This window comes from Talpa europaea, assembly GCF_964194135.1.
Source record: "Talpa europaea genome assembly, chromosome: 6".
In the NCBI taxonomy this organism is placed as follows: domain Eukaryota; kingdom Metazoa; phylum Chordata; class Mammalia; order Eulipotyphla; family Talpidae; genus Talpa; species Talpa europaea.
The window spans coordinates 86,356,025-87,509,457 of record NC_140072.1 but is presented as its reverse complement, the minus strand read 5'-3'; the positions used below and the strand labels follow the sequence as shown (position 1 = coordinate 87,509,457).

The 1,153,433-nt window shown below is 36.6% G+C and overlaps 2 protein-coding genes and 1 pseudogene across 5 annotated transcripts; 1 reads left to right on the top strand and 2 right to left on the bottom strand.

Annotated features, from left to right (window-relative positions):
• Positions 1 to 331,826: 331,826 nt before the first annotated feature.
• On the bottom strand, positions 331,827 to 340,980 carry LOC311171834 (ribose-5-phosphate isomerase-like; annotated as a pseudogene). Its single transcript has 3 exons — positions 340,919 to 340,980; positions 338,416 to 338,501; positions 331,827 to 332,468 (listed from the first exon to the last, which is right to left on the bottom strand). The product of its transcript is annotated as a ribose-5-phosphate isomerase-like (transcript).
• Positions 340,981 to 477,009: 136,029 nt separating this feature from the next.
• Positions 477,010 to 1,070,671, top strand: NBEA (neurobeachin; the record flags this gene model as incomplete). 3 transcript variants are annotated; one of them, XM_084235094.1, is made up of 59 exons in its annotated part: positions 477,010 to 477,288; positions 557,100 to 557,331; positions 560,151 to 560,251; positions 560,495 to 560,590; positions 570,799 to 570,920; positions 572,755 to 572,881; positions 576,352 to 576,471; positions 578,887 to 579,033; positions 596,099 to 596,296; positions 596,881 to 597,014; positions 612,558 to 612,666; positions 617,163 to 617,315; positions 618,446 to 618,614; positions 619,599 to 619,678; positions 620,355 to 620,417; positions 620,514 to 620,611; positions 623,418 to 623,510; positions 630,359 to 630,467; positions 638,729 to 638,810; positions 639,032 to 639,155; positions 639,990 to 640,182; positions 641,917 to 642,933; positions 645,266 to 645,483; positions 648,041 to 648,194; positions 653,035 to 653,058; positions 655,293 to 655,473; positions 657,471 to 657,601; positions 661,291 to 661,398; positions 667,037 to 667,205; positions 668,836 to 668,931; positions 675,877 to 676,315; positions 685,164 to 685,318; positions 687,518 to 687,644; positions 699,453 to 699,580; positions 728,158 to 728,219; positions 742,574 to 742,638; positions 765,511 to 765,619; positions 773,078 to 773,244; positions 822,707 to 822,831; positions 845,596 to 845,739; positions 867,414 to 867,550; positions 939,698 to 939,815; positions 940,142 to 940,244; positions 952,127 to 952,242; positions 961,793 to 961,905; positions 993,384 to 993,524; positions 1,001,387 to 1,001,506; positions 1,018,422 to 1,018,574; positions 1,032,462 to 1,032,629; positions 1,049,818 to 1,049,880; positions 1,050,203 to 1,050,292; positions 1,052,739 to 1,052,931; positions 1,054,412 to 1,054,483; positions 1,056,387 to 1,056,542; positions 1,057,046 to 1,057,216; positions 1,065,166 to 1,065,267; positions 1,067,185 to 1,067,381; positions 1,068,168 to 1,068,319; positions 1,070,581 to 1,070,671. In XM_084235094.1, the coding sequence occupies 59 exons, from the start codon at positions 477,010 to 477,012 to the stop codon at positions 1,070,669 to 1,070,671; spliced, it is 8,904 nt and encodes a 2,967-aa protein (XP_084091220.1). The 3 variants fall into 3 exon arrangements, with proteins under 3 accessions (XP_084091220.1, XP_084091221.1, XP_084091222.1); XM_084235095.1 differs by lacking the exon at positions 653,035 to 653,058; XM_084235096.1 differs by lacking the exons at positions 653,035 to 653,058; positions 1,049,818 to 1,049,880.
• MAB21L1 (mab-21 like 1) lies at positions 870,104 to 871,183 on the bottom strand (the record flags this gene model as incomplete). Its single annotated transcript, XM_084234565.1, has 1 exon — positions 870,104 to 871,183. One exon carries the CDS (start codon positions 871,181 to 871,183, stop codon positions 870,104 to 870,106), a length of 1,080 nt encoding a protein of 359 aa, XP_084090691.1.
• Positions 1,070,672 to 1,153,433: the final 82,762 nt, after the last annotated feature.

Below are 1,153,433 nucleotides of genomic sequence, written 5' to 3'. Positions count from 1 at the left end.
CCAATTTTTTTAAGACAATTGGACAGTGTCTTCCCCCTAATAGGCTGTACTAAAGTCTTTCAGTGCCTCTTTTTTTTTCTCTCTCCTTTTACAGCTTGTAGGCCTTGCCACAGCCCTATATTAATGGTCCTTCAGAGGGGAATTCATCTCTAGTGACAAGCTCTGACTCTCACACACAATGCTGGATTGTACTTCCTGCATATGCTAATAAACAGGACATTTCTTTCTAATAGAATTTGTCAGAGACACTTAAACCCTTAAGAGTAAATAGGAAGATAAAGATATTTATCAAGCTCTTAAAAAAAAAAAAAGTAAATAAGAAGCTGGCTTTGCAAGCTGAGATTGTAGATGTCCAGGTTTCTGATTCTTTTATAGTGATTCTTACTTCAAAGGGTCAGGGCTTACCCTGATCATTGGACTAACTGAGGAACAATTCACTAGCTCCAGTCTTAGGTGGCCCATCTCAGAGCTTCAAAGAGTTCTATAAAGAACAGTTAAGAATTTCTTCTACAGGGCCTCCCCGGTGGCGCAGCGGTTGAGCGCTGGGTTGTGAAGCTGCCCACGGCCTCTGCGGCGCCGGTTTGATCCCTAGCCTCTCCCCAGCTACCGGAGGAGGGTCCCACACAGCGCGCAGACCTCTCCTGCCGCCCGCTGCTCCCCTCAGCAGTGTACTTTGCTCCTTCTGCCTGCTCTGCTCCCCGCTCTGGTGAATTCTCTCACCCTCCCGCGCTTCTGACTGTACCCAGTGCTTGTATGTATGTATGTATCAATCAATCAATAAATAAAAAATCTTAAAAAAAAATAGATTTAAAAAAAAAAAGAATTTCTTCTACATTTTGGGGAGAAAATACCCAGGACTTATTTTGTCTAGAAAATATGCAAAATTAATGATTTCTCAGTCTTCTGAGTTAAATTTGACAAAGGTTTTATAACATTTTAAATGTAGAACTTGAAAATATTAATAATTATCATTGATAAAGACACAACCTTTATTTTCCAATCTTAGTGCATTATTTTATTATTATATACACTGGCAGCTGATTAATATTACTTCATTAATGTGATCATACACAAGTTGGCAACTGATTATGCTGTTAATTCCTGGAGTACAGAAGAGAGGAAATTTAGCATTCAAACTCCTTGTAATTTGTATCCCCACCCTTGACCCCGCTCATTCCTTTGCATTGCCTTTATCTGTCACCATTTACTCTGACCTGTCTGCAAGACAACCTCCATCTCACATAAGGTTGCAGGCCTGAGCACATACAGAAGCAATCCTCACTAGTATCCTCCTAGAGATTAAGAAAAATGATCTGGAATGCCCCACCCTCAGTCATTTCTCTCAAGACATTGGTCTTGGTAATGATATTTTGGATTTGACACCAGAAACAAAGGCACCTAAGTTAAAAAAAAAAAAAGTAGGACTATTAAAAAACAACAACAACAAACAACTCTGCACAGCAGTATCATATACAAAATGAGAAGTCAAGTTAGTAAATGGGAGAAAATAATTGCAAGTCACATATCTGATAAGGCCTTAGTATACAAAATATACATACACACACACAATACACACATGTATGTGTATATGCATGTTTATATACATACACATACATATATACATGTATATATACACATATATGTGCATACATCTGTATACCCATATGCATACATCCATACATCTGCATCCCCATATGCATACATATATGTGTTTATGCACATGCACACATATATGCATATACACATATATGTACACATGCAATTTAATAGCAAAATGAATTAGATTTTAATAAATGGACAGAGGGTCTGACTAGACATTTTTCTAACTAAGACATACTAATGATCAACAGGTGCATGAAAACGTGTTCAACATGACTAACCATCAGGGAAATGCAAATCAAAACCACAATGAGATATCAGTTTATAGAAAGGCAGGTATCAAAAAGACAAGAAAAAATTGGTGTTAGTGAGGATATAGAGTAAAGGAAAGCCTTGTGCACTGTTGGTGGAATATAAATTGATACAGCCACTGTGGAAAATAGTTTGAAGGATCATCCAAAAATTTAAAAATAACACTAGCATATGATTCAGCATTTCTACTTCTGAGAATTTATTCAAAGAAAATGACAACACTATCTCAAAATGATCTATGCACCCCCATGCTCACTGTAGCATTATTTATAACAGTCACACACAGAAACAACTTAAGTGAATATTATTCAGCCACAAAAATAAAAGAGGAAATCTTGCCATTTGCAACAACATAGATGGTCTTTGAGGCATTACATTTAGTATATAAGTCAGACAAAGAAAATGTCATATTATCTCACTTACATAAGAAATCTTTAAGAAACAAAGGAGGATTTCATAAATATAGAGAAAAGGTAAGTTGTTCCCAGAGGTAAGGGTGGGTGGGGAGTGAGAAAAATGGGTGAAGGGGTCAAAAGGTATAAACATCCAGTTATAAAATAAATAGAACCAGAAGATGTAGCCTCAAGTCACAAAGAATTATTTCCAGGCCTTGAAATCTATTGGAATTTGCTCTGCTAAATTTTAAAATTGCTTGGGATCAGTAACCACTGCACAATGAAGCTTATGTAGCATTTCAGAACCAGTTTACAACAGGCATATTATTTTCTTAAGACATTAGATCAGCTACCAATAACTACTGTTCCCTTCTATACAGCAACACAAACAAAGAAAATAATCCTGTCAAAAAATGGGCAGCTAAAAAGAAACTACTCTGAAGAGGAAATGCAATGGCCAACAGGCATATGAAAAAATGTTCAACATCACTTGTAATCAGGGAAATGCAAATCAAAACTACCATGAGATACCATCTTACTCCAGTGAGAATGGTGCATATTAAAAAAACTAGCAGCAACAAATGTTGGCGAGGATGTGGAGAAAAAGGAACTCTCCTGCACTGTTGGTGGGAGTGCAAACTGGTCCAACCACTATGGAGAGCTGTGTGGAGATTTCTGGACCTACTAAACATAGAGCTTCCATATGATCCAGCAATTGCACTCCTAGGTATTTACCCAAAGGACACAGAAACATCAATTCCAAAGAGCACCTGCACCCCTATGTTTATAGCAGCACTGTTTACAATAGCTAAGCTTTGGAAACAACCCAAATACCCAAAAATAGATGACTGGATCAAGAAGATGTGGTGCATATATACCATGGAATATTACTCAGCATTCAAAAAAGATAAACACATGCAATTTGCAGCAACATGGATGGTGCTGGAAGGGATCATGCTCAACGAAATAAGCCAGAAAGAAAAAGAAAAATACCGGATGGTCTCACTCATAGCAGGAATCTAGAAAACTTAAATAAGGGACCAGGAAAATGAATAACTATAAGAAAGTGAAAATCAAAATCAACAAAAAACTATGAACCAGAGACACTCTATGGGGGGGGGTGGAGGGCGGGGAGGGGAGGGATTGGGGTCAAAATAAGGGGGTTGCAATTGTATGGGGAATATAAAAATAAAATTTATTTTAAAATAAACAAATAAATAAATAAATAAATAAATAAATAAATAAATAGCATCAGTCACTAAAATCCTATTTTACTTCTCCATGGCACCATAAACTATTGCCTGTTACTTTTTCAAAATGTTTTCTTTGCATAAATTCTATTTGCTCCTTTGCTACGTTACCTTTGGGACATCTCTTCTAAGTTCTAGTTGTTGGAGTTTGCAGAACACACTCACCTTAGATGAAGTAGATAATCACGTTTTACTCCTGAGACTTGAATTACCTTCACATATTTTAAAGTTTTATTTCTTTTTTAAAAAAGACACATTTATTTATGCATACAAGAACTAGGGTACAGGCCAGAGGTGCCGGGGGGTGAGAGGACTCACTAAAGACAGACTGGGGAGCAGAAAAGGAGGATCTACTGGAATACACTGTTAAGGGGAGCAGCAAATGAGACAGGAGAGGTCTGCTGTGCCATGTGGGTAGCTCCCTGACGGGGATCAAACTAGTGCTGCAGAAACTGCAGATAGCTTCACAGTGCTGTACTTAACCCCTTGCACCACCAGGGAGGTCCCTAAGTTTTATTTCTTGTTAGACCTTTCTTTCAGACATGTGAATGCAACTTCTAATTCTGTATTTCCTTATTAATAGCATATCCTAATTTATATATACTGTAATTCAACATGTCCCAATGGAAATATTTGAGTCTTATCCCCAAATATGCCTTAGTTTCACAGTGTTTTGTGTCCATTAATGGCATCTTCACCAGCTGCTTCTGACAGCAATCCTGACATCACACCCCCTCCACTCAGTCCCTGTCTGATCAAGCACTGAGTTCCCAATACACAAAGACTTAGAAAACATTTATGGATGATTTTTCTCACTTAAATATCTAGAGGTAGGCATGGTTGATATTGGATCAATGATTTGATAGCATTAGGATAAGCATCTTTCATTCTTGTCACTTCATCGTTGTAAGACAGTTATCCCCACTTTGGACATTGTGTACCTATTAAAAACAAGAAAAATAGGGCCTCCCCGGTGGCGCAGCGGTTGAGCGCTGGGTTGCGAAGCTGCCTGCAGCCTCTGCAGCACTGGTTCTATCCCTGGCTGCTCCTGGCTACCGGAGGAGGGTCCCCCATGGCGCGCAGACCTCTCCTGCCGCCCGCTGCTCCCCTCAGCAGTGTACTTCATCACTCTGCCTGCTCTGCTCCCCGCTCTGGCTCTGGTGAATTCTCTCACCCTCCTGTGCTTCTGACTGTCCCCTGTGCTTGTATAAATAAATAAATAAATAAATAAATAAATAAATAAATAAATAAATAAATAAATAAATAAATCTAAAAAAAAAAAAACAAGAAAAATAGAGAAAATCATCACTACTTTCTTGGTAATTTTTCTCAGAACATTCACTTTAGTCCCGTGCTGGTGTTCCCCAACTAGCATTTATTTATTTTTTTAAATATGCATATTTATGCATACAAGAATTGGGGTACAGGCCAGAGGTGGGGCGGGTGAGAGGATTCACCAGACAGAGTGGGGAACAGAACAGGCAGACTGACTGAAATACATTACTGAGGGGAGCAGCAGGTGAGTCAGGAGAGCTCTGCTGCGCCATGTGGGTAGCTCCTTGGCTGGGGATCGAACTCATGCTGCAGAGGCTGCAGATAGCTTCATAGGTTGGGTCTTAACCCCTTGTGCCACCAGGGAGGTCCCCAGCCAGCATTTATTGCATCCTTTTCTCCCTAGCAGCTGCATGAGATTTACAAATAAGCATCAAAGGGGAATAGACACTGTGATGGAACAGATGTCAGGTTTGCACTGAAAATATTTCCATTTCATTTTCTTTGAAAAGGTCTTATTTTACTATCTTTCAGCTGGGCAGGACAATTTCCATTTGCCTTCTAGATTCATTCTCTGCCCTTCTCACCATGCTCTCTGCCCTGGGCCTTGGGCATCTGACTACTGGATTTAGGAGTGGAAGGCAAAGAGAACCAGCAGAATTCCTGAGGTCAACATGAGAGAACAAAAATCTCCCTGGGTGCCCTCCATGCCCACCTGGACTAATCCCACTGCTTTCCTCTGCTCCAGTTTCTGTCAGGCAGTCCTCGCCTATGACTGAACACTTTTTGGGTTTTGATAACTGTCTTTCTTGTAGGTCCTTCGGTCAAGGGGTGGTGATGACTCCCCTGATTCTGGCCCTAATACAAGTAGCATCCCTGACCCTTGCCCACACCTTTGTAAACAGCCCCTCCACTTAACCCTCTTCAATTACCCCTTTTCAGTGTGCCATCTGCTTCCTGACGCCACACCCCATCGAGAATGAGATGAAAATGCTGACTGAATGTGGGCGTGGAAGAGGGGGCAGCCTACCCTCCCTCCCCCCACTGTTCACACATGGGGTGCTAGCAAGGCTTTGAACTGCCAGAAAAGCCTTTGAAGTTCCTTCCCTCCCACAAATTCTTCACAATCACTGAATGGGCAGAACATGCATCCTCTCAGTATTTTTTCTTTAATTTAAAACATTAACTCCCAATTATTCTTATTTATCAACTTGTCACCTTATCACAATGACATATGCTAGAAAAAGAAAAACAAGAGATTTAGCATGATGCCACAGACAAGCTGGAAACTGGCTGAAGGACATCGCTCCCGAAACCCTTGGTCCCTTTCTTTTCTTTTCCTCTTTTTAAATTCTATCTTTTTTTTTTTTTTTTTAATTCAGGTACAGGTAACATTGAGCAGAACTGTTTACAGCACTGTACATGTTTTAGGGGTATAGGATCAAGCATTTTAGATGTATGTTATGATGCCATACCCACCACCATGGCACCCACAATCCTCCATCATAGTCCAGTGGGGTCCCCATCCCCTTTTTTACCCAACCCCCACCAGTTCTTTGGCAACCTCAATCAAATTTCTGGGACTTGCTTTGCTGATGGAGCAAATAAACTTCTTGAATGTGTGTGCATATAGCAAAGGACTTTCCATCCAGCTCCTTTGGAATTAAACAGCTTTCCATTTCGTTACAAGCACATGATTTTCAAATTTCTCTGAGTCTTAATGTTCCTTTCTGTTCCTTCACTCCCTGTTTCTAATAGGGTGTTTGTCTCAAAATTTTGGTTTCCTTCTTCACATACTTTTTGTTTCCTCTTGGGTAAGGGAGGGTTGTGCCCTTTGTTCCAGATCTGGAAGTGTTAGAAATAGGGGAGGGCCTCCTGGTGGCACAAAGGGTTAAGGAGCAACCCATGAAGCTGTCTGCAGCCACTGCAGCACAAGTTCAATCCCCGGCCAGGGAGATACCCATATGGTACAGCAGACCTCTCCAGCCTTGCCCTCTGCTTCCCTCAGAGGGATCTGCCTGTTCTGTTGCCCACTCTGTCTCTGGTGAATCCTCTCACCACCCACACCTCTGGCTTGTACTCCAATTCTTATATACATAAATAAATCTTTAAAAAAGAAAGAAAAGAAATACGGTTAGTGATATATTTGCATGCTATTGATATTTTTTTCTACACAGACTATCACTGTCATCTATTAATTAGATCTACATTTTCTGTTTTCCTTAACCCCCAACACACATTTTCGTAAAGTATTGTTAAAGCCTACACTTAATAGGAAAATATGACAAGTACTTTTCTGGAGCTTCAAGCCTCATGCCCTGCCTACTATACCAAGCCCTGTTTCTCATGTATTTCCCTTCCCACAGACAAAGTTTTGAACTATCCTAGTATAGCAGTATCTTGGACATTTTAAGGGAATGACGGGAATAAAATAATTCTTTGGGAATAATGCAAATGCTATAGTGAGAATTTTTAAACCATAATTACTATTAATTTTTTTTCAGAGGTTTCTCTGCCGAAGAATAAATAAATTATATTTCCTTAAGGCATTTTTTGGTATGTTGATGAAATTTTCAGGTTACAGTCCTGACCGTGACAATAATTTTATACATGAGATCAATTATACTGTTAGACTCTTATAGTATCTTAGATTAATTTAAATGAATCAAAGTAAAAAATGCAATGCACTTCCATGATAAAATACAGTTTTTAAAAGGGGAAATGATTTGGTTAAAGATTTGTAATTTATGAACCAAGCAGTGATTTTTCAATAACTGTACCCCATGATCAGGAAGGATAACTTTTTATCTTATAACTTTTCCCATGATTTATTTTTCCATTTGGTATGACAGACTAAACAATATTAGCACATTGTAGAGCTGGAAGAGTGGTCAAATATACCTAATCAACCTCTTATTTTATGATAAAGAACGGAGGACAGGGGGCCAAGAGCATGCATTTTGTTGTGACTAAAACATGGCACTGTTGTGCAAAATCTGTAGTGGGTAAAGCTCCTAGATGGAATTTGCATCAGTAGCCTGGGAAATCGACCAAGGTACATTCCAGTCCTATTGATATAGTCACATTATCCTCCTGTTCTGACAGTCCCAATCATAGGCTGGTTCAAAAAAAAAAAAAAAAACTGTAATATAAATGGAAACATAAATAGTATAGTGTGAATTCAGTACAGTCAGAAAGCAGTTACTATATTTGGAAGTATGCTTCTTTAGTTTTGCCAGTTTGGCATTAGGATCTCTGCTTTAGGTTTCAAAAGACACTATTGTACTGGTCATGGCCTGCTCTCCAAAAGCAAGATCAAGACATATCCATAGAAGTGAGACTATTTCCCCTTGCAAAAAAAAAAAGAGGAAGTAAGAGAACTTTTGGAATTTTCCATCTCTGAACTCTATGTGAATGATTTAGAAAAAGAAAATATAGAGAACCTAAGTAGAAATATCTTTTTTAGCACTATTGAACATTCTGTCATCCTCTTTTTTTAAAATTTCACCAATGGCTCTTAATTAATGCCCATTTCATTAATAAAAAGTTAAAAGTTAAAAAAGAATTAAATGAGTTCTGTCCATCTTGAAAAATAACCCCCAATTCCCATAAAATGAAATTATAAGAAGTACTCTTCTAAAGTGTTTTGCTAGAACTATTTTTCAAAAGATAATTAAAAAGTTTAACTAACTCAATAGTTATGACAAATTAAACACAAAAATTTTAAAGGATATTTTTTGTCTTTCTAACAAAGCACATTGTTTAAGATTAATGTGACAAGAAAATGTGCTCTATTTCTGTCCTGCCTCTGTCAGAGTGAAGTTTTCAAACTGACTGCAGCATGTTTCAGGACTTATGTCAGACACGTGTTTTTCGGCATTTGTTAAGTAAAGCTGCACATTGTGATATGACCCCAGTGAAAAGAGATGTAAGGGACCTTTCTTTATGTGACAAGGGAAGAAAATTTTGGAAGAAAATTTGTAATATTCTGAAAGAAATTTCATAGGTCATTGAAGACAAAGGACAGACATTAAATGTAAGTAGATTATGGTTGAAGCTCCTTTTTGATCATGCCAAACCAAAGAGTCCCAGTCAGGGTTTGAACACACCACAGATGAGGACAGATTTACCACTTGACTTCACTGAATAACAGTCTTAAAACTTAGAGAAATCTTTGTAAAAGGGAAGTAGTGACGTTTAACGCATTCTAATTTTTTTGCAGACAGGAGGTTGTTTAAACACAAATTCTCAGAATATAAAATGTCAAGGTAAAGAAGACTATCATGAATATACAATGAATTTGGAAACCTGAAAAATGTCCCCAGAAAAGCCATAGACCTTTTCTAGAATAAAAATATTGAACGAAAGAAAAGCATAGGTCTTTGGCCTGGAGCTATGTCTATATAACCAGACATTCAAGTGTTCTGTGTCTCTTTCCTTTTTTTTTTTTGTTTAAAACAATGTATTATCTGCAAAATCAATCTGAAACCTTCATGGTTTGTGTGTTTTCATGACAGGGGATAAAAGTGATAACCAAACCAAATTTGCTGATAAATAAACCATTTCAATAATCAAAATTTCTATAATCAAAGTTAGTGGGAAATAATTATTTTTGTTCAATTTAGACTCTTTTCCTATCAAATCTACGTAGAGTGCATGCAAACCAAGTAGTAAACAAATGACATCCATTTCTGTTTTAAGGAGCTGTTCTAGAAAAGCTGTTAGCTTAGACAAGAGTATGAAGTTAACTAATACCTGGAATTTTTCCTTTATTTTCCATGAATATTTGTAGTATAATCTGCATGTAAGTAGGTTGAAATAATTAAATTGTAACTTCTTCTTTCAAATGAGCAAATAACTTTCATGCAACCTGGGGGTGTGGAAGAGAAGAAAGGGGTATTTGTAGAACACAGAACTAAATATAGAATAATAAGCCTTCTGAAAAATAGACTAGGTATTTTCAGTCAATATATAACCTGTCTGGTTATCTTTTCTCAGTAAAAGTAGAGAATTTAGGAGAATATTCTCTCTTTTTTTTCAAATGAACCATAATATATATATATATATATATATATATATATATATATCTCACATCATTGTTCATTTTTGTACAGTGTTTCCTTTCTCCTCTCCGATGTAGTTCCCATAAAATTCCCACCACCAATTCACCTGTGAATCACCACCATAGTCCTTTGTGCTCTTCTTTGCCCAGTTTTGATCACTCTCCCTCCCCCTCCCCCACAGAATATCTCTGATTTATAGTTGCCTGCTAATTTTGGTTTTTTTTTTTTTAATAATAAATTTTATTTTTATATTCCCCATACAATTGCAACCCCCCATTCTGACCCCAATCCCTCTCCTCCCGCCCCTCACCCCCCAAAAAGTGTCTCTGGTTCATAGTTTTTTGTTGATTTTGATTTTCGCTTTCTTATTCATTTTTCTGGTCCCTTATTTAAGTTTTCTAGATTCCTGCTATGAGTGAGACCATCCTGTATTTTTCTTTTTCTTTTTGGCTTATTTCGCTGAGCATGATCCCTTCCAGCGCCATCCATGTTGCTGCAAATTGCATGTGTTTATCTTTTTTGAATGCTGAGTAATATTCCATGGTATATATGTACCACATCTTCTTAATCCAGTCATCTATTTTTGGGCATTTGGGTTGTTTCCAAAGCTTAGCTATTGTAAACAGTGCTGCTATAAACATAGGGGTGCAGGTGTTCTTTGGAATTGATGTTTCTGTGTCCTTTGGGTAAATACCTAGGAGTGGAATTGCTGGATCATATGGAAGCTCTATGTTTAGTAGGTCCAGAAATCTCCACACAGCTCTCCATAGTGGTTGGACCAGTTTGCACCCCCACCAACCGTGCAGAAGAGTTCCTTTTTCTCCACAACCTCGCCAACACTTGATGTTGCTAGTTTTTTTAATATGTGCCATTCTCACTGGTGTGAGATGGTATATCATGGTAGTTTTGATTTGCATTTCCCTGATGACAAGTGATGTTGAACATTTTTTCATATGCCTGTTGGCCATTTGCATTTCTTCTTCAGAGAAGTTTCTTTTTAGCTCTTCTGCCCATTTTTTGACGGGATTATTTTCTTTGTTGTTGTTGAGTCTCATCAGCTCTTTGCAGATTTTTGTGATCAGTCCTTTATCATTAGTGTTGTGTGCAAAAATGTTCTCCCAGTTGGTGGGGTTTCTCTTTGTTTTTGTTATTGTCTCTTTTGCTGTGCAGAAGCTCTTTAATTTGATGTAGTCCCAGCTGTTTATCTTTGCCTTCACTATAACTGCTTTGGGTGATGTGTCTGTAAAGATATCTTTGATGTGCAAATCACGTAGTGTTTCGCCTATATTTCCTTCTATATATTTTATGGTTTCAGGTCTTATGTCTAGTTCTTTAATCCATTTTGAGTTGATTTTTGTGTATGGTGTGAGGTAGTGGTCAAGCTTCATTCTTTTGCATGTAGCAACCCAGTTTTCCCAGCACTATTTATTGAACAAACTTTCTTTGCTCCAATGCATAGTCTTTGCTCCTTTGTCAAAGATTAGTTGACCATAAATCTGTGGGTTTATTTCTGGATTTTCTATTTGATTCCATTGGTCTGTATGTCTGTTCTTGTTCCAATACCATGCAGTTTTGATGATTATGGCTTTGTAGTAGAGTTTGAAGTCTGGGAGTGTGATGCCTCCATTCCCTTCATTTTTTTTTCAGGAGAGCTTTGGCTATTTGGGGTTTTTGGTGATTTCATATGAATTTCATCAATAATTGTTCTATTTCTTTGAAGAATGACATTGAAATTTTGATTGGAATAGCATTGAATCTGTATATTGCTTTTGGTAGGATGACAATTTTAATAATGTTTATTCTTCCAATCCATGAGCAGGGGATGTCTCTCCATTTCTTTGTGTCTTCTTCTATTTCTTTTAACAGTGTTTTATAGTTTTCTTTGTATAGGTCCTTTGCCTCTTTTGTTAAATTTATTCCCAAATATTTTATTTTTTTTGTTTCAATAATAAAAGGGATGTTTTTTTTTTATTTCTTCTTCTTCAGATTTATTGTTTGTGTATAGGAAAGCTACTGACTTTTGAGTGTTGATTTTGTATCCTGCCACTTTACTGAACTGATTGATGAGTTGAATTAGTTTTTCTGTGGAGTTTTTGGGGTTCTCTATGTATATTATCATATCATCTGCAAAGAGTGATAGTTTGACTTCTTCTTTTCCTATTTGGATTCCTTGGATGTCTTTCTCTTGTTTTATTGCTCTGGCTAGGACTTCCAGTATTATATTGAAGAGCAGTGGTGAGAGTGGACATCCTTGTCTTGTTCCAGATCTTAATGGAATTGCTTTCATCTTTTCACCATTGAGAATGATACTGGCTGTTGGCTTGTCATAAATGGCCTTTATGATGTTGAGGTATATTCCTTGTATCCCAAGAATTTCAAGGGCTTTTATCATGAATGCGTGTTGCACCTTGTCTAAAGATTTCTCAGCATCTATTGATATTATCATATGGTTTTTATATTTCTTTTTGTTGATGTGTTAGAAAACGTTGATTGATTTTCGGATGTTGAACCATCCTTGTGTCCCTGGAATGAATCCTACTTGGTCATGGTGAATTATCTTATGGACACATTGTTGGATTCTGATAGCTAAAATTTTATTGAGGATTTTTGCATCAGTGTTCATTAGGGAGATTGGCCTGTAGTTTTCCTTTTTTGTGTTGTCCTTGTTTGGTTTTGGTATTAGTGTAATGTTGGCTTCATAGAACGTGTTTGGTATTGTCCCTTCCTTCTCAATTTTTTGGAAGAGTTTGTGAAGGATAGGCACTAATTCGTCTCTGAATGTTTGGTAGAATTCATTTGTAAATCCATCACGTCCTGGGCTTTTGCTTTTTGGGGAGGTTTTTGATTACCATTTCAATTTCGCTAATTGTAATTGGTCTGTTTAGGTGTTCTACTTCTTCTTTATCTAGCTTTGGGTGATTGTAGAGTTGTAGGAATTTGTCCATCTCCTCTAGATTGTTGAACTTGTTTCCATATAACTTTTCATAGTAGTTACTGATTATTCTTTTGATTTCTGCTGTGTCCGTTGTGATTTCTCCTCTTTCATTGATGATCCTGTTTATTTGTGCTTTCTCCCTTTTTTCCTTTGTGAGCCTGGCTAGGGGTTTGTCTATTTTATTGATTTTTTTCAAAGAACCAGCTCTTGGTTTCATTGATCTTTTGGATTGTTTTTTTAGTTTCAATTTCATTTATTTCTGCTTTGGTTTTTATTATTTCTTTTCTTCTACTGGTTTTGGGGTTTTTTTGTTGTTCTTTTTCTAGATCTTTGAGCTTCGAGATTAGGTTGTTTCTTTGAGTTCTTTCTTGTTTCTTGATGTGAGCTTCTATTGCTATATATTTTCCTGTTATTACTGCTTTTGCTGCATCCCATACATTTAGGATATTGGTGTCCTCCTTGTCATTCAATTCAAAGAATTTTTTAATTTCTTCTTTGATCGCCTCATTAGTCCAGTGGTCTTCCAGTAGTGTGGTTTTTAATCTCCATGAGGTAGGAAAGTTCCTTGCCTTCTTTTTATGGTTTATTTCTAGTTTGATGCCTTCATGGTCAGAAAAGATGGTTGATATGATTTCAATCTTGGTGTATCTGTTGATGTTTGTCTTGTGCCCCAGTATGTGATCGATCCTGGAGAATGATCCATGTGCGCTTGAGAAAAATGTGTACTCCGTTTTTTTTGGGGTTTAGTGTTCTATAGATGTCTGTTAAGCCCAAATGCTCTAGGTCCTTATTTAGAGCTTTAGTTTCTTTACTTATTTTTTGTCTTGTTGATCTATCCATTGTTGATAGTGGTGTGTTGAAGTCTCCCACTACATATGTGTTTTCTCTGATGTCTGTTTTCAGAGAGGACTACAGTTGTCTGATATATTTTGGTGCTCCTTCGTTTGGTGAGTATATGTTAATGGGTGTTATTTCTTCTTGAAGTATTGTCTCCTTGATCATGATGTAGTGACCATTGGGGTCTTTTTTTATTTTTTTGAGTTTGAAGTCTGTTTTATCTGATATAAGTATAGCTGTTCCTGCTTTCTTTTTTGGTCCATTTGCTTGTAGGAATGTTTTCCATCCTTTAACTTTGAGCCTATTTTTATCTTTTGTAGCTAAATGTGTTTCCTGGAGACAGCAAAATGTTGGGTTTTGTTTCTTAATCCAGGCTGCAACTCTGTGTCTTTTTATTGAAGAGTTTAGTCCATTTACATTTAGAGTTAATATTGATATGTTAGCATTTGTATTTGCCATTGTGTTTGTCTTTCCTTTGATTTTATTTATTCTTTTAATAACTTTTTTTTTTTGGCCTTCTTTTGTTGTTATTCGTCCTTCTGATGTTCTGGCTTTAGGATTCCTTGTAGTATTTTTTGGAGTGGGGGTTTAGTCGTAATGAATTTCCAGAGTTTCTCTTTGTCTGGGAAGGTCCTTATTCTTTCTTCATAGAGGAAGGAGAGCTTTGCGGGATAGAGTATTCTTGGTTGGCATCTGTTTTCTTGGAGTGTGTTGACTATGTCCCTCCACTCTCTCCTTGCCCGTAGTGTTTCTTCAGAGAACTCTGATGTCAGCCTGATTGGTTTTCCTTTGAATGTTATCTGTTTCTTCCCTCTTGTCAGCTTCATTATTTTTTCCTTATCCTGGATTCTTGGGAGCTTTACTATTATGTGTCTTGCTGTATTTTTCCTTTCGTCGTGGAAGTTTGGTGTTCTTCTTGCTTCCTGTATATCAATTTTCAGCTCCTTCTTCGCGTTTGGGAAGTTCTCTTCAATTATCTCCTGGAATATTTTCTCTGTTCCTACATCTCTCTCCTCTCCTTCTGGAATTCCTATAACTCTTATATTTCCTTTCCTCATGGAGTCAGATAGTTCCCGAAGTCTTTCTTCGTTCTTTTTCCTTCGTACTTCTCTTTCCTTTTCTGTTTTGGTTCTTTTTATTTCTGTGTTTTCAAGAGTACTTATTCGTTCTTCCATTTCATCTATTCTGCTTTCATTGCTTTTCCCAGAGTTCTTTAGTCCCTCCATTAATTATTTGATCTCCTGCGTTTCTTTTGCTTCCCTCTTTAGGGACTCAATTTCCTTCTTCTGATCATTGTTTTCCTTTATGAGTTCTGTCATTTTTTTAATCACGGCAATTTTAAATTCTCTTTCTGGAAGGCTCAGAAGTTCTTCCAAGTTACTGTCGTTGCAATCTGGTGGGTGGTTTTCTTTTTGTGGTGTGCTTTTTTCCTGAGGAGTTGCTAGGTTGCGTGTGGTTCTTTTACTCCCTACTGTCTGTTTTCTAATTTGTCATATGCATTGGGACACTGTGTTGCTCGGACTGGCCGGCATCTTGAGTGAACTTCTCCGCTCCCCTCTGGCTCCTCCAGGAGCCATCTCTGGCTTCTGAGGGAGCTTTCTGCTGGTTTCAGGAAGACTTTACTGAAGAAATGTCCCTGTTCTAAAATGGCGACATAGGACTCAGTCCCTGAGCATCTGGTCTCAGGCACACTCTTCTGCTCGCCCGGTCTGCCCCAGCCATGGGTGCCTGTTCCTTCTGTGGGCTCAGATGCTGGTCTAAGGGGCCTGGCGTGGGCTAACTTCCCAGCTAGCTACTGTCTCCTCCGGGAGCCTTCTGCCCTTTTCAAACAGTCTTAAGAAATTTCCCTGTTCTCTGGGGTGTTAGTCACTTTTTTTTCGGTCGCTACGTGGCGCCAGAGATCTCTCCTCTTGTCCTTGGGGGGCTGTTTTTCGCCCCCCCTCACCCCGTGGGACAGGGAACAGAGCGGGAATGGTAGGGTAAACCTCAACGGCTTTGGGGTGCTGTGTCTGCCTTGTGCCCCACCATCGTGGAGAACCCACGCCCCAAACTTCATGCCCCGGGTCTCAGTTCAAAGCCCTCAGGTCCAGGAAGCGGGCTGTAGCCCAGTTCAGTGGCGCGGGAATGGCGCCTTTTGCACCCGCTCCCGTGCCTGGGCGCCTGGTTCCTGCTTACTCAGGGAGGGACTTTCACCCCAGTGAGGGCCTCTGCACGTCTCCCTGCAAGCCTAGGTCGCAGGCGCGGGGACCTGGGCAGCCGCGATCCCGATCCGCGTTTGCTTTTCAAGAGCGCCAAGCGCGCCGCTTTTCCGAGCAAGCTTACTGGCCGGCCCGGGGCTGAGTGCAGGTCTCCTCCAGAGTCTCTTTGTTCTCCAATGGCGCCGGGAGCCGTTCGCTCACCGCCACGGCGAATCCTGCAGGGTTCTCCCTGGCTCCCGTTCACGGGGTGTGTTGACTGCAATAGTTCCTTTCCACTCACAGTCCCATTTGCTGCGTAGTTTGTTCTTGTTGGTCATTTTAGTTTGTTGTTTTCCTCCTCTCTGCTGGTCGGAGAGGGCTGACTCTGTGGGTGGGGGAGGGGAGCAGGGTTCTGCACTTTCCTCCCTTCTAGTCCTTTTTTATGGTCACTTTCTTCTTCGGGTAGTTTGCTGGAGTCATCCGTTTATCTTCTGTGTCCCAGTTCTCACTGGGACCTGCCGCTTTCCCTCCCTATTAACTTTTTTTAATGGGAGATCTTACTCGCAGCGTCTCCTCGCCGCCATGTTCAATTTTGGGTTTTTTAAATTATTATTTTATTTCCTGATCCTTTGGTTCCCCTATATTTCTCCTATATGTGAAACCATCCTATATTTTTATTTTTTCTTCTGGCTTATTTCACTGAGCATATTCCCTTCCAGCTCCATCCATGCTGCTGCAAATGACAAGAGTTTATCCTTTTTGATTGCTTTATAGTATTCCTTCGTGTAAATATACCACATCTTCTTGATCCAGTCATCTATTTTTGGGAATTTGGGTTGTTTTCATATCTTACCTATTATAAATACTACTGCAATAAACATAGGGATGCAGTTATCCTTTTGAATTTATATTTTTGTGTTCTTTGGGTAGATTCCTATGAGTGGAATTGATGGGTCAAATGGTAGCTCCATTTTTAGTAGTTTGAGGAATCTCCACACAGCTTTCCATAGTGGTTGGACTAGTGTGCATTCCCACCAGCAGTATAGGAGAGTCCCTTTTTCTCCACATCCTCACCAACATTTGTGGTTGCCAGATTTTTTAATATGTGCCATTCTCACTGGTGTGAGGTGCTATCTCATTGTGGTTTGATTTGCATTCCCCTGATTATAAGTGATGTTGAACTTTTTTTCATATACCTCTTGTCCATTTGCATTTCCTCTTTACTTATCAAATGAAGGAGCACCAAAATATATCAGATCATTATTATCATCTCTGAAAACAGTCATTAGAGAAAATACATATGTAGTAGGAGACTTCAACACCCCATTCTCACCAATGGACAAATCAACAAGACAAAAAATAAACAAGGACAGTAGAACCCTAAATAAGGACCTAGACCTCATGGGCTTAACAGACATCTATAGGACACTGCACCCAAAAACATCTGAGTACACATTTTTCTCAAGTGCACACATATCAGTCTCCAGGATTGATTATATATTGGGACACAAGACAAACATCAACAGACACATTAAGATCAAAATCATACTAACTATCTTCTCTGATCATAAGGGCATCAAACTAGAAATAAACTATGAAATGAAAGCAAGGAACACTCCTACTTCATGGAGATAGGAGAACATTCTCTTAATAACCATTAAGAGTACTCATAGACATTTTACTTGAAAACACCAGTCCATCTGTTCTAGAGAAGAACAATTCCCTAGTCTTTTCACCATATATTTAATCTTCAAGATTAGTGATAAAACAGGAGTTATGCAAATGTAATATAATTTAAGAGATTTGCATATGCATGTTACATGTTACATCACAGAGAGCATTATTTGTATTAGCTCATATGCTAATATGAGCTTCACCCCTTGAAGTTGGTCAACAAGTCATGTAGATTAACATGGAAGCAAAAAGAAAAAATGCAAGCAGAACTCGGGGATTCAAAGTAACAGAGAAATTAGGCAAGAAATACCAGTCAAACCTTGGGAACATAGGATTGTATCAGTACTAAACTGAAGAAGCTACTATCATTGCAGTTAAAAATCCACACCAGTATTTATTATTGCTGTGTAAATGTGTAAACTTAGATATCTGTAGCTGCTTTAGTTCACTGTCCAAATTATAGCCTCAGCAACAATTGTACTAAAATTTAGCCTACTCCAAAGATCCCATCAACATAATTATGTTATCAGTATCTAGTAAAATGCCCTTTGTTGCCTTTAATAATTTCCAAACAAACTCACTGTCTCACTTTCTGGCCTCAGCATTTAAGCTGCTGTCCATTGGTTTGGGAGGTAGTCACTTCCCACCATCACTGCTACTATAGTCTTTTGAAATGAACCCTGTATTCACAACTAGACCCTTCACCTCTGAAGACCTTCCAGAGCCTTGAAGATGCAGTCATTGTATCACACACAAAAACGGAAAAATTCTTGAGCAAGCTTCCCTCCTGAACCTTGTGCAAGATTGTGTTAACTGGGCTTTACTGTAGTCCTGCAAGTGTCATGAGTCATTCCAGCCTCTGTTCAAAGAGTCCCTGTTGCATCTCAAGAATAGATCTCATCTCTTGGGCCAACTAAGGAATAGAAAGAGCCTTGCCCTCGTCTCCTCATTCACTATCTCTTTCTGTTCTCTCAACTCTTAATCCTCCAAACACCATTTTCTGTCAAAAGGAGCAACCTGAAAAAACTGTTACTCATGGAAATGGCAGTCCATGAGAAGAAATTTAGGGCCACTGGCCTGGCCATCCGATCTTGATAACATTGTTTATGATGTGATATGGTATGAATAAAAAAAAATAATTATTCCTTTGTCTCAGAGACAAAGTACCCAACTTTGAAAGCACAGAACAAATGTTTACTTGTAGACAATTCTTTGACGTTCATATATTCAAAAAGCCAGAAAATGTTGCTCATTTTCAAGGAGATGAGTAAGCTTGAGAAAGCCTATAATGGGTTTACCTACAATTGCCTGGTTCTGGAGCTCCTGGAAGATAGTCAATTGGAGCCCTCCCTGCCTCAGAAGATGGTGTTCTCCCTTATTTTAAATACAACTTGTACCTGTAAGTACTTTGAGATTTCAACTGAACTAAGCAGACCAGGGAAGATCAGGAGCTCTGGAGACAAACAGTGCTGGATGTGAACACTGGCATGGCCACTCAGCAACTATGTGATCTTGGGTCATTTTCTTCACTATCTTATCTAAGGCTCAGTTTTCTCATCTATAAATGGAAATAAAATAATAGCTTTAGTTTTCAGTGAAAGCTAAACATATACTGCTTGTAAGGGGGTTTTCTAGGGTATAGTGAGTCAGTAACTGCTGACTCCCATTATGGATCCATAGACTTAAACGCAGTAGGCCTGGAGCTAATGCAAATATTCACTTTGCTTTTAAAGATTTGTCCCCTAAAAGTCACCTTTAAATGAAAGTAAGAGCAGACACAAAATAATATCATCTACAAAGAGGGCAAGATAGACGCTACAGGCTTGGCACCAGTTTGCCCAAAGGCTGAGGATTCTAAAGGAAGAAGTATGTAGCAGCCAGACCAGGATTCAGCTAGAATAGCTGATAGGTAGAAATTAGTGTATGAGAAAGGGTTTCTTCCAAGGGTATTTTATAAAGTTTGAGTTAATGTGAAAGCGATAGAAAGAAATCTTATTACATCTGGAAGGCATGAGCATGTCTTATTTTAAATCAAAAAATATAATAGAGTTATGTGGGAGCACAAGGACTATTAAGTGGCTGGTGGTTCTGTGCTAGTGTGGCTAAAGCAGGGGGCAGTTCACTGACACTACAAGGAGTCTCAGATATAACTTATTCACCCGCTTTCTCTCCTAATGACAGTTATGAAGGTATGAACAGAAATGTGGAAGAAACACAGACATAAGATCTGTGTGTCTCATTGAGTGTCCCAAGGTGCTCCCTGACATAACACCATCCTGTACTTCTAAGGGCACTCATCCGTTGTGTCACAATAGCCAAAGAACACCTAGCTAGCTTGCTCATCAGCTCCACTGAACTTTACAAACAGACACCCTAGTACCTATATGGAATTTGGTTCACTGTGTGGGTAGAACAGATGGAGGAGGACACAGGTGTAGAGACACAAAGACTTTTGCAAGGCAGAACACAAATGGAATATAATTTATTTAAAATCACAGTCACTGCTTCCTTTTCAAAGATTATAATCTATGAATGGACAACCAGTAATGAAAAATAATAATAGTTTAGGTGGGTAATATATTGAAATTATGAATGTGAATTTGTCTTTTGCGTGAATTCATAGTCTTCACCCAACTTGGTCCAACCTAGTCATTTGCATGGTAAGTTAAATTAATTCTAGAAAGAATGGAAAGGAAATGATTGATGTTGTACTTGGCTTCCTATACCCAAAATAAGGCCTTCAGCAACATAGAGACTTACTAATAATCTAGATCTCTTTATTCTCTACATTGAAGGATTCCACTCATTTTCTCCATCCATTGTAAAAATAAAATAATCCTACATACATTCTGACTTGGGGGAGTTGCAAAATAGTAAGACTGCAGTTCTATGGCAGATTAAAGACATTACATAGGAGAAGAGGTATAGGAACCAGGGGGAGGAGACCAGAAAGAAAGGAAGTGGGGAGGGGAATGCCATTACATTTTGGGATCACTGCATTGTGTGACAGACATTATCTCTCCTCAGTGGGCTAGAGTAGGTTAATTTACAGTCACACTGAGGGCAGGTGGGGTCCCTGAGACAACAGAAGAATGTTGTCTTATTCCAACCTTGTTCACTGCCACGTGAACATCGACTTGGTTGTTTGACAAAGCAAGGCAGAAATAGGCCTGAGTTTTAGCTTGTCTGGGTCACCCTTCATTTCAAGCAGCATAGACGGGACCTAGGTAAACCTGAGAATCTGGCTGAGAGTCACAGGAGAGAGCAACACCTCACTGAATTGAGCTGGTTCTGCCATGTGGGTTGCAGAGAATGTGGCCAAGGCAGGAGTCAAATGGGAGCTTCCTTTGAACTCATCAGGCTTCACAGCGCCCATGGGAAAGGATTTGGGAACTAGTTCTCCTTCAAAATCCAACAAGCTCTAATCAAACAAGGGAAAAGAAACAGCAGCCAGAATGCAGGCACAGAGGTACACACAGGCAAGGGACGTAATTCTAGATGCCAGGGACCCAAAAGATGCAATGTCCTTAGGTTTGATTTTGCCTTAAAGATGACATCTGTGAGGGCCTCCCTGGTGGCGCAGCGGTTGAGCGCTGGGTTTGCGAAGCTGCCCACAGCGCCAGTTCGATCCCTGGCTGTTCCCCGGCCACCGTAGGAGGGTCCCACTTGGCGCACAGACCTCTCTTGTGGCCCGCTGCTTCCCTCAGCAGTGTGCTTCGGTCCTTCTGCCTGCTCTGCTCCCTGCTCTGGCTCTGGTGAATTCTCTCACCCTTCCATGCTTCTGACTGTACCCAGTGCTTGCATAAATAAATAAATAAATCTTTAAAAAAAAGATGACATCTGTGAGTCTCACCATTCCCCCCACATGCCCAAATAATTTTTTGAAATGAAGCTAGGTGCTAAGCAGACAACTGACACTCTGAAACATAAGGAATATTGCTTTTGTTCCCCTAAAGAACTGAGCTGAAAGTGCTTTTAAGTTTGCATATCACATTATGTTTTAACCAAAGTATTAAAATCACTTGTTTGATTTTTGTCTGTTTGCTTTTTGTTTGTTGTTGTTTCAGTTTGTTTGTTTGTTCACAAGTAATCAGTAGCAGGAAAACCAGAGCAGTTATAAAAAAAAAAAAAATGAGAGCAACGTATCCTCTGCACATTCCAGCTAAAATGTGAGTGAAATGTGCAGTCTTAGTCTGACTTAGATCGTGTGAGCACTGGGAAAGGATAGACAAGCAAGTAGAGTGCTGGACATTTGTGTATCACCAAAAGAACCCTTGGATGGAGTGATTCCTGGCAATATGGACAAATGATAATGTCAAGTGCTGAATCTGTTCCAGTATGCATCTTTAGAATGAATATATGAAAACAGAGTGACTGTCACTAATTAGCTCACACTAAGAGGCAAGGTCAATAGTATTGAAAAAAAATGCTCATGTTGAAGTCCTGGTCAGTGGCTAAGAAGTAAGTACACCTGCTACCTGACTCATGGGTTCCATTCAGGAAGTAACATTTGATAGTGTTTCTCGGCTATTACTTCCGTGTAGGCCACCGCATCAAATGCCAGTTGCTTCATGACTACGCCAATGCAGTTTTCAAGGGTTAGGAATTCCAAAGCAGCTTAATTGTGTAGTTAGGTGGCTCTGCCTCAGACCCATGATGTGGCATTAAGATTTTTGTTACAGGGCAGGGTGAGGGGCAACCGGGGAATCCCTTAACCTGCCTGCTCTAAATAGGTTCTGCCATCGATTGCATAGACAAAACATACTCTAGTGCAGAAGACCTTCAATGGAAAGAATTTTAATACAATTAGTGTGTGATGGAAAGAAGAGAAGAGAAAGAATAGATAAAATGGATTCCACACAAAATCCCAACGTTAACCATCCCTTTGTGGGTAAATGCCCAGCTAAACAGGGTTTGGCGGGACTGCTGAGACCCAATAGCCTGCCACAAGTCTAAGACACCACCTGGTGGGACCCACAGGAAAGGGGACGAAAGGAGCAAAATCGAAATCAAGATAAATGTTGCCATTGTTGCCAAAAAATATGAAGGTTGAGCAGGAGAAGCTAAGAGGCCTAAGTGAGCACCATGAGGAAAGGCACCAGCCCAGGGTCTGACCCAATTGTCAGAGCCCCAGGCGCTGGAAACCCCTTCTCCCAGGCATCTGGAACTCGAGCTGCTCCCACATCAGGGCAAGTTCCAGTGGAGGCGTGGGAAGAGTTGTGTCCCTATAGCTCTTGGGCAAGGCGGAGGATGAGAAGGAAGAGACAGTGGTGGCACTAGGAGTAGGGGTGGGGGGTGGGAGGGAGTGCTAAGTGTCAGCCCCTGCAGCCCGAGGGCACTGTCCTGATTCCTGCATCTGCATTTTGTCTTTGCTGATGTTTATGTGAGATCACGATCATCATCGCAATTTAAGCCGTTTTCCTCCCAACGCAGAAAATATACATAACACTAAGAAAAAAAAATGTTGCCCCCTTTCCTAGGGGGCCACCCTGTTTCATGTTGACTGCTATTGCAATCTTGTAAAGGCTGTGGTTGGAGGGTCTGAGATGGCGCCCCCTCTGGACTGCTGGCAGCAATCCTTGGTTCTTAATCATGTAAGCACAGCCAGGGAGAGGGTCTTTGTGAGATGGCAGTGGCTTCATCAGAGCAAGGGATGAGATAAAGCGGGGAGGGGGATTGTATGTGGAGGGGGATTGTATGTGTAGCGGTCACACTGTATATTATCACTCAACCCCTTAAATGACGCACCATCACTTCTCATTTTTGTAGTATCCTGTTATCCGTACAGGTCAACAGTAATATAATGTGAGAAGTGGTTACATTGTTGCCATTGTTGCCCAAAAATATGAAGGCTGAGCTGAATACAAGGAACTAGAATGAATACAAGGAACTAGAATTATCTGGATCATCTTGGAGGCTACCTACCATAACACCTTTGAAAGGAAAAATAAATGCAACAGACCCCCGCTATTGTTGAAATTATTTTGTGCTTCTTGAACTTGTAAAAACAGGAAACTAAGTACAAACCTCCTTGGCAAAAATAAGTTGTATAAAAATATACTCTAACTTTTTAAAGCTTTCTTCACAAGTTCAGAATAAGCATCCTTATAAAATCCAAAACTTTTCAATCCTGGGACACAAATTTTAAAAAGGTGTCCCTTGATAACTTCACAACTGTCTTGTTTGTTCACTTGAAGATAAGTTTCACATTGCAGTGTTATTGAAACCTGCATTAAATAGATATCTAATTCACTTACTGCTAGAATCAACAAAATTTTACATTGCTTTTTTACTGCTACATTTTTTTGCTGATGAATGGCTGCAAGTTTGCCTGTGCAAAAATGGAATCTGCATAATACATCTGCTACTGACATAAATATGGTACTGGCTGCCACAGCACAAATTCTCTGGGTTTCGGCATGCCTACATTCTGCAAGCTCTGAAATGATTAATTTCTTCCATCCTCTTTCTGATGTGAACCACTGTCTACCCTTCCTTTTCATAATGCCATGATATCATTTGCCTTCATCTGGCATAAAAAAGATCATAAATGAAAGGGCAAAGCAGTCACTGATATTTCTAGATAACACACGACCTGCTTATTAAATTACTGAGAATGGCAGAAATTAGCAAGTGATCACAAGTTGTAACATTCTAATATAAATGTTTGCCAATATGTAACTTTATCCCCCAGTCTTAGTTTGTGTTGAGATGCTAAATCACATTAAAAAAGCATCAGTGTTCATAGACAGATATATCAGGCATGTTACCCAAGAGAGAAGAGGAAAAATGTATCACTAGAGAATGTGTCTGTGTCCCCACCACCAAGTGCCTCCATTAGTCCTGCAGATGGAAGGATTGTGCCAAGACCCAGAGCTCCTCTTTTCTGTCTTTCATGTTCTTTCTAGTACTATCTTGATCATGAGATTCCCCAGTTCCAGCCAAATGGAGAGTCACCATTTCAAAGACATAACCAAAGGCATAGAACGACAGTATTAGAAGTCTGTTGCCACCATAAAGCTGAATTGGCATTGGAAAATAGTACCCATATGTTTGAGGAGATTTTTGAACCACTTGGCACTTCTCACTCCTTCTAACATCCAGAAAATACTCTCTGGGCCTGAGAACTTCCTAACAAAAGAGTCCATGGCTTTGACACAGAGTATAGCTTTCAAGTATAATATGGAGCCTCTGACCCCAGACATCTGGATTGTCAATGCCAATCTGTTATGTTCTAACAGAGTATCAGGACTCATTGCTCATTTTAGCAGATGAAAGAATCCTCACAAAATGGCCTCCCCCAGTGCAGAGGGGTGTTGGCTATCACCCCATATAAACCCTGGAGAAGGCACTCTGGCATTTTTTCTTACTTCTGTCTGCTGGGTTTGTTGCAGTAGACATTAGTGCCAGTACTGAGCATAGCACACAGGGTCTTCCTGCTCATCCTTTCTCTTGACTGCTTTTGGAGACCAACTGGCCACTTACTCACTGAAAGAGACAAGCAAATAAAAGTCACATACAAAGCTAAGTGTGTTCCTAGTTAGGCCTCTGTCACCGCAGCGTATCTGCAGAGGGAGAGATTCCCCCCCAACCCCACACCCACCCCCTGTTCTGCATTCTAGCTAATCAGGATGTAGCCTGGGGTTCTTTTCACAATGAGGAGAGAGAAAGCACTGTAAAGCAGTCCAGGCAATGTGCTTCACTCCAGTGCCTTTGCTTTTTAAAAACATACATTCAAAACCCTAGAGGTTTTTAGGGAAACAAATGACTGAAAACAAAGAGAAACTAGTTTGTTAATAAATCCCTCATACACAGGGTTACATGCAGGGTTCAGCTTGGTGGGGAAGTTCCCAGAAATCCATTTTACTGAGGGTCGTGTTCATTCTTTACTGCTGAACTGTGGCAAGGAATCTGAACTAAAGCATAACAAGGAGAATGAGTAACGCCTCACAGCAGCTGAGCCAGACTGGGGTTGCCCACAGCAAAAGCTGATATGCCAGCAGTAATCTTGGGTTCCCTGGGCAAAAATTCTATGCAGTTCAGTGACAGTCAGACTCCTCTTTCATTGCTAATGCAAATGCATCTTATAGATATTGCAAGGGATCATTGAAAATGAGCTTCACTGCCCTGGCTCTAGCTGCATGACACCCAAGCTGGGAGGAGCCAGCAGTGTCTAGAATTTCATTAGACCTGCAGGCAGAAAGTAATATAAAACATTACATCATAAGGTTGTCAAGGTAACTGACCAGGCTGCCTCTTTAGAATCTGGCTGTCTGTGATGACAGGTTCTGTAGGCCAGGACTAAGTCACACTGATGAGTAAAAGAGCTACCTGGAACTTGAAGCATGACAATTAACTAGCAGCCCACACTCAGAAAGGTGACATTCAGGCGGAGACACTATTGCTGGGCTGGATCATGGGGTGGGAACCTGCAGTCCAATAATCCTTATTGTTCATGGTACCATGGGAGAGACTATGCCCAGTATTATTGCCAGTGGCCATGAGTATTAGAAAAGTGCTACCTCTTCAGTTGTCATCCAACATCGAAAGAAATTATGGAACTCGTGAAAGGCATCTTTCACTCTCTGAGAGCTCAGGACCCAGTTTCCTGCCCCTTCTGGAAAGGGGTTCCATATTTTTTTCCCTATGGCTGTGTAACAAAATACCATAGATTGGTGACTTTCTACAAAAGAAATGTGTACTCCTATATTGCTAGAAGCTAGAAGTCAAATATGAATATAATAGTATGGTCATATTCCTCTGAAACCTCAAGGCAACTATCCTTGTCTCTTCTATCTCCTCACAGCCAAAATTTTTTTTTAGTTTGCTATAAACTTGATCTGTGCATGGCCACTTTCCCTTTGTTTGTGGTCTTTGTTTTTACATATGCAGATTATGCTGGGTATTTTACAAGTCATTTCACATGCCCCTAAGGAGCTGCTACATCATAATGCCAAATAATCCAGGCACAAAAGCAAGATTCTTAGACTTTCACATTCCCAATTTTTACTTCCCTATATGACCCTAGGCAAGTTGTTGAGTCTCATGCTGTGAAATGGGAGATCCAAATTCCAACTTCATTGAGTGGTTGTGAAAATTATAAGAGATAACCTATACAAATGCTCAATAAATGTTAGCTTGTGTTACTAGGTACTGTGATTATATAAGTATGTATAGAAAGAATCTGATTTTCAGAAAGGCTAAACAATATGCTCTGTTACACAATTAACCAAGGATGACTGGATTCAACCCAATATTTGGTCAGCTGAAAGATACCCCCAACCCCATAGCATTGACTATTCTGCAGGACCATCTTCCTGATTATTTAGGCCAAAATTGTCTTTGAGGCTCTGTGACTTCCATTTTCAGTTCAACTTCCCATCTTTCAGTTTCCTCCTGGAAGTACCTCCTTGCTTTGTCATCTCCCCAGAATCAGGGGTCCCTTTGGGAATTCCCCAGAGAATACCTCATATTTCTGTAAAAACCTCTCTCCTCATCAAGATGCTTTCCTTGGGATCCTTCTGTCAGCACTGTCCTTGGTTTTCTAATGGTCCAGTGATCAAGGGTGTCTGCTGAATTATTAACAGCCCATCGTGGCTTAATTTCTTTCCTTCACTCAACACACCTGGGGTGGGGTGTGAAAATTCACATTTACAATTCTAATATTCCCAGGTGACACTAAGTCTGCTCCTCCTAGAATCACACATTGAAAATTACTGCTGCAGACAGTGGATTAATGGAAAGCTATCTGGAAATATTTGCATTTTAAATTGTGATACTGTGGTTTTTCCTAGGGAAAGCTATTTGAGAACCAGTGAATATGCTTATTCACAGTCTAATGCCCAGGGCTGGACCACCACAGATATCGGGTGATGCTCCAGATTGGGGTACAGGTTTAGCACCCCACTTCACATGGCAATAATCCTCTGAAAAAGTGAGAGTTATTTCCAGTTTTTGTGTTTCCTGAAAAATGATATTCCAATCCATCCCAGAATTCATGAAAATGACCAGCTCAGTCAAGGATTTTTGTTTGTTTGTTATTTTTTATTGAGGAAAAATTGGTTTATAACACTGTATGTGATTTGGAGGTAAGAATCACATCCTTCAAGTGTATGTAGCCACGTACCTTTCACAACAAGGACACCCATAGACTTCCACCACAGTCCATCATCCCTTCTCCACCTAGCTCCCTGCCTCCTTTTCCCCCCTCACCCACTGGTAGCTTCAATTCTACAGTCAGAGTTCAAGAGTTTGTAATTGGTTTGATTTTATCTGACCCCTTTTTTTGTTTCTTTGTATTCCACATATAAGTGACACCACCCAGTGTTTCTCTTTCTCCTTTTACTTATTTTGATTAGCATAATTCCTTCTAGTTCCCTTCACACTGTCACAGAAGCCAAGATTTATCTTTCTTTAATATCTAAATAGTATCTGAATACTATCTGAATAGTAACTCTGCCCACCATGAATATAGATGCAAAAATATTCAACAAAATCTTAGCAAACAGAATTCAATAATTCATTTAAAGGATCATATACCATGACCAAGTGGGATTTATTCAGATGTGCAAGGATGGTTCAACATCCCCAAATTGATAAACATTGTTGACCTCATCAACAAAAGGAAAGATAAAAATCATGTGATTATGTCAATAGGTGTTGAAAAAGCATCTGATAAAATTCAACATCCATGTATGATAAAAACCCTCAAAAAACTGGATAGATGGGGCATACTTCAACACAGTAAAGTTCATCTATGACAAATTGACAGCTAACATTATTCTTAGTGGTACAAAGCTGAACTTTCCCTCTAAGATCTGGTATAAGACAAGGATGTCAACTATTCAACATAGTACTAGAAGTCCTGGTGAGAGCAATTAGGCAAGAGAAAGATATAAAAGAAATTGAAAACTGGGAAAGAAAACTCACTATCTATAGATGGCATGATGAGAGAAAACCCTAGACTCCACCAAAAAACTGATTGAAACAATCAATGCGCAAAGTGGCAGGTCACAAAATCAATATCCAAACATGAGCTGTGTGCCTACATGCAATGAGCCATAAGACAGAGAAATGAAGACAACAATCACCCCTCCACCAACACATACAAACACACATCCTACACACATACACACATCAACAATCCTAATCCTGCTTTCATTTTTTTCATAGTACATACCACCACCTGTCACACTACATGTTTTACTCATCTACTTATTCATAATCTGTGTCTTACTCACTAGAATGTAAATTTCACAAAGGCAAGAATTCTAGTTTATTCACCATGGAATAATAAAAAATACTCAATGTTTCTTAAAAGAAATATCAGACTGGTTCTCTCATGCCTTTGTTTTAAGACCTGGTGTTGTTCAGTAACTTTCTTGTCAAAGATATCCAAGTTACTCTGTGTTTCTTATTAATAAAATGAGAATTATAACATCTGGGTCACCTAGATTCCAGAGGTTGGGGAGGATAAACTAACATATAAATTATGAAAAGGCTATAAAATATTAATGTAATTTCACTCTGTTATTGTTTAATGATCTTACAATGCCCCTAAAGTATATAACACACACACACACACACACACACACAATGAAGTCATTACTATGACCAGTATTTGTTTTCAGGCATACTTGAATATGCAGCTTTGTTTCATTGCTTATTCATAAATAACTATTTTCATGCTAGAGAAATAGAAAGAAATGTGATAGCTGCTAACTATGAGAAAAATAAATAGAAATAAGCCAAGTGTAAGATTATTCTGTTGAATGTGTCTGGTTAATGGATAAACAGTAATGAATGACATTAAGTTACAACACATTTCACTCAGATGATATTGTTCACTCAATATCATCTGAGTAAAATAATGGCAAAAAGTAAATGTGTATATATGTATGTGTGTGTGTGTATACATATATATATCACTTAGGATGTTTCTAGGCTTTCTCAGACTGGATTCCACTGAGATCACATTGACATGAATTCATTGATCCTGCTGACCTACATAATTCCAGACTTCTGCGGTCATCTGCAAAAACTTCAATTATTTCGAGAATCTTGAGGACATTTCACATTTTCTCACCATTATTTATCTCAGTGTTTTCTGCTGTGCCCTACTTCTTGATGTCATTACCCACCTAAACAAGGTGCTGCTTTGAGGGCATTGCTTTAGAGTCCACAGAACCATTCCTGGGAGCCCCAAATTTGTATAACCTCCAAAAAGCCTCTGTCCATTCTAAACTGGAATCATGTGGTATCAGATTCCAGAATGGAGAGAGTGCTCCTTCTTCTTATTTTTGCACCTTGGGATGGTCTAGCAAATAACAAATAAAAAGGCAGCAGTCTTTCCCTTACTTCACACCATTCAGTTTAAGGCAATTCTTATAAAATGGTCATTATCGGAAAGTATGCCTCCCTATTACCACAGAACTTAGAGTTTTATAACCATAAATAGAACTGGTATCAGATTTCTTGAAAACTTTATTGTACTTCTACTGGTGACTCTGGTGAACAACTCACCAAAGAAAGTAGACACAATGTTGAAAAACAGGAAACAGATAAAATATATTTCTCCAGCTTCAAAAAAATGAGGCACAATTACACTTGGATTATGAATAGTGATGCAGCATATTCAAATGCTATAAAACCTCTCACTTGAAGAGACAACTTCCTTTAATTTCACTTTTCTGATTTTCATAGAACAAGCACGTAAGTTTATTAGTTAGTGACGGTCTGCGCGACGTTCATGAACTATCTAATGGTGAAAAAGGTTATCAGTCCAGACAGAAGGTCAGTTTGAAATCCACTCACACACTGCAGCGATATGAACTGGTAGAGTTAGGACAGTCACTGTGAGCTCCAGGAGTTCTTTTTCTACTCTGCATTTAAGGAGAAGGCACTATGCCACAAGTATTATTTAACTCCACACTTAAATTCAAGATCTCATTGTTCCCTGTAAATTATTTAACAACTTTACATCTTGTAATTTGTTTTTTAATGCTAAAACAAGAAAGGGAAAAGAGAAAATTGAATCAAAGACATCATCTTTGATTTATATTTTGTCTGGCATTGTAAAGCAAATTGGGCTTAAGGGAGATGCTGGATTTGCAATCAAAAATATCAACAAAATATAGGGTTGTGGATAACTTGGAACATTTTGCAAATGCAATCTTGGCATATTTTCTTTTAAATCTTTAAAACTCATTAATGAGCAGCTCTCTGCCTGCTTCTGTCTATGCAGGCGTCTCTTTTAACAAACCTGTCCCTTTCTGAGGCAACTCTCTCTGCCTGCTTGTGTCTGTGCAGGCATCCTCCACTTTCCTTTCCTTTTTCATATGATAAAGCTGTCCTTTTGGGAAAAAAAAAACTCATTAATCAATGTTTAATCCATTATAATTTTGGGGTTTCACCCAGGATCTTTCAGGGTCTGTTATTTCACAAACCTCTGTGTTTATATCTCTTCAGATGGTTGAGGTGCTGGTGCCAACAAAAAGTAAAATATATGATATAAAGGCACTGGGACAGTAGGCTCTTGGGACCCTCCAGCAAGCATTAAGGATTCAAACTTCCTTCAGTTCTGGGGGTACCTGATTTGTGTGGGAGGATCCCCATGATTCCTCCTCTAGGGCAACTCCTTAGCCAAAATTTCTCCATGTAAGTCTCAGCTTCTGTGGTTCAGCATGAGATGTATTACTGGGAGGATTTTATAGTTGAGCCAGGGCCACAAGTTGGGATTTGTTCTCTTTGCCTTATTCTGGGGTGCTTGCTCGTGTTATGAAGAGCCAAGTGCCTAAGTTCTGGTTACTGAGAGCATTTAGTGTTCTATCAGTATTGGTCTGGATGGGGAGAAGGTGTTTCAAATATCACATTAGGCTACAAATATTAGCCTCTTCTGTGAGCAGACAGGTGATCTGATCCAGCTCTCCTGGCTGGTAGGGACTTCAGGGGTTTAAGGTTGTGAGTCTCTGGCTAAAGCTGGTGATCATTACATTGAACCCTTAATACTATTGTTTTTATTTTTTATTTTTGAGATTTATTTATTTATGTGTACAAGAACTGGGGTACAGGCCAGAGGTGCGGGGAAGGGGTGGTGGTGGTGAGAGGATTCACCAGAGACAGAGTGGGGAATGGAACAGGCAGACTGACTGAAATACACTGCTGAGGGGAGCAGTGGGCGAGACAGGAGAGGTCTGCTTCGCCGTGTGGGTATCTCCCTGGCCGACCAGAGGCTGTGGAGGTTGTGGATAGCGTCATAGTGCTGTGTTTAACCCCTTGAGCCACCAGGGAGGCCCAATACTATAGTTGTATATAGTTGTTCAGCCCTCTGTCCAGCAGACCAACTCTGATCACCCAGTTTCCCAGTACATGCTAGATGTCTAAGGTTTCTGGTATGGGCATATGTCCCTGAGTTGTCAGCAGCAGAGTGCCTCCATATACAGCTGCCCCCACTCATGGGTTGCTCTGCCCGAGTATCTATGTAAACACAGTTTAATAGTGGTTTTGACTTTGACTTTCTGTTGCACCGTGGCTCCTGATGTATGCGCTAGTTGTCCATTTACCTTGCAGGGGTGGTTCATTGTTTTGTTGTAATCTGCTTGTGAATATGTGGATGAGGTGAACCCATTGTCTCCACTTTGCTACTATATTGCTGGGCACTTTATGCTGCATTTTTAAAGATTTATTTTATTTCTTTATGCATACAAGAACTGAGGTGTAGGCCAAAGGTGTGGGGAGAGGCGGGAGTAAGAGGATTCACCAGAGACAGAGTGGGGAGGAGAACAGGAGGATCTACTGAAATACACTGCTGAAGAAAGCAGCAGATGAGACAGTAGAGGTCTGCTGTACCATGTGGGTAGCTCCCTGACGGGGATCAAAGTCGTGTTGTAGTGTCTTCAGATAGCTTCATAGTGCTAAGACTTAACACCTTGCACCATCAGGGAGGCCCTCTATGCTGCATTTTTAAAACAAAATTCTGGAAACCTTAATCTTTGTTCTTAAAGCCCTCAACTGATTGGAATAGGTCCACTCATATTATGAAGGGTAATCTGGATTATGTAAAACATACTGATTATAAATGTCCATCATGATGACAAAATACCTTCATAACAACATTTACAATAGTCTTGTGTTTGACCAATAACTGGGCACCATAACCTAGCTATGTTGACACTCAAAATTAACTACCACAGTTCTAAAAGACTATCCATTATTAATTCAACACTCATAAAGAGATTTCTGTCTTCAAGAATAAGAGAGTGTCTCTCTCTCTCTGTGTGTGTGTGTGTCAGTCTGTCAAAGGGAAGTTTGCAAAATAAAAGAAGTGATTAATAGTGACTAATTTATAATGTCTATTTGATTACAAACATTAAAATAACTTATTCACTTGCATATTTTAGCTGAGGGAATTGACATATAAACAAATGTTTATTACTGTTAAAACTGTAAAAATGTATTGTTAAAAATAATCTGCTTTTAAACCAATGACAGTCTGATAATAGTGGTTTATCTTACAATGAGCTGAACTCTACACAGGTAATTATTACAAATCCAGTTTTAAAAAAAAAACAAAACATTTCAAGTCACTGCAAATACCTAAAACAGGTAAAGATTTGGGGTGTGGGGCACAGGAGATGGGATGTGAAGGAAGGGATTGCATGAGGTGAGATGTGCCGTTACTTAACTCGTCTCCTAAGGACCTTCCCTTGTCTGTGCAGCACAGGATGGGTAATTAAAGCTCAAGCAGAAAGCAACATTCTATGGCTTGAAATGTCTTATTATAATGGTGTTTGAGGCAATCAGAGTAGCTGGCAATTAAGCGGGAAAAATCCTGGAAAGGAGATAGCCACAGACAGAGGAGAGGCAATCCAAATCCACATATAAACTATTGTCAAATCCTTGACTGATTCTTAATTGTGTGTACCCCAGAGGAGACTGCAGAGTCCAGTAGAAAATAACAGTTGGAAGGCTAAAAGAACTGGGCAGATATTCCAGCTGCTATGTGGTATAGAAGAGAAAGAATCTGGAGTTAGAGTGCTATTAATTACCTTGTAGACTCAAAGGAGAAAGCTGTAATATTAAGAAGATAACAGGAGTATATAACCAATACGTCATGGCTGTAAACTTTTTCTTTTTCTTCTTCTTTTTTTTTTTTTGTCCCAGGAGATACCAGATCAGTAATAACATGGAAAAATGTGGTCTAGACCACATGAGTAAAGGATTGATGCATCGTTATTTGGTGAGCCATGATGAAGAATAATTATCAGTAGAGTCCCAGCCATGATTGATCTGTATCATCTCTGTTTGCTATCTGGCAAAACAAGGAGCAGCTCTTCTCACTTGTAGACAGATTCAAATAGAACATGTATAAATAGTAAATCTTTAATCATAAAGATCCACATCCAAATGATAAGTTGAAGAAGTGATTAGCATTAATAGAATGTAATTCAGACAAATGCTTAAGAAAGAGGACTAGAAAGCATAAATAAATCAGATTATAGACTGAGTGGTTATTAAACTTTGGTCTTATTTCCTTAAAAACTATTGTGAATTTCAAAGAATTTTATTTACATGGCTTACATATAACTTATAAATTAAAATTGACAAATTTTGAAATAATAGTCATAAAAACAAAATTCTAATTCCATGTTATATGAACATAATATTTTTTAAAAAATATTTATTTATTTATTTATACAAGCACTGGGTACAGTCAGAAGTGCGGGAGGGTGAGAATTCACTGGAGACAGAGCGGGGAACAGAACAGGCGGACCAACGAAATACACTGCTGAGGGGAGTAGTGGGCGTAGCAGGAGCCATGTGGGACCCTCGCTGGAGGCTGAGGATTGAACTGGCACTGAAGAGGCTGTGAGCAGCTTCACAGCCCAGTGCTCAAATGCCTGTGCCACCAGGAGAGGCCCAACATAATATTTTTATGAAATATTTGTTTTACATTAGACATATTGGAAAAGAACTGGAATCTCATATCTGATTTTATAGTCAGTATTTGGAAATATCATTGATTATGTAGCCTTGAAAAACTGCTCACAAAATGTGAATGAAAGCTACAATAACAAACATCTAATGATGTTAAGAATATAGTTTTGAATTTGTGGATCATCTGAACCGGTCTCAAGGACCTCAACTATTCCTTTGCAGAGAATTTACATGGAACAAGGTTATTCTCATATTCTCAGACACTTTGGAGACTTACTTTTACATACTTCTTTTCTTGGTCTCATCACATTTTTTTGATCTTCATCCTTATAAATTTTGGGCCATCTCACAGAATTACTAACAGCTCCCCATGAATCTACAGAGTTTTCACCTCTGGCCATCTCTTTCTAAACAAAATAAACAACCAGGTCTGTCCCTTGAAATGCTGACCATTAGAAGAATTCCCCTTCCTGTTGCTCTTGAAAGAATATCCCTCAAATAAAGTATAAGACTTGCAGCATCTCACTTCAGACCACTTCTAGCATATTTCACAGAAGTATCTCTAAATCAAGCTCGAATATTGTTCACAGTGTTAATGAGGTTAGAGTGAGGGAGAGTTAGGCAATGTAGAAAAAAATAGATGAATGAAACCATGAGCCACAAGATCATGCAGCATATTAGTTCCTTCAATACCTGCTCAAACCTATATTTTTAAATGATGATCAAGTGCCAAAATATATGGTTCTTTGAGCCATATAAACTCAATGTATGGAGAGCCTTCCTGGTGGTGCAAGGGATTAAGACGGAACCTATGAAGCTGGCCACAGCCATTGCAGCATGAGTTTGATCCCCGGCCAGGAAGCCACCCACATGGCATAGCAGACCTCTCATGACTCGCCTACTGCACCCCTCAGCAGTGTATTTCAATTGTTCTGTTCCCCAGTCTGTCTCTGGTGGATCCTCTCACTCCCCACAACTCTGGTCTGTACCCCAGTTCTTGTATGTATAAATAAATAAATCTTTAAAAATAAATAAATAAATAAACTCAATATATGATAGAACTCAAATTACATGCCACTTACTGTCTCCAGGACTCAACAGCAAAACAAGGGTTATTTCTTTAAAATAGAATAAATATTTTCCAAAAAAAGATACAGTTCTGCTCCAAAGCCCAACGGACTTGCACTGTTATTCTCCTAATGGAACTTTCCATGAGCTCACTAGAGCACCCCAATGTATCATTGTGAATTTTGAACCATGTTAGACTCACTATCACATAAAGTTCAAGTAGTAGAGTTGCTTACAATGCAGCCTAATTTAGTTGCTCCCAAATGTGATAAATCATTGCCTTCAGAATCCCCAAATCTCCTTTCTTAAGTGATGGGAGTTTTACAAAATACAGAAACTTTGTCTTTCACTTTGCATATAATACCCTGACATGCCTGGACTGCAAGAGTAACAGAAGTTTCTCTGAGATGACAGACACATAAATTTTCATTGCATTTATATTCCACTCTGGACAGGCAAATATCTTACCAGGGGTTTAGGGTCTATTGCTGTGTAACAAATCACCCTAAAATTTAATGACTTAAATCAACAGTCATTCTTACTATCTATCTCCCTAGGTTTCTCTAAGTAAGTAGAAGGACTGTTCTGGTTCAGGATCTCTTGTGTAGTGTCAGATTGTAGTTGCAATGGTTATAGGGGAGGTGATGAAGCAGCTGGAGGAAGACAGGCATCTTTCCATGTTGTCTCTGATCTCTGTGTGTGCTTTATGTTTCATTACAGCACAGTCTTTCTGACTATATAGCAGGTAAATATTACACTAAATAAAGTGGAAATCATTTCCTCATTTATCACTTAGTCTAATAGGGCACAGAACCACTTCTGATGGGCTACTCTGCTTGAAGCAAGTAGAAACACCCACACTCTTGAGGGATACCCCATCTCTAGGTGGGAAGAGTATCAGCCCATTGTAAGAAAAGTAGGTATTACTAGAGATTGTGATGTACATTTAGGGAAAATACAATCTGACAAACCACGGACAAAGAGCATCTACAAATTCTCACTGGAAAAGTGCTGCAATGTGATCTTATTAATATAGAGTACCAGAGTGATATGGCGGGCTGAGACAATCATGCTTAAATCATGGAAGTAGAAGAGTTGGTGTTATCCAGGGTTAAAACAGCAAAAGTGTATTGCTGTGTCTTTCAGATGAAGGTACATTGATTATGTTTATGAAGATAGTTTCAAAAGCATTTTCCAGGAAAAAAAAAAAGAGTAGGCTACTGGGCATAGCAGGTACAGGGAAGTGATAATTTGTTTTAGAAAAAAGACTACATATAGAACAATAGGTGTAATTTGAATCAAAATCTGATTCATTTATAATAGTCCCCTGTCATTCTTTGAGACTTTTTAATCTTATGCACTGAGAAACATATACCTTTTTGCAGAAAAAGTAGACATCTCTGAATGTTTCCTGTCTTTGGATGTGGTACTAATGTCTGCTGCAATTCATTTTGTAGTGTAGTATTGCTTATATTTAAATATTTTAATTAGAACTGCAGTTCCAGATTTGATTTGTTTGGTTTGGATTATATAAATTTACCAAGACTTTACAAGTCTGCCCATTTGCTAGCATCTATGAAGACGATGATCAATTAACCACCAACAAGGAACGCTATAGGTCAAACTATTGTGATTATCACACTAACCTATTATTTACTTTAATAACAGAAAACCTGTTTTTGGTGGTTAACTACTACCACAGGGACTCTGCCAGCTGGAGATTCATTTATTCTAAATCAGAGAATTTGTTTCAAAACCAGGATCATTCAAAGATTTAATAATGGGCCTACCAGATACATTTATTCTCAGTATTTAAAAAATAGTTATTGTTATATAATTAATAAATATTTCAGTTTTTGGTTAAGACCCCCTCCTTGAGGTCCTTTCTGGGTACATGGTAAAGGTGAAAGCTTCTCACCATAAAACTCAATAATTTTCATCTCCCCTCCCTAAATTTTGGGATTCTCCCTCTACATTAATGAAGGAATTTCTGGTATCTCATCTTCATCTGCATAGTCATGATTGAAACAAACAGGAAACAGAAAAAGGTAGCATACGGGCCATGACTCTCTCACAGAGGGTTCCCAGTGTCCACAGGTCTATCTTATGGTCATTGGTCAAGTGTATGTTACTGTAGTGCTACAACTGGCAAACTATGAAGTATATTTCCCATATCCCTTTGAAGTTAAGGTTTAGAATAATAGATAGATTTGTGCTGTCTAGAAGCAACAATACTAAATTTGAAGGAAGGAAGAATGAAAGAATTTCAGCTATATGCCACATAAAAGCCATTAACAAATCAAAATAAAATGAGCTGAGACCCAGACATTTAAAACACTCTATTACAAAGTATAAAACCAGCCAAGATTTTCCAACTTTTCAAATTACAAAGAGCAAAGTCTAAGCTTTTTTGCAATGTTTTTTTTTTTTTTTTTTTTGGTGGGACCCTCGCAGGTGGCCGGGATCGAACTGGAGCTGCAGGAGGCTGTGGGCAGCCTTGCAACCCAGCACTCAACCTCTGAGCCACCAGGGGTGGCAATGTTAACGAAATAAAATATCCTTTGCAACTTTCTGTTTTTCTGTATATTTGATAATGTATTTGCATAATAGTACAAAGAACTTCTAGTAGAAATGTGAAGAGAAAGAATGTGTTTTTTTTTTTTACAGAGGCATGTTTTATTTATTTATTTTATTTGTTTGTTTGTTTTGTTTATACATGCACTGAGTACAGTCAGAAGCGCGGGAGGGTGAGAGAATTCACCAGAGCCAGAGCGGGGAGCAGAGCAGGCAGAAGGACCGAAGTACACTGCTGAGGGGAGCAGCGGGCGGCAGGAGAGGTCTGCGCGCCATGTGGGATCCTCCTCCAGTGGCCGGGGAGCAGCCGGGGATCGAACTGGCGCCGCAGAGGCTGCGGGCAGCTTTGCAACCCAGCGCTCAACCGCTGCGCCACCGGGGAAGCCCCAAGAGAAAGAATGTTTTGAAAAATTTGCTAATGGGGTGTACATTAAATAAATTAAATACCAGGAGACAGTAATAAGCCAAAAAATGTTGTGTATAGTTCTATAGCTTAAAAAGCAAGGATATTCATTTATGCATATCTAAATAAACTTATGAGTACTAAATACTATATTTACATATTTGCACATATATGTAAGTATACATCCATATTTATGTGTGTAATAGAAAATATACACACATAGACACACACAAATATACATGCAGATACATATTTCTGTGTTGTCATTGTTACACTATTGAGTGAAAGTCGTCAACAGATCTGAATATATAGCTGCTTACTTAAATACTTTGAAAATCATTTCTTTCCATTCACTTCATCTATTATTTTGGCAACCATAGTCATGACAAAAATATAAGCTAAGAAAATAATTACCAGTGGTTTCCTTCAAAAGAGATTTGAATGCTGCATGTAATGGGTAAGATGAACAGTGCACCAGGAAAAAACAGGTGAAGTTCACTGGACACACTTCAAATTTCACATTAGGGTATAGCCAGATTACTAAATATGCAAGACCCTTCTCATTAAAACAAGGAATTCCATCTCAAAGATGAATGCTTCCCTCATTCTACCTTATGTGATCTTGTGATGGATGTAACAACAGCAATTCTAAAGATCACTTTCATAAAAATAATTCTGGAATGCACTTAAGGAAAGGATGCAGATATTTTAATTCAATTGCATCAGGAGCATTAAGCAAAGCCAGATAGTTTCCCTAAGGAAAATACATCAACTAATAGTAATGTATTAAGACAGGGCATGCAATACCAAAAAAAAGTAATATCGTGCATAGTATTTTTCAATAGTCTTTCTTATTTTCTTTAAAGTGAAATTGGAATTACTGAATAGCAAGAGCAGATCTATTTTTGTTTGAGTCATATTTTGAGAGTCACAGTTTAACAGATACCTACCCTAGATCCCTCTATTCTTCAACTTATATATTTTTTTTCCTAGACATTTCCATCTCCCTATCAGAGTAGAGATGATGAATCTTAGAGTATAAAATCATTACCTAAAAATGACCTCATGTAGAGGTATTCAAGTAAGAATAGGCTGAGTATATAGAATGATTAGGAATTATGAATATCTAAAAAAACCTTAATAGACTCTTCTCAATTTTTCCCAACTAGATTGATTCTTAAAGATTTAATAAAAAACTAAAATTAACACTGTGTCTGGTAATCTATAATAAATCAGATACATTGCAAACATAGAGGAGAGAAGATCACATCAGGTAAAGTGTCTCCTTAGAGATAATTCACTATATAGAAATTTATGGAAAAAGTTTTTCAAGGCATTTATTGTTCAGAAGCCAGTATCTTCTGTTCATTCTGAGATATACTACTTTAAAGCACATGGAAAATGTATACATTTTATATTTCCATCAGGTCAGCTAGCTTCTAGACTAGTCTCATTTTTATTGTTTAAATACTGTCACTTTTGCTGTACAATTTTCATTAAATAACAGCACATATTTGAGTATCAAAGGCCTTTACTAGGAGAAAAGTACCTTGATAGCACCTTATTTTGAGTACCATGATTCATAATAAATACTGAGCTGCCCTTTGCCAGTGATGCTTCTAAACCTAGAAGTTTAAAGAATCTATTTTTGCCCATGTTTTTCTATAGGTTCCTCTACATTTTCCCCTAGATGATAATGATGACAAAGCAACACACCTGACATTCTTATGCACTTATTACTAGGTGGTGCCAGTTATTCTGAGTGATTTCATGTATTATCTCATTAACTCTCAGAACAACTGTAGGAGGTAGGTATTATTTCAGAACTCTATTACAGACGAGGAAATGAAGGTTAAAGAAAGGTTAAGCAAATTACCCAAAGTCAAACAGTTGTAAGTGTCAGATGTGCAATTTGAACTATCTGATGCCAAAGTCCATACTCTTAATCCCTATGTAATATTGCATTTCCTTGAAATAAAATGTCATTGTGACACCAAGGGAAAAATAGCTTTATTGAGTCTGATGTTCCACTCTGACTCATTCTTTTTTTCTGCACAATTCTAATAAGGTCATGAAAGGTTCTGGGGTGAATCTTTCCCAGACTCTCATGCTGCTCTTGAGGAGTGCTTCCAGACTTACCTTTCTTCTGTCACCTTGCAAATGGAGTATATCACATAGTAATACCAGGAGTCCAGACCATCTCCCTCCTCCAAGGGAGGCTGAAGAATTTCTGGGGATGGTTAGGAGGAGGGATTGAGCAAATAAAGAATATTTATAGAGCACTATTTCCTCTGAGATTGAAGTAGACAGAAGTATAGCTTTTCCTAAATTGTCATTTACTATGTACTTGTGAAATTTTGATCAAAAAAAAGGTTAAATTATCAAAAATCATGTTTACAAAGAAATTCCATTTGAAATCACCTTTTAATATCTAAATAATATTTCCTTATAAATTATCAAAAATATATTTCTAGTATCTTTAAAAGATAGCATATTATTTGTTTATCAATGTTAGAACACATTTACTTCATAAATAAGAGTATCTCATATTTACTAAATCAATCCATATAGATTTATTGTCAGTTTATAGTACATTTAACCAAGTAAAAGTGATGAAAGAATGATTTAAGTCACATTTTTCTTATTGATATGCAGAGAATTCAGATAGGGATGTCTACGGAAAATATGAATTCTTTTCCCTAATCTTCAGTTCATTAGATATACAAATAAAACTGAAGTAATTAATTAGATTTGACACAAAATAAAAGTAGCTAAATTTAAAAGAAATATGAAAGCCATTTTGAATTAGAATAATGCCATTTTGCAGAAAGATGATGTTGATTTAAAATGAATATTTTGCTTTATACATTTCTTAAATATAGTTGAAATATCAATGGCATGTACAATATATAAAGACATCTTTTCACACAAATTATTTTGTATAATGTTACATTTTCATTTTCAAACTTTGTATAAGAAGCAAAATAATATGATTTTATATTATATTTTATAATATATGCTAGAGTATATAATAATTTACTATAGTATAGTAATTTTCCCTCTGATCTATTCAAAATAGGACTACTTTGGGCTTTTCCTTTGTTGAAACCATCACTGTGGTGTAGAAAAATCCACACATTTGAGTTTTCCAGTACAATATAATCCTGGAAGCATTTCCAGATGACAAGGATATCCAAGATCTTGGCATAATACATGTATGATTGGGAACATGTCATATAGCCACATAAAGCATTGGTTTTGTTAAACTTTCATAGTTCCAAGTATATATGTTCATCAGGAAAGGTGATAATAGATCTTAGGAAATTGTCTCATTGAATAAGATTTTAAAAGGCACATAATAAAATTTATAGATATGTAATTATTATGCAGAATGAACAGAAGCAAAATAGTCCAAATGAGCAGACAATTTCTAGGCTGTAAGAATACAGTATTATTGGGGCCTCCCTGGTGGTGCAAAGGGTTAAGACACAATGAAGCCATCAGCAGCAACTGCAGCACTAGTTCAATCCCCAGCCAGGGAGGAGATCCACATGGCACAGCAGACCTCTCCTGACTCGCCCGCTGCTCCCCTCAGCAGTGTATTTTAGTCAGTCTGCCTGTTCTGTTCCCTGCTCTGTCTCTGGTGAATTCTCTCATCCTCCACACATCTGGCCTGTACCCCAGTTCTTGTATGCATAAATAGTAAATCTTAAAAAAAAAAGAATACAGTATTTTTGAGTCCCAACAAATAAAATATTGCTTGATCCTCCTCTCATTGAAATTATCAGTCATCTGTATTTTTATTGTATCAGTTTAAGTTATGTCGATGTTATTTTGTTATTTTCCTGTTTATTGGTCCAGTCATCACTAAGAAAGACAATAATTAATAGCAAAGATGCTAGTGCAAATATTAGCATAAGAACATTATTTTGAACAGAGTATTTTACAAATTATACATATGAAAGCATTTTCAATCTACACAATATTCAAATGTAAAATCAATTTTTTGAAGTGGATAATTTTCTAAGGTACAGTAAAATATTTCAAAATCATACCTAAGGAGTCCAGAAGGTTTCTGTCCAATGAGTGGCTGTAGCTGTCAATGGGTTGATATGTGCACATTTCTCACACTGGAAATCATTTATTAAAATAAGGGCTGAGCCAACATTTCTTCCCACCAGTCTCCTGTCTTCCATTTCTTTTAATCTAAAAAAGCAACTCGTCTACATTATCAAGACTGTCATGAAAAATAAGACATCTTTTAAGTCTCATCCATCACTGTTAAAGTGATTGTCTCATTTTGTTGCCCTGCCAAAAAAATTTGAGCAGATTACTTTCCATTTTCTACAAAAACAAAACAAAATAAAACAAAACAATGTTGTACCTGACGACACACTTTGAGACAGTTGTCCTGGTTAGTCCATGAGCAGTATTCTCTTCTCTATATGCAAATCTAAGAGGACAGGTCTTGAGATTGAAAAACAAAACATCTCTATATTAACCACAGCACATGATACATACCATAAATGTGGCAATAAGTTTAAAATGACATTCAAGGGCCTCCCTGGTGGTGCAAGGGGTTTAAGATGCAACCTATGAAGCTAACCGCAGCCACTGCAGCACGAGTTCGATCCCCGGCCAGGGAGTAACCGACATGGCATAGCAATCTCTCCTGACTCACCCACTGCTCCCCTCAGCAATGTATTTCAGTCAATATGCCTGTTCTGTTCCCCACTTTGTCTCTGGTGAATCCTCTCACCACCCACACCTCTGGCCTGTTCCCCCGTTCTTGTATGCATTAATAAATAAATCTTTTAAAAAATAAATAAAATGACATTTACAATATTTATCATGTTCTTAGTTTTATTGAATTACTGTATTGGACAGGGCCTTGAATTTGGGTTCTATGACTTTAAATATCTACATTCTCCCAAAGCTTGATTTCCACACATAGATGGTGGTAGGTAATACTAGAATACAAGAAAAATCCATGACTATTTAGTTAAGCAAAGAATACACATAAAATTATAGTAAATTATAAAATTATTCAAATTATCATGAAGTTCTATTATTGCTATTGATGATTTTGTAACTAACCCCACACTGCAGCAAAAACAAATGTGTATCTAACTCTGCTTGTGGATTGCTAAGAGTGTAGGTGGCACACATTTTGAACACAAATATTTCAGAACTGAGTTTGAAAGAGGAAAATTATCCCAAGGTAAAAAGAGAGAGAGCGGAAGAGAGAGAGAGAATCATTGCAAACCACGTAGGGAAAGACATTCATGTTGTTTTATGAGTACAGAAACATCCTACTGATTAAATTCAATTCATTGTAGGTTTTTACCATCTTATATCCTACATGAAAGGCAGAGTGCTGGATGCTGAAGTCTGTTCCTCCCCTGCCTACATTCCATCCAAAGAGCACCATCCAATTCTTTACTTCTTCCTTTAAATACAGTGTCAGTGAAGTTATGAAAGCAAAAATATTTAAAGGGAAAAAAATAAGCATTACTCTGGCAGAAAATATTTAAAAAGGGGCATTATTAATACAAAGCAAAAACTTATGTTTTAATCAATTTAAGCAGTTTATCAAGTCCCTCTTTATGAAGTTTTGAAAAAAAAAAAAAAACTGAGTTGCTGAAATCTAGTAACTGTATATAACTTGGAAGAGCTCCTGACTAGTAAAAGCTCCTTCAACACTGTGTCTGTTGTCTAGGACTCCACACAGATTACCATCAATTGGGTGCTTCAAAATAAAAATGCAATGTCAGGATATTAAAGACTTAAAACAATGTTACTTCATTAACAATGAATATATAAAATAATAAAATAACAAAAATATATTCTTTCAGAGTTCTGGAGGTAGAAGGCAAAATCGAGTTGTTTACAGGATTATGCATTCACTAAAGACTTTAGGGAAGAATTTGTCCTTGCCTCCTCCTAGTTTCCAGTGGTTCTGGCAACTCTTTTTTTTTTAAGATTTATTTTTGCATACAAGAACCGGGGTATAATCCAGATATGTGGAGGGTGAGAGGATTCACCAGAGAGAGTGAGGAGCAGAACAGGCAGATCCACTGAAATACACTGCTGAGGGGAGCAGCAGGCAAGACAGGAGAGATCTCATGTGCCATACGTGGGTCAGCTCCCTGGCTGGAGATTGAACTCATGCCACAGTGGCTGGTGATAGCTTGATAGTGCTGTATTTAACCCCTGCACCACTAGGGAAGTCTGGTTCTGGCAATTCTTGTCCTTTTTTGACCTACAGATGCATCACTCCAATCTCTGCTTCTATCTTCACATAATCTTTCCTTGTGTCTCTGTATCCAAATGTCTCCTTACTCTTACAAAGAGATTGGTCATTTGTTTTAAACTTACTATACTGTAATAGGACCTTAACTTGATCATATTTGTGAAGATATTATTTCCAACCATGACCACAGTTACAGGTACTGAGGACTAAGACATAGCTGTATCTTTGAGCGGGTAAGGGGAAAGTGTTTAATTCAACCTATTTCACATAGTAAAATAAACATGCTACTTAAGGCTGAAATATCAGAGAAGTAATAAAATAAACAAATGATTAAGAATGAGTGATTAAATTACTAAGTTGAAACCTGGCTTTACTTTAAGAATATAATTCTTTAGAAAAGAATTATGTATCACTCACTTTATACCCACAGGCAATATTATTTAAAGTTTGAGAGAAAACATCAACTGTGAATAAAATAGTTGAGATAAAGAATACAAGATATGTTAAGTAATAAGATAAATTCTATGGAAAAGGAGTTTTATGAACTAGAAAGATAATAGCATCCCAAACATCTTCAGGAAAAGGTAGAGATATAACATGCAGTATAAAGGCTGAGATATAGACACTAGAAAGAACAGTGTCATCATCCAGAAGATAGAAGTCCTTAAAGGAAAATAAAAATGACCATTGAGAAAAGGAAATATTTGCGGAAATAATGACAAAAAAAATCTCTTAGAATGAATTGAACATGAAAAATGTTAGAGAATCAGTAAGAAAAAAAACACCTGGTCATTTTATGGTGAATCAAAGACAAAGAGAAAAGTTTACAGTCTTCCAGAGAGAAATAAAAGGCCAACAAGGAAATAACAATTTGACAGGTATCAAACTTCCATCCTGAATTCCCTCTATTTTAAATACTTTGATGTTAACTTATAAAAGAGACACAAATACTGAAGTGTCTGGTAGATGCAGAGCAAACTCTGTTAATGGAAGATTTTTTTTTTCTTTTTTAGTTTTAATGTATTTATTTTCTTACAACTTTGTTAAAACTTTTGGGTAGTAATTGATTTCTCCCCTCTGGTGTAGCCCCGTAGTCGGTAGTTCTCCCACCACCACAGCACCCATGACCCATGCCCTGCAAGAAGCCTCAGATCTGTGGCCAATTTGCAATTTCTATCTTTTTTACTGACACTTAGTTTGGTTTCTTTATATTCCACATAAAAGTGAAATCACCCTGTATTTTTTCTTCTGAATCATTTCACTTAGCATAATCCCTGGACTATATTCTTAATTTTTTAATCTTTGCATATATAAATACTTTAGCCCAAGTATTTTTGCATTCTCTCTTCTTGCTCCATTCAAAGTACTGTTCTATGACAAATATTTCAAAAAGAAAATTTGATTCTTTTGAATGTTTTGTGAGATGTAAATGCTGAAAAATCATATTCATCTTTAATTTCATTCCATTGTAGTTAAAATATCTTGTAAAATTAAAAGCAGAAATACCAACCAAAAAATTCTTCCCATTAGTCAAGAAGTTATAAATAGCAATTTTTGATTTTGAAAATTAAAACTTCAACTTTTTGATCTTTCATTTTTTTAATTAGTTTTCCCTGATTCTACATTAATACATTTTATGATCATTTTTTATGATGTGCTTTAATTTTTTAAGATTTATTTATTTATGCATACAAGAATGGGGGTATAGGTCAGAGGTGTGGGGTGGGGGAGGGTGAGAAGATTCGCCATAGACAGACTGGGGAACAGAACAGGCAGACTAAAATATACTGCTGAGGGGAGCAGCAGGCGAGACAGGAGAGGTTTGCAGTGCCATGTGGGTAGCTCCCTGGCTGGCCAGGGATCAAACTTATGCTTCAGAGGCTGCGGACAGCTTCATAGCTTAACCTCTTGTGCCACCAGGGAAGCCCTGATCTGTGTTTTAAACAAGTAAAATTAAAGTTTAAAATAATACATTTTTTATGTTCAGTACATTGAATATTTTGATTAGTGGTTTCCAAACCATTCAAACTGTTTGATTAGTTTCCAAGCCAAACAAAATGCAGTAAAAAATTAATAGATTCATTTATTTTAAAAAAGTCATATTTCTCCTATTTTAAACATCCATGTTTATTTTTTCATTATATAGGATTTCTCTCCTGATTATATAGGTATAATCACCATAATTTCCCCACCATCAAAGCACCCTTGGTCCTCCACCACACTCCATCAGGCACTCCCTACTCTTTACTATTCTCACCCCCTCTCTTCTCCACCCTCTACCCAAATTTATGTATGTCTCAAATTTATGATCTGCTTTCAAGGATCAGTCTTAGAGTTTGTCTTTGTCTGACTCTTTGTTTTGTTTCTATATATTCCACATATAAGTGAAACCATCTGGTATTTACCTTTCTTTTTCTGGCTCACTTCATTTAGAATAATCCCTTCCAGTACTATCCATGTCACCACAAATAGCACGTTTACCTTTCTTGATCTCTGAGAAATATTTCTCCGTATGTGTGTGTGTGTGTGTGTGTGTGTGTGTGTGCGCGCGCGCGCGTGTGTGTATACCACATCTTAATCCACTCATCTGCTCAGGGGCATTTAGTTTGTTTCCATATCTTGGCTATTGTAAATAGTGCTGCAATAAACACAAGAGTACAGGTTTTCTTTTCCATTTGTGTTTTTGTGTTCTTTGGGTAGATTCCTAGGAGTGGAATAGCTGGTTGTTGCAGCACATCCATTTTTGGTCTCTTAAGTAAACTGCACATGTCTTTTCATAGTGAGTGGACCAGTTTACATTTCCACCAGCAGTGTAAGAGAGTTCCTTTTTCACCATATCCTTTGTTTTTTATTAGTTGTCCATAAACGGGTGGTTTTATTTCTGGCCTCTCAATTCTATTCCATTGGTCTGTGTCTATTTTTGTTCTGGAACTATGCTGTTTAATTATTATGACTTTATAGTATGGTTTAAAGTCTGGAACTGTGATACCCTCATTTACCCTTTGAAAAGATTTATTTTTATTTATTTATGCATATAAGAACTGGGGTATAGGCCAGATGTGCAGGGAGTAAAAGGATTCACCAGAGACAGAGTTGGGGGCAGAAAAGGCAGATCTACTGAAATACACCACTGAGGAAGGCAGTGGGTAGACAGAGAATTCGGTTACACCATTGGCTGGGGATCAAACTCAGGTTGCAGTGGCTGGTGATAGCTTGATAGCTTTGAGACTTAACCCCTGCACCACCAGGGAGGTTCCCATTTTTTCCTTTTTTTCTCAGAAGAAATTCAGCTATTCAGTTTTGTTTATTTGTTTTTGTGGCCCTATATGAATTTCAGCAATTTTTTTTCCATTTCTAAAAAAAGCTATATTTCTTATGGGACACAGATTATAGGAATTTTAAAAAGTATTAGTATATCTTCAAGTTCAGCATTTCAGAGAGAAATGGATCATAAAGAGAAAAATAAAGCTTACACTATAATGCCAAAGTCTTTCTCTTAAATTAAACATTAACTTTTTAAAAAAATATGTTATAGTTTATTTGCTCTACCCACGTGGATGTAAATATTTGTAAACGTTGATAACTTTTGATTTTCACTTTCTTTGGTGAAGTATCAAAGACTGAAATGGAATTTGTTATGTGTGGATCACAACCAATTCCAAATATGATTCAGCTTGATAGATTTCTGACTTTAGTCACAACTGTCCTTTTTACCATGACAGTGTACTTCACAAAAAAATTGTTTAAAAATTTTCATATTCAATGTTGATATATTTAACTAAGTTTACAATGAAATTTATAGCAATGATGTGGAATATATCTTCTATTTAGTGAGCAATGAAAGCTTTACTTTGATTACATAAATTGGTTGAATATATGGGGCACTTATTGTGAATTAATCCAATCCATACAAATGGTTATATCATTTGGTGATACTGATAAAAAACAAATTCATAGCCATCAATTTTTTGCCAATTTTTTCTTCTACTAGTAGAACCAACTTATTAAAGTTTTCTTTCACTTTTTTTTTGCATTACCCAGGAAACCATATAATCTAAAATGAGTAAAAAATTTTAGAATAATCATTTGATAGAAATGAAAAATCATGTAATAAAAACTAAACACGCTTCTTGCTACTATTCATGCTAAATTGTAATCCTTGGGCAATTTTAATAACTACCAATTTCTGAAGAATGTGTTATTGCTTTTTTAGCAAATTTATATCTTTGGCTTTCATGTAGTAAGTGATATCACTATGACACTCATAATGGATGGTAAGTGTTCATAAATATTTTTTTACAAGTCATACAGTTATCATTTTCTTGGGAAATAGAAAATCAGTACTTAATTTTAACTAAGCATGCACTTTCATTTTTCTTTCAGCTTTTTGCTGTCAAAAAGGTTTACTGGGGGACGAATGGATGATCAAATCATAAGAAGCAGTTACAGAATGGTATCTTCAAAATATTGACAAAAATCAATGAAGCAATGATTAGATGCTGTTGATGCCCTCTCTTGCTGTTCTGCTAATCTCCACTTTCCCCACAGCAATTACCATTTCCCACACTTGCAATAACAATTTTCCATGTTTCTAACTACCAACTAGCATCTGGGGTTTTCCTGCACCTCACATGGCATTGCACAAGCCACAGCACAACTTTTTTTTATCACTACCATACAATATCTAAATATATTTCTTTTTACCACGAAGTACTCTGCTTGTGGTCCATAAATTGAAGAAGCTAGTTTTATGCATCAAGAAAGGACTGGGAAAGAATAGAGAGCATCATGATCATGTTTTGACTGAGTCATTAAATTGATGTTGAAGTTAAGAATTCTGTTTATATATACATATATATCTCACAAATGACAAGATAAGAGCAGCTAGAAAGACAAAGAAATAGTCTATCAAATCGACCCAGGTTGATTCTAATATAAAGAATAATACTGCATTTAATAAGTCCAGAATAAATTCTAAGCAGGATGCCAGGCAACAAAGTTAAAACTGTGATCATGAGATGGTCACTTACTCCATGTTTCATGACATAATAATTTTGTATTAAAGAGACTTTATTACAAATACCTAAAAGAAAATAGGCAGTCACATAGACTACAAACTCAAAAACAAATCTTACAGCTCCAAGGACTAATTTTAAAATAATCTTTTGAAAGAAAATTACCCCCATTTTAAGACAGCAAGTTGAGAACAGAAGTACTAACCACCTAGTAATTTTAAGTCATCTAAAATTAAACTTGTTTCCATTTAGCTTTGTGTTCTGTAAAAATGAGACTGGAGTTGTATAACTTGGATTTCACACAGGCACGTTGAAGTAAAAGATCTATTTTTCCAGTTCTTCCCAAAGATCTTAGAACAGTGGTTACCTGCAAGATTTCATAATCCTGGGCCTCCCTTATGGAACAAGGGGTTAAATCTCAGCACTGTGAAGCTAGCCACAGCCACTGCAGCACGAGTTCAATCCCAGGCCAGAGAGATGACCCACATGGTGTAGCAGACCTCTCCTGTCTCGCCTGCTGCTCTCTTCAGCAGTGTATTTCAGGAGTTCTGCCTGTTCTACTCCTCACTCTGTCTCTGGTGAACCCTCTCACCTCCTGTCTCTCTGGACTGCACCTCACTTCTTTTTTTTTAATAATAAATTTTATTTTTATATTCCCCATACAATTTCAAAGCCTCCATTCTGACCCCAATCCCTCCCCTCCCTCCCCCCAACCCACAAAAAGTGTCTCTGGTTCATAATTTTTGTTGATTTTCACTTTCTTATAGTTATTCAATTTCCTGGTCCCTTATTTAAGTTTTCTAGATTCCTGCTATGAGTGAGACCATCCGGTATTTTTCTTTTTCTTTCTGGCTTATTTCGCTGAGCATGATCCCTTCCAGCGCCATCCATGTTGCTGCAAATTGCATGTGTTTATCTTTTTTGAATGCTGAGTAATATTCCATGGTATATATGTACCACATCTTCTTGATCCAGTCATCTATTTTTGGGCATCTGGGCTGTTTCCAAAGCTTAGCTATTTTAAACAGTGCTGCTATAAACATAGGGGTGCAGGTGTTCTTTGGAATTGATGTTTCTGTGTCCTTTGGGTAAACACCTAGGAGTGCAATTGCTGGATCATACGGAAGCTCTATGTTTAGTAGGTCCAGAAATCTCCACACAGCTCTCCATAGTGGTTGGACCAGTTTGCACTCCCACCGACAGTGCAGAAGAGTTCCTTTTTCTCCACACCCTCGCCAACATTTGTTGTTGCTAGTTTTTTTTAATATTGCACCCCACTTCTTGTATGCATAAATAAATAAAATAAATCTTTAAAAAAATTTCAAAGCATCATAACTCTGTACTTCACATTTCTAATTCAACAGAATAGACATGCAGGATACAGCATGTACCATTATCACAATTAAATCTGTTTACTAACTAATAGTAAAAATGAACAAAGGTGAACCTAAAGAGATAAACAGTTGACTAAATTTTAAACTTAGACCATTCTGAGAACACCGGATTTGTTCCCATGTCTCTCATTACATGGGCTTTGTATATACTCATGTGTCCTTAGGTGCTTAGGAGAAAAGTAACCTTTTATAAGGACAAGTCAAAAGACAAGAAAATTAGTCTATGTAAAGACTAACAACGTAGTTCTAATCTTTTCCAGATGCTTACATTTCTTATTTCATTCTGATAAATCACTGATTACTTACTTGGTTTTAGTCATCATGTAAAAAAGTTAATAATTAAACTGACTTAAGGTGAGAGAGAACTCCCAAAAACTATTTAGTATCATCAAAAATCAAAAACAAAAACAAAAAACAAAACAAAACAAAAATAACAACTTGGACCAAAAATTACTGGGTTTCTCGCACTGAAGTTAAGGACTATTTAAAAGGTTCTGTTTTCTTATGCAGAGTCATATTCTTCATAAATATATCAGTTTCTTTTGCCATATGTTTAAAATTCCACAAACTTTGCAAAATGTTTACTTCCATTCTGTGACCCATCTGTGAACTTCAATTTGTGAGCAGAGTCAATAATGTTCAGAGGAGCAGTGGGCTTGAAAGTGTGGCCTTGTCCTCCAGGTTATAGAGCTTAACCCCAGGGAGATACATGAAAATGGAGGTTAGAAATGAAGATTGTCCTTTGTTTTAGATGACCTATTTCTTTCTTTCTTTTTCTTTCTTTAAAGATTTATTTATTCATGCATACAAGAGCTGGGGTACAGGCCAGAGATGTGGGGGTGGGGGGATAAGGGGATTCACCAGAGACAGAGCGGGGAACAGAACAGGCAGACTGACCGAAGTACACTGCTGAGGGGAGCAGCAGGTGAGTCAGGAGAGGTCTGCTGTGCCATGTGGGTATCTCCCTGGCTGGCTGGGGATCAAATTTGTGCTGCAGAGGCTGGGATTGCTTCATAGCGCGGTGCTTAACCAGGGAGGCCCTAGATGACTTATTTCTTTTTCTTCACTATCTGCCCAGAGGGCGGGCAGCAATTTTTATTATTATTCTTTCATTATCATGTCACCTGGCATTTTTGTCCTTCTCTGAACCAACACAGAGACTTGTAGGCTTCTTGTAGACTGTAGATGAGAGTGTTGGACATTCAGCCAAGTATCTAAGAAGCATCAGTACTGAGGACTTCCTGTGTTCCACCTGAGTCTGAGGTCCTGGAATCTGCCCTTCTGCCCATCTACCCAGGTTGACGTCTTTGTGCAGATCTCCTTACCTTTTCTTGGGCATCCATTGGTTCATTTTCTATAGGCTCACCCTGACTGTCCTTCAAATATGGCCTGGCATCCTGGCTTTAAATCCTGACTTCTCTTGGAGGGCCTTATAGACACCTATCATTTCATCTCATCTAGATGGTTCCTTGTGATTATTTGGTCTTTTTTCATGTAGGTTACCTTTCCCGATAGTTTGATGAAAAACCAAAGTAGAATTTTTCTTTTATTTCAAAGGTATGCTTTTAATTAGATCCTTCAGATTATTGCCCACATCTCTAAATATTTCTTAGCCTTCATATTAATTTTCCTTATTACTGGTTCCTTGGGAAAACTTCTGCACCCCATGGGCAGAGTGATTAGCTGTTATCCCAATAATTCTTCCCTCTTTTTTTTAACTTCTTTAACATTGTCCCTTTCCACTTGGGTTCAGGCTAAACACCCTGAGATTCCTGAACAGTGAGCCGATGGTCACAGTGCTTGAATGCCTGTCACACGATAAAGCACAGCTAGATTAAAAAAGAGGTTGTTCTTTGGCCCCCAGTTTCCTGACTACGGGGAAAAAGAGGATTTATGTTCTTAAGAACCATTACTTACATCCATAAAGTACATACTTACATTTATTGAACTTACACCATGTCCAGTTCCCATACAAAATCTTTTACATATACTATCTTATTTATTTCTTAAAATGGTCTTAAGAGGCTATCTCATTATTCCCATTTTTAAAGATAATGATAGTAAATCACAGATAAGTTAGGTAATCTATTTTAGGTTGTACAATTAGGAAGTCAGGTATCTGGGATTTATAGGAGGTTTCTGTAGTCATAGATATCCTGGGCATAATAATTCCTGCTTCCACTTGAGACAGTCTATAATTATTCTATGATAAGATTTAGCATATGGAAGACCATAGGGTATTTCTTGGAGCATTTTACAGAAGGAAACATAATGCACTCACTTCCAGTTCCCCAAGCCATGGTGTTTACCAATGGGTAAAAATTGACTGACTGGAAGGATATCATAGGGCCCTGGGGTTAATATTAAGAGGGTGCTCTAGTGGCCTTCCTGGTGGCCCAAAGGTTAAGCACAGCACTGTGAAGCTATCCACAGCCTCTGAAACACCAGTTTGAGCCCCAGATGGCCACGGAGCTACCCACATGGCACAGCAGACCTTCCTATCTTGCCCGCTGCTCCCCTCAGCAGTGTATTTCAGTCAGTCTGCCTGTTCTCTTCCCCACTCTGTCTATGGTGAATTCTCTCACCCCTACATCTCTGGCCTGTACCCCAGTTCTTGTATGAATAAATAAATCTTTAAAAAAAGAGGGTCGGCCTCTGCGGCGCCGGTTCGATCCCCAGCTGCTCCCCGGCCACCGGAGGAGGGTCCCACATGGCGCGCAGACCTCTCCTGTCGCCCGCTGCTCCCCTCAGCAGTGTACTTCGGTCCTTCTGCCTGCTCTGCTCCCCGCTCTGGCTCTGGTGAATTCTCTCACCCTCCTGTGCTTCTGACTGTACCCAGTGCATGTATAAACAAAACAAACAAACAGACCAGCAAACAAATAAATAAAGCATGCCTCTATAAAAAAAAAAAAAAGATTTAAAAAAAAATAAAAAAAGAGGGTGCTCTAGTCATTTCACAAACAGGACCCTGTCGGCATGAAGATGGGTACTGGCTTTGCTTTTTGCAGCAGGCTCTGTCTCAGCACCTGTCTCAGAGGAAAAGTAAAGCAGAGCAACTTGCACTTATTAGTCAGTGATGTTTAAATAGACCCTAACTGTAACTTGTGAAAAAAAGGAAATTCTATGAACTTTGCAAGTGGTTGATGCTTTTCTTAACTTGCACTGGTATTGTGAATTTTGTGTTTTCATTTGAACTATAAACATTTTCTTGGAAAACAGAGGCAAATTTTGGATTTTATCAATTACTTTTTATTGTATAATAAGTCAAATCACAACTTTGTAACTGAGAAGTGGTTTCTCATGACTCAATGGATTAGCTGGACTATTCTGATTTGGACCAGTCTGACTGGCACTAGATGCTTTAGGACATCTTTCAACTGATGGTGATGTGCTCAATGGCAATTGGAGCTCAGTAATGACAAAGTTCCTCATTACCTGGCATCACGCTGTTGGTCGCTATGGCAGGCAGGTTGGAGGAGTCATTCTAAAGTGCAGGTTCAAGGTAGGCATGGCATGGCCTGTGTAGACAAGGCAATCCTTTTAATAGCCTGTGTCACATGACCTATAAGACAGAAAGCAAAAATAAAGAATTCTGCCCAATATATTCTACCTTCTAGCCAGTATCACCAAGTGCGCCCTTGAAAGGAACTCAGAGCCTTCATGATTCATAAACTCCCTGGATTTTTCAATTTATCAGGATAATGTCCAATTTTTGTTCATATATCCTAGGATGGCCCTATTGGTTACAAGTGCTCCCTATGCATCTATGTTCTACTAAGAGCTATAGTGGTGGAATTTTTAGGTTCTATGTTAAAACATATGAATGATTTAGGGGACAGTTAGGATCTTCCAAACAATTAACCACATATTATTCAAGGTATAAATACATATCTTCTGAAAATATAGCTAATAGTAAGTGATTCCTCCTTGGTGTTTCATCTTTTTAATTTATTTGTTATTTTCTTTCCCATTGGCTTAATTTTTATTAATTATCTTCTCTGGCTGCCCCAAATTACCAGCCTAGTTTCTAATAATGATAATATTAATAAATAATAAACTCTATTGGGTACTTGACATACTCTGGGATTTGTGTGAGCATATGTACAGAATAATTTTATTTAATCCTCAAAGTAACCCTGAGGTGGGCAAGATTATCCCATTTCTCTGAGAATAAACTACATTTCAAGGTATGCTCAAGGTCACACAGGCAGTCGTTCCTAGGAAATGAGAGAACATTCTGAATAGTTGCACAGTAGTCAATAAAAAACAGCCTCATTCCCATGGTATTACCCCAAATTCAAGAACACAAAGGGCCTTCTAGAACTTGAATTGCACAGATCAGTCTTTGATGTCAAACACAACTGCATCTAATCTCCCTATCCTCACTGCCCCTGAATCAGGGCAATCTCAAAACCTAAATGTTGACTGACCTTGGAAAATTTACCTAGTGTTGGCCTCCCTGGTGGCACAGGGGTTAAAGTCTCAGTGCTATCAAGCTATCACCAGCCACTGCAAAACAAGTTCGATCCCTGTCCAGGGAGCTAACCCACATGGCACAGCAGACCTCTCCTGTCTCCCCTGCTGCTTCCCTCAGCAGTGTATTTCAGTGGATCTGCCTGTTCTGCTTCCCACTCTGTTTCTGGTGAATCCTCTCACCCCCTACACCTTTAGCTACACCCCAGTTCTTGTCTACATAAATAAATAAATCTTTTAAAAAAGAAAATTTACCTAGTGACCTTTATTTTGGGCTTTTTAATTAATGCAAATTCACAGCAAAGATGATTGTGCTCTAGGACTCTACATGTACCACCCTCAACTCACTTTCACCATTTCAACATTCTTAAGGATAAATAATAGTAATTGAGCAAATACGAGCAGTACTTTCAGTTTAACAGAGAAAAACTTTGAGTATGATATCAAACAGGGCAACATAAGTGGTTTTTTCATCTGGTTTTGAAGGGAACATTAATAAACATCTAAAAGAGGACTTCATTGTGGGTAGTCCAGCTTAATCCTAATAATTCACTAACTGCATGTTGTCATGACACAACTATACACTGTGAAATCATCAGAAATAATGAGTTGTCTGAAAATATTACAGGCTGAACTCCCAATAGCTGTTTAGGTCAAAAAGCTTAAGCCGTTCTACTCCTATAGAGGTAGCTTATACAAATGAATTTATAGGTATGAATATAATTTTTATTTATTTATTTATTTTTTAAGATTTATTTACTTTTATACAAGAAAAGGGGTATAGGCCAGATGCGCAGGAAGGTGAGAGGGTTCACCAGAGATAGAGCAGGGAACAGAACAGGCAGACTGATGAAATACACTGCTGAGGGGAGCAGTGGGTGAGACAGGAGAGGTCTGCTTTGCCCTGTGGGATTCTCGCCAGCCGGCCAGGATCGAACCCACACTGCAGAGGCTGCGGACAGCTTCACAGTGCAGCACTCAATAGCCTGCGCCACCAGGGAGGCCCCTGAATATAATTTTTAAAAGCAGAAATATAGTAACAGGAATGTGAAGTAAAACTTTCTCTTCCATTCATAATCCTGACTTGTCATATCCCGTAACAAAGAAATATATTCCACCCATTGCCAGGAGCATTTGCTTTTACTGATGCCATCTGAATATCAAGTGACCTCTAGATTCTCATGAAATTCTGGAAGGCAGTAAATATTTTCATTTGGGATGCATCCAGGCTTGTATGAGAAAAAAATAATGACTCTTGTATTGAGTGGTATATTATATTTTGAGCCTATTTTCCACCACAATTTAGACTAATCTACCAACATGTATGGTAAGAATACGGTTTCTGATGGGAGGGGATGGCATGGTGAGCAGTTGCAATAGCTGAGGCAGCTGTTTCTCCATTGGATACTATCCCATCACATGACAGTGCTCCTCTAGGAATATTCATGTCTTACTCTCTTCCGAGTAGACCCTAGATTAGGGAATTATCTTAGGCCAAAGGAGCCACAAATTACTCTAGCCCTTGGTGAACTGTCAGATGATTATAATCCTAAAGGCATTCCCAAAAATTGGGGTTTAAGTCAAATAATAACCTAAACTGGCCTGGATTGTGCTGGAATTTTCCATGCCTCAAAGTTATCATAAAAGCTAGCAATGTCATAACTAATCTACTCGCCTGTGGCTAGTGCAGCACTAGAGCTACCAGATTCTTAGAGCGAGGAATATACAAATATAGGAACCTCATTATAGGCTGCCAGGATTAACCTGTGCAGTGAGCACTTTGCTTTAAAGAAAAAAGGGCTCAGGTGTATAAGTTCAAGTAAGATGAGTTCAGGTGTGTGATTTTTTTTTTTTTAAAGATTTATTTTTTATTTATACTATAGCTGGGGTACAGGCCAGAGGTGCAGGAGGGTGAGAGGATTCACCAGAGACAGAGCGGGAAGCAGAACAGGCAGACAGACGGAAAGCACTGCTGAGGGGAGCAGCGGGCGTCAGGTGTGTGATTTTTAAGTGTGAGGATAAACACCTCCATTGCAAATGAGAATACATGGATCCTAACCACAAAGTTGGAGTTAGCAAAGGGAAGGCTAAAGATTTCAGGTAAATATTGAATGTTAAATAAAACAATAAAATAATCAAATATTATTCAGCCTTAAAAAGGAAAGAAATTCTGACACATTCGACAGTATGGATGAACCTTGAAGACATTGTGCTAAGTAAAATAACCCATAATAAATCGAGTATTATCCCACTCATATGAGGTTCCAAGAATAGTAAAATACATAGATACAGAATGTAGAGTGGTGATAACCAGGGACTCTAGGGAGACAGAAATGGGGAGTTAATGTTTTCTGGATACAGAGTTCCATTTTGGGATGATGAAAAAGTTCTGAACACAGAGGAGGTGATGGAAGCATAAAAATGCATATGCACCCAATGCATCTGAACTGAACCATTAAACTGGACACTTAAAAGTGATTAAAATAGTCTATTTTTGTTATACATAGTTATCACAATTTAAAAAATAAAAAATATTAAAAAGGATAATGACACATACTATCAATTCTTAGAAGAGCATGTTAGCCTTAATTACATACATACTTTAGAATTAAGGTCTCCAAGGATCTGAATTATGAGAAAATTCATATGCATAGAACCAGATTTTGGGAAGTGAATAATCTGCTTGGAAAGTTCATTCCCACTAAGACAGAAGTATTGAGTAAGCTTGTTGTGGTCACTTATTGGAGTGTTCTACTCATCTATGTTCTTTTTTTTTTTTTTTTATAGAGGCATGCTTTTTTTTTATTTATTTGTTTGCTGGTTTGTTTTGTTTTTTGTTTTGTTTATACATGCACTGGGTACAGTCAGAAGCGCGGGAGGGTGAGAGAATTCACCAGAGCCAGAGCGGGGAGCAGAGCAGGCAGAAGGACCGAAGTACACTGCTGAGGGGAGCAGCGGGCTGCAGGAGAGGTCTGCGCGCCATGTGGGATCCTCCTCCAGTGGCCGGGGAGCAGCCGGGGATCGAACTGGTGCCGCAGAGGCTGCGGGCAGCTTCGCAACCCAGCGCTCAACCGCTGCGCCACCGGGGAGGCCCATCATCTATGTTCTTTAATCACCTTCTTCAAACATGACAGTTCCCTCTGCCTTGCATGCTACTACCATGTCCACCTACAGCTAATTGGAACAATAGGCACCTGACCCAAGTTAGTAAATAAGAGGACTCTCCAAATGGATTTTGGAATTGTTAAATGACAGAGGGAGAGAGACAAAGATGGAGATGAGGCGATGGGCAATCTCTGAAATGTCTTCCAGTGATCTCTATCCACTGGAATTTATGACTTTTTCCCTTGAGTGTGGACAAGATCTGGTATCTCACTTCTACATGGAACAGGCAAAAGCCATGGTCTATCACTTCTGAGATTAAGCTACAAAAAGACAGCAACTTCCATCTTGTTCTCCCCCTCCTGCCCAGTCTGTGAGAAACCAGCTGCCATATGTGAGCACGCCTCTTGCCCATGTCAAGGAATTGTGGGAGCTCATTAGCCAATGAGCCCAACACCCTACAAAAAATTGTGCCTTGTCACAGCCACATGAGCGAACTTAGGGCCAGATTCTCCCTTTGGTGCAGACTGAAGTTCTAATCTACATCTTCATTGCAGCTTTGTGGGCGCTCTTGAGGAAAAGCCAACCAAATAAGCCACATCTGAATTCTTGCTTCTTGCAGAATTTGTGAGATAATACATGTTTGTTGCTTTAGGCCACTAAGTTTTAGGATAATTTGTTATGTGAAAAACAGACAACTATACACAAGAACAGAAGCAGTGATCTTTTGGGAGGCAAAAATTAAAGAACTGACATGACAGGTGAGGATGACCACATTATGACATGTAAATGAGGGAACAGAGAAAAGGTCTTCGAGAAAGAAAATAATTAAGGATAGATATAAAGAGAAGTAGAGATAAGAATGTCAGTGAGGCTATGTCTGGGTTCCAGCGGTTTGCCAATTCCCTATTTCTTCCTGAGACCTGGCTTCATTCCTATCTTTGTGTTCTATGAGGTCCTGGTTCTGTAACATAAATCACCTTTGATTGTTTATCTCATTTGATTTTTATGACTTGCAATCAGAATCCTAAAATCCTAGGATGTATCAAGTTGCACAGCTGTGATTTTTGAAGGCAGTCATATCCTTGACAATGAGTTTAGCAGTTTAAAGAGGCTCTTGGCCTGAGAAGCACCCAGATGTTCAGAGCCACTTGACTTTGGGTCTTAAGAAATTGAGCCAACTTCAAGAGTATCTAGCTCTCAACCTAGTGCTCTAATCAATAACTATGGCAACATCTATTTGGTGTTAGGGGGTTTGGATAATATTTGTACAGAACTTAGAGATCCTAGCTGAAAGCTGTTTGAAATACACAATATTGCTGCTGATACAGAACAAAGTGTTACCGTTTCTGCTAAAGAACACAGTGATATTTTTGGAGTGCTTTTATTATGTTACATGGTAGAAATACATATCCAGAGGAGGCATATTTTAATTTGTAGAAACAGTCTAACTACATAAAATATACTATTCTTCTCTTTTAATCCAGTTAAATCTCTTTGCTGTTTTCTGTTTAAAGTCATGTCACAGCCTAATCACTCACAATCTTAACAAAATTCAAAGCAGTTTACATATTATAAGCTTGGCAATAAAACAGAGACTTCAAAGCAATAAACATCTTTGAAGCCATTCATCAGGCCCTAAAAAGGTGCCAGAATGAGTTTTGGAATGATAAGTTTGAATTTAAAAATCAAAATTTGCTCTCAGGCTGAGGCTTTAAAATGTCACAAATACATTTTTATAGCCAAGTTATAAACCTTAAAAAATAGCCTAGACCTCCAAGCAAATACAGATGCAGTGGTTTCTTCCACACTGGGTCCAGGGGTTTGCCAATACCCTAGGTTGGTTCTACCCATGTGTGTATCCCTGTGTGTTTACACTAGCTGGATTTTTACCTTATTACATATTTCCACATACTTAATATTCATTCTTACATTGAAGGATGCAGGTTTGCCATGAAGCAAAAATGGCTGTTGATCACTAGTGTACTCCTTCACTCTTTATTTTTTTATTTTTTTTTTTTTGTCTTAACAACATTTATTACCTCATGGTTTCTGAGGGTCAGGAGTCTGAGTTGGCTTGGCCGGGTCCTTTGCTTCACAGGCAGCAAGTAAGGTGTCCACTGGGGTTGTGGTCATCTAAAAACTCAACTTGGAAAGGCTATTCCTTCACTCCTTTTATGCCCAGCGTCCTCAGCCACAGGGACTGCCCATCTCTTCCTTACCTTCCTGATCACCACACCTCACAAACCTCCAAGTCCCAGACAACAGAAATGAGCAAATCAATCATGTGTTAAAGCAAAAGTATCTGTTAAGAGACACGGAATAAACTTTTATGGTCCTATTTTAAAGTGTTTTACTCAGATCCATGTGAAACTCTTGAACCATCTCTTTGGTCCAGGATGCTGCCCTTTGTCTTGCCTACTTTGTCTGCCCCTAACAGACTGGTCTACAAGGAGTCTGCAGGCCTGCCACAGCAGGCTGCAGCCTCAATATACCACGGTCTGAGGGCATGATCTAAATCAATTTTTTTAAAACATTTTATAGATTACCAATTGCTCTTTACCTTAGGACAAACCAAGCATCTTCAAAATAAATCTTCAGGCACACGGTTATCTACTGCTGGTGTGATTTTTCTTTCCTCTCTACTCAAACTAGAGCTCTCTGAGGGGCCTTCTGGTGGCACAAGGCGTTAAGCACAGCACTCTGAAGCTGTTTGCAGCCTCTGAAGCATGAGCTCAATCCCCGGACAGCCAGGAAGCTACCCACATGGTGCAGCAGACCTTTCTTGTCTCGCCCGCTGCTCCCCTCAGCCAAGTATTTCAGTCAGTCTGCCTGTTTGGTCCCCACTCTGTTTCTGGTGAATCCTCTCACCCCCTCACCTCTGGTCTGTACCCCAGTTCTTATATGCATAAATGAATCTTTAAAAAAACAAACAAAACAGAGCTGTCTGGTGCCCTGCCCCTCCAGGACCCACATGTGTCATTCCCATCCAAGAGCAACTCCTACCACCTGTGCAGATGATCACATTTATGTTGTTGCCATCACTAGGCCACAGATGCCAGGAACTTGACTACCATAGCCAGTGGATTCTGCATTTTCAGGTATTTTTTTTGCAAAATAGCATAAAAAGAGTCTTCAGTTCTCACAGTTATGATGACAGCAAAATTGAGACGATCTGGATGAAAATATTAAATAAACTATATGCCCTTTACCATTTGTTTTCTTGCCTGTTCATGTATATGCCTGTTCATGTGTTCCTCAGACAAATGTACATCCCCAGCACCTGCCAGTCTCATCTTAGTCTCATGTACTCTCTGTCCCCTCCATTGAAATGGCTCTTCCTCCAGATACACGGCCTGTGTCTTGCTGTTTCATAAACCTCTGGAAAGACGCTACCTCATCATAGAAACTTCCTTCAACTATCCTAGATCAAATAGCAACACCAACACCTCCCCCTGCACATTCTTTCTCTCTTGTCCTGATTCAACTTTCTTGATGGCACTTAATACCCTTTAACATGCCACTGTCTGTCTTCCTCAATTATTGATAGAATCTAAGTAGCAAGAGGCAGAAAACTTATGGCAGGAACCTAGAACAGAACCAGAACCTGTCTTCAGTAGGCATTTAATCTGCTTTTTTATTGCATGAATTAATACGTATATGATAGGCACCAAAAAAGTCAAAATATAGACATTTCAGTAAGTTGCTGTTCTAAGACATAAAGTTTAACAGGCACTAGAATTCTTATTTGTCTTCAGGATCTTTCTGCACCATCAGCTTATCTTCTCTCCTGCATTCTTGTCCCTGTCACACTGGTTTATATCAAGTTGCTCCCTTGTATCATTTATCTGAAGTAATGCTTTGCAGAAAATACTTTCTCTGATGAAACTACCAAAAGCGAAATAGGTCATTTGATCAACTCTGTATCTCCATCTCCTTTATTGTTGGCTTCTATGCAGCTCTCTGCAGTGCAGGAACTGAAAGTGTCCTCCCTTCTTAAAAGTGCATTCTGCAACAGTTGCTACAGAAATGATCTAAGGTGACTCCCTTCTATGCTGTTTTATAGTATCTGCTTTATGCCTCACCCCAGAATTACACATTGTGCTGCTGTCGCTTAGTCAAGGAGTTTGGTTGTTGCTGCTGCTACTTCTACTACAGAGCCAGGCCCCTGAGCAGAATCCTTTTTGTGTTTGTTTGCTGACCCAGACCTTTTTGTCATTTGACACCTACGGATGCATAACTGAGATGTAAAAGATATGAGCATACTACAGGGTAATGAAATAAATATCCTCTTCTCCCTTTGGATAGATTGTAGGGACATGCAGTAGCATCATGGATCCTTCCCAAAGCTCTCCATAAAAGCAGCAATCAGTTAACCATGAAGCCCTGGCATGTCAGGAACTCACCCACCTCTATTTGCTCATGCTCCTTCCTTGCATCACTCCACTTCTTTCTCACTCCTGTTCTCCTGGGATTCACTCCTCAGTAAAGTATTGACACATAGCTTTATTTTCCAGGGAAGTCAGGCTAAGGTAGCCTTCCTTCCTCCCTCCTTCCTGAAATTCCTTCCTCTCTGTCTTACACACACACACAAGTACACACACACACACGTTTGTGGACATACACACACACATAATTATAGAAAGAGGAAGAAGGCACTAACCCCTACTAAAGGACAGAAAGCAACTTTCAGATAAAAAAAATTTTGCAAAGACAAACCAGAATAAAAACAAAGTAATAATAGAAATTGTTCCATTGCCTGATATTATTATCACTGTCATTTCCTATGTTATATCATAAGACATTTCCCCTAAGTAAAATAGCTTGATTTTTGCTGTGTAATTATTTGCTATGTGCATTTTTAAAATAGCTTATACATGGTGTGTTCATATCATCATCACATTCCATCCTGAGTCAGGAGAACAGCACTATTGGCCAGGTTTTATTACAGAATAAACTCAGTTCTTCCTCCCACACCACCTAAGAATGCTTTGGCAATAAAACACCCCTAACCTAAGAAGGAAAGAATAATGATGGTAATTTCTGGAGTACACTGAGGGAAGGCAGGAGAGATCCATGGTCCACTGAAGTATTGTGGGCTTCTCAAATCAGACCATATTCACAAAAAGTATTTTAGTTTCAGTGTATTTTTAGTTATTAAATCTTTAGCCACATTACTTAGATTTGTTTTTTCAAAACTGGGGTAAAATAAAGAGTTTTCATTAAAAGTCAATTGAGAAATATCCCTATTGACATTATATTCAGAGTTTACCATCATAAAGCCAGAAAGGGTCAAAATTTTGCTTAATGAAGTAAAAAATCTAGGAATAATTGCAATCACAAACTTTCACAATTTGAAGGCTTAATATTTAGTTACATGTTTGATTATTTTTTTAAGTCAGTACAGGGCAAACAACTCACTAATTTTAAGACTGACCTAAGTCAGTCATTTGGAAATTGAAACATATTTCCCATGGGAACAATATTCACATGGTGGTGAAGTGTCTAGCCCATGTCCACAATATCTATTTAAACCACGAGTAGTTGGGGGGTATTTAAGTGAGAGGAAGAAAAATGAAAGAAGATGAAATTCCTCTGGCTTTTCTGGTTTGGAGCCAAATTGCAACAGCTTCTGAAAAAAGACAAACTTGATTGGGGCCCCATGTAACTTTCTTTCTTCAGCCCTTCCCTACCTCTCAGTGTTCCTTTTAGAAGACCTTATCAGCAGGGAACTCACATTGTACCATCTGCAGCTCCATCGTGATCTTTGTCCCCCAGATCTCTCTCTGACCCCCAGATCTACCCTGCTCAGAGTTGCTTTTCCCTGACACTGGGATGAACACGACCTGCCCAGCTCTCTGTGGGATGTTCCTATAACACCCCAACACCCTCCCACAAGCTCAGACCTGTTTAAGTAGGTTGGTTTCAAATAAATGACTGGTAGTGTGAGAGTCTGTTAATATCTCAGACAACGGTGATCCTCTAGACCAGACCTTATTATGATTCCTCTCACTGCAATGACAGAGGCATTTCAGAGCGCCAAGAGACCGAGATCAATCAAAGGGCTTCTCCATCTCCTTCTTCCATTTCAAGTGGTGCAGTCTCAAATGAGCTGGCGATTCAGGACCCTGCCCTCCATATCAACTCCCCTGAGAGACCCTTATTCTTCATGGCTTCTTGTATTTTATGATTTTATAGCTCTTAGAGCAGTTCTAGGTTTACAACAGAGTTGACAAGAAGGTAAAGAGACTACCTACATTAGCTCCCTGATAACATAAGGCATTTTACATTGCTTGTCAGAATAGTGCATGATTTATCAAGGATAGGCCTGCAGTGATACATCATCATTACCCTTACTTCTTAGTTTACATTAGCGTTCACTCTTGAACATTCTGTGGATTTGGACAAAAGCCTAATGACATCTATCTATCATTATAATATCACATAAAGTATTTTCACTGCCTTAAAAATTCTCTTTTATATCTTCCCATCCCCACTCCCCTGGCAACCACTGAGTTTTTTTATTGTCTCTATAGTTTTGCCTTTTTCAGAATGTCAGATGGCAGAAATCGTAGTAAGTAGTTTTTCAGATTGACTTCTTTCTCTAATTAAACACATTTAAGATTCCTCATCACTTGATAACTCATCTTTTCAGCACTAAATACTATGTCATCATCTGAGGTACACAGTTTATTTGTCAGTTCACCCACTGGAGGACATCTTGGTTACTTCCAAGTTTTAGAAATTATGAATAAAGCTGCTGCAAGCTTAAGCATTTATTTGAAGCTCATTTATTAACTTAAATGTCTATGTGCAAGTGTTTGTTAAGACATAACTTTTCAGTACCTTCGGGTAAATATCAAAGAGTGTGATTACTAGATTCGATGGTGGGAATATATTTAGTTTTGAAAGAAACTGACAAACTGTCTTCCAGAGCAGCTGAGCCATTTTGTATTGCCACAAGCAATCTGAGAGTTTCTGTTGCTCCACATCCTCACTTAGCATTTGGTGTTATCAGTGTTCCAAACTTTGGCCAATCTAACAGCTGTCAGTGGTATCTCATTATTGTTTTAATTTGTAATTCCCTGACAACATATGACATAGAATAGAATCTTTACATATGTTGATTTACCTTATTCCTGAAATTACAGATGTCTTAAGAAAAGAGTTGATGTGCTTTTCCTGTTTCTTATGGTAGTATCAGGGAATCTACCAAGTCAGATCAGGCTTGGATAGTGTTTATCATCTGGATATGAAGGTGGTTAGGCGGTTAGGTGGATTGGCAGCTCTCCTGCCCACCTGTGACTATGCAGGTGATTCTCTTCACCAACCTCCTCCCTTTGCAAAGCAGCAGAAGAAGCTCTCCTCTCAAGCCTGCCCCCCCACCCCCACCAATGACTTTGCAGGTCTCTCTTTTATCAGACCTATCCTTTTCAGGGGCAGCTCTTTTAGGGATTGATTATTAAGTATGCAATAAAAAATCTAGACATCTGTGCCTAATTTCTATTATAGACAAAAATATGAACTTCTTTATATTTCAAAATATTTAAATCATAAAAAAATGCCTGGGTTTTTTCTATTAAATTTAAGCCTCAATATCCAGTCCTTCTCTAAGTCAGTATAGTGAACTTAGCATTCAGTCACTAACCCCCCTTGGGTCTTTAACCCTACTTCCCCAGAACATTGCTTTGAGAATAAACGATGTTCAATAAATAAGTTTTATTAAAATTCAATTTGTTAAAACTTCCTCCTCTAAAAATCATTGAGTATTTCTAAGGGTAGGAAAAAGCAAATAGCCATAAATAAGTCTTTTTTTGCTCAGTCTAGTAAAGGGAAGGGAAAGAAACAGAACCAAGCCTCAACCCCTCAGCTGTCCAACTTGGCAGTCCTTGGACCAAAAACAAGTTTTTTAACTCCCACCATGTGATGAGGTAGAGAATGTCAGCTGGGAGTGGGGGTGGGTAGGAAGAAGCCTGGCATCTCCATGAAAGCCCAGTTATATGACTGCCATTTGGCATCTGGGAAGCTGAGAGGTCCTATGAAATGTGAGGAACAAAAAAAGAATCAAAGGAACCAGATGGAACCAAAAGTTTGCCTCCCTCCACCCCATCAAGAGCGAGGAGTGGATGGGAGAACACGCAGGGTGCCTAGCAGTCAAGAAGAGCCCAGAGAGAATTAAGCTGCGGAGGCACAATACCATCCAGGAGACAGTATGCAGGGTGCAGATGAGGCATCATCACTTACAGGGAGTCCTCCCTTTTGAATCGGCAACTAGGTTTCCTTAGTGTGCACCAAGGACTGCTTTCTCTCAGGAGTTACCACCCACCCACATCCACAACCACCCTGTGTCTCCAGGCTCTGGTCTTTGTGTGGTGAGATGTTTTGTATAAAATACAAACACTGTGCACTCTTACTCTGTTTGTCTTTGTTCTCCTTTCATTGTTTTAAAGTCTAGAGGAAAGTTCTAATTATCACACTGAGAGAAGGATGGTCAGGGACAAAAGCCTGGTCCGGGACAGAAAGAGCAGCAGGGAAATGCTCAAGGGAAAAGCAAAACTCAGGCCTGAGACCCAGGGAAACATGTCACACACCTCCCCACCTCCTGTTCTGCCAGCCCCAGCCTTGGAGATGCTGGGTTGTTGGACAAAAGAGGCATCTAACCTCACAGCCTGTTTTGTTGGTCTGTGGTAGACTCTTGCCTTTATGTGCCTTTGAGACATGATCAAAGGACTGGGAGGAGTAGTGCTTGTATCTCCTTTGTATCAATGGGAAAATTCATACAGAAAGAAAATAAGTCTTACAAAGTCAAGCTGGGAAAAGAACTGATTATGCCATTTGCTCCTAAAATGGCTTAATATAGTAACTTTACATAAAACCTGGCTTCATTTAAGAACACATGTTGGAAAGACTAAGTGTTGCTCATCCCAAGTACTTCAATTAAGTCAATGTTACTGAGTATATGTTAGGTGAAGTGCCCTGGATTAGGCACAGAGGAACAATGAGCAAAACCAGGCACAAACTCTGCGTCTTCACTCTAAGGACAACATCTTCTGCTGGTAGGAACTTGGGCACTAAATATCTCTCAGTCCCTATAAAGAAACATTTTATTATTAAGTAAAGACTTTGTTTTTACTTTGAGATGCTGCATGACTGACTTCAGAGAAGAGTTCTCTTTTACACAAGAAAAGAAACTGTGAGCCTCCAGTGAATGTGGTAAAAATGCCAATCTATTGACAAATCAAAATCCATTAAAAAGTCACCAAACAGAAAATTCTGGCGCCAACCAACATCTATCTCTCAATCACTCCACTCAAGGCACTGTTATGCCAAAGTCTGTTATGTTGGTTGCCTTCTTCTGCTGGTACTACTTCAGGCTCAGGAATCCAAGGACCCATCTTAAAAATCTAGTAAGCTGCCCATCTGAGCTAGTCATTTCTATGACCTCATTGAGCAGTACAGATTGATGTAAGCCAAGCTGTCAGAAACAATTACCCTGTTTGGCCCTTCTGTTTCCTGGTTTATTCACTCACTGTTTAGACTCCAATTTCTGGAGCCATTAGTGATTCATTTTTCAACAAAATGCAAGTAATTTCACTTTGCTTTGCCTTAAGCTCTAAATAATATTTAACATGCACTGAGTAAATGCTATGTGCACCCATCAAAAAGCAGTCTGCAGATATTCCAGAATATTGTATCACAGTAACTCTGATCATTAATTGCATCTAAACCCTATTGTTGAAATGGAGTGTTGTGAAATGTGCATCCTGAAACCCTAACAAACTAGAATATCTTCTATAATGCCTTATGTATTTCATATTGGTGTGCAGTTGCTTAAAATGTCTTAGCTTCACTTTAGGTTGATTTCAAGTTGTTTAACTGATGTTCATTCTTCTAAATCCTAACACATTGTCTTGAGACTAGAACAATCAAAGTATAAAAGCAAACTTAAATAATAGTCAGAGCAGAGAGCCAGTCACAAAATCATGGGGATTTTTCCAAATCAACCAAGTGTAATTGTACAAACATATCATAATAAGAACTATGTCTTGCTTTCAAACAAGCATACATATGTATAGGGCTAAAAATCTTATTTGAGATTCTACATCTCTGGGGCTTTTGGAAAGACAATCTATTCTTTCCCTGCATATAGATTGCCATAGCACTGGAGTCAGAAGCAGGAAGCAATATGGCACAGTCATTTTGTTGGCCAAGTACAGCATTGCTTTGTAATATATCCCTAAATTTTTACTATTCTTTGCAAGTAGCTCCCAGCTTCATCATGGGGCACTCATAGACTAACCAGATATAATATTAGAAACCTGAGATCCACAGTAATTTTACTTTCCTTTGAGACTGCCATCTCTGCTAATTCTTTTTTGTTTAAGATTTATTTATTTATGCATACAAGAACTGGGGTGTAAGCCAGAGGTGCGGGGGTGAGAGGATTTACCAGAGAGAGTGGGGAGCAGAACAGGCAGATCTACTGATATACACTGCTGAGGGGAGCAGCGGGTGAGTCAGGAGAGGTCTGCTGTACCATGTGGGTCAGCTCCCTGGCCCCGGGGATGGAACTTGTGTTGCAGCGCCTGGCAATAACTTGATAGCACTCTTTAACCCCTGCACCACCAGGGAGGCCCACATTTCTGCTAATTCTTTCCAATCACTTGAGATATGTCTACCCTGCCCTGGAGTATACCTTTTCACATACATGTTTCCTGTTACCTAACCAGTTTTAATTTTCTCTCATAAGCCCAACTCTTTGACACACTGTTTTCTTTCAAGTTCTTCAATTATATTTACTTGTCACTTTCTTTTTAAAATTTGTTCTTCCAGTAAATGTTTGTTGAGGATTCACTATGAGCCAGAAACCATTCTTGGGTCAAAGACAGGACTATGAATATGACAGACAAGATCCCTGTTCTCATGGAAATTGTGGGCTAGGAGCTAATAATAGCTGCAATTATCCAACCCTAAAAACTTTACACCCATCACATCCTTTAATGCTCACATAAGTCTTATACAGCATGAGTACCCTTATTTTATAGATGATAAAAAGCTCTGAGAAGAATGCTCAAGCTGTTCAGAGAAAGGACTGAATCCTGGTGTGATCCCACCACTGCAAGTTAGCAACATCCAACCAAGGATCCCTCTTTTCCTCCACTATCCAAAATTCCTGCATATACATGGGCCTTTTCCTTTTTCCTTTGGCATAACAATCGCATGTCTCAATTGCTTTTCTTTATTGCCTCCACGTCTCCTCAGGAGTTCCCATTTATATAAAACAACTGGTATATCTATATTCATGATTACTTTCACCACATGATTACCAAATGGGAAAACATCTGTAACATTGTGGGTTTCCTTCCTCTCTTAATTATGGGCTTAGCAATCAGAGGAACTTTAATATTTAATATGTACGCAAAACACTTAATGATTACAAAGTAATGTTCCACTTTTGATGTAAATCAGAGTTAAAGTGAACTGCAGGCAAATCTATTTGCCTGACACACAGACAGGCCAGAGGCTGGAACAAAGAATGCATTTAAATTCATTAGAGATAACCTGCATAACCAACTGGCGCCTCAGCTCTGGTCCCTACTTTGCGTTTTGCTCATGAATTATACAGACAATTTAAATCATGAAGATAAACGAGACCTCTCATTGTCAATACCCCTCCACACCCCCATAATGCAGATAAGTTGATAAACAGGCTGCTAATTATATTAACATTTGCAATGTATGATTCAGTGTTGTTCACTGTAAAAGCCAACCTTCCTTACTTTGAATATTTACCTTCTTGCACGACTGTGCTTTGCCTCTGCTGAGTGTTGGAGGATTGCCAAAATTATTCTCCTGTGATAGGTGACAGATTTCAGGAATTATCAGAGTATATCACTAAGTGATCTTTTATACATTAAAATGAAATACCAGACTACCTAACAGATGACAACTTGAAATTAAGGGGGAACAATTTCTATTCATAATAAATTACCATAAGATTCCTGCCTATGAATATTTATAGAGGGTCACTGAGAGTAGCTTGACTTCACCAAACCTCTTTTAAAATGAGCCACCCTTGGGCCTCCCCGGTGGCGCAGCGGTTGAGCGCTGGGTTGCGAAGCTGCCCGCAGCCTCTGCAGCACCAGTTCCATCCATTGCTGCTCCCCGGCCACGGGAGGAGGGTCCCACATGGTGCTCAGACTTCTCCTGCTGCCCGCTGCTCCCTTCAGCAGTGTACTTCGGTCCTTCTGCCTGCTCTGCTCCCTGCTCTGGCTCTGGTGAATTCTCTCACCCTCCCGCACTTCTGACTGCACCCAGTGCTTGTTTAAATAAATAAATCTTAAAAAAAAACAAAAACAAAAACATGGTTTTAAAAAAAATAAAAAATAAAATGAGCCATACAAGGGTTTGATTGGGTTCAATTTTTGCCTGTGCCATTATCATGGATAAGATGGAGATTATGAGACTTGTGTTTAGGCCTTGGAGGGTGATGCAGAGCAACAGAAGATAATAGAACCAGGAAAAAAAGATCTCTCCACAAGGTGCTGTCAATAAACACGGTGTTGAACTCCAAGCTTCATGTGAAGGAAGTTAAGAGATCAGAAGATGGAAAGTCTTAGACTGTCAAAATTGCTTCAGAGGATAAGTTGAAACCAAAACTTAATGTAACTCAGAGCTTAGTGAGCACATTTGCACTTGTTGCTGATAAAAATATGCATTGCCCTGATGGCTTGACCTCAGCATAATAAGGGAATTTATTTACTTCTTACTGGGTGCAGATGTGGTTTACAATATTTGTTTTCCCTTTAACTAGCTGTGTTGCTTTAACCTAATAAACAAACCTCTCTGAGTATGTTTCCTACCAATTACCTGGCAGAGCTGTCTGTCTAAGAATAAAATATAATGTGACTTAGTGTCTGGCCCATAAATGTACCCACTTGTAACTTTACTATTCACTTATAATTTATTATTATCATTATTATTATTGCCACTAATACTTATATTCTTGGGTGAGGTACTTTATACTATTCTTCTCAATTATTCTTGTTCCTTTCCCTAGGAGGATAATAATATTTTCCCCTGTTTCACATTAGGTTTGTCCATGTGAATTTTTCAAACCAACTAAGTAAAAGAGAAAATGAGGCATACATACCCTTTTAGAACAGAAGCTTATGAAGACATCATATTGTGCTTCCATTACTCCTTTTCTACTGCCTATCCCAGGCAGGCTGAGTTTTTCAGCCTGGATGCCAAAATGAAGAGAATACAGAGATCAGAATCATGATTGGATTGCACCTGACAGTATAATCACCCCAGTTCACCCCACACCAAATCGCCATCCATTCTATGTTTGCAGAAAACATCTGACTGGAACAACTTTGAGTGCAGAAATATAAGAATTCTTTAGACAAATTGTTGAGAATACATTTCCTAGGATACAGAAAGAATCCTTTAAAAAAAAATCTCCAGAGATGTTTAAAAGCAGAAAGAAGGCATTGTCCTTCAGTGAGAAATCTACAGATGCTCAAAGATCTCCCATTGTTCTATTTGTAGAGAATGTGATTAAGACAGATGCTGTTGTCAGGGAACTCGGGTAAAGGAAGACACAATACTACACTGATAACCACTTTTTAAAGTGAATGTGAGAAAGCTCAGAGAGGGACAAACTGCTACAACATGCCATATGATATTACAGGGGAGCAAAATATGCCTCTGGTTGAGGTCAGAGAAAACACATTGATGAAGTAGATTGTTAACTTGCACTGTGCAAGCTAGAGAGCATTTCGAGTGGGTAATGAGGTGGAAAGCACGGTGGAGGAGGAGGTGGAGGTGGGAAGAACAGCAGAATGAAAGTATAAACATAGGAAACTGAAGTTATTTTCAGGAAATGATGAGCAACTCCATCTAATTGGAACAAAGGTTTGATGAGGGAATGGTGGGAAGTATGACGATAGCTCAAGAGTTCTGGCACTGAGTCAGGGAGAGCTGAAAACCTGGGAAGGAGGGATGAAATCTTGGGAAGACTGCCTAATCTTTGAATAGGTAATGACTTATCAGAATTACATTAATTTTGGGCCTCCCCAGTGGCACAGCGGGTTGAGCTCAGTGCTGTGAAGCTGTGCGCAGCCTCTGCAGCACAGGTTCGATTCCTGGCCAGCCAGGGAGATACCCACATTGTGCAGCAGACCTTTCCTGTTTCACCCGCTGCTCCCCTCAGAAGTGTTTTTCGGCCCTTCTTCCTGTTCTGCTCCCTGCTCTGTCTCTGGTGAATCCTCTCACCCTCCCACGCCTCTGGCCTGTACCCCAGTACTTGTAAAAATAATAATAAAAAAAATCTTTAAAAAAATTACATTGATTCTGATTTCTTCATAAAAAAAAAAGATAGTTGAAAAATTTGCCTAAAGAGTGAGGATTAGAATGAAAGATGATAACTTTATGTTATAAAAAATAAAATTTAAAGGAAATGCATCATTTTTATTTCATCAACTATACATCTATTATAAACAGGGTATATATCTGCATGTTTTAATCTTAGCCCATTAAAATTATAATGTTTTAAAAACCATTATGGAAGAGTCATTACTTTATCTTCTAAAATCAGAGGTCAGTTTTCCTTTATATTATATTTATTTTCTGTTGAAGTCTATATAACATAAAACATTACATTAGTTTCAGGCCTACAACATAATGACTCAATATTTGTCGGTATGGTGAAATGAATGTCACGTTAAGTCTAGTTAACATTCAGCAGCACACATAGTTATAATTTTTTTTTTTGTAATTGGATATAATTTTTTTTGTAATTGGAACTCTTAAGACTTACTCTCTTAACAACTTTCCAATATATAATAAAGTATTATTAAATAAAGTTACCATGCTACATTATATCACCATAACTGATCTACTTTATAACTGGAAGTTTGTACCCTAATACTCATTTTTCCATATGTTCTTACATGCTTTATCTGGATAATTTGTTCATCATATTTCCATTTTCATTAAAACTTCTTTTTAACTAAAAAAAAAAAAAAAAAGGCTTTTCAAGATGGTGGCCAAGCACACCGAGAATGAAGAAGTCTATCAACTAGCAAGCGAGTTTGATAAATTATCCAAAGACAGAAATTTAATGAGCTCACATTAATGGATAGAAAGAATGCCAAAAATCAAAAAAAAAAAAAAAAAAACCACTCAGCATCAGAAGTCGTTGACTCTCACTGTGGTAAGCTCAGGAGAACCTCAAAGCCCAAGTTGGCCAGTGAAGAAAAGGTGAATAGAGAGTGAGCCCCAAATCGAGTGGCAATGATCATTCTATGAATAAACCTCCCTGTAAGTCCTCCAAATCTAGTTGCAGTCTTGTTTTCTCAAGTCCCCACCAACAGTGTAATTTCCCTCCTGGCTAAAAATAGGAAACTTCTCTTTAAAAGCAAAGATTAGAGAGCAAGAAACTGCCATCTTAAAAAGTAATAAACCAAGGGAAAGCTGGAGTAGTAGCCTGTGGGTTGTTTAGTCCTTATTTGAGTGGAATGGAATATAAATACCAGAAATTCTGACAATGTAAAAGTAACAGAACTCATCTCTGGAGGAATGCGTGAAGTCCTATTTTCTCTCCTAATGGGTGTCTGGAGATACTGGCTAAAGTTAATGGATAAAGAGAGGTGTGTGCACATTATTTTGAGATTTAGAAGTAACCAAGATCCAAAGTTTATAATATAACAAAATGTGGGACGTTGCAGGACTAGTGCAGAGAAGCTGAGATATGTTGAATTCCTCATTTTTTATAATGAGAAGTTACTAGGTATACTTAATATTTTTTAAGTACAGCAAGAAATGTTGCTGTATTACATGTCAGACATATGAAGGTACCCAACAGAATCACTGAAACAGACAAGACTAAAAATCATATCTTCTGAGAAATGAAACTTGGGTGGGTTAGGGAACTGTAAGGGATGAGGGACACATTTTTATTCCATTTTACAGCCTTCTATTCTGTCTGAATGCTTTTACCTATGGATAAAGGCTACTGTTGAGATTTTAAACTTGCAAAAGAGATCATTTGAATTTTACTTAAGGCTCAGATGACAGCATTACTAGCAAATTCCTTATAATTCTGAGGAAAACTACAAGGAGTATAAGTCCACACTGAATCTCTTCTTTCTCATGTTTATGACATGGCACAAAGAGATACTATTTTATTTCCCTGCTTATATGGTTTTCTTCTCTTAGAAATATAAAAACGTTTCCTTTATTCTGTGAGCTCTACACTTGGATTTAATGTGTCGATTTAATTAGCAATGTCTAGTGTTACAGTTTTGGGAACAAGCAAATCTAATACAGCCTCATATGAATTTTAGGTATTATTGGGCCAGACTTTAGGAATCTAAAGAAGAAAATGACAGATATACTGTTTAAATATGTATTTTCATATAAAAATTACTATAGACTATACCTACAAATAACAGAGTTTAATTTAGATATACCTAATTGTTTTAATTTTCCTGAGCCTGCTTGACTATATACTGAAATCTGCATGAGAGGGTTATGAGGGAAAATTTAAATGAAGTTATTTTCTTAATAAGATTTCAAGTAGGCAGATGTTTGCCCCAAGGAGCTGTTCAAACAACAGAACTTACAGAAGAAAATCATGAGAGCCAGGAAAAGAGTGTTTCTTCAGCTATCAAATTTTTGCATAATTTTTAAGACACATCATGATCTGTTTGAATTTCCAATGTATCACTTTTGAACTAGTGAAATTAACCTTTGGCCAGTGATAAGTTTTCCACTGAGGAGACCCAAAAAACTCTGAATATTTACCCTAAAAATTCTCCTGAGGATATCATAGCTGTAAAAAATGTTAATTTATACAGATATAAGCTACTCAATTAGGCTCATGCTCAGAACAGCCTTCTCTAACAAGAGCTGCCTACCATCTGTTAAGTCAACTATTTCCATTTCCAGTGATCCCAAGTTTATCATTTTAGCTGCTAAGATTGAAATTCTCCATCAGTCTTAAATATCATCTGTTCTATGCCCAGTCCTCCTCCTGTGTTCACTTCGGTCATGATTTTTTCCCTTTTTTAATCAACAAATTTGAAAGTGACACTACAGAAAGGATGTGTAAACAATTCACTTTCATGGCTGCTGGCTTTGAAATAACCACTAGCTCAGACTGATGGTCCAGAAGGCTGCTCATTTTCTTATTCTCTAGAAAGACATCAGTGGTAGGTAAAATAAAAAATCCACAGTTTAGGGAGAATTGCAAGAGGACCTCATTTTCTTTTTTTCTAATTGCATAATTTTTAATGAAAATAACATTAATTTACAACACTACATTTGAATTAGGTTTATCATTTCACATCTCTTCAGATGTATGTCACCACACCATCACCAAAGCACCCATAATCCTCCACTGTAGTCCATTTGGTCCTCTCCTCTCCCCCTCTCTACCTTGCCTCTCTGGTATATTCAATTCTATAGTTAGATAGATTTGTAGGAGCATTTTTTTTTTTTGCTCAGCAAAATAATCCCTTCCAATTCCATTTATGCTGTCACAGATGGCAAGATTTATCTTTTTTATAGCTGAGTAATATTCATGTGTGTGTGTGTGTGTATGTGTGTGTAACATTTTCCAAATCTGATAATCTATTGTTGGGCACTTAAATTGATTCCATAATTTTGATAATGTAAATAATGCTGCAATGAACATAGGAGTGCATATACTCCTTCTAATTAGTGTTTTGCATTCTTCAGGTAGATATTTAAGAGAAGAATTGCTGAATCATATGGCAGATCCCTGTTTAATATTTGTGGAGAAACGCCCATACTGTTTTCCCTAGGGCCTGGCCAGTCTACATTCTCACCAACAGGGTATGCAGATTTCTATTCTCCACACCTCCATCAACACAGTTGTTTCTCTTCCTTTTGATATGATCATTCCCATAGACCTTTTTTTCTATACCCTTCTCCAGATCAAGTCACTTCAGAAGTCCACTCCTCAATTCTGGGAGCTCTGCCAATGTCAGAGATTCAAGTACAATCTAGCAATTACTTACTAGAGCAATTAATTACTTAACAATTTTATGGGCACTGCCTAATCTAGGACTTTACAATCCAGAAAATTTTTAACAAACCCCTGATGAGTTGGTCACCCTACCTAAATCCTCTAATGGCTTTCAAAGTGCTTTTCTTCTTTAATCTTTGGGAGGAAATCCTAGCAGTTGAGTTGAAGGGAGTCCTTCGTTTCATATGAGTGGTTCATCATGCTCAACACCACAGAACTCTAGAAGGACTAAAGAGGCCATTTGGTCCCATCCTTAATGTCAAAGAAATGTGGTAAAGATTCACTTTGAAAAAAGATACTTTTCAGGAATTCTTCCCTGAACTGCACAAAATTGAACCAGATGCCTTTCTTGTGTACCACAAGGACAGTGTTTACCTTTGTCATAACATTTATGTCACAACCATAATATCTGCTTTCTTAATTGACTCTCCAACTGTATTTCTTTGAAATCAGAAATTTCAGAGTCTTCTTTGTGCCCAAGTTGTAATTGCCATTACATGTGATTTACAATAAATATGTTGGTCTTATAAGAGCAGAAGCTATAGGGGTGCCACCTCTATGGGTGCCTATATACCCACACTGCAAGCCCAGAACACCCAAGCCCTGTCACGCCATTTGATATACAGATAAGTGGATCCTTTCCTTCTTTTCCTTTTGTAAATTTTCTCTTGTCCAATAAACCTGTTTCATAAAATCTATCCTCTGTGATTAGGGGGAATTCATCAGGTCCCCAGAAGAGGACAAATGGTTAACCAGAGATGACCCACCTTCTACACAAAGTTATACATTTGATATTGCTAATCCTACAAGTACTTATTAACAAGTAAACTTTTAGACCAACTCTTCCTTTAATTACTGTTTTTAATACATCCTGGTAAGTAGATATAGCATGTATGATCTTATATTAATGCATATGCTAATTACACTATCCAAATGACAAAAATATGGTAATTAAGCACAATGACTCTGGACTAGACAGGCCTGAATTTTGGTCCTTGCTCTACCACTCTCTAGTCATGTGAACCTCTCTGGATAAATACTTTCTTCCATAAAATATATGTAATAAGATTGACTAGATCATAGGTTATATGAAAACGAGATCAGCTCAGCCATAGTAGTCAACACAGTATCTGCCATGGGATGAGCCCTCATTAAATTGGTACTTAACCATCATTAGTATACTTATTCATTCCATATCTTGACCCTACACATTTTTCTTTCTTATTATTGCGGTGATGCACTGTATGTGATTTAAGAAAATAGGTTCAAACCTATTCACCCTCCACCAAAGCTCCTATAATTCTTCACCTTAGACCATTGCACACCTTAGACCAGTGGGCCCTCTTTATTCCCAACCTTCCACTTATCCCCTTTAATAATCTCAGCTCTGAAGTCCTAATTCTAGGGATTATTTTGCCTTGGTTTTTCTTTTCCTTGATTGTATTTCTCCATATTTCATATAAATGAAATCATGGCATTTGTTGTGCTCCTTCTCACTTATTTCACTTAGAAAAATCTGCTCCAGTTCCATTCATGTTGCAAATGGCAATATTTCTTCTCTCTTTATAGCTAAGTAATATTCTGTTGTGTGTATACACCACTTCTTCTTTATCTATCCATCTCTCATTGGGCACTTAGTTTGTTTCCATTGCTTGGCTGTTGTATACAATGATGCAATGAACATAGGAGAGTCTATATTCTACACTCGGGTGTTTTCCTTTTTTAGGATACTTCCCAATGTAGTTGCCTCTCAAACATCTGATTACTTGCTATTAATGATTATGGAAGTTCTCTGTTGTAATGTTGTCTTATACCCCATTTCATCATTTGTTCTTTTTAAGCACAACTTGAATTTAGCGGTTTATTCAGTGAAAATTCCAAACATCTCATTTCTTTTTTTTTTCTTTTTTTTTAATGTTTATTTTTGTGTAAAAAACTGGGGTGTAGGCCAGAGGTGGGGGGAGTGAGAGGATTTACCAGTACCAGAGACAGAGTGGGGAGCAGAACAGGTGGATCTACTGAAATGCACTGCTGAGGGGAGCAGCAGGGAGACAGGAGAGGCCTGCTGCGCCAAGTGGGTAGCTCCCTGGCCTAACTCAGGCTGCTGTGGTGGGCCGTTTCAGTGGAAGCACCAAGACTTAACCCCTAGGCCATCAGGGAGTTCCTCTCATTCCTTTTGAATGACCATGTAATACTCCATCGATAAATATACTATAATTTATTGAGCCTGTCTCCTCTTGATGGACAATTCATCTGTGTTTCATGCAGGTGAACACACATTTTCTACTAGCAGATGAGGAAGTCAATGAAAAGTTTTGTCTCCCCTCTAAGGACTCTCTGGACTTGAGTAAAATTAAAGAATGCTTTCTCGCTGCCTCCTGCCTCCTCTAGACCCAGCGGGGAGGCTTGCTAGCCAGAGGCGGGGGTGGGGTAGTCATCCCCACAGCCTGAGAGGCCCAGGGTGTGCATCAGGCCATCTGGTCTGCGCTCCCAGCAGAGGACAGAATGACTAGAATGAGTGTCCTGGTGCCCCGGCGCTGCTGCCACAAGCCACTACCACTGGGTGATTCAAGAACGCAAGTTCATTCTCTTCTAGTTCCAGAGGCCAGAAGTCTCAAGTCAGGGTGCTGTTAGGTTGTAGCCTCTCCAGTGTCTCTAGGGAGACTCTAGCCCTCTGGCCTCTCCCAGCTTCTGGAGGCTGCTGGCAGTCCGTCACTCCCGCCTCTGCCCCCAGTCACCCAGCCTCCTCCCACGTTACAAGCGAGGGCACGAGGACAGGCCGCGAGCCACGGCCCAGCTGCCCCGCACCTCGACGAGGAGGCTGCCAGGCGCCCACCAAGCCTCTCCGCGTCACCGCCTCCGCCCAGACCAGGGCGTGTGTTCAGGACCGTCTCGTTGCCAGGCAGCATTTGTGGGGCTCCCGTTCCAAGAGGAAGACTTTGTGGAGAAACCCTGTTCAACCAGTAGTTTAGTGTTTTTTCCCCTGAGATGAGGACGGACAGCGCCGGAACCAAATCTCTGCCCCTAAAGGTTTGTCTGTGTATTGGTGGCTTTGGTTTCTGGACGAGGATGGCTCTTTGAACAGCCCGTGCGTTCTCGCTGGGAGCCATCTCCAGGCTGAAGACCCCCTCATCTCATTTCTTAACATTTCTTTTGTCTCAGTTTGTTTGCTTCCTGAGAAGAGGGGCCACATTTTACCTAGATCTATGTCAATGAATAGCAAATCAAAAATATTTTATTAGTATCATCCATCTTCATAATAAAATCATCACTACATTTAATGAGAAAAAATATTTTTAGCTATATTTCTAAACCTATTAGACAAGAGATAACAAATACTGTCAAGATATGGAGAAAGGAGGTTTCTTGTGTATTATTGGTATTAATGCAAATGATGCAGTCATTTTGGAAAACAGCATGGGGTTTCCACAAAAAATTAAAATTAGGACTACAATATGATCTAGTAATCCCATGTGTAAGTATATATTTTAAGAAAATGAAAACAGGATCTTAAAGAGATATCTGCACATCAATGTTCATTATAGTATTATTCACAATTGCCAAGATATGGAGACAATCCAGTGTCCACCAACATAGTAAAGAATATATGTGTGTATACATATATACATACATGTGTGTTTATATATGTATATACACATACATATAAGTATATTATATATATATACATGCATACTTCATATACAAACATACAATGGAATATTACTGAGGTATTACAAAGAAGAAAATTCTATCATCAAGTTGTGATAACTTAGATAAATAGGATAAAACTTCAAGGTATTACATTAGATGCAATAAATCAAAGACAATGCTAAATGATATCATTTATATGTGGACTCTAAAACAAAGCTGGCTGACAGAAACAGAGTACATGAGTGGTTACCTGGAAATGAGAAGATATAAGTCAAATGATACATATTTCCATTTATAAGATTAAAAATTTCTGGTAATCTAATGTACAGCATGGTGATTACAATGGATAATACTGTACTATGTTATTGAAAGCTGCCAAGAGAGTACATCTTAAATATTCTCACCATGGAAAAAAAAAGATAGTCATGTGATGGGATAGTTGTGTTAACAAATGCTATTTTGCAATCTATATATGTATCAACTCAACATGTTTCACACCTTAAACCTATATAATGTTATATGTCAATTATATCTCAATGATGATGGGGGAATATACGTCAAATTATTTAAGAATGTATAGAGAAAAAATTTCTATTCATTCCCCCTATTCATTCTTACTCTCACTCCTGACATAAGGTACCTGGTGTTAATAGGACATATATTTCCAAATGCTTGCATTGCTCATCCAAGCAAACACACACACACACACACAAACACACCATGTGTGTGTAAATATACTCACAGATGGACAGATCTTTTATTTTTGCTCTTGTATACCCCCTTGCTTTGGTCAATATTGGATTATAGTTTACACATTATTTTCCTTTCTTTTCTTACAAAATATAGCATAGGTTTTTTTTAATAGCTGAATTATAATCCATAGGATGGATGTACTATATTTATTCAATGTTGTTATTATTGATAGGCACTAAATTATCACCAGTTTCTATTCCATTATAAAACAATGCTGCAGTTAATAGCCTTGTACATGTATCTTTTATGCACTGTAACTCGCATTCTTATAGCATTTGTTTCCAGAAGTGGGATTGCAGATCAAAGGGCATGTATAATGGAGGAGGATTTGCCAGAAAGCTAATGAAATTTTGCTGCAAAGCCCTGGTTGTGGAAGACCTTTAAATAGTCCTAAAATTACTTTGTACATGTAATTTTGTACTATTTTTCTTAAAGAACAATGAATGAAATGTTAAAAAGTACAAAATTAATGAATAAACTTGGGCTCCGGAGAACTCAGGATGTTCCACATATGTGTATATTTAACTTAACAAATACTGACAGATTATTTTCCCAAAATGCAGTGGTATTCATCCACCAGTAAGGTAAGAGAGATTCCCATTTTTGACAACCTTGGATGCCACCACATTTCAATATTTTTGCCAATTTGATTGGTAAGCATATGGTATCTTATTCCTTTACTGCATATCTTTAATTTCTGTAAGTTTTAGCATTTTCCATATGTTTATTAGTGATTTATATTTATTTTGTGAATTTTATAGCCATTTATCCATTGGCTTTTTGTCTTTTTCTCATCAGTTTATGGAAGTTCTCGTATATCACAATTTATCCATTCAATGAAGACTGAACATCTACTATATTTAGGGCACTTTTGTAGACTAAGGATTGAGCTGTGAACAAAATTTCTGACTTCACAAAATTTACTTCCTAAAGCAGAGACAGAGTAAAATCAAATTAACAAGAGTAAGAGGAATATGTCAAAGGACTATAGAGAAAATAATGCAGTGAAATGGAACACGCAGAAGGAAGGGGCTGCTGTTTAGTGTAGGTTTTGCAGGGATGGCCTCACGGATAATAAGACAGATGAGCAAGTATCTTCAAGAGATGCTAATCAAGGACATGACAGTGGAGCATCCCACGAGATGGAGTTGGATTGGGGACAGGGTTCTGAGATGCCAGGAGGCTTGGTGTGTCCCTGGAACCTTAAGGAGGGCAGTATGACCAGGGCCAAGTGAACTAGGGCAGGGCAATGAAACAGGTAAAAAGGTGATAAGTAACTCGCCAGATTGCTGTGCCTTCTTACTCAGAATAAGTGAGCATGCTGTTTGTTACAAAGTGAAATGTGAGCCAGTGAGGATTTTTCAAGTTCTTGGCATGATTTAGATTATATAGATCTCTCTGCTGCTGCTGGAGAGCAAATATAATGGATGCAAACATCTATGTCCCTTGCAAATATTTCCACCAGTCTATTCTTTGCCTTTGAATATAGGCTGGTTTCTACTGAGCATTAAAAAATAAAATTGAGGGGCCTCCCTGGTAGCGCAAGGGATTGAGTTTTAGCACTATGCAGCACTCCCCAGCTACTGCAGCATAGGTTTGATCCCCAGCCAGGGAGGTGGCCCACATGGTGCAACAGACCTCTCCTGTCTTGCCCACTGCTCCCCTCAGCAGTGTGTTTCAGTCAATCAGCCATTTCTGCTCCCCACTCTGTATAAAGTGAACCTTTCACTCCCCCACTTCTGGCCTGTGCCCCAGTTCTTATATGCATAAATAAATAAATCTTTAAAAAATAATAATAAAATAAAAATGATATGTGATTAAATATGTTTTTTTTTTCATGCTTAGGAAAATCTCTCCAAAGGGAAAGTTGTAGAAAATTCTAGATTTTCTTTAACATTTTTTAAATATCTTTCCCTTTCCATAATTTAAATGACAGATAACAAATGTTAGAGAGTCAGAATCTAATCTGACACCATAAAATATTACCCCTTTTTCCATCTCAGATGGCTTGGAATCAGATTTAAGTACATTTTTAATTTGTCTATTGTTTGTTTAATTGTTTTCAACTTCTAGGTTATAAATGTTTGTGTTTTTTCAAGAAAGGGAGAAAGAGAATAAGAAATCACTGAGTCAGCACTCTTTATTTACTCTACTTCTCACATACTAAATGACAAGGGGTAATCACAATGAAATCTTGCACATAGGAATAAGGATATATTTTCTTTCAGGACTGAACAAAATATATCAGGATAAATATTTCAAAACTCCTGTTTTTTAGAGATTAAATTGTGTATATGTGTAATGAGTTAAAGATAACACTAGAATTTGAAGAAATAAGCACAAAAAGAGCATTTATCACATGAATAGTCACAGTAAAATATTCCTTTTTTTTAAAGATTTATTGATCGATTGATTGATTGATACATACATACAAGCACTGGGTACAGTCAGAAGCGCGGGAGGGTGAGAGAATTCACCAGAGCCAGAGCGGGGAGCAGAGCAGGCAGAAGGACCAAAGTACACTGCTGAGGGGAGCAGCGGGCAGCAGGAGAGGTCTGCGCGCCATGTGGGACCCTCCTCTGGTGGCCGGGGAGCAGCCGGGAATCGAACTGGCGCTACAGAGGCTGCGGGCAGCTTTGCAACCCAGCGCTCAACCGCTGCGCCACCGGGGAGACCCCACAGTAAAAAATTCTTAACGATAGATTCTATAGTTACTCTTTCAATTATGTATGTAAGTTTGACTTTATATGACAGTATTAAAATTAATGCTTCAATATGAATCTAAAATACATGAATTTATATGAAAATTTTCGTGTAAATACTGAATATAGGTATAGCTATAGTCATAATAAATATGATTATAGAATTTATTCTGATTTATTTATTCAAATAATGTTTGAATACCAGAAAATTAGACAATTTCTATTATTTCGCATTTTACTATCCTATCTTTATCTTTAACATACATGGAACTGTGCAAAAAGATTGGTGGTAGAAAAAAAAAAAGATTGGTGGTAGGACTTACTAAATTTCAGTCTGACCTAATTCAATTTTGTTCATGTAGGGAGAGCCTAATTCATAGTAGAAATAGCACCAAAGGTAACTGTGGTCAGTGTCCTTACTATACAGGGGATACAGATAATAAAGTCTGGAATGCCCTGCTCTGTCAATTATCTCAGTGAATGGAGATAACAGCTACCAGAGTGAAATAGGTCGATGGGCATGTTGTGTGCTGGCCCTGTGGCCTCTGCCCTGGACTGAACATGCTCCTTCTGAATAGTTCCTGGACACATCCAAATCCTAAGTCCTCTGCTGTTATTCTCTTTTATTTCATTTTTTTTTAAACTCCATCATCCCCTGCAGAAGAGAGAGCACCTTACTGTTTCTCCTAATAACCTTTACTGCCTGCTAAAGGGACCTCAAAGATGTACTATCACCCAAGGGTGTCCTGTTAGTGGACCAGAAGACAGAACTGGCCTTAGCCGCCATAAAAAGTGTGAATGGGGGCCTCCCTCGTGGTGCAAGGGGTTAAGACGCAACCTATGAAGCTATGCAGCCACTGCAGCACGAGTTTGATCCCTGGCCAGCCAGGGAGCTGCCCACATGGCATAGCAGACCTCTCCTGACTTGCCTACTGCTCCCCTCAGCAGTGCATTTCAGTCAATCCGCCTGTTCTATTCCCCACTCTGTCGCTGGTGAGTCTTCTCACCCCCCACACCTCTGGCTTGTATCCTAGTTCTTGTATGCATAAATAAATAAATCTTTTTTTAAAAAAAAGTGTGAATGGAAAATTAAGGAGAAAGGTGATCACAGTTGCTTCCATCAGAGCTTCGGGGAAATCTATGAAAGATGCTTAGCACAAGAAGTTTTAAGATGCTTACAGGTGCCTTCTTACAGAGCTGTGTGGTCTGTACTAGGGTCAATGGCCTGTGAGTGTTCACCAGGAACCATGCAGGCATGTCCTTCTATAACTAGCCCTGAGGCCACTTGAATTCCCTTTCTTCCACATTGTTATGGCTGCAGGACTCAATCTGATTTTCTGTTCACTGGACACCCCTACATGCACTCTGACACACAAAGGCACACACACACAACAGGCAATGCAAAGGACTAATGTCTCTGCCTTTCATTCCTCTTTGCAACAGCAAAGTCAAGCTTACAGTTCCTTTCTAGCATCAGAATACTATCTAACAATTGTTGAGAAATCAATAGTGCCACAAAATCTTAACAAAAGGTTTACCTTCTTGGTCCCACACTGTGATCCTACTGCCATAGACAACTCAATATCTCTCTCTTAGTTTTGTGCTCCCTAAATTATCCTCTGCATCCTTTCAGGTAGTTATTCTTTCTTCCAACTTCTTCCAAGATCTTCCTTTATTTTCTTTAGGCTAAAATAAACATCCTTTTATTCACATAAGAAATATACTTTTTGATATCTCATCATCCTGTCCATGAGATCTAACTGGGTCAGGAAAAAAGGCCACTAGATTAAATCATCATGTAATTTTATTTCAGATGCTCTCTAATATGCATCTCTTTGATAAATATCTTAGTTACATATTTTGGAGAACTGAGAAAAATTAACTTGGCAAATTCGAGAGTGACCTGGCAGTGAATACAATCCTAAGTGTATGCTTTGTTTATAATCAGACTCAAGAAACTTCCCTAATGGGAACTTCCCAAATGGGAGACTCAAGACACTTCCTAAATGGAAACTCCAGCAGCTCAGTACTGCTAAGTACAATAGTAGTTGGACCAAGGGAGAGGAACAGTTCAGGGACCTAGGATGCCTGGGAACAACTAGAATTAAGTAGGAAGGATAACTTGCATCTAAGATCCTCCTCCTAAGGCAGGTCCCCACTCCACCCAAGGGAGGAGACATCTCTCAGAGGCTGGGCTCACATGCTGTGGGGGCGGGGGAGGGTGATGGTTTTATCCAGTCATATGAGAAAAGAATGTTTTAAAATAGGAGCCACCAATTACCACCCATCTGCTCACACCAAGCAAGCACTCCCCTCACCAATTTTGAAGACAAATGAAATGACAGGGGAGACTGGGAATCCAGGGTGGGGGTCCATGTCATATCTAGCATCCCCTGCCATTTTCACCCCATCCTTCTCTTTGGCAATCCTTTTTTTTTTTTAAGGAAATATGAAAATCTTATATTTAGTTTCATATGCCACTTAATACTAAAAGGGAACAATAACATCTAAGAGTTTAAGTACTTGCCATATATCAAGTGTTGTTCTAAGTTAATATTTGTTCACAGATATTATTAATGTCACATTAGCCTCTCAAAACCCAGTGAGGTAGTTGCTATTATTCTCAATATTTTCTGAATAGTTTGAACAGTTACAATTGTGAAAGTTCTCTTTCCTCAACAATTAGCTTTATTCCTTTGATCACATATGAGGCATGGTCTAAGCAATGGAGCAAGAGAACACTAATTTTAATTTTTTTAATTCAGTGTGAGAGACAGAGGTCACTATGATAAAAAAGAGGAAGCTTGCCCAACCAAGATGAAGGCATAAGACCTATTATTGGGGGCTTTGGGCCAGGGTAAGTCAGGGAAGATTTCTCAGAGAAGGTGATCAAAGCTGAGCTTAATCTTACAAGGACAAAGAAGCACCGCAGGCATTAGGGTTTGGGCCAAATAACAAATGACAAGCTGGAGAGATGAGCTGGGGACTATAACTTGAAAGACCTATATATCACACTAGTAAGCTGGGATTTTATTCTAAAATTAATGGAAAGCCAAAAGTGATTTTTATTTCAAAATATATATAACAAAGTTTGCCATTCTAACTACTTTTAGGTTCAGTGGCAGTTTAGTTTAGTGGCATTAAGCACATTTACATTATTGTACATCTGTCATTACCTTCCTTTTCCAAAATCCTTTTCATATTCTAGAATTGAAACTCTGAATCCATTGAACACTAGCTCTCTATTCCCCACCTCCTAGACCCTGGCAGTCACCATTCTACTTTCTGTTTCTATAAGTTTGATTATCCTTATTTGGAATTGAATAATGCACTATTTGTCCTTTTGTAACTGACTTGGTTCTCCTTGCATGTTTTGAAGGTTCACCCATGTTGCAACATCTGTCAAAATTTCTTTCCCATTTGTGTTTAAATAATACTCTATTGTGTGGATATTCTATTTGTGGTTTGTTTAACCATTCATCCATTGAGTGATATTTGGATTATTTCAACATTTGGCTTTTGTGAAAATTCTGTTATGGGCATGGATGTCATATATCTTTTTCAGTCCCTGTTCTCAAATTTTTTTTGTGTGTATACCCAGAAATGGAATTGTTGGGTCATATGGCAATTGTATGCTTAACTTTTAAGGAATAGGCCCACAGTTTTTCATAGAGGCTGAGGCATATTACATTCCTATCAACAATTCACAAGAGTTCCAATTTCTTCACAGCCACAGCAAAAGTTGATATTTGCTGGGGTGTTTTTTTTTTTTTTTAAATAGGCATCTAAATGAGTGTGAAGTGATATAATGTGTTTGGTTTGTATTTCCCTAGAAATTAGTAACAGTGAGATCTTTTCATATTGCCACATAGACATCTTTTTTGGCCACATAGACATATTTTTTGGAGAATTTCTACCCAAGTTCTTTGACTATCCCATAAGGTTTTAAATAGGAGATGGCAGGATGTGATTTGTGTTTCAGAAAGTAGTCTCTAGTGTAGAAATAACTGTGATTCAGAAGATAAGAGACTGAAGGTCATCCAAGAGCAACACAGTGAGACCAGAACCAAACTGGTGGTCAGGATGGCAATGAGTGGGTGGGCCTAGGAAGAGTTAAGAGGGTAAGGTGGCAATAGAACTTAGCAATGTGCTAATTAGGAGACGGAAGAACTACGGCCGTATCCTGCTAGAAATGGGCTTGGGGCAGAAGGAATCAGAACTCTGGACAGGCTCCACCCCTCTGTGCCACCTAGGCAGAGAATCTCAAGTCTTCCCATTCTCTGAATTCTCTAAGATTCTTCTTTCTATATTTCCTAACATAGCTCTCTACCCATTTTCCCTCTGTCTCTTTATCTGGTCATGAATCCATGCCCTCCTCTGTCCACAGTTCTGCTGCTTTCAGATATCTTTAGTCCATCAACATCCCATTTCCCTTTCAAACTATTGTCTCTTTTCTGGTTGTTTAGGGAAAATTAGACCCTCATATGCTGTGGATGGGGAAGTGAAGGAGGCAGAAACCAACACCCCTCAGGCTCTAGCAGGAGAAAACAAGGACAGGAGCATTGTCCCTTCTGACTTCATAAAGCCCAATTCCCCCCTTCTTTAATGAGTGAAGAGCATTTTTTCAAACTGTGTTGTAATTGTTATTTTACTAATCACTCTTCTCAAGAAATTTTAGAGATATCAAATCTAATCTAAGCTGATTAGGACCAGAATATATACTGAAACCATAAAATAAAAAAGATTTTATACTTCTTCCAAATGCAAACTTTTCAAATTTCCAAAAAGGAAATTTTATCACACACTATAATAAATATAACGAAGATATCAAAGATGTAAAATAAATGGTGAGAAGAGTATAATTTGGAGCACTCAGATTTTGTGGTAATTAACACTAAGAAACAGTGTGATAACCCCATAATTGCACCTCAATATGGGGAACTGTTACTAAATATTATGCTAAGATAAATCTATGTCACTTTTTAAATGCCTTTGGAGTATTAATTATTAGGTGGGGTCAAGAAAGTAGTAAAAATATATTTTAATACACAATTATACCTCACTTATGATATGGGTGATCATTGTAAAATTAGCAAGTTCTAATTGGGCAATTAGAATTTCATTGTTGGAAAGAAAGTAGAGCTGAGATTTTTTTTGGCTCTTGATAAAGATTTTAGCTGAGGAAGTTTTCCCTTTCCTCTTTTTTCCTCCTTAGATTGAGATTTCTTTACTACACAGCAATAAAACCCACTGCCAAGTTTACTCACTCCACCAATAAAAGCAGGTTTTGAAAGTAGAGATTTGGTAGACTTGAATTTAGAAATTGTTTCCCTATCTCTCATCCTTGGGAAATGATCTAACATCAAAATATGAGAAAACAACCTTTTGAGTAAGAATTGACAAGGTGTTATGTTGTGTTCCTGGAAAAAATCAACACTACCCTCAGAAAATAGAATGTGTTCTTTCTAGTAAATAAAGTTGCAGGCTGGTAGATGACAGTTTATGGGAAGAAAGAGTTGTTTTAAACCCTCCAGCAGGATTTCATACTGAATAAATGTCTTAAATAAAAATCACATCTGTGAGATACAACACCATGTAATGAACATGAGTTCTTTGTACACGAGTTTTCTTTGTGTAGTTAAATCAATAATAATAGGCAATGCAGAGCTGTATGTTTTAGCTGTACCTGTCAGACTGACTGTCTCACCCCCAGTTTTTACAAAAGAGCTGATTTGAGTTTTTGGTTTTCAAAAGTCAATTCAGTATTCACTTTTAAGACAGAATAATCTGTTGCATTGTTAATTTGAATTTAGGAGTCGATAGTCTCAGTGTTCTATTTGTGATGCACCTGTTAGTGTTAAAACAGTTACCCGTGCAGCACTACCTATTGCTCTTACTGATTTTGAAAAATAAAAAGCTAATCCAACAAGAAAAACTAACTAAAATGCCTATAGGAAAGTAGAAAAAGGACATGAATAACAATTCACAGGAGAAATGTATTTACATTGCATACAAATGTATTGATCATTTAATCAATAATGTGAAAAAAATTCTACACCCCAGTAGTAATCATTTTGAAATTCTAATATGAAATATGGAAGCATTTTTTGCCTTCTAAATCACATATATAGTAAGAAATGATGATGCCTGAGTTTAAGTTCTTGAGAAAATAAAATAATATAAACTTTTTGAAAACCAACATAAATATTCACGCACATGCACGCATGCATACACACACACACACAATGAGAACTTAAAAATGCATTCACTTTAGTTCCAACATGCCCTTATTAGGAAACCAACCTAAAGAAATAAACGAATGGACAAATTTTCATAACATAAACAAACAGATTTAAAAAATGGAGAAGCTAAATTAATTATGGCTTACCCATGCTATGGAAAACTCATTCCACTAAATAATATTATATTAATGAAATGACAAAAAAGTTCATCCTACAATGCTAGCTAGAAAAAGGTTATATAATTATCAATATCATTTAATTCTATTATATATGTATATAAATAATCCTGAAATTATGAAAATTAAAATTCCTATATATTGAAGATATAAGTAGAAAATACATCAAAATTGTAGCTAAAGTTCTGTTTATGTCAAGAAATGAAAAAGGAAAAAATAAACACATGAAGATTGAATCAAAGGTGAATGTAATTGTTTTGTACCTATTTGTGTTTTCTAATTTTCCCATAGTGAGCAATATATACACTATGGTTTATTTGGCTACAGTTCAACCCAATTATATTAAGAAATAAAGGAAAGTTATCAACTTTCATACAATAACAATTCTGGGCTAGGCATTGCCTCGGGGTGACTAAATACAGGAGCTCAGTAAAGTTTTACCAGGGTTCTATTTCCCTTCTCCTAAATTAAACTTTCTCTGTTGGCTTTCTTTCAGAAAAGCTCCCTCATTTCTACAAAGAAACCTTACAGATTATCAAAAGGCACATAAAAATGTGTTCACCATCACTTATCATTGGGGAAATCCAAATCAAAACCACAATGAGGTACCACCTCATACCTGTGAGAATAAGTCATTTCAAAAAGACCAGAAAAACAAGTGCTGGTGAGATTTCAGAGAAAAAGAAACCTTCTTATACTGTTACTGGGAATGTGGATCAGTCTAAACTTTCAGAAAACGGTATGGATGTTTATCAAAAGAATAAAAATGGATCTGGCTGATGACACTGCAAATCCGCTCCTCAATATCTACCCAAACATCATTACGACCTTTACCCTGTCTGGGGAATTTACCAAACTTGAACAGAAGTGACTTCAGCAGCTGCCAATAGCATTGATGCCCTGACATCCACCTTCCCTGCAACCACAATAGGGGAAACTTTCCCTCATCTGTACCTTCCAGTCCTTTTCTTCAGAACTACAAATGAGGTGTCGGTCCTCTCCCTGGCTTCACCACTAAGGACACTAATCTGAGAAAACACAGCCCAAGAACAGAGCAATACGACAAATTGCAATATGACAAACTACACTTAAATAGCTTATCCCTTTTAAAAAACTCATGCAAGCCAGGAAGTGGGCTTTAACCGCTGCTTTGTTTTGAGAGAGATTTAATGAAGAGCTGAAAATGAAGTATCCTTGAGATTTTAGAGGTAATGAAGAAATGGGAGTAAGGGTGTCCTCCAACAATATAGAAGTAGCTTCAGTCATACTGATAATATTTTGAAGAAATGGACCATAATAGCATGAGTGCTCTGTGTTTTGTTCAACCCATCTAGAGTGCATCACTAGGCTTTTCCTAAAAGTGTGTGAATAAAATGCTTTCAGCTGAAATCTGTAGCCTTACGCTTATGAAGATGATATCTACAGGTTGTCATGGTAACGCACAGGGCGCCATCTTTAAAAACATTAAACTCTAAAGAAAAATACACACAGAAATTTCATCTCTGAAAGCTATTCCCTCAGACAAATTGTCCATTAGGCTGTATAGCTCTCTGCTTCTAAAGCTATGCTTTGGTTTTTATTTTCATTTCACCATTCAGTGATTACAGAAGTCTGAAACAAGTGGGGAAAAAAGTTTGATATCTTTTATTATAGATTTTTCATGAGAAATTCTAAACCAGTTTTAAAGTGAATGAGCACTACTCTCCCATCCCATATTTTTTTTTCAATTAAATTTTCACATGAATTTCCCTTTTATCAAGGCACAATTGCTCGGTTTTTTTTTTCTTTCTAATATTAAAGTAAGGGACTTCTCACTTATTTTGATACTGTAAGGCCTAAATGTCAATCCATTTGTCAATAGTTGGGAGAAATACCGACTTTCCATTTTCTCCTATAACACTTATTTTGTGTGTGTCATTCATATAGAATATATCAAGTTTGACCTCCAGTCTTTATTTATTTGATATCTAATCTTCTTATTAGCATCTCTCTTATCCTTTCAGTTGGATTTAAGCCATAGAAGACAGGAAGGATATGTTGTAATTCTTTGTTACAAGTACTGTACACAAGGGAGGGTACAGTAAGAATTTTATGACTTTTTTTTTAAGATTTATTTATTTATTTATTTATATAAGCACTGGGTACAGTCAGAAGCGCGGGAGGGTGAGAGAATTCACCAGAGCCAGAGCGGGGAGCAGAGCAGGCAGAAGGACCAAAGTACACTGCTGAGGGGAGCAGCGGGCGGCAGGAGAGGTCTGTGGTGCCATGTGGGACCCTCCTCCGGTGGCCGGGGAGCAGCCGGGGATCAAACCGGTGCTGCAGAGGCTGCGGGCAGCTTTGCAACCCAGTGCTCAACCGCTGCGCCATCGGGGAGGCCCAGAATTTTATGACTTAAAACAAAACTTTAAAGATAATTTCAATAAAAGAACTTTGGATATCACCAAATCTACTCACTTATTTTCATTAATTGGGAAAGTAAAATAAGGAGAGCTAAAGTGTCTTGACCTGATGTTATATCCATCTAAATTATTTTGAGGGCAGCAAAGAAGATTACAATACCTATTCTTCCAGTAACTGGCAAAGAAGCAAAACTGATATTCTTAATCACAAAAACATATTAGCAATAGCCATTTCTGGTTTATATAACTCATAGGTTATTTGTTGGATGTTCCAATTTAGTGACACTCCACACTAAAGAAATGTGCTAAGCTTTGCCCAAATAAGAGGCATTATTGAGAGAACGGTTGCACATAAAGCCTATCTGGAAAGACAAGTGCAAAAAACAATTATTTTAAAGAAAAAATCTGGTAATATTGAGCATTGTCTTTTTCTTAATACAGAGCAATGTCTTAACAGAAAAGTGACTACATTTAGGAGACCAATACCAGGAAATAATCTAACCCATAGGTTCAAGACCACAAGAAATTAGCATGAAAATAACCAGAATGAAATAATGGACTAATCAGAAACCAACAATGTACACATAGGGTATTATAGTGCATATTATCCTCCTTTTCTGAATTTGTTTGTACTTAAACTTTGTTCTAGAGACACGCTCATGTTTGTATGTGCCACGAAGATCCTTGTTTTCTATTAACTCACTAATATCTGCAATGGAAGGAAATTATACAAGTACTTAGGAAAGGACCAGTAAAATAGCATAGAGATTATAATGATTATTGTGTAGATTTATTTTTTTATTTTTTTAAAGATTTATTTATTTATGCATACAAGAACTAAGGTACAGGCCAGAGGTGCAGGGGATGAGAGGATTCACCAGAGACAGAGTGGGGAACAGAACAGGCAGATCGACTGAAATACACTGCTGAGGGGAGCAGCGGGTGAGTCAGGAGAGGTCTATTGCACCATGTGGGTCACCTCCCTGGCCAGGGATCGAACTCGCGCTGCAGTGGCTGCAGATAGCTTCATAGGTTGCATCTTAACCCCTTGCACCACCAGGGAGGCCCTGTTGTGTGGATTTAGATTTCTGATATAATGATTAATTAAAAATTCAACTAATAACTTACAGTTTTTGTATAAGGCCCTTGCAGTTTATAAAGTATACTTTTCTCAGTGAATACTCTCCCATGTCTCAGAGGCTGGAAGAACAAACAGGTGTTCTCATTCCTATTTATTGATGAGGCATGGAGTGATTAAGTCATCTATACAAGTCATACACTAGAAACTTCCAACACCAAATCCAGGGCCTAAATATTTCACAGAAAAGCTCTGCTTTGCTTCTCTATTGCTTTTGTGGATCTCCCTGCAAGTAGCAGTCACTACCTGAAGATTGCTTCATGAAGAATGGGGATATATGAGAAAAGGAAATATAGCGGCTATTTCATAACCAATCAATAAGTGTTGGAAAGGTCTTTCGGGTCTATAATGAAATTTGAATCAATGGAACGCTTCCTATGTGTTTACTGCTACCAAAGCTCATATCTGATTAGCCAGAACTTCAGAAAAGAAGACTAGATTTGGGGAGAAATGACTGTATGTCATTAAGAAATAATTTAAATCAGACTGTTGCAGGAACTATTTTATCCTAATTTCATAGGAGCAATGGTAGCAGTGATTGTTGATAAATTATCAGAGAAGTTAAGAATAATTACCTTTGTAAAGCACATTATCAATTATTAGTGGTGATTAGGGAATAATGATTTAACAACTGTACCTATGCTAATAATTATGGAAGACTGTGAAAAAAATTAATGAATGTTTTTTGAGTCTGCCTAAAATCATGACTTAGCAAATGGATTCTTGTGATCAAAATCTGACTAGGTACAAATGGATGTCAAACAATGGGACCACCTTGTACAAGACTCAGGAGACTCCCAAAGATCAATCATATCTCAGGACTGGTTGATAAGAGTCAAGTAAGATTGAACAGATTTTAAGATTTTTAGGAGTATAAAATTATCATCTATAAAATGATAAACAAGTTAAATGGAAAGAACAGACAGAGTTTCTTGCATTGCATAAATGAGATATCAAAAGAATACAAGGCTCGGAGATGTTACAATCCAACTCACATTGAGGTCCTCCCAACAAAATTGGGCCTTGGATGGACTATGTAACCATGAACTTCCCATGCAAGAAGGTGCATGCATGTATACACATAGATTATATGCATATGAGCCTGTGAATAAAACTGAGATGAATAAATATGCTGCAAATAAAATTTAAGATTTTCATTCACACCATGCTAAAGCACTTTATACTAAAGGGATCCAGAATATGTCACCCCCAAATATGCCATGTTGGCATGTGGGTTGTAGAGTAAATGAAATAGTCAGGCTTTTAGGCCACTAGCCTCTGTGGCCTTGAAGGGCAAAGGTGATTGGGAGAATGGGTTTGGGGCATGTATGCTTGATGGTGGACACCTGGAGGATGGTGTGGGTCTGCGTAAGTGGGCATACCTGAATCTGGAGTCTGAAGCTATAAGGCAGGCATTACTCAGCAAGGAGGATGGCTATGGGAGCAGAGAATGGCTGTGAGTTGAAGAGACCACAAGAAAATGCCAGAGAAAGCTCAAAGGAAAGAACATATAGAGATTCCCCCAAGTTGCTGTCTCCCTGTTGTTGTGTTTCTCCTGCATACTATTAAAAAACCTGTGTGGATGATGCCAAGGGCTTCCAGATTCTCTTTTAAGCTGCCCAAACCAACAGTGAACCTACCCAGTCTGGGATTGTTGCAAAACAGGGTTATTTTGAACTAAAGGCAATTAAGACCCAACAGATGCAGGCAAAGTTCTTTACCTCCCCATTTTACTGCCTAAAAGAAAATATAAATATTTTCTGGGGCACTATGTAGAGAAAAACCTACATTTATAAAAGGACCTTTCATTTAGAAAGGGTATTATTCCAGGAAGAAAACTACTACCAGAGGTAACTCTTTTTCACGTGACAGACTATACATTCCATATATTTCTTTTTCTCACTACCTTCCCTCATCAAATTGCCTACCTAGAAACTCCAAACTTCTCTCCCTTTTCTTACTTCAAGGTAGTATACTAAATCTCAATTTTCTGGCTGCATTTTGAGTTTCATATGTTAGTGTAGTGAAAATCCTGTGTATAAAGACGTAATTTAATTTGTTTCTCCTCCCCCACCCCCCCCACCCCCCCACCCCCCCCACCCCCATTTGTCTCATGTGGATTTAATTCTTAGACCAGTCACAAAAGGCTGGAAATGTAGAAGGAAAATTTCTCATCTCCTACAACTGGTGTTATCCTCCTTAATCCACACAACAATCCTAACAGGTGCATTTAATCTCATTAATGAGAAAATTAAGGCTTGACATATTTAAATTAACTTGGAATTTGAATAAGGTATTGTCTTCCTACAAAGCCTGTTTGTTTTAATGTCCAATCTCTAAGCCCTCAGTAGGAAGTAGACAGACAATGAGTATCCAATGGAATAAGAAGCTGAAATGTACAAGGGCCACATTATTACCTCAGAAGTGAATACAAGACTCTCCCCATTCTTTTCATCTGGAAATGACCCATAGATGAAAGAAAAGAGAGTTCACTCTAGGCCACGGACTTTGTCTCTATTTCCCTTAGTAGAGGGAGGTCATTTAAAGACCTTACTTATTAGTAATGGGTTATTTCAGCCAGTGGAAAAAATGTGTAGAATCCAGTGGGACTTCCTGAGTGGGGTGTCAGGCTCAGAGTTTCAATCTAGAAAAAGTGTTTTAATCAGGTCTAAAGAGATTAATCAGAGGACAGAAGCTCTTCATCTGGCCTTGTTTTCTCATGATGACTGTGAAGATTGCAGTGTGAAGGACACTGTAAAGCAACCAACCCATTCTGAGCAGGTTTATGAACGGCTCTAGCAGCCACATGCTCTTCGCCGTGGTTTGTAGTCGCTCCAACACTCCTCCGTACACTCCACTCCTCCACCCTTAACACCGCACTACCACCACACCGCACTCTGCTGCACCACCCTTATATTATCAGTCTTTTAGCGCAGGTGTACCCACTTCAGGTGCCCGCCATCAGGCATGCACCCAGGATCACAGGGCTCTCTCATCTATCCTGATGGCGGAAGGGCAGAAAAGCCTGATACCTTTTACCTTACCCTACAGACACTGAGTGCTTGTTTCTTTTGGTTTTCTTTTGTTTTTTTAATTTTTTTTAAAGATTCGTTTTATTTATACAAGAGCTGGGGTACAGGCCAGAGGCGCGGAAGGGTAAGAGGATTCACCAGAGACAGAGCAGGGAACAGAACAGGCAGACTGACGAAATACACTGCTGAGAAGAGAAGCAGGCGTGACAGGAGAGGTCTGCGGCGCCATGTGGGACTGGCCAGCTGGCCAGCTGGGATCGAACAGGTGCTGCAGAGGCTGAGGACAGCTTCACAGCGCTGTGCTCAACCACCTGCACCACCAGGGAGGCCCACTTGTTTCTTTTGTAAGATCATCCTTCTGTACTCAGGTAAGGTGTTATGTGCTCCAGTCTTCAGCGTTTCTTCTAATTCTCTCTGTAGAAGATCAGGTCCATATAACCAACTGCATATTTGACCTCTGCGCATAAATATCTCAAGGGAATTTCGAACACGTTATGTCCAAAATCAATTCCCTGGTCTCTTCCCATAAGACCTATTCCTCTTTCCTGTCTTGGTGAAGGGCCCCACCTTCTCAGTGAAGTCTTCCACATTCACCTTCCACGTGCACAAACTAGAAGTCACCATCAATGCTTCATTTTTCCTTACTCCTACCTCCATTCCATCACCAAGACCATTCCATACCAGACCAGAGCTATTATCATCCGAGTTATGATCTCTCACATGGACTCGACTTCTCACTGTTGTACTTCCATCCATTTTCAAAATCATCAGGTCACATGATAACCCATTTTAAAATTCTTTCTTTACTATGTATTGCTGTCTAGAAAAAAGCATAATTGCTTAATATAGGCTAAAGAATCTGAATGATCTCCAGCTTCCCCCCATACACACACACACACACATACCTTCAGCCTCTTCTATCGTGTCGCTTACTATGCTCTCTCTCAAATGTCTTCCATATTAGGGATTTTGCATGTGATATTCCCTGTATCAGAATAGCCTTCCCTCCCTTATAGCCTAGCAAATTATCTTTCATATCTCAATTAAACCTTCTGTGACTTCCCAAACTAGACCTGACATGCTTATTACAGGATCTCTTAAAACTCTAAGTTGCAATTAAATTTGTGTGTGCATTCAGTCATGATATATCTCCCCAAATTAGATAATAAGCGATGCCAGAGTCTGTCTTTTTAGTTTAGCACTCTATCCTTGATATCTATTTGGTACCTGTGTCAAGTAGTTGCTTAATACATATTTTATATCTAAATGACTGATTGACCAAATGAATGAATGAGATGTTATTATTGTGTTAACTTCCTACAACTTATCAAAAGAAATATTCAAATCTCTATGTGGAGGAAAGTCTTGGTTGAAATCTTACCTGAAATTTCAGCTCCTCATTGAGGCCTGCCTAGATCATACTATTTAACACTGCAATCTGTTTATGTGTCACCCACCTCCACCCCTTAAGTCCCATGCCCAGCTCTATTTTTTGCTTTCTTCTATAGCACTTTATAAAATACCACTGTAGGGTGAATGAATGTAAGGACAGGACAGGACACAGTACAGGTTTTCTGATCCAGCAGACCAAGTAAAGGAGGAGTCACAGTCCTCAGTGGTTTTTTGCAGGTCTTTTATTAGATTTACCAGGCATATGGCAGGCAGGGGTGCTGGAGGGCCGGGAGGCTGGCAGGCCTCCCAGCCCCCAGCAAGCCTTCACTCTATCTGGGCTCTCTGGCCTTCTCTGCTTCTCTCTCGGATTCTGCTGCTGCTGGCATCCCCGTGATGCCGCCCATGAAAGGCCAGTCTCTCAGCCCAGGTGTACCCACTTCAGGTGCCCGCCATCAGGTATGCATTCAGGACCACAGGGTTCCCTCGTCTATCCTGATGGCAGGAGGGCAGAAAAGCCTGATAACTTTTACCTACCCTACAATGAAATTGTCAGGATTTTCTGCCCTCCTGCCATTAGCATTAATTATAGATCCCTGCAGTCCTACATGCATGCCTGATGGCGGACACCTGTAGGGTGTGGGCATGCATAGGTGGGCACACTTGGCTTATAAGGGCAGCATCATGGGGATGCCAGCAGAACAAGAAATAGTAGAGAAAAAGCAGAATGATAGCAGAACCAGCGGACCAGCAGCAGTAGCAGAAAAACAGAGACCACGAGAGAATGCAAAGAGCCCAGAAAGAGTGAAGATTCACTGGGGCTGGGAGGCCTGCCAGCCTCCTGGCAGCCCTGCTACCCACCACTCTCCCCCCACCCCCATCCTCTGTTGGCTGTGTACCTGGTTGCCACACTACAAATGGAGTAAAAAGCTCAATAAAGGCCTGAAAACTCACCAAAGACTCCAAGACTTTCCTTTACCCATCTTCTCAGATCATAGAGGATCTGCTCTGTGCCTTCTTGGCACTACAAACACATAATTTTTCTTACTTATCATTGTTCTGTGGTATTTACATTCTATATTTGGCATCCAATCACCATTCACCATCACATATAGTTTCTTATTTTCTGTAGTCTTAATACTCTGGCGTTTGTGATCTCACCGACTGAAGAGGGACAGTCCTTCCCAAGTTTAGCTAGTTCTTAAAAATAGCAAAGTGCACATTGAGGAGCATGTTTCTCATGTGCAAAGTAACAAATCCAGAGCCCACATCCCCAATGATTTCTTTTATCTAACTCTCACACAAAAGGTCAACATTTCCCTGACTTAAATCAAGCAGAGTTAGAATCCAGACAACTAGGGAAAGTCCCTATAACCCAGCTCCTGCTGGAATACTCAAATTAGCCAGTACTAAGCAGTTCACTTGGCCTTATTGTGCTGTTCCCCCGAAAACACAATAAAAACTCTGAACTGGGCCTAGCCCTCACTCTTTTTTGCCTCAGAACTGATACTGATGCTTTCCATGCGGCCCTGTGTGGTATGGCTTGCCCCTATCTTTCAGGAAATACAGGTCATACAAATCTTCTTTCAATGCACTAACCTCTCTATTGTCATCACTCAGTTACTTCTGCAAAGTAAAATCCCACAAGTAGCAATTAAGATAACACTACTGGGCCTCCCTGCTGGCACAGCGGTTGAGCGCTGTGTTGTGAAGCTGCCCGCAGCCTCTGCAGCACCGGTTCGATCCCCGGCCACCTGAGGAGGATCCCACATGGTGCGCAGACCTCTCCTGCCGCCCACTGCTCCCCTCAGCAGTGTACTTTGGTCCTTCTGCCTGCTCTGCTCCCCACTCTGGCTCTGGTGAATTCTCTCACCCTCCCGCGCTTCTGACTGTACCCAGTGCTTATATAAAAAAAAAAAAAATCTTTACACTACTATTTATCACCTGGTTTGTATCTCTTCCTAATATAAAGCAAACTTAATGAAGTCAGGGGCCTATGTCTGTTTTGTTCCTGATTCTGGTTCCTAGCACAATAGCTAGCATACAGTAGGACTTCAACAGATATGTTGAATGAACAAATGAGTGAAGGAATGAATGTGTCTGGTCCCACTTATGGCACAGTGTTATTATCCCACTCTTTGAGCTCCTTTAAGACATTTTATCCTATTACTCCTCTTCACATGACCAGGCTCTCTGTCAATGTCTGACAGTTAAAAGTGCAATTAATGTTTGGTCCAAATCATTTAAACTAGTCAACTGCATTCTGCTTAAGTTTTGTTGATCCTCAGAAACCTCAGAATGCCCCTTCAAGTTCTGGGGCTACCAATGACTCTTGATCTCAATGACAAGGAACCCTCTTTCTTGCATCTTTTAGGGGGCTTCTCAACCACGGTGTGTATGAGCCATGACAAACAGAGAAATGGGTCTCAGATCCAGAATCATGCTCTGTCCTAACCCCGAATGCCTTGAATAAGTAAACTCATCTTTAGAAAAGTTGTCTCTAACTTCCTGAGTGTACAAGTATGGATAAGAAAAATATAAAACAGTCAATGCTCATTATACATTATATAATGTATACATTCATTATACATTCAATATAAATCTCATTAGTATTCAATTAGATGATTTGTCAAGATCTTTATGAGCTTTATGAGTTCATGGTTTATCTTATGGTTCCCCAACACCATTGCAATTTTTTAGTCTGGTTGTTTCCCAGGTCTCTTGAACTATACGGCGAAAATCAATACTTAGGGCCATCCTGGTGGCACAGGGGTTAAAGGGTTAAAGGGGTTAAAGTCTCAGCCCTATCAAGCTAGCCAGCCACTGTGGCATGAGTTCAATCCCCATCCAGGGAGCTAACCCACATGGCGCAACAGACCTCTCCTGTCTCACCCGCTGCTCCCCTCTGCAGTGTATTTCAGTAGATCTACCTCTTCTGCTTCCCACTGTCTCTGGTGAGTCCTTTCAGCCCCCATACCTCTGGCCTATACCCCAGTTCTTGTATGCATAAATAAATAAAAATAAATCTTAAAAAAGTCAGTACTTAATCTTTTAACTTCAAGGTATATACACATATGCCAGACTATGGAACACTCATTGTTTAGATTATATTGATTCATTTTCTATTCATAGATACTATATTCCTAAAATATATTTTAAGCCCAACTCTTGGAGATTCATTTTCTTCTCAGTTGCACATGTGCAGTCTTGAAATTCCAGCATACTCTCTTTGAGCATGGGAAATTTTGCTCTGATAATAACGACTGATATTACTGAGCACTACGTGTCCTATCTTATTTCATCTATATAAAAGATAGGTCTAATTTTACAAATGAAGGTTAAAACACCAGCCAAGGGCTTCAAACCAAGGTCGTTGTCTCCAAAGACTATGCACTTAGCCACTGATCCACATTGCCTCTGCAGATTGACTAAACTCAATAACTCAGCTTTACTAAGTTCAATCCATTCTCTTTCCTTGGGGTATATTTTACTTCACAAGCACATTATATTTATGACACTTGCTAAACTCTCTTGAGCCACATTGTTGGCAGTAAGTATAACCATCTTTATTAAAGATCAAAACTAGATGTGCCTAGAGGTTATAGTGATGTTGAGGAAGTCACTGGCCAGACTAGGTACAACTCATTGCCTTGGTATCCTGGTATTTTTATAAACCATTTAAGACTTCATATATTCGACATTATTTTTTAATTTTATGAGCTGTTCGGGGGGCTAAAGGCACAATCAGTATCTTGGATAAAGGCAGTAGCTTAGAGGGCAAATTACTTTCTAGACATTTTAGTACAGATAGCAGCAGGCATATTTGAGGATTCCAAGGTCTGTCCATTAGTATTCGGAAATACCATCGGCTGCCTAAATCATTTTCTAATAAACTAGGTCTTCATTATATCCCAATTGCCCAAAGTGTGTTTGCCTTGTCAGACACAGGTTTTTAAAAGCAGTTCAGTCTTGAGGCACTTTAGCTAACATGGATTTCTCTCTCCCTATTCATTCCCAGTCCTACTTTCTAGCACACTATCTCTTTTTTTCAATATATTTGAAAAAGCTTTTATTTCCTTCAATCCCTTCAGTTCTTTTTTAATACAGTCAGCAATTTCACTGACCTTATCTCCTTCCTCCTGGCTCCAATGGTCTGTTGTTTGCACTTCCACAGTTTATTGGCAGGATGTTTTCTGACAAACCATTTTGAAATCTAATTGAATATTTCTTGTTTTAAAATTTCTTTCTCAGAGGAACACTAGATGGCTGGATCTCTACAATTGCCCTTTTATTAACGTTCCACCTTCATTCCCATTATAATATAAAAAAGCCAAGCATTCAAGCTGTGTAAATCAATATGTTTGTATAAATCAATGTGTTTGGATTAAATTAATTAAAAGAAAATATTTTGAGCATATAGTAACATGGACAGAAAAATGTTCTGCCACTAAAGGCAATTCCCTCAGCTTGTGGTTCAGGGAGGTTATCATATCCATTCACTAACAACCTTCTTGGTGTACATGTTTTTTTTGCTTTTAGCACCAATGAATTTCTAAAGTGTATAAGAATAGAAAAATTGGGCCTCCCTGGTGGTGCAAGGGGTTAAGCACAGAACTGTGATGCTGTCCACTGCAGCACGCTTTCGATCCTCTGCTTGCCAGGGATCTACCCACATGGCACAGCAGATCTCTCCTGACTTGCCGCTGTTCCCCTCAGCAGTGTATTTCAGTAGATCTACCTGTTCTGTTCCCTACTCTGTCTCTGGTGAATCCTCTCACCCCCTGGTGGCACAGGGGTTAATGTCTCAGTGCTATCAAGCTATCACCAGCCACTGCAACATAGGTTTGATCCCTGGCCAGGGAGTTAACCCACATGGCACAGCAGACCTCTTCTGACTTGCCCCGCTGCTCCCCTCAGCAGTGTATTTCAGTCAGTCTGTCCTGTTCCCCACTCTGTCTCTGGTGAATCTGCTCACCCCCACACCTCTGGCCTATACCCCAGGTCTTGTATGCATAAATAAATAAATCTTTTTAAAAAATAGAAAATTTATCAAAGAGCCTAAAAGAGAAGAGAGAAAATGGTTTGGTATTCTGATACACCCTCCTAACTCAAGCAAAACTAGAAACCATTTTTTATTCTCACTTAAAATTGAGTGTAACTATGAACAATCAGTATTTCCAAAACTGGTGGTCACTGACATTAAGATTATATGGTTTCTATGTGCCTTGGAGCTCTTTTATTCTTTGTTTTAATCATAATACATTCCATTTTTAACAATTTCCTTTTGAAATAACTGAACACAAGCCCTCATCATTTGATGCCATATATTTTACCAGTTCAGATATATTTTATTATCTCTTAGAACAGTTTCGCTGCATTATTTAAGAAAAAAAAAAGAATAATAGACTAAAACAAGTTAAAATCACACTCCATTATCTTCCTTTTGTTGTTCTTATTTAATGTCAATACTAAGTATCTGCTGCCTTTTTAAATATCAGTGTATATGTTACCAGAAAATCCAGAACAAGGATTGATCACAGAAATGATCTTGGAAAAAAATCAGAATTTTCCTTTAATTTAATGTATTTAATAAGCCTATACATGGAAATATGATGCTTCATCCAGTGGAAGATATAAACATTGTTTAGTTATTGCCAAAGAAATCTCTTATCACTAAGGCAGGCCTTGTCACTCCTCTGGTCAAATATCCCAAAGACTTTGCTTCTCGTCAGGCAAACAAAGATGAGGAAATGAAGTGTTAGAAATTGATCTTAAAGTCAATGTCAAAGTTAAAAATGTAATCGCCAAAACAATTCCCTGATACCATGTGCTCGTCTACCCATGTTCAACATGACTCCCCACCCTTGGAACTCCACTTCTGAACTTCAATCCCCCATTTGCTCCCAGTCATACCAGTCTCCCTATCCTTCCTCAAAATTTCCAGGCAGTCTTCTGCCTCGGGACCTTGGTAATTTTTTTTTTTGACATTGCTGTTAATTTTTGTACAGTATTTGATTTCTCCCTTGTAGTTCACCCACCGCCAGAGCAGACCTTGATAATTCTCTTTATCTGTGACAATATTCTTTCCATGGATTCCACATAGCTCAATGTCTCCTCCCTGCCCTTCTTTCTGCCAATTGCCAGGAAGACCTTCCCTGAATAGCCAACATAAAGTAGCACTCTCCATATCAGCACCCCCTACCCACTTTACCTTAATTTTCCATCGTAGCATGTGTCACCACCTCTTACAGTATATTTTTGCATGTTTTCTTATTTCCTGTCTGTAACTTAAGCTGATTAAGAAGCTGGCTACTAGGTTTTCCATTGCATCCTCAGAACCTTAGACGAGTGCCAGGCATGTAATAAGCATCCAAGACATACTTACTATATTAGTGAATGATGTTTCCATCCCTTATCTAACAAGTCAAGGAAATTATTAAGACAATACATGTAAGTGAAATAAGCATTGGACCAAAGTGACAGAGACAAGTGTTGAGATTGGGCTTAGTACAAAACTAGACAGCCTTTAAGTTAGTAATGGAAATCCTTAGAGAGCGCCCAAGTGTCAGGAGTATGGCTCCTATTAGATTTCTGCTTGAAAAATAGGGTCAGAGGAGGAGGCCAGAGGTACAAGCCATTTAAAAAAACCCTCTCCTGTGGAAGGATTGATGGTAAAGATGCTTTCAGCAGCACTCATTGCTGTCTGAAGCAACCATAATTTCAAACGTGTTAGACACTTGCACTGGGAAATCCAGAAAAACCTGAATGGATTTATGCCAATCAGAAGACTTCTATTTTTAAGACATTACACCAAAGCATATCTTTCAATGTGTTCTGCTGAGACAAATCTTCAAAACAACCTGTATAGCTCCCTGAAAAGTCTACATGTGGGAAAGAGTAGGATTTCGATACAGCCTTGATCTGGGATTCCTATGGCTAAAAAAAAAAGCCAAAAACTTCATGGTCTCTTTCAGCCTCTTTGGTGAGATGAGAAAAAGGCATCTCTTCCTCCCAAGGAAGATGAAACCTTGTGCCTGGTAATTGGGCCCTCCTCCAGCTACCCTCACCCAAGAGGCACTTTTTTTGTGGTAGCCTTAGGAACAGCAGTATCATTCAGAACAAAATAAGTATTCAGTTGGCTTTCAGTGTTTCCATATCAGGAAATATTTAGGGTTGCTAGGCCTCAGCTTTGAATTCCCCATTGAACTAAAGGGACCTAAAGTGACTAAGTCCTTCTTGCTCAGGGCCTTCCTCATTTCTGGCATTATTTATAGGTGGACATTTATGCATGTTTATCCTCACTTCCACCTGCCGCCCTCACTTGTCTCCAAGATTATTCATAGATCTGGGCCTCCCTCGTGGCACAAGGGGTCAAGTCTCAGTACTGTGAAGCTATCCACAGCCACTGCAGCACGAGTTCGATCGCTGGCCAGGGAGCTGATCCGCATGACTGTCTCAAAAGCTGTTCCCCTCAGCAGTGTACTTCAGTCAATCTGCCTGTTCTGTTCCCCACTCTATCTCTGGTGAATCCTCTCATCCCCCACACCTCTGGCCTATACCCCAGCTCTTGTATGCATAAATAAATATTTTTTTAAAAAAAGATCATTTGCAGATCTACCAAGAAGTTTCTACATAAATCCAGGTCACAAGGCATCCTGGTTAAAAGTACTGTTCTGGAGTCAGACAGGCTTGGATTTGCGATCTCGTGTCATTGAGAAAAATCTCTACATTTCTAAAAGTCTCAGTTTCTTCATTTGTAAAATGGGAATTAATAATAAAGATTAAATTATAAATGCACGTAGGTAGTGAATGACAGATAATACATTATTATCATCGTTGCCTATTAGCTAAAGCCCAAGATCTGAAAATAATAATCCTTAGTGTTAAAAAATATACTTTTGTTCCAAATGTAACTTACATATTTGACCTCATAATATTCTACGTGTATTTAAGCCTCTGTTTTTAAGGCAGTGATTTGTGATATTAATACAGGTATATAAACTTCCTTTTCATTTACTATTCATTTGGTGTATCATTTTCCACCTGTTCCTAACTTTCTGTGTCCCTTGATTATAAGGATCTGTTTTTAAATAGCATATCTTAGATTTCTTAAATCAATCTGAAAATCTCTATTACTAATTGTAAAGTGAAGCCATCTGCACTTATTCAAAAATTGTAATTAGGATTAATTTTTACCACTTTATTTAGTGCTTTCAATTTACCAGATTTGTTTTATTTTTATCTTTTTTCTTGTTCTCTATAAGTTATTAAGTTGTCTTCATCCTTTTTTAAAAACTCATAACTAGCTTGGAAGCTAATCTATCACTATATCTTAAAATGTTTAGTTTTTGCACTTGATCTCAACTAAGTCTAAATGTGATGATCTCTCTCTTCCTCCAATACACTTTTCTCTCCATTTTATATGCCATCTGTGCCAATAAATAATTAATAAATTAATTCATCTTGCTTCTCTGTTCCCAGATTAATCTTGTAGATATGTTAAACAATGAACGCTGGGCCTCCTTGGTGGTACAGAGGTTGAGCGCTGGGTTGCGAGGCTGCCATCAGCCTCTGCAGCGCTGGTTCGATCCCCGGGCACCGGGCGAGGGTCCCACATGGCATGCAGACCTCTTCTGCCGCCCGCTGCTCCCCTCAGCAGTGTATTTTGTCAGTCTGCCTGCTCTGCTCTCCCCTCTGGCTCTGGTGAATTCTCTCACCCTCCCGTGCTTCTGACTGTACCCAGTGCTTGTATAAATAAATAATAAAATAAAAAAATCTTAAAAAAAATGAATGCATATTTATATTTGTCCATTTTTAGCAACCTCTTGGCTCATTATTGGTTTTTCTTGCTAGCATGCATTCCTTTGGATTCAATTTTCTTCTTTCTGAACTCTATTCTTTCATAGTTCATGTATGTCTGTGCCTCTTGGCAATAAAATCCAAGACTTTTCTTGCAGCAACATTGCTCGGGGTAGGTGCAATATCAACTCATGAGCTTACAAGTCTGCCATCCCAATCCACTTCAATCTTGGCAATCAGAGAATTTCATTTTTATCTTGCAAGCTCAGCTATGCATTTAACATAATGTTTGTTACATCACATTCTTCATTTCAAGGTATTTATAGCCAGTATCCATTTTTATGTGATCATAGTCATCATTCACATAGTGAGTTTATATTAGGTGACAAGCTATGTTTTAGGCATCGGAGATGTAAAGATGGAAACAAAAGCATTTGACCCTCAAAAAGTTTACCACCTAGTAGAGATAGTAATGAATCAAAAAAGTACAATAAAATCATTGAGATCTTATAAATATTCTTTCAGATTTCACAGAGTGAGTTTCTTAAGAATAAATAGGTTGTCTTAATTATCTTTCCAACCTCAGCATTTAGGGTAGTAGAAGCACGTGCTTAATAAACATTTGGTACCTGGATATATGAATTTTAGAAATCAGTTATTTTCATTGTTGTTCATTCTCACTTTTTAATTTATGAAAAGTAAGAGGTTTACCATTTCATAATTACAAATAAAATTTTTATAAAGGTTTTATTTGAACAATACTTCATTTTTATTCTACTACTAAAAATAATAGCTAACAATAATTGAACTTTCACTTTGTATCAGGCATTGTTCTAAGAACTAAGTATTAATTTATTTAGATTTTGTAATAACCCAATAAAATAGGCTTTTGTACCACATTAGAAGTGATCTTAGGAATTAATTTACTATAGTATGACTATTGCTCCTATTCTTTGGTATGATACATATATGCATTCATCAGACTATGATCTCAACAGCAAATCCCAACTAGAGTTTATCCTGTTTTCACAGCTATAATCTGTGCTTGTAAAACTTAGCTCATGTGCCACCTGATTACTATCATACTATTGATCAATTACCATTGGACATGACTATACATCATGCTCATTTTGCTATTGCTGTACTGTTGCTAAAATCTAAAGCTAGAACATGCATATTTGGGACCTATTTCTCCTCTAGTGCTTACTTCCACAGCCACCTTTCCCCTAGGAGTAGAAGGAAACTACCATGATTAGCACCTTTGGAGCTTACAAATAAACTTAATAATAATCTGGAATTTTATATTTAGAAAATAACCAAATTTAATACATTGCTTGGTAGAATTTGTTCTTAAGAATTGGGCCAATATTAGCCAATATATGTTCCTGTCCCCTTCCCTGTTCTTGATGAGTTTTCCCAAAATATTGATAAAAATTCTGAAATTATTTTAGTACCCTAATGAATCATTTTTTCAGTAGTCCTAAATAATGAAATTATTCTTAGAATAATTTTAAGAATTATTCTTATTCTTAGAATTATTCTTATTCTTCGAATAAGAAGCAGGATGTCATTTTACTGGGTTGGGTTTAAATTCCTTTTATTGGTAACTGTTCTACCTTTTCCAGTTTGAATTCTATCTCTTTGCCAGAGCCAGTCACAGAATAATTATATTTCATATTTGCACATCAAATATTTATGAAGTAACATTATGTTCTAGGCACTCTTCTATGGCACAGGGATGAAAAAGTCAAAAACTTGAACAAAACCTCCAAATTTCAAGGTGTTTACAATATGGTATTATGGTATATGAATGATCTTTTCCTATTCTGAACTCTCTGGTGGCTGCATTAGGGTCCACAGCAAACTTTTCCAGCCTGTTCCCATCTGTTCTTTCTACCTACCACCACCACTGGCAAAGACACCTACATATACAGACCCTTAAGACACATGATCATGTTCAATGGTCTGGACCCAACCCTGCATTTCTTACCCTTATGCCTTTGCATTACCTCTTCCTAGAAAGGCATTCAAACTCCAAGTCCTACCAGTCATGCAAAATACTCATATTCTTATCTCCAGGCATCTTTATTCATCCTAATACAAATACATGCCTTCCTTTCATTCAGTCACTATATATTGGATTATAATGATAGCACCTTAAAAAATTTGCTTGAGATTGTGGTTACCTGTACATGTATATACCCTTGTTAAGGTTGTAAGAAATAGTCAAAATGTGATGTTAACAAACTCTTTTCCTTTTACATCTTTGAATTCTACACAGCACTATATACAGAATTGGTTCTAAATACTTGAATGATTAGGTCACCTTCTGTGTTTGTATAACTTAATTTTATTTATTGATAGTTATTTATTCATTCATTTAGTCGAATGACATTTAGTGAATTCTTACTAGATATCAGCCAGCCTCTCAAGAAATTGAGGGTATTTGGGTGAATGAAACAGACAATAATATTTTTACCTAATTTTGGAATCATTTAAGCTAGAGTTCATGAAAAATCACCTGTCTGTAAGAATTGATGAGATACTGGGGCATATTATTAAAAGAGCAGCAACATTTCTCATGGAGATGGTTAAGTGCATTTGACTTTATGTCTTGAGGTATCTGAATGAATTCTTCCCTGGAGGGACGGGGGTGGCAGTTTTTATCTCTTAATGTTCCCTTCAGGTCTACAGTTTTATGAATTAATATGCATGAGGGCAAACAACCAAGTGAATCCATTCTCCCTCCACATTAGATATTCATTCAAACAATGAAGACAGTGAAAGACTACTATAAAAATCATTAGTTGTGACAATTGTAGTAGGCTTAAGATTTCTATCAGTTTTTGACCTCATCTAAAGTAATCTATTTTTCAGGAGCTGAAAGTGTTTAACAACCTCTGAAAAGGGTCTCAACAATGTCTGTGGACATTATTTTGTAATAAGGGGTGATACAAGGTAATTTTCTAGGAAAAATAATCCCTGAATAGCAAAAACTCAAATTAACCTTATATCTTCCACAATATAGTACCTTGAGGATGTGAGAGAGCTTGACCAAAATGTAAATGTATGAAACAGATGTCAGAAAACCTGAAATCATAAAATGGCCAGCCACTCCTAAAAATATGGTTAGGTTTTCTCTAATTCATACTAAACAGAATCCTTTATCCACATAGTTCATTTTCTGTATGAGATATCATAAATATGGAGAGAAGCTGAATCACCAATTAAGTGACTCAGTGTTTAACATATTCTCCATATATCAGCAACCAAGTTCACAAGCCCTCTGTTGTCCTCTCTATCTCTCCCTCAACCCACTCTAATCCCTTACCAAAAACAGCCTCTATGCAGGGTGCCTAGGACAAAGGTCCCCCCAGAGAGACCCTGGCTCAAAGACATCTGAGCCCTTACAGGAATCACAGGCCCAGAGTTTTACCACTCCTTCTTACAGAATTTCTCTAGAGCTCTAATTTTTTTTTTTTTTCCCTGACTAGATGATTTGAAATGGCCTTTATTTCAGCTTCACTGAAGTCTGAGGGAGTAGTTACTTTTGACCAGTATTTTATGCCCATGAGAAGCTTAAGTGAAAGGTTGAAGAGAATTATTTTTGTCATCATTATTAGAAAATCCTGGAAGTCAATACTGACTGGTAAAATACATTCAAGAATGAGTAATAAAACTGTATCATGGAGTAGTTGAAAAGTGAATGAACCAACTAGAGACAATTTAGCATTCCCAGAATTCCAGGAAGAGAGGTTCCTCCCCAGACTACTGAAAGCATGTTCCTGCCCCATCTCAGGCACATGATTAGATGTGGAAATACCTTTCCTCCTCCACACATCAAGCACAGGCCATCATTCTGGAAGATCAAGCAGCCAGAAGGTTAAAGTTATCCCAGAACAAAATATTCCACTCAAGTTTCTGCCTTTATCTGGGCCATTGGCAGTCAGCCCAGCCATGAAAGTGATGTTGCTGGACTGGGCTGAGGCAAGGAACTCCATCAAAAAGGATTAGAGAAGGAATCAGCTAAGGGGGAGAGATTGTATGTAGGGCTTTTGGCTGAAGGAGGAATCGGCCTATTCTGAAATGAAAGCAGCTGCCACCCACAGAAGCCCTCGGGCCTTCATTTATTTTAATAGGATTTTAGTGCAAGCTTGCCCTAGTCTGAGGTTGGCTGATCACTTATGATAACCCATTCTTCATCATAAATGCAAGCATTCCCCTTCAGAATCATTGACATTTGAAGAATGTGATTTTATTCTCCCTCATTTAACAAACACTTATTGGAGACTTACAGTGTAACAGTCATAACAGTCACTAAACTATTTCAGACTCTGAGCTTCCGCCTCAACACGAGAACTACAAGGACCCGCTTTGCATGGATCTTTGTCTCCAAGTGTGTGGACATGTAGGGAAAGGGACATCCAGAATAAACAATGAAACAGAAATATTTTGGGGTCATTTTTTAATATTTTTCTCTCATAAAGAATGATAGAGGTACTGGAATAAGGATGAGATTTGGGGAGGGGGGTGAGAGGATAAGACTGTTCTTGCTGAGGAGAGGAAATTTGAACTTGAATATCAGCAAACAGAGTGAATCAGCAAAAATATGTGGGCAGCAAAAATATGAGACTGTAATGGATGATACAAGAATATCTAAAATGGAACTAAAGCTTGGAATTGGAATATGTATCAAAAATATAGACTTAGGAAAATGTCTAGAAAAGATAATCTTGACATTGCATAAAAGTATCCTATCAAAGAAGGTAAGATACTTGGAAAATTAGATATTATAGTTCCAAAATTTTAGTTATTAATTTCATGTTTATATATACATATATAATATGCATATATATCATAATAAAATATTTTACCAAAATTATATGTATAATTTTAAAAAATACAACAAATTCTCTTTCCTGGTTCTCTTCATATTTTCAGGCTAAAGATGTCATAAAAAAGGAAGAGGTACTAATTACCAGGTTAAAACACCTGAGATAATCTTGTCTATACCAGGCTACTGCCTCCAAGTCTAAGGGCCCCCAAGTCAGCATGTATTTACAGAGGCACAAGAACACAGATTAACTGTACAAACTGCCTCTGATTTAAACTTCACAGTGAAAACATCAAATGGATTTGAATTCTGCATTAGTCTGTCCGCTTGGGCTGCCATAACAAAGCATTACATACTGCGTAGTCTAACCAGCAAAAACATGTCTCACATTTCTGGAAGCTGGAAGCTGCAGAGGCAAATCTAGCAAAGTTTAGGTTCTGTTGAGAACTCTTTCCCTGGTCACCTTTTCACTGTAAGGTTTCCTCTGAGTGTAGCCAAGAGAAGGAAGGTACAGAGACTGTGAAGTCTGAACTCGGAGAGAGTGGAGACCTGAGATCAAAGCAGCCTGGATTACTAAATCACCACTTAGAGGCTAAGCACCCTATCTGCAGAAAACTTGGCAAGAGTGAGAAGTAAATTTTGTGGGCTAAGCCACTAAAATGAGAAGCGAAGTATATTTGTTCTGAGACAAAAAATTTGCTGTTATTGCAAGTATAGTTTAATCTGTTCTGACTAATACAGGGACTACAAAACACAGTAGCAAATGCATTTCTGAGAATAATTTACAAAGGAAAGGAAACCAGTTTCTCATTTGGGTTTTATACTTCATATACTTAGAACAAAAATATCAGACTCCATGAAAAGGGAACAGAAAACTATGAGTGAAAAAAAAGTAATAGTGATAACAGAATGAGGGAATCAAAAACAGGGTGAGATAACTAAGAATTCTAGTAAGTTTCTGTTAATATATGTATAATTTTAAAAAATACAACAAATTCTCTTTCTAGGTAATATCTGTTAAACTAGATATTAGATACTAGAGAATCAAAATGGTCCTCCTTCATGTAGGATTGAGGGAAGACAAATAATCAAAATGAGAGAGAAAATGGTAAATGTGAAAGTGAATAATCAATGTCAAAAGTGAAGAAAAAGTTTCTCAATTAAAACAAAAATATTAGGTTGGCAGACTGAAAGAATTTGCCAATTGATAACACACTTTGATGTATCTTACAACATTCTCAACAAAAGCATCAATGGAAAAATGCCGTAGGACATTGCCATATCTCCAAATTATGTTTTCATTATCACTAAGGAGTCATAAACTTCACTGCTAACAGGTCTCTAAATCTACCAGAAAGAATAATTCCTGAAGAACCTATAGATGGTCTTCCCTCTTTTCCAATAACTAATCTCACAGCAGAACAGTTGCCACCGAAGAGCTCTTGCCTCTTAATGAGCTGGCAGAAACCTGACCGTGAAGTGTAAAGTCTGGTGGAAATACCATCAGAAATAGAGTGCCTTATTTCTCCTGCCCTTTTTCCACCTCAAACTTCATCCCTAGAACTTTTTCCCCTTTCTTCCTAAATATCTTTCTCTTCTTTGTTGTAGAATATCTGGATTCAATTTTGTAATTATTGTATTTTGTATCACAGTTTCTCATTGTGTGTCATCATCTCCTTATAGTCAATAGAAACATCCAGATGTTCTGGGTGCTCAGGTTTCTTCTTGGGACACTTGGCTATTCAATGTCAGGCCTCCTTAGCCCTGAGTAATATGTGTGATCATCATTTCCCATCAATCCTTCCTTTTCAGAACATAGTTTTTATATTTTGAATCTTTAATTTAGTCTTAGTACCTTATACCTATGTTTTGTTACTTATATGAGAAAATATTTATCCCTACTATATAGTAAAGTTGATTTAAGAGAAAACAGAATCAATATGCATGTCAACAAAAATAGGCAAATAGAAATTTAGATGGGCCTCAGAGTGCTCATTGCCTTGTGAAATGCAACACATGACACATGTGAAACCATTGAAAGGGAAATAGTCAGCACCCACCGCTGGGGCAGACCGGGCGTGCAGGGGAGCGCGTTCCCGCATCGCCATTTTGCAGCAGGGACCTTTCTTGCTGGAGACTGTGTGAACCCAGCAGAAGGCTCACCGAGGAGACAGAGGTAAGCTGGGAGGCTTGTCCACGCCGGGCACCTTCTAGCCTGCAGTTCTAGCCCAGAGGGGAGCAGCACCCACCGCTGGGGCAGACCGGGCGTGCAGGGGAGCTCGTTCCCGCATCGCCATTTTGCAGCAGGGACCTTTCTTGCTGGAGACTGTGTGAACCAGCAGAAGGCTCACCGAGGAGACAGAGGTTAAGCTGGGAGGCTTGCCCACACTGGGCACCTTCTAGCCTGCAGTTCCAGCCCAGAGGGGAGCAGCACCCACCGCTGGGGCAGACCGGGGGTGCAGGGGAGTGCGTCCCCGGCTCTGGCATTTTGCAGCAGGGACCCTTCTTGCTGGAGACTGTGTGAACCCAGCAGAAGGCTCACCGAGGAGACAGAGCAGGGACCTGTCTTTGCTGGAGACTTGTGAACCCAGCAGAAGTTCCCCAGAGGAGCCAGTGGTGAGCTGGGAAGGTCGCCCAAGATGCCGGCCAGTACCAGCAACACAGTGTCACAAGGAATACGGCAAATTAGAAAACAGGCAGTAGGAAGTAGAAAAACAACATGTAACCCAGCAACTCCTAAGCAAATTAGCACACCACAAAAAGAAAACCATCTACCAGAGTGCAACGACAGTAACTTGGAAGAACTTCTGAGCCTTCCAGATAGAGAATTTAAAATTGCTGTGATTAAAAAACTGACAGAAGTCATAAAGGAAAACAATGATAAGGGGAAAATAATTAATGACCAGAAGAATGAAATTGAGTCCCTAAAGAGGGAAGTAAAAGAAATGCAGGAGATCAAAGAATTAATGGAGACGCGAAAGAACTCTGGGAAAAGCAGTGAAAGCAGAATAGATGAAATGGAAGAACGAATAAGTACTCTTGAAGACACAGAAATAAAAAGAACTAAAACAGAAAAGGAAGGAGAAGTACGAAGGAAAAAGACCGAAGAAAGACTTCGGGAACTATCTGACTCCATGAGGAAAGGAAATATAAGAGTTATAGGAATCCCAGAAGGAGAGGAGAGAGATGTAGGAACAGAGAAAATATTCATGGATATAATTGAAGAGAACTTCCCAAACGCTAAGAAGGATCTGAAAATTGACATACAAGAAGCAAGAAGAACACCAAACTTCCATGACGAAAGGAAAAATACAGCAAGACACATAATAGTAAAGCTCCCAAGAATCCAAGACAAAGAAAAAATAATGAAACTAACAAGAGGGAAGAAACAGATAACATTCAAAGGGAAACCAATCAGACTGACATCAGACTTCTCTGAAGAAACACTACGGGCAAGGAGAGAGTGGAGGGACATAGTCAACACACTCCAAGAAAACAGATGCCAACCAAGAATACTCTATCCCGCAAAGCTCTCCTTCCTCTTTGAAGAAAGAATATGGACCTTCCCAGACAAACAGAAACTCCGGAATTTCATTGCGACTAAACCCCCACTCCAAAAAATACTACAAGGAGTCCTAAAGCCAGAACCTCAGAGGGACGAATAACAACAAAAGAAGGCCAAAGAAAGTTATTAAAAGAATAAATAAAAAAATCAAAGGAAAGACAAACACAATGGCAAATACAGATGCTAACATATCAATACTAACTCTAAATGTAAATGGACTAAACTCTCCAATAAAAAGACACAGAGTTGCAGGCTGGATTAAGAAACAAAACCCAACCTTTTGCTGTCTCCAGGAAACACATTTAGCTGCAAAAGATAAAAATAGGCTCAAAGTTAAAGGATGGAAAACAATTCTACAAGCAAATGGACCAAAAAAGAAGGCAGGAACAGCTATACTCATATCAGATAAAACAGATTTCAAACTTAAAAAGATAAAAAGAGACCCCAGTGGTAATTACATTATGATCAAGGGGATAATACTTCAAGAAGAAATAACACTCATTAACATATATTCACCAAACGAAGGTGCACCAAAATATATCAGACAACTATTGGCATCTCTGAAAACAGACATCAGAGAAAACACATACATAGTGGGAGACTTCAACACACCACTATCAACAATGGATAGATCAACAAGACAAAAAATAAGTAAAGACACTAAAGCTCTAAATAAGGATCTAGAGTGCTTAGGCTTAACAGACATATATAGAACACTAAACCCAAAAAAATCTGAGTATACATTTTTCTCAAGCGCACACGGATCATTCTCTAGGATCGATCATATACTGGGGCACAAGACAAACATCAACAGATACAGCAAGATTGAAATCATACCAACCATCTTTTCTGACCATGAAGGCATCAAACTAGAAATAAACCATAAAGAGAAGGCAAGGTATTCTCCTACCTCGTGGAGATTGAAACCCACACTACTGGAAGTCCACTGGACTAACGAGGAGATAAAAGAAGAAATTAAAAAATTCTTTGAATTGAATGACAAGGAGGACACCAATTTCCTAAATGTATGGGATGCAGCAAAAGCAGTAATAAGAGGAAAATATATAGCAATAGATGCTCACATCAAGAAACAAAAAAGAGGGGCCTCCCCGGTGGCGCAGCGGTTGAGCACTGGGTTGCGAAGTTGCCCGCGGCCTCTGCGGCGCCGGTTCGATCCCCGGCTGCTCCCCGGCCACTGGAGGAGGGTCCCACATGGCGCGCAGACCTCTCCTGCCGCCCGCTGCTCCCCTCAGCAGTGTACTTCGGTCCTTCTGCCTGCTCTGCTCCCTGCTCTGGCTCTGGTGAATTCTCTCACCCTCCTGCGCTTCTGACTATACCCAGTGCATGTATAAACAAAACAAACAAACAAATAAATAAAAACAAATAAAAACATGCCTCTATTAAAAAAAAAAAAAGAAACAAGAAAGAACTCAAAGAAACAACCTAATCTCGAAACTCAAAGATCTAGAAAAAGAACAACAAAAAAGCCCCAAAACCAGTAGAAGAAAAGAAATAATAAAAACCAAAGCAGAAATAAATGAAATCGAAACTAAAAAAACAATCCAAAATATCAATGAAACCAAGAGCTGGTTCTTCGAAAAAATAAATAAAATAGATAAACCCCTTGCCAGGCTCACAAGGGCAAAAAGGGAGAAAGCACAAATAAATAGGATAATAAATGAAAGAGAAGAAATCACAACGGACACAGCAGAAATCAAAAGAATTATTAATAACTACTATGAACAGTTATATGGAAACAAGTTTAACAATGTAGAGGAGATGGACAAATTCCTACAACTCTACAATCACCCAAAGCTAGATAAAGAAGAAATAGAACACCTAAACAGACCAATTACAAGCAGCGAAATTGAAATGGTAATCAAAAACCTCCCCAAAAACAAAAGCCCAGGACCTGATGGATTTACAAATGAATTCTACCAAACATTCAGAGACGAATTGGTACCTATCCTTCACAAACTCTTCCAAAAAATTGAGAAGGAAGGTATAATACCTAACACGTTCTATGAAGCCAACATTACACTAATACCAAAACCGAACAAGGACAACACAAAAAAAGAAAACTATAGGCCATTCTCCCTCATGAACAATGATGCAAAAATCCTCAATAAAATTTAAGCTATCAGAATCCAACAGTGTATCCATAAGGTAATTCACCACGACCAAGTAGGATTCATTCCAGGGACACAAGGATGGTTTAACTTCCGAAAATCAATCAACGTTATCCAACACATCAACAAAAAGAAATATAAAAACCATATGATAATATCAATAGATGCTGAGAAAGCTTTCGACAAAGTGCAACACCCATTCATGATAAAAGCCCTTGAAATTCTTGGGATACAAGGAACGTACCTCAACATCATAAAGGCCATATATGACAAGCCAACAGCCAGTATCATTCTCAATGGTGAAAAGCTGAAAGCAATTCCATTAAGATCTGGAACAAGACAAGGATGTCCACTTTCACCACTGCTTTTCAATATAATACTGGAAGTCCTAGCCAGAGCAATAAGACAAGAGAAAGACATCCAAGGAATCCAAATAGGAAAAGAAGAAGTCAAACTATCACTCTTTGCAGATGATATGATAATATACATAGAGAACCCGAAAAACTCCACAGAAAAACTAATTCAACTCATCAATCAGTTCAGTAAAGTGGCAGGATACAAAATCAACACGCAAAAGTCAGTAGCCTTCCTATATACAAACAATAAATCTGAAGAAGAAGAAATCAAAAAAAACATCCCTTTTATTATTGAAACAAAAAAAATCAAATATTTGGGAACAAAAGAGGTAAAGGACCTATACAAAGAAAACTATAAAACACTGTTAAAAGAAATAGAAGAAGACACAAAGAAATGGAAAGACATCCCCTGCTCATGGATTGGGAGAATAAACATTATTAAAATGGCCATCCTTCCAAAAGCAATATGCAGATTCAACGCTATTCCAATCAAAATTTCAATGTCATTCTTCAAAGAAATAGAACAATTATTGATGAAATTCATATGGAATCACAAAAAACCCCGAATAGCCAAAGCTCTCCTGAAAAAAAAAGAAGGGAATGGAGGCATCACACTCCCAGACTTCAAACTATACTACAAAGCCATAATCATCAAAACTGCATGGTATTGGAACAAGAACAGACATACAGACCAATGGAATCGAATAGAAAATCCAGAAATAAACCCACAGATTTATGGTCAACTAATCTTTGACAAAGGAGCAAAGAATATGCATTGGAGCAAAGAAAGTTTGTTCAATAAATGATGCTGGGAAAACTGGGTCGCTACATGCAAAAGAATGAAGCTTGACCACTACCTCACACCATATACAAAAATCAACTCAAAATGGATTAAAGAACTAGACATAAGACCTGAAACCATAAAATACATAGAAGGAAATATAGGCGAAACACTACGTGATTTGCATATCAAAGACATCTTTACAGACACATCACCCAAAGCAGTGATAGTGAAGGCAAAGATCAACAGCTGGGACTACATCAAATTAAAGAGCTTCTGCACAGCAAAAGAGACAATAACAAAAACAAAGAGAAACCCCACCAACTGGGAGAACATTTTTGCACACAACACTAATGATAAAGGACTGATCACAAAAATCTGCAAAGAGCTGATGAGACTCAACAACAACAAAGAAAATAATCCAGTCAAAAAATGGACAGAGGAACTAAAAAGAAACTTCTCTGAAGAGGAAATGCGAATGGCCAACAGGCATATGAAAAAATGTTCAACATCACTTGCAATCAGGGAAATGCAAATCTAAACTACCATGAGATACCATCTTACACCAGTGAGAATGGCACATATTAAAAAAACTAGCAACAACAAATGTTGGTGAGGGTGTGGAGAAAAAGGAACTCTTCTGCACTGTTGGTGGGAGTGCAAACTGGTCCAACCACTATGGAGAGCTGTGTGGAGATTTCTTGACCTACTAAACATAGAGCTTCCACAGGATCCAGCAATTCCACTCCTAGGTATTTACCCAAAGAACACAGAAACATCAATTCCAAAGAACACCTGCACCCCTATGTTTATAGCAGCACTGTTTACAATAGCTAAGCTTTGGAAACAGCCCAAATGCCCAAAAATAGATGACTGGATCAAGAAGATGTGGTACATATATACCATGGAATATTACTCAGCATTCAAAAAAGATAAACACATGCAATTTGCAGCAACATGGATGACGCTGGAAGGGATCATGCTCAGTGAAATAAGCCAAAAAGAAAAAGAAAAATACCGGATGGTCTCACTCATAGCAGGGATCTAGAAAACTTAATTAAGGTACCAGGAAAATGAATAACTATAAGAAAGTGAAAATCAAAATCAACAAAAACTATGAACCAGAGACACTTTTTGGGGGGTGGGGGCGGGAGGGGAGGGATTGGGTTCAGAATGGGGGGATTGCAATTGTATGGGGAATATAAAAATAAAATTTATTAATTAAAAATAAAAAAAATAAAAAAAAAGAAAGGGAAATAGTCTAAGTCAAGACTCATGCTCAGCCAGAATTTTGTTCATGTGGAAAGCCAATCTAGTGGCTGTCATATAACTCTAAGCAAAACTTTTGAATGTAATTCTTTTGACCAAAAAAAAAAAAATGAACTAAAATCAGGAATCTTTAAATGGTGAACATCATGTAAATGATGAACTACTTAAACAGTTAAATCTCAATATTTGTAAATATAGTGATGACATAAAGCAAAATATAAATATGAAAATCTCTTCCTGAGTAGGACACATGGTGTTAAATGTGATCTTTGAGCCCATACCCCAGAATAGGTTAAGAATGGGGTGAAAAGGGCCTCCCCAGTGGCACAGCGGTTGAGCGCTGGGTTGCAAAGCTGCCCGCAGCCTCTGCAGCACAGGTTTGATCCCCTGCCACCAGCGAGGGTCCCACATGGCACTCAGACCTCTCCTGCCGCCTGCTGCTCCCCTCAGCAGTGTACTTCGGTCCTTCTGCCGGCTCTGCTCCCCACTCTGGCTCTGGTGAATTCTCTCACCCTCCTGCACTTCTGACTGTACCCAGTGCTTGTATAAATAAATAAATAAATAAATCTTTAAAAAAAAAAAGAATGGGGTGAAAACAGAAATATGGCATAAATTCCTCATTTTACACATGGGGACACTAGGCATCATTTTATCTGTCCTTTTCATAATGAGAAAAATGTAAGAAGCTATTGCTGGATTTTGCTTATTCTTTTTGCTCATTATTAATAAGATTTGACATATTGCCTTGTTGAGTAATAATATGTGCAAAGACAAGGGACTATGGTGATAGGACACGGGTGAATTGGTGGGGGGAATTCCATGGGTTCTACTCCTTTAAATATATATATATATATTTATATTTACATATTCATATATATATGAATTTGCAAGTTAAAACATTTAAAAAGTAAAATGTGCTAATAGAAAATATGTAAAGGAATTTTGATTCAAAATCACTCACTTCTAGGTATTTTTTTCAACTCTTTGGATACTCTTATCAATTCCTGATAACTATCCCTGCCTTACAACTAATTCTGCTTCTAGAGTCCTTTAGCTTCAAGTATGGACCCACAGAATTAGCCTCATTCTGTGCTTTTTTCTTCAACCACCTGAGAAAGTAACTTTTCTGCCTACAAAGCCCCACTTCTGCCTTAAGCATCTGGGTTGACAATCTTCTTCATATTGTTTGCATTAACAAGTTATCTACCAGTCCTTCTAGAATACAAGGCACATACCGATGATCAAAATTGCCCTTTTCTCCCAGGCACTTAATCCCTCCAGTAAGAAGCAATATTCTACTCACCTGTTTCTGCAGCTGTTCCCTATTTCTCCCAAGTTGCTTTGATGTCTAATTCCTGATATAATGCATCCTTAAAAGGATCCTTCCAACTGTTAATGCTCCCTACCCGCTCGCTTCACACCAATAAAAGCAAAAAACAGAATAATGTTAACAGTGAACTTCAGCAGCCAAAAGAAACCCAAGGCAGCACCTTGGCCATATCTTCAATGTGGATTCTAGTGTCTATTTGCCAAGACCATTATTTCTTGCAGGCCTAATGCTTAGAGGTATGTGCTAATTTGCCAAGCTGCTTTAATATTTAGTAAGAAACCACAGCCGACCAATAATTTTTAATAGTATGTCCTCTATTGATTTCAACCCACACATTAAAGTACCTAATAAAATTTTTAAAAGGGTAGGTGAAGGGACATAAGGACAACAGAAAGTTAATAGCTTTGTCCACCTCCATTTGAAGAGAACGGGAAGATTATTTCAACTTATATGCAGAGTTTGTATAACAAGACAATGCAGATTGCGCCATCTTGAAGCAATGTTTTTGTAGATTAATTTACAAAATATAGATATTCTTTAACAGACAGAGTTGTATTCCTCAGCAAGCTTCTGAAATCCGTAATTTCTGGGGAGGGGTACATAGATTTGTTTATGAATCTGATGCCATTATGGATATGTCCTTGAAATTTAAAAAGAAAAACAATTTCTGACAAGTAAATGGCACTTCTGGGTATACCCATGCCCCCTTCACCCCAAGATTATCTTATTAAATGAAGGTCTATAAAGGTGGAGCAAAAGATGGGTATTCAAAAATGAAGAACTAGACTAAAGATGTTCCCTGAAACCCAGGCCAATGACTTCAGGAAGGAGGGGACGGGTCTTGCCCCTGGATTTGAGTAAAGAGAGAAAGGAAATAAAATTAAGTGGGGTGATACACAATTAAGGGTGTTCACCAACATCCTTCAAATTTAGCATAGGATACAAGCTCCATCAAAGGATTTCTTTTGGATTATGGATCCAAAAAATAGATGTAAATTAACTCATATTTCAAGCCAAATGTTCCATCAATTCTCCAACTTAAGCCTATGCAGTAATTCACTCTCGAAGTTTCCATATCTGTTTAAATTAGAATGATTTCTCTCTGTGTGACTATCAGGAGCCAGAGGGGAACAGAATTCTATGGACATTTAAGTCAAGAGTATATAGGATACAGGCAATATTCAGAGATAGACATTTGTCCTTGTTATCTATGCCAGGGAGCAGTACCCTACTTGTGTTGAAAGACGTTTTAGGAAAGCTTAAAAGTGGTACGGCAAAAGGGTTTTTTATAACACAGAAGCAAGATTTAACAGACTGCCATGAAACCCCATATGCTCAGAAAAGTAGTCCATCGAGCGCTTCTGCTCAGAAACTAGGTGTAGGGGCAGGAGTGGACCACAGTGCAGGTTTTCTGCGATCCAGCAGACTGGGTAAAGGAGAAATCAGAGTCCTCAGCAGCTTTTGCAGGTTTTTTATTTAGATTACCAGGCATATGGAAGGCAGGGGTGCTGGGTGCTGGGGGCTGGGAGGCCTGCCAGCCTCCCAGCCCCTAGCAGGTCTTCACTCTGGGCTCTCCAGCCTTCTCTCAACTTCTGCTTCTCTCAGCTTCTACTGGCATCCCCGGGATGCCGCCCTTAAAAGCACAGTCTTAGCCCAGGTGAATTCCATCTACCGATTCCCACACCCTACTACAGGTGCCCGCCATCAGGCATGCATTCAGGACCTCAAGGATCCATCATCTCTCCTGATGGCAGGAGGGCAGAAAAACCTGACATTTTTTCCTTACCCTGCACTAGGCATTTGTTTATCACCTACCTACAGGTCAAGCACAGTACTAGGCAGCATGGGAGACATAAAGCTAAAGTGCATCATTTCTTCCTCAAAGAAAATTACAATTTAGCTGTACAAACCAGACATATTCATGAAAAATGTGGGGGAGAAGCTGTGTAACATTCAGTAGGACACTGTGCTACACCTGAACGATAAAATGGAGGCAAGACGTAAGCTCTGACATCAAGGGCATAGTTGTAATTCAGCTGAGGTGTCACGATAGGAAAGACTATTGTGAATTCAGGGAGACTCAGGCCTTTATGCTATAGTGGTCTCCCCCATTTGCTGGGACTGAGGGGTTTCCTGGCATGTGGGATTTTCAGTCCCCAAACTGGGAGAGTCCCAGATAAAGCAGGATGTGCTAGCAGCCCCATGTAGTAGATCAAGCACAAACTGTCCAGACAGATGGCTTTAAATTTAAACCAAAGTTCTTCTACTTCTGTTTCTGACACCATAGGCAAGCTTTTAAATCTGTTCTTTGTTTTTTCTTTTCTGAAAAATACACATTATAGATTAAAGATAGTTTATTAAGGCACCTAACCCATCATAATCACATTTTTTTATAGCATATAATCTCTGTTGAAGCAGTTCTATAGACAGAAAAGTGTCAATGGATTTCAGAGGAGAAAAAAATAATTATTTTTGCAATAGAAATGAGAAGAATCACACATAGAATGACCACATCATTTCTCTTCTAAATTGGACCACTTTGGAATGACAGAAAGGATACACTAAGTATGCTAAGACAGAGGGTTGTTCCAGACCAACCAGAAAGATGGTCAGCAACACTTGATTTAAACTTTGAAGGAAGAAGAGAACTCAAGTGGCAGGAATGTCATGAGATGCAAAACAGGGATACCTGTTCCAGGTAACCCAGGGTGTTCTTATGAACTAGGATATAGTCCACCAGTAGTCCTTGTCAAAGAATTCTTTCCAAAGCATAGTATATGAAAAAGATTGAAAAAGGAAAGTTTCAGGTTGTAAGCTGTCTTAAATACCAAATTACAAATTAACAAATTAATTTCATTTGTTTTTATCATAAGGAGCCATAGGAAGTATGTGGGTAAAATAGCAAAACACAAAAGTAGTATATTAAGATCAATCTGGCAGATCGGAAATGGGAGAGGTAAAGAACCTAAAGGGTCAATATTGAAAGCAACATTCAGATATGTGGTGAGTTAGGTACCGTGGAAGGAATCGGGAAAATGTCTAAAATAAATATTTGGAATACAGTTTTAGGGGATTTGGGCGTAACTACTTACAGGTAATTAGGAAAAAACGGAACATTATTTCATGTCTTCAAAGTGCTTTGATTAGAAAGAAAAAAACAATACTGTTGAAAAAAACAGGGAATATATCATATGCCTCACAATTTTCAAAAGTATCTCAAATGGAAATTAAAATACATTAGAGATTTATTTTTTGTTAATTTGTTTTCATTGAGAAGTTCCCAGTAGGTGATAATATCATATATGACAATGCTCTAACAAAATCCATCTCTGAGCCCTTAACTTTGTAATCTACATTTAATGGAAGTCAAAGCATTAGGCTGGCACCAGGACCAGTGGTCTGAGAACTTATGGAAAGTCCAGTGTCAAATTTGTTTTGTGAATACAAGTAGATAAGCAGGGTAGGATTCAGTATCTGGGAAATCCGATAATAGAAATGAAGTTCCCAAGCAAGACATTGGAAAAAAAGTTATCTGGGCCAGAACAAAAAGATATTCTACTCTGTGAGTGGAATGGAGAAAATGAAAGTAAAAGAAAGAGCTTGACATTTATTGAAGAGTCACCTATAGCGTCTTCATGAAAGGAATGAGAATACGCCACCCCAAAACATGCCACTTTGGCATAAGGGTTGTTTTGATCTGAAGGCAACTGAGAGTCAACAGATGCAGGAAGTGTTCTCTGTCTTAAAAAAACAGATGTAAATATCCTTTAAGGAAGATGCCTCCCTTTCCACTTCTTATCATCAAAGAGGGGAAGTTGAAACCAAGATGAGTTTGCAGAAACATACCTTACTAAAATAATCCTTATTTTCCATAAATTCCCACATATATTTTCTAGTCACTTTCCTGCTATTTATCAAGCCTTGAAGCCCAAACTCCCTTTTTCTTGTTCAGAGTGTGTGTGTACATACACACACACCACACACACACACACACACACACACACACACACACACACACACACATATATATATATATCCCTGAATCAACCTTTTAATCTAAACTTTTGAGTTTCACGTTTCTGTGAAGTCATAGGGATATATATAAAAAAGTGTGTATTTTATTAGTCTGCTTTTATTAATTTAATTTTCAGTCCCCAGGTACTGAACTAAGACAGTAGAGGAAATATCTTAACATTTTTAACCATGAGAAAATTGAGGAATTTCCGACTTATCTAACATTAAATCTCTTCTTTTGAATATAATACACTGGAGCTCTCTCAATACCATACTTCCTAGAAAAGCCAGGAATGGCTTTTTAGAATGGAAACCCCTGGGGTCAAAGGGGACATGCTGCTCATCAGGCTGGGTGGGCGGGAAACAGGTTAAGAAGGTCATTTCTCTGTCTACCAGATTATTCTATTACTTGCTACATGATTTCTCCAAAGGTGAAATCCCTCAGGATCAACAAATTGGCTAAGAAGATGTATGAATTTGCTAATTCTTTTTTTTCCTTTTAATTAGCTTAATTGTGTAATTTCCCTGAGCTAGTGCATTGATATGATACCCAAAGGATATACCCAAAACACCATAAATGTCTCATTTTCAGTTCTTTGGACAGCTGGTATAAATTAATATTGAAGTATTTATGATAAAATGTTAAAATGCTATACTGTCCTACTCATCTCCCCTTGCAAAAAAGAATTTTTTTTAAGTTAAACTCTAAAAGAATTGATGGCCAGTGACAGTCTCTACAGAACATGGTAAGAATCAATTAAACAGAAGCTGAAAAAATGCCTCAGGGTATAATTGATAATTTGATGAGACAAGAAAAAAATTATAAGTATGGTGTTAAAGCCAAAACTTCTTACTTAGAGAAAATGCAGTCTTCTTATATCTCACAGGTCCAATCTGGAGAACTATTAGTGTTTGGGGAAGTGAGAATCAGAGAATAATTGTTGTTGTTTGTTTTTCTTGACAGTTTTAAAGGACAATTTCCCTTGGGGGAAAATTTCTGTTTCCTACTTAGATGTTCCTTGTAAACCCAAAACCATTCCAGGAAAGTTTTTTGACTTTCTTTAATTTTGGAAATGGATTTTGTGTAAATTTGCATAATCTGCTTACTTAATTGCTTCAGTAGATTATCGTTCTTCAAATTCAGAGACTTAAAAACATCACTGGATAAACAACATGTTGAGGAAAAGGGTGTTGTAACACACCATTGGTGTTACAAAGACGAGATGCAATCCATTGAGTGAAAGGTCAGGATTATGTCCACTGTGGTCCCTGAATTCGACAACTGTTATTTTCAGATTTGAAGCTGAGTTATTGTTGATGTGATTTTTCATAAAATGGTAAAGTAGTACAAATGCTTTCTTGAGTCACAGCCGAGTCAATTTAGGCACTTAAATCTGGTGAAGCACTGGCTGTCAGGTTTTCATAATGCATTTTTTACTAAAGCCACTCAAACTGCTAAAAAAATTTTCCTTCTACTAACTTTTAAAAGTAGATAAAAATAATTTAGTACTTCAGGGGAGGAGGAGGGAGAGGGATCAGAGGGTGGGAGGGAGGAGCACAGGGGACTGTGGTGATGGTGCACGGGTGCATTGGTGAAGGAAATTCTACACCTGAGGGGATGGGGGGAAGCAAATATTGTTTAAAAATGAACAATGATGCAAAAAATTAAAAAAAAATTAGTTTTGCAAAAGAATACAACTAGCTGCTATTTTACTTGCAATATAAAGACCTGATAATCTCTAAACATGAGAATTAAAATACAAATTCCTTTGGTACCATTCCACTATACTATTTCAGTTCTTAAAGAACTTTTCTCAATCATGAGGCTATTTCAGGAAAAACAGATCTCTGTAATATATTGTTCTAAAAGTTAGGTAAAGTTATCGTGTACCGTTAAGATTTGCAATCTCTTGTTAATGAAGTTAAGACAGCACATTTATCTCAGGGGAGCTAGAGGAAAGCAGGTAGTAATTATCAGAATATATGCACCAAATCATTATTCCACTTCATTCCTTATGCATTTAAACTGTCTCTCTCCGCTACACAAGTCCTTTGCAATAAAGGCAAAAGATTTTGATAGCCTACTTAACATAAATTTAGATGCAATCCACAACTAGTTTTAAAAGAAGAAAAATCTTAAATTTTATTACCATAGTTCCCAGATTAATTAATGGCAGAAGGGTTAAAATTCCAACTACATGTTGTTCTTGTTAGCACATAATTGATTCCAACTCCTCAAAGACAGAGCCTCCTTTTTATGCTAGACACCTAGGTTGTAAAATAAGGTAACATTCTCTAGAAATACAGCATAGCAACAAGGGTCTATGCGAACTTTGTTCATTAATGTTCTGAAATTTTTAATCATAATAACAGCAGTAGACATTTGATTACCTATTATATATCCCTTTAGGAGTTTTCTTATTTATACCTGGCTGCAGTCCTCTATGGTATGAATTAATATTTTCCTCATTACACAAATGGAAATTTTGTGATCCAGAACTTGTTCTAGGTAATTCAACTGGTAAATGCCATACCTTGGATTTGAATCCAGGTTCAGTTGATGGTGAAGTCTGTGATTTATTGTAGAGTAAAACCTCAGCCATCAAATCATCTGATAAATTTCTCCTGCAAAATCAGAAAACTTTTCAAGTAAGACAAGATATTTCACTACCATTTTATTTCATTGCTGCCCATAAATAATGAACCTGCCAGCAAAACAAGGCAAAGCTTATCATTGTTCCACTTTTACAGAATGAAGTTCTCCAAACATGTCTATGTATTTCAAGTCCTGGATCATATTTACCATGCTTATCACCATTTTACAATACATATGAGAAAAATATGTCCAATCTTTTTCCTCTGACTGTCTGGTGAGTCCATAGCACCCGTCCCCTATAATACTCCCAACTGCAAAAGCACGAAGATCAACAGACATTTCAAATATCACTTCTGTGAAGACTTCCTTCCTTCCCTCCTTCCTTCTCCTCTCTGGCAAAATGAAGCCTTTCTGCCTCTATGATATCATGGCACACAGTTCTTACCTCTACCCAAGAAGACCACAGAGCATTCTAAGTAATCAGCAGATGAAGCATCTTCTATACCAGACCATGTTCCAGGACTGTTTCTTAATTATCAATGAATCTTTTGATGGGAACAATAAATCTACTTCTCAATCTTTAATTGTTCTAAAGCTTGTTGAAAGAGATGATTATTGTTGAAGTGTTCTACTCAAATTATTACTTTTAAATTACTTTTAAATGTAATTTAAAATAATATTTATTATCTTAAATATTAAATATTTAAAGCTGCCCAAATTATTATTTTTTTAAAAGATGCTCTTAATTTTGTGAATGGAAAAACCCCAAACAATTTGTTACAAAGTACCAGAAGCCTCTATTTGAGGAAGACACTTGAATAATAGAGAATGCATAGTGTATGAGCTTCCATTTACACTTTAGCTTTATGTCTCCCATAAACATTTCAGGGAACTCAGTATTGAGAAAACGCAAAATTAATATTTGTTCTTTGAAAGATTTGTGTCAATAATTTCATTTCCACAGCTTGAAATTATGCTTCTGAATGAGGAACAACTTTAGAAATTAATAGTTTGGTTGTTGAAACAAAAAAATGAGTAACTCTGTATCATCAATTATAACATATGGTACCACTATACCATATGGAGAATGAATAATAAATATCTTAAAAATTATAAGTTATATAAATCCTGTGGAACCCAAAATAAAATGAGAGACTACTTAGCAAAAGCAAACTTCGATTTCTCTTAAGGGAAAACATAAAGATATTTTAGATTAAAGATTTATATTGGTGCTCCTGACAAGTCTGTGAATCATTCAGTCTTATAAAATGCACAATTACTACTTACATAAATTAGAACATTCTCATAATATGTATGCTTATTGATTTTTATTTTTTGTGGCATCAATTTTACTGGGGCTTTGCTATATTAAAAATAAATTATTTGAGACCTTCACCTGCTCCTGTTGTGCATAGAGTTGTGAAATAGGAGGTGAAGGCAGACAAGATTTAGATAGTCCAGGAATGGAATGTTCACAGTATACAATATAGTCAGAAAATTCTAGAAACTAGAACTTGATCTTGATACAGGGCAGTGAGTGGCACAAAACTGGCTAAGGAACTGCCCGAATAGTTTACTGGTCACTGTCTGAGTTCTTCACCCGCGCAAACAATTGCAAAAGCACTCAGACTCAGGGAACAATAATTATGGGATCTATTTAACAAACCAGGGAAAAACAAAGAGTCATTGAGGCCAAAAATGGCTGTTTACCTCACCGAAAGCAGTGTCAGTCCTAAACAAAAGGAGCTAAGATGGCATCTCACCACCACTGAGGAAGCAGAGCTCCTCTCCCAAAGAATAGGCCACATGTCCAAGATGGCATCTTCCTGCCTCTGCTGACCTGGAGCACATGGCAGCCAGACTCTAGGCCAGGTTCCAACTCATGAGGACAACAGAAGACACAATGGGAGATGCTCCCAGAGCTGCCGGGATGCCCCAGCACAGCACCAGACAAGCAACACTCAAAACAGCAGGTGTAGCAGCTGAACAATCCAAAAACCGGCCACAATCACGCAACTCAAGAAAGTCACCTGGCTTCAGCTTTGGGTCTTTGCCTTCTCTGCTAGGTTGCGACAGCAGCAAAATTGGGAATAGAGAGATTGACCTGTAGTTTTCCTTTTTTGTGTTGTCCTTGTTCGGTTTTGGCATTAGTGTAATGTTGGCTTCATACAACGTGTTTGGTATTATCCCTTCCTTCTCAATTTTTTGGAAGAGTTTGTGAAGGATAGGCACTAATTCATCTCTGACTGTTTGGTAGAATTCATTTATAAATCCATCAGGTCCTGGGCTTTTGTTTTTGGGGAGGTTTTTGATTACCATTTCAATTTCGCTGCATGTAATTGGTCTGTTTAGGTGTTCTATTTCTTCTTTATCGAGCTTTGGGTGATTGTAGAGTTGTAGGAATTTGTCCATCTCTTCTAGATTGTTCAACTTGTTTCCATATAACTGTTCATGGTAGTCTCTGATTATTCTTTTGATTTCTGCTGTGTCCGTTGTGATTTCTCCTCTTTCATTTGTGATCCTGTTTATTTGTGCTTTCTCCCTTTTTTCCTTTGTGAGCCTGGCTAGGGGTATGTCTATTTTATTTATTTTTTTGAAGAATCAGCTTTTGGTTTCATTGATTTTTTCGGATTGTTTATTTTAGTTTCAATGTCATCTATTTCTGCTTTGGTTTTTATTATTTCTTTTCTTTTACTGGTTTTAGAGTTTTTTGTTGTTCTTTTTCTAGCTCTTTGAGCTTTGAGATTAGGTTGTTTCTTTGAGTTCTTTCTTGTTTCTTGATGTGAGCCTCTATTGCTATATATTTTCCTCTTATTACTGCTTTTGCTGCATCCCATACATTTAGGAAATTGGTGTCCTCCTTGGATCAAGAAGATGTAGTACATATACACAATGGAATATTATTCAGCAATCAAAAAAGATAAACACATGCAGTTTGCTGCAACATGGATAGAGCTAGAAGGGATCATGCTCAGTGAAATAAGTCAGAAAGAAAAAGAAAAATACCGGATGGTCTCACTCATAGCAGGAATTTAGAAAACCTAAATAAGAGACCAAGAAAAAGACTAATCAGTACAGGGTAAAAATCAAAATCAACAAGCAACTGTGAGCCAGAGACATACTACGGGGGGAGGGGGAGGGGGGAGGGAAGGGTGGGGAAAGGAAGGACTAGAGTCAAAATTCAAAATAAGAGGGGAGGGTGCAATTGTATGGGGAATATAACCAAAATGAAAATGCATACATTGTGCAAAGATGAAAAAAGATGTAAAATTATACAAAATAAAATACTTAAATAAATAAATAAACCAAAAAAAAACCAACAAATAAATAAATAAATAAATAGAATAAAAAGTGGGAATAGTTTCAGTCTCTTGGCTAACTGCAAGGCTCCGAACTTTTCCTCTCTGAAGTTGGCTGCTGGAGGCCTCTACCTTCAGAGGCCCACAACAGCCTTCTGGAAGATCAGCATTGTGGGGACAAAAATCCGCTGACCCCAAACGTTGAAGATCCGAAAACAATGGATCCCAAAGAATGAATGAATCTGTGCCCCCTTCTGCAGCCCCTTATGTTTCTTATCAGTTGCTCCACCCCAAAATGCCATCTTTTTTTTTTTTTTTTTTTGTGGGACCCCTGCCGGAGTCCGGGGAAGGTACCGGGTGCACCGCAGAGGCTGCGGGCACCCTCACAGCCCAGCGCTCAACTGTTTTGCCACCAGAGGAGACCCCAAAATGCCATACCTTTTAGCATTTTTCCCTGAGGCTATTATTTATCCTTATCAGCAACCCCCTCCAGGGGACATTCACCTGTAACAGTCTTTTGGCTTCAGCCCCAGGTTACAATCTGATAATATTTTCAGGGAGATCCTGTGGATGGAAGGCCACTATTTCCTACCTGAATGATTTCCTAGACTGGAAAAATCCCAAGCTGGTCACTCAGCTGCTATAAAGGCTACCAGTGTAGTGCTTCAGAAAGGAGCTCACTTTGGGGGCCTCTCTGGTGGCGCAAGGGGTTGAGCACAGGACTATGAAGCTATCCGCAGCTTCCACAGCATGAGTTCAATCCCCTGGTCAGCAAGGGAGCTAACCACATGGCGCAGCAGACCTCTCCTGTCTCACCCGCTACTCCCCTCAGCAGCACATTTCAGTCAGTCTGCTTATTCTGTTCCCCACTCTGTCTCTGGTGAATCCTCTAACCCCCAACACCTCTGGCCTGTACCTCTATTCTTGTATATGTAAATAAATAAATCTTTAAAAAAAAAAAAAGGAGCTCATTTTACCCCTGTAAAAATGTTTTAGTAGGATTTCTGTGTTCATGTATACATATATAAGTACCTAATTATCATCCACAGCTAAGAAATAAGGATAAGGAAGAAAGTATATGAATATGATATTAATGTTACAGTCAGTAGCTGAAGTGGATGCAAAACAAATGATAAGCAATAGATGCAGTGACAAAGTGGTTTCTGTCTTTTGAGAATACATACGGTCATATCTCTTAGCCATTTAAAATATTTTAACACCAAAAGCAGTATTTGTGGCAGACAGAAATATGACCTCTTAACAACATCCATGTCCTATAAATATGTCTTCAAGTATGGTGAAAGGAACTTTGCAGATGTAATTAAATTAAAAATCTTTAGATAAGAAGGCTATTTTGGAATATCTGGGTAAGCCCAATGTAATCACAAGAGAAACAGGGAGGGTAGAGTCAGAAAAGATGTGATAATGAAAATACATGTCAGAGTGATGAAACTGTTATAAGACAGGGAGAGGGGCAGCCCAAAACCCCGCAAACCTGCCTGTTCTAAATGGGTTCTGCATCCGCCGCATCAACACAAAACATATGACACTTTAATGGGAAGGAACTTTAATAAAACTAGGAAACAATACAGGTAAGGCAAAGAGTCTAGTTTCTAAATGAAGCACCCAAAGTTACCCATCCCCTCGTGGGTAAAAGTCCATCCATATGGGATTGGCCCAGAGCAAGGCCCCAAAGCCTGCCACAAGTCTAAAGCATCCTCCAGTGGGGACCCACAGAAAAGGGTCAGAAACTACCAGACAAGGCCAGAAGGAAAAGAGCAAAATCAACATCAAAATAAAAGCTGCCATTGTCACATCCCCATGGGTCTCACCCACATCTGTGTTACCCAGTCCACGACCAAAAGACAAGCGCAGTTTCTTCATGTGTCTCTCGGCTCCATGCGCCTCTTCCAGGTCTCCTGGCTCCATCCTGCTTCTCCCTTCCTCAGTCTCTTCTGCGGCTTCTCCTCTCCCTGCTCAGCTCCACCCTCCCTTGGGTGGGGCAGGGAACCTCCCCCTTTCCTCGGGACCACCCTGTTACAATCCCCCCTTTCAATTTTTATTCCACCATATCTATGGTGGCACAGATCTCATGGTGTGATCTTGGGAGACAGTCTTTTTTTTAGGGTTACAATGTGTGTAAGAGAAGCAACAATTAGTCAGCAGCATTGTCCATGAATGTCCAGTATGACAGTTTCATTACTTAAAAATAGTCCATTATCCAAGCCAAAAGAAAAAAATTTGGAGCATTGGCTAAAACAAGATAGCAAATATATCAAAATCACAGGAAAAAAAGTTAAAATGGTTCAACTGATGTAAAACACAAATTTTCTCAACCTTGATCCCAAACTTTTAACAGCATAGCAAAAGTTTGCAAACTAAATCTACTTTTAAACCATTTTTCCTATTTTTGCATAAAATCACAGGGCAGAAATAACTAACAGCAATTTTTAGCTGGCTTTGTTGAAATACCCCATATAGGATCAGAGCGAACCATTGGCATCCGGTCGACGTAGGCTTCAGGTACAAAGTTGGTCTCATCAGACTCCACCTGGGCTTTCCTCTTCTCGAGGGTACCAGGGAATTTTCGTTGGCCGGGTTGTCCAGTCCTGCCAATGGAGGCAAGCTTCCTCACCTTCTTTGGAGGTCTCTGGAACACTACGAACAAAGCAAACAGGTTTTCCTCTTCTTGGTTCAGCTCTTTTTTAACTTTCTGGAAGAACTCCACACAAAGCCACACAATCAAACACGTCCAATTTTTTGTTAAAACAGACAAAATCCCTATGGAAGTTATGCAAAAACAGACTCTAAGATAAGTAGCAAAAATTACTACCACTATTTGTATGCCGTGTTGGTATCAAGGGGAGAGAAAATGTGACAAGTTAGCTTTGCTGGAAAAAAAATTGCAACCTTGCTGCAGATCCTGGTTACTCAAAACAAAACAAAACAAAACAAAAACTTTGTGGATTCAGGACAGAATGCATAAAAAAATTACCAGTATTATGTCAAAGAAATCTTAGTAAATGTCAGGTTTATTTCCAGGTCTATTCAGTCCTTTGTAGGAACGTTTTTTTACTCTCAACAGTTCCATCAATAGGAATCTGTTGAGACCTTTTCTCCCTATATTTCCAGAAACAATTTCTGTAGATATGAAACAATTGAATTATACAATATTACAAGGTGACAATCACCATTGACAATTTACATACATTCAGCTCCACCCTCCCTTGAGTGGGGCAGGGAACCTCCCCCTTTCCTCAGGACCACCCTGTTACAAAACCACGAGTCAAAGAATGTGGTCTGCCTTTTGAAGTTAGGAAAGAAGGAATGGATGTTCCTCTAGAGTCTCTGGAAGCAACAAAGCTCTGTCAATACCTTGATTTTAATTCAGTAAAACCTATTTCAGAATTCTGACCTCCAGAACTGCAAGATTATATGTTTCTATTGTTTCAGTCACTTGACGATAAGTTGACCATTCCCATCCAGTTGGGTTCACAGAGGCTTTGAAGGAATTCTTTGTGTCATCAGGAACCATGATAAGAGTAATTAGGTTTGGGGATCCTTGAGGTCACCAACAGTTTGGATAACAGTTTGATGCTTGGAATTCTCATCTTGGACTTAGTTTCATTGATTTATGTACTCATTAGCAGATGAGAAGTCCTGACATCAAAGTCTATGCTATACAATTAATGTTAATACCATTTTTAAGCTTTCCCAGGAGCATGTCAAAGATTATACATAGCATGGTGGTCTTTGATGATAATTCTCATGGAGATAGCAGTCAAAATAAAAGGTAAATGAATGATGTAAAAGGCTAAGTGGGATTTAGGTATTCATTTTTTTTTCCCTGTTCTCTTCTTCCAAAGGAGGTCTCACCACTGAGATTTCTAACTGTAGGAAAAAAGAAGAGAGTCTATTAAGGTTTGAAAGGGCATTTTCCTGGCAATCAAAGATAGCCCTGTCTTCAAGAGTTAGAACAATAAGGTACAGAGAATATTGCTTGTCTGTGTGAGATACATCTTCAGTTAGATGAGCAATCTTGTGTAGTTTACAACCAATTATATGTCTTAAGTGTCTGAGTCTGCTACAGGGGCCTCTCAACTGAAAACTACCATGGTTTTATTAAGTGTCCAGTGCTCTGTTCACCATAGAAGATACAGACATCATTAGGAAATATCTTTCACAAACAGTGATGAAATCCAGGTATGTGGAAGCACAGGAGACCTAGCTGAAAGGGACCTTGATAAATAATTGGCAGTAGTTGGCAGAATGGCCTGCAATCCTGATGGCACTTTTATAAGATTTAGGAACTAAGGCTCCTCTGTGCTCACTCAGTCCAACACATCCTAATAGAGATCCTATCTCTTCAGCCTAAAGCTAGTTTGACCTTCCATGTTGCTCTTTCTGGCTTGAGGGTGAGGGTAATATACACTTACTCATTTATTCTTTATATAGCTATTATCTGGATAGGGAAAATAACAAGCATTAGTTAGGGGTGAAGATTTTACTTAAATTCCCAGCCCCCTTGTTCTCCATATATTGTCTTGGCACCCAGAGTTCCTATGTAGAGTCAGGCAGGGGGATTCTCACCAGGACACAAGTCTTGGTGTGAGGAATATACTGGAAACCAGTATCTGCTGAAAACAGCAGGCAGACTTTATGATCAGAGCAGCATAACCAGTTCGACTACCTTAACAGAAAGTTAAGTGAGAACAGGAACTAGAGACAGGATGTTTTGATGAGCAGGAACAATGGAGTCCCCCAGACAACCACCCCTATTCACTACCCCCTAGCTGGTGCCAGAAAATCATGTATCCCCAATACACATCCCCCCCCATGTACATTCTTCCACATACTTGCCCATCCTCTCTGAACCTGATCCTCAATAAATATGAGACTGACCTTGACAAGGGGCTGCACTCCTGAGGTGTGAGCCCCTCTAGGTCTCTTTCTCTCTACTTGGACTTTGAGTTGTCTTTCCTTCATCCCACCTACATTGCTCCACTGCCACTGCTGCCCTGTGAGGTGACAAAATGCTAAATCTCAGACATTCAGCTACTCCTTACTCTTCTGGCATTGGTTAAACGTGATTGAATCATTTAGCATAGATTCCTTTCTCCACCTGAACCTGCAGGTATAGAGTCAGTTAATCAAAATAGACTTCAAACAATGAAATTCCACCAACTTAAATTAAGTAGGAGAACTAAGAACTCATTCCTGTAATTATAATAAAAATGGAATCTATTTAAGAAATTTAAATTACATTGGAATTCCCTAACTGGATGCCCTTTGTTGGCCAATTTATTAGACAACCTAATTCAATCGTAGTAGTAGGCTTACATATATTAAATGAGAAGATTATCAGTTTATAATGCATTTATGGAACAGCAGTCCTTACTAAACTGTCTTGGTATTTGGTACAATTTGAGTTATATTTCAGGACATATAAGTTATTGGAATATAGTAATTTTTCATAATCCTGTCTTTATATGCATGTAGCAATTGCATTGCAGATTAGCTTCTCTCCACTACCCAAGCCTACCTTTCACATCTTCTTGGAGTATATCTCCCAGGAGCTTTCCTCAGTATACATTTTGCAAGCAATCTTACATCTTCAAGTCTGTTTCCAAAGAACTCAAACTAACAGGGTAGTCAGTGAAAATAACCCTGTAAGGGCAGGACTGGGCATTGAGTATGTTTTCTAGGATCCAGCAGACCGGGTAAAGGAGGAGTCAGAGTCCTCAGTGGTTTTTTGCAGGCTTTTATTGGGATTTACCCAGTACACTGCAGGTAAGGGTGCTGGGGGTGCCGGGAGGCTGGCAGGCCTCCCAGCCCCCAGCAAGTCTTCACTCTATCTGGGCTCTCCAGCCCTCACTGCTTCTCTCTCGCCTTCTGCTTCTTCTTTCTCAGCTTTTCTTTCGGCTTCTGCTTGGCTTCTGCTGGTGTCCCCATGACACCGCCCTTAAAAAGCATAGTCTCAGCCCAGGTGAATCCCATCCACATCCTACACCCTACTCCAGGTGTCCGCCATCAGGCATGCACTCAGGACCTCAAGGATCCATCATCTATCCTGATGGCGGGAGGGCAGAAAAAGACTGACATTTTTCCTTACCCTACAAATCCCCTTAGGAAGCGTTACAAATTTTGATCATTTTGCCCTTTCTTGGAACCTACCAAGAAATCCTTCTACAATCCGTTTTTCAAACCAGAAGCAGATCTGGGAAAGATCTCCAGAGTGCCCGATCTTTACCATCTGAGGGGTATGTATTTATTTTTTGGAAACAACCAAAAGTTGTTCTAAGCTGAGCCTGAGTAGTAAGTTTATGATTAAACTAGATTCTACTATTTAAGATACTACAAAATGAGTTGCAGCTTAAATGTGTTGGGCATAATTTGCCTAAATGGCAATCAAATTGGTTTGAAAACAGTATCTTAAAATGATGCTAAACAGTATTTTGAGCCAGAGTAGTGAAATAAAGACAGTCTCCCAAGAAAATTACATGTCCATGGATAACTTCCATCATCTTATTAAAATATCAATTTCAACATTTTATAGTTACGCTGAAGTTGCAAATACAAGGCCCTAGGTAGAACCAATTATTTGTCCTCTGATTAAACTTTCAGGTCCAGGAAACTCCATGGAAAAATGATACTCAGACAGAAGTTGAAGCTTTTGAAGAAATGAGGTCCCCTAAAGAGAATTTGGTAATTTTTTCCTATACAAGAACTTGAGCATATTTATAGCTGAGCGGCAGAAATTGTTCTCATTCATTGGTCCATTCCAGTGCCTGGCTCACAGTAAACAAATGTGTAAGTCAATAAGCCATACAACTTCAAGAGAAATGAGAGAGACAAAAAGAATTTCTAGATCCCAGCCAGCAAAATAAAATAAAATAAATAAATGAATAAATAAAACCAGAAATTATAAATAAGATATTAAAAGCATAATTATTATAGTCTCTTATATTTATATAGCTTGTTTCTTATGTCTGTGTGTCTTCCCTTTGTATTTTCCCCAAATTTCATGTTCCCTTTAGATATTAGGGGATTGTAGGGGCAGGAATGGCCACAGTGCAGGTTTTCTATGATCCAGCAGACTGGGTAAAGGAGGAGTCAAAGTCCTCAGTGGCTTTTTGCAAGCTTTTATTGGGGTTTACCAGGCATATGGCAGGCAAGGGTGCTGGGGGGCCGGGAGGCTGGCAGGCCTCCCAGGCCCCGGCAAGTCTTCACTCTATCTGGGCTCTCTGGCCTTCTCTCTCTCGGCTTCTGCTGCTTCTGCTTCTCTCGGCTTCTGCTGGCGTCCCCGTGATGCCGCCCTTAAAAGCCCAGTCTCAGCCCAGGTGAATCCCACCTACCTATGCCCACACCCTATTCCAAGTGCCCGCCATCAGGCATGCATTCAGGACTGCAAAGATCCATCATCTATCCTGATGGCGGGAGGGCAGAAAACCTGACTTTTTTCCTTACCCTACAGGGATCCTAAAAATATAAAGGGCCTGTATGCTTGTTTGTAGTGATACCAGAGACTGATTTCCCAGCAAGTCTTAGTAGAAAAACCCAAGAAATAAAGTGGGTAGAAATTTTTGCAAAGAGTAAAGAAAGGTTAAGGAACCCTACAAATCTGTGAAATAAGGGAGTCACCAGAGTAGAAAGCATGCCCCAGGACTCTCAAAGAAGGAAATTATCACAGTTCACCTAACTTGAAGTACAAAAGTAGCAAAACCAATGATATATGGCTGAAAGGGTTGAGTTTACAATTTGTACCATGTGAAATTGGGAGGACAATGATTAAGAGACTTGGAAAAATTTCATTAGAGAAAAAAAGAGAGCTATGGTTTAAATAAAAGTTTATCAGATCATCAAAGATGAAAGAAAGAAAGAAAGAAAGAAGGAAGAAAAAATTACCAGAAGCAAAGTATAAACAAAGCCTCAGAGGCAGAAAGTATCCTGGTTTCCAAGGTCACCCTATTGCAATCACATCCCATTCACAAGTGATGGGTATAGGCAGCATGGGCCTTATTGGACCAAACCTGACCGAGGCTCTGAGAAGGCTCATGTATATGGATGAGCACTTGCCTCAGGATCTTTACAATGGGGCAACAGAAAGAAAACTAACATATAAAAAAATCATTCACCTCAAAACTTCTACCAATTATCTGGGAACATAAATTCAGAACTATGAACTATGAATATGAGTAAGAATTGTGGGAGCCTTTCAATACCAGCTAAGTTTTGAAAGGCAGTAAGAAAAATATCCAGGGGCCTCCCCTGGTGACACAGGTGGTTGAGAGCAGCGCTGTGAAGCTGTCCGCAGCCTCCGCAGCGCTGATTTGATCCCCACCGGCAAGCAAGGGTCCCACGTGGTGCAGCAGACCTCTCCTGTCGTGCCCGCTGCTCCCCTCAGCAGTGCATTTCATCAGTCTGCATGTTCTGTTCCCCGCTCTGTCTCTGGTGAATCCTCTCACTCTCCCATGCATCTGGCCTGTACCCCAGTTCTTGTATAAATAAGTAAATAAATCTTAAAAAAAAAAAGAAAGAAAGAAAGGAAAGAAAAATATCCAGGGCATCAAAAAAAGTGTAACTTGTATTCCACAGAACAGAGAGGTCATGTCAGACAGTATGAGGAATCCAGTTGAATCCATATGAGTATTGGAACCAAATTATAGAGGGCTTTGAAAAAACAAGAGAACTTGGATTTGAGTGGTAAATGATGAGAAATCACTTCATGGACTCAGCTGAAGTTGGGAAGAGACCAAAGACAAAACCACACACTGGTAGGAACCTACATTTACCAAGATCAGAACAGATGAGGGCTTAGACCAGGGAACAGAAATGGGAACAGAACAGTAAGATGCTCATATACATTTCAAAAAATCCACAGGATGGTAAATTAACTAAAAGAATATAAAAAGAGATAAGTAGAAACTGATGCTATACACAAAAACTAGATAATTGGGAAGGGAATTCAGTCTAGAAAATATATAATAAATGTGGTTGAAAATAGATTAAATCTCTCAAGGGCCCAGGTGTTGGGGTTGGAAGATCCTTTATGATTGTTTCTGTCTCTAAGGCTCCATTGCTTCACTTCCCAGGGGAGATTAGTCTCCTTTTCCATTGTAACTAAACTATTTCCTTCTGCTTCCACTGCTTCTCATGATTTTCCCAGATTTGTGTGTAGAGCCAGAAACAAATCTGGCATGACAGACTCTCCCTTAGTGTGGATGAAGTAGAATGTTGCCCAAGTTTACACATTATTTTACTGTCCAGATCATGTATAGTAGATAATAGGAAATGGTATCAATTGTAGGGTTCATCACACCACATCCACTCTGTTCAAAAAATGACATAAGCAACTTTTCTGCATATCCCACTGAAGTATAAACCCAATGTCAAGGATATTGTTAACCTAATTTTACAGAAAACAAAACTTATGTTCACAGGGGTTAAATTCCAAACTCACAAAAAAAGCAAAAGTGGAACAAGAATTCTAACTATATTTTTTATAATCCAAACTTTAGATGTCCACTAAGATGCACACAGAGAAAGTCCTGATCAAAACAACAGGAATAACTACATACAGTGTGTTTTAAAGTATACTCTAAAAATATAGATGAAGGGGAAGCAATTAAATGGTTAAAAGTTCTACCTTAATTCTGATGACCTACAAAGTTCTAAGGATTATTTATATCTAATTTTTTATATTTAGAATATCTATGCTATTCACCACTAGCTATTTTTATCACTAATCTTTGTTGCAAAAGATAATTTAGTAAAATCAAAATATATACCCAAATACAAATGGGCAAAGAATAATTTATTAAGGAATAAATATCAATAGTTAAATAAATAAGTGACTAAATTTCCAACATATTAATAACAAAAATATTTGAAATTTTAAAAAACGATACCACTTTCACCTAACAAAAATATAGAGTGTAATTTATGAGTGAGTGAATATCACTCTCATATCTTAAAAATTAAATTGATATTAGTTTTTAAGAAAACTAGTTGGCAGTGTAAGTCAAAATATACTATCACTTTGACCCAGCAATTTCTTATATATATATATCACAATGTTATTTAAAGTAGTGAAAAAACTTCAACATCCTTATGCCCAACATTAATTAATGATTAAACAAAGTTGGAAGTAGCATACAATAGAATGCCATGATGTTATTAAAAATCATATTATGGAAGAGTATAAAGTGACTTACAGAAATGATCATAGCACATCATTAAATAAAGAACAGCATACATATCTGAAAACAATATTATATTACAATTTTATTTTGTTGAGTCTGAGCTGGAGTTACATCCTTAATCTTAACAAATATTCTTTCTTGGTGATGGTTTTATTTCCTATCCTGTGCTTTTCTGTGATTTCCAAATTTTCCACAATGAGCATATATGATTTTTATCATCACGAAATAAGTCATTATAATACTGTGTCCTGTTCAACAGCCTATTATAAATTAGTAGTGAATCCAGGTACCAATCAGCAACTCTTGTAGTACATCCGCTTGCTCTCTGCTTTCAACATAGCATCTTAAGCTCTGGATTCCCTCCCCTTACATCGAAGCCCTTATCCCCTTTCTTAGAGGAACACAACTTATGCAGCCATTGTCCTGATCACAAACTTTTCTACAAGCCATGTCTTTTCCTCTTGGGCCAGTTTTTTATCTTCTCCAATCCAACCTACTCATTCATTTGAATGAGCAAAATCAGCAAACCGTTACTAAACATTTGCCTTATGTCAGGCAATATACTAGATGCTCATGACATAAAACCAAATAGAATAATGTTCGGACCAGTACAGAGTCAGAGATGAACACATAGAACATACTATGCTTGAATTTAATAGGTACACTGAGGAGGAAGTTCATAACCAGACCTAGAAGAGAACAGAAAATGATGTGCACAGGCAGTGATATTTGCCCTGGAAAAAAAAAAAAGTTATTTAAATCAATAACTCAGGGAAGGATACCCAAGAGAGAGGGTGGTTATGTTCAAAGCACACAAGTAAGGAAGAGCATTTCGCACTTTAGGAACCTTGAGGATCTCCATTTGGCAAGGGTAGAGTGCACAAAGACAAGGTTCGGGAAATAAGGATAGAAGAAGATGTTTCAGATTGTATTACATGGGCTGTCAAAACTCTGAAATTATTCCTGGAAAAAGAGATCCCTTTTCCAAGTAATGTTGGGAAACACTGGATGTTAAATCCACTTTTGTTGAAACTGATAATGCACATTAACATATTACAAGACCTACAGTAGGAAAACAGAAGTTTTCTCTCTCCTTCCCCCAGTATTCCTAGAAACACAGTTTAGAAGACATTGAACAGAGAATTGAGAAGAGTCTAGAACATAAAGGTCTTGGATATCAAACCAAGGAGTTGATTATTCACCCTAAACATTCTGGGGAATGTTGAAAGCTTTCAAACAAAGAAGTCACTGAAAGCCGGTTTGTGGTTTAGAAAATACTGCTATGGAAGTGATTAAGAGTTTTGCAACAAAGGGGTTAGTAGAGAAAACAGAAATCAGTTCCCAGGAGACTGTTATCATGATCAAAAGAAGTAATGAGAACATGAAACTGAAGCTTAGCAAGTGGCAATGATGGTGATGAAAGAAAGAGAGAGAGTAATTTTGACCTAAGAAAGGTTATTAGGCTTCATAATAGATAAAAACTCAGGTGCAAATTAGAGCCAAATTTGTGAGAGGAAAATGTCTAACATGTTTTAATCTGTTTGTTTCTTCCTGGGGTCATTGGGGAAAGCAAAAGTAGAATTGAACCAAAACATAAAAAATGAGGTATTGGATATGCTTCATGCATTACAGGAAATACTGAGCATGAGGTCAGCAGAGATCTAAATGGGTAATATAGATTTAGTCACTAGAATATCAGTTATAGACGAAACCATAGACTTAGATGGGAAGTACCTACCATGAGGAGAGTACAAGTTCAAGGAAATAACCATGGGTCACATCTCTGTGTGACCAACAACAGTATATCTATAAAAATGGTAAGGAGAGGTCAGTAAGGAAAGATTAAAATCTTAAGCAAGAAATGCCAAACACATAGGAGAGTTTTTATTTTTTTATTTTTTTTAAATAATAAATTTTATTTTTATATTCCCTATACAATTACAACCCCCTCATTCTGACCCCAATCCCTCCCCTACCCCCCACCCCCCAAAAAGTGTCTCTGGGTTCATAGTTTTTTGTTGATTTTGATTTTCACTTTCTTATAGTTATTCATTTTCCTGGTCCCTTATTTAAGTTTTCTAGATTCCTGCTATGAGTGAGACCATCCAGTATTTTTCTTTTTCTTTCTGGCTTATTTCACTGAGCATGATCCCTTCCAGCGCCATCCATGTTGCTGCAAATTGCATGTGTTTATCTTTTTTGAATGCTGAGTAATATTCCATGGTGTATATGTACCACATCTTCTTGATCCAGTCATCTATTTTTGGGCATTTGGGCTGTTTCCAAAGCTTAGCTATTGTAAACAGTGCTGCTATAAACATAGGGGTGCAGGTATTCTTTGGAATTGATGTTTCTGTGTCCTTTGGGTAAAGACCTAGGAGTGGAATTGCTGGATCATGTGGGAGCTCTATCTTTAGTAGTTGAGGAATGTCCACACAGCTTTCCATAGTGGTTGGACCAGTGCAGTAGAGTGCAGAAGAGTTCCTTTTTCTCCACACCCTCGCCAACATTTGTTGTTGCTAGTTTTTTTTAATATGTGCCAATCTCACTGGTGTGAGATGGTATCTCGTGGTAGTTTTGATTTGCATTTCCCTGATTACAAGTGATGTTGAACATTTTTTCATATGCCTGTTGGCCATTTGCATTTCCTCTTCAGAGAAGTTTCTTTTTAGCTCTTCTGCCCATTTTTTGACTGGATTATTTTCTTTGTTGTTGTTGAGTCTCATCAGCTCTTTGCAGATTTTTGTGATCAGTCCTTTATCATTAGTGTTGTGTGCAAAAATGTTCTCCCAGTTGGTGGGGTTTCTCTTTGTTTTTGTTATTGTCTCTTTTGCTGTGCAGCTCTTTAATTTGATGTAGTCCCAGCTGTTGATCTTTGCCTTCACTATCACTGCTTTGGGTGATGTGTCTGTAAAGATATCTTTGATGTGAATATCACATAGTGTTTCACCTATATTTCATAGGAGAGTTTTTAGGATGGAAGGTGTGACCACTGGAACCAAATGCCAATGAGATCTACAGAGGTATGAACAGAGTGGGGTCTACTGGCTGTGGGGCAATATGGATAATCAGGAATCTGTGTTAGACTTTCTGCAGAACACAGATGTCCATGACATAAAGCCAAGTAGAATAAGATTCTGACTACTAAAAATGTCGGATATGAATAGATATAGTCAGATATGAATAGATGGTACAAACTATGACTGAATGTAACAGGCAGCTGGGACTGGGAGACCAATCATCAGATAAGAACAAAACAAATAACAAAAAGAGCAAGGATAGACTTGTCCTTCACAGAGCTAACAGAGAGGGTGATAAGAATCCAATAAAATGTTAGTGTTTTGGGTTTGGTTATTCAGCTGTCACATGGGCACTTTCTACACTGACTGGGCAGTGGCCACCAGAGGGGAGACCTCCATATATAAAGGATATTAAAGGAAAAAAAGGGAGTGCTGACAGTGGTGTGTCAAGCAAATGGAAGGTATGGAATTCACAGTGCAGATGCTGATGCTGTAGAGTAGGAGGGCCTCTGGCTTCTGAATTTGGTAGGAGGAGGGAGATGACTTTATAGGTAGCAGAGGAAGAAGATAGGGGTGGGAGGCAGATGGGGTAGTGGCACAGGTGGTTTGGTGAAGCGTGAATGGGACATGAACACAAGCAAAATTAAAATTAATATATATATATATATATATATATCTCAGTCCTAAAAAAAAAAAAAGGAGAATAAGCTCACCCAATGGCTTCAACTTACCCAAACTGAAGTTTAGTAAAATGTACTTGGAAGGCCTGAGAGGGTTTGACAGAAGAAGGTTGGGTTTCAGAGAAGAATCAGTGCATCTCCCAGAATCACAAGAAAAGGAAGACTCTGATAATGTCAAATCTGCCTTTAAAGCATCTTTTACATGATAAATATATGCATGTTTATAAACAGAATATATAAATACTTTTAAAAATAATAAAGCTTCTCAAATTAGACTCTACTCAATATTAAAATTGCTGACATTATTAAAACATTAGAGAACAATTATCAAACTAAAATTTGTCAGCTATAAATACATGTCTATGTCATGTATATGCAATTTCTGTGCACATTTTTTAATAGCAATTTTTCTTAGGCATGTAGATTTAGAGAAATGTAAATGTCAAATCTAAGTGAATATCTCTTTTACTTTTTCCTCCCCCAACTCTAGGATCATTTAATGTTTAAGAAAAACATAAGTGAGGCCTCCCTGGTGGTATAGGGGTTGAAGTTTCAGTGCTATCAAGCCACTGTGCTATCAGGCCAGCCACTATGGCATGAATTCAATCCCTGGCCAGAGAGCTAATCCACATGGTGCAACAGACCGCTCCTGTCTTTCCTGCTGCTCCCCTCAGCAGTGTATTTCAGTGCATCTGCCTGTTCTGCCCCCCACTCTGTCTCTGGTGAATCCTCTTACCCCCTACACCTCTGGCCTACACCCCAGTTCTTGTATGTATAAATAAGTAAAAATAAATCTTTTTTTAAAGAGAAAACCACAAATCTCATAAAACAGATTATACTTTTCATTTACTACTATTACCAATACTACTTAAAAATCTCCATGTAATAGGGCCTCCCCGGCGGCGCAGCAGTTGAGCGCTGGGTTGCAAAGCGGCCCACAACCTCTGCAGCGCTGGTTCGATCCCCGGCTGCTCCCTGGCCAAGACCTCCCCTGCTGCCTGCTGCTCCCCTCAGCAGTGTACTTCTGCCTGTTCTGCTCCCCACTTTGTCTCTGGTAAATTCTCTCACCCTCCCGTGCTTCTGACTGTACCCAGTGCTTGTATAAATAAATAAATAAATCTTTAAAAAAAAATAATCTCCATGTAATAAAATGAAATGTTATCAGTTATTAGAGTAAGAATGTTTCTTCATTTTTGCTATTAATTTCCTTTTAAAACTTCTCTTCATGGTAGTTTTAAAATTAAGATATGGACTAGGTGGGTACAGGGAAGGGCTGGGTACCATGTAGCATAGCAGAAATCTCATAAACCAGGTGCATGCTTATATCAGGTCCTGAAGACGGAAACACACAAACACACACACACACACAAACACACACCGGAGTAAAAATGCTAAGCCATTTAAGAGCTATTTTTGGTTCCTTGATTACAGTGAAATATCATAAATATATGTTTTCCAAAGAGAGACAAAATATGCACAGTATGAAGGCAAATCAAGAAAGGTGGTGTTTCCAAAATTGGCCATAAACTCCATAATCATCACTTCTACGCTACCTTAGAAAATGCAATGCTTCATCTAAAGTCAAAGTGACATTATCAGTTGAATTGGAGAGGTTCAAAGCCTAGCAACTGAAACAGAGGCAGGAAGACCTAAAAAGCAGTTGGTCTGTAAAGACCAGGGCCTCAAAACAAGCTTCAGGGCACCAAGATTAAGATCTGGTCATCTTCCCTACAAACTTAGATTTGGGCACAACACATAAAAGATAAAATAGCCATTAAAATCCCGCATATTTATTTTTTAATATGTCCTATCATGGGTTACTTTGACAGCAATAGTTACTTATTGTCTCTCCCTTACTTTCTTTAGAATTCAGAGGCAATATAACAATTTATGGAAAACCTTTAGGATGAAAGAAGTAGTCACTATTTAATCAATGAACACCTTCATATTACATATACATGTACATATTTATTAGGGTTGCTTCAAGAGAGGCTTGCCTGTAACTATAAGTACAAGAGAGCCATGTACCATACTTTTATGCTTTGCTTTGAATAATGTCAGTTGATCTACTCTAAAACTGTATCAATGAAAAGCCTGTAGAATCAGGTTTGAAAGTAGCAGGAGGGCCTCCCCGGTGGCGCAGCGGTTGAGTGCTGGGTGGCAAAGCTGCCCTCAGCCTCTGCAGTGCCGGTTCAATCCCCGGCCGCCGGGCAAGGGTCCCACATGGCGCAGCAGACCTGTCCTGCCGCCCGCTGCTCCCCTCGTCAGTGTATTTCATCAGTCTGCCTGTTCTGTTCTCCGCTCTGGCTCTGGTGAACTCTCTCACCCTCCCACACTTCTGACTGTACCCAGTACTTGTATAAATTAAAAAAAAAAAAAAAAAAGTGGCAGGAACCAACAAAGTCCAAGCAGCCAGAAACTGGTCAGGCTGGTGCTGGCAGGACTGCTGGTCATTGCACATGATCACAACATGGGATACCATGAGCGATGGTCAACAAGAAATGCTACCACCAGGGAAGCCTGGGTACTAGGCCATCAACACAGCAAGACTCCTCAGCCACTCACCTATTTCCATCACAGACACTGCATCCGGTACCCTGCTGGGGACATTGGATGGAACAGGCATATTTACTAATTTACCTTCTAGCAGTCAAAGGCATGGGACAGGGAATTCTGTCTCCTTCCCACTAAGAGTCTCTACAAGTAAGAAAAATAGATGGTTACTGGGCAGCTTATGCGCAACAAAAGTTCACCGCAAGGTATTACTTTACAACCAATCAGTGTGTCTAAAAACTGATTTGGGGGATGATGTGAAAATGTCTTCTTACATTTAAAACAATGTTTAAGGGTATTGTTGCAGAAAATGAGCTTTAAAAAATGCTAAGTCTTTTCACTTTTCATGCCTCAAAAGTATTTCTAAGTAACACTGAAAAGAGATGTTGATTGTATGGAAACATTTTGGAGGAGAAAAAGCGGCCACTTTTTACATTTTGTGCAGTCTTCATAATGCACACATTAAGTAAAAAGGAAAGACACAGTAACTGCATTAGAATAAAGGTTTTGTGAGCTAATGTATAATAAATTAGCTTTTGCAGAGAGGATAGAGGAGCTGTGACATACTTTGTTCTATCCCTACTCTTATAAAACTTTAAGGCCAAAGGCAAACTTTTACCAGTGGATGCCAAAGAGATGTTCTCAATTGACCAACCTTTGTAGATATTAGAAAAGGAGGAACCATGTTCTCACACTCAGTGGAAAAGAAGTCACATCTCCTCTATGGTCCCTGGATTCATTAGTTCATTCACTCACTCATTTATTCAATGACACACATTAAATGTGTTCTTCATATTGTATATCCTGCAATGCACACAGTGAGTAAGGTGGACAGAGTCCTTCTTTTCCATCTGGCTGACTTCTTTTCAGAGATGCCCTGTCCTTTCCTATAGACTTTCACGTGTGTTTCTTTGAATAGTACACAATACTCCCTTATGCAATGAGAAGGGATAAAGCAGAAGCTTCATACATTGGTAACTTTGGATCAGGAGAATGCTCAGTTTAACACTGAAGAGCTGGCTTAGTCTTAATAGGCATTCTTTTTCCAAGTCATGTGATGAATTCATATGTAAGATCATGATGATGGATACCACTTTTGGAATTAAGGTTGGTTTTATGAGCTATCCTTTTACCAGTGAGATTCTGAGTAGGTTAAGAGGCTAAGCAGTCTGATCTGATTGGGACAGAACAATTTTGGTTCCATTTACTAATAGAAACCCTCCTGATAAATTGTTCCTTCTGTATTCTCTGTACACTGAAGATCATGGATTAAGATGAAATTAAAACATGTGATGACGGTGGCATAAAGCATCAACAATTCCTTTCTTTAGAATGTGTCTTACTAAAGGGCCTCCCTGGTGGCACAAGGGGTTAAGGACCACATATGACGCAAACCGCAGCCTCTGCAGCATGAGTTTGATCCCCGGCGGGCCAGAGAAACCCACAAGACGAAGCAGAACTCTCCTGCCATGCCTGCTGTTCCCCTCAGCAGTGTACTTCAGTCAGTCTGCCTGTTCTGTTTCCCACTCTGTCCCTGGTGAATCCTCTCACCCCTCACATCTCTGGCCTGTACCCCAGCTCTTGTATGCATAAGTAAATAAATCTTTAAAAAAAAAAGAATGTGTCTTACTAAAGAATTATTATATTTGAATGATATTTCACATATTAAAATAGTTTTGTCCTATGCCAGACACTATCTGAAATATTAATCATTGGATTATAGAATTTAGATTCAAGAGTAAACACTGACACAAAAGATAAGAAAAGACAATTAGACAAAGTAGAAAGAACTGATCTAAAAATAATGCAAAACATGGAGATTAAAAACCACACTACTGGAAGACCATTGGACTAATGAGGAGATCAAAGAAGAAATTAAAAAATTTTTTGAATTGAACGACAAGGAGGACACCAATATCCTAAATGTATGGGATGCAGCAAAAGCAGTAATAAGAGGAAAATATATAGCAATAGAAGCTCACATCAAGAAACAAGAAAGAACGCAAAGAAACAACCTAATCTCGAAGCTCAAAGATCTAGAAAAAGAACAACAAAAAAAACCCAAAACCAGTAGAAGAAAAGAAATAATAAAAACCAAAGCAGAAATAAATGAAATTGAAACTAAAAAAACAATCCAAAAGATCAATGAAACCAAGAGCTGGTTCTTTGAAAAAATCAATAAAATAGACAAACCCCTAGCCAGGCTCACAAAGGAAAAAAGGGAGAAAGCACAAATAAACAGGATCATCAATGAAAGAGGAGAAATCACAACGGACACAGCAGAAATCAAAAGAATAATCAGTAACTACTATGAACAGTTATATGGAAACAAGTTTAACAATCTAGAGGAGATGGACAAATTCCTACAACTCTACAATCACCCAAAGCTAGATAAAGAAGAAATAGAACACCTAAACAGACCAATTACAATTAGCGAAATTGAAATGGTAATCAAAAACCTCCCCAAAAACAAAAGCCCAGGACCTGATGGATTTACAAATGAATTCTACCAAACATTCAGAGACAAATTAGTGCCTATCCTTCACAAACTCTTCCAAAAAATTGAGAAGGAAGGGACAATACCAAACATGTTTTATGAAGCCAACATTACACTAATACCAAAACCGAACAAGGACAACACAAAAAAGGAAAACTACAGGCCAATCTCCTTAATGAACACTGATGCAAAAATCCTCAATAAAATTTTAGCCATCAGAATCCAACAATGTATCCATAAGATAATTCACCACGACCAAGTAGGATTCATTCCAGGGGCACAAGGATGGTTTAACATCCGAAAATCAATCAACGTTATCCAACACATCAACAAAAAGAAATATAAAAACCATATGATAATATCAATAGATGCTGAGAAAGCTTTCGACAAAGTGCAACACCCATTCATGATAAAGGCCCTTGAAATTCTTGGGATACAAGGAACATACCTCAACATCATAAAGGCCATCTATGACAAGCCAACAGCCAGTATCATTCTCAATGGTGAAAAGCTGAAAGCAATTCCATTAAGATCTGGAACAAGACAAGGATGTCCACTCTCACCACTGCTTTTCAATATAATACTAGAAGTCCTAGCCAGGGCAATAAGACAAGAGAAAGACATCCAAGGAATCCAAATAGGAAAAGAAGAAGTCAAACTATCACTATTTGCAGACGATATGATATTATACATAGAGAACCCCAAAAACTCCACAGAAAAGCTAATTCAACTCATCAATCAGTTCAGTAAAGTGGCAGGATACAAAATCAACACGCAAAAGTCAGTAGCCTTCCTATACACAAACAATAAATCTGAAGAAGAAGAAATCAAAAAAAAATCCCTTTTGTTATTGAAACAAAAAAAATCAAATATTTGGGAATAAATCTAACAAAAGAGGTAAAGGACCTATACAAAGAAAACTATAAAACACTGTTAAAAGAAATAGAAGAAGACACAAAGAAATGGAGAGACATCCCCTGCTCATGGATTGGAAGAATAAACATTATTAAAATGGCCATCCTTCCAAAAGCAATATGCAGATTCAATGCTATTCCAATCAAAATTTCAATGTCATTCTTCAAAGAAATAGAACAATTATTGATGAAATTCATATGGAATCACAAAAAACCCTGAATAGCCAAAGCTCTCCTGAAAAAAAAAAAGAAGGGAATGGAGGCATCACACTCCCAGACTTCAAACTATACTACAAAGCCATAATCATCAAAACTGCATGGTATTGGAACAAGAACAGACATACAGACCAATGGAATCGAATAGAAAATCCAGAAATAAACCCACAGATTTATGGTCAACTAATCTTTGACAAAGGAGCAAAGAATATGCATTGGAGCAAAGAAAGTTTGTTCAATAAATGGTGCTGGGAAAACTGGGTCGCTACATGCAAAAGAATGAAGCTTGACCACTACCTCACACCATACACAAAAATCAACTCAAAATGGATTAAAGAACTAGACATAAGACCTGAAACCATAAAATATATAGAAGGAAATATAGGCAAAACACTACGTGATTTGCACATCAAAGACATCTTTACAGACACATCACCCAAAGCAGTGATAGTGAAGGCAAAGATAAACAGCTGGGACAACATCAAATTAAAGAGCTATTGCACAGCAAAAGAGACAATAACAAAAACAAAGAGAAACCCCACCAACTGGGAGAACATTTTTGCACACAACACTAATGATAAAGGACTGATCACAAAAATCTGCAAAGAGCTGATGAGACTCAACAACAACAAAGAAAATAACCCAGTCAAAAAATGGGCAGAAGAGCTAAAGAGAAACTTCTCTGAAGAGGAAATGCAAATGGCCAACAGGCATATGAAAAAATGTTCAACATCACTTGTCATCAGGGAAATGCAAATCAAAACTACCATGAGATACCATCTTACACCAGTGAGAATGGCACATATTAAAAAAACTAGCAACAACAAATGTTGGCGAGGGTGTGGAGAAAAAGGAACTCTTCTGCACGGTTGGTGGGAGTGCAAACTGGTCCAACCACTGTGGAAAGCTGTGTGGAGATTTCTGGACCTACTAAACATAGAGCTTCCATATGATCCAGCAATTCCACAACTAGGTATTTACCCAAAGGACACAGAAACATCAATTCCAAAGAACACCTGCACCCCTATGTTTATAGCAGCACTGTTTACAATAGCTAAGCTTTGGAAACAACCCAAATGCCCAAAAATAGATGACTGGATCAAGAAGATGTGGTACATATATACCATGGAATATTACTGAGCATTCAAAAAAGATAAACACATGCAATTTGCAGCAACATGGATGGCGCTGGAAGGGATCATGCTCAGTGAAATAAGCCAAAAAGAAAAAGAAAAATACCGGATGGTCTCACTCATAGCAGGAATCTAGAAAACTTAAATAAGGGACCAGGAAAATGAATATAAGAAAGTGAAAATCAAAATCAACAAAAAACTATGAACCAGAGACACTTTTAGGGGGGCGGGGGCGGGAGGGGAGGGATTGGGGTCAGAATGGGGGGGCTGCAATTGTATGGGGAATATAACAATAAAATTTATAAAAAAAAAATAAAAAAATAAAAATAAAAATAATGCAAAACAAAGCTAAAATAAACTATTATTAGTAATGACTAATGACTGCTAATATTATTAGTAATTACTGCTAATATTTATTGACTGCTTCATACATTCCAACATTATTCTAAGATCTTGGGTCATATCATTACATCTTCACTGGTACCCATCTGAAAATATTTAAACAGAAAGGGAAAGTATTCAGTGTTCTGTATTGCATTTGTTGAGGTTAGAAAGTTGGATCACATTGACTCTCCATTTATTATCACAATTGGTAGAGAAAGTGGTATTTTAGACACTGTTGGTAGACTTAGAGGATGATGTGCCTGGCATAAAGTTGTGGAAGTCAGGGAGCCAGTACATTGAACCCATGAATTACAATGACTAAAAAAAAAAAGAGAAGTATTGTAAAATAAGAAAAACTTAGCAATATGGAGAGTACAATAATTTTTTGAGGTAAAGTTAAGAAAGAAGTTCCCATGAAGAAAATGTAGGGATCCCTCACTATTCTGAACCAAAAGAGAGACCAGCAAGATATTAAGTGAAGAGAGAAATGTGGTCACCATGCTTGTTTGGGAAGCTTGAGTGTTAAAGTTGAGGAGTTGAGATTTCCATGGGGCAGATGGAGGGAATCAGAGCCATAGATGGAACTGTGATCAGATGGAAATAGAATAGATACAGGGATACAGACAGAACCAACAGATGAATATGGCAGATTAGATGTGGGTGTGGAAAAACAACAACAACAAAAGATGTCTCCAAGGCAGAAATGGAAAGTGTCTACAAAAATATGTTCATTGTCTATAGAGCTTCTCTGTCTCTGTCCACTGATCTTGTTAATCTGGTCCTTTACCAACAGCAACCAGTGAATTTCCAAAATATCCCTTGTGGTGCAGGGGCTAAGTCTCAGCACTATCAAGCTATCACCAGCCACTATGGCATGAGTTCAATCCCTAGTCAGGGAGATAACCCACATAGCATAGCAGACCTCTCCTGTTTCTCCTGCTGCTCCCCTCAGCAGTGTATTTCAGTAGCTCTGCCTGTTCTGCTCCCCACTCTGTCTCTGGAGAATCCTCTTACCCCCTGCAACTCTGGCCTGCACCCCAGTTCTTACATGCATAAAATAAATTAAAAAAATAAATTCTAAAAAAAAATCCAAAAATATCCTAGCATCCTCTTCTTTTTTTGCCAGTCCTTTCATCTCTGGCATTTCTCCACTGTTAGCTATATAAGCAGCTGTTATTCCCTGTCCAATGCTATTTACTTCAAATCCCATCATTCAAAGGTCATTCAGCCAAATTATCCCTCTGCAGAAGGATTGCATACTCAGAGGCCGAGAGTGACTCAGCTGGTTGAAAGTTTCGCTCTAAGAAAAATTTGTAGCCCAATTGGCCAAACACATCACATCTCATCAGTGACTGAATAATCAAGAAGTCCACCTGGGAAGAATGGGGAGGCCAAGAGGTTTACAGTAAGCTGAGTAATAGTCCCCAAAGATATCCATAACCTGATCTCTAAAATCTGTGACTATCACCCTATCTGGCAAAAAAAGATATTGCAAATGCAATTAAGTGACAAATCTGGAGATGAGAGATTATCCTGATGAGACATAAGTGCAATCAAAAATGTCCTTTAAGAGAGAAAGGGAAAGCTGAGTACAGAAGAGAAGACAATATTATGACAGGGCAGACATTGGAATGATGCCACTACAAACCAAGGATTGCCAGCAGCCATCAGAGATTGAGAGGCAAGGAAGGGAAGGAACTCCTCCCCAGAGCTTCCAGAGTGTACCAGTTCTCCTGGCACCTTGATCTTAACCCCTTAAGAGTCATTTTGGATTTCTGGCCTTCAGTACTGTAAAAGGCAATAAATTTCTGTTGTTTTAGCAATTTATTACTGTAGACATAAGAAACCAACCCTAGATTCTTCTTTCAATTGGCTGAAATGGTTATGCCCAACTATTACAGGGAAAAATTATTCCTTTAGCCATGTGAGCGCTCAAGTATTTATCCAAAGGAAAGGCAATGTTCATGTTTTATTCTAGAGCCCAAAGTAATACCCATATGTGTCTATTTCCAACAGGGCTCTGAACATTTACAATCATACAAGCTCTTTTCCATCCATTTTTATTCCCCAAAGCCAACTATTCAACCATCTATCTACACCCCCCATTTTGCTTTGCTGTGTGTGCCAAATGCAGCATCCTGCCTCTGTACTCACACAGGAACTCCTGCCAGAGCTGCCCTGTTCCCTTGTTCTCCATTCCTAAAATGCCCATGCATCATTTGAGACAGCAGAAAACTTACATCCTTATGTCTATCAAATAAGTTCCTCTTTCTTTTGCATTCTGCTGGCTTGAGAACACTAAGCACCTATGCGTAGAACAGTAAATCGGTCTGAGGACAGAGTATTTGTATCCTCTTTGCCAGCTAAACATTTACTATATATTGGGTATTGAAGAGGAAGTTATAATTGATACATGGGTGAATGAAAGTGTGAGCCCATAGTCTAATCTCTGCTTTTGTTGCTTATCCTCCCCCATTTTCAAATTCATATACTCCATGGATATTTTCACATAAAATAAAAATGATTTCCTTATATTTGTTTACAAAATTCACACTACATAAAAAATGAGTAACTGCAGTGACAGCATATTAGGTTATACACAAAGTGCTAACAACTCTGTCCTTTTGAAAACCTTTTCTAAGCTTAATTTTTGCTCTAAATGAAATTTGATGCTCTGATGACAGCAATCCCAACATGCTGTCTCTCTTTTCTAATAGCTCTATTTTAGTCTGACATTCTATATGTACACACACACACACACACACACAAGTATAAGTAAGTAATGTACAAATATGAAGCTATAGATGGTATATGTTATCTCTCTGGACTGTTGCTAATACACAAAGGCATCAATGTTGTATATAGGTAAATGTCTTTGTATAACAAGATTAAATTATAAAATGTGGGTTTAATTTAATGTTCTGTCATTTATTCACTACATATCCTTACATAAATTCTCCAAAATGAGGTACAGTTTCCACAACTATAAGGTGGGGAGGGAGTCAATAGATATGTTTTAAGACTATTGAGGGAACTATCTGGCACATATAATGAAACCCTAGCATATAGTGAGTACTCACTAAATCATATTGATTAGTAATATCCCTTTTTAAATGTCTATTTTCTTCAGAATTATGTTTTTATAACAATACTACTTTATCCATATCCTCAATACAATTGTGATACTTGGAAAAGATCATTAGAAAGAAATTGAGTAAATATGCCAGTGTCTTCAATCCCTTCTAGCACACTTGACTCAACTGGACACATACCCAATGAGATTCAATTCCTTATTTAAACTTTTCTCTAAGTCATTTCAGATCTAAATCTTCTCTACCATCATTCAGATTACTAATAGCTTATTTACAACACACTCTAAGTGATTCAAAAACATCTAATATTTTAGAACTTAGCCACTAGAAAATTAAACTCGGGAAGGTAACAGATGGGACAGACTATTTTACAAGGTCAGAAAATTAGAACTCACCAAAATCTAGAGAATCAGTGTGGGTGGACATAAAAGAAGACTTATTAATGAGTCACTGTTGCCTTCCTTCCCTGACTGCTAACAAGACTATGCTGATCCAGGCCCTAGATCTTTCCAAAGTGGCATCTGGAGAATGGGCTGAGGGACAATAGAAGATGTAGAAAGAACCGGTATGAGTGAGGAGAGATTCACAACATACTTAACAGGGGCTTTGCCTGGCAGGAAAGAAGGAAGAAATCCTTTTAGGCTAAATAGTGAGGGAAGGTTTAAAAGGATGCAGAAACAGAGAATTGAAACCTGGGGCCCTTGTGGAATCGGATTCCCTTGAAAATTCCTTATCAGATGCAGGTGAAAAATGGATTTCTATTTTATTTGTATTTTCATACTAATTGGACTTCATCAACTTGACCTCCTTAGGAAAACAAAAGCCCCTGATTTTATTAGGGTTACATAATAGCCCAGAAAATATGCTAATTAGTACTTTGTGCAAACAGAACTGTTCAGAGCTCCAACATTCTCATTCTACAACACAATTCCAGCTAGGGTAGGCCCCACACATCTCTCTCAAGGTCAGTATTCTGACCTGGTCTTCTTGCCCAACATAAAACCCAGGTTCCTAATTTGACCTGGCAGTTCCTAATTCTTGGTTCCAGTCTTTTAAATTGCATTCAAGTTTGACTCTATGCCTCTTTTTAAAACTGACCTATAACTTCCTTTCCTCTTCCACTGATTCTCACCCTTGTGCTTTCAGCTGTCCACAAGTATATAGGAGAGGCCCATGTTTCTTTCTCAGAGAGAGCTTAATCTGGCCCCCTGGGAGATTTAATATCAAGATGCAGTTTAGATAATGTGGATGATTTCATTAGTCAAGAAAGGCCTCAAGGAGGAGTGAGAATCTCATAAACTATTTGAATGAAGCCTCGGAAATTTTAAAAAGAGATTGAATGCAACCTTAACACAATTTCATTAATCAAGGTTTGAGTTTTCTTGGGTATTTAGAGATTAGAACAGACTGGAAATTGGGCTCTGTGCAAACTTGTTTAAAATAAAAGTGAAAGCTAGTGAGAAGGAAACACTAAAAAAGAATTCATATACTAACTTCTTTGTGGTTCTTTTCCCTAACTGATAATGCATTCAACTCCTCTTTGGGAACTTTGCTCCTCGGCTAAGAGAAACAGGTGAGCTTTATTGTCCTCCACTATCAAAAACAGCGAGTGATGAGTAAGCCAAAAGCTGGATTCTCTTTGGGTCTGGTTGAAAGAGATAGCAGGCTAGACAAAATGCAGCAGCTGTCTCCATTTTTCTGTGAATTCTTTCTGGAACATTTTTCCCCTGTCTTTATTTTAATTTTTGCCAAAACACTGCTGCTCTCCCTGCCTGTCCTTTAGCCAGGCCTTCTGTGTGAGAGTGATTGAAGTTGGCAATTAGATTCTCCACTTAGCTCTTCTTCATTTTTCTTTGGTAGACCTTTACTTCTGTGTGGTGGAATAAAAAGGATTTTTGAACAGGGGGGAGAGTCCATTTCATTTTGTCTGATTTGTGTTCAGGATACGTTATGGAGATGTGTGTTTCCCCACACACTTATGATTTTTGAGAGAAAGATACAAAAAAAGCATTTTGATTAGTTGGCATAAGGTAGAAAAATACAAACAGTCCCTTAATTCTTGATCTGCCTTCTGGGGGTGCACACAGACAATGATTCTGATCCATATATTTTTTTAAAGATGTATTTATTTATGCACACAAGAGTTGGGATACAGACTAGAGATGTGGGGAGTGAGAGCATTCACCAGAGACAGAGTGAGGAATAGAACATGCAGACTGAGTGAAATACACTGCTGAGGGGAGCAGTGGGCGAGTCAGGAGAGGTCTGCTGCACCATGTGGGTTGCTCCCTGGCCGGCTTGGGATTGAACTCGTGCTGCAGAGGCTTCGATTGCTTCATAGTGTGGTGCTTAACCCCTGGCACCACCAAGGAGGCCCCTGACCCATATTTTTTATAAGTAAAAAGAAAATGTTCAAAACCATGTGTTTCTCAATATTCTAATTTCAGGCTTTCTACATTGAACTCTTAGCTGAATATAAAGACCACATCAAAGTATTGATTCCTTCCCTCCCTAATTTTGTCAATAATTATGTCAAAATGTAAATTAACTGTCTACCCCAACCACAAAGACAGCACTGCTAAGCTGCTGTGCTCTCTCCCAGCTCCATATTTTATTGCTCTTCTAACTCTGTCCATTAATAACTCACTCCTCTTAATTGCTAGAATATTTAATGAGAATGGCATGTTCTGGAGTAGATGCTTCCAACTGCTTCCAGATTTATGAAGGATAGAATGGGAAATTGCTCATCCTGACCACAAAGTATTCTGACATCTGAAATCCCACCTCACAAATATCCAAACCTTTTTTATTGAGACTAAAAGGTACTTCATGAGATTAAGGGCTTTGTTGTCCTTCACTTCCCAAATCTCCTTGGGTTATTAATAAATAAGACCTAATATTAAATGCATTCAACTGATATTTCCATCTGATGTTATTAGGGCCAACTTCTTTACTCTTCTCCTCTCATAGAGAACATGAATGATTGCTTGTCAGTTGGTGTTGCCTTTGCATAAGTGGCTGGTCACACCTTCCTCCATTTCAGAGAAGAATCACACAATGAAGGTGGTCTGACTAAGTTAGACTTCATGGTGTCATTCCAGTGCTCACATGTGGAAAGGTCTATATCACTGTGCTCAGTTTTCGCTCTATAACCTGGTCAAGATCATCCTGGCAGCCTACAAGCGCATATTCTTCATGTTCTCCAAGTACTGCTTGTGGAATATTAAAAATACATATATATATATATATATATATATATATGAAACTATAAATTCTTCCTGGGAAGTCATCATTTTACAAATTAAATTACACAGACTATCAAAGAAGTGAATTTATTTTTTTTAAAGATTTATTTATTTATACATACAAGAACTTGGGTACAGGCCAGAGGTGCTGAGGGGTGAGAGGATTCACCAGAGACAGAGTGGGAAGCAGAACAAGCAGACTGACTGAAATGCACTGCTGAGGGGAGCAGCGGGTGAAACAGGAGAGGGTCTGCTGTGCCATGTGGGTAGCTCCCTGGTTGCCCAGTGATTGAAACTCGTGCTGCAGAGGCTGCGAATAGTTTCACAGTTTTGTGCTTAACCACTTGTGCCCCCAGGGAAGCCCAGAAAAAGTGAATTTCTAATCTCATTCTGGCTCTCTTGTTACCACCCTTCCCAGGATGCCCCATGTTCTAACATCTGTCACTCCATGTTCAGGGAAGATAAACCAACTACAATAGAAGTCTGACTAAATAGTTACTAAGATGAATGTGATGCTGAAATTATTCTGAAACAAATACCACCTAACAATAGTTTGCTTGAGGCTTGGTAAACATATATGGCATTAGCAAGTCTTTTAAAATGAATGTTAATGATGTTGGCAGCTATCCTATTAGATAATTCTCACCATTTCTCCCTTCTGTTGGTTAGGTGATTGAAACTTGCTATAGCCTGAGTTGCCTCAGAACACACAAAATGCAACTTAGAATATCAAAAAGGGAAACTGGATTATCTTTTTTCACAAAATGGGTTATCTTTTAGGGTTCTCTGTTTTATGTTCACATGTGAGGTTAGATAACCCTAGAGGTTAATTGATAGTAATATTTGGAATACCTTATACTTTGTAGTGGGTCTAATAAAAGAAGAAGGAAGGAAGGAAGGACGGAAGGAAGGAAGGAAGGAAGGAAGGAAGGAAGGAAGGAAGGAAGGAAGGAAGGAAGGAAGGAAGGAAGGAAGGAAGGAAGGAAGGAAGGAAATAGCACTAATTAAATACTTACAATGTGCCTTTGTACTCACATACAGATTAACTTATTAATACTCAACCCAACCCAGGGAAGTATAATGTATAATACTATATCCCTTTCTTTAAAAAATGAACCGAGGGCCTCCCCGGTGGCATAGCAGTTGAGCGCTGGGTTGCGAAGCTGCCCGCAGCCTCTGCAGCGCCGGTTCCCTCCCCGGCCACCGGGCGAGGGTCCCACATGGCGCGCTGACCTCTCCTGCCATCCCTGCTACTCCCCTCAGCAGTGTGTTTCGTCAGTCTGCCTGTTCTGCTCCCTGCTCTGGCTCTGGTGAATTCTCTCACCCTCCCGCGCTTCTGACTGTACCCAGTGCTTGTATGAATAAATAAATCTTTAAAAAATAATAAAATAAAATAAAAAATGAACCGAAACTCAAAAAAATTAAGTAAGGAACCATTCCAAAAAGAACCTAACATAGGGCAAAGCAGGCTATCTTCATGTTTGTAGAAACGTCACGCACACGGATACTCCCTCTCGCCGAGTTCTTAATATGCTTTAGTGAGGGCTAGTGTGGGCAGGCTCTATTCATTCTCAGGGCTTAATATGGATGACCTCATGAGGTAGGCATTGTACTGTCCTCTGTTTCACATGGGAGGAAATACAGGGACAGAGAGATTTAAAAATTACGTGCCTTTTCAGCTAATTGCAGCTGGTAAGAAGTAAATCCAGGTTTTAAATGGAAGCAGTTTAGCTCCAGAGCATGTGTTACAAGGTTTACCTAGACTTATTGGCTCTGTTCTGGTAATCATTCAATATCTTTGGGGTTGCACCCTTTTCCTCTTTTCTCTCATCCCCAGTCTGTTCCTGCTCAGTAGAACTTTCTGCACTGCTGGCAATGTTCTATATCTGCTGCAAAGTGCAGTAGGGCTGACAATGACCTCAGTGGCTACTAATCACTGAAAATGTTGCACCTGTAACTGAGGAGCTGAATTTTTAATATTTAATTTTAATTAATTTAAATTTAAATAGTCAAATGTGAGCTAGCATCTGTTTTGATTGCAGATTATAAATATAGAGACTACTGTAATAATAATGGCTATGGCAAAGCTCACACTAACTCAATATTTATTAGTTTTTTCAAGCCTGAAAACAGGTCTGTGTGGGCCAATCTTCCTAATGAACACCGATGCAAAAATCCTCAATAAAATCCTTGCCAACAGAATCCAACAATGCATCAAAAGGATAATACACCACGACCAAGTGGGATTCATCCCAGGGGCACAACGATGGTTCAACATACGAAAATCCATCAGGGTAATCCAACACATCAACAAAAAGAAAAATAAAAACCATATGATCATATCAATAGATGCTGAGAAAGCATTCAACAAAGTCCGATATCCATTTATGATGGACGTCCCTTGAAATTCTCAGGATAGAATGAACAAACCTTAACATGATAAAAGCCATATACGACAAACCCAATACCAATATTATTTTCAATGGTGAAAAGCTGAAGGCCTTTCCTTTAAGATCAGGAGCAAGACAAGGATGTCCTCTCTCACCACTGCTCTTCAATGTAATACTGGAGGTCCTAGCCAGGGCAATAAGACAAGAGAAAGACATATAAGAAATCCAAATAGGGAAAGTAGAAGTAAAACTATCACTATTTGCAGATGATATGATAATATATGTAGAGAACCCTAAAAGCTCCACAGAAAAACTACTTAAAATTATCAACCAGTTCAATAAAGTAGCAGGATACAAAATCAACACACAAAAATCAGTAGCTTCCCTATATATAATCAGTCTGAAGAAGAAGAAATCAAGAAAACCATCCCTTATTATAATTGAAACAAAAAAAATCAAATACTTGGGAATAAACCTAGCAAAATAGGTGAAAAACCTATACAAAGAAAATTATAAACCTGTTGAAAGAAATAGAAGAAGACACAAAGAAATGGAAAGACATGCCCTGCTCATGAATTGGAAGAATTAACATTATTAAAATGTCCACCATACCAAAAGCAATATAGAAATTCAACGCTACTCCAATAAAGATCTCAATGAGATTCTTCAAAGAAATACTGCAAATATTGATGAAATTCATACGGAACCATGAAAAACCATGAATAGCCAAAGCCCTACTGATGAAAACAAAGGATAAAGGAGGTATCACACTTCTAACCTTCAAGCTATACCACAAAGCCATAATAATTAAAACAGTTTGGTTTTGGTATTGGAACAAAACAGACACACAGAACAATGGAACCGAATGGAGAGCCCAGAAATAAAACCACACTTACATGAACAACTGATCTTTGACAAGGGAGCAAAGAACATGCAATGGAATATGGACAGTTTATTCAATAAATGGTGCTGGGAAAACTGGACCACCACATGCAAAAAACTGTAACTAGACCACTACCTCTCATCATGCACAAAAATCAATTCAAAATAGATAAGAGAACTAGACATAAGACCTGAAACCATAAAATATATAAAAGAAAATATAGGTAAAAGACAAACATTGCAGTAACATCTTTTAAGACTCATCACCCAAAGCAAAGATAGTCCAGGAAAAGATAAACACCTGGGATTACATCAAACTGAAAAGCTTCTGTACAGCAAAAGAGACATTAGCCAAAACAGAGAGATACCCCACTGATTGGGAAAAAATCCTTGCACTCCATTAAACTGATAAGGTACTGATCACAAAGATATGCAAAGAACTCACAGGACTCAGTGAAAACAAAATAAACAATCCAGTCAAGAAACGGGCAGAAGAACTTAAAATACATTTCTCCAAAGAGGAAATGCAAATGGCCAACAGGCATATGAAAAAAAAATGTTCAACATTCCTTATAATCAGGGAAATGCAAATCAAAAGAACACTGAGATAACCTTACACCAGTAAGAATGGCACATATCAAAAAAACAAGGAACAACAAATATTGGTGAGGATGTGGTGAAAAGGAACTCTCCTACATTTCTGATGGGAGTGCAAACTGGTCCAACCACCATGGAAAGCTGTCTGGAGGTTCCTCAGTCTGCTAAAAATGGAGCTACCTTATGACCCGGCAATTCCACTCCTAGAGCTCCACCCAAAGGACACAAAAACATTGATTCAAAAAAGCACCTGTACCCCTATGTTTATTGCAGCACTGTTTACAATAGGTAAACCTGGAAACAACCCAAATGCCCAAAAATAGATGACTGGATCAAGAAGATGTGGCACACGTACACAATGGAATATTATTCAGCAGTCAAAAAAAGATAAAATCATGCCATTTGAAGCAACGTGGATGGACCTAAAAGGAATTATGCTGAGTGAAATAAGCCAGAAGGAAAAAGAAAAAATATCGGATGGTTTTACTTATAGCAGGAATATAGGGGAACCAAATAAGACATCAGTGTAAAATAATAATAACAGTTCAAAACACAATAAAGCAAAAGCAGACAATTATAAATCAGAGTCATACTGCAGGGAAGGAGGCAGGAGAGGGATCAGAGAGAGGGAGGGAGGGAGGAGCACAGGGGACTGAAGTGGTGGTGCAGGGTGCATTGGTGACAGAAACTCTATGGGGACTACACCTGAGGGGGTGAGGGGAAGCAAATATTGTTTAAAAATAAACAATGATGTAAAAAAAATTAAAAATTAGTAAATAAAAAATAGCAAAAAAAAAACCCTTATCATTATAATCATCCCCATTTACAGATTCAGAAGTCTTGTTTGACAGAGTGTTACTGATGAGCCCAATACCATGAAGCACTTTAGTGGGATATGTAGGTACAGAGATTTAGAGTTGGAAAAAACTGATCTAAGAATAACATTGAGAAACAAAATCCTTTTGGTAAAGAAAGTAAATTTTGGAGGTCTGGTTTTTTCTTACAATTTTATCCCAACAGCATTGATCTAAGTAGCAGACACTCGATAAAAACTTGTTGAATGAAAGAGTGTGTATAGAGTCAGACTTTTAGTCTATTATGCAGAGAATTGTAGCCAATTGTCCTCCATTTTTGCTGAGAACAGCCTGAAAGATTCAGATAAGATGAAAAAACTTCCTGACACTGAAATGTGTTCCTGGAGAATATTAAAATTTATATTCTGAATATGAGAAAATAAGATTTTGCTGGTCAAAATGCAATGAATTTGATATAGTCCCACCTACAGAAAAAGGGATTGATTAAGTTCATCCCTCATCCCTTTGAGATAATTATTCATTCTTAAATGATAAAAGGAAAAAAAAAAAAAACCTGTCCTAGGATATATAGAAATGGCAAGCATTTCATGAACAAAAACAATTTCTGAAAAAAAAAAAAAAATACCGAACATTTTCCACTCAGAGGGTATATTTGTTCCCTAATTACAGGTGTGTTGATTAAGAAGGTTACAGAAAATCTTTCTGGGGTTATTCAAAATTGTATCAGTGTAATGATACTTTTCATTTCATTTCTAAAGTTATCTGACTAAAAACATCCATGGTCTACATCTAGTATTAATGAGAACTTTTCACATGTTTTGTGATCCTTGTGCAATTACATGGGCATTTACTAATACTGATTTAGAAAATATAATTGGTGTTTAAAGGAAATGTGAATATTAATGGCACCGTCATCAAAGCTACCACCTTCTAAGTGAACGTCCTGTGGGCATCTTTCCTCCTGCTGCTTTGTGATGCAGAGTCCTCAACTTTATATCTCTTGATCATGGTTGTATCCTCAGGCCTGGCATGTCCTTCCAGAGTCTCATCAAAAGTTGTTGGATGAGTGAATGAGTGCAATTCTAAGATGGCCAGATACATTACATTTTTCTGATATGTTTAGGTAAGAAATCTTTGTATGGAGTAAATTTAATTCTGTCTAAAGCCACAGGACAATAATGAAACACCAAGTATAATAAAGAATGAAATTTCTAGAATGAAATTTCTAGAAAAAGCCCCCATTTAAGATCTGATATAATGTGGCATTTTTGGGAAATGTCTGAATCAGTTTGAGTCAGAAAACAGAAAGGCCCTGAGGTGTTGCAATGACTTTACTATTGGGTATGCTGTCCAGGTGACAGAGAATTCAAAGGTCTATTAGAGGACAGCCAACAGACTAGACAAGGCAAAAAGGCATACAGAAGACAGTACTTATAGAGTCAAAAAGCTAAGTCACCTGGAGGAAGCTGGAAGTGGACCTGCCCAGCAGAGTAATCAGGGAATAGAGAAATCACTTGTTACTGTAGCTCCAGGAAACTAACGCATGGACCTTTGGGCATATCAGTTGTATTTCTTATCACTTCTTATTTCAGTAAAATATTATATACCCATCTCCATTGGGATTGTGAAAGCTTTGGCATCAAATATTATTTCTCATTCTTCTTCATATCTTGATATTTTCTGCACGAGCACGCTATTAACTGGAATTAACTATGCTCTTGATTTATCCTCGTATATGCCAGTTCATATCAAATCTATGTCCTTAGAACAGTGTATAGTCTTCCATTATTTTGGTTCACTGAAATTTAGTGGCACATCTGAGACAATTTCTGCTTTATTGTATTATTTCCAGCTAATTTTGCTTGACTTTCTCATTACTCTGCACTTAACATGTATACAAATTCAGCCACAAGTTATTGCTTCTTGATCAGGTTCCTCAATAATTCTCAAGAATAACTGGAGGGCCTCCCTGGTGGTGCAGGTGGTTGAGCGCAGCACTGTGAAGCTGTCCACAGCCTCCGCAGTGCCAGTTTAATCCCCGCCAGCCTCAGAGCAACCCACATGGTGAACAGATCACTCCTGTCTCGCCAGCTGCTCCTCTCAGCAGTGTATTTCGTCGATCTGCCTGTTCTGTTCCCCGCTCTGTCTCTGGTGAATCCTCTTACCCTCCCTCGCATATGGCCTTTACCCCAGTTCTTGTATAAATAAAATAAATCTTTAAAAAAAAAAGAATTCACTAAGAATAACTGGACACTCCTTATACTTAGTTTGTTATTGATTTTATGGTGTCTTTTTTGTTGTTCATAACTACCATCGCGTATAGAATTGTGATTTATGGCTTTTTTGCCTTATATATTCTGCTCTCTACCTCTTAAATAAAGCCTTTAAATTTTAATTCCCTGTTATATATAAAAAACTGCTACTACATGCTGAAGATGCAGACATGAATAAGCTATGGGTCTTGCTCTAGGAGATTCAGTCAACTACTTTCCTGAATAATTTTTCCTTCCCTGTATTCATGGAATGTTATCGGTTCCTTATCACTTTGTTATTATAAACCAAACATCAGAGGGCCAAATTCTTTTATTTTCCTGTTTATAACCTGCCATTCAATTACTTTCTATATCTTCCTATCTTTCTTCCAAAGTTATGACTCTGGAAGAAGAAATAAGATAGTCTAGGCCTATACATTCATCACCATCCTATTCAGATCTTCCAAATATTTAGAAAGATTCTAAGATTATTTTTGCAGAAACATACATTCCCAAGTGAGTACACAGAAAGCAAATGCACTGGATCATAGAAAATGGGAGGGGCATTGGGTTCTGTCAAGATCCCTTTCAGCTTTATGACCTACATATTCCTTCATATGTAATCATCCATCATCATCCACTGCTGTGTACATGTGTGAAGGAGAGGGATAAGGGTCTGTTCTTGCTTGGAATTCTGCTCACATACTAATACTTAGGAATCCTTTTTAATGGTCCCAGAAAAACACCACATAATTTCTTCTTCAAGCAGAATTTTATGTCATGTTTTGTGGGTGATAATTTTTTCCTTGTCTTTTTTCCCCCAATGTCACATTCATTCACTCCTCTGCCTCTTAACTCTGATATTGATTTTCCCACTACGCCCTCTTACTTCTTTAGAATATATCTTTATTTTTAGCATGCTTCCTGAATTATTTTCTTTTTATCTTCTCTTGGGATTTTTCATTCTCCTTAATAAGCTGGAGCACAGAGGTACATTCTTGACATCCTTTAACCTTCTTCCAAAAGAAAGATTAGTATGCATTTAGAGCGCACATAATTGATGACAATCTCAGCAGGGGAGACAAACATAGCACATATTCTACAGATCACTGGAACAGGACTCTTAGTTCCCACACTTCTTGGATTCACATAATCAGAGAAGGCCAACTTTCAACTTTACCACATAAAGAGATCTCAGAATGCCCGTGTTGGAACATAAATACTTCTGCTCAGCCAGTATACATGAAGGAGAATTTCCAAGTAGACACTCTCATGCTCCATCATGCACAGTGACCCTACCTGAGATAAGTATATTAAACTAATGACATTTTATTTATATTTTAAAGATTTATTTATTTATGCATACAAGACCTAGGGTACAGGCCAGAGACGTGGGGTTGGGGTGAGAGAACTCACCAGAGACAGAGTGGGGAGCAGAACAGGCAGAGGTACTGAAATACATTACTGAGGGGAGCAGCGGGCAAGCCAGGAGAGGTCTGCTACGCCATGTGGATCACCTCCCTGGCTGACCAAGGAATCGAACTCATGCTATGGTGGCTGAGGACAGCTCCATAGTGCTGTGTCTTAACCCCTTGCGCCACCAGGGAGGCCCCAAACTAATGGCATTTTAAAAATCAGGATTTCATTAGATAGATGGATTTATAACCCCAAAAGTTTACCAGTATAACTATAGCATTTTCACTGCTATCACATTATTTTCTTGGAGAAAGACGATATTTGGTAGATATTTATAACACCCTTTGCACTAAAGATAATGTCCAAATCCTTTCCTCTATACTCCAAACACTTCTTCAGTGTTCTGGGTTATTTATCTTTTGGCCACAAACTAACTCTCCCTCAATATTTAGCCAGCTTCCCAGTTCCCATTTCCTCACTTTTCCCAACTCAGCCATCGGCCACTCCTATCTTCCCAAACCAACCTCTTGGCAAGCCAACTCTCCAGGCTCCACTCGTGCACAGTACTGTTAGTGTCAGTCAGCAGACACACAGGACAGTTGTACTTTCTGAACTGACTAATTAGTCACGATTGGACTCCAAGTTATCTATTCTTCACTCTTACTGGCTTTATCATAGTGAAGCCCATTATGTTAGAGCTTCTCCCATTGCTGTGTCTTTGCTCACTTTGTGTTCTTTGATGTTTAAAATGAGAAGTAGACACTATATTGTAAGTTCTTAGAGACTAAGCATAATAACAACCTCCTAAATCCTCTCTACTAATATCTGACACAAACCACACCACATAAATTGTTTGAAATAATGATGCTTCCTGTGTATATGAATAAAAGCATTTATACCTGGTCACAGTCCTTCCCAAATGAACAGCCATCGTTTCAAGACCTCTTTTAAAAAATTGCATGGTATTCTCTGAACTTTCATTTTACATGATCACGCACAGGTGTTCTTTCAGCTAAATCTAATCAATCAACAAATTGCCTGTCATTTATTTAATGTGCACATTGTCCCCAATACATTTGGAAAATTTTATACACATCTATACATGTAAATAATTATACAAGGAGTTTACTTTAAAAGACATTTCCTTGATCTTCAGTCCCACTGGTTATGTACCCTTTCTGCTCCCCAAATACCTTAAATAGAGCATGGTCATAATGTCTTGTCAGTGTGACTTCCTCTGTCTGGTAAGTATACCTTTCTCTGTTTCTTTGAGGCCTGCTGGGGAGCTCTTACTAGTTTCTTATGATGCTGTTGAAATACTATCTTCTCTGTGAACCTATTCTTGACATTTTCTGTCCTTTCTGAACACATGAGAAACAGTCCATATGTGCTTCATACCTTTTTATGAATGCTTCTCTAAGTTCTGAGACGAGTGGATTATAACTATTTATATATTAGCTTCTCTGTTCCACATTTTCCTCTGCTGTTTTTGAATGCAGGAACTATGTCTAAGCAGCCCAAACATTATATCCATTCAATTAATATCTCTTTAGTACTTAACAATGTTTCAGACACTGTGCCTACAAGAAAGATTCAATAGTGAGCAAGAAGTCATACAACTTCCCTTGTGGGAACGGCAAACAAGAAATTATATCAAAGTGTATTATATCCTTAAAACCTGGCAAATATAGGTTTGCAAAAATTGATGATAAAATATGTTACTTTTTCTAAAATCAATAAGCACTCATAAACATAGTAAGGAAGATAATACATAATGTCGACAGTCACATAAAGAAACTATTTTATTACAGACCCCAATTTGTATGAAGTTATGAGGAAATGATAATAGTTTCTTGGCACCAGATGAGAGAAAGTAGATCATCAATTGTCAAATGCTTCATTCCTACTTTTTGGTGTTCAACCAATGGTCTTTTCCACACCAAAATTTAGAAATGGGAATATGCTGCATTGGCGGCAACTAAAGAAGATGGAATGGCAGCCAGAGAAAAAGAAAGACTTGAAGCCAATGACGAAACACTTTAATTAGTTGTTTCATTTCAAGATGTTGAAACAGCTCCAGCCCAAGGAAACCAAGGCCTTCAGAGTCAGAACAGCTTAAAGAAGAGGAAAAAGATGTTTCATATATTTAGGAGTTTGATCTAAATCCAATTTGGAAAGGAAAACATAAAGTCTTTTAGAATAATAAACCTGGTGATAATAGGGTGTTGTTTTCCCTCATCTCATAAGACCTATGTTACACATGAAGTTTATTTGAAAATTTTAAACATTTTATAGTCAGAACAGAAGTTTAAATAGTTGTAGCAAATAGGTTAGTTAATACTCATTGCTTTCTGTAAAATATTCTCTTTAAGAGTTTGAACAGTCTATTCAAAGCTTAATTTTAGAAATTATTTGAACATATAGCTTTCTACTGGTAGTTATGAAATGAAGACTATATTTGAGAGAAAGAATCACTTCTATTTTTTCGGGAAAAAAAAAAAGAAATGGAGATTTTGTGAATAAAGTAGAAAAATGAATCATTGGTCCAATTAAGGTTGTAAGAATGCATTAGTGGATGCTGCAGGAGCAGCCTCTCCACTGACTACAGCAGAAGTTGTAGTTACAGACATTCTTAAAGAGAAGTTCTCTAGAAGGGGTTGGATGGATGGAATGGAAAGTGGTATTAGAGGTGGCATATTCTAATTCCTAGATTGGTGATCTGCCATTATTAATGAACTGTGAGAGTCATCTCAAGGCAGTGCTCCTCATCAACAACTTCAGAAGTCGAGAAGGAAATGGCTGAAGAAAAACTGGCTGATGTTTAAGAAAATCACTATAATCATCATTAAGAGTTGATAACAAATAATGGTCTACTGCTGTCATTGTCCTTGCCTATAGATAACTGATTTTGTATTTTTGAATACAAAGACATTCATACATGACTGATGACTGAGTGCAAGGACTGTGTAACAATGCACTGCTTTCAAATCACTGAGTCAATTTTACTACTGTCCAGTTAAAATTGGTGTTTCAGTGAATGTCATTATCAGATGACAGGTGAAGAAGTTGCCTTTCCGTAGAGAGTAAGAATAATTGTGAGAAAAGTAGAGAAATATCCAATTGTGTGTCAACATTTGTGCAATAAAAATTTGTCTAGCTTAGAAAAAGGAAATATAATTGAGGGAGGAACTTTTAATTCTTAGATTATAAGAATAAATTGAGAATAATCTGAGAGGATCTGTAAAACTCAACAGTCTTATCTTCAAAACTAAAATATGATGGTAAATATTAATCTTTATTATGCTTGAGCTTAGAGAAGAAAGCAAGTAAAGAAAAGAAGAAAGGCCTCCCCAGTGGACTGGGGGTTAATCTCACCACTGTTACCACTAAGGCCAGATTTGATCCCCAGCCAGGGAGCTGGGGATAGCACAGCAGACCTCTCCAGTCTCGCCCCGCTGCTCCCCTTAGCACTGTATTTCAGTAAATCTGCCTATTCTGCTCCCCACTCTGTCTCTGATGAATCTTCTAACCCCCAAACTTCTGACCTACACCCCACTTCTTCTATGCAAAAAAAGGAAGGTGATAGAAGAGAATGGACCTAGTTACAGAAGATATTTAAGGTTACTCAAAATCCTGAAAGTAATTTATCAAGACACTCAGGCCCTTCTAATTATTTCATCTATATCCCAGCAGGTATAAGATTTTAAAATTAATTATAAAAAGTCTAAATGCATATTGTCTACACTATTCATTAACTGATTAATTAACACATCATTCTTACTGTCTCTCTTTGTATAGTCAATATGATTTTCTGTGCTAAAATGTGAACTCTGGAGAATGAAAGTGTCTTTTTAGATGAGATTTTCATTTTTCTCACTCATTCATAACCATCTTCCACATTCTTGAAGGTCTCCAAATATGCTGTGTTATAGTATCTGCCAATTTTGGAACATGTTGTTACATCTGACTGGACAATCTCAACTCTTCCTTCCAGCCCTTTACTCTGGAAATCCTTCCTGATATATCTTCTTCGTCTGTGCTCTCATGGTAACTTTTGGGAACTTTCCTCCTTAATTGACCATGTTTGAATAGTTTGCATGTCTGTCTCCTCCAGTAGACTCCAAGGAGCAAAGACTGTGTTCCATCCATGTTTGTATTTCTAGAAGTTTATGGAGTTCTGGAAATGAATTAAGTGTTTAATAAATTGCCAAAAGAAATAAGGGTGAAGTTGGAAACTTCAGATTTTGAACAATATTTCATTTTGTGAGCTTATCTATGTAACTGCTCTACCCAAAACTCTTTCTATAAAGGTCTCTGTCTAGATGTTTTACATAATGAAAGAAAGAATCATATTTGGACAGAATCAAATTCATTTCTTATGTACCCATTCAATGTACAGAACAGATGGGAAAGCAAAACAATATCCAAAAATTGCCAGTTTTTCTGAGGTAGAAATTAACTCAAGTGAATGTAGATCCATTAATCTTAAGATTTTAAAAAATGAATTATTTTCATCCTTTCATCTAAGAATTTGGAAAGTGCTTTTTAAAACATTAAATGTAGGGGCCCCCCTCATGGCACAAGGGGGTAAGTCTCCATACTATGAAGCTATCTGCAGCCACTGCAGCACAAGTTCGATTGATGGCCAGGGAGATAACCCACATGGCTCAGCAGGCCTCACTTGTCTTGCCCACTGCTCCCCTCAGCAGTGTATTTCAGTCAATCCTCCTGTTCTGCTCCCTACTGTCTCTGGTGAATCTTCTCAACCCCCACAACTCTGGCCTGCACCCCAGCTCTTGTATGCATAAATAAATCTTTAAAAAAGAACATTAAATTCTTTTGAAAATTTTTATTAGTGTAAAGGATAATTGTCAGGAAATAGAACAGCCTAACTTATACCTTACGAACACATCAGAGAGTAATATAAGATGTGCAATGACATGAAATAAGATATAAATATCAGTATCATCATTTTCAATCACAAAATAATTCATAGTGGTGGCATTCTGCTATCTGTGCTTGTAATGTTTTCTGGATTTTTTTAAATATATTAGCACAGCCCTGTATGTTTTTTCAGAGCACGTTCTCAAAAGCAGTAAAACCACTTTGCTCAATAAAAGCAATTCTAGAGAATTACATGCAAATGTGGAAAGAGAGCTTTGTAAGCCCTACATCTTATTTTTATTCTCATGCCCCACAAGTGTCTCTATATCAGTGCACACATCAATGCAAGCATCATACCTTATCATGCTGTTATGCCAGCTCACATATATCAATAGCAAAGCATCTGATAGGTTAGGTCATAGTTAGTCTCCTTCCCCTGCTACGATTCAGTATCAGTCAGCATGCTGTAAGTAACAGTGATATTACCTTCACCATGATTCACAACAGTCCTCCTTCTCTATCTTTCCCACCAATCCACCCCATGTCACCATTGACTGCTGCATGGATTTCTATAAGAACAAACTTCCTGGACACCTCCTCTCCCCTAATTCCTGCTTTCCTCTACAGCAAGAGCAATTATTTTAAACCACAGATCTGATTGTATCTTTGCTTAAAATATTTTAATAGGGTGCAAATATTTTAATGATAGCACAAGGGGTTAGACACAGTGCTATGAAGCTGTCCATAGCTTCTGCAACGCAGGTCTGATAACTGGCAGGCCAGGGAGCTACCCACAGGGCACAACAGACCTTTCCTGTCTCACCCGCTGCTCCCCTCAGCAGTGTATTTCAGTCAGTCTTCCCATTCTGTTCCTCACTCTGTCTCTAGTGAATCCTCTCACCCCCTGCACCTCTGGCCTGTACCCCAGTTCTTATATGCATAAATAAATAAAAATCTTTTAAAAAATATTTTAATGACTTACCTAGGATGTTTAGACAGAAACTAGCCTTCTGTGATCTTGCAAGTTCCATAGTATTGTTCCCTGCCTACCTCTGAAGCCATATCATACTTCTGACCCTCCTGTTCACCACACCTCAGCCACTCTTGTGCTTATTGTTCTCTGAAGGTGTTGTAGACATTTCTGCAACAAAGTCTATGAGTGTATTGGCTCCTCTCTCTGGAAATCCCACCCAAACCTCTTCACCAGTCTAGTCAATTGGTTTTTCTCCATCAGTCCTCTGCTGAACTTCATTGACATTGATGGTGCCCTAACACCACCTGATTATGGCCGTTTTCTGTGATACGTGTAGTTCTTTCCTGATGCCCTATGTTTTGCCTTTATAGCATTGTCACATATTTGTTACTTATCTATGTGTTTACAACTTGTCTTTCTTTCTAGCCTACCAGAAAGCGACTGTAGCTCCCCATTTTATCACCAATACCTAATAAAATCCAGCATATAGCAAGCCCCTAGTAAAAATGTGTTGAATGAATAACTGAACTTACCGAAGTAAATACATCAAATCTAGTAAACAAAAAGGTATAAGATATGCAAGCAAATAAATGAAGGCCAGCTACAGTTGATTCTTATTAACTACAGTAGTTATGATCTCTAAGGTCACCATAAATAGAGCTGCAAATAATGAACAACTGCTCCTAAAAGAAATACGGTTAAGTTCCCAGAAGCTTCTAGCCACACATTTTCATCAACCAAAAAAGCACACCATTCTGTTTTATGTGTATTTAAAGCCCTTCACTATATTATATATAAAATAATATTTTATATACATGTATAGTATATGGTTGATTTCATTAATATTGAACTCACAGACACCACCACCAAAACAAAGTCTATTTAACACATAACTTTTGTCCAGAAGGCATGTTGCAGCCTTATCATCCTTAGGACCACAAGATAATAGTTCAGTACTACAATTGGGGGTCTTCTAAACTTCAAAATCACCAATAAAGTCACATAAGTGTGAAAATCAGGGCACTGACCAGTCTGCAGGGAAGGAAATTTATCTATATTGAAGAGCCAAAATAACAAAGCGGGCGAAATCTAGTATGACCTTAGCAAAGATTGTGACCCTCTGGTGAATCAAATTTTTCACTGATCAGCCCATGTTCACAAATAACTGCAAAAAGATTGAGAATAGTGATTTTGAAGGTCAAATAAATTTTAGTGAGTAGGCAAATTCATAAATACAGAATGCATGATACTGGGGAGTGACATTTGTTCAAAGACTTACTGCCTACATGGAACATGTATGTGTGGGCACAGATATGTATGGAGCATGGACAGCAGACAGTGACTCAGTTACTCTACGCAGTTCACAGCCCTCTACAGGGATGTAACAAATATTAAATTACCACATCTAGTTGGAGAGGATTAAGCTTTCTAAGGCTTATTCAACTGAGTTAACCACTTAGCAAGATTCTAGTGCATCAGTGAGGGAAGAACACTGTAATATTTGATTCTTACAAAAAACATGTAAGATGTGAAAGTATGTCTACAGATCATTAATTATATACATTTTCTTTGTAAGAATGTCAATGCTATTTGATCAAAGACAGTCTTAGAAATAAATGAAGGTGTGATTCCTAGATAGTTTCATAATAACACAACCAAATCAGAATTCATGTGGTAGGGAAACAATCATGCCAATGCATCAGATGTAAAGAAACCTTAAACCCAAAGGACATTTTAATACCCCGGTTACTCATTAAGTAAACCCACCCACGTGAGAAATTTAGTATCTTAAGTGAAAATGGCAAATTCTGGGCTTCTTGCCAATTTCATTTTGGGTGTGAAATTTCAGACTTGCAAGCCGAATTTCTTGGAATCTTGTGTTTTTTTTTTTTTTTTTTTTCAGCCGAGAATGCTTTTTCCCACTCACAAAATTACCTACTTCCCTTTCCTAAGCCATTATGGAGGAGCACAATATACAGATAAGAGGAGGGCCTTCTGAAGGTCAAGACCTCAGGCCATTTCCAGTCCCATGCTCCTCTCTGGCTGCTTTTCTGATGCACAAGCACACCATGGCCTATGGAATGTCACACACAGTAAGTCCAGAAAGCAGTATCACCAAATTCCTATCCCAGGTCACTTGAGGTAAAGGGAGGAGTGTCTATGAGAGGAAGTATCAGCCTGCTCCCTTGCTCCCTCCCCAGCAAATCTTCTTCCTTTAGGGATAGCATTGCAGTCCTTCCTCCAGAAGCCTCACAAGCTCCCTCAAAGTAGCTGCCTAAGCAATCTCCTAGTGTCACTTATATTTCTCACTTCAGGATATTTTTACCCAAGTATGTGAGGAACAGAGAAGAAACATGTAGTAGATGAAGGGTTATTTCCTATAATTTATCAAGGAATGATTTTCCTCCTCAACAGGTGAAGAGGAAGAGTATTTCCCCAGGAACCACAGTATCCCCCTCCCCTTAGAGAGCATGGCCTGCATCCCCTGAAGTTACAGAGTACTATTTTCACTTGAGAAAGGTGAAGAGAACTGTAGAGGGGCCCCAACTCCAGCACAAGTGATCTACCAAGTTGGGTTGGTGCAGTGTCCTTGTAACAAAATACCATGGCCTCATTCCTATGCCAGCCACAGATGGGCCATGGAGGACAGCAGGAAAATTCATGTAAGTATCTGGGTCCTGCCCATGCTCCAAGGAGCTTGTTGAGAAGGAAATGTGCCCCCATTCAAAGTCCCCTCCCTTTAAGTTTCCATATTCAGATTCTTGCAATAATTCTTTTATTCTTACTTTCATTAAGAAGTGTGAAAGTACATAAAGAGTTCTTAGCTGGAGAAAAAAGATAGTTAGAAATACAAGCCCATCAAGGGAAAGAAGGAGGAAAGGAAGGAACCAAGGAAGGGGGAAAAGGAAGAAAAGTGGGAGGGAGGGAGAGAGAGACGGAGGGTAGGGTAAATAGAGAAAGGGAGGAAGGGAGGGAAGAACTGAAGAGGTGGGGAGGTCCATACCCCATCACACATTGTGGTGGGCACCAGACATGCTCATGCTTGTTGCCAAAGACCCACATGCCAAGTACACATGAGGGCACAGGGTTTAGGCACAGCAGCTCACTCTAAGAGTAGGCACATCAGCATTGCAGGTAGATCTTGTCTTGTTGCATTGGCGACACCACACTGATTAAACGGGAGTCGTGGAGCAGGCTGCACAATGCAGGATGCTGCTGAACAAGCAAGATCCTGGCCTTTTTATTGATAGATAATCATACAGCATCAGTTACGTGGGGCAGAAGAACAAGGAGAAAAAGATGGGTGAAACTAAAGAATGTATTTTTGTCATCTAGGGCTTCAGGGGGACATGAGTCTGCTGACCAGATAATTCTTACCTGTTTGACAACCAAGTGTTGTAATGGAAACCATACCCCAGACCTCCACTCATGGTTCTAATCTTATCAACAAAGCTTTCCACTGATCAGTTTCTGGGGTCCCTTCTCATACATCAGCCCTTGGCCCTCCCAGGCTTTCCCGGTCATATCTCTTGATGCATACCTTTCCCAAGGGGATCAAGCTTTCTGCTTTTGATTGAATTGAAAGGCACCTTGTAAGGTTTGCCTATGACTGATTTACCAGGCAGTTCCGACCTTGTGTAGGAGCTCAGAACTGCATGTAACAAAGAATGGAGGCTGAACAGGCCACTTGAGTCTAGTAGACCCACATGACACAATCTTTAGTTTCACCCATCTTTTTCTCCTTGTTCTCCTACCCCATGTATCTGATGCTGTATGATTATTCTATCAATAAAAAGGCCAGGATCTTGCTTGTTCAGCAGCATCCTGCATTGTGCAGCCTGCTCCACAACTCCCATTTATCAGTGTGGTGTTGCCAATGCAACATTGTCTTCACTATACAAAGCAGACACCTGTGACAAGTAGGTAGCAGATGGGCTATGTGGTTAAGGAAGGCATATTGGCAGAACATGATGGCAGAAGACCTGACTGAGACTCATATTATCAATCATAATCTTGAGAATCTGAGTAAGCTATTTAATTTTTAATTTCCTTACACTTCAGCTTTCTTATCTGTAGTGGGAATAACGATCATAACTCAGGTTATCTCACTGGAAGGTGTGAAAATACATGCAAGGGATGATGGGTACAGATGCCCCTTGGAGGATTAAGGATCTTCTACTTATTCTCCCTTATTCTGTCCTTGACCCCTAACAGCCTGAACTATTCCTTTAAAGCATGCCTTCATTCATATCCTGCCGCGGACCAGCCCAGCAGCGGCAGGTAAATCGAGGCACTCTCAGGGAATGAACGAGAACAAGCACGAGGTGGTCGAAGGAATTAGGGCGAGGGACGAAAAGAAATGACACACAGACACACTCTAAGGGAGTGAAAATCTGAGTGTAATTTGCTGGAATTAACTTTCTCTTTTTATACATTATTTTGACCATTGCATAAGATTATTTTTTACAGTTTGTGGTTAATTATACATTAGATTATTACATGCAGTGAAACATAACAAAAAACAATATGCACCATTTCTAGATTCCATTCATGTACAATCATCAATAAATCAAGTTCATACCGAGACCACAGCAAGAGGTCTCCTTCATCCTAAACCATTTTTGACCCTCAGGTCTTTGCTATTAACCTTAGTTTAAACATTGATTCAACTATTAATTTTCCATCTACATTTGTTATAGGACAGGGAGAGGGGCAGCCCAAACCCCGCAAACCTGCCTATTCTAAATGGGTTCTGCCATCCGCCGCATCAACACAAAACATATGACACTTTAATGGGAAGGAACTTTAATAAAAACTAGGAAACAATACAGGTAAGGCAAAGAGTCTAGTTTCTAAATGAAGCACCCAAAGTTACCCGTCCCCTCGTGGGTAAAACTCCATCCATATGGGATCGGCCCAGAGCAAGGCCCCAAAGCCTGCCACAAGTCTAAAGCATCTTCCAGTGGGGACCCACAGAAAAGAGTCAGAAACAACCAGACAAGCCCAGAAGGAAAAGAGTAAAATCAACATCAAGATAAAAGCTGCCATTGTCACCTCCCCATGGGTCTCACCCACATCTGTGTCACCCCGTCCACGACCAAAAGACAAGCGCAGCTTCTTCACGTGTCTCTAGGCTCCATGTGCCTCCTCCAGGTCTCCTGGCTCCATCCTGCTTCCTTCCTCAGTCTCTTCTTCAGCTTCTCCTCTTCCTGCTCAGCTCCACCCTCCCTTGGGTGGGGCAGGGAACCTCCGCCTTTCCTGGGGACCACCCTGTTACACATTGTGTATTATTTATATACTATAATATGGATATTTCTTTACTATTCCTTATAACTATTTCTGTTGATTAAATTTACTATTATAAAATCACAACAGTTATTTCTCACATTTAGATTCTTAAGCATTTTCTGTAAGTAGTCAAACCAGTTTAAGGTAGCAACTGGGCAGTGAAGCACAAAGCTATTGAATTGTAAGTTAAAGATTAGCGGTGTGGTCTCAGCAAACTGGGCAGTGTTAGCTGGAATACAATGGTATTGCTTTATAGCAGCCATCTTCTTATAAGGCCAAAGAAGGGGTTTTTATGAATCCCCTCAGGGACTGCGCCTATCTTAGGTTGTCAGGAGTTGCAGACACTTGTGCAGGCAGTGCCTTCTGTAGTCTGCCCCCGATCTTACCCGTCATTGGCTGTCCAGTCCAACGCACAGGGGAAGGGGGTCTTATGTACTCTGACTTTCTGTGTCTGAGTAACTGCCACCCTTTGTTCAGCATGCTCACTGACGTTCAGCAGCAGAGGCTGCCGCAGGGACAGAAGCTGCCACAATGTCCTCCATTACTTCTCATTCCTTTACATAAAAGGTAAGTTCTTATGAATGACTACACAGCCCTACACAATGCTCTACCACTGGCTCATCCTGCCCAGGAAAACTTGTGATCTCATCTGGATATGCAGCTATCTGCATAGGCCTGGATGTCTTTGTCACATCTCTCTAGCCATACTGTCCTCCTTGTCCGAATGTGCCAGGCTTGCTCCAGGCTTACTATCTTTGCACTTATGATCCCCTCTGCCTGGAATGCTCTTCCCTGACTTGTCTTACTCCTTCCCTTCCCTCGAACTTTGTGCCAATGACTCCCGACCAATGAGGGTTTCTCTGACCACCCTTTAGTACTTCAAAACCCTCTTCCTATTTTCTCCTTTATTTTTCTCCTTAACACTTATTACCATCAACACACAATGTATTTACTTAAATATGTACTTGTTTATTATCTGTCTCTTCACATTAGAATATAAGTACTGAAGTACTATGATAGTGGGAAGTTTTGTTTTGTTCTGTTCACTGCTATATTTTCAGCACCTAATAAAAAGCTGGACTCATAGTAAGTGCTCAATAAATATGTACTGATAAAATGAATGAGTTAATAAGGGGTGGGGAATTTCCTAAAAACAGTGATTGAAATTTTTTTATATGTCAGTGAGTCAGGGTATATGGGACCAGGCCCAGAGTCTGAAGACCCCAGGTAGACTCTTTCTCAGTTCTTGCCTTTGAAGAGGAAAGAATTCAACATTGAGACCTAAGTTATAGGGAAGCAAGAGATTTATTGATAGATAAGAGGAAGAACAGGAAAGCTCTTGGGTGGGTAGCCACTGGGGTGGTGAGAATTAGGCTCTTTTATGAGTATAATGGGTAAGGAGTGGGGATTTGTTTGTTGGGTGTTTCCGCATTATATCTCTTGATTGGTTGGACCATGGAGGTCTCCGAGGCTACCGATGTCCACTGAGTTTACAGGGATCTCCTAGGCTACCCAGGCCCTGTGACTGCCCACATTACCTGGCCTATCTTCCCAAATTAGCCCTGGTCCATTGCTCTAGCATTTTGTTACTGTGTTGGTGTTCTGAACTCTCCAATCAGACTGGTAAATATACCTAGGTCTTGGAGGGGGAGGGCGGAAGGAAGCACATCCTCCTGGTTCCAATAGAGTATTTTCAATCAGGTTGATGAGTGGACTTAAGGGTTTGGGGCCTCCTGTTCCTAACTGACTGCCTATTCCCATTTCCTAGCTTCCTCCTTCATTAGTATCCAACAGAATTCAGACATAGCTGATTTAAATATATGTGAATACTTATACACAAATGTAACAATTTGAACACAGTATGTGATGCTCCATCCCAACACACACACAAAAATATCTGCAGAGTCAGTCAGTGACAGCAGTACATTCTGAGAAGTGACATTACCAACATCTAGCTCCCACTCACTCCTGTGAGGTAGAGCCAAGGAATGACACACTTAAATTATTGCAACATCTTTTCTTCTTTGTCACAAAAACTGGTGAGAAAAGTGTGTGAAATTCTAAGGGTCGATGCCATACAGAATCTACCACTTCTCAAAACACTAGTGTTTCCAAGGATCCAATCATCATTGTTTTCTATAATGGATACTAAGCATGGGTGTCCTTTCCAAAAGACAAACAGCTCTTAATGATAGAAACAAATCCTCTCTCTCTGCAATTTCCTTGAATTCTCCATTCCACTCCAGGTCCAGATTCTCAGGATTTAGATTAGAATCCCCAATTGACAAAAAGCCTTTGCTGGATCTATTAAAAGCGTCATCTCCAGCTTTCACCATTAGCCCGCAATTTGTTGTGCTATATTTGCCAATAATTTCTTTGCCCTACCAAATTGCTGGAGTCGCATAGTTGGCAGTGGTTTGAAGGGAAAGGATCTCCCAGCAACACCTGACAGGAAAACAAATATGAACCAGGAACACCTTGGTCTCCATGGCACTCAGTCCCTCCAGCTTTGCCAAATTGCCCTGTTTTCTAGCCAGTCAAAATTTGAAAAGAGAGAGGAAAAGACACAGAAAAAATCACACTCATGACCTCCCAGGCATTATAAAAAAATGTGACTGGACCATCACACCCTGATTGAAGCTTTTGCAGAAACTGCTGGATCAATCTCCCTTTTGGCAGCAGAGACAGCTCTGAATCAGACACTGTAAAGCAAAGTACCCACTGACTGTCCTCAGGGATCAGCTCCCAGACTCCAAGAATTTTCATTGCTGAAGATCACTAGAGAAAGGGACCCAATAATTTGAATATTGAGAAAACCTCTCAGGCTAAGGTATAGGTATTGGGGGAAAAAAAAAAAACTAAGATAAGAATAGGCAATGGAAAAGCAAATTTAATTGCCCCCAAAGCAGATACAAAACTGTGGTCTAGTAATTTTGCAGTCTTTAGGGACCCCTTATCAAAATAGTAAAAGGCTGTATATAAAAATGTTCTCATGCTGGGTCCTTCTCCATAATTGCACAGGCTCACAAAGACTCTAATCACTCCTGACTTGGCAGGTCTTCAGTGGGAAAACAGCCCTGTCTTTCCTCCACCTCTGGATATGCAGGGTACTTGGATGCTATTTATGATTTGATTGACAAGTATACAATCTGCCTGGAGTGTAGAGAAGCATCTCTACCAATGATGCTTCAAAGGGGCAGCTGTCTGAAAAGAGGAATCAATGCCAGAGCAGTTGGAGAGTCAATCCAAAAAACCAGTATATGAGGTATAAACAGTGACAGATGAGGCAAACACTTGAAAGTGGAAACTTATTCTAGAATTCCAAAGTGCACTGAAGATGAACAATATGATACCTATTTCTAATTTATTTTGCGTTGATATAATTTAATCAAGAATTACCATCTTTAAGGAATTATCTTGGCTTATGATAGTTGTACCTGCAATATTGTCTTCAAAACTGGGAAGAGAAATATAGTACTTTACTTTCCAATTCTCTCAGATTCTTTTGCTAGGCATTCAGTACCCACAATGCTCCTGAGCAACATGCCTTCACACTTCACCTACAGTTACTGCCCACCAACCATATATTCCATCTTGTGAAATCTGAGTGTGCATCATTCCTTAAATGTGCACAAACCTTTGCTTATTCCCTTCATTCTGCCTGCAATTGGCTTCCCTGCCATCTCACTGGATTAAACTCAAATTCTTCTACAAATCAACCCAATTTCTATTTATTTTGTAAGTCCTCTACCATATAGCTTCCCAAAAATAATTTAATCTTGCAAAGGTGACTCTCTAGCATATTTTAATACCCCTACTACAGCATTTGCCATACTCTGTTCTTCGGCAATTATTCACGGGCCTCTCCCTTCCACTCTATTATGAAGTTTTGGGTGGGGCCCCTTTGCATCTTACTCACATACCCCCTGTACCTTCATGAAGTGTTTGATGAAAGAATATGTGAAAGAAGAAAGTGAGACTCTTTCTATTCGCTCTCTCATTTTTTCATACCTGGTTTTTTTTTTTTTTTTTTTTTTTTTTTTTTTACTGAAGAGAAAACTACCATCCAAAGAGATTCAGAATTTTAACCCGGTTAATGTTATCTAAGCAGATAACACAGTTATATCAAGAAATCCTTGCTAGATCCGTAAACAGTTACAGTTGTGTTTTTTTTTTTTTTTTACATCACACAGAACCAAGTAGACAATGAAGAAGAACCACAGGTGGTATAAAAAATAAAGACACAATTATTTATTAAAATTCTGAAATTTGTTAAAATGGCAGTGAAAGAATATGCACACCACACAATATGTATCAGTCTTTAGCAAAAAAAAGAGCATTCCTTCTGGATCTGACCTCTTTATCCAAAATACCAACATTCATTCAACCTCACAGATAATATCAGACTCAAGTGTCAACCATGATTTAGTACTGATACATCAGAGAGAGGAGAAAGAGTCCACTTTTTGATGTTGGGAGCATCATCTCAGTGGTGGTTCTTAGAGGTAGGAAGTGGGGGGAGGAATTTGACTCTCCTTTCCTTTATTTTTGTGTTATACTGCTTGAAGTCCATGTGAGTGATAAATATATAATCTTTAGCAAGTGGGTGCCTTCATATGAGAGAAAAGGGATTTGCTAATGTTAATGATTTATATAAATTCAGTGGGTAGGGAGACTACCAATAATACTGTACTTATGGTTCTTATTGAATTCGCAGAATCAATGATCAAGGCAAAGACTGTCATCTTACACTCCCAAACCTTCCAGCTCCAGGGCCTCATACATTGCAAGGACTAGTAGACAAGTAATTTTACCTTCAATCAGGAAGCATCCCCTTGTGTGTGACTTTCTCGAAGCCACTGAAAGTGAGAAAGTGCAATTTCATTATTATCATATCAACATGTCCACTGATGTGTTTATAATGTACAGGAGCATTCCTAAGGCATTTGGCTATAATTGCTGGGTCAATTCACAGGGCAGTCAAGATTCTCCAAGAGTGCTATGGGATAAGATGTTAATCGTATATAGCAGTGATAGAATGTCAAAGTGATGATAGCTTAAGATACATGAGATATCATCAAGGGTGACGGACAAAAGGAGATGTGGAACTTTGCCTCTGAAGGAAGAGAGAAAAATTTAATTTAACTAAAAATGGCACTTTATCCCACAATCATCACTATCATTCTATCACTAAATAATCATTATCAGGAGTGATGGGGTCAGGGCTACTTTATACACACACACATACACACACACATGCATGCATACAATTGGATACAAACAATTTCAGAATCAGCAGCTCTTCTCATTTCTATTTGGCTTTTGTAGGTGAAATCAGAAATAACTGGAGATACATAGATGAGAGAGAGAGAGAGAGAGAGAGAGATAGTGTGTCTTGCTCATGGAATTATGGGTTACATGGAGGGTGATAGGGTACACAAAAGTAAAATAATTTGTGTCTGCCAGAGAAAAAGGAATCTTGGAAAAATGAGTATTCTTCATCACATTTAAGTCTTAGGACCTTCAGCTCATTTTGACCTGAGCTATGTTTATTCTGGTTTCCACAATCTTCTAATTTTACATCATTTATCTGATTGTCAAAGTAATTTCTATAACTTATATATTGGTGATATATTTACCTCTGATGTCTAAACACATAATCCTAGTTGTTTATTGGTTTTCCTTGCTCCAGACACCTCAAATTCAACAACAGCAGATGACTAGAGAAAGTCAAAGATTGGGTAGTTTTGATTCTTAGCAATTAAAGTATGCTATTATATCAAGTGACAAAAAATTTAAGGCAGTGTTTCTCAAACTTCCAGTGTCCAGGTCCAATGGACCAATGACTTTTAAGTTTTTAGGGATTTGTCATAATTTTAAACAATTAAAGCAAAATATTTCCAATAAATATTAACTATCTTTGCATCTGGAAGGATACTATTTCAATTGTAACAGATTTTTAAGGAACCCTTTGTGTTTTCCCATTGAGGGTTCAAGACATTAGGTGACAGTCCAACCCCACTCTAAAATGAGATGCTGAGCTATTAGTAAAGGTGTTTATTAATGGCAATATGTAGATTTGAGGTTACGAATAGAATGTCATTGGAAAGTGTTTTGGGAGTGTTGTCACATTTTCCTTGTCTACCCAAAAGGGAAAAGAAGAAATGTTCCTCCTACCTTACCTCAAAACTAAAGGAAAAGTCTCAAGGTGGTAACTCATGGAGCTCAACATGTAACCTTGACATGTAACCTTTGTGGGATAAAGTAAACTTGTGCCTAACTGACAAAGGAAAAATATAAATAAAGTTATTTGAGGTTGAGAGGAAATGTAAATACACACTTAAACTTCCATCTATGAGAGATCAAATGCATGTTTTCAGTAGACAAGAACTTCATTTATTTAAAATCCCCAACTATGCAAAAGAACCAAACACCAAAAGCAAAGAAGAAAGAAACAAGAAAAATATCCAAATATGCAAGATCAAATGACTAAATATCAAAAGAAAATTAAAAACTGATGTTCAGTTTGTCTTTTATGGACAAAGATATCTAGAATGGATTCACCAAAAGAGATCTAATTCATCTAAATGAAATGCACTTATTATTTGACTCTCAGTCAAAATTAAAAGTTCTCTTTAAACACACATATTGGCCAGTTATCTAGTTCTCCAGTAATCTAGTTATGGAAACATTCTGGCAAGATTGGAAGAGAGACAGAAGTTCTATATCTCTAAAGAAGTGATATGTATCTATGAACAGTTTATCCAGGAAACTTGGCTTACTAATGATAACAATAAAGTGGAGAGCAAATATATTTATCAAGAATTTCTGCAAAACCATACAAACTGTAGGAGGTACATTGTCAATTACAAGGTTCATCAGTAATAGAAGTTTATAAATATAGAAATAATGAATATTTAAATTGTAACATGTAAAGAAGTGGAGATTTTTTTTTTTACTCCATTTAGTCTATAGTGCACCCCATAGTATTTTGGAAATATGTTTTAATGCATAGATACATTATCAAACCTTGGCATGATTTCTAAATGTCCCATTATTTTTATATTGCTGAATAATGTTTCTCAAATACAAGCTTTCTCCTCACTATACTTTTGTTCAACATCACTGGATGAAAAGACTACAAAGAAGGGGCAATATTCACACCTCCTCTTTGTCCTACCTCTAAGTACTATTATTTCACCTAACATATCCTTATTATTAAGCTTCTTAGTCATCATGAGCATGTTTCTCTATCAGGTAGAAATCTCATGATAATTGTAAAAACATTTAAATGAGATAATTTGTATTAAGTGAGATCATACATTAGTATATAAATATGCCTGGTTTAAAATAAATAAATAGATAAATAAATAAATAAATATGCCTGGTTTAAATAAGTACTGAAAATTTGCCAGCCATAATTATTATTATTCTCACCTTCTAATAATTCTGTGCTAAGCATTTGTTTTTCTCTTCATAACATCTTTTTCAGATTGGTTGTAAGTAGTAGGTAAACATTTGTATATGTACTATAGAACTATGGTCCATAATCTATGATTTGATATATCTAAATAGATTCTGATTAAGGAGTAAAAATATATAATCCAGTACTAAATTTAGATATGTAGAGACACATATCACATATTTATAAATACACATATGCCCCCTACACACATATACTCTATACACACATACAAATCAGACAAAATGTACAAGGGTTCACCCTACAATTTTATTGTGATAGTGCCCAAAGGCTAGCTCAGCATTACTGCAACAGCTAGTTTCTCAGAAGATGGAAAGAAAAGCACTGCATTTGAAAACGACCTTTGGATATCTGCATTTTTCAATATCAATCACTAAAATTAGAATCCTTTTATATATTCCTCCCTTATCCCTACTTTATTATAGTCTTAAAGACAGTTGTCTTCAGCTTCCATTTGCAATATTTGAGTTGTTAACAAAGCAGTAAGGGTCAGAGCTATGTAGCAATAGATGAGTCAGCCAGCTCACCATTTGTGGGGGTGGGGGAGATGTGGACTGCATGTGTAAGCAGGAATAATCTTACTGTGATAATTTTAGTAAAAGTGTCCCTCTTTCTTCTATACTTTAGGGAAAAATAGTTTTTCTGTCCTGATTATGCTTTATTTACATACCCTCAAATTACTAACAGTATTTATTAAATATTGCACTTTTAAAACACTTGTCAAATCACATATTTTCACACAGAAAAGGTCTTGTAATTTTAAATATGAAAAGGTAAAATTAAGTGGGCTCCTGAATGATGTTGGTCCAGTAAACAAAAAGTGCCAGGAAGTTAAATAATAGGAAGTAAAACAATCTTTAAGCAGCATTTACTGAAGTCAAAAATACCAACAGCACACAGCAATGGTGCTAAGGTGGCCAATGCTATTCCTGAACATTCTACCAGAGAAAGAGAATATGTCCCGTGATACTTATCACTTCTTCAAACACTTCTTTCACAGATTCATCTTGCATTGCCTTCTCTCCTTTATTTCCTTTTTTGAGGTTATATAAAAATGAATATTAATTTTGAATGCAGTGATTTTGAATAACACAGACACGTTGTTTCTCCAGTTTTTTTCCTCTCCCATTTCCTTCGTGACTCTCATATTTTTGTGTATCTCCTCTATTGTAATGAGATGAATACCTAATTGTTCTCCCATAAGAGAAATGACATGTTAATGAGGGTATGCTAAATATAAAAGTATGTGTGAAAAAGATGTTCTTTATATGGAATTTGGGGTGTCAGGAGGGTAGTCCCTGTTGGGAACAGGGGAGCAATTCTGGTTTTCATTTCAGAAAAAAAGAAACTTGAATTTCTGCCCTTTTAAAATCTATCAGAGGCCATTTTTGCACGGTCATGGGAAGGCTGCCTGATAAGCTCGCTGTTGAAAATGTCCTAGTTGGGCAGCATTTCTGCTACAATGTGACAATGGAACAGTCTTCACCTTTAATAGCATGAAATTGAGGGACAAAATGGTAATCAAACGTATATCTTAAGAAAGCCCATCCTAATTTGAGGACAGGTTTTGTTAAGAAACCAGGATATAAAGGTTTATCTTCCCCTTCCAAAATAAAAATAACTGCAATGGCCATAAAATGCCTTTGGTTAGGCTCTGCTTGCACTAAAGTATTGCCCACAGCGCCATATCTTTTATGCTGGGAGACAGCTATGCTTCAACTCCTCAAGATCTTAAGCAACATACATTTAACAGCATGACACCTTAAAGGAAGAACAAATTTCTTTTCTTCACACCAGATGGGAATAAGAAACGTGAGTGTTGTGCACAATGAAACAGTATCTATAAATCTAGTATTTTATCATCCCATTTCAGACTACAAAATTAGAAGATTCATCAGTTACACCTCCACTCATGAAATATACCTGCTGAGGGATGGGGTCCCAGAGGGAAGACGGATGCAGATAACACATTCCGAGTGGGAAAGTCATACATCAGTGAACATAACGGGACTTGCAGGAGCTGTAACCTGTATCCGGCTGCATTTGCATTATGCGGTAGGATGTCAGGAGGGTGCCAGCTAACAGAATTACTAGGAATCTGCTTATGATCAACTCTCTATAACTCACAGTTCTTATGGCGATCTGATTTCATAGTTTCTCTACATACAAGTGTATCCCCGAACTGTCAAAAATGACTGAAAAGTATTTTCCTAGGATTAAGATGCTATTTTTCTTAGGAGGAAAAAAATAGCACTTTTTCACCCTGTTCTACTCTCATCTTTTCCCAGTTTCTAATTCTAACCCACGCCCACACTCTTTGTCCTGATGGTTGTAACTGTGACATGTGATATTTGTAAGGTGTTGGAAATGCTTCCAGCACTTCCACCCTCATTATATCATGTGATGCTGCAGCAAATCAGAGACGTTGGTACAGAAATGATTTAAAGACTTGACCAGGAGCTGGGATGAAGACACAGATGTTCTGAATACTTTTCCAGGGTTCTCAGTTGTTTCTCTCAATTTGCACTGCTACATTTCCTTTTCCAGTGTTTCGCTCATATTAACAAATACAGTAAAATACGTGTCAGACAATCTTTGTTTCTGTAGTCACTTTTTCTTTTAGCTTTTTGACAGAACCTTATAAAACCAAGGGAAATAACATTTTTTTTTTAGATTTATTTATTTATGCATTCACGAGCTGGGGTGCAGGCCAGAAGTGCAGGGGGTGAGAGGATTCACCAGAGACAGAGTAAGGGCAGAACAGGTAGACCTATTGAAATACACTGCTGAAGGGAGCAGCAGGCAAGGCAGGAGAGGTCTGCTCTGCCAAGTGGGTCACCTCCCTGGCAGGAGATCGAACTCATGCTGCAATGGCTACAGACAGTTTCATAGTGCTGCGTCTTCACCCCTTGCGCCACCAGGGAGGCATGAGAAATAACATTTCTCTGGTCATTTCCTTTCTCAGTCATATTAAGTGGCTATTAGAGCTAATTCAGGCTTGGAAGTTTACCCTGACTTCACTAGTTTGGGAATACACAAGTCAGGTAGTTGCACATAATTAAAAAAAAAAAAAACTCAAAACCTAGTAGCTTCAAAAGATACAAAAGATATAAGCATTAATTACCTTTGACAGTTTCTCTCATTCAGGAATTTGTGAGCAAATTGGCTGGGTAGTTTGATCTGGAGGGAGGGAATGATCGATAAATGATGGTCATGTATATACCACAGCTGAAATTTTCAGACCATGAGAGGATCAGCTTCTGGCATTTCCAGCATGGTCTATTCAGATGGCAGACACATTGATGCAGCCCCTTGGTAGGAGGTCTCAGTTCCTCTCCACGTGAGCCTCTGCTAGGGCTCCTCCATATCCTCACAATCACAGCAATTAACCCATGAAGCCACACTACCATTTATGATCCAGTGTCTCCCCAGCCGCATGCTGTCCACTCTACTGTGTTCCATTTATTACAAGGGTCAGCCTATGTTCATATGTGGGAATCATTGAGGAATCATTGTGGCCTACTTGGAGGCTAATATGATTACTCTGGACTTCCCTGAGTGAGCTACTGAATATTTCATTGCTCCCAGGAAACTAGAATGTCCTGGGGAGTGCATGTCCTGGTAGAGAATTAAAGTCACCTTGCTGTAGAGTTGGCACATTATTTTAACATCACCCTCACTCTTCCTTGCTTCTGAAAACTGTCCTCCAATATGCAGTTAACATGGGATCAACCAAGGACTTATATGTCCCTGACTCCCTAAGTTGGCTGGTTCAACAGTAGACAACTGACCCAGGATGAAGAGGGCAAAGAAAACGGTATCCTCCAGGATTGGACAGCTGACTTAAACTTGGTTAATATAATCAATAATTCCTTGGATTTTGAAGTTCACACCAAAATCACCAAACTTACAAACTGGAGGGAAGTTCCCTTCCTCTAATGGTGGAAGAATAGAATGTAAATCTTCTGTATACAAGTTAGCTGGTCAGAAGTGAGGAAGGTCAGCAGTGAGCCAGGCAGAGATTAGTACATAGAAAGCTAAACTCCTGCCTCCAGGTGAGCCTGTGTCCTTCTCACAGCTTAGTTTGTCTCCTCTAGAACTCTTAGGATTCTGTGAGCCAATATATTCCCTGTTATGCATAAATGAATCTAACAGCTGCCAAATCGTTCACACTGAAACTCAGATTCAGAGAAAATATGAATTTGCCTATGAGAAAATGTATTTGGCTTTCTCTAATTTGGAATAATTGCTCAATTGTTCCTATATTTGCAAGCTTCTCTCCTTATGGCATGGGGCTAACTAGAGGAAAGAGTGTCCACATGGCCTATGGTTCCAGAGCACAGAGGCTCTTGGGCTCCATAGTCCCTCCCCCACCTTATCACTTCCAACCTTAACAACATCCACAGCTGCGTCTCCTGGAGTGTGTAACTTATTCTCTGGCCTCTGTCTGCTGTACTCTTTAGCTTCTCCCCACCTCCGCCTTTAACCCTTGCTGACTCCAGAAAACACTGAATCCTTCCAAATTCTCCCTGACACCTCTAGACCACAGGGTTTCCCTGCAGGCCCTGCAGACTCCTGGGGCTTTCAAACAGAACCCTGTCCATCTCACTATTTCCCTCCGTCATCTACTTACATACTCCTCCTGGACATATGCCCAACTCAGCCCCATATTTCCATTTCACTATCAACCTACAGTAGGAAAGACTGATTGTTCCATCTGTCCTCAATTTGAGGCTCCTCTTACATAAAACTCTAAGATCTCTTTCCCAAGCCTAACTTTCAAGTTGGTTATGCCACTAAAGTAGTAATAAGTCATCTTTTTGTCTTGGGACAATTAGATTTTAAGAGAAACAAGGATTTGTGAGAAAAATTTAAATAGAACTTAATAATTTTTAAAATCCTGTTTAAGGATGTTTGAGATCTAGAACCTAAACCCAGAATCTTAATTAATGCTATCAGCTTATAGTCAACACTCCTGTGACATCCATCTCGTTTCTTAGTCAATGTGTTAACAATCTCTTGAACATTTGCTGAGTTCAAGAACTCTGAGTACAACTCATCTCCCATCATGAAGCTCCTTACTACCTAGAAAAAGAAACAGATACTTAATCAAGAAGAAAGATAATTTACTCATTATCTTCCCTAAGAGAAACATGATCAAAAGACCTCCCACAGATAAGCAAATGACTAGTTGTCAGGGAGGCATGAGGTCCCCTCCAGTGTTCAGAAAAGATGGCTGGGTTCTGTAACCTGCACAACTATTTCCTCCCAGGTAGCTGATATAACTCATTAAAAATTTGGGAGTCCTCTCTGGTGGCTCAGGGGTTAGAGTCTCAGTGCTATCAAGCTATTGCCAGCCACTGTGACATGAGTTCGATCCCTGGCCAGAGAGCTAACCCACATGGCGCAGCAGACCTCTCCTGTCTCGCCCATCACTTCCCCTCAACAGTGTATTTCAGTAGATCCTCCTATTCTGTTCTCCGCTTGGTCTCTAGTGAATCCTCTCACTCCCTGCCCCTCTGGCCTACACCCCAGTTCTTGTATGCATAAATAAATAAATATTTTTTAAAAGTGAAAAAAAAAAACATTTTTGAATAAGGTGCTTTATAACACTGGATCCTAAGTGGGCCAGGCATCATAAAAGATAATAATCATGACTTATGTTTGAACTATACAGATATACGATTGCATAGAACAATTCTACTATGATTTTGGTGTTTTTGTCTTACTTCAATATAAAATGCAAGTGAGATAATATTTGAGTGTATTGGCAAGAATTCAGTGACAAAAGCATGTCCAAGTACTGCCTGGGAACTAGGGTGTGATTCCATCCTGGAAGCTCTGGAAGTTCCTAAACTTCCCCTTGAATAATATTCCACTACTGTTTATGTATGTGATAGCTGTCTCTATCACAGTATTGCTTGTGTCCTCTTATTCATTGCTTATAACCCCATTTCATAGCCCAGTCCTGGCCACAGAGTGAGTGCTGAGTTAGTAAATGTGCACTGAACATATGATGAATGAGCACATTTTAGGAGGGCAATTTGTCTCAATGTATCACAGGTTCATAATTCTCCTTAGGGATTTATCCCAAGGAAATATGAATGCACATAATTATCTCAGAAATGTTGAGGAAGGAACAACTGGAATGTCCAGCGACAGTCCTGTTTCAATAAATGTGGTACCATGTTAGAAAAGGCCACTATGTAACCATTAACTCTGATGGTAATTATAATAAAGAGATCACATTTTGGTAAATCTGTTTGCTGTTATGTGCAAATGTATATGCAAAGAAAAGGGATTAGAAAGATGAGCACTTACATTTTAATTAGTGTTATCTTGAGGTGAGAAGTTTCCAGTTCATTCTGATTATTCTTATTTCCTCAATGTTCTAAAATGACATGTATATCTTCTGTTGTAAGGGTAAAGTAACAATGGCAATAAATGGATTAACAATTTCTCAGCATGTACTCCAAAAAGCTGGTCACTGATTGAACTCACAAATATATTCCCATTTTCAGCAAGGGCTCCCCTTCTCTCCCATGGGAAGGTTCTATCCACATGTTCATAGAGGGTATTTAAGAATTGTTAAACCTACTCCCCTCCCATCCTTCTTACCAGCAGTGTACTAGGCAAGGGACAAGTCTTCTATAAAGCATTCCTTTCTCAATGCCAATACTGGTCTGGGCTAAACCCTCCCTAGAATCCTCGGTGCACACAACCACTAAAATGTGAAGGGCCTCACTGCTAAGAGGAATTCAAAAGGACTAAAAGCATCAATAGTGGCCCATCACACCTCATTAAAACTATTAGTCACTGTTGTTCCCACTGTTTCCCAGGGGACTGTTGGCCCACACCTATACCCCACTCTTCTTAGGCCATTTCAAGGTGGGTAAGCACCCACAGCCTCTTTGAAGAGGCTTCCTGAAGATCTAGAAGATTTCCAGGAATTTGCTACCTGGCTATGAACACAGTGTCTTTTAAAGCTACAAACATCAATGACTAGATTGCATGTGGAGAGATGAAGGAGGACCGGAAGGAGAAGGTGATAAGGATATTTCCTGAGCAGAAGGAGTAATTGCTTCAGGTAGAACCACAGATAAGGGATGCCATATCTGCCTCTTCAAAGTCCAGCTTGAAACTCTCCTAAGCCTCCACCACTGTTGCTCTCCCTGCAGTCTAAGATATCCGTGTTTCACTTTGCCCCGACCTAAGAGCTCTAACTCGATAACTCATTCCTTTTGAGCCTGAGCCTTCTTCTATTAAAAACACTTTTAACTCACCTTTTTCTATAGGAGTCATTTTTAGAAAATGAAATGAGTGCTAAAATTTCTAATGAAATAATTGCTTCTGTAAATGATAGAAATGAAATGCCCCGATGAATCCCACAGGATAATTGTTCCTTTGATAATATTTACCACCATTACCTATCCTGAATTTGAGATGTTACAGCTTCCACCTCCCAAACAGAACAACACAATTAATCTGATTAAAAAGGAACTGTTTATAGTTACAAATTGTCTTCATCTGAGTTTGATCAAAGCACTCCAGTGATAACTTGTTCTGATTCACTCTCATTTTAGGGTTGCTCATTACTATCAAACTAAGTGCTTTAATGCTTATAGTTTTGTTTTTTAAAACCATGAATTGCAAATTGGATGTCTCGCAAAAGTTACTTAAGGATTTTCTTTTTTTCCCTCCACACTCAGTTTCTAAGTTGATATTCTTATTTGACTTGGTCCTCAACAGTTTTCTTGATGGGGCAAGAGTTCATGAAAACTTTTAAATAGAAAATAGAGCAAAGTTTAGGAAAGGGTGGGGGGAAAGAAGAAAAGGAAGAGGGTATTTCTAAATTGAAATCTGCTTTGAAAGCCTTAGTTAATGGATTCCAAGTCTTTTTAATAGAACATGATGGACTTCTCTGAACGCAGACTCTCAGAAGATGCTTTCTGAGAGAAAATGACCCAAGTACAAAAAGTTTCTTCCATCTTTTCTAGCAAACTCACTTGATGCATGATCGCCCAGCTGCTGTCAGCCTGTCTCACAAGACTGCATTGTTTCATCTGCAAAGAAAGGGCTCCTGACTCTCTGTGTGTTCACGCTACCCCATCACTGTCCCAGAGCAGAGCCCAGTCCTCCAGGCAATCAACATGGAATTGAAAAGAATAGACTAGAAACAATGTTTTTATCCAATGCAAGTAAAAATAAGCATCTAGAATTATGTGCATTTATTCTACTCCTTATAAAAACTAAGGTGATTCCTGTTACATAAATAATAACCATACTTTTATTTCACTGCCCAAATTCCTGCTTAGAAAGTAATTAGCTGCCAAATCATCTATATATGGGAATTTTGAATGATAAGGATGGAACTGATTCTCTTGACCTGAAAGAGCACAGAGAAACAAAGACTACTTTTTCTTCTGCCTGGGTTTTCTGACACAGTATGGCCAGACTTAGCTCTCTTTAATTCACATCTTGTCTATCACATCTTGTTATTAAATAAGCCCAATTCAAGAAATTCCCTTCTTCACACAATGATTACTAGAAACCTAGAGAAATCTCCATCGCTGGCTACTTTTTGAATCTATGCAATTTCCCAAGTCTCAGTTCCTTCAATCTCAAAATGCTTTGGGGTAGTAGCTAGTAGGGCTGACTTATTATAATTTTGTATTTATCTAATGATTTAAATCCAAGAAATGCTGGCCTTGTATTAGTTTACTAGGGTTGCTGTAGTGGCAGGAAGGCATGGTGTAGGATTTCTATGATCCTAGCAGACAGGTAAAGGAGAGTCCTGGAGCCCTCAGTGGCTTTTCAGGCTTTTATTGTCATTTTACCAGGTTCATGGCAGGCAGGGGTGCCGGGATGCTGGAGGCTGGCAGGCCTTCTAGCCTCCAGCGAATCTTCACTCTTTCTGGGCTCTCCAGCATTCCCTCATGGTCTGATTCTCTCCTATTGTCTGCTGGCATCCCTGGGACACCGCCCTTATAAGCTCAGGCTCAGCCCAGGTGTACCCACCAACGTTTGCCCACACCCTACTCCAGGTGCCTGCCATCAGGCATGCATTCAGGACCACAGGGATCCATCATTAATCCTAATGGCAGGAGGGCAGAAAAGCCTAACAATCATTTACCCTACAGTTGTCATTACAAAGTATCACAGACTTGTTGATCTGAACAACAAAAAATTGTTTTCTCACAATTCTGGGTGCTAGAGTCCAAGATCATGGGGTTGATAAAGTTGATTTTTCTAGGACCTCACCTGACTTTGTAGGCAGCTATTTTCCTCAGCTATCTTTACAAGGTCTCCCTTTCATATGTGTCTGTGTACTGATCTCCTCCACTTATAAGAACAGTAGTCATGTTAGGTTAGGTCTCACCCATATAATTTCAGTTTACCTGTAGGGTAAATGGAAGTGATCAGGCTTTTTTCCCCTGCCCTTCTACCTTTAGCATCAATGATTGACACCTGTGGTCTTACACGCATGCCTAATGGTGGCACCTGGCGTGTGGTGTGGGCGTGCAAAATGGGAACACCTGAGCCAAGAGGCTGAGCCAATAAGGGCAGCAGCAGAGGACATGAGGAGGCAGAGGGCCGTGTGGCAGAGACCAAGAGAGAATGCTTGAGAGCCCAGAAAGTGGAAAGAGTTGCCTGGGGCTAGGGGGCTTGCCAGCCTCCTGATCCTCCAGCCCCTCTGCCTGCCCTGCACCTGGTTGTCTCACTACAAATGGTATAGAAAGATCATTAAAAGCCTGAAAAATCCATTGAGGGCTCCAGGACTCTCTTTTACCCATCCGCCTGACTTCAATAGAGAACCTGCCCTGCACTTTGCTGCCACTACATTACCTTAAACATCTCAGTAAAGATCCAATTTCCGAACACAGTGACATTCTGAGCTGCTGGAGTTTAGAACTTCAATACATGAATTTGGGAGAAAGAGACACTATTCAGCCTATTACAGACATGATTTCATCTTCTAGGTAAGGAACTAAAATTCAGAAAAGAAACCTATCACCAAGCTCACCCAACTATCAGGTGGTGTAGCTGAAACTGGATTTGGGAGGCTGATTCCACCCATTGCAATCTGCAGCCACTCCATTAATGAACTTGTGTTAAACTGTTTAGCACTTATTTATAATACATATCTTACTGCATATACTAAGGAAAGCAAATTAGATATTACCCAAGGAACCATTTCGCCATCTTCCAAACATCTCTTCTTTGAAAAGCATAGGGGAAAAAAAATGAGATTTCCCTGGAACTCTTTAGCAATTTTCTTTTACATACAACCTTTCCCCACTAGCCAGAACTTGACATTGGGGATGCAGTAAAGGGTGTTTTGACCAAGTACACCAAACCCAAGAGCAAATTTGTTAAAAGAAACAGGAAAAAGATTCATCACCAATGCTGATCAAAACTCATCCATGTCAAAACTCAACTATTAGTTAAATTTGTGAGCAAATGAACTGATCAAAAGAAAAGAAATTGGAAAATGTATATGTGTTCCTGAGTCCCTTCTAGAGTCAGCCCAAGATCAAAGAATCAGTTCCCAACATTCCCAAGTAGTTAATTGGCATTTGTTTTGGTTTCCTCGGAAAGTTAAAAAATGTTAACAAAAGTATTCAAAAAATATTTGAATTCTTATTGACAGTTTCTTTTGAAAACAAACAAAGCAAAGATGAAAGTGTGTTGCTAGTAATTCTGTGTTTGGTGCATGCAAATTGTAAAACTTTCTCTATGGGGCTGTAGGGTAAGGTAAAAGTATCAGGCTTTTCTGCCCTCCCGCCATTAGGATAGATGAGGGAACCCTGTGGTCCTGAATGCATGCCTGATGGTGGGCACCTGAAGTGGGTACACCTGGGCTGAGAGACTGAGTTTATAAGGGCGGCATCACAGGGACACCAGCAGAAGCCAAGAATGAATGGAAACCGAGAGAAGAAGAAGAGAAGCAGAGAGAACGCCAGAGAGCCCAAATAGAGTGAGGGTTTGCTGGGGGCTGGGAGGCCTGCCAGCACCCCTGCCTGCCATATGCCTGGTAAATCTAAATAAAAGACCTGCAAAAGCCACTGAGGACTCTGACTCCTCCTTTACCTGGTCTGCTGGATCAGAGAATCTCCCTAGTGCCCTGTTCCTGTCCCTACAGGTGCTTACACTGAAGTCAGGAGACCTCATTCCAAGTGCCTACTACATTCCAAGTGTTACTGAGGAAATGAGTAGATCTCTCTGGATCTCAATTCTCTCACCTGTAAAATAAAGGCTACACGAGATGATCTTTAAGGTTCTGATACCTAACCCTTACTGCTTATGTCAGGATGAACTCAACTTTTGTCTTTTTTTCTTTTTCTTTACCAACTCTTCAAAGATGCATCTAGTGCAAACTACAAAAGCCAAAATGCTTTATTCCCTAGTACTGATTAAGTTGATATTGTCTTTCCACCTGACCCGAATCTCCACTAGGGCAACAGGGACTGAATAGCAATGCAGGAGAAGGGATGGGATCCTTTGGGAGTGAGGGCCAAAACAGCAAGTGCTCACACAAAACATTCAGAGAAAAGGTGCTGAACCAGTAAGCATACAGGGAGCTGATACTCAGTTTAGGAAGAGCACAAATCCAAGAGGCACCAGGAGCAGCAAATTCCAGATTTGGACCTATAAACTCATAACTTGGAAAATGCCAATAATTAGCCAGCGCATGTGGGATTGAAAGGAAGAGGTGAAGTGAGGGTGTGGGGCACACAAAGGACAAGCCACTGCTTTCTTTTCTTTCACCTTTCTTTGCTTTTTCTTTGTCTTCGCCAACTCTTCAAAGATGCAGTTAGTGCAAACTATCCACAAGAATATCTCCTGCACCTAAGATATTTTTAGGTGCATCTCTTGTTTTCAAAGATGACTACTACTCTTTCCTTTAATTTGGGCAGGTAACCAGCAGAATGTGGTAGAAATGACACTGAGTAATTTCAGAAATTCAGTCATAACACAACACACCGCGTTCAACCAAGCACTGTCATTAGAGCCCTGAGTCCCCATGCAAACTGCCAACTGCCTGGACACAGACATGAATAGGGAAGCCCAAACTAACCCATTAGAAAAGTTCACGTGGAGAAGCGCTGGAACTGCACAGGGAGAGGCCCAGCTATTGCTTGGCTGCTCCAGCCCCATCGTTGTTACAACTCCAACCTGTCTGGCTTCAATCACATGCGAGACTGCTAATCGGTATCAGTCAGCTGAGTTCCCTGAATTGCCAGGTCACAAAAGTTTTGAGATGATGAAATGATTGTAGTTTCAGGAACCATTTTGAGGAGACTTAATATGCAGCAACAGGTAGCCCATAACTTCATTCTTTATTCCCCACCTCTACTCTCCAATTCTGCTTCCAGAGCTCTTAAATATAGGTCCAGAAATTCAGTCTTTTCAATGCAAACACTATATGATAAACTGAGGCATCATCAGCAGACACTGATCACAAGATTTTAGTCTGCATTTTCTGCTCTCTGAATCAAGAATAAATAACCCTAGTAAGATCATTTTTTTCCTCCTGTTTATATGCAAACATTTTTACAAAATGAACAATCCTGGTTGCATACAATTGCATCCATATTATCCCAAAACAATTCCAAATTAAAAATATAAATATTTTAAAATATATAAATTCAAATTAATAAAATCAATGATTTTGGTCTCAAGATTTTCTCCTCCCTGAATCCATAGACACAACACTATTTTATTGAGTTTCTCATTTGGAGGAAAGAATGATTTGTCCTATTTTTATCTTTTCTTTGTTCTTATCTTGGCAATTAAACAAGATTATTTGCCAATTTGATAACTAACATCTGAAAGTACTTCACTTATTAAGAAAAGAAAATAAAAATGGAAAGGCACAGAGTAGAAAAGATCAAATTTTATAAGATTATGGTCGATGCAGGTAGTTGAGCTCTAGATGTGTTTATCAAATTTCTGAATGTAGGGTAAGGTAAAATGTCAGGCTTTTCTGCCCTCCCGCCATCAGGAGAGATGATGGATCCTTGCGGTCCTGAATGCAGGCCTGATGGCGGGCACCTGGAGTAGGGTGTGGGCATAGGTAGATGGGATTCACCTAGGCTAAGACTGGGCTTTTAAGGGCAGCATCACGGGGATGACAGCAGAAGACAAAGAGAAGCTGAGAAGAGCAGAAGAAGCTGAGAGAGAAGCAGAGAATGCAGGAGAGCCCAGATAAGAGTGAAGACTTGCTGGGGGCTGGGAGGCCTGCGAGCCTCCCGGCCCCCCAGCACCCCTGCCTGCCGTGTACCTGGTAATCCCAATAAAAGACCTGCAAAAAAACCACTGAGGACTCTGCCTCCTCCTTTACCCGGTCTGCTGGATCAGAAAACCTGTACCGTGCCCAGTCCTGACCTTACACTGAATATAGGTGGATACTCTCAAAAACTACTTTTCAGGTGGGGAAATAGTTGTTCATCCTAACAGCTCTTAGGAAAGTGATCACTTTTTGGTTTTTTGGCTGAGATCAAATGAAGAAAGCCACCCCATGTGTTCACTGAGATGGGTGGTAATGGGAGTGGCTTTGCATTGTGACTCCTTCCTTTGACTCCCAGTCCTATTCTTAGTAGTCAATGGATAAACACAGGAAGAAAACAGCATGTCATTTAAACTTGTCCATGTTAGGGCCTGCCTGATGGTGCAAGTATTAAAGTCAGTGCTACCAAGCTATCACCAGCCACTGTGGCATGAGTTCGATCCCCAGCCAGGAAGTTAACACAGATAGCACAACAGATCTCTCCTATCTTGCCTGTTGCTCCCCTCAGCAGTGTATTTCAGGAGATCCACCTATTCTGTTTCCCACTCTGGTGAATCCTCTCATCCCCGCACCTCTGGCCTACACCCGAGTTCTTATATGTTTCTTTCTTTAAAAAATAAAAAAAAAGAAAAACTTGTCCATGTGTCCATGTTAGCGCTTTATAACTCAGAGGCACAATCATTTAGTGTAGTTATTTGTAGTATTTAAAAATCCCCACCCTCAAAACCTGTTCATTTAATCTTGGAATTTTTTTTTTTTTGTTATTTCTACATGATAAATTCCAAAGAAAGACTTGAATATTGCTGCATCGGTGTTGAATTAAACAGAGCCACCATATCTGAGTTGTTGATAGAACTGAGAGAAGCTGGAAGGTAATGACCAAAATTTCCCAAAAAGAACTAATCCTCCTTCTGCTTAAATTGCCCTGATGTAGAAAAAAGCTCTCCATCCTCCACAAAATGTGAAGTAATTTGGTCTACAATGACACATAAAAGGTAAGGTATTGCTAAGGGAACATTTTCTAATTTTTGGATTTCTTTTTATTTCTATCAAAAGCATCTTTCTACCAAAAAAAAGAAGTGTGTGCTGGGGGGTTGGAGGTAGTTATCCTTTACACTGCTAGGATCTCTCTCTCTCCCTTGGCCTCATCATTTGGGGCTGGAGATACTATTTGTGGAATGAGGCTGAGGAAATGAGCCAAAATGAATTTCAGGCTTGCCAGAGCTTACAATCTTAATGCAAATTCAACAATTAGCAATGCCTCAGCTGTGAAAGTTGGAAAAAATTCCACACATCAGATGGTGAGAAAGGCTGGTTCCGAAAATTATTTCCATTTTACTGTTGTTATCTTGTCATCTTCTAATTCAAAGCATAGCTTTGAAAGAAGACCTGGACCCTACGGGTTGTAAACTCAACCAAGATGGCTCCAGAAAGGTAACTTCCCCATTCATCCAAACTACAACGATAAAATTATAAAAAGTCTCAGTAGGAAAAGTTTTATCATATGACATAAGAAATAGGGCCTCCCTGGTGGCTCAAGGGGTTAAGATGCAACCTATGGGGGCCTCTCCGGTGGCGCAGCGGGTTGAGCGCTGCACTGTGAAGCTGTCTGCAGCCTCTGCAGTGCAGGTTTGATTCCCACATGGCGCAGCAGACCTCTCCTGTCGCGCCTGCTGCTCCCCTCAGCAGTGTTTTCAGTCTGTCTGCCTGTTCTGCTCTCCACTCTGTCTCTGTGAATCCTCTCACCCTCCAGCTTGCCTGGCCTGTACCCCAGCTATTGTATAAATAAAAAATAAAAAAAAAAAAGACGCAACCTATGAAGCTATCCACAGCCACTGCAGCACAAGTTCGATCCCCGGCCAGGGAAATACCCACATGGTGCAGCAGACCTCTCCTGCCTCGCCTGCTGCTCCCCTCAGCAGTGTATTTCAGTCAATCTGCCTGTTCTGCTCCCCACTCTGTCTCTGGGGAATCCTCTCACCACCACGTCCCCCCGTCCCAGCACCCCTGGCCTGTACCTCAGTTCTTGTATGCATAAATCCAGTTCTTATATGCATAAATCTTTACAAATAAAAAAAAAGAAACAGATTGTATCATCTCTTTGAAAAACTGCCTAGGTGAATGGGTGCCAGTAAATGTCAAGAGGATAAAATTAAATTAAGATACTTAATTGTAAGTATAAATAGCTCTAATGTGTCCTTGTCAACTTGAACAACTGTTATTTTGTAATAAGACATTTTGGTTATTTGATTTTGGAGATATTTGAACACAGGCAGAAAGCACACATACATTACACACTCTGGGCTCTTTAGTCTCCAAAGAACATTGGGATCCTTTCACCTTCGTTTCCCCACCTGGCTCTTTTTTCTTAACAGAAGTAAAAATTGTAACTGTATATGTGCATGTGACTATTCTCACCAATCCTACTAGAAATAATAAAACAATCTGCAAATTGAAGGAAAAACATTAAAATTTCAAGGATTTCAAATACTAAATAAAATTGATTCCTTGGAGGATTTTTTTTTCTCAAACAAAATTTTCTTCCTATTTCCATTGTCAATCATTATAGATGGTGCAAATTGTGCAACCATCCACAAAGCGAAGAACCACATTCTAGGGCAATCTCTTAACCAATTCAAATCACAGCCAGTCTGGGAATAAATTTTACTATTTCCCTTAACATTCCTCTTCAGGATTTTTCCTTACATCTATCAAAACACCCTCAGTTCCTACTAAAACCCATTCTTCTGCATGCAAATCAAATATCAATATTTTTAAATAAAAATATTTCCCAATTTTTCTCTGTCCAATATCTATTTTTCATGTTTTACTTTCGAGTCACCCCAAAGCAGGATGTGAGAAAAAGTTCAAGTACAAGAATTTTATTTGGAAAGTGATTCCAGGAAGCCGAGTGTAGCTCCACAGAGCAAGACAAGAGAGAAAAGCAAACGAAGGGTGGACTGGTTATTGGTTACCAAACAGAACTACTGTGCCTCAATCCAGTGGGGAGCCCTCTGAAACATTCCATTTCACACCCCAGAATTGTCCCACTATGGGACATTTATCCAACATCTCTGATCCTTTGTTGTTTGGGAATTACTTCTGAGACTCACGGAACTCTCCAGACTTCTCACCTGTATGATGAACCGGCTGTGTACACTCCTGTGGCCAGAAAACAATCTCTGGCAGAAAGATCCTTACACATAAGCAAGAAAATATGGCTGACAGCTGCCCACAAAGGCTGCAGATGACCTTCAGAGAGGGCTTAGGGGCCAGGCAAGACTCTCTAACAATGGAGCCTACTGCAGAACATGCCTGTATTCCAGAAACGCTGTTTGTACCAACTAGGTAGTTTTTTTTTTTTTCCAAATGAATATGCAGATATTTCTCTCCCCTCATATATACTAACTGAATTATGATCCCTACTGGTATCTTTTCCAGAATACAACCTTTTAACCCAATTACTCATTTACACATATTCTAATCTGTACCAAAAGCTTCCTATCTCCATTCTGCAAACACTTGTTTTGAACCCAATTATCGCAGTGCTCTTCTCTCTCTCATGCACTGTCAAGGCAATTTACTTCAAATGAGCAAATAGCTCCAGCTCCTGGCCCTTGCTTTTGAATTCAGAAAAAGAAATGAGGATATTTTTCTCAAACATAGAGTTATACCAATGGAGTTTTTTCAGAAGTTTAAAAAATGGTTAATTATTTCAGATTCATATTATTATATTCGACATCTTCCACTTCATAAGTAAAAATGAAATGAGTTCCTTTATAAATTAGCCTCCTATTCAATCAGCAAATGTGAGGGCAGGAAATTTCATCACAGCAATTTCTGTTGGTTTTATATTTAAAACACAATTGCCACTTAGTGAAATAAATTGTACCCAAAAAAATGTGAGCTGTCATCCAGAAATTCATTTTATCTTTCATATTAGATATTACCTGTTGACTTTTCTTTTTTCTATCAGTGTTCTCTTATAACTCAGGATAGTTTATTAAGCCCAGTTTGAGAGACTACTACTACATGAGTCCTCAAAAGATTTTTCAATGTAACTATATGTCTCAGAATTAGAGGGGGTCTAAGCATATGTGTTAGTGATTCAGAGATTAGGGTTTTATCATCCTCCGGCATGGACAAGGATCTCCATTTTCTTGAAGATTAGGGAAATAGCCTTAAAGCTATTGATGGGAATAAACTATCATGTCTTCTGTGAGATTCATATTTATAATGAACCTGCTTTGGATAGCTAGCAATAAAAAGAACATAATTTTTAAGTAGGTCTCAAAGAAGCTTCACTAATTTATGTGGAAGGATTCAATCTCATGTGAAGAAGATTTAATGAGAATCTCACATAGTGTAAAATGTGCCTGGCATCTGTTATTGAAGAGAGTTCAGAAAAAGCAGAGGTTTGCCTTATGTGAAGGACATATATCTAGACTTTTTTAACTGACAAGGCTGACCCTAATAGAGAATGAGGGAAAAGAGGAACAACAACAACAAAATCAGTACAGCCAATATCGATCCATTATATATTTTCTGGTTATCTTAATAGCCTCAAATGTTCCCCAAAAGGAAAGCACAACATGGATAATTTATGTGCCTACTGAAAGTAATCTTCCAAGCATGAATGGCTGAAGGATTATAATTTCCTTCCCCTGATCATCATAGGTCTCCCAGAGGTCATACAATAACCAGCATCCTTTCAACCTAGACACTACTAAGCCAAAGTTGAGATACGAGCCTATTAAAATGCTGTTTAAAAAAGAATTTTATTTTGCCAATGATCTCATTTATTAATTGCTGACTGCCTTATAAAACTTTCATTGGAAGACAAAGAGACCTTCAAATCCTTTCTTTGAGAATAAAGCTTTCATTTAAGGATTCCAGATGGGCTGTATTTTAAGTATTAAAGTTCAAATACTTTAAACACTAACAGATGAAAGGAATTTTACCCATATTTGTTTCACAATTGCCACCCAGTAGTTCTTCAATCCTGGCCAAATTGAGCATCAATTCAAATTAGATTTACTCATGGGACATTCAACAATCACAATCAACACAAGATATTAGAGAGTTTAGGAAATGGGTCTATTAAATGACAATTAAAGCTGTCAGCCTTCCAGAGCTTATTTTTAAGTTAATTTGATCCCTAGTAGACAGTCCTATTTGATTGCTGTAAACAAAGAGGTCTGCTTGAACACAGGAACTAGGTCTGTAGTTGGTTGTTAGAGTCCTGATTATACTGGATGTTTCACTTTCACCATAAGGCTGTTTCTCTGAATAAGTGACTTCAAAATTGCTTTCTATTCAATGATTTAAGATTTCCTGAAAGCTATCCTCTACCAAAGAAGAAAGTGGCTGGGCCCTTTCAGAAAAGTTAATGATGAGGCCCTGGGTAGTGACTGGCTTTACCTTTCTGTAAGAGATCTCATTAGGTGCTTTCAATCTGGCGCATGGAAGTCTTTACACTGACATTGGCTATCAAAGTTTTACATTATCCACACTCTTTGATACAGCATTTTTACTACCTGGGATTTACCCAGAGGACACAAGTGGTTATTTGTGCAAATATTTATGATCAAGGATATTCAGTGCCACTGTCTTCCCAGACATTTACCTCGAGAATTATGTACTCCATGGGCCTTCCTCCGAGCCACTTAGAGTTCCCCATATCCTTAGGTTAATGCCGTCTGCTGTCTATTAGGCTAGAAAATCAGATATATTTTTCATACTGAGGTGTTAATTGATCAATGTTAAACCAAAGTTTCATTGGTTTACATCCTTGTTAGTATTTTAGAAGTACACCAGACATGGCACACCCATGATCAAAGCACCCAGAGTTCTCTGCTACAGTCCATTGTGTTCTATACCCACTCTGTTCTCACCCATTCCCCTCCCCCGTCCCCACTGGATGCCTCAGTTTTGTGGCATCATTTAAAACCAACATTTTAAGGGTTGGTTTTAAAGTCTGTCTTTTTCTGACCATCTGTTTGGTTTCTTTACATTCCACAGATAAGTGACACTACCTGGTAGTCATCTTTCTTCTTCTGGTTTATATCACTGTAGGGTAAAGAAAATGTCAGGCTTTTCTGCCCTCCTGCCATCAGGATAGATGATGGATCCTTGAGGTCCTGAATGCATGCCTGATGGTGGGCACCTGGAGTAGGGTATGGGCATAGGTAGATGGGGTTCACCTGGGCTAAGACTGGGCTTTTAAGGGCTGCATCACGGGGACGCCAGCAGCAGCAGAAGCCAAAAGAGAAGCCGAAGCTGAGAGAAGGCTGGAGAGCCCAGAGTGAAGACCTGCTGGGGGCTGGGAGGCCTGCCAGCCTCCCAGGCCCCCAGTACCCCTGCCTGCCATATGCCTGGTGAACCCCAATGAAAGACCTGCAAAACCCCTGAGGGCTCCAGAACGCCTACTTTACCCGGTCTGCATGGGATCCTAGAAAACCTGCTCAGTGGCCATTCCTGGACTTTACAATCACTGAGCATAATCCCTTGCAGCTCCTTCCATGTTGCTACAAATGGCATGAGTTTATTTTTTTGATCACCAAGTAATATTCCATTGTGTATATATATACCACATCTTCTTAATCAATTTACCTGTTTGTGAACATTTAGTTTCCATATGTAGGGGCAGGACAGGACACAGTGCAGGTTTTCTGATCCCATGCAGACCGGGTAAAGGAGGAGTCAGAGTCCTCAGTGGTTTTGCAGGTCTTTTATTGGGGTTCAGCGGGTACGTGCAAGGCAGGGGTGCTGGCTGGGGGGCTGGCAGGCCTGCCAGCCTCCCAACCCCCAGCAAGTCTTCACTCTATCTGAGCTCTCTGGAGTTCGTTCTGCTGCTTCTCGGCTTCTCTTTCAGCTTCGGCTTCGGCTTCTCCTGCTGCTGCTGGCGTCCCCGTGACGCCGCCCTTAAAAGCACAGTCTTAGCTCAGCTGAATCCCATCTACCTATGCCCACACCCTATCCAAGTGCCCGCCATCAGGCATACATTCAGGACAAGGATCCATCATCTATCCTGATGGCGGAAGGGCAGAAAAGCCTGATGTTTTCTTTACCCTACACCATAGTATAGGGTAGGTAAAAGGTATCAGGCTTTTCTGTCCTCCTGCCATTAGCATAGATGACAGAACCCTGTGGTCCTGAATGCATGCCTGATGGCAGGCACCTGGAGTAGGGTGTGGGCATGCGTAGGTGGGTACACCTGAGCTAAGAGACTGGTTTATAAGGGCGGCGCAGCAGAGCGTGGTGTGGTGGTGCAGTGTGGAGGGTGGAGGAATGCAGTGGAGTGTACGGAGTACAGCAACTACAAACAACAGCAAAGAGCATGTGGCTGCTAGAACCATTAATAAAGCTACCCGGAATGGGTTGGTTGCGTTACACATAGCTTGGCTATTGTATGTAGTGCTACAATAAAAATAGCACTTCAAGTTTCCTTTCGAAATAATGATTTTGTGTTCTTCAGACAGAGAAATAGAGTTGCTGGATTATATGGCAAATTAATTTTTAATCTTTTGAGAAATCGCCATACTGCTTTGCATAGGGGCTGAACCAGTCTACATTCCTCACCAGCACTTCTTGTTTCTGATCTTTTTTTTCTTTTCTTTTTTTTTTATTTATTCTATTTATGGATCTAAGAACTGGGGTACAGGCAAGAGGTGGGAGGGAGTAAAGAGGATTCACCAGAGACAGAGTGGGGAGCAGAACAGGTGGATTGACTGAAATACACTGCTGAGGGGAGCAGTGAGCGAGACTGGAATGGATCTCAATCTTGTGCTGCAGTGGCTGTGGATAGCTTCACTGTGCTGAGACTTAACCCCTTGTGCCACCAGGGAGGCCCCGATCTTTTTGATATGGGACATTTGCACTGGTAGAGACAGTATGTCATTGTGTCTTTGATTTACATTTCCCCAATGATGAGTGATGATGAGCACTTTATTGTGCCTGTTGGTTCTGATTATCTTCTTTGGAAACTATTTAGCTCTTCTGCCCACTTCTTCATTAGGTTAATCATTTTCTTTTTGTTGAATTGTATGAGCTCTTTGTAGAGCTTTGATATCAGTCCCTTGTCATATCTTATATTTTAAAATTGTATCTTCCAGAATACTTTCAGTTTAAAACAGGATTATAATAGGAATGTCAGTATTTAGGCCCAGTAGTTAGGGCCTTTATGGTTTAAAATAATTTTTTAATGTATTTTCAGCAAGAGTGCATGTATGTCTATGTGTCTTAGTTTATTCGTTGTTTCATTATGAAGATGTATTCATGCTTATTTTAGAAAATGTGGGAAATAAGAAAAAGTGAGAGGGACGCAAAATTCATCCATATTCCCAAGATACAGAAATGACTTTTTTAAGATTCTATTGTGTTTTTCCAATCATAGTAATACGCACAAATTAACTTATTTTTTGAGTAAGTTATACATAGTATGTGTCTAATTTGCATTCTTTTTCTAGATTGCATGTTTATTGAAAAATGTCAGAATAGTTCTATGCCAAAGGCCTTCTACTCCTTCAAAAGAGCCATACTTTGCAGTGGTATTTTTTCCTACAAGAGTACTTTATGACTTAGCCTTGTCTTTCTTGATTCCTTATGCACTACAATCTTTAGATTAAATTGGAGGTCTTCACCAAATCTAGCTGGAAAGTAAATTTCAAAGAAAAAGGCACTCAAATCCAGTTCAAGAATGGGGAAAGGACTGGTATGTGTTAAGACAAAGTTGATGGACATTAGCAGGAGGTCAAAGTCAGAGTCTGTAAGAGAGTAAGAATCTCCACTACAAAAGCTCTCCTCCTGTGGCTGTTTAGGGGAGTGGGCTATTGCCCTCACAATACCAAGCCTCTATCCCTCTTTTCACTCAAAGGCTTTACTCTGCTTTGCCACACCTATTTCCTAGGTTCCCAGACAGAGATATACGGTTGGGAGTGGGAAGGGAGCAGTAATGACTGTTTATGATTTGGTGAGCACATTCATATTTTGATTTGGGCTATTTTTTTGGCCTAGTGTTGCCAGTGGCCATGTGGCAAATAGTAGTATTTACCTCCTATAATCCTACTTGGTAACTGACAATCATTTTTATTGTGGCTCAGATTAAATGAAAACAGAACAGCCAAATGTTTCTTAAGAAAATAGGCATGGAAATTTAACATGTATAGATTCAGACCAATTAGTCATGTTTGTGAATAATGTTCAAAGAAAACATTAAAAATAAAGAGGCTTAAGGAGGGATGGGAAAAATTAAATGGATCGCAGTCAAATTAATATATTTTTTTGTAACAGCATTTCATTTTACTACGACTGGAGTTAGTAAAATTTAGCCTTTCCACAAATGTTGGTTTATGTTAAATTTAAACAGGGTTTTTTGCTCTTTTGGGAAAAGCAAGGTTGCCCTCTGTCTTAATATACCTTATGAAGAATATCAGATTTTCAATAACTAACAATATGATTATTGTAGGGTAAGGTAAAAAATCAGGCTTTTCTGCCCTCCCACCATCAGGATAGATGAGGGAACCCTGTGATCCTGAATGCATGCCTGATGGCGGGCACCTGGAGTGGGTACACCTGCGCTAAGACTGTGCTTTTAAAGGCGGTGTCACCGGGACGACAGAAGCAGCAGTAGAAGCCAAAAGAGAAGAAGCCCGAAGCAGAAGCAGAGAACGCCAGAGAGCCCAGATAGAGTGAAGATTTGCTGGGGGCTGGGAGGACTGCCAGCCTCCCAGCCCCCCAGCACCCCTGCCTGCCACATACCTGCTGAACCCCAATAAAAACCTGCAAAACCACTGAGGACTCTGACTCCTCCTTTACCCGGTCTGCATGGGATCAGAAAACCTGCCCCGTGTCCAGCCCTGCTCTTACAATTATCTACCCAGAAACCTGGAAGGAAACAAGGAAATTCAAAAAATCTGATGATTGGCATGTTTGCTGTCTTTTGCATGGGTTTTATGCATATAGCATGGTAAAACACTAGGGGGAAAATGATCCATTTTACCCACCCAGCAACTAAAAACCCTCTTCGTTGTAAGTGCTGTGCCCTGGGCTGCCTTGTGAAACAGAATTTGCTTTGCAATGGACAGAGAGGGAGATGGAAATGGGATTCACAGGAAGTCAGAACTTTTCTCTGAAGCCTTGCCAGTGTCAGCTCTGTGAGTCATGGAACTGGTCAGCATTATTCTCATTGATCTCCAAGCAGGCCCATTCAGCCTGCTAACAAAAACAGATGAAGAGGGTGACCAGAGCAAAATTAAAAGGCAGACGTGCTGAATTAGCTCAGATTATTATCCTCATAAATGACCTGACAGACATATAGCAGTAGAGTAAAATGAATGATATATTTCTTTTTTTTTTTCCTTTTTCTTATGTGGTCTGTAAGTATTCTGGAAGTGGTATAAGTTCTTTATTCTAAAAAACAAATAATTACTACTCCCCTACATTTTTGCAGGTGTCATGGATTGTCTTCCGTTTCTGTTCTCCCCTCACCCCCACCCCCACAATGGAGAATTTCCCACTAGAAATGCGGTGCACATCTTGCTGATAAAAGTTTTGTCTGATAAAAATTGCTTTCCTTATTCATCATTTTATAGGAAGAACTGACCTCTTCAAGTTGTAAAAACTATATGCTTATATATTTTGCCACAATAAGAAAATTATTACAAAATGGTTCACTGAAAATCATGAAGCGTTGCCTGAATTTTTTTTTTTTTTTTTTTTAGAAATTCTGGGAAATGAGAGATTTGGAGGTATTATTTGAATCACAAAGGATGAAAAGACTTAGCTGGTGAAAAGTTGGCATATTTGATAAGTAACAAGGATTACAGGTTCTGAGACCATTCCGCAGAAGTTTTTAAAGGCACAGAGTACCTTCAGGTTGCCTATTCCCACACAACTGAGGGTTAAGTAGAGAAAAGCAAGCCTCTCATCCCAATGGAAGGACTTCAAAGTGGGTCATCTCCTGGCTTTTTCTCTGCTTGGTCCCAGCAAGCAGTCGTGCTGTGGATTTTGCAGTCTCTTGAGAAAGGATTTTGCAATCACAATTGTCCTCGGCACCTTCTATTTTCTTTTTCTTTTTCTTTACAGGAACATTTAGCCCTTACTCTGAAACACACAGCAACGAAAGCCAAAAAGGCAAACGGATGAATTTGAACCTCTTTTACTAAGCTTCGCTCCTGGCAGGTTTCAATTTTCATCCTGATTTCTCCTCAATCTTTCATAATATTCTGCTTTGTGGTTTCAGAATAATTGGGTTGTAGGGGAGAAAAAACTTTTTTCTCTATCCTTCTAGGTTCTTGGCAGATAACATCCTGCTTATGCTGGGCAAAATAATAGGAGAATAATAGGATACAGTAATAGGCAAATTTCATGAGCTTGGAGTCTCTATGAACATGAGACCAGCAAAATGAACAAAGTAGTCAGTACATATATATCTTTTAAACAATGAAACAATAAATTTGTGAAGAAATTACAAGGGGAAAAATTAGGCGCCTCTACAAATTAAAAAAAACTTAGCAATTTATTTACACTTTTCTTGGCCCTTAATTCCCTATCTCTGATGATAAGGAAGTCTCTCTAACTCCAGGTGTAGAAGAGATAACTTTCACTGAGAATATTGATCAATTCCTGCTTTCAGAATAAAGAGAAGGGTCAGACTCTTCCTCCTGCATACTTGGGAGTGACCGACCCTGAACCCCAGCAAAATCATAGGTCAATCAACATTCCAGCACCCACCACACTTTTCCTATGACATTGCATTTCTTGAGATTAGAACTATGTTTTATTCACATTTTTATATCTGTACCTGACTTACAGAACGGCTCATGCACTATGAGGAGAAAAAGGAGAATATATCTAAACATATAAAATAAGTACACATGTACTTCATTCAATGAATTTTTGAAACAACACCCTTGTTCAGTATCATATACTAGATTCTTTTTTTACCCAAGAAAATCATCTAACAAAATTCCAAAGCTAGTATAGCTTTATATTAGTTCATAAAGTTGGATACTGTGAGTACTCTGAATTTGTTCTTCCTTTTCTGTTCATACACTATGTTGGTTATTCTTCATCTTTTGTCTCTCCAGATGAACATTAGAATAAGTTTGTTGCGGGCCTCCCCGGTGGAGCAGCGGTTGAGCGCTGGGTTGCGAGGCTGCCCGCGGCCACTGCAATGCCGGTTCAATCCCCGGCTGCTCCCCGGCCACCTGAGGAGGGTCCCACATGGCGCGCAGACCTCTCCTGCCGCCCGCTGCTCCCCTCAGCAGTGTACTTCGGTCCTTCTGCCTGCTCTGCTCCCCGCTCCGGCTCTGGTGAATTCTCTCACCCTCCCACGCTACTGACTGTACCCAGTGCATGTATAAACCAAACAAACAAACAAACAAATAAATAAATAAGACATGCCTCTAGAAAATTAAAAAAAAAAAAGAATAAGTTTGTTGCTATGCATAAAATAACCAATTCCGATTGGTATAACACTGAAGCTATAGTTCCAGCTGGGAAGAATTGACACTCTACCATTATTTTGTTTCCTTTACATGAATATGGAATAGTTTTCTTTAGTTTGTCTTTGATTTCATCCATACATTAACAATTTTGTTTGCAAAAATCCAAACACAGGGCCTCCCTGGTGGTGCAAGGGGTTAAGTCACAGCACTGTGAAGCAATCTGTAGCCACTGCAGCACAACTTCAATCCCCAGTTGGGGAGGTGACCCACATGGTGTGGCAGACCTCTCCTGTCTCACCCCCTGCTCCCCTCAGCAGTGTATTTCAGTTGGTCTGCTCCCCACTCTCTCTCTGGTGAATGCTCTCACCCCCTGTACCTCTGGCCTATACCCCAGATCTTATGTATATAAATAAATATATCTTTAAAAAAAGATCCAAACACATAAGAACATATGATATTTATATAATTTTGATGTATCTCTTCACAACTTACTCTTTAATTTCAAAGGGGGAAAATAGTAGCCTTTATAGTGGCAGACACAACCTTAACAAAGTGATCAAAATTAACATCACCATATCAACATCATGTACATCCTGCTATAATGCACTGAGAAAGACACAATATCATCATTGTGAAATTCTTGCCAAAAATTCATAATCTGAATTTGACCACAAGAAAAATGCAAACAACTTTAAATTGAGGGACATTATATGCAATTACTAACAGGTGTTCTTCAAAAGTATCAAGATGATAAAAGACAAAGAAAAACTGAGTAATTGACCTAGATTGAAAGAGACTAAGAAGATAGAAAAAAGGTATTAGTGGAACAACTAGAATATTGTTAATGGTCTGTAGATTAATATCCTATACTAATTTCCTGGTTTTTTTTTTTAAGATTTTTTTATTTATACAAGAGCTGGGGTACAGGCCAGAAGCATGGGAGGGTGAGAGGATTCACCAGAGACAAAGCAGGGAGCAGAACAGACACACTGACTTAAGTACACTGCTGAGAGGAGCCGCAGGCTAGACAGGAGAGGTCTGCTGTGCCATGTGGGTATCTCCCTGGCCGACAGGAATCAAACCCTTGCTGCAGAGGTTGCGGACAACTTCACAGCGCTGCGCTCAACCTGCTGCGCCACCAGGGAGACCCTAATTTCCTGGTTTTAAACATTATACTAAGATTATGCAAGATGTCAACATATGGGAAGCTAGATGAAGAATAATTGGAATTTTTGTACTATTTTCCAATTCTTTTGGTTAGACTATATTTCCAAAGAATAGTTAAAATTTTTACATTAAAAAAAGGCTAAAGATCAAGGACATTGGTTTTTGGTGCATCTCTGAGAGCATGCAATGCACTTCTGAAGAGGAAAAAATAAAGACTGCAAGGTTTACTTTAGATTGCTGGCTAACTTGAGCATTTTGACATTTTAATTAAAGACAGAATGATATATAGAGCAATAGAAAGACAATCCTGGTGAAAGACATGCTAACATGGTATGCCTGCTCCAACAAAGCATCTCAGAGAACCAGGGCTTCTTCTTAAAGCCCCACCAAAGTGGCCGTCAGCATTCCTGTCACAGTCATATTTGTGCTAAAAGAATCAAAGGAGGCTTTTCTCTGGTCAGGTCAGGATGCTAATGAGCAAAGGTCATGGGTTGGATCTGTTCTGAGAGCCTGTGAGTATCACTCTACTGCTGGGTTTCACTGATCACAAGGGAGCCAGGCGAGAAATCTTGACTAGCCCAGCACAAGACCAGCGCTACCGTGAGGAAATAATTAAAAAGCACACCTCCCTAAGGTCACCTCTAAACATAATGAACATATATGAACAGAATATCTGTCACCTAAATATGTTTCTAAAAATAACTGTGCCAGGAAAGGAACCACTTTTTGATTCACCATCCCCTGTTGAATCTATAATTAGGAAGCCTGGAAAGGGGACACTGATTGGCCTCCAACACAACTCACAGAAATACAGACATTTTTTTGAGCTGTGTTACCTCTTTAGCAAAAGGATGAAGTTATGCAGTCTGATTTAATATCACCTAGGCAGACACCAAAGTATATAAAGAATGAAGCTACTCATCCTACTCCAGACAATTAGACACCCTTTGTATTTCATATTCCAAAAAGTATTGAGAAGGGCCTCCTTTCAACATAATTTTTAATCTGAGTGCCATGTGTTTACTAGGAGATGTAAGATTCCAAAATGGGAGGTGAGCAAGAGACAGAAAATTCTGAACTCCAAATATCAGTATGTTTTAGAGCCAAAATCAGCGAAGGAATTAAGTTTAAACATAAAATTTATTTTGGAATCATAAACAAACACAGCAATTGGTAAGTAAATTTACTTATGTAGTCAGGTTTTTTTTTTTTTTAAAGCAGCCTTCACTCACTTCCATCTACAGTTAGAATAATTAAGTGAAATGTTGTACCACTGACTTCCTCTAAATGTGAAGATTTATAAATATAAATAGTAGGGAAGTGCCTTTCAGTGACAGTGCTACCTCGCCCTTGCTTTCTTCCCTAAGCTGTGGATTTTCACCTCCTCCTCTTGCTGGACAAGAAAACATTAGGAAACAAGCAAACAAACCAAAAAGAAAAAAATCATTTTTAATACTTCTTGCTTCTCCTGATATGAGTGTACTCAGTAGATCTCAGCAAAATGAACTGTTTCATTAAGTTGAGACTTGCTGGAAATGCCTCATGATAGCAGAAATAAAATAAAAACTGGAATTGTATTCTCCTTCTAAAATGCATGAAACCACAGACCACTTGGCTGTGCAAAGCCAAGGACATGTAGAGAAATCAATGCTAGAAAAACCAGCAGCTGTAGAATAGAAGGGAAGTAAAACTGCTCAAGACTGCAGATCTACTGGGTTGTAAATATTCTTAAATGCAGGCTTCAAAGACAAAGATGCCAACCCGAATTATACTAAAATGATTGTGTCATTTTTAGATGAAGCAATTCACATTCGACCACTCCATCTTGATCTATGTTTTCCCAGGGGCAGACTTGAAGAGATATCTCTGTTACTTCTTACAGACTTTCACTGTCCAAAGAAGGACTAATTTTATATTTCTATCACCTAGTTCCTTGAACAGCTATACCAAACATAAAAAAAAACCAGTCTAAATTATGTTTTTCTCTGGTAATAGTTACACATGTTTATCTCACTGCATATATACACTTCACAAGGAAAGGTGGGGGGGGGAATTATCTATAATAAACTGGTCCATTAAATAAAATACAATGCTGCCTCTGAGGAAAGCAGAATGGGAAAGCAAACAGGGTTTGCAATAGGAGGAGGATCAGAGATTAAATTAAAATACAACAAGGAAAAGTAGGGATTTTATATATAGCTGGGAGAGGAGGCAAAATTACTAAAGATAATTTTTTTTGTTTGTTTTGCCTTCTATTCCATTCCCCTTAACAATATGCTAAGGGCCTCCCTGATGGCGCAAGGGGTTAAACACAGCACTGTCAAATTATCAGCAGCCTCTGCAGCATGAGTTTGATCCTCAGCTGGCCAGGGAGCTACCCACTGCTCAGACCCACTGCTCTGGCCCAGCAGACCTCTCCTGTCTCACCCACTGCTCCCCTCAGCATTGTTTGTCAGTCAGTCTGCCTGTTCTGCTCCCTGCTCTGTCTCTGGTGAATCCTCTCACCCCCCGGACCTCTGGCCTGTATCCCAATTCTTGTATGCATAAATAAGTAATTAAAAAAAAATTTTCCCCCACCAACATCATTTATCCCTTTCTCTCCCCACTCCCTTTTAATTTCAGAGCCCTAGGATATTAGCTGATGTCCAATAGTTTTTGCAAGTGTTTACACATTATCAAATTATCTGTTATATAAATGTCCAATATTTGTTTTTATTGTTCTGACTTAATTTGCTGCATTTATTTTCAAACTCCCTCCATTTTATTGAAAATGGCTGTATTTCATCCTTTTTTGGCTATATAATATTCCATAGTATGTGTGTAGCACATCTTTTTGATCCATTCAACCATTGAAGGAGATTGATGCTGCTTCCTTATCCTAGTTATCATAAATAATGCAGCTGTGAATATTGTACAACATGTATTTTTTTTGTTAATGGTTTCATATTCTGCAGATACACAACCAAGAGCAGGATTTGCAGGTCATACAGTATTTCTGAAAAATTACTAAGATTATAAAATAATTCTTGCTTGCTAAACTGCCCTAACTGGATTCTTACTAAAAGTGATCAGGTATTACCTGTGGATGGTGGCGATAAGGCATTGTTCAGATATCAAGGGTGAACGCATGTCAACAATGGAAAATTCTGGCCTTACAAATCTAGCAGGTTTCTGGTTTAAACTGGACAATGCAAAGCCAAACAAGGAAGTCTAGTTGGGAAGTGGAGTCACAGGCGCCTGACTAAAGTTTGCTTAAGGAGAGACTAGCAGATCTAAGAGGAAGTTACCTCCTACTGGCTACCCACTCTCCCTGAACCAGGGACCAGGTCTTATTTGAAAGAGAAAAGTAGTGAGGACCCTGTTCAGACATCTTCCAGTTACTCATTTGACCCTTTTCAGTCTTTCCTTGTATTTGGAATCAGTTTATTCAGCACATTTGCTCACATTATATCATGTAAGACGGATTATTTTACAGATGAGAAATTTGAGACTCAGAGGCTGAGGTGACCAGGGAAACAGCTAATTCTGCAGAACTGTACACATTATCAGGCAGGAGGAGAGGCAATCCAGGAACCCCCAAAGCTGTCTGCTTTTAAATAGGTTCTGCTGTTCCCTGCATAAAGACAAAATATGCTCTAAAGCATAAGTCCTTTAGTAGAGAGGAACTTTAATGCAATTAGTGTGCAATAAAGAAAAGAGAAGGGAAAGATAATGGTTTTCATACAAAACACCCAGTTACTCAGCCCCTCCTGGGTAAAGATCCAGCCTAATGGGATTGGCCCAAAGCAGAGCCACAGAAACCCAGAAGCTTGCAACAAGTCTAAGGCACCCCCAGAAATGGGTAGAAGGGGACAGACAAGTCTAGGACAAAATGAACAAAATCAAAATCAAGATAAAGACTGCCAATGTTAACCTCCCCGTGGGTCTCTCATCCACGTCTGTTTTAAGTGTCTTCTTCCATGTTCCCCATATCCTGGTACAAGTCCAAGACCAAGAGAAAAACACAAGTTTTCACATCTCTCTGTTCCACGTGCCTCCTCCAGGTCTCCTTCCTTCCTTTGCGTCTCTAGCTCCTTCTCCCTGCTCAGCTCCACCCTTCCTTGGGTGGGGCAGGGAACCTGGAGCCTCCCCTTTCTCTGGGAACCACCCATTTCCACATCCACTTTCCATCTCCCAGCACAGAGCTGCTCCCAGTCAACGTTTTCAGAATCACAAGCACCCTTTGACTTCCTAATAGCTTCACTGTCTGTGTGTTCTGGCAACTTAGATCACCTCGCTTTTCCTCGCAAAATATGCATTTTCCCAAAGAGCCCCTATCGATCATATTAAAATGTCACCTCAAATCAGACGTGAAGTATCCTTTTCTTCCTAAATTATCATGTTAATAATATAATGTCCTTGTTGGCACTAGAAGTGATTTACGACCTTATTTTTCACCATGGGGCCCAACCAAGTAAGCGCTCACACACAGAAACAAGTACGTCCATTATATGCAAGCACGAAAAAAGTGGCAGAGCATTAGCATCACAGGTTCAATTCTTAGTCTGAGTTGACAACCTCCATAATGTTCGAATACTCAGGGAACCACCACAATATAAATAGTATCAAGCCTCTCTGTGCAAAGATGATCAAAGAGTCAGGGCTTCTTCCTTCCTGAAGTGGCTTCCAGACCTGGCAGATATTTTTATTATCCTGAATCCTAACACACATACACAGTCCTCAGAATCAGGTTTCCAGGACAATCAACTGTAGCAGCAGAGAGGAAATGTCCCTGTACCCATCTGGGTTCTTCTTGACTAGTGCAAAAATCAAATTAACATCAAAGAGATTAGTAGGAGAAAAAGAACAAATTTAATTACACAAATGCAGAATCTATATGGCTGTAAATCCTACATGAAATAGGACAAGCCAAGGGTTGTTATTATGAATTAAGGAATGGGATGGAGGAGGGGGTGTGACTCATGTGACTTCTGTAACTAGCTGTTTGCCCTGCCGTGTAGATAGGTTTCTCCAAAGAAAGGGTTATTTCTAGAGATAACCCTAAATCTGGGTCACAAACCTCATTAAATTGTACCCTGGCAATGCTCTCAATGCTCAACAGTCCTTATCAGGAGACACAAAAACGCTGAAAAGAACAACAAACCCCTCTACAATGGTATCAAGATGAGCTTAAAATGAAAACACCTGGAAAAACAGCAGCCGAGAGAAAGCTTCTCTAAACTTCCCTTTTATTAACAGAGCTCTGGGCATTCGAGCCCCCAGTAAGAGAGAAGACAAACTCTCAGTACCCAGAAAACTTATGAATTCTGTGCCAGAAATCCCCTCCAAAGGTGCTTCCAGCCAGGAAGACAGACCATTAGCACCAGCACCTGGATGAGAAAATGCATAGTGAGCAAACTTCTCAGAGCCCCGACTTCCCCATTGGCTCTTTGGAATGCCACTCCTCACAGAGTTTTCCTGCATACCTGCACAATATACGCTTCTCTTCATCTGTCTTCTTCATGAATTCACTACCACTATAACAGAAAACAAATTCCAGCCAGATCTCTAATGTCACCAAGCCACTGAACAGGCCCTGCTACCACTCCCTTCCATGACTCCTATTATAAGAGAAAAATAACCCCCAATTCGTTTCAGCCACAATTAGTCAGATGTCCTGCAACCGAGAGCAGAAAGGAAATCTAATGAATTCACTCTGCTTATTCTTTTGAGTTAGGACACAAGATGTCTGGAACCCCTTCTTCCCCAGGAGGTCTGATTGGGAAGCTTTTCAGAGAAGGAGCAACAAGCAAGACAGCCTGATCTGGCTGGTAGGAGCTACTGCAGGACTCCAAATATAATATGAAAAATCATAGTTCTGACTTGATCCCAGAAGGATCACAAAAGCAACATCAGATCAAATCTGTTTCCACTCTTATGTATGATTGGCCCTCCAAGGCTGATGCAGTTCAGCTCCTTCCGTAACAGTTCCAGGTTCCCTGCCCCACCCGCGGGAGGGTGGAACTGAGCAGGGAGGAAGAAGCTGGAGAGGAGGCTGGAGGATGAAGAGCCAAAACAGGAGCTGGAGGAGGTGCATGGAGCAGAGAAACATGTGAAGAAGCTGCACTTGCTTGTTGGCTTGGACGGGTTGAAACAAACGTAGGTGAGAGACCCCGGGGAGGTTATAAAGGGCAGTATTTTGCTGAACATGATCCCTTCCAGCTCCAAACATGTTGCTGCAAACTGCATGTGGTTATGTTTTGATTGCTGAGTAATATTCCATTGTGTATATGTACCACATCTTCTTGATCCAGTCATCTATTTTTGGGCATTTGGGTTGTTTCCATAGCTTAGCTATTGTAGATAGTGCTGCTAAAAACATACCGTTGCAGGTGCCCTTTTGAATTAATGTTTCTGTTTCCTTTGGGTAAATACCTAGGTGTGGACTATAACCAAGATGAAAATGCATACACTGTGCAAAAATGAAAAATGATGTAACAAATATACAAAATTTAAAAAAGGCAGTATTTATCTTGATTTTGATTTTGCTCCTTCTGTCCCAGATGTGCTGGGTGCATTCTGCCCCTTTCCTATGGGTCCTCATCAGGAGGTGCCTTACACTTTTGACAGGCTTTCTGGCTCAGTGGCCCTGCTTTGGGCCAACCCTATTTGGCTGGGCATTTAGCCAGAATGGGATGGCTAACTTTGGGTGCTTGATTCGAAAAGTTTATTCTTTTCCTTTTCTTTGTTGCACATGGATTGTATTAAAATTCCTTTCCATTGAAGGTCTTATTCACCACCACCCCAACCCCCCCTCCCCATACCTCTGGCCAGTACCCAGTTCTTGTATGCATAATTTTTTAAAAAAATTAAAGAATAAAGATCTTATGAAATACATTATGTTTTGTCTTGATACAGCAAATGGCAGAAACTGTTTAGAGCAGGCAGGTTTGGGAGTTCTAGGGTGCCCCACATCCTGCCCTATAACACTTCCAGTCTTTCCTTGAACTACCCCTAGCAACTTTAAATTCATCTGGTAAAGTGAACAGGGGATTTTTTTTTTTTAAACACTGTCACGATTTTCAAAAACTCCTTCATGTAAGTGTTCCTGTGATGGAAGAAAATGCTCAGATGTGGAAAAAAATCACCTATGTGTTTTTATAATTAAATGGCACTCTCTTCCTCCAAAGTCCTCAGTATTTGGGTTGGAAGCTTGGAACTAAGGCATGTCCAAGGGTAGATGGAGAAATGAGAAGAAGTTCTCTGGCCGAAATCTATTTCTTCCAGAATCAGCAGGAAAGGAGGAAGCCAAGTGGGAGGGAGCTGACTTCTCCGTAAGTGGGCAAAGCAGAAGGAAAAAAAGGGAAACTGAGCACCACTGCCAGCACTGGAGCAGAGTGGAAGGGTATGTGAACTTTAAGAATTTAAATGGGAACTTGAACGACAAAGCCCGAAACTTTAAATTAACCTGGCTGTTGACAAAATTCTAAAAGAATGTATTCACATTTTTCAAGCTGTGTGGAAATTATTTCAATCCCAATATCTTCATCTAAAAATAAGGGGTGCTATGAGTGAGACCATCCAGTATTTTTCTTTTTCTTTCTGGCTTATTTCGCTGAGCGTGATCCCTTCTAGCTCCATCCATGTTGCTGCAAACTGCATGTGTTTATCTTTTTTGATTGCTGACACTAATTATAGTAAAGTAAAAATCAAAATCAACAAGCAACTATAAACCAGAGACATACTGCAGGGGGTAGGGAGAGGGATTAGGGTCAAAATAAGGGAAGGTGGGAACTGTATGGGGCCCTATAACAAAAAGGAAAATGCATACATTGTGCAAATATGAAAAATAAAGTAAAAAATAAATAAAATAAAAAATATTAAATAAATGTATAAATAAATAAAAATAAGGGGTGCATATAAGTGGATTCCAAGATTCTCTCAGCTCTGAGGTCTTGTAATTCTATACTTTGTCCTCACTAGGGGATTCTGACCATAGCTTTTCAAATTAAATCCCTATCTCTTCCTGCAGCCTAAAAAAATAAAGCACAGCAGTTTGAAAAAGAAATTCTCATATTATCCCCCAATATAATATGGAGTGGATTTACTTCTAGCCAAATAATTGAATGTCATAAGTCAACAGGTTCACTGTAGCTCCTTTAAAGAACCCACCACATATCAGGCACTGAAGTTTTATTCAAGATACAATGACAAATCAGCATCTGCTTTCAAATTACTGAATTTAGCCCAAGCCAACAATTTTCCCAAAATCTACTTCAAATATTAGTTAAGTAAATGAGTGAATACAGTGGTGGTAATAGTTATTCTAAAGGGAAAATTCCCCCCTTTTGTCTTCACCCTCAATTTTGATAATAACTTAAAGGAGAGTGATCATACCATATCTCCGAGTGTCATGTCCTGGCACCTAAAAACCCACAGCGATGATAAGGATCAATGTTTGATAAACATCAGAGTAGCGCATCCCTACCCATCATAAGTGCTTTGTTGTCCAAATACCACTAAACAATAGTGAAGGTTTAAATAGTTATTTGTTGAAGGGTTCAGAACATTTCTCCCAAACCTGAAAGAGTAGGGGGAGCAGTAGTAGCAATGGATAGAGTCAGTTACTATACCTATGGTTACCTCAATTTCTTGAACTCAAAAGGAAGAGGCCCCTCTGACTAGTTCTTTTGAAAGTGCTTTAAATGGATAGTTCATTTTCTTCTCTGACTTGTTTTCTTCCTGCTGTACCCCACCCCACCTTAAGTTCCATCATCCCCACCTAGTAATTCAGCATCACAGTTTCACCCCATATGGCAGGATATCCCAAACCTTTCACAAATAAGTCCCTGGTTTTATTTTTGCAAATGTCATAATATCAGACACCTATTAAATAGCAAATACTTTTACCAGACACAATTTATGTTGGTGTACAAATGTGAGTTTACTTTCTCTACTTTAGGAAATGTAAAGTTCTTGATCCTTAGATTGAGATAAGTGGTAAAGAGAAAAAAAAGTAGGGTTTTCTGAGATGTAGCAAATTTGATCTTAAATTATCCAACTGTAATAGCAGCAATAGTGCCCCTAAATGAAATATAATTGATTTATTTCCTTCCACTGGCAGTGTGCATTCTTACTAATAACTTTACTTCAAGAGTTAATGTTTATATTAACGATCCAAATAATTGGACCTCAAGATCAATAGGTTCAATAATTTACCCATCATCCTGGATGGATAGTGATATATAAGAAGATATTGATAAACAACCAAAGAAAGAACTGAGTCTGTTTGTTGAGACTGAGAAAGAATTCATAGACAACGTGATATTTAACTTGATAGTTGAAAAAAGTTCACCAGACACAGAAGTGATATAAGAGAGGAAATAAAACTTGGGGTTATATTTCAGGTAAGAGGAAAATATGAGCAAGGCACAGAGGCATGAATCTGCCTGGTGTGTTGAAGACATTATTAAAGGTTAGCCATTCTAAAGGTAGTTTGGGAATATTTAGCCTGTAGCTTCCTCCCCAGTTGCTGCTCTATGAAAAGCCTTCTGCACACCCACATGACTTTAGAGAAGCAGCAATAGAAGACTGATATGGTCCCCAATAACTTTATAAACATCCTCCTAGTATTAAATGAAGCTGTCTGGAGGATAACAGATGTAGAGTCAGGAAGAAGAGAACAAAGCCATGTTCAGCATTATTTGTACATTCTAAATCCAAAATGAAAAACATAAAATCCAAATCCATCTGTCATCTCATGGCTTCTTGAAGTGAGTAAGCCAATCTGATCCTTATTATCCCAAACCACATTAAGGTAAATGTATATGTATATATATACACTTACATTTATGAGTACATGTGCATATATGTGTGTGTATGTGTATACATGTATATTTGTGTGTGTATCAGTATTAAGAGGCTACTTTATATAGGAAGCAGAATATCCTATAGGAAAGATCTTGTAGGAGTAATTAAGTCCTGTTCCTAAGATGAGTCTACAATATAACAAGATGGGAGAGATCATGGAACTAGAAGATAGACTGCTATGTGCCATAAGAAAGCCTTCATCTAAGTAATGAGAGATGATGTCCAAACAGAGGCATCAGAAAGGATTCCTGAAGGAAGGCGTAAGCAAGATCAAGAATGCTGGATAAGAGTTTGGCAGATGAAAATGTGGCTAGAGCTGAATTCAAGCAGAAAGAGTAGCACATGGTATGAATTCCCTAGGTATTATACGACTGCGTGATAAAATGTTCTAAGATGATAGAAATGTGCCATGTCCATGCTGTCCAATATGACAACCACCAGGTACATGAGGCTACTGAGCACTTGAAATTTAACTAGTGCAACTAAAGAGCTGAACTTTTAGTTTTATATAACAATTAATTCAAATTTCTATAACCACTATAAAGATAAAGACAGACCAACCAAATGAAAAGCAAATAAGGCTATTTATCCAGTTTGCCTTAACAAAGGAAATCAGCCCTGTGAATTCCATTTTGGCAGACACAAAGGCAGGGGAGGAGGAAAGTTTGAAAGTTGAAAGAAAACTCCAGGTGTGCCCTGATTGTTGGCATGGTGAAGCTGGAGGAGGGCTAATTAGAATAGGGGCATCCTATGTGATTAATTAAGGATCTACATTTGACTTTTTCCTATTGGTTCTAAGTTGGAAATAGGGACAAAATTTCAAGAGCTGTCAGTTATGAGTCAAGTGTTAGCTGTTTGGGGATGGCAGTTACAAAGGTTATTGTTTAGCTTCCTGGAGAATTGCTAGAGGGAGCAGTCTGACTTCCTACAAGTCTGACATAGCTAGCAGACCCACAGCCTAGGAGGTTACTGTATAGATTATCTGTTGTTTTGTGGGTTGATTGCTGCTTGTGAGAGAGAGTTCTAGTTTTATATGTCATTTCCCCAATCTTTTATATTCACTCTCACCACTAATGGCTAGTGGCTACAGTCTTAGATGGTGCAGTTTTATAGTAACAAGAGATCCGGTATGATGGAATATATACTGTTACAGGAAACAGTAGGAAATAAGGCTGGAAATAGATGTTTTGCACCATCCAGAGCAGGTAGGTTCATTGTTGGTTCTCACAGACAAAAAGTTAGCTTTGGAGCCTTCGGTAGACTTTTATAGGCCATTAATGTTGAGTCAGGGGATAGACCAACCCATTCCCGGTAGGTTTATGAACGGTTCTAGCAGCCACATGCTCTTTACTGTTGTTTGTAGTCACCGTACTCCTCCGTATATTCCACTCCTCCACCCTCGACACCGCACCACCACACTGCACTCTGCTGCGCCACCCTTATAAACCAGTCTCTTAGCTCAGGTGTACCCACCTACGCATGCCCACCCCCTACTCCAGGTGCCTGCCATCAGTCATGCATTCAGGACCGCAGGGTTCAGTCATCTATGCTAATGGCAGGAGGACAGAAAAGCCTGATACCTTTTACCTACCCTACAACCAGCGTTCACTCTCGGTATTTCCAAGGCAGTCTCCTCCCATCTAGCAGTCTCAGAGTGACCCCAGCCCTTATAGCTCCTCATCCCTAGGCACAGGTGTCCACATTTACAATATGTGCATGCCCAGTGCTTTCTGGGCCAAGGTGTCCACAACCATAGTAGGTGCCCTCAGGTGCTAGCCCTAGAGATTAATGGCAGAAGGACAGGAAAAAGCCTGATTTTTAACTCATTTATTCTACAGTAGAGATAAGACCAGAATGTAGAAGCCAGGTTGCTAAATTAGAGTACATTTGTTTTGATAGGCATTACGTATCATGGAAAATTTGAGGATCACAGTTTTGCTTTATAAAGATTAATCCAATTTTAATATGCAAAATGGAACTGATAAGGAAGCTACTGGACACAAGGAGACCAGATCAGCATATTGTAATATGCTGACAATAGGCAAGAGGAAATGAGGCTGCAGGATGATGGGAAAGTGGGTGGATAGAAGTGAGCAGGGGCAAAAATAATTTGGATGTACAGTAAGGAGGAGTGCTTGAAATGTGACTGAATATAAGAAATTTTTTTTTTTAAAGAAGAGGGTTCCAAATTACTTTTGAACCCAGGTTGGTGGAAGATTATAGATTTGTTTTACAGAACATTTGTTCTTTGGACAATTCATGTGATCTGCAATCTTGGATTGAGGATTTACAAATGCAAATTAATAAAAAGTGTAACCTTACAAAATTAACTATTTTTCCATTCTAAAACTTAGACCCTATAATAATTGAATTTCTTTTTTCTATGTTTTAAGTATTTTTAATTTTTTTATTATTATTGAGGTAACATTGGTTTACAATACTGTTTATTATTTAGGGATTTAGGTTACACCACTTCAAAAATGTTACTGTTACAGGGCAGGGAGAGGGGCACCCCAGAAACCCCAAACATGCCTGCTCTAAATAGGCTCTGCCATCCAGCTGAATCAAGACAAAATATACTCTAGTGCATAAGAACTTTAGTGGAAAGGAACTTTAGTGGGCAACAAAGAAAAGGGGAAGAATAAAGTTTCAAAATCAAGCACCCAAGTTACCCATCCCATCGTGGGTAAAGGTCCAGCCAGAGTTTGCCCAAACTGGGGTCACTGAGGCCTGAAAGCCTGCCACAAGTCTAAGGTACCCCCTGGTAGGGACGCATAGTTCAGGGGCAGAAACAGCCAGACAACTCTGAGAGGAAAGGAGCAAAATCAAAATCAAGATAAAAGCTGTCATTGTTCACCTCCCCACAGGTCTCTCAACCACATCTGTTTCAACCAGTCCAAGGCCTAGAAGCAAAAGCAGCTTCTTCACATGTCTAATCCATGTGCCTCCTCCAGGTCTCCTCCTGCTCACCATCCTTCCTTCTTAAGTCTCCTCTCCAGCTTCTTCTCCCTGCTCAGTTCCACCCTCCCTTGGGTGGGGCTGAGAACCTGGAATCTCCCCTCTTCCTGGGGTCCACTCTCTTACATTACCATACCACACCCACCACCAAAACACCCCTGGTCTACTGGGTCCCCTCTCCTTTTGCTCACCACCCTCCACCCTCCCCACTTGATAGTCTCAAGTCCACAGATTTCTAACATTTGTTTTGGTTTAGTTTTGTCTGTTGTTTTATTTATTTATATTCCATATGAGTGAAATCACCCAGCATGTGTCTTTGTCCTTCTGACTTATTTTGATCTTTAAGGACTAGAGATGTAAAGAAATAGCAAGGATAGAGGATGGGACAAAGAGAGGGAAGTGATGAGCGTGGGCTTCAGACTCATAAGCCTGAACAGAAATCAGAGGAAAAACAAATCAGAAGAAATTAATAGAAATTATGACTTCAGGTAAGAGAAAGGACCCATGAAAGAATCTGCTACAATAAGTAAATTACATTTTTATTCAGTAAACAATTGTATAGTCTGCTTCAAATCAACTGGCTATGCTTGAGAGACAGGATTCAGGTCATAGTTAAATAAAAGTTCTGTTCAACATAAGCTGTAAAACCAGGTGTCATTTTTTTTCTTTTTTTTTTAAGAAAAAAAAAGACCCAAGTTTGCATTCTGCTCTCTGCTCTGCCTGAGCTTTATTAGTTAATTAAAATAAACAAATCTAAACAAGGGTCCTTAGTAACATGCCCTATTATTAATTAACAAATCTTTATAAGAAGAGGACACACACTCTTGTCGAGAGGTTGCAATCAAAGAAATATGCCTTGGCTTCACAGATGGAGAGACTGAGTGCTCATTAAGGATTCAGGGTCACCTGGAATCTCCTCTTTCTGGTTAATTAGTCTAATGTGGTTCACAGCAACCTTTTCTCATTTCATTGCATTCCTTGTCTTGATTCTTCTGTTTTCGAAGGTATTCAAGTTCAAAAACATCAGCTCCTTGATTAGGTAATATCCAAACAACTAGAACCCTTCCCATTTTCTCCCTCTACCCTACACTGGCCCCTACTCTATACCTCTCCCCACCCCATCATCCTTTCAACATCTCAGATGGAAGCCAATCTGTTAGAACAAGATTATTCAAAGACAGTTGACAAAGATGTCCCTGAACAAGTGCCCACTGGGTGTGAGATCCAAAAACCTTGAATTGAATAATCTTGAGTTGAATCTTGATATACTCAATGAGGGACAAAGGGTCCCTCAATCTGCTGTTGCTAAATAAGCTACTAAAAGAAAAAAAAAAAAGACTGCAAACAAGGTGAAAACCCCGATATATACCACAAATGGTCAAGGATCATTGCATATTCATTTAGCCAAATATTTGCTGGGTGGTAAGTACAGGTCAGAGAGCACACTAGCCAGGTGCCTGAAATAAAGAGATAAATACCATATAGGTTATGGCATCTAAGACACATTAAATTGAAATCTTTATTATTCATGATTCTGTGTAAAGTTGTCAACTATCATGTTTAATTCCTATGCTGTCTGATGCATAGCATTGTACCTACACTCAAAATCTATATTAGGGGGGAAAAAACAATGCTGAAGGACACCACTGTCATTTTCCAAGGATACCTGGTTCTTCTCAGTTTCTAATTCTTTCCCTTCAATGATTTTATTAAGATTTGATTGAAAGAAATAAAAATACAACTCAGCCATTTTTATACTCAGAAAGTAAAGCTCCAGTTTAAAGAATATGCCTTCTAACCATCTCAAACAAGCTAAAATTCAAAATGAATTTCCTCATCTCATAAATTCTTCCTTAAAAGTGAATAAATGAATCTTTGGAGACCAGACTATACATTTCACTAACATCAAATTTCCCAGCATGATTTTCCCTGAATTTAACTTGCTGTGAATCAAGATTTTCTGCAAAAACAAACAAAACCGAGTATTTAATTAATTGATATCAAAAATACATAATCAAGAAATGTGGTTAAGGGCCTCCCCGGTGGCTCAAGGAGTTGAGCACAGCACTGTGAAGCTGTCCACAGCCTCTACAGCACAAATTTGACCCCCGGCCAGTCAGGGAGCTACCCCACATGGCACAGCAGACCTCTCCTGACTTGCCTGCTGCTCCCCTCAGCAGTGTATTTCAATGGATCCACCTGTTCTGCTCCCCACTCTGTCTCTGGTGAATCCTCTCACTCTTCCACACCTCTGGCCTACACCCCACATATTGTATGCATAAATAAGTCTTTTAAAAAAAAAGAAATGTAGTTAATAAATGCAAAATAATAAAGTTGGGATCATTTTGATGGAGGATAAGGATAGAAAAACTGGAAAGGAGACACCACAAGATCAGAAACCTGGATCACACAATGCCAAGAGCTGGAGGTGGGGGTAGAAGGGATTAACACAGCCATTAACCCAGCTGTAGGAACTAAAATCCGTAGGTACCAATGCCTAGACCACAAAACACAAGACCCAAGCAGGTATCTGACAGCTGTAGGGAGTGTCAGCAGCACCGACCTGAAGGTCAAGATATGGAGATTTAGGGCCATTGTAGAATCTCTGGATCCTTTCAAATGCTACATAAGTAGGGTAAATAAAATGTATCAGGCTTTTCTGCCCTCCTGCCATTAGGATTGATGATGGATCCCTGTGGTCCTGAATGCATGCCTGATGGCAGGCACCTGAAGTAGGGTGTGGGCATTCATAGGTGAATACACCTGGGCTGAGAGACCCGACTCCAGAAACAGCAGAACAACCAGCAGGGAACAGCAGAGCGAAAGGAAACAGCAAAACAGACCACTAGAGAACGCTGGAGAGCCCAGGGAGTGAAGACTTGCCAGGGGCTGGATGCATGCCAGCCTCCTGGAGGGCCCCCCACACCCACCCCCTCTCCGCACCCCCGCCTGCTATATACCTGGTAAATCCCAATAAAAGCCTGCAAAGCCACTGAGGGCTCCAGGACTACTCCTTTGCCCATCTGCTCAGTCATAGAAATCCTGCTTTGGCCCTTCTTGTCACTACAACATAGTTATTCAAAATCAACAAAAATCAACAAACCACTCCAAGAAGGAATGAGCCCCTCCCAAAGAGGAGACTATATCAGTGCAATCTCTGCAGTGGCAGTGGGATGCCCTTCTGCCCTCCTGTGACTATGCAGGTGCTTCTTTTTCCCCAACTCTCCCTCTGCAGGGCAGTAGCTTTCTGCCTGCCCCTAACCTGTACCTGCCAGGGCTTCTCTTCATTGACCTCCCTCAGCAGAGGCAACTCCCCTCAAGGCTGCCCACCTGAGGGGGCAATTTCAGCTATCACTGGATATTTGTATGCTAATCTGTATACTCAGATGTGCAGGCCTCTCTCAGCAAACCTATGGTCTCATCTCGGGACAGCTCCTCCTGCCCACTTGCGTCTATGCAAGTATCTTTTTACTCTCCTTTCCCTTTTTATTAATAAACCCATCTTTTTAAATATAACATCTCTGAGTTGTGGAGAAACTTTTCTGGGAAATTCGCCCCATGCCACTTAAAGGGGAGCTCCGGTGAAAACTTTCCCAGAGGGAACCCAAGGACTCCACTCTCCGAACCCAACAACTACAAAAATGACTTCAGGTTAACTCGGTTTCTATACTCTTAATATTCCAAATAGCAAAGCAGTTATAAACCAGATTTGTTTGGAATCAGTCACATATTTTGAGAGCAATTTCACTATCACTGGATATATTATATGCTAATCTGTAGCCTCAGGTGTTGTAACTTTCTTGTTTTCAGCCTGAAGGAAAGACATCAATTAACTGCAATCTGATTCTCAGAGCCAAAGCAGAGTATCTCAGTGCTGTAGTGATCCAGAGACCACTAGCTTTTTTCAGAATTCCAAAGGATTGTGTAAAAAGAATATCACTATGAAGGCAATGACCCAACAGCCATCCTCAGTGGTAAATTCCCTCCCCGGGATTTTTGCCAGCCTGGCAAGAAAATCAATACAACATTCAGATAGATTTATTTCCAATAGACAAATAACTCATATATGGGAAAGTCAATGCAATACTGGGTTCTCAGATTCCTCCACATCATCCTGCTCCCACCCATGCATTTCTTGGAAACAGGACAGGCCTTAAGGGAAGTCTCTGAAGCCCTTGGATGCCCCTTCTGTGCACTGATCTACACTTCATAGTGCTCTGCTTTCACCCTCCCTGAAATCCCATCATATGAATAAATGCTGTTCTAGCCACCCTCTCCCCAAGGAATGAGGTCAGCACTTTCAGGAAGCAGCATGCCTCCGACACCAAAAGAAGTATATGTCAGCTTCCTTCACGTTTCAAAGAGACTATCAGGAGGTTGTTGGCAAGCAAAGTAAACCAACCCAGGCTAATACAAGCAGAAAAGAGATTTAATCAAAGCACACCACATAGCATCAGGTCAGGATGCAAGGATGGAAAAAAATGCCCACTAAGCTTGCATAGACAACCATCACAAAAATCGCTGGTTTGGAAACAACTGGATTGGAAAAATAGCCCACCACACTCACCTCCCTTAGATTGAGACTGGTCAAAGAACATGGGTCCTGATTCATCTTGGCTGGAGTCACTTATGATCCCAAGTCAGGGTGGTTCTGACATCCATAACCTGTCCCAGAAGAGAAGCACAGCCATGTATATGTGCCCAAGGGGATGCACAGGCGGTCTGGTCCATGGGGGAGATGTAACACAAAGCTAAAATGAAAGCAGACAGACACAGACACACAATTGAAGTTCTCAAGGCCTAATGGTGTTTGAGACAAATTTAAGAAAGGTTGTTTATTCATACACTTGCAGCAGGAGAACCTAGCTCTGCCTTTTAGATTCAGCAGGGGTTCAAGGGTGTTAGAAATTAACTGTATTGAATAAAAAGAGCAAACACTGAGAGCATGTGTAATTGGCAAGTGTTCTATTAAGGTGAGGATTTTAGAAGTGTGGAGGTATTTTTAATTGGCTTTTAGGTACATGCAATAGTCGTTCACGGACTGCAAGTGGGCAAATGTTCAGTTTGGGGACATCTTAAAAGAGAAAGTGTTACAGAACAGCCTTGATATAAAACAGGTTGCCTGGCTGTGGGTCCTTACCCACGCGCTTAAAAGGGACTTATTAATACTCCACTACAGGCACACACAAAAGGTTAATGAAAGGTTTATTTACAAGGGAAAAGGAAATAAGGAAATGCACAACTCAGGGAGAAAATAGGGAAATAAAGTCTTTAATGCGTCCTACCCGATACGCCGACCTGGAAATCCAATGGCACTCTGAGAGCTGGCCGGACTCTGTGAGCCAAAAAAGCCACCCCACCCCCGCCCCCGCCCAAAAGCCCATGTGTCTGGTTTTATACCAAACCTGGCTGCTTAACCCCACCCTCAGGTCCCAGCAGCCTTCCCTTTGGTGGTGATGGGATTTTTCTTTCCCAATGTCCTGATAGCTTTGGTCTGGAGTGGGGGTGGGGTCCACAAAGCCTGTATGGATTTAGCTTTAGGACATCCTTTTCCCCCTAACAAAAGAATTGATCAATATCAGGGGTGCAAGTGTTACAGGGCAGGGAGAGGGGCACCCCAGAGTCCCCAAACTTGCTTGCTGTAAATAGGTCCTGCCACCCACCACATCAAGACAAACATATAAGACCTTTAATGGAAAGGAAGTTGAATATAGTTAATAAACAATACAGAAAAGATAAAGAATATACTTTTTAAATCGAGCACCCAAAGTTATCCTTTCCCTCGTGGGTCAAAGTCCACCCAAACAGGATTGGCCCAGAGCAAGGCCCAAAAGCCTGCCACAAGTCTAAAGCAACTTCCAGCAGGGACCCATAGAAAAGGGTCAGAAACAGCCAGACAATTTTGGGAGGAAAAGAGCAAAATCAAAATTAAGATAAAAGCTGCCATTGTTAACCTCCCCACGGGTCTCTCACCTGCATCTGTTTCAACCAGTCCATGACAAAAAGGCAAGAGCTGTTTCTTCACGTGACTCTGCTCCATGTGCCTCCTCCAGGTCTCCTTCTTATTCTCTATCATGCTCCCTTCCTTCTTCAGTTCCTTCCCCAGCTTCTTCTCCCTGCTCAGCTCCACCCTCCCTTGGGTGGGGCAGGGAACCTGGAACTTCCCCCTTTTCTGGGGACCACCCTGTTACAGAGGGTTCTGTGCTGATCATTTTGTGGAAGCAGAGGGAATGAAGGCATTGAGGAGGTGCATTTTAGGGCAATGGTCCTTATGATAAGCTGACTGCCAGGATCCAGAGTTTCTCAAGTCTAGAAGAGAAATTGGATCAGGAACCAAGGGGGTCTTAGGTGGTGGTTTATAGCTACAAACTAGAGGAGACAGGCTCAGGATGGTGCTGAAGATTGTTTTCCAGCAGCTTCCTGTCTTTACAGTTGGATTTTCCTAGTCTGGCCATGGAAGCAGCAGCTATCCTCAGGGGACTCTCTAAGTCCTCATGCCCTGCCTGTGTTTCCAGATGTCAATAAAGCAGTACTGACACAGGGCAGTAAGGGGCACTAACACTGGCGAAGGGCAGTTTACAGGCCACTGTCTGAGTTCTTCACCTGTTGTTCAGAGAAATAATGGGATTTATTTAACAAACTAAGAAAAACAAAGAGTCCCTGAGGCCACAAATGGCTATTTACCTCACCCAAAACAGTCTATTGTTTTATAGTCCCAAGATGGTGACTCCCACCACTGAGGGCCTGGAACACATGGGATCTGACTCATAAAGATAGCAGAAAACACAACAGGAGATGCTCACCGGCACTGCTCAGATGCCCCAGCCAGGTACCGGATAACTGACACTGAAAACAGCCACTACAGCAGCCAAAGAACAAAAAAAAATGGCCCACACTCACGCAGCTCAGTGAGGCGCCCTGCGCCCATCTTTTCAGGCTGTAACAGAAGCAAAGCTAGGAACAGTTTCAGTCACTCAGCCACCTGCAAAGCCTCCAGGCTTTTCTTCTCTGAGGTGTGTCTCCACATCCTTCAGAGACCACAGCATCATTCTGGAAGATTGGCATGGTGGGGGCAGAAATGGCTGACCCTGGAATTGATGAAGATCCAAAAACACTGAAATCTAGAATGTTCAATCCCAGGGGATGCTTCTGCAGTCCCTTTATTTCTTATCAGAGTTTCCACCCCCACTGATTCTTTGTTCAAATTTTGCCTGGAGCTATTCATCCTCACCTACAACCCCCTCCAGGGGACATCACTTGTAGTAGGCTTTGGCTTCAGCCCCCTTTACAATATTCCCACTGAAGTCATTTTGGAGATGCTGTGTTTGGAGAGTGGGGTCCTTGAATTAACTCTGAAAAAAAGTTTCACCAGAGCACCCCTTTCTGCAGCATGCAGTGAGATCCCCAGGTGAGTTTCTCCACAAAGTGGAGGTGCTAGTTATATCCAAAAGGGTAGGTTTCTTTTAAAAAGGGGAGAGAAGAATAAAGGAAACTTGCATAGACCCAAGGGGCAGAAAGAGCTGCCCTGAAAGAGACAGGTTTGCTAAAAGAGAGACCTGCATAGACACAGGTGGGCAGCCTTGGGAGAGCTGCCTCTGCTGCTTCGCAAAGGGAGGTCAGTGAAGAGAAGCACCCACATAGTCAGAGGCAGGCAGGAGAGCTGCTGCCAGGAAGAAGGATGGCAAAGAAGAGCGCTTAGAGGCACAGGTGGGCAGAAGGGCTGCTGCCGCTTGCCGCTGCAGAAATTGCACTGATAGAGTCTTCTTTTCTTTGGGAGGGGCTCATTCTGTTACAGGGCAAACCCTGATATAAAATGGGGTTGCCTGAGTGTGGGTCCTCACCCACGCTCTTAAGGGGACTTATTAATGCTAAACTGCAGACATACACAAAAGATTGGTAAAAGGTTTATTTACAAGGGAAGGGGAATGGGAGATGAATAACTCAGGGAGAAAAAGAGGAAGATAAGTTCATGTATGCGTCCTACCCCTTCCGCTGACCTGGAATCCCAATGACCCGCTGAGCTGGCAAAAACCTAGCACACCTCGTGGCCAAGAGAGCGACCCCCGGCCACATGGCCAGTTAAATACCCAGACCAAGAGCCTAGTTGCTTAACTCTGCCCTCAGATTCTCGCAACCTACCCTTTGGTGATGGTGGGATTTGTAGTTCCCAGTGTCGTGGGGGTGGAGTCCACAAAGCCTGTTTGGAGTTTGCTCAGGACATCCTTTCCCCCTATCAATTCCTTTGTGGAGCTACTAACTTTTGTTACTAATTACTTCTAGTGGGTGACTAGATTGTTTTGTAAGCATCAGTGATTCTACAATGGCCCTCAGTCTCCATATCCCACCTCTGTTCTGTGCCTCCTGATACTTGCTATAGCAGTTGGCACCTAAGGATTCTTTTCGTATCTATAGCTGGTTTAATGAATATGTTAATCCCTTGTACCCCCACCTCCAGCTTTTGGCCTTGTGTGAACCAGGTTTCTGGTCTTGTTGTGCCTTCCAACTTCCAAACTTCGTACTTTAAATCTTCATCACCATCCGGGATTGTGAGCTTCTGAACTGCAGATTGCCTTGACATTCATTGTGTTGTCCTCTGTGCAATCAGATGCTAAGAACTCTTTGACATGAAAGTAAGGAAGCTACACAGAACATGTTATGGGCTGCATGTGCCCCCCAAAAAAAATTCATATGTGGAAACCTCAAACCCCTAGGTTTGAGGTATTACTTCCTAATACCCCTAATAACAATGAGATGGTATTAGGAAGTAAAGATTTGGGGGAAGTAATGTGGATTAGATGAAATCATGATGACAAAGTCCTCGTGGGTGGGATTAGTGCCTTTAAAAGAGTTAATGAGTTTTCCACCTTTCTCTGCTCTCTGCCAGGTGAGGCATCAACAAGGTAGAGTCAAACATAAGCAGTCTGCAGGAGCTGTCACAGAACTCAGCCCTCCTGGCACACTAACCATGGATTTCCATTCTCCAGAACTGTGAGAAATAAATTTCTATTATTTACAAATAATTTAGTATGGGATATTTCTGTTATAGCAACCTTACAGCAAAAAGACATGTTTGGACTAACACATCAGCGAGGGTACCATTAAAAGTGGTAAAGACTTTGGGAAGCTCTGAGTCAATATTGGACCCAATGACCTAATAATACAAAATTATAGGGCTGTTCTTCAAACTGACTGGAGGACACTAAAAGTTTTTCAAAACAATAATTTACTCACTGTCACCTTTTCCTGCACTACCGTATGTGTGTAAATGTGTGCTTGAGTATGGCTGGAATTAAAAATTGAGGTTAGGATGGATAGAAGAAAATGAGAAAAAAAAATTAGAACACTAGCAACAGCTGGAAAAAAAAATGTGCTCTCTACATAGCCTGATATAAATTTTGTTTAACTACATTTAGTACATTCTATTTAGTACATTCAATAACAATCAGGTGATAGCCATTACCCTTTAACATGACGCTAGCTTTTTACCACATGCCTTAACCAATACTGCATATTCAACATTCTTCTGCAACATTTATCTTAAATGTTTAGTACCAACCTCTTTGATTGTCTACTAAAAATACAAAAAGAAAAATAAATAAAAGTTGTTCAGTCTCTCTACTTGTTTAAATTAAATCAAACTTCTAAAGAAGTATGTTAATAAAATACTCATCACACTGAGAGCTTGAAATAACTATTAAATATCACTGTATTTGAAACACTCAAATCTATGAGAGGAAGGACCAACAAAACTCTATTTCAGCAGGATTTAATGCATAGTTTGAATGCCATATTCATATTTTCCAAAAAGTGTAGAAGAGAATGCAAATTTTTCTAAAAATACTTCTGCTTATCGACAAAAGTTGGTTTGAACAAATCTGCTTTTCATTATCTTCATTATTAAATTCATATCTGTACACAAATTGTTCTTCTCTTTTGGAGTACTGGTGTTCCAATTATTGTTGCTTTTCCCTTGTTTTGCAATTCCATAATGTGATGGTTGCCTTGGTAATAGGAAAGTGGGTTCAAACCTTTTCAAATGATAACCATCTCTATTCTACATTGTTGAATTTTATTCCATTATTTTCTCCTTTCTATTTCCCCCCTCTATGAATTTAAAGTTATCCCTACCTTTGTCATGCTGATTTCCATTTTCTAAATACTTCTCAAACTGTCAGTATTTCTTACTTATTTTATTCAAATGGAAAATCAAGTCCATGATTTTATATACAATTGAAAAATAGACATTTTCTCTCCATTTCAACCACTATTGTGAGAGTAATGTATTTCACCTGTACACTTCACCCTTCACAGCTGCAGTGTCTGTGAGCTCACCTGCTATGAGATTTTCCAGAGGACTGGGGTACAGAGCAATAGGGAAGACAGGGGTTGGGACGCCCTAGCCAGTTCCACTCCTTAAATAGACAAGTAATTGCTAGGAGCAACTGGACGTTGCTCTCAGCTATTGAATGACTTGAAATAGGCTACTACCATAACTTGCAAGCTCTGCCTTTTCATGGGTAGCGCTGGTAAGGAGGCTGTACCTTAAGTGTAAAGAAACCCCAGGTACTGATTTGTAACCCAAGTCGAGAATTTTAAAGTGTGAATTGTTCAGAATCAACAATGTCATGCTTGATTGAAAATTTTAATGAAGAAACTTGGGGTAATTTAGCCCAGGAGTTTGTTCTAAAGCTAATAAAGAAGATCCCTAAATTCTCATAGATAAACTAAAGTAGGCTCATGGACTATTCAAAATGTAGGTGAAATTTAAGGTGGATTTTCTCTAAAGAGAAATCTAGGGCTAGTTTCATATTTTTGAGGCTTATGACAAGCATATCCTATGTCACAGTCCACATAGGTCAGTCCCATTCATGCTCATTGTAAGAGTAGGACCTGGGCACAGTGCAGGTTTTCTGATCCCATGCAGTCCGGGTAAAGGAGGAGTCAGAGTCCTCAGTAGTTTTGCAGGTTTTTTATTGGGGGTTCACCAGGCATATGGCAGGCAGGGGTGCTGGCTGGGGGGCTGGGAGGCTGGCAGGCCTCCCAGCCCCCAGCAAGTCTTCACTCTATTTGGGCTCTCTGGCGTTGGTTCTGCTGCTTCTCGGCTTTTCTTTCAGCTTCGGCTTTGGCTTTTACTGCTGCTACTGGTGCTGCTACTGCTGCTGCTGGCGTCCCCGTGACGCCGCCCTTAAAAGCACAGTCTTAACTCAGCTGAATCCCATCTACCTATGCCCACACCCTATTCCAGGTGCCCGCCATCAGGCATGCATTCAGGACAAGGATCCATCATCTATCCTGATGGCGGAAGGGCAGAAAAGCCTGATATTTTCTTTACCCTACACTCATGTTCTGGCATAACTATTAATAATGGCCCAACTCACTCTCAAAAGTTTAGGGTTCTTGATAATGTAATTATCAATTAATGTAGTCTCCCTACCTTGGATCCATGAAAGGATAAAAACCACTGATTTGCTCTAATCCTCCTCTTACACACAAAAAAGTATTGTACTGTTATTTTACACAGGAAATTATTGAGGTTAAAAATTCATAGGAGAATTTGCCCTTTATCCCCAGTTTTCATAAGTCTGGATGACTGCTCCAGCTTGAAGTCATCACAACTATATTAATGTCAAAAGGAGGGAATGAGGGAAGAGAGGGAGAGAGGGAGGGAAGAAGGGAGAGAGGGAGAGCATCAGCCTACTGCCTTAAGGATTATCCTCAGAAACTACAAGTCACCTTCCTTTATATCTTACTGAGTAAAGCTAGCTCACATGGCAACACCTGTCTACAAGGAAACCAGGAATGTAGTCTTTAATCATGACATGCAAACACACCTTTCACCTCCACTCTTTGCCCTGATGAAAGTATTTTACGTTACAAAGTCAAACAATATTTTACCAGATATTCTTAGAGTACCATAAGAAAAGAGAGATATTCATGACTTCTTCTTTGCAGCATTCCCACCATCCAGCGATTGTTTCAAACATTCTCCAGGCCAGATATTCTTTCAGCTGTATAAATCAATGTGGAAATCCATGCAATCATTCAGAAGAGTATTCAATAAATTACATGGGGTAGTTAACACTTTTGTTAGAAAATGGGCTATGTGGTAGATGAAAGGCCTGTTTGAAGATCTGATGAAATTATCTGATGATAAGGTCCTCAATATGAGGTTCTGAATTTGAGATGAAACCTTAGAAACAGAAAGGACTGGACAAACTCAATGTCCATTTGGGGGGCCTCCCTGGTGAAGCAAGGGGTGATGCACAGCACTATGAAGATATCAGTAGTCTCTGCGCTTGAATTTGATCCCTGCAGGCGAAGGGAGCTACCCACATGGCGCAGCAGACTTCTTCTGTCTCACCCACTGCTCCCTCAGCAGTGTATTTCAGTAGATCTGCCTGTTTAGTTGCCCACTCTGGTGAATGGTCTCACCACCTGCACCTCTGGTCTTCACCCTAGCTCTTGTATGCATAAATAAATAAATCTTTAAAAAAAAAAAAAAAAGACAAAGTCCATTGGAAAATAGAACAAGAAGTTTGAAGTTTGATAGTCAGGTTTTTTTTTTTTGGAAACATGAGGTTTGAGTGAAATATTAAACATTTAACAAATCTAAAATACCTACTCCTACCTATTGGCAGGTATACTTATATCCAGTTTCCTCTAGCCCTCTGTCTTTCCTTCTTCTGTTTGAAAGAGAGGACTGAATGATTTTTTTCTGTTACCTGATCAGTCTTCTGAGGACATTTCAAGATAGTATTTAATTCTATGGTCTACTAAGAAATTCATGTAGTTAACACATTAAGGCCTAATACCCTATTGGTTTTGAACTGGATATTCCTGTAAACTTCTTAAAGAGATGAGTGATAAAGATAACCCTTATCTGTAAGTTTTGAATTCATAATGTTCTTTCCCATAAAAAACATTTTTTTTCTACAAATTGATAGGATTTTTTTATTTGTTCTGCATTGAGGGTTATAAAACAAAGTAGAATGTTTTATGATTTTTGCTTCAGTAATTTTGGGATGAGTTAAAAGTCCTAAATTCTGGTGCCAGAAAAAAAAAAAGGAAAAAATTAATTTAGAATAGAAGTAAAATATAGGCTGTGGATTATTTGATAATCCCATTAATAGCATGGAGTGAATCAGGAGACTATTGGAAAGGAATTAAAGCTTTTACTGATTTGGGGCAAAATACAAATGATAACATAAATCTCATCAATCTTTTACTGCAATGAGGACATTGATGACAAATGGTTAATGAGTGTTGTCATTTTAGAGTAATTATGATGAATCACTGCACAAGAAAACTTGAAGTATCCTCTTTTATGGCATAAATATGAGAGAAACTTGATAGAAATTAGACAAGTTGACCATCCTAAAAATTTATAAAGCATTAGCAATAAAAATGCTGAAGAAAAGTTACTAAACTAAGCATAATATAAGGAAATTTCTGTTCCACCAGAAGAAATATTGAATTTCTCATCCTAGTCACCATATAAAAAAGTTTTTACCATTCTTGTCATATAACAAAGTGAACAAAAATATGCAGCATACAAGAACTGGGATGTAGGCCAAAGGTATTGGGGTGGGGGGGAGAGGATTCACCAGAGACAGAGTGGGGAGCAGAATAGGCAGATCTATTGAAATACACTGCTGAGGGGAACAACAGGCAAGATAGGAGAGGTCGGCTGTGCCATGTGTGTAGCTCCCTGGCTGGGGATGGAACTCATGCTGTAGTGACTGGTGATACCTTGATAGCACTGAGACTTAACCCCTTGTACCACCAGGGAGGCCTGATATAGTTAATTGATTTTTAAAAACATATTATGCCATTGTTTTGATTTCATGATATTTGTGGTATTTATAAACATTTTTAAAATTTGGAATAGTTTCTTTCCTGTGTCTGAATAAATATTGATCTTGGTACTTAATTTTGTATAATTTTTGGGTCTTTTTATTTAAAGGATGCAACACTGGAAAGTGTAGGCCCCAAAACCTGCAGCATGAGTTCAATCCCCACAAGCTTAATCCCTGGCCAGCCAGGGAGCTAACCCACATGGTGTGGCAGACCTCTCCTGTCTCACTTGCTGTTCATCTTAGCAGTGTATTTCAGTCAATCCACCTGCTCGGCTCCCACTCTGTCTCTGGTGAATCCTCTTACCCATCCACCCCCTGCACCTCTGGCCTACACCCCAGTTCTTGTATGCATAAATAAATAAAATGAATCTTTAAAAAATGAATAATGGGAAATTCAGGGAGGGAAGAAGGTAATAAAAAAGCTAAGAAAAAAGGCATAGACGTATGAAGATATGAGAAGAAAGTGTTGAGAATATCGTAGGAAAGACAAAATATAAGATAGCCCATTTTCACTTAAGTAACACTTCACAATTATAAGTATGCATATTTAAAGTGATTTTTAGAATTAAATCAAGATTATACTTCAATAGCAAAAAGAAGTATTTTTTATTACAACTGTGATTTTGAAAAAGCTTTTTTCATGCATTTTTTAAATGCATGAAATTTTTATCCCTGTATATATTCTTTAAAATAAGATGAAAAGCCATCTTGTTTAATAGTTTGAGTTGACATTTGCCTGGAAGAAAAATGGAAATATGGTCTCACATCATTTTAGAGGTGCAAATATGAGCCAATACAGCTAACTGAGTCAGGGTAGCACAGAGATAAAGCACCCAGACATGGAGTCTAAGAGAATAATTGTCATCCTGGTTTTTTATTTTATACTTGCTTTTTTTTTTACTAGCTATGTGTTTTTTGTTTTTTTTTTGTTTTTTTTTGTTTTTTTTTTTTTTTAACTATCATCAACCCTATTGTTTCACATATAAGGAAACTATGGTCCAAAGACATGCAGTGACATATCCAGGGTCATAAGCATGTGGCGTTAGGACTGGAATGGGGTATTCAGATAAGCATCCCCCTATTATTTTCATGATCAAGAGACTAAGAATTGAATGAAACAAATGCTTCTTTTTATACAGTGAGGTACACAGAAAGAAACACTGCATTAGAAATTCAAAACTGTATTCCTATAGCCTGTACTAATAAAAGGATTGAAGCTCCAAGTTTGTTAGCCTTAACGTTAATTACGAAAAACAAAACACTTCTCTTGTGGCAGGTTATATGAAGCCCTAATTTCGAAGCCCAAAGCTTTAGTATTGCTTTATTATTTAAAGCTGGAGTTTTTCAAGGCAATTGAAATTTAGATTGACATTATGACCTCCAAATTGTCTAGCCTTCCAAAGTTTATTGCCTGCAATAAGCTTCATATTTGTTATTTAGAAAATAGCTGAGTGATGAAGTTTTTCCGCTGCCACCTGGATGTTTGATGTCAAGCAGAGCCAAGGAAAGTCATGTGACTACAATTCAGACACTACTTAAAAGACGTGTGTGTTTGTTAGACACCTGGAGGTAGTGAGTTAGATTTAATGTTTAATACTTTTCCTTTGCTGAATACATTTAGTGTTTGGGCTTTCACCGTTTTTCTAAATATCATTATTTTCTTTTCTTCCAGAATAAAACATAGCTAGAATTTAGCTACAAAATGAAAATTCAAAAGATTACAAATAAAAGTGACAAAGGTTTGTGAAATCATCATTTCATTCATATTTATAGAGTTGATATCTCTCTACTATGTTTAAGATGATTATTTCACAGCAAGCATGACAATTTCCTTTTAGTAATCTCTGCCTTCTTAGATTCATTCACGGTAATCTTTTCCTTCCTACATTACATGGATTAAGCCTTCCTTCTCCTTCAGTGTGATGGATTTTTTTAAAAACCTAATGACTAGGTGATTGCCAATCTTTTTTGCTGCTATTATAAATAACAATGCCTCATTTCTGGCTGAATATTAAGAATTTGCACTGTGCCAGTTGCTTAAAATATCTTAAATGTCCACAATTGAATTAAAGCCTTATGTACAACCATGAACCATGAAATTGGTTGGTAATACCAATGTTCTGCAACTCAGGCCCTGAAAAAAATAAAATTAAATTAAAAGATTGCAATTCAAAATTAATAAAAAGTGTCTTAACTAAAACCAGACCTTCATACTTTGTAAAGGTCTTGATTGCATCACTAACTCTGCCAAAGGATGAACAAAAGAATACCATGATTAATACATGATTAATTTATAAAAACAAACTAAAAATTTATTTTAAGTGACAGAGAATGTCACAAACTTAAGTCTCTTTGTTTCAATTTGTTTAATGATTTAAGATTTTAATTGCACATAAATACCTACCTATTTTAGATGAATTTATAATCCCTTCAGTCAAGTACTCATCCAAACCACAGAATGTTATACAGCAATCAAGCAGATTATGACCTGAAAGTCAGCACATTCGTTCAGCTTGGGGTTCTTAGCAATGACATTCTCACTCTGTGATAAAAGCAGTTTACCATGACTTGACTCCTGCCTATACAAAAGAGGTCTGTGAAAAAGAGTCCACATCTGCTTGGAATGTGTTAGCCATGCAGAATTCCCGACTCTACCCCAGGCCTCCTGAGACACAATCTACGTTTTTATAAGATCCCAGGTAAATCAAAAGTGTGTCAAGAAGTGAGAAGCACTGATTTAGTTGATTAGCCCAGTAGTGTAAATTTCTTCTCTAATTGTCTAAAGTAATGCCTAGGAAGAAAACTGAGCAAGGGTTTTAAGAGAAAAATTTATGGAACCTACCATGTGCTACTTGAGATGTTACCTCATTGAATCTTCATAAAACAAAACATGAAAAGTAGGTTTATTCCCATTTTTCAGTGGAAGAACTAAGTATCTTGTCAAAAAATAAACAGGTAGTAAATAATGGAGCTGAGATCCAAAAAAAGGAGGTCCCAATGCTTTTCATTTCCATTCTTTTATAAAGTAGACTACCCTATATCTTGCTTTTTGTACTCAGAACCATTAAATATCTACAATATGGGCCTATATTGAACTTTATCATGAAAGTCCATTTATGAAACTCACCTGGTTTTTCATTGATGTTATTATATTTTGTGTACAAGTCTTCCCTGTTAGTTAAACCTTCAGGATAGCAATCAGAGTTGTTTGTCATACTGCCTAAGGTGCACTGATGCCAGTCCATTCCACTGACTGCAGAATTTCTCTTTTCAGTAATTTATAAATGTAAATGTTTTCAAGGTTTATTGCAGATAAAATGATCTCAGAATTTTATTGTCAAGCCTGGTGGTTAAAAATTAAATAGGAGGGGCCTCCCCGGTGGTGCAGTGGTTGAGTGCTGGCTGGGTTGCGGAGCTGCCCGCAGCCTCTGTAACGCCGGTTTGATCCCCGGCCGCCGGGTGAGGGTCCCACATGGCCCACAGACCTCTCCTGCTGCCCATTGCTCCCCTCAGCAGTATACTTCGTCATTCTGCCTGTTCTGCTCTCCGCTCTGGCTCTGGTGAATTCCCTTGCCCTCCCGTGTTTCTGACTGTACCCAGTGCTTGTATAAATAAATAAATCTTTTTAAAAAAATTTAAAAAAATAAAATAGGAATCCTATAAATATCTTGTTAGATATTTATTATACTTATCCTTTATTTCTTTGCTGGAGAATTTATGCCATAGTATAAGGTCCTTTTTAGTCACTATCATGCCAATACCGCATATCATCTACAGATAAATTGTCACATATCATCTACAGATAAATTGTCATAAAAAAATCAACTAATTAGACTCTAGATCTGGTTCCCAGAAATCTGTGAATACATAAGATGAGGATTTCTTTTAGGCAAATCACAGCTTTCTGGTGACTAGTCTGCCTCTTGAATTCAAATTGTTATAGGACAAGGAGAGGGGCAGCCCAAACCCCGCAAACCTGCCTATTCTAAATGGGTTCTGCCATCCGCCACATCAACACAAAACATATGAGACTTTAATGGGAAGGAACTTTAATACAATTAGGAAACAATACAGGAAAGGCAAAGAATCCAGTTTCTAAATCAAGCACCCACAGTTACCCATCTCCTCGTGGGTAAAAGTCCATCCATATGGGATCGGCCCAGAACAAGGCCCCAAAGCCTGCCACAAGTCTAAAGCATCTTCCAGTGGGGACCCACAGAAAAGGGTCAGAAACAACCAGACAAGCCCAGAAGGAAAAGAGCAAAATAACATCAAGATAAAAGCTGCCATTGTCACCTCCCCACGGGTCTCACCCACATCTGTGTCACCCAGTCCACGACCAAAAGACAAGCGCAGTTTCTTCACATGTCTCTAGGCTCCATGCGCTTCCTCCAGGTCTCCTGGCTCCATCCTGCTTCCTTCCTGTCTCTTCTGCTGCTTCTCCTCTCCCTGCTCAGCTACACCTTCCCTCGGGTGGGGCAGGGAACCTCCCCCTTTCCTGGGAACCACCTTGTTGCAAAATCTCTGAGGTCATTTTCTTTCTCAAAACATATCGGGTTCACGAGTGAGTAAATGTAGAAGCAACTAGTCAAATCTATTATATCCTTTATTGAGAATAAAATCATCTTTGGCAATAAAAACATGGTCAGCCAAATATTTGCCTTCTTTCTGTAAGTATTTGATTATAAAAAGGAGTAATTTAAGTCATTGTTCTTGCCCTGAATGCCATGAACTACTACGTTTCCCTCCTCTTACCAGTAGGGAAAGGTCATTAATGCCTGTAAACCTAATCAATATCGGATAACACAAAACCATTTCAGATTTCTAAAATGTGGGAGCTAAAGTAGATAATATTTCTTGATATAATTACTTTTATTTTTAAATATTAAAAACTTATAAAGTTCAAAATGGCAGCCTACAATCTTCAAATTATCAAAATGTGCTTTGACAGGAACATGGATGGAAATTTTGCAGTTAGTTTAAGGATATCTTACTTGAGTGTTTGCTTCGGCAGCACATATACTAAAAAAAAAGGATATCTTACTTGATATTCTTCTCAAAAATGCTCCTGACACCTACCTAGATCTTCTTCTATGGAAATTTCTACTCATTTCCCAGCTGTGCATGTGCTGTGCTAACAGTTCACACTTTATCCTGTTTCAGAGACTATCCTTAAGTGGAGAAAGCCAATTCACTTAGTGATTCCTGAGAGGTGATACCCTCCCTATAGAGGAGGACCTGAGCCGATAAAAACTGACTTGTGGTATAATAGCCCAGCACCCTTACCTCTGAACAAAATAATCTCTGTGCTACAATTCTTGTTATGGAGTTTCCAGTCAAATTAGACTGAGGCTAGATCCCTCCTGAAGTCACATTGTTAGCTAGCTCTACTTCCACCCAACCTTTTTCCTCTCAGCTTCTTATAGGCTACTCCTGAGGGTACACCTTAAATAAATCATTTATGTAATTATCCCCTCAAACTTCCCTTCTAAGGAAGCCTATTAAGAAGCCATCTCAGGGCATCCCTGGTGACGCAAGAGGTTAAGACGCAACCTATGAAGCTGTCCGCAACCTCTGTGGTGCGAGTTTGATCCCTCCCGCCCAGGAAACAACCCTCATGCATAAATAAATAAAAAATATCTTCAAATAAAAGAAACCATCTTAACTCAAAATTTCATTGCTATTATTTTTTTTAAATGGACATGAAACATAATGTGGTACAAATAGATCAATGGAACAGAGTAGAGGGACTAGAATTAGATCCATACTCTTAAGACAAATGCATTATTTATTTATTTTAAGATTTATTTATTTATACAAGAACTGAGGTACAGGCCAGATGCGCGGGAGGGTGAGAGGATCCACCAGAGACAGAGTGGGGAACAGAACAGGCAGACTGACTGAAATACACTGCTGAAGGGGAGCAGCAGGCTAGACAGGAGAGGTCTGCCTCACCATGTGGGATTCTCGCAGCTGGCCAAGATCGAACCAGTGCTGCAGAGGCTACAGACAGCTTCATAGTGCGGCGCTCAACCACCTGCGCCACCAGGGAGGCCCCTCTTAAGACAAATTTAATTTTAACAGCAGCATCAAAGCAATTCAATAAGAAAAGAAAATCTTTTTGAAAAAGTGCTGAAACTGTATAGTCATATGGAAAAAACTGGAACTTAACCCTGATCTCACACCATATACAAAATTAATCTTAGATGCATAATAGAATTAAACATTAAAGTTAAAGCTAAAAAAAAAAAAAAAAACTTACACTGTATGCATGGAGATTTTATCTATTGAAAAACTATCAAAAATAACCGGTAATGGGGAAAGAAGGAAACACAGATGAAACTAAAATGACCATGTGCTGATAGATATTGACATGGGTGAAAGTTAGGTAGGGGTTCTTAATACTATTCTGTTTACGTACATGCCTAAATATGTATAAGCCATATGTGGTGCATCAATTTTCAACAAAGGTGCCAAAGGGTATAAGTAAACTTTTCAATAGCTAGATATCTACATAAAAAAATGGAATATAACTCTTGTTCATATAATTCATTTCTAAATTGGTTATAGACATAAGCATATATAAATCCTATAACTAAAAAACACCTAGAAAAAAAAAGAAGATTCAGGTTATGTTAGTATATAAAACTTCTTCAGACATATACAAATAAAATATGTACCATAAGACATTTTATAAGTTGCATCTTATCAAAATTCAAAACCTTGGTTCTTCAAAAGACACTGTTAACAAAATGACTAGGAAGGTCAAAAGCCAGGAGAAAATATTATCAGTACATATTTCCAAAACAGAATGTGTATCCAAAAAATATAACTTCATGTTATAAAGCCCAAAAACCCAATGAAATAATAGATGTGAACAAATTGCTTTACCAGAAGAAGATATACAAATAGCCAACAGGAGCATGAAAATATATTCAGCAACTCCGTCATGAGAGCAATGAAAATTAATCGATGAAATATCAATACATCCATCAGAAAGGTCAATTTTGAAAATGTCTAACAATTCCAAGAATTAATGAGGATACAGAGCAATTAGAACTCTTAGATATTGCTAGTAAGAACAGAAATTATCCAACATTTTGGAATGGATTTTACAGCTTTTTGTAAATCTAAACATATTTACCATACAACTCAAACCTAGATATTTACCCCAGAAAAATGGAAATCTTGTTGTCAAAAAAAGAAATCTTTACATGAATGATTATATCAGTTTTACTTATAACAAACAAACTGGAAGTAGTTCAAATTTCTATCAATAGATGACTAAATAATCAAAATTGATGAGCACTCATACAATGGGGAGTATGATGAGGTATAGATAAAACATGAATGGCAGGAATTTGATAGCTGTTGAAGCTGGATTGTAGAGGGATATGGAGATTCATCATACTGTTATGTTTACTTTGTGCATCTTTGAAAATTTCCATTTTAAATACTTTTAAATGGCAACCTATTTCAAATATTATAAAAATATTCTGTTCTTTAATCTAGTGATTCCACTTCTGAAAACCTTATCCTGGAAAACAATCGAAAAGAGGAAATAAGTTATCTGCATGAAAATATTTACCTAATCTGATTTGTCATGCTTGAAAAGTTGAAAGAGTCAAAATTTATAAAATCAAGCCATGATCCAAAAAATAGACAGAGGACCTGAATAGCCATTTCTCTAAACAGGACATACAGATGGCTAATAGGCATATGAAAAGATGTTCAGTGTCTCTTATTATTAGGAAAATGCAAATCAAAACAGCAATGAGATATCCCCTCACACCTGTGAGAATGCCTATTATCCCAAAGACAAGAAACAAATGTTTGAGAGGATGTGAGGTGAAGGAAATCCTTGTATACTCTTGATGGGAATATAAAGTGGTACAGTCAGTGAAAACATCAAGATTCCTTAAAAAATGAAAAGTAGAAGTTCCATGTGATTCATTTATCTCACTTCTGTGTACTTATCCCCAAAATACAAAACCACTAACTCAGAAAGATATATGCTTTGATCTGTTTATTGCAGCATTATTTACAATACCTGAGAGCTGCAAAAATGGAAATTAACAAATTTGTCCATTAACAAATGATTGGATAAAGAAGTTTATTATATATACAATATATATGCCATATATATTGCCATAAAAATAAAATCTTTTCATTTACAACAGCATGGACAAATCTAGACAGTAGTATTTTAATTTATTGAGTGAAATAAATTAGAAGGAGAAAGAAATACACCATATGATTTCACTCATATGTATATAGAGAAACCAAACAAATGAACCAAATAGAGCAAATAAACTTTTAAACTTTAAGACTAGGTAGTGTTTACTGGAAGGAATGGGAATAGGGGAGTGATTAAATCAGGAAAAAAGGGTCGAATGTATTGTGAGGAAGAAAATCGAACTTTACTGGGAAACTTAATGTTGTATATAAACATGGCAATTTTTAATGATGTGCACTTGGCATTTTATATCATGTTATAATGTAATGTTACTTCAATAAAATTAAATTATTTAAAAAGGAAATCACATTTTATAGAATACATGCAGATATTTCAATTCAATTCACATGAATGAATAATAGCTAACATTATAACGTATTTTTGATATACTAGGCCCTATTCTGAGCACCTTAGTTGACCTAACTTATTTAAGAAAGATAAATATGTAGAAACATTAGTTTATTTAACAAAAATTACTTACTACTAGGGTTCATAAAATACCATATTATCTTTACTCTCATGGAGCTTTGAAAAGTTAATTGGTGGCTATACAAAAGAGTAAAAGTCAAAAAATAATTACAATATAGTGCAATGAATGCCCTGATAGACAAAGAGAAATGCTTATCTTTTTGATTTACATAGCAAAGGGATTGCATAGTATAGTTATTAAATGAGAACAACTATGGAAGGGGAACACTTCTAAAGCAAAAGATTTGACTGTTTCAGGTGATATAATTGCAAAAATATTTCATTTTCATTTTGAATTCCATTAATTATGGAATTTATTATATTTTTAGCATAATCAAGTCAAATCACCCAGACACCAGTAAATTAATTTAGTAGGGAATAGGGTTTATTACATAGTAATTCTATTGTAATTTTTAAATTTGATTAGTTTGGCAAATCTGTCTCCGTCTTCTCCTACTAATCAGTATAATGGAAAAATGTATTTATTGGCCCTAACTTTCTATATACTGAATGTCTGATCCAGTTACTCTCCTGAAGTGGTTCTCAACCTGACTGCATAGTCAAATCATTAGGGAACTTCAAAGATGTAATGATGTCTGGGCTCCACCCCAAACCTTTAAATTGTCTCTGAGGGAGGACTCTCATCTACTGGAAGGACCATGGGTCACTTTTTCAATTTTTACTTAGGTCTTCATTGAATTCTTTCCATTTAGGAAGTTAGATATCCATAATTACTCTGTGTCTGACTGGGAGGATAGAGGGTAAGGTAAAAGGATCAGGCTTTTCTGCCCTCCCGCCATTAGGACAGATGACAGAACCCTGCAGTCTTGAATGCATGCCTGATGGCGGGCACCTGGAGTAGGGTGTGGGCATAGGTAGATGGGATTCACCTGGGCTAAGATGGGGGCTTTTAAGGGCAGCATACAGGGACACCAGCATGAGGGGTGGGGGGTGGGGGTTTGAGGAGAGAGGAAGAGAGAGACAGAGTGAAGACTTGCTTGGGGCTGGGAAGCCTGCCAGCCTCCCAGCCCCCCAGCATCCCTGCCTGCTGTGTACCTGGTAAATCCCAATAATAGCCTGCAAAAGCCACTGAAGGCTCCAGGACTCTTTCCTCCTTTACCCCGTCTGCATAGGATCATAGAAAACCTGCTCCGTATCATTCCTGTCCCTACAGAGGACAATAAAACTTATTGATGCAGATAGTTCAAAATGTGATTACATAAGTACAGGCTTTCTGTTTCTTTTTCCTTATTCTAAATTTGGCTTCCCTTTGGAGTGTGCACTTACCACATGTGAGGCAAAGAAGGTGTCAAGCACAATTAAGAAAGCAAAGTTAGTAATTCTTTCCAACTTGTATTTTCATTGTTCCTCAACACAAAGAAAAATCACCATATACCAAGAGAATAGAGGATGCCCTCACCTAAAATAAACATCCAGAGCTTAGACAAGAATTAGAAACACAGTCTAAAGTGTGGGAAGTCTTGTTGCAAATGAAATGACAAAAATGACAGTTCTCCCCGCTCCACCTTCCTCTTCTATCCTTCCAAAATCCAGGGTACCAGCTCACACTTTCCCATCAAGAATTGAGATCACACAAAAGAATGAATGTCAGTATTTCCTCATTCTTATAAGCACCTTTTTCTCCACACCTTGATTTTTCTCGACAGTCTTCATGAGGTGGCTTATGCAACTGTTTTCCTCTCTTCCACTAAATTTTGGGGGAAAGATTGTGTGGCAGGCAGTGATAATAGCTATTTAACTTGCTTGATACAGTACTTAGCACAGTAACGCATGCATGTGGATGCCTAATAAGCCATGGAGGAAAATTAGCCTAATTCTACTCAGATTCCTTGTTTCATAAGCCTTTGGGGAGACAATGATAATTAGTCGAAACAGCTAGAGAATAACACTTAATCATAGAAAACCAATGCAGAAAAAAATACTGAAAATGAATTGTCTTCGCCTAAGGTATATCCGTATCTGAGAAAAAGAGCAAAATTTACAACCTCAAAGTACTCCAAGCCTTACGTGCCAAAATGTTGGGATGTATTTCCCTTCTTTTTAATATAATCACTCTGAGCAGACATTTGACTCAAATTTTCAGAGGGGTCAGTCTCTCCACAAACTTATCAAATAATTAATGTGGAATTTTTATAGAAAGCGTCACAGTTTATTTTACACATTGATATGAAACATAATTAAATGCATAGCAATGACTCTCAGTTACTCAATTCTTTCACGTTTAGAGATAAACAATTTTTCTACCATACACCTATTGTTTTTGATACAGATTTGCAAAATGTTCAACAAGGTAATTAAAATGAAAGGTAACAATGTTTTATCTAAATTAATGAAACTGAATTTCAGCTGCCTGAGTTCAAATTAAGCACCTTTCCAAAAATGAAAAGTATGATTAAGCAAGAGTGAGGTTATTAAATGCCAGTAGTTAGATCATCAGAATTGCAGAACAGTTATAAGCTGTGCTTTGCCCATCCTGGAGACCACCTTTTAGGGACTGGTGAACACAATTAAGGTGCCAATTAACAGAAAATTAACTTCGTAGCAAAACTTCTAGTCAAGGTAGGGAAGCTTCTCCCTATATGTTAGTATAACAATTCAAAACCACAAACCCAAAGAATATTAGCTGCAACACAATTAAAATAATTTTTTCTCTTGAATTTCCATGCTGTCATTTTGTAACAATGATTAACTCCCAAGGACTGCAGCACAGGAGCCCACACAGTGTAGGTGTCAGACATCAGGGCTGCTTCTGCGTGCAGGCACCCTCTACCCTCAGGGCTACAGTTTGCCTCCTCAAGAGAAGGAGGCCTGGGGGACTTGAATTATTTTCCTATTTCCTTTTATATTTGAAAATATTTAGGTAAGATTAATGACTTCTTTAGTCTAATGGCTATGTAAGCTGGTGGCTTTGGTTCTGCCTCCCCATAGCCTTTTTCTATGACCTTTCATAAACTCACATTGCAAAGAATGAGCTGGGAAGAAAACCAGACTTTGTGAAGCACCTGTTACTGCACACCTCTAGGGTGAGAAAAGCAGGAGTAGGAGGCACACCCACAGGATTGCTAATGCTAGTGAGCCAGAGATACAGAAAAATGAAATATATTCCAGGAAGCCATCTGCCTTTGACAGAGAACTTGCAACCTTGTCAGCAGTGAAAACCATTTCAGAGGCATAGGCTGAAAATCAGTTCTGACCTCTCAAGAGCAAAGAGCAACATCACTTCTGCTACAGCTGGTTTAACGTAACCCCCCAGGTAATGTTTTCAGAGTTAGGTCCTCTTTTTATTTGGCTTCACACATGCTTTTGCCTTTGAGATATGAAATACACTGGACCACCTAAAGCTTGGCTTTAAAGGGAGTAGATCTGAAGCTTGCATGTTCTCTCTACTATGTCTTGGAGTTTTAAGGTGTATAGCTTGGCTGTTGGGGGGATTGCTATAGGGCGTAGTGTTTAGTATTTAAGGTATTGATTGTATGAATGGGAAATACCTTCCAACTAGACTTTACAGTTGTTAGCCAAGGTGGAGCTACAACTTAAAGGCTAAAATAGAGGCTTTGTTTCTGCAGAGCTTGCCCAATATTTGAAATAAAGTAGCAGTTCAAAAAAATATTTGTTGAAAATGAATAAATGAATGAATATATAAGTGATGTGGTGAGTGAACAAATGAATCTACTTGGCCTAAGTGGGATAATCACCCACCACTTACCATTTCTGGGTAACTGGGGCACAGCTCCTACACACACATTTCTACCCAGTCTACTTTCCCCTGTATATCTTTGTAGTAGTCTTGCAGACTCTCAAGACTGTGTGGTTGCTCCCCAACTTTTCCTGAAATTCTCTCACACAACCACTCCTCTCCCTTCTTCTCCAAGGCCTTGTGGCTCCTCCCGAGGCTGCCCCAGTCTAGTTAATATAATGTCTGCAGAGACTGTACAAAGAGTTGGTAACCCCTGGCTATCTGACTTCAAATCAACCTAAAATAGAGCCTCCCTGGTATGACCACAGTTTAGAGGATCCCATAGTGCAGATGTGAAGGACTCCACACAGAGTTAAGAAAACATAATCACCAGCATATTCAGTGGTGTAGACATACACATGACAATTTCGAAAAGCTGTACCTGAGCTGGCTTATAAGGAATGCATTGAACGGTATTCTTTACCTTTATTGAACAACTATGCTTTGTGAAAAAGATTATTTTTAATGTCAAACATCAAACTCTAAAAGCAATTCAGACTTCCTTGATTCTAATCCTATCTAGAAATCAAACATAAGAGTCCCTTCCAAGGCAATACACCTTGTATCAAACAAATATGATCAAAAGATATGATCCAACTGTGGTGTCATTTACATTTTGGAGTTGACTGATTCTGTTACAGGGAAACCCCTGAGAAACAGGATGGCCTGGGTCTGAGTCACCTGTGCTCTTGAAAAAACTCAGAACAAGACCCAAGGACAGGCACACATAGAAGATTTATAAAAGGTTTATTTACAAGAGAAATGAAAAGAGGGGGAAGAGGGCAAGAGATAGCAACAGAGGGAGAGGGAAAAGGAGAGAGAGAAAGAGAGAGAGGCAGAGAGACAGAGAGACAGAGAAACAGAGAGAGAGAGAGAGATTAATTAGTCAATACATCCTACCAGTAATGCTGTCTGAGATGACACCAGGGGTATATACTGAAAGCAGGCAAAACCAAAACCCCCTGCAGGCTCACAAGTGTTTGGTTTTACACCAACCAGGGCTGCTTAACTTCACCCTTAGTTCCCAGCAATCCCCTCTTCAAGATGCCCATAGTCATGGCAGATTAATGGCATGGTGGGAGTTGTAGTCCTTGGCATCTGACTGTAGTCCTTAGGCATGGAGATGAGGGTGGAGTCCATAAAATTTCAGTGGGTGGAGTTCATTCAGGACATATTGTTCCTCCAACAATTTCTCAAGGATGAACTATAGATGTTTGGGAAAAAAGGAACAAGCCTTCTGGTTGAGACAAACATAGTTTGTTCCACTAATTAATTAAGAGTTTTATATCCTAAGCTCAGCTTTCACCTTGACCCTCATATTTCAGTGCTTTTAGTGCTGGCAGCAGGAAATGCCTCAGTTCAAGCACAAAGATGATGCAGACATGTACCAGCAAGCCTGGGGTTAGAACAGAGTCTCCAGGGACTACTAGCTTCAAAACTTGAAGAGAAGCAGAGTGACAATTAACATCTAAGGTAAATGGAGAGGAGGCGGAGGGTCAGAAGTTTGATTCAAAGATAAGAGACCAGTCACTGGACTGGAGAAAATCACAGCATCTATCACTCTGATTGGCCTTAACCCCAATTCCTCAGGGACTCAATGACAAAAAATTAGTAAAAAACCAGGGGCCTAGATTTTTTTTACTACAATTTCAACAGGCATAGGCAAGGCAAGATTGTCTTCCATATTTGTGCCACACAGAGGCTGCTAATTGCATTTCTGAGCTACAAATTGATTCAGAATCTTCTACACAATAAAATGAAAAAATATATTTTAATCTTCCTGTGCTTATTTGGTTCTAGTCAGTGTACTAAAGAGTTTATGTAAGAGATATAAACAATCTCAACTTCAGGTCTTCTCAGTATCAGACCAGGCAGCAAACACAGCACCTGCATACAGGTCCAGTCTATTTGGGAAGCCCCAGTAGCTAGACAACTTCATGGAACATCTATGGCATAAATGCCAAGTTTGGGAACTAGGATACCCTCCAGTGATCCCTGCCTCCTTTCATGGCCCCATATAATCCCCTTCCATACTGAATAAGGTTGACCTATGAAATCAGTAGAGTACGGTAGAAATAGCAGTGTTTGATTTCTCAGTGTAGGTAACAAAAGGCTTTGCAGATGAATTGCTTTTGTTAGGGGGAAAAGGATGTCCTAAAGCTAATTCCATACAGGCTTTGTGGACTCCACCCCCACCCCAGGTCAAAGCCAAAGACACTGGGAACTTCAAATCCCATCACCACCAAAGGGAAGGTGGCTGGGACCTGAGGGTGGGGTTAAGCAGCCAGGTTTAGTATAGAACCAGACACGTGGGCCTTGGGAAGTTCCCTTTTTGGCTGTCTGCCAGCTCGCAGCACTAGCTCGGCCAGCTCTGAGAGTGCCATTGTGTTTCCAGGTCTGGAGATCGGGTAGGACACATTAAAGACTTTATTTCCCTATTTTCTCCCTGAGTTGTACATTTCCTCATTTCCACTTCCTTTGTAAATAAACCTTTTATTAACCTTTGTGTGTGCCTGTAGTGGAGTATTACTAAGTCCCTTTTAAGCGCGTGGGTGAGGACCCACAGCCAGGCAACCCATTTTATATCAGGGCTCTCTGTAACATTTTCTTCTCTCTTAGACCACTTGTTCTGTAAGAAGTCAGCCACCATGGACACTGAAGCAACCCGACAGATAGGCTACATGGTGAGGAACTGAGAGTTCCTGCCAAACCACCAGTGACAAATTGAGGCTTTCTGCCAACAAACATAAAGAGAGACATCTTGGAAGCAGATCCACCCCAGTTCAGCCTTCATTCAGAGTCAAAAATCTTTCAGTTTCAGTAATAATCTCAAGCCAGAACTACCCACCTCACTGCTCTGCATCCGTGACCCACAGAAGGAGTGAAATGATATATTTATTAATCTCAATGAGTCATAGGGCAAGTGGAGAGCTGCTAGGGTCAGAATGGAATAAGAAAAACCTGTAGGAATAAAGCAAGCTCCACAGATAAGGGTAAGAAACTTCACAGGGAACTAATCAAATACCCCAGGACTAGGGGCAACAGGATATTCCAGAACAAGGATGATAAAGAAAAAGGACTCTAAGATAAGGGCTGGGACACAGAGACTTAATTCTAGTCACAGAGTCATCAAGGCAAAGTGACTGAGACCACCAAGAACTAACCAATCACAAAGAGACTGATGAGGCTTTAGAATAATAGGGAAAGAAGATATATATTCCCTGAGGCACAACGCCTTGGCCTGGTTGGAGTCCCACTTTATTTCTGTTCCTATTCTCCTTAAAAAACTTTCTTTCTCTAAACAAATTTGCCTCTTATAGCTTGCTTACCTGAGCATCAGCGAAGTTCCTGCTGCGGCTTCGTGAGACACCAACCCATGGTGGTCTAGCCGCTGGGGCTCAGCGCTGCTACTGCAGCCTGGGGTCCGTTCCTGGCTGGGAGACTGTTGGGGGGAATGGATGTCCTGAACGAACTCCACAAACACAGGTTTTATGGACTCCACCCCCACTCCAGACCAATGAGATCCAAGACACCAAGAGCTACAAATCCCATAAGCCATCATCACCTAAGGGAGGACTGCTGTGAAATAAGGGTGGAATTAAGCAGCCACATTTGGTATATAACCAGACAAGTGGACCTTGGGGGCTCTCTTGGCTTTTTGCCAGCTTTCAGCATGCTGTTGGGATTCCAGCTCAGTGGAACTGGTGGGACACATTCACTAATTTATCTCCTTCTTTTTCTCCCTGAGTTATTCTTCTTTTTCCTTTCTTTTGTAAATAAGCCCTTTTTTAACTTTTTTGTGTGTGCCTGCATTTGAGTCTTATTATAAGTCCCTTTGCAGTGTGCAGGTGAGGACCCCCAGTCGGGCAACCCATTTCATATCAGGGTTGCCCTGTACAAGACTAGACCTTAAAACCTGAAATTATGGTATGATTATCTGCTAAGTTTTTGAGATTTGGAATTTGTTACACAGCAATAGATAAAGAATGGAGATTTTAGAACTCTGGTGCTTGAAATGGGATGTCAAGGTAACAAATAAGCAAAAATATGGAAGTGGCTTTAGAAAAGGCAGGAGGCAGAAGCAAAGACTTTGGGAAGAGTGTTAGTGAAAGCTTCAAGTGTGCTGAGCAGACTGTTGGGGACAGCCAGTTGCCTTTCAGGGAGGTGTAAGTAGGAGCTTAAGGGAATGTGAAAACTACTTCTTGTAAAATGGAGGGAAAGGAATGCTTGTTATGTGGTGTTGGAATGTTTAGTGACCCTCTCTCCTGCAGATATATGAAAAATAGAAAATGTACCACATGAATGAGATGACCCAGTCAAGGAGATTTCAGGAAGTGTTTAAGGTTCTGCTTGGGTACTTCTTGCTTCTTATAGTAATACACAAGCAGATAGAGAAATGTCAAAGGAAAGACTTAAACAAAGAAGGAACAAGGACTTTCTGGTTTTGAGAATTTTCAGGCTCTCCAGATATACTAAAATTAAGAAATGGCTTCCAGTAAAGTTGAAGATCAAAAACATTACCAGCAAAATGTGGTCTTATGATAAAATCAAGGGTGTGACTGCACAACATTGTGTCAAATCTCTATATAAATGGCTCAGTTCTTTGTTCAGTCAAACAATAGGGCATCTACAAAGCTTAATGATTAATTTCCTCAGCAACCTCAGCAGTAGCCCAAGTTAGAGAAAGGCTTCACTCAAAAAGTAAATGCCCAAAAATAGATGACTGGGTCAAGAAGATATGGTACATATACACAATGGAATATTACTCAGCAATCAAAAAAGATAAACACATGCAGTTTGCAGCAACATGGATGGAGCTAGAAGGGATCATGCTCAGCGAAATAAGCCAGAAAGAAAAAGAAAAATACCAGATGGTCTCACTCATAGCAGGAATTTAGAAAACCTAAATAAGAGACCAGGAAAAAGACTAATCAATGCAAAGTAAAAATCAAAATCAACAAGCAACTATAAACCAGAGACACATGGGGAAGGGGGGGGAAGAGGGGGGGAAAGGAAGGACTAGAGTCAAAATGGGGGGGGATGCAATTGTATGGGGAATATAACCAAAATGAAAATGCATACATTGTGCAAAGATGAAAAAAGATGTAAGAATTATATAAAATAAAATATTTAAATAAAAAAAGTTTTGAAAACATGGCTTTTATCAATAAGAGAAAAATAATGTTTGCAAGAAAATTAAGTGGGAGTAACACTACCAGATTGTACTGAAACAGAAAGAACCAGCACAAAAGCAAGATAAAAGGACTTTGTACTCCCAAAATTCAACTTGCAAGGGGCAGGTTTGCAAGCCTGGGTTGCCCTTCATGGAAAAGAATGAGTAACTCAGAACAGAACCCAAAACCTAAAAGGCAGATTCAAAAACCGTGGAGAAGAAACAGGAGTGATACTGTAATGTCAGGTTTTCAGGCCTAGTCTCCCAGCCAGGAACGGATCCCAGGCTGCAGGGCAGTGCTGAGTCCCAGCCACTAGACCACCACTGGCTGGTGTTTGACGATGCCGCAGCAGGATCTTCGCAGACGCTCAGGCAAGCAAGCCAGGAGAGGCAGGTTTGTTTAGAGAAAGAAAAAGTTTATTGAGGAGAAAAGGAACAAAAATAATGTGGGACTCCCAGGCCATGGGACCAGGCCAGGGAGGGGCAAGGAAGCCCAAGTGGAGTTGTGCCTCAGGGAATATACCCCTTCTTTGTGTTATCCTAAAGCCCCACCAGTCTCTGTGATTGGTTACTTCTCGGTGGTCTCAGTCACTCTGCCTTAATGTCTCTGTGCCCAGAATAAAGTCTCTGTGTCCCAGCCCTTATCTTAGAGTCCTTTTTCTTTATTGTCCTTGTTCAGGAACATCTGTGATTCCTGGTCCTGGGGTGAGTGATTAACCCCCTATAGAAATTGCTGCTCTCTGGAGCTTCCCTTATTCCTTCTTTTGCCCTTATCCCAGAAGTCTCTTTAACTCTCCAGAAGTCCCTGTCTGCACTGTCCCTGAAGCTGCCTAATTAATCCTAACTTGCCCTAGGACTCAGGAACACATCCTAATCAAGGAACCTCCAAAATATGCACAGTTCTATTTCAGACCTCTGACTTTAGTATGCCTCCTATTTTTCATAATTTGAAACAGAAGCAGTAATCTTATGCCTATTCCACCACTGGCTGTTGGGTGTGTTAGAGGGAGATCATTTGTATTTCTCTGTTCACTAATATTCACTAATATTCCAAAAGAGGAGCTTGAGATACACAAGGAGCTATACTTAAGAAACTATACCTGAGGAGTTGCATTTTGCCCTGATTTGGATGATGGATTTCTGAGCTTCAAACTGAAATCATTAAGAGAGAGAGAGAGAGAGAGAGAGAGAGAGAGAGAGAGAGAGAGAGAGAGAGAGAGAGACTGTGAGGGGGTCTGGAGGGTAGGGTGTGAATATTTTGCATGTGGGAGAGATATGAATCATTGTGGGGGGGCAGTGTGCTCTCTGATAGCTATTTAACATCTAGTTTGTCAATAAATCTGTGAGTGTAATTTTACCATCATAATGGATGTATAGGATACAATTTATACTTCCAAAGGCTAATCAATAAAACCATCTTGCATTTTTGCTGATATGTAGAATAAATACACCATGCTGATTTCAAGCTACCAACATAAAGTCACTGATTGCAGACATAGGATGAGATTGAGATGTGCAACAGGACACAACTATACAGTATTTCCTCTAAAGAGACATAATAGACATACACAACTACAAGAGTATCAATAAAAGAAACATGTAGAAGAACAATTGGGAAGCAATGCATTTTAAGTATTTATTACTTTGGCTCTTAATATAGCTCTTATTATAATTTATTTAAATTAAATTTAAGTAATTTAATTTTAATGGTGGCTGTATTAAACAATTGAATTGTAAAATTCCTAAAAATTAATTATTAAGTCTGAAAGCAGGTATGAGCCAATTTCAATGCATGTTTGAACCTAAACCTCCTGCCAAAAGCCATGTAAGTGAATCATCTCAGGAGGAGGCCCTCTATTCCCAGTCCAAACTTCAGATGACCACAGCCCCAATGTAGTGGCAGGAGGGGACAGAGCAGGATCTCTATGAACTGAGCAGATGGATAAAGGAGAGTCCTGGAGCCCTCATTGGCTTTTCAGGCTTTTATTGAGTTTACCAGGTACATGGCAAGCAGAGGTGCCAGGGGCTGGGAGACTGGCAGGCCTCCCAACCCCCCCGGGGAATCTGACTCTTTCTGGGCTCTCTGGTATTTCGTTAGTTTCTCATTCTCTCTTCTCGTCTTTTCCACCACTGATACTCTTGCTCTCTTCTGGTGGCTCTTTTCTCTATTCTCTTTCTGCTGGTGGTTCCATTTCACTCTGACTCTGCTCTTATGAGCCCAGGTGTGCCCACCTACATATGACCACACCTCACTGCAGGTGCCCACCATCAGGACCGCAGGGATCCATCATCAATGCTAATGGCAGGAGGGCAGAAAAGCCAGATAATCACTTATCCTACACCCAGCTAACATCTTTTTATTTTTAAAAAAAATTTATTTATTCATGAATACAAGAGCTGGGGTGTAGACCAGAGGTGGGGGGGGAGGTGTGTGTGTGAGAGGATTTACCAGAGACAGAGTGGGGAGCAGAACAGGCAGATTGACTGAAATACACTGCTGAGGGGAGCAGCAGGCGAGACAGGAGAAGTCTGCTGTGCCAGGTGGGTATCTCCCTGGCTGGGGATAGAACTTGTGCTGTAGTAGCTGCAGATTGCCTCATAGTGCTGATGCTTAACCCCTTGCACCGCCAGGCAGGCCCCCCAGCTAACATCTATATTGTACCTTCATGAATGACCCTAAGCCAGAAGCACCTGCCAAGCTACCTCTGAATTCCTGACCCACAGACTCTGAGATAATAAATATTTATTACTTAACACACAAAGTGTTGAGGTCATTTGTTTCTCAGCAACAGATAATAAAACAGCAGCTGCTGCAGCCACAGGCAACATTGCCTCATTGAGACAACACAAAAGGGAAAGGAGAGAGCTCTAGATAGGTCAGAAGGACATCTCAGGAAGTACCCTTAGTTATTCCATAAGCACCCCTAGAACAGTTTGGGAGAAATTAAAAAAGAAATTGGAGCTTTTTTCAGGATTTTTAAATTCTCACTTTACCAGTGAATTAACTAAGGCTCAGAGAGTTTAAATAGCATACCTAAAATCACACAGCCAATAATCCAGAGTAAAATCATGGTTTAAACCCAAATTTAAATTTCTGCTTTCTCAGGAAAACCTTAACAAGATCTTTAATTTTTATAATATGTTACTGTTTATTAATAATCTATGCCCACACCAATGTGATGAGAGAAAGGAGATTGTTATTCCTTTTTATTTTATAAATTAAGAGTTGTATTACTAACAACTGAACTGCAACTAGGAAACCTGCAAGCCTCTTTTCCAGTTTTTGGAAAAGAATGAAAAATGTCAAATTGAGTATAAATTGTGATCACATGTAATTAAGTGTTAAATTTATAGTATTGGATATAAAAACCATAAAATTTCAGAATTCAATGGGCTTATATTTTACTAGTCTTTCTAATTTACAGTTAGAGGCAAGGAAACATCTAACAAAATTAAGCCGCTCTGGGTAATAAATCTAGATAATATTCTTAAGATTTATTAAAATTGTTATTTTTTCAAAATTGACTTTCTTTTGAGCCTTATCCAATTTGACCCAGGACCTATGAGTCTGTGTTAATTTGCATGATTGCCTTATACAATATTAATATATTTCCAAGCTCTTTAAATTATTCACTTTAACAGTTTTTCACAAACACTTCAAATGAATAGTAACACGGTTTTGTTTTCCAGATGTCATTTCATGTGTCTGAATAATTCCACCAGACTTTTATGATTACATCAATTCAGAATTGCAAAGAACAAACACTAAATTTAACTTGGAACAATTTTAACAAATTCCATATTTGCTTTTCCTCTTAAACTTACACTATTTATATATATGGTATAGTAAGTGCAGTGAATTTGAAAGATTGGAATGCTTTCTGGAAATAAGATTGAGAAATATGTACCAAAACCCCACCCTGAGAGGTGGATTAAAAAATGTGATGATTTAAAAAAAAGGAAATATTTAAAGTCCTATCAAAAAAAAAAAAAACAGAATTTGGCTGCAAACTGACTAGAGTAGAATCTCAGGAAGATATAGAACTGATTGTGGGCAAAGGAAACTACAACTAAACAATTGTACTGTAATTTGAGGAAGAATTTATCAACAGAACTGAGATGACCTTCAGTCTCCTCACAAGAGTCTGGAAAAAGGAAGCAAAGATTCAGAGAAGCAGGAGTGTACTCCAGGCAGTTCTAGCTTCATGTCCTCCAGACAGAAGCTGGAGAATGGCCCCATCCCAGAAGTAAAATAGTTCCATTCCTCAGGATTACCAATCTTCAAACACAAAAGGATCTTTAGGACCCCCTTTATGCCTTTAAGAATTATTGAGGACCCACCAGAGAGAATTTCTAGGGAGTCCTGTGTTAGGTCATTTTTGTTTGTTTCCATAAGGCCTTTTTAAAACACCCAATGTTCTAGAATATTACAAGCAATAATTTACTTATTATACAATAATGTGATATAGGATAACTAGAATCAATGTGCATTTCTCTTTGTTCCATAAGTAAAAAGTCTTCTCATTTTGGGAAAAAAAAAAAGAATTATTGAGGAACCCAAAGAGCTGTTCTATATTTGAATTATACTATTGATATTTTCCATTATAGATAGTAAAGCTGAGAAAATTTTTAATATACAAATATACATAATCATACATTTCATTAACTGTCAGAATGATGATATAATCACATCATGTCAATTCTGGAAATTCTACTGAGAAACTCATAATTGAGAGTGAAAAAGGCAAATAACTTCTTCTTTTTCTTTCTTTCTTTGTTTATACAAGCACTGGGTATAGTCAGAAGAATGGGAGGGTGAGAGAATTCACCAAAGTCAGAGCAGAGAGCAGAGCAGGCAGACTGACAAAGTACACTGCTGAGGGGAGCATCGGGCAGTAGGAGAGGTCTGCGCACCATGTGGGACCCTCCTCCGGTGGCCGGGGAGCAGCCGGGGATCCAACCGCTGCTGCAGAGGCCGCGGACAGCTTCGCAGCCCAGCACTCAACTGCTGCACCACTGGGGAGGCCCACCTCCTCCTTCTTTTTCTTCTTCTTCTTCTTCTTATAAAAATATTTTTGACTTAGCAGACTCCTGAAATGTTCTCAAGGACTATGAGCAAATCCCCCAGAATACTCCTCAGGATGATCACCAGTTAGGCAGCTGTCTAAGGGCATGTTGATTTCCTATGTGACATTCCCTGTGGGAGAGCAAGGAATTTATCTTCTCAGCAGTCTACTCGTCGGTCATTTTTCTTACCAGCATTCTCATTTGTTTGCTAGACTGGGGTGAATTGGCTGAGGGGAAGAGCTTTTCCCTGAGTTCTCAACTCTAGTAAAACCTCATCTTGGTTTCTCCAAGTTGATGTATCAGAACATTCCATTGTAAGGATTGAATTCAATCTCGTTCTCCAACCTTATTGGCCAGAAATCCAGGATAAATATATTAAGTCACATGATCCACATTCTGAATTCTTTTTTCTGTGCTGCTCATAATACGCTATTAATTCCCATTAGCATCGTGTAAGATAAGTTTTATTATCTTCACTTTAGAGATTGGCAAATTGAAGATTTGAGTACACTATATCATAGGGGTATGATAAACTTGGACTTTGGAGTTTTTAACAATAGTAACATTAATAAATGACAATTGATTATATTTATAAATATCCAGACATTATTCTAAATACCTTGTGTGGTTTATTTCTCATAGTAATTCTATAAAATAGATACTATAGTTAATTTTCCATTTATATTTGACAAAACTGGGACACAGATTAGGTGAAATGTACAAGTTCACACAACACATAATCAGTGAGATTTTAATTTGATAGATCAAGTCTAACTCTAGAGCTCATGTACTTAATTCCAGCCTTCTAGTATTTCTACCATTGCTTATTCCAAATGACTTTATCCTTTCATTTATTGCTCTTGACATCTCTAAGAAGAGACTTTTTTTTTTTAAAGTTAAGGTTCTTTTTTTTTAAGGAATTATTTATTTATTTATTTTTATAATGAATTTTATTTTTATATTCCCCATACAGTTGCAACCCTCTTATTTTGACCCCAATCCCTCCCCTCCCGCCCTCTACCCCCCATAGAGTGTCTCTGGTTCATAGTTTTTTGTTGATTTTGATTTTCACTTTCTTATAGTTATTCATTTTCCTGGTCCCTTATTTAAGTTTTCTAGATTCCTGCTATGAGTGAGACCATCCGGTATTTTTCTTTTTCTTTCTGGCCTATTTCGCTGAGCATGATCCCTTCCAGCGCCATCCATGTTGCTGCAAATTGCATGTGTTTATCTTTTTTGAATGCTGAGTAATATTCCATGGTGTATATGTACCACATCTTCTTGATCCAGTCATCTATTTTTGGGCATTTGGGCTGTTTCCAAAGCTTAGCTATTGTAAATAGTGCTGCTATAACCATAGGGGTGCAGGTGTTCTTTGGAATTGATGTTTCTGTGTCCTTTGGGTAAATACCTAGGAGTGGAATTGCTGGGCACTGGGTGCAGTCAGAAGCACGGGAGGGTGAGAGAATTCACCCTGATCCAGAGCAGGGAGCAGAGCAGGCAGAAGGACCGAAGTACACTGCTGAGGGGAGCAGCGGGCGGCAGGAGAGGTCTGCGCGCCATGTGGGACCCTCCTCCGGTGGCCGGGGAGCAGCCGGGGATAGAACCGGCACTGCAGAGGCTGCGGACAGCTTCGCAACCCAGCGCTCAACAGCTGTGCCACCGGGAAGGCCCCAAGAAGAGACTTCTTAGACATGATTTCTTGGCCACGTGGTATGTACTAAGGCTAATTAAATACAATAAAATCATCTTCACAACACAAATATATGTATATAGTACAAAAGTATATATATTTAGGAAGAAATACATTAAATGTCTATGTGTTCCAAGGAATAAACTTAGTAGAAAAACCATGTACTAAATTAATTTTATACATGTACTAAAGAATAAAAAATAATTATAGAATAGAGAATGCCAGAATTTTAGAATTATAAACAGTCATAGTTATGATATAAGTAGAAAGGGCAGGTAAACCATGAATAGAGAGAATGTCTGACTCTATGTTGAGTTTCAGTTACACATAATTAGTAGCATTCTCATTACTAAGAATGAATAATCTCAGGAGTTAGACCCAATAGGAGTAATGCCAGGGCACTTTTTCACACTGCTTGTCTCAGAAGTACAGGTGAAGTCATTGGCTGGTTGTCAACTATCAGTTCCCTATGTACTTTAAATAGGACCATCTATAATGCTGCTTAACTTCTGATTAAAAAAAAAACTACAACACTATGAAGAGAATTAAGAACGGGCCTCCCTAGTGGTGCAGGCAGTTGAGCACAGCTCTGTGAAGCTGTCCATAACCTCTGCATTGCGGGTTTGATCCCAGCCGGCGGGCGAGAATCCCACATGGTGCAGCAGACCTCTCCTGTCTCACCCACTTCTCCCCTCAGCAGTATGTTTCAGTCAGTCTGCCTTTTCTGTTCCCAGCTCTCTCTCTGGTGAATCCTCTCACACACACACCAAATACCCCCCACACCCCGCACATCTGGCCTGTACTCTGGTTCTTGTATAAATAAATAAATCTTAAAAAATGAGAGAAAGAGAGAATTCAGAACAACTCAGCAATGAATTTTACAGATGTACAATTTTTTAAGGCTATGACTGAAATTATTTTAAGATCTACTTACTTTATTACACAGTTTTGCCAGTAATGAATTATGAATTATTTTAATATCTAGTGGCATTAGTAATAGTACAATAATGATAGCTATTATTATTAACATTATTATTCAAGAGTATAATTGAATAACTAAAGATATACTTAACTGATTAGCACATATTATGTTTTCTTTTCACCTATGTGATTATTTATTAATCCACTTGCTAAATTTGATGATTTAGTGCTCTGGACTCTTGCTGAATAAAACTCCATTTTGAGTGGTGATGGTTTCACTTACATTCTTTCACAGACATTTGGATATAAAAATGAACTGAGATGTAATTCCTTTAATATTCTTTGATAATTTCAGAAAGGAAAAGAATTTTAAATCTAATGCATTTCTGTTGGAAAAAAAAAAAGTGACAGTCAAAACTGGTTAAACATTTCCTGACCTTATGACATTAGATGTACTTCCAGCATAACTTACTTTGTCCTAAGCAAAAAGACTTGACTTCAGAGCTGAAGAGGGGAGTTCATGGTCTGTTGATTGTAATATTATTCAAATGTCACAAAAAAAAGCACTCCCTCTTTCCTCTCTTTCTCCCTCCCTCCCTTGATAGTCTGATGGAATGATCAACTTGCTTATCATTTTATAAAGATCTAGTCCTATTATTTTATTTTATTTTTTATTTTTTATAATAAATTTTATTTTAATATTCCCCATACAATTGCAACCCCCTTATTTTGACCCCAATCCCTCCCCTCCCGCCCCCTACCCCCCATAGAGTGTCTCTGGTTCATAGTTTTTTGTTGATTTTGATTTTCACTTTCTTATAGTTATTCATTTTCCTGGTCCCTTATTTAAGTTTTCTAGATTCCTGCTATGAGTGAGACCATCCGGTATTATTCTTTTTATAAAGATCTATTCCTATTATTTTAAAGATTTATATTTATATATTTATGCATATAAGAGCTAGGGTGCAGGGGGTGAGAGGATTCACCTGAGAAGAGCAGGGAGCACAACAGACAGATCTACAGAAAAACACTGCTAGGGGAGCAATGGAGGACGAGACAGGCGAGGTCTGCTGCTCCATGTGGGTCAGCTCCCTGGTGGGGGATTGAACTCATGCTGCAGTGGCTGGCTGGCAATAGCTTGATAGCACTGAGACTTTAACCCCTGCACCACCAGGGAGACCCTCTGTGCCCAGTTGGAGAGAAACTAAGAATACAAAACCAGCTTGGATTTAACCAAGCCTAATTGACTCAACAGTTTTCTTCTTATGGGCAATGTTATCAAAAATATTAAATGATTTTAAGCAATTTATTCTAACATTTAAAAATGGTGTATAATAATACAACCCACATTTTTGACTGGTTCTTTTTTCAACTAAAACAGATATGACTAGGAGATAGCTGCATATCTCTTTTTAAAAAGAAAGACTACAGCAAAAGAAAACTTACATGAGGCTTTGAAATTGAGATAGCATACACAAATCTTTGCCTGTTTTAGAAAAAAAGTAGCAAATAAAATATTTCACGGCATTAAGAAGATAATTCAATATGCAGATCATATATAGGGAATGTACATTTCAAAATTATGCTGTTTGATTGAGCAATTAATTACCCAAATGGCAGCAGCTGATAGACCCAGAATAGAGAAGAGTTCAAAAGAACCAGGATAAACATGTAAGAGTTTATAAATAGCATCCATCTGTTATTAGTTATATCTCATAGATAGAGCAAATGAACACATGTTCTTCATATCAGTTACTGTTTACCCTAAAATATCTCTCTGGTAAAGCACCTTGTTGCACAGTGATTGAAAATAAAGTAAAAGAGGGTACTCTTCAATTCAATTTTTAGTTTGTAATATTTCTATATGGAGGTATGTTTTTTTTTTTCTATTTCTCCTTTTGTAATAGCATTGATATGTTCAGTTTATCTGAAGCTGTAGTGTGAGTGCCAAAAAATGAAAAGATGTATGTAATAGGTCATAGTCAAGCATTGTTCAATCTGCAGGGTAATGCTGCTGAAGATAATAGGGCTGTGGAGCCTAGAATTCCAAAGTGCAGGTCAATGGAACCACTGCCTGCAAAAGAACTAAAGAGGGGCCTCCCCTGGTGGCGCAGCGGTTGAGTGCTGGCCTGCGAAGCTGCCTGCAGCCTCTGCAGCGCTGGTTCGATCCCCGGCCACCAGCAAGGATCCCATATGGTGCAGCAGACCTCTCCTGCCATGCCCGCTGCTCTCCTTAGCAGTGTATTTCGTCAGTCTGCCTGTTCTGTTCCCCGCTCTGGCTCTGGTGAATTCTTTCACCCTCCCGCGCTTCTGATTGTACCCAGTGCTTGTATAAAATAAATAAATAAATCTTTAAAAAAAAAAAAAACTAAAGAATTTGGTGGCAGAAGAGGCTGTCATAGGACTAGAGAACTCTTGGAATGAAAAGATTGTTTTTTTAAAAGATTTATTTATTTATGCATACAAGAACTGGGGTACAGGCCAGAGATGGGGGGTTGAGAGGATTCACCAGAGACAGAGTGGGGAACAGAACAGGCAAACTGATTGAAACACACTACTTAGGGGAGCAGTGGGCGAGACAGAGAGGTCTGCTTCACCATGTGGGTTTCTCTCTGGCTGGCCGGGGATAGAACTCATGCTGCAGAGGCTGCGGATTGCTTCATAGTTCTGTGCTTAACCCCTGTGCCACCAGGGAGCACCTGGACTGAAAAGGTTTTTAAAACATTTAGTTGATCCTATTCTAAGTTAAGGTCTTACCAACAGCTTCTTTTTTTTTTTAAGATTTATTCATTTATGCATGCAAGAACTGGGGTAGAGGTGTGTGGGGGGTAGTGAGAAGATTTACCAGAGACAGAGTGGGGAACAGAACAGGCAGAACGACTGAAATACACTGCTGAGCTGAGCAGTGGGTGAGTCAGGAAAGGTCTGCTGCACCATGTGGGCAGCTCCCTGGCTGGGGATCGTACTCGCTCTGCAGTGGCTGCCCATAGCTTCATAGGTTGTGCCTTAACCTCTTGCAGCACCAGGGAGGCCCTTGCCTTTAGCTTCTATTAAACTTTAGAGCCATCTTCAGATTATCATTTTCCATTTGTCCTATATTTTAATATAGGATTAGTAGTGTCGGTTTTCTGGGTCCTACCTCATGAAACAATGTCCTGAGTACTTAATTCCTATGAAAAAGTTAAAGCAGGTAGGTAAAGAATATGTACTACTACTCTTTCTATCTTGAATTCAGTAGACATGTGTGGATATCAAAAAGAATCTAGAAATCTAGAAAGTGGGCCTCCCTGTGGCGCCGCACTGTGAAGCTGTCCGCAGCCTCGGCAGTGCAGGTTTGATCCCAGCCAGTCTACAAGAATCCCACATGGCCCGGCAGACCTCTCCTGTGGCACCCACTGCTCCCCTCAGCATTGTATTTCTGTCATCTGCCTGTTCTGCTCCCTGCTCTGCCTCTGGTAAATCCTCTCACCCTCCTGCACCCCTGGCCTGTACCCCAGCTCTTGCATAAAAATAAATAAATCTTAAAAAAAAAAAAAAGAAAAAGAATCTAGAAAGCCAGTAATTTTTCTTCAAGGATTTTATTGTATAATCAGACAGGTTAACTATTGCATTAGTTTTCTAATGTTACATAACAGTGTACCCCCAAAAGAGAAGAAACTTACTATTATATCTACCATACACCATGGGTCACACACCAACAATGACAAAATGTGCAAGGGAGCTACACAATATGTACAAATCAGAAGGTGGGGACCTTGGAAGTAGGGTCCACAGATACATCCTTATAAAAAGAAAATGTGCAAGTTCAGTGAATGAAAATTTTGAATGAGTGAATCTGAAGAGACAAGTTATGCAAGAACATCAGAGGAGAGCTGGGCTAACAAGGAAGGGGTCATGGTGCTGACAAGGCTTCCAACAAACCTGGAGGGATGGCTAGAATTTAAACAGGCAAACAAAAATAGGGGAAACATTCCAGTCATGGAAAAGTAGCAGAACCAAGAACAAGACATGCTGGGTAAGCCAGGGAGACCAGTTAAGTTTTATTGTTACAGTCTTCCACTTTGGAGACAAATAAATTTTTCAAGAGAGAAAAATACTGAATTTTCCTGCCTAGACTTTTGATTTGTAATTCTTTAACACCAGAAGCTGAGACACTGAATCTCTTGAAAAATCACATTACAGATAGACTTGTAGAATGTATCCCTAGCATCGTGCAAATCAACACCTACGGCATCTGTAATACTAAGCAGGGAAAACTCTAATTGATGGGCTTAAATGTGCCCCATGTGATCTATGTAGCATAGAAGTATGTTACCAGGTGGCAAAGGAGAACATTATTTTTCAGATAAAAAAAAAAAAACTTACCAAAATTTGGGGTTAATAAAATGATGATTTTAATGAAGTGGTATATGGCATGAATTATCTATTGATTAACACTCTATTAAGGAAATATTTCTCATCTCATTTAGCCTTCTAATTTATTTAGATATGAAATATACAAAGGGAAAATGATTGATCTATGTTGAAACTTCTCCCCTCTTGAGTGGGATATCCAGTGATGAGATGAGTGCTTAAAGCTCTCCACTGACCTTTCTCTTTAAGGTATTGGGACACTACAGAAATTGACACCTGGATTCAGTAGATGTGAAGCAATACTCCCTATGATGTCAAAGCATGGACCTTGGTAATACAGGGGAAAGGACTTTATCCAGCTCCAGGGCATTCAACTGATTTCAAAGTTAGTTAGCCATGATTCATTTTCTTTTTGTTTGCAGGTAAAATATACATAACATTAAATTTACCATTTCAACCACTGTACACTTTTAAGTGTACCGTACAATGGCATTAAGTGCATTCACACTGTTGTATAACCATTACCACATAACAATTCTAGAATGTTTCATCATCCCAAAGTGATAATCTATACTATTAAATAGTAGCTCTGTATTCCCCATCCCAAGCACAGGTAGCCACTATTCTACTCTCTGTCTGTATAAAGTTGACTATGTGAGATACTTCCTATAAGTAGAATAATCCAATAGTTATCTCTAGGGTCTGATTTACTTCATAGAGCATAGTGTCTTCAAGTTCATCAATTGCCTTTAACTATCTGAAATAGACTTGGACCATGAAAAAAGTCAAGTTCTTAAGCAGTTTTTAAGCATGTAGATTATTTTATATCTTATGTGAGAATCTGTATAGTTTCTTCTCTTGTCAAGGACCTGCTAGTAGAGGTAAAGTTTATATACTTTCACCACTGAAGTAGGACAGAGAAAGAGAATTGGTCAGTTGACTTGGCCTGCAAGATGTGGGAAGAAGCTACTAATGAATTTCAAAGATAATAAGCAGGCGTTGGGCATGAGAGGATATATGGGTGTTTCTCCTCACCCATTGGTTTGCACCTTCTTTAGATCCTTATGAATGAAGAAGAAAACGTAAACTCCATTTTCCTCTACAGTGTCTCTATTATTACAAACACATGATATGAACCTAATCTGGTCTTAAGACGTTTTCCTCCATTGATATACAATGAAATGAATGATTGACACAGTGTTTACCCTTCAATACACTTCACTGTTTGTGAAGATATATGGATAGTTTTGCTATTTATTAGAAACAGAAGTTGTTTTATATATGTGTGTGCCAAGAAGTCCAGCAAGGTGGCAGCAGAGTGAAAATGTTGGACTTACTTCCTCCATATACTCCAAATAGATTACAGCAGAACAAAGCCAAACACCCATGAAGAGAAAAATGGGCAACTAAGGCACATGCTGGAAGTAATGATCTGGTAGAAAGATTAGGAAGAACTTTGAGCGAGCTGTTTTTATTATGATAGCAGGGCTATACAGCCCACGAGAGAGGGTGGCTGCTGTGCAAAACCCCTACAGTTGTTGACTCAGGGTCACAAGCCAATACCTGGGACTGTTTTTTTTTTTTTAAAGATTTATTTATTTATGTATACAGGAGCTGGGGTGCTGGCCAAAGATGTGGGGGTGAGAGGATTCATCAGAGACAGAGAGTGGGGAGCAGGACAGGCAGACTGACTGAAATACACTGCTGAGGGGAGAAGCAGGCAAGACAGGAGAGGTCTGCTGCACCATGTGGGTAGCTCCCTGGCTGGGGATCGAACTCATGCTACAGTGGCTGCAGACAGCTTCATAGTGCTGAGACTTAATCCCTTGCACAACTAGGGAGGACCCTACCTCGGACTCTTGAGACCTAGAACTACATTGGCTAAAATGGTATCCAGAGACGGCACCCAGGACAGAAGGTGCTCCACTGGGTGGGGATGCAGAGCAAGAATAACAGGCTTGAGCACAAGTTTCTCAGTGTATAACAACTGGAAGCTGGACCAGCAAGGAGAAACAAATCAGATCATCTATGTCTCCTCAGAGATGATGCTACTACACTAAGCTGAAGCTAGAATACTCAAAATACCTGCCATCCCCTGACCTCAAGGTCAAAACCAAAACAACAAATAAACGCTTGTATACAGAGTTTAAGCAGTTGTTAATAAAAGGAACACCTGCCCAGAAAACATCCCAGAATAAAGTTCTGTGCTGGAAAAGAAAAGAACAACTCCTGGCCTATGACCCCATATCAACTACAATCCATGTGCTCTAAATGTAGTCTAGAGGTGGTAGTTGACACAAGACTATAAGAGTCACTATTGTTTTACCATATAATGGGGAACACATTCTCTTTAATAAATGGTGCTGGGAAAATTGGAAAGCCACACATAAAAGGGTGAAATTGGATCACTTGCTAACTGCATACACAAAAACAAACTCCAAATGGATTAAATATTTAGGTATAAGATCACAAACAAAAAAAAATCACAAACAATGGAAGAAAGCATTGGCAATGCATCAAAACATCAATGATAAAGTTGTTTTGGTCAACTGTCCCCTATGGCAAAGGAAATTTAAAGAAAAAATAGAAATTGTCATTAGCTCAAGTAGAAAAGCTTTTATACAGTGAAAGATTTTTTAACAAAACCTTATTATATGTGAGAAAACATTCACACAAAACTTAATTGATAAGTGTTTAATATACAAAATATTTTAAAACTCAAAAAATTGACGATAAAAATGAACCCAGTTAATAAATTGGCAGCCAATTCATCAAAGAGGATATCCTGGAGACCAATAGATGAGAAGAATATTCATCGTTATTTCCAATAAGAAAGATGCAGGTTAAAGCCACAATGAGATACTGCCTATGCCCATGAGAATGGCAAAAATTCCCACAAGAAGTGAAAGAGAGAAAGAGGCATTTTATTACACTGTTAGTGGTATAAACTAGTGCAACGAGTATGGAAAACAATTTGAATTTATCTTAAAAATCTAAAAATGGGGTCTCCCTGGTGGCGCAAGCAATTGAGCACTGTGCTGTGAAGCTGTCTGCAGGCTCTGCAGCGCCAGTTCGATCCCCACCGGCCTTGGAGCAACCCACATGGCCAGCAGACTTCTCCTGTCTTGCCTGCTGCTCCCCTCAGCAGTGTATTTTGGTCCTCTGCCTGTTCTGTTCCCCTGTCTGTCTCTGGTGAATCCTCTCACCCTCCTGTGCATCTGGCCTATAGCCCGGTTCTTGTATAAATAAAATAAATCTTAAAAAAAAATCTAGAAATGGGACTACCATATGACCCAGAAATCTCACTCTTAAATATCCATGCATAGGACATAAAACTGTCAACACAAAAAAACACATATTCCAAAATGTTCATAGCAGCCTTATCTTCAAGAGCTAGGACATGGAAGCAGCTTAAATGTCTATCAATAGATGACTGGATCAAGAAAATATAACCTTACACAATATGGAATACCACAATACCACAATAAGAAAAGATGAAATGCACCCATTTTCAACAAAATAGAGGGAATTGAGAAAATTATGTGCAGTAAAGCAAGTCGGAATGATAGAAACAGATACTGGACATATACATAGGAGATGATTCCTTAATGTAAAACATTTTCAAAAACCAATGGACATAAGTAAATGCCATGAGGGCTCTCAGGTTAAGAAGGAAGTAGGAGCCAAAGGGACTTGAGTATATAAGAGGCGGTGGTAGGGGGACAAGTTTGTTCTAGGTAGCAATGTAACTGAATCATGTCATCACCTGAGTATGACATATTTCATAATACCAAAGGCATACACACACACACACACACACACACATACACACATACACGCTTAACGATCAAACCAACATCTTTAAATAATTTATGTATGTCTGTGTGAGTATGCATGCATGTGTACAATCAGTAACATAAACAAGGAGAATGGGTTTTCTTGATGACTATGGAGGACAATGAGGGAAGTAAATGTTTAGGTAAGTGTCTAATGAGTTATGATGGGGTAAATGACCAATCTGGCACTATTCCCTATCTTTGACAGCAAAAAGGCAGTGAGAGTTATGATCTTTATAGTGGATGTCACCTTGTGATCCACTACTCTGCCGTATATAAGAATTTAGGAGAAAAAGAAAAGAACTTATGAGAACTGTTTGAAGATATAACTGGACTCTCTTTAATGCTATTAAAGAGATATAAATAATATATAAAAACTACTTTTAAAATCACTTTAGGGCCTCCTTGGTGGTGCAGGAGTTAAAGACAGCACTGTCAAGCTAGCACCAGTCACTGTAGCATGAGTTTGATCCCTGGTCGACCAGGAAGCAACCTACATGGTGCAGCAGACCTCTCCTGTCTCACCCACTGCTCCCCTCAGCAGTGTATTTTGGTGGATCTGCCTATTCTGCTCCCCAACTCTGTCTCTGGTGAATCCTCTCATCCCCCACACCTCTGGCCTGTACCTCAGTTCTTGTATGCATAAATAAATAAACCTTAAATAAATAAAATCACTTTAATGGATGGGTTATAGTTAATTTGCAATACTAAAAAGAGCTAAGACCACAAACATTCCTACCTTTTATTAGTGTTAAGTTACAGTTTAACTATTTTTCTTGCCATCATCATTAAAATAATTGCTAAATGGCCTTAACTGAGCCCAATTTCAGTGGATCATTATTCTGTTTATTCTGAGTAACTGATAACAAGTGCTACAAAAACAATCTCAAAACTTTAGCAACAATATAAATGTTTCTCACATACAGGAAATTCTACGTGAATTTGTGAGATTCTCCATTTACTGCTCCAGGGAATTAATTCCCTTCATCTATGGCACTTCCATCTCAAGTCATGTCTTCAGAAGTTGGCACAAAAGAAGGGAATGATGGAGGAGGCATATATTTCTTAACTGTCTTGGCCAAGAAGTAATTTTTATCATTTCTTATTATAGTACACTGTTACAAGATAAATACAAATGAGGTTGGGAAATGCAGGGATACCTGGCCTTCAGTTTTCCCCCACACCCTAGCTCTGACTTGGATCACAAGCAATCCCAGCACTTTAAGAACCTCACCCACATAAACCATCACTCCATTTTCAGTTCCCTATGAGTATTCTGGAGGACAAGGGTAGCAAGAGTGAATCCTTGCAGACAGGAAGTGAGCATGTACATAAGTCATATCTGCAGTATGGTAGGAAGCTCACAGAGTTAATCATACAACTCCATTTTAGTGAAAGTAAATAACATGCTGTCAGTTCCCAGCCTGATTTTGCAGGATCAGAGGAGGTATGCAATCCTAAGAATTACCCTCTAAGAAGGGAAAAAAGTATGGAGTAGTATCAATTGCAGAGGTCCAAGAAACGCTCAGAAACCCTAACAGGGCTGACAGAGGTATTTCTCTCTTGAAGTCATTCAGTAAAGACTAGAGGAGGTTGTTGATTCTACAAATGCAAAGACAACAAGGCAGGGCTTCAAGGAGCATGGAAAATCAAGAAAATGTGACGATATCAAAGGAATAGAATAATTTTCCAGCAACCAACTGCAAAGAAATGCGGATATGCAATTTGCTTGATAAAGAACTCAAAATAATTGTTCAAAGGAAATGCAATGAAATATAAAAAAAAATTACAAAAATCAGGAAAATAATACATGGACAAAATGAAAAGTTAAACAAAGTGACAGAAATCATAAAAGGGAAACAAACATAAATTCACCTAAAAAAAATGAGGTGAAAAATGCAATAGAGAACATGAGTGGCAGACTACAACAGGCAAAAATAAAGCACATGTAAATTACAAGATATGGTTAAATGAAATTATCTAGTCAGAGGAGAAGAAAAAAAAAACAGTGCAGAGAAATACAGAATGTCCTCATGAACTATGAGATTCTGTTAAGAAATACGGGTCTCCCTCTCACCCCCCTGCACCTCTGGCCTATATCCCAGTTCCTGTATGTATAAATAAATAAATCTTTAAAAAATTATATAAAATTTCAAAAATAATAATAATCAAAGCATCATTGGAATCCCAGAACAAGAGAGGGTAAAGATTGCCGAAGTTTATTTAAAGAAATAATGGCTATATACTTCCCAAACGTAAGGAGAGATTGGACATCCAGTTTCATGACGTTCATAGATCCCTCCAAAATTTCAGCCTTAAACCATCATACTTGAGATATATTTTAATAAAACTGCCTAAAATCAAACATGAAGTGAAAATGTCAGCAAGAGGTAAAGACAAGGGAATGTCAATGGGTTTCTCAGCAGAAACTTTGCAGGTCAAGAGACAGTGGGGTGATATATTCAAAGGAGGGGAAAACATAGAAGGGAAGAACACAAGGGAGCATAGTGATGGTACATAGGTGATAAGGTGGCAGGAGAGCTGTGGGGACTACAATGATGTAAGAAAAAATTAGTTAATAAAAAAATTTAAAAAATAGAATAGAATAATTTAAAAAAACAGTGTTAAATGAAAAACTTTCTAATCACAAGTACTTTACCAAAAAAAAACTGTCTTTCAAAACTGAAGGAGAGATAAAGACTCCAAAACAAACAAAAACTGAGGGAGTTATCATCATTAAATCTTCCCTACAAGAGATGTTGATAGGAGTTAACCAAGTTCAAAAGAAAGAGCACTAACTAGTCATTTAAAAACATAAGAAACAAATCATATTGTATTCTTCACATATATTACAATTTTATTTGTGAATTATACCCCTATTAAACCAGAAGAAAAAGGACTTCCCTGATGCACCATGGGACCCTTCACTTTGCTCATCATATCTCCTAATAGTCATCATTTTTTAAATGTCTCTAAAGCACCATTGATGTCTGTTAATATTGAAAGTGTGGGGACAGAGCATTAAACAAAATCGACTAAGTTGTTAAGAATGCTTCATATTTTTCTGTGATTTTCAATGGGACATAAAATTCCAGAAAGGCAGAAATATAAGCTTTCTTATTCACATCTCAATCTCCAATACCTAACATTGGATTTGAAAAATAATATATTTATTTTTTATATATTAATTCATATATACAATAAATATGTTCTATGAATATTGCTGGATGACAAAAGGACATCACTTTTGTATATAACAGCATCTAATCAAATGCTCCCTTTCTCAATTGAAAATATGTTTTAGTTAAATTCTTTTATCACAAATAAATGAATGAATGCTTAAAATACCTCTGTGATCTTTTTTAAGAAAAATTCAAACACCTTTGGTGTCATATCAACTTGTATTCTAGATCAAAATAATAAAAAAAAAAAGATGAGGAATATAGTGAGAGAAAATTCATTTTGTATCTTCCGTTCTTCCCCTCCTTTGAGAAATATATGTTTTGCAACTGCTAGCACATTATTACAAAATACCAAAGAAACAGATGAAAAACAACTTTTTTTGCATACAAATTTCATGACAGCACATAGCAATACTTTCCTATACTCAACTCCACAAGACACAAAGGCAAGTGTTAACATCAAATATGCATTGGGACCTGGAAAATTCATCCATCTGTTGAATTTAAGAGCCCAATATTCCCTGGCTGTGTCTCTCAGGTAAGAAGATAGAAACTCAACAGGACTCACCCAGTGAAAGCCTATAATGGAGAGAGACAAAAAAGCACCCTTTTTTTGGTAACCATCATTTTACTTAATACTCATCATTTAAGGTCTTTCCCTCTGGAAACCTATTTCCATACACAATGTGACAAAGATAACCCAAATCATATTGCATACATAACATCTGGGCACCCAAAAAGGATTACCAATACTTTCTTCATTTTTCATTTTAATTCTGGCTTTCATTTTCTGTTTCTTTTCTGTTTTTCTTCTATCATCTTGGTTTAATGTACCCCCTGTGAGCTATTCATGGAGATTCTTGAGTCTAGGAGGAAAAGTGATTGCTAAGATTTATGAGGTTGTGATGATTTATTCACCCCTCAAGGAAAAAGCAATCCATCAAATTTTCAAAGACTGAACAATCAAACTCTGCCTGTATTTATATGATATCATAAAACTGTTTTCTTGAAGAACTACTAAGCCACCAACTTAAAGATAAGGCTGCCTTTTTCTGGGCAGACATTTTGAGTAAGCACATTTTACAAGCCATTGTATTTATTTGCGACTGAGGATGTTTTCAGCAGAAAATAAACTCAATATTATAATTACTTTGATTCAGTATTACATACTTTTTTTATAAATTCATTTGGAATAAAAAGTTTTACTAAACATATACTCTGGAGAAAGTACTATGCTAGATATAACATATTTGCTACCAAAGAGGCTCACAGAAACTCACAGTATAGTAGGTTAACATATAAATAAATACAACAAAATATTAGTTGCTTAGGGCCTCCCCTGGTGGCACAGCCAGTTGAGCACAGCACTGTTGAAGCTGTCTGCAGCCTCTGCAGCGCCGGTTCCAACCCGGCCGGCCAGCGAGGGTCCCACATGGTGCTGTAGACCTCTCCTGTCTCGCCCGCTGCTCCCCTCAGCAGTGTATTTCGTCAGTCTGCCTGTTCTGTTCCCTGCTCTGTCTCTGGTGGATCCTCTCACCCTCCCACACATCTGGCCTGTACCCTGGTTCTTGTATAAATAAATAAATAAACCTTAAAAAAAATTAGTTGCTTAAAGTTAAAGGCTACCCAAGCCAGAAGTTCAAAATCTGGCTACATGCGATCAAAAACATGAATCAAGTCCATCTACGAATGTTGGCATTAAAGGGTTTCAATCTTTTACAGAAGAAATGGGGTGTTAGAAACCACAAATATAAATAAAAGATTGGTTTTCAGTACATAGAAAGAAATAAGAGGGTAAAGATAAGTATAAAACATGAGACTGCTGGTCAGCCTTTACCCTTATGCTATTTCAAAACTTACCTTTTGTGTGTACTATTATATCTTAGTCAATAATTTCATCAGAGAACAATCTGAAGCATGAATCCCTACTAAAATGTTAATGGTTTATAGTTTAAGACATCATCATATAGGAGAATTTGTACATTAATAGGCCACTAAGAATAAATGACAACTTATTATTATGGACCACTAATTTTAGAGTATCAAGCATTACATGAGCTTTGTCTCCATTCTGAATATTCTGTCATGATTTGTCCATATCAAACTACTTAGGCATTTGTCACTTCTACCCAGAGGAAACACTGGTCCAAGGCACATGAATTTAAAATCTAACCATTCATACACTGCAGTTTTAATTCAAACTATTTTTGAAATAGAATTCAAATAACAGGCCTCCCTGGTGGCACAAAGTGTTAATACGCAGCACCATGAAGCAATCCACAGCTACTGCAGCATGAGTTCGATCCTCATCAAGAGATGTGACCCACATGGCACCGCAGACCTCTCCTGAACCACCCTCTGCTCCCCTCAGCAGTGTATTTTAGCCAATCTGCCTGTTCTGTTCCCTACTCTGTCTCTGGTGAATCCTCTCACCGCCACCCCCATACCTCTGTCCTGTACCCCAGTTCTTATATGCATGAATAAATAAATCTTTTTTTAAAGTCAAATAACAGTAACAAATGTCATCATCATTTTATGTGAAGCCATTACCATCAGAAATTATGATAATAACTCTAGTTGAATATTTTTAATAACCTGGGCCATATCAATGCTTTCTATTCTTTTTCACAATAGAACTCAGAAGTTTGCTAGGTAAATTTTTTTCACAAAATACTTTTATATATTCATATTCCTAATGAATTATATATTCACATGCCTCAAATAAGTATAACCCTTGCATGTGATAAGATTTTAAGTTTTGAACAGCAAAATCCCAGACAAGTAGTAAGCAAATAGTCTTTAATTCATGCTGCCGCTACTAAGAAAAAATGTAATAAACTCAAGAAGAACTAACGGAGTGAAAACATCACTTGATTTATAGAGCCAAGTCTTCGAAGTACATTCAGATTATAAATTGTACTAACAGAGCATTTACAGATCATCCAAGGCCAAGGGTTATCTGGAAACCCCTTTTTATATAAAGTATAGATAACCTATCTAATTTTACTCCTGGAATGTAACTGGGTTGGGATTCTGGATGCTGAGCACAAGGGTGAAATGGGTGGTCAGAATCCTTAAAACAGAAACATGGAGAAAACCAAAGAGGGCTTCCTAACAAAGTCAGAATTTAATTTGTCTGAATGTAGCATCAAGAGTAAAGACAGGGCCTCCCTGGTGGCGCAAGGGATTAAGACACAACCTATGAAGCTGTCTGCAGCTACTGCAGCACTAGTTCAATCCCTAGCCGTCCAGAGAGATAACCACATGGTGCAGCAAACCTCTCCTGACTCTCCTGCTGCTCCTCTCAGCAGTGTATTTCAGTCAGTCTGCCTGTTCTGTTCCCCACCCTATCTCTGGTGAACCACTCACCCCCACACCTCTGGCCTGTACCCCAGTTCTTTCATGCATAAATAAATATCTCTTTAAAAAAAAGAGAGAGAGAGAGTAAAGACAGCTACAGAAGTTGACAACCTCATAGAAGAAGTTGGTATGACCCTCAAAACCAAGATAGGACTAGGGAGGACACATTAAAGGAAAAACTGAAATTCCCTGATTTCTCTCTTACTAGTATCCCGAACTTCACTGTAAGGTTCAAAGAAAGCAAAAACAGCAGATCTATAGAGAAGAAGCCCTGCGAAAGAGAAGTTGCTCAGCGTGCATTTAAAGAAAAAAAAGTTCCCAAATTTAGATATGGGGTAAGCACTAGAGGGTGACGATTAGGAGGCCGACGGATATAGAGTGAATATTAAATTCTTCTCAACTTTGTTCAACAGATTTCATTTCCCAAAGTGCCAAATTATTTTGGTTTCACTAAACTAAATCCCAAATGTAAAGTTTCAGTTCATTAAAATAGCAACACCTAATGCTCTCTGAGGCTAATTCAGCCTGTCTCAAACCTTAGGCAAATCACTTTTAATAGTTTCAAGCAAATTACATATCAAAATTGCTATTGGGGCTGCCTAGCAACAAAGCTAATTACATAACATAAACTCACAGCAAATCCTTAGTAAAGCAGCTCTTTATTCAAATTATAAATGTTTTCCCCACAAAAAGTATATTTTGAAAACATGATGTGGAAATATCACACAGGATATCCTATTAGACGATCTTGTTTAAGACATATCTGTGAAATATCAACTTACCTCTGGAATTGTATATTCATCACAAGGAATGCATTAATGAAGATGTTTAACTCCCCCATCTCTTGCATATTGTAACACGTTTTCTGTTTATGAACTGGAGTTGATTTCTTTTGAAACCACAAGGATCTCTATGTACTGTCCATGTATCTGCCCTGCTGGTTAGCACTACTCTACTAGCCATGCAGAGTTTAGTGGAAGAGCTCGTATGTTGCCTATCAGAATACACTATGTAAACTTCTTATAAGGATGAAGACCATAGTCTTACCTATTCTGGAAAAGTACTTATTTACATCCCAACAAATCTACAATAAACCAGGAAGAATATCCAAAACCATTGTCTCTGGATTATTTTTTACTCAAGAATTAGAAAAATCCTAAAATTTCAATAATTTGTCACTAATATTTTTCTAGACACAATTAAAGGATAATTTTATTAATTTATTTCAACTCTATATTATTGGTGTTTCTGTCCTCCCCCACACACCATCCCTCATTTTACAATGTCCCTTTCTCCCTCCCCTTTTCCTCTTATCCTCAGCTCCCTCAGAATGTTTGTAATGTCCACTACTTAGATTTTAAGTATTTTATTTTGTCTAATCATCTTATATGTAAATGTAAGTATTTGTCTTCATGATTTTGACTTGCTTTACTAAACATAATTCCTTTGAACTCCCTCCATTTTGCTGTAAATGACTTCATTTCATCTAATTACGGTTAAATTGTAATCTGTATTACGGATATGCCACATCTTTTTGATCCAATCTTCTATTGATGGACATTTAGGCTGCCATATCCTAACTATTTCACATCAGGCTCCCATATCCTAACTATTGTAAATAGTCCTGCAATAAACATTGTAGACAATATAGCTTTTTGTATTGATGGTTTAATGTTCTTTGAGCTGATGCCCAAGAATGAATTGCTAGGTCGTATGGTATTTTCATTTTCAGTTTTTTTTTTTTAATCTAAACCCAGAGTCATTTTCCATAATGGCCCAACCAGTTTACATTTCCACCAACAGTGTAATAAAATAGGGTCCCTCTTCCTGAATCCTCTCCAGCATTTATTGTTAGGGTCTATGCCTAATATTAGTTGACTAATCTACAATAATAACTGGGGCTTCAAAAATATCAAATATATTTTAATGGCATGCTCTCCACTAGGAAAACACTAAAGTAAAAAATAAATTTAATTGTAGCTTTATAGAGATATTTCCACTGTGACTAATTCTTGAATAGAAATTTTGAGAATTAGGCAATTTTCTCTCCAATCTTTAAATTTCCCTCTAACCTACGTCTTTGAGATGTGATAATAATGATTAATGCTCTATTAAGTTATTGTGCTGAGCATTCACTAATATCCAATAAATACTAATTGATAATAGTTTTTTTCTCAGTGTGTGTTAGCATGCAATAATTTTCATTTATTCCTAGATATTAACTTGAAAAGTTATTATAAATAAGTTTGTTTCTCACAGCTTCAAATACATAAAAACTATTTCAGTGGAAAATTTTCTGCTTCCTTTTTTCATTTTTATTTGTTTATTTTAAATCTTTTTTTTTCTTTTTTAAAGATTTATTCATTCATTTATTTATTTATTTATTTATTTATACAAGCACTGGGTACAGTCAGAAGCGCGGGAGGGTGAGAGAATTCACCAGAGCCAGAGCAGGGAGCAGAGCAGGCAGAAGGACTGAAGTACACTGCTGAGAGGAGCAGCGGGAGGCAGGAGAGGTCTGCGCGCCATGTGGGACCCTCCTCCGGTGCCCAGGGAGCAGCAGGGGATGGAACCGGCGCTGCAGAGGCTGCAGGCAGCTTCCAACCCAGCGCTCAACTGCTGCGCCACCAGGGAGGCCCTACTTCCTTTTTTTTTAAAGCAAGCTTTAGAATTTAATGTATTAGTTTTTCTGCAACCTGCATGTAGACTTGAAGAATTGTTCACTCTTTCTACAATCATTTAATTATTTGATCAACAGAACAAAAACTTAACACTATGTTGTTTGAATTTATTGTCTTAATCTGTATTAAAGATTTATAAGATAATCTCACACCTCCCCATTTGGTCATGGCTGATAAAAACTTCAAACAATCTGTTAGGGAAAATTAACATATAATGTAATGCTCCACGTTTTAGACACAATTTTGATCAGCAGAATTCAGAAAATTAGATGCTAATTGCCCCTAGACATTTCAAAAATTCCCAGTAAATTATAACATCTACTACATGGTAAGCTGAACAAGGCAATTACAGGAGTCACCAAAATTCTGCCAAATTGTGAAGGACCAATTTGACTACAAACAGAGCAATTCTGGTAAAACTCAAGGGAAATGTTTTCAACCATAAAGTAAGGAAAATAATTGTGTTCAGAAAGCAATTTGGATTTGGCACAATGTATTTCAGAGCCATCCCACTCAGTGGTGCTTATATGAACACAGTCAAAGCATTAGAAAGCTATAGAATTTAGTACTGAAAAGTCAATATAATAATCTCTACCATTATCTAAGGTTGCAATTAAACAAAGTCAGAAACACTTTCAAAGCCAAAATAAATATAAGCTATTTTTCACTGGCAGAAGAGTGGTGCCATTTGTTGACATCATCTCAACCTGGCACTTTCTGGCACAATTAAAGACTGAGCCACCTCAAGCCTTTTTGTCACAATTACTGTCCTATTTTATAAACTTCAGGGTCAGCTATGCATTCTAAAATGCCTATGTCTCTTCCATAGTGCAAATTCCTTTAAATAATCACCTTTTCAATATATCAGAACAAGAGTGAAATATCAGAAGAAAATTGTGCAGTGGTTGTGAAAATCAGCAGCATAAACTGAACAAACAATTGACTTTGTTAACCCCTTGAAAAACAGTGAGAAATTATTGATTCTTAAACTTAGTAAAGAATTATTTTTCTAAGCTTTGGCCATGGTTGTGCTTTTACTTGCAATATCCCTGAATGCACATGATTTAAAAATGAGAAGTCAGTGGAAATAGGTAGTATAACATTTAACAGAGAGAGGTCTAGAGTAAGACAACTTAGACTTATATTCTAATTTCCACTATTTCTGTAAGATTTTGGGCTAGTGTGTGTGAAAAATCCTCTTTTGTAGGGTCTTTCCTACAAAAATTTGTAAGGATATATATCAGCACTATTTCATAAGTTTGTCATAAAAATTGATTGAAAGCACATAAGATGCTTGGAACAGAGGCAGGCATACAGTGCTCAAAAATGGAAGTTATTATTTATACTAGTATCACCTCACATAGGCTAACAGATGTTGATTGTATAGGTGAGTGCATTGTTGAAATAAAATAAAATTGATGCCAATAGGAAAATAGCTGAACTCATGTGCACATAAGTCTCATATTGAATTTGTTCACCATTATTTTATCTGTCTAGGAAATCCATGAACATCAGAATTTTGTATCAGAAAATACCCAGAAATGGCCAATCCCAGAGGATAATATAAGAGAATTAGATAATGAATCAGGTCAATCCTTTTATTTCTGGGTCAGGTTTGCTAAAATTTTCAATTCACATTATGTTTTGGAAAATCATCGCACAGAAATCCCTCCACTCTTAGGAGTTTGCTTTTAGTCTTTTAGTGTTAACCATTTAAAACCATCTAAAAATCTGTCAGACTGTTGAGAGTGATGGTTCTTATTTTTATCACAAAGTACTGGCAGGCAGGTATTATAATCTCCATTTTATAGATTAAGAAACTGAGAGTCATAAAGTTGTTGTAACTTGTCTAGCAAGTGCTAGAGCCAGAACTCAGCTGAGTTTTTAGATTGCATTTTTAGTTTGATTTAACCATTACTTCAATAACAAGACTTTCCATAGCTAAAATGTGTTCAGATGTTGCCCAAGCAGTATGGATACAAATGCAAATAAGACAGTGTGATTCCTTCCAAAAAGCTTATGATTTAATGCAAAAGACAGAAAAGTATGGTAAAAATACCTCTCCCATATTCTAAGTAGCTTATGAAAAATGTGTATTCCTCAGTTCTTCCTTCACCCCTCCCTAAACTCTGATTCACTAAGTCTGGTTTATCACCCAGAAACTTACACTTTCAACAAGTCTAATGGGGTAATTCTCTCAGACCACACCTGAAGAAAGGTTATAATAGAAGTAGTAACAGAATGGGCCTCCCTGGTGGCACAAGGGGTTAAGAACTATGAAGCTGTCCACAGCCATGTTCTGCAGCATGAGTTTGATTCCTGCCCAGGGAGCTACCCACATGGCTCAGCAGACCTCTCCTGTCTTTCCCATTGCTCCTGTCTGTGTGTGTTTCAGTCAAACTTCCTGTTCTGTTACCCACTCTGTCTATGGTGAATCCTCTCATCCCCCCACACCTCTGGCCTGTACCCCAGCGCTTGCATGCATAAATAAATAAATCTTTTTTTTTTTTAAAGATTGATTTATTTACACAAGCACTGGGTGCTTGTATTTTTATTTATACAGTCAGAAGCGCATGAGGGTGAGAGAATTCACCAGAGCCAGAGCAGGGAGCAGAACAGGCAGACTGATGAAATACACTGCTGAAGGGAGCAGCAGGCATGGCAGGAGAGGTCTGTCACGCCATGTGGGACCCTTGCCTGCAGCTGGGGATCGAACCGGCACTGCAGAAGCTGTGGGCAGATTTGCAGCCCAGAGATCAACCGCTGTGCCACTGGGGAGGACCAATAATAAATCTTAAAAAAAGAAGAAGTAACAGAACTAGTAACATAAAGGAGGGCTTCCTGGGGAGATGATTTGTAAGCTAGGTAGTAAAGATTAGTGGGAGTTACCTAAGCAGAAAAACTGTGAATAAGGGAGAACCTTTTAGATAGAAAAAGCAGAATTTGGGCCTCCCCTGGTGGCGCAGCGGTTGAGTGCTGGGCTGTGAAGCTGCCCGCACCCTCTGCAGCGCCAGTTCGATCCCCCGTCGCCTGCGAGGGTCCCACATGGCAGGACAGACCTCTCCTGCCGTGCCCGCTGCTCCCCTCAGCAGTGTATTTCATCGTCTGCCTGTTCTGCTCCCCACTCTGGTGAATTCTCTCACTCTCCTGTGCTTCTGACTGTACCCAGTGCTTGTATAAATAAATAAATAAAATTTTAAAAAAGAAAAACCAGAATTGACCAAACTTTTGACAGATAAAACCCATTTGGAAAAATATGGCAAAGTGTAACTAAACTAAAAAGGGGTGGAGGAGAATGGACTGAGAAGGAAGAACATTAGGTGGTTAGACAGGACCTAGATCCTAAAGGCTTTATGAGCTAGGTTTAGAGTTAGAAAATATGTAGAGAGTCAGGCAGACCCAGGTGGGCTTTAAGGAAAGTAGCAAAGTTAATAACTAGGGGGCTGCCTTCAACTCCACAATCTCCAATAATGCTATACAGAGAATTGTGGAAGTTTATTCTTAAATAATTAGATTTTCCTTGGAATGGCCTGTTTCAGTTAAAGTGTGTCTCTGAGAAGGATTTGAACCAGCCCATTAGCGCACTTCGTTATACAAAACATATATTTTAAGATGAAATGGTGAATCTTCAAGTTAAATTAAAGTTAATAAATTTTACAAAGCTAATGAAAGTGCAGTGGAAGTAAGACTCAATTAGTAGTTCTTAACCTTCTGTGCTTTGCTTACCAAGCCTGAAGCTCTTTTCCTTCAGGTATGCTGAGCAAATATGAAATCATTGTACGGACACACCTTGTTCTGCTTAAAGACCACCTTAATCTAAACTACCATCAATATTCTGGATGTCCAAGTATTAAGAATATACCTCTTAAACCAAGTCTTCTCCATTTCAGTCATGGGGAATGACATCTATAATTCTAACATTGGAATGAACAGAGAGAGAACATTTCCATCATTGCAGAAAAGTTCTATTGGGTAGCACTGCTCTACGTGTATGGTACTTATGACTGGGATTGGGTTTTGAAAAGGAATGGTCATTAGCTATGGTGACAAAAGCAGTTATGGATTAGGGAATCCTGTTCCTGAATGATCAGTCTTCAGCAAACTGAGCAGCCCACAAACCTGGATATTCACCTTGGAGTCTTATGTGAAATACATATCTGTTTCTTGAACCACTGAATTTTGCAATTTCTTTGTTACAGCAAGTTTAAAAATAAGTATTATCTCAGTCATCATCAGCTCTTTTATTCATATGTCCTTCCATTTATCTGAGTTTATCTTACCTTAAGTAAGACAATCCATGCCCTCACATCCAACCTTCTCTCCCGCCCTAAAAACAGACATCTGTGAAAATAAGTCACAGTATGATGTTAATTACTAAATTCCAATGGTTACAATGTATTGTGTTAACCTTTCTCAGAATCACTTGATATTAAAAAGGATTCCAGAAACAGTTTTGGGAAGGAAACTCTGTTGGAGACATTTTAAGCATTAACAACACACCGGTGGAAGAGACATGTGAAGTTTGAAACTTCCATGTCATTTTTCCATACACTCAAAAATGATTCCTCTACAAATAAGAGCAACATACAAATTGAAATTTAATTTTAAAATCTGTGAGGAGAAAATAAAGGAAAAGGAACACCCATTGCCATAGTATCTCTTTTTAACTTCTCAGAGTTAATACTGTAAGGAGTAATCCAACTCTTTTCAAGCATCACCATTCTATGACTGTAGAGGATACTTACAGTCTTGTTAGATCTGTGGAGGAATTTCAGTAGTTTATGAAGCATAATAATACCTTGCTTACAATAATGGCTCAGTAAATATTTTGGGGACATCCCCAAGAGGTGCCTAATATCCAGACTGCAGTAACCTGTTTTGTCCTGGTCAAGATGCTCTCACTAACAAGCACTTTTCTCTACAAACATCTGCTCACCCAGATCACAGCTGCTTTCCATTTTTACCATAATATCAGTTAATGCAAAATGAGGAGGACCCTCCCTCCTCTGTGTTATTCCTTGATAGAAAGGCCCACAATGTAGGGTTAGTGGGTCCTCTCTACTGATCCATATGCTTTGCTGTTGAATCCGAAGTCTGGCTATACCAGCCTGAACAAAAAGGGAGTTCTCCCACAAGGATTTTGCCATCCTTTTCTGAAATCTGATTTCTACTGCCCATTTCCATCCTCCTCCCTTAGCTCTCATTCTTGTACTCACCCAATCAGTCTTCATCAATGTGATTCAAACTTTATTTTTCCCTAGAAGGCTTCTCAATCCCAACGTAAGTCTTCAATTGATGATGGCTTGTAATAGCTGTTGGGCAATTGTGATGTAGCTGTGCCTTTCAAACTCAGGCAGAACTGTTCATATTGTTGTCACTTCAGTGAAGTGACATGCATTGCTCTATAAGTATATTGAGTTGAATTGCCATTTAAAATGCTTCAGGAAGATTATGTTATGGTTCAGCATTGATATGAAAAGCTATTGTGCATAAAGAAAGCAACAGAAACAGCAATGGAATATGTATTTGGTCTTTGCAAAGAAAAAATCTGTAATTTGAGGAATAGATTCAGTTCCATATTTTCTTGCAAAACCTCTTTGTTACTGCAATATGTGGAAAAGAATTGACAGTCACACCTAAACATCACACGTGAAGGCAGGAGAAAATGCCAAAACCATCAGGATAAATGAAAGAAAGTTCAAAGCCAAGAGAGACTGCCATGAGTGATTCCTGCAACCAGCAAGGCTAGCATTAAGTTTTTGAACACTATTTTGTCAGACAGTCCTTTTTGACTTTGAACAGAAACAACTTAATTTTCAATACAAGTGACTTGATTAAGAAAAACATGAACTTAGATTTAGCCAAGTAGAAAACTCTAGAAATCTTTGACATGTTTTGAAATTAATGCTCCGTAATAAAAAAAAATCAAAATCATAAATTTGGATAACAAAAAGTGACATACACTGTGATACATTGCAAAAGTGTCAAAGTTTGGCTCCCTGTTTAATTTTAAACCACAAAATTCTAAGAATCGGATACAGTTGGCCCTTTCATAATATGGGTTTTAACTATGCAGGTCCACTTACATGCAGATTTTGTCAATAAAATAAAATATTGCCATCATATTGCCTCTTCCTCATTATCAACACATGAATTATTCTACCTGCAAATAAATATGCATTTCTTTTTTACATTATCTTTTCACTTTGATGCTAATATTTTAACATCCTAGTGTTCATGATGATGTCTAGTGATACATATCATATATAAAGTGTTTTGTATCATATAAGAATACTGATGCACATACTGACTCCTCTAATAAACAGCTAATGTAAACTTACAGTATTAAAAACAGTACAAAACTATAAAATGTGCTTTATCTTCCTTTGATCTTCTTTATAATAGTCTTTTCTGTAACTTATTTTCTTTTTTTTAAGATTGATTTATTTATACAAGAACCGGAGTACAGGCCAGAGGTGTGGGAGAGTGAGAGAATTCACCAGAGAGAGTGGGGAGCAGAACAGGCAAACAGGCTGAAAACACTGCTGAGGGGAGCAGCAGTCCAAACAGGAGAGGTCTGCAGGGTCAGGTGAGTATCTCCTTGGCTGGCTGGGGATCGAAACTGTGCTGCGGACAGCTTTACAGCACTGTGCTCAACACGTTGCATCGCTGGGGAGACCCTTGCAACTTACTGTCTTGTAAGAATATAGTATGTAACACTTATAGCATATAAAAAGTGTGTTAATCGATTGTTTATGTTATCATTAAAGGCTTCCCATCAGCAGAAGGCTATTAGTAGTTAAGCTTTTGGGAAGTCAAACGCTATATAGGAATGTTCAAGAGTACAATGGAATGGGCACTCCTATCTCCAGCATTATTCAAGAATCAACTGTACTTCCCTCCAAAAAACTATCACCTCACCTCAAAAAAGATGCATGACAGCTAAGCAGAGGGAGAATGGAGAGACCACTAAAGAGACGTAGGAGTACGAAGTAATACTTCAAGTGTGTTAGTTGTTCATGTTTTTTGAGATGTGTATAAAGAGTTCGAGCAAGGACAACAAAATGGAGTGGGAGAAAATAGAGCATTCTTTTAAGAAATAGTGCGTCAAGGCTTTTGAGGGCATGAAGAATGATATTGTAAAGAAAAACAAAGACATTGTTTTAGGATCTGAGTCAAAAGTCACTTAGAAGAATCAGATCATAAATGGGAAGAATTTTTGGAATATTTTAATCAATTCCTTCTATTTATATTTTCCTACTTAAAGGAAAGAATGACTTATTTTAAGTTATGTTAGATAAGTTTAAAAAGAGCTCTTAAATATCTTTAAGTATAAAATAAATTTTTAAAAATCAGACACAAGCATTGGGCCATGTGTTAATTTGAAGTGTTTTATCTTTCTTAGTAGTATATAAGATAATGGTGCATCTTATAATCTGCAGTATCTTCAGTTTGATGAAATTCAATGCACTTTTTGGCTCATTGCTTTTCTAGTTAGCTGTAACAGTTTAGACAGCTATAAGTATGTATAATAAGGATGGCCATTTTTAGTGGTGAAATTAAGCTTCAAACTCTCAATCCTAAATTTGCTGAAACTACCCAGCTTTTCCAGAATTTGGAATGCATACTGTGAAAAGGAATCATTCTCCTTCTGCACCAAGCTGTGATTTTTCTATGGAGTTCTTAAGGAATCAAGAACGGAAATATTTGATGAAATAACGAGATAGCCCTTTACATTTGCTACAAATACACCCAAATAATTAATGTTTTCCCTGCATACAATGAACATTTTGGAGAATATTTTCCATATTCTGGATACTACATAAGCCAGATCTCATTTGAAGGAAACTGATTTTGGTTATGGTCTTGTTGTTTTTGCCCTAATTAGCCATTAGTTAAAATATTAAACTTTAAGATGCTTAATTAGAGAGTCATGATTTCATAGTTTCATAATCTGTATAAGAAATATAATCATGCAAAAGCAGAACAAAATGAGTTATTCTTTCATCGAATGTCATGGTATTCACAGAAGTAGCCTGCTGACAAGCATGATAAAGCTAATTTTAGCATATCACCTTTATAGAACATTTGTGATTGTTAATTATGACCATTTGGAGCTCACAGATGGTATATGAAATTGTAGTGTTCTGATTTAGATAATGAGGGTGATGGTATAATAAATCATTGTGAAATCAAAGGACATGGTTGGTGCACAGCACAGGGTATTGGTTATTACACACAGTGACTTGATTGCTAATAATGCCTGATACTTTATTTCTCACCACTGTTCTTTCTACCACTCTGTACTTCCTTTTATATGGCTTCCATTATGTTACCTCTTTATTATAGCTGTCAGTGTCTCCCTTTTCTGCCTCATCAATCCTGAGATCCTCAGCTAGGATTTTAAGACTGCATAATCAGGTACAACTCTGCCATTTAAAATAATCTTCCAAAATCTCCAACAAGCAATTTCTCATTCAGTTAGTGTATTCTTCATCCTGATTCCCTTTGCCTAATGCCAGTCATGCTCCCATGGATACAATGCCTACTTTCCCTCCTTTTGCTTATCGAAACTCTAGCTGTCTTTTGAGCAAAAGCCTAGATCCAAGCATCTTCAAAAAGATTGTGTTGACTGCACCAATTTTCATCATTTTCCCCTTGAATTTCAAAAGCAAAGACAGTAAGTGCCACAGAGTTTTACATTAATTATTCTCTGAGTATGTCACAGTACAACATGATGGCAAGATTGCAAGCAACAGAAGACCTGTCAACAAGCCCTTCATGACTTACCCCTGACACACCCCATCCCCCACCAAATGAAAATGCAACTGAGAGGAGAAAGAATGGGTATTTTAAAAATATCTATTAAAACTACCATGAGATACCATCTTACACCAGTGAGAATGGCACATATTAAAAAAAACTAGCAACAACAAATGTTGGCGAGGGTGTGGAGAAAAAGGAACTCTTCTGCACTGTTGGTGGGAGTGCAGACTGGTCCAACCACTATGGAGAGCTGTGTGGAGATTTCTGGACCTACTAAACATAGAGCTTCCATATGATCCAGCAATTCCACTCTTAGGTATTTACCCAAAGGACACAGAAACATCAATTCCAAAGAGTACCTGCACCCCTATGTTTATAGCAGCACTATTTACAATAGCTAAGCTTTGGAAACAGCCCAGATGCCCAAAAATAGATGACTGGATCAAGAAGATGTGGTACATATATACCATGGAATATTACTCAGCATTTAAAAAAGATAAACACATGCAATTTGCAGCAACATGGATGGTGCTGGAAGGGATCATGCTCAGCGAAATAAGCCAGAAAGAAAAAGAAAAATACCGGATGGTCTCACTTATAGCAGGAATCTAGAAAACTTAAATAAGGGACCAGGAAATTGAATACTATAAGAAAGTGAAAATCAACAAAAATTATGAACCAGATACACGTTTTGTGGGGTGTTTGGGGTCAGCATGGAGGGGTTGAAATTGTATGGGGAATATAAAAATAAAATTTATTATTAAAAAAATATATCTATTAGATGTCTTATTGGTACAGCAATAATTTCCAGCAAAATATGCAGAAGATGACACTTGCAGGTTTGTTCTCTTGAAGTAGAGGAAGATGTATCTAGCCTCTAGTGTGGAATATTGACACTGATCATGTGACTTAAAAAATATTTTGGAAATTAATGTTCTGTAAATTGTCAATCTGCATGTCACAGGAATTTGAAGTTCCAGCCTCAAATCAACAATAATTAGAGTTTTACAAACCTAAGGAAGATTGTGCAACCAGTGTATGGGATGAAGTTTCTTAGGAATCATTAGCTCTTTGTTAATCAGAGCCCCATTTCATGAGATTCGATTATTTGGCACAGAGTTTGAATTATTTTCTACTTACTTAACACTCTGGTATTTCTGAGATGAATAAAATTTATATTCATATAATGACATATAAAAAGTTACTTGAAAGCAAATTACTAGGGAAGTTGATCAGCTATGATATGATTTACATTTTAAACACTTAAATTTAGAAAATAAACATTTCTATGAGTTACTATAAACAATAGAGAGAGATGATTTAAAAATCCAGACTAAAGAAGGTGAATTGGAAAATCTTATTAGTGAGACGGAAGGTAACTTACAAATTAATTATAGCATTTGTTTGACACATTGTGTCTTGATGGGTCCTGTCTCAAAGGATGTGTGTGCATTCTTTTTTTGTGTGTGTATGGGACCCTCACCATTGTCCAGGGATCGAACTGGCGCTGCAGAGGCTGTGGACAGCCTTACAACCCAGCGCTCAACCACTGCACCACCAGGTGAGGCCCTATGTGTGCATTCTTAATGTGATGTCAATTTTTCCTTTGTGGTGGTAACTTATTTTGAACTAGAAATAAGAGTACACAAAATATTATGATGATAGAGGAGGTGAAATCTCACTAGACAATTTAAATTTCATAGCTGAAGTGACAAGTCAGCATAGCTTCTAATCCCACAAGTCTTTTGCAGTAATGATTTTCTTTTTTTAAAGATTTATTTATTTTTACATAAGAATTGGGGTAAGGCCAGAGATGGGGGGGGGGTGAGAGGATTCACAAGAGCCAGAGCAGGGAACAGAACAGGCAGACGGACCAAAGTACACTGCTGAGGGGAGCAATGGACAAGACAGGAGAGGTCTGTCCCACCATGTGTGTTTCTCCCTGGCCATCCAGGAATAGAATTTGTGCTGTGGATTGCTTCATAGGTTGCATCTTAACCCCTGCACCACCAGGGAGGCCCTGCAGTAATGATTTCTAACACTCAATTTAGTTCAAAATTGCCAGGATCCTGACACTTTCCTGGAAATTCACTGATAAGAAGACAGGGTTAGCTAAAAGTAGGCTATGCGCCATTGCTTACATTCTTTCTCTTCTCTTTTTTCCTACTTTTTACCTGTGTTGTTGTTGCTTTTCCAAATGGTGTGATCATCTCAAAACACACACTGTGCATTCCTCCTACAATGTTAGTACTGTGCTGTACAAATTAGAAGTATAAAATGCTACTTTGTGGTTGGTTGCTTCCCTGAGAGAAATGAATAAATTGTGTTTTAGAAAAAAGAGAGGCTAATCTAACTATTGAAAATCTAATTATTTATGAGCATTCCCTACTCAGAATTCACCCTAAGATACCATCTTATTTGAGAATGTTTAGATTTTCTACTTCAGGAACTTCGGATAATGATAGAGATGTATATTTAGGTAGGTAAAATTTGTTGTATTGTATTTTATTTTATTTCATTAGTCTCCTGGCTCTTCTTTTTTCTCTCATAATAATTCTCTCTGGAATTATTCATATAAATTTGACTCTTTCTAGCATTATACTTTCATTCACCTTCAAAAGACTCTAGAAGAGAATACAAGTTCTAGGCACTATGCATGGCATTGAGTATACAAACTAACAAAGCACAGGGTTTCTTAACATATGAAGTAGCGCGAGATTTTGTGCAGCTGAATGAAGTTGGAAATGCTGTTGTAGGAAACTGAGTTCATGATGAAGTTTTTCATTAAGAAGTCAGGATTAGCCAAAATTGTACCATCACCTATTATTTCCTGTTTGAATTTATTTTCTGTATCACTCCAGTAATTCTTTAAAAGACAAAGGATTCTATAAATGGAATAACAGGTGAGTGTCTTTCATAATTATGTCCTGGTAGTGGTTTCTTTTTCTGTAAGGTTTCTGATGACCAACTGCTTGGTATGTGGTTTGTTTTTTAATTGCAGTCATTTCCTCTTTGAAGTCATTCTGGTAATGTATTTCTGACACTATTTTTATTTTTTAAAAAGATTTATTTATTTATGCATACAAGAACATACAAGAACTGGGGTACAGGCCAGAGGCGTGAGAGGGTGAGAAGATTCATCAGAAACAGAGCAGGGAACAGAACAGAGAGACTGACTGAAAAACACTCCTGAGAGGAGCAGCAGGCGAGACAGGAGAGGTCTGCTGCACTATGTGGGTCACCTCCCTGGCCAGCAGGGGATCGAACTCATGCTGCAGTGGCTGCAGGTAGCTTCATAGTGCTGTGTCTTAACCCCTTGCGTCGCCAGGAAGGACCCCAACTGACACTGTTTTTAGATCTATGACAAATCATATATACTAATTCAGAAATGTATTTTATTGAATAGTTCTCATCAAATATTGCTTTAAAGAAAATACATACAATTGTATGATTCTAACAGTTGACTCCACTTCAAATAGAAGGGAAATAACCCCATTAATGAGTGGTATTATATGGAGGGCTAATCTTAGAGAACACTACTTCAAGAAACCAGTTGCTGGGCCTCCCTGGTGGCACAGCGGTTGAGCACTAGTCTGCGAAGCTGCCCACAGCCTCTGCAGTGCCGGTTCCATCCCCAGACACCAGCGAGGGTCCCACATGGCGCATAGACCTCTCCTGCTGCACCCGCTGCTCCCCTCAGCAGAGTACTTCGTCAGTCTGCCTGTTCTGCTCTCCACTCTGGCTCTGGTGAATTCTCTCACCCTCCTGTGATTCTGACTGTACCCAGTGCTTGTATAAATAAATAAAATTTTTTTAAAAAGCTATTTTTTTAAACTATTTCCTGTGAAAATTTATTCTATTATACAGATGACTGTAAGAACCTTGCAGAATTTATCATGAAATGAGGGAAAGTCCAAACATTGGGGAGATGATTTGAACAAATTTCCCCTTATTTGCATCTTTACCTAGTGTTCACAATGTCATGTTGGCAGAAAATTTCCCAAAATTTTCAGTCTTAACCTCCAAACTTCTATCAATTGTGTTACTGAGAGAAAGGATTGCAACTGATTTTCAAACTAAACATAAAATCAAATTTTTAAAGAAACCATAGTTTGTGTATGTGTGAAAGGGTTCAGTAAAGTTTCTAAAGGTCAATCCATTCTGTAAACTTATTGTTATCAATTTAATTATCTTTCTGATAACCTGAGAAAGAAACAAATTTAAATTTCACTAGCAGTGTCTTCTGGGTCTTCCAATCCACGGAGGCACTGAAATATTTATTGAGTGAATGAATGAAGATGTGCAACAACAAAGAAAAAAAAAACAACATGAAAAATAGCAAAGCAAACTGATAAGCAAACAATTTGATTATAGTGAAATCTTTCCCATAAGGGGCTGTTCAACAGCTATAGACTAAATATAAGTATAGTTCCCTCCTATGTTTCATATTCCTTTACCTGGTAAGACTACTATGAAGTCAGGTCTGCCTGGAGCTATGAGGACAGTTGCATTAAACAGTCTATGACCAGTAACAGTGAGAGGGCACTCATAGCACAACTGTCTGGTATTCTTCAGCCTTTTTATTAATCAAATTGAGGAGATCTGAGCTGGATGGGAAATGATTAAGTCATGGTATAAGACATTATCGAAAAAAAGCATTTGTGCTCCATTGTGTTTGCTTCTACCAGGTTGTAGAAAGTGAAAGTACTCCAATTAGGAGGAGCTCTATGATTTAAAAAAAAAAAGCACCTCTCATTTCACAGAATATACATGTGTGGATTTCAATCAGAGGAATTCCCATGGAACAAGTGGTAACTATCCCTTGTGCCTGACCCTTGGATTTGTCATGTAAAGAATCAAGGTCATACTCTTCATAAAATACAAAGTGTTCTAACCAGACAAAATTTATTCTACTTCTGCAGAATCAGAAGAAAAGTGATAAAGCCATAGCCAGCATATTCAAGGAAAACAATTACTCTTGTCTGAATTATTCAGGATAAGGGATTTTATCCCTTAAATAATTATTTTATCAGTTATTTAAATAGCTCTATCAGTATTTCTAAGTAAGACTATTTTTAATGGAGATAAAATATTTAAGAAAATTAATTTTTAAATTACTGAGGAAATATATAGCTAAGTAAAAACAAGGAAATAAGATGTCAAAATTCATTTACACAGCAGAAAAATTACTAACTAAAGTTACGTGTCTTTCATTATCAAGAAAACATATAATACTTTTTGGTTTTAATTTACCTAAAGAATCTTTTTGCTATCATTTAAAAGACTTTCATGTAGTCAAAATAAATCTTTCACACTTTGTTAGGACATTTTGTTGTTTTTTGACATCCCATATACAAAATCATTTACTCAAAGTGACTAGAGAAGTGGAAAAATTAGTTTCACGGTTCACTATTGGAATTTATACAGATTTTGCAGCTTAGCTTTTAAAGAAAGGAAAATATTTTCTGCAGTTAAGAAATCACTCCAACAGATGGGTCTATCTCCTCTATTTGTTTCTAGTTGGCTAATGGGTAAAATACCCTGGACACAGTTATAAATTTGAAATTATAAGAACTGCTGAAGGGTGATTTTTTTTCTGGCTATAAAATACAATGCAGACACAGTTGAACATTTAAAAAAATGAGAGACTCTAAAACCACAAAAATAATAGTTTCTTGTTCCCTGCCTTTGATGCACACTCTGAAACAAGAGTAAGTTTATCTGGTTTCCCATTATTTATAATGATTAATCTAAGGCCACATTCCCAGAAGAATAATTAGCCAGTCAATTACTTCAGTGTGAATCCAGCATTTCTGATTAAGTGTAACTTTACAATCAAAAGTGGCCAAACATTCAATAAAGCATAGTGCAGGGAATCCTTTTATATTGAAAAAGGAAGGGTGTGAGAAGAAGCAGAAATAGCACAAGAATGACTGGTTGATACAGCTCCACTGAAAAGAGAACTGGGAAAATGGTGAATCAATATTGTGACTGCATCAGCATTGATACGTTATTATCTATGTGACTGTTGGGTTTTATGTGTGTTTTATCTACTATATAATCAACCTGTATTTTGTACATTATCTTTAGTTTTTTCATGATGAATTGACTTTTCTGACACTTGGCATATTTCTGGGCTCCTCCCTTTCCCCACCACTTCCTAATTGCCTCCCATATACTGATGTCAGGAGCAGGGCTCTGAATAACCATTTTCAATAAAAGATTAATCCTCTTCTAAAATCCTCTAAGAAAGAATTCCCCAGAATCCATAGATCAAGTTAAATTTCTTTTGTATTGTCTACAAAGCGCTTCTTAGTCTAGATTTTGCCTACCAGTCCAGTATAACCTTCTCTTGCTTCCTTTCTATGCTTTACTAGGAGGAATGGTAGTGACACACAAGAATTCAGAGACATAAAAAAATTCAGAAAAACAAATTAATGAGTTCAGAAATAACACTACTAGTAGAAATAGTTGTATGTAAATAGTGACCATTTATTGAACATCAAAACTACATGAGGGATAACATATTAAATACTTTGTCTCATTTAATACTTATAGTAACATCACAAGTAAGGCATTGTAATTCCCATTTTATGACTATTTTAAAAAAAAGAAGTCTGCAAAATTAACTTTTTCAAGTATACAGTTAACAAAACTTTGAAAAAAGGGAAATCCTTAAGGAGAAGATGGAATGTTCTACACAAGCCAGTTCCCTGGTAAGCAAAACAACAGAAGGTGTTCCAGACTGTACTCCCTCTCCCCCAACCCTAGACAGGTATTGATTTCATGATGCATGCTGACAGTGCACAGACTAACAAGTCTCAGATCTAGAATCCCAGAGAAGACAGATTTCAGGTGTACACCAAAACAAACCAACACCCCACTTCCCCTAACATTTTTTTTAATAAATCTTTTTTTTAAAGATTTATTTATTTATTTATTTATACAAGCACTGGGTACAGTCAGAGGCGCAGGAGGGTGAGAGAATTCACCAGAGCCAGCGAGGAGAGCAGAACAGGCAGTGACGAAGTACACTGCTGAAGGGAGCAGAGGGCAGCAGGAGAGGTCTGCGCGCCACGTGGGACCGGGATCAAACCAACGCTGCAGAGCTGCGCAGCCCAGCGCTCAACCACCGCACCACTGAGGAGGGCCCTCCCCTATCATTTTAACAATAGAAAAAGCACTCTAAGCAGTACCCTCCACCATGCTGCTGACTCAGCAATTGAAAAGCCAGGTCTCAGTGTTTAGGGCAGCTAGCAAAGGCCAAAAAATTCAAACCAAATCAAATAACACCATAGCACCATCTGCAGGAAAAGAGAGGGTAGTTAATTCTCTGAGCTACTGCAACATATTTTTTAAATAGGGGAAATTAAAGTATCAAAATGAGCAGGAAAACAAAGACATGGCTACTTGAGACCTCAAATTAACATGACATCACAAGGAGAGAAAACCTCCCCAGAATTCATCCACAGAACCAAAGAAGACTTTATCTCCCTATCATAGAAAGAATTTTTAAAATGAGATAATAAGGAAATCCAAAGAGAAGAAAGGCAGAAAGACAAATCAAAGTGATACACAAGAATTCAGAGAAGCTAATCAGAGATATAACAAAATTCGGAAAAGCAAATTAACAAGTTCAGAAACAACACTAGTGAACAGAAGCTAGAAATTAAAGCATTAAAGAAAATAACAGATTCAGGATATAAGGAGCTCAACAAATGAGATTAAAAAATACTAGAGGGCCTCCCCTGGCGGCGCAGGCAGTTAAGCACCACACGGTGAAGCTGTCTGCAACCTCTGCAGCGCCAGTTCAATCCCGGCTGGCCAGCGAGGGTCCCACATGACTCAGCAGACCTCTCCTGCCATGCCCGCTACTCCCCTCAGCAGTGTATTTCGTCAGTCTGCCTGTTCTGTTCCCTGCTCTGTCTCTGGTGAATCCTCTCACCCTCCTGCGCATCTGGTCTGTACCCCAGTTCTTGTGTAAATGAATAAATAAATCTTTAAAAAAAATGCTAGAGAAGGCAATGAATGTAAAAAAGGACAAATGGAGGAATGAGACTATGACTTAAAAGATAGTAATGCAAAAGGCATGGGTGGAAAAAGAGAAAGAAGATATAAAAAAAATTTTAAACAAATATATAATAAAGGACTTCCCCAATCTGGTGAAGAAATCAAATAATTAAGGCCATAAAGATTTAAAAAAATCTGGTTATCTAAATGCAATGAGACATTTACCAAGATACATAATATTGAAAATACCAATAGTTCAAGAAAAATAAAGAATATTGAAGACAGCTAAAGGAAAAAAGCAAGTAATTTATGATACATCCATTAGACTTTCATCAGACTTCTCAGTAGAAACTCAAGGAAAGAATGGAATGACCTATGAAAAATACTTAAAGATAAAAACTGTCAGCCACAATAAAAGACTTTCTTTCATATATAAAGGAGATATTAGGCCTTCTAAGACAAACATAATCTGAAAAGTTTACCAACACTGAATTTCCCCTATAAGAAATGTTGAAAGGAGTTCTCCTAACTAAATTAAAGCAAAGAAAGTCCATGAAATAATTGAACAAAGAAATAGAGAGAACCAGAAAACTAAAGACAAAATGACATTAGCAAACCCTTATCTATCAATAATTATACTGAATATAAACAGAACTCATCAATCAAAAGGTGCAGAATGCCTAGTTGGATCAGAAAACAAAACCCACTTTCTACTCTCTCCAGAAAACCCATCTGAGCTCCAAAAATAAATGCAGGCTAAAAACATTTCACAATTCAATGCTAACCTTACAAAGGTCTAGATAGTCATACTTATATCAGATAAACTTTAACTGTAAAAAGTAACAAGAGACAAGGATGGACATAATATAATGAATCATGGATAAATACATCAGGATCATATATTTCTATCTCTGAGGTACCACCATACTGTTTTCAACAATGATTTATCGTTTTCAATTGCCATCTACAGTGCACAAGTATTCCAATTTCTTCTCCACATCTTCATTAATACCTGGTACTTTCTGGGAGTTATGATAGTAGCCATTCTAATGAGAGTGAGATGGTATCTAATTGTAGTTTTGATTTGCATTTATCTAATAATTAGTGGTGTCTAGCATGTTTCTATGTGTTTGTTGGCCATCTCTATAGCTTCTTAGGAGAAATGTGTCAGTTCTTTGCCTATTTTTGACTTGGGTTATTTGGCTTTTATGTTGTTGACTTTCAGAAATTCTATACATATTCTGGATGTTAATTTCATGTTAGGCATGGTTTATAAATATTTTCCATTTATGTAAAATTATCTTTTTATTCTGTTGTGTCATTTGATGCACATTTTTAAAAATTTAATTAAATTCAATTTGTCTATTTTTTCTTTTGTTGCCTGCCCATTACAAAAAGAAATCAGTAGTTCTTGTCCTTTAAGACTGCCTGCCTGTGTCTATGCAGGCATCTCTTTGCTTGTTCACATTTCCTTAATAAACTTGCTATGTGGTGATGAAAAAAAAAAAATGAGAGAAATCATTGTCAAATCCAATGTCATAAAACTTTTTTCCTATGTTTTTTTCAAAGACTTTATGGTTTTAGACCTTACATTTCGGTCATTCATCCAATTTGAATTTTTGTGTTAGGTAAGGCTCAAACTTAATTTTTCTTCTCATGTGAATACCCAGTTTACCCAGTGCCATTTGTTGAAAAGATTACCTTTTTCCCCAGTGATTGGTTTTGGCACTATTGTCAAAAATCTTTTGATCATAAATGTAACAGTGTACTTTTGGGTTTTCTAGTACTATTCCATTTGTCTATGTGTATATCTTCATGACAATACCAAACTGTTTTGACAAACTATAAAACTGTAGTTTTGTATAAGTTGAAATTAGGAAGTGTGAGTCCTCAAGCTTTGCTCTTCTTTTTCTAAGACTGTTTTGGATATTCAGGCTCCCTTGATATTTCATATGATACCAGAACAGAATTTTTTACTTCTGCAAAAGTGGTCATTGGAATTTTGATGGAATTTTAAGTCATTTTAGGTAGTATTGACATCTTAGCAATAGAAAGTCTCCTAATCTATGAAACTGGGATGTGTTTCCATTTATTTGTCTTCTTTAATCTTTCAGCAAGAAAAGTTTTGGGAAAAGATGAATACCATTATCTTGATCATGTTTATTTTTCACAATTTAAATATGTGCAGCTTATTGTCAATTATACATCAACAAAGCTATAAATTAAAGAACTATGTTTAAGAGACCAGCATGTTACAAAGGAGAGTATTATAGCAGTCATTGTTAAGTCTTTACTATTTATTACATATAAAAAGGCAATTTTTTTTACTTTTTTTAAACAGATGACATTCAGTTATGCTGAGCATTCAGTTACATAAACATGGTTTATTAACACATTTAAAATAATTTATCATGTTTAAGAGATCAAATAAATTTTAAAATGTGTATTGAAGTATACTAAGTTACAGCTCAAAAAATAGAAAAATGTTTTGTTTATAATGTTGAGGATCTTTATATTTGGAAAAGAAAGCAGTCAACTGGTTTATTTTTACACATATTATGCTCAATTTTTAAAAATAAATACAAGAATGACTGAGTGATTGAGTCATGAGTTCTACTATCAAAATGTATTCAGAATTTGACTGCTTCTCACCACCTCCATGATTCCCACTCTGCACAAAATATAATCATCTATTCCCAGATTCTCACAAAAGTTTTAACTTTTCTCCTTCCCCTCGTATAACCTATCATTAACTCAGCCCCCCAAACACCTATGACATTTCATTCCTCAAGACTCTCCAAGGTCCTCCCCGTGGCCTAGGGGTTAAGTCTCAGCACTATTACCACTATGGCTTGAGTTCAATCCCCAGCCAGAGAGCTAACCCAAATATGGCACAGCAGACCTCTATGATCTCACTCACTGCTCCCCTTAGCAGTTTATTTCAGTAAATCTGCTGGTTCTGCTGCCTGCTCTGCCTCTAGTGAATCCTCTTACCCCCCGCACCTCTGGCCTACACCCCATTCTTCTACCCAAAAGTAAATAAAATTTTAAAAAAGACTCTCTAATAGCTTCCTAACACAAGTTAAATTTGCTTTTTTAAAGATTTTATTTATTTATATGAGCACTGGGTACAGTCAGAAGCACAGGAGGGTAAGAGAACTCAGCAGGGCCAGAGCAGGGGGCAGAACAGGCAGACTGATGAAATACACTGCTGAGGGGAGCAGTGGGCACAGCAGGAGAGGTATGCACGCCATGTGGGACCCTCACCGGTTGCTGGGGATCAAACTGGTGCTGCAGAGGCTATGGGCAGCTTCACAGCCCAGCGCTCAACTGTTGTGCCACCAGGGAGGCCCCAGAAGTTAAATTTTTACAACAAACTTTGTAGCATTACCAGTCCATCCTCCAAGAAAGCTGGCCTTTCTCTTACTCACACATATCAGCCAAATTTTGCTTTATGTTCTTTAACTTACTCTGCTTCGAACATGTATGATCCAGATATTCTACAGCCTGCCTTCATTTCTTTTTCAGAGATTTAACTAGATGTCATTCATCTCCATACCCTACCTCATTCCACGAAATGTTTTTCTGTGTAATATTCAAGATTTAACCAACATTCCAACTATTTTATTGATTTAGTGTAATATTGCATTGTTTATAACGATGACCCTAATATTGAATGAATTCAATATAACTCAGTAGTCAAATCTATTATAGGTGTTCATATGCGGATAGACCAACTGCAAGATAGATTCATGAGTCTTGTTTATATGTTCTCTCCCAATTGTTTGGCATAATATACACTATTTTTATCTATCACTGCACAGTGAATTACTCTAAAAGTTAGCAGATAAAAATGATAACCATTCATTAACTCATGATTTCTGTGGGTCAGAATTCTAGGAATGGCTTAAGTGCATGTTTTTAACTCAGTTTCTCTCATCAGGCTGCAATCAAGGTGTTGACTAAAGATGCTGTCTACGGCTGGGGCAGACCGGGCACACAGGGAAGTGCATCCTGACTCACCATCTTAGAACAGGGACCTTTCTTCAAAAAAGACTGCTTGAAACTGGCAGAAGGCTCCCAGAGGAGCCAGAGGTGAGCTGGGAAGTTCGCCCACACAAGACCCCTTCTGGCCAGCAGCCCAATCCCAGAGGGGAAGCGGGCACCCATGGCCAGGGCAGACCAGGCATGCAGGGGAGTGCGTCTCCCCATCGCCATTTTAGAACAGGGACCTTTCTTCAATAAAGACTGCTTGAAACTGGCAGAAGGCTCCCCTTGGAGCCAGAGGGAAAAGGATCCCTGCACAGTCAGAGGTAAGCTGAAGGCCCCTACAAGCCTGGTCCTGCCTGGCAGGAAGTCAGAGCCCAGAGGGGGATCCAGTGCTTTGGAACCCAGAGTGCAATCCAGTTGCCCCACCTCCAGGGAAGTTTGTGGGACTTCAAGACACACCTTTGTAATTAAACAAAGAAGGATGAGATATTCTGTGACAGCGACCATTAACATACTCAAAGTACCACTGCCTCACTAGACTTCTGACATAACAGTATTTGACTCGTTTAGACCAACAGTTTCCAAAACCCCACAAAGAGCACACCAAAAAGATGGCGGCCAGTACCAGTGACACGGTGTCCCAATGCATATGGCAAATTAGAAAACAGGCAGCAGGGAGAAGAAAAACTACATGCAACCTAGCAACTCCTCAGGAAAAAGACACACCACAAAAAGAAAACCACCCACCAGATTGCAACAACAGTGACTTGGAAGATCTTCTGAGCCTTCCAGAAAGAGAATTTAAAATTGCCATGATTAAAAATCTGAAGGAAGTCAAAAATGACATGGGAAAAATAATCAATGATCAGAAGAATGAAATTGAGTCTCTAAAGAGGGAAGTAAAAGAAATGCAGGAGACCAAAGAATTAATGGAGGCACTAAAGAACTCTGGGGAAAGCAGTGAAAGCATAATAGATGAAATGGAAGAATGAATAAGTACTCTTGAAGACACAGAAATAAAAAGAACCAAAATAGAAAAGGAAAGAGAAGTACAAAGGAAAAAGACCAAAGATAGACTTCGGGAACTATCTGACTCCATGAGGAAAGGAAATATGAAAGTTATAGGAATCGCAGGAGAGGAGAGAGACATAGGAACAGAGAAAATATTCGAGGAAATAATTGAAGAGAACTTCCCAAACATGAAGGAGCTGAAAATAGATATAAGAGAAGCAAGAAGAACATCAAGCTTCCATGACAAAAGGAAGACTACAGCAAGACACATAATAGTAAAGCTCCCAAGAATCCAAGACAAGGAAAACATAATGAAGCTTACAAGAGGGAAGAAACAGATAACATACAAAGGAAAACCAATCAGACTGACATCAGACTTCTCCAAAGAAACACTGCAGGCAAGGAGAGAGTGGAGCGACATAGTCAACAGACTCCAAGACAACAAATGCCAACCAAGAATACTCTATCCCACAAAGCTTTCCTTCCTCTATGAAGAAAGAATAAGGACCTTCCCAGACAAAAAGAATCTCTGGAATTTCATTACGACTAAACCCCCACTCCAAAAAATACTACAAGAAGCCCTAAAGCCAGAACCAACATAGGGATGAATAACAACGAAAGAAGGCCAAAAAAAAAAGTTATTAAAAGAATAAATGAATAAAACCAGAGGAAAGACAAACACAATGGCAAATACAGATGCTAGCATATCAATATTAACTCTAAATGTAAATGGACTAAACTCTTCAATAAAAAGACACAGAGTTGCAGGCCGGATTAAGAAACAAAACTCAATCTTTTGCTGTCTCCAGGAAACACATTTAACAACAAAAGATAAAAATAGACTCAAAGTTAAAGGATGGAAAACAATCCTACAAACAAATGGACCAAAAAAGAAAGCAGGAACAGCTATACTTACAACAGATAAAACAGATTTCAAACTCAAAAAGATAAAAAGAGACCCCAACGGTCACTACATTATGATCAAGGGGACAATACTTCAAGAAGAAAAACACTCATTAACATATACTCACCAAATGAAGGAGCACCAAAATATATCAGACAACTATTGTCATCTTTGAAAACAAACATCAGAGAAAACACATACGTAGTAGGAGACTTCAACACAACACTATCAACAATGGATAGATCAACGAGACAACAAATAAGCAAAGACACTAAAGCTCTAAATAAGGATCTAGAGTGCTTGGGCTTAACAGACATATATAGAACACTAAACCCCAAAAATCTGAGTACACATTTTTCTCAAGCACACACGGATCATTCTCTAGGATCGATCACATACTGGGACACAAGACAAACATCAACAGATACACCATGATTGAAATCATACCAACCATCTTCTCTGACCATGAAGACATCAAGCTAGAAAAAGGCAAGGAATTCTCCTACCTCATGGAGATTGAAACCCACACTACTGGAAGACCACTGGACTAATGAGGAGATCAAAGAAGAAATTAAACAATTCTTTGAGTTGAATGACAAGGAGGACACCAATTTCTTAAATGTATGGAATGCAGCAAAAGCAGTAATAAGAGGAAAATATATAGCAATAGAGGCTACATTAAGAAACAACTCAAAGAAACAAAGCTCAAAGAACTAGAAAAAGAACAACTAAAAACCCTAAAACCAGTACAAGAAAAGAAATAATAAAAGCCAAAGCAGAAATAAATGAAATCAAAACTAAAAAAAACCCAAAAGACCAATGAAACAAAAGCTGGTTCTTCAAAAAAATAAATAAAATAGACAAAACCCTAGCCAGGCTCACAAAGGAAAAACAGGAGAAAGCACAAATAAACAGGATCACAAATGAAAGAGGAGAAATCACAACGGACACAGCAGAAATCAAAAGAATAATCAGTAACTACTATGAACAGTTATATGGAAACAAGTTCAACAATCTAGAGGAGATGGACAAATTCCTACAACTCTACAATCACCCAAAGCTAGATAAAGAAGAAATAGAACACCTAAACAGACCAATTACAAGCAGCGAAATTGAAGTGGTAATCAAAAACCTCTCCAAAAACAAAAGCCCAGGACCTGATGGATTTACAAATGAATTCTACCAAACATTCAGAGACGAATTAGTGCCTATCCTTCAAACTCTTCCAAAAAAATGAGAAGGAAGGGATAATACCAAACACGTTGTATGAAGCCAACATTACACTAATACCAAAACCGAACAAGGACAACACAAAAAAAGAAAACTACAGGCCAGTCTCTCAAATGAACACTGATGCAAAAATCTTCAATAAAATTTTAGCTATTAGAATCCAACAATGTATCCATAAGATAATTCACCACAACCAAGTAGGATTCATTCCAGGGACACAAGGAAGGTTCAACATCTGAAAATCAATCAACGTCATCCAACACATCAACAAAAAGAATATAAAAACCATATGATAAGATCAATAGATGCTGAGAAAGCTTTCGACAAAGTACAACACCCATTCATGATAAAAGCCCTTGAAATTCTTGGGATACAAGGAACATACCTCAACATCATAAAGGCCATCTATGACAAGCCAACAGCCAGTATCTTTCTCAATGGTGAAAAGCTGAAGGCATTTCCATTAAGATCTGGAACAAGACAAGGATGTCCACTCTCACCACTGCTTTTCAATATAATTCTGGAAGTCCTAGCCAGAGCAATAAGACAAGAGAAAGACATACAAGGAATCCAAATAGGAAAAGAAGAAGTCAAACTATCACTCTTTGCAGATGATATGGTAATATATGTAAAGAACCCCAAAAACTCCACAGAAAAACTAATTCAACTAATCAATCAATTCAGTAAAGTGGCAGGATACAAAATCAACATACAAAAATCAGTAGCCATCCTATACACAAACAATAAATCTGAAGAAGAAGAAATCAAGAAAACCATCCCTTTTATTACTGAAACAAAAAAAAAATCAAATACTTGGGAATAAATCTAACAAAAGAGGTAAAGGACCTATATAAAGAAAACTATAAAACACTGTTAAAAGAAATATAATAAGACACAAAGAAATGGAAAGATATCCCCTGCTCATGGATTAGAGGAATTAACATTATCAAAATGGCCATCCTACCAAAAGCTATATACAGATTCAATGCTATTCCAATAAAAATTTCAATGTCCTTCTTCAAAGAAATAGAAAAATTATTGATGAAATTCATATGGAATCACCAAAAACCCTGAATAGTCAAAGCTCTTCTGAAAAAAAAAAAGGAATGGAGGCATCACACGCCCAGACTTCAAACTATACTACAAAGCCATAATCATCAAAACTGCATGGTATTGGAACAAGAACAGACACACAGACCAATGGAATTGAATAGAAAATCTAGAAATAAACCCACAGATTTATGGTCAACTAATCTTTGACAAAGGAGCAAAGAATATGCACTGGAGCAAAGAAAGTTTGTTCAATAAATGGTGCTGGGAAAACTGGGTCACTACATGCAAAAGAATGAAGCTTGACCACTACCTCACACCATGCACAAAAACCAACTCAAAATGGATTAAAGAACTAGACATAAGACCTGAAAACATAAAATACATAGAAGAAAATATAGGCAAAACACTACATGACATGCACCTCAAAGACATCTTTACAGACACATCACCCAAAGCAGTGATAGTGAAGGCAAAGATAAACAGCTAAGATTTATGATTGCTAAATGTGAATTCTACATTGATGGGATATAAAGTTTTGGGTTGAAAGGGCAGAGAAAAAGCAGAAGGAAAGGGAATGAAGAAAGATAGATGGAAGTTATCAATAAAAATGATAACTTGTTTTATAAATGTGTGCATTCATGCACACACACACAGAGTCTATGAATCACAAAAAGGACAGAAGAGTAATCATATATATTCTGTGGCATAAATGATGTTATTTCTTTTGAGATAAATTACAGGGGATATAGTACCATTCAAAGAAATTCTCTAAGTTGTGTAAAATCATTAAATTTTTGGTTTGATACTGCAGATATTGAGAGCTATGTTTGTATTCATGAGATTTTCTAACACATTGTAATAAGCAATTGACATAAACTCAACCAAGCACTTATTCCATGATATTATCATAAGCAACTGCTCTTTAATTGAACCCTAGAATGCTCAATCAATAGAGTAGTATTTGAATTTTTTCTCCTTACATTTTCAAAGTACTCATCTTGTTCTTCCAGACAAAATCCATTTCTTGAGAGAGAGTAAAATAGAGAAGTAAGCTTATCACCTTTGTAACTGAAGCAAAATTAAAACAACTTTACATCAGTAACTTGACCAGGATAATAATCTTCAGTCTGCACTTCACTTTGCACTGGTAGTGTCTGTTTTCCAAGATGTAAATCTTTTTGATGTATTAAAAATGTTTATGTCATAAGCGTTTATGGAAATTAATGAAATTTAAGTTAGAAAGAAATATGATTAGCTTGCTTGGAATTTGGCCTGGTGAGCTAAGTTAACACCACAGCTTTTTTATGAGACCCATAAGGTTAGGAACAACAATAGCCGCTCAAGACCTCAAGTACAAATTGCTTTACAAAAAGACCCCCTGAAGTCAAAATGTAATCCCTTGTCTAATACATATGACCAGTCACCAGTTATAGGCCAGAGGAAAAAATACTCTCTACCTCACTTACCAAAAATTCCTTCTACAAATAAATCAGCAAAAATGTCCTGAATACTTTATTCATAGGAAGCCTGATATACAGTGCCAGAAGGTCTGCTCATGTGGGAATGTTAAGATAAAGTCAGAGCTTCTGTGAATTCCTCCCAAAGTCTCTAACTTTGAGCTAAATGTGCAGGAGCTCTGTAACCCTTAATGTTTATGTCAAAATTCCTAAAAAAAAAAAAAAAAAAAAAACCCTCTGCTCCCTTCTTTTGTACTACAAATTATCATTTTATTGACCTATATATGGAGCATAAAAACTAGTAATTTTCCAGTAATTATCATTGGTTGGATTAGTAAAAGTATTCCTATGACTCCCTAAATGCTGTGTTAGACCTAGATCTTGGAAATCTTTTCATGCACTTGCAAATTTAAGGCTAAGCTGACTATTGACTTCAATTCTGCATTCAAGAAACCTGCCTTTGACTCCATAACCAAAGATTTTTATGCTGGGTTTTCCAGGTATTTATTAATACTTTGAGCAAACTTTGGAACATTTCCCATGAAGGGAAATGCTGTGTAATAATTTGTCTGATCTTTGTCCTAGGTTGTTAGCGTAGAACTTTCAAAAGAGTGTCTTTGTCATTAGTGAGGCCCTCAGATCACACCTGAATTTATACTATCAAGATGACTCGGGATGGGATCTAGTTACCAGAAAACCACTCAAACCAATCATGTGATTGAATGGTTGGGGCTCTGAGTCAGCCTTACCTCTGTGGAAAAGGGGAGGGCATGACTGAGATCATCCACATGGCTGATAATTGAATCAATCATATTCATGTAGAAGACTCAGTAGTTCCTGGTTTTCCAACACATCAACATATTGATGTATGGGAGATGATGCATCCTAACCCGATGGACAGTGGACAATGGAAACTGTAAAACCCTCTCAGGCCTTGCCAATGTATCTGTCTCTTCATCTGACTTGTCCTCATTTGTGTCCTTTATAATAAATTTGTGGTTGCAAATATAACACTTCTCTGAATTCTATGGGTCGTCCTAGTGAGTATCAAATCCCTGAATTTGTAGCCAGTTGGTCAGAAATGGTCTTAGGGCCCCAAACTTGTAATTAGCATCTGAAATAAAACAGGCCTGTCGTGGGGATGGTGCCTATATACTTTGAAGTCTGGGTGGTTAGCATTAGAACTAACTCTGGGTGGTTAGCATCAGAACTGCATTGCAGCACACTAAGGGTTCATCTGTTGTCAGATTCTAAAGGGCTCTTTGACCTAACTACTAAGAAACACTTCTTCATCCATGGCAAATATGCAGCCACAGGGGCTTCCCTGGTGGCACAGGGGGTTAAGTGCAGTGCTGTGAAGCTGTCCACAGCCTCTGCAGCACAAGTACGATCCCCGGCTGGCCAGGGACCTACCCACATGGTGCAGCAGACCTTTCCTGTCTCAGCTGCTGCTGCCCTCAGCAGTGCATTTCAGTCAGTCTTCCTGTTCTGTTTCCTACACTGTCTTTGGTGAATCCTCTCACCCTCCCTCCCCACACCTCTGACCTGTACCCGAGTTCTTGTATAAATAAATAAATCTTTAAAAAAATCAAATATGCAGCCACAGGACAAAACAGACCAATGAATCTTAATGTAATAGAGTTCAAAAAGCTCATTGATACAGTTTCAATGAAACTATCTTTCATAGTGCAACTAACCTTGAAGAACAGCTACTTATACATTTTGGTGGAATATCAAAGAAGAAACATCTACCAACACCTACATTTTTCTCTCTTTTCCAAGTACATATTTCTGTAAGAACAGATTTTCATCATAGACTTCAACTAAAACAACAGATACAATAGTTTGAATGAGTAGCAGATATAACCCAACTGCCTTCTATTTAAGCCAGACATTAAAGAGATTTGCACCATTTTAAAATGCCACTTTTTTTCAGATAAACTCATGCCATTTGCACCTACATGAATGGAGCTGGAAAGGATTATGCTCAGTGAAATGTCAGAAAGAAAATGAAAAATACTGGATGATTTCACTTATAGGAGCAACATAGGGAAACTGAACAAGGGGTCAGAAAAAAAATAAAAGACAAAACTAGCAGGCAAGCTATAAGCCCAAGACAAACAGCAGGGAGGTGGAGGGAGAGGGTTCAAAACAGGGAAGGGAAGAGCACAAGAGACTATGGTGACAGTTCACAGGTGATTTGGTGGTAGGAATTTTATGGGGATTACACCTGAGGGGAGAAATCAAAGTACAAAAATGAACAATGATGTAAAATACATATATATTGACAATAAAAAAATTAGCTCCACTATGTAAAAAAATGTAAATTTTTCCACTAATATTTTTCTATTGGAAAGTGTTTTTACTTTTATATGTGAATATATTATAGATATATTATTGTCATTTTGGATAAATCAGTAAATGGCTTTTTAAGATATTGGGTTTTGTTTTCTAATATGGTAAATATTCATTAATATAATCCAAATGAAGAAAAACATTTTGAGGTCTTGAGTAATTCTTGGAAATACAAACAAGTTCTAAGATCAAAATATTTGAAAAATTTTGCTTTGTTGTCAGCACTCTGTTCCAAACCATTATCATCACACTGATTTTTTTGCACTAACCTCTAATAACTCTCCCTGCTCTCATCTTGTTTCTTTGCATAATATTCCCAAACCACATCCAAAGTGATTCTTTTCAAATGTAAATCAGGTCACAATACTCCTCTGATTAAAATCCCCCAAAGTTTTTCTTCCAGAACCCTTTGGAAACAAAGGTGACATTCTTACTGGCCTGCTAGCAATAGGCATGATCTTTTCTTACATCCTGTCATTCCCCTCCTTATTCTGTTCACCCAAACTCTGGGGCATTACTTTGAGTGTACGCATCAACTCTTCTCACACAGCTCATTTTCCTGATGTATTTAGTTTACATGGAGCTTCTGCCTGCTTTGGGTCTCTGTCCATATTTAACCTTCACTGAGGTCTTTCATGATCACCGAGCATTCTGTGTTTACAATCTCTGCTCCTACTCTTGTCCTGCTTTACTTTTCCCTATGACAGTTACTATCATTTGACATACTACATTTCTTACCACATTTTTTTCAGTTTATTATCATTTTTTTCCCTCCACTAAAGTGTAAGTCCTTTATAGATGTGAATTTTGCCTGTTTTCTGCTGTATCTACTGTCACATAATAGGCACTCAATGTATACTTATTGAATGAATTAATGGATGATGAATAAATGAGTGACTGGGTGAGATAGTGTGAATATCATGACAGAAAAATCCCTCCAAAAGCCTTAAAGATTTATAGTCTAATCAAAGGAATTCTTTGATGATCTTAAGGAAGAAGGACTAGATAAAACTATGAAGGAGGCAAAGTCAGGGATTTCTCACAGTCACATATTCTGCATCACAGTCTGATTATCAGTCCTTTCTCCATGTACTTATGTTTCATCCACTTATATAGGCTTTGCTCACAACTCTGTTAATGAATTTTCTAAGCAATGAATTGTCCATCTCAGTTTTGGTCTCTGTGTCTACTATCCTACCCCAAGCTAAACACAAATGTGGCTTTGAATCATACAACTGGGGATGACCTATGTTTTTACCCTGCTAGGCAAGTTTTGAAACTTCTGATTGCTACACCTGTCATGTCTCAGAACCCTGATCAATGGGTTGCAATACTTATAGGCTGTATATTGCTACCTGCCCACCAAGACCACCTGGAGTCTTCTTGTTCTTCTGCTTGTATAAATACCTATGGCCTTGGCCTTTATTAGATAAGCCAGTATATCTGTATCTCACATGTCATTTCCTTTTGGAGGGCCTCTTAATTCTCACCACCCTCTGATCTATTACTCTGCCAATCCCTGCAGCAGTACCATACAATAGAATTTTCTACTGTGATAGACAGATTCATCTCTGCATGGTCATTTGATATAAATATGAAATGAACATGATAGCTACTAGCCAGATATGTCTATTGTGCATTGGAAATGTGACTAGTACAAATATATTTTTAATTTATTTTTAATTAATTCCAATTTGAATAGCTATATTTGACAAATGGCTACTTTGTTGGAGAGTGTAGCCCTAGTGTTGTTAGACTAGTTTCACTTTTCAGATACTCCAGAATTTCTTGCACAGGACTAGTGAGTGTGAGGTCTTCCTCAGTCTGTTTTAACTCGCCTAAGGCATTAATTCAAAAGACTTTACAACACAGAAGTCAACTGAATTTTAACAGTGGCTCCTAAACACCTCAGTTGATTCAGAAACAACAGGAATAAGAGAAAATTACAAAAGAAGTGGACTATTTCTAAACACATATGAAGCTAGAATTGCCATTAATAATAACTTTTAACTTTCTTTCTCCCTGAATTTGTTTTGTTATTGATCAATCTATACCAGTCTAAAGTACTTGGCCTATTACTTCTAAATCAATTTGCCTATTTTTAAAGCAACTGACCCCTTCTCTCTAACATTGATATTTTAATGGATGGGTTATTATAATTTTTTCAAACTTAAAGAAAATTGATCCAAACATTTTAAAAGGAAAAATCTATTTGTGCAACCAGTGGAGTGGAGAAAAGAAATGACTACACAAATGAAACAATTAAAAAATGAATTTAATAGAGGTCATCTAAAGCCATATTTGGATATTTGGGGTAAGTCCAAAACAAATCTTTACCAAGACTTAAATCTCATTCAAGGAAGTTGTAGTCTATTATTATAAGATATAGATATAAATGGACAAATCTAAATAAAGGATTCAAAAGCCTTTATGATGAAAGGTATAAATATAAGGAAAGTCATGAGAAGGGGAGGTCTAGAATATCTTTTAAAAAAAAAATCCAGGACCTCCCTGGTGGCGCAAGAGTTTAAGCACTGCACCATGAAGCAATCCGCAGCCTCTGCAGCACGAGTTCAATCCCCAGCTGGCCAGAGAGAAAACCACATGGCGAAGCAGACCTCTCCTGTCTTGCCCACTGCTCCACTCAGCAGTCTGCCTGTTCTGTTCCTCACTCTGTCTCTGGTGAATCTTCTCACCCCCCCCCCCATATCTCTGGTCTGTATCCCAGCTCTTGTATGCATAAATAAGTATTTTTTAAAAATCCATACACACTGTAAGGGCAGGAATGGACACTGAGCTGATTTTCTATGATCCCACAGACCGGGTAAAGGAGGAGTCCTGGAGCCCTCAAGAGTTTTTGCAGGTCTTTTATTGGGATTTAGCGGGTACATGGCAGGCAGGAGTGCATGGGAGGCAGGCTGGCAGTCCTCCCAGCCCCCAGCAAGTCTTCACTCTCTCTGGGCTCTCTGGCGTTCTCTCTGCTTCTGCTTCTCTTGCTTCTTTCTCGGCTTCTCTTTCGGCTTCTGCTGGCGTCCCTGTGACGCCGCTCTTAAAAGCAGTCTTAGCCCAGGTGAATCCCATCTACCTATGCCCACACCCTACTCCAGGTGTCCGCCATCAGGCATGCATTCAGGACCGCAAGGATCCATCATCTATCCTGATGGCGGGAGGGCAGAAAAGCCTGACATTTTCTTTACCCTACACATACACATACACATACAGGCACACACACACCCCAAAGCTGATTACATTAATACAATGTCAGTGACATAATAAATAGCATACTATCTTTACTCATTGACAGTTGAATTGGCCAAATGGTTCAGGTAATCCAAAATAATAGGTGATTTGTTATGCTATTGATATCATGCAATAAGGGGCACTAAAACTGGCTAAGGTCACTGCACAAATAGTTTACCTGTCACTGTTTGAGTCCTTTACCCTTGCACACAATTGCAAGACTACTCAGGTTCAGAGAACAACAATAATGGGATTTATTTAACAAACAAGGGAAAAAGAATCACTGAGTCCACAAGCAGCCATTTATCCTCACCTGAATCAGTGTCCAGTGTTTTGAAGTCCTAAATAAAAGGCATCTAAGATGGTGTCTTCCCGCCACTGAGGCCCTGGAGCATGTGGCAGCCAGACAATAGGCCAGGATCCAATCAGAGGACAGCAGAAAACCTAATAGGAGCTGCTCACCAGAACTCCAAGATGAGCCAGCACAATATAAGACAAACAACACTGGAAACGGCAGCTGCAGCCCCTGAACAACCCAATAAATGGCCCACATTAATAGCTGAGTGAGGAGCCCAGCTCAGGACTTCACCATCCCCTCTGGGCTGTAACAGCAGCAAAGCTGGGAACAGTTTCAGTTGCTTGGCTACATGCAAAGCCTCCAAACTTTTCTTCTCTGAGGCTGGCTACCAGAAGCCTCTCCATGTCCTTCAGAGGCCTGCAACAGCCTTCTGGAAAATTGATGTGATGGGGGCAGGAATGGCTAACCCTATAGAAACTAGCTGTGGGAACTGACTGCATTGCTGAAGATCTGCAGACGCTGAAAGCCGGAAAAGGCTAAATCAGACCCAGAGGTGCTGACTTCCAGGAGCTGCATCTGAAGTCCCTTATATTTCCTAGGATAATCTCTACCCCCACAGATACTTTGTATTTCCCCTGAGGTTATTCATCCTCACCTGTGTCACACTCCAGAGGGCGCCACTTGTAACAGCCTTTGGCCTCAGCCCCTTGTTACACTATCAGTACTCTAATCCTACTGCTTCCCTGGAGATTTACTGTTGCTATAGCTACATCTATTACCACTCCTATTGGGAGCTCTCTCCTCATCCAAATGTATATTATCCTAGTCTCCCCTGAAGCTACAATGTTAGAGACAATGTATTGGTCTGCATGTTCTCTAGAAGCCAAAGCTGGGATGGACATATGGCAAATCATTGCGTATGGTCAAGGGGCATTTCGAGGTGAGCTAGACCCCTAGGGCATTGTCAGCTCTCAGAGGATTCTCCCTAAAGGAGGAAACTTTGAGATGTCTCTGCAGCAAGGAAGTCCTTGAGCACAGCAACCAGATGTGTGTTCTTATTTCCCTTATCATTTTCCCACCAGATTCACTATTTTTTTATTGCACAATTTTAGGAAAAAGGAGTTTCCTAAAACTTGCTATCTTATTTTCTTCACAACAACCCAAAGAAGTAGTAATGGCTATTCCTATTTACAGAAGGATATAGAAACAGAACGAATGCCCACAAGCTAGTAAATAGTGAAGTCAATTCACACAGCAAGTTTCTAGTGACTTAGAAACTTCTATCCTCTACACGGAATATCTCATCACACAGATAATGTGCATAAAGTTCATTGGGGTCATCTAAATACCTTGCTTCATTTCCTCCTATTTCCTCATTTGCCTCAGTGAAGAAAAGGAACAGCTGGGTTAATTCCTAGGCAGCAACACCCAGGAGAGCTTTGAACAGAAGTCTAATTTTATATAAAAATGCTACAAGATCACTTACAGAAGAGACATCCCCCAAATGAATCCATCTTAAAGTGAACACATCAGCAAATTAGATTCATATTTAAGGAAAGAGGTCTTGTAAAGACACTCCCTAAAATATGCCATTGCATTTCTTTTGGAACATGTTCAGGAGGTGAAAATAACTAAAGAAATTGGCCAGCTTTCCTTATCACACAATATTCCTAGCCATCTGCCACATGTGTTTATGAAGATCGTGCTCGGTGCTTAAAATTCTCATCAAAGAAAATGTGAATAACCAGTTACAACCTGCGAGAAAAGGGAAAAGGATGCTTTTCTTCCCATTGCCACAGTTCAGACTTACAGTTAACACATGTAGTTGTGGGTGGCTGTGCTTGTTTCTTAAAAGAAGATAATTGCACACACCACCAAATAACAAAACAAAAGGGGAAAATGTGTGTGGGAGGTGGGAGTGAGATGTTAGAATAATTTAATTACAGTCAGGTGGTTTTCAAGCTGCACTGGGGGAAAAAAGCGTTAAACAAGATCTATTACAGAAAACAATTTGAGCTTCCATCCCTGCTCATTTTTATCAAAAGATCCCAAAAAGTTTTCAACAATTTGACAAACTTTAGTTTGATATATGAATCAGTGGCTCTTTACTCGAAACACAAAGCTGATGAGGTTGAAGTCTAAGCTTGAATTACAGCCCTTAAGGTTAATAATATTCATTCTCTTTCTATGACAACTAAGAGCATATTACACATTGTTAAACACTATACATGCTGGGCCCACCATTTATATAAATAAGTCTTCAGTCTCCTATGAACAGTGCATGTGGTCCAGGGCTCAGATAGAGGCTTTGGAAATGAATCACCTATTTGTTTTAGGCTCTAAGCTATTGGAAAGAGGGAAGCTCATCCTATAGGGATAATAAGGGAAGTGTGAGGAGTCACTACAATAGGAAAGAGGGATTAATAGAGAGAGACAGAAAGAAAAAGACACACCTCTGTCTCATGTGTCTAACTGTACTGGTCTTGGACTTTGAGGATGACATTGAAAGTATGATGGGTAAAGAGGTATAATAGGGAGCTCTGCACAGAGGTATAATAGGGAACATGTGTAGCGTCAGGAAGGGCACAGAGCAGGATCTCTATGATACGAGCAAACAGGTAAAGGAGAATCCTGGGGCCCTCAGTGGCTTTTCAGGCTTTTATTGAGCTTTTTCCAGGTACAAGGGAGGCAGGGTGCCGGGGGGTCAGGAGGTTGGCAGTCCTCCCAGCCTCCAGCAAGTCTTCACTCTTTCTGGGCTCTCTGGTGTTCTCTCTGCTCTCTTCTGGTTCTGCTCCTCTTTCTCTTGCTGCTGGTGTCCCCATAATGGCCCCCTTTTAAGCCCAGTCTCAGTCTAGGTGTGCCCGCCTATGCAGGCCCACACCCTACTCCAGGTGCCTGCCATTAGGCATGCATGTAGGACCGCAGGGATCCATCATTAATGCTAATGGCGGGAGGATGGAAAAGCCTGATATATTTTTTCACTCACCCTACAACATGGCACCCACTTTACCTTGTGAGGTCCCCTCAAAAGATATGAGAGTTCGGAGACCTGAAAAGGAGGAGCTTGGGGAGAGGTCTGTGTGCTGGAGGCACATACAGCTGTCAGTGCCTGCAACAATAGCTTTTATGCTGCACTCAGGGCTTGGCTCTGCTTTCAGTGTGGACAGAACTCCATGGCACTAACCAGAGCCACAACATTAACAGTGCTCTGGGGAGCCCAGGAATTGGCAGCTCTGGACTAGCAAGGACCTGTCATGCAGAGGCAACTTGACCTTGGCAAAGGAAGCACAGTAGGTCAGTTTAAATCACCTCTGGAAACACTGTCAAACAGGCCAACTGAGGGAATCCTCTATCTGAAAGCACTGATTTTGAAAGAGAACTATAGCAGGGGCCATAGAAGGGCTATAACTGCCCAAAGGATGGTGGCCAATGGAGAGCCCGTCACTGTCTGTGGGTTCTCATCCATGCGCACAATTGCAAGACCACTCAGGCTCAGGGAATAATAACAGTGGGATTTATTTAATAAACAGGGGAGAAAAAGAGTTTCTGAGGCACCAGTGGCTGGCTATCTCACCCCAGGAACTGTCCACAGTGTCCAAAAATCCCAAACAAAAGATTGCTCAAGACGGGGCAGACCTATCAACAAAGGCCTGCAGCTAGCAGGCAGCTAGCAGGCAGCAGGCCAGACTCCAACTCATCGCAGCTGGAGGGGCCCACAGGTGGGGCCACTGAGATGACGCTGCAGCAGCACAGCAGCAGTCTGATGGTCTGGTCGGGATGGACAGCACTAGTCATTAGACCAGACAGCAATGGAGGCAGCCACACTAGGAGGTGGTGCCTGAGTATCAGGAGCAGTTATCAGCTCTCAGAGGTGACCTAGATAGAGTGCCAGTCACCTGTCAACAGTGTTGGGCAGCACTGGTCACTGGGAGGCAGCAGTGTCAGTAACCACCAGAGTTACAGCTTGTGAGTTGTTGGTCCACACCAACAACAATCACCTTTTTGAGACACCAGACTCAGGGCCTATGGTGCTCTTTTTAAGGTGGTGTCGGAGACAGGTCAGGGTTAGTGCGACTGGTCCAGCCTCTGTGAAGCTCTTCAGTTTTCCTTCATCCTTCAGAGGTCGGCTGCTGGCTGAGTGTTCTTTCTTCTTCAGAGGTCAGGAACAGAGTCTGAGCCAGTGAGAGACAGAGTCCCAAGCTGACTCCTGCCCTGCATCTCTTTCGGGCACCCACCTCCTACATACACACGTATAAGTCTGATTGGACCATTTCTAGTCCTATGGCTCAAATTGGACTGTAGCACCAATCATCTTATAGCTTGCACATGATTGGTCCATTCCACAATCCAGGCACCAACTCCCAGACCTCTCTATTGCCTGTAACTGGAGGGAGTCACAGCACTGGAGCTGGCCCCATGGGCCCATACTCCTCCCTGCAGCTCTGAGCCAGAGCTGCATGCTCTGAGGCGGTGTGGTAAGGGAACCACTGCTGTCCACCATCATTGCTGGCCTCTGTCTGAGCTCTGCCTGAGCTCCAGTGGGTCCACTGGTGGAGGAAGGTAAAATACCTGTCACCCACTGCCACTTCCACTGCCAACAAGCAGCACTCTGGGGCCAAGCGCCAGTCATCAACCACTGACATCATTCCCCTCATCCCTTCAATTTTCATTACCAAATCCCACACCTCATCTTTGGCTCTGCATATGGAACCAGTTAAAGACAGATGATTGATGATAGATCTAGATAGATAGATAGATAGATAGATAGATAGATAGATAGATAGATAGATAGATAGATAACTTGTGAAATGTGATAGTACACTTATCACTGTTTATTGTCAGTATGATCACAAACATTGACATTAACCATCAAAGTGTTGAAATGATATCACATAACTAGTTAGAGTACTGTGGCTTGTGAGCATTTCTGAGTAAATAGAAATTACAACTATCATCTTAACACACTATGGGGTTAATTATACACTAATAAATGTCAACAACTCTTATGCCATTATAGGTACTGAAATCAAAACAGCAATGCTTATTTGTGAATCATTGGATTAAAGATATTAGGGCCAGTGAATTAATCTTCGCATTCCTCCTCTTAGACATAGCACAGTCAAGTGCTTGTTTACTTGGCATGCTTCCCATTAGTCAGAGAGAAGCACTTGGGCTGAGCTGAGTCCCTTGGTTACAAGTACGTCATCAGCCACACTTAAACCAGGAAATACAGGACTCTCAGGAAGTACAATTGATAATGAAGCAGTGTGAGCCAAAATTAGCCAATAATCAGCATTATTCCTTATTCTGAAATAATGCAATTATATTTTACAGGGTAGTCAAGTGGGAGAGATCGGTGAGTAGACACATTAGATCCCTTTCCTAGCTCAGTCACCTGCTCATGTGATTTTAAACAACCAGATTTTAATGACATTTTAGTATTTCACTTTTTTTTAAAACCTCTGATACAGTCATCAGTAGCAGGATTTTTAAGTTCATATGGGTGACAAATTTATTGAACTAAAAACTCTTAAATACCTGAGATAATGTTTGCTGCCTCTTTGTGTCTATGAGCACATGTTGGATGTAGCGGGTATTCAATTAATGTTTGCTAAATTACTAAAAAGAAAACTACATGATGAATGAGCCCTGCTAGTCACTAGTCACTAATTGGACAGGTATTTTTGTTGCCCACTGACACCATTAAGCACATAATGGGAATGACTGGTCCAAGTTTGCTTCTAGAATCACATGGAAGAGCCTGCTGTGGCATGGAACCATCAGCTGTTTAAACACAACTATCTCAGTAATAACTGCTTTCCTACCAACACAATAAGAAAAATAGCTTAGCTAGATTCTCAGGATTTAAGACTGACTTATTTCTGGTTACTTGCTTTTGGTAGACATCACATCAATACTAAAGAAATGGTACTGAAACTGAAAAGATTCATAGGAATCATTGTCTTGCAGTAGATGAGGAAAGCTGGAATTCTCTTTATCCTGAAGAGCACACAGCAGACAAAAATATTGAGGCACTATTCTCAGACAAATTTAGAATGCTCCAGTGATCTGCAATCTAATTTCTGAGTAACTCTTTTTTAAAAATATGCTTATAGTTAAGAGACTATTAATGAACATGTAGGATTGCATAAGCTCTGGAGTGAAAAGAACTGTGTTTGAGATCTGTCACCTGCTAATTGTGTAACCTTAGGCAAGTCATTATGAAACAGTGGTGGAGAGGACCACAAAAGGGCAACAGGGCAGGAGGCCAGATGGAAGGATAGAATGGCCACACACCTGCCCAGGTTCTGAGACAAGAGAGCCACCAAAAAGCCCCAAAAGGCCAAAAACCAAAACCAAAAGCTATGGCCTAACAAAGGACAGTGCCCAATAAGAGGGCAGGTCACTGTCTATGGGTTCTCACCCGTGTACACAATTAGACTTAGACTCCAGGAACAACAACCATGGGATTTATTTTACAAACAGGGGAAAACAAAGAGCTTACTATATCCACAAGTGGCCGGCTACCTCTCCCAGGTAGCATCAATGATGGTCACCACTGTTCACCAGGAATGCTGGACAACACGAGCCAGTAGTGATGGCCACTACTGGTCCCACAGAGGCGGTATCAGAGAGACCCCGTGCTAACAGCTCTTTGTAAGTTGTTGGGTCAGACCAGCAAGAAACAGCTCTTTGAAACACCAAGCCCAGGGCCTTTAGTGTCATTTCAGGTAATGTCAGAGACAGGACTGAGGCCCAGTCTGAGACAGAGTCCTTTGGCTCCTCTTCCCTCCTCAGGGGCTGGCGTGTCTCCCTTCTCTTCCAGGGTTAGCATTTTGTCTCTCTCGCTCTCTCTCTGGGGGCTGGCGTCATCTCTCCCCCTCAGCACTCTCAGACTCTGGCTAATATCCTCTTTCAGGGTGTCCCACCCACAAGTCTGACTGGACCATTTTTCAATCCTGTGGCTGATTGGACCATGATGGGTCCATTCTACAATCCAGGAAGTGTGCTTTCCATATAAGGGCTCTGAGGAGCAACTGCCACAACTGACTTATGGTGAGAGTCTGGGTCCTGGTAACAGAAGTCTGATTGGACCATTTAGTACCAATCAGCTCATAGCTCACACCTGATTGTTCCATTCCACAAATCCAGGAAGTACACTGTTACATAAAAGGTCAGTTGAGGAGCAACTGCCACAACTGACAAAAAAGGCAGTTACTGAGCTCTGAGGAGCAACTGCCACAACCGACTTGTGGTGGAGCAGCAGGTTGAAAACACCACTGCTCTTATCGGCTCCCATGGTTGAGGCAGCTGGGTTCCGGTAACAGTTAATATTCTCCACTCTTTGGTTATAACTAGTCCCACTTCAGCCTTCCTGTAAGACCCAGATGAAACCATGTACATTCTGAGAGGATCTGTAAACCAGATAACACAAATGTACACATAATTCATTGTTGTTCTATAGATGCTTTTTTCTCTCTATATAAAAGGTAGCAATCTAAATGGTAAGAAAACATCCAACTTGAAAGCAGTAATTTAGAGAGCTATAACTAAAAATTGGGAGTGCATTCCAGTATGATAGAAAGACTGAAAATCAAATCCTGGATTTAGCCAAGTGCCCAGAGGTATCATCACAGGCCAGGAGGGCAATATTGTCTTCTGAAAAAGTCTATTTAGAAAACAAAGGAACCCAGCTCTTAATTCTGGTTCCCCTAATACCAGAGCAATTTTTGACTTCTAGAAATTTTAAGAATTGGTATGTGCTCAATGTCTATCACATTTATTATATTTTCTTTAAACTTTAAACTTATCTATCACATAGGCAAGTTGAACATTTTGTTTGGGTCTAAACATCTAATGGCAAAACTTTCCAGACATGCTTGTATGAAAATACGATGGCTAATAAAAAGGCTGGACTACCCCAGATATGAGACGCTGCTCAAAAAAAAAAAAAAAAAAAAAAGGTTTTCGATGAATTTACATGTTCCTGTAAGCCTTCTCAGTAAAATAAGCAATTTTTCTGATATTTTAATGACCCAGTAGTTCGTTATTAAAAGGACGTTTTTATGGATTTTAGTGCTTTACTATAGAGAATAATTGTGTATTTTATGGAAGAATATATGTACACAGTTACCATATATTTCTCGGGTTTCTAGTTAACAACCTTTCCTTTGCACAATTGTTCTGCTAGTGTTCATTATAGAAACCGTTAATTTTCTTAATTTTCTCTTTTGTCCCTCTCGCTCCTGCCCCTTTGGGTGCTCCGATTGGCCTGTTGTCAAGATTTTCCTGACACTAATGCAGGGAAACAGATGGTGCCCCATTTCTCCTCTCCAGATTTTATCAAGCTTTATCTGCAGAGTCACCCGGAAGGAGAAATTTAGGCCCCAAACACACTTTTGCTCATTTAAATATGAGGTAATTTATCCTTTCTGCCCTGTGATCAAAGAGAGGCTTGAGCTTACAGAGGCTTCTCTGAGGTTCTGGTTGGATTCAGCGCAGGGCTCCTCCCTTTGAGCCATCTGTCGCCATGGAGACAGACACACAATGGAAGAATCACCACCAGGCCAGGTGGGGACCAGGCACAGCAGGGGAGAGCCAAGAATCAACAGATGGGGAAAAACAAGAAACAATTAATGGGAGACTGAATTATTTGGATGGGGGAATTTACCTTCTAGTTCATTTTTCAAATATTTCATTTCAAAAAAAAAAAAAAACCAACTAGAAGTCTCTCCTTAGGTGAATAAAGCTAAAAATTTATTAATTCAACTACATCATTTCCTCAGAACCAGAATATTCATTTCACTGTTTATAACTGCAGATCTGCTAGATTTCCATTAAGCAGCAGTAATACGAAAGTAGTTGATCATGAAAACTGTTGCCTTCACTTGGCAAATAATCACATCCCCATTTAAAACCTTCATCAAGTTGCACACATGAAATGATCGCTTAAGCTCTTGCTTTGCTCTAGCATCTCATTAAGTCAGAGTGATTTCTAATGATCACATTTCAGAAATTGTCAGAAACGTTTTTCTCCTTTTGTTGCTTGTTGCCAAGCGAGAACAATCTTGTAACAATACCACACGTTTCAACATGCCTTTTTATAATGAGTCTTTAGGGGGACATTCAACTTATGAGAATTAAGAAAACAGTCTGCTACTTCCCATAACATCCAAACCATGGGAACATGGTTTTGCATGCACATGACTGCAGCACCTGCAATGAGGTCTGCCTAGATGTTGAGCCATCACTGCCAATACAGATACTTTAAAAATCACCAATAATGTATAATTTGTTATCATTTATTAGAACTAAGGATTAAAAGGAAAATGTAAAAGATCAAAACACAGAGTCTCATTTTTGCCTCTGAACAATTCTATTATATGTCACATAAAAAAAAAAAAAAAAAAAAAAAACCTGGGGCCTTCCTGGTGGCGCAGCAGTTGAGCGCTGGGCTGCAAAGCTGCCCACAGCCTCTGCAGCCCGATTTGATCCCCGGACACCGGGCGAGGGTCCCACATAGCACACAGACCTCTCCTGCCACCCGCTGCTCCCCTCAGCAGTGTATTTCATCACTCTGCCTGTTCTGCTCCCCACTCTGGCTCTGGTGAATTCTCTCACCCTCCCGCGCTTCTGACTGCACCCAGTGCTTGTATAAATAAATAAATAAATCTTTAAAAAAAAAAGAATCCTTGGATACAGCACAAACTTGTGATATTTCAAATATATTTCAAAAGATCTAACAATTCATTTTATTTATGAAATACTCTAACAACCAGGACATGAGAATAATCTAATTTTCTGTGCTAAATATATAGTTTATTTTAATTCATGGTAATCTCAGTCAGTCATTCTCTGTAATTTCAAACTTGAAAAGATCAGCATGCCCCAAATATGATTCTTGTCATCCAACTAAAGTCCCATCATTACATTTAATCATAGATTCTGACATTTTTTTCCCAAAAGAACTCTATTCAACTTAAAATTCATTCATCATGAGTTAACTAACTCATAGTAGTTTTAAAAATGTACCTAAAGAGGTGAGATCCTGTATTTCTGAATCTTATACAGTGTTGTAAACCAATGTTAACTTAATAAAACATTATTTTTAACAAAAAAATAATAATAAAAATAAAATCGCTTAGTTGAATGAAAATTGTTGAGCAAATAGGCCCAGAACCAACAGAGTGCGTGGAGAGATATTTAGGGACTGAGATTAAGGGGGAGAAGGAGAGATCAACTTTGCATTTAATGAGCACATACTAAGTGCATGGAATTGAACACTTTCCATACATTATATAATTTTTAAACCTCACAAGAAATTATTATTGTTCTCATATTGCATTGTAGGTCACACAGCCAACAAGGAGGAAAACCTGGATTCTAGCTACCCTAATGAGAAAATAGGATAGTGGTGGGTGTGGAGAAAAGTTTGAAGATGGTCCATCACAAGCGAAGTTTCTCAGAAGCCAGGGGTGTAGGATGCCAGGTGCCACAGGAAAGAGCTCCACAGGCAATCCCAGTAAAGAGATGGCTCAATTGGACATAACAGAATCCTAGCAATGATGCCAATTTATTTCCTGATCATGTTTTATATGTCATGGTCATTATTTGAAGAACAAGGGGAAGAATCATTCACATAGAAGAAACTACATGTGCTCTTCAATTTTCAGATTCTTTAAAATAGTAGTAAAATATTGTAGGTATTTCTAAACAAATCAAGTGTGTTAGTGCTTGCTAGCATGGTGAGTGTGTGTATAGTCTGATGCTAATGGGTGTGAATGCATGCATGTGGGAGTGCAGTGTGCGGGTGAATGAGTATGGTATGTCTGTGTATTACAGTACATTTAACACATTTGCTTTATGATCCTCTATCCACTTACCTGGGAAAACAACCAACTCCTCCTACTCTGAGCCTCTCCCTGAGAAAATGAACATAGCTGTGCTAATTCAAATCTTTTTAAAGACAAAATGGGACCTAAAAATGCCCAGTGAGTTTTATACATTTAAGTTGAAGCAATTTTTCTCCATTCTCCAGGAGGTTAATTTAATACTTTCTTTTCTATTTTCTGTCCTCCAACATTTCCTCTAACCCACTCCAACTTTTTGCTGTTGACTGCATCTCATATTTTACTGAAAAACTGATACAATAATATAAGAATTTTCAGGCCTCCCCAGTGGCGTAGCGGTTGAGCGCTGGGCTGCGGAGCTGCCCGCAGCCTCTGCAGCACCAGTTCCATCCCCGGCGGCTGGTGAGGGTCCTACATGGCGCGCAGACCTCTCCTGCCATGCCCGCTGCTCCCCTCAGCAGTGCACTTCGGTCCTTCTGCCTGTTCTGTTCCCCGCTCTGGCTCTGGTGAATTCTCTCACCCTCCCACACTTCTGACTGTACCCAGTGCTTGTATAAATAAATAAATAAATCTTTAAAAAAAAAAAAAAGAATTTTCTCCTCTTCCAGGGGTGCTTCTACCTATATCTGTACTCACTCACATGGCTCTGGCCTTCTTCCTTTCACCATGGAAGAAGTGTTTCTCTTCCCATTAAAGGTTAATACATTTGTGCTCTGTCCTATCCTCTTTGTCACTTATGAAACCTACCAAACAATTAAAGAGTAATTAATGCCAATTCTCCACAAGCCCTCCCAAAAGAAATCGAGATATATCCCCCATTCATCCTGCATGACCAGTATTATACTTCTACCCAAGCTAGAAAAATATTTCATAAGTGAAAAAAATCATCCCAATGTCTTATGACCATAGATGCAAAATCTTCAACAAAAATATTAGTGAAATAAATTCAGCACCATATAAAGAGATTATATACCATAACCAAGTGGGATTTATCCCAGGAATACAATAATGATTCATGATAGGAAATCAATAAACGTAATATACCATTTTAATAAAATAATGTTATTTCTAATATAATAAAGGACAAAAAACAGATCATATAGTAGATACAGAAAAACATGATAAAATCCAACAGTTTCTCATTATAAATACACTCAATAAATTAGAAATAGAAGTGAACATCCTCAAGCTGACAAAGCATAACAGTGAAAAACCGACAGCTATCAATAAAATCACACTTCATTGAGAAGGGCTGAATGGTTTCTCTCTAAAATCAAACCAGGACGTCTGCTTTTGCCTCTTTTATTCTGCATCCAGGGACATTAGGTAAGAAAAAGTCATTCAGATTAGATTAGAAAAGAATAAACAACAAACCTATATTTGCTGATGTTGTGGTTTTGTATAAATAAAGTTCTAACATATGCTCTAAAGTACTAATAAATGACAACAACAAAGTTGCAGGATACTTGATATGCATACAAAAATCAATTGCATTTCTAGATATAAACAATGAACAATTTGAAAATGAAATAAATTTAACAAAAGAAATTCCAAGGCTTCTCCATTAAAAATGACAAAATATAATTCAAAGAAATTAGACAAGATCTAAGTAAATGGAAAGATATTCCATATCCATAGACCATAAGACAATATTGTTAAAATGACAGTAATCTTATAATTAATCTTTGGATTCATAGTAATCCTTGACAAAACCCCAATTGGCTTCTCTGCAGAAATTGTCAAAGTAATGTTAAAATTCCTGTGGAAATTCAAGGGACCCAGGAAAACAACAAAGTTAAAAGAGTCATACTTCCAAATTTCAAATTCTACCACAAGCTGCAGTAGTTTTAGCAATGTGGTATGGTATAATAATAAATATGTGCATTAGTGGAATAGAACTGAGAGACTAGTCGTTTGTGTATATGGCTGCTCTAACTGCTTGAAGACTATTTGTGGGCCCCACGACCCTGAGCAAGCAGGCAATGTATATACTGTTGCTTACCTTTGCAGTTATCTCTCCCAACAGCATGATGCCTGGCAGTAGAACAGGCTCCCACTTCTTTGTGAATGAATGAGCAAATGAACTTGATACTTCTCCCATTGTTGCACTTAGTACACTCTCATCTTAATATAATTTGCAACACACCTCACTGTTAATTCCTCAAGGACCAGGACTAAGTTGCACCCTAAGAGTTTTTGCACAGAGTCTAGACTAATTAAAATTTGCTCAATTATTGAACAGAATTTCCTGCCATACCCTCCCCCTGCCACCTTACAATCCTGCTACACTAAACAGGCAAAGTTCCCCAACTCTTTCACCTTGCCTAATGCAGATATTCTGCATCTGTTGTTTTAGTCTCCATTTTTTGCCCTTCCTTCTCTGCTTCAGGAATTCTCACAGCCTTCCAGCCAGTTTATACACTGTCTCTCACTCAACACTCAACTCTCTATTTTCATGTCAATTGGCCATGGAAAACTGAAATTATTTGTTAATGTGTTTATCTTTGATAATAGAAGGTAAACTTACTAGGGCTTTGATATTGGCTTTACCTACTTTAGAAACAATGTTATCTAGGGTCTCTGTGGTGGTGCAAGGGGTTAAGCACAGCACTGCCAAGGTATATGCCGCCTCTGCAGCACAAGTTCCATCCCCGGCCAGACAGAGAGCTACCCACATGGCACAGCAGACCTCTCCTTTTTCATCCACTGCTCCCTCAGCAGTGTATTTCAGTCAGTCTGCCTGTTCTGTTCCCCAGTCTGTCTCCAGCGAATCCTCTCACCCTCTGCACCTCTGGCCTGAACTCCAGTTCTTGCATGCATAAATAAATAAATCTTTAAAAAAAAGAAACAATGTTATCTAACTCATAGTAAATGTCATTAAAACTGCCAAATAAATGAAGGTACTAAAGCAGCCACATGTGCATATGATAAGTTGCCTATCTATTCAGCCAGCTTGGAAGTAGCAAAATAAAAGTGAAATCCATGTATTCATGGAGGGTGTGCAAATAAAAGGCAGACATTTGGGAACTTACCTGAGTTGGTTTTAGTATGGAAGAACATTTTGTCCTCTCTGTTCCTGCAAATATTGTGGCTCCAGGTTTGGTACATGAAATTGTGCTCAAAGGTTAGCTTCATCATACTGAAGTTATTTTCTGTCCTTTGGGCACAGTCATGAGGTTTTGCTGCTTTCCATCTTTTCCCTCAAAAATGAAAGGTGAAATTGGAAGGGAAATTCTCTAGTGTCTCTTGAACTTTTTAAATCCAATTAATGGTTAAATCAAGACATGTCCTTTATCAAATTTTCCCTTGGTCTGTTTTACTAGACTAATTTTTTCTGTCATATGAATGTGTCATAATTTTTGGTACTTAGAAGACTCAAAGTTTTAATGGGAAGACATTTCATCTTTTAAAATCTGTTTTTTTAAGTATATTTTCTTAGTTATAGACACTGTAACTAGATTTACTTGCCCTATAATTGATCTGTCTTTTTGAATTTAGGTTTTTTGTTTTCTGTTCTGAAAAGAATAGAATAATCTAACTACACCTGCCTAGTGATAAGATTTTCACATAGAGTAGTTATAAAAGGCACACCTGGTAAGAAACTGCACATAAGGGAAACTGAAGTGAACCTGAGAACTAAAAGTCTTGACTGACGGCATACAAGCCATTTTGGATGAACAAAAGCATCTGAATAAAGTAAGAGATAACCTAACTTGATAGATCCATGGGTTAAAATATGTTAACGGGCACAGGGGTTAGGATGCAGCCTGTGAAGCTATCCACAGCCACTGCAGCACAAGTTAGATCCCTGGCCAGAGAGCTACACACATGGCACAGCAGACCTCTCCTGTCTTGCCCACTGCTCCCATTAGCAGTGTATCTCATTCAATCTGCCTGTTCTGTTTTTCACTCTGTCTCTGATGAGCCCTCTTACCCCCTGCACCTCTGGCCTGTACCCCAGTTCTTATATACATAAATAAATAATTTTTTTAAAAAATATGTTAAAAAAAATCCAGGGCCTCCCCAGTGGCACAGCAGGTCGAACGTAGCACTGTGAAGCTGTCCACAGCCTCTGCAGCACAAATTGGATTCCCGGCCAGCCAGGGAGATACCCACATGGCATGGCAGACCTCTCCTGTCTCTCCCACTATTCCTCTCAGCAGTGTTTTCAGTCCTTCTGCCTGTTCTGCTTCCTGCTCTGTCTCTGGTGAATTCTCTCACCCTCCCATGCCTCTGGCCTGTACCCCAGTTCTTGTATAAATAAATAAAACTTTAAAAAAATTCAAAAGTGCTATTGTAAATTAATCTGGAAAATATTCTGCACCACTCAGCACATTGGATCTCACATAAAGGCATTTTATTGAAACAGGAAATGTAAGGGCATTACAATAACAGCTGCAGGTTTCCTTCTAACCTACCCTAAATGAGATATCCTAGAAAGCAGTCTCCAAATCTTATTTTTCACATTGTCAAATTGATCTTATAAAATTTAAAAAGTTCTAGATGCTGGAGCAAGGATTACTCAGGTACCATTTCTTCTACTAAGAAAAGGTTAAATGTATTAGTCTTTATCTACACATAAATGTAAGAAACAAAAACTTAAGAAAATAAAGTTCTGTTGTTAATCAATCACACCCAATAATTATCATAATTATTACTGAGTCTTAATTATTCTTGTCACTTTTTAAATTTGAGAAGACTAACTTAGGAATCAGGGGTGCAGGAATGTAGTTTCAATGCTGCCATTATCTAGCTGTGTTCTCATGGGTAACTCCTTTCATTTTTCTGGGTTTCAATTCCTCTATTTAAAAAATTAAGAGGTTGAATAAAATAATTCTGGCTTCAGTTTTGTGTCTAAAGTTAATTGTGCAAAAATGAGATACACATCATGATCTGAAACTAAGAACAAGATAAAAAATTGCCAACAATTAAAAGAGGATATTTGACAATAAGAGAAAAAACAATATTCAATTCATGCATAGCCATGTAATCAACTATCGATAAGACTATATCAAAGATACAAAAAGATGAAAGGTCAAACTTCATGGCAAGAACAGCAAATCAATTGCCGAGGATGTGCCAACTCTGCCTGATTGGTGAGACTATCTCAAGCAGGCTATAGAAGGTTGTGAGGCCACATGTGAATTCATTGGGTAAGAATGTTGTGCTTTATTAGTAAAGTGCCTGTGCATTCTGAAAAGCAGAGTAGTAGCATCTGGTAGATATTTGACATTTGAGTTCTAACACAATATTCTAACCATGAACAGCAGATAGCTCATCTATATCCAAATATGTCTGAATAGATCAGCCTCTGTTCTCAAATAATATAAGAACATATAATCTGTCGTCAAATAAAATGTGAGTAGCTCCTTTCAGGTCCTTGACTGTTCTACAAATATAAGATTAAAGCAGAAAATCTAGTTGCAGCTATATGCATCCCTCTCCCCCTTCCCGACTTTCAGTCATGTTTTTCTGTAGTAGAACCTTTGGATTTTTTTATTTTTTTGGTGCCACATCATTTTATTTCAATCTTCAAATGATATAGAGGTAACAACTTCTGATGCCAAACTATGAAAGTAATAATAAGGGAATGGACCAAATATTAAAAATAAAAAGACAATCATCTAAAAGTATTTCCTGTTTCATAGCCATGTTTTGGCTGTACTAGTCAGCAGTTCTGGCCAATGGCTTCCAACAACAGGGATAAATGAACCCCCTGATCTTAGCCAAAGAACAATCACATTTTCTTCCTGATAGTTTACGCTGAATCACTTCCCACCACACTGATCCACTCACCAGAATTTTGTAAGCCTCATCTTAAAATGCATAGTAGGTATTGTGATCTTCACAATAACACTAAACTAAATATAAAAGCAAACAAACTCACCAATGTTTTTTATAAGGCATTAGGAAATCACTGCTGGCTGGGCCCTGCATTTCACTAGTTTAAAGAAAAGTTTTGATTTCCATTTCTCAGCACACCCAATATAAAGAAGTTTAATCAGCAATTCTTTAAACAAGTTTAAAGTTTAAATGAGTCCCCTTCTTTTGTTTTGATTTCTTTTAGTAAATATTTCATATAAAGCATGAAATCAAGTTCTATTTCATAAAAAAAATGAGTATATGTCTATATTTCTTTAAAAAAAAAACTTCATAAACTCCTTCCAGCCCCCACCCTGACCACTTGCCCACTGGCACAGATACCTTAAGGCAAAGGCCCCTGGGAGGCAGGTCTGTATGGGCTATGGGTCAGAGACTGAAGGTGATCACATTGCATCCCTGTGCAGTCAAGAGGCTTTTCCCTCCTGCTCGCTGAGCCATCCTGCCTGACACTCTCTGCCATGTTGGTGAATAGGCCTGTGTCCACCATGCCTGGGATAATTTTGATGGTTGTGCATGCTCCATCTGTGTTCCTGGTCAAACTTTCAGTCCAAAATTCCCATTATCCATGACTACAGGACTTGTTGACTGCCATAGAAGTTCAGTCTTTCCCCCAAACTTCTGAGTCACAGTTTGGCCCACTGGGACATAGGCCATTGGGATGACCTCTGTGGGGACATCCTTGTACCACTGATCCCCAAGGTTATTTGAATCTTTCCTGATATCTGTGATCACAATGAAGTGACTAGCATAGCCAGCCACAATCTTCCCTGGGACTAGGCAGTGTCCTGGCCCTTGATGAACTTGAGATCAGCATCTACTTCATCTGCACCATGGATGGTAAAGTCGATCTCTGGGTGTCTGTCCAGGTCACTGGGATTTAAACCATAATGAAGGATAAGTTGAAGGGTATAGAAGGAAATGGGAATACAGACAAGGTTCAGATTCTCTTGTTTCACTCTTCCAGCTATTCAGCATGGACAACTGCAGAACTACTTCTAATTCCTAGTCCCTGGTTATTTTTTAAGGAGATTTATTTATTTATGCATTCAAGAGCTGAGATGCAGACCAGAAGTGCAGGGGCTGAGAGGAATCACCAGAGACAGTAGAACAAGCAGATTGACTGAAATACACTGCTGAGGGGAGCAGCAGGTGAGACAGGACTGGTCTGCTGTGCCATGGGTAGCTCCCTGCCCAGGGATTGAACTCACGCTGCAGTGGCTGTAGATAGCTTCATAGCACTGACATTTTAACCCCTTGTGCCACCAAGGAGGCACCACCTTGGTTATTTTTAACGTGCACTGCTGTGCAGTCAGCCACCCTCTTGGCCACTTCTATCTTGGGCATCATGGAGGGAACCAAAAAGACATTGCTGAAATCTTTACCGATGGTGCTTATGCTACTAGTGCTGCCACAAGTGTCAGACTAAGAACACCCAGGAGGCTGCGTGTGGGAGTCCAGGATGGCCCAGCTTTGGGATTTTATTAAGGCACATGGCTACTCAGAATAAATGCAGTTTTTTTTTTTTTTTTTTTTTTTTTTTTTTTTTTTTTAAATAAATTTTATTGTTATATTCCCCATACAATTGCAGCCCCCCCATTCTGACCCCAATCCCTCCCCTCCCGCCCCCCTAAAAGCGTCTCTGGTTCATAGTTTTTTGTTGATTTTGATTTTCACTATCTTATAGTTATTCATTTTCCTGGTCCCTTATTTAAGTTTTCTAGATTCCTGCTATGAGTGAGACCATCCGGTATTTTTCTTTTTCTTTTTGGCTTATTTCGCTGAGCATGATCCCTTCCAGCGCCATCCATGTTGCTGCAAATTGCATGTGTTTATCTTTTTTGAATGCTGAGTAATATTCCATGGTATATATGTACCACATCTTCTTGATCCAGTCATCTATTTTTGGGCATTTGGGTTGTTTCCAAAGCTTAGCTATTGTAAACAGTGCTGCTATAAACATAGGGGGGCAGGTGTTCTTTGGAATTGATGTTTCTGTGTCCTTTGGGTAAATACCTAGGAGTGGAATTGCTGGATCATATGGAAGCTCTATGTTTAGTAGGTCCAGAAATCTCCACACAGCTTTCCACAGTGGTTGGACCAGTTTGCACTCCCACCAACAGTGCAGAAGAGTTCCTTTTTCTCCACACCCTCGCCAACATTTGTTGTTGCTAGTTTTTTTAATATGTGCCAGAATAAATGCAGTTTTTCAGCTTTTTGGCAGGTCGATGACCATGTTTGACTGTTAATCAAGGGGATCTGAAAAGAAATGAGTGAATACCTTCCAGGTTGGGTGCTTTTCCCCTTCTAGCAGCCTGGGGGCTGGTGAGTCATGAGGGAGATAAGATGAGGTGACAGCCTGGAATAATTACATCAACTCTAGACTACTCACACATGGAAAGTTACATGTCATAAAAATAATCCTGAATTTTGCTTAAGACACTACTATTTTAAGTCTCTGTAAGAGCAACCAAACCATGCATTACCTAATGAAATATTTACTTTGAGTTATGGGAATGTGCCTAGAAAACATGTCTACATGTGGGAAGTATGATGTGGTTCAGAAGAAAGTCATTTCCATTGTGTGGATATTCTGGAAAAGTGACAGGAAGTAAAAAGATTGGTGCAGCTAATACTTTCTTTTACCTTTTGTAAAAGTTTCCTTCCTGCTACATGCTCAAATCCAGCCAACCCCTATGTTTGTAAATAAAGTTTTATTGGAACACAGCCACTTCATTCATTTACATATTGCCTGTGGCAGCTTTTTGAGCTAAGGTGGCAGTGTTGAGCACTGACAGAGACCATATTTGGCATAAAATCTAAAATATTTACTACCTGGACCTTTACGGAATAGATTGGCCCTGTCTTAAATGATGGCAGTCTTTGTGCCCATGGGAACTCTGACTAACTGAACTGGTTTCAGACCCCTTTTTCTTATTTTCAAATGGCAGTTTGTCACATCTATATATTGATATTCAACATCCTACTTCAATTTCTCCAAATATACTATTTGCTGTCAAATAACCATTTTAAAGCTTTTAATTTCTCCTCATTTCTCTTCCTCGTAATTTCACTTGAATGCAACTTAACCTCGGGGTCATTTTCCACAAAAAGATGTTATCTCTTCACAAGAAATTAGTGTGTTACAAAGGTCAGTAGGGGGAAGGGGTGGGGAGGCACACTCTCCTTGTATTTGGGTTGCACACTTACAAGTGTAGTAATGGGGCCCCACAATCTGATCTCACAACCAGTGAAGTCCAGGTTCATTCCCTAATCTCAAATGTCACTTAGGAACAGTGACTACACTGCTAGAGAAAACATATCTATGGTATTTAAATAAAACAAGATTATTTATGTTAAATTCAAGAAAGTTATGGGAAATTTAACAGCTGAGGCAATCTAAGTCTTCAAAAAAAGTGAGTTTGACTTGAACAGAATTTTAAATGGAAAGAAAAAGTGAAACCAATGAAGAATATGCTACATTTATCTCAATATCACTAATTTCCCACACAGAATCAAAGGGAAAAGCAAATGACTGGGTTTCTTTATGTAACTTAGTTTCTAAATGAAAATTTAAAAAAATGCCAGAAGTAGGCATCTTACTAACAGAAAACTTTGTAAAGTTGGTTCTAAAATTATTAGAACCTTAAATTCATTATTCTTTAAGAAGAAAAATGAAAAATTTAGACCATTAAGAAGCAAAACTTTGAGGGGGGGAGAAACCCTGTAGATTAAAATTAAGAAACTCAGTTGACATAGGTACATAAATCCACACAAGGAAAAGTTGTGCCTGTGTTTTTAAATGGGTTTTAAATTACAATCATTTCATATAGCCATCATCTCTTACATGCCTGTTTTAGTACCTGTGAGATTTCAGACTCTAATTAAAAACAAGATATTTATGTTCATAAAATTATGTATATAGTTAGAATGTGTACTAACTTTATTACACTTAGGATCTATAACTGTGCTACCAATTATGGTAACCTCTAACCACATGTGGTTTCAAGTGCTATGTGGGTCGTCCAAATTTAGACAGTATAAAATACACACTGAATAGTGAAAATTTAGCACAATAAAAAAAGAATGTAAAATATCACCTTTTAAATTGTTTTGATTATTGAAATGATAATATTTTAGATGCATTGGATTAAATGATACTATTAAAATTAAATATAACTTTTTTCAGCTTTTTAAGATTAAGTACAGAAGATTTAACTTATTTATGACCTTACAATGTATTTCTATTGGGTATCACTATTCTAGAATATCTAGGAAGAGAAATGAGGAGAAATTAAAAGCTTTAAAATAGTTATTTGACAGCAAATAGTATATTTGGAGAAATTGAAGTAGGATGTTGAATATTAATACATAGATGTGACAAACTGCCATATGAAAATAAGACTATCTTTTTTTCCAGAGATAATTATCAGCTTTAAGGAGCTGAGAAACCTACTACTGCAACACTGGTAATTAATATAAATTTTGTACAGGGTAAGTTCAATGGGATTTTAAAAATCATTTTGTGTAACCTCAAAATATCAATTTTACTTTAAATAATCTAATTAGAAGTACAGAAATAAAATGTCTAAATTCTACTATTCTCCTTGCTGTTCTTATTTTAATCTTATTGATTTTAAAGGGAAGATTGTGTATGTGCACAGAGAGATATGTGGGGTTAGTTATAAGTTGCGAAGGAAACAGATGAAAAATAACAAAATCAACAAGAGAATGATGCACACGAGATATTTTTGACCAAAAATAAACTTTTTTTAAAGAATAAAAATTGAGGGCCTCCCTGGTGACACAGAGGGTTGAGCTCAGTGCTGTGAAGCTGTCCGCAGCCTCTGCAGTGTGGGTTCCATTCCAGGCCAGCAAGGGAGCTACCCACATGGAGCAGCAGACCTTTCCTGTCTTGCCCGCTGCTCCCCTCAACAGTGTATTTCCATAGATCTGCCTGTTCTGCTCCCCTTTCTGTCTCTGGTGAATTCTCTCACCCTTCTATGCCTCTGGCCTATACCCCAGTTCTTGTATAAATAAATAAATCCTTAGAAAATAAAGAATAAAAATTGAGCACCTTAGATTATTTCTTTAGATAAAAACTTTTTTCTAATGTACTTTCACAGTCTAGGGTACTCACTTCCTATAGAAGATGGGGAAAAGGCATCTATAGGAAGGAAAACATGTCACTTCCTAAGGTTCTTCATTAATATGCTTTCTATAGATAACCAAAATAATCTTGTTTATCATGGGAAATATAAATCTTCACATTACAAAATGTTTTTTTAACTGTAACGGTGCTAAAATACTGGCTTGCTTTCCTGACCATCTAATTTTATCTTAATGAACTATTTTATTAGATGAATCACTATTCTTATAAATTCTTTGGTATAACAGAACAGAATGTGACAGCTAACAGCATGTGCCGGCTGATAGTGCCAACTGTCTCCAACCCTGTTGCTTTAAATGATTTACTCAAGATAAAGATTTGACCCTGCAGAAAGGCAGTCCTTGGATTTCCTCCGAAGGTCCACTTGAATATTAACTTTCTCTGCTCTTTTGATGTCAAGACTTGCCAAGAATAAAAAAGCTAGGTAATTCTCTCCACTCCCTACCTTTGTCCCCTAGTCCATGAAAAGTCTTGTCTTCAGTTATAAGCTATCAGAGAACAAAGAAAAAAGTAATTTCAGGGCCCAGATGTAGAAATGCCTTAGTGATCATTTCCAAACAACACCAGTTGCTTCTGAATTTAGAAGGAAATATGAAGTCTGATTCTTCTGTTTCTCACTCAAAGCAAGGAGAACCTTCACTTGTCAAAAAAAAAAAAATCATACACTATTACTTTTTATAATTTAAAGACACAGCAAAAGCAAGGAGAAACTGTTCAGAGTGTTCAGAACATGGTACTGCTCATTAATAAGGATCACCATCATGGGTTGCTATGCCTCCAACCTTCAACTTAGCCAGGCCACAGTAGCATCTCTCAGTTGTGCCTAATGTGTCATCACATAGGGACTGTTAGTTAGTATTTGGACTAATGGAAGGGAAAAGTGATAGGGGTGGGGTTTTTGATATTTGTACTGGCAGAAAAGGTTTGTATGGGGAACTTTGGGGGAAAAGAAAATTGAAAAAGACAAAAAGTTTTAAAAAGAAGTGGAATTCAGGATGCAGCTATACCCAGTCAGTGTCTGGGACTAGGCATAATCTTCCTTAGGTGGCAATGGGGTGTCATTTTGATGAGGAAACTTACGAGACTCTGGCTACAAGCTTGAGTGTGTAAGGAATAGAATGTGGCCCCATCAAAGTCCAAAGGATAGGGCCAGGTGCTAAGATATGGTAAAGCAAATTGGACCAGGCTCCTGAGGTGGGTCCTTCACCAATGATAGCTTAGGAAGTGAGCATACATTCAAAAATCACATGAATCTATTTTTCTGTGTTATGATCTTGTCTCAATTTCTTCATGTTCTTGCCGACATAGCCTTAATGTCTTTTTTTTTTTTTAAGATTTATTTATTTATTTATACAAGCACTGGGTACAGTCAGAAGTGCGGGAGGATGAGAGAATTCACCAGAGCCAGAGCGGAGAGCAGAGCAGGCAGAATGACGAAGTACACTGCTGAGGGGAGCAGCGGGCGGCAGGAGAGGTCTGCGCGCCATGTGGAACCCTCACCTGTGGCCAGGGATCGAACTGGCGCTGCAGAGTCTGCGGGCATCTTCGCAACCCAGCGCTCAACCCAACGCTCAACCCAGCGTGCTCAACCGCTGCGCCACTGGGGAGGCCCTCTTAATGTCTTTTTTAAAAGCTGCTCATGAAACACTTCTAGAGAATATGGTGGGTTGGAATCACTGTTTTTGTCACAACCTCTGTGCGGCAGTGGTGAGCTGCACCAGAAATGGGCACCAACAAGACGTACCCAGCCCATGAGCTCGGAACAGCAAAGTTATCACAATGGGTGTTAACAGCCCTCGCTGTGGCCAGCTGCCTCCCTCAGGAGATTTTCTGAGGTGGAGAATACTGGAGGTTTTGACTTAGGGTTCAAGTGAGACAAAGCTTAGGTCTTCCAGGCTGAGGTCAGCCAGAATGTTCATGTAGCCTCCTCATTCATACCCAGTGCCTAACGAGACCTAGGGGAATGCAAATCTCATGTAACTTCTATCAGAGAACAAAGCAGGAGTCCACAGAATGTGACGGCAGAATCCCCAATTCCAACAGTAATGTTAGTACTACATATTTAGAATGACAGATTGGAAATTTTTTGTCAAATTTATTTTATATTTCTCAGGGAATGTGCTCATGAATATAATAGTATTTCTTAATTGAACTATATTTTAAAAACCTCTAGGAAAGTTTACATTGAAAGAAACGTGTAATGCTACCCTCATTAAAGCAATACACTGAAAGCTTTTTGTGTGCAATTGGATTTTTATGTTCTATTTTCTTTTTTTTAAGTTCATGCTTTTAAGTGCATTTTATTTCTGATTATGATACAAGGAAAAGAAAGCTATATGACACATGGGGAGTTATGTATAAGCAAAAGATACTTAATTGCTATGATTTTAATTCTCATCTCTAAGGTTTGAAATTCACTGACTAGTAAAAGACAAATTTGAAGATTTCAATTACTACAAAAAGTGCACTAGCTGCTAGATAAATTTAGTTTAACTTAAAGGGAAATGAAGAAAATAGAACCTGCCAAACTATTAAAATACAATAAATGAAAAGATTTTAATGTCAGTGACAAGAAACAAGGAGCAAAATAGTGAAAAGCGTATCTCACTATATTTGACTAATCCTCAAAACCGTAAGAATTTAATTTTTACAGATGTTTCTCAGACTTTGTCCATTGATTATAGTTTCTTAACTGAAAAAATTATATTCCATTTTCTATAAAGGAAAAACAATTTGTATTAAATTCATTTTTATTGGTCATTTAATATGTGCCATGCTAAGTCCTAGGATTCAAAGATAAAAAAACCACAAACTGTATCCTCAATGAGGTGATGGACTATCAAAGAAAATGGTTATACTGTCATACAGGGAGAAAAAAATCTGCATTAAGATGGAATAATTAGGGTCTCCCTGGTGGCACAAGGGGTTAAGCACAGCACTGTGAAGCTATCCCCAGCATGAATTTGATCCTCACCGGCCAGATTGCTACCCACATGGCATAGCAGACCTCTCCTGTCTTATCCACTGCTCCCCTCAACAGTGTATTTCATTCAATCTGCCTGTTCTGTTCCCCAGTCTGTCTGTGGTGAATCCTCTCACCCGCTCCACCTCTGGCCTATATCCCAGTTCTTGAATGCATAAATAAATAATTTTTTTTTTTAAAGAAGGAATAATTAACCCAGCACTGGTGGGAAGAAGTCTGGAAAGTTTTATAATTTTAAAGCTGGATCTTAATGGATGATTAAGAGTATGCCAGCTAACTAAAGGAAGGAGGGTCATTCGAAACAAAAAAGAACATGGAAGAAATTGAATGAAGGGTACACAAGACATATTTATGTCATTTTGCAAATTCCTGTGAATTTATAGTTATATCAAAACTAAAGATTCAAATATGCTAATGCTCAGCTGTATGAATGTACATAATATTTAGGAAAAAGCAGCAATCTTATGTGAGGGATTAAGATGGAAGGATGCTCAACAAAAAATCAAGACATCATGAATTACAGAAAAACATGGTTGGCAATAAGTAGATATCTCAAAACAATGGAAATAAAGAGATGATAAACGACTTAGTATTTTTGAGGTAAAAGCAAATATCTTTGGTGATTCTGGTAAAGAGGGAAAAGCTGAAGAGAACTTTAATTTGGGGTGAAATTCATGCCATTAATCATTATGGAATAACCGTTGTTTTAATATTAAAAGATGATGCGTTCAATTTAGAACTATTGAGGCTGATTTTCAGTATACATACAGAACATAAGATTAGACTGTAAAAGCAAGGCCTGATAAGGTGCATTTAATATACTGTTTGTGAATATTTAATTCTGCTATGAAAGATAAGAAAACAAACAGGATAGACTGAAGTCAATAGAAATGTTAAGCATAGCATAAGTTATAATATGCAAAACTGAAATGCATATATACATGACAAGTAAGCAAGTAACTTATGAAATACATGTAGAATTCATGTGACATGTTAAATATCGACTTGGTAACCTGTAAGAAATGCCAGGAAATCTATCAATAAAATAAATAGAAAGTTTGATGGAATGAACAAGAGAGTTATTTAAAGATAGCAAGGAAAAGAAAAACCAAATCATGCCACCTCTGGAATGAGAATTATGTCACCCCAAATTCAACCATCTGACATCTAGTATGGTCTATAGATGTGTTTTCCAGCTCTGTGTGTTATCTGCCCAAGAAATGTATCTAAGACTCACAACTGTTTAGCAGACTAATTGACAAACCTCATCACATCTAGATGTCCTTGATCCTGAGCATGTTTAACAAGTATGTGTCGTTGGCCCATGGTCCCTTCTATTGATAAACCTTTAACTCAAACCTCATCCCTGGTCTTCATAACACACCATTATGAGATAGGACTCAAGTGGCAGAGAGATAAAGAGTCTTGTGAACCCCCAGACTCAGGTATTGTGGTCCATCCATCAGCTTGTACTCTAATACAATAATGTTAACTTATCCCAATTCTGTACACTTGCTACTTCTTGTGTTTCAAATTGATTTAATAAACCCTGTGTTTCCTGCATTGTAATTTGGTCTTTGAGCATTTCTGCTTTGTGACTTCTGAGATAATAGTGTTCCTCATAATGTACTTGGGGCTATCATTGCTTCAAGGTAATTCCCCATATGATAGGTCTGAACTAGAGGATTATAATCATTGAGGTGGTTAAGATAATCCAAATAGACCTCAATTATTTTGGTTAAACACAGTCAGTTTTTGTTGCATGTAAGCTTTCAACAAATGCAAAACCCTATAAGACAAAATAAAGCTTCCACCTTTAAAAATGTACAAATTACCTCTTTTTTCTTTTTCTGAAACCTCAGTATAAACATTCCATGCCGTATTTATCTTTGTTTCTCTACATGTAACCTATTATCAGTAATAATAGAGATGCTTAAGATTTTTGATGAACTGAGGAATGTTATAGTAAATTTTCAAAATGCATATATTTACATACTTATTTTTATACACTGACTCTGACAAAAGATCAGCAGAGCCAATATGCAATTTTATTAAAATTTGTGTGAATTAGATCTTTTATGCAGACAGAAACTGTCATGGGAAAATACTGAGCTCCTGGGCAGGACTGACAGAATGAAAATGACTTTAATGACACAGTGGTTGCAGACTCCAGGACCAGCGAACCTCAACTTCATTTTCAATAAATGGCAAAGATCCCAAATCCTCTATTCATTGTTGAAGTAAGCTGGCAAACAGAATTTGAGATTGTGGGAATGTGGAAAGGTAAACACATGTGATATAGTTTGTTTGCTGAGGCACGGTGGAGCAGAGAAGCATGCAAATTCAGGACAAAACAAACCCCAAAATGTGAAAAAAAAAAAAAAGAAGACAGAGGAAAAGTCTTTTTGTTTATTTATCTGGAGTGTTGGTTAGATAAATTATGACTCATTCATACAACAGAATATTTTGCAACTTTTTTTTAAAAGGTGAAAATATTAATTTAAAATTGATAAGGGATGACATACCAGATATATTGTTAAGCAAAAAAATGAGGTGAGGAACTATTTGCAGAGTGTCCAGGCCAGCCGCAAATCAACGGGGTACCCGGGGGAGGAAGCAGGGCCTTGGTATGGAACAGGGGTACGCAAGGAGTGGAGACAAAGCCAGGATTATCGCCAGTCTCATTTATTCAGGAATGTGTACAATGTTATATAGGGTTTGGAGGAGGAGGTCTCTCCTTATCTCTAGCAAGGAGAGACCACCAATGCAAACAAGCCACAGTAGCAAGCAGGGGGAAAGGTTCAGTCTTCACAATAGGAAACTTGAAACCTTCACTGGAGCTAACATTCAGTACCTGCTTCAGGCAAGAACCTGGATGTTCAGGTCTGGGCCCCAGGTCTGGGCCCCTACAGCAGAGTATGCTAATATTTAGTGTTTTTTTTTTTAAAGATATAAACAGATATTTGCACATGCTCAAATTTTTATGGAAGGACACAACACATTGATCATAGGGGTTTACTCTAGGAAGGATAACTGGGAATTGTGAAAGGTAATAGAAAGTAGACCTGCTTTGAGTACATTTTTAAATTTTTGTAATTTTTATGCATTACATGTTTAAAAAATAAAAATGGAGTGAAATGATTAAAATTTTAAACTTCGGGCCTCCCCAGAGGCGCAGCGGTTGAGAGCTGGGTTGTGAAGCTGCCTGCAGCCTCTGCAGTGCCTGTTCAATCCCCAGCCGCCAGGGATGGTACCACATGGTGCACAGACCTGTCCTGCTGCCCACTGCTCCCCTCAGCAGTGTACTTCATCACTCTGCCTGTTCTGCTCCCGCTCTGGCTCTGGTGAATTCTCTCACCCTCCGGCACTTCTGACTGTACCCAGTGCTTGTATAAATAAATAAATAAATCTTTTAAAAAAATTGACATCTAAATTTTAAGTTTTTTAAGTTTTTTCTATAATATTCTTGCATCAAAATATGTAAAATTCAAAACAGTGAGCACACTACAACTTGTATTCAAATAAAGTATGCACAGTGTTTCACTATGTACTGAAGATTTTTCATTTAAGACAAATCCCAAAATAAAATAAAAGACTACGTTTCTAATTATGTTGTAAATACACTTATACTGATATATTTAGGACAATTTTCAAATTAATTCATACGTAACAAGAAACAATTAACTTGCTAATCCCTTTTTATCTGAAGGGCCATTGTAGTTGATTTTACAAATTTTAAAATTTAAATAAAACCTTCTTATCCCAAGAAGAGGTAATATTCCATAGATGGCCCCATTAAGTCCCAAATTATGACTATGACTCTTCAGAAACAAAACCAAGAGAAGGAAATAAAAGATATGCACCTTGTTTTTCTCATCTTTGAAATGGACTAATAAGAGTAACCACCTCATGATACATATAAAATCCATAATAACTGGAAGTTGTAATTAACAAAGTTTAAAAGTCAAATGAAGATGTGATTTTTCTATATAAATATTTGTGTTCAGAAAACATACGTTTATTGTTTTGTTTAAATAAAACTGCCAATGCCTAATGATGCATGGTGATGGCTATTATCCTCCTATCACAAGTTGGCAAATGTCTCTCCCAAATATCTGTGATTACCCATTTGAATTGGAAATGGCTCATCTCCCAGTATATTCACAATTAACTGCTTCCAATGGCCTTGGTAAACAAAATAAACAAATTATTGTTCAAATTTGCTACACAGTTATAAAATTCAATTCATCTAAAATGGCTTTTTAAAACGTAGGCTTGTAAATATAAAAAGGAAATGTATACCATATATTGAGTGATGAAGCACTTAAATTAAGATTACAAAGACTCCACTTTTGGGAGGAGGTAATTAAATCTATCTTCCTAAACACTAATATAAAGATTAATTTCAAAATAATTCATCCTGATTTAGTTAAATTGACCAGGTAATCATCTGGAGCCCATTTTTCACTGTCATTATAAACACAGGCAGGACATCATTTATCTGGAGTTTTAGTAAAAAGCAAAGTCTCTTAAACCTTCTAAAGAGGTTATATTTAAATAACTAGTCCTTGGGAATAAAGATAAACCAAGCTAAATCACCTTTGGGTATGCATGCTATCAACCAGCAATTATCTGATCAATTTTTAGTTATGCCAGTAACACAAACTAATTACTTTAAAAATGAATAGCCATGGTTGTTTTATGAATATTCACATTTATTATCCTGTATCCTACTGGGTGGGGGGGGATGGGAAGGGCAGATGGATCTACTATCTAGTAAGTATTGAAGCTGTGCAATTGCATATGAAGGTAGTTGAGCAATCTCAGAGAACAATGAACCTGCAAACCTAAACCACTTTCAACTGCCCACAAAGGTTTATCTTCAACCAGTTTCACTACCTGAATGGACATAACTAGCTGCTGCTTCTAGAAACCTATCAATGACCTGCTTAAAAGCAAAATTGTGTGTGTATGTGGGGGGGAGGGGGGAGAGGGAGGGAGGGTGAGTTGAGAGCCGAAACAGAATGCCTGCTCATGTCTCTGTGTGTCAGTTACACAGGAGGTGAAGAGAAGGAAAAGAGAGCTGGTGGAAAGAGACTGTGAGGAGCCTGGGTAAAAAGACCAAGTTTGTCAGGAAACATTTATTCCACCACACAAAAAGGGCAAGATCAGGATGATTTTCAAATATGGTTATTTCTGAGAACTAGTTCATTTTCAGCCTACTGAATTCCACAATGGGAGCAAACTCCAAACACTGAAATCAGTTCAGGTTAATGATGAAATAGTATCAAAAACACGTGTTTAAAAACAAAATAAAACAAAGCCCAATAGGTTCATCCAGAACTCTGGAACCTGAAGAGAACACACATGTTTGGGATGAGGAAAATCATAGACAATCATTCATACTTCATCAAAAACCCAACCAACAATGCTTGCTTTATTCCAGGTATTCACTTAATCATTTAATTAAGGTTTATCATAGAAGGTGAATATGTATCGCGATAGTATTCTAATCTGGAGATAGAATGATAAACAAACATCTAGGGGACTTTAGGCCTTCCTTTCCAGGTGAAGATGCTTACCAAAGACTGTAGAAGCAGAGGGAGATGCAGGTCACCATTTTCAGTGAGAGAACAGGAACCAGGACACCAGCCTACAAAGTAGGGAACCTCACCCCGTCCCACCAACCAGATAAGTCATTCCTCTTTCCTGTTAGGAGACAGTGAGAAAGTTCAAATTGGAGCTGTTTCCTTAATATACTCCTGAGAAGGTGGAAATGTTGGTAGAAGTACTGTTTTATGGAAAGGAACATGAATGAAGAAGGAAAGGAATTCATGTCTCCTCATGATTTCTAATTCCAGCTAATATGAGTTCTGCATCAATCACATCAAGCACCCACAAACCTGTTCCCTAAGATTGGAGTTTTAATAATTTTGTTCCCTTTCCCTAAATCCATTCTCTTCATTTCCAACCATTACAGTTTTCCCAATTACTGAAATTCTATTCATCTCTGAGGTCATCTAGAATATTCTTTCCTTTTAGATTCTTTCCCCAACTCGCCATCCCCACAGGAAAATAAAATCCTGGCATTAACAGGTGCTTTGTGACCTTGGGTAATTAAGTCTCCCTTCATGTATAAATGACAATACTTAAATCCTCGTGGCTGGTGTAAGGATTAAAGTATGAGGTACTTTTTTTTTTTAAAGATTTATTCACTTATTTATACAAGAACTGGATCGGGCCAGAGGTGCGGGAGGGTGAGAGGATTCACAGAGCCAGAGAGGAGAGCAGAACAGGCAGAAGGACCGAAGTACACTGCTGAGGGGAGCAGCAGGCGCGGCAGGAGAGGTCTGCGCACCATGTGGGACCCTCGCTGGCTACCAGGAATGGAACCGGCACCGCAGAGGCTGCGGGCAGCTTCGCAGCCCAGCGGCAACCGCTGCACCACCAGGGGAGGCCCCAGTACTGCTTTTCAATGAATGTTAGTTACCTTTCTATACTCTGAGAGTGAAATTAAGTTAATATCCTGTCTATTTGTTACATAACCCAGGGACTAATATTTTCCTGTGCCTATGTTAAGAGCACTAAGACAAGCAAAAATTGCCTTAGCCATTTGCTCCAGGAAATATTTGTACCTGGAGATAGGACTGCACCACTAAAACAGTTTACATATCAAGACAATTTGCTCATCACGATTACTTCAATACCTTCACCTCACTGTGTTTACCAATCAAAAACTACTATGTCATAAATTGCACATTGTGCCAGTTTGACTCTGTTTAATGAATCTGACTTTACTTAATCAACAGATCCTTTTGGAGAACTGACAGTTAACATCACCTTGCATTAATTGTGATTCAGTGGTACTCTGTTTAAATTTCCATTATAGCACTGTGCTATAAACTTTGTTATTGATAATTGGCTAATCATCTGCCTTCTGCTATAAAAATGGTAAGCTTCAAGAAAGCAAGAATGTTCATGTTTTTTCATCTTTGTAACTCCAATGCTCATCATCAGTTTGCCAGTAGATGAACAAAAACAAAACAAAAATCCAGCACAAGTTTTCCTTGACTAGATGAAGAAATGAATGAATGAATGGTCAACCTTCACAAATCCACTAACCACTAACAGCTTTCATTAAGGGTCAATTTTACTCCCCATGGGACAAATTGTAACATTTGAAAACATCTTTATTTTCACAGCTTGAGGAAATCAGTGTTGCTACTGGCATCTAGTGGGTAGAGACCAGGGATGCTGGTCACGTCCTACAGTACACAGGACATCCCCCCACAACAAAGCCCGCCCAAAAGATAATAGTGCCTACTGAGTCTGGTATGTAGCTGGGGTAGCACCTCCCCCCTGCTCTCATCTCAGAAGGGTTAGCTGGAATATATCATTTCAGTAGATATGGCTGGTAGGGTTCACCCAATGGGAAGCACCAGCCAGGGAACTGAGCAGGGGAGAAAGATGGGGATCAGGTATTGACAGGCAGCTGCCTGACTGCAGCGTCACTGAAGTTAGAGGCTGTTCCCCAGAAGGCACAGCTCCTTTGGGGGTAGGGTGGGGTGCTTCTCCTACAGGCATAACTAACTCTCCAGATTCTAATAATCCTCCCTTCCCTTTGCACTAAAAGTCTTGGCATGGTAAAGTCTCCTCTGTTGATAGCCTTCACACACTCAGTTTCCTTCATCCTGCTTGCACACTGGTAATTAGCCCTTCCATCAAATGTTCCTCAATTCCACTGTTTGGGTGTGCCATCTGTTGTACAGGGTGTGCTGGCTGATAGAACTGCTAGGGGTAGACACCCTTTAGAAGGAGTGCTGAGCACATCTACATCAGGCCGGCATGTTCCAGTACAAAGAGAAGAATCTCTGATTCTAACTACTGAGCAGAGTGTCGTGACTCCTTAAAAGAAAGGTTAAGGCCTCTGTAAAAAAATGTTTTCTTTTATAATAGCTGGAACTTACCTGGCCCTTAACCAATGAAATGAAGGGTACATTTAAAACTGTTGCTAAGAAAAAAAAATATGCTTCACTTTGAACCCTAGTAAAGTGGTTTTAAGGCAGTAAAGGTCTTTGTACTTCAACAAAAAGAACCTGCATCAACCGCTAACATTTGTATTGATTGGTGAAAAGCATTTCAATAGCTCTATAGCATACAGGAATTATGAAGAGAAAGAACTGAGAAATAAAATGTTTGATCTTTTTATAACAATTCAGAAACTGCTGAAATTCATAACCATTTAGAAGAAAATCAACAGAATAAGCAAACTTTTCTCATTGGTAGAAAGCCTGAGATTGACTCTGATTTTTAATTTAATTTAATATGCACTGTTATACTTACTGAAGCCCTTTTGTATAACTAATATTCAGGAAAAAAGAGTATTTGAAATTGGAAAGAACAGCCTGACATTTTTACTGGTATATGGAAATACAAGTCCAGGTATAAATCTTTTCAGGACTGAGGAGCCTGGAAAGGGGAGAATTATATAATGGAATATGTAAGAGGAGGGTTGAAGGTCCTTATGCAGATGCAAGTTGATTAAAATTAGCACTTCATGAAATTGCTTCTTTTTTAGATGAAAAGTGATTCTAAGTGGGACACAGCTATAAAAGTAAAAAGTCCTCATTTTTCAATCTAAAAACGAAAGGTTCTTTCCATGTGTGACCTTATTTGGTGCTTTAACCTAAGATTATATTATGCAAAGAACTTTTAAAATTGTTTTTCCTTTTGCTTCTCTGGTTCTTATGAAAAATTGTCAAGATTATCTGAGGACAGAATAACTAGTGTGGTAGAGAGAAAATTCTGACCTGAGGTTTAGGACTTTTATAAGGGCCACATAGCTTTGCACAAACAACTTAACTTTCTAAAGCAGGAATTTAACTTTAAGGTTCAGTCCTAAAGTTGAGAGGATTACACAAAAGTACACCTGCACAGCACCTTTAAGTGTCTAGAGTATGTGTATGGCACACGGTATCTGTAGCAGTTCCTGCCATGATCGGTGTGTATGAGTGGCGTTAGATTTATGGAAATGCTGTTTCTCCATTTATTCTCTAACCACAATGCAGTAAGTCCTACATAGGTGCCTGCAAGGAGTTTCTAATCATGTAAGTACACAAATAACTTGAATCAATGTGCTTTGGAAAGACAGAAGAGGTTGAGGTCAAGTAGGGATTTTCATTAAAATGTAAATTCCACTTGGACTGCTGATTCAGATCCATTTCTACCATAACACTGCAGAGGATGTGACCTGGTGCTTCTAAAAAATCATACCGAAAGATATAATGAGCCTACTTTCAAACTACTATGTCCCATTAGTATTTCTCAAATAATACACTCTTTTGTGATATCTTCTTCATATTATCAAGCTAATTGGTTAGTGCATACCCCTCCCAACTTAGCCAATTACCCCCAAGTATCTTTATCACATACTTGTTTGTTTCTCTTAAGGCCTCTGTTCTGCTGACTCACCATCATCAGAAGGACATGCTGCCAATCATTGACATTTCTCAGAGACACACAAAGTGGATGGAAGCTCCAGCAGTTAATACTTCCTTTCTTCTCTGCATGGCACATGCAGTGTTATGACTGTTTCTTTGCATCTAGAGAATGAAATTAAATTGGGCATCCCTGGAGGCAGAAGGGGTTAAGCACCGCACTATGAAGCAGTCTGCAGCCTCTGCAGCACAAGTTCGATCCCCGGCTGGCGAGGGAGAAACCCACATGGTGGAGCAGACCTCTCCTGTCTTGCCCACTGCTCCCCTCAGCAGTGTATTTCAGTCAATCTGCCTGTTCTGTTCCCCACTCTGTCTTTGGTGGATCCTCTTACCCCCCGCATCTCTGGCCTGTACCCCTGATCTTGTAAGCATAAATAAATAATCTTTAAAAAAAAGAAAATAAATTATGGAAAAAGATGGAGTTTACTACAATGACAGGTGCACTTTAATTTTAGAAAGGCTTATAAAGGAGAGGAAAAACCTAAGGTATAGTAGTTTAAGATACATTTTTGTAATCACCTTTTATCCCTCTCAGAAGAGATTAAATCAAAAGGTAGATTAGCATCCATGTCAAAATTTTAAAAATTCCTAAAAGAATGTATTTTATCACCCAATATTTTGTTTAAATTTAACCAAATTCATTTTATGATTCAAAAATCACATGTTATTTACGTGAACCCCAAACCCACTAGTCATAAACAAGCCTAAGCTTTTCAGAACCATACAGTGGTCATTAATTGTGGTTGTCATTTTGTCAGGAAATCTCTCTAGAACCACACAATAGTAACAACGACAGGAATAAAGTCAGAGTTCTCAATGGCATCCAAGTCCACATCTGGTCAGAATAGTCTTCTCTCCATATCCTTCTCAAATAAATCTCCAGAATTTAGTAGGAGTCTAGAATAAAATGCTGACTCCTTCCCCTGCAATGCTCCACCTTGCCACCCTCCCTCCCCACCTCTTTCACCCCTTTACTCAAGTGTCAATTCCATTAGTGTTTTCTTGGCTGCCTCTCCCATGCTAACACTCCTATTTTGGTTTCTGAGACCATTTTCCAAACGGTCCTCACAACAACAAGCAACGGTCCAGACACCCGCTGGATATTATATAATTTAACCCAATTCTGAATCTCTACCTGGAGAGAGTGTCAGATTCCACAGGCTAATGGTTCAGTACCAGAAGAATCCATGCCCTATATTTCAGATGCCAATTTTATGCCCTGCTTGTTATGTCCAGCTGATTGACCAGCGAATTGGTGGTTCCTTCAGCCCCCCTTAGGTTGGATTAATTTCCTAAAGTGGCTCACAAAATTAAAAGCAACACTTCACTGAGTTACAAGTTTACCATAAAAGGGTATAACTCAGGATCAGCCAGAGGGCAGAGGAACATCAGGAAAGGTGTGAGGAAAGAACTTGGAGCTACCATGCCTCTCCAGACTTGTCACTCTTCCCAAATCTCTATTGTTCACCAACATGGATGCTCTTGGAAACTCATTGTTTGGGGGTTTTATGGAGGCATCCTTACATTGGCATGGTTGATTGAATCATTGTCCATTGGTAATTGAACTCAATCCCAGCCCCTCTTCTATTCCTAGAGAAGTGGGGGTTCCAACCTAGTAATCACAAAGTTGTTTCCATTGACAATCAAACGTTCCTGGATATTTTCAAAGGTTGCCTCATTAATAAAGCAAAAGACACATCTAGGGTTTTCATTTCAAGGGTTTTAGGAGGTCTGTACAAAAAACAGTATCAAGGACTAAATATTTGTTTCTTATTATAAATTATAATACCACAACATACACACACTTCTTGCTTGATTCTTCTCCTTAGCACCTTCCATTACTTACCATTCTATAAAAAAATCTCAAATGCCCCCTTTTCCATCTAATATACAAAAACATTTTTCTTACAACCTAACTCTCTCCACTAGAATTGAAACCATGGTCAGAACTTGTTTTGCAGAAAGTGGTCAAAAGTTGTTTTACAAAAGATTTGCCTCATTTCTTCCCATTTCCCTCTTACTCTCCCCCTAGCTTGATTGTGTTTAAAGAAACCCCTCCCTTTTGTTTTACAAAGGCAGCAGGGCTTGAACAGAGAAAACTTAGCCAGTCTTTTGGAGAGTGGGCTTCACAGCACAGGTCAGGGACACTGACCTAGAGTAACCTTGTGATGTCTTGATCTTCCACATGCCCTGAAAAATGCATGTGAACAACCCCACACACACAATGAACATTCAATCGTTGAAAACATATGACCAGCCCACTCACAAGTACAACACGAACTCTCTATTTCCTTGCTCTCCTTGACCAACCCAACTTCCCCGCCCCCTTCCACAAGTCCCATAATGATCTGGAGATAGATTTTAGCCAAACACCCATCTCCTTGATTAACCTCATGATAAAATACTTTCTCTAATTGCAAAACTGTGTCACAATAATTTGGTTTCCTGCCTGTTAGAGAGACATCACCATAAAATGGGGGGTTACCATGTTTCCCACCCCACTGGCACTACTAGGAAGGAGATATGGAAGGAGATATGTCGACAAGAGATTTGTAGAGGCACTTGAAAGAGAAACGTGGGTGAGAGACACATGGGGAGGCTAACAATGGGGGGCCTTTATCTTAATTATTTTTTAGGCTATGTCTGGCTTATTTCACAAGCATAATGTCCTCTGGTACATTCGTGTTGTCACAAATGGAAGGATTTCCTTCACTTAAAGGCAGACTAATATTCCAGTGTGTGTGTGTGTGTGTGTGTGTGACATTTTCTTTTTCTTTCTTTTTTTTTTTTTAAGTTTAGTCATGTTTACAATGTCCCTTTTGTCAGGTAAGGTAACATTCATAGGTCCCACATATTAGGACACCACACATTATTTACAAAAAATGGAGTCCCTAAATTAAATTAGGTTTACTGGTACACTTCACATTTCTTAAACAGTTCCACGTCATTGTAAAAGCTGCAGGGGGAAAGCTGTCATGTGAAAGAAGCTCGGTCTTCCTTAACTTTATTTTGCATAAAGAAAACATTATTAATATAACATTGTTAACATAAATATGTTTTCTACATTCTACACTTTCATAAGGTTTATTAAAAGACTGAATATTGCCTTTGCTATTCATAATATACTTAGCCAAGAGGAAATTCTGGTCAAATTGTCATGAAAGAATGAAATAATTTGTATTAAAATCCAACAGAAGGGCCTCCCTGGTGGTGCAGGGGTTAAAGTCTTAGCACTATCAATAGCTACTGCCAGCCACTGCAGCACTGGAGCTCCATCCCAGACTCCCCCGCCCCCTCCGCCTCCCCACAAGGGAGTTCCATCCCCAACGCCCCCCCACAAGGGGGCTAACCCACATGGCACAGCAGACCTCTCCTGTCTCACCTGCTGCTCCCCTCAGCATTGTATTTCAGTAGATCTGCCTGTTCTGTTCCCCACTCTGTCGCTGGTAAATCCTTTTATGCCCCACCTCTAGCCTACACCCCAGTTCTTGTGTGCATAAATAAATAAAAATAAAATCTTTAAAAACAAATCCAACAGAGGATTTTACTCTCCTGCATAGCTTTCACTGGTTACTGAAATTAATTAGCCACATTCATTTGGTTTTATCATCAACAGGTGGTTTGTTTTTCCCTTCTCTATTCATAAGACTTAGGACTCAGGATAGAAATCTGGCAAAGGAGTTTCAGAGTCTCATGGATAAAACTGAAGCAGTAACTCTAAACTATTGGTCTTTCAAGAAATATACTCAAGGGTATAGGTTTTAGAGTTTAACTTAACATTTCTTAGTCAACAATGAAACTGTATTAGAGTAGTAAATCTAATTTGTGGAACTGGATGCTTCTGAGTTCGGAAGCAGAGAACTTTCAGGAAAATAATTCTGCTGATGCAATATCCGGCAGAAAAGTGAAAATAGGATGTTCTAATAACTGATGAGGAAATTTTCATATGGCATTGTTTTGGCATTGTTTTGGCATTATTTTGTTTTTAATACTCTCTCTTCTGATTTATACATAAGAAAATCTTTTATCATTTTTAATCTACTCCTAATCCACAAATTATATTTTTGTTAAACTGAAATTTAAGATTCTTTAAGTAGTATTGGATTCCCACAATTCTAAATTTTATAACTCTCGTCTTCAGAATTTAGAATAATTTAACTAATCTCTTTCTTTTTCAGGGCAATATTATTTGGATAAAGTCAATATAGATTTATCCATTTTTGTACAAAGAAATCATTCAATAAACTTTCACAATAAGAGTCATACTTAGAATGTCATATTTGAGAATAAATCACGTTTAATTAACTTTCACAAACCCACCATTAAGGAACAAACATCACACTTCATGTGTGAAGCCAATGCCCAGAAACCTTTCCATAAGAATGCGTTTCTGGTTCCATGGTTTTCAGGTTTCTAAATTTAATAGCAGTAGGAGTCAGGAAGCTTAACAGATTGTGAAGACTTCAAGGAGAAAAGAGTACAACCTAATTAACAAATACTGCAGGTGAAACCTATTGAGATTAATTTTTTGGGTCTGGTTTTTAGGATCAGAATAAAAGAACTGATAAAACTTTTTTTTTGTTTGTTTAGTCTTTAGAACAATAGACATTACTGAAACTACCACCTGAGATTCCTTAAGAAATTTCTAGACAGAAGTTAATTATCTGGATTTGTATTGCTTAGTAATATGTAATTCTAGATTTGCTAACCATATTCAGAAAGGCTTAAGTTTAATTAAGACTTCCTATGTAAAGGAGTCAAGCTGAAACACAAAATTATCAGTCTCTTTTTGTAATCAAAAATAATCCTTAGAGTATTTATGATCACACGTGCCAATACCCCTGTCTTGTATTAAAGGATAATTTGTTATGTTTTTAAAGTAAAATCATAACATTCACACAAATATAAGATGAATACATATCAAAGATTTTATTTAATGTAGTCATAAGTGTGACAACCAGCAACAAACACCAATATTTTCAAAGGAAAATTTAAAGAACAACATATATGTAGACAAGAAGGAAGCAGAATAAGGGTTGCAGATGGATGCAAATTGGTTTCTGGGGATGGGGCAGGAGGAGAAATCAAGTGTCTTTTCACTAGACAAATTTCATTTGCATATTGTGGACTGAAATAATCACTACTATGAAGTGAATTCAAAGCTTATTGAAAGAGGGCTTCCCTGGTGTCACAAGGAGTTAAGACACAGCACTATGAAGCTATCTGCAGCCACTGCAGCACAAGTTTGATCCCTGGCCATGGAGGTGACCCACATGGCACAGCAGCCCTCTCCTGCCTCGCCCACTGCTCCCCTCAGCAGTATAGTTCAGTACCTCTGCCTGTTCTGTTTCCCACTCTGCCTCTGGTGAATTCTCTCACCCACCACATCTCTGACCTGCACCCCAGCTCTTGTATGCATAAATAAATAAATCTTCAAAGCTTATTAAAAGAGAAAATTATTGAAGGATTGTTCTGAACCAAACTGCAGACCCAGGCACAATAACAGATTTCTCTGAGTGAATGAGCCCATAATTTTGGGTCTTGGTTTATATAGGTTAAATTACATGATAGAAAGTATACATAATTGTTTTATCTTCATTTTCAGTTAACTAAAGGAGTTTGACTATTAGCCAACCATTAATTGACAAAGGAGAAACACAGTTCACAGCTTCCCATCAATCCCTTGATCTTACAGAGCCATTTTAGTCAAAGCTAAATTGGGAAGCTGTAAGGACCAACAGTAATGTGAATCTCTTATCCTAAAAGTACCCCTATAGATGTGATGGTGTGGTCAGACCATTTATCTCATACTCCTTTTTTCTTGAAACTTGCAAATTGGACAAGGGTTCTGTCTGTGGACCTTTAGGATTTATTCCTTTGTTCTTTGCCACAATTTACAATATTCGCTAACAACTACAATATTCCTTCCCTCCTCCCAACACCCTTCTAAGCTCATTCATGAAGCTTGAATTTCTCCTTCCTCCACGCCCCCCCAAAAATAAATTATATAAGTTAGCATTAAGAAAACCTAGTAGGAATACTTCTTTCCCTCTAATTTCTTTGCTGCTGAGTATGGGTTTCTCAGGGACTGTTCCTGCAGCCTCACATCACCTTCCTATGAGGTGCCAGTTTGCTGGCTCCTTGAACTTGAGCCACAGGAAAAAATATTGACATGAAGCAACAAGCCCTTTAATTAAGTCTGAAGGCAGGTCATGTTGTCTTCACTGGTGAAAAGGATGAGGCTCAGAATTACTGTAATAATACAATCCCATCCAAGGGGACAGGGGTTACGCAATTGGAAAAGCTCTCTAGGTGTTGAACTACTCGAGTGTTTGGTTTGCAGGCTCTAGAAAGAGGATCCTGGTGTCCAGGAACCTGGCCTTTTCTCCAAACTGCCCCCAAGGAGAAAGCCCTTAGCCCTAAGACACATCTTTACCCCAAGCCATTTCCTTTTTATTCTCTGTGAGATATTGTTTAAAGCTACCTTCCATTTAGGGATGCCAGACTCTGAAGCAAGATTTGCAGTCTAATGAAGTCATTTTAGTTAGATTTCTTAAAGTCATCACAAACACATATGCAAATATATGCAAACAATGCACACAATGGAATAATTAAAATAAAATCAAGTAACTTTAAATAGCCTGAAATAATAGTCCTAGGAGAGGCAATTAATTCTATTGTTTACCACCACTCTCTTTGTTGCTGATTTTTCCCCCAAATGAAGAAACAAATCATTTTCTCTGCTTCTCTGATAGAAAGACAAAAAACATTGGATTTTGACCTGCTCTGTTGTTGGCTAGTGCAACATAGCCAAACAACTTCTATTAAAAAGAAGGAAAATAAGTCAGAAATAGGGCCACAGCTTGGGAGATTTTCAGAATCTGGCCACTGCTCACCACTTCAGTCTTATCTCACCCAAGAAGCTTCTCTCTCAACTCTAAGCTATTTGTCTGTGGAATTTCTGGCAGATCTTCAATCCTACCAACTTTCCTTCCCTGGCCAGGGGCTACTTTTGGCTATTCCTGCCAAAAGACAGGACATAGTCCTGACCTCAGGAGAACATGACCCAATCAGGGAAAGAGACATGTAAGACAGTATTTATATATTTCAGGGTGCTGAGTGTGATGATGGGAGGAATAAACGGGAGGAGGGTAGATAGTCAGATAAGAGCCTATGCTGAGGACTAATAGAAGTATAGGAAGCAGCACTAGTATAGCAGAGAGATATATGATTTCATAATTTATATTTGGAACACAAACTAGAAGTTATGGGTGTGAAACTAAGTGTAAGTTCAGAGGGACAAGAGAATGAGACTCTAGAGGCAGAGTGGATAGAACCTGAAAATTTGCATTTAATCTATTGGGGAGAAGGCGAACGTGGAAAAGCTTGCAGTAGGTTAAGTGATAAATTTTTCATCTTGGATCAAGACCACCTGTCTGCCTCTTCACTGAAATGACAAGAGGACAAAGAGATTCGTTGTTCAGAGACTGTTAAAATAATACCTAAGAGAGACTATGGTGACTTTAATTAAAGCAGTGTCAATAGACAAGAGAGAAGGACACACTTTAATGATATTGAGGATAGAGAGAATGAACTGGATCAAAGATTAATTAGAACAAAAAGAGTGCTGGGATAAGAAGGTAGAAGTCAAAGTTAACTCCCACTTTTTATGTTTAACAACTCTGTAGTTACCAATGTTCTACACTGAGACTGGGGCACAGGGACAGGATTTGAGATTGGGGGAAATACTGAGTACAGTAAATGCATTAAGAAGTAAGTGCTTGTGGCTCCCTGGTGGCCTAGGGGTTAAGTCTCAATGCTATCACCACCAAGGCCTGAGTTTGATCCCTGGCCAGGGAGCTAACCCACATATGGCACAGCAGACCTCTCCTGTCTCTCCCACTGTTCCCCTTAGCAGTGTATTTCAGTAGATCCAACTGTTCTCCTCCTCACTCTGTCTCTGGTGAATCCTTTCACCCCTGCACCTCTGGCCTACATCCCAGTTCTTCTATGTAGTAAATAAATAAAACTTTGAGGAAAAAAAGAGAACTGTTTAATGTCCAGGAAGCAAGTAGATATATAGGACTGGCATTTGAATGGTCATAAAAAAATATAAATTAGAGGGGACATAGAGATGGGGGTCCAGACAACAGCTCAGAGGTGAGCATCTGTGCAGGCAAAAGATAAAAGTAGGGCAGTGAGAGCAAACATTTAGAAATGGCAGATTCAAGAATTATTTAGGAGGTAAATTTTTCCCCCTTCATTCTTGAACCATTCAAACATTAGTTATGAATCCAATACTACGTTAATTGCTTTCATGAAATGAATAATCACAATTCCTTTTCCATTCTGATATCTGCAGCCTTCTTAAAGTGTTCAACAAATATGTCAAAGGAGAAATTCCAGCCCTCTCATTTCGTGAGAATAATGGGTGATTTATCCGCACCACATAATTGGCAGCAGAGCTAGAACTAGAATCCCTTTTGGTTTCCCTTTCACCACACTCCACTACAGCTGATCCCTCAATTTGGCACTTACTTGTAAATATTTAAAACAGCCCTCTAAAGATCTATAGACCATCAGAGAAACCGTGCTTTGAGCAATCCATCCTTATACTCAAAGGTACATTAGAGCTAAACTGTGAAATTAATAGTTACTTACTTACACACAATCAATATATTCCTTGGCTAAGATGAGTGATTGTTTTTAGATACAACGTAAGAGTTCTAAAGTAGTGAGTGCAACTAATGTTGCTGATAGATGGAAAAGTGAAGCTGGGGAGGGCATTGGAGGCTGTAATGAAACACAAGGGCAGGAACAGCTTCAGCCAGGTCCATGCTTAATACTTTGTTATTACTTGCCCCAAAGAAGGTGGAGATAAAATGAGTGACAGAGGCCTTAATCTATGAGCCTTGGATTTGGAAACCTGTTCAGGAAACTCAATTTTCTAGCCTATGTCTTTTAGGTGTTCTTAGAACATTTTAGGTGTTCTCAGACTTTGGATCAACATCTTTATCAAACAACTTTTAATTGATTAACCAAATAAGAATGTTCCAAGCTGAGAGTAAAATTTCACTCAAGAATCTGATATTATAAAGAAAAACCTGTAATCAAAAATGTAATATGGCCCTAGTTTAGGAGTAAAACTATATTGTGTATATAAGTTATAAAAACTCCCCAAACTGTTCAGGTTTAATTCAAATTATTTTATTGTGAAATGAGACATAACATAATAAATCTAGACTGAAATGCCATATTCTTTATGAGCCACTTCTTTAAAACTGTGTCAAGAAGTATTCACTAAATGCATTCCTTTTAGAAGATGTCTTAATATGGAAGTGAAAAATACCACATACACTATTCCCATGGCAACTATTTTCTTACTAAATGAAACTAGCATAATCAAGATTTAAAACCTATTTTCTGAAATGTTCATCTTACATGAATGTGTTTTATATGTAAGTTACATGTAATGTCTTCTTTCATTTTCTTCTTTTAATTTAACTGATTGTGTTAAATTTGATGGCAATGTATAAGGAAAATAATGTAGTATATTTGCTACTCTGTTGTTTATGAGAAATATTCCTCTAATATTTGACAATGTTTGCATAACAACAGGTTATATCTATTTTCCTCATAGTGTTCAGAATGCAGAGATTTTAAAAAGATAATTCAGTTAATTTATTTCCTATATGTGCTTGGTAACATTGTAAGAAATGCTTTGCCTATGTTAAAAGATTATTTTTAGTAAAAAGTAAAATCATTTTTCCTATTAAGATATGAAATGAATTTTTTTTTTAATTTTCCTTATTGCTCTCCATGACCAAACTTTATTCAAGTCCCACTTTGAACCCTATTTTCAGCCAGACCCCTGTGCTTGCTTGCTGGGCCTGCATAGAACAGTTTTAGCAAGAATACTGCTAAGTTATTTAGAGAGAATTCCTAACATTGATATCTGATGACCCTGGCCTGCCTTCAGCCACAAACAGATTTGGTTAGATTCACAAGAATCCCCTTGATCTTGATGTCTCTAAATAATTTTTCATCTGCTGATCCCCTCACTCTGGCTATGAATTCCCAATTGGCTTTGTTGAATTGGAGTAGACGCCTATCTCATTCTCTTATTGCCATTGCCTTGACAGCTGTTACAATAGTCTTAAAGAGAGTCTTCCTCACCATTTTAAACAAGAGTCAGAATAACTTTTTTTCCTTTAACACAGGTAGATGTTACAACCACTTCAAAGGAAAGGTCAAAAGGCAGCCAATTATAGGGAGCAAAGGAGTCAAATGGTAAATGAGGTCAACGTTTTTCCACAGGAGACATGGAAGTCTACTGGACAAAACAGTTTCCATTCCCATCAGTTACCTACAGTTTAAGAACTCTGCAAAATAGTTCAAAGGCAAGAAATTAGAGTTTGTTGTAAGGCTAGAAGAAGACAGCATGGAAGGCAGAAAACACACTGTTTTTCACTAAAGTATGATTTATATTTTTAGAGTGAAGCATGGTAACCATATGCAGCGTGAGTCACACTGTAAATTCCTTTGAGCATCAGATATAAAACCAGACTCTCCTAGAACCCAAAGTATGGCTTTCACAACACAGGCTTAAAACAATTAATTATGACAATGTAGGAAGTGGTTGATATTTTGCACTTGCAGTGGCAGGTGTTGCCTTCGTACACTCTAGACCTCACTGAGGACTGTTAGTCCATTGATAGTTTTGATTGTAAGGTTCATTTAGTAAAGACCAGAAATGATTACCCAATAAGGTCAAGAAAGTTACAAACTAGATTGAAATTCTCAACAGGAAAGAAAATAAATTTTTAAAATTTTGGAAAACACATTAGAAATAAACTTGGACTCTAAATAAAAAAGGTACATGCTAGGGAGATGAACAAGGAATTATTAATATTATGGAAGTTACATAGTTTTATTACACTTATTTTATACTCTTATATACACTTTTTTTTTTAATTTATTTTATTTATGCATACAAGAACTGGGGTACAGGCCAGATGTGCAGGAGGGTGAGAGGATTCCCCAGAGACAGAGTGGGGAACAGAACAGGCAGACTGACAAAATACACTACTGAGGGGAGCAGCGGGTGAGACAGGAGAGGTCTGCCATGCCATGTGGGCATCTCGGCCAGAATCAAACTGGCGCTGTAGAGGCTGCACAGCTTCACAGTGCCACCCTCAATTTCCTGTGCCACCAGTGAGGCCCCTATATACCTTTTTTTTAAATATTTATTTATTTATGAATACAAGAACTGGGGTATAGGCCTGAGGTGTAGGATTCACCAGAGACAGAATGGGCAACAGAATGGCAGATTGACTGAAATACATTGCTGAGGGGAGCAGTGGTGAGTCAGGAGTGGTCTGCTGCGCCATGTCACCTCCCTGGCCATGCATCGAATTCTTGCTGCAGTGGCTGTGGACAGTGCCATAGAACTGTGTCTTAACCCTTTGCGCCACCAGGGAGGCCCTTATATATAACTTTTAAAATAATTTTTTAAAGATTTATTTATTTATTTATACAAGCATTGGGTACAGTCAGAAGCGCTGGAGGCTGAGGGAATTCACCAGAGCCAGAGTGGGGAACAGAACAGGCAGACTGATGAAGTACACTGCTGAGAGGAGCAGCGGGCAGCAAGAGAGGTCTGCGCGCCATATAGGACCCTCGCCAGCAGCTGGGGATTGAACCGGTGCTGCAGAGGCTGCAGGCATCTTTGCAACCCAGCGCTCATCCACTGCACCACCAGGGAAGCCCTAAAATAATTTTTGATGCTACTTAGTACAGGGACCATGTCTATACCACCATAGTCTCCACAGAACCTAGTATTTGACATGTAATATAGGTTGACTAAGTGACTGATGATTGAATGAAACTCCATGAAGGACTCTGTGTAAGTAATGTGCCATTCCCCAGATATTTTCTTTCCTTTGTCTTAATTTAATTTAAAAAGCCATATTAAATAACATGGCTAGCTATCATTTACTGAGTACTGGTTATGTGCCAGGCCCTGCGTTAAGAGTTTTATATTCATTATCTTTTTAATTTCTGTAACAACCCTATGAGTTTATTATCCTCATTTTAACAGAGATGTAATAGAAGTAAGTTTGGCTATTTTGCAGTCCTACCCAAATAGACATGCATTTTGTCTTCTGCTCCCTCATCATAGTTCAGTGATGAAAATCAGTTTTTCCATATCCCTTTCTATTCACTCATTCTTGGGCCATTAAAAAGAGGGGTGTCTACACAAAGCAGTTTGAATGGGGCTTCACAGTGTCTTGAAATTAACTTCTGCTGGAGGATCCACAGGCAATCATAGCCAGTGTGGAAGGGGAGCTCTAAGCCAAATCAAGGAAGGACAATGTATTTGACTCCTCAGCTCAGATTCTGTGAAGTGACCATTCCAATTTCAGGTGGTCCACAGCTCTGACTAGATATGTCCCCTAGTCACCCAGGTCCTCTACCTTTTAGAACTACTTACTTCTAAGGACAGGTGACACACACACCCTAGCAATGACCTAGTACTATTCTGATCTCCTTGGTGCAGGGCAGAATGAGTCTCTATCTTTCCTTTTTTTGTTTGTTCTTGAAGATGAATTTTTATTATTTTTTCCAGCTTGGTGATGTGAACTCAGGATGCTGCCTCCCCAAGAATGGCAGATCTCATCATATCTGTCATTGCAGTTGGCCCCAAAAGCTTCCACCATACTTCCACCAGGTATCAATGCCCTGATAGCCAGTGCTCCTTTGTCTTCTGAGTTAACCAATGGGAAGTTGATGGTGGTGTTAATCTTCCTATGGACCAGACACCCAGTCTGGCCTTCTCCTTCATAGTGCAGTAGGGAACTCCAATCTTTCAATACAGGGAAGACAAGAAAACAGTCAATTCGATGAGGTCCATGTCAAGTGCAATCACCACCAGCTGAGACTTCTTGCTCGCCACCAAAATGGGGACAATCTTAACCTACTCGAAGGACAGGTGGCTCCTTAGTGAGGCTTCCCCTTTGCCAGTAGCTTTTTTCTCAGGTCAGGTCAGTAATTTCTGCTGCTTCTCTTGCTGGTCTGTCCTGGTGGGCCATATTAAGCAGCTAATAGTTGTTTGATGGTCCAAGACCTGGGTGAACTGGTTAATGGCAGGAGGTACTTTCATCTGCTTACAGAACATAGCCCTTATCACTGCAGCTGGAAGAAGCAGGGCCATCTGACAAATCTGGTAAGGTCCCCTTTGAGCTCGATGTCTTATTCAATGTCAAAATTTGGAGGCTTTTTCTCAGAGGGAATTTGCCACCTTCTTGAACTTCTTCTTCTTTATGATGGTGGGATCAGGGGCCACCTGCTTGCCCTTGGCCTTCTTTCCCTTCAACATCTTGGGAAGCTGCAGGAGCTCTGGCTCTTCTTTTTCTAATGAATTTCTATAACGCAAGTTTTCTCTCTTATTTTTTTTTTTAAAGATTATTTATGCATACAAGAGCTAGAGTACAGGCCAGAAGTGTGGGGGAGAGAGGATTCACCAGAGACAGAGTGGGGAGCAGAACAGGCAGATTTACTGAAATACACTGCTGAGGGGAGCAGCAGGTGAGACAGAAGAGGTCTGCTGTGCCATGTGGGTCACTTCCCTGGCTAGCCAGGGATTGAACTCATGCTGTGCTGCAGTGGCTTCAGATAGCTTCATAGTGCTGTGACTTAACCCCTCGCACCACCAGGGAGGCCCATCTCTCTCTTAATTCTTTATTTTATTTATTTATTTTTTATTTTTTACATTACTGTTCATTTTTAAAGAATATTTGCTTCCCCCCCACCCCCTCAGGTACCGTTTCTATGGAGTTTCCTTCACCAATGCACCTGTGCACCATCACCTCAGTCCCCTGTGCTCTTCCCTCCCTCCCTCTGATCCCTCTCCCTCCTCCTCCCCTGCAGTGTGTCTCTGATTTATAATTGTCTGTTTTTGCTTTGTTGTGTTTTATACTCTTAATATTTTTTTACACTGATGTCTTATCTAGTTCCCCTATGTTCCTGCTATAAGTGAAACCATCCAATATTTTTCTTTTTCCTTCTGGCTTATTTCACTCAGCATAATTCCTTCTAGCTCCATCCACATTGCTGCAAATGGCATGAGTTTGTCTTTTTTGATTGCTGAATAATATTCCATTGTGTATATATACCACATCTTCTTGATCCAGCCCTCCCCCTCAAACAAACTAAGCTCTTTAGCATAAAAAGTCTTTATTTTTGAAATTATTGTTTCTGGTATGGGCTTTAGTATCTGTTTAGGAATTCAAACACTGAACATCCATCTTTTCTGAGCATTTATAGAAAAATCCAAATTCTCCTGAGAACTTTTGAAGGCCTCTGACTGAGTTGCAGGGGTGGGCAAACATTTTCTATAAAGGGGAAAATAGTAAATATTTTAGAATTTGTGAGCCATATACAGTCAGTGTCATAGAGTCATCTTTCCCCCATAACCTTTTAAAAATATAAAAACAATTCTTTCTCTCAGTGTTTTTATATGTCCATGAGTTTCAGTTTGCTGACCAATATTAGAAGAGACAAGTTCAAGGCATTTATTTATTTGCCTATTTTAAGATCAAATCAATTAAAAGTTTCATGACCACCGGGAAGTAGTTATCCTGACTTGTGAGTTTTTTTATTTCTCTTTATATTTGACCTAGGGATGAAGTTTTTAAATTCAAGTTTTAAAAGCTCTTTTTCAAATATATAAATATGTTTTATGTCTTTGTTGTATGCATATATATCCATAATTCAGAAAGGCTTTTAAGTCTCAGATGAGCATATTATTAAAATTAAATTATATTATAAAATCTCTATTCTGATTATATTACAGAGATAAATACATGCTTATATAAATAAAATGTTCCTAAAAATTCCAGAAATTAAAGAAACTGAACTTCTAATAATTTCAATGTGCTTATAAAAAGTATTCCTAATGAAACTAATGCAAATGTTTTAGGAATTCAAGTTCATATAATTTAGGTAAATATTTCCAAGTGAGACTAATTTAATATTGTTGGTTTAATAAAAACAGTTATAGCTTCTCTGAGTTATCAGCATTATTATGAAAGATTATGTTTTAATTCTATTTGGATTTTTTGAACTTATGCAGATTTAAGCTAACAATAATATGAAATGTTCAAGATTATGAAAAATGGACACTTCAGTTTTACCAAAACAAAATAAATTAATCTTTATTACAAGAACTCTATGTCAACATCATATTTGATCACATCTACTTGAGGATAGTTTCCAAGGTTTTTAGGTGGTTTAAGATTTGGACTGAGGCTAAGTTGAGTTAATTAATGGATATTCAATAGATCTCTAAAATGTTCAGAAGACTTTTTCCAAGATGTCCAGAACAGACCCTTCTAATATGTCATGTTGGCAGGTAGAGCTAAGATCAATGGAGACTCCATGGACTTCAAGAAAAATACTACCTTTACCTTACAGAATGAAAATTGCTCAGATTTAGGATGTTCTCCAGAAATAACCTTTTATAGGAGAAATCTGTCTTATGGCAGGGCAAACATTTAGAGCATAAGGTTTTGTCATGAATCACCCTCTACTCTTTCAATCACACCCCAAATCCCTATCTTATTAAGTCTCTTAGTCTTTCCCATTTATTCTAAAATTTACATCCATGTAGGTTCTCCATATATATGTAATTAAATTTGTTCTTTTTCTCCTAGTAATTCATCTCATATTAATTTGTTTGCTCAGCCAGCCCAAGAACAGCCCAGGGGCACAGAGGGAATTTTCCCCTGTGCTCCAACACTTAGATTAATAACAAGTAATATAGAATATTGAGATATTAATTACTAAGTAAAATTTGAGTTGATATGATTTTCATCTCTTTTTTTAGGAAACAGAGATTCTATGTATTTGGAGTATTTTTACAAACATTCATTTTTGCCACTTTGAAAATTTGTACCATAAAGGATATGTAGGAGATAGTTGTGGAAGGTTCAAGAAGCAGGAATCTTATTTATCCTGTGCATAGTTAGCTATGGTTGGTTGGGTTATGTCTGAGATTTTCAAAAAAATCTTTTGTGTCAAATAGTATACAAAACTAGAAGTTAATTTTCTGCCTGTGAAAATGATGAAATTTTCTTAGATTGTTGGTGAGGTCTTGACAAGCAGTTAGATATAAAAGTTTATTCTCTATCTTGAGTGTAAAATGCCTAGATAACAAATGTTCTATGTCTTAAAAAAATAATTTTCATAGTATGTATGCACTTTATTATTTCTTTGATTATTTACTAAATACTTATCTCACTTAAGAAAAAGTTAAGGTTCCTTCTAGTCATACTATTTCCCATGTTTACTTTTAAAAACTTGTATTATCACTTGGAAGCTAAAGATTCCAGGATCTTGTCATAATCAAGCATTCAAATCTCCTCACACCTTTTCATATTTTGCCTTTCCCAAGTCAAAATCTAAATGATATCTTGTGTACCTTAAAACTACCTTTGAAATTTCCCAGAAAGCTCTGCAAAAGAATTAATTTTTACCTTGTGAAAAGAGATATACCAGAAATAACTAAGTTTATTTGAATATTCCTATTGATGAGTTGCATTGGGAAGAGAATGTCAAATTAGAAAAGATACTAGCTTTAACTAAGTTTAATTTGTATGGGTAAAAGATTAGGAATATAATTATTTCAGAAATGGTATGCTCTAGGGGAAATTCCTAAAGAATAACCAATGCCCTTGCTATTTTGATATGTTTCTATTACTAAAGTCCTATCTGGTATTAGACAGTAATGGCACTAGAATATAACAATTTTAATTAGTTTAAAATGTTAACTTGGTAACAACTTTATTTCTTTAATTTGCATCTAGCATCTTCTAAGCCAGTGGTTTCCAAGTGGAAGTTTATATTACTTATCTCAGGTATTTTATTAATGTACTCTTATTAATAAAGCTTATGATTTAGGACCTACTCCAGATTTACTAAATCTCTTGGTATTTTTGATATTTCTTGGTTCATTCTTACTATATTCTTGGTATATTTGTGGCATATTTTGTTAGGTTTATTATGTATCTCAATATTTTTTCTCTGAAATAATTATGTTCATGCATTTTTATAAATTAGATGTAATGTTCACCGTATTCTTTAAAAATAAATCCAGTCATCATGTTTATAGATATTTTTAACTAATATTTGCATTTTTCTTTGCATGCCACAGAAACAATCAAATCTCCTTGGCAGTTTCATCATTCTTACAGTGAACTCTCATCAGATCTTTTGCTTTTGAAACTTGCCAGTAATAAGTTAACCATAGCAGTTTTGGTCTCTTGTTATCTATAGATAGTTTTCTATTTTGCACGATGTTCCTTGAATGCACTCACAACCAATAATAGGCCAGAATGCTTCATCTTCAACAAAAAGGGATCATTTGAGGGCTTGTGAAGAGGATTATATGAGGTACTTTAGGGCATAGGCTTCTAATGGTATCACTTAAACAACTCTGAGACTGCATCATGGGATGACTCAGGGTTTCCAGAACTGTAATCCAGAAGCAGATGGATTTAGGTGATTGCTAACCAAGATTAAACTGATTAAGTTACATTAAGTTACAATGGACTAAATGAACTGATGAGGGACAGTGTGGGTTTTCTCCAAAATATTGATGCTGCTTTACTTTTCTATTTTCTAGATATATCAGGAAGTATTTTTGCTTTCCTCTTATCTCTTATTCATAACTACTGAGAAGACTCTGTTTTTGTAAACTAAAATGAAATATTTGTAAATGCTGTCTTACTCTCTCTGTTTAATCCCTCCAGAATTTAGTCTCTGTGCATTCTATAATGATGGCAATATAGTTATTTTCATAGAATCTTATCTTTTATATGAGGTTCAATAAGAATCTGTCTGTAATACCAGGATATAATTAGAATAGTGGTTATACAACCAAAGCCTTGCTAGAATGTCATATTTAAGAGTGATGCTCATTTAATGACAGGTTGAGAAATGGCTGAGCATAAATCTGGGTTAGTGACCATTTTTTCCCCTTAATTTGGACGGTATTGTTCCATTGTCTTCTAGTTCCCAATTTACAAGCCAATTGTCCTTACTTTCTTTGTCTCTTGCTGTCAGCTTCAGTCAATTCCTGCTCTGCAGTCAGTTCCAACCTGTTCATTGCTTTCTGACTCCCCAAATTTGATTAGATCAGTCATTATTTGTACACTTTCCTATTTCAGTTTTGTCCTTACAATTCTCTCCCTTATATTCCTTTGTATTCCTTGGATATTCACTGGGGCTTTGTGAAGAAACAAAGGAAAATGTCTGTATATGTTTAAATAGTTTCTTGATGATTTGTCAATATACTTTATTTTTTAAACCCTTAATGGTTTTCTTGTCTCATATTTTGAAAATTTTGATTTTTACCTTCTAAATTTGAGAATGGTATTTTTTGAAGTTCAGAACTCTTTTTTTTTTATTAATGTAGTGAGACCTATCAGTCTTCCTAATTGTAATAGTTTTAAAATAACTTCCCCACCCTGAAGTCAAGCATTTACCTAGCAAGATATCTACTTCAAGTTGATTTGATTTTAACTTATCTGGTACTATGTTTTGGGTGAATTATTTCAGGATTATTATTTATATTTTTGAACTTGTAATGTACTACAATGTTATGTATTGAGACACTACATGTTTATATTAAAAATCACTTTCAACTAAATTAACACCACTTTCCAAATATGGAGCACTTTCCAGGACTTGTAAACTGATGAAATCATACTTCTGTACCACCTCCACTTTCATATCCCAAAGGAAATGCCAAACTATTTTCAAATGCAAAAATTTATAAGATTCTAGATTTTCTTGTGATAAATATGCTGTTTTTCTTTCACATCCAAAATTGTCAACTAAAGAGTCTTTGTGAGCTCAAAGGTCACTTTCAAAGAAACATAAAAAAAAAACAAAACCTAATTTCTAGAACTACGATACTTTATAAGCCATTATGAGCAGAGTGGGGAATTCACAGTTGTCAAAAATAATTCTGTCCTCCATATTTTTCTTTAAAGGAGTGATAATATTTAGAACGTATGTTTAAATTTTTATTAGATAATGATATCCCCCAAAGCTGATGGGGTGTAAAGGAAATTTTCTGTCTTCTCTAATCAGAACACTCTAATACCTCACATTTTTCCTCACATTAAGCATTTCCCCAACTGGATGTCCCGTTTATTGTAGTACTCAGCAACTTGTTATAAATGGAGATTCCTACAATCCTCTCCTCAGTTTTAATTATTTGCTACAGTAGCAAATTATAAGACACTTACTTATGTTTACTTATAAAGGACTTTGTAGAGAGGATAGATGAAGATCTAGAGATTCCTAGTGCAAGATTCAAAGGCTCCTGAGCTCAGGCGTCTCTGTCTCATAGTTTGGAATGGATCACCCACCGAATGTATTCAACAAATTGGAGGCTTTTTGAATTCTCTTTAGCATTTTTATGGAGGCTTCATTACATAGACTCAATTGATTAAATCAGTAACCATTGATAAATAAGTCAGTCTCTACCCCATCTCCCTTCTTGGAGGCAGGGATGTACGGAAGTTGAGAATTTCAACCCTCTAATAATGTGGTTAGTTCCTCTTCAACCAGCCCCCATTCTTCAAGAGTCACTTCATTAACATAAACTCAGCTATGGTTGAAAGGGACTTATGAGTAATAAAAGATATTCCTCTTACTGTAACAGGGTGGTCCCCAGGAAAGGGGGAGGTTCCCTGCCCCACCCAAGGGAGGGTGGAGCTGAGCAGGAAGAGGAGAAGCTGAAGAAGAGACTGAGGAAGGAAGCAGGATGGAGCCAGGAGACCTGGAGGAGGCGCATGGAGCCTAGAGACATGTGAAGAAACTGTGCTTGTCTTTTGGTCGTGGACTGGGTGACACAGATGTGGGTGAGACCCGTGGGGAGGTGACAGTGGCAGCTTTTATCTTGATGTTGATTTTGCTCTTTTCCTTCTGGGCTTGTCTGGTTGTTTCTTTTCTGTGGGTCCCCACTGGAAGATGCTTTAGACTTGCGGCAGGCTTTGGGGCCTTGCTCTGGGCCGATCCCATATGGATGGAGTTTTACCCACGAGGGGACGGGTAACTCTGGATGCTTCATTTAGAAACTAGACTCTTTGCCTTACCTGTATTGTTTCCTAGTTGCATTAAAGTTCCTTCCCATTAAAGTCTCATATGTTTTGTGTTGATGCGGCGGATGGCAGACCCCATTTAGAATAGGCAGGTTTGCGGGGTTTGGGCTGCCCCTCTCCCTGTCCTATAACATTACCATTATCCTTTTGGACCTTACAGCAGTTTTAGGGGCACAGCCAGAAAATAGGGCAAAATCAGATAGATAGATAGATAGATAGATAGATAGATAGATAGATAGAGATTCCTCTTATTATATCACAATATCATGGACTGTGAAACAAACATTTAGTTGAAATAATTGGGCCTCCCTGGTGGCGCAGGGGTTAAAGACAGCACTATCAAACTATTGCCAGCCACTGCAGCACAAGTTCTATTCCCAGCCGGCCAGGGAGCTACCCACATAGCGCAGTAGACCTCTCCTGCCTTGCCCGCTGCTCCCTCAGCAGTGTATTTCAGTAAATCTGCCTGTTCTGTTCCCCACTCTCTCTGGTGAATCCTCTCACCCCCCCGCACCTCTGGCTTAAACCCCAGTTCTTGTATGCATAAATAAATAAATCTCTTTTAAAAAAAAGCAATAATTACAAAAATACAATGAAAACATATGCCAGAGACCACTTCAAATAAGGACAATGAAAATATTTAATTATTCATACATAAATGAAATAAGTTTTTCAAAATGTTTTTTAAAGTATAAATATTAATTAATACTAGGAGCAGGAACAATCTTCAATTATCACTTCTATTAATCCTGGTTGGGAATTAATCAGTCATTGGAGTTATGGCAAGAATCAAGTTTTACATCCATTTGAAATAACCTCTGAGCCATGCATACACTTTGATAATTTAGTGGACAGTAAAATACAGGGAAGGAAGCACTGGAACAGTTTTCCCAAGACAAATGAAAATCTTTTGTTCTTGTCAGAATGTGTACATACTGTATTATAAAAAAGGTAATGGAGGAAGTTACAAAAGCTAAAGAGGAGACAAGTTTATGATGACGCTTTCCAAAGTCACCAATTAACCGTTGATCTAAAACCTAGCTAACAAGTGAACAGTGAGTAGGAACACCACGAGGATTAACATGCAAACAAGCACTCCAAGCAACCCACACTGAATTCTGCACCAAGGAGGAATGGTTGGGGTGCTCATTTGCATGCTGGTTACCAGAAAATACTTTCAGTTCACAGCCATTTTAAAGCGCTTGTCAGAGTCTGGGAACAAACTGAAGCATCTGGACAAAGGTCAGGCAACTCATAGGAAGACAATATGCCTTCTGTTGGGACATAAATATTCTTTTTTAGATGTTTATCACGCAGAGAGGAGCCTACTGACCAGTGTGATTATCTCTTGTTACAGAAAATTTCTCTGACCACATGGACCTCTTTTCGGGCTTAATCTCAGCATTTTGATGTCATGGAGCTTCCTCCTAAGCTCCTCTTCCCAGAAAAAGTAATATCTCACTCTTCTGTTACTGCTTCTGCTTCCTATTTATAAGGAGTGCACTTTGAGAATAGAAATGTTTCTTTCTTTAATCCACAGCAATATTTATTGCTTCAGGGGAATTCCAGTTTCATCCTTTGGCAAGCTCACAGCTCTCAATTTAAACAGCAATGCAAATGCATTTTCTCTCCCTATGAAAAAGGCAGTGATTAACAGAACTTTGTCTCTGACAACCACAGCTATTTTAATTATTGTGAAACAAACAAACAAAAAAAGGTGAGGGAGAGTCAGGAATCCTTTCTCACTAAAAATAGCTTTCTAAAAATATCTTTCCCGCATCTTTGTAATAAGCACTATTCAGTTCCATCATCACTGCTCTTTAACGGTATATGAGCTGCACTGCATGGTTCCCAGTGCCCACCTCTACTTGCTAGCCACCAACACTTAGCAGAAAGAAAAAAAAATACAAGCAGGTCCATACAATAATATACATTAAGCCCTTTCTAAATCTCATAAAAATGGATACAGCCTTCTCTTTAAGGACAGAGTACCAGGAGGACTACAGGTTGCATGATGGTAAATGGAGATGCATGTCAGGATGATGTGCTTATAAATAGGATGAACAGTAATGATAGCATCTTTTCTTTGGACTAAGGGAACGCTTTATAATAATGGCTGGATTTTGGCGATGAATACAAATGAGCTGGGAGAGCCCTGAACTCTCTCTTTGATATGTACAAGTCTAGTTCTTCAGAATGTGTTCTTAAGAGTGGGATAATTATTTTAGATATGCTAGTGTAATGGACTTCATCAGTCTTATTCACAAAGCTCATTGCAATGTGGATCTATTACCAATTATGCTCAAAGGATCCTCTGGAGTTAAATTCCAACTAGTTTTACTTGTGACATTCAAAGGCAACAATGGTCTGGTTTCTCAGCCTCATAATCAAGGACTATGTACAGAAAATACATAAAAGTAGCTCAATAGATCACATAGTGATTGTTAATGCACAATAAACTGCAAATAACCACCTCCTTAAGGAATTCCTAGCTGTGTATCTATTGCTTTTAATCCTATCTAATTCCTTTCATTATATTAGTTCTGCCCTCATTGGAATAATGCAAGCTTTTTTTCTCCCAAAGGCATGCAAACAACAGTAAATCACATATTTTGCAATCCAATGCAAATATTTAACATTTATCTCATGTTTCTTATTAAATCAACTTCCCTTGTGTGAAAAAAATAGATTTTAGTTTTACTTACTATATAAAATAATATATAGAGATATAAAGAGAAAGATAAGGTCTATGACACAGCTATAATCTGAATTCAGAATTTCCAAGGTACATTCTTTTTTTTTTTTAAAGATTTATTTATTTATTCATTTATACAAGCACTGGGTACAGTCAGAAGTGCGGGAGGGCGAGAGAATTCACCAGAGCCAGAGCGGGGAGCAGAGCAGGCAGAAGGACCGAAGTACACTGCTGAGGGGAGAAGCGGGCGGCAGGAGAGGTCTGCTGGCCATGCGGGACCCTCCTCCAGTGGCCGGGGATCAGCTGGGGAGGCTGTGGGCAGCTTTGCAACCCAGCGCTCAACCGCTGCGCCGCCGGGGAGGCCCCAAGGTACATTCTTGTAAATGTAGGTATAGCACTTGGAACTCTTAGCCAATGAACTCTGCTTATCCTGTGAAATGTGGGCACTTTGAAATATGTTTTGAGTATCTCTTCCCAGAAATCATTTGTCCCTATAATCTTCACCAAGTGATTGAAAAGAATAATTAATGCCATAATTACTTAAGATCTTTGAAATAGTTGAAGAGACTCTGATGAATGAATTTAAATTTCTGTCCTTTTATGAGTATCATTACAGTAATTTGGTTATATGTCGAGTTTTATAGAGCATTATTAATCATTCTTAAGTGCAAGACTGAAAATTTAGACTTTTTTAAAAGAATGATCTCTTATTTGCCAGGTCACAAGAAATGAATGAATACTAAAATACTCAAAATTTAAAATATTGACAGTAATTAGAACAAGTATGTATTTACTCAAAAGAAACAAAATTTCCATTAAGCTAATATTTGTAATTATTTTAGTAACTATCAATATATTGAGTTATTTTGAAATCATATTTCTTGGAGGTTAGTTGTTTACCCAGGAGAAAATCTTATTCTAAAATACTATTTCATTTTTGTATTAAGTCAATTCCCTTCTTAAGCAAATTCCTATCTAAAGCACTGGAGAGAAACCCCCAACTGAAAACTGCACTCCTCTACACAATCTTGTTTCGTAAGGATTGCATGCTAAGCTTTATAGGGTGCTCAGAAAACAATGTGTTTATGAAAGACCTGGGATAAATAATAGAAACCAAGAGAAACAAATTGAACAAATAGAGGGCTTTTGTATTTTTTTCATATTTCAAAATTTTAAACACATTGTACTTCAACAGTGACTAAAATAACATTTTTTTCCTCTGCTCTTGTTTGATTTCTTACTATTGTAAATATTTCTAGGTTTGACAAAAATAAAACAGGGCAACAGAAGAAATAAGATGGTTGTGAATTCCAGAGGAACAATCAGACTTCAAGGGTATGAAGAGACAGGACTGACTGAGAGAGAAGCAAAGAAAAATGTCTAGAGCACGTTCAGAAATTTAAATTAAAGAAGGATCTCAGAGGTTCCACGGGGAAAAAAACCAAGCATGGCCCAGTTCACATAAGATTAGTAGTTAGAATGGAAATGGGCTCCAAATTGAGCTGCATTTCTCAAAGCCACATGGCTTTCCTCAATTCTGCTTTTCTGTTTGGGTCTTAGAATTCATTCTAAGTTTCTGCTTAAGACTGTTGTTTCTTCTTTCCCGACTCACTGACAGCTAGGTGGCTTTGGTTCCCCATAGTAAAGATTACCATCCCAGCTATAGGCTAATTATCTTACTACCAAACATTACTTCTATTCTGATTGACCCAGATTGCTTCTAGTTCCACTCCTTTCCAGTAGGGATCTGATCAGGAGACAGAATCATAAGGTTACTCTTGGACTATGTGTGAGACAGGATTTTGAAAATGGGTTGTGGTAAGACATGAAATGACCCTGGAAAACAATAAGCCTGAGGAATGTATACAGAACACCTCCTGATTTATCAGGTTTAATAGTTGTGTTGCAAGGCTGAGTTACAGATCAGACAATGAAGAATGAAAATGAGACTGACATTACAAGTTAAAATTTCTGTGAGAAATGAAAAACAGAAGTCTTTGGATAATGGCCATCATGATATAAATACAAAAACATGTACATTGTTTTGTTTGGAACACAACATTGACCATAGTTTTGCCTTTAACAAATGGTAGAAAGAGAAAAGAATGACAGTAGTTATGCTTTGAAAACTGTAATTCTAATGTTATGTTAAAGAAATTACTGTTTAAAATTATCATAGAGAAAATAAATAACAGTGTTTTCATTTATAAGTGATCAATTATGGGTCAGAAAGAAAGCATTCATAATGAATATTCACAGATCACAATTGAACTGTTGTCAGATGTAGAAAACAGAACTCAAAGTCTGAATCTCTAATTTCTTCCGAGTTACTATATTTAATGTGCTTATGAAAATGAGTCAATCCTGTTCACATATTTGTTACAAAATCTCTTAAATGTAAAATGAAATAGAACATTTTATAAATAATAAAATTAGTCAGACTTAATGGTTTAAAGATTTTTATTTATTTCACCAACTATACAATTACCAAATCAAAAGAACACTTATTTTCCTATTTAATCCAGTATTCATACAGAGTTAAAATCTGCATCCCAGTAGTTTCGATCATTTCCATTGTGTTCTAAACAATAATAAGGAATTAATTAGTGAGTGTATATTAATAGAGGATCTGACTGAAGGGTTTTTTTTCCCAGAGCTTTTTTACTACATCAATGGTGTTTAAACTTCTCTGTTTTATATATTTATCTAGATGCATATAAATAAATAAGTTTGTGTTTATATATGTGTATTTATATGTCTATACACATATTCCATATCATGTGCCTATGTATATTACATATATATATATATTGCATACACATATAGGAAATGAAAATTTCATAAAACATTATTTACTTTTTTATATGCAATATTTTCTATTTTAACATTTTTCTTATTTTATTTTATCTTTTAAAAAATGCTGATCACAACCCACTAAATTGATTTCACAAGCCACTGATGAGTTACAATCTATAGTTTGAAAAAATATTCTAGACCAATTAAACATAGTACTTTACTTCAGTATCTTTGATTAATTTGACACACTAAAAACAAACTATATTATTTATAAAGTGATAACCAAAAGAAATAATTTGACTTATATTGGTTTATCATTACATAAATGTTCTTTTTAGTAACCCATGCAATCTTTATCTATAAATTAATATGGTTTGTGTCACTGTAAATCTTACAGGCATTTCTTTTATTTACAGAAAGTAACTGTTTTCAAATAGAGAAAAAAAATTCTCACTGAAAAACACACTAAATCACATAGTAAATCCAATAGAAAGTGATTAATGGAACTGGTTGTTGGCATAGTCCAGTTTCCTTGCCTCAAGAAGTGTGAATAGGACCTCAAATTCATCTTCATTAATATGTTACCACTTGGTATGGTGTACTGGAGATACAATTTCTAGTTAATAATTAATCAGAAAAGTCTCTCCTGGTAGTGGCAGAAGGGAGAATGAATGGGTTGATTTGCCCTGCATAGAGAAAAATTTCCAAGGATGATACCATAGTATAATGCCTTAAGGATATAAAAACAATGGCTTTATGAAATATGGGTAGCAGGATACATTTTTTAAAAGATACAATCCTCTTTGGAAAACCAATTTTTATTCTTACTAAATCAATGCTTATTAGCCCACAGCACCTCCCCTTGTGGGTCACACACCGACATGCCTTTCTCTGTCCTGTAATATCTGTACTTGTCCTGCAGAGTGCTCATCATGACTGTGATTAATTATTCTATCATTATTTGCTTATGTCAGCTATTCCATTAAGCTGGAAGCTGCCTAATTCACTATGGAATCCAAAATGTCTAATCTTGTGTTTACACATCAATAATAATCCATGATATACTTGTTGAAGGAATGAGTAAATGGATGGACAAATGACTATATTAGAATGCAGATTATATTTTTTTCATCCTTCAAGAAGGGTTAGGAATCAACAGCACCAGTAGCACATTTTGTGTTTTCTGAAAAGCATGCTTCCTTTCCTCCTATGAACCCAAGTCAAGAAAATTCTTCAGTTAAATGATCACCCTTCCTCTATTGGATCCCATTCTGTTCCTGTCATGGGCCAGCAACTACAATGTCTCTCTAATCCATCTGTTTCTTTCTATTCCCTTTACAATAATCTCACTCTTTTTCCTTTAGATTATTCCGGGAACTTCTTAAGTCTTCCCTGCACCCTGACTCCGTTAGTGCCCAACCTCCCTCCGTTTTACTGTAACATGACTGCCCAAGTAATCTTCCTGAAACATATGTTATTCCCCAGCTCTAAATCCTTGAAGGCCCCACGTTTTTCCCCCAGGTTCTGCTCCCTGACTTCAACTCCATACTCCACTTACACAGCAAAACTTACTCTTTGTTGAATGAGCCATGCTGTTCCCTTACTTTTTTTTAAGATTTATTTATGAATACAAGAACTGGGGTACAGGCCAAAGGTGTCGGGTGGGGGGGCAGGGAAAGGATTCACCAGAGATGGAATGGAGAAATGAACAGGCGGATTAACTGAAATACACTGCTGAGGCGAGCAGCAGGCGAGTCAGGAGAGTTCTGCTGCACCATATGGGTAGCTCCCTGGCTGGAGATTGAACTCCTGCTGCAGTGGCTGCAGATAGCTTCATAGGTTGCATCTTAACCCCTTGCCACCAGGAAGGCCTGTTCCCTGACCTTCTTAACTTTGACTATTCTGTTCCTTTTTCTTTGAGTAGCCTTCCCACTCTCTTCACCTGAGATATTTCTATGCATTCTTAAAGATGCAATGTGAGGGCTTCCCCTGATGGCACAGAGGTTGAGCGCTGGGCTGCGAAGCTGCCCGCAGCCTCTGCAGCACCGGTTTGATTCCTGGGCCGCAGGCAAGGGTCCCACAATGGCATGCAGACCTCCCCTGTCGCACCCTCTGCTCCCCTCAGCAGTGTATTTCGTCAGTCTGCCTGTTCTGTTCCCTTCTCTGTCTCTGGTGAATCCTCTCACCCTCCTGCACTTCTGACTGTACCCTGGTTCTTGTATAAATAAATAAATAAATCTTTAAAAAAAAAAGATGCAATGTGAATGATTTATTTTTAAACAAAACTTCCTTGATCCAATGACTCTTCTTGGCTAATTGCCCTCCTGGACCATTGTTCCTTCTTTTTTTTTTAATTTAATTTAATTTTATTTTTATATTCCCCATACAATTGCAATCCCCTTATTTTGACCCCAATCCCTCCCCTCCCCACCCCCACCCTCCATAAAGTGTCTCGTGTTCATAGTTGTTTGTTGATTTTGATATTTTCTTATAGTTATTCTTTTTCCTGGTCCCTTATTTAAGTTTTCTAGATTCCTGCTATGAGTGAGACCATCTGGTATTTTTCTTTTTCTTTCTGGCTTATTTCGCTGAGCATGATCCCTTCCAGTGCCATCCATGTTGCTGCAAATTGCATGTGTTTATCTTTTTTGAATGCTGAGTAATATTCCATGGTGTATATGTACCACATCATTTTTTTTTTAGAGGCATGTTTATTTATTTATTTATTTGTTTGTTTGTTTGTTTATACATGCACTGGGTACTGTCAGAAGCGTGGGTGGGTGAGAGAATTCACCAGAGCCAGAGCGGGTTGCAGAGCAGGCAGAAGGACCGAAGTACACTGCTGAGGGGAGCAGCGGGCAGCAGGAGAGGTCTGCGCGCCATGTGGGACCCTCCTCTGGTGGCCGGGGAGCAGCCGGGGATCGAACCGGCGCCACAGAGGCCGCGGGCAGCTTCACAACCCAGCGCTCAACCGCTGCGCCACCAGGGAGGCCCCATTGTTCCTTCTTTTTGCTCCTATTTTACTCTGTATGACAAGGCTACCTATAATAGCATTTATTAAGTCAAACTGCTACTGTTTATTTAGATACCCATTGCTGCTCCCTCATAAGACTGCGAAGTCCTTCAAGATAAGCACTAGTGAATAAGAATGAAGAGTTGGACATAAATCTGTTTTCTTATGTATAATATCTATGGCAGATACTGGCCATAGTAAATTGTGTCTATGAAATTCCAAAATTTCTGAAAAAATAACCCTATTTAGCAAAAAAATACAATTACTACCAGACAGCTAGCAAAATTTCTAGCAGAGGCAGATTGTGTAGCTTGAATGTTACTCACACAATAACTATCAGTCAGTACCGTTTTCAGTTCTTGTAAGGCACTATTATATTTGATGCCTGATTCTACTCCCCAGGCCAATGATGTCCAGAACTTCCTTTATCAAAGCTTCCCACAAGAACAAAATACTTCACCACCATATTTGGCAGGATATTCTATCTCCCCGCATGCTTACACCAACCACTCATTACCCACTTCTTTCTTCCAGTCTCACCTATAAAAGGTTATATTTTGCACAATTGCTGAGGCTGCCATCATCTCACATGAGCCTATAAGCCATGTGCTGAGGCAGTCTCCACACAGATTGTCCATGCTTGAGAAACAGCTCATGTATGGAACCCTAGCTTCAAAGGCACCTGGGATGTAGAGTTTTAACCTCTCTGCTCAATAGTTCAGGAAACCATGCTAACAGGAGGCTATAATCACAACCGCATTACAGTTGGTGGGGCCACATTTCACATAACTGCCTAAAACAATGATGTTAAGGGAGGAAAAGATAGAAGGATAAAATATAAAGGTCATAATTAATGTCTTACTCCTCCAGATTATGCTATTTAAGCAAATCAAATTTGTCTTTTAATTAAATATGTCATTGTTCCTTAAAAAAAATTACATACATTCTTTTCTCAGTTTTTTTTTTCCTTTGCTCTGTCTTTAGTACATCATCATTTCTAAATTTTTCTAATGCTCACAGTATTAACATATTTCTTCCACTTTGGCATGTATTTAAAATTGTGTTCTTGTTTATTTGTACAGAATATAAACCCTCTCTCTGATTACAACACGTGCTGACTTTGACTTACAAGAATTACCAAAGATTCTTTGAAATGTAAAGCCATATTCTAAATCATATCTATCAGAATTGATAATAGAACATAATTTTGATTTCTTCTTCTCCATTTGGTAACTTTATGGCACATTAATAATCACAATTAAGTTATATACTTTTAGTATATTTGGTATAGAACGCTTGCAAAAATCCATAAGCCCAAATAAATTAATTTTTACCTATGTATTAGTTTCTGTGCCCCAAAAATAAAACCCCAAACTAGCAATTTTATAATGCATTTCAACTCAAGACTTTTATTATGTATCCAGACTGATTCTAAAAATAAAAGCTTAGTGATTAGAATTACTCTATCCCAGTTCAGTCACTGACTTGCTGAGTGATGCAAGTGAGCTATGTAAGATATAGTACTTAGTTTTAAACACAACAATACAACTATTAGAAGCGTTCAAGGTTAGAAGGATAAAATTATGATAGACTAGAGGCAAGAGAGCTTTTATTATAGCCATAATAATGTGAATTCATTTTTATATGAGGCCTCATAATATTTAATGTTTCTCTTCTTAAATGATGTTCTCAACATTTCTGGGAAACAATCAAGTATCATCTCCATTTTGAAAATGTGCAAACTGAATTCAAATCAATAAAACAAAAAGGATGTATTGAGCACTTACTACATTCCAGGTACTATGTCAGGTGCTATAGTTACCAGTCTTGTAGTGGTTGTGTACTTAGTACAAAATAAGTGCTGCCATCAAACATTGAGAATGAAATAGAGACATGAAGGTAAAAAAGATGCACAAAGCAGCTCTTAGCCCAGACTTCCAGGGAAGGTGATAGTAACATTTAAACCAGTGGTTCTCAGCAAATGACAGTACCCCCCCCTTCCAGGATATGTCCCAAAACTGGAGAAAGTTTTGATTGTCACAATGCAGTGAAGGGTAGGGGTATGCTATTGGTCTGCAATGGAATCTAGTAGGCTCTAGTGAGGAATGATTCTGAACTTCTTTCTAGGACTGACCATGAGATAGTTTCCCAAAACAAACAGTCTAAAATGTCAAATATTGCTACAGCTGGGAAGCTGGTCTTGGCTGAAAGCTTATGCATGAGTAGGATATATGAGTAGTAGCTCATTAAGTAGCAGGATAAAGGGCGGGTATGGCAGGGCAGAGGAATGACAAGAGGAGAGTATTTCAAGGAGTGAAAACTGCCTATATGAAGAATTTCCACATTGACTGGTAGTGTGTTTCTATAAGCTGGCTACTAGCTGAACACTCATGTGCAACTGTGACTTATTTGCTATCTACAAATCACAGCAGAGTATTCCTTGACTACCAACGGAGTATATATAGCCCGCATCGCAAGGCAGGCCTGGGTACGCCTAGGCCGCTGTTGACCTGATTACATGACTATTTCCATGGTGCTCTCCGGGTAACTCTGCCTGCGATAACATCAAATACTTTGCTGACACAAATAGCTCGACTTAGGGTTACGATGTCCCCTTCTCAGTTCTTTGTAAAACTTTGTCCCCCATTCCAATCCCACCCTCCAGACTTTATTCCTCATCCCACAGTCACATTATCAGCTTTTACTAGCCTGATGCTTTCAATAAATGGCACAAGAACTTCTGCTCAAGTAGTAGAGTCTTGCCTAGAAAACCTACTCCACAACTGTTGTGTCTCACATCGCCATCTGCCAACAAAGTTGAACAAAGATCCTGTGTCAACAACTGATTTACCAATTTTTTTTAGATACACATGGTATAAAATTTATCATTTTAATCACTTTTAAGTATAAATTTTAGTGGCATCAAGAACACTCACCTTGTGCAGATGACATCACCGTCCATCTCTGGAACTTTTTCATCTTGCAAAATTATTACTTTACCCATTAAACAGCTTTTCTCATTCCCCCACCCTCAGCCCAAGGCAACCACCATTCTGCTTTCTGCATCTTTTGGGAACTCTAGGCATCTCATATAAATGAAGTCATCCAGTATTTGTTTTGTGTCCTACTTAGTTCACCTGACATATTGTACACAAGGTATATCCATATTGCAGCATGTGACAGAATTTACTTCATTTTAGGGGCTGCATAATATTCCATTGTATGCATGTGCCACATTTGGTGTGACCATTTATCTGTTCATGGACACTTGCATTGCTTTCCTTTAAAGTTATGAATAAGGCATTTATGAGCATGAGTGTGTGAGTATCTAATCCAGTCCCTACAGTCAATGATTTTAAGCATACATCCGGAAGTCATTCACCAGTTATTTTTATTAAGTCTTCCTTTTTTTTTTTCAAAGATGTTTTTATTTATATAAGCACTGGGGTACAGGCCAGAGGCCCAGGAGGGTGAGAGAATTCACCAGTGATAGAGCAAGGAGCAGAACAGGCAGAAGGACCGAAATACACTGCTGACAGAAGCAGCGGGTGAGACAGGAGAGGTCTGCTACGCCATGTGGGAATCTCCCAGGCCAGCCGGGGATGGAATCGGTGCTGCAGAGGCTGCAGAGAACTACACAGCACTGTGCTCAACCTGCTGCGCCACTGGGGAGGCCCTCACCAGTTATTTTTATATGTTGATTAAATTCTAGGCATGTTCTAGGCACAACATTTGTTCCAGGCATGTTCCTGGCATATAATAAAATCAGTACCCAAGATCCCTCCTGTCATGAAATGTGTACTCTGGTGAAAGAAAACAAACAAATAAATAAACACGTGAGCAAGAGCATTTCAGAGAATTTTCTAAAGAAAATAGAAGGTTGAGATATAGAACTGACTGTGAATGAAACTTGGAATACAGAGGAGTGTTAAGCAAGAAAGTTAGCTGACAGTTTCTGGGGCAGATCACCCAAGTAAGTACACCATATTTCATTTGATAGACACAGAAAAGTTCAGAGAACTTAAATTAATTAGTCAAGGTTACACAGCTAATAATTTCTTCAGTTCACTGTCCCATGATCCGAGTATCAGTGATTATTCTTACTCCACGGGGTTGTTTTTTTTTTGTTGTTTGTTTTTTGGTTTTTGGGTTTTTTTTTGGAGCTGCAAAGTTGGCTAAAAGTATGTTTATCAAATGCATCAATCCACACATTACCTCTCAGACATTTGATCTTTTCCTTCTGCTTTCATGATTCTCTCCAGAATCAACACTGGGAATGGTAAGAAGACATTTTAGTGTTCTTCTAACCATATTCATTCTATACCCAACTTTGTTGCTGGTATTCTTCTTTACTTATTTAAAGAAATTTTCTACAAGTACAAGCTACAATAGTATTGACTCTAAAAGGAAATGTCAAATTCCCCCATCGCCTAGCTTTAAAATAAACAAATTCTATCCTGTTTAAAAAAAAAAAAGTCACATATGACCCTAGTAAATAATATTTGACAAAATAGAGAAGCATTCTGTCAAACAGTAAGAACACTGTTTCTTCTAACCCTGGCTTTCATTCAAGGTCATGTGCTGCTTACATAAATATTACATGAAACCTGTTTTGCAAGGAATCACTGTCTACAATGATTTATAGAGACAGAAGTCCATTGCAGAGTCAACTTTTTCCAAATATTTCAAGCTTTTATTTTCTAGCAAGAGGAAGAAAGTGACCCTTCTTCTTTAAGTAAATAGAAATATTCTTTTATATAAGATTAAGATGCTAATGTAGTTAATGTGTACAGTTAATATTTATCAAAGGTTCTTTATGAAAGAATGTTTCAAGTGGTAAACTGTGCTGCAATCAGTTCAAAATCCAAACCTCATTGGTTGAATGAGCAAGAATAATGCTTGTAATGTTATGACATCAGGAAAAAATATTTGAGTTTATTTTTTATTCTTATTTAATCTTTTGCTGTAATGTAAGCTATTGTACAATTAAATAGTGTGTAGATATTCTTTTTTTAAATAATAAATTTTATTTTTATATTCCCCCATACAATTGCAAACGCCCCATTCTGACCCCAATCCCTCCCCTCCCGCCCCCCATAAAGTGTCTCTGGTTCATAGTTTTTTGTTGATTTTGATTTTCACTTTCTTATATTCATTTTCCTGGTCCCTTATTTAAGTTTTCTAGATTCCTGCTATGAGTGAGACCATCCGGTATTTTTCTTTTTCTTTTTGGCTTATTTCGCTGAGCATGATCCCTTCCAGCGCCATCCATGTTGCTGCAAATTGCATGTGTTTATCTTTTTTGAATGCTGAGTAATATTCCATGGTGTATATGTACCACATCTTCTTGATCCAGTCATCTATTTTTGGGCATTTGGGCTGTTTCCAAAGCTTAGCTATTGTAAATAGTGCTGCTATAAACATAGGGGTGCAGGTGCTCTTTGGAATTGATGTTTCTCTGTCCTTTGGGTAAATACCTAGGAGTGGAATTGCTGGATCATATGGAAGCTCTATGTTTAGTAGGTCCAGAAATCTCCTGTGTAGATATTCTTGACCTTTAAAGTGTTTTATAAAAGGAGGTCTATTTTACTGAATATATTTACTCCATCAACAAATAGTTCCTTAACAATTTTTCTGAATAAAGTACTTTAATGGGTGCTGTTAGAATTGTTATGTCATTGTGTAGCTAAACATTCTCCTTCATATATGCATTGACTGGCTTGGCATGACATACTAAAAAAAAAATAGCCTTTGCAAAAAGATTTAGCATGTTTTCATGAAGTTTTATGTCAGTAAAAATCCCCTAATTGCTGCTGGGAGATCTTTTATTTTTATCATTTAAAATTGACCTCAGGGGGCCTCTCTGGTGGTGCAAGGGGTTAAGTCTCAGCACTTTAAAGCTATCAGCAGATACTGCAGCATGAGTTCAATCCCCGCCAGGGAGCTAACCCACATGGAGCAGCAGACTTCTTCTGCCTGGCCTGCTGCTCCCCTCAGCAGTGTATTTCAGTCAATTAGCCTGCTCTACTCCCCACTCTGTCTCTGGTGAATCTTCTCAAACCTGGCACATCTGACCGACACCCCAGCACTTACATGCATAAATAAATAAAATAAATCTTTTAAAAAAATAAAATTGACCTCAGATACAGTATTTCTTAAATACATTACTTACTATAATATTACAAGAAATAAGAAGGACTTTTCATTGCTTTACTTTTCACAAAATCACTTTTACCTCGCTAATAAACTCCTCAGCTTTTTGCTTATTCAACATTCAACACATTTTTATTATGTGTTAGGCACGATGCCTGACATGGAGGATACAAAGGTGAACAGAAAGACAAGGTTGATACTTTGTGGTGTTTACACTTGGGTTGGGGAAACAACGAAGAATATCAAGTGTACAGGCACCATGAGGACAAAGTAGAGCTTAACACTGGAGCAGTGAGAGCACTAAAACCTCATTTCCAGCATAGGGGAGACATGGCAAAAGGAATGTTACAGGAAAAATATCCCAGAAGAAGACACATTTGTTTAACCCCTTCAGGACCTTCCCCCAAAGTTTCATCATTACCAGAAGAACCCAGATTTTGAACCTAGGTTTTAAACACAGTTCTATAGAACTCCTTTAAATTAGAATGGTAAGTACCCCATTTTCCTCAACCAGTTCATTCTTGAATTGGTCTTCATCCCTTAAATCTTGAAATCACTACGTGAAGAGCCTGAAGGGGCCTCAGAGATTGTGCTTCCTAAGCTGTAATGCCATTTCCACAACCATCATTTTTTTTATTTGTTTCTTTGATTGTAGGAGTATATTTAAATTTCTTTTGGTATTGGAGCACTCTTCTGAATCTCAACTGGTTTGTTCAGGACCCTGATCCTCTGTCTAATGTTTTCCAAATTCTCTCACTCTCATCCTCATCCTTCCCAAGGATCAAAATATCCAGTCTTTGGTAACTTCCTTATGAGATGGGTCCATGATTGAACATTTACAGAAGTCATGAAAATTACCTCTGGTCTTCCCTCTCAAATGGACCACCATAAAACAAACACCAGTTCATGGGGAAGGTAGCCACATCAAGACATGAATATGGTGGGCCTCCCTGGTGGCACAAGGGTTTAATACGCAGCCTGTGAAGCTGTCCGCAACCACTGCAGCACGAGTTCTATCCTCAGCCAGCCAGGGAGCAACCCACATGGTGCAGCAGACCCCTCCCAACTAGCCCACTGCTCCCCTCAGCACTGCACTTCCGTCTATCTGCCTGTTCTGTTCCCCACTCTGTCTCTGGTGAATCCTCTCACCCCCTACACCTCTGGCCTGTACCCCAGCTCTTGTATGCATAAATAAAAAATAAATCTTAAAAAAAAAGGACTTGAATATGGAAGAATGGAAGGCCTGATATTTTTTACTATGACAAACCTTAGTACTCTGATCCTGAAGATGAAGATGGTTATTATAATAATAATATTAATAGTCAATATGTACTGAATCCTAACTGAGCTAATATTTGCCCTAAGCACTAGCATGCATTATGCATTCATACTATCAGAAATAACCTAGGAGACAGAAGAGACAGAGAAATTTATCAGAGAGAAATTATGGGGAGAACCGATAAACACTGAAGTCAAGTCTTTGAGTGCATGGAAATGCATCGAAATATAGCTAGTGGAGAATTGGGCCTTAATAGGAAGGGGGAGTCCATCCATTATAACATTGTTAAGAGACTGGTAGATTTTGTTTTGGAAAGATAAAAGAGTTCCCTTATGAGGGGTTCTAATTTCTCAGAGAAATAAGAAAAGAATGGTAGAAAAGAAAGAGGTAGAAAATTGTTGGAGGTATGAGGAAAATGGCACACAACAGAACTGTTTTTATTAACTTTAGCAGAAATTGAAGACTCTGTTACTTTAATCTGAATAATGGGTTTGAGGGGACTGTAAATTCCATCTGGAATAGATGCAAGCCACCCCTGAGTTTGTACAGAATTCCTCAGTGATGACTGTAAGTTCTCATAAAGTACACTGGAAAGGATAAAGAGCAAAAAGAAAACATTTTTTTGTGAATGTTATGGTCCCACCTCTAAACTGCACCCTAGGGCCTCCTTGGTGGTGCAGGCAGTTGAGTACAGAGTTGTGAAGCTGTCTGTAGCCTCTGCAGCGCGGGTTCAATTCCCGGCCGCCTGCAGAGATGCCCACATGGCGTGGCAGACCTCTCCTGGCTCTCCCGCTGCTCCCCTTATCTGTGTATTTCAGTCAGTCTGAGTGTTCTGTTCCCCACTCTGTCTCTGGTGAATCCTCTCACCCTCCCATGCATCTAGCCTGTACCCTGGTTCTTGTATAAATAAAAAAAAAATTAAAAAATAAACTGCACCCTAATAGACAGAACTAGAGAGAAAGGGAATCTATAATATTTTTTCTTCAATTCTGCCTAATACAATAGCCAAGGAACAACATTGTACATTACTTAAGATAAAGTGTGTCTATCTTCTTTGCTGTTGTATTTTTCATGGTAGACACAATACCTGAAATTGAGAAAATGCCTTTAAAAATATTATGAATTGAGGGCCTCCCCGGTGGCGCAGCGGTTGAGCGCTGGGTTGCGAAGCTGCCCGCGGCCTCTGTGGCGCCGGTTCGATCCCCGGCTGCTCCCCGGCCACCGGAGGAGGGTCCCACATGGCGCGCAGACCTCTCCTGCCGCCCGCTGCTCCCCTCAGCAGTGTACTTCGGTCCTTCTGCCTGCTCTGCTCCCCGCTCTGGCTCTGGTGAATTCTCTCACCCTCCCGCGCTTCTGACTGTACCCAGTGCATGTATAAAACAAAACAAAAAAAAAAAACAAACAAACAAAGAAAGAAAGAAAGAAAGAAAAACATGCCTCTATATTAAAAAAATATATATATTATGAATTGATAGATGGATGAATAAAGAATTTGTTGAATTTTTTCATATATTCCACTTTCCAAGTTTTTCCTCATAAAACTCTTATTCCACATGTATGGTAATGTTACATTTGACTTTTGACAAAACTCCTGTTCAGAAACTGAAGGAAATTTCAGAAAAATGCTTGTACTAGGAATAAAATGAAATAAACATTATATATTATGTGTTGATACTTGTAATCACCTAGTATTCTCCAGTGTACCATACCTTTCTTCTTTCTTTACTTGTTGGTTTTATGAGAACTATTTTAATACTAAATTCTTTCATGAGCCCAGAGTCTGCTAAAGTGGTCACTCTAGGTCCATGTTCTATTCTATTTCTCCAAGAAGTTAGCCAAGATGAAGTAACATTCAGGTCTTATGTCTACTCTTGTGGTCTCAGCTTAACTGACTCAACATCTTCACCTAGTAGACCTTCTTTTTAGAATATGAGGACAACTACTATACTTCATTTTGTTTAAAGGGTTCAGATTTCCCTTATAAATTATCCAGAATCTTATATATAAAACCATAGACCACGGCTATTGTTATAAGATTTCAGATCTGTTATATACTCTTTTATTGTCCTAACATCTCACTCTCTAGACAATCTGTGCATACATAGAAACTCATCCTCAGAGGAACAGCTTATATCTTACTTGACATTCTCAGCACTTAGCATGGTGTCTGTTGAAGGAACAAACACTTGATTGACTAATGAATATATATTGAATTATTCTAGCAGAGTGAACAACCCCAGACATAGGAATGCAATTGTTACTCCATGCTGTAGGAAAGACAGCAGCACTCAATCTTTATTTCAATGCTTGCTCTACCTTTCAAATATAGAGTTAAGCTTTCTTTCCCCCATTAAATAGCAGGACACTGAAGTTGTCCTCTTTGCCCAATTTATTCCCTAAATAGCAGGACACTGAAGTTGTCCTCTTTGGCCAATTTATTCCCAAAGAAAAGAAAAAAGTCAAATCACTTAGGGAATCTCAGTGTCCACTGTCAACTTATTTTTTTTTAAGATTTATTTTATTTTTATTTATTTATTTATTTATACAAGCACTGGGTACAGTCAGAAGCGTGGGAGGGTGAGAGAATCCACCAGAGCCAGAGCAGGGAGCACAGCAGGCAGAAGGACCGAAGCACACTGCTGAGGGGAGCAGTGGGCGGCAGGAGAGGTCTGCGCGCCATGTGGGAACCTCCTCCAGTGGCTGGGGAGCAGCCAGGGATCGAACCGGCGCCACAGAAGCTGCGGGCAGCTTCGCAATCCAGCGCTCAACCGCTGCGCCACCGGGGAGGCCCCACCGTCAACTTATTGTCCCAGATAACAGATGGCAAAACATATTTGCTGCTTCCTCCAACTCTACAACCTGTGGAAGACTAATTTCAATTTTCCTAGAGCTGTTCCTTAGTAATAACTCTAGTTCATCTCCTGTATAAGATTCCTCCTTCCAACATTTTTACCTAAAGCCTACATTAAGTTTGAAATGCTTTTAACTAAGTGCTGAGAAAGTGAATGTATGACACTACTTCCTTGTGATAAATACAGATTTCTTTTACTTTTGTTAAATATCAAATTGAAATAAGCATTACCCAACCCAATAATTAAAAAGATCCTATTTAGTTAAAACATGGAGCCAAATTCATTAGTCATCCCAAAGAACCAAAATGCAAAAAGACCAGATTACATATCAGGAAATACAGATTCTGTTCGATTATTCAATTTGCTTTGATTTTGGAAAAAGCTTGTAACTTCTCTCTTTGCTTTTTCCACACTGAAAATAAGGTATTTCCTTCCTGACAAGGAATTGTGCTCATTGGTGAGATGAAGGTCATGAAGCACTTGTGGATCTTAATAACACTGTGTATCAGGTTACTTAACCAGTAATAGCTTCTTGGCATCTCCAGCACACAATTCATTCCTCTTTCAAACATTTTCTTCTATAGAGCCTACATTAAGGCTGAAAAGCTTTTAAGTAAGTGCACTGAGAAGAGAGACAGTCTTTTTAATCATTTATAGAAAGGAATTAATAATAAACATTCTTTGAAATATCCATAATTAAAACAATTTGTGCTCTAGGAAATAGAACTAGCATTCCATTACTCTCCTAAAGAAAGAGGGAGGCAATGAGGCAGTTGTGAGTCAGTTTCTACAAACCAGGCCTCCTAGACTCAGTCCACTGCTCTTTATATTTGAATTCTCACATTGTCCTATGACACAGTTTTATCAGAACCATTTTTAGAGTAGAGGCTGAATCTTCAAGAAATCTTCAAGACTTTTTGATAAAATGCAGTTAAAGGTTTTGATATAATTGTTATCAAATGTAATATGGATAAGATTTTTGCATTTTCTGTAATCAGAAATCTGGCCTCTTTTTCTGAATTTTATCTATGCTATGACCCAAAGGCAGGCAGAAGTTAACTACACCTCAAGGAAGCAAAAGTTGTGATTTAAAGGGTCACTGTCAAAAATTCAAAGGCAGAGAAGCCGACTGCAATGAAGGAAGAGGGAAAAAGTGATGGAAAGGGGGGAAATGGTCATATATGTGTCAAAGCTTCCCTAAACTGTCTACTGGCACCATCTAATCCCCAGGCCTGAGTCCAGAGCCAGTGGAATTCCTCAGGAGAAAACCAAAAGCACAGAGATTGTTTTCCTTGTGTTAACATTTGTACCTCTAAGGAACAGACTAGATTTTCAGATGCTCCCCACCCCCTCCTGGAAGCAGCCCAGAAGAGGCTGAGGACTTGCAACATAGCAGAACTGAAAGTCTATGTTAATGCCCTTGAGCTGGGCATGACGGCCTCTTGTCTGTGGAAAAGACTCAAAACTCTTTGCATTGACCTCCCTGATGGATTCCGGGCCGGCCAGGGAGAAACCCACATGGTGGGACAGACCTTTCCTGTCTCTCCTCTGCTCCCTTTGGCAGTGCATTTCAGTCAGTCTGCCTGTTCTGCTCCCTGCTCTGTCTCTGGTGGGTCCTCTCACCTCCCGCATTTCTGGCCTGTACCCCAATTCTATCTTTTTTTTTTTTTTTTAAAAAAAAGCTTGTTGCATACTCTAGGTTGTTGAGCAAAGAGATAGAAAATTGAACAGGACACTTCCTAGAGGGAGTTTCCACACCAAATATAAAGTGAGATTATTTCCAGAAAGGCAGTAAGGCTGTGAAAATTAGATGGGGTCCTTTAGCAGGGAAGGAACGCTGACCCCAGGGAAGAGACTGGCTGCATGTACAAATCACAGCCAGATAAACAAGGGCCACATAATGACAGAGGTGAGTGGGGACTCAGAAGGTAACACAAAGAACTATACATAGCACCATAGAGGTGTTTATACGGGTGGAAGAACTCTGAAGTATGAACAGTTATCTATGAGTTGCAGTCATTTCTATCATTTATAGTAAGGAATAAATAGCATAATAAAAATACTTAATTAAGATAATTGTTGTTCCACACCCAGAGAAACCTCTCTATACACAATTTCTTGGTAACCTCCCCTGCGCCCCCCCCCCCAAGAAAAACACAGAGAAACATTCACGGCAAGTTTAAAACTTTCTCTGCAACACAGTGGGGCTCATAATGATGAATAGATCTAATCTAACATCAACCTGATTGAAGGTGACATTAGTTTGAGCATAAGGATTATAAGGAGAGAAATAAAACTGTCTTAATTCACAGATGATATAATTGTCAATATGGAAGAAACAGAAGACGTAGAAAGCATTATAACTACTAAAAGAACAGATTGATATATAAGAATCAGAAACACAAAAACAGAAAATGGACTTTTTTAAAATGTCCATTTGCAATAGCAACAAAAATATAAGGTGTTTAGGGGGAAAAGCATGAAACTATTGAAAAAAAAAAAAGCCCTGAATAAATCAGGAGAAATCATGTTCATGTATATAAAGAGTTAGTTTTGTAAAGATGCCCATTTTTCCCATATAATTGGATACGACCATGCAATTCCAATGAAATTTTCAACAGGTTTCCTGATGGAACAGGACACATTGATATTGGACTATATGGCTATGTAAAAATAATGAAGAGCCAAGACAAATTTGAAGAAACAAAACAGATGGCAAGACTCACAAAACTGGAATAATTTTTTTAAATGTGATAATTACTCTAGAATGAACAAATAGATCAATAAAACAGAATTAAGAACTCATAAATAAACAGGAGCTTTATAATATGTGTGGATACTTGATATGTTGTTTTACTGATCAACAAGGAAGAATAGATTCCTCAGCATAAAATGCCTGGTCAATTAGTTATTCATTGAAAAAATGGTTTGTACCTAACTATGCACAACAATTTGGTGAACACTGAAACCCCAAATGTGAAAGAGAAATTATTTTTTTTATTGTGGTAACATTGGTCTATAGCACTGTATGTGATTCAAAGGCAAAGGCTCATACCTCCTCAGATGCATGTCACCACACCACACCTGTCCCCCTCAGTAGCCCATTGTGTGAAAGGCAAATTGTACGTCTTCTAAAATAAATTGTAAGAATATACATTTATCTCAAGATGAGTAGAATTTCTGAAATGAAACATATCAAAAAAGATATAGTAATAAAGTTATGTGTGGGGGGAGAGAGAGGGAGAGAGAGAAAGAGAGAGAGACAGAATAGAGAAAAAAGTGGAAATACTTGATTGCATTGAAATACTAAACTTCTGTGCTTCAAAACAAAGTGAAGGGCCTCCCCGGTGGTGCAGTGGGTTGAGCGCCAAGCTATGGGGCTGTCTACAGCCTCTGCAGAGTGGGTTCAATTGCTAGCTGGCCAGGGAGAAACCAACATGGCGTGGCAGACCTCTCCTGCCTCATCTGCTGCTCCCCTCAGCAGTGTCTTCGGTACGTCTGCCTGTTTTGCTCCCCGCTCTGTCTCTGGTGAATCTCTCACCCTCCCGTGCCTCTGACTGTACCTAGTTCTCATATAAATAAATAAATCTTTTAAAAAAAAGTGAAAAATAAGCCACATGCTGGAATAATCTACTTGTAATAACTATCTATTTCTGCCACAACATTAATAAATGGAACATATAAAGAATACCAATGTCTATAAAAAAGAAAAGGGGGACAAAGCTATAAACAGATATTTCAAAGAGGAGCCTATGTAAAGAGTCAATAAACGTTTAAAATGCTCTATTTCAATAATCATCAGGAAAACACATATAAAAACTATAGTGACATAATTTTCACCCATTGTATTACAGAGAACCAAAAAATCTGGCACTATCAAAAGATGACAAGGAGTGGAGAAGCAAGGACATCTCATTTGTGCTACACCAAGTGAGAACTGAAAGAACCACTTTGGAGATGTTGAAACAATACCTTGCCAAGTCAAAAATGTTCCTATGTTGTAACCCAGCATTTAACTTCTTTATATCCCAAAGAATCTTTTATAGAAGTGTACAATGCAGACAAATTTTTAAAAAAGAGTATTCATTACAATGGTAAAATGTTGGAATGACACAGATGTGCATTAACAGGAGAATAAAAGAATAATTTATGATATATGTACATAGTATACTTATACAAACATGAAAATAATAGACACCAAAATCAGCAATGTCTATGTTATTTTGGTTCTCCAAGATTGAGGCACCAAGATGGGATTAGATGACAAGAAAACAACCTTAGGAGAAATGGCTGTGAAGGGTAAAGTGGAAGAAGCAGGAGTAGGCAGGAAAACCCTACCCACCACAATGCAGAATTGTGAATGAAAGGAGAAGGTTTGGGTGGGAAGAGCCTCAGCTTAGAGCAGTTTTCTCAGAAAGTTCTGATCTGGCCAATCAGCAGATCCTGCACCAGAATCATCTGCTGGGCCTGAACCTGTATCCTACTATACTCAGTCATTGTTGGGGGCAGCATGTGGGAAGCAAATGCAGTGGAAAATTTCAAGAACTATCTAGGACTTTGATCAACTGTGCTTCTCTATCAAGGTCTCTGAGCGGCACAGTTTTCATGGCTTCCACATCAGCTAACTCTGGGGTAGGTTACCAGGGAGGAGGATGTGCTCTAGGAGAGACATAAAAGAGCTCCAGATATCTTTGAAAAATATTATTTCTGAAACTGGGAATTGAGGACATAGATGTTCACGCTATTATTCTCTTTATTTTGAGAGTGAGTGAAGAAAAGTGGTACTAAGAAGTTGACATACTGAATTTAGACAAGAGTTTCCTGGAATATTACCATAATGTGGAGCATAGCAATAGGATTAAGGGATAAGATATATTTAGGTTTCTTGATGCTGATTCAATGTATGGGGAAATTTGACACAGAAAAAGGGAAAGTTGCAAAAACAAAGTCCTTGAGGGCTGTGAGAGGATGATTCTCAGTATAGGAAAGAAAGAAGTGGCTCTAGATAAGAACAGGGTAAATTTATCCAACCTTGAAAAGGAACAGCTAGATTTATGGTAAAGATGAAAGTAAAAAAAAAATAGATTTGTGGTGGGAAGACAAGGAAGTTCTCTAATGACTGCTTTTATTTTCTTGGTAAAATGAGAAGCAAGCTAAGAGAGAGGAAGAGGAGAGTGGTTTTAGAGGTTTGAGGAGAGTGAAATTGCCAAGGAGCCCCAAGGGCTCACTTGAGGTTTGTGGTCAGAGATGCAAAATGATACCAGTCAGTGTGGGTGTGTGCTTTCTACAAGCATTAAGCAGCTGCTCAAATGTAGAAAGAGTTGGCCTACTGGATGGAAAACTGTGAGTGTTGCCATACAAGTACTATGAAGAGAAATAAAAATGAGTGTTGCCACGCAAGTACCATGAAGAGAAATAAAATTGGGGAAGCTGAGGGTACAGGGAAAGGGAATATTATAGTGATAAACTATGAGAAGTTAGGATAAAGTATCATTAACTTTTTCCTTTCTCCTATTTTTTTTCATAAGCTGGAAGTTAGAACTAATAGCTTGATTCATTTGTTAAGCATTTTTGGCAAGAAAAATTTGTAGGTGATGCCATGTAATTCATATAAAATCACATTACGAGGCGCATAATGTCTGGTTGTCCCACCAAGACTGATATCCATGGGAACAATGAATAACTGGGATAATACATCGCCATATTCTCTTGTGCTCTTCCCTCCCCTGTTTTGAGCCCTCTCCCTTCCCTCCCTTGCTGTATGCCTTAGATCTACAGTTTGCCTGCAAGTTTTGTCTTTTTCTTTGCCCTTTGTTCAATATCCCTATATTTCTCCTATAAGTGAAACCATCAATATTTTTCTTCTTCCTTCTGAGTTATTACACTGAGCATAATCCCTTCTAATGCCATCCATGTTGCTGTGAATAGTGTGTTTACCTTTTATTTAAAATATTTATTTATTTATGCATACAAGAGCTGGGGTACCCACCAGAGATATGGAGGGGTGAGAGGATTCACCAGAGACAGAGTGGGGAACAGAACAGGCAGACTGACTGAAGTACACTGCTGAGGGGAGCGGCTGGCGAGACAGGAGAGGTCTGCTTTGTCAGGTGTGTTTCTCTCTGGCCGCTGGCAATCGAACTCATGCTGCAGAGGCTGCAGATTGCTTCATAGTGCAGTGCTTAACCCCTTGCACACAATGGGAGGGAGGCCTGAGTTTACCTTTTTTGATTGCTGAGTAGTATTCCACTGTGTATATAGTCCACATCTTCTTGAGCCACTCAGCACTTAAATTGTTTCCATATCTTAGCTATTGTGTGAATAGTGCTAAAATAAACATAGGAGTGCAGGTTCCCTTTTGAATTAATGTTTTTGTGTCCTTTGGGTAGAGTTCTAGAAGTGGAATGGCTGGGTCATGTGGTAAATTCATTTTAGTAATTTGAGGAAACTCCACACAGCTTTCCATAGTTGTTGGACCAGTTTGCACTCCTATCAGCAGTATAAGAGGCTTCCTTTTTCTCCATATCCTTGTTGGTATTTGTTGTTGCCAGTTTTTTTTAAAATGGGTCATTCACACTGGTGTGAGATGGTAAGATTCCCATACATATTTATGGAAGAGTCCAGATAATGACATATCTGCAAGTGCAAAGATCTGATTCCCTTAATAAGATGACTGCCTGCAAGTGCCCTTTCACAGAAGTTCTTGTAGATTGAACAGACTTTTACAATAGATCATACTAAATCCCACCCTCAAATCACATAGCCTCTCTCATCAGGTCAAAATTATAAGAGTTATATCCTGTGTTCCTACACCAATCCTACACCTCAAGGGAGCAATTAATTTCTTTAACATGCAATCCTGAGTTTAATCTGACGATAAAGCCAGGGACTTTGCTTATTGTTAATGGAGAGAAGCAGGAAGAAAGATGGTGGAGGTAACAATAGCACATTTTCCTAAGATGTCCTTTTAGCTAATCATTGTAATGGATCCCTCCTTGACTTTGGTTTTGTCTGTATGCTGTCTCTAAGTCTTTGAGTGAGGAACTGTTCTTCCCCACAAGGTATAATTCTCTACTTCTGACTCTGGTACATATATGGGACGAATGTCCTCCCGTCTAGTTCATCCCTCTATATAATCCCATTTATTTTCAATCTGTCAGAAATTCTCCACCAAATTGCTTAGTTTGTTAATGTTCCAGGCTACATCAATTTCTTCTCTGCCTATAATGACTCTATGCCTTTTTAAATGCTTTTTTAAAAAGATTTATTTATTTATGCATACAAGAACTGGGATGTAGGCCAGAGATGTGCGGGGTGATAGGATTCACCAAAGACAGAGTGGGGAGCAGAACAGGTGAATCTACTGAAATACACTGCTGAGGGGAGTAGTGGGTGAATCAGGAGAGGTCTGCTGTTCCATGTGGGTTAGCTCCCTGGCTGGGGATCGAACTCCTGCTACAGTGGCTGGTGATACCTTGATGGTACTGAGGCTTGAAACCCTGCACCACCAGGGAGGCCACTTTTTAAATGTTTTAGCTAACATCTTTGTGCAATTTCATGAAAAACATGAATAAAGGAATGTTTAGTCCTCTATCTTGTATTAGAACTAGAAGAATCTCTCAAGAAACAGTAATACTTGTTAGGAAGAGGAGAAAACATTTTTTTGAAGTAGAGAAAAATTCCAAAATTTCTCTTTAATTTCTTTTCCTTTTTAAAAATTCAAATAAAATTACACTTAATATATTGACTTTTATTGTAATACTTTTAAACATCTAAGAGGAAACCTCCGATGTGTACACTGTAGAATGTAGTAGCTGTGATTCTGAAGTTATTCCCATACAACATATCATTGTCATCACCCATACCATCTCCAGAATCATGGATAAAAAGGTATGAGAGATGATTAAGTGCATTAGCATAATTCTACTATTCATCCACAAAACCCCATAGCTACATAATACACGATGTATGTGTCATACAAACGCAAACATCTGATTTGTCCCAGAATTCTTTATAAAGATTATATAAATCCTTTAATATGGTCTTTGTATTTGCAATGCCCAAAAGGCAGTGGCAAAATTCATTTTCATAACAAACTCTGCTATTTAAAATATTATTCTTCGTGGTAGCCACACAATGATGAACTCTTAATGTATGTCAAATTCCCTTTGTGATCACCAAATTGAAAAATATTTCTAAATGCCTCCCCTGATGATAAATGACAGTGACTCTGGTATTTTAAATCTTTCATTCATATATGTCCGAAATCTAGAGAATTGCACATTAGAATAAATTTCTTGAAAATGAAAAATTTCTTATAGATTTAATTCATTCCAGTGGTTCAACTGCTCCTTGTTTCCCCAAGTTAATTGTAAAATAGAATAAACATGAACTGGATTACATTACAACAAAAGAAATACAAGAGCCTATGATGTTATACATGAATAGTTACTGCAGGCATAGTCTCTTTAGAAAAAGCACAGGTTACAAATGAACATAGGGGCTGCTCTTGAAAGAGAATATAAAGCTCTCCAAGTGATAATTTAAAGTGTTTCTTTAAGGCATTTATCTAAATTATACTTACCTTAAAGCCAATGAAACAACAATGTTCATTAACAAAGTAGGTGGCTGTCTACACTTCTTAATTTGAAGGCTGCCCCGAGCTCTTTTTTAATGGAGTGCCATGGTGCTTAGAATCCATAAAGTCTGAACCATCTTTGAGCCTTTCAGAAAGATTGTGGTAAATATTAAAAAGTTGTTTAGATATATAGATAGATCTTAGATTTGGAGAGATTTTTAGATTCTGTATGCCCGATGTTTACTCTCCAATTATTAGCTATAAATCTCCAGCAATAAACCTAAGTGATCCCAGTGGTTTACTAGAGGAAAACTCTCAGGGTGGGAATGCTCTAGGAAGTCGGGAAGCTGAAGAAGCAGTGGCCAAATCCTAAAGTAAAGAAAAAGACAGAAGATATAAATATAATTCAGGAACTGTTTTGTGAATTCCAGATATCCAAACCTTACCCTTCCTTATTTCAGACATCTCAATATCTTCCACTATGGATACAAATTTCGGATGTGTATTACCATATTTGTATAACCTACAGGGTGAAAAAAGTAACCAATAGTCTTCTTACAGTAATCTTAAGGAAGTAGGTGCTCTGGAAAGGTGATTGCTTAAATAACCACCCACAAATTATTATTATCCTCCTTTGTAGGTTCTTGTTATTTGGAAAAGAAACATCACATATAATTGCATCACTTCTAACCTGAATTCACTGTTAGGTATGAATTTTAAGAAAATGGCCTAAAAGCAATCTAATAGCATCTTGTGTTGGATGTGCTTCTTATCAGCTTCTCAGTTTCCAGACTCATCAAATATTGAAGTTCTTGGAGCAAAAACCAACCCTCCAGAATCTGAAACATTTATTTGGAACTACTCTCAGAATATAAAGAGATAGGACGGGAAAGAAAAAAACAAGTCAATACAACCACGCTGTTCTATTTCTCACAGAATGTGTGCTCTGAAAGGGAAATACTGAACAGCAGTCACATGGAGACTGTCTACTCTTGCCTTTTGTTCTCCTGCCCCTCATACTACCCCATTCCTGTGCAAATGGTAGCAAGGGTTAAATTACCTTCACTGTGCAACCTCTGTAGAATTAAGATAAAGAGGCAGAGTTACTATTGTGTCTGTCTCTAGATAATTGTAGACTTGGGCCTGACATTTAACCTCTTGATCTGCTTATCCTGAAATGGGATCATATAGTAATAGCTGATCAACTTACTTCATTAGATGGTTTAAGGTATAAAGTAGGCTCAGATATAGGAAACTGTTCTAAAAAGCAGTTCTATGCATAATTGAGAATGAAATGAAGGTAGGATATTTTTGCTCAGAAACCAATGAGGTAATAGGTTTATGTTCTTAGCAATTGAAAAGAAGCCTCAATCTGAGTAAAAATCTTTTCTTGAATATCAACAGCTTCAGAAAGAATGTTCCTCCTGGGAGGTAGTCTCTCACCACCATCCCACCAGACCCCTTAGACTTCTGCCGCACTAACATCCACACACTTAAGGATTTTACTGACATTTTCTTGAAGGCCATTGCCAAAGTCAGTACCATATATTTTAGAATTTTATTACAGTAGCCCCCAACTTTAGGTACCATAACTTCTGATTATCTCTCATGGCATTAATAAACTACTTTGAAACATTGGCTTTAGGAAGAAATATTAATTTTGTTTATTTTTATTTATTTATTTAATTTTCATTCTATGTGTGTGTGTGTGTGTGTGTGTGTGTGTGTGTATAAAAGAACTGGGGTATAGGCCAGAGTTGCAGGGAGGAGGGGTGAAAGGATTCACTGGAGACAGAGTGGGGGAGGAGGACAGGAGATTGACTGAAATACACTGCTACGAGGCACAGCAAGTGAGACAGGAGAGGTCTGCTGTGCCATATGTGTTAGCTCCCTGGCCTGGGATCAGATTCCAGCTGTAGTAGTAATAGCACTGAGACTTAACCTTTAGGCCACCAGTGAGGCCCCAGAATATTAATTTTGCTCACAATTTTCAATTAAGCAGGGCTTAGAAGAGAAGGTTCATGTTTATTCTACAGCATCATTTGGGGCTACTTGATTGGAACCCAGAGTACCCACTTTCAAGGGAACATGTTGGTGTTGGACATCAGGACACATTTGGAATTGTGGACATAGCATGTGAGCCTTCCTGCAATCTTCTTAGGCTTGCTCATGGCAGACTGGTTTGGTACTAACAGTGAGCATCCAAGAGATAGGAAGAGGAAATTGCTAGATAATTACAGCTTCGACCAGGAAACTACATACTTCCCTATCCACCATGTTCTTTCTCTTGTCATACTGCATTGGCATAACCACCCAAAAGAGTGATATATAATGATGATTGTGAAGATTCTTAGTTTATCTTCGACTTTAATGAAAGTACTTCTAACATTTGCATTTAAGCATAATGATGGACTTAGTACTGACAAGTGTGTATTTCATGATACCCATTTATTCCTGTTTTACTAAGATACTTTATCAAGAATAAATGTTGAATTTTTATTAAATGCCTTCTCAGTATCAGTGGAGGTAATCATATAATTTTCTCTTTCAATCTGTTAATTTGTTGAATTAAATTATTTTCAACTATTTTCAAACCCTCCTATTTCAGAAATAACCAATTTGTGATGGCGATTTATTTTGAACATTTATTATCTATATTTATCTTGTCTGCCTTTCCCATACAAACTGTAATCAGAAGACGGTTTTTATTATTATTATTTGTCCTAAGTCAAGCACAGTGACTGATGGCCAATAGGCACTTGGAAATATTTGTTCTATGAATTAGATAAATTACAGAAGTTGAATCACTATTTATTAAAGTCATCTCAATTCCATTAACTAGAAAAATGTTGCAGCTGTAGTTAAGATAGTCTTGATCTATCACTCCCTTCTGTTTTGTACATTGTTTGGTAAAGGTTAATGCAGCTACAACCATAGTGCTGCAAATGGGCACCTAGTCATTTCCTATGGAATTTATTTATAGGGAGTTAAGTCATGATATTTGCACATTCCCTGCACAAACACACAGACAGACAGACAGACAGACAGACAGACACACTCCCTATCTAAACTGACTAGATATTATAATAGCACCTGTTTCACATAATTAATGGAACCATCTGTAGTGGTAGTCAGTAGTTTCTAATTATTACTGCTGAAAATATGTGCTTCAATATTCACACTCCTGCTACCTTTTGTGTTACTAACAGTTCTGACTGTTCTTCATGTTTCAGCAGCCCAGCAAGAAGGAGCTAGAGTAAATTTTTAAATATTTGACCATATTTTAGGGTGCTTCTATGGCTGAAGTTATGCTGAGAGACCAAAAAAGTAATCTTCATCATAGTCACCTTATTTGGGAAAGACACCATACTGTTGATATTTATATTTCAATATAAATAAGCTAGTGAAATCCAGATAACAAAATTTCGGTCCCAACTCTCGGCCTTTATTTGTAGACTGATAGATAAATGTTCAACATACTGTGACTTCTATTGCAAACACATTGTTTTTAAATAATTAATAAATTTCCCAGCACAGAAACTAGAAACAGGAAATCAAGAAATTGTTAATACTAATTTTTAGGGAAAATTCTACTTTTGAGTCTTAATAGAAATCTTCATAAAGGTCATTTAAATTATAAAATTTTGAGCTGCTGGCCTAATTTCTAAGCAGAATCAACATTAAAGCCTAACTAACTTTATCACTTGGAGAAGTAGAACCTCTATAAATCTTCTGTGGGAGATCCTCAATAATTAAACAACCCTAGAATTGGAATGGAATTGGAAGATCCTTTCTAAGTATCAAATGAGGTAATATAGGTAAAGTATATATATGAGCCTAACACAAAACCTGGCATGCTGTAGGTACACAATAAATATTTGAATTGCATCTCTTTTAGTTGCCACTAATTCAAATCAATATTTCAGACAAAATCTTTGCAGCAAAGAACATTCTCCACCCTAATTTAGAGACTATATATAAATAATCACATACATTAAATCTAGTAATACATTCATTGCGTGAGTAGGCAAAAAGAGGCACTGCATTTAGAGTCAGAAACACTAAGTTCAAATTCCTGTTCTACCACTCTCTGACACTGGAAACTTTACTTAACTTGCCCAGATATCCATTTTCTTATTTGTAAGAATGGGAATGAATAGTATTTCCCACATATCAGCTAGGGATATTATAAGCACAAAATCAAGTAAGTCTGACTTGGAAAGAACAAGATAAATCTAAACTATCCTACCATGTTGCTATTGCACCAGCAGAGTTTTACCCTTCAAATATTCTGAAGAGTGGTTGTAGAAGATGACACAAAAATTCACTTGTAATACAGGAAATTTCAACAAAGATACGGAACTCAGTGTATACTTAGGGCTTCCCTGGTAGTGCAGGGGTTAAAGACACAGTGCTATCATGCCAGCCACTGCAGCACAAGTTCAAACCCCAGCCAGCCAGAGAGCTAACCCACATGGCACATCAGACCTCTCCTGTCTCAGCCCTCTGCTCCCCTCAGCAGTGTATCTCAGTAGATCCCCCTGTTTTGCTCCCCACTCTGTTAATCCTCTCACCCCCTTACCTCTGTCCTACACCCCAGTTCTTGTACGCATAAATAAATAAATTTTAAAATAATAATAATAAATAAATGCATAGTTATAAAGTACTTTTCATAAGTTATTGTACATTGTAAGGAAAATAAATCACTACAAATCAGATGCAACAGACAAATTTTGCATTGAGCACAGTGAATACTTTAGGGTCCACACAGTTTTCAACAAGGAAGTTCATTTGAGGCTTAGAGCCAAATAGCTCCACAGTGAGAAGTAGAGAGAAATATTAAAAATGACCTTAAAAACATCTTGTGAATTACTAAAGTAATTCCTCAATTCTGGAACATTTTTGTCAGTATATGTTTTTTAAATAACAGATAAATTAACTATGATGTAACACATAAATTAGCTTTGGGGAGGCTGATAGAAATAATTTTGAAAAGAAATTAAATACGTCTCATATAATTCATCATAAAATAACTTCCAGAAAGGCACGCGGAGGTTTAAAAATAAAAAACTAATCACATAAGGTAACTTTGCAATAATTGGACATTTTTTCACAATAAAATGCTAACCTATGAAGCATCATTTCCTAGTAACAACAGAAATACTAGGTTAAAAAAACAGAATTCAGTTTATAGCAATTAGCAAACCATTCAGCTTCCAGTAAGAGATGGAAATCACTTCGATGCTTACTTTATCACTTCCATCATCATAAAAATGAAAATAAAAAAGAAGAAACTGACTTTCTAAATGTAAAATTTCTTTCAGTCTTTAGAGAAGACCTTAAAGTAGTATCCCAATGCTCCCTTGATAAACCAGGCTCTTCCTGATCAGTGTGTAATTATCCCCAAAAATGGTTACCCTGGGCCTCCCCTGGTGGCGCAGCGGTTGAGTGCTGGGCTGCAAAGCTGCCACAGCCTCTGCAGCGCCGGTTCAATCCCCGGCCACCGGCGAGGGTCCCACATGGCACGCAGACCTCTCCTGCCATGCCCGCTGCTCTCCTCAGCATTGTATTTCATCGGTCTGTCTGTTCTGTTCCCCGCTCTGGCTCTGGTGAATTCTCTCACCCTCCCGTGCTTCTGACTGTATCCAGTGCTTGTATAAATAAATTAAAAAAAAAAATGGTACCCTTACCCAGAAAGTGAAGATGTCCTGTATGATATAAACTCAACACCATCTGAAATCCCACACTAAGAAGTAGTTTTTGTTCTCGTTTGAGTTTTCTGTTGGTGCTGCTTGTTTGATTGTTTTGCTTTGTCCTTATCTTTTATAGAACTGGTCTCAAATGTTAACAATACTAATGTTCCAATATACACTTTCATGTACCAAGTACAAGTCCTTCAAATAAATTAAATGCTGTATATGTATAAGAACTGCTTCAAGGGAGAAAAAAAAAAAAGCAGAAACTGGTAGGTAAGATATCATGCATTGATAGTTACTATCATTGAAATGCAATGAGTCTGTATTACTCCACAAAACCAAAAAGAACTTAGCACTAAAATGATGAAAAACAAAAATTTATAGATAGAATGTTTCTACTATACTTAAAAAAATATTTGATAGCTATTTCATCGACCATCAATCTTGCAAACAACAAAGCAGTAAGTAAAGAAGTAATAATAGTGGAAAAATTCAGAAATACTATCTCTTCAAATTTTTATATTTATTGTTTTTGACATGAAGAGACGGGCAGAAATATATTTTCTACTCAAAAAATTATTTTCCCTGGGAATTTATGGTGTTACACATCATGTTTTGTAGGAGACATACCAATTGTTCATATTTGAGAATATACTATGCCATAGGCATAGAAAGCCCTAAGGTTATCTAACAAAAATCCATTCCTCCCCAGCCTCCTGCCTTCCTGAAAGATCCCTGTTTTGTTTCATTTGTATACACCACTTCCTGTGTCAAGAAAGATACTGTGTTTCCTAAGGATAGATGTCAGTCTACACCAGTGATTAGTTCAGATATGGGCATGTAGTAAAATTCTGATCAATGAAACATAAGCTAAAACTCTACTGTAGTTCCTTTTTCACAGATTAAAAAAAAAGAAAGATATTATCTTATGCTAGAAAGTGTTTTCCATTGAGCTATTACAGCTATCTTGTGACCAAGAGGAAGACTATCCTGAACATGGGTTAGTGTGATATGGGTGGCAGAGCATGAGAATGGAAAGAACTTAGATTCCTGATATCGTCAAATTGCTGAATTAACCAACGCTGGAGCTGTGGTACTTATGACTTTTTATTATGTAAAGTACACATCTTTTTACTATTTAAACTAATTGACATTTTCTATTATTTGCAGCCAAAGACACTCTAACTACTACAGAATATGTGTTTATCACAGAAGAGCATTTGAGAGGTCTCTTCTACCATCCCAATGGATTCAATGAAGAAACATTGAAAGATATTTTAAATTGGCAAGTTAAATGATTACATTAGAGAGAGAAGTCTTTTTTTTTTTAAGATTTATTTATTTATGCACACAAGAATAGGGTATAGGCCAGAGATGCAGGGAGCAGGGTGAGAGGATTCACCAGAGACAGAGTGGGGAACAGATCAGGCAGACTGACTAAAATACACTGTGGAGGGGAGAGGTGCACATGACAGGAGAGGTGCACATGACAGGAGAGGTCTGCCTCGCCATGTGGGTAGCTCCCTGGCCGGCCGGGAATCGAACTCGTGCTTCAGAGGCTGCAATTGTTTGATAGCGCAGTACTTAACCCCTTGCACCACCAGGGAGACCCAAGAAGTCTTTTTTTTTAAAAAAAAAGATTTACTTATACAAGAACTGGGGTACAGGCCAGAGGGTGAGAGGATTCACTAGAGGCAGAGTGGGGAACAGAAAAGGCAGACTGACTGAAAGCAGTAGGTGAGACAGGAGAGGTCTACTGTGCCATGTGGGAATCTCCCTGGCCTGCCGGGAATCGAACCCACACTGCAGAGGCTGTGGACAGCTTCACATCGCTGCACTCAACCCGCTACGCCACCAGGGAGGCCCAAGAGAGAGAAGTCTTTGATAATATGTCTCAGTGTTCACTCCACCTTTAGCTTCTCCTGCTCAGTCTTTTTTATCAACACAGATAAATACACAGGAGGCATAAATCATGTAGATCAGTTAGAAGAGAGGGATAACTAATATGCTAGAGGATAGAGTCAAAACGCAAATTCTTTTTCCCAAGGAATGTTATTATTGTCCATACTTTCATTCATTCTCATTCTTTCATACTTTCATTCTTCATTCGCCCACACCTTGGCAGAGTTTAATATACATAGCCAATCCCACTCTGGGCACTTGTTTCTACTACTACTATAGCTGTCACCACATATTTATGTATATAAAATATATATAATATATAATATAATATATATATGTTTGCTTTCCTATATAAGGGAGTTTCTGGAAAACAGAGGAAGACATACTTAATTCATCTTTGTACCTTCAGCCTCTCATTTGGCAATATTGCTGGAATAGGTGTATGCATAAATAAGTGAATGAATGAACAATTAAATGGGCTGATTGAAAGAAACAACTTTACTTATTTGATGCTGAAGGAAAAGAATAAAAGAAATAGGATTGAAAGGTTCATGGGAATGAACCAGGAAAAATATGAGTTCAGACCTTATAAAACAAATTAAGATACTCTACAGGAGGAAATTGTTCTCCTGAGTGAGCATCCCTCTTCTTCATTTTTAACTTCTTCACATGTGTGTGCACAGGCCCAAACACACACTTGACTTCATAGATGGCCACACATGTCACACACTTCAAGACTTTCTTTGCAAGTGTGCTAAATAGTTCAATTGTGCTTATTGTGCTTTCAACAATAATCATGATGCATTTAAATTATTGTAGAAATTACTGGTAGCCTGAACAGAGTAACTTTGTACTCTAGCCTCCTGTGTGATGATGGTAGCAATGTAGTATACTTGGAATCAAAATCTAATCCCTGTATAACTTTTTCTTCCTTCAAGAGACTGTATAAACTATTTTATGTCCCATGCGACTCCATGTTCCCTTTAATTATTCATGCACACAAACATGTTAAAACCAAAGACAAGACGTAAGATTTATGTGAATTCTTAATCCTACATAACTAAATATTAATGTTTTCTTGAAAATTTAACAATCCAAAGACGCATACGTGTTATGGATTAAAGAGATGTACCCACTAAACGAGGGTGGACACAGAGATGCATTGTTTTCAGAGTACAGAAAGATTTATTTGACTTCAAAAGCTCATTCACTAGAAAACAACAAAAAAGGATAATAAAACCATTGTTTAAATAACAAAGACCACAATACTAGAGTGTTATTTCAATATCAAAACAAGGCTCCACGTTAACTCCCACACTTGGCATGAACCCCTTGGTAAACATTCTTGAACCTTTTTATTTAGATTGTGATGTAAAATCAAAGTGAGAACTAAGGTGAAAACTGAATGCCTGACAATTTATGTATGAGCCCCAGTGCAGACAAATTTAAATTGTTACTTAGAATTTAGAAATATGAGTATAAAGCACTTGAGTAGTTTTGCTAAGCCGAGATGATCCAGTCAAGAGGTCAGCCATCTCTGTTCTCCCAAACTACATTAACTGCTGCCGCCTTTGACTCTAAGTGAAAATTATTTTTAAGAAATACAGTGCTCTAAGATATCCAGGATAATAGCTTCTCTATGTCCTCTCTTCCTGATTCATAGAAGACTTACACTTTGTTATAATGTGCTAAATACAGAAAAAGGAAAAGTGGACACTACACTAAACTACACATACCCAAATGATGGAATAGAGGAAAGTTTCAAATATTAAGTTTCAAAACTCTTCAATAACTCACTGAGCTTACACTCGATATACTATTATATACTTTGTTATATGTTAATTTGTTAATTCATATTTACCAGAGTTCAACACACACACACAAATCTCTTAATATCCTCATAAGGGAAATATAATTGAATGATTAAGAGAAGTGGTTCTCAGTCTATTTTCAACCACAAAATATTTATTCAACATGAATTAGTCACATCACATTCCTATGACCCATAGGTCTGAGTCTGATGTCAAAAACAGTAAGACTTATGGGGATCCTTGAGCTAATTGAGTATATTTTGCAGTAGTGTCAAAGAGTAGACACTGTGGGTTTTATATGCTGATTCCAAATTTTTTGAATTGTCTTATGTCAAGCAGCAAATGGGATCTTCATCCCCATGTCATGAATCTGGGCAGGACTATGATTGCTTCAACCAATAGAATAGAACTAAAATGGCACTGAATCACTTCTGAGGCTAGATCAGAAAATTCATACCATTTCCATCTGATTCTCTTTTGGTTTTTTTTTTTTTGAATTTTAACATTATTTATTTGTGTAATGACTTTATATGTCACTATTAACAGTGTAAACAATACCACATAAAACCCTTAAGATATCTCAATTAGAATTTATTGAACTAGGATGAAAGATTTAGATAGTTTAATTACATTTAAAAAGTTTTCTGGAAAAAAAAATTGTCAATAAAAAATTGCCCACCCATAAAGTTGAAATGATTTTTTGAAATGATTTTTGGTTATCTGCACAGGAAGCAAAGTATATTCCACAGAATTTTTAGGCACAGTCTGGTAAAATAGCTGCCAGATGTAACAGAAGGAGTTATCATTTATCTCTTGTAAGTACAATTTCTGAAAGTTGTATTAGGGCATCTCTTTCTGGGTATGGTCGAAGTTTACTGATCTCTTTTATTGCTTCATGGCAGTACTGCTGGGTGAGGTGGGTTGTTTGTTGCAAACCATCACTCTGTCATATGTAATTCTTGTTCCCTGATGAGTCATTTGAGAAAACTATCTGGGATCCTAGGTGCCACATTGGGAGAAGCCATACCTCTGGAGTGGCCATGCCTAGGCACTGCCAATGAGACTCTCCAACTAACTCTTTTTGAGTTCCAGCTGGGATGGACATATGTGAGGGAAGCCTTTAGATCCATGGTTCTCAAATGTTAGCATACATCTGGTCAACTAAGGGCTTGTTAAAAAGGAGTACTGAACCAAAATTTCTGATTCTGTAGATCTGGGTTGGGACCAGACAATTTACATTTCTGCATTTCTGGTTGACCTGGAGACTACACTGAAAACCACCGTTGTAAGTTTTGTGTCATCAAGCAATGATGAGTTCCTGATGTGATAAAACAGACATCTCTGCTTTGCCCTGTCTGGATACCTGATCCACAGATTTCTTGACCAGAATTACTCCTCCTTTTCACACTAAAGAAGATAAAGTAAAATGAAACTGTGTAAACTGATTTCATATAAAAAACTTTTAATTTATTCTAATTGATTTTTAAAGTACAGCATTCACAAAAGTTCAAGTTTTAACGATTAGTTTTAATAATGTGATGCACCATAGTTCAAAAGTGATTGCAAAACATTGCTGCTTGCTCACTACACGTGGGAGCCACTCCCATTTAAGAACTTGACTCTTGGTGATAAGTTGAGCGGCTCTGACACTCACCTCCTCCATTTACATGCTGTCACAGTGGCTGATGGAGGAAGACAGAGGCCTATGGAGTTTGGGGCAGAGGACAGTTAAGCCTCAGATTTATCACCTTTCAGCTGTGTCTGATCTAAAGCAAGATGATTACCTTCCTAAACCTGTGTTTCTCTAGTCCTTGAATGGCCTGAAATCATAGCAGTGGTCAATAAATGAGATAATATTCTTCATTTCAGGAACTAAGAAGACTCAGAGAAATATCTTAAGGGATGCTGTGTCTTTAAGTAGGTTCTTAACTGCTCTGAGAATTAAAACCTCATCTACAAAACCAGGATAATAATATCTATCTCAGAGGGTAGGTCATATTATCATCATAATCATCATCATTATGTCATTATTATCATCATCATTATTATTATGAAACAAGACACTACAAGGGACAAAAAACATAAGTGAGCAAATTTTACTCCAATAAAATATGGGGGTGAGGTGGCAGCACTATACAAGTGGTTTAGTCTGGCAGCGATCATGCAGTAGGAGAGTATATGTTGTCAAAAAGCTTGATGAAGAAACCTCCAGGATTTCTGAAAGTCTGTTGACATATGCCCTGAAGCAGAGTAAGAACTACACTAAATTGTCATAGATTTTGGCCAAACAGTTCAGAGCCAAACAGTTTGAATCAAGCAATGCATCTATTGTTTCTCAAACTCCAGTAATTACTGTTCTTTCTCCCCTTGGTACGGGAAGTACAGCGTCTAGGTACCATTCCTACTAGACTCAAGCTATGCATTATTAGACTGACAGCAAATCCCTTTGACATATTAATCAGTAATGAATATGTTAACTAATAACTCTGAAATGATACTGTTCAGCAGTGAAGAATCTCTTTAGAAAATAAAGAAACTTCAGGGATCCACAAAATAAAACTACAGTGATATAATGATGGGTGAAGAAATTGTTATTTCAAAGCAAGATTTTCTCATTTCAGTCAAATCATAGTACATAGGAGGATACTTTTTCCCAAGGCTGGTCTATTGATTACAAATTTTACAATGTAGTCATAGCTTTCTTTAATTTTTTTTCTTATTTTATGGTGTGTTTCTCCATATAACTAGAAAAATGCTGGGAAAAAATTTTTGTATGCTCTGGATGGAGAAGAATTTTCTAAGCAAAAGAAATAAAAGAAATCACAAAGTAAAAAATATACAGATTTGACTATCTAAAAAATAAAACTTTCCATATACTAGGAAACACCACAAACTAAATTAAAACTGAGAAAAAACTTTATTCACAAAGCATTTAATCCATAATACATAAATAATTCATGTGTATAAAAAAATAAATCCCTATCATAGCATCCTAACAGGAATTTGGCCTAAAATTATATACAGATAATGTAATACAGTGGAAAAGGAATTTCAAATTTAAAATATATGTCTTTTTTATCCTCAGTAAATTATCAAAGATTTTGAAATCTGTTGATATTTTATATTAGTGAATGTTCATTAAGACCAGAATTTTCATACTCTTCTCTCATGAAAGTGTTCCATTTTTGTCTGGAAAGCACTTTGGCTTCTGTTAGGGCACAAAGGAAACCATCCCATGCCCCTTTGAGTTTTCCTAGTCTAGCAAATAATTGAACAAATATAAGACATATTGATAAGAGAAAAGGTAAAAAAATAAAGTTTAATAATAATATGTGTGCCTTCAGTATACACTGGAGACCCAGTGTGATTAAATAACTCATCCATGTGGCTTCAGATGCCATATTAAATAGCTTAGCTAAAACATGGTGGTTGGGGAAAGAAAGGAGAAGTTTAGTTAGGGTTTTACCAAGAAAGGCACAATAGACAAAGTTGTGTAGATTTAAGTTTTTTCTTCTCCACTGAAAGGAGATAAGAAAGTTAGGTTTACAAGGGAGAGTCCCTTACAGAGAGAAGTTTACATAAAAATATCTTTTTCAAAAGCAACCTCTACCCAGCTTCAGAGCACTTTTATGCATCTTTTGTAGAAAAGATATTTTGGGGTGGCAGATTTTTGTTTCACTATGCTACATAAATGAGAAATCATAACAGTGTTTTCAGTCATTGATTCAGTGAGCCTCCTTCTAAGGAAACTGGAACTTGTCTTAAGAAATAGTTTTAATCAAAAGTTGAAGTCCAACAATAGTTACTATAGTTTTATTTATAGCAACAAAACTTATTGAAAAAAATATACTCCATATTAAGGGTTAAGAAGTTCTGTATATTTAGGTATATTGTTCAGTCATATAAAAAATTTAAGTAGTTCTTAATGATTTGGAGAAACTGATACCAAAAATTAATGGGAAACATGCAGATATCAAACAAAGATTTATCCAGAATAGCTTGTGAAATTTTTTGGAAATGGCTTTCTGTATTGCTACATTGAAGGATATGTTGAAATAGCATCTGGACTCGGCAGGAAAGAAAACTGTGATCACTAATATTTGCCATGGGCATGGCAAGTGGTGAACAGAGGCACACAAGCACCTTGGCATCCCCGCCTTGTACCATATGCAGTATGAACCTGGTCATTTGTCATCATATACATGTGCTGTGTGTTGTGTTTGTATGTGTGAAATCACCACATTGTAACCATGATGACATTTACATTGCAATAGTTGTGAGATTTGGCTTTTTAAAATATTTTGGAATTTTTCAAATTGTCCATACTGAATACATATTGCTTTGGGTTTTTTGTTTTTGTTTTTTTTTTTTTTTTTGGATCTTCAAATTTTTCAACTAGAATATTACATGCACTGTGAGGAAGGTGACAGTTTAGGGAGGAAAAAAATATAGGAAAATACTCTTTAGAGAGAATTTGTATATTTAATTTTCTTTTTCTAGGAGGTAAATGTATTATGAGAGTTAGGAATATATTTATTTTCCAGTACAAGTTAGCACTAAATCACTTCAAATATGGTTATGAATAAGAATGTGACCTTTTGTCTCCTATGGAAATCTATGCACTTGAAAAAGGATTTCTGTGAATGAGCTAAAAAAAGAATCATTTTTTGTCATTATAAATAGTGAAAGGACCTGGAACTAATGAGACAGTATTTGAAAGTTTTAATATTTTGGTGAGCTTTTAAAATTTTTAAACAATTAATGACGCTTTTGTTTTATTATGTACACTGCTGAGTCATCCATCCCATTCCTCAAATTGATTTTGATGTTTTCAAATCTCCAAGTTTTTTTTGTAGAGTAATTGCCAGGTGAAGAAGCAGCAAGATAGTGCTGTTTCATGGCTGAATTTCCTCCACCTTGTGAGAATGAATCTCAGAATTGGAAACTGTAAGCTTCAGGGAGTCTGGGACAAAGCGCCCAAATGCAGCTCTACATTTAATTAGCTCTGTGACATGAGAGAAGTCATTTTCTCTGTTCCCTTTCAGAATCTCCACATTTGTAATAGGAAAATTTACTGTTACTGTCCTCTAGGGCATGATATATGAGGATAAATTGAGTAAAAGATGCAAGATGTATAAGCCAACAGCACGGCAGACTGGGTCTCTCTCCCAGATGACAGAATACAAGTCCCTCCTAAGGTGTTAACTGATAATTAGGATGCTAACAAGCAACCGAGGAGGAGTCAGTGATATTGAGTTCCTAAAAGTAAACTAGGTGGGATTGTCCAAATTTCTGAATTGGACAGTGTCAGCAAGATGTCTAATGTTGACCTCAGAGAGCTCTCGGGGAGGATGTCTGGCTATACTTTCCCACAGTCTCACCTGATCTTCTCAACTAAAATCCATTAAGATGATCATACCCTGAATTTCATTAATTCACTTTCAACCACAGCTCAGTGAATTTGTCACCTTGCTTGCAGCTGATGTTTGCATTTCTCTGCTCTTTCAATATGCATTTTCCTTCCTAGGAATACCAAAATAAGTGTAGTATAAAATTAACCACCAGCTCTAAGAGTGGGAATAGTATTATTTGAGAACTGGTTTTTGGATAGAGTATATATAACTGGTGTTTTTTTGGGGGGAAACTTAACTATGCCTAGGATACCCCCAAATCTAACTCTGGGCTCTCATTATAGCATTGCACAGCACCCTTCAACTTTTCTTCCTTACTCATATTGCTATCTCTAAAAGCATTTAGCAAATCTTATTTTGTGCAGGCACTGTGCTATACCTGCCTGTTCACTGTTGGACAAAAGAGCGACGTGACGAGAGTTAACGTGGGTTGTGTTACATTGCTTTTGGAAGTATTTATATTTCCAAGTTGTGGACTTTTTATATAATTAGCTAAGATCAAATACCCCAAAGCATGAAGAGCCTTGCTTTGTACTTATTTAATTTTTGATGAAATGTGTGAGCCAGATAATGTTGTTAGAGGAATTATATATATATATATATATATATATATATATATATGCATTAAAACTACATTCTATTTCTCCTTGTTAAGCAGAAAGTTTTTCTTTAGAAAGATTTAACTTTTTTGATTAAATAGCCACCAAAAATACATACATATAAGAAAATATGTAATATGACATTTTAAATAAAATTAGAGGTATTGTTGCAATTTTATTCTCTGCCCCAAGGGTAACTATTTATTTGTAAAGTTTTATAATGCCATCATGGGATATTGAAATGAAAATTTTTCTTAAAAAAGAAAATATTTATAGCTGCTAATATTTATTTATTAGATGTTTATATTGGTTTGGCCAAGGTGATATTTTCCTAGTTGTGCAGTCTTTTAGATGTGGACACCTTCCCCCACACAAGGAATAGTAAAACCAAAATTTCCCATCTTTTTTTTTCTCTTAACTCTTAGGTGTCACCATGCTTTCCTGGAGAAAAGCCAAATTCCTTTAAAGTTATTGTGAAGCTACATTGTTTTAAAAGCCAAATCTTAAAACACTGTAAGACCAAGTCAAAGTGATTCGGACATTGGTTTATATTGTTCACACCATATTCATGTCTGTGATATGATTCAGTACCTGCAGTGAGGTAGGTGATTCTGCATAAGCTCAACCAAGCAAAAGGTTAAATCCCTAGATGAGGTTGCCTCCTAGCTGCTGTCAATAAGGCCACTGTTCAGTGTCCCTGTCATTCCTTCTGGGACCAGAATGAACATCAGATCCTTTCAGAAATGTGCACTTGACCTCAGGAGCCCATTGACATTCTCAAGCAACAGTCTCTTCAGGAGTCACTTTATTCTGAAGTACCCCCACTCCCAGCTCCAACCTTCTATGCCCAAACAGAAACAAAGTCCTCTGCTAACTCTCCATCTGAGCTGAATATCCCAACTGGGCCCCATCTGCTTGCTAGACCCCTCTAGATCTGCAGCGCGGGAAGCACCTTCTGGATGCTAAATAGACAATGAATTCTATAGAAGCAACAGTAATAAACACACAAAGATTGCCTGGACTAAATGGTGGTTATAGGGTTAAAGGGAAAGAATATATATATATACTTGAGAGTGATTTATCAGGATTGGGGGTTGCTGGAAAGTGGGTAAAGGAGAGAAAACAGTCAAGGAAAATTTCCAGAATTTTGATCTAATCAGTTAGGTGGGTGATAGTTTATTGAGTTAGGGGACATAGGACACAGGAAGTTCAACTCTAAACCTTGTAAGATCACAGTGCATATGAGGCCTCCATGTGGAGATGTCCTGTAGTTTGGAAGTTTGTGCCGGGCAGTCAGGAGAAAACTCTCAATTGGAAAAAAACATTTCAGTATCATACAGATGGTAATGCTCTATCTCCCTGGGAGAGAGAGTTGAGCACAAGAAAGCAAAAACCAGAAAAAGACTTAATTTAAAAAAAAATTAGAGAAGGGAACTACAGAGCAAATTAGGAAATTCTATCAGGAGGATAAAATTCATCAAAATGTGTAAGAAGGAAAGTATTGTTTACACTATAAAATACTGCTGGGCATCGAAATAAGATAATTGCTGAAAGGTATTCAATAGTTTTAGGGACATGGAGGGGACCAATGATCTTAGAATAACAGTTTCAAAGAAAAATAGAAAAGAAATCACAGTACCTTGTGGAGAAAGAGTGAAAAGGAGATCAAGTATCAAAATTTACTAGGTTTGTGTGTTAAAGAGAGGAGGCAGAAGGAGTAGGTGGAGGGAAAATGTAACGAAGAGGGTGTCAGTGAGAAGGTGAGAAGTAACAATAATCAGGGAGAAATTCTAAGATAACTGTAGTGCAAGGAAAAATGTCAGGCTTTTCTCCTCTCCCACCATCATGATAGATGATGGATCTTTGCAGTCCTGAATGCATGCCTGATGGCGGGCACCTGTAGTAGGGTGTGGGCATAGGTAGATGGGATTCACCTGGGCTGAGACTGGGCTTTTAAGGGCGGCATCCCCGGGACGCCAGCAGAAGCCGAGAGAGAAGCAGAGCCATGAGAAGAGCAGAGAGAATATGAGAGAAGGTCAGAGAGGCCAGAGTGAAGACTTGCCTGTCAGCCTCCCAGCGCCCCTGCCTGCCGTGTACCTGGTAATCTAAATAAAAAACCTGCTAAAGCCACCGAGTTCTCCAGGACTCTGACTTCTCCTTTACCCAGTCTGCTGGATCATAGAAAACCTGCACTGTGTCCTGTCCTGACCCTACAATAACTCTCCAAGTAAATGTGAACCAATGTGAAAAGGATCAATGACAAAGAGGAGGGTAGTATATATGAGTCACGGAGAGATTGTTGGGGGAGCCTGGGTGACCACAAACAAGTACTAATATGGCATAGAAGTTAGGAGAGTGGAGCTCAAATTCTTCTTTGGCACTTAATTTCCTCATTTGTAAAATAGGGATACAGTAATGCTTACTTTTTTGACATAATCTGCATAAAAGTGTAATTACTATCTACTAAAAACATCACATGTTAGAGTTTTCTCCTTGTATAGGCTAAAACAAAAGCACAATAGACTAGTATAGAATGTAGATATGCAAAATATAGAAATCTCCAATAAGAATTTGTCTATTTTCATATTAAATGCATTGAGCTATGTTCTGTGATAACGTCAATACCTTCTATTTTACATCATTTTAATTTTCTCTGTTGTTTCATCTTCATCTCACAACAACTCTATGAGGGAAGTAGGACAAGTATTCTTATCCCTTGTTAAAGATAAAGAAACTGGGGCATGCTCAGGTTAGGGAACAGCCCATCCTCAGTTGATAGCACTGGAGGCTGGACTAGAACTTGTCCCTAGAGTTCTGTGCTTTGTTTAGGAGCCTGTAATATGCAGATGAAAGCGAATTGCAGTCTCAGTAGTACATCTAAAGTAATGTTAAGTGGAGAATTATTTGGTACTTATGCTTAAATTTTCAGAAATGCATACATTTTGTTCAGCTGAATTTCAGCTGATCCTTATAATAACTAATTCCCTATTGTCAAATCCTCCTTGCCTATGACGTTGACCAAGTGTTTGTGTGTAAAGCCAACCAAACCTGGAGGCAGAAAATTTTGGTCTTGGAACCCAGCTATTGGACCTTAGTGCCAGTGAGTGGGCAAAGCCATTAAGAATGATACAGTAACCAGGAAGAGGAAACTTGGTTAAAACATCCAGAAGTTAAGCTTTCTAGAAAATCGGAACTGCAAAAGAAGGTAGATATCTATCAACCCTAATCAAAATACTACCATTATTATTACTGTTACTACTAATATCACCACCACTCTAACACTAGCGGCAGCAGTACAGGGAGAATTCCGTTTCACCATGTAGTGGGCAGGAAGGGACAGTGCAAGATCTCTATGATTCTATGCAGACAGGGTTAGGAGAAGTCCTGGAGCCCTCAGTGGCTTTTACAGGCTGTTACTGGGATTTACCAGGTACACGGCAGGCAGAGGTGCCAGGGGGCCGGGAGGCTGGCAGGCCTCCCAGCCCCCAGCAAGAGTTACTCTTTCTGGGCTCTCCAGAGTTCTCTCCCGCCCTCTCTGCTTCCTTGCTCTTCTGTTTGTTCTCTGCTTCTTCTCATGGTTCTGCTGGCATTCCCATGATGCCGCCCTTATAAGCTCAGTCTCTCAGCCCAGGTGTACCCACTTGTGCATGCCCACACCCCACTCCAGGTGCCCGCCATCAGGCATGCATTCAGGACTGCAACGATCCATTATTAATCCTATTGGCAGGAGGGCAGAAAGGCCTGAAAATCACTTACCCTACACACCACCTACCAAAAAGAAGACATTTGGAATCAAAAATCTGTAATTTTCAAACTATAAAAAGACTTAAATGAGTGTAGTACAGGTAGGCAGTAGGGCAAAAGTGGGGATTGGGGGGCCAGGAGGCTGGCAGACATTCCCCCTGCTTCCCCCCCACAACCGGAATCCTTATTCCCTGCACTCTCGGGTGCTCTCTTATGGTCTCTTCTTCTCACAGCCATTCTTGTCCTCTTGTAGCCACTCTCCATTCCACTCCACTGCACCGTCCTCTGCTGCCCTTATATGCTCAGCCTCCAGGCTCAGGTGTGCCCACTAACCATTCCCACACCATGCTCTAGGTGGCCACCATCAGGCATGCATACCCTGAGTTCACACTCCCAAGTGCCTCCTTGTAAAGGGCAGAACTGGACCAGTGCAGGTTTTCTGATCCCATGCAGACCAGGTAAAGGAGGAGTCAGAGTCCTCAGCCGTTTTTTTGCAGGTCTTTTATTGGGGTTCACCAGACATATGGCAGGCAGGGGTCCTGGGGGGCCAGGAGGCTGGCAGGCCTCCCAGCCCCCAGCAAGTCTTCACTCTATCTGGGCTCTCCAGCCTTCTCTGCTTCTCTCTCGTCTTCTGCTACTTCTTTCTCGGCTTCTCTTTAGGCTTCTGCTGCTGCTGGCATCCCCGTGATGCCGCCCTTAAAAGCACAGTCTTAGCGCAGATGGACCCACTTCAGGTGCCTGCCATCAGGCATGCATTCAGGATCACAGGGTTCCCTCAGCTATCCTGATAGCGGGAGGGCAGAAAAGCCTGATTTTTTATCTTACCCTACACTCCTGCATTCAAGGCCACAGGTGACAGCCAAAGAGGCCAATGCTGCAAAAGCCTGAGTAATCTTCATTTACCCTACAGTGAGTAACATGGAAGATCAAATAGAAGAAATTGCTGGGAAATTTTCACAAAGCATTAGAAATTATGAGGAAAACATGATTTGACAAACAGATCCAGGAGATATATAACACATTAATGACAGGGATTCCAGAGGAAAAGTTATAGATCGAAGAGAGGAGGTAATTATGCACCTGAAGCAAAATGATTTCCCTGAGTTGATGGAAGTTAATAGATCTGAAGGGCTTGACAAGATCTAAGCAGGATTCATTTTTAGCATATCCAGTGCCATATTTAACCTTAATTAAAAAAGGGAAAGACGTTTTGAAAAGGATAAGTTAAAAACAAAGCAAGACAAGAGAAAGTCTCAACTTGCTATCAACACAAAACAAAGAAACCTCGATAATGATAGCATACTACCTACTGGTCTAGAGAGCAAAGCACAGCAACCTGAGTACCCTAAAACCAGCCAACATCTTATTTACCAGTCAGGTTAAAGATATTTGCCAAAAAAAGGGAATTCAGAGAACTCCCAGTGAGAAGAGTTCTGTAGATATATCTACAACCAAATATTATTAATAAGACAAAGACCTCAAAAGAGGGAAAGATGATGATAAGAGGAAACAGTATTGACGATCTAACCATGTTCTGTGCATATTTAACTTTAAATGGCAAACAGCTGGAATGTGTAAAATATATCCTAAATAAGGATCCTTAGAATAAAACAGGTTTCAAGCCAGAGTGGATTTCCCTATAGTGTAAATCTTTACATTAACAAAGGAGAAAAAAAATCAGATGATTGTACCAGTTGGTGCAGAAAAGTCTTTGATAAATTCAGCAGCTATCCTTAACAACAACTAAGTGAAATAGCAACACTTTCCTTACACTTTGTATAATACTTTAGGTGACAGTTTCTTACACGATTTCCTATGGCCCTTCTGCCATTTCTGTGAAGCAGGTATTAATATTCCCATTTTGCAGTGGTGTTCTATGGTTGATTAGTTACCAAGTTGTGATTTGATAGTTGGAATGTCCTTCTGGCACCATTTCACACCTTTGATTCCTGATCTCCACAGCTTCCCTGCCCAGTTCCTGTCTCTTGGGATTTCAACTACAAAATGCCCAATGGAGTATTATGAACTATTTAGTTCATTTTTGAGGAATTAAAGAGCATAACATAAATTTTATTACCAAGCTGAAATTTAAATTTCATATGCAAATTTTGGATAAGTTAATAGTTAATAGTATCAATAAGTATAGTATCAATAGTATCAATAGTATCAATAATAATAAGTTAATAGTATCAATTTTTCCCCAGGATCTTAAATCATGTCATGTTATTTATTAATGCAGTGAGTAAACACATATATTTGGAAACTTGGTGGAAGTATCTAGAAATCATTATAGCAATAACTACACATAGGTATCCATCAGGTGATAGAAAGATAGCTGTTATTCAGAGTCCTTCTCCATATATATATAGTCCTTCTTTTAAATATCTATATAGATATATAGATATAAATAGTTGCAATTTTCTGTGTTATATTTTTATCTCAGGACTCATATGATATTTATTTTTTTAAAGATTTATTTTATTTATATAAGAACCAGGGTTGTAAAGGCAGGACAGGACACAGTGCAGGTCTTCTGATCCCATGCAGACCGGGTAAAGGAGGAGTCAGAGTCCTCAGTGGTTTTTTGCAGGTCTTTTATTGGGGTTCAGCGGGTATGTGGCAGGCAGGGGTGCTGGGGGGCTGGGAGGCTGGCAGTCCTCCCAGCCCCCAGCAAATCTTCGCTCTATCTGGGCTCTCTGGCATTCTCTGCTTCTGCTTCGGGCTTCTCTTTCGGCTTCTACTTCGACTTCTGCTGCTGCTGCTGGCGTCCCCATGACGCCACCCTTAAAAGCACAATCTTAGCTCAGCTGAATCCCATCTACCTATGCCCACACCCTATTCCAGGTGCCCGCCATCAGGCATGCATTCAGGACAAGGATCCATCATCTATCCTGATGGCCGGAGGGCAGAAAAGCCTGATATTTTCTTTACCCTACAAGGGTACGGGCCAGATGTGCGGGAGGGTGAGAGGATTCACCAGAGACAGAGAAGGGAACAGAAAGGCAGAATGATGAACTACACTGCTGAAGGGAGCAGCGGGTGAGACAGGAGAGGTCTGCTCGCCATGTGTGTTGCTCTGAGGCCAGCAGGGATCGAACCGGCACTGCAGAGGCTGTGGACAGCTTCACAGCGCTGCACCACCTGTGCCACCAGGGAGGCTTTCATTTATTTTTTAATGAAAAAATCCCAGCACTGCCATTAGATTAGGCCTTCCTTAAAGCTGTAGGATTTGGGGGACAGAAATGATTTTTTTCTCCATTACCCTAAAGCATTTAAAAGAAATATACTCTGGAATTGCACCATTTAAATTTGTTTTAAAATTTCACTTATGATTACATTTATGTTAAAATAAATCATTGAACTTTACTTTCGTGACTACCTAATAAACTCACTCTTTAAAATCCCAATATGATTTTAGCCCCTTACACAACCATTTGGATACTATCTTGTTATTTTTTTGTCAGTCTGTGAGGAATGACACCAACAATTATGTACTTGCAAGCCTGCCAAGAGGTCAAAGGACATAAGCCAGAGGGCATCACCATTCAACACACTTACTTTAATAATTGAAGCTCTACTTTAACATCTAAATATTGGCATTTGTTACACATAAGCACAGGCTGACAATTATTAAATCTTCCTATTTGTGAAGCATAATTTCATTAAAATATTACCCTAATTGATCTATGAAGCAAAAGAAAAAACCTAAAAGTCATTTTTAAGGCCCATCTGAAAACTTCCTTTTGTTATTATAAGATCAATCTATTTAAGAATTTTTCTGAACTTCTAACCATTTTGACTACAGCAGGGTTATACATGAAATAAAATACAGACACAGTCAACCTCGTTCTGTGCAGTCTATGCAATGTAACTTCAAAGATTCCCCATTTTTCAAAATTGAAATCATCGCACCTTGTCTGAGAGCAGGCACCTTTATACCACTTTGCATTGTCGTTGTCCATCTACTCTTCATACGCGGCTAAAGGTTAACAAATCAGATTTCCTATGAGAGTGAAACACTACAAGAATGGAACAGTGAATCAGTGACTATTGGTAGGAGGGTAGAAAAGAAGCAAGAAGGAAAGTCCCTGGGACAGCATGAAGCTTTGAGAAGCCAAGGAGCACCAGAAATGTCCTGGGCCACTAGACTCCTAGGAGTAGGGAAGGGATTCATAAAAGGGACAAATTGTTGATGGACCCAGGGAGAAGCCCACAAGAAATTTCACTGGCTTCATATTATAGCCAGCAATAATTCTATGTAATAATATTGTCCAAAGTACTATCAGGATCATGACATTGAAAACAGACCCTACAACTAAGGGGAACAAAATGTATTCCCTTAATTAAGCTCATGGAGATAGTTGGCTGACTTTGGCAATGAAATCTAATTTATTCTTTTTTCCATTCTCTCCTATGCATACTCTGCCACACCTTACTGAACAAGCTGAAAATTCAGTAAATAAATGTGTTCATTAATGATTTAGTATAACCCAGAAGGAAAGGAAAGCTGTTGGAGCCACTCCACAGGTCTCCCATTTTGCCAAAAACGATTACAGTGGTGCAAGACTGATGTTGTGAGCCCAACTGTGGGGGGTCAGGGATGCTGGGATGCTGCTGCTTTTGCAGCTGCTGCTGTTAGAGCCATATTGAATTAGCTGCCTCTCTGGCCTTAAAATTTGCACACCCACAGTTACTGAGAAAAGAGAAATTTAAATATATTCATGTTAAGGGTTCTTCCTTCTTCCCCTTCATTATGCACCAAGAGATGTTCTAGTAAAATTCAAGGCATCAGCTTAGAATATGTTAATGCCCATAAATTAAATTGCTCACAGAAGGTGATCAATTTTTAATGTTTACACTCAAGATGTTCTTTTTAATTAACACTTAGCTACATTTGTACTCTCTGTTGACTGCAGAAAATGCCTGAACTTGCAGAGAACTGCAATAAGTTGTAAGACATTAAGCTGCAGTGATTTTCAAAGTTGCACCCTTCAATTAAAGAAAAAGGCCTTAACTTCAGAGAGAACTGTCATCATAAGGACACCTAACTTCCTCCTCGGAAGTTGTGGGAAGATACTCTGTGCACATAGATATTTTTGTAAAGTTACTTCTATTCCCCCTCATGGAGGTGGAAATTACCCATCTATAAATGCCTATTATGTATTCTGAGACATATATATATGAGAATCAAAAGTGATCTCCAAATTTAATGAGCAAAAGCTCATTAACTTAGAATCCACTGATTTATAATTAATGTTAATTGATCACTTGTTAGTTATATACGACTATAAAAAACAGATTATTTTCTAGCTCTAGTGCAATCCTGAGAAATTAATTTCTAGCTCTAGTGATTATTTTCTAGCGCTAGTGCAACCCTTCTACTCTTCATCAGTAAAAATGGGAATAATACTTACAAAATTGTTGCTTTATGATGAATAAATAACATGTGTAGTGTTTATCAGTGTGTTGCACATAATATACTAAGTAAATATCAGTTTCTTTCCTGTATGACCATACTTACATTGAACTTCTTAGTGTTTTTTGCTCTAAAAATGGGAATATGTGGGGGGGGGGGCGGAGCAACATGGCGGCGAGGAGACGCTGCGAGTAAGATCTCCCATTAAAAAAAGTTAATAGGGAGGAAAAGCGGCAGGTCCCAGTGAGAACTGGGACACGGAAGATAAACGGACGACTCCAGCAAACTGCCCGAAGAAGAAAGTTGCCATAAAAGAGGACGAGAAGGGAGGGAAGCGCAGAACCCTGCTCCCCTCCCCCGCCCACAGAGGTGGCACTCTCCGACTGGCAGAGACGAGGGAAACAACAAACCAAAACGCCCAACAAGAAAAACGGATGCAGCAAGTGGGACTGTGAGTGGAAAGGAACTATTTCAGCCACCACACCCCGTGAACAGGAGCTGAGGCGAACCCTGCAGGATCCGCAGCGGAGGTGAGCTCCAGGCGCCAATAAAGAGAGCCTCGCCCACCAGGAGGAGACCAGCACCAGCACACAGCCCCAGCCGCCCGGTAAGCTTGCGCAAAAGCGGCGCTCAGATTGCAGCTGCCCAGGGCCCTGCACCTGCGACCTAGGCTTGCGGGGAGACTGCGGAGGCCCTCCCTGAGTGAGCAGGAACAAGGCGCCCAGGCAGGGGAGCGGGATTCAAAAGGCGCCATTCCCGCGCCACTGATCTGGGCTACAGCCCGCGTCCTGGAACTGAGGGCTTTGGAACTGAGACCCGGGGCACGAAATTAGGGGCGTGGGTTCCCCACGACGGTGGGGCACAAGGCAGACACAGCACCCCAAAGCCGTTGAGGTGTACCCTACCATCCCCGCTCTGCTCCCTGTCCCACGGGGTGGAAAATCAGCTCCCCAAGGGCTCTAGGAGAGATCTCTGGTGCCACCTAGCGACTTGACCCCAGCACAGGCTACTGAAGGAGCTAGTGGCCAGCTGGGGAGTTAGCCCACACCGGGCCCCTTCTGAACAAGTAGTCTGAGCCCACAGGGAGAGCGAGCACCCACAGCCGGGGCAGACCAGGCGCGCAGAATAGTGTGCCTGAGACCAGAAGCGCAGGGAGTGTGTCCCACATCACCATTTTAGAACAGGGACATTTCTTCAGTAAAGACTACCTGCAGAAGGCTTCCTCAGGAGCCAGAGGTGAGCGGGGGAAGTTCGCCCACGCCAGACCCCCTCTGGCCTGCAGTCCAAGCCCAGAGGGGAGCAGGAACCCACCGCCGGGGCAGACCAGGCGCACAGGGGAGTGTGTCCCCACATCGGCATTTTAGAACAGGGACCTTTCTCCAGTAAAGGCTGCTTGAAACTGACAGATGACTCCTGGAAGAACCAGAGGGGAACAGAGAAGCCCACCCAAGATGCCGGCAAGTCCCAACAACACAGTGTCCCAACGCATACGGCAAATTAGAAAACAGACAGTAGGGAGGAGAAGAACCACACGCAACCTAGCAACTCTCCAGAGAAAAAGCACACCACAAAAAGAAAGCCAGCCCCCAGATTGCAACGACAATAACTTGGAAGAATTTCTGAGCCTTCCAGAAAGAGAATTTAAAATTGCCGTGATTAAAAAACTGACAGAAGTCATAAAGGAAAACAATGATAAGGGAAAAATAATCAACGATCAGAAGAATGCAATTGAGTCCCTAGAGAGGGAAAACAATGGTCAGAAGAAAGAAATTGAGTCCCTAAAGAGGGAAGTAAAAGAAATGCAGGAGATCAAAGAATTAATGGAAGAACTAAAGAATTCTGGGAAAAGCAATGAAAGCAGAATAGATGAAATGGAAGAACGAATAAGTAATCTTGAAGACACAGAAATAAAAAGAACCAAAACAGAGAAGGAAAGAGAAGTACGAAGGAAAAAGAACGAAGAAAGACTTCGGGAACTATCTGACTCCATGAGGAAAGGAAATATAAGAGTTATAGGAATACCAGAAGGAGAGGAGAGAGATGTAGGAACAGAGAAAATATTCAAAGAGATAATTGAAGAGAACTTCCCAAATGTGAAGAAGGAGCTGAAAATTGATATACAAGAAGCAAGAAGAACACCAAACTTCCACGACGAAAGGAAAAATACAGCAAGACACATAATAGTAAAGCTCCCAAGAATCCAGGACAAGGAAAACATAATGAAGCTGGCAAGAGGGAAGAAACAGATAACATTCAAAGGAAAACCAATCAGGCTGACATCAGACTTCTCCGAAGAAACACTACGGGCAAGGAGAGAGTGGAGGGACATAGTCAACAGACTCCAAGAAAACAGATGCCAACCAAGAATACTCTATCCCGCAAAGCTCTCCTTCCTCTTTGAAGAAAGAATATGGACCTTCCCAGACAAACAGAAACTCCGGAATTTCATTGCAACTAAACCCCCACTCCAAAAAATACTACAAGGAGTCCTAAAGCCAGAACCTCAGAGCGACGAATAACAATGAAAGAAGGCCAAAAAAAAAAAAAGTTATTAAAAGAATAAATAAATAAAATCAAAGGAAAGACAAACACAATGGCAAATACAGATGTTAACATATCAATATTAACTCTAAATGTAAATGGACTAAACTCTTCAATAAAAAGACACAGAGTTGCAGCCTGGATTAAGAAACAAAACCCAACCTTTTGCTGTCTCCAGGAAACACATTTAGCTACAAAAGATAAAAATAGGCTCAAAGTTAAAGGATGGAAAACAATCCTACAAGCAAATGGACCAAAAAAGAAAGCAGGAACAGCTATACTTATATCAGATAAAACAGATTTCAAACTCAAAAAGATAAAAAGAGACCCCAATGGTCACTACATTATGATCAAGGGGACAATACTTCAAGAAGAAATAACACTCATTAACATATACTCACCAAACGAAGGAGCACCAAAATATATCAGACAACTGTTGTCCTCTCTGAAAACAGACATCAGAGAAAACACATACGTAGTGGGAGACTTCAACACACCACTATCAACAATGGATAGATCAACAAGACAAAAAATAAGTAAAGAAACCAAAGCTCTAAATAAAGACCTAGAGCAATTGGGCTTAACAGACATCCATAGAACACTAAACCCCAAAAAAACGGAGTACACATTTTTCTCAAGCGCACACAGATCATTCTCCAGGATCGATCACATACTGGGGCACAAGACAAACATCAACAGATACACCAAGATTGAAATCATATCAACCATCTTTTCTGACCATGAAGGCATCAAACTAGAAATAAACCATAAAAAGAAGGCAAGGAACTTTCCTACCTCATGGAGATTAAAAACCACACTACTGGAAGACCATTGGACTAATGAGGAGATCAAAGAAGAAATTAAAAAAATTTTTGAATTGAACGACAAGGAGGACACCAATATCCTAAATGTATGGGATGCAGCAAAAGCAGTAATAAGAGGAAAATATATAGCAATAGAAGCTCACATCAAGAAACAAGAAAGAACGCAAAGAAACAACCTAATCTCGAAGCTCAAAGATCTAGAAAAAGAACAACAAGAAAACCCCAAAACCAGTAGAAGAAAAGAAATAATAAAAACCAAAGCAGAAATAAATGAAATTGAAACTAAAAAAACAATCCAAAAGATCAATGAAACCAAGAGCTGGTTCTTTGAAAAAATCAATAAAATAGACAAACCCCTAGCCAGGCTCACAAAGGAAAAAAGGGAGAAAGCACAAATAAACAGGATCATCAATGAAAGAGGAGAAATCACAACGGACACAGCAGAAATCAAAAGAATAATCAGTAACTACTATGAACAGTTATACGGAAACAAGTTTAACAATCTAGAGGAGATGGACAAATTCCTACAACTCTACAATCACCCAAAGCTAGATAAAGAAGAAATAGAACACCTAAACAGACCAATTACAATTAGCGAAATTGAAATGGTAATCAAAAACCTCCCCAAAAACAAAAGCCCAGGACCTGATGGATTTACAAATGAATTCTACCAAACATTCAGAGACGAATTAGTGCCTATCCTTCACAAACTCTTCCAAAAAATTGAGAAGGAAGGGACAATACCAAACACGTTCTATGAAGCCAACATTACACTAATACCAAAACCGAACAAGGACAACACAAAAAAGGAAAACTACAGGCCAATCTCCCTAATGAACACTGATGCAAAAATCCTCAATAAAATTTTAGCTATCAGAATCCAACAATGTATCCATAAGATAATTCACCACGACCAAGTTGGATTCATTCCAGGGGCACAAGGATGGTTTAACATCCGAAAATCAATCAACGTTATCCAACACATCAACAAAAAGAAATATAAAAACCATATGATAATATCAATAGATGCTGAGAAAGCTTTCGACAAAGTGCAACACCCATTCATGATAAAAGCCCTTGAAGTTCTTGGGATACAAGGAACATACCTCAACATCATAAAGGCCATCTATGACAAGCCAACAGCCAGTATCATTCTCAATGGTGAAAAGCTGAAAGCAATTCCATTAAGATCTGGAACAAGACAAGGATGTCCACTCTCACCATTGCTTTTCAATATAATACTGGAAGTCCTAGCCAGGGCAATAAGACAAGAGAAAGACATCCAAGGAATCCAAATAGGAAAAGAAGAAGTCAAACTATCACTATTTGCAGACGATATGATATTATACATAGAGAACCCCAAAAACTCCACAGAAAAGCTAATTCAACTCATCAATCAGTTCAGTAAAGTGGCAGGATACAAAATCAACACGCAAAAGTCAGTAGCCTTCCTATACACAAACAATAAATCTGAAGAAGAAGAAATCAAAAAGACCATCCCTTTTGTTATTGAAACAAAAAAAATCAAATATTTGGGAATAAATCTAACAAAAGAGGTAAAGGACCTATACAAAGAAAACTATAAAACACTGTTAAAAGAAATAGAAGAAGACACAAAGAAATGGAGAGACATCCCCTGCTCATGGATTGGAAGAATAAACATTATTAAAATGGCCATCCTTCCAAAAGCAATATACAGATTCAATGCTATTCCAATCAAAATTTCAATGTCATTCTTCAAAGAAATAGAACAATTATTGATGAAATTCATATGGAATCACAAAAAACCCCGAATAGCCAAAGCTCTCCTGAAAAAAAAAGAAGGGAATGGAGGCATCACACTCCCAGACTTCAAACTCTACTACAAAGCCATAATCATCAAAACTGCATGGTATTGGAACAAGAACAGACATACAGACCAATGGAATTGAATAGAAAATCCAGAAATAAACCCACAGATTTATGGTCAACTAATCTTTGACAAAGGAGCAAAGAATATGCATTGGAGCAAAGAAAGTTTGTTCAATAAATGGTGCTGGGAAAACTGGGTCGCTACATGCAAAAGAATGAAGCTTGACCACCACCTCACACCATACACAAAAATCAACTCAAAATGGATTAAAGAACTAGACATAAGACCTGAAACCATAAAATATATAGAAGGAAATATAGGCGAAACACTACGTGATTTGCACATCAAAGACATCTTTACAGACACATCACCCAAAGCAGTGATAGTGAAGGCAAAGATAAACAGCTGGGACTACATCAAATTAAAGAGCTTTTGCACAGCAAAAGAGACAATAACAAAAACAAAGAGAAACCCCACCAACTGGGAGAACATTTTTGCACCCAACACTAATGATAAAGGACTGATCACAAAAATCTGCAAAGAGCTGATGAGACTCAACAACAACAAAGAAAATAATCCAGTCAAAAAATGGGCAGAAGAGCTTAAAAGAAACTTCTCTGAAGAGGAAATGCAAATGGCCAACAGGCATATGAAAAAATGTTCAACATCACTTGTCATCAGGGAAATGCAAATCAAAACTACCATGAGATACCATCTTACACCAGTGAGAATGGCACATATTAAAAAAACTAGCAACAACAAATGTTGGCGAGGGTGTGGAGAAAAAGGAACTCTTCTGCACTGTTGGTGGGAGTGCAAACTGGTCCAACCACTGTGGAAAGCTGTGTGGAGATTTCTGGACCTACTAAACATAGAGCTTCCATATGACCCAGCAATTCCACTCCTAGGTATTTACCCAAAGGACACAGAAACATCAATTCCAAAGAACACCTGCACCCCTATGTTTATAGCAGCACTGTTTACAATAGCTAAGCTTTGGAAACAACCCAAATGCCCAAAAATAGATGACTGGATCAAGAAGATGTGGTACATATATACCATGGAATATTACTCAGCATTCAAAAAAGATAAACACATGCAATTTGCTGCAACATGGATGGCGCTGGAAGGGATCATGCTCAGCGAAATAAGCCAAAAAGAAAAAGAAAAATACCGGATGGTCTCACTCATAGCAGGAATCTAGAAAACTTAAATAATGGACCAGGAAAATGAATAACTATAAGAAAGTGAAAATCAAAATCAACAAAAAACTATGAACCAGAGACACTTTTAGGGGGGCGGGGGCGGGAGGGGAGGGATTGGGGTCAGAATGGGGGGCTGCAATTGTATGGGGAATATAACAATAAAATTTATTAAAAAAAAAAATAAAAATGGGAATATGTGTCAGAAAAAAATATATATATTGTAGGGAAGGAAGGGCCCAGAACAGGATCTCTATGATCCAGGCAGACATGTAAAGGAGAGTCCTGGAGCCCTCAGTGGCTTTTCAGGCTTTTATTGAGCTTTTGCCAGGTACACAGCAGGCAGGGGTCCTGGGGGTGGCCAGGAGACTGGCAGGCCTCCCAGCCCCTAGCAAATTTTTACTCATTCTGGGAGCTCTGGCATTTTCTCATGGTCTCTGCTTCTCTGCTGGTTCTGCTAGAGTTCTGCTGTTGCTTTTCCTCATTCTCCGCTATGCCTACTGGTATCACCCCAATGACACTCTTTTAAGCCCAGTCTCTCAACCCAGGTGCACCCACTTACACATGCCCACACCCTACTCCAGGTGTCCACTATCAGGGATGCATGTAGGACCACGGGGATCCGTGATTAATGCTAATGGTAGGAGTGCAGAAAATCCTGGAAAATTTCAATTACCCTACATATACATACATACACAGAAAGTTATATATGTATAATGTTGGAGAATGTTGCTTTTGGCACAGTCTGGGGTCCTGCTCCAAGATCAGGACAATTCAGGGAAGCAGATCCAGGACTTTGAAGTATTCTATAAAGGAAAAATTGTTATGTGGCATTTAAAGAAAAACAAGTCTCAATAGAAAACAGATATCCATGTGGTTTAACATCCGAAAATCAATCAACGTTATCCAACACATCAACAAAAAGAAATATAAAAACCATATGATAATATCAATAGATGCTGAGAAAGCTTTCGACAAAGTGCAACACCCATTCATGATAAAAGCCCTTGAAATTCTTGGGATACAAGGAACATACCTCAACATCATAAAGGCCATCTATGACAAGCCAACAGCCAGTATCATTCTCAATGGTGAAAAGCTGAAAGCAATTCCATTAAGATCTGGAACAAGACAAGGATGTCCACTCTCACCATTGCTTTTCAATATAATACTGGAAGTCCTAGCCAGGGCAATAAGACAAGAGAAAGACATCCAAGGAATCCAAATAGGAAAAGAAGAAGTCAAACTATCACTATTTGCAGACGATATGATATTATACATAGAGAACCCCAAAAACTCCACAGAAAAGCTAATTCAACTCATCAATCAGTTCAGTAAAGTGGCAGGATACAAAATCAACACGCAAAAGTCAGTAGCCTTCCTATACACAAACAATAAATCTGAAGAAGAAGAAATCAAAAAGACCATCCCTTTTGTTATTGAAACAAAAAAAACCAAATATTTGGGAATAAATCTAACAAAAGAGGTAAAGGACCTATACAAAGAAAACTATAAAACACTGTTAAAAGAAATAGAAGAAGACACAAAGAAATGGAGAGACATCCCCTGCTCATGGATTGGGAGAATAAACATTATTAAAATGGCCATCCTTCCAAAAGCAATATACAGATTCAATGCTATTCCAATCAAAATTTCAATGTCATTCTTCAAAGAAATAGAACAATTATTGATGAAATTCATATGGAATCACAAAAAACCCCGAATAGCCAAAGGTCTCCTGAAAAAAAAGAAGGGAATGGAGGCATCAGACTCCCAGACTTCAAACTCTACTACAAAGCCATAGTCATCAAAACTGCATGGTATTGGAACAAGAACAGACATACAGACCAATGGAATCGAATAGAAAATCCAGAAATAAACCCACAGATTTATGGTCAACTAATCTTTGACAAAGGAGCAAAGAATATGCATTGGAGCAAAGAAAGTTTGTTCAATAAATGGTGCTGGGAAAACTGGGTTGCTACATGCAAAAGAATGAAGCTTGACCACCACCTCACACCATACACAAAAATCAACTCAAAATGGATTAAAGAACTAGACATAAGACCTGAAACCATAAAATATATAGAAGGAAATATAGGCGAAACACTACGTGATTTGCACATCAAAGACATCTTTACAGACACATCACCCAAAGCAGTGATAGTGAAGGCAAAGATAAACAGCTGGGACTACATCAAATTAAAGAGCTTTTGCACAGCAAAAGAGACAATAACAAAAACAAAGAGAAACCCCACCAACTGGGAGAACATTTTTGCACCCAACACTAATGATAAAGGACTGATCACAAAAATCTGCAAAGAGCTGATGAGACTCAACAACAACAAAGAAAATAATCCAGTCAAAAAATGGGCAGAAGAGCTTAAAAGAAACTTCTCTGAAGAGGAAATGCAAATGGCCAACAGGCATATGAAAAAATGTTCAACATCACTTGTCATCAGGGAAATGCAAATCAAAACTACCATGAGATACCATCTTACACCAGTGAGAATGGCACATATTAAAAAAACTAGCAACAACAAATGTTGGCGAGGGTGTGGAGAAAAAGGAACTCTTCTGCACTGTTGGTGGGAGTGCAAACTGGTCCAACCACTGTGGAAAGCTGTGTGGAGATTTCTGGACCTACTAAACATAGAGCTTCCATATGACCCAGCAATTCCACTCCTAGGTATTTACCCAAAGGACACAGAAACATCAATTCCAAAGAACACCTGCACCCCTATGTTTATAGCAGCACTGTTTACAATAGCTAAGCTTTGGAAACAACCCAAATGCCCAAAAATAGATGACTGGATCAAGAAGATGTGGTACATATATACCATGGAATATTACTCAGCATTCAAAAAAGATAAACACATGCAATTTGCTGCAACATGGATGGCGCTGGAAGGGATCATGCTCAGCGAAATAAGCCAAAAAGAAAAAGAAAAATACCGGATGGTCTCACTCATAGCAGGAATCTAGAAAACTTAAATAAGGGACCAGGAAAATGAATAACTATAAGAAAGTGAAAATCAAAATCAACAAAAAACTATGAACCAGAGACACTTTTAGGGGGGCGGGGGTGGGAGGGGAGGGATTGGGGTCAGAATGGGGGGGCTGCAATTGTATGGGGAATACAACAATAAAATTTATAAAAAATTAAAAAAAAAAAAAAAAAGAAAACAGATATCCATGAACCACAATCATCAGGATAGCTTTCATGTTGACATCACCAGTTCTATAGAAAGTGGAGCTGAAGAGAATAGAGTAGCAAAGAAAAAATAATTTTAAATATAATGGGTTTTTCTCATCCTTATATTCTCTCTGTCAAAACTGTTTTTCAAGGATCTGTAAAAGTTTCTCTGGCAGAGAGATTTCCTGGTTTGATGAAAGAGGAAATTTCAGGCTTCAAGAGGATAGTAACGGAAGAAGAGTTGGCAATAGAAAGGGTGGGTGGGGGCAAGACAGATTTGCAGACTGATGAAAATATGATTTTGGCAAATGGATGGAAATTTTCATCTCTACATATGCTCAAACTGGCTGTTGGGCTGCTATAGTATTAAATTATAACTGTATGATTTTTACTAGTAGTACACTAAACTGCCTAGGAAGTTCTCAAAATGTATCTTTAAGATAAGCATCCGAAAGTATGTGTTTCTCCATCTATAAATAACTTCTGCATATGTGTAATTCTAGTCATTTACCTATGTCTTACTTTCAAATGTCTATGATTTTGATTTATCAAAATAATTATTTAAACCCTTAAAAAAAGTCAGTAGTGTATAGAGAGAATAATGATTCTATGTATCTTCCTGATACTTACAACCAGTGCTGTGAGGAAGCTCCTGATCCACTTTTTCTACAAAATCCTCTATAATTCACCCATGTTGAAGTAGAAAAAATCATTTGTCTTTGGCTAACCAAAATTTAATCTTCATGTATATTATTGAATTTCCCAAATACTTCTAATATTCTAACAGCAAGACAGAATATAGTTATATGGAGTAGCTATAGTAGAGACTTTGTGTTAAGAAAGTAGGCACACACAAAAATGGTATGTGACTGTTGCATGATCACTTATTTTGAATCTGGAGATTTGAGCAGGAAATGATCATACTTTACAAACAAGTAACCTGGACCAACAATGCTATTGACTTGGGACTTTAAATTAAAGTCCCTGACTCTAAATTAACACCCACCACTCCTTGACATTTTTTGTTTTTCATTTTGTTAAGTTATTTAACTTTACTTTCTGTCATCCTTTTGAGTCACTAAAAGTTAAACTGTATATTATACTATCAAACCTCTACAAGAGCCAAAGTGTAAGATAATAACCCTGACCAGTGCTTCCTAACCTTGAGGAACATTAGATTCAGCTGAGTAACTTTCAAAACCATGCAACACCCATGTCCTACACAGGTCATACCCCAGTAATAGTAATTTTAACAACTCTACCCACTCGATTTTTGACATTCAGGTAGGGTTAAAAACCACTACTTCTGGTATACCCTTTTACACATCACAAGGAGTGCTTCAAAGACCATGTCCATCACAGCTCCCAGAATATGGAGAAAGAATTACGTATTATTAACCATTTCAATCTATCAGGGTGTAGCAAGATTTTCATGTCAGATAGTAGATATCTCAGCCTTTATAGGTCATAAGATCTCTGTATTACTACTCATTTCTTTTGATCTCTGTCATAACTACTTAATCTTATCATTGTAGCACAAAGCAGAATTAGACACTATGAAATCTATGGACCTCGCTGCAACCCAATAAAACTGTATTTACAAAAATCAGTGACAGGTTGGATTTGCCCCATCAGCAATTGGCTGTAGTTTGCCTGTACATCACCACCCAATTCCAATTTGTAGTGTAAAAATAGTGTTGTTTTTTAAAGATTTATTTTTATTTATACAAGAACTGGACACAGGCCAGAGATGTGGGAAGGTGAGAAGATTCACCAGAGACAGAGTGGGGAGCAAAACAGGCAGACTGACTGAAATACACGGCTGAGGGGAGCAGCGGGTGAGACAGGAGAGGTCTACCACGCCATGTGGGTATCTCCCTGGACTTCTGGGAATGGAACACTCACTGCAGAGGCTGTGGACAGCTTCACACAGTGCTGCACTCAACCAGCTGCACCACCGGGGAGGTCCCTGAGAATATTCTTTATTGCAAAAAATATTGCTGTGGATTAAATAACTAAGTAGTTATTAAACACAATTACTAAAGAAATTACATAAATAAAAATGATGAAATAATAACCTCTGCACTTTTGATGAGATTACTATCTCTAATGATGTCAGTTATTAGTGAATTTCATTAAACTTTATCTAGGCTAGCAATTACAACTTTGTAAACTATACCTAAAGTGTATGAAGAAATTCCCTAGTGCTACTACTGCTAGAAGAAAAGAACTGTTTAATTGTTTTCATAGAAAGTGCCATGGTCAACGATAGGAAGTACTGGATACAGAAAGGGCCACTTTTCTTCACAAGAAAGGCACTACCAATCAGTTATAAGTGAGTGTGGACATGGCCTCCCAGTATTTCTTAATATTGCTACAGGGAATCACTACAAATCAAAGTTAGTGAACAGGATGAAATCTACGTGACGTTCTCAGCAAAGTAGGAGATGTGTTTCCAGCTCAGATAGCAAGCAGTAAATGAGTCCTATCTCTACGGGTATAAACACCCTTTCTATCACCACACTGCCAACCGTGCAGATCTTTCAGAAAGAATACAAAGGCACATGTTCATATCACAGCTGCCGAGAACTGCAGGTTTTCCAAAGTAGGTAGTCAGCATCTCCCACATCATGTATTGTAGCATATTTGGAAGAATGCAAAGATTCCCAGAGAAACCAAGTTATACAAATTCTGTAATTAAAGACTGTAATTTGAGCTTTTGTCAAAGGAAAACATTTTCTACAATTTAGATCAAGTACAGCTTGAAGCAGAGATTTTGGGGCAACTGGCATGGGACCAAAGAAATGTGGGGCACCCTCCAAACAGTGATACAGATAGGACCAAAATATTTTATTTTTATAATCATCATTGGTAATTGGTGCTGGCTGTCACCTGGGCAACCTCAGGTCTTCACATGGCTTTTCACCCCCCAGTACCTGTTTCCTTACCTGGTCCTCTTAGGGAATATTCTATGCGACCAACGGGCCAAAACTGCAGAGCCTTTAAAACATAAGCTCTAGAACTTACACAAAGTAAGATTTGAGAGATGGGAAGAGAAAAGTCCACCTCTTAATGGGAGAATCTAAAAAATACCAAGGCCCATTTTTCAATCTGCCACTCATGTTGGCGTTGTAGTCTTAGCATGTTCTTCTATTTCTTGATAAATCCTGAATTAAGCCTTTCCAATTATTATGTATGGGTAACATCAGCAAATGGTCTCTCTGACACCATCTTAAGATTCAGAAACCCAGAGTTGTCAAAATGGTTAAGAGCTTGGTCTAATAAGTCCTGCCACAGTGACATGTATTTCTGTTGAGGAATATTACATTTTACATAGTCACCCTACTTTCATATTTTATTTTGTAGAATCCTAATATTAAAAAGAAGAAAGGACCTTAAACATCATTTAATTTCATGGTAAAGCCTATCAAATCAGGGAGGACATTTTATTTCATTAAAGTAACAGAATGAGTTCCATGGGGGTAAAAAAATTTTTTTTTACAACTATGCTACCTTATTTTTTTGAAAGGTACAATGCAGTAATTTTTAGTCGCTAAACATTTACTAAGGATGTAGCAAATGCATGTAACTAAGGATAAGCAAACCTAGGCAGACAACATAACCAATTCCCTGATTTCTTCCATGAGAAACCCAAGCAGGGAAATTCAGGGGCTTGCTCAAAGTAACAGAGCCAGTTAATAGCAAAACTTGCTTTAAAGCCAAAATCCCCTCTCCCAAAACAGTGTTTTTCCAATTGCTTCATTAGAATAGTTACGTGGCTTCAGGAAAAGTTTACCTTGCTGTTCTGAAGAGATCAGAGGTCAGCAAACTTTTTGTAAAGGATTAAATAATTATTTTAGGTTTTTCAAGCCATACAACCTCTTATCACAATAATTCAAGTCTGTCATTATAGCATGGAAGTAGATACATCATCATATTTTAAAATGATGATGCCTCTGTTGCAATAAAATTTTATTTATAATTATTTTATTTATAATTAACAGGCAGTGGGCTAGTTTTGTTCCATGGGCCATTGTTTACAACCCCCATTTTTTTTTTAAGTGGACACTATTAAGACCCCCATCCTCCACTCCTTCCTATATCCATACTCTCACCATGTCTTTTTTTTTTTTTTTAAGATTTATTTTTATTTATACAAGAACCAGGGTACAGGCCAGATGTGTGGGAGGGTGAGAGGATTCACCAGAGACAGAGCAGGGAACAGAACAGGCAGACCAACAGAAATACACTGCTGAGGGGAACAGTGGGTGAGACAAGAGTGGTCTGCCAGGCCACGTGGGTTGCTCGGCGGCCGGCAGGGATGGAACTGGCACTGCAGAGGCTGCAGACAGCTTCACAGCGCTGGGCTCAACCACGTGCGCCACCAGGGAGGCCCTCTCACCATGTCTTTATTATAGATAAACCCTTTATTTGGGCTCAAACAAAAATTGTGGGTTAAATTATGTCCCGCCCACTACAAAATAAGCCATTGTAGAGGGGCCTCCCTGGGTGGCACAAGGGAGGGAGACCTGGGAGACCAGTGTGGGGTAAGCAGGAAGGAAAAGCATCAGGCGTTTCCGCCCTCCCGCTGCGCATGCGCACTCAGCCAAAGGGCATGGCGTGGCTGGCATGGCGCCCTGCAGTGCGGTGCAGCGCGGACGAAGGAGTGCAGTGGAGTTGGATGGAGGTGTGTGGCAGGAAGTGGCAAAGTGCCACGGAGTGCGGCGTCAAACAGCGGAGAGCCTGAAGACACCAACACAGCTGCTAGAACCGGTAAAGAACCTACTGGGTATGGGTTGGTTGCGCTACAACAAGCAACAATGCTATTTTTATTAAGCCTCTGAGATTTTTACATAGCAGTAGTTCATTCATTCAAAAGATAAATTTAACATTAGATAAATTCCTAAATAAGACTAGTAACCTCTAATAAAGGACTATGTTTTTTTCCCTGCATGTGCTTTGCCTATTCCACTGAAAATTTAAGTCAATTACTAAAAACATTGTTCCCCTCCCTAATTCCACCCCCATTCCTTTGTTTCTCCAGTCAAAAGAGTCATGATATGGAGAGCATTTGAATGGATCCACAGATGACTTGCCTGTTTCCTTTTATTCAGGTTAGCAAAATTGTTTTTCAAACCCTGTCCTTACTTACAGTTGCAAAACTTTGCACTGCTTTCAGCATTCTTACTTTGTCAGCTAGGCTTATTTTTTCCAGCTTTATTGAGTTATGCTTGAGAAATAAAATGTACATAAGTATACAACATAATGATTTGGTGGAGATAATTTCTTAGGAGGTATATCTATAGAGAGATATTTTTGTTGTTAATTAATGCAATCCATTAAAGTGCAAAGAATTATAAAAGACTTTTTAAACAGACATACAGTCAATTCTTCAACTCTTTGGTATTCTGAGTTTTCTGAAAGTTGTCCAAACTTTTGGTGCTCGGTTTACAATCAATAGAATTGCACTAGTAAGTGTCTTTGTTTTCTAGGGCTGCCATGACATAGCACAAAACAGTTGGCTTAAAACAACAAAAATCTATTGCCTGGTGGTACAGAGGCTTGAAGTCCAAAATTAAGGTGGACTTATCCTTCTTGTTTTTAGCTTCTGGTGCTTGCTGGCACCACTTGTTTCCTCTTGGCTTGCAGCTGCTATACTCCAACCACTGTGTCTGGCTTCATGTGACTCCCTTCTCCCTGTGTACCTCTCTTATCTTTTTAAAGATGCCAGTTAAATAGAATATAGGGCCCAGCACATGTTGCCCACTGTAGTATTACCTCGTCTTGATTGAACCAAGTATAGCTGCAAGGACCCTGTTTCCAAATAAGTTCACATGCTAAGATATTGGGGGTTTAGGCTTCAACATAAAGCTTTTGAGAGGCAAAACTGAATTCATAAACAATTGTTTTTCAGTTTAGTTTTGCCCTTTTTAAATCCAAGTGATGTTTTCTTCATGCGAATTTTACCCAGGAAAGTATAAGTGTAAGTCAGTAGTCAGGAAAATAAATCAGGGGCACTGGAGTTGAAGGAACAGTGTAGGCATCCCAGAGACCAGTCCATTCACTCACCAATTCCCCTTTTCAAATTCGGACTTCCAATAGTGCTTCAGAAACCTTGGTCTATGTAAATTCTGAATTGGAATGATTTTTCTTACAAATATAAAATGTTCTTTTTCTCTTTTTAAAAAGTTTTTATTGACATGGCATTGCTTTACACCCTTGTTAGTTTTTTTGGTAGTATAGAATCACATGTGTTTTCTCTTAATTAATGTGTTAAGTCTTTCCTATTGGAAAATCAAATGTTGTGCCCCTGATATTAGTTACGATATGTTATTAAAATTTCTCCAAAGAGCTACAATATTCTTGGTTGCTATTGTTATTTCATCTGGTTTCTACATATACCTGACTTATTTTTATTGTTTATCACAAACTCAGCTTAAAAGGCTTGGGGTGTTCAAAGCCTACATCTTCCAAAGACATGACTGGTCTTTGACAAGTGCCTTGGCAGAAAAAGACTTAAGTCCTCAAAAAATTTCCGCTTGATAATTGAGTCTTTGTGTACCCAGGTCTTCGACCCTGTCAGAGTTGAGATTAATAATAATTGATGGTGTTTATGGTGGGGGCTTGGATCATACAAAATCAGCATGACCTCTAGAGAGACTGGAGAGTGAATAATGAAAACCAGCCACTTGGGCTCTCCATACCTATGGGACCGTCCTGCAATAAAAGCCCTGGACACCAAGGCCTAAGTGAGCTTCCCCAGTTGGCAAAACTGTGTGTGTGTTGTTACACACCATTGCTGGGAGAATGCAGCACTGTTCATTTAATTCTACTGGGAAAAGACAACTGGCAGTTTATGCCTGATCTCTCCTGGACTCCATTCTATGAGCCTTGTGTCTTTGCTGATTTTCATATGTATCTTTTGCTATAGTAAACCAAAGCTGTGACTATAACAACTATTCATAGAACTGTAAGTCACTATAGCCAATAATTGAACTTGACAGTGGTGTTGGAGACCCCCAAACATATAAACATTTGTGCAAATGAAACTGAATAGAAAATACAAGATGGTAACTAAAAACTTCTCTTTGAGTATACGTGGAATCACTGTTCCCTCTTCTGTTATACATGTATTCTTTTAGTAGATATGTATGTGAAATTTTCTCAAGCCCATGTGTAAGACACAAGCTATTGAAACTAGTGAGGGTCTGAGTCAGGCCCCCCATTTTGATAAAAGGACCTCACTACTACCATTAACTCACCTAACCTCTGCAGGCCACAATCTATCCTTGTCACACAGAAAATTGTCCTCCATACTCTTGTGAAGCCAGATTTCATAATTTAAACTGACCTATTTGCTGGTTATGAAACCTTGAGAAAATTCCAAAAATTCTCTGAAATTTAGTTTCCTGCTTACAAACAAGAAAGCAATAAACATCACACTGAGTTATTATGAAGTTTAATGGGATAGGGTAAATGTAGCTTAATAAAAATTATTAACAGAAATACTCATAATAATGAACCTGCTTGCTAAGGAGGATCTTGTCTCTCCATCTCATTATTTTCTCCTCCCCCACCTTCCAAGAATTCTGCCTTTGCTAGGTTCATTATCTGGAATTTGGTGGTGCAAAATCAGAAAAGATGGGGCCTCCCTGGTGGCACAAGGGGTTAAGATGCAACCTATGAAGCTAGCTAGGCACAGCCACTGCAGCATGAGTTTGATCACTATCCAGGGAGCTACCCACATGGCTTGCCTGCTGCTCCCCTCAGCAGTGTATTTCAGTCAATCTGCCTGTTCTCTTTTCCATTCTGTCTCTGGTGAATCTTCTCACCCCCCACAACTCTGGCCTGTACCCCAGTTCTTGTATGTATAAATAGATAAATCTTTTAAAAAAATCAGAGAAGAGTAAAGGGTAGAAGGAGAAGATGTACATAGATGATGGCTGAGGAATGAGCATTTCAAGTTGACTTGAGAGAGTTAGACCTGGCAACCCTTTGCAGTCAAAGAGAAAGTAGAAAGGACCTCAAGTTTAAGAACTGTTGTATCCTCTTCATAATATTTTGGAAACTGAAGGCTAGACCTAAGTAACACTTTGCTGCCCGATTTATATCAAAATCCTAGTTGAGCAAAATGATACAGAAGACTGCATGGAGAATAGTCTATTTCTCTGTAGAGTAGGCCAAATCAGCTCAAAGTAAACTTCATATCCTTCTATTCATCTTGTTTCCCAAAATTCTTTCATTGAGTTTCACTTGAGCTCTATGTCATTAACTTATATTAACTCAAAAACATTGTATTTGGGCATTTTTTCAAGAAATTTCATTCACAACCTACTGCCAGAAAAATGTGTTTCCCTGAAGATCTGATGTATTTTTTTCCCTTCTGTACAAGGATAAGCATACAATTTTGGCTGCCCTTAAGACCAGAGTCAAAGTTCTAGTCAAGCTTCTGAAATGATCTAAACCCAAGTTCTATTTGTTTGCATTTGAACTGCCTTTCTCATGCTTTCTTGACGACCATAATAGGTCACTGGATGTAGAGGAGTATAAGACGATGCGAACAGGCAGATTTTGAAGATATCAGGAGAGGACAAGGAAGCTAACAGATTTCCTTTATGTGTGTGGGTGTGTATACTACTGAGTGTATCCTTAAGACAAGCAAAAATAATTCAACGCAAGTTTATGAGCCACAGTAAACCAATAAAAATAGAGGAATATGATAGAGCTTCAAGAATCAAGCCTAAATGAAAGAAACTTCTCATGAAACTTGACCCAGCTTAAAAGATCTATTTTCATGTATTGTGTATTGGTTTGAAGATCCATGCAAAGGATTCAGTTTATGATTGAGTGGTTGCAAAGTGTACAATTTCTACTTCAAATACCAGGAGATTGAACCTTGGAACCCCACCAGAAAAGACTAAGTTGTACTTAAGGATTTAGAGAGATTTAGCAGCGAGGGGTGAAAAAGTTTGCACCTGAACAATCTAGGCAGTTATGTGAAGTGCTGTGCCATGCAGAGTACCCATGGCTTATCTCTGTGATTGTTTCAACCCTAGACCTAGATTAAAAAAGAAAATACTTGAACCATTATTGACTCCAGAAGGCAATATAATGAGCTTTCTTTTTGAGGGGCTTTTTATTGGTCTCATGAGCCAAGTCCAGCATGCCCATGTCTGTTTTCCTTTGCTAAACTTATATTAAAATGCACATATTTATTTAATTTTAGTCAAATAAATCAAAGACAAAAAAAAACATAGACTCATACCCAATCAGAATCTTGGGAATCATGTAGACCTAGTCCTTCATTTTATGAGTTTGAAATAAAAATTCAAATATGGCTCTATTGATATCACAGAACTCAGGATTCTGGATTCCAATATAAACTCTATTCTGTAAGAAGCACATTGGGTTACTTTACCCAAAACACTACCAACACAAGCTATAAAAATGAATTTGAAGCTACGTCTGGTACAAAAACAGACTCACAGCTCTACCACTCCTCATACCATACCACAGCTCACATTTGCTTTTTTAATATAAAATCATCTCAACTTTATTTTTTTCATTTTCAAATTCCTATACAATTTGCATATTTCATAAAATCCCAGGGGACTTTATTGAGCATATGTGTTGACAGTATAGACAAATTTTACCTTCTGACTTGTTACTACATGTCTTCCTTTATGAATCTCTTGTTAGAGTTTATGACTCAAGATTCCCTTTAAAATCTCATTAGACCAATATTTCTATATTTTCACTAAGGGTTAGTTATTTCCTTTAAATTCAAAACTGTAATCTGCAGCTATAAATTTTCTCCTCAGTAAGATGAGCTTACTTTGTAAATTTTTAACTTACTTTTATCTTTCAGCTTCTTCCATCCAAGGTTGTTTGCAGAAAGACTTTTTTATCCTTATTTTCATTTTACAAGTATATCTTCCACCTGTGGATCATCCTCTGTCCCAAGTTAAAGGAAAGATAAAAAACAGAATCAAAGGTACATAAAAGTCATAGTGGGTGCATTTTAAAGATCATTACTAATCCTTGTTTTATTTACTTTAGATATTGTGTGTACTTTTAAAAAATAACAATATCTATCATCACTTTAAGAGCATATTTTCTATTATAATATAGTCTATTATTTCTTCTTATTTCTAAAAAAAAAAAAGGTACTTTTGTTATATCCAGCATAACTGATAAAGAAATAGGTTCACAGATGATATTTCTGTCAGTGAAAAGTTAATCAAGCAGACAGTTTTTCTCAGTCCAACTAAAATATGAGAAACTTTTTGCAAAGATTAAAATCACACAGTCTCAGATTAACTCAAATTTGGAATCTTCAGCAGATACAAAGGGTTGAGGCAAAATTCCTCAGAATGACTTTTATAGCTCTCATTTATTACTTCTTCTCAATGAGATTTAGTGTAGTATATGAAGTTACTAGATTCCATTCTGTTTTTAAATTCTGTTCTCTCCAAATTTGTTTGTCCCCATTTAAATTCACTAATTGATTTATCACTAAAAAGTGATTCTATAAAATCCTTTCACAAACATATCCTCTTAGGAAAGATCACATTCATTATTAGGATGAGCTTCAAGAATATGATCTTAAATCTTAAGTATTTTTCCTGGAGCATTTCAGGGACACTTGCCTCAGGGAAATATATTCTGAAGTCCAGCCAGTGTGGCCACAGCCCAGACAGTTCTGAAGTTATTTTAGTATAGTGCTCTGTGATATTTTTATCCCTATTCTTTGCCCTCCTTACTGTAGTATCACTTTCAGAACTATACTTGATACATAAAGAAAGAATAGGATGGTGCCAAGGAGAAGTAAGTATTACTAGAGTAGAGCTAGAAATGTTAAAGGTTTGTTGTTTATTTATTCTATTTATAAAATATGTCTATGTTTTTGTATCTCCACTTAAACACTGAACATATACATAGATGTACACATGTGAATTAAAAATCTGTATGTAATAAAACTACATTTCCATGTTGCTGTATGCAACTGATTAGCATCAATCTACATATACATATGCTTTAAAACAATCAATCACATTTAGTTGTTTGCCAATTTAACTATGTATTAAGCAGCTAATTTTCATATAGTTAGTTAATGGCGCTTGTGTTTTTAATGATCATTTACTGTTTATCTTTGTGTGTATCAAAGCCCGATATTCTTTTTTTATTTCTTGGCTGTGCACTGTTCACAACACAGTCTATTTCCTTCAAAATTTTCTCTCACTGCAGACAGTAATTTTCAACCTGCAGGAAAAAAATGCTTCATGAATATACTGAAAAATCTTCTGCTTTTACCTTTCCTCTCCTCCCATCTTGGGTTTCTGGTCTTCCCACACACAAAAAAGGGAGCATATCATTACTTTTTGGGAAATTATGATTATAAAATCTCTTTCCCCTGTTGACAATTTCTCACATGAATTCTGAGTGTTCAAAATCTCACATAAAATATTTGCAGAAATACATTTTTTAAATTGTAAGATCTATCAGTTATGTGAACCACATGTTAAGTTTCTATTATTCTTCAATATTTATTTTATTATAGTTCATTTATATACATTTTTATTGTCTTTGATGACATGTCTGGGTGCTCTTTTAATGTGATACTTTTCCAGTTTAAGAAAAAAATGCTAAGTTACTCCTCCAATGAGACTTCCTATACCATTGAATTTTTAAATTCCTGTACTACCTATAGTATTTATAAGTTAATTTTTGTAGTATTTTCTAGACCTGTCATTTTCTTTTTGTTGGTATAATTAGTTTATATGTTTTATCCATGATGAGACATGTTCTGGTTAGTTTTTCTTCATTGCTTTCTCTTTTTTTAAAGATGTATTCATTTATAAAAGAACTGTATAAATAAATATACAGGCCAGAGGTGTGGGTGGGTGAGAGGATTCACCAGAGACAGAGCGGGGAGCAGAACAGGCAGACAGACTGAAAACACTGCTGAGGGGAGCAGCAGGTGAGACAGGAGAGGTCTGCTGCGCCATGTGCATATGTCCCTGGCCTGCTGTGAGGCTGCAGACAGCTTCACATCGCTGCGCTCAACCCGCTGCACCATCAGGGAGGCCCCTTCATTGCTTTCTTATTGAACTTCACATCCTCAGAAAGTTCACATCCTCATCTGCAACTGGTTTAGGACCTGTCTTTTATTGTCATAGCTAATTCCTTTTCAGCAATCATTTTCTCTTTTATTGCTTCTCAAGAATAGTGATTATAAGCTCATGTACACACCCAGCTCTGCTTTCAGCAAGATCTCAAGCATCACAGATTTCTTCTCCAGGCCGTGGACTCTGCTCTCCCTTTGTTGGTGCAATAACCTGTTCCCTGGGCATGGAGTTTTGAGCACGTCTCTTTGCTTGTTGAACTTAAATCATTGGATTCTGTTATTTTCCCTTTTTAGCTGATGCTTTCTTTTTTTTTTTTTTTTCACTGTAAATGGAAATAAGGGAAACCCTAATTGCATGATGTTATTTCCTCCACTGTCCCATCATTCCAGAAATTCAGAGGCATGTACCACCAAATGCAGTAATTTCATTTCACAGTCATGCTTAGTATATTTCAGTCCTCCAACGGACTTTACCTGCTGGTTAAGATTTAGACACTGAAGGATAATGACCTATAATTTAAAATAATGCATAGATCACTTCAAGTAGAATTTCCAAATAAATTAGAGGTAATCTTTTTCTTAGCCAGCATAGTACAGCTGCCACCCTTTGTCTTGCTGCTGGAAAGAGCAATTTCTGAAGTTAAGCACATTCCTGAACATGTTGTTCAGCCTCCAGTCTTATCAGTGTTGCAGCTTTCACGCCCAGCTTCCTGGCCATGTAAGGAAGGTTAAAATGACTTTTGTCACTTTCTGGCTTTCTTCTCCATTAATACTACTGAGGAAAGTTGGAATGATTTATAAAATATACACACTATTCTAGAGGTTAAAAAGGAACACTTCCATGTTTTGGTTTGTTTTACTTTGTTTTTCACAAAAAGAATCACTCTTTCCTTTTCCTTCAAGCAGAGAAAGCAGTACCTCTGGCTTGTACCCAATGCCATTTCACATTTTTCTCCCAAAAGCAGTGTAACTTCCTTTGAATCAGTTCCTTTCTCTATCTTATAGGTCTTTTTTTCACATTTGTATAACTTGCAGGTCTGTTCAGAATGAAGAAACTACCTGGAAGCTGTATTAGCATTTCCATCGGCCACCTAGGAAAAAGTTTTTGCTGCTTTTAAATAATGAAACCTAAGAGATTGGGATGATTACATCCTGTCATCCTTGTCTCCAGTTTTTTTGAACATTCATGGGATCTGGAAAACCTGATACAACTTCTCATAATCTGTGAGCCCTGGTGCTATGTATTTCATCCCATTTCACAAGTATTTAATGAGTGTTTACTATGTACCTGACTGTCTGTGATATATCAGTGACCAAGGAGACAAAAGCTTTTCCCCTTGTCCTACTGGTGGAAGGATCACTGCAATTTTTGATCCCATAAGTCACTGCCTATTTCATGGTGTTCATGGGTGACTAAAATTCAAAAACAAGAGATGGCACAAGGATTGCAAATAATTTCCAAATGAGTGCAAACTCTAATTTATTAGTAGTGGCGGCCTGAGCATTGTGTTTAGGATTCTGAGCCTATTTCTGGGCAAGCAGTATTGTACTGTGTTAAGTGAACAATGTTACATCATGTATTTGCCATTCCTTACCAAGACAATCCCCATGTTAGTGTTGATGGTTAGTGTTCATGGTGGTAGAATAAATGTTTTCAGCTGTCCCCACTTCCTTTACTCTTCAATTTGATCGTTTCTTTCACATTCCGAGAGTCTGGGAAAATGGAGCATGGGAGCCTCCCCGGTGGCGCAGCGGTTGAGCGCTGGGTTGCGAAGCTGCCCGCAGCCTCTGCAGTGCCGGTTCGATCCCCGGCTGCTCCCCAGCCACCGGAGGAGGGTCCCACATGGCGCGCAGACTTCTCCTGCCGCCCGCTGCTCCCCTCAGCAGTGTACTTCAGTCCTTCTGCCTGCTCTGCTCCCCGCTCTGGCTCTGGTGAATTCTCTCACCCTCCCGTGCTTCTGACTGTACCCAGTGCATGTATAAACAAAAAACAAACAAACAAATAAATAAATAAAACATGCCTCTAAAAAAAAAAATTAAAAAAAAAATGGAGCATGGACTTTCAATGAACATAGTGTTCTTTTCAGGGATCAGGTGCCTTTGCTTATAACTCATGATACACAAATCAAGCTAATACATTCAGCATTGAAGGAAGGGGTATCCAATCTGATCCATCAGATGGTTAAGATATAATTTATTCAGGGTCCTTGGCATGTAAAAATATCAGAAATGTTTCACTACTGTAGGGGAAAGTAAAAAAGTATCAGGCTTTTCTGCCCTCCCGCCATTAGGATTGATGATGGAACCCTGTGGTCCTGAATGCATGCCTGATGGTGGGCACCTAGAGTAGGGTGTGGGCATGTGTAGGTGGGTACCCCTGGGCTGAGAGATTGAGCTTATAAGGACGGCATCACGGGGACGCCAGCAGAGCAAAAAGAATGAGAGAGTGGAAAGGAAGGAGGAGAACAGAACCACCAGCAGAGAAGCAGCCATGAGAGAAGGCCAGAGAGCCCAGAAAGAGTGAAGACTCGCCGGGGGCTGGGTGACCTGCCAGCCTCCTGCCCCCCAGTACCCCTGCCTGCTGTGTACCTGGTAAATCCCAATAAAAGCCTGGAAAAACCACTGAGGGCTCCAGAGCTTCTCTTTACCCTGTCAATGTAAATCATAGAGAACCTGCCCTGTGGCCATTCCCACTGCTACAACTACTCAGGAACAATCAGGTTTCAACTTATTGTATTTTAATCATTGTCAATATCTAACTGATTTTAGTTTGCCAAGATGAGTTTCACTTTAGAATTAAAATACTCTTTATTATTAAGTCCAGATATTTTCTTTTAAAGAAAAACAATAAAACCCAACACTGGAAAGCAATCTGAAATAATTATTTTTAGTATTTTAATTCTTGATCAGGAGACTGAAACCAAAAAAGTAATTGAAAAATTTTGTCTTCTATGAGGATATCTTAGCAGTAAGGGCATTTGAGTGTTCAGAAACACACATATATTTTTAACACACATCCATTTGTGTTAAACTCCACAAGGAATTTCTTGATTAAAAAACAGGCAAACAATTCAGATAAGTTCTTATCTATTAATTTATTGTTTTCCAGCCAACAAATCCTCTACCAAAACCCTATTCAAAATAAGGGAAAGTCCACAAGCCTCTAGTCTTCAATGATACCAAAATAAATTATTTGAGTTAGTGGTGTAGGTACTAGTTGGCCTATGTTATTTTATACCATAGATGAAAAGTTTGATATGAGAAATATTCTCCACACTACCCCCCAAATCTCTTTTCCATCAAAATATTGTTGATGCCTGAAATTCCCCAATCAAAATGTTTCTGAATATATGTGAACCCATCATTACGGTATCATTTAATTTAGAGTATCAAAATGTCAGAGTTTTTGAGACTTTAAGGAAAAATTGTGTTTTAACTGAAAATTATACACCATCTGTAGCACACTCTTCCACTTATTTGATCTTTGTGAGATTCTTTTCCTATTCTGTAAGTTGTAGATAGCTGACAGCAATGCAAATGCTTGTCATTAGGCGATTGGGCCTTTGGGAGATGCTTAGGTCATGAGGGCATAATCTTTGAATGAATTTAATACCCTTATAAGAGAGCCCACTGATGTCCTATCTACCTGACAAAAGATAGGTCATCCCTTTGCCCATGTGAGGACTCAGTGAGAAGAGTCATCTATGAACCAGAAGCATGTCCCTACCAGACTCTGGTTCCAGCAGTACTTTAATCTTGGATTTCCCAGCCTCCAGATCTACAAGAAATAAATCCCTGTTGCTTGTACACCTCTCAGCCTATGGTAATTTATTACAGCAGTCCAAACAGACTAATATCCTCTAGCCATCTAACTCTCAGGGCCCTCTGGGAGGCCTCTGGTCTACCACCTGCTGTGAAATTTGGAGGGTTTCAAATGGCCTAACCCCAAATTCTCCTCCTTACTCTGCTCCCTATATTAAGCTTCCACCCCCCCACCCCTCCATCCCCACCTCCCCCACCCCCACCCACACCCCCGCTGGCCAAACGACTCTCCTTATCAGGGGACCAGGTAAAGTGACTACTTCTCCCTGAGCAATGGACTTCAGATCCTGCCAGTCCACAGAATTATTCAAACAGGTCCATCACATTCTTCCACAGGAACCAGGGATACTCTTGCCCTCCTGATACAAGCCCCCGCCTCAACTCCTGGTTGTTTACTCCTTTCCTGAGTGCATGGCATACTCTCCCCTGGGCTGTGAAGATCTGTAACTAATAAACTACTATCAAAGCCAAAGTCCAATGTTCAGTGTTCCATGTTTGTCCATCCCTGTAACTCTAAAGCAGGGTTCCCTCTTTCCCCTGCAGGGCGAACAGGAGGTGATTAAATATCCAGCAGCAGAACAGGGCAGGAAATGGTATAGTCACGTGACGTCTGTATGCCAGGCTCAGGCAGGTTTCTGCAGTTAGACATAGCTGCTGGAGTCTTTGTCTGGACACATACATGGGTGTTTTCCCATGGCCAGTTCTTTAGAGTGGTGCTTTAAATGAACTACAGCAGCCCAGAGAAGCTTGGGCAATCCTATGGTGAACTTCAGTGAGTGCTCTCCACATAGGAAGTCTCTTGTGGCAGCTTGGCTGGCAGGCCGGGGGAGTCCTCAACTACCTTCACTGACAGCCAGCCTACAGAAAATCTACACATTTCCTCAAGATGAGCTTGAATCCATGTAGCTGAAGGTGATCTTCCGTTCTCCTAATTCACACTGACATCTCATGGTCCTGCATGCCCCAAAAGCAACAGAGAGCTTGTGCAGATTCTGCTGCTCAGCAATGTCTAGAAGTGGCATGGCAATTTCATATGCGTTTGTCTAAAACTCCCAAATGGAAAATGATGGTTTGGAATATGTTTTCCATGTATCAGCTTGTATAAGAATAAATCTGCAGACTCATATGCCCTGCTTTGTCTCCTTTTCATCTCTCCTGCCAACTGTCCTTCCCTTCACAGTTTTGTTTCACACAGACTAGTTCTTAGCTCACTTTCCTTCCTCTCCTTGCATCCATTCTGTCGTAATTTGACTCCCATCTCTGAATTCTTCTCCACAAAGTCATCAATTATCTTTAAATTGTCAGATTCAATAACAGTTTAATCCCTGGCCACATTTGACCTCACATTTGACACTACTGTTCACTCCCTTCATGAACATCACTTTTAGCATTAGTGACACCACTCTTCCCTGTCCACCTCCTCCTCTGATCATTTTTCAGTCTCTTACATGCCTGCTCTTCTAATGATGTCACATTGGATGCCGCCACTCCTTCTCAGGGCCTGATTCTTTATTCTGTGCTCTCCCATCCACACATGGTCTCACTGGCTGACCCTGTTTAAGTTTTTGCTTTATGTCAACTACCGCTTATGACCCAGGGCCTCCAACTTCTATAGAGGCTCAGACATCACTGATGGGCTGTAGACTGAAAGTCACTCTGTAGTTGGCATTTTTACTTGAAAGAGGCCTAATCACTTCCTACTCAACATGAATTAAATGCCTGTTTTCTCTTTATATTTCCCTAGTTGAAGGTATAATCATTCACCCAATGACCCAGTATTCTAGTCTTTCTAGACTCTGACCCTTCTATCCCTATATCATAAGTCTTATTTTGCTTCCCAAATATAAGTCAGGGCTCTTTTCTTCTCTTCTGTCTCACTGCCATGATCTTAGGCCTTCATTGCCTTTTGCCTGGATTATTGCTCTCTCAGCCTCTATACCGCACAATCCTTTCTCTACCCAAAATCCAGGGTGATTTTTCTAAATCTGCTCATATCCGGTTACTTCTCTGCCTAAAATCTGGCAAGCTCTCATCACTTCCAGGTTAAAGGTCAGAGTCCTTGATCCAGTACACAAGGCACAATGGCAGAGAGCCTAATATCCTGGCATCATACTGCACCGACTAGCTGTGGGAATAGATGAGTTATTTAACCTTTCTATATCTAGATTAGTTTCTTCCACCTAAAAATGGAAACATAAGTAGCACATTATTTTATGTGGTAAGATTTTTTATGAGGATTAAATGAGGTAAGGAATGTAAAGTACATTAGGCAGTGCCTAGAACTTAGTGAAGCATGTCATTTTCCACAGTAGCTATCATGACCAACCTGCTAATCCTTCTCTTGTTTTTCCTTTGTCCATATTGGTCGATTTGATGTTTCTGTAAACAACCTGTGATTTCATTCTTTTGGACTTTCTCACCATATTGCTTCTCCTTATCATGCTTTCTCCCCATTTCTTGTCTAACACATACTTAGTTTCAAAAACTCTTTTTTTTTTTTTTTTTTGTGGGACCCTCACCGGTGACCGGGAATCGACCCTCACCGGTGGCAGCCTCGCAACCCAGTGCTCAACCACTGCACCACCAGGGGAGGCCCTAAAAACTCTTCTTATGTTATTTCTTCCAGGAAGCTACACTTGATTTTTCTATTGCAGTCATACTTGGCTTCTCCTGTGCTTTTGCAGTTCTTTATGGATCATTTATCCTAGTGCTCAATAACTTGTGTTAGACTTGATTACTTGTCTGCCTTCTGTACAAGACTGTGAGTTTCTTAAAGCAGGATACAACTTTGTGGCCTCCATTCCAAGAACAAGGATTGACATTGTTGAAGGAGAGGTTCCACAAATGATTGTTTGAAGTAAAAGTACTAATCATTTTCTTAAAAGACAAGTGCTACATAATTTTACTCATTCGCAGAACATGAAGATACAAAATAAGCAAGCAAGCCAACCAATGAACAAAATCCCTTAGGCCCTGATAATAGAATGGTGGTCACCAGAGGGGAGGGGGGATGCTAGAAAAGGTAGAGAGGGCTGATTATCTGTTGGTAGATTGTGACTAGAATTTGGTGTGGGTGTGATGTGATGTATACAACTGCTGAGATGAGAAACAGCATACATGAAACCTATACAGTGTTGTCAATTGCTACCTCAATCAAAAATAAATAAATAAAACTGCTTTCTCTCATCAGGTGCTCAGACATTCCAAACCACTTTTGCTACGAAAAGAACATCACTGAAAAAGTATTCTTGGGCCTCCCTGGTCGCGCAGGTGGTTGAGCACTGCACTGTGAAGCTATTCATGGCGCAGCCTCTGCAGTGCAGGTTCAATCCCGGCCAGCCGGCGAGAATCTCACATGGTGCGGCAGACCTCTCCTGTCTTGCCCGCTGCTCCCCTCAGCAGTGTGTTTCATCAGTCTGCCTGTTCTGTTCCCCGCTCTGTCTCTGGTGAATCCTCTCACCCTCCCGTGCATCTGGCCTGTACCCCAGCACTTGTATTAATAAAATGAATCTTTAAAAAAAATTATTCTTATCTCATTTATACCTCTATTAAAATCCCAATTTCTAAGCAGCACAATTAGCTTACTGTCAGTGATGAAGGTAAGCTAATCAACATGTGATTAATTATCATTAAATATACTTCTAAAGGGTATTTGTATTTTCAAACAAAGTACTTATGACAATGGAATAAATTTTAGTGATGGGATTAAAGAAGAATAGCAGGAGAAGGTGTAGCACAAATAAGATGGGGAAAACTAATTTTGTTGTAAATTTATTAGCACTCTTCAAATAACATTAGGTGGGGTCAACTTTTTCATAGGTAAGTAAAGCTGAAGTCCACTGTATGAGAGGATTCAACTGGGAAAGAATCGAGGATCTTTTCATAATTAAGTTAGTGACTGAGGTTCTTGTACAATATCAGTAATAAAAGAAGTATGAGCATACAAAGGAATAAAATCCTGATACATTCTGCAACATGCTAAGTGAAAAAAAGCTGGATACAAAAAGTCCTGTATGATATAATTCTATTTATATGACATTTCCAGAACAGGCAAATCCATAAAAACAGAAAATAGATTAGTGGATGCCAGAAATTGGAGGACTGAGGAGGGACTGTTAATGGGGACAGGTGTCTTTGGGGACTGACATAATGTTCTGGAATTAGATAGTGGTAATGGGTGCATAACCTTGTGAATATACTAAAATTAACTAAATGGTGTACTTTAGATGGGTTGATTTTATGGTATCTGAAATACCTTGCAATGAAAATATGTAAGAAAAAAGTTGTATACCAAAAATATCACCAATAGAAAAACAGCATGAGTTATTTATCATTGCTATTAGAGGATCTACATAAAAGTCACAATATCTAACTATGAATGATTATATAGTCAGCCATTTTAATAGCTTATATAAAGCATTTTTACATTTCTTTTCCTGCAGTTTCCGAGAAGTCCTCTATTGTATTGTAATCACTCATTCACACTCTTAAAACTACAACTGTCAGTTGGTGCTTTTATTTCTCCTAACCTCCAGCTTTCTTTAAATAATTTGCAAGTTTATAATGCTCTAATTCAGTTCCTTCAGTAAAAATTAAAGCACATCATTTTAACTAAAATTCGTCTGTCCCTTTGAACAGACTATCCATTCCATTTTTCAAGGAACAATTTTAACTATTCATTCTGATACAACAGATATGTTGTAATTAATAATATTTTATGTTTCTTTTTATTATTCATAGTGACATAACTTCTCATTATTGTTTGCTATAAATGTCAGTTGCACCTAATAATAAATTAATATATTCTTTAGATAACAGGGGGAAATGTATGATGTTTTGCCTGCAGTCTCTTTCTCATAACATCTTAGGTAATGCTAAGCTAAAATGTCATTGAATAAATGTTTATTAAAATCCACTCTCTAATAAAAGTATGACTCTCAACCCTTTTTGTTTTTGAAAGGGTACTTTGAAAACAAGCTATCTTGAGTGACAAACTTGAAAAGATGAAATGCCACACAATTTAGTGATAGTTACACTGCAATCCTAGTCTCATAATGTCTATAGAAGTAGATATAGTTTCATAGTGTCTATAGAAGTATACAGTCACTATCATCTGACATCTGGTAGAATGACCATTATCAAAAAGACAGGAAATGAAAGCATTGGTGAAACGTGGAGAAAAGCATTGGTGGGAATGTAAACTGGCACAGCCACTAAGGAAAATAGTATGGAAGTTCATCAAAATATTAAAAAATGGAACTTCCATGTTGTCCAAAATTTCCACTTCTAGTTATAGAGTCAAAGGACAAAAATCCATAGCTTGAAAATATATCTGCACACCATGTTTATTGCAGTATTATTTTTGATAGCCAAAACATGGAAACAAACCTAAAGTTGTTGGGATTCTTGAATGAATTGGTAAAGAAAATATGGCTAGCTTATATGTACACAATTGTATACAATGCATAAAATCACATATGTATACAATAGAATTATATTCAGTCTTGGCTTTTGTAAAAGCACGAATGGTTCTTGAATGCACTATGCTAAGTGAAATAAGTCAGACTGAGAAAGGCAAATTACTATTTGATCTCACTGGTTACGTATAATCTTAAAAAAAAAAAACAAATTTATTGATTTGAAGAACAGACTGATGGTTGCCAGAGGTGGAGAATGTGGTGTAGATAAAATGGATAAAGATATTCAAAAGGTCCCAACTTTCAGTAATATGATAAATAAGTACAGGGGATTTAATGTACAGCATCTGATTATAGTTAACAATACTATATCATATATTTAAAGGTTGTTAGAAGATCTTTCATATTCTTAACAGCAGAAGCTGGGCTTTGTGAAGAGATGGATGTTGACTGACCTTGCTGTGGTAATCATTTCTCAAAATCCACATCCTTCTCACTGGCAAAATTTAGTCATGCCACCCCACCTCCTCCAGAAGTCTGACTCATTCCAACTTCAACTTTAAAGTCTCATCTAAATTGGGTCTGGCTGAAATATGAGGTTCACTTCATCTAGGCAAACTTTCTCTCCAGCTGTGACTCTGTGTGAGCAAATGAGTTATGTGCTTCCAAAACCAATGGTGGGACAGACATTAGGAGACAGTACCAGCACAAAAGGGAGAAATTGGAAGAAGAGAGGCAGGTCATAATAAAGACCAAAACCTAGCAAGTCCAATTCCCTTAGATTTAAGACCTGAGAATAATCCTCTTTGGTTCAGTCTTCTCCCCTCCCGGTGCACTAGGGTGGTAGCAGCACCTCCACAGTTCTGCTAGTGTGGCCCAAACCTGAAGCACTGAAAAGGGCCTGTCGTGACCAAAGAAGAAACCAAGAGCAACCAGCTCTACTCCTGGGTCAGCACCTTCAGGAACATTCTTCCCTTCTCTTGAATGATAAAGCACTGTTGCAGCTAAACATCTTTATTATTTTGTTCGATGGTATGAAACAGAACAAAATATTAATTTTCCTTCATTTCGTCCTGTGCCCCCTTCAGTTCCAATTGGTAATGTTTTTGCTGATATAATTCCACAATCTCTTTATCTGGTGTTAGTCCAGTCTTCTGAACATGTTTTCTCAACTTTTGCAATATCAACAGACTGAGAATTTTCCAAATCTTTGAATTCTTATTCTTTTTGTTTAACTTATCTCTCTCACATTTTACTATAAATTCAGTAGAACCACGACTGCATATTCAACATTTTGCTTAGAAATCTCTTCAGTTAAATATCCACAAAACTCTGAAACAAAATTCAGCCAAATTCTTTGCCACTCCAAAACAGAGATCACCTTTATTTAAGTTTCTTGTCTGAGGCAGGCAACTAACTGCAAAATAATAAGACAACAGGGAACTAACTACAAAATAATTTTTGCTCTTATTCTACATTGCTATGATTACAACTTCAGTTATAATAGATTGTATCTTTTCTAGGATCTCTTTGTTGGGGATAGTATCTCATTGAGTGCTGTCCATTAGTATGAACAAAAAATAGGAATGTCATTATGGCAGTTTCAAAAATCACCTGTACAGTAAGAGGAAAATGTCTAGAACATTTGAAAGAACCATATGCAGTACAATTGTCACTGCCTCCAGAAAGATGTGACCAAGACTCTGTAACATCCTGACTGCACAGTTTGTAAATTGCCTAGTTAAGTCTGGACTCAAACTGTGTTACCCACTTTTAAAGTGTGTTAAATTTCTTAATGCTTTAGAGTTGCTAGGGTGAGCCCATTTACTGTGACAAAAGAATTACCTTTAAGTTGGTCTTTTACTTTAGGCAAGTAATATTTCTTCTTTAATGATTCTAACAAAAGAGGGCTATAGTTTATTACCTATAGATAAGAAAAAAGGATTTGAAGTGTATTGAAATCTAAGAGGGGCCACCATGAAGACACGTGCATTGTAACAGTTTGAGTGGCTGGAAAAAGATATGATTAAGATAGTGAGCAATTTCAGACCATGGGCACATATTTAAAAGTGGATTCAAATGTTTAATAAAATTAAATTTAAAAATATTTCTCTTGAGTTTAGATACTTTTCTTTGATAGTAGTAGTAATATTCAAATTAGTTCTCCTCAAATGACTATTAAAGAGTGGCTTTTCAGGCCTCCCTGGTGGCCTAGGGGTTAAGTCTCAGTGCTATCACCCCTATGGTCTGAGTTCCATCCCCAGCCAGGGAGCCAACCCACATGGCACAGGAGACCTATCTTGTCTCACCCACTGCTACCCTCTGCAGTGTATTTCAGTAGATCTCCCTATTCCTCTCCCCACTCTGTTTATGGTTAATCCTCTCACTGCCCACACCACTGACCTACACCCCAATGCTTCTATGCAAAAATAAATAAATCTTTAAAAAATAAAAATGAAGAGTGGCTTTTAAAAGTATCAGATATTTGCTTTCAGGTTGCATCCATATATTGATTTACACATTTTAAATGTCACTCTCCAACATTTTTTCTTATTCTACTTGGTATTAGGATACTAGCAATCGCTTCTGACTTTTTTTCTCCTTTGTTATTCCCAACATCTGGAGGATCAGATCTATACCAGGAACAGTTTTCCAAAAGAGTCTTCATCTTTCACATGCCATTCTTCAAAGATCTCTTGAGATTTTTGGCATCTATGATCCATTTAATTTTGCTTTAAAAATCTTTAACTAGTTGTTTAGTCCCCAAAGGCCCATCAAACTTCACATGTCTTCACTGACAAATAGACATTGGACTTTTCATTGATTTTACTGATCTCTTGGGAGGTATGTTCTCTGAAGGTAGCACTTAATTTTCTCTGAAAGAGGCATAGTTAAGGACATGGGAAAGAGATTTATGAATTTTAATGCTAACCCTAAAATTAACATTGGGTCAAGTTCCCTTTGTAGAAAAGATTTGACTTTCCTTACAAAGTAAAGATATTTTATTCTTTACAATAACAACACAGAGAGGATTGCTGCTATTTACATGCAGTCTCCTGCTCTAAGTCAAATATTGAATTGCAGCAAGAAGTAATCTTAGAAATGAACTTATTCTGTACCTCATGGATAAAGAGTAGGACGTCTTTGGAGGTCCTAAAATTACTTCTTTGTTGGCTCATTAGTTACATCTCCCTAAGAATACCTGGCAAGACAACAGGCAACTAACAACAAAATAATTTTTGCTCTATTTTTTGAAAACCTTCTTTCTCTTATCCTCCCTGGATTCTCATCTAGATATTTCTCTGTGCCTTACTTTTGAATAAAAATTCCTTCCCTCCAAACATAATCACAGGCGGTTAACTCTCCTTCTTTGTTTTAATTAAAATTCAACTTTCTCTATGGGGACATTGCTTTCCTTGAAATGCACTCAAGTGGAGACTCTTCATGTTTCTGAATGTTAGGGTATCACAGGATCTTGAGAAGCAGGTTTGAAATGCTTTTACCTTCGTGTTGCATATTCCCAATCATTGCTCCTCTACACTGATATGAAAGCCCCCTTTATTAAGGATCTGCCCATCCAGCTAGAGCTTTTTTTCTAATAAACACCACCACATTAGTTTTCAGAACTTCTCCATCTAAATTCCATCCTCGTCTTATTTGGCTTCCTTTCCACGCCCATGTGATTAACCCATCTAGCTTCTGAACCTCATAGGTTCTTGATTTTTTTCAGTTTTGGGAAATTTTACTTCTTGAATTTGAACTTCCACTGACTATATTCTAAACACTTTTCATACCTCCAATTGTAACAGGGTGGTCCCCAGGAAAGGGGAAGGTTCCAGGTTCCCTGCTCCACCCAAGGAAGGGTGGAGCTGAGCATGAAGAGAAGAGGCAGAAGAGACTGAGGAAGGAAGCAGGATGGAGCCAGGAGACTTGGAGGAGGCGCATGGAGCCTAGAGACACGTGAAGAAACTGCTCTTGTCTTTTGGTCGTGGACTGGGTTACACAGATGTGGGTGAGACCCGTGGGGAGGTGACAATGGCAGCTTTTATCTTGATGTTGATTTTGCTCTTTTCCTTCCGGGCTTGTCTGGTTGTTTCTGACCCTTTTCTGTGTGTCCCCACTGGAAGATGCTTTAGACTTGTGGCAGGCTTTGGGGCCTTGTTCTGGGCCAATCCCATATGGATGGAGTTTTACCCACGAGGGGATGGGTAACTTTGGGTGCTTCATTTAGAAACTAGATTATTTGCCTTTCCTGTATTGTTTCCTAATTGTATTAAAGTTCCTTCCCATTAAATTCTCTATGTTTTGTGTTGATGCGGCAGATGGCAGAACCCATTTAGAATAGGCAGGTTTGCTGGGTTTGGGCTGCCCCTCTCCCTGTCCTATAACACAATTATTCCATGCCACAAATCCTTATTCTCTGCATCCTTATTCTCTGCTTCTTATATCAATCCTTCAAAATACCTTATTCCTTCTACTTTACTTGTTCTCTAAACTCGAGTGATCTAGACCTTTTATTTTTCAAATTTATAAGTTGTTCTTGTCTTAACTTTCTTATTTGATTAATCACACCTATATATACCTACATGCCTACATTCAAGCTAATATCTTTAACATCCTTTGTCATCTGACATGAATGTCCAAGAAAGTCCTAAGTCTGCATTACTAATATTGTTGACTTCTCCATTCCTGTACTTGAGCTGCTGAATATTTCTAGAGAAAATCCAGTAATCAAGAAACTAGTACTACTGGGCCTCCTCGGTGGCACAGCAGTTGAGGGCTGCGTTGCGAAGCTGCCCGCAGCCTCTGCAGCGCTGGTTCCACCCCCGGCTGCTCCCCAGCCACCAGAGGAGGGTCCCACATGGCTCGCAGACGTCTCCTGCCGCCCGCTGCTCCCCTCAGCAGTGTACTTCGGTCCTTCTGCCTGCTCTGCTCCCTGCTCTGGCTCTGGTGAATTCTCTCACCCTCCCGCGCTTCTGACTGTACCCAGTGCATGTATAAATAAATAAAAATAAATACATTAAAAATAAAAAAAAGAGAACACAAGGGCTTAAAAAAAAAGAAACTAGTACTACTATAAATAATCTTTAATCTTAATGGTATCCTTAGGAATGACAATAATCCTTTCTTGTGATGACATTCACAAGATGGCATTTTAATTCCTTTTCCACCCTTTCCCTGTGCTTTGGATACCATTCCCAAGCACATATTTTTTGATGACTTCTTTTCTCATATGTTAACCTCACTCTTTTCTCTAGTTTATAGAGAAAATATATATTAACATATATTATGAGACGCAAATCTCTCCCATCTTACAAAAAAATTATCCAACCACATGTCTAACTACAACCTATAATTTTCATTCACCCATTCTTCCTTTAGCAGCTGTAGTTAAGCTGCTTGCTCGTTCTATTGATTATTACCCATGATCTTCTGAATCCATTTTTTAGATTTTACCTGTCACTCTATTGAAGAGATACCTCTATCTCCCTAAGAATATCAGGGAAGAAGATAGTTCAGTATCTATTTCTTTAAGAAGACTTCCCACCCTTCTCCACTTTGATCTGACTAGGTCTCTTTATCTATCTTCCCAAAAATCTATGCTTGCTTCCATTGTTCTATATTATACTACTTATCACATACAGTTTTATAATTATTTATATTCTGTCCTTCCCAGTAGACTGTGAGCCCCTTTGAATCTCCAACCACTAATTTCTCTTATGCAGAGAAAGAGAAATGAGACTCATTTCACAAACACACACACCAGTCACCAAATTCATTCACATGACTATAGAAAAGATGCAAAAGGAGCTGGAGAAAGCACAGAGCATTCTGGGTAGCCAGGAATAAGGAGTTGAGCTTACTATCTGTCAGTCACATATTTACTATCATTCAATATCTACTCAGATATTGAGAATTATATGTAATAGAATTTAATTTTCAGCTTAAAATTATTTAGGCAAATTGAACCATTAAAGAAAAAAATACACATATATAAAATTAGAGGATGTACTCCTTTTCATTCACAGAACCCTAATCTTTGATGAAGTTTCAGTCTGATAGATGAGAGGCAGAGATCAGCAAGATAGGAACATCAGGATTTTACTTTATTTAATAGAACAATAAACCTTTAAGTTGTCTCTAGGCAAGCCTGCATTTAAGATATCATGGTGTTTATTTAAATGCCTCCATGAGAAGCCAATTCACAAACTCCCTCTATTGAAATTGATGGCTCTCATTTCTAGCTGAAATTAATCCCCCAATCTGTACATTTTCATTGGCACTCTTGAAAATCACATCCTATATAAGACTGACATAATACTAGAGCATAAATTCTGTGAGAAATAAGAGATATTTGTGTTCGTGGATATTATGTAATTCTTCATTTAATGACCTTTCATACATTTAAAGAATTACTTGGGTGCATATTTATCATTTTCTGTTCTTGTTAGTACATGTATCTGAGAAAGGATAATGGGCTTCTGTCAGCAGAAGGGAGTTCAAATTATCAAGTTCAACTCTTCACAGCCTACTGTGACCCTGCAACCAAATTTGAGAGAGCTAAAGATGGGACTTTCTGAGGATTTTTTAACCTCCTAGGACAGGAGAGCAGGGACAATGAGGGAAGGGTTTGGAAAGTGCAAGGTTTATAGTGGGACTATAAAGTGTAGTTTCAGAAAACAGAAGAATCTTATTGAAACCAAGACAGAAAGTTTCACAAACATTTTGTTTCTGAACTCATGCTGTTATATATTTATATGTCAGGCTATTTGGAGGATCTGCTATGCATTTTTCAAATAATTCATATATTACCGTATTTACATAGGTAATTAACAAAATTATTTTTAGAAATCATGATCAATTTCAACTTGTCATATGATTAGCTATGGTTTAATTCCTGTGAAAAGCAATTAAGTCTGTCTGGACTCTGGTTATGATATCTAATTTTAAAGCTCTCTAACTTGTTCACACATTTAGAATGACCTTCTATGTCTTTTCATCTATGGAATCTTCCATCAGATGTTTTGGGCTCAAAAACCCACAAATACATAGTTCTTGAAATGCATATTAAATAGGTATGAATAAAGGAAAGTTTAAGTTGATAGAAGAAGCATTAACACAAATGTTCTCAATTCTCCCTATCTAGATTAACTTTTCCACTTCTACTTTCATAATATGTAATTTAAAATCTCAGCAGCTGTCCCTACCTGTTTCTTTTCCTAATCATAAATATATAGATCCAATCACCAGTCAATATTATATTTAAAAAACAAAACAAAGACCCAGAAAAGCAACAGCTTCAACATACTTGAATATTCATTCTAAGATGATGAAAACAGCTGTAAACTGATTTTTTAAATCACGTTATCTTTGAATGTTAATTCTGGTCTGTGATCATTTGTTTAATTTAGTTAACATTTGAGATAAATTCACAGAGATCATTTAGTTATGTTGGATTAGACAAAAGGAAAAGTTTCAGATACTACGTGAGGAAAGGGCAAGGCATAGGTAATGTTTCTTTTCTTTGCCAGTTTTTTTGTCACTTATACTAATTTTCAGGCCATGAAATAAACAAGAAAGATGTTTTCAGTCATGTCATTATGTATTAAAATTTCAGTTCATCATTTATTTAACACATTTCACTAATGCCAAGTAGGTACTACAGAGTCTCAGCTGAAAGGAGGAACATCCTGCAGGCAAGTGTGAAAATGAATTTACCATTCAGATTCCCAGGGCTGCAATAAATTAGTGAATTCTTGTTATGTTCTAGTCATTGTGGTAGATGTCTCACAAAATTCACTTATTTAATCTTTTTAACAACCTCCTGAAAAAGATATTAAAAGTCCCCAAATAAACTAAAATTCAGACAGATTAAGTGTCTTCCCTAAAAGCAATATGTAACAGAAGCATAAATCCATATCAGGTCTGTTTCACATGGCAATCTCACTTATTCTATAGATCAGTGTCCTCCCTGAGCTTTGTAAGGTGTCATGGGGCCAGCACTTAACTGTGTCAAGGGAGACAGAGAAACTCACAAAAAAGGGACAGCTGGAGCCAACCAAGCCTTATGCGGTGAAGGCTACAGGTAGACCTGTTGTGGAAGTCTTTCAAAAGAATAGTAAGAGTATGTGAATATGTAGAGGCTTATGAGAAATGTTGAGTTTAGGGAAGTGCACATACTTAGCACAGAACAACCATTATAGACTCAGAGGCAGACTGTTTAGATTAAAATCTGAGATGTTGCTTTTCTTAGATGTGTAACTTTGACAATTTAAGTTCTCTTTTCTTACCTATAAAATGTGAATAATAGTACCTATACAGTAAGTTGTTGAGGAGTAAATTACTTAATTTATGTAAAGTAGTTTAGACAGAGGTAGGAGCCCAGAAATTGCTCCATGACTGTTACATATCATTTTGAGAGAGCTGGGATACAATGTTCAAAGGAAATAGTGACAGAAGGTACGTGTGGGTTGAAAGTCAAGGTCAGATCATGGCCTATTTTATATATTCCTATTTTATATAATAAGGAATATTGTTGAAGGGTTTAAAGTTCTTGTGTGTGTGTGTTTTATAACATTAATTTTAATTCATTTTTTGAAAATAATTTTGGGGCCTCCCTGGTGGCACAAGGGGTTGACACAGCACATGAAGCTATCTGCAGCCACTGCAGCACAAGTTCTATCCTTGGCCAGGGAGGTGACACACATGGCACAGCAGACCTCTCTTGACTCACCTGCTGCTCATCTCTGCAGAGTATTTCAGTAGATCTGCCTGTTTTTCTTTCCACTCTGTCTCTGTCACCTGTCACCCCCCACACCTCTGGCCTGTACCCCAGTTCTTGTATGCATAAATAAATAAATATTTTTTTGAAAAAGAAAACAGTCTTGGTGATGTCAGTGAGAAGAACAGGTTAGATGAATTGATACCTGTGTCAAGACCAATTCTTTGGTCATTGCCTAGGGAAGGTAATAACCTAGGGAAGGTATAATAAGATCTGAACTTGAATTGAGTCAGTGGTGATGGAGAGGAAGATTAGGTCTGCAATATACTTAGGAGGCAGTACCATAAAGGCTGGTTATCAGGGAACAAGTGCTTGTTAGAGGAGTTGTTGGTGTCAATTTTCAAGATATGGGGTATTAGAGGAGAAACAGTTTGTGAAAAGATGCTTATATAGTAAAATAGTTTCTAGTCAAAACACCAAAGTAAACTGATCTGTTCAGTCACAAAAGATATGTAAGATTCTATTAGTGACTAAAGAATCTTGTTTATAATTTAAAGTTAAAAATAAATTTCTTGTTATCACAGTGAGTTAGCAATAGAAAAAACACTTCGATTAACATTTTGTTGATTAAAACTAATAAGTGGTTTAGTATCATTCACATTCAACTTTCATATATTAAACCCTTCCCTGCCACACACACAGTACCTTTGAATGGGGTGTAAGCTCCCCCAAGAAAAATTTATTCATATTTATGAATTTATTAGTCAAGAACACAGAACTGGGTGGCCACATCAAGTAGGAGCAGATGCTACATTCTAACACAGAGTTCCTCAGCTTCCAAAGTCCCCAAATGGACATATAAATGCAAATACCACCGTCAAAACAAGATAGATGACACTGGAACTATAAGCTTCTATTCTTTCTGTGCCAATGACCATTACAAATATAAGGTGAAAAAGTATAGCTATTTCTTGGTTTGTAAACTCTAATTCAGAATTAGAAAGCAGTTATCTTGGGGGAAGCCCATTTCACCATAATTCTAAGTAATTATAAGAATTAACTATTAGTAATCAAGTAGGCTATAATAGGAAATTTGATCACAGGTATTTATTTTTAAAACAAATCTTTCAATTTGGACATCTGAATAAAATGCTAGTTAACATGAACAGTGTCGATTTTTTGGGTAGCTAGTAATGTTTTCAGATATCTCGAACAGTTATATACTTACTGATGTCATATTAAAATCTTTTTAACTGTTAATGATCCTTTATTTAAAATTTTTAATGAGTAAGAACTTTAAATATCAATTGTATAATCAACAATAAAGCTGTTAATGTATATGAAATTTAAAATCTCCTTTAAAGTATAAACATCTTTTAATAATTGCAATAATTAGAGAAGGTATTCAATTCTTCAACCACATTACTATACAGAGCGGGTTCAGCACCAGGGATAGTAATCTTCCTGGGCACTGAAGAATGTTTGGAAACAAGTGAGTAAATGCTTTGTGTCTAAACTAAACCTAAACCCCCCTAGAAATGTGACTGCAGAATTGAAACTACAAGAGGAAGAACAAAGCAGGGTGATGGCTCAGTTCTCTAGGGTAAAGGCCTGGGGGCCATTGCTAATGGTGGTGGTGGAGTAACATACATTTGAGGAGGTGTGAATTTATTTTCCTAATTCACATATGATGTTGTAAACAAGTGATACCTCAACAAAAAAATGCTTTGTGTCTAACTTCAAATTACTTGTTTGTTTTTAATAATGAATAGAATGTGATAGTTAGGAGCACAGACAAATGGACACACTTAAAAAAATTTTTGCTGTTGTTATTATTCTTGTTGCATGTGAATTCGATGTGATAAAAAAGATAGCAACATTTCTCTTTAGTCACATACACCCATAAAATGTGGTTAATTAGTAATCATAATTAAATGTAGGTTCCTATGAACTGGCTACTCAGGCAAATGTGACCTATTTGCTATCTGTAAATCACAGGAGAGCATTTCTTGACAGTCTGCGGAGTATAGCCCATATCACAAGGCAGCTGCAGGTCGCCTAGACCGCTGTTGACCTGATTACCTATCTCCATGGTGGTCTCAGGATAACTTTGTCTGTGATAACATCAAATACTTGATGTATGGTCACAATGTCCTCTTCTCTGTTCCTGGTAAAACTCTGTCCCCATTCCAATCCCACCCTCCAGACTTTACTCCTCATACCACTGTTGCATGATTAGCTTTTATTAGCCTGTATGCTTTCAATAAATGGCACAAAAAACTTCTGTTCAAGTAGAAGAATCTTGCCTTACAAACCTGTTCCATGACTGCTGTGTCCCTCATTGTGTTCCCACCACAAAGCGGCAACAAATTTCCTGTAGCAACAATTAAATATTTCTTGTTAATATTTGCATATATTAATTTAAAATACAATGCAATAATGGATCAACATTTCTCAATATTAGAAAAGTGCAAGAGAAAAACAGAAATTATAAATTTAAGTTCTTCATTCAAATTATTAAAGTTTTTGCAAAAATAAAAAGGCACAAAACTTTAAAAACATACACAGGATTCCTGCATATTACGTTTTTTTCCATTGGTATATTTTTCTGCATTCTTTGAAGAATAAGACAGTTGGTGAACTGCTGACGAACTGTAATATGTTGTATTTTTATATGAAGGTGGAAAAATGGACAAAAATAGCTCTAGGATGTTAATTTACAAAATAATTATTGATGTCCTTCCTCAGCATGACTATAAATCAATGCATGCATCACAATTTCCTTGCATCTCAATTTTGATATGTAGTTGTTCTAAAAAAAAATTTGGTGTTTTTTTTTTTACTAATTTGGAATAAAATCATTAATATGTAAATAGATACATCTGAAATAATACACATTCTGTAGAAACTAGACTTCTGCACAATTTTGCATATGGCTATCTTTGTTTACATGCCAACAACAAATACAAACATTAGAGGCCACCAATCTCCAAATATTTCTCTGTGTTGATAAGTCATGCTAGTATAACAATTTATAGTTAATAGGTATCTAAAAAAATTGTGATGCTGCAGTGGGGAAACTTGTACTCAGACTGAGAAAAACCCAGTTGCCAGGAATTCATGGTGGAATGGCCAGAATTCAGGAAATACGAACCATTGGTTTACTGACCCAATAGTCTTTAACAGCTCCCAGTGGGCACAAAGTTGTTGCAAGAAATGACTTGCTGCTGAGGGCAGACCCTCTTCCTGGCATGCCATTCCTCCACCCTGGGGAAAGCCAATCCTGAGAGGGTCTGCTCTGAGGTTTTCTGGTGATCACTACAAATGTCTAGATAGTGACATTGGTTGGTCACTGTTATTCATTTTTATTTTACACTTTTATATTTTTGTATGGAGGTAAGGTTTTATAAGTGTATAAGATTCAGAGGCATATATAGAGATAGAAAGGAAGCTGTTACCTGATGACAGTAACTTGTCCCTATCCACAAGGTTGAGGGCTCTATCCAGAAGTCACATGCACATTGCTACAGTACAATTTACCTATCAACTAACTTTAGCCAATAAGTTAGTTAACTCTGGCTCTGGGAGAAACAAGAATAGCAGCAACAATATCAATCCCAGTTGAAACCATACACATTAAGCACCTAATAATGAGTTTACAAGTCACTGATATACAGTTGTTTTTTTTTAACCTTCAAATTATTTCATAGTCATGAAAGCATAGTGTAAGTCCCAAGTTCATCTAGAAATCTGAAAAAAAAAAAAAATGGCTCCACCCAGACACTCTTAAACACTTGTTCCTCTGGATTTGCATAAAATCATGGAAACTAAGGCATAAAGGATGCCATAAGCCTTTGAGGATCTCAAATTTGATCTCATGTTCCTATTTATTTTTATTTTATGTGTATTTACAGATTCTAGACTGTTTGCCCAACTTTGGGTTGCCTTGGTGCTCTATTTCTTAAAGATTCATGGTTGCTTCCACTTTCCTTTCTAAGTTTGTCCCAATCATGGTTCATCTCACCAGTTTTGGTTCCTGACTATGAGTTCTGGGCTTTGGACATCTCTATCCTCCTTTAAACAAACCTCCACAACTTGTCATATACTTTATCAAAACCAGTTTTGTGTTTTGAGTCTCTAGCCATACTCCCTACATTACTGGAAGTGAGAATAGTGTTCATTTTAGATTACTGCCAGAATCAATGCTATTGTTTTCTCTAATATTCTATAGCATTATCATATCTATACTTTTCAAAGCACTGTCATAATTTCATTTGTGCTTCTGTTATACATGAATTGTTTATTCCCATTTTATTGGTAAGAAAAATGACACAGCTAATTTACTTAATACTGACCAGTGAAGAGTCAAACATTTGAATGAAGTTTAGAGATATTTAATCCTCTTCAAAATACATATTTAAGGAATTTCAGAGTTTTTCAAAATTATTTGTTCTTCTTTAATAGTTGTATTAACTTGTTGAATTTATTGAATGTTAAACTCTGCTTTTTAACTGCTTTCTTCCATCTTTTATCATCCACATATTTTTTGAGTTTTTACCATGTGTCAGTCAATGATCACAATATATTGCTGAAGATTTTATTTACAAGAAAGACATAGTGCCTGTCTTTAAGTAGCTTCTAATCTAGTGGGAACACTAGATTAGACATAACACATAACAGACCAGATTTTCCATGAAATAATTCCATATTAAAGTGTCCCTTTGAAATTTATAGTGTTTATGTAAATTTTACTAGATTGATTTTTGTATCCCATGTTAAAATGTTAGTTCCATGAGGACAGGGACTTTGTTTTATTCATTGTATATTTCTTGTTCTTGCAACTATTCATGGCTTGCAGAAGACACTCAATAAATGTGTGTAGTAAGAAATAAAAAGCCAGTTTTCTTTTAGGCTTAAAAAATCATGTTATGTGAATGAAGTGAATGAAGACTGCTTTGAGTTCCATTAAAGTCTTGGTTATTTTAAATTGGACTTCTTCCAAGTGTACTAGCCTTTTCAAGCAAGCCATTGTGTTTATATTATTCAATGAATGTACAATCATTTAACTATGGAATTCCTTTTAATTTATTTAACAACAAATATGCACTGTTAGAAATATATAATGTCCTTTAACATCATCGTACTCCATGATTTCATTATTTGAGACTCAATAGTGTGCTTTCTGATAAATCTATAGTGAATATTAGAGAGCTGCTATTTGTTTATGTAATGATATTGGAAGTAAGTTCTTATTACTTCATTAGAAATTTCATTTTTAGCTTAGTGTTTATTCAGTAGTAAATGGTCACAAAATTCAAAGGCTCTATAATTCAATTATATTGACATTGTTTATAGTTGCTGTGTTCTAAGTTCCCCTGTACTTGTGCTCTTACTCTGTTCTGTGTGGTTATATTCCCTTCGTAATTGTCAATTAGATTATACTTTACAATTCTAGAGTACTGATACCAGGTATCTCTAGTTATCTTTCAAAATAATTAAAAGTATTGTTACATGTGAAAAACTATTTTATTAGTGATTTTTAAAGTGATTCAATATAGGGCATTTTCATTTTAAGCATTAGTAGAGGTGTTGAGAAAATAAATGACATTGTGAATTTTGTAAATATTCTGTGTTAGGACAATTCCAAATCACTATTGCTAGGAAAAGAAAGAGTTGCAAAAATAGCTATTGTCAAGTCACTTTTTAATAAGTAGAAGCTATATGCATAACCTTAGCAATAACTAGGAAGTTAATGGCATGTGAATGATACCAATAGTTTTGAGGGTTCCTGCCAGTCAATGCCAAAATTAAGCACAAGTGCCTAAAAAGTATCTAAGAGGTAATTTGGAACAGTTAATCCCATGAAGTACCACTGCCCCTTTTCAAAAAGAAACCCAGGGGATATTTCTATCTTGGCATGAACTTTGTTTATTGAGTTCTATTTACAAGGAAAGCAATACCAAATATTTCTAATGAAAAGGTAGAGAAATATATTGAAATGTTTAATGCCTTAGCTGGTTTAAAGCCCTAGCTGCATTTTGGTAGACTCTTTACTTCAGTGATTTAATAAATTTTAAAGGACTATTTTGTTATTATTTGCTTATTCATTTGGCACTTTTAGTTTTATAACATCTCAGAAAAATTCCCAGTTCATTATATGCCTTCTTACTCTATGACATGATAAATGAAGAAAAGATATATTGCTTATTTGGTTTCATTTACTTAACAGAGATAAAACATTAAAGTTTGAGATACAAGAGGAAATGGTAATTTTTGTGAAGTAAGCATATATAAAATAAATTATATAAATACATACAATATTCATTTAAAAATTTAAGATGTTAATGCTGTCCTATTTACTCTTTGAATGATGTGGTAATAAGTGTACTTAAATAAATGGAAAACTCATAAAATTCTAAAAGCTTTATATGTTTAATCTTTTAAAATTGTGCAAGGGAAATAAATATAAGAGATATTTGTGATTTTTGGTTATAGAAATAGGATTGAACCTGATCTATGTGATTTCAAAACCTTTCTTTTAGCCACTGTACCATACTTCAAATTATTATTTGGTATTAGGATGGGAGTGGTTAAACAAAAATAATGAAATGTTGGGAGAGATGTATTATTTTATAATCTACCCACAAACATCCTTATGTTTGTGAAGAAAACACTGGTGTGAATTATGATGGCAAACCTTGTAGCCACCATTTTCTTTTTTTTTTAATTAATAATGAATTTTATTTTTATATTCCCCATACAATTTCAACCCCCCACCCATTTTCATATGCTCCTTGGAATGCAAAGGCAAGTGTCCTGAAACATGCCATGGTTATGTCCTCCTGCCCCAGCCAAAGAAATCAGGCTAAGCTTGTTTTAATATAAATAATGAAAACAGAGCTAAAGCTGTGACCAACATATGATATTCCACCTACTTCTTGAAAACTTAGATTAGTCAATCAAAAATAAAATTTTATATACATATTTGTGCTTATTTATCAGCTACTCAAACCGTAAGTGTGATTAAGTACCTTGCTCCTTAAGCTTTCCTCTAACCTGGAACAGACAGAACTCAGGAAATACTGATACATATGTATGTAAACTATTGGCTAATATTTGTTTATGTAAGGTTTGTTTTCATATTAACAACTAAGAGGCTATATATAAAGTATACATTGAAATTTATAAGATCAAACTCCCAGGTTGAAGTTACAGTCCAGATACTCTTCTACTTTTCCTTTATCTTTTTTCTGATCCTGACCCTTCTGCTTGTTTATGTGAAAAGAGATATATGATAGCCTTGGGATATCAAAGCATAAACATCAAATATCTCCATCAACCTGCTAGTTGATCAATAGCTAGTTATGCCAAGCCATTCTTCCATCGATTAATCCATGGCTGCTGTTATCATAAGGTACCAAAGCATTATGCACCAATACTATGCTCAGATTTATCCTATGCCCTGATTCCTTGTTAGTCTCAGGTTTGATAAAGGTGCTCTCGCCTATATTAAATTGATTCTACCAAGGAGATAAATATTTCAAGAACTCTTGCATATTTCCTCATAGCATTCTTTTTATTCTTCTACCCAAATTATGTGCTTTTTATTATATTTACATAGACATACAATGATAATACTTTCAATAGGGACTAGGAAATTAATGGTTAGTTAGACACAACAAAATCTTTGCCAAAAAAGCGTAATAATAAATGATATATTGATGGGTCTATGAAATTAAATGTTGGTTAACCTTAATGAGCACAATTAAAAGCAATTTATTTCAAATGATACTGTCTAGAATTAAAAAGATTCCCAGGAAATAAAATGGCTAACCTTTATAGGCTAACCTTTAAAGGTTACAACCTTTATAACCTTTATAAAACCAGACTGACTCTAGAGAGCACGTGTTGGTGGACACCTTTTATCAAAAACATGCAGAAACTTGACTTTGTTCTTTTTAAGTGACCTTTCTTAATCTCACTAGTATCTTTCATTTGGAAAATTTGCTAGAAATAAATAATGGTCTCAGTCTAGGTCCCAAAGTAGGGCATGTGGTATAGTAAAGAAAGTGGAAGCCAAGCCAGCTATTAGTGGGATCAAATCCTGATTTTGTCATTCCTAAAATATGACCTTAAACAACTAACATCTTTTTATATTCTTTTTCTCATTTCAAAAATGGGCACAAAAATATTGTATTTGAAAGACTATAATGAGGATTAAAATAATACATATAAAAGTGTATGATTTCATTCTTGAACATACTTTTCTTTTTCTAGCACATGTATATTAAGCACAGTAGAAACTACAGGACAGTAGAGGGGATTGTGGTAAATGAAAAGAAACTTCCTGGTCAATGCTTGTTTGTTTGAAAATAATCATATATATTCTTTGGAAAATTTCAGTGAAAGGGTATAGGTGACTACACATACTGTCATGTGAATTTCTTACTCTTGGCAAATGAGGCAGAAAAAGTGAAAAATTTTTTTTTCAATTTTTAGAAATATATTTTTAATTGAGATAATTTTAGAATACGCCCATCAGGTATCGCCACCGTAGTGCACCCATCACCAAATTATCCATTGTCCACTATTATATTCCATTGTTTTTCCTTCCCTCTCTGTTCTCACTCCTCCTCTACCTCTCCCCTCTGTATGCTTTGGTTCTATAGTCAATTTTTAAGGGTTAGTTTCTAAGCTTGTCTATATCTGACTCTTAGTTACTCTATATTCCTTATATTAGTGACACTATCTGGTATTTATATTTCTTCTTAGGAAATAAAAACTATTAATTTAAATGAAAATTTATCAGGCTATGCTAACACACACAGGAAGACAGAATCAATTTTTTTTTTTAAATGGAAATGGATACAATGGGTACAAAGTTTCAGATCACTTTCATCTATGAGTAGATGGGATTCTGAATGTATTCATGATGGTGGCATTGAAAGTAGCAGGAATTTCAGCAGGGGGGGATGGGAAGGACAGTGCTATGGACAGGAGGAAGGATATGAGGATGGCATCAGAGTAAGTATGTGTAACATACTAATTGGGAACAGAGTAATTCATGTTTGGTAAACCTTTGTTTCCCAACTTGGGACCTCAGGATTACTGAAAGTCATCCATGAGTACTTAGATACATCAGGCATTGTTTGTGGATCAATAAATATCAAACATACTTATCTTACAAGTATGTATATTAGTTTCTTAGGACTGTGGCAACAAAGTACCACAAGCTAGGTGGTAGCTATTCATTTTCTCAGTTCTGGATTGTAGAAGTCCCCAATCAAAGCATCAACAGAGTTATCCTTGTTTCTGAAGGCTCTAATGAAGGATGCTTCCTGGGCTTTTCCTAGATTCTCGTGGTTGCTAGCAATACTCAGCTTTCCTCTGCAACTGCATAACTTCAATCTCTGCCTCTGTCTTCATATTATCTTCCCTGTGTATATGTATTTTTCTGGGCCTGTGTACATAATTTCTGTCTCTTATAAGAGCATCAGTCATCTTTGATTGTGTCCACTTAATTGCAGTATAATCTCATTTGAACTTGATGAGTTTAATATCTACAAGGACCTTATTTCCAATCAAGGCCACATTCTCAGGTACCAGGGATTAGGATTTGAATATATCTTTTTGGGGAACACAAATCAACCTAGAAAAGTGTACATGTGTTTCAAATATATGTAAATGTTGTGATTCTAAGCAAGTGAACATTAGTTAAATAACATTATTGAATTGAAAATTTTTATTACAGTATTTATTACATTATTTTTATTATAGTATTTCCCCTCAGTCTATAGATATTAAAAGAATAAATCTCTCAGGTAGGAGTCTAGAAATCTGCAGTTTGTTTTTTTTTTTTTTTTCACTAGTTAACAGTTGTACTCACTGAAAGAGGTTGGAACCTACAGGATTAGAATGAGATAAACCTGGAAAGTAAGCTAAAGGAAATCATGGAGAGGGGTTTTGTTACCAATATAAGGAAGTTGGGTTTAATTTATTGGACAAAAAGAATACTGGTGATTTTTTGAGCAGATGACAGGTATGCATGTAGAAGATGTTGTGATTAATAATAATTCTGAAACACCAATGTATCCATTAAGGTGGACCTTTAGGATACCAAGTGTGGAGATAGGAACAGGCACAGAGGACCAGGATCTGCATCAGGATGATGGTTGTGAGAATAAAAAGAATGAGCTGCATGCTAGACATCCTGCAAAGGAAGAATGAGCAGAGGCATGACTAATCTGATGGGGAGTGTGTATGACTATGTGGTACACTTAAATGTATATTTTGGGGGATATTTGTGGTATATGTGTACATTAGAGTATTTGAATGATTGCCAGGGTACTTATCATTTTGTACCATTCTTTTGATACTTTCATGTATTGACTTGCTAATGTAAATATATTTCTCTAAATGTAAAATTTGAAATTTCTATTTTGACTAGTCTATAGTACTCAAATATTTGTTGGTGGGTAAGCAACAACATTTCGGGCACTCCAAACTAAGTCAAATTTGTTAACAAATAGTCAATTTCTATTTTGTGTTTTTGTTTGTGTTTAGGAGAAAAGTAGTAGAGCTGAAAAGGCAGAACTAATAGTGGTTGGAGGAAATGGAAGTTTAAGTTAGGTGAAGAAATAAATAGGCCTGTAAAAAGTAGTCTGAATTACTTCAAGTTCTCAAGGCAGGACACATTATATCCACTGATCCTGAAAGAATCTGAAAACTAGATCACTGAACAACTCTTAGTGGTCTTTGAGGAGTAATACAGAAGTAGAAGTGCCAGGGGATTAAAGTGCTAAAGGGAGAAAGAGGAGACAAATTCTTGAAAAGCCAAAGCAAACAATTAATATTACCTCTAGGTGAGATTCTAGGACAGTTCATTCATTAAAAAAGGAAGCATAGGTCATGTCATCAGATTAAATACATTTTCTAATTTTTGATATAGTTATTGGAAATATTGATAATAATTCACATTTATCTATTTTTTACTTAAATTTTGCTCAGATACAGGGACAAAGCTTATTCAGACTTCAACTAGCCAGTGGTCAAGGTCCCTTCAGATATCCTTTTGTATAAGTCAGAGAACCATAGGTTAGTTTCTAGCACAGGATGGTAGCTATTTAATAGTTGAAGGATTATAGACAAAATGTGCTTATAAGCAAATTCAGTTAATGTTTTTCAAACTTTTGATCATGATAGTTAGAAAGACATTCCACGTAATTAACTAGTAAGCAAATATGTACATAAATGTATTTGTGCATGAGTGCATATAATAACAATAATGCACTTTGAGTTTCTTTTTTTATTTCTATTTCATTTAAAAAAATGCTGATTACAAACCACTAAATCTACATTCATGACTCACTAATGGGTTGGGATCTACAGTTTGAAAAATGTGACCTGGTTTCAACTTGAATGTTTCTAGTGACACAAAGCTGTTCTTACTCTGTTCAATGAAATAGTTGAAGCTATATAAGGAATGTTTTCAAATTTGTAGATGATAAGAAGAAGACTAAGACAAATTATTTTCACAATATAATCAGAACAAAAACTTTTAGCAGATGAAATTTAAAGAGAAAGATATAAAATTTGTATAAAGTAAAAGTAAGTATCTAAATAGACATAGGCAGTGGCCTCCCTGGTGGAGCAAGGGATTAAGTCTCACCTCAGTTAAGCTATTGGCAGCCACTGCAGCACAAGTTTGATCCCTGGCCGGTAGCTCACCCACATGGCACAGGAGACCTCTCCTGTCTCGCCCGCTGCTCCCCTCAGCAGTATATTTCAGTCAGTCTGCCTGTTCTGTTCCCCACTCTGTCTCTGGTGAATCCTTTCACCCCTGCACCTCTGGCCTATGAGACAGTTCTTGGATGCATAAATAAAATAATAAATCTTTAAAAAAATTCTCCAGTGCATTAAATAAATAAATAGATATGTAAAATCCTGCTCTTCAGATCTCAAAATCTAAATTTTGGTGGTGTGCTGCTACTTAACAGAAGCATGCTTAGAAACAAAACAGTAACAACAAAGCAAAAAATTTGGTGTTTCAGTTGATAACAATTTTAACATGAGAGAGGAATAGAACCAAAATTATCTGAGAACCCACTACATGGCTAACACAAATCTTTAGTGCATTCCATGAATCATTAGTATCAGGTTATTGAAAAACCCAAACAAAATCTACCTAATTGAATTTGGGGTTATAGTGTCAAGAATTATGTTTCTAAAAGTTGAGGTTCAGCATTTCTTGTTTTATACTTGCCCAAACTTACCTAAAATTTGGGTGAAAGAAGTCCTCAATATTGTGGATAATTTCTTGGAAACTTGTCACTTTAACCTAGACAATATTTTAACTAAATCAGGTCTTTGACTAACCAGGTTTTTTTGTGTCTGTTCAACCTTAGACAGGATTCCTTTTTTTTTGTTTTGTTTTGTTTTGATCATTGTAACAAAACAACAATGAATGAAAAGATGTTATTTGAAGATTGCTATACTTGGTTCAGATAGAGTTTCAAAGAAAACAAGAAACCTTTTCTTTAAAGAACAGGTGAAGGAAAAGGAATATTTATTCTGGAGAATTATTGTTTTCATTCACTCAGTTTTGGACACATTTATTAAATGTAAATTATAAGCCAGGCATGCTAAACACACATACACACACATACACACACACACACAATTGCTATATTCTTTTCCCATAGTCAAGGGTACATTGTTTACTGACACTTGTACAATAAGCACCTTAAATGTATTGGCACCTTTCGTTGTTTAATCCTATGAAACTCTACTTTGGTTTGGATAAACTGAAACTTTCTGCTCAAGAACACATGGATAGGTGCGTTGTGAAACCGAAATCCACAATCATGTTCTACTGAGTCTGGAGCATGTATTCTCAACCTCTATGCCATATTGCCTCTTGAAACTCACAATCATGGGCTTCCTATCTATGAAGAGCTGTCCTTTGGAAGTATGGATATACATTTATTAAGCAGAGCCATTTGCAGAATTAATATTCACCATACAAAATATTGTTTTAATATGAATGAACATTTTAGGTAACTTCTAATATTATAGAGCTATCTTTTATGTCAAAATAGTTTAAATTCAAATGCTGTTATTTGTACATCTATACAAAATCAAATGGATTTTATAGATTAAAAGGAAACAACTATTTTCTAAAATCTATGCTTTTGGTTATTGTATTGAAGACATACAATTGTGCAATTATAAATATTTGCATGTGTTTATAATTGATCTTACCTGTGCTTACAGGTGATTCAACACAGATTGTGCCTATATACTATGGGTGTAAGCATCTATTTATTACATTCTGGTTGTTCAGTTGAAATTATTTCACTGATTTTTCACTTTCCTATGGGATAGACATTATATTTCCTGTTAGCAAACGAGGATACTGAGCTTAGCAAATGTGCAGTAGACTGCAGAGTTAGTAAGTTGTTACAGTGATTCAAAAGCTGTTGGACCTTTCACAGTACCAGAATTGGAGGCACTGACAGTGGACTGGAGAATGCTTTGTAATTGGTGAACCCTTGTAAATACCTCTACCATTGAATTAAGTATACAATAGAAGTGGGATTTTCCTACTTCGAAATAGTGATATCCTGTTTATCTACTCTCTGTCTGTACCAAAGGAAATGCACAAACAAGAAAAGCAAAGCCAAAACATACACACATTGCTTAAGAAACAAACAGGGGGAAATCAAAGCAAAAATATTGAAATGATGTCAAATTATTTATTCAGAAAGGAATTAGAAAGTTCAGGTTGTCACTGTCTCTCCAAGCCCTCACACAAGAAGTCTAAAAATAGTAAGAGGTAGAACCTGCTGCCATATACATGCACAGTATGGTGAAGAAAAAGCTAATGTGATGACCCTTTAGTCTGGATTTACATATTTAAGATAGATACATTGTTTTAAATTTGCAAATGAAAATAGGGCTTGCAAAGAAGATGATACCCACTTGGGACAGATAAAATGATATGTATGTAGATATATATGTCACAGGATTTTTCAGTTATAGCGTATCTAAGTCACACTAATAAGAATCATGGGTTTTATAAATTTCCTATACAGTTTCAATCATTTTATAATTCAATTACTAATAAATTTAAATGAACATACCAATTACCAATTCTTTCAGAAATTTTTGCTTAACTTTTAAGAATTCAATGACATCCGTGTCAGTTTAAACAAACACACACAATCAAGAAATAATTCCTAGCATTGGTTTTGAGAAACTTTGTTATACATGACCTATAGTACTTAAGAATTTTTACCATGTTTTAATATCCTGGGAGTAAATAGACAATACAATAAAATATGAATAATAACAAACTAGATTATGATAGATTTGTATATTGACTGTTTTCATATGAGAAGAAAATTAAATGATTTGAATATACTTCAAGATACCTAATACTTCCAGTGACTTGTAATACATCTTTATTGAAAAGGGCATTCCTCATGAAATATTAAAGAAAATAACATCCTTCTTTTGAAGGAAAAAGATACTGGTAATATCTAGATTTGATTCGATATCAGCAGCAAGATTCCTGTGCACATTTACATTTTTTTAACTAAAAGTTTTATTTTTATTCTCTATTTGTAGAGACAGAGAAATCTGTTTTCATCACAGATCAAGGCTGGGAGTTAGAATTATCTATATTCGTACATAATTTCAAAATCCTCTGAAATGCAGTTGCCTAGGAAAAAGGGAGACATCATGAATTTGCATTATACCTGAGGAACGTGAGCGATTTAAAAAAATATATATGGCATTCGTAGCTCCCACCAAACTACCCTACAGTGTCACATAGTGCAGCATTTTAGACTGGGAGGTGAGTTCAAGAGATGTTTGTTGTTCAGAGCTACATCCAGAACAGATCACTGACAGATTCTATTTTAATTTTGCCTGTGTGTGCAGGTGTCAGCCTCTTTACATTTCATTTGTATCCTTCTCGGGACAATGCAGGATCGTTTGTTTCTGCTTTGCCAGTCACTTTTTCTTTGCGAAATTCCAGGTGGACTGGATCTCGAGGAAGGGCGAAGAGGGGCCAAGGGAGGTCGTCTGCCACTCCCGTACCTTACTAGGCAAGTGGCACTGGCAGTAACAGCCGCTAGATGCAATGACGAAGACGATGAACCTCCTCCTAGCAAGACACCGAGGGAAGGAGGAGGTGTTAGCAAAGGGAAGGCACACGCACACGCACACACACACACACACACACACTCGCGCGTGTCCTTCCCCACAGAGAGAAACCACCTCAAGGGAAAAACGACAAGGGAGCCACGACCCGCCCCGCCTCTGTCCGCGTGCCCGCGTCTGGCAGCGGTCCCCATGCACCTGCTCACCTGTCTATCCGCACAGGGCGACTGGGGGAGGGACGAGGGGTTTCAGGGTGGGTGGGTGGTGAGAGAAGGAGGGCAGGGCAAAAGAGGGGGTGCACCGCGGGCTCCGCCCCCGGAGGCTCCGCGCAGGCGCAGTGATCGCTACCGCAGGCAGGGGGCGGCAACATGGCGGAGTGAGCGGCGGCGTCGGGGCTTCACAACAACAGTGGCGCCCGTAGCAGCGGCAGCAGCAGCGTCAGTGCCGTCGGCCACAGCCGGAGCTTCAGCACCGGCCGGCGCTGTGGCCAGCTGCTCGCGCCCCCGGCTGTTTCGGAGCGGCGGCATCATCCCCGCGGGGGGCGGGCCGGGCCGGACGGACTGGGAGGGAGCGAGACAGGGCAGTGGCGGCGGCAGCAGCCGCACAGCTGCTGGGCGGGCGCTGCCGCTGCCGGGCAGCAGTTAGCGGGCGCCGCCAGCGCCGGGGATACGCCTGAGAATAACCCACCTCCTCCGCCGGGGCGGGCGCCGGAGCGGGCCGGGCTGAGGCGCAGGCGGGGAACGGGCCCGGCGCCGCGGCGCTGGTGGATGCTGGGGCTCCGAGGCGACGGCCGGGGGGCGGGGGCCGAGGCAGGTATAACGGTACCCACGGAGGCAGCGCCGCGGCGCTTCCCTTCTCCCCGGGAGGGGAGCCAATGGCGAGCGAGAAGCCGGGCCCGGGCCCGGGGCTCGAGCCTCAGCCCGTGGGGCTCATCGCCGTCGGGGCCGGAGGCGGAGGCGGCGCGGGCAGCGGGGGCGGCGGGATGGGGGAGCTGAGGGGGGCGTCCGGCTCGGGCTCCGTGGTGCTGCCCGCGGGGATGATTAACCCTTCGGTGCCGATCCGCAACATCCGGATGAAATTCGCAGTGTTGATCGGACTCATACAGGTCGGAGAGGTCAGCAACAGGGATATCGTGGAGACGGTGCTCAACCTGGTAAGGAAAAAGGCGTGTTCTCCATCTGCCTCCCAGCCCCCAGAGCCGCCCTCCCCTCGGCGCACCCCCACCCTCCGCCCCGGGGGTCGCACGCGCGGCGCGGCCCAGGGAGCGCCGAGCGTCCAGCCGGTGTTGCCCGGGGGGTGACCGGCCCGCGCGCTGCCAATGCCACATCACCTCCTTTGCTCGCCTCGGGTCCTCTCCTGCCACCTGAGCGCAGTGCCCAACTCAACCCCGCTTATTATCACTTCTCGTGACTAAGTAGTAAATTATTCCTTGCTGTGCAGGTTTTGGGTAGACTTGAGAGTTTAGTTTAGGAGGTGAGGAGGCCTCCTTTTCTCTGGGGTTCTTTCTCCCACACTCTTGGCGGTGTAGCTCTCTCAGAGGAGGATGAAAGCTTTGCCCCTGGAGTCTAAATTCCCTGGTGCTGCTGAAATGTGAGAAGCGCATTAGCTCCAACTTGAGCAGCTGGGGTGTGATGTTTTCGAATGTGGAGGAAAATGCTGCAGTTTTGCATCTGTCTTTAAATATATTCCGAGTCTATGATGGAGGGTGTTGTGACTGTAAACCCTCCCCCCGCCCTTCTCTTTTTAGGCAGCCTTCCTTTCTTTGTAATGTTGCCGTGAATATGCTGACCTCTTAGTCATATTTTGTGCACACAAGGTGTTAAAATTGTGAGGGCACCAAATCATACAGGTTGGTTTCTATGGTTGCCTTCTGAGAGCGTGGCATGTGGGTAAAGACTAAAGGAAGGGTGTTAAATGCAGCTCTGGGTTTTGGTTTCTTTCATGATAAGAAAGAGTTACTGCAGAACTGTGTATGACTTAATGTTTTGCGCTATCTACACAGATAGGCTAAGAAGCTTTCAAGATGTCAGGGGAAGAAATGGGAATAAGGAGAGGAGAATTATAAATTGCAGATCATTAAGAGTAGTTCCTTGTTGATGCTTTGTAAATGCAGTTTTTGCTGCAGCAAAGCTTTTTAAACAGTTTCTTCTGAAACACTGTGTAGTAAGGTTTAGGTTTTGGAAGGCAAGGCTTTTTAAATAGGAGCAATCAGTTGACTATTGTATTTGGTGTGGAGTCACAAAAATATGCTTGCAAGGAGATTTTATAACACCCAAGCAATCTGAGTTTTCCGCTAAGCAATTAATTTTATTTTATTGGAAAACTGAAAGAAAGATGCAGCCACAGCAGTGTTGCCTTGAGACATGGAATTAGATAATACCTACTGTATGAAATTTACAGAAAAGTTAAAGCTGATTTTCTTTGTGTCAAAGATAGGAGACTGTCTTTGCTTTCTTATATTCATTACTCTTTAAATACAAAATACCTCTTTCTACTTCTGAGTGTCCTTCAAACAAATTACAAAAACTCAATCCAAGTTTTGGGGAATGCATTGCTATCACTGCATTAATGTAACCGAATTATATTCAAAACACCAGTAGAAACATTTTCTTGGGAGTTTTAATTTTAACCAGCTGCAAATACGTCAGTGCTTGCCCCCCCCCATTTTTAAAGAAAAGATATGAAATCTCAAAATATGTTAGCAGTACTGTATATCTGATAATTTTAAAGCACACATTTTACATTTTTTTTCTTTTTCCTAACCAATAGCATTTTTACTTTAGATGCTGTACTGTTGGGTTTTTGACTAAGTATTTGTATGCTTACTTAGTACATTTTAACAGAAGAGGCATAGAGCTCTCACAAGCTCTAAACTGATTTAAATGTAACCAGCTTGGACTCTGCAGCAGTAGTGATGTATACTGGATCAGTTCTTAAACAGATGGGGTTCCGTAGCTATACAATAGGTTAAGAAAGGAAGTGAAATATTTCTTTTGAGATAAAAAAGAAATTTAATTCTTTAGTATAATAAAAATCTAGCATGAAGCTCTCAGTATGCAAACATTATTTTAGAGTTTAACTGAACTGTTAAGTATTATTATAGTATTGAAATGGCATATCCCCACATCCACATAAGATCTTGTAACTGCATTGATTCTTTGGGAATCAAAAAGTTTGGTTTAAAATTTTATTGTTTGTATTTAAGAATTTCATTGATCTTTAAATGGAAACTTGGGGAAAAGAATAAATGACAAAAGGAACTATTTACTATTGTTAATTATATTGATTGTGGAAAACAAGTCGGTCACTTGATAGGTAATGTTTCTTGAGGTCTAAGTTTAATATCTTGTGTATATACTCATGGTCAAAATTTAAGCCGATTCTGAAAAATATTTGGAAATCATAGGAATATACAAAATAATTACTAAGATGTAATTCTATTAATAAGAAAATCAGTATAATCTACTTAGGGTAGTTAGTGATGTATTTAATGTTTGTAGTCTCTAATATTATCTCTAAAATGAGTTTTTTAATTTTAATTTAAAACAGTAAATAAAGAAGTAGGTGGAAATGGTGAACTATCACAGTCCCCTTTTGACAGAAAAGGAACTAATGAAACTTCAAAAAAACTAATTTCTACCTTTATACAGAGCTCTCACCTCTGTCACTTTTGTGAAAATACTTTCTTTTTTCCCCCTGTACATTCTTTCTCTATATGAGACAACTAATACTTGGTTTTTAACGTACTATTTCCAACGTGCCTTGCCCAAGGATTCAAAGTTTTGCAGAGTAAAGTTCAAGCATTTAGTGAAACATAGAATTTCTTCAACATAGCAGTGTTTGTAATTTTCCTGCTTTTGTTTGCTAAGGGCAGAGATTTGTTTCCACTATTCAGGTGGATTGTCAGGTATTTGTTGAACAATCAGCAGTATAGTAAGAAATAAAGTGAATAAATTCCATTGTAGATGGATGTATTTTATATAATGATAATATATTTAACGTAAGACATTTAAATATGGGTGGAATAACATCAGAAAAATGAATGTTAGTTTGTAAATAAGGTTACAAAGGTGAATTGTCAAGGGATTTGCATTGTAGCTTTAAAATTAAACTGATAATCAGTTACAAAATAGACATACTACTTAGTTCATTGCTTCCTTTTAAACACATTAATATATGTTTGTGTTAGGTTTTTTCTTCTTTGCCATAAATGTTATGTAAATAGCATGTGTTCTTTATAACATGGAAGTATCTTTTTTCACTGGTTTCACATAAACATTTTTGGAAAAGATAAAGCATTTGTTTAATGAAAAAATTTGCTCAGTTATTTGAGTATCTGTCATAGGTTGTATAGTTCTCTAGTATTTAATTCAGATTTTCTTCTTGAAATACTGTGTGATATGTCAGTGTATCTTTATTTTAGTAGCAAGTGGTATTTCCTCTGATATTTTTATTTTTTTACATTCTAAGTCACATTCTGTAAATTGTACTGAAGTATAACAAGATACTTTTAAGTGATTTTGTAGGTTAAGTTCTCTTGTATTATGAGTCAGGGTATTTTAGTTAAAAGAAAAATTTTGTTATTCTTCTGTACTTGAATGTGACAGTACTTTTTCTTCCGTGGAGTTTTTTAATTTGCAGTTTGATAATCAGAATAGTTTTTATTTTATATATATTTAGAATTTCACAAATAAAAAGTGTTCTGCTTTAGAACAAAACTTAAACAATCTGCAGTGGCATCTTAGCATCATGGAAGTGTTTAATATTAATAAAAACACATTTATATTAAAAGGTAATTTCCTGCATTTTAATATATGTTAACAGATAGGTCTTTCCAATTAACTTGAATTATATTTTATTCCTGCTATTGAGTATTGAAAATTTAAGAATGCTTATGTAAATATTGTAATTTTTGATATCTTAAGGATTCTGAAGTTTTCCACAGAATATTTAGTCAAGTAATAACACTAAAGCAGATTTTAAATAAGTATTTTATATATTTCCAGTTTTTGGCAAATATTGTTAATTAAAAATATTTCAAGTTTCCTATTCTTTTGCTATACTTTCTCCAAACAATGTAGAGAAATTTATTGGTTCTTGCACACTACTTTGAATCACTGATACAGCTGTTTATAAAGTTTAGTCATACACATTTTGACTTTTTATTTACATTAAATACTGTTCTGTATCAGGTTCATTTTTTGACTATACTACTTATGCTTTATGCACTGTCAGCACATCTCCTTATACAAATATATACCTATCACACTCTAGTACCATAGGTATTTTTATGTTTCTCCTCTATGCTGTAGACTCCATGAGGACTGGAACCTATCTTGTATATATTTTTGTATTTATGTGGTTCTTGATAAGTAAAATGCATGTTGAGTATGCAGGACACCATTATTTGGCAGTAGAGGAACAGTTTCTAACAGTTGGGTCTGCACCTAAAATCCTCAAATAAATTAAGCTCATATAAAGTTAATGTTTTGCTTATTGCTATAACTAAAAATGTGTATTGAATATATACATAATCTATATAGGCATTACTATATACATGAATGCTATTTTACAATGTATTATAAATGAATGTTTCTTGGAATAAGAGTCTGATAAAAATCTATACATTTATGTTTATGTCAAATATGTAAGCACATAAAATAGTGTTATTAATAAATAAGATATCTAGAGTCTATAGGAATATATACTGCACTGAATAGAACTTAAAAAAAGTACTGTTAGCATTTGTCAATGTTACCAGGAATGGTGGACATATCTTGTTCTTTGTTTTTTTATTGTTGCGTAGAAGAATTGGGGCGTGGGCCAGAATTGAGAGGGGCGTGAGAGGATTCACCAGAGACAGAATGGGGAGTAGAACAAGTGGATTTACTGAAATACACTGCTGGGGATCGAACCCAGGCTGAAGTGATGATAGTGCTGAGACTTAGACCCCTAGTCTACCAGGGAGGCCCCTGGACATCTCTTGTTTCTGTTTGTCTGCTTTACATCTCCCCTTTTGGTAATGCTACCTCAGTTTTCCTCTGATGAAACACTCATAAGCCCATTCTTAATTTATTGGTTTACGTGGGTTTAGGTAAGCTGGGCATAATCCACTTATGGCCAGAATCACCCAGTTGGTTCAGGAATGAACATTTAATTCTAGGGGAAATACAGGTTCACTCACAGAACTCAACTTTTACTCTATCTGTTTGAGATGCTTGGACATATAAGTATACTGTAAGTATAGAATAAATAACGTACTTACACTAGAGTTGTGGGTATCTGTATCAAAATTTGACCTGTATCAGAATTTGATGCTGAGAGAAAAATTGTATTTATGATTCTGCTTGAGCACCTAGAATTTTTTGTGCCTGTGGTGATTATCTTTTAACCTTTGAATTCTCACTTATAATACTTATTTTTGTTGTTAGCTTTAAGTCAGTTTAAGTCCGATTTTTGTCACTTGTAAATGGAAATAATCCTCACTAGCATCGTCATTAGTTAACCTCAAATGGGAAATTGTAAGGACCAGCCCTTACTTATTGAAATAGAGTACAAGGCAGAGAGAACTTTGCTTTCCCTTACTAACTCCTTTTAAGGAATTTCAGAGCTGTTTTCTAAATTTTCCTTTGTGTTTTCTTTTTCCATAGAACTACTGAGGCTAGACCTTTTGGGCTACGGAGTATTTCGATCACTTCTTGGGATCTTTGAATGTCTTTTGAGAGAGGAATTAGCTTTGGTTTTTGCTGGCATATTTGAAAGCAGAGAAGAAAATACTGCCTAGGTTAGAGAGGCTTTTTCTGCCCCTAGCAGAGAATCAGAACATCAAGTACCTTGAAGGTTGTAAAGCTCATCTTTATTTATCCCAAGCTAAAATGGTAAGGAAAGATCAGAGTATAAATTAGAACCAGATAAAGTTCTGCTTTACAAGCTTCTTCCAAGCACCTTATGCGTACTGTTCCTAGCCTGACAAAGTTAACAGTCCAATTGTAAAAAGCTTAAAGAATGTGCAATCAGACAACAAGTGATAGAATAGCTGTCTCTCCTCATCCTGCTTATTGTTTTACATTACTTCGTGGAAATCATTGAGTTGAGGGTGAAGGGGATTAGTTTTGTGAAGGGATATTGCTGTGAGATTGAATATTGCTTTGAATTTGAAAACGTGGAAATCTGTATTGATATACTATATCTTGAAAAGATCTATTGCTTTGGTTTCTAATTCAACAGTTCGTGAAAGTATATTAAACAAAAGCTTACTAAGCCTTTAGGGAAACTATTGGGAAACCTCAGGTCTGCTAAGCAAGACCTTTTCCTGAAGCTTCAAGGAAAGGACGTGGAATGTTCAAGCAATGCAGCTGCTAGAAGGACAATCTGAGGCATGGAGGGTAATGAACATGAGAGGTTTTTTTTTTTTTTTTTCCAAGTTCAAATCATTTTTATTTATTTTATTGAAGTAATATTGATTTATTACATGACATAGGTTTCAAGTGTACATCATTGTATATCAACATCTAATTCAGTCCTTCACCAAATAACTTGGTAGACGACTTGGCACACTTCAAGAGAAGAGATATGACTATGTAAAACTTATCTTCCCTAAATATAAATATGAGGTAATAGGGAGATACCATGAAAAGGAGGTGGTTAAAAGTCCTTTTGCCTGATTTATCTTCTCCTCTTTCCCTTCTCGTAATCACTAATTTGGTCTTACAGTCTAAATGTTTACCTTTGCTTTATTTAGTTCATTTGCTTGTTTGATTTTTTTATGTACTTACCACATGGTGTTTTTCTTTCTCTGACTTATTTCTCTGAGCATAACACCCTTTAGGTTCATCTATGTAATTACAATTGGAAGGACCTCATCTTTTTTTTTTTTAATTGCTGAGAAATATTCCAGTTTGGTATATGCCACATCTTCTTTATCCAGTCTGTCAGTGAACACTTAGGCTGGTTCTAATTCTTGGCTAATGTGAATAATTATTCAGTGAACATAGTGGTGCATATATCTCTTCTAATTGTGTTTTCATATTCTTTGTATAAATACTCAGAAGTATGATGACTGGATAATATGGAATTTATATTTTTGATTTTTTGAACAGCCTCCACTCTGTTTTCCATAATGGCTATACCAGTTTACATTCTCACCACCTGTACATGGGGTTTTCTTTTCTCTACATCCTCTCCAACATCCAATATTGGCTATTTCTTCTCTTTTGGATAATAGCCATTCATGTAAGATCATCTGAGATCGTAGTAAAGATGAGTGGTAAAGATGAGTTGGCTGACTAAGGAATTCCAGTGCCAGGACAGGAAGTTCTTACTGCTCTGAATTAGTGAGTGTGATTTGTCTTATGTTCTTTACCCTTATAAATGGAAGTTGTTATTATTACATATGTTCTTGTTTTAACAATGTCTATTAATTATAGGGGCATATATAAATTTATTACGTGGTTATATATATAAAGTGATAAAGTATCATCAAGAAGAATGCACATTTGTCTTGACTAAGAATAATGTTTGTAACACTGAGATTTCAGACTTGTAATTGGATAAATTAAATTGACATTGTCTTTATTCCCCTCATTACTAATCTCCCTTGCCAGCATGAGGTGAGGAGTGCATATTTTTTGTTGTGGTTAACATAATGAGTATTTAAAAATTATGAATATAGCAAGAAATGAATGGTCCATCACTGAACCTGAGCTATCAGTAACAAATATTGATAGTTAAAACTCTGGCCTCATATTGGAGACAGACTGATAGGGTCGTTCATTCTGCTGGAGAAATAAAAAGATGCTCATCTCTGGAGTTAAGATGTTGAAATCTAAGTCTAGATTTGACTGGCAACTGCTACCAAGAAGGCAGAATATATTTGAGAATGTATCACAGAGGAACCTAGAGCCAAAAGATAGGTTACTGATGGTATCTTTGAAGATGCTCAAGTTAATTGTATCCACAGAATTTTTAGTGCATTAGACTAATACCTTTCCTGTTTTGCTTGTTGCATCCCTAAAGATTCCTGAGTAATATTTTAAATTAAATTTAAAAAAGAACCATAGGTGCTAATATTAAATGACATAAATGTTAACTTGGTAGAAGACTTGGCACACTTCAAGAGAGAAGAAATATGACTAATTAATATAAAACTCATCTTCACTAAATACAAATATGAGATAACAGGGAGATACCATGAGAGAGAAGTGGTTAAAAAGAATTATTGTTTCCTAACCATGCTAAAATAATCTTAAATGATGTTATTAGGCATGTAAAATGTTAAGAAGGTTTATGTTAATTTTTTGGTTTTTTGAGCTAAGGAGAAATGACCCTGGAAAAGTATAAGGGTTATATGTTAGTTTCATGCTATAAAATGTTGGCAACACTCTAAATGTTCAACAATAGGAAAAGGATACATTAATGATTTCATATCCATGTTATGGAGTATCATATATAGCCATTACTACTTTATGTGCCTCAGTTTCCTGATATGTAAGAGGGCATATATACCTTATAAGATTATTACACAGAGTAAATGAACTGATATATCTAAAGTGCTCAGTACAAAGCTACATTTATTTAGTACTTACTATTGTTATTTTTATTCTTTTTTTTTTAAGGTTTATTTATTTATACAAGCACTGGGTACAGTCAGAAGCGTGGGAGGCTGAGAGAATTCACGAGAGCCAGAGCAGGGAACAGAACAGGCAGACTGATGAAATACACTACTGAGGGGAGCAGCAGGCATGGCAGGAGAGGTCTGTCGCGCCATGTGGGACCCTCGCTGGTGGCCAGGGATCGAACAGGCGCTGCAGAGGCTGCTGGCAGCTTCACAGCCCAGTGCTCAACCACTGCGCCACGAGGGGAGGCCCTGTTATTTTTATTCTTATTTTGAGCTTGAGGATCATTTGATCATAGAAAAAAAAAATATTACCTAACTAAAACTCTTTTAGCTTGGAGTACCTGAATCTGGTGAATCTGTCAGAGAAGGGATCTCAGCTCAGAGGAGAGATTGTGATACACAGATCATGATCTGATGAAATTTAGGAGGTCTGTTCTGCTGAATCCTGTGTAGTCTTTAACAGGACCTCTGGGTAGTTTCTACAAATTTCCTGTTTTGAGTGAGGAGGATGGAAAACTGGGGAAGGAGTAGGCATGAGGTAATACAAGTTTGCTTGCCTGGAATCTCTTCTATATCTTCCTTCTTTCATAGTGCTAGATTATATGTAGATACCTTCCCTTATATGACTCACTTTCACCTTGTAGATGTGATGGGATATGAGTAGTATTTTAGCTAAAGAAACACCTCCTGGGAATACTAGCTTAAATATTTAAAAGACTACTTGAGTAGCAAGACTAAGGGGCAAGTTAGAGGATTAAAGAACAATTTTGTTATGAGTTGTTTTAGAAAATAATACATCCTGTATTTTTAATAGTGCTTACCTTTTTTTTTTTTTTAAAGATTTTATTTTTTATTTATACAAGAGCCAGGGTACAGACCAGATGCGTGGGAGGGTGAGAGGAGTCACCAGAGACAGAGCGTGGAACAGAACAGGCAGACCGACGAAATACACTGCTGAGGGGAGCCGTGGGCGAGACAGGAGATGTCTGCTGCACTATGTGGTTGCTCCGAGGCCGGCGGGGATCGAACTGGCGCTGCAGAGGCTGCAGACAGCTTCACAGTGCTGCCCTCAACTGCCTGCACCACCAGGGAGGCCCAATAGCTCTTAACTTTTTACAGTGTACTTGTGAAATTGTGCCTGCATTTTCTAGTCTGTGGATCACTCCTTTTTCACATATCATTCCTTTTTTTTTTTTCAAAGATTTATCTATTTATGCATACAAGAACTGGGGTACAGGCCAGAGATGCTGGGGGGTGAGAGGATTCACTAGAGACAGAGTGGGGAACAGAACAGGCAGATCGACCGAAGTACACTGCTGAGGGGAGCAGCGGGCGAGTCAGGAGAGGTCTGCTGCACCATGTGGGTTGCTCCCTGGCTGGCCGGGGATTGAACTGCTGCAGAGGCTACGGATAGCTTCATAGGTTGCGTCTTAACCCCTTGCACCAACAGGGAGACCTGTCATTTCTTTTTTACAGATGTGGAAACTAAGGCTGCATTATTAAACAAAATGTACCAACTTAGAAATTATCTCGAGGCCAGATTTGAGATGGAGGGATGATGCTGGAAGGGAAAGGGCTGGGAAAACTCAGTTGAATCTGTGGTCAGGAATGCTGCCTGTAGAGAACTTGGGACAAGTGTTCACAGGGAATAAAATGAATGCAGAAATAATTTGATGAATTTATACACAAGAATGACTTAATGAGAATTGTATTATGAGCTATTAATTTTTGAGTTTGGGGGAATAATTGGCCATAAAGGTTTTAAAAATGGTAACCAGCTTAGAATTTTAAACCTTTCATTAGATAAAATATGGATACTGTAAATATTAAACTAAATCAGGGTAGTTCTGCGTATTAATATATATTTTATTTGAAAAAAATCAACTTGTTATATTAACATTCATTCTGTTTTTTTTTTTTATAGAGGCATGTTATTTATTTATTTGTTTGTTTGTTTGTTTTGTTTATACATGCACTGGGTACAGTCAGAAGCGCGGTAGGGCGAGAGAATTCACCAGAGCCAGAGTGGGGAGCAGAACAGGCAGAAGGACCGAAGTACACTGCTGAGGGGAGCAGCGGGCGGCAGGAGAGGTCTGTGCGCCATGTGGGACCCTCCTCCGGTGGCCGGGGAGCAGCCGGGGATCGAACCGGCGCCGCAGAGGCCGCGGGCAGCTTTGCAACCCAGCGCTCAACCGCTGCGCCACCGGGGAGGCCCTATTAGCATTCATTCTAAGAACCAACATATATTTGCTTGGATAAAGCAAATGAGTTATAGAGGGAATTATGCTAGGAACCAGATAATATGATTTCCAATAATTGTGATTCCTCTTTTAGTTTACTAAAAAACCCAAAAATTGATTAATAGCAAATTTTATGTAAACATAAATGTCTAGATATATTTCTCTTTAATACATACTTTCATTTTCTAAGATAAATAGCCTCCAGCTGATTTAAACATGGTTATTTTATTTTAAAATTAAAAAATAATTCCTGTGTGGTGATTGGCATTTATAGATTTGATTTGCTTTTATAAATATGTTTTTAATATCTTCTCCCACCCCCTCTTGAGTAAATGGTGGCTTACTTAAATTGTATAAGTAATCTATTGTTAAAGTTAAAGGGGCTTGTCTAAGGTTGAAAAGCAGTTTAGTGCACAAGTCAGATTCAAAGCTGTATGTTCCATTTCCAGCTTTTTTGCTCTTTACACAATTTCCTTTGATGATGATTCTGATGATGATAGTGATAGTAGCTTACAACTAAAGTCTTGCATGCCAAGCACTATGTTGAATATATGATGTGCTTTATCATTGCATCCTCTTGATATGAATGTAAAATCTTCAGTGAATTAAAAATAGTCATTGTCTTTTTAAATTAAACCAAGTCTGCTGTCTTGTGTTTTCAGTGCTAATTATATAAGCAGTATTTTATTATGAAATGTCTTAGAATTATTTTACTTGATTTGTACTAATCCTCTGTAACTTGATTACCCTTTTGAAGTCCTTGAATTTATATTAAGTATTTAAATTCTTTAACAAATCTTATGAGTCATCAGTGGGAGAATGTTCCCTTATTATATTGACTGTTTCTTGCTAACTGTTACATTTCTCAAGTGATGTTCTTCCATAATTTGTCTTAAAGAACTCATGTTTCAAGAGTAGCTCGATATCCTACTTAACTGACCTCTTCCACGATCCCCCCACCCTTTATGTGCTCTCCCATCTGCAGCCTCTACAGTGCATGTTTGATTTCCGGGCGGCCAGGGAGATACCCACATGGCACGGCAGACCTCTCCTGCCTCACCTGCTGCTACCCTAAGCAGTGTCTTTGGTCTGTCTGCCTGTTCTGCTCCCCACTCTGTCTCTGGTGAATCCTCTCACCCTCCCATGCCTCTGGCCTGTACCCCGGTTCTTGTACAAATAAAAATAAATCTTAAAAAAAAAATTTTGTATGTATCTCAAATTCAGAAATTGCTCCTTCTATTTGAATTACTTATTTACTTGTCATATTACTCTAGAGACTGAGTCTTTTTTTTTATTTTAAATTTTAATATTTTTTACATCATTTTTCATTTTTGCTACATCATTTTTCATTTTTGCACAATGTATGCATTTTTATCTTGGTTATAGTCCCCATTCAATTCCCACCACTCTTGTTTTGATCCTACTCCTTGAGGTCATAGCATTGTCTTGCTCACCTTGGTATCATGAGTACTTAACACAGAATTTGGAATTTTGGCTGCTTTGTGAACTCTGATTGGAACAGAATTTTTTCCCCATGTTTGATAGTGTTTACTTGGTTTGGTCACTTCTGACTTGGGTAAAAATCTTGTCTTTCTAAGCTATTCTGGTTCTTTTAATTTCTGTGTTTGCTGTCGCTTGAACATTTCGGTGTTTTTTTTTTTTTTTTTTTTTTTGAGGAGTGAATAGAGATACATTTAAAAAAAAGTGTTTTCTGGGTATCTGAAGAAGGTAAGGCCTCTTGGTGTCTTCAGATCTGGTGAATAGCCTTACTCTTATCATTTACATAGGAAGGAATGAGAATCAGGCTAAAATCCTCTTGTCTTTTTTTTTTTTAAATATTTATTTATTTATTTAAACAAGCACTGGGTGCAGTCAGAAGCATGGAGGGTGAGAGAATTCACCAGAACCAGAGCTGGGAACTAAACAGGCTGACCAACGAAATACACTGCTGAGGGAAGCAGCGGGTGGGGCAGGAGAGGTCTGCGCGCTATGTGGGACCCTCACCGGAACCGGTGCTGCAGAGGCTGCCGGCGCTGCCCAGCGCTCAATTGCTGTGCCACCAGGGGAGGACCATGATCCTCTTGTCTTTTACAGTCTATTAACACCTATATTACCTGACTCTTAGTTTGGTGCTCTTTTCATTTATCTTAGTGCCTACCATTCTGCCTTCTCTCAGCTTATTTGGGGCTAAAATTTATAATTGAGTCATCCTAACCTAGTTTCTAGGAGTGGTAAGACATTTATTCTTAGTGAATAGCTGAGGAGGGAAAGTATACACAAAAAAGTTTATTTTCAAAATAATCCATTTAGGTGAGCCCTTGCTAGAAGACAGTGAGTTCTCTCCTTAAATCCTTGAATCCCTATGCATGAGTCTAAGGTAACAGAGTAGCATAAGTTGTGGTGTTACCAGATTTCTCAAATCTTTTGTTAGTTTTATTTCTGAATTGCCTGTTCCTTTTTTTCTCTGAAACACTGCAGATAATTTCAGGAGGCAAAACACCATGTTGTTAAATGTAGTAGTTTCACGAAGCTTTAACATTTTACTTGTTATTCTATACTCTATCTAACCAAGAGTTGATATAAGTGCTATCACTGGGAAGTGAATTTCTCCAAATGAATCATTTGATTACTATATAAATTTACTAAAGACTATTTTCCATATACTATATTAATTTAGTTACTAATTACGTTGACAATCATTTTAAAGAATGCTTCACCACAGCAAACTTATTTTCAACAAATAGGCATGTGGATTTCAATAAAGAAAATGAATTTTTAATATTGGTGGTTAATGTGGCTTTAAAAATCAGTAAAAATTTTTTTAGTTTGTTTTTCTCAACATTATTGTTGCTAGGTTTATTTCAAAGCTACCCCAGCTTGTTCAAATCTTTGCCTTTTTAAAAAATTGGGTAAAATATATATAATAAACATATATAATGAACTTTACTAACTTAACCATTTTTAAGTGCACAGTTTAGTGGCAATATGTGCATTAACATTGTTGTATAACTATCAGCACCATCCATTTCCAGAAGTTTTCAACTTCCCAAATTGGAAATCTGTACCCACTAAATAGTAATTCTCCAGACCCCCTCCACCAACCCTCGGCAACTGTTATTTCTACTTTTTGTCTCTATGAATTTGGCTACTGTAGTTATCTCATATATGTATAGAATCACACAGTACTTGTCCTTTTGTGTTTCAGTTATTTTGTTAGGGGGAAATGATTCGGGGCTGCTCTACAACAATTTCTCTTAGCATATACTTTCCTTGAGTAGCAGTTTTTGATTCAATCCAGTCTCCATTGGCAACACAGATAAAGTTCTGTCACTAATTTAAATGCTGTGTTTATAAATCATAACCCACATGTACCAGACTGTTAATAGAACCTAAACAACACAATCTTCAGGACGAAAAAGTAATTTCTATATGACTCAGGTTTTACTTATGTTTCTTGAGTACTGGGTGGGGATGAGAACATGATGATTGTAGATGATAGTAATATTGCTTCAAAAATTTATTTTTCCTCTGTCCCTATGTTAGGGGGAAAACGATGTCCTAAAGCTAATTCCATACAGGCTTTGTGGACTCCACCCCCACCCCAGGCCAAAACCAAAGACACTGGGAACTCCAAATCCCATCACCACCAAAGGGAAGGTGGCTGGGACCTGAGGGTGGGGTTAAGCAGCCAGGTTGGTATAAAGCCAGACACGTGGGCTTTGGAGGGGGTCCCCCATTTTGGCTCTCCGCCAGCTCGCAGCGTCAGGCCAGCTCTGAGAGTGCCTTTAGGTTTCCAGGTCGGCTGATCGGGTAGGACGCATTAAAGACTTTATTTCCCTATTTTCTCCCTGAGTTGTACATTTCCTTATTTCCTTTTCCCTTGTAAATAAACCTTTTATTAACCTTTTGTGTGTGCCTGTAGTGGAGTACAAGTCCCTTTTAAGCGCGTGGGTGAGGACCCACAGCCAGGCAACCCGTTCAATATCGGGGCTGTGCTATAACACCTATAGTGTAACTAGATGCTCTTCATTCTCTTATTCTGAAAGTTGTTTAAAAAATTCAACACCTAGCCTTAGTCCTGTAAAAATCTTCTTTGTTACAAGCATAAAATGAACTATTTTAGACTGTCAAGACAGACTCACCGTGGAGGAGGTGAAGAGACTCAGCAGGCCAAGCTGGAATTCTTTTGAGTAGGCACAAAAAAAAAAAAAAAAAACCACAAAAAAAAAAAAGAGTCCAGGCACACACATGAATCATTTTTCTCTTGTCACATAAGCAATCATTTATAAAGACAGTGGCTACTTTGTTACAGTGATTTAAATTTCTTAAGGAATAGTAACAAGTGATTTTACCCCAGCTTCTCCTTCATTAAAAAAAAAAAACAAAAAAAAACAAACAACTTCCAATTAATTTTTGCTCGTGAGGCAATTAATGCACTTGCATTAAAAATCTTTGTTTAAAAATTAAAAAAAAAAAACCCTTCTATAGGGGTAGGACGGGCCACTAAGCGGGTTTTCTGATCCAGCAGACCTAGAGGAGGAGTGAGTCCTGGAGACCTCAGTGGATTTTGCTGGCTTTTATTGGGATTACCAGGTACACGGTAGTCAGGGGTGCTGGGGGCCGGGAGGCTGGCAGGACTCCCAGCCCCCAGCAAGTCTTCACTCTTTCTGGGCTGGGCTCTCTGGCCTTCTCTCACATTCTCTCTGCTCTTCTCATGGCTCTGCTTCTCTCTCGGCTTCTCTGCTTCTTTCTTGGCTTCTGCTGGCGTCCCCGTGACGCCGCCATTAAAAGCTCAGTCTTAACCCAGGTGAATCCCATCTACCTATGCCCACACCCTACTCCAGGTGCCCGCCATCAGGCCTGCATTTGGGACCACAGGGTTCTGTCATCCATCCTAATGGCGGGAGGGCAGAAAAGCCTGATACCTTTTACCTTAACCTACACCTTCTTATAAAACTTGTCATTACAAGCTTCTAGAGAATATAGGCATATCTGTTAGATCTCATTTTATACAGTATTACAGCATCTGAAGATGATATCTTTAGTTTTAACCTTTTGTTTTTATGTTTTTAAGAACTAGCATGCATGTATAATTTATAACCTTTTTATACCATTCGAAATTATTATTTATATGGCTCATAAAATTAGCTATAAAAATTGTAACATTTTATTAAAATAGAGTTAATAGTTTTCTAAATCTAGAAGAAAATTAAATATTCAATATATTTCTGCTCTGATATAGTTCAGTATCAGGATTATCACGATAGTTTCCCACCCACTTACCCCCCCACCCCCGCAGCTCATCTGGCATTAGGACAGTTCTGTCAGATGTTTCTTCCTCTTCAGGGAAATTCTGTCCCCTCATCCCACCCTGTAGGGTAAGGAAAAATGTCAGGCTTTTCTGCCCTCCCGCCATCAGGATAGATGATGGATCCTTGTGGTCCTGAATGCATGCCTGATGGCGGGTACCTGGAGTAGGGTATGGGTATAGGTAGATGGGATTCACCTGGTCTACGACTGGGCATTTAAGGGCCGCGTCACGGGGACATCAGCAGAAGCCAAGAGAGAAGGTTGGAGAGCCCAGATAGAGTGAAGACCTGCTGGGGCCTGGGAGGCCTGCCAGCCTACCAGCCCCCCAGTGCCCCTGCCTGCTGTGTACCTGGTAATCCCAATAAAAGCCTGCAAAAAACCACTGAGGTCTCGGATTCCTCCTTTACCCGGTCTGCTGGATCAGAAAACCTCCTCAGTGACCATTCCTGCCCTTACACACCCTTTAATTCCTGCCCTTACACACCCTTTAATGGTTTTTCCTTTCTGCAAATCAAATTATAGTTTTTCATTTTACTAGTATTTAAACATGTAAAGAATGTTTCCCCTCCAAAATGTTGGAAACTAAATCAAATATTATATGTAATAATGTGGCAACTATTTATAAATTATTATATTTACTTGTCATTTTTTTTTAAACAGGGTAGGTACATAGGTTTTTACTTATTTATTTTTATTTATTTTTACTATTTATTTATACAAGCACTGGTATAGTCAGAAGCACAGGAGAGTGAGAGAATTCACGAGAGCTAGAGTGGGGAGCAGAACGGGCAGACTGATGAAGTACACTGCTGAGGGGAGCAGCGGGCGGCAGGAGAGGTCTGTGCACCATGCGGGACCCTCGCCTGGCGGCGGGGGATCGAACCGGCGCTGCAGAGGCTGCGGGCAGCTTCGCAACCCAGCGCTCAACCGCTGCATCACCAGGGAGGCCCTACTTGTCATATTTATTTATTTTTTTTCATTTGATAACGTAATATATAATTTTAAAGTCTCCCCAAGTGGGCAACAGATATATACATTTTTTTTAAAATAATAAATTTTATTTTTATATTCCCCCATACAATTGCAAACCCCCCATTCTGACCCCAATCCCTCCCCTCCCGCCCCCCACCCCCCAAAAAGTGTCTCTGGTTCATAGTTTTTTGTTGATTTTGATTTTCACTTTTTTATAGTTATTTATTTTCCTGGTCCCTTATTTAAGTTTTCTAGATTCCTGCTATGAGTGAGACCATCCGGTATTTTTCTTTTTCTTTTTGGTTTATTTCACTGAGCATGATCCCTTCCAGCGCCATCCATGTTGCTGCAAATTGCATGTGTTTATCTTTTTTGAATGCTGAGTAATATTCCATGGTATATATGTACCACATCTTCTTGATCCAGTCATCTATTTTTGGGCACTTGGGCTGTTTCCAAAGCTTAGCTATTGTAAATAGTGCTGCTATAAACATAGGGGTGCAGGTGTTCTTTGGAATTGATGTTTCTGTGTCCTTTGGGTAAATACCTAGGAGTGGAATTGCTGGATCATATGGAAGCTCTATGTTTAGTAGGTCCAGAAATCTCCACACAGCTCTCCATAGTGGTTGGACCAGTTTGCACTCCCACCAACAGTGTAGAAGAGTTCCTTTTTCTCCACAACCTCGCCAACATTTGCTGTTGCTAGTTTTTTTAATATGTGCCATTCTCACTGGTGTAAGATGGTATCTCATGGTAGTTTTGATTTGCATTTCCCTGATTACAAGTGATGTTGAACTACATCAAATTAAAGAGCTTCTGCACAGCAAAAGAGACAATAACAAAAACAAAGAGAAACCCCACCAACTGGGAGAACATTTTTGCACACAACACTAATGATAAAGGACTGATCACAAAAATCTGCAAAGAGCTGATGAGATTCAGCAACAACAAAGAAAATAATCCAGTCAAAAAATGGGCAGAAGAGCTAAAAAGAAACTTCTCTGAAGAGGAAATGCAAATGGCCAACAGGCATATGAAAAAATGTTCAACATCACTTGTCATATTTCTTAAGCTTTCATATTTGGTGGTGTTTCATCCTTCCCAAAGTGAGGTTTTCACATGAGTATCTGTTCCTATGAATAAAATATACTACAGCATGAGTTTTGTGTTTTTCCCTCTGGGTGTTAATCTCTTCACATGTTTGTTTCCTTGTTGTTATTGTTGAAGGGATCACCTGGTAGACAGAGGGTGGTAATTGTATCGGGATGGGATTGTAGGTGAGGTGTTTTAATCATTGATCATATTAAAGTTAGACCCAAATAGAGATGTAACCCATTTCCTTGCTTTCATTAGTACCACACCAATTAGTGTAATGCTAAACTAATTGGTCATAGTTAAACAAGATTGCCTGAATGGTCATGGAATTGTTTGGAACCACTAACACTTCTCATCTGCCCTTGGGATCAAAAACATTCATTTTTAGAATGGTTAACTTACTTGTTTTAGGGGTGAATTGAGTGACTATGAAGACAAGTTTTTCTCTGTGAAAATACTAATTTAAATCCTTTCATAGGAAGTATACATTATAGTCAGATTAGCTGATTTTTTTTATTAATTATATTGTACCTTATAAATTCTAGAAATAATGTTTTAACCTAATTAGTGATCTGTACTCTGACAGGTAAACTAATATATTTTAGTTACCACATGTCATTCAGAATGACAGCTAAACCCTATTACATTGAAAAATTATGCTGCCAATCTCTGAAATAAATTAAAAATGACCTGCTTAGAAAATATGACATAGATATTTACAACAGGGATTTCAGTTCCATGGAAAGAATGGGATTTTAAATCAATATGGTATTGTATTTATATCTTGGGGCCTTAATTTATATTTGTATGTGAAAGGAATAAAGGTATATTAATGGGGAGGTAATTTTTGAGAATAAAACTTGATAATTGGATGTATCCGTACTAATGGCATTTTTGATTATTTGTTGAGAAAGCTACTCTACTAATGTAGATTGGGCCTGAAGAAAAATTAGAGAGCTTATAAAGTTTGGCTTGTAATATGATAGTTGTATATTAATGTTTAATATACATTTACTGAATGATACCATTCTACAGTTGACTTAATTATTTCCAAATTAAATGAATTATTTGAGATGTAGTATTATGTTTTTTTAGTTTGCAGTTTATGTAGTTCAGTTATTCTTGGCTACTTCTTCATGTCTCCCTTACCCTCATGACTTAAAGACCAGTCTATCAGGTCTGAATGTTGTCTAGGTGCCAAGGAAATCATCCAGTAACCCTTTGGGGTTTTCTTTTTCTTTTCTTTTTTATTTATTATTTATACAAGAGCTGGGGTACAGGCCAGATGCATGGGAGGGTGAGAGGATTCACTAGAGACAGAGCAGGGAACAGAACAGGCAGACTGAGGAAATACACTGCTGAGGGGAGCAGCGGGCGAGACAGGAGAGGTCTGTCTGCCATGTGGGTTGCTCCGAGGCTGGTGGAGATCGAACTGGCGCTGCAGAGGCTGTGGACAGCTTCACAGCGCTGCGCTCACCTGCCTGTGCCACCAGGGAGGTCCCCTCTGGGGTTTTCTAGGCTGGCAAATAATCAAAAACTCATCAGCCAGATTGGTAAGAGAAAAACATAAAATAAGTTTAATAATAACATGTATACCTTGTCTGTACATGGGAGAGAGCCGAAAAACTGAATAATATGCTTTCAGTTGCCTTCTTTTTTTTTTTTTAATAGAGGCATGTTTATTTATTTATTTGTTTGTTTTGTTTATACATGCACTGGGTACAGTCAGAAGCACGGGAGGGTGAGAGAATTCACCAGAGCCAGAGCGGGGAGCAGAGCAGGCAGAAGGACCGAAATACACTGCTGAGGGGAGCAGCGGGCGGCAGGAGAGGTCTGCGCGCCATGTGGGACCCTCCTCCGGTGGCTGGGGAGCAGCCGGGGATCGAACCGGTGCCGCAGAGGCTGCAGGCAGCTTCGCAACCCAGCGCTCAACCGCTGCGCCACCGGGGAGGCCCTCAGTTGCCTTCTTAAACAGCTCAGGTAGGACAGGATTCTGTGGGGGTAAGAAGGGAAAGGTGAGGTCGGGAACTTACCAGGGAAGCCACAGTGAGCAAATGTACACTAGTCAGGCAAAAATAGTTCTGCCTTCTTCATTGAAAAGAATTAAGAAGGCTTAAGTCTTCCTGGTACAGTGAGGGAGATACCCTTTCAGAGAAAAAAATTAACATGTAAATGTCTTTTTCAAAGACAACTGTTGCTTGGCCTTCTGAGCTCCTCCAATGAAATGAACCTCGTGTCCAAAGGCTGTGTTTTGGTGTGGTGGATTTTTGCTCCCCTATATACTCATTTTATTGTAACTCCATATTTGAACACCCATTCTTTTTATTAAACACAGATTTATTAGATGCTCAGTATATATAGTGCTAGGAATTGAGAATATAAGAAAATAGCATCCAGGAGTTTGTAGTTCTGTAGGGGGTGATAAATGTGTAATGTGGGGGTGAAAAATACTTGATGAAATGTGTAAATTCTCTGATAGAAATAAAGTAGAGTGTAGTGGGCTACACTGAAGGGAGAACTCTACCAAGGATGTCAAGGGAAGCTTTCAGAAAGATGATCACACTTAAGTTTTGAAAGATGGATGGATGCATCTAGAACTGTGTAGTCATAGTGGCACTAGCCACATGTGACTAGTAAGCACTTAAAATGTTCTTTTAAGCATAAAATGCATACTTGATTCTGAAGGCTTGTTATAAAATGGAAAATAACTTGTCAATAATTTGCAAATACTGATTACAGGTCAGATTGATATTTTAGATGTAATTGGTTAGATAATATAAATTAATTTCACTTTTTCCTTTTATATTTTTCTTTTAATGTGGCTAATATAAACTTGAAAATGATACATTTGGTTTGCATTACATTTTTTGCATGGCATTGATTTAGTAGGGGGCATCTTAAAAGTGAATGAAACATTGGAAGTATAGAAAGAAATTAATAGATATGTTTGAGCCACTCATATTTTGTGTTTTTCTGTTATGTGTCATTAAACCTCATCCTGGGTTATGCATTTTTGAATTAATAGCAACAATTTACAAACCACAAGTCACTGGGGAATGCCTTGTTCTCTCTGCTCTGGTAAAAGTTGCCTAAATAATTCATGGAAATCAATGTGGTAACAAATTAAAATGCATTTTATTGTCAGCAAGTACTTTGGCAGGCACATTGTAAACATTGCTACAGAGTTTAAGAAACTGTTAGAGTAAAAGGTAGGAGTTTGTGTTAAAGTCCAGTGAAAGTACTGTTTTTCCAATGTATTATATTACTTGCTAGACTATTTCTTAATGAAATAAGCAACTGCTTTTTGTGAATTACTGTTTTAAAAATGTATGTGAAAATATTCCTTTGGGAATCTATGCATGCCATATTTGCCTAAACCATAAATTGAAAGTAGATTTAACATTACCAGAAAACCAGTATATACAATAGCTCTATCTCTGTATCTCTGTGTATCTATGTCTGTTCTCTCCCTTTTTCTCACACTCTGTCTCTGTCATTCTCACATGGGTGCACAAGCACAAGCACACCCACATCCATCTGTCTATTGCATGTGTCTATTTATCAAAATAAGAGTCCTCTATTGTGTTCAGGTTACTAATTTTAGTATTAATTTTCAGGACACCTTATTATAAACAGGACTGAATTGAATACTAGAATGCTGTTGCTTGGTGAAAATTCAGAGATTGGATTGCAGATGTGGAAACCTAGGTGTGGAGTAGTTACTGATTATAACCTGGCTACTCAGTTTTTAAGTTGAACTGTAGGAGTAAACTTTGGGTCTCTAAATTTCTAATATAACAGTTACGGCTTACTATATTAACTTGAGTTTGTTGGGTTTGGTGTATTAGTTTGCTAGTGCTGCTGTAACAAATACCATGGACTATGACTTGAGCAGCAAGCATTTTTTTTCACACAATTCTGGTGACACAAAGTCCATGATCAAAGTGTCAGAAGCATTGGATTTTATCTGATCTATCTCCTGGGACCAGAGATGTCCACATCTCCCTGTGTCTTCATTTTATTTTTCCTCCTGTGTATCTGTGTCCTGATTTCCTCTTCAAATAAGTATACCAGTCATACTGGTATACCAGTCATAGGGCCCACCCATATGACATCATTTTACCTTATTAGTGCTTTAAAAGTCCTGTCTCCAAATACAGCTATATCATGAGGTTCTGAGGGTTAGGATTTAAACATGAATTTTGCAGAAACACAATTCAGCCTGTAACAGCTGATCAAATTTAATCAAAGTGAACATGAGGAAAAAAAATGATTGATGGTAATAAAAATATATTCTGTATGTAATACTCTACTTAAATTCCGTTAAAAATTACACTTTTTTTCTGTTACGCAAATCCATTACTTTCTTCCTTTGAATTCATTCTTTTTCTTCTTTTTATTATGTTCTCCATTATGATTTATTTTTATATATCTTAATCTATGCATCCAAAGGCAAGGCTTATGTGTTGGTATGACTTTAAGACCAAACATATTTGACAGCTAATTGATAAGAAAATAGTTTTATGTACTGCAATGTTTGTAAAATATTGAAATCTTTACTTTTATTTAAAAATAGCAACAATACTACCAATAATAATGAACCTCTGTTGAGCTCATATGACGTACCTGACGGACATCCTGCTAAGTGCTTTATATAGATCAAATCTCATAAGAGTCCCACGAGATTAGGTAGGGTTTTACAGGTGAGGAAACTAAGCTTTAAAGATAAGCAGTGCTTCCAAGATTTTATTTATTTTTTATTTATTTATTTTTTAAAGGTTTATTTATTTATGCAAGCACTGGGTACAGTCAGAAGTGCCGGAGGGTGAGAGAATTCACCAGAGACAGCTGGGAGCAGGACAGGCAGACTGATGGCCGGGGCTTGAGCTGGTGCTGCAGAGGCTGTGGGCAGCTTCGCAGCCCAGTGCTCAACCACTGCGCCACCGGGGAGGCCCTGCTTCCAAGATTTTAAAGTAAATGCGTGAAATTGGGCTTCAAATACAGGTGGTAATTGCTGTTTACTTCTGCTTTTCTAGAATTCTTAAAAAATGAATTTACTGTTTCTTAAAACCTGGCTTTACTCTTTTGGAGATTAAGATGAAAATAGCGTTATGTGCTCATAGGTTTTGTGATAACTATGGCAAGTATTCAGCACACTTAGGGCATTAAATTTTGATTCTTTTTTTCCTCACATTTTATTAATTTGTCAGTCTGTTACATAACTATATAAATATGGGAAAACAACTTCACATTGTCATATGTATACATGCTTCACTTACCTTCCATCAGAGTTCCAGTGTCCATGACCTGTCATCTTCCTACCCCATACGCATCCTTCTCCTTCACCTCCTCACATTCCCGCATATGCTTTCCTTTAACCTCGTATGTTTTTCATGGGTCTAAGAATTATTTTTGCTGTTCTTTGCCACTTTGCTTGCTTGCTTTGGTTATTTATATCCATTAATAAGTCTAACCATCTGGTAACTGTCTTTCATTTTCTGACTTATTTCATATAGTGAAATCACCTCAATATCCAGCTGTATTGTCTCAAAAGGCACAATTTCATCATTTTTAATAGCTGAGTATTATTTCTTGAATATTCTAAGTATTCCCCAATTTCTTTTTCCAGACATCCGTTGATAGGCATTTAGGTTAGTTCTGTGATTTGGCTATTGTGAATAATAGCCACTATTATTTCCCTGGTCAGAAATGATGGTGAGTATGTTTCCAAGTTCCTGTAGGCCAGTGAATGTCTTGGGAAAATGTCCATTTAAGCCTTTTGCCAATTTTTGGACTGATTTTTTTGTTGCTGAGGTGTATGCATTCTTTAGATATGTTGGAAATTAATTGCTTATCAGATGTGTCCAAATGTCTTCTACCAGTTTGTAGGCTGTCTTTTTGGTGGTTTCTCTTGAGCTATAAAAGCTTTTGAGATTGATTTATTTCCATTTGTTTATTTTTCCGTTTATTTCCACTGTCTTTGGAGTTGATCTCCAAATAATTTTCTGTCATTTATATCCAGGAGTGAATCACTTATGTTTTCTATTATCCATTTTGTGGTCTGAAGTCTTCTATCCAAACATTTAATCCATAAAAATTAATTGAGTTAAATTTATGTATGGAGGTTTTCCTTTCTCCATTGTCTCATCATGGTTCCTTTGTCAAATATTATCTGTCCATATTTGTGTGGATTTATTTTTGTGCTTTCTATTCTATTCCATTGGTCTGTGTTTTTGTTTTCACTCCAGTAGCCTATTGTTTTGACTTCTTTTGCTGTATAGGGAGTTTGATGCCTCCATTTTTCTTCTTTCCTATCAAGATTTCTTTTATTATTTGGGGCCTTTTGTGGTTCCATAAAAATTTTATAATTACTTGTTCTATTTCCTTGGAAAATGCCTTTGGGGTTTTAATAGTACGTAGGTTGAATCTATAAATTTCTTTAAGTGGAACGACCATTTTATCAGTGTATTCTTCCAATCCATGGACACCTATATTCCATTTTGTTGTGTCTTCTTTTATTTCCTTTGGCAGTGTCTTAGAGTTTTCAGTATCTAGGCCCTTTATTTATTTGGTTAGGTTTATTCCAAAGTATTTTATTCTTTTTGTTGTGACTGCAAATAGGATATTTTTCTTTATTTCTTTCATCTAATTTATTGTTTATGTATAGAAATGCAACACTTTTGTGTGTTGATTTTATATTTTACTTTATTCAGTGTTTCTAAGAAATTTTTGTAGAATATTTTTGCTTTTTTGTGTATATTATATTATCTGTTAATAGTGATAATTTTAATTACTTTTTTGCTCTTTGGATTCCTTTGATGTCTTTTTCTTGCCTGATTCCTTGGCCACAACTTCCAATATTGTGTTGAACAGTAGCAGTTAAAGTGACATCGTTTTCTTGTTCCTGATCTTTGGGGAAATACTTTCCTTTTTTTTTTAACCAAAAAGTATAAAAATGACTGTGAGTTTGTCTTTTGTAGCCTTGATTATGTTAAGTTCCTTTTATTCCATAAATGGGTATTGAATCTTATCAAATGCTTTTTTGACATTTATTGAAATGATCATGTGATTTTTATCTTTTGTTGATATAGTTAATAACGTCAATGGCCTGTGTTGAGTGAATCTTGAATTGAATCCTATTTGGTCTTGATGGATGATTATATTAATGTATTGCTGGATTCCATTTGCCAAAATTATGTTGAGGATTTTTGCATTTATTTTCATCAGAGATATTAGTCTATTTTTTTTTTTTTGTGCTGTCCTTGTTTGGTTTTCAGATCAATGTAAGGTAATGTTGGCCTCATGGAATGTAGGAATTTACGTGTTTTTCAGTTTTTATGAAGCGTTTAAGGATACAAAATTTTGTCTCCCTTTGAAAGTTTGGTAGAATTATTTAGAGTAACTGTCTGGTCCTGGGCTTTTGTTATTTGGAAGTTTGCTTGTGATTGGCCTGTTTAAGTATCTGTTTCATCCTGGTTTGATCTTGAAAGGTTGTTAAAAGGTCCATTTCTTATAAATTGTCCAATTTGTTTGCATAAAGACATTTATAGTAGATTCTAATGCTCCTTTGTATTTCTGTGGTAATTTTTCCTTTTTCATTTCTGGTTCTTTTTGTTTGGGTTTTCTCTCTTCTTTCTTAATGAATCTCATTAAAGTTTTGTCAGTTTTATTTATCCTTTCAGAGAACCAGCTTTTGATTTCATTGTTCTTTTGAATTATCTGTTTTCTATTTAATTTATTTCCCTCTAATTTTTATTTCCTTCCTTATGCTGATTTTTGGTTTTGGTTCTTCTTCTTTTTCTAGTTCCTTCTGATGCAAAGTTAGATTATTTCTTTGAGATTTTCTTGTATGTTGATGTACTGCATCAACCTGTACTGCAATGCATTTCCCTGCTAACATTTCTTTTACTGCATCACATAGGATATGGTAGCTTGTCTGTTTATTTTTGAATGTTTCAGGTAATTTTTTTAGTATTTTGATTTCTTTGTTGATCCAGGTGTTATCTTTGTTTAGTCTTGACATTTGGGTTTTTTCCGATTTTCTTTTTGTGTTTGGATTCCTAGCTTAATACCATTGTGCTCAGAGAATATACTTGATAAAATTTATATTTTCACATATAAATGTGTATATATTTTGTGGGGTTTTTTTTGTGTATATATATAGTATATATATATATTTTGTGTGTATATATATATATTTTGTATATATATGTGTGTGTGTGCTTAAAATAATGTGTATTCATTTCTTCTAGGATGGGAGTTTCAGTAATTGTCTTTTAAGTACATGTGGCCAATTACTTCATTTAAGGCCATTATTTCCATGTTAACTTTCTGTTTTGATGACATATCCATTGATGTAAATGAAATTGCTTATTATTATTTTGTTGTTATTAATGTATTGTTTTAGATCTGTTAATAGTTGTTTTATATAATTAGGTACACCTGTGATAGGTGTGTAAATATTGATGACAGTTATTTTTCTTGGTGAATTGTTCCCGTGACCACTATATAATGCCTTTTTTGTCACTGATTAGTTTTTTGACTGAAAATCTAATTTTAAGAAATGAGAATAGCAGCTTCTGCTTTTTTCCTCTGTTACTGAATGCAAATGCCTTGCTATGGCTGTTTTTTTAATTTGTGCTTGTCCTTAGATTTTCAGTAAATCTCTTATATGCAAGTTCTTTGTATGCAAAGTTTTTAACCCAAATTGCATCCTGTTCCTTTTACTTCATGAGGTCAGACCATTCATATTTAATGTGATTATTGGGATATGGGAATCACTGTCATTCTTTTATTCTTTTGGTTATTTATCTTTCTGTTGTTCTTTTCCCATGTGTTTCTATCTGCTTTTTCATTTGGATGGATGACTATGCCTGGTGGTTCTTCAGTTTCTTAATTTCTTTTTCTAAGTGTCTCTGTGGTAGATTTTTGCTTTTTGGTTACCATGAAGGTTATGCTAAACTTTGTATATCTAAGTTAGTTCTTTACGTACCGGTATTAACTTGTAATCATATGACTGTACAGCCTCTCTCCTTTTCTTTTTCTTCTTTGGTGTTTTGTTGTTGTCTAGTATTGCTCTTGTTTACACTTTTAATTCTATATTGCAGTTATCACCTTGCTTATGGTTTTAAGTTTGCTTTTTTCTTGTTTAAAAAAAACATTTTTTTGTAGGTTAGGTCTAATGGTGGTAAATTCCATTATCTTTTGTTTGCCTGGTGAATCTTTTTTATTTTTCTATCATATTTGAATGATAATTTTGTGGGATGGACTATTTTTGTCTGACAGTTTTTGCCCTTAAGTGTGTAAATATGTCATCCCACTCTTCTCTGTTCTTTAGGGTATCTGCTGAAAAGTCTCATGAATGTCTTATCAGTGCCTTTGTGTGTTACACTTTTTTTCCTGTAGTAAACTTTATTATTTCTTCTTTATCTTTGACTTTTGTTAAATTAATATTGATGTATCTTAGTGAAGGCCATTTTGCATTTAGAAATTTGGTTGTGCTTTCTGATTTGTGAACATCTGTGTTTATTTCTTTTTTTGTTTTGGGAAGTTAACAGCCAATGTTTCTCTGAATAAGTTCTTTGTTCTCCCCTCTGCTTTATCTTCTGTGATAACCATTATCTTTAGGTTTTCTTTAATAGTAGAGCTTGATATTCATAGTAGAATTTCTTCATTTTTCCCAAATTTCACTTCTCACTCTTCTTCCACTTGGGTCTTTTGTAATTTTTTGTCTCTAATTTCCAGAGTTCTCTCTTCTGTCATTTTATTTTTTTTTTATTTTTTTTTCTTTATAAATTTTATTGTTATATTCCCCATACAATTGCAGCCCCCCCATTCTGACCCCAATCCCTCCCCTCCCGCCCCCGCCCCCCTAAAAGTGTCTCTGGTTCATAGTTTTTTGTTGATTTTGATTTTCACTTTCTTATAGTTATTCATTTTCCTGGTCCCTTATTTAAGTTTTCTAGATTCCTGCTATGAGTGAGACCATCCGGTATTTTTCTTTTTCTTTTTGGCTTATTTCGCTGAGCATGATCCCTTCCAGCGCCATCCATGTTGCTGCAAATTGCATGTGTTTATCTTTTTTGAATGCTGAGTAATATTCCATGGTATATATGTACCACATCTTCTTGATCCAGTCATCTATTTTTGGGCATTTGGGTTGTTTCCAAAGCTTAGCTATTGTAAACAGTGCTGCTATAAACATAGGGGTGCAGGTGTTCTTTGGAATTGATGTTTCTGTGTCCTTTGGGTAAATACCTAGGAGTGGAATTGCTGGATCATATGGAAGCTCTATGTTTAGTAGGTCCACAAATCTCCACACAGCTTTCCACAGTGGTTGGACCAGTTTGCACTCCCACCAACAGTGCAGAAGAGTTCCTTTTTCTCCACACCCTCGCCAACATTTGTTGTTGCTAGCTTTTTTAATATGTGCCATTCTCACTGGTGTAAGATGGTATCTCATGGTAGTTTTGATTTGCATTTCCCTGATGACAAGTGATGTTGAACATTTTTTCATATGCCTGTTGGCCATTTGTATTTCCTCTTCAGAGAAGTTTCTTTTAAGCTCTTCTGCCCATTTTTTGACTGGATTATTTTCTTTGTTGTTGTTGAGTCTCATCAGCTCTTTGCAGATTTTTGTGATCAGTCCTTTATCATTAGTGTTGGGTGCAAAAATGTTCTCCCAGTTGGTGGGGTTTCTCTTTGTTTTTGTTATTGTCTCTTTTGCTGTGCAAAAGCTCTTTAATTTGATGTAGTCCCAGCTGTTTATCTTTGCCTTCACTATCACTGCTTTGGGTGATGTGTCTGTAAAGATGTCTTTGATGTGCAAATCACGTAGTGTTTCGCCTATATTTCCTTCTATATATTTTATGGTTTCAGGTCTTATGTCTAGTTCTTTAATCCATTTTGAGTTGATTTTTGTGTATGGTGTGAGGTGGTGGTCAAGCTTCATTCTTTTGCATGTAGCGACCCAGTTTTCCCAGCACCATTTATTGAACAAACTTTCTTTGCTCCAATGCATATTCTTTGCTCCTTTGTCAAAGATTAGTTGACCATAAATATGTGGGTTTATTTCTGGATTTTCTATTCGATTCCATTGGTCTGTATGTCTGTTCTTGTTCCAATACCATGCAGTTTTGATGATTATGGCTTTGTAGTATAGTTTGAAGTCTGGGAGTCTGATGCCTCCATTCCCTTCTTTTTTTTTCAGGAGAGCTTTGGCTATTCGGGGTTTTTTGTGATTCCATATGAATTTCATCAATAATTGTTCTATTTCTTTGAAGAATGACATTGAAATTTTGATTGGAATAGCATTGAATCTGTATATTGCTTTTGGAAGGATGGCCATTTTAATAATGTTTATTCTTCCAATCCATGAGCAGGGGATGTCTCTCCATTTCTTTGTGTCTTCTTCTATTTCTTTTAACAGTGTTTTATAGTTTTCTTTGTATAGGTCCTTTACCTCTTTTGTTAGATTTATTCCCAAATATTTGATTTTTTTTGTTTCAATAACAAAAGGGATGGTCTTTTTGATTTCTTCTTCTTCAGATTTATTGTTTGTATATAGGAAGGCTACTGACTTTTGCGTGTTGATTTTGTATCCTGCCACTTTACTGAACTGATTGATGAGTTGAATTAGCTTTTCTGTGGAGTTTTTGGGGTTCTCTATTTATAATATCATATCGTCTGCAAATAGTGATAGTTTGACTTCTTCTTTTCCTATTTGGATTCCTTGGATGTCTTTCTCTTGTCTTATTGCCCTGGCTAGGATTTCCAGTATTATATTGAAAAGCAATGGTGAGAGTGGACATCCTTGTCTTGTTCCAGATCTTAATGGAATTGCTTTCAGCTTTTCACCATTGAGAATGATACTGGCTGTTGGCTTGTCATAGATGGCCTTTATGATGTTGAGGTATGTTCCTTGTATCCCAAGAATTTCAAGGGCTTTTATCATGAATGGGTGTTGCACTTTGTCGAAAGCTTTCTCAGCATCTATTGATATTATCATACGGTTTTTATATTTCTTTTTGTTGATGTGTTGGATAACGTTGATTGATTTTCGGATGTTAAACCATCCTTGTGCCCCTGGAATGAATCCAACTTGGTCGTGGTGAATTATCTTATGGATACATTGTTGGATTCTGATAGCTAAAATTTTATTGAGGATTTTTGCATCAGTGTTCATTAGGGAGATTGGCCTGTAGTTTTCCTTTTTTGTGTTGTCCTTGTTCGGTTTTGGTATTAGTGTAATGTTGGCTTCATAAAACGTGTTTGGTATTGTCAATTTTTTGGAAGAGTTTGTGAAGGATAGGCACTAATTCGTCTCTGAATGTTTGGTAGAATTCATTTGTAAATCCATCAGGTCCTGGGCTTTTGTTTTTGGGGAGGTTTTTTATTACCATTTCAATTTCGCTAATTGTAATTGGTCTGTTTAGGTGTTCTATTTCTTCTTTATCTAGCTTTGGGTGGTTGTAGAGTTGTAGGAATTTGTCCATCTCCTCTAGATTGTTAAACTTGTTTCCATATAACTGTTCATAGTAGTTACTGATTATTCTTTTGATTTCTGCTGTGTCCGTTGTGATTTCTCCTCTTTCATTGATGATCCTGTTTATTTGTGCTTTCTCCCTTTTTTCCTTTGTGAGCCTGGCTAGGGGTTTGTCTATTTTATTGATTTTTTCAAAGAACCAGCTCTTGGTTTCATTGATCTTTTGGATTGTTTTTTTAGTTTCAATTTCATTTATTTCTGCTTTGGTTTTTATTATTTCTTTTCTTCTACTGGTTTTGGGGTTTTTTTGTTGTTCTTTTTCTAGATCTTTGAGCTTCGAGATTAGGTTGTTTCTTTGCGTTCTTTCTTGTTTCTTGATGTGAGCTTCTATTGCTATATATTTTCCTCTTATTTCTGCTTTTGCTGATTCCCATACATTTAGGATATTGGTGTCCTCCTTGTCGTTCAATTCAAAAAATTGTTTCATTTCTTCTTTGTTCTCCTCATTAGTCCAATGGTCTTCCAGTAGTGTGGTTTTTAATCTCCATGAGGTAGGAAAGTTCCTTGCCTTCTTTTTATGGTTTATTTCTAGTTTGATGCCTTCATGGTCAGAAAAGATGGTTGATATGATTTCAATCTTGGTGTATCTGTTGATGTTTGTCTTGTGCCCCAGTATGTGATCGATCCTGGAGAATGATCCGTGTGCGCTTGAGAAAAATGTGTACTCCGTTTTTTTGGGGTTTAGTGTTCTATAGATGTCTGTTAAGCCTAATTGCTCTAGGTCCTTATTTAGAGCTTTGGTTTATTTACTTATTTTTTGTCTTGTTGATCTATCCATTGTTGATAGTGGTGTGTTGAAGTCTCCCACTACGTATGTTTTCTCTGATGTCTGTTTTCAGAGAGGACAACAGTTGTCTGATATATTTTGGTGCTCCTTCGTTTGGTGAGTATATGTTAATGAGTGTTATTTCTTCTTGAAGTATTGTCCCCTTGATCATAATGTAGTGACCATTGGGGTCTCTTTTTATCTTTTTGAGTTTGAAATCTGTTTTATCTGATATAAGTATAGCTGTTCCTGCTTTCTTTTTTGGTCCATTTGCTTGTAGGATTGTTTTCCATCCTTTAACTTTGAGCCTATTTTTATCTTTTGTAGCTAAATGTGTTTCCTGGAGACAGCAAAAGGTTGGGTTTTGTTTCTTAATCCAGGCTGCAACTCTGTGTCTTTTTATTGAAGAGTTTAGTCCATTTACATTTAGAGTTAATATTGATATGTTAACATCTGTATTTGCCATTGTGTTTGTCTTTCCTTTGATTTTATTTATTTATTCTTTTAATAACTTTTTTTTTTTTTTTGGCCTTCTTTCATTATTATTCGTCCCTCTGAGGTTCTGGCTTTAGGACTCCTTGTAGTATTTTTTGGAGTGGGGGTTTAGTTGCAATGAAATTCCGGAGTTTCTGTTTGTCTGGGAAGGTCCATATTCTTTCTTCAAAGAGGAAGGAGAGCTTTGCGGGATAGAGTATTCTTGGTTGGCATCTGTTTTCTTGGAGTCTGTTGACTATGTCCCTCCACTCTCTCCTTGCCCGTAGTGTTTCTTCGGAGAAGTCTGATGTCAGCCTGATTGGTTTTCCTTTGAATGTTATCTGTTTCTTCCCTCTTGCCAGCTTCATTATTTTTTCCTTGTCCTGGATTCTTGGGAGCTTTACTATTATGTGTCTTGCTGTATTTTTCCTTTCGTCGTGGAAGTTTGGTGTTCTTCTTGCTTCTTGTATATCAATTTTCAGCTCCTTCTTCACATTTGGGAAGTTCTCTTCAATTATCTCTTTGAATATTTTCTCTGTTCCTACATCTCTCTCCTCTCCTTCTGGTATTCCTATAACTCTTATATTTCCTTTCCTCATGGAGTCAGATAGTTCCCGAAGTCTTTCCTCGTTCTTTTTCCTTCGTACTTCTCTTTCCTTTTCTGTTTTGGTTCTTTTTATTTCTGTGTCTTCAAGATTACTTATTCGTTCTTCCATTTTATCTATTCTGCTTTCATTGCTTTTCCCAGAATTCTTTAGTTCTTCCATTAATTCTTTGATCTCCTGCATTTCTTTTACTTCCCTCTTTAGGGACTCAATTTCTTTCTTCTGACCATTGTTTTCCCTCTCTAGGGACTCAGTTGCATTCTTCTGATCATTGATTATTTTTCCCTTATCATTGTTTTCCTTTATGACTTCTGTCAGTTTTTTAATCACGGCAATTTTAAATTCTCTTTCTGGAAGGCTCAGAAATTCTTCCAAGTTATTGTCTTTGCAATCTGGGGGCTGGCTTTCTTTTTGTGGTGTGCTTTTTCTCTGGAGAGTTGCTAGGTTGCGTGTGGTTCTTCTCCTCCCTACTGTCTGTTTTCTAATTTGCCGTATGCGTTGGGACACTGTGTTGTTGGGACTGGCCGGCATCTTGGGTGGGCTTCTCTGTTCCCCTCTGTTTCTTCCAGGAGTCATCTGTCAGTTTCAAGCAGCCTTTACTGGAGAAGGGTCCCTGTTCTAAAATGCCGATGTGGGGACACACTCCCCTGTGCGCCTGGTCTGCCCCGGCGGTGGGTTCCTGCTCCCCTCTGGGCTTGGACTGCAGGCCAGAGGGGGTCTGGCGTGGGCGAACTTCCCCCGCTCACCTCTGGTTCCTGAGGAAGCCTTCTGCAGGTAGTCTTTACTGAAGAAATGTCCCTGTTCTAAAATGGTGATGTGGGACACACTCCCTGCGCGTCTGGTCTCAGGCACACTCTTCTGCGCGCCTGGTCTGCCCCGGCTGTGGGTGCTCGCTCTTCCTGTGGGCTCAGACTACTTGTTCAGAAGGGGCCCGGTGTGGGCTAACTCCCTAGCTGGCCACTAGCTCCTTCAGGAGCCTCTGCTGACTTCAAGTCGCTAGGTGGTGCCAGAGATCTCTCCTAGAGCCCTTGGGGAGCTGATTTTCCACCCCGTGGGACAGGGAGCAGAGCGGGGATGGTAGGGTACACCTCAACGGGGTGCTGTGTCTGCCTTGTGCCCCACCGTCGTGGGGAACCCACGCCCCTAATTTCGTGCCCCGGGTCTCTGTTCCAAAGCCCTCAGTTCCAGGACGCGGGCTGTAGCCCAGATCAGTGGCGCGGGAATGGCGCCTTTTGAATCCCGCTCCCCTGCCTGGGTGCCTTGTTCCTGCTCACTCAGGGAGGGCCTCCGTCTCCCCGCAAGCCTAGGTCGAAGGCGCGGGGACCTGGGCAGCTGCGATCCGGTCCGGATCCGCGCCACTTTCCGCGCAAGCTTACCAGGTGGCCGGGGCTGTGTGCTGGTGCTGGTCTCCTCCTGGGGGGCGGGGCTCTCTTTAATGGCGCCTGGAGCTCACCTCCGCGGTGGATCCTACAGGGTTCGCCTCAGCTCCCGTTCACGGGGTGTGGTGGCTGAAATAGTTCCTTTCCACTCACAGTCCCACTTGCTGTGTCCGTTTTTCTTGTTGGCCGTTTTGGTTTGTTGTTTCCCTCCTCTCTGCTGGTTGGAGAGTGCCGCCTCTGTGGGCGGGGGAGGGGAGCAGGGTTCTGCCTCTTCTGTCATTTTAAGTCTGTTTAATAAACTTTCCTTATTTGTCCTCATTTCATTCAACACCACATCTCTCTCGTTTCCTTTTAATATCTTCCACTTTAGTGAAGACTCTTTAGTGAAGAACTCTTTTTTGTTTTTCTATCTTTTCCTCAGGATCCTGCACCTCCCTTCCTGTGTTTCTGTTTCCCTTCCAGTAGTTTGCTTAGGTTTTTTTCCTTTTTTTTTTTATTGTTATTCTAATACCTTTGTATTGTGGGCCCTTTAACCCTGAGTTTTTTTATTTAGGTCTCTGGACTTTGTCCTCCTTCAACTTTTCCATCTTGTGTTCTGATGTTTCTTGCTTCCTAGCCATGTGCATTACCTTCTTTACTTCTTTAACTTGGTGCCGGTATGGGAGGGGTGGGTGCTAGACCCCAAAGACTAGGTCTTCCTCAAGGTGGGGAAACAAGGGCTGCACTAGGCAAGAATAGCAGCTCAGCCTCCTTTCCTCTCTCTCCAGAGTAATCTCTGTTCTCTTCTTCAAGGAGTCTAAATTCCATGCCCCTGCCTCCTTGTTGTCCCCTTCTGCACTGTGGGATGTGTGGTCAGAGCACTGGGTATTGAACATGAGCCTTGGGCAAGGGGTGATAGACGTGGTGTTCCAGGAAAGTAGCACCAGGCAAAGGGTCACTGGGCATGCCACTGCAGGGCACTGGGCACAGGCCACCAGGTAAGTTGTCCTGGGTGATGGGACCGGGGGAAGGATAGGCAAGTGGTGCAGACCTTATATTGGACGGCAGGTGTGTTTCTTGGTTCTTCCATCTGGGAGGAGGGAGGAGGCTCTGTTGCCTGCACTGCTGGCAAACAGACTGCGATGAAACCAAGCCACACTGAGTCACTGTAGATGCGCATGCCTGTCTACACTACTCTGTCACTAAAAAGTCTCACTGGAAAAAATCACTGCTCCTGTTCCATGAGCCTCATCCTCTGCGTTAGGCTCTCTGCCTGTTCTGTTGACTGGAATGGCTGCGGCACTTGCTGTAACTCCTTTCAGCCTATCCCCACTGATTCCCTACAACAAACCACAGGCTGAGGGTCAGATCTTCATGGGAGGGTCCCCCATTTCTGGTGATGAATTTTTGAAGTTTCCTGGGAGAAATTTTTAGCTTAGTTTTTTCTTTTTTAGTTTTGCTTATGCTAGAGGTTAGTCCAGACCTCCTTATTCTGCCATGTTGTGGGTGGAATCTCTGAAGTTTTGATGCTTTAAGCCTACAAGTCTTTTTGCATATCCAGGTAAGTCATCCATCAGTGTCTCTTAACTTGGTCCTGAAGTACCAGTTAGAGTAGCATGATATGTACAGCTTGTCACGATCTGCCTGCCCTGTAGTGACATTTTGTTGTTTCTCTATAGACCCTGCATGATTTTTTTCATAATGGATTACTTTTATTTTCTGAAATTTAACGTATTTTCATTTCATGGTGCTGTGCATATTCTTTAGTTCCATTCAGGAACTATTTTTATCAGTCGTTTATTAAGGCACTGTCCAAGGTATTTTCATTTTTGTCTTTGCACTATTGAGAAAGTTATTGTGGCCCCAAAGATTAAACCTTAAGGGCCAAAAGGTATATTTTAGTGGCAGAAGTATGCTGCCTTGAAGATAATATGTATGTATTTATTTGTATCTAGCCAATTGCACTTTACAGGAGTGGAGGCAAGAGAAGGGATACAGGGTTGTGAAGGGAGAGCAATATTTAGGTTCCTCAGTGATTAGCAGCCAGATACTTGATCCTATTTGGATCCGTTGGCCAAGAGGTGTTAGAAACAGTGGTTTGGAAAAGGACTGTTGTGAATAATAGCTGCTCATTCCACAGAACTGCCCAAAGTAAAGGACCTGCATAGCAGTGTTTTAAGGCTGACTTGTCTGAAAAGCTTCTACTACACATTTGGATACTTGTCTAGTTTTTGAGAATTTATAATACATATCGTGGTCTTCTATTAAAATTATAGAGTATGCTTCAGTAATGTTCTTAAGTAGTCTTTAACCCTCAGATTTCTAAGTATCTGATGAACAGGAGAAAGATTAATTTAAATATATATTTATTTCTAGGAGGTAGTCAAAGTAAGGTGCTGAAGTGCCCATGGGAAGTATGCTTGAACCTGGTTACGGAGTGGGATTGGAAAGATGATTCTTCTCCTTGAAGACTTCCAATTTTAGTAAATGAGAGTGATGTGTAAATTGAGAACATACTAAATAATGTTACCAGGACTGCCTGGTATGACTAGGTGTTACTTTTCTTCTCATATAAAAATATGTATTAGAATACAGTATCAGAATAAAAGAGTGATAGACTATTTGTAGGAGTCAGGAAAGACTTTAAGGAGGCAGATTCTCTTGAGATTGGTTTTCAAGGTTAATCAGAAATTTACTGAATAGCTAGGTTGAAGTAAGGATATTCCAGATATGAAAATTTAAGTAAACAGTGTATTTAAAGTAGTACATTCTTTCTAGGAGTTACTTGTTCTTTCCCAGAAGATTCCTCCCTGTCCTTTAGGGCTTACCTTAAGCTTCTAGCTCTACTGTGGATCCTTCTTTCACTCAGAGTTTTCAGACTGTTAAGTATTTCCATCTTTGTGTTTTATTAGCATTTTGTAAATACATTAATTTCTCAACAACTGTGGGAGTCATGTTCTTATTATGTAATGTGTTTGGCAATACTGCAACTGGAAAAATCAAGGTCTCTAGACATTAAGGGGTATGGAATAGAGAAATGAAAACATAGCTTTAAAAGTGTATATTAATATAAAAACATACATAAAAATCTAGAAACGTAGCTGTTTCCAAAAAAAAACAGAATCATATTTTCCTTACTTGCTCCAAATATAATAAAATAATCACAGTAGTTGCTTTTCTTGGGTATGCTGCTAGGTTGTTGACAGTTACTGATTTAATAACAGCTCTTGGTTGGATAAAAGAAATACTGTATCAAATATATTCATCAATTATGAGTTATACATTGATTTACAAGTATTAAATTTGAATTTTTTTTCATCAAATGAAATAAATATAATATTAAAATTGATATAACAACTCTGGGTCCTTGGCTTTTCTGTCTCCTTTTACACATGAGAAAAGCAAAGTATGGTAACTTTGAAGCTAAGGACTTTGGGCAACGTGAAACAAGAAGTTTTGGCTAGTTGGTGATATGCAAAGCAGTATGTTCATTCTGTGTTAAGTTGATCTGATTAGATACACTAGTGTCTCTTACTCTTTCAGTATTTGTGTTTCTTTTTTTTAAACAGCAGGATTGGTTATAGAGATTAGCCTGTTTTTTAGTGAAGTGTATAAAATTTATTTATTTTTAGATTTTTATTTATTTATACAAGCACTGGGGTACAGGCCAGAGGCACAGGAGGGTGATAGAATCCACCAGAGTCAGAGTGGGGAGCAGAACAGGCAGAAGTACCGAAGTACACTGCTGAGGGGAGCAGTGGGTGAGACAGGAGAGTTCTGCGCACCATGTGGGAATCTCCCTGGCCGGCCGGGAATTGAACCGGTGCTGCAGAGGCCGTGGACAGCTTCACAGCGCTATGCTCGACCCTGAGCCCCTAGCTCCGTCTCATAACTGCTGCTTTTAGACCTTTTAAACTATGAACTGATGTATCTGACTTACTATATTTAGTTTATAAATTAATGTATAAGTACTATATGAGTTAAGATTTGAGTGTTATTACCCTGGTTTTCTTTAAAGAGGTTGGCCTTTGTAGTATGATTAATCTGTATTCAGATCCTGGCTCTGCCTTTGCTTAGAACCATGTATTACATCTTTCTGAGCCTCTCTTTTTAGCTATCTATCTATCTATCTATCTATCTATCTATCTATCTATCTATGCTATATATATTTATGATAATATATTTATATATCATATATATGAAACTGTTGTAAATGTTATTTTTTCCTTTTCTTCTCAAGTGGGCACTGTGTATATGAAATGCACATATATGAAAATATTGAATGTTTATTTAGCACATTGCTATTAAAATGTTGCCCAAAGATTAGGTTTACCAATTTATGAAATGTCTGTTGGTCTAAGAGGAGATAAGTATCTTGTACTTGAATGTAAGTCAACTTTGTCACTGTTTATTTCAGATAGCTTTTTCTTTCCCCATAGCAAGACTTTCTTGAAGAAAGACAGGGTGTGTTGATTCATGTTCTGATTCAGTTTCTTTGTTGGCTGCTACTCTTAGTAGAATGAATGGAGAATACTTTTGGGGTACATTTTGATCAATGCTTAGTTTTATTTGTTTAATTTTCTTTTGTGGAGCTTGAAAGTTTGCTATTTTTTGTAAAAAGAGTTGATTTTTGCACTTGGATTCTCTCCGATTATTAACTTGTTGGGCAAATCAGTGTTGTAAACCTCCTTTTGCCTGAAGGAAAATAAAGATTGGATTAGATGATGTCTGTGTTCCTTTCAGGGTATAGCATGCTAGTAGTTATGATTTTTAAATTATCTGCCAGCCTGCCTACCTGCCTGCCTGCCTACCTACCTACCTACCTACCTACCTACCTACCTACCTGTTAAACCAGAACACAAACCTTATACTAAAGCTAAATACACTGAATACACTGGGATAGAAACAGTTTATAAGAATTTTTTTCTTTGAAACTATAGTTTTAGTAACCTGTCAACCATGTGCTACTATGTTGGAGTGGAAAAGCAGCTATATACAGTGTTTAAATTAAAATACATCTGTTTTGAATACTAATTCTCTGAAACTGATTAGACATCAGAGAATTCAGTTCAATTCTGACACAAAGTACCTGGAGTTAGTACAAGGTACTTTTTGCAGAGTTTTCAATATGTAGGAATGATTGATTTAGTCATTGTCACATAATACTACTCATTCTACAACCCTCTTGTCACATGCCTGGTTATTGGGATGGCAACAAGCTAGAATTGACCTGTAAGCAGTAGTTTGTAGGTCCTTGCTGTAGAAAAATAGGAATGTTCTTCAAGAACATGACATTTGTTCTATATCTTCTAGTTCATGAAAAATTTTTATTGATATACTAATTTATAGAACTTTTAAAATGATATGTTACATCCTCAGTGACATAATTTTAGCATACATTTTTATAGTTCAGTGACACCACTGTAAAAAGATTTTTTTAAAAAGATGCTTGGTGAAAGATCAAGGGAATTTTCCACACATGTGCCCTGATTACTAATGTATTTTAATATCAGTTGAGAAAGACTTTGACTCTCTCAGAGATTAATTTCTGTTAGCCCCTGTGATTAAGAAGGTTTGAATATTACTTACCAAATAAAAACTGGTTGGTGTTATTTTGTTTAGAGACCATGATTTTTATCACAGTCCTTATCAGTGGTTCTTTATGTAGTCTGTTGCCATCAAAGTGCTGCTTTCCTCTTGCCAATTATACTTTCAGTCCTACTCTTGTTTTTTAGTAAATTGAATTAGATCCTTGGGTTTTAGTTTTATCCCTTTGACTTAGTGGGCCTGTGATTAGGCAGGTTGCACATTATGAGAACACCACAGAGAGAATAGAAATTGGGTACTTATTGGGGTGCAGTTGGGACCAAGCATGAAAGTAATACAAACTTAGTTTCTGTTGCTTATTTTTCTTTTTGCCTGAATCTAAATTATCTTCTGTTCTTGTTTTGGGTTTTCACAATGAATAGTCATGCTGATAAAAATTTATCAACTTATTAATGATATCTTAGTTTATATAAAATTTCAGTTGTTCATAAAGAAAGGCCTCTTGGGCCTCCCCTGGTGGCACAGGCAGGCAGTTGAACGCCGCTCTGTGAAGCTGTCCACAGCCTCTGCAGTGCCTGTTAGATCGCAGTTGGCCGGCAAGGGTCCCACATGGCTCTGCAGACCTCTCCTGTCTCTCCCTCTGCTCAGCAGTGTATTTTGTCAGTCTGCCTTTTCTGTTCCCTGTTCTGTCTCCGGTGACTCCTCTCACCCTCCCACACATTTGGCCTGTACCCCGGTTCTTAAATAAATAAATCACTTTTTTTTTTAAAGGCCTCTAAACAAGGACAATTGGGAATAGATTACAACTCACTATTTTGATAGGGATGGGGGAAGTGTTTGTTATTATCCCTCTGCTTAGGTGATGTGACAGTAAGCCGAGGTGGAAGGAGTGGAGAGAAATGCCCCTACAAGTACATGTAGAAATAATGATGAAAATAAGTGTAGTGGAAAATCAATCTGATGGTTTAGGGATAAAATATAAGCAAAATTCAGAAGAAGTAGAATGGAATTTATTTGTCTTTGTCAGTATTAACAAATGAGTTAATAGTGACATATTTAGTCATAAAATGCAATTTTACCTAAATATGTTTTTGGGTAAGGACCACAGCAATATTCTGTCAATCAGTAGCACATGAATAGTTTATTTGCTTGTGCTTTCAATTTAAGTATTTTTATCCAGTACTTCATGCAGGAGGCTAAGCATAATAACCCTCATGATAACCTTGTCATATAAAGTTCTCTTAATCACAGTTACATATGAGAAAACTAGGATGAGTAAACTTGGGTCATACAGGTAGATTCTCAAATTTTGAACAGCTTTCTTCCCGATGGACACAAATTTCATAAACTGTTCAGATTTTTGTGTCTTTGTAGTTGTTGTGTTTTGCTTCTTGAGGCTTTCTCTACTCCTTTAATTCTGCTCTACTTCTCTGCATGCTTATGATTTTTGCTTAAGTGTAAAAATAAATGGTTGTAAATTGTACGTAATTATCTTAAATAGAATAGATATCAGCATTAAGCATTACTTTAAGGAAAATCTAATCCATCTTGAAAATTGAAGTAATTTTCCTTTTCAGAGGAAGATTCTTGAGGTTCAGAGTTTTGTTTCACATTTCCTGTGCCTGTCATACGATATGCATTTGTACTGTTTGTGGAAGGAGGAAGGTAGAAGGATATGCTTTTAATTTAAAGTTGTTATTTAATTACTCTTTTAACATTTGAATGGGCATGTTCTAAGCAATACTGATCAAAAAGCAACTAGTAATACATTTGGGAAATATTCAGAAAGACTGAATCTGTTAATATGTCATTACAGTTCACTCAGCAGATATTGCAGAGTTTCTAATGTGTACAGGACAATAACTGGAAATACAAATATTAAAGACAGAGCCCTGTCAGGCACCTCATGTTTAGAGAAGAAACAAATATGAACAATTGTGATAAATACAATAATATAAGTGCCTATTGGGAAAGAAGGTAGCAAAGAGTGTCATTGATTAACACTGGATTAGGGAATATGGGCATGCTTCCGGGGAGAGTTAAAATAATTCAATTTGAGGGAATATTGCATCATGCATGGAGTTTGAAGGATCAGTGTGCTTTCAGGTGAATGGTGAAGTATGGTAGATAGATTTTGTTTTAGGCTTCATTTCCTATGTATACATATGTAAGTATATTATTCATTTTTTGTAACATTGGTTTACGACTGTGTGTGATTCAGAGGTATTGTATATTGTATAATACCTCTTCACCTACCACCAAGGCACCATCAGCCATCTACTATATATAGTCCATTGTGCCCTATCCCCTTTCTCTATTTTTTACCCTTTGTCACCCAGTCTTGTAGCCTGAATTCCACAGTCACGTATGTAGGGTTTATTACTGGTTTGGTTATATCTGGTCCTTTGTTTTGTTTCTTTATATTCCTCATGTAAGTTAGACCATATGATTATTGTCTTTCTACTTCTGACTTATTTTACTCAGTATAATCCCTTCCAGTTCCATCGATGTTGTCATAAATGGCAAGAGTTTGTCTTTTATTTTAGAACTGAGCTGTATTTCATTGTGTATATATAACACACTTTTCTAATCTACTTCTGTCCTTCAACACTTAAGTAGTTTCCCTGACTTGGCTATTGTCAGTAGGGTGCTCATGAACATAGACATGCATACATCCCTTCAAATTAGTGTTTTTACATTCTTCAATAGATATCTACAAGTAGAAAAATCTATTTTTAATATTTTGAGAAAACTTCATACTGGACCAGTCTATAGTCCCTTCAGCAGTGTGTGAGGTTTCCTATTTCTTCACATCCTTGCCAAAGGACTTCACTGAAGTGATCGTCATGAAGTGTTTTATCTGTGTTTTCTTCAATGTATCTTATGGTTTTGTGTCTTATATTCATGTGTCTGTTTTTGTTACTGTACCTCACTGTTTTCATTGCTATTGTTTTGTAGTTCAGTTTGTATACTGGTATAGTGTTATGTCTTTTTGTACACCTTTTATATAATTCTGTATAATTACTTTGGCTAGGAATTCCAGTACTAGCTGTGGATTTTGCCTTTGTTATGTTGATGTATATTCGACCTACTTCCATTTTTTGACAGTTTCTTATGAAAAGATGTTTAATCTTATCAAATGCTTTCTCTGCTTCTGTTGCTATGATCATATTATATTTGTCTTTCCTTTGTTGCTGTAGTGAATGACACTGATTGATTTTCAGATGTTGAATCATCTTTTATCCCTGGAATTAATCCCACTTTATGAAAGTGAAGCGTTAAAGTCTTCCACTATTATTGTGTTGCTACCAGCGTCTGATTTCAGATTTGATTATAGTTTCTTTATATATTGCTGTGGTACTTCATTTGATGTGTATATATGTGATGAGCGTTATGTGTACTTGATGCACTGGTCCCTTAATTATTATATAATTAAGGGCCACTTGCAGTTTATTTATTTCTATGCTGTCCGGAGCATGTGCAGTGTTGCACAATATGTGCCATCAGTTAAGTTTTGCTTTACTGTTTCGCCTTCTGAGAAACCACTGCGTTTTCCTGTAAATCATGTGAGACTGGGAGGTACGATGGGAGGAGCTACCAGGGTATAAGAGGAGAACCCAGAGAGGGAGAGAGGGGGAGAGAAGAGAGAGAGAGGAGAAGAGAGAGAGGAGAAGAAATAAAGAAGCATCTGCTAGCGTCAAGTTGTCTCAAGCCCCTCATTTCAATCCTCAGCCTTTCTCTTTTCATGTCTACGAATCCCGCGGGTCGGGACACTATGCATTCTAGGTATAAGCTAGAGCTTGTGAAAGGGAGTGGTTGGTGACTTCCCTGGTTCACCATGGTGGGCACAGACAATCCTGGGGGACCAGAGATTGTGTAGAGGGTAGACAGTTGTTTCTTCCTATTGCTGAAAGTGGTCATTGGCCACTCAGATGTCCTTTGTTGAACAGTTGAACAGACTCTGCTATGGCTCTGAAGTATACATGCTCCTCCCTGAGCTGAGGTTGCAGGTGAGCCCAGGGAACTCAGTGGGGGAAAGAAGATTATCCCTCCGGATGAACTGGAACCCTTCCTGATTTATTGTTTCTCAGTCTTTCCTACCCTTATCCAATGGTTTCTGTCTTTCCTCTTTGCTGAGATATATTCCCAGCCCATTCGGGATGTGGCTGCTCCCTCCAGATGCCTATCTTCTGTGTCTCTAAAGGAACTAAAGACTCAAGAATACTGTCTGCCATCTCCCCCTCTTGAGCAGCAAAGTTCTGCCACCCAGCCTTCATTCTTAAAATAAAGACAAAAGAGATGATGTGAAATGCATAGCCAAGTTTGATTGGAAAATTTTAAATGTTAAAAACCTTAAATTTAAAATGTTCTTTTGCTCTTCCTTCGTTATGATTTTTCCCAGTTAAATCATTGAGTAACCATCCTACTGATTCATAAAATTCTAATGTAAACTGCTCAGTTGCGTCTATGTTCTATAAATATTTTAAATTTTATTTAAATGACCCAAAAACTGGGAGGAGTGAGAACTAGAACATAAAAAAAGGAACCTTGTTTTTTATCTTGGTCCTGACATTTGTCAGAGTTTAAACAGCGGAGGCAGTAAATGGAGGTTGTAGGCTCTTGATCACATTGGTGATATCCTGGTTAGAATTAATTTTTGCCTGTGAATTGATAAGTCACTATTAGCTAGATTACTTTAATTAAACCATTTTCATGAGGTATCTTTGCTTTATTTGTATTGAAATTTCAATAGATATCCATTATACATTTTACTTTTGCTTACAGTTCCAGACTCATTTTAATAACTATATTATCTGCATTAGTAGTGCTTGGCCCCATAGAAAATTCCTTTATAACCAAGGAAATCTTAACATTCATTTGGAAAAGATTATACTAAAATAATTTTGGAATCAGGAGTCCCTTAATATGAAGGAAAGGAACTAAGCTATAACAAATTAACAAGTTTAACTTTTTGACTTTGTTAAGAATGGAGAGAGGAATAAGTCCTTTAACTTTGTTACCCATTGTTCTTAAAGTAATGCTGACAATTTTTGATAATGACTTTTAAGCCCCCACATAATCTGATACCTGCAAAACTCACCAGTCCCATTTTTTGAGACTGAGTTCTATGAAGCTAATATTCAAAGTTGCATTCATAGTTGTAATTTGTGGCAGCACTCCACCTACTACTGTCCGTGGTCTGTATTTTATACTAACAGCTTCAAATACTGAAAATAGGTGGTTTTTTTTTTTTTGTTTTGTTTTTGTTTTTGTTTTTTTGTTTTTTTAGTATCCCACAAGTTTGGTATTTTACAGCTTAGTGCCAGTTGCAATTGACTTTATAATGAAACTGATGACAAAAATCATGGTACAATTTTAGGGTGGCAGTTGGCTACCTTTACTCATTTTCATATGCACATCTTGAACTTCACTAATCACATTGAGTTGAAAATGTCAAGTAACTAAAGCACATACATAGCCTACCTTATTGTAGAATTGGAGAAATATTTATAAAGACTTATTGTGACCAAAAAAAAAAAACTGATGTAAAATTTAGCCCAGCATTTATTATTCATTAATTTCTTCATAAGAATAACAATTTAAAATGTTGATCAGTGGGAGTTATTTCATCCATTGTTTGTGTACCCTCACTGACTCAGGGATAACAAATACATAATATGCATTGAAAATTTTTCTGTTTTAGTAATTTTAATTTGTTAATAATAAAATAATTAATATTTTACCAATACATTATTTAGTTTTTGTTATGTTAATATATAAAAATTTGAGTACAAATTTGAGAATTAAAATATATCCAGTAATTAAAAGTAATTGTGTTCAATTACTTTTCTGGTAATACTAGATACTTTGAAATTAATTCTAAGCCATGTTTTCACCATATCCAGGTCAGCATTTAATTCTTTCATGTGCATTTCCGAGATGAAATCTCTGTGAATAACTTTTCTCCTCTGTAAACTTTGTGAAGTTCAATGATTTAGCATGAGGTTGCTATTTATTCACTGCCTATTGACAGGCATTATGATGGTTCACAGCAGTTAATACATGGTTTTTATTCAAGTCACATGACTCTAGTTGTAGACAGATAACAAAATATTAACAATTAAGTTATGATAAATGGTTTCTTAAAGACAGATAAAAGGTATAGTTGTTTAGGAAGTGGTACTAAATTAGGGTTGAGGGTTAGAAACTGCTTTGCTGGGAGAAATCACTCCTGAGCTATATCCTTCAGCCACATCAAAGAAATTAAAAGGAGCATTTCTGGCTAGTGCAGAAGCTTAGAAGTGGAAAAAATGCCCTTTTTTAGCTCTGCTCTTTTTCTGTCATTGGCTCCTTTTTCCATAAAAAAGGTTTCTTGGTATACTCATCCTTTCCTTCTAGTACATTCTTTTACACCTTGCCTGAAATTTTGGTGTTTTTATTACTATTATTATTTTTAATTCTTTCAGGTTCTGTTCTGCAAGATGAACAAAGAGCTTAGCATTCTTAAGATATTTTGCTTCCAGATGGGTGGTTACCACCCTCCATCACCGCCTTCTTTCAATAATTCATTTCCCACTGAAATCATTGCTAGACCTTTACCATATTTGTTCCTATACTTATAGGATATCCCAGGACTTCTGTCACCTGGCTCATAATTTTCCTTTGTAGTGTCTCTTCCAAACATCATGCATTAATTTTACTTCATAGGTAAATGTGCCCTGTATAGAAGACTCTCAGTTCATTACTGTTCCAACAGGGTGTATTTTTATGCCACTTTATAAAGGTGGCAATGTATTTGTCCAGTTATCAAACCTTGGAATCAGCAGAATTGTTTTTACAATTTTGAATGTTATCTGTTCAGGTATCAACATATTTTTTCATGGCTCAGTAAATTTTGCACTCTTTGATAAATCCTGTTTCTTAATCTCTTCATCTTTCTTCCAATTTCAAATTCAATTCAGTACGATTTCAGTTATGCACATATGTGAGCACCTTTAGCTTATTTGATTTGGCACTCTAATTTTTCCATAATCCTATAAAAACATATGTATCTGTGTCTTCAGTACTAAACCAAGTCTGTCTGACAACACAGGAGGAAAAATCATATAATCATTTACATTGGGTTATTATAAAATCATATTCTGTAATCCTATCTGGCTTCATAGTGTCAGTAATTTTTAATGTTTTTTTTATTACACAAGTAGTACATGTTTATTGTAGAAAAATTACAATACAAAAAGAATATCAAAATAAAATGTTTAACTATTGAGAATTGCCACTAGTAACATTTTGGTGCATGTACTGTTAGACTTTCCAGTACATATGAAGACTTGTGATCAGGTGCCAGTAAGATAAATTCAGGTTTATGCATTTGGTAATTATCTTCTGTTCTTCATCCCGTTCCCATTCTCAATAATAAAATATAACCTATGAACTCACCTTCGAAGTTGTGATCAGAATAATACCTGCATTATTGAGGTTCCCTGGGTATATTACTTCCAATCCCATTTTCCTAATCTTCCTTAGAATAATTTTGTCTATATTAGATATATCATTTTTGTTTTACATGGCTTAAAAAATATGTGAACCTCAGCCATTTGTTATTCTGATTTAAAAGTAATTATATCAAAATGGAAGCCTGTATATGAAATTTTCTTTTTCTTTTTGATTTGACATCATGGGTTTGAATTCATTCGATTATCTTCTTTAAGCCTCACAACAACACTATGAGATAGGTACTATCTTTACAGATGTGGAAGCTGATTACAGATGTATGTTCAAGGTACTCACTTAAACTATATCTCTATCTGGATTTGAACCCAGGCAGTTTCAGAGTCCAGACCCCTAATAGTATGCTGTGTTCACATTTACTAGTAATCAGGGTAATGAAAGTTAAATTGTACGGCTGCCATCCATGGATATGTCTGTATCTATTTCTGTCTATTTTTCCTATATGTTTGCATATATTTAAAATACCAACAGATCATCTGTAGAAGAGTGAGAATCAAATGACTAGCACATTTATTACCAGTGTCTGAAAGGCTAGAGAAAAATATCTTTGTCACTAGAGAGTGTCCTATCCAGAAATATTAACATTTTGGAATAAGATAGAAATAAAGATGACTTCAGGAATGCAGGGGCTCAGAATCTATTGCTAAAAGAATTACTAATGATAATATTCTAGCAAAAACAGTGAACCAAGGATGTAATGATGCAAAAAGAAAGCAGTACAACATATTGTCAAATCTAAATATAATTGAAAAAAAAAAACTTACATGGGGGTTGGGAGAGGAAAAGTGTAGAGAAGAACAAAATAGTAAGTTAAGACACTAGTCCTATATGGTAGGAGTATAAATATACTTGCTAACATTATATTTAGCTAGGAAAAAAAATAACTACCCATAACAGTAGTGCCCCTTATAATTTACCATATATACTTTGTGGGCCTCCCTGGTGGCACAGGGGTTAAGACACAGCGCTGTCAAGCTATCATCAGCCATTGTGACATGAGTTCTATCCCCTGCGAGGGAGCTAACCCACATGGCGCAGCAGACCTCTCCTGTCTTGCCTGCTATTCCTCTCAGCAGTGTATTTCAGTACATTTGCCTGTCCTGCACCCTGTGGTGAATCCTCTCCCCCTCCCTCACATTCATACCTCTAGCCAGCACTCTAGTTCTTATATGCATAAATAAATAAATCTTTAGAAAAAAATGGATCCGCCTATCTCTGTATCTATATCTTCAGTGTGTTCAAACTTGCAAAGGTGGGTAAACCAGCCCTACCTTTTTTTCCCTTCTGTTTTAGACAACCAGTATTTTAATTGAACATTCCAATATCAAACTTTAAGGAGGATATCTTTCTGCCCATTGTTGGATATTATGGGCTATAAACTATATTCTTTGGCCTGAAGATATGATGGGGAAGCTGTACAAATTGATAACAGTATCTTCTGTTCTGGTTCTCTGTTAGTACTCTTGAGCATTTACTTTTACTACTGGGTAAGCAAATCCCAGTCCAGACTTTGTATATTCCTCTCAAGATCCATTTGTAGCATTCTGTGGCTACTACCATCAGTCTGACTTGTCAGCCATGATCAAATTCCTTCTCTCAGGGAATTTGCCACATAAACATCTGCATTCATTCTGTTTCTCATATTGGCAGGTCCAATAGTTCTTATGAAATTTGGTGCCTCAAAGGGTACATGAGAAATAATGGCTAGATTCAGCCAGTTTCTACATTGCAGTAGTGCTCCCATGTTTACTCATTTCATGGGCACTGGCAGCCACCTTAAAGTGAACACTTATGGGGATATATGCTTGTTGGTTCTAGTCAGCTTCTGCATATGGAAGGAAGTTCTTTTATTCGCAATCAGTATGTGCTACTTCAGTGCACCACTTAAATTCCCATTAGGGCATGTCCCATGTGGGCATTCCTTTAATATGCCAGTATTCTTTTGTCCTCTTGCCCAACCATTGTTCATTGCTTATGAATTAGTAAAAACTCAAACATAGAGGGTTTTCGCCACTGTTCAGTTCTTTTATTCATGGTAGGAAAACTGCATGAGATTCAGCACATTAAGTTGATCTGTTTTAATCTTCTTTGATCACTTGTCTTCCAGACAGGATGTTGTCCATTACTTTGCAGTTGCTGTCCATAAAACAGGCAACTCTTTCTCTAGTAATCAAGAAATGTTTATAGAGTGATAATAAAATCAAGCAGCTCCTCACACACTTCCATAATCAGTCCTAGAGGAAAAAGAGGCTCCTAAGAACCTCCTTACACTTCTCAGGTTGCGTGATCCTTTTCATTTCCATTTTATCATGAAACTCTTCTGGATACTGTCATCCACATTAGAGTATTGTCTGATATCATCCTAGACATTATGGCTATTTCAGGTTTCAAATATATGTCCTTCGGTGATAGGGTTAGCTTAAATTAATAATCTCCAAAAGAAGTTAGTAAATGTCCCTTTAATGGAATTAACTATTCTAAAGTCCCATTAGTTTTTGCTGTGAGTTTCAGAGATTCTTACCACAAGCCCCAAATCTATCCTCAACATTGGGCTATTTCATAGAGAATTTGTCCCTATCAACACCCCAACTTCAATTCTGCATTGTGTGGGCTCATTTAGTATCCATTTAGCAATACTGTTTAAAGGGCCAATTTACATGCCTTCTATTTTATAATACAGATTACCTCTGCTCTCTGAGAGTAGAAAATCACATTTGGTTTGATTTGGTAGATTATCTGTTGGGTCTGGGAATGTGATGACCATTAATTTATAGCAAAATTTTTTTTTGAGTGTTCAGAACAAATCTGTACTAGGCAAGGGAAACATTTTCTAGTCAGAGACAGTGCCCATAAAACCTGTTCAAATATATCCATTCTCTTGCACTTTCCTTAATTTGTCAGTTGTTACATTCCTAACTGTAACTTCTACTAGGACTTCATTTATAGGTTTGGTGGATGTGTTCCCAGGCCAGATATAATACCCATTTCTATAAATATTTCAGGTAAAGTTGACATAACTTCTTTCATAATACCTGCTTAATATACAACTTTTGTGTCACGTACATCATTTAATATGAACCATTTAATTTAATATAAACCATTTAATATAAACCATTTAATATAAACCATTTAATATAAACCATATAAACCATTAATATAAACATCATTTAATATAAACCATTGTTGTCTCAGTGTATTTGTGGTCCATATCAGGATTTCACCAATGGGTTTTAGTACAGAAAGCATGGTGGTCATTTCCTATTTCTTCTTATCTTGCCACAACAGGGATGGCTTGTAGCAATGAAACAAAAATAAACCTATCCATTTTATTTTTTATCTATTTATTTTAATTATTTAAATCTTTTATTAATAATTTATTATTTTTTAATTTATATCTTTTACATCATAGTGTATTCCCCATAAAATTCCCACCACCAGTTCACCTGTGAACCATCACCACAGTCGCTTGTGCTCTTCTTGCCCCTGTTTTGGTCCCTTTTCCTCCCCCTCCCTTCCAGAATGTCTCGTATTTATAGTTGCCTGCTAGTTTTGTTTTAGTATTATTATTATTGTGATTTTTTCCCTATTCCTTATTTGGGTCCCCTATATAGTTTTTATATTGTCTCAGTCTATTTGTGGTCCATATCAGGACTACAGCAGTGGGTTTTAGTACAGAAAGCATGGTGGTCATTTCCTATTTCTGCTTATCTTGCAACAACAGCAGGGATGGCTTGCAGCAATGGGACAAAAATAACCCTATCCATTTTAACAAGGGGAAAAAAGGTTTTTCATAAGGTAAAAAGTTGTGTGTCAGAGCACAGCCCCAGAAGACTGTTTGCTCAGGGTGACCTCTTATTGCCTGAAAATAGTCATGTAAGACAGAACTGAGATGCCCAATTCATGGTAGATTGACAGCATGCAGAAGCTGGGTGCTCAATTTTGCTACCATTCTAGACCTATATTCGAGTTATACCATCATTTAGCAGAAAGCAGTCTCTCAGACTCTGTCAGTTTTCATTTTTTAATGTTCTTCAACTCCATAAGTAGTCCTCAAAATCCCATCCTCTGGAAGACTGATTTGAAAGCCTTGCTTCCAGTCTTCTACCAGGTGACCTTGCAATAAACTATTTCTTTTCTTAAAATCTGGTGGCATAGTATTTGGCTTCTGTGTTATCAGGTAGAAAGGCTTACATTTCTGAACACTACCACAGTTTATGGGATGCCTGTGTAAAGGATTCCTAGAAACTTCTCTGTTACACCTCCTGTTCATCTTACTTATGCAAAAAGCTTTAAGTCCCCAGCAAGGGATTGAACCAAGTTACACTGGCCCTTTTGTTGATCTTTTATCTTGATTAATTTGCCTAACCACTGCCCTAGGATATTATGGGTTAAGTTTCTTTTTTTCTTTTTTTTTAAAAAAGATTTATTTATTTATACAAGAACCAGGGTACAGGCCAGATGCACGGGAGGGTGAGAGGACTCACCAGAGACAGAGTGGGGAACAGAACAGGCAGACTGACAAAATACAATGCTGAGGGTAGCAGCGGGTGACACAGGAGATGTCTGAGCCCCATGTGGGACCCTTGCCGGCTGGCCGCGATTGAACCTGCACTGCAGAGGCTGCGAACAGCTTCACAGCGCTGTGTTCAACCGCCTGAGCCACCAGGGGAGGCCCTATGAGTTAAGTTTCTTATTGTAATCTCTGCTTGTAGGCTTTTATAATTTCTCCATGGGATAGATAGGTAGGGCTAGTTGAAAACCTTTTAATGTTGGGTAATCAGCAACATTTGTTTCTTTGGTAGTGGTCATACTCTATCAAAACCTTTGTTTTAACCTTATCAATCACATTTTACTCATTCACTTCTTAATAACTAAAGATTTCTATCCTGCTAGGATGAGTCCAGTGATTCTTCTTTTTTTGTTTCCTCTTTTTTCACTGCTATTAATATATGCTTTATTTTCCTTATTTCCTAGTAAGATTTAAAATTTTTCCATTCTGTTGGGACAAGTACATTGACTGTCCCCTCTTCCCCTCCCTGTTATCCTGTTAATTAAATTAACATCCTTTTGTTAGCATCTGTAAGATACAGTTTCAGGGGAAACAAATTACTAATTAGGGAGCAAGTTAGTAATACTTCCTGAATTCGCCACCCTAAAAGGGCTATATGAGGTGCTCAAAATGAAAGGAACCCCCTTACCCACAGCATTTATCATGACCCGGGAAGGGGGAGCATATTCAGAGAGTAAATACTCTGGTAATCATAAAGCCATTCCAACATGACTTACATGTGAAGCATGTCAGGTTCTTCATCTGGAGCGCTCCATATGGAATTTATAGAGAGTGATGGACAGTTCCTCCTCCTAATGACTGGGTACAATGACTTTTATCCAGTCCACCAGACTCGCTATTCCTCCTGAATTAACCTCCTGCATGACTTGATCACAGAGAGCCATCTGTGATTGTTCCATAGTGAGCTGTGGGTTCTGTATCAATGCAGACATACTTTCCACTCTGTAACATTCAAAACCAGACACTCCTAAATTAGTCACTTTCATAATTACTTTAGTAAATGTTCTACAGAAAATCGGACGATACTGATCCATAAAATGAAACAATCTCTTCACATTATACTCCCTAGTTTCAGTGCTTTTCTGGTTTTGCCCTTTTCCTATGTTGACTACCTCCTTGTTGACTCAGAGGTTTTAGAACTATTTTATGTTATTATACCTGCATAATTTTCCTCTTGGGGAACTACTTTGGGACTAGTGGGAAGTACAGACTATCCAAAAATGAGCTGGGTTTAACATCGGGTTCTCACCTAGCACTCTCTTTTACTTTAGCTATTACTGGTAACAATAATCAAGATACTTATATTTTGCATTGATTTAATAACACCCAGAAAGGAAAAATATAATTTATAGAAAAACCTGGATAACTAGGAAATATAAAGATGACAGACAATAGTGATGCACTTAGTTATCAAAATAAGTGGTACTGGCCTGCATTTAATATTTAATGGCTTAAGGTAATGGAAGAAAATAAAAATCAGGTATATGATTTTTATAAGAGGTGGGAGTAATAAGATGACTGAAAATGAGCTAGGTAATTTGTAGTCCTCCTCATCCACCCAAAAATCCCCACTTTATTTATAGGTAACTTTGTTAAAAGTATACAAATTTGACTTTGAAATAAAAAAGATTAAATGGTTTTAGTTCGCTCATGTAGAGAGAATGTGATTTTAATTTGACCATGTATGTCAACTTGTATGTTCATTACATCTTGTACAAATTCGTTACATTTTGAAATTTTTCCACCATAGCCACTTTATTGCTAAGTTTTGGTTTGATTTAGATTTAGTAGGGTGCTTTATCTTCTAATCTAGATCATACAGCTGTCTTCAAGTCTTTTGCAAATTGCAGGATGTTTGAAATAGTTTGATATAGTGGAAAAGAAAAGGAACTAGACTTGGTTATTTCATTACTACTGATAAGATTTGTTACTTTTCTATTTTATATATTTCTTTCATCATTCTTCATTTTTGTACAATGTATGCCTTGTTATTTTCTCTTGACTAGTTTCTTCTTTCATTAGCACCCTCATGGTCCCATCTGGGAAGCAATTCTTTAGGTTAGGGATAGCTCCGTATTTTTCACCTCTATGAAAATATCTGTATATTTATTTGATCTACACATTAATCTGTTCTGTAAGTTTACCATTCAACAGACTGGTCATGGTATTTCCTATGGCCACATGCCATGATAAAGGTGTTATCTTATTAAAGAGCTAAAAGAGAAAATAGACTAAGCAGCACTTGGCTGGATATTAGAAATGATTCATCTAAAAGAGAGTTAATAACTGAATTCTCAGAGCTGATATAATGCAATTATGTATATGATAGAAACAAAATAGAGCTCTGATGTTCATTTAAAAATAACAAGATAGTTTAAAAATAATTGAATATTTTATCATCTGTTTCTGAATTTAAACAAGGTCCTTCCCAAATTTTTATTACCCCATTTATTATATGTCCATCATGCATTCAGCTAATGTTGATTAGCTGAATCATCTATGTGTAAGCACTATGTTAGTGTTATAGGTAAAATGGTAAACTATTTTGTGAGACAATTCATGTTTTTTTGGGGAGTGATAGGGTATATGCAGCTGGCAAAATAATTTGTGAATAGGGTAGAAATCTTAGTCCCTTCTCAACTCTTGACCTAGGATTTGTTTTCTAATGGAAGAGACAGTGAAATATCAGTATTATTGTACACTCTGGTAATTGCTACAATGGAGAAGTGCACTTAGTGTAGACTCACTTAGTAGGAACTCAACACAATTAACCTAGTTAAGGCGAGTCAAGGAAATATTTCTAGAAGTGACAAAATGAGAGGGACAGAATGAGAATAAGTTAACTAGGCAGAAGACAGAAATGGGAAAGACTTTGTACTTTTTGAAATATATGTGCATAATTGTGTTAGGTTTCTCTGTATTTTGTATTTGTGAATTGCTTTACTATTCACTTTTAAAATCCTGGAAAACAACACTTTTCATATGCCCTACAGATTTCATGTTGTATTGCTTCTTCATGTTTAAGGCCTATTTCTTCATTTCTTGTAAGATGTGGATAGCTGAATTATTTTGTTTTAAAAAATATATTGTTTGATAATCCTTGTTTTTAAGTGCAGTTTTTTAATCTTTTTACTTGTTATGAAATTATTGGTGTATTTGGTTTTTAAAGATATCGTATTACTATTGGATATTTATTTGTCTTGCCAGATTGGTATGTTTTCTTCACGCTTCTTGACTTCTTTTGAATTTAAATATTTTCCATTATTATTCAACACCCCTGTCTGTTAACTTATAGGAATATACCCCATTATTATAGTGGTTACCCTAGATATTATAAGGCATTTCCTTACTTATTGAAGGGTAAAATTAATTCATTATTTCACCATTTCCTGGACAATGCATGGATCTTCAAGCGCTACTTTTATCCTTCTCCCAAAATTTAATGCTGCTGTTTTCTTTTTTCTTTTTTTTTAATTTTTTTTTTTAATAGAGGCATGCTTTTATTTATTTATTTGTTTGTTTGTTTTGTTTATACATGCACTGGGTACAGTCAGAAGCACGGGAGGGTGGGAGAATTCACCAGAGCCAGAGCGGGGAGCAGAGCAGGCAGAAGGACCGAAGTACACTGCTGAGGGGAGCAGCGGGCGGCAGGAGAGGTCTGCGCGCCATGTGGGACCCTCCTCTGGTGGCCGGGGAGCAGCCGGGGATCGAACCGGCACCTCCAAGGCCGCGGGCAGCTTCGCAACCCAGCGCTCAACCGCTGCGCCACCGGGGAGGCCCTAATGCTGCTGTTTTCATTTATCTTAGTCTTTTCAATCCTTCTTGTTATTATCAGTGTTGATATACATATTTATTTAGATTCAACTACATATGTGTCATTTTCAGAGTTTTTAATTTCTTCTTGTATTTCTGAACTTGCATGTGGGGTTATTTATTTTCTGCGTGAAATTTAGTATTTAGATCTACTGGTTGCAATCTCTCTTTCATTCTCACTTATCTCTTACTCTCTCTGAAACAGTTTCTCTTCAATTTTAAAGGATATATTCCTGGATATAAAATAGAAGTTGGCAGTGTTTATTTTCTCACTTTAAAGATAAATATAACTTCTTATCTTCTGATTTCTATTATTTTAATTTTAAAGGATTATGTCACTCTCTTGAAGCTAAAGTGCTTTCTTCCCATTACTACTTCTATTTTTTTTAAAGATTTATTTATTTATACATACAAGAGCTGGGGTGTAAGCTAGAGGTGTGGGGGTAAGAGAATTCACCAGAGAGAGAGTGGGGAGCAGAGCAGGCAGAGCTACTGAAATACACTGCTGAGGGGAGCAGCGGGTGAGGCAGGAGAGGTCTGCTGGTCCATGTGAGTTGCTCCCTGGTTAGCCAGGATTGAACTCCTTGGACAGAGGCATAGCTTCATAGCACCTTCTTTAACCCCTGCACCACCAGAGAGGCCCTGTTTACTACTTTTAAAGCTATTTCCATGTCTATCTATCTATCTGTCTGTCTGTATCTATCTATCTATCTATCTATCTATCTATCTATCTATCTATCATCTATCTATCTATTTAAAGATTTATTTATCTATGCATACAAGAACTGGCTTACAGGCCAGAGGTGTGGGGGCAAGAGGATTCACCAGAGTATGTCTATTTATTTTTAAGACTTTTTCCTTTTATGTACATCGATGTGATTTTCTTTGTTTTAGAGAACTGAATCATCAAAATTCAATCTTGAATAATTTCTCTAAATAGCTTTAAAATATCTTTGTCATTATGTGTTCAAATAGTACTCTTGCTACATTTCTTTCTCCTCTCCTTTGGGAGGTCTCATGTTAGATGTAATCATTAGAGGTCACATACTTTTTTGTCCCTACTTGACTCTATGCATGTTGAATTTTTTTTTTATGTGCTTTCTATTTCATCAATTCCTTCTTCAGCTGTAGGTAATCTACTATTTAACCATCGTTGTGTTACTAAAATCAGTTATTTTTTCATTTATAGAATGTTTATACTCATTTTCTGTTATATGATAAAACCCTCAATTTTATTTTTCCATTTCTTGATCAGTTTAAATTCATTATCTGAAAACTCCATTTTATAGTGTTTCATGTATTTTTGTTTCATTATCCAGTTTCTTACATGTCTATTGTTTTCCTTGACTTTCATTCCCTTCTTATCGTTTAGAATGACATGGCATTTTTGTTTGAGACCTGGAGAAAGTACATGAAAAGTTGTGAGCTAGTTTGAGGCTTTGAGTGCTGTAATTTTTCTCCAGAGATTGCTTTGATCTGGATGGCACCTAGACACATGATACTCCAATGATCTTAATTCATCATCATCTAATTAGGAATTGAGATCTTTTTAATTTGTGCTTAGACTCTGAAAGGTCTTATCTATATCTTTACTAGTTGATATAACATTCATATTACATATAATTCACCATTTTAACCATTGTAGAGGGTACAATTTGATAAATTTTAGTATATTTTCAGTGTTATATATATATCACTACTATCTGATTTCAGGAATAGTCCATCACCCCCAAAATAAATACTATACCTCCAAAATCTCCTTTCCCCTGGCAGCCACTAATATATTTGTAACTGTGGTTTTGCCTATTCTAATGTGACTAGCTTCTTTCATTTTGCTTGTTTGGGTTAATATTTTTCCTTTCATTTCTATCCTTGCTCCTTGGGAATAGGTATTTAGAACAGCAAACAAAAAGACTGGGGTGTTTGGCATGTGTCCTTCTTTTGTAAGTCTCTGAACCATAGATTTTTTTTTTCCTTACTGTTTACATGGTTATGTTAAAATTTATGTTCAGTTTCCAAGCCATTCAACTGCTGCTTTTGCAAAGAGAATATGCCTTGAGGGGAAAAATAGGTTCAACACTGGGCTTACTTTTCTGACCTTCCTTCCTCTCTGGATCTGAATTTGCAGTTCATCATTTTCTCTCATGTTTTTAAATATAGTTTCTATATTTTGTACATCTTTTTAAATTCCCTTTCAGACCATAGTAGAATTGGGCTCTAAATCTCCTGGAAGAACTAAACTCATTTATTCAACCAGTATTTATTTATTGAATAGCGAATATGTGCTATTCAGTTATGTATAAATATAATATATAGTATGCCATGTACAATATGGGTTTAATATAAAAGTATATTGAATACAATTCATATATTTTATATATTAAAGGTTCTAGAAGTTTACCTGTGTACAAAACAGACAAATGTCTGCTGTCAGACAGGAGGTGATATTCTGACAGAGAGGTGGTATGAAATAAACAAACACCTAAAATACATATTGTTTCCAAATGTAAAACTTTCTATGGAGAAAATAATGCATGCAGAAAGGTAAGAGGAAGTTCTGGGGTATTGATTGCTACTTTTAAAGTAAGTAGTTTAGGGAAGAATGTAAAATCTGAAGAGGGATGTGGAGAGAGCCATATGGATATCTGGGGAAGACCATGTGAGGTAGAAGGAACAGAAAGTGTAAAGACTGTGACATGAATGTGTGGAAAGTGTCAGAAAAACAGTATGGCTGAAGCAATAGTGGGGTTTGGTAGGTTAGAGTGCTGTGTATAAGTTTGGATTTTATTGGAATGATTTGGGAAGCCATCGGAGTAGAAGAGACATGTGACCTACTTAGCTTTCACACTGATCCTGTTAAAATTGGTTTTGAGAAAAAACACTAGGTCCTAAAGGTGGGTGCAGGGGAGCCTTTGACAAAGTTCTCTCAGTAACCCAGACAAGACAGAAATAGTGTTTCAGAGCATGTCAGTAGTAGTACAAGTAGGAAGAATTGATCAGACTCTGTGTATATTTTGAGAGCACAGCATATAGAATTTGCTAGCCATTTGGATGTGGGCATGTAAGAAAGAAGTCAAAGATGACTCTGAAGTTTGACACTTGAAGGATGGAGTCCATATTGCTATTGACTGAGACTAGAAAGTTTGCTAGAGGATCTAATTTGAGAGTAGGACAGGGAGAAAATCAGGGGTTTGTTCTTGGTCCTGTTACATTTAAGGTATCTATTACTCATTTAACAAGAGATGGCAAGATATCAGATGGATATGTGAGATTACAAATTGAAGTAATTGTATACATTTGTGAGTCAACAGTGTCAAGGTGGTATTAAAAGTCATGAACATTGAATTAGATCATCAAGGAATAAGTGTGAAGAGAGAGATGAAAGTTCTGGGATAGGGGCAATTCAAATATTTTAAATCCTGGGGATATAAAGGGGATTCAGTAAAGAAGAGTAGAGAAATTAGCTAGCGACTGAAGGATGAGATAGAGTCAATGATTTTTAAGATGGGGTACATTTTAGTCTGTTTACATGTTGATGAAAATGATCCCACAGAGGGAATGATACAACCCGTGACGAGTCAGGGACACAAGTGTTTGGAACAATACTTGTAACTGGTTTATGAGGAGGAGAAAGTGTGTCTGTAGATGGAAAAGTTCATTTTATATAGGAATGTGGCTAGTTCATCTGTAAGAAGAGAAAGGAAGGCAAATTATATGGTTAATGTGGTAGATAACGACAAAGTAATCTTTCAGTTGCTTCTGTTTTATTAGTGCAAAAGAAAATATCTACCACTAAAGTAAATATGGGACAGGATGTCTTGGCAGTTTGAGAAGAGAAGCTCTAAAATAGTCATATTGGAAAGGAAATAGAGTAGGGAGAAATGTAAGGTGGTAGGGGAGTGCTGAGTTCATTCTACTTTCTCTTATATACATGGAAAGATTTTAATTGGTGCCCTCTCTATTTTTTTATTATTATAATATTGTTGTGGAGAAAAAACTTTTCCTCTGCCTTCTTAAGTCCCAGTTTCTTGGTGTTTGCAAACTTATCTGTCAAAAGATGGCTTAGCAGAAGAAAAGGAACACAATTATTAATATTTTTACATACAGAAAGTTCACAGCAAAGAAGTGAAAGCCATTAAGTTTATATTCTTTTTTTCAAAATTTATTTATTTATGCATATAAGAACTGAGGTGTAAGCCAGAGGTGCGGGGGGTGAGAGGATTCACCAGAGAGAGTGGGAGCAGAACAGGCAGAACACTGCTGAGGGAAGCAGCAGGCAAGGCAGGAGAGGTGTGCTGCACCATGCGGGCTGCTCCCTGGCCGGCCGGGGATTGAACTTGTGCTGCAGTGGCTGGCTATAGCTTGATAGTGCTGTCTTTAACCCCTGTGCCACCAAGGAGGCCCTAAGTTTATATTCTTTTGTCTTTTTTCCATTTTTATTTATATACTTTTACATTGTTGTTCATTTTTGTACAGTTTGATTTCTACTCTCAGGTATTGTATCCATAAAATTACCACCACCAAGACACCTGTGTACCATCAACATAGACAGTTGTGCTCTTCCCTTCCATTTTGATCTCTCTGACCTCTCCCTCCCTTGATGAATGTCTCCGATTTATAGTTTGCCTTCTAGTTTTGTCTTTTTCCCACCTTGATCCCTTGTGTGGTTTCCCTATGTTCTTTCTATAAGTGAAACCATCTGATATTGCTTTTTCCTTCTAACTTATTTCACTGAGCATGATTTCTTCCAGCTCCATCCATGTTGCTATAAATGCCTTAAGTTTATCTTTTTTTGATGCTGAATATCATTCCATTGTGTATTCCAGATCCAGTCATCTGTCTGGGGGCATTTAGGTCTTTTCCACATTTTAGCTATTGTAAATGTAATTACAATAAAAATTTCTTTTTTTTTTTAATCAAAAATCATATATTTTATTTTTTAGTGATAGGAATCAATTTTCCATAATTTCGTTTTCTCTGGGAATTTACATTTTATCAAGGCAACAAGTGCCCTCAGTTGATTTTTTTTTTTATAAATTTTATTGTTATATTCCCCATACAATTGCAGCCCCCCCATTCTGACCCCAATCCCTCCCCTCCCGCCCCCGCCCCCCTAAAAGTGTCTCTGGTTCATAGTTTTTTGTTGATTTTGATTTTCACTTTCTTATAGTTATTCATTTTCCTGGTCCCTTATTTAAGTTTTCTAGATTCCTGCTATGAGTGAGACCATCCGGTATTTTTCTTTTTCTTTTTGGCTTATTTCGCTGAGCATGATCCCTTCCAGCGCCATCCATGTTGCTGCAAATTGCATGTGTTTATCTTTTTTGAATGCTGAGTAATATTCCATGGTATATATGTACCACATCTTCTTGATCCAGTCATCTATTTTTGGGCATTTGGGTTGTTTCCAAAGCTTAGCTATTGTAAACAGTGCTGCTATAAACATAGGGGTGCAGGTGTTCTTTGGAATTGATGTTTCTGTGTCCTTTGGGTAAATACCTAGGAGTGGAATTGCTGGATCATATGGAAGCTCTATGTTTAGTAGGTCCAGAAATCTCCACACAGCTTTCCACAGTGGTAGGACCAGTTTGCACTCCCACCAACAGTGCAGAAGAGTTCCTTTTTCTCCACACCCTCGCCAACATTTGTTGTTGCTAGTTTTTTTAATATGTGCCATTCTCACTGGTGTGAGATGGTATCTCATGGTAGTTTTGATTTGCATTTCCCTGTTGACAAGTGATGTTGAACATTTTTTCATATGCCTGTTGGCCATTTGCATTTCCTCTTCAGAGAAGTTTCTTTTAAGCTCTTCTGCCCATTTTTTGACTGGATTATTTTCTTTGTTGTTGTTGAGTCTCATCAGCTCTTTGCAGATTTTTGTGATCAGTCCTTTATCATTAGTGTTGGGTGCAAAAATGTTCTCCCAGTTGGTGGGGTTTCTCTTTGTTTTTGTTATTGTCTCTTTTGCTGTGCAAAAGCTCTTTAATTTGATGTAGTCCCAGCTGTTTATCTTTGCCTTCATTATCACTGCTTTGGGTGATGTGTCTGTAAAGATGTCTTTGATGTGCAAATCACGTAGTGTTTCGCCTATATTTCCTTCTATATATTTTATGGTTTCAGGTCTTATGTCTAGTTCTTTAATCCATTTTGAGTTGATTTTTGTGTATGGTGTGAGGTGGTGGTCAAGCTTCATTCTTTTGCATGTAGCGACCCAGTTTTCCCAGCACCATTTATTGAACAAACTTTCTTTGCTCCAATGCATATTCTTTGCTCCTTTGTCAAAGATTAGTTGACCATAAATATGTGGGTTTATTTCTGGATTTTCTATTCGATTCCATTGGTCTGTATGTCTGTTCTTGTTCCAATACCATGCAGTTTTGATGATTATGGCTTTGTAGTAGAGTTTGAAGTCTGGGAGTCTGATGCCTCCATTCCCTTCTTTTTTTTTTCAGGAGAGCTTTGGCTATTCGGGGTTTTTTGTGATTCCATATGAATTTCATCAATAATTGTTCTATTTCTTTGAAGAATGACATTGAAATTTTGATTGGAATAGCATTGAATCTGTATATTGCTTTTGGAAGGATGGCCATTTTAATAATGTTTATTCTTCCAATCCATGAGCAGGGGATGTCTCTCCATTTCTTTGTGTCTTCTTCTATTTCTTTTAACAGTGTTTTATAGTTTTCTTTGTATAGGTCCTTTACCTCTTTTGTTAGATTTATTCCCAAATATTTGATTTTTTTTGTTTCAATAACAAAAGGGATGGTCTTTTTGATTTCTTCTTCTTCAGATTTATTGTTTGTGTATAGGAAGGCTACTGACTTTTGCATGTTGATTTTGTATCCTGCCACTTTACTGAACTGATTGATGAGTTGAATTAGCTTTTCTGTGGAGTTTTTGGGGTTCTCTATGTATAATATCATATCGTCTGCAAATAGTGATAGTTTGATTTCTTCTTTTCCTATTTGGATTCCTTGGATGTCTTTCTCTTGTCTTATTGCCCTGGCTAGGACTTCCAGTATTATATTGAAAAGCAATGGTGAGAGTGGACATCCTTGTCTTGTTCCAGATCTTAATGGAATTGCTTTCAGCTTTTCACCATTGAGAATGATACTGGCTGTTGGCTTGTCATAGATGGCCTTTATGATGTTGAGGTATGTTCCTTGTATCCCAAGAATTTCAAGGGCTTTTATCATGAATGGGTGTTGCACTTTGTCGAAAGCTTTCTCAGCATCTATTGATATTATCATATGGTTTTTATATTTCTTTTTGTTGATGTGTTGGATAACGTTGATTGATTTTCGGATGTTAAACCATCCTTGTGCCCCTGGAATGAATCCAACTTGGTCGTGGTGAATTATCTTATGGATACATTGTTGGATTCTGATAGCTAAAATTTTATTGAGGATTTTTGCATCAGTGTTCATTAGGGAGATTGGCCTGTAGTTTTCCTTTTTTGTGTTGTCCTTGTTTGGTTTTGGTATTAGTGTAATGTTGGCTTCATAGAACGTGTTTGGTATTGTCCCTTCCTTCTCAATTTTTTGGAAGAGTTTGTGAAGGATAGGCACTAATTCATCTCTGAATGTTTGGTAGAATTCATTTGTAAATCCATCAGGTCCTGGGCTTTTGTTTTTCGGGAGGTTTTTGATTACCATTTCAATTTCGCTAATTGTAATTGGTCTGTTTAGGTGTTCTATTTCTTCTTTATCTAGCTTTGGGTGATTGTAGAGTTGTAGCAATTTGTCCATCTCCTCTAGATTGTTAAACTTGTTTCCATATAACTGTTCATAGTAGTTACTGATTATTCTTTTGATTTCTGCTGTGTCCGTTGTGATTTCTCCTCTTTCATTGATGATCCTGTTTATTTGTGCTTTCTCCCTTTTTTCCTTTGTGAGCCTGGCTAGGGGTTTGTCTATTTTATTGATTTTTTCAAAGAACCAGCTCTTGGTTTCATTGATCTTTTGGATTGTTTTTTTAGTTTCAATTTCATTTATTTCTGCTTTGGTTTTTATTATTTCTTTTCTTCTACTGGTTTTGGGGTTTTTTTGTTGTTCTTTTTCTAGATCTTTGAGCTTCGAGATTAGGTTGTTTCTTTGCGTTCTTTCTTGTTTCTTGATGTGAGCTTCTATTGCTATATATTTTCCTCTTATTACTGCTTTTGCTGCATCCCATACATTTAGGATATTGGTGTCCTCCTTGTCGTTCAATTCAAAAAATTTTTTAATTTCTTCTTTGATCTCCTCATTAGTCCAATGGTCTTCCAGTAGTGTGGTTTTTAGTCTCCATGAGGTAGGAAAGTTCCTTGCCTTCTTTTTATGGTTTATTTCTAGTTTGATGCCTTCATGGTCAGAAAAGATGGTTGATATGATTTCAATCTTGGTGTATCTGTTGATGTTTGTCTTGTGCCCCAGTATGTGATTGATCCTGGAGAATGATCCGTGTGCGCTTGAGAAAAATGTGTACTCCGTTTTTTTGGGGTTTAGTGTTCTATAGATGTCTGTTAAGCCCAATTGCTCTAGGTCCTTATTTAGAGCTTTGGTTTCTTTACTTATTTTTTGTCTTGTTGATCTATCCATTGTTGATAGTCGTGTGTTGAAGTCTCCCACTACGTATGTGTTTTCTCTGATGTCTGTTTTCAGAGAGGACAACAGTTGTCTGATATATTTTGGTGCTCCTTCGTTTGGTGAGTATATGTTAATGAGTGTTATTTCTTCTTGAAGTATTGTCCCCTTGATCATAATGTAGTGACCATTGGGGTCTCTTTTTATCTTTTTGAGTTTGAAATCTGTTTTATCTGATATAAGTATAGCTGTTCCTGCTTTCTTTTTTGGTCCATTTGCTTGTAGGATTGTTTTCCATCCTTTAACTTTGAGCCTATTTTTATCTTTTGTAGCTAAATGTGTTTCCTGGAGACAGCAAAAGGTTGGGTTTTGTTTCTTAATCCAGGCTGCAACTCTGTGTCTTTTTATTGAAGAGTTTAGTCCATTTACATTTAGAGTTAATATTGATATGTTAACATCTGTATTGGCCATTGTGTTTGTCTTTCCTTTGATTTTATTTATTTATTCTTTTAATAACTTTTTTTTTTTGGCCTTCTTTCATTATTATTCGTCCCTCTGAGGTTCTGGCTTTAGGACTCCTTGTAGTATTTTTTGGAGTGGGGGTTTAGTTGCAATGAAATTCCGGAGTTTCTGTTTGTCTGGGAAGGTCCATATTCTTTCTTCAAAGATGAAGGAGAGCTTTGCGGGATAGAGTATTCTTGGTTGGCATCTGTTTTCTTGGAGTCTGTTGACTATGTCCCTCCACTCTCTCCTTGCCCGTAGTGTTTCTTCGGAGAAGTCTGATGTCAGCCTGATTGGTTTTCCTTTGAATGTTATCTGTTTCTTCCCTCTTGCCAGCTTCATTATTTTTTCCTTGTCCTGGATTCTTGGGAGCTTTACTATTATGTGTCTTGCTGTATTTTTCCTTTCGTCGTGGAAGTTTGGTGTTCTTCTTGCTTCTTGTATATCAATTTTCAGCTCCTTCTTCACATTTGGGAAGTTCTCTTCAATTATCTCTTTGAATATTTTCTCTGTTCCTACATCTCTCTCCTCTCCTTCTGGTATTTCTATAACTCTTATATTTCCTTTCCTCATGGAGTCAGAAAGTTCCCGAAGTCTTTCTTCGTTCTTTTTCCTTCGTACTTCTCTTTCCTTTTCTGTTTTGGTTCTTTTTATTTCTGTGTCTTCAAGATTACTTATTCGTTCTTCCATTTCATCTATTCTGCTTTCATTGCTTTTCCCAGAATTTTTTAGTTCTTCCATTAATTCTTTGATCTCCTGCATTTCTTTTACTTCCCTCTTTAGGGACTCAATTTCTTTCTTCTGACCATTGTTTTCCCTCTCTAGGGACTCAGTTGCATTCTTCTGATCGTTGATTATTTTTCCCTTATCATTGTTTTCCTTTATGACTTCTGTCAGTTTTTTAATCACGGCAATTTTAAATTCTCTTTCTGGAAGGCTCAGAAATTCTTCCAAGTTATTGTCGTTGCAATCTGGGGGCTGGCTTTCTTTTTGTGGTGTGCTTTTTCTCTGGAGAGTTGCTAGGTTGCGTGTGGTTCTTCTCCTCCCTACTGTCTGTTTTCTAATTTGCCGTATGCGTTGGGACACTGTGTTGTTGGGGCTGGCCGGCATCTTGGGTGGGCTTCTCTGTTCCCCTCTGGTTCCTCCAGGAGTCATCTGTCAGTTTCAAGCAGTCTTTACTGGAGAAAGGTCCCTGTTCTAAAATGCCGATGTGGGGACACACTCCCCTGTGCGCCTGGCCTGCCCCGGCGGTGGGTTCCTGCTCCCCTCTGGGCTTGGACTGCAGGCCAGAGGGGGTCTGGCATGGGCGAACTTCCCCCGCTCACCTCTGGCTCCTGAGGAAGCCTTCTGCAGGTAGTCTTTACTGAAGAAATGTCCCTGTTCTAAAATGGTGATGTGGGACACACTCCCTGCGCGTCTGGTCTCAGGCACACTCTTCTGCGCACCTGGTCTGCCCCGGCTGTGGGTGCTCGCTCTCCCTGTGGGCTCAGACTACTTGTTCAGAAGGGGCCCGGTGTGGGCTAACTCCCCAGCTGGCCACTAGCTCCTTCAGGAGCCTCTGCTGACTTCAAGTCGCTAGGTGGCGCCAGAGATCTCTCCTAGAGCCCTTGGGGAGCTGATTTTCCACCCCGTGGGACAGGGAGCAGAGCGGGGATGGTAGGGTACACCTCAACGGCTTTGGGGTGCTGTGTCTGCCTTGTGCCCCACCGTCGTGGGGAACCCACGCCCCTAATTTCGTGCCCCGGGTCTCAGTTCCAAAGCCCTCAGTTCCAGGACGCGGGCTGTAGCCCAGATCAGTGGCACGGGAATGGCGCCTTTTGAATCCCACTCCCCTGCCTGGGCGCCTTGTTCCTGCTCACTCAGGGAGGGCCCCCGCCGTCTCCCCGCAAGCCTAGGTTGCAGGCGCGGGGACCTGGGCAGCTGAGATCCTAGCGCTGCTTTCCGCGGAAGCTTACCGGGAGGCCAGGGCTGTGTGCTGGTGCTGGTCTCCTCCTGAGTGGCGGGGCTCTCTTTAATGGCGCCTGGAGCTCACCTCTGAGGCGGATCCTGCAGGGTTCTCCACAGCTACCGTTCACGGGGTGTGGTGGCTGCAATAGTTCCTTTCCACTCACAGACCCGCTTGCTGCGTCCTTTGTTCTTGTTGGCTGTTTTGGTTTGTTGTTTCCCTCCTCTCTGCCGGTAGGAGAGTGCCGCCTCTGTGGGCGGGGGAGGGGAGCAGGGTTCTGCGCTTCCCTCCCTTCTGGTCCTCTTTTATGGCAACTTTCTTCTTCGGGCAGTTTGCTGGAGTCGTCTGTTTATCTTCCGTGTCCCAGTTCTCACTGGGACCTGCCGCTTTTCCTCCCTATTAACTTTTTTTAATGGGAGATCTTACTTGCAGCGTCTCCTCGCCGCCATGTTGCTCCGCCCACTCCCAATAAAAATTTCAATCACATTCTTTAAAGAAATGGAACAAATATTGATGAAATCCATATGGAGTGACAAAAAATCTCAAATAGCCAAAGCAATCGAGTAGAAAAAGGAAGTATGGAGATCTTATACTTCTGAACTTCAAACTATACTACAAAGCCATAATAATTAAAACAAAATGGTACTGGCAACAAAACAGATATACAGGCCAGTGGAACCAAGTTGAAACCCAGGCATAGAGCCACACATGTATGGACAACTAGTTTATGACAAAGGAGCAAAGAATATGTGCTGGAACAAAACGGACAGTCTCTTCAGTAAGTGGTGCTGGGAAAGTTGGACTGCTGCATGTGAAAGAATGAAAGGAGATTAGTACCTCACACCATATATTCCTTTGTTAACAAAAGGGAAGAAGGAAAGAGGATTTGGGCTCCAAGGGTTGATCCAGTATGGGGAAGTGATTAGGAAATACATATGAAAGTGAATGGAAGATAAAGTTGTATTTACAGACTCATATTAGTGCTGTTCTTGATATCCAGTGTTAAGTTGTTCTCATTTTAACAGAGAGGTGGAGAATTTATTCCATGGTCACAAAGGTAAATTTCTGCCCTGTTTTAAGGCTGATAAGGGAAGACAGTGAACACTTCCTGTAATGGTGATTCTTAATTTCTTTTAGTTTAAGATAATCCTTTGTATGTATATGGGGGGCATATTTTGATCCCCCTCAAAATGAATAAATATTTGACTATCTTTATAGATTGTTATTTGCTGTCACTTAATTTTTAAACAGTAAAAACAATTTGGTGATACACACACACATACACACACAAAGCATTGAGAAACTGAATTCAGTAAATATGTATTGTATTAGCTGGTATGTTCATATAATATAAAAATGCAAACCTCATTTCTAGTAAAAATTTGTTTTTATATTGATTTCTATACATAGTTTAAATTATAGGGCAAGGAAAACTGAAGTTGAAAATTATTGTATGAACTGCATTCTGATATTAACACTCCTAAGAGTTTCTAGAAAATAACTATGGGAACTGAGTTTAAGTATATATTTTCATTTCAGCAATTTTTCACTTTAGACTAGATGATATGTTACTTAGGTTTAATCATTCACAGTTATGGTATTACATTTAAAGATAAAGACAATTACTTATTTCTATCAATGTATGAATTATTTCTGTATTTTCAATAAAGCAAAACCACTTTCTTTGTGATATATTTACTGTAGGTGCTGCTCATAGATTGGTCAGTAATAGAAATATTGGTCCTTATCTTTAGGGAGTCTATTACTCTATTGTTTATATATAACCCTTAGAACTGAGAGTTACACCTCCACACCCAAATATATTTCTCCTCTGATTATAAAAGATTTCCTTTCAGAAAAACTATAAAAGGGGCCTTCCCTGGTGGCGCAGTGGTTGAGCACTGGGTTGTGAAGCCGCCCGCAGCCTCTGCAGCAGTGGTTTGATCCCTGGCCTCTGGGCGAGGGTCCCACATGGCGCGCAGACCTCTCCAGCCGCGCCCACTGCTCCCCTCAGCAGTGTACTTCGTCAGTCTGCCTGTTCTGCTCCCCGGCTCTGGCTCTGGTGAATTCTCTCCCCCTCCCGCACTTCTGACTGTACCCAGTGCTTTTATAAATAAATAAATAAATCTTAAAAAAAGAAAAAGAAAAAACCATAAAACCTATAAAACTATAAAAACTATAAAAAACTATAAACAAAATATAAAACCAGAAATATGTAAAGATAAAAATATATAAAGATAAAAAAGGTTTATAAGCCCCCATGTCAGGTGTACTTTGAGTAACATTTTGTTTTATTTCCTCTTTTTTTAATATATATTTAGTAGCTTAGACTGAACATATTAAAATTATTTATATGGTGTTTTGTTTTTAATTTTTTACTGTCTTTTGCTGTACAAGGGTTGTGTATATTATTCTTCTTGTCCCATGAGAAACTTTATGGATTAATTTACAGATTTACATTATTTCTGTTTTTTAAATGAATGTTAATTTATACTTTCATTCATAATGAAAGTGATGATGAGCATTTTTCGTGTGTCTATTGCCCTTCTGGAGACCCATTTTCATTATTTGTGTGTAAGATCTGCTGCCTATACTAACTTTTTTTTTATTGTTAAATTTTGTGTAGCTTGTATGTTATCCCTTTTCAGTTTGTAGAGTATGAATATTTTCTCCCATTCAACAGGATGTTCTTTTAATCTACTTATATTTTCTTTTATTGTATAAAAGCCTTTTAATTTGAGGTAACTTCCTTTTTGTAGATGTTCAAGCCATAAAGTATCCAAATACCTCTTCATATTGAATCTTGAAACAAATTGCCAGTATTTTCTTTTATATGTTTAATTGTTGCAAATCTTATGTCTAAGTCTTTAATACATTTAGCATTTATTTTTGTGAATGGAGTTAGAAATGATTCAGCTTCATTCATTTCAGTGACTGTCTAGTTTTTTTTTTTTTAAAAACATATGCACAGTATATGTTTTATTAGTACCACTTGTATTCTTTTTTCCCACTGTGTGGTTGTGGATTCTTTATCTTGAATTAAGTGTTAATATATTCTACATAAATTTATATCTGGAATTTCTACTCTGTTCCAGTGGTCCTTGTGTCTGTTTTTTTTTTTTTTTTTAGCCCAGTGTTTTTTTCTGCATCTATTGATATTGTTATATGACTTTTATCATTTTGTTGTTGTTGATGTGATGAATTAGTTGATTAATTTTAAGATGTAGAACCGTCCTCTGTCCCTAGAATAAATCCCACTTGGTCATGGTATATGATCCTTTTAATACATTGTTGGATTTGGTTTGCTAATAAGATTTTGTTCAGGATTTTTGCATCTATGTTAGGGAAATTAATCTGCAGTTTTTTTGTCATTGTTGTTTGGTGGGCCTTTTTTTTTTGATGGTGTCTTTTTCTGGTGTTTGTGTCAGGATGATGTTGTCCTCATAATATGTGTTTTCAAGTCTTCATCTTTCTCAATTTTTGGAAGAGTTTGAAAGTTAGGTATTAGCTTATTAACTTTGCAGGTTTGGTGGACCTTACTAGTGAAACCATCTGGTCCTGTACTTTTGTGTCTTAGGAGAATTTTGGTTACTGTTTCAGTTTCCATGCTTATAATTGGCCTGTTCAGATTTTCTATTCCTGATACAGTCTGAAATGGTTGTATATCTCTAAAGATTTGTCTGTCTCTCCTAGGTTATTCAACTTTCACTAGCATAAATAGGTTCATACTTATCTCTTAAGACCCTGTGAATTTTTGAAATGTTTGTTGTAACTTCTTTTTTGTTTCTGATTCTATTTAATATTTGAGGCTTCCCCATTTTTTCTTTGTGAGCTTAGCTCGGGGTTTCTTGATTTTATGTTTTCAAAGAACCAGCTTTAGGTTTCATTACCGTTTTGTACTGCCTTGTTTTTCTTTTTATTTCATTTCTGTTGTGATTTTTTTCACACTTTTAGGTTTCATTACCATTTTGTACTGCCTTGTTTTTCTTTTTATTTCATTTCTGTTGTGATTTTTTTCACACTTTATTGGTATTTCCCTGACCATCTAGTCAGTGTTGCTTCTCCTATTCATTTTGTTTGTATATGAAATGCTGCTTATGGCAGGTCTAGTTTTTACTTGAGTTATTTATTATTGAGGAATATACACACATAGTTATCAATTATTGGGCGATTTATAGGTAAGGTTATGTGCGCATTTATATGTGCATAAAACAGTATTTTTACTGTGCATATATATTTTTAGTTATTATGTAGTTTGTGATCAGTCTTTTTATGATGACTAAAAATTCTGTATTTTAATATAACTACATTTACCAATCTTTGCTTTTAAATTTATAAGGGTTTTCTACTTATTCAGAGACCTTTGTTTTCCTTTTTTGTTTCTGAAATATATTATTTTAATTATGTTAATTTTTAAGCCAGTCTTAGTCCACACCCTAATGGTAAGGAATATTGGCAGATGTGGAAAAAGAGGACCATTCCACTATTGCTTCCCACCCAGATTATTTGTCCAGAGATCTTGACCCACACCAGGTGTCAAAATCTATTAGTGAGGAATGGAAAAGAAGGGATAAATCTGCTGGCACCCATCAATCTGCTTGTTGAAATTTTTTTTTCTTTTTACAAAATACAACAAAACCAAACATCCCATTATACCCCCTAATCCTTGCACCCAACACTGACACTCTTCCATGTTTATTCAGACATTTTTTGTTAACCTCAGTCAGATATCAATGTCCACGATTTAGTTTTATTTTGTTTTGCTCATTGATCCACTTTATTTCCTTATATTGCACCTATAGGTTAATGCTTCCAATATTTATTTTTATTGTTCTATTTTTGCTTCTCATAATCATCTTGAGTTCCTTTCATTTTGCTATAAATGACAAAATTTAATTTTTCCTTATAGCTGAATAATAATCCACAGCTTTTATAAATAATGCCACAATAAGTATTGTGGTGTATATAACTCTTCTAATTGACGATTTCTTCTTTTTCAGGTAGATACCTAGAATAGGGGCTGCTTAATCTTATAGTACCTCTATTTTCAGTTTTGTGAGGCAATTCATATAATTCTTCAAAACGGCTGCTCCAGTTTACATTCCTACTAACAGTGTATAAGAATTCCTCTTTCTTCACACCCTCTCCAGCACTTATTAGCAATTCTTTTGATTTAAGCCATTCTCATAGTTGTGAGATCATATCTTATTGAAATTTTGATTTACACTTCCATAATATGAAATGATGGTTAACATTTTTTCATATGTCTGTTGTCATCTGTATATATTCTTTGGAAACGTGTCTTTTAGACCTTCTGCTTTTTAATTAGATTGTTGTTGTTAAATTGGATGAATTCTTTATATACCTTGGCTATTAACCCATTATCAGATGTATAATATACAAATATCTTCTTCCACTCAGTGGTTTCTTTTTAATTTGCCAATATTTTCTTTAGCTGTGCAAAAATATTTTAATTTGTTGTTGTCCCAATTGTTTATTTTTACTTTCATTTTCCTTGTCATTGGGTTGCGTAATGAAATTTGATATCAAGAAATATATCGCCTATATTTTCTTTTATATATTTTCTATGTGTTTTGGTCTTATATCTAAGGTCCATGTTGAATTTAATTTTGAGTATGTATTAGAGAGTGATTGTTTAATTTTTTTCTGTGACTGGATTATCACATTATTTGGGAAATGGTATGATCCATTGTATAGTGATGGTTCCATTGTCATAAATTAGATACTGATATACGTGTGCATTTATTTCTGGGCTTTTAATTCTGTTCCATTGACCTATTATTGTCTCTTTTTATTCCAATATCATACTCTTTTAATTGTTGTTGCTTTAAAATTTAGTTTAAAATCAGGTAACATCATGCTTCAAATTTCTTTTTTTCCAATATTATTTTAGCTACTTGAGATCTTTTGTAGTTTCCTATAAATTGCTGTAATTTTTTTTTTCTACTTCATTTACCTTTTACATTTCAGTGGTAAAATTCTATGGGCAACAAATTTTCTTTTGTCTGCAAAGGTATTATTTGGTTTATATTTATCAAATGGATTAGGGTTTTCATTGTTAGGCTGGGAATTAGAATTTAAAAGCATAATATGGTTTGGCAACTAACACTTTTATTTTTACTTCTTTTTACTGTGAGTGAGCAACCTGGTTTACTTTCATATGTTATAATCATATAAAGAATTATAAAAATAATTATATTTGAATGAACATTTTAAATATATTTTAAGAAGACACTTATTGTATGATAGTCACTTCCTGTGTTTTTGCCCTTCCCTAGAGTTTTTAATGGACTGTATTTGTAGCAACATTTGTTATACTCTTGGGTATAGTTATTTCTATACCACAGAAAGATTGCCAGTAAGAATTACTTGTAGAGAAGACTAGTATAAAAAAAAATAGGAAACTAACAAAAATTTTCTATTTGTCTTCCCTTAGTTTGTCAGCTGGGTTTAGAATCATTAACTCTTCTTATGTTCATGTCCAAAGTATAATGTCTTTTCCTGTTGTTTATAAACATGTCTAAAAGCCTTTTATTGTGCATGTGAATATTTAACAGCAAAGTCTGAAGGTTAGATTACTTGTAGAAGTGCATATTTATATATTAGGGATGTTTGCTAGGCATTGATATATTCTTAATTCTTTATGCTAGAAACAGGATACTGATTCTTAAACTAGCATTGAGAACTTGTGCAGGTTACTTAATATTATGCTAACTTCAATTTTCTTTTTATAACTACTCATCTCAGAGTTATGAAAATTAAATGAGGCTATATAAATAAATTTCTCAGTACATAATAAACATTTACAAATTTGTGGTTCTTAATTATATGTTTCCACTTTTTTATTTCCTTGTAAAATTATATGCAGATACAGCTTTATCTTGAACAGCCATTCTTTAGATAATAATTTAAGAGTTATAATTTGCACTGCATTGGCAATTTGATTATCTTATAGTAAAAGATATCTGAAAATAGAAAAGTAAGATAGAATGGAGGAAGATGATAATCAAGGCATAATTATGTGGCTACTGTTTTGATCATTAATTTTTCCCTGTATATGGAGCATACTTTCTTGTTTCTTTGCATGCCTTTTAATTTTTTTATTGAAAAGTAAAAATTTTGAATATTAAAATGTAGTAACTATAGCAGGCATACTTTTTTTCCCTTTTGTGTTTATTGTTGCTATGTGGGTTACTATTGTTCACTTAGAAACTTTTCTAAAGTATATTTGTAAGATTTGTATTCTTAGTCATGTGTGTCTGGTGAAGTTTGTATTATGTTAGTGAGGTGGTCAGCTAATGTTTTGACAGTTACCTTAAATTCCTGGAGCCAAGGAAAAGGAAAAAGAAGAAAAAGAAAAAAAACAACAACAAAATTTTACCTATCTTTGCAGATTTGCTGTATTGGGATACCCCTACAAGAGTTCCTTTGCTGTTTGCAACTTTACCTTAGCTTTTATTTTCTCTTTGTGTGGAGCAGAAAGGCCAGTTACTAGTGAGAATTTAGGTTCTTTTCATTTCTTTTCTAAATGTGCAATATACCTTGGGCATGCATTTGGTTGATTCCTCGTATACAGCTTTGCTTTTTAAGACATTATAGCCACACATCTTTTCTCCTGCTTCCTTCCCAGGCTTTCAGGTCTGTTTGTTGTTTGTGGCAAGTTTTGTTTCTTGCTCCAGGACACTGCAGTGAATAATCCAGCCTTAATGGGCCTTCCTGGTGGCTCAAGGGGTTAAGTCTCAGGACTATGAAGTTATCCACAGCACAAGTTCCATCCCAGGCCAGGGAGCTGACCCACATGGTGCAGCAGACCTCTCCGGTCTTGCCCGCTGCTCCCCTCAGAAGTGTATTTCAGTACATCTGCCTATTCTGCTCCCCACTCTTATCTCTGGTGAATCCTCTCACCCCCCAATCCCCCTGTACCTCTGGCCTACACCTCAGCTCTTGTATGTATAAAATAAATAAATCTTTAAAAAAAATAAAAAATAAATGCTTTCAGCAAGTATACGAGGGGATGTTTCCAGTTAAACAAATTCCCAGTTAAACAGATTGTTATGGCTGTCCTTGAAGGAGCTACTAGATAGCAGGAAATCTGCATTCAAATTCTTTGAAGATCGGTCCCTACAGTTTTCTGGAACTAGCAACTTTCACCATGATTGTAGTGGTGATGCTCAGGTGTCTGAGCAGTATGGGTGATGGGAAACTGTAGATCTGTCAGTGCTTTTTAACACAAAACAGTAGCTTCTTTGTTTACCAAGTCTTCTCCTTGCTGTGTGTTTTTTACTTGCTCCAAAATTCGTCAGAAGTCTCCTGAATTTTACATATTTTCCAAGTCATAATAAATGAAAGCGTAAAGCAACTACGAAAGCAAAGCAACCGAGAAGTATAAACAGGCATGAGAAACATCTTATAGGGCCTCATATTGAAATAATATGAGGTGATACTTATATGGTGATAAGATCAATTCATTGTTAAAGGAGGAAAAAGCAGACTACAGTAGAAAGTCAGGCTAATAACTTGACAACTGACCTTGAATTAGTGAAGTCTCTCCGGGCCTCCAGTCTTGCCATCTTCCTATATCCTGTGTTAAATATTAATTAATTTATATGGACTTGGTGTAGTGTGTTTATCTTTTAGAGATAGTGAGTACCTAGATAGAAGTCCTTCCCCTTACATAGCTTGTTGTAATTTGGGAGATAAAAAGAAATCTAACATCTTTGTTGTTATTTAATGATTACTATGCTATGGATTGGTTGTAACAGGAATTCAGAGAATGGCCATCCTTGTGGACCCTGGGAAGACATTCTAGACTAAGTGGTATCTAAACAGATATTTGGAAGCTTAACAGAAGTTAACAAATTTAAGAGCTGGAAGAGAACCCTATGACATGCACAGGGTGTTACATGTATATGAAGAGTTTAGGATGATAGAGAGATGACCCCACAGGCATGTTCCATGGGAAATAGAGGAATCTAATGCTGGGGTGTTAAATTGGAAATTTTTGTTTTTTAAGACTTATTTATTTATTTGTTTGTTTGTTTATTTGTACAAGCACTGGGTACAGTCAGAAGTGCGGGAGGGTGAGAGAATTCACCAGAGCCAGAACAGGGAGCAGAGCAGGCAGAAGGACCGAAGTACACTGCTGAGGGGAGCAGCGGGCAGCAGGAGAGGTCTGCGCGCCATGTGGGACCCTCCTCCGGTGGCTGGGGAGCACTGGGGATTGAACTGGCGCCGCAGAGGCTGCTGGCAGCTTCGCAACCCAGCGCTCAACCGCTGCGCCACCGGGAAGGCCCTAAATTGGAACATTATCAGCATTGTTATATAGTTTAGAATTTTTTCCAGAAGAATACATTTTAAAGAAATTGACTGAATTATCCCACAGGATCCTAACTATTGATAATGATCTAAGATCTCAAGGTAAAATTATGTAAAAACTCTATACTGATCAAAATGAACAAAAGATACTTAAATTGCTAGTAATTATAAATCTTAATACCCTGAGAAGACAATATATTTCTAAGTCAACATTTTAAATTCCAAATTTTATGTAAATATATTTTAAAAGCTCAATTATTATATTTATTTGATATAAATTCACTATGACTGATTCTTGAGTAGTAAGCACTATTGGGGGCCACTTTTCTCTCAGTAGCATTATGTTTTAAAATTTGAGGGAATAGATCTGGAGAAAAAAATTCCCCTAATTGTATAACTAGAGCACCATAATGATACATTTGGACTTTTTGTTGGAAGTGTCAATTGATTTATGAATCTTCCAGTTGTTTCTGCTTTATGACAATTTCTTTGTTTTTAAAATGTTTCCTTTTTAGTATTAATTGCTTATTTTCCTGTAATTGAGTCTTTAAAATCTGCTACCATTTGGCTGAAATAACTTTAAATAAATTGGTTGTTTTATGATTTGCTGTTTTCAGATGTTTCATTTCTTACCCATGGGAATCATTTGTTTTTCTTCATTTTACCCCTTATAATGTTCATAATAAAACACTGATTTCTTCATAGAACTACTATGAAACACCCCATCTCCAAGTCCACACTTCTGACTGCAGAGAAAAGTATTTAAATTGCATTTTCTAGTTTAGATTAGAATTCTGAATGTGTTACCTAATTAAGTGTGACTTTGGTCATGTTGCTGAACCTCATTTAATTTCTGTTTCCTTCTATGAAGACAATTTTGCCTTTCCTCAGAGGAATGATAGAGATCGTTTAAGTAATAAAAGCCAACTATTTTACTCTTTATATATTTTAATTGATAAATATTGAATAGCTCATTATAATTGGAGAATAAAATTTCCCCTAATCTTGGAATGATCATTTTGTTCGTAGTTGTCTTCATTAACACTAATGTATTAAAAATTATAATAAAGGTTAGCGAGATCATTGAAAACATAAGATCACTTTACATCTACAATAAATATTTTTATAATTGCTGGCAATGTACTCTTGTAATTAAATTATTTATAGAAAGGTGCTTTTTTTAAATTAGTGAGAGAACCTTTGGCTTTACATGAAAGAGCATGATTGTTAGAATTATTACATATTTCTCCGTCTTCTCTATCCGGAGACTAGCCCCAGCTATTCTTATTTTCTTACATCTCTTGTCAGACTGGTAATATAACCAGAGAAAAAGCCAGAAAGAGCATATTATTATGTCTTTTAATTCCTACTTAAAAAAACTCTGTTATTTATATATATTTAATGGTACTTGGTTACACCAGACCCACTGAAAAACAGAAGACTCATTCAAGAGATTAATCTAAAAGAATTCTTAAATGTTTCTTATTACACAGGTTTATTCAGATATAAGCTTAAACCTCAGTATATGCTTCTATTAATCCAATTACCAGGTCTCCACAATAAGTGGAAGTGTGGATTATATGATCCACAATAATGTAGCCTTTGCTGGAAAGATAAACCTTAAGTTGACTGTATCATGGTACTTCAGAGGTCATCAGATAACTGAATTATTTAACATAAATCTGGAGTTACAAGATAAGGAATAATAGCTAATCTTCAATGAATGCCTACTATATGATCAACTATTCTTAGGTGCCTATAACCCATTACTTCATCTAATCTTTGTAATAACCCTATCAGATGGGAACTTTGTTCCCATATTGTAAATGATGTAACTGAGATTTAGAGAGGTAACATTATCAAGAACCAACTGTGAATGCCTGGTCCAGCTAAAATCTGAATCTGTGAAGTCTGGATTCTGAACCAATCTCTAAATATTCTTGTAATAAATTTTGTGAATAAAGCAGAAATAATACAAGCCTTGAAGTTGTTTCATACACAGAAGTAAAACTAGACTTTAAGAAGAGAGAATATGTATGCCAATAAAAGGTCAGAAGGGCTGCTTTCTTACAAAGTTGAAAATGGGAGTTGTTATATATACACATATATAGAAAATAAAATATTTTGAAAAATGAGGTACATATTTCAAAATTCTCAACTCGTAGATGCTAAAAATATTTTTAAATGAGATTTGTTGCTCTTACACAGTAATAAAAATACACATTTACTGGGTTTAATTCCTGGTCCTTTACCTACTAATTTTTTTTCTATCTTTTGTTAGTTACTTATGTCTTTGATTCTTTTTTGGAAAAAGAAGAGAACAGTTTTGGGCCTCCCCTGGTGGCGCAGGCGGTTGAGTGCGGCGCTGTGGAGCTGTCCGCAGCCTCTGCAGTGCCAGTTCAATCCCGGCCGCCTCGCGAGAGTCCCGCACAGTGTGGCAGACCTCTCCTGTCTCACCCACTGCTCCCCTCAGCAGTGTGTTTCATCAGTCTGCCTGTTCTGTTCCCCGCTCTATCTCTGGTGAATCCTCTCACCCTCCTGTGAATCTGCCCTATACTCCAGTTCTTGTATAAATAAATAAATCTTTAAAAAAAAAAAAAGAGAACAGTTTCTCATAAGTTGTTGTGAGAATGAAATTATTTGATACATGTAAAGCATTAAGAATAGTATTAAAGATAAGGGTAAGTGGTAGTATTGTTACCGTTACTGTTTGTCCCCATATTTATGAAAACCTTTTATTCATTAAAAAAAATCCAGTTATTGAATCTAGCTTCTAGCTCTATCTGTCCTTGTTCTTATTTTTTTTCCTTTTCACTCTGTTTTGCAATTGTTTATAATTTATGGCTTCTCTTATGTAACTTTTAAGCTCACTGCTATCTTTTGGAATAAAGTAGAATATATATGTTCGTGTATATCTGTTACTGGAATTTAGCACTATTAGTGCTTGGGTTTTTTCTTGTCCAAACATATAGACTTCGTTTCTAGAACAGTGAGTTCTACTCTTTAATAAATAAAATTTATGAATGAATGACAGAGTCCGTCAGGTATTTTGTGTATAGCTATTATTTTCTTCCTGAATCTTCCATTTTCTAAGTAAAATGATACCCAGTTTGTCATTTAGAAATGATGCCTAAAACTACAGCAATTCATGTGTGATTTGATCACTGGAAGATAAGTATCATTTATTTTACTTTTGATTGTGCCTGTCACTATACTAAAAAGTATTATTTCGGTAGGATAGTAATTACTTTTTACTCTTTTGGCATAATGCCACAAGTTAAATGTGTGGCCACTGAATCAGCTTTTTTTTTCAACAATTCATGTGTTTTTGGAAAGTATTACAAGATAGTAGATATTTCACCTTTTAACATTGATTCTGGCACTTCAACATGTATTGTAAGTTGGCTAGTATAAGTTTCATTTTTTTTTTATCCTCTATTCCTGGAGGTTAGCCTCAGCTATTCTTTTCCTGTTACATCTCTTTTATTTGTCAGACTAGTAATAGCACAAGAGAAAAAGAATAGTCTTAAAAGCTATCCTTAGTGAATCACTGCTTTTCTAGTGATTATCACTTTTAAGAGCCAAACCCTTTTTTGGATCTCCCTGGTGGCTAGGGGTTAAGTCTCAGCACTATCAAGGTATCCCTGGCCATTGCACCATGAGAGTTTGATCCCAGCCAGGGGAGCTGACCTACTTGGCGCACACAGTAGACCTCTCCTGTCTTGCCTGCTGCTCCCCTCAGCAGTGCATTTCAGTAGATCTGGCTGTTCTGCTCCCCACTCTATCTCTGGTGAATCCTCGCACCCCCACTACATCTCTGGCTGATACCCCAGTTCTTATATGCATAAATGAATAAAAATAACTCTTCAAATAAAAAAAGAACCAAACCCCTTTTAATAGGACTTCATCTTGAGTATCAACCAGTTATAATATGCTTTATTTTGTTCTTTCATATAGTTTAGAAAATGCATATTTCATTGAAATATTTAGATTTTTCTTTCCTAGTATTTCATTCTTATAATATTTCACTTACCTGTAGCTTTTAAATTTTTATTATTTAAATTAGTTTTAGGCAAGAAAGAAGATTTCATATTTTGTAGAGTAGGTATGCTTTCTTGTGGTATGCTTTCTTGTTTGTTGAATGCTTGGTATTACTTTATTGTTATATGTAACCTCATTGTCTATTTCTTTATTTTCAGCTGGTTGGTGGAGAATTTGACTTGGAGATGAACTTTATTATCCAGGATGCTGAGAGTATAACATGCATGACAGAGCTTTTGGAGCACTGTGATGTGACATGTCAAGCAGAAATATGGAGCATGTTTACAGCCATTCTACGAAAAAGTGTTCGGAATTTACAGACTAGCACAGAAGTTGGGCTAATTGAACAAGTATTGCTGAAAATGAGTGCTGTAGATGACATGATAGCAGGTATGAAGTTATTTGACAGGAAAGTACAATTTTAATGTTTATAAAGATTCATATACTTTATATTCTATAGTTAATACAGGTTTGTTGAAGCAACCTTGACTTAAATAGGAAAATAGAAATGTATGGATTAGCCTTTTACATAAAGGGAAAAACCTGAAGAATGGAAGAAGACTTACTAGTAAAAATAATTACTAAATTTGCTTTTGTATATTTTAGAAAATCTCAGTAATGTAGAATAAGAATTATGAAAATTATCAGAATAATAAATGGTTCCTTCATATGTAGCATCTAATTAAAGTTTTACATAATTAAAACAAACATAATAATACATATTATAATTCAGTGTAGTGAGCACTTTACCAAATTCTCTGAGCTACAAGCTCTTTATTCTGGCATGTGTGGGACTATGCCAGGAGGTACAAAAAGACTTTGGATAAGCCTGTTGTATTTTTTGTAAGTATCTATTATACGTTGGTATCTTTCCAGAATATTAAACAGACATATTTGTGGTAGTACATAAACAAAATATTAATGTTTCTACTTGTGTTATTTCAAATAATAACTTTTAAATTTATGACACTTCATCATCAATCCTTTAGCTCTCTTCAAATCCATTCTTCTCTATGATTAGATTTATTTATGTAGAAATGTTTTGAAAAATGGTTCCAGAGTAACAGTTATTCCCAGAAATTAAGTTTATTTGATTCATTTAAGCCATAAATCTCTATCATGCTTCTTCTGGGTTTTCTTAGTTTTAAAATTACTAATATGACTCCTTTCAGTATGATACCATCTCCTTAAAAGTACTTCAGATGCTAGAAAATTCTTTCTGAAACTTTGACATATATTTAAAAATTTAATATTATTAGAATAAAACAGTAAATGAAGTAATGTTATGAAAAATTGGTTAAGGATGAGTGCTTTTTAAACTTAAGTATTTATTTTTCTTATAGAGTGTATTAAAATCATTTCTAATAGCTTTCAGGGTAATAATATCTATCAGAATGATTTAACATTCCCCATATTCATTACTAATGAATGGTTAACTCACTGAAAAATGAAAATCAAATTTAAAGCAGCTTTTTAATAAAGCTATGGTACTTTTCTGTAAATTCTAGCATTGTTTAATGGGACTTTTTTTTGTATAAACTTGTATGTACACATGTTGTATAGCACATAATGTGATCTTTAAATCTTTACATCTGGATTTAAATCCTTAAATTTTTTTTTATACATAAAATCACTGACACTTATAGAGTTCCTTTTAGAAAATGAACCATAATTACATATATAGTATTTACTGGTACATAAATTCATGATCAGTACCACAGTACATGTTTGCTAATACCACAGAAGTTCATATCTTCACATTCTCTATTATATAAAGCTTCTTGTTTCTTTTCCACATTTTCTCAATAATAATAATACTGATAACTAAAAACTTACACTTTTTATTATTTTCAGTATTGAGTATTGTTATTATTTTCTGCATTGAATAAATGTCAAAAATATATTTCTACTTCACTTTTCAGTACAGAAATTAAAGTTTAAATAACATACTAAAAAGCACCAGTAACCACCAAAACACTACTGAGTTTTCACTCTGATGTTTTGTAGCATGTTATGGTCAAAGAAGTGCTTTTCATTTACTAATGTGAAAGTTTCATTTGAATGTGGTTAAATATCAATAATAAATTGATAAAATACTTTTATAGTCTTAGTATTTTTCTTTTAAAATTCTGTATATAAGACTAAAATTCCAACTACTTATCTGTGACATCAAGTAATATAGAACAATTTATTTCACCTTATCCTAACCTTTTGTATTAATTTATAATACATTGTTTAGAGTATACATTTGTATTAGAAACACACATATAATATGTATAACATTTTAATTCTTGGGAGAAAAAAACTGAGAAAATTAAATATAAATATTTAGGTGTCTAATTTCTTTCAAAGAACATTTTGATAGAAATACTACTTACATGTCTGGAGATGAGAAAATAATCAGGAACAAGATATTAAATGTATAATTTTTCTTACTATTTGGTGAGCTGGTGTGTCTCTTTTATCTACATAAATATGTTACTATGTATCACTTGTAATGCATTTATATGTTACTTCCACTTAGAGACTATTAGGTAAGAGTAAGGGCTTTAGAGGCATACTGCATAGCTCTGAATCCTGACTCTTACCAGACTTTGTTCTTGGGCAATGTGGATTAATTGTGATTATCTGTGCTTCACTTTCCTTATTTTTAGAAGGGCATGATAATATTACCTCATAAGCTTGTTATGAAGATTTGTGACGTAAATAATGTAAATTACTTGGAGTAATGCCAGACAAGGAAAAAGTGCTCAAAATTGTAGTTAATGGGTTCAGGGAAATTTCAATATGTTTTATTTGCACTAGATAATTCTGAAAATATGGTTAGCTCTCAACTTTTTCATTTGAAAATAGTCAATTTACAATGTTAAATCATTGCACTTTTGCATATTTTACCTCCCTTTCCCTGCATACAGCAGATTTTTGTGTGTAAATATGAATCTTGTATCATAAAATATACTTTACATATTTACTTAATTTGAATTGTAAATCTAATGGGGAAAATCCTACAGATTAAATATACATTTTTTTGTTATCTGAGGACTTACAAGTTGCTAACTTGAATGACTATTCATAGGACATTTAGGAATACTAGATTAATATATGGAGAGAAATGACAATTGATAACATTTGGTCTTTCAAAAAGTGTATTACCTTAACTGATGGCAGCTCATGACTAGAGTTCAGAATAACTTTATTTTCCTTTGAAGATCTTCTAGTTGATATGTTGGGGGTTCTTGCCAGCTACAGCATCACTGTGAAGGAGTTGAAGCTTTTGTTCAGCATGCTTCGAGGAGAAAGTGGAATCTGGGTAAGTTGTGGTCAGAGGGAAACAGTATTCAATATCAGTATGTTAAAACTTAATGTTTAACAATTTGTCTCTAGATAGCTGTAAACTTGAACTTGTTTTGGAAATTGTCCTCCTTAAAGAATTTAGTAAATTATTTAAAATTAATTTTCTTTCTACTTGGAAGACAGTCCAGTGGTTAACATGATGTTAGATATTATTGTTAAATTTGTATAATGACATTTCTTTATTTTCTTGTTTCCTTAGCCAAGACATGCAGTAAAGTTATTGTCAGTTCTTAATCAAATGCCACAAAGACATGGTCCAGATACTTTTTTCAATTTTCCTGGTTGTAGTGCTGCGGTAAGTTTTAAATACATGTGTTTATTTTTATTTATTTCATTTTAAGTCAATTTTTTGAGGTATAATTTACATACTATTAAGTTTATTAGTTTAAAAAGTATATTTTCATAAGTTTTGATGGTCTTATAACCACCACTACAATTAATATTTATAACAATTACATCACTCCCCCAAATTCCCTTGTGCCTGTTTGAAACCAGTCCCCTCTCGCTACTCCCTGTCACTTGCAACCTCTGATTTATTTTATGTTCATGTATTTTTGCCTTTTCTAGAATTTCATATAATTAAAATCATACATGAAAAGATGACTTAACATCTTTTTTTCTTAGACTTCTTTCACTTACAATAATGCTTTTGAGATTATTCATGCTTTAGCTTATCAATATATTTTTTTATTCTGAGAAAAGCTATGCTGCATTTTATGACTGCTACAGTTAATTTACATATTTACTATTTGATGTACACTGGATTTTCATTTTCTGACTTTTATAAATAAAATTGCTATAAACATCTGAACATAGGTATTTTACCAGGCGTGTTTTCTTATCTCTGGAGTAAATACGTAATAGTGAGATTACTGGGTTTTATGGTGTATGTTTCATTTCCTGAGATCAGGTTAAATTACTTTCCATAATGGAAAATTTTGCATTCCCATTAGCAATGTATGAGAATCCCAACTGATCTCTATTCTGGAATTGTATGTCTTTTTAATTTGAGGCATTTGAATAGTTATGTAATTGTACCTCATTATACTTTTAATTTTATAGTGCCATTATTACTGCTGATATTAAGCATTTTATTCATGTGCTTAGTGGCCATCCTTATATCTTTGTGATGTTTTGAGTTCAAATCTATTTTTTGTTATATATTTGGAATATAAATTGTCAGACATGCATTTGTCAAATATTTTTTACCAAGCTGAGCCTAGCATTTTCATTTTCTTAACAGTATTTTGTAATGTAGGAAATAATTCAATTATGATGAAATGCAATTAAAAATTTTTTTCCTTTATGGCATGTACTATTGAAATTTAAGAAATAAGCTTAAAACAATTTCACAACAGTTTTTATTTCTTAGGCTTTTATTTTGAAAGTTCTTTTGCTTAAGAATTTACTTTTAGGTCTTTAGTCCCTTTCGTATAAAATTTTAAGGTTTGGCTATAAGAGGAGTTTGGAGGTTTAAGTTTTTTGATTTTACAGGTGACTGTCCAATAATTTTATAAACATTTGTTGAAAAAACTGTGTTTTTATTGGCACCTTTCTTGAAAATTGGCCATGTTGCATGAATCTATTTCTGAACTTTTTATTATGTTCTTTTGCCCTATATTTTTATCCTTATGTAATTAGAGCAGCTTTTGTTACTATAACTGTACAGTAGTTTCTAGAAATCAAGAAATATAAATATTTCAACTTTGTTCTTCATTTCAAAAATGGTTTTGATTATTCTGGATTTTTGCATTCTATATACATTACGGGAAAGTATGTCAAATTTCATTTAAAAAAAGGTGTTGTGGTTTTGATTTTGTTGTGTTAATCTGTTATAGAACAAACTTGGAATGTCTCAGTTACGTTATTAACAATAGATGTATTCCAGTTCATGAACATATTGTACCAGTCTATTTATTTATTTATTTAATGTGTGTGTTTTGTAGTTTTCAGCAAACAAGCCCTAAGAATATGTTTTGTTTAATTTATCCATAAGTATTCTGTATTGTTTTTTGCTGGCATATAGAAATGCTACTGCTGTTTTTCATATATTGACTTTATATCTTATACTCTTATATTTTTATTTTTTTATTTATATCTTTTACATTATTGTGTATTCCATGTAAAATTCCCACCACCAATTTACCCATGAACCTTCACCATAGTCCCTTGTGCTCTTCTCTCCCCTGTTTTGATCCCTTTTCCTCCCCCACTCTTGCAGAATGTCTAATTTATGGTTTCCTGCTAATTTTGATGTTTTTATTATTGTTGTCATTATTTTTTTGTGATACCTTATTTGGTTCCCCTGTATTCCTCCTATAAGTGAAACCAATTGATGTTTTCCTTTTTCCTTCTGGCTTATTTCACTGAGCATGATTCCTTCTAGCTCCATCCATGTTGCTGTGAATGGCATACATTTATCTTTTTTGATTGCTGAATATTATTCCATTGTGTATATATACCACATGTTCTTGATCCAGTCCTCTATTTTTGGGCATTTGGGTTGTTTCCATATCTTACCTATTGTAAATAGTGCTGCAATAAACATAGGGGTGCAGGTATCTTTTTGAATTAATGTTTTTGTGTCTTTTGGATATATTCCTAGGAGTAGAATTGCTGGATCATATTGAAGCTCCATTTTTAGTAGTTTGAGGGACCTCTACACAGCTTTTCATAGTGGTTGGATCAATATGCATTCCCACCAGCAGTATAGGAGAGTTCCTTTTTCTCCACATTCTCACCAACATTTGTTGTTGCTTGCTTTTTAAATTTCTGTCATTCTCACTGGTGTAAGGTGGTATCTCATTGTGGTTTTGATTTGCATTTCCCTGATTATAGGTGATGTTAAACATTTTTTCATATACCTGTTGGCCATTTGCATTTCCTCTTTAGAGAAGTATCTTTTTTAGCTCTTCTGCTCATTTTTTGACTGGATTGTTTACTTTGTTGAGTCATGTAAGCTCTTTGTAGATTTTTGTGATCAGTCCCTTATCAGGGTGCAAAAATTTTCTCCCAGTCAGTAGGGTGTCTCTTTATTTTGGTTAGTGTCTCTTTTGCTGTACAGAAGCCTTTTAGTTTGATGTACTCCTAGTTGTTTATCTTTTCCTTCACCTTCTTTGCTTTGGGGGATGTGTCTTTAAAGATGTTACTGAGACATATGTTGTGTAGTGTTTTGCCTATATTTTCTTCTATATATTTTATGATTTCAGGTCTTACATTCAGGTCTTTTATCCATTTTGAGTTGTTTTTGTGCATGGTGTGAGGTCGAAGTCTAGCTTCATTCTTTTGCAAGTAGCAGTCCAATTTTCCCAGCATCATTTATTGAATGAAGTGTCCTTGTTCTATTGCATATTCCTTGCTCCTTTGTCAAAGATTAGTGGTCCATAAATATGTGGGTTTATTTTTGGGTTTTGTATTCTATACTATTCCATAAGTTCATGTGTCTTTTTTTTGTTCCAGTGCCATACCATTTTAATTATTATGGTTTTGTAGTATAGTTTGAAATCAGTGTGATACCTCCATTCTCCTTTTTATCAAGAGAGCTTTAGCTATTTGAGGTTTTTGTGGCTCCATGTGAATTTCATCAGTATTTGTTCTATTTCTTTGAAGAATGTCATTGAAATTTTTATCGGAATAGCATTGAATCTGTAATTGCTTTCAGTAGGATGGTCATTTTGATGATGTTAATTCTTCCAGTCCATGAGCAAGGGATGTCTTTCCATTTCTTTGCGTCTTCTGTTTATTTTAACAGTGTCTTATAGTTTTCTTTGTATTTCTTTGTATTTATTTTAACAGTGACTTAGTTTCCTTCACCTCTTTTGTTAGTTTATTCCCAAGTATTTGATTTTTTTGGTTTCAATTATAAAAGGGATGGTTTTCTTAATTTCTTCTTCTTCAGATTGGTTGTTTGCATATAGGAAGGCTACTAATTTGTGTGTGTTGATATTGTATCCTGCTACTTTACTAAACTGGTCTATAAATTTGATTAGTTCTTCTGTGGAGTTTTTAGGATTCTCTGTTTATTATCATAGTGTCTGCAAATATTGATAGTTTTACTTTTTCTTTCCCTATTTGGATTCCTTGTATGTCTTTCTTCTCTTGTCTTATTGCTCTGGCTAGGACTTCCAGTATTATATTGAAAAGCAGTGGTGAGAGTGGGCAATCCTGCCTTGTTCCAGAGCTTAAGGGAAAGTCTTTCAGGTTTTCACCATTGAGGATAATATTAGCTGTAGGCTTGCCATATATGGCTTTTATAATATTAAGGTATGTTCCTTCTATCCCGAGGATTTTGAGGGCCTTCATCATAAACGGATGTTGAACTTTGTCAGATGCTTTCTCAGCATCTATTGATAAGATCATATGGTTTTTATTTTTCTTTCTGTTGATGTGTTGAATCACATTAATTGATTTTCGCATGTTGAACCATATCTGTGTCCCTTGAATAAATCTTGATAAAGTACTTATTTACTAGTCCTAGCAGTTTTTTAGTGATGTCATAGCATTATTTGCAGAGATAATTTTATAAATAAAAGCTATGTTATAATGTCTTACTTATAGTCAGTTTACCTTTTTATATCATACTATTACCATATTGCTCTAGCTTGGATCTCCAGTGCAATGTTGTGTAACAGTAATATTATTGACTTTTTCTAAGTCTTAGGAAAAACAGTATTTCACCATTTAGTATGCATTTAGCATTAGAATTTCAGACATACTCTCTATAAAATTGAGGAATTTTCTATTCCTATTTACTTTTTTAGTCATTAAAATATTGATATCAGTGTTGAATTTTGTCAAATGCTTTGTCTGATTTTATTGAAATGATCATGATGTTTTTCTTTAATCTTTAATGTAGTGAATTACAATTGCTTGTTTAGTCAACATTTGCATTTCTTGATCATTTTTATTAACATTTTCATGTAATGCTGGATTTGGTATGCTAACACCTTGCAAAGAAATTTTCCAATTATTTTCAAGTAATTGGGTATGCATTTTTCTTGTAATATCTTTCACTTTGTTTTGGTGGTAATGTAATTCATCATAAAATGAGTTGAGAAGAATCCCTTTTTGTCTGTTGGAGAGTTTGTGTGGAATTGGCATTACTTATTCTTAAAATGTGCTAAAATTCACTATTTAAGTCATCTAGGACTTTGGGTTTTGTTTGTGGGGAGGTTTTAAATTACAAACTTAATTTATATAACAGATTTATAGTGAGTTTTTCTGTTTGACTTTGAGTGAGGTTTGATAGCTTGTGTCTTTCAGGTAATTTTACCAGTTAATCTAAGTTGTTGAATTTATTGGCATAAAGTAGTTTATCATTTACCCTTGCTATCCTAATATCAATAATATGCCTCCTCTTTCATGCTTGATACTGGATTTTTTTCCCTAATCAATTTATTCATTTTGTTATTCTTTTAAGAAAACTAGCTTTTCAGTCTGCTTGATTTCACCATTGTAACCTACATGGTAGCATTGTAGATAATATGTTTAATTTTTGACTAGAAGAACTGGTTTTGATTTCTGGATCCTCTAGCTCAATGTGGAGAACTAGTACCTTAATGCTTCTGGACTTACTTTCATATAAAATATTAATACTTTATCTTAGAATAGGGTTATTGTGAATCTGTAATGAAATAATATGCCATTTAAATCTACTCTTGTCAAACATAAATTTGTGTTGCTCGTTGGTTATTATTAGTGCTTGCAAGCTCCCATTTCATTTAGCCATTCCTCTAGTGTTATATTTTCCCTTAATATATTGTCATTAATCTTTTTTCTTTAACCGTTTCCATCAGTTGTGAAACAAAAATAGTGAAGGTATGTAGGGGTAGGAAGGGCCAGAGCAGGTTTTCTATGATCCGAGCAGACAGGGTAAGGAGAAGAGAATCCTGGAGCCCTCGGTGGCTTTTCAGGCTTTTATTAGGATTTTACTGGGTACAGGGCAGGCAGGGGTGTAAAAGTCTATACTCTTTCTGGGCTCTCTGGCATTCTCTGGTGGTCTCTGCTCCTGCCTCTCCTTTGCTCTCGTTCTCTCTGCTTCTGCCCTCTGGTCTTACTGGCGTCCCCGTGACACCACCCTTATAAGACCAATCTCTCAGCACAGGTGTACCCACTTACTCATGCCCACACCCTACTCCAGGTGCCCGCCATTAGGCATGCATTCAGGACCGCAAGGATCCATAATCAATCCTAATGGCAGGAGGGCAGAAAAGCCCGATACTTTTTCACTTACCCTACAAGGTAGAAGTCACTTTCCATTTGGAAGTTAATCATTTTTACATATCAGGTTGTTAGAGTAAAATACATATAAAGTGTATGATGTGGTATTTAACGAAGAAAACCCTTTTCACTGTCCCTAAGTGGGTAGAGGTACTCGTAAATGTAGTTTTGTTTCCATACAGATCTTTTCATACATTCTGTAAAACTGCCATTGTTCTGACATCTGTCAGATCTCAGTCTAAGAGGTGAAAAGAGGAACAAAACATTTTGACAGAAAAATAAGGAAGTTGCAGATGTATTTATGGAATTAACAATGTTCAGCTAAAATAGAGTGAAATTGCTTTAATTGTGTTGGTTGCAACTCACCCTGTTTGTAAGTTTGACCAATAAATGCTTGAAATCTGTGAACCTTTCTGTTCAATATGTAATTCATTTTACACACACACAATTTTATTGACATCTCCTTAGGAGTATATGTTTGAGTTGTTTTTTGTTCAATGGCTATTGATGGACTTTCCTTTTCCTCATCGTCTCTCTGCATCACTCATTTTTATTAAGGGTAACTGGGGAAATCCTATACCTCTAAATCATAAACACTGTTGTAATTCAGTGTTACCTCAAAAATTAAAATTAGTATTATGTGCCAATACCTATACAAACACACACACACACACACACACACATATTTCTATATACAGGAGGGAGCTCCAGGAAAGATCTGGAACTTGTACAGCTATTATTTCATTCAAGTTATACAAGCTATGTAAGATAAATGAATTATCATTATTACATAAGTTGAGGAAACTGAAATTCAACAATGTAGTACTGTGCAGGATCATAAAACAGATTCACAATCTTAATCAAAATCAGTGTCATCATAAATGCAATATTTTATTTAACAGTATACTGACTTATTCCCAGGCACGTTACTTCTCCTATTGAACTGCTAAAAAATTTAGCAAGGAGCTGTTTTTAAAATTCCTACCATTACATTGTGACCTAGTTCATGAGTCTGCTTAATTTAGAAATAGTGCACTTTTCTACTCACCAAAATAGTTTACTGAAAGCACCCCATCTGAACATCAGATTCACTTTTGTCTTATATTATGATAGAACAAAGCAGCTTTTGGAGCTAGCTAGACTAGGAACCAGTGAGGAATATAGGATTTGGAGTCCTATGGACTCAATTGACAGAGTGAGGGACATCCAAATCCAGGTACCAAAATATTGTATGAAGAAATATGAAGAATGTATTAAAGCACTTTAAATCTAAAGTCACAGAGGTATTCCATTGGACATGTATTAACCCAATGGGATTAGAAGGAAATAAAAACTATAGGAAAATAGATTTTATCAAAGCAGGCACAAATATTGGAAGCAAATGGGTCTGGGTACCACATCAAGTAGTACTGTAGCAAGTTAGCTTTTGTGCATTGATTCAGGGATGATATATGTGTTAGTTAAAAAGTGTTGAAAAGGGCTAGGAGTGCAGTGTAGATTACAGAGTAGATTTTCTTTCGTATGTAAATAGGAACAAGAAGTTGAGTACTACCCTCTAGAAGTGGGGGCCCTTAGGTCTCTAAAGCACTTGTTCAAGCTGTTACACATTAAATTTAAAAGAATGTTCTTGAGTAAAGGTAAATAGCTTGTTGAAGGGATTGCCTGTAATAATGTTCCGTATTTATTCATGGATTATTGGAAGTTCACAAAATGAATCAAAGGAAAATGCTTTTCTAGAACTTCTTAGGTGTTGAATACCAGTTCAGTAAGACCAAAGACTGTTATTATTCCATTATCATTCAAGGTGAGATTTTCTTTCTTTTACTGTATTTTGGTTCCCTGGTATTTACAATACATGTGGTTTAGACTCTGTCAGTTCCACATTGAGGATAATTACAAATGAGGGGAAAGGGCAGCTACAGGCTGCATACCAGTGGTGGTACTTAATGAGCCCTGTTGTTGACGTGAAAGTACACTTGTGCCTGTGAATTTTGTCAAAAGTTTGAAAACCATGAATCTAAGCCTATACCGATTTGCTTCACAGGTGTTAATAACAAATTAACATATTTGTTAAACTAGTTAGATAATTTTATAGAGTCATTTTGCTACTCAATAGCCTCAATAAATATTTCTCCTCTTTATCTTGCTACTTTAAAGCAGCTACATCAAATTAAATCTGGCTTAGTGAGACTTTTGAAACTATTAACCAATGATAAACTTGGCAAGAACTGCATTTTTTTAAAAATATTTATTTATGCATACAAGAGCTGGGGTACAGGCCAGAGATTTGTGGGGGGGGGGTGAGATGATTCACCAGAGACAGAGTGGGGAAAAGAACAGGCAGACTAACTGATATACACTGGGAGCAGGGGCTAGACAAGAGAGGTCTGCCGCACCATGTGGGTTTCTCTCTAGTGGGCCAGGGATTGAACTCGTGCTGCAGAGGCTGCGTATTGAGTCATAGTGTGGTGCTTAACCCCTTGTGCCACCAGGGAGGCCCAAGAATTGCATTTTTATAGTAAACAAAACAAAATAATATAGTTCCCTTTTTAAAGTTAGGAAAAACTATTTTGACATGGAAACTGCCTGAACTACTTGCTTAAACATTAAATCTGAAAGGACATCTTATGGCACATTTTTAGGGTTTGAATTTTCATTTGAGATTGTATGTGAATGTATTTTTCTGTCTTGTTTCTATTTTTGTAGCAACCACTTATAAATACTTGCTTTGAGATTTTTTTTCATTAGCCATATACTGAATGTTTTCTATGTCTTAAGTCACAATGTTGGTGGTACAAATTTCTTTCCTGACTCTTCAGGAACTCTAATGAGTAGGCAGATGTAAAAATAACTTGTTATGATAAATTACTGTAGATTTAGGTACTGAGTGCTATGGGAAAACAATGAAAAGAAAAACTAAACTAGGAAGTCCACAGAAGCTTCACAGAAGATGACCAAGGTAGCCTGGTATTGAGAGAATTGGGGGTCTCCCTGGTGGCGCGGTGGGTTGAGCGTCGCGCTGTGTAGCTGTCCACAGCCTCTGCAGCACCGGTTCGATCCTGCCTTGCCAGCTAGGGTCCCACATGTCGTAGCAGACCTCTCCTGTCATGCCCACTGCTCCCCTCAGCAGTGTATTTCTGTCATCTGCCTGTTCTGCTCCCTGCTCTGTCTCTGGTGGATCCTCTCACCCTCCTGTGCCTCTGGCCTGTATCCCAGCTCTTGTATAAAAATAAATAAATCTTAAAAAAAAAAAGATAATTGGGAGCATGACAGAGCAGGTAGAACAGCTGGTATATGGAGATGTACACTTTGAATTGTCAGATATGGTAGTAGAAGAGAATAATTTTGAAAGAGTTTGTTGGAGCTATAGTGTGTGTATAATCTGGAGAAATTGAAACTTAATTTTTTATACAGAGGATTTTTAATATGGAAGTTATATATTTGAGAAGGTCATTATAAGCAATGTGAAGAATCTATTTGAGGGAACAGATCAATTGTAAAATCATAATGGATAATTATCTTTTATGTGAAGGACTTTGGATATCTGCTAGGAAGATCTGTCCACTCATGTTTCTTGACATCAGGTCAAGTAATCAACCACTTTTTCAGTATTTCCTTAGAGTAACTAGATTTTTTTGGATGACAGTTTTAACTGAGCGCTGTATTTTTCCTTTAGTACTTACTCGTGAATTTGATTCTCTTTTGGTAATAAATTTCAGTGGTTAATTTTTGAATAATAAATCTCATGCTTCCCCTTCTTTTATTTTAGTATTATGAACATTATATTTATATTTTCTTCATATTTATATTTCCTTCATATTTGTCTTTCCTTAATATTGAGTCCATTAACATTCATTAGCACAGTTGTTTTTGGATGTAAAAATTTGACTTCCTTTAATCCGATGAAATATTTCTGTAAACTTAACAGAGGTAATAGAAAAGTAAAAATTCTGCGGCATATGTAAAGGGATTGTACATTTGGTGACCCTGGTGGAGGACTTCTTAGTGTACAGTGTAGAACCTAATATGTAACAACATACCAATGAAATTATTCACTGAGCATTTGAAATACTAAGTTATTCTATAGTCAAATAATATGAGTGGGTTATTTTAATATTTAATTATTTTAATAGATAATAGTTTTTATTTTTTATATTTGTCCATGATTTTCCAAAGTATTTATATTTTGATTATTTTTTAATTTGTAAGAGCCATACTTGGTCTTGGTTACTGTAATGTTTTCTTTAACTGATACTTTGGTATTATTTTTTCATTGCCTTATAGGCAATTGCATTGCCTCCCATTGCAAAGTGGCCTTATCAGAATGGCTTCACCTTAAACACTTGGTTTCGAATGGATCCATTAAATAACATTAATGTTGATAAGGATAAACCTTATCTTTATTGGTAAGTAAAATATTTAATTTTGTATGAAAATTGTCTTTAGTATTTTACTTTTGTTAATGTAACATAGTGTCAAGGCAACATATAAATAGAAATGTATACCTTGAAACTATAAGGGCAGAATAAAGTCAAATACAAGTCTATTTTTTGCTCTTGTTTCTATGTAAACCTGCCTCATTGTTTTAATTTTTTCTTCAATTACAGTTTAAAAGTTTAGCATTCCAGACCTTCTCTGCAAAGTCTGCTTCAATAGAGATCAGTTGTGAGGTTCTTAGTGGAGATGGTGATCCCTGGGCAAAGAGAAAAGAGCCAAATTCCTACCAGATTTCATTCAGTTTGAATTTTTACTTACTTTGTTCTATATTACACAATATTCTTCAAAAATATTAATGCCATATAGGAAATATTAATCAGATAAGTTATTTGGTAGATAACTGATAGATGGGTTGAACAACATAATAATGGGTTCATCAGTAAGGACTGAGAACTTGGTAATTTCAGTTTAGCAATAATGAACAGAAATAGGAATATCAAACTTTCATTGGCTGCCTTACTGTATAAAGTTCACATTAGAATGACAGGTTTGAACTGTGCAGTTCTACTTATAGGTGAATTTTCTTAGAAATTGCAATAAGCTTATAGTATGAAGCAAAATGCTATATGTGAATTTTCCCTTTTTTAAGAAACATCGTCTGTATTGTTATTGTGAAAACAAAGCATATAGTACATATGTCATGCAAAATATGTGTTATGTAACTGTTTATGTTATAGTTAAGGCTTCTGGTCAGCACTAAGCTATTAATAGTTCAGTTTTTTTGGGGGACGTCAAATGTTGTGCACATATTTTCAACTGCATGGAAGTCAGCATCCCTAATCCTCAAGTTTTCCAAGGGTCTGTTGTACTAGGCATTGCAAGTATTTGCATGTAGTAACTCATTTAATACCTGCCACGTTCTGAAATAAGACTGCCCAAGTTTAAGTCCTCTATTCTCTACTTACTATTTATCCTATGTTTTGGTATCTTCAACTTTAATATTAAGGTAATACTATATATCACATATGAGATATTTAATCAGAAAATACTTAAAGTGCTTTTTGTACAGTGATTGGAATATAAGTTCAGGAAAACGTGAGTTACTAATAGCTTGTATGCTATGTTACACAGGAATATATATGGATAATAATGAAAGGAAATTTTACCCAAAGATTCAAACTTCCAAATATCAATATTTCAGAATGTTAGTTTTGGAGATCATACATTTAGCTTTTGCAGTTTTTAAAATTACTGTGACTGAATTCACATTTAGGAGGAGGAGTGCTCCTCTAGACAAAAATTGCTATATTTTATAGTGACTTTTTTTTTTTTACTTTTTTAGCTAAAAATATACAGCTTTGCTTGTTTAAGTACATTATTTACTGAACTTGGTTTTGATTTTTTTTTAAGTTGGTAAGTTATTTTCAAAGACAATTAGGATATAACTTGCTTTTGAAAATATGAACACTATAAGTTCTCTATTTGCTAATTCCAGATAGTTCTTAAGTGAAATTCACTAGGGTTGGCTTTTATTTGCCATTCATTTGTTTTGTGTATTTGTGTTATTTTAAATTGAAGCATTAGAAGACTCTATAATATTCTATTTTCCCGATTTAAATTGCTTACATTTTATTCTAAACCTTTAGGTTTTAGTCTTTACTGGATATATGTAATACCCTTTCTACTCCAAAGGAACACATTTTATTTTTATGATCATGTTTCATAATACCATGTAATAATGAGCTTTAGATATATAGTTCTTTCTATCAGAGGATATTATACTAAAGTCAGCTTTCTTTACAGTTTTCGTACTAGCAAAGGAGTTGGTTATTCTGCTCATTTTGTTGGCAACTGTCTAATAGTTACATCACTGAAATCCAAAGGAAAAGGTTTTCAGCACTGTGTGAAATATGATTTTCAACCACGCAAGGTATGTATAAATAAATATTGCTATGGAGAACAACATAATTTACCATTCCCACTGTCTTAAGACACCTATATTCACTCTTACTGTTTTTCTATGACTTAATGCTTTTTTCTTCCTGTCTGCTTTTTCTTTCTACTTTGGTTTTGTATGAAATGAGGCTCTTGACTTCAGTTTCTCTCATTCTCTTATAAATACTTACTAAAGTATTTGCTGTGAACCTGACATTCTTCTAGGCATTGAAGATGTCAATACAGTGACAAAAGAGGCAATATCTTTACTGTTGTGTAGCTTATATTTTGTTCAGGAATTTTTATTCAGTTTCATAATCAATATCAACTCTTGTTCTCATTTCCAGAGCTCTGTTCTCATCTACCCATGAGATACTATCGCTTGATTGATTTCTGGCACCTCAACAGAATAAGAAATGTTGAGTTTACTATCTCCAATCCCATATACACTAATTTTTTAAAACCTTTTTTTTAATTAAAAGGTCGCCTATCTTCATAGTAGTTGGAAACTAGTCAGCTTTTCTTCATCATCTATTTGATATTTATATCAGTTCAACTTTCAACTTCTGTACTTCTATTTCGTAGACTTTCTATCTCCTGGACATTATGTGTGTGTGTATATATATTCTTTAAAAAAAAATTTGCTGCTTAAATTCTTCGAATTGCTCACTCTTTATCTTGGATACTTGAATAGGTATATATTTTACATGCTAAGAATTTACTTATAATTAACTCTTTTTATGAGTCAAATCTCCAGATTTGTATGTAACAACTTTTCATTTGTGTTTTTTCTCTTATCATTGTGCTGCTTTCTTAGGAGAAATTTACCCCCCCACTTTTTAATTGGTTAAACTTTTTTTATTTTCTTACATTGTTGTTCATTTTTATAGAGTATTTGATTTCTCCTTTCAGCTGTAGTCCCTGTTAATCTTCCACCACCACATCACCTATCATCATAGTCCTTTGTGCTTGTCTCTCACCTGTTTTGCCCTGCTCCCTCCCTTCCCCTTGCTGTATGTTTCGGATCTATAGTTTGTCTGCAAGTTTTGTGGGTTTTTTCTGACCTTTTATTTGGTTTCCCTGTGTTTTTTCTATAAGTTAAACCATTTGATATTTTTCTTTTTTTTCCTTTGACTTATTTCACTGAGCATAATTCCTTCTAGCTCCATCCATGTTTTGATTCCTGAGTAGTATTCCATTGTGTATCTTCTTGGTCCATTCATCTACTTTGGGGCATTTAGGTTGTTTCCATATCCTAGCTGTTGTAAATAGTGCTACAATAAACATGGAGTGCAGGTTTCCTTTCCAGTTAATGTTTTTTGTGTCCTTTGGGTAGATTCCTAGGAGTGGAATCACTGGGTCATATGATAAATCCATTTTTAGTAATTTGAGGAACCTGTACACAGCTTTTCATAGTGTTTGGACCAGTTTGCATTCCTACCAACAGTGTAAGAGTGTTCCTTTTTTCCTAAAGTATAGAACTAGTCATTTCACTTTTTGCTCAGAATTCTTCAGTGGTACAACACTATGCACAAAAACAAAGCTTGATTACTAAAGGTGTCCTACAGATCTCTTTACAGTCTGGTCTCTGCTGTTTTACTAAACCTAGACACTGATAAAAGTTTTATCAAGCCTCTGTGCTTAGCTAAGTATCAAGCCATAGTAAGATTACTCCATTTGTAATGTTCTTACCCCCTTGTTCATGGAATGATTCCTATTCATTCTTCAAGCTTAGTCTTAAGTTTAATTTTACTCTTTCAGTGAATTCTTTTCTGTTATTCTTTCTCATCATTTGTCTTACCTTTCCTCTCTATCCTCAGTTAGTTATTACTTCTATGTCTATATTTTAGTGGTTTTCCATTTTCCACTTTTCTGTATTAGATGAGAAAACAAGTATAAATCTGATATTATTTGAAACTGTTTTGGTGTAGAGAATCCTTTTGTATTTATAGACATTTATGCCTAGTCTTTTTTAAAATTTAAAATTTCTAAAAATTTTACTCCAAAATATAAATTAGGATTTTTATCTTCTATGATACCTTCATGGCATTCTGGGTGAGAAATTTCAAACTCAATGAAGGTAATATAGATAAATTTTAAATCTTACATATGGAAACTTCTATAAAATTTTCCTTAAAATTATTTGAAGTTCATTTCTTTTGGTTTCTTGATAATTTGGTAACATTTAGAAATATGAGTTAATAAATGATTAACTGTAAGCCTTTTCTCCTGATTTTAATTAGAGCTTTTATTTTGCTTTTATCCATTAAAAATTGCTTATAATAAATTAGAATTAAGGATTACTTATAATGAAACAACTTTGAAAAAGACAAGTGTTTTAGGAGTTAAATGATTTGACCTGACCTTATTTTTTAATTGAGGAACTTTGTTTTTTGTGTCATTCTGTTTCATGAGTTATGCGGTATTATTCTCTAAATCAAAATGAATGAAATTAAATTTTGTACATAGTATTTCAGTATATTGAAATTTTTAGGATTTTCGTGGTTGAGAATTATTATACCTTTATATTTCTCAAAATGTCTATGAAATGATTGAATAATGCTTATAAGTAATCAGGGAAAAAGTTTGTATTATATATATATATATTTTTTTTTTTAGAAGATAGTCTATTTCCCCTCCCCCTTAAATCATTTGTATTTTTCTTTATTTTAGAAAAAATACTTCCATATTTTCTGCTTTAGATTTTCAACTCTGGATAGACTAAGGGTGGATCCACAAATTGTTGCATAACTATTAACCATGTCATATTGAAATTGATGTTTAAAATACTTCTTGTTGACACTAGCAGCAATTAAAGGAAAAACTATTATAAGCCCATTCCTCAAATCTTAATGAATTTTTACGTGATATTAAATTAAAGCTATATAATTAGTACTGAATTTAATAAATCCAAACAGTGGAATTGAAGCCATCTAAATAGGATGCTATTCCTTTTATGAATCTTTTCTGATCATGCAATCCAAAGGAAAACTCAAGGTTACTCTTTTTCAGTTTGTAGTGTTCTTGTTTCCCCAGAGTAATTAATCATCATTATTTATAACTCTATTTTCATTTACTTACATAATTATGTCCTTTCACTATACCATAAATTCTAGGAGAACTGGACCTTTGTTCTATTTGTCAATCCTGGGTATTTACAGTGCCTGGCACAGGGTAAATGTTATTAAATGAAGGGACGCAAATATAATTGTAGTTCTTCAATAAGTGGATATTGTTACAGTGGAAACAATATCTGTCCAAGATTCAAGGGGTTTAAACTTTGACTGTATCACATATTGATTCTTTATAAATCTCTTTTTTTTTGCAAAATAAGAAAGGAAACTTGAGGAAATGCTAGTGAATTACCATTAATATCCCTTCAAGCACTTTTTGGTGGTGTGTTACTAACATTTTGATTGCTTTTTAGATAATAATTACTAAATATTGACATATTTTTTATTTAAGTGGTATATGATAAGCATTGTCCATATTTACAATCGATGGAGGAACAGCGAAATTCGGTGTTATGTTAATGGACAGCTGGTATCCTATGGTGATATGGCTTGGCATGTTAACACAAATGATGTAAGTTTTTTTAAAAAAAAAACTCTGCTTTAATGTATTTGGGCATATGATCTATCACTGTTTATTACATGAGTGATAAAATAGGTGGAAATAATGTTTTTATAAGTTTCTTTAGGATGACTGAATTGTCTTAAATTTAGTGTAATAAAAACTGTTAAAAGACTTGATTAGTACTACAAAAAAGAAAATTACTAGGCCAAATTATTAAGTATTCATTCAAAAGTATTAGTGCATTATTCTATTCTTTCCTTAATCTTTTTTTTAAAGATTTATTTATTTATGCATACAGGAACTGGGGTACAGGCCAGAGGTGTGGGGGGTGAGAGAATTCACCAGAGACAGAGTAGGGAGCAGAACAGGCAGACTGAATGAAATACACTGCTGAGAGGAGCAGCGTGTGAGTCAGGAGAGGTCTGCTACACCATGTGGGTTGCTCCCTGGCTGGGGATCAAAGTCGTGCTGCAGTGGCTACGGATTGATTCATAGGTTGCATCTTAACCCCTTGCACCACCAGTGAGGCCCTCTTTCCTTAACCTTAAATAGAATGAATAGACCTTAAATAGAATGAATACATATAACATGTGACTATTCTTATTTTTTAGAGGAATGGTGATAACTTCTCTAGAGGAAAATCAAGTGGGGAACAGGTTTAGAAGTGTAAATTTAGGGAAGAGAGAAATCAAATATTTCAGAGATGTTAGTGAGAAGAGTTGAGGGAGCAAGTTATGTGGTTATTTCGGGGTCACGTCCAAGTCAGTGCTAACAGTGAGTGCACTGACTGAAGTAGAACTGTAAAGTTCATTGAACTACGAAGCAGCCATTTTGTTTGGAGCAGAGGATTGAAGGGACAGATGTTAACAGATGAGGTTAGATGGATAACAGAGGGTCAAATCTTGTGGGGCCTCATGTGAAAACATGGCTAAGATGTTCCCATTTTACCCTGCATATAAGTTTTTAGAAGGTTTTGAGCAGGCTTGCGATATGATGTTGTATCATGTTTTTAAAACGTCAATCAGGCTGCAGTATTTAACATATTCTGAAGGTAAAATAATAACAGTAGAAGCAGGTGGATCATTTAAATGACTTATGCCATTGTAACAGTTTCAACAAAGATGTTAGCAGTGAAGGAGTTAGTACAGTTGGATTCTGGATAAAGGATAACTGGAGTTAAAACCTCAAGATTTGTAATTTCTTTGTTTTGATTTTTCTAGTCTAGTCTGTTAGAGACAACTGTCCTAGAACTCATAATGAAGCCATTGTCAATAATATTTATGAGAGTGATTTTGTCAGAATTATAACAGATGGAATTTTGCTTCGTAGGTAACCTCCAGAGGGGACAGTCTTTTATTATAGAGTAGAAGAAATACCCGTGGGCTTCTTGACTGTTTTAATTCTATAGCTACATTAAAAAAAAAAAAAAGTGAGAAAAGACTTGGATTTTTTTAAAATTATTTGCAATAGAGTTCCAAGAAATAGAGAGAGTAGGACAGTACATCTACACATATACATTATTGCAGCCAAATATTAAGTTCTTATACTTTAATTAAGGGTTGGATATTCAATGAGGTGTTTGTGATTTGTACCTCATTTGCAGTTTTTTTTTTTTGTTGTTATTGTGAGGGACCAACGGAATTCCAAACATATATTGCTTTTCATTCATCTTGCTTTTCAATACTAATTTGTAAGACTGGATGAGGGAAACTGATCAATATCTGCTTTCTCTGGTCATGATGATGGGCAGGGCTAAGTATTACATAATAGGGAGCAGAGGCAGGATGGATCTTATTATGAGTGGCACTTAGGTACTGAACTACCCAGAAGAAGAGTGCTGTTTTGGATTGAAGACTGTGGTGACTGTTGTTTATTTGGTTTTGCATAATACCTGCTCAAAAGAGAAGGAAGTAATTTTCTTTGTGAACTTGAATCTATGTGGAGAAATAGAGGAATATAACCATAGTAGAAAAACCAAGTAGCATTGTAAAAAATTAGGCTCTTTGTAGTTTTTTGGAATAGCTAAAATTTGAATAGTCATTCTCTTGATTCAGATGAATCTCATTCTCTCTTCATACATATATGTATATATGTATATATTTAAAACTATATGTAGAGTTTTAAAAGTTTTAAAATAGAGTGTGTAAATAATTATAAGCCCTTTTGCTTTCAACTATAAAATTTGGAAAGTGGTCAAGTGAATATTGAATGGATGGTTATTATTTGCTTACCCATAAATATAAAATATTTAACCGATTACATTTTCTTAAAAATTTTTAACTGCATTTTATTATATAAATATTGCATAAAGCCATAATTGATACTTTCTTCAGTTCTTATAAGGTATGCATGACAAGTGAAGGCACTTATCCTGAAGTATTTTGTCATTACAAAATAATTTTGATTTTATTTTTTCAAAAATAGAGCTATGACAAGTGCTTTCTTGGATCTTCAGAAACTGCCGATGCAAATAGGGTTTTTTGTGGTCAACTTGGTGCCGTGTATGTATTTAGTGAAGCACTCAACCCTGCGCAGATATTTGCAATTCATCAGCTAGGACCTGGATATAAGGTAGTAATGACTGTCTTATTATAAATTCTATGGAATGTTTCATATGTGAAAAGTGATATGATAGTTTGTTTTACAAAGTGGTTTAAAAATCATCTCTATTTTCTTGGAACTTAGTGTTATTTTATGTTTTATAGGTTTTTTTTTTTCTTTCTTTAAACATTTCCCTATCATGAACTTTTAAATTATTTTAGAGTGTTTTCTGATGTTGGAGGCATGGTTTTGTTAACATAAGTCTCAAATAATAAATTTTATGTCCATATGACTTAATGTGGTATTAGGAATCTCAAAATTTGAACTCTATAAATAATGAAAAAAAATGAAATGACTTACTGTTCAAATTAGAGATTGGGGAGAATAAAGAATTAGAAGGAAATGGGTATAAATGTAACCATGGCTGAAATTACTAATTTTTAACTTAATGTCACATTAGCTTATTCATTATACTATGTGAAGAAGTATCTTAATTTTGAAAAAACATTTTTTAAAGATAATTTATCATATTCTTCCTGTTTTTTAACTTTAAAAACAAAGAATTATTTAGGCAACATACTGCGTTCAAATATATGAATTAGTTTTTGATGCCCAATACACTTGGTTAGGGAAATATTTAAGAGCTTTATTTAAATCACATTGGCAATTATGACATTGCAAACTGGAGCTTAAAGAGACTTTGATGGTATAAGTCAAAGTATTTATAATTCTGAAGAAGTATATCTTGTATAAAAGTGCTGAATTTAAAAAATCTCAGTGTTTAATCAGTATGAGAATTGTGTTGTGGGGGAGGACTAAACATTAAAAATATTCTTTCTTTTGTCTTTGTAATTTTGCATAAATATTTCATTCTTTTTATGTTCTACTTTGGATATATAAGTTACAGTTTGAATTTACACTTATTAAAATATGTTTCTGCTTCCAGTGATTTCAATAATCATAATAATAATGCCATAAGTGCATTGTTTTTATATCAAGGAGACAACACGCGCTACCATCTTTCATCCATATCATTTCATTTGTTTACTATCCCTATAAATGAATTTGTGCCGGTACATTCACTTTTCTTTATGGGTCCTTTTGTTGGGTTTGAGTATTAATTCTACCATATGTTGGCTTTATGAAAATGTTTCTGCAGTTCATATATTTTGATTAATATGTAATCTGCCTTCTTTTCCTACTTCTTTACCTAGATCCATTAAATATTTGAAGTGGTTTTCCTTAAACACACGCAGAATTTTATTAAGGAGAGTTGCAAAACAATAAAATAAAAAAAAATACAAATATACAAACCATAAGCCTAACCGGAGTGCCATAGTGAAATTTCAGAATTAATTGTAACTTCCTGGCAACAAAAAGGAAGAAAATGCTAAATATAAGCAATTACATAATTTTCTCATTTAGAAAGGAGCAAACATTGTCCTGAGCCATTTGCAATCTTAGTAATTTCTCATGTGACTTTTACCACATTCTTTTATAAAAGCAATGAAAATGAGTAGTAATCGTGTCACTTTAATCTATATGAATGCACTCATGTAATACAGAATGTATTCGTATCACCCAAATATACATAATAGAGTAACTATATCAACTTAGAACTTTTAAAAGAAAATACCTCTACATTTTCGATATTGCATGAATAAGTTTTTTTTTTTTTTTTAACATTTTAATGTTTAGTCAGTGGGCAAAGGCCATCGGGCCTTTTGCTGTTAATGAATGTTTCCTATAAATCCATGGGTACCAGTGTATTTTTCATTTGTATATAAATTGTTGGAGTGACCCAGTGCTATGAGGGGCCAAACGCCATCCCCTGATTTTCATACACGCCATGTGAGACCAGTGGGCAAGTGTGGTTGTTTTGATCTCTGCCCCTGATGTCCTGAACCAGCGGGCTGCTGGGAAGGTGTTAGAACTGACTGGTCATTTGTGAGCCTTTGAGAGGGAACAAAGCACATGTGCTCTCTTTTTCCTTTCCCTCTCTCCCTTCCTCCCTCACTTCCTTCCTACAGCAAAGACGATAAAAGCTGCCTTATTCTCAATAACAAGGTAGAGGGAGAACTAGCAGTATAGAGGCAGAAGAACTAGTTACCTGATTGATGGTGCAAAGGTTCAGGCAGGCTGCTACCAATCCACTCACCTCCAGGCATACACGGGTGGGTGGAAGGCCAGCTGCCTAATGGGGTGGCTGCCATGCACAGGAACTCCAACTGGCAGCTGCTTATAATAAATTAAGAGGTGAGAATTGTCAGCTATGGACACATACAAAAATCAAATGGAAATTTTAGAACTGAAAAATATATTTGAACCAAAATTTACACTGTTTGGACTTATTAGCAGATGGATATGATAGAAAAATAAATGAACTGAATATAGGTTGGCAGAGGAGAACATTTTGAAAGCAGGTAGAGAAAAAACAGACAAATTAGTGGAATAGCATGATTTGAATAACTGCATACTACTCATTACAAATCAAAGTTGTCAGAGTCTAAAGCAAAATCTCTTAATTGCAAATTCTCCATCCAGTGAAAATATTCCAGTCTTAAAAACTAAAATTTGGGCAGTTCTTGCTGTGGATACACTCTATAGGCTGAAAAAGGAAATTTGGATCATTTGGAAAGAATGAAAAATATTAGAAACGATAAGTGTATCAGTAAAAATAAAAGATTCTTTTTCTTATTTTTTTAAATAAGTATGGCTGAGTAAAGCAGTGTTCATTTTTGTTTATGATGTATATAAGTATACTGTGTATGGCAACTCTTAATAGACTGTTTTAATATGGGGTAATATAAATGGACCTATGTGGTTGTAAAGTTTTCATATTTTACAAAGTTTCTGTGGTATAAATTACTGACTAAATTTCAATAGCCAAAATGAAATTATTTAATTTCCCTATAGTACATACTGTAGACCTCTTTTTCAAAATAAACATATTGTCAACATATACTCAATAGAAAGGAGAAACTAAATGCATACTAAAGGAAACAAGGTAAATTAGTATAAGAAGCGTTCACTGATTCACCCATTCTCTTAGTAAATATTTTTATTAAATATTGTTTATTAGCACTATTATTATGGGCTTCTAAGTGCTAAAGATATAACTATTAACAAACCATACCAAAATCCTTACCTTTATTGGTGGGAAGAAAGATATACTTTATCAAGGGAGGAGATAGACAATAAAACAATAAAAAAGAAAAAAAATGTGTTCTAGATGATGAGCTAGCATAATTGCAAAATGATGAAATGCATTAGTGGAAAAATAAAGCAGGAAAAATAAAATAAGTAAGTGCTCTTTTATATATTGTGATTAGGGGATTTCTCACTAAAGACCTTAAGGAAGTCAAAAATCCAGCCATGTGGTTATGTGTGGAAGGGTTTTCAGCACCAGGGGGCAAGCAGATAACCCTTTAACAGGATCTTGGTAGATAAAACCCTTTAACAGGATCTTGGTAGATTGAAGAACTCTGTGACTGTTTCACTGTGACTAAGATAAAGAGAGGGAGAGGGAGAGAAGTATCAAGTAAATTCAGAGCAACAAAAGGCTTATTTGTGATTGTTATGACTTTGATTTTTACTTGAGGAGAGGGAAAACCTTTGTAGAGTCATGAGTGTCTTGGCCTGATAATCACTTTTAACAGGATCATCTGACTACATTGTTCAATAGGGTACCAAGATGGAAATAGAGCCATTAGTTAAGAGGCTATTACAGTTGTACATTGTGGTTTGTATGGGATGACAACAGTGGAAAATAAGGGGTCTTGGTTAGATTTTTTAATAGACATACCTAAAATAAAACTTTCAATATATCAGATATTGGATATATTTTGGAGGAAGAGACAGTACATTTTCTGTCACTGTGAATATGTGGTAAGACGCAAGGGAGGGTTCAAGGGTGACTAAATGTATTCTGGCTTTGGACAACTTAATTGTCAAACTTGTCATTTCCTGAGATAGGGAAAGACATGGAATGTGTTTTGGTGAGGAAGACCAAGAGTTTAGTTTTGAACATACTAAGTTTGAGATGCCTGCTAGATACCTAAGTGGAGAAGTGAGGTAAGTGCAGTTTTGGGGGGACGTCTAGATTGGAGTTAGGTATTTAGTGCTGGCAGGATGTAGACAGTATTTAAAGCCAGAAGATTGGATCTGGGTAAAATTGAAGTTAATTCAGGGACAAAGTATGACTATGTGATGAATCCTTGGAAAAATTAATGTTTGGAGCAAAGGAAAGTGAGAGCAAGGGAGTAAGGAGCAAAAACCTGCAGAGTGTGGTGCCCTGAAGTGTTTAAAGGAAGAGGAAATGATTTACTATCCAATACCGCTGACAGTTTGATAAAATTGAGAACTGAAAAATGGCTATTCGATTTAACATCTTTGTGGTCATGGGTGTTCTTGATTAGAAAACCTTACAATTAGTTAAAATGGGGAAAATATATTTTATTTAATGAAGACTGTACTTTCCTTTTAGAATTTGAAGAGAAAGATTAAATGTTTTATGATTGAAAATACAGTCGTTCAGTTTTGCTTGTACCATTCGATTACATTTAACACACATTTTCTCTTCTTTTGTTAAATTTCTCTACTCCAATTCCATCATATTTTCCTTTTGAGAAAATATTTATTTGTAGTTTCCCCCCCAGTTTTCTGATTATTTGCTTTACACTGTTATATGTTTATGTCTAATGTATTTGTAAATAAAATTTTACGGATATGCAAATATATAGGTAATATAATTGTATATTAAATAATGGTTATATAAATTTTCTCTGTAAAATAGTGAGGGCTTAATTTTAAATTGTCATACTTTAAAATGATTTTTCATTTCATTCGATATCTCTTGGAAGACATATGTATATATTCAAAATATGCTATCAATATTCCAGTTAGTCACAATTCTTTTGGAATTGCCTGTGGGGTCAGTTTTTAAATGATACCAAAAAACAGTTCTCATTACTTTAGAATGGAAATATATTTTTTGATGAACGATGGTTTTCTGGCACATAGTAATTCCTCAAGCATGGCTTTAAATTATTTTTCCTTTCCAAAAATTAAATATATCCCTTGAGGATGACACTTTGCCTTCAAAAACATAATTTAAAATTCAGTACATGCTTGCTAATAAGAGAGCAGACACCAAACCCTATGCTGCAGTTACTGTGGGACCCAATATCTATGAGTCATTAAGCATGAGAGGAGACCCAGTCACCATCATCTTAACCAGGAAGCTGAAACACAGTGATTGGACAGCCTACTCCACCTGTCCTTGCTCACCACCAGTGCACCACCTTTTGATCTGCCTTAATACTGCTAGGTAACTTCATATTAGCAGAAAGTCATCACATGGAAGATTTGGGAAACAGTAAAATAGTTTATATGATATTTGGATATGGTTTCATCAATAGGAATGACACTAAGGCAGATATATTTGTACACCAGACTTCCATAAATAACCCTGGGAAGTACCTATGCAGTGTAGATGACAGACACTATGGAGTTCGGTGGTACCAAAAGAGAAAAGACTGCAAAGACAGCAAATGGTGCAAGCCCTGGTGGAGTGTAAGGCAGGAAATATACAGCAGACCATTGCTTTTATAGGTGCCATCCACAGTTGCTGGGATTCTTCGTGTAATTACCAGTGGAGTGACTGGAATAGTGAGGCTGGGGAAAAATGAGAGATTGGAGATTACTTCTTATTTTTTTAAAAGATTTATTTATTTATGCATACAAGAACTGGGGTGCAGGCCAGAGGTACGGGGGAGGTGAGAGGATTCCAGAGATAGTTGGAGAGCAGAACAGGCAGATCTACTGAAATACACTGCTGAGGGCAGCAGTGGGCAAGGCAGGAAAAGTCTGCTGCGCCATTTTGGTTAGCTCCCTGACCAGCTGGGTATCAAACTTGTACTGCAGTGGCTGGCAACAGCTTGATAGTCCTGTATCTTTAACCCCGGCACCAGTAGGGAGGCCCCAAGAGAGTGCTTCTTAAAGCTAGGTCCAGCAGCTCCCGTCCTATTGCTGGCTACAGTTTTAGCCCCATGCTTTTGACCATAGTATCCCAGCCCTCCTGTGAAGGGAGATGTGATGGGAGTTGCTGGTGACCAAGGTGCAGGAGAGCAAGGTAGACCAGTGAGAGAGAAGATATATCAGGGTCAGAGACCACAGAGCCCATTGCCAAAGATAAGGAAAGTAAAGGAGATAACACCCAAGATCAGCAGCCACATCGAAAGTGTATACAACTCCAATTATGGATGAAGATACCCAGAAAACTGTTAACTACAAGATGGCAGAGACAAAAGCAGCTTTTCCACCAACTGAGAATTCATCCTTTCCAAGAGTGAACAGGGAGGAAGTGAGTAAACACAGGTTTACCGTCTCTACCAGCATTCAGGTTAGTCATCCAACAAGAAGGAATGAATATAAAATTTTATTTTATTTTTTTTAAAGATTATTTATGCATACAGCAGCTGGGGTACAGGCTCAAGATGGGAGGATTTACGAGACAGAGTGAGGAACAGAAAAGGCAGAATGACTGAAATACACTGCTGAGGGGAGCAGCGGGCAAGACAGGAGAGGTCTGCCTCGCCATGTGAGTTGCTTGCTGGCTGGCCAGGGATCGAACTTGTGCTGCAGAGGCTGCATATTGCTTCATAGTGTGGTGCTTAACTCCTTGTGCCACCAGGGAGGCCCTGAATATAAAATTTTGGCAATAGAAAATAAACACAAGATAGAGCTGAAAAACCTTTGCCCGCTGACCAGCTCACTAGAGCTAGCTGTATTATTTGCACAGCCTAAGGATTTTTTATCTTTACCTAAAGATGTCTCTTCTTGGTAATGACATTTTTCAAACACCTGTTTTTAATATATTATTAAAGGTTTAAAAATGTTTCCGTTTTTGCTCATGTTGAGATTTTAAGAATCTTATTTGTAATTCGTTGTAAGAGTTTATGTCTTGATTTTTTTGGGGGGGTGCCTGGTACAGTGTACTTTATTGATGATACATGACAAGGCAGGACTCCTTAAGCTACTCCCCTTCTCCAGGGGACTGCCATGGGTGGAATCATACTGGAGCATGTAAACCATGTGGTTGAGGTCAATGAATGGGTCACTGATGGAATCCAGTTTGCCAGAGTTAAAGAAGCCCTGGCAACCAGGCACCCAGTCCAGCCAAATCTGTTCACTCTGACCTATGGCGTCTGAGGATCACACTGAAACTTCAGGAGAAGAGGCAGCTGTCTGTAGAACTGGGAGGAGCAGAGCCCAATTTTTTTTTTTTTTTCCTAAATCAAATTGCTAGCACCAATAAAAGTCTTTAAAAAATGCTGTGGATTATAAGGAATGTTTTGAGTAGTGGACTACAATGTGTAAGTAGTTGTTTTTTTTTTTTTAAGATTTATTTATTTATGCATACAAGAGCTGGGGTACAGGCCAGAGATGCCGGGTGGTGAGAGGATTCACCAGAGACAGAGTAGGGAAAAGAACAGGCAGACTGACTGAAACACACTGCTGAGGGAAGCAGCGGGCGAGACAGGAGAGGTCTGCTTCACCATGTGGGTTGCTCCTTGGCTGGCCGGGAATCCAACTCTTGCTGCAGAGGCTGTGGTTTGCTTCATAGTGCGGTGCTTAACCCCTTGCACCACCAGGGAGGCCCCAATGTGTAAGTAGTTTTAAGATGACTCTTCTGCAAAACATATCACTTGTTCATTAATATTTGTTTATGCGTATTTCTTTAAATATCAGGCATATTACTTTATAGATATGTAGAATTCCACAATTTCAGTGAATGGTGAGAAAAGTATTCTATTTTTCTGAAGTTTCTATTCCCCCTTCCCCAAAGTACAATGTCTTCAACAAGACTTATTACCCATATTCAGATGTTTTACTTATTAGCCTTAAATTAAAATGCATGTTTTGCTATAATTTTTTACCCAGTTAATGAACATTTTGTATATACTAACAGCTTTTTCCTCCACTAACTTACACTAATAATACTACCTAATGGTCATTTAGGGAAGCAGTGTAATCTAATTCCATTCCTCTTTTTTCAAAACTCTCCAATTAGTATTTTTTTAAAGTATCATTATGAACTCAAGGATTTAAATGTATTTGAGATGTTTAAATCTGTAACACATGTTGACCTTTTGAAAATCAAATTGTACCACTTTTGGGCAATTGGGTCATTTTCTTCTTGGCCCCTTATTCCATTTGCCATCAACCTATAGTCTTTGATAGTTTCCTTGCTACTTCCTATGACAGTGTTTGAGACCATCCTGAACATTTTCTTGTTTTTGTCCTGAAATTAGTCATTACTCCAAGAGTCCCTAGTTTCTGTTAGTGCAAAATATGGTATTCAAGACGCAGTCTGGATTCTAGGGGTGCTTAATACTATGAAATTGGTCATTATTTTGATATCCTTTGAGTTCTTGCACTTTCAAATTCAGGACTTGCTGTGTTTTAATTTCACCTAAGTTAAATCCAAATCTTTTCTCTTACATGAGAATCCTGTTTGTTAAGTACATTGAGGATGATAGGGTTGGAAAAACCCATAATTACACATACAAGAATCTTTGGAAAGTAAACTGAGGTCAAGTGAGGTAATTAGGGTGGGTTCTAATCCACTATGGCTGGTGTTCTTTTAAGAAGAGGAAATTAGGGCATAGTCATGCACAGAGAGACCATGTGAAGTGCAGTGAAGAGAAGACGGTCATCTACAAGCCAAGGAAGAGATTTCAGAAGAAACCAACCCTACAGATATCTTGATCTTGGGCTTTTATCCTCCAGAATTATGAAAAAAAAAAAAAATCTGTTGTTTAAGCAACCAGATTCTGAGTAGCTTTGTTTTGGCATATTTTATTATCATAGCCTTAGCAAATCAATGCAAGGCATTAACTGCATTGTGAATGTATTAAGTTATTACATACTATTCCCTCTTCTTTAACTCTTATCATAGTTCTCTAAGTATATATAAGGTTCATCAAATTCTGTATATTGCTGTATTTTGACTATCTGAAGGTCACTGTATAGTTGATACCTCAGAAAGGGCTCAAGGGAATAATAATTTTTGGGAATTGGATTTGAAAGTCATTTGCCTGACTATAAAATTCTTGACTAACAACCCTTTCTTTCTTGTACCATATTAAATATGCTACTGATTTTCTTCTGGCTTCCAGTACTTTTGTTGACAGTTTGATGACAGTCTGATATCCTTTCTAAGGCACTTGCTGGTTTTGCTGTCATGTTCAAAGAATTTTTCTTTTCCTTTTTCTTCAAGTCGAGCAGTTTCTCTAGATGGGTCCCAGTCATTCTGAGGTTGCTCAGATAAATCATGTGTACTTTTGGTAGTTTTGCATGATTTTATATTTCACATTTTTCTTACTTTATATTTTGGCTTTGGTTTTCTTCAGAGACGACTATGTGTTCAATTTATTTGCTTAAATTTAATATTTGTCACTTTCTCTTGAATATTTCTTTTATTTTCAGATTTAAAATGCAAATGAAGCTATAGTGAAATTACAAGCGCCACTCTAAGAAAATTTTTTTCTGAACAATTTGAGAGTAAAAGCTTATAGGCTCTCCCATCACCCCTAGAATGTTCTATTCTAATGTTCTTTCCAAACATGAGCATTCTTATACATGATTATTAACATTAATGTGATACTGCCATCTACTTCTCAGACCTCGTTAAATTTTTGCCAGTTGTCTCATAATGCCCTTTATGGGAAAAAAAGATCCAGTTCTCTGTATTTACATTATAATGTATCTGAAGTTGGCTAGATAGAGCAGTTTTTCAGGTTTTTTTTTTTTTTATTTCCCACGTGGATCCTTTGTCACTTGAAGTTGACTTTGGCATGCTGTGTTGGCCACCTCCAACTCCTTTATGGATCCCTCTGAGGAAGGGTTCTTCCTCAGTTCTTCCTCAACTCCAGCTTCCCACATTGGACCATCCTTCTGGACCTCCAGTCTCCTCTACCGACTGGTGGACTTGTTTTGATGTTCTGTTCCCCTCTGGAAACAATGTGACACTCCATGTTGAGTAGCCATCTTAGGCAGATGTGCTTCCTATTCTGCCTGTGTTCTGCCAGCCCTTGCCTGGTTGCTTCCCTGTGTACTCCTCAACTTCCCCAGGCTGCAGCGATCTATGACAGGCAGCCTTTTTATTAGTATGCCTTCTTCCAGTCTCCAATATGCCAAGCCACATTCTAAAGGACTGCTTTCCAAACCTTACTTTGTATTCCACTTCCTGTTCTCAGCTTCCCTCTAGAGTCCTGTTAGGCAAGCCCTCTTAGTGAACACCCTCCTTATGAGAAATTTTCCACTAGGACTATTCCCATTTCCGTCCATTCTTCTTTTAATGCCTTGTGACTGGATTACAATTCTGACATCCGGAATTGTGCAGCTCTTTTAGGGATCCCTTCCTACCCTGCTCATATCTGACATCCTGCAGCAAGTTGCTTCTTTCTTACTCCCTTTCACCCCACTCCACTTTGTTGTCCTAGTCATCCTGCTTATCTTTGACACCCCAAGATAAGAAGCTCCCCTGTATGACTATTTGCTTCTTGGGCTCCATCTCTCCTTGCAAAGATGCTTTGCTTAACTTGTTTACTCTCTGGTGCCAGTGCCTAGCCTTATTGGGTAGACATCCTCTCCGCCTTTTATACTGTGTTGATCTTTTGTATGTATATGCTCCTCACTTAGTTCAGGGCGCTGCTACCCTACTGGTCCCTGTGACTCCCCTCCAACCCCTCATGTAGGTGTTTACTTTGCTTAGTCCTACCTGTAGCTTTTTGGTTTACAATAGGGAAAAGGAAGAGGAAAAGAGCTTAATTTTTTTGTTTGATGATTTTACTAACATACAACTCATGTATATACCCTTGTAGAGTATAAAAGCCAGTAGATTTATATGTACAAACATCACCATAGTGAATTTCAGAACATTTCATCACCTCAAAAAAGAACCCTGTACCCTTTACTGTTGTTTTTTTCCTTCTAAGTCCTACCCTAGTCTTAAGCAATCTGAAATCTCTAGAGATTATATATTATTTTATGTATTACACATGATTATATATTATATAATATAGATATTATATATGTATCATCTGATTACATATAAGCTTATAGTGATCTCTATATGTGTGTGTTTAATATCTTTATAACCTGTCAATAGTTTTGCCTAGTTTAGACTTTTTATATAAATTTTAAAATTGAGACATAATTAGTCTCTTAAGTTTGTTCTTTTACAGCATTTTCCTTTTTTGTCTATGCTGGGTCACTTAGTTTACATATAGATTTTAGAATAAGTTTATCAGTTTCTGAAAACAAATCATAAAATAGTAAGATTTTGCTGTTGTGTAGAATCTGTAGAACAATTTGGGAAATATTGCCATCTTAATATTAAATCTTCTAACCCAAGAACATGGGATGTGTTTACATCTATATGAGTTTTTTACAATTTTTTTCAAATATATTTTGTGTACTTTTTGCCATAAATCAAGTGCTAGAAGTGTTAAACTTCTTTGTTAAATTTATTCTCTAGTATTTTACTAATTTTGATGTGTTAAAAGACGATAGTTATTTTTAAACTTCATATTATTTTCTTTTCTAGTATATAGAAGCAGTAGTTTTGTGTGTGTGTGTGTATTTTGATTCTATATCTTGTAATCTTGCTGAACGTACTTGTGGTAATATTTTATTGAGGATTAATTAGAATTTTCTTTCTATATGATTATACTGCCCGCATAAAGAAATTTTTATTTATTTCTTTCAAACCAAATACCTTTTTATTTCTTTCATAGTCGCTCTAGCTATGTCATTACTTGTGGGGTTTTTCATAGATGATTTATTTTTTCAGATTGAAGAAATTCTATTTGTATTCCTCATTTGCTGTTTATTATCAATCAAATGCTTTTTATTGTCAAATTTCTTTTTCTGCATCTATTGAGACAATCATCTATTGAGATGCTATTACTAAATTAGTCTAAATACAAGTTTCAATTTTGTAAATCTTTTCAAAGAATCTTTTAGTTTCATTGTTTTTCTTTGTTGTTTTATTAGTCTCTTTTATTAATTTCTCCTGTAATCCTTACTGTTTTCTTCCTTCTGCTTGTTTTGTGTTTAGTTTTTTTCTTTTGTAATCAGTGTTATAAGGTAGAAGATTTACTTGTTGATTTGAGATCTTCCTTTTTAAATATAAATGCATTCAGTTGTAGGTTTTCCTTTATATACTTTATTTTCCTGAAGGAGCTACTTATTTTTTGGCATTTATGCCTTCATTTTAATTAATCTCAAAGTATTTTTTCAGTATAATTTCCTTTTTATTTCCATTTAGATGTATTATATATTTAGGGTTATATTATTTTTTTCCAAAGTGCTTTCAATTTCTGAAACTTCCTATTAGTGTCTAATAGTCAATTTGGTCAAAGACTATATACATTGTACTATACCTATTCTTTTTTTTTTTTAATAGAGGCATGTTTTATTTATTTGTTTGTTTGTTTGTTTGTTTATACATGCACTGGGTACAGTCAGAAGCGCGGGAGGGTGAGAGAATTCACTAGAGCCAGAGCGGGGAGCAGAGCAGGCAGAAGGACCAAAGTACACTGCTGAGGGGAGCAGCGGGCGGCAGGAGAGGTCTGCGCGCCATGTGGGACCCTCCTCCGGTGGCCGGGGAGCAGCCGGGGATCGAACCGGCGCCGCAGAGGCCGCCGATAGCTTCGCAACCCAGAGCTCAACTGCTGCGCCACCGGAGAGGCCCTGTACTATACCTATTCTTATAAATTCACTCTGGTTTGTGTTATGGGCTTAAAACTATCCAGCAGAATGTTTCATGTACCCTTGAGAAGAATATGTATTCAGTTGTTAAGTAGAGTGTTATTTTAAATCTTTTGTGACTTTACATCTAAAATATGTCTATTCAAAGAAAAACTGTAAGAGTTACTCTTGAACACAAATGAGATCTGAGCTTCTGACACACTCAGGAGGGGAAGGAGAGGGTGAGAGAGTAGAGAAGGGGTGTGGGAGAGCAGTGGAGGACTGTGGGAACCTTGAGGGTGGGAAAACTATGGTGATTGCACCTGAGGAGAGAAATCCAATATGTTGAAAAAAATAAACAATGATGTTTAAAAACAAACAAAAAAGTGTATCTGTTTTAATTAAAAAAGTTAGATTTTTTTATTAGCTAGTTTGATAATTCTTTGTCTTTTGATTGAATTGTTTATTGTTACCTTAATTTTATTGTTGATACAGTTGGATTTGTAGGTGCAAATTTTTCCATTTTTTTTTCCTTTTTTTTTTTTAATTAAGTGAATATATCCCAGTGTAGAGCTTTTATTTCTTTCTTTCTTTTTTTATTTTTTAAGATTTTTTTATTTATTTATGCAAGCACTGGGAGGGTGAGAGAATTCACCAGAGCCAGAGTGGGGAACAGAACAGGCAGACTGACGAAATACACTGCTGAGGGGAGCAGTGTGCACAGCAGGAGAGGTCTGTCACACCGGGACCCTTACCCGGCAGCCGGGAATCGAACCTGCGCTGTGGAGGCTGCGGGCAGCTTCACAGCCCAGCGTAGAATTTTCATTTCTATAATATATGTTCCACTCTTTTTTTCTTATTTTCTTAATGTTTCCCTTCTAGGGCTTACACTTTAACTTATCCAAATCAGTCTCAGTAGATTAATACTATCTTAATTCTAATGACATGCAGAATTGCTACTTTATATAATTCTGTTGCATTCATGGGTTAACCCATAAATTAGATATAGCTTGATGATAGAATGCAGAGTAGGATTTGTGGTGGAATTTAAGGATAGGGTATAAACAAATTTATAAGGGCTTTTAATATCAAAGTAATGAGTCTAGGCTTTATTTTCCATTCATGTATTATCAAAAACTTATAGTAGAGAAATGGGTTGAGACAGAAGAGATCTGTTGCTCCATGTTGGTTACTCTCTGGCAGAGGATCAAATCATGCTGCAGTGGCTGTGAATAGCTTCATAGTTGCCCCATGCCAATCACCAGTCTAGTTTTTCTATCTGTGGATTTTTTTTTTTTAGATTCTAAATTTAAATGAGATCATGCAATATTTATCTTTCTCTGTCTGAATTATTTGACTCAGCACAGTGCCCTCAAGATCCATCCATGTTGTCACAAATGATTCCTCTGTGTGTGTTAATATTTCATATTTTCTTTACCTATTGATGGACAGGTTTTTTTTTTCCCATGTCTTTTTCATTTATGGTGCAACTTACATACTTCAAGTAGATAAAAATAGTGCCATTTACATTATCTTGAGATGCATTGCCTTTGAATGGAATCTTCTTTTACTTTGAGATCTACAGTATGTTTGAAGATAAAGAGAAGAGGGCCTCTTTCTTTTTCATTCAATTTTTGTTGTAACACTGCCCTTCAGGTGACTAAGGGGGTTTCATATTCTCTTTAGATATTGTAAAGTGCCAAAGCTCTTTCAGGATAGCTTAGATACTATATAAATTCTGCCATCTTGCTAGCACTTTATGACTCTTTGGTCCACCACAGAATTTGAACTATTACCCCCACTCATAATAATTTTTGTTACAAATCTTATGAAGGGGCTGCTTTTGGGTATTTAAGTTCACTCTTTTTTAAGACTGTATTCAGTTTTTATAAATAGTTTGAGCTTAAGGTGGTTACCATTTTGTATTTCTATTACTGGAATATCAGCCTTCTTGTCCTAGCTATTTTAAATAATGAGTCAATGAATATATTGGTACAGGCATCTCTTTGAGATAGTAATATCATTTCTTTCAGATGTAATCCTAATAATTGAATTACTAGATCTGTTTTTTTATTTTTAAGAGAGCCTTCATATTCTTTTCTTTAGCGTCTGTACTAATTTACAATAACATCAATAATGTACAAGGGCTCCCTTTTATCCACAGCCTTACTAGCATTTATTCTCTCTTTCAGTCCTAGTATGAAAGATAAGGAATAGGCTTATTTATCATATCTTAATTGAACTTTCACTATGTTATAGAGCAATGGGATCATTGCCTGATGTATATAAGGGGATAGGAGAAAAATTCTGTCTCCTTGTCTAGGTAGGAGAAGGTGTTTATACTGGTTTGGCAGAGTGTAGTTCAGAACAAAGGAGTTGAATTTGGTTGACTAAAGAGTGGGTTAAAAGCAAAGAAATGTAGAGGTGGCCTTGACTGTTTCCAGGGCAGTTCATACAGGAAGAAGTACGAAGAGACTTTTTTTTTTTCCAGATAACTGGAGCTTTAAATTCCTGTTGGTTGGTTCCTACCTTCTGAGTATCCCCCCCTCTTCTGTATCAGCAGTCCTTTATTTTTGGCATGCTTAAGGCTCAGTTCACCATTAGTGGAGTTTGTGAATGATTGGGCTGTGTCATCTCCCCATAAGCCTCTAACTAAGTTCATGAAAGCAAAGCAAAGCTCAAAAGTTTTGATTTTTTTTTCCTTTGTACACTAGATTCTGGTAGCAGTTTGACCCTTTAACCTTGGTTTTAACTAAGTGTAGGGAAAGCAAAGATAATTTGCTGAAGTATCTATTAAAATGTTTATAATACAAACTCGGCCAGTGTGTAAGGCAATTAGGTATGTTTTATATTGCCAGTGTCTCATGTAGTTAACTCAGAATTTCATTTAATTATTATTTTAAAAAATTCTTTCAATTTTTATTGTAGTGAATACCTATTCCTAAGTACAATATAACTGATTTTTCAAAATTTTAAAGTAGAACAAAATTTAGTTATGTTTATGCCTAATATTGAAATATCTACATACATTTATATTTAAAAGAAAAATAATATACTTTACAACATATATATATATATATATATATGCTTTTAATCATCTATGCCATTTAAAATCTTGGCACATGCTTAAAAATCAGCTGTTTACACTCAGGTTCATGATAAAAAGGCTCTCCAGAAATTAGTCTAGAAATAGGAAAGTGGTGAAATTAGGCATGACATTTTTGGTATTCAGGGTTTTTAAAATATTTGAATTCAATTAAAAAATTAGGTGGAAATCCATATTTATTTTTTCTTTTAAGAATATGGAAGAATTGGAAGCATGTGACAATAATTAACTGAACAGTAAAAGCCACTTTGGACAGGTCATGCATTCATTAGTTTGAAGAAGTCTTCATCTACCCTTCTTTACTTTACATGCTTATCTAATGGTCTTCTATGAGAACTTGAGTTTAGAACATTTGATTTAAATTTAACATTAAAGTAAGGAAATTGAAGCCACGTGAGTTAAATGATTTCTTTGACTCAAAATATGTGTCAAAAGAATTAGTGGCAGAGCTTGGGTTATAATCATGTCATATCTCTATATATACATTAACCTGACTATGAGTTACTAGACTTGATATTTTATCCTGACTCCATCACTTCTAGATCTTAATTTCTCCAACATTTGTTTTCACAATTGTAAATTAAAAAAATACATGGATATCATATGATGATTTCAAAGGTTAAATATTATTTTTCAGGTTTTAATCTACAGAGAATTTTTAACCATTTATAAAATACCTTTCTTGTTTTAACTGATACATTTTTATTTTTTCTTATTATTTAAAGTGGTAATATGTTTTAATAAACCTCTCTTCTGAGTTTAACATAACAATTACACTTGTACAGGACCTTTGGTATTCAAAATGTTGATATGTTTATTAAATATTTTTACATGTAAATATTTTGTAGTATCAAATTAGTCATTTTATGTATTAGTAATTCATGAGTCCCAACTTATATAAATGCTTTTTAAAATGTTGAGAAGAAAAATTAAATTTTGTGTTATGAAATGTTAAATTCCTATCTACATTTAATACAATTTGGATTTATATTTGTTCTAATAAAATTATTTTGTAAATAATAAAATTGAGAATATAAAGAATAGCATGATTTTTTTCTAGCATAATTAACTGTTACAGAACTGAAGTGAGAATAACAAAATAATATAAGTAATACCATTGATGGTAGGCACACATAATAATTGCTTATTGTAAATATTTCTCTATTTAAAATTTACAGTTTTATTATGTTACATTTGAAAATGGTGTTTCATTTAGTTTTATCTTTTCAGAGCACCTTCAAGTTTAAATCTGAGAGTGATATTCATTTGGCAGAACATCATAAACAGGTTCTGTATGATGGGAAACTTGCAAGTAGCATTGCATTTACGTATAATGCTAAGGCCACTGATGCTCAACTATGCCTCGAATCATCACCAAAGGAAAATGCATCAATTTTTGTGCATTCCCCACATGCCCTAATGCTCCAGGTGGGTAATAATAAGTTAATTTTCATGTTCTCATCAGCAGTAACAGTATTGTTACATTACGTATTAAACATTGCTCATCTATAAGTCTACAATTGCTTTTATTCCCTTTTTTCACTTTCTAGTTCTTTTAGTAACATTTTTACAGCTCTCTTTTTCTGTGTCTCTCAGCAATATGCTTTCATTCCTGTAATCTATATGTTCTATATCTTCTGAAATAAAGCCATTTGACTGTGCAGATGGACAATGAATTGTTAAGCATAAAAATATATTTGCTTTAAGAATGTATCTGCCTAGCTCTTTAATGTAAAAATTACTTGATTGTTTTTAAATCCATCAGTATTTCGTATTTTAAAATATCTTTTGATTTATAGCTTCATATTCCTGTGTAAAATCTTTCAATTTAAGATTTCAGATTTAAAAGTGATCTGCAAAAATACTTAATTATTTAATGTGTGTTGAAAATAACATAATGGGGGTTTTATATATCTTAACCTATATTATTTGATTTCTTACCAAGATTTTTGGAACAAGGGAATAATGATAATATACTATAGAAATTTAATAATTTTTGTTTTTTGACTTAGGATGTGAAAGCTATAGTAACACATTCAATTCATAGTGCAATTCATTCAATTGGAGGGATACAAGTGCTTTTCCCACTTTTTGCCCAGCTGGATAATCGGCAACTCAATGATAGTCAAGTGGAAACAACTGTCTGGTAAGTTTTCTTTGAATGTGCAATTGCTGGTATTTCTTAAGCATTTAGATTATATATGGTATATTCAGCGCTGTACAAAATGTTATATTTGGTTTTTGTCCTTTAAGTTTTAATAAAAAGTTTCTTTAAGTCTGTGATACTAAAAAAGACCTGGCACTTGAAGGAAACATTTTCTTGATAGTAAACTATTCTTGCCAGCTGGAGCATAATGGTTTTATTACGCAATTGATGAAAAATTTTAGTCCCAACCATATCCTTTGCAAGTGCTTACAATTTGGATTGTCCATGAAATTGTGCCAGGTTAAAGAAAATTACTAGGATAAAGTTTATTAGCAAGAATTGTATTTAATAACTTGACTAATTTAAATATTAAATAGTGGCATTATTTTATAATGCTGTTGTCATGAGACTTGCCCAATATCGATATTAGGTTTTCTTTGTGTGTAGCTCATAATTCAGAATCCAGCATATCCAATTTTATATGAAAATTAAATGTCTTGTGATAAGGTTGATTTCCTATGCAATTTTTTAGAGCTTCCCACTTTTTTATTAAAAATATTTCATGCATCGAACGCTAATGTTTTAATCTCTGAATCACATATATTAACTAGTTAAATGTAAATTTTAATAGCTTTTTTAACTGTATATTCTATGTTTGGAGAATTTAAAGAGAAAGTTAATAAGTAAGCATTATTTTTTACTCCAAAAGTAAGATGGAAATGTCTCATTTTATGTATACATACATGAAATCCTTCATGGATAATCTTATTTTGAATTGATGGACAAACTAGTGAATGAATTTGAGATGGGAAAAAATTTAAAGTCCAATTAAATGTAATATATAATTTGGTCATATTTATTATCTATTAATATAGTAGATATTAAAATTGTAGTTTGGTATTACTAATAATGTTATTGCTACACTGGGACTCTCTTTATGTAAAGCATAAATGCAAATGTGACCTGTACATTTGCAACATTCAACTCCTACCTATGGGTCATACTTTCTTTTATAATAGCACATTGTAAAGGTTGGAGTTTTAAAGTGAAAAGCTGAAGTGAAAAAGGAGGTCATGCCCTTATGTGATACTACTTTGTTATGAGATCTTAAGTAATTTAATTGCTAAGCATATCAGTGTAGTGAAATAAATGAAAATTTAAATTTTCAGTCATGAATTTAATTACAAATTGTCTTGTCTCTTTATGTGAGTGATCCAGGAAACATGATCATTAACTTAAAACCTAGTAAGTGCTATGAAAAGAAGTTGGGCATGAAACAGGCAGTAGAGAACTCCATGTGTAATTTAAATAATTCCTATTAATTAATATGAAATCTATAATTATTTTAACCTGAAATAAATGTATTACTTTAATTGGAGACATTAGAAAGATTATGCAGTTTGAAATGCTATAACTAAAATTATCACAAGAACTTACATCATTAATAGTTGCTATGAAATTATAGTACTAAAACCATTATTTGACAGGTTATCTTGTCCATTCATCCAAAGCACGTGATTATTTTTCATTGCTTGTCTATAAAACTCACTTTAGTATTTATGTTTTGGTTTGGTATTTTGTATTTATTTCATCATGAAGATAAAGGACAGTGAGGGATCAGCATTCTGATTTGCATTTTGATCTGTTTGTTCTTTTATGTTCTTTTACATCATTCATATTAATTTCTATAATAAATAACTTTGACTTTTTCAGTGACATAAATATTCTTAGTTTATAGCCAATGGGACAATATAGTGAAGTATCACATTCCTCTTTTAATAGTAATGTCATAATAATATAAACAATACCATGTGTTACAGTAATTTTTTTTGAATGCTTATCTATTTTTCATTAAATGTTTCAAAGCCCTTTTCTTTGTATGTAGTTTCTTTGTATGTCAAGTCTCTAAGGTTAATTCTTTTGTGGACACTGTGTGTATCAGTAATACAGTATTTTGTTATTTTGTTTGAAGAACATAGACATTTATGGTAAAGGTTCATAGAATTTCTTTTTTTATGGTTATATCATAAATTCATATGGGTGAATGAGATATCATCTTTAGTCAGTATTAAATTGTTCTAGATGAATGGGAATCAATTTAAAGTTTTTAATCTTACATAGAAAATTTGTCAGAAAATCTGTTTGCATAATAAAAAAATGACAGAACTTATAATGTTGTCTTATTCTTCATTACTTTTTGCAGAAATTGAGCTTAAATAAATTACTTTTCTACTCTCTTTTAAGGTGAAACTTTTTAGTTCTATTCACTTTATCACGTTTCTATAAGCATCACCTCTGTTGGCAGTACTATGCCATTGTTATAAACCTTAATGAGTTTTATTCTATGTTAGGTACATAGTATTAAAATAACTTACTCAAGTAGTAATCTTATTTTATGAAACCTTTTGACATGGACTTAATTTGTGCAGATTTTTTTGTAGTTCATTTTGTTATGAAGGAAACATATTATACGTGTTATATCTGTGAACTTTCAAGTTAAAAAGACATGAGTTCAAATGCTGAGTTTACTATTTATTTTTAAGTGCAACTTTGCAACTTTCAATATGTTATTAACTTTTTTAAATTCAGTTCCCACCATTAAAAGATTGGAATACTAATAGCTCACTGAATTGTGTAGATTAAATGTGATAAATATGTAGATTCACGTAGTGAACACTCAGTAATACTGGTTTAAATTGTTATAAAAATTTGCTAGGTGATCTACAGTGTAATCTCTAGTATGACAATTTTATATAAAATGCATCATCAGTCATTACATTTAATTTGAATTTCTTCCTACCAATGAATTGTATATAATTACTTATTTAAGTAACTAAGTAGGACTTGTATTTTGAATTTCAGTTATGGTGAAAACTGGTTTTGAACTATATTCATTTGATAGATATGGTGGCTTAAAATTGAGCGATGTATTAAGTCTCGTTTTAAACCCAACATCAAGTCACAGATGTCTGGGAGGGCTTAACATGATTTTTCTTTGCCTGGTTTTTAGTATTTAAATATCCCGGAAAAATCCTTTTTATTGTCTTTTCATTAAGCATGTTCTTAGCTTTTATCATGGTATAAAGAAATTAGCCAGCAAAACGAGTAGATAAATATTATTTAAATGAGTAGATAGCTTGTGGTAACATATACAGTATTTTTGATGTGATTTGTTTTTAAATAGTAAATTAGGTCAATGTGTTAACTGCTGTAATTTCTCCATATTCCTAGTAATTCTCATGCACCATGATCACCTTTAGAAACGCCCCCAAGTGATCAGACTATTTAGATGTTTGGTCATTATGTGGGTAACTAATAGGGTTTTTTTTTTTAATATATTGAATGCTTTAATTGAGAGCAATAGCTACACAAATTTTATTGTTTATTAGACATTTAATAAATAATGACTAAAATAATGAAAAATGCTTGCTGACTGATTTCAAGAAGCATAGCCTCAATCTTTAAAGTATTCATTTAGTTTCTATTTTGTGTTTAGGAATGACTCAATAAATTAGAAATTTCATATTCCTTTTATTTGAATGATCATATACCTTCACTGCAAATGATATATGGTTCTCAACTTTGCTCTTTCCCTTTTAAGAACATATGTAATTAAATTCTACATGTAATACTAAACAAACAAAAAATACCCTTCACTTTGTGTGACTTAGGAAAAATTTCTTTTAGAAAAATACATGTTTTCTGGTACTAGAGATAAATGGTTTTGTATGTCAAACAATTAAATGTACATTAAGAGAGTAGTTGTCATACCATGAATAGTTGGATTGTTATATCTAGTAATGTGAGCACATAATTTTTCTTTTTCGGACTGTGAGTGTGATGGATTACATTGATATTTGAATATTTTTATATTTATTGAATATATTCAATATATTGAATATATTGATACTTGAATAAACTTCGTATACCTTAGACAATTCCCATTTGGTTGTGGTGGTAGACTCTTTCTATGCTGTTAGATGATATTTTCTTGATATTTATGTTTGTGTTCATGAGAGGTATTTTTCTGCTTTCTGTTTGGAAAGTTAATTACTGATTTATTTTCCTTAATAGTAGGCACATTTTAAATATTTCTTTTCATGTGAATTTTAGCATCAGGTGTCTTAAGGAACTGGTCTTAAGGAATTGGTCTTAAGGAATTGGTCTTAAATTAATATTTTGTATTCCCTCCTTTTTTTCCTCAACTTGGCTAGAGGTTTATGAACGTTATCTTTTCATAAGATAGCTTTCGTTTCTAATAATTTTCTTTATTGATTGCCTTTTTTCAATTTCATTGAATTGTGTTGTAATTATCTTTTTCTTCTTTTTCCTTTAGCTTTAACTTACTTATCTTTTTATAGTGTAAAAGTAAAAGTTTAGATTATCGGTTTTAGACTTCTTTTCTTACATATGCATTCAGTGCTATACATATACATTTCCCTGTAAACACTGCTTCACTTCACTGCATGAATTTTGATATGCTACTTTTTTTTTCATTATAGTTCAAAATATTTGTAAACTTACTTGAGATTTCTTCTTTGATCCGTGCATTATTAATAAATATGCTATTTCATCCCCGTGTATTATGGTGTTTTTTGCTTCTTTTATTTTTTTTTTCTAGTTAATTCCATTGTGATCTGAGAGCAAGTGCTATATAATTTCTGTTCTTTTAACTTTTTAAGATGTGTTTCATGGCCCCAAATGAGGTCTTTTTTAAATTTATTTCATCAGCACATGGCAAGTTTATTAAGGAAAGCAAATAAAAAGAGATACCTGTATAGACACAGATGGGCAGAGAGCTGTGATTGGCAGGGCAAGAGGTGTTCTTTTATTATGTAATTCATTGAAATTATTGTGGAATTTAAATCCTTGGGGTCAGGTTGGTTTGATCTTCTTTGATTGATAATCTCCTCTGTCACCACTTCTGGCTGATAATGTTTTCTGACCCCACCTTAGAACTGGATACTACATTGAGGTTTGGTTTAAGATTAAGATCATTCCTACTCCATCTCTGGTATTTATATTTGTGAGACCTTCTGGCCTAAATTTTTCTACTTTAACCTTCCATCAACCCCTGTCACCTCCCCTACCATATCCAATCCATACTTGGGGGAGGGAGGGGTTGAAAGCAGGAGTTCCATCTTCTGTGACTGAGTCAGGCTGGAGTTGGGTATAGAGCTGTGTGGACCTAAGGAGCCTAGGATATGGTCTCCATAATGCTAGTCCCTGAACTGACAGACAGTTGGTCCTTTATGCTGGTTCTGGAAGGTGATGAAGGCAGAGTCCAAGACGTTGAGGTGTATCTGCTGGGTGTTGTACCTTAACTGCTTCTAAACAAGAAGAGACAAAATTAACAATGAAATTGTGTATTCAAGATCTAAAGAGGAGAGATATATAGCAGCGGAAAGATAGTATTCTTGGGACCACTTGAAATTTTTATGTTGGACATTACCTGTCCACTCTTGTTAACATAACGACATTTCTCCTCTCAATCAAAGCATGTTCCTCTAGAGCTGAGTATCTCACCCAGGAGACAACCCATTTCTTGGGTGGCATTTAACCAAGAGGAACACAGATGGGATATCTGTTCCCAGTACAGGGAGCTGTTTTGAATCTGGTTTGTTCCTTGCAAGGGCAACACCCACCAAGGGAGCCCTGGAAAGCTGGATTAAAGCATAAGGCTACAAACTCAGCAGGAAGTTTGGTTTGCTGTCTGCATAGAAACAAGCTCACTAGAGAAAGGTATTAGTCTCCAGCTTTGCTGGGAACAGAAAGATCATAAAAACAGATCTCTAGTTGGGGAAGTTCGGTGACCTTTAAAATTAAATTACAAGTAGGGATTACAGTGCACTCTCTTAAGTGGTAAGGTTTTACCTGAGTCTGATGAATCCAAGGTTTTATTCCTTCCAAATTTAAGGCAGAGTGGGTGATAGGAAGGGCCGTATAGGATCCTTTCCAGACTTCAGGATGATGGCACAAGCACCTAATTGTCAAGAGAGAAGTTATTGCAAAGGGATGTTCATTAGATTCTATAACCTCTTAGAATCAAACTTGTGCACAATATTTAGATTTTAAACTGATAGGATCTTATCCAATTTGCAGACTGAAGAGGCCCACTAATACCAAAGTTACTGAAATATAATTTCTCTTCACTTTCACTCCAGTTCTATCAATTGATTACAGTAAAATCCATTTGCAAGACAAAATTAGTTTTAGTAAACATGACCAGTTCTTTTACATGAGTACAATAAGAACAAAATATAACTGTTTATTGGTTTTTCTGGAACCTCTATAAAGATTCTCAGACTAAGCCTCTTATGGGCAGGAGACCATGCCACAGTCACCAGACTTTGCCTGTAAATATATGTGTTTGGGAGTTTCCAAGTCTCCTGGGGGAGTATAATTATTTAGTCTTCCTGGTAGATCTAGAATCTGAAGGTAAGATGTTGGGCTATCCTTTGTTTCTAGGCTTTGAGACCTGTAGAGTCCAAAAAGCACTGTGGTTTCAAAGTCTCAGTCATCTTACTGTAGAGAAAGAGTCTTACTGGATTTATGCAAACCAACACATTGCCCTATATAGAACCATACTTATAAGTTTTTATATTTTGGAGTAAGAGAGAAAAGCACATGTCCCAGTTTGCTTATAAAAAGATATATATTGCTGTAGATCATATGGCATAGTTCAGAGAGAGCTTTATGCAAATAAAAGGCAAAGTATTATCTATTTTTCCAACAAGAAACAAATGCTTATGGGATTAAGATTTCTCTCTGTTACAAAACCAATTGCAGCTTTAGTTTTTCCTAGGGCTGGAACCACCAATTTAATCCTGGGATTATAGAGGGAATCATCCTGTATTCCTCAAGGTTTTTCTAGGCTGGTGAATAATAAATACAAGAAATATCATGGACAGACTTAATGCTTTATACACCTCTTAACATACACAAGTGAGACCTATGACTTTTAGGGGGAAGAATGAGGGGTACCCAGGACCCCCTAACCTTGCATGCTCAAAAAAGGTTCTGCTGTCTGCCACATAAAGAAAAAAAAACGTAATGTTAATGTGAATAACCTTCTGTAGAAAATGATTTTAATAGAGAGATGAGAAAGAATATAATTTGTCAATGAAAACTGAAAGTTACCCATTCCCTCATGGGTAAGTGCCCAGCCAAACAGGGTTGGCCCAAAGCAGGATCATTGAAGCCCAAAAGCTTGCCACAAGTCTAAGGTACCCTATGGCAAGGAATCATAGGAAGGAGGCCAAAGGGGCCAGGGAATGTGGAAGGAAAGGATCAAAATAAAAATACAAGTCAAGATAAAGGCTTCTGTTGTCAGCCTCCCAGTGGGTCTTTCACCCATGTCTTTAAAATATCTCCTTCCATGTCCCATAAGTCCATGGTGGAAGTCCAAGGCCATGAAGCAATTGGAACTTCTCATATCTCTGCTCTACTTGCCTCTTCCACTTCTTCTCTCAGTCCTCTCCCCAGTCCTTTGTTGCAGCTCAGCTCCACCCTTCTGCTGGAGCAGGCAGCCTGGAACCTCCTCTTTCTATGGAGGTTACACTTTTACAATAAGACTGAGTGATTTGTCCATATTGCTTTATTTATTTATTTAAAAATTGTATATATCTTTACAGCATTGTTCATTTTTAAATAATGTTTGCTTTCTCCACCCCCCTCTCCAGGTGTAGTCCTCATAGAATTTCCTCCACCAGTTCACCCATGCACCATCACCACAGTCCCCTGTGCTCTTCCCTCCTTCCCTCCGTCTGATCCTTCTCCCACCTCCTCCCCTCTAGGATGTCTCTTGTTTATAATTGTCAGTTTGTTTTTGTTTTGTTGTGTTCTGTATTGTTATTATTTTTCCCCTGATGTCTTATTTGGTTCCCCTATATTCCTCCTAGAAGTGAAAGCATCTGATATTTTTCTTTTTCCTTCTGACTTATTTCACTGAGCATAATTCCTTCTAGCTCCATCCATGTGTTAGATGCCATCTTTAATTCCATAACTAGAATGAGGTAAGAAAGGAAAAGCAGGGCATTTACTGTAGAAAACAAAAGAACTTATCTAAGGGGAAGAGATAAGTTAATTAGTTTTCCTGGAAAAGACCTTTACTGAGAGAAGTTTAGATATAAACATCAGAAAGCAAATCTGTCTTTGTTGACATAGACCTTGTCAGTTGCTGAACACTGAACTCATTTTTATTTAAATGTATTTTAAACATTGAATGAAAGTATTAATGCCAGACATTTTAACTTTAAAGATATGCATGCATCAAATTAAACTATTAAATTTTGAACTAGTTCTTATTTACCAAAAATTCTAGATGGGTTTGGGTTTTTTCATCATATTTGAATTTATTTAGGTGACATTTATAATTACTAGTAACATAATAACTCTCTGGAAGTAAAAGACACAGAGACAAGCAAAAATAGATGCATTATTTCATTTAAAATTGTGGCTATGTGTACTAATAAGTCATTTTGCCAATATTTGTGAAGACACAGAGAACTCTCATTGGTTCAATTTCTAACTAGTTCTTTACTGTACCTACTACATGAGAATTCTCACACCTAATCATGTCTTAGTAAATTTCCATTTCTGGTACTGTGCCTCAACTGAAAAAGTCTTCAGGGGACATTGTCTACTCTGGACAGGTTTTACTCCCTCTAAGATTACTTTCTTCTAGGAGAAATCCTGCTTATTAGTGAAGAACTTTGGCATCTGGCAGCTTTATGACTCCTGCAGCAGCACTTGCCATATGTCTTGGGAGTGTGGAACTTTATCACCTCTTGTTCTGTCATTTGGTGCTACTGAGACATAGGTACCTGGGCCCATTCCACTCAGATTGTGAGGGTGGAGGAGTTGTTTCTATCAAGCACCACAACTGTGTGGTCAAGTAGTTCCATGACTGAAAGATCTAGTTCCCACTCCCCCACCAGGTTCTGAGTCACCAGCACAAGCTGCATGTCACCACTAAGAGACCTGATACCTTCTTTATTTTTAGATGCAGGGCCCACACCAGCTCTGTCCTAATAGGTTTCTTGAGAAACCAGAAAATCAAAAGTACTTGTGGTCTCAAGTGCTGAGAAGAATGAGGACAAACTGGAACACATTACTGATGGGGTTGTCAGGTGCTACAGCCACATTTATTATCAAGTTATATTTACATTAGCTGTATAGCTCAGCCTTTCTACATGTGAATGTATATTTATGAGGAACAAATGAGAACTATGTTTATATAAAAACCATTATGTTAATATTTATAATAGCCTTATTCATAATTGCTGTAAACTAGATAAACTCAAATAAATATAAACTATAGTAATCCATTCATAGGATCATGTACTATTCAACAGTTAAAATGGATATACAACTAATTGTATGAATCTCAAAGGCAATATTCTAGTGTCAGGGAGACTCAAGACTCCCTCAAGACTTATGTACATAGTACATAAGTTCACTTATGTGACATTCTTGAAAATTCAAAACTCTTGTGATGGAGAAGAGATAAGTAGTTACCCAAGTTTATACGTTTTGGGATGTGGCTGTAAGGGCATAAAAGTATAGCATGACTGAGTTTTTCTTGTGTGATAGAAGTGATCTGTGTCTTGATTGTGGTGGTAGTTATACAGATCTGTATATCTCTTAACATTCTCAAAAGAAAGAAAAGTGAGTTTTACAGTATGATCATTTAAAACTTAAGTTATAAAAAGAATAGAAAATTCCTAGGTGTGCATAAAGCCTAAGTATTAAATAATTATTTTAGCTTTTTGCATAGTCATTTAGTTGTTTTTCTATTTATTTTCTTGCATTTGTTAATGCCACTACTTTCGGGACATATGTTAACCATGCTTCTGTTAAATAGTCTAGGACTTGGCTGAAAGTAGAGCCAACACTTAGATGAGTGACTGGCCATTTGCCTCTCCCTGCTAAGCCCTGCTTTGACCTTGAGAGGCATTGGAGTTTACATGTGTAGTTAGGGTTACCCTTTGAGATTTTCAGCTTCTTAGGTATTAGAAAGTTGCATAATTACTTTTCTGAAGAACTCATGTATCTTTCCATACATTATACAGTATTATTAGGATGGTGCTGTCATTTGTTACTTGTCTGGGAAGTTTTCATAAAGATCATATGACATTTAGAATATTGCAAGTGTAGTTTGTTGGTTGGGATTAAATTGCAGAATTATTTATTTCTTTTACACTGGAACATTTTTAGTAACTACTAACTATAGAGTATTATGAATAGAGCTGATCAAAAGGGAGGTTTAAAATTAATTCTTCAGGGCCTCCCCGGTGGCAAAGCGGTTGAGCGCTGGGTTGCGAAGCTGCCCGCGGCCTCTGCGGCGCCGATTCGATCCCCGGCTGCTCCCCGACCACCTGAAGAGGGTCCCACATGGCGCGCAGACCTCTCCTGCCGCCCGCTGCTCCCCTCAGCAGTGTACTTCGGTCCTTCTGCCTGCTCTGCTCCCCGCTCTGGCTCTGGTGGATTCTCTCACCCTCCCGTGCTTCTGACTGTACCCAGTGCATGTATAAACAAAACAAAGAAACAAACAAACAAATAAAAAACATGCCTCTATTAAAAATAAATAAATAAATAAGTAAAAATAAAAAAAGAAGATAAAATTAATTCTTCAATGTGCAAAAATTTAGAAAGTATTTTTATTGAGTTAATATTGATTTACATGGTTGTTTCCATAATATAAGTATATGATCTCTCCTTCAGGTATTGTTGTCATAGTATACCTACCGCCAGAAAAAAAATAATAGTCTACCACCATAGACTCTTGCTCCCTCCCTTATTTGTTCTTCTCCCTCTGTTTCTTCCCCCTCCTACCTCTCTGGCTGCCTCCATTCCACGGTCAGGTTTCAAGGGTCAGTTTTTCAGTGTGTCTTTATCTATCTAATTTGTTTTGTTTTTCTGTAATCCACATGTAAGTGACACTATCCAATATTTGATTTCACTTAGTAGTATCCCTCCCCACTCCATCCATGTTGCCACACAAGGATTTATCTTTTTTGGTAGCTGAGTACTATTCCATTGTGTAGGTGTATGTATAGTACATCATAATCCATTCATCTGTTTTTGGGCATTTAGGCTGTTTCCATACCCTGGCTATTGTAAATAGTGCTGCGTTGAACATGGGAGTGCAAGTTTCCTTTTGAATTAGTGTTTTTGCATTCATCTGCTAGGTAGCTAGGAATGGAATTGCTGGGTCATGTGGCATATCTATGTAGTCTTGAGAAACCTCCATACTTTTAGGGCTTGTAATGTGTACACATTTTAAAATTTTATTGCCTCATAAGGCAAATTTCAATCACAATTTTATGAAATTTGATTTTTTACCTACATTTTGCCAAGTAAAATAGATTGAAATGGAAATTTGCTACCATATGAAATTTATAAATGTGTAATAATTAACTTTTAATAGGACCTATGAACAGTTCTCTTAAGTAAATAATATAGTGGTAGCAATTTAGTCTGTTAGGTTGCCTATCTGCTTATGAGAGTGAAAGAAAAGTTAAATTTATTAAGGAGAGATTTCTTGGCTTAAGTTTAGCCTACATTTCACGTGCTACTCTGTATATACCAACTGTCCTTACATTTTCGTGTGTTACATTTCACTGTTTCCCTTATTTGGTCCTATTGATAAATGTATTTTGCTTATTTCAGTATGTAGCTCTACTTGATATCTGAACTGATGAATGTGGCAGTTTGTGTAGCAGGATTCATTGCATATGTCTAGATTAGCAGGCAGGCAGTGTTTTTTGAGATAGCCTCTTCAAGAATACATTGTCTAAAAGTGGCTGTTAAATGTGTCTGGAGTTAGAAACATTTTGTCTACACTTTTCTAATTTTGGGCTGTGAAGAAATTATTGTGAGTTTTTTTTTGTCTTGAGTGTGAAATTATGTTGGGGACAGACTCGAGTTAATTTCTTTTACAGTTTCATACCTCTGTGATCACTTCACCTAGGAAGAAGCAAATAATTGAATGTATGGTATTGGATATTTTATATAATTTTAATCACCTCTTATAAGAGTTAAATGTATCCAGTACTCTATTAGCCTACTTCAGTGATGGAATAGAATGACAAAAAATCAAAAATTTCCTCTTGGGTACTAGTATCTTAAGTCTTGCTGTAACTTAATCTGCTTTTGAATTTATTCTAACGTTTACTTTGCATGTAGTGTTTCTTAAGGAATTAAAAATACTTTTTAAAGAAGGAGGAAGTGTTGCATCTCAGGGGGAACTTTAATTTTTATATTAATTTATTATTCTTACTTAAAAGGTGTTTATTTAACATTCTGTCTGGCTGTGGTACATTGCTTGTTTTAGGACAAAACAGATTGAAGAACTAAAAAAAAAAAACCTAGTTTCTGTATTCTAAGAACTGCTTTTGAACTTTAGGTTCTATATTCAGTCTCAATCATTTCATTTATAAATTATGTCTATCTTTAAGATATATTTCATCTTTAAATAATAAAATATCTTCAAGATAATAAAACATTTGGGATCACATTACATGAGTTATCTACATTTTTATTAAAAAATTGAGTAATGGACATTGATGGATAAAATGATATTAAAATTAAGTAATATAAATTTAATGGAACCTAAATGCAGTGCATATATTTTCATTAGAAACAAATGTTATATTCATACATAGTTATTAAATATTCTCAGGTATTTGTGGACCAAGACTGCTGTGGTGCACTTTAATGATATGGACCAGAAAGCTCTGGAGAGATAATAAATATTCTAAGTCATTAGAGGTATTATACTATTTTTTCCAGATTTCCTAAGATCTAGCCCTTTGTAAATGATACTTGAAATAAATTTTAATTCCTAATTTTATTCATGCTCATTAAGAATTGGAAGATGGTAATTATTTTTAAAAATTACTACAGGTTATTAGTGTCATTTTTCTAATAAGGAGACAGGATTAAAAACCTTTAACCATTCCCAAGTAGAATTACTACTTACAGAAAATGTATTGTTACAGTTCTGTCTATTGAAAAGTTTAGCAATTTTATAGGCTAAACATCAGTATACTTTTTGTCTATCAAGTAATGTATCCCTCTGAAAATCTGTTTTTAGGTATTGCTATACTTTTCAAGAGAATGTTCTATGTTGTGTATACTAGTTTTGGGTGAGATAGGCACTTGCTTTTTGGTTTATCCTAAACATTTAGATCATCTACAGATGAACTGATGTGTCTAGAAAGGAAGTGGTATGTAGGAGATATAGGAATGGGCTGAAGTATCCTTTATATTTGCCTTTGTATCTAGGGGAGTTGGAAATAGGCAAGAATGGAGAGAAATTTTGTATGGCAGTACACAGAATTTTGCAAGTTTATTGTGAGCCCTGAAGCAATCCGATGCATTTTAGTTACTGGTAAGTTTGTTAAATTATGTTTGAAAATGTACCTCTGCGAAGATGGCCATCTATTTACTATTACGTCCACCATGTCAAATATACCTATTTTAAAGATTTTTGGAAGAAGTGGTATTGATATTGCATTGGGTTTTAGGTTTAAATTAAAAATGCTTTTGTTAGTGAATGTATTTGACTTTTCATTTGTTGCGATAGAAAGTGAAATTAACATTATATGGATAGTATAGTCATGTGTTTAAGATTTTGGTATAATAATAAATGTAATATTTCTGATTTTAATGGAACTCCACTGTGTTTACAAGTCTGAGTTAATTCATCAGATGTTTGAGAAAGAGTAGTCCTTTTGACATTAAAAAAAAAAAATCCATGGCATCCTCATATTTTTATATGGTTCTACATAGGAGGGTGATTTATTGTAAGAAAACTATGATTTGCATTTTTTCATGGGCTATAGTGACCTTTTTAGTCTTTCTTTATGGCAGTGTTGATGTTTAGGGCTTATAGTCATCTTTGCCCCTAAGTCACTGACTTGTGTAGGTAAGAATTCCATGATCAGATTAGGGTTATGTAATTTCCATGCAGTAGTTTTCTTTATTCTTTTCAAACATTTAGGCAGAAGTATTATGTGTAATAGTGTGAAGTAGCTTTGACTACTGATTCAGTTCATTTAAGATGGACTAGATTGATTAATAGCTATTCTTTCTTTACAGAAATATTAAAAAATTCCCAAGGGATTCCTTGGTAGTTGTTTTTCTTGTAAATATCTATGACTTTAGGAAAAAGTAGAAGAAGACCATCTTTGATTTGTAATACTAGCTTATGTTCTTTTGTGATTTAAGGATATTGACCAATTAATGTGATTGGATTTTTTAATTTCCTGTAATGAAATACTTTATTTCCATATATACTTTATATTTTCTAGTTAATATATCACTTTTTATATTAATGATAATTTTGTTATTCATTTTTAAAGAGATATTTCATTGAATAAGCATAGTCACATGATCAACATTATCAGAGAAATGTTATTTATTAATCCTGTTGAAACTAGAACAGTTAAAATAATTTCAAAGAATATAATAACTTTAGATTCCTTTTGGATCTTAATACTTTTCAAGTTTTCCTTTTAACAAATTTACCTAGTCTCTTGTAGGAGTGAGGATTTGTGCATTAAAAATATAATAAAAAATTTGTATTTACTCTTTCTTGTGATCTAAATAGACTACTTAGGGTATAGTATACAGCATTCTAAATCAAGATAATTTTAATTACTCATAAAGTGTGGCTTGTAGCCATTTATTGTTATAAACTACAGTATGCATAAATAATGCAAAATTTATATTTTCTTAATTAGGAAAGCCATCGTGTATTAGTGCTGCTAGATGAAAATATTTCTATGTATCTTTGTAAAGGAATACATTATCAAATTTTAATTCAATGCAATCATTTATTTTCCTTCTGTTTCTTCTTTCACTTAACAGACTTACCTAGTGCTTTATCATTGTCTCGCACATATCTTTGCATGCTTTTATGTGTTTGTGTATACATTGTGTAATTGCCACTTTTTATTTCAATATTGCATAAATCATTTATTTTCTCTGCTCTCATGAACTATTCTGAGGGCATACATGGGCATAAGTAACATTGCATATTTCTCTGAATATTTTTGAAACAAATAGAAATTGTTTTTGAAAAGTAGTTCTAAATGAAAATGTTACTAGGCATATTCTTTCAAGGTAATATTGTGTACATATTTAAATTTCTCTAAAATTGCATGTTTTGCCAAAGGATATTATGAAGAAGTCTTTACTGTGGAAAAGTCATATGTTTGTGGGTTTGTTAACTTATGTTAGATTTACTCGAAGCAGCAGATATATATGTTTATGTTGAGATAAACTTTGAGGTTTCACCCTCGAATTTAAAAACTACAGTTTATATTTTAATTTATGATATTTAATTTTGAAGGATGAAAACTAATTTTCTCATACTTTTGTGAAAAACGTTTTGCATATAATACTCATCAGCAAAATAGAGATTATATTTGAATGTGGCTGCAATTCCTGTCATAATAAAATACGAAATGTAGCACTATATTATAATATACCTTTGATGCTTATATAATGAAATTATCTGTACTTTATATGCAGTGCTACTCTTTTGGCATTCCTGGTTGAACTCCTTAAAAGTTCAGTAGCCATGCAAGAACAGATGCTGGGTGGAAAAGGCTTTTTAGTCATTGGCTACTTACTTGAAAAGGTAAGTGACATCTGTGTTGATGAATTTGTTACATAGACTTCATAGATGGTTCCATTTGGACTCACTGAGGCAAATATTGTTTGCTATTTAGCATTTTTGTGTTATGCACTTAGGTGTATGTGTAGACATTGAAGTAATTTGGGTCTTTTTTTAAAAAATATTTATTTATTTATGCATGGAAGAACTGGGGTGTAGGCCAGAGGTTCAGGGAGGTGAGAGGATTCACTGTAGAATAGGGAGCAGCACAGGTGGATTGACTGAAATACACTGATGAGGGGAGCAGTAGCAGTCAAGACAGGAAAGGTCTGCTGTGCATAATTTGGATCTGAAAGATCTATATATTTATAGTTGAGTTAAAATAGAAATGAAAGAAAAATTACTTCATCTACTTTAATCAAGCTTACAAGTATTTCTCATAATTCTTATTTGCTGCTTTGCTATTTTTATGTCCAAGCTAAGTTTCTTAGAAATCGTATATATTTTATTACGTTTACATGAATTTACTTTTTTCCTCTTCTCTTTTTTTTTCAATTATAAAGTAAAAAAAAAGTATGTTATAGTGAAAACACATTATATTGTGCTCTTTGCCCCTCCTTATATTTGAATATTTAAAGTAGTTTTTCTTAGTACATTGTTACACACGATAACAATTGGTCGCAGTATTGTATTTTTTTCCCATTTTGTGTCATTTATATCTTTTTTTCTGATACTCTTTGCTTAAATCACTACTGTACTACTATGGGATTGAGTTTATTTGTAGACTCACAAGAGTTTTGTTGTATTAAGCGGTTGTTTTTCCCCAAAGAAATAACGTAGTGCTTTCATTAGCTTTCTTCTCATCAGTAAACTCTTTATCTTCATCTGCCCTGAAAATGAAACTACTTTGGAAATAATAGTGGTGAAGAGTTGGAGATTTTTCACCTCTGGTTTTCCTCTATTTGAAATTCTTGTATCTTGTCTTTTATTTAAAATGAGTGTTCTTCTTTTTGAAGGATTGGTGATGAAGGAGCAATAGATTATCCACTAAATCAATCATTGGCAGCATTTCTTTACTGAAGTTTTTTTCCATAAATACTATTGAGAACTTTATTAAGTCTGTTTACTTGTTCTTTAATCATTGGAAACTATTTTTCTGTATCTACAGTATTAATAACTGCTTAGAAAATCTACTGGGATATTTAATTATTATCTCTGATAAGAATGAAGTATCATGAAGTGACTTTGAAACGTTACTGTGCCTGGAAAGATCACCATTAGGGAATAGCCCTAAGTATACACTTAATAGTTTTACTGATCAGCATGATTCTAAATTAGTTCTTTCTCTTTCTCATAATTAATGCCCTTAAAAACCTACTGTCAATTCAGAGGATATAAAATATTTCACTGTAGGACTATGATGGAAGGTTTAGTATCTTGGTGGTAAGTATGGTTTGGTAATATATGCCTGAAGAATGTGATCCTGTACATCTAAATCATATACAAAGTTATAAATCATTGTTACCTCAGAAAAAAAAATAATCTCATTGTAGTTTTTTTTTTTACATTTTGAATAGGGTTGGACTTATTTCCATATATGTATTTATTGGAGATCCTTTTCTTTCCTTTTCTATATAGTGCTTTTTATATCCTTTGCCAATTTCTTCTATTTCCCTCTGAGATCCTGATACCTAAGCAATTAACTGTAATTACTTTTTTGTCTATTCTATATATTTCACGTAAGTGGAATCATATTGTATTTGTATATACTTATTTCATTTAGCATTACATTTGCAAATTTCATGCATGTTATAGCATAAATCAGAACTTTATTCCTTTTACTAGCTGAATAATATACCATTGTATGCATATACTGCATTTTGTTTATTCAGCTGTCAAAGTAAACATTTTTTTTTTGTATCTGTTGATTGTCATGCATAATTCTAAGAATGTTCATATATTTTTTTGTGTGGACTTCGGTTTTCCTTTCTCTTAGGAAGCTATACCTAGGAGTTGATTTACTGAATCCTATCAAAATTCTTTATTTGCCCAGTTCAGAAACTGCCATATTGATTTTGATGTGGCTGCTCCATTTACATTCTCATCAATAGTGTATGAGGTTTCATTTTTTTTTTTCCACATCCATGCCAACAATTGTAATCATCCTAGTGGGGGTGAAATGGCAAACCTGTTTTTATATGAATTCCTGTGATGTTTTAGGATGTTAGACATCATTTCATGTGCATACTCTTTGCATATTTTCATAGTGAAATGTCTGTTCAAAACTTATACCCATTAAGAAAAAATGGGATACTTGACTTTTTATTATTGAATTCATTTTTTAAAATTCTGTATACTAATCCTTTATTAGATATGTGATTTGCAAAGATGATCTTCCATACTCTGCTTTTCATTATATTGTTTTGTTAAAAACTTATTTACAGTTATTTTTCTTTCTAATTAGATTGTCTATGATTTTCTTTTTTGATTGATGGAAATTCTGTATGTATCCTAGTTAATGAATCCTTTGTTGGAAACATGTCACAAATATCTCCTCTTCTGTCTTACCACGCCATGATTTTTAAATGTATAAGTTTAAGTTGTAAAGTATAAGTTGTAAATGTGTAAGTTGATCATCTAACTCATTATCTATTTTACCATCTTATTTTATATTATGTATCCCTGTCCTTTCCTCCCTTAGAGTGTAAGTTCTGTGAAGGCAGGGGATTATTCATTTTTGTTAACTCCCCTTTCCACAATGCAAGGAGACTGCCTGACAAATAATAAATACTCCATATGTATGTTTTCTGAGTGACTATGTGAAAAATAGGACTCTGCCCTGAAGGAAAAGAAATGAATGCAAGGGTATTATAAGTTATGGGAGCATAATAGAAAAAAATAGGTGAAGCAAACTGGTGTTGTATTGGTGAAATTTATTCAAAGAGAATTTATTTTTGGTTTATTGAAAACATTTTAGTTTTGAATTTCATTTCCTTTTGGCACCTTATATTCTCCTCATTGTTTGTTATTGTCTCCTATCCTAATTCATACATGTTGCTAATTACTACATAGTGTAGTAATTTGAATTTGTGATCATTTATGTAGAAGTATTAAAATGCATATTCTGCTGAGGTAAATTTTATTGATGTGCTCTTGCTAGACCATGATGGGTCTATAAATACATCACATGGGAATAACATTGGTAAGATTGTTTAATTTCTTTAAGACCTGAATTGTCTTGTCTTGGTGTTTGATCTTTAGTCAGTGGATCATGGGGCTAAAGATATGATGTGAGCTGTTCATTGGTAGGTGATTCTTTCACTTAGTAAGGGTAGTGATATCACAGAAAGGGTCACTAGTTGAGAAAGAAAAGATTTTCATAGGAGAAATATATGTTTAACATTTAAGCTTCCCTGAATAGCATTTCCTCTATAATATTTTCATATTATATATGAATATTTTCACATTTTATGAAAGGTATGTAGTCTAGTATATCCAAAATATTATCACTTCAACATATTCTCAATGAAAAATATCAGTAGATACTTTGCATTTTTCTTTCTTCATTTCAAGCCTTTAGAATCCAGTGTGTACATGCTTAGAGTCAGATCACCTTGGACTAACTACATTTTAAGAGCTCAGTAGCCTCATTTGACTTGTGGCTGCTTCGCTGGCTAGTGTAGCTTTAAGGTTTGGTTTGAGTTTTGGAAGGTTTTTGTTTATCTAAACACCATTGGTGATATATAGATATTGGTGATAATAGGTGAAATTTCTTGTTTGGGGTATTCAGTTTAAAGTGAACATTATATTAAGTTATGAAACATAAAATATCCAGGGAAATTATATTTATGGAAAATAAAAGACAAGGCATTAATATTTAGCAGTTCTCAAGGAACACTGAGAAATAATATAGTCATGAAATCCAGATGAGAACAGTATTCCTTGATAGGAGATCTGCTTTTTCAGATGGTCAGAAAAGATTAAGCTAAATGCTCAGGATGCATTGCATTTGTTGATGTACAACTCATTTCTAACTTTTTAAAGAAAGGAGTCAGTATAATTTACTTTTGCAACTGTTTGGAGTTAAGCATTTCTCTTTCCCTGTGTGTGTGTGTGTGTGTGTGTGTGTTTACACTTGCTTATGTAGTATGATAGTAATTTTATTGCATTTTAATTTTCTTGGTGTAAAATCTCTTTTTGTTAGCCAATACCCACAAAAATAGAACAAAATCTTATTTATAATCAATTTTACTTCTTTAGCTTGAGGGGCCATTATATAAGCTATTTATATGCAGTTGTTCTGGAGAAGACTTAAGACAACAAACTTATTCAAAGAATATGCTAAAATTCTAACTTTCTTAATATAATGAAATTTTGACTACCAAAACAATAACAAAATTTATATTTGGACTTAGTGATGTCATGAAAAATCGATATTACTTGCATTGAATCAGAAATAATGCATATTCAATATTTTCTATTCTGGGTATGTTTAGCATGATATTTTTTTCTTTCTCTAGTCATCAAGAGTTCACATAACTAGAGCTGTCCTGGAGCAATTTTTATCCTTTGCAAAATATCTTGATGGTTTATCTCATGGAGCACCTTTGCTGAAGCAGCTTTGTGATCATATTTTATTCAACCCAGCCATCTGGATACACACACCTGCAAAAGTACACATTTTATTCTTATAATTTTACTTTAGTGTAATGTTATGTATTATAGTTATTGGCTCTAAACTATACAGTAGAAAACGTTTGAATTTTTCAGTTTATCTTACAATCAATCTAAAGCAGTGTTGGTCATGAAAATATTGATATGAAAATATTAAGATAAGTGAAAACATAGTTAAAAAATAGGGTTGATCTAATACTGCATTCTGAGGTCTTGAGATATAATTCACACCTTTCCAAGGAAAAGATTTTGGTGCATTGATTATTAAAAGACTAGACAAGAGAAAATAAATGGTAACTAATTGTATCATATTATGACTGAAAATTGCTTGTATGTAAATAGAAATTGTAACATTATTTGTAATTTTTTTAAATAATATGTTCTTAATACAACTTTGATATGAAAATAAATGTTTTAAGATTTTGCATACCTGAATTTAGTCTTACTCTAATGGAAACTGATAATGAGGGTTATTTTTCTTAAATTTCAACTGCCTTTTATATATTTCAAATCTCCTACATAACTTTGGTTAAATAATGTTTAAGTTCTGATTGTATTATGGGTTATTATGTTAATTATTGTGCTAATTTAGCTATTAAACAAAGTTTTGAATTGTTACCTCTGTACTCACATGGCTAATGAGTACAATGTGATACTAATATTTTAAGAATAAGTTAAGAAAATTTGAAATTACATTAATTTTTCAATCCGTGATAATTATATATTTCTAAATATGATATAGCTGATTGATATTTGTATATTTCTCTGAAAAAATATATACACCTTGAGCTTCTGAAATGTACTTGGATTAAGAGCTTTAGTTTAGTTGACTTTTTAAATAATTTGTTCTTATATCAGATACTTTGTGAATTGAATTTTTAAAAATTATTTCTTGTTAATAGCTTTGATTATCTTATTTAGAGTAAATTATACTGGGATGTGTTTCTTGTAGATTAGTTTCTTTTTAAAATATGAGTATTTAATAAACTATTACTCTTACATAATAAATGTTAGTTTCTACACTTTTACTAATTTGCATTTAAATTAGAATGAATAGAATATATATTTATAATATGGACAGTTGAGCTATTTTAAATTTATGTTAATGCTATGTTAATATCTGTATTAGGTTCAGCTTTCCCTATACACCTATTTGTCTGCTGAATTTATTGGAACTGCTACCATTTACACCACCATACGCAGAGTAGGAACAGTGTTACAGCTAATGCACACATTAAAATACTACTACTGGGTCATTAATCCTGCTGACAGTAGTGGCATTACACCTAAAGGACTAGGTAAGTACTATATTTCCACTGTTCTAGTTACTACTATTATTGTATATTCTAAGAACTAATGTAGCGATTTGGTGTACATGGTTATGAAATTATTACTGAACTGTTGCCTTTCCTACGGTGTAGACTGGTATGTGAGGTTTTTTTTGTGTGTGTGTATGGTAAAGAAGAAGTTTATAACTTTGTAATACTAATTTTGGAATATAGGCAGATGAAAATAAATGACATTCAATATATATGCTTGTAGATCAAAAGATGCATTTGTAATATTAAGGGCAGATGAATGGTAAATTATACATAAAGGGATTGCAGTTTTGAAACTTATGAAGAAGCCAAATTAATCCTGGTTACTTCTTGAAAGGTTTGATTTTTAAAGACAATAATCACTCTAACTACATTTTTAAAAGTATAATCATATGTTCAATATAATTTGCATATATCACTGCATTTTCTCATTTTTATTGGTAATTTCTTATGTGTAATTAACTACTTTGATAGATGTTTTGAAGGAATTGATATGTTTATTTTGACTATTCATAGTAATTTTTATTTAATGACACATAAGCATCCATTGAGTGTACACTGTAATATGTATTTGGTACATACTAGTTATGAGGAAGAAAAAAGCTGCAAAACAAATAAATACAGTTGAATTTTGGGTCATTTTCTGTTTATTATAATATATGAAAGTGAAATTTGAGACCGTTTTTAAATTAAGACCGTGTAATTGATGATTGAAGAAGTATTGGAAAACTTGGATGTGAGGAGGGAAAAGGAATCCTATAAAGTTAAAGTAGGTAAAAGGTGTCATATGAATGTTTCATTATATGTTTGTCAATGATAGGAATATATTATAATTTTTTTAAAAAGTAATTCTTTCCTCCTAGTCTTGCATTAGTGATTAATTTTCAGTGGCCAAAAATCTGAAATTTATTATTATGAGGTATTTTTTCCTGTTTTTTAAATTTGTTTTCTGTTTTATTCTAGATGGTCCTCGGCCATCACAAAAAGAAATTATATCGTTACGGGCATTTATGCTTCTTTTTCTAAAACAACTCATTCTAAAGGTAAAATAATTTTACATGTTTTATAATTGCAATATATTACATGAAAAGAATTGTCATAGTTTAAAATCATTATTGAAAAGTTGCAGTAACTGGTTTATGAATTGCTTTCAAAATTCTGTAAATCTTAGTAGTAATTTTGTTGCATTTTAATTTTTGTGTGAAATACTCTGAGATCTTTAATAACATGGGATGTAATTGGACGGGGAACATGTGCTTAAGAATTGCATAACATTAATATTCTAGAAAATGGTTTATGTTCCTAGAAAATGGCATATATTACTATTTGGTAAAGGTCATATTATATATTTTAATCACAGAATTTTTAAAATATTAAAGACAATTGAAAGTAAAAATAAAGTGCATAATAATTGGTATTGTAAAGTTTTGTAGTAATTTGTCCTATTTTAAAGAGAGAATAAGTAGTTCAGAAATAGTAATTTCGATAGTGTTAGATGATTACAATATACTAAATTTTGATGGTAAAGGTGAACCAAATACTAGCAACTTTAAAAAATAGTTTTCTAAATATTTACTTATTTAAATTCAATTAAGGTAGATAACAAATTATGAGTAACATACTTTAAATAAAACATCACTAATTTAAAATGATTTTAATGCCTATCGAATTAAAGTTAATTATTAGGTTTAAATTAGATAATACTTTTTTTACATTTAGGATCGTGGAGTCAAGGAAGATGAACTTCAGAGTATATTGAATTACCTACTTACAATGCATGAGGTAGGACATGGTCTGGTTCTTTCATTTTCATTATTTTATTCAAAGCATTAGAATACAAGTTTAACTAAATAAATGTTGATGATCCTTATTATGCAGGATGAAAATATTCATGATGTGTTACAGCTACTAGTGGCTTTAATGTCAGAACACCCAGCCTCAATGATACCAGCATTTGATCAAAGAAATGGAATAAGGTAAGATTACATTAGTAACATTAGTAGACTTTAATTGAACACAATTTTTCTTCCTAAGAATCACCTCTATTCTATGAAATTTTGAATACATATAGCAAAATATTATGCATAAGAAGGAAATAAATGTAAAAATTTGCTACTAAATCTCTAATACTGGAAGAAAGTGATGAACTATATAAAAAGTGTGTTATGACTCAAGTAGAGTAATTAAATCCTTCTTCCTATGGTAAAGACATTTCAAGTAATGTTTTGTAGGAGAATTCCTGATTACTAATAATTCATACAAACTAAGAAATGAATAAAGAGAATGAATTTATTTTAACTCTGGTGACATTTTAACTGAACTTAAGGAAGGTCTTTTGATAAGAAAAGGGCTGCTAAAAATGTGATAAATTTATACCTGGAAATCCTTGAAGAAAAGAATAGACAATTACTTGTCTTACAAAGATTAGATAATTTTCTGGCTGAATATAGTAAGTAAGCTTGAGAAAATGAATTAGGATTCACCTATCTTATTACACTACAATTAAACATTCATTAAATGATTATTTAGCAAATTTCATATTCAAACTATTGCAATACTGTGTCTATAACTTGTTTCTCAGGAAACCCTTGCCTAATTGTGAAGAAAACCCTTTTGAGGATGTGTAATGGCCTTAGATATTTTCATGTCTTAAATGTCATAATTTCTGTTGACTCTGTATACACCTTGCAATTTTTTCCCACAAGTCAAAATTATTCCCAGAAAATATGAGTTATATGGGAGTTTTTGATTCCATATCTTTGAGTATAGTCACAGTTTAGATTGTGAGCGTTTCCTTTGGTTTTAATGATATATTTTCTTTGAAATATTATTTCTCATGATTTCCTGAATACTTCTTTTTTGAACATGTGTGTCTTTTCTATGTCATACTTGCATTTTTCTGTTTCTGATCTTGATTCTTAAAAATTCTGAAAATAGATATAGGCATAAATGTACATTCACTTTGAGACTTGAAGCTCTTGAAAAAAATCTATTAAAAAAATCACTCTAAATTTTGCCTCTTCTCATGGTTTATTCTTTAGTTGATAAATCATAAAAGCAGTATAAATAGTTTCTGTTTTAATTTATAATTGGTTAATGATAAAATAGATGTCATTATTTTTGTCAATAAAAGGATATAAGAAATATACTACATCCTTTATTATCAGTTTATCATCTTTTAAGTATAACATTTTATTCAGAATGTATTGAATATAATAAATTACACCCTCATTTTATAGACTTACCACTGCCACACCCAGAGCACCTCCTTAAATTCTAGAATTAGTTGCAAAAGAATATAGTTACTATTTTCCCTTTCTTCCTTCTAGGAAACTTATATTTCCTGAAAAAGATGGGATAAAGTTTCTAAAGCATCTATAAATATTATAATAAATATGCCCCTGCTCATATAATATTTTAAGTGAAGCATAGGTTAGACTCATTTACCGTTTAGTGGAGATTTTTTTGCTTTAAATAATAGAAAACTTTTAAAGATTTATTTATTTATGCAAACTGCGGTATGGTCTAGAGGTGCAGGGGGTGAGAGGACTCACTAGAGACAGAGTGGAGAACAGAATAGGCAGATTGACTGAAATACATTGCTGGGGGAGCAGCAGGTGAGGCAGGAGAGGTCTGCTGTGACACCATGTGGCTTTGCTCCCTGGCCTGGGATGGAACTGGTCTGCAGTGGCTGCAGATCGCTTCATAGTGCTGAGACTTAACCCCTTGTGCCACCACGGAGGCCCAAAACTTTTCAATCTAATTTAACAAAAACAGAATACTTCTGTTTGTTACAGAGATCTCAAGAGGAGAGGAACTAAGAATTTTTTTTTTTTTTAAGATTTATTTATTCATTTATACAAGCTCTGGGTACAGTCAGAAGCGTGGGAGGGTGAAAGAATTCACCAGAGCCAGAGCGGGGAACAGAACAGGCAGACTGACGAAGTACATTGCTAAGGGGAGCAGCGGGCATGGCAGGAGAGGTCTGCACGCCATGTGGGACCCTCCCCGGTGGCTGGGGATCGAACCAGCACTGTAGAGGCTGCCAGCAGCTTTGCAGCCCAGCGCTCAACTGCTGAGCCACCAGGGGAGCCCCAAAGATTTATTTATTTACTTGAAACTAAGAATTTTTTAAAAATATTTTTTAGTTATTATTGGCTTGTATCATTTTTTGTGTAGGATATGTTCTTCAAGTGGTGGTGTGGGTTCACTATGAAACCGGAAATTTGAAAGCTCTCAGGAAACAAGTTAGTCTTCTCTACTGCTGTTGTGGCTGCTCTGCTTATATAGTTTTGTCTCTGTAAACAAAACAAAGCTATCCCATTGTTTAGCCCTTTTAAATCATTTTCTAATTCAAAAGTGCAACAAAGACAAGTTATTTTTCCTTATACCTAATTCCAAATACTTAAAAAAGAGAAATAATAGGGCAGTTATCTAGCCATAGATTGATTAGCCACACCCAGGAAGGCATTGGTCATCAATTACGAGTATGATGGCAATCCTAGAAGAAGAGGACATGTAATTTAACTAAGCTTATAACTTGGAAATTTCTGTTCATTGTGCTGGGACGGAGTATTTATAAACAACTTTTCACTTTGCCTGTTTTGGTATGTATTTGAAGGACAAGTTTAAAGAAATATTAAACATGCCAGTTTTAAATGTTTTCAGTGAATTTAAACATCTAAGGGATACTTTATATATTTATGGTTTATTTGTAAAGTGTACAGTGTTTGTATTTTTAATATTTATCGGTATTTAAAAGATAACATTTATATATTTTAGGGTAATCTACAAATTATTGGCTTCTAAAAGTGAAAGTATTTGGGTTCAAGCTTTGAAGGTTCTGGGATACTTCCTGAAGCATTTAGGCCACAAGTAAGTAGAAATATCTGCCTAAACTGTATTCTGATAAGTGTTGTGTCAAATGTAACATAATTTGACTGGGTAATTTTATAATATAAAAATAATAGCTTCGAAGATAATTCGTATTAGTAGGTTAAAGAACAGAATCACAATTTCAGTAATGCAGTTTATTCCTATTTGTTTCCTGAAAAGAGACTATAGTTAATTTGAGGGATGTAAAAAAATCTTTTACTAAATAAAGTAGTAAAGACAAATATAATTTCAGTGAAAGTTTTTTTACACAGTGAATACCATGTATATTGAGGTCTCCCTGAAAGCTTTTTTTTTTTTTTGCTTACATGCTGAGTAATTTATTATTTGTTTATGTTCTTTTCTCACATTGAGATTTATTGATTACTTTTGTGATTTGAAGATCCTGGACTATGTCTATTATTCCCTAATGTCCAGAACTTAGATGCATTTTAAAATGACCTTTCCAGTAAGGAACAACTACTAATTTATTGAAGCAGGCTTTTTTTTTAATAGTATGTTATTATATGTGTGTATAATATTCTTACATCCATTTTCTATATACATAAGCCAAAAGAAGTAAAAATGCCATTTAAGTATTGCTAGATGGCTGCTCTACTTAGAACCTCATCATTGATAATTCTTTGTGTTATTCAAATATTGTCAAGATTTTATTGATACCATGCATAAAAACTGCATAAAATCCAGATAAGACATCTCTAATATGACAGACTAGAAGAGTAGGTGTTGCTTTCATTTTGGTACCAAATAAATAGTTAAGTGAGGGAGAATAGAGACATTGTAGATATAGAGAATAATTGCAACAAAACTAGAATTGTTGAGTTACACATATGTGAGGAATTAGAAGTATATGAAGTTATAGAATACTAGAAGTGAAAAGCATATATATTTTTAACATGAGATAAGGATTATTCTTAACTTTGATTATGTAAAAGAAATTAACTAGAAAAGATAATAAAGAATTATAGCCTTAGATGCAACATTTAAAAAAATACTAAGATAACACATTTTAAAATGTACAAGTATAGAAAAGATAAATAAAACTAACCAATAGAGGAAGAATATTCACTAGAAAAATATTACTTTGTAATATATAATAATTGTGATTAAAATTTTTACCGTAAGTTTAAAAATAAAGACATAAACATGCTTCAGAGAAAGAACAGGTACTAGACAATATCAAGAATTTGTAAGAAATGGTAGAATATAACATGTCAGTTTTGACTTGTGAACTAACAAAACTTGGGGAAAAATTGGAGAAACCCATCACATAAATTATAAAGGAAATTGAAAGAAGATCAAAGGAACATGAAATCTGTTGTTATAATATATAATCTGTGGATGAGAATATATAATTCTAAAAGGATTAGAGACAAAACGATAGAAGGCACAAATGATAAAAGTTACAAATATATTACAGTAGCGTACTGTGTGCTAACAAAGTTTTTCCTAAAACGGTCATCAGGACACTATACTGTTGGTATTAAATGCAAGTAAAGAATTCTTTGGTCAGCAATGTGCAAATAAAAGGATAGATGTTGAGTCTGACCTTAAGTTTCTCTGTAACTTCAAATACAAAAAATGTAAAGCAGCGACTGTAAGATATTAAAGAGCAGAAAAGGGAGCCAAAGTATCCTCTAGGAAAAAAAGATGCTCCCACACAATTTTAACCATATAAGGGATTGTTTTTCCAAATAATTCCAGAGGAAATTACACACAAAAGAAAGTTTTCACCTGCAAAAATAAAATCAAAACAACAAAAATATTTGAGCATAATAGGGGAAATAATTCTGAAGAAGCAAGATAGTACTGAAACAATGTAGTTTAAAAATAATCAAACATAACTTCTGGAAATGAAAAGTTAACCATTGAGAGTAATAACTCCATGAATGTCATGTATAGTTAACATTACTGTATTGTATATTTAAAAACTACCGAGTGTTGATCTTAAAAATTCTTACAAGAAAAAATTCTAACTACTTGAGTTGATGGATGTTAGCTCAACTACTGTGATAATTTTTTCCATACATACATACACACACATACACACACACACACACATATATATATATATACACACACACACACCAAATCATGTGTTATACACCTAAATCACTATAATACTACTTGTCAATTATATCTCAACAGAAAGCTGATCTGTAATGTAACAGTGTACTACCTGGTAGATGGATATTGATAATGGGGGAAGACTTGTGTACCTGGGTCAGAAAATACATAGGGTAATCTTTGTATTTTCTGCCTAATTTTGCTGTGTACCAGAAAACTGCTATAAAAACTAACATCTATTTAAAATGTGAGATTGATAAGGAAATAGGAATCCAAGAAAAATGATTACCTATATTGGGAAGATCTGACTGAGGGGGAAAATATGAATTGGGTGTAAAAGCTCTAATATTTTACACCATCATTATCATTTAGACAAGTAAAAATTATATTAAAATAAATGATAAAGGCTGGTAGACCAATATTTAAGAATACTAAAATAACATTGTAAGGCAAAAAAATTGATGAGACTCTTTTAAAGAGGAGCACCATGCAATAGAAAACAGTCCAGTTTACCCGGAAGTTAATGATTTTCAAATTCTTGTACACTTAACAGTGTAGGTGAAGTATAGAAAGCACAATTAACTAAATTTGAAGACAAACTAAAATAGTTCAGCGATGTTAGCAGTCTTCTGTTTTTAAAAAACACCAACAAAAGAACAATATAAATGAGAACAATATAATTAATTGGCTTGATTATTTGTGTGTATATATATGTATTTCCCAAGCAAAAAAACACTAATTGTTCAAATGAAGCCATAAAATTGTTTCCATAAATATAAATAAGTTATTATAATACAAATGAATTTTCACACACAGTGCAGTTAAACAGAAAAAAATGATAAAATTCAAACTATGAAAATAAAACTATACATACTTAAAATAATTCATAACAAGAAATCATTGTGTAAATTATGAAATGCTTAGACTCAAAAAATACTGAAACTTTGGTTTATTTATACTTCGAGCATTGATCTAACTGGTAGAGGGAATTTTTCTTTGTAAATATTTTTATTGAAAGAAGAAATGTGTTTTGGCCTTTTCTCCACTAGGTTTTCAATTTTATGCTTAATTTTCAACTTTAGATAGTAAAAGGAAACAAATAATGAGCAGATGCCAATTAACAGAGCAAGAATATTAACAGAATAACAACCAAATCCCAAAACTGATTTATTCATTTTATGTTCCATTGACAAGATAGAAGAAGGAGCCACTGTTTCACATAATGAAATTAATGCAGACTTGATGCCAAAACTGGTTATAAACTGTAGTTAAAGGAGATGAATAGCTTAATTCCCCTGGAAATAAAAATACATTTTTTTAAGTATACTTTGTAACAAAGTTGAGTGTAGTTATAAAGTATAAGGATAGTTTAAAATCAGGATATCATTTAATATGATTTTAATTTTATGAATAATAATTATAATAATAGATACCCACATTTTGATAAAATATATTAGCCATTAAATTCATTAAAATTCCTTAGAAATCATGAATAAAAAGAGGTTTCTTTAACCCAATGCCACAACCTTATCACAGCTCTATTTAGTAATAAAATATTAGAATCATTTCCTTTTAATAACTAATAACAATTAATGAAAGCCTGTTTTCACCATTCCTAACCCACATCATGTTGTATGTATGTTGACATTTGTAGAACACTCTACCTAAATGTAGAAGATTGTGTTCAGGTACATATATACAACATTCCCTGGATTATAGTATGCATTAGGCTGAATTAGTATTTTATTGAAATTTATTGAAAACTTAAAAAATTTTTTGGACGCAATGATTTATTCTAAATAAGTCTCAATGGTGCTGGTGTACAGATGAATTGGTGGTGGGAATTTTACAAGGACTACACCTGAGAGGAGAAAACATGCATTGTCCAAAAAGGAAGAATGATGTAAAATATATATAAAATTAAAAAAAATTTCTTACGAAGTAAGATTCTAAACTATATGGACATCATTATTATAACCATGTGAACATTTGCAAATGAAGAGGTAACAGTGATCATATTAGAATGGTGGATTGTGGGTTATTTTCCTTGCCCCTATTTTAATTCACACAATTATGTTACTTTTATAATTAAAGAATTAATGATGTTTATAACTTTTTAAAAAATAATTGAGAGCAAATGAAATATGTTGACAAGAAAATTAAATAAGAATCAACAGGAAGAGATTTGGGAAATTGTTACATATTTGGAAAATAGCATACTTGTAAATAACTCCTGAATCAATAAAAATATAAAAAAAATTTAAGTACAAGCAAAACTATAACATTTAACAATTTATTAAATCTCCATTACTGATGAGTATGTAAAATGCTCCAGCTACCATTCCAACAGGATTTTCCAATGCTACAGCCACCATTCCAAAAGGATTTTCTAATTTATTAAAAAATATAATGAACTCCATAGAACCTAACATTTCCAGGCTTAGTTATCTACTAGGAGAAATGACAACATAGACTCACATTTAGACTGTTGTGTGAATGGTTTTAGCAACATGATTTATAATAGGAAAAAGCAGAAACAAGGCAGAATTCCATCTATTGATGAATGGATAAAGAAAATAATTGTATGAATATACAATGTAATACTATTGCATAATTTAAAGGCAATCAACTACTCATGCATACTATAACATTAATGAATTCTAATATTTTGCTAAGTGAAACATGCCAGATGTAAATGACTTGTATTATATAATTCCACTTAGATAAAATGTCCAGAATGCAGATTCGTGCATATGTGCGTTTAGCAGTGACGGTGGGGACTGACCTCAAATTGAAACAAGGTTATGATTGAAAACAATAAATTAATACAGCAAAGTGACAATTTATAAAATCAGTTTCCAAAATATCAGTTGTTCCTATATGCATACTATGAACAAGAAGATAGAGAAATCAAGAAGGCTATTCCATTTATCATTGCATCAGAAAGAATTAAATATCTGGGAATAAACTTAACAAAGCAGGAGCAAATCATAAGACCTTATTAAAAATATAGAAGGATATGCAAAAAAAATAGAAAGATATTCCCTATTTGGGAATTGGAAGAATAAACATTGTTAAAATGGCCACATCTCACAAAGAAATATACAAGTTCAGTATAATCCCTATTAGTTTCAGTGACATTATTTAAATAAATAGAACAAATACTATTGAAATTTATATGGGACTTTAAAGACTCCAAATAGCAAACAATCCAGACAAAAAAGAAGAAGAAATGAGGTATCACCCTCCAGTCTTCAAACTGTACTACAAAGCTGTAGAAACTGTATGGTATTGGAATAAAAATAGATACACCAAACATGAAATAGAATTGAGTGGCCAGAAATAAACCCACAATTATGTGTATAATCTATGACAAGGAACTAATACATTGGAGAAGGAAAATTTCTTCAACAAACTGGACAGCAACATGCAAAATAATAAAATTAGACCATTATTTCATAGTGTAAACAAAAATTAACTAAAATTGTATTAAAGATTTGTAAGACCTGAAGCCATAAAATGCAGAAGAGAAAACTTAAGTAGCTCCTTAACAGCATTAGTTCAGAGATGTCTTTGGGAACTCAAACAGCAAGTAAAATTAAAGCACAAATAAAAAAAAAATGGGACTACATCAAACTAAAAGCTTTCTGCAATGTGAAAGAAACTATCATTAAAACAAAGGTACCCCACAGAATGGGAGCAAATATTTGCGCACCATACATCTGACAAGAAATTGATATCCAAAATATGCAAAGAGCTCAAACAAATCAACAAGAGCAAATAACCCTATCAAAAAGTGGTCAGAAGAACAAAATGGACACTTTCCCCAAGAAGATATATAGATGGCCAGTAGACATTTGAAAAAGTGCTCATCATCACTTATGAGCAGGGAAATGCAAATGAAAACCTTACATGAGATAACACCTCATACCTGTGAGAGTGGCCCATATCAAAAACTGCAAAAATGGGCTGCTGAGGGTATGGAGTAAACGGATCCCTTTTATACTGTTGGTGTGAATGCAGACTCATTTGGGCCCTATGGAAAGAAGTGTGGAGATTCCTCAAAAGACTAAAATTGGATCTATTATGTGACCCAACAGTTCCACTCCTAGGTTGAAAGGGAACCTGCAATTCTATGTTTATAGCAACACTACTTAGAATAAACAAGATATGAAAACAGCCTAACTGCCCCAGGACAGATGAGTGGATCCAGGTGATGTGGTATATATGCACAATGGAATACTACTCAGCAATTAAAAAAGATAAATTCATGCCATTTGCACAACATGGATTAAAGTTGAAAGTATTATTCTAAGTGAAGTGAGCCAGAAGGAGAAAAAGAAAGTCATGATGGTTTCACTTATATGTGGAATCTAGAGAAATAAAACAAAGGATCAGACAAAGACAAACTATAAGACTGACCCTTGAAAGCTACCACATATCTGAGACATTCAAGAGAGGAGGGGACGAGTAGAAAATGGTGGGGTAAGGGCAGGAAGGAGAGCACAATGGGTGCTTTGTTGGGAAACCTATGGTAACAATAGTTTGTTCAGATATTTTATTTGGTAAGTGTTTAAATATTAGTTTTGGGACTTTAGAAAACAACCCTTCTATAAACTTTGATTTCTTTTGTAGATGGAATTTAGTAAAAGCAATTATTTATATAATTTAGTACCTGCTTATAGATTGTTTTTTTTAACCCTGGAATTATATAATTAGAAGATTCATTGTATTTCATAATATTTTCCCCCCTTTTTCTCTAGGAGAAAAGTTGAAATTATGCATACTCATAGTCTTTTCACTCTTCTGGGAGAAAGACTGATGTTGCATACAAACACTGTGACTGTCACTACATACAACACTCTTTACGAGGTAAAATAGAAAAAAAATGTCTGATAATTTTAAATGTATCCATTGGAAATCCCCTGTGATTGAGATCAGCAGATAATGTAAAAAAATCAGTAATCATTAAAAAAAGATGAACATATACTTAAAAATTTCATTTTGAAGCATATTCAAATGCATTTGTGTGTGTGTGCGTGTGTGTATGTGTGTGTGTGTGTGTGTGTGTGTGTGTGTTTCAGTACCCAGGAGTTTTTATTAAACCTAAAGATAGATTTTTGTATAGAGTTCAAAAAAATCAAAGACAAATTGCCATTTGTCAATTTTTTAATGTTTTAAGAGTTTTTCTTTGAGTATGGAGAGGCTAATTGAGTTTATACAGTTTTTCTCACATCATCTATACCCATTATATATTATATTATAGTTCTTACCCTCAACTTCCTCTTTTTTTTCTTTTTTTCCTCTCTCCTCCTCTCTTCCCAATATGTTGTCACTGCCAACATTAACCTAGACTAATTATTGATATAAATTGTAGGTAAGAATTATTTATAAAACATTATATTTGGAAGAAGCCCTAGATATCATTTCAACTCAGAAATCCCTTTCTCATCATTTCTAATAGGTGTCCATGTAGCTTAAGTGTGGTATTTTTAATGAAATTTATTTTTTTTTGTTTTTAAATATTTTGTTTTAAAATACAAATACAATATTAGGCATGTTCCCTTATATTAATCTTAATTCTGCTCTCCTGCAACTAATCTACAGTGGTCATAGTTCTTCCTTCATCTTTGTATGGCCATGAACTAAGCATAGTTTTATATTTTTAAAATGTTGAAAATAACCAAGTGAAAAGTGATGTATGGTGTATGAAAATTATTTCCAATTCAAATTTCAGTGTCCATAGATAGTTTGTTGGAACACAGCCATACTCATTTATTTATAAATGCGCTGCTTTTGCTGTATAGTGTCAGAGTTGAGTAGTTGGAACAGAGCATATTTGTCTTACTCTCTATCATTTTCATTGCTGTTTAGTGTGTAGTAAAAATCACAGTGATGAAATAACTGACAGATTTCACACATATACCATATGTATTGCCGAATGTAGCTTTTCTTTTACTACCAGTGCACATCCATCAGGTGAAGTCAAGAAGATAGAATTGGACTTCAAAACTCATACTTTTAGCATATAGTGGAATGAGGATTATTTGTGAGAGACTTAGGTAATAAAGCATTGTGTCTATTATTGAAGGACACTATAGTTTTGCTGTAACATTGAAATTTCTAGATCAAGCATTCATCATAATATTCTCTGTGTGTGTGTGTGTGTGTGTGTGTGTGTGTAGAAGAACTGGGGTGTAGGCCAGTGGTGCTTTGGGTGAGCATATTCACCAGAGACAGATGGGGGAGCAGAACAGGCGGATTTACTGAAATACATTGCTCAGGGAGCAGTGGGCAAGACTAGAGAGGTCTGTTGTGTCATGTGTGGATTAGATGCCTGACTGGAGATGGAATTCAGGCCGTAGCAGTGATAGCTCTGAGACTTAGGCTAGCAGAGAGGGCCCATAATAGTATTCTTTTTTTTTTTCCAAAGATTTATTTATTCATTTATATTTTTTTAATTATGTAAGCACTGGGTACAGTGAGAAGCGAGAGAGGGCGAGAGAATTCACCAGAGCCAGAGCGGGGAGCAGAGAGCAGAGCAGGCAGAAGGACTGAAGTACACTGCTGAGGGGAGCAGCAGGCGGCAGGAGAGGTCTGTGTGCCATGTGGGACCCTCCTCCGGGGGCCGGGGAGCAGCCAGGAATCGAACTGGTGCCGCAGAAGCTGCGGGCAGCCTCGCAACCCAGTGCTCAACAGCTGCGCCACCAGGGAGGCCCCATAGTAGTATTCTTAAATCAGAAATACTATGGTCAGAAAATATAAAACAGAATGTCTCATCATTGCAGATTTCTTCACAAAACTTATGAAGTGAAATGAGTGGCATTTAGGAGGCAGATGCTAAGATTCAGAGTGTACTTCTACTGTAATTTTAAATTACATGGGACAAATTCACATTTTTCTAATATTACGTTTTTTTTTCATCTTGCCATAAGGCAGATACAGCTCAGTTCTAGTTTTTGCATGACCTGCAAGCATAGGATGGTTTTTACATTTTTAAATGATATGGGGAAACGGTAGAATATGTTGTGACATGAAATTTTATGAAATTCAAATTGTAGTGTCCATAAAAAAGTTCTATTAAAAAATAGCCATGGCTGTTAATTTAAGGAAAGACTTCATGTGGCTTTATGCTATAGTGCCAGAGTTGTATAGTTTCTGGAGATTGCATGATTTGCAAATACTAAAATATTTACTATGTGACTTTCTTTAAAAACTTGGCTGCAAATTTAAAATCTTCTCTTTATTGAAACACAGAGAAATGTACCTGCCATCTGTTATTTTTGTTAAAAATGTCATTTTAATCTAATATAAATTAATATGCTTCACTATATAAATTTGGAAAACAGAAAAGCAGCAAAGTAAAATTTACTCAGCATCTCTCCATTTATATTTAAGTATATATAACATCTTTTCTCAACTTTCTCATACATGCATACACACACACACAGTTTTGTGCCCCACTTAATGTGCTGCAAATATTTTTATTACAAAATATCCATCCTAAGTGGTGAAGTCATACTCTTTTGGTAAAGGAGCAGATAGTAAAATATGTAGGCTTGTGTGTATTTTATCCCATTCAGAATTCTTAGCACTACAAAACAGAAATGATCTAGAGGCTGGGAAGTCTGAGATCGGGCACTGGAAGATTTGGGGTCTGGTGAGTTCACTTCATGGCTCATTGACCATCTTTTCACTCTACCTTTGTGTGGTAGAAAGGGCCTGGGAGCTCACTGGGTCTCTTATGAGGGCATTAATCCCATCCATGAGATTTTACTAACCCTATTCACATTCCAGAGGTTGCACCTCCCAATATCATTACATTTGGGGGTAGGTTTCAAAATAGGTGTTTTGAGGGAAAAAAAATACCCAATCTGTAGCAGCAGGCTATATGGTTTGTTGTTACCCCTCAGCTCTGCAGTTTAGACTTGGAAGCAACCATAGATAATAGGTGTGGCTGTTCCATAAAACTGTATTTAGTAGAATAAACAGTAGGCTTGATTTGACTTACAGGCTTAATGTTTATGGCCTTGTTTAACATTACTCTTAGCTGTACTAGTTCATCCTTTTATGTTCTATATTCTTACGAGTAAATTTAAGAGTGGCTGCCCAGTAGACAAAGTGTGAATTTATACCTCTAAATCATATACAGTATTGTAAACCAGTGTTACTCCAATAAAAAAATAATATAATATAAAAGTAAAATTTTTTATTTGTTTTTAAGCTTACTATTCCAACTTTGTTAGCCATATTCCAAATCACATGATTTATAGACTCTGTCCTCCACAGTCCTATTTTGAATTGTAGTAGGTTTTTTTTTTAATCTTGCTCTAATATTTGGCCTACAGAACTGAATAAGAACTAATAATATGACCTCTCCTATGCAGAACATGGATAGATTCTTACTTCTCTTGATCCTTATATTTCCCTAATAATGGTTACTCACTTTTGGGGTACTTTCCTGACAGTTGCCTCGTTCAGCATTTTACATATATTGCCTCAAACCTTTATAATGTCCCTGTGAAACTGCTATTTTTATATCCTTTTTAGGCAAACAGAGACTCAGAGGGAATTAATTCCATTTCATACCAACTAAGAAATGGTCATAAAATAAGCAGAATCCATAATTTAAATGCATTAGGCAAAATATGTTAGAATCTACCTATAGTAGACAGCACTAGAATCTTCTAAACCAAAGCCTTGCTACAATATTAGTTTGGAGTTCTGAATTCTAGTGTCTGATATTGGTCAGCTTGTGTCTTTACATCTTGGTTTTGTTACCTATTAATTGCTTTAGTTCATGATTCCTATGTGTAATGTTTTTTTAAAGATTTATTTATATATGCATACAAGAACTGGGATATAGGCCAGAGGTGGGGGGGGGGTGAGAGGATTTACCATAGACAGAGTGGGGAGCAGAACAGGCAGATTGACTGAAATGCACTGCTGAGGGGAGCAGTTGGCGAGTCAGGAGAGGTCTGCTGTGCCATTTGGGTTGCTTCCTTGCCGGCTGGGGATCGAGCTCACGCTTGCAATGGCTGCAGATGGTATCATAGATTGCGTGTTACCCTTTGCACCAACAGGGGGGCCCTTTGTAATGATTTTTAATCATTTTCTTGCTTATGCAAATTTGGCCTATTAATATCAATAGAGTAAAAAGTATTTGTGGTCATTGAAAACATATTAAAACTGTCATAACATGTTGAATTTGAAAAATCATATTGTGCTATTAACCTTTGAATTAAGAATATGCCCTCTCTCCATATACACACATGCACATGTACACAACACGCACATATTTCTCTTTGTTTTCTTAAAAAATGGGTCAATAGCAAGTACAGCAACAATTTTACCTACCAGCTACCTTCATATGTGTTATTGGTATTCATTCTTTGATTTTTGATGCAATTCTACATTTAATAAAGCCAATTTGTTGCAGAATCCTGGTCAGGATGAGTTTAGATTCTGTGGTATTAGATGTTGAAGAGGTTTTGAAATAATGATGGAGCTAATTTATAGGCCTTCTGTCTTTGTGATTCGGCAATAATGTATTCTTATAATGTAGCATGGTAATCTCGTTAAATTGAAATATATTTTGAGAGACTGAATTATGGTACTTTGAAATGTTAATATACGTATGCAAAAAAGTAAAAAAAAAAAATTTGATTTGATTGGTTACTTGTTGACTCCAAATAACAGTGGAAAGGGTATTTTCTGACAGGATGGTAGATGACGAATTCTAGGTCACCAAAGTTTAATGATTGCATGATTTTGTAGGGTAACATCTGTTTGTAAAAAATTAAAACTTGTGATGAGTTTGAACTTAAATTCTCATTAATACCGTAAGTTAAAATTTAACTAAAAAAAATTGAACCTCGAATGTGCACTTTGAGTTTAATTCACCTTGTGAACATCACCTAGTGAGAACTATTTGGTTGATAATCTAGAGTTTAAAACCCTTGTTTGTTTTCTTTTTTTCCTCAGGGGAAATTACCTTAACCCCAAGCAAAATAAATATCACTACAGCTGTGGAAATTTATTAAATCAAGTACTGTCAAACCTGACATGTTGATAATGATGTTTTAGAATAGGTGATTTTTCAGAAAATATTTGCAGGTTTACTTGAATTAAGGACTATGTCATTGCAATCTTTAAAAACTCCAAATCTAATCTCTGTTATAGAGTAAACAATAAATAGTAAGGGACAAAGAGAGTTAGGGTTTTTAGCAGTATATATCAGGCAACTTTGCATAAGTTTTGAAAAAAATAAAAATATCTCTTAATTATCCTGATACTTAAAAAAGTTATTAAGGAAATATATTTGACTCCTAATTTTTAAGGTGATTTTTTTTTCTTTTAGATCAAGAAGTGGTACAGCTTTTTTTATGGAAATAATTTTTGGGAATTGTACTATTTGTAAAATGTATATCTTTAAATTTTAACTTGCTTTATTTTACATGATTTCTCCATCTTAAATGGTAGTCCGCTTTATAACTCATAATAAAATCATTTTCTTAGAATTATGGAATCTAAGACATGGGCAGGTAGTCTGTTAGGCAACATCTTGTGCAAGTTTTATTTTCACAGATAAAGAAAAAGTGTAATATGTCTTATATAAATTATAAACAAACAAAGATTCTCTGACTTCCCACATTCCTACAATGGCAGTTAACTGCAACAATGGGGTTAATAGTTTGCCATTTTAAAAATTAAAAAAAAGAACTAGTTCCACTTCTGTCTCAAAGGAGGAATCTACTAAAACACAATGCATGTTAAGAATAATGAGTGAGTAGGTCAAAAGGGAAGCTCTGATAGCAGCAGCTTAAAGCCTAGTCTTTCTATGACCCATGAATTAGGAGATAATTTCATTTATAAAATAAAATTTGATGTAGAATACAGGGCTCAAATTTATGTCTGTAAATAGCATATGTATCAACCTACCTCAATAATAATTCATTGTTCTTTCCCAGCCTTATCACTATGATAGCTACTAGGCACATATGGCTATTAAGCTCAAAAATATGGCTCTCATGAATTGTAACGTGCTATAAGTATAAAGTACACATTGGATTTCATGTTCCTATCTGGCTCTGAACCTTCTGTACTATTTTGTATTGGTGGATTTGGGTATTTACTTCCTGTGAATACCTCAAGTAAAGTCCAGTTACTTCACAGCTCAACTTTAGTCATACCATTTCATTAAAATGTTTACATCTGCATTCATTTTTTATTCTTATCATTATTTCTCTCCCCATTTTTAAAACTCACATAGATTCTTAATGACAATCTACCATGTTTTATTTAATAGAGACATGGATTTATAACTATAAATGGAATATTTTTTTAAAAGATTTATTTTATACAGGAACTAGGGTGCAGGTCAGAAGTGTGGGAGGGTGAGAGAATTCACCAGAGCCAGAGCGGGGAGCAGAACAGGCAGAAGGACCGAAGACACTGCTGAGGGGAGCAGCGAGCGAGGCAGGAGAGGTCTGCTGTGCCATCTGGGGTTCTCCCTGGCCGGCAGGGAATCGAACTGGCACTGCAGAGGCTACGGACAGCTTCACAGTGTGGCGCTCAACCGTTGCACCACAAGGGAGGCACTAAATGGAATATTAATTAAGTAAATTGATGCTAGAAATGTAGTTCCAGCTAACAACTGCATTTCCCACTTCTGAACATGTAGCAGAATGTGGGTGCTTTACTGGTTCCTAGTAAATATGCTGAATTGACCAATGGGCTGTAGATCTATACCAGGCCTTTTGGACAGATTGTTGTGAAATTCCTTTTAGGCCTATATCAATTCCTGATTGTTCTATGGCATGTGGATTTGAATTAAATTTTTGTCTCATGTGTCAGCTCTAATTACTTCATGTCTGGAGTGCTCTGTTCCAAATATACTGAGATATTGTTTAGTTTTAACAACAAAATGTTTCCTTTCAACAAAAGTATGGGAATAAGAAAGAGGAGCACTTATGCCCTATATTTATCATATTAGTGATAGTTTTTATTTCAAGTCAATACCACGTTGATATACATTCCTAATATACCTAAGTAAATTTCCTATCTTTTTCTTCTTTTTTTTAAAGTCTGAGCAGAAAGGTAAGAAAATGTCACTGTGAATATCATGATCTTTTATTTTTTTAATCAGAAGGAACTGTCCTTATCTTTTGATTATTTACTTTCTTCATCCCTGACTTTTCAATATAGCTATGTAAAGCTAGACTCTCAGATGTCTTTATGGTTTCTCCATAGTGTTCATACCTTAATTTAGGTTAAACTATTTCAGAAGTTCACTTGGAATTTAACATGTTAAAATCAGACAAATCACTAATATAACATGTCTTTATTAAGCACTCTCTTTGAATTTTTTATGTATTTAAGAATACAGGCAAATACAGCTAAAATCTAAAGTATAGTTGAGATATATATCTATTATTTATATATAAAAATGTTATCCATCTTAAATTTAACAAATCTTTATTAAGTACTGGTAGTATGTCAGGCACTATACTAATTGCTAAGAATTTAACAGTGAAGAAGATGTATAAGAACCCTGTGCTCATAAGCCTGTGTTTTAATGAATTAGTAAATTAATAAAATATTTTAGAATTCTACCTTTCCTTTACTAGGTCAACTTTTGTTACTTTTGTGTTACTTGAAAGTTTTAAAAAAGCTCAATAGCAAATGATAATAAGGCACATTTTTCATGAAGATTATTCCCTTCATGCTTCAATTTGAAAATGAGGTCCATACTCAGATAAAAATTACTTTTTCTTTAAGATTATTTTTTCAAATTAATGACCACATAAAGAATAAATTCTTTACAGTTCACAACATAGGTATGTAAAGGATATACAGTGAAAAGATATTTCAAACAATAAATTCTTGGATTTCCTAATTAATCTTTTCTTCTATAGATATTGGTCCTGGTATTGTCTTTATCAATAATTTTTAAAAAAAGGAAAGCTACAAAGTTAGAAGAGTTTAGAAGTATGTGGAATTCTCTGGACCCATTAGAAGAGATGTTTCTTTTGAAAGAATTGACTTTTTTTCACAGATTCTGTGTTCATCTATGTTTTGCAATTATGTTTTAAATTATTTTCTAAATGGAGTTCAAATTCTTCATCTTTCAGATCTTGACAGAGCAAGTATGCACTCAAGTTGTACACAAACCACATCCAGAGCCAGATTCTACAGTGAAAATTCAGAATCCAAGTGAGCAAATAGCAGTTCTTTATTGCAATGCAGTAGAAACATGGCAACTTGTGAGAGTAAATCAAAACTTTTTCTAACCACTGAAATCTTTATGTTGTTTATCTGATTCATGATACTGATCACTCACCATGGTGCTAACCATTTAGTTGAAAACCATTAAATGCTTTTTGAGTAGATGTCATGCAGTAATAATTACTTTTTTGTTGTTGTTGTTCATTCAGTGATTCTTAAGGTAGTGGCAACTTTGTTAAAAAATTCTGCACCAAGTGCAGAACTGATGGAAGTTCGTCGATTATTCTTATCTGACATGATAAAACTTTTCAGTAATAGCCGTGAAAATAGAAGGTAAGCAATTTGTATGCTATAACAGAACTTTATTCCACAGTTAGTCTTACTTTCTCTTTTATTTTCAGTCTCTTTCAAAGAAAAAAACTTTTCAAATCTTTCTCATATCGCTGTGTATTTTTAATCATTATAAAAGGTGGTGTTCCTCTGCTTGATATAATCCGTATTCATTACACTTGCATTTATATATGCTTTTTTGTTATTATATGGGTATTGTATGTTAGTTGGCATATCCACAAAGTTTTCACATAAAATGCATTATTCCTTTTGGCTATAGCTATCAATTACTCATTTAGTTGTAATTGTGTTCAATTTGCTCATATTATTAGTGCTTTTCTCAAGTTTGTCTGATAATTGACCATTGTTACATATTTTTATGTTGGTTTGCTAAGACATGGGTTACTGTCAAGTGATGATTGCTTTCTGAATCCTTCATTTCACAATATTGATTGTCTGGTTAAAAGAGCTATGTATAAAATATAAAACACTGTGCTATACAAATTGTCTTAGTTCAACTTAGTGGGAATGATAGATAAATAATGATTAATTTATAATTTATTAAGTGCATTATTAGTGCGACATGTGATGAGAGAGTGGAGAAAGACTAACTAAATCCGAATCAGTGTTAGGAAAGCAATTTTCAATGATAATTTGGATTTTTCCACGTAGAAAAATGGGGGGAAGTCATTCCAGGTATAGAATATAAAATGTGCAGGATGACTGTACACCATGCTTTACCTAGGTCAGATCATACTTTCACTCTCTATTTAAGTTTCAAAATAGTAAATTCTAATGTGATTCATACATTTTTAATGCGATTTCTCCCCCAACTAGATGTTTACTGCAGTGTTCAGTATGGCAGGACTGGATGTTTTCTCTTGGCTACATCAATCCTAAAAATTCCGAGGAACAGAAGATTACTGAGATGGTCTACAATATCTTCCGGATTCTTTTGTATCATGCAATAAAATATGAATGGGGAGGCTGGAGAGTTTGGGTGGATACACTGTCAATAGCCCATTCCAAGGTAATAAGGTTTAGCATTTTATATCAAGAGTTTCCCCTGTGGATTAAATGACGGTAAACACTCATCTTGGCATCATTTGCTGCCATCTTGTGGCCATCTTGCATTATGACTGATTCCCTTATTCCAAAATTCTCTTCTTCCCTCCTCCCCCTAATCATGAAGTGTGGTGCTTAAAGCATCATATAAATGATTTAATTCAAAATGTACTCTTATTTAATTGAGAATTTTAGGCCAGAGGTGACCCCACATACGTTTTCTGTGGATCTAAGAACTTCAGTCTGAGCCAATTGCTTTTTTTGCTAAAATATACTTATTTGTTTCTTACATGAATATTTCATAAAAAAGACTCTGAAATATACTTTTTAAGACTTCTTAAAGGCTTTAAGATAATGTTTATATTTACAAATTAATCATAACTGTATTTAAAGTATTTAAGTTTAATGGTATTTTTAATTGTATAATCTTTTCTTTATTTTCAGTCCTAAGACTTGATATGTCTGTATTTTAAGTATTATCTAATCTTATAAAATGAAATAATGAATTAAAATATACAGTTATGTACACATTGGTTTCTGGAAATTCAGAATTCAGACTTTGGTATCATGTGTTATCATAGAAAAAACATGGATGTTCCGTTTGACATTTAATCCAGTTTGTGCTGCAAGTCAGTTTTGTAATTTTAGGAGAAATTAATTTAGTCCTATCGCACTTGGACTAGAAAACTATTTTTAATGATAGATATAGTATTTTTGGCTTTGTGGGCTCTATGGTCTCTGATGCCACTATTTAACTCTGCTGTGTTGTATGAAAATAGTCATAGATAATATGTAAAAAGTGAACATGACTATGTTCTAATAAAACTTTATTTACTAAAATAGATAAGTATATTGGTACCTAAATAATAGTTTGCCAAACACTACTTAAGGTATTTGATTTCCTCTTCTGTAAAATGAAGGGAGTTTTCTGTCAGAATAGCTGGAGAAGGGTTGTACTCAACATAAATTTCTTTTGTGATGTCCTTAAAGTATAAATTAATATATGTGCTTATAAAGAAGGAGTTTTAACTTTTAATTTTAGAAATTTCCGTTTTTACTATATTGGCACTTCATTTTATCTTTGCATTAACAAATTTGAAAATAGTATTTTACAGGAAAAACATTTTGTATGTCTTATATAAAGTAACAGATTAGTCTTTATAAAATAAATGGTGATGTTCTACTTATTTCACTTAACAGTTTATTAATATATATATATTCATAAATGTTTATGAATTTTTAACCTTAATTGTTGTAGTAGGTTATATATGAGTTAATATGGTGAAAACTGATGTATTAGTAATACTTTGGATGTTTAATTTTTTACCCAATTCTCTCTTTTGGCACAAATTAAAATATGTAGGAGTTCAACTGGTGTATTAGCTTAGGGTAATGCTGAAATACTTAGTCTAAAAGAAAAGATTACTTTATTTAAAACTTTAACTTGCTAGTTTATCGAAGTTTGTACCATTGAACAAGTGACCTAATGAATCATACATCATTTTTGATGAGTATTTCCAGTTATTTGATGAAACTAAACACATGTCTTAGGATTGGTATATGCTATGTTTGTAAAATCTTAAAATTTTGGCACCATTTTTGCTATTATTACTGTAATTTTATGTGTGCCATCAGTTTATCTTCATGACATATGTGAAGAAGAAAACATAATGTTTTCTTTTCTTTACTTATTCCTAAGGTCACTTATGAAGCACACAAGGAATACCTAGCCAAAATGTATGAAGAATATCAGAGACAAGAGGAAGAAAACATTAAAAAGGGAAAAAAAGGAAATGTGAGCACCATCTCTGGTCTTTCATCACAGACGACAGGAGCCAAAGGTGGAATGGAAATACGAGAAATAGAAGATCTTTCTCAGAGTCAGAGCCCAGAAAGTGAGACAGATTACCCTGTCAGCACAGATACTAGAGACTTGCTCATGTCAACCAAAGTGTCAGATGATATTCTTGGAAATTCAGATAGACCAGGAAGTGGTGTGCATGTGGAAGTTCATGATCTTTTAGTTGATATAAAAGCAGAGAAAGTGGAAGCAACAGAAGTAAAGCTTGATGATATGGATTTATCACCAGAGACTTTAGTCGGTGGAGAAAATGGTGCCCTTGTGGAAGTTGAGTCTTTGTTAGATAATGTGTATAGTGCTGCTGTTGAGAAACTCCAGAATAATGTACATGGAAGTGTTGGTATCATTAAAAAAAATGAAGAAAAGGATAATGGTCCATTGATAACATTAGCAGATGAGAAAGATGAACTTCCCAATAGTAGTGCATCATTTCTTTTTGATAAAATACCTAAGCAGGAGGAAAAACTGCTTCCTGAACTTTCTAGCAATCACATTATTCCAAATATGCAGGACACACAGGTACATATTGGTGTTAATGATGATCTTGGATTGCTTGCTCATATGACTGGTAGTGTAGACTTAAGTTGTGCATCAAATATAATAGAAGAAAAAGAGTTCAAAATCCACACAACTTCAGATGGGATGAGCAATATTTCTGAAAGAGACTTAGCGTCATCATCTAAAGCTTTAGAATATGCTGAAATGACTGCTACAACTCTGGAAACTGAGTCTTCTGGTAGCAAAACTGCACCAAATATTGATGCAGGAAGTATAATTTCAGATACTGAGAGATCTGATGATGGCAAGGAATCGGGAAAGGAAATTAGAAAAATCCAGACTACTACTACGACACAAGTAAGTTATTCTACATGAGTTCTGATGAATAGATTGAGTTGTTATCGCCAAAGAAAAGTGACTTTTTTAACACTTCATCATACTTATATTTAATTATGACATAATGGTAATTTATGGAATGAGTAGGGTGGGGTTATAAATAAAATAAATTTCAAATATCTGAATTTTGTTTCCAACTCTGCCACATTCTGTCTGTGTACCTTTCTCAACATCTCTGGGCCTAAATATCCTTATAGACTAACTGCAAGGTTATATTAGATTAAAATTTGACCTTTAAGGTCTCTACTAGCTGTAGCATTTTATAACTCTGTGACTGCATTTGCACATTTTGTACTCAAGATTTTCATTCTGAATGCTTGATTAATTTTAACCTTTTAAGCTTCAGGCCCAACCCTGTTCTGGATTATAGAAAAGAGAACTTGGATCCCAGATTGAACTGATAAATGAAATGAAGGGGAAGGGAAAGGGAACTGTTATTTATCAAGTGCCTACTATATTCCAGGCACTGTGCTATAATTTTCAGATTTAATCCTCACAACAACCCTGTGAGGTAGGTAATAACTGAGAAAATTTGAAATTATTAGCAGCGAGAATTTTCTTTATAACCTCCTGTGGATAGGAATTTGTTATGAGAAAATTAAAGATAGTTAGGGCTGGCAGTGAGGAAGTGTTAGTGTTGTAGTTTTGGTCTCACTAGAATATAGGTAAATTATTTTCTGATATGGATTTTAATTGTTGAGTTATGAATTGGAAGTCTGTTCCTCATATTCTCGACTAAACAATATATTATGTAAGAAATTGAGAAATTAAAGAATACCTTTATCATCAGTAATTTATTTTTATATTTTCTGGGTTTTCTACTCATCCTTTAGTGTCATTGAATATAAATTTAACATGGCTTCATTAGAGTTACGCTTAGTGAAATAAGAGGGACAAAGACGAGTATCAGATGGTATCATTTCTTTGTGGCATGTAGAGAGACTAAACAAAGGGTCAGATAAAGCTGAACTGAGAACTAACCTAGAAAGCTGACTATAGAACTGTGGCTCCTGGAGACCAAAGGGGAGGGGCGATAACAAAGCCCAGGAGAAAACAATGAACCTGGTGGTGGACTCTGGGTGTTTTGGTGGTGAGTGCAGTATGGTAACCTGACGTGGCATCCTGTACTTCTAAAATAAAAACAATGATATAAACAATTGTTGTCTCAAATAAATGCCAAAATATTTAATGTATAAATATTAAAAAAATTAAACTGTATCTTACTGGTTTTTTGTGCTCTCATGAGAATCCTTAATGACATATTCTACATATGGGAAAGACATTTTGTTTTTCTCTATTAACTTCCAATTTACTTTTTTTTATGATTTTGTTTTGAAGTTTCTTAACATCCTGTTTTTTTTTTTATTTTTTTAAGGATTTATTTATTTTAGTTATACAAGCACTAGGTACAGTCAGAAGCACGGGAGGGTGAGAGAATTCACCCGAGCCAGAGTGGGGAGCAGAACAGGCAGACTGACAAAATACACTGCTGAGGGGAGCAGCAGGTGCTGCAGGAGAGGTCTGCATGCTATGTGGGACCCTTGCCTGTGGCTGGGATCGAACCGGCACTGCAGAGGCTGCAGGCAGCTTCGCAGCCCAGCACTCAATCACTGTGCCACCAGGGGAGGCCCCAATTTACATTTTTGAGGCATTTATACTATAGTGGTAATTGTCATGTGAAGGGAATATTGATTTAGGTCAGATTTAAAATAAAAGAAAGTGTGGTACACTGTTTATTGAATGCAGTAATCTCTAGGCTTGCCTGGTTTTCACTCATGGAGTTCATAGGTATTTTTCTGGTTTTCTAATTTGTCAAATACATTTGTTTTTCTAAATCGAAGTATTGTGAGTGACATAAACTTTGAAATTAACTTTAATCTGTTCAAGGAATATTTATTTTAATGTTGTGTTTTTAATTACAATTAGTGAGTGGAGTATGTGATATACTTCACTTTGAGTACATGCTGACTACCATCAGGAAAAAGGTGGTTAATGTTATAAATACATCATAAATAGGGATAAAGAGGCTCTGGATTTCAGTGTGCTATATGGTGTGCCACGTGGGTGTTTGGTTACCTTGCCTAGTTTTTGAACAGTAAAATAAAAGTGACGTTAGTAGTCTTTTTAACTTAAATAGGTTCCTGTGCAGAGACTCACCAGGTGAATAATACTATCTAAAATATACTAACCTACTAAAATCACATGCAGAAGCTCCACTTAGCCACTTAATGTTTGCATTTTCAATCTGGTATTTCTTTTGTTCTCTACAAAGATCCATCTTTTCTTTCTCTAGGCTGTTCAGGGCCGGTCTGTCACACAACAAGATAGAGATCTCCGAGTTGATTTAGGATTTCGAGGAATGCCAATGACTGAGGAGCAGCGACGTCAGTTCAGCCCAGGTCCACGTACTACAATGTTTCGTATTCCAGAGTTTAAATGGTCTCCAATGCACCAGCGACTTCTCACCGATTTGCTGTTTGCATTAGAAACAGATGTACATGTTTGGAGGAGGTAGAAATACTTATTTCTTTTCTACAAGGCCCCTTTCAAAAAAAATAAATATTTACTGTTACTGCCATCAGCTGAGCCGTAAGTGAATTATTTCCCTGAATAAATCTCAAATTTACTTGTAATGGTCAGACATTGAAACTTTCGGTAGAAACATAAATATTTTTATAAAGGTTATAAGACCTGGACCCCAAATCAAAAGGTATTGAAGAACTTAAGCTTAAGATAGTCAAAAAGCAAAAATTTTAAAACCTTCATTGCACTGCCTATTTTATATAAAAAAGAGATTTAATAAAAAAATAATGTTCAGCTTTGTTTAAAGGAACCTCCACATTTTTATCTTTTCATGTTCAAATTAATACCATATACCAAATTTATTTTTGGTGTAAGTTTTTTAGCATGTAATGTTAAATTGAAATTACTTTATGATGTTTATTTTTACAATTTAAGTAGTTAGTAGGTACGGTTCAAGTATACTTACTTGAACAAAACAAAAAGCAAAAGAACTCAAAGTCTAAATACACAAATTAAGGCATTGACTTGTCTTACTTTAAATTTAATTTTCCAATAGTAAATATTTTAAAAATTAATCAGTTATGAGAATTTCATTTATATGTGTATTGATAAAAGTTGGGAAGTCAGTGGTCATATGTAACACAGTGTCCCACCATCAACACTTGAACAATCTGTGGCACAGCACTGTCAGAACACGATGGGTTTCTCTGCTTTGCCTAATTTGCCTTCTAGGATTCAAAGTCACTGCTTCAGTTCCCAACATCAGTTCAACAGAGGAAACTTGCCCAAACTATATGGAAGACAGTGATTTTTCCCTCCTTTATCCCTTCTTCTTTCCTTCTCTCACTTTTTCCCCTCTCTTCCTCCTCCTCCTCTCTCCTCTTTTTGTTCTTATTCCTGCTCATCTTTCTTCTTTTGTTTCTTCTTTTGTTCTAAAAGGATTCCCTTGAGTAATTTTTCCTACGTCTGATGTAACAGCAGGATCACCTGTTCTTTGCTGTTAGTCATCAGTAGAATAGAATGGAATTATAATGACTGACTTCAATGTAGAGAAATATTGATAAATAACCTAGTACCTGAGCTGTAGCCAAACTTTCCTTTATCCAGTCTAGCTCAGTAATAGAGCAACATCTAGATTGTGTTTGTGGGGCAGAAGGTCTCACTATCTCAAAAGAAGCCAGTAATTTCTGCCACAGAAAGTTTTTTTTTTTTTCAAATGGAAAGAAACTTTAATACAGTTAGTGAACGATACCAAAAAGACAAAGACTAGTTTCTAAATCAAGCACCCAAAATTACCCACACACATCACCCCCCTCATGGGTAAAAGTCCACCCAAACAGGATTGGCCTAGAGCAAGGCCCGGAATGCCCACCACAAATCTAAAGCACTTTCTGATGGGGACCCATAGAAAAGGGTCAGAAACAGGTAGACAAGTCTGGGAGGAAAAGAGCAAAATCAAAATCAAAATAAAAGCTGCTATTGTTAACCTCCCCATGGGTCTCTTGTTTTCAATTTTATTTGAATGATTTGTCCAAAGTCTACTCACATGATGTAAGTGATGATCATTTCATTGCTGATATTTTTATACACTAAGTTATACCTGTAGATGTAAATAAAGAAATTGGAGTGCTCTGACATAATTAATATTGAGATGAGTATCAGTGTATGGAGATATGCAATTGTAATTACCAAGACAATATTAGTAGTCCCCAAATGCCCAAGTGAGTGATACTCAGCTTTCCTTATTTTAAAATACTCTTTTTTTTCTGTTTCCTTCATGGACTCTTATAAAATCCTCCAAACAGAATTTTATGTAATTTAAATTGCTTAAAAGATACTTTATTTTATTCTTAGAAAATGGGAAAACATTTTGAGATATAACATGTAAAAAGATGTTTACACTTCTAAAAAGGTGAGAATCAGTGACCTAAATTTGATCTTGAGTCATCTCTTTCTCCCCCATTATAAAGCATTTCATATTCTTGATTGAAAGAAGTATATTTCTTTGGGTATATGCATTGCATCTTCTGTTGGCAAAGGTGTATTACAAAACTATTTAGAGGTCTTATTCTCCCTTTTTAATGAATCCCTTGAAATATTATTGATTCATTTATACACCACTTCCACAACTAACTGGTAAATGGTCAAATTCAATCTAGTGATGGATAAACAGCTTATAGGTGAATTTTTCAATTAACTTTCCAATTGTTTTGCTTTTCAACACAGAATTGCCAGTCTTGGAAAAAATAATTTTAGCCAATTCATTGACCTAGTCATGTGTTGGAATCTAGTTAGTACATTGCATTTTTCTAACAGAAACAAAATAATGAGTTAGTACCTTGGATCACACACACAAAAAAAACCTACATAAATAAAGGCTAAATTTTTGGTAACATTATTGAAATATCAAATGAAAATTATTTTCCTATTTTAATAAATATTCTAAATTTGCCAAACTCTTCATTGTTTTTCCATAAAAGTTATTAAAAATAGTTTATTCTTAAGCCAGTAAAATGTTAATATTTGTTTTGTTTTTCTGTTTTAGCCATTCCACAAAGTCTGTAATGGATTTTGTCAATAGTAATGAAAATATTATTTTTGTACATAACACAATTCACCTCATTTCCCAAATGGTAGACAATATCATCATTGCTTGTGGAGGAATTTTACCTTTGCTCTCTGCTGCTACATCACCAACTGTAAGTACTTTGCCTCCATCTAGTGGTTGTATTTTGTAATTACATGACTAGAGCAAGGCAATGTAAACAGTTGCGTTTTAACAAGACATGTACCCCTAATGGCACTTTTTAACCATGTAGATGTTTATTTATAAACTTTTGTTTACATTTATATCCTTGCATCTTTTATTTGACAATGTTGGCTTCCAGATATATGTGTTTATAAAAATAATTCTCTGATATTTCTGATGAATATGTCTTCAGAAGAGCTAGCCTATACATGACTTAACTTTATTTCCCATATCTTCTCTATTCCCTCAGATCTATAGTACAGTAGTAAAAATCCTTATTCTGTAAATACTGAATTGTAAGTACAAGCATTTGGTTATAATATAATAGTCATGAATCTGAATTTAGAAAAAAAAATCATTATTAGATAATACAGTCTCATGAATTATTTAAAATATTATTTCTAAACTTAATGCTACTTAGAACTGTATAGGAATTTTATATTCCTCTTCTCTTTGATTTAATCTTGAAGTCAGTGATTTGCTTCAAAATGGGAACCATATGAACAAATTCCTATATTGTTTCTTATTTAAAACTTAGGTTCCTCAGGTAGAATACAAATAAATGACTTAACATTTTTTGATGCAGCCTGAAAATTTTCATGATCCTTAAAAACCTAAAAAAACTTTATGTTAGTACATGACTTCTAATAGTACTTTCATCTCATATGACTTATTGGTTCAACTTTAAAAAAAAAGTATAACCATGTTTCTTTTTCTACATAAGATATTGAAATTTAGTGATAAGTTTGAGAGGTACTTAATGTGCATTAAACATTTCATTTAAAATATAGTAAGTCAGTCAGCTTTATATTTGGCTGCTAGTTAAAAATGGCTCTGATTTAGATTACAAACAAACAAAAAACCACAGACTTGGGCCTCCCTGGTGGGGTAGGGCTTAAAGTCTCATCACTATCAAGCTATCACTAGCCACTGAGGCATGAGTGGGATCCCCAGCCAGGGAGCTAATCCACATGGCGCATCAGACCTCTCCTATACATCAATTCTTCTATGCATTAAAAAAACAATCAAACAGCAGACTGCCACTATTTGTTCAAATGGGAAAGAATATAGAACTTTCTTTTCATTTTACCTGTGTTCTTGCTCCCATTTGAAACTCATCTGTAAGTCCAAAATACATACATTTGTCCAAAAAGAAACCGATTGATTTTTAAGATTTCTTCTTTGTGTTTTCACATTGATCTTTTTGTTTGATTGTTTTGATCAAATTGATTTGATTGTTTGATCAATTGTTTCACATTGATCAATTCATCATTACAAGCTTTCTGTACATGCCTCTTATTCTCACTATTATTTTGTCAAGTTATTACCCCAAAGCAGCATTGAAATTTAATACTCAATACCCTATTCCCTGGCAGTTATGTTTACCAGTATTTCATTCTTGCATTTCTTTAAGAGCAGATAGGCTTGTACAGGAGGGTATGCACAACGGGCATCATTGGGGCCTTAATGGAATTAGCAGCTAGAATGGAATAGGGTCAGGAGGAAAAATAGTTGATGGTGTGTGTAGAATTCAGGTATCCCATAAGGTTAACGTAGCATCCTTTTTCTTTAGTATGTGATTTCCACTGGTGACTTATCCCAGCTGCTGGCAAATTGAGAGTTGTAAGTAATTTTAAGACTGCATCCTAATATTGAGTCAGGGAGAGATTTTAAAAATATGTATACATTAAAAGCTGAATAAATCAATGATTTTCCTGACATTTCTTTTCATCACGGAAATTTTATTTTATGTCTTATAAATCATACTTTGTTGTCAGATTTTAAAAGATTGTATTGAAATTCACTCTAAAATATAATGCTTTAAAATTTTGAGCAGAATAAAAATATATTTTATAAAAATAACAATAGGTACTAAAATTTGTATATGTTTGGAATATTTACTAGTCTTCCAAATTTTAAAGCTAAAAGAACTCTATCAAGAGAAGTTTTATTTTAATCAAGTAAATTGTCATTAAGCATAATTTATATACTTTTCTTTACCCAAATTCACATATTTCTTATTTTACAATGAATGTATAATACAATATTGATATTTTAAGATTTGACTCCCATAATTATCTGTGTAGTTTTGACCACTGTTGTTTGGAATTTGAAGCTACTTATTGCCTAGACTATTCTCAACAGACACTAGAATTCATTCAACTGTAGTAACTTTTCCTCACTGCTTCTATTTTTATAGTCCATTAACTGATGGTACCTATGCCTGGTTATGCAACCTAGCTGATTTTATTTTCTTTGAATTAACTGCTTCCTTAACAGAAACACCCAGAAGCTTTTCTCCCACTTCATACTGGTGTAACCATTATTGGTACTGACTGCTGAGTATTTTTATCTGTTACTGGATAATGTAGTGTAGGGGAAAAAATTAGGAAACAGGAGGTTAAATTAATAAAGAAATTAGAACTAAAAATAGGGAGATTTTTTTACTTAGATTTAAAATATAAATTCCAAAAGAAAAATTTTAGAAGGGATAAGTGAACAGGTAACCTTGGCTTATCAGATTACCAAAAGGAAATGGCATGTAAATTCCTTTAGAATTTCAACCTTAGTTATTTGGAGATAGAAACATTTGAAAACTATCTTTGGGTGAACTAGTAGTTTTATTTAAGTTTGTGTAGTTTTTAAAAATATCCATGCAATATATGTACATAGAAATTTTATGAATAAATAAAATAATGATCGGAAACATTTTTCTTCATAGGCTAGAAAGAAAGTAAGTAGTTTAGGTTTTGTGGACTAAATGAATATGTCCTAGCTACTCAACTCTGCCATTATGCAAAAGCAGCCTTAGTCTGATACATAAAGGAAAAGATAACAGGTGTGTTTCAATAAAACTATTTCTAAAAACTCTGTGCAGCAGATTTGATTGTGGGCCATTCTTTGCTGTCCGCAGATTTAGAACATTTTAATTTTTTGGAAACTATTCACAATTTTTATCATGATGCTATCTTCCCATATATAAAATGTCACATTCATAATTCTGAGGTTTAAAATAAAAGATTAGAGACAGACTTAGCTATTATGGGTGATCTATTTTAATAGCAAAAGCTAAAGTGTTACAACCTTTCTATCAGCTCTCTTCATGGAATTGGCATAGTGATGGTCTATTTTCTGCCCTGAGACTTTACGTGAATACAATAATCTGTTTTAAGGGTAACACATGTGAATTGGTATTGCAGTATCACTGTGTCAGGAAATTTAAATCGTCTAGATTAATCTTACTTAAAAGGAAATATTTTAATGGAAACTAAAGAAAAAGGAGTATATTTGTATGATATTTACATTACAGTGAACACCTTGAAATATATTTAAATAAGAAGTACCATATTAGAGTTTAAGTTTTACCTAAACTATGAAAATAGTTTCAAGTCTCTAAATTAGAACAATAAATGTAATGTTGGTATTCATAGGGACAATTTTAGACCTCTTACTGTGTAGTTAGACCAATCCTTGGTTTGGGGAATGAGATATTTTTGTTGCTGATTTTCGGGCATTGATGTTTCCATAAATTCTTTCATTTGATCTCTGTTTATTGTTTGAGCTGATTATGAATAAAAACAAAATATTGGGGGACAATAAAAAGAAATAAAGGATCTGTATCAACTATAAATTGTTTTGTGATTTTCAGTTGACCATCTTGGTCAACCATCTAGAACTATGACTTGTCTATAATTTAATGTCATATGTAGTTTTTTGTTGCCACTGTTATATAAAAATAATAGAGACTGACATTTCTGGCTTTCCTAGTCATTTTATAGTCATAAGAAATAAGTCATTTTTACTGTCCAAAATGATGACAAGGCCTTACTTTTAGTTTGTATTTTCTTAGGAAAATTTGTAGGTATTAGCTTTGGGAAAATTACTATTTTTTTGTTTGTCTCATAACAGTGATTACATTTTAATATTCTCAGGATGCTTTTTTATGTTTTTTTCTACAGTATATCATGAAAACAGCATATTTTAAAATTTATGCTCACATTTATGTATGGCAAAAAGTGGAAATTAGGAACTGTTAATGACTTAATGACTTCTATTATGAAACTTAATCCTAGGCAAATTTTTGAATATACTGAATATAATTCTTCCTGAATCTTTGAAACTTATTACAGTACCCATGTAATTATCTTAGTTCACATGGAGAGCTCATTTAGTATATCAGTAAGTTCTTTTCTAGCAAGGCAAAGTGGTTTTAAGATATAATCTTTCAATTACTTTATTCTTTTATTAACTCCTGGGGAGTTTGATCTACAGGAAAAGCTTCATATATTTGAGGAAACAAATTATAATGTGAGTCCTTGATGAAAATTCTAGAAGATTGGTATAAGTAGTTTACTTCCCTGAGTCATTTCTGCTTAAAACAGTGCAGACTTAGGGCTTTTACAGAGACATTTTATTAGTGTGTGTGTATGTGTGTGTGTGTAATATAATATATATAAATTGTTTTATAGTTATCTGCTAGAAGAAAGATATTTATCTTTTATCAATAGAATTGCATAATATCTAATTTATGAACTATATTTACACTTTTTTTGGGTAGAATTACTCTAATGAAAATAATAAATAGATGTCTAAATATTTGATATTTATTTTTAATCACGTGCAATTTATAAAATGAACAGCTCCAGGGAATTTTTGCTTTTGATAAAATAACATAATTTTTAATATATTATTTTCTGTTTCAATTTACATTGTATTTTCATTTAATTTTAATGATTTCCTTTTCTTGTACTTTTTTGGTCTGTTGTCTGTTTTGTCTAATGCATGTCCAGGGGTCTAAGGTTAGTATTACTTTAGTAATTTTCAGGTTTTCAGTTTAAAATTTTATTTTTGCTTATTTATGAAATTTTTGACTTGGTTATATTTTGAGTTTCCATACCATCTTTAACATTAGGCATACCTTTGGTATACTTAAATGGCTCTGTGAAAGAAATATTTTCTCATTGCTCTAACTTCATCGATACCCAGTTATGAATTCTATTTTATTATCTAAAATGATTTTTAGATTAAACTGTAGTAATGTAAAGAAAACCATATTTCAGTTATATGTGCAATCATATGTTAATTGATTCCAATGACAGGACATTAGATGAAAGAGATGTTATTTTAAGATTGACAGTAATTATGCATTAGTGATCTTTATTTTTAAGCCTATGTTATGATGTTTACATGATGTTTCATGATATTTATAAATTGCTTTTTTATAGAATATAAGAACTCCAGTTTAGATTATTGTTAGTGCTAAGAATGCTACATATTTTAAACTTTTATATAGTCAGAAATAGCAATTTGGCAGATTTCTTGCATGATTGAACAATTGTTCATAATTTTTTATCTATTTACTCATTTAAAAATGAAAACATACATGAAGACTAAGACTTGTAAACACTAAAAAATAAGGCCATTAATTATTAACATGGGTTGGGTTTCTTATAATTTCAGTAATTCAAAATGATGAAGATTTTCTTTGTAAATAGCTGTATAGATTTCCTAAGTTCTAATATTTGAACAGTTATTTGGAATATTTGATCATTTTAAATAATGAATGGATCCCCCATTAAATTATAAAACACATGTATTGAAAAATGGGATTTTAAAAAGGTTCAAATATAAAGTAAATTCTTAGCTTTTTATTTTAAACTATTGTGTTATGGTCACAGATTTTAAATTCATGCCATGAAGTAATGCTATTTATCAGAGAGGTGCTGGAAGATAAAGAATCTGCATTTAAAAATCCTCAAAATGAATTATTTCTTTAGGCTATTGATACTCAGTAGGCATAATGTTGTAAATCACCAATTGAAAACAAATTTTTGTCTGCTTTCGAACTCATTTGAGATTATGGTTTCAACATTATTTTGATGTTAGTGAGAGGAAAAGGTTGTTAGGTACTGTACTTCATTTAGAATTAAGTTTAGTTACATAATACTTGAGGTAGTACTTTTTATTACCCATTTTGTTCTTCTTGCAAGAAGTATTTGAAGTTTTTTTCCCCTCAAACCAATACTTCCCACTTATATTTCCACTTTAATGTCTATTGAAAGATGTTTAAGTAGTATGGTGGATACAACTAATGTCAAAATGGAACATTGACTAGGAACAGATGGCTATTATATATGCCTACTTTTGTAACGAATTTATCATTTGGTAAATAAGTAAAATTAACCAATAAGACTAGTCTACCCATTTTTGAAAATTTAAATTGTAAATTTATTGATTTACTCCTTGAGACTCCTAAAAAATGAGTTCTGTTATAATTAACCAAAATAGTTGAAAAATAAGAAAAATGAGAAATAATGTTTTTACTATAAAATACAAAATATACATCAAAAGAAACATGGAGCCTTGTAGCACTCCTTTAAAAGGAGGAAATTTTATTTTATCATAGATAATATTTCAGTGAAAATGCAATTTTACCAATCCAGAATACACTGTTGCTTGTGTCTCGTAGGTCATAAATTAATATTTATAGAGTAGTTACAATCTTCTTGATTATTTCTACCCTAGAGATTTATTGTATATGTGAGATACCCAGTGATTTCAGATTTTTCTGAAATTGATGAGAAATTATTACATATTCTAATTTGACAATCATCTCATTCTAATGCCAGCTATCTTTTATGTTTTCATCATACATTTATCTTCTTGTAGATGAGAGTGAGAAACTTAGGAAAGTTGTATAAATTTCATATCTTTGTTAACTAATCAAATAGAACTAGTATAAATACATATATGCAGAAAATTTAAAATATCTTTGTGAAATTATCTCACATTTAGAATGTAGTTTTTGTAAGTCATGACATTTAACTCTAACACTGATTTTAAAAATAGACCTTTCCATTATTGAAGGATGTTATGGGTAAACTAATTAAATTTATAACCAGTTCTTACGATACATGGAACTAATTTGTAATTTATTTTGTTTACAAAGTATACTAAATGTATGGAACCACTGTTCACTTGTTGTGTGTGTGTACATGTGTTTTATTTCTGAATTTTAAATTATACTTAATCTTCTACTTTTTTGAAGACGGAATTGGAAAATATTGAAGTTACACAAGGCATGTCAGCTGAGACAGCAGTAACTTTCCTCAGTCGACTGATGGCTATGGTTGATGTACTTGTATTTGCCAGCTCTCTAAATTTTAGTGAGATAGAAGCTGAAAAAAACATGTCTTCTGGAGGTTTAATGCGACAGTGCCTAAGGCTAGGTAAGTCTTGAGAATAGTGGAAAGATTGCCTACAGATTAGTTTTATGGTGCTTTATGTTATATTAATTATTGATGAAACAAATTGAAGATTAATATAGAGATTAGTTTATAATTCTTCAAAATTACTAAATTAAAAAAAATACAGTATCTTCACATTAGAGATTACATGGAATTAATGATCTTTAATTTAGTTTGAACTGTTTCAAAATCAGTAGGACTACAACACTTTCTATTGATGTGATTTTAATATTAATCCATTTATGAATCCTGTTTTGGTAAACTAATACAGAGAATAGTTGTCCTGGGTATTCAACCATGATAGAAAACTAATGACATAGCTTCATACACACAATGCTACAGGATAGAATTGGCAAGGGTGAATAGTTAACACTAATAGTTAACAGGCATTATTGTGCCTGTACAGTTTACCTACTACCTTGTGTTGCAAAGAAAATTTAGCACTGAATGCTCAGTACTTTTGTATAGCTTTTAAAACAAACTATTCTTACTTCTCATATCTTTTTAAAGGGAAAATTTATTTATGCAATTTCGACTTTGCTAGGGCCAGAAAGCTATTGTTTTTATCCTTGCCTTAGAACATGAGCAGGGCATAAGAAATAAGGCATAGGAAAGGGAGGAAATTTCTATTATCTTTGCACTCATAATTTAAAATATTATATAAAAAATCAATACATGTATAGTTTCAAGGGAAAAGTTATTATGAGAGAGGAATAGGAGCTTATTTAAGGATGGTAGAAGCTACATATTGTTTGCATTTTTAAAGACAGGCAGCCTGAGAGCAGTCCTTGCTTATCCTTTTTAAGGGAAAGGTTGGCCACACAGAGTTCTGTCTCACAGCCAAGAGATGTGCGGTAATTTACTGTGGGCCCTCACACATTCCCACTGATATTTAACAATGAGAGAGATTGAGATTTGTGAGAAATAATTTTTTAATGTCTCAATATCTTGAAACCAGTATTTGTTTATTGTGAGCTTTTATTTCAGACTGTATTCTAAGACTTTACTGTTGATTTCATTTCTGTTCTAATAATTCCTAATTGATTTAGCCCATAGAAAAGTTTATAAATGAATAATAATGAAGCAAAACAACTATGTATCACTATGTGCTTTTTCAGTTCTAAACACTTTATATACATATATACACACACATATATATACGTATACATATATATGTAGATATAAAGTCACTTAATACAGCAGTCCTCTAAGGAAAGTACTCATTATGCTTATTTCACATATAAGAAAACAGACTCAGTTTAAACAGTTGACCCCAGATTATACAGTTCATAAGAATCAGAGCCAGGATTCTATTTCAAGTGGCCTGATTCTAAATCTGTCTTGTTTATTTCTATAGTTATTGCTTGTTAAAATAGATGGATGGGTGGATAGGTAGATGGATGAATGGATGGATAGAGAAAAGAAAACGTGTACTTACTGAATGCTTATTGATGTGTCTATACTTTCTCATCATGCAGAAAGGTGGACATTGGGGCTTATGAGACTTGCATATACTGGGAGTAAGCCATTGCCTGAAATGGGAAGTTATGTTCAGTGTGGATAACAAGATAGTCAAGTGCACAAGACTTATAATTTAAGAAGATGAAATCAAATATGTATTTTTACTACTTTGTAAAATTCAGAATTTTGGAGGAGGATGGAATAAGGAAGTTATATGGAAACTTCTGTAGCAGTATAGTATTAGTACTATATGTATAACAGAGTACTGGTATTATAGTACTAGTGATATTCTGTTTCTTCAATTGACAGGTAGCATATGGATATTTAGTTTTTAATTTTACTTGTTTTATAGATACTTTCATTAGGTGTATTATCATTTTCTAAATATTTATTGATCTAGTTGATTTTAAAAATAATGAGCTGGAGGAAGGGGAAATAATAAAATAAGCTAGTAATTCTTTTTAATAAATGAAAGTCAACAATTTTTATTAATACTGTACTTTTGAATTCTTTAATAGTTTGTTGTGTTGCTGTGAGAAACTGTTTAGAATGCCGGCAGAGGCAAAGAGACAGGGGGAACAAATCTTCCCATGGAAGCAGTAAACCTCAGGAAGCTCCCCAAAGTATAACTGCCACTGCAGCCTCAAAGGTATTTAAACATTTTCTGTCTTAAATATAATGTACCTTAATTTTTTTAAATCTAATAGATCAAAGCAATATGGTATGGCTTACTGAAAGAGCAAGGGCTTGGTGATCAGACAGATCTGTGGCCAGGTGCTGGCTCCTCCTCTTCATAACAGTCTATGTTGTCTTTCTGAGACTTGTACTTATTATTTAATCTAAACATATTAATAATTTCAACTTCACTGGGTTCATATAAGGATTGTGTAACTAACTGTGTCAAACAGTTATTACTGGTTTTTAATTGTTATACAGATTTTCCCAGAGTTCAATATGTGAATAATGTTCTTTTTAAATGAATATGCTTTTGGTGGTAGACTTTCCCATAACATTCAGCAAATATATTAAATGCCCTTATAATGAATAAATAACATATTTTGAATTATATAAGCCATTCTCGTTCTAAATGAGCTGTTTATATTGTATGTTTAACTGACCCCGTTTTTTGCATCCAGTTTTATTAATATGACTTTTAAGAACCTCCGTGACTGACTCTTGGTTACTACTCCAGGTGTAGCTTGTATCTCCTTACCTTTGCTTTTATCATTTTAATCAGACTATAGACTTCAATCAGCTCATCAGAAGATTCTTTTCATATTTTACCATTATAGTTTTATATAGGTTTCCCTTACTTGCAGTGTCCATTCTTGTTTTCCACCTAGCTAAAATTTATTCAACTCTAAACTTTATCTTAAGTGCTGACCTTTGAGGAAAATGTTTTATGACACCTTCCCTACCACCTCAGTCTAGTGTAGATTCCTCTCTTTGGTATGTTCTTTCTTTAAAAAAAAAAAAAAAAAAAAAAATTATTTATTTATTTATACAAGCACTGGGTACAGTCAGAAGCACGGGAGGGTGAGAGAATTCACCAGAGCCAGAGCAGGGAACAGAACAGGCAGACTGATGAAGAAATACACTGCTGAGGGGAGCGGGTGTGGCAGGAGAGGTCTGTCTGTCGCGCCATGTGGGACCCTTGCAGGTGGCCGGGGATTGAACCGGTGCTGCAGAGGCTGCGGGCAGCTTCTCAGCTCAGCGCTGAACCGCTGTGCCACCAGGGGAGGCCCTCTCTTTGATATTTTCATAAAACTTTGTGTGTTTCCAGTCATTCATTATACATTTGATGTTTCATAACATCGCAGTGGATTTTTTGCTCGGTAAGTGAAGAAGTAAATTTGTTTACAAGTTGTATGGCTCTCAACTTACAATTTCAAGCAGAACAGTCACATATTTAGTGTATATGTTGTTTATTTACAGTCTTGTACCTTTGTCCTTTTTTACTACTATCAGAGTAAAGTTTGTGAAAATATTTGACCATATATTATCTTACTGTTGACAAGTCTCCACAGATCTCTGCAATGCTTAGAAAATAAGCATATCTGCAATAGTGCTTGCAAAAATGTTACTGAGGGCATGCTTCTATCTAACACACACCAGAGCATGTGTAGTACTCTGAGTACTTTATCCAAAGAGCATAAACTCTAAAATTAGGAAATTCTGACTTTATAACCTGCTCAAAACTTATAGTTTGTACCTGAGAAAAATTCCTAGTCTTTTATGCTTCAGTTTTCATTCTTTAAAATATATACAAATTTTAATTTTCAAGTTATTTGTATCAGTTAAGAAAAAACCAGTAATATTTTAAAGTACTTGTAAATTCCTGTAACACAATGATATTCAGTTGATACTGATTGTGTTCTCTAGATGGAGGAAGGGTAAATAAAAGAAGCTAGCAGCTCTTTTCAATATATCAAAGTCAACAATTTTTATTAATTGTTTATTAATAATGCACTTTTGAATTTTTAAATAGCTTATGTTTGCCACTCAATATATACACATAATGAGTGAAAAAATTTGTATTTTTTAAACTTTGAACCTAAAGATGTCTGCACTTTAATCAGTAAATAATATAATTTTTTTCAAGATGGTCAAACCAAGTGTAACTGTAGAATATGAACGGTCAAGCCCAATGAGAAGGATATTTGTAGTGATTTAATTGACTAGTAGTGTGTCTCTCAAACCAGAATTATGACAATGAGAAGTGTGTATGTGATGGATATAAAAATATTAGGGGAAACATTGACTTGGTAACAAACCATCTCAGGAGAGAGAATAAATGAACCAGATTGATTTTTTTTTGGTGTGTTTATACATTTTTATGTGGCACTTTAGTAAGTGAACCATAGTTAATTTTGGTGTGGTAGTAACCTGTATGATACACATAAGTTATGTGTCTTCATTGGTTCTCAATTTCACAGTTTGTAAACAGCAACATAAATACATGCTTTCCTTATTTAAAAAAATTCTTTATAAGGATCAAATTAGATTATGGATATAGAAACACTTTGTAAAATGGTATGTAGGGCCTCCCTGGTGGTGCAAGGGGTTAAGACACAACTTATAAAGCTTCTGCAGCCTCTGCAGCATGAGTTCAATCCCCAGGCCGGCCAGGGAGCAACCCACATGGCGCAGCAGACTTCTCCTGACTCGCCCGCTGCTCGCCTCAGCAGTGTACTTTGGTCAATCTGCCTGTTCTGTTCCCCTTGTGAATCCTCTCACCGCCCCCCCCACACACACATCTGGCCTGTACCCCAGATCTTGTATGCATAAATAGTTGAAATCTTTAAAATATATATATATATAAATTAAAATACTTATAAATGTTTTCATTTATGCTATAAAGTATGTACTTCTAATTAGTGCTATAAATAATGTGATATTTTCTTTAATTGTCATGTGATAAATACTATTACCCTGTTATTTAGATGATTTAGTTGAGTTTCATAGAGGAAGGGCATATGACTGGTAAGTTTAGGAATTGTATTGTCAACCAAGTAATTTCCAATACCGTATTCTTTTCACTACACTTACGGTACAGGAAACAAATATTGACATTTTGGAATGCAATATCATGATTGAGTTTTCTAGAGAAGTAGAAGAAGGACCATTTATTTGTAATTAGAGTGACAAGAAGTTGCAAGAATTATATTTGATACTTTGTATGCATTCTCGAATTTAACCCACACAATTCTCCACATATTATGTTCATACAATTTTTAAAATATTTTCTAAGTAAAAAGGCTAGATTAAGTTTTAGGGAACCTGGCTTTCACTAGTTTGTTATGTGCCATTATCTGAAATTTATAGATTGTTGTTTTTCAACTATAAAAATTATTTTGGTGATAATGACCTTCAGTGTTTTTCAAGTTTAATGTTAAGGCCATGACTGAATTTTTCTTGAAGTTTATTTTTTTAAACTTTTTATAGATTATATATATAAAATTTCATATAATAATGTCATATTTTAATCTTATATATTAAAATGTTTAATGGATGATTAATGTAGTGACTCAAAGACTTATTCACTACAGTTAGGGATAGTGAGACTCAGAAAATTTTAAGTTTACAAGATACTTGAACCCAAATCTTCAGCTGATAAAGAGTACTAGTAAATAAAATTGACAAGAGTAGAGGAGAACAGAAAAAAAGTACCTAATAATAGAGTATTGTCAGTAAATGTTATTCAACTATAAGGAGGTAAAAAAAATGTGACCAGTTTAATACTTTTGGTAATGTGATTGAAATTATAGTATATATAATTATACTATATAAGTTTCTGTATGATACAATTTTTTTTCATAATTCTTTATCTTTTTTAAGACTCCATTAGAAAGTGTTCCAGGTAACCTGTCTCCTATTAAGGATCCTGATAGACTTCTTCAGGATGTTGATATCAATCGCCTTCGTGCTGTTGTTTTTCGGGATGTGGTAAGCTATTTCCAGGAAAAAAAAAATCTTCCTTTGTCATTTTGTGTAAAATAATTAAATTTAAAAAGAAAGTTGCATTTTAGACCTGAATATCCTGGTGCCAATGATTAATGGCTAATAATACACTTCTGATTATAAAAATGTTGACCCTTAGTTTTCTCTGAAAGCTTATTGATATTTTACTTTTTTTTTTTTTTTAAATTGAGGTTACATTGACTTACAGTATGGCACATGATTTAGGAGAAACGTTCATACCTCTTTGGATCTGTTACCTCACCACACCCACCACCAAAATATCCATTGTCTTCCAACATACACCATGAGCCTTCCCCTCATTTTTCTCCCTATCTAGTATCTTCAATTCTGCAGTCATATTTCCGGAATTTCTTTTGCTTTAGTTGTATATGTTCCTTTTTTTCTCTCTATATTCCACATATAAGTGAAATCATCCTATATTTATCTTTCTCCTTCTGACATACTTTACTTAGCATAACTCCCTCCAGTTTCATCCATGTCATCACAAATGGCAAGATTCCATTTGATTTTACAAATTGAGATATAGTCCACAGTGAATACACACACACACACCCATCCACCCACTCCCCCCACCACATCTTTATCTACTCAATACTGTCTTTGGGTACTTAGGTTTTTTACATAACATAGCTAGTATAAATAAACCTATAATTAACATAGGAGTGCACGTATCCCTTCAGTTAGAATTTTTGTGTTCTTTGGGCAAATAGCAAGGAGTGGAATTGCTGGGTCATATGGTATATTTATTTTTAATATTTTGAGGAAACTCCATATTGTTTTCCATAAGGGTTCAACTAATCTACATTTCCACCAAAGTGAATGAGGGTTCCCACACACTCATCAACATTTATCATTTCTGGTTTCTTTAATATGGGCCATTGATCCTGGAGTGAGATGACACCTCATTGTGATTTTTATTTGTATTTCTCCGATGATAAGTAATGTGAAACATTTTTTCATGCGCCTTTGGTCATCTGCATGTCTTCTTTGGAGAAGCTCTCCTGCTTATTTCTTGATTGGGTTCTTTTCTTTTTTTGTTGAGTTCTATGCATTTTTCGTCTCTTGTCAGAAGTGTGATATGCAAATATTTTCTCTCATTTCATAAGTTGTCTTTTCATTTTGATAGTTTCTCTGTTAAAAAGCCTTTTAGTTTAATGTAGTCCCTTTTATCTTTTAAAGTGATTTTAAAGTGTTTATCTTAAAGTGATGTGAAATTTTGGAATAATTGATATGTGTATTAAGGAAAGAGATAACCTTGAGTAATTATAATTCACTTAATCTTGTATCACCTACTCTTCTCTTTTAATATATTTGCTCTACCTCTAGGGACTAAATATTTTGTTACTATAAATTTTCCTTGTATTGATAAAAGGAGTTCATCCATTAAGATGCTACTGACACTTATTTTAGAGGAATTTTTTTTTAAAGAAAGAATATGCATTGTAAAAAAAATCAATGGGAATTTAAGTTAGAAAAGAAATTTTATAAATTTTGAGAATATAGCATAAGTAGGCAGTCTCATGGAACCCTCCGATCACATGGTCACTTAAGGTAAGTAAAATCAAGACTTCCACAAATTGCATAGAAATATATATATTGATTCACAGCAAATTCAATATTGACAATACTCAGTACCTTAATATAGTTAATATTTACCAATCACTTTGGCTTCTATTTTTCTTATTTTAATTAATGATTTAAGAAGCATAAGAAAAATTACGTTTAAATTTATATTTAACAATAAATGGATGAGTACTTTGCACTAAATATATTTAAGTTATTCAGCATAACATTGCATGGTAGGAATATATGATAGAAAAACTAGTCATTCTTCTTAATACATATCGATTATCATATATAACTAGGAAAACTGCAAACACTCCAATAGAAAAATAGACAATAGACATAAAATATGAAAGATAAAATCCATGATAAAAAGTCTGTGTAACTAGCAGTCAAGCAAAAGCAAATTAAAACAATTGATGTATTTTTGACAAAACAGAAAATATATACCGCATTGCTACCTTTGATTGTCTCTGAATTAACAGTTTTTATTTTTTCTTTTGTCCTTTTATACCTTTTTTGTATTTTCAGTTTTCTTAAATGAACCAATATTGCATTTATAATAATAAAGGGATTTTAAAAGGAAGAAAATGCATGATAGTACAAAAAAACATGATCTGTGAATATTACCATAATCTGTACTCTCATAACTATTTAGAAATGGAAATTATTCTACAAATTTTGTTGTGTAGAGAGTATTTTTCAGAATGAATGAATAATGAAAACATGGAGCATATCTTCATCTCCAAAAGGCACACTCAGGCCTTATATCAAATATAGAAGGGGTTTATGCTGAATGGGACATTGTGTGTAAATTATTTGTAAATTCTAAAACAGGTTATTATTATAATATTTTTCTTAGTTTCTTAATTTTTTTAATAGTTGATTTACCCAACATTTGTTGCTTAGTTTTTTTCTAAAAGTGAAGCAATAAGTTATTCCCAAGTATACCTGCCATACATGATGAAGGTACTAATAATTTGTCTTAATTGAATTTATACTGTTCTATTAGGCACTTAGTATATATTATTCTAAGCTTCTGATTAGGAATTAAGAAAAGTTAAGACTCAGAAATATGAAGATCACACAACTAGTATGAGGTAATGTCAAAATCTTAAGTTAGATCTTTCTAATCATTCTTTTTTCATTGCCGTATTATGTAAATATTTTTTGCCTCTACAAACTACCTGTGCCCATATTTATTTATTTCATAAATTCTGAGACAGACTTTTCCCCCATTTTTAAATTGCTGGCATTTATAAGTGGTTTACAGTCGTTAATGTTCATGTGTCAATTACAGATACTATGCGAAGAATTATTCTTGATTTGAAATTTTATGAACCAGTAGTCATTTTCAGTGGCTTTAATTTCTAAATGAGATTAATTTTTAGATAGAAAATAGGTTTTTAAGGAAAAATATAGGTACATTCATATAAATGTATAATATGGAATAAATGTGTACAAACTCATAGATATACAAAAAGATATGCATATACATAGGCATGTATATGTATATTTACGGTCCAAATCATTAAGTGATAGACTGTATTGTCAAAAACTGTTATTTTCCTTTATCCCTCCATAGATTTTCTCATTTGTTTTACTTTTCAAATACATCATTTTCTTAGTAAGACCACCCCCCCCAACACACACACAGGCTTTTAAATTTAGACATTAAAGAATTTCAATGGTTTTCAAAAACTTCTAAGTTTTGCTGGCACTGAACACAGTACTTCCTAGTTGTGTTGGCAAAGAGAAAATATGATAAATTTTAAAAACTTCTTGTTCTCATTTGTTTTCTATAACTAAAATTGCTGATTTAAATTACATGACTGTTTTGATGTCACAGAGCTTTCCATGTGGTCAGAAAAAAATGTAGCATAAAAAAAAAATCCTTGTTTTCAGTGTTACCAAGTAAACCAATTTTGAAAGGAAATTCATTGTGCTTTTCTGTTTCCCGAGAGCCTAGATTATACTAGGTCACCTGTATCCAAAATTATATAAGTAGAAGTAATTTTATTCTTTAAAAATTGAATTGGAAACTTTTCTAGTATCCTGGTTAAAGCATTAAAATTGTTAATGGATTTCAAAGTTAATTATGTTACTAATCGAAAATTGAATAGTGGAGAGGCCTATCTCTTAAGCAGATGGGAGAAACATAATAGAGTTCATGTCTTCACAATAATAAAATACTAGGCAAGTCAATTAATTTGTATAAAAATTTAGTCACTCTCCAGATGCTTTGATTCTATGTACACTGTGCTTTGTTTTCAAAGACAGAACTGGGAATAAGCAGCACAGTCAGTTTAGAGATCTGGATTTGAAAAGGCAACTATTTCATGCCATACATAAGGAAGAATTTAGCTTAACGGGGCCAGCTATTCACAGTATTAGGTGCAGTTCTGAATCTTTGTGGTTGATATTCATTCATTCCACAGATATTTGTTGAGTACTTGCTAACTGAGTTTCCAGTGGTGAAAATAAAAGTTGTTGTGACATTATGGTTTAGCACAGCTTGAAATGTGCTTGAATTTATTCTTGCTCAGTAACTTGTTAATTTAATTGCACTTCATTTTCCATTGTATTAACTGTTTAAATGTTTGATTTTGTTTCATCCATACATATGTGTTCTATTAACATTTTATCCAAAATGTGTACATTTCAAATACTTCATAAGAAACTGTATCTCTAGAAAAGCTCTCTGTTTCCCAGAGTAAGGAATATTAAATTCATAATATTTTAGAACAAATTTAATTGTTCTAAATTATTTTCTCTATTAGCTGTACTAATTCTGTTTCATAGTATTAAATCATCAGTATTTCTCATTTGCTTGCTTTTCTGACAAATACTCATAAATCGTAAATCTTATTTACATCGTACCTAAATGAAATAATAAATATAAAGTGCTTGTTAATAGAGGTACTAGAGTTTAATGCATATTTGTTTTCCTTGTGTATTTCATAGCATTTTTCATCTGCTCTGTATGGGCCACACTAATTATTTGCAGTTTTGGTTTGAAATATCATTTCTATTTGGCTTTTAAACTGAATTGTGTTTGTTTCTTCAGATGTAGTCGATTTGAAGTGGTTTTAGTGGCCATATACTTTTGACTTCTTAGTAGTATTTGTCTATATTATTTAAGTTTTTTGTATGGAGCTTTCAAGATTACATGAAACTCTATATTTTTGGAAGTTATTTGTTATAAAGGTTACCTTCCCTGTTAGGCTGCAATATGCTTATTAAAACTGTTCTCTGATTTTTAAAACTATTCTTTATCTTAATTTGCCTGATTTTACCAACCTTGTTACTGTTTTTTGGGGAAATTCCATTTTGTCACTGAGCTTTTGAAATTAGGAATTTCAAATATTGGCAGTGGTGTAAAAGTCATTTTTCCAGAGCAGAATAATACTGCTGTTAGCTCTTTTTTATCTGTTTTGCAGTTAAAGATTGCATTAACTTTTTTTTTAAGCTGCCATATTCTACTTCCATATTCTGCTTGCATTGTGTTTATATAAAATTCATGTTTTATGTTCCCCTGTTATATATAACTCCCATGTGCTTTACTCAGTTTCCTGCTCAGGTATTTGTATATTAGAATAACATATTTGTTCCAGTCATAACTTTTTTACTATTTTATTCAGTTGTAACATTAGAAACTCTTAACGTTTTAAATTTAGACATTAAATTATTCATTTTCACCTTGTGCCATTTTTATATTTTATCAATATATAGACGTAATTATGGAAATAGTGATAATGGTAAAGAAGACAAAGAATAAAATTTTATAGTATATTCAACAAAATTTCAACATTCTTGTTATTTGACATTACATTTCAACCTATAGTTCAGATGTTCCTTGAATTTTATATTTATATTTAAAATGATAGTTATTAAATAACTGTATATACTTAGCAAGTTTTAAGTGTCATATTTTGCCTCCATAAGTAAAATGAATGCTGTTATAGGAATGGTTTCTTATACTCTCAGAACTTATACTTTAAAATTTTTCGGTGTCAAACTGCCTTTTCATTTTACACAGGACGATAGCAAACAGGCACAGTTCTTAGCTCTGGCTGTTGTTTACTTCATTTCGGTTCTGATGGTTTCCAAGTATCGTGACATATTAGAACCCCAACGAGAAACTGCAAGAACTGGAAGCCAGCCGGGTAGAAACATCAGACAAGAAATAAATTCGCCAACCAGTACAGGTACTTAATATTTTTTATTTAAGTATTTAGCATTCATTTCCTTTCTATTTCACTTTCACACCCCCATTTAAACAGGTCCCATTCATAATCACTTTATATCTTTATAAATTGGTGATAAATGTCAATTTAGTTTTCTTTAATTCTATAAAATCTATGGCTATTTCAGTAATATTTGCTATACTCATGTAATTTGATGTGTCTCATTTATTGGTTCATTTATCAATACAAATCATTTATACTATTTCTTAATATATAGATAATTCACATATTTTAAGTGTGTTGCATTTTTTGTAATTTTTTTTTTAGATAACATTGGTTTTACAACACTACATGACTTAGTGGTGTAGATCATATTTCTTCAAATGTATATTACTATGTTGTGCTTACCACCAAAACAACCACAGCCTTATTGCTTTTTAATATTTTTTAAAAAGTTTTAACATTTTTTAACTTTTAAAATAATTAAAGTAGAAGGTCTTTATAGAGTGGGTGAAGACCAAAAATAAGCCCAAATACAAATCTTTATAATCAAGTTCAAAGAAAATCTCTTTCTCCTTCTTTCCTGCCTGCCTGCCTGCCTCCCTCCCTCACACTTCATTCCCTACCTTTTTTCTTCCCTCCCTCCCTCTTCCCTTCCTTCGTTTTTTCTTTCTTTATTGTTATTTCAGCATCTAAATATTCCCTCAAAGATCATAGAAAGCAAACATACATTCTAGGCTTTACAACAAACTTGCTTTAAAATCAAAGACTTGTAGAAAGTTAGCATTATAGATAACATGAATCATTTTGAGTCATGTTCTTTTTCATCTACAGAAGATGTTCTTGTTGTAGATGTTCTTGCATTAATAAGCTTTGTCCACTCTGCTTAAAAAGAATAAACACATTTCCTGACAACTTATATTTTAATATAGTGGAGTGCATTCTGTCAGTTGCATTTCCTGCCAGGTGTTTGTATCAAGGTTATTTGTTGCTAGTCCTGTGGATATTTCATATACCACAGGATTTGCAGTTGAAATGACCTTTCCGAAATACAAGCAAATGATGTATCAAAGAAATTAATATTTAAAAAAGTAAATAGAAATTAGTGGTCAAATCTCTGCATCTGTTTTCCATAAGCATATCATATTTCATTTACTTTTTATTGTTCTTACATAACTATGGATTATGCTATAATACTTTGCTGTTGCTTGCTACATTTCCTATTAACACATAAATCTGGTGTTATTTAATTATTGTATGATTTTACTTTTGACTTTGTTCTGCCTGCCATTCCAGTTTGTCTTTTGACCATATAAAACACTAAGACTTTATTTATCTTAATCAGTGTTTTCTTCATTTAATGCATACATGTTTGTCATATGTGTTTAAAATGAGTATTATAGTGAACCTTCCAGTTCTGATTTTCTTCTGTGTTTTTATGTCTTTGTGTATGTTGTTAAAATTGCTACCCTTAACCAAGTATATCTATTTCCTTTCTCTTAATATATAATGTCTTTCTTCAGAGATGCAATCTTTATTGCTATTACTGTTTGCATGTTGCAGTAATATATATTTGTCATGGATCTTCAGTGGATCATGTTGCAGATTGTTACATGCTGGCTCAAATCTGATTCCATGATTTTCTCCACAGTTGTGGTCATACCATCTATCCCTCATCCAAGTTTGAACCATGGATTCCTTGCCAAGTTAATTCCTGAGCAGAGCTTTGCCCACTCATTTTACAAAGGTAATATTGACCTTATCTCCTGACCTGTTTGGATATTTTTATTTCAACAATTGTTATACAATATCCATAATGTAATAGTCTATAACAAGTATACACCTCAGGTTTCATGGAGATATACATTGTATAAATACCTGGCTGTTGAGAGCAAAATATAACCCTTATGTTTGTTATATACGTCTTTAAATATCTTCTGCCAATTAAGGCTCCCTAATAATATGTATAATAATATGCACAGTGGTGACATTCACTGGAGATTGCAGCAGTCATACCTTGGTAGTGGAGCTAAACTAGTCCTGAGATGAAGGCTACTCAAGACTCTCAAAAAAAAATTAATAAATAGCCTTGAATGCATGAAACTTACTTATAAGTTACTTAGCTTTCTGTCAGAACAAAATTCCTTCTCTCCATAAAAGAATAAACGTATTCAGCAAAAATTAATTATTAATAAAAATTATTAGTTATGCAAAGAAGTAGAAATATGTGAAGCATTAGAAAGAGGAAAAAGGTCAATCAGTAGAAACAGAATCATAAAGGACAGAGATGATGGAATTATCAGACAAGAACATTAAAACAGCTATTGTAAGTATGTTCAAGTTGTTTTTATATTTAGAAGAAAAAAATTAACGTGATGAGGAAAATGGAAAATTTTAAAAGAATAAGCTGGGCGTTTTAGAGATGAAAAATAAATTAGCTAAAGTGATGTCTCTGGGTAAGAATAACATGTTATTAAGTACCTGCAGAACAAAGTATCACAGCATGCAGATTTCTCTAATTGTCATTTCCTCCCCACCCATCACTGATTTTCCTGTGTACACATACTGCATAACTTATGGGACAGTGACTATAATGGATTTTACTTCTGGTGTTAGGTTATGTTGCACTGCACAATTGCTTTTAAGAAAAAGTGGTTATTTAGGTAACTGCTGTAATCACCCAGGCCCTGCGAAGACAGAGGGTTTTTTCTGACTGGTTCAAAACAGAAATAAGAGGGTTCAAAGTCGAAGCGGCATATGACATGAAGGAGGTTCCTCATTGCTGATACAGAATTGATCATGAGACAGAGACCTGAGATCATCTTGTAGATGAAAACTGTATGTGGGTTACAGCTAGGAAGAAAGTGGGGGACTTTAGTCTACAATAGCAGATAACTGAATTTTGCCAGTAACTGCAGTGTGTCTGGATCTGGCTTTTAAACTGTACCAAAGAGTATTGTATTAGTGTTTTATCGCTGCTATAACACGTTATTACAGACTTACTGACCTAAAACAGGACAAACCTATTCTACAGTTCCACAGATTAGCTTTCCCTAGGTAAAATCAAGACTCATCAAGTTTGTTTTCCTTTCAATATGTGCTCAAGGAAAACATTTCTTGCCTTTTCTCACTTTTGGAGGCTACTCGTACTCTTTGGATTATGGTCATTTTACTCCCATCTCTGAAAATAGAAACAGTGCATTTAGGTTATTCTTCTGTAGTCACATCTGAGCACTGCTTGGAAAAAGTTATTACTTGAAAGGGTTCATGAGCCCAAATGAACATTACAGAATAATCTCTTCTTCACATTTAAAGTTCTTTTACATCTAATGCCCCCGCTACCATGTAAAAGATTATCAGGAAAAAAGGACAGATTGGAGAAGTTATTGAGATGAACTAGATAAACCATTTGGAGACTTTTGCTTTCTAGGTAAATGCTGTTGCTAATTACTAATGTTAGTGGCACTGGAGATCAAAGAGGCAAATGAATTAGAAACATATGTTAGAGGTAAAATTGATAGGATGTGCTAACACATTAAATATGGGGCAAGAGGTATATGAAGTTTCCGAAGTTAATACTCAGCTATCTGATCCAAAGCATTGGAGGATAAAATGGTCATTTATCAAAGTGAACAAGAATGGAGGTAAATAGGGTTGAAGAGAATTACTAAATACACTAATTTTGAGATGTTGGCAGAAATTGTCTAAGTTGAAAAACTGAATACAGCAAGAACATTATGGGTGACAGCCTTACAAATTTCTTAATCCTCACAGAATACTTGATGTAGACTTTTTTTTTTTCAACTGCAGTACCTGCAATTCTGAAAGTTTAACAAATTTGTCCAAGGTAGCATTGTGGAGCCAGTATTGGATAATAATAAAAGCTGTAGAGCAGTATTGGGATTTTAATAAATTTGATTAAATTCCCATGATTGTTCCATTATAACATTACATTCAGAAAGGATGGAAAAATACACAAAATAGCTTAAGTGCTAAAAGTATAACGGAAGGGTGGGGATATTAGGATAGGAGATACTGGTCTGCAAATTGAAGAGGCCAGAGATATAATCTATTACTGTATTCATGTATAGCTATAGTGTATAGCTATAATGTGTGTACTGTCATTATGCTCATTTTATATAACCAAAAGTGAAGCTGAAAAAAAATGAATTATTCAGTATTACAAAGCTAATATGTGATAAATAAGACTTGCTTGAAAATCAGTCATAATTTCAAAACCTGAACTTTTAACCACACACAATGTACAAATTGTGGTTTAACTAATTTATGTTTAACAGAGCTTTACCATATTTGAAAAAGTGAATAATTACTCAATACAATTTGTAGTCTTGTATTAACAAGGACCTGTATGTTCCTTTCATGTTATTTCATATTTAGATAGTTTGGGAAATGTCAATTTGAATAATTTAATAAGTAAGACATATTGAATCACTTTACAAATCACTACAAAATAAGATTTTGGGGGGAGGAGTATGATAAATGAGGTGACTATGTAGATATCATGTCACTTGTTGAGCTTAACCCCATATTTATCCTGAAATATATTAGATGAACCCTTTAGGTTCAATGAAAAACAGTGAGAAAAAGAGGCATCTGGCATCCAACTGCCTGTTTCTCACATTAAGATCACTCAGGCTAGTAAATTTTTCTGTACTGTCATTGCCTATTGCTATAGAAACTGATGAGAACTATTGAAAAGTTACAAGTCTCGTGTCATTGCTATAACCTGCACAGATGCAATTGTTTATACTCTGCTGTTCATGCTTAACTTCCTATTGAAATCGTTAGGGTTAAATCCTCAAAGTACATTAGTGTTATGAAGAAACCTTCCGGAAGCCTAAGATATCTAAGGTGAAGTTTATACTATCAACTGAGAGCAAGTACATAAAAGATGTTAATGCATAATGGGAAATTAGTGTAGGTATTTTTCATGACTAATATCTTTTGTAATAGTATTTATGATTACAAAATTTACCATTGGTGTTTTTCTTTCGTTGCTATGTAACGTGATCATAAAGTATGCTTCACAAAGATTATTTATTTGAATGTAATTCTTATTGTACTCTCAAAATTACCCCCCATTTGAATAAGGGAAGATTTCTTTTGAAATCATTCTTTCATCTGGTGTAATAAAAGTAAAATTAAGCAGCTTTTCTCCCTTGCTCACCTCTGACTATATAGGTATCTCTCTTTTCCTTTCTTTTTCTTAATAAACCTGTCTTTTTAAAATATAAAATAAAAAAGTAAAATTAAGATTTTTATATATTGCATTAATACTTTGAAAAGCCACTGAAATTATTCTAGAATTTAATTTTAATGAACTTTTAATTGTGCCTGATAATTGAGAGGTGAATATTTATACTAGAGTTACAAGTATCTAGCTAATGAGATATAGATTTTGATTGTCCATTGAGAGTCAGTTGAGCAGAAAAGTGAAAAAGTATACATAGTTCAATGAGATAATCTTTTTATATGGTAGCTTGTAGGACACCAAATCAAAGATTTCACTTGCTTAGAAACTATGCCAGCAAGATTCTATTACAGACTAGTATAACTTGAAGTTTGTGTTTTTCATGTGATTCAATATAAAACACACCATAAAGATACTGAGATTCCATATTAGGGTAAAGCTAAAAATCTGGTCCAAATGTATAAATTAGCTAAATTCGGATTAAGTGATTAACTTGACTCTCTATTTATGTGCCTTTTAATAATTCAGTTCTGTAAGAAAAGCTAACCCATGCTAGTAACCATCACATAGCTTTTTTGTTGTTGTTAGAGTTCTTATTTTGTTTCTTTGTTTATTCTCTGTCATAGAAATGCCAATACTGAGATTTAATTCTTTCCTGATATTTCTGCCATAGCTATTTTCTTTCCCAAAATAATATGATCTCTAGAGGCATACGTGCATTAAAATAAATTAGATACTATCTCTAACAGTGGAAAGAACTGCTTTTGCCATTTTATCTTCTCATTTCCTATCCCTAGGTTATTTCGTCAAGTTTCAAAGTTTCAATTGTTATCTCAGTTTGAGTGATCCCAAAATATGTGGCTATAAATGTCTTGAAGTATAGATATTAAGGTATGATAGATTCTGTAGACTCTACTGATTAAAATTTTAATTATTTTCCTAAAATATTATGTTTTCCTTTTATTTCCTCTTAAGTTTGTGGTATATCATTATTTTTTTTTATCTTAAGCTAGATATTCGAGAAGCATCTTGATTTATTCCCTTTCATTTTACTCCTAATGCTATTATTTCTAATGAGAGTCTTCTCACATGTCTTCTTTTACAAGGTTTTATAAAAGAAAAATATTTAAAGTAATCCTTTACCTAATTACCTCTTTGCTTCTTTTGTGTTTTGCCAGTAATGTTATTGAAATTATCTGTCTTTTCAAAACTTTCAGGCAGCTATTTTAAGTTTTTATCTTGGGAACAACAAAGAAGTCTATCCTATTTTTATTTTGGCCCAATGTTTTTTTATGCTGTTTTATAGTCTTTTCTTTTTTCAAGTCTCACATCTTTTTTTTCCCCAAAATTTATTCATTTATATATATATTACATCACTATTCATTTTAAAACAACGCTTGCTTTTTTTTTTTCCTCAGGTGTGGTCCCCATAGAATTTCCACCACCAATTCACTCATGCACCATCACCACAGTCCCCTGTGTCCCTTCCTCCCTCCCTCTGATCTCTCTCCCTCCTCCTCCCCTGCAGAATGTCTCTGGTTTATAATTGTCTATATGTTTTTATTTTGTTTTGTTGTGTTTTGTATTATTACTGTTCTTTCCCCTGATGTATTATTTGGTACCCCTATATTCCTCCTATAAGTGAAACCTTCCAATATTTTTCTTTTTCCTTCTGACCTATTTCACTATGCATAATTCTAGCTCCATTCATGTTGCTGCAAATGGCATTAGTTTATCTTTTTTGATTGCTGAATTCCTGCAAAACTAAAGATACAATTATGAGGAAAACTATACTACTGGATTCTGAAAAATATATGGGAAGATTAATACATAGTTGTTACTCATCTCTAAATTAATTTATGGATGTAATATAATTTGAATCAATAAAAGGAGACATAAAAGAAATAAAATGTATTTTCTTTTGTTCAAAATCTTCACAAAATTATTCTGATAAAATTAATAAATCCACATCCTCAGTAAATTTGAATGTCATGAATTAATCTATGTTCAAGACATAAACAACTGTTTAGTCAAGTCCAAGAATTGAGCCCTGAATCTGAATAAATGCTTTCACATTGCCTTTAATTCTTTAGCTAATGTGTATAAAACTTTGAACAAGTCATGAACCTACCCAACAATAGTGTCATCAAAACAACATCTCTCTTTGTTTTCATAGATATTTAACCAAAGATTTTGTGAGCTGTCTTGCTGAAATCAAGATAATCTATTCCCAACTGGAGCAGTCTCCTGATTCCTTGTCCTTATTAATAAACTTTCAAAACAAAGAAATAAAGAAATAGATAGTAACAGTAACAAAACTAAGGACAGTTTTATGAAACTTACAGATGTTTGGCATGATGGATATATTGATTGGTTATTGATAGCTTAACCAATGTACACATGTATCAAAATTATTCAAATTGTATACTTTATATATTTGTATTTTTGGTACTTATTTAGTAAAGCTATAAATTCTAATAAGAACTTAGAGATAATAATTTTGAATAGATCCTAGAAATATGTTTGATCTGCCCTTCTTGGTTTATAATGGATAAATCTAACATAGAAAATAATACAAGTAACTAATGTCTATTAACTACCTGCCTTATACAGGAGCTGCATATAATTTTCTTTGACGTGAGTCCTTAAGTTAAGAACTATTACCACTATTTGTACTTGGATTAGAGAAATTTCTTAAGCCTATCATTTAGAATCTGATAACATTTTGTCATATGGAGAACATTATATTAACATTTTAATTTGATAGCAATTTAACATTTTAAAGATTTTTTTTCTTTATTTTTTAATTGGTAATATATGTGTATTTCATACCTATATACATGGTTTTTTGATTCAGTTTTAAGAAACAGACATATTTTCACAAAACATGAAAATAAGTATTCTAAAATAACAGTAAAGGCACAAGTAGGCTAAATTAGTGAGAAGCATTACTAAAGTACTGTTCTCACCCAATCATTTGATAGTTTTTGCACTTGATTCTTTAAAATTGTATGTATTTATGTATGTAATTCTAAAATATATTTTCAAATTGTTAAAAAAAATAACCATTAGTTATTGAGATGCCAAAAAAATGACTTCATTTCTTTAAGAAAAATATTAGGAAAGTATTGCAAGAGTTTCTCTTGCATGATTGGTAACTAACAATGAAAGGCTAAAACAGGAACTTCATATAATTATCTTTAAGTTGCTATGGGAAATTGTTGTAGACACTATTTTCCATGCTTTTAAAGTCCTCAGTTTTGAAATGTCAGCTAATTTATGAAAGAGACAGGGCTCTCTTGATGCTTACTGAACAATCTGGATGATATGTTTTAACTGATTTGTATTGTTATCCAATCCAATTAGCATTTTTTCCTGAATGTTTTATTTTCTTTGCTGTATTATGTGAGAATATTTCATTAATAATATTGGGTTGTCACTTCTGAAGCTTTTTGTTTAAACCAGTTTCTTTTATTACAGAAACACCTGCTGCATTTCCGGACACTATAAAGGAAAAAGAAACACCAACTCCTGGTGAAGAAATTCAAATAGAAAGTTCCATTCCTCATACAGATTCAGGAATTGGAGAGGAGCAAGTGGCTAGTATCCTGAATGGGGCAGAGTTAGAGACTAGTGCAGGTCCTGATGCCATGAGTGAACTGTTATCCACACTGTCATCAGAAGTGAAAAAATCACAGGAAAGCTTAACTGAACATCCCAATGAAATGTTGAAATCTGCACCATCCATATCTAGCATTAGTCAAACCAAAGGCATAAATGTAAAGGAAATATTGAAAAGTCTTGTAGCTGCCCCTGTTGAAATTGCAGAGTGCGGCCCCGAACCTATCCCATACCCAGATCCAGCATTGAAGAGAGAAGCGCAAGCGATTCTTCCTATGCAGTTTCATTCCTTTGACAGGTAGGTGCTGAACTTATTATTCATAGTGCTCTATACAAAGAAGGAATATTAGTCTGTTAATTTAAAAATATTGAGATGTTCTTGAAAAATTATATTTATTAATGAAGATTCCTACTATGAAGAATATCAAAGTGACAGTCCACCTGATTTATTTCATTGTAAGGCATTGTAATAATGCATTTCAAAAAAGGGGTTTCAATATGATATGGAAGATAACACATTGAATTGGAAATAGAGAAACCCAGATTCTGATTATAATCCATATAAAGTGACAATAGTACATAAGGAACTCATTTTATTTTTTGGACTTAATTCTTTCATGAATAAAATGGGAGAGGGGTAAGCAAAATCTCTCTAAGGTCTAGTCTGCTTCTGAAATTCCATTATGATATTGTAAATTTTAATAATTATTGATGTTTAAAAAGCTTTCTTTAATTAATAAAATTAAAATTAAAATTTTAAATGAGGGCCTCCCTGGTGGCACAGACACTCGAGTGCCACACTGTGAAGCTGTCTACAGCCTCTGCAGCGCGGGTTCGATCCTGGCCAGCCGGCGAGAATCCCACGAGGTGCAGCAGACCTCTCCTGTCTCACCCGCTGCTCCCTTCAGCAGTGTATTTTGTCAGTCTGCCTGTTCTGTTTCCCACTCTATCTCTGGTGATCCTCTCACCCTCCCGCACATCCAGCCTGTACCCTGGTCCTTGTATAAACAAATAAATCTTTAAAAAAAAAGGAATTTTAAATGAAAGTATATGGTGCATGGGTGAACTGGTGAAGGAAATGCTATGGGGACTATACCTGAGGGGGTGGGAAGCAAACATTGTTTAAAAATGAATAATGATGTAAAATATATATAAATAAATGAAAGAAAAAAGAAAGTATATGAAAACAATTTCAAAATTTTATGTGTAATCTGCTTCCTTATAGATTTTCAGAATTGATGTAAAAAATATAGTTTGTGGCATGTATTTGAAAGTAAATATAGCTAAAAAAGATTTTAGGTTTCTCAGTTATTTGTCTCAAGGCCATATAGCCACATTCAAATGTTAAATCATACAGGGAATTTTGAGTTGAAAACAATTATTTCTGGTCCTATATACATGTCATAAAAACAATTCGTCACAGAAGCATAATACAACTTTTAGAAGTGTATTTACATGTCCTACTATTTAAAAACGTATAACATTAGAAAATATTTTAGTATACTCACCAATGACTAGCAGTGGTACTTTGACACTAGGATTGATACAAATCCCAGATATGTTTACATGTTAACGTATAAGCTAATGAATGTATTTGCTTTTCCTCTGAATTGAATCTTTACGGATGGTTAGGACACTTTACCTACAAAATATTTTTATGTATATGTGTGAGGTGATTGACAAATAATAGTTTTTTTGTTTGTTTTAGCAAGAAAATTTCAAGTTAGGAAATCAAATGTTTCTTAAATTGGAAAACCAAAAAGTACACAGTCAAGTGTAATACCTTGTTTTGTAGTTACTTTCTCTGAAATTTCCAAACTCCTTTCCTAAATTAAGGAAAACATTTTTTTAGTGTTTAGGGTTAGATGTGGGGTGTTTAAGTCCTTTCATTTAAGATAAATGATCTTTTTCTGTATGCAAAGATAATTTAAACTATGCCTGTAAATGTTTTAGCCAGTGTCCTACAGATATTCCTTTAGAATCTATTGTGAAAATCTGCTAGTCATTGAGTAGTTCATAAAGATGGATAAAAGTAACTTTGTCTTCTATGAACTTACAAAATAGTGCAAGAAGATAAAATGTTTGCAAATAATTTTCATAAAATAAAATGATTTTCAAAAAGTTTTAAAAACTTAAAAAAAGAAGATCCACAAAATATAGGATTTTTTAAAAATAATTTGTATTAATATTATCTTGGGATGTTCATTTGTGTCGTAAATTGAGTATTCCTTATGCCATTTCATATAGATGTCCTTTATTGCATCTGTTTGGTTTATGTTCCTAGATTACATATATACATGTGTTTATTAATGTGTATAATCATTTGCATGTAAGTATCTGTAATTTTATATATCTATAAATAAATGTTGCAGTACTTTAATTTAGGGTCATAAACATGTTGTGTTGCATTTAATTTTAAATTATATTTAAATTTTGTTAAAATACAAAAGATTATGCAGAATTATTAGAATTTGCATAGGAAAGCTAGTGAAATAAAGAGTAAGTAAAATACTTTAAATTTACTTTTAGAGCAATTTTTTCATCAAAACTTACAGCAATCACCTGAGTGCAAATAACTTAGCTATTCAGAATTCATTATGCTTTTGCAAATTCTGCTATAAAAAAAAAAAATAGGACTTTCCATTTGCTCCTGGTAGCATTTGTGTGAAATGCAGTGGGAGTGTAATCATTATTCTAAATTGTATAAGTAGAAATGAAATTGAGGCACACAAAGCATATTTCAATTCCTTTTTAGGAAAGGGCCTCTAGTTAGTTAATATATGCAGTAGCTCAAGTACTATCAAATGTAAATGATGAGGTGATATTGATGAAAGGAGGGGATTGAGGTCTCAGGGGGCGCTGATGACGGATTGAACAGAAGCGGCCTTGCAGTGCACGTAACTCAAGTCTGTCGTCTTCACTGCTCAAAGCCATAATGGGAGGTGGCAGTCTGAAATGAGTTGCCACGGCAAAGAGTATTATTTTTGAAATGCTTTCACACAAATCACTAGGCCCTGCATACAACTTAGTTTCATGCTTTAATGTCATCAGGAGGCACAAATTGGTGTGTCTAATTGTTTGCCACCTGCCAGCAAAATGAGCTGCCAGCCAGCCAGACGGGTTTGATTGTCTGTCAGCCATTCAATAGATTGAGAGTGACAACATCAAAAATTTAACTTCAAACTCTGTAGCTTTGAGCAGCCTTTCAGAGACATCATCCCCACAAGTGCTTCTGGACAACTGCATTTTTCAATTATATTTCCAATATATTGCCACCATTCACCTTATCTGTCTTAAGGTAGCTATAATTACATTATAAAGTATATAAACATATTTCTGAAGCACTAAAACCTGAAATCCAAGTTATGACATGTCTTTTAACATCAGATTGGATTCCTTGAAAATAGGATCCAAGATGACAGACTTTCCAAAGCAAAGACCTGAATACTACCATTTTCAAAAACAGAATTATCATGGGTCTTACTCAACCGATAATGTATTTTCCTTTTTTATCTTTAGTTGAAAAAATAGGTATAAACTCGGTCATTTCTTTGTAACTAAATCATACTTTCTAGTAATATTGTACAATTTCAGTGGAAATCATCTGGGGTCTTACTTTTGTTAACCAGTGTTTTATTGGTTCTCTTGAAAACAGTGTATCCTTTATATTTATTCAACACTGTAATTTTGGAAAGACTCCCTATAGCAACTGATAAAATTTGAGCTATGTTAACTTCTGTTTTACCTAGGGTGTTACTCTCCACTTAGGATGGAACATTTCCATGTTTAATTTGAAGCTTATAATGTAATTTTCATTAGGTAAATTGCAACATCAAATTTTAGAAACAGACTTATCTAAAATAAACTTGTTTAATACTAAGTATTTCATTGGATTTTATTATGAAATATTATTTACATATATGGAAAATGTTGATTTTTTATTGTTTCCTTTAATTATCATTTGTATATATTTAGGTATATGTCTTTGATTACACTAAGTAGCCTAATAAATGCATATCTGTGTTTTGTATAGCACTGAAAATGCTAGCGATCCTAAGTATTATTCTATAGTGACAGAGCATTATATGCATAGAGGGAATTGTTATGAAATTATAACCAATTGTTATGAAACTGTAACAGCTTTCTATTATTGTGAAGCAAAGAGACAGAAAAGCTTTAATAGCCTCATCATAGAATTCATAAATCAATACAGATTTCTCTAATAAGGGTACTTCTTTTGATAAGACTTCTTTAAGGATCTTTGGTTTATAAATATTTAACTGAACTATAAATTTTATGTATTAGCAACTAACATTTAGATTGAATTATTTTCTCTAAAACCACTATTAAGCTTTACCCTATGTTTTAAGCTAAAATTTTAATTTTGAATATCCACTTGCTTTTTTAATCTTTTGAGAATTTGGTCTATCTGTGATTTTGCTTAGTCTTAATCCCAGGATTCTTGAGATCCCCGTTAGAAAAAAAATACCAAAAAAAAAAAAAAGTATTTTTCTCCATACATTTTAATTCATACATGTTTTTTTTAAAAAATGTTTGAGATACCACAAAAAGCATCTAGTTGTGTTTCTTCTCTGACTAACATTGACATTACATGATTTGTATTTCATTACTTTTGATTTTACAAACCTGCTTAAATGGGAATAACTGGATTTGATATGTCCAGACAAATTAGTTTGTATATTTCCCCTCAACTTTAGAGTGCCTTGCTTCTAAGTGTTTTCTTCTCTGAAAAAGAAAATCTATGGAAACATTTTTTGTAAATAAATAGGACAGAAAAATTATAGAAAGCCTTTATATTTTTAAATCTGAACTACCACTTCAGGCTGGTTCTCTCTGATTTTTTAACATTAATATTTTTAATGTTATTTCTAAGAATAATAATTTAGGGTAAATAATATTTAGTAGTGCTGATGGGATCCTCTTACTTTGATTTCTTTAAATTCAGAATTAAGATTATGAAAAAATATAATTACTGAGAACTTCAATTTCTGGTCTTACAGTCTTGTATTTAAAAAAAAAAGTGGTATCATTACATTTCATTATAGGATGATCAAATTCATGTAATCAAAGTTGATTAAAAATTTTGCTAGCCATTAAAATTCAGAGTTTCTATGATTTCTACCCATTAAAATCGCAGGTTTTATTATACTCTGAGTGCCCAGGTTATAGTATTTTAAGTCAGTGGCCAGAAGATCCAACCTCCACTTGTTCTAAGTTTCCCAGTGTTGTTTCTTTTGTCTCTCCTACCTTAAACAGACATTCAATTGGCTGAAAAAGTATCTCTCTTAAATATCTTATAGGGCAGATTAATGAAATAATCTTATTTTTCTATACATATTTTTATTGTTACTCTAGATAATTTACAAGTTAAAGACTAATGAAACATGGAAATAGCATAGCATAGCAGTAACTGTGATTTCTTATGAGCTATGGTAAACTGTAAGGTCACCCTGAAATCAGTAATAAATTGTTTTTCTCAAAGTTTCATTTTTCTTTCAGCATCAGTGTTTAACATCTATAAATCTCATTATGGAAATAATGATAATCTGGAAATTAGGACAACTGACTTTTAATAATGGCTTTCTTTGTAATTAGTCATGTGATCTTTATCCTCTTGGTTCTCAGGGACTTTTTGTTTCCTACATACACATAATAATGCATTTTAAAAAGTTCCACAAAGGGCCTCCCCTGGTGGCGCAGTGGTTGAGCACTGGGCTGCAAAGCTGCCTATAGCTCTGCAGTGCCAGTTTGATCCCCGGCCTCTGGAGAGGGTCCCACATGGCACGCAGACCTCTCCTGCCACACCCGCTGCTCCCCTCAGCAGTGCACTTCGTCTCTCTGCTTGTTCTGTTCCCCGCTCTGGCTCTGGTGAATTCTCTCACCCTCCCGCACTTCTGACTGTACCCAGCGCTTGTATAAATAAATAAATAAATAAATAAATAAATAAATAAATAAATAAATAGTTCCACAAAGTTGCAGAATCCTATAACAAATCAAATGCACTGTACTTAGTTTTTTTTTTTTTTTTAAGTACAGATGGTTATTTTGAACTTGGTTAAAGCACCCAAATCCAGAAAAATATATGAGATGTTCATTCCCAAAGCTATTAACTATCTTTAGGGCCTTGCATCTCTCCAGTGAATTCCTTATTACTTCGTAACTGGCCTCATTATTTCCAAAAGGGTCATCCCACAAATTATTTTCCACATTTATGCTAGAGGCATTTTTCTTAAATGTAAAATTGATGAAGATTTTGAAATAATTTATTCAAACTATTAAGAATGAACTTAATAGTTTCAAATAGAATGTCCTCACCTTCACCGTAGACTTAAGGATCTATTTGCCAATACTTCAGCCTATGTTTTTAATATCTCTTTGCCTCACTAAATTTTACAACTGAACTCTTCTCCTCCTGGATAATTCTATTGGTCTTTTTATATTCATTTCACTCTCTCCTGAAAATGTACATACTCACACATGTTTGTTCCTGAAAGGCCTTTTGCATAACTCTGATCAGAGTAATTATTAAGTATGTTGCACAGCTGATTCATTTCTTATATTTTCTTCAAGTAGCTGTGAGGCATGAGTTACATCTCAGTTGTCATTGTATCCCCAGTCTTCTCACTGTAGTTATCCTTTCACCTATAAGTACTCCCTAAGGATTACAGCAAAGGGGGAGGGAACACAATGAAGAAAGGGATGCTTATAAGTACCACAAATATGAAACACACTTGCCTTAATGCATCACTAATTATATTTAAAAGCATATTCTTCAGATCTCACTTTATACTTAGGACAAATCTCGATGTATACAGATAAAGTACTATCCTTTTTGTGAAATTCATGAAACTAATAGAGACCCCCCCCAACTGTCCTTGCACTACTTCTTTTATTCATTTACACATACTTTGCTCATTCATCTACTTTTCTAGCTTAAATAGCATATAGGCTGAGAACTCCTAAATTTATGGCTCAGCTCAAATCTGTCACTTATACTAGAAACTAGAACTCATCTACCTAATTTCTTGTGCAGCATCCTGCCTGGATAAAAAAGTAACCTACCATATATTACAAAAAAAAAAAAAAAAAAAAAACTCCAATCATAGGTGCCCCTATCTTGGTTAATGGCAGCTCTGCCCTTTCTGTTTCTTAGGACAAAAATATGCACATTATACTCAGTAAAATAAGTCAGAGGGCAAAAAAATATTGGATGCTATCAGTTATAGGAGGAATATAGGGAAACTGAACAATGGGTTAAAAAAAAAGACAAAACTTGTAGGCAACTACAGAGCTGAGGCTTAAAGCAGGGGAAGGGAAGGAAAAGGGATCAAAAGAGGGGTGGGAAGAGCATAAGGGATCCTGGTGATGCTCCATGGGTGATGTGGTGGTGGGATATTTATGGGGACTACACCCGAGTGGAGAAATCAAATACTGTGCAAAAATAAACAATGTAAAAACAAATTAATAACAAGAAAAAAAATACATTTTTTCACACCTATATCCAGTATTCAAACCTGTTTGCTCTACCTTCTCAATGTAGTCCAGTGTTTGACCCATTTTTTTCAATAGTTTCACCTAGCATTTTGATCCAAGCATTCAAACCCAAATTATCTTTTTTGCTTGGATTGTTATAGTCACCTAGCCAGTCTCTTCCCATTGCTTTTCCAACTTTAAGTCTATCTTTAACATAACAACCAGAGTGATCCATTATAACCTAAGATCACATTCCTCCTCTGCTTTTTTAAAAATTCTGATCCCATTCTGAGAAAATGTTAAGGTTTTAAAATGGATTACAAGAATCTATGATCTGAGTCCCTAATACTTATCTCTTAAAACTGTCCATGTTGCACAGTCTTCTCAAGTCACACAACCTTCTTCCTTCTCCCTCTGCTTTTGATATTCTTCCATGAATGTCACCATACCATTCACTCACCCACCTCAGGGTTCCTTCAAACATCACCTTTTTAGTGAGTCTTCTTTTAACTGCTTGTTCTTGTGCCTGATTTTTCTCATAGCATTTACTACCTGATATTTTCTTTTATGTTACTATATTTTCTCTCTCCCTATTGGAATGTGAGTTCACTGAGGGCAGAAATTTTGATTGCTATATTTCAGAATACAGTCCTTCTTGCATCCTAGTGTTCAATAAATACTTGGATCACAATGTAAATCCCTTGCTTTGAGATAGGATGAATTCATTGATGGAAGCATTTGTAGTTTACCTGTACTATGTGCTGCTCATTATATTACAAAATATATAATTAATCAGTCAATGAAATTTTTTTGTTGAAGTACATTTAATTGATTTGCACTAGTTTGAGGATAAGCTTTGCATCCTTGGAGTATGTATGAATTTATAGATTATATGTTGTATAATTATCCACTTCTTTATTTTTTTCAGTCATTAATGGGACAGAAGTATGAAATTGTCTAGGAAAACATGGACATAATAATCTGAATACAGAAAATTGAAATTGTAATGTGTGTATAGTGTAGAGGGCTCTAGGTATCTGTCAACATGAATACCAGATATATGAGGAGTAGAATAGTTTAGATTAGTGACTTTACATTTTTTTTGCTATGTATTTGAAACACAGATAAAAGCAATATGTTCATCTTTGAAAAACATTTTTTTTTCAGAAAAATAAAGCATAATTTCCTTATGTTACTAGATGTTATTCTGTATTTCTTAGTTTCATTTTTAGCTTTACGATGAAGAAGTCTTAGAATTTGGCTGTCAAAGGTTTTCATGTTTTTTTTTAAATATGGAGAATATAATATAGATAAGATAGACGGTTTATGTGTATTTTGCCTAAGTCTCTGCATATATAAAATATTCTAAGTTAAGCGCATATTTTCCAAGGTTTTGACTGTAACCCACATATCATCTTTAGAAAGGTTTGTGAACTCCAAATTCTACATAAATTTTTGGCAAATACAATATAGTAGTCAGCAAACTACCATCTATTCTTAATGTCCATATCCTTTTTAGCGATAAAGTTGGACTCAAAAGGTAAAAAAAATATATACAGACAGGTGAAAGAAAGAAAATCAGCACTCACTACAGGATTAGAATTCATCTTAAACCATGTGGTTATCATTGCCCATCATTTCTTTTTTTGCAGAAGTGTTGTGGTGCCTGTTAAGAAACCACCTCCAGGTAGTTTAGCTGTAACCACTGTGGGAGCCACTGCTGCTGGAAGTGGGCTGCCAACAGGCAGTACCTCTAATATATTTGCTGCTACTGGAGCTACACCAAAAAGTATGATTAATACAACAGGTATTGTCCTTAAATATTTTTGTGATACCTCATCTTTTTCTTTCTGTTTTCTAATATCTTCATTTTTCTGCTTATTTGATCCTAAAAGTTAAGATACTTTGATCATTTCAGTTTATCTTAATCTTTAAAATGATTATACTTCTACCATTCAGAATTTATCTGTAGTTCTAGATTGTTTTTCTAGTTGTCACTTTAGAGGTCACTATTGGTTTCTGTTTTGGGTTTTCTCAAAACACAGTACTATTTATTTTCAGAGTAAAGTCAGATTATTGAAAGGTATTTGGCGAGCAAAACCAAAAGATAATTTGAACACTGAAGTTTTCTATGTAAACATCATTAAATTGTATCAAGAATATCAAGGTGTACTTAATATGCTAGTGACAGAAAATAGAGTAGTTATGTTTATTGGTTGAATCTTAATGTATATTTTTTGCTAAATCCTCTAAGGGAAGGCAAAGTTTCCCTAAGAACCTTGACAGTAAGCAAGAGCCTCAACTGGAGAAAAATAAAAAGTGCATGTGGAAAAGAACCATTGTTTAATATTGAATTAATGTATGTACTTGGATTAAAATTTTATCCACTCATTGTCCAACATTTCCTAATGATTCTAGGGACAGAAAAAATCCAAATCTCTACAAATTTTAAAAGGCTGCCTAAAATAATAATTTTTGTAAATTTCCAGAAATGTTCCTGTTGACTATTAGCTAAATAAATCCTTACCCAAATCTTTGTGATTCCATTTTAGGTATTTATACAACGCAAGATGATCCCTGACTTTTCTTCCCTGACTATAGTACCCTTCTCTTCTCCAAACTGTATAGAATTGAACTTTTCCATTTATTATCATTACTTAGATTCTTCCCATTTTTATTAATTTCATAGATCTTCTTTGTGCTTTCTGTATCTATCTTGTTTATCATACCACCTGAGTCTGATATATCATGAACAACACATTTATGGGGTTGTAGTAAGTAGAATGTACTATATTGAGCATATTTTATTAGCATATAAACATAATTGCATTGTATTAAAGGACATAACATCTTTGGTTTATGTTGTAAATAAATTTACCGATCTTATCAAAGAATATAAGGTTTTTCTATTCTTGTTTACAGTTCACAACCTTATTGTTTATACTCACTCTGCTTGCTAGAAAGAGGATAAAAATGTTTTTCTTTTATGAAAATATAGACCAAGAAAGTGTTAAGAATTTTAGAACGTTCCAAAATAGTAGGGGAAAAGTCTGTATTCTTTATTGAATAAATTCTTATTTTTAGGAGATAGGTAAATAAAAAGTTTATGTGCCTTTTTAAATCTTTATATGAAACAACATATATATTTTAATTTCTATTTTATGTAGTAATTAGAAGATATGGGAAGTGATAGTAGCAAGGCCTCATGATGCTATAAAAATATATGATATTGCAGTGAAAAAGAAAATGTAGATAATAAATATCTTTTTGAGAAAAGTTAGAAATTTGCACATACAAACGCACACACACATTGTAGGCCAACACCTAAACTGGGTCAGTTATCCAGTTTACAGTTTGGCACATACATGCTGTCTGTTAATGTGGAAATTCCAGTGAGCAACTTAGTTTTATGGGAATATGTATAAGATAAGATTATATTTAGGAACACTAGATGTCTCTCAACTCCACAGCTATTTAATATACTTACGTGATGTATTATAGAAGTATCTGTTCTAATATGACATATCATTGAAGAGAGCTTACTGTTTTTAAAATCAGAATTTAACTCATGACCTTCTTAAGCAATCATTTTTATCAAAATGAGCATTTGATTCTGTAGTACCATAAATTAATGCTCAGATAATTCATTGCAAATTACATTTTATACAATGAGCACTAAAAATACTATACAATAAGAACAAATTTTCATCTAAGTGAATCATTTTGTTTTATATGCCCTATTTTATATAAAATGATTTTCATCTGTTGGCATCTTTTATTTATACCACATTAATAATATGTAGCTTTATTAGATTAACATAAACAAACCAACTGGATTTTAATGCAACAGCTGTTATTTTTAATTGTAATGAGTGCCAATGATTTTCTGTCAAATTCTGTTTTCAAATTCAGATGAGCAATCCTTTCAAAATAAGATAGTATGATGTAATTAAAAATATTTTATCAAATATATTTTTAAGGCTGAAAATGACTATTTTGGAAATAGGTGCCGTGGATTCAGGATCCTCCTCCACATCCTCCTCTTCTAGTTTTGTGAATGGTGCTACCAGCAAAAACCTTCCAGCTGTACAAACTGTGGCTCCAATGCCAGAAGATTCAGCTGAAAACATGAGGTATACATAACTATATGTTTTTTTATCCATTTTATTCCCTCCCCCACCTCAAACAGAGTGAAATAGTACACAATAATTTTTTAGAATAGTATACAAAGTGTACACAAAATAGTACACAATTTTTTAAAGTAATTTTAAGTATTTGTGATTATATTTCATGATTTCCATGTTTAGCTATTTATTATATGAAAATAAGTTATAATGTTTCAAAGTCTAAACTGAGCAATCTTGAGTAGTTTTCTCTGTTTAATTTGCAATCCTCTGTTTAATAGTGAATATTATTATATTTAATAAAATAAAATGTTGCACAAATAGTGACATGATAAAGTTTGATATCTTTAGGGTGAGACTGAAATATTAAATTATAAACTTTCAGAATAATTCTGCAAAATTATATGTAGCTTTCTCATATATAATTTGGACTTGAATAATCAAACATCTTTTCTGTTGTGATTAAGTAGGTAAAAATGATTTGTAGTAAGAAAGAGCATTTCTACAGACAGGCCTGTAATTTTGGAGTTAAAATTGTACATATACATAAATGCATATGTATTCTACATTTATTATTGAAATGTCACATAAGCATAGCATATACAAGTGAAGAATGGACATTCTAGTACTGTTACCCAAGTCAAGAAATAGAATGTTATAAGTGCCCTAGAGCCCACACTTTCTTCTTCTTTTCTGTCAGTATTCTTACTTCTGTTCAAATTCATCATCCTTACATTTAGTACTAGATTAGTTTTGTCTTTTTTGAACTCTACATAATTGAATTGCACAGTATGTATTCTCTGACTTATTTCAGCATTATGTTATGAGATTTATCCATGTGGTGATAGTTTATTTTTATTCAATTTATACTACCATGGTTAATAATCTCTTTTAGTGATTGATGATGGGCATTTGGGATTTTCTAGTTTGGGACAATTGAAAATAATGCCACCTTTTCCTTAATAATGCTGCTTGTTCATTACTCTTGGGTACATTACAGATATGTTGGGTCACTAACTTAGAGAAGAATTGCTGATTCATAAAAAATAAATGTAATTAAAAAATGTTTAATTTTACTGTATAATGCCAAATCACTTTCCAAAGTGGCTATGCCAGCTAACTAAGTAGCAGCATATGAGAATTCTATTTCTTTATATATTTGACAATACTTTGTATTGTTACTCTTGCATTTTTAACTGTAGTGGTATTCCAGTGTACTTTTGTTGGTATTTTCCCAGTGATTAATTAAATTGAACATCTTATGCTATTTATTAGTCTTTTGTTTTTATTATTTTGTGGTTTGTCTATTGAAAACTCTTACCTATTTTTTAAAAACTGGGTTGTTGTATTAATTTATATAAGTTCTTTATGCCTTTTGAAAATGAGCCATTTAAGCATTATATTTCATTGTATCTCTCCCACTTCTGTAGCTTTTGTTTTGGTTATTGGTGTGGTCTGTGTTCATCAACAAAGTATAAATTTTAGTAAAATGCAACTTAACAAGTTTTTGTTTGTTAGTAGTTTTTATATTGTAGGTTAAACTTTTGCCTACTTTTACCCTGCCTTATCTTCTATCTGCATCATTCTTTGTTACTCATATTTAGATGTATAATTCATCTGAAATTGATTTTTGCACATCATTAGAAGTAGGAGTGCATGGATGTTAAGAAGATCCAGCACCATGTATTTCAAATACTTTTCCTTCTTCCATGCTCTGTCACTTTGTCACAAATCAAGTATTTCTATTTATTCTGATTCGGCACTCAATTCTACCCGTTTGTTGGTCCATCTTTGTGCTATGCTATCATAATTAACATTGTTATTAACGTATATGTTAATATATATTTGTTTATATATTAGCACAATAACATTATGTTATTACAGTTACTAACAATAACCTGCTTTTTTCCCAAAAATGTCTGTGCTGTTCATGTTTTGCATGTCCATTTAAATTTTAGAATTAGTTTTTTGATACCCATATTAGAAACAACTTGCCAAAATATTGGTAAGGAATGACATTTTACATCTGTTTCATCTAGAATTATATTACATCTATAACTGCCTCCCAGTATTGTGACTTCTATGCTATAGATAGCATCAATCCGTTACATTTCTTTGGTTTTTGTTAAAAATTTCTCAATAAATTTCTTATGTCTTTTTTGTGTAGAATTCTTATGTTTCTTATTTAATTTAATTTATTCTTTGGACTTTAGTAATGTGTATTTATATGTTTGTTCGCTAATTTTAAAATCAACTATAAGACCATTTATGTTTAAATTCAATAAAAATAGTTTTTGAGTGTACCTTTTAATCAGTTTATATATTTATAAGACTACATAAGATGTAGGATATATCTATATCCCCCAGTAGTTCCCTTGTCCCTCATTGATAATTCATGCCATCCTTGCCCTGGCAAGATTTATGTGAATTTTAACATTGTAACTTTTTATTTCTCTTCTCTAGGGTTTCACAAAGATAGAGTCATATTGAATATAATTTTTTGTGTGTTCCGTCTTTCATTCAGCTTTATCCTGTTGAGGTTCACCCATGACTTTGTTTATAAGTAGTACTTTTCTTTTTATTCCAATTACTCTATTATATAGCTATCCCACAAGCTATTATTTATTCAGTTGTTAGACATCTGGGATTTTTTCCAATTTGTGTATATTATAAAGAAAAATTCTGTGGACATTTGATGTAAGTCTTATCGTGTACACATGTTGGGGAAATAAAATAAAATTGCTAGTTGAATATTATTTATGTTTCTTTTTTTAAAAAAAATTGAGCTATACCTTTGCTAACTTGCGGAATGAATGTATCGTTTTTTATTTGTGTTTAGAAGCTCTACTTGTTCCATGTACTTGTCAACATTTGGTATTGTCAATAAACTTAGTAAGGACTAGTAATTAAATGTCTTTGACGTATTTTCCCATTTTGCCAGTGATTAATGATGAGAGGTTTTTTTTAATGTGCTTATGGATCATTGAAATATTTAGATATTTCTTTTAAAAAATAAGGGTTATTTTTTTCTTCCTGAAATGTAAGAGTTCCTTGTGTCTTACATACAAATGTAAGATATATTCTGAATATATGTACTTTTTTAGATGTATGCATTATGAAACTTTTCATTTCATTCTGTTGCTTTTTTATTTTTATTTTCTTAAATATATTAAGAACAGAAAGTTTCTCATTTTCATAAAGCCCATTGCTTACAAAGTGTCTTCTTATGATTTGTGCATTTGTGGGCTAAGAAATCTGTGCCTACCCCAAAGTCATGAAGATATTCTTCTTTATTTTTTCATAAAAATTTTGTAGTTTTAGCTTTTATCATAAGGCCTTTCATCCATTTTTCACTTAAATTTTATGTGTGTGGTAAGGTAAAGGTTGGGACTTGTTTTTAGACACATTTGTATCACAGTTTCAATACCCTTAGATTACCTTAGCTCATTGGTTTGAAATCAGTTGACCATCAAATGTCTTGTCTGTGGATCTGTTTCTTGATTACATAGGACAGTTTCTTGATTACAATGGACAGTGATTGTGGACTGTTGGTTTGTAGGTAGGTGCAGTGTAGAAACAGGAAAAAAAAATTAAAAATCCAAGTGTTGTCAGAGCTGCATTTTTTTTTTTTAAATTAAAGACTCTGAAAGTAACCAGATTCACTCAAGTTATTGGCAGGCTTCAGTTCTGTGCAACTACAGAACTAATGACCCTGTATCTTTGCTGACTGTGGGTCTCACTCCTCTTGGTTAGCTCTTAGAACCCTATTTCCAGTTCTTGCATATAGCACTCTAAATTCAAAATCAGTGAAGATGCACCACTTTCTTCACATACTTGAGATCTCTATCTGATGTCCTCTTCTGCCAAACCTCTGTTATTCTATCCCAGGTGTTTTCTGCTTTTTAAGGATCACTTGATTAGATTGGATTAATATAAATAGTCCAAGATTATTTACCTATCTTCATATCCATAACCTCAATTTTAGTTGGTAACTTTCTTTTGTCATGTAACATAACCTGTTCACAAGTTCCAGGGAGTCTATCTTGGGTATCTTTGGCAGTCATAACTAGGAATACCACATTTCTTTTTCTGGGATTCATTCTCTCTCTCCACACACACACACATCATTTTTTTCTCAATATATTTTTTCTTATTAGTCTGTCATCAGACTCACTGATTATTTCTTTGGCTTTATTGACTATTCATAGGGCAGTTGGAATCACTATTATGTCTTTTACTGTATTTTTCAGTTTTTGGCATTGTTTCTTTTTGCTGAAATTTCCCATGTGTTCATACATGTGTACTGTTTTAAACTATTTATTGATTATAATATTAATCATGGTTATTTTAAATTCTTTGTCTGACAGTTCCAACATCTGGCTTACCTCTAATTCTGGTTTTGATTCAGTTGGTTTGTGATTCTGTTGGTTTTTCTTCTTTGTGTGTCTTATACATTTTGTTTGAAAACTGGAAATTGTTTTTAGAACAGTAGTGACTGACATTTATAGTATTTATTGCTGGAAATGGACCTGTGTCTTCTTATGTTTGGCATTTTTAATGCTTCAGATTAAGTCATTCTAATCAGGAGTTACACTATCCAATAGCTTAGTTTTCTTGTTTTTTTTTAATTACTCTTTGTGTTCCACATGCTTTAAACATCTCTAATTTTACTTTGTTTTTATCTAGAGGCTGGTTTGTCAGAGTGTTTTACTAATGTTACTGTTCTTACCCTCACCTTTAGACTTCTCTTTGATCCTATACTTCAAGGAATTTCTCAATACTGTAACACTTTTGACAATAATAATTTACTGTTATTTGTTCTTGGATGCCGGCAAGCCTGATGTTTGGGAGTGTGGGGTTCTTTTCGGTCTTCCTCATTTAGGCTTGGTTTTCGGCTGGTGTTGCCCTGGTCTTGGAAGTATTTTCCATTGAGCCTGCCCATTATGCCCTATATGGTTGGCGAATTGCTAGATATCAAGACCCAAGGTTTTTTCCTACCTCTCCCTCCAGAGTAGACTATTTCTGTTGCATTTCTCCTGCTGCAAAGGCTTACTCAAATACCCTGAAAGTGACAGGAATTACTGTCCTTTTCTAAAATGTATTAAGACTTTTGCTCCATTGAGGATAGAGGTAGGAATGATCTGCACAGGGCTTTGTGTCTTTTCTGTGGCAGTTACTACTTTCCCCTCTTACCTATAACAGTGAGGCCATTTCTCAGTTTTTGTTAATGAGTTATGTTTAGGTTTATGGAGAAGAGCCTGCAAATTAGTGTAACCACTGCTTTGTTGCCTTTAGCTCTGAAGGATTTCTTCTTTCTCATTAGCTTACAGTTAGACTTAAACAATTTATTAGAAGTTTTCACTGACTTCTTACCAGTTTATATGGTATTCAGTGTGTCTTCTTCCTGCACTGTGCCCTATGAAAACTAGTTCTTGCATTCCTCCCATGTCCCCTGAAACTTCTGGTCTTCATATTCTAAGGTTAGTTGATTTTGCCTGAAATTTCAGCTGATTATATAGTTTTGTAGATTTTCTGACTTTTTTTATCATTAGTGTTGGAGTGACCATTTCCAAGTTTCTACATCCAAATATAAGTTTTCTATTTCTTTTTAAAAGTTCATTTTACTAATTGATGATTTTTTCAGATTCTGTCAGATTCTGTTTTCAAAAAATATTACATGAATCAAATAGTACTAAAAGATACTCATGAACTAACGTTACCCCTGGAAACAAAATTTTAGAGCATTGAATATAGGTGGATTGCTGAGTAACCACCTGTTTATCACACCACCTGTAAGGAATTGGGCAAGAAGGATTGGATAGGAAGAAAAGTGATGTCATCATAAGGGAGGCCCTGATCCATTCCAAGGGGAAGCTGTGAAAGTAGAAAATGATTTGTATTATATCCACAACTGAGTCCAGAGAGCTTTTTTTATGTCCTCATTGACTAGTATTTGAATGTAGATTGCTACTGCTATAGGGACTTGATGGAACAGGTCCTTCTGGGGAGGAGGAATTCAATTGTGAGCCATTAGCCAGCAGTGCTACTAGAACTTTACAGGGAATGAGGTTCTCTGCCATAAATAGGGGTCTTGGTAATATGCTACAATATTTGTTTATATGCCATGTTGAAATTTCTTTTGTAATTTATTAAATTTGTTATGTAGTAGAAAAATATTAATAGTTGAGGTTTTAATATTACCTATTTAAAACACAATTAGTCTTACTCTACAGCACCAGGGTTTGTTGTTTTGTCTGTTAAGAGGCATTGCTGGACTTTGTATTTTTTGCTTCAGTATAGTTAAATTTTATATCATTTTATTTGACTTCTTGACTAGAAAAGAATTTCTTTCACATCATTTTCTTTCTGTCTACCTAACATCCAATTAGCAGTTTCCAGAAATGCTCTCCAAAAAAGTTCTTATGATTATCTGCAGACATCCTAGCATCACCTTTGTTAAAACTTGAAAAATGTGTATTTGTAATTTAGTTTGCCATATAAACAAGTAAACTTCTTGCACAGAGAAGAATCCAATTTATGCCAAATTTCTTAGTCTTCAGTAGTTTCATCTGCTTTCTTTACCTGTATATCATACACTTGAAAATGTTTATGATTTTAACAAAGAATGAGTAGAAAATACCATTTTTAATTTAAAAGATCATGAACAAATTAAAAAAAGCAATAATCATTTTCAACTTCATTTTTTGCCCAGTAGATTGTACCTTAAAAAAATTATAGTGAAAAAAATTATTAATTGCTAACAGATGCTGAAATTAGGATGCATTTGTTAGCTTTCTAGTATGTTAAATTATATTTCATATTAAAAGTTTAGAGAAAACAAGACAAAATATTCAAAGTAAATTTTGTCAATTACTAGTCATAGTATGTAACTGATTAAGAAATTACCCTAGCAATATATGGTTTTGCTATCACTGATACACTTCTTTTTTTTTTTTTTAAGAGCAGTTTTCTTTTCTTTATTTATTTAGTGTTGCTTTTCTTTTTTTTTTTTTAAGATTTATTTATTTATACAAGCGTTGGGTACAGTCAGAAGCACAGGAGGGTAAGAGAATTCACCAGAGCCAGAGCAGGGAGCAGAACAGGCAGACAGACGGAGGACACGCTGAGGGGAGCAGTGGGCGCAGCAGGAGAGGTCTGCGCGCCATGTGGGACCCTTGCCGGTGGCTGGGGATTGAACTGGCACTGCAGAAGCTGCGGGCAGCTTCGCAGCCCAGCGCTCAACCGCTGCGCCACTGGGGAGGCCCTCACTGATACACTTCTAATCTTTTCTTTCCACCTGAGTTCAAGCAAATCATATCATTTACCTATGCCTGCATCCCTTAGTTTATGTAAGAACATTTCGTTAATAAAATCTGTCATTGAGTTCACTAATGTAATCATTTTTTTATATCTCAGGTTCATATTTTAGGTAATTTGCTTAAGGGTATATTTTCATTTTGGACTTATACATACTCTTTTTTTTTATTTGATTTTAGAAATGAATAAAGAAATTTAAGGACTTTACCAAGTTAAATTATTGAATATTTTTAGATTTATGACATAATGCTGAGGACCAAGGCCAAAAAAATTAAAATCAAAAGTAAAAATTTTAGCTTTATTAAGTGCTGTAAATATAAATGGGTCTTTTAAAATAGAACTCACAATGTAAGCAATGATCTAATTAAATGTAAACTTAACATTTTTCTAGAATTTTAAGATACAACATTTGAAAATAAATCAGTAATTTGTTTTTAAGGACGTTTAAATAAATAGAAATACAAGAGACAAAGTGTTAATTGCCCTTGCTTATGTCTTGAGTTCAAGTTACAATTGGTAAGATTGATAATAACTGTAGCCATTTTTCTCTCCTACTGATTAATTATATTGTTATCCATCTAAATATATTGGAGTCTGTAAATCCCTGAGATATCTAGTAATACAGATAAAAGCTGATAATAATTGTGCTTTTTAAAAACACCATAATAAACTCTTGTATTTTTAAGTCAATGTTTTAATAACAGGGATTTAAGCTACAGAATTTCATGTAAAACATTATTTCTTTTGAATATTTTGTTTTCCTATAGTGTTTTAGTGGCTGATAAATTCCTTACGTTACAGCAGTAATAGTTTTCGTGGAAATCAGTTATTCATTTTCTTAGAAGATTATGCACTCACTATCAAAAAAGATAATTGAAAGTCAAATACCATCACAAATATCATTAGTGAGACTGAAGGGAGTGAAACAAGTAGAGTGAGGAGAAAGAATTGGATAGCTGAGGGAATACATTTCAGCCTGGAGTTAGTAAATTGTATATTTAGGGCTCAAGAACTTTCCCAAATTCTAAGAAAGGAAATTTTCCCCTTTAGTGCACCTTTGTGTTATTTCTGTGCACAAAATGTCATATACTAAGTATATGTTTTTTGAATAAATTAAAACATACTTTCAAATAAAACCAAAAAAATTACAATTTAAACTTTTTCTTGAATTTAATAAAATGTTAATTACAAAATTACAAAATAATTTGCCAAGGAAACTTGTTTTCTTCTCATAGTTATATGTTCCCTTTTCCTTCTGTTTTTATAAATAAAAATTATATTCAAAATGGAAAGAAAAATTCATTTATTTTTTGAGATAAGACCAAGGAGTTCTTCCTTGTTAATATAAATTTTTTTTAAAGATTTATTTATTTATTTATTTGTTTGTTTGTTTGTTTGTTTATTTATTTATTTATTTATTTATACAAGCACTGGGTACAGTCAGAAGCTCGAGAGAGTGAGAGAATTCACCAGAGCCAGAGCAGGGAGCAGAACAGGGAGATTGACAAAGTATACTGCTGAGGGGAGCAATGGGCAGCAGGAGAAGTCTATGCGCCATTTGGGACACTCTCCTGGTGGCCGAGGATCGAACTGGCACTGTGGGCAGCTTTGGAACCCAGCACTCAACCACTGCGCCACCAGGGAGACCCTTGTTAATACAATTTTTAATTCTTTAAACCTTTTTTTACCTGTTAATCTGATAAATTTTTCATATGAGCCTTGAAAAGGGATTTTTTTTCCCCAAGGGAAATATTTGAAAAATTTGGGAAAAAGGTTATATTATTATTTTCATTTTGGACTTCTTATACATACGTTATTGTTTCTCTCAGAGAAGGATAGACCTCTTTTTTTCTTTTTTTGTGGCTAGTGGCTATATGCCAGATAATAGAGAAGGATTTTAAACTGAGATTAATATTTTTATTATTTCCTTTGAGATTTTAAATTGTATAAGGATGAATATCACCTAAATTTACTTTCCTTTAAAATACATGTGAAAAATCTGAAATATTAGTAAAAGCAACAATAAAAATCACCTGTCCATTTTCTTCATTTAAAAAAGGGATGATGAAGCTTTCCCACATAGAATTTTTGTTATTGTTTAAAACAGGAAATTGGCGGCGTGATTTGGTAATAGTTTACCTAACACATTTGATTTGCTGGCTAAAATGTCTCCTTTTAGAAAATTTAAATTATATAAGAATAACATTTAATATTGTATTAAATTTTGTAAGAAGATAGTTGAAACATCTTTTAAGGACTGACTCCTGAAGAATTGTCTATTTTTATTCACTATCCTTAAGCAAGGTAATTAATACTTTTTTTTCTATACACATATAATTAGGTAATTAGAGTAAATGAAGTTTCCATTAGCTATTTAACTTGATTACTGTGCATAGTTGTTCTTTGTTTTTGTTTTTTTTTTTTTTGCCATTCTGAAGCCTCTATATTATGACTTGTAAATTATGGAAAAGTCTTAAACTAGAGAAAATTATTCCTAGATTTGCTTTGACAATAGTAAATTACAATCCAATAGTATGGTATGATATGAACCTCTGTAAATCTAGTATTTCACTCTCATGAATTAATCTTAAATAAAAATAAAAATTCTTGCTTTACTTAGAATTCAGGTGCAGCAACAACAGTGGTCATATTTAGATGTTTCTCCTGTTCATTGGTTTGCTCATAAATATTCTTACTTACCTTCCCTAGTAAAAGGATTACTTTAGCTGGGAGCAGTTAGAGGACATGATTGTGGAGATTAGAAAGAGTGATTGAAATAATAGATCCAAACGTGAAGTTTTATTTTTACTGAAAGATTCAAATTATGCTTATTTCAAATTAGGGGAGGACATTGAAAACTATATTTAGCAAGCTTGCAAGGTTTCATCCAAGTCGCATTTTCTTGCCTAAAGTTGTTTCTCCAATTTTTTTAAGTGTTTATGAAATTCCATAAATCTGAATTTCCTTTATACTTTCTCCTTTGTCTAAAAGTGTTGACTCAATTTGGTTAAATAGAAGTACCAATAGTAAGCTTTGAGTACACAAAAGTTTCAAATTATGCTTATTTCAAATTAGTAAAGAAGACATCATAGATTATTCCTTAATCCCTATTCAGTCACTTCATAGATACAATTGTTTAGTTTCAAATATTATTGAATATTAGTAATTAGATATTAATAATATATTGCAAAGTATTCTAAGATTATATTTGTCATTATGTTTTCCTCATATGTAATGAAAGTGTTATTGTTTTGAAGCATTCTTTAATGCCTTATTGTACTGTTTTCAGTGTAGAAGAACATGTGCTGATCTAACTTAATATTATTACATTGACTTTCTAAAATACATCAGTCACATTTTTTAAGAGTACTTGCATTGTGTTTTATTCATTGTAGCAGTTAGAAGAGTTATGATTATTAACCTGCTACTTTGTGTGCGGTATTTTTCTTTGCACTTTACTTGCTTTAGATCATTCCATTCTCACTGGCTAGATAGTATAATCATTTTCATTTTGCAGAGATAGTCTAATGTCTGTGGGTATCATATGATAGAGCCACAAATCCATCCAAACAGTCTTACTACAAAGCAGTTACTTCTGAAAGAGAGAGAAACATTACCAAGTTATTTATATGCCTGAGCAGAATTATTTTCTTTACCATTTTCTTTTTTTCTATTACGTATACTACTTGAGTTGTTTTCAAGAATGTCAAACAATGTTAAGTGGTGAACAATATAAATAATAACACAGATGTTGCTAAATAAAAGCAAATGGGATTATGAAATGGAAAATGCCCACTTTGACAAAACAATTCAGCTGTATTATACAGAATTTCTGTTACTCCCTTATGTGTCAAGCTTTTGAGTGATTTTTCAGGGAAATCTTGAGAACAAGGATTAATTGTAGCTGGAACAGTGATTCATGTATAGTGGTGTTCAGATGTTTAATGGATAGAATGATGGGTAAAAAAGACATTTTAAAACTTCTCTATCAAGACTTGGCTCGTAGTTTCAGTATGATTATATTCAGTTATTAAGATTGAATTTAGGTCACTACATTTAAATTATTAAATGTCAAATTCATTCATTAAATGAAATTTTACTACCTCAAAATGATTATAGACTGCTTATTATATTTCTTTAAGTAGGACTTATTTCAAAAGATGTTAAAATCACTCGTGAAGTAATGTAATGTACTTAAAATACTGTACTTTTACTGCATTATTAAAATATTGTTTACAAGAAAAAAATCTCTTTGTAAAGCTATGAACAGAGTCTAGGAGCCTGGTAGAATACAGAATCCCAATTTGTTTTCACAATATAGTAATTCTAATTTAGCTTCAGTCCTACAGTGAAATTGTACAAGGAGGTTCTTCTACTTGAAGCTGTCATTATTCTGTGGATTAGAATTGGAGTTTTATGATTTTTTAAAGATTTTAATTTAGAAGTAAAGTTTTTTTTTTAATATTATATTTACCAGTCTTTATGTCTTAATTTCAACAGCATCACTGCAAAACTTGAAAGAGCTTTGGAAAAAGTTGCTCCTCTTCTTCGTGAAATTTTTGTAGACTTTGCCCCATTCCTATCCCGTACACTTCTTGGCAGTCATGGACAAGAACTATTGATAGAAGGTATGATTTCTCTCTCTGTTCTAATTATTTTAGTTCCGTATGATGTATTTATTTGTCATGGCATAATTTGTGCTTCTGGAGGACTATTTCTTGCCAAAAGAACGTAAAAACATTGCTTCCACAAATTCTGATATTCATATGCATTTCACTTATTCATTTTAAAAAATAATGTGCTAAAGAGTGAATGCTAATAACAGAATGAAGAATTCTGAAAGACTGTTGGAATGGGAGGCTCAGGCTCTGTTAATCTCAGTATAATAGGGCTGCTGTATAGCCTCCATTAGGATGATGTGATTTCTAAGAAATGTTTTTAAAATTTCCTTCTAACTCTAAGAGCACTGTTTCTTTAAGTGACTTTCTTATTCACCTAACAGTTTTAGTGTAAAAATCCTTAGTTGAGAAGACATTAAAAATGTAAAGAAATATTTAACTGAGAATTGATGAAACTTGGCTTGTACTCAACAGCAAATGAAGTGGAATTAAGAAACAAAGACAATAAATTAGCTGTTGTGAAGATTTAATTAATGCATCTGTGTAGGGGAGTAGTTTTGAAAGACATTGTCATCTGAACCCTTATTTTTTAAATTTTTTTAAAATAAACCTTTAGGAGCTTCAGGAAGAGGTAATCAATATCATATGATCCTGTGAGTTAATAATGGCTTTAGACATCATTCCTTGTCAGCCCTATATAATTTTTTTGACTTTCATCTCCCTATTTACTGTGGATGTTTTCCTTTTCCTATTTTGTCATTGTCTCAATTGCTTTTACACAATTGATTTCTAATAGGGGAAGCAAATAATAGCTAATAACCCAACTGAGTTTAAATCATAGGTCCACTACTTTCTTAGCTCTGTAATCTTTGTGAGTTACTTGGCCATTTTGTAGTTTAGTTTCCTTTGTATAAACTAGTCAATGATAGCATCTCCCTCCTAGGTTTCTGTGATGATTAAGTTGTATCATGCATATAAAGTTTGAAAAACAGTGGCACTTGTTGCTTTATTCATTTTTTTAAAAAAATCTTATTGTAGTTACTTAGAACATATTACTAAATAACAAAGATCTCTGTCTTTGTGAGGCTTGTATTCTAGCAAGAAGAGGTCATAAATAAGTACTAAACACAATAAATAATTAAATGATACGGCATCTAGAAGATGGTAGTGTTAAGCAAAAGGGTAAGTACAACATGGGATTGAGATTATACCAAAGGAGAAGGGTTCGCTTTTAAAGAGGATGTTTCTGATAAAAGTTACATTTATGTAAAACCTAAAGGAGGCACGCCCTACAACTTACTGGAAGAGTATTCTCAGCCTGGAGAATATTTGCTGCAGTGATCCTAAAATGGCGGTAGAAGGGCAAATTTATCAGGATCAAAGACAGGAAGAAACATTGTGTTGTGAGTGAACCAGGGTAAACCAGAGGTAAACCAGTTGGTTAAGAGAGAGACAAAGGAGTGTTTGGTTTTAACAGGTGTGACATGGGAGTCTGTTGTACAATTTTGAGAAGAGTGGGAATATCGTCCTGGATGCTACTGTTGTCATTATTATTTGTACTTACAAAATGAAGTCGGAGATGTTCCAAAGAATGGAACTCTAAAATCAGTCATACTAATTCAAAACAGATCAAAAATGTATTTTTTTAATGAAGTTTTCTGAAACTTACAAACTATTGACTTGACCAGAGGCTATAAAATTTAAATAGCTTCATTCTAGGTATATGTGATTGATTGCAATGAATGAACTCTATATTCACTGGTTCTTTCAAAAAGAAAGATGATTTACCATTCAGAAATATTTAGTGTTTCACAACAAAGCAAAAATGGACAATTATAAATCAGACATCCTGCAGGGAAGGAGGAGGGAGAGGGATCAGAGAGAGGGAGCGAGGAGCACAGGGGACTGAGGTGATGGTGCACAGGTGCATTGGGGAGGAAACTCTATAGGGACTACACCTGAGGGGGTGGGAGGAAGCAAATATTGTTTAAAAATTAACAATGATGTAAAAAATAAAAAAATTAATATAAAAAATATTTAGTGTTTCACTCATGTTGTAGCATGCATCCACTTCCTTTATCTCCATTGCATATTTCAGTGTTTGGATATGTTTTGTATAAATAACAAACATGAATAAAAATAAACAAACATGAATACAAATTCAAACATTATGGGCAAGTAAAGCCAGGCACAAAAAGCTACATATTTAATGAATCCATTCACAATAATGTCCAGAATATGCATAGACATAGAGATAGAAAGCTACTTAGTGGTTCAAAGGGACTGAGGGTAAAAGGGCAGGGTGTAGCTGCTACTGGGTATGAGATTTCGTTCTGCAATGCTGAAAATGTGCTAAAATTATATATATGCATAAACTGTACATATACTGAAAACTGAGCTGTGTAATTTAGAAGAGTGAATTGTATGTTATATGAAACTCAGAAAAGCTGTTACTTTTTAAAAGGTGGCCTACAAAAAAGGAACCAAACATATGTGGGTATTTGGCAAAAAGCAGGAGCAAAAAACTTTGTGGGATAAGCTTTGGTACTGTATACTTTGTCTTCTTTTTCTGGATTTGGCATAGTCATTGATTTGCAGGAATTATGATGCTGTGGCCTTGTGAGACCCTTAATCATTTAATTTATTTATTTATTTATTAAATGTCTGCAATTGTTTTTCATTTAAAAAAAAAAGAAAGATGAAATAATTGCATCTTCACTGTTGAGATTTATAAGACATAATATTTCTTGAAGGAGCTTATAGTCAAATGGGAAAACAGACCAAAAACATAATTGAAATAGTGGCAGATGCAATAATAAGACAAAGTTATACAAAGTATACTAAAACAAGGCTTACTGACCACTTGTTCAGGGCACCTACCCTTGTAACCTACAGCAAAGTAGTTGTCTCTACCTGGCTTTACTCCTGCATGTCTCTTAGAATCACTCCCTCATAGTTGCAGAATCACACACTTTTGAAAGTAAAGTTATGTTTCCAACTTTTATTTATTTTCCATTATAGGTCCACCTAGTCTTCTGAGAAGTTCCAGACAGATTGAAAGCTACCTAGCATAGGCATCTTTATCCAGATACTCCATTAAAACCGCCATTTACTTATCCAAAACTTACTCATCTTTTCCCTAAAACCAGTTTTCCTAAATATATTTGGTTATTAACATTATTAAGTACCCCTTCGAGGTGAAAGTTTGATATCTGTGTAAATCTTCTTTCTCTTAATTTCAATATTTGTACTTGGTTAGAATTAATAGATTCTTAATAAAGTAGTGATGTGGACCCTATTTCTCTAAGTAATATAATCGACCATGTTAACCCAAACCATGAACATTATGCTAGCTAAAAGTATAGGCATTATAGTTGTGGATTCAAGTCCTGTGTTATCAGTTGCTTTTTTTCCCTCTTTTCATTTCCCCCTCTTAAGTTTCTTGTAGCTATTTGCTGCTGAAGAGTAAGAATACTGGCCATTTGTATTTTTTCATACTTTTCTATAATGTATTAATTTTATAAGAAAAAATTCAGTAGACATTAATGAAAAATATTAATTCATGAGTGTTTCCTCATTCCTTAGAAGTCTTTTTTTTTTTTTTTCTTTTCCCAGTACTGTGTATACCTTACTATGATTTGGCTAGCTTATGGAAGAGCTTCACAAATAATGATCAGACATGATCATTTAGTCATGTTACTAATAAATCCCATATTGCTATTCAAACTGAGGCATAAATTCAGTACTGTTTTTCAGTAGCCAAAGCAAAGAATGGATTATTTTTAAGTTATAAGACTTAAAGTACTGACTCCTAAAATGTTATTTCATGACAATTTTAGGTTCTAAAAATTTGTTAATTGCTTCATGTTGGGTAATCAGGATCCCTCATATATAGCACATTTTCCAGAATTTTTTTTTGTAACAGGAAATCTGTACTTCTTATTTCTTTGCTGCTCTGCAAAGGGAAGATAGGAGAAATGTTGGGGTAATTGAGAGCCATTTTTCTTGTACCTCTGAAGTTTACTTCAAATATTTGGAATTCAGTTGAAAGGATAGGCACTAATTCATCTCTGAATGTTTGGTAGAATTCATTTGTAAATCCATCAGATCCTGGGCTTTTGTTTTGGGGGAGGTTTTTGATTACCATTTCAATTTCGCTAATTGTAATTGGTCTGTTTAGGTGTTCTATTTCTTCTTTATCTAGCTTTGGGTGATTGTAGAGTTGTAGGAATTTGTCCATCTCCTCTAGATTGTTGAACTTGTTTCCATATACCTCGTCATAGTAGTTACTGATTATTCTTTTGATTTCTGCTGTGTCCGTTGTGATTTCTCCTCTTTCATTTATGATCCTGTTTGTTTGTGCTTTCTCCCTTTTTTTCCTTTGTGAGCCTGGCTAGGGGTTTGTCTATTTTATTTTTTTTTTTCGAAGAACCAGCTCTTGGTTTCATTAATCTTTTGGATTGTTTTTTTAGTTCCAATTTCATTTATTTCTGCTTTGGTTTTTATTATTTCTTTTCTTCTACTGGTTTTGGGGTTTTTTTGTTGTTCTTTTTCTAGATCTTTGAGCTTCAAGATTAGGTTGTTTCTTTGAGTTCTTTCTTGTTTCTTGATGTGAGCTTCTATTGCTATATATTTTCCTCTTATTACTGCTTTTGCTGATTCCCATACATTTAGGATATTGCTGTCCTCCTTGTCATTCAATTCAAAGAATTTTTTAATTTCCTCTTTGATCTCCTCATTAGTCCAGTGGTCTTCCAGTAGTGTGGTTTTTAGTCTCCATGAGGTAGGAAAGTTCCTTGCCTTCTTTTTATGGTTTATTTCTAGCTTGATGCCTTCATGGTCAGAAAAGATGGTTGGTATGATTTCAATCTTGGTGTATCTGTTGATGTTTGTCTTGTGCTCCAGTATGTGGTCGATCCTGGAGAATGATCCGTGTGCGCTTGAGAAAAATGTGTACTCCGTTTTTTGGGGGTTTAGTGTTCTATAGATGTCTGTTAAGCCCAAATGCTCTAGGTCCTTAAAATTTACTTGGCCTATGCTAAAAATGAAATATTGGAACAAATTAAACATTGAAAATTGCTTTACCTGATAGAATGAAGTTTTTTTTGTAATGCCTGCATTCAAAGAATTTAAACATGTCCTATTTTTAAAACTGTGGAATTGTTCACTCCCTTTTTGTGTTCTTTCCTTTTTTGTTTACTACTTTTTTGTGTTAACTCCTTTTGTGTTCACTCTTTTTGTGTGTTAAAATAATTTTCACTAATAAATGATAGCAAATGGTAATTTTTTTTAGGTTGTAAGCTCTTAATATACCTCACTGCTAAGGAAATTTGTTTAAAACCTTTTTTTACTTTTATCTGTTTTACCTTTTAAAATTTTATTCAAGTAAGATTGTTTTAATTTATAGGCTTCAGGTGAATAGCATTATAATTGTACATCCACATATATATATATATATTATAACTGTATTAAAAGTCTAGTTTCTATCCACCATACACTCGATTCCATTTACCCAATTTACCTACTGTCCTTCCCCTTTCTCCTCTGGTAGTCACCGTTCTGTTGTCAGAACCTATTGGTTTGGTTTGGTTTGATTTGTACCTCTGTTTTGTTTCCTTATCTTCTAAAGATGAGTGAAATCGCCTTTCTTATCTCTCTGGCTTATATCACTTAGCATAAAACCCTCTTAGGTTCATCCACATTGTCACAAATGGCATAATTCTATTGTTTTTATAGCTGAGTAGTATTCGTTTGTGTATTTTTTGTGTTGTTATATTTGATGCCATTATTTGGGAAAGTAGAAATTTGACAACTCTAAGATAATGGTTTTCCAAATTTTGCTAGTGCATATAATCCAAAAATCTAGAAACCTCTGTTGTATGAGAGAACATTCAGTGTCCCTCACAATTTTGTCGTGATCTACTTTTACAGATTCAACTAGTCTCCATTATTTTGCAAAAGAAAATATTTCTTTAAATCTACGGGCAAGTTATATATTGTCATATGTCCTTGTTTTTATTCAGATCTTACTTCTGCATTGAATCTTTTACGTTATTTTATTTTTTCCTTCTCAAATTTAACCTCATCCTTCAGGTCCTGCTTCAGTGAAATCCCTTAAGCAAAATTAATACCTCTTTTCTATGTTCCTGTGGTATTTTAGTTACACAATATTAAAATTATTTTTAATGCATTTTAAATAGGAAATGTCATCTTTTTATTGACATTGCCTTACTTAGATTCCAGTACATAATAAATAATACTCACTTTTTTGTAATTCAGTAGGCCATTTTTTGTTAGAAGTTTGATAATTTTTGTTAGAAGTACATTCAGAAAATAATGAAAAATAGATAAAATTTTGTCATCTGTGGTAACATTGTTAGTCATTCATATCCCTGAATTGATTAATATGTTAATCTAAGATCAATTCTTTTCTCCAATTAGTCAATGGAAATACTTGTCATTGTATGTTTTTTTCTTGAACATGCACTCTTAATCATTCTTTTTCCCATCTCCTTAACCTTCTTCCTCTAATATAATATACTATTCTTCTCTTTTGAGAAAAGAAGCTGTCATAGTATTGTGAAAAATCTAGGAGATTTGCATCAGAAATATGTATTTGCACTAGCTATTGAATATTTCTGTTTAAAAATTATTGCTTATGATAGGTAAATCTCATAGCTTTTGACTTCACTGGGGAGGCCCGATTTTAGCTTATATTTTTAAAGAAAGACAATACAAACTACTGATTAGCTGCTCTGTAAGAAAAAGCTTAAATGAACATGTGTGAATTAATAATATATATTTATATATAATGTTTTATCTGTATATATGTAGGAACAATGCTGGATTTAGGTGACTGAAGAAAGTTAAATAACATGAAAGGAAGAGGCAAGTACTGTTAATGTCAAGTAACCATAAATACACTTCCATTATATATTTCCTGTTTTATATTCAGTTTTTCTTAATTCACACATGTTCATTTAAGCTTTTTCATACAGAGCAGCAACTCAGTAGTTCGTATTGTCTTTCTTTAAAAATATAAGCCAAAATTGGGCCTCCCCAGTGGCGCAGCGGGTTGAGCACCATGCTGGGAAGCTGCCCGCAGCCTCTGCAGCGCAGGTTCGATTCCTGGCCAGCCAGGAGGCAACCCACATGGCACAGCAGACCTCTCGTGCCTTGCCCACTGCTCCCCTCAGCAGTGTCTTCGGTCCGTCTACCTGTTCTGCTTCCCGCTCTGTCTCTGGTGAATACTCTCACCCTCCTGCACCTCTGCCTGTACCCTAGTTCTTGTATAATTAAATAAATCTTTAAAAAAAATGAAATACAAGCTAAAATAATGTCCTTTCAGTTTTGAAATGTATCTATCACTTTTTTAGCGGTGCTAAATTCATGTTTCTATGGTTCTAGAGCAGTGTAGTTCATTATTTCTTAAGGTAACTCAATAGCAGTAACTATTTTTATGTAGCTTTTGGTATGTGTGTTTTTTAAAGGATTTAAAAAAAAACAGGATTTTGCCAATAACTAAGGATTTTTGAAGGCAGTAGTTATTTGGAGTTTACAAAACTTTCTATAAACCTGGTAACCTATGATGATAAAATAACCTGTGGTCCAAAATTGTGATATTCACTTGCTTTACTGCAGCCATGGGTAATGGACTTTAGAGGAACTGTTGGGCTTTTCTTAAAGAAGGAATTGAGAGGACATTATTTTAGAGTTTGTATATTAAAAAAAAAAAAGTGGGGCTAGTTGTGGATTGGCTGCTGACCCCCATGAAATGAATTAGATCTTCTTAATTTTTATTTAGTAGGCCTAGGGACTAAAATGGTCCTAGAGCTGTCATTGTTACTTAGGAAGAAGTACTCACCCAAGTTAATTAGAAGAGTATATTTTTAGGTGTGTATGTTCACATAGCATCTTTCACTCTGTCTTGTTCCTCCATAGCCTTCACTTTATTTTACAAGCATTTTTTATATTTGGTTGAAAACTCACAAAATTATTAAAGGTAACTAATGGTAAGTATCTAGCAGAATGTCTCCTAAGCATTCAAAGACAGGAAATGAAATACAGTTAAACTTGAGTCTACCTGAAAATTAGGGAGCAGAGTCAATAACCATGGCATTTTCATAGCTTCCTAACTTCTCAATTTTTTCACATCTTTCCCAGAAATCTTTACCTTCTTAATTCATCATAACATGACCCACCATAACACCCCATCCTTGATTGAATGCACTTTTTTTAAGACTTACTTTATTTATACAAGAACCGGGGTACAGGCCAGGTGTGTGGGAGGGCAAGAGGATTCATGAGAGACAGAGCCGGGGAATAGAACAGGCAGACTGATGAAATACACTGCTGAGGGGAGCAGCGGGCAAGGCAGGAAAGGTCTGCTCGCCATGTGGGTTGCTCCGAGGCAGCGGGGATTGAACTGGCACTGCAGAGGCTGTGGACAGTTTCACTGCATTGCTGCACTCAACCACCTGTGCCATGAGGGAGGCCCTTGAATGCACTTTTAGTGTTAATATCTTTCATCAACTGAATATAGTCACTGCCTATCAAGAGAGAATCTGAATGTCTTATTCTTGGGTTAGGTGACTACTCCTGTTATAAAAAATTAAGATTAGTGTGTTCCTGTATCTATGAATCAAGTACAATATTATAAACTAAAGTTACCTCAATACAAAATTATAAAAATAAATACTGGACAAAAGAGCAAGCTGACCATAGATTTGAGGCATGCAGCAAGGGAGCAGAAGTGAGGGAGGTCAAAACTGGAAGGAAGAACATAAGGGAATATGGTGATGGCTCATGAGTGATATGGTGGTGGGAGAACTATGAAGATTACAATGATGTAAGAAAAATATTAATTAATAAAAAAAGTTAACAAAAGGACTGGAGTGGAGGAAGAGGCAGGTTGGATATAATGCATAAGACTTCCCCCTTTCGAAGTGATGTATACTATGAAACATCTTGGAAAGGATGGTAGAACTTCATAAAATATCGATATGATATGCTATACTTTTAGTTACATTAATACATATTTTTAAATCATACAAAAATAAATATTCAGGGACTATTATATCTATAAGCTTCTCCTCAGGAATATTCTATAGAATCTTTTATAGAATATGAGACAACCGAACTGACTAGAGAGATGTTAACATAAGGATTTATGATGGCCATCAAATATAGATATATTTGGACAGCTATATAAGCAATGGTTTGATCAGAGAAAGTAGAAAATATAATAGCTGTGTATTCTGAAAACTGAAAAATGTCAGAGGATAGTAGTTATATTCGTAGAGATACTTTCATGAAACTTAGCTTAATACTATATAAAATCAACTAGCATGTATTAATATTCCAATTATATTGAAAATTCGTATTTTCTGAATGAAGTATAACCAATGTAAAATAGAAGAATTTAATAAAAAAACATTTAGTTCTGAATTTGAATTGAAAATGATAAATGTGAACTTGCTAGATCCATATATACACATACACACATACTCATCTTTATACTCTAGCTCTCTCGATTGTTTAGCCTTGACACAATGAACAAATCAGTAGCATGAGCATAACTAGAATCCAGAGTATAGTCTTGAAATATCATTTGGCACTGAAAGAAACCAGAGCTTTGTAAATTATATCATTTTATGCTATCAAACTATTGAAAGAAATATTCTTTATTTAGAAAATTACATACATGTTAGATAAAAATTATATATAGTGGAGGGATATTTGAATTCATGAAATCACTACTAAGATGGTTGAGAGAAATACTCTTTAGAAAATTACATACATGTTAGATAAAATTATATATAGTGGAGGGATATTTGAATTCATGAAATCACTACTAAGATGGTTGAAAAGTAAAATCTCAAGTGTAGAAGAAAATATAGAGAGCATTTGTATTACCCAAGGCTGGAGAGATTTATTTAACTAAATACAAATGCATAAAATATAAAGGTTGATAAATTTGACCATACTAAAATCGGTTTCGTTCTTCAGAAGATACCTTTAAAAAATGAAAAGATGCAAGGTGACATCAGCAAGATGGTAACTAGGGAACTCCAGACCCTCATCCCCCACAGAAACATGAATGAATAGCCATGTACACATCACATACTTTATTTAATTAAAAGAAGCTGTAGCAGCCAACTAATGTTCAAAATGATCTGATAATCCATGGGATTTTGTTTGTCTTTTGTACTATTTCTTCCCCAATGGATTGGTAGTATGCATAATCACAAAGAAATCACTGAGTTTCCAGTTGATCCTTTGGGCCAAGAGAATAAGGGAAAAACTTCTTTGGAACCTTCTAGCTGTCTTGAAGGAAATTGATACTGTCTTGCCTACTTCAGAACATTTATGGGAATTTGGGTATAGTTTAGACAGTAGGTTCAATATCCCTGAAAACAATGGTGATGTGTTAGAGATGTGGGCAGTCTGCAGACCTGTGGGCATTTGGGGGCAAGCAGTGAAATATATAGTAATATCAGGATATCAAGAGTAAGACTCAGGGAAAGTAAGGTATTTGAAAGAATTTAATTGGGAACTGGTATTTAAAAAAAGTATATATACAGGCCCAGGGAAAAGAGATCTGTAGAAAAAATTGAGAGAATCCTAACACTTTAAGCTAGTCTGGTTTTTGAAAGCCTTCCCTACATGAATGAAGTTCATTTGTAGGGTTGGGTCAGGTGACTTTTTTTTCCCCAAAGGCTGGCATTTCAACAAAAGTTCACAAGCCATTCACGCAACAGGAAAACAGGACTCATTCAGAGGAACGGGGTATGTCTTCAGAAGTCAATACCTACAAAGACCTATGACTCATTTGACAAAGGAATTTTAGAAGTTGTCTTAAATAGTCACAAAAAGCTAAAAGAAAACACAAATTGACAGCTAAGCAAAACCTAGTAATTTTTTTTTTTTTAATTTTTGTGAAGACTAATTTTTAGGGCAGTTTTATGTTTATAGCAAAATTGAACACAAGTACAGATACCTTGTACACCCCCTTGTCTGCTCCCCCCATGCAGGCAATCCCCACTATCAGCATCCTGGCCCAGAGTGGTACATTTGTTACATTCAATGAACCTACATGCCCACACGGTTATCACTCAAAAGTCCACAGCTTAAAATGTGTAATTTATCACCATGAAGATAGAAATTATTGAAAAGAGCCAAACATATTCTGAAGTGGAAAAATATAATACCTCAATTGAAAAATTCACAGTATGGGTTCAAAAACAGACTTGATCAGGTAGAAGAAAGAATGTGTAATCTTGAAGCAGTTCATTTGAAATTATTAAGTTAGAGGAGTAAAAACAAAAACAAAAGTAAAAAGTGAACTGAGACTAAGAGACTCATCTGGCAAATCAGTATATGAATTTAAAAGGAGAAAAGAGAAAAAGAGAACGTATTTGAAAAAGTGATGTCTGAAAACTTCTTGAACTTGCATAAAAAAAGAAACATAAAATTTTAAGAAACTTAAACTCCATGTGGAAAAATCCAAAAACACACACAGCTGTAACCTGGCTACAGAAATTCAAAGAACAAAGAAAATCTTGAAAGTAGTCTGAGAAAAATGATTTGTCACATACAAACTTCATTAAGTTTGTTAGTGTATTTTTCAGCAAAAACCTTGGAAACCATAAATAGGGGATAATTTTCTTAAAGAAAAAATTCTGGGCCTCCCCAGGTGGCGCAGGCAGTTGAGCGCAGTGCTGTGAAGCTGTCCACAGCCTCTGCAGTGCCGGTTCGATCTCGGCCGGCCAGCGAGGGTCCCACATGGCATGACAGACCTCTCCTGTCTCTCCCACTGCTCCCCTCAGCAGTGTATTTCATCAGTCTGCCTGTTCTGTTCCCTGCTCTTTCTCTGGTGAATCCTCTCACCCTCCTGTGCATCTGGCCTGTACCCCGGTTCTAGTATAAATAAATAAATCTTAAAAAAAAAAACACACAAATATTTACTAAATAAGGATGTAAACAGATTTTTCCTTCATAGGTAGCATCTAACATGAAAACAATGCCCTAAATAGAACTCATATTCCATTATGCCAAAAACAATAAAACATAACACACTGCACAGTTTAATATTTCAATATGGAAAATTACCTTTCTGTCAACACAGATAAAGAGTGGTTTTACTAATGCCCCCAAACAATTATTATTTGTCATTCACTAAAACTAGTATGACTCACCTTATATACTCATTAAATAGCTGAGCTGGAATTGTACTCCAGTAATCTAATATAAAATCAAGATTGATGGAAAGTCAGAGAAACTATATTTAGAGTTTACCTAAACTCCTATTCTCCCAGGAGAGTAATTAGAAATAAAATATACAGGATTCCATCTTCCTCACAAAGATAGAAAATTTGAATAGCAACATGTAAATACATAACAGACAATGGGTGGTCATCAAAAAGTTGCAGTCAGCATTTTTGATCTATCTGCTACAGGGTTAACTGAATCTGCATAATTTGTTATCCATAGCAGATAAATTTATCCCTTATTTAAAAAATGGATCATCTGGGCCTCCCCGGTAGCGCAGTGGTTGAGCGCTGGGTTGGGAAGCTGCCTGCAGCCTCTGCGGTGCTGGTTCGATCCCCACCTCTCCCCTGCCACCGGAGGAGGGTCCCGCCTGGCACGCAGACCTCTCCTGCCGCCCGCTGTTCCCCTCAGCAGTGTACTTCGGTCCTTCTGCCTTCTCTGCTCCCCACTCTGGCTCTGGTGAATTCTCTCACCCTCCCGTGCTTCTGACTGTACCCAGTGCTTGTATAAATAAATAAATAAATCTTTAAAAAAAAAAATTTAAATAAATAATTTTAAAAAATGGATCATCTACTTGATATGATGATTGGAAAATATCTTTTGTTTCACAAAACAGTAGTGTCTAGTACCTGTATCATATATTTCAAAATAACATGCTATTAAAAGAGAAAAAAAATTCTCTTTCATTTTAATAAAGTTAGAATCTTTATACAATTTTTTCATGCAAACCAGGATAATTCCAAAAAAATCAAAGTTCCTATGTAAAATTACAGCCAGGTAACATATGTGAATTGGATTGTCTTGCAAATCAGAACATATGGCTACTCTAAATACACCTAATAATATTATGAAAAAGTCTATATATTTCATGGAATATATGTCATTAATGAACAGATTTGTTTTTTGAGTATCCTATACAGTTTATATTGAGACAAGACATTTTTAAATTGTGAAAATATTACTCACATATTGATTTAAATATAATGTATGCCCATATGGCAAGCTCATGGGATCTTCCAGATGCTAAGCTTGAAACGAGTGTATACTTTGATTATTGCTATTATATACTAGGTTTATATGTTTATTGTAGACATAGTGAAGCAATTTGGCATAAAAAACTGAATTGAAAATTTAAAAAAATCATTATAATGCTATCAGTTCTGTTAGTGTAGTGTTTGTATTCTCCAGATACCTTATATTCCTATTATAGACATAATATAGTTGTAAATATAAACAGATTGCAGTATTTATCCTGAGTTTATTTCATAGCTAATGGCTCTCTGTTTTCCACCTTACAATGCTCTAAGAAAAAAAATCACATTTTTTATTAAATTCAGATTGTTTCAAAGTGTAGAATATGTTATCTACTTGTTTTAATGTAATAATGTTATATTACATACCTTGAAAATTTTAGAATATTATTTCCCTTTTTTTCTGTTTTAATAGATTCATGGAAAGCTTGTACTTCAGTTACAGTGGAACTAAAGCTTCTGAACTTCCAGGTGGCAGGGATAAATGAGGATGATGGGAGACACCTATATGTAAATTTCAGCCAGTTATGGGCAAGATTCCCACATAAGAACACATTGACTATTGTAAATTATGGATCATCAGCATCTGAAAATGGGGTTAGAGGGATAGGGAAAGCATATTTGGAACATATAAATACCTTTGTCCTTGTATGCCACTTGGTAGAGTGGTTGTTCCAGGTATTTAAAAAGAAGCCAATTTATGGATTATGCAATCCTTTTATTTCATTTAAGTATAGACCAACAGGTATAAAGCAGTATATGCATTTCAGTGATACTGAAATTTATTAGCAAATGAATTCCAATTTTCCCTTGGTGATTTATGTATTTATACATTTATGGCTGTTGGCTGCAGATTTTAATGAAATCAGGTTGTTTCTAGTCATTGCAGCATATGAGAAATTCTAAATATCTTTTCCATAAGTGAATTATTTTTTAATGGTTAAGAAATCGTTTCCATTTATTTATATTTGCCTGACTCCTTTAGATTCTTCTATTATAAATTTCCTTTCAGAAGATATACTTGATATCCTAGACATAGTTAAATTTCGTTGTTATAACCTCTTATAGCACAGTGTACTTTTCTTCAGAACATGTATTAAATAGTATTTTGGGTCATGCATATTTATGTAACTACTTGCGCCCACCTCTATCACAGTCAGACGTTAAGCCCCATAAGGACTCCAGACATGCCAGAGTCTTTGGCATAATATATGAACCCAAAGAAATACTTGTGAGTGGATTAGTGGATGGTAGAACAAATAAAATTATTTTCTGTAGTTAATTAGATTTTAATAATTGGCCTTAATGAAGAGAAGGGTATATATTTAACTTGAAAGAATACCAAAAGCAAAAATCCTCAAACATTTTATGAGTGATGGTAACCAATATTTAATGTTTCTGATGAAATAATATATTTCAAAATATTATACATTTTATATCCATTTTTATACATTATACTAAATATTTATATAATATATAATCAATATTTTATTTTTTAAAGATTTGTTTATTTATTTATTTATGAACCGGGGTACAGGCCAGATGCACGGGAGGGTGAGAGGATTCCCCAGAGACAGAGCTGGGAACAGAACAGGCAGAGTGACGAAATACACTGCTGAGGGGAGCAGCGGGAGCAACAGGAGAGGTCTGCCATGCCATGTGGGCCCCTCGTCGGCTGGCTGGGATTGAACCAGCACTGCAGAGGCTCTGGACAGCTTCACAGCATGGCACTCAACAGCCTCCGCCACCAGGGGAGCCCCAATCAACATTTTAAGTTTTAAGTTTTGATATTTACCCCCAAATAACATTATTGCCAATTATACTCCTAAAACAAAATTTTGTAAAATTGTAGTACAACATACACAAAAACACAAGGTGGATAACATGTTAGTCAGATTTAAACCTGGTAAAGAAATGAGATATATAAGGAAAATTAAGACAGTGGGACCAGAAACGCTCTTATTTGTTCACTACTGCTATCAAAAAAAGAACAGTGACTTTGCCCAACACGTATATCCTAGAGAAAAAACTAATTCCTAGTAGTTCCTAGAATTTTAAGTGAGGAACAAAATATGATTAAGAAATAATATCAGGAGTAAGTAGGAGAATCTAGAGGCAGAAAGAACAAATAAGATTTTATTGAACAAATCTAGTGTTTAAAGATATGTCTACTATGAACAAGGACAGGGAAAAATAGGACAGTCGAAAGACATTTTCAACTGAGGTATAGTATATAAGGATATAAAAGTGTAAAGATCCACAGCTTTCTTTTCTCCACCCAGTGCCTTATTTTATCATGTGAGTGACATGTTCATGCCAATATAGTACAATGTAATTGACCATTTTATGTTTGAAAATAATCCCTGCTAACACAGTTATCGACCTTTACTGGACCCATCATAAAACTTAAGCACTTAAGGACTACAAAATAAAGCTCTATGAATTTACAGGGGCAGATTCTGTAAATAGTTTTAATCTTTATAATACCACCAGATATTGCCTGTCAGTTTGCCCACTTTTCATTATTGTTTTCAAGTATAGAATAAATAGAAATCTGATCCCTAAATGACTGACCCATGCTTTTTCATATCAGTCCTTTTCACTATTATGCAACTAGTTTTTTGTCATAGTTTAGCTCAGTTAGACATGAAGAAAGGACTTAGAACCGTGGATATTTGAGCCAGAAAGACTTATAGGTGTCATTCAGTGCTGGAGTTAGTAGCAATTTTTTTTCTGTGGAGGGCCAAAAAATAAATATTTTAGACTTTGTGACTGGTTATATACTCTCGCTCATAGCTTCCTAGTGAGTTTGCTTATGTTCCCCTAAAATCTTAATTATGAATGCTGAAATTTGAATATTATATATAAATCTCAAGTATCATGATATATTTACATTTCCCTCAACCCACATTCTAAAATATAAAAACTGTTCTTTGCTTGCAGACCTTATAAAAGGGGAGGTGGGCTAGCTCTAGTATTTTTCTAGAGTGATGACTGTGACCTGGTAATAGTGTAGAATAAGCAGTAAAGTACACCCCGACAATATTTTTAAGGGTATGTCATGGCATAGAGCAGAGAAGATACTTTATTGTATTTTATACTGAATCATGATGTATATTGCTTTAGGTTACAATATAAAAAGTTTCAAAATCATTATTTTACAGTTTACTAGAAAATGTTTAGTATCAAGAAAAGCAGGTATCTTAAGTATACCCAGCTGTTTAGTCTGTAGAGGAAACACTAAAACCAGATCTTAGACGTTTCAGGCAAGAGCTTCTTTACGTAATTAAAAACTCAGTCCAAATGCAGTGATTCTATAATACCGATAAAATTGACTAGTTCTGAGAGCTCCGAATAAACCCTAAAATTAAAATATTAATAATAGTTATAACAATTATAATTATAATTAACTGGATTTTTACTAACACTTGGATAATTATTAATATTCACTTACACTGTATTTTTAGTAACAATTCAACTAAGTAAACTATAAAAAGACAAACTTTTTCCTGGTCCTTGATCTCTACAATCCAGATATGTTGTTCCTTGTCTCCAGTTTCAGAGATTGAGGTCAGGCCCAGGGCATGTCACCTTTGACTATCAGTCTTCTGTCTGTCTTTCTCAGGTATCAAAACACAGGTTTCCACATTACAGCTGCCCCTTAATGAGGTAAAGTTGCCACAGTTTAGGTGGACTCTGGTCACAAGAGAAATTAGGCCTTTCTGTAGTAACTCCTTCCTCAAAAAAGCCTTTTCATTTACAAAGTGAGCATCTTTTGTTTCCTATAACTATTTCCTAGATTTCACCTTATATATCCTAATATTTTTCCTTTAAATTAATTCCATTTCATTATGACCTGCAGAAATTATAGTAATTTATATACTTATTATTTCTGACACCATTATTATAAGAGACTGGGATAATGGTTGTGTCCTTAATTTTTTCACCATTAATGATACAAACAAAGATTGTGTTTTTTTTTTTCTATACATGGTGAGATTTTCATCAATTATTATTTTTTATTTCAATATTTTTATTAAGGCAATATTGGTTTACAACACTTTATATAATTTATCACACCCTTCAGGTATGTGTAACATACAATGTCCACCACCAAAGCACCCCTAGTCCTCTACCATAGTCCACTGTATCCTCTCCCTACTGCTTTCTCCTCCCCCGCTGCTCCTGTGATAGCCTCACTTTTGCAGTCAGATTTCTAGGGATTGATATTTGTTTGGTTTTATCTGACTTTTTGTTTTGTTTCTCTGTATTTCACATATAAGTGACACCATCCAATATGACTTTCTCCTTCTGACTTTGGTTAGCAACTTTTGTTAGCCACTAAATGTGTAGAACTGTTACCTCTATGTGATTTTCCTGAAGGCTAAGCTTTTCCTCCATGTATATCTTTCTTAAGTTATTCCCCTGTGTCACTTTTTTATTTTTATACTTTCATTTGCATATACTGTCCCTTCCTATAGAATCAGTGCTTTTAATCTGTTTTTCTTGGTATCCAGCTAACTGAATCTAACTGTATTGTATGTAAAATAAATTTGAATCGTGTTTTGTATGAGACTTGTGCTACAGTTTTAACTACAAGAGGATTATTTTCTTCTCTTCCTCAGTATGGAAATGTGACCTGTACCTCATGATATGCATCTTATTTTCCATGCTTTAAAGTCTTCTCTCTGTATTCAAAAGTGTTGTTATAAATACACTAAGTTCAACCAAAGATAGTCTTTTGATTTTGCATGTTATTTAACTTTGAAACTAGTTACTTACAAAGATTATGCAGGTAATTTCAAGAGCTGGACATAAAATAGAAATTATTCTCACATTATGTTTTCTGTTTATGCATTTATTTTGATATAGAGAAAAATCTTGAGGAAGATGCATTGTTAGTAAAGAAAGACGATTTATCAAATTAAATTCTGATTTGCAAATTGAGTAATATAATTTGTAATTAATTTTGGAGAGGTGTCTGAGTCAGTTTTCCCTAGAAATTAATATCTGTAACATTATTTCAAGTCAGATATTTTCTATTGCTATTTTTCAATTTCATACTTTTCTTATAATCATGATAGAGATTACCTGAATGAAATCATTTGTCTCATTTTCCTGGTCAGCATCCTGTAATACTTCTGAAATAACTCTTGATATCCTTGTATTAAACTGATCTTTATCTGTCTGTGTCCTCCATTAGAATTCATACTTCTCTAGCTCACAGAATGTATCTGTTTCATCTCCTTGCACTGGCATATAGTAAATATCAATACTGATCCATTAAATGTCTTAATTCTTGAAAGTGACTAGCTCCTCACTTTTGACATTTTTACAGCCTTTTATTTTATTCCATTTTAGATTTGCCATTTTGTAAATTTTGCAGCTCATACTATTTCCCAATATATTACTTATTTTTAGTTGTTGTATTGTTGTAAGAATTAGAAGAAATAAAAGCACTGATTTACTTCTAGTTTATAAGTAACTTCATTTATACTTGAGGATTTTTTTAGTTACGGCAATTCACATACTGACTTACTTACTATATCATTATTAGTATTCTGATACTATTATGTAGCAATATAATTTGACTCCAAGATATCATTCTGAATTTTAGATAAGGTGATTTGGATATAGAATTTTCTGGTATATGCAAAATAACCTTGCCAAGTCAGTAATTTGAACATTTTTGTTCATATGTTCCATGGCATGTAATCCCAACAAAGTACTGCTTGAATGGAATAATAGATAATTTTTCTGACACTGGAGAATATCTCAATGTTGTAAAATGAAGGAACTTCCAATTCCAAGCACTTCCTATTTCATTCCTAAGAATGAATAAATTCAACTGACTACTCATCTCTTTTTAATATTTTGCTTTAATGGAGGATTCAATAAAGAAATTCAAGTAAGGTCAACTTGGAGAATTTGAGCACAGATAAGAAGCTTTGTGAAGGTCTAGTTTGTTTTGTCTGAGTACTTAAAACAATTTAAACCTATTGGGTAATGTTAATGCAGTCTTAAAAGTAAGTTACTTTATTTTGATTGCCTACTTAAACTGAAATATTTGTATCTTTAATGTTGTTTATGTCCTAATCACAATAATTATCAAATGATTTCCTTTTAGAATTACATGTCTTAGTTTTTAATCTTTTTTTTTTAAAGATTTATTTATTTATTTATACAAGCACTGGGTACAGTCAGAAGCGCGGGAGGGTGAGAGAATTCACCAGAGCCAGAGCGGGGAACAGAACAGGTAGACTGATGAAATACACTGCTGAGGGAAGCAGCGGGCACAGCAGGAAAGGTCTGTGCACCATGTGGGACCCTCGCTGGTGGCTGGAGATTTAACCAGCACTGCAGAGGCTGCGGGCAGCTTCGCAGCCCAGGGCTTAACCACTGTGCCACCAGGGGAGGCCCTTAGTTTTTAACCTTTGACTTTGTGAATGCATTATTTAAAACAATACATAGTATTTTCATTATACATTATATTTAAGTATTTGAAAAAAAAAAGTCAGTTGTTTTCTGAATACAAAAAAAATTTAAAGGGTATATATTACTACATATGAAACATCAAATTTACTTCACTTTGAAAACTTAAAATTATTAGGTGTATTTATTTGGGAATGTAAATAAATGAAAGTCAGAATTTGGCTAGTTGAAATTACAACTGTATAAATGATGCATTTATGTATACCACATTTTTAAATTATTTATCTTTAACTGAGGTAATACATTGGGATATCCCCATCAGGTAGTACAACCAACTCACTGGTACTCCACCACTACATTATGTCTTCCTCCTTCCCTGTTTTTGTTTCTCTCCCAGCCCCTCCCCCTCTTGGTATCTCAGTTCTGTAGTCAGTTATGAAAGGTTAGTTTTCAATTTGTCTTTATCTGTCAGTTTAGCTACTTTATATTCTGTATTTAAAAGAATAAGCCTAGTAACTTTTCTATTCATCTATAACTATTTGATTTAATTGTATAACTATTTAACTTGGTATTTTTTCTCCTCTGTTGTTTATTAATATTTCTTGAAATGTAGTGCATGGTCAAAATACTTATCTTATTCTTAGTAATGATTTGGGATCATAGTCTTCCTAGGGTTAATATCAAAGTTTGAACCTCAAATTTTTTAGTAGTTTTAAATTTAATTCAGGCTTTTTAGAATTTGAAGGCACACAGGAAGAAGAGAAAAAAGTTGGTGAAAAAGAGTGACATAGGAATAACAATTATCTCTATAATTAAATTTAACCCAAAGAGAATTGAGAAATCCAGATGATTTATGACAGTGAATATGTCTCTTGTTCCCCTTATTTCATCCTTATTCATTGCTGTTGTGATTAAGTCAGGTTGTCGGAAAAAGGCCATGATGTTCAGGTCTATTCTTCTATAGTAGAAACTTGAGTCTTTTACTGTGGACATAAGTATTTAATGAAAACTTAAAAACTAACTGTTTTTAGTCATTTTGAGTCATAGTCCTTTATTGTGATGTTTCTATATAATATTCTCTAGATTCATTCATAATATATATATATATATATATATATGTATACCTCTTCATAATGAGGCTGTTAGCTCCTTGAGGCCAAAGACTGTGTCTTGTCATCTCTATGTATATTGTAGTGTGTTATTTATAGTTCTTTCAGTTATTTAAATGGGAATATCTCAAGTGACAGCCAACTCACAACTTAATTCTAAGAGATTTGGAAATTGTAGTATATTTTTCAATACACATAAAATATTTCAATGAAATGTGTAAACAATTGAAAGTCATGTGAAGAAAAAATGAAGTGTCATTGAAAAATTTCCTTATATGACTTTTTATTTGTTTTTATAATGTTTTAATTAAGGTAACATTAGTTTACAACACTGCATATGACTCAGATAAGTAGTGTCTCACCTCTTCAGGTGTATGTTACCACATCACAACCTGATTTTTTAGGGGGCTAACTCAGAAGTGGTTTTGATAGTAACAGTAAATTTGTGGCAATGTTTCACATTTAATAGGTATAAATAATAATGCCTTGAGAATATGCCCTTCAGCTCAGCTTCCATTATAGTCAGTTCACTAGGAATTTATGTAAAAACTATCACTATTGCTTCATTTTGTATAGTTATCTATCATTCTGTGAAAGAATTATCTATGAAAGAGACTTTACCACAATGCAAAATTATTTGTAGAATCAGGATTATAAGAAAAAAAAGTATCCACAGTCAAAAAGATTCCTATTGTATGTGTCAGTAGAATCTCTCTCTCTCTCTCTCTCTCTCTCTCTCTTTCTCGATCTCTCTCTCTCTCTCTCTCTCTCTCTCTCACACACACACACACACACAAACACCCACAAACACACCAATTTAGAGAGTGCATTTTAGTAAAAATGACTATTTGTTTTCTGTTTTTCTGTAACTTCAGTTATAGTTAATTTTATTTATGAGCAGTCTAAACATTCTAGGTTTACAATTTAGAAGCACATAGCATACGATCCTCATACAGAAATGGATTTTTAATTTTTCTGAATGTGACGATGTGGAATTTCCGTGGGGGATAGGTACAATATCAAATTACTTGAAATTTTAATTAATATTGAAAAATTAGGCCTTGATAAACCAGTTGGGTGCTTAAAATATCTTTGTGTCATAGAACAGAAATACAAAAATGAGATATAAATGTTGACTTTTAGGTATTTTCACAGGTTTGACTTGTTTCTTGATTTAAGGTTAAGACCTTAGAGTTATACATATTACAGATGAATGGGCTAAGTAACTAAGTAAGAACTAGGACTTGGCCTATGATTTTAAATACATAATTTGTTCCTATAAATCTTGTCAATAAAAATAATAAATCAAAAAAATAAAAATTTCTTTATGACTTTCAGTATATCTCATGTAAAAACAGTATCATTAATTTCTTACTTTTAATAAGTTACATTTATTTTAATATATGCCTGAAATTTCTTTCTAAAAACCTTAGAACCAGGTCTATTTTGTAATTCAGATATTTGGAGATTTAAGAAAGGTACTAGGCACCTTTATAACATCTTCAGGGATGTCTGGGGTAGCGTCTTAAACACATTACTCTGTCTGAACTGATACACAAAGATATTCATACTAAATGGAAAAAATATTGGAAATAACATCACATTATTCATGTGAAATTTTCTGATAATTAAATTTGCAAAGATCTTCGAGAAAGCCTTTTTTCAGACCATGGACATACATCTAACATTTTTTCCTACAGTTTAAGAAATCTTTACACATGCACACTCATATTTATGAATGTGTTTGTATACATATGTGTTCTCTCTTACACAAATGTACGTGCATATACACACACCTTTGGATGGGTAAACACTAAACTGGAAGACAGCCAAGGTCATTTGTTTATGTATTGTCTATGATTGCTTTTATCCTCCAATGGCAGTTGAGTATTTGTAACAAAAACTTAAGGTTGCTGCCCCCCAAAAAGCTAAAATATATTATCTGAGCCTTTACAGAAAATTCTGCTGATATATGATATATCCAAATACATCTGTATTGTTCCCATTCTAAAAACAGTAAGACTACTATCAGTTTGTGAGAACTTCTTTTATTATTATTATATTATTACTATTTTATTTTATATATATTTTACACTATTTTTTCATTTTTGTACAATGTATGCATTTTCATCTTAGTTATAGTCCCCATAAAATTCCCACCACCCTTGTTGAGAACTTCTTTTTTAGTGAACTAAACTAAAGCAGATCAATGAATGAATGAATGAATGAACTCACTGTAGTGAGACTTTTTCTTTTTTATGGTTAAAATTTGAAATCTAAATATAAAAGAGCCATAACAGTTTGATTATACTTTGTAAAGCTCTTTCATAGTAAATAGCTATTATAGTTTCTTAAAGATAGTATTACAATTATTACTGTTTTTTAAAATATTTTTAAAATCAGTGTTAAAGACTAAGTAGTCCCAGGCCCACTTAACTTTTAGATCCAAATATAGTCATTTCTATTTGATAGAAAACAAACTAGTGTATTTCATTGTGAGGAAAAATAGAAAAACTGATCTTAAAACTGGACTAAGATTAATACTGGTACTAGTAGTAGAACTCATAAAAACTGTAATTATGAATTTTTTTCAACACCATCTTTTCTGAGCGATCTGTTTATGTGTGGTTTGTCACAGTTATAGCATCTATATTAAAAAACAAATAACTCTAAAGCTCAAAATTAGCTTTTTGCCTGTATTCCTAATTTTATCCAGAATGAAACTGGTGATGAGTTTCATCATGATGAGTTTCATCATCATGCATACCTGTTCTTCATTCGTTTTCCCTATCTCACTTACAGGTATCATCATTCACATTTTGCTCATTTACCTTTGAACCTCATGTTCAGTTGTCTAAAGTATTTTATTTTCTTACTCCAAAGTGTTTTTCAAATCTGTCTTATATTGCCAGTGCCTTCAGCTCAGGCTTTAAAGTTTTGGATTTCTTCCTATACCCCTGAGATAAAGTGATCTTTGCCATAATAGTTCTCATTCGGTGGGTCTACCTCCTGCTTATATTCCTTCAGTGACTACATGGTGCCTGCAGGAACAGTATGCTTACATGTGCTATTTCCTGCTGATCTCTCTGTCTTCATTTCCACTCACTTTCTTCCATCTTCTTTGCTTCCAGGGAACAATTTTGTTCTACTATCTATTTCATGTTTAATTATACCTCAGAATCTTCTCTGTCACCTCTGATGACTTCCCGTTATTTCCCCTAGAATCGCTCTACATCATTCAACTCAAATGCCACATTATCTATAAATTCTCCAAAGACATACTGCAAATACTACAAAGACATACTACCAGCTCTGTGCTTCTAACACTTTGTACTCTGTGTACCTTCTAGAACTCTGTATTATTGTTTATATATATAATATATAATATATATATTCATTATGTTATCCTCTTATTTAATTAAATATATTTTATATTAAATAATGCAATATATATACAATAGATGATACAATAAATATATGTTATAATATATTATAATATATAATATAAATATATATATATATAATTTGTTTATGTAATCTATTCTACTTTCCTCACTTTTTTGTAAGCTTAGTACCTGCCATGGTGTCTGGCACAATAGATGCTCAGTAAATGTTTTTTTTTGTTTTTTTTTTGTGGGGCCCTTGCCGGTGGCCAGGGAATGAACCGGCGCTCAACCACTGCGCCACCAGGGGAGGCCCTCAGTAAATGCTTTTTTTAATGAATTGGCCCCTTGTTCTAAAAAAATGCACCTTTATTTTTCTTCAAAACCTTATTGTTTTTTTTTCTCTATCCACTACTGTAGTTACTCAGTGAATGATGATTTCTGGATTTACTCATTTGATTATCATTTATTGTGAATATACTCAGAACACTGCCCTCATCAGAGATATTGTTGCTCCCCTCTATTTATAGAGAATCCATCCTGAAAGAAAACTTGGATTTACTTCAAAAATGAGTCCCACCTTTCAGTGTTTTGGTTTTTGTCATTGTAACTTTTCAGTTCTTCTTCTCCCATTGAGAGGGACATCCTGCTAAACATTTTTCCACATTGTTTTCAAGCTTAAGGGTCCGTTTTCCCTCATCTTCTAATTCTACACACACATAAAGCCACTTGACTCAAAAGACAGTCCGACAACTCAATAGTAAAATAGCATCACTATATCTTTCAGTATTCTTTGTATTAAAGATAACTTTGTCCTAAAGTTCTGTCTTTCAGCTCAACGATCATTTTACAATTCCACGGGCTTTAGTGCTTTTGTCTTGTTTTGTTTTATGGTGAGGGAGTATAGTTCTTAAATTAGAAACTGATTTCTTACTCTTAGTAAATTTGAACCCTCAAGTCCGGCCACCGTTTGCATAATGGTTTACTCAGCTATAGCCATTCTTTATTTGCTGCCTGGATCTCCCCATTTCTGATTTGTCTACCTAATTAATCATCTCAAGTCCTTATATTTTAGCCACTCATTTACCTGACCTTGTCTTTCCACTGTGACATTCATAATATATTCATAATTATCATAATAAAGTGCTTACTAGACAGTTTTCCTCACCATTGGAATTCCTCCCTTACATATAAGTCTTCTTCCCTTTCAATTTTACTGTCTAGATTCTAGGTATTATTTGGCATTTGTGTAATCATATTGCATACACTATTGGATTAGTATTTTCAGTCAAGTTACTTATTGTAGTGATTGTATATTGCTGGTAAAAATATTCTGTTTATTTGACACAATTTCTAAGTAGATTTTTGTTGAATAGACATATTTACAGCTCTCTTGGGGGCTGCATTTTAATCAACAAAACAGGGCATTCATCTTGGAATGGAAATGCCATAACTGATCCTTGCTATAATTTCTTGAATTAAAACTTTACTTAGTTCTTTCTCTTAACTTTCAAAAATACTGATATTTTTATTCCTTTCACTTTTTATCTCTCTGTATATTTTACTCTAGCCCTTCACTCCCACTGAAAAACACCCCCTGTTCTTAATTATCCATCTGCCAAACTACAAAAGCCTTTTCAGATTTTTTTTTCTGTTTCCTCTTTACTTTTGCTTAAGCTAGTGTTTTTAGCTCCATTTTTGCAAACATAATTGCAACTTGGATTGTTATGACCATTCTCTTGGTCACACTTGTTATCCTCTTATTTAATTGTTTATGTAGCTTTGCACAAGCCTGAAATGTGATTTCCATATAATTTGAATTCAGGTTCCAGTCCCACCACATTCTGATTGAAACACCTTGGGCTAGTCACTGAATTGCTTCATTTTTGTTTTTCACATGAGATTAAAACTAGTTCAAAGAGTTAAGACAATCAAATGTTATAGCATATATAAAGGTGATTGATAATTGATAAATCTCTATTAAATGTTAAATAATCTAAGACTTGAATTAGAATATGGAGCAATTGGGATGATATAATGTTTTATTCACTGCTGTAAATGCCTTTATTCTAGCACTTCATTTTGCTCAGCTGAGGAGACAGCAAATGGTTTGATTGGATTATAAATTTATTGCTAGATAGAAAAAGGGAAAATTCAATCAAGACAGCCTTGTAAAATATTTGCCTTATGCATATATAACCTAAGTCATCCATAATAACAGTAAATGAATGTGGCTTTCCTGAGCTTATAATTAAAGTTATAGAGAACCATATTTAATTACTTATATCTTAAATTTTCAAATATAGGTACTGTTTTATCAGTTGTGCGAGGACAAAGTGTCATTCAATAATGCTTGTATTTCAAGTATCTCTAATAAAAATTATTGGATTTTTTAAATAATAATTTTGTTAACATTTATAAATATTTCCATCCACAGTGATTACATAAATTTAGAAGGTTGATGCATCTTCAAAAATTTGCTTCTGCTTGTGTTCTCAGTCTCAATGTTAGGTTTTTTTTTTTCTTTTGAGGAGAATCCATTAATTCAGTGTATTCAAAATTATACAAAAAAATATTAGTAAAGGTGTGAGAGTCCATGAAATTGAAATCATAATGCCTTATTGTCAAAGTACTGGGCATATTGTTTGCAAATTGCAGTTTTGTTATACTATCAACTTACTGTCATTTTCTTTCAACAAAGCAATGATGAAGCATTTCTTATATTTTTCGTAGGATGGAATGATCATGTTTGTAAAAAATTATGAGTATTCTTGTTAGGGGGTTGTGTCAGTTTATTAAAATGTTCGTAGTGAGAGCTGAATGTAATTTCATGTTATTTTAAAACTCTATGATGAAGGATTTTTATATAGCCTGACAATCTAATCATTATACAACTTAGAGTTTAAAATATAAGTGGTATGGGGGTACATATCTTAAATTATGGTCCTTTTTATGCATGGCCCTGACTTTTTACTTACTTTTTCTTTGTCAGATTTTCAAATAGTTAAGTAGCCAACAGGTGATAAATGTCCCCTTAATTTTTCTGACTCTCAAGCTCCAGAGCATGAGAATTGCTGATCAATTATAGCACTTGTCTCCTAAATGAGTTTTTCACATCTGCCTCTTATTTCATTAGTTAACTGTCTACGGAAAGATCTGGATAAGATGGAATACCAATGCCTTTTTGCAGCTTGTTCTGTCGGTCTGTATAATAACGATAGGGTCATTAGCAGTGTAGGCACAAAAGGGTATTTATCTACTACCTACAATAAATATACATGCTAGTACTAGAAGGCATTTGAGACTGTTTATTGAAATCACACTAAGACAAAAATAATGGGTTTTGGTTCACTTTTCCAGTTAGCAGCAACTAATGTAAAACCATGGCATTTCTTCCTATACATTACTTTTACTGATTAAATTTGTCCTCACAAAGGAAAAAAAACACGTTTGTTAATTAGTTTTTTTTTTTAAAAAAAGCAGCAAAAAACTTTATGTTTCAAATTAGCAAACAGGATGATTAAAAAATGTTGTTCAAAGATTGTTAATTCTTGCTTAATTTTCCTGTGTTGGCACTTTAAAATACTACCAATCATAATTTTTTTATTGTATGTTATACAAATCATATTTTTAACTGGAAAAGTCCTGATGAATAATCAATGTTTTTAGGAATAGTGTTTTCTTACCTATTGAAGGGGACTAATAATAGTATGCCATAAGGTATATATGGAAATTAAATGAGACAGTAACATAAGGCAGGTAACATAGAAGCCCAGTACATAGTAAGCGATCATGAGCAGTAGTTATTACATACATTTTATAACATCTAATGCTTTTTTCTTCTGTATATTCAGAGAGTTTGAAATCAGAACAGTGGGATATTGCTTGATATGTTGATTTTGAGTGTGAAATTCATTTTTTATTGTTTTAAAAACCATTCAGCAAGTGACAACCTATGGGTAATTACCTATTTGTAAATTGTTTTAATTTTGTCTTTGGGAGGATATTTAGGCATACCTTCAGTGATTGTTGTTCTGTGCTCTAGGACACAATCACATAGCAAATGTCATTAGAATAAGAGCAGCTCTAACTACCTTGTCGATTTGATAACCACCCCCCACCTTGATTAAACATAGGAAGTGCTTTGACTACATAAATAACCCAGACAAGAAGTCAGCTTTTGAGTATCTATCATGTCTTCTTAAATCTGGATATTTTTAAATTAATGATATAAAATGCATATTTCCATTTAGTTTTATTTTAAAGAAAAATTATATAAGTTAAAAATGTGTAAAGAATTAACTTGAACTGATGATTTCTATCATAGTAACTTCATTTTGTCTAATCTTTCCTTTTCACAGGCCTTGTTTGTATGAAATCCAGCACATCTGTGGTTGAGCTTGTTATGCTGCTTTGTTCTCAGGTACAGAAATCTCATTTATTACATTAAACTACATGAAGATTTTTATTATCGTGATCAATATATTGTATGTGCATATATATGTCTGTGTATATTTTTAAACTTCCATCTGTTATCCCATAGATAAAGAAAATAATGTATGATGAGACATTTTTATAGGTGATCTTACTTGTAAATACTGCCTCCCTTTTATGTTCTTTAGCTGCCTTAATCTTTCCTACCTTCCCTCTCCTTCTGTTATACCCTATCTATATCCACAAATATGTATTTGTTATTTGTTATATATTTTTGATACCCTTCCTTACAACTACCCTTTAAAAATGATACTGTAGAAATTATAATTTTGATGTTTATTGTTAATTACATGCATGGCTTCTTCTCTATTACATTACAGATAATGAAATATTAGATTTTTCCATATAACATCCAAAGTTCATTAATAAGTGGTTTTTGATAAGTACCTTACTGCTTTCTTTTTTAATGTAATTTGTATTTTTCAGTATAAACCCTAAAAATCTACTTATGTATATAACTTTAATAATCAGAATGAAGATTTAAAATAGAACTATAGTAGTTTGCTATGCTTTCTTAGCATTTATAAGAAATATATGTGTAAAAATATGTGTGCGTATGTGTGTATGTATACTCCATTTTCTTGATGTCTAAATAGGAACTAATGGTATTTCACTAGCTCTGTCAAGTCTCCTAATAATCTTGATTTTCATGGTAATATTAAATATTTTATAATATGAGAATGAAAAAACAGCTTAAGTATGTTTGTAATAAGTAGCTATTACACGTATCCCATGTTTCCTCATTGGAGAGAAAATACATCTAAATTCTTTCTGGTTACTGACTTGCAACCACAGCTAACTCCCAAATAACAACAATATGATTTCGATTGATCCTTTAAAATTAGTAAAGATAAAACAATCAAGAACTTACCTATAGATTTCCAGTCTTCAAGTTGACTTCAAGAATATATGCACACGGTAACATTAGGTTCATTTCCTCCCTTTCAGCCAGGAAGAATATTAATTAGTTAGAAGTTAAAGAAAACAGCATCCCTGGTAGGAGTTCATCTGCAGGGCATTTGAAAATAATTGCTTGATACCAGTGTCCTGAGTTCGAGAGTAATGCTGGGAAACCTGCCTGGTCCTTCTAGACTCTTGATGATACATATTTTTAAATATTCTTTTATGGGAAAATATCTTAAAATTCCTTCTTCCTTAGCTCTGGATTTCATTGCAGTTCAGAGAAATAAAGAGGAATGTAGCATTAGGGTCTAGTGTCTTTGATGGCCTCATCATCTAATCATAGGTTTAACATTACTCATTTGCTGGCTCCAGGAATTCCTGCCATTAAGGGCCCTAGAGATGAAACTTTGCCTCAGATATTGATTGAAAGGAAGAGTGAGAAATTTAAGCTCTCTATGCAGTGCACTTTCTTCCCATGTTTCAGCAAAGCAATGTTATAAACGTCTCTCAGTTTGATTTTTAAGTTGATTTTTTTAAATAATTCAGAGTGTGCTTAAATATTTCAAGTGGTTAATTGATTAAATATACTTCATTTGAGAAACTTAAAATGTACACTTATAAAAAAAAATACCATCTTCTGTTAAACTGAAATTTTGCTTTCCATAAAACGTTTTTAGAAATAAATAATCTTCCATCAATACTATTCAGATGGGAGGAGTTTACTACTCTGTTGTGAAAGTAGCTTCTAATAGTTGTTTTATAGATCATGAATTGTTCCAAAGATATGTAAAACCTTGGTTTTAAGGTCACACACAAAAAATGATCATGTCTTCAGTTTCTTAAAATAATCTGCCATTTTTTTCTACTACTCAAATTCAAGATGATTTATAGCCTATTTTCATCCATTAGCAGCCATAGCAGTAGCAGACTTCTGATAAAGAAAAATAAATATAGCTAATGGGGCTGTGAAGATTGCTTGGCATAGCACTCTCTAAAGCTGGGTTTCTTCTACAAGCTTTAATGCATCTCTTCGGCAGTGGAGCTGATCCCTGTAGAATTAGCACAGTTCTTAGGTTCTCTTTGTGCCAAGACAGAAGGCTATCCTGAGGAATCTTTAAAGTTGCAGAGTACTCTGTTGTCTTTTTGTTTTATTTTATTTCAGCCTTTTGCAAATATTGGTAGCTCAGTGTTATTATCACCATCAGTTATTAGCACTAGTAAGAGAGCTGAAAATCTAAGTGAGTAACCATCTTGATGTACTATATATATATATATATATATATATATGTATATATTATTTTTCCCAATTTAGATAGACCATTCAAGGATAAAATTTTGTTTGGAGAGAATAGGTGGTTAAGAGTTGAAAAAGTAAGGAAAAATAGAGTATTTCTTGAAACATTGTTCTACTTTAATTTGCTACATCACATTAGATGCTTTTATTTCAATGCTTTTATTTCAGAAACTTCATGTTTATAATACATATACGGATGTCAGTTTTTCTTTCCTTCTTATCTGAGCTCCTGAATAAACTTACTATTACCAGTGGTTTGTGTGCAAAATATGGTCTAGATTTACATGAGATCATATTACAAGTGTCTGAGTTACTTGTCAAGGATAATTCAGTTCATATGGACAGCCTTTAAACTCTAAGGGACATGCCATCCAGTTTACCCCACATTGGAATTTTAGGTCTCTGTGGAAAACATATTTTAAATTTTAAGAAGTTAATAGCATTATTATTAGATTGCATTTATTGTTCCACAAATAACCCTTCCAATTTTTGCTATGTTTTGGATACTGTTCCGTATACATCTTATGACATAAAAGTAAATTTTCAGAATCAGCTATTTCTTCTTCCTTTTAAATATGTATGAAAGTTGCATGTAAAAACATTTTTTAAAAAAGGTTTTCTGTCATTCGGAAACAAAGTGAACTGAAACAAAATAAATAATATTGTTTGACAAAATCAATACTTAATCAGTGAAGTATAAAGCATGCAATCGGTTAGTTAATTACCTGCTGAGGGCTTCAGAATATCACAGGTCTGGTACTATCTTCTGACTACAGTTTTGTTTTGTTTTGTTTTGTTTTAAGTTTTACAATCAGCTGATGTTAAGGTACCTCACATGATTCTATATGTGTGCCTTCTTTTTCCATTACATTATTCTGAATGTATTGTGTTCTTTGATGAATAGCAGATTCAGTTTTCAAGTAAACTTTTGTAGGTACTATAATAGTTTGTAATTATTTCCAGATTTTTTTTAGGAAGTCTCCATCAGAGGTACGCCAGGAAAAATTGAGTGATGTTATCCCATAGGGTTTTTTTAAGTTTTCATAAGTAAAGCTAAGCAGATGTCACTTGCATTTTTCTGTGCCTCATTTGTCAGTAGAAAATGTTTTATATATTGAGAAACTTTCATGTAAAAAATAACGTCTTTTAGTATTTAAGTACTTTCTTACTTGAATTGCTGATTAAGCAAATGAATGCTTAATAAATCATTTTATTCTCATTAAAAAAACCCAAATGTATAAGTAACATAAAATAAAACTCAGCCTTGCAAGTCTCTTTAAGATCTGTGTATGAAGTTACTATCATGAATTATTTTGTGGTTTTGTTTGACTTTATTCTTTTCTAAATACTCTGTATGCTTAAATAAAAAGGATTTTAAGTGACTTCATGATGTGATCAAGGCCGTAACCCAGCACATCTAAACACAGTGTTCTTACAAAAAAACCACAACTAAAGAATAGTATTGCTTCTTAAATGATTTTGCTTTTGAACATTTACAGTTTTTTTCCTTCAATTTGATACAGTTTAGTCATATGGAAAAGAGAAAAAAGACATACTTTTAACTGTAGTAAACCTAAGATTGAGGTACAGAGACATCGATATGATGAATATTGGCACCTAATAAGGAATATTCATTCATGAGTATGCAGTGTTGAAAGAATATTTGATAGGCTTAATAAGAAGATGTAAAAACACTAGCGATGTACTGGATTTTTTTTCAAGTATCTTTAAAAATATAAAATCCTAAATATAATAATGAAATTGACCACATTCAATTATTTAATAATTCCTTCTTAGAATTTTGGTTGCTAATGATTTATTGATACTTTCTTCCATTTCTTAAGGAATTCAGTTTTATCCATGAATGCCCACTCTGTATTTAAATTTGAAATTAATGACTAAAAATTTATGGTGTGATATTTTGAATTGAATATACTCTAATACTAGCTATGTATGGTTCAGAAAACTGATCCTGTGAATCAGCGGTAACATGTTCTTGTATTAGGGTATTGAAATGGACAAAAGATGGACCCTACTATGCTAATAGATTTTTCTACACAGCATAAACAGGGAAGGAGATTCAGGCTGAGGTATCCATCTAAGCAAAGGTCTAAAGAGAAATGAACCTGTTACATTCTCAGATCAGAGACCAGCCTCCTTTGGAGCAAATCAGAAATTGAGTAGTCAAACGATATTTTTATTTGGGTTTATTTATTATATATGAAGTTAGCATTTATCGGCAGTACAAGAAACAATATTTCCTTGAGGGTTTTTTTAATATAAAATATTATGGTGTGCTTGTAGATAAAATTGAGATTGATAAATATTTTAATGTATGAATAGCATTGGATAGTTTATGATGTTTGCTTTTACAGGTTCTATTTCTATTTTCAGTAGGAATAATACTACTTTTATTCTTTTTTATTTTTAATTAAGACAAATGTATATTATTTTTAAACATCCTAGTTTATTTTTTCACAATATAGGATTTCTCCCCTTAGATGCAGTCATCATATTTTTCCCAGCACCAAAGTGCCCACAGTGTACTACACCACACTCTACCATGCTCTTCTCCTCTCTGTTCCCTCTCCTTGCTCCTTCCCTTCCCCTCCTGAGTGTCTCCAATCTATGATCAGCTTTCAAGGGTTAATATTACACTTTATCTTTGTCTGATCTTTTATTTTGTTTCTCTATATTCCACATATAAGTGAAACTATACAGTATTTATCTTTCTCCTTTTGGCTCATTTAGCTTAGAATAATCCCTTCCAGTTCCATCCTTGTTGATATAAATGGCATGAGTTTACCTTTTTTGATCACTGAGTGTTATTGCATTGTGTATGTATGCCACATCTTGGTCTACTCATCGGTTCTGGGGCATTTTGGTTGTTTCCATATCTTGGCTATTGTAAATATAGCTGTCATAAACATAGGAATGCAGGTTTCCTTTCAAATTCATATTTTTGTGCTCTTTGGGTAGATAGCTAGGAGTGGAATTGCTGAGTCATATGGAATTGGAATATGGAATTGCTGGTCCATTTTTAGTCTTTTGAGGAATCTCCATACTTCTTTTCACAGGAGCTGGACCAATCTGCATTCCCACAAAAAAAAAGTGTAATAGGTTTTCTTTCTCTACACTTTTGCCAGCACTTATGTGTAATTTTTTTTTTTTTAATATGGGCCATTCTTATAGGTGTGATGAGTTATGTCATTGTGGTTTTGAGATGCATTTCCCTGATGATAATGTGACGATGAGCATTTTTTCATATGTCTGTTGGCCATTTGCATGTCTTCCTTGAAGAAGTATCTATTTAGCTATTCTGCACATTTTTTGATTGGGTTATTTGTTTTCTTTTCGTTGAGCTGTGTAAGCACTTTTAAGATCTTAGATTTCAGTCCCTTATCAGATATATGATATGCAGATATGTTTTTTCCATTCAGTAGGGTGGGAAAGAGTAGTGATCAAAACAAAGATACTATTTTATTCATGAATATAAAACAAATTTATACATTTTTCTCTAAAGGTATACAACCTTACTATTGTCTGTGGTATACCATCATCTCAAAGTTAAATGAGCAAATTCTTTATTTAAAGATTTTTGGATTTTTGAACTTGATAGATTATATCATGTTTCTTACCATAAAGTATGTAATATTTCCTAGTATGAATAAAAAAGTTAAGCAGAAGTTTTAAAATGTGGCACATAAAAGTTATTTTCAACTTGAATCATAATGCATATTTTAAATTATTGGAAAATATGGAGAAAATTATGGAGTAAAATAGTTTGAAGAAAAAAGAAAGAATATATCTATAAAACATCAGAAAATATATATTTAATGTATCTTAAGGCAAATAGCTACTGAATAATTGCAACAGGAGCACAGACTCAACTGTTATCTATATAATTTATAGCATCCCTCTGAAGATTTAATCAAAGATTTAAAGAGTACATAATTCATATAACTTTGATCATTTCAATGAGATCTTTTATTCTTTACTCCTTTTACTTCAACTCTTGGAGAATTTATCATATCCATAGGAAAAAATAGATAAATGACTAAGTTTTTTAATGTCTGAATTCTCGTAATTCTTCCAAATTGGGACAAAAATTAATAGTCTCGACAATCTTTAGGATAATACTTATTAATGCTATAATTTCTGTGGTAGGGGAAAAGGAACCAGCATATTCTGAGGTATACAGATTTCACTGCATCAAAACAGACCACAGCCTAACTGAAGCTCCTTTCCATACTTTGCCACATTATCCACTCCTTTTATTTCTTTCCAGTGATTTTGATTTATTTATTTTCCCTCTTATTTTTATGTTTCTCTGCTTATAAATTCTTTAGTCATATTACAACAGCTTTGAAAAAAATGTATTTCACAGTCCTATAACTTTGACACATTCTTTTGCTTTCTGATGAATTTTTTCCTTTTGTTCTTTGTATATATCAACATACTTTATTTTGATTAACTATCATGTAATAAATAATGTTCTGTGTCCTATTTTTCTCCATTGCAATTTTATTTATGATCATCTTTTCCTGTGCTTTTGTTGTTGTTGTTTAAATAATTATGGATTCACAAAAAGTTGCAAAAATATAATAGAGTCCCATGTACCTTTGTACAGCTTCCTTCAGTAGTGCCATCTTATGTAATCCAATGTTATAAAATTTTACATACATTTATATGTGTTGTGTGTACATACATTAATGCAGTTTTATTCCATATATTGAGATAAATAACTATCACTAACAAAATGCAGGATTATTATTACCTTATTTCTTCATAGTTTATCGAATTCCTTTCCTTCATAAAGTTGGTTTGTTGTTATAGGGATCTAATCACTCTATCATTTCACTTAGCATTTATAGTGCATGCATCTGAATAGTGAATAAAGGTATCTCTTCACATTATTTGAGTGCATGTTTTAATGGATGACATGATTTGCTGTATCCATTACACTGTAATTTTTCTTTAGACTTATTATCATGTCCTTTATTTCCTGTCTTTTTGATGTTTCCCATTCAATTAATAGAGAAAATATGTATTATATGTAATTAGCAACATACTTAACATTTATTGACAGCACTTTAAATTATAGAATGTTTATTTTAGAATACCCATAAGCAAAGACCAGTTAAGGATTATACAAAGCCTTAGAGTCTTCTAAATCACTATATAGAAGTTATTTGTTTCAATTATCCTACAAATTTACACTATAACAAACCATGTTTTTTTTTTGTTGCCGCTGTTGTCATCTGTTTTGCTCACTGCTATCTCATCCATACTTACTGCAGTGCCCAACATATAATGTTGATAGATATTTGTCAGTTCTTATTGAATTAATTCATGGTAAAAGGAAAATGGTTTTAATCCCAAAGATAATTTATTTTATTGTAGTAATATGTATGTAACATAAATATGCCATTTTAACCATTTTAAGTGCAAAATTCATTGCTATTAAATCTATTCACAGTTTGTAACCGTCATTCATGATTGATTTCCAAAAATTTTCAACTTTCAAACAAAAACTGTACCCAGAAGTAGTGATTCTCCAGACTCTAGTCCACTTTTTGTCTCTGTGATTTGCTTCTTTTCAATATTTCATATAAGAAAACCTCACACTCTATTTCCTCTAATGTTTAGTTGATAGCACTTTACATGTTTTGAAGATTCATTCCTGTTGGAGCATATATTCAAATTTCATCCCTTTTTACAGTTTAATGATATTACATTCTATATGAATAGTATTACATTTTATTCATTCATTGATCTTTTGATGAACATATGGGTTGTTTCTATCTTTAACTATTGTGAATAATACTCTATTTAAACAGTGGCCTACAAGTAAATATTTGAGGCACTATTTCCAATTCTTTTAGGTCTATACTTAAGAAGTGAAATTACTGACTCAGTTGGCAATTCTGTGTTTTACTTTTTTGGAAAATGCCAGTTTTGTAGAATGGCTGTACTGTTTTAGAGTTTCATGAGGAATGAAGAAGGGTTTCTTATTTTCCATTCATTATTTTTTAATTTATTGTTAGTGTTTGAATTATAGATATTCTAGAGAGTGTGAGGTGCTGTCTTAGTACAGTTTTGATTTGTATTTCCCTGATGACTAATTATGTGGATTGTCTTTGTGTGCACTTATGGCAATTTGTATATTCTCTCTGGAGAAATGTCTATTCAAGTTCTTTGCCCATTATTTAATTGGGCTTTTTGTTGTTAGTGAGTTACAGGTGTTCTTTATTCTCGGTTGAAACCTTTATTAGATGTATGATTTGTAAAGATTTTCATCAGTTTTGTGGATTATTTTTATTTTCTTGATAGGCTCCTTCAAGCACAAAAATTTATAATTTTAAAGATTTATATCCAATTTCTCTATTTTTGGTGTTGTTGCCTATACATTTGGTATCTTGTTTTATTTATAAATGCATGTAAATAGATGGCCAAATCCAAGCTCATGGAGATTTTCCTCTGTTTTCTTCTAATAGTCTTACGCTTTAGTTGTTATATTTAGTTTTTTGTTTATTATGACTTAATGTTTATGTATGGTGAAAGGTGTGGATCCTACTTCATTTTTTCTGCATAAAGAGAGTATTCTTTTTTGAAGAGACTGTTCTTTTCATGTTGAATGTGTTAAATTTATTTATATGATTTAACAGTATATTTAGATCCTGGGAAATCTCCTTATGTGTATCTTTTTATGCTATGTCAACTTTTTGTTCAGTAGCCATATATGTATGTATTTCTTTGTTACCTAACAGTTTTTTATGGTTGACCTTCAAATCAGTAATTTTCTCTTTGGCCTAATCATTTATTACTCATTTCTTATTTTTAACTTTTCCAATCATATATTTATATGATGTTCATAAAAAATAAGCAGTGAAATTTTTAAATGATATGTTGAATAGTAGATTATGTATCTCCTTTATTTTTTGTACACTTTGAAAAAATTATTCATGTTTTTCTCTGTACATGGTATTTTTACATCAATTCTTTTATTAGCTTCTTAACTTATTTTACAGACTTTATAAGCATGACAGATTATACATTTATTTTGAAACTTTTGAAGTATATACCTACTTCTTTTAGCAGCACCTAATCATGGACATTAAGGCTATACAAAGTAAAATACCAATCTGAAATTCCAGACGACTTAAGATCACATATTAGCCTTGTATTTTTACCTTGAAATATTCTCCATATTAAAGAAAATTGGTTTCCTTAATTGTATACACAACAAAGGGAATAAGAAATGTGCATTGAGCTGACATGGGGAGGAAAAAACTGGTGGGGAAAAAAAATTGTGTCCTGGCCCTGAGATTTCTACTAGGTCATCCAACTACCATAAAGTGATTGTGAAGAGAACATAGGGATTTCATTGTCATCCTTCTGGAACATATTTGTCTTCAAAGTGTTTCATTTCAAAGGGTACTTAACTTGATATCCAGTTCTCTGAAAAAGTCCTTCATCTTGAGGAAATATTTTGCATCCAAGTAGAAAAGTCAAAAAATTGTGACAAAGCTGTCTAAAGATTTGGCAGCTATCTGCAGGTATTCAAACCACCTTAGTTTGTTGCCATATGAAGATATAAATTTGATGCCTATGCTCATTTCTTAAATAGTGTATAAGTGAATATATCTTTATGTACATGTTTTCTCAAATGGTAAAATACTTTATGGAATTATCTGTAGGTAAGATTTCAAAATATTCTCCTTTTTTTCTGTCACTGCCAAGACATTGTATGAAGATACACCTTCTTGAATGTGTCCATTTCCTTTACATTAAATAATTTTTCCAAGTCAGCAAGTCACAGACAATTGTTAGAGAGCTAGGAATTGAGTATGTATCCCTTTCCTATCTAGCTATGTTTCATTTGGTGTTCTCAACATAGTTTATGTTTCAGCAAACACAACAAAAATTACTAAGTTCCTCCTCTATGCTAGGTCTTTTTCTTGTCACAAAGTTTTACATGTCTCTGATTCAATATTTTACCTATTCTCCTGTAATCCCTAGAAGCAATTACATAGTGATTTTCATTTTAGAAGTACTTTTTTAAATGCAAAAATTGTGGATTATTGTAAAATAATGTAATCATTACCTAACCTATTTGTAACATTTTTTTACACATTCATTGTAAGTAAGCACTTTTATTCCTACACAAATACCATTTTGAGACTCGAAAGCCATGATACAGCCAAAAAGGACCTTAGAAATCTCCTTACTTTGAAGATGCAGTTATGATACAATAGTTTACTATTTTACAAGTGAGTAGAGGAAGTTTGGGTAATTGAACATTGAAAATTTTAAAGGCATTATACACACACACACACACACAAACAAACATGCATCATTTCATAACAACTAACTTTGTCTATGCTGACAATTTAGGTAATTTGGGGTTTATATGAATGTAGTCTTATTGAGAAAGAGAGGAAAATGATCAAACTCAGTGGTTTTCAACACTGACCTCATAGCAAAACCATTTGGGAAGCTTTAAAGTAATATCAATACATATCTCCTCTCCTTAAAAGTTAGTCTGATATAACTGGTGTTTTTTTTTTTTTAACAACTCCTTTGTTGATTCTTTTGTTTGGCCAGAATTGAGAACTACAGACCTAAGTGATATCACCTTATATTGTGGGGAATTTAAATTCATTCCTTCAACAAAAATACAATGATCTTTGTATAATCTGTCAGACACTTTCTTTTTACTAGTTACACAGTTAAAAAAGACCCTTCCTTTCATTAAGGAGTTTTTGATATAGGGGGGAGACACATACATCTATTAGATACTACAAAATATAATTATATTTCTATGATTGATGAAAGTAATATTAAGTGTTAAGAAATTAATGATCTAGGTTTTATCCCATTTCCCATAAAATTACTATTTCTTTTGCATATTTTCCTATTTATTACTGTGCCGGAATAAATTCTGGCTGAAATATTGCCCTTTTGCATAGGAGTAAGGTCTAAAGGGGCATCTATAACTGCACATAACCAAAGGAAAATGTCATTTTTTATATTTTTTCTAAAATATTCTTTTTCCCTCACATCTTAATTTTTTCTTTATACTTAAGCCTTTTTACTAACTTGACTATATACCATATTTTACCAAGAATGTAAAGAGATGGGACTTTTAAACTAAAGATGCCCCCAAATTCATCATTTATGTGCCTTTATATTTGTTGTTCAGAAATTATTAGACAAACTTTCAAAACACCTAACTACTGAGAGATTAATATAAGTCCAATACTAAATCCCATAAACACCTAATATAAATTATTTTTAAATTTTCTAGCTTTGTTGCTACTTGTGTGATTGAGATGAAATGACAGTCAAGAAGAGATGTGGGTTTGACACAAACTGTAACCCACACCACCCACCACAAGCACAGACATTCTTTGCTCTTATATTTAAAAATGGATGTTTTACTATATTATTTTTATATTACTTATAATTTAGAATTAACTTTCTTGACTTTTATTATTCTCACTCAGAAGAAAAGTGAATATGGACATACAGGGATCAGTATTTACTGCCTGAGACTTTATATCATACCACAATTTAAAAAATAAAAACTTTAAAATATTGATGCATGTTATTGAGTTAATATTGGTGTACAACTCTGTATATGATTTAGAGTTTCAGGTTCACATCACATCAGATGTATGTCAGCACACCTACCACCAACCCACCATCATTCCCCATTTCAGGCCATTACCCTCTCCCATCTTTGCTTCGTACCCACCCCCAACACCTCCCTTGTGTAACTTCAATTCTACACTCAGATTTCTAGGATTTTGGGGGGGTTAAATTATGTCTGCTCCTAAACATTAGCTTAGACTCGTGGTAAGCCTGTCTTGCAAAGTTGTATAAAATATTCTGATGCTCTTTCTATTTACTCAAAAATGACAAATTACTCTTATAAAACATTTAATTTCTGGTTTAAAATCTCATATACATTTTCACTGATTTTCTTGTGTTTTAAACTCTGATGTCCTTAGCTCAGACATACCTACTATTTCTCTCAAGTATTGTAAATTAACTTCTCATAATCTAAAACAGATTTTTTTGTTTGATCTAAGATTTTTAAAAACATTGTGCTCTAATCTTTTTAGGCACAGTGTAATTTGTATTCCATAGCATATGTAATATCTAAATATGAATTTCGTTAATTATTTTCTTGAAAATTATATTCACATTAGATGTTTATGCTGATTAAAAAAAATTTGTTACACAAATATGAAGAGATCATATTTAGGAAGTTATCTGGATGAATCTATTCTTCAATGTGTCATGGTTCTTGTTACATAAGAATTTGTTTTCTTTTTAAGCTGTATAACATTAAATGTGAAGTATTCCTGAGAAAACTGTACTTTTTATGTGATTTTGTTTAACAATAAATATGGGATATAAAATTGGCATATGAAAAATTTGAAAAGAATGTTATTAAGACATTTTGTGAAAATGTAGAGTTCCCTCTAATTGTTTTAGACAGAAATGATTTAAATGTTTATATAAGCTATGTAAAATGCAGTAACAGTCTTGTACAATAAGTAAATTTTAGTGAAAGGTTATGATAGCTAGAACACAATACCTTTGTTAAAAACAGAGTTATTTTGTTCTTTTATGTGATCATTATATCCCCAAGCTATTACATTTCTTTTCTCATGTGTTGATTCTCTCTCCAGGGGAAAGGTAGATTTATGATTTTTCCTATACTCTGTCACACATTAACTTAGACCAGAGAATATTAACACACCAAATACTTACTTTGAGGGGCCACATTCTTTCATAGCACGTGTGTAAAGCTTTCAGGAGGAATGTGGGTAGGAGCATAGTGAAGGGTTAATGTGTCTCTTATGAAGTTGAATTTGTGGTCAGGACCTCTATGTGGCCAGAACAATGAGACAAGAAAATCATGCAGGAAGCACCTCTATAGATAAGTGACATGATGATCAATAAGAATTTTTTTTAATAAAATGGAGTTAAAAATTTTATTTATAAAATATTAAAAGGGATAAAATATTCTATCCAAAAATTATAATATCATCTATTGAAATACTGAAATCACAAGAATAAACCATTATACCCTCAACATGTTTAAAGCATATTCTTAAAATTCTATGGGAAAGGTGAGCAATATACTTTCCTAATCCAAAAAAACATATAACAATTATATTCATAATGTTCAAGCACTGGAGCTACCAGATTTTCAAATTATGTTAATTTAAATCAGCAAAGAGGAGTAACATGTAGCTATAGTTTTTTAAGTTTTTTGTTTATTTAAAAAATTTCAGAAGAGCTTCATTGTAACATTTTAATGTTGTCTTCAGTCATGCAAACTACCCGTGTAAATAGAATTATTCACTTCCAAATCACTAAATGTGCTTTTTTTATTTCTGATTTTCATTTTATAATCTCAGTGAAAATTCTCTATAGTTTTTTTTCTATCCCAAATATTTTTTTAAAGATTTATTTATTTATACAAGCACGGGGTACAGTCAGAAATGCGGGAGGGTGAGAGAATTCACCAGAGCCAGAGCGGGGAGCAGAGCAGGCAGAAGGACCGAAGTACACTGCTGAGGGGAGCAGCGGGCAGCAGGGGAGGTCTGCTCGCCATGTGGGACCCTCCTCCAGTGTCTGGGGAGCAGCTGCGGATTGAACCGGCGCCGCAGAGGCTGCAGGCAACTTCGCAACCCAGCGCTCAACCGCTGCACCACTGGGGAGGCCCTATCCCAAACATTGCTAATCCTTGTATAGTTACAGCAATCATTCATCCCTTGGAAAGAAGTTTTGTGCTGAAATCTCTCTGTTCCTGTGATACCACATTCCATCCCAGTCTGCCTCAAGCCTGAAATTTACTCAGAATTCAAAAGTAACTTCTAAACTAAGTGATGCAGAACTGCTTTTCAATATTTGATTTATTACAAAAAAAATTTGTTAAAAATCTTATAAAATATGTTAAAATAATATTACATAGAGGTTAACAACATCAACATGCTCCTTAAACCAGATGTTACTTTCGTTTACATGTTCATTTTTCTAATATTTCATTTGGTTTCTCCTTTTAGGAATGGCAAAATTCTATTCAGAAGAATGCAGGACTTGCATTTATTGAACTCATCAATGAAGGAAGGTAATTCATTTTACAATTTATAGACAACTAGTCAGTATACGTTTTATTCCACTGGGCCATGGCTTCTTTCCTGCCATCTGTTCCTAAAATGTGTAGGAAAATATATTTAAGTTAAATAATTTATCACACAGGTGATAAATTAAAAAAAAATTAAAATTTGAACTTTGAACTTCAAAGAAATAAAGTTTAAAATATTAGATATATTTAATGGGGGGAGAAAAAAAAGTCTGTATGAAATAAATGGACAGAGTTTACAAGGTTTTATGAGATTTGAGCCACATTTCACTGAGTAGTGAAGTTGTTTTACACAGATCAAGTGAACCCAATCTGCAGTCCCATCTGCCACTCCATCTGTTTTCAGTGCCATGCTTCATGTATGCTCCCTTAGCCTGTCTCAATTCATGTAAAATAGTTTTATCTATGTCATGCTATCTGGTATCCAACTGAAAATGTGAAGGATATAAATATAGAATGTATAGCCATCCAGTAAAGAATTTATAAGTATCATTGGTAAATGATGCTATGAGTAAAATATATTTGAGTCCACTCTTGTATCACTCCTTGACAAACATTTGTTCACCATTTTGACATTTTACAGCTTCTGTGAACCTGAGACCTACATCCTTTATAACTTGAATTTCTTTTATAATGTATTCTTTGAGAAATGATGACTGAATATTTGGCATAACCTGTTTTTTACTTCAAACTACATTTAATTAAATTGATCAGGAATGATATTCATTGATGTGAAAGTTGTCGTCAAGGAAGATGTCATAAAAGAATATTTTATAAAATATTTCTTGAATATTAACTATATGTATAGAAATTTGTTATTTTAAAAAATTAACGTAAATGCAGCTCAGTGTTTTTTCCCATCAATGTTCTGAGAAATAGCTTGTTTTTGTAACAATTCATTTTATTGTATATTTCTCATGTAAATATTCCATAATTATTTTAATCATAATAATGCAACTCCAATAATTAAAGTAAGTTTTGCAAGAAAACATTAGTTTTCCTTTATAGCTTAAATAACAGTTTTACATAACATTATTTCTTATAAAACTTTATTGTGTTAAGATTTGATAATATTATTATCTATCTTTAGGTGATAAAGAATAGGAAAAAAGTTTGCCCAACTACAATACCATGTTAATTATAGAAATTTTTACATTCATATATATATCTATTTGCTGAACTTACATCCTTCCACAAAATTAATTCAAAATCACAGACCTAAATGTACAATGGAAATTTCTAGACCTTTTAGAAAATAATATAGGCTAAAATCTAGATAACCTTGGGTTTAATAATGCATACCCCAAAGGTATGATATATGAGAAAATAAAAAGAATTGAGAATCTGGAGGTTACTAATTTAAATTTTCTGCTCTATGTAGTATACTGTGAAGAGAATAAAAAACAAGTCACAGGGTAGGAGAATATATTTGCCAACAACACATGTGATACAGGAATGTTGTCCAAAATATACAAAGAATTCTCAAATTTCAACAATAATTAGTCAAACATACTGGTTAAAAAATGGATCAAAGACCATAACAGATACTCCCCAAAGATATTCAAATGACAAATATAGATAACAGAAGATGCGCCACGTCATATGCATTAAGAGTAATGCAAATTAAAATAAGGAGATACCATTACAAGCTTATTAAAAAGAACAAAATCTAGAACAGTGATGTCACCAAATGCTAGGAAGGTTGTAAAACAACAGGGATTCTCATTCATAGCTGGCAGAAATGCAAAATGGCATAGCTGCTTTGAAAGACTGGTTAGCAGTTTCTATAAAACTAAACAAAATCTTACTATAGCATCCTGTAGTTACATTCTTCGGCATCTTCCCAAAGGAGTTATAAACATAAATTTGTGTCCATATAAAAATCTGCACTTGGATGTTTATAGCAGCTTTATTCTTAACTCTAAACCTGGAAGCAAGCAAGATGTCCTTTAGTAGGTTAATGGATAAATAAGCAACCATTCACTTATATGCTATATCCAGACAGGGGAACATTTATATTTGTTATTTAGTGAAATATAACCAAGATGAAAATGCATACATTGTGCAGAAATGAAAAATGATGTAAAGAATATATAAAATAAAATATAAAAAATTATAGAGAAATTTATAAAAGAAAAAAAAAGAAATGAGCTATGAAGCCATAAGAATATATGGAGTAACCTCAATTACATATTACAGAGTGAAAGAATTCAATCTGAAAATATCAGAGTTGTGAGTGGTTAAGGGAAAGAGGGGATGTATACACAGAGAACAGAGAGTTTTTAGAGCAAGGAATATACTCCATATGATAGTGTAGTGCTAGATAACATCTGTCCAAATCCATAGCATAAACAATACCCATTTTGAACTCTAATGTAAACTATGGACCTTTGATGATGATGCTGTGTTAGCATAGGTTCATTTTTGATAACAAGTATACCACTCTGGTCAGGAATGGTGATTATATAGGAGAGCATATCTGGGAAATCTTTTAATAATTTGCAGAATTTTGATGTGAACCTAAAGCTGCACATAAAAAGAGATATAGTCTATTTAAAAAAGCAAGTTCAAAAAATTACATTCAGGCAGAATGTACTGTATGAGAACTAGGAGATGATTAAAATAGAAATATGTAAAAGAAAAAAAATAGATGAATAACATTCTGGTCCAGGGGTATAATGTAGTGCAAAGGCTGAAAGCAAAAGATAACATAACAATGCTGGAAAGCTATTTTCAGCCAGCCAACAGCTATGCAAGTGTGTTATTTGCCAAGCATATAGAGGTAAGGGTTATTTACAAAGGTCATGCTATTAAGAAGTGTCTGTAATCTATGCAAAGGTGTTATTGAAGATGTTTAGGCACGATCTGCAGTGTGACAAATGGATTTCAGGGACTCAAAACTAAAGCAAAATTACCAATCTGACATTTCAATATTCCCATTGAAGATGATGGTGTCATCATAGACTAATAGTGGACAAATTTGAAATATCTTTTGGAAATTAAATCCATAGAATTGCTGATAGATTAGATGATAAAAAGGAAAGAGTCAAAGGCAACTTGAAGGTTGGCTTTAGTTAAGTAGATGAGTTATATTACAGATATAGTTTACTTAGAAACGTACAGAAGGAAGAGCATGAATTGGATTAAAGATGTTTTCACTTTTAGTTATACTGAATGTATAACTGCTGTGAAATGTTCAGGTAAATATGTTGAATAGGAATTATGATATCTGGAACTTCAAATCTCCAAAAAGGTAACTGGAACCGAGATTTATACTTAGGTGCACTCAGCTTATATGTGGTAAATAATAAATAAGTATAAAGATGTGATGCTCAGGGGGAGTGTAGAATGAATCCTGCGATTTGTGCTAGAAGTCCTCTTACCCCACATCTTTATGTGATTGGCTGTTTCCATCACTTAGGAATCAGTTTATTGTCACTCTTGCAGATGGCCTACTCTCACCATCTTATTGAGTTGTCACACCTCAGTCACTTGACTCTTTTAACATTTAATATCACCTTAAATTAACATCTTTACTTAAATCTTTCTTGACCTCTAAGATGTGTTTTCCTTTAGAACTCATACCTTAATCACTGTCTTAGTGACAAATATTTATCAGTGGAATGAAGAAAAAATGGTGAGTGGGTGTTTGAGAAGAATAGTCAAGAAGAGAATTTTTAAGTAAGGATTAAATGGACCTGGAACACTGGAGTTAGTCACAAGAGTTGTGTTGATTCTTCCAATTTTATTATACTAGAGAATACCTGTGTGCTAAGATTGTGGGTACAGACTCAGTTGCTACTTTAATAGAACATACAGTCTCATGGAAACAACAGTCTTAGATGAAATAATTACAAATGTAATAAATACACCAAAATGTATATAAAAGATGTTATGGGAACAGATAAATGAGGGAGGTAATATTTGAGAAAGTGCTTATTTGATTAGTATATTGAGAACAGGAGCTAAAGGAATAAGTGCACGATGAATAGTCAGCAAGTTCATAAGAAATTTGTGCAAGTGGAAAGGGAGTGTTGATGCAGAGATGGATAAAGTTTTGAATTTTAGGAATAGTGGTAGGAGTACTTTTTCAAATGAAGGACTTGAGTATATTTAAATGTTAATGGAAAAAAAGTCAACATGATGGAAAGAAAGAGTTACTCCTTTATTGAAAGAGTGAAGTCTGAAGCATAAAACTGGGGTACAGAGATTGGTCTTGTGGAAACCACTGAGAAAGGGTTCAGGTAATTAAATTGGTGACAGGATTCAGAGGGTTCTTTTATGAGGCCTTTTATTTTCTTTTTGAAGTGACAGGGCCTTTTACTAAGAATGAATGAAATTCGGGAGTGGCTTGTCATATTTGAAAACTTGGAGAAAAGATAACCACTGTAGAGAAATGCAAGAAAAAAAAATAACAAGGAAACCTAGGAGGCTTGCTAGAATGTTTGGCCAGTGACCCAGCTGAAGTTGCTGTCTTTCATGTTACAATGTTTTCCCCAGCAGTTCACAACACAAAGATGGACATTTGCTTTAAGACATTCATTTCTCTTTCTTTAGTGAAAAAAAAATTCTCTTCACTCAATTCCACCCTAACTGCACCCCTACACCTGATCATGTGCCTTCCTATGTTCTCATAACACCTTCCATTTCCCCAGGTTTATATTTATCATATACTTACTATAATTCCTATCTACTTATAGTTTATTATTATGGCCATTTCCAAAGTACCTATTATAATATGTAGCATAGTTACATTTTTTAAAAATTTATTTATGCATATAAGAGGTGGGGTACAGGCCAGAGATGCAGGGGGTGTGACAGGATTCACCAGAGACAGAATGGGGAACCGAACAGGCAGACTGACTGAAATACACTGCTGAGGGGAACAGCAGGCGAGACAGGAGAGGTCTGCTGCGCCATGTAAGTTGCTCCCTGGCAGTTCGGGGATTGAACTCATGCTGCAGATGCTGTGCTTCATAGTGCGTTGTTTAACCCCTTACGCCACCAGGGAGGCCCAGCATAGTTATATTTTTGTACTAAATTTAAATAACAGTTCTCCCATTGATAAAATGTTCTACTTTAGGCATGTAACATAATCTCCCTCTAACATTGTATTACATTTATAGAACTTTGTGACATCCTTCTTGCCTAGTTTCTCTGAAGGTTGGAAATAATATACATGATAATTGCTACAACTACTACAATGTATACTCTTCAAATAGAGGACTTTTTTTAATAGTATATAGTATGAATTAAGTATTTTGGTGACTCCCACCTTTGATTTGGTTCATTTCCTATCTCTTTCATGAATTTCAGTTGAAAGTTCTAGTTCAAAACAATATCACATTTAGATAGTTGGCATGTAGTTACAGTAAAAAAAAACAAAAAAATCGTTCTGTTTGTCTGACTTCTGTGTATTGATGCTTACTGTATGGTAGGCCCAAACTTTATACTTTATACCCACTTTTTATCTCATTTGCATGAATGTGTAGTGGTTTTCTACTGGTTTTAGTGGTTTTCTACTGGTTTAAAATGAAACATAAAAAGCACTCCCTCACGTGTTAAAATATCAGTTTTTAATTTGTCCTTGTGGGAAAGAAGATAAAAATCTTTAAGTGGAAATTGTTATAAATGTTTATCCTACTTAACAGCTACACTCATGAATATAATTCATCAATCATAGCTGGTGAAAGCAATTGTGCAGTTGTCTGCAATTAACAGGACAAAAACAGTTGATGAATGTGCAACTGAATTAAAGTACTCCCTAGGACAGGCTGAAATTATAAACTGGATCATTTAAAGGAATCTAACAAAGGATCTTTATAATTAAAACAAAGCAAAGTTAATGGGATGTAAAATTGGCTATAATATCTTGGCAATAATAATTTGATTTTAAATTATTAAAATATGAATTGGACTACAAAGCTAATAGGAAAGACTTTTTTAAATTATGTAATTTGAGTGAGCTTTTGAAATAAATTAATCATTTGCATAGAAAGCCTTTATCACTCTTTTGAAAGCATATAGGATATAATGAATGGGTATTCATACAAAAACAGGATATACTCTTGTTTCACAATGAATTTAAACTGAGTTTCACAAATTCCAATTTTTTTAATTATGTTTTTAAAATAGGAAAAAGTATATAACTTGCATTTCTTAAGTTTCTCAAAAGAAAAGCATACTGCATCCAGGTACAATTCTTTACTTATTATATGGACACAATATGAATGTCGCTTTTAACATTCTATTTAATAACTAGCAAATAAGTTTCAGTTTGCTTGAGTTTGTTTCATGTCTTTGATTTAGCAAAAATTATATTTAAAAAATAGTAACTTCCAAAACCTTAGAATAAGAAACTCTTTGCTTAGAGTAGAGACTAGTTCAATTTCAAACCAAGTGTCCCTAAAATTCAGAAATTCCTTCTCCATATTTCTCATATAAAACCTAATCTATACAATTTTTCTTACTAATCTGTTACTCATCTTATACAGGTAGTAAGTTAAGTATGCTGTTTTGTGAATGAATGACATAAAAAACTTGTGCTTTTACAGATTTCATTGTATAGATCTTAAACAGAATTGTTAATTTATAGACATACCTTAAGACATCAATGATAAGTAAAATCTTATTGATTAAACAATAAGATAAAGAAGTCCCATATATGGAACTACATCTCAAGCAATAGGGAAATATATTTTAGAATTAAGTGATCATAAATTTTATTTTATTATATTTTGAGCCAGGTTTAAGATATATCTCTATGTGCATATATATTTAGTTTTGTTCCCTGAGAAAAATTTATGTATGCTTTCCTCCTAGGCACTATTATTTTTTCAGTGAGATTTAAGTAATATTAATCTATAAAAACTCATAAAGAACTTGGGTTTCTTTATATTAAAAAAACAAAAATGATATTTTAAGTGAAGGGTATCCTGTATTTCATTTTTTTAACATCTATGCTATATTCTCTTTTGTATTTCTTAGGGACATATTTTTTTTTGTTGCTGTTCTTAGTTTGCTTACTGAAAGAAAATGCCAGTTAAGATTCAGCTGCTCCATGTCTTTATTTTAAAAAGTTTGGTTTAGTTTTTATACCATTCTGATGGTATAAATCTGAATAGGCTCAACTTGCCAACAGAAGAGGCGAAAGAGCTGACCTTTGCGTTTGTGACTGCTGTGTTGTTTAAATAACAGATGCAGGTAGACATGAACTTACAGATTGCAGGGAGGCCTATGGTAACATAAAGGTATTTTGTATGATGTGACAATTCTGAGATGCAATAAAGGTGAGAGGTGAAGGAATGGAATAGTAAACAAGGTAAAGGAAGAATATAGTTATGGCCGTGGCCTCCCCGGTGGCGCAGCTGTTGAGCGCTGGGATGTGATCCCCGGACTCTAGCGAGGGTCCCACATGTCACGCAGACCTCTCCTGCCAAGCCCACTGCTCCCCTCAGCAGTGTACTTCGGTCCTTTGCCTGTTCTGCTCCTCGCTCTGGCTCTGGTGAATTCTCTCACCCTCCCGTGCTTCTGACTGTACCCAGTGCTTGCATAAATAAATAAATAAATAAATAAATAAATAAATAAATAAATAAATAAATAAATCTTTAAAAAAAAAAATATATATATATATAGTTATGGCCTGGACATTGAGTTATATGTTGGTCATTTGCCTTGTTGGTAATGTGAGAAGACTAGGTAATTTTTACTGCTCAATTATTGTTGCATAGACTAACATTTACAAAACCAAAATACTTCTTTTGTAAGATGTATGTCAAAGTGCCACAGTTCAAGCTGGAAAAGGATAAAGAAAATTTTATATTTTTTAATTACAAATACCCCTATAATTATAAGACATGAAGAAAGCCATGAATAAATACTCATAAAATTCTCATTAGTTTTAGCAGTAACACAAATGCATTTTACATGTATTTGTAAAATACATTTATAATTGAGTATTAAGATTTAAATGTAGAAAAAATAAACAGTTTAAAATGTCACAGACAATCATGATTAAGTGCAAATGAATTATACTTAAAAAATTATAAATACTTTTGGAGAATGAGCTATTCCAGTGGAGAGTTATGATTAGAGTAATCTTATTTTAGGACAGGTGACCTAAACAAATTTAGAAAGAGAGTATAGGATCCAAAAATTTCATATATCAGTCCTAGTTTTTTGTGTTTATGAAAATTAAGAAATAGAACAACAGAAATTATCTTTACTCTTTATTATCTAATAAAACAAATTTGGCCATAATTTTACTTAGTAAAATTATAGTCTGAGTTTTTTTGTTATTTAAATAATAAAAGTTTTCCTGAATTTTAAGTGATGTGCAATAATTTGCTTAATTAGTAGTGGTAATAGAGCTTATAACATTTATTTCTATATCATAATGGGTATTTAGCTTTCAAGTAATTTTAAAATGCATTATTCAGACTTATGAATCAGACTTCCAGACAAACCATTATAGCAAAGTTTAGATTTTTTCATTCCTATCACAATGTTAATAAACAATGGACTTACTTAAGAACAGGGTTGATGGTAACAACATACTTAAATATTTATACAGAACATTTAAGGCAAAAACAATACCAATATACTCCAAGTCTCCCAAGTTAGAAGAACAGCTAATGCTTTACATGTCATTTCATGAGACCTCATCATCCTGCATCACCAAAAGCATTTCAAAAAAAACCAGTACTCAACATAAACCTAGGTACAGTAATCCTTAATAAAATTGACAAATCAAATATAGCACAATATGAAAGAATTTTATCAGAGATATTTATGTAAATAAATAATGCAAAATTGGTTTAATATTAAAAATATTCATCAATATGACATACCATACTAGTTAATAGACTAAAAGATGAAAAATATGAATATTGTATTAAATGTAGGAAAAACTTTTGAAAGAGTCAACATCTACTCATGATAAAACCTCTTATTAAACTCACCCAGTATGCCAAACAGAATCTATATAAACAGCTAACATTCTGTTCAGTGGTGAAAGATGAAATGACTTCCCCCGCTCAGAAATAAGACAATGATGTTTTCTCTCACCACATGTATTCAACAATGGACTGGAAGTCTTATCCAGTTCAGTTAGGCAAATAGAAAATTCTAAGATGTCTGAAAAAAATACCAGAAATAGTAAATAAATTTAGTACAGTCACAGGATATTAGATCAGTATCAAAATCAACTATAATAACATATATATGACATGAAGTATAAAGTTTAAAACATAATAGCATCAAAAACATGTACTACTCAGGGTGGTGCATAATATGTAAAAGTCCTACAGATAAAAAATAGAAATATTTCTACAAATTTTTTTTAAATATACGCAGAAATGTACTGTGTTCATGAATCAGAAGACCTAGATGGTTAAGGTGTTAATTCTCCCCAGACTAATATAATCAGAATTCTAGCAGATCTTTATTTTGGTAGAACTTATCAGGCTGATTTTTAAATTTCTATGATATTGCAAAGTATCTGTGGATAGCCAAAATAAATTGGAAAAGAGCAGAGTTGGAGGACTAGTGTGAAAATACCTAAGTGGATCAATGAAAAGGAAAAGAAAATCTTACAACTCAATAATAAAATGACAAATTATGAAATACGAATTGGGTGAATAATTTGAAAAGACATTATACCAAAGAATTTATACAAATGGTCAATCAGCACATGAAAAGATACTCCACATCATTATTCATTTAGATAATGCGATTCAAAACTATAATGAAACAGTACTGCACACCTACTATAATACGTGTAATTTAATCGATTGGCAATACTAAGCATTAGTGCAGATGTGAAGCTTGCTATTGCAATGGTAAATTATATACTCACTTGGAAAACATATACTTACCATCTGACCCAGTAATTCCAAGTGTAGGTATTTTCTAGATGAAAATCTAGATCCATATTAAAAACATGGATGTGAATGTTCACAGCAGCTTTATGCATAATGGCCAACAACTAGAAATAACTCAAATATCCTTCAAGAGGTAAATGTATAAACTATATATACTCTATCATTATATGGAATATTCCTCAGCAAAGATATGCTATATGATTTAATTTATGTAATGTTGTGGAAAAGACAAGATTATAGGGACAGAGACATTTTACTGCTTGCTGTAATGGCAAGGAATAGCATAAAGTAACTTTTTGAGTCATGGGAATTGATTATAGGGATGTCTACCTGAAATATGCATTTTTCAAAACTTGTCAAACTGCATTTGAAGAGTTAATTTTATTACATGTAAACTACAACTCAATAAACCTGACTTATTTTTCAAAAACTATAGTAGTACTCTATTACTTATTAAATGCCAGCTTTGTAATGTGACCTTCCTTATATGACCACGTTTACTTCACCACACTGAATTAAGTGGCCTCCATTTATTCCCAGAATACCCTTAGATCATATCTTACATTTCATTATAATTTACTACCACAGTAAATTCTTCTTGAGTGAATGAACCCCTAATCCCTTTTCTCAGTCTGTGGAATGCCCTGTTAGAAGCCTCACCAAACTGATTATATTTTCCAAACAAGCCAAACAGAATTGCCAGTTTTTCTGACTTTGGGCAAGTTACCTAATCTCTCTAAGCCTTAGTTATCTTCATATGTATAACTCTGTATATAATAAGCTGTCGAATGAGATAAGAATCAGATAAAATGATACCTATGATGCACTTAGTCCTGTAAGTAATAAATTCTCAATGTTATAGCACATTAATAAGGACATGAAAAATGGCATTTGCTTTTATTATTATTATTATTTAAGTGGCATTTGAATAGGGTTTTGAAGATAAAGGAAGCTGAGAAAAGTAGAATTACTTAGATGTTCTTCCAGGAGTACTGATGGATATTCTAAGTTCTCACTATGAAAGTGTCCCTACTCCCTCATTGTCTATAGCACATTTTCTACAAAACTCTCATGCACACAGAAGTAATAGGGTAGAGTGGTAGTGATGGCCTACTCAGAGCATACTGTGCTACATACCAATCAAAACATCAAAGAGAAAGGCTGTTGATTATTTGTTCCCTCTCTTCTTTTCCAAAAGAAACGTATTTTACATTGCTTTATTCTCTAGTTTTTAGATTCCTGCTGGTAAATTCAGAAAAGAGGAATTACATATTTAGTCAAGAGAAAAGCTCTTATTGGGACTCATATTCATAGTATATGCAACACACTGTAGCAGGCTCTTTGAAAAGGAACTACATATTACTGAGGGAGCACAGAAGAGCACGGGGCAGTGACCAAAGAGACTTCCTAAATTACATGTTTCTTCATGGCGTTTTTGTGACTGTGCTGTTATGCCTCATTTGCTCCCAAGGAATTGTCAGTTTTCTTTTTTTCTTCTTCACACCATTAGTCCATATTTCTCCACTCCTTTTAGGAGAAATTATATGGAAAAAAAAATGACTTGTAGTAAGTATTCTTTCCTTTTGTCAGTGGCACATCTTGAGCCAGTTTGTCTCAACACAGACCCTATTCCATTACTTCTCAGACTTTACACGCCTATTATCATTGGCTTTTCTTCCCTTAGACATAACATCTTTCAGCTATTTATTTAGAATCCTATGATTTCAGACCAGAGCTTGATTGTTTAACCTGGAGTTAAGCTTAAAAATAGCTTAACTCTTCAGACCACTATTTTTTGAAACTATTGACTATGAGCAAGTCAATTTTATGAGTCATTAACAATATTTAAAAAAAATAGGAAATAATGTTAAAAATAATTGGCTGTTGCCTATTGTTCAAATACATATTGTTCATTGAGACATTTATTGTGTAGGTGTGTAGGATTATAATGTAAAATACATTTCTCATATTTTATTTTGAGGCACCATTTGAAAAACACTATTCTGTCTGCGTATCTTGAAGCAATCTTAATGTGTCCTATTCCAAGAGCAGTGATTTCAGAAGCCATATATACTATAGGATGGATAAGTTATCTAAATTATCCTAAAGGCAGTAGCTTGTTGAAATTACTCTTATGTGGAAGAGTCAAAAATATACACTATCACTGGGCCCTCCCTGGCGGCGCAAGGGGTTAAGATGCAACCTATGAAGCTGTCCGCAGACTCTGCAGCACGAGTTTGATTCCCCATCTGGCCAGGGAGCAACCCACATGGCACAGCAGACCTCTCCTGACTTGCCCACTGCTCCCCTCAGGAGTGTACTTCGGTCAATCTACCTGTTCTGTTCCTCTCTCTGTCTCTGGTGAATCCTCTTACCCACCACACCTCTGACCTGTACCCCAGCTCTTGTATGCATAAATAAATAAATCTTTAAAAAATATATACACTATCACTAAAGAGATTAAAAAGGATTAAAGTGAGACATTTGCCATAAATTGACTTTTTTGGCCTATGTACAAGTGAAGAGTAACTCCCCATGTGTCTTCACCATAAAACTGAAGAGATAAGACTTTTTTCATACAGTGACTGAACTAGTATTAGGATACCAGGAAACTAAAATAACTTTAGTCTAACATTTTAGTATAAGTATAATTTTTCTAATGTTTTTTCTAAGCTACTAAAGATGTTGTGACTATGCATCTGAATAAAGCCAACTAAGAAATCAAATACAGGCTTTATCATCATTCACAATGTGTTTTCTAACTCAGTGATCTTCAAATTTCAATGTGTGTCAGTAGCATAAGGGATGTTTATTAAACATGTAGGTGCTAGTCTCACCTCAGACTTTGGAATCAGAATCCCTGGGTGGAACTTTTAACATCACTATCGTTAGTATGTTCTATAGGTGATCAGTATCTTTAATGGATACCAAAATTTTAGTTTTATTACATTTATTTCAGTCATCTTGCCAGCTATGTAAAATTATCACCATCTTTATCCATGGCCAGCAACCAAAATATAGTCATATGCTAAGTAATTTTTTCATGTTGCTTTTAAATATAGCAGTTGCTTTTAAATATAGTAATTGCTTAGGTTCATGGTAGGTAAATGTAACATTCTATTTTTATGTATTTGGGGTTGTAAGATCTTTGAATCTACAAATATAAGTGATAAGAAAATGAAATGCTAATATGTGGATTCTTGTTTTTCTTTTTTTTTTTTTTTTTTAATAGAGGCATGCTTTATTTATTTGTTTGCTGGTTTGTTTGTTTGTTTTGTTTATACATGCACTGGGTACAGTCAGAAGTGCGGGAGGGTGAGAGAATTCACCAGAGCCAGAGCGGGGAGCAGAGCAGGCAGAAGGACCAAAGTACACTGCTGAGGGGAGCAGCGGGCGGCAGGAGAGGTCTGCACGCCATGTGGGACCCTCCTCCGGTGGCCGGGGAGCAGCCGGGGATCGAACCGGCACTGCAGAGGCCGCACGCAGTCTCGCAACCCAGCGCTCAACCGCTGCACCACCGGGGAGTCCCGGATTCTTGTTTTTCATCTAACACAATTACTTAGTTCCTAAGCTTAAGATGGGAAAAGGGAGGTTTTCAACTAGTGCTAATTCCCTCTCTTCACCCCTCCTTCTCTTTTGATGCCTCTTTACCTTCCACATCCAGTCCTCACATACCAATCTAAAACTTCAAAATTGTCCTTTCTGTTTATCTTCTTTTCTCTACTTTTCCCCAATGAAAATCTTAATTTCCATAGTGAATCTATTAGGAATCAAGTGTTGGTATGTATAAAGGATTTTCATATAATCAGTTGGCCTAAAGCCATGAATAATTGATAGATTTTATCCTATGTGAAAGATTTAGTATTTTAAGAGACTAAGTTTTTATGATATATATTTTCCCCTAACAACCATATGTAGAGATTTTTAAGTCTCTACTGTCTGTTTTCCACATTCCTTTTGTCAGCATCAATAGAAAGACTCAAAATGTCCTACATTGACCACCACTCTTGGCCTAGTTTTCTAATCTTTACATTTTGCAACTTAAAAACTTGAGTGAAATGAATCACAGTTAAAAAAATAGTTTGATTAATATTAAGTATAGTTCATCTAAACTTCCACACTAAATTACAAGCTTGGGTTATGAGTATTTAGAATTAGTTTGAAGTCCTACCACAGCCTGATACAGAACTCAAAAGATCTGCTAATTTTTTTTTCTAAGGAAAGATATCTAAAGATAACAAGTGTCTTAATATGTACCTTTCTAAAAAGTAAGCTACCATATTTGGGTGCTGAGTATATGAAAAAAAAATTGACAAGTATTCTCATGTACTCCTTATTACAGCCCTATGAGGTAAAATGTTTTCCCTGCTTAAAGAAAATGTAGTTTGGGGGAATTCAGGAAAATTAGTGTTAGAGATATATTTCTCAGGGACAACAAGGTGTTTTATTTTTAATCAGGTGAAGAATATTTCTTAGCACTAGATTGGTTCAAAATCAATAGAATCTGAAACTTGTGAAGTTTTTCCAAAGTTAATTTTGTATTTTAAAAATAAACACTTTGTTTTCCAAATTTTTAAAATGTCTTGAAGGACTTAACCCTGGGGTGGGGGGGGGGGAAATGTACTTTTCTGGGTCTACCACACACCACAATACAGTGGCACTAGCAGCCTTCCTTTTGAGATTTTAGGGCCAAAGAAGGTAACATCAAGTTGTGATATCTGTTCTTACACTATGGGCCATTTCACTTCCAGAGTCTATCTTCTTGACTGAATAAATTGGTATCTTACAATGTAATCTTACAGTTTGGGAGACACTTTTTCTCTAGTTTACTGTTTCTCCAGCAAAATAGTACACTTTCATATTCTAATTAGAAAACTAAAATTAGGACACAGAAAATTACCTGTATAAGTTCATAATGCTAATAAAAGTCAGAATTTAAATATAAAACTAATTCTTGATTTTGTCCCCTCATTCATCTATAGATGGTAGAAAACTAATTTGTCTAGCTTCACATACTGCTTTTTCTATTGATTTTTTCTTTCATCAAATTACAGAAATTAATTATTTAAAATTCAAGGTTTTAGAGTCTCAGGTCAAAGACAAACAACTGAATTATAACTAACTGCATAAAATTGAATGGTTTCTAAATCATCAGAACTTGCCTTGTGACTATCTGTTCCATTTGGAAAGGAATGTTTTTTGTCTCATGGTTTTCCTATACCCATAACTCTGTTTTAGAACAGGAATGAATGAAAGAATAGGAGTGAACAGTGTTTACTTTTTCTATTTCTTTGGAGAAATAAACTTCCATTAGAAGATGAAGACCATTTCATTCACTTCCTACGATGTATAAATGCTGCAAGGAGAAAATGTTCTGTAATAGATACTGCTAAGTTTTGTGATATTTTGATTTACCTAATTTTCTGTGATCTCACTGAACCATAGAACTCTATAGTGTTAAGAAGCTAATTTATCACTAAAATTATATTTATTTGCCTCTCCTCATTTATTCATTTGGTTATTTTTCCATTTTCCTTATGATATCGGTGAGTTCATATGTTATAACAGGCCCCGTGCAAAAATCATGTTGGCTACATGATAAATAAACATCATGCCTCATTTAATGATTTTCACAGTCTAAAAGAGGGAGAATTTGTATATAGAAAATAAAGGAAAAACATAAGCAATGTGATCCATATTAAAATGAATCCATATTAGGGCCTCCCTGGTGGCCCAGGCAGTTGAACGCAGCACTGTGAAGCTGTCCACAGCCTCTGCAGTGCTGGTTCCATCCCTGCAGCCTCGGAGCAACCCACATGGTGAGCAGACCTCTCCTGTCTTGCCCGCTGCTCTCCTCAGCAGCGTATTTCATCAGTCTGCTTTTCTGTTACCCGCTCTGTCTCTGGTGAATCCTCTCACCTTCCTGCGCATCTGGCCTGTACCCCGGCTTTAAAATAAATCTTAAAAAAAATGAATCCATATTAAAATGCCCAGAATACTTTTGAGAAATTGGGGGATTTTGCTGCTGTATTAGACGTGTTACAGATTACAAGAAGTAGAAATAGCATATTTAAAGGTTCTGTAATAGCATGACTTATTAAAGGAACTACAGATTTTTCTGGAACATAGGCTATGTTAAAATGGTAGCAAATTAGGTTAGAGAAGGCATCTATATATGTTTGACTGCTATTTTGTTGATTATAGATAAACATTTACATTTAAATATTAATGACAAGTGAAAATATATTGAAGGATGGAAGATTTACAAAAGGAGGAAAGTTAGGCAACCATTGTCCTCATGAGAGATGATTGAGCGGTGTTAATGGAATAAACAGACTAAAATATTTTAAGGAAGTAAAATTGATAAAACTTGGTAGTTAATTTAGTAAAGGATGATCTCAAAGTCACAGTCAGTGGATGGAAAAGTGAATGAATACTTATATAAAAGCTCAGTTACCTTACAATGTAGAACAGTCATGTCTTTAGTACACTCTTTGATGCATGGGTCTTACAGGTGGTAGAGAAGTTTTCCAGCGTCCCCCCTTCTAGCTATAAATTGCACCTCAAGAAGTAGGAATGCTCTCAGGTCATATTCCTAATAACGAAAAAGTGGAAACAACCCAAATATCCATTAACTGAATGGGTAAATAGAATATGATATGAACATAAAATGGAATATTACTTTGTCTTAAAAACAAGGTACTCTGATATGTTTAACATTGTGAATGAAACTGAAGAATATTCTAAGTGAAAGAGGGAGGAATGAACACAAGATAATATGGTGATGCTTCATAGGTGATACTATGAACTATGGGGTCTACAACGATGTAAGAAAAAAATTAATAGTAAAATATTTAGTTTGTTAATAAGACTATTAATAAAACTTGGGTAAAAGGGGTCAATTGACAGTAAGTGATAACAGTACTGGTGAACTTAATGAAATACATACAGGTGTTGATTTAAAATGATGCACACCTGAAATTTATACAAAGCTTAATGCAGTGTTACTTCAAAAAAATAACTTCTTAATTTTGAAAAAAAATAATGTTCTTAACATATTAAATGTGAAAATCTTTATGATCATCTTAGAATGTACAGATGCAGTGAATAGGATTCAACATTCTTTTTTTTTTTTTAAAGATTTATTTATTTATACAAGCACTGGGTACAGCCAGAAGTGCGGGAGGGTGAGATAATTCACCCTCCCATTCTTGATTAAAAAATGTTCTTAGCAAACTATGACTAAAAGAAGATTTTCTTAATCTGAAAAAGAACACAGAAACCTGTGATTTATTTAGGAGCCATATAAACAGTCAAGAAAATCTGAGCAACAACATAATATACTTACACAGATAAATGTGTTGAGGAAGCAAGAGTGATCAACACAAAGTGCAATAGAGTAGTTAAAATGTGTGTATTTTACACACACACACATATACACACCAAATAAATATGTACCCAAATAAATATAAATCTATTTCCAAATGAATATAGGGTTTTTTTTTTGTTGTTGTTGTTTTTAAGAAAAATTTTAAGTGACTGAGGTTAGGATAGTTGGACATTTCTGCCATCTCTGAAACCTGAGTAAAACAAATTGGCCGTGAAGAAAAAAAATCACCAACCCCATCTTCTCTAAAATTTGGTTTTGTGAGTTTCCCCAAGAGTCCAAATAAGGAACTGAGAAGGGAGACAGAGGTCTTCATCTAGGGTTGCCTATTTTTTTCATCAAATGTAGCAGGAATTGCATGAAGATGTTGGTAAGAGTTAAAATAGAGACTCCTGCCTTGCAAGTTTGATAGGAAAACAGGTGTATCTGGACAATGAATGAAGAATTAAGAAAAGAGAAAGATTGAAGAAGTGGAAGTTAGAGGAAGTCAAAAGTTTTTGCTGAAGCCAGGGAGGGACTCAGTGAAGAAGAGAAAGAACAGTTAGGCATAGGAGGTTGTGAAGAGAGGGTAGATTATTGGGGCTTAAAGATTTAAGAAGTCAAGCTGATTATAACCAGGAGAGTGATTACCTGAAGTGAAGTGGAATTTGAAGATTCTAATAGAATCTTTATTGTAGAGATTTCAGATCTGAAAATTTCAGGGAATTGTAGGCTACTGTGGTGAATGGTTTTCCACATGGAAAATGATGTCACTCAGTCACTCAGAATGACAGTAAGCAGATGAGAAGATGCCTTCTCTGCATGGAAATAAAACAACAGCATTAGTTGATTATGTCTTAAGTTCAGAGATAGGAGAACAGACTTCCAGATAATTGATACAATTTCACTGGTGTTTGTGAAACAAGTATCTTCCCTACCCAACCCCCTTCTCTGCCATCAAGCCTCTTAACTTTGCCAATCCATCCTTTTGCTCTTGGGAATAGTACCTATTAACCAGCCAGACCCTGAGCTTCTGTCTTCCTGCTGTTTTCTGTTAATCTATTTAAGTTTCATAATCTGCACTAATTTGCACATATTAGATTTCTTTTCTGGCTTTCTTCAACCTTCATGTACTAGACAAAGCCATAAAGCTGAGTACCAACATCTCACATCCTTTTTGAAGCCTTAGATATATAAAATACAGACCAATAATTTCATCAAAAGTTAATAAATTGCATTTATTAGTCTTTCTTTTATTTTTCTAACTTTCTCAGCAATTGAGATTAAGACTATGATTGTTTGACCTCTATCATTATTTATAGAGGACATTAAGCCTTTTCCCCTAAGAATTACGGTTTCTAACAGATTTCCCTAATCTTTGCATTTTTTGAATAATTTATGTTTTTAATTCCTGTGATGAAAGTAGACAATATTCTCTCCAGTGACATGAGCAATTACTGCTGTACATTCCCAGGCGATGTCTCTCCTCCTATGCTGCCGTAGACAAGGTTTTAGGGGTGCTTCTGTTATACTGCCAGGAGTTCCTGCTGTCCCAGAGAGAGAGTTATTATTTAACTCAAATCTCATCATGGAGTAATTAAATCTATGTCAGACCAGGCATGGATTTTGGAAAGATTTCCATTGAAAGCTATCTTGGATTCAGTGCTACTCAATTTACATTTCAAATTTTAATATAGACCGTTCACCAGTTTTTCTACAACATGCTATGAAGAATTTCATGAAGCGAATTTCATGAAGTAAATTAAAAAAGTTAAAGGGATGCTAAACCTATTCCATTCTGATTGAAATTTATGACAACTTTGGAAAGAAAAAAAATCATGATTTATTTCAGTAATGAGCATTGAAAATAAAGAATGGCAATCTTGAAAATAGTCTTGTTTAAAATCTAGGGAAAGAAAAACTGGACCATGAATAAATGAGTGTCCAAAACAAATTTTAGAAAGACATGGGTAAAAGAACTGAAATTATGTCATAAATTTGCCCTCTAAGAGAAACCCAGCACATTTTAAAGTTAACTGTCATGTGTACTTTGATTTTTAAAAAAACAGTAATTGCTTTTTGCAAGAGAATATTCGAGAAGATGTGAAAGTCATAATTATTGCTTATAATCATCAAAATCAAAAGAATTTTAAAATGCCATACAAAAATGGATGACAGAAGTAAACACAATTTGATAGTTTTAACTTTTGAAATACCATTTATTAATGAAGATGAAATGTAAAATAAGGAATTACTGGAATAATAAGAATCATGAACTGAGGTAAAATCTATCATTTTTCTAAGCCTTGTTTTTCATGTGTATAAAAATGAATAATATGAGATATACCTAAGTGTTCTTGTAAGAATGCCTATGTGTAAACTACCTAGTTTATTGCCTAGAAATAAATGGTGTTGTGCTAGTAAGATTATTAATATCATTTTCATCTATCAGCATCAAGTTGCTAAAACCAGCAACCATTTTAATTGTTTCTTTTAATCGCTCATGATACTCACGGTTTGAGCTGTGACAAGCATTTTTTTTGCTTCATGTGGTCTTGTCTGGTACTGAAGTTACCTGCAAGACTGACTGGGCAGGAGAACTCCCTCAAGACTTGGGAGCATGAGCACCTTTGTTCTCCTCCTGGAGGCTCGCCACCTGACATGAGCTTCTCTCAGCATCACAGCAGATTCTAGAAGAAAGTTCCATGAAAGAAGGGGAAAAGTTGTAAGGCACTTTATGCCCTTTCTCAGCAGTCATAGAACATCACATCTGTTGCTTTGTGTTGGTCATAAGAAGTGACCAAGTAGATTTAAGGGAGAAAACAAACAAACAAAAAGCCCTTTATGGTGGATCCTTAACAAAATCACACAGTAAAAGGGTTTATAGCTTGGGAGATATTCTGTGGCCATCGTTTAAAATAACAACTCAAAATGGATTAAAGAACTAGACATAAGACCTGAAACCATAAAATATATAGAAGGAAATATAGGCGAAACACTACGTGATTTGCACATCAAAGACATCTTTACGGACACATCACCCAAAGCAGTGATAGTGAAGGCAAAGATAAACAGCTGGGACTACATCACATTAAAGAGCTTCTGCACAGCAAAAGAGACAATAACAAAAACAAAGAGAAACCCCACCAACTGGGAGAACATTTTTGCACCCAACACTAATGATAAAGGACTGATCACAAAAATCTGCAAAGAGCTGATGAGACTCAGCAACAACAAAGAAAATAATCCAGTCAAAAAATGGGCAGAAGAGCTAAAAAGAAACTTCTCTGAAGAGGAAATGCAAATGGCCAACAGGCATATGAAAAAATGTTCAACATCACTTGTCATCAGGGAAATGCAAATCAAAACTACCATGAGATACCATCTCACACCAGTGAGAATGGCACATATTAAAAAAAACTAGCAACAACAAATGTTGGCCAGGGTGTGGAGAAAAAGGAACTCTTCTGCACTGTTGGTGGGAGTGCAAACTGGTCCAACCACTGTGGAGAGCTGTGTGGAGATTTCTGGACCTACTAAACATAGAGCTTCCATATGATCCAGCAATTCCACTCCTAGGTATTTACCCAAAGGACACAGAAACATCAACTCCAAAGAGCACCTGCACCCCTATGTTTATAGCAGCACTGTTTACAATAGCTAAGCTTTGGAAACAACCCAAATGCCCAAAAATTGATGACTGGATCAAGAAGATGTGGTATATATATATACCGTGGAATATTACTCAGCATTCAAAAAAGATAAACACATGCAATTTGCAGCAACATGGATGGTGCTGGAAGGGATCATGCTCAGCGAAATAAGCCAGAAAGAAAAAGAAAAATACCGGATGGTCTCACTCATAGCAGGAATCTAGAAAACTTAAATAAGGGACCAGGAAAATGAATAACTATAAGAAAGTGAAAATCAAAATCAACAAAAAACTATGAACCAGAGACACTTTTAGGGGGGCGGGGGCGGGAGGGGAGGGATTGGGGTCAGAATGGGGGGGGCTGCAATTGTATGCGGAATATAAAAATAAAATTTATTGTTTAAAAAATAAATAAATAAATAACCTTCTGGGGCCTCCCCTGGTGGCGCGGCAGTTGAGCACTGGGCTGCGAAGCTGCCCGCAGCCTCTGCAAGGCCGGTTCGATCACCGGCCACTGGCGAGGGTCCCACATGGCGTGACAGACCTCTCCTGCCATGCCCGCTGCTCCCCTCAGCAGTGTATTTCGTCAGTCTGCCTGTTCTGTTCTCCGCTCTGGCTCTGGTGAATTCTCTCACCCTCCCGCACTTCTGACTGTACCCAGTGCTTGTATAAATAAATAAATAAATCTTTAAAAAAATAAAAATAAAAAAAATAAAATAACCTTCTGCTCCATGCTACAGAAGAAGTATAAAGAATCCTCCCTGTGTGTACCTATGAAAAGCTCTCCAACATGTATTACTAAGTGGGAAAAACTAGATACAGAGAAAACTGTATAATATACTAGGTGTTACAAAGAACAGAAAAGAATATATTTGCATTTTGTTTAATACATGGTATCTTAAAAGTTTGAAAACTTATGCAAGAGACTAAATAATGAATGCCTGTTGAGGTTTTAAATCAGGTGCAAAGGGGTTATTGTGCGAAGCTTTTTACCTTATATCTTATTGCATTTTTAAAAATCAACTTGAATGTTCAAATAATTTTTATTATTAAAAAGTTTTCCCCATGGTTACATTTTCTAAACTTTATTTCCTTGCAGCATCATCTTAGAATTTAGAATCTTACCATTTAAATGAAATTTAAATGGCATTTACCTCTATCTCTGCATTGATTCAAGTACTAATCTACACATTTCCTAATAGTCATCTAGCTAATGTGTGAAAATTTACTTCCGAGACAGTAAATTCTGTAGTTTTAGCCATCTTTAAATAATTTGTCAAATAGCTTTAATTTTTATTGCATCAGCTAACTTTATTTACCCAAATAATTCCCAACATATACTGTACTTAATTAACAATATTGCTGTACCAGTTTTATAGCATATTTCTGTTACAAATGTATAGTGTCAGCAAGACCCAGGGCAGGTTCTCTATTGATTTGGGAGACAGGTAAAGGAGAGTACTGGAGCCCTCAGTTGCTTTTTCAGGCTTTAATGTTCTTCTACACCAACTGTTATGGGGAAACCCTACAGGCTGGCAAGACAGGAAGGCCTAGGGGTGGCTAGGAGACTGGCAGGACCCCCAGCCCCTGGTGAATCTTTACTCTTTGGGACCTCTCTCTCATAGGTGTTCCACCATTCCATTTTCTGCCGTCATATAGCCTCAGCCTCCAGGCTGTCCACCATCAGGCATGCGTTTCCAGCCCATGCTTCCAAGCATCTCCTGCATTAGTACAATCAAGGCTGCAGGTGATAGCCACAGCCAGCTGCGTAAAATTCTGACCAATCTTTATTTATCCTACAAAATATCATTGAATTATATCATTACAATTTTGTAATATACCTTTATCTAAAATTTGTTCATAATTAATGCTTGAAATACTGAAATTTGGTTGTTGAACAGCGTTGAATTAATCAAAATTATTAAAAATAATAATCCTAAAGGTGTTTTTCTTTTTAGATTGCTGTGCCATGCTATGAAGGATCATATAGTTCGTGTTGCAAATGAAGCTGAATTTATTTTGAACAGACAGAGAGCTGAGGATGTACATAAACATGCAGAGTTTGAGGTAAGGTTTTGGGAGCAGGTTAAGTTATGCTTTTCTGTTACAAGTCACCAGTCACAGATGGTAACTTTACCTTATATAGGAGAAAAGCTTCATTGAAGGCATTTCAGTTCTTTTTTTTTTTTTTTAAATAGCTTTATAACTGTTAGAGATAGGGCACTAGTTTATTTTCACCTCACTTACAACATGAAGAGATTCCCCTCTATCCTGTAACTGACCACTTGTTAGACAGAGCTATTCTATCTTATTCTAAAAGAAAAGCAAAATTTTCTAAAGCAATTACTTCAGTGATTTTTCAGCTAACAGTTTATACACCATAGATTAATTATGGATATAACATAAACAAACTCAGCTTTACCAAGCATTTAGTAGTTGATTATTTATTAATATATCCATTTTTAGAGAGACCAAAGATCATTTTGGTTTGTATTTTATTTTCATAATTGATATTTTATTAATAATTGAACTATTATTCTATATTACATGTGGGTATATATTTAAATATATATAAATATAACAATTAAAAATTCCTGCAAGTACCTTGGATAGAGATTAAATTTACTATCATTTCAATTTTATATGCTAAAGCTAAAGGACATTGAGTTTATTTTATCTAAGCATTGAATTTCTATTTTCTTATTTTCCTTTTACCATCTGTGAAATCAATATTGCTGTCACCACTCTTACTTTTGAAATGGTAATTTGTATTTTCTGACTTTTTCTCTTATTCATTCTGGCGCTTTATTTTATTGCTCTCCAAAAATAGATTTTGTAATATTCTCGGTTTTTATTTTATTGATTTGTATTCTGGTTGTCATTATTTCCATTCTTCTTAATAGAGTTTCATTTTCTTTTATTCCTTTAGTTTCTTTTATTTAATTGTATTAATTTTTACTGAGGTAATGTTGGTATGGAGCTCTGTATATGATTTAGGAGTATAGGTTCAGTCCTTTTCAGCTATATGCTACCACACCACTCCCACCGACAAAGCACCAATAATCCTCCACCAACCTATTGGATCCCCTCCCAACTTTGCTCTCTAGCCATTATTCTCTCTTCTGAAAGACTCAATTCCAGTCGGATTTCTAGGATTTGGTTTTCTTTGCTTTGTTTCTCTATATTCCACGTCATATGAGTGAAATCATACTGTAATTGTATTTCCCTTTGCAATTTATTTATTTTTTAGATTTATTTATTTATTTATACAAGCACTGGGTACAGTCAGAAGCACGGGAGGGTGAGAGAATTCACCAGAGCCAGAGCGGGGAGCAGAGCAGGCAGAAGGACCGAAATACACTGCTGAGGGGAGCAGTGGGCGCGGCAGGAGAGGTCTGCACGCCATGTGGGACCCTCGCCAGTGGCCGGGGTTTGAACCAGTGCTGCAGATGTTGCAGGCAGCTTCACAGCCCAGCGCTCAACTGCTGTGCCACCAGGGGAGGCCCTGTGATTTATTTTTGCCTAACATAATCCCCTCCAATTCTATCCTTGTTAAAACAAATGGCAAAATTCCATTTTGTTTTGTACCTGTATAGTATACCATTATGTATATAAACCACATCGTCTTTATCCACTCTCTGTCATTGGGTACCTAAGTTGATTCCATAACTTGCTATTGTAAATAGTGCCATAATGAATATAAGAATGCATACACCTCTTGAATTCGTGTTTGGTTTTGTTTTGTTTTGTTTTTTTTAATTTTTGCAGTTCCACCCAGGAGTGGAATTGGTGGACAAATGGTAGATCTACTTGTATTATTTTGAGAAACTTCCATACTATTTTCTGTAGGAGTTGGACAGTGTCCATTATTGTTTATTATAGAAAATTTGAATTCTCTATCTGCTGAGGGAAATAAAATCTTCCATGTCTTTGTAGTTAGATGTTGGAGAATTTGTTGTCTTTGTGATGTCATATTCACTTAATGCTTCAGGAGAATGTTTTATAATTTTTTGTCTTTCCATTTTGCTGTTTTAAATTTCTCTTATTTCTTTTTAAATATTTATAGCAGTAACTGAGAGAGTTGAGCTACTTTTATGTTTCCAGCAGGTGGTGCTGTGGTTTTATAAGATTAATTTTTTTTGTCCTTTGCTTATATCTGTAGGTACTGAGACATATTTTTGGAGTTGTTTATTTAGCATGGTAAGGGAGGTCCTTGAGGGGTCCAGTCACTATTGGGAATGTGTTAGGGGTGAGGGTTGACTCATTGTTTCTGGTACCACTAATATCCCTCCTTTCTGAGCTTCCATATCTGAGACTTGGCATCTGTTTGCTGTCAGTGTGCTTCATGAGGTCAGTACAGCCCTGAGAAGGTGTGCGAGAAGGAATGCAGTCTAGCATGTCTTCTTGGTTTTTTTCTTTGCCAGGCACCCTGCCTATATAGAGCACCCTAGTTCCTCTATATGGTTGCCCTTCATTCAAAGTTATGTGCCTTCATGCTATTTCTGTTTTCCCCTCCCTAATATCCTAGGCTGATGTGACAGCCCAGCCATCTATCTGTATCCTCTTTCTGTTGACTTGACCTCCAGGCATTTCTCTCCATGTGCCTCCTTTCAATGAAGGATGACTCTGCTCTGTTTCTACCACACAGATCTATGTGGGTCTCTAATATCCCAAAAGTATTTCATTTTCACCCTGAGCTACAACTCTTTTAGTGTAGTTTCCCTTTGGGCAGCTGTTAAATGTTCTGCTTTTGAACGAAGCTAGGAACCTCTTTTGCCATCTTGGTGATATCATTCTCCCTTAGTGATACACACACACACATATACACACATATATACACACACATATATGCATGTGTATATATTTATTATATATCTGGTATGTTAGTAACTATTTGTCATTATTTGTATCACCTTTGTTCTATAAAACCCTGTTTTCAGTGTTTTAAAAATAACAATCACTTCTCTTCATTCACTCTATAAAACAGAATTGGTTGCAGCAATTTTAGCAATTTTCATCTGGTATTTGACTTAGGTTAGACTCTCAGTGCCCTTGCAAGTAATAAGTAACTCCACCACTTTGTTCTCTTGATGCAACATGCAACTAAATATGGTTTGCCTGGAAATTGGTGCCAACAAATTTTATTTTGATGAGGTTTTGATCTTAGAAAGCCAGCTCTCTCATCTAGTGGATCTTAACTACCTGAAAAACATGAGGCAGACAAATTGTTATTGTCACCTGTCATATGATACTCCAACAAACTTATTTTGAAATAAACACTAAATATTTTAAACTTTGATCAAAGTACATTGAATATTAAATGTTTGTGCAATAAATTATCCAACAGTAAATAACATTGGATACTTATCAATGTATCATACTGTTATCTAGAAGGCAAAAAAAAATTGAGTTATTTGCTCTTTGAAGTATATGTTTAGGTATAAGATATGTCAGAACTCAAAAAAAATAAGAATATTCAATTAACTTTCAACTTATGTTAGTACATGAGAATTAGAGATTTAGAATATTAACTGAATTCCCTGTAGGATCAATTTGAGTCAATCATGTTTCTACTAAGAAATCAAGATTTTTGTGGGAATATCAACATAATTGATATTCATCATGTGAAAACATTTAAAGTAAATTTTCAAGCAAGTAGATATTAGTTATGAGATTTAGGCATAATTAACCAAGGTAATGTTAAGCTAAGGATAATGTTTCTTAATTCTTTTTTTCATTATTGCCTCCCTAAGGAATCTTTTTAGACAGTTTTCATCTAATCATCACCCCAGTGAAATTGTATTATCACCACTATGCTGCATTTCTGTTTATGTATGTATATTCTTCTGTGTTATATACATAAAAAGAGATTTTTTTACACTACCCCTAAACCACACTCTACCCTAATGGAGATGAGATCATCCTTATTGAGGATGCATGGCTAAAGGTGATAAGAGGCAAAGAAGAATAAAAGAAGTTGTTTTTTAAATTATGTATACATGAATAAATACTAGAGTAAATTTCATTTTGAGAATATTATTGTTTCTTTATAAATGTGAATTTTTTAACCCTAATTTTTGCATTTGTTCTTTATGGGTTAGAGCTATATTAGTAAATGCAGTGAGTGATGTGTGTGATACTTGTAGTTTGCCAACACATCACTTTTAAATTATAAAATATTTTATACAAGTCATGACATTTTAGTAAGACTTTTTTTTATGAATTTTTCTATCTCCCATATAAGCCCGTAATTAAGTGTAAAAGTATATTTAATTCAAGATGGGTACTTCACAGTTAAGTTTAGTTAACCACTATAATTGTTAAGAAAGAAAAATGAAAATTTAATTTTATTCTCCAGTGGGCTAATGAAATATTAACCTCATTATGGAAGCAGTTCATTGTACTAATTGGTGATTCCCTGTACAAAAAGATAAATTGGAAAATGAATTAATCCTTCTTAGATTACTGTACAGTTATTTTTCTGAAAGAGTTGACTTGCAGTGTAGTCTCTGTCACTCACTAGGAAGGATATGTTCATATACCTTCCGTGAAATAGAGTTTTACATAGTAATATGAATATAAACTTGTTATTGTATTTTTTTAGTATGCGTAATTTTATAGATGTATGATCTTTTTTCTTCGTAGTTGTAGTGTATTACATACTTGGTAATGAAACTTACAGTCAGCCCACCCTGAATAAAATTATTATACAAAATACCAAGCTTATATTAATAAATGTTTATCTTCATGTTTGTGTTGGACCTTTTTGATACTCAAAGAGATTAGCTGTTTTCTATATCGATGAGCATGAGTGCAGATAGCTGATGGAATGAATGATTATTATGAAGATAGGGAAAATGAGAATAAAATAATAGTTATGATATAAGAATTTTGAGCATACTAAATTTTACAGTTGGGAGAGAATATAGGGAAAATTTTGTATTACCTTCTCATTTTACATATATATAAAATTGAGTACAGTAGGGCCTCCCCTGGTGGCGCAGCGGTTGAGCGCTGGGCTGCGAAGCTGCATGCAGCCTCTGCAGTGCCAGTTCATTCCCTGGCCACCTGCGAGGGTCCTACATGGCGCGCAGACCTCTCCTGCCGCGCCTGCTGCTCCCCTCAGCAGGGTATTTCGTCATTCTGCCTGCTCTGCTCTCCCCTCTGGCTCTGGTGAATTTTCTCACCCTCCCGCACTTCTGACTGTACCCAGTGCTTGTATAAATAAATAAATAAATCTTTTTTTTAAAAATTGAGTACAATATTTTTTTGTTTTTTTTCTTTTTTAATTTATTTTTATTATTTTTTAATTTTATATATTTTGCATCATTTTTCATTTTTGCACAATGTATGCACTTTCATTTGGTTATAGTCCCCACACAATTCCCACCCCCCTTTGTTTTGATCCTACTCCCTCCTCCCTCCCCCCCCCATAGCATGTCTCTGGTTTATTGATTTACCACTAGATTATATAACTGTATAATTTAGGGAATACAGCTTCACACCTCCTATGTGCACATGTTGTACTCACTTTCCACCAAAGCCCTAGCATAATCCTCTGTCCCTTCATAGCTCTCCCTACTCCATCATATAAAAACTATTATTCATAATTCATAGTTTTTTTGTTTTCCCTTTGTACATTCTACAAAAGGCTGAGACCCTGCGGTAACTATTTTACTTAGTTTTTATCACCTCAATATTCATTCATTTTTATCCCAAAAAGCACTGTTTCATATGTTTAACATCTTAGTATTCCATTGAATGTATAGTCCACATTCCTTTATCCAGTCATCTGTCAATGGAAATTTAGGTTGGTTTCATGTCTTGGCTATTGTAAATAATTTGCTGTGAACATAGGAATATATAAATCTTTTTGTATTAGTATTTTGAAATTCACTGGGTAAATTCCTTGCAGTTATATTGCTGGATCATTTACTATTTCCTTTTTTTTTAATGGAATCTCCAAAGAGGCTGCACCCAATTGTATACACAGTAACAGTTGTTGAGAGTTCCATTATACTGCACATCCTCAACATTTGTTTTTCCCAGATATAGGCCATTCTTACAGAGGTGAGGTGAAAATGCATTGTGGTTTTGATTTGTGTTTCGCACATGTTAAATAATATCGAATATTTTTTTCATGTTCCTATAGGCCATCTTAATATCTCCTTTGGAGAGTGTTTATTTCGATATTTTTACCATTTTTGACTGATTATTTTAATTGTATTAGTTCTTTCTATATTTTGAAAATTAACCCCTTGTCACATGTGTGAAGTACAAATATGTTCTCCTAGTTTGTAGATTGCCATTGCCTTTAAAAAAATGGTAATTTATTTTTGGGCCCAAACTCTTTTTAGTTTGATACAGTCCCATTTTTCTGTTTTTGTTTCTCATGCCATTGGAGTTGATATTGGAGTTGAACTGCACATACTTCTTGGCAATTCATGTCCAGGAGCATATCACCTATATGTTTTCAATCTATTTTATAATTTCAGTTCTTATATACAAGGCTTTAGTCCAGTTTGAATTGTTTTGTGTATGGAGTTAATGATACAGCTTTATTTTTTTGCACGTGGCTGTCCAAGTTTTCCAGCCTCATTTGTTAAAAAGACTTTTCTTTCCTAATATATGGGTGTGACTTTTTTGCCAAAGATTAAATGTCCATATTTGCGTGGGTTAATTTCTGGGCTCTCTATTCTATTTCATTGGTATGTGCCTGGTTTTGTTCCAGTATCGCTTCTAGAGTCTTAAATCACTACTTTTTGTTTTCATCACATTGCCATTTATAAAATGGAGAAACTGCAATGGCAAGTTAGCAACAATTTTAATTTCAAGTGAGATACATACTATACTTGTTAAAATAGGAAATATGTTTATACTGAAGAAACCATTTTTGTTTTTGAAATGATTATTTTTTTTTAATAGAGGCATGTTTTTTTTATTTATTTATTTGTTTGTTTGTTTGTTTTGTTTATACATGCACTGGGTACAGTCAGAAGCGCGGGAGGGTGAGAGAATTCACCAGAGCCAGAGCAGGGAGCAGAGCAGGCAGAAGGACCGAAGTACACTGTTGAGGGGAGCAGCGGGTGACAGGAGGGTCTGCGCGCCATGTGGGGCCCTCCTCTGGTGGCCGGAGAGCAGCCGGGGATTGAACCGGCGCCGCAGAGGCTGCGGGCAGCTTTGTAACCCAACACTCAACTGCTGCGCCACCAGGGAGGCCCTGAAATGATTATTTTTGAATATATTAAAATATGGATTCAGATTGGAAGGAAACTTAAGATTTTTAAATTACTTTATCATTATATTAATTATTTTACATACACTGTATGTATAAACACATAGAACACATTTTTACTAGTTTGTGAGGTGACAATATACATTTTAGAATGAACTTTGAAAAGTTTATATTACCTGAATTTTAAAAATTGAATTGATAATTATTACCTTTGAATTTAAGGTTAAATAACATTTCTTACTTAAATATGGTAGAAATTTATCATTATGTATTGTTTTGTTTTTTCATAGTCGCAGTGTGCTCAATATGCTGCTGATAGAAGAGAAGAAGAAAAAATGTGTGATCATCTTATTAGTGCTGCTAAGCATAGAGATCATGTAACAGCAAATCAACTGAAGCAGAAAATCCTTAATATTCTCACAAATAAGCATGGTGCGTGGGGAGCAGTTTCTCATAGGTGAGTTATAACAAATTAAAAGTGAATAATTCATGTGTAATTATAATAGTTAAAAGTAAAAAAAAAAGTAAAAATAATGACTATACCTTTTTAAATTATTTAGAATATGTGATTCAAATATAAAAAGTTAGTTAAACTTTTTCCTGAAATCTTTAGTGATGTTTCTTCAGAATGGTTTCCAACCAAGTTTAAGCTTTTATAAGTACTTCTAATAGAAGTTATTTTTTATGGTACTGTGTAACAAAAGAAAATCTGTTCATGTAAGTATTTTAGACTTCCACCTTCACATGTAACATGAGTGTTATCAGAAGTGGCTCTTTTTTTTTAATGGCTCTGAGTCTGCTCTTCATACTTACAAAATTGTTATATTTAATTTTTCTTGTACACAAATAATAATATAAACATTTGCTATGAAGAAACAATACGTTCTTTTTTAAAAATGTTTCTTCTGTATTTTTCTATTCTATCTTAGAAAGGGTTTTTCATCTAAATTAGATTGTTTATGTTCTCATAGTACAAGTAAAATCAAAATTGCTTTGTAAGTTACAAATGTATGTCTTTCAAAAGTTTTGGTTTTTCCTTCTGCACAATGAAGATTTCCAGAAGAATCATAGAGAAATACTTTACTGTATTTATATTTTTTAAATTTTAATTTGTTAGTTAATGCTATTAAATGTTTTAAATAAATCTGTTTGGCAGAAGTTACGGGTTGCTTAAAAATACAAAGGAAACTACTGAAAATATTCCTGAAAATAGTGATTCTGTTAGTTAGGGAAGAACATCTAGAAAATGACTAAGATAATATGTTCTTAACTCTTCTGGAATTTCAAGTATAAGATAGATTTGAGAAACGTATTATTCTCCATATTTAAAGTAATATTAAAACAATATGTTTATAAGCAGCCAACCCTCACATTTAACATTTATCAAATATTTATTGTGATCCAGGCACCATACTAAATACTTTACATGGATTATTTCATTTAACTTTCAGAATATTGTGTGAATTTTTTAGCGTATCGTAATGAAGAAACGTCAACTTTCAGAGGCTAAGTAAAAATTGCATAGTATCATACACCTTGTACAATTAAAGGAAGAGTATGTCAGTCAGGGTTCTCCAGAGAAAGGAAGAAACAGGATACATAGGATATGTGAGACTTAGAAATAGACATAGGCATAAACATAGATGCAGATTTATTTTAGAGATTTGGCTCACATTGTAGGCTGGCAAGTCTGAAATCTGTACGAAAGGATAGTAGAATAGAAACTCTGCAGGATTTCTTTTACAGTCTTAAGGCAGTAATCTTTCTCCAGGAAACCTCATTCTTTTTTCTTAAGGCCTTCTGTTGTCTGGATGAGGCCCAAATACATTATTGAGAGTAATATATTTACTTTAAGTCACCTAATGTAAATGTTAATCACATCTATAAACTATCTTCACAGCAACGTCTAGCTAGTATTTTGCCAAACAACTGAGCATATAACCTAGCCAAGTTGATACATAAAATATAACCATCCATACAGTGTATCATTAATATGAGCATTTTGCCCAGCTGTAGACCTAGTCTCTTTATTTATGCCATCTGTTTTGGACTTATCTGCTGAGTTTATACAGTTGGGACTATAATATTGCTAGTAATTTAGCTGGAATGATTCAGGATATTGCCTTAAATGTATAAAGCTAAACATGGTTTGGATTTTATTTCATCAAGTAATTAAAATACAGCTGAAAGAAAGTAACCTCCATAGCAGCATATGAGATCATAGCAGACCATAGAGTATATTGTGTCAGATGCATTCTTTGCTCAGCTTACACTAAGACCTCTCATTAGATTGACCTCAGAAGAACAGGTTTCTTCTGTTTTTTCCTGTTAATTCCCATTGCTGACTTACTGCAAAGCACACACTCTCTTTATTATTATCCTTTCCTAACTGGGTTACTGAACTTTAAATCTTTTAAGAATCTATTCTGTTAATTATCTTTCTTCATTTATATTTAATAAGGCTCTGTTACTAGACTGCCTCTCTTTTTTGTCTCAATCACTCAGTTTTATCTGGTCTCATTACTTAGAAATACTAGCAATATGTCAGTAATTCCCAATTTATTATCTGTATTCCAGATGTTGTCCTTATCTCCAGACCTTTATGTCTATTTGCTTGGGATCTTCCATTTAGATATCTAATAGTAACCTCTCATTTAAGATGACTAACTGTGCTAGGATTTTCTCCCACACATGTTTCTCTTGCCTGTATCTCAATTCTCAGCCATGGGCAACTCCAGTCCTAACAGTTGGCTCAGGCCATAAGTGTTACTCTCATCCTTTACAACTCTTTACCCATCCCACACTGAGCCCTTCCTCAAATCTTACGACCTCTTCTATAAAATATATCCAGCATCTATGCCTCTCATCATTTCCTTGATATTACCTTTATCCAAGATGCTATCATTTCTCACTTGGTTTATTGTAGGAGCATTTTTGTAAGTCTTCCTATTCTTGGCCTTGCCGTTTTAAAGTCCATTATCAACATAACAACCTGGGTGATTCTTTTTAAAATGAAGATTCTTTTGTTCCCCTCCTCAGAAACCTCCAGAGCTGTCCTGTGCAAGAAGGTATCAGTAGTCACATGTGGTTATTTCAAGTTTACTTAATAAAAATTAAATGTAGGGCCTCCCCTGGTGGCACAGGCGGTTGAGTGTGGTACTGTGAAGCTGTCCGCAGCCTCTGCAGCACCAGTTCGATCCCAGCCAGCTAGGGTCCCGCATGGCGGGACAGACCTCTCCTGTTGCATCTGCCGCTCCCCTCAGCAATGTATTTCGTCAGTCTCCCTGTTCTGTTCCCCACTCTGTCTTTGGTGAATCCTCTCACCCTCCTGTGCATCTGGCCTGTACCCCAGTTCTTGTATAAATAAATGAATAAATCTTTTTTTAAATAATAAATAAAAATTAAATTTAGTTAAAAATTCAGTATTTCAGTTGCATTAGCCACATTCAAGTATTCAATAGCCACATATAGCTGTTGGATACAATATTAGATAGCACAGAATATGTTATTATTGCATAAAGTTCTGCTGGAAATACTGTAGGGTGGAGAATAAAACATTTAGGAGACTCGGAACTTAAAAATCATGAAATGAACAAAAGAAGTCCTTGTGTCTAGACCATAATAAACAGTGGGGACACTGGACTTGAGATGAGACTGGAGAGTAACATATGAGCCAGATGATTTAAAGTCTATGTAGGTCATGTTGAGAATTTATGACTTTATCCTAAGTGGCATGAAAAGCTGTGAAGAATTTTGAAGAGAGGAGTAACATGATCTGATTTATGTTAAAACATCAGTCTGGCTGCTATATGAAGATACAGTGGAAGAAACAGGGAAGTGTGGTCACCATATTTAAGCCGAGTCCACATATCAACCTTTCTATAGCATTTCATGTAATTTTCTTTCCTAACTCTACCTCCTCATGTTGTTTTGTTATTATCAGTATTATGTTATATCACTTAGTGCTTGATAGCTTTATGAATATGCTGTCTCTTTCAGTAGAATAGTAGTTTCCTACGTGGAGAGATTGAACAGTTCTCATATTTACATCCCTGTAATCAAATATATGTTAAATTTTAAGGAATTTTATCCCTATTATGTTCTACTTGCTATTTTTTAATGTTTGATGTTAACACCAAGTTCCTTTTACTTTTGTTTTTGATTCATGATGTTTCTGGCTCTAAGATGTTTTAGTTGGTTTAGTATTATTTATCTTTACTTCTGCCCTTTGGGAAAACTACCTAAATTAAAATCAAGAGATTATAATGATGGGCCTTTCTGGTGGCCAAGGGGTTAAGTCTCAGAGTTATCATAGCTTTGGCCTGAGATCAATCCCGGGCCAGGGAGCTAACCCACGTATGGTGCAGCATACCTCTCCAGTCTCGTCTGCTGCTCCCCTTAGCCATGTATTTCAATAAATCTTCTGTTTTCACCCCATTCTGTCTGATGAATCCTCTTATGCCCTGCACCTCTGGCTGACACCCCATTTCTTCTATACACACAAAAAAAACCCACTAAGAATAAAAGAGATTGTAATAGACTGTTGAGGAAAAAATATGCACACATATATGGTTGGTCTCACTTTTTAGTGTGTATTTTAATGTAAGCATGAGTTTTTCCTCATAAGGTTTGGTACAAACACATTTTTTTAAGTATAGCTACATATTGCCATTAACACTGTTGATACTTCACAACTAATGTTCTATTTTTATTCTAACTACACTGTAAGGTAGGTATAATTTTTGCTATTTTCCAGATAAGAAATGTGAGACTCAGAGAAGTAGAATAGCTTGCCTAATGTTATACAGATAAGTAATACAGGCAGTATTTAAATCTCTGTCATTCAGACCCTGAAACCCATAGTCATCTTAGTGAGGAAATTAATTATTAATTATTGTGTTACTTGTAAAGTTTATCAATTGGAATAATCAAATAAAACAGACATGAAATTTGAAAAATCTGAACTTTAGAAATTATTTTTAAAGTTTTATGAGTGCTGTTGCCCACAGAAGGCATACAAAGGACTGCAGATATGTATACATATACACTTGTATATAAATATACATAAATGTTTATATATATATGTGAGATTACTTTGCAAACTTAATAACACAATTACAAAACAAACATTGCAATTAAAAAGCAAACAAAACACTGCAGACAGTTCACCACAGACAATATACAAAAGGCAAATAGGCACAAGGACAGATATTCAATACCTCAGCTGTTAAGGAAGTTAAAATTAAAGCAATCAGACAGCACTACTATTCTCTTAGAATGGCTAAAGTTAGCTCTTAGCTTCAGTTATGGAACTCTCATATATTTCTGGTTGAAATACAAAACTGTACTACCTATTTGAAAAATAGATTGGCAGTATTTTGGAGTTAAGCATACACTTACCAATGACACACCAGTCTTACTCCCAATAAAAATAAAAACTTCGATTCACACAGAATCTTGTGCATGAATATTTGTAGCACTCTGTCTATATTGCCAAAAATTTAAAACAGCCCACTTTTTCTTCAGATGGCACATGGCTAAGTACTGTGACATATCCATACAATGGAATACTTCTCAGCAATAAAAAGGAATGGGCTATTGATACATGGAACAATTTGAATAAGAAGCATTCTTTTATATAAAAGAAGCCAGACTCAAAATAACACATATTGTGTAATTCCATTTATATGATACTCTGGTAAAAGCAAAACTGTAAGCAAATAAAACAAATCATTGGTTTCCAGGTGTCAGTAGTAGAGGAAAGATTTGTCTAGAAATGGAGGATGTAAGGAGACTTCTTGGGATCATGGAATTACTTTGCATCTCATTTGTGGTATGTTTTCATAACTGTATGCGTATGTCAAGATATATAGACCTGTACACCAGAAAAGAGTGGATTTTACTGTTTATAAATTAATAAATTTTTTAAAACTTTAAAAAAAATCGAAGTCTCAGAAAAGTATTTGTAGATGAACTGTGCATTACTTTTTGAATGTGTATATAATTGCAATCAAATCAAATTGTAATCAGTCAAATTTAGTTGATACTTTAGAGTTAAGTAAATAATAACTCAGATCATCTCAATTTTATCTGTGCTAACACAGGAATATTGGTCATATATTCTAAAGTACACAATTTAGATTTCCCTGCAATTAATACTTATAAATGAATTTTCACATGTGTTTTGAAAATTACAGTCTTAAAAATCCTAAAGTTAAATGGACAGTTCTCTAATAATAACAATGAAATGTTAAGAAAGGAAAGAGAATCTATATATTTTTTAATTTTTGTTTTAAAAAAATACTCCTTTATTTAGAACTGCAATTTTTCTCTGACCTGTGCTGAGTTTTTCTTTAGTTGATTTGGAATCTTGCCTTATCTGGTTGAAATACAAAACAAATACACCTAATCTTAGCAAACTAGAAGCTGGCTCCAGCAACTAGACCAAAGTGTATGTGTGGTTGTGGGAGAGGGGTGGGGAGATGGGGAGGTAAAAAGAAATTTATTTCCAGCAATGTTCGATTAAAGTATCAACATTTAAATTAGAAATATGTTCTACATTCAGTGAATGCACTTGTTACAAATTATATTGCCAAGTATATTGATAGTTCCTGGGTTAGACTAAACAATCTATTAATTGTAGAGATCTAAGATGTCTAAAAATTTCCTTAGAATGTTATTCCATAATGCCTCAAGAGTTATGTAATAAATGTAGAGTAGTACTACCTTATCAGTGGTTTTGTTTCCTCAGTTTTAGCTGTCTATGTTTAACTGTGGTCTAACGTATTTTACACAATAGGATATTTTGAGAGAGAATGCGCAAGCACAAATTCACATAATATTATGGTATGCTGTTATAGCTGTTTTATTTTATTATTAATATTGTTAAACACATACTGTGCCTAATTTCTCAAGTAAACTATATCATAGGTATATATGCATGGGACATAATGTAGTATGTATAGGGTTTAAGTATTGGAAGTTTTAGGCATGCTCTCTGCAGGTCTTGGAATGTATGTCCTAGATACAGAGGGATGCTGTAGCAGATTCAAATGTGAAGATGACATATTTACTGGATCTCAGTCTGATATTCTACAATCCCAAAACTAGAGTTCTCATTCTCTCTGTAATTAAAGTCATTCTCTCAAGAAATTAAAATCAAAATAATGAAGTACATAAAAGTATTACAAGCACAAATTAATAAATAAAATTAAGATCAATAAGTAGAGACATTAAGCAGGTAACTCTGTGAAGTGAAAAGTGTATTTTTTAAATACTTTCTAGATTTGTAATATTCTGTAATATATTAACTGTCTTCTAGACATTACTTCTGTTTCCCTTAGCTCAACAAATCCATTCTTGCCTTTTATAATAGACATGAACTACAGATACTGCACTCCAGGATTTATTTAAATCCAAATTAATTTGCTATCAGTACTTTTCCTGGGGTTGTTATAAAATTCAATCTCAATTATTAATAGGCCTCTCACATGCCCTCCAGGATTATGGAGAGATTCCAGTAATCTTACTAATGTAAATCCCTGGGATCCTTATTTCACATTAGGCTCGAGAGATATGTTTGATTTATGCTTGAAGGTAGGTCTATTTCTAGGCAAAGTGAGACATTAGGTTCTCTATTAATACAAGGAATTGTAGAACCTGGGATATAGCTGTAGTATTCCTACATGTCAGTGGGAGTAAATGTACACCATCTCTTTCACAGCCTAATTCTTATATTACCCGCTTAGTCTTGCAACCAACTACCCAATCCTAACTAAATTCAGTCTGTTTCTTAAGTCTGTCTGTAATCTCTTCTAGAATAATTCAACTACTTTTGAAAAGGAATACCTCTTTGCTGAGAAGACAGGGTAGCTGAATGTCTCCTAGATTGAGAAATCTTGGGCCTCCCCGGTGGCGCAGCGGTTGAGCGCTGGGTTGAGAAGCTGACCGCAGCCTCTGCGGCACCTGTTCGATCCCTGGCTGCTCCCCGGCCACCGGAGGAGGGTCCCACATGGCGCGCAGACCTCTCCTGCCACCCGCTGCTTCCCTCAGCAGTGTGCTTCGGTCCTTCTGCCTGCTCTGCTCCCCGCTCTCGCTCTGGTGAATTCTCTCACCCTCCTGTGCTTCTGACTGTACCCAGTGCTTGTATAAATAAATAAATAAATCTTTAAAAAAGGAAAAAAAAAGAAAAATCTTACTTATTTTGGAGGAGTTGGCATAAAATGGAGTTGAGATTTTGCTTGTTTCATCCATTTGGATTTGCTTTTCCAAATATTTCTATAAAACCATCCTAGGACACCTGTCTAAAGATTTTATAACCATGAAACAGGTTCCCCACCCCTGCCCTTTGGGTATTTAAACCTTTGATATTCAACTTATTTTGTTCTAACCAGTTGATGTTACTAATTATAACTGCTGTAATAGAAAACAGATATAAAAATTAGGTAAGAATCATTTTTACTTAAAAAATTGACTAGATAGGGAAGAATCGAAGATGTCCAAGTTGCTGTCATGATTTACTGAGTGAATGTTTGCCATTCTCAGAATTGACAAACAATGAAGGAACTATGAACTATGTAAATGGAAAGGTGATTGTTGAATTTACATGCATGTGGCATAGTCTAGTGGAAATGCACACTACGAGGTTGAAAGTAAAGCTCCATATTATATTAGGTTGCTCCTTATGCTTGAACAATCTTCTCAGAAGTGGCTGAAAGTGTTTCCACCCCTTTGACAAATTACATCTCACATCCTTGATTTACTTTGTTCTTCAGTCCACCCACTCCCCGCATACACACATATGCAGATATTCCCTCAGCATGTCCTGTCAGCAGAACATCTAGGGTATAGGTTCCTGTCTTCCAATCACCAAAAACAGTTAGAATATGAATTCTTCTGAGATTGTGCTCTGCTGGACAGGTTCACCCAAAGTAAAGGATCAAGGATGGTAAGATATAAGTAAGAAAGTGGTTGAAGCAATATAGTATGTACTTAGGATAAGGCAGTAAAAGAAGGGAAATAAGGAAACAAGGTAGAAAATGAGACAAGAAAATAAGAGTGGGTGAGCTGAAGGGATGGGAGTTTGTAGGATGTTTGAGTTTAAGATTTAGAATTACAACCGTGTGAGAGTGATTTTGACCGTGAAAGGGGTAAAGTTAAAGACCATGGTAAAAAAAAGACATCATGAAGCTGAAAGAATGGACCTTGCAGTTGGCACTTAGCTTGAATTATGCAACATAATTCTGGTATTTGGTATGGCAAAAGAGACTGCCAGCATGTTCCAAAACTTGAGTAAATAAAATGAGTGACTTGGGAAACTAGTAGAAGACAAGACTCCAGATGGGGAGAATAATAAGGTGGTACTGCCAGAGTCAACAAAACCCTTATATACCACAGGTTCAAATATAGGGATAAAAAAAATAGACCATAGGATGGCAGAGTTTTAAATATCTGTCAGATCATTTTCCTTCATAGAATTCTAATGCAGATCACACAGCTTAACACAATGATTTGAAAGAAATAGGTGATGAAGATCAATATGATTTATGTGTCCAAACAAGAAATGTCTGATTTGGATATGAAGGTGATCAAGTTGAAATCTCCATGACCCAATAATTGCAAGCATCATTTCTGTCATTTTTTTTCATTTTAAATATATAGTTTTTTTAAAATAATGGATGTTTATTTTAATAAGTCTTTCAGAATAACAAATACTTTTCATACTGATAAAATTCTAATTTGAAATATATAAATGTAAGTGATGATAAATGTTACAGCACCTGTAGGGGGAGATCCTTTGCTTCTAAAACACAAACAAGGACATAAACCAATATTACCTCAAAAAAAAGTTAAAAAAAGAAAAAATAAGCTGATGTTAAATAATAACTCTCACAAATATCAAACATTTTCTCAGCCATAGAAAAGCTATTAGTTTTAAAATAAAAATTTAATGAAACTTCTCCTTGACTTAACAAAGCATAAAGTATATTTTGACTATCTGTAATAAGTGCCTGGTGTTAAAGACAGATTATTTTGATCAGTCCTTTATTGGCTGCTAATTAAAATGTTAATTTGCCAAACTGTAGAAAATACTCTCAAGCAGCAACATCTGGCATTTTTGTTGGAATCATTAAATATGGTACATTATTAAGTTGGTGAGAAAAGTCTCTGCCATCTTTTGATTTGATTTTCTGTATAAGCTTGCTTTTTGGATTAGGTGTTTTTGCTAAATTATCACTATGTTCATTAAAATGAAATGTTCAACTCATTTTTTTTTGAAAAATCATAAAAAAGAAAGAAAACATTTAGAAATTCAAATTTGAATGGTATTTTTCTGTAGAAATATCCTCTTCATAACTGCATCTCATATTTTTTAATAAATGAAATTAATAAACTAGTTTAGTTGTATTGCGTTGTAATTACATGCTTACTAAGAATTTGCACATTAGATTGTGTAGTATTTTTTTGATATTTGTATTCAAAGGTAGTTTAGTATCTTTTTTTAATAATAAGTGTTGCCTGTTTAGTTGGAAAGTGCTATTTCCCTAGAGAGCAGTATTTTGAAGTCATCTGTCATGGAGACATTGTAGAGAGAGAAGACTATTTATGTTTATGGCATTTTAAGTAACTGAGTTAAACCCTTTGGAATATAGAGAAATGGCTTGTTTACTGTCATCACTGTTCACTTAATCTTGTGACCCTGACATGATAGCATTCTCATAAATCTCCCTGTGGTGGTTCAATAAAACAGATGAACATCAAAATGTAATGATTGTTTCAGCTTTAGGAATTAACTGTGTGATGGACTAAATAGGACCTAGATAGTAATATAAGAGTATAAAACCATTTACCACTCCATTCCTAACAAATAATACTAGAAAATAATTCTTTATTATAACTTGTTTTCTATTTTTAGATAGCATTCATACTATCTAATAGTTATTAAAAGAGAGCAATATATATATAAATGACATATGTTGTGACTTCTTTAAGAGCAGCTTAGTTTTTGGTATGTGTTAGATTATAAAAATATTAAAATTTGTTTTTGCAATGCTATTTAATTGAGTTTATTTTATATTGTGTTTTTATTACATCTCTGTTAATTTTTTCTATTTTTATGCTTTTTAATATTTATAACTATATAATTCCTAAATATAAATTTTTTTGACTTCCACCGTTTTTACCCCACCCTTTGGTAAGCAACTATTAAGACATTCGGATAAAAAAAAAATGGAGGACATTGAGGGATTCAAGAAAAAATAATTAACACGCAGCAGTAGGATAAATTAATGGAAGAAAGTAAAATGACTTAACACTCCGTTCTCACTATAACACATTCCAGAGATCTTGTCCACAAGTCATAAAAAAGGTACCTTTGTCTCAACTTCATTGTAAAATTATGCCATTAATATTCTTATTGCTTATATAATAGTTCTACAGAATAAAATGATCTTAAAGCAAGTTACATTTGCCTCCCACCAATTCCTATATGTAAAAAAACATTTTGTCAGTTTTGCTTAGTATAGTAAAACCTCTAATCAGCTTTTCCAATAGGATTTTGTACTTTAGCTATATTAATCCAATTTCATAATAGTGATAAATTCCAAACACCAGAAGCCTGCTGTATAATTTAAAATGTGAGGAAAAATCAGAGAATTTATATTTTATGCAAGATTTTATAGGAATATATGTAACAGATCTGTAAAGACTCTCAAACATTTTTAATAGTAGCTCTACTGAAACCTAAGAAAAAAGACTCTGAAGCTTGTCAGAAAAGAAGACCAATTATTAATAAGATTCAAGTCCCAGAAAAATAGGATAAATCAGTATCTTTTCTAATTTAAATTTAGACCACTAGCATCAAGTTGAAAAGCAATCTTCCATTTAGAGAAGTTTGATATATATCATTAAATAAATGGTCAGCTCTTTTAGTTTTAAACAACTGAATCCTGAGAAGAATACTTTTTTCTATTTTAATAGCCTTTCAAGCTGATATAAGCCCTAAATTTTAAAAATTGTTTCATGTGATTTGTCTAAAGTTACAGATTGGAATATCTCCTGTGGACAGTGTTGAGACAAAAATGATTTTTAAATGACGATCTTTTGTGTTCCCATTATTTAGTAGTTAGCAAAGTATAGTCAAAACACTGTAGGTGAAGATAGTTGTTCAGAGCTAGGGGTTGGGGTATTACATAAATAGGATTTTTATGCCTTTTTGGGCCTTAACATAAATTTTAAAAATTAAGTACAGCTGGCTTTTAGATGAAGAAAGACTTCTGAAGGCTCAGCAATAAAATATGCCAAATACAAACTATTATGTAGGCACTTTGAAAGGTTTTAAACTAGATTTATCCAAATGAGTAAGCTGAGTATTTTTTTAGGACAGTTTAATATACAATATTAAGCCCTCAGTTAACACACATGAAATAACTTGCAAAATACTTTGAAATTTCTTTAGGAGTAGTCATTAATTGTATAATAATTGAGTAAATAATTAAAAATTTTACCTTTTAGTAAATGTTTATGCTGTCATGGTTACAGTTAAGTGAGTATTGTTTCCAAATATTAAAGACATTTACTTAAAAAAGACCTTACAGTTGTTCCCTTGAGGGGCATCATGTTTGTGATAGTTTATTTTATTTTTTTTAATTTAATTTTATTTTTTTTGTGGGACCCTCGCCAGCGGCTAGAGAATGAACCGGCGCAGCAGAGGCTGCGGGCAGCCTCGCAGCCCAGCGCTCAACTGCTGAGCCACCAGGGGAGGCCCTGTGATAGTTTATTTTAAAATAAAAATGATAACTCAGTTGTCTTTTATTAAGTTCTATATCACATGTATGTCCTTTTAGATAATGTCTAAGCAAAGTGTGTCTTCTCTAGTTAATCCCAAGTTCTTATTAACTGTCACCCATGATTTTGCATTAAAATATCAATGATATTTTCAACCTTATATATATCAACCTTATATATACTACTCATATCAACCTTATATATACTACTGATCCAGATTTTCTAACTACTCTCTCTTCTAATTTTAGTGTTTAATTCAGGACCAGGAGGAAAAAAAAAATCTTAGAGTTGTCATTTTGTTTTTGTTTAATTTCTTAATTATCTGTCTCTATTCTGTTCAATTTGAAATTATGCCTTTGAAATGATTTTCTTTGTTTTTCTTTTATTTTTCAATAAACATTTGTGCTTTATTTATTTATTTATTTTAATTTATACAAGCACTGGGTACAGTCAGAAGCGCGGGAGGGTGAGAGAATTCACCAGAGCCAGAGCAGGGAGCAGAGCAGGTAGAAGGTACGAAGTACACTGCTGAGGGGAGCAGCGGGCGGCAGGAGAGGTCTGCGCGCCATGTGGGACCCTCTGCCAGTGGCCTGGGAGCCGGCGGGGATCGAACCGGCGCTGCAGAGGCCGCGGGCAGCTTCGCAACCCAGCGCTCAACTGCTGCGCCACCAGGGAGGCCCAATGATTTTCATTTTGAGCTTTTAGTCTCCATCTAACTTCCAACTTAAAATTACTATATGCTGTAGCTATTTACTACAAATCCTTTACTATTATTAATGCTGCTATTGTCTGTTTCACTTTTGAAACAATTTGCACATGTGATATTTGTCTTTCCCATTTATCACTTACATAAGTATTACGACCCAATCCCTACCTTCCTGTGAAGTAAATTGTAAAGATTAAAAACAGTATGTACAAATGTTAGCTCTTTTTATACTTAGATAATGTCACCCCTTGCAACATATATTCCAAATGAAGTAACTTCTTAACTTCATAAAGCATCAAACATATCTAAATTACACCTAAAATTCATTTCACTAATTAGTTCACTATGTTTTTGGTTTTAGATGTTAGGTTTAGCAAGTACTAAAAAAGGTACACTGTCTAAGCTTTATCTTTAAGCAAATGTTCAAGACACTTATTTGTTCTTAATGAAGAACTGTCATATGTTGGGCCCAAGTATTTTTTTTTTTAAAGATTTATCTTTATTTATTTATACAAGCACTGGGTACAGTCAGAAGCGCAGGAGGGTGAGAGAATTCACCAGAGCCAGAGCCAGAGCAGGGAGCAGAGCAGGCAGAAGGACCGAAGCACACTGCTGAGGGGAGCAGCGGGCGGCAGGAGAGGTCTGCGCGCCATGTGGGACCCTCCTCTGGTGGCCGGGGAGCAGCCAGGGATCGAACCGGCGCTGCAGAGGCCACGGGCAGCTTCGCAACCCAGCGCTCAACCGCTGTGCCACCGGGGAGGCCCTGGGCCCAAGTATTTTTAAAGTAACCTGCAAGTTTGGGTAAATATCACAACACCTTAACCACTATTCCAGGAAAAATACAACATAAGTGAAACAAATAAAGATAAAACAATAAAAACAAAACTGACCAGCCATTTTTGAAACCCTATCTGGTCAGATCAAAATTTCCAACTGTCCACTTGTGCAAGGTCTTAGAGTGAATAAAACTGACCTGAATTGTTAACACTGGCTCATTTTCTTCCTTCTCTCTGCTTTCATAGTTTGCTCTCAGTTTATATCCCTGCCATATTGTATATTTTTTTTTTTTACTTTACTGCCAAAACTCCATGTTCCTCAGGAGTTCAAGTTCTTGGTATATATCAGAGTAACCGGCACATTAGAAATGATCTGTAAATAAATCTTAATGAAAAAGCAGTGAATGAGTGAAAAGATTAATGAATATAAGTGTTCAAAGTACTTATGACTGCTTTTAAATAATTCTGAAACATTAACAGATGTACCCAAATATTATGTAATAAGAATAATTATTGAGTTTATTTCTAACATTTCATAAATTAGTAAGTTTGAATAAAGAATTAAATGAATAAATGTTACTTCTGTCTACACCCTTAGCTCTCTGCCTTACTTTGAAATATGGAAAGGTTGACCAATATTATTTTTCATATTTTGAATTATTACATTATTTTATGTAGTTGATAGAATTTTAATATTCAATGTATTATTTAGCAAATTTTGAACATAAGAAAACGAAAACATTAAATGTCATATCAGTAAAGTTAATTTATAGTAATTAATGGTAGCATTGGATTCAAATAGACTTGAGTTCAAATTTCACCTACAAAGTTTCATAACTGTTCATATAATTTTAGTAAAATTCCTAAACACTCCAAGTTTCAGTATTTTTCATATATAAAATATGATTTAATAACCACCTCAGAATTATGGAGCATAAAGTAGAAAACATTAAAAGCTTGCAATTTTATCACATATTAAATAAATTTATATTTCAGAATGGTCATAAATTTAAAGGGAACTCATAACTTAGTGACACTTTCACAGTTTTATTTTTCTAATGTAAAGTTCTATAATATTTAAACATTGGAATACTTATCCATATATATCAAATCCAAAGACTTAAAGCTAACTGTACTATTTCTTATTTCTAATAATTTGCCTTTGTACTATTTCTTATTTCTAATAATTTGCCTTATGGTTTTATTTTATATTTTTCAAAATGAAATCTAAATGGAAATGAAATTTTATCTAAATGAAAACATTAATTGGCATTATGTCCTCAAAATTACATAGAAATATATGACTTAGAATTTTTGGTAGAAATAAGTTTCCTAAATAGGACTGGCAGAGTATTGTTCATTACTATTTTTCTGAGGGAAACAGTATTACCCACAGAGCTGGAAAGTCAGAAATTCGGCCTTTGGATTTTAAACTTTCTGGCCACTTTTTAAAGTGTATTAAAATTAAATATGTATAGGAAACCCTATCTGGTCAGATCAGAATTTCCAACTGTCCACTTTTCTGTATAATGAAATACAATTAGTTTTCTTGATTTTACTTTCCTGACCTTTCAAATAAAAGTAGAGGCATAGCTTTGACACTTCTATAAAATTGTGTTTGTTTGCCTAGTTAAAATCTGATTTTAAAATCATGGTATACATTCATTTCTTTTAATTTTGAACTATGACCTAAAACATCTATTTTGATGTAAGAGATTTTACTTGTACAGCCTCAACTCTAGGCCATTTCATATCTCATATACATTTGCTCCTTTATTTGTTCATTAGGTTTTAGTTAAATTTGCCAAAATAAAATTTAAAATTATTTTGATATTTTGGGGAGTTGTTTAGAAAAGAGAATTCTTACAGAAACCTCTTATTTATTCAAATAAGGAATTTAGGAAAAACATTAGCTATGCTTCCTAACTTACATTTTTTATTCATAGTTATTTGAATTAATATCGCTATTATTTATATTTACAGATAAACTATTACTACTTGAATATTGAAATATAATCCATGTTAATTATTTTTACCTAAGAGGTGTTTAAGGGGAAGACACTTAACTAGGATGCAGTTTGTCAGGGACTAATTGGATAGTGTAAACCGTAAACCTTTTTTTAATTATTTCTTTATTTTTATTTTTTTTTTAGTTTTTCATTTTGTCAAGAATGGGGGAGGAAAAATGATCCATATTTCCATGATGTAAAGTTTTTGCTACAGGAGCTGAGCAGCTTACTTTTATTCAATGCTACATTAATTTTCCCATTAAGGATACTGTTGTAAAGCATAGAACCCTTAACGCATTATGAAGCTGCTGTCTGATATTTGTTTATTGATAATGGCTGCTATAATTGAATGTCACAATCATTCCAGAGTGAAAACCTTCATCACATTTTAAGAACATTGTTTCTTTCATTTTAAATTCAAATTTAATTGTACTGCTGTGGTTTGAGTGTCTATAAACATTTTTATAAGCCTGAATGTCTTCCTTACTTAGAACTTGTCATTTAAACTACAGTGTAATTATATTGTTACTATAATTCATAAAATCCAGATCTGCAAGTGACAAATACTATTTTAAGAAAAAGGCAAATAGTTTGGTATCATTCATTGTCCTTTATTTTTCTTCTTGACATTCATCCACTTGAGTGGTGAAACCTGAGGAATAGTCTCCAGGAGGCTGGAGTCTTAGGGTAAGCCTGATGATAGAAAGAATGGGATGTCTTACCTTTGCGGTATTAGATGTTTAAGGAAAGGGAGATTTAGCACTGTAGAGTAGTTTAAAAATGATATTGTAAAGCTGTAGCACATGCTCTATTAAAGGAAATTTGTAGTAAATTTGCTGTAAGTCTGCTTAGGTTAAATCAAGCAGTACCCCATTGAACGGGCTGGGGAGCTGATGAATTGAGAGGCCTTGTCCTGCCCTTTTTCCTACCAGATTTTCATCCTTCCATCCTGGTGAAAAGATACATTTCTATGATGAGGGCAAGGGTATCACAGATATCCTGTGTTTTCAAATTTCCTTGAAGAACTACTGAACAAGGAGAGCTGATAAGAACCAAGTTTATGCTGTGAGATATCTTGTTGATAGAATGGTTTGTTTTTGGCTTTGTTGGTTTTTTGTTTGTTTGCTTTATTTTTCACATTTTTATGAAACAGGTAAAGAAAAGAGACACTTTCTTATTAATTGTGGAAGTGAGCTACTGTGGTCAGAGGATTATTACTGGTGATCAAAAGTATTACCAGACCAATGAACAGCAAAAGGTAGTAAAACAATAAGTAGAGAAAAACTATTTTGAACACTGATCAGAGACAGTGGAAGAAGACATATGATAGAAACCAATCCTCTACCAATGAAGTACTAAAAAGTCCATTTATATTGAACGGTTGAGACCGACGGAACTATCCTTTGTGGATTAGGTTTTGACAGGCTATTCTTTACTTGTATAGCAGTCATCTATCCTCTGTAGTTTTGATGGTCAATCAAATTTTCTAAATGCAAATTCTTCCCAACTTATATGTTTGAAATGGTCATAAGGCAATAAGGTGCTTCATAATCTTGTTAAAATGTATCTCTTCTATTAAATAAACTTCTAATTAGATTTGTGATATTTTTCTTCCCATTGTAGAGATTTAACTTTTTCTAGTTTTTCACTGGTTTTAGGTTGTTTTGCCATGAATTTTTTTTACTTTGATAGCCATTTGACCCCTACCTTTACTAACTTTACAGTAAGTTCTGTTACTTTCCACCAGTACAATCCTGTCTTTATTACCTCTATTATATCTGTCTTTCATATATCCAGTCAAAACAAATAAGCCACTACATACACACAAGTGCATATATTAATTCCCTACCAAAAGTGAAGACACTAATTTGGTTCTTTTCACTAAAATGCCTTATTCTTAATCTTTTATTATTCACTAATTACTTTAAGATAATAGAGCAGAGATAGACTTATCATCATGCTTTCTTTCCAAATAAATATAGGAGTTATTCAAATATAGTATAGCCTTCAGATTAGAAGAACAAAATAAAATATAACCACTAAGTCTTACTGACTTGGGGAAAGAGGGAAGTATTATATACAAAATGACATGTGTACTTGTGTTATATACGTATATGTGAATGTATAGAAAAGGGCCTAAAAAACTAAGTTAAATAAGGCTTTCTTCATTCTTCTTCATACTTCAGAAGTCCCTGCTTCCAGAAGGTTTCTTGGTTCAGTTGACTGCCATGATCTTTAAAAAAAAAAACCCTAATAAAGTCTTGTTCTTGCTCACAGGCATATGTCTGTGTTGTTAGTCGAATCCAAAAGCTAGAGCAAGTTTCATCATTCATACAAATTAATGTCTTTTGTCAAATTCCAGAAAATATTAACCTGATCATTCTAAGCTTATTTTGGAGATTTCTTGTTATATTTAAACTATCATTACATTGGCTGGTCGTAGGCCATCCCTTGCTTATGGACTTTGATTCATGTTGTGGTAAATAATAGAAGTCAAGGTTTTATGGGCCTTCAATAATCTGTATTTTATGAGTAAATCAAATTGATAGATTTGAATTGCAAAAAAATCAGTGATATGGACCATAGATTGCCACAAAGTGAAAGAAAATGACAAACAACAAGACATGAGTCACTTTTTAAAGTGATATGAAATCTGCACTCCTGTGTTTATATACCAGCACTATTTACAATGGCCCAAATATGGAAACAACCTAAGAGCCCAAAAACAATGAATGAATCAGGAAAATATGGTATATATACACAGTGGAATACTATTCAGCAATCAAAAATGATAAACTCATGCCATTTACAGCAACATGGATGTACCTGAAAGGGATTGTGCTAAGTGAAATAAACCAGAAGAAAGATAAATACTAGAGGTGTCATAAATGGAATATCAAAAAAGCAAAGTAAGGGTAAGAGAAAGACAAACTTTAAAACCAATGCTTGAAAGCTGACCATAAATCTTCAGGGGTTTTTTTTTGGGGGGGGAAAGAGTATGGGGGAGTTGGGTATTTGGAAAATGTGGTAGATTCCAGTGGAAGACAAGTGGGTGCATCAGTGGTGGGTATGCTACAGTGACCACACCTGAGAGGGGAATTCCTCTATTGTCAAAACACTAGCAAGTATATAAAACAATGCTACATCAATAACAAATAAAATAAAGTGTGAATACAAAGAAAATGCATATATCAAAAATATCCCAATGAATTTTCAAAAACTGAGAGCATCTGTGCAGTTTTCATCCTAGATAAAGAAACAGAACATAGCCAACACCTTAGAAATACCTGAAACTCTCCATTTAATACCCAAAGTCAGCACAATCCTAAATTCTAAGAGCATATATTTATTTTATTGACTTTTATGTTTATATAAATGAAATCATATAATATGAACCTTTTATCTGATTTATTTTATTCAATATAATATTTGTAAGATTTATCTTCATCGCTTCGTATTGTTTTGGATGGTTTTATTCTCATTACTAAATAGCAGTCAATTTTTTAATACATCTGAATTTATTATACAGATTTTGACTATTATGAATTTTCTTGCCATGAACATTTTAGCGTGTTTGTTATTGTTCACTCTTTTAATGAACAAATAAAATAATTGCTGTTAAGCATAAACCAAGGATTGGAATTACTAAGTTGTAGTACAGACTTATGTTTATCTTACTGGCTCACAGTTTGTCAGTGTTAGTTTGTTCTGTATCTTCTTAAATGCTTGGTATTTTCTATCTTTTTCATTTAGCCATTCAGGTGGAAGTAAAAATGTAATGCAGTATAGTGTTAATCTGTGTTCTCCTGATGACTACTGAAGTTCAGTATCTTTTATGATGACCAGCAATGGTCTATCACCTTTTTTGAAATATCTGTGTAGGTCTTACGGCCATCGTTCTACTGGGCTGTCTCTTACTTTTGGAAAGCTTTATTAAATATTCTGGATCTGGAACATTTACTGGGTCTACTTATTGCATATATCTTCTCCCACTCTGTTGGCTATCTCCTTTTGCTTTTTTATTTCTTGAAATTGTCAATGTTCTCATTTATGTTGGTGATTTTTATTTCTTGCTTAAGATATCTTTGCTGCCTCCAGCATCACAAGGATAGTCTCCTAGGTATTCTTCTAAAATTTTTATTTTTCCTTTATATTCAGCTTTGAAACACATCTGGTATTGTGTATGGGAAGTGGTAGAAGTCAAGCTTAGTGTTTTTCTTTATGGATATTCTTTGGTACAGTGGGGAAAAGAAAATTCAATTCCCTATGGTGAAAAGTTGTCTTTTTTCTGACTGTACTTTCTGGGGCTTCTTTTCAGTTCTTTTGATTGATTTGTCTGTTCATACACCAGTCCCACTCTGTATTAATTACTACTGCTCTGCAAACAGTTTCTAATACTTGTTACTGTAGGTCCTTCAGCTTTGCGGTTCTCACAGTTTGACTTGTTTTGTAGGTGCTGTTTGCCTTTTGTGTGTAATTTTATGAATAAGCTTGACAGTTTCTCAAAAAAAAAAGTGTTGGAATTTTTTATTAGGATTGCATCAAATCTATAGAACAAGTTGGAAAGAATTGATGTTTATAAAATACTGAAATGCGAATGATATAGCTTAATGATATATGCCTCTATAGAGGTCTTCCTTAATTTCTTTCAGTAGTAATTTGTAGTTTTCAATGTGGAGCTGTTGTATATCTCACATAGGATGTATTTCTAACCCTTGATGTTTTTGTGAAACTGCTGTAAGTGGAAACATATATCTAACTGTGCGTTTAAGCCTATGAATACAATTGTTTCCTTCCGTAGACCTTTATCCAGTAAACTTGCCAGGTTCACTTATTAATTACCATAGTTTGTATTTTATTGTATTGCATATGAGTATAAACATATCATCTGCAAATATCGAAAGATCTACTTCTTTTTTCAATTGGCATATCTTTTTTTTCTAACTTTACTCTAATGTCTAGGACCTTTTACAATGTTGAACTGTGTTGCTGGCATCCATGTCTTGTTTCTAATGGCAAGAGAAAAGTTTTCAACATTCTTCCATAAGGGTTGGTAGATATCCTTTATTAGACAAAAAGAAGTTTCCTTTCTTTCCCTTCCCATCCTAGTTAGTTAAAAGTTTTTATCCTGAATAAATACTTGTTTTTGTCATATGCTTTTTCTTCATTTATTATAGTGGTTTTATGATTTTTCTTCTCTTTCTATTAATGTACCCATTCAGTTGTTAATGTTAGGTATCAAAGGGTGATTATTAAACTTGATAAATTTTCATACTGAAGACTTCTCAAGAATAATGTGTCTACCCTCCAGCAGTCAGGTTGGCACATAGGCATTTATTTATGTTAGCTGATTGTTAAGTCATTAATATGTTATATACCATCTTCCCTCCAAATTAATACATACTTAACGATTGTTCTGTGATATGACATACTTCAGGCCTCTGTACTATGCATTGTGGAGAATACAAAGATATGTAAAAATCAGTGTCTGTCCCTAGGAGCTATTGCCAATTTGTGAGATCATACCAATTCATAGCTAATTATGATGTTAACATAAGGAACATCATAAAATATTTTTAAAATATTTGTATTTGAGTAAACTATTAACGAGAATGAATGAATTATAAAGAAATAAATGAATGTTTGTATTTTCCAGCCTGAAAGACTAGCACAGAGTTGAAAGATTCAGGGCTTATTTGATTACATTAAAGTATCCAGAATAAAATATGAGAATGGTAGTAGTTCAAGATAAGACTACAAAATAGAGTTCAAATTAGATCAAGCAAGATCTTAAATACCCGGCTAAAGACTAGACCTGGTTGTGTAAGTAATTCAGTTTTACTGATAAGAAAATAAGTCTTGAGAGGTCATGACCTGCCTGTGATGATACTAAATCAGAATTGGGAGTTCATAAGGAAAAAACTATAATCTTCATCTTCTCCTAACTATCTTCTCTGAATAATGATTATAATAGTATTAATTTATTTTCATGAAAATAGTTTTTCTTTTTAAAATTATTTTTCTCTATAATTATATTTAATACTCAGACATAAAACTGAATTGATGAAGAGGGGGAAAAAAACGATTATTTAGCCATGACAGGCATAATAGGCATTCATGTCATATGATACTAAATGTTAAAATGAGGTCATGGGGCACGATGGAAAAGGAAACAAGCAATATAGAATCTCTGGGTGATAAATGTGAAGGGAAACATCTTATGTAGTGTATGAGTCAGGATATTTATCATTTAGTGCTGAATCTCTGATGACATGATAGTGAGATTTTCTGTAGTAGTCATGATACCAGACTCCCAGAGAATCTCTTCATGATTTTTTATCCCTTTAGTTCAGTACTTTCTTAAACAGGAGACAAATGGCCACAATTTTCATTCAGAATAATGTTAACTACTCTCTTTTTGTTACTATTCTTGTTATCAATATTCAGAACAAGGCATTTATTTTTTTTCTTTTTTAAAGATTTATTTATTTTTGCATACAAGAACTGGGGTACAGGCCAGAGGTGTCAGGGGTGAGACGACTCACCAGAAACAGAGTGCAGAACAGAACAGGCAGACTGACTGAAGCACACTGCTGAGGGGAGCAGCGGGCAAGTCAGGAGAGGTCTGTTATGCCATGTGGGTATCTCCCTGGCTGGGGATCAAACTCGTGCTGCAGTGGCTACGGCTAGCTTCATAGGTTGTGTCTTAACCCCTTGTGCCACATTTAATTCTATTCTGTTTAACATATATTTCAGTACTGCAACGGTGAGTCTTTATAATAAGAATTATTGGAAACATCAAAAGAAAAACAAGTCTTAAGTGGATTTAGTTAATAATTTTATTGTTTTATTTATATATTATAATCCCTTTAGTATAAATGACACATTTTAGAAAATATGAATGCAGGCAAAATGTTCAATAGATCATTTAAAATGAATTAATTATTGAAGAAAATAATTGAATTGTTAATTTCATTTGTGCATAAGTCTGGAAGTAAGATGCAATTCCTTTTTTATTCATTCACTATTCACCTCAACTTGGTAATAGGTTAACATTTTCAAAAACAATGTTATTTTTATTTATAATATTAGCCACTTAAATATTAATAAAGATACCTAAATAAGTGTCTATTTAGCTCTTCTAAGCCCATTTATTGATTGGGTTATTTGTAGTTTTTCTTGAGTGTATGAGTTATTTATAGATTTTAATATGAGCTCCTTGTCAGACGTTTTATATGCAAACATTTTCTCCCACTCAGGATGGTGTATTTCCATCTTAATGCAGTCCCTTTTGCTGTGAAGAAACTTGTTGATTTGATGAAGTTCCATTTGTTTGTATTTGCTTTTTTCCCCCTGGCTGTATACATTACTAAAGCCAAATGTTGTAGAGTGTTTTGCCTAAGTTTTCTTCTCCATATTCTTTTCTTTCAGGTCTTACATCCACGTCTTTAACCCATTTTGAATCAATTTTTGTGCGTGGTGTGAGATAGTAGTCTGGTCTCATTCTTTTCCATATGACTGTCCAGTTCACAAGGCTTTTTATTGAAAAGACTTCCCTTCTTCAGTGTATACTTTTGGCTCCTTTCTCTCTGCATGCTCAAGGAAATTGTCAGTGAGTAGCTAGAAAGTATGTCTTTAAGTGAACTTTTACTTATTTTTTTAATAAATATTTATTTTTATTTATTTATGCATACAAGGGCTGGGGTACAGGCCAGAGGTGGGTGGTGGATGAGAGGTTTCACCAGAGACAGAGTGGGGAACAGAACAGGCAGATTGACCAAAGTACACTGCTGAGGGGAGCAGCAGGCGAGTCAGGAGAGGTCTGCTATGCCATGTGGGTTGCTCTCTGGCTGGCCAGGAATCGAACTCATGCTGCAGTGGCCATGGATAGTTTCATAGGTTGCGTCTTAATCCTTGCACCACCAGGGAGGCCCCTGGTGAACTTTTAGACTGATGAGAGGAAGGAACAGAAAAGAGCCCTGAGAGACCATGGTGAATAACAGGTCGGGGTGGCCAGGTGTCACTTGTCCTATTACAAACATTCTCCTAGTAGAGATAGCAGCCAAGAAAGTGATAAATGCTCTATCTATCTATCTATCTATCTATCTATCTATCAATCAATTTCAGGAAAGATGTGGAAAGAAATAATAAATAGGTTAAAGTTGGGAGAATATGAAATGACTGAAATAATTCATAAAATTTGACCTTGATAGCAAAAATAACTGATAAATTTTCTATCAGTATGTTAACAGGTGAGTGAGGAAAAGCATTTCAGGAAAAAGATACAAATTTGTGTGTGTGAATTTAAGCATATTCTTATATATTGGAAAGAAATGGATGTTTTCTTCTATGGTTGGTATAGTAATGAAAGTAGCTAATCAAATAGGTATTTACGTGTGATACACTGGCCATTTTAATAGTCCAATTTGAAAAAGTAAATCTAGCACAAAGACTTAGGTGGTTTCTAGAATTAACTAAAGATTAAAAAGAAAAGAGATTTTATTACACAGGTCCAGTCACAAACATACTGATTGGGACAATGTGCAGTTATTTACTGTGTAATACACCAAAACAAACAAACAAAAAATAAAAATAGAAAGAAATATCATCATTAGGAATATTAACATTAAATGTTAATATTATATTAGTAGGTTAGTGTGGAGTCATTTATCATGTTCTAAACAATATTTACTCATTTTAAGCTTTTTACCTAAATAGATTTTCTCTACCTTTAGTAAAAATGTAGTAAGTGGTAAATTATGACTCTGAGGCATTCAAGTAGTACCCTTGAGTATATAAAAGTAATACATCTCCCAAAGTACCTGATATATAATCAAGAGTAATAATTTAATTATACAGCAAGTTACAGCCTAATTCTGTCAGTTTTCTTATATTTTTCTCAAATTAATGTATTTTAGTTATGTCCCTCAGCACCTTCAATTAAGTATTGTAAAATAATTTTTTAAAAAATTATTGATTCATTTTCAATCATGTTCATTTTATAATGGACTGCCTTTACTGGAGAGATAAGAACATAATATTGTGCCATTTCCAGTGTTCATTATGAATTCACCTGCGTATCACCAAATAGAATTCCATTTGAAGATTTTATCCCTATCTTATGTTTCATCTCTTAAAAGTATAACTCTGGCCACCATAGGCTTAAATAGATGGTGTTTGAAATCCTGTATTGGTTGAATTAATTTGTAGTGGAAAATGTTTTTTTTGTGTTATATGCCTACCAAAATAGACTGTTTTGATACTGTATGTTTCAAATCAGATGCAAAGGGATTGAATCTATTTATCTGGCTTTGTATAGGCTCACCAAAGTACCATGCACGTGTGGAAAGGGAATCTTAATAACAATGAACAAGTATGAATTACATCATTTCCCAGTTCTTTCCATTTTCTCATAATGTTTTATGTAATTCTCTACAGAGATCCACAGTAAATGTGATATTTCATATATATAATTATGCTAATATGCTGTTTTTAATGTTTAGAAAACATTCAGTAGAAAATGTTTCTGAATATAAAAATATATTTATAAGATATGATAGAACTTGAATGCTGTCATTTAGAAAATTTTGAAGGCATTACATAGCAGCATTTTCTTCTCCTGATTATAAATAAAACATATAATACTAAAAGTATTATAAATACTTTAATATAAATATTATAAATACTTTAATATAAATCAAAAATACACTTTGTTTGAAAAACATTGATTTTTCCTTTTCCTACTTTGAATCATCTAGATTCACTTTGAGGAAAATTCATATTTTATTAGCAGAATTTTCATCCCCAAATTATGTGAATTAAAAAATATTTAACTTCTCTGCTCCCAAAACATTTCTTCTACACAATCTGAAATTCTTTTCAGAATATTTTTGTCATTGTTTGCTGTCACTTTCATCTATTAACAAATAAAAGTATTTTGTATAACTCACTCTATAATTTTTATCTGTTTAATTGTAAATATATTTTATTCTTCTTTCTACAAGAATATAATACCTGTAGCATAATCTGATGTTAGAATTTAATAACTGAGAAACCTAGGAGATAATATTGGATTAATTAAAGTTGAGAATGAAGTGAAAAGTAATAATTATTTCCTAAAATATATAAAAAATAACTATCTCTTGATTAACTAGATCAAACAATTTTTAGTAACAATGATAACCAACAGAATAAGTAAACCTGAATTTCATTTGATCCTTTTATATTGTGAACCTTTGTTTTAAAAATATATTGAGTGTTTTTTTTTTTATGATTGTTGATAAATGTGACTGCACTGAGCTTATAGCAGAAGATCAATGTTTTAAAAATTGAAACAGTATAGGTTTGTATTGATTAATGTGGCTAAATCAAAATGAGAGGTTTTGTAACAGCTTTCTTAGACAGACTACTCCCCAGTAATGGCAGCCTATCAATTTTAGCTTTCCACTGATAAATCAGCTTGAAAATTGGATGTCAAAATTTTTTTCACTGAAGGAGTGATTTTTTTCTGCCCTTTAACCTTTTCAGATATATTAGATTGGTTTATAAGACTAATCTCTATCTTACAGAAAGCAGTTGTCAAATTGACATTTGGATAGATTTTCAAATGATTATAACAACAATTTATTTTTTATTAATGAATATAAAATAAACAAATGTATAATCATCCATGATCTACCTTCCTAAATGACAGGAATTTTTATATTGAGAAAATTTAATTGCACATTACAAAATTGTAGATGGTTCTGTTTATGGATCTCAGATGTTCAATAGGCTGAGTCTGAAAAGAAGATTGGGATACATGTTTTCACAAGTATTTTAGTTTTCACTGAATGGAGACATTTGCTGTTATTTGATGATGAACTGATTCTTTTTCTTTTTATATCCTTGAAAAATACTAATGGGTTAATTAATGGCAACTCTCCTATCTTATATGGTCAGGAGTATCTTGGTGGTGTTTTAGTGAAAACAAAAACAATACAAAATGTGACAGTATTTCTCAGGAAACAGTATTAAGGATTTGAAATAACCCTAGGAAAGATCTAATTAACAACACAGAAAAACAGACTTAATTTGGATTTAATGGGGCAGACTTTTAATGACAGCTGATAGTTGCCATACCTTCACGCCTATATAGCCAACTTTAAGTTAGCCTGAGAGGATATCGATTGTGAAGTTTCTGTTGTATAATTACTTTTTGCTTGGGGGAAAAAAAAAAACATGGTTTATTGATCTAGGTGGGAGCATTTGAGTAGCAGTTTCCCTTGGCTAACAGTGAGTGTCATCTTTCAGCCATGATAAATGGTAACGTTATGGCTCAGCATAATTGCTTTGTGGTGAAATGAACCTCCTATACCTTTCTCCTTTTCCCATCAAGGAGATACAGTAATCATCTTTATCTCAAAGCAGTGATTTACTGAACTAATCATTCTCTTAAGTAGAAGAAAATCTCTCCCTCCACCCCAGAATGTGTCCAGTTTTATTAACTGAAAGAAAAATGTGTTATTAAATGATGGACCTTTAAAAAAAAATTAGAATCCACAAGTATACATCTTTTAAATCAACTATCAGTTATTCCTGACTGATGTTCTGTCCATGAATTACCACTCCACTAGGTAATCTTTAATCTTATATTGAATGTAAATTTAGAAGAATAGATAGAGGTGTACAGAATTCGAAGTTATTTTAAAATAGGAGGGATCGTTAAATCTATTAGTTGTGTGGAATTTGCTGTTTTTGATAAATATAAAATAGTTGTTATTTCATTAAAACATTTTTAGAAAGCCTTATCTGGTTCATAGCACTTTTTATTTTTACAATTTTAGTATGAAACAACACTTTTATTGTCTGGGTTCCTTTTTCTGTTGTATATTTCCATTAAGAGGCAAATAAGATGACTTGTATGTGAACTGTATAATCCCTACCAGTTCTGAAAGTTTGAGATACTTTGTAGTATTTGCTAGCTTTTGACAAAGGTGTTTAGTGCGTTATCAATTTTTCATTAAGTCTATGTTATATTTTGCAGAAAATAGATAGATCTGTATTTACTTGCCAGTACTTTAATACTGCCCCTGGGTAATGACTTTTAGTTAACTAATGTTATTTAAAGAATATCTGGCAATCATTTTAGATCATTTTAAGACTGCTGTGAAGGGTTTGGATAAAGGTCATTTTCAGTGATTGTGCTTAGTTAAATAAATGTGAAAGGTTTCACAAAGGGAATCTTGCTTTTCAGTGTGCTGTCATAAATTTCCTCTTAGCACATCTGGGAATACCAAGTAAAAATCTAGTTGTTTCTAAGCCTGAAGGCAGTATATTTTATATTTTCCTTCTCTGTTTATTTTCTCCTCATAATTCTGTTTATTCCCACAACTGAGCACAAAGGTTTCATTTTGTCATAAATTAGATCTACCACTCTGACAGTTTGTAGAAACCTCTATGTATATAATTCTCCAAACGTTTATAAAGAGTAGAATTTTTGCTAAGACATTAAAAAATATGATTTTTTTTAACAATTCCCTCTCTAATGTAACCCTGGTTCACAGTTTCTCCCATTCTGGCCACAGCTGGCCTCTTGCTGTTCACAGCTGAAAAGTGAAATCAATGCTTGGTTTAACAAAATGCAGATGAAAGCCATTCTGATCATATATAGTCATTTCCCGTAACTTTATCAGCCTCCAGTTACTTATGTGATCTCTGGAAGTTATTGTTTATTCAAGTAAATACAGTCCCAACTTCTGTGTTAAGATGTGCTTTCTTCTAGGAAAATAATACTTCCTTAAACCTATAAGATTATGAATAGCTCATCACTATGGGTTTTCTACAAAAGCTGTTTGTTGCCTTTGTTCTCTCGAAGGAAATACTACATCTTTAATCAAATACATTTGTTGCTTGAATGCTAGAAATTTAAACTCTAAGCAAAGATGTCCCTTTATTCTTAATATTAACACAATTTTAAATGCTGAAACCAAAAGTGATAAAATAATCCAAATTATCATTGTTCTAGTATATCCTTAAATATTTATTTGAACAAGATTGAATGGAAAGCTGTATTGTAGTTGAATGCTTCAGAGGTCACAGAACTACAATGAGTTTGATGGAAAACAGCCTTTCTCCTTCCTATTTTAAATGGTTCCTGCTTTGATTACAAGCATTTATTATAATTATCAAGAGATTAGTCTGTTGTTATAGAATCTTGTAATGGAACCATTTAGATGGAATATAATAGAAGTTTATTGAATTCTGCAAAAGAAAAAAGCACAGATAAAGTGGTCCTTTTTTGTAAATTGTTCAACTGCTAGTTAAGTGTGCTAATTTTTATTATTCCTAGTTCATTTGCTTTAGTAGTTTTTGTGTCTAACAGTACAATTTTTTCTAATAAATAACCTGTCCTTTAGTTTTTTCTATGGTTAATATCTTTTGTAGGTTGTGTGTGTAGTTTTCTGAGAGAAGGAAGGTCCACAAATTAGTAGCTCTCAGTACTCGCTGTTATGTAGTCTTTGTTTTAGAATTTACATTTGTTCAAAATCTTTTCTAAGATGACTTCCAAATATTAACATATTTGTGTAAAGGATGAATCATTTCATTTATCACACCTCTAATTTTTATTACTTATTTTTCTAGTTACAATGAAATTGTTTCAATCAAAAAAATACCCAGGAAGTTTTCAGACTTAAGACCCATGCAATGCTAATAACTTTTCTATCAAAATCAGTATAGTTGGGACTCAGAGCAAATATGTTTAGTATCTTTCCTAATTCCACAAAAGCAAAGATAAATAGGTTTTAACAATACTTTTGATATTTTTATCCATTTGGAACCAGGTGAAAGAAAATACGTATGATATTTTAAAAGATACTGAATTCAGTAAAGTGATTTTTCATCTCTTTTCTCAGACTAACAACTAAAGGAATTACAAGATGTGCTAAAGCACCAGAGGAATCAAACAATTTAGAAAACCCATGCCAGAGAAAAAGATCTCAGGCATTAGGGGCCTCCCCGGTGGCGCAGCGGTTGAGCGCTGGGTTGCGAAGCTGCCCGCGGCCTCTGCGGCGCCGGCTCGATCCCCGGCTGCTTCCCGGCCACCGGAGGAGGGTCCCACATGGCGCGCAGACCTCTCCTGCCGCCCGCTGCTCCCCTCGGCAGTGTCCTTCGGTCCTTCTGCCTGCTCTGCTCCCCGCTCTGGCTCTGGTGAATTCTCTCACCCTCCCGCGCTTCTGGCTGTACCCAGTGCATGTATAAACAAAACAAACAAATAAAGAAAGAAAACATGCCTCTATAAAAAAAAAAAAAAAAAAAAAAAGATCTCAGGCATTAAACATTAGCTCTCAGCAGTTGCCAGAATAGATAGAAGGCTAAAGAACAGAAAAACAGGTTCTTGTGAATGGAAAACCTGGGATAGGAGATGGTAAGGCTATTACAGAAATTATACATTTCCTGAAAGCAAGGGATCACCTAGTAAGTACTTTACACTGATAGGTATCTTGAGCATAACAGGTCTTAAAGAATATTTTTTAGAAAATTGTTTTTATCGAAGAAGCAAAAGTAGAACCACTTTTTCAATCTTAGATTTTATATTTCTTTGAAGATTTTCAAATCATGTCTATCTATTTTTTTATATCCCATGATATAAATGTTTTGGATTTTTTAAAATATATTTTGTTAATGTTGCTGCTGTATGAAAGTTCCTAATTGAGCTGGAGCAAAGGTTTTATTCCTGAAACTTACTCAGAAAGCTCAGTCAGTTTTCATATATCGATATATCACAAGAAAGCTTTTGTGTAATTTCAAGGTTTGTAGAGATATTAACTCATTGTAAGAGTGTGCTTAGCCTTTTCTTCATTCCTGAATTTTGTGCATATTGTATATACCGGAGAATTTGAAATTAGAGTTACATGCTAGTTAACATAATTACAAAAGGTGTGATATAAAAGGGAGATATACAATTTAGAAAGACTTCATGAATGACAAGGATAGTAAAAAATGACAAATTCATTATATGTAGTACAAGTTAGCCCTGTTTTGTTACTTAGGTCCATATTAATTTAACACTGAACTTAAAAGAACAGAATATGTGTGTGTGTGTGTGTGTGTGTGTACACACATAGTTCGCATGGGTGTATATATTGATAGATAAGAATTGTAGATGCATGGAGTATGTAAGAAATAAATAAGAATTGTGGAAACAGAATGAAGGGATTTCAAAAAAAAAATCACAATTTTTTTTCTTTTGCTTGTGGAAAACATATTTGGTGACAAAACTTAATTTAAATCTGTATGTGAATATTGTCTTTGTCCCATTTAATGTAAATATTTATGCATTTTTTTAAGATTTATTTATTTATTTATACAAGCACTGGGCACAGTCAGAAGTGTGGGAGAGTAAGAGAATTCACCAGAGCCAGAGCAGGGAGAGCAGAACAGGCAGATGGACCGAAATACACTGCTGAGGGGAGCAGCAGGCGGCAGGAGAGGTCTGCACACCATGTGGTCCCCTCACCAGGAGGCTGGGGATTGAACTGGCGCTGCAGAGGCTTCGGGCAGCTTTGCAGCCCAGCACTCAACTGCTGCGCCACCAGGGGAGGCCCTGTTTATGCATTTCTTCCCATCAATCCCTGTTAATTAAATCCTGGACTATAAACCCAAATGCTACCAGCAGAAATACACATTACAAAGTAACCACACTTTACTGAAAAATTATGGTTTGTAGAACATATTTAATCCCAAGTGTTTTAGATAAAAACCATACAAACAATACAAACAGAGTATCAAAGTTTTCATGAGACCTGGGAAAATCAAAAAGGAAAAAAAATGTCAAGTATTTGCACAAATGGGACTTTTTTTTCATAGCTAACTCCATGGTATCTTTCCCAGAAAAAAAAAAAAATAGACTTTTGGGGCATACAAATTAGACTTAGTGGAATCAGCAGTATTTTGAAAAGAGTTCCAAATAGGGTTGTTACAGTTGTTAATGACATCCTTAATCCCTTGGGGATTATCTCCTGTATAGTTATACAGGTTGAACTAGCACTTCTAGCTAGCTGGTACTGCTAGCTGAGTCCAACTCAGTAATTATAATCCATGTTCTTTCTGAGAAGCTACTTCTTTACAACCTCATGAAATCAGTACTACCACTATTACTGATTGGTTTTGAATTGTATTCAGTCAGTATAATTTGTCCAGTTATTCTAAAGTAGAAAGATAGAAATTGCAGTAGATAACTGAACTCTGTGCAATTGTTAGTTAACCTGGAGTAGTAGCAGAAGCATCCTCTCAAAACACATTTTTAACACATAAGAAAAATTTGTAAATTCTCCTCGTAGCATACTAAACTTAAAAATTAAGAGTTCCCACCTCCCCAGTGGTGCAGCGGATTGAGCGCCCCGCTGTGAAGCTGTCAGCAGCCTCCACAGAGCTGGTTTGGTTACCGCTGGCAGGGAAAATCCCACATGGTGAGGCAGACCTCTCCTGTCTCTGCTGCTGCTCCCCTCAGCAGTGCCTTCGGTCCCTCTGCCTGTTCTGCTCCCCGCTCTGTCTCTGGTGAATCCTCTCATTCTCCCGTGACTCTGACCTGTACCCCAGCTCTTGGATAAATGAAAAAAAAAAATTAAGAGTTCCTAATAGATTTCACTTTCATCTTAATAGAAGCAAATTTTAAATACAGAACTCCAAAAAATAGGATAATTTTATGTCAAGAATAAGTAGTAAATGGTACTATTTTATATTAATAATATAATTTTATATAACAATATTTTTCTATTAAACTTATAGATTAATACCATTCATTGTGTTTTTTTCTTTGATTTTTGTTGTTCAGTAAAAGTTGGAATTCAAAACATAACTGAAACACTCATTTCTTTCAAAAAATTTCCTGTCATAATTCAATCATTTAGATTTAAAGACCCTGTTTCAGTTTTGTTTAGGAAAATTAATGTACCTCTAAAATATTCTTTTTTATTATTTGATGTACATATAAAGACTATCAATGATGTTCAGATTTATAGCTATAAAGTAATTAAAACACTGATTCAGGGCCTCCCCTGGTGGCGCAATGGTTGAGTGCTGGGCTGCGAAGCTGCCCGCAGCCCCTGCAGCTCCTGCAGCGCCTGTTGGATCCCTGGCCGCTGGCAAGGGTTCCACATGGAGCAACAGATCTCTCCTGCCACGCCCACTGCTCCCTTCAGCAGTGTATTTCGTCAGCCTGCCTGTTCTGTTCCCCTCTCTGGCTCTGGTGAATTCTCTCACTCTCCCGCGCTTCTGACTATACCTAGTGCTTGTATAAATAAAGAAAGAAATCTTTTAAAAAAAAAAAAAAATCTTAAAAATAAATAAATAAAACGCTGATGCAATTGGAAATATAATTTCAATGTCTCCTTTTCAATTTGAAGTAAACAGTTACTGAAATATCTTGTGTATCCTACCTTCCATTTAGATTTGTTTTTGATTAGAGTAAACCTAAACTCAAGTGTGCACCTATAGAAGTTGCTAAAATTGGCTTATTTTCCCTGTGGATATTTGCTAAACATTAGTACAACTCCTGCTTTTGCCGCCAGGAGCTTTATCTTAAATGCCAGGAGCCCAATGTAGGTGTTCTATTGTAACATATCAAGGTAATTGTATGTAGCATATCAAGGTAATTAATCCTTGCCTGACCATTTGAACTATTTCATATCATCATAACTAGACAGGTAACCTAAATGGAGGAAAATAACACAGTTTTCCCTGTCCAAAATTGAAGCAGCTGTTTATTTAACTTATTTACAGCAATGTGTAGCTTAGGCCTAGATGAATTGAATCCACAAAATATTTTAATTAATTTTTTATCTTTTTCCCCTTCACTAATGTATCATCTCCATCATACAAAGGAATACTTCAGCAGAACACTATTCAGATCAGAAAACATTGCTTCTAGAAACATAAATTTATTTTTATTTCTTTAACTTTGAAGGATTGTCTCCCTAGGATGCAAGAGGGGATGCAGTTCTCCTTTCTTCTCTCCCCTTCCGCCTTTCTTCCTTTCTTTATAGTCTTACACTAGAGCATAAAGTATTTAGGTAAAAATAGGTTTACTTCTAATTTTCCAACAAATTCAAAAAATTAATCTATTTGTCTTGCCATATAAGTGAGAGCTCTAATTAACCAAGAACCAGGCATTTTCTTTGTGCAAGTGATTCTGGATCCTGATACTCCCCGCACACAGCATATACATGATATATACAAGCGCAGAACACAGACTAATCATCGAGAGATGTCCAAATCTGTATTTTCTTCCATTTCTTTGAATTTCTTTTTTTATGACAATTTTGAACTTGTCTAATTAAGAAGATAAGATCTCCCATATCTTTGTGGTTGGATTCCGGATTATTCCTTCCTTGTGGTGTCATAGTCCCCCAAGGCCTCAATTTTTGTGGTTTTTTGTTTGTTTTTTCCTGCACAATTTACTGTTTTAGAACTACTTCCCAGGAGAGCTGTACTATCTAACCGTAGCAAGTTGGGAGTTTCAGAGGACGCCCTGGAGAGCACACTGTGGGGAGGCAGGTACCTTTCCAGACTCCCTACACTGGCCACCAGCAACCAGAATTCACTTTGATCACAGTTTGTGTTTACTGTGGTTACTCATAGTTAGTTTATAATTAAAATGGGCTCAGACTCAGGCACAGAGGTCATGTAGGGGAGAAGGGTGGGTGACTTCACTGGCTTTCTAAGGTCAGTCCAACTATTTCCTGCAGATAGGACCATGAGTCATATGCCAGACGACCCTGAGCTCTCCCATGGTGCAAAGAAGCAAATGCCAGAAATTGTGCCAGTTCAGGGTCTACACTTCTTATGATTACACATAGTGCATGCAACACCCTACCCCATAGATTGTATTCTCTGTGACTATTTGAAGTTTCTTTTTATGTGCTGCGTGTATGGACCAGAGATTATGTGTGGGGGCGTGGACAGATGCAGGGCTGTGAAGCCTGTAATCTCGAATCCCCTGCTGACAAGGCTACCAGCAGTATGCCTGGAGGCCCTGGGCTCTCCCCACTATGCAGGGAAGCTAGATCTTCTGACACCTCCTGTAGCATAAAAAATCTGCAGGGCAGATTGAGTTCACTGTCGCCATTCACAGCTTCTTCCTATGCATGCTGGACATGAGCTGGAGGTCAAGCAATGGAAAGGAATGGGTGGCTTCCCTGCCTCCTCATGGGAGCCACAAATAATCCTGGGAGCCTGGAGATTGTATAGGAAATAGATGAGTGGTTCTCCCTACTGCTGAACCTACTCACTTGCCACTCAGGTGCTATCTTTGAAGAGTTGACTATGCTATGCTCTTGCTAATAAGTGTAGACTGTCCTTCCAAGGCCAGAGCTGTGGGAGAGCCCAGGGAATTGGTAGGAGATGGATGAATACTGGTACCATTCCTGACTGACTGTTTCTCATTGTTTTCTACCCCTTTTGATGGTTTTTGTCTCTCTTTGCTGAGAAACCAGTCCTCACAACTCTAGCTCCATTGCAGATGTGTCTGCTCCCTCAAAATGTCTATTTTTGGTGCTCCTGAAGGAAGAGATGGTTCAAGTATATTGTCCATCTCTATCTTCCACAAGATTTCCCTCTTTAATTTTCTTAAAAGAGTAGGTCATATATGGTTTTGTTAAAATTCATAACCATGTTTAATAATTAGTAGCTTTGTTCTGCCTTTCAAGACTTGTCTCTGTCATAATTTTGCTTTAAATATGAATCTAATTTATTTCATGGAAACACTGAGATATCAATCAAGTTGATAAATATTGTTGCAAACATTACTTTCAAACACTTTTTTTATGTACTTTTGGGTTGCAGAGCTGCATAAGACAAGTATTCTGATTTCTTGTTTACAACTTAGTAAATTGTCAAGTAAAGTAAATGTTTGAGGTAAATGAAAAATTGAGATCCACACAGTGCAATAGATTGATTATTTGCTCACTTATAAGCAAGGATATTGTAGAAAGAAGAACAGCATATGATACAAAATAAACAGAAACATATAATCAATTGCCTATTAGATAAGCATGAATTATTATATGAGAAGAATAGCATGTAAGAGGAGTGGACAGTATAAACTCGAAGAACACTCTTAGAGGAGCATAGATTCTGAATAATACCATAGGGATGAGAATATTGACCAGAGGGCTACTCTCTGGACTCTGAAAAGCAGTATAAAAGATTAACTTCTATATATTTATCCCCTCAGTTAGGTGTTGCATTAAAAATGTTAGACTTTAAGAAACATATCTAAATTTCTAGAAAACTTACTGATTTAAGTTTGATAGAAATGTAGAAGTAAATGCATTTAGTTTGTATAACATCTGATATAATTTCTACTTATTTTTTTAAAGAGTTATTTATTTATGCATATAAGAGCTGAGGTATAGGCCAGAGGTGTTGGGAGGAGGTGAGAGGATTCACCAGAGACAGAGTGGGAAACAGAACAGGCAGACTGACTGAAACACATTGCTGAGGGGAGCAGTGGATGAGACAGGAGGGGTCTGCTGCATCATGTGGGTAGTTCCCTGCCTGGCTGGGAATCAAACACATGCTGCAGTGGCTGTGGATAGCTTTATAGGTTGTGTCTTAACCCTTCCGCCACCAGGGTGGCCCCTGATATAATTTCTACTTATTAATACACTTGTGGCAACTTAAGGGAAAAGCGCATTAGTAAGAACTATTGCTCACATATAGATTAAAAAAAAAAAAAAAAAAAACCTGAATGGTTGTAATTCACCTGCAAGTAGTAGGGCTGAGATTTGAAGTTATATTTTGGTATAATTTATTTTTATTAAAGTGACACAGATTAACAATACTGTATCTAGTTGATAAATATAGAATTCCATTTCTTCAGCTGTATGTTACCTCGAGAACCTGTTTCTAAACCTACTTTTTGCTGCTGTTTCTTACTTATATTTACCAAGCACTGGTCTGAATACTTTTTACTTACAGCCTTTAAAATAACTTTATGAAGTAGTTTTTATTTATCTTCATTCTATAAATGAATATTTATGGAAATTTAGAAAATAAAATACATTGATATTTACAATATAATGAATTTTATAAATAAGATATTGCTAGTGAATATCAATAATGAAAATCATAAACAAGAGTTTTAAATAATACTCCACTTATAAATGTTATATAACCAATAAGACAAATTTTACATAAAATGTGTGTTGTAAAAGCATCTATTTTTCAGCGATAGATTTAATTTTAAAGATAGTTGATAATTGTATAATTTAGTATTGGATATTCCTCAAAGCTAAGTAAATCTTTTTGGTTTGGATTTCTTATAATGAACAATTTCTTAGGGAGAAGCATTTTTAATTATAATTTCTAAAAATATTTAAGTCTACTCACCACAGTAGTAATTATTAGGATAAAAGAATATTTACTTTCTTCAAGGGGATAATTGCTACATAGAAATAGACATTGCACAAGTAATTTTACAGTTTTCTTATTTAAGATTAAAGTAATTATCCTGCCCTAAGATTGCTTTAATTTGAGAATATAGCTCTATTGGAAGAAGAAAAAAAGGAATATCTATAATCTCTAAAGAGCTTTCTATGCTATTGCCAAAAAGGCTAAGTCAGAAGAATAGTTGATTAATGATGCAAAGACAAAGAGTAAAAATATTATTCACTATTTCTGATCAAGTAAGTAATAAAGAGCTTATTTAATTAAATTCTTTCTTCAATTTTCCCTTTTGGAAACCGCTTCTCCTACACTCTGCAGTCTTGACTCCTTGTTTAATTGTTCACAATGTAGCCACTGTTCTCCCCAACATTATAAGAGTGAAAAATACATTGAATTGTCCCTTAAATGGTTCTACAATTTAAAATGTTCCCATTCACCTTAGTCCATTCTTTTATGGAGGATTGTGTATGGTGACTTCTTTTTCTAAAAAAAAAAGATTTATTTATACAAGAACTGGGGTCCAAGCCAGGGGCGTGGGAGGGCGAGAGAATTCACCAGAGACAGAGCAGGGAGCAGAACAGGCAGATGGACCAAAGACACTGCTGAGGGGAGCAGTGGGCGAGGCAGGAGAGGTCTACTGCGCCATGTGGGTAGCTCTCTGGCCGGCCATTAATCAAACCCATTCTGCAGAGGCTGTGGACAGCTTCACAGCGTGGCGCTCAACCTGCTGTGCCACCAGAGAGGCCCTGTATGGTGACTTCTTTTAGAAACTTGACCATTGCATTGAAAGTGTCAATTATGCTCTAGTATGTGGCTCTTTCTCATAGTTATAGATTAAGGAAAGCTAAAAAAACCAAGCGTACTGCTCTGTCTGGACACAAGATTCCTAATTTTGTTTTTATTCTTTTAGTTAAGATTCAGATTTATAAACATTGTAATTACAAATTTTGTGAGAATTCAGGCCAATTTCCTGAACATTGTGTTTCAAATAGCTGCTCTTGTGTCTTATAATAACATAGAACCTGACCAGATGCTCTTGGCTTATTTTTCTCATCTATCATTTTCATATTCATAACTATTCATGAATGGAAAAGTTATTATTATAAAACCACTTTATTCTTCACAGTACCAGAAAACCAAGCTTAGAGAAATAGTGATATAACTAAAAGGCAAAACTATACCCAGCTTTTTTTGCCCTCAGATATTTTTTGTCCTTTCTGTGAAGAAAGCAAAATAAAATTCTTATGTTTTCTGATATTAATCATTTCAAAGAAAGAATATTTTTTCTTGAAGATTTTCTCCTATATTTATTATATAGGCATGCACCTACCTTCACAGGTAAGTTTAAATATACCCCCTTTAAAATTACCAGACAAGGGCCCCCCCGGTGGCCCAGTGGTTGAGCGCTGGGCTGCAAAGCTGCCCACAGCCTCTGCAGCGCTGGTTTGATCCCCGGCCACCAGCGAGGGTCCCGCATGGCGCGCAGACCTCTCCTGCCGCCCGCTGCTCCCCTCAGCAGTGTACTTCAGTTCTTCTGCCTGTTCTACTCCCCGCTCTGACTCTTGTGAATTCTCTCACCCTCCTGCGCTTCTGACTGTACCCAGTGCTTGCATAAATAAATAAATAAACCAAAATAAATAAATAAATAAAATTACCAGACAATGTTCACATGAATTTTCAGAGTTCATTGTGACTATATTGAGAGTTTTACTGTGTTGTGTATTTTATGACAAAAGGTTTTACTTTTCGTGTTATATATCTAAGGTTATTTATCATTCCTTAACCAAATAATACTCTAACTTTTCCTCTTATAAAAAGCAAAAAAAAAAAAAGATACAAAGAAGTACAATTGTTGTAGTAAATACTGTAAGGGAAAAGAAAAGCAGAGGTAGCAAAAGGTACAAATGGGGTCTTTTAGAGAAAGGGCAGTATAGGGAAAAAAATTACGTAGGTGACTCATGTACAAATAGGGAGTTCATAGTAGAAACAAAATTGTAGGCAAAAAATTCACTTCCCTATATTTTGTAATGTCTTTAGCTTTGCAGTCTAACCTACACTTTAATATTTACTATTGTTTTGCACCTCAAGTTTCACTATAATTAAGTGGGAACCTTGTTTAATTCACACACATTCATCAATAACTATTTCCCTCTTTGGTGAATCCAAAATGTTTCAGTTTGTCAAGATTCAGCTCTTACAGTAACTTCTCCCTGCTGATATCATGGGAACAAATTATATAGGCAAAATGTTGGAATGCTTCTCCAGTGGTACATTTGGAATCTTGCTTATGGGATCCTATCTATATTTCCACTTTTAGTAATCATATGGCGAGGAAACAGACTAGCCTGGGAGAGAAAGAATCCTGAAGACTAGAATTTGGCTTTCTAAACTATTGCTTTACAGTGTCAGGACGTAAGAGTATGCTTTGCAAAGACAGGAGAGATGCATTTTTCAGAAGTTTCACCAATCAATTTGTAATTTGAATTACCAGTTATAATTTGCAACCTTAGGTTAGAAAGGATAGAAGAATATTAAGGAAAGAAGACCTTGAAAGAAGTACTTATTAATAAATAGAGTCAGAGCAATAATAATGGTTTAAAATAAGTTAAATATGTATGTATAAACAGAATGGATGTGAGTGTGTACACACATAGACACACAGCATAAAGGTAATATGTATTACAAAGAATTGACTAATTAGAACATAAGACTTTTTGAATAAAAGACTGTTACTTTTTCTCCTGGAGGAAGTGTGCCAATAGATACAGATTTTGTTTTGTGAACATATTTTTTAATTCTGTTTCATTAGCATACTCATATCTGTGTACCTGCATGTTCATCTGTATGGTAAATTGGTTCCCCCAATTCTATTACTATGTCTCACTTTCTTCCTTCTTAACAATCACAAGATATCTATAAATTTATTGCTTGAAATAATTTGAAAGTTGCACAAAGACAGGAATCATGTTAGTTTTTCATCCATAAATGCCTAGCATTTAGCTTATGGCCATACTCATAGTAAGTAATCAATAAATTCTTGGTGAAGTAGATCAGTGAACAGTACATACACAGTCTTCATATTTCATAGTTGTTTTTCTATCTGAGTAATTATCTATCTGATTAAAGAGAAGGAGGAAACAGCTGTACTGGTGATTGAATGTAATATTGTCAAGATAGTCTTTTTTTACATTTTATGCTTAGTATTTTTTTTTTAATTATTAAATGTGTTTTTTCTTACATCGTTGTCAATTTTCAGACAACATATGACTTATCCCCTCAGATGGGGTCACTGTGGTTCTCCCACTACCAAAGTACCCATAATCCCATCACCATATCCCCTTGTGCTCTTCTCTACCCCACCTCTCCCTCATCCCTCTTCTCATCCTCACCCCTCTGGATGTCTCATATCTGTGGTCAGTATTCAAGGTTTGTCTTTATCTGACACTTTGTTTTTTCTGCATTCCACACAGAATTGAAACTATCAGATATTTATTTCCTTCTGATTCACTTCACTTAGCATGAACCCTTCCAGGTCCATCCATGTTGCCACATGTGGAACGAGTTTATCTTTCTTGATCACAGAGTAGCATTCCTCGTGTGTGTGTGTGTGTATACACTACATATTCTTGATCCATTCACCTGTTTTGGGACATTTATGCTTTTTTCCCCATATCTTGGCTACTATAAATAATGCTGCAATAAACATGGAATAGCAGGTTTCCTTTTGAATTAGTGGTCTTTTTTCTTTTGTTGTTGGGGTAGATTCCTAGGAATGGGATCTCTGGGTCATATGATAGATCCATTTATAGTGTTTTGAAGAACCTCCATACAGCTTTCCATAGTGACAGGACCAGTTTACTTTCCCACCAGTTGTATAAGAGGGTTCGTTTTCACATCCTCACTAGCACTGCTGTTTGCTGTTGTTTTTTTGTTTTTTTGTTTTTTTGTTTTTAATATGGGTCATTTTCACTGGTGCGAGAAGATACCTCATTGTGGTTTTGATTTGCATTTCCCTGATAATAAGAGATGATGGACATTTTTTCCTATGTCTGTTGGCCGTTGGCCATTTTCTTTTCTTTGTAGAAGTGTCTGATTAGCTCTTCTGCCCATTTTTTGGTTGGGTTGTTTGATTTGTTTTTGTTGAATTGTGTAAGTTCTTTGTAGATTTTCGATTATCAGTCCTTTATCAGATGTATGGCATACAAATATTTTCTCCTACTCTGTGGGATTTTGCTTTGTTTTAGTTACTGTCTCTTTTGCTTTCCAGATGCTTTTTAGTTTAATATAGTCCTATTTGTGTATATTCTTCTGTTATTCCTCTTTCTGGAGGTGAGTTCTGAAAGGTGTTTTTGAAGTTTATGTCATGAAGTATTTTGCCTATGTTTTCTTCTCTGTGATTTATGGATTCAGGTCTTTCATCCAAATCTTTTATCCATTTTGAGTTGAATTTTGTGCATGGTGTGAGGTAGTATTCTAGTTTCATTTTTTTGCATGTGGCATTCCAATTTTCCCAGCACTATTCATTGAAGAGACTTCCCTTGTTCTAGTGTATAGTCTTTGTTCCTTTGTCATAGATTAGTTGGCCATATATGTTTGGTTTTATTTCTGAGTTTTCAATTCTATTCCATTGGGGTGTGCCCATTTTTGTCCCAGTACCATGCTGTTTTAATTATTACGACTTTGTAGTATAGTTTGAAGTCTGGCATTATAATACCCCCATTGTTCCACTTTTTAGTCAGGAGAAATTTGGCTAGTCAGGGTCTTTCATGATTCTAACAAATTTCAGCAATATATGACCATTTCTTTGAAGAATGCCATTAAGATTTTTATTCCAATTGTATTAACTCTGTAAATGGCTTTGAGTAGAATGGCTATTTTGATCATGTTAATTTATTTTTATTTTGGAAATTTATTTTTTGAGAATTGTTGCTTGACTCATGGATCATTTAAATTTGTGTGTCTTTAGTTTCTGTTTGGGGATTTTCCTGCCTTTCAGTCATTTGCCTCTGTATTATTCCATATTTCTAGAGAACACACATATGATATCAAATATTTTTAATTTGTTAGATTTGTGTTATGACCCAGACTACGTGCTATCTTCATATATGTTCCATAGGCACCTGAAAACAATGTTCATTCTGCTGTTGTTGGTTGAAGTGTTCTAAAATGTTGGATGGTATTGTAGTGTTCCTTGTCTATGCTGATTTTGTGCCTAGGTGTTTTATCAGTTGTTGAAAAGAGGGATATATATCCCAAAATATTTATACACAGAGAGTGGGAAGGAGGGAGGTAGGGGGAGAGAGAAAGAAAGAGAGATAGAGAAAGGTCTTTTTCACCTTTCAGTTCTTACCAGTTTTTACTTGACGTGTTTTACAGCTCTTTCATTTAATACATACACATTTGATACTGATAACTTCTTAGTAGACAATTAGCTCTTCAGTCACTTGTTAAGGTCTTTCTTTGTCTCTCACAATTTTATTTTATGTGAAGTGTATGTTTATCAATATTAATGTAGCCACTCCTGCTTTCTTTTGATACATCATTTTATTCTTTACTTTTAGTCTGCTTTTATTGCTATGTTTAAAGTGAACTTTTTTAGACAGCATTTTTTTGAAGCACATTTTCCCTATTTTTTTTTTACTGCTGTTTTATTTTCCTACCTTCTTACGGATTTCTTGAACATTTTTTACAATTCCATTTTAATTTAGTTATAGTGGAACTTTTTGCATTTTTTTACATTATAATGTGCTTATTTATTTTTATGAAGAAAGCAAGCATTACAGTGATATTTTTGTATACCTTATTTGATAATTACTTTGAAATGTTTGCTGTTATTTTAATTAATGCTAAATCACTTTTACGAGTTTGAGAAGTAAGTTGAATACATTTTTATACCTAAAATTAACACATCCTACTGATGCAGAGTCAAATGAGATGTTTAGCTTAGCACAATTCCATATATAGTTCCAAAAAGAAAAATTGGGGTGAGGTATATTGCAAAGTTTATAACAAGTGACAATTGCAATTTTTTATCATGAATGAAGAGGCTATTTGTTCAGTAAAATAAATTTTGAAAATGATAAAGTAGATTATATCAACAGGAATTTTTAGCAAATTCATAATTTTAACACACCCTTTTTAAGAATCAATATAATTATTCATCTTAAATCAGAATTAACTGTTCAACAACAACAAAAAAACCCTATAAATGACTTTTAAAATGGTTTATCCATATAATTGTCATAAAACATTATATTAACTTCAGGTATACAATGCAATTATTATATAGATATATACACATATATAGAAAAAAAAGAAGTGATCTCACAACCAGATTACTTAAAATCCAAACATAGTTATAAAATATTTTTTTCTTGTGATGAGAACTTTTACAATTGACTCTTTTAGCAACTTTCAGAGACACAATTCAGTATTATTAAGTGCAGTCACAATGCTATACATCATATCCCCAATTCTTATTCATAACTGGAAGTTTGTTCATTTTTACCCATTTTGCCTACTCACAACACGTTACCTCTGGCAACCTCCAATCTTTTTTTTGTATCTTTGCATTTAGGGTTTTTTGTATTTTTTAAGAACCCATCTATAAGTGGAATATTTATCATTCTCTGACTTATTTCACGTATCACAATGCCCACAAGTTCCATTCATGTTTTTACAAATTATTTGATTTCCTTTTTTTTATGGCTGAATACTTATCCTTACCATAAATTATTTGCAAATATTTTCTCTCAGTTGTTGCCTTTACATTTTGGTGATCATTTCTTTGCTGTGCAGAGTTGTTAATATTCACATAGTTCCACTTGCTTTTTTTGCTTTTGTTACTTTATTTTGGGTGTCAAATACAAAATATCATTGCCAAAACCTGTGTGAAGGAGTTATTGTATATGGGTTCTAGGAGTTTTTTTTTTTTTTAACAGTTTTTTTTTGTTTGTTTGTTTGTTTTTTAAGATTGATTGATTGATTGATTGATTGATTGATTGATTTATACAAGCACTGGGTACAGTCAGAAGCGCGGGAGGGTGAGAGAATTCACCAGAGTCAGAGCGGGGAGCAGAGCAAGCAGAAGGACCGAAGTACACTGCTGAGGGGAGCAGCGGGTGGCAGGAGAGGTCTGCGCGCCATGCAGCCATGCAGGACCTTCCTCCTGTGGCCAGGGAGCAGCCGGGGATCGAGCCGGCGCCGTAGAGGCCACGGGCAGCTTCGCAACCCAGAGCTCAACCGCTGTGCCACCAGGGAGGCCCACTAGGAGTTTTTTGACTGGAGATGTTAGTAAAGTTTTTAAACTTTTTAAAATTAATTTATGTATATGGTATAAGATATTGGGTCAGTTTCATTCTCTTGCATGCCACTGTCCATTTTCCCATCATCATCATGTTATTGTCTCCTTTGTTATAAACTCTTTGCCCCAGTATGTGTCAATTCTGGGCTCTCCATTCTGGTCCAGTGATTTAAATGTTTATTTTCATGCCAATACTGTACTGTTTTGATTACTTTCACTTCATAAAAATAGCTTGAAATGAGGAATAGTGATGCCACTTCTTTGTTCTTCTTTCCTGCTTTGACTATTCAAGATCTTTTGTGATTCCAAATGAAATTTAGGGTTTTTTGTTTTATTTCTGTAAAAAAATACCATTGGCGTTTTTATAGGGATTGCATTGAATCTGCAGATTGTTTTGGACAGTATGAACATTTTAACATTCTCAGTTCTTCCAATCCATGAGCATAGACTATCTTTACATATATTTTTGTTTTCAACTTCTTACATTAGTATCTTACAGTTTTCAGAATATAGATCTTTCACCTCCTTGGTTAAATTTATTCCTAAGTATTTTATTCTTTTTGATGCAATTATACATGTGCTTGTTTTCTTAATTGCTCTTCCTGATAGCTTGTTAGCAATTGTATTTCTGAGTTTCTCTTTGTATCACTTTTTAAGTGATTGGCTGTTCGAAATATTACATTATAGATATATAGCTTATCTACTGGTGGTACATTTACTTCCCTCTACATCCTATTAACCTCTCCAGTTTATATTTGTCTTAAATATTACCGCTACACAAACTTAAAAACACATCAATGTTAAAACTTGTGCTTCAAAAGTAAAATATGATTTAAAACTTGAGGAAAAGTAAAGCTTATTATATTTATTCATGTTGCTTATTATCTTATTTCTTCCTTCCTGATGTTTTGATAAGCCTACTTTTATTGCTTCCTGCATGTTTATAGGTCTGCCATTAAGTATTCTTTTAGACTAAACTGCAAGTGACAGATACTTTATTCTCTTGCATAGGAAAATATATTTCTCTTTTATTCTCCATTATTCCTAAACTATTCTCCATTGCAAGTTCCTTTCACTCACAAATATTTTGCCAGTTCTTTTGGCCACCATACTTTTAATTTGAAATAAAGCTGTCACCTTGTTTTACCTCTATAATTGAGATATCAGTTTTTCTCTGGCAGCTTTTCAGATTTTTTGTTTGTTTTTTGTCTTAGAAGTATAGTTATTATATATTTTAGCAGGAACATCTCTGGGCTTGTCATGTCTGGTGTTCAGTCAGCCTCTTAAATCTGTGCATTTATGGTTTGTTCATTTTTTCAGGTACTATTTCAGCCTTGTACTCTTTCTCCTCTGCTTCTAGGACTTCAAGGATCAAATGTTAAGCATTATAATCCATGGATTCCTGAGGCTTTTTTTTTTTCCAAATCCAGTCTATTTTCTCTTTGTTGTCTAAATGGAATCATTTCTAATGTTCTGTCTTACAGTTGACTATTTATTCTGTCCTCTTCATTCTGTTGTTGAACCAAACCCCTGATTTTTTTCCTCAGACTGTTTCTTTGCTGAGTTTTTTTTGTTTGTTTCATTTGTTTTAGCGTGTTCATAATTGCTCATTGAAGCATTATTATTCATGACTGGTTTTAAATCTTTTTCTGACATCTCTGTGATGTCAGCATTGGGACCTATTTATAATCTTTTTGCATTTTATTTGAGATTTTCCAGGTTCTTGATATGATAATTGATTTTTGATTGAAATCTTGATGTTTTCTTATTATTCTCTGAGGTAATTTGTATCTCATTTTAATTTGTATCATATTTTAGTTGACATTCTCTGACATGGCTAGATCTGAATTGGGAAGTGCTTCCCCTCTGTTGGCAGAGGTGGCCCCATTAATGTTCATGAGCTAGGTGTCTTTGTTGCTCTTGGTCAATAGGGGAAGTTCCGTCTTTCTTCTAGGCCTCTTCTGACACCACTCCACAGCCTCCCTACATGGTCTCCCTGACTCATGTAGGTGGGATACCATGTTATCAGTCAGCAGAGATGAGAATCCTAGACCTCTAACTTGGCTTTCTGTGATAACTGCACCCCCTAGGATGTTAGGGTGCCTCACTACATCTCATGACACTTCACATCTTGACTCCCCACTCATCCATTCCTGGTGTAGATAAGGTAGGGCCACATTTTCTCTGTGGTTTTTCACTAGAGTACAGCAGTTGCTGTCTAAAAGTTTTCCATCTTGCAAGATCATACCTTTGCTGATTCTTTGGCTAGAGAAAACATGCTTTTGTTGGACTTATTTGGGTTGCTAGCCTCTTTGACTCTTAGTTTAGGATAAGTGAGTTAAAAAGACAGCCCAGGGAACTTACAAGTATATTCTTCCTTAGGCCCTGAGTCCCTTAGCCATTCTGCTTTAGCTTTCTACCTTCAGAGTCTTGCTATATTTGTTTCATACATAGTGTCCAAAATTTTTAAGTTGCACCTAACAGGAGGAATAAAGAAAAAGTATATCTGTGGTTAGAAATTTGAGATAGGGCCTCTCGTGGTGGCGCAGGTGGTTGAGCACAGTGCTGCAGAGGCTGCCGGCAGCTTCGCAGCCCAGCGCTCAACCACTGCACCACTGGGGAGGCCCAGGACACAATTTTTGATTAAGAAAAGAACCATGAATGTTTTGGCCATCATTCTATATCTAACAAATGTCTGGCACATAAAATATTTTCTAATATATATTCACTGAATTAAACTATTGTTTTTGCTGGGAAAATGTATAACGTGAAGTTATCGAAGATAGTAATTTATTAATACTTAGGAAAAGCATTTCATGGCCATACATATTTTTTCTATTACTTAATTGTAAAAAAAAATCCATAATAACATAAGGTATTCATAGAAACTCTAAAATTATAAGCATTTAAAGTTTAATTTGATCGATTTTTTTCTATACATAATAATTGTAGTAACTTAATTTCTGTCAAAATAGTGATTACCTGGCAACTGTTGCAAGTAATATACTTTTGTCTGGGCCTGTACCCCGGTTCTTGTATAAATAAATAAATAAATAAATAAATAAATAAATAAATAAATAAATATTTTTTAAAAAAGAAATTTGAGATTGCAGATCTTTAATCTTACCTAGTGAATTCAATTACTTAATTTTGACAGATTCTTCTAGCATTTCTTCCTTAAACAACTGGGCTTAGTTTGTGTTTGTAAGAATAGAAATAATTCTATTTTAAAATTACTGACAAAAGTATATTACTTGCAACAGTTGCCAGGTAATCACTATTTTGACAGAAATTAAGTTACTACAATTATTATGTATAGAAAAAAATCGATCAAATTAAACTTTAAATGCTTATAATTTTAGAGTTTCTATGAATACCTTATGTTATTATGGATTTTTTTTTTACAATTAAGTAATAGAAAAAATATGTATGGATGGCCATGAAATGCTTTTCATAAGTATTAATAAATTACTATCTTCGATAACTTCACGTTATAGATTTTCCCAGCAAAAACAATAGTTTAATTCAGTGAATATATATTAGAAAATATTTTATGTGCCAGACATTTGTTAGATATAGAATGATGGCCAAAACATTCATGGTTCTTTTCTTAATCAAAAATTGTGTCCTGGGACTCCCCGGTGGCGCAGTGGTTGATTGCTGGGCTGCAAAGCTGCCAGCAACCTCTGCAGCGCCCGTTCAATCCCCGGCCTCCAGCAAGGGTTCCACATGGCACGCAGACCTCTCCTGCCGCTCCCACTGCTCCCCTCAGCAGTGTATTTCGTCAGTCTGCCTGTTCTGCTCCCTGCTCTGGCTCTGGTGAATTCTCTCTACCTCCCGCACTTCTGACTGTACCCAGTGCTTGCATAAATAAATAAATAAATCTTAAAAAAAAAACACATAAAAAATGTGTCCTTCTGTAATAAACTATCAAAATATGAAATTAAATCTACAAAGGCAATTTCATGAAAAGTGCTAAGTGCTTTTCAGAAAAATTAACATTTTTATTTATATTACTGCAAATACTATAAATAGAAAATCAGACTTCTTGAGCAGTGGCATTTCTCAACAATGTTTATTGCAATTAAATTGAAAGCAAAAGTGGTATCATGAAATGTTCCATTGATATGAAGTGAACACATTTCAGTAATTTATGTAATACCTTGTGGGTTTTTAAGATTGGTTTAGAATGTAACATGGTTTAGGCACTATTACCCAGTGATGACCATGATTGTTAATGGTTTTGTATTTGCTGAAATCTGTAAAATCATCCAAGGACTCTGTTAGTGTTAGAATAATAATTTACCAAGAAAATTACCATATATTGGAATTTTTGCAGTTCTAATTCAGTATTATTAATAATGGATAAAATTGCACTTTTCTCAGGTTGCTGTGGGCAGCAGGGAATTATTTCAATGAATATTTCAGCACATTATTTTAATCATTGTTCCACCAAATCCAAGTGGGTAATATTTTATAGTTCTTAATTCATTCCACTAAGAAATCATGGTCATTAAATTGCAAACTCTTTGTAGTGAGGTCTATCCTGTGATTTACAGGCCTTGTTAAAAACATTGTAAAAGAATGCGAACAGTGCCATTAATACTTGTAATTTGGTGCTGCATTTGTTACTAAACTCCCCATGATTAATGTTTTCAGTAGGAAGAAGAAAATTATAAAGGAAGAAGAAGTGAATGTTATAATGCCTAAAATATAGGATGTTACTATTTTAGGTTTTGTTCATTTGTAGAAGAAACATGTAACAAACACAATTGTAAAATAGAAATATATCAAAAATCTTAGTTTCCCAGTGAAGCTAGAGAAATAGTTTTAATTTAATGGAAAAATTGATTTTCAGTTATACATTATTATTAATAATGATTAATATTTCTTTCTTTTCTTTTTCATAGCCAATTGCATGATTTCTGGCGTTTGGATTACTGGGAAGATGATCTTCGTCGAAGGAGACGATTTGTTCGTAACGCATTTGGCTCCACTCATCCTGAAGCATTACTCAAAGCTGCAATAGAGTACGGTTAGTACCAATGCCTGTTACACAAAAATACTTCTGGACGTGAGTTGACTCTTGTGGTTGATAATTCAGTTTTACACTAGCATTTAAAATTTCCTTTGTCATATGAAAGAAATGTTACATTCTACTTTATACTTAATTTTCAAATCAGTATTTTCATCACTATGTGTATTTTAGATCTTTTAGCTTTCTTTTAATAGATTGGAAGATTCCACATGGTTGGTTACTACCTAACATCCCTCTCACAGGCTTAAAACAAGATTAAATCAGTGTTTTTCATCTATTTTATCTGTTTACCTAGTTTTTAAATGTTCTAACAAGTTTGTTTGATCATATCAGAATTTTGCACACCATGTGCACTCAGAAAATTAATTAACTCTGTCCATAGATTTTTATATTAGCCAGCTTTGTCTTACAATTATTTATTTTATTATGTTAATTTTTCTGTATTTGAAAGTAATAAGTGATCCATCTCTTTTTCATGTTCCTAATGGATAAACAGGTAAAATATTTAATCCCAATTAAATTATAAAATGTGCAAAGCTTTTAAAATTTGCTGAACAAATAGTCTGAACTGATATTACTTAAAATCTCAAAACATAATTAAATACATAAGGATTTCCGTAAAATTATTATAGCTAAAATAAAAATAACAAAATAATTTTATACAATTAAATTAACTATAAAAGAGGAAACAGAGCAAGACTGGGAGATAATGGTTATAGCACAACACTCATGGAGATTAGTTCAATGCCTGACCACTCCTTGTTAGCGCTGAGAGGTAGTGGGGCAATTGCTGTTTTAGAAGTTCAACTTTATCTATGGCAAGTTGTGCCACCATTATCTCACACTATCTCACTGCGAAGATATCAAGGATATGTAAGTTGAGGCATCTTTGAAGTTAATTATTGGTTTACGCAGGATCTGCTAAGAGCAGAGGAAAAATAACCCCAATTGCTAGATGGCAGACTAACTGGATCTTTGAGTCATCACTTCCTTCATGGACACCATAGATTGGCATCTGGAGGGAGCAGCTATATCTAAAAAAAGAGTTGAGGACTTGAAGACTAGTGTCTTTGCACAGAGGAGAAACAGAGACCATGGGAAAGTGTAGGAAAGACTGAGACACAGTGCACCAGAAACTATACTGGAACACTTGGAAGGATATCCATCCTTCTCTGAACAGACTCTGAGGCTCCCAGCTTATACAGCTGAAGAATGCATGCTTCCCTAGTAGAAAACAGCTTGTTGAACAAAGAACACCCAGGTTACCTGAAGCTGACTTCAGCCAAGATCCGTTGTCTCCCCTATAGTTCCTAGAACTGTGTAGCCAGAGAGTGCAAGACTCCCCAGGTAAATAGCCTGAACAAGAATCACAAGGGTTACATTCAGCTAGCTTCACCAGTCCCAAGAAGCATCGGCTCTCCCCTTTGCTGATTTTTCCAAAAAGGACAAACCTGAATACTATCAATACATAGTCCACAGCTTCAAGCTCCAAACATAAACATTTGCACAAAGTATTAGGCTGGGAAAAATTCATGTAAGCAAATAGTTATCTAAAAAATGCAAAGATAGCCATTTTACATCATATAAAACAGACTTCCAGCAAAAAAAAAAAAAAAAAAAAAAAAACTGGGAATAAGACACAAGGATGAAGATTATGAAGATTATATAATGACTAAAGAATCAATCCATAAAGAAGATATAATTTTCATGAACATATATCACCAAATGAAGGAAAATCAAAATACATAAAGCAACTGCTAATATACTTAGGAGAAATCAACAACAACACAATAATAATAGTAGATTTCAGTACCCCAACTTGTATCAATAGACAGATCAATTTGACAGAAAATCAACAATGAACCAACAACACTAAATGAGAAATTAGACCAGATGGATTTAATAACTTTCAAAGGACAATCCACCCCAAAAAGCTGAGTGCACAATTTTCTTAAGTGCACATGGAATATTCTCTAGGATAGACTGCATGTTGGTTTACCAAACAAGTGTCAATATTTAATAAAGATTAAAATCATTTCAAGTATATTCTCTCATCAAAATGGTATTACACTAAAAATCAACCACAAAAGGAAAGCAGGAAAACCTATATATATATATGGCAAGTATAGCACACTCTGGAATAATTATTAAGTTAACTTAGAAATCAAAGGAGAAATTAAAAACTAGTTGGAGACAAATGAAATTGAAGACACACAAGCTACCGGAACCCACAGGATGCAGCAGAAGTACTGCTAAGAAGGAACTGTGTATGTATACAGACTTAACATGAAGAGACAAAAATAATCACAAATAATCTAACCTTACATCTTAAGCAAATGTTTTATTTATTCTTAGTAAATGAAACCAAAAGCTACTAGAAGGAAGGAAATAATAAACTAGCATAAATAAATAAAATAAAAATAAATGGATGCACTATCAAGTTATCAAGGATATGTAAGTTGAGGCATCTTTGAGGTTAGTTATTGCTTTACCCAGGACACACCTGAACTTTTTTCAAGCTTGTCTACAAAGTTATACTAATCAATGGCACAGAATTGAAAGCCCAGAAATATAGCTACATTTATGTTGATAGTTAATCTATAACAAAGGAGCCAAGAATATATGTTGGAGAAAGAAAAATCTATTTAACAAATGGACAGTCAATTATTAAAGAATGAAACTAGACTATTATCTCACACCATACACAAAAAATAATTCAAAATATATTAAGGACTTCGACATAAGAACTGAAATAATCATAAAATAAATAGATGAAACAGGCAAAACACTCCACCACATTCTCTTCAGGGTTCTATTTGGGGTCTTGACTCCAACATCAAGAAAACAAAAAATAAACAAGTGGAAAAACATCAAGCTAAAAAGTTTCTGCACAGCAAAAGAAACTATCATTAAGATGAAAAGATACCCTACTTAATATTTGTACATCATACATGTGATCAAGGGCTGTTATAAAGACCTAAAAAACTCATTCAGGGCCTGGCCTCCCTGATGGCACAGCAGTTGAGTGCTGGGCTGTGAAGCTGCCCACAGCCCCTGCAGCACTGGTTCGATCCCTGGCCGCAGGCAAGGGTGCCAGATGGCGCACAGACCTCTCCTGCCACGCCTGCTACTACTCTCAGCAGTGTACCTCGGTCCTTCTGCCTGTTCTGCTCCCCACTTTGGCTCTGGTGAATTCTCTCACCCTCCCACACTTCTGACTATACCCAGTGCTTGTATAAATAAATAAATCAATCTTAAAAAAAAAAAAAAAAAAACCCTCATTCAACCAAAAAAAGAAAAACAACAAAAACCCAATCAGAAAATCAGCATAGGAAGTAAATGGACACTTCTCCAAAGAAGACATACTGATGTATCAACATGCACATGAAATTTTCTCATCATCATTTATCAAGGAAATGCCAATCAAAACCACGAGATACCATCTCAAACCTGTGTGAATGACCCCTATCAAAAATACCAGAAACAACAATTGTTGGGGAAGCTGTTAAGAAAAAGGAATCCTCTTGCAATGCAGATAGGAATGTAGATCTTCCAGTCCCTGTGAACAAAAATATGGAGTTTTCTGAAAATATTATCCTAAGTATGCAAAAACGTAGTGTACCACTACTTACATAGCCAAGTTATGTCCAACAACAAATGAGTTTTCAAATCTTTGAAGGTGAGATATATGCACACAATGAATAGCTACTCATTTATTTTTAAAAAAGTGAAGGGGGGGCCTCCCCTGGTGGTGTAGGCGGTTGAGTGCCACGCTGTGAAGCTGTCCACAGTCTCTGCAGCGCTGATTCAATCCTGGCCAGCCGGCGAGGATCCCAAATTGTGCTGCAGACCTCTCCTGTCCCACCCGCTGCTCCCCACAGCAGTGTATTTTGTCAGTCTGCCTGTTCTGTTCCCCACTCTGTCTCTGTTAAATTCTCTCACCCTCCCATGCATCTGGCCTGTACCCCGGTTCTTGTATAAATAAATAAATATTTTTTTTTAAAAAAGCAAAGAGGAAAAAAAAATGAGGGGCCTCCCCGGTGGTGCAGCAGATTGAGCACAATTCTGTGAAGCTGTCCAGCACAGATCTGTGAAGCTGTCTGCAGCCTCTGCAGCATAGGTTCGATTCCCAGCTGGCCTTGGAGAGTCCCACATGGCGCAGCAGACCTCTCCTGTTGCGCCCGCTGCTTCCCTCAGCAGAGTATTTTGGTCGTCTGCCTGTTCTGCTCCCCACTCTGTCTCTGGTGAATCCTCTCACCCTCCTACGCCGTTGGCCTGTACCGCAGCTCTTGTATGAAAATAAATAAATCCTTAAAAAAAATTAAATAAAAAATTTAAAAAGTGAATCTAGCCAATTGTGGAAACATCGCTGGAGCTGGCAGGGATTAACCTAAGTAAAATAAGGTCAAAGGAGCAAGACAAATACTGGAGATGTTCACAGATTTGTGGAATATAAAGAAACAAAACAAAGGAACAGATTAAACTAAAGCAACCCTAGAGATTGAGGTGCCCAGAGGGATAGAGAGGGGATTGAGAAGCAAATGGTGGAGGAAGACCAATGGACTCTTGTGGAAGAATATGGTTTTGCTTAATGGTGGACATGGAGTGATAACATACAACTGAAGAGGGGTAAACCTATGCATCTAAATTGTAAACCAGTGTTACTTCAATTCAAATATAATAGAATTGTAAAAATGATAATAAAGTAACTATAGGGAAAAATATGCTAGAAAAAATTGTAGTTCACTTCAAACTATGGTTAATTTTCTTTAATCAATTCAACAGATGATTTAAGTATTTAACACCAGCTTATAATGAGTTATATTACCTTTGTGTTTGATAGGAAATGATTTTTAGAAATAACGAGCTAACAGTGGCATGATTGATCATTTAAACTGAAAATTAAAATTTTATTTCATTGCTTATTAATTTAGACCCTTTCACCAGTTAATCTTGAATCTATTTCATTTGAAATTATAAATATTTAGAGATAATTTGTAACAGTTTAAACTATAATGATGGTAACACTGAGTTGCCAAAACTTTAACTACATAGGACTCACGTTGTACTACATTAAGCTTTTTTTTTTTTTAAAAGGGGGGGGGTGTGACTTCTCCAAAGAAGATACACAGATGGCCAACAGGCATATGGAAAATATGTTCAACATCACTTTTCAGGGTTATACAAATCAAAGACATGATGAGATACCACCTCACTTCTGTGAGAGTGGCCCATATAATTTTTTTTTTAAAAGACAGAAACAAACGTTGGCGAGGGTGCAGAGAAAAAGGAACTATCATGCACTATTCATAGGAATGTAGATTGGTCCAGTCCCTGTGGAAAAAGTATGGAAATTCCTCATAATGTTAAAAATAGATATATACCATATGACTGAGCAATTGGATTCCTAAGAATTTGTCCAAAGAATGCAAAAACTTGATTTGAAGGAATATGCACACTCTTATATTTACTGCAGCAGTATTTACAATAGCCAAGTTATGGAAGCACCTAGGTGTCCAACAACAGAAGAGTAGATTAAGAAAATGTGGTATATATACACAATGGCACACTACTCAGCCATAAAAAAGATGAATTCTTTGCCATTTACAACAAAATGGATGGGAGTGGAGGGGGTTGTACTAAGTGAAATAAGCCAGAAGAAGAAAAATACCCGATGATATCTCTTATAGGTAGAATAGATAGAAACAAAACACAGGAACTGACAAAACTTAACCAAAACAAACCGTAGAAATAAGACTGCAGGATTAAGGCTACTAGAGTGAGATAGAAGGTGTGAATCAGAACAAAGTGGAGAGGAATCTTTTTTTTTAAGATTTATTTATTTATTTATACAAGCACTGGGTACAGTCAGAAGTGCAGGAGGGTGAGAGAAATCACCAGAGCCAGAGCAGGGAGCAGAACAGGCAGACTGACGAAATACACTGCTGAGGGGAGCAGCAGCAGCAGGCATGGCAGGAGAGGTCTGCCGCGCCATGTGGTACTCTCTCCGGCAGCCAGGGATTGAACCGGTGCTGCAGAGGCCGCGGGCAGCTTCGCAGCCCAGTGCTCAACCACTGCTCCACCAGGGGAGGCCCTAAAAAATAAATCTTTAAAAAAATTTACCTGTGTTACTATTAAAAAAAAACTACCTCTTCATGTAGTACATTATTTTAAGAATATGAATATGAAACTATGTTCATGTGATAGAAGTGAAATTGATTTAGCAGACTTTGTGTTTTAATAAAAATATTTGAATCACTTGAATTTTTTCCCTAATATCAGTCACAAATTTTAGATGAAATTATAAATTTTCATGTGATTACCAGAAACATTTAGCCTTAACTTGGATTTCATGATGTTGTTTTCAGGCAATTTATTTGGAGCAATAGAACAAATATGTTAACAATGCTTTCTTTTTAAGAGTAAGGAATCAGAATTTCAAGGATGTAATTTCAGGGAGGCATACAGGACAACATTTTCTTTCATATTTACTTTGAAAGCTTTCCCTACGATTTCATTATTAAAACTTTTGGTTGACCTTTTTCAGTTGGAAAACATCCTTAACACTGATGGAGTTTTTCATGCTTCTTAGCAATACTAATGAGTTGAATAATTTATGAGGTTGTCATGTGCAAAAGATTTGGTGTGATTTGACATACTTTCAGCCTCTGGTGTTGGAATGTGATTAATAAAAACCTAGAGGCATGTAATTTTTTCCTATTTAATGTTCTAATTTTGTATCTATTGAATGTGTTATTTAGTGTTTTCTAATAGTAAATTCTCATATAAGTGCAAATTTAATTGATTATAGGAATTTTACAGACCATAGCAATAGAGGAAAATATTTTAAAACTCATAAATTCATCTTCCAACCTGCAGGGAGGATTTTCTTCTTCAGGGAAAATTAGCTAATAAGGAAATGATTGGAAAAGGGTGGTGTTCTATATTTTATTTATAGGTTTAAATAAAACCTAACTAGTCAAATTCTGGTGCATTTCTCATGCTTGAAAATTATGCTGTCAAAGCATAATAGAAAATCTTAATAAGTTTTGTTGTCTTCGTTGACTGTTATCTTTTAGGACTTTGTTTACCTTCCATAAAATTATGGTAGAACAATGTTTCATCAAAGCCTAAGATTGCAAGCTGCCCCATGTCTGTGATCAAAGACATCATCTTAAATAGGTCTGATCAGGCGTCACAGAAGAGGGCAGGCTGCTTCAGCCTAAGGAAAAAAAAAAAAAAAAAAACATGGAACAAAGATGACAAAGTTAATCAGTTATTTCTTTAGCAATAAATAATAAGATATGCTGAGAACTGCAAATGAGAACAGCCTTAGTTTCCTCAGAGATGTGTCTGCTTAACACCTGATTTATCCAAGCTTGTGAAGCCATCAAGATATGACCTTGATGAATAAAAAGCAGCTCTGTAATGAATCTGGAATTAAATTAGTTTTGATGGTATATACATGGCTACGGTAATGTGCTACTTGTAGTTATCAAGAAATAAGAAAAGCGCTGAGAATAAAAATACTAATGCAACTGTACAGTTGTTGAGAAAGAAGCATTAAATTATCTGGCTTAATTTTTTTAAATATTAATTTATAATATTTGAGAAAATTTTGATTTTTTTTATATAGTAACCTATTGTTTGTTATTACAGACTCTTGCAAACATTATTGTTGTTAATTGATAACTCCACTTTAATTGCATTGCTAACTGAATCTCCATATTTCAAGAACTAGGTAATCTGATTATGATTAAAATGATTTATTGAAAGGGTAATGTGTATTTTTTAAAAAGAGAGGGAGAGTAAAACATGAGGGAACCAGCAATCTTTCACCTTTTTTGGTACCACAGTTCATTTTTTAATGTCTTAAGTTTGTCTTCATCCCATGGCTTTTATAATCTATTATGATAATTAAAAATGCATTATATAGGGCCTCCCCTGGTGGCACAGCGTTTGAGCGCTAGGCTGTGAGGCTGCCCACAGCCTCTACAGCGCCGGTTCGTTCCCCAGCCGCTGGAGAGGGTCCCACCAAAAAAAAAAAAAAAAAAAAAAGCATTATATAAATGCTGTTATAAAATATGTTTTTAATAGATTATATATCTGTAATACATTTAATGTATTTTATATAGCATTTCTGTATGAATACATGTTCTGACAGATCCCGTTTTTATGTTAGTTACAAATTATAGATTTTAAACCTATTCAGAGGAATCAGATAGCTTTATTAATTTAAAAATGTTTATTGAATATTTTCCTCATGCCATGTATGTACTAGATGCTGGGTTCACAGATTGAGACAAAGGTTATATAGCTTTTAATGGCACATAGAGTAATGTAGTGCTTCTCAGCTACAAAAAGTATGGGATAGATGACCATCAGTGGTATTGCTGGTTCATATATTTACATTTTTAGTTTTTTGGTTTTTGGTTTTTGGTTTTTGTTTTTTTGTGGGATCCTTGCCGGCGGCTGGAGAACGAACCGGCGCTGTAGAGGCTGTGGGCAGCCTCGCAGCCTAGCGCTCAAACGCTGTGTCACCAGGGGAGGCCCTACATTTTTAGTTTTTTAAAGGTAAATCCAAATCACTTTCCAAAATGTTTGCATTAGTTTACTTTCCCACCAATAGTGTAATTGGGTTCCTCTTTCTACACTTCCTTTCCAGCACTTCTTATTGGAAGACTTTCTTAATATATGCCAATCTCAGAGGGGTGAGAGGATATCTCATGGTTTTGACTCACATAACCCTTGTTAAGTGTAATGATGAGCATTTTCCACATATGTATTGGTATGTTGGATATCCCCTTTGGTAAATTACCTTTTAAGATCATTTTCTATTTTTTAATTGGGTTTGTTTTTTGTTATTATGTTGGATTAGTTCTTGATATAACTGACATTGTCGCCCCTTGTTGACTTTTTATGTGTGACTGTCTTCCCCCATTCAGTAGGCTCTCTTTTTATTCTGTTAATATTTTCTTTTCTTCTATAAAATCTTTTAATATGAGGTCATCCCTATTATTTTTGCTTTTAATTTCCCCTGTCATAGGACTCAAGTGTCCAAAAACATCTATATCATTGATTCATGAAACATATCAACAGTGCTTTCTTCCATGTATTTCGTCATGCAGATCCTATATCTAAGCCTTTAATCCATTTTTAATTTTTTTGTGTATGAAATTAGAGAATTATCCCACTTCATTCTTTTACATGTGGCTGTCCAGTTTTGACAGCACCATTTGTTAAAGAGACACTTCTTCCAGTTGTATGGTTATAACTTATTTGTCATAAATCAGTTGTTAATATATGCATGGAATTATTTCTAGGCTTTCAACTTTGTTTCATTGACCCATTTTGACTATATTACTTCTCCCCATCCATGAACATGGACTATCTTTCCATTTCTATGTGTCTTGTTCATATTCTTTAATAGTGTCTTCTGATTCTCTTTGTGTGAATCCTTCACCTCCTTAGTTAATTCCTAGATATTTAATTCTTTTTGATGCATTTGAAATTAGAATCTTTTTTTTTCTTACTCATCATTTGTATTTAAAAATGTAACATACGTTTTTCTTGATTTTCTTAAACTACTATTTTGCTATACTCATATGTTGTTCCTAATAGCTTTTTGGTAAGAGTCTTTAGGGTTTCCTACATATAATAGCATACCAGTTGCAAATTATGATAATTTCACTTCTTTTCCAGTGTGAATTCCTTTTATTTCTTGCTTCCTGGTTCCTTTAGGTTAAACAGAAGTGATAAGAGTGCTTTGTTTCTGATCTTAAAAGGACAGCTCTCAGTTTTTCACCATTAAGTGTAATGTTGGCAGTGTATTTTTGACATATTACCTTTAAGTTGATGTATTCCCATCTTGCTAAGAATATTTTTTCATTAAGCTGTGTCTTATCAAATGTTTTCTCAACATCTATTGATTATTTTTATCTAAGAAGATTTGGAATATAGCAGGTAAGATTTGGAAGCACAGAGTTAGTAACAGTAATTACCAAAGCACGGAAGTATTGAAGGGCCTGACTTATACTTTTGAATGGCCTCACTCGGTGACAGGTTTCTTTGCATAGACATTTCAGGAAATTATTTTAGATGTTATATAGTCCAAGAATAATAAAAAGCAGTTGAAGGCAGGAATTATATCTTCTGTCTATTCCACTTGGAACATCCACATTAATAAAATTCTATACAGTTACTTAATTGCCATAATTATTCATTTGATGATAGATTTCAAGGTATACACACAATATTTTAACCACATCCATTCACCAGTTTTGTTAGCAGCATTAAAAGTGGGCTTTCTAAAGGGGCGGGAAGAGCACAGGGATCGTGGTGATCCCTTCACAGTTGAGTGGGTGGTAGAAATTTCACGGGGACTATAACCAAGGTGAAAATGCATACATTGTACAAAAATGAAAAATGATGTAAAAATATATAAAATAAAATAATAAAAAAGGATGAGTTTTCTATGGAATAGGTTTCTGATTATGGTATTTCCAAATTCTAATTTTTTTTTTTTTGGTTTGTACTTTATTTCTGCATAGAGTGTTAAGGGACTAACAAAATTATATTATGGGTACAAACTGATGACAAAATTATATTAATTAACTTACTGCTAGTGGCATGGACTGTTCATAATCTTGTATTCTTATATACAGTTTTTCACAAATTATATGCATAATTACATATATGACTATGTAGAGCCATATTGTGAAAGTATTTGGTAATAGACTGAATGGCTGAAGGATTTTCAGTTGAGAAAAAAATCAGGCCATAAAAATTAAGTGACCCACTAATAAGTGGTAGACAGAGCAAAAACTGCAATCTAAATGTCCTTTTTAATGTGCAGTGTGTTATATGAAGTATGCTGTAGATACGTTTGGAATTTTTTAAATTGAGGTATTATTTGTATATTTCCATCAGATATTACCATAGTAATGCACTCACAACCAAATAGCCCGTAGTCCACTGTACTTCCTTCAACCTCTTTATTTTTAACCCCTCCTCCACCCTCAGTATTTCAGTTCTATAGTCAACTATCAAGGGTTATTTTTAAACTTGTCTTTATATGACTCTTAGATTGATGATTTACATTCCATACTTTGGAGACACCAAACTATATTTATCTTTCTCCTTCTGATTTATTTCAGTTAGCATAATCCCTTCTAGCTCCATCTGTGTTGTCACCAATGACTTGAGTTTATCTTTTTACATCTCTGAGTAGTATTCCATTGTGTATATATACCACATCTTCTTGATTCACTGATCTGTTCTGGGGCACTTAGGTTTTTCCATAGTTTGCTATAAGCAAATAGTGCAGCAATAAACATTTCTCTAATAATAAATGATGGTGGGGCCTCCCCGGTGGCGCAGCGGTTGAGCGCTGGGTTGCAAAGCTACCCGCAGCCTCTGCAGCGCCAGTACAATCCCCAGCTGCTCCCCAGCCACCGGAGGAGGGTCCCACATGGCGCACAGACCTCTCCTGCCACCCGCTGCTCTCCTCAGCAATGTACTTCGGTCCTTCTGCCTGCTCTGCTCCCCGCTCTGAATTCTGTCACCTTCCTGCACTTCTGACTGTACCCAGTGCTTGTGTAAATAAATAAATGAATGAGTGAATAAATAAATGAATGAATGAATGAATGAATGAATAAAAAATAAATAAATGATGGTGAACATTTTTTCATGGGCCTGTTTGCAATCTGAATGTCTTCTTTGGAGAACTGTTTAGTTCTTCTACCTACTTTTGGATTAGGTTATTTGTTTCGTTTTTTAAGAATCTTATGAGTTCTTTGTATATCTTTGATGTCAGTCCTTTGTCAGATGGATGATGTTAAAATACTTTCTCACATGCAGAGGATGTCTTTTCATTTTAGATATGGTTTATTTCACTATATAGAAACTTTTTGGTTTGTTGTAGTCCCAGTTTATGTTCTTTTGTTTTCCTTGCTGTTTTGGATAAATCCCTGAAGTCTGAACACTGAAGCTTATGTCATGAAATATTTTCTCCATACTTCTATTTATTTTATGGTTTCAGATTTTACATCCAATCTTTTATCCATTTTGAATGGATTTTTGTGTTTTGTGTGAGATTGTGGTCTAGTTTTATTTTTTGCATCTGTTCAGTTTTCCCAACATCATTTATTGAAGCTATCCTTGTTCCAGTGCATATTCTTGGCTCCTTTGTCATAGATTAGCTATCGATATACATTTGGATTTATTTTTGGGTTCTAAATTCTCTTCCATTGGTCTGTGTGTCTGTTTTTGTTCCAGTATGAGGCTGTTTTGTTAGAGCTTTCTAGTATAATTTGAGCTCTGTAAATGATACCTCCATTCTCGTTAATTTTTTTGTCAATATTGATTTTGCTCTCCATAGTCTTTTGTGATTCCATATGAATTTCAGTAGTGTTTGATCCAGTTTTATTGGTATTATATTGACTTGGGTTGGATGACCATTTTGACAATGTTGATTCTTCCCATCATTAGCATGGAATATTTTTCCATAATGACCATTACAGAACATTTCCCGCATTTTAAAATTTACCTGTTAAATTTTTACTTACTCTTCTTAACGTATGACATGTAAAGATACATTGCTATTGTATATCAATAGCAATATAGATAACAATGTTGGTAAACTTAGTGTCATTCAAAGGGTATGTATTTCATATCATTTATAATAACATTTTAAAATATTTAAAATAATAATAAAATAATTCCGATATGCTTTGAACAGCTGATATCAGCACCATCCTTTAACTGTTCCATTTTTTTAATAATTAAAGATGATCTTTGCTTAATAACTATTCCTTTCATGTTTCTGGACCATTTCCTTACCTTGCCAAGACATATTTTACCCAAATTTTTCAGAGTTTTAAGGTAAATTTTTCCACACTGAACTTTGTAATAGATTTTAAAAAGAAAAACCAAACATCATTTTCCAGGTTGATATCAATAATCGCTGCCAGAGAAAATCTTTCCCTCAGCCTTCATTCAAGTTGCCTGGTTCATCTTTTCTTTCATTTCAAAAAGGGCCAAAACTTTCTTCCTTCCATTTATGTTATTCATCTGCGATCTTCCCCTCTCAACTTATGATGCAAGTTTTCTTTCCTTTGTCTGTTCCTTCAAGAAAAGAAAAAAAAAAAAAAAAAACATGCTCAGTGTAGAAGACCTAGAAAATGCCAAAAATGTTTAAATAACAAGGAAATAATCACCCATAGACAACCGTATAAAGATAGATGTCTTTACCAATTTGGTGTATTTATTTCAGGCTTGGTTTTTTGTAAGCATGCTTTTTCATGGTATCCAAACACTTTTCTATGTATTCATACAATCACAAAGATGAATAATGCATTATCTCTGGCTTTTGATATTTAGAAGATTTTAAACTAGCCCAAGTTATCTATATACATTTTAGCATTTTCCCACAAAGTTCACCATATGTTTTTTAATGTAATGAAATTTTATTTAAAATATTTTAAAGTCATTCAAACTTTATGGCTAGTCAAAATACTACCAACTAGTACCAGTCTAAAATGCAGAGAGAGTCTACATATCGTCTTATATAGTCTTAAAATGTGGTTTATCAAATTTCCTTTAAAAAGCATAGAATGCAGTTTTCTATAATACATTCAGTCCATTAAGATTACTAAGTTAGCTTTTCATACTTCTATAGTGCTGCACTTAAATTCAATAATATTTTCTTGCACCTTTTTAATTGCATTTTTTTAGTTTTAAAATGCTGTTTATGAATACCTCCTTTGTTGGTCAGCTCTAAGAAATATTGCTTACATATGAATATTTTGAATTAGGAATAAATGAAATTCCGTTTCTGCTGTCAGAACCAAATTGTAAAAATGCATTGCATGTCTTTGAAAATCAGTATACTCTATTAGCAGGCCTGTCAATATAAAAAGTGCATTCCATTTCCACCTCTTGCTCTAATAACCTTTTCTGTGTTACTTTGAGGCAGTTCACATAATCAGAGTATATTGTCAGCTTACTGGAGTTGGGGAAGCATGAAATGAAAATCGCGTTAATATTGATCCAATTCTTTTACTTGCAAGTGTCCTTGATGTCCTTTTCCACTCAGCAATAACTGTTGATGTTAGGTAGCCATTTTCCTTTTTTATTTCTTATATCCTAGTAAATCATTTACAAGCATAGCTAATCTGAATAAGAATTTACCACTTAGAGTAATTTCTGTGAACATTTCATCTTAATTAGTGCTCATATTCCTGATTCACCATGTTTACTATACCACTGGAATACTTTCCTCAAGCTTTTTAGAGAATACCCTACTGTAAATATAATATTTATGTCTACTTTAAGTCAAGAAAGGTCTATACAAGCTCCTTATTAAAAACACAAAGAATACTGTAATTTAGTGTGCTGTAACGATGTGTTGACATTGACCATAAGAAACATCAATTATTAATTTAAATACCACTATTTCTGAATCAAATTCATTATAAACTTGAAGCTTATATCTTGAGTTTTTAATTTTATGTTGATATGAATTATATATTTATTGGATTATTCAGTGTATTCTCTGATGTCAACAAAAGTGAATTAAAGTAGGAACCATTTTAGAATCCAATGCGTTCAGACTAAAAAAACTATAAAAGGTGGAATTCGACATCTAAACTATACAGAATTATATCTCTGTCTATTAAATTTCATCAATAACTACTCAGTTTGTTACTTAAAGTGTGTTTGAAACAAATAGAAACTGTATTTGATGAAAATATCTTTCATTTATGGAAATACTTGCTTTAAGAAAATGATTTTATTCTAATAAAGTGAAGCTTTTGACTCAGTATCAGATATAAATGGGAGAAATTACTTGAGATTTCCAGTCATTCTTTCGAAAGACTTAATTTTCACCAACAGTTTTTACCATTCAGATTTTTCTACCATAGAGTCTGATCTCTGAAAATAAAGATTCGTTTTACAGGTGATTTTTTTTTTTTAGTCCTTAGTTTTCAATTTGTCTTTCATGTTATATCATCCTCATTTATAAATTTTAAGGAAGGAAATAACTGTTTTAAGTAAAATATATTTAGTGATAATTTTGAATTTAAACCTTTTACAAAAAATACTGCTTTGACTATAAGTGATTTTTACAGTAGTGTCCTCTATGTATGTATCTAATACTTTTATCTCCCATTAAGATTAGCATAAAATATTTTTTTTAAAGATTTATTTATTTATTTATTTAAGCACTGGGTGCAGTCAGAAGCGCGGGAGGGTGAAAGAATTCACCAGAGCCAGAGTGGGGAGCAGAGTAGGCAGAAGGACCAAAGTACACTGCTGAGGGGAGCAGCGGGCAGCAGGAGAGGTCTGCGTGCCATGCAGGACCCTCCTCCGGTGGCCGGGGAGCAGCTGGGGATCGAACCGGCGCTGCAGAGGCTGCAGGCAGCTTCGCAACCCAGCGCTCAACCACTGCGCCACTGAGGAGGCCCAGCATAAAATATTTTTGCACTTTAAGGGTCTCTATATACTAACAATGTTTTTTATATTTTTTGAAATGCTCAAAATTGTAACTTCTCAGCAATAGGTTGATTTGTATATATTATTTCATGAGATCATGTTACCATATCTAATGTAATTAGTTAAGATACATATTTATTTTAAAGTCTTTTCCTCTTAGTGGAAATTAAGACATAATTCCAATGCTAAAATCACTGCCTATAAGTGTATTTGTTACTGATTTCAACTTTAATGAAAAAAGTAATCTTTATTTTAAAATATTCCAAAGTATCCATATGTCATTAAGTGTGTTTAAAAAAAAAAGTACTTAGGTTTGAAAAATTGCAGCATTTTATTTATCTTACTTACAAAGCATAGATTTTGTCAAAAACATTTATAAGCTAAAACTACTGTGAAATGGCATACACTGAAAAGAACTTTTCTTTCAAAAAAAGAATGCTTTCTTGTAAAACTGATTCCCAGATAGTTTAAGAAACATTGGAATTTCCTGATAATAGATATAGGTAAAATTAAAATTAGACTTATATTTCCATTTTGGCCATCTCCTTCCAATGTCAGAAGAGAAGTGGCTATTAAATACATTATATAATTCTCTAAAGCAAATTCTGGCATCAACTTTGTTGCAAAAGCAGAAGTTCTTTTCCTTCAAATATCCAAGATATTAAGAATATTCATATTCTTAAGATAACCTATATACAAAATTTAAAACACACATCAAATATGTGTGTGCTTATATAATTTTATTTACTAGTATCTCTAAATGAATTGTGTGGTTATTGGGAAGAAGCAGATTTAAGCTACTTATATTCCATTCAATTTTACATGTACTTCAGGACACCCGTGTACATACTATCCTCCCTATTTCAAGAAGTATCCAATCTAGTGGAAGAGTTGAAGAGCTATATTGTCTTATAATGAATATAACCATGTTATGATGGAGGAAAGATGATTAATCCCAACAGAAGGAAAGGAAACCATCATTTGTTAAATGACTCTTGATGGTTAGGCTTTGTGGTATGATCTTAGATGCCTGCATTATCTTAGCTGAGTTTTACAATCTTCATATCAGTTTTATAATTTTTATATAAATCTTTTTATAAGGAGTAAGGCATTTCCTTCTTGTTCATTTTTAAATTATGTACTCAGTAAACTCTTTAGTCACAATAACTTATTTATTTTACCACGATTTTAACAAATATTTTAATTCATATGTAAATAACCATGCATTTCAAAGTATTTTAACATACATTGTCTAACTTTAATATAGCAAAAATACTATGAGAATTAGGTTAGTAAATACTTATTCCTCTTTCACAGGTTTGAAACTGAAGTTAAGAGTTTGGTCTATATTTTTTCCAAAGTGTTCATAATGAATGTTTACAGGAAAAATAAAGAAAGAATTAAAGATCACATAGTCCAAATTCCTTACTTATGAGGAAACTTTAAAGGACATAAATATAACAAGCATTAGGAATTTAACTGATTAATGTAGGAATTATGTTTATATTTTTACATGCTTACTGAGCAAACATTTATGGGTTGCCATATTGTTTAACATTTAACACATTGGAAATTAGTCTAATAAGAGAATCCCAACAGATTCCAGAAAAACATCACAAATAATGATTGTATTATATTAAGACTTATTTATAAGATACAAAAGTTATATAGAGAAGAGTGTAAACAACAAACTGAATCTTGAAGGACAAGGCACAAGTGAGTGATACCATGTAAACATATATCAGACTTAATTAAAGCTTTGACACAGTGGGGCATGTTTGAGAACAAAAGTGTTCAGTTCTTGGGGATATGAGGTGTAAAATTGTGAGGTTAAATGAGTATGTGCCAAGTCATAAATTGCAGACATTGTATTTAAATTGTAAAGATCAAATAATATTGAAAATGATTATTTACATATTTTCTATAGAAAACATATGAGATAGATACTTGGATAGACATATATACATACATATAAATTTTTTGATAAATGACAAATTCAAGTCATATTATCATACTTAATGCAAAGTAAACAATAATAGATAAAACTGGTAAGAAGTTAATGCTATGCTAAAATTGATTTGTAATGGGTTTATATCTGTTCTCTTTTGCATTAGCCACACACATATATGATCTGTGACATATATTGTCAATTACTTTTCTTACTAGTATAAATGTTTTAGAGTTGACTACAAAATAACTTCTTGAACAAAAACAAAGTAACATGTAGCATTTTTCTTTATATTGTTTATATTTATCAATAGAAAAAGACCTGAAGGGCAAATAAAATAATTTCTTTGCCTTGATTGTCCAGACTTTCCAGATAGCCATATTATCTAAATATATTAAGATAAGTTAATGTCTCCAATTAGTCACTTTTTCATTTTAACTTTTATTTCTCTAAAATAGCAGTAAAATTATTTTAAATAATTAATAATGCAATTATAGGAATACTAGGCTATAGTAACAATAAAAGGAACATTTTAGTTCCTTTTTACTTCACTTTTAAAATAGACTGTTTCTCGTGGATGCTTGTTTATTAAGAGAACTATTAATAGAAAAGAGGCTTTATCTGGATTCATATAATGCACTATTTTATATTAGATAATATTTTCACATACAGATCTTCAAGCATATATTTTTACTAGGGAATCTAATGTGTAAGAAATGCTTTCCTGTGTTCATTCTTTGTAATGTAATGTGGAAAATTTAACATAAGTGTAATTGTAGATTTAATTTCATTAGTATTATTTGGTAACATTTTAAAATTCTGAATCCTTTTAAATTTTATGGCATCTTCATCTTTTTCTTAGAAAATAAACTATACAACTTTACATATAATTCACATTTTCTAATCTTGGGCATTCTGGTGGTTTGTGGTTTTCACTTGTTAATTTCTTGATGAATGGCTGAAGAGGCCAAGAAGTGCACTCAGTCCAACATGTCTTCTGAAGATAGATGATCTCAAATAAATTCTCTTCCCAATCAGATTTTGATTTGTTAGGTGTTAAACCAATTCTTTTTAAGGACAGTGTTTATAAGCCTTGTAATGAGACAGCCCTTAGAGACCTTACCTCCTTTTGCCTGTAATTTTGATGAATGAAGCTCTAATTCATAAAAGATATTGTGATTGAAAAGCACCTTGGATCTTGTACACTTTAATTTAGATAAATGTTTGGTTCAGTACCATAAAATCAGAAAGTTTACTGAGCTGCAAACTGATAGCACTTCAACAGGAATGTTAAGTTCAGTGGGTTGGTATGAATTAGTTTACCATATATCTCTTAAAAACAATTTTTTTACTGCTTTACTGCCAGGGTGGATAAAATCAAAAGCATTTCAGAGCTCACCTGTTATGTTTTATTGTATTGTAGACTATAATTTAAATATCACAATAACATAAAGCTATTTTTGTTAATGACAGTACAGATTTTTTGTAAGAATTATTTATTTATGCATATTAGAACTGGGGCTCAGGCCAGAGTTATGGGGAGTGAGAGGATTCATCAGAGACAGAGTAGGCAGCAGAGCAGGCAGATCTACTGAAATATACTGCTGAGGGTAGCAGTAGATGAGATAGGAGAGGTCTGCTGCACCATGTGGGTCACCTCTCTTGCCAGGGATAGACCTGGTGCTGTAGTAGCTGTGGAAGTGTTAATGTGTAACACCATGTGCCATCAGGCAAGCCCCAGTTACAGTACAGATTATACAGGGCTCTGATACCAAAAAAAAAAAAAAAAAATGCTTTATTAGGTTGAGTCATCCTTGAAGGTCTTTATTGACTAGCTCATGTAAATATATAGATTCCTTTTTATGTAAATACATAGATTCTCTATTTTGTCCCCAAGCAGAAAGAAAATTACCAGGACCCTCTGAGATAGCTTGGAATCTTCAGATTAAGAAATACTCAGTGGTCACTTTTTGTCTCTGTTTATTCATTTATTCAACATTTATAAGAGCTTGTTCCATGCCAGCCATTGTCCTATGAACTGAAAATGCCAAGACAGAAGTACATTTCCAGTCATCAAGGAGCTGCTAGGCTATGTGCAGATAAAAGCAAACACACAATTGCAGTGCCAATAGATCCTGTACAAGCTGGATTTATGAAATGTGGTAGAAGCATAAAGGAAGGGGCATACAAATCTACCTTAAGAAATCAGAAAGAGGGCCTCCCCTGGTGGCACAGCAGTTGAGCGCTGGGTTGCGAAGCTGCCCGCAGCCTCTACAGCACCAGTTCGATCCCCGGCCGCCAGCGAGGGTCCCACATGGCACAGCAGACCTCTCCTGCCTCCCGCTGCTCCCCTCAGCAGTGTATTTCATCAGTCTGCCTGTTCTGTTCCCCGCTGTGGCTCTGATGAATTCTCTCACTCTCCCGCGCTTCTGACTGTACCCAGTGCTTGTATAAATTAAAAAAAAAAGAAAAAAGGAAATCAGAGAAAGAATCATGGGGTGGGTAGACTAAAACTTCAGATCAGCAAATGTTTGTGGCATTTCTCCTGGGTGCCACTCAGCCCGCAAAATGAAGCTGTAATCTAATGGAGAAGAGAAATACATAACACCGTACGTGGGTTGAGTTATGTGTATACTGTGAAAGTACAGCATATAGTTGGTTAGAAAGAGCACCTGAGAGTGGTGACTTTTTAAGACAAGAATAATGGCATTGATAAGTCATGCTAAGGCATTTAGATTTTCTCCTGTACTATAAGCCTTGCATTCAGTGTTATTGAATTTTAATCAGGAAAATATCCTCAATTTGTATTTTTATATCACACTGATTGAAGTCTGGAGGCTACTGTGAATACGGGAAACATTGAAAGCCTCTAGAACATAATGATAACCCGAGCTAGGATAGTGACAGTCACCTTACAGAATGAATAATAGATTTGATTTTTAAGGAAAGTTGGTTGATTAAAGTAGGAGGACACAGAGAAATACAAATGATTTGTTTCAGGTAGGGAAATAAGGATTTATTTATTTATTCCTTATTTTATAAGGAAAATCCAGGAGATGACATCTAGAGAAATATGGATATAAAGAACTCTCTCTAGAGAGAATTCTTGCCTGTTTATCATTGAGTTTGCCTCTTTTACTTTCTCAAATGATATAAACTCTGAGTTCCTTAAGTTAAGTTACTACCCAAGAAGTAACAAGTTCTAAATACAGCTACCCTCATAAGGTTGCTGTTTTACTAGTGTATTGTCACTAATAAACCAAATAAAATGAAGATAAGGTTCTAGAGCATTCAGTAATCAATCTTTGATCTTTTATTACAGAAATAAGAATCTATGTGCCAGTGAAAGAATACACAGAAAGCCTGTTTAATTGCCCTCACTCCCCAGCTAGCATTGATTATAACAGTGTCTCTGAAGTGTACATCAAAATATATTTAACCGTCCATTAGGTTATTTTTTTTTCATTGATTTTTGTCGCCTTTTTTTTTTTCAAATGAGGTAACATTGATTTACAACACTGTATATGATTCAGAAGTATAGGCTCACACCCTTCAGATATCTGTGACCAGATTCTATCTACCACCAACAATCTATTACTTTATTCTGTGTATTTTAACCATGCTTTCTATATACTGTTTAGCCAGTAAGAGCAAGGATGAGAAATGGTTTCTTCCAGCTAATGATACATCACAATGCCACAATGTTATTATGACATGACTGTGTCATCATCATGTGCTTTTTCCTCCTTTATGGCCTAACTTTTGGTCGATGTGTTGTATTAGCAAACAGAATTCACTGTGCCTATCTGACAAAAAAAAAAAAAAAAAGAAGAAGTGTGCAGGCTGCAAAGAAGGAAGCTAACACTGTTTAACAGTGCAGGTTTTATAGCAGCTAGATGCACTTCCAAGAAAATGGTTGAGCAGACATCAACAATATATTAATGAACTGTTGGAAGTCCTATATTGTGCCAAGGAGAATTGGCCAATTAACTCCAGTATAGTTAAATGGAGAGAATTTTAGCCAAAGGCATGACAAGATTTAGAGAACAACTGTTTGTGTGCATAATATACCATAACATCCCCCTAGAACTATGATACAACACTATGTAGGATGAATTTATTAGGCTGCCATCTTCAGAAATACCACCACACCAAATGAGATTTGAAGGTATTTTCCTAATTACTGCTATTTCTTGAAACCTGTATCCTAATAGTACATATAGAGAACAGAGTAAATGACATTTCTTCCAAGTTGAATTCCAGCTTCAAGTAATATGAAATAGGGGTTTTAGGCCAGAAGTGCAGGGGGTGAGAGGATTCACCAGAGACAGAGTGGGGAACAGACTGGCAGACTGACTGAAATACACTACTGAGGGGAGCATTGGGCTAGACAGGAGAGGTGTGCTGTGCCATGTAGGTAGCTCCCTGTCTGGCCAGGGATCAAACTCGTTCTAGTATACATAAATAAATAAATCTTTAAAAAAAAAGAAATAGGGGTTTTAGTTGTAAGAACATATATGTAATTCACTTGCAGTTCAGATAATTTTCCATTCATTGTAACCTGCCAAAGCGTGGGTTCAGACATAAATACCAAAATATTTGTTGAGCAGTCAAATCCATTAGGAATTCAAATACATTAAATTTCTAACCTTTACATTTATCAACATGTTAATGATGGATCAAATTATACTATACTAAATTGTCCTAACTTATTTTTCTATGTGTATATTTGGATTTTTTTGCATTATTTTTATAGCATAATAAAGATGTTTCATTAATTAGTATTGTGGGATAGATTTAATTCATTCCCAACTCCAACTGTCTATAGCTTCCCAGTAACAACCATTTTTTTCCCTCAGCTGTAAAAGCGTGTTTTCTTCATACCTATCTACTTTTAAAAAATGATCTGACCAGTTGTTTATTTAATTCATACAAAAGTATAATTGCGTAAAAGTGCAATCTCGTGGATTAGAAAACTCAGTTTGTGATGAGGGTGCAAATTATCTGTAGCAGGTGCAGTGATCCGAAGGCATGAATTATGGAATCATTTCTCTACCACCAAACAACTCTTATGTTCCTCACCAATACATATAACTTTCTGAACCTATTTGTGGAAATAAGGTCATAAATGGAAATAAGGTCATAACTCCTGCCTTTCTCACAGTTACTAAAAAGCCTGAGTAAAGAAGGCAAAAATAGATTTTAATTACAATGTAATATGTAAATGCAGTATATAATTACAAGAAAGTAAGAGATTTCTAATACTGAAAGCAAAACAATCACAGTGACCTAGATTCTTATATTTTGGTTGTGACTAGGCACGGAAGAAGATGTAGTAAAATCAAAGAAGACTTTCAGAAGCCAAGCAATTGTGAATCAGAATGCTGAGACAGAACTTATGCTTGAAGGAGACGACGATGCTGTCAGTCTGCTACAGGAGAAAGAAATCGACAATCTTGCTGGTAAATTTTTAAATACTTTTCTTCTATTTATTTCTAAGTAATAAATACCCACCCAAATTTACTGAATTAAAAATCTGCCTTCTGGTAAATAAGCCTGTGCCAGTTTGGGGACTAATGCTCAATCATATGAATGTTAATCATTTATGTTATTTTATTTCAGGTATCAGAGAGAGGATAAATATTTCTGGTATTGAAAAGAAGAAAATACATATCAAGCAAATGTGTATTTTACTCAGAATAAATTAATAGCATCTGCTTTCTTTATAAAGAAGGAAAACTTGTCATAGGATAAGTTTATCCTATAGGATAAATAGGGCAGAGCATAAATTGTTCCCATATAACTGCTTAAATAATTGAATGGGAACAGAAGGATCAACTCATTGACATGCATGCCTCTAACATGCCAGCAATTATACAGTGGTCATTTCAGCAGGTGACCACTGAATTTGCCATTTCCTCCATGTTTGTCACTCCTCTGAATGTTCCCTCCCATTCCTACTGTTTTTTTTTTGTTGTTGTTGTTTGTTTGTTTGTTTGTTTGCCTGTCCTCACACTGCTAATCACCACTAGCAAGTTTTCTTTACTACCCAGTCTTGGTTTCACTTTCTCCTCGTCCTATACTATGGTCAGCTCATAGCAGCACATGCTGTGACCAGATGGTATGTGGTTATTTCTACTGTTAGCCCATAACATTTGAAACCATTACTAGAATCAGATAAAGGTGGTTTATTTTATGAAGGTGCCTGTATAATTTGGCACACAATTTCAGAGGGTTCACTGATCCCTGGAAATCAGTCTATTGAATCAGATCCTAAATCTCAGGTTAAAAATTCTTGGCTTTAGAATCTCAAAATATATCTCAGTCTTACTTTAATTTTATATTTTTAGTCCCATACAACATTGGAGTGGAAGATGGCAAGAGAAAGTAGACTTATATTCACCATTCTGTTCACAAACTAACAGTTCTGCTTCCAAAAATATAGTGAAAATGATTTGGTATGCTTTGTGAAAACCTCCACCAATAATTTCTACCAGTTAGTTTTCTCTTTTTACTGAAGAGAATATGTTACTGTTAGTTGTAAATTGAAGATGGAAATGTTTTTCTAGAAAATTTTTAATAAATTTACTCCAGCACCAGTTCCTGGATAAGCTGTATATTATTAAAATCTCCATATCATAAAACTTTTATTTAAAACTAATCTTAAGTCTATGAAAGGTGCTTGCCTGAATTCCTAAGTAAATGTTCAAGTTTTGGTTTTGTTGCTTACATGTTTTACTGAGGCTATTTGGAAATTTAAGCAAGTGAAGACCATTATTTCTTGAAGGGTTCCTTTATCCTTTTTGTGGTCTTATTCTTGAGCCTAATGAACTAGAGAAAATTCACAGAATTTCTCTACTGTGAATTTTTAGCTACTGTGTTGCCTTTCCTTGTTTGTATATGTTAAAAGATATGTCCAACAGTTATACAATTTAGTGTAGACTTTCTGATCCTTTGTGCCCACTAAAGGTACTTATTTGATACAAATTGGAACACTCCTTTGAAGTTTGCTATAATAAGTTCTGCCCAGTTATACCAGAGGCAAAATAAAATACAGACTAATAGTAGTTTTATAGTTATTTCCTTTATTTGTAGCTAAAGTAATGATTAATATTAATTTATGCTCATAAAAATTCCCAAAATATGTATAAGTTAAATTACCTAAACAATAAAAGTATGCTTGAAATGATTTTTTTAAAGATCAAATTGTATGGCTCCTGACTACTATTCTTCTAACTTGTGTCTTTGAACAGATTTTTCTTTGACCACAACTGTACCTATTCATAGCCACTTAGTTCTAACTCACTCTTTTTGCCAAATCTTTGTTCATTTAAATTCTTATAAACTAACCTAAATATCAATCCCCTGCCTAGTTTATAGTATCTTTTTTTTTTAAGATTGTATTTATGCAAGCACTGGGGTACAGGCCAGAGGTGCAGGAAGGTGAGAGAATTCACCAGAGAGAGAGCAGGGAGCAGAATAGGCAGAAGGACCGAAATACACTGCTGAGGGGAGCTGTGGACGAGGCAGGAGAGGTCTGCCCCGCCATGTGGAAATCTCCCTGGCCAGCCAGGAATTGAACCAGCACTGCAGAGGCTGCGGACAGCTTCTCAGCGCTGTGCTCAACCCGCTGCGCCACCGGGGAGGCCCTATAGTATCATTTTATTTTTTATTTATTTTTTTATTTAAATTTTATTTTTATATTCTATAGTATCATTTTAAAACAGCAGTCTGCAAACTGTGTACAGTAGAAAAGAAATAGGGCTAGACAGTGTGTAAGAAAGAAGTAAGGTCACAGAAATAGTGTTCATAACTTATAGGAATGTATAGATTCATTTTGTAAATGCTGAGGCAATTTCATTAATTTAGACTGACAAGGTAGTGACATTGTCACAGAAAATCATTTTTTGGAAGTTAATAACAAATCAGTATTGTTAGATTTAAAAAATCAGCTGTTAATATTAAGTTTCAGACAACATAAATATGTACATTTTATTTTTCTAACAAATCTTGTTCAGGTTGTTGTTACCTCTGTCTCAGAAATTTGAAACTGTTAAATAATAATGTCCTTCTTATTTCTAAATTGTCATTTAAGCAGCCTGATACTGCTAAACTGTCCTAAGAAAACATTACCCTAGCATGGTCTCTAAATCTAAATTAAAATCCATTATATACAAAAATCTGTGTATAATATTTATAATCTCATAATTGGTATCTAGAAATATTATGTAATATGAAATTAACTATTTTCCATCTCTGAGATGCAAATTTTAAGTTTGTGTTGTCTTAACCTAGTGATATGGCTAATACATTGTTAATACAAGAAATGTACCTTCAAAAACATAGCAATAATTAGTAGTCTTAGATTTTAAACTTTATATGAATGAATTTATCATTTTTATAATAAAAATGGTAAACCTAAACCTGTTGATAAGAATCATTAATTTTCTGTTCTCACAAAACCCTGTTTTGCTGACATACGCACACAGATGAGAGCATGCTTTATAATTTGCCAATACATAATATTACTGAACAGTCAAGGTAATTCAAGAGGAAAATGTGCTAATTAGATTAGGAATCTAAGTGAATGTATTGATTTAGTTAAGATTAATTCTGGATATTTTGTTTAAATAATGGGATTCATTTCTGTTTATGATAAAGAAAAGAAAGAGAAACAATTATAGTTATGTTTTACTAGGAACCAGGCTTTTCAAAGGGCTCTGTGTACAATAACATATTTAATATTTAAAATAATAATATGAGGTAGATAATATTATAGACCTAATTTTACAAATGAGGATATAGAAGCCAAGAGAGATAAAGTAATTTGTGAAAAGTTAACTAAATAAAATAATTATATCTTCTTCAAAAAACATGCTGTATGCTTTGAACAAAAATTATACCAAATATCTTATTTAAATATGTTTGCATATATGTGTGTATATAAATACATATGTATATATTATATATGTTGTGTGTATGTATATATGTGCATATAAAAAACTTAGAATCTTCTAAAATGATGTAAAGCCAAAATCCTAAGTTTATAACTCAGTCTTTATAATAGACTTACAAGTTTGTGAAATACATAATTTTAGTTTTAAATATAGTCTATAAGCTGCCCAAAATCATTTTGGTAAGCTAAACATCTAGTAAATGAAGTATTTTTAGCACCATTAAAAAATTATCAATTATAATGTTTTCTCCACTTTCACTGGTTTTCCAGTTTTATTCAAGATAAAATGTTCCACAGTGTTTTACAACTTTGAATGTCATACAATTCTCTGTTTTACTTTTAGTTTCCTTTCTTCCCAAGCTGTTCATCTCAAGAGGCAAGTTAAATGTGTGTGATTATTAATTACTCAACTTAGTATAATCATAAATGACTCGTATTATTATATAACCCAGAGGTGTCAGTCGCTTAAATAATTACTATATTAATAGCATCTAATTTAATTTATTTTAATTGCTCTTTTAGTTTTTAGTGATTCATAAAATGAATTAGCACCTAAGATTCCATGTGTAAAAATTTCAATATACTAATTAAATTGTTACTTAAAACTAAAATTAATTAACATAATTTAACTGATTTTAATCTAAAATTTCTATTTTAACTTTAGACTAAACTTATTTCTTCAAATAATTCTTTATTATTTGAAGAAATTAAAATTTAAGATTAACTCAAATTAAAATTTAAGATTAACTCAAATTTCTATGAATTGAAAAGTTAATGATTTCATTCAGTTTATAATTCAGTTTTATTTCTTTTAGAATGATAGCTCTGTCACACATCCTGAGTGACAACATAAACATTGCACATAATAGAATTGGAATTCATACAGATTCATTGTTTCTTCAAAATGTTAGTAATTTTTGCTAATTTAGAGATGCTGAGTTAATGATGATAATGTTTCCCTATATCAGTTTTGTAAATTTAAAAAAAAGTTATCTGTGTGCTACATATGTGATATATATCATCTTAATACTGTTATAAGCAATCCACTCATCGATTTAATGTCAGAAAATCTGAAAGATTTTCCAATCTTACACTATATCCAAACATTTTTCTTTAACTGAAATATCCTTACTATATCTCTATTTACACCCTCCCCTACCTCTTCCTTTAAAAATTCATTTAGACCTATTTAAAACACTATATGGGGCCTCCCCGGTGGCGCAGCAGTTGAGCTCTGGGTTGCAAAGCTGCCCGCAGCCTCTACAATGCTGGTTCAATCCCCGTCTGCTCCCCTGCCACCGGAGGAGGGTCCCACATGGCGCGCAGACCTCTCCTGCTGCCCGCTGCCCGCTTCAGCAGTGTACTTCGGTCCTTCTGCCTGCTCTGCTCCCTGCTTCTAGCTCTGGTGTATTCTCTCACCCTCCCGCGCTTCTGACTGTACCCAGTGCTTGTATAAATAAATAAAATAAATAAATAAAAATAAATCTTTAAAAATTAAAAAAAAATCTACTTTTAAAACACTATATGCATTATTCACTGGCTTATCTTGCCATTGCTCATTAGGTTTTTTGTAACAACTTTATTGGGATAAAATTTACCTCCCATACAATTGACCATTTAAACCACAAACTGAATAATTTCTAGTGTATTCACAGAGTTACGCAAACATCACCACAATTTTGGAACATTTTATCATTCCCCAAAAAAGCCTCATACTCTTTAACTGTTGGGCACAAGTTTCCATTTCCCCGCACCCCCACAACACACAAACACACAATCATAATCTATCTCTAATCTACCTTCTGACTCTCTAGATTTGCCTGTTCTGGACACTTCAAATAAATAGAATTATATAATATGTAGTCTTTTCTGACTACCTTCTTTCAGTATGTCCTTTTCATGGCAATTAATATTCCATTATGCATATATCACATTGTGTTTATATACTCATTAGCTAATGGATATTTACATTGCCTATTGTGATTAATGCTATTGTGAACATTGATTTTAGGTGAACATATGTTTTAATCTCTTTTGGATATATACCTAGATGTAGAGTTTGGGGATCAGATAATAACTCTGTTTTTGAGGAACTGCTAGACCTTTTCCCAAAGTTAACTATTTACTTTCCCATCAGCAGTATGTAGGGTATGATTTCTCTGTGTCCCACCCAACACTGGTTATTATGTGTCTTTCCTATTATTGCCACCCCTTTAGATTAAATCACTTCTAAGACACTCATCAATGTAAAGCCTTGTATATTGTAGATGTTTTTCTGTATATTTCCCTCTGTTTTAAACTAAATTTGTTGAGTGTAGCAGTCATATCCTACTTGTCCTTAAAATGTTTCCATTGAAAATTTTATGTAAGTAAACGGGAGTCCTAAAATAATTATCTAATTTTTACCAAAAAACAGAAGACAAAACAAAATTTATTTTGACCTATTGAAATCAAGTATTCTGGGGCTTGAGTTACCAGATTATCTGCTCCTACTAATTGAATTACTCAAGTAATTAGCTTATCACTTGACTTTTTCAGGGTAAAGATACCTGAAGTTAAGATAGTCTTTGTTCCCCTTTCCAATGTCTGCTGATTGTGCCATTTTAACTAAATGTCTCTTAAGGTCCCATTTATAAAGTCAAGGTACTACTGTGACTCTTAACCAAGAAAAGATTTTCTTTCTCACATTGAAAAGATGGTTATGTTATTTTTAATATTTTATTTTTTTATTTTTTAAAGAATTATTTTTTTATTTATACAAGCACCAGGTACAGTTAGAAGTGCGGGAGGGTGAGAGAATTCACCAGAGCCAGAGCAGGGAGCAGAGCAGGCAGAAGGACCAAAATACACTGCTGAGGGGAGCAGTGGGCTGCAGGAGAGGTCTGCGCGCCATGTGGGACCCTCCTCCGGTGGCCGGGGAGCAGCCAGGGATCAAACCGGCGCTGCGGAGGCTGCGGGCAGCTTCGCAACCCAGCGCTCAACCGCTGCGGCACCGGGGAGGCCCTATTTTTAATATTTTAAAAGAGAATTACTAGTATAGATAACTAGCAACATAGGGAAGAAGTGTTATCATGCGAGTTATACTTTTTTATGTGGGTTTTTCAAAGCAGTAGATTTATAATCCTTTACACACACACGCAGGCACACACACACAAGTCTAGAATAGGAAACTTGGAGAAAATGTGTTATGTGTGTTTAAAAATGAGAAAAATGTAGAAATAAGAAAGAGGTATATTAAAAGCAAAGCCACTGAGGTTCTCCTAAGCGATAGTCACCTTCCCTTACATGACTCACCTTTAATGCCCATCGTATGTCCCAAGTGTACTTTCACTAATTTTTAATGGTTCTCTATTTTCAAACTATTTTTCTCATTGTCAGTTGGTCAATTTTTTTTTTTGAGATTCCTACAATCTTTGTTTTACTAATTCAGAATGAAAGCAGGTATTAACTGATAGGTAGAAAAGTGTTTGGTATCTCCTTAAATCTCTATTTGACTGTATTTACTCATTTACATATATTAAATAGTTAATAAGTATATAGCAATCTAGGACATCGAGAAGGATAGGGAAAAAAATCTTCAGGAGAATTATCGCTGTTACCACCACCTCTCTGTAACTCAGCGAGGAGGATTAGGTGTAGAATATGTCTACACTAATAAATGAATGTAGACAATTGATATGATTAAATGGATAATTTACGCCTTCAAGTGTTCTAATTTAGAATTTTCAGATACCAGCAGACAATTTGTTTATAAATAAATAGAATGCTACATGAAAACTGAACAAAGGAGGATAAAGCAAAATATAGAGCATATAGGAAGAGGGAAAAACTCGAGATTCAAGGAAAAATAGAATAAAATTAAAAGAACTACAAAAATCTGAAAGCTACGAGTTTTTTTTCCAAGAAATGTCATTTAAAAAATTACTCAAAAGCACAGAAAAATTTCTTTATGATAGTGTAATTGAATAAGAGAATAAGTATAATAGAAGAGAACAAGTTCAGTGTTAACTGAGATGCAGATAAACTCTGACTCACATTATGTCAGCTTAAGCCTCACTACTCCAAGCAATACAATTCAGTATGGTTAATGAACATTTTTTCTCTGAAAAAAACAGTATTTTTAAAAGATTCCTCCAGATTCATTTTTATTTAGTTTTACTTTACAGAGTCTAACTAAAATTGAATCAACCTGATATTTGTATTTAGGGGGGAAAATGCCTTTTAAACATTCTGGATTCTCTAAAATGCATTTTGCTCAGAATTTCCTCTTAATTTTTAAACCCATGTGTATTTCAAGGGAAATTTAATCCATATGTTCCTGACTCACTCACACTTAACTCATCAAAATGTTGTTTAGTAAAAGCTATTTGATGTTGGAAAAGCCTTATGAGTCTTTATAAGTCTTTTTTCTCTCTCTCTTTGAATTAGGAAGTTGCTTTGCCAGTCATAAATAGTATACCCAAAGGGTTCATGTTCAGCTTCAAACACAGAATTCACTGAGCTCTTAGAAACACTAACACATGCCCTTTTTAAAAAAAAAAAAAAAAAAAAAAAAAGCTGAAATACTTACATTCTAAGTTAATTTTTTAATTCAGTTAAAGACTTGTAAAATAAAATAGAAGCTTCACCTAGAATATCTGGCCTTTCAAATTGCTTTTCATTATTTTTGCAATGTCTGCATGACTATTTTGGAATCTTCAAATATTTTGCTATATTTATACTGAAAATACTTTGGAATTTTCTAAAATACATGTCCCCTTCAACCATGGACTGGAAAAAAATTTTTTTTTCAATCTATAGTCTATAAAACTTTTTTTAAAAGTCTATAAACAAACTTTTAGGGGACTTCTAACTGTAAAATATCTGCTAATCAAACTATGTAAATTTAAAATATAATAGAAGAACAAGTTTAACTATGTTTAGTAGATAATAGCCATGATTCAAATCATAGATAATATTCTTACATCTTTTAAGAATAAGTCATCCATTGTTTGTGGCAAGTGTTTCACAAACCACTTCGATTAGTCTGTTCTCCCTAATACAGTTGTATAGTCATACAACCAATCTGAAAATTAGTGGAAGTAAACTCAACCAATCTATCAAGGAACCGTACCTTTCCTGTATGTTGAGGACTAAACTTTCATGTCATGTTTTTTTAAATATGATATAAATGAGGCTATTAGCCACCCACTGATAGTATATAGGTCATCTTCTTTGTCACACTTGGAGGAAAAACTATAGTAACAAAACTGCTTTCCTGCTGCCACACTGTAGATGTCAGCAATTTGGAGAAGACAAGAGGTGATATATTTATAATGTCACTGCCATTCCTATGAGTGTCCTGGGGTTCTTTTTGAAAGTCCTTGCCACTAATTTAAACATTTAGTGGAAAAATAATTTGTATACTGTATACTGTACATCCAAAGGGCAAATAAGTCTTTTTGCATATTAAAAATCTTTATTTATTTCCATGACTTGATGTTCAGAGTCAGAGTACTAGCCTACAGAAGATACTTCAACATAACAGTGTTAAGGACGGGGCAATTAATTTGTAAGTAATTATTCCAGTAGAATCTGCTCCATTGGTTCACATTATTAATCCAATAGAAATAAATCTAAAACTTTTTGTTACCAAAGAGAAGGGAAATTTTGCTAACTAAATACTGTTAAATATATGCTCCAGATAAAAATGTTTTTGGAATTTTGTTGATCAAAAGATGTTGATTGTTTTGTGTTTTCTATTGAAAAGTTCTGTTGAAATTTTCTTTTAAATCTCTAAGACAGGGGCCTCTCTGGTGGCGCAGGGGTTAAAGTCTCAGCACTATCAAGCTATCTTCAGCCACTGAGACATGAATTCTATCCCAGGCCAGGGACCTAATCCACATGGTGCTGCAGACTTCTCCTGTCTTCCTGCTGCTCCTTTTGGCAGTGTATTTCAGTAGATCTGTTCCGCTCCCCACTCTGTCTCTGGTGACTCTTTTCACCCCTTTACCACACCTCTGGCCTACACCCCAGCTTTTGTATGCATAAATAAATTTTAAAAAATATTTTTAAAAATCACTAAGACATAAAGCAGATAAGTACAGCTGCAATGCTATTCCAATTCAGTTAGCCTATAAAATGAAAGGGCTAAGAACCAGGTTATCATAGAACACTTAAAAAATAATAAATCTTGCATGTAAGACTGAGCTGTGAGGATGGGTCTCCATTTAACAACCACTTTTCTAGGAGAAAAAATTAGCTAGATAAATAAAAATGAGCTAAGTGTGGATGGGCAAATGAAGCTGGGTAACATAATTTACACTTGTTAAGAGAAAATACTACCACTGATAACTTTACAACTCCATAAATTTGGCATTATACTTCATGCTAATGTTCAGAAATCAGGGCATGTATACATGATCACATAAAAAGTGGAGAAAGGAGCCAAGATTTAAATTCACTTTCATCTCTGAAAGCCCTTGTTCATTCCATGACATCAGTGTTTTTCGAATTCTAAGGTGTAACCCATTATTGCATTAGAAAATTAATTACATGGGCTATTGTCAGCAAAAATTGTAAATGAATTGAAGAAGAAAATAATATCAATATATTCAAAGATAAATAATATCAAAATTCATCATGCATTGTGAAAGAAAGAATTGGTAAGTTGAGTCCTTATTCTCTAATGCCAGAGCCCACCTTGACCCAGGTTGGTTGTGGATATCTAGAAAAAATAAATATAGATATTGGAAATCTACTGTGTACAAGAATTATGGCAGGTTCTTAGAGTAAAACAACACATATTAAACTTCCAGCCTTCAAGTAGATTATAATGTAGAGGAAGGCCATAATGATAAAAACAAATAAAAAACCTAGTTATGAAAAGACAAATCATGATAATAGGGCCCTTGACCATCATGGGACGTCTGGAAAACCTTCCTAGAATAGGCATGTCATATCTTGACTATGGAAGTCAATTAAAACCTGTGAAGATTTGTTCCAGGCAGAAATATATGCTAGATATCATCTTCTATATGAACTAAAATAAGTCTAAATTCTGTTAATAACTTAGTTTTATTTAGTAAATTAAAGTAATAATTTGCTCAGGTAAAAGTATGAGACAGGTAGTCTGAATTTGAGACTGACAACTTTGCTGGGGGTCCTTTATCCACCATAAAGAACCTGGATTTTACCCTGAAGAGTACAGTAAGACCATGAGGGATTTTAAACATGGCAGTGATGAAATCTGGTTTATATATTTTTTTTAAATTACTCTATCCACTATGTAGATTAAGGCTTTTGGATGCCTAGGCTTGAAGTAAGAGGCTTCTGTTGTGTATACCAGAGGTGATGAAAGCCTGTTAGTGGCAGTGAAAAGTAGGAGGAGAGAATTTCAATAAACAACGTGAAGGTCTGTGATAACTCACTAGTTGTAAGAAGTAAGAATGCAGGAAATCGACGTGGAAGAAGAAAATATATAACAGCTATTAAATGTGTTTGAAAATATGAAAATGCATGGTTTTAGGGAAGAGAATGAAGATGATAACCATGTGAACATTCAACATGGTCTGTTGCATATTCAGAATTTTCAAATATATATGAAATTAAGAGCCAAGTCGGACATGGAGTTCTTAATTAAAACCACTATGATCAAAAAAAAAAAACCCACTATGATCACTTAAGGAAAGTGAGAATACATGAGAGAAAGATGCAAAAATAATTCAGCATATACAAATCAACCACATTGATAAACCACATCAACAAAAGGGAAGATAAAAGCAAATGGTCATATAAATAAATGCAAGAAAATTATTTGACAAGATTCAACATCCTTTTATTGTAAAAACCTTAATGAAATAGTTATGGAGGGAATGTACCTCAACATGATAAAGATCATATCTGATAAAGCCACAACCAACATCATACTCGATAGTGAAAAACTGAAAGCTTTTTCTCTTAGATCACGAACAAGACAAGGATATCTACTCACCAGTTATTCAATGTATATTAGAAGTTCTGGCAAGAGCAATTAGATAAGAAAAGGAAATAAGAATTATCCAAATTGGAAAAGAAGAATAAAAAATATCACTCTTTGGGCCTTCCTGGTGGTGCAGGGGCAAAGTCTCAGTGCTATCAAACTATCTCCGCCACTTAGGCATGATTCAATCCCCACCCAGGGAACTAGCACCAGGGAGCTAGCAGAAGATCTAAATAGACCCTTCTCAAAAGAAGAAAGGTGGCCAACAGGCACATGAATAGATGTACATCATCTCTCATTTTCAGGGAAATGCAAATCAAAGCAACTAGGTATCACCTCACACCCATGAGGATGACTATTATCCAAAGGACAAAAAAAAAAAGTGTGGGACAGGAAGAGGTAAGATGGGAACCCTTATATACTTGGTTACAATATAAATGGGTGCACCCACAATTGAAACCAGTATGGAAAATCCTTAAAAACTTAAAAATAGAAATTCTGTGCAATCCATTTATCCCAAAGAATATAAAAAACCAATTCAAAGAGATAAATGCACCCATGTTCTTAGAAGCAATATTTACAATAGCCAAGAGTTGGAAACAATCTAAATGTCCATCATAGATGACTGGATAAAGATGTGGTAAATATATGCAATGAAATACTACTCAAAAAGGGGCCTCCCCGGTGGCGGTGGCGCAGCAGTTGAGCTTTGGGTTGCGAAGCTACCCACAGTCTCTGCAGCGCCAGTTAGATCCCGGCTGCTCCCCAGCCACTCCCCTGCCACCGGAGGAGGGTCCCACGTGGCGCACAGACCTCTCCTGCCGCCTGCTGCTCCCCTCAGCAGTGTGCTTGGGTCCTTCTGCCTGCTCTGCTCCCCGCTCTGGCTCTGGTGAATTCTCTCACCCTCCCGTGCTTCTGACTGTACCCAGTGCTTATAAATAAATAAATAAATCTTCAAAGGAAAAAAAAAGAAATACTAGTCAAAAAGATGAAATCCTGCCATTTGCAATAACATGGATGGAATTGGGGATATTCAGTAAAAAAGTCAGACAAAAGCAAATATTATGCCTTTGCTCATTTGTGGTACATAAACAAAACAAATGAAGTAAATAAAACAAAAATAAACTTGTACACTCTAAGACCAAGTAGTGGTTACCAGACAGGAAGGGATAAGAGGAGGATATATATGGCAAAAGTAGGATTTAGAACTTAATGTATAACAGTTACTGACTTTTAATGAAATATACTTGAAACCTATATAAAGTTATTAGCCAGTATTGCTTCAATGGAAAAAAAATAGTATACCAAAGTCATATCAGCTATGAAACAAGGTTTAAATAGCCGGGGAGGGTGGTACATGGCTAGTTTAGATTGAAGGGACCCTACAGAAAGGTACAAACCAGAAAATTTGTGGGTGCTTTCGTTTTGGGTGTTTATGTGGTATATATCTGAAGGTATGAACCTATACGCCTAAATCATAAATGCTGTAAACCAATGTTCCCTGATAAAAATTAATACAATTTAAAAATAAGTAAGTAAATAAATAAAAATGGCAGTCAATACAGGAGAAACCATAAAGGATAGATGCCAAAAAGGAAATCAAGCTATTAGAGAATATGGTTTAGAACCATGGAACTCTGGTTCAGCATTTTTTAAACTGCTATTCCTTGTAACATACATATTTTGAAATAGGCTAATGAGAAAATAGTATAATTAAACGTGTTTGGAAATTTGGGAAGGTTAAATATAAAATGTTTTACAGGTTCCTTTTTAATAGACTTTTCTAGCCTTCAACATATTAACTACTCTATACTTCCCTAACACCTTGGTCCAATAGGATAAGAGTAAAGAATTAGGCAATATTAACTCATGTGTAGGAGTTTAACAAAGAAAGGGGAATGACAAAGACAAGAAAGTAGCTTGAGGGATTGGGGAGAATAGGATTAAATCCCAGGTAGGGTAACTACTTGAATAGAACGGAAAATGTTTTCTAAAACTGGAAATAGAGATAAATAGCAAATGCAGGTACAAAAACAACAACAATAACAAAACCTTTACATAGAGAAAGACATTAAGATGAATGACAAATTTTCATCTTTCTCCAAAATAAGAATATTTTATTTATTATATAATAAAATAGACAAATATCCATATGTGAATTTTTCCATAAAGGGGACAGATTTAACCACCTTCTCAAAGAAATATGTGACATTCAAAAATGATAAACACCACTGCTCCTGTATAATACCTGAGCTGTAATCTTTGATTTCTTAATCTAAAAAGTCTGACATCTAAGACTTTGTATGTTTCCTCAGGTTCCTCTTACACTGCTCTCTTTATACACCATAACCACTGGCCAGTCTTATTCACTCTAGCTTACAGACTGCATCTGTTTACAGTGCTCTTTTTCTTTATATCCACCTGTCCAAATCCAATATACCCATCCATCATAGCTTACTTCAAATGTCATTGTCATCATCCCATCCCAGCTACACCCATGCCCCTCCAAAAAGAAAGTCTGGAAATCATTACAGTTCTGCGAATTTCTATAAGATTTTTTTTTTCTGCCCCTTTTTTTGATGGCAGGCAATAGACTAAACAGTTAAATACAGTTAAATGAACTGACTCTGGAGTCAGATAACCAGGTCTGAATCCTGTTTCTGTTGCCTATTTATTGTATACCTTCCCTAAATTACTCCACCATTTAGTCTTATTTTCTCTTCAGTAAAATAGAGTTAATAACAGTGCCTATCTCTTAGTGTTATGAAGAATAAAAGAGAAAATTCATGGGAAGTGCTTTACACATGCTTAGCTAAAACTTTTCTTCCTATGTCACAATTATTCCTGTGTATTTCTTGTCTATACTATAAAGTCTTTATGGATAAAGTTCATGCCTTCCTCATACCCTACTGCATTCTCTCATTGTACCCAAAACAATAAATAATTTTTGTTGACTATAAAAATGAATGCTGAGTTAAATATGTCTCTCAAGACAATTTACAAAGAGAGAACAACTTACACACCAAGGGAAATGTGGTAGTTATAAAGTAATGCAATGTAAAAAAAAAAATAATAGCATTTATGTGATGTAGCTAAAATAACCAAATATGTTATAACTCTGGTTTTTTAACATATCTTTTAATTTATGTTTTCTCTCAAAGAATGCAGTGTTTTTCATATTTTTAAGAACAATTTGAAATCAATTCCAGAAAAATGCAAAAGATACAATCTGTTATTTTAAGTAGTCTTTTGTCTATGACATATAAATGCACAATAGTGTATATAATTGTCTATATTCCATTTCATAAACACAGACTGCACACTATGTGACAGATACTGTGTTATATTAAGAAGGTAATTTTGCGGCCTTCAAGTAGCTTGTGCCAAATGGGAAAAACAGACTCCGACACACATATAGTCAATATATTCTAAGTGCTACAATAAAGATACACCTGGGAAACTATGGAACAGACAGGCAAGGCACTTAATCCACGGGAGGGGTGCAAAAGCATAGACCTATTAGTCTAGTAGATTTAAATCATATCTTCTGGTTTATTCACTCATCTAGTCTAGTAGGAATTTACTCTTCTCAATCATTAAATGATATCCTAGTGCAATAAAAGAGTCAATACCTTCCTAGAAAGAGAAAAATGTACTCCATATGTTGGACTAAATGTAATATATGTAACATATAACTAGAAACACAAATCTCAGCTGGCGCACCTATTGAAATAAAAACTGAGCAAATTGTCACAGTGGACAATAAAACTATCACTGTTTTTTAGTATTTTATATGCTAAAAGTAACTCAGTGACTTTTTACTTACAGTATATATGCTTTGTAAGCATCTTCATGTATGATCTCACACATTGCTTTGTTGCAAAAAGGCTCTAGATTTTAGTTTTGATTTCTTCCTAGCAAAGAATTATGTTCTACAAATAAATTGGAAGATATAAATGGTAGATTAAAGTTAGCACCTATTTCTATACTTTCAAAAATAGTTTACTAAAAAATTAAGATGAAATTTTACATAATATTTGATGCAAAAATAGATTTTTTGCCATAATGAATGGAATTGCAGTCTTCAGTAGTTCATGTAAAGAAGAATCCATTCTCTCTCAGAGTCTGAAAAGTTGAGTTTTTCCAGAAGTAGGTAGATTCAGATATGAAAAGATTAATGTACGTTCTTAAGCACAGTACAGTAATAATCTGAGGAAACCAATGTACTATAGGATGATTAAATATTGTTAATCTCAATCTAAAGTAGATCATGTTTAAGTTACCAAAGAGCATACAGAGCCCACTTCTTGGTTACAGTGATTTTGTATAAAATTTGGGTTTATGTTATTTTATATACACACATAAGTGATAGAGGGGTGGAGTAATGCTGAAAGTTAAATTCATAACCCTTTAGGTATGTATTCTCTTTGGAGTTCACTTTACATTTCTATTATTGAAGCAAAAATATTCTGTGACTATGTCCACGCAATAAAAGTTTTTTTTTTAAATGCTCAGAGGATCATATTTTGATAATATCACTTATTAATGAAAATGGATGGGCCACTATCAATATTCTTTTTGTATAAAGAGTCACTGTCTAGAGATTTCATCATTATACTTTCTTTTTCCTCGAGACATTTCAAGTGCCTGAAATCCAGGGAATTATCCTTGATAATATAATAGCAATTAAGAACTGAAGCATTTCCCCCTAACTTACATCTTCCCGCTGGTTCATACACAGATGACTCCATTTTCTTGAAGCTTTTTTTCAAAGCTTCACAAAGATTCCAAACACAAGTTCCAACTTTCTCATATTTTTTAGTGATTTGTTTTGAGATTAAAGCATAATTTTTCTTTTAATTCCAAGCGAATTTTTCCTTTAAATTCATAATGTTATACTTAAAATTAATTTAAATACAAGACAGTAATCGATATTTTAGATAGGTTCAGCCTGTGAATTTTTATGCTATAAATTACATCACATTATAGAAATAATTGTAAAATTTACTTTCTTATTCTATTTTTGTCTTAATTTTTTTTTGGACTGGTATCCTTTTGCACTAAACGTAAAGGATTTCAGATTAGTTTTATTTCTGTGAAATAATTTCAGGATGTTAAGTTTAACAATTTTACAAAAATTAGTCAATGTTTATTCCAAAATAATGGTATTTTCATGTTTCAACTGCAAACTGAATGTATGCTCTCAAAGCAATTGAGGTTAGAGAAAATCCATATAGCTATTTTTTATTAATATTAGAGTGAGTTTAGATAATATTCAAATAATCCTAAAGCATACTGTAATTTCATATATATTGAATATAATTTTTATCAGTTGATCAACAAGCACATAAAAAGATGTTTATCATCTCTCATTTCCAGGGAAATAGAAATCAAAACAACTAGATACCACCTCACACCAGTGAGAATGGCTATTATCCAAAACACATCAAAAAGCAAATTCCTTTAAATTTAAAATAGAAATTCCATACAATCCAATTATCCTACCTCTGGGTATTTACTCCCCCAAAATGCAAAAACACTAATTTGAAGAGATATATACACCCCTTTGGTCTTAGCAGCATTATTTACATTAGTCAATAAACAGTAACAACAGCTTGTGCCCACTGACGGATGACTGCATAAAAAGGATGTGGTATATATACAAATGGAATACTATTCAGCTATTTATAAAAAAAAAAATCTTGCCATTTGCAATAACATGAATGGATCTAAAGGGAATTGTACTTAGAGAAATAAGTAAACAGAAAGACAAACACTATACAGTTTCACTCAGATGTGGTACATAAAGAGTCAGCAGATGAATTGATGAAAACAATATAAACTTTTGGACTGTAAGACCAATTCATGGTCAGAAGAGGGACAGAAGCTGGGTGGGTAAAGACAGACAACAGGTGAAGTCATACTTCCAGAGGTGAGCTTAATGTGTACGCATGTTGTTCCTCAATGAAGATCACCTGAAATTTGTATAACGTTATAATGAAATGTTACTTCAATAAAATAAGGAAAAAGAAAGAAAATTAAAGTCTTCAAGTAATTGAAACAATGCCAATTTCATTAAACTTCACCTCCTTGTTCCTGTATTATTTTCTTTGTTGTACTTGATATTGAAACTTGTAAAGCTTAGCATTGTTTGAAAATATAATTGTAATAATTACCCTTTAATGACTAGAATGCTAATGACCACTATAAAAAATATTTAACCCCTATATGACTGAAAGAAAAGCAGCGGTAACCTCCAGAAATTGGCCTGACCCTTGAAAGGAGGCCTCGTTATTGTTGGGAGCTGGCCTAGAGCTCATAGTTTGGCCATGGTGTTCTGCTGGACATAAACAACTTCACAGAGAGGTTGTAACCTCAGATAAGGTCACATGATGACTGAGGCAAAAAGCAACTTTATAATTTTATCTAAGCACAAACACAAGATCACTGCTTAACACCTTAATACTAAACATCCCCCTCTCCTGGCTAATGAGTGAGTGCCACATTTTTGCAAGCCCTTCTCTCTCTATATAAGATTTATTTAACCTAGATCTAGTTTTCTTTCTCTCTAGATGAGATTTATTAAGACATCAAATCGCAGAATTTCCCTTGATAGAGTCCAATTCAAAGCAAAGCTATGCTTCCTTGAACCCTTCCCCACATCACTTAACCAAAACCCAGATCCTATAATAAATTCTTTTTGGTACCCTTTTAGTAAATTGTTCCAACATGGAGCAATTGCTCTCATATCTCCCTCATTGCAGTAAGTAGTAAACCCAATGTTTTCAAAGGTAGATGTGCTTCTGTTGGTCTTTGACAGGAGGATATTGACTTATCCATAACCCCAAAATTGTAAATATTGAACTAGTAGTTAAGTAAAAATGTAAAATAACTTCATAAACTGTAAAGTCATGTTAAAAGTGTTGTATTATTATTAAGAATTCTAGGCTTGGATTTTGTTTTCAGCAGAATCATCCAAAACCACAAATATTTTTTTAACATTCTTCTTTAAAATATAGTTGATGAATAGTTCCCTTTTAAAATATAAAACATATATTTTCTATGTTAGTTTTACCATATCAATAGATTAAAGATCCTGTGGCTCACAGAGAAGTTCATTCTTTTAAAAATTCTTTTCATTATGTTTGTGTGACCTTTGTTGTAGTTCAAATTTTATATTAGCATTTAAGCTAATGACAAGTAATAATTCTTTCAAAATTAGTAAGTCGATTAATATTTTAAAACTTATTCCATTGATTCTAAATCATAAATAACATTTTTCCTTTCACTTCCTCAGAATTTTAAACTATTGTATTCCGTATTTTAATACAGTACAATAGGAGGAGGTTTTATCCCATCTATTTGTTAAAGGATTCTTTAATATTCATCACTTGTGTGCATGCTGAGGACATTATAATTTATCTTTATATTGCTATAATAGTGATTAGGATTTCTATATCTACATTCATGCCCGATGTACCACCCCAAAATGAGGAGGTTAAATTTGTAACCAGTTATCTTGCAGAACACTTCTAGGACACTATCTCTCTGGCATCCAAAGAAATGCTGCCCTTCTTAAACTTTTTATTGTAAAGGGATCTGAAGATCTGTTGGTTTGTGATTGTGCTTTATGTAAACATTTTAATTTCAGATCCCTAAAATCCAGAGGCTCCCCCAAAGGGGATTAAAACATAATCCCTTCTCTCTATTGCTGTAGTGGATTAACTCTGTTTTCTCTCTGTGGCTGGTTTGCTCCCTGAAGGCTACAACAAAAAGATTCAGTGCTCTTTAAACATGCTATGGAATTGGAAGTTGTAATTGGAGATTTCCAAAGGACAAGTGTAAAAATGACACACTATTAAAGCTGAATATTTCATGATGTGTCTTTCATAAAGAAGCACCACTTCTAAGTCCTTTTGGAAACCCCCTGAAAATCTCAACTCAACAGAATGAGATTGGATGAAAATGAAAAGGAAGCACATTTTCCTATCAAAAATGAAGAGAACCAAGTAGAGAAAATGCGTTCTCCGTTAAAAGTTCACAGAAATGTGTACATAAAATTTCTGCTAGCTCTCAATCAGTATGTCTGGTATTGATGTTTCGTGATTTGTAAAAATTTTTCCAGCATAATTGTTTAAATGTTTAATTATTTTTAAGAAAAACAGTTCGCCATTTTTAATGCCTTTGACTGTTCTTCCTCTCCAAATGCTAGAAACCTCTACTGAACAAGAAATCTAGCTACCTCGTAGAATGACGACTTTTCTGAGATTTTAGCAAGGCCCACCGATTTATAAGAACACTTTGTTTCCGATGTGAATTAAGTCACTTTCCTTCTTACCTCGCCCAACCTAAAGGGTTTTCCCAGAAGGCAAATATGAAGAGGCAACCAAAAGAGAGTCCTGGTTGCTTAAGGGTTAAGGGCACGGTTCGAACCGGCCCGAGCGCTGGGGGATTCCGAGGTGGGCGCGGGAGGCAGGAGGCGCCTCCAAGCGCGCGCACAGACCCTCCAATAAACACAAAGGAGGGCCTGGGGAATAGAAACCCAAATCCACTTGTAATCGTACAAGAGATTCGGGCATAATTACTTGAGCAACCTAGATTAAGATTGATGAGCCTTTAAAGTGGCGCTTCAGATCGACCGCCTCGCCCTTTGGAAAGAAAAACCTTATGGAGTCGAGGTAGACCCCGATTCGGCTCTGCTCCGCGCGGAAACTGCCCGCCTGAGCCCTAGGCCGTAGAGTCCGCGCGCCCCGGGGTTGGGCCCCCCAGGGCGGGCTCTTGGGGGATTGAAAGCGCTGAAATAAAAGTAGGGGCTTGGCGTTAGTCTGACCCCGGCGGCTATGATCAGGGGCTGAAGAGTGACGCTGACACTCAGTTGGCTGCAATATCTACCCCCTTTAGTACCGGAGCAGGTCGACTCCTCGCTGTTCCTCCCGCGGCTGGAACGGCCGCGCATTGTGCAGGACGGTCGCGGATGCGGGGTGCGCTGCTCGCGGGAAGCGCACTTCGCCCCGGCCCCGGCGCCCGAGCGGACCGCGCCTGCTCGCCGTGGCCGTGGCCGTGGCCGTGGCCGTGGCGGCGCGAGCGCGGCCGTTTCCCGCAGCCGCCGCGGAGTGTCCCGGGCCTGAGCGGCCACAGGACAACCACCTTTTTATTGCCTTTCTCCTGCTGTAGCTGTGACTCTTCTGAGTTGAAGCATTTGCGGAGTGGGATGAAAGGGGTTAGAATGCTCCCTTGTTACAGGAAAATGGATGAGTTAGTTCTGATTTCCACACCAGTATTTTCAGTCCTGAAGAGCAAAGCATGCCTGCCCTTCGAGGAATCTTAAAGGGGCAATTAAAGTAATCACTTTTAATTAAAATTCTAATACGTGAAATTCGTAGTTTTCAACCTTAACCCAGATTGAGAGAATTCGAAATCAGCACCTCAACAACCGACTAGTCACACTTTCTAAAAAATCTTTCGCCGAAGCTTAGTTGCTCTCGTTTCTGAAGTTGGGAAACAGCACTTTTCGGGCACTTGTCTGAGAATCGTTTTTGTTTCAAGCGTCTTAAAATTTCACCAGTTTGACTAGTTCTCGGTGAGAAAAGCACTACTACAATTTTCCTTCTTTTCTGCATAAGGAAAGTAATGTCCGCGTGTGCGCGTGTTTGTGTGTGTGGCGAGCTTTAGGACGCCGATAGTAATTCAGCTGCGAGGTACAAACGCGTTGGTGCAGGGGGATTCCTCTATGTAGCTCCTGTGTTCTTTCACCTCCTCCTGCCCATCCTTGGGGGTCCTTGATGCCGAGTGGAACGGCTTTGCGTGAGGACTGGTCTTTGGGGGCAGTGCTGACTGCCTAGGGTCTCTGGAAAAGTCGCTGGTGCTCAGTGGAGAATCCGCCCTTTAATAGTCGGTTCCGCACTTTTAAATTGGTTAATGGCAGTGCCCCGCGAACCATGTAGAATTTCTAAGCGGAGGTTGCAAACGCACTCTCTGAGGGTCACTTATTAGGCATCCTGACCTCTGGGATTTTTACAGAATTTTTATCTGTGGTCTCATTATAAGGCAGTGTGGTAAAGCTAAGCAGGCCTTATCTCACCTGAAAGTAGCCTTGCGGAATAATACAGGTACCATTTTTTAATGCATCTTTTAAAAATGAAATGCCTTGGTGCCCTTCTGGGAGGGAGCGAGGGGGTCACGGGGGTTCCAACCTGAAGCCCAGTGCCCTTGTCTTTCAGGACCAGTGGTTCTCAGCACTCCTGCCCAGCTCATTGCTCCAGTTGTGGTGGCCAAAGGGACTCTCTCCATCACCACCACAGAGATCTACTTCGAGGTAGATGAGGATGATCCTGCCTTCAAGAAGATCGACACGAAAGTGAGTTAAAGTGATCTTGGGTACAGCACTGGTGGCTTTGTGGGAGGAAAAGGTTTTCATTTTTGCTTGGTTTTAAATGACAGTGGGGGAGGGGAATACAAGCCCTTCTTTCTCATAGAAAATGAGTGAAATAACACATCCTCTATTTTATGGGATTGAAGAATATATTAGCGATTTTAAGTCCTATATTACCAGAGCATGCACATTTTAACAGTCTCTGTGAGTGCCTTTGTGTGCACTTGGGCAGATTTGGTAGTTAAGCCAATTGCTCCCAAGTCCCTGGGGTGCAGCATCTCAGGCTGTCTGGAAAGACTAGGAAGGATCTTATGAAATTTCTTATTAGGATCACTTTTAATTTCCAAAAGTGTGAATTATTATTCATTGAAAGGTTATAAGAAAAACGGGGGGGGGGGGTTTAGATAAAAATGCATCTCCATTATTACATCCATTTTTCATCTACTGAAATAAGAGTGGGTTTATATATGAATTTAAAGAAAGAAAGAAACTGATTCTCTGAGAAGCTTTGATTTAAAATGTGTATACAAACAGTCAAGTATTTGAAGGTTGTATTCTTCTGTGGGCTTAACACCAAGAAACACATATCCTGGAACATGTGAATTGCATAAATATTTGTATTTGTCATGTAGGTTTTAAAATCTGAGTATTAGGTTATCTGTACACCTCTGCACTTTATTCTGAAATCAATTTCATTGCTGTTTTAACTTTTATGTTGCTATGTAATTTGTAAATGTTTAAATTCAAGAACACAAGTGTCATGCTGGATATTCAAGCATCATTTTGTAAAGACTTTCCTTTAAAGTATTTTTCAGAAGCAATTATTATAGTCAAGGGAAAAAAATGAATCCATATGCAGAGCTTTATTATTTATATATAGAAATAAGGCATTATAAAACACTATAGCAATTGAAATTCTAAAATTCACCTACACCTGGATTAACTACCTTAAGGCCCAAAGGTGATAAGCCTTACAGCACTTGTTGACTATTAAAATCCTCTGAAGGATAGTCATAGGGCTTCTTTTCATTTTGAACTCCAAAAAACCTGAATTTTAAAAATGAGTTTGAAGATAGTATATTTAATTTTAAATAATTTAAAATTTGTCTTTGTGCTTTTATCGTTAGCTTCCCCCATGAAGTAAGAAAGAATTTTGGATTCCTGATTAATTTATTCGGCTAATGCATCCCTTACTATATAAAATAAGGTTTGACATAAATAGGGTAGAGTTTATTTTTCATTTATTTCATTGGCATGGGTAATTTTCATATACAAATTTTGAGAGTTTCATCATGACTTCGTTAAGTTCATTTTCTATGAGTTAGTCTGATTTTTAACTCAGAAATATTTACTCTCTTCGTGTATCTTTTTCTTCTGTTATCAAAAATGCTACAGAAATACTAACCCAGAGAACGCACTTTCAAGGGTAGAATTAGTTTATGTCTGTTGTTTAAAAGAATAGTCTCATAAGTAAGTTAGAAGCTGAGTCGATCACTATCTTCTATACTTCTGTACTAAAACAGCATCTCTCGAATATTTTAAGGTTTTATTTTTAATGATTGCATTAACATGTCTCTCAAAATGTTTAAAATATTCAAGTTGGTTTAATTTTCAAGATAAAACATTACAACTTTTGGCAGAAAGGCAATTTAAAATAAGACACGACAACTTTTATTTTACTCATTTATTAGCTTCTAATTAAATAAAAACCAGCAACAGAAATTTAAATCTAAATCACAAAAGTAATTATCCAGTGTATTTCAAGTGCATTTTTTCAAATATATAATTCAGATATTCAAGCGTTATTATATAAGCTGAATTCAAATTTCTTTGAATATATTTAAATAACATTTCAAGTATATTTATGGAATGTTAGAAATAGAACAAGCAATATATTTGAAACAAAATGTAAACTTTTAAAAAGTTCAGACACTTTCAAGGACCAATGAAAGTACCAGGAAGTAAATCTACCTTTAAATGGTATCTTTGTTAGTGGAAAATGTCTGGAAGTATCCAAAATGGCAATTTAACTTCTGTTCACCAAATCACAAAACACCAACATTCACACTTTCAAAGACAAAGTGAGATCACAATATTTGTTACAAATCAAAATATACATTACACTTTCCTTCAGATGGCATATCCAAATCGTGTTTACTCACAGACAGATGCACCTAAATCACCAGGATTGCTATAATCCTTTGATAGTTAGGCAGAGTGTTCATTGTGGTCTTGCATTACAGCCAGGTTGTTTTCCGGGTGTTACTGTGTACTTTTCAAGGGCGAGATCAAATCCTTTGTAAAGAAGTCTTCTAATACTTGTGGTTTGGGTTTTCTTCCATCTGCTTCAACTACGTCTTTTCCTCCCCTTGAAGGGGTGAGTGAGATGATGCCTAAACATTGTATTACTCTTCCTTTTTAAGGAGGAGATTGTTTGCACTGTCAAATGGAATATTAGATAGGAATCGAACAGGAAGTTTACACGTAATTAGAATTTTGAAAAGAGTAATCACATTTCGGTCTAAATTGAATTGTCCTCTAAAGTTTTTCCAAACTTTTCGGGTTGGTTAGGATCTCTCTTGCCAGGCGCCACGTTTGTTTGGCAGCGTTCTCCAGAGCCGAGTGAGGTTTGCCTTGAAACAGATCTAAGTTCGGTAGGAAGTAGTGAGGACAACGCCGGCATTGCAGGCAAGAGATAAGTTGCAGCAAAATCCCGTTAAGCCGATCACCCAGGCAAGACTCGTCCCAGTCCGACTCCCGGGGATGCTTTTCACACTCGTAGGAAACCAAAGTCTTCATGTGGTAATTGTTCAGGGGCTGCCCGGGCAATTCCAGGTGACGATCCCGTAACGTTTTAAGGATGGAGAGGCATTTCTTTCTGCAGCCCCCCATCTGCAGTCTGTTCTCTGCTTCCGCAAACTGCAGCACCCAGGCGTCGCTCTCGGCCGAGCTCTGCTTGCCGGCCAGGGAGTGGCACTCCTTGGACAAGAGATTGAACCCTTCGGCTTTGACCTCCGCCACCCGGTTGGGTCCCGGCCAGGGGATGTGGGGAAGTGGCCAGTGGGCAGCACTCCTCGGCCAGATCCCGGTGCATTTAAAAGCCGGGGTGATCTGCACCACGTACCTATCTCGGATTCTCAGTTTCACTTCGCTGGTGTCTGCCACCATCTTTACCACATCCCTGTAGCTACATTTGTCTACCGCTTGAGCCACCAGTGTCTGAAACCTGGACCGGATTTTGCGCGCCGAGAGGTAGCCGGAGGCGGTAATGAATTCCACCCAGAGGGACATGCTCCTCTTGCGCCCGTCGCTCAGTTTCAGCACCGCGCAGCCGGGCAGGGAGCCGTCGTCCACAAAGTTGAACACCCCCATTTGGTTAAGGTAAAGCACCACTTCAAACTCGGTGGGGGAGATGACCTCGAGGCCCTCGTAGCGATTGTCCATCTCGTTGAGAGAGCTGATGAACCGGGGCTCCTGGACTTCCACTTCCTTAAGTACGTCGGAAACAACTTTGCAGACTTCCCGGATAGTTTTGGCAATGGCAGCTTTCCTGGCTTGGCATTTCTCATTGTAGTATTTATTCAGATGGTAGACCAGCTTGGCCTGGGCCGCGATCATGTTGGGGCAGAGATCCGGATTGTACACCGGAGTCTCGCAGTAAGCTGTGGGATCCAATGCGGCTGCTAGAGCTGGCGCCAACTTCGGTGGAGAAACGGGCCGCTGCGCTCAAGAAATGTATCAAAAAACGTCTTTCCGATGTGCTGCAGCAGTGAATTCCTAGCTGCTGCTTCCCCCTTCCTTTTATCTTTGAGCCCAGCCGGTCTTAAAGTGAAAGACTGTTCTCCCCCCTCTCTCGGTCTCGCTTCTTCTTTTAAAGAATCCTGGTGTGAGAGAAACGCTTAGGGAGATTACCTTCTCAGTAATAAAAACAAAAGTTGTGCTGAGCCCCAGCAAAGCTCTTCCAGTAGTCAAAATAATCAACCCTTTCCGTGTTTATTTACGCTTTCCCGTAATCATTGTGTGTGCAGGACTGTTAATCGGATGGAGGAAAAAGTGTGCAGAGTGTGTGTGTGTTGGGGGTGAGGGTGCGTGTGTATATGTCAGAAGAAGCTGCTGTTGGTTTGTCTGAGAGCCCAGATGCACTCGTGTGGAAATTATAAAGGCAGGGCCTGGCAGGCTGGCGGCCAATCGCCACCGGGCTCGTCACAACAGCCTCCTTGAGCTCCAATCCGGCTAATTAATCCCCCCTTACGGATAGAGGCACACAAACTAAAGGTAGGAGGCTGCTGGCGGCAGAAAATCACCCAGGCCACCTAGACAGTTTTGGAAATCAAGAGGAATCTCTCAGCTTTGGTATTACTTGAAGCATATTGACATTTCGAAGAGACTTGGCAAAGTGGTTTTTTCTTCTGTGCTGAAAACCCTGCTTGTCTTTTTACTGGGGAAATGCAAATACAGGTGTATTAATGGTCATCCATCAATTAGCAAACTAGATAGGGTTTTTGTAAAACAAAAGTCACTAACTTGCACTTAGAGTAAGATAATTAATGTCTCTTAATCCTCCAGGTCCTTTTAAATGCTGGTTAAAAGTTCCCTCTTCCTTGTATTTGCGAGTTGGCATTAGCTGGACCAATACCTGTGTAATTTTCTGGATGTTCCTCTATGTCAGAATCATTTCTCTGAACACTGTGCAGTGCTTTGCTTCCGCCTTATCCTCATTTGCCATTGTTGAAAGGAATCTGAAAATTATTGTGAATGCCTTCTGTTGGGATGTTTTTTAAAAAAATATTAGAATCCCCCCCCCTCCACACACCACCATCTGCGGTCCTCCTTGTGCCTAGTGGATTGCCCAGCAGTATAAGCAGGACACTAAGTTTTGTGTGCAGTGGTGGAAATATTTGAAAATGAATTTTCTGTGATGGAGAGATTATTTTAATGCATCCAGGGTGAACTAGGTATTTTAATACATGAAATTCAGGAGAGATTACAGTGATGAGACCTACTGGCATAAAACTGTCCTAAAAAGGTTGACATTTTGAGTTTCTGACTTGTTTACAAATATATAATTAAGGCTCTATCTCCTCTCTTTAAGTGTTCTTAGTGGTGAGCTGACAGTAGACTTCTAATTTTATGCTATTTCATGTGATTTGATTAAAAGGAAATAGTTAAGATTTTAAAGGAAAATCAATTTACAGTCATCCAGGTTTTTTAATTTAAATATAATTTTGGAGATTCTTTAGGGAAATCAACATTTCTAAATGTTGGAACCTTAAAACAACTGGGGGAAATGGACTTGTGTCGATTTTTTTTTTTTTCTGGTGGTACCAATTGTATCTTTAATGTATAGGAAACGAAAGAAATACTGCTTAGGGTTATGAGGTTGTTTTAAAACCTGGGCAGATTTTTACTTTGCGTGTCTTTAATTTCAATTGAGAATATTTCTGGCAAAAAAACAAAAACAAAAACAAAAAACGATAGTTTCTAGCAACTGGCTTGTAGACCTTTTTTTTTTTTTTTTTTTTTTTCCCAAAGCCACTTTTAAAGGGTTCTTGTTCAGAACTTAACACTTTGTACTTAAGTTTTTGATATGTGTTTTGCCCGGGTACAGCATCACAAAGCCACCTATTATTTACTTTCTCGCTATCCAAGATCGATGGATTCTGATTTAGCTTAAAAATATATTAATAGTACGTTAGATTTAGGGTTCCACGGCATCCATCTACTCCAGTCCCCAAGTACTCCCATTACCTTGGGAGAAGGGATGGGGAACACCGGACCCGCCCCTCCTCCCCATTTTGCGGGCGCTGTGGGTGAACGCTCTGCTACCTTTTGGCAGTGGAAGGAAGGGGAGGGAAATCAGATCCGGAGAACCGCCCTGCGAAGGCTGAGGTGTGGTGCTGCAGCCTCCCGGGGAAGCCACCCCTGGCCCACCTCAGCTTCGGTCCCCAAGGGTTACCCGCTGGGTCCCTCTCCCGAAGCTGCGCTCCCGGGGCCATCCTTCTCACCGCCCTGCTCACCGCCCCACAGGCGATTTTCCTGCGAGCGGGTTATTTTTAAACCTTTATCTGCATCCGGGGTTTCCCCAGGTCTGCTCCCGGCCGGGATCTCTGCCCACACCCCCAGCCCTGGCGGCCGCCCCGGCCCTCGTGCGGTGGCGGCCGAGCCCGGAGCTTTCCCGCTGCAGCCGCCCGCCCCGCGCCCCGCGCCCCTCTTTGGGGTTCAGGCCAGACTTGCTCCGCCAACACCTCGTCCCTGGACTTCTTGGGCCACCTGCAGATACCCCGGCGGGGCGAGGCAGCGAAGCAGCCAGGAGCGTGGACGTCCGGGGGCGTTTCGAGGGACCCGACGCGGCCGCCGGGTGGGTGCGGCGGGAAGGATGCGTTGGGGGCGCCGGTCGGGCCTCGCCGGAGCCAGGCGCGCAGGTGGCGCATCTTCGGGCTCACTGTGCGGCTTAATTGGGTTAAAGCGACGCTAAACACCGAAGCACTTTGTGCAAACTAATTGGTGTAACTGGGCCCTTTTCACTAACGATTTGCACTTTGAAGAAGAAAAATGGATGGTGAGAAAAGGACTGAAAAACTCGTTAGTCCCTGAGTGTTCAAGGGAAGTGAAGTCATTCGGTTTCGGGGAAACCAGGACTGTTTTCTGAGCTGCTTTCTTCAGCACCCTTCGCTCAGGGAGTTGACAGTGATTTGCATAACATAGATTCACCGCCCCGCTGTTATCACGGAGGGTGAACTGGGCGCCCCTAGAATAATACTCTAGTGCAAGTACTGCTTGTTGCTGCAACACAGTGATTTTCTATTACACTGAACACGTGAAATGAATTGCCTTGTGTAGCTGAGTGATCTTAGACACCTCTCATTGTTGAAGAGAAAATTAAACTATTCCGTGGTGTTCCCTAGCCTACACACACTTTTTTTTTTTATTATTGAAATGACCGATGGAGAAGAGTTCAGAATATATATATATATAATATTATATAATGTATAATATATATTAAACTCTTCTATATTTCTGTTTTGTGTGATTCAGTCGATTTTAATTTAGGCTTTGGAGTTAGAGTGGTTTGGTTTGGTGGGAATAACATTAACTATTTTACAGAAAATTTTTTTCAAAGTATCTCTTGGCCTATGGAACTAGTTATTTCAACTGATTTTGTAACTGATTTTGTAACAACAAAAAATGTTGTAAAATGAACTTATTTACTTATGTGAAAAGTTTATAAAATGAATGTACGGAAACCCAGTTTTACTTACATGTTTTTTACTGTAAGTATCATCTTAGCAATTAGTACTAGGAAAAAAGCTTATGTGTGTACCTTGCTTCAGAATATAACTGCTTACTTGTTTACAGTGGTATACTGCTCAGGCATCTTTGACGAGAGCTAATAATAGAATGATAGTTGAAGAAAACTGACCTAATGGAAGGGGGGGGGGAATCTCACACAAGGATCTCCTGATTTAATGATAGTTTGAGATACATTGGAATGGTATTTGGGGTTTTAAGGTCTAGCTTGGACTTGACTCTTTTTGATTCTGTTACTTAGTTTTTTAGGCAACTTTGATTTTAAATGTATCAAATTTGGGGAAAGATACCAAAAATGTCACAAGATGAATTTTAGCATTATTAGTGAATATAAAATAATTCAGTATTGTGATCCTTAATACTTAATAGCATTCAAAATAATGGTGTAAATCATTGTTCATGAAATATTATTTCCTAGGTAATTTATTGTCCCTTCTTAAAACCTACATATGTGGAAAACACAAAGTAATGGGTAAATAGTACCTTATTAGGTTTTTAAAAAAACCTGTAATGTTGAGAAATATAGGAATATAAGACTGTTTTTAAAAAAACTAATTTAAATTTGAGTTACATTGTTCATAAATTTAAGCAATTGTGATCTTTCGTCTGGTGAAATGTATCTGTTAGAGGATAAGCACACACATGTTAAATGCGCAAATATATATTGTTTTGTGTTTTTTCATTATCTGCTGCCTGCTATTCACAAGTATTCATGAATTTAGAGATTTTTTTTTAATATGTGTTTATTACACTGGGGAGATAGAAAGAATATGAAGTTGAGTTTATTAAATTATTTATCCCTACTGCTGGAGTGGCTTTGAAGGCTCATTGTATGCATCTGATTTCTCCCTCCACCCCCATTTTTAAAATTCACCTAGGCTATTTCATCTGCTTCATTCTGCCAGACACAATATATTTCTTTTTTACACTAGAGAAATTAAAGACAGATATTTGTGCTGGATTTTCTTTATGTGCCACATTAAATAAAGTAAAATAGAGGGAATTTTTCCCGTAATCTAATTTGATAGCATCGATACCTTTCTTCCTGTTGGATGCCTTGTATAAGGATACTTGAAACTATTTTGCTTAAGTTTCAATATTTTCTTACTCGTTTCATACTTAATATCAGGTTTATGACAAAGTAAAACAGAGGATCATGGTCACTGCACAATTTAGACTCTTATTTCATCTACCAGAGCATCCTCATAAATATGTGAATTTTTGAAACTTATTTTCTTAACTCTTACATTAGTAGTGGGGAGTACTTTTTTTCTCCTATAGTGTTACTCAGTAAGCTTGATATTGATTTTAATACATGTGAAAGGAAAGTAACTTGGAGATAAAAGACGGAAATTGGAAGTGTCACTTAGTAAGAATTATCACCACTGCATGATTTGCAGATTTGAGGTAATTCTGGATAACCCTGACCAAAACCTTTTAATAGTAAACAAAAATTAAAGCCTTGGTTATGTAGATAATTGTTTTCTCATTTCTTTGGAATATGTGCACAGACTTAGAGAATATTTTAAATTGCATGTGTAAACTTGGGTAGGGGTAATCAACCAAAAGATCTACTGTCCAGAATAAATTATGATCTCTAACCCTTTCCAAACATCTAAAGCTATTGGGGTAGTTAGTCACTAATTTTTTGAATATTATTGATCCCAATATTCTAGCTCCTCATAAACCTTTCAGAAAGTCATTGATATCTTTATAATCTATAAAATCTAAATTTTGTTGGATTTTACATGAATTTTTCACTTGAATGTTATAGAAATAGACAGGATAAGAGGGTGACATGATTTTCTTCCACATGAATATATGAAAATTAACTATCCCTAACCCCGTAGGTAACATGGATTTACAGGCATTTGCATAAATGACTACATCCTTAGTACTCTTGGTGCACTAGAGTCTTACTGTGCTTAGAGAAGACAATAGAATCAGAAGCGATTAGTGTTTGTTAATCTGCTCATCTGTAGTAGGTCGTCCATTACTGCATATCTCTCATTACTGTCCCATACTGTATGTGATTAAAGCCACTGAAAACATTCCACATGACCTTGAGACTAGAGTATGGTATGTAGATAATCAACTTCCAGTGACTACCTGTCTAAAATAACCTTTCCTATTTCTAATTTGCAGTTTTGGCACTTACTTTTTAATGAACAAAGCAATTTCTCTAAACTAGGATTTATTTTTTTAATGACAAGTATCTGGAGTAATAGTTTAAAAGAATAATTACCTTAAATGTAAACTATTACCTTTTATCATGTGTGTGATATGCAATAAAATAAGTGCTTCCTTGAAAAAGAAGAAAATTGGTTTATAAATAGGAATTTCCTTTATAACTTTATATAGATAGAGGTTATAACTCATCTGAAGAATAGACCACTTAAATATTGCCACTTATGTATGATTATTTTCAGGCTTCTAATAATGCACATTTTAGTTTATCATTAAGAACTATTTTTGTAAGAACATTTTTCCACCTGATTTGTCAGAAATAGCAAGAAAGTGCTAATAAGTTGTTAATACTTTTTAATCTACATGTTTATTCATTTATCTAGATCAAATCAAAAGCATGAAGAACATAGTCTGTAACTTATAGTATTACATAAAATATTGGTGAACCCAATAAAGTAAAAAGTATAGCTTTATTTTAATTTTATGTGAAATCTATTTTATTAGTTTTCTAGGTTTATTAATATTTAATTTGCATGCAGTACTATTCTGATTTTTCCAGAATAATTACCATTCTGTGAATTCTAGGAAATACATAGTCATATCACAGCTGGCACTGAGCTAGAACATTTCCACTGCCACAGAAAATGTCTCCTCATATTCTTATTTTCTTTTTTTAATTTATGAATTTTATGATTCCTGAATGTTTTAGTTGTATGACAAAAGAAGCTTTACACCATACACTGTTTTTTTATTCCCTTAAAATTTATTATTTTATCATGCATCTAACTTTTGTAATAGGTTTACAATTTTTATTTTATGTAAAATCTATTTAATTTAATGTATGTGGCGCTAGTGCTTAAAAGATTTATTTTCAAAGTAACTATTATTTGTTATGTTATAATGTGTTAGATTTATTAACATAGTTTACAATTTACACATCAAAATTTGAATTAAGAAACAGGTTCCTCATATAAGTTACCAACATCTCAAGCAAATCTATAATGTTATTAGCTTTATCTCACTACAGAAATAAATCCCTCTCAGTATTCAAATTATGTTTTACTTTAGACTTTGAGTAAATTAGTCCTCCCTTTAAGTGGTAGGATATATGGCTAAGGAGTTTAGTAGAGTTACATTAATTAATATGTACATAGCCTCACAACATACACTTCTAACTCTAATTTTGTATAAACATACATTGTCATTTAAATTTAGATGGTTATACATATTCCAAATTCTTAGATGGAAGGAGTGCAAACAGTTTCATTGATAATGATGCTTTATTTTGCCTTTTTACTACTTGGATAGTACAAACGGTCTGTTTTCTTCTGCTTTATATTTTTATTTGGCAATTACAATAGAAATTTTAATGTTATGCATGCTTACAGACCTATTAACAAAGAAGTTATTGCTTTCTTAATAATCTGAAACCATTTTTAGGAAGTATACTCTTCTTATGGTTTGCTAAACAGCCTGTACATACAGGCTGTGTGCACACACACACAGAGACACACACACTCGGGTGTGTACCCCCACACACAGACAAACCCGGTGTTTCAGGTAGTAAAAGATTGAATTGACCTCCATACATTTTTTTATGTTAACCTGCTAAAAGAAAACAGCTACTAAATACAGATTCTTATTGCCAAATGAAATATCAAATCTACACGGTTGTTCCATAATAACCCTTACAGATTGCAGTAATTCCGTAAGAGATTGCAACTAAATGGATTTTAAAATGATAATAACTAGAAATTCCAATAGTATTTATCCAGTCACATACACTATGGCAGTTTTGAATGTCATAGCTTTTAACGCACATTCAGAAGTCTCAATATTACTAGCTATTCTGTCCATATCAATAAAAATACATTGCTCATTCACATACATAATATCATGTGTGTGCATAAAAACACCTTCACTTATTAAAATTGCTTTGTACTTTCTTACAACGAATCAAGGTTACATTTTTTGCAATCTGAACCTGTGTTTGATAAACACATTGCATAACTTACGGGGGAGAGGGGGGTGAATGGTTTTGTTTTATTTTGTGTGTTTTGGTTTTTGTTGCCTTTTTTTTTTTCTTTTACTAGCAAATTCAGTTCTTCATTTGTTTTGCTCTCCACGCTGCATTAGCACAGTTTTCCCCTGTGTGCATCTGCCAGTGTACAATTTAGCCACGGGCATCTGTAGACCTTGTGGTGATCAGTATTGCAGGCAAAAGCCATATGTGTTTAAATAAAAAAAAAAAACCTCTTTATTTCATTTGCTGTTTTAACTGGATGGATAACTTTTGTGCCTCAAGACAGAAGAAGAAAAAATACAGAAATAATTAATTGCCTCTATTCTTGAGGCAGTTTCATTTCCCCCTCCAATATGGAATGCTTGTCAGCTTTCCTGATAAATGACTGCATGTATTTGCATAGATTTTACATTAACACAAAAATTAGTTTTATTTGTGGAAAACTAGTTTACATAATAATGTAAAACCTAGTGTTATTGATTATGTTTCGAAGCATTGATGTTTTTGTAAAGGGATTATAGCATCTTTTAAAGATCTGATCAACCTGTGTCTTAATTTAGACATTTTTGCTTTATATGGTTTTATATTAGCAGGATAAATATTCATAAACTTTAAAATTTTTTAAATTTTCTAGATACAGTAACCACGCTGTTTCAGACTGATAGTGAAACCCATTTGGTACAAAATAGTCTGATTTTAAACTTTAACATTTTAAAATACTTACTATCAGTTATGTACACCTCATACTATTTTAAATTGCATCTTTCTACATGATTTAAATTTCATACCCATGTCATCAAAAGAATGGGTACTGTATTTGGTGTGTGTATCATTGAGCTTATTCCTGGGGCATCACGCATTGTCACACCATACTTAAAAAATATATATATATGACAACTATTCTCCTCATCTTCAATTTGTTCCCTTAAATATAATCAATTGATCAACCTAATCCAGCCTTGAAAAGAACACTGCTGGAGCTATATGGGTGCTGAAAACAGTTCTCCCTCTCTAAGTGGCAGGCAGTAGATGCTTATTCATACTGTAATCTGGCATTTGTTGTCTAGAGGCAACCTGCTAATTATGTGCTATCATTGTATTATCCATGTTATGGAAAATTCAAATATGTTCACTGCTGTTAGTTACATCACAAAGCTTTTCATAAAATATACTTGATCCTCAAGAAACCTACTATACTTAATGGCAACCTAAACCAAGAGTGTCTCTGCCACTTCTTGATTCTGGGACACCCTGGGTGCCAGCTGTCACAGCTCAGCTAATGATGACAAATGCCCCTCTCTATGCAGATTGCAGAGCTTGCAGGCTGCTGTGAAAGGCAACCAGATTACCTTTCTTCAGATAGTAACTTAACCTTTTAAACTCATGTCAGAATGAAATTATCAGCTGTGATAGTTTCAATATCTGTATCTTTAAAAACAAAAATCAGAATGATATCAAATAACACTGACTCACTGTTAAAAAAATCTTTCCCTATTTGTATAATTTACCAGATTTACCCAAGAATGCTATACTATTCTTACATGAGAAAGTCTGTAAGATATACATCACAACCACACCACAGTGTATATTTGAACTCTGTATATCAGTCAGGTGGTATATAAATTGAGAAAATTATGCAGATTGTACAGGCCAGAAAATAGGCTGGTGAAATTTTGAGGGAAAATGTAATCTTTCCTTTCCTTTCCTTTACCTGAGTGGTAAAGCCACTGTTGTCCCAGTGTTTTATATATAAATGGTTAAGTTATTTCTTTAAAAATCTGTGGAATATTCCAAAATGATTTCAAAAATAATTGTTGCTGATGATTGTTTCTCTATTTTCAAACGTGACCTTTTGTTTTTTTAATTTGTTATATGGAATTTTTTATATTATCATATATAGAATTTATGGATTACTCAAAGCAATAGTGAACACTTTAACCATATTTATGCAATGCAGGGGGATAAACTGCCAATTAAGTGAGATAATACATTACAATTGCATCGTTCTTTTGACTTACAAAAGTCTTTTATATGCAGTAATTCATGTGATAATTTAAGATCATTCTTTGAGTAAAGAAATGAGTGATAAGGAATGGGTACCAATACTTAATGGGCATTTAATTTCGTTTAATCTTCAAAACAAACATTACTTCCATTTACCAGAGACTTAGGTTTAGAGAAATTGTGTCTTACCAAGGATCACTCAAGTAATTGCGGAATTTGGTCTGTCTGACTGAGGCTACTCTTAACACTCCATTATCTAGACTCTGAATTGTAGAGGGGTGTGTGTGTGTGCATGCACACGCATGAATGCATATATGTATGTCCTGTCTGTACCCAGAAATAATTTTTAGCAACTGGTACTAGAATTTAAGTAAGTGTTATTCGGAAAGATCCTACAGGTTTACATTTACATTAAGAATAGGGTTGATGCATTTTAAACATGAAGTATTTTGTGGAAGACTTTTAAATTATTGAGACATTTTATAATTTTATTTTATTTTATGATAGACTGTAGTGGTTTACCACATAGAAGAAAGTAAGATACACACACACACACACACACACACACACACACTACACACTACGTAATGAATATCAAATTGGACTAATGCACCTAAAAATCACGTCTTGTAAAACCTATTAATTGGATATATCTTTATAAAAATGATGGAGAGAATTACTTCAGTAATTACTTGAATAAAGTGTCTATATACTTTTATACATACACAGTTTAATACTGTAACATCATTGAGTTATTCAAGCCACAAAATTATATCTCTGTTAATTCAAACACATTAGAACTTCCCTGTTATCAATGTAAGTGAAGTCATTTCCAAGAAAGATCTGTGAATGCTAATTATTTTTATTTCTTACTAAACTTTTGCTAGTTCATTATTAGGAAAGGCTTCCTAATATTGAACAAAAATCTTGAATGTATGGAAACTTACACCATTTGATCCTTGTGTAGGCTTAACTCTAACAGTATAGTCAGTATATTCTTAACTTTAACAAAAATAAGTTTATTAAATGCTGTATTTGCGATATCTAATTGAGTATACTCTGGCCTTTCAGCCATTATCTCAATAGTATAGTTTAAGTCACTCACCATTCAGGACCCATTATGATACATCTTTACTGTGAGGCCTAGAATTCATTACTTCCACTGTGGATTGGTGAATGTAGAGAAAGACCTCTGTTGCGTGAAACACGGCCATGTTAGCTTTGGGGGAGGGGGTACATATGCAACCCTATGGACAAATGCTGAGCTGTGGGTGTACAAATACTTGTTTAAACATGTGCTTAAACTGGGATCCCTAAGCACATGACTTTTTAAATTTATCTAACTCATTTTCTCTTGCCAGCTTTAGCTAATTTTTTTTATGGTTTAACATATGTAACAAATTGTGTATTATTGTATTGAAAAATAATGATGAAACAGAATAGTTGTTTCTTAAAATGTCATAGGGTATATTTCCATTCATAACAAAGCAGAACTTACTGTAATAAAATTTTTGGTTTTGCTAAGATAGGTGCACTTTAATAAGATCTCTGACTAGAATAAATATTTTTTGCCTACAAATGTAACTGTAAAGTTTTCCATATGCTTGAATTGTTCAATGTACAGGAAAAATTTAACATTTAATGGAAATAAATATGTTAATAGAGTTTTACTATATTTTGGAATAATTTTCATGTAGATTCATTAATATTTAACCTTCCAATAATAACAACAGTTTTTCAATTTAGCATAAGCAGAGGTAAAAAAACTTTTAAAAATGATATATTTAATAAGCGGAATATATTTAATAAGTTGAAATTAAATTTTTTATTAGTCTTACCAATCAGGACTCACTTGCTTTATTATTTTCTTCAAAATCAAAGAGTATTACGGAATATAAAATAATCCACAATGAATTGGTGAGTATAGAATAAAAGAAGCTTCTATTAAGAAATGAAAACAAAACTAAACTAAAAAGAAATGTAAACAATCCTGGAATAGCATATTCAGAAGATTACATAGTAAAAGGTAACCAACATTAGGAGACTAATTGATAAAACATGACATATGCTTATTTATTTTACTGTGATTTGTGAAAAAATAAACTATTAATGTTTTTGTAGTGTGCTACTTATTTTAAAGCCTTAAATATCCGAGTGTAGACACATTTTTATTTGCCAGGTTTTGGGTTTGTTTTTTTTTTTTTTTTTTTTCCTAAAGGAGGATTTTTCATTAGGACTTTATTTACTATTGCTGTGACATCTAGGCAATAAAACACAAAGACTGCCTGCCTCAGATTTGGTGGTCATGCAGTTTGTGTCTTGAATGGAGAATAAGGAAGTCCAGTGTGTTTTACAAAAGAAACATTCTCAAGTAAAGAGCTGCCCCATCTGTTTCATCTGGTGGCTTATGTAATAAGAGGTGTTATCACATGAATCTAAATGTGCAAGCAGTTTTTTTTATGAACTCTTTCTGTGCTTTGAGGAGTTTATAAGTTGCCTGCTCTATTGTGTGTCAGTCCCAGCTGACCCAAGTACATTCTGCTGAGCATATTTGGGGGATAATTAGAACTAATGAAGCCTGGAACACAGCTAATGATTTATTATTTTGCTCTTGTCTGATTCCTAAGAATTCTCTAAATCGAAATCTGATCAGTTATTTTTTTCCCAGCATTGTGTTGATACAGCTACTCTATTTTAAAGTTTGTTTGATGAGCATTAAAAATAAATTAAGTTTTGAAATGCGGAGGGACGTGTTTCAAAGTACAAGTTTATAATGTTTGCTAGTCCCCAGGGTTGAGGGGAATGCTAGTTCTTTGCCATCTTTTGTTTAGATCTCAGAATGTTTATGGCACCTATGAGTAGATAATGGAATAGAAATACGTGCCACTGAGAGATAAAACCTATAGAAAAAAGAATTGAAAATTATTAATGGAAGATTCCTATTTCTGAATTAGGTTTCCTGAAGAAATGAGATTTTTAAAAAATTCTTATGAATAGATTTCATGTTTGAAAACTGTTTCATTAAAATGGCTTCACTCTACTTGCAGTGTTGAGAATGACATTTCTCTACATGCCCTCAGCGAGTAGTCAGTGATTCAGCGGCCTGTAACACTTTAAATCCCATCAACTTGCTCTCCTTTCCTGTTATAACTGTTTCAATGAGTGGCACTTCTGTTGTGCAGGTTAAGATCTGGTAGCTTACTGAGGGCCTACTAGAATGAGGACAGACACAATTGCCAACAAAAGAAGGCTATAACTTTATTAAAGTCCTTCACTCAGTAAATAAGATGCCTATGCCTCTTCAGGTAGGTAGTTTTTGTAGTCTGTGTTCTATTATGTCTTTTGTTTTCTAGAAACTCTCATAGAATTCATTAAGAATTGTTACTTTTCCCCATTGATCTGAGAAAGTTTACCATAGTCTAGAGCTGAGACAATAAATACCTCAAGGGTGAGTACCACTTTATTAAAAGATGAACTGAAACACCTAAAATAGTGTAAGTCACTGACTCTACTGCCTAAGTACTGACCTACAAACCAGCTGGAGATCCCTGAATCTCATAACAAGATATTTAGTGCTACCTCTGATGAATTCTAGTCATAACTGTACGCCCTGACCTAAGGCGTTAGTCTTCTACATATTTTACTCTGCCTAAAAGTCAACTAAACACTGAAATAACATGTTTTAGAACTCTGAAGGAAAAAGTTTCATATTGCTGTTACTGCATGGACTTCAAGAACATCTTTCTTACCTAAGTATGTTTAATATTTACTTCTTTAAAACAGATGAGGAATAAGCTGAAACAGCAAGGTAACATTGAATTCTTATTAGATTCAAGTTACTGTGCTAAGTAACTTTGTTTTCTCATCTGTAAAATAGAGATAATAACATCTACACCACAGGGCACTTGCATGGATTAAATAATTTAATAAATATGAAAAGCTATGAATATTCATTAACTTGTATTACTCAAGACCATACAACTCTTTATGTCTCTAGAACCCTCAGCTTATCAATAACTCAGTATTCCTTTTGTTCTATTGCATAAACCAACTTGGCTGCCATCCTTGACTCCCCTCATGATTTTATACCTTATGTCCCCCACAGCAGCAAATTCTCCTGAATCTGACCACCTTTATAGCTTCATCCTGGCCAAGTCACCACCATCCTGGCCAACACACCACATGTGTGTTACTGGTTTACCCAAGGTGTCCTGACTTCCTTTCTTATTCCATTCCTTTGTGTTCCTTATACTCTTTTCTTCACATGGCAGTCAAAAGGATCTGTTAAAAAGAAAAGAAAATCAGATCATGCCACCCTGAAATTCAGAATTCTCTAATTGTTTTTCATCTGTGAGTAAAAGTCTAAATCCTCATAATGACCTATTAGCCCTATAATCAACGCCTTTCTATCCTACTTAATCACCTCCTGCTATCATTATAGTTTTTTCTTCACTGAACACAATGGCACCCACTCATCTCAGGGCTGCTACATTTTTGTATTTCCTCCGTGTGGAACACACTGCTCCCAGTGTCTGCCCTTCAATTATTTACCCTACCTAAAATTACAGCACATCCTCACACAGACACTCTCTGCCCATCTTCTTTGCCTTCTTTTCCCCCTAACATTAATCACTCTTTACTTACTTATCATGTTTCATATCTATTCCCCAATTTAAATCTAAACTTTTAATGGGGGCAAGGATTATGTGTCTGCATTGTTGTGTACCCAGAATGTAAAATGGTGTCTGGCTTATATTGAGTTTTCATTAAATATCCATAAAAGTAAAAGAAAGATGAAAGGAAGGAAGGGAAAGATGAAGAGAAGAAAGGAGGAGAAAACATAGGAAAGAAAAAGAAACAAAAGGAGACAATCATTTAATCCTGCTATTACATTTGTAATAATTCTTTGGAACTATACAAGGTTATCATAATATCTTAATGCACAAATCTTAATAACCTCTTGACATCTTTGAATTCCTCCTCTTTTTTGAAATTTTCTTCTCCTCACAAATTATTAGCAGCTGAACACTTATTCTGTGCAAGTCAATATGCTGAAAACTTTATGTAGGTAGCAAAATGGTTGAGTAGAATTTTTTTCTTTAGTCTCAAACTTGGCATATGGAGCTTAGAGATGAGCACAAGAAGCATTCAATATCTCATCTTCTAAAGACTTTGAAAACAATTGAGGCTAAAGATAATGGATCTTACATTCCATTGAGTAGACACTAAGTCATATAAACATATATGCAAGCAGATATGACAGGTGGTGATAGGTGTTCTGAGGAATGGGTATTACTCTATGATATTTGGAAAGCAAGATAGTGAAACTTAAAACAGTTAAGATCCTCTAGCAGCAACTGGAACTTGAATCCATTCTTTGTGATATCACCTTCTGTGCTCTGCCTGCTATCTCCATTCATTACCTTGTTTGCCTTTTACCTCACTGATTTTCACCATTAATATAACTCCCTTTTAACTTTCCTAAAACCCCCAAAATATGAACATAATGTTTGCATCTTATCTCATAATTCTACAGTTTGAATTATTATCTCTATGTAGCAATGTCACAAATCTATACTTACAATTCTGGTCTCTCTGTTAATTCATCATTTTGTATTTTTTTTTATTTTCAGGAGAACATTTTCCAAATTGATGCTCCTATTTCCTTCATGTTGTTGTACCTCCTTTTTTCTGAAGTAGACGTCAAAAGCTTTTTCTTTAAAAATGCTTTCTCTCGTGTATCCTTTATTTCTGTCATTGATTTGAGTCATTATTATAATTTCAAAGACTGTCAGTTCATTAAACCAAAGGCTGTCAACTCATCTTAGTCATTATTGACTCTTCTCTCTCCTATGCTGCTTCTCCACCACTCCTGTGCTCTGTTAATCACCACGTAAGCATTGCAGATTCTCATTCTTTCTTATCATCTTTCACATATATTCTTGTTATAACCATCACCATCACCCTAGCTCAGGTCTTTATTGCTTTGTTATGGGATTGTAACTCCCTCATTTTGTCTTTCCCTTCTGTTGTCCATCCTAAGACGTACTGCTGGGTTGACTTTCTCCCAAACCACTTCTATCGCGTTACCCCCTATTCAAAAACCCCAGACTGACTTCCAGTTCTCATGACAGGAAGGGAAGGAGGGGAAAAAGCCTTTTTCTGGTATTCAATGCTCTTCATTTTCCAATCATAGTATAATATTTCAATATTAACTTCTTGACATCCATCCTTGCATTTTCTACTATACATAATTTTCCAAACAATTATTTTTTCTCTGACTTTTTACTCTTACTCTTCACCTACCATAATTGCATTCCTTCCTTACCATCAAGTTTATCCTCTCTGTGATCTTCCTAATTCAAAATGGTCATTCCTTTCCTATAATCTTGTACCAGGGCCTCCCCTGGTGGCGCAGGCGGTTGAGCACAGCGCTGTGAAGCTGTCCACAGCCTTGGCAGCGCTGGTTCCATCCTGACCACAGGTGAGGGTCCCACATGGCTCGGCAGACCTCTCCTGTCTCGCCTGCTGCTCCCCTCAGCAGTGTATTTCATCAGTCGCGCCTGTTCTGTTCCCCGTGCTGTCTCTGGTGAATCCTCTCACCCTCCCGTGCATCTGGCTTGTACCCCGGTTCTTGTATAAAATAAATAAATCTTTAAATAATAGTAATAACAATAATAATAATCTTGTACCAGTTGCCTTTTCTATTGCATAGTATAGATGACTGATGCAAAAGAAAGTTATTTAAATTTGAAAATGTCTGTTGTCTCCAAAATGGAATCAGAATTCCTAGATGATAAGCAAAAGTCTACCCTTACTTTTGCCCATAACCCAAAATGCCTACAGAGGACTATAGGCAATGTAGATAAGCAATACATATTTGTTCAGTGATAAAACACATTAATTTTAGAGATATTAAAAATTTAGGAGCGTCATTAGGGCAATTTTAGTGATTATAAGAAAAAACGATGATAATGATCATAACAGTCATTTCTTCTGAAGATTACTGTCTATACTTTCATATCACACATTTTATTTCATCCAAGAACACTATAAAGATATAACTTGTTTAGTCCTTGGACAATTTGGCTGACCTTTATTTCCTGATAATTATTAAAAAATAATTTGGTAAGTAGATTACCTACAATTTGGTAAGTAGATTCAGATTCTTTGTATCATCTCAAGCTGCCTCTGTTATTTTAGTGTCAAAAGATCATAAAAAGAAGCGACTCCTGGCTTTCTTTCCTGCTTTATTTTGCCACAGGTGGCAGTTCTGAACCTTTTTTTATCATCAGATAGGATTTTTCCTGAAGATACTCACCCTATCCCATAATTCGGATGTGTCTTCATTCAGAAGAATTTAGAGAGATTTAATATATTTTCAGTTCTCAAGTAGTTATGAATTATGAAATCTCCAGTATTGATTATGTGTGTGAACAGTGTTTGAAAGTTACAATCATCTAGTAGCTGGTGACAAGGGATATCTTACCTTAGCATGAAACTAGAACTGTCTGGATGTGCATCATTCTAGTTGATTCTGCATAGAATGCAATGGAAAAAATGCAGGTGTATTTCTTCCCAAACAGTAGCTTAGGACCATGGAAAAATATTCACTTAAAATTCCTTGCAGAGTGCTCAGCCAGAGAACTTCTTGTATCATTCAATAATCACAGATATGTTTTGAGTGTCACCTGTCCTCGCCACTATGCCTTCATGGTACCATCCCTACCTTCATTGAGCTGTCAGGCTAGTTAAAGCCTACAAACAACCAAGTAAATTGCAAATCAGTGGACTAAGTGTTAAGTGAGTGGAAAGGAGAAATTACTAGTGATAATAAAGGCATGGCATCCAAAAATCCTTTCTGAATAAAACACTTGAAAAATTAATATAATGGCCCCATCAAGAAAATTGTATTTTGTTTCTCTTTCTATCCTATTCTCAAGCATGTATTATCTAATATATGTAACTATATAGCTTATAGCCTCCACCATGAATGGCAACTACATGAGGAAGTTAGAAAATTCACAAAGGACTATTTAGCTTTGCCTGAGATAATTCTCAGGTTCCTGCCTTGAGAGAAGCTCAACTTATTGAAACAAAAATGTTAGAGCAAGAATAAGTTTTTTGAAAGATGATAAATCCAATATCTGCCACTGCACTATGAGTTATTCATGTGGAAAAATCAATAAAGTAGCCTAATACATGACTGTAAAGCTTATGGGAAAGATCTAGAATTCATCATAATATTTTCTGTAGTTTATAGAAATCCTTGAAATGCCAGGAGACACTCTCAAATGAGGAAAAGTATGTTATCTTAAGGAACACCATCAAAAGAAGATCATCCAGAGGAAGAGATGAATGAGAATGATGTTTAGAAGTAAGGAGAGAAAAAATGAGATAGGGCTGTCCTAAAATACAAAAACAAGAAACATTTAATAGAAAGTTGTGCACAACCGTTCAGCTACCATATGAAATTCAAGTAAGATGAAAAGTTCTTTGTTTCACCACACCAGTTTTGTTGGTACTATTGAAACAGAAGGCAAATTATTTTTACTTATTTATTTCTTATATCAGTGTTCATTTTTAAGCAATATTTGCTTCCCCACCCACCCCCAGGTGTAGTCCCTATAGAATTTCCTTCACCAATGCACCAGTGCACCATCACCACAGTCCCCTGTGCTCCTCCCTCTCTCCCTCAGATCCCTCTCCCGCCTCCTTCCCTGCAGGATGTCTCTGGTTTATAATTGTCTGTTTTTGTTTCATTATGTTTTGTATTGCTATTAACTTTTTTTAGACTGATGTCTTGTTTGGTTCCCCTTTATTCCTGCTGAAACAAGGCAAATTACAATGACATTGAACAGTAGATGGAAGGAGGTAGTGGAGTATAAAATACACTTTCAAGAAAACTAGGTCTAAAGGAAATACAGGAGATATTTTGGCAAGTATGGAATGATGCCATATCAAGCTTGAGAGATCTGTACATATTTAGGGCATAAGGAAAGAACAATATAAGAGAAATTGAAAAAGAGAGGGCTAACATAGTATTGACAGATCTAACCAGGACAATTGGCAAGAAAAAGAAATAAAAGGAATCCAAATTGGAAAAGAAGAATTAAAGCTATCGCTATTTGTAGACAACACGACAATATACATTGAATACCAGAACGACAAAACTAAAAAATTTATTAGAAACAATAGATCTATACAGTAAGGTGGCAGACTGATTTTGTATTAGTATACAAAATTGCATATTTCTATGTGCAAACAATGCACTACAAAAGAAAGAAATAAAGAAAACAATCACATATACAATTGCGTCAAAAGGAATTAAGTTCCTGAGAATAAATTTAACAAATGAGGTGAAAGACCTATACAACAAAAGCTGTAAGACATTGTTAAAAGAAATAGAAGATATAAAAAACTGAAAAGATATTTGTGCCCATGCATCAGAACAATTAACATTGTTAAAATAGCCATATAATCCAAAGCAGTATACACACTTAATACGATCCCTATCTAAGTTCCTATGACATTCTTCAAGGAAATAAAATAACATTACTGAAACTTGAATGGTTATTTTATTGACTCAAATCAATAAAGAACTGAGAAAAGAACTGAGATCCAGAAATAATGTATGTAATATATATGTATATTATATATACACACATATTGCCATTTGGAATATTGCCATTTGTGACAACATGACTGGAACTGAAAGTTATTATCCTGTGTGAAATAAGTCAGAAGTAGAAAGATAAATACCAGATGATTTCACTTCTGTGTGGAATATAAGGAAACAAAGCAAAGGTACAGACAAAACCAAATCAAAACAACCTTTGAAATCTGACGACAGAACTGAAACTACCAGTGGGTCAAGAGCAAAGGGTGGAGGGTGCCCAGTGTATGATAATGGAGGGTTGTTGGTATAGGATTGTTAACCTGTATTCCTAAGACTTATGTAGTATTGCAAGCCAACATTCCCTTAATAAAAATAATTTAATTTATAAAAGAAAGAGGGTTTTTCATGGACATCTATCTCCATGACTATCAGAAGGAAATAGTATCATTCTCTTGATGCTACAAACAACTGAGATATGGTTCTGTTTCCCTTAAAAATAAACTGTGCGGTTAACATTGCATTTTACTTATCGTGTTCCATATCTAATAATAACAATAGAATATGAGGGTGTTAGTTTGTAATAGACAAGCGGAGAACTACAAATTAAGAAGGAGAAGCTGTTGCATTATGGAAGGTAATTGTGGATAGAGATAAATTTATAGAAATGGCAGTTAAAAAGTTAATGATCTATATGACTATGTCTCAATTTCCTCTTGGCAGTGGACATCATTGGGCCATAAGTAAATGCTGAGGAAGTACTTGAATATCTAAATCATCACTGAAAGGAATAAAAGATAATACACTGATCAAAAACAGTTAAAAGAATAAAAATAGTCAAGACCTCAATGATAGAAGCCATGAATTTGTAATGGTATGAATTTAATTAAAATCAAAATTATCCATATCATGCCACTATCCAGCTATGGCAAATGGGAGAAAGTAAATTATAGTATATATTCAGGGATGAGGGTTTGTGGAGAGCTTACAGCAGAGGGATATGTGTATAAAAGTGTTGAAGATACTTATGTAAATGATTAGACCAATAGACTATTGGTTCCAAACTAGAGGGAAGAAAGTGTAGTCAGACTGATAAACTGGAAGAAAATGGAAATAGAAGAAACTGGAAGTTTTGCATCATTTATAGCATATGCAAATAAAGGATTTCCAGTTAATACATGAATCTTATTTTTCCATCTCCATCCAAAAATCTTAGTAAGTGAAAACATAGGATTTGCAGTAGATTTGAATTCCAGATAAACATTTCATTTTTTTCTGAATAAACATCCTATATATTATTTGGCAATCTTAGATCAAAATAAAGACTAGATGTATAAAATCCCTAAGTATGTGTGTTAATCATATAGTTTAAAGATAGGAGACAGAGTAGATCATGAAGCAGAATAGACATAGATAGACATAGACGGAATTCAATGAAGTCAGTGAATTTTAAGATGATACCATCTACTGGACTGGGGATTGAATTTATATTGAATATATATTTAATATTGGATATATGAGTATTGAGTTCTCTAAAAGTAATGACTAGATTTGGGATAGAGAGAGAAAGAAGAATCATTGGGAAAAAAGAAACACAAGGACTAGAATGAAGAAATGGAGAGGAAGGCAAGCTGAGTCACTAGAACCTACACAAAAGGAAACCAATAGGCCTATGAAGGGTTGCTTGATATTGGTAGCCAAGGACAACTTCACAAAATCATTTTTACTTTAATACTCTGAATAGTTTTGAGATATTTTATAAAAGTTATATCCTCAACAATTGACAATTACAGACTTTTTTTTTTTTAAAGATTTATTTATTTATGCATTCAAGAGCTGGGTACAGGCCAGGGGTATGGGGGGGTGAGAGGATTCACCAGAGACAAAGTGGGGAGCAGAACAGGCAGATGTACTGAAATACACTGCTGAGGGGAGCAGCGGGTGAGTCAGGAGAGGTCTGCTGCACCATGTGGGTAGCTCCCTGGCCAGGGATCGAACTCACGCTGCAGTGGCTGTGGACAGCTTCATACACTGCGTATTAAGCACTTGCGCCACCAGGGAGACCCCCAATTACATACTCTTTTAATAGTTCCTAATTTATATGAAGGTATATTTTGGGGTCAACCCAACTCTAATAACATTAGGCAGATCTGTTTCCACTTCTACCAACGTGTCTGTTAGGATACCTTGATAGGAGTCAATCAAGTCTGATGTTTGAGGTATATAAAACTGCCAAAATAACTTCATGTTTTTGTTTATCATATACCATCTTTTAGTTTTGCAGTAGAGTGGGAGCAACCTTTGACCAGAAATCAGAAGACTGGGTTCAGGACTTGCTCTTTTTCAAATGAACTGTATGACCTTAAGCAATGGATTCAGTTAACCTGTCTTCCAGATGAACTGTATGACCTTAAGCAATGGATTCGGTTAACCTGTCTTCCAGTTTTCTGCCTTATATAATGCCAATATTGTAATAGATGATTTCCAGAGCCTCTTCTACCATAACCTAAAATCCCTCAGATCTCTGTATTACACTTAACTTTAAGATCTGCACAACATATCAGTAGCCTTGCTTTTGAGCGTGCACTTTATCATATGCAGCATGTAAGTATTCCTGTATAGTTCATTAAACCATTGTTTATCATTTCAGTTATATTTAAATATATTTGAATTTATTCTTCAAATGAGCCTTATAATGAATCTTTTATAAATAATTTTATATTTTTAATGATTTATAGTATATAAGTTTTTAATTAAACCCTTGGTTATTAAATATTTTTAAAAAGATCACTGTATATGTACTATCCTTAAATATGTGTCTTTATATGGCTTTGGAAGAATAATATGAATAAATTAAAACAAAATTGATAATGAGTAAGAAAATAGTAAAAGGGTAATTAATCACTTTAAATGAATTCATGACTTTAGGGTACTAAAATAGCTTAAAGATTTGATCGAAGAACCAATCATTATTGAGGAATTACAGAGAATGTGAGGTGTGTCAGAAGTCCAGATAAAAGCAAAATATTAGGAAATTTTATGCTTGGCACCTTCTTGTTCACTATTGTTAACAATGCTGTGATGATGAATTAGGGAAAATTTTGAGTGTGCTTCAAATTCTTTCATTAAGCAAAGAGGATTTACATTTTAAAAAAGTAAATTGTTTTCTGATATGATGTATATTATAAACCTTACAACAATCTAAAGAAAATAAAATATATACATAGTTCTAAAAAAATAAAACAATTACAGTGTTACACTCGAAAATATTGAGTTGATGCTAAATAAAAACAATAAAGAGGGAACAGATGAAGAAAAAAGTCCTGAGACATATAGATAACATAAAGCAAACTGGCAATAATAAATCCAACCATATCATAACATTAAATGGGAATGGCTTAAGTAATCCAATCAGAAAGCTGACTGTCAAACTGGATTTTTTTTTTTTTTTTTGTGGGACCCTCGCTGGCGGCCAGAGAATGAACAGGTGCTGCAGAGGCTGCAGGCAGCCTCGCAGCCCAGCACTCAACCGCTGCACCACCAGGGGAGGCCCTCAAACTGAATTTTTAAAAAAACAAAAACATCAAACTATATGCTCTATTTATATCACTGTATGCTGTCAATTATATGCTTGACCTAATTTATATCCAAAGGTATATTTAGGGTGAAAAAAGATATACTGGGCAAAGAGTTGGAGCAGTAATATCAAAAGAAGTTCATTTTTATTTTTTTTCTTAAAGATTTATTTTTATTTATTTATGCATACAAGAACTGGGTTGCAGGCCAGAGGGGTGGGGGCGAGGTGATATGATTCACCAGAGACAGAGTGGGGAGCAGAACAGGCAGATTGGCTGAAATACATTGCTGAGGGGAGCAGCAGGTCTACTGTGGGTTAACTCCCTGGCCGAGTATCAGACTCATGCTGCAGTGCGGCTGATAGCTTCTTAGTGCTGCGACTACCCCTTGGGCCACAAGGAAGCGCCCCCAGATATTCATTTTTTTTGATAGTCACTATTTTTTAATCAGTATTTTTTAATTTTATGTATGTTTTACATCATATTTCATTTTTGTACAATGTATGTTCATCTTGGTTATAGTACCCACAGAATTCCCACCACCCTTGTTTTGATCCTACTCCCTTCTCCCCCCTGTAGTATGTCTCTGGTTTATAGTTGCCTGTTGATTTTGATTTTTACTTTATTATAATTAGTTTTTTTTTCCTGATCCCTTATTTGGGTCTTCTACATTCCTGCTATAAGTGAGACCATCCAGTATTTTTCTTCTTCTTTCTGGCTTATTTCTCTGAGCATGATCCCTTCCAGCTCCATCCATGTTGCTGCAAATGGCATGAGTTTATCTTTTTTGACTGCTGAGTAATATTCCATTGTGTATATGTACCATATCTAAAAAAACTCACTAGAGATAAAGACACTTTATTAGCAATGACAAGGTAAATACATAAGGAAGATAGAACAATTATAAATGTATGTGTGCCTTATCAACAATAGCCAAAATACATGAAGCAAAAAGTGATAGAACTGAAGGCAGAAATAGACAGTTCTACAATAACTGTTGGAAACGTCACTAACCCTATTTTCAATAATGGAGTAGGCAATGAATTAACAAGTGCATAGAAGACTTGAACAACAATATAAACCAGTCAGACCTAACATATCTAAAGAATATACCACTCAACAACAACAGAATTCTTCTCTAGTACACATATAAAAGTATCCAGACTAAACCATTGAAGGAAAAAAAAAAAAACCTCCAAAAATTTAATGAGATTTAAGTACAAAAATACAAAGAATTTTATCTGACACAGTAGAGTTAAATTAAAAATTAGTCACAGGTGACACAAATGTAAGTTAGCAAATACTTTGACTACAAGATTCATAAATGATGTGCAAACCATGTCACGTGACTTGAAGGAACTGCTAATTTAGCTAGCTGAATAGACTAATTTGAATGGTGAATGTAGAAATGGGGAAGGACCTAATATTTTACTCAAAAAGCCACCTGTTGGGCCTTCCTGGTGGCGCAGGGGTTAAGACGCAACCTTTGAGGCAATCTGCAGCCACTGCAGCATGAGTTTGATTCCCAGCCAGGCAGGGAGCAACCCACATGGTGCAACAGACCTCTCCTGACTTGCCCGCTGCTCCCCTCAGCAGTGTACTTCGGTCGATCAACCTGTTTAGTTTCCCACTCTGTCTCTGGTGACTCCTCTCACCCCCCCACACCTCTGGCCTGTGCCCCAGCTCTTATATGCATAAATAAATAAATCTTTAAAATAAATAAATAAATAAAAGCCACCTGTCGTTTATAGTAAGGAATATATTTATAAAAAGATCTTCAGTATTTTCAGTGAGAGAAATTCTTTCACTTTACTGTATTCTCTCAGCAGAAGTTCCACTGTTGGAGTAGTTAGTCATACTCTTCTATTCATTAGGGTTTCCTTAGCATATTATTCTTCGAACAAACTAATTGATGTCTTTTGAATGCTGAAGCAGTTAGATTCAGAATCATCTGGTTTACCTATAACAATTTGATTAACAAAACAGGAAGGCCTGAAATAATCGGTATAGCATCTTTTAGTCATTTTTTTTGTTTGCTAAATATAGGCCCATCATTTTGATTACCCTGAACCCTGAACCTCAGAAGTGATGGTGCATTATCTTAGTGATGGGCAGTGATTTCTCTGCAGAGGAAGTCTTAGATATCTCTAGAAAACTTCAGGTTATTTATAATCTTATCTAATATTATGTAATTAAATATATTTAAACATCTATGTTAATTCTCTACCAAATGTATAGAGTTTTATTTAAAGTAAAACCTGCTTGAAATAAATATTTGTGTTTATGGCTTCTTGTACTTTATTTGTAAGATTAGCTCTTATTTTTTAACTTCAATACTTTGTTTTATTTATTTGTACTTTTTTTTCTGAACACGATTGCTACTTTAGAAGTGAAGTTATTTTATGATGCATTTATAACACTGTAAATCTTAGCGTTTTCTGATTTGTGTAAAAAATTTAATCATTAAAGCTCTCCAAAGCATGTAGGAAATGCTTTGGAGATGCTTAGCAGATATTTCCCTGGGCATTAAAATATATGATTGTTTATGTATAAGTTAGATACTTAACTTGTATCTAGCTCAGTTCTTCCCTTTCACATATTGAGTAAGAGTTACCAAATATCTTCTGTGAGGTGTGACAAATACAAATAATTGCTGATTGTCTTTCAGCTTCTTCCTCCCCCAGGCAAATTGGTTCCTGTCTAGTACCCAGAGTAAGGGGCCAAAGCAGGAGTCCTCTAGTGGTGATGCCTGGTGCAATGACATGGACCCATCACTGCTGAGCCACATGAAGAAGATACCACAACTGATCATTGCAGAGGTGTCTGGAGCACTATTATATGATGAAATACTCTTCTTAAATCACTAGAAGAACAGGGCTCACATTTAGCATTTAAAAAACATCTCTTTCAGGAGGATTTGAAGAAAAGTTCAAAATCAAGGTGTTCCAGTTTCTTTAATAATAAATTTATACGTCAGTTTAATAAATTAACAAATTATACTTTCTTCTTGACTATTTTACTTACCCTGATGCACCCAGGAAATATTTTTGCTTGAAATCTAAAACATCATAAAACATGTATATTTAAAAATATTATAAACATATTAATCAGTTAGCTACATTAAAAGGTTTAGTTTAATTAAATGATATCTGTTATCCCTAATGGAAGTGTAACATGCCAAATGCTCCATTAATTTTCCCCCCAACACCATGTGTCCCCAATACCTAATACCTACCGCCTTATATATCAGTCAGCCTTGCCTGATAGAAGTGCATACAGACACATTTTTCTGATATTCTAAATAAATCGCTCTTTGCCTTTTGTTTGTTTTGCTGTGTAGAGAAAGCGTACTTAGTGGAGTTTATGTGACCACGTCAGGCAATTTTCAAGTAGGTATTATTCCTGGTTTGGAATTTCAATTCATGGTAATAACTGGTAGAAAAATACAGTCTTGCTATGAGCAAGCAGTTTTTGTTGTGTTTTTTTTTTTCCAAATGAGAGAAAATTGATATAATGCTCTTTACAATGCTTTTTACAGGAGAGCATAAGATCTGTTTACCTGGTTGAAATTCAAATTGTTTTATTATGGTGTCAATTCTTTGGTTTTGGCAGCACTTCTAAAGTGTCTATTCACAAAAAGACTACCATAGTGAATGAATGCTAGTGTTGACACCACCTAACAAGCAGGGATTACGTGTTTACAGAAGAAGTAATATGATAGGTCAAGTATAAGAGGCACTTCTCAGGAGCACTTCAGCGCATAATGAGTGACTGACTAGAAAGTGCGGAGCTGCCACTCTTTGACTTGGAGTCCGTGTTGATGCCTGCCTCTCTTCTGCAAAGCCCTCTTGATCATGTTCAGCTGCTCTGTTCTCATGTGGGGAATAATAGTAGAGTAAAGCTGCTTTTCTGTCTCATTTTTCTTGCTAATTTACACATTCAAGCCATTTTTTGTTTGCTACCCTTATTTGCTATTCCCTTTTGTCAAGGCACTGTTCTCTTTTTTGCCTCAGGCCTAAGAACTAATTTGAGCTTCTATAATTACTTCATGTTTTACACCTGTCTGCATATCACGCACCCCCCCCCTTGTCTCTGTACTTAAGCTGTATATTTCCTTGCAGAAAAGCTAGTTTTCATATACAAGGAATCCTAAGTTTCTCCCCTCAGACTTCCTACAGAAGAAACACAATTAAACTGTTGAGATATCCTGAGCAAGGCGGCTGACCTCTGGAGTTCATGAAGGACAAATGAACGCTGTCTGCTCAGACAGTTTGTGTTAAGACATTGTTGAGCAGAGAGCATGAGCTTTGTTCCTCATGAATGAAGCAATGGTTGTAGTCATTTTAAAATCATTAAGACTCTGAATACACAGTATCATTCTACAGTGTTTGCTCTACAGCTGCTCTTCTGCTTTAATAGCAACTTATTAAATTTGGGTCAAGTGTACTCTGAAGAGTATCACAATGAAGAAACTGTTCTAAAAGTTACCTGTTTTAAAAAGGCAATTGATTAGATTTTTAACTTCAGTGACAGCTGCAATTCATTGCCTCTTCTTTGTGAGGTCCTGCAGCCATAGCAGCCTTTTGTAATTTGGGCTTCATTTTGTAAGAGCTTTACTGAATAATCCAGGGTTGCTCAGAGCCTGCTTCAATCCAATTAGGAGTTTAACAAGGGTCAAATTAAGGAGACTTTACACTTCATGTTTGCATCATTAGCCATAAGACTGTTATGTGAGTGCATGACTGTGTGTCAGGGAAGAGGGGGAGAGGCTGCAAGATGGGACAGAAACAAAGCTGTCATCTACCATGTGGTGAGCCCCTTCCCTGGTGGAAGCTCAGCAGGCTAGCAACCACATTTCCAGTTGTCTTCTAGGGTTGTTGCCGTGTCAGATCAGCTGTTATATGGTTGTTTGGCGGTTACAGGTGCTAACTGGGACTGATGAAAAAGGGGTTTTTGCCTACTCTTTTCTCCTCCGTCCGGTAGCCCATTGTGATTGGCCCATGGGAAGACATGAAATTGAAACCTCTTGAGCATTCATTATTTTTGATGAGATGACAACTATCTAGGTTCGTTTTCGCACTTCTCCTGCTGTTTCCTGCTTTTTAAAAAAAAAACATAATTGTTCATTCTTTACAATACTATCACGGGGAGTAGAAACTAATTTTTTAAGGGGAGTAGTTTGTGAGAGGCCTTTTGCAAGATCAGTTACCTGCTATTCAAGAAAATAGAGTTGGTGATAGTCTTTTCAGAATTACAGCACTTAGAATAACTTTTTGTTTCATTTTGTCCATACTGCCGGGTTGTATTTGTTAATATGCTTTACTTATAGTATGTCCCTCTAAAGAAAATGACCTATTTCTAAAAAGAAAAGACAACAAAAATCTGCTAATCAGCACTTCCATGCGTGGGATATTCCTGGAGAACTGTTGCTGTGCCCCTTCAACAAAGCTTTGTGCTGCTGCACACAAAGATTTATCTAAAAATAACACTTTCATTGTTCCTTTCTTACCTCCTCAACCCATTAATCGGTACGTTAGTATCATGAGAATTTTCATAGTTTAATCCCCTTTCAAAAGCTTTTCAGAATAAAAGCTCTAAATGGTCCTCAGTATTAATTTGATGTGACTTCTGTACAATATGGTTTAAAACTCTCAGTAGCACATCTTTACCGCTTACCCTTTTATTTGGAGCAATGGGTGGAAAACACCAGCTAAATGTTTGGTGGAGTCTGTACTGTGAACCATTTTTGTTGCTTCCTAATAACATGCTTTTCCAATTTAGGAATCATTATGGTGATATGACTTTTTCCTCAAGACTATTATCATGGGTTCTTTATTAAATTTTTTAAATGTAAATGCCTTCTGAATGGTATTTCAAAGTTGGAGTTTTAGTCTCTCATTTGCTAAGATTAAGAGCTGTCATAAAGTTGACTTGGTAAATAGCAATCAGGCTAGAGGATATGCATGAGTTACATCTTTGTTTATATTTGGACTATAGTTGACCTCAAACACAAGAGCTTCCAGCACTAATAACCCCTTCACTCCTTTTTTTGTGTGTTTTTTTTTTTGTTTTTGAATACACATGTGTCCTTCAGAAAATGAATGTGTGGTAAGTGTAATTTTTGCTCTCTGCAGATCTTTTAATACTCACCCAATGCATTCCATGTCAAGTTCCATTTCCTCAACTTCTCCAGCTTCTTCCAATAAGAGTGAAAGAATGTTAATATTTTTAAATTCAGGATTCTTTCATTGAATCTTAATGTTCACATTTTCCAAGGGACTAGTCTGTGTTTGCAAGTATACACACATAAACATCTTTCCATCGTGAAAAACTTGTTTAAAAAAATATTTTTTAATTGCCTGCTAGTGCAGTGATTGCAGAAACTACAGGAAGAGTTTAAAATAACACATTCTGCTCTCTGGAACTTTCTTGTGGTGAAGAGGAGGTGGAAAAAAATCAAAGAAGCACACAAACATATGTAAATTTAAGATTGTGAGTGTTTTTTTATTGGAGAAGTTAATCTAAGCAGCCCATTCAGGAAGACTTTCCTGAGAAAGCAACTTTGAATTAACCTGTTGAAAACACCTCTCTGTAAAAAATTCATGTTTATTTTTATTTCAAAAAACAGAAAACATTGCACATACAGTTCTGATTCAGCATCTATAAACATAATGAAACTTTCTCCTGATAATATATTAAATAAGCTACCATGTAGAGAAAAGCATCTGAAAAGAGAGAATTTCAAAGGAGACTTTCAGGCTGGTCTTAGGCTGTGTTCATGAACAGGAGACAAACAAGTGACTTCTCTAGAAGTCTTCTCTTTATTTCTTTCTTGGTTTCATTTTCTCTCTTTTTTTTTTTTTTTACCTGCCATAACATGATTTATTCACTTACCATGTAGAAAAACTAGAAGTCTCTAGAATGAATCCAGTAGGATACTAGAGTCAGCTACTATGGACATAGGAAAGCCCAGTGTGTTCCTTTCTGCCCACTCCACACTCAGTGACCTCACTCAATAGCTTGAAGTCTGCCATGTTGCGAATATTGGTACAAAAGGAATGAACAAGCACTGCAAATAGCCCCACCAACCAGGCTGGTGTATCAGCACACTCTCACTGAGTCTGATGCAGTACTTGGGCACGGGGGCCTACAGAGAGATTTGGGAAGAGAACCCATAAATTCTCACAACTTTCTCCATCTACAAGAGCCAGGAATGGAAATTAGAAAACATAAAGGTGAAGTTTGTTTTTTCTAATTATTTTAAGTTCCATGAGCATATAATAGAATAGTGAAATTTGATTTCATTAACTAAATAAAAATTTACCTAATGATATATACCTTGTGAATAATAAAAACTCTTTCCCATGGATTAAGCCATTATTCCCTTTCAAAAACAATTGTCTTTTGTGTGTAAATGCTTACTAGTGTCTGTTGGAATCACACACAACATAAATGTAAAGGTATATTATTAGCCTAGATTAATGACTTTTATCCATCTTTATATTTTCCCTATTACAAATCAATTTTTTTTTTGCTTTCAAACTAATTTATGGTTCTTACTGCATATAAATGTAATGTTTGGTAAATGTTAAAATGTAGACAATTTATAATAGTGTAAAAATTAAATTACCCATAATCCAGTAGCACAGATACATTATTAACATTTTAATATACATGATAGTTTTTGTAGCTTATAAACTCAGATTATTTCTAACTAGCTTTTTTTATACAAAAATATACCACAAGCATATTTCCGTATCAGTAGGTATAGGTCTGTCCTATTCTTTTTACCACTGACATAGTATTTCCTTGTATAAATACAGTATTATAACCATTAACATAAACACTTTAATTTTTCTGTATTTTATTTTATTTTTAAAGACTTTTTTTTAAGATTTATTTATTTATGAATACAAGAGCTGGCGTACAGGCCAGAGATGGGGGTTGAGAGGATTCACCAGAGACAGAGTGGGGCACAGATCAGGCAGACTGACTGAAATACACTGCTGAGGGGAACAGTGGGCAAGATAGGAGAGATCTGCTTCGCCATGTGGGTTGCTCCCTGGTCGGCCTGGGATCGAACTCGTACTGCAGAGGCTGCAGGATTGCTTCATAGTTCAGTGCTTAACAGTATTGCTTCATAGTTCAGTGCTTAACCCCTTGCGCCACCAGGGAGGCCCAATTTTTCTCTATTTTAAACAAAGAGTGATTTTGTCAATAGTCTTTTGTACACTTGCTCACATATTTCCCTAGGATAAATATGGTGCTGATATACAGAATTCATGTTTAGTTTTGTTTTTCAGACTTTCATGTATATTATTTTCTAATTTTATTCCAGAAAGTTTATACTAATCTATAAATTAGCCTGCAGAATTATACATGTCATTGCTCCCTTGTCAACTTGGGATAGTATTGTTCTTATCAGTTTTTGTTAATCAACTGATTGTCAAAATGTTTTTTTTTTTTTTTTAAGATTTATTTATGTATACAAGAGCTGGGGTGCAGGCCAGAGATGCAGTGGCTGAGAGGATTCACCAGAGACAGAATGGGGAGCAGAACAGACATATATACTGAAATACATTGCTGAGGGGAGCAGTGGGCAAGGCAGGAGAGGTCTGCTGCACCATGTGGGTCACCTCCCTGGCCAGGGATCAAACTCATGCTACAGTGGCTGCGGATAGCCTCATAGGTTGCGACCTAACGCCTTGTGCCACCAGGGAGGCTCCAAACTGGTTTTAATGATATACTTAAAAAATATTTCCTTTAGCCTATAAATTGTAAACTTGAAATTATCCAGTAAAATGTTAATGTATTGCCCAATTGTAATTATTCTCTTAGAGAAAAAACAAGAATGGCTTGAAGTAAATAAACTTTATGTAAAATTATAAGAATACAGCTTTAGGTTAAAGAGCTACTATTACAATTATACTATCTAGGATGAAGGCAATAAATGTGACTATTCATTTAAAATTGAAAGTTGGGATATTTCACATCAGTTATTTATAATTCTGAATGAATATTCATTATAGGGAAACTATTTTGAATTATAAAATCAAAATGTGCAACATCCCAACTCCAGCTACAGGAAGTTTCCAGCTAATTGACACTAAAGACAACAAAAAATCAAAAACACTGTGCAACCAAGCAAAACATATCTAGCAAAATTTAGCCAAAGACTGCCAGTTTATAGACTCTGCCAAAGACTTTGTGGCTTGCTTTCTTTGTAAAACAGTGTATATCTTATCAGTTCTTATCTAGAACTGTTATCCCATTCCTTTATCTGAACCTTTTTAAAACTTCAGATTACACACACACACACACACACACACAAAAACTTTTTCACCTAAATGTAACTACTATGTAGTTACAGAAAAAGTTTTTGTAATATTGCTGGAGCCAAATAGTACCTCCCTCCTGTAAACGGAGCATGCTCAGTGAGGTTTGCCATAGTTCAGAGCCAGCCCTAATACCTTACACATATCACCTCACTCACTGGCTTTACTTGCAATTTCCTTTTTATAAAATGTAAAAATAAAATATGAAAATCCTGCCATTGACACATTTTTATCTTTAAGGGAATACTCCTTATTTTTCACTACTGAATACAAATATTACTATTTATTTGTTTATTAAAGATTTATTTATGCATACAAGAACTGGGATGTTGGCAGAGGTGTGGGGGGGGGGCGGTGAGAGGTTTTACCAGAGACAGAATGGGGAGCAGAACAGGTGGATATACTGAAATACACTGCTGAGGGGAACAGCAGATGAGATAGGAGAGGTCTGCTGAGCCATGTGGATTAGCTCCCTGGCTGGGGATCAAACTCATGCCTCAGTGGCTGGTGCTGTCTTGCCAGTGCTGAGACTTTAACCTCTGTGCCACTAGGGAGGGCCCCCCATAATTATTTACTATCAGACTTGTTTAATTTTTAAGTCTCATTTACCATTATTTATGGCAGTTGTTAATCTTTTTTTTTTTAAGATTTATTTATTTATTTATACAAGCACTGGGTACAGTCAGAAGCGCGGGAGGGTGAGAGAATTCACCAGAGCCAGAGGGGAGAGCAGAGCAGGCAGACTGAGGGGAGCAGCGGGTGGCAGGAGAGGTCTGCGCGCCATGTGGGACCCTCTCTGGTGGCCGGGGATTGAACCAGCGCTGCAGAGGCTGCGGGCAGCTTCACAACCCAGCGCTCAACTGCTGTGCCACCAGGGGAGGCCCTTTGTGGCAGTTGTTAAATGCTTAGAAAGATTATTTTTCTAGACTTCTAAGTGTGCCCTAATAGACTTTTGAAATATTTGAGAAATCACAGATTAACTTAGCAATATTAATTTCAAATCCTTACACTGAACCGTGACATCAAGATACTATAGTTTAAACAGCCCAAGCTCCACAATTAATCAGAATTTGATCTATAGCCACTTAACGCTTCAGGTCTCTACTTTCCTCCTCCAAAAATTAGGACCGTTAAGACCTAACTCAGGATCTTTAGAAGTTTTAAGTATTATGCAAGGATTAACAAATGTCTGGCACCCAGTAAGATTAAATGGTCTGCTACTCTGTCACTCAGACCCTGCAACATAGTCCAAAGATAAATCCTATGAAAAATGCACCCTTTAGATTTACAATTTTTTCATTCCAATTCCATAATTAAGACCTCGATATAACGTGGTATTGGTCAGATAACTAGTTAGGAGAGCAATCAATATTGTGAGTCCCAGCTTAATGTTCTTAACTTCAAATCATTCTTCAAGTTATAAAACCATTATTATAGAGTTAGAAAGTACTTTGTAAGATATCTAGTATAATTACACATTGCAGAAATCCTTTTTAATATCCACTCAGCTATATTGGATGCCTATAGCAATGAAAATCTCATGTTCACTTTTTTTCCCCTTCTAACTACTATCCAGTCCCACCCCCTGCCCTGATACACACACATATATACCCTTTAAAGCTGTCTCCAATAACTTCTTCCTTTCTGTCTCAAGCCCACGCAAATTAGTTTTGGCTTTTACCATTTTACTAAAAATCCTTTTTGTAAAGGTCACCAGTGACCTCCATTTTGTTTAAATGTGGACATGTTAATCTTACTTCTACTTAACATAAGTTGTCATAAGTCATCCTTGAATTACTTCTGTACATTGGCTTCCAGGGCACATATTCTTTTTTTTTTTTTTTTAAGATTAATTGATTGATTGATACAAGCACTGGGTATAGCCAGAAGCGCAGGAGGGTGAGAGAATTCACCAGAGCGAGGAACAGAACAGGCAGACTGACGAAATACACTGCTGAGGGGAGCAGCGGGCAAGATGGGAGGGTGAGAGAATTCACCAGAGCGAGGAACAGAACAGGCAGACTGACGAAATACACTGCTGAGGGGAGCAGCGGGGGGCCGCAGGAGAGGTCTGTCGAGCCATGTGGGACCCTCGCTGGTGGCAGGGGATCAAACCGGCTGCGAGAAGCCTTGCAGCCCAGCACTCAACTGTTGCGCCACCAGGGGAGGCCTGGCACTGTATTCTTGATCACCACGTCTATTCCTCCTGTCTCCTTTTCAGTCTGCTTTGCTGGATTATCCTTGCTCCTCAACCAGCTAACACTGGAGTACTCCAATGCTTAATTAGTTCTTAGACTTCTTTTTCTTTTTACAATTATTCACTTCAAAATGTATTCAGTCATATACTTTATATATCATTTATACACTGAACACTCCACAATATGTATTGTTGGCCTGAATCTCTTGGTGAACTTCCACCACGTTGGTAACTTACTTTATTCAATCCTGAACTATTTTCTTTTCCTTCTCCCCCCGATCCAAAAAAAAAGGAAAATTGTTCTATCTGTCATATTATTAGAATTACTTGCAATTACATCAATCCAGTTGTTTAAGCTAAAAACTTGGAGTTATTCGTTTTTTCCTCCCTCTCCCTTCTCTCCTTCCTCCCTGTTTCTCTGCCCCTGTTCACATGTGTCATTTCAATACATATCTAGGATTCCACCATTTCTTACCACCTCCAGTTACCACATGGACCAGCCTCTTCTGAACATTCTTATAGTTTCAAATGTACCTGTTTTGGGCCTCCCCAGTGGCGCAGCGGTTGAGTGCTGGGTTGCGAAGCTGCCTGCGGCCTCTGCGGCGCCAGTTCGATCCCCGGCTGCTCCCCGGCCACCGGAGGAGGGTCCCACATGGCGCGCAGACCTCTCCTGCCGCCCGCTGCTCCCCTCTGCAGTGTACTTTGGTCCTTCTGCCTGCTCTGCCTCCCTCCCCCTCTGGCTCTGGTGAATTCTCTCACCCTCCCGCGCTTCTGACTGTACCCAGTGCATGTATAAACAAACAAACAAATAAATAAATAAATAAATAAATGCCTCTATTAAAAAAAAAAAAAAAATGTACCTGTTTTATAGTATAATATGCAGAAATGGTCTGACTGAACATGATACCAGTAGAATTATTATATCATCTATAATAATACATCCTAGAACTACAAGGACCACTTGAGCAGCTATAGTTCATTGTTGACTGCGGTCAACCAAAATGCCATGGTCTGGCCTCATCTTCAATAATTATAGTTACTATCATTTGTGCAGCAACTATATAGACAGCTTCATCCCCATAAGCCCTTAAAAATAGATATTATTATCTTAATTGGTAAGTGAGGAACTAGCGGTTCAAAAAAGTTCAATAAATTACTTGGTATCGCACAGCTAGTAATTAGTAATACTGGCAACAGAATTCAGATGTAACTTCAGTGCTCATCCTTAGACCACTACATAGGAAAGCCTGGAGATGAGAGAAAACTTGATATATTCAAAGGTTTGGAAGTTCTGTATATTGGGAGTATATAAGGGAAAAGATGCTGGTAAGGGTCAAACTAAAGAGGATACTGCCAAATTTTGAGGGAGATTCTAAACCTTATTGAGAAGTTTACATTTATCATCAAGCATTGAGAAAGGCAAACTTTACGGTATTTTACTTTTCCAAGTAAGAATTACTCTGAGTTTAGTATGAAGAATAAATTGCCAAAACAGATAACGATGCCAAAACAGTTTTTGATGGCTTAAGCAGTGTAGTGGCAACAAAACGGAGTTATTTTGAGGGTACTATTTGCAAATAATTACTCTGGGAGAGTTAACTAAAAAAGCAATTTGGTTTGAAATTACACCATCTGTGTATACCTTTATTGAAAGTTATTTTCATTTCCAGTATAGACATTTTGATACTTGTATCTGCCTCTAGTTTTGTTGTTTGTTTGTTTGTTTGTTGTAAAAAAAGGATTTTATTACTAGTTGCTATGGAGTGAAAATTTTAAGATGAAGTTTTCCTATCATTCTGTGTGTTAGTGAGGACTCAGCTTATTTGTCCCAAATGAATTTTAGTGTTGCTCCAGCTCACTCATGGCAGGAATAGAATGGTCATCTATTCAACCAAGTATTACAAAACCTAAGTTTCCAAAAGAGCTTGCCAAATTCACCCCTCTCTTGAACTGTCAGTGAAAGTAGTGGTTTTGTTTTTAAATTCTAGCATGCATTAGTTGCACTATAAGTGCATGTCAGAAATGGAATCTTCCGCAGAGCCCACTATCAATAAATTATCTTAGCTGAGTAAAACCGTGTTTATAGAAGATTGCCTTCCTAAATATTCTATATTCCTGTATTAAACCCGACAAGCAAAAACTGTAACCTACACCATCGTATTATTGGTCTCTATTCTGTTTAAATTCTTTGATTGTTTGTAGTACTCTTCACTCAAGTCACTTCAAGAAATAGGGGCTTTATTATAAGGATGTATGTGTACTTGTGTGTATATATAGAAAGAAAAAGAGAGAGACTGAAATCTAAAAATATTTAACAACTGAAGAACTAAGTCAGTTCTGGGGGACCAGCTGCTTTTTCCATCACTTTTTCATAAACCAATTGATGTGCTAATCTCTGCTCATTCTTCTCCCTCAGCAGATAAGCTTCCTGTTCTTATTCATAGCTTTGGTTCACTTGTATTTTCAGTTTACTCCGGTCCCATCTTCTCTCCCTGGGCCTCTCATTACATCATGACATTTCAGCTTCAGAGCCTACTGCCAATTATTACACAGTTCTTTCTTAGTTTCCTATTTCTAGTTCTCTATAGAGAATCTGACTCACTGAACTCATATTCTTGAGCCAGACTGAAGCAGAGAGCACTGTCAGACTGGGGATTAGCTGCCATGGGTTCTGCCTAAGGAAGTACTTCCTGGTCTTCATAGGCCATCCCCTTTCAGGGAAACTGGGTGAGCCCATTTCTGTCAGAAGGCAAGAGTAGACTCTCTCATACCATCTCTCTAGGATTCATTTCTAAGCTGTGCTTTGGGAAATACTGAGTAAGCTTTGAAATTCAGTGTAAGGATACTGTTGAGACATTCATTACAGTATATAGTGCCCTTTTGTGGAAACCCTTGACATAAATTTTTTTCTAGCTTTAGTATTAGGAATAATTGGGCAATTTATTTCTGAACTGTTTTATTTTTATCCTACTAACTTTGTGATTAAATTATTACTTCTTTTTCTGGCTATTGGGAGTTCACATGTGTTTGACCCCAAACCAAAGAAGTTTAAATGACTCTCTGGTTTGTTTTTGTTGTCGTTGTTGTCGTTATCAATATTACAACTACATTCATTTTCCAATTTTACCTTATTTTAAATGTTTTTAATTAAAATCATATTTTATATACCCCTTTAAGCCACTTTACATATTTTCAGAAGCAAAGTATAGATATAAATCACATACATTTTAGCATAATCAGGGGCATATTAAAATTCCTACCTAGTTTTTAGTTAAGTGTGAGCTAATTTTAAAGAAATGGACATATAATTTGATACTATAAATGTTACATGTTTCTATATCTATGTGATTTTAAATCACAATTGCTTTTTAAATTGCAATTGCTTTTGTAACACAAAAATCCTTCTGGACTTAGAAATATCTTTCAAATAATAATTGAGGTAGAAATGATTTTACTACACATCAGTATGTTTTTGGCATTCATAACCATTTGTAACATATTCTTGCTAAGGAGAATGCAGATGTGTAATAAAATGAATATACATTTTGAACTTACACATAAACCTGTTTCAAAACAGCATCTTATACTCTTCTAACAATAACATACTAACATTATTTCCTTTTTCTCCCAGACTTTACTTTTCAGCTACTCCTTTTTTTAAAAAAGAGAAACTGACATCAATTTTATATAAAAGAAGCCCTTGAGGTGGAAAGTTAGGGAAGGCTGTATGAGTTTATAGCAGACAAAATGTCGCTTACATTTTGCTGCTCAGTAGTTTGATGTACTCATTTGCTGATGTGAAATGACGAGGGCTTACAAAACAGGGTTTTGTTTTTTAGCTGCCTGTAGACCTAGTGGGGCCTAACAGAACCCAGTCAGCAGGTCATTAACTCTGGAGAAAACAGCTTGCATTAATATGCTCTAATCCGGTATAATTAGTCAAATTACTGCACGCCGACCAGCTTGTCATGTGTTGTCAGACTTGGCATGCATGCTGGATTGCCTGGGTCCCTCTGGAATGCCACCCTCAATCAAGGAAAACTGCTCATTTGTAGTGGTCTTGAACTCTTGTTACGAAAGCTAACTAAAACAGCAGTATAGAGGAACTTTTACCAATTCTTTGAATTCAAGAATTATTTTGTCAAATTATTTAGTATTTTGGTGATTCCGTTGAAAGGGAATCTTTTCATTTCTACTCTTTTCTGTAGCATGGCTACGTAATACTCCAAGTAAAATAAAAATTCATATGGAAAAAATATTTAAAACAAATAATTATCAATTGATTAGCTATCATTCCAGTATGTATGGGAGTATGTGGTTGTGTATGTGTGGGTCTTCTTCCAGCAGGCTAAGAGGTTATTAAACTCTGAAAGGGCCATATTAGCATAAATTTACAAGAGCTCTTGTTCTGGTGGCAGGATAAAATCCTGTGTTACCTTTGCATTAACACTGAATTGCTTGTTGTGCTTTTGGCAATGACAGATAAGTCAGTGTAATTCCCCATTGCAACGGAAATGATGCTCCAGATTCCAAACGCATCCTGAAGATGTCACTGACAATAATCTTCAAAGAACGGCCAGTGAAAGTGGGCTGTATGTTTGTAGGATGATATACTGCAAATGACAGGAAGAATTATGTGAGTGAAGACGAATCTGTAACATATTATTAAGCAATTTCACGAGAATAACAGGGATAAAAGGATAATGGATGAGGGTGTCATTATTACCTTCATGTAGAGGGAAAGCAAAAGCAAAGGTAGAGAGACAAGATTAATTGAGGAAGGGTGAAGCATTCATTGCTCATCAGCTCTTTTGTACTCTTTGCTCCTGAAATTCCAGACTGGGGGAGGCAAAGAGAAGGTGTTCAGAGCTGCATTTTAATGTAGCTGGCAAGGAATGGAAAACTGACAAGGCACTTTTTAGACACCTCCCTTTTTATGAAAACAATGCATAATCACTATTACCTTGTGAATGCTCTGAAGCCATAACAAGAATCCAGTAGAATATTTTATTTGGTAGCAGCATTCTTTAAGCAAAATTGTGAAGTATCAAAAATGCAATTTTCCTTGCATTGCCTCCCAAAATGCCCTTTTAAATTCAGAGATTTGCATTCAGTGATGAAACATTTCAAAAAACATTTCAAAATCCATTAAGTTATTATTTTGACCATGTGAGATCATTAGGTTAGAACATAATATATTTTATGATCAATTTTGACTTGTCCTTCCATTTCTAAGCATATTTCTCTTTCACTTTATAGCTATTTCTTCTTAGAAATCAGTAAATATATTTCCCTGTGTTAAATGAAGATGTGAGCAGTAAAGATTTTAAATGCAAGTCTTCCTTTGTTTTCCTTTATTACCTGTTTCTTATAACTTTTCATTTGACCAATTATTCCAAAGGACAATTAGATACAATTATAATATAGCAACTACTATCCTCTGGTGGCAAAATAGTAACACAGATGTTTTGCTGGAATCTAAGAAACCTTTTGGGGCATGAATTCCCTTCTGATTGTAATTTACTCTTGATATGGATTGTAATTTGCTCCGTAAATGTTGCAGAAACTTTTAAAATATATACATTTCTGTATACTCAGCCAGTAGAAAAGTCAAGTAACTAATTACAAGGTTTATTTATTTATTTAGTATACAAGCACTGGGTACAGTCACAAGCGCGGGAGGGTGAGAGAATTCACCAGAGCCAGAGCAGGGAGCAGAGCAGGCAGAGGGACCAGAGGGACCGAAGTACACTGCTGAGGGGAGCAGCGGGCGGCAGGAGAGGTCCGCCTACCATGTGGGACCCTCCTCCAGTGGCCGGGGAGCAGCAGGGGATCGAACCGGTGCTGCAGATGCTGGGGTAGCTTCGCAACCCAGCGCTCAACCGCTGCGCCACCAGGGAGGCCCCTAATTACAAGTTTAAATGTGTACCCAAAGGACATACTCAAAATTGAATAATTTTTGAACGAGAAGCCTAAATTTCAGCCTGTTTACACAGTAGGTTCATGTACCTGAGAGAGATAACAGAGCATTGGATTCAGGTGTCCATGAGAATTAAGAATTATGCAAAGGCTCATATCTAGCTAGTAATTAATAGTTTAATGTGTGTATATATCTATATACAGGCATGCATGTAGTAATGTTATCAAAGGCAAGGTATATATACCATTCAATAATACTATATTTATTTTATAATAATTTGCAAACTGGTGTTCCCATAGATCTTATCATGTTTGATCCTTTAAATAGTTCTTTTATTATGAGCAGAACTGGAATCCTATTTCAGTTTTATAAGTGGGAAATTAAATTATTTTTGAATTAAATAATTTTAATTTTGAATTTAATAATTTTTAAGTAATTCCACAATAAATGATGCCCCTAGGAATAAAGCCAACATCTTTAGACACCATTAAATGTTCTTTCCATTCTGTAGTTAATTTTAAATTTATTACTTATGTCTCACTATTTTTTGATATTTTGTTACTTTTCATGTTTGCCTTTCTGATTATCTTAAATGTTTCATCCCTGAAAGAGCATCCCTGTTGTAGGGTCAGGAAGACCACAGTGCAGGTTTTCTATGATCCAGCAGACTGGGTAAAGGAGGAGTCAGAGTCCTCAGTGGTTTTGCAGGTTTTTATTGGGATTTACGGGGTACACGGCAAGAAGGGGCGCTGGGGGCTGATAGGCTGGCAGGCCTTCCAGCCCCCAGCAGGTCTTCACTCTGGGCTCTCCGGCTTTCTCTCAGCTTCTGCTTCTCTTGCTTCTCTTCTCGGCTTCTCTTTCGGCTTCTGCTGGCGTCCCCGTGACACCACCCTTAAAAGCCCAGTCGAATCCCATCTACCTATGCCCACCCCCTACTCCAGGTGCCCACCATCAGGTATGTGTTCAGGACCGCAGGATTCTGTCATCTATCCTGATGGCAGGAGGGCAGAAAAGCCTGATACCTTTTACCTTACCCTACACCTGTGCTTTGTATTTTCCACCACAAAAAGGTGACAGTGGCTTAATATGTACCAGACACTGTGGTAGTCACTTGCATATATTGTTCAATTAATAGTCACAATATTATTATTATTATCACAACTTTATAAAAAAAAAAAAAGAAGCTTAGATTCAGAGATGTCATTCAGGGATTCAAACCCAAGTTTTTCTGGCTCCCAAGTTTACTATATAGTCTTTTACTTGTGTCTATGCTATACCTTAAATGTGCAGTTAAAATTACACTGCCTTTGTAAATTTGGCCCATAGCTTAGATCTCTAAATGTGTAAATTCAGTGGTCTTTTTCTCTCTTCGTAGGCCTTGATGTCCGCATCACATTTGACACTGATCTTCCAAAATCATAAATAACAGTTCACTAACTCATCGACCCTTCATGCCTCAGTATACATTCTCCCATCTCTAAAGAGCCTCTCCTTTCTCTGCAGTTGATATCTAATATCGATGTTTTAAACTCTTTCTTTTAAAAAAAAAAGATTTATTTATTAATACAAGCACTGGGTATACTCAGAAGTGCAGGTGGGTGAGAGAATTCACCAGAGCCAGAGCGGGGAACAGAACAGGCAGACTGACGAAATACACTGCTGAGGGGAGCAGCGGGCGGCAGCAGGGGTATGCATGCCATGTGGGACCCTCGCAGGTGGGCAGGGATCAGAACCAATGCTGCACAGACTGCGGGCAGCTTTGCAGCCCAGCGCTCAACCGTTGTGCCACCGGGGAGGCCCTGTGTTTTAAACTTTCTTACAGATAATGCCAAGTGTCTCCTTGTCTTCCTGTTTTCCCTCTGTAGCTACTTAACTTTAGCTGTCTGCTCTGCTTGCTGTACATCCTCTTAGGATGCTTTACTTTCCTCAAATTAAATTCATCATTTTCCCTTCTTCCTAAATTTTCTCTTGTCTTCCTCATTTTAAGAGAAACCATTCATTTAATCATCCAAGCCTTGTTGCCAATTTGAATTAGGTAGAAGTCTTTAAAGCTGACATTGAAAGCCTCAATTGCCGTTTTAGGCTTTTTCAGCTCATCCCGCATCTCTTCTCGACTTTAACTGATCAGCCAACCTTCAATATCGGTACCAAACTTCTTTAGTGAGGAATTTTTCCCAAACCCATCAAACGTGTATCTCTTTTTCCTTTGAATCTCTAAGCATTTACTTTGTACTTTCAGTGATATATTTTAATATAGTTTGTTTTTTATTAGTTTTATCGCTGTTTTCCAAAGACAGTAAATATCTTCCTTAGACAGTAAAAACCTTCAGGGCTGGAGACATTTTCTCTTACACATATAATATCTGGAGTGATCTAACAGAAAATAAGTAACATTGAAGTGAATTAAATCCATCTCTAATGAATTAAATTCTAATGAATTAACTTCAGTGAATTAATCCATTTCTAAACAATTTCAGTCATGTTTTTAATCTGTCATTTTTCCTTATACATGAATGAGCTTTGACTGTCCCATGTCAGAATTAAATATTAATCTTTTGATTACTTACATTTTGAAGGTTTTTTTTCTTGCTGAATTTACATGTACACATTCCAATTTGTTATCAAATAGTTACCATTTATTTAACATGCACTCACTGTGTGCCTTTCGTGGGCCAGGCATTTTGTTCAATAGGAGGTATACAGAGGTGGAAAAGCCTTGCCTTCATGAAGTTTCCTCTTTAGTTGGGAAGATAGTGCTTCTTTTTATATGACATTTGAACCAAATTTATAAAACATACCAATTTTCTTTTATAGTTAAATCTGTAATACCGAGAAATCTTGGAAAAGAAATAGGGTAAATGATAAATATTTCAGAATAAATCTTTTTTATGTTTTATCCTTATGACAACCATAAAATGTTGGCAGTATTTATTCCCATTTTATAAATGTAGAAATAGACTCTCTAATCCAAAATGCTTGTACTGTCAAGGCACAAAAGAAATCATCCCATATACCACTGTGGAAAGCTGTGTAGAGATTTCTGGACCTACTAAACATAGAGCTTCCATATGATCCAGCAATTCCACTCCTAGGTATTTACCCAAAGGACACAGAAACATCAATTCCAAAGAACACCTGCACCCCTATGTTTATAGCAGCACTGTTTACAATAGCTAAGCTTTGGAAACAACCCAAATGCCCAAAAATAGATGACTGGATCAAGAAGATGTGGTACATATATACCATGGAATATTACTCAGCATTCAAAAAAGATAAACACATGCAATTTGCTGCAACATGGATGGCGCTGGAAGGGATCATGCTCAGCGAAATAAGCCAAAAAGAAAAAGAAAAATACCGGATGGTCTCACTCATAGCAGGAATCTAGAAAACGTAAATAAGGGACCAGGAAAATGAATAACTATAAGAAAGTGAAAATCAAAATCAACAAAAAACTATGAACCAGAGACACTTTTAGGGGGGCGGGGGCGGGAGGGGAGGGATTGGGGTCAGAATGGGGGGCTGCAATTGTATGGGGAATATAACAATAAAATTTATAAAAAAAAAAAAAAAAAGAAATCATCCCATATTACTCTGGGTTATTCTAGGCTGACAAATAATCAACGATGTGTCAGATTGATAAGGGAAAAATCCAAAAAGAAGCTTAATAACAGCATGTATCTCCTAAATATATGGGATCCAACATGAGTGAGTAACTCACCTATGTGGCTTTAGGTACCATCTTAAATAGCTTGATGAGATAGAAGACTGGGGGCCAGAGTATTAGCATAAGTTCAGTAGACAGTAGAAAAAGGCAGATTAAGTTCTGGCTTTTCCATTGAAAAGATACAAGGACATTGTGTCTTCCTGGTACACACCCTTACAGAAGTTTAGATGTCATTATGTTTTTTTCAAAGGCAACCCACAACCCAGCCTTCAGAGCCCCGCCCATAAAATGACTTTTTGTCAAAAACGTACTCTGGGCTGTAGATTTTTGTTCCGGTACAATACCAAATAGCAAAAGCAGCAAAGTGACAGAGCCAGAAGTAGAACTGAAGGTCATTTAATGCTATTGTCTTTCCCACTGTGCCACACAGATCTCCACCTCTTTGTTATAACATAAAGAATGTTATATGACAAGAACTCTTAACTTTGACTCATAGGTTTATTCAATTGTCTCACTTTAGAGAAGATAGGACTCGTTAGTAAGAATTAAGCCAGATGATGAGTGGAATAGCTTTGCATATTAACTTGACAGAAAACATAGCCCCAAAGTTTTATATAAGGAATGAAAAAATCTTAACTACTTTTATGTACATAGGCCCAATCAGGATAAATACACGTGACTGGCCTGCTTGCTAGCACTAATTACATGATTCCAATTATCGATATAATTTGAGTCAGAGTAAATGTATTCTGTGTCTACTGAGCATTTTGGAGATGAGTATCTTTGTCTTGGGATGCCTCAAAGAGACTGATACTTTCTACAGCACAGGCTGCCACTCAGGTGAGCAATTCTTTTATGTAATGATAGACCAAAGCAAGCACAAGAGACGATTAAAGAAGAATTATCTCTTCTTACTTTGCAGTGAGTCAATTTTGATATTCTGTTGTGGAGATGAGAAGTGAACATCAACAGATAAACCAATGCAATTCTACTCAACCTTTCAGATAATCGTTCATATTGCTTGTTATGCTTAGATTTCTTTTTCTTTCTCTTATTAATCTAAACTTCCCCTCTCACTGCCAAGGCTTTTTTGTCTTCCCTTCTTGTAAACTGTCTTTAAATGCAGCCTTTTTTAGGGGAAATGTAGAAATTTTCTCTTTAGTCTCACATGTACAAACTTCAAAATTCTTATTTACTCATGCATAAAATGGCATTCCTAAGTATCACATAATTTGGGATTTTAGTTTTTTTCAGTTGCTTGCATATGATTATTCTAAATTTATATTTCAACTTGTAAACTACTCTAGGTAGAATTATTCAAGTCTACTTAATTAGCTTTATAGACAGTCCATCACATTAACATTCCCAAATTTTTACCTAGTAATACTTTTGATAATATTTTTTTTATTTCCTAAGCATCTATGAATGAAATGTTAGTTTCATTTAAAATATAATTTCAGTCTCTTAAATAACATTCATCATACTATAGAATCAGTTATCTTTGCAGATGAAGTCAATATGTTTCACAGAGGAAATGGAAGAACAGGGCTTAATATGATGATCTAGTGAGGTGGAAGTCCATCCTAAGGCACCCAATATCCTAGTATCAATACAATCACCATATATAACAATACTTTAGGGATAAAAATGCATCAGGCAATCATATCTCTCCAGGTACCAGTGGGATTAGGGCATTTATTACCCTTGGCTCCACTGGCATGGAGAGCAGGGATGTGTAACAGGATAAGGTCCTGGTGAGAGGCAGGAAGAGTAGATGTGTGAATGGTGCCACTAGACAGTAGTTGGTAAAAGTCTCCAGAGTTATAATAATACCGTGTCAACAAATTTGTATCATCCTGTCACTCGATTTTCATAGACACCAACCAAATAATCAGTTGCCTCTTTTTTCCTGCTGGCTCTTGGAATCAGTTCCCCATCTCCCTTTTCCAATACTATTATGTGTTACTTTCATCTGACTCTCTTCCAGAGCTATAGCTTCTCACCACTCTTCTCTCCCTTAACCAGGGGGAAGTCCATTGGAAATTCCTAAGTGTTTTTATTGCTTTCATTAAGAGATTCCTCTGGAAAGTCATAATTTACTAACGAAATATCACAAAACAAACATTTTTTAAACAAATTTATACTGATGGGGAGATGTCCGTTGAGGAGAAGTCCTTTTGTTTATTTCCACACAACTCTGCTTTCTCCATAGAGAAGAAACTTTGCTTAAGTTCTTGTGGCTATTTCTATGGGAGAGGAATTTCTATTCTGATTTTCCTGACCCTGAGGTATTCATTGGGCCGTAAAAATTCAGTATCGGTAATGTCAGTGTAATGTTAAATTTTCTCCCATGACATATGTATATCTGGACAAAAATGATCCCTCCAGATAGGCTAGCCAGTCTGTTTTTTTTTTTTTTCCGTTTTATTCTGTAAAATCATTAACTTGAATTAGGTCCCTGGTGAAGTTCAGCCAAACTTTTCTATGCAGTGATACCCAGGTATATATGCCCTATGATTTCTTATTCTGCGTGGTAGATAGAAGCCTGGCTTTGATTTCAAATCCACAGCAAATTCTTCAATCCAATACTTAACCTGACTAGCCTTGCAAAGAGAAAATATAATCATCAGCTATTACTTTTTTAGATGCTCTTATTTTTGCATGTGTGTTTTTCTATTATATATTTTTAGTCAATAGTACAAGAGAAAGCAGCATATGATCAGATTTAAATAAGCAGCAAAATGCCACCCACAATTTCTAATCCTGATTTCATTACTGCGACAAGTATGAACTTTCAGGAATCACTTGTTTGCAAGAAATAGAACTCAAGCTAGCTTAATTTAAGAGATCACTTATTTTTAAGCAAGTAGAAGTAGTTCATAGAATCCAATGACAAATACAACTGGAATGTGATGAGGGATTGGAATTGAGAACTGGAAAACCTAAATTTCTAGAATCGAAAGTCTGAACTTCTCCCTTTCATGGCAATGTGGTCTTTTCTTTCCTTTTTTAAAGATTCATTTATTTATGCATACAGAACTGGGGTGTAGCCAGAGGTGCGGGGGGTGAGAAGATTCACCAGAGACAGAGTGGGGAACAGCACAGGCAGACTGACTGAAATACACTGCTGAGGGGAGCAGCAGGAGAGAAAGGAGAAGTCTGCTGTGCCATGTGGGTCACCTCTCTGGCCAAGGATCGAACTCTTGCTGAGCCTTAAGCCTTTGCACCATGTGGTCTTTTCTCTGCTTCTGTGGCTCCCGACCATTCATTGCTGCTCCAAAATCAACTAAAATTCCAATTTATAATTCCAAGGAGAGGGGATCTCTGCCTGGTACCTTTGTCGGGTATTCATCCTAGTCTAAATGGGAGGGAGAAGTAGGGGTTTACATGAACAATTTGTGGAGTGCCTGGAGAGTATGGAGAAGCTTCTCAGAGAAAAGCGGGCTAGTTGGGACATACACTCCAAAAAGTTTCTTGCTTTTTACAATTTTTTTTCTTGCTTCCCTTAGTATTCTGTGCTAGAAGATAAAAGGGCCACCCAACACAGTTGAGAGAATGACAGGAGTCTCAAAAATGAGCCCGTCACCAGTTAGAGAGGAGCAGACCATTCCACTTCACAGAAATAGAAGCAACAGGGGTGTGAAAGCACAGAATGGGGACACTCACAGGGGTGGGAGTGGGGTTCTGAGAATAGCAGGACATCAGCAGAGTGTGTGAGGCAATGAAGTGGGGGGAACTGAGAGATGTAAGCCGGTATCTAGGAGCAGCAGTGTGTTCCTCAGATGCTACCTTGGAATCAAGAGAGCCTGGAAGCCGGGTATCATGAAGGCTCAATGGAGGTTAGAAAAGCTATCAGGAGTCTTGGAGTAGGCCCAGTGAGGGCTTTGACAGTGGAAATGAGAGGGTAGAATTAAGAAATATTTTGGAGCATGAATCAACAATATTTAGCCACCAGTGAAGGGAGTAAGTGAAGTAAGAAAAAAAAATTAAAGTTCAGTCCCACATTTTTAGCTTGGATTACTTCATGAATAATGGTGCCATTCACTTAGATAATAGAAACTTCTCATGCAGTTACCACTTTTTCTGAGTACTTGTGATATATAAAAACACTATATTGTAGACCTTTCCATTCAGTATGGTATTTAATCATCAGTATGCCTCTCTGAATCATATTAGTTTCACTCTTTCATAGATAACATATATAGGCCTTCAAATATTTCAGTACTTTCATGTACTCATATAACTCATAAAGTGCAAAGTTAATTTTCACAACTATTTCTGTCTGATTTCAGAACAGCTGAGCACTGACGTTTACTTATCATAAGAAAGAAGAGCAAGATTTGAGGAAAACATGTTTCATTTTGGATATATTGCACTGAGTCTCCTGTGAGATGTCCAGGATAATTGTACTGGTGGACATTGGACATTGAGTTTGTAACTTAGGAACAGTCTGGGCTAGACCCTCAGATTTGAGAGACATTAGTTTAATGTGGGAAGTTTGAGGTTGGAAAAAATGGCTCTAAGAGAAGACACCCAATTAGTTACTATGGAAAGCAGATGTTTGCCTCTCCTAAGCATTGCTTACAATAGAAATTATATTTAAATATTTACAATTTTTCAGAGTATTCATTTCCTATTTTAAGTAGCCTTCTAGATCAGTGGTTAAAGCTCCACTTTTTAGATCTTTCCCTTTTTTTTCTTTTAAAAAATAGCTAGCTGGGATTTGTCTCTCTTATTTGTCTTTTCGAAGAAACAGTTTTCAGACATTTTTCACTCCTTGATTTTCTAATGATTTTATTTTAACTGTATTTCTTCAGTGGTTCTTTGATGTTTTTCTGTTCTTTTTTTAAGATTTAAATTGAATGCTATATGCATGTGTTTTCTTTTTCTTTTCTGATAGTTGAAAGCATTTAAAACTAAGAGCATATTGACATTCTATTTTTATCACATTCCATAGTAATGTTTTGATATTCATTATTTTGTAAATGTACTATTGCTATGCTCATTCCTAAGAGAATGACAATAACCCAAATGAACCTAATTTCTAGGAAGTCTGTGGGTAATAAGCCCTTTCTTTGGGACACAGCAAAGAGGAAAATGCCAGCCTTGCATTGCTTCCTCCAGGGTCTTTACTGCACATTTCCCAGCCAGCTCAAAATTCATAAGGAAGAACTGTGCTATAGATTAAAAAAAGAAAGATACTTTTCTTTTTCAGTATGTTCCAAAGGAACAAATCAGATACTGTGGCTGTGTTCCAAATAACTAGTCAACAATGAACAATGTCATGTGAGTGAGAAGCACAGTGTAGGGAGCGCCCCCCCCCCAAGCCCTTCCTCCCTCTGCCCTTGTCCTGTACTTGCTTTCCCCCACTCCCCTGAGTGCCTCCTAGTGTTTCCCATGTTCCATATAATTGTATAGTCCTTAGCAAATTAACTCTATAGACTATTTTTTCCATTAAAGTAAGTTCTTTTCAAGTTCCATGTCATTGAAAAATGAATTTCTTTTGAAATTCTTTTATTTCAACCTGGTATATTACACTGAGCCAGCAAACCCAATAAAGCTAAAATATTTTCCAAGGAAAACACAAAGGCTATTATACAGCCCTTGAATTTTCTTTTATAGCATTAAAATAATATTAATTAATATATGTATGTGTGAAATTTATAATCAAACTTAATGACCTATATATCATAGAAAAGTATAAAATAACTGTCTTCCAAATAAAGTTTTGTTTATACAATGTTAAATACAACTTTAGGCACTTCACTTATCTGGATGGTCCCAATCAGCAAGGATCCAAGTTATTTTGAGACTACCTGGATGAACAATTAGGCTTTTATCTAGATAGTAATGTAAGGGTTGGTCACAGTGAATTCTGATCCTTGATGTGGACCCATTAGGTTTTGTAGATAACTAAAATTGATGTCATTTATTTAGAATTTTGCCAAACTGCAAAGTTTGCTAACCAGGTTTAAGGGATTATTTAAAGTAAATGAATGTTTCCCGAATGAATTCTTATTAAGTCTGTTAAATATTATCGCTTGATATTTTTACTGACTTTGCTTTAGTGCCCTGTATATCAGATCATCAAACGCTTACGAAAACATGAATAAAATTAAATTCGAGAAATCATTGGTAAATATCATTGCATTAATGAATAAATTTGAGTAAACTTTCCCACATTTATTAAAAATTTTACTCTATAAGGGAACATGAGTTCCAGATTCAGCTTGAATTTTAGTCTGAGCTCTGCCAGCACCCAAATTTTTGTGACCTTAATGGAAGTAAATCAATATCATTTTTTTCTTCTTCACAGGTAAAAAATAAAATAAGAAGCCCACTTATGCCTATCACAAAGTGATTTTTGTGATGATTAAGTTAGATTGAATATTGGAAAATATTTGGTAAATATATAAACAGAGATAGATTTAAAAGCATATATTCAGGGCCTCCCCTGTGGTGCGGGAGGTTAAGTGCAGCGCTGTGAAGTTGTCTGCAGCCTCTGCAGCGCGGGTTCGATCCCGGCCGGCCAGGGAGATACCTGCATGGCGCAGTAGAGCTTTCCTGTCTCGCCCGCTGCTCCCCTCAGCAGTGTATTTCAGTCTGCCTGCCTGTTCTGTTCCCTACTCCATCTCTGGTGAATCCTCTCACCCTCCCATGCATCTAGCCTGTACCCTGGTTCTTTTATACATGAATAAATAAATCTTTAAAAAAAAAAAAGGCATATATTCAGTGCCATTACTTTTTATATAGTCAAATTAATAGAAAAAATAAAAAGTATAACCAATGTCATATACCTAATACCCAAAGTTAACATACTCTAAAATTTTGCCATATTTATTTTTTATGATATAAAACATTACAAGTGCAAGTTATACTCTACCATGGTCCAACTCTTGTCCCTCTTTCCCTAGTAATTCCACATTATTTTAGAGATCTGTATAAATTACATTACAGTAATTTGATCATGTTAAATTTAGGCTTCCTACTTGATTTTCAATTTTTCATACTAATAATTTACCCCAGGAATGAGTAAAATCATTACGATGGCTTTTAAAAGAAGGGTTAGGGTCTCCCCGGTGGCGCAGTGATTGAGCGCTGGGTTAAAAAGCTGCCCGCAGCCTCTGCAGCGCCGGTTCGATCCCTGGCCACCAGTGAGGGTCCTACATGGCACGCAGACCTCTCCTGCCGCGTCCGCTGCTCCCTTCAGCAGTGTATTTCATCGGTCTACCTATTCTGTTCCCTGCTCTGGCTCTGGTGAATTCTCTCACCATCCTGCACTTCTCTCTGTACCCAGTGCTTGTATAAATAAATAAATAAATAGATAAACAAATAAATAAATAAATAAAATCTTTTTTTAAAAAAAAGTAAAAACAAAAAGAACAGTTAAAGTTAGTTATATAGTTAGTTATATAGACTTCTAGAAACAGTGTATAGAGTCCTCATCTGGAAAACCTATAATCAAACTCTTTTTGCCTTGTTTTCTTCTAATTCTAAATGTTGGTTGATGACAAACTAAAAAAAGAAAGAAAGAAAAAGAAGACCTTTAAGTGAATTTACATGAAACAAAAATAGTTCATTGAAAATATTTATTTTTCATCTTTTCTTTGCATTAGATAAACTAGAAACAGAAGCAATTCCATAACTTGATTAAAGCTGCAATTGTAAGCAGATCTTGATGACAAATATGAATATTTACTGTAATGGGAATAAGGTTAATATTTTAAAACAAGGTTGACAGGAGAAAAATTGTCTTAGTTTGCAAAAAGGAAATTTGTTTCTTTAAGTGAAAATTGAGGTCAGTAGGCCATAGCTCTCCTTGCTCCTACATGACTGAAATGAATTAAATAATGCAGCAATAAAGCAGTACCGAGCAAACTAATGACAAAATTATACATGAAAGCTTGAATAAAATCATTATATGTTGGAAACATGTATTTTGTCTTAAAAAAATAAGAAATTTTAAATTCATGTCCACTTCCCCTCAATTGTCTTAGGATTAAAAAAAAAAAACTGCATTGGAACCTGTGTTCATTAAGGATCACATGGTCCTCTTTTTGGGGTGTGGGAGGCAGAGGGCAAGGGTAGTAAGCTTCATCTTTTGGACATATTACAGTGTTGGTTGATATAGTCTGTTTACTTACTGTGATTTCCATGTGGTTGGATTATTATGAAAGACCTTTTCTTTATACAATAGAAGCAATACCGCGACCCATATGCTCTTCGGGGAAGTATTATTTTGTAGAGGATAAACCTATTTTGAATTGTTTGGACTTTCTTAAGTGAAATAATGGTAGTAACTTTGTTAATCATGCACTGTGTCTCTAGGCATTGTGCTAGATGCCCTATTCATACTATCTAGTCCATAGCAACCCTTTGAGGCAGACATCATTTTCACCATTTTCTAGATGAGGAACAGGCTCAAAAAGGCTGCTACATAAGTTGACCCAAATTGACCAAGCTAGTAAGTGGCAGTTCTTTTATACCAATTTCATACTTTCAATAGTGGCATTTTCTGTGATGTATTTCAAATACATTAATATATAATGTAATATTGTTACCATTTATATTGAATTTTGTGTTCATGACTTTAAAAATTTAGTGGGAGTCTTTAATAATTAGAATGAATATAACATTAAACCTGTTCTTTGCATTTATATACATATAGCATTTGTGTTTGCTGTATAGCATTCATACAACCACATGATTCACTGAATTTTTTTAATCAGATGAGGTTTTCATTACAACCCTTTAATCTTTAGTCTTTTGGGTCAAGTTATGTCGTGTAAATGTGGACTGTGTTGTGGTATCTTTAAGTGGCTTGTATTTATTAATAATGGTGCCTTTTCCCAGCATCACTATAGACAAAATATGATACAGCTAGTTTCATCCTATTACTCATTTTATACATGTTGGTTCTCAGAATGGGGAAATAAAAGCAACACTAATGCTATCTGGTGAGCTTTTCAAGGAAATTCTTTGATCAGATAAGTGACTATCTTCACAAAGAAATTCTTTGCTATGATAAGGGATTATTATATATCAATAAGCTGAATTGAAAACAATGTTAAATGTCCAATATGATGTACTTTATGGAAAGAAGCAGAGATATGCTCTTTGTCTCTGTGCCCATATCATCAAAGTAATCTATTTATCTCTAATTATGATATGTACACTTGGTTATATTCATATAAAATAACGGATTGTGTGTGTTAGTAGATTCTTTCAAATGACAGTGTAAAAATGATAGGTAATTGAAACAAAAACTATTGTTTCCAATCCTAATTTTTTTCCTCAAGTCCATCCTGTCAAGCTGAAAGCGTGAAAGTTATTTTCTGGTGGTGTGATTAGATTGGGGCTGAACTCTCCAGCTGGCAGGCCTGTCTATGACTGGCGGCGGCCTGTCCCCAGTGCTTGTCATTTCCTGACATGCCTGACAGGATGGGGACAGCCGCCCCAGACAGGTTCATTAGATGGTGTTTTCTACAGCTGGGCTAAAAATAAATAAATAAATAAATTAAAAGTCTGTGCTTTGTCACGCCCAAGCTGTAGGGGCCCTTCTTGTTGGTTTTAACCAGGGCCTTGTTTTGACAAATTTTGATCTGTGCAGTTTTTAGATTTTCTGACACATTTTTGTTTCCTTCCCCTTTGGCTTGAACTTTGTGCACCCTGCCTTGTTGTGCCTTCAAAATCCTATCATAGTCTTCCCAAGAGGTAAAGAACCACAGGTATTGTGTTTTCTTTCAAAATAAAAAACTGTATACTCTATAAAATAGCAATAGTTAATTTCTTTCCATGGTGATCTCCACAATTGTAGGAAAAACCACCTCAGGACTTGCGATAAGCCAATTACAAGAAATGTTGAGTTTTTCTGGTGCCGGAAACATGCCATTTACATAAGAACATAGTATCATTACTAGCAGCCTACACTGTCAGATACATTGCTCTTTATAACTGCCAAAAATTTAAGCTATCTTCATTCTCGGGCATTTAAGAAGCTGACAGCATTTTCCGCCTGTGTTGGTAGGCTTTGATGTCAGGAAGAGAAATTATGGAAGATTATAGGATACCTGTTTATTAAAACCAGAAATAAATTCCAAAATCAAATTTATAACTCTTTCTTTCTTTGCCCCTTTTAAGGTTGACTGGATTTGCCAAAAAAAAAAAAAAAAAAAAAAAAGGTGTGCATTTGAAACATACACAGATAAAGAGTCATGATTTGTCATTGTCAACCTCAACTTCAGACTTTCAAGACTGCAGTGTTGGAATGGAAAAAAATAATTGTTTAGGCAAGAAATTATTCTTCCAAGGTTGCTCTGACTTTTTGCGTTATAGACTCACTATCCATAGCCTCTTTACTAGCATGGTTTCTGATAGCTGCTTTGCATTGGGAGAAACATTTGCTTTTAATTTTTAGTAAGTAGAACATGCCCCGATAGACAGCATTTGACCTTAAATGTTGACATAATCTTCGTGCTACTGTTAGCTATCTTCCCATTCACATGCAAAGATACAGAATGTAATACTGTTTGTGTCTGTTGTACTTTGTCATGGGTGTCGTAAACAGTGTTGCTGAAAAAGGCAATCTCCTCAGTCACAGAAATCTTAGCCCTTACCTTTTCTTTTGTATTGTTAGTTTCTGCTGCTTTAGTTCTCGTCTCTATGACAACTGTTTAAATTGGGATGGGCAACTGTCATCTGGAGTATTACTGAGTGAAAAGTGTTAGTGAGCACACAGTTCCCATAGATAGAGCATTTCAATATAATCCAATTTTAATTGAGCTCCAGAGACTTTGATGTGCTGCAGAAGGTTGGGAGAGAGCTATTCCAGGGAGAAATTAAAGCAGCCCAGCAAGGCTTCACTACTCCAGACTGTCACCATTTTAAGTAAGCATTAGCATCAGACTTAACCTGCCCCTATGGAACATCTCGCTTCTTTTTTCAGCTTTTCACTGATTTATTTTGCCATATATAAAAGCAAAGCACTTTCATCTTTTTATATATGTTTTTATACCCTTTTGATTAGACTTGAAAAGCTTGAACTGGACTTGAGATTCATCTTATGCTGTCCTTCCGACTTTGCTTCAGCAGTTCATAAAAGTAAAAGTAGAGTAGGGATTAGTTTGAAATTGTCAGTTATCATATATTAAACTTTCTTTTTAGTCTTCCTTGATAAAACCCTATCTTGGACTTTTAAGAAGTTGGAAGAAGTATCATTTTTAATTTAGCTTTGATTTACCATTGAATTTCACTTCAATGCTTAGATGCTTGAGCATTTTTATTAGAGGCTAGGATTTTCATTTCAAAGTGCATTAAGATATCTTTTCCTCATCATTTGCCTGAAAAATACATTTCAGGCAAAGTTAGTTTAGAGATGCTGAACAGGCACACCAGTCCTAAGTGGAAAAACCATTAAACCTTTTAATTTTTTTAATGGGAAGAAAAGTGGGTGTTTTTCCTTTTATTCAAAGATCTTTTAAATACTTTGAAATATAATGTTGAACATAGAATACATTTTTATTAATAATAAAAATGGACATAAAACTATAATGTTAGTTAAAATAATTAAAAGAACTAAATACAGTGCTTGTGATATTTAAAAAACTTAGTTATAGGTATGGTAAATTTGAGAAATGATTACTTATTTATGACATATCGGAGATTTTTGTCCATATTGGCACATTTAGAAAATAAAGCAAGTGGTGAGAAATTAAATGAAACTATGTTAATTAGGAATTAGCTTGAGTATACGCATCACCACCTATGTGTTCTTACAGGTTGACTGAAAAACTATGAAACTTCAATGTCAGGGCTCTTCGCTCTTCGGACCTTGTGAGAAGTGTGTAGTTATCTTAGTTTACTCAGTTGCCTTAAGAGAACTTAGAAGAAAGCAACCTTAATTTCTAAGGTTGGGTATTTGTTGTGATTTTCCTTCTGATTCTAAATAAATACTCACATAGCTAACATTTTATTTGTAACTGCATTATTATTTTTAGAAAGGCATCCAAAATGATGTAAGCACCAAGATCATTTCATACTGCATTTAATTACTTTAATTACACCCCCCCATGGAAATCTCCTTCCATTCTTTTGTTGTTATCAGCAATGTGGCAATGAATAATCTGCTACTTACATCATCTTGCGTTTGTGGGCATATAGCCACAGGAGAAATTCCCAGATATATAAGTACAGGGTCAGAAAACATGTGTATTTAAAATTTTGATAGGCAATATCAACATTTCATGATCAAACCAACTTGCCAATTTTAAAGATAAAAATAGTACCTTCATACAGTTTTGATTATTCCACTATGGGTGAGGTTAATCATGTTTTCAATCTAGAAAGAAACATTTGGAAAATGTTTTCTGTTACATTTTCACTTTTTTTAAATGCAGAATATTACTGTGTCAGTGTCTGCAGGAGGTGATTATTGATAACTAGTACATTTTATCTCATGAATTTTTATGTATTAGATACATAGATCTATACTATGTTATAAAAATTATACATGTATGTATGGTAACTATATATATGTGGTGTGTATGGTTTGTATGGTAAATATATTTATATCCCTTTCTACCTACTACCTATTCAAATTAATTTTAGATTTCCCTATGAAATAGCCTCCCAAATTTTATTATCAGCAGTTAGGAGAATAAGAATCTTGTTAAATTACCTACCTACTCCATAAGAATCTTTCTTCTTGGCATAAAAAAAATTAACTACATGACATTATTTAAAATAAAATATACTTAGCTAAAGACAGTAATACTTTATAGTATATTTACTCTATAGAACTCTATACCAGAAAGGTTACTTTCCTTATATATTAGTTTACCATGTGGATGTTTCTAGTATATACTTTTACTTATTTAGCAAAGCATGAATATTGGAAAAATGCACACTGGATTTCTTTGGTGCTGCTCACACTCCTGTATTCCAGACACTAAGCTGAGCACCAGAGAAAACGTGTTAATATGGAATTCAGACTTTGAGTTCTAAATAACACCTATATGTGGAGAAAATTGTATTGTTAGGCTTATATTATAGTGGAGGATAAAATAGTAGCAAAATTAGATGTTTTTATTTTTTTTAATTCACTGGTTATCATCCTTTAACGTGTTCAAGTATGTTATTTTTGTTGTTGACACATTTTCTTTGCATAAGTTCTTTGCATAAGTGGGCAATAATGAGTAGTCATTGCCTCATCTGAGGTCTGAACTGAACCTCCGATCTTTTTCACAATACTCATAGTCTGCCAGTAATCCTAAACCTACAGTATGGAAGAGAGCACCATTTTCCTCATCACTAAAGCCAAAAACTCTTGCAATAGCTTTAATTTCTGTCACCTTTTTTTCAGCATAAAATCAAACAAAAACACTGAGTCCTATTTATTCTGTCTCAAAGATGTCTACTGTCAGCCTCTTCCTACTAACTATAACTGTGTGAAATTAGACTTCCTTCATTTCCTGTGGCTTAATTCAGATGTACAGTTTAGTATCTTCCAAGTCCTTCTCACTACTTCCAGAATGGTCTTTCTAAATTCCAAATTTAATATTATAACTGCTCTTCTTTCCATGTTCTCACTGGCTTTATTACCATTAAAGCCACCATTCACTGAGAACTAAGTTTAAAATTAATGTCTCAGTTAATCATTTCTGCAGTGAATACTCTGGACAGCCTCCTGCCTATAGTAAGATGGCCTCTAGTTCATGTAGCGGAGACACCTGTCAAATACAGAGTCTCATTTAATTCTTTCAAATCCCAGTATAATGGATTATTATTGTGACTCATTTATAAAAGCATGAATATAAACTCCATGAAAGGAGGAGCCATTTTGTGTTATTCACCAATGTATTCCCCTACCACCTAGAACCTAGTAGGTTCTGCTGATTAAAGTTTTGCTTGATGAGCCAATGATCCATGATATTAACGGTCTTGCCTAGAGATGGAGACACACCCGTGAGGTTCAAATGAGTCAGATAAAGGGCAGATTCTCAACAAAGTAGTATTTTGCTCTAAATCAACAAATTTGTGAACAAGGAATATAAAGTAAACTGAAGAAACAACAACAGTGTTAGGGCATTTCAGTACTAGAAAGAGACCTTTAAAGAATATTAAACCTTGAACAAACTGTTTTAATTGCCAGGAAAAATTGTGAGGTCTTTAAACCTCTTTTCATCCCCAACAGGTATTTGTGAAAGATACTCAGTACAAGCAAGGTTGTTTACAGAGCTTGTAAACTGAGTTGCGTTTCTTAAGGAGCTGCTAATCATCCTGTACTACAAAAAATTGGGAGCAGAAGTAAAATGACTGAAGAAAATTCAGTAACCCAAATATCTCTAGATGTTTTTGAGAACCCAGGTTCATTCTCTATCTTCTACTCTAACATACCTGGTCTTTCCTCATCCTCACACTGGTAGCATGGTGGCATCAACACTCCCCCAAATCAGCATAAGCTCAAGAATGCCCAGAAAAATGAGGGGACATATCTTCCATTAGTTTCTTCTTGAGAATGAGGCCAGCTTTCTGGACATGGTCTTTCCCTGGGACTGGGTATGGAGCCAGTATGCCTGACTCATAAGTGTACAGAGAAGAAGTCAGTAGTTGAACACAATCAGGAAGGTTGGAGTTGGGAGAGGCAGGCGTAGACGTTAGGTGGGTAAGCAGTAGTATCTACTACAGAGTTTATTGTGGGAAAGTATGAATGAGAAATTCTTATGAAACCTTCTGAAAAACTGGAATTTCATCCATATTCCAGGAATCCATTTTTTTTCAAATGTTCCTTCACCATAGATATCTATTAACATTATAGTGTCCATTACTTTCTATCTTCATATTGTTGTTATCACAGCCTAAATGACCCTAAATTTATCTTTAATTCAATAATTTAGCAAATTATGTATTGAATTTCTTCAATGCAATAAAGAGGCATTGTGCCAAGCAACTGGGATACAGTAATGAGCAGAAGCAAATGCTCAGTGTTGGAGGATTACATTAAAAATATATAATAAATTCACAAAATTACATTTATGGTAAGTGCCATGAAGAGGACCTCTCTATGATTCTATGACAGTGTACAATAGGGAGATTTTACCTAGCAAGAAAAGCCAGTTGAGAAAATAGTAAAAAGAAAGCTTAGCTAGTGGAAGTGCAGTATGATTGGGAAGATATTTCCAGAGTGGGACAAATATGTGCATTGACTTTGTGACAGAAAACGATGTGGTTTAGACAAGGAACTGAAAGAAGACCCTGGTGGCTGGAGCCAGGAGAGCACAAGGCTACCAGATGTTCCTGAAGCAGAAGAGGTGATGCCCATTGCTATGCCTGTGTCTTAGCTTCTGCTTCCTCAGAATTTCTGCTGTCCTTTGATTTCTGGTGTCACCTTTCTCTCCTTTGGCTTCTTCCCACCCTATTGTTAAGGTTGTGTCCAAATATCTTACATTCAAATCATTAGTAGCGGTTATCTCATTGGGTCATCCAGCCCACACTCATGATGGCATGACTCTGATGGACAGTGTCCTTACAGCCATTAGTTCTGACTATTCTTTCTACACAACTACTCTTATATTAGGTCTCCTTCCTGGTTCAAACTACCATGGCCAGCGTAATGGGTCAGAGAAACTTTTCAAAAAGGGGCACTTTCTATCCCATCTAGTACATAGTGAATTGGATACGAACTCTGGACTATTTTAATATGACTATTTTAATTACTATAAATCATCTAAAGTAATGACTTTCCTGCACAGGTGTATTACTGAATATAGAACAATGAGGCATTCATATTAATTACTCTGGTTCAATTACTGTTATGTGCTGGGCTCTGCTAAATATACATTGAGATTCCCTGCCCTCAGTGAGTTCACGTGTTAAGGAGGGATACAGCAAGTAAGCCAGTTACAGTAAGGCTTGGTAAATGTCATAATAAGGTGAGTACAGGTTCTCAGAGGGAACAGCAGGCTTCCCTAGCACAGTCATTAATAGGAGTTAATCAGAAGGACAAAATAGGAAGGGGTCTGCCAGGCAGAAGAAACACCATGTGCAAGAGCAGAGAGGCGTGAAAGAACCTGGCACATTCGAGAGTGAAGTGTGCAGGGTAGTTAGAATTTAAGAGCTAGGCAAAATGTATGTTGTGACCAAATATGGGATTTTATACTACTATTAATAACAGTAGTTACCACCTCTTTATTATCTACTTTGTGCCATGATTACATAGGCTTTATATACAGAAATTATTATGACTTTCGTGACATAGGGCACTAAATTTGTTTTAAATGCTTTAAGCGCTAATGGATCTGTATTGAGAAGTGTACTATTATTTGTATTACGTTTCCAAGTTAACATAAATGAAAACTCAAGAAAAGATAGTTTTGCTCTTTAATTTAAAACATTTAAGATTTCTCTTCCATTATACATTTCTCATTACTTTTGTTTGTGTTTAAAAATTCATAATAAAATGTTTTTAATGTTTTAAAGATTTTTTTTTCATAACATAATTAGATCTCTAGTGAAAAGCAGTTCTCCTTTATGTCTACTCTATAAAAGTTAGCACTGGATTCACAATGGTTACTGTAACTACCCCATCTGATCTGGCTGTACCTTGAACTTTAACATGAAATATTCCCAAAAAGGAAAAAAATAATTTATACTGTCAATTTGTAAATCTGTAGACTCTACAAAATCAGAACCTATTACCAAATTTGCTCAAAGAAAACCCTCTAGCCCAGAAACTAGAAACCCGAATGATTTGATATAAAAAGAAAATACATCTAAGAGTAGATATATAAATATAGCTAGTTTAAAAATTGTCACTATGCATAGTAATACAAGGGAAGTTAGTCTGCTTAATATGGAAATGAAAGTAAATACAAGAAACTAGAAATTAGTTTCTTTCCAATAAATGTAGAATTCTGAGTACACGGAACACCATCCATTTCCTTTTAAAAGTAACAGCAGAAGGAAAAAATACAAGATTTTGGAGTTTGCCAGACATGAGAAAATGAGGAAACACAGCCAAACATATAATATTTACACATGGGACACTCATGAGTAGGAAAAATGAATCAACCTTGCCAATATAATTTTTTACTTTTGAGAGTTTTAGCTTATTTTGAGAGTATGCATTTGAAGATGAAGTAGACACAGAGGACTCCAGCTGCAACTCAAAATCTGTTTGTAAATTAAATTTTTAAATATTTGATGCAACACAAACTGATGGAGATTCTTCATTGTGCAGGTTCTATAAAACTACAAAATAGAATACAACTTCATCTTCACCCTCATGAATTCTACAATTATTTAGGGGATGTATGTAATAAAATAGTTAAATTTAAAAGCACTTGTCACAGTGTGAAAGAGGTTATTGGAGAGGTAATGAGTTTTTGAAAGAAGTCATGTTTTTTTTTTACTGAGGACTATAACATAGCATAGATTTATTGGAACAGCTTTCTTCTTCTCCAGTCAAAACAGACTCTATACTGTCATAGCACTGATTTCTAAAGTGCAAATATAATCACTGTTCTTTGTTCAACTTAGTGCCTCTCCATTGTTCTGAGCAAAAGTACAAACTCTTTAACAGCAATTATATGATCTAGCCCTGATTCCCAGCTTCCCTCCCACCTTTATTATTCTATTTTTCGTTTTCACCTCATACCTCTTTACATCTATGTTCAAGACACCCTAAATCCGTTCCCAAAACCTTCATGTTTGTGTTTGTGTTGTTCCTGCTGCTGGAAGCGCTCTTCTATTCCTGCTTTCCTCTTTCCCACCATTTGTGGGCCGGCAGATTTTAAGAAGTTGAGGCTCTGTTAAATTATATGTCTGTAACTTGCTTCTTCAAAAGTTATTCTGTTAGCCACTTAGGAAAGGTTATCCTTTTGTGCTGCTATTTCAGTTTTCCATATGCTTCTGATTATTTCTTGTATCTTATATTTCCTTGTGCCTTTGTTGAAGAAATAAAATTAGCAAGACTTGTGATGAGAACTGGGAGGAGGGAGTTGAAAATTCCTTGTTTTATTTGCCACTCCCTATATCTTCACCCCATGTACCAAGGCAGTAGTTATCAGTCAGAAATGATGTTCTACATGGTCATTGTAGAGCCTGCGTTCAATTGGCAGGTGGTAAAAGAGCATGGATTATCCTGTATGGATATAAACCTGAAATTGTTTTTCAACTATTCCATCTATTAATCCATCAAAAATATGTTAATTCTTGAATCATGAGTAATACATATGGAATTATAAAAGTATTAGGGATTTATAACTTTGCATTGCGTTGATAGTCCTTTAATTAAAGTACCCAAAGCTGCAAGTATCTGTTGGCTGTGACCTCATGAACACTAACTAAACTGGGCATGTTACTCCAACCCTCTGCAGCACTTTCATCAAGTAATAGAAAATGTAATTTGAAGCAAAGTTAGATTTTTCATATTCAAAGAAAAAAGCATTTTTGCTACTTGTTCTAATATGTATGTTAGATGCTTTGAAATCAGCAAAACTATCACTGAATGAGTACTTTTTTAGGTTGCACAATATTAGATGCCTTAAAAGGAACAAAAAGATGAAACCAATTTGACAGTGGTATACATGTGTTTGATAACAAATACATGTCTATTATATACCAGTGCACAGCAACCCTATTTTTCTTCAAAAAGATCATCCAATAATAAGTGTTAAGCACACATTTGGATGAGGTGGTTTACAAGGGGTCTGCCATGTTTATTTTATATTGCTTCCTGTAAGCTGCAGTTAATAAGCAAATGGAGCAGACTTCAGGTGTAATATTAGCATAAGCATAAAGTTTCCCTTCATTTCTTTGGGATACTAGCAGATAACTCAAAGTTAGTTCATTGGTCACTTCAGAAAATCACAGAATACGTAAGATTTGGGATCACGGTACTTTAATATTCTTGTTGCTAGTCTATGATGTAATAAAAATGATATCTATTCAATTTTCAGAAAATGAAACTGAATAGGGCAGTTAGCATTTGTTGATTAGATTTAACAATATGTTAGCTAATTTGGAGAAGCCAGCAGGCACAACAAACTCAATGATAAAGAAAGTTAGCTTAAAGAAAACAAACACCATAAAACTCAAGTAGGTATAGTAATCACACAGTTTAAAAAATATCTTGAATTATAATAAAAAACATAAAAACTTATTATAAAAGACTGTGAAACTTATAGAACATTATGTAACTAGTAAATGTATAAATAAAATGCAGTCAATTTTATAGCTTTAGACTGTATTTCAAACCTGGGCTTGATGCCCAGATTTTTATAGAAATGCCATAAATTCAATATTTAATCAACTATAAGTGATATTTCTTTACATTTATGAAATACATACACATTGATTAAATTCCTCATCACTTGCCAAAAGTGGTATCCTAACTGTTCACTCTGTCTCCAGCCTTACAACCTTCCATTTTGAATGCCTGAAAGTATGTTGGTAAAATCTCACTAAGTCAACCTCCCACGAAATTACAGGGCTCTCTCAGTTCCTATAAGTAAAAGGGAGAATAGGAGACTGGGAGTATAGTCCAAGAAAGTCCATAGCAATCACAAATTTTATTTGGATGCTAGTGTTTTTCTCAACAATTCATCATTTTTTACATTTTATTTTCCATCATGTCTGTATTGACTTTACTATAATTTTTAAGAATTAATGACCAGAAATAAAATTTATATTCCAGAGGTGTGTATGTGTGTGTGTATATATATATATATATATATATCTCACAGACTATCATCTGATATATATATATATATATATCAGTGTGCATTTTCCTAAGCAACAGGCATAAGTCTATATAATAAAGACAAAATATCTAAAGACCTTCCGTAACCCTCTAGAGTGAAGGAATCTTCATATTATCGCAATGTCATCTTGTCTGCCAATAGTGATACTTTCACTTCCTTTGGATTCCTTTTATTTTCTGTTTTTGTCTAAAGACTTTTTAGAAACTCATCTCCAGTAGCAAGGGAAATTAAGGCAAAAACAATTGGAATTACTTCACATTAAAAACCTTTTACACAGCAAAGTAAAATATAAATATATTTTAAAAATGTTCTACTGAATGGGAGAAAATATTTTCATATTACATAACTCACAAGGGGTTACTATCCAAGATCTATGAAATTGTGAAATGATTCAATAATAGAAAAGCAAACAAACCAATTAATAAATGGGAAGCAGATCTGAACAGACAATTCACTGAACAGGATATGCAGAAGTTCAGTAGATGTATGGAAAGATGTTTCTTGTGGCTTTCAATAAGAGAGATGCAGGTTAAAATCACAATGAGATCATATCTCACACCTGTGAGGATGGCACATATTTTTTAAAAACTGAACTACAAGTGCTGGCGAGGATGAAAAGAGGAACCCTATTACTCTACTCTGTTGCTGGGAATATAAACTGGCACAACTGTTTTGGGATGCCACCTGAATTTACCTTAAAAACTAAAAGTAGAAATACTGTATGACCCAGTAATCCCACACCTGGACATCTATCTAAAGAATGTAAAACCATCAACTCAGAAAACTATATCATCTATAGTGCTTATTACAGCACTATTTATGATAGGACATGAAAGCAATCTAAATATCCATTGATAGAAGATTGAATCAAGGAAATGTGTATAGTCACACTATGAAATACTGTTGGGTTATAAGGAAAAGATGGAATGTTTCTATTTATAGCAAAATGAAAGGAAGTTGAGGAAATGATGTGTAGTAAAGCAAGTCAGACTGAAAAAAAGGCAAATATTGGACATTTATATAATAGATGATTCAACAAAGTAAAATACTTATAAAAACCTAGCAGTCATTAATAAAGCAAGAGATGTTTCTAAAGTTAAGATGGAGGGGAGAAGGAGGAGGGTGAAAGGGGATAAAAGTGATAGATTAGATAGATAGATAGATAGATAGATAGATAGATAGATAGATAGATAGATAATAAAATAAATAAGAATAAAAAATAATTGTGTCATGCTCAGAATTAAAATGAAGTTGAGGTAGTAGGAGAATGGAAATTAGTACGTGTCAACTCTAAATTGGATACCAGAAAAGGCAGCTCACAGAAAGTATATTTAAAAAAATTTAAATAAGAAAATTTCAGGAGAATCTCATTCCATAATCAGTCTTGACTGAAACAAGAAGGAAAAGTAGGAGGTGGCTTGCTATTAAAAAAGAAAAATAAAAGAAGAGGACTCTAGCCTTTATTGGGGGTTCCTAGCATGAAATTATGACTAGTTCAGAACATTGTATTTTATCATCCCTTTTTAAAGAATTTCTAATGCATGGTAACCAGGCAAATTTTTAATTAAATTATAAGAAGTTTTATGGAGAGAGAGAATTTCCTTTCCCATGGCACCTTTGATAAGGACTCTACACTTGTTCAGATGATGTTGCCCTTATTCAAAATAGCTTTGGATCTTTGAATCTTTTAGAATTTGCTTCCTGAGTTGTTTATAGCTACTAGCAAATAATTTTCTTCTAATTTTATTCTCTGTTTACTCCTTGCTCCCAGGCAGGCAATGCTGAGTTACTCTGTTTAGCTCAGTTTCCTTTTTTTCTTGCTCCTGAGGGTCCCTGAGGACTTCTGTGGTCCCAGCCTGGAGCAAAGAGTATTCATCAGAGGACTGACTGAGTTTGTATATCAATTCTTGATCCAGTCTGGAGACAGAAATTGCATAACAATTTAAACAGGGAAAGTATAACATAAATAATTATGATGTAAATTGTAACAGGAGATTGGAGTAACAGGGGAATGATTAGTAAGAAATGAAAAAAAAAAAAAAAAACAACAACCTAAAGCATACAGGAACACCATATATAAGAAGCAGCTGCCCCCCTCAGAGCTGACATTGAACCCTAGAAGAGGCCTTTCAAACACTGTGGAGAGCGAGACTGTCGCTCAGTGAGTGGTTGAAAAGTCACTCAAGTGCTGTTATCAGGACCTCTATCCTGTGGAACATTCCAGAAGTTCACCCTCCAGGATGAAGCCCTTCTTGGAGCAGTCTCACTGGAGCCACTCTGTTACAAAACTGCCCAGGGTGGGAGTTGTACTAGAGAAAACTGCTGGTCACTGGGTGCTGTTGTGCCATTAGTGCTGTCGAAGCCACATGATGTGCGTGAACCCACCGTGTGAGCACACCAGAACCAGGAAGAAAACCTTTCCCCCTGCATCTTCTCGTCAGTGTCCTTTTCTGAATAAGCTTAACATATTCCGGCTAGCAAAGGAAAAATAAGCAACATAGATACATTTTCCCAGAACAAGCAATTATGGTAAATTTGGAGCTGGAGAGCAATGAATTATTAACTGGCACAGTCAGAAGGACAATTTTATGTGGAGCATTGAAGGAGTCAAACTAACTTCTGTGTGTTTGTGAAAATCTGCCTAAGTAAAATAAACTGATAACATGTTAATGAAAAGAATATTTGATCAAATATCCATTCACCAAATATCCATAATTCCCAAAAAATAAATAAATGAAAGGATGAGTGTATGTACACTTGTCTTTGTGTGTCTGTTAGTGAAATAATGGTCAGTGTGAAAGATTGTTTTTGTTTTTGTGGCTGTTTTATCTGTCTTAAAGTTTTTCTACTTGACAAAAACCAAAATTTTCAATCCTGTAATGAATTCTTTCCTTTTAAAAGCTTATACTGGTCTTTGGAATTCAAATCTGAAACAGTTGCATCCAGATAAGTATTTAAAAATACAAATTCTGAAGTGTCACAACAGACATTTTGTTATAAAAAGGACTTTTTGTTACAAAAAGAAGATTTGCATTTAAACGCTGAAAAGCATTGTCACTTTATGCTCAGCAAGAACATGTAAACTTATAAAGAGAACTTAAATATAATAACTAAGATCATGCACTTTGCATTCATTGTCTCTGCCTAAACTTACCAGCAGTTGGTATTATCACTACTTTTCAGATGATGACGTTCCTACAGCTAATAAATGGAAAGACCCAAGATTTAAATAAGAGTCTGACTGGCGCCAAAATATTTCAGGATTTGAATAGAGTATGATTACCACCAAAAGCCTTCTAGTTTCTAGGGAAAGACAAAAATTGGATTAAGGGTTTAGAAAATGGGATTTTCAGTAAATTAAAAGACTAAAAGATGATATATTGTGTACATATTGTTCCTAGAAAGAGGCCATATGAAAAGAGAATTCAGAATTTGTTTTCAAAGCTTAAGGAATATCATGTATATGATTCAGTAACTAGTCTTCATTTCTACCACAGAAAATATAAGTGTAGTAGATTTACAGAATATGCCAATGAAAGTAGAAAATGTGTTTATGTTTTGTGAATATGCATTTGCTGTATCAGGAAGGAATGTGTTCATTGCAGATTTCATTATAGTGGCTTAATCAAATATGGATTTGTCTATATTGATGTAACAAGTTAGATAAGACTGATTCATTTAGCTTTCCTCTCATGGTTATGCAATTGCAGGACAGATTCCACCATCATATCTCCATTCAAGCAAGAAGAGGGAAGGGGTATGCTAGCTACATAGGACTCATTTTATCAGCTTTTCTGAACATTCCTAGCTGACTTTGGTTTTGTTCTCATTAGCCAGTGCTAGGTCAAATGTTCTTACCTTCAGTTGCAATGTGATGTTGCAAAGTAAAGAATAATTTTGTCATAATTGGATTAGATCGGGGTTCAGCCAAACTCCCAGGACCAACTTCAGGCCTCCCCTATTGTTATAAATAAAAGTTTATTGAAACACAACCATACCCACCGTGTAAAATAAATACATACTGATTATTACTCCTTTCACACTATAGTGGGAGACTTGATAGGGACCATATGGCCTACAAAGCCTAAACATATTTATTATTTCACCTTTACAAAAAAAGTTTACAGACCAAATCATGATCTGTCACCTGGGGGCAACCACATGTACATTTCGGGGATAACTGAGCATCCATTAAGCAAAGGAGGAGTAGGAAACGGAATATTGGAAAAGAACCAAAAGTTTCATCAGCTTACCTGATCTAACTAATTACATAGATGACAAAAAACTATAATACATTTTATGTTTTAAGTTACAGGGTTGCCTTAAACATGTAAGTTCTCTGCTTCTTCATGCATAAACCAACTAAGAAAATTTAGAAAGATAGACATTGTCAACATTGATTGACAATGTGGTAATATATCATGAATTCAGGAAGATAATCCCTAATTTACTGACTTTTATAAGCACTATCTAAGATTATTATCAGACCAAGTCTTAGATACATTTTACTGACTGACACTGTTTAAACTATGTATTTCAGGTTCTTGCGTACACTGAAGGACTTCATGGAAAATGGATGTTCAGTGAGATACGAGCTGTATTTTCAAGACGTTATCTTCTACAAAACACTGCTTTGGAAGTGTTTATGGCAAACCGAAGTAAGTTCCGTTAACTGCTTTGGAAAAATACGTGCTTATGTTTGGATATCATTCATTTACAAGGAGTAATACTGTCTTCATTTTTCCCTGCTGTTCCTCGCTCTGATATGCCCATGTTAAAACTAAAGGGGAAATAAAAAAGCATTAGTTTGTTTGAAAATGTTAATTCTAGATATCTCATAGATAAATATATACAGAAAATGGATTTTCCATGAAGATTCATTGCCTTTACAAATAATTTATGATAGGCACTTGAAAATGATTTCTGAAATTGAAGGCTAGCTCTCCCGTGGTTTTCTAAATCATGTCTTTTCTTCTTACCACAGCTTCGGTTATGTTTAATTTCCCTGATCAAGCAACAGTAAAAAAAGTTGTGTATAGCTTGCCTCGGGTTGGAGTAGGGACCAGCTATGGTTTGCCACAAGCCAGGTAATTATGTTATATTACACATTGTCTATGGTTGGGTAGCATATTTCAATCTCATGTGATAGAAAAGAAATAGGTTTGATACCATTATAATTATTTTGAGAACCAAGAACTTTCTCTGCAAGTCATTTATAGGGAAGCTATGTAAAGAGCTACTTTAAGGATTATGGAATAGTTAGGACATAATTTTATGTAATAATATATAAGTGAGGAAGTAAAAAAGTATAGATTGCTCAGCTAACAGACAACACATTTTTGCTTAAGATCTTATAAGAAACATAGCAATAGGGATCTGATGATGTTTGATTGTGTAATAACATATAAACTGTTCTTATAAATCCTATGTATAAGTACTTCATTAAAGTAGCACAATTAGAGTTTATAGAGATCAGTAGTCATAAGTTATGATGTGGCTTTAATCATTTGCTAAATCTTTCATCTAGTATTTTGAATGTATCATTTTGATATTTTATTGGAAGCGTTAGAAAGCAGTAGATGTGAGGGTATATCACTAATACCAATTTGTCCATTTTTTACTTCAAGTAATGGAATACTTCACTAAAAGTGGCTTAGAAGTAGGATTTTTACCTTTTGGCTTCATTGTTACTATAAAAGATCTGGAGTTAAGGAGTTGCCAATATTGACTCAGATTCAGTGATGTTCACAAAATAACCACTACTGATTCAGACACCACATCTACACACACATGCATTCAAGTAGGAGGAGAACAGGAAAAATTTCTCCTTAAACTTCTCCGTTGTAGAAAGGTATAGCTTTCTCAGAAGCCTCTAGCAAATGTTATCTCAGGTTTCTTTGGCCAAAGGGGAATCGCCATACCTAAATCCAGTCCTGCCAAAGGGAAATAAGTTTACTAGTTTAGCACAATCATCCTGTGGAATTTTGGGGGAAAATATGCCTCTAACTCCTTGCTACCTCCTAACAGAATATAACAGGGTTTCTGCTCACGAGGAAAAAAAAGATACCAGCTTTGAGTAAACAAGCAATGATATCTTCTGCATAGATCATTATGATCCTGAGAATTATTGAAGAGCACTACATGGTTGGAAAGGAACATGAATCTTTGCCTATCCATCTCCTATGTATCTTTTAATCTACAACACCCAGTTCAATGCCGGAAGTGCAGAGATGATTTTTAAGTTCTGCTTTACTGGCTCAGAATATTTGCTAGTAGAATGACAAGATTAAAATCAGACATTAGTAGATGATGAAGTACCAATCTAAACTATAGGTCAAAGGAAAAATGTGTTTATCAAAAAAAAGGTGAAGTTAGTTTTTCTAGACTTATTCTCATTGAATGTGAACTGACTCATAGTAATCACTACTGGAAGGTAATCACTACTTCCTTTCCCAAGCACTTACAAAGTGTTTAATCATCAATTGAAGAATTTTTTTTTCAGAAATTGACACTTAGAATTCACAAATAGATACAACTTTTTCCTTTTAAAAATAACCGTCTGTCTACGGGCATCTTTCTCCATTACCATGATCTTTAAAGATAATCAGTAGGAGTTTCTCAATGACATGTATAATTTCCTTTCATACTCTTGGACTTGTCTGAACCTTTATTCATCTAAAAACAATCAGAAGCTCCTTTTCTTATGTTCCTTACCTGTTATGAGTATTACTTATCTTTTAACCACATGTGGTTTTGTTTTGATTTTGGAGAGATCTTGATAGAAAAACTGGAAACAAAATAGATGTTAAGCAGTTTCAGTTATGCTGTTACTCCATACATCCATTTTATCTTATAACACTCTTTTGTTGTTCTTACTTTTCAGTCCAAAGTCTCCACTTATTCTGATGCTGATATTATGATGCTGATATTCTCAAAAGTTAACTTTAGTTTATTTCCTGAAGCAGATAGCCTTGGAGGTAGCAGCTGGGTATAGGGAAGGTGGGTAAGAAGAACCTTGAATCTAGGCTAAGTTCTCCCTTTCTGACTGTATAGCAGTGACAGAGCTGGGTTTACTTGGTAGGATCTCAATATGTATATTAGTTAAAAGAATGAAAAACACTAGTATTTTCTATTCAGACAGTCAGCAGATTCAAGAGGAATGACTCGCTTTTCTGCTATAAAACTGGGAAAGTATCTTTACAAAGAGATGTTTTGTGAATGTCTTGAGATCAGAAACTGAAGGCACTTTCTACACTTAAAACACACATGTATACTTTACATGTGTTTGCATTCATGCATATGGATATAGATAAGTAGGAAGGTAAGTAGGTGAATAGATAAATAGATATATACATTTACATCATAAATATGTGTATGATATATGTAAGATTTTGTCACATACAGAGAATTATCAAAGGGAAAGGATCTGGCTCCTACAAATAGAGGCCCTCCAGCTGAGACTGTCTGACAGTAATCAAGAAGGGATACTTTCTTTGCTTTGTTTTCTTGACATTGGATTTTGTCCATTTAAGCAGAGTTTATCCAACTCTAGGGAACTCTGAGCTAACCCCATAAGAGACTAATTTGTACACAAACAAAATTGTGAAATTCAAAGGCAGGTACACTGCCAGAATAATTGGTTTCAAAATCATTTAACCCACATCTTGGTAAATCCCACTAAAGGGATAACATTACAAGTTAGATTGATACTGAATGAACAGAGGTTTAAAACATAGGGAATATTTCCACTGGGCTAGCATAGCTCTAATGAATGTCCCTTTAAGTGTTAATGTCCATAGCTATCATTTAGTGAGTACACACCATGTTACATGCTTGGGACTATTCTTATTGTTTCAGTTTATAAGCTTTATTTCCAGAAAAGTTATTTGTCTTGCCCAAGATTACAACTTATTCTCTTAATTCATATTGTATGTCCTATATCAAGTTGACCTAAATTGATACAAAACTACTGGCAACCACTTGTCCATTTTCTCGCCTACATACTGATTACCATTGTTTGATTAATGTGTTTTCTATTCAGTCAATGTAATCAATTAATTTTAGATTTAATAAGATTCCACATTTACTAAGAATACACCTCACTGTATTCAGAGGGTTGATTATTTTAAATGGTCATTACTCATTACTTTGCTTAATACTTTTTACCTGAGAGTAAAAAGTATTGTCTTCATCTTATCCCCCAATTCTAAAGCATCTTCCTATGACCCAAAATATACCAACTATTCTCATTCTAGTATCTAAACAGATGATAGGATACTTTGACCAATCCTCTGAATTTATTGTTTCCCATTTTTCTGCTTCTTATGACTCTTGGCTTCTCTCTTTTTTGTTTTTTCTTTTAGGGTAGATGGCCAGTAATTCATGTTAGTATGCTTTTATTGAAACCCCACTATATGCCAAGTTTTGCTAAGTGCTAAGTATATGATAGTATGTAAAGCACAGCCCCAGTTCTCTGAGTTTAGTGGGAAAGACAGATCGGTAAACAGGAAAAACTTATCTTTTTCCAAACTTACTGATAATCTGCTTTTCTTTTTTTTATTTAATATATTTTATTTTATGTTATTCTTACATCATTTTTCATTTTTGCACAATGTATGCATTTTCTTTTTGGTTATATTCCCCATACAATTCCACCCCCCTTATTTTGACCCTAATGCCTCCTCTCTTCCTCCTGCCCCCACAGTGTGTCTCCGGTTTATAGTTACTTGTTAATTTTGATTTTTTCTTTATTATAATTAGTCTTTTTCCTGGTCCCTTATTTAGGTTTTCTAAATTCCTGCTATGAGTGAGACCATCTTGTATTTTTCTTTTTCTTTCTGGCTTATTTTGCTGAGCATGATCCCTTCCAGTTCCATCCATATTGCTGCAAATTGCATGAGTTTATCCTTTTTGAAAGCTGAATAATATTCCATGGTGTATATGTACCACATCTTCTTGATCTAGTCATCTATTTTTGGGCATTTGGGTTGTTTCCATAGCTTAGCTATTATAAATAGTGCTGCTATGAATATAGGGGTGCAGGTGCCCTTTTGAATTAATGTTTCTGTGTCCTTTGGGTAAATACTTAGGAGTGGAATTGCTGGATCATATGGAAGCTCTATCTTTAGTAGGTTGAGGAATCTCCATACAGCTTTCCATAGTGGTTGGGCCATTTTGCACTCCCACCAGCAGTGCAGGAGAGTTCCTTTTTCTCCACATCCTCGCCAACATTTGTTGTTGCTAGTTTTTTTTTTTTTTAATATGTGCCATTCTCACTGGAGTAAGATGGTATCTCATTGTAGTTTTGATTTGTATTTCCCTGATTACAAGTGATGTTGAACATTTTTTCATATGCCTGTTGGCCATTTGCATTTCCTCTTTGGAGAAGTTTCTTTTTACACTCTTCTGCCCATCTTTTGACTGGATTATTTTCTTTCTTCTTGTTGATTCTCATCAGCTCTTTGTAGATTTTTGTGATCAGTCCTTTATCATTAGTGTTGTATGCAAAAATTTTCTCCCAGTCAGCGGGGTTTCTCTTTGTTTTGGTTTTTGTCTCTTTTGCTGTGCAGAATCTCTTAATTTGATGTAGTCCCAGCTGTTTATCTTTGCCTTCACTGTCACTGCTTTGGGTGATGTGTCTGTAAAGAGGTTTTTGAGGTGCATGTCATGTCGTGTTTCATCTATATTTCCTTCTATATATTTTATGGTTTCAGGTCTTATGTCTAGTTCGTTAATCAATTTTGAGTTGGTTTTTGTGTATGGAGTGAGGTAGTAGTCAAGCTTCATTCTTTTGCATGTAGCAACCCAGTTTTCCCAGCACCATTTATTGAGCAAACTTTCTTTACTCCATTGCATATTCTTTGCTCCTTTGTCAAAGATTAGTTGACTGTAAATCTGTGGGTTTATTTCTGGGTTTTCTGTTTGGTTCCATTGGTCCGTGTGTCTGTTCTTGTTCCAATACCATGCAGTTTTGATTATTTTTTTAAAGATTTATTTATTTATTTTATACAATAACTGGGGTACAGGCCAGATGTGTGGGAGGGTGAGAGGATTCACCAGAGACAGAGCGGGGAACAGAAAAGGCAGACTGACGAGATACACTGCTGAGCAGAGCAGCGGGCGAGACAGGAGAGGTCTGCCGCGCCATGTGGGACCCTCACTGGTTGGCTGGGAGCAAACCGGCACTGCACAGGCTGCAGACAGATTCACAGCACAGTGCTCAACTGCCTGCGCCACCAGGGGAGGCCCCAGTTTTGATTATTATAGTTTTGTAGTATAGTTTGAAATCTGGGAGTGTGAAGCTTCCATTCCTTCTTTTTTTTTTTTATTCAGGGTTTTTGGTGGCTCCATATGAATTTCATCAATATTTGTTCTATTTCTTTGAAGAATGTCATTGCAATTTTTTTTTTGGAATAGCATTGAATCTGTAAATTGCTTTTGGGAGGATGGCCATTTTGATAATGTTAATTTTTCTAATCCATGAGCAGGGGATGTCTTTCCATTTCTTTGTGTCTTCTTCTATTTCTTTTAACAGTGTTTTATAGTTTTCTTTGTATAGGTCCTTTACCTCTTTTGTTAGGTTTATTCCCAAATATTTGATTTTTTTGTTTCAATAATAAAAGGGATGGTTTTCTTGATTTCTTCTTCTTCAGATTTATTGTTTGTGTATAGGAAGGCTACTGATTTTTGTGTATTGATTTTGTATCCTAACACTTTACTAAACTAATTGATTAGTTTGATTAGTTTTTCTGTGGGGTTTTTGGGGTTCTCTATGTATATTATCATATCATCTGCAAATAGTGATAGTTTGACTTCTTCCTTGCCTATTTGGATTCCTTGTATGTCTTTCTCTTCTCTTACTGCTCTGTCTAGGACTTCCAGTATTATATTGAAAAGCAGTGGTGAGAGTGGACATCCTTGTCTTGTTCCAGATCTTAATGGAAATGCTTTCAGCTTTTCACCATTGAGAATGATATTGGCTGTGGGCTTGTCAAAGTTGCCCTTTATGATGTTGGGGTATGTTCCTTGTGTCCTGAGAATTTCAAGGGCCTTTATCATAAATGGGTGTTGTCCTTAGATAAAAGCTTTCTCAGAATCTATTGATATTATCATATGGTTTTTATATTTCTTTTTGTTGATGTGTTGGATTGCATTCATTGATTTTCGGATGTTGAACCATCCTTATGTCCCTGGAATAAATCCTACCTGGTTGTGGTGAATTATCTTATGGATATATTGTTGGATTCTGATAGCTAAAATTTTATTGAGGATTTTTGCATCAGTGTTTATTAGAGAGATTGGCCTGTAGTTTTCTTTTTTTGTGTTGTCCTTGTTCAGTTTTGGTATTAGTGTAATGTTGGCTTCATAGAACACGTTTGGTATTATCCCTTCCTTCTTAATTTTTTGAAAGAGTTTGTGAAGGATAGGCACTAAATAGTTTCTGAATGTTTGATAGAATTCATTTGTAAATCCATCTGGTCCTGGGCTGTTGTTTTGGGGGAGGGTTTTGATTGCCATTTCAATTTTACTGCTTGTAATTGGTCTGTTCAGGTGTTCTATGTCTTCTTTATCTAGCTTTGGGTGATTGTAAAGTTGTAGGAATTTGTCCATCTCTTCTAGATTGTTGAGCTTGTTTGCATATAACTGTTCATAGTAGTTTCTGATTTTTCTTTTGATTTCTGCTGTGTCTGTTGTGATTTCTCTTCTTTCATTTGTGATCCTATTTATTTGTGCTTTGTCCCGTTTTTCCTTTGTGAGCCCGACTATGGGGTTGTCTATTTTATTTATTTTTTCGAAGAACCAATTTTTAGTTTCATTGATCTTTTGGATTTTTTTTTAGTTTCAATTTCACTTATTTCTTATTTGATTTTTATTATTTCTTTTCTTCTACTGGTTTTAGGGTTTTTTTGTTGTTCTTTTTCTAGTTCTTTGAGCTGTGAGATTAGGTTGTTTCTTTGAGTTCTTTCTTGTTTCTTGATGTGAGCCTGTATTGCTATATATTTACTTCTTATTACTGCTTTTGCTGCATCCCATACATTTAGGAAATTGGTGTCCTCCTTGTCATTCAACTCAAAGTATTTGTTTAATTTCTTCTTTGATCTATCATTAGTCCAGTAGTCTTCCAGTAGTGTGGGTTTCAATCTTCATGAGGTAGGAGAGTTCCTTACCTTCTTTTTATGGTTTATTTCTAGTTTGATGCCTTCATGGCCAGAGAAAATGGTTGGTATGTTTTCAGTCTTGGTGGATCTGTTGATGTTTGTCTTGTGTCCCAGTATGTGATCAATCCTGGAGAATGATCCGTGTGTGCTTGAGAAAAATGTGCACTCAGATTTTTTTGGCTTTAGTGTTCTATATGTCTGTTAAGCCCATGAGCCCTAGATCCTTATTTAGAGCTTTAGTGTCCTTACTTATTTTTTGTCTCATTGATCTATCCATTGTTGATAGTGGTGTGTTGAACTCTCCTACTACATATATGTTTTCTCTGATGTCTGTTTTCAGAGATGATAATAGTTGTCTGATATATTTTGGTGTCACTTCATTTGGTGAGTATATATGTTAATGAGTGTTATTTCTTCTTGAAGTATTGTCCCCTTGATCATAATGTAGTGACCATCTGGGTCTCTTTTTACCTTTTTGAGTTTAAAATCTGTTTTATCTGATATGAGTGTAGCTGTTCCTGCCTTCTTTTTTTGGTCCATTTGCTTATAGGATTGTTTTCTATCCTTTTACTTTCAGTCTTTTTTTATCTTTTGTAGTTAAGTGATTTTCCTGGAGACAGCAAAAGGTTGGGTTTTGTTTCTTAATCCAGCCTGCAACTCTGTGTCAAAGAGTTTAGTCTGCTTACATTTAGAGTTAATATTGATATGTTAGGGTCTGTATTTGCCATTTTGTTTGTCTTTTCTCTGTTTTTTTAAATTAATTAATTAATTAATTAATTTATTTATTTATTTATTTATTTATTTATTTGTTGGTCTTATTTTGTTCTTATTCAACCCTCTGTTGGTTCTGGGTTTAGGACTCCTTGTAGTATTTTTTGGAGTGGGGTTTAGTCATAATGAAATTCCCAAGTTTCTGTTTGTCTGGGAAGGTCCTTATTCTTTCTTCATAGAGAAAGGAAAGCTTTTTGGGATAGAGTATTCTTGGTTGGCATTTGTTGTCCTGGAGTCTGTTGACTATGTCCCTCCATTCTCTCATTGCCCATAGTGTTTCTTCGGAGAAGTCCGATGTCAGCCTGATTGGTTTTCCTTTGTATGTTATCTGTTTCTTCCCTCTTGTCAGCTTCATTATTTTTTCCTTGTCTTGGATTTTTGGGAGCTTTACTATTATGTGTCTTGCTGTATTTTTCCCTGCATCATGGAAGTTTTGTGTTTTTCTTGCTTCTTGTATGACTATTTTCAGTTCCTTCTTCATGTTTGGGAAGTTCTCTTCAATTATTTCCTTGAAAATTTTCTCCTTCCTATGTCTCTCTCCTCTCCTTCTGGGATTCCTGTAACTCTTATATTTCCTTTTTCATGGACTCAGATAGTTCCCAAAGTCTTTCTTCATTCTTTTTCCTTCGTTCTTCTTTTTCCTTTTCTGTTTTGGTTCTTTTTTATTTCTATGTCTTCAAGAGTACTTATTCGTTCTTCCATTTCATCTATTCTGCTATCGCTGCTTTCCCAGAGTTCTTTAGCTCCTCCATTAATCCTTTGATCTCCTGTATTTCTTTCACTTCCCTCTTTAGGGACTCAATTTCATTCTTCTGATTGTTGATACTTTTTCCCTTATCATTGTTTTCCTTTATGACTTCTGTCAGTTTTTTAATCATGGCAATTTTAAATTCTCTTTCTGGAAGGCTCAGAAGTTCTTCCAAGTCACTGATGTTGCAATCTGGTGGGTGATTTTCATTTTGTAGTGTGTCTTTTCCCTGAGGACTTGCTTGGTTGGTTGTAGTTTTTCTTCTCCCTGCTGCTTGTTTTCTAATTTGTCCTATATGTTGGGACACTGTTGCTGGCAAGCATCTTTTTGATATGCTCTTTCTGGGATGTCAGAAACTGGTGGTCCAATCGAGTCAAATACTGTTATGCCAGAAGTCCAGTAGGGCAATGGTACTATGAATATGTTAATGGTCGTTATCACAGTTTATCTCCTCCTTCTGTATTTGTTTAATTCCAGAGGTGTGTCTTGAAGTCCCACAGACTGCCCTGGAGGTGGGGGTGCTAGCTGGGCTCCAAATTGTTGGATCCTGTTCTGGGCTCCAACTCCCTGCCAGGCAGGGCCTGGCTTGTGGGGGCCCTCAGCTCACCTCTGGCTGTGGGGGCAGCCCTCTCCCAATTCCAAGCAGTCTTGGTTGAAGCAAAGATCCCTATTCTAAAATGGAGAGTCAGAAGGGTGCTTCCCTACACCCTTATTCTGCCCCAGCAGCCACCCGATCCCCCTTTGGGCTCTGACAGGTGGCCAGGCAGGGCTTGGCATGAGGGGGCTTCCCAGATCACCTCTGGCTGTGGGGGCAGCCCTCTCCCAGTTCCTAGCAGTCTTGGTTGAAGCAAAGGTCCCTATTCTAAAATGGCGAGTCGGAAGCTTCCCTGCACCCACAGTCGGTCTAATCTACTTTTCTAATAAACAAGATTCCTTTCACTTTAAAGTACCAGGTGAAAAAAAGAGACAAAACCAAAAACCAGTGGAAGGATTTCTGCATGAAGTCTGATGTTAGCCTGTTGGGTTTTCCTTTATAGATAAACTTCTTTTCTTTAGCCACTTTCATCACATTTTCTTTATCATGAACTCGCTGCTTTCACAACTATGTGTCTTATTGTATGTCTCATTACATTTAGATAACCAGCTGTTCTTTTAGCTCCATGAATTTGTATGTTTAGTTCCTTCCCTAGCTTTGGGACATTTTCTTTATTATTTCTTTGAGTAATTTTTTGTTCACTTCTCTATCTCCCTTCCCAAATGGGATATCCATTATCCTTATGTTTCCTTTCCTAATAGAATCAGATTCATCTTAAAGTGTTTCTTCATTCTCTTTCTTCATATTTCTCTTTCTTCTTCCATTTGGATCCTTTATGCATTATGATCTTCAAGGTCACTCATCTGGACCTCACATACCCAGCTCCATTCCAGACGTGACTGCTCCCTTCAGATGCCTCTCTTCCATGTCCATGAAGAGAACAACAACTCAAGGATCCTGTCTGTCCACACTCTTCTCTTAGATACAGCATATATAGCGTGTACAAACAATGCTTAAAATTCCACAAACAGAAATATCTGATAATAATAAATGAATGACAGAAAATAATCTTGATTTCACAGTTCCCAAACTGAGCATCATGGAGCCCTGCGGCATCACAGGGTTGCTGAAGGACATTTTATATTTTTAGGGAAACACAACAACATCTGTCATTAACTATACAGACTCTTAGCTTTGAGTTCTAAGTTTGAACATTAAGTAGCACTGTGTTCTTTCCAGTGATATCTTAGCTTTCTGCAATTGCTTTGGGTGTTTACTGTGATAAAAACAAGTACTGCATGAAAAATCAGTATGTCACAGGAGATGAAGGTGGTGGTGTTTGTTATTATTTAATGGTTTAGGAAGCTTTGCACCAAGTGGTGCACATATCCAGTTAATAATTGCAGTTATTGAAGAATGATACAAAAATATTTTTCTTTTGATTTCTGAATATTTTACTTTCAAACAGCTACTATGTTATTAAGACTTAAGTATTGTTAAATTACAAAAATCCAACCAAGGTGATTTTAAAGATCTCTTTGGCTTTATTTATGTATTGGGTTATTTATGTATTGGGAATTCATGTATTGGGTAACATCCCATCTAGCAAATAGAAAAGGGCTCTGAAAAACTACAAAATGAAATATTTTTATAGGCAGAAAGAGAGCAAAATGGTGAAGAGGAAATTATTTTGGGCTTAGGTAACCTACCTGTGTGGAATGAAAAAGGTCTTTTCACAGATTATTTCATCTTCCTTTGGGGCATGGAAATGTTTATCAAATTGGTAGTGATCAGAAAATCCCATATTGAGCATTTAAGACTACCTTCCTCGGGGAGGTTGAAACTACAGGGCAGTTGAAACCATTTTAGGTTAGGCATTAAGTATAGGTGTTGTTAGCACAAGCATCTCCATGTGGGGCCTGTAGTAGTCTCTTCATTTAAATATTTGGACCAAACCGCACAATAAGCTGAATAGTTACATATTTTCTTTGGGCTAGGGGAGCCATGAAAAGAGCAGACTAAGGGTAGCATTGAAAATGTTTAGGGATCTCTTTCTTAAAAGCTCATCATTTTAGAAACTATAGCCTTATCATACCTTAATAAAAACAGCTAGCATTTCTACTTTTTAGATAAACATGCTGAAATACCTATGAGCCTCAAAAGACTCATAATTTATACAAGTTATCTTGATTTACTTCCTTAAGCTATCCCTGTGGCCCTTCTTTTGAATTCATACATGTTTTCAAACTTCCCAATTGTTTGTTTTCCACATCATTAGAAGGCCATGAGCTGTGTGGGTAGAGACATGAATGTGCACACACTGTGTGTGAAGGCGGGTGTAAAAACTTCCGTGGCAGCCGTTATTGTGTAAGATTTAAATCATCCTTATTGGCTGGTACCCAACTACCCATCTTCTAGCTTATTAAACATGTAGTGGATTTGCCATATTGTTGAAATGCTACTTTGATTTATTTCATGTAGTTTTATCTTTTCTGTTTTATTGACTTGTAAAAAAACTCACTTACAACCATATTATACTAATAGGTTCTTTCACATTGGTTCATCCTGAGTAACTAAATATAGCTTCTGTAGAATAGAATTTTCAAAGACTGATAATGCCTATAACTGAAATATATCTTATAATCTAAAGAGAAAGCATAGACTTCTTAAATTGAATGAAACAAAAAAAAATTGGCTAATATTGAATTTCTAAAAGTCGTTTAAAAATATGTTTTTTATGGTTTGTTTGCATGGTAGGAGGATATCACTTGCCACTCCTCGTCAGCTTTATAAATCTTCCAATATGACACAACGTTGGCAAAGAAGGGAAATTTCTAACTTCGAATATTTGATGTTTCTTAATACTATAGCAGGTAAGACAACTTATTCTCTAATCTCATAATATGCTTATATTCATCAAAGCCAGGGATAATGTGACTTGATAGAGTAAATTTTTCTCCTTGGAATTCAAACACAACTTTAGAATAAATACTGAAGCACTCACATTAAATATTATCAGAAACTATACAAGTTAGTACCAGGCTTTAGATGCATTTATTGTTGAAGAGTCTTTTCCTAGCTCTCCTTCTGCCATTTCCTTTGCTGACAGCTTTGTCTGAAGGTTTATTAGAGTCAACAAACCATTGCTAGAGAGTGTCTGGAAATAATAATGGGAAAATGTAATTTCACTACTTTGTCATTCTCAGCAATAGCAGCCAGACAGGAGAATAACAACAGGATTCTGCCTAGTACAGATGTCACCTGGATTATGGCATGATTGGGTTACAGCACATTTTTTCTTTAAAATCTTCAAATAAAAATATAAAATGAGATTACATTTTCAAATGATGAGTAACTGCCATCAACTTCACCAATATAATACCAATCTTGTAAATTAAAAAAAAATAAAGTAGTGGCTTATTTTACCTGTTAAATCAGAGGCTGTCAATGGTTAAACATGTCGATAAGATGAAAGTACCTTTTTCTTTTTTTCCTAAATTAAGCTCCTTAATCCCTTATATGTGTTGAATTAGAGTTTACTTCCATTATTCATGCTTTATAAAAATATTTTGCAGTAAAATGAATTTAAGTAAGTACATGAGTTCATGTTTGTCCTTTGATTATTGTTCTGTGATGAATAAGTACTCAGAGCCAAAAATTGAGAACCATGTTCTCCAAATCATTGCTTAAAATAATAACTGTGTAATTTTTTAATCTATTATATTGTGTGAAAATGAATGTTATAGGCATATATTAAATATGAATGATATAGATATGTATTAAAAAGGTAAGAGAACTCAATTTATCAATAAAGGGAGGAAAATGTGTTTGAAATGTTTTTGCATTTAAAGCATTTAATACATATTACAATGTTAATACCTTGTACAACAAAGGACCTTTTTATTATATATATTAAATTTCTGTTATATATTACATACACATCTTGATTATATACATATATTCATAACATTGTATATGTCAGCATATATAATGTACATATCATAAAGACATCTATATTTACTTTCTCAAAGAAAAAGAAATGTTATACTGTAAATTCATATCATTTACATTCATAGTTAGAATGAACTTAAATATCTGAAATGCAAAGAGCTAAATTTTATTGGCATATTTAAGTAAACAGCATAATTTAGGAGAAAACCTCTGAAGTCACAATGCCAAAAACAAGAGATAGGATCCCATGTCTGTTAACTTTATGCCCTAGGGCATAGGTAGAATTACAGTGTTAATTCCTTTGTTAATAGGATAGTAGAAGTACAACAAAGGACCTTTCTATTGTTTTAATTTTTTGAGACTTTTAATATTTTAATCATCAAGTTTAATATGTTTGTATCTGTTATAATAATTAATGTTTGGCCTTAATAATCTTGTTTTATACTATTGTTTTTAATGATGTTTTGTTCTTCATATTGTCTTTACTTTAGCCATGTAAATTACCTGCCTTTATAAGGATTTAGAATATAGATATCTTGTTATTTATTCTCCTAGAGATATGTCAAGTTTTTAAACCTTCTAAAATATATTCTCCTATATTGAACAGAAAAGGAACAAACATTTCTAATGACTCCTACATGTAAGATAAACACTTTAGCTAAATTTACTCATAATTCTTTGCCTATCTCTGTTAATATAATTTAATATCAAGAACCCATATTATTGAACTCCTATTTTTAGAGTCATTATGTATTTAGTAAGCTTTTCAAACTATTAAATTTTTCTTTTTGTTAATGCAGCTCATTGTTTCCAACTACGTAGACTTTTATCTGTTTTTTCAAAATATTGTCTTCGCATTTATCTGCAGTATTTTTTTTCTATTTCTTGTGTTAGTTTTTTTTCCATTATCTATTCTTGAGGGAGCTCTCAATACTCATTGTCTACCATATGTCATAGATGGACATATGATTTCCCAGCCTTGGCTGTCTTAGGTATTTAGAGCGGTTATATGTAAAACTGGAAAACAGGATTATATATACCTGACTCCCAACTCATTTTCCAGTCAGACGCATTCATATTAAATAGATCTGGTATTCCAAGACAGGGTTCTCCCTTTTCTCCTGGGTGGAATGTTTAGTACATTACTTTAAAGAATCTTCTAGTCCCCATCTCTTCTTTCTCATTTTACTTAGGTAAGATATGTGTTCCCCAATATGGTACAGTATCACCAGCTGCTTCAAGCCTGTCGTTCTCTGAGAATTTCTCTCTCTGTGCAACTCTAGACTGATTGCTATTGATATAAAAGACATGGTGACCCTTTCTCAAAGCTGTATCTGAGCAGATAAAGACCACTTTTTTCTCTTTGGGACAGTCTTTGGGTTTCTGAACCAGAGCATGCAAATTATAAAGGGAATTTAATTTATTCCTACTCTGTTTTAATCATGGGAATCTGTTTTATTCGGTGACATAAGAATGTATAAACTACTATTTTTAAAGGGTATATTTAATATTTCCTTTATGATGATTTTAATTAAACATTAAAGTTTGTCTACTACAGGATTAAAAAAAATGTGTAAAATAGGGACTAGGGACTCTGAGCACTTACAACTAGATGAGTAAATGAAATATACATAAATAAGAGATCATTTTAAATGCTGAATAAGTGCTACAAGATCTAAGCAGAGTGTTTAGAGATGTAAGAGATTAGTATGAGCTAGTTTAATCAAGGACAGTTTCATAGAAAAGATAGGCTTTAAATTACTCAGAGGATTTTTGTCATACATAAATGGTTATCCAGGCAAAATGAAACTTTATACAGAAGTAGAACAATTGGAAAAGCTATGAATATAAATTTCCTGAGGTACCCTCCTTGAATATAATCCTGCTCAATTTTTCTTTGCCATTATCCTGAAGTTTTAAGTAGGAGTGCCAGTTTATCCTGAACCACCGCATTGAAGATATGGGAGATAGTTTTATAGAGAAATTTCGCTAAAGCCAAGATGCAAAAGACTTGTTAGGGATTACATGAGCACTTGGATACTTGAATATGTAAACAATTAATGATCATAAGCAATTTCATTATTTTGCTTTACATTTCATCAAAAGAACCTTTTTAAGTTTTTTTTTTTTGGTCGTGACTTGTGTACATACTGATATTTCAGCATTAGATATTGACTTGCAGTTATCATCTCTAATGTAGAACCTAGTACTATTTTTATCTAAGTCACAGATCCAGAGAAACAGACTCTAAGAAAGAGATTTGCTTGCAGGAAGTTTATTGGAGAAGTAACCTTAGAATCAACATCTGTTGGGAAAAAAAGAAAGTACAAATGGGCAGAAAGAGAAATCAAATCCCAAGGAAGTTGCAGTAAAGGCATCAGCAAGTCATGTAGGAGACAGGAGCTGGGCTATCCCTTCAAAGTTATCTTGCCTTGAGACAAGGCAGCCAAGCCTTCATTACCATGGAATGCAGATATCTGGGAAGAAGATAGGTCTTGGGGTGAGAGAGGGGGCTCTCTTCTGGTGATGGTGACTCATGGAGAGGAACTTAGCTGAGCCATGCTGACATTATCAACAGCCACCAACCCAGCATCCAGGTTTCTAGTGGTTCTCAGAATCACCTCAAGAGCTTGCTAACACACAGATCAGTGGGTGCACCCTGGAGGTTCAGATTCAGTAGGTTTGTCCTGGGACTCAAGAATTTGTTTTTCTAACAAATCCAGATAATGCTGATAACTCTGGTCCAGGGCCCACACTTTGAGAACTGCTCTGCTATACTAGTACTCTTTAAAAGGTGTTAATAAAGATAATTGTACTATTCTCCTATAGCACCACCTAGATCTTTCATTTTGGCACAATGGTAGTGTATCCTTAATATCTTATGTCTACAGCTCATCTTTCCAATGAGATAAAGAGGTTACTAAAGGAAAAAACGTTTTCTCAGTGAATCCCTATCACATTTAATTGATTTAAAATTTATTCTTTGTAAGTGTTTGCATGGTTTTGTGCTCTGTTGTGTGAATTCACTGAAACTACTGGGTGAGGAATACTTTAAATTTCTCAGATTAAAGATAAGATTTACAGAATTCGAATATAAGAGTTAGAGAACTGGAATCTGAGAAGATGACACAATATCTTCTGGCTTCACTTTTTTAAAATACAGGAATATGTAACTTAATAAATTTACATTTTCTATAAAACTACTTTTGTTACCTCCCAGATTTATTTTTCTACTAAAATATTATTTTAACATGAAATATAAAGTACATTTTATGAACCATTTTTGCTCTCCATTTCTTGAATTCCCTCATAGGTGGTCAGGTTTGCTTTTCTCCTGTCTAGATGCTTTTAAAAATAAAACTCTCAGGGCCTCCCCGGTGGCGCAGCGGTTGAGCGCTGGGTTGCGAAGCTGTCCGCAGCCTCGGCAGCGCCGGTTCGATCCCCGGCTGCTCCCCAGCCACCGAAGGAGGGTCCCACATGGCGCGCAGACCTCTCCTGCCGCCCGCTGCTCCCCTCAGCAGTGTACTTCGGTCCTTCTGCCTGCTCTGCTCCCCGCTCTGCTCCCCGCTCTGGCTCTGGTGAATTCTCTCACCCTCCCACGCTTCTGACTGTACCCAGTGCTTGTATAAATAAATAAATAAATAAATCTTTTTAAAAAATAAATAAATAAATAAATAAATAAAACTCTCTATAGAAAGCAGTGTCCTAGTAGCAGTGTCCTAGTATTAATAATATATTATGTACATTTTTAGACTGTCATATGGTATATATACACATAATTGCATGTAAATGAACACATTTTAGTATATGTAAGTTTTGTAGAGATATTTTACATAGTAAAAAATTGTCAAATATTCAGGAAATGTAGCTTTTAAAATATACCTAAAGTCCATAAAATATTTTATGGCTTTGTATTTTTTTCTATTTATATTTAATGAATGCACAATAGAGAACACTGGGGCTATGGAAGAGTATAATTAAAAAAATCAAATCTCTCATAAACTTATTCATAAATATCACAGTTAACATTTTGGTGATATTTCTGTATTTCCTTTTTCTGTGTGTAGAATATCATTCAGAACCTACCACACATACAGGTTTACATTCTACTTTTTCCATTTCATTCTTTATTCTCTGAAGTTGTGATTTTTAAAACTGCATGAAAGTCTAACCTAAGACTGTGGTATAATTTATTTAACTATTTTTGAAACACAGTTTTGTTTTGTTTTTTAATTCAAGGAACATTAAGTGTTGGAAGGTAATGTTAAGGAATTTTAATCATGCTTATAGTGCAACTGAAAATGTGATTTTGACCTCTAAATTCCAGAAGTTGGCTCAATTTCTGTTCATTGTCTTCTGAAAAATGCAACCTATGCCTCATTTTATACCCTATTAGATAATACAATGAACAAGATGTTAAAATCTGGCATCCTTGTATTTAAAAAAATAGTAGAGTGATTGCTAACATAGTTTCATGTAAATGATCCCATAAGGTTTGAGAATTTTTTTAAAAAAGGTTTTTGAGTTGTTTTTCATGATCAGCTAATGAATTCAGCACAACTTCCTCAACTCCACCCTTTTCCTCCTGTTTAGCATTTTCCACTTTTTTACTCTGTGATGTACAAGCCCTCCCTGGTTAATTATGTATATAGTTAGCTACTGCATGTGTTGGGCTTATTATTGTCATCTAATTAGATGTAACTTGAACTGCTTGCTTCTAGAAAAATCATTAAAAATTCTTTCCTAATGACCTAGAGATGACAAAATGTCTGTAAAGTGTGAAGAAGCAGACAAGCACAGGAACATCGCTCTTAAAGAGTGTTAATCCAGATGCTGCAATCATCTAATTAAACAATATTTTGCTGTCATTAACATTTTCACCAAGGAATTGCAGTTATAATTTCTTTGTCAGCTGTCTCTAGATCACTTTACCTTCAAAACTAAAGTGCCATATAAAAACATTAAATTGGATGGTTTAATTAAAAAGTTTTTTTTTAAATGAAGAAACATACCCAGTATTTCTGAGATCTCATTTACTATGCTTCACTTTTATTGTTTGAGTAGATTAGTGTCATAAGCTTGCAATATTTAATATTCATCTTCTAAGATAAATTCTTACAAGCACTGTGAGTTAAAAAAAAAAAATCTGCACTTACCAGTGCTGAGAAATAAAAAACCCTGCCAACTACAGCACAAGATTATTTGCTAAATTTTAATTATACTAAAGGAAAAAAAATAGTAAATAAGTACTAAATTTGCCAGAATGTAACAGGATTTATTTTGGAATTGCTTCACTTTTGGGGTTAATTTAATAAACAGTATTTTTTTATTTTGCTAAGGTGCTCAGTAAAATAATTAAAATAATAATGCCAATTCTGGCTAAAATTTAAAAATGCAAAATCCCAAAGCACCACTTAATCATTCTTTCTCACCCATGTGATTCTTAAATATATTGTATGTTTTTAATTCAAATAATAATAACATATTTACTGTCCATGTTGTAAGAATTTCATGTGGAAAAATTTTTAAAAGGTTTTAATATAATTATTTCAGTAAGTTTTATTTATAATTTTTTATCGTTAGAATTATATGGTTCTCTTAAGTTTTGGTGATTTTAAAATTACTTAATTTTCCTTAACATTTATTTTCAAGACTTCCAAAAATTGTTAAAACTAAATTACAGAAAATGCAGGAAGATAAACTGCCATGAGCTATATAACTATTCCAGTGTGCATGTTTTAAAAATGTCTTCTTTTCTCAGTATTTTTCCCCAAGATACCATGGTATCTTTCTCTTTTTTAGAAAATGATTTCTCTTAAAAGGCATCTTTGAATATGATCTCCATTCTTTTGCTGTTTGTAAATACATAATATATTAAACACTGAGTAAATGAAAAATTGGCTTTTTATTTATTTTTGACAGTTTTTCCATAGTATTTAAGTTACAAAACTTGGTCAGGAATTTTAAAAGCAATTATGCTCTCTAACTTTAGGCTAGTGATTGATTTAAGCAAGTTGTCCAAACGTGTGTTACATAAATAATATTAACATTAACCTACAAAATATATACTTGAAGATCTGGCAGAAAATGGCAAGGCTCTATGTATGCCTTGAGCACAGTGAGAATCCTGAAATAGCTCTGCCTCACCTATCCAGACTTTCCATATATACATGTAGAGAAAAGATACTGAGAGCAATCAGATGACCTAGGTTAACATATACATGAGCTACTATTAATTTTAAATTTTAGAATCTTATACTTTGTATTTAGATTGATACTGCTTTAGCACAACATTCTGATATACAAAAGATTTTAAGAAAGCTTCCAAGGTCTTGATTTTTCTCATCAATGTTATTCCTTGCAGTAAACTTATAATCACAAAACAGGTACTTTCATTGGCTGAGCTGTCCGTCTAGCAGCAGATATTTAAGCTGCACATTCGCAGTGCCATTCTCTCTCACAGATACACCTATGAGTTCTCATATTCTTCACCCTCCCAAGGGACTCTCCTACAATTATTCTTCTTTATTTGAGCGATCATCTTTTAGTATTTGGCTCATTTTATCACATTTTCATCTCATGCATGTTCATTCCTTCAAAAAACACTTTTGGGTAAACAGTATGTGCAAAATCACAGAGATTGTATGTATTTCTATATCTATATAAAAATGTATCTATTTATATATTTATATCTATGTAGATATAGAGGGATCCTATATGAATTTGCAGACACTTGGAGAGGCAAACAAGTAACACATATTAGCTCTAACACACACGTCTGTGTGAGTGCTGCAATGGGAGAACAAAGGTGACAGTCCTAACCTCATGTTCACTTCAGTCCAGAAAATGTAGAATAGAAGCAACATTGTCCTTCCTATCAGTTGCCTTCATATATAATATACACTCATCTCAATTTACACATTTAAAATAATGTGTAGTTTTCTTGTAAAAAGCAGAGGTTTCTATAATACACAGAAAAAAACAGTCACATGGGAAATGTTTACTCAATGAATTCATTTGATTTGATGGTTATAATAATTAGCAAATTTAGTTATTCGTCAGATTGTGCTTTGTTTGATGACAAACAAGATAATGTGTGTCTATCTGTTACTGTCAGTACTATCTGGTGTGTGCACCAAGGCATACTAGATAAAATCCAAACCACTAAATACTGGTGAAATAATATGTGTGAATTTGAATAGAATTCAGAAAGTTGGGCCGCACCTGGTGGTGCAGGGGGTTGAGCAACGCGCTGTGAAGCTCTCCACAGCCTCTGCAGCGCTGGTTCAATCCCAGCCAGCAGGGCAAGGGTCCCACATGGCGCTGCAGACCTCTCCTGTTGTGCCCGCTGCTCCCCTCAGTGGTGTATTTCGTCAGTCTGCCTGTTCTGCTCCCCACTCTGTCTCTGGTGAATCCTCTCACCCTCCCATGCATCTGATTGTACCCCGGTTCTCTTATAAATAAATAAATAAATCTTTAAAAAAAAAAAGAATTCAGAAAGTTACCCATGATCAGGTCATAGTACATTTTTACTAAAAAATCTTGCCCAACAAAATTTTTCTTTAGACGCTGTTTTCCTAATGGTAATTCTGCTTTATTTCATCTGTTCCTATGAATTTCAGTATCATTTTATGAGAGTAAACCAGTGCTGTGCACTCCTTAAACTTGCCACATTCTCACTATGCTTCAGAATCCTACCAGAACTAGTTAAGTCATTCTATCAAAAAATAAACTATACCTGAAGGTTCAGTAGCGCTCCACTAAAGTACAATAACATAATGCAAAAGGAAAATTCATGCACTTAAAGGAGTTAAAAATAATAAAGATGTGCCATCTGCCTCTGTGCTTTTTCATACAGACGTCAGATATATCTGTTAACTTGCACATACTCTGCATTGATTCTTGATAAAAGCTCAGTATAGTATTCTGTATATTGGCCATATAATTTCTAGATACACATTCATCATAGTATAGTACTGTCATATAACCTCCAAGTGTGTAGGTCAGCATGATGACCTCCTTCATAATCACTTTCAGAGACCCTGGCTGGCAAGGCTCTGCTTTCAAGGTAGCAATAATATCCTCGGCTGAGTCAGCAGAATGGAAATTGAACATGGAGGCACTCAAGTGGCAAGTTACAGTGGGGCAAGCCTGAAGTGGCACATGTCATCTCTGCTCACCTTCTATAGTAGAACTAAATTCCATGGCCACAGCTGCTTGTACAGGAAGGCTATGAAATGTGGCTGAACCTAAGGGTGGTGATTAAGAGCCAGCTGTCTCTGCCCAAAGCTTACATACTAAAGAATAATTCTAGTTACTCGTTACTTAATTAGTATTGGGTTATTTCACTTGAAACCCATTGAGTGCTTTTGATTAAAAAAACTCAATAAAGGAATTACTTTTCTCTTTTCAATAACAATTTTATAAGCAATTAGTGTATACAGATTTTCATTTCTCTTTTTTTCTTACTAGGACGGACATATAATGATCTCAACCAATATCCTGTGTTTCCATGGGTATTAACAAACTATGAATCAGAAGAATTGGACTTGACTCTTCCAGGAAACTTCAGAGATCTATCAAAGGTAATTTAAATATATAAAAGTCAATTTTTTCCATAAGATTGTATTCTAAAAACATTTCTACCGATGTCTGCATGTGTGCATGTATGTGTGTGTGTGTGTGTGTATCCAATCAGTATTTATAACAGAGTAAACCTGGTTATGTTCTCCCTTTGTAGTAAGCATCTAAATTTCATCATTTCTTAACTTTATGAATTAAGCTACAAGGAAATAAATACTAACATTGGCAAAATAGAATGGGTATTTGAGGAAGAATGAATTGGAGAGGTTGCTCAGATATTCTAAGTGTGAAAGATCAGGGTAAGAAATTTGATATTAGTAAAAAATATGATAGCAAGTCATTTCTGGGATATTTCTTAGTTGATAATGCATATTATCTTGACTATTATATATGTGACATAATATATATATTACATATATGACATATATTTATACCAATATATCCTCACTTTGTAGGAGAGTTTAAATACTGATAAGACAGTAAGGTACAACCATTTATCAAGAGACTATTAAGACAAACAAGAGATTTATCCCCCCCAAAAAAATGATAACAAAAGAATATAGAATGAGGATGGGGATAAGAATAAAAAGCTATTTTTTGCTTAGTTCACTCATTGGTCCAAAGGAAGCTTAAGTGAGATATTAAGCTATATGAAATACAGTGAAGAACTAGGAACTAAGCCCAAAAAGCTTTCTTGTGGCTTAAACTGATGTCAGAGCAAAGCCCTAAAGTTTATACACTTTAGCCTTATTGAACATGAGCCCACTCACTCTGAATTTTCTCTTTTCCATCATACTTGATTGTCTTAGTATGCCACAGCAAGTTGAAAGGCAAATGAGCACCCATTTGGTTTAGTTGGGGGAAGGTTGAGGACTCAGGGACATGCACAACTTAAGTAATGCAAGTCAGGGAAATATGCAATGTAGCCAATTTAAAATTAATCCTACAGAAGGTTTGTAACTCAGCACACCTTCTCTTGCCTTTTTGCTTGCCTATGAAACTAACCTAAGAAAGTTGAACTTATGTATTTCTCTACTGATTAATTATGTGACCTGAAGCCATTTTCTCTTAGTCTCAGTTTCCCCATTGGTAATAGGAGAATAACAATAATATCCTGTCTTATACAGTTTGTAAAGAGCAAATGGTATATGCACCTAAGGAATGAAACACAGTAGTTGGAATAGAGAAGAATTTCATGCTTAGCCATTATTATTATGCATGGACTATTTGTAGCTTTCTTGCATATTCTTATCTGTCATTCTTTCTCCAATTGCTTTATTTTATGTGACTTTTTAAAATTAAATCATAGTTGCTAACTCATAACTTATTTTATTTATGATATATAGCTACTAAAGTAACCTAAGAAATAATTTCACCAATATCTTACTAAGAGTCACAGAACTGGTTTAAAAAAAAAAAAAGCCAGTAACTGAATTCCAATACAGTTGCAAATATAGTAATTTTTCCAATGCAATTGAACCAAACAAAAATCTTTAACCATTTACCATATGCAAGTAATTATTCAAGCTTAGGTAAATAGAAGCTTTGGAATAGAAGCCTGGCCTTTGGGAGCAAATTGGTTATAGGTTATCTGCATAATAAAGTCATTCTCCACAAAATTAAATAATAAGGCTCTATATTATATAGAGAGAACTACATGAAAGCAACAAGTGGTGATTAGGAAAAAGAACTCTGGAGCTAGAATCCTGAGTTCAAAACCTAATTCTGACACTCACTGGCTTTGGGGCATTAAAGTTGTTTAATTTCTCTTTAACTCAGCTTTCATCTCTATAATGAAGACATTAGGAATGAGGTTATTGTAAGGATTTGATAAGTTAATAAGCATGAAGAACTTATTGTCAAACATATCAGCATTTTCTAATATGATGTATATAAAGATAATATAATAAATCATTGATATGGATCATATATTTTGAATTATATTTAAATAATGATAAATATATGCTATTACATCCAAACTGAAATATTTGAATGATACGCACTTTTGAGATAATTTATTAAGGTAAAGTCAGGTTTTAAACAAAACTGAACTAACTGCTCAAAGTGAAACTGGAAATAGGCACACTATCTTGTCTGCATATGTTTTATTTAACAATAATTGAATAACCATTCTATAATAGACAAAATATATATAAATAAAAATTTACAGAATAGTTTCTCAAGTAGCATGAATATAGTATGAGAAGCTCCTAAACTACTAGTACTTTAGATTATTTTTAAAACAGGGAAGGAGGTAATTTTTCTTTGGAATCAACTGGGAAATTGTGGCAAAAGGAAGCTTATAGGCCACACTTCCTTTCTCTCCTCACCCATTGAGCCATTCAGTCACATATGTGTGTCATACAATTGCTATTTGTCAAGCACTATACCTGGTGGAAGATTATGGAGGAATTAATAAAACAGAAACAGTCATAGGCCCCTTAGAAGGAGTTCATTCCCAAACTGAGATGAAAATCAGATAGTTACCAGAAGCATGTGTGGCCAGCATTCATAACAATAGGTATAGCAGTGATTGTACCAGATTGGAGAGTACATGCTCAGCTATACTAAGACATCATATGTGAATGTTCTTGAAACACTATCCCAACCAAAGAAAATATGGCCTTCATTATAATTAATATGGATTATAGAAGGCATATGGTGAAATATTTGCTAGCAATTATGGATTATTAGTTTATCCATGTAGAAAAAATGAGATAAATTAAATGAGGATGTCACTGTTTCTAGAGTAACTAGAATGTATAAACACTCCAAGTTTTTATTTTTTTTTTCTTTTTTTTTTTTTTTTTTTTTTTTATAAATTTTATTGTTATATTCCCCATACAATTGCAGCCCCCCATTCTGACCCCAATCCCTCCCCTCCCGCCCCCGCCCCCCTAAAAGTGTCTCTGGTTCATAGTTTTTTGTTGATTTTGATTTTCACTTTCTTATAGTTATTCATTTTCCTGGTCCCTTATTTAAGTTTTCTAGATTCCTGCTATGAGTGAGACCATCCGGTATTTTTCTTTTTCTTTTTGGCTTATTTCGCTGAGCATGATCCCTTCCAGCGCCATCCATGTTGCAGCAAATTGCATGTGTTTATCTTTTTTGAATGCTGAGTAATATTCCATGGTGTATATGTACCACATCTTCTTGATCCAGTCATCTATTTTTGGGCATTTGGGTTGTTTCCAAAGCTTAGCTATTGTAAACAGTGCTGCTATAAACATAGGGGTGCAGGTGTTCTTTGGAATTGATGTTTCTGTGTCCTTTGGGTAAATACCTAGGAGTGGAATTGCTGGGTCATATGGAAGCTCTATGTTTAGTAGGTCCAGAAATCTCCACACAGCTTTCCACAGTGGTTGGACCAGTTTGCACTCCCACCAACAGTGCAGAAGAGTTCCTTTTTCTCCACACCCTCGCCAACATTTGTTGTTGCTAGTTTTTTTAATATGTGCCATTCTCACTGGTGTAAGATGGTATCTCATGGTAGTTTTGATTTGCATTTCCCTGATGACAAGTGATGTTGAACATTTTTTCATATGCCTGTTGGCCATTTGCATTTCCTCTTCAGAGAAGTTTCTTTTAAGCTCTTCTGCCCATTTTTTGACTGGATTATTTTCTTTGTTGTTGTTGAGACTCATCAGCTCTTTGCAGATTTTTGTGATCAGTCCTTTATCATTAGTGTTGGGTGCAAAAATGTTCTCCCAGTTGGTGGGGTTTCTCTTTGTTTTTGTTATTGTCTCTTTTGCTGTGCAAAAGCTCTTTAATTTGATATAGTCCCATCTGTTTATCTTTGCCTTCACTATCACTGCTTTGGGTGATGTGTCTGTAAAGATGTCTTTGATGTGCAAATCACGTAGTGTTTCGCCTATATTTCCTTCTATATATTTTATGGTTTCAGGTCTTATGTCTAGTTCTTTAATCCATTTTGAGTTGATTTTTGTGTATGGTGTGAGGTGGTGGTCAAGCTTCATTCTTTTGCATGTAGCGACCCAGTTTTCCCAGCACCATTTATTGAACAAACTTTCTTTGCTCCAATGCATAGTCTTTGCTCCTTTGTCAAAGATTAGTTGACCATAAACCTGTGGGTTTATTTCTGGATTTTCTATTCGATTCCATTGGTCTGTATGTCTGTTCTTGTTCCAATACCATGCGGTTTTGATGATTATGGCTTTGTAGTATAGTTTGAAGTCTGGGAGTCTGATGCCTCCATTCCCTTCTTTTTTTTTCAGGAGAGCTTTGGCTATTCGGGGTTTTTTGTGATTCCATATGAATTTCATCAATAATTGTTCTATTTCTTTGAAGAATGACATTGAAATTTTGATTGGAATAGCATTGAATCTGTATATTGCTTTTGGAAGGATGGCCATTTTAATAATGTTTATTCTTCCAATCCATGAGCAGGGGATGTCTCTCCATTTCTTTGTGTCTTCTTCTATTTCTTTTAACAGTGTTTTATAGTTTTCTTTGTATAGGTCCTTTACCTCTTTTGTTAGATTTATTCCCAAATATTTGATTTTTTTTGTTTCAATAACAAAAGGGATGGTCTTTTTGATTTCTTCTTCAGATTTATTGTTTGTGTATAGGAAGGCTACTGACTTTTGCGTGTTGATTTTGTATCCTGCCACTTTACTGAACTGATTGATGAGTTGAATTAGCTTTTCTGTGGAGTTTTTGGGGTTCTCTATGTATAATATCATATCGTCTGCAAATAGTGATAGTTTGACTTCTTCTTTTCCTATTTGGATTCCTTGGATGTCTTTCTCTTGTCTTATTGCCCTGGCTAGGACTTCCAGTATTATATTGAAAAGCCATGGTGAGAGTGGACATCCTTGTCTTGTTCCAGATCAACACTCCAAGTTTTTAAACTGATCTGTTTAATCCATATTCCTTTTGGCAAAACTTCCCCCTCTTTGAATTATGTGTGTTCCTAATTTTACTTATTGTTAGATAAGTATAAGAGGTAAACAAACTGAACCTAAATAAATTAGACCATGTGAATACTAACTATACTTTTGCAAGCATGGAGTTTATCACATTGTGAATATTTGAACCCACTGATTCTTAAAAGATAGATAGCTTTTTCTTCCAATTCTCCTGTGCACTATGCTTTAGCAAATTGTTCTTTATATTCTGTCAGACTAACATGATAGGAAAATGTGAGCAAATTAAAGCCTCTTGATGTGTTAATAAATTACTCTTGCATTGTTCCCATGCTTCATTGAATTTTTTAATAGGAACATTTTACAAATGGGCTAGAAACCCAAGACTGTCCTGTATAAAAATCATTACTAAACAAGCTTTTAATGTATGAAAATGTATCATATTTTACACATAATGGGGAAATGACATTTGAAGTATAATAATGTAATTGAAAGGAAAAACTATTAATAATGCAGTATTATTATAGTGAAGAGATGACCTCTATGAAGCATGTGAAACTACAAGCATTTGTAGTTTGTAGTAGTTCAGATTAATTTTTTAATGGAGAGTTTATCTTCAAAAGTTCAAAAGAAATGAAATATTTAAATGATACTATTAACCAAGGATCTTCTAAATGCTCTCTAACAACAAAAAAAGTTTTTCCTAAACAGCTTGGATTGGGATCCAAGTAATAATTCCTAACAACATTCAGAGCTCCAGATAAACTTTGTTTCCTAATCCTTTGAAAACCTAAGAGTATTTTGAAATATGCAACCCTAAAATTTTGAAAATTTCCTTTCCTTCTTTATGCTCCCACATTCTACTAGCTTTATGAAATTCTTTGTTGTATCAGTCAGAACTTTTGAATGAAAGTTGAAAACCCAGCTCAAACTGGCCTGAACAGTAAGTCAATATTACTGCTTATAGCTGAAAAATTTAAAAGGAAGGCTTGGTTTTCAGCAAGATGTTCTCCGTGAATCAGATGATGCCACCAACAACCTGGTTCTTTCTACAACTTTGCTTTACTTTCCCCACTGGGAGCTGCATATTCACCCCCCACACTGGATGAATATGCCTCCAGTAGGTGCATGTACCCCCATGTTAGTAGCAAAATGGCTGCAGCAGTTCCAGACTTCATATAGTATCCAAAGGAAGAGAGAGCATCTCACCAAGTAGCTATCAGGGAAGACAGGGGAACTTTTTTCCCCCAAAATCCTCAAAAAATATCTTCTCGTGTATTATTGGCGCTGTTTAGCAGGGATGGAATGTGTTAGTCAGAAATGAGATAAGAGAGTCATTTCTCAAAGTCAAGCTAGAGATAGATTCAGAATCACACAAGACAACTATTTGAAATGGGGGGATGAAATGTGACCAAAGGAAATGTGGATTCCTGCTCCCCAAAACAAGAGGGACTTAATTATGGTCGGCATTCTTTCTTTTTATTATAAAGTATATAATGTAATATATACTCAGATGAGTTTCTTCTTTATGATTTCTATAATCTAGACTAGCAAATAAATTATAAGTTTTTATACATATAGCCTCTACATAAAAGGATCTTCGCAAGGTGCTAGAATGTCTTTATACTATAGTCCTGACCCTCAAGGAATATTCATTGGGTAGGAAGAGGAAGAATAAAAAACAATAGGCCATAGATTGCTTATTACATATATACAATTGTATGGATATCAAATGGAGTCAAATGAATTTGCCATAAAGCTAATGAAGCCACTCAAGTTTCAGGGACTCTTGCTATACCTTTTCCATAACGTTGTGTTCATAGTTTTATGTTCCTTTCTTAAAGAACCTGTCTCCTACAAATTGTTTATTTCAAGTAGCACAAAATCTGGATCCACTGTCAATGCAAAGGAAGTAACTATCTCTTGGATAAGCGTGGATGGCTTCATGGAAAAGGAAAATGCATAGAATACATAAAGGTTTAAGCATCTAAGTACAACTGGATATACATCTTCCTAAATCAGATCTTAGTCCATAATTCAAATTTTACATGCATTTCTTGCATACTTCTCAAACACAGTCAGGCAATATTGTTAAAGCAATGATATTCTATTTCATTTTTAAGCGGTGTAATATGTAACAGAAGAATATTGGAAAATAATAATATTTTTATAGGATTGTACAGACAAGAACCAAAAATGAGAAACAAAGTACATAAAAATAATATAAAAATAATATCTCTGCAGCAGACATACTGTTTCCTGGGACTTTAATGATGTGAATGGGATGCCTGTACAAGCTGGAGATGGCTTTCTTGCTTTTGCCAAAGTCTGTGCTACAGTTAGTGTTGTGGTACTGTTTCCATTTACTGAAGAGGTTGAATCATTAAGATTTCTGTTCTTTTTACTGATTGCTGGGAAAAGTCAATCCTGAGAATCTCAAGCCTTTTCAGTGTTTCTTCCTTTGTATCAATATAAAATTTGAGAGAGAAAAAAAATTGAGAGGTAAAATGGAACATGGGAAGAATGTAGATTTTGTTCAAATGTAGCTTCGTCACATATTGCACAAACTTAGGTGTTTTTCCTAAGTGCTCTGAATTTCTTTTCCCTCTTCTTTAAAATGAGCAAAATACTATTTATGTAATAGGATTGTTGAAAAAATTAAATGCACTGATGTAGATGAGGCACCTAGTATAGTCCTGACACACAAATGGTATTCAAAGGACTGGTTATTACAAAGCAAATTCCCATAATTTCTAGTTGAGGGTTCATTTTCTTGAACCCTTGAAATGATTGAAAAAAAAACCTAGAGATTATTTGATTAATTTTATTTTAATTAAATATAAAACAATACTTTTAATAAAATATCAAGTATTTTCTTGCCACAAATACTTGCTTTTTTGTCTTTAAATATCAAAACCTTAATTATCAAAAAAATGAACCTAAACTAAATGTTTCTTGAAACTTGTATACAAGTCTTTATACTGAAATACTATGTTTTATTATATTGATAATAGACTCACTCTTCCTTATCCCATTTAACTAAACAGTGGAAGAACATATTTCCTTATCAGTAAACTTTATTGGACCCCTTCATTTGGTAAGACACCACCAGCTAAAGATTTATTTATTGTATGTACAGATTAGAGGTTATGTTGATTGGTTGATCGATTGATTGATACGATAGTGAATCTATCATTGGCTTATGTTTTCAATACTCAACCAGCAGTGTGATATGTTTTTTTCCCAGTTTATATGTATTTTCTTATGAAAATTAATTATTAGTTCATTAATTTTTACATAAACATATATGATTTTTACTCTTAAATTACAGTGATTACATGACTTTGATATAAAGCACAGCCTTTGCTTACTAAAGTATAAATGGGATTTTTCTATTTCCCAGTCATGCCCTCTGATAAATGAAAATTGTTTCATCACAAAGTCAAGTCTTGCTAATATTGACATAAGTGTAAAACATTACATACACGCCCATTCATTGAGTCAAAAAAAATGTATTTTGTTAACACAGGAGTTGTTTGACTGACAGATGATGATAAGCATAGCCATTTCCCCCAAATTATTATGCCATTTAAAAAGGAAGTGATAATGCCTTGAGGCTTCGAAATGTGATAATGCAAATGGATGCACTGAAGTGTGAATAGCATTCAACCATCCACCCTTGATACCTCCAAATGTCTCTATACCATGTAGAGTTATGTTGTTAAGGTGAGGAATACTTGACATGCAATACAGCACAAGTGTATACAGCAATTGTCTTTGTTTTTTATCTCAAGTTAGCAACTTCTAAACTGAAATTAATTTTATTTAGTTTAGTAAATAGTTGACCTAACTTTTTAAGTTTTAACATGAGAGCATGAAGTATGGGTAAAACTGCTTTGTATATTAATAGCTAGACTATGATGATATAAAACCTAAAGATAAAAATGTGAATGTCAAATTTAATTATATACTGCCACATTTGAAGTATTTTTCTAACTATATGTTGGATGCTACCTTAACATTTAACCCAATTTGAAATTTATTTCTATTAGCCTTGCTTATTCTGCATTCTTGGCGAGCAAGTACTACTTTAAGACAAGGAAACAGCAGTTTTTGGTACCATTTTAAACTCATTGAATAATTTAAGCTGAGGGCAAAAATGCAAAATGGAAACAATTTCAAAGTTGGATTTATTTAAGTTAATTTTATTCATTCATAATTCTTTCATTGCACAAGCATTTTATTGCCCATCTACTCTGTGCCAGGCATTAGAGATTTAAAAAAAGACAAAAATTGGTTAATATCTTAAGAGTTCACCATTATTTTTAGTTTACCTAGTAGTATTTTATGCTTTTTTCTTTCAACTGAAAGGAACAAAGATTAAAAAATAAATTTTACAAACCAAAATAGTGAGCAGTTTTTTAGTTTGTTTTTATCTCCACTGTTGTTTGTTGGTGACAGGTAATAGGGTGGCAGGAAATTTCAAAGGTTTATATAGAAATCCTAAACCTATCCTGTACTTTCTGTTTTTGCTAACTGTCCCCGTAGCCTCTTTACTTTTTCCTTTCTATTTAGGCAACTGTCCTACCCTTTTAGGAAGAAAGGGGCCGGGTACTAAAACATGTCTTACTTGGAAAAATGTCAGCTGTTAAAGCACTGGAAGTGGCAGGAGCAACTTTCTAGTGTATGCTCTTAAAAAGACCACTTCTTGAAAAGAGGAGAGAGCTTGCTTTGTGCACTTTCATTTCACCAGCCTCATGTCACATCTGAAGCATAGCATTGATACTGCTATGGTAAAACTAGACCAAAGTCCGTCTCCTTTAAACTTTCCTTCCAGCTGCAACAGAATATTAACAGAAGTGATCTTGAAACTAATTTATAGCTCCGTTATTATCTTACTACTTAATACTTTTAAAACTGACATGAGGATTTGAGGGTCCTCCCTGGTGGCACAGGCAGTTGAGCGCAGCGCTGTGAAGCTGTCCGCAGCCTCTGCAGTGCCAGTTCAATCCCTGCCAGCCTCGGAGCAACCCACAGGGCAAGCAGACCTCTCCTGTCTCATCCGCTGCTCCCCTCAGCAGTGTATTTCATCAGGCTGCCTGTTCTGTTCCCCACTCTGTCTCTGGTGAATCCCCTCACCCTCCCGCGTATCTGGCCTGTACCCCGGCTCTTGTATAAATAAAATAAAATCTTTAAAAAAAAAAACAAAAAAACCTGACATATGAGGATTTGAAACTTTATATATCCATTGTTTTATATATAATGGTTACTTTTCACAAAGCTATTTAAAATGAATTTCTTAGTAATTATTCTGGGATAATGATAACAGTAACAGCCAATATTTGACATGTACTTATATGCCAGGCATGGTCTAAGCATCTTGCATCGATTTTCTCATTTTATTCTTACAATACTGTGATGAATTACATTTTCTTGCATTTGTTACCTATTTTCTCTACAGTGGGTAAGCATAATATACTAAAAAAAAAAAAAAAAAAAACCAATGTATAGTCATGTCAGATATGAGTAGAGGATGCAAAAGAAATGCATTGAATGAGCCATTGTGCACCTCTGAAGACTTCAGTCCTACATGGAACTTACATGCTTATTAATGTGCTAACAAATTATGCTAATCAAAATGCAACTCTGGCTCAAATGTGTTTATTCTACTCTATTTAAAAAGTATAAGAAGAAATATACTTAATTGTAGCCAAAAATATGAATCTTAACACCTCCTTTTATTAATGCCTCATTACTTCAGGCTTCATTTAAGAATGTATGTGGGGATTGTGCAGTGATCAACTGAAATTCATCTGCTGATGGGATGTCTTATTAAGCAAATTAATAGCATGTGTAAAATTGCAACAGCTATTGGAGGGGGAGATTTGCCCATTTAAGAGAACAGAATTTTTACGCATTTCAGAAACAAAAATTTTCAAACTTGAAACTTCCTATTTATTTAATTTTTAAAATTTAATTAAATTATTTTTCTTACATCATTGTAGTCTCCATTATTCTCCCACCACTGTATCACCATGAAACATCACCATATTCCCTTGTGTTCATCCCCCACTGTTTTGCACTCCACCCCCCCCCCTCCTTTGCTGTATGCCTCAGTTCTATGGTCCGCTCGCAAGTTTTGACATTTTCTTTTTTTTTATTTTATTTTATTTTATTTTTATTTATTTTTTTTAAATAATAAATTTTATTTTTATATTCCCCCATACAATTGCAAACGCCCCATTCTGACCCCAATCCCTCCCCTCCCGCCCCCCACCCCCCAAAAAGTGTCTCTGGTTCATAGTTTTTTGTTGATTTTGATTTTCACTTTCTTATATTCATTTTCCTGGTCCCTTATTTAAGTTTTCTAGATTCCTGCTATGAGTGAGACCATCCGGTATTTTTCTTTTTCTTTTTGCCTTATTTCGCTGAGCATGATCCCTTCCAACGCCATCCATGTTGCTGCAAATTGCATGTGTTTATCTTTTTTGAATGCTGAGTAATATTCCATGGTGTATATGTACCACATCTTCTTGATCCAGTCATCTATTTTTGGGCATTTGGGCTGTTTCCAAAGCTTAGCTATTGTAAACAGTGCTGCTATAAACATAGGGGTGCAGGTGTTCTTTGGAATGGATGTTTCTGTGTCCTTTGGGTAAATACCTAGGAGTGGAATTGCTGGATCCTATGGAAGCTCTATGTTTAGTAGGTCCAGAAATCTCCACACAGCTCTCCATAGTGGTTGGACCAGTTTGCACTCCCACCAACAGTGCAGAAGAGTTCCTTTTTTTCCACACCCTTGCCAACATTTGTTGTTGCTAGTTTTTTTAATATGTGCCACTCTCACTGGTGTGAGATGGTATCTCATGGTAGTTTTGATTTGCATTTCCCTGATGACAAGTGATGTTGAACATTTTTTCATATTTCTGTTGGCCATTTGCATTTCCTCTTCAGAGAAGTTTCTTTTTAGCTCTTCTGCCCATTTTTTGACTGGATTATTTTCTTTGTTGTTGCTGAGTCTCATCAGCTCTTTGCAGATTTTTGTGATCAGTCCTTTATCATTAGTGTTGGGTGCAAAAATGTTCTCCCAGTTGGTGGGGTTTCTCTTTGTTTTTGTTATTGTCTCTTTTGCTGTGCAGAAGCTCTTTAATTTGATGTAGTCCCAGCTGTTTATCTTTGCCTTCACTATCACTGCTTTGGGTGATGTGTTTGTAAAGCTGTCTTTGATGTGCAAATCCCGTAGTGTTTCGCCTCTATTTCCTTCTATGTATTTTATGGTTTCAGGTCTTATGTCTAGTTCTTTAATCCATTTTGAGTTGATTTTTGTGTATGGTGTGAGGTAGTGGAAGTTTTGACATTTTCTTGACCTTTTGTTTGGTTTCTCTATATTCCGCATATAAATGAGACTATCTGGTATTTATCTTTTTCCTTCTGACTAATTTTGGCTAGCATAATCCCTTCTAGCTCCAGCCACGTTGCTGCAAATAGCATGAGTTTGTCTTTTCTAATCACTGGGTAATATTCTATTTTATAAATATACCACAACTTTTTGATCCACTTGTCTGTTTTGGGGTATTCGGGTTGTTTCCATACCTTGGCTATTGTATATAGTGCTGCAATAAACATAGGAATGAAGGTTTCCTTTCAAATTTTGGTTTTGTTTCCTTTGGGTAGATTTCTAGTGGAATCGCTGGATCATATGGTAGATCAATTTTTAGTGTCCTGAAGAACCTCTACACAGCTTTCCATAGTGGCTGAACCAGTCAAACTTGAAGCTTCTTCCCCTAAACATTCTCAGAGTGGTAAAGCAACATTCCCTCAGTTTAAAGATAAAGTTTTTTAGTTGTTTAAAATTAAACAATTGTTCCTAATCCATGAGAACAACCCAAAACAAGAACCATAGAAAAGACTTAATTGATTTTGAAAGATTTTACTGTTTTTATACTTTATTTTCATTTTGACTTTTTATTACAAAAAAATTCAACATAAAAGTACTGACCGTAATTAATATGCGCTAAGCAAAACCTAGGTGAACATTTAAATCTTTTCTGTATTTTGAAGGATTTTAAAGTAAATTAAAAATATCATGCAGTATCCCTAAGTACTTCAGTATGAGAACATATTTTCTTCCATAACCAGAATACTATTATCACTCCTAACAAACTTAGAGTAATTCCTAATATGATCTAATGCCCTGATTATTCATCCATAATGAAGTTTTCCCAGTTATCTCAATTATGTCTCTAAAAATTGGTTTGGTCAGCCAGGATTCAGTCAAGGGCTGCACAGTACATTTGATTCTTTTGTATCTTAAGTGTGTTTTAGGCTAGACCGTCTTCTAATCACCACCACCATCCATTTGTCATACTGACTTATGAAAAGGGTCATGCTAATCCTCTAGAATACCTCACCTTCTGAATTTCTCTCTTTTCCCCTGATGCTGTCATGTAACTTGTTTTGACTAGTAAAATTAACAGGAATTAATATTTGAAAACATATGGTCTTTGTGATTTGCTAGCTGAGACATAAAGTTGCTCTAATTAAGACTTATTAAAGTTAAAATGTTCACATTGAATGATATTTCTGGGTCACATAATTGAAAAGGCCATCTGAAATTATGTATGTGGGATAAGCCAACTTCTTGATCAAGTAGTGAAAAAGGATTAAGGAAATCTAAAAATCTCCATTATTCTCACTTCTCAGAGGCAACTATTGTTATAATGTCAAGTATGCTCATCAAATTTTTTTTCTCTTTTAAGCAAAAATATAATACATATATACTATAGACTTTTTAGAGAAACATTGACAATGTTGTAGGATGCTATTTTCACAGCTGACTTTTTCAATTTTAGTAATAATACTAATGATAATTTAATATTACCTATAATGTATTCTCCACAAGGCCATTGGAATTACCTTTCTGACACCTAATTCAGATTTTGTTTCTTTCTTGCTTAAAACACCTCAATGATTTTCCACTGCATTTACCATAAAATATATTTCATCACCCTGGTCTACAGAGTTATATGATATGCCTCTACCTATTTTCTCACCTCATCTCATAAAGTCTTCTTTTCATCTACTGTGCTCAGTCACACTATCTTCCTCCTGTTCCTTGAACATACCTGTCAGCACCCCCTTTTCACCTGTGAAACTTTGTGCTAGCTCTTCCTCTGTCTTGAATTCTCTCACCCCTGGATTTCATATGACAGACTCTTTCCGGTTATTAATTCATATCTCAGCTCAAAAGTTTCTTCTTGAGAGAGTCCTTCCCTAGTACACAGTCACTTCTATTCTAATTGTCATTAGAGCACTGACTCTGATATATTCTTGTTTATTTGTTGTTTACTTAGATTTTTAACTCAACAGGCACACACACGTACGCACATGTACTCATAAACACATTTGAATGCAAGCTTCATGAAAACAGCTATTTCATTTATCTCGTTCAAGGTTCTAGAGTAGTTTCTAACATAGTAGGCATTCAATATTTATTAAAAGAATTTATCATGGAATTTTTCACATCAGTCTTTTTGATTAGCTACATACAATAGTGTGGGTATATCATTTATTTCACAAGTCCTTTAATTGGATTTTAGACTACTTCCAGTTTTGGAACTTGGTGGATTTTTTTTTCTTGCCATTTCAAGCAATGCTGAGAGAAATATCCTTGTATCTCATTGTATCTGGTGTATGCCTTAAATATTAGGTCAACGTGTAACCTTCGTAAGAAGAAATTCTTCATTCTGATTTGCTTTACTACTATCATCATTACTACCAAGTTTTGTTAGGTGTGATAGTGGCATTCCCTCCAACATCATAATTCCCTTGAATGTCTTCCATTTTGCTATAAATAGCAACATTTCATCTTCCTTATAGTTGAATAGTATTGATCCACCTACCTTTTATTATTATTTATTTTGCTTTTATTTTCTTTGCAGAGGAATCATGTCTCCGAAGCCATCTTTATCATTGATGTCATGTAACATATCACCAATGTTTTCTTCCATTATTTTGTTGTTGCAGGTCTTATTTCTATATCTTTAATCCATTTGGAATATATCTTTATACATGGGGTTAGAGAATGATTCAGTTGCATTCTTTTATATGTGGCCTTTGCGTTTTCCCAGCAAATTCTATTAAAGAAACTGCTTTCCCCATTGTCTGGTCATAGCTGCTTTATCATAAATTCACTGTTGATATTTACATGGACTTATTTCTGAGTTTCCAGTTCTGCCCCATTGATCCATGTGTCTATTTCTATCTATGCCAGTGTCATTATATTTTAATTACTATTACTTTATACAATAAAATATCAGGTATCATAATGCCTCTATTTCTCTCCTTTTTTTCTGAGTTGTTTTGCTATTTGAGTCCTGTATTGTTCCATATAGATTTCAGTATTTTTCCTTCAGTTTCTTTGAAGATTATTGTTAGTGAATTGATAGGGATTGCTTTAAATTCCTATGTCACTCTAGGTAGGATAGTGATTTTGATTATATTGATTTCTCTCCATCCATAAGCGTGAGTTGTCATCTCCTTATGTCACTATCTAACTCCTTTAAAAAGATTTGATAGTTCTCATTATATAGGTCCATCACCTCCTTGGTTAGGTTAATTCTGAAGTATCTTATTCTTTGTGAAGCAATTAGGAATGAAACAATTTTTTAAATTTCTTTTTTTCTCCTTTATAGTTTGTATATAAAATGCTACAAAGTTGTGTATGTTGATTTTGGTACCTGATACTTTACTGTATTAATTTATTGTTTCTAATAGCTTTTTTGTAAAGTCTTTAGTGTTTTCTATAGTTATCATACAATCTGCAAGTAGTGATCACTTCACTTCTTTTCCAACCTGGATTCCCTTTTTTTTTCTGTCAGTGTCTGATTGCTCTAGCCAAAACCTCTAAATCTAAATTAAACAGAATTGGTTACAATGGACATCCTTGTCTTGTTCCTGATCTTAAAGCAAAAGTTTTCAGTTTTTCATCATTAAGTATTATATTGACTGTTGGTTTATAATATATGACCTTGATTATATTGGAGTAGTTTCCTTCTATCCCTATCTTGTTTGAAGGTTTCATCATAAACATTTGCTGAATCTCATCACACATTTTCTCTACATCTATTGATATCATCATATGATTTTTATCTTTTGTTGATATATTAATTTATTTACACTATTAAACCACCATTGCAGCTCTGGGGTAAGTACCACTTGATCATGGTCTATTTCCTTGTTGAATTCAGTTTGCTAGTATGTTGTTGAAGATTTTTGCATCGATGTTCCTCAGGGATTATTGCTCTATGGTTTTCTTTTCTCATGCTATATTTATCTGGTTTGTGTAGTAAGGTTATGTTGGCATAGTAAAGTGTAGTAGGGAGTGTTTTCTCTTGCATTTTAAAAAGCATACTGATGATAATGGATTTAAGTTCCTCTTTAATGTTTTCGTAAAATTTGTTTGTAAAGCTGTCTGACCCAGGGCTTTTGATTTTGGGGTGGTTCTTTATTGCTGTTTTAATTGCCATGCTAGTGATCAGTTTATTTAACTCTCTTTTTTCTTCCAGGAATAGTTTTGATGAACTATTGATATAAAAATTTGTTCATTTATTCAAAGTTATCAGATTTATTGGCATATAGTATTCAGAGTAATCACTTATTATCCTTTATATTTTATCATCTGCGATAATTTGTTCTTTCATTTCTGATTCTGTTTATTATTTTCTTCTTCTTTGTTAGTCTACCTAGAAGTTTATATAACTTATTTATCTTCTCCAATGACTAACTCTTCGTTTCTTTTGTCTTCTGTATAGTTATTGTTAGTTCTATTTCATTTATTTTCTGGTCTTATCAAAAAAATTTTCATACTTCTGTCAACTTTGGGTTGTATATGTCCCTTTTGTCCCAGTTGCTTCAGTTGTAATACTAAATTGGTTATTTGGAATTTATCTTGTTATTTAATGTGGGTCTGAATTGCAATTATCTTCCTCTTGAAGACTGCTTTTGCTGCATCTGATAGATTCTGGTATCTTGTATCCTCATTATCACTAGTTTAAAGTTATTTTTCAATTTCTATTTTAATTTCCTCTTTCATCCAATTGCTGTTAAGTAGCATGTTGTTTAATCAACATATCCTTTTAGTTTTTCCTGTTTATTTTAGTTGATTTCTAGCTTTGTGCATTATGGTCAGAAAAGAATAATGTATGATTTCAGTCTTCGTAGTTTTATTGACAGTTGACTTATATTCCAACATGGGATCTATTCTTTAAAGTGTTCCATGTGCACTTAAAAAAGATTTGTACGCAGCATTTTTGAGTGTAGTGTTCTATAAATATTTGTTCTAGCTCCTCATTTAAGATAATTGTTTTTAATTCATCCTCTGTCTAGTTGATCTGCCCATAGTTGTAAATGGAATGTTAAAATCCCCTAGTATTATTGTTGTTGTTAATATCTCTCTTTATTCTGTCAGTAATTATTTTATATATCTTTGTGTTCCAATATGTGGTGCACATACATTTATGAGTGTTTATTCTTAGTGTTTCATTAGTCCTTATTCATAATGGAATCTCCATCTCTTTTTCTTATTACCTTTTTTTTTTATAAATTTTATTGTTATATTCCCCATACAATTGCAGCCCCCCCATTCTGACCCCAATCCCTGCCCTCCCGCCCCCGCCCCCCTAAAAGTGTCTCTGGTTCATAGTTTTTTGTTGATTTTGATTTTCACTTTCTTATATTCATTTTCCTGGTCCCTTATTTAAGTTTTCTAGATTCCTGCTATGAGTGAGACCATCCGGTATTTTTCTTTTTCTTTTTGCCTTATTTCGCTGAGCATGATCCCTTCCAGCGCCATCCATGTTGCTGCAAATTGCATGTGTTTATCTTTTTTGAATGCTGAGTAATATTGATGGTATATATGTACCACATCTTCTTGATCCAGTCATCTATTTTTGGGCATTTGGGCTGTTTCCAAAGCTTAGCTATTGTAAACAGTGCTGCTATAAACATAGGGGTGCAGGTGTTCTTTGGAATTGATGTTTCTGTGTCCTTTGGGTAAAGACCTAGGAGTGGAATTGCTGGATCATGTGGGAGCTCTATCTTTAGTAGTTGAGGAATGTCCACACAGCTCTCCATAGTGGTTGGACCAGTTTGCACTCCCACCAACAGTGCAGAAGAGTTAAACCATCCTTGTGCCCCTGGAATGAATCCAACTTGGTCGTGGTGAATTATCTTATGGATACATTGTTGGATTCTGATAGCTAAAATTATTGGGGATTTTTGCATCAGTGTTCATTAGGGAGATTGGCCTGTAGTTTTCCTTTTTTGTGTTGTCCTTGTTCGGTTTTGGTATTAGTGTAATGTTGGCTTCATAAAACGTGTTTGGTATTGTCCCTTCCTTCTCAATTTTTTGGAAGAGTTTGTGAAGGATAGGCACTAATTCGTCTCTGAATGTTTGGTAGAATTCATTTGTAAATCCATCAGGTCCTGGGCTTTTGTTTTTGGGGAGGTTTTGGATTACCATTTCAATTTCGCTAATTGTAATTGGTCTGTTTAGGTGTTCTATTTCTTCTTTATCTAGCTTTGGGTGATTGTAGAGTTGTAGGAATTTGTCCATCTCCTCTAGATTGTTAAACTTGTTTCCATATAACTGTTCATAGTAGTTACTGATTATTCTTTTGATTGCTGCTGTGTCCGTTGTGATTTCTCCTCTTTCATTGATGATCCTGTTTATTTGTGCTTTCTCCCTTTTTTCCTTTGTGAGCCTGGCTAGGGGTTTGTCTATTTTATTGATTTTTTCAAAGAACCAGCTCTTGGTTTCATTGATCTTTTGGATTGTTTTTTTAGTTTCAATTTCATTTATTTCTGCTTTGGTTTTTATTATTTCTTTTCTTCTACTGGTTTTGGGGTTTTTTTATTGTTCTTTTTCTAGATCTTTGAGCTTCGAGATTAGGTTGTTTCTTTGCGTTCTTTCTTGTTTCTTGATGTGAGCTTCTATTGCTATATATTTTCCTCTTATTACTGCTTTTGCTGCATCCCATACATTTAGGATATTGGTGTCCTCCTTGTCGTTCAATTCAAAAAATTTTTTCATTTCTTCTTTGATCTCCTCATTAGTCCAATGGTCTTCCAGTAGTGTGGTTTTTAATCTCCATGAGGTAGGAAAGTTCCTTGCCTTCTTTTTATGGTTTATTTCTAGTTTGATGCTTTCATGGTCAGAAAAGATGGTTGATATGATTTCAATCTTGGTGTATCTGTTGATGTTTGTCTTGTGCCCCAGTATGTGATCGATCCTGGAGAATGATCCGTGTGCGCTTGAGAAAAATGTGTACTCCGTTTTTTTGGGGTTTAGTGTTCTATAGATGTCTGTTAAGCCCAATTGCTCTAGGTCCTTATTTAGAGCTTTGGTTTCTTTACTTATTTTTTGTCTTGTTGATCTATCCATTGTTGATAGTGGTGTGTTGAAGTCTCCCACTACGTATGTGTTTTCTCTGATGTCTGTTTTCAGAGAGGACAACAGTTGTCTGATATATTTTGGTGCTCCTTCGTTTGGTGAGTATATGTTAATGAGTGTTATTTCTTCTTGAAGTATTGTCCCCTTGATCATAATGTAGTGACCATTGGGGTCTCTTTTTATCTTTTTGAGTTTGAAATCTGTTTTATCTGATATAAGTATAGCTGTTCCTGCTTTCTTTTTTGGTCCATTTGCTTGTAGGATTGTTTTCCATCCTTTAACTTTGAGCCTATTTTTATCTTTTGTAGCTAAATGTGTTTCCTGGAGACAGCAAAAGGTTGGGTTTTGTTTCTTAATCCAGGCTGCAACTCTGTGTCTTTTTATTGAACAGTTTAGTCCATTTACATTTAGAGTTAATATTGATATGTTAACATCTGTATTTGCCATTGTGTTTGTCTTTCCTTTGATTTTATTTATTCTTTTAATAACTTTTTTTTTTTTTTGGCCTTCTTTCATTGTTATTCGTCCCTCTGAGGTTCTGGCTTTAGGACTCCTTGTAGTATTTTTTGGAGTGGGGGTTTAGTTGCAATGAAATTCCGGAGTTTCTGTTTGTCTGGGAAGGTCCATATTCTTTCTTCAAAGAGGAAGGAGAGCTTTGCGGGATAGAGTATTCTTGGTTGGCATCTGTTTTCTTGGAGTCTGTTGACTATGTCCCTCCACTCTCTCCTTGCCCGTAGTGTTTCTTCGGAGAAGTCTGATGTCAGCCTGATTGGTTTTCCTTTGAATGTTATCTGTTTCTTCCCTCTTGCCAGCTTCATTATTTTTTCCTTGTCCTGGATTCTTGGGAGCTTTACTATTATGTGTCTTGCTGTATTTTTCCTTTCGTCGTGGAAGTTTGGTGTTCTTCTTGCTTCTTGTATATCAATTTTCAGCTCCTTCTTCACATTTGGGAAGTTCTCTTCAATTATCTCTTTGAATATTTTCTCTGTTCCTACATCTCTCTCCTCTCCTTCTGGTATTCCTATAACTCTTATATTTCCTTTCCTCATGGAGTCAGATAGTTCCCGAAGTCTTTCCTCGTTCTTTTTCCTTCATACTTCTCTTTCCTTTTCTGTTTTGGTTCTTTTTATTTCTGTGTCTTCAAGATTACTTATTCGTTCTTCCATTTCATCTATTCTGCTTTCATTGCTTTTCCCAGAATTCTTTAGTTCTTCCATTAATTCTTTGATCTCCTGCATTTCTTTTACTTCCCTCTTTAGGGACTCAATTTCTTTCTTCTGACCATTGTTTTCCCTCTCTAGGGACTCAATTGCATTCTTCTGATCGTTGATTATTTTTCCCTTATCATTGTTTTCCTTTATGACTTCTGTCAGTTTTTTAATCACGGCAATTTTAAATTCTCTTTCTGGAAGGCTCAGAAATTCTTCCAAGTTATTGTCGTTGCAATCTGGGGGCTGGCTTTCTTTTTGTGGTGTGCTTTTTCTCTGGAGAGTTGCTAGGTTGCATGTGGTTCTTCTCCTCCCTACTGTCTGTTTTCTAATTTGCCGTATGCGTTGGGACACTGTGTTGTTGGGACTGGCCGGCATCTTGGGTGGGCTTCTCTGCTCCCCTCTGGTTCCTCCAGGAGTCATCTGTCAGTTTCAAGCAGTCTTTACTGGAGAAAGGTCCCTGTTCTACAATGCCGATGTGGGGACACACTCCCCTGTGCGCCTGGTCTGCCCTGGCGGTGGGTTCCTGCTCCCCCTCTGGGCTTGGACTGCAGGCCAGAGGGGTTCTGGCGTGGGCGAACTTCCCCCGCTCACCCTGGCTCCTGAGGAAGTCTTCTGCAGGTAGTCTTTACTGAAGAAATGTCCCTGTTCTAAAATGGTGATGTGGGACACACTCCCTGCGCGTCTGGTCTCAGGCACACTCTTCTGCGCGCCTGGTCTGCCCCGGCTGTGGGTGCTCGCTCTCCCTGTGGGCTCAGACTACTTGTTCGGAAGGGGCCCGGTGTGGGATAACTCCCCAGCTGGCCACTAGCTCCTTCAGGAGCCTCTGCTGGCTTCAAGACGCTAGGTGGCGCCAGAGATCTCTCCTAGAGCCCTTGGGGAGCTGATTTTCCACCCTGTGGGACAGGGTGCAGAGCGGGGATGGTAGGGTACACCTCAACGGCTTTGGGGTGCTGTGTCTGCCTTGTGCCCCACCGTCGTGGGGAACCCACGCCCCTAATTTCGTGCCCCGGGTCTCAGTTCCAAAGCCCTCAGTTCCAGGACGCGGGCTGTAGCCCAGATCAGTGGCGTGGGAATGGCGCCTTTTGAATCCCGCTTCCCTGCCTGGGCGCCTTGTTCCTGCTCACTCCGGGAGGGCCTCCGCGGTCTCCCCACAAGCCTAGGTCGCAGGCGCGGGGACCTGGGCAGCTGCGATCCGATGGGGATCAGCGCGCTGCTTTCTGCGCAAGCTTACCGGGTGGCCGGGGCTGTGTGCTGGTGCTGGTCTCCTCCTGGGGGGCGGGGCTCTCTTTAATGGCGCCTGGAGCTTACCTCCGCGGGGGATCCTGCAGGGTTCTCCGCAGCTCCCGTTCACGGGGTGTGGTGGCTGAAATAGTTCCTTTCCACTCACAGTCCCACTTGCTGCGTCCGTTTTTCTTGTTGGCCGTTTTGGTTTGTTGTTTCCCTCCTCTCTGCCGGTCGGAGAGTGCCGCCTCTGTGGGCGGGGGAGGGGAGCAGGGTTCTGCGCTTCCCTCCCTTCTGGTCCTCTTTTATGGCAACTTTCTTCTTCGGGTAGTTTGCTGGAGTCACCCGTTTATCTTCCGTGTCCCAGTTCTCACTGGGACCTGCCGCTTTTCCTCCCTATTAACTTTTTTTAATGGGAGATCTTACTCGCAGTGTCTCCTCGCCGCCATGTTGCTCCGCCCCTCCTTTTTCTTATTACCTTTTTCAATTAGAAGTCTTTTGTATCCAATTTAAGTGTAAGTGTTTTTCACAAGATGAGTTTCTTATAAACAGCAGTTGGACTTTGTTTTGAAATTCATTCAGTCATTCTGTACTTTTTGAATGGTGAATTCAGGCTATTTACATTTAATATGATTATTGAGATATAAATGATCATTGCCATTTTGTTATTTTTGTGTGTTTTTTCACTTCGTCTTTAAATTTGTTTCATATATTTTATTTATTTAGGCTTTATTTCCATTGTCTTATTTGTTAAGTCTATTGATTTTTTTGTTTGAAGATTCTACTGAGGTTAGCATGTGATGGATTATGTGTCTGACCCTTGTCTCAAACTGGGTCTTATGGGCCACATTGTTACTCTCCTCTCCATATTATATAATTTAGATCTTCATTACCTTTGTATTTGTTAATGTGTTGTTTTATAAAACCTCTTAGCAAAAAAAAAAAAAAAAAAAACCTTAGCACATCTTTGGTGTGCACCTTGGTGTTGTTAAATTCTTTTAGTTTTTTAGTGAGGCTCCACACCTTTCTTTCTGTCTTGAACCTTAATCTTGCATGGTAAAGAAGGCTAGCCTGGAAAAAAAAATTGGGGTACTTCAACTATCTCCTGCCATTCCCTTCTTGCCTGTAAGATCTGTACTGAAAGTTTGTGGACAATCCAATTGATTTTCCCTTATAGGATATCCTTTTTTCTCATGATAATTTTCATACTCTGTCCTTGTCATTGACTTTCAACAGTTTTATTATAATATGTCTCGGAGTTTTTGTCTGGTATTAGCTTGTTTGGAATTCCAGGGACTTTTTGTATCAAGACATCTAGTTTATTTCTCAGGTTAAGATGGTACACAGCAATTATTTCTTCAAGTAATTTTCCAAGCCTTTTTCTTTCTTTAATCCTCTGGAACACTCATACTATGGATATTATCCCTATTTTGGTTATCCCCAAGGACTCCTACACTATTTTCTTTAGTTCTTTTCCTTTCTTTGTTGTGCAATTTGTGTATTCTCTGACATTTTGCTGTCAAGCTCGCTGATTCTCTACCCTGCTTGCTTTTGTCTGCTGTTGAGGTCCTCCATTGTATTTTTTAATTGGTCATAATATTTTTTAGATCCATTAGTTCTAATTATAACAGCCTCATATTTTTTCAGTCTTTATTCACTTCCTTTTTACATAATCCATTGTTGTTGTTTCAATTCTCAAGCATCGTTATAACTGTTTCCTTCCTCAGACTTATCGCACAGTTCTGCTGGATTGTCACTTCTCTTGCGGTTCTTTTGCTTCTGTAGTTCTATGTTCTTGTCTATTCATTTTAGTTTTTATAGGTTATAATAGAGATCAGCTTTGAGACTGCTGTGTTTGCACCTGTTCAGGTCATCAGAGAACTGGTACTGGCAAAGGGTAATAGGTAGAATGACACTGAGGCAGTAAGACACTGAAGGGTTGCCTCCAATGAGTTTCAAGGATTCAAGCTTCTAATGTCCTGTGGGTACCATAGCTATGTGTTGGGGATCCACAGTGATCTCCTCCCCTAAGCCAACTCCTTGGCCTAAGTGTCTATTGTGTAGTCTCATGCCAACCTCAACCTTTAAGTTATGTTTGAACAGAGATACAGATTGTTGTTGAGACAAGGCCACTAGCAGGGAGTTGTTCTCTTTGCTTTTCCTGTACTGAGCCTTACCCTGTACTGAAATTTTCCAGTTCCACCTTTACCCTAAGGTCCTATTTTTAAGATTCAGATACTTAAACTCTGTGTAGTGAAAGCATTCAGTTGTGGTCTCAGTTTTGGCCTGGTTGGTGAAGGGAAAAGGGAGAGAAAGAGACTGGCAAATGTTTTGAATATCACAGCCTTGGCTACAAAAAATAGCCTTTTTATGAGGGGACACAGGTAATCCTACCTGGCTCTCTTGCTACTGGTGTGGGCTCCAGCAGTTCTATATTAGGATCCTCAGGCTGAAACCAGGAATCATCACTCAGCACCCCTGCTCCTATAGTTCTCCAATAGAACTATACTAACTATACTATCTATACTAACGTTCTGCACCCTCTTTTCTGTATACCAACTCGGTGTACCCCCTTATTCTGCACATTGTTGAGTCTCCAATATCCCTGACATGTGTTGTACCCCTGAGTCATCTGCTACAGAGGGACTCTACATAGAAGCCACCCCTCCCTCTTGTGAGTTGTACTGCCTTGTATCACTAGAAACACAGTTCAATTAATGTTTTTCCTACCCCTTTCCACTGGACCATTGCTCTTGTGTATGCATTTATCTTTTGATGGTTTTTTACTTTGTTTTCCTGCAAGTTCTCCTGAGGCATCTTAATTATGAATATATGGAGGAGAGGAGCCTGGCATCTTTGCTACCATCTTGCTGAATATTTAATATTATTTTTTAACAATCTAACAAGTGAAATAGTTTTTGTTTGACATTTTAAGGATTGCCAGTGTACTTTTGACTTTCAGTTATAAGTATTTGGAAATAAACTGGCTCTAGTTTAAAATATAAAGTTATTATTGTCCCATGTGACTGAGAAATCCAATTCGTCAGTTCAGGAAAATTGGATCCAATATCTCACCACTGTCATAGTTACTTTTCTGCATTGGCTTCATTCTCAGACAGCCTTCCAATGGTATAGCAGTGATGCCCTGGAAACCCTATTAGAGAGATAAAATGATTCTTTCCCAGATAGTTTCAGCAAATTTTGAATAACTGGAATCATGTATTCATTTGGGTACCAATCTTAATGCCATATGGATAGAATGTGCTGATTGATAGGTTTGAATCACATGCCTGCCCAGGGTGGAGACAACGCACCCAAATCAGATAAAACAAAAGTGGGAAAAAAATGGTTCATAGAGAAGGAAGAAATATTGGATACTGAAGAGAAAAAGGATAGCTATTCATTACTTTGGAATAGCTGGTGACATTTTTTCCTACATATATTGGAAATTTGCATTCCTTTTACCATAAGTTGCCTGTTCAGATATCTCATTTTCTCTTTTATTTAGATTGTTCATTAGTCTTAATGATTGGCAAGAATTCATTGTGCCATAAGTATTTACATTGTTATTTATCTTTCAATTTTCCTAAAAATTCTGTCTGAAATTTCCATATGAAAATTTAAAATATTATAGTTTATTTATTGAAATGAATTATATTTGTATGAGATATTTTCATATCTATTTTCTAGATTTATTTTTCTAAGTTTCTGAGGTAGACAAGGCATTCATTATGAAACTAATAACTTAAGAAACAGTCTTAATTTATTCATTATTTATTATGTGCCTAAAATGAGTCAGGCACTATAATAGATCCTAAGACTATAGAGATGATAAACATGAACACTCCCTTGAAAAGCTAGTACTGGGCCTCCCCAGTGGTGCAGTGGTTGAGCGCTGGGTTGCGAAGCTGCCAGCAGCCTCTGCAGCCCCGGTTCTATCCCCGGCCGCCGGGCGAGAGTCCCACATGGCGCGCAGACCTCTCCTGCCACCCACTGCTACTGCTCCCCTCAGCAGTGTACTTCGTCACTCTTCCTGTTCTGCTCTCCGCTCTGGCTCTGGTGAATTTGCTCACCCTCCCATGCTTTTGACTGTACCCCAGGGCTTGTATAAATAAATAAATAAATCTTTTTTTTTTTTTAAAAAAAAAGCTAGTACTGAGTAAAAGAAATTATAAACATACCTAACTGTTACCAGATGGTGTCATGTAAGGCTTCACAGGTGAAATTTGAGCTGCTTGTGGATGAAAGAGTTGAAATTCCCTGGTCAGATAAGAATAAAGGCAGGGAATTTACTTGAGCACAGAAGTGTCTGTATCTGTAGCTATGATTTCTATATCGTAATAACTGAGAATTTCAAGAATTAGTAGTATATAGCTCATAGCTGAATAAAACAATAAAGGTAAGAATTCTTGAAGTCTCTTCTAAGGATTTCTAAGCCTTTGCTTATTATTATGAATTATAACAAGATAGATATAGAAACTTAGATGTGTTAAATGTTGAAATAACTAAAAGCAGTACTGCTCAAAAGCCAAACAAATCAATCAGTTATACACAGCTTCAAACAGTATCTAGCACAAAGTATTGGCTGTTTCTTTAAAATGGATAGCCACCAAATAGCAGTATGGTCCTTATTTAAATTTTCTTCATTGTCCTCATCTGTAATGTAAGGAATTAGATATTAGGCCTGTAAATCTTGTTCCATTTCTAAGGATCTCTGTGATGGCTGAGTAAGTAAGTAGGCAATTATAGAAGAAAATAATGACATAAAGATAAGAATTTTAAAAAGTAATGTCCTATTGTGGGAAGGGTAGAGACCTGGGTACCTGTTTCCACATCATGATGTTAGTTTCAAAATAAATGCCTTGTCTACCTCAGAGACTTAGAAAAATAATTCTAGAAAATAGATGTAAAAATAATACTTCACACAAACATATGATACCATTAGCAATTGCAACAGCAATAGTCAACTGTTAAATATCAAAATATATAGTAGAATTCTAATGCCATGAAGTAGACTCATAATACTATGAACATCATGAATATTTTCATTTTTATATAAAAGAATTCTCTAATATTAGTTTGATTGGACCTCTGATTTCTCCTTAAAAGTCTTTTATTTTCCTTAACAACTATATTCTGTTAAATGGCTTTGAACAGACCTCTAATCATTCTACATTTTTTAATTTATTTGTTCAAAGGAATCCAGTTCTACACTCAGATTTTCATATTCACTAAGGTCCTTTTGATGTCTCATATATATATATGTTATTTACCCAATAAATATTTCATTTAAATTATTTATTGTTCTTTTTTGGTCAATTTATAGATCTGTGCCATGAAAAAGATTTGATAAAATTTTTGAGGTTTTATAAAGTAGAAAAAATATTGATAGATCAAGCCTTAAGAGAACAGAAAGGGAAAGAAAAACAGAAAATAAAACCAAATAAATATATACCATAAGGATTCTAGCCAGAATTTCTAAAAAAAAAAAACATTAGGTCTATTGCATGGTAATGGTTATTATGAAACCAAAAGGATGGGTGAGGTTCTAGTAAAAAATAAATAGGAGACACAGGCATGAAAAAATTAAATAATTCTTTTTACAATAATGTTTCTCAAAACTTTTAGTAATATATATCTCCAATAGTATCTGTCAGGATTTTTATTCTATATATTAAAGTCACAGATTTTTTAAGGAAAACAAAGTCTTTTATGATACTGATGTCTGAGAGTATTTTCTCTTTCATATTGAAAAAGGGAAAATTGAGTCATAGAGAATATCCTCAACATCATTTCCTCAATAAATGCTGTAGTGTTTCATGTAGACATGGTAATGTTACCCATAATTTTCCACTATGCTATGTTGCCTTTATAGCAGTTTTAGAAACTGAATTTTATATATAATAATAGAGAATTCTAGATGTAGAAATTTCATTTTTAAATTTTCCATTATCTACATCATTTTTTGTTATTTGTTAAAGTGTCAGCTTGTCACATGTAAACTCACGAGCACAAAATAATATTATATCTAATAGCAAGATCTAAACTTTCAGTTAAATCGTGAATATGGAAATACCTCAAAAGAGTGTATTTGACTAAATGCCTGCTGTCTGAGAGAAAAGGAGACCTGTTATTGCCATGGTAATTCTGAGAAAAAATTGATAAAAATGACAAATTTATAAAGTAATAGTATAGTTTAATTGTATAGTTTAATTGTTTAAACAATTAAAGTATAGTTTGTTTCACCAGAATTTTTATCTTTATTCATTTCCTAAGTTCAAATGAGGTTGATATTGTATTCTTCGCTCAAAGTTTAAAAGGATAACAAACCATCTCAGCTTATATATATATATGTACTTAGACGATGGATGGATGGATAGATGTATGGATAAATGGATGGATGGATACATAGATGCATAGACAGATATATCTATTTATACCATAAAAAGGTTATCTGTCACGAAATTCTCATTTCACTAACAGACATCTTGAAAAAAAAATTTCAACAAATAATGTATTGCATCTTCATTATTAGAAGCACAATAATAGAAAGATAATAAGTACATTTACATTTTGCTTTATAAAATTCATTTCTGAATGCATTAGATAAAATTAGAAATGTATTTTAAGGCGTTACTAATGGAGGCATATAAAAAAGATAAACACATGCAATTTGCAGCAACATGGATGGAGCTGGAAGGGATAATGCTCAGCAAAATAAGCCAGAAAGAAAAAGAAAAATACCGGATGGTCTCACTCATAGCAGGAATCTAGAAAACTTAAATAAGGGACCAGGAAAAAGAATAACTCTAAGAAAGAAAATATCAAAATCAACAAACAACTATGAACCAGAGACACTTTATGTGGGTGGGGGGCGGGGAAAGGAGGAATTGGGGTCCAAATAAGGGGGTTGCAATTTTTTGGGGAATATAAAAATAAAATTTTAAAAAAGTAATATTAAAATAATAAGCCAAGAAAAAAATAATTAATTAATTAATTAAAAATTGCCATAATAATGAAACTGAAAGAAAATAGATAAAAACACAGAAAACCTCATCAAAGGTATGCCAGAAAACTCAGAAAAATGAATGTCCTGAGAAATAAAATCAGTGTACTGAAGACTGAAATTAAAGTTTTAAGTAAGAAAACAGTAGAGATGCAGGTTGTGAAAAGGTCAATGGAAGGGATAAAAAATTCTGGAGAAAGCTATGGAAGTAGAATAGGTTAAATGGAAGATTGAATCAGTGACTTTGAATATGAAACTACACCTACAAGCCCATGAAGCTAAAAAACACCAGAATACCTAGAGAAATCATAGGCAAAACCTTCCATGATGTAGCTTTCAGAAATGTCTTTGTGGATTCAGCTCTAGCAGCAAGGAAAATAAAGGAGAACATAAACAACTGGGACTATAACAAACTAAAAAGCTGCACAGTGAAACAAGCCATCACTAAAACAAAAAGGTACCCTACTGAATGGGAGAACTCTAGAACTGAGGTTACCAGAGGGTAAGAGGGAGAGGAAGAAAGGGCTAGAACAACTTGGGGAGAATGCACAATGGACTGTGGTGGTGCACTTGTGGTAGTGGGTGCAGTGTGGTAACAACACCGGAAATGGGGGGCACTGTACTTCTAAAACACAAATGATGTTATAAAGCAATGTTACCACAACATATATAACTGTAAATATAATCATAATAAATAAAAGAAGATAAAATTATGTATGTAAAAAAAAAAGAAAGAAGTAGCTACTGTACAGCTGCTTCCTACAAAGTGTTCTGTAAAACACTCCAATAAAATGACTCTGATGAAACTTGAATAAAATAAAAAATATATTTTTTTATTTAGTCCCTTTTCCAATAGTTGAGGAAAAAGCTGGAAAATATGAGAAGAGTCATCTTCTGTTTTCAGGAATGTTTTATAAAACAGATAATATTGGTTAATAAGGTGGATCCTTAGGGGTTGTGCAGAGATTTTATGCATGTAAAAGATCTATTAGCCTATTCAAGACAAAACAAAGTGTTAAATGTTTTAAATGCTTTGAAAATCTATACTTATAATATTGAGTTAGAAAAACATATATCTGTACATCTAGAGAAATATATCTTTGCCATTTAAAATGACAAATTTAATATTTCAATTCAGTAACAATTCACTCATTTCACTATCTATAGTAACTACCCTTTCACCAAAAATGTTATTATGTATTTGTTTTGAATCTTTTATTTTATGTAATGTAATGAAATTAGATTATACTGTTTTTTTAAATGTATATAAAAAGATGTGAGAGATATAGCCAGTGAGATTTAACCCAGAATAAAGTTGAAGTTTAGAATGTAAAAAAAAGTGTATTTAAACCAATTTTTTAATTAAATGGTTAAATTGTTTAAACTTTGTTAATTCATAATTAAGCTAAAGAAAAAATGAGCATAATATGCAAATAATTTTAATATTCAGGATTAGAACTCTTGCAAATAGAGTTTATTATGGAAGTTCTAACACTTTTAACTGCTGACATGATTGTGTTGTTTGAATTAGTCCCCTGGGATGAAAAGAAAAAGCTTACAAGCAATTTATAAATGAATCTTTCTCTCTTGTGTAATATTACTTGTCCCATTGAAACACTAATTTTCTACTACTTCTGTTGTAAAAATTAAGCCTTGGGGGGAACTTTATAGTTAACTAGTAATATTAAATTTTTAAATAAAGGAGTTATATATTATTCTTAGTATTCATCTATTGTTTTCTCTATAAACATTTATTTTTATAGTGTGCAACCTAAAACAAAATAATGTAGCTATTAGGTATCATAAGAATAGACTCTACATCCCATTAAGCCCAAATTAGACAAAAATTTAAGCTATGGCTGTATGCTATTTAAAATCAATAGGACTATATGTTAGAAATTGTTAATGATTAAGTATGCTAAAATGTGTCTCAAGACAATGAGCCTACTAACACATGCTTTGTTGAAAAAGTGTATATATTTTGTATTGTGAGTATTTTACCCTGTGCTCCCTAATAGGAATTAGCATTATAACAGGTAATGCATTAGTACTTATAGGAAAGGTCTTCCTGACCTTAGCAAAATGCATTCCAGGAAATCTGAATTGTCTGAGTTATTTCCATCAGCCTTAGTTTTGTACCAGTTTAACTTAATTTAAAGATACATGGTTCATCTATAAAATAACAGATTGGGACTAACATTCCAAGAGGGTTTCTATTATGAGTGATTGTTGTCTTTCATATCAGATGGCAGGCTAGTAAGCCAATATTTTCTCTAATATGGTTGTCACATGATCAACTGTTTCACTTTCTCCTCATTGGATTTCCTATGCTCAACCTAAATGTTCATTATGACTTCTGTTAAGTAGGCAGGGAAATAACATAAAAATATTGGTTTTGTCTTAATAGTTTAAACTGGATCATCTCTTGTAATCCAGTTTACTGAAACTCAATAAAATTCAAATCCTTGAAAATTAGATTTGGAAATGGAAATGGAAATTTGGGGGTGATCTTTAGTAAGTAAATACAAATAACTTTGTATATAATGTCAATCAAATTTTGTAAAAATGTAATGCAAAGTAATTTATCTCTGCTCTATGGTTAAAATGAATTAACAGTAAATACTTTTGGGGTAAAGCATTATAATGTAGAATGTCTACTGAGATTGCATTAAATCACAGATTCCTTCTTTTTCTGTTTTTATAGCCAATTGGTGCTTTGAACCCAAAGAGAGCGGTGTTTTATGCAGAGCGCTATGAGACATGGGAAGATGATCAAAGCCCGCCCTATCACTATAATACACATTATTCAACAGCAACATCTACTTTATCCTGGCTCGTTCGAATTGTGAGTGTCTTCATTAAGTTACAGTGTGCCTTCTATACCTTGAAGTTCTTCACATAAGTAAATTAACTGAAATCAAATACATTTGTGACTTATAGTAAACAAAAATTAAAGACCAATGTAGAAGAAATGAGAGATTCCAGACTCTAGAAAAATTTGAGTCATTAAAAAAAAAAAAAGAGTTAACTCATGGAAAATTGGACTAGGAACATTGATTATTGTCAACTTCCTAAACCTAACCAATTACAAAAAGGAACCAAACTTTTGGAGTACCTCATTAATACCTACTGTGTCCTTTCTCATCTACAGCCCAAAGTTGGCACTTTCTCCTGGCCCTCTGCATCTTGATTTTTGGACACTGTATTTTAAAAAACAGTTTCTAAAAGTTGTGAGGGCCCTTTCTGTTCCTTTCTCTTTCTCCTAAGACATAAATAGATTTAATTCTCTCTGATCTTGTAAATTAATTAGTTGATTAAATATATGCCTGCTTTCACCCCTGCCCACTCTTAAGTGACTTCCCATTTCTCTCCTTTTGTTGTATGTACGAAATGTACTTTGTCAACTGTTTTAAAAGCACATTGCACACAGCCCTGCTGTGTTGTGCTTGTCTCTACTTGGCCCCTCCCATTCAGTCTTTAGCCTGGTTGATTTAGGTTCTACACCTACCAGTCTAGTGAGTTCTTATGGTGGCTGCAATGAATATGGATAGAGCTTCCCATTTTTACCATGATATATCAAAAGCACTTGACACCATTGCTCATTTCCTCCTTCTTTAAATTCTTCCCTTTCCTGGCTTCTCTGACAATATCCTCTCCTGATTTTTCTCCAGTCCAATCATCCTGACCAGTTGCCTGCTCTGAATTTTTTCTCAACATTTCTATTCCCCATGGTTTTCTGTATGTTTTACCTAGGCTTTGTCTTCCAAATATAATTAATGAACTTCTAGTGTCTATCTTCATTGCACACATTTCTCTTAACTCCTGGCCTATACTTCCAAGTGCTTACTAAAATTTCTACCTGAACATCTCATAATATCATAAACCCCATTTCCACAAAATAAGCATACCTCCCTCAGAAAACTTATGTGCCTCCTTCTCAATTCCCATCTATATAAATGGAATGATCATTTACCTCGTTACCTGACCTAGATACATTCTTTTGCCATCCCCTTACATCTAATCAGATATCACACCAGGTAGATCCTAACAAGTAAATAGCTCCACATCTCTTACCTTTTCTCTAGTAACACTAGCTTTTCCCATTATTTTTCAGGTTCCCATTATTTCTCATTGAGATTTTGCAAAATCTCTTAACAAATCTCTTTGCCTTTAGTCTTGCCTTCTCCAATCTCGTCTAGTAAAGAACAGTTAATGGAGTCAGATTGTCTGACTTTTTTTAGACAAAGGACTATTATTGATGCTAAATCTAAATCAATATTTAGTATCTAAATCAATATTGAAGGTCAATGTTTTCTCCCTTTAGCAAAATATACTTCAAATTCTTCTATTACATGAGGCTGATTTGCCTCAGAAACAGGACAATAAAGAGGTTAATAAGCTAGATTTCTCTGATCACAACATGAGCAGACCATAATGTCAAATTCCCAAATCATTACTCCCAGCCATAGAAAGAACTTTTTAGCTGTGTATGAACCAGAAACAAAAAACCAGAAAAGAGTAAAAAATAAAACCTTTGAGAAAAAGCACCTTGGCAAAGTTAATTTTCTGTTTGTTGCTTAGGATTCACTTAAGAAGCCAAGGAAAGACACCTGGGTTTATGCAGCCCAGGAGATCTCTCCTTTAAGCAGCATGGTCTATTTTGGCTTCACCGAGTCAGTACAGCTGGAACTCTCAGAGGAACTTCCAAAACCATTAGAGAAAGGAATTTTTACAAAGTATTTAAGCCAGAGATGCTCGACCAGAGAGGCCTTTTCCTATCATCTCAGGTTTCATCAATGACAGTCATTGCTATAGTGAACTACTGCTTTGGAGAGGGCCATAAGACCACTCTCTGAGGCATTTTGGGGATCAAAATAATGTGCTTTTGAGCTTCCCCTGGTGGCGCAGCAGTTGAGCGCTGGCCTGTGAAGCTGCCCGCAGCCTCTGCAGCGCTGGTTCAATCCCCAGCCACCGGCGAGGGTCCCACATGGCACGCAGACCTCTCCTGCCGTGCCCTCTGCTTCCTTCAGCAGTGTATTTCATCACTCTGCCTGTTCTGTTCCCTGCTCTGGCTCTGGTGAATTCTCTCACCCTCCCACGCTTCTGACTGTACCCAGTGCTTGTATAAATAAATAAATAAATCTTTAAGGAAAAAAAATTCTTAAAAAAAATGTGCTTTTCTGAGAGAACATAAACCACTTTGAGAATTTAATGAGAGCATATGTGTAGTCAAACAACACACATATGCTGTTACATATATGCACACCTATGTATATATACATATATGCACGTTAGTATTTTGAAATATATAAAATAGTATTTGATGACTTTTGTGTAATCAAATTAGTTTGAAGTCCGATAATACTTAAGTGGAAGTCTGTAAAAATAGTTCATATAAACAGCTTGATTTAACACTATCGTATCCCTGGGAAGATAAATACCTTCGTAAATCATAATTCATTCTTAAGTTGATTTATCATTCTATTAAAATGGAATACAAATTTAAATCTGTCAAAGGTATGGCAGAAATTCTGTACAGATTTATCCTTCACATGCCCTTTTAGTATTGTAGGTAGTGATCATGCAAAACAGAAATATAAGGTAAGACACTTACATAACTTAAAATTAAGAGTAAGAAGAAACAGGTGAGATCTAATGTATTCAATAAATTATTAACCCAATACATTCAAAATTTATGATTTCAACGTATAACCAATATAAAAATTATTAGTGAGACATTTTACATTTTGAGGGTTCTGTCTTTGAAATCCAGACTGTATTTTATATTTATAGCACATTCAGTTTCAACTAGCCATTGTTCAAGTACTCAATGGTCATATGTGACTAGTGGCTACTATAATAGAACAGATCTATAAGATTGCTTTTATGGGGATTCATTTAGCCGACACAGCTTATGTTGTGATATTATAAACAAAAGCATTGTGGTCTATTAGCTCACTAAGTGTTTAACCTAATGGCCCAGGGAGTTGTGATTTCCTCACTCCCATCCCAAGGAGTTTATCAAGCAGAAAATGCATTAAAATTTGCGTCATTAAGAATTTGTTCATAAAAGCAACATCCAGGCTAAAGTATTTGTCCTTTACCTTTCAAGCCTATTAGAACCAAAGTCATTCAAATCATTATTACTCTCAGTCGGTATATTAGCATGAGAATGACAATAATTATTTTAAAATGCTAATTATCTACACACCTTACTATTTTAAGTTAAAGATAGTATTTTAGACAAACCTCCAGTGAAATCACTTGTTTAAATTACAAGACACTGAAAAGACTGTTTCCTTGATAGCTTGCATTGAGAAAAGTATAAAAAAAATGTTAAATAGCAGACTTTGTTGTCTCTTCAGATACTAACTAATATAAAAGGACACATATAATATACACACAGAAGTAATTAAACTGTGCTGACTTTTACATCCCTCTGTAACCAATGCATCTTCCAAGTTCAATAGATTCTTTCAGTCTACCTATTCAAAATCCATTTGTCAAGCATTTAATCAGAATTCTTAGGAAACTAAATAGATTGTGCAACAAGAGGTAATGGACAAATAGTAAAAGCATTTTTCCAAGTGTTTTAATTCAAACCAAACCCTAATGCCACTGAATAAAATATTGTTGTCATGTTTATCTTGAATACTGTTGCTTAAGGATAATCCTGTTTACTTAGAACAAAATGAGGAATTCTTAACCAAGAGTGTGGTGTATAGTGAGTACAGAGGTTAATTAATAGAGACTTTTCAAAGATTCTAAAAGACACTTTTGGGTTGTTTTAAAAATAATGGAAAAAGTTAAACTTTGGGTGTCATACAAAATCCAGTAGAAATTATGTTTCTTGCATTTCCTAGAATGTAATCCTGAATTTCTCAGTGGTCAATTGGGACCAATTATACCCTACTCTTAAGAATTATATTAAGGGTTGAATTAACTGAAATAACATAGTGCTGAGCACAGAAAAGGACTCAGTAACTCTTTCCCTTTCCTTTGGTCTTTATTTGCCTCAAAACTTCTATCTCTTCTTTAATTACTAAGCACTACCAATTATCCATGAATAGGGTTTGTTTCAAATGAAATGAATGGAAGGACAAGAAGAATACTACAAGGGAAGAGGAACTTAAGATTTTTTATGAGATGTTTGCACAAAAGTCATATATGTCAGAAAAATAAAGGAGTTGGGTAAAGCAAAGTGCAGCAAGGGTTACATTGCTTAGAATGGAATTAATTGGCCTGTAATCATTGAAAGGCAGGAAAGGTTATTAGTGTCTTTGTAGGGGACTCAAATATTATGATAAAATTTAGCAAGATAGGTACTTCCAGTGCAGGCTAGGTTAATTTGGTTCTATAACACTGAAAAAGGGTTAGAAGATAGGAAGTGACCTTGGAATAAATGCAATCAGGAGAAGGAAGTCTGTCACCAGTTGTTTATATTGTAGAACCTAACCTGAACATTTTAAAGCCTAGAAAGTGCTAGTGTTTTAATATCTGAAATTTTTATTTAATATTCATTCATTTGTAAATCTTACCTCCCAAGCCAAAGCCTTCTCCATTATAATAAAATATCTAACATGGTGAAGTACTCATAGAAATTGCTTCAAGCAACATGTGTTAGAAGAAATAAATAAAAGTTCCTTAAACTTAATATAGCACTTGATCCTCTATGTTTGTCAGGTATCATTCCAATGAAAAAGAAAAATCTTGCACTGTACCTTGAAGGTTATGGGGAAATACATGGACAAAGGTAATCTCCATGGTAATCAGAGCTTGAAAGATCAATACTCACTTATAAACAAATAGGTTATCAATTTCTATTAGTACTCTACCACTGTAGCAGCTGGAGACCTTCAGGAATAATGAGAATATATGTCAGTAATGTCGTGTGTGACCCCTAAAACAGTTGTTAATCAGATCTTTTTAAAAGCTACTTAAAACAGTGAAATGTGGAATTCTTCTTCAGTATTCTACAGTAATCTGGCTACCACCAGATTCATAAACCTCATGACCAGAAATAAAAGTTATTCTTCAATTTCAGGTATTTTTTCACTATGTCCATCTGTGCTATCCTGGCATGTCTTTGTTAAGGGTTGAAAACCAGAGAGGATTTTATAATTTAGGTTGAAGTAGAGATCAACTGTTAATGGCTGATGACAAGAAGTTAGACTTTGCATGTATAAATCAATCTTCACTCACATGTATTTAACAGTTTAAAAATAATAAGAACAATTGTGATCACCCTAAATTAATCTCTGCTTACTGCCTAGACGTAAAAATAAATGGCATGCTAGATGAAGTGGATTCTAAAGATAAAACTTTATGGTCAAAATGGTGGTTAAGAACTGACAATGAGGGTCTCCTCGGTGGCGCAGCGGTTGAGTGCTGGGCTGCGAAGCTGCCCTCCAGCGAGGGTCCCACATGGTGTGGCAGACCTCTCCTGTCTCGCCCACTGCTCCCCTCAGCAGTGTATTTCGTCAGTCTGCCTGTTCTGCTCCCTGCCCTGGCTCTGGTGAATTCTCTCACCCTCCCGCGCTTCTGACTGTACCCAGTGCTTGTATAAATAAATAAATAAAATCTTAAAAAAAAAAAAAAAACAGAACTGACAATGAAAACTGTATCTTACTCTGATACTGCCATATCCCAATCCCCCACCAGTACCTTATATGCTTAGCTGTGTTCAGCGAATTTTTATTAAACACAAACTATGAGTCAATGCTGTATTTGATACAAGGATGAATAAAACTAAGGTTCTAAGTCTGGTCTGGTTGTCTAGTGAACTGGCAATCTGGTGAGGAGTACACAGTGAGACTTGGCACAGTGCATAATGCTGCTAGTCACTTTATATTTCTGTGTCAGGTAAGATACCTCAGGCTTTCTCAATATTATTTTCAATCTAATTTTTATTATCTCCACAGTATTGTCATTCCCAATTAACATAGATGAAGCAACTGAGATACAGTTACTTAACATGGTTACTTAAGGTTAAGTAACCTAGCTAAGAGAGTTAAATGGTTCCACCAAGATTTAAACTTAGATCTGTCATATTCCATTTGATTTACCATTGCTTCTTCTAGAATTCTTACATCCCCACTTTAATGAATTTACTTTAGTGATAAAATATACTGCATTAACTATTTTGAATGTAAATTCTTCAAAGCAAAAAGACATCTCATATATTTTTTTCCTAACTTAATCTCAGTGACATCTATTTACCTCTCGTATCACTTAAAATTTTAAAAGCCTATACGGAGTTCCTAGATATATATTTGATTTTCAGATCTATCTGTAATATTGCCCTTAACTATATATTGCTATATTATTCGTCATATCTCTTTCATCATGCTTTTCTGCTCTTCACTGCTGAACATGAAACATTGGTGACACATTGTAAACTTATAAAATTGATGCCATCTAGTCACATACAATTTCAAGAAGTACTGAATTAGATTGATATTTGTAGCTCCTCCCTGACATCCAGACCTGGCTAGTGGCAAAAAGAGAAGTTTAAAGAGTTCAGGTAATTTTTAAAAAAGATTTATTTATTTATGCATACAAGAGCTTGGGTTCAGGCCAGAGGTGTGGGGTGGGGGGGCAGGGGTGAGAGGATTCACCAGAGACAGAGTGGGGAACAGAACAGGTGGATTAACCGAAGTACACTGCTGAAGGGAGCAGCAGGCGACTCAGGAGAGGTCTGCTGCGTTATGTGGATTGCTCCCTGGCTGGCTGGGGATCAAACTTGTGCTGCAGTGGCTGTGAATTGCTTCATAGGTTGCATCTTAACCCCTTGGGCCACCAGAGAGGCCCATCAGGTAATGTTTTATAGATATAAAAGATTGAGCAGAGATTATACATTAAAGAGAAAAAATTGGGCCTCCCCGGTGGCACAGCAGTTGAGCGCTGGGCTGCAAAGCTGCTCGCAGCCTCTGCAGCGCCAATTCAATCCCAGGCCTCCAGGGAGGGTCCCATGTGGCGCGCAGACCTCTCCTGCCACACCCGTTGCTCCCCGCAGCAGTGTAATTCATTAGTCTGCCTGTTCTGCTCCCCGCTCTGGCTCGGTGAATCCTCTCACTGTCCTGTGCTTCTGACTGTACCCAGTGTTTGTATAAATAAATAAATAAATCTTAAAGAGAAAAAATTAAATATTTATGAAAATTTCAAATAGATTTCTTAGCATCATTGAGCATAAGAGTGACATGCGCTAATCCTTATTTTAAGAGAGAAGAATTAAACTATGGTGAAGAACTGACAGTGAAAACTCTTATTTTGATACTGCCATATCCCAATCTCCCACCAGTATGTTTGTTTTTGTTAGACTTGTAGTTATACTTTTTTGTTATACTTATAGTTAACTGAGAAATCCATAGAAAGACTAATGTATGTAATCCTCTTAAATTGGGAAACAAATGTAATGACATGAGAAATAATGCCTCCCTGCCAACATAAAAACTATAGAAAAAACATTAAATTTAAAGTGTATTAGGACTTTATGATAAAGTTAGCCCTAGGTTTCCTCCAATGGTAATATGTCCTGGGTGGCAGGTGAATAAGGCTAAAAAGAACTTAGGGAATTAAGATAGTGAGGGAAATTGATATTTGTACTAGGTAAAAGGAACATCACTTACAAAGCCTAAGAAGTGAGAGCAGTGTAGCAAGACTAGAATGTGAAGAGGGTCACATTCATGATTTTTTTGTCCCCCTTAGGAGCCTTTCACAACGTTCTTCCTCAATGCAAATGATGGAAAATTCGACCATCCAGATCGAACCTTCTCATCAGTTGCAAGGTCATGGAGAACCAGTCAGAGAGACACTTCTGATGTAAAGGTATGTTCTTTTATTGTTGTTATTTAATTTGAAAATATGTTGAAATTTTGATTTTTTAAGTGGGTAGGTAAAGCATTTTATACTGCATCCTATTTTAAAATTGTATGGTATATATATACAACCCAAAAACAAACTAAAGGGAATAATTTTGACCATCACAGAAAATGATTCAGGCTTCTTTTTTATTATTCAGTTAAGGTGTTTTTGTTATTTCACAGAATTCCTATCAAATTTAGATTGAATAATCAGGAGATGGAAAGAAAAACCCATAAATTGCCTTTCCTGCTGTTAACTCAATATTTGGCCCATTCCATAAAACACAGCAGGAATTGGATGTGACCTTAATGTGTCATATTGTTATAGCTTGCCCGGCTTTGGGTTTACGTAGCCTAGGGCAATTAATAAAGCATTAATGACAAGACCCATTTAAAATGTAGGCTTTTCTGTACAGCCTTAGCTTTTACTTGACTGTGCCTGGGGATACAGGCAACAATACACATTAGATTAAACCAACACACACACACACACAATATGCAGAAATAGCGGGAAAGCCGAGTAATTTTACATTTGTTACTACTTACCTATTGTTCAGTATAAAATTAATAACAAAATAAATGTTATTCATTTATAAGAGCTTTTGGGGTTTTTTTAAGACTATTCAAAGCAATAAAGTGCATTTCTTCTCTTTCCTCCTCATTTCCCCCCTCACAATAAGATTATACAGTTAGATTATAGTATGGGTATATGTGTTCTCATTTTAACCCTTTTAAAAGGCAGATTTTTTCCTATCACAGCCCCTCATACTATTGAATATAAAAATGATATGGTATTATTTCTTTTAAGGTCTTAATCCAAGAAAAGTCAGTGAATTAAAATCAATTATTATTTACATATCTGTGCTTTTCTATTGCAAACATTTTTTAAAAGCAATTACATTGTTATTGAACGCGAAGAAAATTGGATGAAGGCAATTTTTGTGCAGTTCTTTTCCAAAGCAGAAAACAAAGGAAATGGATCTAAGCAGTGTGTAGCATATCTGTTTCATTTGTTGCTATGATGAATATTATTTCAACATATTTCATTAGTTTGCATGAATGAATATTAATTTATACATACAATGTATTCACATTTGGAAATAAGATCATTTAAGGTGCATTCTTATTGTATTAAACTCTTCAAGCCCACATTTTTTCCCTACTGCTTTTTGACTTCAGTGAGTAAACTCTAGTATCTCCATAAACCATCATTTAGATGGATTTACTTACAGTGACATCAGGGAGAGAATTAATTTCTTATTTAATAACACTTTGAAAATTAACATAAAAATGGGGCGTTTATAGGTCTTTAAAATTAACACCATGTTTATTAAAAAACATTCAATAAATAAATGCTTTATTTAATTTTTGTAGATATAGTTTTGGACATTACTTTCTATCTTGAGAACTTTATTAATATATTTGCTTACCAAATATCTCACCAAATGATTTGTCAGACTCCAGTATCTAGTGCCTGTGCCAGGCTTTCCCCTCTAAAGCTGCTTGGTATCTTCTCAGCAGCATTCCTTCTGAAGCTTTTCAGAAATTCTTACATTTTGTTACAAATTGTTTTCATTTGGGTCCTCAGTCACATTATCAAGGGCAAAGGCCAATGTCACTATCACTAACTTGGGAGGATTTTATTTTTATCCCCAAGCAGACACCTGAATACAAAGGGGTTCCCATCTCCCACCCCCACACCCACTCCCAACTTAATTAGTTCATAGGAAACTCATTTCCCCGGCTTGACATGTCATGGATTGCTTTCATTTTCAGTGCTCCACTACCACCACCCTAAACCTATCTTTTATAAGCTGAACATTGCCTGTATACACAATAATTTATTTAGACAATCTCCAAATGATGAATAGTTCTTCCTTCTCTCTAATTGTTACTAATAAATACAAGAGTCCAGCAAACAGCCATACATAGACATCTTGACAAACTTTGTGTATATATGTAAAGGATAATTCCTGTTAATGGGACTGTTTGTTCAAAAGCTATACACTTTTAATTTTTTTAAAAAAATATTTGTTTATGTACACAAGAACTGGGGTAAAGGCCAGAGTTAGGGGGTAAGAGGATTCACCAGAGAGAATGGGGAGCAGAACAGGCAGATGCACTGAAATACACTGCTGAGGGGAGCAGAGAGACAGAAGAGGGCTGCTGCACCATGTGGATTGCTCCCTGGTCAACCGGGTATCGAACTCGTGCTGCAGTGGCTGGCAATAGCTTGATAGCACTGTGTCTTTAACCCCTGTGTCAAGCAGGGGGGCACATATTTAATTTTGAATGACATTGCCAATCATCATTCCCAAAGATAATTCATTCCCTTTAGCAGTGTGTAAAATGCCTCATTTCCCATGCCCCTATCATCACTGTAACAAACTGTAACTTTTCCTAATCTGGTAGTGGAGAATTTGTCCTTGCATGCATTTCTTTAGTAGTTGCCTTTGTCCTTGTATGCATTTCTTTAATTAGGAGTGAAATTGAGCATTTTCACATATTAATTAACCTGTAAACCTACTCATCTTCTGTACATTTTTCAGTTGAGTTGTATGTCCTTTTTTTAGTGACTTGAAAAAAATGTTCGAAATTGCAGTTAGCTTCTTTTTGTCATTTTTGCTATATTTCAGTTGAGTTTTGTGTGTTTGTATCAATTTCTTCTTTTATAACATAGCATTTTGGGGGTCCTCATTAAGGGGATGCTAGAGAGAAGTTTCTTGGTAACACTAGCTGTAACCTGAGGTTTTCTAATTGTTAATGGTTAAAGTATACAGTATTTTCCCCTCTAAAATATTACCCAATTTATCAGGAATGAGTATTTTACTAAGACTAGTAATAGTTTTGCTGAGTATTTGTAAAAGTCTAAGCTTTTGATTTCTGATCCCTAATCTGTTCAGATAATACATTTGATATAATTTGAGAAAATGAGTTTCTATTTCTGAAGAAAAGTATCTCTGCAGTAGTCACTCATTTAGTCAGATAATTATATAAGAGAGAACAAGACTAAGGTAGATGGTTTCATTCTGTCTCTCTTTATCAACTTCAGTCCTTCCTGTGGTAATGCATACAAGCTGCTCACAGAAATGTTGGTGAGGTGACCTCTCAGGCACGAGGTCTCCTAAGTTCCGTCAGACCACTTAGTTTTTACTTTTTCTTTTAATTCTCTTGTCTTAGTAACATTGACATTCAACTTAACTGAAGTTCTTACACTAATTTTCCTTAATGCCTTCAAAAGTTGTTATATTACTTTTGAATAGCTATATAGATGTCAGGAAAGGTAGCTGTGACAAAATGTCATTAAGGTGACATAGTGTAAATTAATACAGTTAATGGAGGTGCTCACCACTGACTCATTGACCCATTATGAGCTCTTGTGGAATTAACGAATGTCAGGGCATCAATCTTTTGAAAACAGGGAAGAAACGAAATGGCGGCTTTAAAACCTTGCAGTGAATTATATTAGAAAAGTGAAAACGTCTGGGCTGGATTTGATTTCACTAGAAAGCCATAAATGGTATGCTCTCTCAGCAAAATATATTAAACTGAAATGTCAGATTTGATGCAATAGGTATACAATTATGATAGTGTTAATAGTGGTCTTCTATCATTCCAAGACATACTTTCAAGTCCAATTTCTCAACAGCTTGAACTTGTCATAAGCTTGTAAATTAGAAATTGTGTTAGAGGATATTTTCTTATTATTGACAAAACGCATATAACTGTACCATGGGGTTTTAGTGTAGCTGTTAAAATAAACTAGAAATCATTTACAGACACAAAATGCCTGTTATAATCATCATTTTACCATTTCTTTGATAATGTTTGGTGTCCTCATTGTTTCATTTTAGAAAATTTTTGAACTAATTGGATTCTTTCTTTTTAAAGAGAAGCTGATTAACATAAATGTATCCATGAGAAGAAAGTAAGCACAAGAGCTGTTATATTAAATAGGCCACTAGTGCCTAAAATAATCTCTGCAGGAGCACACTTATACTTGATAATAGTAGAACTCATTCTTCTTTATAAAAAATTCTCAAGAGTTTTCAGACAGGCTTTTGGATTGGTTATTTGATACCCATAAGCCTGTCTGAAATTGTCTTATAGGGTAATTCTCATTATCCTTATTTTGTAAAGGAAGTGCACAGATAGCGAATGACTTGCCTAAGTTTACACAATAAGGAAGAAGCCAGAACTATCAAGGAGAGCTATTTGGTTATTTCTGTTGGGTACTTGGTTGGATGGAGTGCTACTTTCGTGCTTCTGCATGGTAATAAAATCATATGCAACCATGATGACTAGAGTGGGTCAATAAGACATACTGTAGTCATTTATTGCAATTCATAAGCTACCCCAAAACTGAGTGACTTTAAAAAACCACCACCTTGTATTTCCTCAGTGTTCTACCACCAGAATAGGATTCATTGGGTACAGCTTATCTTTGATTCATGTCAAGGCTGAACTGGAGTTGGTTGATCATATCTTTATGTAATTTTTATGTAAGGCCACCATGTACCTTTTTCAGAGTGACTGACTAATAAGAGGATAAAAAAATAGCAACTCTAAAACCACTTAATGCCCAGGTTTGAAAGTCACAGTGTTACGTCCACAGCATTCTGTTAGTCTAAGCAAGTCAAAGGGTCAGCCCAAATTAAGAGAACTCCACTTCCTGATGACATGAGCACAGTGTCAAATTTCAAAAGGCCTGAGTGATTTGTGCGGCCATCTTTTGAAAAATATCTATCAGAGTACTTCTTAGCCACAATTCACATTCTTCATGCAAGTCTCATCCCATCATTGTATCAGTTCTAGTATATCATGATCAGGTCCAGATACAGATGAGGTACAGAAATTCCTAATTTGCAGACCAGGAAACTAAAATGACAGGTTATCTGTCACAGATTGACTCAGCATACATTGGTTGTAGAAACAGGCAAACTTTGACAGCCTGTGCAAAACAGGGAGATAGGAAGGTACATAGTGTTACCAGTTCATAACAATTCTGAAATCCAGCCAGGGATGACATATTGCTAGTTACCTGAACAGAAGGGACAGACCCTTAAATTAGGGCCCAGTTATGCTATCTAGGAAAGATTCACTAATTCATTGTTCTCTGTGTCTCTCAGTTACATCTTTTGCTTGCCCCCGACTCATTCTTTCCTTTTCACAAAAGAGATTGTTTATAGCTTAGTAGTTTTCTCTGTCTGCTTCCTTACCATAGAATGTTGGGACCAAGGCTTCCTTTTCCCAAGCTGGTATAGCACTTAAAAAATTGTGAACCTGTGCATCAAATTATAGTTGACTACTAGGAAAATATCACACACAAGTAGAGGCAAGTTCCCCTCTACTTTAGGATGTGTGTTAAAATGCTTTTGTATTGATCTTAAGATGCCTAGAATCCTTCTATGTAACTGAGCAGGTACACAAACCCCTAAGTTTCACTGAGCGCTTACAAGGGTTGCAAGTCCCCCACATTGTCTGATGGTCTTATTTTACTTGCAGCACTTTGGAATTGATCTTTGTACTGAACCTGTTTCTTATTTTGAGAATCTTTTGGAACTTGAAGATACCATTCTAGGCCATTATATATCTCTATATTGCCTCAAAACTGAATATTTTTCCTTAGCTCATAATACCTTATCCATGCACCATTAAAAGACCCCATTGGTCGCTTTCAGCATTCTGCCTGGAAATCATCTTAACCAGAACCAGGTGCACTCAATACCTTTTCTGTCATTGAAGTCATTGCAGAAGACAGTCTTGTTCATTTCCCCACCACTACACATCATGAGTTGCTTTTCCTCCTGCTTCCAATAGAGCTTCCTTCCTGATTTTCCAGGCCCCACCAGAAATCTCCTCCCCACCCTTCCAGCCTACGATTGAAGGTCACATAATTTTAGTTTTTATTGTTTTAGCACTCCACTCCCAAGCATTAATTTCTATTTTAGTTATCAATTTCTGAGTAACAAATCACCCTGAAATGTCATCTAAAACAACAACTGGTTATATATTGACAATTGTGCAGTTGGAGTTAAGGCTTAGTAGGAATCATTCATTTCTCTGCTACATAGTGACATATGAAGAGGGTTGGCTGGGCCAGAGAACCCAAAACTGCTTTACTCATGTTTTGTGCCTCTTCTGAGCTGGGTGAAATAGCCAGGGCTGTTTAGGCATGTCACATTGTTTTATGTGATGATTGGCTGCTAAGGGGACTAAAGCAGAAGCTTCCAGGTCTCTTAAGTCTTAGATTTCCCTAGAAACCCAGCAGTGTCACTTTATCACCCGTAAGTCAGTCTGTATTCAAAGAAGATGGACTCCACCTATGGGTGGGGTGTGGTAAAGAGAAAATGGCAAGAGAGGCTGTTGCATAGATCTTTGAAAAAGCTCTACCAGTAACTTATTTTTTAATCATAAATTAACTAATTTATAAATTATAACTAAATTTATCTAAAATACCTTCCAGTTAATCCTGTTGTGCATTTGGACATATAGAAATCTGAAATACCTGCCACCCTCACCCAAGGCTGAGATATCCAAACATGTGCCACTCTCTTTTCCAAGCTAAGATACTCCCCACATAGATAGGCGTTACAATAGGAATTTCAAATTCCTGAGTCTACTGGAGGTGATCCTTTGATGCCAATATGTGATACAGCAAAAGCAGTCTTTAGGGGGGAGATAATTTCAATGCAGATCCATGTTAAAAAATGAGAAAAATTCCAAGTAAACAACCTGCTATAATACCTAAAGCAATCTGAAAAAGGACAAATGAGACCTAAAATTATAGAAGGAAGGAAATTAAAAAATAAGAGCAGAAATTAATGAGCTAAAGATCAAAAAGACTACAAAAAAAATCTGTGAAACCAGGATCTGGCTTGTTGAGAAGATAAACAAAATAGATAAACCCCTAGCTAGGCTAACAAAACAAAAGGAAGAGAAAATAGTAATAATAAATAATCATAAATGAAAAAGGAGTCACTTCAGGTAGCACAGAAATACAATTATAAGAGATTGCTATAAGGGACCAATGAATTCAATAACCTTGAAGAAATGGACAAATTTCTAGATCAATATAGTCTGCCAGGGCTAACCCAGAAAGAAACAAATGAACTGAACAAACCAATCACAAGCAAGGAAATTGAAACAGTAAAAAAATTCTTCACAAAAACAAAACCACAGAAACAGATGATTTTACAAATGAATTTTATCAAATTTCTAAAAAAGAACCAATGCCTACCTTGCTCAACTTTTTTTTTAAAAATACAAGAAGGAGGGCCTCCCCGGTGGCGCAGTGGTTGAGTGCTGGGTCGCGAAGCTGCCCGCAGCCTCTGCAGCGCCAGTTCAATCCCCAGCTGCTCCCTGGCCACCGGAGGAGGGTCCCACATGGCGCACAGACGTCTCCTGCCGCCCGCTGCTCCCCTCAGCAGTGTACTTCGGTCCTTCTGCCTGCTCTGCTCCCCGTTCTGGCTCTGGTGGATTCTCTCACACTCCCGCGCTTCTGACTGTACCCAGTGCTTGTATAAATAAATAAATAAATAAATCTTAATTAAAAAAAAAAAATACAAGAAGGAACCTAGGGGTTAAGTCTTAGGGCTATCACCACTATTGCTTGATCACTGGCTGGGGAGCTAGCCCACATCTGGCACAGCAGACCTCTCCTCTCTTGCCTTCTGCTCCCCTTCGCAGTGTATATAGTAAATCTGCCTGTTCTGCTCCCCATTCTGTCTCTGGTGAATCCTCTCACCCCCTGAAACTCTGGCCTTACCCCAGTTCTTCTATAAAGTAAATAAATCTTTAAAAAAAATACAAGAAGGAATCTTCCCTAATACATTTTATGATACCAACATTACCTTTCTACCACAACTAGATGAAGACACAAGAAAACTATAGACCAATATCCTTTTCTTGATGAACATCAAAGCGAAACTTGCAATAAAATCCTAGTAAATGAGATTCAACAATGTATCACAATGATGTATATACATCATGATCAAATTGGATTCAACCCAAGGATGCAAGGATGGTTCATTTTGTATTTATTTACCCTCCATCATTTCTTTTTATTTCAGCTTGTGTTCAATGCAAACCAATTCCATAACATGAGAAGTTATTGTGAATCAAAGCATAAATACACAAACATAATAGACAATCCAAAATAGATGTATAGCATTCAGGCATGAAACAAAAGGGAATGTTCATTTCCACACACAGTAGTTTGAGGTTTGTTGGATAAAGTTGTTCCCACAGGGTTTCTAAACATGGAAAAAATGACTGGTTATCAAGACTACTGTGTCCATGTTACATACTGGAACATTTAAGGCTCAGTGTGTGACCATGTGAACAAAAAACTATAGGGAGTGCCTATTTTTATTTTTTTTTAAAGATTTATTTATACAAGAACTGGGGTGCAGGTCAGAGGTGCTGGAGGGTGAGAGAATTCACCAGAGACAGAGTGGGGAGCAGAACAGGCACACGGACCGAAGACACTGCTGAGGGAAGCATGGGGCGAGGCAAGAGAGGTCTGCTGCGCCATGTGGGTTTCTCCCTGGCCAGCTGGGAATAGAACCTTCACTACAGAGGCTGCGGACAGCATCACAGCTCGGCGCTCAACCCGCTGCGCCACCAAGGATGCCCAGTTCCTCTTTTTTTTTCTTTTTTCAGATTTACTCATTTATACAAGAACTGGGGTACAGGCCAGAGTTGCGGGGGGTGAGAGGATTCACCAGAGACAGAGCGGAGAACAGAACAGGCAGAAGGACCGAAATACACTGCTGAGGGGAGCAGCGGGCAAGATAGGAGAGGTCTGCCACACCATGTGGGACCCTCACTGGCCGGCCGGGATTGAACCCGCGCTGCAGAGGCCGCCGACAGCTTCACAGCACAGCGCTCAACGGCCTGCGCCACCAGGGGAGGCCCCCCCAGTGCCTATTTTTAAAGAGATTTCTGTGCAATGAGGCTGTTATGAAAAAGATTTACTTTCCAGAGTCAAGCTCACCTTGGGCTTAGAGCTAGGTTCTAACTATCTAAAAATATCTGCTGATAACAGAAACTGTTCCAAATGTAACTATTTTGATTCATAGCTTTAAAAAAAAGTATTTACAAAAAAAGTTTTTGTGAATATACTGCAAGTTAGCTTCCAGCCTTCACTTCTCAAACACCTGATTTATTTATGACATTTTAATTTCAAGATTTTTCAGTTTTATCTTCAAGCAGATCATCTTTAAAATTGTAAAAAGTGGGCCTCCCCGGTGGCGCAGCGGTTGAGCGCTGGGTTGCGAAGCTGCCCGCGGCCTCAGTGGCGCCGGTTCGATCCCCGGCTGCTCCCCGGCCACCGGAGGAGGGTCCCACATGGCGCGCAGACCTCTCCTGCCGCCCGCTGCTCCCCTCAGCAGTGTGCTTCAGTCCTTCTTCCTGCTCTGCTCCCAGCTCTGGCTCTGGTGAATTCTCTCACCCTCCCGCGCTTCTGACTGTACCCAGTGCATGTATAAACAAAACAAACAAACAAACAAATAAATAAATAAAACATGCCTCTATTAAAAAAAAAATTAAAAAAAAATAAAAAAAATAAATAAAAAAAAATAAATAAAAAATAAAATTGTAAAAAGTATTTACCGTTTGTACTAATAAAAAGCATTTTGAAAATGAGTTGAGGTCAATGTTCTTCTACTCTTTGGAATCAGTTTAACTAAATGAATCTGACACTCCTGTTGATTAGGAATACGTGATTAAGTACATAAGCAAAATTTCTCTGGGCCTCCCCTGGTGGCGCAGCGGTTGAGCGCTGGGCTGTGGGGCTGCCCGCAGCCTCTGCAGCACCAATTCGATCCCCCACCAAAGGCAAGGGTCCCACATGGCGCGCAGAACTCTCCTGGCAAGCCTGCTGCTCCCCTCAGCAGTGTGTTTCCTCAGTCTGCCTGTTCTGCTCCCCACTCTGACTGGTAAATTCTCCCCTCCAGCGCTTCTGACTGTACCCAGTGCTTGTATAAATAAATCTTAAAAAAAAAAAAGAATTTCTCATTATACCTAGATTTGGGGTAGATTCCTATCCATCATTGCCCTGGCACATGTCAATTACTACGTAAAAAGTCAAATGCAATGTCAAATCCAAAACTGCAGAGGAAAGAGTTCAGTTTCTAAGATAACAGTGACAGTTTAATAACATAATAGTTTATCTCGAGTAAGTCAGCATTAAATTAGTACTGCTGAAACAATACATTGAGATAATACATTGGCAGATAAGATCCCTACTGTCATGGGATTTCCATTACAGTGGACATGAATGTATAAGTAAACAAAGAATATAATAATTGCTATGCAGGAAATCAAAACTGTGTGGAGTCAATTAAAAATGACTGAGTTTTTGGGTTTTTTTGTTTTTTTGTTTTTTTTTAAGCAAAATAGATACTCTTAAGTAAGCAGACATCCTGGATTTAAAGTGTTTGGGTTTGATTTTTTACTTTGCCACCATTGCAGTGTAGTTGTTAGCAAATCACGTACCCTCTCTCTGTTCATGTCTGTTAAGTGGGAAGAATGAGAATCTGATGGAGTTTTTGTGAAGATTAAGAAAACTTATGGAAAGCACTTAGAATAGTGACAAGACATCGTGAGATGTAAATAAACGTACCTGCTGTCTTAAGTTTGAACAACCAGTGGTCATTTTAACTGATTCTTTGTCTCTGGAATACACTTACAGTATCATCATCTTCTTGGACATTACAGTTGAATCTCAGAAACAAAACTCTCTTATTCATTATTTTTTTAAGCAAGCAAATCTTTTAAATAATATAAATGTGATTGTAAATTATGGATTAATGTCCTGCATTTACATACTGATTTTAAATAAAAAGTGCTGCTTACAGCAAGATTTAAAACCAATAAAACTGAGGCATAGAAGTTTCTGCCCACTCAGCTGCCTCAGCAACTTCTCTGTAGGCTTTTTGTGATTTTGCTTTTTCTTCCTTCTGCAGCAAACAAACCTCAAACCTCCCACCTCTAAATTCCAGGGTTCAAACAGTTTTGATTCCTTATAATTCTGATCTTTTGAAACTTCTAGGGGCCTTGCATATATGTATTGATTCAGGAATTTCTTGGTGTTTGCTTTAAAAAAAATGCCTGTTTTGTGACAGTTTCACTACTAAAAATATGAGTCTCTTGATTTCTTCAAATGCTAAGTCTTTAGCAGTTTACACTAACATCTTAGTTAACCCTGACAAATGACCATTCTGGTTGGCCAGTGAGTACAGGAGTGGAAGAAACCTCCTTATTCAAGAGGTTGACCTGAACACCCTGGTGTTCACCTTCTTTTCCATTTAACTGGCCAGGAATGTTACCCCTGAAGTGTTCTTTCCCCACCATTCCAATCAACCAATGGGGCAGACCTTTCAGGGCCACATTCTTCTCCTTGCTGGCAGTCAGCTACCTTTTAGTCCCTTCTATCTACAATGCTGATATTAAAATGAAAAAGATTTTCCACCTCCTAAGCTTGGGTACAGATGTGCCCACAACTTTAAGCCTTTTAAACTTAATTAGAATAGTGAGATAACTCTTTTAAAGTGCAAAAGTTTAACCCCTAAAGCAAAAAGTTTACTTCTGGGTTTACCTTTTTTCTTTTGTTTAATAAAGTAGTTATTGGCACTTTTCCTTTCTTGAGACATTATCCCAGCCATCTGCATCTTTCCAGAAAATTTCTGATGACATTAAAATATTTTCACTAATATCTTCAATCTTTAATATTTAACAAGCACCAGCTGTGTACAAAGTGTAACACCAAAAGCTATGAGGGATTCATCAAAATATAACCCTTACAAAATAAGATTTATAAGTCTGTTATTGCCAAAACTGCTATTACTATAAAGTCCTGGGTTTCTTATACCCTTTTGAATTGAATTTAATGACATTCAGGAAAATAGAATTATAATAATAAGTAGGTTAATAATCACATTTATATGATGCTGCAGCACAAGAAAGAATAGGAAATAGTATGTGTGAAAAACAATACAAGCACCAAGACAGTTGAAGGTAAATTGAGACTCTTCAGCTATTTAAAATAAAATAAATGAATCTGTGTTGCTGTATGCATGTGGAGATATATAGAGAGAAATCTATCTATCTGTGTATGTAAGTATATTAGATATCTGTGTCCTCAAAGAAACTTATTTAGTCTAGTTCTAATGATAGTACATGAACACAAGTGATGGAATGTGGTAAGGGAACTCCCTGCCTTATCCCAGTCTATCACTTATAAATCTTCTTCCATTCCCAGCAACTTCAGGAGCTTACATTCCTTTCATGTTTCTGCAGCATTTGGAATTCTGTTATATTCAGTGTCTGTTGTAGTGCAGGCAGCAAGCAGGTTCTCTGTGGATCCAGGCAGACAGGTAAAGGAGAGTCCAGGGACCCTCATGGCTTTTTCAGACTTTTAATGATCTTTCTACACCATTTGTAGTGAGGCAACCAGGTGCAAGGCAGGCCGGGAGCCAGGAGACTGGCAGGCCTCCAGGCCTCCGGCAAATATTTACTGTCTCTGGACTCTGGCATCCTCTCATGGCCTCTTCCTCTCCTAACCATTCTTTGCCTCACTCTGCGCCACCATCCTCTGCCGCACTTATAGCCTCAGCCTCCAGGCTTAGGTGTGCACACTTACTTATGCCCACACCACACTCCAGGTGTCCACCATCAGGCATGCAAACCTGGAGCCCACACTCACAAGTGCCTCCAGCATTCAAGGCTGCAGGAGATAGCCACAGAGGCCAGCGTGCAAAAGCCTGAGCAATCTTCCTTTACGCTATAATGTCATATATAAAATGGATAATGTGAAAACAGCTTTTTTTTTTAAAGATTTATTTATTTATTTATACAAGCACTGGGTACAGTCAGAAGCACGGGAGGGTGAGAGAACTCACCAGAGCCAGAGCGGGGAGCAGAGCAGGCAGAAGGTCCAAAGTACACTGCTGAGGGGAGCAGCGGGCGGCAGGAGAGGTCTATGCACCATGCGGGACCCTCCTCCCGTGGCCAGGGAGCAGCTGGGGATCGAACCAGGGCCGCGGAGGCTTCGGGCAGCTTTGCAACCCAGCGCTCAACCGCTGCGCTACCGGGGAGGCCCTGAAAACAGCATTTTTTTTTTTATAATAAATTTTATTTTTATATTCCCCATACAATTGCAATCCCCTTATTTTGACCCCAATCCCTCCCCTCCCCACCCCCCCACCCCCCATAGAGTGTCTCTTGTTCATAGTTGTTTGTTGATTTTGATATTTTCTTTCTTATAGTTATTCTTTTTCCTGGTCCCTTATTTAAGTTTTCTAGATTCCTGCTATGAGTGAGACCATCCGGTATTTTTCTTTTTCTTTCTGGCTTATTTCGCTGAGCATGATCCCTTCCAGCGCCACCCATGTTGCTGCAAATTGCATGTGTTTATCTTTTTTGAATGCTGAGTAATATTCCATGGTGTATATGTACCACATCTTCTTGATCCAGTCATCTATTTTTGGGCATTTGGGTTGTTTCCAAAGCTTAGCTATTGTAAACAGTGCTGCTATAAACATAGGGGTGCAGGTGCTCTTTGGAATTGATGGAAAACAGCATTTTTTTAAAAAGCTTTTTATCTTTAAGTTGCCCATGTTTTCTCAAGCCATGAGAGTAAGATCAAAAGAAAATTGTTTTTCCTTAATGCTTAGAAATAATTGAATAATTGTTGTCATCATCAGCCTAGGCTACTATAATGTATTTGACCATAAACTAGGTAGCTTCCAAACAACAGAAATTTATTTCTCACAGTTCTAGAGGTTGGAAGTCCCAGCTCAAGGCTCCCAAATAGTCAGCAGGTGAGAGCCTGCTTCCTGGTTCAGACAGCCTCTGTCTTTTTGTCTTCACCTGGTGGAGAAAGGAAGCACCCTCCACCCTTTTGACCTCCACCCTCTTGACCCTATCTAATCCCAATTTCCTTCCAGAGACATTATCTCTTAATATCAGCACATTAAGGGATAGGATTTAAACATTTGAATTTTAGGGAACACAGACATTCAGTCTATAACAATTATGTACTTCTAAGTGCATTGAGTACAGATGTATAAGAAACACAATTGATACTTTTCTTCTACCTTCTAATCAGTCACCACATATTTATATACCTGTACCAAATTGCTCCTTCAATGCAATATGATATACACAGTCATGCTTACCCGGCTCAAATTTAAACTCAATGTAATCGTTGCTAACAGAGGAATGATGTGCTAAGACTCCATAGCCTAGTCTAATCCACCAACTAAGCTGTATCTTATCTGCAAACAAGGATGTTTATTTGTGTTTCGTTCAGCCTATTATCAAATTCCTCTTCCATGTTATAGTCACTGAAAGTTTACATTACGTATATGAATTTCACTGTAATCCCCCAACAGTTCATTGTAGGCTTTATGTCTTCTATATAGCTTGCTGTTAATATATATTTGCCCTTGGTATGAGTCATCTAATTAGCTCTCTGTTTTGTATGCCCAAGTACACAGCTTCATCCATTTTCCCTCTGTCACAGATCACCCTTACTTGATCAAGTCCCACAATATGTCCCCTTAGTCACTACACCCAAAAATTGTCCTGCCCTCCTCCATTCCTCCTGTTCTACTTGCTGCTGCTGGCTTCCCTTCGCCCTGCATGTTCATACAGATCTAGCTGCTCCACTCACCAATCTGTCCTTTACTTTGTCACCCAGTGTCTTGTTGTAAAGCAAGTAGATCATGCCCATGACTCTTCTTTAAAATGGTTGTCAGTAACACAGTCCAGATTGTCCAACTTGGCACAGCACTTCCTTCTTCACATGACTTCCTATACCTCCTACCATCTCATCTCCCCTCCCCCAATCATGATCTGCCCCCCAATATGTACAATAATTCACTCATACTCATTCTTGCCACTCCTTCATAATACTTCCTAATGATCCTTCTGCCCTTTTTCCCAGATTTATCTTAGCCCTAATCAAACTCAAATTTTGATCTCCAATGAAATCTTTTCTGACTTGCTCAGAGTTCCCTACTTTTTCCTCTATTCTTCTTTGTACTTTGTTTATCCTTCTTTCAAAGCTAGTTATAGGTGTTATAACCATTTGTTTGTATATCTACCCAATAGACCAGACAATGAGTTATTTAAACATAAGGCTATGTCTTGTTCATTTTGTGTTTTCTTAGCACCCAGAACAGTGCCTTTACTATGTGAATAAATATTAGAGACTTATGTATTGGAATTTAGAAAGATTTCTTTTTTTTTTCCCCCAAAGATTTATTTATTTATTTATACAAGCACTGGGTACAGTCAGAAGCGTAGGAGGGTGAGAGAATTCACCAGAGCCAGAGCGGGGAGCAGAACAGGCAGGCTGACGAAGTACACTGCTGAGGGGAGCAGCAGGTGAGGGGAGGAGAGGTCTGCGCACCATGTGGGACCCTTGCCAGTGGCCAGGGATCGAACCAGTGCTGCAGAGGCTGCGGGCAGCTTCTCAGCCCAGCGCTCAACCGCTGCACCACGAGGGAGGCCCAGAATTTAGAAAGATTTCTATTTAAATGGTTTAAATAAATGAAAAACTATAATTCTTAAAAAGTGAAGTTTCACTTATTCAGAAAACTAATATGAGTCTGTTCATGTTCCCATAATGCTGAAGAAAATAAACGTTTATTATTTTATGGTTCACATTTATTATCATAAGACTAGATAATGATCAAATTCTTATATAGCATTGCTAAGATAAACATCCATTTATGTTACAACAGATAAATGTTGGTTGTAGTGGGAGAACACATAAAGAGAAAGCTTTTGTGTATGCTTTTCTTGAAAGTATAGTATCCAATTTATTCGAAACCCACAGTGTCTGGTATTTTAAAAATTTTTCTACATATCCCTAGAGAAGACCATAGCAAGAGTCAAATTTCAAGTAATATGCTATCAGTGTTGATCATGTTGCACAAATAAATATCCTTATGTTTTTTAACAATATAAGTTAATTTAATCCTCATCTTGATATTTGAAAATACTGATTTTTTTCATAGTTTTGGTGGTATAGATAAAATTATCATGGTTTTTCATTTTCTCCCAGTTAGTATTTTTTAAAAAGGGTGGTGGGAGGCAACAGATAAAAAAATCATAAAATCAGTTCATTTCTGTAAGATTTATTCTAAAATAGCATAAGCCATATATTAAATATTGTGCACCAATAAAGTTTTCCTTACTTTTTCTATACATATAACACAAGTTGATTTTGTATCTAATTTATAAAAAACTTGCTAGTAAAGTAATAAGCATTAAATATTTTCACGTGCATTTCATTATTTCAGTGTGTTTAGTGGTTGATATAAAAATAATATATTTTCCCAATAACAAGATAAAACTGAATTTATAGAAGCCTCATATTATAATTGCCAGCATAGTCAAAAAGAAAATTAGAAACTATTTCATGATTTTTTAACCATACTGGTAACAACTTTGTTTCAGCTTGCATAGTTCATTAATAAAATTTTGAAAAGGAAAATAAAATAAAATTTAGAAAAGGAAAGTTATTGATCAGCATGGATTTGTGTGTATATACATAGCTTTAAATATTTTTACTAATGCTATTGTGAATTGCTAATTCCTATACCCATTTCTATTAAGTAATCTGTGACAAAAATAAGGTTCAAAATCTTACAAATTGTCATACATATTGTTCAAGAATAATGTGTTTCTTCTCTTCCTAGACTCTTACCTAAAGAAAGGTAAATGAAGAATAGAATCAAGAATAAAATATTGGACATAAGTTAAAAAAATTGTTTCAGTCAGCTTATAGTAACAAGTTAGAAGTTATTAGTTTTATTCAACTGATTTTTAAGTTGTTTAATCTGCTTCATTTTTATTCCTGGCAGGAACTAATTCCAGAGTTTTATTACCTACCAGAGATGTTTGTCAACAGTAATGGATATAATCTCGGAGTCAGAGAAGATGAAGTGGTGGTAAATGATGTTGATCTTCCCCCTTGGGCTAAAAAACCTGAAGACTTTGTACGGATCAACAGGATGGTAAGAAATTTTGGTTTTGCTTGAGCAGTCATCCGGAAGTAAAAATATTCTACAGTTTGTTTGACTTCTAACAATTAACAAATTGTCATTTAACATCACAAAATACCAGGTTAAAGTTGCAAGGGGGGGGGGAAGGCATTTTATTGTTGTCTTTGACAGTGTTCTGAGTAGATTTTCTTTTTAGGAAGCCTAATAAAGACATGGTAATTCAGTTATATCTGCTCCCTTAGGAGAAGACAATCAGATGAACATCTGTTGACTGATGTAACATACTCTAAAATGCCCAAAATAATGTCCATTCCTTATTTTTGTCTACTGAATAAATATGTACTCTTTTCACTCATAAAACATTCAAAACAAAATAATTTACATTTATGACATATTTGTATGTAAGAAACTTTAAGCTGTGAGACAAATTTTTAAATGCAATATATTTGACTTGAAGATAACACCCTTAGTAAGCATTCCTAGGTAGAAAATGTCACAATTCTTAAAACATACATGGCAGATATCTTAGTATTCAAATAAGAAATGTGCAAATAGAATGTTTGTATACGAGAATTTCATGCTATTAATATATTTTTATCAGTATTTGAGGATATTTAAATCTCAAAGTGGTGATGTATATGGAAATGAGCCACTTCACAAGATAACCTTTCTAGTGTACTATTGTTGTCATTTGAGGAATTATATCAATAAAGTTAATGACCTAAAATAAGTTTTTTAACCCTATTTCACTCACTTCTAATTTTTTCCAACTTTCTCATAAATATGTTTTCTTTTACACCATATATAGTCAAATCAAAATCCAAATAAGGTCCACTTATTGCAATGGAATTCACATATGCCTTACCCACCTTTTTTTTTTTTTTGGTCAAAAGCTATATAATTCACATATCATATAATTCACCCAATTTAAAAAAAAAATGAGTTGTGCATCTATCACTACAATTAATTATGGGACATTTTTATCACCTTATAAAGAAGCCCAATATACTTTGGAATCTTCCGTTTCCTCATTTCCCCCAATAAGCCCTAGGCAACTGCTAATCTACTCTCTGCCCCTATAATTTACCTATTCTGGACATTTTCTCTCTATAGATGTAGTTGTTCTGGACATTTCATATAGACAAGTTCATATAATATGGTTTTCTTTCCTCTCCTGTGTGAGAGGGGAGCAAGGGAGACCTTCACTGTCAGTCACATGCTCTCTTCTATTTGACTATATTTTCTATCTTTAAGAATTATTTTATTTTTTATACATTTTAGAAAGCTAATGCTAATTTAATACACCTATGTTTAAAAACACTGTATATATAATCTGCAACATTGTCTTCCCCTTTAAGAGCATATGTATGACACAGATTTTATGTAAGTTTTCTCTCATTACTCAATCTATAAATTGGCACTTTCAGATGCTTGGTGTTATTTCATACTGTCTTCTTGAACAATAAATTATTACTTCAATTTATAGTTAACACAATGGGTTTTTATTTCCATAATACCTACTTCTAAAAACCTGTGCTTAATTTCAGAATTGGTAGTCCATCATCACCCTACTCTATTTACTTCTATTTCATTTATTTCTCCTCTAATTTTTATTATGTCATTTCTTCAACTTGCTTGTGGCTTTGTTTTTTCTTATTTTTCTAATTCCTTGAGGTGGGAGATAAGGTTATTTATTTCAACCCTTTCTTGATGTGGGCCTGCATTGATTTGTACTCCCCTCTCAGTAGAGTTTTTGCTTAGTAGAGCTTTATGATTTATTAATTAACCCAGTAGTCTTACAGTAGTGTTTTGTTCAGTATCCATGTATTGGAGGTCTTCCATGTGTTCTTGAGGTTGATTTCTATTATGATACCTTTACGGTCAGAAAAGATGGTTGGTATGATTTAGATTTTCATCAATATATTGATACTTTCCTTGTGACCCAATATGTCATCAATTCTGGAGAATGTCCCATTTGCACTTGAGAAGAATGTGTATTCAGCTTTTGGGGGGTACAGTGACCTGTAAATGTCTATTTGGCCCATACTTTCTAATTCTTTGTTGAAAGCTGTTATATCCTTGTTTATTTTCTTTCTAGTTGATCTGTCCATTAGTGAAAGTGGGGTGTTGAGGTCTCCTACCACAAATATGTTTTTTCCACTGTTTGTTTTCAGAGTTGATAGTAATTACCTAATATATTTTTTGTGATCCTTCATTTGGTGAGTATATACTAATAAATGTTATATCTTCCTGCTGTATTGTTCCCTTAATCATTATATAGTATGTACCTATCTTTTGTTACCTTTTTTAACTGGAAAATCATTTTGTTTCATGTAAGTATGGCTGCTCCTGTGTTATTTTGGGTCACATTTGCTTGCAACATAGTTTTTCAGCCCTTTATTATGAGTCTATGTTTATATCTGGAGTTCTAGTTGTTCCTAGAGACAGCAGAAGGTTAGATTCTGTTTCCTGATTCTGTTTCCAGATTCCTGGTGTCTTAATTGATGAGTTCAGTCCATTTACATTTTGAGTAATTACTGATATATAAAAGTCTATTAATGCCATTTTGTCCTTAATTTTTGTGGTTCTATTTCCTTTTTCAGTTCTTTGTGTATGTTTCTCTCTTTGGTGTAGACAGGAGACCTTCTTTCAACATTTCTTGGAGGGAGTGGGTCGAGTGTTTGCAGAGTTTGTTTTTGTCTGAGAAGACCTTTATTTCTCCCTCCTATAAGAAGGACAGCCTTGTATGATAGTGTTCTTGGTTGGTAGTTTTTATCTTTAGGTATTTGGATCACATCATTGCATTCTCTCCTTGCCTGTAGTGTTTCCTCAGAAAAGTCTGATGTTAGCCTGATCAGAGTATCTTTATAGGTTCTCTGCTTCTTACCCCTCGCCAGCTTTAGTTCTTTCTTTGTATTGAACTCTTGGAAGTTTCACTACTCTATGCCATGATATGAGTCTCATTTTGTTTAGGTACCCTGAGATTCTTTTGGTTTCCAGGATTTGTAGATTTACTCCCTTCTCCAGGTTCAGAAGTTTTCCTCTATTGTTTCTTTAAATACATTTTCAGTTCCCTTCTTTCCATCATTGCCCTCTTCTTACCCATCTGGTATCCCTATTATTGTTATATTGCCAGATACTTCTCAGAGAGTTTCTTCATTTTTTTTTTTCTTAGTTCTCTCTTGTCTTTTCTACTTGGATTCCCCTAATGGCAGGAATGCTATGATTATATAAGGGGGTAGGTAATGTGAAGGAGGTGTGGGACTTTGCATTTCCAGGTGTGAGGATATGCTGGGCATTCTAGATAACATGAGTCAAGATATTTGACTTTCCCAATAGGGTATATTCTCAGCAATCAAAACCTGTTTGTGATGCCATTATCAATCACAAAGAAGTGCAGAGAATTTTTATGAGGGATATAACACAGCCAACTTACCAAGTTTCTAGGAACAAGTTAATAGTTAATCACAAAAGGAAGTAGGAGGAATAGAAAAAAAAGGGTGATTAGAATTTAATTCTGCTTAATGCAGTTTTTGTTCTAGGGAATCCCACTACATTTATGCTGCAATATATGTTCCAAACACCAAATAATAAAATAACATTGAACCACAACCTGTTTATAATTTGCTTTCTATTTCTATGCACAGATGACCTCCAAACACCTAATTTTGACTCAGTTTTATAATTCATTTTTTTAATCAGTGGCACTATTGCATAGTATCACCACATAAGATATTTTAAGTCTCATTTTCTTATAAATAGCTGATTCTCACCAAATGGTTTCATATAATTTGGGTTTTAAAAGAAGTAGGAGATTAATCATTAAAAGATACAGCCTGAGAAGTGATTGCTATACCGTAAAGACAATTTAAACTCTACATTTGCCTTCTTACTTTAAGAGAAAATAAAACACATGAATGCAAATTTTGAATGATAAATTATTTTTGTTTATAATTGCTCAGAGTACTTCTATTACACATAAATAAAACGTAACAAATATTTTATTCCTGATACTACCATTACCAGTTTAAAAACAATCTTAGCATCTATATCTTGTCATTCTAACAGATGAGACACTGCTGAGCAAATTTTAACTAAGCCAAAAAACAGTGTTTCTTGAAAATAAATCTCAGAGTACCACTGTAAATATATATTTGTCAAGGCAGTTGCACACAGTGTACTAGGAACTATAAGGATTGCATATAATAAGCTAACATTATGGTCACTCAAAAACTTGCTTTCATATATTCAAAAAAATTAAATTTTATAACTGACTGAAATATGAGAGATACATATGTGTGCATTTCTGAAAATATCATAAAACAATTTCAGAAATGAATAGTACATCTTTATTATAAATAATAATAAGTTCTAATTTATGTTCATGGAGAAATTAAAGAATCAATGCACTGGGTTTTCTGCCTATCCTAAACCAATTCCTGTTATTTTAAGGATATTAATGAGTCCAGTAAGAATTATGAACTAAATATTTACTCCATAGAATGAAAGACTACACAAAATTCTGCTCATGTGGAAAATCAGGCCTCCCTAGTCTTGGTTCTCTGAAAGCAATGGCAGTTCAAATAGACAATATAGAGGAGGTGTCTAGCTCACATGTAATGGGTGGATTTAGAAGTGTCTTTTCCCTGGGTTTTCTTTGAAGGAGCTCTACATAATTAAAAGGAAAACTACCATATATTTCAATAAGATTCTGCATCCATGGTCCCCATCCTAGTTTGCATCAGAATTGGAACTTAAGTATACACCAAAAACACTCCTTGGGAACATTCTTAAGTATGTGAGTCTGAAGCTTTGGAGTTATCAAGTCATCGTATGAAACAAGCTATGTGTCTCTACAGCGCTTTTCCTCTCTCAAAGCCTCCAGCACTGCTTTTCTTCTATTTGAAGTTTCCTTTTATGCACCATGCGCATAGTTTCCTTTGTTCCAATTTCTGTTCAGTTTTCCCATTTTGCTGATGGGAAATGATCATACTGATATCATGCAAAAATAATGCCAGGCATTTATGTTAAAACTAGAAAATTTAACCAATTCTATATCTGCTTCTTTTGCTGAAGGAGTATTTATTTGATGAAAATATTTCTAGTGTATTAAGCCTGAGGAATAACAGAAAATATAGAAGTGAATATAGTATGTAGAAAATATAGATATATGACTTCCATGAGTATAGCCTCCATTTAAAATACTGTTCTGTAATATTAAAAGTTTCTAACTTAATGCTTACTGAATAGCTCATATAGGATTTAGCTGTAGAGAAAAAAATGTGCTTTAGTATATTTATAACTTGGACTGGGATTATTTTAAAGTATTTGAAGGCATTCTTTGTTATGATCCTAAAGTATAAAATGAATATGTCATATATCCCCCCAAAATGACATCCACAGTACTAAGAATCCTTTAAATCTGAGTATTGATTAGTGTTATGTTTACATGAACAGTCCCTCCTTTTTCCAAGTTGTCATTAAGGAAGTCAAGGCAAAGAAGACAAAATAATATTTTGAAAGGATGATTTTTAAAAGTATCAATGATTAAATTCATCCATTTTTTTACCTGATGCAACAATTAAAAAGGTACCTGATGCATTAATAGAAGCCTTTACTTGTCTGCAATATAATTTCCTTTCCTGATTTTAAAAATAAAACAATACATTGATTTTAATGATTTGTTTCTTTTAATCCATAGTTAGTTCTTTATTTGGGATCAATAATAAATGTAATTGGTTAGAGTTGTTGATATTTTGTTAATTCAGGGACAAGGATTGTGTTTCACTGGAGTATTGTGAAAATCAAATTTTGGTCTCATTAGGAAACCTGGAAAAGTGCTACAGACATTTTTAGTAGTCTTTTCAATAATTTCTAAATGCATTGAGTTCATACATCAAGAATTGTCTAATTTATCCATACCAAACTAGGCTGATTACAACCGACTTACTCATGAAACATTAATAAAGCACTGTGTTCAGTTCTAACATGATTATAATCTGACCTCCTCACAAAGGACAGAAATAGAAAGTATCTCTGATAACATTACCCTAATGCTGGGTTCATCAATCATAATCTGCCCTTTTTTTTAAATTTGTTTTAGAAAAAGGCCTTTCATGGATGTGCACTGCTAATCTCATCCACCCCAGCAATTCCTAGAGCTGGTGGGCCAAGGGCAGAGCAGAGCACCATGCACTGAAGCAGAGAATGCCAAGTTCAGTAATGTTTTATTTTATTTGCTACATTCTCTGCAATATTTTCATATTTTAAACAGAGTCTCTTTTATGATAGGTAATAGTTTGCATTTAGGGCATTTTATACTATGAGCATCTTGATCAAAAAGAATTTTAAACAGGGCCTCCCCTGGTGGTGCAGCGGTTGAGCGCTGGGCTGCATAGCTTCCCGCAGCCTCTGCAGCGCTGGTTCATTCCCCGGCCGCCTGGTGAGGGTCCCACATTGGTGCACAGACCTCTCCTGCCATGCCCACTGCTCCCCTCAGCAGTGTACTTCATCGGTCTGCCTGTTCTGTTCCCTGCTCTGGCTCTGGTGAATTCGCTCACCCTCCCGTGCTTCTGACTGTACCCAGTGCTTGTATAAATAAATAATCTTTAAAAAAAAAAAAAAGAATTTTAAACAAATAGCATAGCACAAGAATGTTAGAAGTCTTTGGTAGTTACTCAAAATACTGAGTTTGAGTGCCCATTCTGACAGCTATAAGCTAGGACACCATGGACAAATAGGAACAAATACCCTTATTTGTCCATCAATATTTTATCTCTGAAATTGGGGGGTTGGTCATTAGATACATACCTTTATTGAGAGCCAGCTGTGAATATGCCACTTTTGAAAATACACAGAACTTAACATGGATTCTACTCTAAGTATAGCTAGAGTAAAGTAGAGGAATTCTATCCTAGTCACTATTATCTACTACATACTTCTCTAGACTCTGGAAACAATCATGAGCAAATCAATGAAGGGAGTCCAGGAATTTGCACCCAAGTTAGGAACACAGACATAGAAACACAATCACAGTGAATGCTAATATGTGCTATGATTCATTCATTCAACAGGTAATTATTGAATGTTCCAGGCACTTATTTGCTTGTTTAAAATATACCCATAAAGAAATAGAAAAAGAATTCTGCTCTCATAGAGCTTAATTTTTGTCAGAGGGAAATAGACAATAAATAGTACATAAATAATAAAATATCCTAGTATGTTAGAAGGTGATCAATACTAAGGGTAAAAGAAGTAGTACAAGTAGGAGGATCTGGAATACAGGAGAGGATGGTCAGGATCCCCTTATTGTGAAGGTAAGACTACCACTAAGACTTAAAAAGGCTGAGAGTGAGCCAAGAGATTCCTTTGTGGAAAGACATCATAGGCAGAGGAAAGATCTGAAGCAAAGGCCCTGTGGCAAGGATGTGCTTGACCAGGAAGCCAGTAGGCTAAGGTAGAGTGAACTGGGGTATATAGTAAGAGAAAACTGAGTTGTCACAGGTCAGATCAGTTATGACTTGAAGACTACTATACGTAGTTTACATTTTAACTCTGAGTGAAATAGGAAATCATCTACTTGGACACAATTCTTTGAGTAGAAGTATGGCATTATCTTACTTAGGTTTTGAAAGTATTACTCTAGCTTCAGTCTTAAGAATGAACTATAGAATCAGGCATATCTGTTAGGAGATATTGAAGATGATGGTGGCTTAGACCATGATTGTAGCAGTGAAGGTACTATGACATTATTCTGGGTATATTTTAAAATTAGAGGTAATAGTCCTTCTCTGCAATTTCCTAGAGTGACCTTCTTCCTTCAGATTTCTATAGCCTTATATAGAGGCAGAAAAAGGATGGGGAACTGTTATAGAGCAACCCCGATATTAAACGGGTTCCTGGCTGTGGGTCCTCACCCGCGCGCTTTAAAGGGACTTATTAATACTCTACTACAGACACACGCAAAAGGGTTAATAAAAGGTTTATTTACAAGAGAAAAAGAAATAAGGAAAATGTACAACTCAGGGAGAAAATAGGGAAATAAAGTCTTTAATGCGTCCTACCCGATCCGACGACCTGGAAACCCAAAGTCACTCTCAGAGCTGGCCGGATGCTGCGAGCTGGCTGAGAACCCAAAAATGGAGAGCCCCTCAAAGCCCACGTGTCTGCCTTTTGTATCCACCTGGCTGCTTAACCCCACCCTCAGGTCCCAGCCACCTTCCCTTTGGTGGTGATGGGATTTGGAGTTCCCAGTGTCTTTGGCTTTGACCTGGGGTGGGGGTGGAGTCCACAAAGCCTATATGGAATTTGCTTTGGGACATCCTTTTCCCCCTAAAAGAACCAGTGTGCAGAGTAGTGATGGCTAGAGCAACATGAACAGATACTCCACAAATTTGTAATTTCTGCTAGGAATGTGGTGGGGAAAGGTGTTGCCTATTGTCATCTTAGGGTTTTAGCAGAAATTTGAGCAGCAGGAAAAGCCCACTTCAACATGTTTATCTTATTGAGGGAGTGCAATACTTATTTATCTGTATGTCCTCCAAGGCTAATGTCTGACATATGGTAGGTGGTCAGTAATTTGGGGCTGGGGAGAGATTACACAAAATTCACCTTGCTGATTTGCATTTCAATGGGATGTACTCCTGGAGAGCAGAGCTTTTGTCTTGTTTATCACAGTATCCCTGGGGCATAGAACACACTATCTAACACATAATAGATGCACCATATTGAATGAATGAATGACTGTTCCCTCTGAAATCCTCTTTCCCCAGATGTTCATATAGTTCACATCCTCCTTGTGGTCCTTAATTGTCACCAACTCAAGGAAACCTCTGACCACCTCCTCTAAATTAGTAAACCCCTCCCCCATACATATTCCTTATCTTTCTTTACTGTCTTTTTCTTTTCCTTAGTATTCATTACTTTCTGATCTACTACATATCTTACTAATTATCTGGATTTTGTCTGTTAAAAAGCAAAGTTCACAAATTCAGGGATCTAATTGGCTTTATTAAACATTCATGAATTATTTTCCTGTGTTACCCAAAGAGGGAGCCTAGTTTTAGACAGAAAGAAGGTAGGTTAAGGTTATTAGCAAAAGGAAAGTTTATTTCAGGTAAAACCATTTTCCCTCAGGGGAAGAAGGGGGAATATTATCATGCTGATCTAGAAAACCATTTATTGATTAGTTTAAGATTACATTCTTGGGAGAGCCCGAAACTAGAATGAGATTAGGTATTAAGTCTGGGAGCACTCCCCATTCTCAGCCCTCATATGAAGGACTCCACTCTGGGCCTGTTCTCTCTGTTTTTTAATATGTTGCATCTCTTACCACTACACTGTAAACTCTCTGGCAGGGATTTAAGTTTTTTTTTTTTTTTTTTTTTTATTCACTGCTGTAATCCCAGGATCTAGAATAATATCTGGCACATATCAGATCGTCCATCAATATTTGTTAAATGAATAACAGCCACCCTCACTTCCTGACATTTCTCTTTCTTCCTCTTATGACCAACATATTTTCCTATTGATTAATTAATGTACCAGTAAATATTTATTAAGCAAAAATTATTTAATACTAGACTAGGAGCTATGGAAAATGCAAAAGAAGTATTAGATACAGTCCCTATCTTCAAAACGCTTATATTCTAATACAGAATACAGTATGTCAAGTTTGAAAGTGTTGTTAGGGGGAATAGAATGTCCTAAAGCTAATTCCATACAGGCTTTGTGGACTGCACCCCCACCCTAGGCCAAAGCCAAAGACAATGGGAACTCCAAATCCCATCACCACCAAAGGGAAGGTGGCTGGGACCTGAGGGTGGGGTTAAGCAGCCAGGTTGGTATAAAGCCAGACACACAGGCTTTGGTGGGGGTTCCCCCATTTTGGCTCTCCGCCAGCTCGCAACATCCAGCCAGCTCTGAGAGTGCTTTTTGGGTTTCCAGGTCGGCGGATCGGGTAGGACGCATTAAAGACTTTATTTCCCTATTTTCTCCCTGAGTTGTACATTTTCCTTATTTCCTTTTCCCTTGTAAATAAAACTTTTATTAATCTTTTGTGTGTGCCTGTAGTGGAGTATTAATAAGTCCCTTTTAAGCGCACGGGTAAGGACCCACAGCCAGGCAACCCGTTTAATATCGGGGCTGCCCTATAACAGTGTCATAGAAATTTAAAAAAGAAATCATCGACTGAGCTAGATAACTTTGGAAACAAACATTGGACTTGAGTAAGAAGGATGGATATCAGTTGAAAAAGCAGGAGGACAAGATGCTTTCATGTTAAAGAGAAAAGAGCAACAAAGGCTCAAAGGTCAGACCAGCTGCCATGTGCCTGGGGCTGTGACTTGTCTGTGCTACTGAAGCCAAGGAAATGTATCAAGAAGTCCTAAGAAATAGTGGGGGAGGGTGGGACCTAGGTTTGAAAGGCCTTAGGGGTCAGGTAAAGTTTACACTGTATGTGTAATGCTAGGAAGAACCTGGGAAGATTTGAAATAGAGAATGACATTATGAGCAGGGTTTCAAGAAACCTATTGCACCAGCAGGGTGCAAAATGGGTGGGATTAAAAAGAGGCTGAAGTCTATTGCAGTAGTCCGTGTGGAGAACGAAAACTAGGAGGGTAGGAATGAAAAATAGTCCTCTGTAGTATACATCCAGTAAGCAATCAAGTAATAAGAATAGTTTATGTTCCCCTAAAATAAACATTAAAAACCACTATGTTGTTTTTATTTTAAACAACTGTATCATTCCCTGGGTAATAGTTACAACTGCAATTTAATCATGATGTTAGTATAGACACTGCAGAAGAAGTAACAATATGATGTTCTGGTTATCCAATTGAATATATGTGACTAGAGAATTTTTCAGTATCAGAAGCAGATTTTTGAGGCAATTAGAAAATGATACTGGTTACATTCTTGCTGTGGTCTAGAAGAGGAATTCAGTGTTATTAAATAAAAGAATTTGGGGAAATAAACATTCGCTCCTACAGTTAATTCCACTAGTGAGTTTCCTTTATTTGAAAGTGCCAGAGAAGCATCATTCTACAGTTGCTAGAAAAAGAATTCTCTGCCATCTGATACCCAAGGGACAATATGGAAATTAGAATTAGGTAACTATTATCCATCTAAAAGATATCTTCTCTGGTTTAAATCTCACTCCTTACTTCCTTCCTTCCAGATCCCCAGGGTAGAGTTATGGATTGGGAATTGGTTTATCTAGGCTTAAAGCAATTGCTTCTGCTTTTAGATACCAAGTAGAAGATAAAGCAAGCTATTAAGATCATTATAACCCTAGTAGTCTAGTAATCAAGTATTTCTTTATAATTCTCAATTGTACATGTTTATACTCAAGTCTGATTTTAAAGTCCAAAATGGATATGTGCATAAAAATGTAGTTCTGAAAATAACAAATAAATAGACAGCATGAATTTAGTAACAGATTAATATGCTTAGAGTACAGTTAAAGATCTCTGTCAGGTTTCAGCTTTACATAGGCCTTCATGTTTTAATTGCCTAATATCTAAAATCCACTCTTAGATATGCATTTGATTTAGAACCAGACTTAGCTTTTAAATGTTCTCACTGGTTTTTCTTTTCTCTCTGCATAGTTACTAGTAAGACAGACAATCCATAAGACTATATCTGTTTAATGTACTAGCTTAGTGTTTCTTTGTCATTTAATTAGAAACACCCCCCAAAAAAAACCTGAGGCAAAATTACTTAAGGACAATTAATTGTTTATTGATTCACTCTGCTGCCTCTCTAACATATAAAATACAATAGGGTAACTAGCTATAGATATTGGAATTTTTAAAATAGTTAAGGATATATAACTATGAAGTAATAGTTTTAAACTAGCATGAAATGGGTAGAAAAAACTAAAAATAGAAAAATAGACAGTGTCAAAATCAGCACAAGAAGAAATGAAGTTTATAGGCTTTAAGGAAATTTAAATGATAAAATCTTCCCATTCCCCAAATATCCAAAGTCATTGTGCTTTAAAGGTGAGTTCTACCAAATTTTAAAGAAATAATGCCTCCATTTCCTGTGCAAGTTGTTCCAGGTAACACTCAAGCTACTCAGCTCATTTAATAAGACAGTATTGTGAGGAGTAAAGGATGTCCTGAACAAACTCCACAAATAGGTTTTATGGACACTCCCGCCACCATTCCCAGACCAAAGAGAACCAAGACACCATGAACTACAAATCCCATAATGTCATCACCGCAGAAGGGAGGATTGCTGGGAACTGAGTGGAGTTAAGTAGCCAGGGTTGGTATATAACCAGACATGTGGGTCTTGGGGGCTCTTGGTTTTGCCCGCTTTTAGCATGCTATTGCAGTTCCAGCTCAGAGGAACTGATAAGATGCATTCACCAATTTATCTCTCTCTTTCTCCCTAAGCTATTCATTTCTTCATTTCCCCATTTTTGTAAATAAACCCATTATTACCCTTTTTTGTGTGTACCTGCAGTTCAGTCTCATTGTTAGTCCCTTTTAAGCCTGTGGGTGAGGACCCACAATCAGCTCAACCCACATCACACTGACTCGCCCGCTGCTCCCCTCAGCAGTGTATTTCAGTAGATCTGCCTGTTCAGCTCCCCATTCTGTCTCTGTTGAATCCTCTCAAACCAACCCCCCCCCACCCCAGCTCTTGTAGGCATAAATAAATAAATCTTTAAAAAAACTCATTATATTGAGTTTATTTATTTATCATTTACACAAGTTTACCAAACCAACTAAATATAACCAATGTAGAATTTTAACCATCTCTTTTGTACTTTTGTCTCGTTTCCTGTATTCCAGTCTGAATTGTATTTCAAGACCAATGAGACAGAGGGTATAGAAATTCTATATAGTTTTACTATGAAAACTACCCTTTCATAAAGTCTAATTGTTCCTATTTCTAAGTGAGAAACATTCATAATAACTGAGGCAAATTAAATTTCAAAAACTTTGAAAAGTGTCATTCAAAAAAAATTCGAAGTGATAAATTACTAACTTAAGTAATAATTTATTAATCAGGCAAATTTTAAATTGCTTTCAACACCTTACATGTCAGGGTTATGCCACCCCAGTATGATTCCTTTTATATATTTAGTGACAAATGGAATTTAGAAAATTGTTTTATATGGCTACACATATTTAAAATTTAAGAAACAAGCTCTATGATTCTTTTTGTCAGGTTGCTAAAATCAGTGGACTTTTCAGATGAAATTAATAATAAAAGAATATAGCAAGTGAGAGGCATAGCAAGGGATGCAGTGATTGTCACTGCTGATACCACGATGGTAAGCAGAAGGCTTCTTAGGAAATTAAAGACCTTTTTTCTTCTGACATTCTCTGGAAGCTAGTTTGGTCATTGACTCTCAATAATTTCTTAGTTTTCCATTATGTAGTAAACATCTAAATTTGTCCATTGATTTCAAAACTGCATAATGGTACTTATTTCATATCAGAAGGAAGGTATTTCCTACTATAGTGTTATAGGAAAATTTGGTGACTTTAGGCTGGAATATAAGTGTATATCAACTTGTGTGATAAAATTGTATAGTTGCAAACTAATGTTGTTTAAAAATTAAAAATAAAGTTATTGTAAAAGGGCATTAAAATTAGTATTTTGAGTTATTTTTCTTTTAAACATGTAAGAAATCTAGTATTAAAATTCATTTCCTAAACATATTGGAGCCAGAGAAGGGTAAGCATTTTAGAAAGAGAAAATTTTCTTTTTGCTCCATATTTTATTAAAGGTTATAGTGTGCTGTTTTTAGGAACACAAAATCTAAAACACAGAGGAAATAAAGAGCATTTCCTGCTCGTATAGAACAGTTCAAAGCAAGAGAAAATGAGAAGGCTTTGCCATGTTTATACACTCTTTCCTTTCTTTCCTGATTCATTTCAGGCCCTGGAAAGTGAATTTGTTTCTTGCCAGCTCCATCAGTGGATTGACCTCATATTTGGCTACAAACAGCGAGGACCAGAAGCAGTCCGCGCTCTGAATGTTTTTCACTACTTAACCTATGAAGGCTCTGTGAACCTGGACAGCATCACGGACCCTGTGCTCAGGGAGGTAAGTGTCGAGCACCACATTATAGCAACAATTTCTGTCATCTCTTCAGCACAGATTTGACACAAATTTGATTTTCTGTCTCTTTCCCTATAAACTTCAACATACTTTTTATAAAACATAATTCAGGTTCTTGACAAATGTGGAAAAAATTAATATTGATGTCAAAAACAAGTCATAAGACCAAATTATTCCTTTCTGAATTACAGATGTAATGCATCCCTATTTTATTTTTTTTACTTCCGCATTTCCATTAATGTGTTCAATGTCTTAAATTGTATTAATAAATGAAACCAGGTTGAATATTTAAATATGTATAATTCATATTAAAATAATCTGCCAGTATGTTTTTTTTTTTAATAAAAGCAAGATTAGGGTGGGGGGAAGAAAATATTGTTTAAAAAAATTAAAAATTAAAATAAATAAATAAAAGCAAGATTACCTGTTAGATAGGCCAGTCAAAAAATGTTTTTATAAAATAGATGAGGTTATGGCATTTTATCCCTTGGGTTCTCACTCTGAAATGTTTATAACTAACAGTGGAGAATTATATGGTATAATAAGGCTATAGGAATTTTTAATGAAAATATTCATATAAAATACTATTTGAATCACTTCCACATTACACAAAGTGGTTCAGATAGGTGAAATGAGTGAAGATGCAACAGCTGCTAGATAAGCATTGCTGCAAGGAAGCTATATCCCAGGCTTCCATTCTTCTGGATAGCTGCCATCTGCTGTATGCAAAACAAGTCATCATTTCTACATTTCCAGTCTGTGGTATGCTTTTTAATTTTTTTTGTTTTTAATTTTAAAGGTGCAAAGCTTAGAGATTTTGGAATTAAAGCTCTACAAAAAAAAATGTGCACCCATAAAGTTATTTCTTATATACCTCTATAAAAACAAAATGCCTCCATTTCTTTGATTTCAAGCAGGGAAAACGAAAGTAAAGGGAAGAGCCTCATGATCATTGATCATTGGACCCTTAGGGCTAAAAATTCAGAGCACACATTGCACGCATGTTATTAGGCACAATATTATACTATATTATATGCACAGGAAATGGAATTATTGCCTGAAGCTTGGAGAGAGACAGAAAATGAATGAATGAGAGAAGTCAGATATTATGTATTTCAATGAAATAGGTATTTTCTCTACAAACCATTATATTCACCTATCCCCAATAGTAAACAAACTCTAATGAGATTATTTTTAGGAGGTAATTCTGAGCATAATTATTCTCTTAATAATATGCTATTGCTTAATACATGCCCATTTCTATAAATGCTTTACAAACTATATTCTCCCTTTAAAAGCTAATACCATCAGAGTCAGAAAAAAATGAATAATTGCAATAGCCTATGCTTAAAATTCAAGACCAACTCTAACTTTTTTTGACTTTTAAATACCATAGACATTTTGCTCCTGAATATTTTATCATACATTTTTATCCATTATAAAGTTATATCTTTACAAAGAAAGTCGCAAATCAATCCTTTTGGGCAAAATTAAAATATTTTAAGCATATTGTACCTAATGAAAGTTCAAGGCGGCATTAAAATTGGTAAAAAAAAATAATTTTTCATATTTAAATGAGAGTAAAGTAATAAATGAGAAAATTAAAAGAAAATGAAGTGAGACTTGAGACCTTTATATTGAAGATGGTATTTTTTACTTGAATTTTATAAAATATCTCTTCTACAAAATAATCACAATTGCTTTGGACAGTGATAAAACTATGCATAGACCTTAATTTTCTATCTGTAGGATTTCCTAATGAAATAGTACATAAATATGTGTTCCTTTCAAGCTTTTTTTGTTAGTTTACTTGTTATCGAGACCGTCTGAACTATGTATCACTTCCCACTGATGGACTGACTAGTGCTAGGCACCTTAATTCAGGGCTTTCCTCTTCCAGCATTCTTATTCTGAGTACATATTTGCTAAATGCTGAAGTTCCATTAATGAAACTTCCAGAACCATTCTTTAATATGTATCCCCTCTTTCCCAAGTCCCTGCTCTGCCTCCCCGATCCAATAATGTTTATGTCAGTTCACAGAATACCAGGTAACAAGCACATGTCTGGAACACTGTACTTTCCTTCAGCATCCAACACAGGCCCATGTGCAAGTCAGCTGAGATCCTGTGTCTCAGGGTCAATTCACCACCACTTAGGAAGACACCTCATCTTCCAAAGACCACTAGGGAACTATTTGGTATGTCATTTCATCATAACAAATGAAATGATATCAAGGGGTATGGGTTCATTGTTCCTCTCTTACCTCCTCTACTCAACAAACCTAGCATAGCCCCACAAAAGTTCTGTGCTAACATTTAAGAAACTACCAAGGGTGAGAGAGGTCATCTAAATCTGAACTATCTAATGTGGCCAAAATCAATTGTTCTTTCTATCAAGGAGAAATAATACATAACATGTTTGCCAACATAAAAACACTTGGCATCTGCTGTCACAGGGAAGAACCCTGTAGATCAGTGGAATAAAATCTAATCTCTTCATTATTTAGTGGTCATGTTTGCTGTCTTATTTTTATATTTCCTCTTTGAGGAGGCTCTTTTGGAGGCATAAGACCTTTTATGGAAACATCTGTGTTGAGTTCCTAGGTGTTGAGTTCCTAGATGTTTGCACTGTGCGTGGTGCTGTGATTTGAGCAAGCTGATGCCACCTATGTGATGGGACCCCAACTCTTGGAAAATGCAGTGTTCATAATGTTAATCCTTTGAGTTTGATGCATTCCTTTTATTTGGTAATTTTTATTAGTATTTTTAGAATACTAAGATCACTACATTTCACATAGATAAAGCCAAAGGAACCTAGTTACAGTTATACTAAACTCCAACTAGCCTAAGGAAGATGATTTTTAATTTTTAAGAAAGATAAAATTAAACACTGATTTCAAAGAGAAGTATTTAATATTTGAAAATATCCCTTTTGTTAAAAAAAAAAAAAACCACAACCTGCCTATAATGTAGAGCTTTGAAGTTAGTGCTAAAATTTGAGAAATGACTTCAGGTTATTGATTCATTCTTTCTTGACAGGTGAAATCATGAGGCAGCACTAACCACAGCAATTATGGCATTAAAATGTCAAGAAATTAGAGGTCAGAATAACAGATAATTTTCTTCTCTATGTCATATTTTAAATTGACATTCTTTGACAGCTTAGGATCTCTAGCTGAGAAAAATATGACAGCTTAACTTATTTTATACTTGTAAGGCAGTAATTGATAATAAACTTTATCATGACAGCCTCTGGGCAGAAACATGACAGGACAGTTTTGGTACAAAGCTCTTCTTAATATGTAAACACTGGATCTGTTGGATATTAGATGTTATTTAAATTGTCTTAAGTCTTGGCTTACATCATAATCTTCAGACACTTTTTTTTCATAGATGAGCTCAGCTGACTACTTCAGCAGTGTTTTTTAAGCATAATAATGAATATTATTTCTTCTCCTTGTTTACATATTCATAGAAATTATGTGATTTGTTTTACATTTTCACCTACCTAATAATGGCTGAGAAACTCCATCCTATGCTCTGCTTAGGAAATAGGATATTCTAGTTGTAATTATCTCATCTCATGGTTTTCTAACTCCTTGCAGCTTGAAGGTGATCATAGACCAAATATCAACATCACCTGGAAATTTATTAGAACTTCAGACTCTCGGGTCTTCCTGACCTACTAAATAAGAATAGGCATTTAAGATGGTTCCACAAGTGACTAATATTCCTAAAATATTATTGTAGGAAACAGTCATCTACTAATTAGACTGATCCTACAAAAACAGACTGTATAATGAACTCCTATGTACCTATTCCCAGTTTCTAAGTTTTTAACTGTTATATCCTCCATATCCCCACTTCCATCCCCTCTACTATTTTTTTTAATAATTTTATTTATTTGTTTTTTCTCCCTCTACTATTTTCAAGTACACATGGCATATTTACTCAACCCACTTAATTCTGCGTTACCTGTTACCTGCCCGATCCTGTGGGCATCGAAGAAAATCCAGGCAGGGGGACTAGGCAGGTTTATCTCTTTTATTTATTTTTGCCATGAATTAATTTATTGCCCCTTTTCCATACTAGATCATAAGTGTCATTGGATAGTGTCATGTGTTTGTGTCTCCTGTACCTGCTTTATCAGGACCTAGCACATTATTATAATTATAAAAAAATTATAAAGTAAAATTTTTCTTTCATTTCATCACTCATGTGTTTGATACAGGGGGAAAAAGCAGGTTTATTTTGAAAAGATGTCTCAAGGCATTTCATATACATTCCTTTTAAAAATAGCTAATTGTAGGGGCAGGAAGGACACAGTGCAGGTTTTTTATGATCCAGCAGACCGGGTAAAGGAGGAAAGAGTCCTGGAGCCCTCAGTGGCTTTGCAGGTTTTTTATTTAGATTTACCAGGCACATGGCAGGCAGGGGTGCTGGGGGGCCGGGAGGCTGGCAGTCCTCCCAGCCCCCAGCAAATCCACACTCTATCTGGGCTCTCTGGCATTCTCTCTGCTTCTCTTCTTCCCGGCTTCCATTCATTCTTGGCTTCTGCTGGTGTCCCCGCGACGCCACTCTTATAAACTCAGTCTCTCAGCCCAGGTGTACCCACTCCAGGTGCCCGCCATCAGGCATGCATTCAGGACCACAGGGTTCCCTCATCTATCCTGATGGCGGGAGGGCAGAAAAACCTGATACTTTTTCCTTACCCTACAGTTATCTACCCTAACATTCTTTATTAAGTAATTTTTTTTCCCAAAAACCTCCAGCTCTGTAGCATCAGAGGCAGACTTAGGTGAGTTCTTTTGATTCCGAGACAGGATTTCTTTTGTCCTTTTATAGTCTAAGAATTAAAAACAGAAGATAATGCTTATTTAATGATGCTATTCTGATTTCCAACATCATTCTTAAAAATTAAAGGGGGTGGGGGGGGGGGCCTCCCCGGTGGCGCAGCAGTTGAGCACTGGGTTGCGAAGCTGCCGGCGGCCTCCGCGGCACCGGTTCGATCCCCAGTTGCTCCCCGGGCACCGGAGGAGGGTCCCACATGGCGCGCAGACCTCTCCTGCCGCCCGCTGCTCCCCTCAGCAGTGTGCTTCGGTCCCTCTGCCTGCTCTGCTCCCCGCTCTTGCTCTGGTGAATTCTCTCACCCTCCCGCGCTTCTGACTGTACCCAGTGCATGTATAAACAAAACAAATAAATAAATGAAAAACATGCCTCTATTAAAAAAAAAATTAAAGGGGGGGGGTGTAAGGTCAGGAACTGGACATGGTGCAGGTTTTCTATGATTCAGCAGACCGGGTAAAGGAGGAGTCAGAGCCCTCAGTGGCTTTTGCGGGTCTTTTATTGGGATTTACCCAGTACACAGCAGACAAGGGTGCTAGGGGCCCGGGAGGCTGGCAGGCCTCCCAGTCCCCAGCAAGTCTTCCACTCTATCAGGCTCTCTGGCATTCTCTGCTTCTCTCTCGGCTTCTGCTGCTGGCGTCCCCGTGACGCCGCCCTTAAAAGCCCAGTCTCAGCCCAGGTGAATCCCATCTACCTATGCCCACACCCTACTCCAGGTGCCCGCCATCAGGCATGCATTCAGGACCGCAAGGATCCATCATCTCTACTGGCGGGAGGGCAGAAAAGCCTGACATATTTTCTTTAGCCTACAAGGGGGAGCCTCCCTAGTGGCACAAGGGGTTAAGCACTGCACTATGAAGCAATCCACAGCCTCTGCAGCATGAGTTCAATCCCCGGCCAGACAGAGAGAAACCCACATAGTGAAGCAGACCTCTCCTGTCTTGCCCGCTGCTCCCCTCAGCAGTGTATTTCATCAGTCTGCCTGTTCTGTTCCGCACTCTGTCTCTGGTGAATCCTCTCACCCCCCACATCTCTGGCCTGTACCCCCGCCCCTGTGTGCATAAATAAATCTTTTAAAAAAATAATAAAAAAATTAAAGGGAAACCCATGTGGATTTCTATTTCACTAGTTTAAACAGTAAGGTTTTTCTTTCTATTTTATGATTTGGGTTTCTTAAAATTTCCAACTCAGTAAAACTTCCAGTAATCATAGGGGGAAATTTTAAGATGGTTTTAGGAAATCTTTATCAGCCATTTTGTTGAACATTCTAATCAAGACCCAGAAAAACATGTTTTGTCATTCTTTGAGATTTCCAAAGGCACTATGCTATGCATTATGACCTAGTTAATTGTTGATATGTAACAATAACTAATTAAACAAACACACAAAAATAGGGTGTTGGCTGTTCTTTTACAATGAGTAGAAAAAATTCATTTTTTAATTGTTTTATAAAACAAAAGATGATTACAACAGATGATAGCAACACAGAAATCAGATTGCAGGTTGTATCAAAGCACCATCAATATCTGAGTCACATTAAGAGAATCACTTAACTTTTATACCCTTTATTTTCCCACTGAAAATGATTAACAGGAATTTTACTGTACTCATAAGGCTGTATTTGAGGGTCATAGGAGAAAAGATATGTGAAAAATTATTTCTAACCTCTGAAGAACAATATAGACATTGATTATTATTATATAAAAACATAAATGACATAACTTGGAAGAGCTTTTGCTTTAATAATTTATTTTACTATGTCAGAGTGATAGTTGATACTGTCAGACTGAAAAATGATATAAATTCCTTCTCTGACAGGGAATTGTATCTAACAGAAACTTATCATAAAAGGCTGTTTTGCTGGCAAACTGTTAGAACCTATGGGACATGCAATATTTATTTATACACAGGCACACGTATATCTATTTATGCTAGAAATATTTAAAACATTCAGCACATCATAATGTTACTAATAGTCATAAATAAGTGGTATTTTTGTCTAATTTTCTATTACTAATATTCCTTGGTCTTTTTAGGTTATATTTTATACTTTTATCTCTTTCTGTGATCTGACAAGAATAACAGTATTCCTTTGAATCAGCTGTAGTGAAAATACGCCCATAGGAAATAGAACAGATCACTTCAATTTTCGCGCTTTTTTTTTTCTGAAATATTCTTTGCTACTACAGATAATGGACATGGCTGTCAAGAACCAACATATTTGTCTTCAAACAAAACAGCTACAATGTTGACTTTCCTTGAAAGTAAATTCATAAAATTTATAAGGAAAAAATTAGCCCCCATTTTATCCTGATGTATAAATGAAGGTATTCATAGTGACATTAATGATCTCTGAAATCGTCACTATTCTTTCTGTGACTTCATTATACCTCGTCTTTTCCTTTCCCCATTTCTAACTTCTTTCTCTGATCTGACAAGTGACATCAATGCCACCCTTTGGGATGGCTTAAGTAGGTTGTACCACAGTGTTGTCCATGTAACAAGAGCCACGATGCCTAATTGTCTTCCTACAGAGGGTGTTCAGAGTTCTTCGGGGTAATTATTCTGAGACATGATTACCAAAAAATTCAGTGAAATGGCCGGCAAAGATTCCTTAAAGTCATCTTAATTTTCCCCTTATATTACTAAAAGATTTGCTGAATAAAAATGTTGAGAAATGCAAAAACCCAAAGAAACCTCCTAGATTTTAAATTATTGCAATGGAAATACATATTGGGCTTCTTTAAATTTAAAGAATCACTTTGAGAGCAAGAAGAATATTATGATGTATAAAACTATCAGGAACATATGTTCAAATGTATCTGTTTCTCTGTTTCTCATCTGCAGCAATAAAGCTTGGGTTGTGAAAATTCGATGAATAGAATTTCTATATATAAATTAGTATCAAGGAAATTAATGACACACATTTAATTTTGATTAGTGAATAAATCTTTAATTTAGGTTTATCTTTCTTCTCGTAATTACTATAGTCCTTAGCTAGTCCATGGTCATCAATCGTCTACAAGGAAAACATAAATAATGCAGCTAGTCAAAGTAAGAAATGTGTCATTTATATGAGACTCGCATTCTCTCTTTGTGTTATTGTTATTGTGTGGTGTTGAAAAGTGCTAATTATTGATTTTCAGAAGTTTAACAGCAAAAGCTTTCATAAGCATCTGAAGTCATGTTTTACACAAGAGTGAAAATTGCAGCCTGGTGTTAGTAACAGAAATAGCTATAAGGGTTTCCTTATCTTCTATTGACATAGATTTCAGTTATATCATTCAGTTACCTCAGCATAAACTAACAATTATTCAAAACATATTGTGTGCTTCAGTTTGTTGAGAAGACATTACTTAGTGTAAGTGGCTAAGCATTTCAGTTAGATGTTTGACTCATTTTTAAAGATTTTAAACGTATCAGTGAGTTTACTAGAGCCATTTGAAATTTTAATATAGTATATCTTGATTATTGTTTTTCATGTACGTCAAAGAACAACATTTTGTTCTACAAATATTATTTTAAATCTGAATTTTGCTGAATAAAAGCATATCATTTCATTTTGGAATATTTATATCACCACCTGATAACTTTTTCCTTGCTGTCAACTTATATACCAAGGAAATCCATTTCAGCTTTTATTATTTTCATTATGTTTTTCCCATGATCAGATGCTCCAAGTGAACTTATTTCATATTGTGAAGAAAGATCACTCTGTGCTGCTTCATCTCTCTCATTCCACCTCCTCCATTACCACCTCCCCTCAGTTACCTCCACTGCTCCTTTCTCTCCTGAATCAACCAGCATAGAGTTTGCTTTATATAAAATTATTCAACAGGCAGAATTTAGCAAGTATGTTATAATGATTCTTCTCACATATCAGTAAGCATTTCTGGGTTGAGTCTCTATGTACTATTTAATAATCCACCCAAAAGTTAGCAAAGAACAGAAAACCTAAAAGAATCCTTAAGAGACCATCTGCTAAAACCCTTCCTTCCAGGTAAGCCAGTCTCTAAATTTTTCAGAAGAGTGTTTCAGTTTTCTTCTTGAGGCATAATAAATACAGATTACAAAGAGATTCCATTGTCTCCCCTGAGAAGTTTGTGATAGTGTTTATCCTTCAAGTATTCCAAATCCTCAATAAAAATGTCTCTTGTTTGGGTATAGCCATATTTTGATTAGTCCTACTCCAAAAAAAAAAAAATGAAAGCAAACACTAGCCAACATTTCTCTTATATATTTTACATAAATACCCATTTGTATTAATCATGATATCAATATGGACCCTCTCAAAGGGATAATGAAGACTCCAAGAAAAAATAAAAATGGCCAGCAACACGTGAAAAGATGCCATAAGAAACCACCTCGCTTCCATTAGGTTGGTTATTATAAAAAAAAAAAAAGAGGGGTAGAAAAATAGCAAGTGTATCATGAATGTGGAGAAGTTGGAACCCTTTTACACTATTGGTGGTAAAGTAAAATAGTGCAACCTCTGTGGAAAACAGTATGGCAAATTCTAAAGAAAAAAAATTAAATAGAGGTACCATTTGATCCAGTAATTCCATTTTTTGGTATGTATCCAAAAGAATTAATTGAAAACTGGATCTTGAAGAAATATTTGTACACTGTATTTGTAGCAGTATTATTCCAGTAGCCAAGATGTGGAAGCAACCCAAGGGTCCATCGGCAGATGAATGTATAAAAAAAATATGGTTATATACAGGCATGCATCACTTAACATTTCAATCAAAAATGGTCTACACCATGGTATAGATAACCTACATGTGTAATAGTCTATACCATCTATGACATTCTCACAATAATGAGATTGCCTAATGATACATTTCTCAGAACATATCCCCATTGTTAAGAGGCATGACTGCATATACAAAAGATTTTAATTTAGCCTTAAAACCTTAGAAAATTCTCACACATGCTGTAACATGAATGAACCTTGAGGGCATTATGTGATATAATTCCAATTATATTTTTTTTTTTTTTTTTTTGAAGTGTTTTATTTATTTATTTTTTTTTTTACTATTATTATCATTTTTATTTTTATTTTTATTTTTTTTTTTTTAATTTTATTTTTTTTTATTTTATTTTTTTTTTTAATTAATAAATTTTATTTTTATATTCCCCATACAATTGCAATCCCCCCATTCTGACCCCAATCTCATAATTCCAATTATATGAGGTAGTCAACTCATACAAACACAAAGTATAAGTGTGGTTTCCAGGGTCTAGGCAGAAGGAGAAATGAGGACTTGTTTAGTGGATACAGGATTTCAGTTTTGCAAGATGAAAAGAGTTCTGGGTATTGGTTGCTCAATAATGTAAGTGTACTTAATGATATAGAATGGTGTATTTAAAATGGTTAAGATGGTAAATGTTATGATATGTTTAATTTTTGTTAGGTTAATTTTTTTTAAGATTTATTTATTTATTTATACAAGCACTGGGTACAGTCAGAAGCGCAGGAGGGTGAGAGAATTCACCAGAGCCAGAGCAGAGAGCAGAGCAGGCAGACTGACGAAACACACTGCTGATGGGAGCAGCGGACGCAACAAGAGAGGTCTGAGCACCATGTGAGACCCTCCCCTGTGGCCGGGGATGGAACTGGCACTGCAGAGGCTGCGGGCAGCTTCGCAACCCAGTGCTCAACCACAGCGCCACCAGGGAGGCCCAGGTTAAATTTTTTAAAGCATTAATGAGAGTTTAATAGCATCCCTAGTTATTAAGACATGGACAGGATAAAGTAGTTGAACAATGAGAAGTGAAGCATCCCGAGATCACCATCCATAGGACTGAGGATACAAGGGAAGGGGGGAGCCATTATCAGACAAGATAGAAGTAGCTCAACCAACACACCTATGGGTTAGGTGGAGGAATGCAACCCAACCACTGCCAAACTGTGCAAGCAGGGATCCCTTCCCTTTTTATCTCCTGTCCTAAGTGCTCATTGGCTAAACCCAGTAATGGGAAGTCAGAGAGCAAGAGAAACAGTGATGTAGTCTGTGGAGGCCAGTCTCCCAGGCACAAGGAATATGGCCCAGCCCACCTGTCTGTTCCCACTGAGAGAGTCACTGCTATAGGGTTAGCAGACTTACTTCAAACATCCAGGGTAGGACAGCCACTACCTAATGTGTTAAAATGCCTGTGCTCGGGCCTCTCTGGTGGTGCAAATGGTTAAGAGTCAGCACTATGAAGCTATCTGCAGCACTATAGCACAATCCCCAGCCAGGGAGCTAACCCACATGGCACAGCAGACCTTTCCTGTCTCACCTGCTGCTCCCCTCAGCAGTGTATTTCAGTAGATCCACCTGCTCCCCACTCTGTCTCTAGTGAATCCTCTTACCCCCCGCACCTCTGGTCTCTACCCCAATTCTTGTATGCATAAATAAATAAATCTTTTTTTAAAAAAAGAAAGTAAAATGTCTGTGCTTCTCATACCTGAGTTGATTTATACTTATTTTTAAGTAGAAAAATTGCATGAGTTTGACTGATCTAATTTGAAGAAAAAAATGTTATGGGTAGAGCAGTTTCTATCTAGAAGCAATGGTGCTTGTTTGTTTGTTTTCATATTCATTTTTTAAGTCAATTATGCAATGTCATCATTATAACTTATCATTCCAAAGAAGAAATAAAAATCAGCATAAAGGTGTCTCTTTCACTTTTTTTAAATTTACAGTGGAAGAATAAAACCAAAACTGAGGCTAGTAAATAAATCAGAATCCCCTCCCTCAAATATTATCTAACATGGTCTGATAGTTGAAGCAAATGTAGTGCTTTTTACTTGAGTTACCAAATATTTGCTTGAATATTCTAATTTTTTTCAAATGAGGGAAATGTTTCTTCTCTTATTTTGTAGTTTCAATGAAAAGCTAGAAGCAGTTGAATTTAAAATAGCATTTTAATTTTTTATATAGTTTAATGTTTATAAAGCAAGAATAATAAAGTACAGATATTATTTGCTTGACTTATTTTTCTCCTGATTTTCCAGCATTAAAAAGTAATGCTTTATATGATCTTGCTTTATTACAACAATAAACCAGAAGCAAAAGCCTATCAGTTAAAATACAGTCTGCTAGTAAGTAATCTTCCCTTTTATCACTTCAGACTTTTCAAATTTCCTTTTTTGAGGAACTCTCCTGCACTGTTGGTGGGAATGCAAACTGGTCCAACCACTATGGAGAGCTGTGTGGAGATTTCTGGACCTACTAAACATAGAGCTTCCATATGATCCAACAATTCCACTCCTAGGTATTTATCCAAAGGACACAGAAACATCCATTCCAAAGAACATCTGCACCCCTATGTTTATAGCAGCACTATTTACAATAGCTAAGCTTTGGAAACAGCCCAAATGCCCAAAAATAGACTGGATCAAGAAGATGTGGTACATATATATCATGGAATATTACTCAGCATTCAAAAAAGATAAATACATGCAATTTGCAGCAACATGGATGGCGCTGGAAGGGATCATGCTCAGTGAAATAAGCCAAAAAGAAAAAGAAAAATACCGGATGGTCTCACTCATAGCAGGAATCTAGAAAACTTAAATAAGGGACCAGGAAAATGAATAACTATAAGAAAGTGAAAATGAAAATCAACAAAAACTATGAACCAGAGACACTTTTTGGGGGGTGGGGTCTGGGAGGGGAAGGATTGGGGTCAGAATGGGGCATGTGCAGTTGTATGGGGGAATATAAAAATAAAATTTATTATTTAAAAAAAAAACAAATTTCCTTTTTTGGCAATTTTTTCCTTTTTTGGTATGGAATTGGTAGAATTAGAGGTAGGAAAAAAAAAGATGATGTAAATCACATATTTTATTGTCAAAGTTGCATTTTCTGGTAAAAAAAGAATATCTATTTTTAATCAATATAATCATTCTAAGCAGGAGATATACATGACAAAAACAAAATTGCAAGGAAAGTTATTGAAGATCTTTTTTCTGTGTCCTGAAGCTAACTAACGCTTTAACTATTTTTCCCTTTAATTTTCTAAAAATTGTCTGTAGTTGACCAATAAAAGGAATATAATGTGATATTCTGCATTGCAGGCAGCATAATTTATAGTACTTAATAAAATGCTGAGTCTTCTGGAAAACAATTTAAGAAATTGTACAGAGCAAGGGAAATGGATGAATTGGTCATTTGACAGCCTACTTTATTTGCTTCTTCATCCTGTCTCTCCTGTGACACTTAGACCTGATGGTATTTCCTTCAAAGGACAATACTAAATTACACTTACAAAAAAAGACTAGAACTTACATAGATTCTACATGAATATATATACATATGGGTTAAATTGACTTTCATGGTGGAAAAGTCAAGGTTAACTGAAGTTGATACCTACTGCATACCAAAGAAGAGATAGGAGAGAGAACTAGTAAACACAAATGGAGGGAGAAGGCATGATTGTTCACCAAAATTAGCACTTCCATTGTTTTATGATATTTTGAATTCATCATTATTTTGAGCATCATTTTGTGCTGTGATTTACTTGTTGCCTCATTTATTTTTACCTTAACTGTGAAGTTTTTCATAGTAATAGGTATATGAATAACACACGTATACCACACCATATTTATTTCCTTTTCTAGGATTTAATCCCAGCCATGTATTTTTATTCATGGAGAATAGAACTTTCTTGGAAGGAAAGGCCAAAAGTAAAAAAGCAATTAAGTAAGAGGTACAGAAGGTCAGAGGAATAAGGCATCTGTCAGAGCCATAGCTAATGCACATGGCCCTTTTGTGCACATTAAAAAGGACACCTTCTTTAGGAGGATGAATTACCAAAGGTACTCTTTCCTTTGGCAATTCAGGTAGAATCTGGCCTTCATTTGCTCCTAAGCAGGGTGTTTGTGTATACGACATAGATGACACAAACATGGTAGACCTGACCTATGGAAAAATTGAAAGACCAGAGACAGCTTATTGCAACTAAGTAAGAAAAAAGGAGATATAGCTCATTTTCTAACATGGTTTGTAATCCCTGGAGAATTTTACAAAGACCACCTGTCACAATTAAGGAAAGGGATGATCAGAAAATAGGGACAGGACAAAAGGGAAACTGTCCCTACTAGAAACTTTCTCTAATGAAACTTTATTATTACATAAAAGCAGAGCTGATTTATGGGTCATATATGTGTATGAAATCTGAAAATTACATATACTGTTCAAATTTACTGTTTTTGTTCCCTTGTGCATAATTCAGTTCATATTTATTTCACTTCCTTACCAACTCCTATGGAATTCCGTGTTTTAGAACTTCCCATAAGGTATTTTTTTTTTTAATTCTTTTATAATCTTCCTATTTCTTGGACTGTCTTCTCTGGGGAGAAGAAGAAATGCTAAAGTACATAGTGATGAATCAAAAATACTCAACAGTAATTTTTATAAAATTAAGAATATATATAACAAATTTAAAACCCTTAATAAATTAATTTATTTTTTAGTCCTTCCTAAACAGTTCCCGACAAAGAATATATTGTATTGCTGTTGACTAGTTAATTCCTACTTAACTTCAAACCTCAGTTCATGTACTATTCCAGGAAATTCCTTCCCATCCTCCACCCTGACTTCAATATTCACATCCTTCCCTAAGCTCCCTAGCTTGCTGGTGAGCTCCCTGGCTTCTGGGCTGGCCTCCACCCTGGTCTCCCTACTGCTTGATGGGCTGAAAACTTTGTGAGGGAGGTCTGGTCCTTGATTTAGCATTCCTTGGCATAAAGTAGGCATTCAACAAATGTTCATTTACTTAAATTTTTTATGGTTTAAATTGTAAAAGTAAAGTACTCTGAAGCTTTCTCTACTTCCATGCTTTTCTTCTAAGCTCCCTTTCAGTTTTGAACAATATGTCACTATTGTCCACTTCTGTAGTCAGCAAATATAGTCTATTAGGACTAAGTTACAGCCCTCTCTGCAAAAATTAACAATCTTAGCAAACATATCTGAAAAATTGTGTGCTAACTTCTACGACAAAGGGTATTTTTTAACATGCTGCGAGAATATGGATACTAATTTATATGTATAAATAAATACAGATATTTATTTTGATTTAGGGAGTCTGCAAAAGATTTAGAGCTCTGCCCACAGTTAGAACTCTGCCCACAGTTAGCATGAAGGGAGACTTTTTCTCCTATATCAGGGAGTAGTTGTCAGAACACCTACTTGTCAGAACAACTACTCAATTGCTATGCTTCATAGGTGTCAGAATGGGCTGTGTGTCTCTGTGGGCATTCTCCCTTACAAAGACCCCCCCCCCTTCTTTACTAGAAAGAGGACACTAAAGACTTCCTAAAAGTGGAAGAGTTCAGAAAGCAAGTGACAGGGGAGTAGACAATCAGTACTCATTGCCCATGCAAACATTTTGGTAATGACAAGAAACAGAACTTAAAAGGGATGACATGCTTTTTCAAGATTAGAAGGAGCTGTGTATTTTTAAATTGAGGTAAGAAATTATTGGAAGGCTCCAGGATTACTATAAGAGAGCTAACAGGTACATATTGGAATCAGATCCTTTAAGTCATGTAGGCGTGTGATGTAGATCACATGAAAGAGGGATTCAATTTAGTCTTGAAAGAAATATTAAATGTAAGGAATAGATTTGTCATAGTGAATGGGTGAGGTTCATCACAACTTAAAATTTATCCTGTTGCCATCTAAAAGACATTAATTATATATATGTGTGTATATATATGTGTGTGTGTGTATATATGTGTGTGTATATATATGTATATGTGTATGTATATATATATATATATATATATAAAAATCAGAGGCAGGGTGCCTTGGAGGACTCTACACAAGATTTCTAGAAATTAAGTCGGTTTCATAAAATTTTCTGCTATAATTTTAAAGCCTCCCTTTCTGAAACACAAAGTCAAGCAGAGCATGTTTATTGATTCATCTTTCTATGAACATTTTAAAGACTGCCTTCTAAGGGCAAGGCACTGATCTAGAGGCTAAAATATGTTTAATTTTACTTCTGGGTCCCCAACCACACTCTACTCTTTCTGGAGGAGTAAAGACACAAACAATAACATCTATTGTTAGAGAGACTTTAGCTGTTCATGATGCAGCAAACCAAGTTTTGAACAGTACCTAGCCAGGGTAGATTTAATGGTAAAATTATTGGGTTTTGTTTTGTTTTGTTTTTTCAAAAATTCTCAAGATTTTGTTGTTAATAATGAGAACTTAATCATAGCTGGGTTTTTTTCCCCTTTTAAAACTGTAAGTTGCGCTGGGGAGATAAATTAATGTGGTATTTATGTGAATATAATTGAGTTAAATAGTCAGACTTTGCATATGAGTGGACACCATGCAAATAAATGTATACTTTAAAATTGGACAGCACTTAAAGAAATTTAATAATTCATCCTATTGCCTCTGAAAATAAAAGAACCAAAACGCCATTTATGCAATTGCTAAAATATGGCAGATAATGATACATTCACATGTAATATTGCTAATAAATTTGAAAATTCACATTTTTATTATAAAGATTTTCTTGAAATGTAGGCTAGCAGGATAGATTGTTAAATTTAAGTACTTTATAAAATGAGAATTGTAGATAGTGATAGGATTAGTGGCAGTGCCATAACAAGAGCCATCTACCAACTTACCTGCACTGCTAAGCACTCAGCAATGAGTTTAGTATTTCACTTTTATGTGCAACCAAATAGCACACAATTTTAGGTGGGAAATTAGCATGGTAACAGAGTAATGATCATTGTAAATATTATGCTTCTCCTTGTTGACTTAAATTACATACTTACAGATTTCAGAAAAATACTTCTGTTAGTCTAGGTTAATATATTGATTTTTTTTTGCCTATAGAATTTATTTATAGAAGAAATACCTAAATCTTTTATAAGATTATCTCTTTGACACCCACGTACACACAAAAGTTATATTATACAGTGCAGACAGTTTGAGGTCTGCAGTTATTCTTTTTCATTGGTATCTATAAAATCTCATTAATGTTTTCATCTGTAGCAGCTTTAAAGAAATATTGCATAGCTCAAGATACCTAAGGAATTTTTTTCACTTTGAGTAAGTTTTCTCTAAAATTTCAGAAAATTTTTTAGAGAAGTGAATTAATACCTTATCAGTAATAATCCAGGATTCATCCCTAACCAGCAAATCACACTAAAATATCTTCTTTGTAATGAATGTTTTGCCATACTTAATCATTATAGAAAGTCTCAGTGTTCTTTCTACATTTGGACCTCTGAATTGATTGAAACATATGATTTTCTCAATTTTTATTTGTATCACTGGTGGAATTTATGTCTCATTCTTTTTTTCCCATCAAGATTCCAGAAGTTTATTTCATTAGAGATCCCTATACCTTCCTTCTTACAAAGGACTTTATTAAGGTATATGTGTTGCAGTTAGTGTTAGAAGCATTTTTTGGTCTTCAGCTGCTGCATGTACTCACAGGTTAACTTCCCACATTTAACCCCAGCTTTTAAGTAAGAATAGTGACTTGGTTAACAGAAGCATGTTTGGAAGGAGAAGTGAAGCTTGTCTACAAAATACTAACACTTGGATGACTCTGCACCCAAAGAGAAGGACGCACGGTGAATTTTCTGGACTCTTTTCATGGCTGACTTGGGATACACTTGCATTGTCAAAGAGTGAGTTGACCTCTCTCGCTGATGCATATTGATTATGACACTCACTCTCCTTCCCCTGCAGGCCATGGAGGCACAGATACAGAACTTTGGACAGACGCCATCTCAGTTGCTTATTGAGCCACATCCTCCTCGGAGCTCTGCCATGCACCTGGTAAGACATACCAGCTTGCTGATTTTTTTCTTTCCTTGTGAACCTGAGTATAGAGCAAATAAAATAGCGGTTTTTGCAACATATTTAAAGCGTTCTCAATTTATTGATTAACTCTTCAGCCTGAATGCATTCTATATCCTGGGAAGAAATTGAGAAGGGACTGCAGTCTTTTCCTATAAACCCTGCTTAAGCTAGCTCAATTTTGGAATTACAAAAATAGTCATCTCTGACTCTATACACATGCCTCTGTATAAACTCATTCACAGACATGCAGGTTTATAGACACTGACAACAAAACTAGATTAAATATATAAGTTAAAACGAAACACATATGAGCTAGGGGGTAGCTTATAAAGGTAATTCACGGTCACCACTGGCAGGCAATGAAGCAGAGGAGTGACGAGCCCTCAATCCAGAATTTGGATCAAACACCATCTCTGCCACTAACTAGTGAATGACTCGGGAAAGGTGTCTGATGCCTCTGTTTACATTTCGGTACATGTCGTCGTAACATCTGTAACATGGGAGTAAACATAGTGCCAGACCTGAGGCTGTGATGGCTCAGTACAGCACAGCACCTAGACCTGCCCTTGCCCGTGTTAAGGTCTCAGCTAGTGTTCACTGGTGTCATCATCGTCATTAGCTATTTATATTTAAATATTTATAGAGAGAAAAACAATCTTTTCACGCAAACATAGTCGTTTATGTGCTTTGCTATGTGTTTGAGTACTATTCCTTAAAGGCATAGAGGATGTATTCACTTCATTAGCTATTTATATTTAAAGCCTTCGTTCTCATTTTGCAAGGGGGAAAGTAATGTTCTTTTCATTGTAATCTGAATTTTAACAATCCATTTCATAACAAATCATTCATTTGTCACGTTATTAGCAAAGAGTGAACATTGCCACCTTTGTCTATTTAGAGGGAGGTAAAATTTTTTGAGAAAATTCTCTACAATTTAATTTTAAAGGGTGGTTTTTCACAAATATTTTAATGAAGTAAAAAAATGCTTGAAGGTAAAAAATGTGTTTTCAAAATGAATTATAGTTTATCAGTTTTTCTAGACAGTTATCAAGGTAGCAAATACCCTGGTATTAGAGCAAAGAGCTCTGGAATATGGTCCATAATACATGTGAAAACAAATGTATAAGCTGTTATTTTGTAATGGAAGTTTTGTTCACACCTGTCATTTATCCTATCAGTTATTTAACTGCTTTAAATTCCTTATGCGTGTCAGGCATGATGCTAAGCATTAGCAATACAAAGTGAATACATCCTCTATGCCTTTAAGGAATAGTACTCAAACACATAGCAAAGCACATAAACGACTATGTTTGCGTGAAAAGATTGTTTTTCTCTCTATAAGAGCTTAGCCAAACAGTTTCACTCTGCTTGATTAGTCACTAATGAACTCTTGTGATTGAAATTGGTCCTGTGTATGACAAAGCAGAAAGGTTGGCACCAAGCAGGCTGCTCCCAACATGCCTTGTGGCCTTGGAGCCTCAAGCCTTGACATGAAGCATTTTTAATAAACTGTCTACGGGAATATCTCTAACACTTTATTTTATGAAATGCTTTGGCAGAGAGTTTTATTCCCATGTTAGTTTTCTCTATTTAATAATAATGATAATAATAATAGTTATCCTGGAGAAATGCCCAGTCAGAATTCGTTACTTTCCTCGGGGAAATCGTTAGTAACTAAATTGACATGGGACTGTTTATAAAGAAAATCTAAACTTTCTAAGTTTCTGTGGCAAAGAATTCATATGTACAGCAAACAATTACAAAACATGCATGAAAGCTAAGTTATGGTAATCTCCAGTATCCTTATTTCATGTTTTTATAGTGTAATATTTATAGTGTTTGATAGTACTTAATAGTAGTATCTACTTTCTATAAAGATATATGCTAGATGTTTGAGAAACAAAGATTAAAAAAGAAAAGAAAAGCAGTTTTAGCCTTTAGTAAGCTAGAAAAGGGCAAGGAGGTATACCATAAACAGTGCCACAGCCAACAATGGAGGCCATTATGGTTTAATTATTTAGTCTGTAACTGTGACTCCAGATCAACCATGTGAAAACGGAAAGTTTCGATCAGTGACATTGTCACTTTGTCAACAATGTCAGTAATTGATTTGACAACTATTAGCACCAAACTGATATTTTTAACTGCATTAACTAACTATGTACATCATCTGGACATCCACTAACATCTCACACTGTAGCCTGGTGATACTTAAATGGAGGCTAGTGATTAATAAGTGGATGTCCTCCATTAGGGTCTACACAGAGTCTTGGCTCTATTCTCTGGGCCATCCTCATAGACGTTCAGATTGCTCTGTTCTGTTGTGCTCGTGCTAGCCTTGTCTGTCTTAACCTCATCTCCCCAGAGCTTTACTAACTTTATCCCTTTTGTTTTCTTCTGCTCTTCCCTTTCTATTCAACAGTGTTTCCTTCCACAGAGTCCACTCATGTTTAAAGATCAGATGCAACAGGATGTGATCATGGTGCTGAAGTTTCCCTCCAATTCTCCAGTCACCCATGTGGCAGCCAACACACTGCCCCACCTGACCATCCCTGCAGTGGTCACCGTGACTTGCAGCAGACTGTTTGCAGTGAATCGGTGGCACAACACAGTAGGTACGTGTGCCCATGAGAGTTACTTGCTAATGGATTCACAAAGCCTGTCATTAAGTTAGGGTAAAATAAGTGTGCTGGGGGCTAGCCAGCTTGTCAGACTATCACAAGAAACAGCAAAATAAACTTCAGTACCTCACAGGATGCTGGACTAATGGGTATTTGACAAATTGAAACAGGTCCACAGATTATTAATTTCCTCCACCTACTTGGCCCACTTTTATCCCATATTGTACGTACAAACATGAGTTTGAATCTAAATTTTCTGGATGATGGTTTCAAATCTTTCATCTACCAATTGATTTATTTAGCAAATATATGAATGGCCACTATGTATCACTTAGTCCTGAGTACTGAGTATAGCAGTAAACAGTGAAGACACCATTTCTCTCTTTGTGAAACTTAAAGCTTAGAAAAGACAGGAAATCTAAGTAGTTTCATGATTTCATGTGTATTTTCTCTCAAAACTCACTCCTGAACATTCCAGCTAGTACATCTTAAAGTGATATAATTATGTTGTAAAAATTAGGTGTATTAATACTAAACTAGGTCAGAAGTGGATGTGACCAAGTGATTTTGTTGGCCCATTCACCACTTCAGAGTTCCCAGGAAGCTCTGGGGCTCCAGGACTGACCACATGAGCCATGGTGTTATCTTGATCTTTCTGCATTAATCTGAAAAAATCAGGTGATTCATTCCATAACTTCATCTCCTGAGAGTTTCTAAAGCATTCCTATTTTATGATTATTGATATTAGCAACATGAGGTAGAATCACATAAAAAATAAGCAGCAAACTTAAGGGAAAAATAAGACTTTGTTATTCATGGGAGGCTTAGCCTTTAGAAATGTTTTTCACTAAGAGAAAACTGTAAGGGATTAAATTTTTCTTCAAATTATTCAAAAGTATTGTGTAGGTTATATAATCACATGGAAAAAACTATGAGTAATAAAATCAGTCAAGCCTTAAACATTAATCCTCTCAAAATTAGCTTTTACTAGGGTTCAAATTTTAGGTGTGGCTCAATTTTACACCTTTAAGTGACTTGTCATATATTAAAAGAAGGCCCATTGGGTGAGAGTTCCATGTCCCCTCAGCCCAGGCCCAAGAGCTCCTGTGCTCATACCCAGGCCTGCTCATGGGCCTGGCCTTGGCTTGTATTTCAGGCTCATTGGTTGCCCAGTGCCCTTAGCTCTCTGATGGGTTCAGAAAATGATATCATCTATTTTCTTTAGCTTTTTCTTGGTGTTATGATAAGAAAACATTCTTTCCAGCTTTCTACAACTAAACTTGAAACCAGCAGTCCCTATTGTAATAATGTTTTAACACTATCTACCAAGACCAAAATCATTCTTACAGTAATTTACCAAATAATTTTAAAGCAGATACATGTTTTATACAATGATCATAAAACACCCCTTATTAAGAAATTTCTCCTTTCTGAGAATTTTATGATAATTTTACTTTTTTTATTCAATGTTTAGGCCTCAGAGGAGCACCTGGGTACTCCTTGGATCAAGCTCATCACCTCCCCATTGAAATGGACCCATTAATTGGTATGTTGACATTGAAAATAGATTTTTATGCATACTAACTCTCCACAGATTCCTGTGTGGCTATTTATCACAAGAGATAGTTGAATAATATTTTTGCTGCCACAAAGTTAATGTGCAGATAATATCAAATTATTATCATAGACTGTGCAAACCATTACCATCTAAGAATTTTTTCACATTTTCTTGATATTTTGGGACATCATTTGGGTCAGTTCTAAACAAGGCAAATAATTCCAAACTGTCCATTGTTTTCAGACTAAATTAGTCTTTAACAGTTCTACATTATTTAAAATATAAGAACTCAAAGAGACATTAAAATTAATAGAGAAAAACATGTTTTCGAAAAATATCCATTCAATAGGGCTAAAAAAGAATTTTTAGAGACTTCATATGAATTAACAAGTTGTAAGCTGTAAATCTTTGAAGCAGATATTGAAACTAGATTTAAATTATTATGTATGTACTTATTTTCCATATGATTCAGAATAAGCCCCTAATTTTTCTAGGCCTCAGTTTCATAACTGCAAGATGGTTTATAATAATGTTTGTGCTGCCTGTCTCCTGGGAACATAGGTAACTAAATTAGGGAGGGGAATTTAAATGCTATGAAAAGTTATTAAGCCACATACAAGTTATGGTATTTTTTTCTGAGATTTATTCACCCTTCCTCTTTGAACTCAGAAATAAGATGAGCAGCAGCCATTTCAGTTAGTTACTTCCACTTCCCTCCCCACCACCCCCCACACACAAACAACAGCATTTACATGACTTTGGGAGAATTTAAGGTTGAGCACCAGGAATATTTTTAGAGTCTGGCGTAGCTATTCCTCTGCCCAGGAGACATCGGCAGTATCACATTCAGTTAAAGTGTAACCATGGAAAAATTAATAGCTCTATTCTAATTAATCAATTGTATAGTTCAAGTGACTGAACACCTTTGATTTTCTTTTCCTTTGTTGCCTTTTTCCGCATAATTTGTTGTTGTTTACTTTCTTTATTCATTATTATTATAGTGTTAATAGACATTCACAAATAGTAGCAGTTACATTTAATTGGTGCTCGAGAGTGATGGGGATCTTCTGCATCTGCATTTTCTGCTTAAGAATTCAGCCCAGGGATTTAGCCTGAAAGGATGGCGCAGAGTAGGGGACAGGCTGGCGTATATAGACAGGCACTAGGGAAATCAGACCATGTCTCTGAGTTCCTGACTTTATTCAGATTCATTCCCAGTGCTATCCACTTATTCTTTGCGCTCCTCTTTCCTCTCCAATCCTTCTCCCATCTTTTTTATCCCTCTCCTCCCCTGCCAACACATTCTGGAAGGGCCTTCTGTTTGTTGACAATCCAGGTCTTTAAAGCTGCTGACCTAAAGTTCCCTGTGGGGCTGCCTACATAACAACACCCCTTGCTCAAATCTCTACCATCTTCTTTTCACATGAATTGTAAATGCCATCAGAAAATGACAGACGAGGGCAAATATTAAGACTTTTTTCCCAATACGACATTTTATACAATATTTATTCATTATTATTGAACTTGTTGGACACTGATAAGCCTGTGCATAGTGAACATCTATAGAATTAAATTCATTTAAATATTTTTATTATGTTTCAGATTCATTCCTTCACCATTACTCTTGAATTCCTCTTATGGTTTTTATTTATTGGTGGAGGGAGAACTTAAATTTCTGATAATTTTTAAATATATAATATGGTTCATAAATAATCACTGCTAATAAAAAAAAAACTTAGATTCCTCATGGGGGAATGTTAAAACCTGAATAACCTTATTGCCTTAAAAGCCCATTTCTAGTTAAATGAAGCATATAGGGATTTCTTTTATAAATGATTGTTGAAACTCCTGTGGAATCTTTCTTTAAACTCTTTACCCTCTTTATTTCTAGCTAATAACTCTGGTGTGAACAAGCGGCAGATCACTGACCTTGTTGACCAGAGTATCCAAATCAATGCACATTGTTTTGTGGTCACAGCTGATAATCGTTACATTCTTATCTGTGGATTCTGGGATAAGAGCTTCAGAGTCTATTCTACAGAAACAGGTAACCTTAGCTTCGAAATACCTTTTTTTCTTAAAATGCCTATTGTTATACTCCAAATTCAGTATGAAATCATACTTAACAGTGTAAGCATTTTCATCATGAGTGTCCAAGATTCAAATTAAAAGTTTATATTATAAGTAAATAATTATCCTTCTATCCATTCTGAACCTTAGCATGAGCTCTCAGCTCACAGAACAAATGAGACTGTTGTCCCCATCTCCAAATCAAATCCAGTAAAAGGCTGCAAACCTCCCTTAACTTCGGCCCAAACCTTCAAGAATAACATTGTCCACGTGCTATTTTATAAGTCCTTTCCTTAAAAACCTCCATAACATTTTCTACCACTTTCCAGAAGCAATGCAAGAAAACATTGTACAAGAACTGAATTATCTTATAAATTTGTTGGTCTATGGAATTACATTTCACAAGCCTAGTAAAGTTAAGCTTGGTACTATTTAGAGAAAAACAGCAAATGACTTAAATCTGCTGTTTCTGTGTTTCAGGGAAATTAACTCAGATTGTATTTGGCCACTGGGACGTGGTCACCTGCTTGGCGAGGTCTGAGTCCTACATTGGTGGGGACTGCTACATCGTGTCTGGGTCTCGAGATGCCACACTCCTTCTCTGGTACTGGAGTGGGCGGCACCATATCATAGGAGACAACCCTAACAGCAGTAAGTATTTACTGAAAGTTGTCCTATCAGACTAAAACTTCATTAAATATATTTTGCCATTTTTTGCCCTGTTTCCTGCAGTTATAAGAATTTAAAAATATTAAACCTTAAGTGGCAAAAACTTTTATTGGAATATCGCATATTCAAAAATGTTATGAAAATCTATGCTCAAAGTATTGGGAAAAAAAAAAAAGTACTCTAACCATCAGTCTGGGCAAACTCCCAGTTCCCCTCAAGCTGACCTGCTCAGTTGCGCTTCCTCAGTCTCCAAGTGCCTCCCGTCCTTCAGAAATTGCCTCTAATGTCTACTGATCCATTAAACCTCCTATGAGTTCTCTCAACTAAATATATTCCTTCCCTTCTCTGAATTTCCATAAGGTTTATTTGAGGCTCAGTGAGAGAACTCACTTCTTTCTGTCCTATAGTGTGGTAATTATCTCCATTCACTCATTTAACAGCCCCTTCAGAGTAGGCTTTGGGAATGAACAAACTGGTTAAGGTAGTTTCTTTATTTGGGATGATCCTTAACTATTTTTTCTCTTCAACCATGCTCTTTAAGGTATCCCGTAGGAAAGAAAAAAAGGGTTGTGGGACAGGGAAGGGAACTCTAGAGTAAAATAATTTTAGAAAACACTGCAGATGCTCTTAATCTTTATTTAAACTCTGGAGTTCTTACACAAATAAAAATATTTGTTTAACCCATAGTTTCTTAAAATAGTTTTCCATGGAATCTTTTACTCATGGAAGAGTGGCTATTATTTCTTGGAACTGTTGTTCTCAGGAACCCCTGGAGTACATAAACAGTCTGTGTAGTATCTTCATATATATCAACAAAAATGAGAAGTTTTTAGATAGAAGAAACTTTCAAAGGAACAGAATAATGCTTTAAATCCACTTAATTCACATCTTCCAAATGAAGCTTAGAAAGAATGAAAGTGATATCTCCAAAAAGAGGATTCTTTTCTTAAAAGTTACCATCTGGTAGCAGAGAGAAGACATTTTATATAGTGTACTGATATGAGGTAATCTTAAAGAAAACTGTTAAATTATAGTCCTTATCTGTGTCACCTACTTTGTATTCTAATAATTTTAAACAAAGAGATGGTTAACAATTGATTGTAGCTTTGGTTTATTGGCTGGCAAGATAAAATTAAATATTTATAGTGTTTAAAGTTCCTTGTAACAGGAGCTACATAAATAGAAATGTTTATATTAATCCTTACAAATTGTGAATATTGCATTTGTTAAAGCACACAATTTACGCTTTAAATAAAGGTGAAAATATCCTTAATACATTATTACAGACATTATTAATACATCTATTTAAATATTGCCTCTATAGGAATTTTTTGGTGAAAAGCTGTTTTCATCATTTTGAACTTAAACTACTTCCATCAAATCCTTGTCAGAATTTTATTGGACATTTAATGTGGCCATATGTAGTATGACTTCCTTTCATCCATTATCCTTAGCATAAGGGGAAAAAGTGCTTTTCTAGAATGAGTGGGATTAGCACCTAAAGTTTTAGTCAAGCAACAAGAATGTATTAAATGCCAACTGGGTGAAAGTCTCTGACCTTCTGGAGTTTAAGTGAACCTCTTATATTGATCACAAATTGCTTTTCATACTTTAATGTTCTGAGTATATTGAGTATTTATTACCTGAATCATGAATTGCTATATTAAATAGTTTGGTATTAAAACTTTGAACATCTACATAATGCTTAGCCTTATACTTTGGCTTAAATTGATGACTATGTTAAAACTGTTTTTAGCTTTTTGACATATGGATAATCACAATAGTAAAAAAATTACAATCATTTGTCATGTTTAGTATTTGATTGACTCAACTGATGTGTGACTCACTTAATCTGTTAAAGTGGCCAACCTAGTGGCACATACATATATGCGTGACTAGAGAGGCCATATGTATCAGTCAATTCACTTTGGGTAAAGAAGGCCACAGCATACGCTCTCTGTCACATCAGGTGCTGACAGCCGTGGTGCTGACATAGATATAGTCCTCACCATCAGGAAAATCACAATAAGAAAGAAATTTCTTTTTTCTCTTCTAGTTTAATCTGTTCTAGCTACTACTTCACAGGTCAGAGAATCAGGCTACATGTGTTTTCTATCTCATAATACACTGCTACTCAAGACCAAAAAGCTGGTTATATCTAAATTCATATTAAAGTGTGTGACACAGTGCCCTTAGGTTGTGAGGGTTGTATATATTAACCTAGACTTGAAAGGGGAAGTCCTAGCATGAAACACAATATCCCAGGAGCTGTTAGAATTCAGGGATTGGCCTTGGTGTGGACACTGAATTGCTTTGTATGTCAAAGACCAAATCATATTTATTCAGCACAACACTGTAAAATGATAGGATTTATTTACTCATCTTATGTGCATATCACTGAAATTTTCTCTAGATAAATTCAAGTGACTTAATATATTTATACTTCTTTTTTGCCCTTACTCCTTTTAATGAATCACTCTTTTAGTGCCATAGAGAAAAAATAAGTAATATTTGTGAATTTTTTAGGAAGGTATAGAATTTATGGTTCCATTATGCCCAGTATATTGCTCTGACTAATTCAAACATCTCAGAAATAATAGTCTTTTTCTAATTATTTTTATAGTTTTGATGAGTTTGCCACAAAGACAATGAAAATTTAAAAACAGATTATTGTAATTTCAGGCCATAAAATAAACAAGCAAAAACTATCTAGCATAAGTTACAGTTGAGTTATAGCTATTTTATTAATATATTTTATTATACTAACATTCATTGTTACTCTATTGAACTTGTGACTTTGAGAACATAGAAAATTTTCTTGGAGATTTAAATAGGTCCCTGACTAGATAACAGAATTGCAGAGATGTGAGGAACAGATGCTTTCATCTGAAACAGACTTTTACACAAATTCTGAAACTAATTTGGAAGTGATAAAAATTAATTTGCGCACTTTAATTGGAAGCAGCCTACTGCATGAAAGATGGGAGAGCAGAGCAGGCAATTTGTGCGAAAAGCTGATTGAATTTTTTGTCAGGTAGGTATCTTGGACTTGGCTGCTTATCCTCCAGAGTCCCTCTTTGCAATATATTACAACCCATCTCTGACTGGTGTTCTTTAAAAGGATCAATGCTATTCCTGTTGAATCCCTAGAGCCCCAAATTTCATTGATCTTGGGACTTGACATTTCTCATTACGTGCTGTAGCTTCCAACAAGATAGTCACAAGAGGGGCAAGTCAACAGTGTTGTCTCTTCAGCAGACACTTAAAATACGCTGGGACCTCAGCTCAAAATCCAGCCTGCTTTTACAGTGTGTGGTTTTAATGTTTGTACCAGATATAAAGTGCTCTTTGGAGAGCTTGCTGATACATACATATGACATTTTTAAAATCAGCCATCGGAAACTTTGAAAGAGAATTTATTGTTCATCTTTTCAAATCAAATCTACAAATATTCATTGAGTAATGTCTGTCAGATGCTATTATTGTGCTTTTTCTGTTTCACTTGTGAAAAACAAGTCTTTTAGCTCATGTATCAGTATTATGCAAACTATGAAATGAGAAGCCCATTGAAACAGAGACTGCAGCTGTACACACATCCCTTCCCCGGGCTCCCATTGTGTGAGCTTCAGCTCTGGACACTGACCCTCCTGCCGGCCACAACCTGTCACAAAACATCTGCCAAATCACATCCCTCTCTTTGTTTGCATCCAGCCTCCTTTAAAATAACTCTCCTGATGCCAAACTCCACAACCACCACTTACCAATGCATTATAAGCAATGAAAGCAAAGACAAAGAACAGCCCTGGGGGGAGAGGGGGAGGATGTGTATAAAACTTTCATGCACATATATACTCTCACATAAATTTGTCTTACTTCTCAGAGCAAGGAACCATTATCTAAGGTTTAGTAAATGTTGAATCATCTTTTCATGTAGTATCAGAGAAAACACATGGGTAACAGGATTTTCCCAGGCCCAGTGATAGTATATGTAATGAGCCATCCCCAGCACAGGGCCTGTTCTCTCCTTGACCTCTTACCCCTCCTATCCCCTCAACTTAGAATTAGGAGACTTCATAGAGTTCATGACTAAGAGGGGCTGCTGGTCACTTGGTCTCTGCTTCTCCTTTCCTTTTGTGGAAATGAGGCTGCAAGGCTCTTTGACCCAGGTGAAAAGCAGTCTAAAAAACAAGGGAGTGATTGATAAGTTCTTGTGATCAGAGAGCTTCAGATCACAGACTGTGTGTGTGTGGAAAGGGGGATCCTCTGGGCATTATGCTGAACTCTGTTTCCTTGGTAAAGGTAGGTAGACTACAGGATTGATTTTTCAGGCAGGGTGATGGTGAGACAGGAAGGTACTCTGATCTAGATCCAGGATCAGGATTTAAAGGGAAGAGATTTACTCTGCAAGTCAGTGCTCAGAGGAAAAATGTGGTGTCACTCTCTGAAATGCAAACTCAGGATGCATGAATAAATAGGTTGATATCTATCTGCTGTTTTTCATTGGGTACCCTATGGCTATATAATAAAATGAAACCATATAATGGGATGTTTTCTGACCCATGAAATATTTTTATGTGGGTTGCCTTGTGACCTGTGGGTAATATGAACCCAGGTGTATTTGCTACTTGGCCAGAGACCTATGCAACCACCCTGCCTGTGGCTGAGGACACAAGACCTTGGTAAGGGATCCCTAACTGATGCAGTTCTTCTGAGCAATCAAAGCAAATGTCTCACATCATTTTTTAAATAAATCTTGAAATCAGAGTAATGAAAAAGCTACTGTACTCCTTGATTAAATATCTTATTCTGAGATATCAAGTGAAAAATCCAACATAATATGTGTAAACATGACTGAAAATACCTTCACCAATGATTCTTGAATGACTTAACAAGGGTCATAGATGGAATCTGAATGTCGTGCGTCCTCAACAGTCTGTCTTCTGACTCTCGCAGAACTGCACTGTGGAACACAGATCTTAGAAACTCTGCTGTTTGGGCTTAACTCTAATTCAGAGGACCAAAACTTCCCCTGCAGATGAGGAGACTCTTAAATGACATTTAAAATAACAAGTGCCATGAATAATCTTTGCTTTTACCACTTCTCTCAAAGCCACAGGCTATCTCACTGAACAAACACCTCTTCTCAGTTCTGTGTAACAGCAGGCTCTAATACCTTTGCTTTTTTCAACATCCTTTTTGAATTTATTGAAATGACTTTGATAAAACTGAGATGCGATCTCTTTATTACAAGCCTTTTTCTATATGGAGTTTCTGAATGCCTCCGTAGAAATCTCAGAATTGGATGTGTTTGTTCTTTATCATTCACATTAATTCCACCACACAGAGAGCACCTCTGTTGGGGGAATGGCGGGGGAACAAGAGCCATGGTTCTGTAGCCTTAGAGGAGAGGTCTCCCCTCACCTCCCTATGCACTGGGCCCTTTAACCCTCAGCTCCATCCATCAATTGTGATGTGACAGTGACAGAATATTCCTAAGATTTTGAATGATTGTTAGGGTGTATGACATCTGTCCCTGGCAATGAAATGAAATATGGGAAATACACTTTCTCCCTGCTGCAGGTTTCCCATCTCAAATATCCCTAAATAATAGTTTATTTACTTTTCTGTATTTTAAAGAGGGAAGCAATACTTTCAAAAGCCCTAGGTAATATCCCCTAATAGTTAACTTCCACTTTCATTCTAATAACCTGGGAAATTGTATTGAAAATAAGACATTTGAATCTTTCTAAATAAGATTTAAGTCTGTGAAAAACTTATTTCCTTATAGAAAATATATCACATACCTAAAAAACATTTTAAATATTTTATACTTTTTTTCAGTTCCCTCCCTACAGTTGAGCTAAATTGCTTTTTATTTTTTCTGTGGCACAAAGGGGAAGATTTTGATAACTCTATGTAAGTTTTTTAAACAATAAATTTTATTAAACATAATTTTTAAACATAAATTTACTTGTCTCTTAAATATAAAACAATCACTTAGAGAAATCAAAGATACTATTACACATGATATCTTATTATTACCTAATTCTCATTTTATCAAGGAACTCAGAAAATTTTTCATAAATTATATAAATATGTTTTAGACAAATCCAGAACTGCTGACAAATATAAATGGATCCTCTACCAACATTTAAACACATTATAACAATATACATAAATTTAGAATAAGATGACAAATGTGTCATTTACACCCAAAACCAATCTCTGAATCTGAGGAATGTGTTCTTGGACCCCCTGAACCCTCATTTGAGAAGCTCTGACTTAATTAGCATGTCTTGATTTTTAAAATGCATTACATAAAGAAATAAATCTTTAAAAAAATAAAATTTATTGCAATTTGCCACAGCATAGACTTCGACAAGAGATTTCATCTTTATGATTTGTTTTAAAAAATTTACATTATCATCAGAGTGAAAATCTGAAATGTAAAATTTTTCATAGAACTGTTCACGCCCAAGAAGACTTCCACAGAACCCAAGGTATCTAAATGTTAGTTTGAGATATGCCAAGAATTCTAGAAGAATTGCAGTTATAAAACCAAGTTACAGCCTGTCTTCTCAATTAAAAAAAAGTAATGGCCCATAATATTGGCAATTAAGTAATTTATTCTTATTTGTGCACAAAGGCATATTCATATATAATATTTACTCTTTGCCAAGATGATATTATAAAATCAATTAAAACAGTACATCCAGGATAAACCAGTATCATAGGATATGAGTCTATGAAAATTGAATTAAAAATTAAAAGAATGAGAGAAATAGTCAATGTAAGACACTAGTAACAGTGGTCCTATCAATGGAAATAATGGAATATTAAAACATATTGATAAATATTTGTTGAATATGACAGAGTGGTCCAATTATAAAATTGTTATAAAATTATAAACTGTTAGTGTTTCATGTCCTTTTTCTGATCACCCTGCCTTCAACAGAGTTTCACTTCTGAGTCATTCAGGTCTTTAACTACTGCTCAGAATGGCCAACGCTGACTTTCTTTTCCCATTTGCCAAAAGAAACACTCAAAACCTTACCCGGCGGCATCACCATTCCAACAGTTCCTCATTCACATTCCAAAGTTCCATTGTGCCTGTCTATTGCTTTCTTTTCTCCACATTTCTGCACCCCAAGACTGCAGAGATACCTCATTTCCATCCAAAACTGGTTTTCCAATAAGGCTGTTGGGTATGTTGTCCTCTCAGTTTTGCTCATCCTTTCACACTGCCTTCATGAGGTTTGTTTAACAAATGTTCTGATTGTTCTATATATTCATATGCAGATTTCGTACCCTGTTATACTCTATGCACATGCATTTGTTTATTTCACAGTCGTTATTGTTGCACGCCTCCCATCAAAGCCTGTGGAAAGCCATGGTTGTCTGACATGTTCTAAAAATTTCCAGGTTCTGACTTATACCTCTCTAAACTCCCAATTCTTCTACCTCAAAACCGAAGTACTACAGTCTGTTTTGTTAGCTATTTAACAATCATTTATAAATGGGTAAGAGCACAGGTTTCAAAATTAGATTGCTCTGGATTAGATTCCAACATTTTGTGGTGTGAACTTGCAGGAGTTGGATAACCTTGGAAAACCTTGGGTATCTAGGTTATAAAATAGAAATAGTAATAAGACCCAACTCATATAAATGTTGCCCTAATTAAATAAGATGGTGCATGTAAATGCTTTAGCGAAGCTTGGTGTCTGTTTTATAACAATAATTAGAAAAAAATATTATATTTTTTTATCACCACTGTCCCCAAGCTCTTCACATGTGTTAACTTAAACAGTAGAGAGGTTAAGTAACTGGCTCTTAATAAACATAAATGGTTGTTATTTTAATGTTCAATCTAATGGTGTAGCTCTTCACTTCTGCCCTTTAGTCTGTAGTGACCTCCTGCTGTTTCCTTGTAGGTGACTATCCTGCACCAAGAGCTGTCCTCACAGGCCATGACCATGAAGTTGTCTGTGTTTCTGTCTGTGCAGAACTTGGACTTGTTATCAGTGGTGCTAAAGGTCAGAACACATTTCATTCTGGGTTTTTCTCTAGCTAAACATGATTTATGATTGCTTTCTTTTAGGAGCCTCTCCTTCACAAATGTAAACCCTGGGTCCTTTGCAGCTATTTATCAATGGTATTATTATTATCATGTACTAGTCCTAATTTTATATTTTATATATAAAATTATATATATATAAAATTTTATATAGTGGCCACCAGCATTTCAGCCAGAACACTGTTAAATGATGCATATGATACAACCCTTAATATCATTTGAAAGACAAGAGGAAGGTATACTTCTTATAAATTAGGGCTTGTGGGGGGTCATGGTGTTCATCAGAAGTTGCCTTGGATTCTCCTCTTTCTACAAAGCTGGGGACTGTAGAGATAAGTGGGAAAGGAAACATGATTACTTGGTTTTTAAAACTTTTTGTGGAGGAAATGTTGCTTCAAGAAGAGTCAGGAAATTTGGGTTTTAATTCTGGCTCAGAGAACAGCTCTCCACAGGGAAAAGGCTCTGCAACAGGCTTAGGAAAATGGAAAGAGACCAAAAGGGCTGCGTGCACCGAGGGTGCACCAGCCAAAGAGGGAGAAACTGAAGTGGGGGTGGGGGGCAGTGGCACAGGATTTGTGATTTTTATTGTGTTATAAATGGGCAGCCATGGAAGCTTTTGAAATGAGGAGATGAGGTGATCAATCAAGTTTGGTTTTTAGAAGGTTGTTCTGGCAGCTTTATGGAGAATGTATGTAATGTCTGAAAGGGGACAGTTTTTATTTTTTTTTTAATTTTTATATCTAAGAGTAATTAACCCAGAAATGGACCCAGATATTTTTAATAAATGTCTTTTTAATTTAAAAATAAACAGTAATTATATGTGTAAGATTCCTCTACCCAGTAAAGCAAAAGTAAAGAAAAAAGAATGGACACTTGGTATAGACATGGGAAAAAACACTAATTTTCAATAGGTGATATATGATATTAGGGGTGGTTACTATTTTCTATTTTTTCCTCTAATTTTCTGTATTTTTAAATACACATCTGTTACTTTAGTACTCAGGAAAACATTTAGTGTAACTTTATATTGCTCATTATGTAAAATGTTTATATACTTAAATCAATTAATGGAAAATAGAAATGTAATTCACCCACAATTCTTGAGGCTTTAGGAGGATTTAGGGAAGCTAATACCAGACTATATTAACCAATATTTTTTAAGTTGACTAGTGATTTTTTTAATCTTTCGAACATTACTTCTACCGGGGGAGAAAATAACTAAAGCAAAATAAATGATTTCTCATACTACCTTTACACTCTTGCCTCACTATTCATTTATTTAAAAGATAGTATTTCTTTAGTCTGCTTGACTTGATTAATTTTCTTAATTTTGCCTTTCATAATTTATGTATAGATGATAGAAAAGGTTAAGCTTATTATCTGAGAGTAATGTATTTCTATGATACAATGTTAAAATTTTGATGATACTAAAGAAAATTAGCAATTATAAAACCTCAAGGAAAATTTCCAGTTTTTCTTAAATTTCTAAAACCCCACACATGGAGAGAAAAATCTGGAACATACAGTCTTTTATTTTTACAAAAGATAAACTTATCTTTTTTAAGGAATAGTCCTTGATGAAGGAAAAGACTGATAATTCACCTGTATAAAAGGTCTGGAAGGGGTGTGTGTGGGGGGGATGGGTGGGTGTGTGTGTGGGTATGTATATGTGTGTGTGTGTGTGTGTTATTTGACAGTTATCTGTACCTGTCATGTTTAAATATAACATCAGGGCTTGGCCCTTGCCAGCATATTTCTTTTCTACTTTCCTTCAACAATCTGAGTGCACACCCAGGTACAGGTTGCAGATTGTGAGAGGTGATGTGTGACTTGTCATCAACCATGACTCTGGCTGTTGATATCCCCCACTCTGTAGAGGGCCCTTGCCTTGTCCACACAATCACTGGAGACTTGCTGAGAGCCCTTGAAGGACCAGAAAACTGCTTGTTTCCGCGCTTGATTTCTGTCTCCAGTGAAGGTCACTGTATCATATACTATGAACGAGGGCGATTCAGCAATTTCAGCATCAACGGGAAACTTTTGGCTCAAATGGAGATCAATGATTCAACTCGGGTAAATCAGCATGTTCAGTGCTAAGTAGGGACTGAATTCAAGAGATAATATTGGCTATCTGGCATAACAGAATTTCTCTGATATCCAGATAAATGTGTCCCGATTTTAAAGCATTTAAATTCTTACAGTTAGATGCTTTGAACAACCCAAAATTCATTATCATTCCAGAGCAGTTAACTCAGTGAAATAGACTTGGGAGATGATAACTGTAGTTTGATTAGAGATTAGACCCTATGGAGATTTTTCTTAAGCTCCTTAAACAAGGTACTGTTTGTTTTAGCACTGCACCTCCCTCTCAACATTAAAAGTGAAATTATTGTTATGGAATCCTATCTTTAGACCCCTAGAAAAAAATTGCATGTATTAAATAGCCCTTCACTTACAAATGAATTATAAGTGTGGTTTATAATTATTAAAAACTGTTTTTGAAATATGCTTCTGTCCTTTGTTCTGAAAGTCTTGACATTATTAATATTCAGGACTTAACAAAACATCATGTTACTTAATTCTCAAGTTCTTCCTGTAGTGGATTGATAATATTCTCCTTGGGACTTGTGTAATTTTGTGACCTAAACTGGTTTTAATAATATCCTTTGTTTATGTAAAAACTTTGATGAATTCTACATTGGAAATTCTGTGGATTGGACTTTAGAAAACTTGGACAAATAGCTGAAAGTGAATAATATTAATAATTACAGGGGCACTGTATTGAGTGCTTTCCAGTAGTTATCATTGGCCATTTGGGGGACACTGAGAGAAATGTTTGCTTTTCTGCCTTTTCTGAAGGCCATTCTCCTGAGCAGCGATGGCCAGAATCTGGTGACTGGGGGAGACAATGGCGTGGTAGAGGTCTGGCAGGCCTGTGACTTCAAGCAACTGTACATTTACCCTGGATGTGACGCTGGCATTAGAGCAATGGACTTATCCCATGACCAGAGGTGAGCCACATCAAGGAGAAATGTAATCACTTGAGAACTGTCAAAAGTTCTTTACATTCTACCATGGGAGAAATATTCTGTGTATAAGATTCCTTCAACCAGAGGAAAGAAAGACTAGCACAGAAATGGGTCAGTTGAGGAAAGGAGTAAGTACTATAAGAAAGGATTCTAGGAACAAGGTAACAGAGATTGAGTTTAAGAAAAAAAGAAAGAAATGAGTCTGAGGAAGACACATTAAGACCCTGCCAGAACACAGAATCATTTCACAAACTTATTTATTCTCAGATATTCTAAGTGTTTAGTAGACTCAAATATATAGGTGTGTGTGTCTACTGTGACTTTCACAAAACAATGAAATTACCTCAAGACAATTCTCAGAAAGCATCCATTGTTAAGCAATGCTTGACTGTAGTTTTCAACAGAGGTGAGTTACTGCTTGAGACAGACTTCTAGCTAACCAATTTAAAGCTAAATGCATAGTTTAACTACAGGAGGCCTGTGTTGCCCCAGCACCTCTGGCCTGCACCCCTGCTCTTACATGCATTAATAAATAAGAAATAAATCTTTAAAAAATAATAATTAAAAAAAGCTGGGAGATGCTCACTCATTATATGAAATAATTCCCACCCCTACCTTCATCTTCACATATTTCTCATTTCCGTTATTTTGTTGTGTTTTATGCATTTCCCTAAAACCCTTCAATCTTTTTCTTGGGAAGAATTCATTAAATTGTTAATTTCCATTGTCCTCAGTTTGCAGCAGCATTTTGTTATTTCCTAGAATTCACCTTTATGTTTATTATAAAGTGAATAGGACATAGATTTTAAAAAATTAATCCAAACTATAATCTTAATGTGATGCATCAGTTTTTGCTGTATATATAACAGAAATTAGGAAAAAGGAAAGCTTCTAACCAAATTTTCAATGATATGTATATTCTTTATGAGAATATTTGTTTTAAAATATTATAGATATCAAGGTTTTGATAATAAATTTAATAAAACATCTTCACAATTCAGTTAAATGTTACTGAGGTCATCAACAAAAACAATATAATTTAGTTTAGTTTGGGGAAGGGATATTTGACCTGCAACACAGCAGATTATTATTAAGAGTGTTCCAGAATGCTGTAGTCTATATTCTTGGATAAATGGGAGTGGTTTACTGTGAACTCATTTGTATTTACATGGATATTTGTTACATTTTTAAATGATTTGGGTTCTCAAGCAGTGTAAATACTCTGCCCGTATTCTTATTCATTCATGTATTCATGTTCTAAACATTGCTGCCACCATTATAGAGTAAGTGCAATGCATCTAAGGATACATAATAGGATTACTGACCCCAAAGACCTCAAATAATGAAAATAATTATATATGAGGGAGTCAAGGACAGAATTAACAGAAGTGATTAGCTTTTCTGGAGGAGTAGGGGAGGCAGGACGGGCTGTATGAGATCTTCACTCAGCCACTTGTGGAGAGGGCTCAGTCAGCAAGGTTGGGTAAGGTCCAGTCTTGTGAGGGGTCTCCAAAGAGGAGTGAGGAAAGACTGAATAAGTTTATGTTTCTGTTTTAATCTTATTCTTCATTTCAGTTACCTTTCTTATTTTATAATCTCCCTGATAAATTGGAGAGAAATAGAACCTGCATATATATATATATATATATATATATATATATATATAGGATATATATATATCAATTTATATAGGGGCCTATATATATATCAATATATATATAGGATATATATATCAATTATATAGGGGCCTCCCTGGTGGCTTAGGGGATAAGTCTCAGCGCTATCACCATTACAGTCTGAGTTCGATCCCCGGCCAGGGAACTAACCCACCTATAGCACAGCAGACATCTCTTGTTTCACCCACTGTTCCCCTTTGCAGTATATATCAGTAAATCTGCCTATTCTGCTCCAAACTCTGTCTCTGGTGAATCCTCTCACAGCACACCCTCCACCCCCACACCTCTGGCCTACTTCCAAGCTCTATGCAAAAATAAATTAGCAAGTAAGTAAATAAATACATACATACCTATTGAGGATGCATACTTAAAATGTGCATTCGGATGTGGCATGTGATCAACTGTGCATAAGATTGATTCAGCTTCTCCTGGGAACTAAGAATACATTTTATTCTTAGTTCCTATCTCAATGAGAACAAAACTAACACTTGGTAAACTTCAAGATCATGATATTGTCAAATACGAAGCAGCAACCTCTGCAGTTAACCACTATCTCCACTTTTCCAGGACTCTGATCACGGGCATGGCTTCTGGTAGCATTGTAGCTTTTAATATAGATTTTAATCGGTGGCATTATGAGCATCAGAACAGATACTGAAGACAGATGAAGATCCAATAGCCAAGTTAAAGCTGAGAGCACAAGTGCTGCATGGAAAGGCAATATCTCTGGTGGAAAAAACTCGTCTACATCGACCTCCGTTTGTACATTCCATCACACCCAGCAATAGCTGTACATTGTAGTCAGCAGCCATTTTTCTTTGTGTGTTTTTTCACGACCGAACACCAGCTGCGACCAAGCAAGCTTATATCATGTAAATTATATTAGGAGATGTTTTGGTAATTATTTCATATATTGTTGTTTATTGAGAAAAGGAAGTAGGACGTGTCACAAGAGACTTTTGACAAATCTGAGGAACCTTGTGTCCAGTTGCTACAAAGTTGAAGCTTTGAACCTAACCTGCATCCCATTTCCAGCCTCTTTTCAAGCTGAGAAAAAAAAAAAAAAACCACGTTTGATACTTTGTACATCAGATGCATCTTATTTAAAGGGATACTTTTGTAAAAGTAAAACCTTGTATAAAGAACAAAACAGTTTCTTAATTTTATTGTGGAGTTACAACTTGCATGTTCTTTAATCCTGATGTCTTGATGGAACAGGTGCATTCACACTATGAAACAGGAAGTTCTGTCCAAGGACACAGCTTGTAAGAAAGGGTTGAATTTGGGCTCAATCAGTAATTTGTGACATTTTCACCAAAATATGGTTTGCACTTTTTAATCTAAATTCATCCCTTCTCAGTAAAATTTGCTCATAAAGCATTTGGATACTAAGCCATTATTTGCCAGTTTTGGTACTTTATACAAAGAAAATTCAGTCCTACCCTTCATAATTTGAAGACACAGCAGAAAGGGGGCTTGGGGATGAGGTCCTGGTTTTTGTTGTATAAATAGGAGTCGTGACCGTTAGCTCCATAGTAATGACTTCCCAACTCCTGGACATCTCTTCCAGAGTCAACCTGCTGGCTTAGTGTGTGTACATTAGGGGAGGAGAATCTGACGCTAACTTTTTTTGTTTTTTTCCTCTTTGGTTCTTGAATAGCTTAGTTTCTTTAATAACAAGTCAGACTTTATTATAACAATAACTGGTTATTTTAGGTTCTTGTGAAATTCTCACCTAAAGCCACATTCTTAGCCTAAGGCACTTCATCTTTTATGATATAAAATGATGGCTATCAAATGATTTTCCATACATTGTACTGATCAAGTTATATACACCCAGGGGTATATACACTTTATTCATGTTTCTTCTTTGTATATTTGGTGACTGTATCGTCATAGATGTACATATTGTGTCGGTAGGGCTATGAGGCATGTTACAGGAATGTAATTTTCTCAGAATTTACACTCACTTGCAGTCATTTATTTAAAAAGATAAAACAAGATAATGGGTTCTTTGTATTGGCACTTTGCACCAGAAACATATCATTATTTATTGATGTGATTACTTATTTGTTATCCACCTTGTACTAGTAAGTTTTAGCACTGAATTCCTTCTTCATTGTTGTTTGTATTTATGAGATTCTGAAATTCTGGGGAATCAGCGTAATGATTAAGTTATTCATCACCAGGCTGTAAGCAATATCTTGAGTTTGTAGTTTAGAATTGGGAGGATACTGAACATCTGGAAGACAAGTTCATTTCATCTTGAGATCATGGTGAAATATTTTGGATATATAAATTCCTTAAGCTATTGTAACCATGTTTTATTGCAAAGATGTAAAATATGCCAGATGTGTGTGAGTTGGAAATCAAAAAAAAGAAAAATAAAATATGCAAAGAATTCACTGATTGTTTTATATTTCCTTGGACACTTCACTAACATGCATTCATTATGTTGTCATACAAGTTTAAGAAGTCAGCATCACCTCATATAAAGGCCTACAGCATCTCAAAACATGAAATACAGTCCTAATGAGATTCCATAATTTGCTGAAACATGAGCTGTTCTGCTTGACCATCTGGCAGGGCTTTGGCGCTACAATGACCAGAGGGAAACAGCCCTTGTTTCTTCAGCATAAGCTACCTTTTCGGTTATTCTGTTTTACCTGAAAGGAACTAAACGCAGGTGATGATGGAGAGTCTAATTGCTCATTGCATGAATATTATCAATTAATGCGATTTGAGCCTCTCTTTCTAGAATTTATCATCAACCAAGCATGACACAGGCAGGGTTACAGAGACCCGGAGGAGCTGAGCAGATGCCACCAAAGCAGACCAGGCAGCAGGGGTGGTGCTGAGAGGCCTTTGGTCACTCAAATCAGTGTGAGCAGCAGTCAGACAGACCCAGGGAGTGGCAGAACTGCAAGTGACGTCCATCTGCATTCTCGGGACAAAAAAGACGCAACAATAGCCTGAGAAAAAATGGCCGCTGTGGCTTTCTCTCCTCTCCCTAAACCAGACATCTGTCAGTCATCATAAGCCAGGACTCCCTCAACCTAGCCTTCTTGCAGCCCATCAGTCACTTGAGGAACCTGACGGCCACCTAAGTGTCTCTTTAAACTGACCCCCCCTCTTCCAGAGCTATCAGGTAGGAACATCATCGAAACTTCCTGACAAATGTCTGGGCTTCGCATAAGATCCTCTCTTCCCCTCCCCCTTTGGGGGAGGGTCTTGCTGCACCATCCACCCTGTCATCCCACTGCTGAGCACCTTACAATGACTTCCAAGTGTAACTCTGGTGGCTGAAAAAAATCACCCAGAATTTATTTTTCAGATCACAATCTCATACCCCATCCTCCTGGTGATTCTGATGTGGATTATCCTTGGGCATATTTTCAACAACAGATTCCAGGAGTGAAGTCCAAACTCAGCACAGAAGCCCTTCAGGAGGGAAACAATCTCATCCATTTCTCCCCCTGGCACCCTGCACCTCAGGCAAACCCATCTTTTGCCAAGTCCCTAAGAACTCCCCTGTGTCTTGGTCCCTCATATCATGCCTGCCCAGATTGTTCTTTGCCTCTACCATCTGGTTGAATAACTTGTTGAAAATTGACCGAAAGCAATTTGGTCATACAAAATCTTGGTTAGGTAAAGGTGCTGCACAAAACTCACATCTTTGCTACGCCATAATGAAAACAATTTATGGGAGCAATTTTTGCCACGTAAGGAGACACCTTTTCATCAAACACGTTTTACCAAACAAGCATTAAGACCATTCAAAGAACTCTTCTGTGAAGTTGGGGAAGCCTAGAATTTTTTTATAATGATGATCTGATGACCATTTTACATAGAAAGTAGTGTGGAAATAGATGTATCAGTGTTCTAGAAGGATTCTATTAACCTCATAATGTTATAGCAGCCAAAATCGCCAACCCAGTCATTTAAGTATCAAGTCTTGGGTGCCACCCAAAGAGCAAAGATTAAAAAGCCTCAGCAGATATTTATACAATTGTGGAGAGGTAAGAAAGGTCTCTAAAATATTGTTTGCCAGTGTGTTTTGAATTCATGTCTATTAAATGCTGTTAATTTCCTCAATGAGGGATCTACCATGCTAATTAAGAAGCCAAAAATTGGCCTCCCCTGGTGGTGCAGCAGTTGAGCGCTGGGTTGCGAAGCTGCCCACAGCCTCTGCAGCGCCAGTTTGATTCCCGGCTGCCGGGTGAGGGTCCTACATGGCGCGCAGACCTCTCCTGCCACCCGCTGCTCCCCTCAGCAGTGTACTTCGTCAGTCTGCCTATTCTGCTCCCCGCTCTGGCTCTGGTGAATCCTCTCACCCTCCCGCGCTTCTGACTGTACCCAGTGCTTGTATAAATAAATAAATAAATCTTTAAAAAAAAAAAAAAGAAGAAGAAGAAGAAACCAAAGATTTTTCCACTGAAAAGCTATTCTTAGCTTCTGATTTCCTCTGGGATAGGGAGCTGGAGCTCTGCTTTTCTTTACAGATTTAATGACCTAGAGTACAAATTTCTGGCCAGGGCAACTGACTGTCCCCCTAGAAGGCAATATGCAATATAATTGAACACTTACTATCACCTCTGGAGTGGGCATTTTAAAGAAACTTACAACTTATAGAGTCAAGTGCTCCCTCTATGGGGCTTCCCTGCCCCCTGATAGTGTCCTCATCCCAGGTAGGTTCTGTGACAGCTTACTTCTCTGTCCAGCCTCAGGACAGTGAGCTTAGCAACAGGACTTTTTCCTTTCTCAGTTATCCTGAGGTCCATGTTGGATTCAGAGTATATCATTAATACATGTCGATTTGCTGAAAAATGGATAAACAGATGACTACCAGAACTCCGGGCAAATGACAATCAGCTGGGATGTACTGGAGCCTCCCAACCCCCTCTCCCTACTACAATGACACTCTCCCCTCCCCTGCCCTGCACCACAGTCCTCCCAGAGAGCCCCATGCTCCAATTACCTTCATACTCCTGGGTCTTTTCCACCAAGATTCAGGAAATCACTGATTATAGCAATTCCCAGTAAGCTACTAAAGAAGGAATGTTATTTTTTAAAATTACTTTAAAAATTACTGCTTTTTATCCACATTCAACCATTTGGAGGAAGAGAGAGCTGACACATAACTTAGCAAAAAAAACTTCAAGTGATCTGACCAGTTCAAGCTGCCTAAAGGCAGGATCCAATAATGGCTCATTTTCCCATCAATTAAAATTGGGGATCATAATATCTGTAGTAAGTGTTGTTTTGAAGCTCAAAATTCATAGCGTATGTCAAACTCTCAGTAGAGTTCACCAGATGGTCATTGCCTGCCGCAGTCTATTGGACCTGTTTCATTTTCATGTTTGACATCCCTTTCCCTCTTTATATGTTATGCATCTTTTGGTGAGTAATGTTTCCTCCTATTCCTGCCTTGTGATTTACTAGACCTGATCCTTGGGACCTCCTGGAGTCTGGTGTGCCCATCATGTCAACTGCATGCTGGTGAACTGAGTGATTGGTTTGTGGTAGGTCTATGAGTGTCCCTGCCTGAAATTTTTATATTGTGAAGTGAAAGAAAATTTCTTTCTTTTGGTGTCACTAAGAAGCCAGAATGTTAGCAAATACATTCTCCATTATGTCGAGAAAGTCCATTTGCAACAGGTAAGAATAAAACCATGAGAAATGAAAGAAGAACTTGTCTGCCAGCCACAAGACCCTGGGGGTCTGAACTGTCCTCAGTTCTAGACTCCTGCTTCAGTCAATGGCCAATAAATGCTCCCTCCACCCACTCACATTGATTCAAGCTGTCACGGGTGGGGGGGGCACTTTTTTTGTGTGTGTGTGATCAATGCACCCTTAACTAAGACAGTTCCTGCCTCCAACTTCCTCTCTCTTCTTACAAGAATAAAACACAACCCAAATTTTGTAGTCAAGTTAAGCAAGGGCCTCGCCTCTGTATGATACAGCAATTCCATGCTTAGGTAAAGTTCCAGAAGAAATGCCTGTTTCCTTCCTCTAATAAGACATGGGAAAGAATACTCTTGGCAACTTTGTTCCTGCTAACCGAACATAGATATTGAGTAAAAAATCCAGACACTAAAATATACATACTCCATTTATATATGTGTGTGTGTGTGTGTGTGTGTGTGTACAATAACTGTTGAAACTGATAGATGCTGTTAGAAATCTGGATAGTGGGAGCTTTGACTGGAGATGGTGATGGTGGGAGCTATGAAGGGAACTTCTGGGGTGCGGGGTTCTTTCTCACAAACCAAGCATGCTACTAAGATGAGAACATTTGTGACAGTCACTACGCTGTACAGTGACAGTTTGTGCTTTTCTCTATGTATATTCTATCTCAATAAAAGGTGTTCTTTAAAAATTTTAATACACCCTCCTCGCACTGGCTTTCATAGTCACTCTGAATTTGCAACTGTGCTCTAGTCCAGCTGCACTGAAACCCAGGATCCACCATCCACCCTGTCCCTCTCTTCTTTCATCTTTAGGCCTGACATCCTGGATATCTGTCCTTGTGGCACTTTTATTTTTCTAGTGACAGCCTTTGATCCAGTGCCTTCTCCTCCAGGAAGCCCCCCTCACAATCAGTGCCCATCTGTGCACCGCCCCTCCCCATGGTTCTCATCTCCCTGTGTTCTTACTCCTCACTGAGACATGTCTCCCTTCCTCTACATGACAACTCAACTGCCAAGATTTCCCTCTTGGTACCCCAGACATTTAGCTCAAACTGTATTGTCACTGTCATTTACATGTCTGCCTTCCCCACTGGACTGTGAACCTACAAGCTAAGCCCTTGAAGATGTTGAATGAAAGAATGAATGAATAAACCAATGAATAAGTAATGCATGGGTCCTAAGTGAAAAAATAAACTCAAGACTTGGAGATTAAACTCAGATCCTGGCTCCTCTGCTTACCAGCTCCGCCTGTAGATAGCTTATTTAACCTTTCTGAGGTTCCATTTTTTTCAGGTATACAATAGATATTGTCCTTGGGAAGTTTGCAGGCTTTGTAAATCAGAAAGCATTAACCTAACTGTGAGGGCCCCACCTGTATCACTACTGAATAGCACAGGCCTCTGTACCAGCCCAGCACTGCCTTGACAGGCCAAGCTAACAGGAGGGTCTGGGTATCATTTTTTGTGGAATCTGTGCTCTTAGAGGGAAGCAGAGCCAGCAGCATCCCTCCACCACATGTCGACATAAATTTGGATTTCAGCTCCGTTTAACCTAGTAAGAAAAAAATAGATTTGTTTGCTTTAGTCCAGTTCTTCTGCAATGCCCCTTCCCTATCAGCACAGAAACAAAACCAGGAAGCCCCTCAGTGCCACTGAGGAGCCAGCTTCTCAGCACGGTCTTCCCTTTGTCTTGGATAATGAAATGCTTGAATCTCAAGCCAAAAACCTGGTTGAGAACTTTATGGTAGAAGCTTGGATGTCTCTGCCCAGACTTTCCTCCCCTGTGGCAGCAAGTTATTACTGTGGGGACCTTGGGAGCATTCTCGAGGCAGAGGGGCCTCTGCTACAGCAGGCTGAGGGGCCCTGGGCTAGATAGACCAGAGCCAGCTCCTCCCAGGGTGAAGGAAGGCTGTGTGTGATGGGCCAGGGACCTCAGGAAGCTGTTTTTGCTTAGGGGCTGCCAAGGTCACCTGGTTCATCCTCTCCTCTACCCCTCTAGGAAGCTGACGGCAAGCGAGGTCACAGCAGCTAAGCACTGCCTTGGTTAGTCAGACAGGAAATAAGTGCCAGGTCTCCCATCCTGCTCTCCTGACCCCTGTCTGACACTCAGACATAAGACAAGGCTGGAGAGAGGAGACGGACTGGTTTTGGGTGGAGAGTTTAAGATGAAGGATGCATGCGTTGCCAGTACCCCTGTATGGGCAGGACTGGACACAGTGCAGGTTTTCTGATCCAGCAGACCGGGTAAAGGAGGAGTCAGAGTCCTCAGTGGCTTTTGCAGGCTTTTTTTACTGGGATTACCAGGTACACGGCAGGCAGGGGTGCTGGGGGGCTGGGAGGCTGGCAGTCCTCCAAGCCCCCAGCAAATCCTCACTCTATCTGGGCTCTCCGGTGATCTCTGCTTCTGCTTCTTTGCTTCTCTCTCGGCTTCTCTTCGGCTTCTGCTGGCGTCCCCATGACGCCACCCTTAAAAGCCCAGTCTCAGCCCAGGTGAATCCCATCTACCTATGCCCACATCCTACTCCAGGTGCCCCCCATCAGGCATGCATTCAGGACCGCAAGGATCCATCATCTATCCTGATGGCGGGAGGGCAGAAAAGCCTGACATTTTTCCTTACCCTACAACCCCCTACTGCTGCCACCACAGTCTGCTCTCCCCATGGTGAAACTGGAGAGGCCCCGGCTCAGGGCTCTGGCACTTGGCCTCAGAGACCTGCTTGTGGACAGTACAGGTGGCAGCAGGTGACAGGCATTTTACTGTCCAACACTTGCGCTCTATTGGGGCCAAAACTGCATGCAGAGGCCAGCAGTGATAGCAGATGGCAGTAGTTCCCCTACTATACCAACCCAGGGCATGCATACCTTGGGACCCCACGTGGCCTGCTCCAACTGTGGTCCCTCCAACTGCAGGCAATAGAGAGGCCCCTGGGTTTGGTGCCGGAACTGTGGAATGAACCCATCAGGTGTGACCCATGACCTGATTGGTAAATGGTCCAATCAGCCATAGGAATTGAAACTGGTCCAATCAGACTGGTAGACGGGAGACTCCAAGCAAGGATATAAAGCAGGGCAGGCGCCAGCTTGGGACTCTAACTCCAGCACTTGGGCTCCTGGGCTTCTGGACTGCTATACTCTCGGACTTGAGGACAAAACTGCAAGCCAAGGCCAGCAGTGATAGTAGATGGCAGTAGTTCCCCTACCACACCAACCCAGGGCATGCAGACCCTGGGGCCCCACATGGCCCCAGTCTGGACACATGCTTACTGGGGCCCCACCAGTATGGACACGTGCTTACTAGGACTGGATGCTCTCCAGTCACTGACCACTGAAGGAAGGAGAGAAGCTGAAGAATTTGCAGAGGCCAGGGGCCACTGTCTGCCTCCAGCTTATGAATGACATTGCTTGGAAGGAGCATCAGGTTTCTGGCCTGGTGTCTCAAAGAGCTGTGTGTTGTTGGCATGGGTCAACAACTCACAAAGAGTTCTAATGCTAGTGACCAGCACTACTGGCCAGTGGTGTCCAGCACTGTTGATGGGTGTCTGGCACTCTGTGTCTGGTTCACCTCTGAGAGCTGTTACTCATCCAGTGCCTCCTGGCACTGCTGTCTCCTTTGCTGTCTGGTCCAGTGTCCAGTACTGTCCTGGACAAACTGGTGGCTGTGCTGCTGCAGCATCATCTCTGTCATCTCCTTGGCCCCACCTGTGAGCACCTCAGCTGTGGTTAGACCCTGGCCCATAGCTTGCTGGGTGCCATGAGCTCCAGGCCCTCATGGATGGGACCATGCCATCTTGAATGAGTGACGTTTTGTTTAGGACTTCTGGATACTGTGGACACTATCTGGGGTGAGATAGTCAGCCACTTGTGACCTTGAGAACTTATTCTCCCCATGTTAAATAAATACCATTGATTTTTCCTCAGCCTGAGCAATCTTGCAATTGTACATGTGAGTGAAGAACCCACAGACAGTGACCTGTCCTCTACTGGGCACTCTCCTTTGGATGGCTATATCTCCAACATTTTCAATTGGACCGGATAGCGACTAGGACTCAAGCCCTCCCATGCAACTATCCAGGGTTCTCTGCAGACCCAGGATGAAGATTCCACTGACCTGAAGTGAAATCAGACAAATAAGACCAAAGAGCAAGCTTGTCCTAAAGTTAGAATTGCTCAATCATTCTCAGCCTGAAATGATGCCTTTTGTATGTGCTGAACATTTCCTCCCCAATGAATTTATGGAGACTGTAGCCAATCATTTTTCATGTCTTTCTTGATCAAATAAAATCAGTGCCTGAAATGTTTTTGAAATGTTGCTGTTTCTAAAATTCTGAAATCAACCTCTACACACCTGGCCTCTGCCTTGTGGAGCAGAGCAGATGGAAGTCCCAAGGCCCAGAGGCCAATCACTGGGTGATGGTGAGTGCCAGGGTACCAAGCTAAAATGAACCAAACCAAATGAACACTTCCTCTGACTACATGGTTAAACAGCAGTGAGGTCCAAACTGAGAGCTACCTGAGGTAGCACAAAGCTGCTGTCTCAGTCTTTGCCCCAGAAAACATACAATCCATGGACTCCCCCAACTTCTCCTGCAACAGACCTCCAGTCAGGCACCTCCACCCCCACCCTTGTCCTGTTAGTCTGGAGGTGGGGGTGAGCACCCCAAACCCTCTTCCCTGGGCATGTCTTTGCCTCACTTTCCTCCCAGGGCTACTGGAAGAAGAGGGATCCCCTAGAGCCCTTGGAAAAGGAGTTTTTTACTCTGAGTCAGGCTCCTTCTTGACAAGCAAAGAAAACCAGATGCAGCTAATTGAAGCAGAAAAGAGATTATTGAGGAGATTGGAAATCTGCCTCGGTTTCAGGCCGTATGGTGGACCAGACACGGTGAACATCCTTCTCAAATGAAGTACTTAGAATGTTGGATCAAGTTCAAAAACCATACCTTAAATACAGTGCTGAGCTGGCAGAAAAGGAAAGATTACCCAGAGGTTAAGAACAATGGGAAAGTGGGAAATCTGGATCTGCGCAAAGGGTTGTTTGAGCGTGAAAGGAGATGGGCAGCCAGGGGGCCCCGGCTACCCAGCAAGTGTGGGTTCTCATGGAGGCTTGCTTTTTGTAGGATTTGGATGATGCCGGTTTGTTGTTTTGCTTTTGTTTTTGTTTTTACGCGAAAATAGGAGACCATCGGTTTCCTTATTAGAGATGAAGTAGTTAAAATAACAGGATGTGAGAGGGAGGATACTGAAATTCACAAAACATGGGCCCATGTTACAGGGATTTAAAATTAGAGAATAGGAACCAGCAAAGCAGTTATGCAAAGCAGTTATGCTCACGGCCACAAGGACAGAGCCGCCATGATGGAAATCTAAATCATTTTGAGCTGCCAGCCCCACCCAAAACAAAAGGGAGCGGCAGGACCACAACTCTAGTGAGTAATTGCGAAGTGACTATTGAGGGCCTGCTGTTACAGGGTTTGAAAGCATCATTCCTCATCCTCAGCACAACAGTCAAAAGGTAGACTTTCTTATGCCTGTTTTCCCACAAGAACCCAGGTCCAGAGTGGTTAAACAAAAACACACAGGTTTCTTCACAATAAATTCTTAAATTAATTCATCTTTATACATGGGACACAAAGAGATCAAATGAGCACTGCAAATGTAAATAGCTCATGCAAATGCGGTTTTGATTTTACTTTTTCTATCTTTTGGATAAACTTCAAGGACATACTGTGAAAGCTGTGTAATCAGGGTGACCTTTGGAAATGCTAAACTAGCAAGACTGAGGTTCGCAGGCTTCTGGAAATTTCATTTGAGAGGTTGTCTCTTGGTTGGTGCTTTGCAAGGAACAGGAGAGTAGAGGACCTCCTCCAAAAAGGCTTGAAGAATGGCCCCCCATATTTAAGGATGATGAGGGCAAATTTGGATGTTCTGGAAATTATGAATTTAAGATAGCCATAATCTCTCCGGGAGGTCCAGAAACTTGGCTGAAAGAATCCTGCCCCACTCTTTGTTCACTCTCAAAAAAAAAATTTAAACCTCTGCCATTTGTTAAATTCTGGGTGAGGCCCTGGGTTTAAGGCAGTTCAGAGGGGAGACTAAGAAGCTACTGTTCATCTCATTATCAAACATAACTATTGTGTGGAGTGACGGCAAAGTGACAACGCAGGTCTCTTATTTCATGGTGTCATATCATGGAATACTAAAAAGGCTGTGTTATTGCTGATATTTTATTGTTAAATAAGTCATAGCTGAACATTTACACCTCAGCAAAATATAATACAAATTAGTTTCCAGTCTCTGTTCTTCTCAGGAGAAGTTTAGGACCCAGTCTGAGGCCCTTTGTACTGTCTGAGGTTAATTTCTTCAGCTGGGATGATCTGGGAAGAAGGTCTAGGCTAAAATAAATTACCCTACTCAGGAGATATGAGGTCTCAGGAAATGGGTTTTAGTCAGAAGGAAAACAAAAGAGGGTGGGGTAAAAAGGGAGGGGAGGGAGGAACCGACCTGTGGGGGGGGGGTGTTGTGTCTGCTTCCAGGTGAGGGGTTAGGAGTGGGGCTAGGATCTTCCCCACCTCTCTCTCCTGAACCCCATTCCTTTCCCTCCAGTTCTTTCTCCTCCCCATCTTTCCTAATCCTCTGTCACACCCTCCTCTGAGTGCCTTTCAGCCACACCCTCATTGTAAAGGATTCTCTTCAGCCTACTGAGATAGGCTGGAACCCCAAATTAGAGAGAGCTAATAATCAGAAGAAAAGAATTAAAGATCTTTTGAGAAGGATTTGAAACTGAGAAGAGCTGTGAGAACTTTCTAAACACAAGCACCTTTGGTCAACTTGAAAAGACAGCACGTCTTTATGCGACATGATTGTACTTCAAGGTATAAATGAACATACTTTCAGATGGAAATCCTGAAAAGTCAGCAGTTCCAACAATGAAAGTGCCAGTAACTCCATTCTTAGATATTGCAAGGTCAGCCCAAATCCTGGAAGCTGGTCGACAGTGCTGTCATTCCTTCAGTACAGTTTTGGGCAGAGTATAGGGAGCAGAGGGGCTGGGCCCTGGCCAGAGCTGCAGCTGGGGCAGGCTTCCTAGAAGAGGTGGTAAGCCAACCCAGAGACCTAAGAGATGGGTGTTATAGCTGTGAAGGTGATGTGAAGGGGAGGAGGTGAACCCAACCCCCACCCCCCCACCCCCACCCCCGTGGGGAAGCACCACTACTTCAGTGTTGGGGTTTCACACCTAGCAGTGCAGCAGAACCAGAAATTCCTCAGCAAGACTTCCCGATGACCCAGTGCACTCTGAAAAGTCTGCACAGACACAACCGAAAAAAGGTTTCTATCTGGATGATTCTGAAAGTGGATATTACACACCTTTGTGCCGGCCTCTGTTCCTCAGAAATTGAGGAGCCTCCCAAGGAAAATTTGATTCAGGCACTCATCTCCGTTGTGCTCCCCAAATCTGAATGTGGCGGGGTTGCTTTAAGAACTCAGAAGTGAATGTGAGAGAATATAGCTGCCTGTGATGGGGTGGAAAGTTATTTTGTTTCTTAAGTCTTAAACTTCACTAATAAATTATAATAAGGATGACAGTTTTCTGAGGGAATTTTTCTCTCGGTTGCACAGATTTGAAATGTTTTGCTCTTGTTTCAATTAGAAAAAGTAACTATCTCTTTGAAATTTCTAACCATACACCCCAACTCTGACCCTGGAATCAGGACAAACTAGTACTGGGAAAAAGTTACAATTCCACTTGTGCCAGGAGCCCTAGTTTTCTTTGGAAAGCATCTGTTTCCTATGGGAGGGACTTGAACAACAGAAACTGAATAATATATTAATTACTAGGATAACACCCATCTTTATACTTAAATTTAAAAGTGGTCTACAGGGCCTCCCCGGTGGCACAGCGGTTGAGCGCTGGGTTGCGAAGCTGCCCGCGGCCTCTGCAGCGCCGGTTCGATCCCCGGCTGCTCCCCGGCCACCAGAGGAGGGTCCCACATGGCGCACAGACCTCTCCTGCCGCCCGCTGCTCCCCTCAGCAGTGTACTTCGGTCCTTCTGCCTGTTCTGCTCCCTGCTCTGGCTCTGGTCAATTCTCTCACCCTCCCGCGCTTCTGACTGTACCCAGTGCATGTATAAACAAAAACGAACAAATAAATAAATAAATAAATAAATAAAGCATGCCTCTATTAAAAAAAAAAAATAAAAAATAAAAGTGGTCTACAATGAGTTTATCTAAAAATGAGGCCCGATTTTTTATTTATAAATTGAAAAGATAGGAGGTAAAAAAAAAAATCCTGATTTAACAAAATCTCAAACACCTATCTACAAAGTCAAGAGGACCAAGAGAGTGTATATCGGATTTGGTAAGTAGAATGCAGAATTTCTAAGGGCATTGATGTTTGGTCTGTGGATAGACCAAAGAAGAATGAAAATAGTTGTTGCATTATCATTGGCAGACTTCTACATCAAGGTAAAAGGAAGCATGGAAGCTGTCAGTGCTTGAGAATGAAATCCAGTTGTTCTTCATTTACTATAAAGAGGTTTCTAGACCTGAAGTTCTAAGAAGAAAACTGGCACAAGTTTAGAGGGGAAAACTATTGAAGTAAATAAAAAGGCATGTGACATTGGCTTAGGGAAATTGGGGTAAAACTTCGAGAAATAGAGATAAACTACACTTTGAGTTTATAAAGAAAGACTCATAATCAATGGAATAATCAGAATAAAAATTTTGGCCAAAATCAGAGCAAACAATTTAGATTCTAATTTGGCATAATAGAAGTTTAGTTACTTTTTTTAAAAAATCCCTCTATAAAACATCTAAAAATGCTGGACTTGACAAAAGCCTAAGGGTGGTCACTGGGTCAGAAAGGAAGCTGAGTCCTATCTCCACACAGTTAAATTCTACGAATATTACTACCCTAATAATTGAGGCTCTGTGGGAAACAAAAGGTTGAGAACCATCGTAGTGAAGAATGGGAACAGAGTTCCCTCTAATGAAGTCAGAATTCCTAGTCTAAAAGCAAAATGCTATTCTTCAGTGATCAGAAAATTTCTTGCTCTTGTGTAATATAAAAAAAAAAAAAAGCAAAAGAATTTGTGTAAAGGAGAAACTCTCCATGGGTAATTCATAATCACAGCCCAGTGGTGCTATCTTCTGAGAGGTTAATAAAGGAGATTTAGTTTTGGGGGGACCCACAGATAGCCAGAACCAGGTATGTCTCATGAGTAGAAGCTATTTCAGGCCTGGAGGCAGGACTAGCCCTAATCCTACAATCTCTCTCAGGCTGTGGAACCACACTCTGCATTACATAGAGTGGCATTAAAACCTTCTATTAAGCCATATTTCACAGAACCATAACAAGAATGCCACCAGTTTTTTTTTTTTATAAATTTTATTGTTATATTCCCCATACAATTGCAGCCCCCCCATTCTGACCCCAATCCCTCCCCTCCCGCCCCCGCCCCCCCTAAAAGTGTCTCTGGTTCATAGTTTTTTGTTGATTTTGATTTTCACTTTCTTATATTCATTTTCCTGGTCCCTTATTTAAGTTTTCTAGATTCCTGCTATGAGTGAGACCAGCCGGTATTTTTCTTTTTCTTTTTGGCTTATTTCGCTGAGCATGATCCCTTCCAGCGCCATCCATGTTGCTGCAAATTGCATGTGTTTATCTTTTTTGAATGCTGAGTAATAATCCATGGTATATATGTACCACATCTTCTTGATCCAGTCATCTATTTTTGGGCATTTGGGTTGTTTCCAAAGCTTAGCTATTGTAAACAGTGCTGCTATAAACATAGGGGTGCAGGTGTTCTTTGGAATTGATGTTTCTGTGTCCTTTGGGTAAATACCTAGGAGTGGAATTACTGGATCATATGGAAGCTCTATGTTTAGTAGGTCCAGAAATCTCCACACAGCTTTCCACAGTGGTTGGACCAGTTTGCACTCCCACCAACAGTGCAGAAGAGTTCCTTTTTCTCCACACCCTCGCCAACATTTGTTGTTGCTAGTTTTTTTAATATGTGCCATTCTCACTGCCACCAGTTTGTTTTTATTTCATTCTTCAAAAATACAGAAAGAAAGTCAGAAAGTAGTTTAAGTACATTTGTTTTCTCAGTGCTCTGCTTGGCTTAAGGTGATTAGTCAGATGAGGTGTGTGATCACGTCCCACAACTGACAGTTGTTCTGGGATCAATATGCGTAGGGGCAGGAATGACACAGGGTAGGTTTTCTAATCCAGCAGACCGGGTAAAGGAGGAGAGAGCCATGGAGCCCTCATTGGGTTTTGCAGGCTTTTATTGGGATTTACCAGGTACACAGCAGGCAGGGGTGCTGGGGGGCTGGGAGGCCTCCCAGGCCCCCAGCAAGTCTTCACTCTTTCTGAGCTCTCCGGTGTTCTCTGGCGTTCTCTCTGCTTCTCTTGGCTTCTTTCTCGGCCTCTCTTGTCTCAGGTTTTCTCTTGGCTTCTGCTGGCGTCCCCGCAACACCGCCCCTAAAAGCCCAGTCTCAGCCCAGGTGAATCCCATCTACCTATGCCCACACCCTATTGCAGGTGCCCGCCATCAGGCCTGCATTTGGGACCACAGGGTTCAGTCATCCATCCTAATGGCGGGAGGGCAGAAAAGCCTGATACTTTTTACCTTACCCTACAATATGTTTTCAGGACTGTCAGTGGGGAATCTCACCTCCCACAACATCCATTACCAAACAAGGCCTGCTAGAACCCCAATTCCACCTTGTTTATTCATTAAAAACACTCAAAGTTCAGGTTATCCTTTGCCATCTATTATCATATGTTAAAAGTTCTGCTGAGATCAAATAAAAAAAATTTTATGTGATAAACTCACACAAGAAACTCCGTGTATTTGATATGTTACCCCCCAGCCTGCTCAGCTTTGTTTTGTCTGGTTGTTACCAAATCAAGAAAGAGAGGAAGGGCTGGTGTACAGAAAGGGAAGAATTTGTAAGGGAAAGGACAGTGCTGGAAGACTAAGCATCAGGAGCTTTGACTTACACTTTCCACAGATGTTTGGGAAGCAGTCAAGATTAACAGTGAATAGTTATCTTTCTGGAATTCATCAGAGGGTAGCGCCGATAACAACGTGCACCATGGCTTGAAAGAAAGCGCACCCCTGACTGCCTGCAGCTGCAGGGATATGAAATGATATCACAAGTGTTAACACTTTGACTGGCATAGGGGATCAGGCCTTGTGCTGGTGCTGCAGAGCTGGTGAGGTAAAGGGGAATATTAACTTGCAAGAACAGAGAATCCTCAAGATGACTGGGAAGGGAATACCAAATAACCTATAGCAAACATTTAGCAGCAAGTGCGGCCAAGAGGAAATCTCCTTAGCAATAATGTTCATGAGATGACATGACATGTGGAAAAGGAATCCTAGTGATAATATTCATATGAACTGGAGTCTTCTGCAAACAAAAACATCCTGGTGTACAATCAGCCATTGTCTCATGGCTGGACTGAGCCCCTCAGAGGCTGAAGATGGCCACAGTTTGATCCATCAGAGTTAAAACCCTAAGTCACACCTAGCGAAAGGTTCTCACCAGTTTTTAAATCAAGCAAGAAACAGAATTTTACAACTTTGCTGTTTCATGAGTAGTATTTTTTACACTACGTGATTTTGATGATGTGATTATGGCTTTCAATTCCAAGCAGGCAGAAGTGAGGGTTCAGTTATCTAATCTTTTATTTCTTCCATAAAGTCCTAAGTTCAAGAAATTCTTCAGGTTTTTTCCAAGAGGCCTCTGCACAGTGAGAAAATCTGACACTATTAAGGGCAGGAGGTCTGGTTCCTTAAATAGGATAAAACTAAGGGATTAGCCCCTGAGGCAAATTCCCCAACAGAACTATTTCAGTCTGCTCAGGCTGTCACAGCAAAATAGCATAAACTAAGTGGCTTAAACAATAAAGATTTAGTTTTTCACAGTTCTGGCAGGTCCAAATGTAACATCAGTGCCTCCAGGTTTGGTTTGGGCGGGGGGCGGGGGGGGGGCGTGGATCTCTCTTCCTGGATTGCTCTGTCCTCACTTGGCTTTTCTCTCTGTGTGCTGGCGGAGGAGGCCTCCTGTGTTTCCCTCTCTACTTACAAGGACAGTAGTTCTACTGGATTAGGGCCCCACCCTTCTGACCTCATTTAACCTTAAATACCTCCTTTGAAAGCCTAGCTCCAAAAACAGTCATTGGCATTAGGGCTTCAAGGTATAAATGTGGAGCGAACACAATTCATTTCATAACAAGGATAATGCTTCTTGTAGGATCATTTGTGACACTGAGAACATGACAGAACCCCAGATTTGTCTATACCTCCCAGTGGAGAGGAAAAGCATTGCCTTTGCCTTCATAAGACATAGTTTGAAATCTTCTTCTACCACTTCTGTTAGAGTGATCTTGGGTGAGATCCTTAACAGGGTTTTTGTGAGGGTCACATAAGATACTAAATGAAAATGTGTGGTCCTGTGTCCTACAAATGGAAGAAAACTAGTTATCGTTCAATATGGCACATTTTATCATCCTTTTTGGTCTATAAACGTGAAATCAAATTGTGGGCAGGATGGGGTCAAATAATGAACTTATATGGCTACAATATTGGTTGCTTTAGAATAAAATAACTTGAATTTTTCGTGGTTAGTTAATTTTCTCCTTTTGGCTCTCTTGTACTAAAATATGAACAGCTGGATTGCCAGAAATTATGTTCTTTGCTCTACTTTCCAAAGTTGCACTCCTTTTCCTTCCAAAAGTGAAAAAGGATTAGAGTCAGCAGTTAGACAAACCAGTGCATTTGTGCCTTTCATGGAGAGAAAGCAAAATTCACTTACTCAGTTAGTAATTTTTATAACAATCAAATGCTCTGTTCTGAAGTCCTTTAAACTGATATTGTGCTGAATGATGTCATTAATGTTAATTGACAGTTTGCTGGAAACTGCCTCTTAAAAACTCTCATTTTTCTATTCAAGATCTGTTTATTTTGTTACAGAATTAGAAATCAAGGAGTAACTTCCAGAAAGAAAAAGTGCGTATGTGCATATATGCATGCATATGTTCTGGCTTTTGGACTAGGAAGGTCATTTGCCAGAGAGAGAAAAAAATGAAACAAGTAGAAATGAAATTAGACCTATGTTTATACAGTTCTCCACATTGGCCCAGGACTTATTTTTGAAAGTTTGTAAACTAGCCTTCCAGTTTAAATTGAATAAGTAGGTGCAGCTGAGTAAATGGAGAGACCTGGGTTTACAGCCATATGTTTTCACTTTAAAATTACATTGAAGAGGAACAGAGGGGGTTAGAAACAAAAATAAGATAGAGAGATATAAGACAGGCTACGTTTAAAGGGAAAATGTGAGAAAACGAAGAGTCAAAACAGAAGTCCTCTTTGCTTGGCCCTAGGGCCCAGCAGCCACTCGGCCCTGACAGGGGAGAGACAGCAGTCTCCAGAGCTGTCCCTGTGGAGTGCGGATGGTGGGGAGAACTTAGGAAGAAGGGAATTCCACACACAAAAAAGCAAGGTGCAGGGATAGGGTTTTCCAGGTTGAGGAGACATTTTAGAATGGTGTGGATTTAAGTCACCTCCATCTGGGATCTCTACAGAGCCTTCCTCTAAAGAAGCAGTTTAGGCACCTCCCCAGTGGCACAGAGGGTTGAGCGCAGCGCTGTGAAGCTGTCCGTAGCTTCTGCAGCGCAGGGTTTAAGTCGGCCAGCCAGGGAGATTCCCCCATGGTACAGCAGACCTCTCCTGTCATGCCCGCTGCTCCCCTCAGCAGTGTATTTCATCAGTCTGCCTGTTCTGTTCCCTACTCTGTCTCTGGTGAATTCTCTCACCCTCCTGCACCTCTGGCCTGTACCCCAGCTCTTCGTATAAAAATAAATAAATCTTTTTTTTAAAAAAAAAAGCAGTTTATTGGCTCACCTTCATTGACTACAGAAGAAAACCACACCCACTTAAAGGGTGGTTACCTTCCCAACTCCACATGGAAAGAAGAGGTGACTTCACCTTCTAACACCAATGGAATTGCTTTGTTTCTGCCCCCTTATCTGGCCAAGGCAAACCTAAAAACTATCTGGATACTGCATATTTTTCATGCACTTGTGGGTGATTCTAAAAAAGACCCCTCAACTGGCTCCTATCACCCAACATCACTCTCAGGAGTGAACTGTGCTCCCTCGTGCCCCTTCTCACACACATACATGAAAATTGTATATTGGAGTTTCAATCCCCAGCATCTCAGCAAGTGACCTTCTTTGGAAATAGGGTCTTTACAGAGGTGATCGAGCGCAGGTAAGGTTTTTAGGGTTTATCCTGATGTAGCATGAGCAGTATGCTTATTGAAAGGGGATATTTGCTCACAAATGCAAGTAGAATGTCACATGAAAATGAAGGCAGGTATCAAGGTGATGTTTCCAGAGCCAAGGCCCCCCAAAGATGGCCAGCAGCCCCGCAGAAGCTGAGGGCAAGGGATGGTATAGATTCTCCCTCACAGTCCTCAAAATTCAACAATCCCGCTCTTAACCTTGATTTCAGACTTCTGTCCTCCAGAACTATGAGACAATAATTTTTCTTAAGTTACTCAGTCTGTGTTTCTTTGTTGTGACTCTCCCAGAAAATTAATTAGACCTCCGTCACGGTGTTTCTTTCCTCATCTTCTGGAAATGTGGTGAGAATCACCTCTTTGTGGTTCAAGTTGGCATCTGTTGTTCCAGGCCAAGGGAGGAGGCCAATAATTTGGCATATTTGGTCTATTAGCATCCAATTGCCCCATTACGTCCTCAGATTCATCTCATCCCCTCCTCCCCCTCCCAGGCTACACTCCTAATGGCTCTGAATTGCTCTCCCTCACCCCCATTCTGCTTCTTCGCTCCAGGATGCCCTTCATCTCCAAACGCCTTTCCCTTCCTCACTTGTTGATTTCATTTTACTTTCCTATTTAGGGAAGTCTTCCTTTCCCCTTTCTTGCCCTTCATAAGCTGGTGCTTGAGCGCCCTCTAAGAAGCTGTCTTCATTTGGATCTCCTGATTTGAAGTCTGGTATATACTAGGTACCCAGTTAATATTCATTGAAAGAACTGAAATATAATATTGGAGGGTGTAATAGCAAGAATGATGTATTAATTTATTACTGCGTAACACATTACCCCAAACTTCACATTTTATTCTCCCGCAGTCTCAGTGGGATTGGAACTGGGAGTGGTTCAGCTGGGTTTCAGGCAAGCTGTTGGCTAAGACTGGCTAGAACAAAACCCGAAGGATCCTGTTCCAAGTTCACGCATGTGGTTGTTGGCAGCCTCCGGATCCTGCTGGCCGAGGGCACCTCCTCAGTTCCTCACCACCACGTGGGCTGCTCCATGTGCTGGCTCTCCCCAGAGCAAGCACTGATACAAGCCCAAGATGACAGCCACAGACTTGCTCTCTCGCTCTCTCTTTCTCTTTAATTTTTAGAGCTTTAATAACCCAAATTCAATGTGCACAGGAACTGTCTTATCTCACTGTGCATGCTGAAATTGTGATTGGTGACTGGTGACCAGCCGAGCCATTCTTTCTACCATGGTTTGCAGTTCTTGGAGGAGAGGTTGTGAGCAGCCTCTGCACAGTATGCTTTGTTGCACATCAGCAATGCTGCCAGCTCCCTGATGTGGCCAGGAGCTTCCAAAGCCATGGGGCAGCAGGTGTTTTGTTTCCTCATTGCTGTTCTCGCCGATGCTGGGGATCAAGGTCTGGCCCGATTGTCAGTGCCTTGGGGTTCTGCCAATTTCACTTCATTTTGACAGGTTGGCCTGACTAGTGCCAGATGAACTTCTTGGTCTTTTGTACCATCTTGTGCTTCATGAGGGGTCTGAGGGTGGTCATGTTGCCTTCAAGAAAGAGGCAGAGACCGATGTCAAAGAGGAGTCCTAGAAGGAGGCTTTCCGGCCTAAGGCTTGAACACCGTTGCAGAGTGCTTCCAATCACCAGCTACTGAGCAAGCTGGAGCTGGAATGTTTGCTTCTGCCATACTTGCTTCCCTTCCCATCTCTGCTGCTGGCAGAACACTGGCCACTCTCCAGATGCACTCCTGGGATAGATCTCGAGCTCTCAGTCTCTCAACTTTATTGAGGTATAATTGACAAACTAGTACAAACTGGTGTTTTTATATACTTATATACTGAAATGATTACTATAATCAAATCAGTTAACAACATCTCACAGTAACCTTTTGTATATAAATGTGTTGTGAGAACCCTCGTAACACATCTGCCCTCTTAGCACATTTCAAATTTACAATATAGTATGGCTAATGCTAATCCCCAGACCATACCTGAGACCTCCAGAACTTGGTCATCTTGTGTAATGGTGACAGAAGTCCTTTGACAAAAACTTGTCCATTTCCCTCAGTCCCAGCTCCTGGAAACTGCCAATCTACTCTGATCAACATACTCTTAGAACCTAAGTTTGGAAGTGCCATACTTTTTCTTCTGCCATATCTCTGGACACAGTGTGGGAGGGGACTACTCAGGGTAAGAATATCAAGAGGTGGGATCTTTGGCTTCATCTTGGAACCTGCCTATCACAGCAGATGTAGGGTTCAAATCCCAGACCTTCCATGACTGACTACAGACAAGGCTGTTACCTGTATGGGTCCTCCATCATTGGGGCTTATCTGCATAATGACAACTAATAATTGCAAGGTGATTGACTATTTAAGTGGTGGCACATGCTGTCTCATTTGACCTGTATATCAACTGCAGAGGCAGGGATCACTGTCTCCATCTTCATGATCTGGAACCATGGGAGGCCCCCTGAAAAGTAAGGTGACTGGGGCTGTGGACTTGAAATCAAGTCTGTCTATTTCTTGCTTGCAATTTACATGTTTGCAATGAATGAAATGGAGAGTTTCATTCATTTCAATGGGACTCCTGAGCTCTTCCCATTCTATCAACTCCATGAAGCTCTCGGGTCCAAGGAAGGGACTTTGATCACACTCTTCCTGCAGCTCCAAGCAGCTCCTCTTGCTAGGGTCTACAGTACCCTCAGAGATATACACACTGTTCTCCTTTGGGGAGATACTGTCTCTTCTAAACGGTGGGTCCTTTTGTCAGTTTGAGTGAATAAGACTGTAGGGATCACTCCTGCCTGATCACACTGCATTTCCCAGGCTGCCTGGTCAAGTCAGTGCTCAGTGTCACTGTCATTGTGTCTTCCCCACTCCCCACCCTCTGCCCAACCCTTATTTCCGATATTTTGAGAGGACTCTGAACCAAACAAGCCCATGGTCTGGGGCCATCTGTTGTAGACTGGGGGCAACTCCTGACTACCATGGGCTTGTCTACAAAGGTCACCATCCTCTGCTTTGACTAAGCAGGAGGGACAGGGAAGTCTCAATTTTGACTTGAATCTTCAGTCTGGCCTCCTGTACCTCAGTAAGGACCATGGCCCCCACCCTCCTACTCAACCTTTCTTTAACCTCCTCACTTCCATCCCCAAATAACTTACATGAATGGATAGGAGTGATAGACCACTCCAAACTAGTGGTATTATTTCCTCATCCCCAGGGATTTCAGGACTCTGATTTTTTTTCGAAATCTACTCCATTCACACCTCAGATTAGCAGAGTGGGCTCATGGCAAAGGCTGGAACAGCCTTCAGGGCCATGCCTGGTCCTCACGATCAGGACTCTCGGCATTTGGTCTGTCTTCCTTTCTCCCATTCACAGAAAAGCTCACCCCTGGTAGCAGCAGAATGGCCTCCTCTCCCCTTCAGATGCAGAGTTTGCATCATTTTAGCTGCAACAACTCTGGCTGCCTTCCTCTTTTCTTTCCCATCTGTCTTCCTTCTTCTGATCCTGTTTATTGTCAGGAGACTACGATAGGTTTACGTTAAAGCTGCAAAAAAATAATCATCATCATCATCATAATAAGTAGGAGACTCATGTTTCAAAAAACTGCAGGGGCCTGGCCTTCCAGACAGCTGTGTCTCTCTTCCCACAGCCATGGATCCATGGAGAGCACATCCTACTCCATCCCGTGCACAAGGTCAAGGTAAGCCTAGCCTGTGACCCACCCGAGAAATCCTAAATGTCATGTGGTTCTAGCAGTTTCACAGAATGCCTCTTCTCCACACACAGTTTCACTGTAAGTATTTTTGCTGTCTAGCTAATTGGCTGTGAGGCAATTTTGCCATAAAAGAGAAAAGTACTAACAGGTTGACAGTCTGGTCTCATTTTTCCATTGACTAATCAATCAACCACCTTCAGTGGACTTTAAAGTATTTAAACTAGTTGTCAGTTTGGCTTCATTTCTCCACTGATGAAATAGGAACTGAACTTTTTGCAAACTGATGTGTTATCATTTTCTGGCATAGTAGTATGCAGCCTGGCCTAATGCTCTCTGATTTTACACTTACAGTAAATTTGATCACCAAAAAAAGTATACAACACTGTGAATGAATGAAAGACTTGGAAGAAAAGTGCTTAAGTACAATCCACAACAGAAAATCAGTTCTGTGCATAATGTGGCCAAGAATCTACACATATTTTTAAAAGTAAATTAAATTTGTATTTGGGCTGTTTAGTTTTTTTGTTAACCTTTCGTGTTTCATGACATCTTTTTTTTCTCCATTTTTTTCTCTTAAAGAAAAATTGTCTTATAGCCAATTAGTTATGCAATGAAAATATTTGTAGTGAAATTGCTTGCTACAAAACTAAGACTTGGACTCCAGAGCACCTCCCGGATCTACATCTCCCTGACATGGCAGGATCCGAGGAGAGCAACGGTTTTCTTCCTTTTCTTCCGGCAACTGGAAGTAGCTCCTTTTCCTGGGCCCATCGTCATGGCAGCCAACAAGAATTTCATCCATGTCTCTAACGCTGTGGGAGAACCTGAGAGAGAGAGACTTTTGGAGAGCATGGGACTGAGTTCCTTTATAGGATACTGCCTCCATGAGAAGTGCAGGGGAAAGGGAAGGTTGAATAGCATCAGGGCTCAAGACTTTTTACACTGTGGGTGTGTGCTAGAGGTGCCAAAGCAAAGGATGGTCAGCAAGTGTAAAGTATCAGCCATGGGACCTCACTGAGCTAATCAGCAGGATAATGACTAATTACTCTGCTCCTCTGATACAGGGTAAAGCAGTGAGCCTTTCCTCACAGTTAGGGGCGGACATGTTCCTATTACCCAAATGAAATCTAATGTGCTCTCGTTCCTGCCTGTCCTGCAATTGACTTTGCTTTACTAGGGTGTGAGAGAGCTGGTGCCTTTATCCTGTGATGCTAAATGGACATTGTAACCACCAGCTCACATGTCAAGGCACCTGTTGGGAAGGCAATGTGGAGTAACTAAAAAGAGCTGGGCTCCCACAACAGGTTGGTCTGCTCCATTACTAGTCATGGCACTTTAATGAGGCCCACAATGTGATTGAAATTTTTTCTCCCTCTAGAATGGGATAACACTATTTCCTTTGGGGACTTAAACTCGGGGGGAAATGCATGGGAAAAGTCTAGGAGGGAGTAAACATTCAAGTTAATACTTTTCCTCTTTCCCTTGAACTAACTCATCCAGGTGGGGTGAGGAAGTATGGTAGCCAGGAGGTCATGCGAGAGATGACAAGTGTAGACATCCGTGCAACTTCTGTTCTCATGCTCCTGCTGTTTTCAAATTCCACAGTCACAGCCTGCACCCCAGGACGCTCAGGACACCCTAGAGTGAGCTGCTCTGAAAAATAAAGTTGCCACTCGCTTGCAACCCGGAGTTCCATTTGATCACCACATAATGAAATGATTTTCCTTCCCTCTTTTATTTCCTCTCTTTCTTTCCTTCTGAGACAAATGGAAAAATAATTTGATCCTCTTGAATCTTTTCACCCTTGGTATTTTCCCGTTCACACCCGAGCCCCACCCCTTGATAAATGAGAACACATGTGTTGAAGCTGCACTGCACCCTCCTGACTCAGTGTCCTCCTGCTCTGGAGACCCGGGTTTCCTTTCAAACCTCCAGAATAAATTCATCACAGCAGGAAGAACGTTGTTTTTCTTCAGAACTTTGGGGGGGGAATCAAATCCCATATCACAATGATTCCATTTCAAGGGAAAATGTTGCCCTTTAATCTCCAAGTTTCCCCTCTCCATTTGTGCAGGCTGCGGCCAAGGTGACTCGCAGGCTCCACACAGCTGCTTTTTCGAAGTCCGCACTGATTCATTATCTTGGGGAGCCAAGGGGTGACACACACATATTTTGACTATTACCCTGTGTGTAGATCTGCGTTGTGGTTTGACTCAGGAGCTTCTACTTCTCGACATCGTCACATGCAGATACTTTCAGAGGAGTTTTTTACTGAAAAAATCATCCTGGAAACAGTGCTTTCATTTGAAAGTTGAACTTTCTGAAAACTATGCTGTGAACCTTAGAATGTGAAGTGACTGTTGTTCCTCCACCATCCTAGCCCCTTGGGAGCCCAGCCTGACAGATGCTCAATGCAGTAGAAATTCAGCAGTCGGTTTGAGCATCTTCCATGCAGACACCAGAGAAGCAGCACGTATCCTTGAGCTGAAACCTCCATTCAAGAATTCCCATAAACTTCCACACACTTCATTTGGAGAAAAGCTCCCTGACACTGAGCTCACTGCTCAGCATACCGGCTCCCAGGCATCCTCCTGTTTATGTTTCTTTTGTTTACATGTGCCCCTTGTTAATAAAAACCTGTATTTAACATATTCACTCAAGCACCTTGGAAACTAATTTTCTTTCAAATTCAAGCACTTTCTGGGAAGGAATAAAAGAAACAGCGAGGTGGGTTGGCAGACCTCCACCGCGTGAACATTTATTGTCATGGAATGTAGCAGAAGACGGCCCCTGCTATGTCCTTTTGATTTCGGTGTGTAAATCTGCTCTCACCTATAGCTTGACCACATGACAGTGCAGACACACATTAAACTGATTATTTCTGTCTGAGCTGTGTGTAGAATGTGCACTCTAAATTGCACATAAAAATGTTCTCCAAAATAGTACCACCTGCCTGCAGAAGTATCATTTTCTTTCACAAAGACAGACTTAATGTGTTTCTGGGATCTTGCAGCCTCTGCCTGATGAGGTTTGTCTCCCTGTCGGTGTTGGGTGTGAGCTGGGCTGGCTTGAGACTTCCCTCCAGAAGGAGGCAGGGACTTCCGGGGGCTCCTGGGGGTGTCCTGGGTTCTTGCTCAGAAGAATGTGTCAGCAATCAGGGAGCAGCTTCTCCCCATCAGAAAGAAGGATAATAGAGGACAGCAGGGAGAGGGGGGGCTGTGTTTGGGGGTGCTGGAATGAAGAGCGAGGAGAACAAAGAAACTGAAGAAGGTGAAAGTACAATACAAATCATTACAACCCAAGAATGAGCTAAGACCAGGAGAACTAAACAAACCTGGGGAAGAAGAAAGAGAAAAGAATGTAAAACTGAACACAAGCTAAACAAGGCCCAGAGAGTTGTTTCGATTTTTTAAAGGCACAATATAACTAAATCCAGGAAGGCAGGATCAAATTATTGCAATTTCTCCTGAATAATGACAGAAGTTACACAGCTATTATCTTTCAAATATGCCTTGCCCTTGCCAATTGAAAAATGAAAAGGATGTTTAGAAGAAGAAAGAAAGGTATTTTGCCCATATTGGGACACTGTGAGCTTTTTTATTCCTTAAGTAGCAATTCCCTGACTCTCTAACTTTGTCCAGAAAAAAGGGACCCATCTCATTCCATCATGCTTGCAAAGGTTTCTAATTTCCTAGTATTCGAGACTGTGCAAGGAAACTCCACAAACACCTGAATATTTTTACAACCATGTTGGGTTATTTTATTCTCTCGATACCTGGTTTTAAGAATCTAGGCAATGAAGAGCGTAGAGTGCCTTAGAAATTAGGGTGGAATAATCAGGACCATATCTTCTCCATCCATTCCTTTGCTTGCTGAGAAGGCAGAAGACCGGTCTGCTTTCTCTCGGGCTTGGTTTCATCTTCATTTAGAACACTTTGGGACGCTTCAGCTTCATCCCCAGACTGAACTTCTTGCTGCTATCTATTTTCTATTTTAGTCAAGCTGCTCAAAAAAAAAAAAAAAAAAGAGGATAGTTCTGTCTGCACACTTTCAGCTCATGCTCCTGTGTCAGGCCTCTGAAAACTAACTCCCCTCCCCTCACACTGCTATTAGCCCTGCCCTGGCAAATTTGATCCATGACTGTGGTCAGCAAGGGCAGAGGGTGCTTTTCAGCCCACCCCTTGTGCTCTCCTTTGCAGGTGCTCCTTCCTTGCTGAGCTTCGGGCACAGTCCTATTCTCCTCTGCCTTTTGTGATTGCTAATTCTCCCTCTCCCTTGCAGATTCCAGTTAGCTCATTCATAAGTGTTGGTATCTCCTGCCTCTACATTTCCCCAGAGTCTCCAATGAGCTGCCCAACCTGGCCATAGCTCAGCCCTTTGCATTCTGCCATTGTACCCTCAGCTGCAGTGAAAAATGTTCTCAACAAAGCCTCAGTGGTAGGCTAAGTACTGCCCCCCCAAAGATGTCCATATCCTAATTCTCTGGAATCTGAGGATGCTGTTACCTTACATGGCAAAGGAGCCTTTACAGATTACAGACATGATTAAGTTAAGGATCTTGAATTGGGGAGCTTATCCTGGACTATCTGGGTTGACCCTAATGTAATCACAGTGTCTTCATAAGAGAAAGACAGAGACTTGGCACAAAAGAGGAAAAGACAATGCCATCATGGAAACTGAGACAAGACTGCCCAAGGGACACCAGTATCCTCTAGAGGGCAGAGAAGGCACGGAGCAGCTCTTACCTCCCCTCCACCCTCAAGCCTGCAGAGGACTGAAATCTAGACTTTACCCCACTGAGACTGACCTTGGACCTCTGGACTCTAAAACTGTGCTTCAGAACAGTGTGTTGGTAAAGGCACCAAGTTTGTGGCAATTTGCTACAGGGGTCATAGGAAACTAGCACAATCTCCAAAAGCTCCTCATTACCAGATCTACTGGACATCTTTCAGCCTCCATGTCTCCTGGCAGGAGTATTTGGTACTATTGATCATTCCTTCTGGAACCTCTTCCTCTGACACCTATTTACCCAATTTTCAACAGCCAATCAGAAGCCACACCCCAGGTATTTACCTACCAAGCAGATTTGGGCTCAGTTCAGGATCTCACCATCTCTTGCCTGCATCCCTCTCTTCTTTCCTAGACAATGTCTAGTCCCAGTTAATACAGAGTTTATCTATCAGTTTAATTTGGAACAATCCCACAGATAAAACTGTTATCATGCTGATTCTTGGTTTTAAACATTTTAAAATATGCCAAAATAAGTGTAAGCTCTTTTCAAATCCTCCTACCTTTTTTCTGTAGTATACTAGGAGACCCACATTAAGTGTGCAGGGTCTTTGGAACTCCAAGGAACTGGCTGGAACGGGGAAATCCACCACACTCTTTCTCTTTCTCTCTACCTTGCTTCCCGCTTTAAAGACTGTGAACCCCCTTTTTTTTGGTCAAAATTACTTTTCTCAAAATGACCACAGTCCAGACTCAGTTTGCCTTAGTTTTCCACTGATAATTCTTTTCAAGTATTTTCCAGAGGCCAGCATAAGAATCTTCCATCCTCAAAGAAACTTCAGCTCTTAAAAAATGGATTTTTGTTAGTTATTAGGCTGATGGGAAAAAAAACCCATGTTCTATCTCTCCTGCATAGTTCATTTTAATTCCTGCCCAAGCAAATGCCTCAATTTTCTGAGAATAAGTTGAGAGGTTAAGGATTATTATTGTTCTAGACATAGGCATCAGTATGAATATTTTTCTTTCCAACATGCTATATTTCAACAGTCTACAACAAACCTAAGGGATTATAACACCCCTGAACCAAATCATTTCTCTCTGTGTTCATGGCAAATCTCCATACATTTCTTTTCCTTGTGTCTCGTTCTTCCCCAGTCTACCCAATCACTTATCCATTCCCCTGCTTGTCTCCAAATCATCCATCAAGATAGCTATTCTGATAGTGTTTCTGTCCGGTCCTCTCCTAATCCTCCAGGGCTTTAGGATAGCCTTGCTCTGATGGGCCCATTTCCTTTCCCCACACTTTTTGTTCCAGAAACACTCAGTCATTCACAGGTGCCAGAAATACTAGACTCCAAGCCTTGTTTTGCATGATCCTCAGCTCTCAGACACTTTCTTCCCTCACTTGCAACATATTTGATAATGTTTAACTCTTCATTTTGTAATAATTACAGACACAAAAACTTTGGAAAATAGTACAAAGACTTCCTTGAAAGTTAACATAAAATAGTCCCATTCTCAAAATCAGGAAAATAACACCAATTTAAAGCTATTATCTAATCTATAGACCTACTTCAAATTGTAGTAATTTTTTCCCCTGTCATATTTGTGTTCCAGTTCCCAATCTGGGATTAGATGTTACTTTTAGTTTTTAAGTCAATTTAGTCTTCTTTTTCATAGATATTCCCCCCCACACCTCACCTTCCTTTGTCTCTCATGATCCTCACACTTGAAAAGTATTTGCAGAGTTGTTCTCACTTTAGATGTCTCTGATGTTTCCTTGTGGCTGAGAGGTTGAGTTCAAGTTATACATTTTTGGCAAGAGTGCCTCAGAATTACCCTGACGGCAAGCCATCCAAAGATACCACAAGTGAAAAAAAAATGAAACTCAGACCAATATCCCTTGTGAATATAAATGTAAAAATCCTAACAAGTTACTAGCAAATCAAATCCAGCAATATATATACAATATATATATACACATACATAGACACACATATGTATGTATATATGTGTGTAAAAACATGGTATGTGTATATTTATATATACACATAATCAAGTGGGATTTATTCCAAGAATGCCAAGTTGGCTCAACATATAAAATCAATCCATGTAATAAACCATATGAACAGAATAAAGGACAGAAGCCACATAATCAATTCAATAGACACAGACAAATCAATTGACAAAATCCTATATTCTTGCAAATGCTCAACGTACAAAAATTGTTTCATTTTTATATACTAGCAATGAATAATCTGAAAATGAAAAATTGGTATATTCATGTTGATGGAGGCATTATTCAGAACAGCTAAAAGCTGAAGCATTCTAAATATCTGCTAGCTAAAAACGGATAAACAAAAGGTAGTATATCCATACAATAGAATATTACTCAGCAATACAGAAGGAGTGAGTTACAAATGCATGCTACAACAAGAATAATCTTTGAATTATTTTAAAACACTAGTCACAAGTGATCATGTACATATGATTCTATTTACATGAACTAGAATTGGCAGATCTGTACAATCGGAAACTAAATTAGTATTTAGATAGGCTGGTGTGCGGGGGATGGGCAGTGACTGGTAATGGGTATAGGGTTTTTTTTTCTTTGAGGGGGATGATGAAAATATTCTAAAATTAGATTGTGGTGATGTTTGCACAAATCTACACAGATACTAACAACACTGAATTAAAACTTTAAATAGATGAGCTGTATGATGTGAATTATACAACAATAAAGATGTTAAAATATTTTGAAAAAAAAATAATGCCACAGAAATGGCATATCATTCTAGAGCACCATATCCTCAGGAGTTACATAATGTCAATATGTCCCATTACTGGTAACACTAATGTTGAGTACTTGGATAAAGTGACATCTGTCAGGTTTCTTCATTGCCCTTACAATTTTCCCATTTGTAATTTGTGGGAAGATACACTGAGAATACATAAATATCCTGTTTCACATTAAATTTCAACCATTAATTTTAGCATTCATTGCTAATTCCTGCCTAAAACAATTACTGTCTTGTTTACTGAATAATGGTTTCCTATTTCCATCATTTCTTCTATACTTAGTAGTTGAAATTCTATTCTAAGAGCTGCCTCCCTCACCCCACTAATTTATTTCCCCAGTTACTTCTTTTTGTCGGTACAGACTCAGGCATTCTTCTTTTATGCTATGAGTCATAATGCTTGCACACACAGACACACAATTTTTTGCACCCACTGATTCGCCAAATATTTAAGGAGCACGCACATATGTCAGACACTGTCCTCGATTCTTTGCCCTCAATGTTGAATAAAATGTCTTTGCCAGGGCCTCCCCTGGTGGCGCAGCGGTTGAGCGATGGGCTGTGAAGCTGCCCGCAGCCTCTGCAGCGCCGGTTCGATCCCCGGCCGCCAGCGAGGGTCCCACATGGCGCGCAGACCTCTCCTGCCTCCCGCTGCTCCCCTCAGCAATGTACTTCAGTCCTTCTGCCTTTTCTGCTCCCCGCTCTGGCTCTGGTGAATTCTCTCACCCTCCTGTGCTTCTGACTATACCCAGCGCTTGTATAAATAAATAAATAAATAAATAAATAAATAAATAAATAAATAAATAAATATCAATCTTCCAAAAAAAAAAAAAAAAGGTATCTTTGCCAGAAAGTCTGCTCTCCTCCACTCCCTGACTTACCGGATTGATAGAGGTGTTAGTGCTGGGTACTCTTCCTGGGTGTCTCTTGAAGACCCTCTTGCTTGGCCACACATGCAGTTGCAGTTATCTGTCTCTCCAGGTCTCTGCCTGGAAAGCAGAGGAGAAAAGAGGATCCTGCGAGTAGCAGCCACTGCTGAGCAAGACATTCCATTCTGGTCTGTGACTGGACAAGTGAGGCAAGTGACAAAGGACTAAGCAAACGCTACTGAGTGTTCAGATGCTAATTTTAATATAAAAATATTGCTCAAAGTTTATCTTGTTTGCCCTCCGCTGGCTGCCAGCTGTCTGGGATATTAGTTTTCTGATTAGGCTGGATATAGGAGAAGTAGAAAAAAATCAAATACGCTTTTGAGGTTTCTGGTTATGAGCCCATTGGTAGAAGGTGGTACCCACACAGAGCCTGGAGATATGCCCAGAGATGATCTGTGGTTTAGCTGTGCCGAAATGAGGCACGCCTTCCACTGGGGATACTGATGGAGAGTCAGAGAGGCAGCAAAGAGTGTGTTGGGGGTAGGGGAGAGGATGTTGATGCTTTGAGAGTACCAGGCCTTCTCAGAAAGGATTAAGCCATGGGGTGAGCATGAACCAAGAGCTGCATCAACATCCCATAAGATAAAGTCTGAGACAGGCTGGGAGTTAGGGATTGCAAGGACCTAATGAGGGCAGGAGGTATATTTCAGAGGCATGAATTGTAGATGCAGTATACGGAGGTGGAAGCTTATTCTCCTAGGTAAACTGAATTCCAGCAGGATAGAGCCCTGGTTAGACTTCTTGGAAGCTTAGAGTTAACCATTAATTTCGATATAAGCCATAGAAATTATATTTATACACCAGAAAAGACAGGGCCAGTCGAAAGAAAATGGTATGGTAAGAGAGGAAGTTATTAGCAGGAGGCTACAGAGATGGGAGGAGGGATGACTTGGAGTCCAGAGGGAAGGTGGAAACTTGAGCAGAGAGGCTCCATCTTCCTCTGAGGTGGGCATGGCATAAATGAGCTTGGGGAGCGGGAAGTTGAGGTGTTTTCCTTTGAGGGCCTCCATGTTTTCTCAGAGGCAGCAGGTGAGGTCACCTGCAGGCCACTGGGGATGTGACAGGAAGTGGCTGGTTCTTGGAAAAGTGAGGGGATGCCCCTCAGGAGAAAGAGACAGCTGAGTAGTTTATGGAACAGCCCACCAATTGCAGGGGGTGGTGGGGGTGGGGGTAGGCTCTTTCTGTAGTGCCCTTTGTGGGTATTTCTCCAACAGCGCCCAGGTGGGAGGGGCTGAGGCAGAGTAATAATGTACCAGGTGAGTGTAACAGAAGGAAAAGGGGTGAGGAAGTTGAGGTGCGAGTGGCTGAGGTGATGAGTTGTGGTCTAGACTGGGTCCAGGGCAAAATGCCTTGCCAAGAAAACAGACAAGGGGAGGGGGCAGAGGGAGGAAACTGGAAAAAGAGTTTGTGGCCAGTGAGTGGGATGATAGAGTCGTGGTGTCTGTGACGTGGCTGCTGACGAGGCTGGGGCGTGGCTGTGGCCATGAGTGGCTGATTTTACTAAGCCATCAGGGGTTTGGAAAGTGGAGCAGGGCATTCCAGGACAACAGAGGCATGGACCCCATCTCAGAGGCCTGAGCTAACACTGATCAAAATAGTGGCCAGTGTGTTGGGAGACAGATTCTGCCCTACGTGGGTGAAGCAAAGAGCAGAATGGGGCTGACAAAGGGTAGGGATGGAGCAGAAGGATCTGCAGTGAGGACAGGTAAACACAAAGGCAAGGGGACTAACACATACTGCCTCTTTTGGGGGGTCCTTTCTGAGACACGTACGGCCACATAGATTACTGTGGTTTGGAGTCTGGCTTCTGGAATGTGAGATCCGCTCACACCTGTTAAAGGGAAAGGATTGTCCAGTATGAAGAGAAATTAAAAGTCCATATGAACACTTTAGACTTACAGCTTTTTAATCACAATAAAACTGAAGTCCTGGGCCTCCCTGGTGGCACAAGGGGTTAAGACACAACCTATGAAGCTGTCTGCAGCCACTGCAGCATGAGTTGGATCCCCGGCCAGGGAGATGCCCACATGGCGCAGCAGACCTCTCCTGACTCACCTGCTGCTCCCCTCAGCAGTGTATTTCAGACAGCCTGTTCTGTTCCCTACTCTGTCTCTGGTGAATCCTCTCACCCCCCACACTGGCCTGTACCCCAGTTCTTGTATGCATAAATAAATAAATCTTTAAAAAAAACTCTGAAGTCCTTTGCATATTTACACCCATCATATGAATGATAAGAATGTCATGCTGAGAGAAAATCATTGATTCTGTGGTGCAAGCCACTTGCTGTGATGTAGTTTCTTACTTTGACCAATTGCCCTTTGCCCTGATGATGATTCAATCTCCCCTGCCTGTTGCCGTTTGGTCCATGTAACCCCCAGTGTCACAGCTCTAGTAGCACCTGGTTTCCACCTGATGGAGGTATAACTTACATGCTGGAAGCGCTGGAAGTTTACAGCTCTCTGATCTGCCTTTGCTGAAGAGCACCATCTTGCCCCAAATCACACGTCCTTCCAGGATGGGCCCACATCTAGTGATCGGTTAGTTTGGGGGTACAAAAAAATCCCAACTAATTCTGAAGGATCCTCCCAGCAAAAGAACTTCTGAAGGATGGGTTGAGGCCTTTTCATGATATTGAAGTCCAACTTCTTTCTCAGTCCACTGCCATTGGCTTCATTCCCTCACAGGTGTCCATCCTCAGAGGCCCTTCCCAATAAACTTCCAGCATTTCAAAATCCACCTCAGAGTCTCTATTTAATAGAGCTGCTTTATTTGGCAAATAAAAACACAGGATAGACAGATAAATTTGAATTCCAATTAAACAACGAATTTTTTTTAAAGAGACATGTATTTTATTCATTTATTTATTTGTTTGTTTGTTTATACAAGCACTGCGTACAGTCAGAAGTGTGGGAGGGCGAGAGAATTCACCAGAGCCAGAGCGGGGAGCAGAGCAGGCAGAAGGACCAAAGTACACTGCTGAGGGGAGCAGCGGGCGGCAGGAGAGGTCTGCGCGCCATGTGGGACCCTCCTCCGGTGGCCGGGGAGCAGCCGGGAATTGAACCGGCGCTGCAGAGGCTGCGGGCAGCTTCGCAACCCATCGCTCAAACGCTGCACCACCGGGGAGGCCCAAACAATGAAATTTTTTTTGCATAAGTATGTTCCAAATATTGAATGGGACATACTTATCCAAAAAAAACCTACTCCATTGCTTTTCTGAAATTTGAATTGAACTGGTTTTCATATATTATACTTCATAGGGAGGCCATCCTGGGCCATAAATTAAGAATCATGGTCCTCATAGGTTGTGGAAGAGGATCCTGGTGATTTCAGTAACACAAAGGTTACTCAAGGCATACAAGCTAGAGGTCCTTCAAGGTCAATGGGACACCCTATTGCTGGTGAGGCTGAATGATGCTCAAGAGAAGAGGTGAAACTGAACAGCTCTCTAAGAAAAAAGCACCCACACTGCTTACATGGAGGTAGGCACCTCCTCGAAGGAGGTTTACAGCAGAGTGGACAGAACCAGACAAAGCCAGGCATGGCGAGGGGCCTGGGCTGTGATGACAGTCATTGGGGGTTCTGCCTCCTTCCTGCCTTGGCACTGAGTGAGCCAGCTCTCACTGTAGGGGAGGGATGTCAGTACCAGATCACACCTCTCTTCCCCTCAAAGGAATGCTAGTCCCTGTTGAAGAATAAAGACATTTTAGTGATTAAAATTTGGACTAAATAGCATTCCTAAACATTTGTGACCAAGAATGAAAGAAATCTATGGAATTTAACCCAAATTGTATGATGAAGGTGTATGGCCCTTAGTGAGAAAGGAGGGTTCCATATGAACATTATCAAGGGACAATTATTGAAAGGAATAAAACAAGTTCATGCTTATATCCAATGAGTGATACCCTTAATTTCTCAGCTACAATGAGCATGTCAAGGACTTTCATGTCTGATTTACTAAGCTTTCTGATAGTCCAAGCAAAGATGGCTGTTTTTAACTCTTTCCAGAGAAAGAAGAGGAACTGTAGCTTGGCAAAGACTACCCACCCTACTCCTCATCCAGCTGGCCCCTACCTCCTGGGTTCTGAGACCCATCTCACTGCATTCATTCTGGGATGGCTCTTAGAACTCTGAAGTAATAGGTCTTCCTAAAGAAATAGTCTCAGTCCTACTACTTCTTCTAGCTCTTCCTTCCACCCTTGCCCACCCCTTACCTTAACAAGTCATGCTGTTGTGGTGTGATCCATGGTGCCCTTTGGGGGATATTCAGAGCCTGGTTGGTTTATGTCTTTATTTACTGTTCTATGTTTTAAAAGATTGTATTATTTTTTAATTGGGGAAACGTTGGCTTATAAGACTGTGTATGATTTTTATTGTTTGCACTTTGGGGCTTTTATGAAAAATGGTGCAAACATTTTTGTACATGGTTTTGTATAGGTACCTGTTTTCATTTCTCCTTGATAGACATGTACACCTAGGATGAAATTGTTGCATCATAAAATGCCAGTGTTAGGAAGCCCCATATTGTTTCTCAAAACAGCTGCATCATGGTGCAGCAGACCTCTCTTGCCCACTGCCCCCATCAGCATTGTATTTCAGTAGATCTGCCTGTTCTGCTCCCCACTTTGTCTCTGGTTAACCCTCTCACTCCCGTACCTCTGGCCTGCACCCCACTTCTTTATGCATAAAAAAACTGCATCATTTTACATTCCTACTAGCAATGTGTAAGGATCCAATTTCTCAACATCCCTTATTGGTCCTTTAATTTTAGTCATTATAATGGGTGTGAAATTGTTTGTGAATGAGTAGGTCATTCCTTCTTATTGCTGAGTAATATTCCATATGTAGATGTATTTACTTATTCATTGCCTATTAGAAAATGGGGTTACTTGTAGTTCTAGTTATTCTGAAAAAAGCTACTATTTATTTTATTGTACAAATCTTTCTGTGGCTTTATGTTTTTATTTATCTTAGGTCAATACTTACAGTTAGGATTTTGAATCCCTGGGTAGCTACAAGTCTAGCTGAAAATAAACAATCCTAGTATAATGGGAGAAGAAAATTAATGCATGGAACAAATCACAGACTCTAATAATTACTCAGCCACAAAGTCCTGTCTTTGTCAAATTTCATTTACGGATGCAGAACCAATAGGATACACACACACAGGATACACACACACAGAATACACACACACACACATGCACGCACGCACTCACACTCCTAGTAATTTACCCTGAGGAATTGGTGGGCTAAGCCCATCGGACGTTCATAGGGCAGACCTTTAGGAAGGGAACATCAGAAGCTGGTTGCACACACAAGCATTTGTGGAAGCTGTTCTTCAGGGAATGTCTAGGTCCTGTTTTAAGGCCTTCCAACCGATTAAGTTAGGCTGATCCAAAATAGTTCTCCAACCTAAATTCAACTGATCAGAGATTTTAATTATGTATGTAAAATTCCTTTACAACAGCATCATTATTAGTGTTTGACTGAGTCACTGGAGAAGCTGCATGCATGTTACAAAATAGCTATTTCCCTTTCCAAATTTCCCAAAAGACTATTTCTTATAACCAACTGAAAACAAGCTGGAAAGGGAATTTTAGGGAATATAGGTCAAGATATTTGTTCACAACAAAGCCATGTCACCTGTGGTTTGCTAATGAAAACCCCAGCAAAAGCGTCTAAGTGGACAAACGCAGGTACCATAACCCCCCAAGACCGATCTCTGTAGGCAGGGGAAAGGGTAGAATGATGGGGTCTCTTGACCATCTCTTGACTAGAAGGGTAGGAAACTGTGATAGCCCCACAGCATCACATGATGGGGATGGGAGAGAAATGGATGCCCCAAGGAATTAGGGAGTTGGAAACCCAGCCTAACCCATATATACCTTTTGGGTACTCCATAGAACTGAGCATCACACCTAGCACTCAGAGTGCTTCCATGAGTGCTGCTGAAAATCTGAGTGAGACACAGAGGTTATATGAATTCCACCACCTGAATTCCACCACAACCTTTACCTGGACCTGACTGAGAACCAAGAGAAAGGCAAGTCTGTCATTCCCTGAGACAGGGTCATTCCTGTTCCTCGAGATTGACTTCTCAGTATGTCAGTACCTTTCCAGTATTCAGAAACACTTGCTATTTTCCAAGACATATTACATATCCTGTTTGTTCACACTCAGCTTCCTCTGGAAGTTTTTGGCAAATACCATCTGGTTTCTGGGAGGGCACTGATCATGGGTCTTATGTTGCTCCACTGCTTTCTCTCCAGGGAGCTTTAACCTCTTTGGCTTCCCAGGAGAGGGCACTCTGCGTCCCATTCAGCCAGAGTAGCAAGTTTGTGCCATCAGTCTCTGTGGCATCATCTTGCTGCTAAATCTAGACCAGCAGAAATAGTGGCTAAACTCCCTCTTTCATGGACTCATCAAAGTTTCACTATTCTTTTCATTGTAGCAGTTTCAGCAGGAAGAGGAGTTGTGGCTGCACTCATCCTGGGCACACCCCCTTTAAAGTTACAAACTCCCTGGCAGGAACAGTAACATCTTATTCCTGTTTGGATGTACCCTCAGAACATACCACAAGTGTTTGCTGCTGATAATGAATGAAGGAGGGAATGAATGAAAAAGGTACTGACATGCTTAGAAGTTAAGAACTGTAAAGGTTTATCCTAATGCAAGGCAGGCCTTGCAGTAGTACGACTCACCCTACTGTACAATCTCTTAGCAAGCACTCTCTTTTGTTGCACTTATTAGCATTTGTAATTACATATAATACATTCTGCCTGCCTCTCCTACCAGACTGTGAGCGCAACAAGAGTGGGGACCAGGCCTGTTTTCCTCACCTGGCACTCAGCAGGCACTCAGTAAATATGTGTTGAATGAATGAATGTCTTTCTGTCATCTGGTAAGCATATTTGATTCAAAATATCAGAGCTTTCTAGGAAGACAAATGATTTCTGCTACAATATCTTTCAGTTTAAACTTTAGTTCTGATTTTCTCCTGGACTTCAAACAGTAGTATTTAGTTTATTTTTTGATCATGTTTACTGAGTACCTGTTATGTGGCAGGCATTGTTCTATACTCTTTACTCACATGCTTTTTAAAATCTTCATCTCTATGAAGTCAAGTCAATTATAACCCTGATCTTACAACTGAGGAAACAAAAACAGTGAACTGAGCTACTTGCCTGAGGGGAGGACCTGCTAATGACAGGTATCCGCCCCATCCTTTGTGTCTAGAACAACTAAAGCAGTAAACTGACTAATTCAAGCCCCTGAAGTCAGGGCAGAGCCCAGAGCTGCACCGACTCTTCTTAAAATTCAGCACCTTGCGATTTTACTTTCTGTATGAAAATCACTACCAGCAAATTCCTAAACTCCTTTCTTCAAATAATTTTTCTACACCTACTTGCCAAAGGACTCAGTAGCCCACTTAGGTATTTACCCAAAACAAATAGAAACATGTTTTCATAAAGACCTATAAACAAATGTTCACAGTAACTTTATTCTTAATAGTAAAAAACTTGAAATCACTTAAATATTCATCTACTGCTGAATGCAGGCCACAAATTGAAGTGTATGCGCATAAGAGAATGCTACTCAGTAGTGAAAAGGAGTGAACTGATGAAATTCATATGGAATCACAAAAAAACCCCGAATAGCCAAAGCTCTCCTGAAAAAAAAAAGAAGGGAATGGAGGCATCACACTCCCAGACTTCAAACTATGCTACAAAGCCATAATCATCAAAACTGCATGGCATTGGAACAAGAACAGACATAAGACCAATGGAATCAAATAGAAAATCCAGAAATAAACCCACAGATTTATGATCAACTAATCTTTGACAAAGGAGCAAAGACTATGCATTGGAGCAAAGAAAGTTTGTTCAATAAATGGTGCTGGGAAAACTGGGTCGCTACATGCAAAAGAATGAAGCTTGACCACTACCTCACACCATACACAAAAATCAACTCAAAATGGATTAAAGAACTAGACATAAGACCTGAAACCATAAAATACATAGAAGGAAATACAGGCGAAATACTACATGATATTCACATCAAAGACATCTTTACAGACACATCACCCAAAGCAGTGATAGTGAAGGCAAAGATAAACAGCTGGGACTACATCAAATTAAAGAGCTTCTGCACAGCAAAAGAGACAATAACAAAAACAAAGAGAAACCCCACCAACTGGGAGAACATTTTTGCACACAACACTAATGATAAAGGACTGATCACAAAGATCTTCAAAGAGCTGATGAGACTCAACAACAACAAAGAAAACAATCCAGTCAAAAAATGGGCAGAAGAGCTAAAAAGAAACTTCTCTGAAGAGGAAATGCAAATGGCCAACAGGCATATGAAAAATGTTCAACATCACTTGTAATCAGGGAAATGCAAATCAAAACTACCATGAGATACCATCTCACACCAGTGAGAATGGCACATATTAAAAAAACTAGCAACAACAAATGTTGGCGAGGGTGTGGAGAAAAAGGAACTCTTCTGCACTGTTGGTGGGAGTGCAAACTGGTCCAACCACTATGGAGAGCTGTGTGGAGATTTCTGGACCTACTAAACATAGAGCTTCCATATGATCCAGCAATTCTACTCCTAGGTATTTACCCAAAGGACGCAGAAACATCAACTCCAAAGAGCACCCCTGAACCCCTATGTTTATAGCAGCACTATTTACAATAGCTAAGCTTTGGAAACAGCCCAAATGCCCAAAAACAGATGACTGGATCAAGAAGATGTGGTACATATATACCATGGAATATTACTCAGCATTCAAAAAAGATAAACACATGCAATTTGCAGCAACATGGATGGCGCTGGAAGGGATCATGCTCAGTGAAATAAGCCAGAAAGAAAAAGAAAAATACCAGATGGTCTCACTCATAGCAGGAATCTAGAAAACTTAAATAAGGGACCAGGAAAATGAATAAGTATAAGAAAGTGAAAATCAAAATCAACAAAAAACTATGAACCAGGGACACTTTTTGGGGGGTGGGGGGAGGGAGGGGAGGGGTGGGGGTCAGAATGGTGGGGTTGCAATTGTATGGGGAATATAAAAATAAAATTTATTATTTAAAAAAAGAAAAGGAGTGAACTGCTGGTACATGTAACAAAATGGATGACTCTCAAAAGCATTGTGCTAGATGAAAGAGAGTAGACATACAAGACTACCTATAGCTCATAGTTCAATTTAAGTGACATTCTAGAGGGGGTAAAACTATAAGGGTGGAAAATCTCAGTTGTTGTGGGTTGGGGGAGGGGTGGAAACTTGGTTGTAGTGGTTCCACAAACTGTATATACTTGTCACCAAAGTGCACACTACAGAGGAGAAATTTGTTGAATGTAAATCATACTTACTTCAATAAATATGATTTTTAAAAGTAATATTTATTAACAAAAAGATAAGAAACAACAATTGTTGGGGAGGATGTAGATGTAGAGAAAATGGGCTCAATATGCACACCAACATGTGGGAATGCAAGTAATACATAAGGAAAATAGCATGTAGATATTCAGAAATTAAAAATTGGACTATCACAAGATCCAACAGTTCCATTTCTGGGTTGCTTACTGGAAGAAAACAGACGCACCAATTTGAAAAGATAAATGTACCCTAGGTTCACTGCATCATTTATAATAGCCAAGACTTGGAAACAGCCTCAATGCCCATTCATGAGTGAATGGATAGAGAATGCTCTATACGGCCATGTGTCACTTGTTGCACATTCAATGGTGGACCTATAGGCTACCTGTAGACCAGATGTGTAGTAGGCTATCCCATCTATGTTTGTGTAGCTACACTCCATGAACTTTCTACAGTGACAAAATATCTTGGCACATATCCCTGTTGTTAAGTGACACCTGGTTGTATATACAACAGAATACCACTCAGAGATGAAATCTTTGCATTGCAACAAACATAGATGAACCTAAAGGGTTTTAAGCTCAGTGAAATAAGTCACACACAGAAAGACAAACACCACATGACTGCACTTAGTGGAATACGAAGAAACTAAGCCAATGAACAAACCAAACAAAACCAAATTTTAATACAAAGGACAGACGGGATGTTATTGTTACAGGGCAGGGAGAGGGGCAGCCCAGACCCCTCCAAAACCTGCCTGTTCTAAATGGGTTCTGCCATCCGCCGCATCAACATAAAACATATGTGACTTTAATAGGAAGGAACTTTAATACAATTAGGAAACAATACAGAAAAGGCAAAGGATATAGTTTCTAAATCAAGCACCCAATATTAGCCATCCCCTCGTGGGTAGAAGTCCACCCAAGCAGGATCGGCCCAGAGCAAGGCCCCAAAGCCTGCCACAAGTCTAAATCATCTTCCAGTGGGGACCCACAGAAAAGGGTCAGAAACAACCAGACAAGCCCAGAAGGAAAAGAGCAAAATCAAAATCAAGATAAAAGCTGCCATTGTCACCTCCCCACGGGTCTCACCCACATCTGTGTCACCCAGTCTACAACCAAAAGGCAAGCGCAGTTCCTTCACGTGTCTCCTGGCTCCATGTGTCTCCTTGGTTTCCTTCTGGCTCCCTTCTGCTTCCTTCCTCAGTCTCCTCTGCTGCTTCTTCTCTCCCTGCTCAGCTCCACCCTCCATTTGGGTGAGGCAGGAAACCTGGAACCTCCCCCTTTCCTGGGACCACCCTTTAACATCAGAAGGTAAGAGAGACAGATGGTGAGTGAAATGGGTAATGAGGATCAACTCCATGGTGGAGGAAAACTAGACTTTGGTGGTGATCATCAGGAAGTATATGTTGGATCATAATATTATGCATCTGAAACTTTATAATGTTGTAAACCAATGTTACTTAAATAAAAAAAAATTAAGTAACATTTTTCTCTCTTTTTCCAAGGTAATAAACTGTTTTTCGCCCATCCTTTTCTCTTTAAATTCAGACAATGGATTCATTTTAAAATAGATGTAACTTTAAAATGACAATAGAAAAAACCTGCCTGGGTACAAAACACACCCAGAGAACAAGTTCTCCTTATTCACAGCTGGAAGGGAGAGCCAGAATGGTCCCTGATGTCCAAGGGCGAGTACGTGGGAAGGCATTTACTCCAGACGTGTGTTTCTGTGGCTTTATGTTAATCAGATTCTCTCTGAATGCACTGACCTTTGTTCTCTTCCTGTGGAATCACCAACCCAGGTTTGTGGAAAAACGAAAGTGAACACTGTAGAGTACAAGCTAATCTCTAGTCATCCTCAGGATTCAGATGGATTTAGGAGGAACAGAGGGAAGAATACAGGACTGATGCAAGAATGGTGGTCGGTGTCAGGAACGAAGCCACCGGAAGAAAGCGAGTCCCAGTCTGAGCCACAATCCTGAACCTCAGCCTTGTGCTCAGGGGGCTGGTGCCATAGCCCCAGGGCAGGCGAAGCAGCAGCAGAAATAAATAGAAGAGTTCTTTCATTAAAATCTGGGCCCAGTCTTCTGTGACCCCTGGAACAGAAGAGGCCACGTGTTAAAGACAAGATTGCCCCTGGGGCCAGTCTCTGGAGCAGGACAGGGACAGGGAGGCCGAGGGTCAGCCAGGCCAACCTCCAGCTGGAGGGTGATGTCAGGCCTCAGCAGCAACTGCAGCTTTGCAGGTTCAGACATGGAAGCTGTGCTGGAAGAATGGGGCAGCTGGAGACTGGTGTACATGTGAGGTGGCCAGTGTACCTGGGCCCCAAGGGCCCTGTGATTAGCTTCAGGAAACTGAGGTGGGCTGGGGTTCTGCAAAGAGGGTAGGTCCAGAGGTAAAGAAAAATTGCTTTCTTAATGATTATAATTACTTTCCATATCCCTCCTTGTGTCCTCCAGCTGGTGTGCGGCTGGGGAGCGTGCAGGCCACTGACACTACTTTTCAGTAACTGGATTCTGTGCTGAATAACATGGTTGTGCAATCACATTCCTCCACTCCTCTTCTAAAATTCCCACCTGCATTATATATAACTCTCCGTAAGTTCCAAGTCCGCATGAATTTTCCAGGGAGCCCTGGCGCACAGCAACTGAATTAGCATCCAGGCCTACTTAATTAATAAAATGAGCCTGGGTGCATCTGCAGTCCTTTTGAGCAACTACGACATTTCTCATCTCCCCAATGAATTCAGCCAGCTAGCACAAAAGAACCTTGGTGTACCAAACAATTACTTCAGCCTTAAAAAATAAAATGTTCCTTAACATACAAATAGTTTTGATGGAGACCTCACAGTTATTTCTTTTTCTAATTTGCACTTGCTGTCCTTGGTGTTGGAGAAGTCCAGGGGTTAGCACACAACAGAGGCCAAATATTCATAGAATGAATATATGTGATGTCGGTTGTCACACACTACACACAAGCCTGGAGGGAGCAGAGAGGTGTCTTCAACCCCAGATCTGCCAGTAAATTGCTGCTTGACCTTCAGAAGACACTGGTGTCCAAAGATTTTTTTCAAACATTCAATAAGATGATATAGAGAAAAATAAGTTTAAAAGTAGGAATGGTCATTCAATTTCTATAGCTTTGCAATCATTGCGTTTTCTGCATAGTCGATCAAACTTTTCTTGTCCTGGGAGCCAGTCTTTGCTTGGCTATGAAATTAATGCACACACCTTGTGTAGCTTAACTGTACATTCACCTCAGCTTAGCCTGAGTTAACGTTCCCAAGCCCAGTTGAGGTCTCCTAGCTCTTTTGGAAAAGGAAGCATGCCCAGGTCCATAAATAAATGCTGTTGGCCTTGCTTTGTTTTTTTTGTTTGTTTGTTTTTGTTTTTGTTTTTTTTCCTAGGAAATGCTGTACAAGTTCCTTCTCTTTACTTCAATCTATTGGGAACAATATTGTATTTATTTATTTAGCTCATCCCTGTTCATTAGAGGCGGTTTTCCCTCTCCTCGTTTTTTTGGAGCTGTTACCCTTTGTAGATCATTCTTATTAAGCACAAACTTGGTGAATGGATCAGCATCACTTGGGAGCAGCTCGGGAATATTGCAAAACATAAAACAGTCAGTGCAAACATCTGCAAAACTTGGCAACCTGCTGTGGTTTTGGTGAGCTCAGGGCCAAGTCCTTGACAGGCCTTGAGGTCCTCTGAGAACTCCATGCAGGGAAGATTTATTTGGGGAAAGGGCGAGAAATGGCACTTTGCACTTCAGGTATGAGGTAGAGTCAACCGACATTTACAAGCATGAGTCATTGTCTAATCTTAGCCTTCACGGTTGTTGTCTCAACTGCCTCACCCTGATTCCAACGAGTCTTGGTGGTGACTTTAGAAGAAACTTAAAACCCAGAGCCATCCCTTGAGGAGGTTGGGGAGCAGGCAGCCTTCAGGCCTGGTCCCTGGATTTCCAGATTCCGCTGCCTGCCCTGTTCCTCCCACCAGCTCATGTACCAGTGGCCTGGCAGGACTTGCATCCCGTTCTGCACAGACACTCTGAGCCCACCCGGCCTGCTCAGGAGAGGTTCTGACTAGCAGCAGGGATCTGACTCCTGGCCAGTAGCTATTACCATCTTTGGGCTGTGCCTCCTGGACCCCTCTCATATGGTAAGATTTGAGCAAGTGAGAAGGGGCAGCTCACATGTCTAGGCCCTAGTACCATGAATGGATTACTGATATGCTTCGGCAGCACAGCTTCTGATGCTTTGCCTCCTCATTTAGGGTAAGGCGAGATATCAGTTCCTCTTCTTAACAACCAATTCTCACTAATTCCAGCATTGGAGACCCAAAGTGACACTGATTGAGGGCCATGAAGGGAAGGTTGGTGCTTGGATCTTTCTTCATTCCCTGACATAAAGGCAAAGTTTCATGGTCCTAAGATCATTTTCCCTTGAGTTTGGACCATGAGATGTTCTATCCCCTTTTGTCATTGATAAGATTTGGCCACAAATTTCAGAATATTTAATTCAGACTTGAGGACAATTTTCTGGACCTTATAATATTCAGTGTGTGTTGAATGGCTGACAGTTGCTCATCATGGCAAACCCATATCATCACTTGCATGGGCCCCAGGCACTTTTGTTTTGGTGGGCGCCTACCTTTATAAAAATAAATAAGTAAAAAATTTAAGTGCTTGGGCTGTTGCCTAAGACAAGTATAATTTGGGCTGGGTTATTATGATATTCCATTTTTTTCTGATTTTAAAAGAAAATTAAAGGGCCTCCCCGGTGGCGCAGCGGTTGAGCTCTGGGTTGCGAAGCTGCCCGCAGTCTCTGTAGCGCCAGTTCGATCCCTGGCTGCTCCCCGGCCACCGGAGGAGGGTCCCACATGGCGCGCAGACCTCCCCTGCCGCCCGCTGCTCCCCTCAGCAGTGTACTTTGGTCCTTCTGCCTGCTCTGCTCCCCGCTCTGGCTCTGGTGAATTCTCTCGCCCTCCCGTGCTTCTGACTGTACCCAGTGCTTGTATAAATAAAAAAAAACAAACAAATCTTAAAAAAAAAAAAAAAGAAAATTAAAAATATTTTTAGGGCCCCTAAAAATTTGATGGGTCCAGGCCCTCACCCTGCTTGGCCTAAGGGAAGGTTAGCCCGGCATCGAGGCTACCCTGAGGCTGCCCACAGCTCTCAGCATGACCTGGTTTGGAACTAAGGACATTCTCAAAACCTGCCCTGTGGCATGGGGATGTTTCAGTGTCTTTTCTATTCCTCTCCCTCCTTGCTGTGTAGAAATAAGAACAATCCGAGCGCTGGGGTCTTATTTATCTTTGAATCCCACCCTCACTCCTACCTTCTTTAGTTATTCAACAAAAGTTTGTGGGATTAAATTGCAGTGCTGAGATAAAATTTCACAACTACGTCATGAAAATGGAGGACCAGGAAGTCAGCCAGTTAATGACAGTAACTGGAACCATGTGTGCCTGGCGCTATGCGCTCATTTGAGAGACAAATGATGGCGCTGCTTCCCTCAATTGTCCACAACAGAACGGTGGAGACACATAAGGAAAAAAACCGCTGTCGAGTCAAGCCATGTGGCAGCCTGGTGGGGAGCACAGACTGGAGCCCTTCAGCCTGACCTTGACCCCCAACTTCCCTGTCTATCAGTTGCAACGCCTTGTACACATTCTGCAATCTTTGTAAGGTTTGCTCACTTTAGACCTGGGGTAGTAACAATGAGAGCAACCTTACTGAAAGAGTAACGCAGGTGAAGATCTGAGGCCAACTCATGGCCTGAGACAGAGCACGTATTTATAATGTTAGCTCTACTTAGTAGCAATGGTCTTGCCCATATCAGTGTTGAATAATCAACTTTATCTTCATGGCTCCATCCCTAGCTTCAGAAATTTCTTTTTTTTTTTTTTAAAGATTTATTTATTTATTTATACAAGCACTGGGTACAGTCGAAAGCACGGGAGGGTGAGAGAATTCACCAGAGACAGAGCGGGGAACAGAACAGGCAGACTGACGAAGTACACTGCTGAGGGGAGCAGTGGGCGTGGCAGGAGAGGTCTGCGTGCCACGTGGGACCCTCGCCTGCGGCTGGGGATCAAACCGGTGCTGCAGAGGCTGGGGGCAGCTTCTCAGCCCAGCACTCAACCGCTGCGCCACGGGCAAGGCCCAGCTTCAGAAATTTATGCCAATCAATTCAAATAATACATGTTCCAAATTGTAAGTGTAAGAAAGTTCCTTTTCTTACACTGAAACAATGTTGTGTCCTTTCTCTTGTACTGTAAGCAACTTGAGGGTAGACCCATATGTCTGATCTTTGTTATTGCAGAGCCTAGAAAATCCCCTTTTGTGGGGGGTGTAAAGTACCTACACAGTGAGGTTCCCAAGGGACTGCAGCCTGGGTGATGTGGAGTGGTTGATCTACTCAGAGAAGTTGATGCTCGTGAGGAATCTGATTGGGGTAAAATATCTATGGCAATGAGGCTTTTCTACCAGTTCTACCATATCCCCTCCTTTGCTGCCTCGGGTTGTGGCATGAAATTTGCCACCGCAGAGAGAGGTACAGGACTGTGGGGGTAGAAGTAAATGTGGAGGCAGCCTTGTGGCAGGGAGCACGGGAGTCACGCAGAATTAGCAGATGAAAGCAATGGAGGAAATGCTGTTGTTAGGTGAACTTGGGACGGTGTTTTTACAGAGATGAAAACGAAGAACATCTTGAGTGGTAGGATAACATTTTTTTTTTTGTACTTTAAAAGATATTTGAACTGATTTCTAAAATTGCTCTCCTGTTTTTCTCCCTCATTGCATTGCCTGGGGCTGGATGGGTGGTAGAACTGCAAGATACAGAAAGCTTGTTTCTGTGCTACCCAGAGAGGAATTCATACCGCGTTGCTCTGGGTTCCAGAGCAGGCAAACTTTCACCAAGCCCTTAAGGATCTGCAAATGAAAGAGGAGGAGGAGGTCCTCATATTCCTTGCCACAGGAACCTACTTAGGTGGCACCAACCTTGACTTCCAAATGGAGCAGTGATGGCATCTGCATCATAAGTCTGAAGAGGACAAGGGAAAAACTTCTGCTGGCAGCTCATGCCATTGTTACCACTGAAAACTCAGCTGATGATGCCAGTGTCAAGATCTTCAGGAACACCAGCCAGTGAGCTGTGCTCGTTTCTGCTGACACAGGAGCAATTTGTGTAGCTGGCTGCTTTACTCCCAGAACCTTCACTCATCAGGTCCAGACAGAAGCCAGGAGCTGTAACTTCCAGCGGTTACTGATCCCTAAACTGACCGCTGGTCTCTCACAGAGGCATGGCAGCTGACTCGAGGACCTGCCTCCCACTGTTTGGTGTGACACAGACTCTCCTCTGCACTGTGTGGGCATTGCCATCCTGTCACAGAGAGCCCACCCGGTGAGTCTGGAGGTGAATGGGCCTGGAGGGCCCGCATAAGCAGCGCTCCGCCTCCCGTGATGAGATGGAGGGAGGTCATGCCTGACCTCGGCTTCCATAGATATTCCAAGAGATGGAAAAGGAAGAGCAGGCTGCTGCTGAAAACACTGTGACCAAGGAGGAGTGTCAGGGTGAGTGACCGTCCCAGCTCCTGAGTTTACTGCTACTCCATGCCAGGTCACAGAGGGGGTTGAATATCCACAGCTGCCTCCAGGCTGATCCAGCTATTCCCTGCTGAGGACTGGGTTGCTCAGCTCCACTGAAGACTGGTCCACAACTCCCCATGTTTAGGCCACTGACTGGGAAGGAAGAGCCCCAGAGTGTTTTGAAGCTGTTCTGCCACTAGCTTTTGAGCAGAAAATGGAAATAAGGTAGATGAAAAAAAAGACACAGTTTTCATTTTAAAAGCTATAGATGACAGCAGAAGGGGATGTTGCCTCCCACCCTGGTTTCCCAATGCCTAAATTCATTAAGGATGTGGTACCTTCAAAGCAAACCCGAAGGGACAGGGAAATCCTCTAAGGGGAAATTTGAAGATTGGAAAAGGGTTTCTCCCTCTGAGGGCTAAATAAATGCTGGGAATGGAGGGCCAAGGTGTCTGCCTGGATAGTCCCAGGAAGTTAAGTCCCCAAAGAGGGTTTGCAGATGGGACTGAGCCCCAAGGAAGCAGCAGAAAGAATTTACTTCCATGTCTCTGCTCAGAGTGAATAGAGCCTCACAGCCCAGAGGTTACGGTGACAGACTCAGCAGACTGGACCTTCGTGGACAGATGCCTCAAGGACCACATCTCCTCCTCCCACCCTCCCTCAATGCCAATCAAGTTCATGAAACTTCAGTGCCACCCTGGAAAACACGGGTAGAAGAAACTTTGAATGAATGGAACATGTTTCTGACCATCAGGTGGAACTGGAACCTGAAATAGAAAGTTATAGAAATTTTTTTTGTTTGTTTCATGTTTCTCATACCTCTGAGTTCATAGATTTGTTTGTAGACTTGTTCTGCCTGCAGGAGCAGGGACCCATAGGAACCCCAGTGGAGATGATCTCCAGGATGGCTAATGACTTGGGCCCATAAAAGAAGAACAAGGGAGGGGGGAATTGAGCGCAATCACTGGCAGACTCTTGTGAGAAAGAATGAGAACTTGGGAAAACTGCTCTAGTATACAAAGTATACTTCACATTCCAAACTGTGGGTCTGTTATTTCAAACAAATCCTCTTGCCAGCTTACTAAAGACCTGAGTAAACAATGAAGCCCAATAATGCTTGGTCTCTACCAGCCCGGACTGGAGGGATTCCACCTGACTGCTGGAGTCAAGAGTTTGGTGCCCAATGTGGATCTCACCAGGGGAGCAGCCTCCCTGTGAGGTGAGGAATGCTCCCCAACCTGGTTGATTCCCATCTCACTTTGTTTTCTGGCACACAGCAAGTGCTTGATAAATGTTTGGCTGGGTGCATCTATGTCTGAGTCACCTGACCTGGTTGTTCCAGGGGAATAAGTTGCTTCTCTGCTGTTAAGCCCTCTCACACCAAAGCTGTGCTTGGTGAATCTGAACCAAGGCGACTCAGATCTCCAGAGGACTGGTGGGGTGCTTCATCATCCAAGGCTGAGTTAGATAGTGCCTTATTTCTGAAACCTTTCTGACATAACTCAAAGGTGTGTGGGCCCCTGAATCCCAGGGTATTTTGTTCAAATACCCTGTTTTAATAATGACCTATTGACTTCACTCTCTTCTCTCACTTGTCTGTAAATTACTAAAGCACAACAAATTTGCTTCCAGAACAATGTTTGGCAAATATTTGTGGAATTAAATGATAATGTGCTAGAATCATGCCAGATGAGCCTGACCAATCAGGGCCAAAAAGGCTGCACAGACAGAGCTGGGGATTGTCAAATTGATAATCTCTGATCTGCACTGCTTTTCACAAGGTGCTCACATTACTAACCTCTATTTCTGGAGGCTTTGAATTTCTCATAGAAAACATCTATGGCAAACAAGCTAACCCAGCCAGTGTTGGCAGATGCTCAGGGAGAGCAGCAGGCTGACTGGCCATGGGTGACACTGTTCCTCTGTTCTACCATGCACTAAGGTGCACAAAGAAGGTTGGAAAAGACAGGGGAGAAGTGGAGTCTCTGGTTATCCTCAAGGGATACCTGAAGCTAAGAGAAGAATCTTGGGTCTCAGCAAACAAAATGTAGCCAAGCAGATGCTGCAAGCTGAGTTCGCAGCCTCTATACGTTTGCTGGGGGGGTGGGTGCTGCAAAAGAGATCTTGCTGGTCTGCGGCTTGTCTAGTCCCTGGGGAGTGGGATGATGCACAGGTGCCCCCTGGCGGCCTTCCCATGAACTGCAAGGCTCTGAAGGCAGCGTGGTCTCCAGCGCGAGTGGTGTGTCCACCCAAAGGAGTTGCACCACCTGCGAGGGAAAGAAAAGAATCAATCGGGGGCAGGGGAGCCAGAGTGCCTTAATTAAGTGCCTGACATTGTGGGATGTCTTCTTAGTGAGTCTATGCCCAGTTAGTCTATGTGGATTGATTTTGTGATTACATCTTAAAAGTCCGCCGCCAGGAGCCTTGATAAAATCTTTACATCTACATTAATCAGGGGATCCAGGTAAGCACTTGCCAGATGTGTCCAGCAGATGAAGGCCTCCATTGAGGAGATCAGTGCTCGCAGGGTCAGCATTAATTGTCAGGTTCAGTTGCCAAAAAGGGCTGAGCAAGTGAGAATGGGCAGGAATGGGGGTTGGCATGGACATGCCTGGAAATCTTGCCGAGAAACAGCAAAGGCAAACTTTGGGGCAGAGACACAAGTTTCAGTCCTGATCTCTCAGCAACAGACAGACCCCCTGTCACAAGAGTGGGGAGAGATGAGGTGCAGACCCAAGTTGTTGTGGGTTGGCACTGATAGAGCATCAGGATTTTCCCAAGGAGGCAGGAACTCCTCTATGTAGGAATCCCCACATACAGAGAATCATCCCAGTAAGCAATAAATCTTTTTGTTTTGATTTATGCATCAGTCATAAATTAATGTTAACTTAATGTGATATGCTTAAGGAAAGGACTTTAGAACACAAGAGATTGCAAATTTCATAGGTGGACATGTAGGACCATGATTTTCTTATTATAAAAAAATGGATTAAAAGTAATTATGATTTCATTCATTGATTCCTGTTCGAGTATCTAGAGGACCAAACTCCATCCAGGGCCCAAACGCTTATGTAGTTTGAACTGTTTCATCACAAGTATATACTATAAACTCAATTGTGCCTCTAAAATTTACCAAAACAGTTGTTTAAATTTTGTGGATAAGTTTCTTTTTGGGAGTCCTCCCTGGAGGTCCAGGAGTTAAAGTCTCGGCGCTATCAAGCTATCCAGCCACTGCAGCATGAGTTCAATTCCCAGCTAGGGAGCTAAACTACATGGCACGGCAGACCTCTCCTGTCTTGCCCACTGCTCCCCTCAGCAGTGTATTTCAGTAGATCTGCCTGTTCTGCTCCCCACTCTGTCTCTGGTGAATCCTCTTACCTCCACCCTCACTCCTCTGGCCTACGCCCCAGTTCTTGTATGCATAAATAAATAAAATAAATATGCATAAATATAAATAAATATGCATAAATAAATAAAATAGATTTTATAAATAAAATCTATTTTATTTATACACAAACTGGGGTACAGGCCAGAAGCGTGAGCAGGTGAGAGGATTCACCAGAGACAGAGTAGGGAGCAGAACAGGCAGGTGGACAGAAAACACTGCTGAGGAGAGCAGCGGGCAAGACAGGAGAGGTCTGCTGTGCTATGTGGGTATCTCCCTGGCTGGCTGGGAATCGAACCCATGCTGCAGAGGCTTTGGACAGCTTCACAGCACTGCGCTCAACTCACTACGCCACCGGGGAGGCCCAATAAATAAAATAAATCTTTAAAAAAAAAAAAGGTTTATTTTTGGAAAAGCACATGCCAGTTAACTAAGTCAAAGTATGCTATACTCGCTCTAATAGTCATGCACCCACTTAATGGATGGCTAAAGTGAGGCTTTGAGGAGCTTGTGATGTGCCTCATGAAATGGGGAAGAACAAAGGGGCCTTGGAAGATGAATGCTTCACCATGTGTGTGCCTTACCTAGTGCCCCTTGAATTCATGGCTGCAGCAAACATACTTTCTTCTGGCTTCTTGGAAAAGACAGGCGTTGAGAAGTGATTTCTGAGAAAAGCAATACCCCTCAATGAAAAACTGGTCATAAAACATAAAAGAGAAACTCCCCTCCTCTCACCAACAGTAATGCATCTTCTACTGTATCCTGTCTTCTGAAGGCTTCAAACAGTGAAAGAGCCGAATTTGAAACATTTGCCGCATTAAGGCAAAATTGAGCTTAGCCAGGATCTTTATGGGTCTTATAAATATTTATACTTAATAACATCTGGGCTGAGCTTGAGTTTCGAAGCTCATGTTTGCTGAACGAGTCTAGATTTTTTTCTTTAAAATGAGAAATGAGGTTGAGGAGGACACCTTTAGTTTGGTATTTTACAGTTTTCATATTCATTGCTCTTAGCATATCTCACAAAAGCCAAGCCAGTCTGCTTGATTTATTCATTTTATTACTAATCAAGAGGCAGAGAGTGAAGCAGGATGGGAGAAAAGGGGCGAATCGAAGGTGGGAGCTCTCTCAGGACCAGCTCACACAGCTGAGGGTTGCACAATTATCTGCAAATGTCAAGACCCCAAATCTACTTTTGCCTGAATTAGATGGTTGACTGTCCCAAAGGTCTCAAATTTCCTCGAAATAATTGCATAATGTTCTTACTTTGTTTTAGCTGAAGAGACTTAAGTCATGAGAATCAAACAAATGTTGTTGATTTCTTCAGGTTCTCCAAAAGCTTTTCCAAGAGTGATTTATTATTTTTGGACAGGTCAAAATCAGCCATGTTTGCCAAGCCAGAGAGCAATTATAGCTTTTGAATTCAAAGGACAAAAATGTGTGAATGCAAATGAAGTCAACCCTCAATTTTCTGCACTAGCAGAGGAGATTCAAACTCACTGGTATTTGGTTTGGAAACAGGCTTGTGCTTTTAATCAAATCCAATGCTTTATAATTTTGTGGACATTCATTTCCAGCAAAGCAAGGAATCTTCCTTTGAAGGCTGACTTTGAGCTAGGAAGTGATTTCCCTTTCTATCGCTTCCCTTGTTTGTACCTCAATAAAAGCTGGAGGGAAGTCAAGGCTTTCTTGCCAACTCTGAAAGGTTTTAGGAAAAGTTAAACTGCCCTTTCAGAGGTCTCTGGAGCAAAAACAGCAGTGTCATTTATGTTGCAAGGGTCTCCCAGCAGAGATGAAGCCCAGGGAAAAAGCAAGTAAAAACTCCAAGAGACATACATGCCAGCAAAGCAAGGGATTAAAATGTTAGTGTTTCTTGCAAAAAGAGGAAGCTGTCAATGAGGAAAATAATTAAATGGTAAATGCTGTCAATGAATGTGAGAGATTTGCCGCGGGTAAACCAAAATGCAGACCATTGGTAGATACGGCAGGTACACAGAGTTTAGGTACTAGGGAGGCTGTCTTGGCACAGAAGAGTGAAGCGATGTGCTGAAGGTGACTTGGGAATTAAATTCTCACAGGTCTCCCATGTGAATCTCTGCGAGTAAAGTCTTCCCACTACCAGTACGTGCATCGCATTGCTTTGAATTACTTTCACCAGCATTTTGCTGGATTTTGGCGCATATGTGAATGCAAGTGCAGAACTTTTACAAGTCTTGGCGCTGACCTTTCGTAGCACTAAGCTCCCTCTGGATGCATCATCTTCTTTGAAAGGAGGGATGAGCCTCCACTCTATTATTAGAAGCAAATGGTTTGAGAAAGTGATTTTTCTCTCATCCTCAGCTTGTCATCCAAAATGTGACAGAAAGTGAGAGGGAAACAGAAGATAAATGTCCCAGTTCCTTGACTTGGAAGCTGGTTTTTGTCCAAAGGCAGAAGAAGCCTTCAGAATGAGATAGCAGGTAGAATTACACCTCATTTTCCTAACGATACAGGCCCTATAATAACCTTGGAAAAGTAATCCTCCACATGATACCCATAGGACTATTTCTAATAAGTAATTTGAAATCATATAATATTCCTGCTGTGGTACAGCGCAAGGGAACCATGAGGAGATTAGATTTATTTTCTCGTGTTTTTCTAAATGAGGCCAAGAGGCAGGGAGAGGGGCATTGCCTACTTAATACTAATACTCTGACATTGTGTGACTATGTTCTTAGGCCCGCATCCAAATGGTCCTCAGGCTAAGAGAAACCAAAGCTGAAAGCTGAGAACCATCAATCTCTGAGGCTGAGTTTTTTCAGATGCTTTCTGAAAATTGAATATGCACATGACGACCAGTGCATCCTGTGATTTCTGAAGGTGGGGGGACCCTGGGAATGTGCTGATGAAAAGAAACCCCAAGGGTATTGGGCAAATTCTAGCCTTTGAAACGGAGACTGAAATTTCAAAATTAAAACAAATGATTTTGGTCAAAACATTAGAAGCAAGCAAATGCTACTTTAAGTTTTTTAGTTCCACAAAAAATCATTTTGCCTGAAAGAGAAAGGGATGTGGAAAAAAATCTTCCTGTCAGGAAAATGAAATAAAACAACAACAACAAAATCAGTAAAATATCAACATGCAACATCTACTTGTGGAGTTATATTATTTGTCACTAAATGAAATAGAAACCCTGTCATGTCTTGACTGTTGAGCTAACTCTTCTAAATGAGTGTGACCATTTATTGGACACTGAGTACATACCAGGCACTAACTTAGATATTTTACACGTGTTGTAAAATATTAAATTATTCCATATCAGGTAGGAGTTATTATTCCCATTTTCCAAGTAGGGAAGTTGAGGTTCATAAAAGTAATTAATTGGGCCAACATCATCCAGAAGCCAAGATCCAAACCCAGACCTGTGATGAAATCATTAGGCTGCCCACCTGGTAGAAAACATCACTATAACCGTGCACGGCATCTTCCCACCAGGACAAAAAAGAGGCAAAATGTCAAACCAAAAAAAAAAAAAATAATAACAATACAGAACACAACAAAACAAAACCAGACAATTATAAATTAGAGACATACTACAGGGGAGGAGGGAGAGGGGCAGAGGGAGGGTGGGAGGAGCAGAGGGGACTGAGGTGATGGTGCACGGGTGCATTGGTGAAGGAAATTCTATGGGGACTACCCCTGAGGGGGTGGGGGGAAGCAAATATTGTTTAAAAATAAACAATGATGTAAAAAATAAATAAATAGCAAAAAAAAAAAAAAAGGTCAAACCAATGAATAACTGAAGCCCCGGGGGAAGCTTGGGTCCTCAGGGGAAATGTGAAGTGGCCAGCCACCTGAGAGCCCCTTTCTAACAATACAGACTAATGAAGAGAGCTGGACTTAGTGGATTCACCCGAACATGTATTTCCAGAATGTCGTCAAAAATTTGATGAGAAGAAATGACGAGGTATTTGATCATTCTGAATAATACCCAGAACATGAAACAGAGAGACTCAGGAAAGGACATTCACACCAGATTGAACTCAGGCTGAAAAAGCAACAGAAGAGAGGTCTGTAATTAGGAGCAACTAGTTCATTCAGGGAAAGCAAAGGGCAGCATTTCTGACCGGCCTTGGTGCCAAGACCAATATTATCTTATACTAAAAAATAATTGAGGCTGATATGAGGCTTTTGCAGATCCAAATTCACCATGACCAGGAGGAGAACGGGGATGGGGTGAGCAGTTGAGGAGAGCAACCAGTTTTCAGTAGCCTGGAGAGGGAGAAGAGAAGCAAATGAAATTCAATATTGCAGAAGTTAAAGCCCTGTGCTTGTACAGAACAAAAGAAAACATGCCTAATGGAGTAGAATAATGAAGAGAACACTCTGCATTCATAGGATATTGGGTCCTTCAAAGATCTCTGCAAATAGTACAGGGGAATCCATTGCCATACACCTGTGAGGCATTATCATTTGCCGGGTGCTCTCTGTAGTGAACCTGGTCGCTGACAATAGTAAGAAAGCACCAGCACAATGACTGCATTCCCGGCCTTGAGGGGATTAGGCTCCAAAGCCACCTGGGAAGAGAACAGCATGGCTAGGGCAGGGCCCCACAGCCTGGGTGCTCTTTTTGTCAGTGGGTGGGGAATTTTCAGTGTGGTCTCCTGAAGAATGAGGTCACTCAGCTCTTTTCTCTCTCTACCTTCATTGTTTGCAAAATAGCTAAGAGGAGGGTGGGTGTGGTAAACAGACCATTAGGTATTTTTTAGAAAACACTTTTCAGAGAATGAGAATATACTAAGCAATGACCTACAAGCTTTGGGGCTTGTATACCCTCTAAGTTTTTTTTCAAAAATATCGTACCCCACTTATATTTTTTAGTTGATCTCTGAATTTTTCATCATGAATTTATGCAATTGCAATGGATGCGACTTCTGGCATGTTGTAATATTTGAAATTTCAAAGTAGAAGTGTTATTAATTCTTTTTTTTTTTTTTTGAAGATTTATTTATTTATTTATTTATACAAGCACTGGGTACAGTCAGAAGTGCGGGAGGGTGAGAGAATTCACCAGAGCCAGAGCAGGGAGCAGAACAGGCAGACTGACGAAGTACACTGCTGAGGAGAGTAGCAGGCGGCAGGAGAGGTCTGCGAGCCATGTGGGATCCTCCTCCGGTGGCTGGGGAGCAGCCCGGAATCGAACTGGCGCTGCAGAGGCTGTGGGCAGCTTTGCAATCCAGAGCTCAACCGCTGCACCACCGGGGAGGCCCGAAGTGTTATTAATTCTTAAATGTATCCAACTGAGTGATTTAATACCCACCAACTTCCATGTTAAAACTTCAAATACAAGGGGCCTCCCTGGTGGCGCACAGGTTAAGATGCAACCTATGAAGCTGGCCACAGCCATTGCAGCACAAGTTCAATTCCCAGCCAGCCAGGAAGCAACACACCTGGCACAACAGACCTCTCCTGACTCTCCTGCTCCTCCGCTCAGTAGTGTACTTTGGTCAATCTGCCTGTTCTGTTCCCCACTCTGTCTCTGGTGAATCCTCTCACCCGCCGCGCCTCTGACCTGTACCCCAGCTCTTGTATACATAAATAAATCAATCTTTAAAAAAAAACCTTCAAATGCAAATGCTTTGACATTGTATTTATTTCCATTTTAGCTCTCTTTAAGAATCATTTTTGCTTTTGTCTTTTTGGATCATTCATGTTTCTGTGATACATATATATATTTTTAAAGATTTTTATTTATTTATGCATACAAGAACTGGGGTACAGGCCAGAAGTGTGGAGGATGATAGGATTCACCAGAGACAGAGTGGGGAACAGAACAGGCAGTTTGATTGAAATACACTGCTGAGGGGAGCAGTGGGTGAGTCAGGAGAGGTCTGCTGCGCCATGTGGGTTGCTCCCTGTCAGGGGATCAGACTCGTACTGCAGTGACTGTGGCTAGCTTCATAGGTTGCATCTTAACCCCTTGTGCCACCAGGGGGGCCCTGTGATACATGTTTTTAAGCTCATAGGTTTAAGATATTTTTCTCAATCAAGGTATTATTATAATTATTCATAAACAATTGGCCACTTGGGCCTCCCCGGTGGCGCAGCGGTTGAGCGCTGGGTTGCGAAGCTGCCCGCGGCCTCTGTGGCGCAGGTTCGATCCCCGGCTGCTCCCTGGCCACCGGAGGAGGGTCCCACATGGCGTGCAGACCTCTCCTGCCACCCGCTGCTCCCCTCAGCAGTGTACTTCGGTCCTTCTGCCTGCTCTGCTCCCAGCTCTGGCTCTGGTGAATTCTCTCACCCTCCCGTGCTTCTGACTGTACCCAGTGCATGTATAAACAAACAAATAAACAAGAAATAAAATACATGCCTCTTAAAAAAAAAAAAAAATAAAAAAAATAAACAATTGGCCACAACAATAATTATAAGCATAATTATTTTGTAAAATAATTATAAGCATAAAATTAAAAATTTTTACTGTATATACTATAGATAAATAGATGATAGATAGATAGATAGATAGATAGATAGATAGATAGATAGATGAGATGAGAGCTGGAAATTGATTTCCTTAAAATGTTCCACACGCAGGTACCAGATGGAAAAACGCAGTGTAGGGGTTAGATGGATGGAGACCTGTACTTCAGTCAAAAAACAACAGAAGTGCATGGTGAGAACTGTCATTCCCTCCTTCTCTGGGAATTCAGAGACCTTCTGGTGTCTTTCAGTACAAGGTGAGACAAGCTCTGGCTTTGCTACTTGCTAAATGCATGACTTCAGCAAGTTGTAAACCTCTTTGACTCTCACGCTCCTATCCTTCAAAATAGGTACATTAAACCAGCTTCTCCCATGGGACTACTGAAAGGATTAAATGACTAGTACATGTAAAAGTGAATGCTGAAAGTGGATACTCAGTGCATATTAGTTCTTTTCCTACTATAGAAATATTCTGATTTAATACATAGATATTCATCATAATTCTTAGGGACAAACATTTCAAAACAGCACACTGGAGTTATTACTCGTAGTAACATTAGGAAAGAGAATTGTTACTGAATTTCATTAAACACCCCCCTCACCCTTCCCCCCATAATCCCCTCTCTTTACCCTTCCTCCTTCTCTTACACAACCTTCCATGAGCCAATCCTGCAATCAGTCTCTTTTATCTGGGGTCTTCCTTCTTCTCCCCCTTGGTTCTTTGTTGTTATGAATAGCCATCGCCCACACCTGTGGAGGGTGGAGCATATTGGGTATACTGAGACACAGTATCATCAAGCTTGAAGTACTATGTTCATGGTAACCCAACTATTTGGATCTCCAGTTCAGCTGGAAAGGCATTTGGAGTTCCATGATTCTGTCTCCATTGGAGGGGTTGAGGAGTTCCTTCATAGCTAAAACTTAGGTCTGGCAACTTGGCTAGTATAAGTTAAAACCATGGGCTGTAGAATCAAATAGATAAGGTTCAAATCCCAGTTCTGTCACTTACTAGCTGGGTAACCATAGTAGGTCATTTAACCCCTCTGAGGCCAAGCAAAATTATCCATAGTGAAGTGATAGTGTCACTTCATAGGGTTTGGAATATTAAAGAAATGAGGCAAATAAAACATTAACATTTGCTGGCATAAGTAAGTGTTCAGCAAGTGCTGGAGAGTCTAGCTAGAAAATTAGAGAAGAAAATGAAATAAAGGGCAACTAGAATAGCTAGGAAGAAGTAAACTCTATACTTGCATATAATGTGATTACTTTTGTAATTCCTAGGCTTTATACTGGTTAAGTCACCTTGGGAGCAGTAATTCTTTCTGCTGAACTCAAGAGTAGAATGGCAGAATAATGCTTAAACTATCCTTTCTTGAATTTTTTCTCATGTAACTAGTAACCAACTCAAGTGGGAAAATCAATTTGCCCTCTATTTTTTTACTGCCTGAAATCAAAGCGGGCCCCTGGTGAGATGACACCAGGCATCTGCTCTGCTCCCAGGCCCACAGTGCCAGCAAGAAATAGTCACCTGCTAACATTTTTCCTGGGTTTGGTTCTAGGGCTGTTTATAGGAAATAGACCCATTTGTGAGCTAAGTGGCCATATTGAGGGGTATATTGTGGGGCTTCCTGGCATTGAGAATTTGGGAGTCCAGGGCAGCAGGCCCTCAGAAAATGTTCCACAGCAGAGACCATGCACCCTGAGGGGAAGTCTTCCCTGACCGCTCTCCCTGTCTGTGCCAGAGGAAAGGGCTGAAGTGTGAGGTCCTTGAAGGCAGGGCCTTTTTTCACCATGTATTCCCATTGCCTATAAAGAGACAATAACAAAAACTAAAAGAAACCCCAACTGGGAGAACATTTTTGCACACAACACTAATGATAAAGGACTGATCACAAAAATCTGCAAAGAGCTGATGAGACTCAACAACAACAAAAAAAATAATCCAGTCAAAAAATGGGCAGAAGAGCTAAAAAGAAACTTCTCTGAAGAGGAAATGCAAATGGCCAACAGGCATATGAAAAAATGTTCACCATCACTCATAATCAGGGAAATGCAAATCAAAACTACCATGAGATACCATCTCACACCAGTGAGAATGGCACATATTAAAAAAACTAGCAACAACAAATGTTGGCGAGGGTGTGGAGAAAAAGGAACTCTCCTGCACTGCTGGTGGGAGTGCAAACTGGTCCAACCACTATGGAGAGCTGTGTGGAGATTTCTGGACCTACTAAACATAGAGCTTCCATATGATCCAGCAATTCTACTCCTAGGTATTTACCCAAAGGACGCAGAAACATCAACTCCAAAGAGCACCCCTGAACCCCTATGTTTATAGCAGCACTGTTTACAATAGCTAAGCTTTGGAATCAACCCAAATGCCCAAAAATAGATGACTGGATCAAGAAGATGTGGTACATATACACCATGGAATATTACTCAGCAATCAAAAAAGATAAACACATGCAATTTGCAGCAACATGGATGGCACTGGAAGGGATCATGCTCAGCGAAATAAGCCAGAAAGAAAAAGAAAAATATCAGATGGTCTCACTCATAGCAGGAATCTAGAAAACTTAAATAAGGGACCAGGAAAATGAATATCTATAAGAAAGTGAAAATCATAATCAACAAACAACTATGAACCAGAGAGACTTTATGAGGGGAGGGGTGGGGGGGGAGGGATTGGGGTCAAAATAAAGGGGTTGCAATTGTTTGGGGAATATAAAAATAAAAAAATTTAAAAAAATGCTGTTCAAGAGCAATAAAATTTGATTCCTATGTGTAATGTAAAATATTCTAGTAGCAACAATTAAAAGTGAAATAAGTTACAGTATATATAAACAGAGAGCCAGCCTATTATCATTGACCACAATATATCCAAAATATTATTATTTCAACATATAACCGATATAAAACTTATTAGATGTTTTTCTTCTTGTACTAATCTTTGAAATCAAGTGTGCTGTGCATACCTGAACCATACTTTCAACATATCAACTATAATGTAAGCCAACGATACCTCAATTAAAAAAAAGTTTCCTGTTTAGTATTTCTAGTCTTTGAGTCAGTGACTTGATGCTATTACGAATTTTTCTCATTGAGTCAAAGTAATTTCTTCTATATAAGAGCCATCTTCACCATGTAGAAAGGTGTTACTATTGTAAAAGACTAAAAAAGGATTTGTTTTTATTTTGAAACTGAAGAGACCAAGTGGGGAGGAGAAATGTATTACAGCAGTCAATTGGGGTTTTGGGGAGCAGGCCTGGAGTCCAAAAACCCCAGGTGGGCTCTTTCGCAGTTCTTATTTTCAGCGAGGAAAGAATTCAAGGTCAAGACAAAAAGATACAGAAAAGCAAGAGATTTATTGATAGATTAGAGGAAGGACAGGAGAGCTCTCCCAGCAGAGCGGGGTCTTGAGTGGGTAGCCAATTGAGGTGGCAAGAAGTGGGTGCTTCTAAGGGTATGGTGGGCAAGGAGTGGGGGTTGCCTATTGGGTGTCTTGTGTTGTCTCTTGCTAATTGGCTGGGCGGTGGGGATTTCCTAGGCTATTTGGACCCACGGAGTTTTTCTGGCCTATTTGGCCTACCTTCCTGAAACTAGCCTTGGTGCATTGCTCTAGCGTTGCATTATTGTGTTGGTGTTCTGAACTCCCCAGTCAGATGGCTAAATGGACCTAGGGCACCTGGGCTTTAGGTGAGGGGAGGGGCAGGGGAGGGAGGAGGGCACCCTCCTGGTTCCAACCCAGTGTTTCCTAATCAGGCTGAAAATGGATGTAGGGGCTTGTGGCACCCTGTTCCTAACTGACTGCCTCTACCCAGTTCCTAACTTCCTCCTTCAGTAGTGCATTTGGCATTCCACAGTTTGAAAATCATCATTAGATTTAAGAGCAAACCAGAGATGAAAAAGACTCTTGGAAAGAGACTTGTGGAGAAATGCTTGTGAAATTTATCCAGTATTTTAAGGAAGAAGCTCAGAATTACTAATCCAAAGAGAGCATATGTTGATAGAAAGAAGCACTCTTTTCCTCCAAAGTATGGGTTGAATAGTCAGTTGATGGACAAGACAGGAGACCGATTCCAGTACTGGTTGGTACAACAAACACCAGGGTTACCAGGCAAAAAGTCCTCAGTGGGCAGATGCAAGTACTTCATGTTTCTTTTGCCACATCATGTGAGAGAAAAGGTAGAATTCTCTGCATCTTTTCAATTTTTTTATTAGATTTATTTTTTTTAATTATTTTAAAGATGTATTTATTTATGCCCACAAGAACTAGGGTACAGGCCAGAGGCATGGAGGGTGAAAGGATTCACCAGAGACAGAGTGGGGAACAGAACAGATTGACTGAAATACACTGCTGAGGGGAGCAGCGGGCGAGTCAGGAGAGGTCTGCTGCACCATGTGGGTAGCTCCCTGGTCGGGGATTGAACTCATGTTGTGGTGGCTGCGGATAGCTTCATAGTGCTGCGTCTTAACCCCTTGTGCCACCAGGGAGGCCCCTTTACTGGATTTTTATTTGACAAAATAATGAGAGCTACCCAAGCTGCTCGTAATGGCATAGGCTGACGCTATCACAATGATGAGGGAAAGATAGACATGGCCAATGTCAGAGCAGGATGGAGAAGGGGAAACCTGCTGACCAGTGATTTTTCCTGAAGGGACATTCTGCTGTCCATCGTCTCAGGCCCCTCCTAGAGCTGACTGGGTGCCACTGACCTGGAGAAAGAGTTCCTAGCTATACAGAAGTTCCCTCCCTCAAAGAGGCAGGTCCGCTTGTCAAGACTAGGAAGAGTTGTCTGTGACATTTCCAAATATGGTCCTGATGTCTAAAGATTTGTTGTTTGGCTCCAAATTTGGTGGCAGGGATCTTGAGAAGATACTTATTTTGTGTCTCTGTCACATTAGGGCCAAGGACCCAGCTCATGCTTGTTATGATAAAACATATCATAACACTTGTTATGATTGAAAAAAATGCAAAAGCAAAACAAACAACAAACCAAACCCAAACTCAAACTAAACCCAACTTATTGAGCTCCTTCATGGTGAAACTAATTCCACATGACTGTGGTTTCATTAGAAAATATTCATTTTGTGGTATAAAATGTGGATTCTTGTTTGCTTTTTTAAAAGAGCATCTGTTCTGAGCCACAAGAGCTCTGCCTGGCCTATTTCATGGACTGAAAATTCACATATTGAAACTCTAACCTCTGATAAATAATAGCAACAAAACCCAAGTGTGTTTTAACAGACCTGAATATAGTACCTGGCTCACATCCTACGTACAGACTTTGAGCACGTACATTACGTGAATATGAGTTAACACATGAACTCATCCAATGCATAGTGCAAGTTCATAGTGTTGATACTAAACACAATAAAAGCTAATTGCCATTTGGAACCAAATGGGGGTGGTATTTGTACAACATTGTGAATATGCTAAGTGCCACCAAATGACCCAGTGAGTTCATTTTGTGTTATGGGAATGTTACTTCAATTTCAAGGACAAAACAATTAATTGCTACTTGGACCAGACACAAGGCTGAGATGCAGTTAAATATCTGGGATTCAGGGCTGAGTGGGACTACTAAGACAGAAGAAGGAAATCACAAGGTTAAGGCCCAGAGTGATCAGTGCCTCATGCATGAGGGCTTTGTGTGTGCTGAGAACAGAGGCAGGAAGAGAGCACACTCATACCAGTGCACAAACATCGAGGAAACACAGGGAGACGCTGAAACCAAGGGCCCAAGAGGCCTGTTACACTAAGAGCCCCCTCTTATCTAAGTTGAACCTGACCTTGCTACTGACTGAGGTATCTGGAGTGGTGAAGTGTTTTCATCACCTCCTTAAATGTCACAATCTACCTCTGTCAAAGTTACTCTTTATATTTAACTTTTACCTGATAATAATGTATTTAACTCTTGCTTCATTATGCCTATTGCCTAACCTAGAATATTTCCTAGACCTGAAATGCCTGGCACTGTGCAATGTAATATTGTTCTTATCACTATTGTTGTTACCATTTGCCCTTTGAAGGCCTTCTGGAAATGCCTTTACTTTAAGTGTAATGCTTTTATTTTCACACATAAGGACACACCTCCTTCCTGTTGGAACACCCCCAGCTGGGGGATTAAGACCTGGTAATTTGATCACCCCAACTCATTGGCTTGGTTTCTGTGGTCTTGGTTACATCATAATTTCCTTTCACAGCACAAAGTGTATTTTCTGCTCAACTGTCTTGTTTCTTTTCTTCTGCACAATTGTGGGAAGACAATGGAACTAAGGTGCCTTTAAGCTCTTGTTTCTTTTCTTGAAGGGAATGTTCGGGCTTTCTTCTAGGTTCCCTGAACTGCTAATTTCTTTCTGGTTCAGCAAAACTAACTTGTCAGTGTTCACAAAATGAGCCTTTCTTCTCTGTCTTGATCCTCTCATTGTTCACGTGCAAATGTTTTTTTCTGTGAATTTGTTCTCACTGCCCTCCCCAGGAGTAAAGGGGACTGTTGTTGGAATTTTTGGTGTTCATTTCTTTAGTCTTTGTCCTTATCAGCCCCTGTCCCCCAAGGATCCAAGTGCATTTCAATTTGTGACTGTCCTTCAGTACACAAACGTTCAATTGCCAGTTCATATTCTGATGTTGTTGCTGCCAGAACTGCTAACTCTGGGCTCATTTCTTTAATAAGTATTTAGCAAAGTTGTGAGAATTCAATAAGGTTATGTCTGTGAAGGCAAGGAGCATGACGCCGGGGAGCAGTAGCTGTTTGATAAATGTTTGTAAGATTGAGAGTGAAAAAATATTTTCATCTCATGAAATATTTTCTCTGCTATGACTCTCTCACTATAAAAGAGTAGTTAAACGGGGGTGCACATAAACAGTCACTCATTGTGGTAGGAACATAAATTGGTACAACTTTTCTGGAGAGCAATTTCACCACATATGTCAAACACATTAAAAATATACAAATTCTCCTCTCCAGCAATTCCAATTTGAGGAATTTAGGAAATATTTGGTCTATACAAAGATTTTGCTATGAGGATTCCCAGAAGCCTTGTTTATGTTCATAACAGATTGGAAACCCCTAAATGTTCATTAGCAAGGGATGGTTAAAAAGATCTTGCTACATTCATAAAAGGAATGGTATACAGATGGTTTACAGATATATTTTTTAAGATTTATTTATTTATGCATACAAGAGCTGGGATACAGGCCAGAGGTGCGGGGGGTGAGAGGATTCACCAGAGACAGAGTGGGGAACAGAACAGGCAGATTGACCGAAGTACACTGCTGAGGTGAGCAGCGGGAGAGTCAGGAGAGGTCTGCTGCGTCATGTGGGTTGCTCCCTGGCTGGCTGGGAATCAAACTCATGCTACAGTGGCTGTGGATTGCCTCAAAGGTTGCGTCTTAACCCCTGCGCTACCAGGGAGGCCCCAGGTTTACAGATATCTAAAAAGATGTTGTAGAAGAATATTGAATGCCAAGCATGCTATTCATGATATTTTGAGGGAAAAAAAGTACTTGGGTATTTATTTATTTATTTAAATTAATCTTGTTTAAAAAATATGAAGTCACCATCTCCATCCCCATGCCAAACATGCTCTACCCATTGACATTACCTTCAGCAAATGGCAACTCCATCTTCACAGTTGTTCAGGTTAAAATTTTGGCATCATCATTGAGGGTCATAGCCTATAGCCAACCTATCAGGAAAATCTTTGATCCCTACCTTTACAGTGTACCCAAAGTCTCAGCCCCATCAGAATCGTTGCTATTGTCTGAGTACACCCACCACCATACAATAGTTTCCCTGTTACTCTTCTTACTGTGATGTCTCACAAGTCATTTTCAACACAACAGCAGAGACCCTGTTAAGCCATTAAAGCTCACATTGAACTCTTCTGCTCAGTTTTCCTTCTCACTCAGAGTCAAAGACCCATACAAAAGGGCCTCCCCTGGTGGCGCAGAGGTTGAACGCTGGGCTGCGAAGCTGCCTGCAGCCTCTGCAGCATTGGTTTGATCCCCGGCCACCTGCGAGGGTCCCACATGGTGTGACAGACCTCTCCTGCTGTGCCCGCTGCTCCCCTCAGCGGTGTATTTTGTCGGTCTGCCTGTTCTGTTCCCCGCTCTGGCTCTGGTGAATTCTCTTACCCTCCCGCGCTTCTGACTGTACCCAGTGCTTGTATCAATAAATAAATAAATCTGAAACAAAAAAAAAAGACACATACAATGACCTATGAAGTCCTCCACACTTTGCCCCCTCCATCAGCTCTAAGATTGAATCATTTAATGCTCTCCCCCTTGCTCCCTCCATCTTGACCACACTTCTCATTTCTTGAACACACCAGGCAAACTCTTCCTTCAGGACTTTTCTATGGATATTCACGGATACTATAAAATTCCTCCCTCCACTGTCTCTAGTTCTTGTCAAACCTTCTCAGGAAAGGTTACCTTGGCTGCCTTATTAAAATTTTACTTTGCCTTCCTACTGTCAGCATTCTTGATAAACTTTCCTGGTTTTATGTTTCTCTAATAACACTTAGGACTTTTAACTAATAACACTAATAACACTTAGCACATTTCATTCATTTATGATGCCTATTTTCTCTTGTTAAACATCTCTGATATTGAGATACAACTGACAATCACTTATCATCCAGTTAATTGGCAGGTTTTTTTTTTCAAGGTAGAGCAGAAAAGATGGTGCATCTAAAATTGATAGTGTGATAGATTGTTTGCAAAAATTATTGCAAATATCCCTTTCTGTCTCTATTCCCCTTTCCAATATTATGTCATAGCTCCTCTATTTCCCTGCCCCCTTAAAATACGCCTGATATTGTAACTTACTTTGTGCAGCAGTGAGGGGCCAGTTCTGAGCCTGATCCTCAAGAGGCCTTGGGACTTCTGTTCTCTCTCTTGGAACTCTGCCTCTGCCATCTGGACAACCCCAAGCTAGCCTGCTGGATGATGAGCGACAAATGGCCTGGTTGCCTCCATTGCTCCAACTGACAGCTCAAAAATGCTGAGAAGCAGAGCAGTCTCACTGATAGGCAGCTGATCATAGCAACATGAGAGACCTCAGAAGACCCCAGGAGAAACACCCAGTTAAGCCTTTCTAGGGTTAAAACTACACCATTTTAATTGCCAAGAGAAAAATATCAATTATCAACAATTTCCTAATTTAGGACCCGGTCTATTGAAATATTTGTTATCCTGAATTTTTTCCTGATCTTCTATTTCAGTTTCACATATGCTAAAATTTAGTCAACACCTTTCCTTACTGTTAACTGATCACTACAATTCTTATTTGCAGTTATTAGCACAGAAAAATGGTGTCTATTAGTTGGAAAATCAAGAAGCTGCCTGTGTTTATCTATTTTGTACTTAGTGTTAGCTTTTATTGAACATCCTTTTTACACAAATACTAAAAGCCAGGATGATACAACCTAATAAACAAATTTATAGGTTGAAGAAAGTGGTGTGGCAAGCATATCCACAGTCTTTTGTTCATTACTGGTCATCATTGGTGAACCTTAGTCAATGTGTATGCACAAGAATTGTTATTTCTTTTTTTTTTTTTTAAGGTTTATTTATTTATTTATTTATTTATACAAGCACTGTGTACAGTCAGAAGCGCAGGAAGGTGAGATAATTCACCAGAGCCAGAGCGGGGAGCAGAGCAGGCAGAAGGACCGAAGTACAGTGCTGAGGGGAGCAGTGGGCATGGCAGGAGAGGTCTGCGCGTCATGTGGAACCCTCGCCACCAGGCGGGGATCAAACCTGCGCTGCAACCGGCGCTGCAGAGGCTGCAGGCAGCTTCGCAGCCCAGCGCTCAACTGCTGCCCCACCAGGGGAGGCCCCAAGAATTGTTATTTCTTTTTTTTTTTTAATTTCTTTATTTATTTTATACAAGCACTGGGTACAGTCAGAAGTGCGGGAGGGTGAGAGAATTCACCAGAGCCAGAGCGGGGAGCAGAGCAGGCAGAAGGACCGAAGTACACTGCTGAGGGGAGCAGCGGGCGGCAGGAGAGGTCTGCGCGCCACGTGGGACCCTCCTCCAGTGGCCGGGGAGCAGCCAGGGATCGAACCAGCGCTGCAGAGGCTGCGGGCAGCTTCGCAACCCAGCACTCAACCGCTGCGCCACCTGGGAGGCCCAAGAATTGTTATTTCTTAAGGTATTTGATCTAAAGGCTACAGTGCGCTGTAACATTTGAAAGCTGTCTCTTCTTCCCTGGTAATCCCATTGCTTATTAAGGCATTTTTCCTCTATCTCTCCATCCTTTTTCCCCAAACCTTCTCTTCATTTTTTTTTTTAAGATTTATTTATTCATGCATACAAGAACCGGGGTACAGCCCAGATGTGCAGGAGGGTGAGAGATTCACCAGAAACAGAGCAGGGAGTAGAACAGGCAGACTGACAGAAATACACTGCTGAGGGGAGCAGCGGGCGAGAAAGGAGCCGTTTCTCCTGCACCATGTGGGTATCTCCCCCCCCACCGGCCGGGATTGAACCCGCACTGCAGAGGTTGTGGACAACACAGTGCTGTGTCAACCGCCTGTGCCTCCAGGGATGCCCCTCTTCTTTTATTTAGGTGCAGTACTAAGACATGCATGAGAAAAAGTCAGTTCTCTCAGAAGCTCAAGTGCAGTGAGACAGGCGCGCAAACGTGCAAAGCAAAATCGACTCAGTTTATTCACTGGGTAGAGGTTAGCAAAGGTTAGCAAAGGCTTCAGATGTAGACTGGACTCTTACTGGAAGTGTAGAAGTTGACTGGGCACAGGCAGAGGTATTGGGGAAGGTCAGAGCCACAGGTAGCATATAAGACAAGTAAAAGACCCTAAAAAGTCCTAATTTTAAAAAAAAATAACAGCTTTCCTAGGACACAAAGGTTTTAGCAGGATGTGATGAATTTTGATGTCTGTTGTGTCTGTTGTCACCAGTCCCTGCTGCGGTTGACCAAGGGAGCCCAGGAGTCATTGACCTAGAGGAACAGTTACCAGGCGTGCAGAAATTCCCTCACTCACATCAGCAGCTGTATTTGAGAAGAGTAGGAAGATCCATTTCATTTCACATATTATATAATTCACCGTTTTTTAAGTGTGTAGTTTTGGAGTGTTTAGTGTATTCACATGATTGTGCAACCATCACTGATGGAGGACAAGAATAGAAAAAAAACTGAAAAGGAGGTGCGCCACAAGACCAGAAACCTGGCTCACAAGGAGGTGGGGGTAGAAGAGATTAACATAGCTATTGACACAGCTATGAAAACGGAGATCCTTAGGCACAAGTCCACACAGTTGCTGAAACTAGTGTCCTTAGGCACAGACTAGTATCCTTAGGTGAGGATGCCTAGATTACAAAGCATAACATTCAAGCAGGTATCCCAGGGGGAGTCCAAAGGTAAAGATATGGAGATTGAGCCCATTGTAGAATCTCAGGTCCCTTTCAAATTCTACATAGTTATCCAAAATTAGCAACCAACTGACAACTCACAAGGAGTGAGCCCCTCCCAAACAGAAGACTAGAGCTGTGCAGTCTCTGCACAGCCTCGGGGCAGCACTCTGTCTACCCACCTGTGCCTATGCAGGTGCCTCTTTTCACCAACTCTGTCCCTCTGCAGGGCATCAGCTTCCTGCCTGCCCATGACCTGCACCTGCCAGGACTTCTCTTCACTGACCTCCCTCAGCAGAGGCAGCTCTCCTCAAGGCTGTCTACCTGCAACCATGCAGGCCTCTTAGCAATTCCTGCACACTTGTGTCTATGCAAGTGTACTTTACTTTTATGTCCCTTTTCCTCATAAACCTACCCTTTAAATATAACCAACATCTTTGTCTCGTGGAGACACTTTCCTGGGAAACTCGCCACGTATCTCTGAAATGGGAGCTCTGGTGAAACCTTTCCCAGAGTGAACCCAAGGACCCCACACTCCAAACCCATAGACTCCAAAAACGACGACATCACCACCAGATCATTTTAGAGCATACCCACCATTTCCCAAAGAAACCTATTCTTTTTAGCGGTACACCCCATGTGGCTCTAATAAGACAAGTATCATCTCCTACTCTGCCATGACAGGGGTTGAGAAGAGCTACAGAGGTCACTAACCACCTCCATATTGCTAAATGCAACTGATTTTTTTTTTTTTTTTGGTTTTCAAAGTATTCTCTGCCTTTGGCTTTCACAATAGAGCCCTTTCTGGGCTCCAGAGATTCCTTTGTCTCTTCTCTTGTGCTTTTTTTCTTCTAGCCACGGAAGGTTGGAGTGATTCAAGGGGACTCCTGTGTATGTCTAAAGTCAAGTCCAGCCTCTACCTCCGTTCCTACGCTGGCTCTCTTCAAGATTTCCCCTATTCAGGGAATTGGAGGGATCATTATCTGATCTATAAGTGAGAAACCTAAAATCATGCCTGCCTACTCTTGAACAAACCCCTCAGGTTCAAGTCTTGTTAAGAATATTTCCTAAATGTCTATATTCCCCATCTCCACAGTCACTACATGAGTTTGCATACCATTTCTTATCAGTAGTGCTTTCTACTTTTGTCTTCTGAACCCTACTTCCTTAAAGTCTCCATAAATGCAGCCAGAGTAATCTTTTTGAAATAAAAGTCTGATCCATGGTCACCCCCACCTCCCACTTATACCTATCCATTACTCTGGGGAAAAGATAAACCACATGCCAGATGCACCTAAGCTGCCTCTCAGAACTTCTTCCTCTACACTGGCCAGATATCAGGCCCTAGGTTTAGTCATTCTCCTTTTCACCAAAGAAGATTTGCATAGGTTGTTCTCTCCAAATACTCTGTTTTCTCTTTTTTGTCTCATTAGCTCATATAAGCTCAAGAAGATACTCTGGATCTCCCTATTTCCATCAATTCCCCCACCACCTTCTCTCATTGTATCCTGTGCTCTCCTCAGTAATACTCATCACAGTTGAAGTAATATTTGTGCGATTATTTGATTAATGTTTATCTGCCACTAGAGTATAAGTTTTGGGAATAGGATTTATTTGGTTCTCTTGTGTATCTGCAGTACCCACCATGTTGCCTTGTGGGTACTTGAAAACTATTCGGAGTATGTGAATGAAATGCCTGATTAAGAAATTTGAAATTTGGCCTGTGTTCTTCACTAAAACATACAAGCAGAAAAATAAGACTATTTACAATTTAAAAAGAAAGCACAGCAATATTTGGAGACAGGACAGGCAGGGGTTGAAAGGGCCAGTTTGAAGCCTGTCACAGAGTGCAGTTGAGAAAAGACAAGAACCCACACAAAGGCAGTAGCTTTGAGACTGAAGAGTGGACAGTGGCTATGACTATGTTTAGAAGGTAGAATTGATAGACCATAGTGACTCCATTGGGTGCCTTCTACTTGGAAGGGAGTGCATCTACTAATGCAGGGTTTAAAGGAGATGAAACTTGTCTGCAGCAAGAGAGACTGGGCTCAGTTTTGGATTAATGAATTTGAGGTCCAGATGAGACATGCAGGGGAGATGTCTGATACCTTTATCAGACATCTTTACACTGAATGGCTTCCTCTCAGTCTTTCAACATGTCTGATCTCATTCTTTTAAAAACAAAAAAACTTCTTGGAGGCTTATCACTCCTTATCTACCCCACCCCTCTTAACAAAGCATCTTGAAGGGGTGGAGGATATATGCTTTGTCTTCATGTGCTTACGTCCTGCTCAACCTCTATTCCCTGCCCTCCCTGCAGCTCTCAACTGCTTTCAATAAGGCTTCCAGAAACCAAATCTTGGGTCCTGGGAGACTGAATATACATATAGACAATACTAGGCCTATATAAAAATATAACTTTGATCTCCTATCTTCAGTAACCAGCCTAGGAAACCAAGCTTCTCGTCAACAATAAACAACCCAGGAAGCCAGCCTGCTGTAAGTCAGATTTGCATGAAGTACGAGGTTGCTATCCCTAGTGACAATTCAGGAAGCTAAACAATAACTTCTGTGACAGTCTGCTCCAAATGATTAGGACTTGATGGATAACGCAAAACTTCCCTGAATTTTGTCACCACTTTCAACTTAGGATCAACCAGAGAAAGTCAAATAAAGCCCCAACCTGTCTTATAGGATGTTCCATTTGTAGTTAGGGTGCCTCCAGCTTCCTCAGGCCAAGAGCATTTAATCAGGACACAACTACAGCCTTCCCTCTTCCAATTGAAGGGTTCCCACTCCTCCACCTGCCTTTGAGTCAAAATGCAAGTGGTGTGGCTGACCACACAAGTTCAGAATAAGACCAGCCTTTCCTCATTTGGCTGGTCTTTGTTTATTTCCACAGCTCTTTCCTTTTTATCTGTATTTAACAACAGGAATTATTCCCTCCTTTAAATCACCTCTTCCCTTGGCCCCCAAATCCCAAAACGATTCACAATTGATTCACAATTGATTCTATGATGACTTTGCTTCCTTTAGGATCCCCTCTGCTAGGGTTCCCTACTTAGTTTCCTTCTCTACTCAAATTATCACTCTCCTTAGGTGACAGTGTCCAATCTTTACGGATTCAGCTGCCACTACAATGCTCTCTCCTAAACCACCGTGTCCGGCTTGTTCCTGCTGGTTGTCTCCTTCCACAAGCATTTACATCCAATATATTCAAAACCAATCTGATGCCTCTCCTCTCCCTACATGCATGCTCCCTTCTCAGCTTCCTCCTCTGTCGGTCTGACCATGATCACCAAATCACCCATGTGAAATAGATTCCGATGATTGATTTGGCTTCCTGAATAATTCCTTAGTGTATTTCAACCTCTCCATTCCTATTGCAACTGCCCACTTTAGGACTTCATAATCTCTTCCTAAAATATTGCAAGAGTCTGCTATCTGGTTTTCCAGATGCCAATTTTGTCCCCATTCAAACAATTCTCCAATCTGTTAACAGAGTCATTTTTAAAGAACACAAGTCTCAACACACCATGTCCTACCTAAAACACTTTAATGCCCCTTCATTATTTAGGAAAACATGCAAAGACCCCATGATGCCCTCAGCCACATTTCACACAGCATTAGACTTTGACCTTAATTTTCCAAGCAAACATATCACACTGTTTAGACCTCTGAAACTGTACGAAGATGTGTGTTTCCAGGTGGTGTCAAAGTCCTGATGATATTCTCAGATGGACCTCATTAGTGACCTACGGCCTTAACTTAGAGCCTTGACAGCATTTAGGACATGCTGTTTGATGCTGTCACAAGATTTCTGCTCTGGTAGCTACTGTCAGGAGAACCTTGTTGGTCTGAGTTAGTTGTGACCATGAATTTCAGAATTCTCTTTCTAGAAAGTCCTAGTTTATACTGGGCTTTAAGAATTGCTGAAACCAGGAGGTAGAGGGAAGACTATGTTTTCCCAGAGGGGAATTTCAAATTGCTGCTCTCAGAAGTTCTCATCTGCTGCACAAAAAGAGGCCATGCTTGTACATAGACGTGCAGCCCTTCCCTCCGGTGACCCCATCACCAGATAAGGGGCCCGGCAGACTCCTCTGCTCTCCAGAGATGCTGCGAGCGTTCCCAGCGGGCATTCTACTGTCAGCCAAACCAACAGGAAGAAAGAAAGTCAATATCTAAGGGCAACCGGCTGATTGTTAAAGCTGAGCCTTGTGTGGGAAAAAGATAATGGTCTGGTGATTTCACACATAAACATTTTTAAGATGCCAATAGCCAGCAGTCAGCCTTTCACATCAGATATCTGTAAAGAGCATCCACACTTGGGGGGCAGGCAGGCAGGCAAGACACTCCCGCCTTGGAACTGAGAAGATAGTAACTTCTATTGAAGAGAGGAGGCCTGATTTTCCAAGTGCCAGATGGTACTGTCCTGTTTACAAGAAGGTTTTTGAGGCTGACTACTTAAATCTAAAATTACTGCAGCTGCCTCACATGGTTGTGGCAAAGATGAAGTGGAAGACCGTGCAGGAGAGCAAATATAGTGCTAGACGCCAGCTCTGGCCTGGAACTAGGTCCCAAGTTACAGCCGACTGTAAAAACTGACACTGGGAGAGGGAGGATAATCTTTATGGGGGATAATGGGATGGCAAACACTTAGAAACAGTGAAGCTGCCTGCTGCAGAAGCTTGCTGACCCGTATGATATGGGCTCATATTTTTGAATCACCATGCCCCCACCAACACCCCTCCACATCACACTTCACATACAGACACACAAAAAGCAGCAAATGAATATACACCCAGGCATGTACAGCACACATACACACGCACACATAAAAGATAACAAATGCACATATACATACGATGCACAGCACACACATGTACACACCAGACACACAAACTCAGAAAATGCATAGATGCACATGTGCACAGCACACACACATGCATACACACCATGTACAAACACACCAAATGCATATGTATATACATATGCATGGCACACACAAGCACACATACCACACAGAGATACACAAACAAAAGCTCAGCAAGTGCAAACATATATACACATCTACATACAAATGTGCACACACATGCACACCCCCCCCACTTCTATACTATACATATGCACACACTTAGGCTAACTAGAGAGCAATACCACCAGGAACACAATGAAGGCACCCGTGCCTGGGTGCTGTGGAGCAGATAAACTTGCTAACTTACAACAGCACAGAAGCAGGGGACTGCAGGATCTGGGCTCTTAAAACTCAATATTAATGCAATATAACTTAGAATGGAAAAGTTCCATCTCTACTTCACAGTCCCCCTAGCTCCTGTGGGGTTCATGATGAGGTCTGAGATTTGGGATATTTTCAGGGCAGACTCTGATGCTCAGGGCAGGGAACAGCCTGTGCTTCTGACTTCCTTGCAATGGTGTCTATTCTGCTAGTCGGGGCCCAGGGCTCTCCTGGGAAAGCTAAGCTTCTTGGAAATGATTTCCAAATCTCCAGACTTTAGGAAGCTTGGTGGAGGCCAAGGCCAGAGTGTGCCCAGAGGACAGTCTGGATTTAGGACCACATTAAGGCAAGTGAAACTTTGAAGATTTAGGGTGGAGAAAGCACACGGTTTTCAGGCTGTGGATGTGCCTCTGGAGAGGGGAGCAGGTTAATGTCGGGGCCCGAGCACGGCCACGTGAAGGATTATGGGGCTGTTTTTGCTGAAGCACAGATGAGTGAACGGAGCACTGGGAGGGCAGGAATGTATGGGCAGGCCTGATGTGGCCTCAGGGGACCCTCCCACCCCTGCTCACTTAGAAAGTTCACCCCATTAGAGCAAGTCCAGCTGACAGACAGGAGACAGTGCTATCATCCTGAGTGTGACCAACAGGAGTGATTGCTTGGGTCAAGGGCATCCTCGGTTACTGTGAGCACAGGTTGTTGTCTATGGGGTTCCAGTTAGGAGGGGTCCCTGAGGCTCAGATCAGCTGGTAGCAAAGAGATCTGAGGCTCAGAGGTGCTTAGATGTGCCCCCAGATGCAGGTCACCCAAGCTAACAGGTCTCTCCTCACTTTTATGATGCTCCTCTGGGTACCTGGAGGCTCAGCTACCTGGAAGATAACTGCTTCAGTCCTTTCTCCACCATGGCTGTTCCTAGTGTATTTTTAGCAGACAGTTTCAGTGCAAATGTGTTGCTCTTGGTTTATTTTTATCAGAATGTTTCAGTGCAAACATGGTCGGGGAGGAAGAATCTATTGTGAGAGGGTCCCAAGAGGCAGCAGGATTAATACACAAATACTGGTCAATAACAGGTTTGCAGAAAAATAAACCAAGATGTGGGCAATTTAGGAGAACTCACGAGACCATTAGAAGTACCTTGAGCAAATCAACAGATACAAGTATTAGATGAGGCCTTGCTTCCATCCTAAGCAGGAAATTTCCATTTTCCAGTTTAAGAAACCAATGTTAGCTATTACCTGCCTCGATAGAGCACGTTGGAAGTAATCTATGAAGCAAAGATGCATTCAGCAAGTGGAAAGTGGACTTAAGAATATGTCAATGGGCCTCCCCGGTGGCGCAGCGGTTGAGTGCTGGGTTGCGAAGCTGCCAGCAGACTCTGCAGTGCCGGTTCGATCCCCGGCTGCTCCCCGGCCACTGGAGGAGGGTCCTGCAAGGCACACAGACCTCTCCTGCCGCCTGCTGCTCCCCTCAGCAGTGTACTTCGGTCCTTCTGCCTGCTCTGCTCCCTGCTCTGGCTCTGGTGAATTGTCTCACCCTCCGCGCTTCTGACTGTACCCAGTGCTTGTATAAATAAATAAAAATAAATCTTTTAAAAAAAAGAATATGTCAAAAAACGGAATGTCCGCATTGGCCTTGGCTCCACCAAGCTTCCTAAAGTCTGGAGATTTGGAAATCATTTCCAAGAAGCTTAGCTTGCCCAGGAGAGCCCTGGGCCCCGACTAGCAGAATAGACACCATTTCAAGGAAGTCAGAAGCACAGGCTGTTTGCCGTTCCCTGCCCTAAGCATCATGAGTATGTCCTGAAAAATATCCCAAATCCCAAGACTCATCATATGTCTGAGGTGAGAGAGGCCATTGAAGATGTCTGGGCCGGCTTGGGCCCTGATTTACCTGTGAAAGAACATTTTACATTCTGAACAGTGTGCCTGCAGTGTCAAGTTCACTGCTTAATCAGAAGAATCCAGCAAATTAATAGGTAATTCTGATGAAATAACGAAACCTCTCTCGGTGGAACATGAATTATGGCCCTGCTGGAGGGAAAGGTGACAATGTGGATTTGTCCAGGAAGGAGAGAGAGAGAGGGAGCTATTTTCAGGGTCAGTGGAGTTTTCGCTCTTCTTCTTCTGCTTTTTTTTTTTTTTTCACAAGTGAAACAACACAGGAGAGAAGAATGATTTTTCTCTGTGAGCAGAGAGCTGAAATGCTTTATGGGTAGGAGAAACTCCACTTTATAATAAAGGATAAACCTGTGACCGGCTCCTTCATTTGCCCTGAGAGGCTACCCCCAGCTATTGCTGTGAGGAAGCGATTAAGATCTGTGGTATTTTGGCAGGTGTCTCTATTGTCCTCTGAAGAGCCAACCACCCTGCTCTCCCTGGCCCTTAGCCCACCTAGGACCCAGCATCTGGGGATATTTCACTTTTGAGTTTTCTAACATATCCTGAGCATGCACGTGGAGGAGATGGGCCAGACACATGTTTCTCTGGCCTGACAGCAGGAGGGCCCATGAGGCCAGCTCCCTGGCCCACATGAGGGGTAACGCTACGCCTCCACTTGCCAACTCCCGTTCTCTAAATATGCTTCCATGGGTGGGAATACTGCCCCCCTTCTCTTGGCTGATTCTCCTTCTCCTTCGGGCCCTGACTCAGGGGCACCTTCTCCAGGAAGTCACTTCATAACCACCCCTGTCACAGTAAAAGTAACTTCCAAAGTGCTCCCCCCACACTTTCTCTGTCGAAGCTCTGTTCATGCTGGACAATTCTTCTCTAGTTACTGTTTCCCACACAGGACCTGGAGCACAGAGGAGACAGTGGTTAGTCTTTTATGTGTGGCCCCAGGGTCCAGCAGAGGCACTGGTTCCTGATAGGAATTGCTGCCAATGGGAGCGGGTGACTTGACAGATGAGGGTGTGGTGGGGGTGACTGAAATCCCCTGTAGTAGAGCAGGTCTGGGGTATGTTCCTCCGGGTGTGTTGTTGAGGGTAGTGGGGTGAGATGGGACAAATCCTCTCGGAGATGTTGAAAGTCAAGTTGGTGATAAACAGTGAAATGTGGGGATGAAAACATTTCTTGAAATGCCCCAGCTCCTGCTCCTCCTAAAGAAATTCATGGATGATGTTATTGATGGGATCTTGACATTCTTGCTATCAAGGGGGATGGCTCACATGGAAGAAGAATGTGGAGGAGACAAAAGTCATATTAAATCCACACTAGGGTATGTTCTATGATTCCCACAGAGAATTTCCTGGGGCTGATTTTGCGGAGAACCTCATCAGATATTATTATTTCCCCTTACTTTTAAACTCTCCAAATGATGCATCAGGTTAAAGACAAAGACAACTTTGGTTTCAATAGCCTTCATTTCTTCCTTCCTTGCTTTCCTCTCTTCCGCTTTCCTTTTTCCTTCCCTGCTTTTCTTTTCCTTTCTGGGGTTTTTCTAAGGGTGACATAAGTGGCTGCAACAGAGGGTCCACAAATATATATTTGCCTGTGGCTGCTGGTGGCTTGCAGACACCTACAGTCCATGGAGAGGGCCAGTACCAGGCTGGTGAGACGCTGCGCCTCAGACAAACTGGTGTCCGGCCATCTGTGAGTGATTAATCACGCACCCCAACCCATGGACACCCAGAGCAGAAGATTTGTCACTAGTTTGTAGATTCTTAACAACAGAAATTCTGTCTCGTTCATCTTTTCTCCACCACACATCATTTCCAGTAGGTCTTTGATAACGCTTGTTGAATAAATGGACATAGTTCAGAATGGATCAAAGATAGAGTTTAAAATTGCATACTAGTTACAGATGGCAGAGAGGATTCTGGGACATCTTCTACCTCTGAGGGTAGGAGCGAAGCCAAGAGTATCACAGGGCGTGTGCACTGTGACAGGCAGATGGTAAATACACATCCTCAGCAAGAGGATCTGAATTATCACAAACACAAGTTCTTACTAGCTGTGGGTTTTTCATGTTATCTGAACACTGGACCAGGAGTCTCAGAATAACTGGCAGGCTTTCCAGCTAGAGATACCTTTTCTTGGCTTTAAAGTCTTCTGATCCATAGCAAAACTAAAAAATGGACAAGAGTCCCCACCACACACCTTTTTTTCCTAAATCCAATTGAAGTGCCTTTGTGGCATTGGCACTTGCTCAAGAAGCATTTGAATGAATGATTTGGATGTGCAGGCAAGCTGGCAGGGACATCTGTCACAGTGCTGATGGCCAGCGTGGATTTGGCTGGTCCAGCTGGCTGGGAGGTTTTTTCTCGTCTTCCCTCAGTGCCCCTCCTGGGGGAAGGGGCTACTTTGCAAAATGGAGCAAAGCCTTACTTCTGTTTAAGGAGATGTTAAAAGACATTTCCTGGAATGTTTCTTTAGCTGTTTCTAATTGTCTGTTTACCTTCATTTGTATAAATCTCTTACCTGCATTTAATATGTGCTGCCTTCCCAAGGACCAGTCATTCGGAGCCTTGAAAGGCTCCACATTTCCTTATTCCTTACTCCAAATTTCCCAATTTCCTTATCTGGCAGTTTTATCATCCTCCATCCCAGAGTTGCTGGTATTTGAGGTCTCTGCATCAGGGTCCGTTTTTCTGACGGCAGGTTTTTGGCGGAGCTCTCAGTCTCATAAAACAAGGTAATGGTCCTTAGGAAACAATTACTTTAGCTATTGTTTCACAGCAGTTGCCCAAAGAGCTAAGAAAGGACCTAGAGATTTCATTGCAGAGGAGCAGAAGGAAGAACAGCAGCCACAGCAGCAGCAGCCTGTAGATGGCAGGGAAGGTGACTGCTAATTTTACAAGTGCGTGGAGATATTCTGGCACCATCCTAAGACACCAGGGGACTTGCAGTCACTTTGTTGGCCAATTTTTTAATCTCCTAGCATGGAAAAATTCACATAGAAAAAAAAAAAACGTACGGTTTTTCAACTTTCTCTAAGGTCAATATTGTTTGTGGAATGCTTAATGGGAAATTGCTATAAAAATGGCAGCTAATTACAGGTTAGTGAATAAAGAAACTCTTCTCTGGAGAGCTAGTACATATAGGTTGAAGGATAAAATAAGGCTGAATGGTATTTGATTTCTTTGTGGTTTTCCAAGTCACTGGCCCAGGCAGGAAGGTAATATATGAAAAGGGACATTTTTGAAATAGTTGTTTTTGAATTATGTTCATGAAATACACACTCTGCTATGGAGGACATGTGGGAAAACTACACTCTGACTGCATGACTAATTTTTAAAACCTTGCATAGAGAGAATTCCCCTCAAGAACACAGCTGGGTTAGTCCTCTGTGGACTGAATATGCCAATTATGAACTGAACTAAAATGAAATTTTATTCCATTACGGCAAAGTGAACTCAGGAGTGGACGCTGCAGCTAGGGTATTACGTAGTAGTTCATACACCAAGTACTATTATTTTATTAGCTTTAAGAACATGTTTTACATAAAAACAGGCAACATCAAAAAGCTCAGTTGATAAATGAACATAATATATCACAGATGATTTCATTCCACATTAACCTACATTTATTAGCTTAAACTGAGAGATTAGGGGAAAAATTGGATCTCATTCCAGCTTTAATCATGGATACAAATCATTTGAAAGTTATTTCATTAAGATTCTGAAAATCAATGATTAACCTATGTCATCTGATCCATGCAGCAATTGATAAATTCAGTATTTTCAAAACATTGGATTTTTTTCTTGTACCAAATTGAAACCTTTTGGAAACTTGTTTAAATGCATCAAGTTCCTAGACCACCTTTTTAGTATGCATGAGCAAAATACTATTTAATTTCACACTCAACTAATCCTTTAATAATTTTCTTTCAGCCAGAATGAAAAAGGCTATTATTAATTTCCTAATAAAATTAAAAAAAATAGTTATCAAGGATATGACTCTAACCTTGGACCAGTTTCAATTTCCTTTTATTTTTTCTGAGAATACATCAAAGATTAATGTCATTGGCAAGTGAGAAATTGTCCCTAGAGAACTATTCAAGGTCTTTTTCTTACCACATTCGATTGGACTGGAATGAATTGACATTATAGCATCTTTATCATCACCTTTTAAATCCTACTTTCTTTTTACTGACAGTGAAGGCTTTTAGAACTATTATTTACTTTAAATTAATAAAGTATATCACAGACAAAAATATACAATTTTACATTAAAGCAACATTAAGGGTCTCACTTCAGTTAACCAGAAAAGAATGTTGAGGAAATTTACAGGTATCGTTTAATTGTAGAGCGCTCTTCCTTTTAGGGAAAAAGAATGAAACTAGATCTCTCACTTGTCTCTAAGGGTAAGATATTGCAAACCTCATGATCAAAACACCTGCCAGTTAGAAGCTCACTCACTGAAAAATGATCACGGCAGCTTCAGTGTTGAAGTCCAACAACAACAACAAAAAACCAAAGGGGAAAAAAAAACACCCAACCAGAGGCATTCTAAGCCTCTACATTGAATTTCCTGTTTCCCACCAGTTTACGACCCTTAAAGTTACTGGATGGATGGATGGATGCATATTTGCGATGATTAAAAAATAAAAGACTGGCTTAAAAGCACCTCCTTCTCAAGTATGTAATTACATACAAATTAAAGATTCCTTCTGACAGTCCTAGGGATCCCATTTGTTACTGTTTCATGTATAAGCACCATTGAGCCAATTTTTAAAGCACATTTGCAGCGATCAAATGTTTAATGTGTCTTCAAGTTTTTGTTGCTGTATTTACTTTTAAATGAACAAGGACAGCAAGTATGATATTTTATGGTCTACTTATCACATCTGTATCAATAAAAATATTAATTTTGGAAGTGCTTTTAATCATTATTTTCCCCAACAGACTAGAATGGTTTCATGAAACTTGGTGATTATAAAAAGAAATCCATATCTCCCAAAGAAGTATATATTCGACCCTCTGTCACTGCATGCAAAGTAAGGGTCTGAGAGTATATTTCTCCAACTCTTAATGGAAATGGCAGACAACACAGAGGAAAGGCTAACCTTTGAACTGACCAACTTCAAGTTTTGGTTTTTTTTTTTTAAACTTTGAACCAAAAAAAAAGTCATGTAGCAGTTTAAAAGGTGAATGATTTACAAATTATGCTGGGGGATTTAATTTTTTTTTTCAAAACCCATATTCAATTGAATAAGTACAATAAAACTGTCATCTTGAATCTCGGTGCCTTCCAAAATTCTGCAAGTACAATGAAGGGCAGAACAGACCAGATTTTTTTGTTGTTGTTGTCCTTTTCTGGAGAGAACTGGACAGAGAAAAAAAGGAAGTAAACCTTTATTCTTGGTGCAGGCCCTATATTGCAACCTTCAGCCTGAGGCATGGCTTTTAATGGTCAAATTAAAAACCTTTGAAAATAGAAGTTTATCATGGAAATGCTGACAGAGTCTTACCCAGGGAAGGGCTAGCAGGCAGTGGCAGTAACATGAAGAAAGCTCTCCCAGAAGCACAATCTCCAAGTGGGGGCAGAGGAGATAGAGTTGTATAGTGGGTGCCCTTGGCCAGCAAACACTGTGATTTAATGTGCGTGAGTCTTGGTCATACAGTAGCTCCGTGACCCAAAGCTAACCAATTTTTCTTCTTTATTTTTTTTCCAACTGAAATATGCCTCAAAGGGTAAAGGATTGCAATTTTAGCCTCCGTTCATGGATATATTGCTTTCTTTCAACAATATCTGATGGGCCTGTTAACCACTACCCATGGGGGTGCTAAGCAGGTTGCAGGAAGGTCTCATTGAATACAAAACACCAAGGGTTTTCAGTAGTTTATTTGCATGTTTTTCCTCTGCTTATTTTAA